The sequence below is a fragment of the Natator depressus genome, chromosome 1 (assembly GCF_965152275.1).
Source record: "Natator depressus isolate rNatDep1 chromosome 1, rNatDep2.hap1, whole genome shotgun sequence".
Classification (NCBI taxonomy): domain Eukaryota; kingdom Metazoa; phylum Chordata; order Testudines; family Cheloniidae; genus Natator; species Natator depressus.
In genome coordinates this window covers 169,598,360-170,751,792 of record NC_134234.1, presented here as the reverse complement: position 1 = coordinate 170,751,792, position 1,153,433 = coordinate 169,598,360, and the positions used below count along the sequence as shown (strand labels likewise).

Sequence of the window (1,153,433 nt, the reverse complement as noted above, 5' to 3'; positions counted from 1 at the left end):
ATTATTAACATCTGGCTGGGGTGTCAGTGGGTCTTTGTCTCTGAAAACTGGTTTGGACCTGCTTTTCTATCTTATAATATGTTACTGCAATGTTACACAGTAAAATCTTATACCTTTACATATAATGTTGGTACACACACTTTACCAGGACAATAATGTTTAGCAGATTATGAGTTTTTTACACAATTTGTCATAATTCTGTAAAAGTGGTGAACATAATGGTATAGACCAAGGATCAGCAACCTTTGGCACGTGGCCCACCAGGGTAAGCCCCCTGGCGGGCCAGGCTGGTTTGTTTACCTGCCATATCCTCAGGTTCGGCCGATCGCAGCTCTGACTGGCCGTGGTTCACCACTCCAGGTCAATGGGGGCTGCGGGAAGCGGCACGGGCTGAGGGATGTGCTGGCCGCCACTTCCCGCAGCCCCTATTGGCCTGGGGAGGTTGCCGATCCCTGGTATAGACAGTTACATGCAGTGAGTTTTTAAAAAGCTGTCCTGTTGTGCCTATGTATTGGTTCTCCAAACACTGTGCTATTAAACTGCCAGGATATGTTACTGAATTGCCTTCAATTTTCTGAGCACCTGGGTGAGGCTTCATACTCTTAACTCCCAGTGAATTCAACAGGAGTTGAAGGTATTTAGAATCACCCAGGTGTTCAGTACCACAAAGGATTGAAGTTAGAGTTAGTAGTGATTTTTTTAAACATGTTTTCATTGGAAAATACCAATTCGTCAAAACCTAACCTTTCACATGAAATGGCCAATTTCAATTTTTTTTACTAGACACATTTTGAAAAAAGTTTTGAAATTTTTGAAATTTTTCACTTTGATATTTTCAGAATGAAACATTCAGGTTTTCCAATTTGAAATGACTTTTCATTTTAAAATTAAAGATAATGATAGTAAAAAAAAATAAAAAAATGAAAATGGTTGAATTTGAAATGAAACATTTCAAAATTACTAAAATGAAATGTTTCAGTTGACCTGAACTGGATTTTTTCCCCAAGTTTTTTGGTTCATGAAAATGTTCAACATTCAAGACTGGTAGGAAAGATACATTACCCATTACCTGGACTGGCAAAGAGTGATGATGAGGAAACCAAAATCATCAAATGGAAGTAGAATAATGATAAACTTATACATAAGATCTAGGGTGAATTCTGAGGAAAAACTAGGTCTAACACAGGACCTTGCCTTTACATTTTTTTTCTTTATCAAAGTGCACATAAGGAGATGATGATTTATGGAAATCAAAAAGACTTTTTTTCCATCAAAATTTGGGACAAGCACATTTTTAGATATCTCTGAAAAAATTGTGGGACAGGAAAGCTGTTTACTACTCAGCTGTAACCAAACCCATAGCTGTTGCAATTCTCTGCCTCAGGAAACTGTACAGGGAAAGGAATGAGTTTCCATCTTCTAAGTTCCTCTGATTTTGTGGGTTTAAGTCAGATAGGTGGTTTAATTATAATAACTCAGATCAAGACAACAAACAGTATTCTCAAGAGATTAATTCAATAATTCCCCTGTAATATTGCTCTGCACTTCCCAAATGATAAATTACATTAATTAATATTTCAAATGAAGCATTGATTAGATAAAGAGCTTATGGATTTCTTTTTGGTGAGGTGTAGAATCTCTCTGTTTTGCATCATAAAACCATACGACTGCAACATGTTAATTATTACCAGGCTGCTGTTTTCTTGTGGTGTACCAGTAGTGTTCTATATTGATTACAAAAGTCTCATACATCCTATTCCAGAAAACAAAGAAGCCTCAAATTTTAAACTTTCATTTAAAGTCACTGTTGTTTTTTTCAAAACAAAGGAGGAAAATGCTGATTTCATATGCATAGCCAAACAGTGTGTCTCGAGTTACCAAAAATGTGTCAGAAATTGCAACAGAGGTTTAGTTATCTAAATTGCCAGAGCTATTTTTATAAAAGATAAACATTAAAATATATAAAGGGTTGTTTGTTGATTTTTGCCTTAGACTTCTATTGTTTTAAAACCACACCGCAAAGCGCTTTTTTGGACAGATAGGAAGTAGTAACAGATCTAGGATTTTATAACTGGGACAGGTGGGTGGGACCAGAATTCAAATAATAAATTTATGGAAACGAGCATTATACAATTATATGAAAAACAGATTCAAGATTCTGGCTGTCTTGCAAAGCAATCAGTTGTATTGTCATGAAGTTTTCTAGTGTCTTGGGTCAATCCTGTATAAAAAAAAAACAAAACATCAAAGCTAGTCCATTCAAATGGTCTTCAGTCATTGTAGCATATGACTCACATTTATCCATCTGGTTTTGTCTATGCAGGATGAGGTTCTGTAGAAGGGTCACTGACCTTGATAAAGATGTGCTACTCCACAACACAAAAATGGGAAAAAGTATAAGATATTAATTTATAAAAGGTTCAGTCCAACCAAAATCTTCCAAAATCTTCGGTATTAAGACAATTTAAACATTCTCCTTTATCCTTAAAATGTATTTCCCCCCTTTGAATATGTAGAATTAATAATTGGAATCCCAGGGCCAGTTCAAAGAAAGGTGGTACTTAGATAACCTACTCAGACAGACACACATACAGATCCTTAACCCAGACAGAAACATACAATGATGCTAGCCTTTCAGGGAAGTAGGACATAGCCACATTGAACATCTGAAGTGCTCACTTGTGTAGAATAATGCCACTCCAAGCTATTCATATAGACTTTTTCACCTGCTTGTCTGATTCTTAGATAGTTACAAAATGATTTATTGGCTAAAATACCAGGTTGACTTCCTATTAACAATGGACTGTTATTTTTCTTTCTGTAAATTGCTGTTTACATCATTTATTTGTATAACCTCAGGTATGTTCTGAGCTCCAAACTACAAACTACTTTATGTACATTACGGGGCCACAAATTCCTTTGAAACACAAATTAAATGACGGGACAATGAAAGAATCAGAAACTGAGATTAGTGTCCAGGGTGGTTGTTGATAAATACAAATTAAGTAAAATATATTAGAAGATACTACATGTGTATCTAAGGGCTTGTCTTCACTACTGACTAAATTGGTGCTGCTATGACCGATGCAGTGTGCATCAATTTAGTGGGTCTAGTGAAGATGTAAAAAGTCAATGGGAGGGTGCTCTCCTGTTGACTTCAGTCAACTTCCCCAAGAGGTGGAAGCTATGTCGATGGGAGAGCACAGTATGATGTAGTACGGTGTAGACACCACTGTAAGTCAATCTAAGCTACATAACTTAACAAGTGTAACTTAGATCGACTTACCTCGTTAGTGTAGACTAGGCCTAAAGTTATAAACAAATTGTATGATGTTATAAGTCTGGTGTACACAGTTTTTGTAATAGTATACCTATATTGATCAGGAGCATGATTTTTAAAAATGAAATAGTTATATAACCCCTACTGCTAATGCAATTATACCACTATAAAAGTGCCATGTACCAAGATAGCTTATTGCTCTTCCCATATAGCAATAAGCTACATTAGTGTAAGCATAATTATACCAGTATAGTTGTATCACACTAAGTGGTTATACAACTTTAACTATGTCCGTATAACTAAAGAGGAACAACTTTTGCCTGTAGACAAGACCATATTGTGTTATCTGTACAAAAGTATGCAAGCATGTAATTAATAATTGTACTAAAGCATGTAATTCACACAGGGGCACAGTTAGAGTTGTGTGTAATTGCCAGACTGCAGCTGCTTATTCATACAATCCATTCATACATATAATGAGATACCTGTACTCTAGATTTAGTTTCAAAGAAATACTGCCTCCTTTTATTTACTATTCAAAGAAAGAACAACAAACAGAAAAACAAATTTGTATAGATATGGAACCTTGACAACAAAAGCAAAAATCTTTTGAAATTATAGCCCTTTTGGACTTCTTGACCTTATAAACCTGTTAGGTCATTGTTTTCAGGTTCATGATTTCTTTATTTACATTGCCAACAGAACATTTACTGTACAATATTTCGTGCTTGGGAAGCAGTGTGGACAAGTCAAAATCTTTGCTGAAAGCAATGACTAATTGGAGCAAGGCTCTACTGATACTGTTGGGTTAAGATTTTGCAATAAATGAACTGGATAAATTCTGGCTATTTATTGAATTGAGTGACACCCTCAACATCATGGGCATTATTTGAATTCCTTTTCACATAACATACTGAAGTCTATGCAGCTATGCCCATTAATACCAGCTCAGGATCTGATCATATAGTTTACTAATGCTATCTTTAGCTTGACACGATGACCCCAAAGATGGGCACATGCTTAAATTGAAGCACACAAATACTCCCCTTAACTTCAAATGAGAATATTTAAATATCAGAAGTTGTGCATCTCCATAAGTGCTTGCAGAATTAGGATGTAAATTATATTAATGTTTTTATTAAATAGGAGCATATGAATTTTCCATCCACTCCGTAAAAATCACATTTTCCATAATGATAATTAGCAAGTGATATTCCTTCGCAGAAAAGAATTCTACTTTTTATAGCCTCATTACTTCATATCTTCTAGACCTTTTTCCTCTAAATGCATTGTATCCAGCTTGATTTTTTTATGGAAATGAAGTAGAAATACCGTAAATAATCGACTGCAACAGTCTTGGGGGGTTCTTCCCTTCTGGCCCCAGAGTTATTGTCCATAAATTTTTGAAGTAGCAAGATGAGTGCAAGAGTCTGAATTTTCTGACAGCTGAAAAGATAATCAGTGTTATTGTCCTCAGTCCTTATTATGATTCTGATGATCCTTGCTATTTTAACAAAGGATAACAATAGTAACTGTACCCAAACCCATCATTAAATGAGAAAAAGGAGTGAAAAGATGCTCGTTGTCATCCTTAATTTTTATGAATAATTTGTGAAAATATAGGTTTTCATGAACTCTGGGTTGAGCTTGAACTTCTTACTCTCACAGCTCGGAAAATTATTACTAATAGTTCCTGAAAAAGAAGAAAAAAGAAAAAAAAACACTTAAGTAGTGGGCATCTGACTATGCCTGTCTGCCTCAATTGCTGTTAACTTCAAAGGGACTGATCCTTAAATGCATAGGCCAAATTCCATGAGGTTATTGCATAGATGAATTTTGTCCAATAAGGAGGGCAGTACTGAGCCTAGAGTAGTATATTATTTTCTTGCTATAAAGGCATAATGATGACTATTAACAAGATATATATGCACATCATTGGAAAATAGACATACAAGAAGAAAGCTCCATCTGGTGTAAATGACTAAAGTCAATTAACTAGCAACTGCCAAGCCTGTGGCCCATAGAATCTAGACCTTCAGTACTTAGGGAAATAGACCAGGATTCTGAACGTCTTATATATATTTTTTTATATTACATATTCTGTTATGCTTGAGAATACCCCTTGAAAATAGCAGCCTTCCGTAATAGGCTAAGGAGGTAAAAGTTCCATAAAACAGATTTTAATAATGTTTCATTTCATGGCTTATGATCATGTTTTGAAACTGCAGAGATACACTGAGAAAAGTTAGAGCATCAGAGCGCTTCCTCTTCCTGGATATGAGAACATAAGTCCACTCTAGATAATCATACCACACAAAGTTTCCACTTGAACATCTAAAAACTTATTCCCCCAAAAGACCATAACAGTAATAAAATAATATCAGCAGCTAATAAAAATAGTAGTGAGCACAGTGAGAGAGGATATAGAATATCACAGACTGTGCTAGGCATCACCGCCTCCTGAACTCATTTGACCTGTCCTTATTAAGAGTCCTGTCTGCTTGCTTTAATGTAGCATCTCTGAAAGATAGCCATAATTCAAAGGGCAGCTTGGTTTCAGTCCCTTTGAACAAAAAAGGGACATAATACATCTTAACTAGGAGCAGAAGCCTGCAGGAAAATAGTGGCCACCTTGAATGAGGGTCCCTTGGTTGGTATAAATCTGGAGTAACTACGTTGATTTCACCAGAGTTACTTTAAATTTATACCAATATAACTGAACTGAATTTGACGGAAACTGAGACATTTCCCTTTACATTGCTGCAAGAACTCATAAAACCCAAATTGGTTTGCAGGTCATCAGATTACAAGTTTCTCATGCGTTTTTGGTGTTGGCATGACAAAAGATTGGTCTTCCTGTGTCTTTTCACCACTCAGCACTAGAGCTTCCTCCACCCGGATATCACTCTTCTATTGATTAACATCTTTCACTGGCACTCTGCATCCATCACAGCTTTGGGGGATAAGGGTACAAATACATAAAATGTCTTAGGCAGCAGCACTGTGAAAAAATATTTGCAGTCCAGATGTGCAGTGGCATAAATCATCTAATCAGCTCAATCTGAATTAAATAAGTCACACAGCAGTCGAAGTAGAAATAAGGTTTCATTTGTTTTGTTTTACTCATGAGTTTCTTATTTAGCAAAAATAGGAGCTGGAACAACTACATTAGTTTTTGCTTGTTACTGAGTTGAGGTGTACTGAATTATACCATAATGATGCATATATTTAGATATAACCATTCGGGAACAAAATGTAGAAACCTTATTTCTGCCTCCTTTGTTTTATTTGCTTTATGTTGCTTAACAATTCTTGTCATGTTATTTTTCATTATTTATAAATGCGAATCAGAAGGCAACACGTTATAGCCTACGTGGTCTGTCTTTCATGTGGAACAACATATATGTGGTCAGTCAGAAAAAAATCAGATCACGTATATTCTCAAATTTACAAACTGTAATAAAATTGGACTGCTTATGTTTCATTTCTGTCTCCCACTTCTATTTTTGGCTGAAGGATCTATTCATGTCATTCCATTTTCTTTTCTTGTTTCATCATTTTCAGTAGAATGTGATGGATCAAAATGGGAATGTCAAGCTAGTGAGTTCTATAAGAGATAAGAGAGCCTGCACTACTTATTTTCAATATGCTGTAATATATCAGTCAGCCTATCATGGCTAATCCTACCATGATCCTAAGCAAAAGGAGTAGAATGACCAGCCAGCAATAGAATGCTGGAAATGTTAAGGATAACACAGTGATTGTTATATGATTACTTATCTATGGTGTTTCATCAACAATATTTATGGCAAAATTTATATGGCTTCTAGTGCCAAAGAACCCCAAATAGAACCGGACGTTTTGTTAAAATTTAATCTCTCTCTATAGATTCTTATACCATGCCTTTCATCTGATACCTGAAAAGCCTTTAATTACAATTGGATTCAAATTGTGCCACTAGTTTGAACGGCTTATGTACCTAGAATTCAGGGGGAATTTCAGATTTGCTTTTAAAAATGGTTTTAAAAAGGCACTGAGACAAACCTTTGTAATGCGTAATACTCTCAGAAGATCCAAGTCGAACAACATTTTAAATTAATAGAGAAGTTCCTTGAGTGACATATCTGAGTATAAAGAACAGGAGTACTTGTGGCACCTTAGAGACTAACAAATTTATCTGAGCATAAGCTTTCGTGGGCTACAGCCCACTTCATTGGATGCATGCAGTGGAAAATACAGGAGGACAATTTTATATACACAGAGAACATGAAACAATGGGTGTTACCATACATACACAAGGAGAGTGATCAGTTAAGGTGAGCTCCTACCAGCAGGAGAGGAAAAAAAACCTTTTGTAGTGATAATCAAGATGGGCCATTTCCAGCAGTTGACAAGAACATGTGAGGAACAGTGTGTGTGTGGGGGAAATAAACATGGGGAAATAGTTTTACTTTGTGTAATGACACGTCCACTCCCAGTCTTTATTCAAGCCTAATTTAATGGTGTCCAGTTTGCAAATAAATTCCAATTCAGCAGTCTCTCGTTGGAGTCTATTTTTGAAGTTTTTTTGTTGTAATATTGTGACTTTTAGGTCTGTAATTGAGTGACCTGAGAGATTCAAGTGTTCTCCAACTGGTTTTTGAATGATATAATTCTTGACGTCTGATTTGTGTCCATTTATTATTTTACGTAGAGACTATGGAGTATAGGAGTCATTCAATTCTTAATAGTGATGGGATATCTTCAAAACCCAGAGTCAATTCAAAGATTTCTAGACTTTTTGAGGCCCCCTCCCCTGGGTTACAGGTTGGGAAAGAGAGGAGTTTCATGAGAAGGAGAGAGGAGGCCAGGGAGGGAGGGAAACATGAGTGTAATTCAGTTATAACGGGAGGGAAAGCAGAGGTGGTTATGCTGGGAGTCAGATTACGGATATTTATCCAAACTGATCTGAACTAGGACAGGGTTTAGGTTCAGTTTGCAGAATGGGTAAAACTTCCAGACAGTTCTTGCATTTTCCAAACTGGTTTGCCTACCCCAGATCTTACAAATAATTATGATGACAAAATTTGTTATGAGAACAGAAAATGCCATAATAGTACTACATTATTGCAATTTTGATTTGCGCAATAATATTAACCTGCTCTTAATACAATTCTAATATTATCTTGAGGCTCCATATTTTGTATAGAGATAGAAAAGAGAATGTACTTTTTACAGAGAGAGAGAGAGAGAGAGAGAGAGAGAGATTATCTAGCCCATGCAGTTACTAGACTCTATATGATATGACAGATTGTTCTGTATAATGTTTTCTAATGCTTTATCATGAAACTTCAAACCTTTCCTTGTGAGACACTTTTAACAGATTTCACATGCAAATATTTGACTGTCAAAGTATTTATGGATATTGAATCTAAATTTTCTGTTACTTAATTCTATCATGTTACTCCTAGCTATGATTTCAGGCACCCTCTAAATAATCCCTTTCCTTCCTTGTTTATATCCTTCCAGCTCTTATATATGGTGGTAGTTAGAGATAATGCAATTATTCACTAGGAACAAATTAACTGATGAATTTAGACTTTTTTTAAATTCACCAATTTTCTGCAAATTGATTCTAATTTCTGTGAATGTATTTGTTATAAATAAATATATGCCAGAAACTTTGGCAAACAATGATCAGCCTGTTGCTTCTTTTGTGAACTGTTCACTTTGACAATTTTACTATTTATGGTGTGTAATTTGTTGGCAAAGTTACAATGGTATTGTTCCTATTTCTTGATTGGGGGGCTGAAACTTTTGAAACAGGAGAACAATAACCGGTGAATATTGAATATTGCATGTGAATGGCCTTTTTTGCATGCAAAACTGAGTATTTGTATAGAGAACAGTCATTTCCTAAATATTTGTTTGAAAAAAATACCTCTTTGCATGAACATTCATTATCAGTGAATATTAAGGAACACGAACATGCTTTAAATAAACAGCTGTTCAGAACTGAAACAAATGTTCACTAACTGTATTTTTGTAGGATTTTCCCAGCCTGGTCTTTATGCACTCTTTACCCTTTAGTTATCACTTAGCCAAGCTATACTCACAAAGTATACTCACAAAGTATCTGCAACTGCCACAAATCAAATGTTTTTTTTTCTCTTACAACTCAGTAGGAAATTGGCATAGCTGTATTCCCAAACTGTTTGCCTGTAATTAGCTGAAGCAGTACAGCTCCAAACCACTTAATTCCTCCATCCCCTATGTTAAGAAAGAAGTTCCCAAATGCAGCATGACTGACTTACATTACCCGAACTTACTGTCATCTTCTGAGAGTTTGAATTCTCAGTGGGAAATCAAACTCCTGATACCAAAATGCTGAGGATTAATGTTGTCAAGCTGGTTGCATTACTACGTTAATCCACCATGTAGGCTAATATAGCTACATTTAATCTGGTTGAGTGACTTCAGTAATTTAATGTAGACAATGGCCTTACAAAAGTGAAACCAGCAGGTGAATAACAGGATTGTCCATATAGTAAATTGTGAAACAGACTGACACAGGAATAGATAATCAAAATGATAATGGTCCTTTTTTATTGGTGAAATATTTGTTGGTCACAGACAAAGCCAATACAAATCCATAAAAGCTTTTTTATTATCTGTGGAATTCTGTAAGGAGATTAAGTGTCCAAAAATTGTGTAAAACTATCTAACATACTTTAATGCTTCTACCCTAGCAATGTATACTAACTATCCAATATACACAGAGTTGCACATATGTGAGCATCTGCTGTCATCTGAACTCACCAAGTAGAAAAATGATGCAAGGACAGTGTACAGAAATCAATACCATAAAATTTCTGATAGGACAGGCATGATGGGTTTTCCTAATGTGAATGCCAAGATCTATGTTTATACATGCAGCAATCACTTTCTCATACCCTGGTCAGATACGAGATACAATAGTAGGTGCTTGTAGAAAGCAAGGTCACAGAAATAGTAGATAAACACTTTTAGTAGGCTAGAAAATAGTAACGTGTCAAATTACATACTCTTTAATCTCTAGCTGTCTAATTTAATTACCAACAGATACTTGTTTATGGTTTATGTGAAATACCTTAAGTGGTCAAGTGTCCATCACACCATTAACCAACACCAACACAATCGTCAATCAAAGTCATTGGCAATCTCAGCAGAAGATCCGTGAATAGAATGGACATGTAGACTGATATCAGTGCAGTCTGAGCTCCAGAAGTAGTCCTTCCAGAACACAACTGTAGCACATTGTAGTGGGGCACACGGTAGCAGCACTGACCCTGCTGTATTTCTACTAAAGATGAACTGAGGCCTTCAGTTTCCAAAGATGCAATCTGGCAACTGTCCCTAAGCACTAATTAATAAATAAATAAATTGCAAACCTACAAAAAGGGGTCTTAATTTATTATTTCCTCTTTAATAGATGCAGTTTAGTGTTACCAGGTGTACATCTTGTGTGCAGACCACTGTACACACTCTGTAATAATGATCAAGGCCTAATAAAGGGCTTGATAAAAGTAAGCCAATTTAAAATAAAAGACCCCCCCCCATAATATACTTATACTGACAATGCACTGCATAGATTACACAAAAAATGACTGGCAACTTACACATGTTGCCATCACTGAGGTAATTAAAAGGAAAACAATTAGAAGGGTATCTTTGTACAAATCTTGCACTCCTTAAAAATCTGAAAAGTAACTGAAAATGCATCACTTACAATTTGTTGTGCAGATCTATTTCAAATTTGTAAAGTTATATGATGGAAACATTTCAACAAGTGCTTCCCTTGATAAAAACGTTTATTTAATTAATTTGCTGTGCTTGATCAATTTTATTGAGAGCAGACAGCTTATTTTCACCTTGTAAATCTAAGTTCATATATATTGGCATCTCATTTGTTTCAGATAAAAGATAGCAAGGAATAAAACATGTTTAAAAAGCTGGAAATGTTTAGATAAGTATCGAAAAGCAGAGAAATCATATATTTCTCCTGCTGTAATATGTTGTGAATAAATGTTTACACCCTGAAATTATCTTTATTTACTTTTTTAAAAATACAAGTGGGTGATTTTTTACAATTGCTTTTCGATCAGATTTCAGTTCTAGCATTTCAGAATGCCAACTACATAAAACTAGTAATTATTTCTTTCATATATTTACTTGCAGCAGCTTCTGCTAGAATTACAGTAGCTCTTTCCCATAATAAGGAACATTTTCATTTTACCCATTTAAATATCTCTGTGAATTTGCTGCACTTTATCAAAATATTTCTTCATGCTCCTAGAGGAATAATCCAGATTTTCATACAACTATTTTGAAAGTCTGTGGTTGCCAAACCCATAAAGAAAAGCCTCTTTCAGTCAACAAAATACAAGAGGACTTCTTATGTTGTCAGTACAAAATTCAAAGTAAGCCTAAGATACAAGAGTTCAGAGCTGTCAGACTTTTTTTTAAATGATGTAGATCATTCTAGTTTTCCCTTGTGTTATAAAAATTCTCATTGCATAATCTTACACTTTTCTACAAATATTTTGACATTAACAATATATGTATGAAACAACTGATTCACCGATTCCCTCCTGATGCTATCAAGAAGTACTGTTTACTATAAGTCTACTGCAAACATGTCATTTCATTAAATCATTATATGTTAACATAAAGTACTCTTAACAAGTGGACTGTTGTCAGTTCTGTCAGGAGTAAATAAAAGCAGGACAAAGCTTTCTCATTAAAAAAAAAAGCCCTTCATATTCTGTTAGTATCAGTATAACATTCTTTACAGAAAATGCTTCATATTTTTATGCAAAGCAGATATGCAAAGGTGCACCCTAAAGATAAGTCAATAATTTTTATTTAACTAAAACTCTTTAGTTCTCAGCACAATCTAGCATTATTAGATTACTGAAATGCTAGGCTTTGATCTTACAAATTCCCTGCAGTACCTGATCCAATCTGCACTTTCCTTTAGCTATAAACAGCCTCATTAAAATACTGACAGTTAAAGGATTCGAAAAATGATTGAGAGGGAAAGAAAACCAACTTAATAGATATGGTGTGGAAGTGTATTTGTTGTGATGCTCCTGTCTTCTTTTGTAATTCACTGTGAAAAGTCAACCATCTAAAATGTGAAAATCAGTTTATTTCATTGTTTAGGGTATGTTTGTATTAAATTATTTTGAACACAGACTAAAAGGATACCTAGTACAGAACTATAGCTCTAAAAAACAAGCTGTCACTGAAAAACTTCCAAAGCATAGCCTATTTAATCATGATTACAAGATGCAAAATCCTTTCCACGGTACAAAATGAATGATTATTTACGAACAAACTTTGGCATGTAATTTCATCCTGCACTCCACCCACATTCTAACATTTCAGGCCAGTGAAATCAATGGGACTTTTGCCATTGACAGCAATTGGAGCAAGAGCTGTCCTCTGCCTGGAAGGTTTTGGTTACCATAATCTGGTTCATTTCAATTCAAAGAGGATCACAAACAAGCTGGGACTCTTTCTGCCCTCATTTCTGCCTATGCATTTTCATCAATGCCTGAGTACAACTCAGGGCAGATTTTGGGTCATTACTTAAGTCTGTTCCTGAATAAAAAGGTTTTCAGATTGAAAGAAAACAAGAAAGAAACAAACTATAAAAACACTTTTTATTTAACCTAACAAAGGGCCCAGTCCTACAGCCATTCCACAGAAACCCAGTGGGAGGTCCACTTGTGTAGCAGCTACAGGATTGCTCCCTCCCTATGAACAATGCCACTGACATGGAAAGATATGAAGGGCTAAATTATGCCTTTGCTCAATGGGGTGGGGTGGGGTATAGTTATGCTGCACTAGGAGGAGTTTGAGGGAGGAATTGTGTTTTAGGTTCATTTCCATAGTGTGCAGTTAGCTAATGTACTGTGGATTTACAACCTGGCTTGCCATGCACTAACTCACTGTGAACACAAGCTCTTAAAAGTTCCCCGTACTCCTCCATCTGTGCACAGTTCCTTCCTTGCTCCCCACCTTGTTCCTGGGAAGAAATATCTTACTGCAGCTTTTAAATGGATGCAAGTTATTTTCCCTTTTGCACCAGATCATCTGTAGTGGGTAGTGCAGTGGAGGCATCTTTATCTGGCCCCTTTTTGGGGGAGGAGGAAGATGCACCTACTGCTCTTCATCCTGCACTCCAGACATGATGCATGGAACATCGACACAACTGCTCAGGGGTGTATGTAGATTTTACTCCTCCTGGTTCTCCTATGTAGCTGTCTTAAACTGGACCATGATCTGACATGAAATGAGGTACCTTCCCAGGAAATTTGAAAAGGGATTTAAAAGGAATTTCAATTAAAGAGTCTAGAACTTTTCAGGGAAGGAAAAATGACTATCTTTAAAAATGGTAATATATTCGTTTAAGTTCTCTAATTAACAATGGGCCCTATTCTGCACTTATAACTCAGGCAAAATGCTATTGGGCTCTATATTTAGTAGATGCGAAATTACATCTATAATTAATATACATAGAAATTATGAGTAAGATTAAAACTGTCAGTTTTGGTTTGAAGTAGCTAATTTTAACATACATTTAAAATTACATATTTATTCAGTTTTATTATAAAATTGTTTGTTTTAATACAATATATCTTGAGACTCTATTTAGGCAAATCCAATTTTTCCAGTTTTTTGTTTTAGAGTTTGTATAGCTTGACAGCCACAAACCCAAGTCGGATTCAAGAGCAAACTTTTTTTTCCCAGCATTGCTCCAAAAGAACTTAGATTTTGCAACAACCCACAGAGCCAGCCCCTCATCGCCAATTTATACAAGTAAGGTGGACCATATGGCCTACTTTATTGACCATACTTAAAGAGAATATCACCCACTATTGACAGGAATGAGGAGCATAAATTCATTTTCTCATGTGCTATAAGCAGGGCTGGCCCTAGACCAAATGACACCCCAGGCAAGGAGCATCTTTGTCACTCCCCCCTCCATTTGTAACTGAATATCTTATTTTTATTGCATTTGTAGCCCATTTCACGACTTTGATGCATGGTTTGCATGCATGATTTATCCCTATGATATAAGACAATGCATTTGCATGCTAGGATCCGTAGATCAGTAATTATTCATGCCATATATAAACAAATAAAAAACCTGTTTCCTCTAAGCTTATAGAAACTTTTAATTTTAAGAATAACTGAAATGTACTAATATCAAGAAATTGATCTGGGCACCAACATTGGGTAGACCAGCTGTCAGGGTTCCTTCCCCAGTCTGAACTCTAGGGTACAGATGTGGGGACCCGCACGAAAGACCCCCTAAGCTTATTCTTACCAGCTGTTAAAAACTTCCCCAAGGTACAAACTTTGCCTTGTCCTTGAACAGTGTGTTGCCACCACCAAGCGTTTTAAACAAAGAACAGGGAAAGAGACCACTTGGAGACATCTTTCCCCAAAATATCCCCCCCAAGCCCTACATTCCCTTTCCTGAGGAAGGCTTGACAATAATCCTCACCAATTTGTACAGGTGAACACAGTCCCAAACCCTTGGATCTTAAGAACAAAGAAAAATCAATCAGGTTCTTAAAAGAAGAATTTTAATTAAAGAAAAGGTAAAAGAATCACCTCTGTAAAATCAGAATGGAAAATACTTTACAGGGAATTCAGATTCAAAACACAGAGGATCCCCCTCTGGGCAAAACCTTAAAGTTACAGAAAACAGGAATAAACCTCCCTCTTAACACAGGGAAAATTCACATAAAACAAAAGATAACTAATCCGCCTTGCCTGGCTTACCTATACTGGTTGCCATATTGGAGACTTGGATTAGGATGGATTGGAGAAGATGGATTTCTGTCTGGCCTCTCTCAGTCCCAAGAGAGAACAAACATGTAAACAAAGAGCACAGACAAAAGCCTTTCCCCCTCCAAGATTTGAAAGTATCTTGTTCCCTTATTGGTCCTTTGGGTCAGGTGCCAGCCAGGTTAGCTGAGCTTCTTAACCCTTTACAGGTAACAGGATGTTGCCTCTGGCCAGGAGGGATTTTATAGCACTGTATACAGAAAGGTGGTTACCCTTCCCTTTATATTTATGACACTAGTATTAGTGTTACAGTAGGTGACAGCCCTAGAATTTTTTTTTCAGAGTAGTAGCCGTGTTAGTCTGCATTTGCAAAAAGAAAAGGAGGACTTGTGGCACCTTAGAGACTAACAAATTTATTTGAGCACAAGCTTTCGTGAGCTACAGCTCACTTCATCGGATGCATTCCTTAGAATGTTAACCCTAGTTCTTTAGTTCAAAAGGTTGCTTTTCTCATCTTTGCCCTCATGAACTGAAGCACAGTTTCAGAGAGATCCAAAGACTGGCCAATGGTATTTTCAAGTGATAAAATAGCAAGTGATGTTAGTCTCGCATCATCCATCGTCACTCGAAGATATGTTTTAATGAGCCTGAGCTTTGAAATTCTGCTCTCACCACTCGCGACTGTGACAGCACTGTAAGCAGAATCCTCAAAGCTATCCACACATTAGGAAAAGTGTCCTTCAGCTCTGCATCATGAATGATTTGGAGGACTTGGAGTAGAGAGTGCTTTCCATGTGGCAAAATGTGATGGATGTTGTCCAATTTGACAGAGGTCTTTATCATTGACATCTGAACATTCCCTAAGTGTCAGCATCCAGTGAAGGTCTGTACAATTGTTCAAGAGTGTTTTCCTGTCTGCCGGCAGTTTACTAAGGTCATACAAAACCCGTCAGGTCTTTTCATAGTGCTTCATTTGTCAGAATCTTACTTCAATGGACCCTCAAGCAGTGTTAACAAGCAAGCAAAAAACCTCCTCTTGAATTTTTCTTCCAAGCTTCCGATCACTTCATCTCTGCCCTGGTAACCAAACTGTCCCTTCTTCCAATGAATACAAGTTTCCTTGAAGACAGGCTCACCTCCTAAGTTTTCCGCCATTTCTTTGGCAGCCGTGATGGCATACTCAAATCCATTCTCATCAATGTAGTAGTGGTCACGATGTCCGTCAACTGAATTTGTAATGCTTTGCTTACAGCATTTACTTGGAATAGGATATCATGCCAAACTACAATTGAGACCAGAAATTTCAAGTCAGTGATCTGGTTTACCAGGTTTTGCACCTCATGTCAGATTCTGGCCTTGACTTTACTCCACTGCGCCAGTTCCATCAGGGTGTCATAAACCTCAGTCATTTGGTACCTCACTGGCCTTATGCTGTTAGTGTGGCTCTCTCAGCTAATGTCAGTGGCTTCAGTCAGATTTGTAATGTTGTCTGTGAAGAATTTACACCTGATAATTGATGCTGAAAACAGGACATGTATCCTTTACAGTACTCCAAAGAGAGATACTGAATCTGAAGAAGATGACACTGCATCTGACATAACCAGGTTGCGGGAATGGCAGCGACAAGGCACGAAGAAATCTCTTGGATTCAGCACATGAATCCTTGCCTGGATGCCCCTGTTTCTTCCCTTCATGTTTGTGCCATTGTCGTAGCCTTGGCTGCGGCAGTCCTGATGCTTTATTTTATTCTCATTCAAAACATTCATAAACAGTTCTGTTACGACTTTTCCAATAGAGTTGTCCACAGAATGGAAACAGATCGAATATTCTTTATTTGGACACAGCCATCCTCATGATCAACAAACCTTACTGGAAATGACATCTTTTCACTGTGACTAATGTCAGGAGTGCAGTCCATTATTACGGTGTAGTACTTCGCTTTGTCGAGTCACATCAATATGTTATCATGCACCTTCCTTGCCATAAGATCAATCAATTCAGTTTGAATTGTTTTGCTGCAGTAATGGTCCATTGCTTCTTTACAGACTATTCGACATAGATGCTCACGCATTATATCTCCATATTTCCCAAGGAGCTCTACCAAACCAAGGAAATTACTGTTATGTTCGGTAAACAGCTTACCCAACAAACAGTGTAATTGCAATCAGATACTCGAGCACATTCCTCCAGTGCTGGGTTTCTACATTAATAATGTGCTGGCTTTCTGCGTCTATGCATTTATTCAGCTTGAGCCTGGACTCAACATCCATCCATTTGGAAGAGGCCGTAAAATGGCTGAATGACTTTTCATGTTGCTTCAGAGCATCAGCCAAGTTATGCCAGTAAGTGTACCTGGAAAGTGCAAACAATCATTAGGTGTTCTTGTCAAATATTTTGCAACAAAACCAGCACACTTTGTCAGTTGTAGCCAACGCTGATTCAGTTTCTCACCATTCTCATACACTCTTTCACAGTGTGACTTTGAGAAGTATCGCTTCTGCTTATTTACTAGAAATGTCTGGCCCATTCAAAATTGTACAACCAATATTGGCAGAGTTTAGGATCACTGGCCATAAAACAGGATCTGATGTATCAATTTGTAGTGTGCAATTTTTCTCCCTGCTGTTTCTGTCATCATGCGAGGCTGATTCTTCTTTGTTGTTTCTCTCCTTTCCATGTAAATCAGATTTTTCTTTGTCATTACTCTCCTTTTCACGTGAGCCACATTCTTCTTTATCATCACTCTCCTTTATGCCACCAGGAAACCTGGACAATTCTTCATCACTTTCCTCAAATTTCCATTCCTTATCTTCAGATCTGCTAATTCCTTCATAATAGGACTAATTCCTTAGTAATAGGAATTAGTAATAGGATTAGTATTACTAATCCCTTAGTAATAAGACTTCCATCATTTATGCTCTGTGCCTCAATTTCTTCTGCACTGGGATAATCGCTACCTAAAGTCCAGTCTATGTTGTTCTGCTTCAGATATTTTCCCATCACATTTGCCCCTTCCTGCAAACTAGATTGCAATTGAATTTTTTGCTTCCTATACTGAGTTCCTGAAGGCTTCCTTGGGGCATCTTATTTTCTATGGGGAAAAACAGACAGTATTAGGGAGAGCAAAAGTCTATGTTCCATTGTCCTAGAAAGCCATCAAACATTATGTGTTAAGCATGGAGAAAGAAGTAACAGTATTTCTTTTATTGTTGTGTAGATAGAGTTCGATACATATCTCTGGCATCTCATTAATTATGTCTTTTATTAGTTGCTCTTTAGACTCTTCAAGTCTTAAAACACAAGTATGCTTTTAGAATTACACAATAAAACAAGGTTCACAATATCGCAGCTGGGCTCTCACTTCACTTGACTGTGTTCTTATATCTCACTGACAAACTGGTGATGCCTCATCCCTTATATAACATGAGGGCATGACTGACAACATTCTAGGAGGTTCAAGGAAAATGTAGTTCTCAGAAAGTCTGTAAGGTTCCAAGAAATTGTACAAAAGTTCAGAACATTCTAGGAAGTTGGTGCAAAATGAATCCACATACAGAATACCTGAAAAATTTTGCTTCAAACATTCTATTTCCCTTTTGTTGCTAACAATAAAAACAACACCCTTGAGTCCAGTGCCCCTGGCGGTCACCTAGGTTGCCTGCCTCTAAATCCAGCCCGGGCTATAAATAGGCTTTGAAGCCAGGTTTTCAGAGGTTTGAGTGAGAGCGCACTAATCCGCTGCTTCTTCCAATTCCCCAGTTTGGATATTTTTTTCTACCTGATTTACTTACTTTGGTCACCACTAACATCCTAAATTATTTATTATATTATGTATTATACAGTCCTAGAAAAGGAATGTCACAAAATGATATATAGCAATATTCCCATCTCACAAAGAGCCAGATGATGATAATCTCTATCAGGTTCGGTAGTATCTTACTAGAGATGTAGTCCCATTTACTTCATTCAAGTAGTCTGTGTTGAGTAAGGAACGATTTCAGTGTGAGTAAGCATATTACAATCTGGTCCAAAATAAACAAACTTAAAAATAAGATGCAAATGATTTGCTTCTATATTTCCATCATAGCAGTCAGTGTACTAGTGGCAATAGTAGGTGATTTTATTTTCAGACAGATGTGTGGTTTTTAAATTGAGTTTTCAGAATTGCACTGGATCTTTGCTGAACAATGCACCAATATCATTACCACTGAACATTATATAAGAGTACAAATGTGAAATACTGTGCTAAGCACAGAATACTTCACACCTATATAAACCCAACTTGCCATTATTGTATCTTACTTCATGTTGAGTCCTAGGTCCGAATTCATCACCTCTCATGGGGAAACTTGTAGGAAGGGGATTGCTGGGAGGAAGTTTCTTCCTGGAGATCCTTCTCTATTGTTCATTAGGAGGAATGTAGTTTGTCCCTTCATTGGCCCATCTCCAAATGTGGCAAAAACACCAGAATTTGTGGGAACACAAAGCCACATACATAGAAGCCCTGTGATCCCCCACTGGATCTGACCCTGGCAACCCTCAGCACCCTGCAAAGGCAGCTCTAATGGGCATATAATAGCAGGGACTTATCATGACATGGCTGCCCAGGGAACCACCATAGGCTTTGAATTGGGATAGTGCATGTTCCCCTCTCTACCCAGCCTGCTCACCAACTCCCGTTCTCAGTCTTCCCAGCCTCTGCCCCTTGCCTGAGTGCATGCCGCAAACTGACACAGTTCCCTTGGTAGAACAATGATACAAAAATGTCTGCCCCAGCCTTCTGAATGAGAGGCGGCAGATCCATGAAAGGATGAATCCTCTGTCCTTGATCTCAACATAACCTCCTATAAATATCTGCCAAGCTCCAGCCACACTCAGCCAGTCAGAAGGTGTTTCTGCAGTCTCAGAAGAAATGGGGAACATGCTTCATTTGCTTTGCTTCCCTTCCTGAAGTTTCAGATTCCCTGCTACCCCTTTCTAAGCTGTTCAACTCTTCTATATATGTCACAACAGAAGGGATACTAGGTAAGGGTTGCAGGATGCAGTATGTCCTATAGACCTTATAGTGTGCACATAAGTGCATGCTATGAATTTCAATTTAATAGTTGCAATGATTAGATATGACCATATAAGGGCCAAAATCAATGGGATTTATGATTATTCACAGTTTGGCTTTGCAAAATTATAACAAGGGTGTAGTTTCAGAACTAATTTACATTTCATTCAAAATTCCAAAATTGAGGGGTTCAACAAAAGGATCTAAGTTTGGTCCCATCTTTCATTCTAACATTGTGAACCATTCTTCAAAAAGCTGTACTGTAGGCTTTAAAAGTTTATACTTCCCTCTAAGACTACAGAGGGAAAGTTTGATTTTTAAAAGTGCTGTATTCCAAAGAGAAGATAAATTCTGCAAGATGACTGAAGTGACGATCAGAAAGAGGACAAAACTCTCAAGTTCAACTCTACAGGATTAGCAGGAAATAATCTCTTCCCTCTCTTGCCTGAGCTATTACTGGGCTTTTTGAATGTTTAAGTACATTCAAAAGCATTTTAAACAAGCAGTGTGATACAATTTTATTAATGGCATTAACCATTAAGCTTTTGGTTTGTAACATAAATCCTGAAATCAAATGATTTCTCATAATGGCTGTACTCCAAAACCCTGTGAAGTCAATGGAAAGACTCCCACTGACTTTAATGGGGAGGTGGATCTGGTTTCTAAATATGCAATGGGCATAGGCAGTACGTAATGTGGCTGAGGAAGGCTAAGCCACCCCAAAACCTCATGCTGCTACGGAGGGTGGATGGATCCATGCCACATGGATCCATGCCGAAAGGCCCTGGCCAATTTGGTTCCCCCAGAAAAATCTTCCCCTGCCATAGCCACAGGGTTGGAGGAGCTCTCCTCCTCTGCCGGCACCACAGCGAGGGCTGAGAACTTTTCTGGTCTCGGGGCCACACAGGTAGGGGGAGCTTTGAAGGAATAAGCGGGGGCACGGCCTCAGAGGTAAGAGGTAGAGTGTGGACAGAACGGAGGTGGGGCGAGGGGGGACGCGGCAGAATGGGGGTGGGGCCATGGGTGGAATGGGGGCAGGCAACAGGGGAAGGGACAGAATGGGGTGGGACCATGGGCAGGGTAGTGGCCATGGGGTGGTGCTTCAGTCCCAGCCGAGGTGAGAGCTGGGTCCCAGCCACTGCTGAACTCTCAGGCTCCTCTGTGGCCCCAACTGAGCTCTCACCCCCCTCCCTCCCTTCCCCAACTGGGACCACGGGGTGGGGATGGGGGGTGAGAGCAGCGAGTAGGGCATGACCTTGGCCGGAAGAGGTGGGGCACAGGGCTAACCTCCTCAAGGGGAAGCTTCACCTGCCACCCATGGAAATGGGGTTTGTCTACTGATAAACTTAAATTTTCTATTTACACCATTTTGGAAGTCCCCTTTTCAGTCATCATTAAATCAATAAGGTGTAACAAAAGAAGCACATCCTTCCAGTTCTGCTGGTAATACACTGCTCCCACTTAAGTATTTAGAGATTTTATTCACTGCAGGTGACATTTTGATATCTAATTAATTTGTTCTTAAGAGCAGGAACATCATAAAGCCTGGCTTCAAAAGACCATGAACCCTATTAGTTAAGCACTTGCTCTTTAAAAAGTGCATATTTTATGACATGAGACTTTTTTAAATTGTTTGCTCAAATGCATTTCTCATATGAATTTGGCAAATTGCTCATAACAGCTGTAGAGCAAGTAGCTAATACAATATATTAACCAGGTTTTCAAAATGTATAATTTCAGAAAAAGTATCTATTATCCCAATGTAATTATTGAGATCAAATACTCTTTGCTATCTAATGATTCATGATATATTGCTCTCATTACATTCTGCTTTTATATTTATTTATTTAATTTTATAATAATCCTATTAAGTTCATATAAATAATCTTTTAAATCCAGAAGAATGTTGATTTTCAATTTATTCAACCAGGAGACCTCAGACCACAGAAAATCTTTACCCACTAGAAAACTACCATGGGAGAAAAGACTATTCAGTTCAAAGATGCCTGAGAGGTGAAGCAATGAGAGGAAGGTTAAAATGTTGTTCCTAATTTACTGGTTTTCCACATGTATGTGTGGATTTTGTTAAATATCCAGTCCAGATAAAGTGAGGCTTTTGTTGTTGCTGCTGTTATTCCATCAAAAAGGTCAACAAAACCATCACCTTCCGTACTTCAACAGGAGTCTGGAAGTCCCAGGATTATCAGAAATTTAAAAAAAAGCAGGGCTGGGAAGCACTGGGTTTAATTCTCTTTTGGGGGTCTATACATTTTTAGTAGGAATGACAAGATTTATAGAATTAGGAAAGTTTTATTTTAGGGTTCACCTAACAAGGTTTAGGGCCCACTTTTCCTAGCAAACATACAACATAGAAACATTTGGTGTTGGATTGTTTTGCCTTATAAGGACCCAGGTAGTAAAACAGGCAACAGAGAAGGGGACATATCTGTTTGCTAGATCCAAAGAGTACTGAAGTTTGGGGAACATTCAGATTATTGATCCCAATCCAAATGTGGCTTGAGCCCATCTCAAGAAGTAAGAAATGAACTTTGAAGGCAGTTAGGTCCCCTAAACTTATATCCCACAGAGAAGTTCCTGACAGAGTGCAAAACTCCAAATGGTGGCACAATCTCTTCCTAACCTCCATTATTCTATCTCTTTTTTTTTTCTCTCCTTCCATCTCCTACCCATTCTATCCATCACCTTATTTTTGGGGCTAATTGGATTTTTTTAATGAAAAAATATCTTAATTGAAAATTAAAATGTATTTTTGAAATGTTCCTCTCCTAGCCGTGCCCACCCCCCACCCCCAATAATCTTGTGGGGTTTTTTTAGGTTTTAAAACGAATAATAATGAAACAATATTATTAATTATTATTATTATTATTATTATTTACAGTCTGTTTTCTTTTTCCAGTGGCAAAATGAAAACAAGGCAAAGAAAGAGAGAGGAGTTTTTAAAAAATGGAATGGGGTTCCGTCAAGGTTCCTTCCCCACTCTGAACTCTAGGGTACAGATGTGGGGACCTGCATGAAAACCTTCTAAGCTTACTTTTACCAGCTTAGGTTAAAACTTCCCCAAGGTACAAATTAATTTTACCCTTTGCCCTTGGATTTCCAGTGCCACCACCAAACTTTATCTGGGTTTACTGGGAAACGTAGTTTGGACACGTCTTTCCCCGCCAAATCCTCCCAAACCTTGCACCCCACTTCCTGGGGAAGGTTTGGTAAAAATCCTCACCAATTTGCATAGGTGACCACAGACCCAAACCCTTGGATCTTAGAACAATGAAAAAAGCATTCAGTTTTCTGACAAGAAGACTTTTAATAGAAGTAAAGGAATCACCTCTGTAAAATCAGGATGGTAGATACCTTACAGGGTAATTAGATTCAAAACATAGAGAATCCCTCTAGGCAAAACCTTAAGTTACAAAAAAGACATACAGACAGGAATAGTCATTCTATTCAGCACAGTTCTTTTCTCAGCCATTTAAAGAAATCATAATCTAACACATACCTAGCTAGATTACTTACTAAAAGTTCTAAGACTCCATTCCTGTTCTGTCCCCAGCAAAAAAAGCATACAGACAGACACAGACACTTTGTTTTTCTCCCTCCTCCCAGATTTTGAAAGTATCTTGTCTCCTCATGGGTCATTTTGGTCAGGTGCTAGCGAGGTTACCTTTAGCTTCTTAACCCTTTACAGGTAAGAGGATTTTTCCTCTGGCCAGGAGGGATTTTAAAGGGGTTTACCCTTCCCTTTATATTTATGACAGGTTCCCTGCCAAAAAAGAAAATCAAGAAAATCATATTTTACTAAATATAGTTAATATTTTGATACAATAGTGTACAGTATTTAAAATCACTTGATGGGTGCAGGCTTTGGGGTGGGGATAGGGAAGAGAGGTTTGGGGTGCAGGAGGGTGCTCCAGGCTGGGACCAAGAGGCTCGGAGGATGGGAGGGGGATCGTGGGCAGGTGGTTGGGACACAGGAGGGGCTCAGGGGAGTGCTTACCTCAAGCAGCTGGCGGAAGCAGAGGCACATCTCCCCTCCAGCTTGTTTGCGGAGCCGCAGCCAGGCAGCTTTGTGCACTGCCCCATCCACAGGCACCACCTCTGCATCTTCCATTGGTTGTGGTTCCCGGCCAATGGGAGTTGCGAGGGTGGCGCTTGGGGCGGGAGCAGTGTGCAGAGCCCCCTGGCTGCCCCTATGCTTAGGAGCCATATGGGGGACATGCCGCTACTTCCGGGAGCTGCAAGGAGCAGTGCACACGCACATGGAGCATCCCCCAACCCCACTACCCAGCTGGAGCATAGGAGCAGTTAATGAATATTTCAGATCTTACCCAAATACATGCTCACAGCCAATTCTTATTAACTAAACTATGATTTATCAAAAAAGAAAGAGTACTGGTTACAAGATCATTATACTTACCGACTTGAATATAATTCTGAGGTCAGTTTCATGGTAGAGATGGTGAGCTTTGTAGTTACAAAGAGTTCTTCAGAATTAGTCCATAGGTTATAGTCCAATGTTCAGATCCAGGGTGATCCAGGTGGGACTGGAGATCTCAGTCTTATGACTCAAGCTTCCACTGCATAAAGCATCAAGCAGATCTGAGATGAAAGGATCAGGTCCTGAGAATGTTTATACAGTTTTCTGGCAGCCTCTTGACCATACAGTCCTGGATGAACAATAGGCTTTTGAAGTATCCTTCTATTTCCTAAACATCACCGGTAATTAACTACATTGATTAATATAAGGTAATTTAAAGAGACATATAGACATGACATCTTTTTACTCACATTTCATCTAAATGTTAATTTTCCCTTTTGAGGTCTGAATCAATAGCTATAGTAATAGACAGGAGCTGTCTGTATATATGGTCAACATCTAACAAGATATGAGTGAACATATACAATTAGTACTACCTATAATTCTCTAAAAATACAGGTTTGCATTTCAAAGTTCTAGCCTATCTAACACAGAATGGCACTAATTACCATTTAGATACTTTTCTAACATGTCTTTAAAGGTTGAATCTGGGTCATTTAGCCTGTGAGATGCTTAACGCTTTATGGCTATGTGTCACAATAATGTTAATTTAAAAAGCAATTAAAATTAAACATGAAACATCGGTAACAACAGTAACCTTTCTGTACATCATAAAGGTGCCCATTTTACAGCAAACCTTTGAAGAGAGATCACCTCTTACAAGGTACAACTTTTGCTAACTCCCATGAGTGGTCACTCAGTCAGCTCTGGGCACATCAATAGCCTCTGAGGCTCCCTGCTTGACCAAAGCCCCAGGAGATTCTCAACAGCAGTTTCTGGCTTTCTAGCAGCAGTTTAGCAGTGGCTCCAGGTTTGGACAGAGTTCCATAAAGCAATCTCAGCTCCTCTCCAAAATGGAGCCCACCACATGCTTGCCCTGCATTCCCTGGAAGAGGAAGTCTCTCTCTCTTCTGTAAGACATCATGGGAGGTGTGGTCTCCAAGGCTAACAGCAGCACTCAGATCTTCCCAACTGGAACACTTCCAATTATGGTCAGAGGCCCTTCTAGTAAATGGTGCCTACATGTGGGTTAAGGATTAAGAGAGTGCTAGGGTCTACATTTTAGGAATAGAGATTTGGAAGTCCTGAAACTTTTCTCTAGTCCTACAGTCACTTAAATATTTTTAAAAAATAAAATAAAATAGTGTTGTGTCAGGAAAAAAAAGGTTTTTTTTTCAGGACAACGTATTCTACTCAAGTGCAGTTGATGAGCAAAGAACTCTACTAAATTGCAGTTTTTACCCCTCATTCAACATTTGCTGTGCAGTTACAGCACGGTCAGTGGTTCTTTGGAAAAAAATGCTTTGGATGCTGTGATACAGCATGGCCAAGGGCAGCAGAAGAGTGTTTTTTTTTTTTTAAGCAGAAAATAATTTTATTTATATAACACTTACAAAGAATCACCAAAAAGGATAAAGCAAAACTATGCAACAAAACAAAAGCAAACACAAGGTATAACACAGCAGCCTTCAGGAGGGAGAAGTGTTCAGGCTAGCCTGGGCCCAGAGCAGGGGGGCTTCCTCGACACTCGTGGTCTTCCACCCCCTGAGTTACCTGGTGGCCTAGAGTGGGGGAGCTTCCTCAACACTCATGGTCTTCCACCCCCTCGAAGTACCTAGTGCCATGCCCAGTGTCACCGATTATTCCTCTCCTGAGAGTGCCCGACAAGATGGGCACAGCTGCGGGGAGGCGGTTTGGGGGTGGGGGGGACGTACACCCACGTGTGATAGGACCCCTCCTAGGTGACAGTGATGATGGTATCCACAGTGGCAATGGCTGGGGCTGGGGTCTCTCGCTCGTCCCCTCAATCAAAGGGTCAGATGGAGGGAACCGGACGGGGTCACCGAGCAGAAGCAGGAGAATGTTTTGTTTTGTTTTGTTTTTTTGAAGCAGAAAAGAATTTTATTTGTGTAACACTTACAAAGAATCACCAAAGAGGATAAAGCAAAACTATGCAACAAAACAAGAGCAAACAGAAGGTATGACACAGCAGCCTTCAGGAGGGAGAAGTGTTCAGGCTAGCCTGGGCCCAGAGCGGGGGGGGCTTCCTCGACACTCGTGGTCTTCCACCCCCTCGAGTTACCTAGTGCCACCCCCAGTGTCACCGATTATTCCTCTCCTGAGAGTGCCCGACAAGATTGGCACGGCTGCGGGGTGGGCGATTTGGGGACGGGGGGGGGATTACACCCACGTGTTATAGGACCCCTCCTAGGTGACAATGATGATGGTATCCACAGCAGCTACGGCTGGGGCTGGGGTCTCTCGCTTTTCCCCTCAATCAAAGGGTCAGACGGAGGGAACCGGATGGGGTCACCGAGCAGAAGCAGGAGAATGTTAGAAGGGAGCCTTATTCCCTATAGAGGGAAGAAAGTTTGCTGTAAATTAATTATAGCACCTGAAGCCAGTCACATGATAAAAAACCCCTGCTTCAATCAGACAAGAGGAGGAGTTGAAGCAGAGTGGATTGGTGTTGGAGCAGAGAGCAATTTGGAGGAGTTGAAACAGAGTGGATTGGTGTTGGAGCAGAGAGCAGTTTGGAGGGAAGCAGAGGAGAGTTTGGAGAAGTGCTGCAGTGGGCTAAGAAGACCAAGACCGTAGGTAAAGGGACACCTGGTTTGTGCAGAGGGAGGGCAGGAAGCACCACAAGCTGAAGGGCAGGAGAGGGAAGTAGCCCAGGGAAAGGAACTGCTAGTTCTCATGGTTTACCACTATCCCTAGGGCCCCTGGGCTGGGACCAGGAATAGAAGGCTGGCCTGGGTCCCTCCCTCTCCACTCCCCTCCTCTAGGACACTAGTGGGGCAGTTAATACCCCAGTTCAGGGGTAAGAAACAGTGCCCTGAACCCCCACCCAAGAAGAGAAAGCATGAGACCCATCATAGTAGTGCCGGCAATTTGCCACAATGCCTATGTAAGAGGCCATGTCTTCAATTCATTATAAAGAGCCACAATAAGGAGGAAATTGGAGGGCACAATTTTTGTCTCCAGCTCTCTCCCAAAAACAGCAAAGGTCACACAGTATTTCCATCTTATTTGGATGTATTGATAGGGTGTCTTGGAGAAGCAGGATATACTCATACCACCTGACCACTTGCATGCCCGCTTTTGCCTGGGTTATACATACTCCCATGTAATCTGTGCAGATGGTTGAATAATAGGGGCTGTGGGATAAAGCTCCTGGGCCAGTCAGAATATTGATGTGAAACAGTAGTTCTTTTGAGCCTGTTTGGAAGTGGGTAAACAACAATGAAAGATTCTTTAATTTGGTCCTATATATTGGGCAAGCAACCCTTGCTCTTCACCTGCACCTAAGCCTTCATACGGAGAGTGCTACTGTGTCTGCACAGGAGAGAGAGAGAAAAAGCAGGGGGTAGGGGTGGAGGGAATTTATCTCCTCCTGAGTAGCTGTATTATGATGGGTCACAAATCTGGCCAATAATGATCAGATCTCACTCTAAGTATCCTCACCTTAACTCAACTTGAAGTTATTGAATGGATGCACAGTGTTGCAATTTGGAATCTAATTCTCAAGTATCACAGCTATAAAGCACACTTTTATACACTAATTAGCATTACATAATCAAGATGGAACAGAATTGTACTGTACAGGATGTCTCAATGCTGTTCTAAAATAAGATTGACATTTATGTGAAGAGAAGCTGTCTGAGTCTAAATGGCAGAGCTAAAAACCAGCAGTTTGATTTGGTTTTGACAAAGGTAAATAACAGAAAATGTTTTTAAAAGGTGTTAATATAATAATTTTAAAACTATCATCTCATCCACTTTTTCCATCTCTTTCCCATCCCTCCAGTTTTGTATTGCTGGTATCTGCTCTGTCCTCCTCCTCCTCCCCTTACTGCCCTCTGCTAGCCACATTTCTAATTCCCCTTCCATAACCTGCCCCACTTCTACATGGGCTGAGATTCCCATTTTGGGAATTACTTCAATTCACTAAATCACAAGTTGACATTTGTTATTGTGTACTTTTCCATGAAGACTAGGGAGAAAACAAAATTAGAACCTTTTTCCTGAATCACCTAAAGTGGATTTTTTTTTTTCAGATCTAATGATCTGATACAAATCACCCCCTGGCTTAAGTCATTCAAAAAAATGGCTGAGCAGATTTTGCAAAACTAAAACCCATTCTCCTTAGCCTGCCTCTTCTTTACTTAAAAAACAAACAAACAAAAAAACCACCTCTTTATTGACCTATCTAAAGTACTCATACCCCTTTTTGACCCAAGCGGCTAGTCAAAGTTTGGGGCTCTGGGGACAATCGAGATGGAAGTAGAAATTGATGGAATCTGTTGTTTTCTTGATGTAATCTTGCTTATTTACAAGGAATGTACAAGGTCCTGTGTCTCTGAATGCAAGAAGAGACAAGAACAAAAAAGCAGTTTCTTATCTTACAGCCCCGAAGCCTCTTTAGCCATCACCAGACTCAGAAGTACTCTCTCCAGCTTTTTACAGGGTCACACTGTTTACAGGCTTCTGCTTGGCTTTCTTGCCTCTCCATCTCTCTCTGTTCTTATCTGTTCTCAGATTCTGTGGGATGTCTCTTCCCATGCCATGCCCCCAAAACAATACTCAGCCAAAAGCTCCTGGAGAGGTACCTACACTCCTTTTACCTGAGGTGGGGGCTTATACTTACAGTTATGTTAGTTGAAGGGTGCGTTCATACTTGTCAATCTCAACTGGTTTTTAACTGAATCCATAACAAGGTTTCAAAAAGCTCTTATCAGTACAAACATACATCAAAGTAGATCATGTTTTATAATGGTTAGCAGATTATCTACTACATAATCTTGCAATGCAGCAATGCTTCGGGTATATAAAAATATCTACATTACAAAGTGTTTTGTTTCTTTACATAAGAACACATTACCTTCTCATAACCCTACAGATCAGCACGTAAGACTCACAATCATCCCTCTCCACTTTTTGGGAGAACACAAAGGAGTTTCATAGCACAATCTGAACTAATTCAGGCTGTGGCAAAAACTAATAGGTCCTCTATCTGATCCTCTGTCTAGGTTTGCTAGTTCCTTTTATCTTACAGATTCATCATGTTGTAGTGAAGTTTACATGGTTGTCTCTGACTGTGGAATCTACCAATAACACATGTTCAATTGTTCTAGGACTCTAAACAATAGCATTCCAATGTCCAGTGACCCTAACTGTATCTGTAATACAGCCTATTTCTTTTTCTTTTATTTTTTTATCTGACTATTTGAGTTCAGATGGTGACTATTTGAGTAGACGCATACACACTGTACATATATATATTTGGTGATATATATAATTCAAACAATCTTATCTCTAATAGGACCCCCATGGGCTGGGCAAGAAGATGGGAAGAGAAATTGAAAGGCAGATGCATTGTACATAAGATTTTTTCCAACATTCATTACAATCACCATCTGAACTCAAATAATTCCATGAACAAGCATTTTTCACTGATACAAGAACATGTTGTGGGGGGAAAAAGACCAAATTTCATTATAGTCTGTCCTTAGTGACATATTATTCTATCATACAAATCAATATCTGCCATTTGTGGACTATTGTAGGCCCTTTTTAATACTACTTTATTACAACATCAGTAAAGAATTATTATAAAACGGTAAACATCCCAGATTACAGCTGCAACTCAAATTGACACTATATGCAAATGTGATATTGGGCTGATATTTTACCACCTGATCGTCCGTGATGAGTTGCAAGCAGCTGCCAGAAATAAGGTTATATATGATGCCTTATCTTCTAACATTTATTTCAGTTCCTGCAGCCATTGTTTTTGGGTTTTCACCTTGTAAAACTTCACAAGCTAGACAAGGGTTGGCCTTGTGGTTACTTGCATGAGACATCTCCGATACTGCCATCTTCAAAAGATCAAAAATCATGAGTCAGACCCCCCAAAAATCATGAGGTTTAAAAAAAACAAAAAACCTTTACATAGTTTTTTTAGTCTTTCTTCATTTTTGAGCTGTCCTTGCCCTGAACTCCTCACGGCCCATCCCCTGGTGTGTGTGTGAGAGAGGGACAGGGACACACACACAATTAGTGTTAGCCACTCTTCAAAATTTATGGAATAAAATTATTTTGGCCCCCACTGCAGAAGCTCTCACCCCCATATCTGCCTGTCCCTGGCCCAGCAATTAATCCTGCCCCCCTCCCAAACTCCAAATCATTCCTGTCCCCCAGCCTACCTTCAGTTCAGCCCACCTAGCCTCACCTCTTCTTTTTCTGGGACTTTTCACTGCCCTCTGCTCCTTCCTAGGCTGGGTGCTGCAAGTAGAAGGAGCAGAGGTTCCAACCTCCATTGTTCCTAGGAGGGGAGGAAGGAGCAGATCTGACCCGAGCTATTTGGTTTTCTCTCTTTTCACTTCCCCTTCTCTGAGAATGGCTTCTGATTGCTGAAGGGAGGAGTAAAGAACTTTTCCTTTAGCAGTCCTGATTAGTCATCCATTCCAAGAAGGCTGGCAAGTAGGAAAGGTAGCCATTCAAAAGGAGTTTCCCCTCAGGCAGGGCTAAAATTTGCTAAAGGGCTTCACCCACCATCACCAGACTGGCTCCAGTCCCAGCTGACATCCCATCACTTGCAAAATGTGAGAGGTGGCAAACTTTGCAGATCAACACAGAAAGGGACTTGTAACACACACTCACTAGTATTTTACAACCATTGTGGTCATTAAAAATCCCCTGGCACTTTTCACAATGGTAGTACAACAACCAAATTCCAATTGGGTAATTACATTCCCTTATATTCCCTTTCCTAGCCCCTACCAGTTTCAACCAGTTAAGCCGTTTTTCACTCTCCCTTCTGAACTGTTGTAAATGATGGCATTTCATGGTTAAATGGCTACCCCATCCCAACCCAGAGATGAATGTCTTATTGGTGGGTGAAGGATTTCTATATTCACAGGGCCTAACCCTGCTGTGTTTACTCAGGCAAATCTTCTGTTGAAGTAAATGAATTTTGTCTGAGTAAGAATCGCATGAACAGAGTATTAGAGTCAAGTTTCAGAGTAGCAGCCATGTTAGTCTGTAGCCGCAAAAAGAAAAGGAGGACTTGTGGCACCTTAGAGACTAACAAATTTATTTGAGCATAAGCCTTCGTGAGCTACAGCTCACTTTATCGGATGCTTATGAAAGCTCACGAAAGCTTATGCTCAAATAAATTTGTTAGTCTCTAAGGTGCCACAAGTCCTCCATTTCTTTTTGCGGATACAAAACACGCTGACATCGATTGAAAACACACTGACATCAATCACCTTGTATTTTAACCAGGGAACTGAAAATTATATTCCAAGGACTCAGTGGTGCCTGATTCTGTTATACCAAGGGTTCCCAAACTTGGCTTGCGGCTTGTTCAGGGTAAGCCCCTGGTGGTCTGCGAGATGCTTTGTTTACCTGAGCATCCGCAGGTACGGCCACTCGCAGCTCCTATGGCTTTCCGGAGCTCCCATTGGCCAGAAACGGCAAACTGCAGCCACTGGAAGCTGCAAGCAGCCATACCTACGGATGTTCAGGTAAACAAAGCATCTCTCAGACCGCCAGGGGCTTACCCTGAACAAACCATGAACCAAGTTTGGGAACCCCTGTGCTATACTGAAGTAGCATCTTGCTCTGCCAAGTAGGCCTACTGAAATCAGTAAAGCCTTGTCTACACTACGAGGGTAAGTGAACTTAAGTCACGCAACTCCAGCTACATGAATAACGTAGCTGGAGTCGATGTAGCTTAGGTCAACTTACTATGGTGTCTACACTGCACTGCATCGACAGAAGATGTTCTTCCATCGACTTCCCTTACTCTTCTCATTCCAGTGAATTACCAGAGTCAATGGGGGAGCGATCTGTGGTCGATTCAGCGGGTCTTCACTCAAACTGCTAAATTTACTCCTGGTGCATCGATTGTCACAGTGTCAATCCCCAGTAAGTGTAGACATGCCCTGAGGTTCCTCAGAGCAAGGTATTACTCAGTATGAGTATGGCAGGCAAAATGCAGCCCTAAGCAAGGTAGAATTATTTAGGGCATTATCGAACAAACTCAAAACACCTTGAATTGCACCTGTGCTGGAAATATTTTTTCCAATAAATTTAATAATGTTTACCATGACTCAGCTTCTACACAAGCATTCCTTTATTAGTCAAAGGCCATGTGGTGTTGATTACATTCAAAATATTAATACAAGTATATATACATTTATTCACTATATCCTAGCAACAATACAGTTATAAGCATTGGCCAAATAGTCACAAGAGTATTGGGTTTGAGAGATATGTTGCCATCATGGTATGACTAGAGGAGGAAGGAACAGCTCTAACAAAGAAACTCCTAAAAACCTAAAATAAACAAGTGATGTCATTGCTCATTATCAGACCTTAACTGACACCAGATGAGGCAGTTTACACCTGTCCTCTAGCCTGGCTAAGACAATATTAACAGCTGGTTCCCTCTCTTCAAGGGTTCCTTCTTATTTTATCCTAGCTACTAAACTAAGGATTTCTTTATAATAAATTAAACAAACCTGTATAAACAATTATTTACTGCACCTGATATCAATTAACCATTTTAATTTTCTTTATTACTTCAACCTAAACCTTACATGAAATAATGCAGGTATTTCAGAGGTCACTTCAGATTTAACACAAACAACCCTTCTTTGTCATGATCTCAGTCTTTTTTTGGTCATACCGTCTGGGCCTGTTCTCTAACATCCAATGTAAGCGTATATTCCTACAACCTGAAAACACAATGGAAGACGGCACAGAGATGCAGTACCTACAAAAGAACAGGTGCAGTAGCAGCACATACACAACCTCCTAACATTGGAGTAAGATTGCATTCTTCCAGTAATTGTGGTATCTTGCTGACAGGCAAGACCAGTTTCAAGATATACCTTTTCTTAAGAATGGAAACTATGTACATGAATAGGAAACAAACCTTCCTATTCTTTTCTAGCTGTAGCCTGTGACTGTTCCCTGTCCTAAGCAAGTTGATTTCTCCATTCCAGCATGCAGTGCTTCACAGGGAAAAAAATAAAAACAGACTCCATAACGAGTGTATAGGAAGTGTGGCATCTCTACAATTCCTGGAGGATTTACTATACCAGGGGTCCCCAACGCGAAATGCCGCCGCTGCCCGCCATTTCGGCGGTGAGGCTTCTTTCCGCTGTTGCTTCTTGGCAGCGGGGTGTTTGGCGCCCGCCACAGTCTGTGGGGAATAGGAATGTGCTATTCCCACAGAAAGGTTGGGGACCACTGTACTGTACAATACAGTACTAACCAAAGAAGGCCCCAATTCAACACAGCGGTTTAATCACTTATTTAAATCCCAGTGACTTCTACAGGACTTTAAGCATGTGCTTTCAAGTGCTTTGCTGAATAAGGATGAAGGTAAGCGAATGCTTAAGGTTTTTGCTGAATCAAGGCCAAAACCAGAATTACAGACATAATAGCCTCATCAGAGCTGGCAGTAATTGCCTATTGTGATGAACATGCAGCAGAAGCTGTAGAAGCAACTATAACAAGAGACGTGCCCGCCGTTGCCACCAGAGAAGACATTTTGTGCTCCAACAAGTCTAGTTATTCACTGCTCCTCCAACTTGTCACAGAATGAGTCATCAGAGCAAACACCTACAGAATAGAATAGAAGCAAGATTACCGCAGTGGAAAGGCATGGTGGTGAGAATGAAAGCTCTGGAAATCTGACATTGCCAATATTAGTTTATACAGTAATAAATTACTCAGTTAACTGAAAAAGTCAAGCATGTACTGATGCATATCTAGATTATTAGAACAGATGAGAAGCCACTGTACATATTTTTTGCCCACTCCTTACCTGATAAACATATATATAAAGATTAACACAATGGGGTCCTGGCCCAAGACTCTAGCACTTTGATAATACAAATAATGAACGAATGAATGAATGAATGAATGAATATTGCCATACTGAACCCCTTACTCACACTGGTGAACAGTTACTCTCTTGAGTAATCCTATTGTCTTCAGTGGGACTACTCATATAAGTAGTTGCTTACCAGCATGAGGAAGAGGTTCGCATGCTAGGCCCCAGCACATGAGCACAAACTACTGATGTTTTCTAAGCTACACAAATTTTAAACTAAAATCAGAAATTAAAGTGGGATTTGGGGTTTTTTTTTTTTTTTTGGAAGAATAGTGTCAGTGACAGTGTAATTATATTTAATAGGGATAGATAAACTGTTTTGCAAAACAATAAAAGTGGATCTGAAACTATCTCTTGAAGTAAACATAACTGAACCCAACCCATCATGTTTATATTGGTTACTGTATTTGTTTTAGCTTATGAAGAAGTGCTCCATTACTGCTTTGTTCTCTCTTCCCTGCTACACTATTGAATACAAGGACAGATTTAGATGTGGTGTAAGAGGATCCATCTCCGCTGCATTCACTGGGGTTGCATCTACCCACATTTGCTTAGAATTAAGACTTATGTCAACAATATTAGAACTGATTTAAATATAGATTGGTGAGAACCAAAAGCATAATTAGATAAGGAGAGAACCTAAAAACTTTTTAAAGGAGGCTTTGTTACAATTCAGAAAAAAATAGTATTTTAATCTACAGTTCCTGTCTGATCTACTATTAATGAAATTATCTCCTTAAAGGTCAAGATGCTAATTAGGAAATTTTCTTTGATAAATCAGAGATGTGGAACATATGATTAGATCAGCTTTTTCTAGCATTCAATTACCCTTTTCTTCATTTTTAAAATACAAGAGAATTCAAAAATATAAACGGACATTAGTAACATGTAATATTTTTCTTTCTTAGACTAGGTACAAAATTAGCTTAAGAGTTCAGGTTCACATAAGTTTATTCAAAGATCAATTTCCATTTAAAATATAATTTATCAATAAAACAGTAAATGCATAATCACACTAATTAAGCAATATTATTTAAGTACTAAAAAGATGGTTACATTATGCTTTAATTGACATTTATTTCAAATGAATACATTTACTAATATCCAATATAAGTAAAATAAAATTTATCTTTCTAAAATATATGGCCAATGCCTATTAATCTATATACTGTGTACTTGTATGTAATCTATATACAAGTGACAAAATACCTATAATGATACAAGTTCATTTTTAGTTAAATTTTGAACAAAGACACATATCCAGGGATGTAGGAAGTCCTACGAAAAAATACCATGACACAAATCCAGCTATTTACCCGCAAGAAAAATAACCAACCAATGATATCAAACCAAACCCCATCATACACAAATACCAGCTCTTATCTCACTCACCTCTACACACTTGCAACAAACTAAATTAGTGTATCCTGAAGATCAATACATTTGGGCTGTCTCAGAGCAAAGGAGAAGAATTCCAAAGCTGAGGGCACCCACAGAGAATGCCCCCTGGGTTGCTTAATTCCTTTTAAAGTGAGGCAGGTGATTTAGCTAGAAAAAAAATCATTCATTTTGGGTCAAACTGAAAATATATTTCAGAATTTTTGGAAAATAATTCTGAAAATAAATGTTTTGACTTTTTGGATCTGCCTCCCGCACTCGACATGGACAATTCAGTAAAACTGACATGAATTTGCAACACATTTTTGTGTCACCAAATCTGCATTTTTCACTTAAACATGTTGGCCAAATACATTTGTCCAGGAAAGCCACTGAAAACATTATGTGCAGTGCTACATACAATCATTGTTTTATGTGCATAACAATATCAAACCTGTTGGTTAGAAAAATATAGCCCAGACTCTACTTATCTTGATAAAAATAAATGGAAACCTTTTAGTGGAACCTTTACAGCTTGCAGTTATAAAATACTTATGGTGCAGTTCTTTGCAATACTTGTACCTAAACACCCCGCAAACTTCCAACACCAGCACATACTTTATTATTTGAGAGCAATTTATACAGACTGCACAGTAAGTGGAAAATGGCCACAGTGTTCTAACTGAAAGATGTTTACTGAGGAGATTTATGAATGTCAGAATAGAAATTCTGGTCAGAAAAAACAATTCTGATACAAGGAACATGCATGATCCTATGCTGCAGCTGTTGGAGAGAGACCCACTATCTTCCTTCTCCTTCACCATAGCTATGCATGGATTCTGAGCCACCTAATCAATTTGGGTTGCTTTCAGTCACCTTCAGGCCCAATTTGATTTAGTGGACCTTTTCTGAATAGTGCACGCTTATAAACTTAATGAAGAAACCAAAGAGGTCAGTTGGTTCCACACACCTCTCTACTCATGAGAATTGTAGTTTGGTTGACTTATTTTGCAATTGTCCTCAATGTGCCAGACTATCGAGCCAGACTTCATGTCCCATAATGCACTGTGACTATGGGTCTCCATGATGCACTGCATCGTCTCACCAAGAGACACAGTGGTGTATCATGGAAGATGTGCTCTGACCAAAGAGCCTGGCCTATAGAGGAAAGAGGGAGAATGAGGAACCTGAACTACAGCTCCCACGAGGTTTCACATCAACATTTCTGAATCAAAATATTTTGTTTTTGGGAATATCTTGGTTCATGATTTTTTTCCCCAAAGTCAACATTTTCCATGATACCCCCCCACACACACACACACACTCACACTCACACTCACATTTTCTGATAGTCTTTTCCTAATGGCAACTTTGGATGAAATTCACTCCTGTGCAAAGAGCATAAGACCTATGCACCACTGAAATCCAGAAAGCAGAGTCTAGGTGAGATTAAGTGAGGCATAGACTTTATGCTAGTTCTCTGCACAGGTGTAAATTTCTCCCTTTGAGAGCAGAGACCAGGATTCTTGCTCCTTGTCCATGACTGGTGGTAATGCTGTCATACAGACAGGCTTTCCTCAAAAACACAGGATGTCCTCTTAGAAAACCTCAGATAGTACCTGTTCCCCAACTAAATTAAGCATTGTAGTTACTTTTTCATTAGTTAAACAAATTATATTTCATATCCAGTATTAAATTTATTAGGCCCAGACTATGCATATGTATACATATATAAACTTTGAGACTAGATAGCCTCCTTTTAACTGTTAATGTTTATTAATATATGATATACTTGCTTGTGTTTCACAGTTTTGTTGAAGTTTAATATGTATGTCAATATATGTAAAATACTATTTCTAATATTCTCTCAACTCCCAGATTATCATATTAATTGGATAATATAGTTAACCACCAGGATGATAATGGAAATAGTATTGAGATTTTCCGGGCATGTTATATTCTAAATAAACTAACAAGGTGAATAACTCCTATCACCTCTGAAGCTGAATTATCAGAAGTGAGTCAGTTCCCTGAGCTAAACTGCACTGCACTAAAGGAAAAAATGAAAAATTATTAAAAGTATACCCAGGGCAACATCTATTGTTTGTAACTAATCACATGACAGAGAAATCCTGAGTAAATTCTAAATGCTAACAAAATCCATTAGTAATACAATTATAAAATTCCTTTTCTCAGCACTATATCTGCTAGTCTCCTGTGTGTGTGTTTTTGTGAGCTGTGTTAGTTTTGTTTAGTGACAAGGCAGTTTTTGTTAGCAAAACTCACTTCTTGCTTCTTATGAAATTAACAAAACCAAAAAAGATAAACTCCAGATATTTTCCACACAACTGCAGAGCCTGCCAAAAAAAAAAAAAAAGCAAGTTGCACTCCTTTTTATTTAGATAAAAGTACAAACTTGTTCTCAATGTTCCTTCTTTATTGGTCTCCCCATATGTTAGCTCTTTTCTCCTCTCCCTGCTGACAATGCCCCTAACAGAAGTAATTTCTCTCCTGCTGTCCAGTCATACCACTCCAAATCTCTTCACTTGGTTTCCAGTCTCTGTGTAGCATATACAAGTTTCTCTCCCTCACTTTCAAAGCCCTGAATAACATCATCATACTGTAACAGCTATAAACTCATTGTTTCCTATTTCGCCCTTTCACTCCATTTGTTTCTCCATCAAGTATGTGTCAAAACCTGAGTTATGAGTTGCATTTTGAAACAGTTAAGTAGTTGGTGATATCACTTTCCTCTTGTAAAGCGGTAATGTAGATCCTTGGTTTGCTCTGAGGCCAAGATTTTCAAAAGTGACTAGTTATTTTGAATGTCCATCTTTTATGAATTGCAGAGGCAGAGAGCTCCACACTTTCTGAAAATCAGGTCCATTCAAAATGTCTTCAGATGAGCAACCAAACATTGAAGCACACAATGTCACTCATCACTTTTGAAAATTCTTGTCCTTGAAAGAGTCTAAACATTTCAGGAGGAACACAGAACTTGGAAATCTGATCTAGGCAAGGGAAAAGCCTTTCAGATCAGATTTAAGACAATGAGAAATTAGAACTGCAATACCACAGAAAAGTTATCAATAGTAAGTGTTGGGTATAGTCTGCCACTATTTGAGTCTTTAAGATCAAAACCTGCTTTAGAATTTTCAACACCCTCTATATTAAGCATGTAACAAACCCTGTGATCCCATACCTGGCTGTGTCAGACCTCAAAGTGCAGTGGAAGCACAAGGTTACCACTGTATGAGGGGTAAGGCATCAGAAAGTCCATACAAAGTAATTCTATGCTATATTGCTCAGGGTTCAGGCTGGAAAAAATAGCTGATGGTACTCTTTGAAGCTCCACGCACAGTAGCAGCTAAATGTCATGGGCCAAGAGTAAAAGGTTCACTTGTAAGAGGCAAATTTTGAAGTCTTGCTTAACTGCATACTGTGTCTCTTTGGCTAGCTAAGTTAAATGTTGCATTTAAAGAGATCTCTTTTCGTCCTACCCTGTCTCTTGGGAGATTCTCCCTCTCCTCCCTCTTTTCTTCCTCCTCCTCTTGTTGCTCCCCCACCCCATCTCCCTACTCCCCACTCCGATGGGAAGAACTCTGGCAGGAACTCTTTTTGTTACTTTCTCATCACCACCGCCATGATGTGTCCAGTCAAGCAATGATCCCTCCGCTGGCAGGAGCGCATGGAACCACTGCTGGGGGCTTTTATGTCCGGGCTCAGGCAGCTGTACATTTGAAGTTTCACACTCCTGGCTCTGGTTGGCCAGGGCTGGTGATAATGATGAGAAGGGAGTGGAGTAAGATGGCAGAAGACTCAGAAGTATGGATACAGCATATGGGCAAGTACTGGCTGTTTCTGAGCTGAGTCACTGCTCACTACAGAGCTGAGATTTTGGACAACTTTTGCCATGGAACTTGTTCTAGAAGACCTGGTGGGACATAGCCAGTGAGTCCGTACATAGCGTGGAGCCACTGGGTTACATTTCCTCACCAGAAAGTGAGACACAGTCATTATACCTTCTCATCCACTGCAACAAGTTGCCACAACTCTACTCCTTTCTTTTAATTTGAGTGGGTGGTCCAAAGCAGCATCTCTCAAAATGTAAAGCTGGATTCCCTGGGAAAGACTCTCCTAGGGAAGAATCAAGCAACTCAACTGAAAACAAAACAGAGATTATTCATTTTTTTTTAATTGATGGATATTTTTCATTTAGGATTAAACAGACACTGAGATACCTTTTGTTGGATACTCAACTGATAGTTCTACTTTTATTGGAAATAAATGAACCAGCAACAAAGGAAGAATACCAGGCTGCTTCAGTATACTACATATAAGCTCAACAAATATGAGACTATGTACATTATATTTGCAAACACAATTCTGCTAGAATATTACCCTGAAAAAAATCCTGAATAATTTCTCTCTTTAAAAGAGGGGTAGTGGTATACAGAGCTCGTCTTATGGATGGGCAATATGGGCAACCACCTCAGGTGCTGTGGTTGCGGGAGGAGGGGGAGCGCCAAGGTCAAGAGACTGCAGAAGGGCCTTGCTGAGATGGGCAGCAGGGAGAGGAGATAAAGGGGGCTGCAGAGCAGGAGCCAGGCACTCCCATGTTTCTCCTCTCTACCTTCCCAGCAGCATGACACATGTAGTGCCACCACCACTCCACCTGCTGCTGCTCTGCCTGCTGAGCAGCTCCCCAATGCTTGGGGATCAGTAATTAAAGGGCACCAAAGAAATATCAGCCAGGGTTCCATTTTCCCTAAGGCTGGCCTTGGTGGTATAGCAGTGAGAGACTGTGGTCGAGTGGACAGGGACTTTTGAGGGTTCTAATCACAGCTGTGATGGGGTGACCTTAGGCAAGTCACTTCAGCTCTGTTTTCCTTTCTACCCCAATCTCAGCTGAGACTGCTAAGTGCTTCTGTAATACAAAGAAAAAGAAGTATAGTAGTACTTAAAACACAAAGCTGGGAGTCATTACAGCTGGGCAAACACTGTACTACTAATTATTTGTTGGTGTGTATGATACACAAGAAGAGAGAGAAGGTAGCTGAGGTGGTCAAAGTTACATGATAAATTGTGGAACCATATGAGAACTTATTTATCACATGACTCTGCAGTTTATTACATGATATCACCATCATCTAGGTACTATACATATTATCTGTCAGTAAAAATATACAGACATGTACATGCCACATCCTTTGCCACTGCAAAGTAAAAAGACATATTTGCTTGTCCTTGCCTAAACCGGTGAAGGGTACAGTAAGCAAGATAATGTTGGTCTTTAGATAAAGTTTTCATAATAGGTAGAACTCTCAGAAATGATGATTTTAGAAAAACAAAATCCTCTGAATGTCATAAAAGATTACACTATTTAAAAATGCTTTGCTTTGGCTTAGCCACTAAGGTCAGGTCTGTTTGATATAAACTATGCGTATTTGGGCTGGAATATCCATTCTTATCATATCTAGTTTTTAAAAAAACACCTAATTTCTTTTTAAATTATGTGATGTGTGCTTTTTTAAAGATATTACTGTATCATTTTTCCTGTTCTAACTACACAGTTCTGCAAACACTTACTCAGATAAGTAATCCTTACTGTGTGAGTAGTCCCATTGACCTTAAATTATTTGCCGGATTGCGTTTACAGCATATGGTATATCATTATTTTGTCCTTTCTGATCTGTTTTTTAGCACATAGTACTTTTTTCTCTGGCACATATCAATACATTTCAATGAAAGAAAAGTTCTTTGGAGAAACGTTCTGGAGAGCCATCTCATATAATAAAAATTACATAGATAGTTCATGAACAACAAAATACCCAAGCAAAATTAATTTATTTGCAACGAATAACTGACCAGCTCTTAGTAGTGCACTTATTATCAGAATACTATATTATGAAATTAGATATAAAGTTAACATTCAGTAAAATTATCTAGTCTTCTCCAAATTTAAAATTTCTATGGCTGTAGACTTAAAACCCTTAAAAGTTTATTTTTGGATAAAGAACTTAAGAACTGAATATCGGCTGGGCTCTAATATGAAGTGCTAATAAGGGCTAGTCTACACTGGCAATGCTAAAGTGCTTCTGCAGCAGCGCTTTAACGTGGCTTCTGTGGTCGCTATCCCAGCGCTCTAAAATACCCACCTCCATGAGGGGCATAGCTCCCAGTGGCGGGAGCGCGGCTCCCAGTGCTAGTGCACTGTCTACACTGGTGCTTTACAGCGCTGAAACTTGCTGTGCTCAGGGGGGTGTTTGAGCGAGAAAGTTGCAGAGCAGTAAATTGCCACTGTAGACAAGCCTTTAGTGGCACCCCTTTGACTCTGTCCTGAACCCACATCTGAAGTAAAAGTGGCTGTAGTTTCAACAAGGGTGCTGAATGACAATGTTTGTTTGTAATAGGCAGAGAGGTGGTAAGCTAACAGTAGTCTTCGTATGTGGATGTGTTATACCAATAAAATAAAAACCAGCAGGATCTTATTAAAGAGGAAAAGGCAAAATACCACATTTATTGTGAATACAGAAAGAATCATAGTAAGCAGTTAGTTATAGCTATAACATTCCATTCAATCTCATATTTATTCACACATTCATTCATACAAACACACATACACAGTTTCTGCAAGGTTGTTATCATAGTTACCAGCCTTAGAGTTGTTCATGCCAAGCCACTGGCCAGGTGGCCTGGACATGAGGAGGGAGCAAGGCCTTGTCAGATGCTCATCTGATGCTCCTGGAAGTTGGTTTGCAGAATCAGACCCCCCCGCCCAAAGTTCTCAATTTCTAGAGTCTATTTTTATAGGAATTCATTCCTAGGCCAGTCTGTGGGAATTGCTTCATCATGCTGTTGCTGAATCAATCAGCAGACAGCACATTCCTGACGGCTCCGTGCTGCTAAATGTTATCTTGTTCTTTGGTTCTCCCATTCTCGAGGCTGTTGGGTGGATTCCAGTCTGCCCTCCGAGGGTCCTCTGGTTATTTCCACTTGACGCCTTCTTCAGCCGATGGACACTGGATTCTTAGGCTGGCACCTCCCTGATCATTCAGTTATTATCCGCACCAAGCATCCATCCACATACATCCTCTATCTCTATTTTAATCACAATTGTTAATACAACAAAAGGGCGGGGAGTCTTTGAGTGCTGTTTCTGTTGTTACAGAGTATTGCTTTGAGTCTCTCTCTGTGTGAATTGCTTTGAGAACAGACTTTGTCTTAGAATGTACTAATACAATTAGCAGCTTGCAAGTTTAACACATACAGGGAGAGAAACAGTACCAAAAACCAAGAGACCTCTTAATTAGTAGTACCCTGGAATTTAAACTATGGGGAATCAAACTCATTTGTGATTTTAATACAGAACTTCTTTAATATGATCCAACAGATGGGTGTCTCCTATTGTGGTTAGACTGGAACCCTGGCCTTGGATTATTTTTGCTGCTGGTTAGCTGTCGAAATCGGGGGATTAAATCCTTTCAGGTTTCAATTCATGAGGTTGCGGTCTCCACTTGAACCAAATTTATTGTGTCGAGTCTTCATTCCTGCTGTATCTGATTCAACTAGACCTATAATAAAAATGTAGCTAAAAACTACTTGGTTTTTGAAGTCTGCTTGGCTCCCTCAACTAAGTTCTGGCAGAGTTCTGAAACCGAACAGTGGCTTTATAAAGCTTCCAAATCTGACACACCTTTTATTGACCTCACACACTATGCTAGAATTAATAGCACAACTGTACCACTCATCAGCATGTGAAGGGCCAGTACAAAGCATAAGCACCGCTTAAGTTCCATTTAGACTTTTATGCTGAAGATTTAAGTGGTACTTACTGCGGGTGATGGAAAGACTGTGGGCAATGGAAGGACTGTGGGCTGACCAGGAACAGTCAGTCATTTGGGGCTGATGGAGATAAGCCCCATCAATAATTCCAGATGTATAACACACTTACATATATGTACACTGTAGACTCTGTAGAGTGTGGCTCAGGTAGTGGCTGGGGGTGCAGTACCAACTGCTGCCATCAGGGCTTCTGGTAGAGCTGAAGTTGCTGAACCTCCTCTCCTGGAGGCTACACCCAGATGGCACAGGGTCTCCTGGCCTTCCAACAGAGATTGAAGCCAGCAGAGGGAGGAGGCATGCAGCAAGAATGCTACTTCTCATTCTTAGCAGCCTCACAGAAGTAAAGTCTAGGGTTCTTTGCACTTATTTTGTCCAGCTTCCAGCCCTTGGGGACATGGCAGCACATGGCTTCCAAGCAGTTTAGGGAAGAGGCATAGAGTAGGGAATAATCACTCCTGTTGGCTATTTTCCATTAGTCCCACAGAGGCAGCTTATAGAGCTTTCTGCATATGCTCGCTGCAGCCACACTCCTTCCTTGCTGCCTCTGTTCCATATCTGTCAATGAGTATGGGTATTTGTGAGTTGGGGAAGATGATGACAGTTGTGGAGTGAAGAGATTTCTGAATCTGAAGTGGGAGGGAAGTTGAGCCTCCAGGTATTCGGAGGAAGACGTTTGAGAGCTGAGTAGAGTGGTTGTTCTGAGCTATGAAGGAGTTAAGTAAAGAGAGGAGCGGTTTTTCAGATTAAAGGCATTGTGTGTGTGTGTGTGTGTGTGTACACGTGTGCGGCAGTTGAAGTGAAGCAGGGAATGGAGCCAGTTGGGAATGAGTGTGTGGATGAATAATTGGTGTTTGTGGAGAATGAGGGAAGGCCATTGAAACAGTATGGGGATTATAGGCTAAGGGCTCTATTGGAGGGGAAGATGTCAGGACTAGGAGAAAACAGAGAGGAGATGAAAGAGGGATAAATAGTATTTTATCGTGCGCTGACCTATAATATGTTTCAGTTTACATTCTGAAAGGCGAACAGTGCATGTGAGAGAGGAGAATATTCTTTTTTGTATTCCCCTTTTCCACAACAAATTTCCTTATTTCTCCCCCCAAAAAACTGCCTCCCCCAACCCCCCCCCCACTATTCTGTGACACTTCCCCTCACATTGATGATGATGCAGTTTTTCAATTCTACCATATAAGCAACATGTAGGGGAAGAGAGGTGATGTGTGGGTGGGGAGGAGTTTGCTATTTGAATCCTAACCAATTATTTGGGCACCAGCCAAATCTGGCAATGGTGTTCTCTCTCCGGATGCATTTTATCCCATATTTCACAAAGAAGAAAAAGATGATTTTTTAATCCTGTCATCTGTAAACATGCCTGGTTATTTCAACTTGATTCAGCACCAAATATCAACTCTGACATCACCTGCAAACTGGTTTGTTTTTCCTAAAGAATAGCAGAGGGACATTATCATTTCTTTGTATAATGGAAAGTCTATTGTAACCTTAATTATGGATGGGTACCACTTGTCTTATTTTGAAGACATAGGACCAGATCTTCAGCTCTCATAAACTGGCAATCTCCATTGACTTAAATGGAGCTAAGCCAGTTCACAATAGCTAAGGATGTGGCCCATGCTGTATAGAAACTAATTTTGATATAATAAGAAAACATTAATCAAACTATATTACATTAATCATCATATCATGTTTTAGAGTAGCTAATGTATTCAAATATATATGAAAAATGCACGGCCATCCATTAAATATGGATTCCCTAAGTTTCCTTTTAATGTTTTACTGTTAAGTAAAGTAAATAATAATGGTATTTCCCTTTCTAACTATAGGGAATGCTTGCTCATACTGGTAATATCTGTTGTGATTACTGAACCTAAAATATTATCCTAAGCTCAGTTGTGAAATGTATGGGAAAGTTCATAAGTTGTTACAATAACTATGAAAAACAGGTCAAGTTGTTTACAATGATGAACGTTTTGGACAGGTGCAGGAAAACCATACAGAGAAACAGTATTAGTCCAAACAAAACAAGCTACTCATATAAGTCAAGGACTGTGGAGAAATCATATTTTGTAAACAAGAAAATGTGAGAACAAGGTTATCTATGCCAAGTTTGGCCTTACAGAAAGGAATTTAATTGGTGGACAAAATAATGATGGTAAGATATGCCACCCACTTTTACTCCTTTGGGATTCTTAAAAAAGATGTTTAAAACAATAAAAAGAATCATTTCCCCCCACCAGCTTATCCCCCAATCTGCCAGCACTGCAACTCCTCTCGACTCATCTAAACTACTTTCTTCACAAGATGAAGGCCAGCTGGCCTTACTCTTGTTTAAAGAACTTTGTTTTCACCTGTGAGTGCTGAAAGTCATCACATTATCATGGCATCCAGTCCTCAAGATCACTAGTTGGGGATATCTAATTACCAGCACTGCAAAAGCATGTATGATCCTGTTTTGTATTCCCTTCCCTTGCTGTGTTATTTTCTGCTCCACTCTTTCTGTCCTCCTATCTTATCTCACTCTTTGTTTTCCATCAGATCCTGAAGTCAATAATACTGCATTCATTCAAATATGCTTTGTCTAAGGAGAAAGAATCCAACCAGATGATGGCCCTGATCAGATAGTAACTAACCATGTTCCAAGCAGCAGGAGTTGTGGTCAATTTGCAAATCAAAACATCCACTTATAACTAACCAGCATTACAGTATTCCAAAGGCATCAACAAAAGCCGTATTTCACCCACCTTTTCTATCCTGTCTCTCCTCCACCTTACACCTGTCTTTTAAGAACAGGATAAGTGAATGTTCTTCGCATCAGGACTGAGAGTAAAATTAACCTTTTCCCTTTCCATCAAAGAAAGGGTGTTCTGAAAAAAGAGACTCTGATACTTTGACTAAAAAGGAGAGAGACTTTGATAAGATCTGCAGTTTGTTTTGCATAATCACTCAACCACAGTTTCAATATAAATGCTTGTTTTAATATCTTGTTCTTTTTTTGTGTTTAATCAATAAACTTTCAACTTGAATGAATGCTTTTGGGTGTTTGCCAAATAACCTAGTAAAACCAAGGCCTCTGTTTAAAACTAACCCCAAACCTATTTATCACTGTTTAATGTTGGACAGTGAAAGTTTATGAACACCTTTAACACTTTAGATCCTTGAAAATAATATGTCGTACTTTACCTCATGGTCAAAGGACTCTTTTAAGAGGCACCAACTGTACAAAAACCAGGACATTTCCCTAACGGTATAGTAATTGGGATTGGGGGTCAGAAATTCCTGAAATAACTATTCTGTCAATATTGACGTGAGGCAACAGGTCTTTAAATTGGAAACATTCCTAAAGATCAGAAGAGGTTTCGCTCTACCATGGCACTCCCTCTTGCATACTATTGTGATTTCTGTTTGTCTTTTGGTTTGTAAGACTGGTATGTAAAAATCTCTTATCATAATTGTCCATTCTGGTAACCTATTCAGATTCTTTTGACTGCTGCCAGTATATTTTTTTCCATTACTTTAGCTGCAAATCCAGATACTCAGTATACAAACATTCACACAAGTAACAAATATGGTGGTGCCCTTTTATAATTATTAGTTGTGTATCTGGATCTGTCATTAGCATTGGGTCTTTCTGGGTAGCAGAGCCTACCCAACAAAAGCAAGATGGAGGAGACCCTTTCTAATAGTCACCTAACTACTTACACTTAAACGGTCATTAGGAGACAATGCCAGAGCTCTAGCCCACTCTCCTGGGCAGCCCCCAAACCAGTCTGAACTGTAGGATAGTAGTGGGGACTGGAGGACAACGGAAGGGGTGTTTGTTTGATGTAAGGACACAGACTATCAGAGAAAGAATGAGATACACACTCAGATACAGGAACCCATGAGATTGCCTGAAGAAGATAAGTCTTCCTGGCTTGCCATTGTAGGATGGTAACACCATGCAGGCTGGTGTTTAAAAATCCAAAATCCTTTTCTCTGTAACTTTTTATTCTAACTGCTAAATAAAATACTTTGTTTTGAGTAGGCTGCTGGTCATTCTATCACTGGTCTCTGGTTCCTGAAGGGAGGAGACTGAGGTGCCCAAAAAAGCCAGACATACAGGGTGATCAGCAGTTAGTACACTTGGGGCAATGAGTGTGGGTTCCAGTCTAAGAGTGGAAAAATTGCAAACTTCACCCCAAGACAGGAAAGGGCAAGAGATCGAACACATAAGGGAGTCTATGTGTGCACTCAGTTGGACCTGAAAGGTGGCAGAGATGCATATAGTCCTACAGCCATGACAACAAGAATAAAGGAATTAAAATAAATGTAAAAACTACAGTTTGATTTCACTGGAGCTATGACAATTTACACCAGCTTAAGATCTTCCCCTTTACTGCCTCTACTAGTTTGACAGCTGAAATATGGAGCAAGTGCAATGAAGTGATTAAAGAAATCATTGATCTACCTTGTAGAATGACTATATGTATACATTAACCCATTATACACATGACTTCATCTCTGAAGCATGCTTTTTCTTTATATATCAGATGCCCTAACTTTTAGGGCTCGATGCTACAAGAGGCAAAGTATCATCAACTCCCACTGATTTCGATGAAGCTCGAGGTGCTCAGTTTATTTAAGGAATTAACTATTATGGACAATAATTCTGTTTACCTGTAATAAAAACAAAACAAAAAAATAATATTTAACTGATAACCAACATTGTTGTTTTTTAACACCCCCCCCACACACACAGACACGCACACAGAGTAGATCAAACACTAGGTCTTTTTCATTGTTCTTGCTTAAGCAGTAATTTGAGAGAATTCACAGTGGGTTTCCCCCATGAATGTGAATTAGTACAGTTCAGTTGTACTTGTTTCTGCTAATGGGTAGACAGACATTTTCCTGAATGGCTAAAGAAAGTTTTATGTGTTAGATATTTTCAGCTGTTGCCTTCCTTTAAAGCGATTTCATGTCAAACCTTTTTCTCAATAGATACCACACAGAATTATTTGAGTACGGAAAGATATATGAATACCACGGTGTACAGTTGAGCATAAGACTCTTTCATGTGAGAAGATGGAACTGAGTGAATCAAAGATTCCACATCTATTATTGAGAGAAATGGGCTTAATTAACAGATGCAGAGTAAATTTATGTCCCCTTGCATTTTACAATAAATTGTCATTTTAAGCAATGCTGCCAACCCTCAAAATACCTTTTAGTCAGGCTGACAATCTCATTACTATAGGGGTTGGAGGGAAAAACAATCTATAAACCCCTGGAAACAGATGAATGAGCAGTTGAGACTTTTGAAGTTTCAAGCCCTCACTTAAGTTTTTGGAAAGCTGGTATACAAATAAAATATAATGAATGGGAGAAAATGCCAATTCATATATAATCAAGCATCCCCTAATCCAAAACTGCATAATATTTTCTCTGACAAGTCCTGTGGGGTCCTTGTACTTATTATGGGCCTGCAAACTAGTGGACACACTCAGTTCATTAGTGTCTTTGTGTCATATGAGAACACAGAGGGGGGCAAAAATAGCTTTTTTCTTCAGTTTTTGCAAGTGCTGTCTTGCAGAAGTTCTGAGAACAATTCATCTAGAATTGTGATATTATAACCAGTTTAGAGCCTCCTGCATTGTGACAGGGGGTCGGCCTAGAGGAAAAAACAAAATGACAAACAAATCCTTGAAAATATGAACTTGCTTGGATCCAAAGAAACCTGTATGTGGAAAGAAGCCAGATGATGTATTCATATCACATGAGGATGATTATGTATTTTCCAGTCTAAGAGTCCTAAAAGAGTTGGCTGAGATCATCTGTGGCCCACTATTGTTGTTTTATTTTTAATACATCTTGGAACATCAGGGAAATGGAAGAGCATTTGTGTTGTGCCAATATTTTAAAAAGGGCATGCGGAATGACCTGAATACCGCAAGTCTGGTTAGCCAAGCATCAACCCTGGGGAAAATAACAGAAAAGAAGAAAAGGATAGGAATATTGTTAATGCCAGTCAACACGGTATTATTGAAAATAGGTACTGTCAGACAAACATGGCTTCATTCTTCAATGAAATTACAAATTTGGTTGATAAAGGTAACTGCATAAATGTAATATACTTTTTTATAAGGCATTTGGCTTAGTACCGCACACCATTTTGATTAAAAAATAGCAGTGTACAATATCAATAAAGCATATGTTAAATGGATGAAGAACTAAGTGAGAGATCTCAAAAAGTAGTTGTCAATGGATAATCTTCATCAAATAGGCATGTTTCTACTGGGATTCCATGGGGAATGCTATTCAACATTTTCTTAAATATCTGAAGAAAATAGAAAATCATTACTGATAAAAATTTGCAGATGACACAGATAAGTGGGGTGGTAAATAATGATGAGGACAGAATAGTCATATAGAGTGATCTGAATCACTTGGTAAGATGGGTCCATTAAAAAAAATGTGTTTTTATACTGACAAGTGCAAAGTAATACATCTAAGAATAAGGAATGCAGGCCATACCTACAGAATGAGGAATTGTATCCTGAAAAGCAGTGACACTGCAAAGGATTTTTGGGTTATAATGGACAAACAAATCAACATGAGCTCTCAGTGCGATGCAGTAGCCAACATAGCTAATGTGATCCTTGAATGTATAAACAGGGGACTAGTGAGTAGGAGTAGGGAGGGGATTTTTACCTCTGTATACCACATTGGTGAGATACAGTGCCCCATGTATACTTTCTGCCCCTTTCATGACCGACTTCCAGATTGCTTCACCCGGCCTTCCCCAAAAGGGCCCAAATAACTTCTCTTTATAGCATATTTAGGGTCAGCTGACCAGGCACAGGTGCACTGGCCCTGTTCGTTCTTAAAGGGCCAGTATCTATGTGTGACATGGCTCTTTTCTTCTTCTTTTTTTTCATAGATATTAAGGTCAGAAGGGACCATTATGATCATCTAGTCTGACCTCCTGCACAACGCAGGCCACAGAATCTCTCCCACCCACTCCTGCGATAAACCTCTCACCTATGTCTGAGCTACTGAAGTCCTCAAACCATGTTTTAAAGACTTCAAGGAGCAGAGAATCCTCCAGCAAGTGACCCGTGCCCCATGCTACAGAGGAAGGCGAAAAACCTCCAGGGCCTCTTCCAATCTGCCCTGGAGGAAAATTCCTTCCCGACCCCAAATATGGCGATCAGCTGAACCCTGAGCATATGGGCAAGATTCACCAGCCAGATATTCAGGAAAGAATTTTCTGTAGTAACTCAGATCCCACCCCATCTAACATCACATCACAGGCCATTGGGCCTATTTACCATGAATATTTAAAGATCAATTAATTGCCAAAATCATGTTTTCTTCACCCTCTCCATTTTTGTCATCATCCTTTTTAAAATATGGAAACCAGAACTGTATGCTTGTGCCACTTTCACAATGGCATGATGGTTTCTGATGAAAATCTTAGATTGGAGAAGGATTACCTGAGCTGAGCCAGACGATCAAAGTGGTCTGAATCAGTGGTCATAACTGCCCCAAGTCTTGCTGGTAGACTGACGATTTACTCTTTTGGGAATGTAGAGGTAGAAAAGGACAACTATCAGAAGTGATTGAAGCACCTGCTACATAGGACAAAAGGACAATAAATAACCTATTAGGACTGCTTTTCACTCAAACATTATGTTTCTACAAAAAGAAAAGGAGTACTTGTGGCACCTTAGAGACTAACCAATTTATTTGAGCATAAGCTTTCATGAGCTACAGCTCACTTCATCGGATGCATTCAGTGGAAAATACAGTGAGGAGATTTACATACACACAGAACATGAAAAAATGGGTCTTATCATACACACTGTAAGGAGAGTGATCACTTAAGATGAGCTATTACCAGCAGGAGATCGGGGGGCGGGGAGGTGAAGAAAACCTTTTGTAGTGATAATCAAGGTGGGGCATTTCCAGCAGCTAACAAGAATGTCTGAGGAACAGTGGGGCGGGGGGGGGGGAGATAAACATGGGGAAATAGTTTTACTTTGTGTAATGACCCATCCACTCCCAGTCTCTATTCAAGCCTGAGTTAATTGTATCCAATTTGCAAATTAATTCCAATTCAGCAGTCTCTCGTTGGATTCTGTTTTTGAAGTCTTTTCGTTGTAATATTGCGACTTTTAGGTCTGAGATCGAGTGACCAGAGAGATTGAAGTGTTCTCCAACTGGTTTATGAATGTTATAATTCTTGACATCTGATTTGTGTCCATTTATTCTTTTACGTAGAGACTATCCAGTTTGACCAATGTACATGGCAGAGGGGCATTGCTGGCACATGATGGCATATATCACATTGGTAGATGTGCAGGTGAACGAGCCTCTGATAGTGTGGCTGATGTGATTAGGCCCTATGATGGTGTCCCCTGAATAGATATGTGGACACAGTTGGCAACGGGCTTTGTTGCAAGGATAGGTTCCTGGGTTAGTGGTTCTGTTGTGTGGTGTGTGGTTGCTGGTGAGTATTTGCTTCAGACTGGGGGGCTGTCTGTAAGCAAGGACTGGCCTGTGTCCCAAGATTTGTGAGAGTGAGGGCAGTCCTTCAGGATAGGTTGTAGATCCTTGATGATGTGTTGGAGAGGTTTTAGTTGGGAGCTGAAGGTGATGGCTAGTGGCATTCTGTTATTTTCTTTGTTGGGCCTGTCCTGTAGTAGGTGACTTCTGGGTACTCTTCTGGCTCTGTCAATCTGTTTCTTCACTTCAGCAGGTGGGTATTGTAGTTGTAAGTATGCTTGATAGAGATCTTTTAGGTGTTTGTCTCTGTCTGAGGGGTTGGAGCAAATGCGGTTGTATCGTAGAGCTTGGCTGTAGACAATGGATCGTGTGGTGTGGTCAGGGTGAAAGCTGGAGGCATGTAGGTAGGAATAGCGGTCAGTAGGTTTCCGGTATAGGGTGGTGTTTATGTGACCATCGCTTATTAGCATCATAGTGTCCAGGAAGTGGATTTCTTGTGTGGACTGGTCCAGGCTGAGGTTGATGGTGGGATGGGAATTGTTGAAATTATGGTGGAATTCCTCAAGGGCTTCTTTTCCATGGGTCCAGATGATGAAGATGTCATAAATATAGCGCAAGTAGAGTAGGGGCGTTAGGGGATGAGAGCTGAGGAAGCGTTGTTCTAAGTCAGCCATAAAAAGTTGGCATACTGTGGGGCCATGCGGGTACCCATAGCAGTGCTGCTGATTTGAATGTATACATTGTCCCCAAATGTGAAATAGTTATGGGTGAGGACAAAGTCACAAAGTTCAGCCACCAGGTTTGCCGTGACATTATCGGGGATAGTGTTCCTGATGCTTGTCGTCCATCTTTGTGTGGAATGTTGGTGTAAAGGGCTTCAACATCCATAGTGGCCAGGATGGTGTTTTCAGGAAGATCACCGATGGATTGTAGTTTCCTCAGGAAGTCAGTGGTGTCTCGAAGATAGCTGGGAGTGCTGGTAGCGTAGGGCCTGAGGAGGGAGTCTACATAACCAGACAATCCTGCTGTCAGGGTGCCAATGCCTGAGATGATGGGGCATCCAGAATTTCCAGGTTTATGGATCTTGGGTAGTAGATAGAATACCCCAGGTCAGGGTTCCAGGGGTGTGTCTGTGCGGATTTGTTCTTGTGCTTTTTCAGGGAGTTTCTTGAGCAAATGCTGTAGTTTCTTTTGGTAACCCTCAGTGGGATCAGAGGGTAATGGCTTGTAGAAAGTGGTGTTGGAGAGCTGCCGAGCAGCCTCTTGTTCATATTCCGACCTATTCATAATGACGACAGCACCTCCTTTGTCAGCCTTTTTGATTATGATGTCAGAGTTGTTTCTGAGGCTGTGGATGGCATTGTGTTCTGCACGGCTGAGGTTATGGGGCAAGTGATGCTGCTTTTCCACAATTTTAGCCTGTGCACATCGGCAGAAGCACTCTATGTAGAAGTCCAGTCTGTTGTTTTCAGGACTTCAGGAGGAGTCCACCTAGAATCCTTCTTTTTGTAGTGTTGGTAGGAAGGTCTCTGTGGATTAGTATGTTGTTCAGAGGTGTGTTGGAAATATTCCTTGAGTCGGAGACATCAAAAATAGGATTCTAGGTCACCACAGAACTGTATCATGTTCGTGGGGGTGGAGGGGCAGAATAAGAGGCCCCGAGATAGGACAGATTCTTCTGCTGGGCTAAGAGTATAGTTGGATAGGTTGACAATATTGCTGGGTGGGTTAAGTGAACCATTGCTGTGGCCTCTTGTGGCATGTAGTAGTTTAGATAGTTTAGTGTCCTTTTTCTTTTGTAGAGAAGCAAAGTGTGTGTTGTAAATGGCTGGTCTAGTTTTTGTAAAGTCCAGCCATGAGGAAGTTTGTGTGTAAGGTTGTTTTTTTATGAGAGTATCCAGTTTTGAGAGCTCATTCTTAATCTTTCCCTGTTTGCTGTAGAGGATGTTGATCAGGTGGTTCCGCAGTTTCTTTGAGAGCATGTGGCACAAGCTGTCAGCATAGTCTGTGTGGTATGTAGATTGTAATGGATTTTTTTACCTTCAATCCTTTTGGTATGATGTCCATCTGTTTGCATTTGGAAAGGAAGATGATGTCTGTCTGTGTCTGTACGAGTTTTCTCATGTTCTGTGTGTATATAAATCTCCTCACTGTATTTTCCACTGAATGCATCCGATGAAGTGAGCTGTAGCTCACAAAAGCTCATGCTCAAATAAATTGGTTAGTCTCTAAGGGCCACAAGTACTCCTTTTCTTTTTGCGAATACAGACTAATACGGCTGCTACTCTGAAACCTATGTTTCTACAATATCTAGTACAACTTGAATCAGATGGAAAGAACAGGTAAAGATTAAAGAAACACAATTTGAAGCTCAAGGGAGATTAAGGAAGTAAGAGAGAATTCCAAGCCTTACTATAAGAAGAGATGGGAAAATGCTACACTGATTTTCACCTTTGAAATCGTGGCACTAAACCTGGTTCCTAGAGACTATAATCTTGTCCAGAAATGGGTGACAGGGGATGGACCACTTGATGATTACCTGTTCTGTTCATTCCCTCTGGGGCACCACTGTTGGAAGACAGGATACTGGGTTAGATGGACCTTTGGTCTGACCCAGTGTGGCCATTCTTATGTTCTTAAATGTGAAACCATTAAAATATCTGAGTTTACTTCTACTTTCTACAGTGGTAGGTAATCTTATCAAACCTAGACCTAGACAGATATCTTAAGAATATCAGCCAAGCAGTGGCTGCATAGCTAAAAACTATTCTGTCATTTATTACTGCTGTGCAACCTCCTTGAAGTTAATGGGATATGACTTCATGGGATTGCATGGGTGTAACTAATGATTCAATCTAATGATAATCAATCCAATTCTACCATTTCCAAGTATCTTAGTGTGCCAGCAAAGCACTATGCAAGAGACATTATAGGGCTTGGCTATGCTACGGGGTTACTGCAGCATAACTATGCCACAACAGCTATGCTACTGTAACCCCATAGCGTACACCACAGCAATGGAAGAGATTATTTTGTCACTGTAGTAATTTCACCCCTCCAAGCAATGGTCGCTAAGTCAATGGAAGAATGCTTCCATCACCTTCACCACACTTACACCAGAGGCTTAGCTTGGCATAGCTACAGCACTCAAGGTTATGGATTTTTCATACCCTGAACACCATAGGTACATTCTGAATTTTTAATCAGGGTTTATTATTATTACTATCTATATTCCAGTGGCACCCATCTGAGATGGGGTGACCACTGTGTTAGATACTGTTGTAAGGCATAGTAAGAAACAGTTCCCGCCCCAAAGAGCTTTCACTATAGTCAGTAGATAAGACAGACAAAATGTACGAGAAATATTACCTCCCTTTTACAGAAGAGGAACTAAGGTACAGAGAGACTGAATTTGAAAACTGATGTCTGAACTAAAAGGAAGAAGGCTGGTCTTGTGGTCAAGGCACTAGTATGGAACTCAAAAGGCCTGCATTCAATCTTAGGCCGTGCCACAGACTTCATATTTAATTGTCACATGGGCTGGCTCTCTCAGGGGAGTCAGGAACCAGCCTACCTGTGGCAAACTCCAGTAAGGGAGAATGAACCAACTCAGACACTCCACTCTCCTGGAAGTAATAATCCCTTGGTGGCTGGTTGGCAGTGAATGAGCCCTGATAAAGGATTAACAGGACTCAGTTGAAGTGGTGGCTCCTAGAGACAGGAAGCTCCCGAGGAGAGGATTTCTCAGGAGAGCTCACTGGAGTAAGGAAGGTGGTAGGAAGAACAGCCTGTCAGGAACTACATGCTGCCCCAGAGAAAAGTTGCAGTTGACAGATGTCTGCAGACCCATGACTAGGGTTGCCAATTTTGGTTGGACGTATACCCTGAGGTTTCACCATTCACTTGACATAAACTTTAATTAAAGACTAGTCTTTAATTTTTCTGGAGACTCCAGGACAATCCTTGAGGGTTGGTAACCCTATGACTCTGGGAAAGGATTCTCACCAGCTAGTGGCAAGAGGCCTGACGCCAACCTGTTGGAGGGATTGGTGGACCATGATGCGGATGAACTGAGACTAAATATTACTCACACCTATGATGCTGAAGTGAAAGTTTATTTGTATTTTCATTGAATCTTTGGTTAAAAAACAGGACTCTCAAAATGGATTGTGTTTCCTATGTCAAACCCAGTTGAATTTAGTAATTAGGGTAAACTGAGACAGGGGTACCTACTGTTGGGATTCTATATGAGACCTTTTTCCACTCAGCTTCCCAAGAACTGAGTTTGGCTCCAGACTTTGCTACTCAGGTATTTTTATATAGCAACACTATGCTGAGTTAATCAGACCCAAAGATAGGGGAGTGTGGATGCAGCGTACATCACAGCTCCAAAGTTACACAGAAGCCCTTTCCATTTATACACATTACACATCTCATTGCCTTTACTATACACTGCATTACACATTTTTGCATTTGATTGTTTACTTTTCAGGAACCAATCCTTGTGCAGCATGCTCTGTCCATGCATTGTCCATGCTCTACCTACTGTTTATCTCATCTTTACATTCCTAATTTATTTTATCCATGTTTATCTTGTGTGTAGTAAATGGTTCCCTGAGTGTTCTCCCTCTTATCTTTACTGGCTCAGACATTGCCATTTTAGGCTATTGACCTATTTACTCATCTTACTTAGCAGAAATGTTCTGTTTTCAGCCTGATGATTCATATACCTCCCTAATCACATCTTCCAGGAATGAGACCTTCCTCATGCCCCCAGGTGTTTAATTATTCATCTCAGGCAAGGCCTACCTACACTCCACTGCCTTTGTTGTTCTTTTTTTCTATTACCATTCATTTCATTTACACTATACCTACCTACACGACTATGAAACATTTGGCCAGTGCTATAGCGCAGATACACCCTGTGACAGTTACCTTAGAGAAGTCACAGTCTCTCAATACTTCAGTTCCTCATTTTAGAGATACTTCCTTTGTCTGCTTACATTGTAAGCTCTCTGGGATACATACTCTACATGTGTACAGCACCTAGCACAATGGGGTCCTGGTCTTGGTTAGACCCTGTAGACACTACTGCAATGCAAATAACTAATATTAATACAGGTGGACATATGCACAATGGATAAAGGCATATTATAAACCAATTGCTGATTGAATTCTAAAATATTGTTATTAAACAGAGGAAAGCATGAAAGATTCATTGAAGTTGTATAGCTACAGTGACACACATATTACTTTACACACACAATTCTGATAGAGGTTCTCTCTATACCTCTGTTTAGTCCAAATGAGACCAAAAGGATCCTATGCATCTACACATTTAGTATGGGCTACACTATTTTTTCATGCTTCTTGAGGTTCTGCTCCTCTGAAGGCTATGTTTAAAATTATCCTCTTCTAGGTAGAGTGGCAGCTGAACATTAGACTGATGTAACCTCACAGTTCTCGCATGAAATGCTCTTGTACCAAGACAGCATCCAGAGTTCCCACCCTCACTCCAAAGATGAATATGTTACTTATGTGATGCCTACTCTCAGCTAAACTGTGGTGCAAGAGACTCAGTGTTATTGCCATCGTAGGATTAATTGGCTCTAGCACAAAAGGGTTCTCTCCAGAAGGACTGTCCCAGTCAATTGTCCTTTTAATCTATTAGGATTCTCCCAGTACTAGTGAAAACCTAATACTAATTTTAATGGCCTCTGGAGGCCAAGTTAATTTAGAAATTCATGTTTGCTAGTGACCACTTAAACATCAGACTTTTTAGAAAACTTTGTATGTTCACAGGGCATTTTTTGCAATACCCACTATTGCATGTAAAAGATCTGGATGCTAATTCAATTTTTACAGGTTTCAGAGTAACAGCCGTGTTAGTCTGTATTCTCAAAAAGAAAAGGAGTACTTGTGGCACCTTAGAGACTAACCAATTTATTTGAGCATAAGCTTTCGTGAGCTACAGCTTCATCCAATGAAGTGAGCTGTAGCTCACAAAAGCTTATGCTCAAATAAATTGGTTAGTCTCTAAGGTGCCACAAGTACTCCTTTTCAATTTTTACAGCCAATTACTTACCACTAATTAACTTTTGTATTGACCTCTACTTTCTTAATCTCAGCTAAATTAGTTATATTATATAAAACCCAATGTGGGGCATTATAGATAGGGGAAAGATATAGCTAGGACAAGAAGATGTCTGAATTTCTTTAAACTATTCCAACAAAATGTTGGCAATGCAACATCCAGACTTGACCTAGAATAACTCCCCCACAAATTTCCATTCATGTAATAGGCATTTGATTTTCATGCTCCATGGAAATACCCTTGAATGTAACTACTAAGAGACAGAAGGAAACAGCAGGATTTGAACAATGTACTAACCAATTTTCATTGTTTGTTTCTCTTACACGTTTGTAAATCCATCTCATAATCTTTAACTTTTTTCCTTTTATTCCTTGTTACTTTTGAGGCATTGGTTCCCCAAATAATACAAGCACTTTAATTAAAAGCACGGGAGGCCTTAAAATGTAAACTTGTAAAAATTAGGACCCCTATTGCATTTACTAGCATGAGAAACAAGAAATGATAAGCCAGCTCTTTCTAATTGTTTCTCTTACTGCTAACTCAGACATGGCTCCCCACTGTTTAGTCACAGCGGTTCTTTTACATACATTTGGGGACAGCAAAGTCAAGAACAAGCAAAATAATCCCAAATATTAGCCATGGCTATTTTATTATTGAAGAAAGAAAAATAAAACATTTAAACAAAACAACATAAATGACTGAACACAAATGATAAACTATTATTTCTGTTACTCTCTCTTCTGCATGTTTCTCTGTGGAGAGCGTCTAACAGAGACTATACCCCTGAGAGTGAATAACCCCAGGGGACACTTTCCTCTTTGCAAATTAAGACCAAAATTTATTTCCCAAAATAGAGAATTCAGTTTTAGTATCAGATGGATATTTAAAACTGTTTATGCATGGGAAAATACATTTGTTTAGGTTAAGTGAAGCCTATCTAATTAATAAATAGTTTATAATTGGTTAAAATAAGCAACCTTCATTAAATCCTATGAAACTGAAAACATTTAAATTAGTTACTTAGAAGAAGTCATTGAAGAGCTGTCTTAATGCAGATCAATGACAAATATTAAAAATCTTAAATCCAATTAAATCCATGATTTCTCTGTTTACCAGTGGTTAGTCCCTGTCTCCTCTCGAGGAATACATCGTCTAACTGTCTGGTGATTAACAGGAGAACAGTTAATCATTTAAGTTACAACAGCATTTTCATATCTCAATAAAATCATTGCAAGGGTTTAAATCTAATCCTTTGGCACCATCTTAGTTAACTTTCTCTCACCAATCCATGTTGAAGTTTTGAGAAGGTTGGCGGTTTCTTGGGTCTTCTCTGTATCTGTGGCTGTTTGCATGTAGAGATGGACAGGGTGAGTTGTGGAATGCTTGCTGACTTAGCAGAGTGTGTGGTTGGGGGTGGATGTGCTAACTTAAGAGTCTTTTATACCATTCTTCCTATTTTCATGACATTATAGGAAAATACGCCTCCTTTAGGCTTGTTTATATTCAAGTTGGTTGCTGTCATTCTTTCACTGGCTCTGTGCCTTGGTGGTCATCTGTAGCAGCATCTTTACCTTATGAATATGTAGTTCATTAATGAATATGGAATTGTTTTTGTTCTTCTAACAGGAAAGGATCAGAACTTTCAAAACTAGTTTTAACTTTCTTTTTATTCAGCCTATTCTCTGAGATATTCTTTCAATTTTGATAGCATGACAGAAAATGAAATTCTGTTTTCAAGAAGTCCAAACACTAATGTTCTTATAAAATTTGTTAGTTCTCGAAAGCTTTTTAAGCTAAAGATTTTTCTAGCCCATAGAGAGCTAGCTTTAGCATTTATTTTATTCTGCAGTAATTCAAAGAACCTACAGGCCTGTATCCTGTAATACATTGGCTTCAGCAGTCAGCATAAGGCTTGAGGTCTTTGGCACCGATAAATGGCCTAAAGAGTCACACCTAAGTTTTAGGGAACTGGTAATAGAGTGTTTAAGGGGGAAGTTTGTCCATAGTGATACCAGCCAACCACAGGAACATGAGCTAACACCAGCTTTTTGATATTTTATGATGGGAACATCATGTCTGACCACAAGAGTGTCATAGCAATGAATTGACATATATGATAATAAATTGAGATCATTACTATATCAACCTATAGAAGAAAGACACCTGAACATTAGTATGATGGGGAAATACAAATAAGGAAGAGGGGAGAAACCCCTAATGAATATGCATTAAATATAGTGGCATCAGCATAACATATTATAAAAATTGTATCCCAGGCTAGGCTATGAGGGAGGAGAGAGAGAGATGTAACCCTTTGTGGTTGCCAGGATGATGAGTGTGACGCTCTGCATATTCATAATAATGGTATGATTATAATGTAATTATGAGATAATCATGATGCACCTTGTACAGAATGTCTCATGTGAGGTGTCATTGGAAAAGTTATGATTTGCTGAATACAATTATCCACTTTGTATGTACCTATCATTTTTGTATCTGTAGTTATGAATATTGACTATGTATCTGTATTTCAAATGTGGTGGCACCCGCTAGGCAAGATGCTTCCAGTCTAGACAGCTGACTGTGAAGGGCCTATTCAAGGTAATAGGCCATTAACGAAAACAATAGGCCTTAGGAGAAGCTTATCCCGCAGCTGGGAATGCTTCAGACAGCCTATGGGTAATGGCTACTATGACTCAGCAAGGCATGCACGGGCATGTGACAAGATCACGTGATAGTGAACTCCATTTTGGTACCTGTATTTTTCCACAAACTGGGTTGGAAACCTGGCTTGAAACAAAGGGGTTCTCACCAGCTGGAGGGACTATAAAAGATGGGGAGTGACATCATCTCTTAGCCTCACTCCCCACACAAAAGAACACCTGGAAACACCTGGGGAACAAAGACTGAACTGGGGGAAGTGCTGGTCCCAGGCTAAAGGGATTTCTAACCTGTGTATGGAAACTTGGTGGACTGCTTGTATCATCAGTCAGAGTGAGATATTGCTGATTCAAATCCTATTTAGTATATTAGGCTTAGTTTGCATTTTTGTTTAATTTCTTAGATGATCTGTTTGTTATCACTTATCATTTAAAATCTATCTTTCTGTAGTTAATACACTTGTTTTATCTTAATCAGTGGGTTTTTTAATGGAGTGTCTGGGAAAATCTCAGCTCAGTTAACAAGGGCTGGTGTATATTGTCCTCTCCACACCAAGGGAGGGGAGAACTGGGTAATAAATACATTCTGGTCAGGTTTTTGACCAGGGCAGGATGGTACAGCTGTGGGGTCCTAAACTGGGGATATTTTGGCTCTAGACTCTCTATTGTTGGTTCATGCAGTGACTGGCTGCCTGTGTGAATGCCAGTGGGATTGTAGAACCAGGAGTGGTCTGCAGCTTGTCAGAGCAGCACAGTGTAAAAGGGAAACCAGGCTGGTAAGTCAGAGAGCTCAGTGGTACCCCTGTTCCAGGTTGCGTCCCGGTGGTGACCTGTCACAATGAGGAAGTTGATGATGAGGAGAAAGAAAATGTCTATCATTTCAGGTTGTTCGGCAAGGGATGCTGTAAATATATGCTGTTCAAATGTACATTCTGTATTATCTCTATCTACCTTGCTGAGTTAGAGTGTTTGACTTTGCTAAATGTAGTAATAAATTATTACAAATACAGGAGGATTCGTAAAGTGTGAGTGATGCAACTGTGCACATCGGAGTTCCCTATTAAGCAGTAATTTTAATAATACTGGGTCTGATCTTGGCATGAGAACCTGTCAAACCTCAGAGTAATAATTGGGAATTCTTAAGTAATCAATATAATAAATACACCATTCATAGATCAATCTACACTTTCTAAAAGTTATTTAAAAGTTATTTAATTTTAAGTTGTTGATTCTACATAAAAATCTTTGGAAAGTTGATTTTTGTTTTCTTCCTGAGTTGGGTGACAGATTGCTTGTGTACTGCCAGAAATATACCCTCCATTAATATAAAATTCTATTTTTAAATGGATTCTTACACTAGTTTAAAAAGATTATTAGAATTCTCATTGGTACTCAAAACATTTTACCATTTACCTAGCAATGATATTAGGAGCCTTGCATTTAGATAACATTTGCAAGTATGCATTTCAAAAGGTTTTGTCCTTTTAAAATTTAAGACAAAGTTCAACACACTTCCAACTACATGTTCTCCTCTAAAATTTAAGGACACAAGCAGGTTTTCTTGCAAGAGCATAGGGGTTGGAAAAGCCCACTTTACCATGATTTTTTGCTCTGATAACACACTGTACAGTGCTTTCAAAATCATGTAGCTGGGACCCAGCCTGACATGCGTAATTAACAGGGAGACTTCATTTCTTGGAGGATAGAATTATGGAGGTAAACAGATCATAAGGCTGAAAATAATATATGTGTGCTAAATAAGAAAAGTAAATAGATCAGTAGGCTAAAAAGACAATGTCTGAGCCAGCTAAAATAAGACGGAGAGCACTCTGGGAAGCACTTACTAACAATACCCAAGATAAGTTGGGAATGTAGAAATGAAGTAAAGAGTAGGTCCAGCATGCACAATGCATGGACAGAGCACGATGCCTAGGGATTGGTTCCTGCAAAGTAACCAAGCCATTCCAAAAATGTGTGATGGAATATAATGTGTAAATATATATTGTGATAGACCCAGGCCAGTTGGGTACAGCAGTAGCAGAAAGCAGATATACTGGCCTGGACTAACAGTTTTCTGTTCCCTGACTGACCATGGCAGGGGCTGCTCCAGGCTAATGAGAACACCTGACTCCAATTAACCTGCAAAGAGTCAGGTGAGGCCATTAAGCTAATGTGACCACCTGATTCTAATTAAGGCCCCTCTGATAATATAAAAGGGCTCACTCCAGTCAGGCAGAGAGGAATCAGAGGAGAGGAAATGTGGCTGAAGGGTTGATTAATGAAGACACCCTCAAGTCATTGGTAATGGAGCCCTAAGTTAAGGGTGAAGCAGGAGAGCTGTGGGGAAGTGGCACAGGGAAATGTAGCAACTCTGGCAGTAAAAGGTTGGCTGCCAACAGCTGCTACCATTAGGGTCCCTGGACTGGAAGCTGGAGTAGAGGGTGGGCCTGGGTTCCCCCCAACCCACCACTGCAGAAACACCTCCTGGGAGAGGAAAACAGGCTCCTGTCAGGTCAGGAGGCTAAACTGTTTTGGATGAGGCTGTAGGAGCAACAGAGACTGTGGAAATTCTCTCACCGACCTCCATTGCTGGCTTATGATAGAAAAGGGCTGAGTAGACTGTATCCCTGGCCCTAGAGAGAGAAGGTCTATGTGGAGGATTGCAGTGAGCCTCTGAAGCTAGCATAAACTGCCTGGAAGCGTGGGACCCACGGGGACAAGGTCAGAGCTCTGCCACAATACAAAGGAACAATTTTTCTGTGTAACTTTGGATGTGTGGTACACCCTTTAACCACCCCGTATATTTGAGTCCAATCAACTCAGTGTCATTTTGATGTATGCCAAATAAAGGAACCTGGATGACAAAATCTAGAGTTGAATTGAGATTTTTTTGGATCCCAGAGAACTGGATGAAGTGTCCTTCCAGAACTGGACAAGGTGTTCTGGATAAGCTAAGTGGAAAAGGTCTTGGAGGGAGTCCCAACAAATCAGACCTCTCCTAAAACATGAATGTTTTACATGGCCTGTTTTCTTGATGCCTGCTTGTCCTTGAGAGATGGATGCAGAAACCTGGAATTTCTTTGATTAACTTTAACGTTTTGTAACATAACTAGCTAAACATATATATTGTTATATTGCCAAGCATTCTGGTTGCAACATACTTGTAGATACATCTTAACATTTAGTAAAGGTGCAAGCTTTTTGCCAGAAGCTGGGAATGGGAGACAGTGAGTGGATCACTTGATGATTACCTGTTCATTCCCTCTGGGGCACCTGGCATTGGCCACTGTCGGAAGACAGGATACTGGGCTAGATGGACTGTTGGTCTGATCCAGTATGGCCTCTCTTATGTCCTTACGCAAACTTGTTTGCAATCTCCCCTATAGTGGGGGCCACAGATCTAAAATACTTTCTCTGGAAAGCAGTACCTGAGCACCTCCCAAAGTTAAATTTAAACAGAGTCTAATATCAGGCAATTAGTAGGGTTTCCTCTCCCTTCTTCACTTCAAAGGAGACAGTGATACTTCTTGGTTTTGTTTTTAAAATGAGTAAGACCAAAATATTAGGAGAAAGCAAGTTTGAAGTGCTTTTTGCCTTTGGATTGGAAGATAGTGATGTTATTGGTCTTTCATAGCCCTTGTGGGAAGGAACCGATTCCATACTTTTGTCCCAGCCCCAAAGAAAGTACTGTCTTCTGCATTTATGGCACCAGAATCAGTGCTTTGCATTCTGGAGACATAACCCATTTTATGGTGTGCACTGGATGGGGAGCAGAGATGGCTTTAGGCCATCTTCTCACCATCTTGATTCCAGGCAGTCTCTGGGACTGAGAAGGACTCCAGTGTAAAAATTAAACAAACTAAAATGCTACTCTATGATATGGCAGCCTCCTAGTTGTCACCTGTGGCTTGCAGCACACATCAGGATGGCCACAGCAGCAGGTAATGATCCTGATCTCTCCATCCCCTGCATGTTCCCCATGGCAGAGTTTGTGAGCAGACAGCAGTAGGGTCACTTACGGCTGGCCAGTACAGTACCTGATCTGGGGATATTCTTCCCAAGCCCTTTGTGGGGAGTGTATAGCCTCTCTATGACATCAGAGTGGGGGGTATAGAGACTGGAGCATGTGCATGATATCCTTCCCATGATTTTATCCTTGCAATAGTCAATTTCCTTGTTCCTGAGGAGCAGAGTTGGTCGGGAGCAGCAGTTCAAGGTAAGCAGCTCATTGAAGTTGATACATTTTCTTATACTGTATTTTATGGTTACACTGAGCCTAGTAATATCTCTAGGGATTTGAAATGCTGGGGACCGGTCAAAGATCCATAATTTTGGGTTGGGTGATGCAACCCCCGTACATTTGACATCTTTCTCGAGGTAGGACAGGTCAGCAATACTTCACAACTTAGTTAAGGATTCTCTCTGATTATAGCTAAAGTATTAATTTCCCTGGTACAATCCTTTATTTATTTCAAAATTTTATTTTTAGCTTTAGTTTCACAATTGAAACATGGCTGGATCCAGTAATATAACTTTCAAAAACTTCAAGACTTTATTGAATATAAAACAACATTTTACAATCAATAATGAAGTGACTGGGAACAAAAAATAATGCAACCATTTAATTAAAAGTTATGACACTTCCAGGGCTTACTATGCTTTCATGTTTGTTGATGTTTTGCCAAATTTTACACATCTATAATCCTCATGATAAAAGAATAAGTAAAGTATTTCCACTTCAAAAAATCTAGGCCCTATCAACACTAAGCAAAAAAGATGTAGTAACAAATTGCTGGGTTGTGATGCCTTGAACTTGTCTGACGCTTCAGAGTTTAAGCCAATCTCTGACTATTTGAGATTATGAGGAAACTTCCCGGGGGGATTGTCTCACATCTGGCTGTTGGTGGGGGTCTTTCACTTTACTCTGAAATATCTGGTTCTGGCCTCTATCAGAGACTAAATACTGAATTAGATGCACCACCGCTCTGAACCTAAGTCGCTAAAATAGAATCATAGATCCAGCATAACTCCTATTCAAACACTGCTTTTTAAATGTTATTTATTAAATGAACAAGCAACATTAAAATCAATTGAAAATGACATCTACATCCTTTGGTAAATTTTACAACTGGCCTAGAGGGCCTAAGTAGCAGACAACTAATGGGTCTAGTGAACCCTCCACTGCTGGAAGGAAGGTCCAATATAATAATTAATACAAGGACAGAGGAATTTCTATTAAGACTCTTTCTTAATGACAAATTTGCATGTAGATGTATGACATGATAATGGGTTGGATTCTAATATCCATACTAGTGAGAGTCTGTGAAAACACTTGAGTAGAGTCATAGGATTTAAAGCTAAAAGGGACCATTATCTTCTCATCTGACCTCCTGCCTTCATCAATCCCATAGCTTCCGGTTGAGCTATAGCAGAGCTTTTATGAGGGAAAAAATTCAATCTTAATTTAAAGACTTCAAGTGATTGAGAAACCACCACATCTCTAGATGGTAAAGTACTCTTATTCCCTACTGAGTAACAGCAGAGTCTGACCCAATATTAGAGAGGAAGGATACAGAACTTTGCTAATTATATGATTATCATTCAAGCTGCACATAAAGGGGTTTCACTAATGTATGGACTATGATAAATACAGAGGTAAGATTCCTCAAAGAATAATCAGAATTATTAGTAAAAATTAAATATGGATTCCACTTTTAACATACTCAGGACATTTTTAAGTGGTTGGGGGTCAATGAGAATTTTTTTTTCTGAGAATCCATTGTGTGTGTATGTATATTACCTAAAATACACAAAATCATTGAGTACTCCCACCAGGGACCCCTGTAGTAGACACTCATTCTTTCATGTACAGTTTTAGAAAATAACCAATAATCTGGTTATTTTTAAAACCACTTGGGTATCATTTACCATAGCTTCTCAGTGATGTGATACTTTATTTTGAAAAATCAGTAGTATTACTGTTATAAATGTGATTTGGCTACTTTGGGTGTAAGGAGTCTTTACGGCTAACTACTTCATGCTGATGGCATTAATGTGATAATTTTTTGAAATAGTAAGCACTGTGATACTCCCTCTTTTGAGTACCTAACTTAATTCATCAAAATGATACTGAATGTAATGATTTCTAGGTTTTTTCTTCAGAAAGAGGTACTGCTATGAGCTCCAACATGGCACTTTCATGTTCTAATATATTTAGGGATTATTTATAATAGAATTGTTTATCCTATATAATTATTTTTAAAACCTGTGTTTAAATAGTTCTATTATACAGATTTTTTTAAATATGGAAATCAGAATTTGATTTTGTGCATTTTGTAGCTGCACTGACTAGTATTACCTCTATAATAGTAGCAAGGTATTATGTGAGAAGGATTATGTAATTCACCTGTTGAAATGTCCACATCCTTTCCTGTATGTGGAAGAGTCCACCAGCCTTTGACTCTAGTAATTACTGAACTGTGATTAGGAAGCATGTATAAAATCACCAGTTGTGAGGTTTTATAGAGTCTATTAAAAAAGAAACACCACTGATGGAGAGCTAATATTTTTAGATCAAATAGATGAGATAGAATTAAGACTTAATCAAATGGAGGTTTTCTGAATTTTTTTTATGTAAAAACTTTGTCACCTGCTAGATTGAAAGATTATAATTAGAAAGAAATTAAATGTATATAGTGTCATAGTACTAATTTTATAGCAATAATCCAGTGCAAAATATATTTAACTAGATGCTTGACCCTTCTCAAGTCCCCCTTGTGCTGCTCCACAGGCACAAATCATATTTAAAGTTGTCTGGGAGGTGGTGCATCAGTGCAATGGCACCCCCTGTGGCCAAGCATGGCACAACCCCTAGGACTCACTGAGCCTAGTGGGACTGTCAGTCTCTTCGTGGTGCCTAGGATTCTGAAAACCCTTTCTTCATTTCCATATCCGTCAGCCCCTTAGTAGGGAAACCCAGGCCACCCTCTCCATTGATTCCAGCTCAGTGACCTCCAGTTCGATAAGCCGGATCAGAATTCTGCAACTCTGACAATGCCCTGAGATTCCCCTGGACTGCTCCAGGCTCTAAATCCTGGGCTGTTGTCTTTGGGCATCTCTTTAGTAGCTTGCTGGCAGGAGCCCCTTTCTCCAGCCTGCTCACTCCTCTGGTAGCCACCCCATCCTCTGCCTCTCAACTCTTCTATCTTCCCAGATGCTGTTAGGCTTCCAATTAGCAGTGGCTGGCAGTACCTGTATTAGCTCTTTGGTTACTGGGCCAATATGGGGTATTTACACTCCATGACATTACCTTAAAGCAGAAGCGGAGAATTCCTCTAACATGCTGAGCCATGTCACTGGCAGAACACAAGTTAAATATCCGTGTTATACAAATCCTCATCTATTTAGGATTTTCTTTCAATTAAACATAGGCCAGGATTACATATGCCACTCTGCATACTGAGATGGCTATGCTAGTGAAGCATCATTGATATTACAGTGCAGTGAAAAATAGTTCTTAAAACTCCCTGGGAATTAATTTAGTTTAACTTGGTAAAATAAACTCCTTTTAATGTGGTTTCATCATTCTGCAGCAAATTGAGGAATTCTGCTGTGGGTCCTACTCACTGTCACAGGGTGTCATTAAAAAAAATACTGCAGTTTCAGTGAGAGGCTACTGAAATCTTCCCATCTGATCCAACTTATCAAAAATGCTTTAGATTCTGTAACAATTAAGCCTTACTACACAGAAAACAAACTAAGTCACTCATCACCAAATCAACCGTTAGATTTGTTTCTGAAGAAAAATTATAAGAAACTTGCAAGGATTATAGAAACATGAAGCAGCGTAAATCTGTGGGGAGTTAAATGTAGAGAGGTTCTTGCCTGAGGAAATTCCTGCTCATAAAACACAAGTGATGTTTAGAGCCGACAGTGCATGTTATTAGCTAAATCCAGTAGGTGGATTTGCCCATGTAGGGAAAAGCTGTACATTGGTTTAGAAGCAGTATTGAGACAGATGTGAGTGATCAAATGGCCTCCTGCTTTGGTGCAAGAACTGCCCAGGCAAGCTATGACATTCTAAGACATAGCAAATGAGTGTATGGCTCTCTGGAAAGAGAGAAATGGCTGACCCAAAATCCTGTGTGCAGCTTCTCCTTTTTATGGCAGCAAAAGCTACACTGACCCTATAAGCTCCTTGGGACAGGGATCATCTTTTTGTTATTAGGGTGTATAGTTCCTTGCAGTGTGGGGCCATGATCACTGATGGGGATTCCTCTCCAGTAACACACTACAAATAAATAGGTCTCCTGCTCCAAATATCAATCACTCTGTACTATTACCTCAACTGTACACTGACTTTTGGCAACAGGTCATGATATAGCAGTATCATTAGAGACTTGCACTAATTCTGCATGCACAATACTGCCAAAAAAGATTAAACACATTTTTATACTGCAACAGTCTGCATTGCTCTCTAGAGATATTTGGTTTGGAGTGTGGCTTGACCTTCCTTTTTGTTACTACATCAGTCTTGCGTAGGACTAAAAAGGCATCAGGTACTGTACTGATAATGAAATCAAGAGGGATATCTGAAAACTACTATGAACAGTCCATCACTTTTCATTTATTGTGACAGGGAGCTTAGCTAGGGATTGACAGCTATATACATTATCCAGTTTCACTGAAGATAAAGTAAAGGTGACTCTTTATAATTGAACTAAAAAAAATTAAGGTAGAAATACTATGCTGAGAGAGTGGCAAAGACAAAAGGAAAGTAAAAAGTATTGCTGGCTGTATAATGTACTGTAAGTGAACCAGACAAAGTAATTTTCTGAGTGAAACAATTAGTTGTTGAAACTTAAATATATAATTAAGTGGATAATCAAAAATATTTTTCCCCTTTGTGACCCTGTTACACGTGACCACTTTTAATGTTAGCATTTACCAATTGCAAAAAGTCTATTTGATCTTGGAAAAAGAGCTAGAGCAAAATTATCCAAAGAGTTGTGACAAAATATGTAAGGCTCCAATCCTGCAACTGATGGCATACAGGCAGACTGCATCAAATACATGGTGGCCCATTGAAATTAGTGAGGCTTCAACGCAGCGTCGTCACTCGTCATCAAGGAAGGAGAGCTAGCTGAAACTCAGTCTGGGACAGTTCCAAGTGATGACGTTGTTTTCAAACAACTAGTTCTATTAAATTCTTGCAGCTACTAGAAGCACAAGTAGATAGTGGCAGCCAGTAGAAATTTTTTGCTGGCTGGGATGCTGCAACCAGTGCTGACCATTATAGACCTGGCTGCTGTGATCCATGCTGTCATGGTCTCTCACATCGCTCCAGCTAGTCCAGAATGCAACCACCAGTATGTTAAACAACACTCAGGCAGAAAAATGTATCTTCGTACTTACGCTGGCTCTTCGTTGAACATCAAGTCCTGTACAAGACCATGGTGCCAATCTTCAAAGCCTTCACCAATCAAGACATGAGCTACTTTAGGAACTGCCTTTTCATGCCCATGACAACTGCCATCCTCAGGAGCAATGGAGCTAACCACATCTAAAAACTCAGACTCGTGGAAACTGGCAACAGAGCTCTTTCAAAAATAGTCACAAGGCTGTGTAATGCTCTTCAAGAGATCAGCATAGCCTCAAATCTTGCCACCTGCATATCAAACTACAAGACCCATCTCTTCATCTTAGCTTTCCCAGCACAGTAGGTAAACACACACAAAAACCTTCAGATAAACACAGCACCTTACCTGCCACAGGGTAGAAAGGAGTGACTGTCAACAAATTACCTGTTTGGGGTTTTTGTAAGGTTCTATGATACCATAGTAGATGAGGGATAGAAACAATAAGACCGACGGAGGGATAGAAATGATAAGACAGATCTGGCCTCTTGTTTTCAATTTCTGAACTTACACTAGGACTATTAACAGTTATGTTCTTTGTAAAGGGCAAACAGAACACAGCTAGACTTCACAGTGAGTGATTTGGACAGTTACCTATTAGCAAGCTACCCCACAGACAACCAAGGCATCCTATGTTCTATCTTTAGTCAGACATGATCTCAGATGAAATTAAGAATAGCAGTCATGCACCTGTGATAAGATGCATTCGTCTTACAAGACTGGGATAATGAGTTCTCATCATCTATGAAAAGCACCATTATCTGGTGACTACACAGCACATTACCAGTGATATAAAAAATTACCACAATGAACTCATGCTAATTTAGCCTGGAAAGGTTATTGTCAAGTGTTTTTTTTTTCAGAGGGGAAGGCCTTTTAAATGCTTTTAAAAGGAAACACATTATATTTGCAAATTCTTACAAGGACCTGGTGCATCTGAATCTCTAAATAAGCTCCAGATAAAATGAGGCAGATTCTCCATCCTGCCTAAAATCTGCTCATGTACAGCAGAGAGCTGAGGGCTGTAAGGTGTCACATACCCCACCTTGTCATCAGTTAAAGCTGCAGGGAAATACAACAGTTCCAACTTACATCACCACATTCCTCCAGGACAGTGGTTCCCAAACTTGTTCCGCTGCTTGTGCAGGGAAAGCTCCTGGCGGGCCGGGCTGGTTTGTTTACCTGCCACATCTGCAGGTTCGGCCGATTGCGGCTCCCAGTGGCCGCGGTTCACTGCTCCAGGCCAATGGGAGCCACTTTCCCTGCACAAGCGGCGGAACAAGTTTGGGAACCACTGCTCCAGGATATCATGATACACTCTTGGCACATTCTAGAGTACAATCCCAATCAGTGAGGGATTATGTTGGCACCACCTGTCCTGCAACCTGGGGTGCCTTCACAATTCTTTGCTGTTGTAGCTCCCAACCTGGACCATTCATAAACAACAAGCAGTTCACACCTTCAGTGTCTGTGTATATCTGTAGTCCTGGTCCAGCAACTCTGACCCCAGCAGCCTGTCAGCAACACACACCCTACTTGCAGGGTGACCCCAGTGCACTCAGTCCCAAATTCCCCCCCCCCCCCAAAGTGTGTCCTGCACTGCCCAGTCCTCCCCTGGATAGTTCAGATATTATATGACTGATGCCCCTTTGAGGGCTCAATATCCAACAGCATGCTACTTAACTGGAGTTACCAAACAGCCCAGTTTAAAACATAACACTGGATTAGTTTTGATTAAAAAATAAAACGTTTAACTACAGATAAAAAAAAAATCTAAGTGAATACAAATAAAATTTTCTAGTAGCTAAAACTTAAAGTAGACTTGTGTCAAGGTTCCTTCCCCACTCTGAACTGTAGGGTACAGATGTGGGGACCTGCATGAAAACCCCCCAAGCTTATTTTTACCAGCTTAGGTTAAAACTTCCCCAAGGTACAAACTATTTTACCTTTTGCCCTTGGACTTTCGCTGCTACCACCAAGCGTCTAACAAATACATAACAGGGAAAGAGCCCGCTTGGAAACATCTTTCCCCCCAAAATCCTCCCCAAACCCTACACCCCCTTTCCTGGGGAAGGCTTGATAAAAATCCTCACCAATTTGCATAGGTGAACACAGACCCAAACCCTTGGATCTTAAGAACAATGAAAAAGCAATCGGGTTCTTAAAAGAAGAATTTTAATTGAAGAAAAAGTAAAAGAATCACCTCTGAAATCAGGATGGTAAATACCTTACAGGGTAATCAGATTCAAAACAGAGAGAATCTCTCTAGGCAAAACCTTAAGTTACAAAAAGACACAAAAACAGGAATATACATTCCATTCAGCACAGCTTATTTTATCAGCCATTTAAACAAAATAGAATCTAACACATATCTAGCTAGATTACTTAATAAGTTCTAAGACTCCATTCCTTTTCCCGGGAAAAGCATCACACAGACAGAGCAAACCTTTGTTTCTCCCCTGCTCCAGCTTTGAAAGTATCTTGTCTCCCCATTGGTCATTTTGGTCAGGTGCCAGCGAGGTTATTCTAGCTTCTTAACCCTTTACAGGTGAAAGGGTTTTTCCTCTGGCCAGGAGGGATTTTTAAGGCGTTTACCCTTCCCTTTATATTTATGACAACTTGGTTCAAGGTAAAATCCTTACCACATGTTCCCAGCAACATGGCTAACCAAATTTATATTGCAGGATCCCTCCAAAAGTCAAAAGGCTTGATCCTTTTTCTTCTCCAGGTGAAAGAGAGATACCTTGGAGTGTTTTCATCCTCACTTGTATAGTCCAATCACCCTTTGAAGTGGATTATTCTGAGGCTTACCTCAAAAGCAAAGCAAAGTTTATTCAAGCAGTAAAGAAGGCAACATGGAGTCTGGTGGTGAAGGTGGCACTACACACTTTCTTCTCCCATTTGTATGCTGAAAAGCAGGTTTGCCTTATCTCCTGCCACTTCCCCCTCTTGCTGTCCCAAGTGCCCTGTTTACTACGTATATGTAAACATACATTCCTTTGTTTAGGACAGATCTCTAACAACTTTTGCCTAGTAAAGGCTGTGTGTGGGTTTGAACATGTGCTAACGTATTGAAGGATGAATTCCTAACTTTACATATTAATGTTGCTACATAATTTCTTCATGATATAGTTGTTCAGCAAATTATTGGTTTTCAAATGATACCTCACAAGGCACATTTTGTACAATGATTATTAAAATGTGTAGGGTGCGAATACAGGTATGCTTTCTGCCACAACTCCCCATAGGAAAGTGGTCACCAAGGGGTTGTCTGAGTTACTCAGGGTATTCTGGGTTAGAGCCATGCTCCACCTCTCCCTTACTTTCTGTTTTAGTTACCATGTGTCCTCCCCACACACATTCATTTGTATAAAACTGAATAAAGCACCACAGTCACAGCCTGCAGTACTTTAAGTAAAGTGTGTTTCTTGTGCACTGAGTGGTCTCTTTACCAAACTCCCTCTTTCTCCTTACAGCAGGGATGTGAGGGCAGCTGGCCCAGGAGGTAATAGTACATCCTCTGCCAGCTTTCTACCAGTGAAGAGTTCCCCTCTGCAGGGGGAGTTATCCACTGGCATCTCCACCTACTCTAAAGTCACTTTGTTCTGTGTATGAACAGAGTAAAATGGCCTTAGTGGACCTGAGAATCTAGGCTGAGAACTTTAACTTTCCATTATTTGTGATTCTCATAGGACCATATAAGAGTTTTGTTTCAATTTGTATTTATTCACCATCAGTTAAACCCTCAGTATAATCACGGAGTCAAATTCTGCCCTTACGTACATGCCATTGTAGCATGAGTAGGTTACCGTTTATCAAGCCCTGGACATCCTCCAATGCTTCTTACATATAAAATCTCCATTACTGGAAAATATTTCTCAAATTAATTTTCCAACTGTTCTGTGCATTTTTCTTCAAGATTTTTTTTCCAATAAAACAACCCCATCACAAGGAAGAAGCTAAGGAGCTGTTGGACAAGCTCTGCTCAGCAGCTCCAAGCAGATTCAGGCAATTAACAGAGTACCCCATTATTCTGTGGGCCTGGGGTATGCACTTTATCATAGCTGCCAGCTTTTGAAAAATGGGAAACTTGTAGTGGTAGTATGCAGATGGCAGAGAGATGAGGTAAGGCCAGGGGCTGTTGTGCTGTAGATTTCTCAATTAGAAGTTGCTGTTACACTACAGAGTAGTACTTCTACCTGTCCCAGGTATTTATCAAATTTAAGGAAGAATAGTATGAGGTGCATCGCTGAAAACATTATTTATGTATACACACACTCTACATGCCCAGAGCGTATAATGGAAGTCCTGTGTCTCAAAAGATGCCAATTCTGGTCATTACTAAAATAGGATTGAAAATGAAACTTATTCAGTAAGACAAAACTGTCACAATTCATAATTATTTATCAGGTGCCAAGAGAGCACTTGGTACAGGACAACACATCTCAAAAGACATTGCCATGGTCCCAAAGAAGATAAAGGCCCTCTCCCTAAACGGGAAGAAAAAGCAAAGAAAAAAGAAAAAAAAAACACTTGTCAATTTAGGCATCAGTGCCATTGACTCACTAGGTATGAAGAACAGATTAATTACAAAGAACAATTCAACACTACTTCCGCTGCACAAATTCTCTAACAGTTTGTTTTCATTTTAGCAGAAAGTCTGTGTACAGTGTCTGATATAAGAATGGGGGCGGGGGGGAAGGGAAGCTGGGATTTATTAAGGAATGTTACAAGCTGTAACTACATTGAAGGCTTGTTAGATTGAACCCATTGAATATTCTTTGAAAGAAAACATACCAAATTCAGATCTGGCCTAATTTCAGTGTTGTTACAAGTGGGTAAATTTGGCCCAATGTTTCCTCCTTGTGGAATCTAATTCATTCATTGTTCACATATCCCCAGTTAGTGATGATGTGTTCTGAGTTTGTCCAGTTGCTGTAGGTACATTTTTGATATGTAATTTAATGGCACCATAGGTGGAAAGCCAAATATTTTGCCACAGAAATTATAAATACAGGATCAAGTCCTGCTCTCCTTACTTACAGAAGTGAGCTCTTTGTAGTCAAAGAAATTACTTTCATGAGTAAGGCAAGAGGATTTGACTGGCATTTTTACACATTCGATTTTCCATAATTTTCATCTCAATAAAGACAGAAGGATCAAACCTTTATTGAGATGATTCTGTTTTTCATTTAGCTGCTTTTGCTGTTCAGATGTTTTATGATACCCTCTAAAAATGCCTTTTGCTGTTCACAGCTAACTAATGGTAGATCACTGTGAATTGTTGTTGTGGCACCAGAACTTGTGGTTTCAGAAGAATATATTCTTTGCAAATATCTGGGAACACATAATGATCAGATCCCAATTCACCAAAGAGAAATGAAAGGCTAGACCAGAACAAAATGTGCTATCCATTTTCATGAATTATACTAAAACTCATTGATTTTTAAACAAATAATGTATTTTATATTAAAACTGGCAGTTCTGATAGGGTTTTTTATTTGAGAAAACCTATTCTATGCAAGGTTCATAATACTCACATTTCAGTGATGTACATCCTGTACTTGGCAAAAGCTTTCTCAATTTCATCATTTAATAGACAGGTCCCATTCTCCTGTTACCATAAGTAAAATCCTGCCAAAAGTCAATCTTCTGAATTGCTTTTAAATTCATTGTAATATAAATTTGGACATAAAACTTTCTTCTCCCCACCACTACCACCAAAATAGTCAGTCTATATGGAATCTGATTGGCTTCAATTGAAGTCTTGCAGAATTTTAACAGGAAATAAATTGGAAGTGAGATAGATACATGATTTTGTGCTCATCAGTTGTCCACAAATAGTTTATTTGTAGCTGGGCTTGAAGCAGAGTCAGAGTCACAAGCGTCTGATGTCACTTATAATGTCCAGCTAAATCAAGCTGTTATACTGAAGAAAATAACATCTAGTACTTTTGTACTGAAATTAGTACTGGTTTACCTTAGGTAACTGACAACAAGAACACTGTCAGAACAGCAACAGATCCAAAACCATGGGCACTTTTTTCTTAAAAATTCAGAAAAATGGCATTTGAGATCATTTTCGGAAAAGGCTTATGCCAAATCTTTTTATATATATATATATATATTTTATAAATATATATCCATATATTTCCACATTTTAGAATGCTAGCTATTCTAGCAGATGCCTGAGTTCATTGCGATAATAGCCTGGCTTTGCAATTGGATACAGACCCACAGGAAGTATGAGAGAAGCCATTTTCTCTGTATCTCCTGCATAAAGAAATCTCCCTAAATCCAAACTTCCTTTAAACACCAAGGACCAAATTCTTACACTCTTAACTTCATTAAGAGTCCAACTCAAAATCCTTCTGAAATCAATGGAAAGAAACCCATTAACATCTCAAAAAGTAGTATGTTTTTACCTTGGGATTTTTGTGAAGTAAGATGCTAAACAAGTTTTAATAAGAGATTTGCCTTGATTGAACAGTGTACTTATCACTTTGCTCTGTTTCTTCTGGTACCTTAACAAATAACATGCCAATGGGTAGTCACTAGCATGATGTCTAGAAGAGTTTTAGTAGTTAAAATGAAGAAAAAAAGTGATGGTGAACCAGGAAATATCTTTATTATTGGTTAAGAATATTGTGCATGTCTCTGGGTTTATGATCATCTGTTTGCTAAGGTGTTATTAGCTCAAAAGGGGAACCAAGTAGGAGGAACCAATGGAACAAAACAGGAGGAGCAACACAATGGACTAGATAAGGAGAATTCCAAAAAAAAATCATCACCAGTTAATAGCCATATTAATAGCTGTGATGAGGGAACTTCTCTGTTGGAACCCTGGTTACATAGCTGTTTTGTCAAGGCTGAGAATGTGAGATCAAAAGAAACTGATCAGTTAAAATATCCTCCCTGTAGAAAGAGAAGGGGAAAGTTGTCAGCAGCTGCAGGTTAACAGAGAGGCATGGTCTGCAGAAAGCAGGCTACAACTTCCCCCCCCAAGAGAATGGAAGGCACCAAGGCTAAGTCATGTGTTCCGAATTAATTCCATCCCACAGAAAAGTGGAGGTATGGGCCTGTCATTTTTAAGAGGTGCACTTGAAGGACAGGAAAAGGGTGTCAGAAGGGGTAGCCTACAGCGGGACCATGACAACAGTTATCAGAATTTATCAAGAAAGTCCACAAATTATATAGAGAAAATAAATTCATTTAGTTGGGAGAATATTCCCAATTGATTAGTAAAAATGGTACAATCTCTACATTAGTTGTTTGAGAGCCTTTATTCAAAATATTTAAGCCTGAACAAATCTCCAAAGTACAGTACACAATATGGGAACATTAATTTTCATATCTGAAGGCACAGATTTTCTATGCACTGCATTTTTATTAGACATGAACAATATGGTACATTGACTTTGGGAATAATCTATTCTGCTTACTACAGTTCTTTCTGACCTGAAAGTTTATCCTAAAACATTAGGGCATTATTTATTTTACTACTTCATGCCCACATGTGCGCGCGCGCATTCTCCTTTCCCCCCTCACAAACTAATATTAAGACTATGGCTGTCCATATGGTTGGGGCCTTTTGGCACATCCTGTCTAGCTGGTGCACAAATAAATTTTGCAGATTTGAAACTTGTTTTCATTCAAAATCAGAATGAAAAGAATTTTGAAATTGTTCATGAACTGAACTTTTCAAAAATTTAATTTGGGGTCAATCAAAACAATTAATTTTAAAATATCATTTAATTTAAAAAGTATTTAATTTTGAAAATATTTGAATTTAAAAAAATTAATTCAATTTTGACTTTTGATGTTTAATTCTGACAGTTTCACTTTGTTTTGTTCTAAATTAGATTTTGTCATAATGCAAATATTCCGACAGAAATTTTCAATTTTGACAAATCACGATTTTCCAACAAAAAAATGTTCTGTCAGAAAATTTTCCAAGGACTTTAGTGCCAGCTCTTAATAGAGCCTGGTTAGGGTCTTACACAAAAAACTATCGACACACATATTTGGCCCATCGACATCATCACAGCCTGTAAGCACCTATCAAATACTGAAAAACACAAAACAACAATGTCTCTTGTACTTTCTTCCCAGTTAGTAGAAAGAATAACTTGTATTGGTTTATACTTTTTGTATGTTTCTTTTTGAGAGAAAGTTAATTCAGAAACTAGTTAGTTCCATGGTCATTCTTATATCTTGCAGGATTGATATCCATAGCTCAGATATATTTCCTGTGACGGTGTCTCTCAGATTGCTTGAGTGATTTGATTTATTTCTTCAGTGAAATATAGTTATCATGGGAAGTCCTTGTAGAACAGGAAAAGATGATTCTCAGGTGGCTACAGAAAGTTCCATGGAAGACTTTGAATACAATGCTAGAGATTTTGGTGAGCCAGTGCAGAGAGTGGGACACTAGTGCTCTGCCTGCCTCTCTCTACGCTAGAAAGAGGATGGAAAAAATCACTAAATCCATTCAATTAATTAATGGTTAGATTATGCTTTTTTTGTGCATCCCCGAGTAAGGGATTGTGCATAACTTTACTACCTCAGGAGCAGCTCTGGGAGTCACTGTGTCTCAGTCTGGATGACATGGTTGTGATGGTTTCCCCCCAGGATGCCACCAGGAACTAGGGTACTACTGAGCCCTCTGACTCACCAGCCTGGGCTCCCTCTCACACTGCGCTAGTGTGACAAGCTACAGACCCACTCCCGGTCCTACACTTCCACCAGCATTCACACAGGTAGGAACACATCCAGCAGCAGTTACATGCAGGCGCTCTGACCAGCCACTGCATGAACCAACAATAGAGAGGCTACAGCCAAGATAAACCCCAGCTCAACAGGCACGGACTCCAGAGCTGTACCATCCTACCCTGGTCAAAACCCCGACCAGTATGAATTTATTATCCAGTTTGCCTCTCCCTCAATGTGGAGAGGAAATGCAGCAGCTCCTGCTCCTTAAGCTAAGATTCCCAAGCACTTCACTCCAAACTTACTGGTTTAGATTAAAATATAAAATAAACTATTAAGTGACAGCAAACAGATCAAAGCAGATCACCTAGCAAATAAACAAACATGCAAACTACAATTAACATACTAGAAGGATAGGATCTGAATTTGCAATCTCTCACCCTGACTGATGATACAAGCAGGCTTGCAGATTCTCAAGGCACAAGCTGCACTTGCTTTGCAGCTTGGGATCCCCAGGTTTTCATACACAGGCTAGAATTCCCTTTAGCCTGGGTCCAGCTTTCCCCCCAGTTCAGTCTTTGTTCCTCCAGTGTTACCAGGAGTCCTCCTGTGTGGGGAGTGAAGAACAACAGATGATCTCACTCCCTGCCTTATATAGCTTTAGCATGTGGTGGGAACCTTGTGTTTCAAACTTGGTTCCCAGACCAGTTGTGGAAAAATACAGACATCACAAAATGGAGTTCAGAGTCATGTGGTCTAGTCACATGTCTTGCATATCTTGCCGAGTCATAGCAGCCATTACTTACAGGCTGTCTGGAACGTTCTCAGGAATGCTTACCAGTTGGGGGATACGCTTTTGCTAAAGCCTATTGTTTTTCCTAATGGCCCATTACCTTGAATAGGCCCGACACACCTGGCATTCTAGACTAGAAGCATTTTGCCTAGTGGGTGTCACCCAGGTGTGACTATATGTGAAATAGATATATAGTCAATATTTAGAACTTCAAATACAAAAATGATACATGCATACAAATAGGATACTCGTATTCAGCAAATCATAACTTTTCCAATGACACTTTACATGACGTGTCTTGTACAAAATGCATCATAATTATGCCATAATCATATCTCATCACTGTGAAGAATATGGGGTACAGTGTCACAATGGTTATCTGTTCTCTTTTCAGAGAGAGAGAGAGAGAGAGAGAGAAATGTAAAGATAGTGTTCCATGCATTTTACTAGGAGAGCGTTATTTCTGATGAGACCTTAAAAATGAATTATTACAACAAAATAAGCAATTATATAGCAATTTACAGCTTTAAAACACAACTGAATGCAAAATGCAGAAACATGTTTGCTAAAATATTCAATTTGTTTCAAAACTATTTCTCATCAATATTTCACATTTTTGAAAAAATATTACAGTATACAGACCAGTCAAAGCAAAAAAAAAAAAAATCACAATCGTTAAATATTCCAAAGATTTGAAATTTTTCAGATAGCTCAACTTTAAAGTCTATTTAATCTTGCCAACACCCTTAAAAGGGATGGAAATAGGTAGATATAAATACTTTTTTTTTAATATGTGGAAACAGACACATATGGGTTAAATGCCAATATAATCTTATAAAAAATAGGATAGGCTTTTCATGCAAAAAAATAAAATTAAAAATGTTAAGGTTGCAAAGTCAGGCACTCCAAAGTTAGGAAATACCCTGTATATCAGTCACGAGATTTATCACACCACACTTCAATTATGCCAATTAAATCATAATTTACCTTATGTACTAATAGTTTGAACACTTCCTATTTATTCCCCATACTCCTGGCATCTAAGATGGTGAGCAGATTCTCACACATACCTATTCTTCTCTTGTTCCTCCTAAGACCTTATTGTAATTGTCTATTTCCGTGGACCTTCCCCGCCCCCCCCCCCCAAAAAAATCTTGTTCTGTGTTAAGGTTACTTTTTAAAAAACCTGGGCTTTTGTCAAATGCCCTTCTTTTTACTTAGTTTGAAGCCCTCCTCACTAGGTTGGTCAATGTCCAATGGTGCTGTTCCTCTTCTTGGTCAGGTGGACTCCATCTCTTTGTCAATACTCCTTCCCAGAACAGCACCCCATGGTTAAGGAAGCCAAAGCCTGCCTGTTGACACCATGTGTGCAGCCGTGCATTCATCTCCAGGATGCATGTGTCCCTTTGCCTGGGGCCTTACCTGAGAACATTGAAGAGAGCTTTTGTATTCTCAGATCTTGTTCCACAGCAGCCCTTGGCAGCCAGAAGCAGCAATTGCAGGGGAAGGATGGAGTGTGCACAGTTGCTCTGTGGGGATGATACATATACAGTCTGACTTGCGCACAGGTGCTGTGAGGAGACGGAGTATCCTCAATGCAGATGGAACAATCTGGCAAGTGTTTACTGAGCATATGTGAATTGAGATTTTTTCAAAAAGAAAAGGAGGACTTGGGACACCTTAAAGACTAACAAATTTATTTGAGCATAAGCTTTCGTGAGCTACACCTTTTCTTTTTGCGGATACAGACTAACACAGCTGCTACTCTGAAACCAGATAGGACCACTTCTCTGACAAATTTCAAGTTCCTGGTCCAAAGCCAGAGCTTCTCAATAAGATGGCTGTACATATTTTTTAAACAAACAACAACAACAAAACAATGTATTTTTCCCTAATCTCATGCTGAGAACTGGCTGAACCATTTTTGCTGAAATTTTAAAAAGAAAAAAGTTAGCAAACATACCCATTGTGGAAAATTTCAGCCCAAACTGTTAGTTTGACAATGTTCTAGACAAGCAAAAGTAGGGTCTGATAACAGAAAATGGTGGGCAATGTTAACTACAAGCACACACTGCCTATAATTCTGATTTCTTACTGGAGTTATCAGGTGCAGATCGTATTTTAGTGCCAATGTTGAATAATAATTTGGAATTACATAAAATGATTTATTAATTAGATTCCATTTATTAATGCAGATTCCATTTCCAGCATGAATTTTACTATAGTGCTTCACATCCAATTCTGGAGTGCTCCCAGTTTTAGCAAGTGCACTTTGGTCTTTGTTTCTTTTAAATAATTTTGTTTAAGTAGGGCATGTTCTGTCAGATTTCTAATTATTAATCTGGAAGCTCTACTTTTTGAATATATATAATATGTTTTCAAAATATTGTGAATATCAATATGAAAAAAAGAGCTATGAGCAGTTGGTAGGAACTGTTAAACTTAAGATCTAAATGGAAAAAAAAGTTTGTTCAGGAAGAGAGACCAGACTTATCATTAATCCCACACTTATTTCCCTGAACTTCAACTCTAAATATCAATTTTTAAAATGTTTTTGCCTTTTTAATTTTTCAGATCACCACCACATATTAAGAGCTAGGAAATGAGTATTCTAAGACAATCATCATAACAATCAAATCATCAAATGCTTGGGTTTCTGAAGAACAGCTTTTAATACGAATGATTATAAGCAGTAGCTCAGCTTTTTCCAAGCCTTGATAATGACATCTGTTTAATGTCTCTCCTAAATTTATCTTTTCTTTAAGAATGCAAAGTCTGTATTAAAAAAAGAGCAGGGAAAGGCTGCAAATCTTTGTGGGCCTGATTCTGCTTTCTGACAAGTGTGTAAATGAGGAGTCACTCCACTGAAATCAATGCTTTACACTAGAGTAAAACTGGTGAAAAATAAAATTAGATTGAAATTCTAAGGGCTTTTTAAATGACTCAGTTAAAGTACACTGCATCTTTGATTTACAGTATTCAACTATAGGAGAAAATATACAGAAATGTGTCACCAAGAGATTTTCCAAGTCTTTATTATATGTGCCAAAATGCATATATACACACACACACACACACACACACACGGAAGGAGAGTCATTTCTTCAGCACAAAACTGCCCTGCTATATGAGTATACCTTTGTGTAATTGCACTCAGCTAGAGTGGCGCTTCTCAGAAACCTACATTTTTTTTAGTACACCATACCAGATCTCATCAATGGCAATCACATGATAAAACAGTAATATCAGAAATGTATCAGGAAATTCTGCTACACACACACAAAATCACCTCGCAATAGCACACATGAACACTCAAAATAGTCATGCCAATGAAAGACAGTCATTCCTGAATCCAGAGTGAGATAGGAAATTTGTTACATCATCACACCTGGATTTCATCTGATTCTAATATCCTTCAGACATTTAATTTTCACTGTGAGAAATCATCATAATTCATCAAGATGATCACCTACACCTCAGATGGCCCTATACACCACCAAAAGGAGCCAAGAGCAGGCCCACAAATACAATGACCTACTTTCATGAATTCAATCCAATCATAGGAACATAGGAATTGCCATACTGGATCAAACCCAAGGTACATTTAGTCCAGTATCCCATCTCTAACAGTAGCCAGAACAAGATGCTTCAGAGGAAGGTGTAAAAACTCGACAGTAGGCAGATGTGGGGTAATCTCACCCTCTGATGATCTCTAATAGTTAGAGATTGGTTTTAACCCGGCAGCACAAGTTTCAATCCCACAAGAATTCACGGAAGAACTGACAGCAATCATGTCCATTGTCTATGATATTTCCTCCTGCCATTTCTTGGGTATAAAAAGAGCAGAGGATGTCTAGGACCCCAATTAACACAGACTGTCAGACCTACTTTCTTGAGGGACACTTTACACCCATCTGAAAGAACTCAATCTGAGCAACACTAAAAAATGCACCATTTAATGCTACAAATGGCATAAACTACCAGCCACTGTTTAACCTTTTTTCTAAGCAAGCTAATCATGAAGTTAACCACAAAAAAAAGCGTGTCACTACTGGTCAGCTGCCACATCATGGATACTGCTCACTCGGGCTTCAGGCCAAGGCATGGTACCAAGACAGCACTTGTTATTTTGGTAGACAACCTCCCCCTGCCCACTGACAAACTCACATTGGACCAAAACTCAGCCAACTGTGTGCTTAGCAACACAGGTCAGAATGGACCTATCACTCTGGTGGCCCTACTCCAACTGTGCACTGAATATAGATTTTAGCTCAGAGTCTCTACCCCGATACTCAAAGTCCTCAATATGGGATTCGCTGTAGCTACATTCATGAAAATATTCCATGTTTCCCAAGTTCTAAATACAATAGCATGCCTCCTTTTTTGAGTGCCGAACTTGAGATGTCTTAAAGGGACTTGATTTTGTAAAAGAGTGGAGTGTCCTCTCTCTACAGCTTGGGCCCATTTTAAGGAGTCTTGAGTTGGGCACCCAAAATCAGTAGCCACTTTTGAAAATGTTGGCTGAAAGTTGAGTTTATCCTTGGGAAAAAAATAGCACACCAAAAAGTTGGACAGTTTGTTTTCCTCTAAGTTGATGGAACTATGGGTACTTATTGTACTGTTGCCCTTTTGTAAACTGAGCAGCTAGTGAACGTGTGGGACTCCAGGAATATGCCAGTCAGTATTTTCTTTGATGCAGTCTTGCTTATTTACAAGGAATAGCCAATTCCTGCTTCTCTGAACGTAGCAGGAACAAGGAACAAAAGAAAGCAGCTCTTGGGTCACAGCCACAAGCCTCCTTAGCCAGCAAATCCAGAAGCATGCTCTCAAACTTTTTCCAAGGACACACTGGCTTTCTTGGGTTTTTTGCCTCTGCTTCTCTCTCTTCTTGTCTGGCCTCATCTTCTGTTCTTTCTTCCCTCATACACTTTACCTAAAACTTTACTCAGAAAAAAGACCTGTCACCCACACAGTGCAAAACTCCTGGGCAGGCTCTATGAGGCCTTACTTTAGGTATGGCCACTTAATGGTCTCACAACTATCTTAAGTGAAAGGCACATTCATACACCCACCAATTTCAATGGAGTTTTAACTCAATCCATAAAAAGGTTCAACCCAACACACAACTTTGTATACCCGCTTTTTGCCTAGCGAGATCTTAATGCCAAAGTGCACAGAGAAAATAATGTAATTTAAAGGTAAAATAAAAAAGGAGTTAAACACTTATTTGAAGAATGAAACTTGGGTATTAAACAAGTAGTTTTGTGTTCTAAATAGTAATCGAAAAGTGTCTTACATTTCTTCAAACTTTACCTTCTAATAGTACTTTAAAAATATTTATATTAAACTTCCTATGCTTGAAGGTGGAGCTTAAGTGGTTCTAACAATGTGTGCAAGAAATAATCAATTATGGATATAACTAACCGCCTTAAATTTTAAATCTCTTTACTGGGTGAATTACCTGATTTATGAAAAACTATGGAGTAGCATTAGTAAAAATGATAATCTTCTTATTGGTGATTATCTGAGTCAGGTACATCAATCATTAAGACAGTCTGGAGAGAGAGAGAGAGAGAGAGCGAGCGCGCGCACATGTGCACTCTTAAGAGCAGGTATAATCATGGTCAGAGTGTTTCATGTTATATCATATCTCTCTCCCTCCCTATATGTTATCCTTTTAAGAAAATTGACTCTCAGTCAACACAAGCTTTCCTGCTCCCCCTCAGTCCTTAATGCAGAGTTAGCTTGGGGAAAGAGAAACTATGGGCCCTTTTCTGAACAATCCATATTGGACTATCAGTCAGGATACCAACGAGGTGGGCCTCTTTTAATACTGTCTTCTGTTTTTATCATGTTATTACAAAGGCAGCCAAAACTAGAACTGGGTAATTTTTCTCATGCATTCTCACCCTCTTCCTGACAATGACTTCTCTGTCAATGGATTGTGAAAGATATTTAGTTTATTTTCCAGATCCACATGGAAATACACATACACTAGGGTTTTTAAACAATGTAGACATGTGTGCACAATGCACTTTACCATGCACTCATCTGACAATGACCACTAGGTCTAAAGGGCATGGTGAAGAGAATGTATGATGGGTCTTATTGTAATGCATTTGGTTTGTTTGTTTCTTTTCCCTTGCAGGCATCTTGGTTTACAGTGTACATTACTCCATCTCAGAGTCTAAAGCAATTTTTCTGTACCCTCTGACCTGCTACAGAGACAATGGAGCTTCTACAGAATAAGGAACAGCAGTCGCAGAGCAAGGGTATGCACTTTATACCTCAGAACATCGCTTTGTTTCCTGAGCATGAATAAACTTTGGGAATTGTGCAAGTGGTTCTCTGCATGCTTGCACAGAATGTAGATTTAGACATACTCCACAGAGTGCAGCAAAAGCTAAATGGAAGTATTCTGACACTGACCAGCATCTGTGCATCAGCAGCCACTATTGCTAAACAACTGTCTATATAATTAGCCCCTAAATCACTTTTCTTGCATTTTCCAGCACCAAATATGCATCTACATGGTTCTGTAACTAGCAAAGAAAATTATGTTGAAACAGTCACTGGGAAGTCAAACAGCAGTTCAGATTTCAGTGCTGATATCTGAACTCTTTACCAGTATGTCAGTTAAAACATCAAACATAGGATGAGAAATCTAAGTTGCTACTTTCCAAATAAGAATTATTGGAAAATTATAGCCATTTAACCCCAATGTTATAATTCAGAGTTAAGATTTTAAAGTGGGAGTGGGGCCCAAATGGCAGTCTGCAGATCAAGTGTCTCCCAAAAAGAGGTTGTTGAATGTGAACAGCGGTGTGCTCTGTTTTTGTAAGGGTGCCTGGCAGAACTCTACCGATGCTTCAAAAATAGAAAAATATTTGCCACCAGCCATCTCCCAAAAAAGTCTCCCCTTATAGGTAGTAGAAAGTGTTCCCTTTTAATATATTTAATTTTATGAGCCTATCCATAAGCAAAGGTTTCCATCTTTTTTTCCTACACTGTCCAAGTGTATCCACTTTGTCAGTTTTTCTACCCACTTTGATTCCCAGAGCAAGGGGTCTATCTAGCTCTTCTTTTAATCTCTGCCTCAGGGAAAGGGGAGTTTTTCTTGAGGTGTGAATTGTGGGATAATTGGGCTCTCTCAGTTCTATTCTGCACTGAGAGTTTTCCTATCTCCTGAAAGTCATCCTCAAACTCTCACAGTTGTTTTGGTTCCCTGCCCCTCCAATGAGTGCATCTTCCTGATGGGATGAGGGACTTGACACACTTTTTAAACACAATAATGGGCACGCTTTTTCTTTTACAAAATTATTTTTTCTAATATTTTACCCCCTACATTTAGTTCACATGCTTCCTTAGTAGGGATTAACTCACCACTGTAAACCCTGAGTTTTACCCATTTACTTTCTACCTGTCGCTTTTCTTTTAGTATTACTAACAGTGTTTCTGGCAACATGTGCACCAGTGTCCCACTTAAAGGAACAGATTTTCCATTGGCTTTCAGATTGATACTCCATTCACCTTGTGCTGAAATATTGTCCATTGTGCCAATGAAAAAGTAATCTGAGCTTGTGGTGCTGTCGTCTTCCTCTTTGTGCACGCTCTGCTAGTGGTTGCATCCTCTTGCAAAGGGCAGTTCTTATATCTTTTCTCACATGCTGGGCATTGTCTTAACTTGTGTTGGCTGCCACAGCGAGTGCAGCTCCAGGTGCTGTTTTTGCTGGACTCTGACTTTGACCTGCACAGGACTTTCTGCCTTGGGTCTCTTTTCTTGTACTATTTTGTCTTCTCTTATGTCTCCAGTATAAAAGCACTGTCTACCCTTCTTAGGGTTGCCAATTTTAGGTGGGCGTATTCCTGGAGGTTTCATCACATGACAATGTTTAATTAAAGATTAATCTTTTAATTCTTGGAGACTCCAGGACAATCTTGGGGGGTTGGCAACCCTAACCCCCCATAAGCTTCATTCTGGACTCGGTGACTTCAATTGCTTGTCAAATTCTAATTGCTATTTCAAGGGATACAATCATAGAATATCGGGGTTGGAAGGGACCTCAGGAGGTCAGCTAGTCCAACCCCCTGCTCAGAGCAGGATCAATCCCCAATTTTTGCCCCAGATCCCTAAATGGCCCCCTCAAGGATTGAACTCACAACCCTGGGTTTAGCAGGCCAATGCTCAAACCCCTGAGCTATCCCTGCCATCCCTCCCTGCCCAATTAGTCTAAACTTTTTGTTCCCGATTCCCATAGTGATCTGGGTTATCATTAGGAACTTGGCTCCCAAAATTGCAAGACTGGCTGTTCAGCCTCACCTCTGTTACAATCTCTTTTACCATTTCACATTCATTTTGTACCCTGCAATTAAACACACTTCTTTCAGGAGCGCTGTACTCCTCAAAATTTCTGTAATAATTTCATATTAGTCTCCTCTGCATGAATTAACTAAAAACTATTAAACACATCAAGTGCTTCAAAACCAGCCACTATCCAAAAAAGGCCACCTTCTGAAATTCTTCTTTTTTTACTGGCACACATTGCATGAAGTTTCAGAATAAAGCACTGTTTGAACTTCCTCCAGTTATCTTCCACATTTCCAGAGAGTTGCAGCTCTTGGAGCTCTTACCCCGAGCAGAAGAATAGAGAAGTTATTTTTTTCCCATTTCTTCTTGCTCCTGGTACCATGCAGTGTTCTGTGATCACTCAGTAATTAAGGTGCTTGCAAGAGATCCACTTTAATTAGTATCTGGTTCCAACTAGCTGTGTCTAACAACAAGAGCTTCACCTTCCCTCTTATATTTTCTTGCTGGAAAGCTCAGTTATTAAAGGCACAGCCCCCAACACCACACCTTGACTTTCAAAGGGAATAAGGTACCCAAATTCCACACACAAACACACACACCCTGCCTCCTTATATAACTCTACTCCTTAGATCAGTGTTTCTAAATCTGACAGTGCCAGGCTAGTCTGGGGAGAAGAAAAACAATGAGAATGGGGTGAGCAGCATGCTACTATTCCCTACTGCAAATGTGCTCCTGTGCAGGGTTGCTGGAACAAATTTGTACAGTAGGGTGCTGAGAGCCATTGAACCAATGTTGTGTAAACCCTACATATAATGGAAACCACTTTAAGCCACGTGGTGCAGCAGCACCCCCAACACTCATGCTTCTGTGAGCAGCTTGTAGAAATCCAGCAGCCTCTTCTGTGGTCATTAGTACATCTGACCATAGGAGAGGCCACGCATATAAGGGCTACAGGCTGCAACTCTAACCAGTTTTGTGTATCTGCTCTCACAATATGCATCTTGGGAGCATATAGGCAGTTGAGCATATAAAAAGGTTTTATAGCAAGACTAACGGGGTGGCAGCAGCAAAGTATATGGAGAGGAATATAAGAGCCACTCCAGGTTTGGATGCAAGCCCCTCGCCCCCTAACACAAACACACACACACACACACACACACAGTAATGACTGCCTGTACATGGCTCCAAAAAGGACATAGTGAAGTGGGAATCTCTTAGGCCCAGAGGAAATTAAGGAGCTTCAGAGGAGACCCTGCAGGTAAACTCAGAGCAGCCAAACTCAGAGCAGGTATTTAGTTTGAAGTTTTTGAGTTACCAATAAAGCCACAACCCAGGAAGGGGGTGATTCTGCAACTAACTTGATGTCTGAAAGTTCTCATGGGACTGGCATCGGGACTCAGACTGTTTACAAATATTACCCATTTGGTTTTGTAATTGATATGTTCATTGGGTGGTTCTCTGAAAATGAAAATGATCCCTTTTAGAGATATGGGCAGATTCACTATTTATATGCCAATGCACAGACTCCCGGGGGTAGAAAGTCCAGCTGGGGAAGCTTGAGGCATGGCAAAGCACTTGCAGCTTCAGTTGCACTTGGATGTGAGGAACATGCTGTAGGAGACAGGTACATGTCCAAAAGTAGGTAATGCAGGACACACAGAGGGCAGAGGAAGAACCAGTGGGGGATATATTAGTCAAGTGCATTCCCTCTGTAGCCTTTACTGTGGCATTTCTGTTGGCCCCCATTGTAAGTGAAATCTTCTACACCACCTGCCCCCCAAAACAAAATTCTATAGAGGGTGGTAATAGAAACACTTTTCTTGCAGAAAATCCCCTATGGGGCACAGAGGGCCTCCGTGATGTAGGAATGTATAGCTTTCACCAACCTGTACAAGCCCTAGGGAAACTAAACCATCATCTGCAGGAAATGGCTCTGCAGATAGAGAGGAAGTTTTAGCACTTTTTCAGCTATATTCTAATGTATGTCACCTGAGTAAATCTGGTGATATGACAAACAGAAAATCTGGCAACATGTGAGAAATCTTGTTATACCCTTGCAGGGGTATAAACACCTCATTTATACCCCCCACAAAGTGGTACAAAACACAGACATTTATACTTTGACATTTTCCCCTCCCTTTGCACAGGCATATTTGCAAGGTGCAAGGCAGTGGATAATCAGGCCTCCCAGTGTTTGCAGAGTAAGTTCACTATGGCAGATCATTAGACTGACTGAAATGAGTATCTTCTTAATCACTGAATGCAGTATGTTCTTCATTGTGTTGGCTCCTTAATTACATTACAGCAAATTTCCTCACAAAATAGCACGTGCAATCAGTACCCTGCTAACATACAAATGGGAGCAAGGAATTATTTCCACATAATTTTCAAGTGTTTTTTCCTCTGTTTGTGTGAAAATTATCCCTCTCATCCTCCATTCCCACATATTGTTGATGTCACACCCTCCCTTCATGAAGACAAAAATCCATTAGCACTGGAATGACACACAGTTAGTAGGAATACTAGGGCACATAGGAGGTGTCAGGAATCTGGAAGCTGGTAAGTGAGTGTAAAAGGTCCTTTCTGACCTGCCTCACAGCTGCCAAGATAGGTACTAGTAGGAGAGTGGCTATGGAAATAGGATATAATTAATATGGCAGTGACTATATCTTAGGTAAGCATCTGAGTATACCCAGCGTGAATCACATAATTCCAGAAGCCTGACCCAAACATCTCTCCTGACAATCCTGACTCCCGAGTATGGACTTTGCTCCAATTTATCTGTTCCCTAAATCAATTTTTTTTTTAAAAAAAGAACCCCTAACCCATGGGGTTGGTCATCACAGACCAGCACCATATGTACTTAGAAAGCAACATTTGCATAGAATTTCTTCCAGTGATCATATAAATGTGTGGTTTGAAATAACACCCTCAAGGTGTAACTATGTACAATCACTGCAAGGCAACAAAGGCTGAGTTCTGAAAATATCTCTGTCACTCATACCCTCCCCTCCACCAGGTACTCTGGGGGGAGGAAGGGGAAAGACACCATTAGAAATGAAAATAATCACCACAGAGTAAGGAATAAAAAACAAACTCAGAATCAAGAAACAGTATGAAATCTAAATAAACCATCCAAACAAAATCAAATCTCCTGCTAGAGATGTCACTATTCTAGCTCAGTTCATTTCATTACAACTATAAACAGAGACAAAAACTGCACACACAAAGAGAGAGAGATTGAGATCAAAAGAAATATATATTAAAAGCAAGCAACCAAACCTACATCAAAGAAGAAAATTGCCATACATTGCAGAGAATCTGAAAACTTGTACAACTTAAAGAAAGTTGGGGGTGAAGGGGAAAAAAACAATTCTTCCTTTTGGCATTCCATCACAGATGCCAATTTTACTTTTTTTAAAAAATAATGAAATGAGATGTTCCTAGTTGAAACAGCATATTAAATATCTAAAGACCTCAATAAAAAGCCAACATATTAAAAAACTCCAAATATTTTCAAATGTTTAATATCTCTTTAAATTTTTAATAAAAATGTACCACTTTTGTTGTGTGTGTTTTATCTAAAGCTTGTGTATGCCAGCCAGTTTTGCTGGGTATAATTTTATTTTCAATAGTCCTATTTAGTTCAAAGAGATCATTCAGAGGGAAGTCGAGGTTTTCTAAAGTGGGGTGTGTGCCCTTGATACAAAAAAGAAATTTTCTAGTTGTTATGGTTGTTAAAAAAAAAAAATCTTGGAAACATGACCCTAGTGTGTAACTGATGAAGTGATTTTTGCCTGAGTTTTCAGAGAGCCTAAACTATGAGATATGTGAACTGCCTCATTTATTTCAATGGGTGGTGAATCAGTTGCCAATTATGATATATTAAAAGTCAACATTGTTAACCATTTCACTGTTCAAAGCAGGTAAAACAGAAGGGTAAGTATTTTGTGAAGATCACACATACATATTAGGAATGTAAGTATTACCATATTGGTTAAGAACTGTGGTCTAATCAGTCCAGGAACCTGTCTCAAATGGCAATCTTCTCTTACCCCGTAATAATTAGAGGCCAGCGTAAGCCTTGATGGAAGAGGTTTTATATTTCTTCTAAAATGTCCAATGTCTAGCAGAGTCCAGGAACTTAAATTCACAACTCTGCTGGACACTAAAAATCATGGACTGAACAGAGACATTGGATTCATGGCTTATTACAACAATCTGTAACCCACTAACCCCTGCTTCTTGTCTTATGTCTGCAGAGGTATTAATGGGCCACTCTACCTTGAATGGTCCCTTAGAATGTGTGTGAATGCTAAACAATCTGTTCCACCTTACCTTTATCTGTGATGCTCCACATACCTGACAAAGAGTTTGCTGTGGCTCCAATGCTGGTCTCTCTCAAACAGAAGTTGGTCCAATATAAGATATTACCTCACCCACCTTTTCTAATATCCAGGGACTGAAACAAATTCAACTACGCTGTGTACAGGGAACATAGAACGCACACAGGAAATAAGAAAAAGATAAGCACCTGCAAGATGACAGGCAGTAAGTGATAGACGAATGTAAACATTTATGTGGCCATCAAATAATAATATTCTACAGGCTACATGCTCCTCACCCAATCACAGAGAAAATATCAGTGGAAAATGTGAAGAGTGATTTCTGCACAGTGATGTTGGACATGCCACCAAGTAGGAAATTATTTTCATATTCTAGTGCTGTCATAGTTTCAGCTGGATAGAATTTCTGGATGGACATTCAAGTGACAATGACTGAAATGTATCAGTTACACACTCCTACTGTCATGTGGACTGGATGCAGAAAAGTATCTTGACAGACTGAAGGAAATAGAAATGTCTAAATAATGACAGCTGCCACAAACAAGTCTGCTGCGTTTTTTTGTGTTTGGAAATGTTGTGCCCAGTCCTACAACCATTAAGTCATACTAGGCTCATGGCTAGTAAATGGGGCTATCACAAGTGAAGTGAGGCCTACTGTAACTAAATGACATTCTGTTTCTCTGTTAGTCAAGCTGAGAGGAGGAAATCAGGGGTGGCAAGGCTGTCTTTAGTCATACACAGCATACACGGCTGTGTTGGGCACCCAACAATTTGGAGCACCCCTAGGTCTTAGTGTCCACCCTACTAAATCTTCCTATCCCTGTTCTGACCCTTCCTGCAGGCTCCTACCACAGCTGGCTGCTGGTGCCTGGTGAGTCTTCCTCGGAGGGTGGGGGAGGGAACTAGTACTTAAAAGTGAAAAAGCCTTCCAGCCTCCAGACCTATTAGCACAACACTGAAACTGTTAAAAAGCCATTCAAGTTGTAATGAAGCCATTTTACAGGCATTTTACAACCCCCAGTTATATACTGTCAGTTTCTGAATTTACCGACAAAAACGGTTGTGCATTACTGTAATATTTACTCAGAACATGTTAGTATACAGGACCTTAGTTTAAAATTTGCTTTAAAAATATTCATAGAATCATAGACGTTAAGGTCAGAAGGGACCATTATGATCGTCTAGTCTGACCTCCTACACAACGCAGGCCCCAGAATCTCACCCACCCACTCCTGTAACAAACCCCGAACCTATGTCTGAGCTACTGAAGTCCTCAAATAGTGGTTTAAAGACTTCAAGGTGCAGAGAATCCTCCAGAGGTGCAGAGAATCCTCCGTGCTCATGCCCCACGCTGCAGAGGAAGGCAAAAAAACCCCCAGGGCCTCTGCCAATCTGCCCTGGAGGAAAATTCCTTCCCGACTGCAAATATGGTGATCAGCTGAACCTTGAGCATGTGAGTAAGACTCACCAGACACACACCCAGGAAAGAATTCTCTGTAGTAACTCAGATCCCACCCCATCTAACATCCCATCACAGGCCATTGGGCATATTTACCGCTAATAGTCAAAGATCAATTAATTGCCAAAATTAGGCTATCCCATCATACCATCCCCTCCATAAACTTATCAAGCTTAGTGTTGAAGCCAGATATGTCGTTTGCCCCCACTGCTCCTCTTGGAAGGCTGTTCCAGAACTTCATTCCTCTGATGGTTAGAAACCTTCGTCTAATTTCAAGTCTAAACTTCCTGATGGTCAGTTTATATCCATTTGTTCTTTTGTCCACAATGGTACTGAGCTTAAATAATTCCTCTCCCTCCCTGATATATTTATAGAGAGCAATCATATCTCCCCTCAGACTTCTTTTGGTTAGGCTAAACAAGCCAGTGCCTTGTATAACAGTACGAACACCTCCTTATCTCTACTGTAAATACCATGCCTGATGCATCCCAAGACCGCATTAGCTTTTTTCATTGCCATATCACATTGGCGGCACAGTCATCCTGTGATCAACTAATACTCCGAGGTCCTTCTCCTCCTCTGTTACTTCCAACTGATGTGGCCCCAGCTTATAACAAAAATTATTATTAATCCCTAAATGCATGACCTTGCACTTTTCATGATTAATTTTCATCCTATTACTATTACTCCAGTTTACAATGTCATCCAGATCTTTCTGTATGATATACCAGTCCTTCTCTGTATTGGCAATACCTCCCAGCTTTGTGTCATTCACAAACTTTATTAGCACATTCCCACTTTTTGTGCCAAGGTCAGTAATAAAAAGATTAAATAAGATTGATCCCAAAACCAATCCCTGAGGAACTCCACTAGTAGCCTCCCTCCAGTCTGACAGTTCACCTTTCAGTATGACCCATTGTAGTCTCCTCTTAACCAGTTCCTTATCCACTTTTCAATTTTCATATTGATCCCCATCTTTTCCAATTTAGCTAATAATTTCCCATGTGGAACTGTATCAAATGCCTTACTGAAATAGAGGTAAATTAGATCCACTGTGTTTCCTTTGTCTAAAAAATCTGTTACCTTCTCAAAGAAGGAGATCAGGTTGGTTTGGCACGATCTACCTTTTGTAAAACCGTATTGTATTTTGTTCCAATTACCATTGACCTCAATGTCCTTAACTACTTTCTCCTTCAATTTTTTCCCCAAGACCTTGCATACTACAGATGTCAAACTAACAGGCCTTTAGTTACCCGGATCACTTTTTTTTCTCCTTTCTTAAAAGTAGGAACTATGTTAGCAATTCTCCACTCATACGGTACAACCCCTGAGTTTACAGATTCATTAAAAATTCTTGCTAATGGGCTTGCAATTTTATGTGCCACTTCCTTTAATATTCTTGGATGAAGATTATCTGGGCTCCCCGATTTAGTCCCATTAAGCTGTTCCAGTTTGGCTTCTACCTCACGCCCATTTGTCATTCTACCATTATCCCCAAGCTCCTCATTAACCTAATTAAAGACTGAGGTAAAGTATTTGTTTAGATATTGAGCCATGCCTAGATTATCCTTAACCTCCACTCCATCCTCAGTGTTCAGCGGTCCCACTTCTTCTTTCTTTGTTTTCTTCTTACTTGTATGGCTATAGAACCTCTTACTATTGGTTTTAATTCCCTTTGCAAGGTCCAACTCTTCATGGCTTTTGGCCTTTGTCACTTTATCCCTACATATTCTGACCTCAATAAGGTAGTTTTCCTTGCTGATCCCTCCCATCTTCCACTCCTTGTAGGCGTTCTGCTTTGCTTTATCACCTCTCTGAGATGCTTGCTCATCCAGCGTAGTCTATAACTCCTGCCTATGATTTTTTTTCCCCTTTCTTGGGATGCAGGCTTTTGATAGTTTCTGCAACTTTGACCTGAAGTAATTCCAAGCCTCCTCCGTCTTTAGATCCACAAGTCCTTCAGTCCAGTCGACTTTCCTAACTAATTTCCTTAATTTTTTAAAGTTAGCCCTTTTGAAACCGAAAACACTAGTCACAGATCTATCTTTGTTTATCCTTCCATTTAGTCTGAACTGAATTAGTTCATGATGGCTAGAACCAAAGTTGTCCCCTATAACCATTTATTCTATGAGGTCTTCATTACTCACCAAAATCAAATAAAAAATGGCATCCCCTCTTGTTGGTTCAGCAACTACTTGGTGAAGGAATCCATCATCTATCACATCCAGGAAAATCTGAGCCCTATTATTATTACTAGCACTTGTCCTCCAGTCTATATCTGGAAAGTTAGTCTCCCATGATCACACAATTCCCATTAGTATTTACTTCATTAAAAACATTAGGAGGTCTGTCAAGGTTCCCTCCCCATATTGAACTCTGGGGTACAGATGTGGGGACCTACATGAAAGGCCACCTAAGCTTATTTCTACCAGCTTAGGTTAAAAACTTCTCCAAGGCACAAATTCTTCCTGGTCCTTGGATGCCACCACCAAGTGAGTTAGACAAAGATTCAGGAAAAGGACCACTTGAAGTTCCTGTTTCCCCAAAATATCCCCCCAAGCCTCTTCACCTCCTTTCCTGTGGAGGCTTGAGAATAATATACCAACCAAACAGGTAAACAAGGTGAGCACAGACCAGACCCTTGGGTTTTTAGGACACTAAAAACCATTCAGGTTCTTTAAAGCAGAAATTTACTATAAAGAAAAAAGTAAAAGAAGCACCTCTGTAAAATCAGGATGGAAGGTAATTTTAGAGGGTAATAAGATTTAAAACACAGAGGATTCCCCTCTAGGCAAAACTTAAAGTTACAAAACACAGAAATAAAACCTCCCTCTTATCATACGCAAAATTCACAAGCTAAAACAAAAGATAATCTAACACATTTCCTTCCTTTTCTTACAATCTTTGTAATCTTAGATGTTTATTTCAGGTAGGGTTTTAGGAGAGGTTTTTTTTCCTTCCTGGTCCCTCTCTCTGTTCTGAGAGAGCACAACAAAAAGAGAACAAAAAAAAAACACCCTTCCCCCACAGATTTGAAAGGATCTTCTTCCCTTATTGGTCCTTTTGGTCAGGTTACTTGAGCTTTTTAACCCCTTACAGGTAAAGGAGGAATTTTATGCTACCCTTAATTGTATGTTTATGACAAGGTCGCTATCCATATCCAAATCAGATCCCGGTTGTTTATAGCACACCTGAAGCACTATCCCACGGGAGGTTCCAGTAGCTTTCTTCCCCAATGTGATTTTTGCCCAGACAGACTCTGTCTTATCCATTCCATCACTTCTTATTTCTTTACAGTCTACCTCATCATTGATATACAATGCTACTCCACCACCTTTGCCTTTATTTCTGTCTTTCCTAAATAGCACATACCCTTCAATACCCGTAGTCCAGTCATGACTACTATTCCACCATGTTTCTGTTATCCCTAGAATATCTGGTTTCGCTTCCTGCACCAGTAGCTCTAGTTCCTCCATTTTGTTACCGAGGCTCCTCGCATTAGTGTACAAACATCTTAATTTTTGCCATTTGCCTTTGCTCACATTCTTTACCCACTTAGGCACAGACATTTTACCGCCAGTATCACCTATTAGACTGGTATCTACACTACCCTTCCTCCTACCCATGGCAGTGTCCTTTCTTACTCATTTTCTTCCCTCTCAATGTTAAAATACGGTGTGGAGATTACCTGGAGATTACCTATCTCCCAACCATCTCCCCCAAATTCCTAGTTTAAAGCGCTCTTAATCAGTTGTGCCAGCCTCCATCCTAGAATTCTATTTCCCTCCCTACTCAGGTGAAGTCCATCCCGAGAGAACAGTCCTCTGTCCATGAATGCCTCCCAGTGGTCATGCATCCCAAAGCCCTCCTTATAGCACCACTGCCTGAGCCATCTGTTGATCATCATAATCTTGTCACACCTTTGTTGCCCTTCTCTAGGAACAGGCAGAATCCCACTGAAGATCATCTGAGCCTCTATTTCCTTAAGCGTCTTCCCCAACCTGCCATAGTCTCCCTTGATATGTTCCAGTGAGAATCTAGCCGTATCATTTCTTCCCACATGAAAGACAATCAGTGGATTCTTTCCTGCTCCCGTTAGGGTCCTCTTCAGCCTCAGGTCCACATCCCATATCTTAGCACCCGGCAGACAGCACACCCTTCTGTTCTCTGGATCAGCTCTAGTTACAGGCCTGTCTATTCTTCTCAGTAAGACCTGCCTTTTCCTGGTGATGATGCGATTCTTCGGTCTATCCCCTGTTTCCTCTGGCTGCAAGTCCTCTCGATTCCTATTGTCCCTTGCAATCCTCTGCAACCCATCCTGTGTCCTCCTGGGGCTCATATTTGGTGGTGTTATCTCCATTGACTTTTCCCCTCTTCCTATGGGACTAGCTGCTCTTCTCTTCTTCCTTGCCCTCTCACCTTCAGTGACCACCTGCTGTGCCCCTTATTCATTTTCCAATTCCACAAACCTGTTCCTGAGCTCTATTTCTCCTTCACTAGCCTGTCATTTCCTCTGACTGGTTCTCTTAGTCACACGCTTCTACTGTCTACTTTCCTCACCCAGCAGTATCCCCTCAGAGTTCTTTGGTCCTGATTCCATCTGCAAGTCTGAGCTTTTCCCTTCAGCCTCCTCATGTCTTTGATCCATCATCTCCTCGAACCCCCTTCTAAACTCAACCAGAGTTTCCACCTCCATCTCCAATCCTCAGATCTTTTCTTCCATCAGCGCTATCAGGCGGCACTTCATGCAGATGAAATTCTTTTCAGGTACCCCCTCCAGGATCATGTACCTGCTGCAGCTTCTACATCTATAGATCAAAGAGCAGCTGATGGCAGCCATTAACATCTTCCAACATAATACCCCTCATCTTAGCTCTGCCCATCCTCCCAAAACAGTTAAAAATGTTAACACCCTGAATGGCTTGTCTTCCAGACAGAAGGAAGAGGAAGGGGGGAGGATAGAATGTGTGCACACAAAGCCCCAGGAATGGGGTAGAGAATGGGGACCCTGGTAGAGAAGGAAGGGAGAGAGCAGAGCATAGGTGCTGACTTTTGTTTTTGCCAGTGGGTGCTTTTGAAGGGGTGTGTGTGTGTGTGTTTGTTTGGGGGCAAGGGAACTCTGCCAATTTTTGGGGGTAATGCTAGTTTCAGCATATTTATACACATTCATATTCTAGTTATTGAATGTGTTTCTATCATTGGTATCTTTACTATTTTAATAATGATTAAATTGTTATGAACTACATAAATACATTATCATGAGTTGCAGACTATTAAAATCATTGCAATCACCTACAAGATGTCTACACTAACGGTCCAGTTTAAAGACATTACAGCGCACTGTAGCTGTCTGGATAACTGTCAGCAATCTTATTTACATCTAGTTCCCTGGTATGGTCTTGATGTATATTAAGGACAGCTACATTATTCAGTTGCATCTGTCCCACTGATAACTGGAGATCAGTTTTAGAAGACTTAAAAATTGAGAATGAGTTACTCCTGAGGGCATTATGCACCAAAAATTAAAAAATTCTGCAAATATTTCGCAAATAAATGTGGAGGCTCTAGTATGGCATTGAGGATCATAGGCCACTGGGGGCACAGAGGTGTGAGATCACTGTGCAGCTCCCCACCCCACCCTTCCTGGGACATGGACTCAGTGCAGAGGCTGCACCCAACCCTGACACAGAGCAAGGGCTGGGCCTGCCCCAGAAATACCCCAGGGCCGTGCCCCTCTGTGCCAGGTGCACCAGGTGTGGGCAGGCAGTGTGAGCCATGCAGGATCCAAGTGTGGAGGGGCTTAATGTGGGGGGATCCAATTGTGGGTTGAGAGGGTTCTGTTGGGAGCAATCTGGGTGCAGGTGGCTCAGTGGAGGGATCTGGCTGAGGGGAAATCTGGATGCACAGGGGCTTGTTGGAGGTTTCTGGGTGCAACAGTAATGGCGCAGAGTAGGAGCCACCAGCTGGATCTTCCCCAGTCCTGCCCATGCCCCACAGTGTTTTACCTCTCTGTTGGCTGCCCTGGGCACCTGAAACACACTGCTGGGGAGGATCACATGACCACTTTTGTGGCTTCCCTTTGCTTCCCCATCAGAAAGTATTTTTTCTTCAGGGAAGCAAAGAACTGTACGGGGGGACATAAACTCTGTGCATGTGCAGTGGCAGAGAATTCCCCCAGGAGTAAGGCTACATTTTAGTCATGGGTATTTTTAGTAAACGTCATGGACAGGACACGGATAGTAAACAAAAATTCATGGCCTGTGACCTGTCCATGACTTTTACAATATACCCATGACTAAAATTTTGGGGGGTGGGGTGGCCCGGGGGTGGGTGTGTGCCATGGGTACTCGGGGGGCGGGGCGGCCCAGGGAGGTTCATGGGTGCTGTGGGGGTGGGGGAGGAGTGGCGGGGCTGGGGCAGGTTCCGTACTGGCTTCTGGGAAGCGGCGACCTCCAGCTCCTAGCTCCACCTGCTGCCTCCACTCTGCTCCAAACCCCAGTTCTGCAGCTCACATTGGCTGGGAATCATGGCCAATGGGAGCTGCAGGGGTGGTACTTGCAGGCAGAGGCGGCACATGGACCTAGGAGCTGAGGGAGGGAAGCCCCCCCCCAGGTAAGCACCGCCCTGCACCCCAATCCCCAGCCCTGAGCCCCCCCCCAAAAAAAAAACCTCCTGCTGCTGGGGGGTGGTGCCAAAACTGCCCCAGAAGCAGCCAGTACTGCAAATGACTCCAAGATCTCTTTCTTGATGGGTAACAGCTAATTTAGACCCCATCATTTTGTATGTATAGTTGGGATTATATTTTGCTATGTGCATTACTTTGCATTTCACATTGAATTTCATCTGACATCTTGTTGCCAAGTCACCAGTTTTATGAGATCCCTTTGTCACATTTTGCGGTCAGCTTTGGACTTAACTATCTTAAACAATTTTGTACCTGTAAATTTTGCCACCTCACTCTTTACCCCTTTTTCCAAAACATTTATGAATGTTGAACAGCACTGGTCCCCGTATAGGCCCCTGAGGGACAGTACTATTTACTTCTCTCCATTTTGAAAAAGGACCAGTTATTCCTACACTTTGTTTCCTATCTTTCACCTGGAGTACCTGGCAATGCTTTCAGGATCATCTAACCATCCTTAATTTAAATGTAATGACAAGACTTCTATTATTTTCATCACCCTGCCTCTGTTTATAAACAAACTCCCTGCCCGAAAGGCAGTCGCTGTTAGCAGCACAGAACTTAGCACACTCAAGCTCTTTCTGGAGCTAGCGCATGCCCTTGTGAGCAGACCACAGGTACGAAACTCGGGGTGTTTATTACCTACAATAAAAATGCAGTAACAAAAAATGTATTTGTTCACTGTTTAGAAGTTTGTATAAGCACACAGATTTCTAATTATTATTTACAAAGCATCAATGATGGCTCTTTACTGACAAACAAAAAAGTCTCTGCCCTAATAGTAATACAATAAAATAAACATTATAACGAATACGTTTCAGTGTGGATGGGCAAAAAACAACTTTTAAACATGAAACAATTCTACTTTGAACCAAATTCTATCATGGTGTGTTGGGGAAGCTGTAATGGAAGCTGGATTCATGCTTCTGAGCACATACTTCAGCGCAGGTCCTCAGCATAGTATTATCCAATACTACTACACCTGTTTACACCAGCTACTACTCTTGATCTTTATTCCTTAAATTCTGTACCTAGATTTAAAAAAAAAAAAAGTAGCACACTAACTTTATTAAACCAAAGCCTATTTTGGAACTACAGAGCTCTGTTAACGTGACACTCATCCCTTTTGCAGGTGCTATAGAAATAATAAATTATTATAACAGGTTCTATAAGCCTCTCTGAAGAAAGGATGTCAAGTTATTCTATTTACAAAATCAGAATTCCTTGCTTCCCACTGCACTTCTACATAACTATTAAGAAGGTTGAAGCACTGTCAAAATGTTAGTGACATTAAAAAAATGAAAAGCCTCTTGAGACAGCAAGACTTATTTATATAAATTCCATGTGGTTGCTTGTGCTACATAACTGCACCCTTGTGGCTAGGTTTTGGTAGATTAGCTGAGTTACAGGTTAATCAGTGAGTCTGAAAGCAAAGTGAGGCTTGCACAGATTACTGTAAACAATGAAATACAGTATGCTTTCCTCTAGGTGTCCACTCTATGTATAACTCCATTAGCATTTACTCAGGTCAAGTATCTGATTAAGAATCATCACAATGAGATAATTTGCCTTTTGCAGATATTGCTTGTTTTGGCTGACATCCATATTGTATTTAAAATACTCTGTTTTAGTGCACTGATTTGATTGTTCTTGTTTGTTGAAAAACTAAAAATCAACTATTACGATGTAACCCACTTGTCGGTGTGTAGTACCTGTCTGGCACGGAGATCGATCCAAAGAGGATGACAGTCTGTTACAGTTCTCACCTTGTAAACTCAATCCTAACTCAAGCTGTACTAACTTCTGCTCTTAATTCTGAAGGTCCCCAGTTCAGTATCAGTCAAGGTGGTGGCTATCACATAAGAAAGTGTATTACCAACTAGTATTCAAAGTGAAAAAGATTTCTTACTTCAATAGCATGGTCCAAATCAAATTTCCTCAGATTAGTTTTAAAACTATATTTGAAGGGATACATTTCTCTGTACATATATACCTTCAGTCTGAATAATTTGTTTTAGATTAAAGAACAAAAAGAATGAATAAAAGTCTCCATGAGAGAGAGAGAGAGAGAGAGAGAAAACATATCTGTTTTCTGGCAGTCTGTATTGGAGTTCAACTAACAAAATGGCTGCTGAATTCTACTTACAGAAAGAGTGCAAGAAATCTAGATTTGCAGCACAGCAAAACACAAAAGGAATCCAGGTTCACAACTACATACATGACTCTCTCATAGCGTTATAAATGCAGGATGAAACTTTTAATATCTAATCTTATCAGCAATTTTAGATCCCCTCTCCCACATCCACACACATATTGTTTGATTGTTTGTTTTAGGGCATTGCTATTTATATTAAACAGCCATTTGAAAGGCTGAGGCCAACATTTTCAGAGGGGAGTGCCTAAAGTTAGGCATCTAAACCCATCATTAGGTATAAAACAGGTGACCTTAATTCCAGAGGAGCTGAGCTGTGTGTACTATGCGCTTCTGGAAATTAAGCCACCTATTTAGTGATTAAATATGGATTTAGGTTTCTAAATGTAGTTATGTTAATAAAACTAAACCTGAAATCATTACCAATTAGGGCACAAATCCCCCTGGGAGCCAGACAGCAGTTTCAAACTTATGAAGAATCACTCAATCACCAATAAAATATGTCAGTGTTTTATAAAACACTTAGATTTCATCAGAATGATTATGGTCATCTGTACTGCAGAAGGGCACAGATCTTGGCTACAAACCTACATAACCTATTTATCCCCAAAAAAGCAGTATGTAAACTCTTAGATGTGAAGTTCTAACACAGAAAGCTGAATGTAGGCAAAGATTTTGAGTAAATGAGTCTATCCACGCCAGTCACATCTCCACCTAATTCATGAGGCAGAGATAGCCTGGATTCCCTGCCATGCCAGCCTCCAACTAGCAGATGAATGCAGATAACCAGCTGGTAAAGTATTGTGACAAAGCTCTGTCATTGCCTCCATGGGTCCTGCGTTTCCTGGCGGATTTCGCTAGACTCAGAGGCTCACTGTGACCCTCCACATAACCCTTCTTTCTCTAGAGACAAGGGTCACAGTCTACTGAGCCATTTTCATCATAAGCCAGCAAGGGAGGCAAGGAAAAGTTATCCTTCCTGTCACAGTCTCTGTTGTCTCCCAGTCTCAGTGATTAATCAGGGGGCAAAGGTGGGGGGGGGAGCCCAGGCCCACCCTGTACTCCGGGCTCCAGCCCAGGGACCCTAATAGTATCAGCTATGGTAGCTGACCTTTTAGAAACATGACATGTACAATTCCCTGGGCTACTTCCCCCACAGCAGCCCTCACTTCCTCAAGCTCTACTTCACCCTTACCTCAGGGCCTCCTTCCTTGTGCCTGATATGGTGTGTACTACTCAGCCTCTCCAATAGCACAACTTCCTCCCACAGCTCCTGACATGCACCCCCACCTGACTGACTGGGAGGCTTTTAACTAGTTTCAGCCAGCCCCTGATTGGCTTCAGGTGTCCCAATCAACCTAGCCTTCTCCCTTCCTTCTGGAAAGTTCTTAATTGGCCGCAGGTGTCTTAATTGACCTGGAGCAGCTTCCATTTCACTTAACCTGGTACCAGGGATTTGTTTAGCCTGGAGCTAATATATCTATCTCCCACTACTTTTCTATAGCCATCTGGCCTTGCCCCGTCACAGTATGTGATTCTTTTCCATTAGAAAAGTCATTAGGCTCAAAACAGAGGATAGAGGTCAGAATTAAAAGCAACAAATTTCCCCTCCCTCACCTTAGTACTGTTAAGTTCCAATCCAGTGGTGCAATTACAAAATCTTCTGCCACATCTGCATCTGGCAGAGCTACACTAATTTACACCAGAAGAGGATGTGACAGACATTTTTGTGATTGGAACTTAACAGGACTGAGGCAGGGGAAGGGAAAACTGCTGTCTTAATGCTGACCTATACTCTTAGTTCTGGACCTTTCTGAAGATAGTACGAAGAGAGGAAAGCAGGACGGGGAAGCTACATTTTTAATTGTGATCTGTACTCTTGTTAATGAAACAGCTGAAATCAAGGTAGTTACTCTGAGGATCTGGTGCCCCATTACTAAAATCTCGAATACGAAAACCTCATTTTAATTAGAATCCCAGTGGGGTAAGCATCCAGCAAAATAGTTTTAACAAAATTGCAAACAGAAAACCTTTACTTGACTACTTCTAGAGTGGAAAATAATAGGCAGCAGGTTTAACAAACAAACAAAAGGAAGCACATCTTTACACAACACATAGTCAACCTGTGGGACTCGTTTCCAGGGGATGCTGTGAAGGCTAAAACTATAACTAGGTTAAAAAAAAAGTATTAGATAAGTACTTGGAGGATAGGTCCATCAGTGGCTATTAGGCAGGATGCTCAGGGATGCAACCCCATATTCTCGGTCCCCCTAAGCCTCTGACTTGCCAGATGCCAGGAGTAGATGACAGGGGATGGATCACTTGATAATTGCCCTATTCCAGGGATCAGCAAACTTTGGCCCGTGGACCGCCAGGATAAGTCCCCTGGTGGGCGAGGCTGGTTTGTTTACCTGCTGCGTCTGCAGATTCGGCTGATCGCGGCTCCCACTGGCAGCTGTTCACAGCTCCAGGCCAATGGGAGCTGTGGGAAGCAGCGGCCAGCACATCCCTCGGCCCACGCCACTTCCTGCAGCCCCCATTGGCCGGGAGCGGCGAACCGCAGCTAGCGGGAGCCGCAATCAGCCAAACTTGTGGATGCGGCAGGTAAACAAACCTGCCTGGCCCGCCAGGGTGCTTACCCTGGCGGACCACAGGCCAAAGGTTGCCAATCCCTGCCCTATTCTGTTAATTCCCTCTGAAGCATCTGGCATTGGCCACTGTCAGAGGACAAGGTACTGGGCTAGACAAACCATTGGTCTGACCAGTATGGCTGTGTTATATAAGCCTGGGGCCTACAAACAGGCTGCAGCTGTACATCAGGCACAGGGGTATTTTCAACTGTATTTGTGGCCTTGGTCCATTCCTCAGTACCTTTTTGGGGGGAAAGGGAGGATTGACAAATGGCACGTATCCAACATGAAAGGCAACACAGGGTCCTGGATCACTCGAAATCAGTAGGCAACAAACAACAATGAAAATACTTTACACTTCTAAAGTGCCTTTTGCCAAGGATCTCAAAGTGCTTTACCACATAATATTGCCCACTCCCGCAAGAAAAAGTCAGAGCACAAGGGGAGCCTCTGGGGTTCCATCTACATATGGATTTGCTACACACTCTTCCATTCATGGTAGGATGTCTCCCAGAGAATTAGACTCCGGAACCCAATGATCTGAGGGAATCCTCCAGAGACAAGACTATGCCATCTGTGTGGTGGTTATGCTCCTCCATGCTGCTACTTGACTCCCACTTGGTGCTCCCTCAATAACTAGCTAATGGAAACAAACAGGAGGGGTAGCACTCACTGCACAGGCCAAGCAAAAGGGGGATCTCTGGGGAAGCGCTGCTTAGCCCAGAGAGATAGAGGGAGCTCTTGCTCCACGTTTAGCAGAGGAGGGGGAGCTATGTTTTCTCCCGTCCTTGTCCTCAGCTCCCTATTAGTATGGCTCTGGAGCTATACTGCTAAGTAGAGCTGGGCTGACAAATGGGTGGGAGAGGGAAGAATGGAAGGTGAAAAGACGACACCTCAAGATATTTTGAAGTTCTTCTCATTCTATGTGTTTCAAAAAGGAATGTTTTTTTATTCATTCAAAAACTTGTAAAAAAAAATCAAACATTTTGAACATTTTTGCTTATCCAGTTCTCCCCTCACGCCTTCCACACACTTTCCCCTACATTCCACACATCCTTCTTTTGCTACTGAAAAAAGGCTAAATCTTTTGTTTCTCCTTAACATGGAAAGGGGGAGAGAGAAAGAGAGAAAAAAACACAAACATTTGGAAAGAAAGACGACTTTTGTGAAAAATCCTAATTTTTTGGGGGGGGGGGGGAAGCTCCCGCCCCCTTCTTTTTTTTTTTACACTAAAAAAGTGTTCAAAAATTTCAGCCAGCTCTACTGATAAGACCTCTCTCAAGGTCCTGAAATCCTCCATAAGAGGGGTGGAGAGTAAGGGATACTATTCATTATTTGTTTGACCATAGTGCCCGGGAGGCCCACTTATAGACCAAGAAGCCATTATACTAGATACAAACACACAACTTAAAGAAGCCCCTTCCCCAAAGTAGGTAAGACAACATGGACAAATGCTACTCAAAATTCAGTAGAGCCTCAGAATGTATCAACTCCTGAGCAGATTTCCCAGGGGTTGGGGTGATGGTGCTTATTGACCTAAACCACCTCAACCTGTCTCCTCCTCATGAATGTGTCCTGAGCTCTATTGGGTGATGCGGAGAAGAGTGGACAGTACTACAGTGGTGGCAACACCCCTTCTATGCAGGCTGTAAAAGATCCCAACATGGAGGGTTCCGAGACAAATAACTATGTAAAAGGATCACTTCAGTCACCATTGAAATGCAGACTCCACTAGAATGAGCTGTAACTCAGCAGCGGTTCACAGAAACAGAAGGTAGCAATTTAGAGGAAGTGAAAAAAAAAAACACTTTATCCAGCTGAACTTGCACAGGGCATTTAGAGAGACAAAATGCAGTAACCAATTATCCCTAACTGAATATGGCCAAGCTACCAAAGGTTAACTAACATCTAGACTCCTAGGAGAGAGCCATGAGATCTTAGATGACTATGTGCAGCATATTTTCCATTTTGTGTGTCATTCAACTGGTGGCATCACCAAGTCCACAGTGCTCCTTAGCACAAGTCTGGGGCAATGGTTCAGCAATGACTCAGAGAAGAGTGCCACCTACTGAATCACCACCACCACTTTCTACAGTACTCAGATGTTCCTTGGAATTATTACTAGTAAGTCCCTTATCCTCACGGAAGACAGCCTCTAAAGGGGACATGAGTACACACAAATCAGCAGGTTCATTAAACAAATAGCCCTGCTGAGCACATGTCATGGACTCAACATGGCTCCATTATAGTAACATGAGTAGGGCCCTACCAAATTCACAGTCGTGAAAACATGTGTAATGGATTGTGAAATCTGGTTATTGCAGACAGGGGGCAGAGTTGGGGGCTCCCCAACCTGAGGTTCCTTCCTTGTGCTGGTCTGCAGCTGCTAGTCCCAGCCCAGGCTGGAGAAGGATGGAACTTCCTCTTCCCCTGCAAGGGCCACTCCAAGAGCCAGGTCAGATCCACATCATCCCCTTTGGGGTCAGGATCCCATGGGTTACAACAGCATGGAATTTCAGATGTAAACATCTAAAACAGTGAAGTTGACTATTTAAAAAAAAATCTTATGACCGTGAAATTGACCAAAATGATAAGTGAATTTGGTAGGGCCCTAAACATGACTCATGGATTTCAAAATGTGGGTTTATCTTCAGCACAAATAGTCAGTGTGAAATATTTGACAAAGAAGTCACAGTTCTGAAGGGACGGAAAGAGAACATTCAAAAGACCTGAATAACATTCTCAGACTCTGAAGTGATTGTATGGAACACTGGAGGTTTTGGTACATTTAATTTTCTGTCACTCCCTGGAGTGGTGTCGTCCTTTACCTTTTTGCTCCTTATTATGATTTCTTTTCTCTTATTCCTCTCTTTCCAAAATTCCTACATCGTCTTTTCTTCTAAGAGGGGGAAAAAAAGTGGCATTTGTCTATAAATAAAAACCACTCAAGAACTGTTAGCTAATTTTCACCTAATTTAAGCAAAATTAATTTACTGAAACTACTGTATGCCTTTACAGCAGGGCAATAGGTATCATCTAGTTACCACTCAGATCAAGATTAAATTAAGCAACCAAAAATATATATATTTCAAGTATGCCTTGAATTCAAATTCTCTGCTGAACAGGAAATATTTTAATAATTTCCCTACTTTAAAAATTAATGTCAATTTGATTAAAGAGAGATTGGTTGTAGCCAGGTTCCACAAGTGTTATCCAAACCCCTCCTTCTGTCATTTCCCCTAAATTCTGACCTGTATCACCTCTATTCCCTTCCTAGGCCTCTCATGAGCAGAGAATGTTTTATGAATTGAATTATTTTCCCCAGGGAGAGCTTGTTTGAGAGACCCGCCTGCTCAGGAAGCAATCTGCTATCTGTTACCTTGCCTACTGGAGGATATTCCATTTATCAATAGGCACAGCTAAGATCATCCAAAGTTGCACACAGCATTGAATTCATGGTCTGTTTGCAATCCGTAGGAAGTGTGACATCCATATCGTCAACTTGTTATATACCACAGATGAGTAGCTCATCCCTGTGCTTTGAACAGCCAGTCAGACAACTAACCATCTATATAATGCCAAGGAATAAACAATGACTATTTCCTTCAAAAAAGCTGGCTCCAGCTGAATAGCTACAAGGACATTCATAGTAGAAAGTTCGGGCAAAAAGTTCTCTACTTTAAACTGTAAGCTTCTGATGCGCAGGAAGAATATAGGAACAGATACACAGTGTGTGGAATTTAGTTATATTATATCTATGTTATCGACAAACACAAAATTCACTACATATGGAGGCCTCTATTTTTGGGTCTGACTGAGTTGCACTTGAGACAGGACCTAAGTGGTAGGGGTCAAAGGTGGCTTTACACCATCTGTGCATTCCTCTGATCCTAGGTGTTTCTCTAAATTGTGAGCAGTTTAGCATTATTCTAAGGAATACCCTTATTAGTCCCCTGAATTTGGGATTGCAATGTAAAGAGGTGGCAGAGAGTTGTGATAGCTAGTTATATTCTATCTAGGGATACCTCTAATCCTTAGGTAACCAGTTAAATTGGCTTTATAGCTCCTTCGCACCAACTGAGTGGTGCAAATGGGCCACTGCATGGCCAAGGATATGATCACAGTTTTAAAATGAAAAGAGAGTAATTTTAATTTTTGCTAGATTTTTCAACAACTTTTTTAATTCATTCTTTGAATATGTTAATTTGCCTATTACTTTTTAAATTTGAAACTGGAAAAAGCTGAAGTGTATTTAATACATATACATACATACAGACAGTGGGTAACTGAAAAAGTTCAGTCAATTTTTAAATGTTACTGGTTTCAGCAATATTCCTTATACTTAATGAGGAATACCATAGACCGAATAATCTCTAGAACTGGAGTAAACTGTTTAAGGGCGCTGATGCTGTACATCCAATAAATATACATAGTATATATACATTTTGAAAACAAAAAAAACCTTTAAGTTGCAGTTAACTGAAAGGTGCAGATTCTGAGGTGCACTGATCGCATTGTTACAAACACCCACTCTATGCACACCATTAAATGAGGCAAAAGTCTTGTGGAAAAAATAGTATGCGATCATGTAATTAATGATTGTATCATAATGCATACAAACCAGGGACCACTCTGTTGGCCTAGTAAATAATATATCTTCTCTTGCATTGCACTAGGATTATCTTTTGCCCTCGTCTCTAAATATAGCAGCCCCCAAATATCTTTTCTTTCTGTGTTAATCTGACAGTAAACCTTTATGTTCAGACGACCTCTGATAGGTGAAGCAAGAAGGGAGGAAGCTAGAGTTCTGGTGGCAGAAGTTATGACCTAGCTGATTCTGAAAATATAGCATAAAGTTTTCTGAAATCATGTGTTATGTGCAGTATTGGGGACTGTGCCTTTAAGGGCTGAGCTTTTCAGAGGCAGTGTGTGTGTAAACAGAATAAAGCAAATCTGCTGCAAGAACCTTAAACACCCAGTGATCACTCTCCACATGGCCGTGAGAGTTCTCATATGGTGGGAACAACAAAGAACTAAACCGATCTTCATATATGACAGCTTAGCGAGTCTGGGCTAGCTCTGCTAAGATGCGAAGTTGAGTGTTTTCCAATGAGATTGATGTAAACCTCTCAGACAAAACTGAGTTCATTTGGGCCAAATACATCATCATCATCTCTTTATCATGGCCAATTCCACTCCCTCGGGTGCTGGAGAAAATTGGAAAACTTTAGATTAGTATTCACAATGTAGACCAAAATATTTCACGTTTGGGGAGACCCACCCAGTTTTGGTGGAAACGGTTCATGCTTCACTGAAGGAGAATAGGATGTCAGCAGATCTTACGCAAGTTGTGGTAGGAACTTACTCAGGAAGTCCTCTCCTAGTGTTGCTAATTTTCCATATAGTGTTTTGAGGTAGCTTGTGCAGCCTTCACTATGTAGAGGGTATGGTTTAGTTCTCTTTCATCATACCTGCCTGAGTAATCTCTCAGTTTCTGTTGTGTTTCTGTTTTGTCATTAAGCTTCACAAAGGTTGTACTGTATTCATGGCTAATATCAGCAAGATTCCCACCCCTCATTTACATTATGCCAGAGTAGGAGATTGTGATGACCCTTTCCTTTCCAATACAGATCACATCACAGTGAATGCTACCTTTGTCATCACTTCCAGAGTAAACAGGGGTATTCCTTTGGAAAAAACACTAGAAAGGTTCAGCTAGCAAAAGTCGTAGCTGCCCAGTTATTTAAGGCTTTGTCTACATGGGGATAGCTGGGAAAATTAAATAAAAGGAGATTATGACATCTGTTTGCAATAGTCTACGATGGCTTCCAATTCATTTCTGAATGCAGTTCAGGGCATTGACCTCAGCCTATAACGCACCCTATGGTTTGGATTCTGGTTACCATAGAGACAGATTCTCTCTTTCTGTGATGCTGTGGAATGTGAAATAGGCTGCAGCATTCATAGTAACAGCAACCAGGTCTTAACAGGGAAGGAGCTAACTGAGAATTTTCATTAATTGAGTTCTTGATTCTGGAATTCTCTCCTCACTGGTTTGAATCTGCTGACCTTCATGGTATTGACAAAGGTTTGTGTCTGAAGTAGACCAGTAGGAAAGTTTGAGTTCACTTCGTCAGGGATTTGACAGAACCCAGAATTACAGCTAATTGAAAGTCACAATTTCCCTTCTGCTCCAAGTTCTAAAGTTGGGGGTGGGGGAATTCCATTTTGGAACAACAAAAAAAATTCTGAAGTTGCTCATGGAAGGGAAATTCCAAAAACATTTTATTTAAAAAAATTCAAAGCGAAATTCCCCCTGGAGGCTCCAAGGCTCCCTGCTCGGCTGCAGCCCCCAGGGCTTCCCGGCTCCCAACTCCATGGCAGAAATCCTAGAAGTCTCTTAGGGTTTCCAGGTTCCCTGTGGCAGACCTGGAAACTTAGACCCTGGGGGATTTCAGGCTCCTGAAACCCTGGGTCCACAACCCTGAGAAAAAGTCTTTTGACAGGCTGCCCTGGAGCCAAGGACCCTGGAATTACTGGGTTCCCAATTTGGGTCAGGCTGCTGAGGAGCTGGGTGGGTAAGCTGACAAGAAACCAAGCAGGTTTCTGATGAAGACCTGTGTGACAGGTAAGTTTTGAAACATATCTTCTGTTGGACTATTAATCAAAATCAGCATGCTCCTGCAAAATGTTTTCATTTCAATTAATTGGTATTTTCTGAAAAACGTTCAGTCAGAAAGTTTCTGACCAGCTCTACCTAGAATTTAATGTCATTAGAATTGACCCCAATTAGAAGTTGATGGTGGATCTTCCACCAACTGTTTATACATAATAAAAGGTCCCAATCAGCAAGTAAAAAAAGGCCATGAGAATAGGTAGTATTACTTATTACCTATAGTGTGGGAAGGACATATGGTTCAAAAAGTAATAAAATAAAGAGCTGCAGTAACAAGACAAAGAAAAAACTGTCTTAAAAGAAATGAAGCACAAAACCTTCTCACTTTTCTTCTGGGGGAGAAGATAGGGAGGAAAGGCTTTTGGGAAGAAAGGAGGTTGTGAATCTCACCTGGACTAAGACTAGAAATAAGAGTGAATTGTCTCAAATTGTCTTTTTAGCTGAAGACAGTGATTGTCAAAGACATAACTTGATTGTTAAAGTGTGTAAAAAGCAAACTCTTAAAGACTCCTTGCTAATACCTGCCTGATTATGCTCAAGATGACCAGTATGTGTCTAAGCACCCCCCGGGTTTACCCGGTTTGTAAGTATCATCACCAAATACCTATAAATGTTTTATTACTGTTTGAATATAGTAAATTGCTTGTTATTTTGGCTTTTTAGGCATGTTTAGAGCAATTGTTTAAATACTATTTTGCCTTTGGATTTAATAAAAAATTATGATTAAATGAGTGTCTGGTGGTTTCCCATATTAATAATTTGAAATATTAATAATTCCAACAGTAGCCAATACCAGGTAAGCTTTACCTTTCCAAACTGAAGCGTACATCTGGAGATTAAAATGACTAAGTTATAAAATTATTAGGTTGTGTTACTAATTTTTATATCAAAGCCCCACTTCAGGGATATATGTGCAATATTGGGGAATGTATAATTGGGCCTAAATACATTATGTACAAGAAAATACAATAAAGTTATATTAAGATTGCAAAGTCAAGCACTAAAAAGTTAGGAAATGCCAGAATTAAGATGTCCTGTATATCCTATCCTGTGCACTGAAGGAAGTCTTTCCTGTTGATTTCAAAGGTCTTGGGATCAGAGCATGAATGAGGCAGGGGTCCTGTGGCACAAGAGCATGTGGTAATGTGCAGTAATGCAAGGAACTTGCAGGCCTGTGTCCTGTAAGACATTGGCTTTAGCAATTAGCATGAAGCTTGAGGCCTATGAACTGTGTCATAGGTAAATTTAGGTAACCCATAAGTTTTGGGGAACTGGAAATCGAATGGAAGTGGGAATTTTGTCCATGAAGTGATAAGCCAAACATAGAAACACGAACTAACACCAGATTCTCGAAGGTTTTGGACAGAACAGCCGACTTCAAGAGAGCTATGGCAATGAACTGACATATGATAATGGAGTGAAATCATAAATATACTAACCTATAGAAAAAGGACACCTGAACATTGGTAAGGGGAAGAAATACAAAAAAGAAGAAGTGAGAAATCCCTACTGAATATGCATTAGACATGATAATGTCAGCATAATATATTATTAAAGCGGCATCCCAGAGCAGTAGGCCAAGGAGAGAGAAAGAAAGAGATGCAGCCCTTGTGAGGGGACAGAATGATGGCCACTGGTGAAGATGAGGAAGGTGATGGTGATGAGGAAGATAATGGCTAACATTTCAGGTTGTTCTGCAAGGGATGCGGGTGTGAGTATGGATGTTCAGATGTACTTTCTGTATTATCACTATCTACCTTAGTAAGTTATATAGTGTGTGAGACTTTGCTAAATGTATTAGTAAATTATTTATTTGTAAATAAAAGCATTCCTATAGTGTGAGCGTTGCACCTGTGTGCAGCGGGGTTCCAAAACTATATAATAATTTTAATACTGGGCCTCATCTTGGGACAAGTACCTTGTGATGGGTTCCCCCCCAGGGTGCCACCTGGAACTGGGATATCACTGAATCCCCTGACCCACCATCCTGGGCTCCCTCTCACATTACTCGTGTGACAAGCTGCAAAGCCCTCCAGCCTGCACACAGTTAGGAACACACCGAGCTGCAGTTATATGCAGGGTCTCTGACCAGGACCTGCATAGGAAGGCTACAGCTAAGGCAACTCCCAGCTCCTCAGGCACACACCCCCTCTGGAGTATAAACCCAAAACATGTCTTGTGCTTCACAGCATAAGCTCATAAAATTCACCCCCTCCCTCAACATGGAGAGGAATATGCAACAGTCTTTGCCCCGGCGTTGTGATTCCCACACACTTCACTCCAGCTCACTGCTTTAGATAAAGCAAAAACCAAGTTTATTAACTACAAAAGATTTTAAGTGATAAAAAACAGATCAAAGCAGATTATCTAGAAAATAAATACAAAGTAAGCTTAATATACTAAAAGGTTGGATATGAATAGCAGATTCTCACCCTAAGAGATGATACAACCAGGCTGCAGTTTAAGGGGCAAGCTGCACTTGCTTTAGACTTGGTATCCCCAGGTGTTTCATTCACAGGCTAGAAACCCTGGGTCCAGCACTTTCCACAGTTCAGTCTTTGTTCCTCAGATGTTTCCAGGGGTCTTCTTGGGTGGGGAGTGAAGAACATCAGATGTCACTCCCTGCCTTATATAGCTTTTGCATATGGCAGGAATCCTTTGTTCCCAAAGCTTGGGCCCCAAACCAGTTTGTGGAAAAATACAGACATCCCAAGATGGAGACCAGAGATGTGTGGTCTCATCACATGTCCTTGTAGAGTCAGAGCAGCCATTACTCACAGGGTTGTCTGTAGGATTTTCAGGAAGGCTCCCCAGGTGGGAAATAAGCTTCTCCTAATGCCTATTGTTTTTTTTTCTCCTAATGGCCCGTTGCCCTGAATAGGCGCTTCCCCATAATCCATACTGAAAGCATCTTGTCTAGTGGGGTCTACCCAGGTGTAACTACATTTTAAATACAGTTACATAGTCAATATTCATAACTTCAGATACAAAAATGATACATGCATACAAATAGGATAATCATATTCAGCAAATCATAACTTTTCCAACGATACTTCACATGATTTATCTTGCATAAAATACATTATAATTATGTCATAATCAGATCAGATCACTGGGAAGAATATGGGATGTAGTGTCAAAAACCTGTCTACCCCTAAAGTGATAAGTGGGAATTCTTATTCATAATCTATAGATCAGGTTACAACTGTTTAATGCAGTTCCAAAAATAAGATTACATACAGAAGTCAGATTAATGCTTTTCAGGGCAGAGATCATGTCTTCTTTTGTCTTCTTCCTCTCCACAACACTTAGTGCATTAACTAGAAACAAACAAAATATTAATTCTATATTTTTTTCCTTTAATCTAATGGCCAGTGTTGCAGTTATATGGTAACGAAAGTATTAACCAAAGGAAAACTATTGGGATGTGTCAAATCTCATGTCAGATTAAAAAAAAAAAAGTTAGCCTCATCAGGAAACAGAGTGAACTGGTACTGAAAAGTATTTTCTTTAGAGAATGCATGCCAGATAGAATGTGTAGATATTTAGGTTAGTACATTCAACACAAGTATTTTCAGTGAGTGTTATGGTTTGTGCGCCTGCATGAGTTTGATGATTTTGAGAATTCATTAGTTTATTATGTTTGCATGCCTGTCCTATATTTTGTTTTTATCTCATCATGAGAGCTGGAGTCTATAATGTTTCACAGTGACTGGCTAATATCTTAAAAGCAATTGGAGAAAAGAAGCTTATTGTCACTCATGTTAGAGCCAAACATAGCCAGCAGGCACAGTGAGACTAAAGCGATCAAGAATGACTTCAGAGACCTATACTAGGAACTGAATAAAAGAACAAGCATGTGATCTCTCTCGAAAGTCTACCTCTGAGTTCCAAAAAAAAATAAGTGAGAAGTAAACTCCATAAGGTAAGACTCCTGCTACAGCTGGGCAAAGTTATTTTGTACAAATAGCTTATTCACTCAATAAAAATGCAGTTTCAGTCAACCCAGAATTATTCATGAATTCACCACATGCACAAATGTAACCTACACACCTCCTGGGTGTGGTGTTCCGTCCCATCTAGTGGCACTGAGACCACTTAGAGAGAGATAAAATGAGTCTGCTCTACAGCCTTAGCTATGAGCCAGTTGGCTTTTAGCTCATGCACTAAGCTCCAGAGGTCCCCGGTTCAATCCTGCCCATTGACGACCGGGGTCTGTCGGCGTTACATATGCCCACAAAACACCCTTAGGTTCACAAAGGGATTACATATTTTCACAAAATAGCAAAAAGCTGCAGCTACTGGTAGTGCTGCCCCCTGCCCCCCCCCCCCCACACACACACACACCGACCCACACACACCCCTTATAATCTCAGGGCACTCATCGGGGATGTAGAAGACCCTCATTCAGATCCACATTCTGGAACAGGGATTTGAATTTAGCTTCTCCCCCTCCCAGATGAGTGCCCTAATCACTGGGCTAAATGTTATAAGGAGCCACTACAACCACACCTCCCTCCTTCATTTTACAATTCTAGTCCTTTAAAAGGTTTTGTTTCCAAGCAGTTTTAGTTTAAGAAAAACATTTTAATTGACCCAAAATGGACTTTCTGAAAAATTTCAGATTTGATTAGAGTCAAGCTGAACTTTTTGTTTTGATATTTTTGGAACTGTCACCTAACTGAGAATGCAGCATAGACCATCTCAGTCCCAGGATATTAGAGACACAAGGTTGGTGAGGTAATATTTTTTATTGGACCAACTTCTGTTGGTGAGACAGACAAGTTCTATAAGGCGTGAAAGCTTGTCTCCCTAACCAAGAGAAGTTGTTCCAATAAAAAAATATTACCTCACCTATCTTATCTCTACCAAACTGGGAAGTCAGTTATTCACTTAGCTCTACTTTTGGCTGAAGGAGTAGAATATGGATATGATTGGTTTCAAGGAGTCCTCTTCTCTTTGTGATCCTGGTCTCAATCCTACAACAGATCATATGGAACTCCTTTGACTTCAGTAGGACAATATAAGGGTTCCCAGCTATAATATACTGACTGTAACATAGCTCTCTTGCTTTAACCACTAACTGACTATGTTATGAAGAAGCTCCCTGTAAGAAGAAGGATCACCATCACTTCCTGAGTGCCCCCTTGAAGCTCAGTGTGGCTCTGCTGTGGCCTGCCTCAATTTCCCCCTCAATGAGGTAACAATGAGGGCTCTTAAACATGCATCCAAGGAGAAGTCAAAACACTGTACTTTGCAGTAAAGTATCTCCACTTAATAAAGCCTTCTGAAATGATCACGTGTCCAATGGTTTAAAGACCCTTACCTTACAGCCCATATAAAACTTAAGTCACAAAACAAAAGTCTCAGGTTTCAGCAGTCACTCCTTCTATTGTAAAGTCTCAGGCTTCTTCACTGCCTGGGCAGCTCTAGTCCTTTCCCTGCACGTTCAGGGTCTCTCCCAAGACAGCTGGCCTGCTTCCCAATTTTTTGACTAGCTCAGATTCCCCCAAAGTTCCCTTTCTCTTCAGGAGTCCTTCTCTAACTGAGGTCCTCAGACTTTTATCATGCCCAGGTGCTTCTTTGCCTAATTAACTGCCTCCCTGTTACTCAATGGGCTAACTACTCCAGCTGAACCTGAGTTGCCTTTTCCCCTTTGTGGTGCCTGTCAGAGGTAGACTGTCTTGGCCCCCTTCCTTCAGTGGGCCAGCTACCCCCAACGCTTCCCGTGTGGGCAGATTACTACATAATTATCCACCTCTGAAGCACTCATCACTGTCAGACATTAGATAGGCAACATGTCTGATCCAGTCTTGTAATTACAATATTCTATAACTTTGTAAACCAAACATCAATACATAATTTTGTGCATTGAACAAGTACAGTCTTAGTGCACTGTGAGAAATATTTAAAAGAAAATATTACCAATGCTTTACAAAAAATGTAAAGGCATAACAGTTACAGGTGGTGTTTATGTGATGTTTTGACAATAGTTTGAGCTCAGAAAATACAGTAGGTTAGAGTTGCCCAGGGCCTTACATCACTCATGCAGTACACCTGCTTTTTTTTTTTTGACAGCTTCTTTTAACGGCATATAGTTAGTTGCTTATGTTGTTCAATTCAACTAATTTGGGATGGATCCCTACCCATTTTCTACACTGTGAACATCTCCCCCCCGCCATTTCCTATAGCTGTCAAGTTACATATGTGAGCGGGGGAATGGTCCCGCTATTGTGAGGAACTTTCCTGACTTATACACTACCCCGGTGAAGTAGGCTAGTGAAAGGTTCTGAGCCCTCGCTTCCACTTCCTTTACCCAGAGGCCTGCCTGATCTCAAGGGCTCCCCTTCCACTCTCTTGTGTGGCAGAGTCCTATAACCCCAACAAGGCTGGGCCCACAATTCCTGGTAGGGCTCGACTCCCAACCTTGTCATGGTCACTTAGGGCACGGGCTAGGGTGTCCCCACTGCAGGGTATTCTCTCTGCACTGGATGCTTCCCTGACCCAATGATCATTACATACAGTTCAAAGCAAATACAATTTATTAAACAGCAATCAATTTTTTTAAAAAGGAAAAAAATGGGAATGGTTAAAGGAAAACACATAACCCTGCTCTGTGGCACAGGGACATCACAACCAGGGTCTCTGAAATGTAAGGGAAGTTCAGTCTGTTCCTCACACGTCCCAGGCCTCCTTCTCAGGCCCTGACAGAGCTGCAGGGATGCTGCGGGTTGGACACTTGCTCTGGCAGTGGCCACACACCCTCAGGCTTTAGATGGCAGGACCTGTCTTCCCAGCATCTGCCCCGCCCTGTCGGGGTTACGATCCCCTTCCAAATCTGGCCTGCAAGACCTCTTGGCTGGGGGCAGCTCCCTGTGCCGGGCCCACTGCCCAGGGTTCCCCTCGCTTCCCCAGCTGCTCACCGCACCGGGCTCCAGACTGCTCCAGCTCCACTCTGCCTAAACTCCATGGGCTGCTTCTCTGGCCTCGCTGGCTCTGATTGCTGCAGCTCTCCTCCCAGCACAGGTCTGGTCTGTGGGCTGCTTCTGTGACTCTGCTCCCAGCACTGACCTGCTTCCTGGGCTGCTTTTCTGGCACAGCTCTAGCTCTGGCCCAGCTCTGCTCTCCAGCTCAGCTTGAGCCCCTGCTTTCTCCTTAGCTCAGCCCCACTCTGTCTGACCCAGGCAATTCCAACTCACATGGAGGACAGGACCCGCCCTGTTCTCCTGACTCCCTGATTAGCCTGGCTGCCCGGTCAGTCAGGCTGACCTGGAGCATTAGCCTCTCCCCATTGTTCCTGTGGATTGGAAGTCTCAGGATCCTGATTTCCAATCTACCCTTCCCCTTACTTTTGGCAGCCAGCCAAACACCCCTACTGAGTTTTAGTACGGGGACAACAGTAAGGTAAGTGCCTGTTAGGAATGGGTAAACTGTTTTATCTAAACTGTAAGTCCTATGCCAACTTTCACCTCATCTTTTGGTGGCAGCAACTCAACCTGCTGCCACTGCCAGCTGTAGCTTACCTTCTAAGAATGCCTGGGGTGCCATGGCCCTTCTGATACACTCCTAATATCGTATTATCTGGGGTTTCCTAGGCCTGGAAATTTCTATGAAGAAACTAGATACGCAGAATTCAAATGGGGCAGCAAACTAGTAATAACTCGGTTTAGTACTAGTTGCTGATAAAAGCAGTGTGGGGAAATTAGGGTAGTAGAGCCTGCTACTGAACTGTGTTACATTAGTGTCTATTGAGGGCAGATAGGATGGTGCAAAACTTTCACCTCAAGCACTAAATGAGTCCTCTGGACAAGAATTATGGAATCTCCATCCAGAATAGAACTGATAAGGGAAGTGAAGGACTGTGGTGACTCCCCTAAAGGTCAAGTACCAAGAAGAACTTAAGCCTTCCTTGAGTCCAGCTGAGGACAAACAAACACCTTGCACCCTGGAGTAAAAAACAGTGGTAGAGAGGGAAAAAGTAGGGGGCGGGGGCACTAAAACAACATTCTGGTACTTCTCGGAGCAAAACCAAACCTGAAGGGCAAAGTTTGTTCCTGTTACAGTTTGATAAAGGACTAAAACCCTATCTTTTATACCGTATGTCATAACAGAAGTTGACTGACCTAAAATAGTCCAAATCCAGCTGTGACTGACATGGATACAAATCCCTTGATCTCAGTGGAGCTGCGTCAGTGTAAAAGAGCTGAATTTGGCTCATTCTATGAGCATAAAGCCATTAGCCATGCAAGGCATGGCAGAATACTATTCCGTCTATAGCTTTGCAGTGCCGATACAAAACTCCATTCTTTTAAATGAGTTTGCTTCTCTGAAGAAGCATCATGGAGGGCACCTTGAACTTAATGGCAGTTTGGTTGTGCTTGGAAAGTGTGAAGAAAGTGTGAGTCTCTGAGCTAATATAGCTCAAAGATTAATTTCTAGCACTAATGATTTTGTGAACCAGCCTTTAGAAATCATATCAATTAGTTGTGAAGTCCTCCCAACCATGCCCCCCCACTCCTTTTGAGGCTGTGTGAGGACTTAATTTTATTAATGTACATTCTGGTAAGTGGATCAATAAATTCTTTGTTAATAATATATGTGTGTCAATTTTACTAGGTAACATTATTTTCAAAAGACTTAATCTTCACAGTAATACAGTGGTTAAGGACTTGTTCCATCTTTCAAAAAAAAAAAAAAAGCTGAACCATTCAAACCCTGCACTCTTCCCTGCATTTTGTTCGCTGGTGGGGATGGAGGAAAGAACAGATTCAACACCTCTTTAGCTTTTAGAAAAGCAACATTAAAAGGATTGCTTGTTGTACAGCAAACAGCACTTTCTTTAACTTAGGAGTATAATTAGTGGGTATACTATCATATGTATAAAAGCATCACAAAATAGCATATGCCCCCTGTCATAAATACAACGGGAAGGGTAAACCCCTTTAAAATCCCTCCTGGCCAGAGGAAAAATCCTCTCACCTGTAAAGGGTTAAGAAGCTAAAGATAACCTTGCTGGCACCTGACCAAAATGACCAATGAGGAGACAAGATACTTTCAAAAGCTGGGAGGAGGGAGAAAAACAAAGGGTCTGTGTCTGTCTATATGCTGCTTTTGCTGGGGATAGAACAGGAATGGAGTCTTAGAACTTTTAGTAAGTAATCTAGCTAGGTATGTGTTAGATTATGATTTCTTTAAATGGCTGAGAAAAGAGCTGTGCTGAATAGAATGACTATTCCTGTCTGTGTGTCTTTTTTGTAACTTAAGGTTTTGCCTAGAGGGATTCTCTATGTTTTGAATCTAATTACCCTGTAAGGTATCTACCATCTTGATTTTACAGAGGTGATTCCTTTACTTCTATTAAAAGTCTTCTTGTCAGAAAACTGAATGCTTTTTCATTGTTCTAAGATCCAAGGGTTTGGGTCTGTGGTCATCTATGCAAACTGGTGAGGATTTTTACCAAACCTTCCCCAGGAAGTGGGGTGCAAGGGTTGGGAGGATTTTGGGGGGAAAGACGTGTCCAAACTACGTTTTCCCAGTAAACCCAGATAAAGTTTGGTGGTGGGTGGTGGCAGTGGAAATCCAAGGGCAAAGGGTAAAATAATTTGTACCTTGGGGAAGTTTTAACCTAAGCTGGTAAAAGTAAGCTTAGGAGGTTTTCATGCAGGTCCCCACATCTGTACCCTAGAGTTCAGAGTGGGGAAGGAACCTTGACACCTCCTGTATTTATTTTCCATAGACTGTATTTCATACAATACTGTTTACTGTACTTTTGATTTAGAATTACACTAGGGTTGGCCCTGCCTCAACACAGGGGGATGGAGTGGGTTATCTCTCAGGGTCCCTTTCAGCCCTACATTTTTGTGGTTTTGAAGTGTTTTTAATTTTGTTTCTCATCTTAAACATTTCCGTAATGTAAATCTGTCCAGCTATGTAATGATACTTATATATGTGTTTGTGTACATTTATGCAGAGTATATGCAACCTGGATATAATTCAGAAATCACTCACATGAGCACTAGGGGGCAGCACTCATTGCCATGCACTAATAAAAATGGTTGAAGCACATATTTTATTCTCCTTTGGTTACGGTTAGCCTAGGATGTAATGTGGGCACATTTGGATGGTCAGTATGCTTTAGAAATCACAGGGTTATTGCACGGTACTATCCATTTGGGAAACACCAGTAGCCACATTATCACTGAACCTTTTTGCCCCATATACAGTGAATATGTTTCAAGGGCTATTCTGGATTGGGTTCCTGCAGAAGGGGCCACTTTGCACATTTCCTGGCTCATAAATGCCTTGATTAAGCTGATGATGGACATTCATGGCTTCAGAAAATTAGGTATAGAACCTAAGTAACTGTCCAGTGACAGTTAATCATCTTGAGATTGACTCAGTCGTTCTAGCATTTTAAATGGAAAGTCCATGGGCCAACATATCCTGCTGATGACAAATCACTTGCTCCTGTATGCTGTTATTAAGTTACTTCCCCATATAAGATAGGCAAGAGACTAACCCATATCTGTGCCTGTTAAAAGTACATACTCGAAGGCAGAGCTGAACAGAACTTACCCTCATGTGGTGCAACCTAAAAATATATTATGGACTAATTCTCTGAGGGAGAAAAAGATGGAACAGCAGACCTCCAGGTAAATGCACAAGTGCATGGGGGAAACTAGACCAGCCAAGTTAGGGGTGCTTCGTAAACGCAAAGGATTGTGCCTTGTAACATTAATAATAGTAAAAATAATAGCCATTTACAGTGAACTACTGAAATACATTTTCTGCTGAAGTGTAAAGGAAGTCCTCCAATATTGCAACATGCAATCACACAGTTATTGTGAACGTCTGCTTATAAAAAAATTGTTCTGTGAAGAAAATCACTGTTATGAATGAGTCCAATCGTACTCTCCAAATGAGAATATCTACCATAGGAAAGAGGATGGATACAGATGTTGACACTTATAAATCACTTATCTAGTTCCATCTCTCCCTCCCCTCTTTTTGTTTTTGGACTTTGAAAGTAAAATGAAAGACAGTGTTGTGTTACCCTTTTGGGAGAAAAAAAATAATAAACAAAGTGCAGGGTGGATTGGGATTTTGGGCTTGGAGTGTGAAACAACAAGAAAAATTAATGAATGAATTTACCCAGTTTCAGATGCTGGTGAATGGGATTTGTAGTAAATGAGGAAGTTTTTCATACAGCTAATTTTTGCAAACGCTCAAAAATGTTCAGGACTAGATTCTCAGTGTAACTGCATTGGAGTAAACAGAGTTACATCAATTTACTCCAGCTGAAGCTCTGGTCCTACATTTTAGTTTTGCTATTAATAGAAGTCACTTGGATGATCATGAGCAATGGGGGACCAGGTTTTCTGGTCCGCTAATGCCATTTTGCTCAAAGTAAGCAGCACAAAATGGTCTTAAACTGGACAGAGAGAGCCATTTGGAGATTTATCCTTGTGCAGAGCAACTGATCACTAGCTTAGCCACCTCCTGTGCCAGATGTCTGCTGCCTACCCTGCCACAAGGGGAGTACTGGGGGCAAGCGTGGGTGGAACAGAGAAAAGAAGGAATGTGACAGGGCACAACTATACTTGAGCCTAAACTCACATAAATTAGGGATGCTCCTATGAAATTGGCTCCCTGTAGCCCCCCTTCATTTGTAAAGATATGGTGGCCATTCATGCAGATATGGTGGCATTAATCCCTCAGCCCGTACCACTTCACGCAGCCCCCATTGGCATGGAGCGGCGAACTGTGGCCAGTGGAGCTGCGATCAGCTGAACCTGCATACGTGGCAGGTAAACAAACAAGCCTGGCCTGCCAGGGAGTTTTCCCCGGTGGGCCGCAGGCCAAAGGTCGCCAGTCCCTGTGCTAGGGGTTCAAATTTACAGTGGATCGAGGCCTGTATTTTCACATGCATTTTACACCTGCCTTTGCGTTGTCACAGTTACATGCCCAAAATTAGATTTCTAAATACCATTTATATGGGCATCTGCAGAAAGTGCATGTAGAATCAAAACGTATAAAAGCATATAGCTCTAGACCTTAAAAATTCCACCTCTCCATTGATGGTGAGTTTTTTGTTGACCCCCTACCTGTATTTTAAGGCTTCAGGACTATGTGCAAATGTAGCATCTTTTTGTTCGCTGAACTCAGATCTCCTTCAAACATATTTTGCCCACAGTCATTCTGCGCTTGTATTTAGTTTTCTATTTAGAGCTCTACTTTTTACCTACATTCTCTTTTTCCACAATGAACAAAAAAGACTTTTGTCCCAAATCATTAGCAGTAATGGCATGGTTAAACCCCACAGGTCTAAGTTCTGACAGATTCACATCCTCTGCTCTGATGTTTCTTCAACAGCTTGTTGACCTGGTATATAATGTGCTTTTTTTGTTTGTTTTTTAATTACCACAGACCGATGGGAAACAAAAATCAACCATTTAATACTATAAATTATTCTGTAATAAGTGAATATATTTCAACACTTTTCAGTTGAATGCATTTCAATGGCAAGAAGATTCCCTCTTTTTATTTAAGTTTGAACGGGGAATAATGCGAAGAATTTGTGAGATCCAGAAATTGGAAATGGTGACCAAAAAAATTCAGAATAGGCAAATATTTATAAACTTAGCTTTGAAAATGTGCCAATTTTCTTCCATGAGTACTCTGCTGTTTCAGTACAGGCTTCCCCTAAGCAGACTATCAAATGACTTGTTTGTTAGGAGATGTGCACTAATGCCTAAAAAAGGTCTGATGAAATTACCAAACTCACTCACATGGGCAGATGTGAATGCAAGTTTCTGAGCAAGGAGGGTGTAGGGCCAGAGAGGCATCTAGCTTCTTTACTGAATTCCCATAAGCCACATTTATATTTATTTATATAATCAATCACTACTTTGTTTTCTTTAAAACAAAGAAAAAAGGAAAAGCTATCATATGGTCTACCTTATTAGATACTGTTCCTGGTATATTCAAGCAAAACAGTTTCACTTGGCTAGACAAATGGATGGAGGGAAAAAAGATTAAGTTGATGTGAAGATTTTAAGCCTCAGGGGGTGTCTTGTCCTACTGATTGTGTGTCACAGCAGTAAAGTAAGATTCTAGGCTTCAGAGTATATAGTCGTAAAATAGCTTTGAAAAAAATGAATAAGGAATAATGAGTGGAGACATCCACCTACTGTAAAAATAATAGACTAGATTCATTCATTGTCTTGCCATTGAGCTGAGCTACAATATCGATATGAATAAATACAAGCTGGAAATCATGACCTTCAACTCCTCCCAACGATGGCAAGATAGATAGATAAAGATAAATTAGGGCTCTGCAGTGATTCAGCTTACTACCCATTCACCTCTGAAGGCCTGAATCAAGTTTCACTCAGTTTACAAATTGAATAAATTATGTGGACTCAATTCCAGTCTGTTTCCATAAGAGACATTTCCCCATTTCATAAGAATGGGGTGTGTGTGTGAAAAGTTGGTACCCTCCATTTTTGATTAAATATCTCTTTTCATACTCCTCACACCTGCCAAGTCTATGTGCTGCCTACGGCAAACGTAGCTCCCATTCCTTGCTATTTATCTCCCTCTACTTCTTCCATTCTGTTTCTTCCATTCCAGCCCACGTCCATCTCCCCACTTTGTTGCATCTTTATGTACTTATTAGTGAAGCGAAACTTTCAGGTCCCCTATCTCTGAGGTGCCAGTGAGAAGCATTTCAGAGATCAGGAAATTTGGCCATTTAATTTTGTTACCAAGAGTATTTCCACTTTGGAGCACTGCAGTGCTCCAACCTAGTGCTGCAAAACTCTCATCCTAATAAACATTAAAATATTCCCCATATTAAAACAAAAGGCAAAGTACGACAATGGGCATAGCATATCACAAGAAATATCTTTTTAAAAGATAGTTGGGACTGAAGTGTCTCCAAATGAATATTCACTAGAGATGAACAAGCTAGGAAATGTTAATGTTTCCAAACTTTTGGGCCAACATGAAGCTCAGTTCAAAAAAATCCTACATCTCTTTAAAATGTAGGATTGGGATTTTAGCATCCAGAGCTCTTTTAAGAAAGCAGCAATGTGATGTTAGGTTTGCAGATGTTTACTAGAAGTTTCTTCCAAACTCATTATCCTCCCTCAAAACCCTCCTTAAAACTTTCCTTTGCCAGGAAGCCTATAAAAAAAAAAATGACAGTGGATAGGCTGTTAGTGTGCTGAGACCACTGCCTATCATGCTGACCAGTATTGTCTCATTGTTTCCTTGTGCTCTCTCTGCGTCTGTACTCCTCTGTTGCCTTATACTTAGATTGTAAACTCCTTGGCCCAGGGTCTGTCTTGCTCTGTGTTTGTATAGCACCTAGCACAGCGGGGGTGTGGTCCATAACTGGGGGTCCTAGGTACATGATAAAACAAATACATAAATAATGACTTCATTACTATGAAAGATGAAGTCACAATACAATGCTCTGATTACAGCTGATTGAACATTTTCCATTGTCAGACTCACCATCCTGGAGCACTTCCTTGTAAAAAGACAGTGTTACAGCCCCTGTACTTCACCCTCCTCCTCCAGACTTCTGGGTAACAATGTCCAAACTCAAAGGAACTCTTTCATATTTCCCAGGCTTAATCCTCCACTGATTATTTGCCTCTTTCCTGAGCTCTTCAGAGTTCCTCCTCATTTTGTTACGGAGTGCTGCCTCTCAGGGCTTTCTCCCTAGAGGCCCAGCTCCACCCAAGTTGCTAACCCTCAGAGCTTGTTCTCAGGAATCTGTCTTCTCCCAGGTCTGCCTTAAAGAGTATCCTTCCCAGCACTGCCCTCCCCCTCCACGGGCAGTTCCAGGGTACAAGCTCCTTCCTACAGGCTTCTCTCTTCTGTGGTTCCTTTCCTACGGTGTGAAAACTCTCAGCTGACTTTTCCTGTATCTCTTCCCACTGTTGCCCTGCAGTCCTTTCTTGATAGAAATCATCCAGTCTTGTTCTCCCCAGCTGAAACAAAGTCTTAATTACCTCTCCGCCCCTCTAGGTGCCACAGAATGGGTTTGAACAACTATGCTAGTTTTATTTTTCTGAGTTATATAAATGATCATAACAACTATCGCTGAGATAATGTAATTTTAAAAAAATTACATAATAGTCAACCATTGTAAACTAAAAATAATAGACTCCACACCAGAGATTTAAATATAAAGGGAGCGAGCATGAGCCCAGAAATTCATTTCACATAGTTTCACAGAATTTAAGACACTTCCCTCAGCCCCACTGTTTTATCTGATTTCACCTGCCTGACTTTCAGGGATGTCTAAATTTTGAATATATCAAAACTGCATATATTTAATGAAAATATAGATATGGTTTTAAAAGCTAGAGGCACACAAAAGAATTTGTTGGTTGTTTCAAATTGGCAAATGCATACCCAAAAGAAGTGTCCAAATTTCATCCAATCCCAACTGGTTATCCATAATGCATCTCAGCTCCACAGAATTTTTCTCTACCCTACCACCATCCCTTCAGATAAAAGCCTGATAAACAGATCATTTTACTTAGTGCTCTGAAGGTCAATAGATTTGGATTTTGTTGGACCAATTGGTGAAATTAATTCCAGAATAGAGGGCTCTATAGAAAATGCCAGAAAACAAGGGATAGGCAAATCCCATTAATGACATGGACAGATATCAACCCCATCACATTCTCTGTCTGCTTTCCTGAACAACTGACACCATTATTGTCTTTCATGGATTGACCCTCAACTAGCTTGCTTATAAAAGTTCCTCTCTCTGCTAGGCACTTGGAGATAGATCACCACCACAGAGACAAGCACATTCTCTGTACACTATCCAGGTTTGAAGCCTAATTGAAAGATACCAAGGAATCCAAGGATTTTTGATAAAGACTCAGTTACCTGGCCGTTTCTTTTTTCAAATTGGCAGGATAATGACAGAGCTATAGTTAGCAAAATCAAAGTAGAGAGATTATTTCTTGAGCAGTAGCTTAAAAGCAGTTACTCTGAGTGAAGCTAACATCTTGTTTTTCCATAGGGAATCATTAATTACCTCCACCAACAATGGATTCATTAAGAACATGGACCTGTCTTGCAGCTGTGAACTCAAAGCTCTCTCAGTCACTCTAGCACTTCAGTAAGTGAAACTGGCAAACACTCACCCAGTCACAGTAAATTTTCTTCCCTCCAGATACAGATCTGCCCCTCCAGAAACAGCCAATCAGTTTTGAATCAGAATCACCTTATACATTAAATCTGACCAAAAGATGCCCTCAGCAAGAAATATAAGATCTGTATACAAAGATGACCTGAGAGAAGGTTATATGAGAGAACATTTGGGATTGTAATGATGCTCAAAGACAGTAAAAAAATCATAATGGTCCCTTTGGTGCAGTGTACCAGTAGTACAGTGCTATCATTGAAACTCTCTTCGGATCTATCAGTATTTCCAGGTAGACAAGTGAAACGAATACTCCATTTTAATAAGCACAGTGATCTTACTACTCCTCAGCTATACCTGCTGCTACTTTCTTTCAATCAAAGCAGATAGGCTTTAACACTTAATAATGCTCAGGCTGTTCCAAACCCTAGACTTAGGTTTGCACAATGGGAGCCACTGCCTTGGACAATCATGAATAAAAAGTGGTCAGATATAGCTCTATTGTACCATTTAGAGAAGCCGAAGAACATTCTCCAACTCTGTGCCAACTTGATACTAGCATTTCACTTACTCCATTCATATTCACTAAATGAAGTGATTTCACTCCCACCAATGTTTTGGGCTGATAAGCACAGGTAAAATTACAGGAGGTCTGTGCCAGATGTAACCTGAAGAAAGGCCTTCAACTTGTTTTCTGTTGTTTTCCATTTCTGGATGATAAATCCATAAAGAAGTTTGAGAAACATAAGAGAATCAGACCGGGACTGATATAGACACTATCAGTGACAGAAAATGGAAGAGGGGAAGAGAAGAAGGATTAGTATCAAATTATTTCAAACAGCAATAGAGAAAAAACCCAAAACCTAAAACAAAAAAACAGCTAATTTCACAAACTCAACAAAATAAATGGTCAGTAAAATACATTTTGGTATTCCTTTGGAACATCAGCTGACTAAGTGCTGAAGTTACTTAAGCCCCTGTACTGATGAATTTCATAATTTGGATAGCTAAAACAAACCATCCTCTCTAAAGTATGTTTTCTATAGGACAGAGTGATTAACTGGGGAAATATCCATGAACACTTTTGCCAATTCTGATTCACAGTTTGACTCAGCCAGGTTTGTGTCCTTTCTTGTTCACTTTTTACAAACATTTATATAGATGCTATTTTGTTCATAAAATATTTGCAGTAAGGAAACTTCCAACCCACAGCTGTGATTTCTTACAACACAATTCATTTCATGATGAAATTAAATTGGTTTTGGAAGGAAGAAGATTAAGTTTATAAAAGGTTACACGAGCCAATCAGGGAACAAAGACAACAGCATGTGACTTAGGTGACCAATCACAAAGCTTGCCTAGTGAATTCTGATGTCTCTAACTTAGTGGTTCCCAAACTTGTTCCGCCATTTGTGCGGAGAAAGCCCCTGGTGGGCCAGGCCAGTTTGTTTACCTGCTGCGTCCGCAGGTTTGGCCGATCACGGATCCCAGTGGCCGTGGTTTGCTGCTCCAGGCCAATGGGAGCTGCTGGAAGCGGCGGCCAGTACTTCCCTAGGCCCATGCCTCTTCCAGCCACTCCCATTGGCCTGGAGCAGCAAACCGCGGCCACTGGGAGCCGTGATCGGCTGAACCTGCGGACGCGGCAGGTAAACAAACCGGCCCGACCCACCAGGGGCTTTCCCCGCACAAGCGGCAGAACAAGTTTGGGAACCATTGCTCTAACTCTTGGTAGTTTTGAAATGCAGGTACACACCAAGTGTAGAGGTTTTCAAAAGTACAAAAGGCAGTCAGAGACCTATTTCCCACTGAAAGTTAGTGGCAATTCTGCATCTAACTCCCATTTGTTCCTGTGGAAATCTTCCCTCACCTCCATGTGTTTGCAGAAATCAGGGCTTTAGAATTTTAGACTGTAAGTGCTAATTGTTTACTCATTAAAATGTTAGTTGCTGGATGATTAGAACTTTAATTGCTAAGTGGCTGCTGGAGATCTAGTCCATAACGAGACAGATTGTATATAATCTGTCAATTACAATTTCTAAGAAACTAAGAAATTAGTTTATACTTAAGTGTATGTGTATACTTGAGTGCAAATGTTTGTGAAATTTGGAGTGTTTGATATTCTGAGAACATATGGACCTATAGCTCATGAGACACAACATATAATTTTCAAACAAGGTAATTTCTGATTACTCACCATCTGAAAGTCTTTAATTGGAAATTTTAGAAAATCTGATGTAAAATTATAACCTAATCTATTTTAAACACATAAATTTGGAAAGAAATCACTAGCTCCAAGCAATAGTTAGACAGCATTGAAAACAAGGCTTATAATGGAAGTCTAAATTCAGCTTTATCTAGTATCTCCATAGTTGGCATAACCCTGGATAATCCTTCCATCTTAATGTATACATTCACTTCCTAATAGTGGTGATTCATCACTGGCTACACTGTGAAAAGTCAGCAAAATAAACACGATCTATTCACTCTGAAAACTCACCAAAAATACATCCTGTTTTGACCCAACTGAAAGAGAAAAGTGAGGTCTTATTCCTACAAACTGTAAGTCTCAGAGTCTGTCCTCAAAGTCAGAAATTAAAACATTAAAAAATGAATTATAATAAATACCTCCCACAAAAAACAGCACTTTTAAGCTTCAAAGCACTGTACAAAGATTAAATTTCAGACTCCAAGGTTCAATGAAAGGCTACAAAGCTGCATGAGAAAATGGTGGCAAAGGCAAAGATAGTCAATAATTTAGTAAAGAGTTTAAACACTCTCTGGCAGGAGAACTAATTAGTTGGAGAAATAGTTCTACTCCACATAAGATAAAAGGATTGTTTCAACTGAGTCTAAAATTTAAAGAGAAGCAAATGAGAAATAATGATGTATCTTCATTTGATTATTTTGATAGTTTGACCCTTTTTATGAATGTTGGAGAAAAATATGTGGAAACATTTCAATCAGAAAAATACTCTTTTAGCATGCACTACTGATATGCCCACTATTTTTAAATAAGACTGGTATAGTTAATTTTAGTTGTCTGAACTCATTTTGGATTGAAACAGATATACATCAGGGTATTTTTAATTAATATTAATTAGAATTTGTACAGTGGTAGTGCCCAAATTCCCTAGGCAGGGATCAGAGGGGATGGGGAGGGAGGACATTGTTCTAGGCAATATATACACATGATTTAAAAGACGGTTCTTGCTCTCTAATCTAAATAGTCATTTTTAAAAAATGTGTTTTAAAAGTTATGTAGTCCATAGGGCTAGCTGGCCTTTATTATATTCACTGCCTTGCCTTCATAATATTAAGCTGCTTTCATTATATTCAGATGTAAGTCAAGAAACCAACAGTATCCTACATCCTGCAATACAGTAGATGAAGAGTAAGGTAGCATAAGTGTGGTTAAGTAGGCTGTAACCCTTGGCATAGATCAGGGGTTCCCAACTTGGTTCATGGCTTGGTCAGGGTAAGCCCCTGGCAGACCACGAGACTCTTTGTTTACCTGAATGGCTGCTTGCAGCTACCAGTGGCCGCGGTTCACCATTCTCGGCCAATGGGAGCTGCGGGTAAATAAAGCATCTCGTGGCCCTCCAGGGGCTTACCCTGAACAAGCCATGAATCAAGTTTGGGAACCCCTGGCATAGATCAATGGTTACCTTTTAGATTTTAGGAACTAAGGAGAGCTTGCTCAATGGTAGGAGGTAGAACATTCCAGTAAATGCTACCACAAGGAACATGGAAGTAATAACTGCAAATCCACTTAAGCAAGGAGTGATGTATATGATCATGAGCTGAAATGGTAGTTACACATATCAATATACTAACCTATAAAAGGACACCTGAACATTATAGGGTGAGGAAATACAAATAAGGAAAAAGGGGAAAATCCCTACTGAATTATGCATTAGCTGTAGTGGCATCACCGTAACATATTATAAAAGCTTCACAGTGAAATCTCAGCTTCAACACTCAGCATCAAACACACCCATAGGTTAAGCAGAGTTTCAAATCCAAGATTCAGCATAATGATCTGGGAACTTAATTGTATCTTAAGGACCACTCCTGCCCATGCCTTTGTGTCTGGTGTAGAAACAGAAGAACCATTTTTTTCCAATGTGCTTGAGAGAGGCAGGATATGAGAGAGACCTCATACTCTAGATCTACATACTTTGAGTGCCATGGAGCTGGATAGCAGAGTTTGGAGAGGCAGGACAAGCCAGGGGGTAGGGTTAAAAAAATAAAGCTTGTCTAGTGGTTTGGGTACTGGATTTGCATGCAGGACACCAGAGCTAAATTCCTATCTCAGCTACAGGTTTCCTCTATGATCTTGGGCAAGTTAATTGGCCCAGTTCCTCAGTTCCCTCCCTGCAAAGTAGGAATGAGATTTCTCTACCTCAGAGGGATGAAGTGAGGATTAAATCTATTAGCCCTGGCCTACACTACGAGTTTAGGTCAAATTTAGCAGCGTTAGATCGATTTAACCCTGCACCCGTCCACATGATGAAGCCATTTTTGTCGACTTAAAGGGCTCTTAAAATCTATTTCTGTACTCCTCCCCGACGAGGGGATTAGAGCTGAAATCGACATCACTGTGTTGAATTTGGAGTAGTGTAGATGCAATGGTCCATTAGGACCACTCTGGACAGCACTTTCAACTCAGATGCACTAGCCAGGTACACAGGGAAAGACCCGGGAACTTTTGAATTTCATTTCCTGTTTGGCCAGCATGGTGAGCTTATCAGCACAGGTGACCATGCAGTCCCAGAATTGCAAAAGAGATCCCGCATGGACCGAACGGGAGGTACTGAATCTGATCGCTGTATGGGGAGATGAATACATGCTATCAGAACTCTGTTCCAAAAGATGAAATGCCAAAATATTTGCCAAAATCTCCAAGGGCATGATGGACAGAGGCTACAACAGGGACCCGCAGCAGCGTCACGTGAAAATTAAAGAGCTCAGGCAAGCCTACCAAAAAACCAAAGAGGCAAACAGCTGCTCCAGGTCAGAGCCCCAGACATGCCGCTTCTATGATGAGCTGCATGCAATTCTGGGGGGGGCCCTACCACTACCCCATCCCTGTTCGTGGACACCTGCAAGGGGGGAGTCTCATGCAACAGGGATGAGGATTTTGGGGATGAGGAAAATGAGGATGATGATGATGAGGAGGATAGCGCACAGCAGGCAAGTGGAGAAACCATTCTCCCTGACAGCCAGGAACTGTTTATCACCCTGCAGCCAATACCCTTCCTACCCTCTCAAGGCGGGCTCCCGGACTATGAAGCTGGAGAAGGCACCTCTGGGGAGTGTACCTTTGTAAATATAATATATGGTTTAAAAAAAAGCGTTTTTAATGATTAATTTGCCCTGAAGACTTGGGATGAATTTGCGTCCAGTACAGCTACTGGAAAAGTCTGTTAACGTGTTTGGGGACCGAGCGGAAATCCTCCAGGGACATCTCCATGAAGCTCTCCTGGAGGTACTCCCAAAGCCTTTGCAAAAGGTTTCTGGGGAAGGCAGCCTTATTCCGTCCTCCATGCCAGGCCAGTAGAACGTAGTCTGGAATCATTGCATAACAAAGCATGGCAGCGTATGGTCCCGGTGTTTGCTCGCATTCAAGCAACATCCTCCTCCCCTCATCCACCACCCCACCCAGTGCTTCCCTCCTCCCCCACCCCTCCCGGGCTACCTTGGCAGTTATCCCCCTGTTTGTGTGATGAATTAATAAAGAATTCATGATTTTGAAACAATAATTAATTTATTGCCTCTGCAAGCGGTGATCAAAGGGGGGAGGGCGGTTGGCTTACAGGAAGTACAGTGAACCAAGGGGGCAGGTTTTCATCAAGGAGAAACAAATAGAACTGTCACACCGTAGCCTGGCCAGTCATGAAACGGGGTTTCAAAACTTCTCTGATGCGCAGCGTGCCCTGCTGTGCTCTTCTAATTGCCCTGTTGTCTGGCTGCATGTAATCAGTGGCCAGGCAATTTGCCTCAACCTCCCACCCCGCCATAAACGTCTCCCCCTTACTCTCACAAATATTGTGGAGCAAGCAGCAATAACAATGGGAATATTGGTTTTGCTGAGGTCTAACCGAGTCAGTAAACTGCACCAGTGTGCTTTTAAACGTCCAAATGCACATTCTACCACCATTCTGCACTTGCTCAGCCTATAGTTGAACAGCTCCTTATTACTGTCCAGGGTGCCTGTGTATGGCTTCATGAGCCATGGCATTAAGGAGTAGGCTGGGTCCCCAAGGATAACTATAAGCATTTCAACATCCCCAACAGTTATTTTCTGGTCTGGGTAGTAAGTCCCTTCTTGCAGCTGTTTAAACAGATCAGAGTTCCTGAAGATGTTCCATGTATCCTTCCTGGCCATCCCACATTGATGTCAGTGAAACGTCCCTTGTGATCCACCAGTGCTTGCAGCACCATTGAAAAGTACCCCGTGCGGTTTACGTACTGGCTGCCAAGGTGGTCCAGTCCCAAGATAGGGATATGGGTTCCGTCTGTCGCCCCACCACAGTTAAGGAATCCCATTGCAGCAAAGCCATCCACTGTGAACTGCACATTCCCCAGAGTCACTACCCTTGATAGCAGCAGCTCAGTGATTGCGTTGGCTACTTGGATCACAGCAGCCTTCACAGTAGATTTGCCCACTCCAAATTGATTCCCAACTGACCGGCAGCTGTCTGGCGTTGCAAGATTCCAAAGGGCGATTGCCACTCACTTGTGAACTGCGAGGGTTGCTCCCATCTTGGTATTCTTGCGCTTCAGGGAAGGGGAAAGCAAGTGAAAGTTCCATGGAAGTGCCCTTACACATGCAAAAGTTTCGCAGCCCCTGGGAATCATCCCAGGGCTGCAAAACTATGTGTCCCACCAGACTGTGCTTGTTTCCCAGGCCGAGAATTGGTGTTCCACAGCATGAGCCTGCCCCATTGCCACGAGGATGTCCAAATTGCTGGGGCCTGTGCTTTGAGAGAAGTCTTTGTCCATGTCCTCATCACTCTCATCACCGCGCTGCCGTCGCCTCCTCGCCTGCTTTTGCAGGTTCTGGTTCTGCACATAGTGCAGGATAATGCGCAGGGTCTTTACAATGCTCATAACTGCCGTGGTGATCTGAGCAGCTCCATGCTTGCCGTGGTATGGTGTCTGCAGGAGAGCAGAGTTACAGCGGAAGCGGTGGCTGATGACGGATGCCACAAGAATAGATATTTATAGAGAACGACGAGAGGACCTGCGAGGTGCATTCAGGAGAGCAGGATAGCAGAGCTGCAGCGGAAGCGATGGAGGATGACGTTTAGAACTTCCCACATTTCCCAAGGAAGGACACACGTACCCGGGAGCCCATGACAGACAACATGGAGAAATTCGCTATTGAGACAATAGCAGCAGAGCAGAGTTGCAGCGGAAGCGGTGTATGATGACGGTTAGCAGTCCTACTGCACCGTTTGCTGCCAGCAGCACCCAGGAAACAACAGCGGTGGTGTGGGTGAGCTGAGCTGATTGGGCTGCACGCTTGCCATGGTATGACGTCTGCGCGGAAAAAAGGCGTGAAACGATTGTCTGCCATTGCTTTCACAGAGGGAGGAGTGACTGACGACATGTACCCAAAACCACCCGCGACAATGTTTTTGCCCCACCAGGCATTGGGAGCTTTACCCAGAATTCCAATGGGTGGCAGACACTGTGGGAACTGTGGGATAGCTACCCACAGTGCACCACTCCGTAAGTCGATGTTAGCCACAGTAGTGAGGACGCACTCAGCCAACGTAATGCACTTAGTGTGGACTTACTCAATCGACTGTATAAAATCGATTTCTAAAAATTGACTTCTATAATATTGACCTAATTTCGTAGTGTAGACATACCCAATTGTGAGGCATTAACATACCATGGTGATGAGGGTCATATAAGCACCTAGACAGAAGAGTTGGGACATAGCTAATAGATCCAATGATACGTGTTCCTCTGACCATTGCCCTACCAAAGAAGCAGAAGTAGCAAGGGCTATTACAAGGCTGTAGTAGCAGCCAATGGCTAAACCATTGTTGTAATTCCTTCCTGGAAAATTCACAGCCTTTCTACCAGGTGCACATTTGGCTCTCCTTCCCTTTGCTATGTGTTGTTTCTTGTTTGTTTGTTTTGTTTTCTGAACACTGGATATTGACGTAACTGGGATATTTTATGACTTTTGTTAAGGTCAGCGGAGGATTCCAAATATTCAGCAGAGGATTCTCTCTGTGGTTCTGAAGACTGTCATCCACAGCTTTTTATAGGATGCAGCTGCTGTATTTTTTTTTCACACTGGTACCTTTCTGAGACACCTTATCCAGGAGAGGTAGAAACAGAACATGCAGACTATTGTTTGTGTGACTGAAGGCTCATGGGATGGAGTAAGTGAAGTCACTATACATTCATATTGTATTGCTGTATATTTTTTTTCAGAGTTGGTTACCTAAAATTAGACATTAAATCTATATTTAGACACCTCACTTAAATAGCCTGATTTTCAGAGTTACTCAGCACTAACTGCACTGCTCCAGTTGACTGGATGGGAGACAGCGAGCAGAGCACAGCTTCTTTTACGTGCACCAGCATAGCAGAGCTCAACCTGCTTCACAGCTCCTCCTTTTCCAACTTGTTCCTTTCAAATGAGCCAAGGAAGAGAGCCCAAGTTTCTCCACAGCTGCTTCTCCCCTTTCCCAGCTTGAATATCAACTGGTTGAACAGAAGGCAGTTGAGTAATGTGTTGGGTTCAGCTCCCAAGAGACAGAAAGGGAGAGGAAGCAGAGTCTAGAACAAGTTGGAATTCCACTCCTCATATCATCCAAGGAGGGAGGTAAAACGAAAGAGCAGCTTGGACTCTGTTTCCCAGTTCACGTTGTAACTAGCTAAGAGTGTAAGAAGCAACTTGGACATCACTTTCCCCGGTCAGCTGAAGGTGCTGCCCAGCTCCTTTCACATTGGCCAGCTGGACAACAAAGCTCAGCCCACTCGCCAGCATCTGTCCCCTACTCCAGAGAGCTGAGCAACTCCTTGGCTTCTTTCAGCTCCATGTGTAGCGATTCCTCAGTGCCCTGCCCGACTCTAGTCACCATCAACAAGGTACAAGTCAAGGAGGTGTTCTTCCTCGCCTCAATACAGCAATAGAAAGGTGGGGGAGGAGAGAGAAAAAAGTGCTGAAAGGTATTGAGAAGGGAAGAACAAAGGGAAGAGGGTGATCAGAAGAGATTGCGTCAAACAAAAATTCATGGTTTAGTAGTCCCACTAAGGTGGGGAGGAGGCAGATTATTAAACAATCCAATATGACAATTTTGACATCAGTTTCAATATTTGGATACTGCACCCAAAGATGCACTGACCCCCAGAAAACTAGACAAACATACGTAATTTAAAAAGAAGTCCGCTTTAATATAGATTAAAAAAAAAAGAGAAGAAGAATATGGATAATATTGACATACCATCCTCTATAGAAATCTTTATTCAGGATGGGGGGAAGAAAATACTTTCAGAGACACAAGCTAACAAAAATGATCATCAACATGACAGAAACTTCATTGAAATATACATTTTAGTCAGAAAAAGGAATTGATGTCTTCCTGAGAAAAAAATGAAAAAGCTAATACAAAACAGAAAACCATTAAGTGGGATCAGATGTTTCTCCGAGTACCTTACAACAAATTTAAAGAAAAATAAATACAGAAAATACAGAACTAGCATATAGCATAAGCATATAGCTATCTCATTTCTTTATAATTAGAAAAAAAAGCATGTAAGCCTCTGACACGCCAATCAGATTAAAAGATACTTTAAATTTAAAGACATAACCTCAATCTCTTCAGCAAGTAATGCTTTCAGTCTAACCAGAGAAACAGTTAAAGCTAGTCAAAAGGAATTAAAAAGAGGGGAAGAATGATTCTGATGAACACACAGGAAAATACCAAATACATTATTAAACAACTAGCTATGGAAGAAGAATGATATTGTTGACGAACAGGCCAAGGAAACAGGAGATTTAGCTTTAAATCCTGCGTCTACCACTAACATTTTTGAGTCGACTTGGGCAAGTCACTTAATTTCTCTGGGCCTCAGTTTCCCATCTGTAACATGAGGATAAGAATTAATACCTGCATCTCAGGGAACTGCAAGATATAAATGACAGATGTATGTAAAATGATTTGAGATCATCAGCTGGGGCCATCATTCCTACAGAAGTGCAAAGTGATTTTATTATTAATAATATAGTATAGTGAGCCATCCCATCAGAGCAGAATGGGACAAACATTTATCATTTCTTTTTGGAACAAATGTAAGAGAAATAAAGATGACAAAAATGCTAAGATGTTCAAACTGAACAAGAGGATTTCTAGAACACTGCTCAAAGACACAAAATGTATGTCAGGAGACAATACAATAAAGTTGCAACATGAAAAAAATGAGAACCCCACAAGATGTTTTGAAATCATAGAATATAGTAAATTGAGATGACAAATCATAAGACTACCAGACTCTCCCTTCTCCATGGCAACAAACTGCAAAAGAAAAAGTGAATACCAATAATGCAGATATAAGACACACAGTCCTTTAGGACTGAACACATTCCAAACAATTGTGGTGCTTACTTAAATCTCTCTATCTAAGCTAAAAGAAGTGGGGTGGGGGGGCGCACATACTACAACTCAGAGATAGGACAGACAGAGTTAAATCTTCCTCTGTATACTGGTAGCTTTGTGCCACTCTTGTGGTATAGAACTGCTACAGTAGTTATGTTCCACACTCTCCCCCAGGCCTTTATGCTAGGGGCACTTCCCAGGGTGTGGCTGGAGTGTCCCTACACCCCATCATCCCCAACTTGGGTACCCCAAAAATATGGTGAAAGGCAAAACAGCCTTCAGACCCAGTATTGAGTGGTCCCAGAACTAGGAGACCGAAGGTTGATTAAAGCTAAATTTTCACCAAACTCTGCCAGAGCTGTGCCAGCCACACAAAGGCCAGACTCTAGGATCTGATCCACGGTTTTCTTAGAGATCCCTCCATTTGCACACAACACCTCCTGGATGCATGTCAAGACAGACAAGGGAATAATAAATGCCTGTCCTGAGCATTCCATCTGAGATGTAGGCCAATACTTCCTGTCCCCAGAAAGTGCTGCGAATTGCTGGCTAAGATCAGTATAAAAGAAAAGACTGAAGACCACTAAGAGGTTGGAGAAATTAAAAGCCAAAAGTTGCACTCTGCCAGTGGTCTGCACTTTTTTGGGATATTAGTATATTGCAAATATTAATACATTATCAGTACCAACTCTGGCCAGATTTTCAAAGGAGTTTATCTGACCATAGATGCAACATGGGAGCTGAGCTCTTTTGAAAATCTGTTTCGGTTGTTGGTGCTGAGTAATTGCAAATATAGCCTTAAGTTGCTGTTAGCGAGAAAGGCATCCTTGGTGTCCATTTATCCTCATTTACACTTTCAGGCAAATTCTGATCTCCTGTAAGTACAGCTCCATTGACTACAAACAGAACAGTCCCCACTTCCATTACATCTGAATTTGGCTAATTGCTTGTATAATTTATATTGCTTAAGGATAAGTGCACTTAAAAAGTTGAAAATAAAACGTTTACAAAAAAAAATATGAGCAAAGACCATTGAGTAATTTGAATGAGAAAAAACAAACAGGACAATACAAGATATAGCAATTTTCCATAGAGCATTACTGTATGTTATTTGTCTGCTATTATCTGAAAAGTTTTGTAATGAAATAATCATCATGAAAAATGGTAGGTCAATTGGTTTATCAGTTTGGAAAAATGTTACAAAAAAGTCTCTGGAGTTTTGCTTATAGTGAAAAGCCATCTTTTATCTGTGTACAATTGATCTTTGCTTAGAAAAAATGACTGTGTGTCATGGCAGAGGGGGAGCTAAAAGGGCAGAGTATAAATTTCACTTGCTGTTTTGGCAATTTGAACCACCATCTGTGTAATCAGCTCCACTCTGATTCTCAAACAGATGATATGGGGGAGGTGGGCCTTTGTAGACAGATCTAGCAAATGAAATCAGGGTATAAAGATACCATCTCTGGGAAAAGATATTGCTTTCTGTGGAGAAGCTGTTTTCCTCCAGAGGTGTGTTTTTTTTTTTTTCCATTTTGAAATTAGAAGTGAAATGAGATTCTCTTACACTAGATCTTTCCTGTTAGGAGAGTCAAATGAGAAAGGTGGGACTAGGGAACTGTGACAGCAATACCATGCAAATGGGCAAAAAGCAGAGCAGTAGTCCAACAAAGAGTGGGAGGGATCACAAGTACTTCTAACAGCATTTTACAAGTCCCATGAGTTTTTATGTTGGAGAGGTAGGAGCAAATTGCAGTGGCAGCAGTAGAAGTGAGTCAGCTGATGTAGTGGCAGCAGAAGTAGAGCAGACACACAGAATTAGATCTTGCCCAATTTTCTGTTCCTTTTTAATCAACTAATTTGGGTTTCTGCCAGGTGTCCTGTCAAGATAATAGGCTGTATTCTTACTAAACAGAAAGTTTGGCTTCTGGACTGGAGTTTCGTTAACTGTGAATACAACCTGTTTGGGAAGTTAATTAGATGTTCCAGTCTTCTGCTAGAGAAAGGGAGACTGAGGACACATGTATGTAGTTTTTTCACAATTTAATTAAAGTTCTCCTTAATTCAAACAATTTACTACAGCTGCAATAACTAACTCTGGAGACAAACAAAAGAAAGGAGACAAGAGAAAAAGAACTGGCAGGAGAAACAGGTCAGGAAGCAAAACACGAAGTAAAATAAATCTTATCTGGTTCTCTTCTGACCCTTTTCCCATCTCCCTTCCCCCTGCCCTGGGTTGTGGAATAGCCAAAAAGGTATCTGTTCCAGGTGTTCAGAAGATTGGGCACAGCCAAGGTAGTTCTTCAGCACTGATATCTGCAATTTTCCTCAGCAATGACATAAGGCAAGTTATAAGCAGATAAGGCCATTCAGTTCATGCAATGTTCTAGATTGTCGTTGTGCAATTACTTTCTTATTACAAGTCTAAACCAGGGAATGTGCTCTCAGCTCTGTACCTTTAACCCAAACCACACTGTAGATCCATCACAGTGAGTGTAACAGGAACAGCTGATGCCAGAGAACCCTGTACATTCTTCCTTTGCTGTACAAAATATTCTGCTGAAAGATGTTGGGTCCTGAAAGGCGTATAAGACATACTAAAAGAAATTCAGCATGTCCTTGTGACTTAGACTAACATCTTATAAGAATGAGTTGTTACAAGAAATATTAGAACACATCTTATTAAATAGATACTCATTTTGTCTGACTCACACAGTGCTGAAAGAGCTTCATCCTCCCATCCTTCCCCCACCAACCCCTAGCTTGAATTTCTAACCTATTTTTCTAGTTCTGATTCTTTCTGTTCTGGGAGTATCCATTTTCTCCCCGAATTGAAGGTTAAGACAGTCTTTTAAACACTCCTTAACACCAAATCAATTGGCTACCCACTCTGCAAAGAGGCAGACTTCTGGGAATCAAGAGTCTTTTCTCTGGAAGACAGGTCATTACATTACCTTGAGACTTCTATTCCAAAGAAGTTCTTACTAATACTTTATAGTGTTTTGATGAGGATAGCCCATTTTCCCTTAAATCAAGAAAAGATTCCAGGAACTGGTTATTCCTATTTCTATATAGGGAAGTGGCTTCTTAAGTCAGCAGTGTGCCCTTGTTGCCAAGAAGGCCAATGGCATTTTGGGATGTATAAGTAGGGGCATAGCGAGCAGATCGAGGGACGTGATCGTTCCCCGCTATTCGACATTGGTGAGGCCTCATCTGGAGTACTGTGTCCAGTTTTGGGCCCCACACTACAAGAAGGATGTGGATAAATTGGAGAGAGTCCAGCGAAGGGCAACAAAAATGATTAGGGGTCTGGAACACATGACTTATGAGGAGAGGCTGAGGGAACTGGGATTGTTTAGTCTGCAGAAGAGAAGAATGAGGGGGGATTTGATAGCTGCTTTCAACTACCTGAGAGGTGGTTCCAGAGAGGATGGTTCTAGACTATTCTCAGTGGTAGAAGAGGACAGGACAAGGAGTAATGGTCTCAAGTTGCAGTGGGGGAGGTTTAGGTTGGATATTAGGAAAAACGTTTTCACTCGGAGGGTGGTGAAACACTGGAATGCGTTACCTAGGGAGGTGGTAGAATCTCCTTCCTTAGAAGTTTTTAAGGTCAGGCTTGACAAAGCCCTGGCTGGGATGATTTGATTGGGGATTGGTCCTGCTTTGAGCAGGGGGTTGGACTAGATGACCTCCTGAGGTCCCTTCCAACCCTGATATTCTATGATTCTATGATGATTCTATGACAAATAACACACCTTTTTTATAATTGATATACATAACAGACATAGGTGTATATGCACACACACAAATCCCTGTTGACACAAGGTCTAAGAAAACATCCAAAATGTTTTAATAAAGAAGAGCTCCACCCAGTGAAGCATCTAAAATTCTGCAGAATAGAGCTCAGTGCTTAGCGAGGCCAAGTAAATTAATCAGTACTACTAAGTCCCAGTGCAGTTCAGCACAACAGCAAGGAGGGGTAAGTGAACAGCCATCACAACCCCCTCCCTCTTTTTCAGCTTCACTTGGGCATGGCTGTGCAACCCATTGTTCAGTGTGTGTTACACATCCATTGAAAGTAAGAGTATTATAGCTCCCAGCTACAAGATCTTGTTAGTTAGTTCAAGCAGTAGATGCTAGTGTTTTCAGCTTTGGAGGTTCACGGTTCAATCCCTGGTTACAACTAAGATGTCTGTCTTCAAAAAGCACATTAAAACTGATATTTCAGCTTTTCTCTCAACCTACTCACTACTAATGGGTTACTTATCTTGCCATTTACTGAAGCTGGATTCCCAAATACACCCCATTGTAATTCTAAGGACGTTTGGAATGTGGCTCTTTTACAAAAGTATTGAGCCCTATTAACAAAATCCTCTTCTTTCAGTCAGTGCCAGCACTATCAGCAGAAGCTCATTCTGATTTCAGCCTAATACAATGACTTTCAGGTTATGACTAAGACAAAAATTTTCCAGTAAATTTAGCTCATATTTAATTCTGAGAATCAACTCATGTTATGTCCCCTATATGCACCAATCCACCACATACCAGTCCTATGGCATTTCCCAGTTCTAATTTCCACCTGCCTCTCCATCTTTGTGTTGTATGGTAGTTTATTGAATTGCTTTCAATGCTAGAACCTCAGCCTTTGGACTATGAACTCTCAAGAGCAGGGAATCTGCTACATGTTTTGCATGGATTGCCCCAGTGCTCAAACAGTGCTTGCATCAATGTTCATGCTGTAACAACTCTTTTGGACAGTATAACAAAGCAGTCAATACTGGCACTATGCGCCTTGCTTTAATACATTTGGGACTGTTCCTGTTTTAACGCTAACACAAACTGAAAGCAAATCTCAGGGATGGCCTTAAGGGAATTACAGGAAGGAGAGCACTGTGCAGCAGAAAGGTAATCTCACTGCTCTCTAGGCCTTCCACCTTTCTGCTCCAGGTAGGGGCAATAACAGAGGCTGGTGCTGGAAGAACCTTATTAATCCACTCTATCATCAGTCCATGTGAACAGCAAAAGTTTGAATACTCAGCCTCTATCCACTGCTCAGCATGCTCAAGAAGAGGAGAAATCAAATTGAATAAGTATCCTCCCCCCCAGCCCCTCCCCCAGGACACTAGTGACAGGATAAGCCAACTGTGAAAATGTCATCAATAGAATAATAAGATACTTGCCATAAACAAAATCAAGTCAGACTGATGGTCCAGCTATTGTTAGAGGTGTAAAATAATTGTGTACAAGCATTTTTCTCTCTCTGATGCACACTCTGACAGCAATCCATACTAATAGGAAGTGACAACTAGTGCAGAATGAATACTGGGATGAAAAGGAATATTGCTGCAAATTTTCTTGAATTAATTTTGTCTGCCACCTTGTGGTGGACTTTCTTCCCAAATAAGCATCTGAGTAAAACAGAATATCAAGCTTATACTGTTTAAAAATGGAGTACAGGTTTGCCCAGACAGCACATTTAAAACTGGTATGAAGAAAAGGCTTTAAAAAACAACAACAACCCACAATTATCCTGTGGAATTCATTGCCACAAGACATCATTGAGGACAAGAGTTTATTAGACTTTTTTTAAAAATTGGATAATTAGAATGTCCACAGTTATTAGAATAATAGAAATGTAGGACTGAAAGGGAACTCAAGGGCACATCTAGTCAGACCCTCGTATTAGGGTATGGCCTAGATACCTAGACCATCCTTATTCTTAAAAACTTCCACAGACAGGGATTCCACAACCTCCCCTTGAAGCTATTCCAGTGCTTGACTATGCTTATAGTTAGAATGTTGTTCCTAGTATTTAATCTAAATCCCCCTTGCTGCAGATTAAGCCCATTATTACTTCTCTACCCTCAATGGACTTGGAGAACAATAGATTATTGTCCTCTTGCTAACAGTCTTCAAATCTGTCAAGAGCTGTTACAAGGTCCTCCCTCAGTCTTCTTTTCTCAAGATTAAGCATGACCAGTTTTTTTAACCTTTTGTCATGTGTTGGGTTTTCTAATATTTTTCTCAGTTTTGTAGATCTCCTCTAATCCCTCTTCAATTTGTCCACATATTTTTTGAAACATGGAGCCCAGAACTGGACCCAGTACTCCAGATGAGGCCTCACCAGGACTGAGTAGAGTGGCACAATTACCTGCCATATCTTACATATAGCATTATAACCCCAGATCCTATTCAACACTACTGCCTAGACAGTCATTTCCCATTTTGTAGCTGTGCATTTGTTTTTTCCTTTGTAAGTATAGTACTTTGCACTTGTCTTCACTGAATTCCATCTTGTGGATTTCAGACCAATTCTCCAATTAGTTAAGGTCACTTTGAATCCTTATCCTGTCCTCCAAAATGCTAGCAACCACAACCACTTGGTGTCATCCACTAAGAATACTCTCCACTCCACTTTCATGTCATTAATGAAAATATTGAATAGTACCAGAACCAGGACAGATCCCTGCAGAATCCACTATATATGTCCTCCCTGTTTCACAGTGAACCATTGATATTTCTCCAAGTATGATCTTTCAACCAGTTTTGGCACTCAACTTGTAATAATTTCATCTAGACCGCATTTCTCTAGTTTGCTTATTAGAAGGTCATGTGAGACTAGGTCAAAAGCCTTATTAAAGATATTAGGTCTACAGCTTCCTCCGATCCACTAGGCCAATAATCCTGTCAAAGAAGGAAATTAGGTTTTAGACAAATCCATGCTGGCTAGTCCTTATAACACTATTACAAGTACTTACAAATTGATTGTTTAATAATTTGTTCCAGTATCTTTCCCCATATCAAAGTTAGTATGACTGGTCTATAATTCCCAGGGTCCTCTTTGTTCTCAGTTTTAAAGATGGGTACTATGTCCCTTAGCTTTTCTGATTTTGTCCCTACATACTTTTGCTAATCTTTTGTAATCATCCTTAGCAATTTCTCAATGTTTGCCCTTCCCCAGTTCTTCGGGACCTTACCCATCCTCCATGAGTTCAGAGATAAATCACTAATGGTTCTGAGACTGTTTCAGCTAGTTCCTTAAATACCTAGGGTGAATTTCATCAGGCCACATCAACTTCTAACTTATCTAAGTATTCTTTAACCTGTTTCCCCCCCCATTTTGACTTTTTATTACTTATGCTTTGTCAAGGTTCTTTCTCCACTCTGAACTCTAGAGTACAGAGGTGGGGACCTGCATGAAAGACCCCCTAAGCTTATTCTTACCAGCTTAGGTTAAAAACTTCCTCAAGGTACAAACTTTGCCTTGTCCTTGAACCCTATGCTGCCACCACCAAGCGTGTTAAACAAAGAACAGGGAAAGAGACCACTTGGAGACGACTTCCCCCAAAATATCCCCCCAAGCCCTACACCCCCTTCCCTGGCGAAGGCTTGATAAAAATCCCCACCAATTTGCATAGGTGAACACAGACCCAAACCCTTGGATCTTAAGAACAATGAAAAAGCAATCAGGATCTTAAAAGAAGAATTTTAATTAAAGAAAAAGTAAAAGAATCACCTCTGTAAAATCAGGATGGTAAATACCTTACAGGGTAATCAGATTCAAAACATAGAGAATCCCTCTAGGCAAAACCTTAAGTTACAAAAAGACACAAAAACAGGAATATACATTCCATTCAGCACAGCTTATTTACCAACCATTTAAACAAAAGGAAATCTAACACATTTCTAGCTAGATTGCTTACTAACTTAACAGAAGTTCTGAAGAGCATTCCTGACCTGGTCCCGGCAAAAGCATCACACAGACAGACAGACCCTTTGTTCTGTGCCCCCCGACCCCCCCAGCTTTCAAAGTATCTTATCTCCTAATTGGTCATTTTGGTCAGGTGCCAGCGAGGTTATCTTAGCTTCTTAACCCATTACAGGTAAAAGGGTTTTGCCTCTGGCCAGGAGGGATTTTACAGTTCTGGATACAGAAAGGTGGTTACCCTTCCCTTTATATTTATGACATGCCTCATCATTACTATTGTGTTGAGTACCTGGTCAGCATTACACTTTTCAGTGAAGACAGAAGCAAAATAAGTATTAAACTCTTCTTCCTTCTTAGTTTCAGAGTAACAGCCATGTTAGTCTGTATTCGCAAAAAGAAAAGGAGTACTTGTGGCACCTTAGAGACTAACCAATTTATTTGAGCATAAGCTTTCATCGGATGCTGTAGCTCATGAAAGCTTATGCTCAAATAAATTGGTTAGTCTCTAAGGTGCCACAAGTACTCCTTTTCTTTTTGCCTTCTTAGTGTTGTGGGTTATTAGCTCTCTTTCCTACTACACAGAGGATCTATACTTTCCTTAGTCTATTTTTGTTCTTAAAGTATTGATAGAATGTCTTCTTATTGCCTTTTATTTCCCTTGCTAGGTGTAACTTATTTTGTGACTTAGCCTTTCTGATTTTGTCCCTACATACTTTTGCTAATCTTTTGTACTCATCCTGAGCAATTTCTCAATGTTTCCACATTTATAGAATCCTTTTTGGATCTTCAGGTCATTAAAGAGCTACTGATGGAGCCATCTTAGACTCTTAGTTTTCTTCCTATCTTTCCTTCATATCAGTATAGTTTGCTGTTGCAACTTTAATATTATCTCTTTGACAAACTGCCAGCTCTTCTGAAATCCTTTATCCCTTTCATTTTCTTCCCACAGGATCTTACCTACCAATTTTCGCTGACTTTGTTAAAAGTCTGCTTTTTTGAAGTTCTTTGTCCTTATTCTGCTGCTCTCATGCCTTCTATTCCTTACAGCCATTTAATCTATCATTTCATTGTCACTTTTACCCAAACTGCCTTCCACCTTCAGATTCACAACCAATTCCTCCTTTAGTCAAATTCAAATCTAAAATTGTTGTCACCTGATTATATCCTTCACCTTCTGAAACAAGAAATTGTCTCCAATACATTCCAGAAACATATTGGACATTTTGCATTGTGCTGCATTACTTTCTGAATAAATGTCTGGGTAGTTGAAGTCCCCCATTACTACCTCTTGTGTTTTAGAAATTTATGTTATTTGTTCCAGAAATGCCTCATCTTCCTGATTAGGTGGTCTATAGGCGACTGCTACCATTACATCACCCCTGTTCTTTTCCCCATATATCTTTCAACTATCTGCCTCTCGCCTCCTTCTGGATCTCACAATAAGTGTGTTTATTCTTGATGTTATAATGCAACACCTCCTCCCTTTTTCCTCCCACCTGTCCTTTTTGAACAAGGTTCCTGCATCTTTCTCTCAGGCATCTGGTATTGGCCACTATTGTAGATAGGATATCTGACTAAATGGACACCGATGTGGTCTAGCATGGCATTTTTTCCATTCCTCTGTAGAAACCCTCTCTCTCTAGGCCCAAGGCAGTCCAGCCAAACTAGTAGAGAATAATGTTGTGTTCTGGATGGACTAATCTTTAGCTTTGTAGGCTTATACTTCAATAGGAAACTGGGTCAAAGCAACTATATATTTTAATTCTACCCTCCTGCCACACATCCTCTTTTCTGCATAATGGATATTATGTCAAAAAGAAAGACATTCACTTACTAATCAGGTTCAGATTATATAAACCCTCACCACCTTCCTGCTATTGAGAGTATGCTATTAAATCTCTTTTGAGAGGGAAAGATTGGGACAAAAAGTGGAGAGTGTTTTTATCATGTTTCCTGTGAATCTTAATTTAGTCTTTGGAATAAATTCTGGTTTTAAACACAGAGCTATGATCTTGGTTTATAGGACAAGATGGCTTTTCACTCCATAGCAACTGCAACTCTCATTCTTTGACCATGTAATGGCAACTAAGTATACCACATTTAGAGAGAGGGAAAAAAAAAGACTAATACTCCTTTCAGTGATTCAACTAGTTTGTAAGTGAGGAGCTACTGGGCCATACTCTGACTCCATTTAGAATACTGTATCAGTTGCCTTCACAAACAATTCTTAGATGCCATTATGTTAGCTAAGGGAATGAGTTAGAGGCACTCTCTATTCGATAAAAGCCATATTGAACTATACACACAGTTAATAGTTTTATGTAGATAACCAACATTTATTCCAAAAATCTATGGGACCTTGGGCAAGTCATTTAGGCCTAGTCTATACACATAGTTAAATCTGTGCAAACCCCAGTGTAGGGGCTATTAAATCTACTTAAACCCAGCTTTATATCAATTTGGCTTAAACCCATCTTTAATATCAATTTAGCTTAATTTAAGCTAAATTGATGCAAGGCACTCAATAGTATACACACCTGGAGGTTGCACCAATTTAACTATATTGGTTTATAAATCAATTAAGTTGATACATTCAACAATGCCGAATGATGTGTCTACATTATGGATACTACACAAGCATAGCAATGAAGCATAGAGTCAAATATAGTAACAATCTTAAATGAATGAAATTGTACCATATAATTTCTATGGTTAGAAATTCCGAGTATGAATAAGAAGAATATAGTAGCAAAATTATTACAGACCACCTGCCCCAGGCGCTGCCCCCCCTCCACCCTTTCCCCCAAGCCCTAACCCTTGCCCCGCATCCTCCCCCCGCCCCTGCTCATCCCCCTCCCCCCCCCCCCGCCCGTGCCTCCTAAATGCTGCTGAACAGCTGATCGCAGTGGGCAGGAGGCACTGGGAGGGAGGAGGAGGAGCTGGTCCGTGTGGCAGCTGACAGGTGGGAGGGTGGGCCAAGGGGGAGGAGCTGATCCATGCGGCTGCTGGTGGGTGCTGAGCTCCCACTATTTTTTTCCATTGGTGCTCCAGTCCCAGAGCACAAATGGAGTTGGCGCCTATGGTGGTGGTGATTGTGAAATGCCCAAGGAGATTAGAGAGGCTATAAAAATAGAAAATTCAATAACAGAGAAATTCAACTATCCCCATATTGACTAGGTACATATCACCTCAGGACGGGATGCAGAGATAAAATTTCTAGATACCATAGATGACTGCTTCTTGGAGCAGCAAGTCCTGGAACCCACAAGGGGAGAGGCGATTCTTGATTTAGTCCTAAGTGGAACACAGGATTTGGTCCAAGAGATTAATATAGCTGAACCACTCAGTAACTATAATATAATTAAATTTGACATCCTTGGAGGAGAGGGAGGAGAGAAACACCAAGAAAGCCCACCAGAGTAGCATTTAACTTCCAAAAAGGGAACTACACAAAAATGAGGAATCTAGGTAAATGGCAGTTAAATTGTAGTCACAAAAGTGAAATGCCTGCAAGCTGTATGGAAACCTGTTTTTAAAAACATCATAATAGAGGCTCAGATTAAATGGTTACCCCAAATTAAAAAATGTAGTAAGAGGAAAAAAGTGCCACCATGGCTAAACAACAAAAGTAAAAGTGGTTAGAGGCCAAAAGACATCCTTTAAAAAGTAGAAATCTAATCCTACTGAGGAAAATAGAAAGGAGCATAATTTTGGCTAGTCATGTGTAAAAGTATAATTAGACAGGTCAGAAAACAATTTAAAGAGCAACTAGCAAAAATACTCAAAAAAAACCCAAACTAACAAAACCTTTTTTAAGTACATCAGAAGCAGGAAGCCTGCAAACAATCAGTAGGGCCACTGAACAATCAAGATGCTAAAGGAGTACTCAAGGAAGACAAGGCCATGCAGAGACGCCAAGTGAACTCTCTGCATTGGTGTTAGCTGCAAAGGATGTGAGGGAAATTCCCACATGTGAGCCATTCTTTTTAGGTGACATACCTGAGGAACTGTGCCAGATTGAAGTATCCGTATAGGAGGTTTTGGAAAAAATTGATACATTAAACAGAAATAAGTCACCAGGACCAGATGATCTTCACCCAAGAGTTCTGAAATATGAAACTCAAATATGCAATTGCAGAACTACTAACTTTGGTATATAACCTATCACTTAAATCAGCCTGGTACCAGATGGCTGGAGGATAGCTAATGTGATACCAATTTTTTTTTAAAGGTTCCAGAAGTGATTCTGGCAATTACAGGCCAATAATCCTAACTTCAGTACCAGCTAATTTGGTTGAAACTGTAGTAAAGAACATAATTATCAGACACATAGATGAACACGATTCATTGGGGAAGAGTCAACACAGCTTTTGTAAAGGGAAATGATGCCTCACCAATCTCTGAGGGTGTCAACAAACCTGTGGACAAGTGTAAGCCAGTGGATATAGTGTATGCGAACTTTCAGAAAGGCTTTGGCAAGTTCCCTCACCAACGGCTCTTAAGCAGTCATGGAATAAGAGGGAAGGTCCTCTCCAGGGCCGGCTCTAGGATTTTTGTCTCCCCAAGCAAAAAAAATTTTGGCCGCCCCCACTTTTTTTCCGTGCTCCCCTGGCTCCACCCCAGCTCTACCCCTTCCCAACCCCTTCCCCAAATCCCCAACCCCGCCTCCTCCCCCGGGCATGCTGCATTCCCCCCCCATTTCATCCTCCGGCTCCCCCCCCCCCCGCAACTCCTCGCCCTAGCTCACCTCCGCTCTGCCTGCTCCCCTGAACACGCTGCCGCTCCACTTCTCCCCCCTCCCTCTTAGGTGAGGGAGAGGCACCACGTTCAGGGGAGCAGGCAGAGCGGAGGTGAGCGATGGTGCAGGGGAGTGCAGGAAGTAATGAGGGGTAGAGGAACCACTCCCTGCCCCAGCTCTCCTCCACTCCACCACCGCTGCCGCCTCCCCCAAGGATGCCACCGCTTGGCTTCTCCTCCCTCCCTCCCAGGCTTGCCGTGCAAAACTGTTTTGCACGCAGCAAGCCTGGGAGGGACGGGGGAGAAGCGGAGCGGTTGCGGCGTGCTCAGGGAAGCAGGCAGAGGCGGAGAGGAGGTGAGCTGGGGAGGCATGGCTGGCGCCAGAATGCTGCCCCTAGAAATGTGCCACCTCAAGCATCTGCTTGTTTTGCTGGTGCCTAGAGCCGGCCCTGGTCCTCTCATGGACCAGTAACAGGTTAATAGGCAGGAAACAAAGGATAAGAATAAATTATCAGTTTTCAGAATGGAGAGGTAAATAGTGGTGTCCCCCAGGGATATGTACTGGGACTAATGCTGTTCAACATGTTAATGAATGATCTGGAAAAATGGGTAAACAGTGAGGTGGCAATATTTGAAGACAATGCAAAATTACTCAAGATAGTTAAGTCCAAAGCAGACTATGAAGAGTTATAACTACATAGTGTAACTGTAGTCCACACTGAAGGAAGTGTTTTTTCTACTGGTGTAGGGACAACACCTCCTCAAACAAAGTTAGCTATAGTGACAGAAGAACTGTTCCATAGACACAGTTGTGTCTATACTGAGGGTTTGCTCTGCACAGCTATGTTGGCCAGGGTGTGTTGGTTTCAGACATCTGACCTATGTCTACCTAAATTTTATGTATAGATCAAGACATAGTAACTACTACAACACAAGAAGAGTTCCAATAGTGTTTTGCACATCTCCAAGTGACCTATTACTAGAGAATGACATCAAAATTTATATATAGTTTTCCAAAAATATTTTTACAATAGATTTTCATGGGTTTATGCAACACATCTTCCCAGTATGGTGGTGTTCTTTAAAGGCAGCTGAGTGTGAATGGGAAAATAGAAAAGTTTATGCAGTACATTGAACTTTCCACCTAAAGTTTGGGTGTTTTAAATATCAGTTAAAAATGGTAACATATCAGGTAGGAGACAGTGAAAAAAAATGCAACATTTTAACTGTTTCCCAACCAATTAAGCCTAACGGGCATAGACATTTTCTCTTTCTTTTTGTGGATGGGATTCATGAACTGCATTGTTAGGAATGGATGTATGATTAGTGGCATAGAAAAGTTCTGAGTGGCCAATCAGAATGTGGCTTTGTCCTAGAGCTGCACAAATAATCTGCAACAAATAAAGTATTCAACATCAGTCTTTTCTGCTCACAGGTTGTCTGAGAAAAAAGATCACAATATCTTTACATTTCTTAATATGTATACTTATTCAAGGAATATGTTTGATTGTTTTATTCTTGGGATTGATCAAAAATATTCAAAATGTAGGTTGTGTTGCTTAATTGTGGCTAGTCAGATAGTCACATAGTATTTATATTTCCAACTGAGAAATGTGCTGTGCAAATACTTGTACACAAATTTAAAATTTGCAGGTATACTCACAACTTTCATATTAGGTTTTCACACACATTTTAAAATAATTTGATCACACAGATGTTCATGGAAAGCAAGCTTAAGTAGGATATTAACATAGGTGAAGCAATTTAGTGTAATAGTTTTGTATTTTTCATCCAGTACTACTGTGGGTAATCACCTTCCCCTTATGTATACCACCATTAGGATTTCAATAGACCCTCAAAACATCAAAAGAATCCACCAGAACAAAAGTAGGGATAATATCCAAATAAGCTATTAATTCTTCTGCAGGATGATGCTTACTTTTGGTTGCACAACTCTGTTCTGGGCATAACTTGCTCCACTCTGCCTCTTAGCAGTATCTTACAGATTCTGTTGAAATTCAAATACTGTAGTGAGTAATATGAATATATTTAAATGGCAAATCTTGGAATGTTGAATAAATGCAATTGCTGATTTAACACCTGGTGCCTGCATTCCAGATGATGACTAGGACACTTTAAGAGCTAAGTTTTATTAAACAGAATTGTTCACATCATACATTCATTTCCTTCCATAAACAATAACAGTGTCAGAAATGCAAGATAAGAAAATACAGCAGAGTCAACATACTTCGGGATACAGGAGACAATAAACACGCACATAGGGTGAAATCCTGACACTACTTAGGTCAATGGGAGTTTTCCCACTGATTTCAATGCAACCAAGATTTCACCTACTATTCTTACAAAAGTTATATCAATGATTTGTTTTTAAATCAATTCATTCCACTTGCTCAGTGTGTTCTCCAACAGTTCAGCTATTTACCTTATGGAGGATGCAAGTCTTGTTACTTCTAAATGCTGACAGAGATTGGCAAGGAGACAGGCAAAGGGTTTAATCACAGAAAACACTGTGATAATTTGCATATACAGATGTTAACGTGGCTGGTTCTTTTACAGTTCTCTCAATTCGTACTTCTAAAATGCTTCCATTTCAGTAGCCTGTGCATGCATCACTATCTTTGGAGGGCATGTTATTACGATAACTGGTTCACTGAGGTTTTTAAGTGAATCGTTAAAAAAGTCCTGCAGTTGCATAAGAATTTCAAAATTGAAACACAATGATGCTTACAAGCCTCTGGCCAAAGCACTGCCATCATATCCCTTCCTATCTTCCTTTCCTTTGCATTCTATCTTATTTGCATTCATTTGCCTGTCCTGATTTGTGTTCATGTCTTCCTACTCTACGTGCACCGGAAACCTGGTTGGTCACCGCTACATTAAGCAAATTTATGCCTTACAAAAAGTAACGTATGTGCGGCACATTAAGGCCAAAGTAATTTCTCCTGCTGTATCTGTGTATTGAAGGCAAGTATAAAAAAATGAACTGTATAATGATTTGATTTCATATGTGGGGGCAGTCATTGGTTACTGCAAGGTTTTGCCACATGATGTGAATCAACTTCTCTGTACTGTACTTAATGATTCATTCCAAACCCATCCTACTGGATCCTTAGCAGTACTCTCAGAGACAAATGTTTGCTTAATCATGCCTGCTATCTTTCCTAAGGTCGAACAGTTTTTAATGGTTTCTTTAACATGATGAATAATTCTTATTTTTCCCTGCAGGCTTTCCCTTTCTATGCCTTTTCTCCTGGAGAAGATTTAAAGTTTGGTAAAAATCATTTGCATTAATTAGTTAGTTTATCTATTACCTTATCTCTCCTAGCTCCAAGACATTGTTTTGCAAGTATCAACTTTCAGTGTTAGCTTTAACTATAGCATGATTCTTTAGCATTGATTAAGATGTAGAAAAAGGTGATTAAAAATAAAATGAAGGGAATTTGTAAATATGTTTGTGACCTTAGACATTTATTTTCTCTAGTATTGTTTGTGTTCATTCCAAATCCATGATACTCAGAGGAAAATACTGGTGATTTAGAAGCAAGGTCACTGGAACCATCAATAAGAGCAAAGCTAGAGTAACAAAGAAAATATATCAGATTATTTTAGTGTAAGTATAAAATGAAAAAAGAAGAGCCGATGCTCTTATTGGAACTGCACAGTTAAAATATTTCTTCTTTTGAAAGTTTCTAATAATTCTTAAGGTATTTATAAACATACTTAAAACAAGGATTCAGCTTCTATTTTGTATGAAATGAAAATGCAACCTAACCTCAACTATGGAGTCTCAACCAGACACACACACAGATGTCTAGGATGGGATTTCCTGAAGCACTCAGCGTTGGTCTAACTCTGCCCCCACTGAAGCCAATGGGAGTTTTACAGTTATCTTCTAAGAGGAGAGATTAAGGCCAATGTTGAGTGTTTCTGAAAAAGCCACGAGTAACGGGAACTGGGAATACTTTTAAAACTAAGGAGAAGGGGTAATAAATGAACAGTTGCCTCCATTCTTAAAACACAACTAATTACTGCAGTTTCCCTAACATTCAACAGGGAAAGACAAATGTGTCCAAATCTGTTGTGGCTGGATAATTCAGCAACTCCATGCTACGTGTAGAGATTGTGTGTTTTGGATTTTCCCAATGGGCAGTTATTTTATCAGGGATAGATTAACTAGTTGAATTGCTAGTAGTGCTGTCGATTAATCGCAGTTAACTCACACGATTAGCTCAAAAAATTAATCACGATTTAAATAATTAATCATGATTAATGGCAGCATTAAATAGAATACTGATGGAAATTTATTAAATATTTGGATGTTTTTCTACATTTTTATATATATTGTATTATGTGTTGTCATTGAAATCAAAGTGTATATTATTCTTGATTACAAATATTTGCACAGTGAAAGTTAAACAAAATAAATAGTATTTTTCAATTCACCTCATACAATACTATAGTGCAATCTCTGTGTCATGAAAGTAAAACTTACAAATGTAGACTTTTTTTGGTACATAACTGCACTCAAAGCCAAAATAATGTAAAACTTCAGAACCTGCAAGTCCACTCAGTCCTACTTCTTGTTCAGCCAATCATTCAGACAACCAAGTTTGTTTACATTTGCAGGAGATAATGCTGACTGCTTCTTATTTACAATGTCACCTGAAAGTGAGAACAGGCATTCTCATGGCACTGCTGTATCTGACATCGCAAGATATTTACATACCAGATGGGCTAAAGATTCATATGTCCCTTCATACTTCAACCACCATTCCAGGGGACACACGTCCATGCTCATGACAGGTTCTGATCGATAACAATCCAAAGCAGTGTGGACCAACGCATGTTCATTTTCATTATCTGAGTCAGATGCCACCAGCAGAAGGTTGATTTTCTTTTTTGGTGGTTCAGGTTCTATAGTTTCCTCATCGTAGTGTTGCTGTTTTAAGACTTCTGAAAGCATGCTCCACACTTCATCCCTCTCTAGGGTGACCAGATGTCCCAATTTTATAGGGACAGTCTCAATTTTTGGATCTTTTTCTTATATAGGCTCCTATTACCCCCCACTTCCTGTCCCGATTTTTAACATTTGCTGTCTGGTCACACTATCCCTCTCACATTTTGGAAGGCACTTCAGATTCTTAAACCTTGGGTCGAGTGCTGTAGCTATCTTTTGAAATCTCACATTGGTACTCTCATAAATATAAAGGGAAGGGTAAACCCCTTTAAAATCCCTCCTGGCCAGAGGAAAAATCCTCTCACCTGTAAAGGGTTAAGAAGCTAAAGGTAACCTTCCTGGCACCTGACCAAAATGACCAATGAGGAGACAAGATACTTTCAAAAGCTGGGAGGAGGGAGAAAAACAAAGGGTCTGGGTCTGTCTGTATGCTGCTTTTGCCAGGGACAGAACAGGAATGGAGTCTTAGAACTTTTAGTAAGTAATCTAGCTAGGTATGTGTTAGATTATGATTTCTTTAAATGGCTGAGAAAAGAACTGTGCTGAATAGAATGACTATTCCTGTCTGTGTGTCTTTTTTTGTAACTTAAGGTTTTGCCTAGAGGGATTCTCTATGTTTTGAATCTAATTCCCCTGTAAGGCATCTACCATCCTGATTTTACAGAGGTGATTCCTTTACTTCTATTAAAAGTCTTCTTGTAAGAAAACTGAATGCTTTTTCATTGTTCTAAGATCCCAGGGTTTGGGTCTGTGGTCACCTATGCAAATTGGTGAGGATTTTTACCAAACCTTCCCCAAGAAGTGGGGTGCAAGGGTTGGGAGGATTTTGGGGGGAAGAACGTGTCCAAACTACGTTTTCCAGTAAACCCAGTTAAAGTTTGGTGGTGGCAGTGGAAATTCCAAGGGCAAAGGGTAAAATTAATTTGTACCTTGGGGAAGTTTTAACCTAAGCTGGTAAAAGTAAGCTTAGGAGGTTTTCATGCAGGTCCCCACATCTGTACCCTAGAGTTCAGAGTGGGGAAGGAACCTTGACAGGTACCTTCTTTGTGTTTTGTCAAATCTGCAGAGAAAGTGTCTTGAAATGAACAAGATATGCTGGGTCATCATCTGAGACTGCTATAACATGAAATATATGGCAGAATGATGGTAAAACAGAGAAGGGGAGATAAAATTCTCCCCCAAGGAGTTCAGTCACAAATTTATTTAACACATTATTCTTTTAACAAGTGTCATCAGCATGGAAAAATGTCCTCTGGAATGGTGGCCGAAGCATGAAGGGGCATATGAATCTAATCTGGCATGTACAATTATTTTCTGTACACAATTCTACATTTGTAAGTTCAAGTTTAATGATAAAGAGATTGCATTACAGTACTTGTGTTAGGTGAATTGAAAAATACTATTTCTTTTGGAAAAAGAAAAGGAGTACTTGTGGCACTGTAGAGACTAACAAATTTATTTGAGTGTAAGCTTTTGTGAGCCAATAAATTTGTTATTCTCTAAGGTGCCACAAGTACTCCTTTTCTTTTAGCGGATACAGACTAACACAGCTGCTACTCTGAAACCTATTTCTTTTGGGTTTTTTACAGTGCAAATACTTGTAATCAAAAATAAATATAAAATGAGTACTGTACACTTTGTATTCTGTGTTGTAATTGAAATCAATATATTTGAAAATGTAGAAAACATGCAAAACATTTAAATAAATGGTATTGTATTATTGTTTAATAGTGTGATTAATAGTTAGTAATTTTTTTAATCGCTTGACAGCCCTAATTGCTAGCATCCATGGCACAGATGGTCACAAAATATTTCAGCTGGATATACCTCTAAAAAGAAAAGTAATTGCATCTGTAAGTTTCACATATAGTTGTCCCTGCTGTAATATTAATCCAAATTTCAAAAACTAAAGAGGTTGATGTTTTACATGTTAAAAGCAAAACAGTAACCTGAGTAAACATGTCTTTAAAAACAGTTTTACTTGTACAGTGCTTACAGTGTGAAACTTCTAAAACTATATCAACCTTACATGCAGTATAAGAAGCATATTACTATCCCCAACAAACTTAGTTGGCTGTATGCTCAAGGAAAGAGTAAGGATGGCCCAGTGGCTAGGGTGCCACTCAGACTCAGGAGACACAGGTACAATTCCATGCTCCACCTGGCTATGCTTACACAGCTGCTCACCTGCTCACTCCTGCAGTAGGCCCATGATCTCTGGGCAAGTTACTGATGTCCTCAAATCTTGATTTAAAAGACTTCAAGTTACAGAGAATTTACTATTTACTCTAGCTCAAACCAGCAAGTGACTTATACCCCACACTGCAGAGGAAGGCAAAAAAAAACCAGGGTTCTGCCCATCTGACCTGGGGGAAATTCTTTCCCTGGGATAACAGGGCTCACGCCAGCATGCTAAACATAGCAATTTGGAGGTTCTAGTTTCAGAGCCTGAGCTCCAGCCCAAGCCAGAACATGCATGCTGCTATTTTTAGTGTGCTAGCCTGAGCGCCAGTAGCACAAACCCGTCAAGCCAGGCAGCAACACTCACTCTCAGCAACTGTTTATACATATCCACACAGACTTCCTGGGTGACCTTGGGCTCTCTGTGCCTCAGTTCCCCATCTGTAAAATAGGGATAATAGCACTTCCCTACCACAGAGGGCGTCTTCTGAGAAATAAGATTGTAAGGCATGTCAATACAACAGTAGGGGGTAACCTGAGATAGCTAGCTATGTTCAGAGATTGATCTTGGCTTTTTATTATTTTAATAAGGAACCTACTCTTGATAATAAGGGACTATTAGCACTGAGCTGACTCAAGCGTATAGAAGTGCTAGGCACATTTTACAATGTACCTCTGTCTGGACCATTAATAATTCTAGTGTTCGAGCTCCAGGTGTCCCCTGAACAGAGATTAATTACCAACTAAATAGTACCAAAAGTTTGGGGGTTTTGTGACATAAAGAAATAAAGCAGAGAGAGAGAGAGAGAGCGCACAAGTGAAAGTGATTTTGATTATCTGCGGTGCTGAAAGTCCTCCCATACTCACTGCATTGCCTACTCAGTCTGTTTTAGGAGGATTTCGAAGTCTCAGTAGCAGAAGTTAAGAAACAAAGTAAAAGCTTACTATGCAATGTATGCAAAAATCTGTGCATGTCAGAGTATAGAAAGACTAAATACTTCTATACTCTGACATGCTTCCTGGCTGTTTTAGCCAGGGCCAGGAAGAGGTTAACTAGGAGATCCCGCAACTTTGTGAGGCCACGGATGGGGAGTGCATAAATAAAAAGGTGAGGGGAAAAATGCAACCAGAAACATAATAGGAGATTTGTGAGGAGCTGGAACAGGGGCTGCAGCCTGGTGCACTCCAAATATACGTGCGCCAGGGTTTCCCTCACACCACAAATGGACAAGTATCTGGGATGGGGGTGAACCGCGCCAAGTATGTGCCCGTGCTCACAGCTCCATGAAGGAGCCTCCAACTGATGTCCCCGACGGGCCTCGGAACCAAGGTGGAATACAGGCTGGTCCACCGGGGCTGCTCACCCTCCAAAGGTGGCAGAAGGTTTCGCCACTTTGTGTCGGGGCGGGACACTGGGGGGGGGGGGCGTGAAGGGTGTGGAGCACGAGTGTGTATAGATGTTTCCTTGGCGTGGTTTGGAAGAGTACCGGCTGCAGTTCATGCAGCTGGCTCGCAGTGAAGGGGTGAGGGGATCGATTGGGTCTGCGGGGCAGGGGTCCAATTAAAAGGTCTGGCAGGCCTGGGGTAGAGGATGGGTGGGGCGTGCCCTCGAGGAGGACCCCCATCGAGGTAAGCTCGAGCAGCGGGCGGCAAAGCGCCCTTCGCCTCCTGAAGTACGCGCCAGGGGGTACGAGGTCTGGAGAGCTCCATGCGCCGAGCGAGCGTCAGGGGATCCAGCCAGTCTCTCCGGTCATAGTCCAGGAGGTCTCCGACTCTCGTGACTTCTGCCAGGATCAAGCTCTGGCGCACCGAAGGGGACTCCGCCACCTGCACACGGAGCTGGGGGTTGTGTAGCAGGGGCTCTGCAAGGAGATCTACCCCCTCGGTGGCCGCCATGGACCTGGTCATTAAAAACAGTTTCCAAGTCCGGAGGAGGTCCTGGTAGAAGACCAGCAGCCCCGAGAGGTCTCGCGGAAGACCTCCTGGATGGAGATAAAAGAGCTGCCAGTCATATCGGAGCCCTCGGATGCGGTGCAGGATGGCGCATGCCAGTGTGCTCCACGCCGAACTGCCTGCACCATAGAGGAGCCTCTGTAGGGCCTGGAGGTGGAAGACATGGACCTGAGTGTGTAGACACTTCAGGCCCTGTCCTCCTTCTTTCAGGGTTAGATGAAGAACCCCAACAGGGGCCCAGTGCGTTCCTGATCAAAAGAACCCCAGAATTGATGTCCGGAGGTTGGTCAGGAAACCTGGGGCCGGGACCAGGGTGTTGAGCCAGTACCAGAGCATGGACAGGACTAGTTGATTAAGCACCAGCGCTATTCCTCGGAGGGAGAGACATCGGAGTAGTCCCATCCATTTCCGGAGCCACTCTATCACCCTGCCCTCTAAATTTTCCCAGTTCTCCGGCGGAGATGGATGCGTGGCAGAAAGGTAAACGCCGAGATAGAGCAGCGGACCCTTGCTCCACCGGATGGTCTGAAGCGCGGGTGGGAGTGAGCTCGCCCGCCACCAGTCTCTTACCGCCAAGCCAGAGCTCTTGACCCAGTTGACTCGGGCGGAGGAGGCTGCCGAATAGATGGCCTGGCAAACCTCCATCCGTGCCAAGTCGCCAGGGTCCTGGATCACGAGGAGCAAGTCATCAGCGTACGCCGACAGGACGAGCCACAGCTCCGGCTCCCGCAGCACCAACCCTGTCAACCTCCTGCGGAGGAGACAGAAGAAGGGCTCGATCTCCAGAGTGTACAGCTGGCCTGAAAGGGGGCACCCCTGCTGTAGTCCTCACCCGAAGCTGACCGGTTCGGTCAGGGTTCAGTTGAGCTTAACTAGACACTCTGCGGAAGCGTACAGCACCGGGAGAAAACCCACAAACTGGGGCCCAAAGCCAAATGCCTGCAGAGTGCTCAGGAGGTACCCGTGGTCCACCCTATCGAACGCCTTCTCCTGATCTAGGGACAGGAGGGTGAACGACAGACCGTCTCTACGCCCGAGTTCCAAACGGTCCCGAACCAGAAATAGGTTATCAAAGATACTGCGGTCCGGGATGGTGTAGGTCTGGTCTGGGTGGATCACGTCTGCCAGCACAGACCCTAGCCGCAGCAAGATTGCTTTCATTACGATTTTGTAGTCCATGCTGAGGAGCGAGATGGGACACCAATTTCGTAAATCATGGAGGTCCCCCTTCGGCAATAAGGTGAGCACAGCTCACCTGCACGAAAGAGGGAGGACCCCGCTCTGCAGAGACTCGGCCCAGATGGTGACTAGGTCTGGGCCGAGGACGTCCCAAAATACGCGGTAGAACTCCACAGTCAGCTCGTCCATGCCTGGAGACTTATTAGTGGGTATACGATGGAGGGCTTCTGAGAACTCAGCCAGAGTGAGAGGCAACTCTAGCCGGTCTTGGTCGCTTGCGCTGACCATACGGAGCTCCTCCCAAAGCACTCTGCAAGCGCTAGGGTCGGTCAGATCCGGGGAGAAAAGACTTGCTTAGAAGGCTCGGGCCCTCCCGCGCATCTCCGCCAGTTCCGTGAGGGGGGTGCCATCTTCTGCCAAGAGGCAGGTGACGTGGTTCTTGGCCCCCCTCGTTTTCTCCAGGGCATAGAAGAAGCAGGAGCCGCGATCCATCTCCCGAAGGAGGCGGATGCTGGATTGAACAAAGGCGCCCCAGGCCCGATGGTCCTCGAGGGCCTGGAGCTCCTCCTGCTTCTCCCGGCACGCTCCACAGAGGAGTGGGTCTTCGGGGCTGGCGGCCAAACGCCTCTCCAGCTCTAAGACCTCCCGTTCCAACTGCTCTATCGCCGCATTTCTCCGTCGGCTGGTGCCCTGGGAGTAGTCGCAGCAGAAAAGCCGGGCGCGCACCTTCCCCAGGTCCCACCATCACCACACCGAGGGAAAGGCATGCCGCTGCCCTCGCCAGGCCAGCCAGAATTCCCATAAGGACGTCATGAAGCCCTCATCCTCCAACAGGTTGTTATTAAAATGCCAATAGGCCGGCCCCGGCCTCTCCGCACAGAGGGAGGCTGTCACGGTGGCTAGGTGATGGTCAGAAAATGGGGCCGGCCGAATGCTGGAGAAGTGGGCTCGTGAGAGATGGAAGTGTGATAAATAAATGCGGTCCAACCAGGAGTGGCTCGACCGATGGGCTTCCACCCGGATAAAGGTGAACATGGAAGTGTCATCCGGGTGGCGGTCACGCCAGATGTCCACTAGGGAGTGATGTTCAACTATCTCCCGGAGGGTGTCCACGGCAGCCGGGCTCTGCTCGGTCCCCGAGTGGTCTCCCTCCTCGAGGGTGGTATTAAAATCCCCTCCCAGGACCAGGCACTCGTGAGAATCTAAGGTGCTGAGGAAGGCAGACGCCTGCTGATAGAATTGCAGCCACTCCGGGCCCGATGTCGGGGCATAGACAAACGAGGTTAACCACAAGCCCCTCTATATGGATCCGGAGATGCAGCAGGCGACCTGGCATGGCCTCGGCGACCCCTAGCACCTCGGGCCATAGGTCGTGGGAGAACAGGGTCGCCACTCCAGCCTGCCGAATCATGGAATGGCTAAAGTAGACCCTGTCCCACCACTCCAGCCGCCAACTGTCTTCGGCGGTCAGATCCGTATGGGTCTCCTGCAGGAAAATCACAGAGTACCCTCCCTCCCGAAGGAAGGAGAGCACCTGGGACCTGTGGAGAGCCATCCTACAACCCCAGGTGTTCAACGTTGCGATGGTGAGAGGTGTCTTGGGGGGGCAGGGGGGTCCTCACTGGCAGGGATGCTCGCATCCCCCAGCGGGCCACGCAACAGTCCTTGACCCATCCCATGAATAATTGGTCACAGAAGACGCGGACCCACCAGTAGGCCACAGCATCCTGCTTCCCCGTCCCTTTACCTTTCCCCATGAGGGCCCTTGTGGCCCAGAGGATTTGAAAAAAAAATCCCCCCATCACTGGAGAGCAAGCTGTACCTTGTTGTGGGAGCCACGGACATCCTCTAAAAACTTCCGCAGCTCTCCTCGCAGCTCATGGGGGCGTGGGGTTACAGTTTCCCGGTTGTTCCCCGGCGGGGCCTGTGGTGCAGTCCCGTGGCCCACTAAAACGGACATGCATGGTGTGGACCCCCGATGGGGTGCCTGATGGGCTGGAGCTTCTAGGCCCGCCTCAAGCCCTGGGGCGATAGGGGGCGATGGAGGGAAAATAGCAGCCCCTAATGGGTCGGGGCAGGAGAACGCAAAGGCCACTCCCTGGGGATCATCAGTTGGAAAAGGGAAGGAGACAGCCCCGGGGTTGACGATAACATCGTAGGAGATAGACTGGATAGGGGTAGGGGCAAGGGCAGGGGCAGAGGCGAGGTTCTGTGTTTCGGGAGGCAAGCAGCTGGATGGTGTCACCTCCCGATCAGACTCGAGGGTTAAGGGGGTGGGGAGGGAGCTCTCAGTGATACCAGGTATGGGCTCTATGGTGGATTTAGCAGCCACAGCATCAGGAGGTGGATTATCTTCTGTTGGGCCCTCACCCGGGAAGGAAATCGATTGCTCCGCACCAACGGGGGGTGCCCCTGGCGACTCATGTCCCGGCCACGTGGCGCCGGCTGTCACCTGAGCAGACTCGGTGGTCATCAGCGGGGTGCCATCAGCGGCCGGGTCGATGGAGGAGTCCAAGGGCTCCTCAGAGGTGGGAGCAGAAGCAGCAGTTAGGGGGAGGGAGCATGGGGAAAAGAGGGGTGGAGTGAGGTCGCCCAAATCGAGCTTTGCTGGCAAAAGGTCGTCCTCCCCCTGGGTGACCGGGGTCAGATCTAGGCCCTCGATCTCCTTGAACATGGAGGAGAGGACACTTTCCGTCACCCCGGGGTTCTCCCCACTGGCATCCGCCACGACGGTTGCCTCAGGGTTCACGGTGGCTTCGGGTAGTGTCAGGACAGAAGGGGCTTCCTCGAGGGTCTCGGAGGGTCTCCCATGGAGGGGAGACACTACCTTCCGGTGCTACCACGTCTTTCCCGGCTAACACCAGTGGATGGGATGCACTCGTGGGCAAAGCGGAAGGTTCGGCATTGGTGCCCCCCTTCCTGGTCTTCCGGGGGACCTCCGCCTCGGGTAGATGAGGTGGAGCTCGAGCCTTCCGCTTGCCTCGCTTCCTCTAGACTAGGGCCCAGCCCTCCATGGCATCATCTGGGGGCTGGTTAGCAGGGGTCATGTCGGGGGTAAAGGCGATGGCTCAGGGACTTGGGGGGGGGGTGGCATAAGGGAGGGAAGATTCTCCCTGGGGCAGGCTCTCTCCCATGCCTGGTGGTATCTCTGCCACACTCTCCACCATAGGCCCCGCCAGATTGTCAGCAGCGAGGGCGGGGCTCTCCCGCTCGTCTGGGCGTTGTAGGGGAGGTGCCCCTTGGGCCTGAGCGGGAGAAGTGGTGATCCAAAGAGGAGGGGGGGCAGGTTCAGGTATTGGGCAGCGGGCAGCCAGGGGCGTCGGCAATGATGGGGCCAATGTCCTGCCGGGTCTCGGGGATCCCAGGTGCCCCTCCTTGCTGGGCTAAGGGGCAGTCCCTCCGGACATGCCCTGATGCCCGGCAGAGGTAGCACCGGGCTTCCCCCATGGAGAAATACACCCGGTAACGGGCCCCCGGTGGGGGACTAGGAAGGACCCCTCGAGCGCCTCTCTGTCACGCGCCGCCGACGGCACTAGAAGCTGCACTTGCTGGCGGAAGGAAAAGATGTGACAGAGGGTGGGGTCCTTGCAGCCCAATGGGAGAGGGCTGATGACAGAAACAGGTTTCCCCAGGGTGGAAAGGGCGGGTAACAGGGCAACACTGGGGAGAAAAGGAGGGACAGAGGTCAGGACAAGGCGAACGCCCAGGTCTTCTAGCGGCTCTAGGGGGACAAACACCCCCCCCACCGCCAGGCCCCTCTCCACCGCCTCCTGGGTGGCAGCCTCCGATGCTAAGAAGAAGACGACTTTCCCATATATTTTGGAGGCCGCCACAATGGCCGAGGGCCCCACCACCCTCGACAACGCCCGCACGTAGCTCTCCATGTGGGGCAAGGCGGGTACCAGGAGGCATCGGACACCGTGCTTCCTTGTCATGGTGGGGAAGGGGCCCCAGCCGCTGTTGATGGTGGTGGAGGCGGTGGTCGGGAGAGATGACGAGTCGGCAGGCGGAGGGGCTGCCGCCGCCCGGGCATACATCCTGGGGGCTGAGGGAGGGATACCCACAGAGCTGGTGGAGGGGGCAGTGGGGAGGGATGTCGTGGTCGGTGGCAGGGACGCAGCAGTGGGGGTGGCCCCTGCCATGGAGGGCCTGGTGGTTTTAGCAGGGCCCTTCCCCTTCTTCTTGCCCTGGCCTTTCCCACCGGCTGGGGGAGGAGGGCTGCCCTAGAGTCTGGGGAGGTGGTGGGCATGGCAGCGGTGGAGGTCACCCCGGTGCCTTCCATTGCCGATGCCCCAGTGCGGGCGGTGGCAAGTGGTTAACAGGAGTTGGGGTCAGGTAAAAAAGGACAGGCTGTGGGATGGGCAGTTTGGGGGCAGGGGACACATGAACCACCGTACACTTGTCCAGAGAGTCCTGTTTGGTTGGCTGGTGCTTCTGGCCCACACGGGGAATAAGGGCGAGCAGCTAAGTCCAGAGGCATATGTTAAACAGCCGGCAATGACGATGGAGGGGGCAGTGATGAGGATAGTGGTGTGGGGGTTGGGAGGACACAGATGGATCTGGGGGCAGCTCCGTGCCACACCCCTTGTGTCCCTACAAACACAGTCACGACACAGTCAAGGCCTCCCCCCACATGAGAGCACAGTTCAAAAGTTACTCAGTCTTGGGCCCCCTCCACGGCGATTTGTAGATTCCCCGGACGGTGTGCCTCCAGTAGACGGCTTTTTCTCTGTCTGTTCCGGGTCGCAGCTGCAACATTCCAGAGATGCCAGAGCAGATGATAAGAAATTCTCTCAGCCAGAGACGGGTCCGCAGACAAACAGCAAGCAGCTGGGTCTGGGGGCGGGGTCCCTCCACTCCCCCCGCTCCAGGGAGCGGGCCGGCAGGCCCCCCCTCTCTCAGGGGCAGGGGTTTCAGCTGGGGGGGCAGCAGCGTGCAAGTGGGGGCTAACAGACGGCTGGCAGCCGGCCAGCACTCTTGCAACAGCAGAGAAAGAAAAAAAAAAAAAAAAGAAAAGAAAGTGGGGAGAGCGTTTGGCTCGGTCTGGGGGGAAGCCAAAAGCAGGGGCAAAAAGCAATGAAAGCCCAGGCCAGAGGGCAGCAGCAGGAGAGCAGGCTAAGTAGGTCCCTTTTCCCTCGGTAAGATAACAGGGAAGGTTTTATTTTTTTGTTTTTTGTTTTTTTTTGAAACAGAAAAGAATTTTATTGTGTAACACTTGCAAAGAGTTACCAAGAAAACAAAACAAACTATGCAACAAAACAACGCAAACAGAAGATATAACACAGCAGCTTTCAGCAGGGAGAAGTGTTCAGGCTAGCCTGGGCCCAGAGCGGGGGGCTTCCTCGACACTCGTGATCTTCCACCCTCCTGAGTTACCTGGTGGCCTAGAGCGGGGGGGGGAGAGGGTCCTCGAAACTCGTGGTCTTCCACCCCCTCGAGTTACCTAATGCCGCGCCCAGTGTCACCGATTATCCCTCTCCTGAGAGTGCCCGGCAAGATGGGCATGGCTGCGGGGTGGGCGGTTTGGGGGTGGGGAGGTAGACACCCATGTATTATAGGACCCCTCCTAGATGACAGTAATGATGGTATCCACAGCGGCAATGGCTGGGGCTGGCGTCTCTCACTCTTCCCCTCAATCAAAGGGTCAGATGGAGGGAACCGGACGGGGTCACCGAGCAGAGAACCCCGGACAGCGCCCACCGCTCCTCGAAGACGTCAAAGGAGTCAGTGGACGCCGCCCAGAGGAACTCTGCCTGGATACGTGAATGTACCGATGATCGGAAAAAGGCCCTACAATCGCAGGACGCTTCATGGGCGAACCTCCCCTCCCTGGTTTTATAAATGGCTGTTTTAGCCAAGGCTAGGAGGAGGTTAACCAGGAGATCCCATGATTTTGTGGGGCCACAGATGGGGAGTGTATAGATAAAGAGGTGAGGGGAGAAATGAAGCCAAAAGTGCAATAGAATATTTGTGAGGAGCCGGAAAAGGGGCTGCAATCTGGCACACTCTAAATATACATGCGCCAGGGTTTCCCTCACATTACAAAAAGGGCAAGTATCCAGGATGGGGGTAAACCGTGTCAAAAACACGCCCGTGCTCACAGCTCCGTGAAGGAGCCGCCAACTGATGTCCCCGACGGGCCTCGGGACCAAGGTGGAGTACAGGCTGGCCCACCGAGGTTGCTCACCCTCCAAAGGTAGCAGGAGGTCCTGCCACTTTGTGTTGGGGCGGGACACCAGGGTGTGGGCATGAAGGGTGTGAAGCATGAGTGTATATAAATATTTCCGTGGTGCGATTTGAAAACTGACCGGCTGCAGTTCATGCAGCCGGCTTGCAGTGAAAGGGCGAGGGGTTTGTTGGGATCGGCAGGGTAGGGGCCCAATGGAAAGGTCCGGTGGGCCTGGGGTAGAGGATGGGCGGGGTGCGCCCTCGCGCAAGGCTCGGTTGACATAAGCCCGAGCAGCGGGGGTCAAGGCGGCCTTCACCTCCTGAAGTACGCGCCGGGGGGTACGAGGGCTGGAGAGCCCCATGCGCCGAGCGAGCGTCAGGGGATCCAGCCAGTCTCTCCGGTCGTAGTCCAGGAGGTCTCCGACCCTCGTGACTTCCGCCAGGACCAACCTCTGGCGCACCGAGCGGGACTCCGCCACCTGCACACGGAGTTGGGGATTGTGTAGCAGGGGCTCCGTGAGGAGATCTGCTCCCACGGTTGCCGCCACAGACCTGGTTGTTAGAAAAAGTTTCGAGGTCCGGAGGAGGTGCTGGTAGAAGACCGGGAGCCCGGAGAGGTGTCGCAGAAAACCTCTCGGACAAAGATAAAAGAGCTGCCGGTCGTATCGGAGCCCTTGGAAGTAGTGCAGGAAGGCGTGCGCCAATATGCTCCACGTCGAACTTCCTGCACTGTAAAGGAGACTCTGCAGGGCCTGGAGGCAGAAAACACGGACCTGAGTGTACAGACACTTCAGGCCCTGCCCTCCTTCCTTCAGGGGTAAATGAAGAACTCCAACAGGGGCCCAGTGCATTCTTGACCAAAAGAACTCTGGAATCAATCTCCGGAGGTGGGTCAGGAAACCCGGGGCCAGGGCCAGGGTGTTGAGCCGATACCAGAGCGTGGACAGGACTAGTTGGTTAAGCACCAGTGCTCTCCCTTGGAGGGAGAGCCATCGGAGTAGCCTCGTCCATTTCCGGATCCGCTCTATCACCCCGCCCTCTAAATTTTGCCAGTTCTCTGGCAGGGAAGGGTGCGTGGCGGAAAGGTAAACGCCGAGATAGAGCAGTGGACCCGCGCTCCACCGGATGGTCTGAAGCGCGGGTGGGAGGGAACTTACCTGCCGCCAGTCCCCCACCGCCAAGCCAGAGCTCTTGACCCAGTTGACTCGGGCGGAGGAGGCTGCCGAATAGATGGCCTGGCATGCCTCCACTCGCGCCAAGTCGCCCAGGTCCTGGACCACGAGGAGTACGTCATTGGCGTACGCCGACAGGACCAGCCGCAGCACCAACCCTGTCAACCTCCTGCGGAGGAGACAGAGGAAAGGCTCGATCGCCAGAGCATACAGCTGGCCTGAGAGGGGGCACCCCTGCCGCACTCCTCACCCGAAGCTGACCAGTTCGGTCAGGGTCCAGTTGAGCCTAACCAAACACTCCGCGGAGGCATACAGCACCCGGAGAAAACTCACAAACTTAGGTCCGAATTCAAACGCCTGCAGAGTGCTCAGGAGGTACCCATGGTCTACTCTATCGAACGCCTTCTCCTGATTAAGAGACAGGAGGGCGAACGACAGACCATCTCTCCGCCCGAGTTCCAAAAGGTCTCGGACTAGAAATAGGTTGTCAAAAATGCTGCAACCCAGGACAGTATAGGTCTGGTCTGGGTGGATCACGTCCGCCATCACGGACCCTAGCCGCAGCGAGATTGCTTTCGCTACGATTTTGTAATCCATGCTAAGGAGTGAGACGGGATGCTAGTTTCATAAATCGCGGAGGTCCCCCTTCTTCGGCAACAAGGTGAGCACCGCTCGCCTGCACGACAGAGGGAGGACCCCGCCCTGCAAGGACTCAGCCCAGACGGTGACTAGGTCTGGGCCGAGGATGTCCCAGAATGCGCGGTAAAACTCCACGGTCAGCCCGTCCATGCCCGGAGATTTATTGGTGATCATGCGACGGAGGGCTTCCTAGAACTCGGCCAGGGTGAGAGGCAGCTCTAGCCAGTCTCGGTCGCCCACGCTGACTGTGGGGAGTTCCTCCCAGAGCACCTCGCAAGCACCAGGATCGGTTGGATCCGGGGAGAAAAGGCTTGTGTAGAAGTCACGGGCCCTCCCACACATCTCCTCCGGATCCGTGAGGGGGGTGCCGTCTTCCGCTAGAAGGCAGGTGACGTGTTTCTTAGCCCCCCTCGTTTTCTCCAGGGCATAGAAGAAGCGGGAGCCGCGGTCCATCTCCCAAAGGAGGCGGATGCGGGACCGGATGAAGGCTCCTCAGGCCCGGTGGTCCTCGAGGGCCCGAAGCTCCTCCCGCTTCTCCCGGCACGCTCTGCAGAGGGACGGGTCCTCGGGGTTGGCGGCCAGGCGCCTCTCCATCTCTAAGACCTCCCGTTCCAACTGCTCTATCGCCGCATTTCTCCGTCGGCTGGTGCCCCGAGTGTAGTCACGGCAGAAGAGCTTGGCGCATACCTTCCCTAGATCCCACCATCGCCGCACCGAGGGAAAGGCACGCCACGCTCTCGCCAGGCCAGCCAAAACTCCTGGAAGGATGTCACGAAACTCTCGTCCTCCAACAGGCTGTTGTTAAAGTGTCAATAGGCCGTCCCCGGTTTCTCTGCACGGAGGGAGACCATTATGGTGACTAAATGATGGTCGGAGAATGGGGCCGGCCGAATGGTGGAGGAGTGGGCCTGTGAAAGATGGAAACGGGATAAGTAAATACGGTCCAACCGAGAGTGGTGTGACCGATGGGCCTCCACCCGAACAAAAGTGAACATGGAAGTGTCATCTGGGTGATGGTCATGCCAGACGTACACTAGGGAGTGATGTTCAACTATTCCTCGGAGAATGTTCGCGGCGGCTGGGCTCGGCTCAGCCCCTGAGCGGTCCTGTTCCTCGAGGGTGGTGTTAAAGTCCCCTCCCAGGACCAGGCACTCGTGCGAATCTAGGGTGCCAAGAAAGTCGGACACCCGCTGGTAGAATTGTGGCCGCTTTGGGCTCGTTTGCGGGGCATAGATGTTAACAAGATTGACCACGAGCCCCTCCATATGGACTCGAAGGCGCAGCAGGTGGCCTGGCACGACCTCAGTGACCCCTAGCACCTCGGGCTGTAGGGTGGGGGAGAACAGGGTCGCCACTCCAGCTTGCCAAGTCGTGAAGTGGCTAAAGTAGACCCCGTCCCCCCACTCCAGCCGCCACCTGTCCTCGACGGTCGGGTCCGTATGGGTCTCCTGCAGGAAAGCTACAGAGTACCCCCCTTCCCGAAGGTAAGAGAGTACCTGGGACCTGCGGAGAGCCATCCTACAGCCCCTGGTGTTCAAGGTTGCAATAATAAGAGGCGTCATGCGGAGGGCTGGGGAGGTGGGGGTTTCTCATTGGCGGGGGTGTTCATGGCCCCCGGCGGGTTGCATAGCAACCCGTGTCCCATCCCGTGGATGAGTAGATCTTTCCGGAAGCCGCGGGCCCGCTCATAGGCTGCAGCACCTATAAGGGCCCTTGTGGCCTGAAAAATTTGATCAAAGTCCCCCCATAGCTGAAGAGCCAGCTGTACCCTATTGCGGGCACCACGGGTGTGTTCTAAGAACTTCCGTAGTGCATGCCGCAGCTCATGGGGGGGTGGGGTTACGATTTCCGGGGTATTCCCTGGTGGGGCTCTTAATACAGCCTCGTGGTCCGCTAAGGCGGGTAGGCAGGGTGCGGACCACCGACGGGGCATCTGACAGGCTGGGGTTATTAAATCCATTTCACACCTTGAGGGGTGGAAGGGGATGGCGGGGGAAAAATTGCAACTCCTAATGGGTTGCGACTAGAAAGTGCAAAGACTGCTCCCTGGGGGGAATCTGCAAAAGGCGGAAAAAAAATAACCCCAGGGGTGGCAATAGCATTGCAGGAGGAGGTGAACTGGGCAGGGACAGGGGTGGGGGCAGGGGCAGAGGTAAGGCTCTGGGGTTCAGGAGGCAAGCAGCTAAAGGAAGGTGCCTCCTGAGCAGAGTCAAGGGTTAAGGGGTAAGGGACGGGGCTTCCAGTGATGCTAGGCGCTGGCTCCGTGGTGGTCTTGGCGGCCATGGCATCAGGTGGTGGACCACCTTCTGCAGGGTGCTCGCCCGGGAAGGCAATTAGTGGGAGGGAGCATGGGGAAAGGGGGACTGGGTTGAGGTTGCCCAGCTCGAGGCCAGCCGGCAGTAAATCATCCTCTCCCTGGGTGACCAGGGTCAAATCTAGGGCCTCAATCTCCGCATACATGAGGAGAGGCCAACTCCTGCTACCCCGAGGGCCTCTCCTCTAGGGCCCGCCTCAACGGTTGCCTCGGGGTTCGCGGGAGGTTCGGGTGGTATCCGGACAGAAGGGGCGTCCTCAGGGGTCTCGGAGGGGAGGGTCTCCCGTGGAGGGGGGATTCTGCCCTCCAATGCCAGTCTGTCTTCCCCTCCCGACACCAGCGGATGGATCTCACTCGTGGCCGAAGCGGAAGGCTCAAAATCAGTGCCTCCCTTCCTGGTCTTCCGGGGGGCTTCTGCATCAGATGGATGCAGTGGAGCTCGAGCCTTCCACTTGCCTTGCTTCCCCTGGACTAGGGTCCAGCCCTCCATAGCGTCGTCTGGGGGTTGGTTAGCAGGGGTCGTGTCGGGGGGCGGAGGCAATGGTTCAGGGGTTAGGGGGGGTAGCGGTGAGACAGCATGAGGGGCAGGGGGTTCTCCTTGGGGCGGGCCCTCTCCTGTACCCGGTAATATCTTTGCCACACCCTCCTCCATAGGCTCTGCTGAATTGGTAATAGCAAGGGTGGGACTCCCTTGCTCGCCCGGGCGTTGTAGGAAAGGTGTCTCTTGGGCCCGGACGGGAGCAGCGATGGGTTGAGTAGGAGGAGGGTTGGTTTCAGGTGCCGGGCGGCCAGGGGCGTCGGCAACGACGGGGCCGATGTCCTGCCGGGTCTCGGGGGTCTCGGGTGCCCCTCCCCCCTCGGCCAAAGGGCAGTCTCTGCGGACATGCCCCGCTGAGTGGCAGAGGTAGCACCGGGCCTCTCCAGTGGACTAAAAGACCCGATAGCGGGCTCCCTGGTAGGGGACTAGGAAGGACCCCTCGAGCGCCTCTCTGTCACGTGCCCCTGCCGGCGGTAGAAGCTGCACTTGCCGGTGGAATGAAAGGTTGTGACGGAGGGTGGGGTCCTTGCAGCCCAACGGGAGAGGGCTGATGACAGAGACAAGTTTCCCCAGGGTGGAGAGAGTGGGTAACAGGGCAGCACTGGGTAAAAAGGGAGGAACGAAGGTGAGGACAAGGCGAACGCTCAGGTCTTCTAGCGGCTCTAGGGGGATGAACACCCCCCCCCACCGCCAGGCCCCTCTCCACCGCCTCCTCGGTGGCAGCCTCCGAAGCTAAGAAAAAAACGACCTTCCCATACATCTTGGAGGCCGCCACAATAGCCGTGGGTCCTACCACCTTCGCCAACGCCTGCACGTATGTCTCCATGTGGGGCGAGGTGGGCATCAGGAGGCAACGGACACCGTGCCTCCTGGTCAAGGTGGGGAAGGGGCCCCGGCCACTGGTGATGGTAGCGGAGGCAGTGGGTGGGTGAGATGACGAGGCGGCAGACAGGGGGGAGCCTGCCACTGCCCGGGCATACGTCCTGGGGGCTGGGGGAGGGACATTCGCAGAGCTGGTGGAGGGAACAGTGGGGAGGGGCGCCATAGTCGATGATGAGGCCACAGCTGTGGGGGCAGCCCCTGCCATGGAGGGCCTAGATGTTTTAGTGGGGCCCTTTCCTTTCTTCCCGCCCTGGCCTTTCCGGCCAGCTGGGGGGGGGGGGAAGGTTCCTAGAATCTGGGGGGGCGGTGGGTGCAGCAGCGGCAGTAATCGCTCCGGTGCCTCCTGCTGCCGGTGCCCCAGCGGGGGCGGTGGCAAGTATTTTAACAATTGTGGTGGGGGGGGTTGGGGGTTGGGCAGGGGGGGTGGGGGAGGAACAGCTGATATTGTTAAAGGGGCCTCGCCCCTCTCATTCCCCACCATTGTGAGCAGGGAGAGACGGGGAGACACCGGAAGGAGGAGGGGGGAGGGGGAAGCAGATTAACTGCTCCTCCCTCCTGGGCTGCAGGCTGGCGGGGGGGGAATGCCAAATGGGTGGACTGGGAGGGGCGGAATAACAGAAATCGGGGTCCAGTAATAGGGGCAAGCTGTGGGATAAGCAGTCCGAGGCGGGGGGTGTAGACCCACGCACGTTTGTCCAAAGAGTCTTGTTTGGTCGGCTGTTATTTCCGGTCCGAAAGGCAAAGTTCAAAGCAAACAGCTGGATCCGAAGGCAGATGGCAGGTTGCCAGCAGGGACGGACGGCAGGGGGGCCATGACGGTTCTAGTAATGGTGTGGGGGGGGGCACCGATGGATCGGGGGACAACTCTGTGCCACACCCCCTGTGCCGCCACAAACGCAATTAAACCACAGTCAAACTCCCCCCCACGAGACTATAATTCAAGAAATTACTCAGTCTTACAGCCCCCTCCACGATGATTTGTAGCTTCTCTGGGTGATTTCCTTTGAAAATCTTCTTCTCCAACTGTGTTGGCTGTGTTCCAAGGCTTCCGGCAGGCCGAGAATGTTGTAAAGATAAGGCTGGAATTCCAAACAAACAGCGAAACGGCTGGGTCTGAGGGCTTCCACTCCCCCCTCCGGATAGCAAAATCGGCAGTCTTCCCCCCCCCGTCCTCCGGGGGTTTCAGCTGAGACAAATAGCTGCGCCCGAGAGCAGACGAGGGGGTGGTGGTGCCGACAACAAGCTGGCAGCTGATCAGCACTCAAAAAAAAGCAAGAAAAAGTGGCAAAAATCAAACCAAAACAACAAAACATCTGGCTCGCCCGGTTAGGGGGGGGACTAAGGCAGGGTCCAAAAGTAAGAAAAATCCAGGCCAGGGGGCTTTAGGAAAGAATAGAAAGCAGATAGCTGAGGAGCAAGCGAAGGATAGTCCCGTTTCCCAACAGGGAAGGTTCCAGAACAATCAGAACCTTCTGGAGACAATTAAGACAGGCTGATTAGAACACCTGCAGCCAATCAAGAAGCTGCTAGAATCAATTAATGCAGGCTAATCAGGGCACCTGGGTTTTTAAAGAAGCTCACTTTAGTTTGTGGTGTGCGTGTGAGGAGCTGGGAGCAAGAGGCACTAGGAATTGAGAGTGAGAACGCGGACTGTTGGAGGACTGAGGTGTACAAGCATTATCAGACACCAGGAGGAAGGTCCTAGCATGAGGATAAAGAAGGTGTTGGGAGGAGGCCATGGGGAAGTAGCCCAGGGAGTTGTAGCTGTTGCACAGCTGTTCCAGGAGGCACCCTAGACAGCTGCATTCCACAGGGCCCTGGGCTGGAACCCACAGTAGAGGGCAGGCCTGGGTTCCCCCCAAATCCTCCCAACTCCTGGTCAGACACAGGAGGAGTTGACCTGGACTGTGAATTCAGGAAAAACGGCCAAGCTGAGGGCTGCCGTGAAGCTCCAAGGCAAGCAAATCTGCCAATAAGCGCAAGACCCACCAAGGTAGAGCAGGAACTTTGTCACAATACATTTTTGGATAACATTAATGGGCAATAGGCTTAATAGGATGAAATCTAGAAATGTAACAATAGGTAAAGATTTATACTGCACACAACTTCAAACATGGATATACCTCAGCAAGCTGGCATAATGAAAGATATATTGAATGATATATTTTAAGATGTTCTATCCACCAGAAGTTATAATATGTATTTCCATGAATCTTGCAGTCCCTTGACTAATATTTAAGTTTATCATGACTGAGAAAATTTCTTTTCATAGGATTTAGAAGCAGTAGGAAAGAAAGGAAAAAAGGAGGGAGTTTTGACTAAAGGCAAATAATTAGTGCAGTTGTATTTTCCAGCTCTAGCTGTGAAGGAAAGGCTAGTGGTTGTAATGCCGAGGAGATTGTTGTGAAAGTAAATAATAGAAGTGCTTGTAAATGATCAGGATTATAATGACTGTATACACAAAAGAATAAATCATCTTTAATAGTTACTTGTAACTTGTTCTACATAATAAAAAGTAAAGTGGACCAGAGAGGTACCTAGCCTGCCAGCATTTCAATGGGATGTGCCTGGTCATCCAGTTAGAGTACTGTACATTTAACATAATTTAAGTTTGATTTTTTGCATTAATAAAACCAAATATTTTCATTACAAGTAAAATATGCTTCATCAAGAAGTATAGCAGAACATGGAATTTAGAGAAAGATCATTAGTTTTCCAAGCACTTAAATTAACTCACTAATCCCAACAGCCCTGCGGGGTAGATAAGCATCACAATCCCTATTATATGGATGAGGTAACTAAGACTGAAGGGAAGTAAAGTAAAGTAACTTCCTGCAGAGGAAGCCTGAGTCAGAGCTGGAATTAGAACTGGAGCTCAGTGAATGCAGAAATAGGTATTTACCTATTGTTGGGAATAAAATCAGCCAATTCACTTTGTCTGTATTGGCAATCACTGCACATTTGGAAGTATGATGTCTATTTGCAAGGATTTTTCCCCTTTTTTTGGAAAGCAAAAGCTTCACAAACTTTAGCACAAAATATATTTGCCTCAGAAGTGCTCCTACAACCATTTGGAAAGCTCTTTGTGGGTAAGGAGCTGGAATATAGGGAGTGGGTAAAGTTACTGAAGAGAAGGAAAATATTTTCAGTTAAATAAATTAGCAACAGTACCAAGGAGGTGGTAGGAAACAGGATGGTGGGTAGTTTGCAATCATCACCACCACCACCACCAGGAGAGGAGGCAGCATTTTGATGGGTTATGCATGTGTGTCTGAAAGACATCTAAACAAAGAGAAAGCATAATGATCGCCCTAGGACCTGCAGCCTCTAAAACATCTGGGAAAAGGTCAATGGGAAGGGGTTTGTGTTGTACTGCATGCTGATGGGACACCATTGTCACCAACCTGAGTGCAGAGGGCTGTTTGTGTCTCCAAATGACTATCATGGCGAGGGTGAATGGAAAGCAGCAAAATCAGTGGAGGGAAAGGCAGCAACAGCCAGGGCTGATCTACACTACAAATTTACAACTGCGCAGTTACATTGATGCAGTTGCACCACTGTAGCATGTGTGGTGAAGACACTAAGCTAACAGGAGATCTGTCAGCAGCTTAACACCACCACCTCTGCGAGAGGTGGTAGCTATGTTAGCGGGAGAAGCTCTCCTCCCGACATAGTGCTGTCCATAGTGGGGATTAGGTCAATATAACTATGTCACCCAGGAGTATGGCTTTTTCACACCCCTGAGTGACATAGTTATACAGAAGTAACTATATAGTGTAGACCAAGCCCAAGAAGAAGAAAGGGGAAAAGTGCAACAGCAAGAAATCATGGCAGTGAAGTACCTGCATGTTACCTTTGATACGAGCTCTAAGCTGCATGGTGCTTTGAGAGCAAGGAAACAAGTCCTTGAGTGCACAAGGGGCTTCAGGGAAGGATAGCATGTGATTTCATTGGAAGTATACAAGCAGGCTGCAATGGAAAGCACACACCTGTTCACATTGCACAAGAAGGAATAAGAGAAGGATCAGATATATGCCACACCTTTTGTAACCAGGACTGAATGCTCTCTCTCACTACACACACTACTTAATTGCTGTGGCTAATGAGTATGGTGAATAGGGACACCGTGGGTGGTAGAAAATGGAGGCCAGTATATTAAGTGTAATTGACAAACAATATATGAAATAATGTAGGCAGTATTGTTGTAGCCTTGTCAGTCCCAGTATATTAGAGAGACAGGGTGGGTGAAGAAATAATATCTTTTTAGGGCCAACTTTGGTTGGTGAGAGAGACAAGCTTTTCAGCTACACAGAGCTCTTTGTCAGGTCTATTCTCACCAACAGAAGTTAGTCTAATAAAAGATAATACCTCACCTCACGGGGGTTGGGGGATGGACACTGAGATTGTTCAATCAGGGCAAACTGCAAATAATGGGCCAGATAATTCCCCAAACTGGTGGTTATTCAATAACTAGATTCACCAAGACAGCAGCAAAATAGCTTCTACAATACCTTACTGGTTACCCAGAAGCCCAAAACACAGCTCCCTTAAAGCAAATCAACCTTGAGCACCCACCCAGACAGCCAAGTCAAATACAATGAAGATTACTGAAACATCTTCTACCAATCCCAAACGATCGGACACATTACCCACCAGGTCAATGAATATTTCAAAATCTTACCCAAGTGTACACATACAGCCAATTATTATTAACTAAACTAAAATGTATTAAAAAGAAAAGAGCATTGTGGTTAAAAGATCACTATACATACAGGTATGAATAAAATTCTTAGGTCAGTTTCACAGTAAAGATGGTGAGCTACTGAGTTGCAAAAAGTTCCTTCAGAATCAATTCCATAGGTGACAGCCTAAATAGGCAGTTCATATATAGAGTTTGTTTACATTCTTCCATGAGAATTAGAAGGCTCCACCAGGCTGGAGCTGGAGACCTACGTCTTGTGACGCAACCTTCCTCTGACCAAGTTTGAAGCAGATCTGAGATAACAAGATCGGGTCCTAGAGTTGTTTAATAGATCTCTGGAAGACTATCAGTGGCCTCTTGATATCATGTATTCCTTGGGTGAAGAATAGGTAATATACAGTGTGGCTTTGAAGTAAACCTATTTCCTACTTATATGCAGGTAATTAGTTGCATTCATCAGCATAAGGTAATTATCGATTAAGTAGTTCGTAGAAAGTGTACTAAAAACTTCAAAGAGAAATTTAGACAATGATATTACACTCAGGTTTAATCTAAAATGTTAATATTCCCTTTTGATCTCTGAATCAATAGAATATAGTAACAGACAGGAACCATCTGGTTACACTGTTACCCTCTAACAAGATATAAGTAAACACAGACAAATACAAGCAGTATCTTCTTCTAATTTTCTAACAATACAAGTTTATATTTCAAATCTCTAGTCTATGTAACATGCCTTTGTTAGCTATTTAAAGGGAATAGCCCTAATTACCATGTATATACTTTTCTAATAGGTCTTTAAAGGTTGAATTTGAGTCATTTAGCCTGCTAGTTGCTTAACCCTTTCTGGCTCAGTGTCAGAGATTGTAAATTGATGCATGCATTAAATCTCACTTATAACGTCTTTATCCCATGTGATATGGTAATATTTAAGTGTTTGTAACTGTAAAATCCCATCATCAGGAGAGAAGTATTACCAAGTGCAAAATTATAGTTTGCCACAGGAAGGCTCATAGACACCAGACAAACCACTGTGGAATATCAGAGGGCAAAAGACTTTGTTGGTTGCTCTCACACACACCCTCTAAGAGAAGACATACATGTGGACTTGTCCCATCAGCTTGAACTCTGGGGAAGGGGAATAAAAATCCCTAATGAGAAGAAACTATCTTTATGCTGCTTGGACACTGATCAGCAAAAGATCTTCAGTGCTTGGCCTAGGTTAGCCCTGAAGGACATACAGCTTGCTTATTATAGAAACTTCTATTACCTTCTGAAATCTAACTCATTTATGTGTACATATTGACTTGCTTTTTATTTACTTGTAAACAACTCATTTCTTTTTCTTAGTTAAATCTTTAGTTACATTATTATAGGATTGGCTACAAGTGTTGTCCGTGGTGTAGGAGCTAAAGTGCAGTTGCCCTGAAGTAAGAGACTGGTCCTTTGGGACTAGGACTAATCTGAGTATTGTTGTACTTGTGGCACCTCAGAGACTAACACATTTATTTGAGCATAAGCATGCATCTGATTAAGTGAGCTGTAGCTCACGAAAGCTTATGTTCAAATAAATTTGTTAGTATCTAAGAGGCCACAAGTACTCCTTTTCTTTTTGCGGATACAGACTAACATGGCTGCTACTCTGAAATCTGAATATTGTTGTAATTTTTGGTGTAAAGCACCATCTTTCACAAAGGCAAGCTTGCTTCGGTGGCAAGTTAGACTGGAGTATCCAAAGGGACTGTGTGTGACTCCATGGTTATGGTGTTCTAGTGCCCAAGGAACTAAATACTTGGATGGTGAAATCTAAGTACAGCATTCACAGATAATATGGGGTTTGTGCCCTGCTTCTCCACAGTCTGCCCTGAGGTTAGTACTCATGCTCTTGAGCCACTCCAGACAGATTGACAAAATTATACTGAGATACGACAGCCCCATATTCTTCATGGAGACATTGTTATGATATGATTAAGGCATAACTATGATGTATTTTACACAAGATAGGTCATGTGACATACCATTGAAAAAGTTATGATTTACTGAATATGATTATCCTATTTGTATGCATGTATCATTTTTGTATCTGAAATTAGGAATATAGTCTATGCATCTATTACAAATGTGTGTACACCTGGGAAAAACCCACTAGGCAGAATGCAATCAGTCTAGATGACTGGCTGGGAAGGGCCATTAGGGAGAACAATAGGCCTTAGAAGATTCTAATCTCCCACCGGGGAGCCTTCCTGGGGACCCTCAAACAGCCTCTGAGTCATGGCTGTGGTGGCCCTACAGGGACATGTGACCAAGTCACCTGGTACTGGACTCCATCATAATGCTAGTGTTTTTGCACTGACCAGGCCTGGGAATCAAACTGGGAGACAAAGTGTTCTTCACTGACTCCCTGCCCAAGAAAGAAGACTGCTGGAAACGCTGGAGAAACAAAGAAAGACTAAACTAGGGGAGAAGTGCTGAACCGAGGCTAGAGGGTTGTCTAGTCTGTGAAAGGAATAACTGGAGTTTTAAGCTACAAGCAAGTGCAGCTTGCCTTCAAGAATCTCTGCAATCTGCCTAAAACAACATTTAGGGTGAGAATTTGCTACACATAGCCAATTTCTTTACTATATTAAGCTTAGATTGCATGTTTGTTTTATTTGCTAGGTCATCTGCTTTGATCTGTTTACTGTCCCTTATAATCACTTAAAATCTTTTGCAGTTAATAAGCTTGTTTTTGTTTTGTCTAAAACTAGTGTTTGTGGAAATCATAACTTGGGGCAGAAAGCTGTGTATAATCGTCTCCACATTGAGGGTGGGGGCAAATTTCATGAGCTTACACTGTACAGTTCTCTGTGCAGTGCCAGACATTATAATTTTGTGTTTACTCTCCAGAGGGGTGTGTGAACTTGAGTACTGGGCAGTTCCATGCAGAGTTGATTTCAATGTCTGTGTATTTCTGCAGCTGGGTGTGTTTCTACCTGTATGTGTGCTGGTAAAGTGCAGTCTGAAGCCTGAAGGAGGGCTTTGCACAGGAGTACAGTATTAAGGGAACCCAGGCTGGTGGGTCAGGTGGGTTCAGTGGTACGCCAGTTGCAAGTGGCACCAAGGGGGGAACCTATCACACATACACTTTGCAAATGGGCAGAGATTGTGGTGAAAGTGATAGATATGGAAAAATGGTAAATTAATAATACAATAAACACACATGAAACACGTTTGTATATCAGGCAGAGCACTTAAGATAGCAGTAAGATATTATTCCAAAAGCCAAGGCAAAAGATCTGGCACTAACAGAGAGTGAACACAAGAGGGAATAAAATATGTGAGCACACCTTTTGCATATAGCAGTGTGCATGTGCCTATGAATCATTATTGTGGTGAATGACAGGGACATGAGATGTAGGCTAATGGGTCCAATCTACACACTTGACAAATACATGAAGTACTATGTAGTACTGTATGTGGTTTGGGGAAAATGTGCAACAGGTACCTAAATCTCTTGGTCAGAGCCCTGCCATACAAGCAAATAAATGAGCAAGAAAAGTATCTGGCTGAAACCTTCACAGTTAATATCACTTTTACTTACACAATAGGAATGTGACAAGAGAAGAGTGAACATATAGTCTGCTGGACAGCCAATTAATTTACATTATACAGGCACTTTTAGGGGAGAACTCAATATTATTAAATTTGGGATCCTTGTACAGTACATGCCCAGAAGCCTCTTTGTGTAAAAGAGGACAAGGCAAAGATTTAAAATGCTAGCCCTCTTAATCTTCCCATAATGTGCTCTCTCTCCCCACTTCACCTTCTCCCTGAAGGAATCAGAGCCACAATGGTTTTCTCAAAGACCCCTTCTTATTTATCACTTTACCTAATGCACTCATGAATTAGAAACAGTACCATGTGACTACAAACACAATGTTCACAGTGGATATTTCTCAAAGAATCTTTAAGCTTTTTTTTAACACAAACAAGGGATTCACGAAATAGTTGTAAAGAAAGAACAAATTCAAGAATATCATGAGTAGTTGGCAGCTAATTCATAAAACAGAAAAAGGCACAAAATTTGCCAAACAAATAATTTGTTGCCAGTTGTTCACTCAGCACTAATTAGAACTAAAGTTCTTGGTTTCTGATCCTGTGTTCAGACTTCTGCTCCCTCTTTACCACCCACAGGGGTCTATTATTCCGCTTAATGAATACCTATAAATCTCATCAGATTTAATGGGTTTTATACAGTACTGCATATGCATCAAGTGGAGGATAAATGTCTCCAGTTGCACTCTCTGATATCCATAATTGTTTAGTATCTTAATGAGCTAATGTTACTAAAAAGGCAAAAATCATTGGATGTTTTTCCATGTCCTTCAGTGAGATTTTTCACTTGAAATATTTCAGAGTAGCAGCCGTGTTAATCTGTATCTGCAAAAAGAAAAGGAGTACTTGTGGCACCTTAGAGACTAACAAATTTATTTGAGCATAAGCTTTCGTGAGCTACAGCTCACTTCATTGGATGCATGCAGTGGAAAATACAGTGGGGAGATTTTATATACACAGAGAACATGAAACAATGGGTGTTACCATACACACTGTAACAAGAGTTATCAGGTAAGGTGAGCTATTACTAGCAGGAGAGCGGGGTGGGGGGGAATCTTTTGTAGTGATAATCAAGGTGGGCCATTTCCAGCAGTTGACAAGAACATGTGAGGAACGGTGGGGAGGAGCGGGGGAATAAACATGGGGAAATAGTTTTACTTTGTGTAATGACACATCCACTCCCAGTCTTTATTCAAGCCTAAGTTAATTGTGTCCAGTTTGCAAGTTAATTCCAGTTCAGCAGTCTCTTGTTGGAGTCTGTTTTTGAAGGTTTTTTGTTGAAGAATTGCCACTTTTAGGTCTGTAATCGAGTGACCAAAGAGATTGAAGTGTTCTCCGACTGGTTTTTGAATGTTCTAATTCTTGATGTCTGATTTGTGTCCATTTATTCTTTTATGTAGAGACTGTCCAGTTTGACCAATGTACATGGCAGAGGGGCATTGCTGGCACATGATGGCATATATCACATTGGTAGATGTGCAGGTGAATGAACCTCTGATAGTGTGGCTGATGCGATTAGGCCCTATGATGGTGTCCCCTGAATAGATATGTGGACACAGTTGCCAATGGGCTTTGTTGCAAGGATAGGTTCTTGGGTTAAAGTTTTTGTTGTGTAGTGTGTGGTTGCGGGTGAGTATTTATTTCAGGTTGGGGGGCTGTCTGTAAGCAAGGACTAGCCTGTCTCCCCAGATCTGTGAGAGTGATGGGTCGTCCTTCAGGATAGGTTGGAGATCCTTGATGATGCGTTGGAGAGGTTTTAGTTGGGGGCTGAAGGTGATGGCTAGTGGCGTTCTGTTATTTTCTTTGTTGGGCCTGTCCTGTAGCAGGTAACTTCTAGGTACTCTTCTGTCTCTGTCAATCTGTTTCTTCACTTCAGCAGGTGGGTCCTTCACTCCTCGCACGCATGCCACAAACTGAAGTGAGGTCCTTTTTAAACTCAGGTGCTTTGATTAGCCAGCCTGCCCTAATTGATTCTAGAAGCTTCTTAACTGGCTCCAGGTGTCCTAATTAGCCTGCCTGCCTGAATTTGTTCCAGCAAGTTCCTTCTTGTTCTGGAACTGCCCGTTACCTTACCCAGGGAAAATGGACCTGCTTAATCTGGGACTAATATATATGCCTTCTAACACTCTCCCAAGGTGCTGGGGGTCACCGAGGCTGTGCTGGGCCACCTGCCGCACCTCTGGGGCTGTATGGAGGGGCTCGTGGTCAACCTCGTTAACGTCTATTCCCCAACATCAGGCCCGGAGCGGCAGCATTTCTATCAGCAGGCGTCCACCGTCCTCAGCACCTTGGATCCTCGTGAGTGCCTGGTCCTGGGTGGGGACTTTAACACCACCCTCGAGGAGCAGGACCACCTGGGGACCAAGCAGTGCCTGGCCGCCACAGACATCCTCCAGGAGATAGTCGACCATCACTCCCTGGTGGTCGTCTGGCGCGACCACCACCCAGACGACATCTTGACATTCACCTTGGTCCGGGTGGAGACCTGTCAAGGTTCCTTCCCCACTCTGAACTCTACGGTACAGATGTGGGGACCTGCATGAAAGACCCCCTAAGCTTATTCTTACCAGCTTAGGTTAAAACTTCCCCAAGGCACAGATTTATTTCTTGCCTTGGAAACCAGCTTAGATTAAAAACCTGATATGCTGCCACCACCAAATGATTTAAACAAAGAACAGGGAAAGAGACCACTTGGAGACGTCTTCCCCCAAAATATCCCCCCAAGCCCTACACCCCCTTTCCTGGGGAAGGCTTGATAATAATCCTCACCAATTGGTACAAGTGAATACAGACCCAAACCCTTGGAACTTAAGAACAATGAAAAAGCAACCAGGTTCTTAAAAGAAGAATTTTATTTAAAGAAAAGGTAAAAGAATCACCTTTGTAAATCAGGATGGTCAATTTACAGGGTAATCAGATTCAAAACACAGAGAATCCCTCTAGTCAAAACGTTGTTACAAAAAGACACAAAACCAGGAATACACATTCCCTCCAGCACAGCGAATTTCACTAGCCAAAAAACAAAAGAAAATCTAATGCATTTTCTAGCTAGATTACTTACTAAGTTTACAGGAGTTGGAAGGCTTGCATCCTTGACCTGTTCCCAGCAAAGGTATCACACAGACAGACAAAACCCTTTGTCCCCCCTTTCAGATTTGAAAGTATCTTGTCCCCTCATTGGTTATTTTGGGTCAGGTGCCAGCGAGGTTACCTTAGCTTCTTAACCCTTTACAGGTGAAAGGATTTTGCCTCTGGCCAGGAGGGATTTTTATAGCACTGTATACCCTTCCCTTTATATTTATGACAAGGCCCATCGGTCGCACCACTCCCGGTTGGACCACATCAAATTCATCACGTTTCCACCTTTCATGGGCCCACTCCTCCAGCACCTGGCCGGCCCTGTTCTCTGATCATCATTTAGCCACCGTGACGGCCTCTCTTTGTGCGGAGAGGCTGGGGCCGGCCTATTGCCATTTCAAAGACAGTTTGTTGGAGGATGTGGGCTTTGTGGTGTCCTTCCAGGAGGTCTGGCTGACCTGGCAAGGGCAGCGGCATGCCTTTCCCTTGGCACGGCGGTGGTGGGACGTGGGGAAGGTGTGCGCCTGGCTCTTCTGCTGTGACTACACCCGGCGCACCAGCTGACGGAGGGATGCAGTGACAGAGCAGTTGGAACGGGAGGTCTTAGAGCTGGAGAGGCATCTGGCCACCAGCCCCACGGATCCATCCCACTGCGGAGCGTGCCGGGAGAAGCAGGAGGAGCTCCGGGCCCTGGAAGACCACCGGACCCAGGGCACCTTTGTTCAATCCTGCATCCATCTCCTTCAGGAGATGAATCTCAGCTCCCACTTCTTCTACGCTTGCAGAGTGCTCTGGGATGAACTCCCTACAGTCAGTGTGGGTGACCGAGATCGGCTAGAGCTGCCTCTCACGCTGGCCGAGTTCTCGGAAACCCTCCACTGCATGCCCACCAATAAATCTCCGGGCATGGACGGGCTGACCATGGAGTTCTACCCTGTGTTCTGGGACATCCTTGGCCCAGACCTAGTCACCATCTGGGCCGGGTCTTTGCAGAGCGGGGTCCTCCCTCTTTCGTGCAGGTGAGCCGTGCTCGCCTTATTGCTCAAGAAGGGGGACCTCCCTGATTTACAGAATTGAAGTCCCATCTCACTCCTCAGCATGGACTAGAAAGTCAGAGCAAAAGCGATCTTGCTGTGGCTAGGGTCCGTGATGGCAGACATGGTCCACCCAGACCAGACCTACACCGTCCGGGGCCACACCATCTTTGCAACCTGTATCTGGTCCGGGACCTCTTGGAACTCAGGTGTATGGATGGTCTGTCGTTTGCCCTCCTGTCCTTGGATCAGGAGAAGGCGTTCGATAGGGTGGACCACAGGTATCTCTTGAGCACTCTGCAAGCATTTGTCTTCGGACCCCAGTTTGTGGGTTTTCTCCAGGTGCTGTACGCCTCCGCAGATTGTCTGGTCAGGCTTAACCGGATCCTGACCAAACTGGTCAACTTCGGGCGAGGAGTAAGGCAGGGGTGCCCCCTCTTGGGCCAGCTGTATGCTCTGGTGATCGAGCCCTTCCTCTGTCTCCTCCGTAGGAGGTTGACGGGGTTGGTGCTGTGAGAGCCGGAGCTGCGGCTGGTCCTGTTGGCATATGCCGACGATGTGCTCCTCATGGTCCAGGACCTGGGCGACTTGGCATGGGTGGAGGCTTGCCAGGCCATCTATTCGGCAGCCTCCTCTGCCCGGGTCAACTGGGTCAAGAGCTTTGGCCTGGTGGTAGAGGACGGCTGGCAGGCGAGCTCCCTCCTACCTTCAGGCCATCCGGTGGAGCGCAGGTCTGCTGCTCTATCTTGTCGTTTACCTTTTTGCCTCGCATCCATCTCCGCCAGAGAACTGGCATGGTTTAGAAGGCAGGGTGACAGAGCAGCTCCGGAAATGGATAGGATTACTCCGGTTCCTCTCCCTTCAAGGGCGAGCACTGGTGCTTAATCAACTAGTCCTGTCCATGCTCTGGTACTGGCTCAACACCCTGGTCCCGGCCCCGGGTTTCCTGGCCAATGTCCGGACATTGATTCTGGAGTTCTGGTCAGTACTGCACTGGGTCTCTGCGGGGGTTCTCCATCTACCCCTGGAGGAGGGAGGGCAGGGCCTGAAGTGTCTGCACACTCAGGTCCATGTCTTCCGCCTCCAGGCCCTGCAGAGGCTCCTTTATGGTGCAGGTAGTCTGTCATGGAGCGTACAGGCACACGCCTTCCTGCACCGCTTCTGAGGGCTCCAATATGACCAGCAGCTCCTTTATCTCCATCTGAGAGGTCTTCCGCAAGACCTCTCCAGTCTGCCGGTCTTCTGTCAGGACCTCCTCTGGACCTGGAAACTGTTCTCAGTGACCAGGTCCACGGCGGCCTCCGTGGGGGAAGATCTCCTCCCAGAGCCCCTGCTACACAACCCCCAGCTCCGTGTGCAGGTGGCAGAGTCCCCCTCGGTGCACCAAAGGTTGGTCCTGGCAGAAGTCACCAGAGTCGGAGACCTCCTGGACTATGACCAGGGAGACTGGCTTGATCTCCTGATGCTCGCTCAGCGCATGGGGCTCTCCCTGCCTCATACTCCCCGGTGAGTACTTCAGGAGATGAGGGCCACTTTGCCGCCCGCTGCTCAGGTTTACCTCGACCAGGTCCTGAGAGAGGACATGCCCCTCCCACCCTCCACCCCAGGCCCTCTGGACCTTTTCATCGGGCCCCTGCCCCGTAGACCCAATCAGCTCCTCCTCCCCCTCCCGCCCATTCACCATTAGCCGGCTCCATAATCTGCAGCCAGTCCACTTCCAGACCGCACCAAGTAAACATCTATACATGCTCGTGCTCCATACCCTTCATCTCCTCACCCTCGCGTCCTTCCCCAACACAAAGTGGTGGGACCTCCTGCCACCTCTAGAGGGTGAGGAGCTCCGGTGGGCCAGCCTGTAATCCACCTTGGTCCCGAGGCCCACCAGGGATATCAGTTGGCTGCTCCTTCACAGGACAGTGAGCACGGGCATGTACTTGGCGCGGTTCACCCATTCCGGACTCCTGCCCATTTTGCAGCATGAGGGAAACCCTGGTGCACATTTACTTGGAGTGTGCCAGGCTTCAGCCCCTATTCCGGCTCCTCTTAGACATCTTGTTAAGATTTTGGTTGCACTTTTCCCCTCACCTTTTTATTTATGCACTCCCTATCCATGGCCCCACAAAGTCACGGGACCTCCTGGTCAACCTCCTCCTGTCCCTGGCTGAAATGGCCATCTATAGAACTAGGGTGAGGAGGTTGGCCGATGGAGTCTCCTGTGACTGTGGGGCCTATGTCTGATCCTCCGTCCGTTCATGTATCCGGGCAGAGTTCCTCTGGGCGGCATCCACTGACTCCCTTGATGCCTTCGAGGAGCAGTGGGCACTATCCGGGGTTCTCTGCTCGGTGTCCCCGTCCAGTTCCCTTCGTTTGACCCTTTGACCACACTCCTGTTATTTCATTAGTTGTCCCCTGGAATTACTTGGTCTCCAGGTCGTGTGGATCCCCCTCTCAGGCTGAGTGGGGGATCCTTTAGCAGTGGGCAGACTTCCTGGATCCCAATAGGAACACTCTCCTGTAGCCATCTGGCCTGACCCTGTCACACACTATAATGTTTGTTCTGAAACTATGTAACTCACCAACTGGGGATGGGGGTGGGAGCAACCTAATGCAAAGTGCTGGGTTCCTACAGATGGTGTTCTCCTGCCCATGAGGAAAGGCTATTGAATCCAAATGGGTCATTGTGGAACAAAGCTTTTGCTGATTGCTTCCCCCACAGCCCTGAAGAGGGTATGTGCCCAAGACCTTGTCTCATTACAGCTTCAATGCTGGGGGAAGGGAATAAAAATACCTGTTAAGGAGAAGTTATTCCTTTTGTGGTTGAACTCTGAGGGGTGAGAATTTGTAAGCATATGCAAGGACTTCCAAACTGTTTTGCCTAGGTTAGCCCTAAAGGATCTATACAGTCTCCTTGCTACAGAAGTTATTACTTTTGGAAACCTGACTGTATGTGTATGTGTCATTACACAAAGTAAAATTATTTCCCCATGTTTACTTCCCACCCACCCCCCACCACTGTTCTTCACACGTTCTTGTCAACTGCTGGAAATGGCCCTCCTTGATTATCACTACAAAAGGTGCCCCCCTCCTCGCTCTCCTGCTGGTAATAGTTCACCTTACCTGATCACTCTTGTTACAGTGTGTATGGTAACACCCATTGTTTCGTGTTCTCTGTGTATATAAATCTCCCCACTGTATTTTCCACTGCATGCATCCGATGAAGTGAGCTGTAGTTCATGAAAGCTTATGCTCAACTAAATTTGTTAGTCTCTAAGGTGCCACAAGTACTCCTTTTCTTTTTGCGGATACAGACTAACATGGCTGCTACTCTGAAACCTGTATGTGTATGCTTACCTTAACCTTTTAAATAACTCATTTGTTTTTCCTAGTTCATAAATCCTAAATTTACTATAGGATTGGTTACAAACATTGGTTTCGGATCTGCATTTGACCTGGGATAAGTGACTGGTCCTTTGGGACTGGGAGTAACCCGAATATTGTTATGATTTTTGGTGTAAAGTGACCATCTATGAAAGTTAAGCTTCACTGGGTGGACTAGACTGTTGTGACTCCATGGTAAGATTGTCCTAGTGCTTTAGGAGTTCAAACTTGTTTCTAGGTTGATGAAATCTAATTATAGAACATACAACCAGTTTGGGGGTTGTGCCCTACTTCTTGACAATCTGCCCTAAGGTTGGCACTCAGCTGTGAGCCACTCAAGACAGCATGGCAAGGATGAAGTAGCAAGCACACTCCCCCTGCACCCTGGGGAGTTTAGGGAAGCAGATGTTTCCCTACATTCCCGCTGGGTCAGTACTGCTCCATGCCACCTTCACATTTCACAGTCTAGCCCTAGAAAAGAACATGAGTTGCCAGACATTATGCTTGGCTAAATCTTACATTTTATAAAGTTTGCCTAAGTACAGCAATTATTTGCAGATTCACTGTTAATAAATAAGATATGCTGGCTTGGCTAACAGACGTTTTCTATTTCCATTTCAGTGGCCTTTTGGGCTTTAGGTGTACTATTTAGAACTTGATCAAAAACATTTCACAGAAAAAGAGCAGAGCAAGTAGGCAACTCCACTCTCTCAATTTAATTTTAAACTCTTTCTGTCTGAATGTCACTCTTTTCCCCAAGCTCATTGGACATGTTTGTTTTAACTATTAGGTGAAGATTTTAAGAAATTGGGTGTCTAGTGGTAGGCTCCCAAGCCCATATTTAGGTACCTAGTAAAACTCCACTGATTTTCACAGGTGCTTAGCACCCACTAAATTAATGAGGAGTCTGGTGGCACCTTAAAGACTAACAGATTTATTTGGGCATAAACTTTCGTGGGTAAAAAACCCACTTCATCAGATGCATGGAGAGAAAATTATAGATACAGGATCTGAAGAAGTGCGTTTTTTACCCATGACAGCTTATGCCCAAATAAATCTGTTAGTCTTTAAGGTGCCACCAGACTCCTCGTTGTTTTTGTGGATACAGACTAACACAGCTACCCCCTGATACTTGGCACTAAATTAATGTGAATGTGAAATTGTGGATGCTCAATACATTGGGACAATTATTATGCCTAAAATGGATTTAAAAGCATAGTTTTAGGCATAGAGTTTTAAAAAATATTGGCCTTAACCTCATCTAAAGCCTCATCAGTTATAAATGGAGAGTTCATTCTGCCTCTGAAGAAGTCAATGTCTAGTGCTGGCCATTATAAAGATGCATACAACAGAATGTTGGGCTTCTCTTCAGTACAGTGGAATTATTGTAGATTGGCTCCTAGGAGGAAGGCACTTAACCTTCATTAAATACAATCCAGTAATCACATGTGATATTTTCAAAACTGTCTAGGACATTTAGATATATGATCTCTATTGGAACTAGTAGCAGCTACTAAATCTCCTATAACAGCTTTGAAATCTCATATCTCAGACACACATCTAAATAGATAGTAGAGATGAGACAAACAGGATTATTTATATTATACCAGATAGCCACTAGCTAGTAATCTAGGTTCTTCTACTGCATCCATCACTGTGCTAACTGGCTATTTTTACAATATTCACATTCACTAATTAACAAGGAAAGAGAAGATAATGCAGAATAATTTTCATTTTAGAATTGTATTTAAGTCAGAATCATAGAAAATTGTAAATTCATAGTAATTATTGCAAACAATGGTTGCCAGTGAAATATCAAAACACTTACCAAATAGTTACCATAAACCAGAGCAACAGACTTTGCACCATATCCTGTTGAGTATACCAGATACTACAGTGTGGTAACTGTTGGCAGTAGTTGACTTTTAATAGGGACTACAACAGTTATACATATAAATAATTCTTTTAAATGTATAAAATTAGAAGGGTAGACAACAATTCATCATTTAAATAGGTTAATAGCAGCTGACAAAAATAAACATTTGATGAGACGTTAGATTTGGCTATATAAATTACTGATTCTTGGCTGAGTGAAATGAAGTCCTACACTCAACTCTGTGTCAATTCTGTTTGTCTGTATGTAAAGCAATAACTGTTGAAAACTGCATCCAAGAACTTCCAAAAGTCCAGGAAAAATTCTAAGTGTTAATGGGCAAAACCCTACTGATTTTTGTGAAAAACTGAAAATGGGAAAACACTGATTTCCATTAAAGTCATTCAAGAGGCAGGTGTGAAGTAGTTACTTCAGCATTAAAGTGAGATGTTACAGTTAGGGTGAGGGTTAGTGGGACCCTCATTACACGCCAGCTAGCCTCTCCCCTTATCTGGGCTCCCTCCTCCTCTCTCCACTCTTTGGTCATAACCTTACTGATTTTTGTGAACGATATCAGAAAAGTCTGATTTTAGTGCATGTCAAGCTTTTCCAGGTTTTAAGTACAGCCAAAGTTCAGATAAGAGTGGTGATGAGGCTGCTGAGTGTTAAGCTTGGCCTACATAAGTAATGAAGTGTGTGACCGTCTATCACAAACAATGCTTCCTATGCATCAGAAACAATGCTTCTGATGAGGTGATAGCTTTGGCTATGCAAATATTGGTTATGTATTAAAAAGATAAATCAGTAATGAGTTTGATTCTGTAGCCCTTGTGGATTAGATTCTGTGGACACGGAGTTGGGAGTAGTGTACAAGGAACCTTCTGCCCCCATACTCTGCATAACCTGCCTAAGGGCCAAAGGGATTGAATGAGTCCTTCCATACACCAATTCTATCCCTGGACTAGTGTGGAAGAGGATGGATTTTGTCCCTACCCTTCCCTACACACCAGGGGCACACAGCACCCCACAGAAGAGAGGAGAGTGAGTACAAGGTAAAGCCATGGCCACCACTGTCCCATGGAGTGAGACCAGTGAACAGAAAGGAGCCATCTGCACTTGCAGGATGGAAGGTGAAGCAGCTGTCACATTCCCCTTAGGTGCTGAACAAGTCAGGGAGACACACTGCCTCTGAGACAGAATGCCTCCAGATGCTCCCTCTTGTGACTCTGCAGTGCCCGTCAATCTGGGCGGTGACTAATACTGCCTACCTTTGAATAACTGGGAGATTTGCCTGACTGGGATTACAGGATCTGGCCCAATTTCATTGAAATAGGAAAATGTGCTATTTTAATATGTTCATTTATTATACCTCATTTCTCTGAGTAAATGCTCATCTACATTTGTAAGCAAACAACAGTGCAGTAGTATACAGTGGTTGTCATTAAACTGTTGACATTTACCATTTGAAAGTCCTGAGCTTTACCACAATTTTAAAGGTATTCCTTAAGCATTAAATGTCAGCTGTGTATTATGGTTGCTTAAAAATGCATAAATACCATGAAAAACACTGATTGATCATTTCAAAATTACAACTGAATGTAAAACGATGCAAAAGTTAATTGACTTTGCATTTTCAACAAATACTTGGCCAAGTAATTATTATTTATCTAACAACGGTTTCAATGCAAATTGATCGTGAATATTTGCTATTAATCTGAAGTCATTGCAAAATCCAAACAACCATTATTTTGCACAATTACTACAGAAGACGCAAGGAAAATCATTTCAGTATTCAGTTACACATTCAATTTGTGACAACACAAACATTGCTACTTGTAGTCTGTCACAGGCAAATTGCCATGTAAAAAAAAATAGTGTGTGCATATTCTCCCAAAACAGCCTGCACCGATAATCTGTATATATGTTCTTTGCAGCCTCTCACATGGAACACTGGTCTGTGGAGCTCCCAGGAATTACCTTGTGAAAGCAGCCTGAACTGGGAGACCAAGGTGTGCTTCCCCCATTCAATAGGGCCACCAGACCATGGAGTACAAGTAGTTTATTAGAAAATAAATCCTACTCAGAGATGAAGTACAAATAAAATATTCATCGTGTCCCTCTAGGGGAATGTATCAACTTAGTAATCTCTTATGCAGAGTCTCAGTGCATCTGTAACATGCTGTTTTTTTAGACTATCAGGCTTCTGCTATTAGTTATTTTCCTCTATTTATAAATAAGAAATCAAACTCCTACTATATAAAAATATAGTTTCCTTGATTTTTTTAAAATAAAGTCTGATTTCTCTATTTGTAGAGCAAAAACTGCAATGGAAGATTTTTAGAGAACGTTAGACTATGTTTACTAAGAGACTGATTCAGAAAAAAGGCATATTCTCCAGCAAAAATAGAGCAGTTTACAAGTGTGGTAGTTAATGGCTATTATCTTACATTTACTGTACTTATCATTTTTCATCTCCAAGGATCTCTGAGTCATTCAAAAAACTTAAATATACATGAGAATCACTTCATCCACTGTTAAAGAGGAAAATCTATTGTGTGAAATACAGCAACTAACATGGCGCAGCTATACCAAACAGTAGTTTACAGCAGGAAGTGAAAAATGCCTTATGCACCTGAAAGTGCAGAGCGTTTAGATGCACAGAACATAGTTACCCCTGTTGGAAATTGACTAGGATACCAGGGCTAAGACCCTTACTCTTACAAGGAGTGCCACCTGGTTAGGACCTTTTCTCACCATGCTGTGATATCAGTTCCATAGCAACTTAAAGAAGAGTGATACCTATTGAATCACCAGTATAACTCCCTACAGCTCCTAAGTATTACTAGACTAGTTTCCAATCTAAGAAGTGTCCCACTCTGACCCTGCTTAGCTTGAGGGAACTGACAGGATGAACGTACATACTATAACTGCAATTTTCAAATTAACTTCTTTAATGCCTCTGTTTACATCCTACCCACACTACAGTTAAGTCAATTTGAAAAAATAAACAAAAACCTCATACATTCATTTTTTCTAACACCAACTTCCACATTCAACAGCAGTGAAGAGTTATTTTTTTTGTATATTCTATTCTAGCCAACATCTAAACTCCCCAAAGAGAAAGAAGAGAGCTAACCCCTTGTCTCCTGAATCACAAGAAAAGACAACCTTCTTGCCACCCTTAGGGCTCTTCCAGTTCTGGACAATGCCTTTTGGTTTACAGGAACTGCTGCAATGTTCAGTGGCCAAGGTGCTCAAGCCACATATACAGTGGCATACTGCCAATGTAGTGTTATATTGCAACAAACATGTGCCATCCTTCAGTCCCTGGGTGAGTTGGGCCTCATGGCCAATCCAGCTAGATGCAAGTTAACCAATTAAGAAGTTACTTACACAGAAGGAGACCAACTTAGGCCGTTAATTAGTGAAGTGCAGGCATTAGAGACATGTCCATTCTCTCAAATGAAGAATCAGGTAAGATGCTTTCTTGGACTACCTGACTATTACAAGCTGTTTTGCCACCATCACAGGCTCTCGTGTAGCCTACAGGATTAACCTGCTTGTTTGCATATATATATTTTCTTATATATTTTCTTGATTAATTGTAATAGGTTTATAGGTTTATTTTAAAGTAAGTTTGGCTGTAATGCAAGGGACCTACAGGCCATATCCTGTATGTTGAGCTAAGGCAAAGTTAGCATATCTTTGTCTCAGACCTTTCACCCAGATAGCAAAGTTGGCTTACATATGTCTGAGACCTTTCACCTAGATAGATAGATAATGGAAAAATGGCATAAAAAGTTTCCAAGTCTGTAGCCACAGACTTAGCAGGTACACCACAAGGAAAGAACTGAAATAACTGGAGAACAAAAATAACATAGGTGCGTATGTACATGTCATCAATACATACAAACACACTAGCCTACGGTGTAAGTGTACCCAAACATTTTTGTGGGTGAGGAATGAAATTTGGGCATAGAAGGAAGGTTTTCAGGCACAGGTGCCCTATAAAAGAGGTAACCCACCTTGCTAGGGAGTTCCATCTATGACGACTACTACTATTAGTAGGCTGTACTTGTTTTTCTTAACTTTCTAAGTTCCAAGGGGACAAGGCTAAGCTTGGTTTCCCTAAGTTTTTGTTCTTAGTTTTGTTTATTAGGTTTTGATTTTAAGTTTCAGTTAGTTAAGTAAACTCTAAGTTAGCTTTGATAGCTCTTATCATTCTAAGCGCTGCACCTCTCACTCAAAAACTGAGAAACCTGAACCGCCAGAGGCGAGGCTGGTCCTGTGTCTCTTACCACCAAGTTATCAAGGAAGGGTGTGAGTATATAACCAAAGCTTTGTAGCATATAATACCATATGTATCTTTTGAATAGCAGTAATATTATTGAAAGTTTGTAACTCTGATTATTTCACCATTTAATTACTACTTCATTTAATTTAATAAAAAGTCTTTATTTGTCTCAGTGTGAGCTTCCTGTCATACTCCCGAGGTCCTTGGTAAATTCCGCGGAGCCTGATTTGGGACAAGAACTTTCATCTTCTGATCAAACAGATTGGCGAGCCTAAAACCCATATTATCCACATTAATATTATTAACCAATTTATTTGAGCATAAGCTTTCGTGAGCTACAGCTCACTTCATCGGATGCATTCAGGGGAAAATGCATTTTCCCCTGAATGCATCCGATGAAGTGAGCTGTAGCTCACGAAAGCTTATGCTCAAATAAATTGGTTAGTCTTTAAGGTGCCACAAGTACTCCTTTTCTTTTTGCAAATACAGACTAACATGGCTGCTACTGTGAAACCTGTCATTAATATTATTAACACCCTAAATCAGGCAACACTGTGATGGACCTGAGAAACAGTGGAAGTCCAAAGAAGGTGCACTGGAATGACAAGAAAGCCTTTAACATCTTAATAAAAGATTGTTCCAGGAACCAGTCCTCTTCAGTTCCGATTTTTCAAAGTAGTTTACATTATAAACATCTGAGATGTAGTCCTGAGTGCTATACTGCCAGAAGAGGTGAATGGTGAGGAGCACCCAGATATGTACCTTGGTGGGAGCTATTCTCCTGGAAGAAAGCCCATTATGTGATTGAAAAGGAACCAATAGCAGTCAAATGGATCATAGAATCATTAATATACTATTTGGTAGGTAATGCCATTTCCCTCACTACAGACCATGTTCTCCTGAATGTCTAAACACAATGACAGAGACTCTTGTGCTTTATGCTGTGGTACTTAGCTCTCCAGCCCTATAATTTTATGGTACAATACAGGGACAGTGCAAAAGTAGAGGAGTTGGGATAGGGTGATGAGATCCAAGCTCCATCTTGAGAGGCAGGGTATGTGGTGGAGCAGATCCCCACCCCAGTCAGTGAGGGTTTAAAGAGCTCCTCTGAGCAAAATCTGCCCCAACCTGGTGCACCTGTGACGCCTGCCAATCCTGAAAATGGCCTTGGCTGCACAGGCCCCCTCAGAAACAAGGAGGTCTGGTACTTCCCCCTCCCACCTTCACTTCCTGTAGGCCTAGGAATCAGTTTTTATGGGCTTCACAATTTAATTTTTGGTTTGGACTGCTCTGACTCCCACCCTCTTCCCCCTGCAAAGGGGCAGATGCCCTGAATAGCACACGTCAGGCTGTGCCTCTGATTACAAGACAGAAGTACTGCCCACCATCTCCCCAAGGGGACACTAGAAACTTATCACCTACTATATAGCCAATGATCCCTACTGATAGGAGGTTACAGTAGGAGCTACCGCAGCTTCAGGGATTCAGTAACACTTATGAAATAGTTCTGCAACCCGAAAAGGAAGAGGGGGAGGAGAATTCCCCCAACTCTCACATAATACCTCTTAACTGAACTTGGCTACTCAGGCTTGGTCAGGTGTGGGGTTGGGAAGTTTTGGCCCATAGAATTCTGCTTTAACAAAGTATGAACAAGGTCCTGTTTCTCAGCTGATTTAATGCTGTTGACTACTTGTCAATTTTCTGACATTTCTTGCTTCGTTATTCTTTAGACAAGCTCAGTATGTCAAAAATATTTTTGAATTAGTTGCCTTTTTCCTTGCTGCTGTAATTCAAATGTGTTGAACTAACCAGAAGTGTTTGACAGCCTGTCCTGTAACTATTAGTAAATACAGTACTCATTTGGATGCAAGTTACTTTTTAATACAAAAACAACGAGGAGTCCGGTGGCACCTTAAAGACTAACAGATTTAAGGTGCCACCGGAGTCCTCCTTGTTTTTGTGGATACAGACTAACCTGGCTACCCCTCTGATACTTTTTAATACTAAGGTCTCTTGCACACTGCAGCATATTAGGTTCTGTAGCTAATATGAATCACATCATATCAGAGCAGCTCAACCCTCCACCCCTTTTATAAGGACTAAGGGATGGGTAAATTCTCATTTTGACCTGGAACAAGCTACACTTTGGACAATGTCACATTAAAGTAATTTTTAAAGAAAGACAGTATCATGTTAAGTAAAAGACATTTTATGACCTGACATTGCCTGAATCTCCTTGTAACTTACCAAAAAAAAAAAAAATCAGTTAATGCACTTACAGTATTGTGATCTGACTCACTCCATGCCATAATGAGGACTGACTTTTAATCATAATAGAAGGAGTGCAAGGCTGCAAGGATATTTTATCAGATAGTGATTTAGTTCATTGGCAGTATTATGGGAAAATATTTGATTTGAGGTTTGAATTCCTTCTGGTTGCTGCCAGTGAGGCCTACCAGACCAAGGAGAAAAGAAAGAAGCTTGTCAATCTGAATCCATGTCTATGTTCTATTCAGATCACTCACACTGTTTTGCTGAACCCTACATAAACAGTGTGCCAGTGTGGCTGTTCTTGTAAAATCTGAAGAGTCCTAAAACCTGGAAGTCAAGGTAGACATGCTGTAAATAAAGCATCTACTATTTTTTTAAAGCAGATCTCCAAATAAACTGGAGATTTGATTTAAGTTAATCATGCCTACTTGAGTAGACAAATAGGCTCTGGGGTTTGTGATTATATTAACCTATTTTTAGGTCTCTAACTTCTACCCTCTGACTATGTCTCAGGCACACACAAATTATTTATATTGTTGTAATACACAAAGGCTCCAATCAGATATTGAGACCTCTAGTGATAAATGGGCCACACATACTCTAAATTGTGAGCACAATTTTAAGAAGTATGTGAATGTTCATAAGGTATTGCAATAACCTATAACAAGTATTCATGGAAAGCAGGTCAACTTGCTTTCCATAATAATGTTATAAACAGGTGCAAGAGAACCAGACAGAGACCAAATTAGTCCAAATAAAAAAGGCCATGTTGATATAATTCAAGGACGATATTGAAATCATGCTTGGTATAAACAAAAGATGTGGAACTGGAAACTGATGAACCAAAACTGGTGTCAGATGACAGACCTAACTGGTGGACAAAATAATGAGGGCATGGGCTATTTCGTCCATCTCTCCCTTTGCGGGTCTTATACAAAAGAATGGATGAAGGCTATGGGAGCAAGCTTGCTTATCATGGCTACCACTCTCACCATTTCCTGGGATCAAGAGCCTTTGTCATTCTGCTCCTGAGGGATGTCTTAACAGATCAGGCCAGAGAGAGGGACTCTGATACCAATGCCACCTGTACCATCCCCAGCTGAATTCTAAATACCACCTGGCATGAAATGGTATTGGACTTTAACAGCATCAGCAGTAAAAGCTCCAGCCCATCTCAACTAATAGCTTCTCTTTTATCCAAAACGGCAGTTATTACCATGCTTGTTACCATCTAAGAGACTATCAAACAAGGGGCCGGGGTGGGGGATCTCCTTCTAAAACACTCTCCAGCTAAAGGGAAAGGGGAAAAGAAATGTTGTTAAAACAAAGGCTTTATTTAATACTTTAACTGTTTTCCCTTCTTTTCTGTATCTTTAATAAAAGGTTAACGAGATTTTTAAATGATGTTTGTGCCATGGCACTAATCAGGCTGAGGTCTCTGTATAGAGAACTTGTTTAATATTTGACAGCGTCTGGGATGTGTTAACACCTTTGGTCCCTTCATTTCATCTAAATTAACACAGCATGCCTCAGTGTGCACATACATGGTCCCTGCTCCTTTCCTGTTTCATAAGCAAAAACAAGGGCGGGGGGGGGAGGACATACACTAGAATAAAGGGTTCCCCTCCTGTCATCCTTCCCTCAGAGAAATGACTGAGGAATGATATGGATGCAGAACTATGCCCTGAAGAGCAAACAAGCTCTTTCAACCTGTAAGAGGCGTGATTTCAGGAAACTAGAGCCTTAAGATCATCCAGCTTCCAGCTCAGACAATTCAATCTAAGTTGCCAGCTTGAGCCCCTTAAACTGACCTCAACTGTCACACTAGGACACGATGGGTTTCAATGTAATAAACGTGCCAGGGGCACAATTAGTTTTCCTCTCTATTGAAATCATGCTCAAGATCAAACCTGCTTTGCAGGCACTGATTTCCTGCTGTAGTCCATCAATCCAAAGAAAGTCTGCTAACTCCGTCTGCCTTCATGAGCACAGAGAAAGTGTTCAGTGTTTAAGAAGAGGGCATTCTGTTTACCAGAAAATAGTCCGACAAAAGCAGGTATCTTGACAACCTACACATCTCCAGCTGTTAGAGCATTTCATGGGGATTTGAGTTATGACACCACCATTGATACCACTTTTGACTTTCCTGTGAATCTGCGTCATGTCAAATGCCATATCTGAATTGATTCTAATTCAAGCCCTCACACCACTGCTTAAGTTAATTCCAGACACTGGACACTACACAGTACAGGAATGCTCTCAGCAACCAGGAATCAAAACAGGAAACAACATTCACCTGGTTTGTGGTATTTCATAACCAAATCTACACAGAGCCTCCCCGAGAGAGGTACCAGGAGGACGTTCAACGGCTAATCTTGTTTTATTCTACTTGGTTCCTGAGGTTTTTCCTATAAATTGAGTGATATAAAAAGGTCCATGAAATTGGACAAAAGACAGGCTTAAGTGGTGTTCAAATTGCATTTCTTAATGGGGACTGTGCTCTTCTGTGAATCTGACAAATGAGAGTCAGTCAGTCAGTCTCTCTCACACACACACACCCCCGTCCCGCCCAGTTCCATTTCCGCTAAGAAGGCTTGACGTCTTGGTAGAGGGTTTCTACCATTCACTGTTGGTATCATTAGAACACAGCAGGTATGAAGGAAGCACCTGAGTGTTTTAGTAGCTTTTACCAGAAGCAATGTGTCAAAGAAGAAATGTACCAACAATGTTTATTAAAATAACTGTCCAATTTCTCCAACAGAAAGTTTAATATCCCTTTACCATACACCACCTGGGAATATCCTCTTATTCTCTCTCTCGCTCTCTGGATTCATATGTATAGGGAACACATAATGACTTAGGTTTGATATGATATTTATCTTCACAAGTGATGAGACTAATATGTCACCAGTGACATTGCAAAAAGTGAATTCTAAGGTCTCTTCACAAGTGAAGATAAATGACATATCTGACCTAAGCCAATATATATTACATAAAATATCTAATAAGTCTCACTCTCAACATAGCTGGATTTGATGGCGATGACCAAGCCTACGTTACATTTGAAATCCACCAGCCCAGGAGGAAAAAAGTTAGATTCATCAGCCAAATAACGTTATTGCTCACCATTGAAACAACCTTAGCACGTTGTCACACCATGTAACCATGTGTCCTTATGAAACATGAGAACAACACAGTGAGTAAAATGTGAACGGTTTGTGGTTCTATAAGAAATAGAACATTATTTATCTCATCTCTGTTTTACTCTGTTGTGGTCCATACCTATCAAATACACACAACGGGCTGTCATAGTTTTGGGGTCACTGCCCCTCTGACTCCTTCAAGGTCTCCTTGAAAGTACCCCCCACTCAGGGCTAACGCCTCCAACCTCTCCTCTCTGAGGGTGGGAACCTGTGTTCCTCTCCCTCCAGACCAGATAGGGCATGAGGAATTGCAACCTACTTACACTGTGGTTGTGTTGGCTGCTTGCATCACTGCAACCCCCACAGTAGATTTGCCCACTCCAAATTGATTACTGACTGACCGGTAGCTGTCTGGTGTTGCAAGCTTCCACAGGGCTATTGCCACTCACTTGTGAACTGTGAGTGCTGCTCTCATCTTGGTATTCTTGTGCTTCAGGGCAGGGGGAAGCAAGTCACAAAGTTCCATGAAAGTGCCCTTACGCATGTGAAAGTTTCAAAGAAACTGGGAATCATCCGAGAGCTGCAACACTATGCGGTCCCACCACTCTCTGCTTGTTTCCTGAGCCCAGAATCGGCATTCCATGGCATGAGCCTGCCCCAGTAACACCATGATCTCCAAATTGCTGGGGACCGCAGTTTTAGAGAAATCTGTGTTCATGTCCTCATCACTGTGCTGCCGTCGCCTCCTCGCCTGGTTTTTCAGGTGCTGGTTCTGCATAAACTGCATGATAATGCGTGAGGTGTTTACGATGGTCATAACTGCTGCGGTGAGCTGAACGGTCTCCATGCTTGCCGTGCTAAGGTGTCTGCTCGGGCAATCCAGGGAAAAGGACGCAAAATGATTGTCTGCTGTTGCTTTCACGGAGGAAGGGAGGGTTGACTGACAACATTTACCCATAACCACCCGCACTACTTTTTAATAGCACACTTCTGTTTGGGGGAAAACTTCACCTAATTACTTGCCTGAATAAATAGATTAAAAAAACAGTGGAAAAATATCTACACTATTTTTTAAAAATTCTCATTGTTTAAACTAATTCCTTAGAAAACTGAATCTAAAATATATTTCTTTATATAGTCCTTTGTTTGCCCACTCATCATTGTATGCATACATCTGCTTTACTACTGAAGGATTGCTGATGAATGTGAGATTGCTGCTATGGAAGAGGGTTTTCAGGGGGTCTTTCAAAGAGCTGAAATACTTGATGGATTTTACTGTTGTTAATTAAGAATAATTTCTGTTGCAAGTCTAGTGAGTCATTTAGTCCAGCCCCAGCACAGTGGTATGATTGATTTTATTGTTTCCACACAACCCTAATATGTGGGTGTTTAGTCTAGCCTTGAACAATTTTATTGTCGACAATTCCATAACCTTCCATCGCAGCCTGTTCAATAGCCAAACCATACTTAGTCAATTTTTTTTCCCAATACTTAACTTAAAATTTCCATGCTGAAGAGGAATTACATAGAATTTATAAACACTTAAAACAATCTATGTAAGTCATATTGTGACTTTAAAAACACTACCAGTAAGTAATTCTTTACTAGACATTTTTAGACTTGAGTGATTTTTTCCTTCTACAGCTCCATAATAAAGTAATTGTGTAATTAGTAATATGTGTCATTTCTGTACTTATAAAATGCTTGTATCTGTACTTAAAAAAGACATTTAATTAGCTTGTAGCTAAATAGTTTTGACCCATATGGTCTCATGATTAGATGCCTCAATTCTTGTCAGCCACTTACACTTACAACAGATTGTTTCAGTCTAACTCATTTCCAAAGTTTCTTATTACTGCTTGACTACATTTAAAGAATAATTGTTATAGATGTGACATTACTGCAGTACATATTACATCATATATTATTGGGCATCACCAGATGGCATTATATAAGGTCTTAAAAGTTCTATTTATCTTAATATATACAGTTATTTCTTGATGAAATGCTCATGTGATTAACTTCTTTTCAGCTTCTGAATATGTCACCAATAGTTTGTTATATCTAAATTTCTCTGTGACCAAACATTTGCACCTGCTGCAGACAGGTCAGACCAAAAGACATCAATTAAAACATCACTTGCTACCAAAACATTACCCAGGGTCACAAATCCTGAAAAAGGTTAAAAGAAGCAAATGATAGTGTCACATTACCCAGGGTACAATCAGGACTGTTGAACGGCTGTGTCCCCTCAGTTCTCCAACCTGGGGTGCCTTTTACACAGCTTTGCTGTAACTACCAATCCTGGTCTACTTACACACAGCCTCCAGCATGCAATTTACTCCCAATTATAGTATATGAGTGCTATAACCAGCCACTTGTGTATTATATTGCAGAGCAACACCAGTAAGTTACCAATCCCAGACTTTCATCCAGAAATATACACCTTGTACTGCCCAGCTGCTTCTTTGTCAAGATGTAGCTTTTCACCCACATCTTCTTTCCTGACAAAGAGTGGCCATTTTAACCTGATGATTCCAATTATAAATTGATTATTCCAATATAAAAGTCTAAATGAAATGATACTCCATTACAGTTTTAAATTGTTAAGAAACTTTCCCATCAAAAATATTTTCAGAATAGACACGATCCCACAAAACATTTGTATTTCAGTGAAACAGCATTTTCCAGCAAAAACCTATTCAGTTGAAAAAAGAAAACACATTGATTTTGTAGCTCTAGACAGGAGATTGCAGGAAGAAAAAGGATGGTCTCATGCTTAAGGCCATAGGTGCCAACCTCCTCTCTGCCCAGTGGGTGCTCGCCCCCCACCCGCTGCCCCTGGCCCCACCTCTTCCCGCCCCTGCACCACTGTCGCCCCACCCCCATTCCACCCCTTTCCCAAAGACCCTTCCTCACCCCGCCTTTTCTCACCCAGCCCCGCCCCTTCCCGCCCCCATTCCACCCCCTTCACCCAAGTCCCCGCCCCTGCCGTGCCTCTTCTCCACCTCCTCCCCTGAGCACTCTGCGTCCCCACTCCTCCTCCTCCCACCCCAAAAGTCCTAATCACTGCCAAACAGCTGTTAGGTGGCAGAAGGGCGGTAAGCACTGGGAGGTAGGGGGAGGAGAGGGGATGTGGCGCGCTCAGGAAGGATGGGGGGAGCTTGGCTTCCCGTGGGTGTGGATCACCCACTAATTTTTCCCGGTGGGCACTGGAGCACCCATGGAGTCGGCTCCTATGCTTAAGGGAACTGAATTTTGGCCTGGATAAATGGATTCTCTCCCAGCTTCTGGCACAGAGTTCCTTTGTGGTGCTGGGCAAGTCACTTAAATAAAACTTGTCACGGGTAGTCAGTAACTGTGTGTTCCTCATTTTCTAGGTGCCTGACTTGAGACTTTGCAGAAATGTTGAACACTCACAACTGCAACTGAAATCAATGGGAGCTGTGCTTTGAACAATAAATAACTTTATAAGGTTAGTTACTCTGAAAAAATAGGTCTAGGCATCAAATTGGGCACTCAACATTTCTAGATACTTTTGACCTTAATTTATCTGTGCTTTGTTCTGCATCTGCAAAAATGGGGATAATACCCATCCATCTCATAAGGGTGTCATCAAAATAAAATATTAATATTTGTGGAGCACACAAACACTATAGTGATGAGCACCATTGAAAAGCCAATGAGGATAATAATAATTCTGTCTTCAGAGCAGGGTTTGAATAGTGAGCAGTACATAAGGCCTAAGGCCAGACATTGAGCTAAGGGAAAACAAAGTATTGAACAGCTGCTCATTTAGTGAGCACCATCCATCCTGTTCACTAAATGAATGATGTTGGGGTCCTGTGGAAAAAAAATAGTTTGTGATCATGTAATTATAGACTGTATCATAATGCATACACACAAAGGGGGATAATTAAGTTTGCATTGACAAACTTAATTCAGGCATTTAACTTTCTGAGTGCTTGACTTTGCAACATTAATATACTTTTACATAATTTTGTGTATAATATGTTTTATTTGGGGCAGTATGATGAAATAAATTCAGTAAGTTAAATTTTTTCCACCTTCATTTTCTTCTCTCATTTCTCTAGCTCTTCTTCTCCTTCAGTGTCCAGCCCAGTGTATCCATCTTGATATTTCTCTTGTATTTCTTCTCATTTCTGTCTGTTTGTGGTCACTCCCTCTCCTTAGAAAAGCAGCATCGCCTTACCTCATTCTCTTTCACACTAACCAGCCCCATTGCAGTGTGGTATACCAGTCCTTTGGGTGTTTGGTAGGGTGACCAGATTTTTTTAGGGACAGTCCCAACATCTGGGGCTTTTTCATGTATAGGCACCTATTACCCCCCATCTCCATCCTGATTTTTCACACTTGCTATCTGGTCACATCTGGTAGGGTGACCAGATTTTTTAGGGACAGTCCCAACATCTGGGGCTTTTTCATATATAGGCACCTATTACCCCCCATCTCCATCCTGATTTTTCACACTTGCTATCTGGTCACCTGTTTGGTAACAGGCTGGGTGGAACACATGCTTAGAGGGAAGTGCTTTTGATGCTCCAAGAACAAGGCCTTTCAGGTTCTAGCCCTCAGTGGGTTCCCATAAACACTTTATCACAACAGAGGATGCTTTACTGGGGCTACCAGAAAAATATTGCATTTACCCTCCACTCAGTTGCTTTAAGTGAAACATGGTTCAATCCATCCCCTAAGGGCTCCTTCAGCCTAGTTCCAGAGACACTCACTGCACGCTACCTTCCTACCAGAGGCAGTCATTCACAGTCCAACAGCCCTTGGCTGGAGTCCTGTCCTTTGCTCCAGCACATGTAGTCTTGTTCAGACCCATCCACACAACACCTTTGTTTGCAGGCCACTCCTAGCTACGCACAAGCTATGGCCATCGCTGGTCCCCTTCCCAGCCTGGTTGCCAGGCCTTCAGCATCAGTTTCCAAAATCCCTGGCCATCTTTCTGCAGCCAACCCCTACTCTGCTGCTTCTGGTTTACAACTACTGCTCCCACACAGCCCCTGCCTCCCTTCTGCATCAAGTCACCTATCACCCCTGGCAGTACTTTCCTTTCCTGTACTGAAGGGATTAAGGACCTCCCTGATGGCTGCATGCACTGAGAGTTAATAATGTCCAGCAATGAGCCAGCAGGTTCTTTACAACATTCACTCCATCCTTTGCTATCTCTATCACTTCCTTTCCTGCTGTTCTCCATCTCCTTTGCTCTCTGAAGTCTCAGCTATCTCTCCCTATATTGACAACTGCAAGGGATCTAAAATCACAAATCAGCCATCAAAAATTCATGAGATTGACCTAAAAATCATGACTTGTTCAAAAAGCTTTGGTTTCTCTATTTATTTGCCTTGATGTTTTTGAGTATGTAGGTCATATTCTGGGGACAATTTCAAGTTTTTTTCCACAACTGTGAGAACTAGAAAATTACTTGACAAAAGAACAGGAGGTAGGAATCTTACTTAATCACTTAAATCATGGAGCTGTGGCTCTAAGAAGATATCAAACACAATAAGACTTGAGATAAGACCATGAGAGCTTGCAATATTCGTCTTTTTCCTCCTTCCTGTATTCCAGGTTTCTTTACATACTCTCCCCATTTCTTTTGTTTATTTTGCTCAAACTCTGATATTTAGCACTTATGCAACACCCAGCAAACATTATCTAAGCAGCAAGTAAGTGTTATTAGATTCGCTTTACAGATGGGAAGAACTGTAAAAAAAAGTTAACTGATTTACCAAGACTACATCTGCAATCAGTGTCAGTGCCAAGATTAGAATGTACGAATTACTAGCTTTCACTCCCTGTTTAGCCCTATACTGCTCTTTAGTATTAGCTTTCTTTTCTTTGTGGCTAGAGGCTATATTAACTGCTCAGCAGAGGATCTAGCTCAGCTGTAGAAAATTGCCTTGCAGCCAGAAAGGAGCAAGTACATGGTGGCTCTAGTTTTATATTCAGCATACAGTAGGGAACTGGTCTAGGATTCTACAAATTAATCAGGGGACCCACAGACATGCGTTCCACCATGAGCCCTAAAGGCCAGCCTTGAACAGCTGTATGTGTGGAAAAGGAGGGAGGAGACGAGCAGGGCAAAAATAACCTATGATTTTTAGGAAAGGGGTGGAAAATATCACTGACAAGTTTCAATCCTAGAGACTGGTTTATATTTTCAAGTGACTGGTTGACATTAAGCATCAAGGCTCTCTTTGCAATACAAAAGGTCTAGAGACATACTTTAAAAAATAGAAACTGAGATTAAACATAATATTTTATGACCTCCTGAAATTGGAGATTCCATGGCCATATTTTTATAGGCCCCAGAGGCTGCCGCTTACTTGTATGTGCAATTGCAGCGTTCACATGGACAGATGGGTTTGCACACACATAAAACTGAGTCCAGCTGACAGTTTGGCCCGAAAAGATGCCATTTGACCACCAAATGATTGAAGAGTTAGAATAACCTCCAACAGATTAAATACAAACCAAAATGTTACTTACTAGCATTCTGGCCCTGGACTAAAGAATGTCTGAGACATTCAAAGTAAGAATGGTGACATATTTAGGTTATCAATATCATTAATATTTTGGATATTTGCTTAAGAGAGTGCATATAGGAGGAAAGGTAATAATTTGGGTGGGCCTAAAGTACCAGGATAATTACACTCGGACTAATGTGAATGGGAATAAAATAAACAAGAAGTATCAAGCAGGAATAGGGTTTGTACAACACTCAACAATAAACTGAATAACAGAGGCAGAGTGGGAAGTTATAAGTAATTCCTCCCAGACTTTTTGTCATACTGTGGGACAAATAGTAAAATCTTGGATTCTTCCCCAGGTTAGTCATAGGCCTAGATTTGTTCTAAGATTGTATTCATCAGTATTTTATAACTCTGAGTTTCTGTATGCAGTTATTTTGCCTCCTCATTATTATTTCAGGTGCCTAAGGAACCCAATCAGACCTTCATTTTGCCAGTCGTACAAACAAATAAAACAAAGACAGTCTGTGGGGTGGTGTGTAATCCCCACTGGCAGTGAAAGAGTTAACTGGAGCCAAAGAACAATTTGTGTGCCCAGTTGCACCCGGAGTGTGGTCTTGGCTCAATTTAGGATTAGGATTATCTGAAGAGGGGCTGGGGGGCTGAATTAAGGATGAGTCTCATCTGAAAGGAGCAGGCTGAATAATAAGGGAAGGAATGTAGGGCTATAGAAAGGAGACAGGGGAGTGAAGGGAAGAAAGTAGGTCTTAGTATCCTTTTCTGAGCAGAAACCCCTGCTATAGGGTTAGAAGAGACATAGGGAGATCATGCGGGCAGTCCCTTTGGTTAGCCTTGGTAAAAGGGTAAGTTCCTAGGGAGGCAGCCTGGGGGTTGGGTTTCTGGAAGAGAGAGATACACGCAGAGAGAACTTAGGGTGAAGTAGACAGGAATGGGGTCTCTAGCAAGAAAGAACTCTGCACAACCTGGGAAGGGGTGAAGAGTCTGTGGTGGAAAGAGGACCTTGGGAAAAGGGCCTAGAGGTAGGCTGATGTAGGCTGTGGCCTAAGGAATCTGAGGGAGTAGATTGCTGGGTTGGAACCTAGAGTAAAAGGAAGAAATGGGTTTCTCTACTGGCTTACTGAGGAAGATGGCATGAAAACCTCCTGATAATGAGTGCAGGGTTGGCTGAAGACCTGGTGTAGGGTCATTGAACTGTTTTGTGGGAATTTATTACAGTATTGCCAACTTGAAGAGATAAAAAATTATGAGATTTTTTTATATTAAGTTTGTCTCTTGATTTTTGAACTCTCACTGCCCATCCCCGGGTGTGTGCATGTGACAATGTGCATGTGTGCATGTGTTGCCCACTCTCTCATGTTCTGGAAGAGGTGATTTTGGCCCCTGCTGCAGAAGCTCTCACCCCCACCTCTGCCCACCTCTTGCCCAGCAATTAATCTTGTCCTCCAGTCCCCCATCAGTTTTGTTCCCACCCAACCCTCCTCAATTCATGCCCCTGTCAATTCAGTCCCACAGCCCCATCAGTTCAGGCCCCCTATCCCATCAACCCCCACTGCCCTCAGTTCACCCTCCCAGCACTCACCCCATCTGCTCAGCACGAACCATCAATACACCCTCCCACCCCATTAGCCCCCACACTCCTCACTTCAGCACCCCTGCAGCTCCCAGGCCATAGTTCAGCCCTCTCAGCCTCACCTTTACTCGTCTTAGGGTTCATTACCCTCCCCAGGCCTGGGGGAGATGCAGTGGGGTCCCCTCTCGCACTTCCCAGGCTGGCAGGGGAGCAGCCATCCAGGGTTGTAAGCCAGAGCCCCAACATGCCCGAGGCTGACAGCCACAGTCCAAAAGAGGGGCTTCTGCTGTCAGCCCCAGGCAGCCAGACTTGCACTGTCAGCTCTGTAAGGAGGAGACAGAGGAGGCTGATAGCAATTTCTAAGTAAAATTAAGCCTCATTCATGATAGAACTCTCAAATGGCAGAGTTTGGATTTTTTTTCAGCCCCTCGTAGGCCAGTGGTTAGTGCACTCAGTTGGGGTGTGAGAGACCCAGGTTTGAATTCTCACTCTGCCTGATTTGGAGAAGTGACTTGAACCTGACTCTCCCACATCCTAGTTGAGTGCCCTGACCACCAGGCTACTGAGTCCAGCCCTAACATTTTCTCTCTCTCTCTCTCCCAGTGAATATTTAGTTACTTATACAAACTGGAACAGTTTCAACAGGAGCAACTGAGGAACACCCACCCAAGAATATCCAATATCCAGGTGCTTAAGGGTACTTACCTGCAATGTTGGAGACCTGGGTTAAAGTCTCTGCTTCAAATCAGACATAGCAGGGACTTGAAAACAGATCTCCCACACTTCAGGTTTCAATTCATTTTTAATGTGCTGTGATCAGTCTGTAAATGGCTGATCCTGAAAACAGATCTCCCATTGGGCTAATGACCAAAATGAGATGTGTGTGGGGACGTGTCATTTATCTTTCTGGCTTCCAAACCACCTTCACCCCATGAGAAAGGGTTTAGTTTCCTAACTCCAGGAGAGGATTCATGAATGAATCCTGAGTGAAGAGAAGTGCCTCATTCCAGTCTCAGTCAGGTGTCTAGAGGCCCAGATCAATGAGAGCTAGATGCTGAAGTATCTTTGTGGATCTGGGCCCTGAGACCCACTCCTTTCTTCTGCTTTTCACTCTTGGTTAGCTTAGATGGCTCCCTGCTCAGCATACTGTCTTCTGAAAATCCCCATCTAACTCTCCACCATACAATGCACAGGGTCCCTGGACATTTAACCTGGGGCTGTGAATTCCACTGGGCAGTGGAGTCCCTAGAAGTTAGGTTTTGAAACAGCTAGTATTGACATGATTAAATCCCTTTGTGGTGTTAGTTCTGCATTGCAATGTCTTTATATCCTTTGTGAATCTACCCCTGAGTGCCTCCCAAGATTACTACCAGAAGAGAAGGTTAGTCATGCATGTAGTAGATCATGCATGCTAATGTGTGTGTGAGGGTGGTTATATCTGTCAGTTCATAGTCACTTATTCACATATCTAAACAGCCCTGTACCTCTGAGAGTTTTTGAGTTTAGGAAGAGGAATTTGTTTTTTCTGGGCAAGAATTAATCAGCAAAGTTGACTGTATCATTCAACCCACAGAGAATTGGTATAGAGTTATGTTTAAGGATGATTTGCTCTTTGTCACATAAAGAAACAATAAAGCTTACAATGTGCCCAGTGAGAGCTAGGAAGGGTTGTGAAAAAAAAATCAATAACCAAACATGCAACTAAAAAGACATATGCCATACATCACCCTGATAATCATTTTGTATGGGCGATATACCTTTCCTCTACATGTACATTTAGATCATAAACTTATTAGACCATGGTCTGTATCTTCCTGAGTGCTTAGAAAGCATCTAGCACACTTTATTTCTACTTATTATATCTATCACTACATCAAGAGAACATTAAGGCTACAAAAGTCAAGCACACAAAGTTAGGAAATGCCAGAACTAAAGTTTCCTGTACAGCCTTAATTTGGATCCCTTGTGCATATTCATTGTAACTAGGATATGTGAATAAATGAATAGTTTGTTTGGATTCATGCCCCAAAACATTTTTTTTAATTTGCAGTCTACCTGAAACAAAAATGTTTCGGAAAACAGAAATGTCACATTTTTGTTTTGATGTCAAGATTTAAAAAAATATATAGATGGTCTCTTAAATAAAATTAAGGGATACTCCACAATCAAAGGTCAAAGTGGCTTGTTTCAGCATTTCTAATTTTGTTTTTTGTACCAAAACAATTTGCTGAAATCGATCTGTATTCATGAATTGTTTTGGTCAATCTAACCTGCATTTTTGGGCCCCAAAAGCAAATTTCACTCAGCTCTAATTATGATAGTCTTTAATTACATGATCATAGTATCTTTTCCTACAGGACCCGTCTCATTGAGTGTTTGGGATGTTTGGTGCTCATTTAATGGGTAGGCGTTTAATATTTCCTTTTAATGTGCTGCACTGCCCATAAGGTCTCTTGTCTTGGACAAAGTGAACAAAGGGACTGCTTGGTAGAGAAGCAACTAGAATTAGGGGAAGGTGTTTTGCAGGTAGAGAGAATTGATCTTGAAAGAAGAAGGCAGTTAAAGGATTATAGGCAGAAGTGAAATAGAATGGCATCAGGAAGACAGATTAAGGATTAAGTGACAAAGTAGAAGAGAGACCACAGATTCAGAAAAAAAAATAGCAAAGAAAGAACTGAGGAGGGCTGTCCGCATTGGCGTGTCAGAACCATCATGCAGCCAAAATGAACTCCTAGTGGAAATAAACCGTGTTTGCATAGCCAAAGCAGTCTCCACAGCAGGGCACATCTGAGAAAAATAAATCCTTTAAAACAAAACAAAACAAAACAAAAGAGAAGGTAGTGGGTATTGAGAAATGGAGGGGCTCACTTAGAGTATATATCCATTCCCCTCTAGCAGCAAACTAAGATGTTCAAAGTCCAGGTATAGGCTCTGGTTGCAGAGGATAGGACCATTTATCATCAACAAGATGCTATCACAATTGCAGACAATTGAACTGGTTATTGGGGTCTACCAGTACTTTGGAGGCTTGGAAAAGAAAAGATTCCACTCCCCCACTGTCACCATGCCCCAGTGGGTTACAGCTGAGAATACAAGATTTGGGACAAACTGCTGAGAAATAGGGCAGACACACCCCAATACTGGTGGTTATTCTCTGTCTAACCACACTGGTTAACAAGAAGTCAAAAATAAAGTCTCCTCAGGCATTCCAGTACTCATTTCACCACCCAGACACTGGAATTTGAGTGGTTATTTAAAATCTTTTAAACAAAGGGCTTTTCTGATCTCAAGAGATCAGCCACATAGGCTGGTAAATATATAACTCAGATCTTACCCAATAATGACAGTGTTGCCACTCTTCCAGTATCTAATATTTAAAGATCTATTTATAGGGTTAAGGAAATCATACACCTACCATCATTCCAAAGATCTTGTATCAGGTTTGGAGCAGTGATGTTACAGATTGCTGGCTTGTAAAGTTGCTGGTAACTTCCAAAAGATTGGAAGGTCCTTGCTTCACTGATTGGAATGCTCTTTTTAGTTTAAGTCCATAGTCCAGAGATCAGAGCAGGAAAGAGGCGAAATTACAATAAATTTACAATATTAGTTTGTGGAAAATTACAGGCACAAGATGGAGCCCATTGTCACATGAGTAGGTCACATACCCTGACATGTTTTAATGATTCATAGGAGCAGCCATGTCAAGGCTAACTCCCCACACTGGCGCTTCGAGTGCAGAAGGTGGGGGCCCGCAAGGATTCTAAAAATTAATACTGGCCACTCCAGGTTTGTATTAAACTCCCAAGATTACAGCTTCTCTCTGACCTTGGATTGGTAGATGCTGCCACCACCCAAGTGCAGAACCCCTTTGAGAACTCAGGAAGGCTCATTTGGGAATTCCTTCCTGTGGGGTACCCTCAAGCCCTTTCACACACACCCCTCCCCCGGGAAGAGCTGAGAAAGAGGGGAAAAAGGGAAATCAGCTGTTGCCACCAGCTAATTAAACAATATGTGCACAAACCTCTTAAGACACAAAAATCCAATTCTGTTCTTAAAAAAGGTAAATTTTATTAATAAAAAAAAGAAAGAAAATATATCTGGGAACTCAGGCTATTGCTAGATTTTAAAAGAGCAACTACATGGATTAAGCACCAAAAATAGCTTTCTTGAGATCCAGCTTAAAGGTTACAAGAAAACAAAAGCACTTGGGGTTAGCACAGAGCAATCCATAAGCCATAACAAAATAAAAGGGATAAACTTAATTGTGTCTTCCTAGAAATTTCCTGATCTACTTACATATCTGGGGTTTTAAATTAGTAGTTTCTAGGTATGATACTGATCATTTTTTCATACCTGGCCCAAGCTTCTTACAGCATAGCTGCTGCCCTGTCCACCTCTCCCTGACAGAACAACAAGAGACAGACAAAAGGGGAGTCTTTTTTTCAAATATAAAAAGTTCTAGCCTTCCCATTGGCTCTTTTGACCACGTGCCCACTCACTTCTTTTTACCTATGGATAGCAGTGAAACTTTTTAACCCTTTACAGGTAGAGTAATTACAGCTACTAAGAAGGATTTTATAGCTACTGGCTGCCTGCATGTCCATAAAAGGGAGCTACCCCCTTCCCTTCATTTATCACAAGCCATTACCAATATTTTGGCTAAAGTGTCCACAGGAAGGCTCACTGGATGGTGACAAACTTCTGCTATGACCCACTGTGAGAGCTAAAAGTATTCTTTTGTAAGCAGAGTCAGGATGAGCTCCACCCTGACATCTGGTGGTGAGTTGTGGCAAGTTGTGGAAAAGAACTTCAGGGGCTGATCTCATTTGCATAAGCACACCCACCTAGCATGAGCCCGTAGCTGCCCAAATGGTCACTTTGGTTGCTGTGGGATCCCCAGTTTCTCTGTTATTGGGGCAGGAAGAATAAATTGTTATTATCCTGATTATGTGAATCAAGGACAGTGGAACTGTACTTGGCCTTTTGTTATGATGGAGGGACTCGCCATCAACTAAGTAGCACTCACTAAGCATGGAACATGGGTTCCAAAACTCAGTGAATTGAGAAAGACTGAGGACAGGTATTAATACCTGGTGGAATAGAATCATAGAATATCAGGGTTGGAAGGGACCTCAGGAGGTCATCTAGTCCAACCCCCTGCTCAAAGCAGGACCAATCCCCAATTTTTGCCCCAGATCCCTAAATGGCCCCCTGAAGGATTGAACTCACAACCCTGGGTTTAGCAGGCCAATGCTCAAACCACTGAGCTATCCTTCCCCCTAGGCCCCTCTGGTGAGGGCCTTACATGCTAATTGCACTTCTTCCTTTTGCTACTGTAGAATATGAGAGATAATTTTGATTCCATTAGGAGTCTAGTTACAGATTGCTGAGCTGAATTCACTTTGGGCCAATGGTGAACCAGCACTGAGGCTCCCCTACTACAAGCTGAAATCACAGAAGAGCTAAACTTACTAAGAGCTGAAATCACTGACCATTGTGTTAAGTAGTAGGGGAGCCTGAAGATATATTGCAGAGCAGTTTGTGGGACAGCTGGCAGAGAGGAGTGGTTTGTGGGACGGCTGGAGCGGCTCTTGGAGCAGAGCGGTTCGCGGGATGGCTGAAGCAGCTCATGGGGGCGGCTGGTAGAGCTGAGCAGAGCCCCATGGAGAGGTTGGGGCAATCAGCTTTGGACCACGTAAGGTGCCCCTTAAACCCCCCCCCCACATCTCCACCCAGGTTGGGAGGTAAAACTCTGCAGATAAACTTTCGAACTCTGGTGCTGCACTGACCAGGAACAGAGACTTTTGGGTTGTGGGACTTTTGGGACTTTGGGTGTCTTTGGGTTGCTGGACTCAAAAACCAAGGGGAAAGGTCACGCCCCAGTTTGCTTGGGGTGGGGTTTTTTTGCTCATGGGTTGTATTATGAATCCTGTTGGTGGTGTTTCCCCAACATAATGCCACATTGTTTCTCTCTGTTATTAAAAGGCTTTTGCTACACTCAGACTCTGTGCTTGCGAGAGGGGAAATATTGTCTCTTGGAGGCGCCCAGCGGGGGTGGTATATATTTGTCCCAGGTCACTGGGTGGGGGCTCGAGCCGGTTTTGCATTGTGTTATTGGAATGAAACCCGTAGATACTGAACCCGGCCCTTGTTGCTGCCAACTCTGATGGGCAGAAGGGTTACATTTTGATAGGCCACCAACTTGAAAAGTTCATTCACAATGTGCTGTCTGGCTTCAATGTAGATTTTATCTGGTGGGTTTTGCTCAGTAATATAGCACATATGTAAGATGCCAGTACATAGTCAATATCTATAACTTCAGATACAAATATGACACATGCATATAAACAGGATAATCATACTCAGCAAATAATAACTTTTCCATTGACACCTTGCATGACATACTTTGTACAAGATTTGTTCAGTTATCTAAAATGGCAATATTAATTATATAAACAGTTTTAATTCAATCTTACAGCATCACACCCATGACCACGCCCAATGACACATGTTTTTCTGCAGCAGTTTCACTTAACAATAACATTCTACCCTAAAGTATTCCTTCAAATGTAAATATATCCTGGCTTTGGGGAAGGAAAAATGCTAGTTCTGAACAAAGCTGGGTGAAGTGCCCTAGTTCCATATTGCAACCCCTGTCTCTTTGCTTCGTTGCTCCTGCTGTGCTGCCATAGTAAGCTATTTTTTTAGAATGTGTAGGTGTGCTAATAAAGCCTTATGGATTAGAATGTGTCAGCAAGAGGAAACTCAGCATAGGGTGCCTTTATTTAGAAACAAACATATCCAAACATTGACCTACAGGAACCCTGCCAGATTTTTAAAAAATTAGTTATAACATTTTTCCTCTTCACATTGGGTGGCTTTTGTTCCTACTTTATTACAAAGTTCTCTGACCCCATGATCCAGTGCTGTTTAAGATCCAAAAACAGTTTAGTGCTTAGTTTTCTCCAGAATTTGTTGCAGAACAGTTCCCTTGAAAGCACTTGCTACCAATATACATGCAAGATAAAAAAACAAATAAAAAGCCTAACGGTAACAACAGGGTCTTTCAGAATGCTTCCATTGAATTGAAAGACTTGTAGAAAGGTGCACTTGAGGTAACCCATAAAGTGTAAAGTCCACTGGGCTAGGAAGATCTGGAAAATGGCCAAAAAGAAATCTCTGTAGTGAAAAGTGAGGACTCAGTTAATCCAGAGATTAATTCATTTATTTTGCTTTGCTACAATAAACTGTTGGTTTTGGACAGTTTAAAACCTTAGTGTCTGAAGAGAAGGAAGCCTTAGAAGGAAGGAAGCCTTCTGCAAGACCTGCCTAAAAAGCTTAAGAAATTTGCATAACACGTCTTCGAGTGTTAAAGCCCCAAAGTGGGAACCTCAGTACACAATTCCCTTACACTTCATATTCCATTAATTGCCCCTCTCCCCTCTGGTTGTACCAATTTCTCATCCTCGTCTGTTTACTACTTCTCCGATCAGTACTTTTAGTCCCTTCCTCCTCCATTACTCCCTCAGATCCCCTGTCTTAGTCCGTTAGTCCTTTCCTTCCTTTGTATTCAGGTCGGGCCTTACAGGTGGGGGATGCGGGTGCCATGGTCCAGGAGCAATGTGCTCAAGGGGAAAGGAGCAGGGTGGGCCTGGGGTGTGAGGCCACAAAAGGGAACTTTGGGCAATGGGGGGGGGGTGGGAGTCCAGGGAGACTGGGGCGTCAGGGCAATGGGTGGGGTGTCCAGGGAGGCAGCGGGGGCCAGGGAGTGTTGGTAGGGAGACAGCAGGGCCTGAGGGAGATGCAGGTGGTGGATGGGGAGGCAACTGGGGCAATGGGAGGATGGATGAAAAGGCAGCGGGGGAAGGAACACCAAAATATAAGTTAGTCCAGGGTGCCATTTTCCCTAAGGTCAGCTGCGTTCATATTCCTTCACATCTCCCTACAGTATCTCACTTCTGCAATTCCCATCCCCTGTACTTCAGTCCTGCCCCCAGTTGGTCAGCCAAGAAATGCAGATGATCAACAGTGGAGAACAGATCAGAGAAGCAAGCTTACCTCTATGGCCTTCTCACAGTAGTAACATTCACTAGTCTTGGCATAGAGCAGAGAAAAATGAAAGTTTAGACACAGTTTATAGGAGACCTTCAGTGTGTCCTGCATACGTAACTGGACATTCTGATCACTAAATCTAAATTACAAAGAACAGTAAATCAGTTAAATAGTGTTGAACTTTTTCTTTACTATAATAACGAAGAATGAACATACAGCGAGCTGCCATTTTAACCTGCTGATGCAGAAAGTATCTCAGCAGAGGAAAAATGGAAAATCAGACTGTACACATTTCACTCTATTTTAGTTGGCTGTTAAATTGATCCTTTAAAAAGTAAACTGAAAACAGAGCTTTCAACTACTTTGAAAATTTCTGTGTTCCTCCATAAGTCTATCTGCTCAGGAACAGTCCCAATCAAGCTTGCTAATGCGAAGAGCTTTAGTTCATAAGGTTAAATATTGCCGCACCTGGTACTGCACAGCCTCATATCCAGCCTCCACAATAGAATGAGAAAATGACTGCATTTGCTGGAAGAAGTTGCTATTATCTTAAGCCATATCTCTGACGTTAGACATTTTAAGCTTTTTTTTTTTTTTGCCCTTGCAGATAAGGTGGTTTTTTAAATCGAAAATTGTTGCACTAACATAAATGTAATTGACTTGAATGGGACTGGGATTATTCAGGATTAGATACATTTTCCTTTACGGTTGGAATGTACATTTTAAAAAATACAAATAGAGGTTTCTACCCAACTAAATGATAGCATGCAGAAATACTATACTTAATCACTTAATTTCTCATCACCTTTTCTAACCTAGCTTCCTTATCATAACTTTACTCCATCCACTTTGTAATTAATGAATCACCTCCCAGACAAAGTTGACCTGCAAGTTCTATCTTTCAAAATAGTAAAAGTTTTACACAGCAGGCAATGGTTACTTAGTATATTCTCGCTTCTATTTTCTGATACCATAGCAACCTAAGAAGGCCCATTACTGAATTTAAAGATGGGCTGATGCATCAGTGTCCGAAATAGGATCCTCATGCTAGCAAAATTAGTATGCAGGTTCAGCTTTGTTATCAAAACCTGAGAGCACCATGGATCCAAATTCAAACCCAGCATCATACTCAAAATGGCAGAAACCTTATGAAGAAATCAGTTCTCAAATGATTTCCACCAATTCTTACTCTCAGTCTTGTACTCATACTCTCATACACCCATCCCTCATCAATTTCTTCCCCTGTTACTCTCTCATTACTGCTGTCTTCTTGAAGAGGGCCCACAGAAATGTCAACAGCAAAGCAAAAAAAAAAAAAAAGCAGTAGATAGGCAGGGGTACCCAGTTTATTTAGGTAGAGATGTCCCTTTGGGGTGAATTTATTAAAGGGGGAATGCTATATGCTAGTAAAAATTATAGGAAAGAAGTTGGTAAGTATAGGTAGGAGCTAGTGATGAACATTCAAATGAAACAATCTTATTTAAAAATAAGACAGAAGGCAAGCAACTGAATAGTGACAAAATGTACATGTGCTTATATACAAATGCTAAAAGTCTAAATACCAAGATGGATGAACTAGAGCAGTATCTCTCCCTTTTAAGGAGTCTGATTTTTCTTGCGTACCCCAAGTTTCACCTCACTTAAAAACTTCTGGCTTACAAAATCAGACACAAAAGTGTCACAGCACACTATTACTGGAAAATTGCTTACTTTCTCATTTTACAATAACATTATAAAATAAATCAATTGGAATATAAATATTGTACTTACATTTCAGTGTATAGTGTAAATAGCAGTATAAAACAAGTATTGCCTGTACGAAATTTCAGTTTGTACTGACTTCGCTAGTGCTTTTTATGTACAGACGCTCCCTGACTTACGCAATTGTTCCGTTCCAGAAGGCCTCACGTAAATCAAATTTATACGGAAACGTATACCTGACCATTACGCAAAAAAATCAAAACAAAACCAAAAAACCCTCTCCTATTTCTAGCTTACAGAACATTTTCGTAAGTGCAGATTTGCATAAGTCGGGTCTTGCGTAACCCGGGGAGCATCTGTAGCCTGTTGTAAAACTAGGCAAACATCTGGATGTACATGTACCCCTGGTTGAGAAACACTAAACTAGAGTTTCTGTCATTAAATGAAGACATTGATATAACAGGCATCGCAGAAACTCAGTGGAATGAGGATAATTGATTGGATCTAGTAATGCCAGGGCATAAAGTATATCGGAATGACAGAGTAGATTGCATTGGTTGGGGAGTGGCATTATATGTGAAAGAAAGCAATAGAGTCAAATAAGGTAAAAATCTTACATACGAAACACACTTTACCATAGAATCTTGATGGATAGAAATTCCATGCTTGACTAAAAGAAGTATAGCAATGGGAGTATACCACTGACACCTAACCAGGATAGTGACAATGATTGTGAAATGCAAAGGGAGGTTAGAGAGGCTACTAAAGCAGAAAGCCCAATAGTGATACGTGATTTCAACTATCCTCATGTTGACCGGGTAAATGTCACCTCAGGACATGATGCAGTGATAAAATGTCTTGACACCATTAATGGCTGCTTCTTGGAGCAGCTAGTCTTGGAATCCACAAGGGGAGGGTCAATTCTTGATTTTACTCCTATGTGGACCATAGGATCTGGTCCAAGAAGTAACCATAGCTGAAGCACTTGGTGATAATGACTCTAATGTAATTAAATCATTACAATCATGTAAATTACAATAATTGTAGGGGGAGGATAATAAAAAAACCTCTAAAAAGGGGAACTAACTACACAAAAATTAGGACACCCATTAAACAGACATTAAAAGGAGCTGTCACAAGGGTTAAATGTCTGCAAATACCATGAGGATTACTTAAAAATACCAAATAAAGACTCAGACTAAATGTATAGCCCAAGACAGAAAAAACACTATGAGGTCCAGAAGAATGCCACTATGGCTAAACAGCAGAGTAATACAGGCCATAAAAGACAAAAGAGGCATCCTTTAACATTTGGAAGTTAAATCCTACTGAGGATAATAGGAGGATGCACAAACTCCAGCAGGTTAAGTGTAGAAGTATAAGAAGGCAGGCCAAGAAAGAATGTGAGAAGCAAAACAAACAAACAAACAAAAACCCCTAATGGTAAGAATTTTTTTTTAAGTACATCAGAAGCAGGAATGCTGCCAAACAGGTACTGGGGCTATGGGCTGTTAAATGACCAAGAAGCATTCAAGGAAGACAAGAACTATGCAGAAAAGCCAAATGAATACTTTGCATCAGTCTTCACTGCAGAGCATGTGGGGAGATACTGACATAAGAGCTATCCTTGTGGGTGAAAAACCTGAACTACTGCTCCACATTGAGGTATCAGTAGAAGAGGTATGGGAACAAATTGATAAAATAAACAGTAAAAAGTCACCAGGACCAGATAATATTCACCCAAGAGTTCTGAAAGTACTCAAATATGAAATTGCAGAACTACTAACTGCAGTATGTAATCTATTGCCTCTGTACCAGATGACTGAAAGGTAGCGAATCTAACACCAATTTTTAAAAAGGGCTTCAGAGGTGATTCTGTGAATTACTGGCCAGTGAGCCAAACTTCAATACCAGGCAACTTGGTAGAAACTATAGTAAAGAACAAAATGATCAGACACATTGATGAACACTATTTGTTGGGGAAGAGTCAACACAGCTTTTGTAACGGGAAGTCATGCTTCACCAATCTATTAGATTTCTTTGCATGTGTCAACAGGCATGTGGATAAGGGTGATTCAACCAATTTTATGTACTTGGATTTTAGGAAGGCTTTTGGCAAGGTCCCTCACCAAAGGCACTTAAAAAAACCTAGTAGATATGGGATAACAGGGACGGTCCTCTCATGGATCAGTAATTGGTCAGAAGTTAGAAAATAAAGAATAGGAATAAATAGTCAGTTTTCACAATAGAGAGCGGTAAACAGTGGGATCCTGAAAAGGGTATCTGTGCTGTTCAACAAAATCATCCAAAGCTGACTGTGAAGAGTAATGGAATTTCACAAAACTGGGTGACTGAGCAACAAATTGGCAGTTGAATTTTATTGCTGATAAGTGCAAAGTAGCGCACATTGAAGAAAATAATCCCGACTACATATGTATAATGTTGGGTTCTAAATTAGCTGTTACCATTTAAGAAAGAGATATTGGAATCACTGTGCACAATAGTTCTCTGAAAACTTTAGCTCAATGCACATAAACAGTCAAAAAGCTAACAATGTTAGCAACTATTAGGAAAGGGATAGAAAATAAGACAGAAAATATCAAATGCCACTATATAAAGGTGTTCCCATACTTTGAATACTGTGTCAAGTTCTGGTTGTCCCATCTCAAAAAGGATATCGTGGAAATGGAAAAGGTTCAGAGAATGTCAACAAAAATGATCAAGGGTATGGGATGGCTTCCATAAAAGGAAAGATTAAAAAGATTAGGGCTGTTCAGTTTAGAAAAGAGATGAGTAAAAGGGACTATGATAGAGGTCTATAAAATCATGACTCGTGTGAAGAAAGTGAATAGAGAAGTGTTATTTACCCTTTCCCACAATACAAAAAACAGGGGTCACCCAATTAATTTAATAGGCAGCAGGTTTAATTCAAACTAGAGGAAGTACTTTTTCACGCAACACACAATTCACTTGGAGAACGTGTTGCCAGGGGATGTTGTGATGGCCAAAAGTATAACTGGGTTCAATAAAGAACTAGATAACTTCATGGAAGATAAGTCCTTCATGGCTATTAGCCAAGATGGTCAGAGATTCTACCCCATGCTTGGGGTAACCCTCTGACTGCCAGAAGTTACTGCTTCTCCTTGTTTCATGTCCCTGCATGCTGGGTAATAACATGAAATGACTCCATGCCTCTAAAACTAAACAGGTTCTTTATTAGGAGATCTATTCACAGAGATGTTGCAACTGCAGAGAGCATTCTTGCCATGTGGTCATAGACTGATTTCCTGGTGCCACCTCCCAACAATTCCCTCCTGCAGCCTTCCTCATAGTTTCATGCTACACTCATGGTCGGGATAAAGAAGAGGCATTACCCCTTTCTGCGTTTCTCCCTCCCACGCCTACTCCAGCATCTCTCTTGAACTTCCTTACAGCATTTCACTCCTTGTCTCTCAACTTCACTGAAGTGCCTAGTTCTTCATGCCCTTCCAAGCCAGGTTGGGTTGGAGGTTAATATGATGAGTGGAATGGGAGAGAGTTGGGTCTCAGGAGGGATGTGTGATGCTGTATGGAATATGGGAGACACTTTATGAGTGGTGCCAGATATGTTGTGTAAGGTATCTGCAAAAATGTTGTAATTTGCCAAATATGATCATCTTGTCTATGTTTGTATCACCTTTGTATTATGAGTTATCGATATGCAGGGTATATCTGTATTTCAAACTTGTGCTGTGTATCTGGGTGACACCCCCAGACAGATTGGCATCAGCACTGGCTAGCCTGCTTGATGGCCCATCAAGGGACATCAACTGTACAATGAACCCATTGAAAGGAACTATTGGGATACAACTTATGAGCCAGAAAGGCATGTGGCATGCTTATGGACAGAACTCTAAGGTTTTTCCATGCTCAAGCTTGTGTCTGGGACACAGGAAGTAGCACAAGTCACATGGCAAAAGGAATATAAAGGGCAGCTGCATCATCTCCATTTTGTCTTCAATCCTGCTTCTTACCTCCAGAATAACTTTTCTACAAACTGAAGCTCTGAAAAAAAGGACTGAATGACCCATCCAAGCTGTGGATATGTTCCAGCAGGACTTTCAAGCCAGCAAACTCACCAATATTGCTAAGAACCTCATTTATGGACTTTGAAATCTTTGTATGTATGTGACTGCTTTGCCATTTAACAACTCTCTTCTTGTTCTTTCTTGTTTCTTTATGATAAACCTTTAGTTTTAGACACTAAAGGATTGGCTGACAGCATGGTATTTTGAGTAAGATCCAACCTAATATTGACCTGGCAATGTGGCTGGCTTTTTGGGGTTCAGAAGAACATTTTGTATAGTGAGAAGAGTTTTTAAATAGCTCATCTTACTGCAGCTAGGTGCTGGTTGGGAGCCAGAGAACTGGAATGCAATAAAGGGGGTTGTGTGATTTTTATTTATTTTGTTGTTGTTTTGCTTCTTGATAACCAGTGTGGGGGATCAGGAGCACAGTTTGTGACTAGCTGAAGAGTGTAACTTGAATATTACCCATCAGTTTGGGGAGTGTCAGCTCTCCCTTTTGCAGTCTGCCCTGACCTTGGCATTTCCAGTGAGGGTTGCCCTAGGCACAGCAGGTCACAGGAAGTAATTTGGGAGACAGCAAGGGCCCCAAGTGCACTTTGGCGTCAACCTGTTTTCACTCAAACTCTAGAGCTTCAGCATATAGTAATCAGCATGCTCAGGGGCCTGCTGCATCACTTTCTGCTAACAAGAGGTGACTAACTTAGCTTCCAGATGCGGAGCTGAACCTCCAGCAGGGACCTCTCAGTGTTATTCACAAGTCTGGAGTTGCAGGAACAGAGAGGAAGTGGGAGGAACCAATGCCATTTTTCCACAGGAGGAAAAGCAGAAAGAGCCCAAGAGGTTTAGGGAAGGATCTGCTCCTTCTTCTCTTCTCCCAACGCTTACATAAGCATACAGAAGTCATTAGTACTCCCCAACCCTCCCCCCACTCCCCGCCACACACATCACGGGTCAATCAGTCTTTTAAAGAGTTCTTTTCATTTACTTTCTGGTTACTTAGCTTTTAGATTGCACTTGCTGCATGGGCTTTCAAGCTTTTCTCTGCAATCATGAGGGCTAGAAGCTCTTTAAAAAAAAAGTTGAGATTCTCATGCAATCTCTTGATTCAGAAGCTGGGGCTTTAAGAAATACAGGAACAATTGTGAGTTGGCAGCATGTGAGGCCAGCTTTACCGAGGGTGTCTGCATCTTCCATCCCAGTGGGTAGCATCAGTCCTACTATAAATTATGGGAAATGGTAGCTATTCTGAGCAAAAGAAACTCATGAACATAATGTAAAAGATGGGGGCAGAAGGATGAATCAGTAATTACTTTGCTTAATTATAACCTAACTTATTCAAAACCACATTCATCACTGGCTTACAATGAGTTTTAACCATATGGAAAGTGTGCGGGCTAATGAACTAGCTATTTGTTAGCAAAAGGAGGCTGAAAAAGGTGAAATTCTAGAGAAAAAATATTAAAAGTAGTAATGCCAAGCTCTAATGTTAAAAATCACAAGTCTGACTTAAAATTCATGAGATTTTAAAAAATAATGATTTGGGCATTCGTATTTGCCTCTTTTCTTCTACTTGCCTGGTATCTGAGCCTTTCAGATACACATGGCTCACATTTTCCACTATTTCTCTGCAACCATGAGGGCTAGGATTTTTTTTTTTTTTTTTTTTTTTACGAAAAGCTGAAATTTGTCTCTTTGAGAGCTGGTCTTTAAATAAAAGCTCAAATATCACAAGACTCTTGACAAAATCATGAGTCGACCATGCTGTGGACATCACAATTTTTTTAACAGTTTAAACTCATGAACTAATTAACAGATGAAGTTGCAAATTACAGAAAATTCTATCTTTCCCCACAGATTATGTACTGTGAATTCATGGAAGAGGTATTGCCAACTAGAGCTTATTGCGACTTCTTGGTGAATTGTTTTTTGTCAAAAAATGCTGATTTCTTGAAATCAAAACTGTTTGTGAAATAAGATCTGGCTTTTCTAATTTCCCAGTTGGAACAAAGTTCCGGAAAAAGTTGACATTTTCAAAATTAAATATTCTGGCTTTCCAATTTGAAACAACTTTTCATTTAGAAATTTAAGCTAATTAGATTGAAAAAGGTCAAAACCAAAATAAAATATTTTGCTCCAAAATGGAAAAAAATCTGGTTTTGATGTGCAAATATTTTTGAAATTGGACTTTTCATTCTGATTCAAAATTTCAGGGTGAGTGGGTGATTTTGAACTCACCAGATGAGAAAAGTAGTCACCAGATGAGAAAAGTTTACCACCTAGATGTATTGCAAACACTAGGAATTCCTATGTCATGAGTCAGGCCCCAGAGATCATGTGATTGCCTTTAAATAATGAAAACTAAAAAATAGTACTCTTGGGGTTCTCTTTATTTGCTTTCTGGTTTTTGAACCTTTAGGGTTCATGTTTTCAAGCTTTTCTCTGCAATCAGGAGGGATTTACTTTATTTTTCAATGAGATCTGAGATTCTGGTGGTTCACATGATGACAGTCTCTATGGCTTTAAAAAAAAATCTCACTATCTCAGGACTCATGCTCATGATAAAATCATGAAAGTTGGTAACAGTGCAGAAAATATACTGTATTCTTCATACAAAACAAAGAGGATGAATCCGTGCTTTAAGTGGAAAAATTGAGCCCAGCTTTAAAAGAGAGGCACTCTCGTACCCTTCTGGATTCCCTTAAATGTTGTCTGAATGAGTTCTTATGTTTGTTTATCTATATAATGGATTGTTTGAAGGTTCCAAAGTAGAGAAAACTAACAATACTAATCAGAACAATCTTGAACAGTAGCACCCTGTAACAAAAGAACAACCAGTGTGTGCCACACTGCTCGCTGAACATGAAGACCGTCTTTGAACTACATGTCTTAATGCCTAGTAATCCTTATGGTAACAGCATCAATGACATTCTTATCATTCTAAACATTACCATTACTGTCTCCATTTTGCCTGCCACTAGTTCCTTGTACAAGTGACAGGTGCTGCCAGCAGCCTCTTACCATGATATATTTGTTTGAAGCTATAACTAGTGTAGTTAAGTCTGGTAGGTATGCTGCTTTAGAGAAGACTTCGGAACAGAACGATGAAAGAGTTTTCTATTTAGCTTCCCTATTACGAATGGTAATGGAGACAACCAAATGTTTACTATATTATATACATAATGATCTGCCTCATTCATTAATGATTTGAATATATCAAGAAATACTTGTGAGTTTGCTGAGACAGTAAGGCAATAAGGGTCTAATAACTACTTTGGTGTACTGATAGATATTTAATGCATTTAAAATCTAAACAGCACACTATTAAAATAACTGGTTTGCGACAGGCTTTTGAAGGGAACTGATACAATGGCACATGTTTTGAAGCGTACAAAGAATTACTGAGAGTTTTACAGCAGTACAAATAACATTTTTTTTTATCATATTTGAGCTGCTTGGCCTTGGATAGTATTGTGTTAGGTGGTGCAATGAGCAAAGAAAACAGGTCAGCCTTTTGTTCTATTATGGTACATGTACTGTTCTGCTTGGCCTTTCAAGGTCTGTTACTTGTCTCCAACTTCTTTAAAACAAGAGGCATTGGAAATCTAGGGAGTTCATTTGCAGGGCAGGTTGTAAGATGGCTGGAGAAATACAAAAACTTGTCAGTCTTTGGTCTCTTTATTATGAACATATCAATATTAAGCAGCTACAGTGCACATCTAAGTTAGTAACCATCTTTAATTAATAGAAAAAATGCAGCTGTCTTCTCCCCGTGTGAGAGCACCAAATTGTCTGTGCTTACTTTCTAAATCAATGTAAATGAGTTGATCTTAGGTACACCCATCCTTGTCTAAAACCAGCCTGAACAAAAGGCAGTTGTGGTTTGATAACTTCATTAATGCATATCAGAATCAGTAGCTCCATAAGCTTGGATGTGACATACTGGAGAGAGATGGGTTGATAGCTCTTGGGAACTTGTAATGGTTTTCCTCGTTTAGAAATGGCTATTACCTTAGCCCTGCATCAGATTTTTGGGGTGCAGTTGTCCTGGAAACATTGGCTGAGGAAGTGAAATGGCCACTTTGGGGGCCTGCGTGAAATAGCAACTTGATATGGATACAATCCAGGCCTGGAGCCTTTCCTGTTCTCACAAATACATAAGAACAATAGTACTCTGAAGAAGTAGTTAGAAGAAGTGTATTGTGAAAGAATGACAACTTTGATACATTTCACATACTACATGTAGTTTATGCTGAAGACACTACAGTAATAGAAGTACACAGCATGTACCGTATCCAGCACACTTATGTTCCTGTGACGTAGAAGTGACTTGGGAGTCATATTCACTGCTGGCATAAGCAGTTACAACCTAACTGAAGTCAGCAAATCTGATCACAAATTCACAGCAGTAGTAAACTTGGCCTGTGTTTTGTTTTCGGGTTTTTTGTTTTCGTTTTTTCCGGGAGCCAAAAGACAATGAAGGTTAGAAAAATGTACACATTAGTAACATGGAATCTGTAAAGATAGGAAGATAGAGTACATAAGTGGGTAGCATACACAGAATATTATCTCTCATGTAGTTTATTCCCTTTCTCAGATGTAAGCATAATACATTTATGCAAAGAAATGTTATACTCTTTCTTAACAAAATTGCTTTCTAATGGAAGGAGTAGCTTGCTTTTTCTTTCAGGTGTAATAAACTACCTGCCTGAGTCAATGCACCTATTCCTTCCTTCCACAGCCATAATTTTAGTTAGCAGGAACAGTGAAAATGTGATTGCAATATTTTCAAAGGTTTTTATTTTTCTAAAAACTAATCAAAATTAGAGATTGTGAAACACATGATTAGCTCCAAATTGACTCAAACTTTAGACATGAACTGTAAACTGATTAGAATTTGGTTTGATTTTTTTGAGTCAAGTAGCTATGCTTATGAAAATAGAAATCTGGTCTTCATGAAGCCACTGGAAAATATCAAACTATGGCAGGTATTATGTAAGATAGACATCACAATGACTAAGAAGAATTTTGAAATGCAAATAGCCAAGGATACAAAACCAAGAAATTATTTAACAATACCAAGGCAGAAAGCCTGAGATAAATGCTGGGTCTGATGCAGAGGTGTAGCCACAGGGGGGCCGTGGCCCACCCCACTTAGCATCCAGGCCCACCCAAATCTGAGCAGCGGTGTAGTGCTGTGTAGCACGGTGGTTACCCGGCTCCGGCCCTAAAGGGGTTAAAAGCAGCCCTGGAGAGGGCTGCGGCTGAGAAAGGCTAGGCTGATTGGAGAAGCAGCCACAGCTGGGGCCACGCCCCAATCAGGCCACAATCTGGCTGGGGGCCAGAAGCTGGAGGAGTCTCACTCTAGCCCTGGAGTGGGAAGGGCTAGTTGCCTGGGAGCAAGGTACCTAGAGCAGAGCAGTGCTGGGGAAGGGCAAAGGGAGCTGGGGAGCTCCAGCCTGGTAAACACCCAGGCTGCAGGCTTTGTTAAAGGCCAGGAAAGGTACTGGGGCTACAGAGGGGTAGCCTGAGGATAGGCAGAGGCAGCTGGTCCAACCTCCTTGCCAGTGATGAGTGGCCATTACAGACTGCAGTCTGCCCCAGTCAGGGGGAGCTAGATGATGACTGGCAGTAGCCACTGAGGCAAGGTGGGTTTAGAGGGTTGGGGGTTCCCCTGGGAGGGGAGACCCATAGTGGGGGTACTGCAGAGGGCAGATCCCCATGGTAAGGGGCACCGGGGTCTGGGAGGGACACAGGGGCCAGCGGTAGGTGAGACACCGGCCTGCAGAGGGCGCTCCATACACTGGAGAGTTAATTCCCTGGATGACCAGCAGGAGTGAGTCTTCGCTTCACTACAAGCTGCCACAGTGGCCGGAGCATTACTCAGGCACCTGAAATCCAGGACATAGCTATGTGCGCACCCTTCAGGAAGCTACTCTCCAGCAGCTCTGCCTGGCCATTTTCTGAGCCACCCCATGCGTGTGTCCAGCTCGGCAGGTGAAGCCCTGTCTCTGGGGGCACCAGGGACAGGAAGTGGGAGTGGTGTCGGGGAGAAGCTGAGTTAGCACAATCTGTCATTGCCAGTCCACCCAAAAGTTGGGACCCAACCAAATTTCCACTCCTAGCTACACTACTGGTCTGATGAACCATCAGGGAGAAAAGAGTGCAGATAAAGAGGAAAAGGATGTTTCAGAGAAGCCAGATAACTGCTTCACATCAATCCTTTAATAAAGAGGATGATGGCAGAGATAATACCTTAGACCTAATCATTTCAAGCAAAGATGATGCAGAATGGTCAGAGATGCTGGAACAAACTGGTAAACTAAAGTGTAAAAAGTCACCAGTATCAGCTGGTATACTGCCTACGGTTCTGAAAGAGCTTCACAATGAGGTGGTTGAGCTGTTAACAAATATTCAATTTCTCATTAAAATCAACTCTAATACTGGCAGGCTGAAGCATAGCAAATGTTGTAACTATCTTCAAAAGAGATGCTAGAATAATCCAAGGAATTACTTACCAATAGACCTTATTTCAGTACGAGGAATACTGGTTGAAACAAAATTTTCAGTCAAAAGATATTAATCCGTGGTCTAGAGAAGTGGTTCTCAAAGCCGGTCAGCCGCTTGTTCAGGGAAAGCCCCTGGAGCCCCAGACTGGTTTGTTTACCTGCCGCGTCCGCAGGTTCGGCCGATTGCGGCTCCCACTGGCCGCGGTTTGCTGCTCCAGGCTGATGGGGGCTGCGGGAAGGGCAGCCAGCATGTCCCTTGGCCCGCGCTGCTTCCCGCAGCCCCCATTGGGCTGGAGCAGCGAACCGTGGCCAGTGGGAGCCGCAATCAGCCGAACCTGTGGACATGGCAAGTAAACAAACCGGTCTGGCGTGACAGGAGCTTTCCCTGAACAAGCAGCAGACCAGCTTTGAGAACCACTGGTCTAGAGGACCAGGAACTGGACTGGGTCTCAGGACACTCTTGATCTATTCCCAGCTTCGCTATTGACTGATTGTGTGATTTTGGGCAAGTCATTTTGTCTTGGTTTCTATCTTGGCTATATAGAATGTAAGTGTGTCAGGGCAGGGACTGTCTCTTATGTATTGGAACAGTGCCAAGCACAATGGGGCCCCGATCTTGGTTGTGGCCTCTTGGTGCTTCTGTGATATAAATAATATACTTTAGATTGTATACATCTATATCCTTTATATAAGAGAACCATGAGTGTGAGTTCATAAAGAATAATATTTGCTAAACTATTGTAGCAACCAGGCAAGGTACTAACAAACTTCAACAGGACTTTATTTTTAAAGTGGAAACCTCTTTACCAAGCTGCTGCTGCACCCTCAGTAGCTCTCACTCCACCTCCTCAACTTTCCCCCCAACTTCCTGTTTCCTGTCCGTTCAGACTCCCAACAGCCAGTGTTCCCAGTTCTAATAATTACAAGCAGCATCTAAACACCACATTCCCTCCTCTCTTCAGAAACTCTCCCAATTAAAATAAACATTGTTGTTCTAACCACAGGAACAAATATGAAACAAGACACTATACTGTTGGCAGAAATATTACACTGGAAACACTGTAGATACTACATAATGTAGTCTCTAGTCCAGACAGGTGGTCATCTGGGTTTGACAGGCCATCTCTCAAGCCCCTGTTCCAGTGCAACGTTTTGTTGTGTTGATACTACAGTGAAGTCAATGAATGCAGAACGGGTGTTGGCACAATCTCCTCTTGGTGCATAGACAGGTGCAAGATAAGAAGTATTCCATACCCCCCCCCATCAGAAAGTTGATAGGTGTAAGGTCCCTTCTTCTCTATGATTTTAAGAGGACCTGTGAATTTATGGTCCCCTTTGCATAAAATTCCAGGTTTTCATATTCTAATGAAGGAACCGCACTCAAACTTTGGCTCCTTAGCACCCTGCTGCTTGTCTGTGAAAGCCTTATACTTTGCTTGGTTCTGTTCAACTGTTTTTCTCACATCATCCTCAGTTGGGGCATCAGGTCATGCATTTAACAATCCAGCAATGTTCAGTTTAGTATTCATCTGTTTCCCATGCAGTAACTCTGCGGGCTATCTTTGCATTGTGGCATGTTGTGTAGCCCGGTATGCTTGCAAGAAATCAGTAGTGAAGGTTATCCACAATCGCCTTTTCAGATTAGCTGTTTGCCAACTCTCTTTCAAACTTCTGTTAAACCATTCCATTTCCCCATTGGCTTGAAGGTAATACAGGGATGACCTTCTGTGTAAAATGTTCCTCTCTGCTAGAAAAGTTTCAAACTTCAGGGAAGTAAATTGACTACCATTATCTTAAACCAGTTCTTTGGGGTTACCTTCCCTGCTAAAAATTGAAGAGAGGAACTTAATTATTGTAGCAGAAGAGATTTGCGATGTAAACACTACTTCATGCCATTTACTGAAATAGTCTATTAAAGTGATGGCATAATGGCAGTGACTTGGAGCACTAACAAAGGGTCCTACAATGTCAATCGCCACTTTTTCCCATGAAGATTCAGGAAGAGGAACAGGCTGTAATGGAGGGGTACATGTCACTGCTGTCTTATCATGCATGTGGCAAGTGACACAGGATTTTAGTCCAGCCTGTGAAATTGTATGCCCCAGAAAGGAGAGTTCAGTTTGTCTAAATTTGCATTTGGACCTATTGAGCTTGAGGCCTGCTTTGCTGCTGCAGTTTAGTACAGACTACAGGTTATTGTCATGCTCCTCAGAAGTATTTCCAAACACGAGAATATTATCCAGATAGTACTGAACTCCATGTTGATTCTTCAGAATCAATGACATCATTTTTTGGAAGGCACTTAGGGCAGATGCGAGATGGTATGGAACACATTTAAAATGAAATAGTCCCTCATGTGTAATAAATGCTGTGAGGTCTCTGCTATCTTCATGCAACATAACCTGGTAGTATGTGCTCTGCAAATCAAGAGTAGAAAACATCTTTGCTCCACAGAGTTCTGCAAATACTTCTTCTATGTGAGGAAGAGGATGGCTGTCAATCACAATAGCTTTATTTGGCTCCCTTAAGTCCACACAAAGGCGAATGCCTCCACCCTTCTTCTGCATCACTACTATAGGTGAAACCTATTCTGAGGAGTCAATCTCTTCAATAATGTCCTTTTGAACAAGTTTTCTCAGTTCCTCTGAACAGCTTCCTTGACTGAAAATGGTAAGCACCATAACTTCTGTCGTACAGGCATCACATTATTCCTTAACTTTATGCAGAAACCCATAAGCACAGCTGAGTTTCTCTTCAACCTGGTGTTGGGTCCCAGCTGAAACTGGTGTGTGTACCGCAAGAGTGCTTTGCTGAGGAAGATCAAATCGTCCATTAACTACCCTGAGATTTAAAGCAGCCAATAAATCTCTGCCAAGGATAGGAGTGCCTTTGTGGACAATGTAGAACTCTGCAGTTACACAGCAATCACCAAAAGTAACTATTGTTGGCAGGCAGCCACGTACTGGAATATGTTTTTTTCAAATAGCACACCAAGTGAAGTTTGGGTTCACTAAGAGGCACATCTTTAAAGTAATGCAAATAGATGGAATCAGGTAGTAAAGATACTGCTAAGCCAGTGTCCAACATTAGCTGAATAGAGTGTGATTTGCCTGAGGGTATGGCAGAAATGTTTACAGTGCACTTTATTTGTTCTTGAATATGGGCGGTAGTGATTTTGTTCACGCTCAGCACAGTACTATCTTCTATTGTAACGGCATGCACCTGTTGATTGAACGGGCTGCTGCAACATACTTTAGCAAAATGGCCAATCTTTTTGCAATGATTGCACTGAGCTACTTTTGCCGGACATCCTGTGTAGCTTGCAAGGTGTTGTGGGGATCCACAGTGAAAGCATGCTTTTACTGTATTTTGAATTTGCTGATTCGGTGGTTTTTCATTAGTTTTCCTCTTGTAATTGTTTGTCTGCAGTGAGAGTGAACTTTTCTGCAAAGGAGTCACAGCCTGGACTGTGCCTCCTGTATCCATGCTCATTATTTTGGCTTCAGCTGTAGCTGACTCAATCTGAGTAGCAATGGTTATTGCTTTTTCTAGTGTAAGTTGTGGTTCTAGAAATAAGCATTCTCTTACACGAAGCATGGTTATTTTCTCAATGAGCTGATCTCTAATCATCTCATCTGCCATATTCCCAAAGTCACAAGTTACAATCAGACTCCTCAGTGAAGCAATATACTGCATCATAGTCTCCCCTGTTTTCTGCTCACGCTGGCGAAATCTGTAGCGATTAACTACTACATTCACTTTTGGCACAAAAGTTCTTTAATGCAGTGAGTGCAGTCTCATATTTATCATCTGCAAGGGGAAAAGTGTAAAATATACGCTGCCCTTCTGCTCCAAGGTAGTGGATTAGCAGAACATGCTTTCTTAATTCAGAAATCTCTGTAGCACTGATTTCAAGCAGATAAGTCTCAAACATATGGATCCAGACAGTAAAAGCAATTTGAGGCTCACCTGGGCTTTGCAGAAAGGGTGCAGGTGGGTTCAGAGGCAGAAGATCCATCCTCATCACCAAAATGTTGTAGCAACCAGGCAAGGTACTAACAAACTTCAGCAGGACTTTATTTTTAAAGTGGAAACCTCTTTACCATGCTGCCGCTGCACCCTCAGTAGCTCTCACTCCACCTCCTCAACTCCCCCCCCCCTGTTTCCTGTCCTTTCAGTCTCCCAACAGCAGGTGCTCCCAGTTCTAATAATTACAAGCAGCAACTAAACACCACATAAACTAACTTGATTGTTCTTCCTGACAGAATTACAAAATGTGTATGTTGAAGGAATGAAGTAGATATAGACCAGATTTTCTAAGCTAGACAGATGCAATTACATGAATACAAATTTGAAGGCTAAGCAACCATAGGTGTGCCAAATAGAAGATTTTCACATGTATAAGTAGATACTTGTATGCATAAATTAGGCCCAAACTAAACTACAAGTACAAAAACAAGCACCTTTCTTTGAAAGTCTAGCCCAACATAATTGGATTTTTATAAAGCACTTGATACTAGATCTTCAGAAAAGCTCACTTGAAAAACATTTACAAAATGGCTTAGGTAAGAGCAGCATTGTTTAGGAGAACTGGGTAAAAGCATAAACAATGAGTGACTATTTCAATATCAAAATGGAGTGAGGTGTCTGGTTTCAGGGACTGATTCTGCATCCTTTGAAGTGAATGCTAAAGCCTTCAGTCGTGGAGGACTCGGCACTTCCAAATCTATTAATGAAGGTGCTATGTAAGAGAGAATAAACATAATACTAATGAAATTCACGGGTATTGACTGAGAAGAGTTGCACATACTAATTACAACAAAAAAGATCAGCCTGAAATAACAAAGTAAACAGCAAATAACAAATATAAGCTAATACACCTGAGGAAAAATTAATGAAGACACGCATTCAATGGCAAGTAGAGAACAGAAAGGAGTAGCCTAACCCAGATCCAGACTGATAGTGGACAATACAGCTGGCTGCATAATCAAAATACTAATGATCAATCATTGCACAAGAAAATGTCAACATTTTCATCTATTTTTGTTCTAAATTAATTATTCAACCAGCTCTAGTGAAGAGCAGTTTTCATGTGAATTTGTTATAGCAACAAAAATGATCAACAAGGTTGCATAATGAGGGAGGCAACCTAGTGACAGAGGATGTGGAAAAAGCTAATGTGCTCAATGCTTTTTTTGCCTCTGTCTTCACTAACAAGGACAGCTCCCAGACTGCTGCGCTGGGCATCACAACATGGGGAGTAGATGGCCAGCCCTCTGTGGAGAAAGAGGTGGTTAGGGACTAGTTAGAAAAGCTGGACGTGCACAAGTCCATGGGGCCGGACGAGTTGCATCCGAGAGTGCTAAAGGAATTGGCGGATGTGATTGCAGAGCCATTGGCCATTATCTTTGAAAACTCGTGGCGAACGGGGGAAGTCCCAGATGACTGGAAAAAGGCTAATGTAGTGCCAATCTTTAAAAAAGGGAAGAAGGAGGATCCTGGGAACTACAGGCCAGTCAGCCTCACCTCAGTCCCCGGAAAAATCATGGAGCAGGTCCTCAAGGAATCAATCCTGAAGCACTTACATGAGAGGAAAGTGATCAGGAACAGTCAGCATGGATTCACCAAGGGTAGGTCATGCCTGACTAATCTAATCGCCTTCTATGATGAGATTACTGGTTCTGTGGATGAAGGGAAAGCAGTGGATGTATTGTTTCTTGACTTTAGCAAAGCTTTTGACACGGTCTCCCACAGTATTCTTGTCAGCAAGTTAAAGAAGTATGGGCTGGATGAATGCACTATAAGGTGGGTAGAAAGTTGGCTAGATTGTCGGGCTCACCGGGTAGTGATCAATGGCTCCATGTCTAGTTGGCAGCCGGTGTCAAGTGGAGTGCCCCAGGGGTCGGTCCTGGGGCCGGTTTTGTTCAATATCTTCATAAATGATCTGGAGGATGGTGTGGATTGCACTCTCAGCAAATTTGCGGATGATACTAAACTGGGAGGAGTGGTAGATACTCTGGAGGACAGGGATAGGATACAGAGGGACCTAGACAAATTGGAGGATTGGGCCAAAAGAAATCTGATGAGGTTCAATAAGGATAAGTGCAGGGTCCTGCACTTAGGACGGAAGAACCCAATGCACAGCTACAGACTAGGGACCGAATGGCTAGGCAGCAGTTCTGCAGAAAAGGACCTAGCTGTTACAGTGGACGAGAAGCTGGATATGAGTCAGCAGTGTGCCCTTGTTGCCAAGAAGGCCAATGGCATTTTGGGATGTATAAGTAGGGGCATAGCGAGCAGATCGAGGGACGTGATCGTTCCCCTCTATTCGACATTGGTGAGGCCTCATCTGGAGTACTGTGTCCAGTTTTGGGCCCCACACTACAAGAAGGATGTGGATAAATTGGAGAGAGTCCAGCGAAGGGCAACAAAAATGATTAGGGGTCTGGAACACATGACTTATGGGGAGAGGCTGAGGGAACTGGGATTGTTTAGTCTGCAGAAGAGAAGAATGAGGGGGGATTTGATAGCTGCTTTCAACTACCTGAGAGGTGGTTCCAGAGAGGATGGTTCTAGACTATTCTCAGTGGTAGAAGGGGACAGGACAAGGAGTAATGGTCTCAAGTTGCAGTGGGGGAGGTTTAGGTTGGATATTAGGAAAAACGTTTTCACTAGGAGGGTGTGAAACACTGGAATGCGTTACCTAGGGAGGTGGTAGAATCTCCTTCCTTAGAAGTTTTTAAGGTCAGGCTTGACAAAGCCCTGGCTGGGATGATTTAATTGGGGATTGGTCCTGCTTCGAGCAGGGGGTTGGACTAGATGACCTCCTGAGGTCCCTTCCAACCCTGATATTCTATGATTCTATGATTCTACATATCCCATATATCACAGAGCAGAGACTCTCTGTAGAGCTGTGGTTTGACTACACCTGGAAATACTGCATTACTTTCTGGGCATGTAAAAGTTCAGAGAAGAATGTTATCATAGATGCGGGGGGGAGGGGGGAGGGGTGGCAAAATTAATTTATGAGATGAAATTAGAGCTAAGGGCCTGATCCAGTGACCATTGATGACACTAGAAAGGCTATCTATCTCTGTGTGTGTGTGTGTGTGTGTGTGTGTGTGTGTGTGTGTGTGTGTGTGTGTGTGAGAGAGAGAGAGAGAGATGTATAAAGAAATAACTGCAAAAAAGAAGCAAAATATTTTTAAATGCAGAATAATCAAACTCCCACTTGATTTGTTGATAACAACCCAGAAGGGCAAAAACAAGGAGTTAAAACTTCCCATTCATCTATAACCTGCCCTATTCTGTCTATTCATTTTAGAACATTTCAGACAGCACATAACATCATGTCACACACTGAACACAGACAAGTGCAATAATTAGGCAGAACAGAATAAATGAGAACTCAATTTCTTTGCTTTCTGTGATTGTAAATCTGCCCCTTTTTTACACATCTGTAGTGAAACTTGGAGTAACCGACGTTTGCTTCTTTTACAATGACATTCTCTTCTCAAGCACAGCTCTGCATGACTGATACTTGAATGTGATTAACTGAATTAAACTGCCCAGGACTAAAACATGGTATAAAAACGTGCCTATGGAATTTTATTTTAAATATCAACAGTCATGTAATATTAATGATTGTCTTGTGTGATATATTGTCATATGTTGAACAAATGTGCTATGGACAAATGGCAAATTAATAAGAATAAGATTCTGTAAGAAACATATGTTGCTTTTGTATTAATGTGGGGAATTTTTGTTGGAAAGTAATGTATATGAATGTCTAAAGTGAGTCACATGCAGGCCCTCTCAGAGGTCCAGAGAGGCCTGGGCCACTTCCAGCTTTTGAGGCCCCTAGCTATAATAAAAATAACAAATGACAATACATGAAAACAAAATAAGGCACCAAAAAAAGAGTAAGACATAATTTGAATTTTTGTTTTTATTTAACAAATGCTTTTCTAGCCTTTTTCTGTGCAAATGCACTAATTATTGAGGAAAAATCTAGCTTTTGTGCAATGTCACAGTTGATATTAAGCATGGCCAGCCCATTCAAATGCTCTTGTGCCATCAGAACCGATATATTTTTATTAATATTTATGAACATTTTTAACTCCTTAATATGACAAAATATATATTGGTTAACAAAAAAAGTATGTATTTTACCAAATCTCTTATTTGCTTAAATGTGCAGCTCTAAGCTGAGAGTGTATATCACATTTTGGTCCGATAGGGATGCGCATAAGAACTAGTTGCAAAACTTATTAAATGCCAAAAAATTAACAAGTGTCTAAATTTGAGGCCCCCTTTGAGCTTGAGGCCCAGGCCAAATGGCCCTCCTGCTCCCCCCACCCCCCCATTGGCCTTGGTCTCATGGAGATGGAAGTATTCTTTATATTAGAAAAATATTGAATATGTCAGGGGAGGAGCAAAGAAAAGAGTCCTTGGTTTACAGTAACTTCTCCCCCACAAAAGTCATAAACATTATACAAAACATTCATAGGCAAGAACCAGTGAGAAAACATTCCCCCTTGGTTGTCACAGAATCTCTAATACAGTACCCTGCCTCACTGTAATAACTATCTTTAACCCTTCAAGATGTACTAGGTACAGCATGTTTAGCAGCACTGTTAGCAAGAAATATCCCATTGCTTTTCGCACATGGACTTTTAAATTCATCCTACACTAGCTGATATGAAGATGTATACTGAATCCCTAAGCATCATCCCCAAGTGTTTAACTGGTATGTACACCAATCAGTTATGGCAGGTAGAGCTACAAATCCTGTCTCAAGAAAAGCAATGGCCATAGGCTGCTGTGAGGTACCTCAATCAGCAACCCCCTACGTGGGGGCTATTCCCATTTAGAATCAAAAGCAGACCCTGGAAGTAAGCCTGGGAAGTTTAAGGAACTTCTGAGGGTCCGCAGCTGATAAAGTAATGTACCAGATAAACTACTTGGAAGCTTTTCATGTTCTAATCCATTGCCTGAATTTTGCAGTCAACAAGATTAATTCTACACACCATTAGTATATATGTGGATTATTACCATTGGATATGTTGGAAATGAAAAACAGGTTTCATTTAGAAATGCCCTTTTCTGTGCAATTAAAATTTCATAAAGATATTTAGCACATCATTTTAGTAACTGAAGCACCTTAAGATTGCCTTTACACTAGTTACTTTCTGGGATTTACAATCCACAAAACGAAAAAAATTTAGACAAGAGATGGAAGCTGTTATTTTCCATCTTGGTAAATGTAGTTTTGTAATTAGTATGTTTACCAAAATCTGTGTACTCAATAGCCCCTTTAAATAATACATCTAACAAAATTCATATTTAAGCAGTTAAACAGACTTTTATAAATGCCTTCACATATATTCACCCATTCTGAATCATGTATTTATTTTTTCAGACAGTAAGACTAGAATAGTTATTGAATGTTTGTTGTATAACCGTGTGTGTGTAAGCTAATGTACTTTAGTGTCAAGCAAAAGAGAGAAACACCATGCAAAACACTCAAACAAAACAAAACAATAAGTGTAAGGTTGTTAGACTTAAATGTGAAGCTTGAGATCCTATTAATTTTGAATTTGCTGGATTTTGTCGGATTTCAACAAAGTTTTAATGCTATTGAAATGTAGGATTTTGTCTAGATTGGGTCAAGGTAAAATACTGTTTGACTTCATCACGTACATTCATAGAGCATAAAAGCTACCACTCATGTATGTCAGGCTAGATTATTTTACTTTTAGAAGAGTCACAAGCTTTTAGGGATTGTGATTCAATGTACAGAAAAGTTCTGCTTATTTGACAATGACGACTTGAAAAGTGTCTTTCTTAACAGCTAATTGTTTGATTTTTTTTCTCAACGGTTTAATTCCTGTCTTTTAATATTCTGAAGAATGTGTAATGTAGCTGATTTGCCACTTTGTTATCAAAGGTGTGCATACAAATGTCACTGTGCAAACACATACCAGAACTAAAACTTTCCTCTGAAAGTGGACCTATCTAGAAGATAACTCCCTTGCTATTTCACCTGAGATTTATGTTGTAAATACTCTTGCATCTTCTCTTGTAACATCCATTAATGTCATCAGGAATTACACACCAACATGTATGGGGCAAAAGAATCTACTTCTGCAGAACCATGGAGGCAAATCTCAATGCACAATCTTCCTTGCACACTGTATACTCAAAAGAGATAAAATCTAATTGAAAAAGTGATGAAAATCTTCAGATTCCGTCCCTTTTTCCCTTCAATGTCTTCTACCCTTGTCCCTTCAAATGGTAATCAAGCCCTGATAACTCCCATCCTCAAAAATCATCCTTGGTCCAACCTCTCCAGCTACTGCTTCTTCTGCCTTTTCCCTCCACCTCTAAACTCACAGAACACACTATTAACAATTTTTGCCTCAAGTTCCTCTCCTCCATCTCCATTCTGGATCCCTTTCCTTCTAGCTTCTTCACTACAGTGAAAGAGCTCCCCCAATAGTTTCTAATAATCTTTTCTGAAGGTCTGTATTCCACTTCAGTCCTCCTTAATCTCTCGCTTTTGACATTGTTGATCAAATGCCCTCTTGAAATCTTGTACTCCCTTGACTCTGTAATTCTCACTTGGTTTTCCTCTAGCTTCTCTGATCAATCTTTCAGTGGGTCCTCCTCTTTCTTCCCTCTGCACTGTCCACGAAAGTCCTGCAGGGTTCTATCTTCAGGCCCCCGTTCTTCTCCCTTTACATCTTCTCTGGAAGATCTCATATGCTCACATAGTTTGAACTGCCATCTCTTTTGCTGATAACTCAAGGATCTACCTTTTTCCATTTCTAACCAGTCTACCCCTACTTGATTCCATCTCTCTGCCTGTCTTTCTGACATTCCTCCTGGTGTCAGCTTAAACGCATTGAGGCCAAAACTGAACACCTTACATTTGAGTTCATTAGGAGTTGAAGGCCCTTGGCACATCACAGAAGTTGCTCAATTCTTTGCAAGATCAGGCGCTTAAATACATGTTCCCCCTGAACTTGAAAACTTGGAGATGCACAAAACACAGACTGGACTTTGCTACCAATTTGTGAGCTATAGAAGAGAAATCTGATTCAGAGAGTGCTTGGAACCTCTCAGGACTAGTATACAGACACACTTAGAGCTCAGTAAATAATTAATTTTTTTGGTTCAGTGGCTGGTCCAAAAAATCTATTTCAAAATTAAACTGAATTACTTTGGGGAGTTTTTTTAACCAAAAACAGTTTAGAATGTCAATTTTAAAGTAACATTTAAAAATGAAAATGTCAATTCAATTTGATGTTTTCAAAACCAATCACTGACATTTCTGAAATGTTTGGGGTTTTTAGGGTTTTTTTCAGGGCACTGAAATTACTTGTGAAATCTGACCTGAATGTGTAAAGGTTTGTACCCTGAAATATGCACTTTTCTGCAAATGTACTATTCACCAACAAAAGTTCACCTAGATCTACTCTCAAGTTATCTATGTTAAAATAAAGAGCAGAATCAAGCTATGTGTTCCTTTTTGCTAAAGTCTCACAATCAAACACCATAGTTACAGAGTGGAAGAGTTTTCCTATTGTTCCAGCCTGTTAACAGAATCTGGAATCCTTTAGCGAGCTGCAGGTTAATTACTGCTGAGGACCTGAAGTAGGTATGGCAACACCCTTAACTACAAGGGAGGTGACAGCAGTGTATGTGGGCATAGAGGTCCTGTGGGAATGTTACCAGAAGATTTGGTTTTATAATCCTACACCAATGATGTTGCCTAAAATTACTACTTTTAATTTAAAATCTTTCCTTTGTAACTATCTAAGCTGGTAACCAAGATTGTGGTTCGCCCTAAAGGAGTTGACAGGAAAAGATGCAGCTAGCTAGCTTTCCCTTGAAAGGACACAGATACAGCCCTCCGACCAAGAATAGACAAGTAAGCAGTAAATCTTTGAAAAAAATAATCAGCTTCCAATTTTCAGCTGGCTCCACCCCTGACAGGCACTCCATAGATTTCTAGGGGACTACAATGAATCTCTGTGGGACTTTGCTGAATCATACCCAGAAGTGGTGCAATCCTACCTCCCAATTGCATCATCCCCATACATTCCTATGAGCTCCCATGTATGCCTCTGGGGTTTCTCTTAACTGACCTGTGAATGACCCCTCGCTACTTCCTGCCTGGAAGTCCCTATGTATCTCTATGGGCTCCAATGTATTTCTATGGAGTTTTTCTTAGTCATTCTCCACAGGAAGTGGAATTACCTTACGCTATGGCTGCCATTATTGATTTTTCTAATTTAAACTATTACTAATTTGTTTTTTAATTAAGGCTTTATTCTTAAAACTAATCACTACTCTAAGCATCCCAAAGTGTCCTGACACCATCACCACTCTTTTTATGTCCAATTAAGCAAGTTATGAATTTCACAAATTTAAACCCCTTCCCAAGGTTTTTCTGCAGTGTTTAAAGTGTTATAAGGCATTTCAGGCAACTGAGGCAAAATTTCTTGCCACAGGAAAGACCCTGAGAGCAGCCAAGACTGGGAAGAATGCTGAGATTGGGTTTTCCATAAGATAATTTTTAAACGCCCTTTCTGTTAATAAAAGTACTTGTGGCACCTTATAGACTAGCAAATTTATTTGGGCATAAGCTTTCCTGGGCTAAAACCCATTTCATCAGATGCATGCAGTGGAAAATACAGTAGATAGATTAGATTAGATACACCCATTTTTTCATGTTCTCTGTATATATATAATCTTCCTACTGTATTTTCCACTGCATGCATCTGATGAAGTGGGTTTTAGCCCAGGAAAGCTTATGCCCAAATAAATTTGTTAGTCTATAAGATGTCACAGTACTCATTCTTTTTGCTGATACAGACTAACACAGCTACCACTCTGAAACCTATTATAGGTGTGTAGATTTGGAAATAGGTGTAGATTCCACCTGCCTCTCCAGAAACAAGCTTCTTAGCAGTCTTTAAAGTCCACTGAGGGAATCTGTTCAAGAGACATCTGAGGTGGTAGTATTAAATGTTTTTACACATTTTCTTAAAATAACACTTGCATAGGGATGTGGTTCAAGTGTGCTGAGTCATATTTTGCAAAAAGTAATTGAGACAGCTTTGATACACTCTTCTAACTGGATGTCCATTAATGGCTTGGACCTCTTTAGAGGTGTGCAGTAATTAAGGGAAGCTTCTAGAATGTTATATGATTCTAAATAGTTCTCAGAAATTCATAATTGTTTCAGTATCTTCCTAAATGCTATATTTGTTCCTCCTTTGCTGATTGACAGTTTACTTGAAAATGTAAACAATGTTGGAGTGTTGGTATAAAAGTAGCTCATGTTTATACTTCACTTTTCTAATTCATATTAGTTGTGGTCCCCCAGGATTATATCAGGATAATCATATAACATATGCAAAATAGCTGTTTGTACTGGAAGAATATTTTTAAAGGCTTCAAGCTTAAATCAGCAACAACATGCACATGCTATTTTGAAGATTTTTTTTAAAAAAAATAGGCTTTTAATATTTATCATTCTTTCTTGTTTCAAAGGATGCTAATAAGTGGGGAAAGTTGTTGTATATGTGTTTGCTGTGGCATAGGGGCTGCATAATTTATGCACCACTTAACTAATTTATTATATATTACTATGCCTATTTTGTGAGTAGATCAGGTTTCTTGCAAGTATAGGGCTCAATTTTGCCACCTTTTACTCCCACTCAGTAGTACCTTATTTTTTCCAGATAATCTCATTCATTCAGTGGGAGTCTTACACAAAATTGGGAACTGCAACTAAACTACTTGGTCAGGTGCTATCATTGGTGTTCATGGTGACTTACCTTAAGATTGTTGTCACATCACTGGCATGTGAAGGAAAATGTAAGATTACACCTTGTCCCGTGACTAAGTTGGCCATCACTCTTTGAGAGGAAAATGTATCATCAAAAAGACAATGTTCCCCCATCTCATCCCCAGACGCCCAACCATTGGCACTCAGGGGTCCTGTGTAGGACCCCCTGAGAGGAGAGGGGAGTAACTAGTCATTTTGCTTTGTCCTCTGGACAGGCCTTTCAGTGTATATATAAAAAAGAGAGGCACACATGGGCCAGTGACTTTTACCATATGGCTTTGGGACTCTAGAAAGGTTATTTTATCCATTAAAGGAATTCTTTGTCTTCTACAAATGAAAAAAAAGAGCACAATGAGATTACTTGTGTCAGACAGGGTTGGTAGGATCTGACCCATGTTGAATGTTACGATGAAAATAATCACCACAAATTGGCTACAAAGGAATAGAGTACAAAAGTGTGTTCTTTATGTCTGTGCTTAGCTAAAGATACAAATATTACTGGAAAATCAGACAAAGCTTTGCATTGTTTTCTATTTAAATTCTTTAAGTATTTTCACTAACTTCCCAGCAGGATTCTGTTGGGATCCCTGCATGTTGTGGAATGTAAGTGAGGATGGGCCAGGGATGGTGCCATGAATGCTAAATTTATGTTGATTGAGTAATCCCAACATATCAACCTAGATCAACATATCAATCTCAAAACCATTCCCAGAGAGCAGTTATCAGTGATTCTAGAAGGGCATATCCAGTGGGGTCCCACAAGTATCAGTTATGGTCTAGTTCTGTTCAATATTTTCCATCAATGATTTAGATAATGGCATAGAGAATACACTTATAAATTTTGCAGACAATACCAAGCTGGGAGGGGCTACAAGTGCTTTCGAGGATAAGATCAAAATTCAAAAAGATCCAGACAAAGTGGAGAAATGGTCCGAAGTAAATAGGATGAAATTCAATAAGGACAAATGCAAAGTACTCCACTTAGGAAGAAACAATCAGTTACAGTATGTGACAGGGTCGGGCTGGATGGCTACAGGAGAGTGATAGAAGGCAGATATATTAGCCCCAGGTTAAGTAGGTCCCTTTTCCCTGTGTAAGGTAACAGGGAAGGTTCCAGAACAATCAGGAACTTTCTGGAAACAATTAAGGCATACAGGATGATTAGAACACCTGCAGCCAATCAAGAAGCTGCTAGAATCAATCAAGGCAGGCTAATCAGGGCACCTGGGTTTAAAAAGGAGTCGCTTCAGTTTGTGGCATGCGTGCTAGGAGCTGGGAGCAAGAGGTGCAAGAAGCTGAGAGTGAGAAGGCGTACTACTGGAAGACTGAGAAGCACAAGCATTATCAGACATCAGAAGGGAGGTCCTGTGGTGAGAATAAAGCAGGTGTTGGGAGGAGGCCATGGGGAAGTAGCCCAGGGAGTTGTAGCTGTCATGCAGCTGTTACAGGAGCCGCTGCAGACAGCTGCAGTCCACAGGGCCCTGAGCTGGAACCTGGAGTAGAGGGCGGGCCGGATTCCCCCCATCCCTCCATCCCCCCCAACTCCCTATTTGATACCGGAGGAGTTGAACTGGACTGTGGATTCCACCAGAGGAGAAGGTCTCTGGCCTGTTCCCTGATCCACTAGGTGGATCAGCAGAGACTGTGGGATTGTTCTTCTTCCTTTCCCCATGCTGGCCAGTGATGAGGCTAACTGAGTGAATGGCAGATTTGAGCCACGAAAGTGGCCAAACTGAGGGCTGTCGTGAACCTCTGAAGCGAGAAAATCCGCCAATAAGGGCAGGACCCACCAAGGCAGAGGAGGAACTTTGTCACAACACATACAAAATTGGAAATAACTGCCTAGAAAGGAGTACTGGGGAAAGGAATCAGGGGGTCATAATGGGTCACAATCTAAATATGAGTCAACAGTGTAACACTGTTGCAAAAAAAGCAAACATCATTCCTAGATGTATTAGTGGGAGTGTTGTAAACATTACACAGGAAGTAATTCTTCTGCTCTATTCCATGCTGATTAGACCTCAAAAGTAGTATTGTGTCCAGTTCTGTGTGCCACATTTCTGGAAAGATGTCTACAAGTTGGAGAAAATCCAGAAAAGAGCAACAGAAATGATTAAAGGTCTAGAAAACATGACCTATGAGGGAAGATTGAAAAAAATTGGTTTGTTTAGTCTGGAGAAGAGAAGACTGAGGGGGGACATAATAACAGTTTTCAAGTACATAAAAAGTTGTTACAAGGAGGAGAGAGAAAAATTGTTCTCTTTAACCTCTGAGGATAGGAGAAGCAGCAATGGGCTTAAATTGCAGCAAGGGCAGTTTAGGTTGGACATTAGAAAAAACCTCCTACCTGTCAGGTTAGTTAAGCACAGGAATAAATTTGCCTAGGGAGGCAGTGGAATCTCCATCATTGGAGATTTTTAAGAGCAGGTTAGACAAACACCTGTCAGAGATGGTCTAGATAATACTTGGTCCCACCTTAAGGGCAGGGCATTGGACTAGAAGACCTCTTGATGTCCCTTCTAGTCCTATGAATCTATGATCATGGAAATGGCATGAAAAGGCATGACTACTATGTTGGACTATACGTTGGGTGGCAGCCTCTCACTGTGGATTGTGGGGCTGGATTTTGACCTTCCTCAACCCATCCACACTCAGGATCCATATGAGGTCAGATGAATTGAACCCACAAATAAATGTTACCATCAAGTCTCATACTGGAATGGCATTGCTGCCTTTAATCTTTTTTCAGTCTCTGACATGACTTACTTTGACAATAATTATTAACACCCTGTCTTAGTCGCACTTTGCTACCGGTTGAATCATTGTGACATGAAGAACAATTTATGTCTCTGGTATATTTAATACTGTATACAAATCAGAGCATTACACAGAATTTTAAATTAATAATGGTTGGTTGGGACATTTGAAAGTTGTGAAATGTTTTAATTCTCTAAAATTAAAAGAGTATAAGGATGTTAATCTGCAAACAATACAGAATTAATTTTAATAGATGATTCCGGGAAAAAATTTATATAGGAGGAGATAGGAAGGCATGGTTTTATTGTTTTTTATAATTACAGAGGAAGTACGCCTCCCCCCAGCACACACACACATGTGCACACACAGACATACCACATACTTTGCTAGATAGGTTCACTTCCTTTCCTGATCCATCTGTCTCCAGCTAACAGTGGTTAGGACACTTGCAGAGATAAAGCGCACAACACCTGAAAAACAGTTTGCTTTGCTCAACACCAGTCCTGTCCAGATACATCATTGAGGGGAGTCCAGTTAAGTGCTTCTTCACCTGAGGGACAATAATGGTAACACACTCTGTGGAAAGATGGCTTCCAGATTAAGGAACAGATGATGTTGCTAAAATATAGAAAAAGGATTTCTAGGGACATGAGGTTGAGGGATCACTACAGAGACAGAACCAACTTCTTGTAGGGGAAGTGCAGTACTTTAGAACTCCAAATTTTGTAAGTTTCTACAGGTTGATCTATGTTATGCTTAACACTGTTTAGTTTGTATTTTAATTTGCTTTCAGTGTGATATTAGTGCTGCCACATTAAAGGGTTTTCAGCTTAAATTTTCATGGAAAGTGACTCTCAAAGCCAACTTAAAAAAATAACAACCCATATCAGCTATCCTTTGAGATTACTAGAGTGCACTTCCTCCAGGGGAGGAGGGATGTGTGTGTTCATGCATAACTCACTAAGAAAGAATTTGTTTTGCATGAAACAGACAGCTAAAAACTCAAAATTTCTTCCATGAACAGCAAAGGAATTTTTAACTCTGTAAATCTCTGTGCGGAAAAAGCTGTATTCTTCCATCAGTTACATACAGGCACCCCATGAATTTCAGTAGGGATGCACAGGCTTACCTAAGGGCAAAATATGGCCCACTGTGTAGATTATGATATGATGCTAGACTCATCCTAGGATCTAGTCTGATGAAAGTTGGCATAGGCTCTGACAGAGGTCTGTGGTAGTGGAAATATCTGCTGGGGGAGTTTGTGGTATCAAAAAAACTATCACAACCACCCTTCTGTCAGAGACATCACAGAGGAGCAAAAGCCACCCAGAAAAGCCACCCTGCACATCACTGGCCAGGAAAGGGATGTAGGTAGGGCAGCTAGGTGATGTGCTGATTTTAGCACTTCCTTCAGTAGTGTTCACTGGCTGTGTTCCTGTGAAGTCTGGCTTGAACTTCAATGTACATCCCCCATAGATGAAACTCTGAGGAAGTGTGCTGACAGTACCAATATATTCTCTGTGTGAGGAGAAATTCCCCAAGGGGAGTTCAGGAAAAATCTCCTGTTAGGAAATGTAAATTCTCCTGACACCAACTTCAGGAGATCTGATTTGGAAAAAAAAATTGGCAGGTTATATAAGGAAAGTATTTTGTATTAAAATTAAGGACGGAAAGTGACTTCTCAGGCTTACCCTGAAACTGGAGGGAATGAAAAAAATGATTCAACTATACTCAAGATAATTTTGTTTATTTTTTTCATTACACTTTTTCATCAACTGCATATGTGTTAGCACTTACATTGACATACCTGTCAGTCTGGGCAGTCCATTACTAACATTTCTCAGAATGAAACTCCCCAGTGCACCTACAAGGATAAAATTCCATCCACCTGCATCAAATGGTGGGGGAAACTGATGGGACCAGCGCTGAAAGGGGGACAGTCTCAGTAGCAAGGGAGGGAGATGCTCACCAATGAACAAGAGACAGCTCCGCCCCCTGGGAAACTGTAGCACCCATTAGTCAGCTGTGGGAGAGGTATGCTGATTGGCCACTGATCCCCCATTCCCAGGATTTAGCACAGTGCAAGAGCCACATGGAGCCTCTTTCGGCTCCTTTCATTCAGCCCAGACCAGTGCCCCCGCCCCAAACCCAGAAAGGGAACCTATCGTGACAAATGCTGCAGGTCTAGCCTATTGCCTGTTTAAGGTGTCAGCAGGGATTTTTTTCTCTGATGGGCCAGCTGGCAGAGGACCAGAGAGTCTTTTTGCCTTCCTCACTGCACCTTCAAGCCACAGTGGGTTGAGTAGGAAGGTGCTTAGAGCCTAACTGAGGTACTGGGGTGGAGTTGTTTATTCGTCACAACTTGTGCCAGTTTCCAGTCTGCTTAAGAGAATAAAGTGAAATTACCAGAGGTCAAACACCTGAGATTTTGGTGTTGAGACCTGGGCTCATGTGACAGGGTGAGACTTAGTGGCCCTCATGGGCCAAGGTCCCCACCCTGCTGAGCCCACTGTCCCCCTCATGGGATGGGGTGGGAGGGAGCTAGGACTCAGAGAGAGTTGAGTCCTGGGTGGGTAAGCTGAGGAGAGCCTACCCCATGTTATGGGTTATCTGGTGAGGAGCCCTGTAACCCTTGTACTAATTATGGGTTATATGGTTAAGAGCTCAGTAACCTCTCCTCTCCCCCAGAACCAATTAAATGCCTGGTTGAGGAGAGTATGGGTAATGGGAGGAGGACTTGTGGCACCTTAGAGACTAATGAATTTATTTGAGCATAAGCTTTCGTGAGTTAAAGCTCACTTCATCGGATGCATTCTGTGGAAAATACAGTGGGGAGATTTATATACACAGAGAACATGAAACAATAGGTGTTACCATACCCACTGTCACGAGAGTGGTCAGGTAAGGTGAGCTATTACTAGCAGGAGAGCGGGCGGGAACCGTTTGTAGTGATAATCAAGGTGGGCCATTACCAGCAGTTGACAAGAACGTCTGAGGAACAGCGGGGCGGAATAAACATGGGTAAATAGTTTTACTTTGTGTAATGACCCATGCACTCCCAGTCTTTATTCAAGCCTAATTTAATGATGTCCAGTTTGCAAATTAATTCCAATTCAGCAGTCTCTCATTGGAGTCTGTTTTTGAAGTTTTTTTGTTGAAGAATTGCCACTTTTAGGTCTGTAATCGAGTGACCAAAGAGATTGAAGTGTTCTCCGACTGGTTTTTGAATGTTATAATTCTTGACGTCTGATTTGTATCCATTTATTCTTTTACATAGAGACTGTCCAGTTTGACCAATGTACATGGCAGAGGGGCATTGCTGGCACATGATGGCATATATCACATTGGTAGATGTGCAGGTGAAGGAGCCTCTGATAGTGTGGCTGATGTGATTAGGCCCTATGATGGTGTCCCCTGAATAGATATGTGGACACAGTTGGCAACGGGCTTTGTTGCAAGGATAGGTTCCTGGGTTAGTGGTTCTGTTGTGTGGTGTGTGGTTGCTGGTGAGTATTTGCTTCAGGTTGGGGGGCTGTCTGTAAGCAAGGACTGGCCTGTCTCCCAAGATCTGTGAGAGTGATGGGTCGTCCTTCAGGATAGGTTGTAGATCCTTGATGATGTGTTGGAGAGGTTTTAGTTGGGAGCTGAAGATGATGGCTAGTGGCGTTCTGTTATTTTCTTTGTTGGGCCTGTCCTGTAGTAGGTAACTTCTGGGTACTCTTCTGTCTCTGTCAATCTGTTTCTTTACTTCAGCAGGTGGGTATTGTAGTTGTAAGAATGCTTGATAGAGATCTTGTAGGTGTTTGTCTCTGTCTGAGGGGTTGGAGCAAATGTGGTTGTATTGTAGAGCTTGGCTGTAGACAATGGATCGTGTGGTGTGATCTGGATGAAAGCTGGAACCATGTTAAAGTTTAATAAAAGTTGCAATCTGCCATTTAATTCCATGCATGTGTTTGACCTCATTTTGCTGCTATGTACACAGCAAGGAGACTTGCAGCTGCTTCTCTTAAAGTTCATTTTCAGACCTTACCGAATAGGGTTTCATTCTGTGTTGTGATGTTCCAGAAATATACAGTAACAACACCCCTCATTACACTGGTCTTTATCTAGCTTGCTAGTCTCTTAGCCTGCTGAGTTATCAGAGGCCCCTACTACTAAGATTTTGAAATGATACTTTTTCTGACAATCAAAGAACATTTTTTCTCATTAGATGGAGCCATAACTACATATTACTCATGCCATTGTTGTCATTTATTGACAGTGTTGAACTGCGGGCAGTATGGTTAACACAGTGAAGTACAGTAACTAGAGTAGCTAGACAGGCTGACATTTTCCCCATGGAGATTTTATTGCATTCAGATTTTTATGGACTGGACTAAACTAAGGCACATACTGTTACCTGGGGTATTTCTGACCCCAAAGCTCTTGGTAACTTTAATCTTTGAGAGGTGGTGTCAGGAAATAAATCAATGGGGATACAGCATGTCTGTCTGATAGATTGGTGGCACAAGCAGCACAATACAAGGGTGCTTTTACTTACAACTTCCACTTTATTTAGTCTCAAGCAATAAGCAACAGATTAGAGCCCCCCCCCCAACCAATAGTTACCCCAAAAGTCTGGAGAGGTCTTCGAGTGAGTCGTCAACAGATTTCCAGTGACTGGCCTTCCATCTGCTGCTGGGGATCTTGAGATGTGTCCATGAAGGGTCCACCCAACTCAGACCTTTTCCCCTTTTTATTCTTGTAAGTGCCACATAGCTTGTCAATCAAGGACAACCACAGAGCAAGCAGTTTGTTAAGCAAGAAGTTTCAAGTCATTATACAGATGTGTTTTGCAGGATCTGCAGTCTCATGGGTCCCGACAAACACACACCACAAGTTAAATATAGCTAGGTTTCCTCCTGTCTTTCAGAACCACAAACTTCAGCAGTTTAAAAGAAAGCCCAACAGGATGGCGCAGGATAATCCTCAATTCTCATGGTCATTCCCCCTCCCCTTCTGGCCTGCCTAGCTATGCTAATGTTGGTGCAAAGGCCTTTTAGCTTAGCTGCTTGTGGCAATTGATATTCTAGTTAATGGCAGAGGCCTAGGCACTTTACTGGGCTGTTAAAATTTCCCCTTACAAAACTGGTTTTCTAAAACTTCAGAGGCCAGCTGGTTGCATGATATCTCACAGAATTCACAACTTATTTAAACCCTGTAACAGTCGGGAAACTATAATTCCTTATTGGTCTTTAACAGATTGTTACCACATATAGCATTCCACTATTCATGAATTTGAATTTCAATGGGTTGTTGGCTTAAATCAAGATCATTCTAGAATGAATGTCCATGATCATCAGAACAATATTATATCCTTTAGTCTGAATTCAGAAGATGAATCCGATGATCCAATGTTCCAGAAAGAGCAAGATTTTCTAAATCAGGGATCGGCAACTTTTGGCACGTGGCCCATCAGGGAAATCCGCCGATGGGCTGGGATGGTTTGTTTACCTGCAGTGTCCGCAGGTTCGGCCAATCACAGCTCTCACTGGCTGCAGTTCACCACTGCAGGCCAATGGGTGCTGTGGGAAGCGGCGGCCAGCACATCCCTCAGCCTGCGCCGCTTCCCGCAGCCCCACTAGGTGCTACGCGTTAAACCTGGCGTCAGGACAGTGGTGAAAGAAAAGACAATGCAGAGGCACTATCATCAGTGAGATTCATTGCTACACAGTGAAAACACTGAAGACCTGTGGTGCCTCACGACATTGCATTGCAGAAGTGGCAGCGAATGTCCAGCAGCAGCAGCAGCACATGACAACCAGTGGCAGAGAAAACCAGTGGGAGCAATAGCGAACAGCCCGTTGCAGAAGTGCACAACAACCACAGAGACACTGCTTGACACCCTTGCCCCTTTCTGGGGTAGGAGGTGAACCCCTGTGAACATATCTCTGAACTCTGGGTTTTCACTAACCAGTGACAGCCAACTGTGAGAGGAGAGAGAGGAGTAATGTGTTAAAGGGACTTTCCCACCACACGGTAGAAAACAGAGGCAAGGGACGCTGCCCAATGCACTGTGGGTCAGGTTTGCGTACAGTTGCTTGCTTTTGACGTGGTTGTGGTGTTTTCACAAACTAATGCTTGGTTCCTTTTCCCTTTTATTAAAATTCCCTTTTTGTCATACAGAGATTCAGTGCTTGTGAGTGGGTAAACATTGCCTCTTACAGGTGCCCAGAGTGGGATTGAGTTTTCCCAGATTACTAGGTCGGGGGCTCAAGCCACTTGTGTTTTGTGCTGTTAAGAGGAACCCCTGAACTCAGACCTTGTTGCTGCCTACTCCAACTGGCAGAAGGATTACACTAGATTACAGAAACAGCAAAGTGGAGGATTCTTTCCAGTAACTGCATTCACTTTGAGAAAAAGAGCAGCAGTAATAGTTTCTTCACTTATTTGATTTTTTTAATCACTCTAGACCCTGTTTATTATATTGAACACTTGCTCCATACGACTGTACGTTCCTGGTAAACATAGAACTACATTCATTAGCTATAACTTTTTAAAAAACTGTTTGAAATGAAAAGCTATGATATTTCAGCTGTCCCAGAAGAAATGTTCAGGGTAACAGAGCAATGTTTAGAAAAACAAGTCTCTCCTGTAAATCAAGACCGATGGTATCTTTTGAGAAGGAACATACTGATTCTTTAACCTTTTTATACCTATGAGTAAGGCGGAAGAATAACATTCACAGCCTCTTATCAATCAATGCACTGTTTAAGACAATGAACCAGAAGGAATACCTACTCAAGGGAACTCCAAAGATATTACACATCATCTCACTGTAAAATAAATGTTTAAAGCTACCACCTAATTGAAAAAATGATAAATTGAATAAAAATATATATTCAAGTATATTGATAGTGACCGTTAGGGATATGAACTGTGTTTCTTCGTCAGAAAATAATGTAACGGAAAATTTTAATATATTACTTAATTTAGTTTGTGCCCCCAAAAGAAATATTTCCCCCCTTTTTTTCTTTACAAGAGTGGGCATCTAGAAAACTGAATATGGCCATTCCAAACTTCACCACAGTAGTTTGGATAGCAGTAGTGCCAACCTTAAACTGTCAAAAATCATGAAGCAATTACAATTTTTCTTTTCCCTTAATAATAAATTTGGGGCTCTTTTTGTTTGCCTTCTGGTTTCTTGAGCTCTTAGGGTACACTGGGGTCATATTTTCAAGATATTTGTCCCACAAGCATGAGGGCTAGAGAAATAGATATTTTTATTTTTTATTTTTTTTAAATGAAAGTTGGGATTCTCAGCTAATCACATGCCTCAATGAGATGGGGCTTTAAAGAAAACATCAAATATTTTTTGCTCCTTTAATGATCTGGACCATAGTCTCTCTCTTCTTCTGCATAATAGCACTTCCCTATCTCAGGGGGCTATTGCAAACATAAATACATTAAAAGATTGTGAGGTATTCAGATACTATGTTTTTTATACATTCCAAGGCCAGAAGGGACTATTATGAGGCTATAGTGTGACCTCCTGTATAACACACACCACAGAATTTCCCTCAGATAATTCCTAGAGCATAGCTTTTAGAAAAATATTCAATCTTCATTTAAAAATTGTCAGTGATGGAGAATCTACCATGACCTTTGGTAAATTGTTCCAATGGTTAATTACTCTCACTATTAAAAAAGAACATTAAGCCTTAATTCCAGGCTGAATTTGTTTAGCTTCAACTTCCAGTCATTGGATAGTGTAATACCTGTCCCTGTGAGACTGAAGAACCCATAATTAAATATTTGTTTCCCATACAAGTATTGATAGATTGTAATCAAGTCACCCCTTACCTTTCTCTTTGTTAAGTAACATAGATTGAGTTCTTTGAGTTTCTTGCTATAAGGCAGGTTTTCTAATATTTTAATCATGTTCTTGGCTCTTCTCTGAACCCTATCCAATTTATCAACATCCTTCCTGAATCATGCACACCCGAACTGGACACAGTATTCCAGCAGTGTTTGCAGCAGTGCCAAATACACAAGTAAAATAACCTCTGTACTCTTACCTGATATTTCCATGTTTCCAGGATCATCTCAGCTCTTTTGGCCAAAGCATTGCACAGGGAGCTCATCTTCAGTTGATTATCCAGCATGACCCCAAAATCTTTTTCAAAGTCACTGCTTCCCAGGATAGGGTCCCCCATCCTATATGTGTGGTCTACATTATTTGTTTCTACTTGTATATATTTACATTTAGTTGTATTAAAATGTATAGTTTGCTTGCACCCAGTTCACCAAGTGATCCAGATCTCGCTGTATTAGAATCCTGTCCTCTTCATTATTTACCAAGCTCCCAATTTTGTGTCATCTGCAAATTTCATCAGTGATAATTGTGTGCTTTCTTCCAGTCACCAATAAAAAAGTTAAATAGCACAGGGCATAGAAACAATCCCTGTGAGACTCCACTAAAAAAAACCACCCCTCCAATCAATGATGATTCTGAATGTAGTTACATTCTTAGACCTATCAGTTAGCCAGCTTAATGTGTGCTGTGTTAACTTTATATCTTTCTAGGTTTTTAATCAAAATGTCATACAGTACCAAGTCAAATGCCTGACAGATGTCTATTACACTGACACTATTACCATTATCAACCAAGCTTGTAACCTCATCAAAAAAAGATATCAGGTTAGTCTGACAGAATCTATTTTCCATAAACCCATGTTGATTGGCATTAATTATATTTTAATTCTTTATTAATTGAAACCTGTATCAGCTACTCCAATATGGTAATAAGGGCCATAGATGGATACAGATTTGAACTGTTCTGAGTGCATTCAGTAGAGGGCAGTGCTAGTTCACAAATCTGTTAATTTACATTTTGAACCAGGAAAGGCCAGATTTTCAAAGGCATTTAGGTGACAAACTCCCATTGATTTCCATGGGAGTTAGATGCCTAAATAGCTGTGAAAGTCTGGCCTGCCATGCCTTTAAAAGGCTTGTAATGGAGCTAAAAGCATACATCTAACTTATGTTGTTGTTGCTGTCCTTCACTTTTATATCCATTTTCTTCTTCTTGTACCTCTTTGCAAAAAGCTGAAGAGAGCATGCCGAGTTTTGGAACCACTGTAATATTTTACTTTCAAAGAAAATAAAACTGCCACTGTGTTTACAATGTAAAATGCTTAAATAGGAACAAATGCCCAACACGTTTGTCACAAACTCAATAAACTAGAATAGCCAATTTCTGTGCTCACTCACACCCTTCTCAACCCTACTGAAATCAATGGAGTTGCGCAGGTCCAATAAAAGGATAATGTGTCCCAATATATATCCACTCATACAAGGCCTCTCAGTCTCGGCACATGTTCTGCTTTTTCAGAGTTAGACAACCCAATCACAAACTAAATGGGCATGTCAAACAGAGTGCTGAGGTGGTACGGGCTCCTGCTGTTACTGGTGTCCCTCACATAGCTGTCTGTCTTCCACTTGCTGTTTCTCCAGCAGGAGAGTTATCAGCCCACAGCACTGACAGTTTGACTCTGGCAGCTCTAGCACTGAAATACTGAGTCTTTAAAGATCTCTTTCTAGGGGCAGCATCTAGGTCATTTAGCAGCTTCAGTCTGAAGCCACACAACTGCCTCTGGCACCATGCTGAGTTATAGCAATGTACCTGTCTCTTCTCAGTTCTCACTGTCAGTAATTTACATCTAGTAATTTGTTTAAGAAATCCTGCTGAAATTGCATCTGAGGGCATTGTGAAAAGCTCTCTTAAATAGCTAAAAACAAATTAAATGCCTAGGATAGAGAGGAATTGTATTTGAGTAGTTGAACCCCTACAAAGATTCAGAAAACATAAAAACATGGGCTTATAAGCAAGTTTAGTGATTCTGTGTTGTGTTCTTCATAATGCCACACAGGTAAAGACTACTGTATATCATCAAGCTATTCACATTTTAAAGGGTATTGGTAACCATAACAGAATATTATGAGCATGTTGTAATGTCATCAGATCCCTAAGATGTTGCATAGCCCTGCTCCCTTCAGATATCAATGATGGACTGGCTGCTTTGTGCTATTCTTTATGCTGCAGAGATCTCATGCATGGACATATTGATTTTTAAGCCTGCTTTCTGGTGTATGTTTGCCTGTGGATGGATGAGGATGTTCCAACTTGTAAGCTATAAGAGTGAGGAAAAATAAAACAGGAATACTTAATAGCTGCAAAGTAGGGTGATGCAGCAAACAGCTGCCAAATAGCCATATATATGCATACATGCCAGCAAGTTAAAGGAGTATGGGCTGGATGAATGGACTATAAGGTGGATAGAAAGCTGGCTAGAACATCAGGCTCAACGTGTAGTGATCAATGGTTCCATGTCGAGTTGGCAGCTGGTATCAAGTGGAGTGCCCCAAGGGTCGGTCCTGGGGCTGGTTTTGTTCAATATCTTCATTAATGGTCTGGAGAATGGCGTAGATTGCACCCTCAGCAAGTTTGCAGATGACACTAAACTAGGAGGAGTGGTAGACACGCAGGAGGGTAGGGATAGGATACAGAGAGACCTAGACAAATTAGAGGATTGGGCCAAAAGAAATCGGATGAGGTTCAACAGGAACAAGTGCAGAGTCCTGCACTTAGGATGGAAGAATCTCATGCACTGCTACAGACTAGGGACTGAGTAGCTAGGCAGCAATTCTGCAGAAAAGGACCTAGGGGTTACAGTGGACAAGAAGCTGGATACAAGTCAACAGTGTGCCCTTGTTGCCTAGAAGGCTAACAGCATTTTGGGCCGTATAAGTAGGAGCATTGCCAGCAGATCGAAGGTCATGATCATTCCCCTCTATTTGGCATTGGTGAGGCCTCATCTGGAGTACTGTGTCCAGTTTTGGGCCCCATACTACGAGAAGGATGTGGAAAAATTGGAAAGAGTTCAGCAGAGGGCAACAAAAATGATTAGGGGGCTGGAGCACATGATTTATGAGGAGAGGCTGAGGAAACTGGGATTATTTAGTCTACAGAAGAGAAGAGTGAGGGGGGATTTGATAGCTGCTTTCAACTACCTGAAGGGGGGAGGGGTCCAAAGAGGATGGATCTAGACTGTTCTCAGTGGTAGCAGATGACAGAACAAGGAGTAATGGTCTCAAGTTGCAGTTTAGGTTGGATATTAGAAAAAACTTTTTCACTAGGAGGGTGGTAAAGCACTGGAATGGGTTTCCTAGGTAGGTGGTGGAATCTCCTTCCTTAGAGGTTTTAAAGGTCAGGCTTGACAAAGCCCTGGCTGGGATGATTTAATTGGGGATTGGTCCTGCTTTGAGCAGGGGGTTGGACTAGATGACCTCCTGAGGTCCCTTCCAACCCTGATATTCTATGATATTCTATTATTCAAATCCCACTTCTTGTACCTTGAGTGAATGTATCACCACACTTAAATGCAAGAGAGAAATGAAGTCAAACTTGTATCCTCGTTTTAGTGAACAAACTATCAGCAAAACAAGAGTTGTGGTTCTCCCCCACCCCCAAATACCAAGCACCAAACTTAAAGACCTAAGGAGTATCTATCAAAAAGCTCAGTTGTCCTCTTTTAAAAGTAGTAACTCAAGCCTTTTTTTTCTCCTTTATAACCACCTAGTTGCTGTTAAACTTCCTCAGTGTCAGGCCATCTTTTATAGGAACCTTTCCTAGTATGCATTTCTAACAGCTGGACAATTTAAATTTGTCAGACAAAAAGGAGCAGCCCTAAATTAGTTATTTGGCAGCTGACTGCTGCATCTGCCTTCCTTCTTAAAGCTGGCAAATTGTTTCCCCCTTTTCTTATAACTGAAGTTTTGCACATTCTCACAAGAGGCATCATAGTACAACTGTTCTTCCCCAGGTCAGTATCACAATCTACCCCAAAATACTCCCACTTTTCTAAACGTGCTTCTGGTAGCAGCAGTGGGGTATATAGGGATGAGTGTCTTCCATGTGTGAAGGAAGCAGTTTTATGCACCCAGGATTCTCAAGAACAAATGTCACTTTGAACCCCCTCCTACTTTCATTGCAATCAATGGTAGCTTTGTCATTGATTTAAATGGAAGCAGAACTGGCCCCATTGTCCTCCACTGTACACACCTTTAAACACCAAGTCAATGTAGGATTAGCCCCTCAGTCTCTGAATAGTATCTAGAAAGGGCTAAGGTAAGAAATTTAAAGCTAGCGAAGAGGGCCTTCATTGTTCACTCACTCTCTGCTATTACTCTTCTAGAAAATTAAATGTGAATGGGTGAAAAAGACATTAATTATTTTCTAAATCACTTTAAAACTGCACCTCTTGTTATTTTAACATGGTCAGTACATTTTTAGGAAACACACTTGTTTATCAACATTCCAGTTTTACATTTATAGATAAATCTTATTTTTATACTAAAATCTGATAATTAGTGAAGTTATAATTAGAATGTTGGGGGGAAATTGTATAATAATTAAGGTTGAACTGTCCTTTAAATTCATTTCCATAACATTTAAATGCATTCATTAATTCCAGACATAACTGGGAAGCAAGCCATTAATGCAACAGTTCTGAATGTTTATCAAATTACCTCCAATCATCACTGTATCTTGATGATGCCTGGCAATCCGGTGTATGGACATCAATGAAATACTAATTACGAATTACTAATTGTAATCACTCCACAAGGCCTAAAAAAGAAGCATCACTGTTTAAATTAAATTAAGTTAATTTTATTGACTTAATTATTGAAGGATGAACTGTTTCACGCTGTAAAAGTCTGAACTGACATTTTAAATTACTTCCACACTTATAATTAATGCCAATTCTTCTAAAAGCAGAGACCACAAACAAATAGATATTGAAGATAATAGGTCACACAAATTAACACATGCTTGATCACCAGCTGTTGAAAAATAGGGAACTTGTTTTAAAAGTATCATACATTTTTAATTTTTCTATATTAGTTACTTCTGAGTTTTCATATAAAAAGTGTTCTCAAGTTGCTTTCTGTGCAAGCATGCCTTATTTTCTACACAGGTAAACAACCTACATTGGCAGTCAGAAGTTATATACATGAACAGGAAGGCAGTTCTCAGTGTCTTTAGTGACAGCTAACCCTAAGGTGATGTATTTGATCCTAAATCTTCTCATTCATAAAACCTAGAACATAATCATTTTAATAAGTATTTTGACTTAAAGGAGGTATTTAAATAGCAAGTATAAAAATATTGATAAAGTACTACCAGTGCACATACCATCATATGGGGAGCATAGGCTAACAATTGTTCCTGGCCACCTGCTCACGTTTATGTGAGACAATATGCTAATGATTTAAATATTGCAGGATTAGTGTGTTAATTGTTTCATCCCTTGCAGTCCAGCATGAGGGCCCCATGTCTAAATTAAGAACATTAAGGAAATAACAGAAATATGTTGCTATCGGTTTGAATAAAAGGCACAGAGGCCACATTGGGCTTGACTGGTATTGGCCCACAGTGAGGGCAATGCAGAACCACACTCTCTGAGGCATGATTTTTCCTGGAGCTCACAAGCATGTATGATGAATGCACCCCCTGTTAGCAGGGTAAATCATGCTCCCCCAGTTCTACTGGACATTGCAGAGGGGAGCTGCGCCACAGCCCTGCCTCCTCCCGGTCCTTTCTGGGGTGGCTTACAGACTAATGCATGACAGGAAGGAAGAGTCCCTGTGCACAGCAGAGTGGTGAGATCACAACTGTTGCTAGCCCATGTGCTGGGACCTGAGTCACCCACCCTCTGCATTTGACTAAGGAATGTCCACAATCTGACCCATGGAGTATATAGGATTAAACTACAAGTATGTAAGAGATACTGAAATGGAAAAGTGAGACTCAAGCAGCCACAGCTCCTGAAGCAACACTGACCAAAGTCCAGACTGAGTGTGTGTAAAATTCTGGTGCCACTGACCTCACGGGCAGGTTTGCCATTGATTTTGGTAGGGCCAGAAATGTACCCTGAGTGCTTTTGCAGGATGAAATAATATATTCCGTATGTAAATAATCACTGACAGACATATTTTCTCTGAAAGAACATTGTCACGGGTTCTGCTGCTCTTATGTAAACTGGTGTAAATCTAGAATAATTCCAAGACAATAGAGTTACATCCACATAAAACTGGAATAAATGAGAAGAGTATCTGGTCCATTTTTTTGAAAAAAGAAAACCTGTCTTACTTGAATTCTCTTGAGTCACACATCCTTACTAAAAATAAATTTTCTGACCTTCTATTTAAAAAATAAATATATTTGTTTATTAAAATTGAAGTAACTTTAAGTATCTAATTTACTTTTCACCATTCATGAAGTTAGAGACTCTTTATTGTAACTTTTGTCTTGGAACTTATTGTAATAATCTTCAAAATGTACTACTTGCTTCCTCCAGAAATGGACTTCAGTCAATTCATAATTAGATAGTGGACTAATCTTTCATTGTCTTTCTTATTGCCACATAATACTCCTCTGTTTTCACCTTCATTCTCTGCCAATGCATTTAGATATCAAAGTGAAATGTTTCTGTTGTCTACAGTCTTCTTACCTCTATACCAGGTTAGTGACAATATTGGATACAGAAGGACAATTAAAGTGAATGGACTTATGCTAGGAGAGAATTTGGCCCCAATGGATAATCAACAAATCACTATGTTCTATCCATGAGTTGTTATTGGTTTCCCAAACGTTCCTTTGTTTTCTCTGTATTATGCATTTTCCTATCTGGTCAAAGCCTGATGGACTAAGCTTTTTTATGTAGCACCATAAAACATGGAAACAATGCTCAAACTATTAAGTAATAAAATAAACTAGGAAAAATTACAAGACTGGATTACATCTATGGCCATTACTAGATGAAAAAAAAAAAGAACTGTTCCAGAGTTTAACTATCCTTATAGTTAGAAAGTTTTTCCTAATATCTGACCTAAATCTCCCTTGCTGCAGATTAAGCCCATTACTTCTTCTGCTACCCTTGGGTAGACATGGAGAACAATCGATCACAGTCCTCTTTATAACAGCCCTGAATATATTTGAAGATGGTTATCAGGTTTCCTCTTACTCTTCTTTTCTCAAGACTAAAATATGTGTTTTTTAAAAACCTTTCCTCATAGGGAAGGCTATGTAAACCTTTTATCATTTTTGTTGCTCTCCTTTAGATTTTCTCCAATTTATCCACATCTTTCCTGAAGTGTGGCACCCAAAATTGGACACAGTACAGCTGAGGGCCTCACCAGTGCTAAGTAGAGTGCAACAGTTACCTCCCATGTCTTACATACAACACTACTGTTATTGCACACCATTGATTGCATGGAGGTTTCGCACTGATAGGTACCTTGACAGCTCAGGAAAAAAAATGTGAACTGCCAAGGTGGATTCTGGGTGATTCTTAATGTGACACAGAGGCTCAGTGGTGGTTCACTACTTTGTGTCAGCATCTCTTGTCAGGCCTGACATACTCAGCACACCTAACACACTATCATCATGATGCAGACCAAAAAGTTGGCATGCAGTATATCATTGGAAAACTAATAACTCATTGATCATTTTCTTTTGCATAGGATGTGCAAAAAGAGTTATAAGTATGTGCTAGAATTATGTATGTGTTTGCATAGGATGTGTAAAAAGAGTTATATGTATGTGCTAGAATTATGTATGTGTTTGGCAAATAATGCATTAGTACAGTCTGCCTTAGACAAAGGAATATATATTTTCTTCTCTGACCAGCCTGGTCATCAGGCAGAGACATTTACATAAAAGGTATCCAAAGTCATCAACCTAGCAAGTGAGGGAGATACTCTCTTCACTATAGAGACAGGGGGTCTGAACCCCAAATGATAAGGAATTGAATCAGCTCCTTGAATACAATATTGCTGCATTATAAAAGTGTATTGAGAAAGGTCTTTATGAAAGCCTGTGACACCCTGGTGACTAATATCATTGTGAAATGTCTGCATTAACAGTACATGACAAATTATGGATACTCAGTGATATGCTTTTAAAGTATCTAACCAATAACAAGGAGAAAGTGCTTCTCCCAGACAGGAGGGAAGGCAACTATCTACCAGTCTCCACTGTAAATTAAGCAGTGTGGAATCAAAACAATGGAAGCCCTACTTACATACGAATCACAAGAGGGATTGAGACTGCACCCCGGGAAGACTTCCTGCCTCTTGAAACAGGGTTAATGAACTTTGGGAAGACAGCATGGCATCTATACCCCAGCAGGAGAAAGACGCTCCGGGCTGTTTCAAATGTTACTGGGCTATAAACAGCAAGGAGAGAGAACGCCACCATTGTCCATCACTTGAAGGCTCCAAGGGGCCTCAGCTCTTGAAATCACTGAATATTGGTTCCCTCAGCCCAGGACGTTGAAGTCTCTGGGAACCTAATTTTGTGAGAAACTTGCTTAGGCAAAGATTGTAACTTGATTATGTTAAATTTTAGTTTCAGAAGCATGTTTTTACTTTTGTTTGTTTGTAACCCTTTTTTTCTACCTTTACTCCTTATACTTGTTATCACTTAAACATGTAACTTTTTGTTTAATAAACTTGTTTTACTTTTACTTATAAACCAATTCAGCACTGTGATTGAAATAAGAGTGTTTGTCAAACCCAGTTAAATTAATGAGCTGCAGAGTATTGTCTCTCTAAAGGAGCAACAAACGTAATTATTCCTGTGTGTGTTCCAGGAGAGGGCTAGACACTGCAGAGAGATGTCTCTGGGGAGTTTGGGAATAGTGGTTCACTATTTGTTACCTGCAAGACAAAATTGGGCCTGGCAGAGACCTGAAAAGTTGTCTGGGAAGACAGACAAGCTGGAGTCAGGGAGCTGTCTCACAGCTTAGCAGTAGCAAAATTCTCAATTGCTGAGGCTGAGAGGGGTAACGCAGTAGCTCACAGTTTTGGGAACCTCAGCAGATTGTCACATAGGTAGATGATTTGGGGGATGTTCAGGACTGGGAGGATGTTGGGGGTTCAGCTGTAAAAAGTAAATGGGCAGTAGAAGCTGGACTGTGACCTGCATGTTTGTATGCTGGCTGCTGCTATTAGGGCTGCAAGATACAGTAGCATAGCATTTAAGGCACCCAGAATTGCAGAGGAGGCCATGACACAGCCCCTAACTGGTCTGGGTTAAACCCCAAAACATCACACCTGGGACCACAAGGTTTCAGAAGTTTATGGGAAATCAAGGAGTACACTGTGATGTGGGGATCACTAATTACAGGCTGATTTGGAAGGAAAGAGGTGGCCTGCATTGGCATCATGTATTGCCCAGTCTGTAGCATCTAACTAATGATTTAAGAGGCTGTGATGATTTAAGAGGTGGTGATTCATTCAGGAGGAAATGACATGGGTCTTATCCTGGTGTACTGCTCATACAGTCTATGAGAGCAGATTTGGGTGTATTCAGAGATTTATGTCCAGGTCCTGTGGTAGTTTTCTGTGACTTGGCTGAGTATCTGAATAATTGCTACAGTATCAATATGAAAGCTATTAATAAGTATTGGAAGAACATTAATAGGGAAATCGGAAGGTTTGTGGCTGGCTAGAAAATGTATTGTGTATGGCATAGAAAACATTACAAGCTCTGACACCTCTCTGTTTCTTGAAGAGGGGCACACCTCTTGGACTGAAGTTGCTTGGTGGAATATCATCCCACTGCAGAACTCAAAACTCAAACTTTTGCAAAACAGCAAGTGCACAATTAAAGTTGCCCTGCAACCTTAACTCTGTCTTCTTTCAGCAGTACCCCGGTATGCCATGTTAAGACTCGTAACTTTGCTCTGCCAACCCCACAGATCCTGAAATGTACAAGCTTTTTATCTCCTTTTACAACCCATTCACTCTCAGCCACAAGATTCTATTTAACACTATTAAAGACCAAAAAAAGTAGCCCACACCACTTTGCTTCTGTTCCTCTGGAGTTGGCAGTAGGAATTATTTGAATTAAATTCAGGTGCAGTCAATGTGTTAGATATATCTGCACTAAATGGTGGAGACAGTAGTTGGGTCTGCTTCATAAAGGTATGGTTGTGAGGAGAACCTGTGTGCATTACTTTGAGGTGCATGACAGCTGTGATTATGCTAGATCTGTTTTGCACCCTCTCATGTAATTTCTATGCAGAATTTTGTTAGGGCATAGGGCTTTCATGATAAAAGGTATAGTTAGCAGTGAGGTGGAATATGAGAGGATTCGAATACTTTAATGAAAGTGCAAGTATCCTGTGGGTATGTGTAAGGGAGTTGTAAAAGGCTGCGAAGTGGTTTAAATTGTACACGTGGTTTTCTTTCAGGGGATTTGGCTAGGTGTGTGAATGTATACCAGGATTTGGAACCTCCTGAATATTATAGTGCCAAGGGCCAAGGTGAGTATGTCCAACATTTTTGGACTCATTTCAGGTTTTCTTGTCTTTTGATTAGATGTTAGAATAATTCAAGATAGAGTTGCTAGACATACAGAAGTTATAAATCACTATGGAAAATAATGATGACCCTGCTGATGAGGAACAAATTGTTTTAATCAAAGCTGGTGTTAAAAGCAAACAGCATTACACGAAGTTGTGCTCCGAACTTGGCCATGTAAAAGTGGCATACAATTCACAGATTCACACTTGTGTTTAAAAGTTAAACTAGGGCTACTAATATATTCCTTTTTAAATATATTTTAAGAAGACTTTCCCCCCCTTGTAATTGTTTTGGGTGAAATCCTGGCCACACTGAAATCAGTGGGAATTTCACCATTGAGTACAATGGGGTCAGGATTTAACACTTTGCTTATCTTTTAACGCAGTGGCTCTAAACCTTTCCAGACTAATATACCCTTTTTAGGTTTCAGAGTAACAGCCGTGTTAGTCTGTATTCGTAAATAGAAAAAAGAAAAGGAGTACTTGTGGCACCTTAGAGACTAACCAGTTTATTTGAGCATGCTATGCATCCGATGAAGTGAGCTGTAGCTCATGAAAGCTCATGCTCAAATAAACTGGTTAGTCTCTAAGGTGCCACAAGTACTCCTTTTCTTTTTTCTATATACCCTTTTTAGGAGTCTGATTTGTCTTGCGTGCCCCCAAGCGTCACCTAAAACTACTTGCTTACAAAATCAGACATAAAAATACAAAAATGCCACAGCACATTACTGAAAAATTGCTGACTCTCATTTTTACCATATAATTATGAAATAAATCAGTTGGAATATAAATAATGTACTTACATTTCAGTGTATAGTATATAGAGCAGTACAAACAAGTTACTGTCCGAATGAAATTGTAGTTTGTACTGACTTTGCTAGTGCTTTTTAGGTAGTCTGTTGTAAAACTAAGCAAATATCTAGATGAACTGATGTTGCCCCTGGAAGACCTCTTGGTACCCCTAGGGGTACGAGCAGTGATTAGCTGCCAGAAGCTGAAGAACCGGTTCCTTCAGTCGCTCCGGGTCTTCAGCGGCACTGAAGGACCTGCCGCTGAAGTGCCACCGAAGGCCAGGTGAGTAAAAATTCTCAGGGGAGCTTCCCCAGCCGAGAGCTCAGGCGGGATGGAAAGGACGGGCCTGTGGGCTGCATGTGGCCCACGGGTCATAGTTTGCTCACCCCTTTAACAACCGGTTCTAAACCGGCTTCAAAATTTAACAACTGGTTCGCACGAACCAGTGCGAACTGGCTCCAGTTCACCACTGGGTACAAGTATCCCTGGTTGAAAACCACTGCTTTAAGGAAACAGTTACTAGGAGAAATGAGAGAAAATTGGAGAGATTTGCTGCAAGGAATAGGATTCAGTACAGCAAGGTATGGGATTAAATGCACTTAATCTAGCTACTCTCTAGATTATTTTGGGGGGGTAACCTTGCCTGTTTTGTAGGCTTTTGTACTTCTTAAATCTGATTGTCAGCAAAAGGACTCAGAAGCCTTTATACTGATTGTATATAAAGTTTTCTGTTTTTTCATCCATAAATGTTAATAATTCTTTAGAAGTAATGTCATTACTTTTCCAATACTTTGACATATTATTGTAAAAATACTTTTCAAGTTTTTGGTGTAATTTGTTATATACCCGGTAGTTTTGTTAAAGTCAAACAGAAACATTAATATGTATTTGCTTATTTGGAAGAAGGGGTATCAGCTAGAGAACAGCAGAAGTCATTATCGCTCCAAAAAAGAGTAGGTTCAAAAATTACAAGTTTGTGTATTTTGGATTGCAACGGATTTAATTTTTCATTAATTATAAAAGATTACTTTTGTGTTTTTATAAATTAATAATAATTTATTGATTTCTGGGAGCTATAAACTGTGTTTACAATAAAACAATGTTCCAGAAGCTACTGTCATTAAATTGGAGAATTGGTAGTAAGAGGCACACAACTCCTGCCCAAAATTCAAAAAGCCAGACACAAAGCTATACGAGATCAAGCGCGTGGCATTAACTTCCCACAGCCTAGTATTGATTTTGGAAATTTCTCAAAATTCCCAGAAATTTCCTTTGGGCATAATCCAAATCCCAATGTGTTTTTCCATTGATGTCAGTGGACTTTGGATAAGGCCTTACTTACTAAAAATCTGGTACCTGAAGGGAAAGCTACACTTAATTCTTCTGACATCTCAACAGTGTTATTTCTAAAGCCATTAGAATATCAAAAGGAGTTACTTCTGCTTTAGAGTAACTACAGTTACTTATCATAAGCATTTGAAAGATGTTGCCTTTAAGGCACTTCTACTAATCTCTCAGTGAAGGAGACAATGTAGTCTTAGATGCTCCTGACTTCCTGTAACATCATCCATATCCTGGTGGTGTGTTGATCTTCCTGTTGTTGTAATATTTTATAGTACCTAAAAGTGTGTTAGGTCATAGAGTTTAAGGGCAGAAGGGACCACCAGATCATCTAATCAGGCCACGAACACCACCCATCATCCACGCACTAAACCCAACCATCGAAAGATAGTTTGCTTAAAATCTTAGAAATTAATGACCTTCCAAATGTTCCTTTTGACTTTGTAAGAGAAAATATTGATAAATTAAAGATAGAGTAGGACATGGACTTTTTATTAACTTTAACATTCATCTCCAATTCAAATTGCTTTGAATATTTAACAGCAAAGAACATTTTCACAGTTTCTCTGTTCATTTCTTTTTTCCTTCTCTGTCTCTGCTTTTGATACTTCTATTTATTCTAATCTAAACCGACTGACATTAAAGGGATGTATACATTTTCCAAATGAGGCTGAAGTTAGAAGGATTGATATCTATTGCAAATGTCTAGAAAAATATTTGAACAATTAGCTGATTTAATTTAAATTAGCTCTTATTTGATTTAATTTAAATTAGATCTTAACAGCTTGATTTAGTATCGCCAATAAATATAAATCATTTGTCATTGTCAGTGTGTGAGAGTTTATAGAAAATTTTCCATCCTGCTTTAACAATCATAAACCACTTCAGGGTTTTAAAACTAAAACATGTTGTCTGATTAGGGACAAAGGATGGACCAGTGCTTAAGATACTAGCCTGGAATTTGAGATGTGGGTTCAGTTCCCTGCTGAGCATCAGTCTTCCTGTGTGACCTTGGACAAATCACTTAGTCTCTCTGTGCCTCAGTTCCCCACCTGTAAAATGGGAATAAAAGCACTTCCTTACTACGCAGGGGTATTACAAGGAGAAATACATTGAAGGTCATGAGATGCTCAGATACTATAGTAATGGGAGTCATACAAGCACTGTAAATATATTGAACTTTATTAATATATTAAAAATTTAGTGTGATTGATTACTCAGTATTAAAACAAGATGGAAAATGGTTTACAATCTCTGACTGCATTTAGAATCGTCGCTTTCAGCTGTAGTCTCAAAGAGTTCCTTTGCTGCTATTATCACAAATGAAATTTGTTACCCTTTATGCCTAATGGTGGTCATTAGTAGCAGGCACAGAAATGACAACAGAAATTAAACTTTATTTCCCCAATACATTGCACAGCTCTCATGGTGGAGTTTTCTTTAAAAATGTCATTCATCCATTGAGGTGGACAACTCTCAAGTTGTTAAACTGTGGAGGTTCCCCCCATCTGAATAAGAGAAATATTAGGAAACAAACTCTCTTTTCTATTATACAATAGCATGTGCTTATTTTGTCTTTTGAATAATTTAAAGCTGAGGTACTGGTCAGTTGTGGTCATTAGATATCTAATGACACTTTTTGCAAGAGTAGTGTTGTTAGTTCTGCTGTCCCGGCCAGATTCCAGCTTCAGTAATTGCAATATGCCGTTGCCTTCTTAAATTGTGCCTATAGTTCCTGTTAGATATGGTATTCCGCCTTCTCGGTCCAAAGTTATGGTGTACTGAGAAACAGATTCCACATTTCAGGGGTTGGTGAAGTGATTCTTGAACGTATACACACTCTGTGGTACCCTCCTATCACCTTGGGGAATTTACCCAGAAATCACTTGAATGCACACATTTACTCCATGTCTTTAGTTTTTATATGAATATTCTACATGAGGGGATTAAATTGGTGGGGCAGGTTTACTGAGACTGAATGATGGAAATTTATTAATTAATTAAAAATATTTGTATTTGCTTGTCAGTGATTATGTGATGTAAGAATACTTTAGGTTCAAAATGTTTATCTTTAGAAACAAGGCACAATAATAGTATGGGATCAAAGATCTTTAATGCTAATCTAGCTAAAGCAAAAAAAAGGGTTTTACATCATGAACAATTAGCTAAAATATACTCAATTGCCACAGAGACAAAGCAAATAACTTTGTAATCTGGGGTAGTACTAATGAAAAACTAAAAAATATTTGTAAAAAGAAAAAAGAAAAGGAGTACTTGTGGCACCTTAGAGACTAACCAGTTTATTTGAGCATGAGCTTTCGTGAGCTACAGCTCACTTCATCGGATGCATAGCATATCGTGGAAACTGCAGAAGACATTATATACACACAGAGACCATGAAACAAAACTTCCTCCCACCCACCCCACTCTCCTGCTGGTAACAGCTTATCTAAAGTGATCTTCAAGTAGGGCCATTTCCAGCACAAATCCAGGTTTTCTCACCCTTCCCCCACCCCCCACATACACACATACAAACTCACTCTCCTGCTGGTAATAGCCCCAACCTGAAGCGAATACTCACCAACAACCACATACCACACAACAGAACCACTAACCCAGGAACCTATCCTTGCAACAAAGCCCGTTGCCAACTGTGCCCACATATCTATTCAGGGGACACCATCACAGGGCCTAACAACATCAGCCACACTATCAGAGGCTCGTTCACCTGCACATCCACCAATGTGATATATGCCATCATGTGCCAGCAATGCCCCTCTGCCATGTACATTGGTCAAACTGGACAGTCTCTACGTAAAAGAATAAATGGACACAAATCAGATGTTAAGAATTATAACATTCATAAACCAGTCGGAGAACACTTCAATCTCTCTGGTCACGCAATCACAGACATGAGGGTCGCTATCTTAAAGCAAAAAAACTTCAAATCCAGACTCCAGCGAGAAACTGCTGAATTGGAATTCATTTGCAAATTGGATACTATTAATTTGGGCTTGAATAGAGACTGGGAGTGGCTAAGTCATTATGCAAGGTAGCCTATCTCCCCTTGTTTTTTTCCTACAAACCCCCCCCCCAAGACGTTCTGGTTAAACTTGGATTATTGCTGTGCACATTGTAAGATGAGCTATTGCCAGCAGGAGAGTGAGTTTGTGTGTGTGGTTTTTGGAGGGGGGTGTTTGGGGGGGGGGTGAGAAAACCTGGATTAGTGCTGGAAATGACCCACCTTGATTATCATGCGCATTATAAAGAGAGGTTTCAAAGAGGGATGGGCTATTACCAGCAGGAGAGTGAGTTTGTATGTGTGTATGTGGGGGGTGGGGGAAGGGTGAGAAAACCTGGATTTGTGCTGGAAATGGCCCTACTTGAAGATCACTTTAGATAAGCTGTTACCAGCAGGAGAGTGGGGTGGGAGGAAGTTTTGTTTCATGGTCTCTGTGTGTATATAATGTCTTCTGCAGTTTCCACGATATGCTATGCATCCGATGAAGTGAGCTGTAGCTCACGAAAGCTCATGCTCAAATAAACTGGTTAGTCTCTAAGGTGCCACAAGTACTCCTTTTCTTTTTTCTTTTTACGAATACAGACTAACACGGCTGTTACTCTGAAACCTAAAAATATTTGAAGGTTTTAGAATGTTAACTATCAAAAAATTAAATGCCTGATTGCATACAGTGAGGAAGCAGTTATTTACATTTCATAGTATTGAATAGAGGGCAGTGGTTTAATTAGAGATCTTCCAAAAAATAAAAATATATACGGCTCTTAGCAAATAGTGATAAACCTATATTACTAAAAAAAAAAGTGTACCTTCTTTCACTGTGAAACTGAGAGAAGCACATTGGCATATATTCACCCTCCCCACCCCCACACCTTGGCTTTCCAATGTGCACTTGCAAAGTCACTTACATATGCTTTTGCCTGCATTGCCTTTGTGTAAACAACGGTCTTGAGTCAAGAAAGCATCCCTATTCAGAATAGCACTTAAGCACATGTTAATCTTTAAGCATGTATTTATGTGATTTCCTTAATAGGGAAGGGGATCGGCAACCTTTGCCTGCGGCCCACCAGAGTAAGCCCTCTGGCGGGCTGGGCCAGTTTGTTTATCTGTGCATCTGCAGGTTTGGCCGATTGCAGCTCCCACTGGCCGCAGTTGGCCACTCCAGGCCAATGCGGGCTGCGGGAAGCGGCAGCCAGAACATCCCTCGGCCTGCACCGCTTCCCACAGCCCCCATTGGCCTGGAGCAGCAAACCATGGCCATTGCAAGCTGCGATCGACCAAACCAGTGGATGCGTCAGGTAAACAAAACAGCGCGGCCCACCGGGGGCTTACCCTGGCAGGCCACGTGCCAAAGGTTGCCAATCCCTGCTTTAGTGTTTTCCTGAATCGGACCTAATACTTTTGAACTATTTAAAGTTTATTCATGCAAATATAGGGCTGGGCATGCAAGTGTAGAGCTATTTAAACAGTGTGCTCAAGTACCAGAAACTTGATTATTTGCACATGCAACATGTAGGCTCAAGAATGTATTTGCAGAATTTGCCCCAAGAAGAGACCAGGTATAGGCCCAGAATCCCATTATGTGATAAGAGATATTTAGGTTTGCAAAAACAATTTTTAGATAGAGTTTACAAGTGAAAAGAACTTATAATTTTTCAGGCGAGATGTAGGGCTAAATATCTTGACAGAATGATTTAAAACTCAAAGTAGGAAAGATGATGCTCATAGGATAATATTTGTTTCAAGGTTTAGTCATAATTCTGATAAGATTAAAATATTGCATTGAAAGACTGGTTAAATTAATGCAGTTAAAAGAAATGTCATTCTTTTTTCTTTTATAAGAAAGAGTTACTCAGAATATATTGACATGCACACATTGCATGAAAGTCATTTTTTGTCAGCTATATAATGAAGACTTTATCCATATGCAAAGAGGAATAATTAAATTTCAGGGGATATGTTTTATCATCCTCAGATGCAGAAAGAATAACATTATGTTTCTTTTGGATTATCATGGTGACTATTTTCTAAAATACCCATCTGATTTAAATTATACTGGAGAGATCTTCAGTATTCTAAAAATATGAGTACCAGGGCATAAAAGTGCTACAAGTAATAATGACATGAAAATCAGTAGTAGCATGTCATTTTAACAGTCTGAAGCATTGTGATTCCAAGCGACAGATCCTGTATCAAAAGCAGAGAGTGACGGTAATCGTGTGTACGTGTTTGGGGGATGGTAGGAATGACTTGAGCAGAAAGAGATTTGGATTTAGAAGTAGAAATAAATATTTTAAATGAATGAAGACATGGAACTAGACATATCTAGACATATATAGATAAAAAAGAACTACTAGGTGAACTAGGATCCCAGTCCTGCAAGTTCATCCACACACATGCAGTGCTCTGCTCATCTAGCAGAGCAGGGCCTAAGTTAGGATGTCAGTATGGAAAATTGTAGTAGAGCTTCCATTCACAATATTGGTTGCCAATTTCTGGATTCCAAATGGCCCAGGAGTGAGTTGTAAGGCCCAATGCATAGGGCTTAGGGCCAAGTCCTTTTAAACTGTACAGGAGTTGTCCATGTGACAGTGGAAATTTAATTCATTATGAGATTGTGCTTATGCTGTCACATACATTTTCCCACTACATGATATTTCTGAGATAAAAATAGTTTCAAGGGAAAATATCATCTGGATTAATATAAGTTTACTGGTTCCCAAAATAATAATTCTGAGACACTAGAAATGGAAAAAGAGTGACTTATGTCACATATTGGGAAGGAACACTCTTGAGAATGTAACTTCAAAATACTCTCAAACTTCTCTCCTTTGCCTTGAAACCTATGAATACCTTTTTAGGTTATAGTAACTAAGATTAAGTTTACAAATAATATTCGCTTCTTGCAATATTTCTGAGATTGTCAGGTCTTGGTATATGGAAATTAGAGACTGATGAAGACAAGCAGCAAAGCACAGCTAACAATACATATTAGAAATGTAAATAGCTATGTTAAAGAGGTGAACGTGAAAAAGATTAATTCAGCCTCTTAATTTGCCCAGTATTTTAGCATGAATTATGCAGCATTGATTCAAAACATCACAGCACTGAATGTGTTAATGTAACATATCCAGCAGTCATGAGTTTATAACAAACAGAATCCTCTATGTACACAAAAATGTTAATGTGCATTGATATATACTGACTTGTCTTTCTTTACAAAGTTCTTCTTTTCTTTTTCTTTTTTTTTACAGTCACAAAATCAAATACACGTTCTAGAATGTTTACTGATATCTCATTATACCAATTATCTACAGTTCTAGCATTCACTATTTTTTCCTTCTCACTTTGCTAATGGTAAAATAGCTGTGGTCTTCATCTACAGCTGAGATAAATTCAGTGTAGTAAATAGTTGATAAACTTTGACTTGAATAAAATATTGATAATATTTTAACTGAAAACATAACAAGTTGTTTTTAACCTCAGTGTACACCTTCCAAAAACACTAAACTACTTTTACACACACACACACACACGCACACACCCCACTCATTACAGAGATGTTCACATAATTTGCTGTTACTCACTATGGCTGTCCATCATATCCGACACTGACTTTCAGAATAGAACACTGCTTACATAAATTTACATGGAACTATTACCCAGTGTGTGCAAAAATTGAGTTCTTAAAGGTCCAGTTCTGCCCTTGTCACACATCACTTAAACTAATGGATTGAACTGGGTGTAACAAAGGACAGAATTAGACCTGAAATTGCAATGTCAATGTTTGGGTTTTTTTAATGTAGGTTTGCATTTGTGTAACACAGCGGCTAAGCGTGTGTGTGTGTGTGTGCGCGCGCGTGGGTTCTCACTTACCCAGTCTAATGGGGAAAGAAAAGCAAGGACTCCCAGCCTCTGGAACATCCCCTTAATGAGACATGATTCTGTTCCCTCCTCAGGAGCTGCTGCTGTTCCACTGAGGTCTCTCCCCTCCCTTGGGTGGGGTGAGACCTCAGTGGTGATACTGCAAAAAGCTATTCCCTGTAGTCTCAAGACAAGAGGAATTGAGCAGCACTGTGTAACTCTGGGGACATAGAGATTGTGAGAGTGAGAGAGCAGATGTGGAAGCAGCAGTGACTGTCTGTGAAGGAGGCAGCAATCTTCTACAATGAGGCAGAAGTCCCAAAATGAAGTGAAGGAAAGAAGGTAGGAGGCACAGATGAGACAACACTTGAGACGTGGAGGGAGATATTAGGAACAGAATAAGGATTGGGAGAGAAATGGAATATGGGGATAAAATGGAGGATAAAACAGTGAGACGAGCACTGGAGATGGGTGATGCAGAAGGAGGGATATAGAGAAGGAAAAGAGAACTGTGGTAGGGAGAGAGCACACAAAGGCAGAAGGGAAGGAAAGTGCTAGGAGAAAGATACTCAGGAGAGAAAATATGGAGGCATGGAAGGCAAAATTAGAAATGTGCATAGAAAAGGACAGAAAGGAAAGAGTGGACAAACAGTATGTGAGAAGTTACATTTGTGTCAAAGCATGATATATGTGGGTGGTGGTAGACTGGTCTGTGACTAATGGGTAGTGCATCAGTCAAAAACAGGTCGGGAACTCCTGATAAGGTGATAAGGACCTACAGCTGCTACTACATAATCAAGTTCCTATTTGAGCTCAAGTGGTAGAGGCTTGTGCTTTTGAAGTTAAATGTTTCTCATCCACCAACTACCTGTGGAAAACAGGGAAAGAAAATTAAATGAGTCACAAGAAATGGATATTTTTTTTCTCCTCCAGCTAATACATAAACCAAAAAACATTTTTTGTTTCAATGAATGAGATAATGTCATGATGGTACTAATAATCATTTCAGATGGGACATTAAATCCTATGAATGGAAAGGAAAGACCTACAACTCTGAGTTATTAATTTGGTAAAGGCCAATTCCAAGGTATATCTGTAAGAAAAAAAAGCATGCTATTCCTGTAAAAGAGCCCTGTAGGAGGTGATTAGTCAAATGTTCTATAGGTACTGTGAAATGTATGATATTGAAATCTTTCTGATGTCCTATGGCTTTCATCTATACCAAAGGAAGAAATAAGAAATTTAGAGGAACTGTATCCCAATTCGATATCAGCAGTTATTCCTCTATTTCAAAGTATAAAAGTGGTCAGTAAATACAAAGCTATATATCCTGTACAAGTGCCCGGAGAAAATGCAGAAGCATTTTCTGTGTCTCAATATTCCATTAGTATTAGCTGAAGCTGGTTCCATTTATCAAAAGGGAGACTTTATCCCTAATATCATAGCTAGTTTATTTACCTTGAAGTCTTGCTGTTAAATGTGGCATCAGAGCTAGGTTGGGATTTTAACAAGAGTCTGTCTACATTGCATAGTAAACGTGGTCTGAGGGTCTGGCACCTGCAGACCTATTCTCTCCAAATTCATGCTCCAGCGTACACAGGCGCCTCATACCTCTTGTGACAGACTGACAATATCCTGGACAAACCTTATGAATTAAGATAATTACTGAATTAAGTTGAACCTTACTGAATTAGGGTTAATACCTCTGGGATCCATTGTATAAAAATGTGATTGTGTATGTGTTATTGTGGAATACCTTCTCTAGTAGGAAGGGGATGCTAATAATTTCCTCGTATCTGACTTTTGAAGCCACTCCTTGGAGAGGTTTGCATATAGTACCTCAAACTGGATTCTCCAGGGACCAACAGACAAAGAAAGTATTTTTGAATAAATACCCTGGTTTTAAATCAGCTCAGGGCCTTCTTCCTGATCCTGCAAATACACAGGACCTCTGGTCCATGGAGAGCCCCACTCCTCAGAGGAGGGTTGGAGGCACTGGGCCTGCTGAGGCCACATAAGATAGTGCTTCTTCTGAGCTGAATCTGTGATGAACTTGTGACCAAAAAGGAAACAGCATGGATGGGCTATTGAAGGACTGCTCCTGCCAAAGTCCATGTTAGGATTGGGGAGGGGGTCCTCTGGTAAGCTTACCAGTATACATATAGTTTCTTTTGCCCTGGTCTACACTACAAGTCTAGGTCGAATTTAGCAGTGTTAGATCGATTTAACCCTGCACCCGTCCACACGACGAAGCCATTTTTGTCGACTTAAAGGTCTCTTAAAATCGATTTCTGTACTCCTCCCCGATGAGGGGATTAGCACTGAAATCAACATTGCCGGGTCGAATTTGGGGTAGTGTGGACTCAATTCAACAGTACTGACCTCTGGAAGCTATCCTAGACTGCTCCATTGTGACCGCTCTGGATAGCACTTTCTATTCAGATGTGCTAGCCAGGTACATAGGAACTTTTGAATTTCATTTCCAGTTTGATCAGCATGGTGAGCTCATCAGCACAGGTGACCTTGGAGTCCCAGAATCGCAAAAGAGCTCCAGTATGGACCGAACGGGAGGTACTGGATCTGATCGCTGTATGGGGAGACGAATCCATTCTATCAGAACTCCATTCCAAAAGACGAAATGCCAAAATATTTGCCAAAATCTCCAAGGGCATGATGGACAGAGGCTACAACAAGGACCCGCAGCAGTGCCGCTTGAAAATTAAGGAGCTCAGGCAAGCCTACCAAAAAACCAAAGAGGCAAATGGCCACTCCAGGTCAGAGCCCCAGACATGCCACTTCTATAATGAGCTGCATGCAATTCTAGGGAGTGCCCCTACTTCTACCCCACCCCTGTCCATGGATGCCTGCAAGGGGGGAGTCTCATGCAACAGGCATGAGGTTTTGGGGGACGAGGAGCAGGAGGAGGATAGCGCACAGCAGGCAAGCGGAGAAAACTTTCTCCCCCCTACAGCCAGGAACTGTTTATCACCCTGAAGCCAATATCTCCCCAAACCTCCCAAGGTGGGCTCCCGGACCATGATGCCGGAGAAGGCACCTCTGGGAAGCGTACCTTTGTAAATATAATACATGGTTTAAAAGCAAGCATGTTTAATGATTAATTTGTAATGAAGACTTGGGATGCATTCACGGCCAGTACAGCCCCTCCTTTTAAATGACCAACCCAATGGGTGCTTGGTATGGGAAAGGAGGGTGCTGCTGTTTGAAAACATTCCCACATATTATGAAGGTTGAAGAAGCCAGAAGACTCTGGCTTACCATGGCTTCCCGCAGGCCGAATTCTGTTGCCCAGCTCCGCGTGTATGATCTCTCACACCAAACCAGCAGGCCCTCAATATAAGAGGTAAAATGTGACTTTGTACCGAAAGCACATGTGCTATGTTATGTTAAAAGCTTGGTTCATCGTGAAAGAGTCTACCCATTGTTCTCTAAAATGTGTCTTTTTAAATACTACTCTCCCTTTTTTCCCTCCCGCAGCTGCAAATGTTTCAACGCTCCCCCTATTATCTCCGTCCCAGAGGCTAGCACAGATAAGAAGGCGAAAAAAATGCACTCACGATGAAATGTTCTCTGATCTCATGCAGTCCTCCTGCACTGAAAGAGCTCAGCAGAATGCATGGAGGCAAACAATGTCAGAGTCCAGGAAAGCAGAAAACGAACAGAAAATGAGGACAGGAGGGATGAGCAAGATGAGAGGTTGCGGGAACAAGAGGAGAGGTGGCGGCAGCGTGATGAGAGGAGGCAGGATGCAATGCTGAGGCTACTGGGGGATCAAACTGATATGCTCCGGCATCTGGTGGAGCTGCAGGAAAGGTAGAAGGAGCACAGACCGCCGCTGCAGCTCCTGTGTAACCATCCGCCCTCCTCCCCAAGTTCCATAGCCTCCTCACCCAGACGCCCAAGAATGTGGGGGTGGGGGGCTCCAGGCACCCAATCACTCCACCCCAGAGGACTGCCCAAGCAACAGAAGGCTGGCATTCAATAAGTTTTGAAGTGCAGTGTGGCCTTGTCCTTCCCTCCTCCCCTCATCCATCATCCCACCCAGTGCTTCCCTCCTCCCCAACCCCTCCGGTACTACCTTGGCAGTTATCCCCCTATCTGTGTGATGAATTAATAAAGAATGCATGAATTTGAAACAACAATGACTTTATTGCCTCTGCAAGCAGTGATCAAAGGTGGGAGGGCAGTTGGCTTACAGGGAAGTAGAATGAACCAAGGGGGCAGGTTTTCATCAAGGAGAAACATACAGAACTGTCAAACTGTAGCCTAGCCAGTCATGAAACTGGTTTTCAAAGCTTCTCTGATGCGTGCGCACCCTGCTGTGCTCTTCTAATCACCCTGGTGTCTGGCTGTGCATAATCAGTGGCCAGGCGATTTGCCTCAACCTCCCACCCCACCATAAACGTCTCCCCCTTACTCTCACAAATATTGTGGAGCACAAAGCAAACAGCAATAACAATGGGAATATTGGTTGCGTTGAGGTCTAACCAGGTCAGTAAACTGTGCCAGCACGCTTTTAAACATCCAAATGTACATTCTACCACCATTCTGCACTTGCTCAGCCTATAGTTGAACAGCTCCTTACTACTGGCCAGGGTGCCTGTGTATGCCTTCATGATCCATGGAATTAAGGAGCAGGCTGGGTCCCCAAGGATAACTATAGGCATTTCAACATCCCCAACAGTTATTTTCTGGTCTGGGAAGTAAGTCCCTTCCTGCAGCTGTTCAACCAGACCAAAGTTCCTGAAGATGTGAGTGTCATGTACCTTTCCCGGCCATCCCATGTTGATATCGGTGAAACGTCCCTTGTGATCCACCAGTGCTTTCAGCACCATTGAAAAGTACCCCTTTCCGTTTATGTACTGGCTGCCTTGGTGGTCCGGTCCCAAGATAGGGATATGCGTTCCGTCGATCACCCCACCACAGTTAGGGAATCACATTGCAGCAAAGCCATCCACTGTGACCTGCACATTTCCCAGAGTCACTACCCTTGATAGCAGCAGCTCAGTGATTGCGTTGGCTACTTGGATCACAGCAGCCCCCACAGTAGATTAGCCAACTCCAAATTGATTCCTGACTGACTGGTAGTTCTCTGGTGTTACAAGCTTCCAGAGGGCTATCGCCACTCGCTTGTGAACTGTGAGGGCTGCTCTCATCTTGGTATTCTTGCACTTCAGGGCAGGGGAAAGTAAGTCACAAAGTTCCATGAAAGTGCCCTTACGCATGCAAACGTTTCGCAGCCACCAGGAATCATCCCAGACCTGCAACACTATGCAGTCCCACCAATCTGTGCTTGTTTCCCGGGCCCAGAATCGGCATTCCACAGCATGGGCCCGCCCCATTGCCACCAAGATGTCCAAATTTCCGGGGCCTGTGCTTTGAGAGAAGTCTGTGTCCATGTCCTCAACCCTCTCGTCACTGCACTGCCATCGCCTCCTCGCCTGTTTTTGCAGGTTCTGGTTCTGCACATAGTGCAGAATAATGTGCGAGGTGTTTACAATGCTTATAACTGCCACAGTGATCTGAGCGGGCTCCATGCTTAACGTGGTATGGCGTCTGCAGGAGAGCAGAGTTGCAGTGGAAGAGGTGGAGGACGATGGTTAGCACCGTGCACATTTCCTGAGGAAGAACACACGTACCCGGGCGCCCATGACAGATAACATGGAGAAATTCACTATTGAGACAATAGCAGCAGAGCAGAGTTGCAGCGGAAGCGGTGTATGATGACGGTTAGCAGCACCCAGGAGGATCAGAACGGATCCCCTGAGCTGCAGGAGAGCAGAGTTGCAGCGGAAGCGGTGGATGGCGAAGGTTAGCAGAACTACTGCACTGTCTGCTGCCAGCAGCACCCAGGACACAACAGCGGCAGGGTCAGTGAGCTGAACTGAGTAGGCTGCACACTTGCCGTGTTATGGCGTCTGCACTGAAAAAATGTGTGAAACGATTGTCTGCTGTTGCTTTCACGGAGGGAGGGGAGAATGACAACATGTACCCAAAATCACCCACTACAATGTTTTTGCTCCATCAGGCACTGGGAGCTTAACCCAGAATTCCAATGGTTGGTGGAGACTGAGGGAACCGTGGGATAGCTACCCGCAGTGCACCACTCCGTAAGTCGATGCTAGCCATGGTAGTGAGGACGCATTCCACCGACTTAATGTGCTTAGTGTGGACATACGCAATCGACTGTATAAAATCGATTTCTAAAAATTGACTTCTACAATATCAACCTAATTTCATAGTGTAGACATATCTGTTTGTTTTAATATGTTCTCTGAAGTGCTTTTACCTCAAGAATAAAATATGCTTGCATAAGAAGTGCTCTTGACGGGGGGGTGACTTATAACTGTTGACAATGACTCTTATCAATCTCTGAAGAGAAAGCAAGCAGCAGTGTTTGGGCAGCCTGTCTCTGCTGGGAATAACGCAATGAAGGCAGAGAACTGTGCAGACACTCGGAAGGGAACGAGATGCTGGTGTCCACCCAAGAAAGGCAGGGGCTGGGCAGCTGAAAGCTGAGAAGAGGTGCCCTTGCTCAACTACTGGGGGGGAAATACACGTGAAATTGCTCTTAACTGAGACATCTGTGCCGACATATCCACACTTTACTACATAGACATTATTAAGACATGGTTGTTTCTGAGAGTCATATCGTAGGGTTCTTAGCACCCTTCCTAACTGTAGCCATGCTGTGACTTGGTTAATTGTGTGTTGTGAGAGTACTTGTCTGTCCTACAGCACTTGACCAGAAGTTCTCTTAGCCCTTCAACACATCAATTTTAGCCATTTTGGGGTCTGCATGCTTCCTGTAAACAGAGTCAGCAACACTGATTCAGCAGTGATGGACAAATTCTTGCTGCTCATGCTGTCACTCCTATTTCAGGGATCAGGGACAACATATGTGAGACACTCAGACATTTCATCAATGGTATTTGCCCTATCAAAGGCACTAGTTGGAGGGGAGTGGGATAGAGACATGGAAGCTGTGATCCAGCTGATGCTGCTCATGACGGCTGCAGGACATTCCACATATGTAGACTAGTGCTTCTGGAGCAGGGCCACAAGTACAGACTGGTGGGATCACATCACCAGTGGGACACTCCAGCATGGCCAATTTATAAAATGCACTGTACTTCCATGAAAGGGAAGGGAAGGTTCTTAAGTTTAATACCTCAACCCATCTTTCTAACAATAAGCATGTGTGTTGTAAAGAAATCACGCTAACTGCTTGTTTAATTTCTTTCCCCTCCCACCAACTTCCAGGGACTCATTTAGAATCCGCACATGATATTGGAGGGAGAAGGAATGGAGGTAGGGAAGTAGCATGGCTTCCACCCCCAGTGGAAACTCACTACAACCCCCTTCCAGTCTTATAATATCCTGAAATATAATATATTAATATTAAATTATATATTGAAGCATATGAGGCTCAGGCTCCAGCTCCAGCACTACTTCTACTGATGCTGCTTCAGCTGTGGGCTGCTTCTGAAACAGGGCCTCTGAATATGGACCCAGGATATGCTGTGGCTTCTCCAGTGGCCTAGCCTGATCTGGGACCAGTGTCAGCATCAGGGTTACTTCAGGTGCTTGATCCAGTGACTGCAGGCTCTTCTCCAGCAGAGCCCTTCTTTGCAGGATTATAAGCATGCCATCCCTGCTCAGCAGACGGTCATGCACCACTGTGGGCTCTCTGCTTGGTGCAGTTCCCAGCACCTGATCAAATTCCTTGCACAAGAAGCAGGTAAACAGGAAATTGCCTCAGGTGCAGTTGTCCCTGGTTTTGCAGTAGTCAGTCTTGAGGCACTTGACTCACTCTCTGCATTGGTCGGCAAGCTGGATCCCCAAAGCCACCAGCCACTTTGAAACTTCTGCATACACATGCTAATTTCTTGCATTCCTGCTGAAGTCAAATGTCTTGCTTATCTCACACCAGATTTAACAGAATCCAGCTATGTTCTTTTGGCCACCTTGAAGCATGCTTCATAGTTAGGGCCCTACCAAATTCAGTCCATTTTCATAATTTTCAGGGCTCGTAACATTTTAAAAATCTTTAATTTCACAGTTTGATGTTTAAATCTTCAATTTCACAGAGTTGTAACAAAGCATGAATATGTACTTTAAAACAGCACAATATAAATATGTGACACCCTTCAGTCAATGTTTCTCAAACTGGGAATCCCAAACCGAAAGGGATTGCAAGGCTATTGTAGGGGGAGTCACAGTATTGCCACTCTTACTTCTGCGCTGCCTTCAGCACTGTGTGGCTGGCGAGCGACGACTGCTGGATGGGTGCCGAGCTCTGAAGGCAGCGCTACCAGGAGCAGCGCAGAAGTAAGGGTGGCAATACCATACTATGTCGCCCTTACTTCTCTGCTGCTGCTGGCAGTGGCACTGCATTCAGACCTGGGTGCCTGGCCAGCAGCTGCCACTCTCCGGCCACCCACATCTGAAGGCAGCACAGAAGTAAGGGTAGCAACTGTGACCCCGCTACAATAGGCTTGAGGTCCTCTTTTGGGTCAGGACCCCACGTTTGAAAAATGCTGTGTAGTTTTTTATACTATAGGGTAAAAGTATATATGATTGTAGTATAGGGTAGAAGTACACAAAGGACCAGATATCATGGCCCATGACACATTTTTCATGGCCGGGAATTTGGTAGGGCCCTATTCATAGTGTTGGCCATAGCTGAAACACTATTGGGTTAATTGTGTTCACAGCTGAGCAGCCCGCATGTAAAGGAAGGGTTAAACACTGAGCAGCTTTATTTTAACCAGAATGTTGTTACCAGTTTCTGGGAATTGAGTGGGAAGTTTGGGAATAGAAAGGCAGGACACAGGCCTAGGGGATTGTGGGATAATTTTGGCAGAGTCTCTGGCCACAAATCTAGTGATTTGGGTTTCAGCTACATCCACACTACAAAATGAGTGAACTTAGACCCATACTACAGCAGGACTCAGGGTTGGACCCACACCTGTTGTCAAGTCTGTGGGCCTAAATACCAATAGGTTTCTAGCATAAATCAGAAGGTTTTGTTTGTGGGTGATAGGGGGTTTGGGCTTAAACCTGAGTCTGGGTATATTATGCAGAGTAGGCACTGATTAAGTGACCTAGGAGTTGTCTCCTATAGCAGAGTGTTGGGACTTAGGAATTTTTAACCCTGGCTCTGCCACTGACTTTTTAGATCTTAATTAAAAAAAACCATAAAGTCAGTTGATAATTAATCTTTAATTTGGCAATATCAATTGTAGTTATTATGAAATTAAACCTGAAGACCATACTTAAACTCTTCTCAGAAAATGGTAAAACAAACAGGTTTTTTTAAAAACCAACCAGCTTTGTCATTCTGTGTTTAGTGAACATTGATTTTTCTTTCCTACCCGTGCAATCTATATACTTGTGATAAATGAGGCGGGGGAGGGTAGCTCCCCTTTGTGGACACCCAGTCAGTCAGTTCACTCAGTGGTTCCCAGACTTGTTCTGCCGCTTGTGCAGGGAAAGGCCCTGCCGGGCCAGGCCGGTTTCTTTAACTGCCGCTTCCGCAGGTTCGGCTGATTGCGGCTCCCAGTGGCCGCGGTTCGCTGCTCCAGGCCAATGGGAGTTGCTGGAAGTGGTGCGGGCCGAGGGACGTACTGGCCACCGCTTCCCGCAGCTCCCATTGGCCTGGAGCAGCGAGCCGCTGCCACTGGGAGCCAAAATCGGCCGAACCTGCAGATGTGGCAGGTAGACAAACTGGCCCGGCCCACCAGGGGCTTTCCCTGCACAAGCGGCGGAACAAGTTTGGGAACCACTGAGTTACCTATAGAATCACTCTTGGTAGCTGTTCTCTACTTGTTTTACCTGTAAAGGGTCAAAAAGTCTGACTGCATGCATAGGTAAAGCGAAGTGAGTGGGCACCTGGCCCAAAGAGACAATGGGAGGGCTAGAACTTTTTAAAAATTGGAAAAAAAAAACCCTTTCCCTTTGTGTCTGTTGCTGTTCTCCGGGGAAGAGGGGAACAGGGCAGCAGTTATGCTGTAAGAAGCTGAAGACCAGGTATGAAAATCATCTGAATCATACCTAGAAATTGCTTATTTGGAAACCCAGATATGTAAGTAGATCAAAAATGTCTAAAAAGACACTATTAGGTTTCTTTCTGTTTATTTCTTATTGGCTTGTGATCTCCTCTGTGCGAACCCCAAATGCTTTTGTTTTGCTTGTAACCTTTAAGAGGGACCTCAAGAAGGTTCTTCTTGATGTTTAATTTGTGTAAGCGTTTTTTTTTTTAAAATATAGCAATAGCCTGAGTTCTCAGATGTATTTTCTTTCTTTTTGTTTTTAATAAAATTTACCTTTTTTAAGAACAGGTTTGGATTTTTGATGTCCTAAGAGGTTTGTAAATATGTTGTTTGATTAGCTGGGGGCAACAGCTAATTTCCTTTGTTTTATTTCTCAGCTCTTTCCTGGAGGGGGGGTGAAAGGGCTTGAGGGTCCCCCACAGGAAGGAATTCCCAAGTACACTTTCCTGGGTTCCAAAAAGGGGTTTTTTTTTTGCATTTGTGTGGTGGCAGCATCTACCCATCCAAGGTCAGAGAGAAGCTGTAACCTTGGGAGTTTAATACAAGCCTGGAGTGGCCAGTATTATTTATTAGAATCTTTGCAGGCCCCCACCTTCTGCATTCGAAGTGCTAGAGTGGGGAATCAGCCTTGATGATACCTTAGAAAACACAGGCCTTGTCCTGGTGTCCTTACTGTATATCAAATCAAATGTACAACATTGGTTGACAAAGGCCTTTTATTTTTTTTTCAAGTTTCCAAGAATGTACACATTACAAAATCCAATGCAAATTGTGACAAAATCCCTAACCAGCAAACATTATATAATCATACAGATGTGAGATTTGGAATTTTAGAAGTCCCAGCACACTCAATCCAGTGGAAGTCAAAATATGCAGCTACATTCAGTGCTGAAGCATGGCTAAATGGAAGAGATCCTGGGTTCCTTCAGCATGGCAGGTGCATCACTTAGCCCAGGGATCAGCAACCTTTGGAGGCTGCGTGAAGTGGTGGCCAGCACATTCCTCTTCCCGCAGCCACTTCCCGCAGCCCCCATTGGCCTGGAACAGCGAACTGCGGCCAGTGGGAGCTGCGATCGGCTGAACCTGCGGACGTGGCAGGTAAACAAACCAGCCCGGCCTGCCAGGGGGCTTACCCTGGTGGGCTGCGTGCCAAAGGTTGCCAATCCCTGACTATCCCCAAACCAAAACCCACATCTGAAAATGAGAGAGATTTCTCTCTGCACCTCTGATGCTTTTATTCCCCATAACCCTTCTGTCTAACTTTCTGCTTCACCCATCCCCCAGCATTGCCCACCCACTTGTGAATTATAAGCTGTTTTTAGGGATAAATATCTTTTAGGTGGCTCAGGAGACAAAAACAGAAGTTTGAATATTCAAACCACTTTTGCCCTATACTAATGCTGCACTGGTTACAGGGAACCACTTCCCATGTCCCAATACTTAAAAATTCGTATACAAAGTGACTTATTTTAGGGTAAATATTGAATACTTCTGGTGACAATGTTAGTTATTTATGACTCAATAAAGTTACATAAATGTTTGTTTCCTCTTTGCGCTGAGTCATCTCTATCATGAGAGAAGATTTAAAGATGAAGGATGCATAGTTTGGATAATCAATGGCTAAGGAGGGCTAAGATAATTATTGGCAAATATTCCCAAAGGATTTAAACTCATGAGAGACAAGAATTGTATAGGGTAAACCAAGCAGGGTGGTTATAACTAGGAATAAGGATTTTGGTTTGAGAGAGACACATTCAGGGCTGTGTTGTGCCTTAAAGGCACAGTGGGGTAGGGGAGAGGAAATAAGAGGTATAGTGGGACTGCCCTGACACAGGAGTCCCACTGCAGTTGGGTTGATTCATCTAGAATTCCTCTTGGAGCTCCCAATGCCACCTTTGATGTGTGTGTTTCCAGGTAAGTGGTTAAAACAAAGAATAAAACCAAACAAATCATAAGTTTTGAGCCTCCAGGGCTGTTACAGATCATTTAATGTAGTAGAGGACTGTGAATAACAGAGTGATAAAATTTAATAAAATATACTTTATTTAGTATAAAATAATTAAGCAACAGGCATTAAAATAGGACTACCCTGCATGGATACTCACATTCTAAGATGAAATGGTGCATTTATGGATGGTCATTCCCGAAATGACAAAAATAGGTATAATCCTCTCTAATGGTACTCTAGGGGTACCTATCAATCCTTTTTATAATCACTTATAACAATGTGCCTTAATTAACATTAAATCCACCTTTTTACCATAGTTAAATATTGTCTCCCTTGCTATTGGCTTGTTAACATTGTCATCTTAATTAACATCTGTGTAAATGCCATACCAATAACTATCAAATAGAGATAAAGTGTTAGTGTTTTAAATAGCATTTCCCAAAACACATGTCAAAACCAGTTAGAACCAAAATATGGTTGCAGCGTGACCTGGGGTGAAGTCCAAACTTATCTTCAGCTTGCCTCTGAGTTGTCTCACTTCTCTTTACTTATATTTTAGTAGGCCTTTCTTGACTATTGTCAAGCCTATTTTTAGGCAATAGTTTTGGGCATATTTACAGTTCAACTTTTCTGTATAATCATAAGCAAGCTTCATCTCCATAGAATACACCAGGCAGCACATGTTACAACAGCAGCTTTTAATACCCTTTAGGGATACAGTTCGATCTTCCGCCTGGGCCCAGCCATCACTAGTCATTGCTGGAGTCTGTGTATGTGGCCATGATCCTCACCTCACCCAGCCTGTAAAGTCAAACATTGATGGTACTAGAATGGAGCTGGGGTTTCACTCGTAAGCCATGCTCCATCTAGACCTTGAACAGGAGACTTCCAGACAAATGTCTTCTTGCATATTCTTTCCCTTATGCAACAATGCAAAGCCAGCAATAATCTGGCCTCAAGACCTGACATCTTAACAATTTAACCTAATAAGATAGAATAGTCTTAGGAGAAGTTGTATTTGCAATATCGTGGTGGTTGTCCTACAATAATAGGGAGCTGGTTAAAACAAGACTGTGACAGGGTGTACCAACCCCGCACTGGGCCAACAGGGCCAGACCAATCACTGTGGGCCCAGGAGGCCACACCCCTTTCCTTCCTGCACATGCTCCAGGTGGAAGAACCAGATAAAAGGAGGCAGCCCAGCTCAGTTGGGGCTGACTGAGGAGGAGGAAGGATGTGTACTACAGGCTCCTCCAGAAGTGCCGGTGATGCTCCAAGCGGCAGAGTCTGAAAACCTGGACTACACTGCAGATGACTTGCCAACTGTGGAGACTGATGGGGATGGCAGGACACCACCAGCCAAGGAGATGCCTTTGGGACACAATTTGTGGTAGGAAGTGACCCAGGGGATGTAGTAGAAGCTGATGCCTAAACCCTTAGCTGGAAAGACCCCAGCTTCATAGGGCCCCTGGGTCAGAATTCGAAGCACTGGGAGGGGCTGGGTTCCTCTACCACACCCCATGTGCCATGAGGTGTGCTTGCTGTTTCCTCTTAGTCCCAGCCAGAGGCTCAGGGACCATAGACTGTTTGGCCCCAATTGCTCCTGCCAGACCCACCCGGGCGGCTTAAGGGTCATAGCCTATTTCTTTGCCCAGCCTCAGCCCCACCCTGGGTCTACAGGCTGATCAGTGTTCTGCCCTGCTCAGAGGGCTGGAACTCCAATTGCTATTATCAACCCCAGCCCGGAGGCTCACAGGCTAAGGACTGTTTGTTTGCTAGGCACCGTCAGGGGTCCGGAGCCCACCATACTGCAATTTACCTGCTCTAACGGGGAATCACAATGACTGGTGCTGGAGGGTACCCAGCCCACACTGGGCCAATGGGGGCAGCCCAGCTCAACAAACAGCCCCGCGTCACAAAGACACAAAGCACAATTACGCTGTAGGAGTAAAAAGTACTGTGTGTATAATGTCTCAGGGTCTTGTCTCAGCATATATGAAACTCAGGACAGAACTAGAGATGGATTCTATGGGAGCATTGGCCAGACTTTTCTTTAATTGTTCTAGTGTGCTGGTGAGGAAATCTGAAAGAGAGGTCCTCACAGAACTCTTACTTGAGTATTTTTTAAAACCACTTAATTATACTAGAACACTCCATTATATTGGAAGAAGAATCCTTTTCTTGCAGGAGATAGGAAGCCAACTCTTATTTCTAGAAAACTTACCATTTTTTTTCTAATTCATTATGTATGTTAATATATATCTTCACACACATAATTTAGTTAAATAAATCTGTTTCTGCATGCAATTCAGCTATGGAAGGAAGTGATCTATACCTTCTGGATAGATTCCTTTTCAAAGCTGAATTACCTGCAGAAACAGGTTTCCTCTCATAAGAACTTGCACATATCTTATAGAAGATGAGCAGATTGTTTAGAATTTGTATTAAAACCAAAAAACGCAGCAGTCTCTCTCCATGAGCAACAGCTGTCTTTGAAGACAGCATTGTTTCAGAAGATTTCTGGTTCTCTAAAAGAGGCAGAGATTGTTCAACAAAAAAACATAGTCTGATGAACTGGGAAATCAGAAAAGGAAATCTTGCCATAACCTTTGGTCAAAAGATAGGAGGGAAATATTTGAAGTTGGATGCAGTAACACAGTTTTTATCTGGTAGCTGGGTTCAGTCTATTAATACTGCTAGAACATGGCTGTCTGTAATACACACACGCACCTACCTGCTGTACATATTGGTACTGCCTTGAAGGGTGACAGCAGTAAAATATTGCCCAAGATAGATCATGCGATGGTGGTGTATTGCCTGAAGCTGAAAGCTTTAAGCAAAATGCACAGCTGAAAGAACTATTTCTAAGCTTGGGCAGGATTTCAACAAGTGTTATTCAGCCTCTGCAAGCCTGTGTACACATTAGACATCACTGCTATCAGATGGCGTTTACTGGCCACAATAGAGGACATTTGCACAGATTTAATATTGTATTTGTTTTAAATAAATATGTCTGCATGTGTGTGCACGCACACATGTGCTCACATGTTTTGTAATTTTCCTTTTACTGTGTCATGAAAATATGAATTATCTGATTTGTATAGGATTTATGGCAATAACCAATAAAAAGCTACATTATAGATAAATACAGTGACAACAAACTGAAATATTGGAGCAATTTATCAAACATCAAAGCTAATTAGTGTAATTTTAATTTTTATTTCACCTTTCCTCCCTTCCCCAGTCTCTACTACTTTCAACAACACCGTAGAAGAAAGGAAGCACCAGCTACAAAAGTTTAGGAATGTCTGTAAAGCTTGTAAACACTTCCTTTTTGAAGTATTTACTTTGTCATCAAGTTGAAGCAGAATAATAGGACACCGAGTTATTATATCTTATTAACTTTTATGTAAATAGCTGTTTGTCTTGGATAAAATTGATCCCGTGAAGAATATTCCCAAAACCATTACGTAACTTGCACTGAGAAACCGTTCCTTTTTCCATTTACTGTTTTTTATACTCCTAGGTTGCAACAAAAATCTGGATCATAAGAGCCTCTTGAAATGAAACATCCATAACTATTGTCCACTGGTCTGCACAGTAAAATGTACAGTTAGAATTTATCAGTGCAGTCTATTAAATAATAAAACTAAATAGAATTCTAATGCAGTTGCTTAGAAGCTATGTGTGTCCTATGTGTCCTGTTGCTACAAAAAGGGAAAGAAAAGTGGAGGGGAGAAAAGCCCCCCAGGCCATCCAGACCTACCTAGATAATCTTGGTAAACATACAGTTGTAAAATTATTTTTATAACTTCAGTTACATACTGTTATAAATTACTAAGCCTACATGTGGCACTGCATGCTGAGTCTGCTGATGGAACAAGTAGCCCAAGGTTCATTTTTTCCTTTAGTACTTATGACACAAGGGCTTATCTGATATAAATGACTCTACTACAACTTTTGGAGGAGTACAAAGTTGTCTCCAATGTTTCTAGCTTTTAAAACTACCATATTTCTGAAGGAAACAGATAAGGAGGAGAGTAGATTGCTCAGGGGTAATAGCATACGGAGCCTATTGCAACCAAACAGTCCTCTGAAGTTCACACGCTGTAGATCTTTCTTTTACAGCTTGTAATTCCATTGCAAATCTTGCCCTCATTTTGTCAGAGCTCTTACTGGTGTGCATACAGAACTAGCGCAAAATATCACAGATTCACTACAGAGAAATTATATGCTGCACAGATCAGAGAGAGTTTCACTCAGAGTGAAAATTCAAAAATCTAGTCCAGCAGTAACCAAATCTACCATAGCTGTTTTGTAGCATTTGTGAAATGATTTGATGGTCTCAATCCAGTTCCTCATGAAAAGGTGTCCACACCACCACATTAGCACTAAGTGGCAACCCTATCAGCAGTCTCACCGGATTGAGGAGAGGAACAAACGATCATGGAAATTGATTTACCATCTTGAACTCTCTCCCCTCTTTCTAGAGCTACTACCTCCTCATCAAGATCGTGAGGCAATCTGCATCACCAGTGCTTATGCTATATCTGTTCTGTACATAAACGAAGAATTTCACGTTTCCAGACTTTGATTTTGGAACCTTCACTAAACATGAAACAATAGGCTCTCAAAAAGAGAAATTAGAGGAATGAAAATGCAAAGCGCTGTGTTCAAGCTCACGAAAGCATATGCTCAAATAAATTGGTTAGTCTCTAAGGTGCCACAAGTACTCCTTTTCTTTTTATCTTAGGACTGACACTGGTGAGGGAAAGTCACCAAATGTTGCAGAGCAGTGGCCTGGGTGAATGCTGGGCCCCAGCCCAGATGCTCCAGGAAATGAAGTCTGATGCCTGTGTGCATTTTAAAGATAAGTTTACTGGAAGAGACCACCTAATACCAGGTGTTAAGCACACAAAGATACTCTTGTGTGCAATGTTTGACATGGAAAATAAGCAGCTTGTAGCAGTATTTGATTTATAGCAGCATTTATATTTGGAATATGTTTGAAGTTCCATGATTGTTTTTCCATGCACCAGTGGCACAGGGTTTATGCTCTGAGACCTTATTTGTAAAGAAACACCTTATGCAGCGGTGCAGTGTAAATGAGAAATTGTTTGCACAGCAGAGAGTCTGTAGACTCTACTCCTGATTCACAAGGAAAAATTTTGCACCCCAGTGGTCTTTATTTATGAAAGAAAGGCCTTAAGGATAGACATGTGCTGTTGGAATATATGGCCCCACAAATCTCATCGTGTGTGTAAAAGTGGGGAGTTATAAAACCTCTAAAATTATTGGATCAAACATTATTAGGACTCGTCAAAACAATCATAATGTTGCATTTTTTAAAGTTTAAAGATTCAAAATGTCAATGACTTAAAAATATTGTAACCAGCTCTTTACATTACTACAGCCAAAGAATTTCCTTAAAAGAACGGAGTGCTTCACTTTGCAATCTGAAAATTAGGCAATACCTGAATTAAAGTTACTCATGCAGAGACCCTGGGGTACTTGGGCAAATGAGCTACTGCACAGGCTCACTGCTGTTTTTAGCATGCAAATTAAAGGAGAGCTAGTATGTGTCTGTCCATCCATGCTGGGAGCATAATCATAGAAGATTAGGGTTGGAAGAGACCTCAGGTGGTCATCTAGTCCAACCCCCTGCTCAAAGGAGGACCAACACCAACTACATCATCCCAGCCAGGGCTTTGTCAAGCCAGGTCTTAAAAACATCTAAGGATGGAGATTCCACCACCTGTCTAGTAACGCATTCCAGTGCTTCATCACCCTCCTAGTGAAATAGTGTTCCCTAATATCCAACCTACACCTCCCCCACTGCAACTGCTCCTTGTTCTGTCATCTGCCACCACTGAGAACAGCCTAGCTCCATCCTCTTTGGAACCCCCCTTCAGGTAGTTGAAGGCTGCTATCAAATCGCCCCTCACTTCTCTTCTGTAGACTAAACAAGCCTAGTTCCCACAGCCTCTCCTCGTAAGTCATATGCCCCAGCCCCCTGACCATTTTCATTGCCATCCGCTGGACTCTCTACAATTTGTCCACATCCTTTCTGTAGTGGGGGGCCCAAAACTGGCCTCACCAATGCCAAAAAAAGAGGAATAATCACTTCCCTCAATCTGCTGGCAACGCTCCTACTAATGCAGCCCAATATGTCTGTCAAGGTTCCTTCCCCACTCTGAACTCTAGGGTACAGACGTGGGGACCTGCATGAAAACCTCCTAAGCTTATTTTTACCAGCTTAGGTTAAAACTTCCCCAAGGTACAAACGATGTTACCTTTTGCCCTTGGACTTTATTGCTGCCACCAGCAAGCATCTAACAAATATAAAACAGGGAAAGAGCCTGCTTGGAAACGTCTTTCCCCCCAAAATCCTCCCAAACACTACACCCCCTTTCCTGGGGAAGGCTTGATAAAAATCCTCACCAATGTGCATAGGTGAACACAGACCCAAACCCTTGGATCTTAGAACAATGAAAAAGCAATCGGGTTCTTAAAAGAAGAATTTTAATTGAAGAAAAAGTAAAAGAATCACCTCTGTACAATCAGGATGGTAAATACCTTACAGGGTAATCAGATTCAAAACATAGAGAATCCCTCTAGGCAAAACCTTAAGTTAGAAAAAGACACAAAAACAGGAATATACATTCCATTCAGCACAGCTTATTTTATCAGCCATTCAAACAAAACAGAATCTAATGCATATCTAGCTAGATTACTTGCTAAGTTCTAAGACTCCATTCCTTTTCTGTTCCTGGCAAAAACAACACACAGACAGAGCGAACCTTTGTTTCTCCTCCCCTCCAGCTTTGAAAGTATCTTGTCTCCTCATTGGTCATTTTGGTCAGGTGCCAGCGAGGTTATCCTAGCTTCTTAACCCTTTACAGGTGAAAGGGTTTTTCCTCTGGCCAGGAGGGATTTTAAAGGTGTTTACCCTTCCCTTTATATTTATAACAATGTTGTTAGCCTTCTTGGCAACAAAGTCACACTGCTGACTTATATCCAGCTTCTCATCCACTGTAATCCCCAGGTCATTTTCTGCAGAACTGCTGCTTAGCCAGTTGGTCACCAGCCTGTAGCAGTGCATGTGATTCTTCCATCCTAAGTGCAGGACTCTGCACTTTTCCTTGTTGAACCTCATCAGATTTCTTTTGGCCCAATCCTCCAATTTGTCTAAGTCACTCTGGGATCTATCCCTACCCTCCAGCGTATCTATCTCTCCCCCCAGCTTAGTGCCATCCACGAATTTGCTGAGGGTGTAATCTATCCCATTATCCAGATCATTAATAAAGATGTTGAACAAAACTGGCCCCAGGACCGACCCCTGCTTGATACCGACTGCCAACTAGACATTGAGCCATTGATCACTACCTGTTGAGCCCGACAAACTAGCCAGCTTTCTATCTACTTTATAGTCCATTTATCCAATCCATACTTTTTTAACTTGCTGGCAAGCATATTGTAGGAGACCATATCAAAAGCTTTGCTAAAGTCAAGATATACTACATCCACTGCTTTCCCCATATCCACAGAGCCAGTTATCTCATCATAGAAGGCAATCAGGTTGGTCAGGCATGACTTGCCCTTAGTAAATCCATGTTGACTGTTCCTGATCACCTTCCTCTCCTCCAAGTGTTTCAAAATGGTTTCCTTGAGGACATGCTCCATGATTTTTCCAGGGACTGAGGTGAAGCTGACCAGTCTATAGTTCCCCGTATTCTCCTTCTTCCCTTTTTTAAAGGTAGGTACTATATTTGCGTTTTTCCAACCATCCAGGACCTCCCCCAATCACCACGAGTTTTCAAAGATAATGGCCAATGGCTCTGCAATCACATCAGCCAACTCCCTCAGCACCCTCGGATGCATTAGATCTGGACCCATGGATTTGTGCATGTCCAGCTTTTCTAAATAGTCCTTAACCTGTTCTTTCACCACTGAGGGATGCTCTCCTCCTTCCCACACTGTGTTGCCCAGGACAGCAGTGTGGGAGTTGACCTTGTCTGTGAAGACCGAGGCAAAAAAAGCATTGAGTACTTCTGATTTTTCCACATTATCTGTCACTAGGTTACCTCCCCCATTCAGTAAGGGTCCCACACATTCCTTGACCTTTTTCTTGTTGCTAACACACCTGTAGAAACCCTTCTTGTTACCCTTCACATCCCTTGCTAACTGCAACTCCAGTTGTGTTTTGGCCTTCCTGATTACACCTCTGTATGCTTGAGCAACATCTTTATACTCCTCCCTAGTCATCTGACCAATTTTCCATTTCTTGTAAGCTTCCTTTGTGTGTTTAAGATCACCGAAGATTTCACTGTTAAGCCAAGCTGGTCGCCTGCCATATTTGCTGTTCTTTCTGCACATTGGGATGGTTTGTTCCTACACCCTCAATAAGGCTTCTTTAAAATACAGCCAGCTTTCCTGGACTCCTTTGCCCCTCATATTAGCCTCCCAGAGGATCCTGCCCTTCAGTTCCCTAAGGGAGTCTTAGGTTGCTTTTCTGAAGACCAGGGTCCGTATTTTGCTACTTTCCTTCCTTCCTTTTGTGAGGAATGGTCCCAGCTGCAGCGTAGACATACTAAGGGTCTGTTTCTGACAGCTGCTGAGCACCCCCAATTCCTGCTGAAAACAATAGGCATTTGGGGTGACTCAGCAACTCTCAGGACCTGCCTTTACTGAACTGCAAGTAGCATTTACATCAAGAAAACCCAGCAGTGCCTTCCGTGCTTCCGACCTCCATCATTCAACCAGTTATCATGATTATTAGGCATATTGGGCAAAATATTTGAGAGTATCCAAGTGACTTCAGTCTCATTCACTTAAGTGCTCTGGAACACTTCGCCCATTTGACTTTTTGCAAAAACAGGAAGCTTCAAAAACATTATTTATAGTTCTCACCCTTTTCCAGGTGGAAGACAAATAAAGTAGCTTCAGTACCTCACCCACTCTAAATTTAGTAAGAGCTTCAAGCCATTATAGGTAAGAGGATACCAAAGATATAAACTATTAGTCCTTGTTATCTGTTGGTGAAGAGGATAATCAGAAGGCAATTTGCTACATGTGAGTTGAATTACAAGGCATATAAAATGTACAAATATGTATGATTGACTTAACAATACAGTCCTGCCATTCACTTATCCTATGCAGGACGAGAAGTTTCATTCCATCAACATCATAAAAATGACACTACAATACTGGAAGAATTAAGAATGTAAACTATTCCAAATATTGTAGTAAAGTAATACAATGTAGGCACTGGTCTGTAAAAGATTTATATTTAGCAGTACAAAGAAAATACAAGTTAAATTGATTTATCTCCTATATAGCCTTTTTATATTGTCAGAACCTCTCTTTGGATTGAAATATAACCTGCATATTATGGTCAATGGTTTCTGCCAGGGTGTGCAGCTTTCGTCCAGGCATCTCTTTCAGCCAATACAAGAGTATTTATAATGAGAAGGTCAACCTATTCTCATTTATTTTAAATCACCTCTTTTTGACATATAAAAGCCTGCCTGTGTTTACATGCCTGTGTGCTGTGCATTTAACCTAGACCAATGGTTCCCAAACTTGTTCCACCGCTTGTGCAGGGAAAGCCCCTGTCGGGCTGGGCCGGTTTGTTTACCTGCCGCGTCCATAGGTTCGCCCAATCACGGCTCCCAGTGGCCGCAGTTCGCTGTTCCAGGCCAATGGAGGCTGCAGGGAGCGGCGGCCAGTACGTCCCTTGGCCCGCGCCGCTTCCAGCAGCTCCCATTTCCTGGAGCAGCGAACTGCGGCCACTGGGAGCCACGATTGGCCAAACCCGTGGACGCGGCAGGTAAACAAACTGGCCCGGCCCGACAGGGGCTTTCCCTGCACAAGCGGTGGAACAAGTTTGGGAACCACTGACCTAGACTGTTTAACTGAGTAGTTCTGAAAAAAAGGCAGAGAACTTGACTTCCCAGAAAGCAAGAAAGGCAAAATCTAGTGGTTGGCACACACGACTAGGCGGCAAGACCATCTGATTCAGACTTCAGTTCTTATCAAAGCTCCAATACTCATGCTCTCTCTGGCTGTGCAGTTGCTTACAGTCAAATTCTTCCCTGACGTACATCCTATGTAACCCCATTGAATTTGGCAGCTAACCTCTCTGATTCTCTTTTCCTATCTCCTGTTTGCCTCTGAGGTCATATTCTTGCAGCAGAGGAACAAACGGTTTTATAACAGTTTTAAAATCAAGCTGAAATTTTAAAAGATACCTAGAAAATCCTATTTCTGTTCTGTATTTTGTGAATGTCTGTTTTGTTTTCAATAAGAACAGCAGCATAATTTCATGCTAATGAAGTTTTAACATGTCTTCATCATTTCTCCTTAAGTTTCCTTTTTACTGGTTCTATATCTTTCAATAAAAAAATTGCATTATACTTGGAAGTGGTAGCAATCTCTATATTTACATTGCCCAATGCTTCCCATTAGAAGAGATTCTTGCAAATCTTTTGGGGAAGTTCCAACACTTCTTTTGTCTGCAACAGGCCTTTGAAATGTGACAGGGAGAAACCCTCAAGACCAGAAGTGCCTTTTCTTTGGCCCTCTGCATTTTGTTAAGGTTTTTCCTGAGATATAAATTGTTGAGAAGTACCATTTTCTTTTTCTCACTTGTACTGCAAGTGAAGTTGCTGTTTGGATGCCCATGGGGCAGAATTAGAGTTATACTATCAATTATAAATCTGGCATTTTTTATCACATGCTTGAATTTGCAACCTAAATGTTCTTATTTAATGTTTTAACGATATTTTCTATCCAAGTGTGTTTATATATATTTTTTTCTTTCAGACCAGGCCAATTTTTTAAGTCTGTACAGTGCCTAGTATAATTGGGCCAAACTTGGTGTACTGTTGTGTAAATCTTAAATATCAATAATAATATCTGTTGCTAAATGCTATTGGCTCTTCTCCAATGTAAAACCAACCTAAGCCTTCAGACCAACATGAAGGGGAACCTGCAAATTCTGGTTTTAACATTCTGCCTACCATCTTCCAACCAGTCACTTGTATCATGCTGATTGCTGGGATGTCTGAGAGCCCTGCAGAACTGCGGAACTCCAGCAAGGGCATAATTCCTGCCCCTGGACAGATAGCTTCACATCAACAAGAGAGTTAAATCCTAAGTCAAAGAAGTATCTTACATTGTATCCTTAAGATGGCCCTGGTTATTCTGTGCTGTTGTGGTAATGAGTTCTATTTACATGACTCCTCTATGGAGGAGGATGCATATTGTATACTAGGAACTCAGTGTAATTATTGAAAATTCAGCATTTGGCCTAAAAAAGAAAGTTGAAAAACCTGGAATAGTTTCTCTTGAGAATGAGCTGAAAAATCCTCAAAACAATATTCACATTGACTCAGTGCTTCATACCAAACAAAAATGTAATTGGAAATTTACAGAAGACCAAGTTTTTTGTCCAGTAAGCTTTACATGAAAATTGCCTGAAGTATCTTTCTAGATTCAGACTACAATCATCTAAATATGCATCCAACAAGATGTAATGCAAAAGAAATGATGATTCATTGCCAGAAAAAGGAAATAGAATAATTCTATCTACTCACAATATCCAGCTAATGTTTTCTCAGCCTACATAGTGTATTATTGAATTCCCACTATGTTAACTGATGGGAAGGCACTAAAGAATCTGAATAAGCATGCATAGTATGTCAGCCATTTGAAAATGGTACCCCCCAAGTGAAAACAAGCAATAAGGTTGGCAAGTTCTAGAATATAACTGTAATGGGGTTCACTCACTGCTAGGGCACCTAGCTGCTCAGGGATTCGCTCCAGGCACATTTGACACCCCCCTACATCATTTCTTCTTGCTGCATCCCCTTTTACTTCCCAGGATTCAGCATGCTCCCCCTTAGTGACTTGGCCCTCCAGCCAGGTCACTGTCCACATTTCCTTTTCTGGGGGTATCAAAGTCACAGTGGACCAGCTGTCCTCATGCCACTCCAGGTACCCTTATAATCCAAGGCAAGGTCCTATGCCACTTTTCAAGGGGCTGCTAGAGGAAACCAGGCCTCACCACTACTCCAGGCTTCAATCCAGGGACCCTATGTCTAGCAACTATGGTCTGCTTCCTCCCAGCCCTTATGGCTATTACCCTGTACTCCTTCCTACCACTCTGCTTTTTCTTCTGTCCTCCAGGTTTTCCAGCCCAAACTCTCTCCTCCCAGTGAGTGACTACAGACTACTTCCCCTGTAACCTTCCTCTGTTCCCAGTTTGCTGGCTCAGGCTGCCCCTGCCCAACTGATCTTCATCATCAATTAGCCTTTCAAGCCCTGGCTCTCCCCCAGCTGCAGTTTATCAGGCTACTTAGCCTAATTTGACCTGCTCTGCTTTGTGTGGGATGGTTACCCCGTTACTATGACCAATGAATGACTCCTCAAAAGTTTCTGTGAGCCTAACCCTTCCTTTTCCCATTTTACAGCAGAAATTAAGACTGCTATATTTCTGCTTTGGCTACAGTTTAAAATGAGTGTTTGCATGTGGGAACTTCCTGGGCTGATCTTTCAAAATGTAATTTTTTAAGGGGGCCCACTGAGAGTGAATGGAAGGTGACAGAGCAATTTGGAACCAGGATCTGGAGAAAAGTAATGTGCTGAATAAAAGCCCACCAGTCTACTTTACAGCACTTAGTGTCTTATTTAATGTTAAAGAAATTATGATCTGTCAGAGAAGAGCAAATGCTTTCTATTTTGTTGGATTTTTCAATTGTATTTAAGGCTGATATAAGCCAGGAAGAAAATTTAGCATCCCTAGTTTTGTGACCTTTCCATTACAATATCAAAAGTGTGATGGGTGGTATTGAAACAGTCTTAATTGTAGCCTAAAACTCATTGTTTCAGTTGCTATCCTTATCTGAACAAATTAATTATAGTAGCACCCATCTAATGCCATTATAATTAAGGTCCTGTCAACTTTCCCATTGTAAATCCCATTCTTCAGCTATTTGGAAATCAGCCATAAGAATGTGCTGCAGGCTGAAACTCGGTATGTACATTTTTAGCCTAAAAGTGATTTCCCCGCCCCCATTCATTCATACATATTTTAAATTAACCAGTTTGGCCATTTATCATTACATGACAAAATAAAACTATACTTTTAAAATAGTGTTACCCGGGGTTCTTTCAACCCAAAGCTCTTGGTAACTTTTACTCTGTGCGAGGTGGTGTCAGAAATAAATCAAGGGAGAGACGGCCGTCCAACCGATAGATGGCTGGAACAAACAGGAGAACACAAGAGTGCTTTCACTTAAAGCTAAACTTTACTTAGTCTCGAGCACTTATGTACACGTCCGCAACAGGTTAGTAAAACACCCCCAACGGTTGATAATTACCAAAGCTGAGTGTGGCTCTCGAGTGGCACAGCGGCAGCCCGTCTGCCGGTGGGGAACACAAGATGCATCCAGAGAGAGAGTCCAGTCCTGAAGAGTGCCACCACCTCAAACTTTTTCCCCTTATTTATACATTAGTAATAGAATGACATGTCCCTTAAAGCAAACTTGTTAAGTAAGCAGTTTCAATGGTCAAGCAAGAGGTTCCTTCTGATTATCGATTAACCAGGTGTGGGTTTTTCCAGAGTTTGCAGCCTTGAGGCCCTGATAGACATTCCTGGGGCACATCCTGTTCTTCTAAAATGCATGCATCAGCAACTTCAACACAATTCTTATCAGGAAGGATGCGGGGTCAAGCTGCCCTCTCTGTGGCACCCAAAAACCCCTTCTCCTCCTGCCTTGGTTAAACTGAGACTGCTGAATGGCCAATTTACAGCCTGCTGACTTGGCTGCTTTTAGCAGTAAGCCATAGTGGTTTCAGGCAGTTTACTGGTTTGCCAAAGTCTTCCCGTACAATAGGAGCTCTCAAACTGGCTCACTTATTTCTGTTTTATTGCTGAGCTTCTAAAAGAGAAATAGATGAGATAAGTGCATTAATTTTCTCTCTTGCTTCTCATGTTTCTCACTCATATATGGGTGTATTTCTTACTCCTACCATTCAGGCATTGATTATCTCTGTTCCTTCCTTACACCTTGTCTATTTCTCATGTATTTTTAGCTTCTCTTATTTTCTCAACAGTTTCTGAAGACTTTCAAGGGTGTCTTCCAAGTGGTTCACTTATATTAACATTCAGTTAGGGCTGTACTGCTGTGGTAATGGAAAGCTTGACAGACCTTTAACTACCGCAATCCCACCTGTCTGCCTTACATATGTTCCTTTATTGCTCAAGCATTTCTCTTTTCATCTCACTTTTCATTCTCACCTTTCTACTTTTCATTATTGCTGCTAAGTCTGCTGATTGCGATGCCAATAAGAAATGCTAGGAGCATTAAAAAAGATATTTCAGCAATGAATAACAATCTCTTTTATTTCTTCTGAGATATAGACTAGGAGTGGTGGAAACAGATACTTTTCCTATCTGACTGTTTCTTCTCAGGAGTTTTGTGCTCCCTCTTACATTATAAAAAAAGAGGTAGGAAGAGAGAGAGAAATTGCTTTTGTTCAGACATAATTCTCTACTGGAGCTGATCAAAAAAATTCAAATTCCAACTTTTTGACAAAATATGGCAATTTTTTTGCAAACATTGTCATGAAAAACTCAATCTTTCAAATCAGTTGCATACACATCCACACTAGTGACAGTACACATGTTCATGTGCCTGGTTCTGCCATAATCCCCCTACTGTCCACATTTAAACCCCAGAAGCCTGTGTCTGAAAGAGAGGACAGGGCAAGTAAGCTAGCATGCCTGAGGGTTGCGGCATGGCCCCATAACCATACCAGTGTGGAGGGGGTAAGGGGCATGCACCAGGTGACATATTTCAATACTCCTCCACCTCCATTCCCACAATGCACTAAACCCTTTTCTGCCTGACCCTTAACCAATCTATCAAGGTCCCTGTCCACTCGTTTTCACTGGTAGTAGCAAGCTGCGCTGACTACATCAGCTTTCCTCTATGCTCTTTTATTCAGTACAGGTGAATATGTGCAAAGATGCTCTTAACAGTGGCTCTGGGAAGCTTTATTGTACATGCCCCTTCCACACTGAGCTGGACTGGGTACTGTCAAGGGGTCCCAGTACAGAGGCTAAAGAGCCTCATAACCCTCTCCTCAACCCTGCCAGCCTCATCATCTGATGGGATGCCAATGAGGGCCAGGGCTTGGAAACAGCAGGGACCATGGAGCATGCCCTGGAAGATCCAGAGGTTGAGGAGATGTCATTTTGAACCTCTACTGGAGGAGCCAGTTGAGGAAGCCCTGCCGCTAACCCTCTGACAAGCCTCAGGAGGACCCCAAGCCACAGCTGGAACCAGAACCTGAGGCTGGTATGTTACAATGGACCCTCCCCCTCCCCACCAATATCCCCTCTCGCTACATCCCTGATTTTAAGTGCAGTCCCTGCTCTGGTCCACCCTGAAATGGTCCCTGAGCAAGACACAACTATAAATCAATGAGTTTATTGATTTCCCATGAATTCCTATTACACATTTGGCAGAAGCTATAAAACAGATTATTAAGGAACAATCATTGTGCCCCTGGGTCAATGCATTTCTCAGCCAGCACACAGGCAGCAATGGTCTTGGGGTCCAGGCAGACCAGGAGAAGGGAGAAGGCTGATTTAGAAATGTCTTGAATGAGGATGGGAGAGTTGTAGAAAAAGTACGGTTGGTTGTCTAAGGTTAGTAACAGCCGGCTTTTCTTCCTGGGAACATTACACAGTTTCAGTGCTTCCCCACCCCAACCCCCAATCGTACTGTCCCTTTACAAATTGGAACCATGTGGAATGTGATGGAGGAGAATAAGATCCAGCAAGAGAATGTTTTGATAGTCCAAAGAATATTACAGCAGTTTTCTCCACAGGAAGATTTCAAAAATTGTTCCTGTCCCTTTGCCTGCTGTCTGGCCTCTCCCTGCACCAAGCCTTCTGTGCAAGCCAGTGAAAACGGAGGGTGAGGATGGGAAAAGGATCCAGTCTGGTAGTTGGACAAATGCAGTGAAGCGTTGATTTGTTGTGGATAGCAAGTGGCTTGTGGTGCTGATCTGAAACTTGAGGGAATGAAATACAGTTGTGGAGTGTCTCTTTTTTTCCCTGTCCATTCCACCACTGATAACAGTTTACAAATACATAAAAGGTTGTTACAAGGAGGATGGAGAAAAAATGTTCTCTTTAACCTCTGAGGATAGGACAAGAAGCAATGGGCTTAAATTGCAGCAAGGGCAGTTTAATTTGGACATTAGGAAAAACTTCCTGATTGTCAGGGTAGTTAAGCACTGGAATAAATTGTCTAGGTAAATTGTGGAATCTCCATCACTGAAGATTTTTAAGAGCAGGTTAGACAAACACCTGCCAGGGATGGTCTAGAATAGATAATACTTAGTCTTCTCGAGGTCCCTTCCACTCCTACAATTCTATGATTCTATGGTTGTTAGGCAGGCAGAAGGGCCAGATTTTCTGGTGATGCTGGGTGGGGGAGTGCATGGTGCTCATGGTTCACTTCTCCCTTTCCATGGAAACTCCATCTGCTAGCTGAGAATATAGTCAATTTTCATTCAAATTTCTTTCCAGTCCTGTAAGAATGTTTCAGCAAATTTCTGATGTGGTAGAAACTCCACCTAGATCTTGAGGTTCCACAGCAGTGCAAATCTTCTTGGTCCATCTTCATAACTGACCAAACTCCTCCATTCATCAATATGCTGACAGGTGAACATTAGCCGAAATATCTCTCTGACATAAATTGTTGGATCTCCTCCACAGGACTGAAAAGCCACCTCTCTTTTCCATTCTGGTATCTTGAAAATCGCCATCTTCTACAGACAAAATTACAAACTGGCAACATAGCCCCTGGAATTAACTGACCATCTCCCCAAAATGTTCATAAGGTTGTTAAGAGAGATTAAATGGTTCTGATAACAGAGGTTGGTAAACAAGTGAAGGCAATTAAGACAAAAGCATTGCATAATGATTGCATTGCAACTCGCCTGCCATCATCCACAGCACAAACCCAAACCCTAAAGTGCTAACCCAGTGCTTCTATACTTATAGTATCCTGTAGTTTTCTATAATGGGTGAATAGTTACAGGAACAAATGGCTAATGACCACTGGCCACAGAAGAATAAAACCCTCCAAAAGCTATGCAGCTCCAAAAGTGTCTGCCAATGTTCTTTAATGTGCACTGTTCCAGCAGCTGCACAGGGTGTGAAGATGTCCTTCGGCAAAGGCAAAGGTCTCTCTCTGCCTCCCTCTTGTTCCAATAAGTGTGAACATATTGGATCTCTGATGTCCTTTGTGTGCTGGGCATGAGAACCACTGTGCAGGTGGGTGAGATCTGACTGGCTGTGCAAAGTTTTTAAACCAGACTTGTCCTGTGCCCAATCCATATAGAAGCACTCCCGTTTTCCCACAGGTGATGATTATGTGAATGACACTGGGTACACTGACATCCAGATGGGTGTGTAAGCAGTACCAATGAGGGTTCAGGCTACCAAATACACTCCATAACCATTCTACAGCTGCTGAGTCTGCAGATGAATTCCCTTTTTTCCATGCTCATTTATGTCAGTGTATAGTTTCATGAGCGAAGTTAGGAGTGGATATGAGGGGTCCCCCAACATAACTGTTGCCACAGACACACAAAAGAGAACAATGTAGTTTCTGGGGGAAAAAAGTGCATTATCCCCCTACCTATGGACAATCCTGTTCTCCTCAGCAGCCTGACATCATGAACCTTTCCAGTGTTTCCCCATGTTCATCAATCTGCCTCTGTGGTGAATATAACTTTTCCAGTTCACACACTCACTCACCCTTTTCGTTAGCAAAGTAGTGGCATGTGCATTCCATAGATGACTCCTGCACTGTTTGGAAGTCCCATCCTCTGTAATCCAGCTATTATTTCTGGAATTTTGCATATGGTATCCACCATGGGTAGATTTAGTGTTGTTTGCCTTGCACATCCGCACTACCATGACCCCGACAATGGACTTTCCAACCCCAAAGTGGTTTGCAACTAACTGATAGCTGTCTGGGGTTGACATCTTTCATGGGGCAATAGCCACCCCTTTCTGCACTGATATAGCTGGTCTGAATTGCGTGTTCTGGTGCTGGAGATGTGGTGCAAGCTTTTCGTGCAGCTCCATGGAAGTGTGTTTCCTCATTTAGAAGTTCTGAAGCCACTGCTGGCCATCCCAGGTTTCCAAAATGATGTGATCCCACCACACTGTGCTGGTTGTCCTGCACCAGAAGCGATGGTGTCAATTCCAGCTTTCATCATATCTGTCCCAGGGGACCAGAATGGATTGTTATTCACCCTCCCAGTCAGCTGTCTTCAGCATATTAGAAAACGGCCCAGATTCCATCCTGCATCTTCCTGATCACCCACCCCAGTGCACAAACATTTGTCCACAACAAGGAACAGGAGCAGAACTAGATCATCATCCATTTTCTCCATGTCTTCCACCCAATTTGGCCAGAGGGAGAGGTGAGCAGGAACGGCCATCGGCAAATGTACAAAGGCAGGGGACAGTATCTACAACACACAGCAAAATGGTTCCTACAGTGTCTCCTTGTGATGCACAGAAACCTGGGACACCACCCCCAAAATGGTAGCACTAACATCATGTAACAAAAGCAGCAGTGTGGATGGGGGTTGATGTGTGTACACAGTGTTATGCCTGTATCCAGCACGCCATATGTGGATGCTCAGTGCAGGTATGGGGAACATGTGTGAACATGTACACAGTCAAGTAACTGAGTATGCATGCCAGTATAGAAGTAGCCTAAGCAGCTTTTAAAAATGCACTTCTGTGACAGTCTAATATTAATAGCTAGAATTATAATTGTATAAAACAAAAAAAACCCTGCAGAATCCTTTCTTTGGGTGTGAGTTAAATTGATACGATATAAAAACAACCCACATAAAAAGAAAACACAAAATACTAAAGTGTATAACAAAACAGCATTGTGTAAGTGTGTGTGTAGTGAAGAGGATGGCATATACAGAGGTGATGCCATGTTGATGAGTGTTGTATAAGAACCTAGAGAAATTCGGTCTGACTGAGTGAGAACCTTGGGATTTGACATTATGCAAAAATAATAATAGAATCAGGGTTTACATTCTCAGAGATTATTTCCCAGAACACCCCCCCTCCCCATTTGGAGTTTCAGGTTCAGCTGTGGGACTGGGAATCTCAGGGCTTTAGCCCTGTAGGGTGGGAAGGGCTTTAGTCCCACAGTAGGCACCAGAGTTTGGGGCTACAGCCCCGTGGGGTAGGGGGCAGAGGACGCCAGGACTTGGGGCTTCAACCTCGCAGGGCATGCCAGAGTTTGGGGCTTCTGCCCGCAACAGGCACCATGGATTGGGGCTTCAGCCCTACGGCAGGCACTGGGGTTCAGGACTTTAGCTCGGTGGTGTGCATCGGGGCTCCCGTGGATTTGAAAATATTTTACCGGAGCTCTGCTCGAGTGGGCTCCAGCTGAATTTAAGCCCTGAATAGAATGTTATTCAGGGTTGAGACCTTTCTCAATCAGGATAATTCAGTCAAGGTTTAGGTCAGGCCTTTCCAATTCATACACAAATCATACTACATTGTAAATATATAATTGATTTGGGTAGAAATATTGTCAAACTGACAATAAGTGAACATAGATCAGGAGTGTAAATAGATGCCACTGACATCAATGGGAATCTCTCCATTCAATTCACTGGGTATTGGGTACCTTACTTACTGTTGCAGTTAGGAACTGTTGTTTGTTTGTTTTTTCTTTTAAAAACCATAAAAGGAAAAAAATCCCATGTTATCTGGTAAACAGTGTTCAAGAAGATGCAAGGAGAAATCCCTATACAACTATAATTTAATGCCATATAGTCCACTGTCAAAAGAGTTTTCACTAGACATATATAGTTCCACACGACAGTGTTTAAGGCTGCAGAATTAAAGAAGTATTTCTAACAATGCCCAACACTTTTTCTTTTTTTTTCAGTCCATCTGGTTTATTCCAAGAACAGAAGTGAACGTGCTCCTGTTCACAATGTTAATATTAAATGTCAAGGGGAGGACATTATCTAGAGAGTCAGCCATACCAAGATCCAAATAGTGCTGTTATGACTTTGCAACTCCATGTGCACTATGTGCATATAAGTGAGATGAAATCCTGGCCTCACTGAAGACAATGGGAGATTTGTCATTGACTTATAAATTTCATCCATTATGTATATATATTTTCATTGCTTCAGGTCACTAAGTCACAATAGATTGGTCTCATTGTAGAAGAAATCAAAATTTAGTGTGAAAAGTTTTGCTCTTTCTTACCGTTATAGCAGTAAAACACAGTAACTTGACCATTGAGTGGGCTATTAACCGCAATTATAACTGAAAATATTTTACTGAGATTTAAGTCAACTATCATAAACTGGGTATCTACGGCACAATTAATATGGCTTCATTTTGTTAACTAAATGCCCCCTGACCAGTGTGAATTGCTAGTAATTATACAGCATGATTTCACTGCAAATTAATACCACCTGTCAACATAAGCATCAAGCTGAATTTCTCAACCAGGTCAGAATATAAGGAAGCGATTTGTTGAAAACGAAGGGATGAACCCAGCCACATCAATCCAGTTATCAATAAACTGTGACTAAAACTGGAAGAACAAGATTGTGTCCCCAGTTAATAACACAATAGTACTACTAAATAATACAGTGCTTCCAACTACTGAGCAAGTTTTTGTGATCAGTAAAGATCAGTTATGCACTCTTGTTGTGGCTATAGGTCAGTCTTTCAATGATTATATTTGGCTTCTTTCTCATTTTACTTGTTAAAGGGAGAAAACTAGCTTCCAGCAGCCATTCAGCTTACATGTTACGCCGCCCCATCAAACAACGCAGTAGAACTGGAAGCTTGTCTATTTATTTTATTTATTTGTCAGTGGTGCAATAGAACTATACCACACTGAAATGTGACTGTCAAGCTCCTTCATGTTGGGCCTACTCCTGCAACTGTTCTGTGCAATTGGACTTGCAGTGATGTCCATGGGAATTTCATGCTGAGTAGAACTGGGTCCATTATTTTCAACCATTTGATATTTCTGCTGGGAATGAAGGCCTGGTATTTGCCTTGTCCAGTTCTAACTTACTGAGGCTAGCAGCCAACGATTCAGATAATAAGGATAATAATTAGCACTTTTATCTTTGGAACCTTAAACGTTAACCCTCCCAGTTTGCCTGTGTAGTAGGAAAGTGTTATTCCCCCACCTTCTGTGGAAGACTTGGTCAGCTAGATTAACTGGCACAGAGGAAGTACACTTACTTGTCAGGACTGGGAACAAAGCCAGGATCTCTTGTGTTCAGGCCATCCCTGTTCTCTATACATGAGCTGCATTCTGAGAGGAAATGGGAGAAAGCTACCTGAGCCAGACACATTTGCTTGAATGCTCTTATAAGGTGATTTTAGAAGAAATGTAATAACATTAATGCTGATTCTGGGCAATAAGATATGCAATAACACAGTAATTTCAACAGTGCCTTAACAAAATTCATAGTATAAATAAGGTAATATTGTACCTATTGGATCTTTCTAGGAAGGTGGTAATGGTCAGATAACATCAAATATAGCTTGTTTAGACTTCCTGCTAATGTGTATGACACAGAAAATTATTTCACTTTCTGTGTGTTGACAACTGTGTTATTTTAAAAATAAAAGGGGAAGGAAGCAAATTTCATTAGACTTCTCAATTTGTCCCAGTGGGACAAATTAGAAGAGAAAAAAATGTGATATTCTTTTCTCATCAAAAGGCTGTATTGTGTATTTGCATAATATGCAAGGGAGCTTTTCACTTAAATTAAGTGAGAGTGCTGCCAAAACAAGTGATGTCAAATTAGCTAAATACAGTATTCGCCTGTTGAGATGCACAAACAGGCACCATAATGTATGGAAAGAATCACAGTGATAATGCAGAGACTGAAAACATTATTCTTCTAACCTCAAACCATGTATAATTACTGAATTGTCATCCACCACTTGATACCATCTTTACTTAAATAAAAAATGCTAAACGATAGAAGGGCTGCTTTGTCCATGTATTGGTGACATTGTGCACCATTAAGTAAAAGGCACAGGCATAGTGAGCCAAATTAACTGTTGACTCTCGGAATAAATCTGACCCAGGGCTTTTCTATACTTCTGGCTAAATAAGCACTGTGTGATCAATGCAGCAGTGTCAATTTAGTGGGTCTCGTTAAGACAAGTTAAGTAGATGGCAAAGCGTTCTCCCATCGACATCTGGTACTCCACCTCCCTGAGAGGCAGAAGGTAAGTTGTTGGGAGAGTGTAGACACCACGGTAAGTCGACCTAAGTTGCACTGACTTCAGTTACGTACCTCACGTAACTGAAGTAGGGTAACTTAAGTCGACTTACAGCTTTAGTGTAGACCAGCTCCCAGTGTCTCACTTTAGCTAGTAGGGGCTGGGACTGCAGCGAGGTATTGCTTTTAGCTCCCAGAAGGACAGTAAATCTCTTGCAGCTCAACAGTATCACCTTCTGATTCCTCAAAAACAGTTTTAAGGGAGTTCAGTTCAGCTCTTCTGGGAAGAAGATACTTTTGAGGTGATGCTAATGGTCTGTTTGTTTCGGTATTTATAACATGCCCATCACCATTGTCTCTCAATTCCTTCTCTAACTAAAGAATAAAATTTCCCAGAAAGCTATCTGTCACAGTTCAAGGCAATTGCACCTGTATTTTCCCCTCGAGATCCACCGAGGGCACCCACTCTAGGCTCTGAGCTCTTCAGCCTTCACCCCTCTTGAATAGAGACCTGCATCCATCTACCTCCCGACTGGGATTTTTTCATGCTGTGTGGTTCCTTGTGATATTCCCAGCAACCCAGACTGCCCAGAAAGGCCAGCATCTACATTTTACTTTCCCTTCAGAGACAATGAACAGTGTAATGACCTACAGTTACAAGTTACCACACAGATCTTTATAAACAAGTACATTTATTCTTAAGGTGAAGTACAGAGAAAACATATTAAAAACAATAGAAGAACCTACATGCATGCCAAAAAAACTTAGCAGAGATCACCCCAGCTCCAATCTCAGGTTCTGGTACGTGCCAGTCCTTCAAATCCCACAACTGTTTTTTTCCTATGGTTACAAGTTCATGTCTCAGATTCAAAACCAGAAATCCCATGAATAGGTCAGTCTTTCCTTTTTACAGGTTGGGCCTTTGATCTTGGCCTCATGTAATAGGTGATCAGCAGACAATGACCCACTCCTCAGGCATAGCTTCAAAAAGCTGGGGGAGGGCGTTAAGCCATAGAACCAGTCAGTGACTTTAGTAAGACCATGATTTTTTAATTTCTAAAAAAACTAAATGAATTTAAGCTCCCAGGCTCATCTTTTGAAGGTCTTGTGCAGATTTCCCTGGAGGACAAGGACTGAGAGGTCAGATATGGAGTGTTCATTTTGTGAAATGGGTGATAAGTAAGGCTGTGAGTTTGTCATGGAGGTCATGGAAATCACGGATTCTGTGACTTTACAGGACATCTGTGACTTCTGCAGAGGCTGGTGCAGCTGGCCCAGGGGACACCTAAGCAGCTCAGGCAGCCTCTAGGCCAGCCACACCAGCCGCTGCTGGGGAAGTCTCGGGCCAGTCCCCAATGACCAGCAGCAGCAGGAGTTTGGGTGCATGTGGGAGGGAGCTCAAGGCTGGGGGTTGGGTCGCAGGAGGGGGTAAGGGCTCTGGGTGGTACTTACCTTTGGGGGCTCCCTGGAAGTGGCAACATGTCCCTCCTAGCTCTGCATGCTGCCTCTCTCTGCAGACACTAACTCCGCAGCTTCCATTTGCTGTGGTTCCTAACCAATTGGAGCTGTGGCAGTGCACGGAGCTAGGAGCTGAGGGAGGGACATGTCGCTGCTCCTGAGGAGCCGCAAGGAGCCTGCCAACCCTGCCAACCCTGCCAACCCTCCCCCCCAGCACCAGCGGGGTTCCTGGGCTGCCCCCCTCCAAGCACCCGTGGCACCCCCAGGCCGCCCCCACCACCACCAAAATTTAGTCAGGGGTATATAGTACAAGTCATGGACAGGTCACAGGCCGTGAATTTTTGTTTACTGCCCATGACTTGCCCATGACTTTTACTAAAAATACCCATGACTTTTACGCAGCGTTAGTGATAAGGTGTTCTTGTTCTTTTATCGTTTTTCTGTATGAGTTTATTCAAGAACATAGTGATTGTTTGGTTTCACCTTCGTAGTTATTATTGGGACATTCAATGCACTGGATGAGGTACACCACATGTTGTGAGAGGCATGTGTAGGAGCCATGGATCTTGAAAGGATCTTGGGTAGAGTATTGATCATTGTAGCAGTGGAGATATGTCTGCTGGTTTTGCATGTTCTGGTATGGTCTGGTGCTGCTTTTAATTAGTCTAAGGAACTTGCGTCTAATGATGAGCTTTTCAAGGTTGTTTGTTTGAAGGCCAGAAGAGGGGATTCAGGAAAGATTTTTTTCAGGATATGGTTCATATCAAGTATGGGTTTTAATTGTTTAACGATACCCAATATGGGTTCCAGTGTGCGTGATAAGTGACAACTAGGGGTGTGTGGTCACAGGGCTGTTGTTGTTTTTTCTGTATTGAAGCAAGTTTTCTCAGGATATATGAGTGGCTCACTCCATGATGTACTCTGCTGAGTGTCCTTGTTTGACGAAGGAGATTTTAAGTGTGTTAAGGTGTGTATCCTGTTCTGTAGTATCTGAGTGCCTAGTTGTAGACAAAAGATTTCCTGACGTGTATGGGGTGATTACTGAATCTGTGAAGGTAGATGTGGTGACCCATGGGTTTCTTATATATAGTTGTCTGTAGGATTCCTTTGTATTTAGTTATGACACTCTGAATACCTTTCCCGTATCTTTAGTTTGAAAGCTTGTACCTTTCACCAACAGAAGTTGGTCTAATAAAAGATATTTCCTCATCCTGTCTCTCTAATATCCTGATACCAACACAGTTACAACAACACTGCAAACAAAATGTCACATTTAGAAAAGAGTTTAGATTTGAAAAATACCATTGAAGTTGTGTGCTGATTCTGTTCACTGTTTAAGAAAATATTAGTACTTAGTTTGGATTTGTAAGCTGGGTTCATTGGTCATGATTGATCACATGGTAGTTGTTCTGGTTCACTGATTGTATGAGCTATATGTCAAGAGGGTTTGCAGACACCATATTTTTTTGTTTGTCTAAAGAAGGTCTGATTCTGAAAATACATAAGCACTTAATGTGTGCAACTTTACTGATGGGAGTTGCGAGAAAGAAAGGGCCTAAGAAAAAGTAAGTAGTAAGAAAATTGTGCTTTTAAATTTTATAATACAACTAATACTTGATTTTTTACAATTTTTTGTTATTTGCAAAAGATTCTGTGTGCACTGTATGTGTGTCCACTGATGTCTTTCTATTTTGGCTGGACCAATATGTTAGATTTCTGTCACTATAATCTGTTACTAGCTTTCTGGGTCACTGTTTTAGACTGGCCTTTTAAGAGAGAGCAATGCAAGTGCAACTGACTCGTCAGCTCATTTCAATTGGACTTAAAAGAAGATACCTGGGCCCACAGGAAAGAGAAATACTTCATGAGTTAGAGCTGGCTGGTTTAGTGAGGAGAAAATGTAGTTGAGAGCTACCTGGAAAGTAGGAGATTGGAGGATATCTCTGGGGAAAGCTGTAGAGAGCAGAAGGGTCTCTGCCTGCCCTCCATGGAAAGAGGAAGGACTTATTAGGAAGCCAGTTGGGGGCTAGTATGCTCATATTTCTGAGCTAGACAGTCCTGGCCAGGCCAGAGAAGGCAAGAGGTAGCTGAAGGCTGAAAGAAATAGGTGCTGGTTGTCAAAGCTGGAAAGCTGAAATTGGAGGGATAGAGAGGGCTAAAGGCTGGGAAGAGGTCTGATGAGACTCTAGAGCTGGTATGTGGTGAGTGACACTGGGGCTGGTTGTTGATGGACTTCTAGGACTTGTTTAGTTATGGTTTATGTGCATAGGACATTACTATAAATGAACCCCACAAGGGCTATATTTATATTCAGGAAAATAGCTTGGAGTATTCCTGAGGATTCTAAAGAAGGAAATGGAGGAAGCAAGTCTGTCATGCTGATGTCTACTGCAGGAGGACACTTCAGGCAGCTCTGCCCTCCGACAACCTGATTACCAGAAATTAAAGACACTGTCCCATATGGACTTCCTCTTGAATAGCAAAAATAAATAAATAAATAAATCTGATTCATGTATAAAATAATTGATTAAAATTAACCTCAATATGCAATACACTAGCTCTTAACTGTGTTATCTTGATATTACCTCTGCCTATTCCTTCTTTCCTTACTGTCTTGTTGTCCCTATAGATGAGACCTAATATTCGGGTACAACCCTTTAAATGTTTGTAAGAGTAACTTTACTGACAGGAACAATTCCATTACCTCCAATGGAATCTTCGAGTGAAATCTTGGCTTTCAAAGGGTCCGAGAGTTTACCCAACGTGTCTGCAGGATTGGCCCTCAGTTTCTAAGCTCCTTGGTGCGGGGATCATATTTGTTGTCTATTTTTGGGAGGAACCTACCATACCTTGAATGCTGTTTAAAATATTAAATCATACTGTATAATATATTAATATGATTAGATATACATAAGATAGCAACTTGTATTAGAATTCTGAAGGAACACATTACTTTCTTTAATGATGATCTAGTGGCCAAAAATTATGATTTACCTTTGCCTAGAATCTATATTTCCATTTCTTTTTCATAAATTTCTTGAAGCTTAAAAACATCTGTACTTGTTTTCCTAGCACTTTAAATATTTTATCCTGTTGAGGGATTAATACATTATAATAGTGTCCTGGGAAACACTTTATAATTTTCAGTGAATAACTCCTATTAATGAAAGCAGAATCAAAGAACTGCAGGCCCTTGTGTTGCTGATTTTAGCTGGCAAGTTGCTCCAAACATGAACAAGTGGATTCTTTTGTCACAGACATAGTCTTAAAAGATAAAATAACCATGAACACAATGTAGCAGCTTGCACCACTTTCTCTATTATCATTGATGCATTATAGTAGTACCCACATTATGCTAAGCTATTTCCAAACCTAGACAAAGGCATTGTCCTTGCCCTCAAGAGTGTATAATCTAAAATATACCCAAGAGGTAGGGAAGGGATAAAACATGGAAGAAAAGTGATCCGGAACATCTCCAACATAGACAAATCATGTTGAACTAATGCTCTGCCCAACCTTACTTAGGGGAAGTTGAAGGAGGGTGATACTGGAAGGGGAGAGTGACCAATGGTTTGGGAGGGAAGAGGAATGGATGGATATGTTGGAGAGGGGAATAATAGACTGTGGAGAGGGATATTGCTAATAAACTGTTAGGAAGAGAGATACATATTTGTGCACTGATAATTGACATATTGGGGGTTGCAGATTGGGGCTCCTATTTGGGGGGGGGGTTAAAATGCTGAACTGCACAAATGTAAATTTCTTGCACTTTTTTTTTTTAGATTTTTTGGTACCCCAGTTCAGGGTTGATCTGGCTAGTGGTTACACCGTGAGATGGTATAGGATTATCAACTGATCTGTTGTGGGGTCTGAACCTCTTGCTTTTTCTACAGCAGAGCAAAGCCTCCACCTGGTACGTACAAATGCTGCTAGCCCACGCTGCCACATCCTCACTGCTATTTTTAGCAAGCTAGCCAGAGTACAAATAGCACAGGTATGTCTACACGTGATGCAAATTACGCCTCCAGTTGCAGTTTAGATGTACCTTTGGGCACTTAGAACCCTAAGTCCAGTAGGATTTAGGCTCCCAAGTACCTCAGTTAATTCTGAAAATGAAATTTATGCAGTTCTGAAAATGTTACCCTAAATATCTTTGATAATTAGCAAAAATGGCAAAGAGAAGTTACAAAAAGTATAAAACAAATTTATTGTATAAATAGCATTGTAAAAGTGTTTCTAAAACTTTGTAAGTGAGATCTTTGATTTTTGTCCACTTTAAATGTGATAGGTTTTGATTTATGTAAACAATATATTAACAATGTTTAAAATCAGTTTTAGCATAGGCAAACCTATATTGCCACTTCTGCAGGCTGGTTCATATTTTGTCACTTGTATTTATAACAGTTATTGGTTTGCATTTGGTGAACAACCGGGCTTTAAGAATAATGCCTTGATGCCTCAAATCACTCAGATTTGGTTTTCTATGCTTTCTCTTGCTTTGTTTCTATCCCTCTAACCCCTCATCACAAAAAAAGGAATACAAGCAAAATAATTCCTTGTAAAGATGGAGAAAAAGCATCACATTGGGTTTTTTTTCTCCCCCATTCAGAGTCACAGCATAAGTAACTCAGTCCAAGGTAGAAAAATAATCCTACCTGTACTAATTATATATATATATGACCAGCTTTGATGAGGAAGGTATTATTCAGACAATAGCTAGAATAGTAGAGGGTAGGATTGAATGGGGCACTAGAAAACTGGGGTTCATTTTCTGGTGCACACACACACTTTCCAGTGTGACCTTTTTTACCGTGTGCCTCAGCTGCCCATCCGTTAAATGGGGATAATATTTTCCTGCCTTACAGGCATGTTGAGAATAAAATCTACTAATGATTGAGGTACTTCCATTCTGTGATAGTGATGCTGTATAAACACATGGGTTTATACAGCACCTAGTATAATGGGATTCCTGTTTATTCCAAGGGCTCCTAGGTGCTGCTGCAATAATAAAATAATAATAATAATAATAATAAAATAATAAAAAGATAGATAGTGAGAAGACACATAATTCCCATTCTTGAGTAATGTTATGGGTACAAAACTGTCCATGTTTACCAGATATATTTTTGTGGGGTTCTTCATGATAATGAGCATGATGCAAAGTGAGTGTTTGCAAGTTTGATTCCAAAGTGTTGAATATGAAGTGATCTTTGACACAGTGTAATAAAAATATAACCCCACCCCAGAATTTACCCCTACATTTTTAAACCCGTTTTGGCAATCTAAAGTAGGCACTGTGTAACTACAGCTATTTAACTTGAGTAAAAATCATGGTTCTTATCGGGTATTCAATTACAAGGTTTCGACTCAATAAAACAGAAGCAGCTTCAAAGGTAGTAATTTAATAGAAAGCAAATAAGATCTAAGGGATACAAACAAAGCTTGTTCCTTCACTAGTACAAAGAGTGTGCATGCATGCACACATCACAAAGTTTACTGTATTTCACTATCAGCTATAAAAAGAGTTTTCCCCTACTGTTAGCAATGCAATTTCCCCATAACTAGAAAATCTATTACAAAATTTATTAGCATGATCAGGTATGTATAAACGCACATCAGCCCATTTAAAAACAAAATAAAATCCAAAAACCTGCAGTGCTTGTCATTTGGGCTGTCTTGATCAGAACAAGCTTTTTAATGATTGCCTACACCAAATCATATTTGTACAGTGGTAACTGAATAAAGGTAACAAAGAAGCTGGTGGTTCTCCAAGCAGTCTTTCCTGTGGGGCAACAACAGTACTGGTACCCTCATAATATACTCATTTTGGGATGCTAGGTGAATTCTGTTATCTGGTTAATTCCAATTTATTCTCTTCTCAATAACCTCGTGGTTGAGCATTTCCATTCTTGCCCTTCTTTCATTTGTATACTATTCTATGCAGGTTTTCACCAGTAGACCTGTCGTAAGGAATGAACTTTTTATACTCAAATATAGAAGAGAGAAACAGCATGTGTGATAAAGAAGCAGTGGGGGTAGCTCCCTTTTATGGACACCCAGCCAGCCAGTATCTATAAAATCCCTCTTAGTAGCTGTTATCTAATTGCTCTACCTGTAAAGGATTCAAAAGTCTCAGTGCTATGCATAGGTAAAAGGAATTGAGTGGGCACCTGGCCAAAAGAGCCAGTGGGAAGGCTAGAACTTTTAAAAATTGAAGTGTCTCCCTTTTTGTCTGTCTGTCTGTCGTTCTCCAGGGGAGAGGCAGACATGGCAGCAGCTTTGCTGTAAAAGCTTGGGCCAGGTATGAAAATCATCAGTATCATAGAAACTACTCATTTGAAAAACCCAGATATGTAAGTAGATCAGGAAATGTCTAGGAAGACGTGATTAGGTTTATCCCCTTTATTTCGTTATGGTTTGTGGATTCCTTTGTGCTATCCCCAAGTGCTTTTGTTTTGCTTGCAACCTTTAAGCTGGACCTCAAGAAAGCTATTCTTGGTGTTTAATCCTTGTAGTTGCTCTTTTTAAAATCTAGCAATAGCCTGAGTTCCCAGATGCATTTTCTTCCTTTTTTAAAAATAAAATTTATCTTTTTAAAGAACAGAATTGGATTTTTGTGTCTTAAGAGGTTTGTGCACATTGTATAATTAGCTGGTGTCAATAACTGATTTCTTTTTTTTTTTCCTTTCTCAGCTCTTCCCTGGAGGGGGGATGAAAGGGCTTGAGGGTACCACACAGGAAGGAATTCCCAAGTGCGCCTTCCTAGCCTCTCAAAAGGGTTCTGCACTTGGGTGGTGGCAGCATCTACCAATCCAAGGTCAGAGAAAAGCTGTAACCTTGGGAACTTAATACAAGCCTGGAGTGGCCAGTATTAATTTTTAGAATCCTTGCAGGCCCCCAACTGCTGTACTCGAAGTGCCAGAGCGGGGAATTAGCCTTGCCAGCATGGTTTAACAATAACAGACAAGAAAATTAAAGTTAGAGCATCTGAGCTATGAAATAGTATTGAATGCAGGATTACACCAATTTCAAGCACATATTTCAATGCCCAATAACATTATAGTATTTTATACCATCTGCATTCATTTGAGCAAGAAACACTTCTCAGACACCAAAAATAAATAAAACAAAATCCCTAGCTTCAATACATACACTAAAACATCATGAATGTACTCACAATTTAACTAGTCAGTCCAAATACATAAATGCATTTACTGTATTATGAAAAATGACACCACCTGTCCCAAGGAGTTCCACTATTGTGGTTCAGCTTGAAAGATGATTGAGCTTTAGTGGAAGTGGCACCTAAGGTATGGAGCTTATTCTAATTACCCTCACGCACTCCCCCATACCTGCCACATTTTAACACTCCCCATTTTGAAAAGCCTTGTTTTGAGATGTGGTTGATCCTTAGTCACTGACAGCTTCTGCATCAGATTCCCATACCCTTTTTAAAATAAATGATAAATTAGCTAAATTTTTATTTATTCTTTGGTATTTGTGGTAGTTAATTTTTTTTAAGATGAACTATCTCGCCGAGGCCCTCGGGATTATGTCAGATCAGAAGGGGTGTGTGTGTGTTTGTGTGTCTGTGTGTGTGTGTGTGTGAGCATGCACTGTTATTACTATTGATTTATATATTATTTATGCTACAGTGGTATTCAGAGGCCTCAGTCAGGTTCCCTTACTGTGCTGCACACTGTATAATCACATAGGAAGAGAAAGTCCATGCCTCAAAGAATTGGCTACCTAAGTTGTCAAGGTTGCAGTTGTGACCATCCCTTAAGTGAATTACATGGAAGAATATTCCTTACTCCCCCTTATGCCTTTGTGTGGCCATAGCAGGACAGGGCACAATCTAGCCCTAAATTTGTGGCAGCCCTCTCATAAGCACCAATGAATGTTCTTCACTTTTTTTCCTCCTCTTGCAGTCTCCCTGCTTAACTTTTCTTCTGTCTCTTCTTATTACTCCTTTTACATGAGAGATCAGGCTATCAACCAGCTCCCTTCTCTCTAAATCTTATTCACTGACACCAACTTCTTTCATCTCTCCCTACACCTCATTTCCCTCTCAATTTCCTGTATCTTCTTTTGCGTGCTATTCACAGTTTCTACCCTTTGGAGAAGACTTGAGTATCAATTTGGGGATTTAGTGATTAAAGAAAAAGCCTGGAGAAATGAGTTGTTCTGAGTACCAGTCAATCAGCCATTGGCTTTTGGTAAGTGATTCTGAAAGAGGATCGGTTGTTCCACACCTTTCAGGGCAGGAACACGCACAATGTTGGCTGGTGGTGACAATATACACCAGTAAAGAGATTCTGGAATCCAAGTCGAGCAAAGACTCATTGAGCTTTATTTTAACTGTCTTCTCTGGTGCTGCTTGTGTTCTCCCCTCAATGCCCAATAAGAAACGTAGCTTCCAAATAGGGACTCCATAGAATCACTAGCCACTCTTCTTGAATTCCCTTAGCTGTCTAAACAAACTGAGGTACATAGCCAAGCTTATCCATCATTTCTACACAGCTCAGGTAGGGACAAAACAAGTTCAATATGCCATGAAATGATTTGTGCTTGCAGCTTATTAAAAATAACAGGACTTCCGTGCTTAATTCCCTAAGTGCCATCTTGAGACTGTACCTGAGGAGATGCATCTTATCTAATATTTTCATTAGAAATATCTCATTGTATGAGGGCTTTTGTTTTTACTGAAACCTATAATTGCTTTATATATTCATGTGCAATGTGCATATGCACAGCACCTTTTTAGACACTAATTATACTGACTAGGATAATCTCACACTGACACACTGTAGTCAACAAAAGGTAAATAAGTCATTACCCCTGCAGAGAGATTTAGAAGTAAATGATACTTTTCTTTTTGACTAGAATTCTTCAGAAATATAAACACAAAGGAGGAAGTTTGGGTTCACAACTCTTTTGCAGGTATTAGTGCTTGAATTTCCTGTTTGTGCAACACTGTGCTTTACACTTGGTGGTGGTCAAGTTTCACAAACAATCCAGCCACACACAACCCCTGTAAAATTTGCATTACACACATTTGAAAAAAATGGATGGAATGAGGCACAGAAAAGTTGTAACATGCCCAAGATTATACAAGTGATCCAATACAATACCGACAGCAAGAACAGAACTGAAGTGGTAACATATTCAGCTCTATAGCTCTTCTTCCCTGCTGCCTCACAGTTATCCTAGGGTTTGAGAGAAACTGGAGTCTTGATGAAAACCAGTTAGATCAAGCTGTATCTGAAGATGAATGTTGATGGTTAAAAGAAGGGGAAAATATTTTGAGGAAGTGGTGGGAATTATGGTTTCATCTTCTATTGAAGACATCCACTTTCTGATAATCAAGGGAATAGCCTCGGGCATTCATTGCAACACTTCGAACCAAGGCAATTGCAGTGGCTAGAAATACTCTTTTTCTGTCTTCAGTTGACCAAAACAATGTGCCTCTACTTCTCTGATGCATGTATGGTCATCCTGAATGATGCATTCATCGCATCCAGACAGGGCTTCAGCACCTATTATCCCCATCGAGATTACTCAAAAAAGACAAAAATTCCCAAAGTTATATTGTCTTTTCTGTAGTCCCTCTCCACACTGGGTGAAATCCCTTTAAGGAGACCTACAGCAGGGATAAGTCCCAGTTACACAGATTCATTGGAATTTTGCTGCCAGAGAGTGAGGAAGGTTGCCAGGGGGTCCAGCAAATAATCTTTGATTCATGTAGATTCCTTGGGATTTGTGTGTTTTGGATGTGGAACTTTATGGAGACTGGGGGCACAAATTTCTCCCCCTTCAATGACTGAAGGCAACGCTGCAAGATGATCCCTCCAAGATGTTTCTGTCCTTTGGCTCCCTCCCACAGTTTTCTATTTGGGAGGAAACTGATCTAACTAGCAGATGAAATTCAATGTTGATAAATGGAAAATAATGCACATTGGAAAACATAATCCCAACTATACATATAAAATGATGGGGGTCTAAATTAGCTGTTACCACTCAAGAAAGAGATCTTGGAGTCATTGTGGATAGTTCTCTGAAAACATCCACTCAATGTGCAGCAGCAGTCAAAAAAGCGAACAGAATCTTAGGAATCATTAAGAAAGGGATAGATAATAAAACAGAAAATATCATATTGCCTCTATACAAATCCATGAAATGGCCACATCTTGAATACTGCATGCAGATGTGGTCCCCCATCTCAGAAAAGATATATTGGAAAAGGTTCAGAAAAGGGCAACAAAAATAATTAGGGGTATGGAACAACTTCCATATGAGAAGAGATTAATAAGATTAGGATTTTTCATTTTGGGGGAAAAAAGACAACTAAAGAGGGATATGATAGAGGTCTATAAAATCATGACTGGTGTGGAGAAATTAAATAAGGAAGTGTTATTTACTCCTTTCATAACAAAAGAATTAGGGGCCACACAATGAAATTAATAGGCAGCAGGTTTAAAACAAACACAAGGAAATACACAATGCACAGTCAACCTGTGGAACTCTTTTCCAGAGAATGTTGTGAAGGCCAGGACTATAACAGGGTTCAAAACAGAACTGGATAAATTCATGGAGGATAGGTCCATCAATGGCTATTAGCCAGGATGGGCAGGGATGGTGTCCCTAGCCTCTGTTTGCCAGAAGCTGGGAGTGGGCGACAGGGGATGGATCACTTGATGATTACCTGTTCTGTTCATTCCCTCTGGGGCATCTGGCATTAGCCACTGTTGGAAGGCAGGAACCCAGCATGGCTGTTCCTATTTTCTTATGTTCATCATCATAGTATCTGAGCTCCTTCCACATAAAATTGATACCAATGGTTAAGTTGGTAGACTATATGGAGTCTCTGCCTTTTCTTCTTTGTGGGAGTATAAAAAAGTTCTGCTTCCAGTAGGGCTGTTAAAGGGCTGTTACCAGATACACTCAGTGGTAGCCCCTACACCAGGGGTGGGCAAACTTTTTAGCCCAAGGGCCACATCAGGGTGTGAAACTGTACGGAGGACTGAGTAGGGAAGGCTGTGCCTCCCCAAACAGCCTGGCCTCTGCCCCCTATCCACCCCCTCCCACTTCCCACCCCCTGCCTCCCCACCTCAAAACCTCCGACCCATCCAACCCCCTGCTGCTCCTTGACCTCTGACCGCCCTCTCCTGGGACCCCCGCCCCCAGCACCCACCCCCAATCCAAACGACCCTGTTCCCCATCCTCTGACCGCCCCCCCATCCAACTGCCCCCTGTCCCCTGACTGCCCTCCAGAACCCCTTGCCCCTTACACAACCCCCCGGCCCCGGCTGGCCCCGGCCCCCTAATCATGCCACTCAGAGCAGCATGTCTAGCCACCGCACCACCCAGCCGGAGCCAGACACGCTGTCGCGCTGCCCTGCTGGAGCGCGCAGCCCCACTGCCCAGAGCAGCGGTGGCATGGCTGCAGGGGAGGGAGTACAGCGGGGGAGGGGCCAGGAGCTAGCCTCCCAGACCAGGAGCTCAGGGACCGGGCAGGACGGTCCTGCGGGCCGAATGTGGCCCGTGGGCCGTAGTTTGCCCACCTCTGCACTCCACGGTTGAACTCTACTCATCTTGAGCTTTAGTTCTGCTATTTTTAAAAATTATTTAAGACCTATCATTCTGAGTTAGCCTATTGCCAATAAAAAGCTGCACAATGATTGCTAGTGACTTCCTGGGTGACAACCTCCAAGACCAACACTGATCCTTTCACAATGAAGTCAATGAGAGCTTTGCCATCAACTTGAATGGGAGCAGAAAGCCCCAACTATTTAGCCTACTTGGAAAAGTGGCTAAACTGAACAGAGGGTTTGGGCCTTTTGGAGCAGAATGGATGTGGGTCACATTTTGTACATAGGATCTAGCTTACATACAGTAAAGAAACCCACACTTATGGGTGCTATTAATGGTGAAAAAATGGGAGACCTTGATTCAAGTTTGACTTGAGGACCTTACTCCTTAAACTGGGGCAGCAAACTCTCAGATTGTGGAAATTGGGAGCAATATTCAGAGACTGGACACTTAACCTATGCCTTTAAATTAAGGAGCAGGAAGGCAATCACTACACTCTTTAGGGAAGTGGTTCTCAACCAGGGGTATGTGTACCCCTCAGGGAACTCAGACCTCATCCAGGGGGTACTTAATTCATCTAGGTCATTGTTTCTCAACTGGGGGGGGGGTCATGTGATGGGTTTAGGGGGGTTGCAAGCGCAGAGGTTGGCATTAGGGGGTTGCAAGCAGGGCAGTTGCCTGGAGCCCCATGCCACAGGGGGTCATGCAAAGCTAAATTACATGTTTCAGCCCCAGGTGGCAGGGCCTGGGCTTCAGACAAGGCTCGCAAGTGAAAAACTGCCTCGAGTATCATACTGAAATAGAAGTACAATATTTATAGTCCCATTGATTTATTTTATAATTACATGGTAAAAATGAGAAAGAAAGCAATGTTTCAGTAATAGTGTGCTGTGACACTTTTTCTATTTTTATGTCTGATTTTGTAAGCAAGTAGTTTTTAAGTGAGAAAACTTGGGGTTCACAAGACAAATCAGCCGCCTGAAAGGGGTACAGTAGTCTGGAAAGGTTGAGAGCTACTGCTTTAGCTTGACTGCCCTTCCAGCCACATGGTGAATGTAATTATCGTAAACTGCTGCTTAAGTGATAAAACAATATTGCTAAATATTAAATACAATGAAACAGTACTGACCTGTTTTAGAGACCTATTAGTGCATGAACTTTAACTGGGATTACATTAAAATGGAAACACCCCACCAGTCAAAATGCCAAGCTACTGACATATCACTGCTCTATAAATTCTTCTACTAAATAAAAGGACTGATCTGCTAAATAAAATATTGTGATTACATCATCACTGCTTCATCTTTGAGTTCCCTTCTACCCACTATAGAAGTGAATTGCTGTGGCAGCTTCTGATTCGCAACATAATTTAACCTTCTCACACTGATAACTGGGAAGATCCTTCACACAGTTTTGTGGTTTTTGTTATGACTGTCTAAAAGCTTTGTAAGTAAGGGTTTCATTGCTTCTTGATGTGAACAGTTTTCTACAACTTTTTTCAGTCTATTGCTGTGAAGCATTTTCTTGTTCTCTTTTTTCTTTTCAGTGATGATTACCATTCTGAGCTGCAAGCTGTAACTTAGAGAAGTTCTTACAAATAGCTATTTCTAACCTAGCGTTGGGTCTAATTCAATAATTCTGTGGGTAATGTGCAGCTGAAGGCAATGTTGCTAGTAATTTTAGGCAGCAGGACTGGGCTTAAATTGACTATATTAAAACAGGATTAAAACTACCATTATACATGGTTTGATATTACTAGCCACACGGTATTTATCTGATACATAGAACATTATATATGTTTCTATTTTACTTTTCTGAGTGGGGGAAAGACTGGTTTCCTAGCAGCATTCAGAAAATTAGTAAATTCTGGAGATTGGCTTTATAGCTCCAGAGACAGGAGGATGCTCAGTCATTCCTGGCTCCTGATTTGTGAAACTGCCAAATAGACCATATATCCCAATTAGAGGGAGTGAGGAGCCTCTAACTACGGGTGAAAGAAGGCACTTTTGCTTGAATGTTCTCGAAGAAGGTGTACCTTTGAGAAGATGCTATGTAGCTCTCTCCTAAGAAGATATACAGTAAGTAGAAATTGGATGTTTAATGTTAACAAAGGTGTGACTGCAAACAACTTAGTTGTCTATTTATGGTCTGTGTAAAAAACGTTCAAATGTATATTACATAATAAAGACACCTATACATTGCTTCAAGAGTGAAATGGTCAGTATATTTGTCAGTGAATGTGTCACCAATATGTTCTTGGGCTATTTACTTATTTCAACAAATAGGAAACCTTAATTTGGCAGGGAAGCCCCTAATCTAACCAATTCTGATTTCAAAATCTCAACTTTACTGCTCTTTTGTCATGAATAAATTTAGGAACATATGAACTTTGCTAAACAATTAAACTGTCCTTTATGCATAAACACTTGGTTTCTGTTACTCAGGAACAAAAAGTGGTGTTTTGACAACCCTTATTATTTGATACATTGATTACATTTGTATAGCATGTGAAGACTTGCAATTATCCCCCCCCCCCATTTTGTTTTCAATAACGATCAATGTAAAAATAAATATGTATAACAGGACATGTTACAAGTTATTAGAATTATTTATTAGTTGTATTGCATTAGCAGTGTGTTTGGGGCTCCATTGTGCTAAGAGCCATATTTTTGCATATTAAGAGACAATCCTGTCCTAAAGATGGGCAAAGTGTGAGAGAAATGAAATATTATCTTCCATTAACAGATGGAGGCTTGGGGCACAGAGAGATTATGGGTCTTACTCAAGGTCACACAGAATAATTGTGGAAGACCTAGGAAACAAACAAATATTTTGCAATACAGTCCAATGCATTTCACAAGGTCATGTATGTGAGAACATGTCTTTACAAGGGGTTTAAATTACTTCATAGTAACATATCTGTGTGTTTTATTTTGTATATTTCATAGATCATATACTATTTTTGCCAGGTAAAAACAATATAGATCACATAGTTTGCCAAGTAAAAGTTATCTGAATGATCAAAATGTTCTTGCCTGCTTCATATGGTCTTTTATTGTTTGTGCATTAGGTGGTGGGATTGGTATTTCCTAGGAATAGTAAAAAATAACAACTGTCAAGATAGTTTTTCAATAGAAAATTGGGGTTTTGATTAAATATTGTTTCACCAGAAGTGTCCATTTGCTAAGGAAAAATTAATTTTTTTTTATCAAAAACGGAAATATTTTGGCCCCAAAACAAAATATTTCTATTCAGTTATATTGCCACAGTGCCTCATGGTAATTACAGTTCAGTTGCCTTGTATCCTCATGTTCTATAAACTGGGATCACCAGCCAGACATCGACTTCCATGATGCCCATCTCCTTTCACCAATGTGTGGCACCATGGGAGATGTAGCCCAACCAGGGAGTCTGTCCTCTAAAGGAGAATGGAAGCCTCGGACATGTGAATTAAAACGACCAAGAGGCACCATGGAAGAATTTCTAAATTGAACTTTTTCAGTGTTTGGCTGAAATACTTTAGTTTTCAACTTTTCAGTGAAAAGTTGAAATGTTCCAACCACTTTCTAATCAGCTTTGCACTTTTTTTTTCCAGACTACATTTTTTCCAGACTACACTTCTGTTGGTCTAAGTGCTGATAATTCACATTTGTGATATCTTATGGTGCATAACTTTGTACATGATGTAAATGAACCCTGTGATAAAATGTTTCCTCCCAAAAACCTTGGCAGCTAGAAAGTACAACTTCCATGATCCTGTGATGATGATCTAATTTAATCTCATGAATACTCTGACAATAGTGCTCATACTTCATAAATATTTGTTGTATTTTGCATTAGTCAGCTAAAATCTGCCACTGGTCTTTTCATTGTTCTTTCAGAGGAAGAAAGGGCAACAGGAGTTTTTCAGCCGCATGACTGGACTTCCAGGTTACCAACATGCTAGCAATATCATTACTGTCTTCCGTAAGAAGTATACTTTTACCATTTGTATTACAGCCAGTATCACTGTAAACCAGAAAAATCTTATCTCCTCATTGAGATTTAATTGGTGAATCAAACCAACCTGCAGAGCTTTTCAGATTGAAAGTGGAAAAAAGTTAATGTCTTTTGCAATGCAATGCAACTTTTTCTTGCATAATTTGACATAGTAAAGACTACATTTCATATAGAGAGATCCTTTGGCATCAGAGTGGGAGGTGAGATTTCACAAGGAATATAGAATACACCCTTTGAAATGAAATGTAAAGCATTGAAATGACAGGTTTGTGTTGAGGATATTGATGCAGTTGTAACAATCCAGTCAACAAAGGAAATATGCGCAGTGTGCAAGGACAGAAACTTAAAAGAAAATAATGTATTATTTTACTTTACGTTGTGTTTAAAAATAGACTTGTTCTCTCAGTACAACTTGAAATGTGATAATGAGATCATGGACTGATGTGACAAGAGAGCACTTTAAACAGCTAAACAAACTTACATAAAATATTGTAGTAAGTGGCAAAGATGAACTAGCAATTTTGTTGTTCATAAGTATTTGCAGAAAGGGTTAAAAAGTTTCGCAAGTACATTTAGCTCACTAGCAAGTCAGCCATTGTGAATACGTACATGAGTCACTCATGCATGTGTGTTCCCCACACACAGACCTATATTTAGATGAGGTAGATGCCTGATGTCAGCAGACCCTGATGAATTTCATCCTAGGGTACTTAAGGAGTTAGCTAAAGCAATCTCCGAACCAGTAGTAATTATGTTTGAAAACTCTAGGAGCGCAGGTGAGGTCCCAGAGGACTGGAGAAGGGCAAACATAGTACCTCTCTTTAAGAAGGGGAACAAAGAGGACTCTGGGAATGATAAGACAGTCAGCCTTTGATACCTGGAAAGATACTGAAACAAATTATTAATCAGTTTGTAAGTAGATAAGGGATAATAGGGTTATAAAGAATAATCATCATGGATTTGTCAAGAACAAATCATGCCAAACCAATCTAATTTCCTTATTTGACATGGTTACTGGCCTCATGGATGCAGGGAAGTAGTAGATGTGATATATCTTGGTTTTAGCAAAACTTTTGACATAATCCCACATGACATTCTCATAAGCAAAGTAAGGAAATGCAGTCTAGGGGAAATGACTGAGTCTTGTCTTTCAGCCAGTTGTGCGCACACATTAAAGAGTAGTTATCAAGTGTTTACTGTGAAACTGGGAGGGTGTATCCAGTGGTGTCCCACAGGGGTCAGTGGTGGATACAGTTGTTTTCAATATTTCCATTAATTAGTTTGATAATGGAGTTGAGGATATGCTTACAAAATCTGCAGATGACACCAAACTGGAAGACATTGCAAGCACCGTGCAGGACAGGATTAGAATTCAAAACAAGCTTGGCAAATTGGTTTAAATTCAACAAGATGAAATTCAATAAAGATAAGTGCTTAGGAAAGAAAAATAAAATGTACAACTACAAAATGGGAAATAACTGGTGAGGTGATAGTACTGCTGAAAATATGTGGGGGTTAGAGTGGATCACAAATTGAATATGAGTCAACAATGTGCTGCAGTTGTGAAAAGGCTAATATTCTGGAGTGTAATAATTGGAGTATTGTACGTAAAACGTGGGAGGTAGTTTTCTCACTCCACCCAGCACTGATGAGGCCTCAGCTGGAGTACTGTGTCCAATTCTAGGCACCTCATTTTAGGAAAGATGTGGATAAATGGAGAGAATCCAGAGAAGAGCAACAGAAATTATTAAAGGTTTAGGAAAAAAAAAAACCCTGATCTATGAGGAACGGTTTAAAAAAAAAAAAAAACACCTGAGCATATTTAGTCTTGAGAAAAGATTGAAGGGGGACCTGATAAGTCTTCAAATATGTTAAAGACTGTTATAAAGAGGAGTGTGATCACTTGTTTCTCATGTCCACTGAAGGCAGGACAAGAAGTAATGGGCTTCAGCATAGGAGATTTATGTTCGATATTAGGAGAAACTTTTCAACTATATAGGGAGTTAAACTCTGGAACAGAGTTCCAAAGGAGATTGTGAAATCCCCATCATTAAAGGCTTTAAAAAAATTGGTTGGAAAAAACCTGTCAGGTTTACATGGTCCTGCCTCGATGTAGTGTGCTAGACTTTGACTCCTTGAGCTCTGTTCTAGACCTATATTTCTATGATTTATAGAGATAAATATGATATGACATGATATCCATCTTTACTATGAGTTAAAGGATTAATTTGTTTCATTTTAATTGCCATTGGAGGACAGAGTGTACTTGTCTGAACACTAGCTTGGGAGCAGAGTTGGGTGACTTAGTCACTATGATCATTCATTGTGAATTTAGACATTTTGTGTTTATACATCACTTCTGAGCAGTCTGAGTTCAATAAATGTCAACCTAAGAGTTGTTTTCAAACTGTCATTTTGGCTATTCACTATTTGATATTCATTCTGTATGATCAGTCACCTAAATCACATGGTATTGTTTCTCTTTACTGATTGGAGACAAGCTTTGGAAACAGAGAATATTGAATATGTTGTATTTTGGATCTGAATAATGAATACTTTTATTCCCACATGGGTATTTGTACAAAGAAAAACTGTTTCTCAGACACTTGAATGTTCACAAATAGCAAGTAACAACGGTCATGAACATTGACATATCAAACTACTGTATATCAGAGTTACGTCTGTAGTATTCAAACAGCTCTAGCTGGGAGTTAGCAAGTACTGTGCTCTAATCCCAGCTCTGTCTTTGATTTGTTCTCTATTTGTGGATAAATCACTTATGGCTGGATTCTCAGAGATGGGGTGCAGAGCAACCTCCAGCTCCCATGGAGTCCCATGGAAGTCAAATGAGGGTTCAGCACCTCCGAAAAATCAAGCCACTAATGTCTCAATATCTTGGTTACCCTATTTGTAAAATCATTATAATACTTAACTACCTCACAGACTGTTGTGAGGATTACATTGTTATTATTTGTCCAGATCTGAAAGCATAAAAGGCTATATAAGCGCTAAGTAGTACTGTAAGAAGAGAATGAAATATCTAGCCAATTAATGTCCTTTATCAGTACAAGTCATATGATGCTGGGAATCACAGAGAAAGTGAGCCAGAGAAGACTAATAGGTTTGCTTTTGATATACTGGAAGTGTTCCCAAACAGCAATGTTAACACCCAATAGCACCCAACACTCAAAAGAATAAAAAGCAATTAAAGATTATACTCTGAGTGGATAATGTGCTGTGGCTGGGGCAAATGTGCCTGCCTAAAACTTCTAAACAAGAATAATTTCTCATTGCCTATTCAGGACACCGTTAATGTCTGTGACTTTACTGCTATGCTGTATTTACCTAAGGCTCAGATGAGCTATTGCTTGAGGCAACAGTAAATCAGGGAAATCTTCCAGCATGCAGAAGAGAAAATGAATACACTGCTGAATTTTCATAAACTGTTTCCGTTGTTCAAATTTAACTTGGTTGTGTGTGTGTTGTTATGATCTGGTGAATAGCCCTCTGATCACAGTATCCAGTGCATTCTCAAGCATATGTGAAATTTAGTTTGTTTGCTAAATTTATCATGAATATTGATTCCAAGCACTGGGCACACAACATGACTAGAACCTGTCTGCAGCTAACCCCATTCACCAAGGTCTAGTGAAAAAGACAGTAATGATTTAATAACATGGATGAAACACCTAAATTGAAACACGCAGTAGAACTTCGTGGAATTCGTAACTTGCCCTGTGTTGGCTCAGCTTCCTCAAATGAAGTATTTCTCAGAACATGGACAAGAAAGAACAAGAGATGGCATGAAGCTGTTCTGTTTGAGCATCTATATCTTGTACCAACATAAGATGCACTGTGGAGGATGCTTTCATCTGAATGTTTGCATAGAGCCTAAATGTGATGTGTATATATTGCAATTGGTTGTTGAATGGAATTTGCTCAAATAAATAGTCCGATTGAGTTGTTATTATATGAGAGCTAGGATAATTTCAACTTGAGAATTTTAGCTGTTTACAGATCACCCAACTTAACCAGAAGCCTATTCTTCCTCAGAGTATGGGCTACAGTAGGACTCAAAAGCTCTGAGTTCAATTTCCATAACTGCCATAGACATCCTTTCTGATCTTGGGCAAGTAATTTAATTTCTTGGTTCCCCATCTGTAAAATATAATACAGGAGAATTTGGGTGTGTGGGGGGAGGGAATAAATTCAATGTTTGTGTAGTATTCACACACTACAGTGATGGAGGCCATATAAGTAGATCAGTATCAGTGTGTATTGAGCTCTTGTGTCTGGTTTTGGAGACATCAAGACTTCTTGTTCAGGTTGGCTCAGAATTGTCAAACATTTGTGACATTATCATGAGTCAGTAACAGAATGTCAGGAATTTTCCTGCTACATACTGTGTTAGCTGCTGGTGATGGAGCCCTTCAAGGAGCTACAAGCTAATTATTGTTGATGTACTGAGATAGAAGTGTCCAGTAGGACTCCAACCAGAATATAAGGGAGATGGGAGTAGCCTCTGGGAAAGGAAATTCTAGAAACATCCAAGCCTGAGGAGAAGGCTTAGGCTGGAGTTCAGGTAGTGTTACTTTTAGAATTATCATTATATTAGTAAATCAGACTCCAGGAGGGTCTGATTTTACTTTTTTGACTCTACAATGAGTATGCAGTTTTTATTTGCTGTTGAGTGGGACCTGCATCAGTTTACAGCTATTCATGGTCTTCTGGTATCCAGAAGTATTAGCACAAACTGCTACCATTTTCACTACAGGTAACAATCTCCCACTACTTTCTTTGGGTTAGAAACTGGGATGTAATTAATGGAGATAATAACTTCCTCTGTTCTGTTTTGAAACTAGATGGAAAACTGAGCAAACAGGAACACTTAAGGTGTGCTGGTGAATGTGGGGGACAGAAAGGGATAATCTGAAGTTTGGGAGACAGTGGAAAAAGGACAACATATATTGATGGCAAATGAATGTAAGTGGGTTAGGTGTAGCACAGGGGACTCCGAAGAGGCATGCAGGGAAAACGTAATTGTGGCAGGGTATTGGACTGGGGTGCAGAGAAAAATCTATAGGAGAATTGGGAGGAATGTAGGAGAGTAATGTAGTTAGGGGATGCAATGGGAAAGAATGACGCCCAGGAGTTAGGGCCTCCATTTACTTTCTCCTTTCTAACAACCAACATGGGGGGCCCATATTTTGGTGTGCACTTTAAGGTTGCACTTCTAGCTTGAAATAATTATACCTAAAGTGGGGGTGAGCAGCGCTTCTTTCCCCCCCTCAGTTCCCCTAAATCTCATTATTTTTAAGCCAACTCCATGAATCTCTGTCTCTGATTCGTGATTTTTTTCAACATTTGAGTTTGGCTACACTGGTGAATTTAATATCTACACTGTGTCTTGTAAATAGAGCTGGTTGAAAGATTCCTTTTTTTAAATGAAAAATGTTATTTAAACTTTTTTCCACAAACATTTTCAAATCAGCCCCACATGTGTGTTTGCTCAAGAGTCCATGGCTTCTTGGTACCCATAGGAGACTGTCAGCTGGCTTCTGACTCAGCCCATCCTGAAACTGACATTTGGGTTGGGATGAGAAAGAAATAACGTTAAACATACCTTCCTGTTTGGACTCTATGGTCCAATCTCCTCTGTACTAAGGTCATGGTCTTTGCCCCTTTATATAGCTCTATTTCCAAGATCTGTCCTTGGGCACTGCTATAGCTTGCAAGGGTTCTAGAGTACTCTGTGAAAATGCACCGCTCAGCCATTGTCCTGTTCTTACCACCTCCCACCTAGATATTATAAATATCTGTAATAATCATGGAATACAATGTCACACTTACTGCACCTGATCACCTCCCCCTAGTGCATCATCACTGCAGGTCACCATGGCATACGGATAACCTAAAGTAGGGATAGCCAATTATTTGTTCAAGTCCAAATGTCTTGATCAAGGTATAAGCAAGGTCCAGACTCCAGAGAAAATCATAATAAAAATAATAACAATAATGATAAGTAAATAAAAAGATTTAAGTAGGAGACCTGTAGTGGTCACTTTGATCTTTTGTAAATGGACAGGCTACTGTGGCCGTAACTCTTATATTTTCATCTATAAATCAGTCAACTATCTTTATCTTAAGAAATTAAGCTCCAGTAGGTTCAGAGGGAAGATATGCGGCTCTTGGTAGTAAAGGCAGTAAATAAATATATATAAATAAGTATATAAGTAAATATATTGCACCTGTACTCAAGTCTCTGCACTGGCTTTCTGCTTGCAGTCACAACAATAGGCTTATAAAAATCATATTTTTGCTGTATAAGCAAGGTATAAATTTATCTATTACTAATTATCATTGTTTCTCTCATCTTTACTTCACAAAGTTCTATGGGAACTCCGGCTAATATACTAATAATTCTTTTAACATAACTGTGAGGGAGAGTGGGAACCCTAGAACCAAGCAACAAGGAGCATTCTAAGGGGAGGGAAGAAGCAAGGAACAGAGCACAACTGCATTCTGGCTGTTGTTTACTGTCAGCAGCCACTACAAAGTAATGAGAAGCCCAAGTGTACACCAGAGCAGCCTTAAAGTTGCTGTACGTTATTTCAGAGTACAGAAGGCACAAAGGTGGTTTTAAAACCATCTTTACTGCCCCTTCCTCCATTCCTGCACTGAGTGTATCTCAGTTGGAATGGAGAATCAGGCCTGCTGTGTTTAACGCCTCCAACCCATTCAGTTTTTTGTGACATCTGGGTCTGATGTGATGTGATCTGATCCAGGTGCCAATCAAAACCACTTTGATAGATTTGGGTTTAGATTCTTGATGACATGTGACCGCTATGGAAATAAGTTCAATTTGGCAGTATAGAGCTGATAATTCCCTACCTGTAATGTTGTGCATCCATTTCTCAGGTATGGAGTCTGATATGGGAGAAGGTCTGGTCATCATTTCTTGCTCCCATTTTGAGGCTTTGGCATCTCCAGTTGATCTTGCTCAATGTGGTGATTTTAGTTGGTTAGCTCTGTGTTTTAAAGAAGTAGGATTCACTTGACCTTCCAAAACAATAATTTCAAGTAACTAAAATAAAAATCTGACAAATGTCAGTAATTATGGGGATTACTGACCCACATGCATAGTGCTGCTATTTGAGGGGCTACAGGTACACCAGCTAATAACCTCTGTGAAGGAGAAGAAAGAGAGTGGGAAAGTAATCTAGGGAAAAGTGATTTTGGGATGGGGGGAATAAAATTTCTCCTTAGTGTTACTAATGGGTATACAGAAGATATGCATATACTGTATGTGAATAGTTAATATAAAGAGTGCCATCTACTGGCATATAAAATATACAGCATTGTTAATGAATTTGTAGATTCAATAAAGTTCTTCTTATGCTCTCCAATTGGTTTCCTCTATGCTGCTCTTAACACTGGGGCCACTGCTGCTGTTCCTCTCTGTGGCAGACAGAGTGCAGGATGAGGGAAGGATTTTCTTCTTTTTTCTTAGACCTTTAAAGTAGCCTTAAGGATAATATTTAAGAATATGAGGTCAAATTCTTCAATCTTATACATGCAAATCACCCGTTGACTTTACATGGCTTTAAGATGGGATCTTTAAGACCCAATCCAATTCCCACTGAATCAATTAAGTCTTTCATTCATTTCAGTGGGAATTGGATCAGACCCTTAAACTTAAAGTTATCCAGGTCCACGTTAACAACTAAAAATGCATATTTTATAAATCCTTTTGCCATTACAGAAACATACAGCATGACTTAACAATATCAATCAGTTAGTTGGATGAAGAATAAGTCACCCAACCCACTCCAAATCCTTTAAATCAATATCTAACTCCCTTTTGTTGGTATGACAAATGGGCTGTTCATCCAGACTCAACCTGGACTTTTATCAGAATGTCCAAAGGGTATTAAATTGAACTATAATGATGCTTTTTGGCCATGACTTTTATCCTTCAAGTGTCAATGGGGAAAACTTCCAGATTGTCTAAGTTTCTAGTGCAGAAACCAAACTGAAGTGCAACAGAAACTTCTTGCTGTGTGGATCAGATCAGTCAGTGTCAGGTCAAGGTGCAGAGCAAGATTTGGGGGGAACATATGGTAAACATTCCCTGCTAGAAATTTAGCCTGTGTTTTGCTCATGTAATGGTGGTGTTAGAGCTTTTTGCCAGAACCTCAGATTTGGAGTTATGCACTTCCTGCCTGTTGAAGGCTAGTGTGGAAGTACCAGTTCCAGTGTCAGTACAGATTGTTAGCACCTTTCTTAGGAAGGACAGACTACCATTTGCTTTACAGGAATCATTTTTGTGGCCTTTACTGAAGAAAACATTGCTTGACATTGATTATCTGGCTAATTTTTATCTCCTAGCCATACCTCCCTATATTATTAAGATTGTTGAGAAGGCTGTGACAAGACTAACCTCGCAGTATCTAGGTGCCTCTGCACATCTTGACTATGGTCAGTCTGAATTACAGACCTAGTTTTGATGTAGAAACAGCATTGTTTGATGAAGATCAAATGTTTGTCAATATTGTTAGAACAGAAAATATAGTTCCTCTCCTCTCCCCTCCACCCCTTGGTGAATCTTCACTTTTTAATGAAATATTGAAAAAACCAAAATCTCATTTGAAAACCAAAATATTTTTCATCTGAAATTCTACCTCATTGCTTCAGCTGCCTCATACTCTCATTCTCCTCTACAGGCCAGGTTCCATGGTTACTCTATATCTCCCATGATACACCATGTACATCGTCCTTGGGGAGGGAAGGAAGTGCTTTAGGGCAGTCCCATGGCTGTGGTGGTACAAGGGAGAAAAAATCCAGTTAAGGAGGTCAACCCATGGAGGAGACTAAGAATATGATGCAATCATTGTGCAACTCCCATGAGGCACTCCTGCAACATATCTGAGTCAAACTATTTTGTGTTTTGCCCAAAATTCTTCCATCTTTGGGCAAAAAATGAAAAACTTTTTGGCTTTCAGAGGTTTCATTGTTTTCAATGGAAAATCAAAGTTCTCCCTGGAAAGCAGGGTACTTTTTGCAAAAAAAAAAGAAAAAAGCATTAACCCCCCATTTTCTCTCCAACAGGTTCAACAGGAAATTTTAAAGCAGTATTAATCATTGGATCTATTCGCTTTCTTCAATGTGATTGATAATCAGATAATCTGGACATGTCTGAGGACCTTATTCAAAGTAGATAGGACTTAGTCCCTTAGTCAAAGAAAATGGCATGAGTCCCTTTGATTAAGGGGGTTCATCCATCCTGGGTCCCCTGAGTTTGCAATTTATGGGTGGCTTTAGATCCATGGGTGGTTTTATATGATCATATTACAGCAGAGATCCATGAAAACTTGGATCAACTGTGCCTGGCAAGGAGATTGCAGACCTTTTATTTTGAACACAGATCTTGCTACTACCTTTATCAGCTCCAGATTAGACTACTGGTCAAAAATAGCTAGAATTAGTTGACCTTCAAGGTATGCTGCAAAAAAAGCACCTCTATGCTAGAGCTTTGGGGGAAGGCTAAGGGAATGGCATTTTGGGTGGGGTATATTTTTGCAGCTTCAGATTACTGTCTCAGAAATTTAATTCAATGTTGTGTGCAAACACTGTTACGGTTTTGGGAGGTTATTTTGACCATAAGTTTAAAAAAATCTCAAGACACCTAGAGGAGTGGATAGGCATCATGCTGGGTATTTTAATCTAAATAAAATAAACAATGCCCAGCACACCACAATGAAATTCACGTTGAAATAATTTTCTTCAAAAAGTGGCTTCTCACGGAATTTCCACATCAAACAGCTAGTACACTTTGCTGGAAGTATATGGTGGTTATCCATATGGTTTTCTAGAAGTATATACCTCCCTAGCACTACCTTGAGGAGAGAGTGGGAAATGCCCTTTTCTCACAGTCTGGGGCTGTGCTGTCCAGGGCATCTGCACTCTTAAAAGCTGTGGGGGCAATAAAGTAAACCAAAGAAAGGGTCAATATACTTCTGCAGTTCACAAAAGGCAGAGTCCTTTGCCTTTGGGAAGATGGGGGTGGGGAAGAGCAAAGAACTGGCACCCCAGGCTCTCAAGCTGTTTCCCTAGTCAGCAGTCCCTGCTTCCTGGTACCAGAAAGCTCTAATTTGCAGCTCTGCTCCTTCAAAGTGCCACCCTACATTGAGCAGAGATGTGCCCTTTTAAGGACCTGCCCATCTCCAGGCATTACAAACCTCCTAGGTGTTCTGGGTTCGAGCTGATTGTGCCCAGAGGCACAAAACCCTCCTGACTGCCTTACCAAAGTATTTATAATGAAAATCCAAATCCCATCAATATTTTTCCACTGTACAATACAGAAAAGTTTTTTTTTTTTAAATTTGTAAACACTCTTCTAAAATTCAAAGTTTGGTCAGTAGAAGTGACTCATTTGTTTCCTTCAAACACATGCTCATTTATTGCCATTAACTCATAGCAGGTCAGGGAAGGTGTTTACAATTCCAGTCTTCTCTATACAGAGCACACCTCTCTTTTTATTTTACTTCAATTTTCCTGTGTTTAATTATTGCATATTAAATTATTTATATTTTTGTATAAATGAACGGAAATCCTTTATGTATATAGTCCGTTTACACTGAAAAAGTCAGTTGTAATCTGTAGTCAGTTGCATTAGTGGTTCTTGCTGCAACACAGCCTCCCTGTTTACTGTATCCTATCCTTTTCATGATGTTCCTTTGGTTTGATAGCAGCTTCTTAAAGTGAGAAGGTTCAGAACATCTGTCTGATGTTCTCTTTTAGCCACCGCATTGTCCCAGGGTCCTTAAAGAACATGAATTCCCCTACATAAAATCCACTTTGCAACTCATTTTGTTAACCAATGTTGCACTGTATGTAGTATTCTAGTTACATGTGTTTTTATAAGTACTCCTCAATTGACATAATAAAGAATGAATATTTCCATGACCTGGTGGAACAGGATGGCAGCATTTGTCTGAAACACCTCACCCTGCTGGGAGGTGTTGATTCTGCTGGAAAATGTTGATGTTGAAGCTTTAAACCATGATTTTAGGACTTCAGTAGCTCAGACATAGGTGAGAGGTTTATTGCAGGAGTGGGTGGGTGAGATTCTGTGGCCTGCGTTGTGCAGGAGGTCAGACTAGATGATCATAATGGTCCCTTCTGACCTTAGTATCTATAAGTCTATGTTCATTCTGTGGACTCACTGAGGCAGGTGGCTCATTATCATACCTTGATATTAGGGAGGTGAGAGTCGTTCCCTAAAGAGAAAGGAGCGGGTTGATGGTAGGCCAGACAATCATTGCAGAAGGACCATGGAACAACCAAACTTGGGGAGAAGGCTTGGATTTGTATGCTTAAATTTGAGTTACCTTGGAAATAAAACCAAACCCGAAGAAGAAGGTAAATTTTGACCAGCTAAAGCTTATATGGCCTGTTTTTGGAACAGATTGGCGAAGCTTCCTGTTCATATGCAATTTACCTCCCCTGTACTTACCACTCTGGACTTCATGTCCATATCCTCCCTTTGTGATTTGTCTGTGGATATAGGTTATTGCCCTAATGTTCTTAAAAGGACCTGCTGACCGAAGCCAAATTCACTATGCCTAGCCATTAAAAGGAAAGTAAAATCAGGATGTTATGGAAAGCACATTGTAACTGATGCCACAGATTGAATGACACAAATGGAAATAGATTCATCCAATTTCTGTTAATCTTTGTTTGTGTCCTGAAAAAAATTGCACATTAACACTACAGGAGCAGCTTGTTGTGAATCTGAATTTTGACTGACCATAGCCCAACACACAACCCCTTCTTCAAATTAATGCCACCAGGGAATAGGCCAGTATGTGAATGTTCTAATATATGTATCTCCTGACCTATGTTCTGCCCAGAATGTCCCATTTCACCTCCACTCACAAAGGGTATGGCTACACTAAGACTTGCAGCATCACAGCTAAACCAACTTACCTGAATCAGGCTCGTGGGTCTCAAACTGTGGGGCTCAAAATTGCACTCTAGATGTTCAGGGATGGGCTAGAGCCCAGCATCTGAAACCCCGCAATGGATCCCGGGCTCCAGCCCAAATGTCTACGCTGAAATTTGTAGCCCTGCAGCCCACACCCCGCAAGCCCAAGTCAACTGACACAGGTTCTGAGAATCAGTGCTGCTGGTTTTTTTCTTGCAGGGTAGATATACACTAAGAATCGAGAGAAGCCCTTCACTGTAGAAGCTTTCCAGAGCCACAATTGAGGTGGCACACATCCTGCATTGGACAGTGATTCTTTTTTGTTGTTGTTGATCCAGGTAGATATAAATGGCAGCCAGGATTGGTCTATTAGCTTTTCCACTTATATAATCTTCAACTATTTTAACACAGGTTCCATTTATAAACAGAATATGCTCACTGTCAAGGTTCCTTCCCCACTCTGAACTCTAGGGTACAGATGTGGGGACCTACATGAAAACCCCCCTAAGCTTATTTTTACCAGCTTAGGTTAAAACTTCCCCAAGGTACAACCTATTTTACCTTTTGTCCCTGGACCTTATTGCTGCCACCACCAAGCGTCTAACAAATATAAAAGGGAAAGAGCCCACTTGGAAACGTCTTTCCCCCCAAAATCCCCCCAAGCCCTACACCCCCTTTCCTGGGGAAGGCTTGATAAAAATCCTCACCAATTTGCATAGGTGAACACAGACCCAAACCCTTAGATCTTAAGAAAAATGAAAAAGCAATCGGGTTCTTAAAAGAAGAATTTTAACTAAAGAAAAAGTAAAAGAATCACCTCTGTAAAATCAGGATGGTAAATACCTTACAGAGTAATCCGATTCAAAACATAGAGAATCCCTCTAGGCTAAACCTTAAGTTACAAAAAGACACAAACAGGAATATACATTCCATTCAGCACAACTTATTTTATCAGCTATTTAAACAAAACAGAATCTAACACATCTAACTAGATTGCTTATTAACTCTTTACAGGAGTTCTGACCTGCATTCCTGCTCTGGTCCCAGCAAAAGCAACACACAGACAGAGAGAACCCTTTGTTTCCCCCCCCCCCTCCAGCTTTGAAAGTATCTTGTCTCCTCATTGGTCATTTTGGTCAGGTGTCAGTGAGGTTATCGTAGCTTCTTAACCCTTTACAGGTGAAAAGGTTTTTCCTCTGGCCAGGACGGATTTTAAAGGTGTTTACCCTTCCATTAATTCATCCCTCTTGTGCATATGTATTATAATAGTGTCTGTAATTACATGATCACATGCTGTTTTTTCCATAGGACCCTGCCCCATTCAGTGAGAGACTGAGGAGAGGAGAGATTGAGAAGGATGAGGACTGTTTAGGTTAGAAAGAAGAGGGCACATAGGAGGTATACAAAATAATTACAGGGAATAGGGAAGGTATGTTGGATGTTCCTGTTCACCTTGTGTCATAGCACAAGAACAAGGGGATGTCGCATAAGGCTGATAGCCAACCAATATGCAACTGATAAAAAGAAACATATTTTTACACCAGACATAGTTAGCTGTGGAACTCACTGCCACAAGGTATCACTGAGGCCAAGAGTTTAGGATGATTCAAAAAAGGATTAGACATTTTTTCCCCAGGGCAGATTGGCAGAGGCCCTGGCAGTTTTTTGCCTTCCTCTGCAGCATGGGCCACAGGTCACTTACTGTAGGAGTCTCTGCACCTTGAAGTCTTTAAACCATGATTTGAGGACTTCAGTAGCTCAGACATAAGTTAGGGGTTTGTTACAGGAGTTGGTGGGTGAGATTCCGTGGCCTGCATTGTGCAGGAGGTCAGACTAGATGATCATAATGGTCCCTTCTGACCTTAAAGTCTATGATTCTATGACACTCCCTCAGACAGCTTTTTGCTTCCTCTTTTTACGTTCCGAGTTTTGTTTCCATTGAGCTCAAGCAATGAAACTCATAAGCTGAAAAAATGAAAACTTCAGCAAACATTCTCTTCTTTTACATTGTCTTTCCAAATAAAGCATACGCTTTTTGCTTTTTTCACAAAAAGAAATTGCATTAACCCACCAAATCTGATATTGTACCTGATGTTTTTGCTTCAAAATGTATGTTAATAGAAATATGAATCACAATAAAACTAAATAATAGTATTAAATTTATTATAAAAAGTCCCGAATACATATTTACAAAAGAGATCACAGTAGATCAGTGGTTATGGATATCCGTTTTATTGCAGCGTTTTACTTCCAATGCCAGAGTTAAGGTTTTGTCAGTATTTCCATTCTAAACAAGTTTTCAAAATTAAAACAAAAAAACCCTTCAGGCTTAAATTATGTAAAAGGGTCTCTAGACTGGATTTATTTATTTTTAAAAAAATAATTATAAAAATCAGACCACCTACTGGTTTTCTCTTTGGAATTAAGCTGGCGGGGGGGGGAGTGGGAGTAGCCTTTTGTGGTTTTCTCATGCCTCTTGATGAAGATTTTACTAAGAGTCTCGTTTAATAGTTCAGAAATGCACAACAAGTCTGCAGAGTTACATCCCTTCCTCTAGGTTGTCTGGCATGGCTGCTGCAACTAAATGCCAGCAAGTCACAACTCCAAGTCCTCCTTTCTTCCCATTTTCCTTTGCTGCTGCTGCTTTCCCTCCTCCTGAACTTGCACTCCAAGATGGTGCCCTAAGCACTGCTTCACCCGAGACTTCATGCATTTATCAGTAAATATGGTACTGATTAAAATTAAGGGGGAAAATGCTTGGAAGAATGTTTCCAATCAAGTGAATTTACATAATTTTGAAGGGGAAAAAAAACTATATGCAGTACTTACTGAGATTTTAATTGAACAAAAGCAAGCCAATTCAAAATTGGGTTTCTATGATTGTGCAATACAGTAGGACATGCTAACTCTGCTATTTTAAAGTATTTCATAACTTTTATTTCAAAAGCAAACTGTTCTTTTAAACAAAGCAAAATGCTCACTCCAGATTCTATACATACCAAGATAGAAGTTTTAAAGGAAATGCATTTCTGAATTATCTGCTCCCAGAAAGTGACTTAGAAAATTTCTTTACTGACAAAAGATGTCTTCACATATGAATAACTCCAAAGCTGCAGAATGGAATTTGAGGAAGTTTTCCAAAATTCTTTGCTTTTAGGGAATGAGAAGAATCAGAAGAAGTTTAAAGCACAAAAAAAGTTGTTTTAGAAAGTTGCACTGAAAAATAGTTTAGAATGGAAGTGTCATCTCCACTTCAAACACAGGTTCATAATTGTGATGCTGTGATCCTACTGAGCTGCACCTTGCATGGTGTGTCTCAGAATCTCCCAAGAAGCCCTAAGTATCCTGTACTTGTAGCTGATGTTCACCCACAGACAAAAGACATTAACAAAATCATTATAAATAATTATTATGATGATTGGCACTGGTGTGCACGGTGTGCTTGTGTGTGTGTATATGTGTATGTGTGTATATGAAAAAAATCAATTTTAATATTGTATTGATTTCTGGAAACATTTCACTGAGTATTTTTGGAAAAGTTCTACAGTTTGTTGTAAAACAACTACCTGAGTATTCTAACACACATTTTGTTTAAATCACGCAAAATCGCCAGACAGTGGATGACCTTCAGCCATATATTGGCCAGTTTATCAGGGATTAACCTTAGATAGCAGGCCAAATCATCCAAAATGAGAGATGCTGTCATTGACTTCGTCTATTATTCATTTGTCAGTGATGAGCCTTGTAATTAAAAGCTGAAAATGGCATTTTTTTTCTTGTACAGAGAGAGAAAGAGCTTTACAAATTTGTGTCATTCTGTGATTTGTTTAATTAACAACCTCACTGTGCATTTTCTGGGCCAAATGAAGGCCCTTTCTTTAGACCCAGAAAGGGCCCCTTGCCAGTGGAATCAAAATGTTTCCACTGAGGTACACTTCCAGATGCAGTGTGGGACTGTGTCCTCCTCTGTAGCCTGGGACCTCAGAGCAAGCCTTCCACAATAGTAGAGAAACCATTTGCAGATCCTTGTTCCTTACCACTCTCCGGAAATGAGCTGGTGATGAAGGCTGCAGTGTCTCCCAGGAAGCATGTTTGCAGCCTGGGAGGAAGGAATTCTTCCATTTAACCCACTGCTCATCTGCCCATCATGCAGCCTGACTACTTGACCTAGGCACTGGACAGAGGATTTGGCCATTAATACAGCTTTATATCTAATCTAATGGATTTCTAGCAGGCCCTTCACTGTGGTGCCTATCCTATGAATTCTTGAATGTGATTGGAGTAAGCCCCCAGAATCCATACCTGTTTTTCAAGCTGATCTGAGAGCATGTGCAGCTAAAGGTGTAATTTTAAATATTTAAGCCTATTTCTTTTTATATTGATTTTGTTCAATGCCTTTCAGTTCTCCTAAGGACTCCTTGTGCAAATGTAAACTGGAGACAGTGACTGAAGGGAAATAAAATCCATAAATATGTATTTACATAAGTAAAGGGTAGTATCCATGTGTTAACATTGCATTTCCTTGCTGTGGTTGCCTTCTGTGTCAGAATCTTCATGTTAAACAAGTAATAGTTCTTTTGTGATCGTTCACAGGCTGGCAGAGTCTCATTTGATCACAAAGCTATCCATGTCCTCTACTTGAAAATAAACACTCATTACTGTTATCTTATCCTATCCTCCCTTCCGTCCCCAGCCCCCTCTTAACAGTATTGTCCACCCGCTGGTTTTGTTTTGAACTAAGATTTCCAGTTTGTGTACTATATCTCAGTACAATGCCTAGTACCATGGGGCCCCGAGGCACTCCTGTAATAAAAAAAATATATTTTCTTCAACCCCTTGAGTGAGCTTAAAATTATCTTCCTGTCTCTGGTTTGACTTTCATGTGAATGAAACACAAACTTCTATAATGCATCTCTTCTTTGCTGTATGCTGGCTGACTGTTGCTCCTCCATTCCTTTCTCCTTTACACTCCTGCTTTGCGTTTGTTTTCTTCAGGTGGAGGAGAAGTGTGCACCCTTGTCTAGAAGTATCCTGAGTGTTAATACTCTGCCATTACTGCTTGTAGTATTTCTTACTATAGAACAAGGATCAGCAACCTTTGGCACACAGCCCGCCAGGGTAAGCTCCCTAGCTGGGCGGGCCAGTTTGTTTACCTGCCGAGTCCGCAGTTTCGGCCGATCGTGACTACCGCTGGCCACGGTTCGTCGCTCCTGGCCAATGGGGACTGTGGGAAGTGGCATAGGCTGAACAGCCACTTCCCGCAGCCACTTCCCACAGCCCCCATTGGCCTGGAGCAGCGAACCATGGCCAGTGGGAGCTGTGATCAGCTGAACTTGCAGATGTGGCAGGTAAACAAACCAGCCCAGCGCCAAAGGTTGCCGATCCCTGCTATAGAATGTTCTTGTTAGGCTTCTGTTACCCAGAGCTAACCAAGTTATACTAATTTCTTCTTTCCTATATTCCATGTAAAAATCTTAGGGAACACCATGCAGTATATAGTACTCCCACACAATGCTTAGGCCCAGAATGTTTTATGGGCACTGTGAATGAATTAACTTATGGGCCCTTTGCTTGCATTAGCAAAGAGGCCTCTGTTGATATCATGCACGGATGCAGCAAAATGTTTTAACAGATAGTAAAATCGAGGGTTGCCCTCTAGTGTGACTATGTATGATGGGGTACTTGGCTCTATCATTGTGCAACCCACACACTTCCTGGGTGTGGTGTTCTGTCCCATCTAGTTGCACTGAGACCACTTAGAGAGAGTTAAATGAGGCTGCTCTAAAGCTTTAGCTAAGAGGCACTTGGCTTTTACCTCATGCAGTAGAGGCTCATGAAGTAAGCTCCAGAGAACCCAGGTTCGATCCTGCCCACCGGGTCTGTCGATGTTGTACTTGCAACACATAACAGATGTTCCAGAAATAGCTGGGAAGAAAGAATTAGCATAACAAAGAAATATCAGTGTTGCATAGCACATTCTTGATTAATAGAGACCTTAGACTTGCAATATATGGACAATGATATGTATTTAAGCACAACATTTCAAAATATGCATTCCATACAGCATAAGGCCATCCAGGACTCAGAGTGATACAGTTTTGCCTACTCCATTGCTTTGAAAACAGAACTAATGTAAGGGTTTTTTTTTTGCTTTTTTCATAAGATTAAAACTTAGATACACAATGGCAAGTGTATTGCCAAGTGCTGTGCTTGATCTCTCTATTCAGAGCTACAAAAATCTTTGAACATAATTGGGTCTGTAAGACCCTCTGTTCTGGTACATCTAATGGGAAGGGCACGGTTCACCTTTTCCTCATGTGATATGATGCAGTGGTCCAGGGGAAAAAGTGAGTTAGTTTATTTTTGCTTCCTGCTCAGTACTGACACCACTTAGTTCAGTTCTTTCCTCTTGTAGCCCACAAAAGAGATGGAAGTTTAGTGCATTTTATATCCCGTAGGCATTCATGGCACAGGCTTTTCTCTTGTTGCCAGAGACAGCTGTTGAGGAAGATTATATGTTCTGTGAACCAGAAGAAAGTAGAAAATGAAGCAGTGAAAGCTACATGAATTTTAGCAACAAAAAGTAGAAATTATCTTCTTATAAGAAGACCTTTAGGCCTGCCCTTATGTTTCCATAAACCCTTGGAAATTCAGTTGTTACTTAACTGCAGTTTTAATAAACTGAACCTGACACTGTACCAGCCTCTACCACTGAAGTGTAAGTGTTACTGACTTCCTAAGACAGGGAGTTGCTTCTCTACTGTGTAACACGGTTCAGATATACTGCTGCTTAGCACTGAATACAGAAGAACTTTCTACCCTATCCCAAATCAATAGTTCCTGACAAGGGATAAATGAAACCTGGAGTGGTGATGTTGTGTCAGCAACTGCACAGATTATATTGCAGCATGGACTGTATAAGCTTTGTTACACATTTGTCTTGCATATTGCCTTCAAACTGGACTCTATTCTGTTCAGAAATTTTATGTGCAAGGGAAATAATGTGAGATAAAGATGAACAGGAAAATATTAAATTTTCCTTCTTAGTATGTGGTATACCATACTTTATTCATTATTTTCTACTGCATATATAACTTAACTTGAATACAAGTTCTGCTGAAAGAATCTGAAGGGCTGCAAAGTGAAGTACTCAAAAGTGAGGAAACGCTGAAGTTAAGACTGCTATGCAAACTTGTTTGTCTCCTTATGAGCATGGCTTGCAATACTGACTTTAACTATATGATCATGTATTGTATGACGTACTGTATGACGTATGTTTTTCTGTATGACTCCTGTCTCACTCCATACCTAAACTAACTCCCACAAAGCTCAATGGAAGCTGGATTGGACCTTAGTGCACATGCTGGACGGTGCACACTGACTGAGGCAACTGTTTAGTATTTTATCATCCCTGTTCAAAAAGTGGTCCTTGCCTCATTTGGTGCACAGCTTCAATACTGTGTACTGAATGAATGAACTAAGGGTATTATCCATCTATCAAATCCCTCTCTCATTTCTCTTTTTAGCCTATCTTGTTTTCATTACCATAGTATATAGCGCCACATCTTGTTTGCTATATGCTATTTGACATTTCCACTCAGGGCCTAAATGTGAATGTGGTTTTTGGCTACAATGATCCAAATTTCAGTTCAATCCAGATTTATACTATTTTGACTTCATATAGAATTTGGCCACAAATAAAGGACATATTAACAGGACTGTCTCAACCTGGGCACTGAGTGTAGCAAGAGTCCTATAAACATATAAAATGATGCTGTAATTAAAGATGGTATCATTACACACATGCACAATGGTTGTGCAGGCCCACCCAAATGTTTGTTGTGACCAAACAAAATGTCGTCAAAATGTTCATAGAATGTTTGGGGGGGGGGGGAAATGGAAAGAAATTCTCCATTTTCATAGACTCCTATCAAGTTTTCATATTGTAGGATCCAGCATGACTAGAGAACTTCTATAAAGCCCATTGTGAGTGGTTTCTGCAACTGAAAAGCACATAGTATTTCTTAAGCACTATATACTACACTAAATCTAATGGATTTAGGCTCTGATCCTCCATAGCACTATTCATTGCCCATTGACAGAGTCATAAGAACAGCCATACTGGGTCGGACCAAGGGTCCATCTAGCCCAGGATCCTGTCTTGCATCTGGCACCAGCCACTGTTGGGGCAGAGGAAATGAACAGAACAAGGGAATTATTGAGTGATCCATCCTCCACAATCCAGTGCCAGCCTCTGGCAGTCAGAGGCTTAGGGATACCCAGAGCATGGGGTTGCATTCCTGCCCATCTTGGCTAATAGCCGTTGATGGACCTCCTCTATGAACTTAGCTATACTTTTCACCTTCACAACATCCCCTGGCAATGAGTTCCACAGGTTGATTGTGAGTTGTGTGAAGAAGTATTTCCTTTTGTTTGTTTTAAACCAGCTGCCTATTTATTTCATTGGGTGACCTCTGGTTCTTGCATTATGGGAAGGGGTAAATAACATTTCCTTATTCTCTGTCTCCACTCCAGTCATGATTTTTATAGACCTCTATCATAGTCCCTTTGAGGATTTCCCAGTCTTTTTAATCTCTCCTCATGTGGAAGCTGTTCCATCCCCCTAGTCATTTCTGTTGCACTTCTCTGTACCTTTTCTAATTCTAATATTCTTTTTGAGATGGGGTGACTGGAACTACATGCAGTATTCATGTTGTGGGCGTAACAGTGATTTATATAGTGGCATTATGTTCAAATATTAATATTAATCTTCACAGCGATCTTGAAACATATTCACAATTTGTACTGTGTTTTTTAACAGAGTTAATTTTTAACAGCACTAAAAATCATCTGTTATGAGCAGCAATCTAGGAAACAATCCTGCTTTGGCAGAGAGCTTGACAAAAAGCTCGAATAGGTTTTTCCATCTCTAATTTCTATGACTCGGTTAACTATAATAATATGGCTAATTACACCATTTTAAACTGATTGAACAGGGTCCTGTCGCAGTTGCGGATCAGCTCCATAAGGGCCTTCATCTGGTTCACCAGCTCCTGCACCAGGGCTCAGTCCTGGGCAGCCTGACTCATCAACTAGTCTCCTGCTGTATCCAAGTCACCTCCTGTTGAGCGGTTGCTTGGACCCACGTAACCTCCTGCTGGGCCGCGGTGGCTTGTATTAGGGCCTTGACCATGTCGCCCATCTTAGGGATGGGATGGTTTTAGCTAACCCTGGTTTAAGTCCACAGCATGGTGATCCCACCTGTGACACCACGTATGGCAAATTGCCAGCACTACTATGATGGGTCCCATGATGTCTCTTCTTGTAGGGGGGTTCAGGGCACCATTTCTCACCCCTGATCTGAGGTGATAACTGTCCCACTAGTATCCCAGAGCAGGAGAGTGGAGAGGGAGGGACCCGGGCCCACCCTCTACACTGGGTCCCAGCCCAGGGGTCATAGGGATAGCAGCAAACCACTTGAACTAGCGATTCCTTTCCCTGGACTACTTCCCTCTCCAGCCCTTCAGCTTGTGCAGCTGCCTACCCTCTCTCTGCTTGTGTCTGTGGAGTCCCTCTGTTCTGCACAAGCCAGGTTTCCCTTTACCTAGGGTCTTGGTCTTCTGGCCTGCCACAGCACTTCTTCAAACTGCTCTCTGCTCCAACACCAAACCACTGGGCTTCAACTGTCTGATTGAAGCAGGGTTTTTTTTAATCAGGTGACTGACTTCAGGTGCTCTAATTGGCTTCAGGTGCTCTAATTAATCTATAGCAACCTCTCTTCCCTCTACAGGGAATAAGGCTTCTTCTCATCCTGGGGCTTCCATCTCTCTCCTATCTCACTCTCCTGCTGCCTTCTGGCCTAGAGGGAGCAAGGAGGGAGACAGCTGCTGGTACTGGTACTGCTGCTAATTACAGCAGTAGTAGGCCTTAGACTCCCTGCTGCTGCTGTTGCTCCAGTTGCCTCCCCCTGGCTGGGCCAGACACCACCCCCTCCTTCTTGGCTGCTGGACCTCCCCGACCCTTGGTTGCTGCTACTGCTCCAACTACAGCCCCTTGTGGGGGGGGCCTGCTGGCCCGCTCCCCAGAGGAGGGGAGTGAGGGACCCCAGCTGTTTCTGCTGACACCATCACCACCACCACCTGAGAGGGGTCCTTTCTGCCTGCCCGGACCACCGGACTGCCACCTGGAGCTGCTGCTGCACAGCTTGCTGCCTAGAACCTGCTGGAGCCTCAGGGAGGAGGACAAAGAGGACCATCTACCTGTGGGGGACTGCGCAGAGGCTCTGCTGGCCACCGTGGAGAGGGCCTTTCAACTCTGGACTGAGTAACTTTCAAACTGTGCTCTTGTGGTGGGGGTTTTGACTGTGTTTGTGGGGACACAAGGGGTGTGGCATTGAGCCTGTCCCCCAATCCATCTGTGTTGCCCACCAACCTCCCCCACCACCCCTACTGGCTGTGTACCATCTGCCTCAGCTCCTGCCTCTGGACTGTTTGCTTGGCTTGCCACGCCCTGCTTTCCACCATTTCCACCAGAAGCAGCAGCCAGCCCAAACAAGGACTCTTTTTGCAAGCACACGTGGGAGCACGTGCCTCCCTGTTGGACTGACCCCCCACAGTTTTGCCCCTTGCTACCTGCCCCATTTGCCCCTTGCAGGCTTTTGCCCCTCCCCTTTGCCCCACCACCCTTAGTAGCTTCAGTTTGTTTGCCTGCCCTGCCCTTTTCCCCCTGCAGCTTTTGCCTGCCCCGCCCTTTTCCCCCTGCAGCCCTGCCCCAGCCTCTGAAGCTAGCCCCTTGGTTCCCCTGTCCTACCTCCAGCCTGCTTAGCCCCTTGCTCTGTGCACCCTTGCCCCCTCCTATGCGCTTGTGCCACTCCCCATTTTAGTTTAGACCCCTTTCACTGCACCCCATAAGGCTGTTGTATCCCCACCCTCCCCTAGTGCAGCTAGAGGAGCTGGAATCCCACCCCGTGTCGGTGACCTACCCCTAGCCCTTGATTGCCCCTCCCCCCCCGTCCAGCCCACCCCTTTTGGCGGCCTCCTCCCATGCCTGCAGCCTAGCGGGGAGGAGAGGTTGACTTGCTTCCCCTTTCCCCTCCTCTCTCTGGTGTTTTCCCCTTCCCTCCCTGTTCATTATGGCAGGGGACAAGGTGGGCGAGGCCCCTCCAGAAGACCCCGCTGCCCCTCCCCTGCCTCCCCCTCCATCACCCCCCCCAGCATCTACCTCAACCGCCACTGCCAAACCGCCTGCTACTGCCCCCCCCCGGGGCACCGGCAGCAGCAGGCAATGGGGTGACCTCTGCTGCTGCCACGTCCCTCACCCCCTCAGATTCTGGGGGAGCCCCCCCCAGCTGGCGGGAAGGGCCAGGGCAAGAACCCCACCAGGCCCTTCATGGCAGGGGCTGCCCCCACTGCCGTGGCCCTGCCACTGGCCACGGCATCCCTCCCTGCTGCTCCCTCCACCAGCTCTGCGGGTGCTCCTCCCTCGACCCCCAGGGCATACGCCCAGGTGGCGGCTGCCCCCCCGTCTGCCGCTACATCATCTCTCCTGCCCAACACCTCTGCTACCATCTATGGCGGCTGGGGCTCCTTTCCCCACCTTGACCAGGAAGCACGGCATCCATTGTCTCCTGGTACCTGCCTTGCCCCACGTGGAGACCTACGTGCGAGTGTTGGCCAGGGTGGTGGGGCCCACGGCCATCGTGGCAGCCTCCAAAATGTATGGAAAGCTCATATTCTTCCCAGCATTGGAGGCTGCTGCCCAGGACGTGGTGGAGAAGAGCCTGGCAGTGGGGGGGAGGGGGTGTTCATCCCCATGGAGCTGCTGGAAGACCTGGGCGTCCGACTGGTCCTGACCTCCGTCCCTCCGTTCCTTCCCAATACCGCCCTATTACCCGCCCTTTCAACCCTGGGGAAACCCATTTCTGTTGTTAGTCCTCTCCCACTGTGTTGCAAAGACCCCACCCTTCGTCACGTCCTCTCGTTCTGCCGGCACTTCAACTGCCACCGGTGGCACGTGACGGAGAGGCAGTAGACGGGGCCCTCCTGGTCCCATACCTGGGGCCCACTACTGGGTGGATTATTCAACGGGGGAGGGCCGGTGCTACCTCTGCTGGGTGATGGGGCATGTCGGGAGGGACTGCCTCTTGGCCCGGCACGGAGGAGCATCCAGGACCCCTGAGCCCCGGCAGGGCACCGGCCCCGTGGCCCAACTCATGGGGCCCAGGATCCTGCCTCTGCCCCTCTTCTTGACTCTGCTCTTGATCCCTGTCCTGCCGCTGATGCCAACCCTGTCCTTATCCCCTCCACCTCCCGTGATGCCATTGCTGCCCCTGGGGCCGTCACCTCTTCTTTCCCAGAGGATAGCCCCCAGGGAGCAACCTTCATATTTCCCTGTCCCAACCCACTAGAGGCTGCTATCTTCCCTCCACTGCCCCTACTGAGCCGGGGTTTGAGGCGGGCTGCGTGGCGCCGGCCCATCGGGCGCCACGTCAGGGGTCTGCCCCTTGTCTGCCCGTCTCGGTGGACCATGGGGCTGTGTCAGAGGCCCCTCCGGAGGATAGCCAGGGGCCAGTGACCCCGGCCCCCCATACACTGCGAGAAGAGCTGCAGGAGTTCCTTGAAGACGTCCGCAGCTCCTGTAATAAGGTGCAGCTCGCTCTCCGGCGATGGAGGGATTTTCATCAAATCCTTCGCATGGGGGAGGGTAAAAGGACGAGGAAGCAGGCTGCCAAGGCCTACCAGTGGGTCCACCTCTTCCGTGACTCCTTACTCACCTACGGGGTAGGTCACAGTTTGTTGCACTGCCTGATGGGGGCCATGTGTGACCCTGCCAGCGAGGATCTCCGCCCACCCCAGCCCTCCTCATGGCACCTATCATCTTCGCAACTTTGAACACCCAGGGCTGTAGGATGGGTCTCGGCAGGAGCCAGGTGCTCTCCTTCCTCCGGGAGGGGGGGTACTCTGTGTTTTTCCCACAAGAGACCCATGCGGATCCAGTCGTCAAAGACCGCTGGCGGCTGGAATGTGGGGACAGAGTCTACTTTAGCCATCTCACAGTTCGTACGGCTGGAGTGACGACCCTGTTCTCCCCCGACCTATGGCCCGAGGTGCTGGGGGTTGCCGATGCTGTGCCAGGCCACCTGCTGCACCTCCGGGTCCGCATGGAGGGTCTCGTGGTCAATCTGGTCAATGTCTATGCCCCGACATTGGGCCTGGAGCAGCTGCGTTTCTATCAGCAGGCGTCCGCTGATCTTCCGCTCGGCACCTTGGATCTTCGCAAGTGCTTGGTCTTGGGCGGGGACTTCAACGGCACCCTCAAGGAGCGGGACCGCTCGAGGACCAAGCAGTGCTCGGCCGCCACAGACGTCCTCTGGGAGATAGTCGAACATCACTCCCTGGTGGACATCTGGCGCGACCACCACCCGGACGACATCTCGACATTCACCTTTGTCTGGGTGGAGGCCCATCAGTTGTGCCACTCCTGGTTGGATTGCATCTATTTCTCACATTTCCAACTTTCACGGGCCCACTCCTCCAGCATCTGGCTGGCCCCGTTCTCTGATCATCATTTAGCTAGCCACTGTGACGGCCTCTCTCTGCGTGGAGAGGCTGGGGCCAGCCTACTGGCATTTCAACAACAGCTTGTTGGAGGATGTGGGCTTCATGGTGTCCTTCTGGGAGTTCTGGCTGGCCTGGCGAGGGCAGCAGCATGCCTTTCCCTTGGCACAGTGGTGGTGGGACCTGGGAAAGGTGCATGCCCGGCTCTTCTGCTGTGACTACACCCGGGGCACCGGCCGACAGACAGTTGGAATGGGAGGTCTTAGAGTTGGAGAGGCATCTGGCTGCCAGCCCCAAGGATCCATCCCTCTGCGGAGCATGCTGGGAGAAGTGGGAGGAGCTCCGGGCCCTCGAAGACCATCGGGCCCAGGGCGCCTTTGTTTGATCCCGCATCTGTCTCCTTCGGGAGATGGATCGCGGCTCCCACTTCTTCTATGCCCTGGAGAAAAGGAGGGGGGCCAAGAAACATGTCACGTGCCTTCTGGCAGAGGACGACACCCCCCCTCACGAATCCGGGGGAGATGTGCGGGAGGGCTAGGGCCTTCTACGCAGGCCTTTTCTCCCCGATCCGACCGATCCTATTGCTTGCAGAGTGCTCTGGGATGAGTTCCCTATGGTCAGCGTGGGCGACCGAGACTGGCTAGAGCTGCCTCTCACTCTGGCCGAGTTCTTGGAAGCCCTCCGCCGCATGCCCACCAATAAATCTCCGGGCATGGACGGGCTGACCGTGGAGTTCTACTGCGTGTTCTGGGATGTCCTCGGCCCAGACCTAGTCACCGTCTGGGCCGAGTCCTTGTGAAGTAGGGTCCTCCCTCTTTCGTGCAGGCGAGCAGTGCTCGCCTTATTGCCGAAGAAGGGGGACCTCCACGATTTACAAAATTGGCGTCCCGTCTCGCTCCTCAGCATGGACTACAATGTCATAGCAAAAGCAATCCCGCTGCAGCTAGGGTCCGTGCTGGCGAATGTGGTCCACCCAGACCAGACCTGCACCATCCCAGGCTGCACCATCTTTGACAACCTGTATCTGGTCCGGGACCTCTTCCAGCTCGGGTGTACGGATGGTCTGTTCACCCTCCTGTCCCTGGACCAGAAGTTATTCAATAGGGTGGACCACGTGAATCTCCTGAGCACTCTGCGAGTATTTGACTTCGGACCCCAGTTTGTGGGTTTTCTCCAGGTGTTGTACGCCTCTGCAGAGTGTCTGGTCAGGCTCAACTGGACCCTGACCGAGCCGGTCACCTTCGGGCAAGGAGTATGGCAGGGGTGCCCCCTCTTGGGCTAGCTGTACGCTCTGGCGATCAAGCCCTTCCTGTCTCCTCTGTAGGAGGTTGATGGGGTTGGTGCTGTGAGAGCCGGAGCTGCGGCTGGTCCTGTCGGCGTACGCCGACAACGTGGTCCTCATGGTCCAGGACCTGGGCGACTTGGCGCTGGTGGAGGCTTGCCAGGCCATCTATTTGGCACCCTCCTCTGCCTGGGTCAACTGGGTCAAGAGCTCTGGCCTGGTGGTAGAGAGAGGCTGGCAGGCCAGCTCCATCCCACCCGCGCTTCAGGCCATCCAGTGGAGCGCAAGTCCGCTGCTCTATCTCGGTGTTTACCTTTCTGCCACGCATCTGTCTCTGCCAGAGAACTGGCACGGTTTAGAGGGCAGGGTGACACAGCGACTCTGGAAATGGACAGGACTACTAGGGTGCCTCTCCCTTCGAGGGAGGGTGCTGGTGCTTAATCAACTAGTCCTGTCCATGCTCTGGTACCGGCTCAACACCCTGGTCCTGGCCCAGGGTTTCCTGGCCAACCTCCGGACATCGATTCTGGAGTTCTTCTGGTCAGGACTGCACTGGGTCTCTGCAGAGGTTCTCCATATACCCCTGGAGGAGGGAGGGCAGGGCTTGAAGTGTCTCCACACTCAGGTCCATGTCTTCTGCCTCCAGGCCCTGCAGAGGCTCCTTTATGGTGCGGGTAGTCCAGCATGGAGTGTACTGGCGCACGCCTTCCTGTGCCGCTTCTGAGGGCTCTGATATGACCAGCAGCTCCTTTATCTCCATCTGAGAGGTCTTCCGCAAGATGTCTCTGGGCTGCCGGTCTTCTACCAGGACCTCCTCCGGACCTGGAAACTGTACTCAGCAACCAGGTCCATGGCGGCCATCTCGGTGTGCCAAAGGTTGGTCCTGGCAGAAGTCACCAGAGTTGGAGACCTCCTGGACTACGACCGGGGAGACTGGCTGGATCTCCTGATGCTCACTCAGGTCATGAGGCTCTCCAGACCTCGTACTCTCCAGCGCGTACTTCAGGAGCTGAGGGCCGCTTTGCCTCCTGCTCAGGTTTACCTTGACTGGGTCCTAAGAGAGGGCACGCCCCTGCCCCTGCCCTGGGGACCCGACCAACCCCCACCCCTTCCTCTCCCCCCTCCCCCCCACCATGAGCTGGCTGCATGATTTGCAGCCAGTCTGCTTCCAGACTGTGCCAAGGAAACATCTATACACGCTTGTGCTCCATACTCTTCACATCCTCACCCTTGCTTCCTGCCCCGACACAAAGTGGAAGGACCTCCTGCCACCTCTAGAGGGTGAGGAGCCCTTGTAGGCCAGCCTATACTCCACCCTGGTCCCGAGACCTGCTGGGGATATAAGTTGGTGGCTCCTTCAAGGGGCCATGAACACGGGCATGTACTTAGCACGGTTTACCCCTATCCTGGACACCTGCCCCTTTTGCAGCATGAGGGAGACGCTGGCGCACATTTACTTAGAGTGTGCCAGGCTGCAGTCCCTATTCTGGCTCCTCTTAGACATTTTGTTAAGATTTTGGTTGCACTTTTCCCCTCACCTTTTTATTTATGCACTCCCTATCCATGGCCCCACAAAGTCACGGGACCTCCTGGTCAACCTCCTCCTGGCCCTGGCTAAAATGGCCATCTATAAAACCAGGGTGAGGAGGTTGGCTGATGGAGTCTCCTGTGACTGCGGGGCCTATGTCTGACCCTCCATCCATTCATGTATCCGGGAAGAGTTCCTCTAGGTGGTGTCCACTGACTCCCTTGATGCCTTTGAGGAGCAGTGGGCGCTGTCCGGGTTTCTCTGCTTGGTGTCCCCGTCTGTTTCCCTTTGTTTGACCCTTTCCCCACACTCGTGTCCCTGTTATTTCATTAGTTGTCCCCCATAATTATTTGGCTTCCAGGTCCTGTGGATCCCCCTCTTAGGCTGCAGGGGGATCCTTTAGCAGTGGGCGGGCTTTTCCCACCCACTTCCTGGGTCCCAATAGGATCACCCTGCTGCTGCCCTCTGGCCATGCTGTATCACAACCTGTAAACATTCCTTTATCACAGACCCTATGTGCTTCTGTATTTTCCTGAAAAATTAAATGGACCAGCAGAAACAGAAGAAGAATCAATTACTTAAGTAAAATCTAGCATCATATCTTTTGTTTAACCATTGGGCAATCATTTCTTGGAATTAGTTACAACTGCATAATTTTTATATGCTAATTTCAAGTTTTCAGCAGCAGGATATTTTCTTCTGCTTCTAAAATGTGACAGGGTCAACAAGGGTCAATCCTCCTACTAACAGGAGAGGTATTCATGCCTTGAGGAGAGGAAAAGGATATTTTATGTCATAAATATTGGCACTGCATCTAAAAACTGATACAGCACATTGCTCGTAATCTGCAGAATTGGGTCATTTTAACTCCTGTTGCATGAATAGAATGTGTCGACAAACGGATACTGTGGAGTATAGCAATTATGACTTAGTGGAAATTAAGAATAGTAATTCAGAAATTACTACTTTACAGCTATGTATTGCTGAGGTATAAAGGTCTCCAGTGTAGAACAGACTGTAAATGAATTCTGCTTGAGGTGGATTCATATGGATTCTAACCCCCAGACAACCCTTTTATATAAGGAAGTGCTGCTTGTCCTTGTCACTTCAGCCTAGCCGGCTGCTTTCTCAGCAGCAGCAGGAACAGCCAAGGAAAGGAGAGGCAGCCTGTTAAAATCCCCCCCCACTACCACCACCATCACACACCCCACCCTGATTGCAGGACTTCCCTTTGGGAAGGGAGGGGTATGTTTCTTTGGCTTTGATTTAGGTTATGATGTGGTGAGACATCTGAAAAAATAGCCTGCTTCTCAAGTTAAGGTTTAGACATGGGATTGTTTGTGGGAAGGAGAGTCCTTCAAGAACTGTTCCCCCTATAGCCCAGCAGGGTTGCTGTGCTGCTCTATTCATATGGCTCTGTATTATTTTGTCCCAATCTCAATATTACTTTAGCCTTAATGATTTTATTGATAAGTAGGGGGCGAGCAATCACAGAAGATCCTGTTTGTCAGGAACTGGAGCTGGCAGAACATGGTGGTTAGGTTTCGTTCTTGGTTTTGGGTTTCATCATTCTAGGAGGAAGAAAGCATTGGATCCTTTCCCAGGCTATGTAACTTGAGGAGTTGTTTGCTGGAAACTGGAGCTGCCAATCCTGTGACACGTACAAAATCCATGATAGTATGGTGTGGTGTAAAGGTTTTTTTAGCACTCATTTGGGAAGATCTGTAATCCTAGTTTAACCAAAAGGGAGTAAAGCAGCTGTCCCACACTCATGCTGATTAAACCTGTTTAGAGCAAAAACATTAACATACATTCTCACGCTTTAGTTTCCTGATCTTACTCTCATAGACTTCAGTGGGATTACGATTGGGCCTATAGTAGTCTAAATGTCTTGGGAGATGTGTGTGTGTGTGTGTGTGTGTAAATAAATGCTTAAAGCTGAGTCTCTCTAAATTGTGCCCTTTGAAATATTCTGAGATTATTTTAAATGGATGTGAAGCACATGTATATTCAAAAGAAGCCAATCTGTAAATTTCATTTTACAAAATAACCTTTAAGCAAACCTATGCTGATTTGTAAACTTCAGAGTTAAATATGCAGGAAACTTGTGGTAGTTTTTAAGTTTCAGAAAATGTCATACAAAATATTTTAAAAAGTAAATTTATGACTGGCAAATTCCAGTCTCTTCTAGACAATGTCTTTTTAAGACTGTTCCCACAGTTCATGCTCTTGTAGCATATTGTGTGTCTTCAAATCCTATTTTCTTGAAAAATGCATCTGTAAAATATAATCTTGTTTTAAAGTAGTTCATGGTATCGTGGACTAAGAATCCTAGTCCATTTAATGCACCACTGTTAGCATCTCTTATGTTCTTTTTCTCACCACACTTTCTCATACACTTGATGGAGAATCCCTTTCAAAGGAACAAAGAGACTAACAGACTGATAAGGACCAGACATTTAAGATGGGGCAGTGGAATGTGATAGGAGTTTCCAGGGGTCTATGATTAAAGTTATTCTAGCAAAGTGAAGGGAATGTGGATGTGAATTTTCCCTGCCCCTCATGGATTTTTGACTCCTCTGGATTGTGTAAAGACATGCGTGCTGGAGATCTTTCCAGCTAATAAAAATACGTGTGAAGAACCATTGTTTTGCTTTTGCAACAGATCAGATTGGACAATGTGGGACATATATTCAAGAAATGTTCTTGGGGGAGGAAAAAATATTATGCCTAAAAAAGCATTTTATCACCTCAGCCTCCTTCCTTGGAATGTGTAATATACTGTCAGTATACGTTTTTCAGGAATAACATTCCCAGCACATGAAACTCAATACTCTTGTTTCCCAAATCTATGGCCTTGTGAAAATGTTATTTAAGTGAATAGATTCTTCAGTCCTTCACCCCATCTCTGCCAGGACATGGACCCTTGAGATGAGGACACTCCTATTTCAAATATTTGCAGCACATCCTTGACCTATAGTAAATTCAACCTGTCATACTAAATTAGCAATAACCTATTTTAAAAGGTTTATTTTTTTAACAAAACATTGTTTACATTATTTAAATATTTATGCCCAATTTGATAGTACTAACTTCTGTGGTCTATCCCATATAATAAATATACCTTTCTCTTTAGGCTGCAACCTTCCCTTCTGATTCTTAGGTTCATATAAAATACATGACAGGAGCTCATCCTTGTTGTAGTAGAAAGGATCATTTCCAAATTATGTATACTTCAAATATGTCACTGCCTCTCTTCCAAGAAATGAGACCTAGTTTCTTTGTCTATAACTACATTTATTTGTAATAGTTACTTTTGTTTTCCTCTTTGGTGGACCTTCTCCATTTCAATTGTACTATAAAAGCTCCTAGCACATTGTGGATATTTTTGGGAATACATAATAATGTTTCCAATTTGAATTGCATCTAAGACACTTGTTTGTCCAGGTTATTCTAAATATGGTTGTTCTTTTCTGTGTAGACTTGACATTTCTCTCTTTAGTCCAGATTTGGTCCATCTGTATATTTTGTATCTTTTGAAGCATCCATTCTTCCTGGCAACAGATATATAAAAATAAAATGAACACAATAGGACCCACCACGGATGTTTGTAGCATTGTACCTGTCACATCTATCCATTCTTCAGTGTATCCTCTCACTGCTACTCTTTGTCTTCATTGTTGAAGACAGTTCTTTATCCTTATAAGCAGCTCACATCTCCCACAATACTTGCTGACCTTGCAGAATGTAGTCTTTTGTATGGTTGTATATTAAAAGTTTTCTTGTAGTTTTTCTATGAGAGGTAAATTTATATCCACAACTTCTCCCTGTCAATTCTTAGAATTTTGGTTGAGCATATAATACAATCAGGTTTGTCATGTATGGTCTTCTTTTTGTGAAATCATGCTGATAATCTTCAAACAATGCATGTCTCCCTTTGTGCTGTCCTAATCTATCTCTGATCAGAATTATCTGTACTTTTCCACAAAAATGCAGTCAAGCATATAGGTTTGTATGGGGTTTTATTATTATTATTTGAACTCCCCTAAAATCTATCTTTAAAATGTGTATAATAGTTACTTTTCTCTAGGCCTTAGCTTTCTTTCCTGTTACTTTTTTATGGATTTCTGTCAGTGGTGCCTGTGACAGATATGGCAATTTCCTGCAATGTCCTTGAAAGATCTGATTGTATTAAATTTATGTATTATTGTGGGTCAGGATTGTATATAACCTTTCTAGGGGAGAGATGTGCCAGATATTGCAACCCCACACAGTATCTTTGGGGTCCATTGATTTAAAAGAATAGATTATGTATGACTGTTCTACTCCATGTGGGAAAGCTATCGCAGCTCCTCCAAAAACTAAACACATTGGGTGGGAGAGGACAAGGAAAGTTCACATAGAATGTGACACCTCCAGAGAAGTACCCCCATCTGGGGACGCTCACATATATATTAGTTCAAATCAGACCAGAGATCCAAAGATAAAGAAGGGACTTTTGGAAAAATAGACTGAGTTTAAACTGATGCAGGGCCTTTTCTCCGATGCAGCAAAGGGACAAAACTATACATATAAAGTGATGGGGTCTAAATTAGCTGTTACCACTCAAGAAAGAAATCTTGGAGTCTTAGTCGATAGTTCTCTGAAAACATCCACTCAATGTGCAGTGGCAGTCAAAAAAGCAAACAGTGTTGGAAATCATTAAGAAAAGGCTAGATAATAAGACAGAAAATATCATATTGCCTCTCTATAAATCCATGGTACACCCACATCTTGAATACTACGTGCAGATATTGTTGCCCCATCTTGAATATTACGTGCAGATATTGCTGCCCCAAAAAAGATATATTGGAAAAGGTTGAGAAAAGGGCAACAAAAATAATTAGCGGTATGGAACAGCTGACATATGAGAAGAGATTAATAAGACTGGGACTTTTCAGCTTGGAAAAGAGATGACTAAGGGGGGATATGACAGGTTTATACAATCGTGACTGGTGTGGAGAAAGTAAATAAGGAAGTATTATTTTCTCTTCATAACACAAGAACTAGGGTTTTTTGAAATTCATAGGCAGCAGGTTTAAAACAAACAAAAGGAAATATTTTTTTCACACAATATACAGTGAATCTGTGGAACTCTTTGCTTGAGGATACTGTGAAGGCCAAGACTATAACAGGGTTCAAAATAGAACTGGATAAGTTAATGGAGGATAGGTCCATCAATGGCTATTAGCCAGGATGGGCAGTAATGATGTCCCTAGCTTCTGTTTGCCAGAAGCTGGGAATGGGTGAAAGAGGATGAATCACTTGATGATTGCCTGTTCTGTTCATTCCCTCTGGGGCACCTGGCATTGACCATTGTCAGAAGAAATGATACTGGGCTAAATAGACCTTTTGGTCTGACCCAGTATGGCCATTCTTATGTTCTTATTTTCTTAGCCTTCTGTCCAGGGGAGCATTGGAAGGACTTGAACTACTAGGATCCCATAAGACTGATGGGTACCTCTAGTAGGCTCTGTAGCATATGTGTAGGTTCCTTTATTTTAATATGTTTTCTCTATAATGCTATCTGAAAAATAAATGTACTTGCTTAGAAAAGGCTGTGTGGTAACTTATAAATGAAGGCAATTGTGTGTTGCACTCCATAATGTTTTATGGAAATATGCTTATGAGTGTGAATATGATGTAACTGGAATATGCTTTAGGCAATAGGTCTTTTGTAATGTATCATTACAAAGCTTATAATCTACTGAGTGTGTTCATCCTATTTGTATGTATGTATGTAGGATACTTGCATCTGAAGCTTAGAAATATAAAGTATAACTCTGAGGTCCTACTGTAATTATGCTAAGTGTGGGCCATTGATGGTGGTTTAGAATCTTGATGGCTCCCATTGACTAGGACAATTGGTTATAAATGGTCTGTTTACTTGCAAACGTTCCTGGGTGCTTGCAGGCCAGCCCTGGAAGAATGAAGGCTGGGGGTCTCACAGGACATATGACCATGTCACCTGATACTGGAATCCATCTTAAACCTGGTGCTTTTCCATTTAGAAGGAGGGGTGGGGACCCAGAGAGACAAAAGATTCCTGCCTTGTGCCAAAGCTATAAAAGGCCGTGAAACAGAACAAAGGAGGCTGCTGGAATTAACAAGAACTGTACCGGGGAAAGGATTGGGCCCAGACTAGGAAGGAGTCTAGTCTGTGAAAGACGCTTATTGGCACACCTCTGAGGGTGAGATTTTACCTGTAAGCAGTTTCTTAATGTACTAGGCTTAGATGTGCATGTTTTTGCTTTATTTTGCTTAGTGACTTATTTTGTTCTGTTGTTAATTGAAACCACTTAAATCCTACTTGTTATATTTAATAAAATCACTTTTGTTTATTAGTAAACCCAGAGTAAGTGATTAATACCTGGGGGAGCAAACAGCTGTGCATATCTCTCTATCAGTGTTATAGAGGGCGGACAATTTATGAGTTTACGCTGTATAAGCTTTATACAGAGTAAAACAGATTTATTTGGGGTTTGGATCCCATTGGGAATGGGTGTCTGGGTGCCAGAGATAGATAACCTGTTGAGCAGTTTTTGGTTAAAGCCTGCAGCTTTGGGGGCGTGGACCAGACCCTGAGTCTGGGTTATAGCAGGCTAGTGTGTCTGGCTCAATAAGGCAGGGTTCTGGAGTCCCAACCTGGCAGGGAAAATGGGATCAGAGGTAATCTCAGCACGTCACGTGACAGTCCCAAGGGGGTCTCTGTGACTGAACCCGTCACAGCAATATACCTGTCATATGCTTTGAAGAGAAAACAAAGCACAGATGCTGGATCCTATTTAGGTATTCTGGCTTGCTGGGGGATATCAAAATATCACATCATAAATCCAGGGAGCTGTGCAGCCTTAAAACCCTGGTCAGAAGGGAGTAAGATGTAGGTCTCTGCCCAAAAGAGGTGATGGCTAGTAGCTGGGAGCCCAAGTGGGTGCCATGGGAGGACCACAGAACTAGTGCTGTTACCCTGAAACTGTGACAGCTCCCTCCACCTAATTTGCAAGATCTTTCCCAGCTTTAGGATGGAACTGGTCTGGTTACAATGCTTTAACACTTTCAAATTCATGGGGGTAATTATCTTTCTCATATGATACTGCATTTCTTCAGTATTTTTTTTTTTTTGGTGGCCTGGTAAAAATGTGTCCCTGTCATCAATTCTCTCATCAACCTTCTTCCTTCTTTGAGAATACTGATGGAACAAATTCATTTAAATTCTGTGCATTGTCTCGTCTACCAATACATTACCCCTGCTATCTCTTTAAGGTTTTACCCACTCCTCAGAAGCCTGCTTTCTCCTGTAATATTCATTTCACTGTCAGCTTCAACTTTCTTTAAACTTGTTTTTGGATTCTGTTAGCCTCATTCCATAAACCTCCCATCCTTTTCTATGCCTGAAGTTTTATGTTTCACAATTTTTTCCTCCTATATAATAATAATTAATAATATGCACTTCAATGGTGCATTCCATCTGAGGACCTATGTGCTTTACCATAATTAATGAGCTAAGACTATGAGTGCCCTTCTTAGAAGTAGTGTATTATCTCCATTTTACTGATGGGGAAACTGATGCACAGAACTAAAGGTCAAATATAAAGTCCAAAAGAGAAGCTAAAAAGAACAGATTTCAGTTTAGGCTGGAATATTTTTTCATTTCTGTTTTTTTTTTCTCAATACTCTTTTTTTAATAATTATTCCTAGCGTAGACTTGCTGCAGAATGTATGGAATTTCTTTCCCTTCTCTGGCAATAGCCAATGTGGGATACGATTTGCCCCTTAATCTTGATTAGAAACCTAACATAAAGGATTATTGCTATTGCTAAAAATGCTATTCCACATTTACATCATCAGTTATTTAGTATCTGTCACTAGGAGGAAAAAGAGAATTGCTTTTCACATGTTGTGCACAACTGGTTTTTGTACAAAACTACAGCTAAGTTTATATATTCGTGTTTGTGGGTATGTTATACACAATTTTTAAAATATTATTTGGTTTACAAAAGCAAGAACTCAAAGTTAGGAAATGTGTGTTTTAACTTGCAATCTTGATTCTTTCCCCTTGTGCATATGCATTAATACACAACCTTTAATTACATGATCATATACTGTATTTTCTACAGGCAATTTAAATATAGGAGGTTTTACTGTGTGTGCACAACATGCACAACTGTTCCCTTAATTATGCCTGATTAATTGATATCTATGTCTAATGTAAATTCTTCAGAGCAGGAACTGGGTCTTGTTAAAGTGCTTGTATAGTGCCTAGGACAATGAGACCTGATCCTGAATGTTGTTTGGGCACTACTGCAATACATATGTATATGTCGTCTTTCCATTCCTTTTTTACATTTCTGCTCTCAATACCTTGATCTGCTGTGCTTTTTAGAATGACTATTCTATAACAAATTCTCATCAACAGCCTTCTCCTTTTATTATCAAATACTGAGCACAGAGATTTCATACCACGAGTAGTTTCTCGTAACATCCCTTATCTCTATACTCTGAGATGCCAGCTTTTTCCAATTTACAGAATCTCATTCCCTTTTCCTATGAATTCAGTAATGTCTGTGGAGAGCCTTGCTCTTAACATAGGCAATGTATGGCTGCCTACATCTGCATCAAACGCAGTACAGGGAGCAAACAAGATGCACTGCTTTGTTCAAACCTGAACTGGACTTCTTAATAATTTAGTTTATTTTGTTATTTGTCATACAAAAAATGACCCTTCATTTGTGGCAAAGGATACTGCATTAGTTAAATGTGTTTCAACATGTTTCTCTAGTTCAGAGGTGGGCAAACTACGGCCCGGGTGCCGCATCTGGTCCTTCAGATATTTTAATCTGGTCCTCAAGCTCCAGCTGGGGAGCAGGGTTGGGGCCTTGTCCTGCTCTGCCAGGGCTACGTACAGCTCCCAGAAGCAGCAACATGTTCCCCCCTCCACCTCCTACGTGTAGGGGCAGCCAGGGGGCTCTGCACACTGCCCCCAAAGCTCCCATTGCAGGAAACCAGCTCTCGGAAACCATGGCCAATGGGAGCTGCAGGGGCAGCGCCTGCGGACAGGGCAGCGCACAGAGCTGCCTGGCCACACCTCCACATAGGAGCCGGAGGGAGGACATGCCGCTGCTTCCGGGAGCTGCTTGAGGTAAGTGCCACCCGGATCCTGCATCCCTGATCCCCCTCCTGTGCCCCAACCTCCTTCCCCAGCCCTGATCCCCCTCCTGCTCTCTGAACCCCTCGGGCCCAGCCCAGAGCACCCTCCTGCACCCCCAACCCCTCACCTTCAGCCCCACCCCAGAACCTGCACCCCCAGCTGAAGCCCTCACCCCCTCCCACACTCCAACCCCCAATTGTGTGAGCATTCACGGCCCGCCATACAATTTCCATACCCAGGTGCGGCCCTCGGGCCAAAACGTTTGCCCACCCCTGCTCTAGTGGGAGGGGTAGAGGAAAAGAAAGGAAAGGAAGGAGTGCAGCATATGTTAGGGAAGTTTGCTATTAACAGCACCTCATTCTGTCACTCTTACTCATGGTGAACAGTACATTACTCCATTAATAGTCTAATTGAAACCAATGTGACTACTCAGTGCATAAAGTACTACTCAGGGTGAAAAAAGGTTGACAGGCTCTGGCTCATAACTCTTGCCTTTTTAGGCAAAATCCTTCTGAAATGGAAAAAGATGAAGCAGAAGAGGTGAAAGCCACGCTCACAGAGGATGGGGAGACAATTGGTTCTAGCCAGACCACTGAACTGCAAGTTTATTATGGGTCTCCTAAAAAACAGCAGGATATAGCCTGGGTAGTAGGACTGAGGCCTTGTTTACACTGGAATGTCATCCACCACTGTAGCTGCACTTGTGTAGGCTTCTGAAATAGACATGATTGCAAATTGTGCTGTGCTGATGTAAACTGCACTGGAGGTTTGATTTTGTACAACTACACCAGTGGCTTTAATCCCAGTGGAGACAAGGCCTAAATGAGAAGGCCTTGGTTAGGGGAAGTGCTATAGAAACAAGGAGAGAAATAGAAGCTACAGAATCTTCCCCCCGACACTGCAACCCTGAAAAAACTCCAAATCTCCTCCTTTGCCTAATGGAAATGTTTGTAACAAGCAGCATTTGCCATACAGCCAGTGGAAAAAGACTGAAAGTATGCCCCATTTTTGAAAATTGAGATTTCCTTTGTAGGAGAAAGGAATAAAGACACAGGGGTTCATAAATCTAAAATCATTGCCACTGTCAAAGAAACAGCAGCTGCCCCGGATGCTGTCATCCCCCCTTCTCCAACTAAGGTATTTCTGTATACCAGCAGCCTTCATAAAGGTAACTTAGCAGTATCAGAAGTTCAGCCTCTGGCTATAGCTCATGTTCTACCTGTAGTGCAGGGATCGGCAACCTTTGTCCCGCGGCCCTCCAAGGTAAGCCCCCTGGCGGGCTGAGCCAGTTTGTTTACCTGCCGCGTCTGCAGGTTCGGCCGATCGCAGCTCCCATTGGCCGCGGTTCGCCTCTCCAGGCCAATGGGGGGTGCGGGAAGCAGCAGCCAGCACATCCTTCAGCCCACACCGCTTCCCGCAGCCCCCATTGGCCTGGAGCGGCAAACCGCGGCCAGAGGGAGCCGCAATTGGCTGAACCTGCAGATGTGGCATGTAAACAAATCGGCCAGGCCTGCCAGGGGGCTTACCCGAGAGGGCCGCAGGCCAAAGGTTGCCGATCCCTGCATGTAGGGCAAAGGGTTGACTCATTGCTAGCTCCTCCTTGTAGCCAGGTACGGCATAACACCTCCCTCCTCATTGGGTGTCTCCTGCAATGGTCACTCCACCTATGCAGTGGTCTGTCTCTTCCTGCGGCCAACTCACTTTTAAAGTCTCTCCGCTTCCAGGGGAGTCCATGAATAAAAAGCAAGGGGAACTAATACAAATATACAGAGTGAATAGGAAAGTGGTGGGGAATGATTCCCTCTTAGGGTGCATCAAAATCAAGCCCTCCTGTCCCTCAGGGGCCATCAGGCAGCAAGCATCTGGGAAGCTCCTGCCTTCAGCCAGCCCCTTCTTCAGGAGCTGAGGGCTGACGATCTGCCCAAAAGTAAACTTGTCTGCTACCGTTTTTAAAGTCCTCCTCCAGTCTGTGCATTCAATGCAAGTGAGGTGGGGCGGAGCTGGCTGAGCCCAGAGCCTCTCCTTAACCCCTTGTTGCCCAATGTGGTTTTTATATACCCCATCACACTCCCTTAATGACTTATCCAACAGGGAGACAACAGAGCTACTACCAGTGATGCAGAAAACAGTGATCAAGTTCTGTTGTTGTACATTAACTTATTTCACAGTGAAAAAATGACTTTGAGTGTATGTATTAAATTTGCCACTGTAACATATTGGTAGTATTCAAAACACAGAGGCAGCCTCTTCCCCAACAACACTTCCTTTGGTGAATTCCTAATCCTTACTAACTCTCCCAACTGCAGAGGTGCTTTCATTAGAAACATTTCCCCCCAGCATGGCTGTTTCAATTTGGCAGAAACAAAAAGCTGCAACTCTAAAGTTATCATAAAAAAAAAAATACAAACTAACTGGACGTGCAACTGGCTGCTGCTTGTTTCCATTTCAGCTGGTTAGTATTCTTAGTTTCCTTTCCTTTTCTGGAGGGAAATTGCACATCCTCATACACACCTTGATCAAAATTGTTCCTGACAAGCTCTTGATCTTTCTCTTTATGGGCCAGTGGGAAATTGTGTCTGTATTTTCAAAATGGTTTGTACAAGTGCCTTGAGCTTTGCAGAGGAACACTGTAAAAATCTAAAGAAGTAATCACTGGCCATCAAGTAAGCATCTGCCAACCACCACAAACAGACTCCAAGGAGAAACTGCTGAGCTTGAATTAATATGCAAACTAGATACCATTACCTTGGGTTTGAATAGAGACTGGAAAAAGAAAAGGAGGACTTGTGGCACCTTAGAGACTAACAAATTTATTTGAGCATAAGCTTTCTTGAGCTACAGCTGGGTGTAGTGGGAGTGGCTGGGTCATTACACATATTGAATCTATTTCCACATGTTAAGTATCCTCACACCTTCTTGTCAACTGTCTAAATGGGCCATCTTGATTATCACTACAAAAGTTTTTTTTTTCCTGCTGATAATAGCTCATCTTAATTAATTAGCCTCTTACAGTTTGTATGGCAACTTCCACCTTCTCTCTCTCTCTGTGTATATATATATATAATCTTATTATATGTTCCATTCTATGTATCCGATGAAGTGGGCTGTAGCCCATGAAAGCTTATGCTCTAATAAATTTGTTAGTCTCTAAGGTGCCACATGTACTTCTGTTCTTTTTGTGGATACGGACTAACACGGCTGCTACTCTGAAAAAACATGGCTGAGGCTCTGTGCAATAACTTCATAATTAATAAATTTAGAAAATCCATTGTAAAAACAATATAATAAACATCACCATATAAAACAATGGGGCTGAATCTGTTACTCTTTTCCTGGAAGCTGCAAGTACTGGGAGAAAAATTGACTTCATCTCCTTTGTGTTCCTGACTTTTGGGGGTCGTGCATGGTCTTACTTGGACCCCGGTGTATGTTACAGCAGCCCCGAGACTACTCTTTATTATCTGCTTCCCATGTGCCTCTGTGGGCCCTGCAAAGCCGAGCAGCTGTAGTGCAGTGCACTCCAGCCAGCACAGGCGCCGACTTTCCAATGTGCCAGGGGATGCTCGATCCCCAGCTCTGCCACAGGCCCCGCCCCCACTCCAACCCTTCCCCCAAGGCCCCACTCCTGCCCTGCCTCTTCCTGCCCCCAACCCACTCTGCCTCTTCCCACCACTGCTTCACCCCGCTTCTTCATGCCCCGTTCTACCCGTTCTCTCAAGTGCGCCATGCTCTCACTCCCTCTGTCCTCCCTGACAGCACCGCCTGCATGCAGCGAAACAGCTGATCACGGCTGGTGGGAGGTGCAGGGAGGGAGGGAGAGGTGCTGAGATGTAGGGCCTGCCGGCAGGCAGAAAACACTGGGGAGAAGGGGGAAGACTGATAAGTGGGCTGCTGGTGGGTACTCAGCACCCACCATTTTTTCCCAGCGGGTGCTCCAGCGTTTTCCTCCTGTGCTGGGAGTGGGATGCAGGGCTGGTTTAGATACCTTATGACAGGTCTACACTGGCTAAAGAATACCTCTACACAGATGGTACTCTCGGGGGCCATTTCTGCCTGTTATACAGCCCCTCTATGCTTCCAAAATGATCTAAAAAACATTTCAGTGACAAGGTGGGTGGGGTAATACCTTTTACTGGTAAGAGAACTTTTGTTGGTGAGAGAGACAAGTTTCAAGCCACACAGAGCTCTTCTTCAGGCTTGTCTCTCTGTTACCTACTGAAGTTGGTCCAATAAAAGACATTACCTCACCCACCTTGTCTCTCTAGTATGCTGGAACCGACACAGCTACAACTATACTGCAAACTAAAAAGGACTTGACATGAATGAGATTCTGGTCCAATGCACCAAAAAAGACAAACAGAGGGAGCAATCCGTATCAGAAAAAGAGGAAGGGTAAACATTTTGCATAGAGAAAAATAAATGATTCTCTTTTTCTTAAGCGGGACAGTTGCTGTGTTTTAGATAAGGTAACTAAGAGTTAAAAGCATCTCTTCTGGGATATGACAAGCTGTTTTACATATTTACTTATTTTTTCCTAATATTTTCTGGTCTGGAGCTTGTGCAATATTTGTGTATGAGCAGAGAAAAAGAAATGGTATTTCACAGTTCATGAATCACTCAGGAAATAATCATATTACTTTGCCAGCAATCTTTTTGATGGACAGCACCTTTTCACTCTCCACTCTTCCCAACCAGGGAGTCCTCTTTTATTTTTTAAATATAATATAAACTTGTGTACTTATAACCTGATTTCCAGAGGCCAGTCAATTTTTAAATGAATAATAATTTCTCAATCTCTGCGGTTGTAAAATGTTAGAAGTATCATATAACTAAGATAGTTGGTAGGGTTTTGTGAAACCCAAGTAACCCTATGCAACTAAAGGTTATCATAAAACTTCAAAGGGGCCAATTCAGTTTCACTGAAGTCTGTGGCAAAGCTCCCACTGACTTCAGTGGGAGCAGGATTGGGTGCAAATTTACAGAAATCCACTTAAGGATTTCTGACCTCTTTCAATTGTATGTTTTGTAATCAAGCAATTTTTCAATAAGAAATAAAAGAGAATAGGCTAAAAACAGTTTGTTTCTAACTCAGTGTTAATTATTCTGATTCTGTGTCTTTGATGTAATGCTGATATGCTATTTAAAATAACTGGCTAAGTGGTGCAACTGATATGTACTGAGGGATATTTACATCTGTCTTTCTCTTCTCTGTCCCCAAGTGTGCACACATACGCTGCTGATGTCTTGCCTCTAGCCAGTTCCGACTCAGATTTCTGCTGCCCAAAATAAATTAAAAAAATATATTCTTCTCACAGGCTGCAGTTACTCACCCAATCAACAGTCTCTAAATATTTTGCTTCTTTTAATATTTTGCTGCCTATGGCAACTACCTGTTCTACTTGTGTGCCAGAGCCTGAGAGAACTCGAAGGGGTAAACATTCAGCATAGTGCTCAGGGAATAGAGCACACAGATCCTGTCACTGGCAATCAGAGTTATGCCTATAAAATCATGGCGTTCAAGCTGTACCAAAATTTGCTTATGTGCATAAGAGTTTTCTGGATCTGGCCATAAATTAAAAAAAAAAAAAAAGCCTGATAGCTGGTATTTGTTTTTTGTTTAAATTTAGGGCCTGACCCAGAAAACACTTATTTGTCTGAGTAACTTTCGGGTTTGATGATATACCTACTTTAGTAAACTCACATGTGTTTGTAAGCTCAGCCTCTTAGAATTATAGGACAGGCATTAGTGTTCCTGTTAAATGCACAACATATTACTGCCTGCTAAACAAACAAAGAGGATAACTCATCTTTAGTAATGATAGTAATGTTCTCTTTTCTGTTTTATTCCTGTTTCAGAAGCCATTGCCAAGGAATGAAAACAGTTCCTACAAATGCAGCCACCCTCTCTTGGCTGGTGGCGATGTGTAAGGTAGGAGAGACATTTTTTTCATAATGTTCATCATCAAATAGTGTTGTTTAAGCCTAAGGACATTGAGTGTGCAACCTGAACTCCCGCTAAGGTGTTTTTGAAGCCTAAGGAATTCTGGATTGCAAACTGTCTATTTACTTAAAAGAAATGGCCAAAATTTGCAAATTTGGGCACCTAAAGTTAGACTTCTAAATTCATATTTGGGTACTTAAGTGTCCTCATTTTTCAGAAGTGCTGAGCATCCACAAACGTGATTGGAGTCAAAGGACAATATAATTAAATCAATTTAGAATCAAATTCATTCTTGCAAATTCTGGGTAGCTGTGCTTCATAATCTATGGAGCAATATGGCCCAGTGGAAGTTCCTGGTGCTCAATACTTTTTCAAAATGACAACCTTTTGCCTAAAAAAAGACTCAGGAGCCCAGTTTAAACTAAAGAGATTTCAAGATTTTGGCCAGTGTGTTTTTAGCAAATTGACTTTTGAAGTGACAGATTTTCAAAAGTGGGGAAACATCTAGTTACTATAGTCAACGGAAATAAACTTTTATTTTTGATTCAGTTTTTTTAAATCTATTATTTGTATTAGGGATTAAGTTAAAAAAAAGGAAAAGATCTGTGAAGTTGGCCCTGTATAAAACATTGGCTTATGACTGACACATATCATTTGTATAAATCTTTTCTAACTTTTTTAACAAACTTCAAGATTTTGTTAAGAGTTTGTTAGCATTTAAAAAAAAAATCATTTTGCACAGCTGAAAACAATTTTCCTCTAACGACAGCCCCTGTGACCACTGGAGGACTTGTTTGAAATGTAGCAGGAAAAGTGAGCAGAAATGAAATGTCTCAACTAAGGCCTGGACTACTGCAGAAAATTAGGTTGGTTCTACTACATTGGCTAGGGGCGTGAAAAATCCATGCCCCTCAGTGGTGTGATTAAGCTCACCTAAATCCCAGTGTAGACAGCACTAGGTTGACGGAAGAATTTTTTCGTCAACCGAGCTATCACCTCTTGGGATGGTGGATTTCCTACACTGGTGTGAGAAGCCCTCCCATCAGCATTGATAGTGTCTTCATTGAAGCGCTTCACAGCAGCGCAGCTCTGCTGGTGTAGCAAGTCAAGGGTAGGCAAGCCCTGAGCCTACCGTTGCCATGCTACCCGCTTATTTTTTGGGAAAGGCCGGGGGAGAAGAACACTAGCTGGAATTGACAATGTACAAGAGAAAAAGGATTCAAATTCAGAATGTAAAATAAACTATTGAATGGACATAATCTTACAAATATTACCACAGCTCCCCACCAGGCTAGATTACTGTAATGGGCCCTATTTGAAGCTGTTCTTGAAATCAACATATTGAGCACAGACCGAATAGAACATGACAGCATGACGGCTCAAAGAGTCATCCCCGTGAAAGTCGGTGACATACAGTATGTCAGAGAGGCTGCCTGTTGCTCAGCAAGTGGAATTCCAAATTGTACTTCTAATATAAAAGCCTCCCATAACCCTGAGGACTGATTTACCACCCATCATGGCACTGGAAATTGCGGGGTGCAGGGAAGGGGTTGGGAAATGTACACTATCTTTCACTACAATATTGAGAAGGCTGGAGGAAGGCTTATTTCCAGTCTGAATTTGTCTAGCATCATCTTCCAGTCACTGGATGTTGTTAAGTTTTACCTTCTAGATTGAGGAGACCATTATCAACTTTTTGTTCCCCAAGTAGGCACTTAAAACCTGTGATCAAGTCACCCCTTAACCTTCTCTTGGCAAAGATAAAAAGATTGAGCTACTTGAGTCTCAGGCCATGTATACAGTACACAATTTCACTGATGTAAGTTACATCAGCATACAGCCACTACAGTTAGTATATCACTCGTGCGCATGCATAGTTGGCTTCTTATGTTGACACAGTGTAAACTCACCAGCAGTCCTTGTATCGATGCACGGTGAGGTGCACCATGGGTAAGTGTCCCAGGGTGCGGCCCACCATGGTTCAGTGCACTGTCTTTTGCGTAATGCATGGTGGGGCAGAAACAAGTTGTGCAGGGGTGAGTGGGAGAAAAGGGTCAACTTCCCATAAGTCAGTGTTCTCCATCCCATAATTTTTGTGCCTATTTGCAATTTCCCATGAACCTGCTTGGGACTTGTTGCTGTCTGCCATCTCTGACAGAAGCATGGAGCTGCACAGCTCTGCACTATTACCATGAGTGTTGTAAGCACAGGATTTATGATCCTCCAACATCTGAAGAGCTGCAAGAAAAACTGTTGGGAACATGATGATTTCCAGGTGGCCAGTTTGCTGTGGGATGTAGGGATAATCAATTCAAAATTGTGGCATTCACAGAGCAGTTGCAAACAGAGGAGAACTGTTTCTGGGCCTGAGGAATGAGCACTGACTGGTGCGATCACAACATAATGCAGGCTTGGGATGACAAGCCGTGGCTACTTAACTTTCAGATGTGCAAGGCCACATTGCTGGATCTGTGTGCTGAGCTTGCTCTGAGACATCCAGCACAGGGACATCAAAGTGAGAGCAGCACTGAGAGTGGAGAAGCGAGTGCTGATCACACAGTGCAAACTTGCAAGACCAGATTGCAACTGGTCAGTTGGAAGTCATTTCAGAGTGGGAAAATGCACTGTGGTGGCCATTGTCCTGCAAGCATTCAAGGCCATTAATTGTCCCCTACTGTGTAGAATTGTGATTCTCAGCAATGTGCAGGACATAGTGGATGGCTTTGCAGCCATGGGATTCCTGAACTGCAGTGGCACAATAGACAGCATGCACATTGCCATTCTGGCTCCAGAGCACCTTACCACAGAGTACATCAACAGAAAGGGCTACTTTTCCATGGTTATGCAAACACTGGTGGATCATCAGGGATGCTTCACTGACATCAGTGTGGGTGGTTAGGGAAGGTACATGATACTCTCATCTTTAAGAACACAGGAATGTTCAAAAAGCTACAGGCAGGGACATTTTTCCCTGACTGGTGGATTACTATCGGTCATGTTGAAATGCCAGTAGTGATCCTGGGGGACCCAGCCTATCCCTTACTCTCCTGGCTCATGAAGCCATACACTGGCCACCTTGACAACACCAAGGAACAGTTCAACTACAGGCTCAGCAGATGAAGAATGACAGTCAAATGTGCTTTTGGTAGATTGAAAGGGTGCTGGCATTATTTACTCACCAGATTGGATCTCAGTGCAAAAATAGCCCAATGGTTATAGCTGTCCATTGTGTCCTGCATAATATTTGTGAAGCAAAGGGGGAAACCTTGCTGCACGTTTAGAAGGTGAAGGTGGAACAGCTGTCTGCTGAGTTAGAACAGCCAGACACCAGGATTACCAGAAAAAATAAACCAAGATAAAGCCTAGGGAGGCTTTTAAAGAGCACTTTAACAGTGGGCCACAGTATTGTGTTGTGGTGTACTGTGCTCAATCTGGAGGAGCAGTTTGGGAGCCTGCTAGGAACTGTGTCGTGCTTGTTGCTTATATGTGAATGTATCAATGACAATGCACCTATTATTGTGGATGGGGTTACTGTACAGTTCTGACAACTACAGGGTTTCACACTGATCTGATGGGTAGTAAGTGTACAAGAGCACTACTTCTCTTTGTTGTACTGCTGCCTCTTCCAGTGTGAGTAAATTAAAGAAAAGTAGAAATCTGTGTCCTGCTAACTTAGGGGTGCCATTCCTGTAATGGAAAATTTATTTACATGCGTATCTGATGTTCCTTCCCCAGCATCGGGCTTGCCTGTGCTTGACTTGTGGGAGTGGCTGGATTGCGATGGCATCAAAAATAAGTCTGGCTTGCTGCACAGCTGGATCCCCCAGTTCCCTGTCCTCCATATTCCACCTCTGCTTCCTCATGCACTTCCTCCTCCTTGCTGTTCATGGCCAGGGGGCTGTGACTCAGGCTTCTCTGAGGTATTCATGGTCGGGAGGTGGGGGGGTCTCTGCATGGAGCTCGTTGTAAAAGATGCATGTCTGTGGCTCTGCACCCAATAAATTGTTAGCTTCACTGGTCTTCTGGTATGCCTGCCATAGCTCCTTGGCTTTCCCATGGCACTGCTGCTGGCCCTTGTTGTACATCCCCCAGGCAATGGGCTCATAGATGCCAACATTTCTACAGGGGGTTTGGAGGTGCTCCAGCATATCCTCTTCTCCCCACATGCCCACGGGATCCAATATCTTCTGTCTGCTCCAGGGAAGAACATATCTGGAGTGTGTGGCCAACATCTTCAAATGGGCAGTTGCACACAACCATGGATTACTGCTAGGTACACTTGCTCAGCTGGGCAATCAGGAAAACTCATTCCAAAATTTGCAGGCGGGGATGCTTTAAAGGTGGGGGATTCTTCTGGTCTATGTGACCCATAGGGAGTGGAGCTCACAATTGTGACCAGAGCAGTTAGTGGCAGCCATTGTGGGACAGTTGCTGGAAGACTGTTACGGTCGAGAAAAGTAATACAGTCTACACTCACACTGCATTGACCTCCATACATTGGCCATGGTTCTACGCCAGTTGGAGAGGTGGTGTCACTACGTCCGCATAATGGGGCTGTGATGGGATGCCTGCTCTGCACTGGGCTCTAAGGGGTTAATAGAGCCCTAGGGGAGGCTGCGCAGGAGGCAGCCAATCAGAGAAGGGCTGAAGGGAGTGGCCAAGCAGGCTTATATAAGAAGGGAGCTGCAGGGCAGAGGAGAGCAGTTCTGTGCTGGGGGGCCCAGGGAGGAAGGACTGTGTCTCTAGAGGGCTGAAAGAACTGCCAGAATCCTGGACAGAGAAGTCCTATGAACAGGGACTGGGGGAGCCAGAGACAGCTCCTGGCTGGCAGCTGGGGTTTGCAGGCAGAGGCCTTTAGGCAAAGTCAAAGAGGATGCTGGAGCCACAAGGAAGTGGCCAGACAATATGCTGCAGTAGCCACGAAGGGAAGTGGCTGAACAGCAGACTGCCGGTCCCCCGGGTGTGGGGGAGCACCGTATGTGGCACATGTGGAGGGCTGTGTTGCTGAAGAGAATGCAGCTGGCCTTAGAAAAGCATGGGTCCTGGAACAAAAGTGACAGCGGTGTGGCACCACCAGAGGAGGGTGCATTGGTGAACAGAGCTAATCCCCAGGACAGCCTGCAGGAGGCACCTCAGTGTTGAGTGAACCCCGTTACAGGGGCACTTACATCGGTGGAAGACAAATTTCAGTGTAAACACAAGCATAACTAGATTGACAGAAAGAGGCTTCTGTTGACCTAAATTTGAATTGTAAATTCAGGCCTCACTATAAGACATGTTTTTCAGTTCTCTAATTCTTGTGTCTCTTCTGTGACCCCCTCCAATTTATCAACATCCCTCTTGAATTGTGAATACCAGAATTGGACATAATATTCCAGTAGAGGTTGCACCATTCTCAAATATAGAGGAGTTGTAACCTCCCTACTCTTACTCATGATTCATGAATCATGATTGCATTGCATTGATTGCATTGGCCCTTTTGGACACAGCAGTTCACTGGGAACTCATGTTCAGCTGATTACCTATCATGACCCCCAAGTCTTTTTCAGAGTCAGTGCTTCCCAGGACAGAGTCCTCTATCACGTAAACATAGACTGCATTCTTTATTCCTCGACGTAAGACCTTACATTAGGCTGCATTCATTGAAACATAGATTGTTTGCTTGTGCCCTGTCACAGGGTGTATAGATCCCATGCTGGCCTGGCATTCAAGGAGTTAATATAGCAAACACCAGCTAGTGATGATTGGCAGCCTTACAGCAAATGAGAGAATAAAAAAGCTAGAGAAGCAGAGGGGAAGGGTGGCTGCCAGAGGAGCAAGCAAGCTGGAGAAAGAAAGTCCTGGTGAGAAGCTGCCCAGAGACAACACCCCAGATAAGGGCTGATCAGATCTATAGGTTGGAGATACCTACAGAACTAAGGGAAGTAGGAAGGAGATCAGGGCACAGCAGGAGGAGTTACTGAGGCTTGATTCTGCCTGCCTGTTTAAGGGCTCTGAGCTGGAACCCAGTAGAGTGGGTGGGCCTGGGTTCCTCTACTAATACCTCAGAGTCTTAAGAATCAAAGGGCTTTGTAGCATCTCCTGAGGACAAGGTCCAGTTAACCCCATCAAGGATAAGGGTAAATGTGTATATCCCAGTTGAACTGTGACTAACAACCTTCATAGCCCAGAATGGGACTATCATAGGGACTCAGGCAAGAAGAGCTGACTAACCGTACCACCAGACAAAGTGGACTCTGCAACACTCCAGAGGGGACACTGTTACACTGGCATACTTGCTCACATGCTCATTAAGATTGTGCTATAGACTTCAGTTTGACATTGGAATAAGCTACTGTGCTGGATCAGTTGCACCTGGTGGAATTAGCTCCATGGCAAATTCAAAACTGATCAAAGGAAAAACCTTTGCACACAACATTTAAACTGTGGAACTCATTGCCAAGAACTTAACAAGATTTAAAAGGAACAACCATTTATATGAATAACAAGAATATCAATTTATAGTAGTTAATGCTAACATAGATTTTTGAAGAGATATTAAACCCCACACTTTGAGGCTTAAACCACTCTCTAACTACAAGGGATAAGGAGGTTTCTTACACCTTCCTCTGGAAATTGGCCATTATCTGAAACAGAGTACAGAACTTGATGGACAATGGGTCTGATTCACTATGGCAGTTGCTATGTTCATGCGCATATCCAGGTGTAGTGAGGAAGTGTGGCCTCCCTCCAAGCCAGAGGGGGAGGAACCACCCCCTGTACCCAAGTGGGCAGAGCCAGATATGCCTCACCACTCCCACCAGATGTGGGTAACAGGAACAGGAAGTATAAAGGGTGGAGCCTCCAGCTTAATTGGGGCTGTAACACTGAGGGAGGCAGACGTATCCTGCTCACTCCAGGCTGCTGACTCTGCTGCTGAGCCTAGCAACACCCTGGTCGCTGGAAAACCTGTGTCTACCGCAGACCTGCCAGCTTCCGCTGGCCACATCCCCAGGGATGGCATACAGCCTCCCGTCTGCAGGTGAAAAGGCCTGCATTAGTTGGCCATCCACCAGAACTTGGACACCCAACCACTGGGTTTGCTCTGCCCCTGCATCAACAGCCCAGAGTTAAATGACCCGGCCAAACGGGTCCAGAGCCCACAGACTGTGGTGACTGCTTTGGCCCTTGATAAAAGGGCCCAGGGATTATGGACTGTTGGCTGTTCTCACCCAGCCTAAGGGTCAGAGCATACGGACTCCTGGGAGGCCCTGTTCCTGCCTAAGGGTCGCAGTCCATTGATTATCTGGGGTTCAGCCCTACTGGACCAGCTGGGACGCTGAGGCCTATTTGCTAATTCCCCCAGACACTAGGCAGTGATCCCGACAGCGTAGTGAGGCAGTGTGGCCTCCCTCTGACCCAGAGGGGGAGGGGCGTCTGCTGCATCTACTACACCATGTTTCCATTGATTTTTAAATTCAATGTCATTCAAGTCTAGTAGTCTGAAAAAGTTTCAGCTGACACAGAATGTGTGCCCAGTTACACAGATTGCCATGAACACATCACCCTAGAGTGCTTCTCTCTCCACTAGCTACAGCATCCAATTAAAGGTCTGTTTTAATATTAAAATCTCTCCTTGAATCTGGCTCTGGCTATCTGAATCAATGTGCCTCACTCCACAACTTTGACTGATAGCTATGTTCCACTGGACTATGAAGCTGTTGATCAATATGGGAAGGCTCATGACTGCAGGGGATGGAACTTTATAGGAACTGGACTTAGACTATGGAATTCCTGTAGACATAAAAATAACCACAGACCTCTCATGCATTCAGAACTAAATACAAAGTTCACCTCTTTGCCCTAGTTTTTTTTTTTCCTACAGTAGCTGCTCCCACATGCACACATACACTTCAGCTACCTTTTAGCTATCCCTACTTGCAGAAAAAGGAGAGAGAGATTTTCTTTCCTGCTTGGGGACACTCAGACACTATGGGGATGATGACTTTATAAATACCTCAGTGTAGTAGACAGTCATTTCCCTCATTCTTAAAATATAACTAGCTGTACACTCAGGGAAGTGAAATGCTTGGCTGGAATTGTAGGATCTTACAATGAAATATTGTGGGTGTAACAGACACATCTCTCATAGCTGATCTGATGGACTCTTTCTTTTTTTGCCAGAGCATTCATCTTTCTAGTTGAATATATATATATTTGTATGCCATGTGGAAGCTGGATTGTTTGTGGATTGGAGATTTTTAGGAAATTATACAATTTTGTATTTTTATAAAATATTTATATAAACAAATCACATTTATAAATCAGATAGGTACAACCATCAAATATCTTTTTAATATTAAAAACAGCAAAGAGGGTAAATACATCACATTTTGTACAAAGATGGATTTGTTTTTACATGCACTTGTCTGTCTCTTATAGAAAGGGTGCACATGAGGAGAAAGAAGGTAGAGAAACTATATTCAAAAGAAGGAGACTATAAACCTGGATATGGACCCCCACTATAAAGTTCTGTTGATTCCCTTTACAAGGCAATTTTGATGGCAAGAGGCTAGTGTATGTTTGGAGCAATTATCTTTATGATTTAAACCACATTTCAAAACAACAGCATTAAATGCATTAGGGGTCTGGGTCTGCAACTTTTAATCACATTGAGAAGTACTTATGTGAGTATAGTCCAATTTAAAGAGCATTACCTTCTTCTGAGCCTGTCCCTGGCTTTTATGCCACAGAGGTATCACAATGATAGCATAGCTCCTGAAGAAACCAGACTGCTAGGGCAATCAGGGAAACACAGATTGTTGTATCAAATATAACCGACCAGTGGCTCTCAACCTTTCCAAACTACTGTACCCCTTTCACGATTCTGATTTGTCTTGCCTACCCTGAAATTTCACCTCACTTAAAACTACTTGCTTGCAAAATCAGATATAAAAATACAGAAGTGTCACAGCCCACTATTATTGAAAAATGGCTTTCTGATTTTACCATATAATTATAAAATAAATCAATTGCAATATATATATATATATTTCAGTATATAGTATATAGAGCAGTATAAACAAGTCAGTTTCTGTATGAAATTTTAGTTTGTACTGACTTCCCTAGTGCTTTTTATGTAGCCTTTTGTAAATGTAGGCAAATATCTAGATGAGTTGATGTAGCCCCTGGAAGACCTCTGCATGCCCCCCAGGGGTACCTGTACTCCTGGTTGAGAACCACTGTAATAAACTGTCCATCGCCAAAGAAGACACAAAGGGCTCAGTTCTGCAACCCTGATTCACAATGAATAGTACTTAGGTAAGCAATCCCACTGAGGACCATAGGAGGTTTACCTGAGCATGCAGAGCAGGATGTAGACTCACCTTATACCACAATGAAAAACTAAATCCTAAATAATATCATTGAGTTGCTTCCCCTATAGAATTGATGTAAAAGAGGGAAATGAAAAGTTCAGTACCACTCTGGAACAAACTACTTCCTCGCAGGTTTCTGGCTTTTTAGAGTTTTGAATAAATGAGGAGTGAGAAATGAAGTGTTTGGCTTTGGCTTAGGTATTGTGTTAACAGAATTCCTTCTGAACTTGTTCAAAGTCTAGAGCTACATTGAGTTGTATACTGGGGAACTGTGCTGGGATCAACAAGACCCCATTTATACCCAGTAACTCACTGCTTTTCTGTTCTGTGTATTACAAAAAGTAATCAAAAGTTTCTTACATCCCTGGGCCACCAGAAAGTTTCAGAATGCAGTGTTCCAGTGTTAGATAGAGTTCCTAACACTATAAGGTGATAATAAAAAAAAAATCCCATTGTGTGTTCCAAGTGTGACTGTGTATATGTTCACACCAAAAACTGATATCTAGCAGCATACAGACAAGGAACAAACATGGACTGAGACAATAATAGTAAAAAAATTACATCCTTATGGGTTTCTGAGCATGGTAAGTGACAAAAGTATCAAAGGGACAGTGAAAGGAAGCAGACATGGGCATAATTAATGAATGAATATATATATTCATATATATATATATATATATATATATATATATATATATATATATATATATATATAAAGCATCTGAGAGAAGGATATCGTGAAACAGAGCTTAGAATGAGACCCAAAGGTCAAAAGAGTCCATTAGGAGAGTTCCCTTGTTGATCCCTGCCCCAGAATCACCCTCCAAGAAAGGGTGGTTTTACTGTGCAGTGGCCTACACAGCCCAAGATAATGCTGACTTGGAGTCTTGGTTGTCCTTTCCTCTTTTGCAAACTGGGCCCCAGCTTTGGTGTGCTCTCTTTGTGGGAGCATATGCAGGGGGTTGCCATGGTTTTCTGGCATTGTATCATTCTTCCTGGGACGTTGGAATTTCAAGGGCAAAGCCAAGAGGAGAGAAGAAGGGGACCAGATGCTGTCCATATCATCATCTTTTTTCTGAGCCTGTAGATTTTCACCTGAAAAGTCAATAGGGAGTTAATGTGCTTGAAACAGCATTAACTTAAGTTGGTCCCTCCCCATTGCTGCTACAGCACAGAAACAGAAGGAGTCTGGCAATGGCAGCATGACTTCTAAAGCAAACACACTGCTATAGGAAGGGGAAGCCCTTCAGGGGGACTTGGAGAACCCCCCCCATTGCAGCTTTGGGAACCATGACACTAAAGGTGTGTGTACACTGCAATGTAAGCCCAGGGATAGTGGGATTTGAGTCAACTGACACACATTAGAGAACCCTGGGCTTGAGCTTCTACAATGGTTCTTAACCCTATATTAAAATTTTTCTAACCCGGGTCTCTGGCATCTACGCTGCATGCTAATCCAAGTCAAACCAATCACATCCCAGAGTCCCTGAAGCGTTCTCAAAATGTAACCACTGGAGCTCTCTGACCATGATGCTCTGTGAAAAACTTTACTGCCCACTCTGCACATTACAGGAAGTTTGAACAGCCTGCCAGGGAGTCATTTTGGTCTTTGTGCTCACAGATACCAGAGCCAGCAACATGAAGGAGGCGCTGATTGAAGAAATTATCTTGCTTGCATTTTCATAGCTGTGTCAAGAAACAGACAGAGCTTCTGCGAGGTGTCAGTGGACATTTCGGCAGTGTTTTTTGACCCACCAAAGGTACCTGATGGATTTCATGATGGAGGAGGCAGCAAAGGCGAAGTACCCTGGCATTGCAGACGTGCACTGGTAGATGCTGCTCTGTACAACCTGCATAGCTGCTGGTGCTCTCTGTGTAGACGGGTGTTTCTGGTGCAGTGCCACAAGCACAGAGCGATGAGATCATGCCATCTAGCTGACCTGTGCTGACCAGCAGTGGGTCCAGAACTTTCTCATGAAGAAAGCTACATTTTTGGAGCTTTGTGAGCACCTCATCCTGACACTTCAGTGTAAAGACACATACATGAGGGCACCCTTCACTGTCCAGAAGCGGGTTGTTATATATGGCAGGAAGATGGATACCCCACACTGCTATAGGTCTGTTGCCAACCAGAAATTGCACATTTTTGTGGGCATAAATTGGGCATGCAAACAGATAAATTGGACCAGGGACATTCTGAAAACTGACTCTTTGTATGCCCTCATTCTGCAATTTATTCCATGTGGGCAGAACCCTGCATCTGTGCAGAGCCTAACTGAAGCCAACCAGGCTCTGAGTGGGTGTAGTGGTCTACCTGAACAGAGAAATTTGCAAGATTGGGGCCTTAATGATGTTTTAAAGAACTGGCTGTCTAGCTGAACTTTCTTAAGGGCTCAAAGCTCTAGGACCAGGTTGGGAAGCACTTATTTGTATGATTAAAAACAAACAACCGAAAAACAAAACACACACACGCACACAAAGGAAAAAAAAATTATTTATGCAATTGTTACAAAGAAGCTAGTAAATGTATTGCATAAAATCCTGGCTACATTGAAGTCTATAGCAAAACTCCTGTTGGCTTCAAAGAAGTCAGGATTTCACCCTTTGTCATTTAATCACAACATTTATCAATATTACATTTAGAAAATATATCTGAACACAAAGCACATAGGTCTTTCCCATTTTATGCTGATTCATTCTAAAAACAGCAAATGAACTCAAATAATTTCTAGATTTTCTTCTGCCTTAATATTTATGCCACTTTTAATTTCTCCATTGGTTGTAGTCAAGTTCTGTAAACTAGTGTATGCTGTTTTTTAAAATTAATTATTTTAAGTGAGTTCTTGTTTGCCAGACATCTCAAACATTTAATGATAAATAGTTACTGTTCTTGATACATCAGAAGTGCCTTAAGGGAAAACAAATTCTTCCTAAGAGTGTCTAAATGAGCTCAGTAATGTGATATGTAGCTGCAAGGGAAGAAACAATTTTACATGGAAAAGTACTTTGGATTATACACTAATCTTCTACAGTATAAGATATTTTCAGCCTGACTCAGGATAACAGTCAGAATACCCTGACATTTGCTCACTCAACTGGTATTTACATTACTATGAAAGAAGTACATTATTGACATAAATTCTGGAAAATTCTGGATAAATCTCTTGGCTCTAGTTAAGGACAATGAAAGTGTATTTTATGTTTTTTTCATAATGATATACTTGCCATAGTTTAGGTAACTTTACACAATGCAGCAGAACCATATGGCCATGTAAACTGGCTGTGTACTGAGCTGACAGATCACGGGGTAAATGGCACAGTGGTAAAAACAAACAAACAGAATCTTAGGGTATATATAATATTGAGAATATACAACTGGGTATATACAAAAGGACACTGGAAATATTATTATCTCACTATTTAAATTAGTGATACACCCTCATCTGGAGTTTTGTGTTCAGTTCTGGCCTTTTTAGCTCAAAAAGATATAACTAATTGCATAGGCCATGGATGGATAATAAAAAAATGATTAGAGGCACAGAAAGACTTCCATATAAAGACAGACAGAGATAGTGAAAAGACCAGGACTGTCCAGTTTTGAAAGGAGGCAAACAAGCATGGTAGCCTACACAAGTAATGCAGTGTCTAGAGAAAGCAAATTGGGTTCTCTTATTAATCCTTCTACACAATACAAAAGCAAGGATGAAATGTTCAGGCAACAAATTTAAATCTCCTAAAAGGAAATAATTTTTTCAACTAACACATAATTATCCTATGAATCCCTTTGACACAAGGTATCATTGAGGCCAAGAGCTTAGAAGAGAGGTTCTCAAGCTGTGGTCCGTGGACCACCAGTGGTCCACAATCTCCATTCAGGTGGTCCACGGATAGTTCCCTCTAAGGTGAGCGCCTGGGTGGCCTCACACAAGAGAATGAAGGGTCACACACCTAATTAGTGGAGCCGTGCAGGCACTAATTAGGTGCCTGGACCTTGGAGAAGACACACATGTGAGGTGGTGGCCTTAGGGGAAATAAGGGGTAGGTAGGAGAAGGCAGTGGGGTGAGAATAGGGGGTGGGGGGGAATTTGGGATGTGCAGGACTGCAGCGGCCAGAGAAAGAGACGACTTTCCCCAGCTCCAGAGCTGCAGCTGTCAGGGAGAGACCTCCCTCCTTCCCAGCCTCAGATAGGGGAGTACTGTGGTGCAGGAGAGAGGGAGATAGCGCCCTCCTTCCCAGACCCAGCTTGGGGGCTGCCATGACGGGGGAGAGAGTGCACATCCATCACATTAGAAAGGTAAGACTACTGATATTAAAATATGAGTTGTGTGCTTTTATTTGTAGAACAAAAAAAGTTTATTATTATTAAGTTTGTTTTTTATATAGCGCTTTTATCCAAAGCACTTTACAATAGTTAACTAAAGGCACAAACAACATTTGGAAAGATCATTCAGTGGTCCGCTGAGACTCTCAGCAATTTTCAAGTGGTCTGCGGGAAAAAAAAGTTTGTGGACCACTGGTTTAGAAGATTGCAGAAAAGGACTAGACGTTGATATGAATAATGAGAACATCCACAATTATAGGATAAAAGCTAAAATTCAAAACAATTAGGTATATAAACTCATGTTTCAGGCCACAAGACCCCACTAACTGATGGAGGTTAAAAACAAACATCCTGAATAGTCAAGTAATTCCGTAATTGTCAACTATGCTTTTTTTTCCCACCTTCCTCTAAAACATATTGTACTGGCCTCTCTCAGAGAAAGAATACTGGACTAGACAGACCACTGCTTTCACACAGTATGGCAACTTCTATGTTCCAGAGGACATGCAAATGAACTCTTACTACTCCAATCACTCTGGGCAGTCTCTCTCTCTCTCTCCTGGGATCAACCCTAAGCACATTCTAAATTTTCCACTTCACAGGGCATAGAAGTTTCAAAGACTTTATTCATTGGAACTTCCTTTACTGCTTTTCAGCACCCTCTCTCAGAATTCATATATGATCTCACCTCCACCTTGAACGATAAACCTAGGAAGATGACTCTTCCTGATTCCTCCAAATGCCAATACTCTCCTTCTGTGCCGTCCCCAGCCATAAAATCTTCCCCCAACAAATGAACAATCCCATTCATTTCTGGATGTCTATCTAAGGCCTCCGTACAAGTTGCACAAATTGTAGGACAAGACCTGGTCTCTCTGACCAGGTAGGACTATGTGAGTTAATATTTGCACAGGTTCCACCAGAAAAAGGAAGGCGGAGACACAGGCCTATGATATACTTAAATTGAGCAGAATCCAAGAATACCTATCTAATCTCTCTATATTCTTACACCATGTCTAGCACCATGAAATCAGACTTCCTTACTAATATTAAATCAAGAAGGTTATCTTCTATATCAGAGATCGGCAACATTTGGCATGCGGCCAGCCAGGGTAAGCTCCCTGGCAGGCCGGGCCGGTTTGTTTACCTGCCACGTCCGCAGGTTCGGCTGATTGCGGCTCCCACTGGCCTCGGTTCACTGCTCCAGGCCAGTGGAGGCTGTGGGAAGCGGCACAGGCTAAGGTATATGCTGGCCACAGCTTCCCGCAGCCCCCATTGGACTGGAGCAGTGAACCGCAGCCAGTGGGAGCCGCAATTGGCCAAATCTGTGGACGCGGCAGGTAAACAAATTGGCCCGGCCCGCCAGGGGGCTTACCCTGGTAGGCCGTGTGCAAACATTACTGATCCCTCTTCTATATTCTGTAGGAAGTCTGTTGTTTTGGTCTGTGTCTTGATAACATGATTTGGATTTTGGTTATTAAATGAAGCGTGGAAGGGTGACTTTTTTTTTCTGAAGCCTCTGAAGTTTGTAGTGATTCTGAGCACATTTGGAAGTAAGTTCTACAGTTGTAGACCATTTGGCCTAGTTCTTGCATACAAAAGTTTCACTCTTGAGGTTGACAGTTCCATTGGGCTAGTGCAGCATAGGAGGTCATGATCAAGTTACCTGATGTAACATAGCTTGTTATAATTTATGATTTCCATGATAACACCCAAAACCTGCTAGTTGATTTCCAAGTGCAGAAAAAGACACAATCTCTGGCTCAAAGAGTATACAATCTAAAACATGGACTGAGCTCATGGAGAGCTTTGAATGTCATGACCAAAATTTTGAATTTCACTCTGTATTCAATGACAAGCTAATGGAGAGTGGAGCACTGGGGTGATGCGAGTTGCTGAATAGACAGCTGTGTCTGAACAAGTTTGTGCCTTTTAAGGTTGGCACTTTCACTCCTAAGTTCTGTAACTAAGCCTAGAAATCATAAATGAGTTGATAACCACATCCAGGTGTGACTCTGACAAGAGGAGATGCAGACTACTAGTCAGCAGTATGTGGGAAAGAATATCCATCTCTAGCCATGGTTATTTGGGTGACAAGAAGCTGGGTGGCCCACATAAGTGCAAAGCAGTCAGCTTTAGGGATGTGAGGTTCATGTCACGATCCACTTAAATGTCTGGCTTCGTTCCACGCCTCAGATACTACTTGGGCTGCATTTGATCCATTAAAAGTACTCTTATGCTGAGAGGTACTGGTGCCTGCATAAATCACAAACCTCTTTGAGATTGGGTATGAACACAACCTTAAATTAATATAACTGTTAGGATGAGTTAATCGCAAGCCCACCACCTAAGACAATGGGGATTGTGAACAAAGGTCTTTTGCTGAGGCTTTCTTTGTGTGTGTGTGTGTGTGTATGTGTGTGTGTGAGAGAGAGAGAGTCAGAAGCTGGAAACTGAGAGAAACTCAGAGGGGGAAGAAAGCCAAGCAGCATCCTGTAAGCACAGCATGAGAGCTAGAGAGAGAGCTTTTGGGACGGGTGTTGGCTAAAAAGGCTTGTTGCTGTAAGCTAAAAAAAACTAAATAAATAAGATTGCATGAAAGAAAATACCAGACTCTAGCAATTTCTACTTCCAACTGAAAGGACTTGGAACTCTGACCAGTCACTCAGGTCAAAAGGATTATCAGTAGTTTCTTGTGCTATATCAGTGGTTCCCAAACTTGTTCTGCCGCTTGTGCAGGGAAAGCCCCTGGCGGGCTGGGCTGGTTTGTTTACCTGCTGCATCTGCAGTTTTAGCCAATCTCGGCTCCCAGTGGCCGCTGTTCGCAGTTCCAGGCCAATGGGAGTTGCTGGAAGCGGCGCGGGTCGAGGGACGTACTGGCCGCTGCTTCCCGCAGCTCCCATTGGCCTGGAGCAGCGAACCCCGGCCACTGGGAGCCGCGATCGGCCAAACCTGTGGACGCGGCAGATAAACAAACTGGCCCGGCCCACCAGGGGCTTTCCCTGCACAAGCAGCAGAACAAGTTTGGGAACCACTGTGCTATACAAATGCACCATATTATTGATTCTTCTGTGAGTACAGTGTTTTGTATTGTATCAGAATTAATACAATCTACTTTAAACAGCCTCACTGTCACTAAATATTAATCAGTATTTTAACTGGACAAAATTATATATATTATTTAAATATATCCCCTTTCCTTTGTTCCAATGCAGGAATAAACAGGCAATTATCTCCATAATGGCAGCCTGTAAGTCTCTGCATGCATCAGAATAATTTCTAAACCATTTAAATTTCTCCAGCTGAAAGGAGAATCCTTTATTTAAGGAGAATTTAGATATAATGAAAACAATGTTATAATTTTACGTGACTGTTACCCATAAAGTTTTAATCTAAATGGTGGTAATTTTAGATCTTTATGAAAATCTTTGTAAGATGTTAAGAACTTGAAACATAACAGTAGCGCAAATACTTATGAAACTGTCTTTTGTTTATTGTATATCATTTCCTCACCATTGTAATGCTATTGTTCACTGTTAAAGTGCTTCTTTAATTGTGTTTTCGGTATACATAAGAAATAAGCGTTTTTGGGATAATTACTCACTTTGGTGAAGATCAGCAATTTGGCTCACATACACTTCAGAAAATTAGTTAAAATGTTTGAAGAAAACAGTTTCCTACAAAGACAAAGATACTATATGTTTAAAACAAACAAACAAAAAGGAGTTTATTTCATTTTTGTCTACTGAAGTGTTAGGCAATTATTCTAGAACATTTTGACTTGTTTACAATTGTTCGTCAGTGTTTCTAAATACAAGGATCTTTAGTACTATAAATGCCATCGTCTATTTTGAAATCATTGCCAACCATGATCATATGTCCCCAGAGGTACTTAACTGATTTTCAAGGTACTCCATGAAAATTTCAAACTGTACAAGATAGATAGGCAAAGCTAGTTGGTTTTCTTACCAGTTGGAATGTGAACAAAGAACCCATAATTCAATATACAACAACATTATCAGCAGAATTTAAGTTTTAGTATTTAATTATATTTATGTAGTATGTGCATGCATCGAATCATATTTTTTAAAATAATTGCTACTTTATTATTCAGATAGCAAGTGAAAGCCTTTACAAATAATGTCCATGTCTCATAGAGCTTACAAAGGAAGGAAAAATCTTCAGCTGATGTAAATTTTCATAGCTCCAGTTACTTAAAAGGAGCTATGACAATTTACACCAATCAATGGAGCTATGACAACTTACACCAGCTGAGATTTTGCCACCATATGTTCAGGGCCTAATTTTGCCATCTTACTCATGCTGACTAGTAGTTTACAAGTAGTCCCACTGAAATTAATTGAAATTAATGGCACCACTTAAGTACTCATCCTGAATAAAAGTGGCAAAATGTAGCCCTTGATATTTCCCCCTATATTTCCTATACAATATTATAGCCAAACCACCCTTGTATGAAGCATCTAGCATATGAATTAATATAGTTTTGAATATTCAAAATCCAGAGCTTTGCTGAACTCCCTTGCTGTTTTGTAATAAATAGTAATATGCAAGTTTCAGAGACATGTTATTTGTTTTGCGTTGTCTTGTGAAACTTATCACCTTTACTGCAAATTAAATGAATGTATTGGCTTGTTTTGTGTTCGTCCAGTGTTTAGCACAATGGGGCCGTGGTCCATGATTGGAGCTCCTAGGTGCTATGATAACACAAATAATAAGGTATGGATCCAATAATGGCTACCCCTAAATTATGACAATGACCTTTCTCCTGCTCATTAATTTTTCCCAGTGACTACTGTTTTGTTCTTTAAATGTTGTGGTGACATATCAACATTGACTTTCAGTCTTTCACATTAAAGCCACTTCTGAGACTGATTATTACTCTGTTTCAGAACGTTATAGAGTTGGATATTCTCATCACCTTTGGGGGGGTGTTACGTTTGATGGTAGTTACATGACAGGCCTTATGTAACAATGTGCATGTTGAGTAAGCAGCATGTAATCATGAACAACTGAACTTTTTTTTTTAATCAGCGCACTTGTTATGCATGTGATCTTATTCAGAAAATAGGCCCTTACTGTTTAAGCAATGGTTATGTAAAAGACTCACAGATGACTGTTCCAGTATGGTCATTCTCTTGAAGGAACAGTATCTATTTTATCCAAGGAATGGCAGACACTAGTTATATTGATATAGATTGAAGTTTTACAGTGCTTCAAAATTCAAATCTTCTGTTCATTTAATATGCTGTCATGATCACCAAAAACCACCTATGTGGGGATTGTAGCAGGTATGATAATTTCTCACATTGTCTTGTAGTCTTTATTTTGAAGTTCTGAGTGTGATATTCTGTTACATCTTACTTCATTGTTGACCTTTCTTCAATCAAAAAAAATGCCCATCCCTTTAGCTTTATTTGCTCAAACAGCCCATATCTGAGCAGTCTGCTGCTTCAGGAAAATGTATTTTAGTAACAGTGTCAGAATAAAGAGTCAGACTTAGAAAATGGTTTTCTAATCCCAGTTCAGTGCAATAACAATTGTACACTTGGACACAGCACTGATGGAGAAACTCTTAGCAGGTTTATAACTGAAAGTACAAAAAATCTGGGGTCATATGAATCTATAAAGGATTACAATTTTATCTGTCCAACTGGGGCATTCTAATTGGAGTTTGTGACCACTGACCTCCAGCCTCCTCTTGTACTGTAGTATCTTTTGAATATAATCATCAGCAAATTTTTTAAATGACCAATATGAAGTTCATGTGTGATTTCTTGCCATTTACTGTAAGTTAAGATCATAGGCTATGTGTTACATGAACCTCTGTTATATTATTTCAATCTCTATGTAAAGTGTCAATGTCAAGATGACCGTACTGTCCGTTTTTGCGTTTTAGTTTCTGGTCTTGTTTTTTTAATGCCTTTTTTTCCTAATAATAATAACCAAAGTTCTGTTATATATCAAGTTGTTGCATGGTAGTGTTTTCAAAATAAGATTAAAACAAATGGTAAACTAATTTGGCAATGGAATCCAATCTGCTTAATGCAAAGGGGTTCTTGTCTTGTGCAGTAACTCCCCTCACCCCTCCGGCCTTCTTCTCAAAGTTTTCTAGCTAGGCATGAAGACCATGTTTCAGAAAAACCTTCCTATTCAGGAAGGCACATAACTATGGATTTAGCATATGCTGAAGTGCTTTCCTAAATGAGGGCCCAAAGTCCATTGGAATCAATTGGAGTCTTCCCTTTTAGGCTTGGATTAGACCCCTAGCCTACTGAAGTCAAAGACTGCTGAACCTGCCATATATCGGTTTCAGTAATACTTCAAACAGAATGGCAGTCACCAAGCTCATTTTCATTGTGCAAGAAGCTGCTTCTTTTTCATTTTGAAATGTATGCTCCAAAAACTTTTCCCCTTAAGAACAGGGTGGCCTAGCATATCCTTGGAATAATTACATATTGGATTTATGTAGTAAAGATTAACCACTGACCACAAGTGTCTCACTTTTTTCTCTATTAATATTATCTGAATATATTTCTGAGGATTCTAAATGTCATCCACTAAAGGCAACCATTCAGCTGTATTATATTTCTTGTTGTGTCCAGCAAGGTTTAGCTAATGGTATAATCTTCCTTTCCTGTAGCTCCAATTTCTTATGAATATTTCCCAGCAAGTGTCAGGCTGAAGATATTTATCTTGTTACTTTAGGCTAGTTTTCTATAAACAGTTCCCCCCCCCCCCCCCCGCCATCCCCATCCCCAAATAAAAGGCTGGAGGGAAAAGGATCTCAAATATTATGGAAGTGTTAAACTGGAGTAGTCTTTTGTTAATTACATATCACAGCTTTCTGTCAAAATAAATCTGCTTCTATCTCCCAGCATGTATCAGAGAGGGAGTAAGGTGATAAGTTCATTCATGAGGCTCCTGAGACCAAAGTTCAATAAAGAACAGGATGGATTTTACCTTTTCAAAGTCATGCTGGTTAAAAATTCCTGGCTTTTCTTCTTTTTTTTTTTTTTTAAAGTGGACTCTTTATAGAGCAAGGTCTGTAATGAGACTGTACTGACCATAGTATCAGGAAACGTAGAGTGCAAACGGTATGCTTTAGTGCAGAATGGTTTCAAAATAGACTCCTACAAATCGTAGAGCGCCCCCCCCCCCCTTTTTTTGCTAATAAAAAGTCAAAACAGGAAATTTCCTAGACAAGTAAATGAATAGGTGTAAAGATCTGTGACATTGTAAAAACATAAATGAGGCTCCCATATGTCTCATTGCCTGATATTAGAATATTGTAACACACACAGAAAGGCTGACAAGAGCAAGACAAACCACAGCATTATGCTCACAACAGGGTGTGTGTGTGTGTGTGTGTGTGTGTGCGTGGGGGGGCTCAATCCTCATGCAAAGGCCTTCTCACCTGCCCCCAGGGGTGCTAGAACAATTTGTAAAGCAAGGGTGCTGAGAGCCATCGTACCAAACCGTAAACCCTGTATATGATGGGAACCACTTCAAGCCAGGGGTGGGCGGCACCCCCACGGCAGCAGCACCTATGCCTGCCCCACGAATGAAAGATCAAATGCACCCACCTCCGCCACCCCCACCGCACGCACCCTGCCCAACGCACATTGGCCTGAATCTGGCAGGTGACAGGCACGAGCCCTCCTGCAAAGGCGAGCTCCGGCTGCGAGCCACGAGCGAGCTGCAACCCCAGGGCTGCTCACCTGCCCGGCCGGCGAATAGGGGGCTCCCCGCCGAGTGCCCCCGCTGCCGCCCAGCCCTGCGCCCCTTGCCGGCAACGCCCCCGGCACTGGCAGCCCCGAGAGCGAGGCGCAACCTCGCAGCCCCCCCGCCCCGTGCAACCCCCAGGTAGCTTCCTCGGCCCAGCCGCAGCTGCTCCCCCGGGGTGCATGGGAGAGGCCGGACCGATGCCGCGGGGCGCCTCCCTCCCGCCGGGCTGCACCAGCCCCCGGGGCCGGGCGGGGAAGGGAGCTCGGCAGCGGCAGCAGCATCCGCGGGCTGAGCGGCGGAGGAATCCCCGCTCCTGCGCCTGTGTGGGAGAGAGAGAGAGAGCGAGAGCACGCGCGGAGGGATACACGATACTTACTTGCCTGCCTTCCTCCCTCTCCGCCTCCCACCGCCTCCTCCGCCGCCTCCCTGATATAGTGCGGCGCGGAGCGGCGCTGGCAGTCACTTGGCGAGCGGCGCTGCCCGGGCTGTGCGCGCGAGCCGGGAGCGGCGGCCAGAGCGGCGGCGGGCAGCGGGCGGCGGTGGCTGGGTTTTCCTGTACTCGGCACCTCTAACTTGGGAACTGTCCACCAGCGTGAGCTCCTGAACATGAGCCGCCTCTCTCTCTACCTGCTCGGATTGCTCCTCAGTTGCGGGCAAGGTAGGAGCGGGGCTTTCTTGCCTTTCCTAGCTACCCTGCACACCAGAATGCGCCCTAATTACAGTAACCAAAAATAAGCAAATGTCTCACTCCAAAGGCCATCGGGGGGAGGAAGCCTGTTTAACCTCTCCACCCCCCAAAGTTGTGTTTTGTTATTTCTTTAAAAATGTCTCCAAGAAAAAAAAAGTCATTTAGATGGAAAAGAAAAGAAAAAAAGAGCTGGAAGATGCTAACTGCACTTAGCTGCTTTGCTTGGGATCTTGTCTTTTTTTTTCTTAATCTTTTTTTTTCTAATAATTAATGTGTTTGGGGTTGGTGGGGTGTGTGTGTGTGTGTGGTTTGCTTTTTTTTTTTTTTTTTTGGCAAGAGTTTGTGTCAGTTAAAAAAACCCTCAAACCGTGGCATGTTTTGAAATACAGGTCTGCTATTTTGTGTGCAGCCAACGTGGGCTTTATTTTTAGGAAAAAGGATTTTGTGCTCCCCCCTGCACTCCGTTGTCGGTGAGAAGTAATACTTGAAGCCTCCCTGTCAAGTTCTTTCTCCTTCTGTATTAAGAAGTGGCTGAGGATGGTTCATTTCAGTCTATTGCAAAGTGAAGATGAATTGTTGTGATCAGTAAAGCAGGGTATCTGTGACAGTGAGTTGAATATGTGAATATCTATATCTCTGGATATAGGGTGTGTGTATAACATTTAAAATAAAATAATGCTAAAAACGAAGGTGTTTGGAGAGAAGTGAAATATACTAAGATTACACCTGTATGTACTGTTTGCTTTAATTTTCCTCAGTACAAGTATACACATCCTACAGCAATTGTCCCTAAGATATAGATTTGTTGTTTTCTGTGTTACCTATACATTTATTTCAGGATTTATGCTACTTTTAGGGAGCAAGAAGGTCAATTGGGACTGATGAGGAGGGGTTGTGCTTGTGGTTGTGACACATTGACTGTGCCCATTTGTGTAAACTAATTACACTATTTCAAACTGTTCAGACAAGTTTTTGGTGTTAATTTAAAACTGAACTAGATTGCTACACCAGTCTCTTCCTTCCCCCCTATTCCCTTGTACAAGGATCTACAAATTATATCTGGAATCGCCACACTAAAGTCAAGGACCTGGTGAAAAATGATTGTGTATATGTGTGTCGCATGCAATTCTTTTTTTTTTTTTTGGGGGGGGGGGAATTTAAAAAAAAAATCAGTCAAGGGATGGTGTCGGAACTGGTGCTCCAGACAGTTTTCCCCTCCATTGCTTTTTCTGCCAGCAGGGGGTGGTAGAGCTCCATTCAGGTGATTGCACCTCTTAGTATCTGGCTGTATTAAGGAAAGAGAGTGAGAGTCTGAAACCAGTCTGTCTTCTATCATTCTTCAAGCACAGCTTGACATTTTGGATGTGAAGCCTTTCATTTCCCCGTCTTCTTCTTCCCCTCTGCCCCGCCCCCATAGGAGCTGAAGTGACACAATCAGATGCAGATTAGCAGCACGCACACACAGACCAGGGAGCGTTAGGAATGACTATCTACAGCAGAGAGATTTTATACACTAGCTTGTAAAGTGCCTGTGCGAACTGTTGCACCTTTTTTAAAAAAAGGCATTGGGGCTGTAGAGCACTGCAAATCCCCACTTAATTGCAGTTACGATTAAAGCTCCTGGCACACTGGACATTTTGTTTAAGAAGTGGTAAGTAGCAAAGAGCCATCAGATGCTCTCGATCTATGCAGAAATGCCTCTGTGCTTTCACTATCTCTGAGTGAGCTCTGGAGCTATTGCAATTAACAATTCAGTAACAGTCTGGAGGATTTTCACCATAGCCATACACAGGGGTGGGGGAAGCATCCCTCAGAATTTGCATTGACCCAGCTAGGTGTAGAGGGTATATAGGTGGTGTTTGTAGTGCCTGGAAGGCGGCGAATGGAAGAAAGCAAGTTTGCAAATTGTGATTATTCTCTAGCAGCTCTTGGAAAGGATTACATAGCCTTGAAATCTAGCATTGCAAATGCCAGGAGTTACGCAGTGGGGGTGAAATTTACAAATACCATTAAGGGAGACTGAACAAGAGTTTTAACAATGACAAATGAGAGAGGTATGTGTGTGTATTTGGTACATATATATTATAATATCTGGTGTCATTGTCAACAGAAAACCACTATTTTTGTAGAGCAAGGGAATTGTATTAGAAAATCAGGGAGAATGAGACTGACTAGATGTGGAAGGAACAAACAACCTCAATCGGCTGCAATAAATGGTGAATGGGAGTGAGAGGAGCATCTGTGTAATGAAAATCTCTCTATTTAGGTTGGTACAGGAGAAAAAAAATCAGCATTTCTGAAAAATAAACATTGTCTGGGCAAGGAATGTATAGATAAAAGTTTACTCAAAGGAAATGACAAAAACTGAAGGATTTCTTGAAATGCCTTTCACAATCTGAAAGGCTGCTCTGTAAACACTTGGGATTTATTTTCTACTGAGTCTGAGTATTTGGGGATGCAGTAGCAAGGACATTCACATCACTAGCACAAGTATTTAAAAAAAACAACCTGAATCATATGTACATTATATTTTTTTAATAGAGAAGGAGGCTGGGTACAAAAATAAGCCAGTCAACAATCACTGGCGTCATTTGCTTTGGAAATACTAAAAACCTAGCTCGAGGATTTATGTTTCCAGCAATATAGTTGCAGTGGATTTTATGAAGCATGATTGAAACTATTTCATTGGGAAGTGCTGTTAGATTGGGGAAAGGAAATGATGATGTATTCCCTTTTAAGCAGTCAAAACGTTTTGAAACTAAGCAGCTGACTGTAAGCAAATGACAGAAGTGAAAAACTGACTAACTTAAGTGCTGATCAATGTCATAATTAGCTAACGAGGCCAAATACTCCCACTCCTAACTTTCATCACAGAGAAGCAAGTTCTTTTTCACTGGCAATGTCATTAAACTGCAACTAAAAAAGATATATATTTTTGTAACCTCTCATAGATGCTTAGACAATCCTCCAGTGTGGAAAGGCCCACATTAAATTAGTACGGGGGGGAGTGGGGGGGACACCACCAAAAACCAAAAATACCCCCCAACAATACTTGGCTATATATAAATTGATCTTTTAACAGGTGGAAATATGCAAACAAAAGAGAGTAGGTTTACTCAATCTTTACTAGTAACTAGGGACACTGGTTGATAGTGAATGAAGCAGCTACCATTCAAGATGTCGATGTTCAAAAGAGTAGGAGACTTTTCTCTGAGTTGCCACACTATAATCCTTCCCTTTTATTAAGCTGGAATACAAAAACTGCTACAGTCGAATTTCAGTTATTTTAAACACACACGATGATGCTGTGGTAAGAGATGCATTTGTATGGTTATCAAACGGTTTTCCCTGTCATTCCCTGTGCTTGAAGTTTCATCCTTCTCTGATGTAATATGGGGAAAGAAGCATGTTTTTAGTTCTCACCTCTTAGATGTTAATCTGTTCTGCTGCTGTGCTTCCTGCTAGCCACATGCAGTGTTTCCTTCCAGGAAGTTCTAATAAGGGTTTATTCATCAATCACGAACATCTCTCAAAATAGAGGCCAGGTGCGTCACACAGTCTGTTTTTGAGTGAGATTGCAGGGATGAAATACTGGCTCTACTGAAGTCAATGGGAATTGTGTCTTTGACTTCAGTAGGGCCAGGATTTTACCCCAGATATCAACGTCTGGTTGGGTCAAGGTTTTGGGGACCTTCTGGTACCTAGAAAATCTCCTTTCTCTCCCAGTTACGCATTTATAAAACATCAGCAACAAAATAAAAATAAAATACACTCCTACCCTCATCTCCCCCAAAAGGAAGTGCACTGCAGCCAATCCGGAATGTCTGAGAGTCTACTGTTCACCAACTGATGGAAGAGTCCTACTTTGGGTGGATACAAGGATACCTGGAAGCTACAACAGAGTGATCTTTTACCAAGGAAGGGGTTCTTTCCGAAGTGTCACCTGAAGATGGATGGTGAAGAAACTGAACGTTTCTTACAAACAAATAAACAAACATCCCTGTATTTGGAGAGTGGAGGAATTTTAGTTAGTTTGCAACAGCACTATGAAGTGGAAAAAATGGAGAGGAACTCCCAAGTGCTCTTTTATAGAATAAAGCACTAGAGAGAAAGTACTGATTCTTCCTAAGAGTTTGAATTAATGTTTTTGTTTTGTTTTCTAGTGGGAGTTGTTTGTTTATGTAATAATACTTTTATCATGCTTTATGAGTGTTAACATAGAGAAATGACCAAATTATAAATGTTTTGCAGGAGAAAATGCATTTCCTGCTTTTTTTAAAAAGACCTTGGAACATGAATACTATATTTATTTGCCTTTTTTGTGACCTTTCTGCAGAGGTTGTCCAGCCCTGATGATTGTATTATGTTTGTACATGGTTTTCTTAAATTACTGAAGGATGTTTACATTCAGCTGATGCCACAGATTCCCATTCAGAAAGGTCAAGTTATTAAAATGACGACATTTTAGAAAATTATGACTTATACGTTTGTTTAAATTACAATTTGTGGCTAATTATGCTGTTGTACCTGCATTGTAAGGTACAGTATGAGAGATGAAGACACATATTTCACTCAGTTATGGAATTCAGATAGTCCTTTATATCCAGATATTAGGCATGGAACTATTCCAAATTATTCCAGATAAGGATCTGTCCCATCTCATCTTAAAGGACATTTTTGATTTTTTAACATTTATTTATTTTATAAAATGAGGGTAATTGGTTAATGAAGCATATCCTAGGGTTGCCCATATTACAAATTATAATTATTGGACTGGGTCAATTTAATGATTTTGAAGGTCACAGAGTGAAGTGGCTTGGCAAGAAAAATGTGGATATTCTATTAAATTGCAGTAGTTCAAGATTTTTGAAGGCACATTTAAGGCGTAGAGACTAAAATTATGCCTGTCATCTTAAAAGTATCTTATTAATATCAAGCATTTTAGATTTGATCATTTATGATAGCTAAATCTAAAAAAAAAAAAAAATCCCACAACTCTATCCTCTATCTAGCCTGTTGATAAATAATTGAATTTTCAGTGGATAAATTTTAACTCAGAATAATTTCCAATTACAAGTTCAGCATTTAGAACGCTATTTGGTAGTACTTCAGTAATCTCATGACGGCCAGTTTCAAGATAATGCTTCACTTCAACAAATTGATATTTTGAATAGTTTTCTTACATTGGTAACCAAAATGAGCCCAATGTTATTTTTTTAAAGATGTCCAGTACTATGAACTGGTCTTATACAAATTATTATTATTATTTATTAAATACTCTCTAGTCACTTTAATTAATACAATTTTTTTTTAAACCAGATACCTTCAAAAGTAAGACAGGAGATTGAGATGCTTGTTTTTCTTCCTTAGAGCTCGAATCTGACTTCAGTTACGCTGGTGTGAGTCCAAAGTAACTCCACTGACTTCAGAACTTCATTAACTCAGGGCAGCTTCTCTGGATTTACACCAGTGTAACAGATCAGAATCTGTCTCTTAACTTGTGCAGTGAAAGTAACTATAGGAGGTTAGTCAGTACGACCCAAAAAAGCATAAGATAGCTATACATTGATTGATGATAGCAATTTATGCTGACAGACGTGATTTCAAAATTCCTTTATTTTACTGAAAATAAAATACATATTCAAATATATTCAATAATTTAATAATTAACACTCAGCAAAACAAAACCAAGACAACAAAAAAACATAAGACTGGCCATACTGGGTCAGACTAAAGGTCCATCTAGCCCAGTATGCTGTCTTCCAACAGTGGCCAATGCCACGTGGTCCAGAGGGAATGAACAGAACAGGACAGGTAATAATCAAGTGATCCATCCCCTGTCTCCCATTCCCAGCTTCGGGTGAACAGAAGCTAGGGACACCATCCCTGCCCCTACCAAAACCAAAACCCTGCCAAAACTAACACTGCCCCCTGAAAAAAAACATTACCAAGTAAAAATCACAGGTGTTTTATCTTTTCTGTTGGAAAAGTTTCTATTGTTTTGTAAAACAGAAACAATAACAAATATATACAGACAAATATACTTTTATAAGCCCTTGCTCAGCAAGGTACGTAAGCACATGGTGAACTTTAAGCATGTGAGTAGTTCGGCCTGTGAGTAGTTCCACTGGCGCACCATGGGCCTGATCTACAGCCTAGAGTAGTTAATTGGAGTCTTTCTACTGATTTCGGTGGGCTTTGGATCAGGCCCTTGCACTTGCACAAGTAGCTTTCTGATTTGGAGACACAATAAACAGTTTGGATTTTGAAGAAATATAGATTGGGAAGATACCATCTAGTTGGATAACTTTTGATGTGATTTACGGAACACACTTTCTTTAAGGACTTAATTAACAGAACATACTTCGTGATACACCTATGCTTCAGAATTTACAGCTTTAATGACATGGCACCGAAGCAGTGTCTTGAACTTCTGAGTCTAAAGTAAGATCTACTGCAAAGTGAGATATGTGTACTGTAATTATTAATTTCTAGAAAACTATTGGCGCCATGGCCAAATTCTGTTCACTTTACTCAGATGAGTATTTCCACTGACTTCAATGAGACTATATGTGTGAGGATAACAAACAGCACTTGGCCTTCTAAAAGGAATTATTTCCTTCTTGTTTCCAATGTGATTAATTTCAGTAAGGAATGATTATGCACTGAACTGTGTTTCTATATGATGAATTTTGGGTTATCTGCAGTTGCTACACTGTCATAAACAAACTACTGTAGAATAGTTTTGTAATGTTTTCCCTTATCCTTCATTTTTTTTTAGAATAGAAATATATTGTTTATTGATTTCCTGTATGATTTAATGTGACCTATTGAGAACATTGCAAATAGGATTAAGAGAGGAACTTTGTTCTGAATATGTCTGTAAAATAATGCATTGATAGATCTTTCAGTAAGCCTGCAGCCATATTAAAGACAGGCTGTGATCTCCTCTGCTCTCACACTTTAAACAGGGTCAGGTCTGATTTGGTCAGCACTTGAACAGAAAACATCCAAGGAAAATCTGGATGCTTCAGGAAATGATTTTGATAATTCAGTAGGTTGGGGCATAATTCCTTCCCAGTCAGAACTGACAAATACCACCTTTTAGACAAGATATAAAAATAGGGTTCTGATGGTTCATGGGCATCAATAGTACCATAACACTTCTCTGAAAAATAGGTTATCCTTTTTCCTTTATATCCTGGCTAAATTTGTTTGTGTTTTGCCTACCTAAAATTCTCTATGTAATTTCATCTGGGTAGATTATTTTTTATTTCTTGTTCTAAACAGTTGTACAATGTTGCTGAGCACTCATAAACAGCTACCAAAGGTGGATGCATTTCAGCAGTTTGTGAAGTGGTTCTTTAATGATATATCATTTCGTAAAGCTCTTTAGAATTTTCTGGGTTGAGAAATGACACATAGATATAAGATATTAATAATAATAATATACTCTGTTTCTGGCATCTGCAGTTTCCTTTTCTAATCAATGAAGTTTACACTGAATATTTACAATGCAGCCCTATTTTAAATACAAAGAAGAATTGTGGGGTTTTTGTGTAGACTGAAATTCTTAAATGGAAGTAGATGGGCGCTATACTAGACAAAATGATGGTGTCCTCAGTGTTTTATTCAAATAGCATTCTTTGGAACGTATAATGGAATCCAGAGTGAAACAAATTTCCCTTAGTGTTCTCATTATTAAAACACACTGGACCATGTTCAGGCCTGGTGTGACCAGACAGCAAATGTGAAAAATTGGGATGGGGGTGGGGGTAATAGCCTATGTAAGAAAAAAGACGCAAAAATCGGGACTGTCCCTATAAAATCGGGACATCTGTTCACCCTATATGATGTAGACAGGTTCAAATCCATTCATTTCAAGAGAGTTGCAGCCGGGCTGAATTTGGGCAACATTGTTTAGAGCTTTGTGAGGGTGGCTTTAAACCTGGCCTACGTTTCAAATGAGGAATTTCAAATGGAGATGAGGTATTTGGAGAGAGCGGTATTGAGCAATGAGAAATAACAGCACTTCTGCCCTTGTGGTACAGATTGTATGCAGGTGTTTCCAAAGTACCTCCAGGATTGCCACTTTAATAAATCACAGAGAGGGGTGGTTCTGTTCTTTGCTCATGAATAATGCAAACTCTAGAATTTATCTTAAACTATAAATAAAAGGTACTGTACTTTTTCTACTAAATAATCAAAGCAAAATAAACAAAAACTAATCAAATATTTGTTTCTGTTCCTGACATGCTGAGGGGTGATTGGTAGAAATAAAATAGTACCTACCATTTTCTATGAGTCACTGAACATTCATATAGTGTTTATGAAGTGGATACTAGAAGTATGGTTAGAATAGTGTCCAACCAGTAAAAGTATGGACTCTTGTATTTTAGGTTGATGCCCAGGGGGCTAATTGTACATAAACTTTTTTGTTTCATAATTTTTAGGCATAGTGATAAGTTATTGACAAGTCATCTTTTTCCAAGCACTTCACATTTAAATAATGCTTCCTTAGATATGCAGAAAAAGTCATTGTTGAATAGTACTTTCTGGCAAATAACATAATTAAATATTTTTTTTTGCTCCCGCATGTACTGTGTATGAGACATAATAGATGAATACAGTCAGATATTACTGTATTCATTTATTATGGTTATGGGGTCAAATTCTCCCCTCTGATACACATGTGCAACCAATACTGAAGTCACTGGGTGTTGCATCTGCATATAAAAGTGGAGAATTTGAGGCCTGACCCTGATACTCATGTGAGGACTTCAGTACTACAGACCCCTGGCTCTTAATGTTTCCTGTTCCATTTGTAAAATACCTGCATGTTTTCAAGCAGCTTTCAACCTGTTAATTGCAATTATATTTTGATATAAGTGAAAGGAATTTACTTTTTTGAAAATTCAACATTACATTATTGATTTGCATATACAAAAAGAATTGAAAATTACAAAGATGAAAGTCAGTTATATCAAGATGTTGTTGCCTCTCAGTGACTCCGTGTGAGATATGCTGACTTTATAAGTAAAAATTATTTTAGTCTCTAAATTTCAGTGTTTTATACTCAGCCTGTAATCTGAAAGTCAAGCTGGTCTCTTTCCTTCAACATGAATCATCAGTAATAAAAGATCTTATATAAAATGGAATAATGCATATACACACTCTACACACATACAGAGTTGTCAGTGTCAGCACCCTGCTTTGAGTGTTTGAAATTCATAACCTAATTTTTCTCATGTGGACTATCTATAGTAATACATTCTGAATGTATGCTCTATTTATCTCTATACTTATTTATTGATTTGGGGAAACTGTTTAATATGAGGAACTCTGCTGACTAAATTTTAGGTATGAAACTGCAATATTTCCATGCACAGAACTCTCACTCGAGTCAATGGGAGTTTTGTTCTCAAGTGAGGCTTGCAGATGCGGGTGTTGTTTCAGTTGCAGCTTTCAGGAGCTGTGAATAATATGCACCATGAGGGCCTTATTCTGCGAGCCTTACTAAGTAAATAGTCAAATATCTCAAGTAAAGGATACAAGATCAAGACCAAGCTGTACCTTTATGGAATCTAAATAGTGGGTATACTTCTGCTTCTCAGGTGAGTATCTCAGGAACATTCGTGCTCTCTAATAGTATAAGAGGACCAAGTGACATGCCGATGTAATAGACTGATCCTTTTTGAGATAATCGTGCTCACTGATTACAAAGAAGGTGGTTTCTTTGTTTATAAAATCAAAATAAAATAGGTCTTGTAGGTACTATACTACTTTTGGAACAAATGAGAACATTTGACCTTTGTGTCTTTTAATCATAAACCGGTTTAGCTCATCATTGCCCAGGTCAAAGCTTTGTTGAAAGAATATTTTTGTAGGGGCATTTACCTTTCAAGGCAAATGCACTGTTTGTGGTTTGTGCATGTCTCAGAGGCTTTTTTATTTTCTTTTTTGGTATGGTCTATGGCTTTGTGGCACCCATCAAAATTATTTTTAAAGCATTCAGTATTCAGATCATGTTGCTAAGTCATTGAAGCATTGTGGCTGAATGATTGGATGTTAAATGGATTTGTGCCAATTTATGTGCCAGGCATTGAGTCCAACAGCTTCTTAGCACTTGGGTAAAATTCACTTCCTCTCCCCACACCCATCCATGGGTTTGTATTAGAATTCTGTGACTATTTTTGATCATGTATGCTGTATGATTTATATGATTCTTTTTACAATTGTTATTTTGCTTGTTGGACTTTTTTTTACAACAACTTCATTGTTGAAGTAGCCTGGTTTTACCATTCATAGCAAAATGAGATTGCATAAGTATCCTTTATTTTTGGTGGGAGTTCATTCCCCTCCTGAGTATTATTGCTGTGCCAAGAGCATTAGCTGAAAATTCTATTTGCTGGCATGTTGATGCTTTTAAAACTATTCTTTGTTATGTGTTTTTTATATATTTTGTTGTGTGTGTACTTTTTCTGTCACACTTCCAGACATCTGAGTGTAAGAAAAGACCTCTGTGGACTGACACCTGAGGAACTTCTTCCTTTATTCTATTCACCCTATGAGTACTCAGTTTGTGATACCTTCAGTTAGCTGGGACGGTGGTTGGAGTCTCATTCTGCTTTGTGTTATATGTTAACAGTAGAGCTGATTGGAGAAATTATTTTGTCCTGTGACCATTTTTGATGAAAACAAACAATTTTGTTCTTGTAGAAAAATTTCCTTGATTTTTTTTCAAGTATCACAAAACTGAAAAGCCAAAAATGGGGTGAGGGGGGAGATTGATTTCTTGATGAAAACTTAACATTTTATGGCAACCCAGACATTTTCAGACATTTTTCTGTGTTGTTAAAATGATCTCACCACACCTGTAGCGGGGGGAACGTTGTCCGGGCTTCCCAAAGGAAAGTAGCAGTACTTTATGGTGGTGGGAGAAGGAGGTAAGAAACTACTGCAGAAAGGTGGGTGGCAGTCAGCTTTGCAGCGCTGATTCTTCTCCAGGAATATAAGGGACAGAAGGCTTTAAAGGTGCAAGCCCTGGGTGTTGGAAACCCTTTCTCCAAGCAGCAGGCAAGGCAGCACCCACCTTCCCTCCCCTAGAGGTTCAAATGTCAGGTTTGGTTAGGATCTGCTGTGGGCATTGCGCTAGTTGGTCCTTTTTAGGGGGGCTGGGAAGGAATTTTCCCTCACAGCATATTGGCTTCGGTGGAGTAGGGTTTTTTCATCTTCCTCACAGTGGGTGTGAGGGAGGACCTTTTTTGGTGAGGAGAAAAGGTGGTTAGGCGATATGTCGCAACTTATTTTGTAAATGTGGGGCATGTGTCCAGGGCAGGTATTCCTAGAGGGAAGGCATCCAGTGACCAGATAAATTGCCTAGTAAAGGACTTAAAAGAAGGTGCTGGTTAAAGCACTGAAGGGGGGTTCAGGGCTCCTATGATTGGTACGGCAGGGAGTCATTTGACTAAACATAGAGTTACCTGCACTGTACATTTTTATCTGCCAGGTAGTCCGAGACGTCTAATAATAAAGTTGCAGCCTGATTAAATCCATATCAAGAGTCTTCTGCCCTTCTTTTGGTATAGCCCAACAAAAGCTATTTTCCATTTCTTGGGGTTTTTTTGTTTTGTTTTTTTCCAGTTCTGATGAAATTTTTTGACCAGATCTAGAAAACAGGCAGTTCTTATACATTTATTATTAATTATTTGTATTTCTGTGGTGCCTAGGTGCCCTAGTCATACACAAGGACCCCATTGAACTAGGTACTTTACGAACACAGAACAAAAAGACCATCTCTGCACCAAGTTTGTCATCTCTCATCCTGCTTTAGTGCAGCTTTGTCAATCCTAACTTTTTGGGCAGGAAGAAATGTACATTTGCTCCTGACTTTTTGCATGATCTCACCTTCTGCAGCTGAGTTGGAAAGTCACTAGGTCATCTTTCAGATTTCAGTTTGTTTGTTATTTGAGTTTATACATAAATTGTAAGAAGGGATTTTTTACCCATTTGAGCCTTTTGTTTCTGAAAGTGGAATATCTCCTTGCTTATACCCAATCTGGTCTAGGTCAGTCTAGAGAGCAGTATTGTTTTCTGTGTGTATGTTTTTAAAAGGAGAATACATCATGATGCTACCACTTTAGAAACATTTATATATAAGCCTTATTCAAAATGTCTTCTGTTTTATACCGAACAGTGTACTGCTTAATCACAACTTGAATGTCCTTGTGACTATTTTCAAGATTCTGAATGTGAATGGGTCCAGTCCTGAAGGATGCAGAGTACCCTCCACTCACATTAAATTCAGGAGGAGTTGACAGTGCTGAAAATCTCTGGGGGTTGCTCCGCAACTCAAAGGACTTAGCTGCAGGTTTTGGTGGTCTAACACAAGGCTGTATTAACCCATAGATGTGGACGTTTATGGAGAAGTGTCCTATTTCTACTAATAAATACAATGCTGGAAAAGCTGACTGTGTATAATGAATTTTATAACTTCATCTGTGAATATTTAATCTAAAAATCAGCAGCACATGAAAGAAATGTGAGGAGAGCTCAAGGCACAGCTTGTGAGACCTTAGCATCTCTGAGGACATGAAGTGGTCTGCCAGAGAAGGGACACATCAAACTTGGAAGGCAGAATCTTATTCTTACCATATTTGTAACACACACACACACACATATTTTCTTGTTACATACATCATGTAGAGTATCGTTTACATATTTATTAAAAAGAGTAAGATATTGTGAATTAAATATTTTTGTGTATTTTTAATATTTGTCATGATAAATAATCATTTTGTCATGAACTTATTACATTGTGTATTATAGTATATACATTATATTATTATATTATATATTACATTTGGTGACTAATGTCTCAGATAATGTATGAACAGAGTGGGAATAGTTAACTTTGTTTGGCTATACCGAGAGAAGGACAGGAGACACTTGATATGGATTTTAATCAGGCTGCAACTTTATTATTAGATGTCTGGGACTACCCAGCAGATAAAGTGCACAGTGAAGGCAAATCCATGTTTATTCAAATCATTACCTGGGGCTTCCACTCCCTTCATTTTCCATTCAGGTTCCCCAGCCAATCCATGGCTTAGACATTACCGTCCAACCCCCTCGTAGGAGGGTTAAGGTGGAATATAAGAATGGGGAGGGGTTGGCTCCCCCCTCCCCTGTTCTGTTCCCTTATCCCGCACCTCCTTTTAAGTGCTTTAGCAGGCTATTTATCTGGTCAATGGATACCTTCCCTATGGAGTACCTGCACTGGACACCCGCCACCAGGAGGTGCCAGCAATTAGCTTGGCTGCCTCCCCCACGAACCCAGTTGGGTTCCAGACATTGCCCAATGGCCTCTTTTATAGCAGCTCAAATATGTGAAGCCCCATTCTCCCGAAATAACCCATTGTGCCTTGCACTATGCCAGGATCGTCAAGGACGTCAGCAGCTGGGTTGTCAATGACCAGGTACCGCAACCTCTGCCCCTCTGTAGTGGGCAATATCTGTGACCAGCATTCCAGATCCTGAAATTGGAAGAACTCATTAAAATAAACTTCCTTTATAGCTGAGCTGTGTGCCTGGAGCCAAGAATTTCCATGCCACTGATAACATCATATACTGAGGCTCCATAGAGCCAGTGGCATCTGCTCGGGTTCGTTGCTAGCTCCTGGTGCAAGCTCAGAAAATCTGTCAAACTGAAAACGAGACAAGGTGTCTGCTATGCCATTATTCATCTCTGGCATGTGCTTGGAAGAAAAACAGATGTTAAGGTTTAAACATTGTAGAACTCACTAACTTCATAATCCTCTGTGATCTGCATGTTTGGCAATTAATAACCTGTACCACTGCCATGTTGTCGCACCAGAAACATGCCCTTTACTTAGTCAGCTCCGGTCCCCAAATAACTGTTGCAACTAAAATGGGGAAAAATTCCAGGAAAGTCATATCACGCACAGCCCCAATTTGCATCCAGATAGCAGGTCATTTCTGGGCACATCACCTGCCTTGATAAAACACGCCAAAACCTGTACCCCCTGAAGCATCCGAATGGATTTTTACCTCCCCCCCCGTTAAATTGGCTCAAAAAACTTTCCCACACCTTCAAGTCTTCCTTCATCCCTCTATTAACTCGTATGTAATGGTGTAGCCTGGCTATGCCCACTGTTGCCACCACAATCCAGGCACAAAATGCTCGCCCCAGGGCAACAACCATGCAGGCAAAGTTCAAGTGCCACAGAATAGACTGCAGGTCTCATAGCATGGATTTTTTTTTGGCTCTTACAGCTTTCCTGAGCAATCTCAATAGCTCCAGAAGCTTATCCTGAGGGAGTCGCAGAATGCACTCTCTGGTGTCCAGCTCAATCCCCAGGTAGGTCAACATAGTGGAAGGGCCCTCTGTATTTTCTTCCACTGGGGTACCCCCAGTCATTTAGCCAGGACCTGAAATGCGTCCAACAGGTGAACACACCCATCTGACCCAGCTTGTCCCACAAACAAAAAGTCGTCTAAATAATGCACTACTTGGCATAGTCCAGCTGCCCAAAACCACTGCCCAGTGCAACATTGTACAAATTTTTTCAGATGCTGAACCGGATACCAAACAGCCCATGCGCATAACCTTGTCACAATACAATTGTCCCTCAAAAGAGAAACCCAAAAGGTCAAAGTCCAATGGGTGCACCGGCAGCAGTCGAAAAGCAGACTTGATATCACACTTAAGGTTAGCCATTAGTGCCCCCGGGCCACAAGACCTAACCATACAAATGGCTTTGTCAGTGGGGGAATAGTGCACGAACATATCGCCGGGTCTATCCCATCATTAATAGAGCCAACTCGTGGGTATGAGAGGTGATGAATTAATTGGTATGTCCCTGGAGTCGTCTTGGGGATCAAACCCAGGTGGGAAACCCTTAAGTTTTCTCTAGATAATTGTCCCATCCCAAATACTGACTTCAATTTTTTTGACATCACATGGGTCCTATTCTCTGAAATGGGGATCTGAAATCCCACAGTAAACCCCTCCCACAAATATGCTCCATCTGTTTTGTTAGGGTAATCGCAGAGGAGAACCCTTAACACCTCCGACCTAACTGGTGTTGGTGCCCATGCCCATTGCACCACCCTCAGCTTGCCCCCCTCCCCTGCTTGTGTTCTGTGTTCCATAATCTGTTCCAACCGAACCAAACCTGTGGCTGGCACTTGAGCCACCTGCAATCCTGTTTCCTCCTTGTTGACCGTCCCCTATCGCTCTGGCAAGAATGGGCTGAATGGGTCCCAAAACATGTCTCGCAAGCATGCCTAAATTTACAGGTACTGCAAAAACAACCACGGTCATTAAATGCCCGCAAATATCATTACATGACTCAGGCCCCTACCGAGCTTCCTATGGGATGAACAAGCTACAGTCTGTGTGAACTCCTGGTCCCCTCAGAGTCATCCCCTCCAATCACAGTGTGTGATGACGTATGTCCCACCGGATCCCAGTTTGTGTTGCTGCCTTCAATCTAAACTGCTCATTATAATTAAACCAGGATATGCCCCTAAACATATCGTATGTCCGCCTGATTATGTCCATGCACTTAAACAAGGGAGGGCTTCTCTCCGAGTAAGCCTGTACTATCACACCTGCATAGATAAGGAAGGGAGCCTCTCAATTTTCCCATGTTCTAGGCACGCTTGGCTGCTTGGGCAGCTCTCTATTCCGCTTGCTCTGCCCATGCTTACTCTCTGTCAACACCTCCCTGTGCGACAAGGATAATATGTCCATGTATTCCCCTCTCAGGATTTTATCCTTAATTGTACTCAGCAGGTGAACTCCATCGGGTCAGCCACCCCGGCATAACTGTACTTGAGACTGACTTATGGGGTATCCTCAGTGCCTTGCACCTCCCCAGCCCCCCACAGGAACCTCTACTCTATCCCATGAAGTTGTATTTCCTAACAGCCGTTGAGTCAAAATGTGCCCAGGGGCTTCATCTCCACCAGGGGCTCCTATACCTGTGCGGGGGATCTGCCCCATCTGCCCATCTCCTGCCTCCCAAACTTGAGCCCATGCTGGGCCCACCGAGTCACCCCGTCCAGACACCTCACTCAGAGATGCCTGAAGTTGTTGCAATAATTGCAAATTAGCTTGAAGCAGCTGTATAACACCATTAGTGTCCCCCTCAGACGGGTCTGTCATGGGTCTCTGACAAGATAGAGAGACCCTGTCTGTCTGCTCTCAGGCCTAGACTATTTATTACCCCGCTAGGCCCACTCCTGTCTCCCCCAAGTAAACTCACAGAGGGACAGTTTGAACCCAGACCCCACAGCTTACTGGGGCCCTTGCAACAATCACTTTTTGCCACACTGCAAGCCAGGATATCACCCATGCCAACAATCCCGCCCCGCCCCCCCAACCTCTGTCTTTTGCAGATCATACTGCAATTAGCATGGCCCCATCTCTTGAGTTCAGTGGAGAAGAACATCCTGGTTCTGGGTGAACCCATATAATTTAGAAGCTCTGCAATGCTGTTGAAACAACCTCAGAAACAACTTCACTGACCACTTGTCGCACAGCACTGCTGATGGTCCCACTAGCAAACACAGCCTGCCCACCTGCATGCGTGGATGCTTCCCCATGAGCATCTCCATCCCTCAGCCCATGAGGCCTGCTGTGTGGAAAAAGGGGCTTCCAACACCCAGGGCTTGCACCTTTATAGCCTTCCAACCTCACATTCCTGGGGCGGGGGTGAATCAGTGCCACAAAGCTGATCACTGCTCACCTTTTGCAGCAGTTTCTGATCTCCTTTTGCCCTCTCTCCACCTCCATAAAGCACTGCTGTCTTCCTTCAGCAAGTCCAGACAGTGTTCCCCCTGCTTCGGGGGGTGCGGTGTGGTCATTCTCAAAGATTCACTGAGTTGACTCTGAGCTTTGCCCTACACTCATTTGACACAAGTCTTTCCTTTGAGCTGTGCTTCCATTCACTGACCGAATACAATGTAACTGAATTATCCAAGCTCAATTTTTCTGCAGTATTATTTTCTTTTTAATGGGGGTAAATCGTCTCACTCAAAGCTGCTCACCTTTTAGATGTAGGAGGGCTGGTTTAGTGTTAAAGTAGCACATTAGTGATCCACAGGTCCAAGTGGCATCAAAACAGCTGGTTATACTGAGAAATTTAGTGCTTGATCTGCTGGTAATAATTACAATACATAAATAAATAAATAAAACATGTTTTTCCACAGTACAGGAAAGATATAAAAGTCTATTTGAAAGTAGGTGATCTCTATCCAATTTTTAATGCCTGGGTGTTCAGCTATTGAAATCAACACTCATAACTGACATTGTTGTTCGTCTTAGAAGAGGCGCCCAAGACTAAGCAAAAGTGGAATCTTTCCTTCCTTCTTAATGCTATTTGTCTTTAAATATATATGCTAGCCAGTTATGTGGTGAGTCAGTTAAGAAGTGATGTTCTTTAGACAGCAGAGAAAATGTACCATCTCATAAGAAATGATATCTCAGGTTTGTTAAATTAACAATTGTTGCATCGTCTCTGGTAAAGATAACCATTGATCTTCTTCATAATAACAGAGGAATAAAGTGATCTCTGATCCAGCTGTTGACATGGAAAGAGAGGACCTATTAATAGTGAAGAAATACTTTGGAAAGGAGGTAAAGGAAGCACCATTTTCTAGTGGGTGGAGCAGCGGAACTAGGAAGTAGGAAACCTGAGCTCTGTTCTTAGTTCTCCCACTGTCATATCCTGTGACCTAGGTAAATTACTTCATCTGTGTACCTCGGTTTTATAATCTATAAAATGGGAATACAAGTACTTAGCCACTTTTTGTAAGGTGGTTTGATATTCTTACATAAAAGCCACTATAATTGTGAAGTATTGTGATATTAATGAAGAAAATCAAGCCTGGAGGTTTTTTTTTCTTAGTTGTCCTGAAGGATAACTATTTTTCTGCATATAAACTGTGATAACATTTTACCAACTTAGAAGCAAATCAGCAACATTTGTGGCATAGTCAAATTAATTGTTTCTGGGTTCATAGTCTATTGAGTTTATTGTGTTATTATTTATTTATATTATGGTGGTATCGAGAGGCTTCAGCTCCCCATTAATCTCCCCATTTTACTAATTCAAAATGAAACAAAGAGAAACTAACTGCTTACCCAAGGTTACAGAGGAAATCCATGGTAGATGCAGGAGTTGAACCCAGGACATCTGATTTGCACAATAGTGTCGTAACTACAAGATCATCCTGCCTCTGTTATACGACAAGACAGGTGTTCTCAATCTTTTTCTCTCTGAGCCCTGCCCTCCCCCCAAATACACTGTAAAAAAAAAAACTCCACAGACTATCTCTGCCACAGCAACTGTTTTTTTTTTTTTTTTTTTGCGTATAAAAGCCAGGGCCAGGATTAGAGAGTAGCAAGCAGGGCACTTCCTGGGCCCCATGCCACATGGGGCCCCATGAAGCTAAGTTAGTCAGGCTTCAGCTTCAGCCCTGGGCACTGGTGGGGCTCAGGGCACAGGGCATCAGCCCCATGTTGTGGGGCTTCAGCTTTCTGCCCTGAGCCCCACCAAATCTAATGCTGGCCATACTTGGTGCCCACCCTGCCCTGACACCTGCTTGGTGTGGACCCCTGGTTGAGAACCACAGTGATAAAACATAGTAGCATAACTGGCAACAAAGGTGATGATTAGTATACTAATCTCACTCCTTCAGTCTCTCGGAGCAAAGAATATCCTCTACCCCCTCAGCCTCTATCTCCGGGGCCTTGAAACTTGCATGAAGGAGTTGGGGCCAGACTGGTTGGTCAGTGTGTGATTCAGCACACCTCCAAGGGCTTCTGTGGAGACCCACCTGGAACCTAAATCTTCGCTCCCATTGCAGAGTACCCAAGGGAGGACCCTGGCAGTATCACTATCTGTCCTGCCCCAGGGGATGAATTCCTCTCCAGTGCAATTCCTCTCCCAGGACTGCAGCTGGCCCAAAATATGTGTACTGATGTCCGACTAAATGCCATCCCTACATTATTGAAAAGACTAAGCACAGGACATACAAAAGTATATATCTGTTATATTCTGAAGCATATCCTCTTGAGTCTGTTCTGAGTAGTCATTGATTTAAAAAACAACTAAGCAAACACTCTCTTTGCTGGGAAATTTAAGAAAAATTGCCAGAGTTTTCATAAGACCTTGATATAAACATTGCTTTATGCACTCAGCTCAGTACTCTGGCTCTGTAGGAGTAATTACAATAAAATATGATACAGTCAAGATTGTTTTTCATAGTTTTGAAATAATCGCTCATGGTTTATCTCTTTGAAGGACGAAAACAAATTCTTTCTCCTTACCAAATTGTTTTCCCTCTGTGGGAAAAGAGATCATTTTGTTTTTCCAGGTTGGTCTTGAGTGTGGGACTGCTAACGTTGTATCATTGTTTTGGAATAGGTTATATGAGAAAAAGGGAGGTCATACTTTGAGCCTTCCAGTACTTTTGTATCTCTCCAGGGCTGGCCTTAGGGAAAATGGCACCCTGATGAACTTTCTTTGGCACCCTTTAAGTACTGCTCCCTGAGCAGAGGGCAGCTGCTCAGCAGGCAGAGCAGCAGCAGGTGGAGTGGCGGCGGCCCTGTAGGAGTTATGCTGCTGGGAGGGTGGAGAGGGGACATGTCTGAGCCCCTGGCTCCCACTCCGCAGCCCCATTTACCTCCTCCTCCTGCCTCCCACGTGGACTTGTCCCTTCTGCAGCCTCTTGACCCCGGTGACCTCGGCAACCTGGGTGCTGTATATCTCTCTAACAAGACTTATTACTAATGTTGCTGGACTAAGAGTCAATATACTTGAGTTCTGTTTCCTACTCTTTACTGATTTTTCAAATCAGTCATTTTAGAGTGACTCTTGCACTATGGAGTACTGTTTCTCTTTATTTAAAACAGGGATGATCATGCACGGCCATCTTTGTATTTTGCTTTGAGGCCTATGGATTTTTTTTTAAGTGTACACATTATGAAAGTGCTAGATTTTATCATAATGGTAATGTTAGTTCAAGAATTAAACAAACAATAAAGCCATAACAATTTTGATTAGAAAAAATCAAGGAAATACTAAAAGTAATTGATAGGGAATACTTTTATTTAAAAGAAGGCACTTTGGGAGGAACCTTGTACATACAACCAAATAGCCAATATTTGCCTACAAAAGTGGAAGTTACTATCCAGGTGGATGCTCTCACCCACATTTTTTGATACAGGGAGCGTTCTGGAATACCAGCTCTGACACATATTTCCAAAACAACTCCTTACACAAAGGAGATGAAGGAGCAATCAGAGAGAAAATGGGTGTGTTCCATCCATAGTTATATTCACATGATACTGAACATCTACTGCAACAAACAGAGAAGCTCTGTAAATATCAATATAACCTATTTCAGCTTAGGTCTTGGAGATGGGAGAAGAGGAATTACTAGGAGGAACAGGAACAAGAGGTAGATTGCAAAGGAGGGTTCATTCTGGGGCCCCAGTGTCATGGTAGTTTTCAGAACAGCTTGTATTGCATATTAGGTAAGTTTGGGATGGCTAGCAGAGGCTCCGTGATACAACTTTGCTTGTGGAGCACATATGTTGTTTATGGTTATAACTGGCGACATTTAGAGATAACAGTCCTTCCTTCAGCATGTTCTGCCAATTCCCAGCTTCACAAACTCATGGCTTTGAGTCCCATCTAACTTTTTCACCTAGATTTAAGTGCTATTTGGAATTAGCCATATAACAACAATCATAAATATGTTACTTATCTAGGAACTTTCAACTGAGGATTTCAAAATAATAAGGGCTGATTTATGCTTCTTGCTTAGATGAGCTGCACTGCAGAAGATGATGTGCCACCTAAATGGAGGTGGCTGGAGACACAATGGGTGACATCTTGGCTCCACTGATGTTAATAGCAAAACTTCCAGATACTTCAGTGGGGCAGGGATTTCACTAATGCCTCCTGTGTTTTGAGGGGAGTATGTTGGGAAGTGTCCCTTGCTACAGGCATGCTAGTGCCCTCCCCAGTGCATTTCTCTGCCTTTGTCCCACACAGAGACACCTATTCCAGGGCCACTAGAGTGTCTGGAAGTAATACCAGACACTCCTGTCATGTGCTGAGTACTACTGGGAAGCAGAGAGACTATGCCTCCATTCTCTTCTCCGCTCCCCCACACACCACAAAGGTGGATTGGGGCAAAATAACCCCCTGCCTCTACACTGTTAGGGAGACATAATCTCTCTCCCACCTCTAAGTTAAATGGTTACTATTGACACTGTTTTCCACCTGAGTAATATGATTGTATGGAAAGGTAATCTGACTTGACCATGGTTACAAAGTGATTCAGGGGTAGAGACAGGAAGAGCACTCACCTGCTCTATGTCCCTAGACCACACAGCCTTGTAGGTAGTACGGTAATCCCCAAAAATGCAAGTTTGAATGTTGCAAAGATTTTTAACTTTTAACACTACATTTGAAAGTCTTTAAGCTTTGCAATTATATGTTCCATAACCTGTTAGCATTGTATATTGAGTAAACATTTTCTGCAGATGAGAGAAATCTGAGTAAAATTAATCTTTCTTTGTTCTATTTGAATTTAAATACAGTTGCTTCTGCTTTAGGATGACTTGCTCAACAAGGACAGCCCTATTTGTATTACAGACTATGATTTGTCACATGCAATATATATTTCTTTTTTCTAATCTTAATTGTTAACTTTTCCAGAGCAAATCTGTCACTTTGACAAGGTGGATTTCTTATTTAATCTCCAGCCTTTAAAGCAATCCTGTGAAAAAGATCCTTTCTGAGTCCAAGTTCTTCGTTGTCGTGTTGCTAGAGTGCGTTTCTGACCAGAATGCAAAGTAGTTTTAATCCATACATCCCTTTTTCTGTACTGGGATAGATGCCAAATCTATGTCAGTAATTAACTTTTGAATGTCAGCTGTAACAAATACAGTTTCAGTGTAATTTGACCAGTTAACTAGTTAAGACAAATGAACTGTTTTCATGAAATAGTGCTAGGGTATATTTTGGATTCACAGAAATATTCAAGCTGTATCACATCTCGAAAGAGAGGGCGAGAGAGGGTGAGAGTGCAAGAACATTCAATTTGTAGAATTTTTTTAAGATTGATTTTTAAGAAACAGCTTTGATTAATTTATCAAATAATACCATGCGGGATTGCTGACTGATAAAAGTGACACACAAAACTGTAGTAGTTTTCAGTACTGTTTACAGAAAGTGTATTTCATGATTATTCCAATTCTTCTGGGTTGTTACAAAAGGGGTAGAAAACAAAAATACACCCCTCCTCCCATGCCTGGCTGTAATCATTAGGATAACATTATCTGAGACTCAGGGTAGAAAAAGTATTGTAAAAATAGAAAAAAATATTTAAAATGTCAGAAAAATCTGATCAAGCAGCAGCTGTCAATCAAGAACAAAATACATGACCCCATTAGATGGAGCTGAGTGAATAATACACAACAAATAATGTATTCAAATTATTGGCATATTTTCTGTTTGCAAATTGTCAAACAAATCAACATTTAAAAATGTATTTGTCATTCATAATTAACTCATTATTTCTTTAGCAAATAAGTTTTAGTCTGCAGATAGCATGTGAACAATTTGTATTTCCAGTTTATAGTGTGTTGATTAGTTGAATAATGTTTTTGTGTTTTAGATTTGATGACATGCAGTGAAATACTACAAATTATGAATTTTGTGATGAAATATACAAGTCATAATTCACTTAAGGTGAATTTTCTACCGTGAGATTTTAAAAATGCACTTTTGTAAGTATTCTTGCTAGTAAAGCTCAAACACTAGAATGATAGTAAGCAGATACAAAAGGATCGTTGTAAAATGTTGTCATTTTTAGGACCTTACATACAACTGCAGAGTAGTTTGTCTTTGTCACACTGATGTCAGGTGCTAGAAGTCTTTGTGGAGATGCAGAATTATTTGTGCTGACTCACTCTGATGTTAGATTAGCTGAGCCCAATTAATTCCAGTCTGGGAGCAATAAAAGTTTTGAGCATCAGGCAGCAGAGGCCCTGCAAAGAAAATGTGCAGGAAATGTTCAGAGGAGGAAGCTAATTCTGATATTTATATTGCACTGTGTAAGTCAACAATAAAAAGCAAACTCCAGGAGAGGGGTAAATTTGAACTACAGTTTGTGTATGTAAAATCTGTTTGGATCAAAGTAGGAACTCCATCTCTTTAATGTTATGAATGCTAAATGAAAGTTTGCTTTTTCATTCTGGAGAAAAATGATGGAAATTTCCACTGTTTGCTCAGGTCTGTTTTAAGAAAGTTAAGGCTGTCACTTTAGACAAAATGCTGTTTTTTCTACAAACCCAGAGGAAACCGACTTTGTACCTGTAATCTGTGCAGTAGTTGGTGGAATAGAATCCTCTCACTCAGTTGGCAAGATGTGGAACACCATTACAGTTCCATTTTGGCCACCACTATAGCCTATTGGTTGTAACAGCATTTGCACATATACATTCCTCTCATCTAGAGGGGCTTTGGACTATGGATCTACATGGACATGGTCCCACCCATTTCCCACCTATCTCTCTCACCCCTCTTCTCGCCCTCCACACCTTAGAGCAATTTAAAGTCAGACTTACCCCAAATACCATTGTTTGGCAATCTTGGGCAATCAAAGCATTTTCCTATACAATTACTTCAGTATTTTATATACCACTTTGTTTAACATTCAGCAAGTGCTCAGGCAGGAGCCATTTTTGTCAAAAGAAAAGGCACATCCGTTTTATTTACTGTGTCCACTCTTCCTAGGTTTCTAGTAGCTTCTAGTTCAGTTACTATGCTCAAAATGTAATATATAGTAGCATTGTTACTCTCATACTAATATTAATCATCTCATTATCATGATCACTCCCATGGTGGTAGCATGATACCTATCCTTACATCCCCTCAGCTGCTTTTATCTACTTTAATTCTTCTGCAACAACACTTCTAACTTTGAAATACTAGTTCATATTCCAGGAACAAAAATCTTAAATTCAATAGTCAGTCAGGTTTCTAACAGTAACATACTAACCTGTTTTATCATTTACAAATCCCAATCACTTTAAAGCAAGGAAACAAACAGTTAAAGACATTATGAAACACACTGTTTACATAATTAGCATAAATACATTGGCTTAAATTTTCAAACCTGGGTCTCCCTAAAGCTAGGCACCTAAATCCTATATTTAGACACCCGACTTGTAACCAAGTATAAAGAAATGAATACTTCATCAGACTGGAAAAACCTGTCTCACTGTGCTCAGAGAACAATTGACTGGATGCCTAAAGTTAGACTCCTAAGTCCATTTTTTAGGCCCCTAAATAGTAACTTAAAACTTCAGAAGATACTTGACTGGAGGCTCCTCAATCTGCAAACATTTCAAGCTCCTCTACTCCCATGAGCATAAGGTTCAACTGCACAATCCTAGGTCTCATTTACCTTCAGGAGCTGTCCCTTTTAGCATTTCCCCACACTGGACACTGGCCTCAAGTTGTGATGAGTCAATAATTATAACAGCATTCTGAAAGCCACAAATCCTCTTGCTTCTAACCCAACTGTTCTACCTGGAGGCTGCCTGGAAGGTGAAAAAAACCAACTGAGTTACATGACAGTTTGCCCCAACGGGAAGTAATTCTTCCTGACTTCTAAAAATAGGTGATGAATCAGACCTGTAGCATCATATGTGGCACAGATCCTAATCTAAAACTAAAGGAAAGGAGAGCTAACCAGAGATAAGAGGCTCTTTCAAAACCTAGGCTTGACTCAGTTTGGCTATTGTATGCACACCCTTGCCTACTAACTCACATCATCCCCATTTACCCAGGCCATGACTAAGGAGAAAACCAAAGGGGGATGGGCTGTGGGGGAGCAGCCCCCCATCCAGCCACACATGTGTTTGGACTTTCCTTATTCCTTTACTGTCCAAAGTTCCTTTATCTCCGCTAAAAGCAGTAAGAGTGTGTTCGGTATGAAATAAGTCACACTTATGAAACAGCTCAATCATTCAAGGTTAGTTAACATGGTTACAGATGAAAGAATGGACAACGTGGGTAAAAGGAATGTGACCCTTTGCTTAAGGTTTTTGCACGGTAATGTCACCAGAGAGAACGTCCTCCAGTTTACAGAAATCAATGAGATGACTGGAAGAAGCATAGCAGATATGATATTGATTGAGCCACAAACCATAGAAATGTATCACAGTTGACTTGTGGTTTTGGGTTTGATGCGGCTTGTGAAATGAGAGGAAGCTTTTCTGGAACTTGGGCACTCATTTACAGTGAGTACTCAGTGGTGCTTTCTGTCCATTGTCCAAGTGACTGTCTAATCTTGGTGATCAGTAAATCAGATTGTTACTGCACTTCATAATTGTTGAGGTATAATTGCCAGGAAAAAAAAACCTTTCATCATTAACCTCAGCCTAAAGAGTGACCTGTTTGGAACCTCATATCAAGAGAGTTTCTAAAGACAAACCAAGTCAGTGGCTCATAACTGCTCTGACAGTTGATTTGTTCACTTATATGACACTGTGAATACTTTCCATAAATTTGAATCCATATATTGTGGACACTCAAAAGATCACAAAGATTGGAACACACCAAAAAATGCAAATATTCTTCGAGGTGTTTTACATTTATAATCTTACTCAACATTGTAGAAGCTGCTTTGCTTGAGACAAGAAGTGAAATATAGTGTCCTGAAACTGACTTGTGATCAACAACCATATAAAAATGAAGTTCACAAGTTTTGTGTCAAAATGAAGATTAAGTCAACAATCTTTTTTTCAAGAGAATGGCATATGAAAAGTGATGTTGGCCTAGAATTTTCAGTGTGCAATTTTGTCAAGCAACAGCAACATTAGCAGAATCTATCATCAGACTCCGTACTGCAATAGTGTAAACGTTCACTATTTCTTCCATTTATGGTTGCTTTACTTATGCAGATCAGTGACAGTTTTGGAGCTTACAGTAAAACTTGTAAAAGCTTTCATTGCTTTGCCACTCATTTTTCAACAATTACAAACATAATGAACATGGATAATCGGTTAGCCACTACTTGTTAAATTTATCTCATGAGAAATATCTGGTTTCTGTGGACTACCAGCAGTGCAGGAAATATTCACAAAGAAAAGAGTTTCTGCTTGACGTGGTTATTGAAATTCTATTTAAGTTTGACTTGGTAATCTTTTTGAATATCCACATATTGCTAATATCCACTCTGTCTGTAATTACAAATGTAGGAAACATTTTTTTTTTTCAATCTTGCTTACCTGAAAAGCTTTTGACCCACTGCAGTGTCTAATAACTGTTTGAATGGACTAGCCTCAGTGTTTATTTTGGAGATGACCTGAGATACAGACAAATTGACAGAAAATACAGTTGACTGCTTTGTAAGACAACTAGGTTCTTGAAGGCTGTTTTTTTTGTAAAGCATTAGATACACTGCAATTCTAATTTACATAACACTCATTTGAATACTGATTCTACCCACCTGTTTTTCCCATTGCAAAAATTTTACAACCATGACTGCCATGAGCATTTAACTTCGACTAAGTCTTCTCAGGATTCTGGAAACATCTACCTCACACTAGGCATGTTCATAGCTTAGCACAATCTATTCCATACCAACATTCTATCATCCCTTAGTATAATCACTCCAATATTAGTAAGAGAATGCCCCTTTGCTGTATTTAGATGTAAGTGTTGGCTTTTTAAAAATCACACGCTATAAAAAGCTGTACGTGTATGGTCCTAAACACAGGTTAGACAGGTGGGAGCTTTAAATCACATGTAACTCGCCTTGTGACTTTTTTATTGATTTTTTTTTTAAATAGAAACAATAAAAAATACAAAAAAAGATAAATGACTTAGAGCATCCATTTGTTTCTGAATACTGCATGCATCACAGGATCTACAATAGAATTATGCAGTTTTACAACTCATAAAAGCTGCAAGACCTGACAATACAAAACCAAGTAATACTGTATAGACATAACACATTGGAGTGGGGAGGTACAGTTATAAAATAGGAGAAGATATACATAAATGGGAAGGAGGGCACTAGGGAGGGAATGGAAAAGAAAGGGGAGTTAGATGTAGGTGGCTGGTGAAAATATTCTGGGGGAGTGTAGGGGCTGAGACTACCCCACGCTCCCCTGCAGCAGTGGCTCCTGTTCTGCAGGGCTGGGCCTGGCTCCCTGCTCAGCCCATTGGCTCTCACTGGCTGTAGAGTTTGAGGAGCTTGCCACAGCGTCATTTGATGAGCACGTCTGCACACAGGCAGGACCCTCTCCTCATGATGTCTGGTCCCCACCCCCAACTTTCTTCCTGACTGTTGTCACCAGATGCAGGGCCCCAGGATTTCTCCCCTGCTCTACTTCTGCTGGCCCTAACCTCACCAGTCGCGGGGCATCTCCCACCAAATTGGACAGGTGCCAGGGCAGGGACATGGCTCAGATAACAGATTTGGGAAATCTAAGATCCCTCTAGTCCTAGTTACCTGCCACCTGTGAGATTAGATGGAACATAGAGGTCCAGATTTCTTTGAGCAGTCTCAACATTGTTTATCCAAATGTGTCTAAACATTTCTTTGGATGCATATATTGATTTCTAAGTCAATAAGCTATTCTTTTAAAAACACTTCTATGAGCATAATCTTCACTGGCTGATTTTTTCCTCTCTCTTTATTACCTTGCACGTACAGTGTTGTATTTGTGTGAAAAGAAGATTCTTATTTCTTTAAATTAATTTGGTCCTGCTTATTCTCCACCTACAATCATCAAAATGCTGTGTTTTATTTTAGTAGCATGTTCAAATGTAATGGGGTGCTGCGACAGATCAGTGTATAACATATCCTTATTTCAGTAGAGCGTTTTATTTAAAAAAAGATGCAAGATAGGAACAAAGGAAGGATTCATTTTAGGGAAGAGGAGCATATAAAACTAAAACACAAAAATCCCATATTCATACTGTCATTATTCAAAAGACGACAACAACAAAAGTAGAAAACGCTGATATCCCGTGACACTAGACATGGCCTTATATGACATCACAAGAAATATTGTAAGCAGTATTAAATACTTAGAAATCTGCTTAGCCCAACTATGGGGGAGTTGACCAGATCACCCCTCTTCCCCTTCACCTGGAGAGGGAGACCCATATAAAGAGGATCCCCCACCATGTGTAAATCTGAGGAAGAGGGTGAAAAAAATCCCGCAACATAAGTACATCACATTCAGAAAGTGCGACTTATTCATTTTAAGTTGACTGTGTCCCTGTAATGTTTCCATTACATATTAAAGACACGGGTAGTAGAGCTGACTGAGCAGAATGGCATATTCTTTCCAATTTATGCCGCAGTCCTGTGGTCTGAGGAAATAGCTAGGCATACTTGTTCAAATCCTATTTAACTTGCAGCTTCTTCTTTTTTTGTTTTTTTTTTGTTTTTTGTTTTTTGTTAAAAAAGAAGAACTTGCATCATTTCTATTTTCTACATCGGTAAGAAGCAATAATTCTGTTGACTTTGGGTGGTAGTGTACTAATGTAGGTCTCTGTGTATTAATGTTTGACATCTTTTTTTTCTACTAAGTCTTTTCTTCCCCATGATTCAAACAAAGGAGTGCTAACAGTCTGTAGAGAAGATTTTCAAGGGATGCACATATTTCAGCAATGCTCACCAAACTGGATTATTTTAAATACATTTCAGTACAATCTGAACTTTTATGGTCTATGATGGTCAGATTCTTTTTTTGTCAAGTTTCTGTGCTCAGTTTAAGTTTACATCAGACACAGAAGAAAGTAGAATATGATTTAAATAATTTACTATTTTATTTCCATTAACAATTTTATATTTTTACATTATTTTTCTTATACATCTGTAGATAAATAGGTAGTTTCTCATTAAGCAATCTCCACCTGGTGGCAGCATGTCATAGCCAGCAACTAAACAGATAGAACTAGTGCGCTCAGATAAAGTCCCTTTTTTTTTTCCTTTAAACAAATAGATGTCAGCGTTTGTTAGTCAGATAAGTTGTTTAATGCTTAAAACCTCTCCTCATTTAGGTGAAATATATTTAATTTTAAGCTGCTATTACTCATCTTGTATCTCATGTTGCATAAATACCAGGATGGCTGTGCAATTTACGAGGATCCAATGCATAAGCACCTTCAAAGGGTGAAGCAGTTGCCAAATTCTCCATTAGCATAGCTGTATTAATGGCTGCATTACTTCCGTTTATAAAGAACAATGAGTGTTGACTTTAGCCATCAAAATACCGCTGTAGTGTTTCACATTCATATTCTGCATATTGCTTGAGGTATAAAATATGTATTTGGCAGCTCAAAGTTAGCATAATGTACTTTCTTCAAGCATATTTTTGTAGCCCATTGCAAAGAAATGTTCCTTGAATTGCCAATTTGCCACAGGAAAGAAAGAAAGTCTTTCCAGACAGAAGGCACAAGAATTAAATGAATTTGTGTTCTTCTAACTACAAAGCTATCCATATCAGTTATGTCTGAAGTGCAAAGTATGACTATAAAGTTACATATTATATAATTTGAGAAAAGTATCACAGACGGTTAAGCTTTATAAAGAAAGAATAATTCCTTCGATGTCTATTTTGAGTGTTGATTATGGTTTTAAAAATAAAAGCACCCTGGCAGCCATTAGGATGGCATATATATATATATATATATATATATACGCCTAAATTTTCAAAGATATATGTATTAAGCTCATCTTTCAGGAAGAAATATGGACTTCCTGCTGTGTTTGTGTGACCCCTTTAGACAAACTGAAGCTTCAGTGTCAATTAACATCATAGAATGCTTTGCCTAGCTTTCCTGATTATAGACAAATGTTACTGCAATGTTGGGGAGAAGTGGATGGAAAATGGACTTTTTTCCATGGAAAATCTAGACTTTTCATCAAAAGAAGCAAAAAACAGAAAGCAACATATCCCTCGGCCCGCGCCGCTTCCCGCAGCCCCCATTGGCCTAGGAAAGCAAACTGCAGCTAGTGGGAGCTACGATCAGCCGAAGCTGCGAATACGGCAGGTAGACAAACTGGCCCGGCCCGCCGGGGGGCTTACCCTGGCGGGCCACGGGCCAAAGGTTGCCGAATCCTGTTCTATAATTAGATTTCACCCAAGTCAGTAACAAATGTGAACTCCTGGGCCATTATCCCAGTCTTACTATAGAGTCACAGACAGCCCCTATCTTGCCGCTCAGACAAATTGAACTTTGTGGTAACAGGTTACTTAAACAAAAATCACAACACGTCAAGTTCCTCCCAGTCCTAAGAGACTAATCGCTCACCCCAGATCAATTGGTACTCCAGATCTTACACCAAAGACAATGCTGGCAGCCAATTCTATGGTAGGGTTGGGTTTATTAGCTAAGAAAAAGAATGAGAATTACTGAGAGGTTAAAGCAGGTACAATATAACAACAGATAAATCACAGTTTGTAACGCAGTGATGAAATAGATTGCCAGTTTCCCAAATGTCTTATCCAGGGCTACCCAGAATAATCTCTGACTTCTCGTTCAGTTATTATGCCCTGTTAGAATCCAAACAGTCTAGTGATAAAGGATTTTTTCGTTGAATCCATATTATATCTTCTTCTCACAGAAGACAAGCTGTGACAGTCTCTTTACCCAAGTGGGCCTTTCCTCTGATGATGGTGTGTGAGGAATGCACATTTCACAAGATTTCTTTTATGGGTAATTTAGTTGCAAGGGTATTTATCACGTAAATGTTTGCTATTACACTATGACAGGAATAGAAAAGTGAAAACAATACAAGAAACATCCCATTAGTTGTATGAATTTTAAACACCCAAACCACTTATACATGAACAATCACTTAGATCTACACTAACACAAGTGAATTGACCTGTGGCTCTGGACCGACCTGGTTTGCCAGCAACACAGTCCCTCTTCCTGCAGGGTAAATAAAGATCTGAACACACAAAAAATAAAGTTTCTAACCTTCAAAAGTCATCAGTCCCTCCTTTGCAGGTTTTGTCTGCTCAGATTCTTCAAGCATCAGGCAGTAAGAGCTCCTGGGGTACTCCTTCCCAAGAGCTCAGAGCATAGGTCTGCTCCCTTCCGCCAGCAGTGCACAAACAATTTGTATAGTGGGGGTGCTGAAGGCAGAAACCATGCACTTGGGTTGCTATTACTACTTCAAGCCAGGGGATGGTTGGCAGCACCCCTCATTCAGTACCTATGCCTTCCACTGTCTGCCTCCTTCTGAGCTGCTCTGCATCCCCTTTTAAGCCCTTCTTCTAGCTTGTGCAGACTTTGCAGGTGCAGCAGGGTAGGGCTGCCTTGGACCAGAGGTGCTCCTTAACCTCTTCTTCTACAGAGTGGAATTACACCCTATTACATAGAGAGGTGGGAAGTCTTGGTAAAACCTGCAGAGCTGTTTAAACTATTTTAAAGCCTTGTATACGTGTATGTCTGAATTGCTTTTCTGATTTGCGCTAATTATCTGGAGAAATATTTGCTATCCACAATTTTTTTCTATTATCTGTTCAATCTGTTATTCTTTTTTTAATTGTTTCAGTCCTGTGGCATACTTGATTATTTCTGATACTCCTGGTGATTTTGGCTTCCCCCCCCCAAAAAAGTAGCATATCTATTGTCCTGAGTAAGGGATATCTTTTTAATCGTGGCACTTAGGTTGAGGCTATATATTTCTGAAATAAAAGCAGGTTTTATTTTTAATATACATTTTAATACTGCTGTTTTCACAATACAGTGGAAAGGGAGGAGCTCTTCTGTTCTTAGTTTAAAACTGATGTAAAATCATTCACAGGCCGAGGACTTTTTACAGCAAAGTTACAAGTAGATCAGTGTTACAAAATCAGGGTTGATGATGAAAGTGCATTCAAAACCTAATTATTATTGTTTTAATGTATTGGATTGTAAAGGCAGGCACTATGTCTACCTCTATGGCCCAAACCTGTTTCCTGTGCCTGCATGGAGACCTATTGAAGTCAATGGTTCTGTACAAGGGCTCAAGAGTCCACATTTGCTGATTTGATTTTAGGATTCTGCCTGTTTGCAGTCCACCAAGCACAGCAGCACCCAGAACCTGACCGAGGCCTCTGGGAATTTAATATAAAAAGTAAAGGGCACAATCTAGTAATACTTGCATTAAAATGTTGTTCTTATGTACTGAAAGTTAAAACATTAAGTTGTTTGTTATGCTCTCCCTGAATTACTGTTCAGAGAGATACACAAAACATGAACACTGAAAGGAAGGGGGAAAGAGAAGTAACCTAAAGCAAACAATGGATCTCCCTGACAAAGCATGAAATATAGTACTGCTGTCATAATTTGCAGAAGATAAACTTGCCCCAAAGGATAAATTGTGTATTACTGAGTGTGAAACTAACAGAAAGTAAGGCCTCTTTTCCTTTAAATTTAGCATTAAGAAAAATGAGACCTCCATCCTTCTAAGTTATATCTTAGAAAGGAAATAGATATAACCGCTTCACTAGTTAGCTTCCCAGCTCAATGCATTTGATTATGACATAGGCATGTGCCGATATGGCATCCAAGTCAGTGAGGTGATCCAAGAAATAGGTTCTGCATTGATGTAGCTGACCAAGGTTTTTCCTTTTCTTTGAGCGCTGTAGAGATTATGTGCAATTATTACATGGCGTGGATCCACTTCCTTGCTCTGTTTCATCCAACAATATATCACATCCTCAACTTGATCAGTTAACAGCTAAAACTCAATAGATAAGTGGTATTTCATGGCTGATACCATAATTAAATAGAGCTACTTTCATTTATGGAAGTTCAGTTTAAGTGGCAAGGAATGTGTTGCAAAAAAAGGAACTGCAGACAGTTTTGCTATGAAGTGCTACGATGTGTTTAATCTTCAGCATTTGCTATTGTATTGTCTTTTCAAAACTAGTAACTAATGAGAAATTGAAAATACACTACACATGCATCCTGAATCAGAGCTAGGTCTGTTGTTCACTCTGCAAGGTTCCGATACCTGGGAGATATTAAGAGTATACTGTGGCTTTGTCAGAAACCTTAAATAAGTGGCCCTGTACAGTTGCACTGCTCCAGTACTAGATCAGATCAAATCTGGTGCCTGGTTCCCCCCTTATATCTGGTGCAGGATATTGCTGCCTCAGCTGAGCTGGCTGCTGTGCTGGGTAAAGGAGCCAAGACCTTCTCTCAACACCTGCACACTCTCTGCCCACCTGGAGAGAGAATAGTAGTTGCTCTCTTCCTTTTCCCATGACTTGTAATATGAATGGTCAATACAGACAAGTAATGGTATGCCATATGTCTGCTAACTCACCTGTACAGATACCGATAGTGTTTAAAGGCTCACATTCTGGCCTTTAAAATGTGGATCTTTATTGAGCAGCAGCAGTGAACAGAAGAGCTTTTGATTTCACTGTGCCAGGAGGTACACATTTGATTTAAATCACTAATACTAAAACAAAATGAAAAAAAAAAGAAGCAAATTTTAACAAGGAAATTGTGTCACACTGAGTGTACCAGATGAGAAGATTGAAAACCTTGTTTCAAGATATAACTTCTAAGTATTATTATTATTTATTAAATTACAGTAGGCTGAGGGATAATGGGATAACTGATTAATAAGGCTCTCTTCTAGTAACACATAATAGGCTAACATTTTCTGAGAAATTGGCCTAGTGTTATAGGAAGTAATCTATGACTTGAAAATAGTTTAAAAAAGTAATATTCATGGTTATTTTTAATTTTCTATACAATATATAGACAACTCCCCTGAGACAGTAGTCCCTCCAAAGTGGGCAATTTATATGATCTCTTGAGATAAGAAACAACAAATGAAAACTGGTATGGGAATCATAGCTTAATATTCTGGATGTTGGAATCTGGGTATAGTACTGAAATATGAACTTTAACTCAGTAAGTTTGGCATTGTGTGGTTACTTTTATGCCTTTCTCGGGTCTGTTTCCTCCCTAATGATGCTATGTTGCTGCTTCCTTCTCCTCCATGTATAAGGAAAGTTCTACATTTTTCAAGGACTTATTTATTCTTTCTTGCAGAGGATGGCAAGTGCCTCCCATCTACCTTATTCTCTTGAAAGCAAATGACTTTTGAGAAATAACCAAAATAAATATAACTTAGCTGTTAGAGAACTTGAGCTCACACTCTAAGTCCACTACTGAGGATATATTTGATGCCAAAGAAAAAAAACTAAAAAGGTTTTGTTACTCATGCATCAGATAAATGAAAATGTTATATAAACTTTTGGAAGTCTGGAGGATTAAAGGTCCCCCCACATAACCTAAATAAATAAGTCTGATTCTGCAAGTAGACATTAATCTAATTCGACTTTATAGATAAATGTGTGGAATACCCCTTAATTAAGGAGCTGGTGCTTTTGCTTGAATCTTGACCCACTTCCCCCCCATTATTCTTTTGCCATAGTTTAATAATTTCTCTCTTGCATTAAAGAGTAAATCTAATGAGACCAAGCAGATTAAGAATAATATTGAAGTGGGGTTTTTTTGTCCCTTTCTGTTACATATATGATGTCTACACTGACTAAAAAAAGGTTCAGCTTTTGAAGATTTATGTGTTACAAGTCAGCATGAAGGAATTTATGACTGCATTGAGAATATGGGAAATAGTATGACTTCCAAAAGTCAGTTGATCCAGTCGTCCATTGAAGAGGTTAAACACTACAGCCCAATGTGCTGGTAAAACTATGGAAGAGGAAGCAGATATTAATAGTTTATATCTTCATTGAGAGAGAAAAAAACTAAAGTATAGCTGCCCAAGTTAATATGGAGATGCAAGGAATCCCAGGCATATCCGAGTAAAGTATATATAGTACATACAGCCCACATTTATTTATGGTTCCTTTACATATGTACTTTTGATTGTCTTTTCTTAGCATTATATAACTGAATCCTGTGCCAATATGTAATACTGAAGTGCCATGTGCTTAGGCCTAGTGCGCAGCACATCTCCACTGAAATCAATGAAGTTGTGATTTGCCCAGTTACACCCGTTGGTTCATAGTTTAAGTTACCTCTATTGAGATAAAGAACATTTCTCCTGGATTCAGCATCATTGCAGACCTTTCTTATTTCCTCCAATCACATGAGCATCAGGAGTTGTAGCATTTTTCCAATAGCCATATTAGGTAACTGAAAGCGTTGAGGCGTGTTCTTGACTACCACTTTTCATACAAATATGTGTTATTTTCTAACACAAAACCACTTAGATTATATATGAATGTAATCCTTTCTTTATATTAATCATATTGTTAGCCAGAAACATAATGATTATAATAATCTATGCATACATTTCATCCCTTTCCTTTCTCCTGCAAGAGATAAGGCATAATTTTGAATTGACATTATTGCATTATTCTTTATTAAAAGAAGAAATAGTATGATTGACAGTTTATTGTTGCCAGGGTGCTGCTTTTTTATTTTATTTTTTTGGAAGACTTACTTCAGACTGTCAGAAATGCAGACAAAATAGCCATTATTCACTCAGTCACATTTTCTTAGATTCTTGGATCCTGGAGATAATCCCAGTGTATTTCTGTGTGTCTGTCAGTGTTGTGCATGTGTGTGGTTATTGAAACTCATGGGAGAAGTGGCTTTCCAACTTGGCTTTGAAACAAAGATTTTCAGAAAACCCAGCATTTTGGGCTAAAGAAAACCTTTCAGAGCTCTCACATGACTAAATGCAATAATATGAAACATGTCATTTAGAGTTTTTATAGCATTGTAGTTTTTAAAAGATATATCAAACTTTTTAGGAAATAAATGTGAAATTAACAGGGAATGTAACTAAAGTGTTGAGGTGAATTTGTCAGTCCTAAGTAAGGGAAGTATTCCTTTGTTTAATTAGATCACACAGTCTTTTAAAACAATATTTTTTTCACTGTTGGTTTATTTACAACTCTTGCTACTAGCAGTTCCCTAGGGATAATTGCATGAAAATTGCCTGAAACATTTACACTGCAACTTTTTAATTAGATGAACTCAGGTGTTCCAGTAACTTTGCACCTAAGCTTACCTACGGTAAATAATGAATGTAAAGGAAAAATCTAGAGAGAGGGGTTTTGAACACCTCAGCTGGCACACATTGCTGGGAAAAAATGAAAACAATGACTTTGTTTTATTTCAGGTAAACTATTATTAAAATGAACTTCAGAAATTAATTTCTGGCCTGACTTTCAAATCCTGTTAAAAGTCAGTGGGAGGCAGAGGTGGTCATTGGAAATCAGGCCATGGTGGATATTTATACTCTAAAGATATAGGACTGGGCTCTGAGTCCCATAGCATGCTAAAAGTGTACATCTGTATCATTATTAGACACAGATCAGATTTCCCTTGCCACTTTTGCCTCTTTATACCAATTATACAGATATGTGGATGCTTAATATAATTAACAGTGGTTTAAATAGAAAAACTGAGGTTTGGTCCAGATTTGATTAGCACCTGAGAGACCAATACTAATGGCCTGATTTTCAGAGGTGCTGAGTGTTCACAAATGAAACTGAAGGCAGAGGGCCAGACTGTGTACAGCTGTGAAGGTGAAGAGGGAGGGGTAAGGTGCTTTCCCCTCTTGTATGGCTCTGCAGAAATCCCCAGAGCACGTGGACTGTGAAGGCCTCTCACAATTGCAGTCTCTGTGTTCTGACGAGTCCTGGGACGTCTTGCTCCTGTTCTCTTCTTCCCCCGGGGGGCAAGACTCCTAGGGTATATCTACAGTGCAGTTTTTAGGGATGATTATAGCTCAGGCAGACGTATCTGCACTAACTTTATCTCCTCTACCATCACTAAAAATTAGCAGTGTAGACACTGTTGCGTGGGCTTCAGCATGGGCTGTACAAGCACGTTGCTAGCCTGCACTGAAACCTGTGCTGTCACACCTACACTGCTATTTTTAGTAATACTAACACAAATATAGCTAGCCTGGGTATGCCTACCTATGCTGCAATCAATTGTGAGATTGCAGTGTAGATATGCCCCTAGAAGGGTTGGAAAGGAGATGAGGTCGTGGCAGAACTGGATTGGCACACTAAATGGAGCAATATGCTCCCTCCTAAAGAATGGAACAAATGCACTGTGGCATGTGCAAGGGGCAGCCCTGGCAGAGATTGAGGTACAGTGTCCCTGGTGTGCCTATCGGGGAAGTATAGCTCCACATTGCCCAGTACAATGGCTGTTGTATAAATGCCGAGATTTATCCTAAAAGCTGTCTGAGTATTCAACACTGTTGAAGATCAGCTTGTTTGTACATATAGCTTCACAGCCTCATCTTTAATTTGTTCACCTTTTTGGTTGGCTGCCAACTATCTAAAAACAAATCTTTAAATGAAAAAATAAATAAGGGCTTGGTTTTTGTTTTTTTTTAAAGGTTCACCACATTGCATGTTGAGCTCTTCTGAAAATTTGGCCACTTATGTCAGTGTCTAAATGGGAACTGACCTCTTGTGAAAATTCTGATGTATATGTATGTACTGTAATACTCAAGATGGGCCACGTTTGTAGTTGTTTATATGAGTCACTCAACATAAAATGTCATCTACATCCAATAACTAAAACATATGCTACTTTTATAGCGCAGCAATTGTGTAAGATATTTATTCTTTTGTTCCAGGTGGGAAAACCTATATTACTGAGTTCCAGCTGCTTCTGAATTTTTCCTCCATACAAAGGGAGTCAGAGAAAGAAACTTGTCTATGCAAATGGCCAGGAGTTAAACATGGAATCTGCATGCTTACTTTTGGGATAAAAATGCCCTGATACCCAGCTCCAGCTTGGAGCTGAAAGCAATTGTTAGTTTGTTAATCATTTTCCAGCAAAGTCTTTCTCTAACGGAGCACCAGTCTTTGACCAATCATGATAACTAGGACCCTGACAAATTCATGGCCATGAAAAATGCATCACGTATTGTGAAATCTGGTCTCCCCCTGTGAAATCTGGTCTTTTGTGTGCTTTTACACTATACAATACAGATTTCACGCGGGAGACCAGCATTTCTCAAATTGAGGATCCTGCCCAAAAGGGAGTTGCAGGGGTGGAGTCACAAAGTTATTTTAGGGGTGTTGCAGTATTGCTACCCTTACTTCTGCGCTGCCTTCAGAGCTCAGCGGCTGGAGTGCAGTGTCTTTGGCCAGACTCCCAGCTCTGAAGTCAGCATCCTGCCAGCAGCAGTGCAGAAGTAAGGTTGACAATACCATAGCATGTCAGCCTTCCTTCTGCGCTGCTGCCTGCAGAGCTGGGCAGCCGGAGAATGGCGGCTACTGACTGAGGGCCCAGCTCTGCAGGCAGCAGCACAGAAGGAAGGGTGGCAATACCATACCATGGCATCCTTACTTCTATGCTGCTGCTGCGAGCGGCTCTGCCTTCAGAACTGGACTCCTGGCCAGCAGCCACCAGTCTGTTCTGAAGACAGAAGTAAGGGTAACAGTACCACAACCCCCCTTACAATAACCTTGCTACACCCCCCCCCCAATTCCTTTTTGGGTCAGGACCTCTACAATTACAACACTGTGAAATTTCAGTTTTAGATAGCTGAAATCATTAAATTTACTATTTTTAAAAGCCTATGACTGTGAAATTGACCAAAATGGACCATGAATTTGGTAGGGCCCTAATGATAACTTTAAGAGGGAAAGGCAGTGTCAGTTTTTTTGTTACTGGTAGGATTCAAAGAAATGTATCTGAAAGAGGGGATTTGAAATTGTGCTAGGGGAGCAGAGGACATCAGGGCACAATGGGAAGTCTTGTCAGAGTGGAAATATATGACTGGTGGTGGACCATTCTTGTGTATATACACTATATACTCAGCCAACTAAATTACACTGCAATTGTTCAGCTGAAGTTTATTGTGAATAATCACATGAATAATTACAAGTTCAGTCCCTGCTGAATGAAGGGAAGAGAGACAAATAAAGCTACATTATCTAAATACTTCATAACCAGGATCCTAGTTTTCCATGATAAAAAAACCAAAATTCTCCAATAAAATAAAATAATAAAAATCTGTGTTTTTCCATGATTAAAATGAAACACTGAACTTTAGTTTCACTAGCTACAATATATATAGGCATCAGTTGAACACATTTTATTGATATACAGTAGATCCCCATTTATCCAAGCCTCCATTATCTGGCTCTCCAGATTAACTAAACTACTAGATGCCCAGGGCTGACTACCTGAGCCCGAGCCGCCAAGGGCTGATTGTTTGGGGCTGGGGTTGCCTCAGCCGCTGTCAGTCCTGGGCAGCTAGTGATTTGGTTAATATGGAGAGCTGGTTAATGGAGGTTTGGAAAAATGGGGTTCTGCTTTGTATCTTTTTATTTTTTCAGAAAATGCAAAAACTAAAGATTTTCTATAAAAACACAAACTCCAGATTTTCCATGGCAAATGGATTTCTAGGATCCCTGTTCAAAACTTTGGTTTATACCCATTACTGCAGTATCTGGATATTTTCTGACTAGTTCGAAAAAAAGTAAGGGTTTCCCAATGAAGCCTGTATCTGCAAAGTCCCGTTGAAAAGAATCTGTTGGAATTTACCAATAAAACCACAAACAAACAAACAAACAAACAAAATGGAACTAAACAAGCATTCTTTTAAAACTGATGGGAATGTTGGTATGTTCCTTGAAAATAGGAATGTTCCTTGGGATTTCAGGGCCACATGGTTGCAGGCATACTGAGAGTCTTTGTAGCTGAAGTATAAATCTGCCTATCCAACAGCTTACAGTAGCTGCTTCAAAATACTGTAATAGAAATAATTCTAAAAAGATACTATTCTTACCTAGGCATGACTGAACATGGAGGTCAGCACATCAGTCTCTCACAAAAGAGACACTTACAGTTTTACCCCTTATTTCCCAGTTCCAGACTCAGCTTCTTTAAAGAGATTAAAGTCATCCTGCTAACAAAAGCAGATTGATTACAGCATTAAATTGTGACCAAAGGATAGCCACAATATTAAGTCCTTTTTTGGACACTCATTCATAGAATCATAGAATATCAGGGTTGGAAGGGACCTCAGAAGGTCATCTAGTCCAACCCCCTGCTCAAAGCAGGACCAGTCCCCATTTTTTTTCTCTCCCCTGGATCCCTAAATGGCCCCCTCAAGGATTGAGCTCACAGCTCTGGGTTTAGCAGGCCAATGCTCAAACCACTGAGCTATCCCTCCCCTCATCCTACTCAGATGCATGTTATAATTGCATTTCCTGCTATTGCGGGGAAAATATCCAGCCTGCTGGAGTAATATGTACTTCAGAGTTAAAATAACCCACACAATGACTGAAATTACTTTAAAGTTTCTCTTTTTGATTTTTATAGCTTGCAAAAGTTTAAAAGTAAGTATAATTAAGTTCCAGGGAGTGTGGTGGTTCTGATTTTGTCTTGGGCTCTACTGAGAGCCAAAGGGAAATCAATTATCTCCAATTCTTCCTGAAATGCTCTCTGCATAATTTAAATATATTTTTCCCTTACCTCACCTTTGACCAAGAATAATTTATGGTGGTCCAGGATAGATTGTACACCAAATATTCCAGTAAAAACCCAATGTAAAAAAAACAAACGTAGAATACCTGATTCTGTACATTGCACTGAATAATCTGACACTTCAAATGCAAATGATAACCCGAACGGAAAATAGGTTGGATGAACTGATAGTGTTGGGTGGGAGGGGTTTGCCATTAATATTTGTGTACTCTGAAGTGTATTAATAAACTTATCCAAAGATGGATAATAAAAAGAGCAAAACTGGTGTCAGTCAGATCATTTAATCTGGGAATAATAATAAACCTTAATATTTCTCGCTGCCTTTTAAAATGATTTTTATTGGATTTTAAACTATTTGATTACAACCTGGATCTGAGACTAATTTATTAGATTAATTTAGTCTATTTTCCTCCCCACAGAATAAATGTGAATAGATCACTAGTTATTTGCATTTATTTATTATTTAAATTCAGTTAATAACTTGTATATAAATAAAATTACTTTTTGGATTGATTGCAAATATTTGAAATCCAAGCAGTGCTGTGGTTGGTTAGATGGTTAGTGCTTAATTGGTTAGATTGGTTAGTTCTTAATTAATTATTCTTAAATACTTGTGCATCCAATTTGGAAAGTTGCTTTCTGTGAAACTTGCTCAGAAAGGAGCAAGAAGAATGGCTGAAGTGATTTAAAAAAATACAGCTCCTTTCAGCAAGTTTAGGTAAGTGCCCTGACTCTACACACATGAGTAGTTCACTTAGTTAAGCATTTGAGTAGTTCCACTGAATTGGGTTATGTACCTTGCTGGATTTTGACTTGTGATGGGGTCACAAGCTAGGAAGGGTTAAAAGAAAGTTAGTCACATCTATAACACCTGTGCTGTAATTGCTTGTCAGCCAGAGGTAGGTGGGACTAAGAGGTGTCAGGTAATGACACCTCTTAATGGACACCTGGGCCTCATAAAAGGGAGAGAGCTCAGCCTGAGTGTGGAATCATAAGGATTAGAGAGGGTTTGTTGAAAGGGCCTGAGCTTGCAGGTTAAGCGACACCTCAGGAAGCCTCAGTTTGACGGTCTGTCTACAGCAGGGGTTCTCTAACTTTTTCTTTACGAGGCCCCCCCAACATGCTATTAAAAACTCCACGGACCACCTGTACCACAACCATTGTTTTTCTCCATATAAGTACAGCTGGCATTAAGAGGTAGGAAGCAGGGCAATTGCCTGGGGGCCCATGCCACAAGGAGCACCACGCAACCAGGACTATGTCTACACTAGCAACGGAATGACACAACTTTTGTCTTTCAGCAATGTTAAACCACACCCCTCCCACTCCACACCACAAAAGACAAATGTTTTGCTGACGACAAGTGCCTGTGTAAGCAGGAGCGCTCTCCTGCTGACAGTGCTTACGCCACTTGTTGGGGGTGGAAGTTTTTTGTTGGCAGGTTGAGGCAACAAACGGCGGCCACATGGTGTGCCTTTTAGCAGCACAGCTGTAGTGACACTGCTGGTATCTCTAAAAGCTGCTTGGTGTAGACATAGCCTAAGTTTCTCAGGCTTCAGCTTCAGCCCCAGGTGCTGGAGCTCAGGGCCCCAGGCTGCAGTCCTTCATGGTGGGTTTTCAGCTTTCTACCTTGGGCCCTGGAAAGTCAAACACCAGCCATGCTTGGTGGACCCCCTGAAACCAGCTTGTGGTCCCCAGGGGGCCCTGGACCCCAGTTGAGAACCACTAGTCTACACTACAATTAGAAACCTGTGGCTGGCCCAGGCCTGCTGGCTTGGGCTCTTGAGGGTTGGGCTGCAGCTGGCTGTCCCTGAACCTCTCACTGGCAGAAGCTGGGACTGGATGAGAGGGTGGATCAGTTGACAGTTGCCCTCTGTGTATTCTCTCTGACGCAGCTGGTACTGACCATTGGTCTAACCCAGTATGGCTGTTCTTAAACACAAAGAGCTGGAATCATCCTTCGTAGCTCCAGTTTTAACTAGTACTGTAATTTGACTTTCGATCACGCTAACGAATTCTCCAAATATTTCTGAAGTTTTAACAAAAAGTTCTCCATTTAATTGAATGCCTAATGTTCAGTAAGTAGCTACTGATACAATGGAAAGCCACCATCTTGTTACGAAGAATCTGCTTTCAGATCCATGTGCAAATTGAAGTGTGAGTATAACACACATTAGCATTAATGTGAGACATCCTTTCCCCTCCCTCAAAAGCATGGGCAATTAGAGCCTAAGTGCCTTCTAAAAAGCAAAACAATTGGCAGGGAATTTAGCCTTTGCCACATTCTCAATTCTGTCATTTAGAAACTGCAAACTGAGAACAGGTTTCAGAGTAGCAGCCGTGTTAGTCTGTATCCGCAAAAAGAAATGGAGCAGGTCCTCAAGGAATCCATTCTGAAGCACTTAGAGGAGAGGAAAGTGATCAGGAACAGTCAGCATGGATTCACCAAGGACAAGTCATGCCTGACTAATCTAATTGCCTTCTATGACGAGATAACTGGCTCTGTGGATGAGGGGAAAGCAGTGGACGTGTTGTTCCTTGACTTTAGCAAAGCTCCCACAGTATTCTTGCCAGCAAGTTAAAGAAGTATGGGCTGGATAAATGGACTATAAGGTGGATAGAAAGTTGGCTAGATTGTCGGGCTCAATGGGTAGTGATCAATGGCTCCATGTCTAGTTGGCAGCCGGTATCAAGTGGAGTGCCCCAAGGGTCAGTCTTCGGGCCAGTTTTGTTCAATATCTTCATAAATGATCTGGAGGATGGTGTGGATTGCACCCTCAGCAAGTTTGCAGATGACACTAAACTGGGAGGAGAAGTAGATACGCTGAAGGGTAGGGATAGGATACAGAGGGCCCTAGACAAATTAGAGGATTGGGGCCAAAAGAAATCTGATGAGGTTCAACAAGGACAAGTGCAGAGTTCTGCACTTAGGACAGAAGAATCCCATGCACCGCTACAGACTAGGGACCGAATGGCTCGGCAGCAGTTCTGCAGAAAAGGACCTAGGGTTACAGTGGACGAGAAGCTGGATATGAGTCGACAGTGTGCCGTTGTTGCCAAGAAGGCCAGTGGCATTTTGGGATGTATAAGTAAGGGCATTGCCAGCAGATCGAGGGACGTGATCATTCCCCTCTATTCGACATTGGTGAGGCCTCATCTGGAGTACTGTGTCCAGTTTTGGGCCCACGCTACAAGAAGGATGTGCAAAATTGGAAAGAGTCCAGTGGAGGGCAACAAAAATGATGAGGGGACTGGAACACATGACTTATGAGGAGAGGCTGAGGGAACTGGGATTGTTTAGTCTGCGGAAGAGAAGAATGAGGGGGGATTTGATAGCTGTTTTCAACTACCTGAAAGGGGGTTCCAAAGAGGATGGATCTATACTGTTCTCCGTGATAGCAGATGACAGAACAAGGAGTAATGGTCTCAAGTTGCAGTGGGGGAGATTTAGGTTGGATATTAGGAAAAACTTTTTCACTAGGAGGGTGGTAAAACACTGGAATGCGTTACCTAGGGAGGTGGTGGAATCTCCTTCCTAAGAAGTTTTTAAGGTCAGGCTTGACAAAGCCCTGGCTGGGATGATTTAGTTGGGGATTGGTCCTGCTTTGAGCAGGGGGTTGGACTAGGCGACCTCCTGAGGTCCCTTCCAACCCTGATATTCTATGATTCTATAAAAGGAGTACTTGTGGCACCTTAGAGATTAACAGATTTATTTGAGCATAAGCTTTCGTGAGCTACAGCTCACTTCATCAAATGTATGCAGTAGAAAATACAGTGGGGAGATTTTATATACACAGAGAACATGAAACAATGGGTGTTATCATACATACTGTAACAAGAGTGATCAGGTAAGGTGAGCTATTATGAGCAGGAGAGCGGGGGGTGGGGGAGAAGCCTAAGTTAATGGCCAAACTGGACAGTCTCTACGTAAAAGAAAAAATGGACACAAATCAGACGTCAAGAATTATAACATTCAAAAACCAGTCGGAGAACACTTCAATCTCTTTGGTCACTCGATTACAGACCTAAAAGTGGAAACTCTTCAACAAAAAAGACTTCAAAAACAGACGCCAACGAGAGACTGCTGAATTGGAATTAATTTGCAAACTGGATACAATTAACTTAGGCTTGAATAAAGACTGGGAGTGGATGGGTCATTACACAAAGTAAAACTATTTCCCCATGTTTATTTCCCCTCCTACTGTTCCTCACATATTCTTGTCAACTGCTGGAAATGGCCCAGCTTGATTATCACGACAAAAGGTTCCCCTTCCCCCCGGCTCTACTGCTGGTAATACCTCACCTTACCTGATCACTCTTGTTATAGTGTGTATGGTAACACCCATTGTTTCATGTTCTCTGTGTACATAAAATCTCCCCACTGTATTTTCCACTGCATGCATCCGATGAAGTGAGCTGTAGCTCACAAAAGCTTATGCTCAAATAAATTTGTTAAACTGAGAACAGAGAGTGTACTGGGATGCTCTTAGATGACTAAATGTGTTACCATTCAGCATTAGATGTTTTGTGTAATGAAATAAACTAATTGTAGTTAATGTGACGTACACTTTATTCATTGTTGTGCTAGATTGACATTTAGCTGTGGATGATGAAATTACTATACATTTCATGACCTATGCAACTTGTAAACTAGAGGCTAGTAAAAATGTAATAAGGGGAATGATTATTATATAACATTGTCTTTATTTTCTTATTTTTTTTAATATAAGGTCATATAAGTAACAAACATAACATTGTCTGTATTACGTTATTTACATTATCTGATCAGGTAGCTACTATTTGTCATGGTATTGAAGTCTGTACTCGTGCCCATTCTGCAGGCCTTTATATTTGGCAGTGACTAAAATTAATAATGATGAAATGAACTCAGTGCTTAGGTTATTGTAACCTGTTTTAATTGTTTCCTTTTTGGCAACATGGAATGAAAAGAAAGCAGCATTTAACATTTTAAAACCTCTTTCTCCTCCACTGCCGTTACACAGGGGGAGACCTTTCTCTAAACAGGTGTCACTGACAGTTTAGTTATATGGAAATGACACCACTTCAAAGCATGGGAAATTCCTGCTGTTTTATTTATAAACTGAGGTTTGATAGTAGTTTTAGACTAAATCTTAGGGAAGAGTTTTGATACATTTTTTTTAAACAGATAACATTGAAGCTGGTATGAACAATAGCTCTGGATAATGCCAAAGAGATTGTATGATTTTTGAATGCATTTATTTATTATTTGCCTCTTATTTTGTGTTAAAGATCCATGTAGTTTAGAATGTAGAAAATATCTGTTTAAAATATGCAAAACAGTACATTGCTGCAAGGGTTTGCGTGCCCTATAACACTTCCATAGTGAGCTGTCACCTTTAAATTTGTAGGTATAATAAAGTATAGCTAATCAGACAGCACTCTCATCTGTAAGCATAACAAGCTCAGCAGGTAGCAGATCAGCTCAATTAAAGTATGCTATACTGCATTCTATAAAGCAGATGCTAAAGCAGAAATGTTTTTAGACAGTTATTAACATCTGTGACTTGTATGACCATCTTTTATACCAGTTCTCCCTCCTAAAATCCTCAGCTACTGCAGGCAACATTTTCAGGTTAAAAATTGTAATCCTGAATGAGTTTACTGTTGTTCTTTCTCCCATTCAGTCAAATGTCTAAAATAACTATTATTTATAAATTACTTACTTTTGTCAAAACAAGTTAGATAAAATTCAGATGTATTTCTCTTTATCAGATTGGCTTCACATGCTTTGATCACCTGTGGTTACCAAGTTACTAAGAACTTTGTTCTTTTGTCATTTTAGTATCTAGTGCCTGTTAACTCCATCTTGATTTAGCTCATGGACATGTTTTAGGTGCTTTGATTACTAGTAAATGTGACAAGGAAAGTAAGATTATATTCATTTTTAGTAGATAATATGAACCTTCTCAACTTTATTACCACTTTCAACTTACTTTAAAAGCTACCACCAGGTTTATAAATTCACCACTTATTCCTAAAATTATGAATTTTTGGCAGAGGGGGGATATAATTTCAATTTTTATCAAGCCTAATTCATTCACACTCTGGAATTCCAGTTCCCCAGCAGTGGCCTCTGATCTTTCTCTTATGCAGCACTGTCAGTGGTTTTAAAAAAACAAATGGGCTTTCTTATTAGCTACTTTAATTCATTATTTCTCACATTTTGAACTTTCTGGTACTCTATCTTTAATACTCAGCTTCAGTAACATTCATCTGTTATGTTGATGAGGATTTTTCCAAACAAGACTAGATAAAATTGCAAGTGTTCTACAGTATTAATAGTCTCTCTGTTAATAGACCAGAGCTGCTATTGCTTGATAATAAACTGGAAACTGTTTCCAGCTTACTTTCTGCTTTAAAATGGTATCATTTTTCAAAAACCATTAAATTCAAGGTTTGCCATTCAGATGATCACTCAGGCAATCATGCAGATTTGGTCCTCCGAAGTAATCATCTTAACTTTTTGGAGCATAACAACCTGAATGTTGTCCTGTGGATTGTTACATAAGCATAAGAAATTATTTCTCAGGATGCATGGTGAAAGGGAAGTGAATAGAGAGTTGGGCTTAATTTTACAATGAAGAACTCTATGATGAAAGTTGGGAAATAATCTGTGTCCATAAAGTTAATGATATGTCAGTCTAATTGAATGTGATAGAATTACATAGGACATGAGAGCACAAGACAAAGAGGTATAAATTAAATCAATCTCTGCAGTTCCTAGGAATTTACTACCTTTTCAATCAGAAGTATATCAGCATGAAAGTTGATAAACTGATGTTGCAATGAAAAGTGGAGGCTCAGTATTGTGAATGTTGTACAGAGGCTTGACAAACAAGTATGGATCATCTTCACAATTAATAATCTGAGAAAGGCAGGATGCAAGCTAACGAGTTCTGCTGTAAGGTAATTTACTTTAGAGAATGACAGTTGAATGCAAGTATGCTTCCATTCATTTGGAGTATACGGGTTGTCCTGCTTGTCTGCCTTGCTCACAAATAAGAAGGTGAACAGTTTAATTCGAGTCTGTGAAAGAATGAATAGGGTCTTTATCGTTCCTGTGTTTAGGCTTCTAAACAACCATATCATCAAAGAGGATCAGGTAATAGAGTAAAAAATAAAGGTCCAAGTCCTACTCTTGAATTTGAACACTGACTTCATTGGGAGTCCCAGATTCTTGTCAAAATGCAAAAAATGATCTAAAATAGGGACTATTTAAGAAACCGTACATATCAAAATTTGAGTTGAACATGTTCATATGGACTCGTACACAAGGAAACAGAAAATAGAGTAATTTTGATAATGATAAGATTTCTTCAATTTTAAACTGAGGAAAATAGGGAGGGAGTAATAATAGGGAAAGTGTTTTGATATTGATGTGATGAAGTAATCAACAAAGTTGCATTCCATTTGTCATTGCTAATGGAAACAACAACAACACAGTTACTCCTAGAGAATGTGATTTTGTTTTGCTCTTTCTGAGGAGGGTAGTTTTACGTGGACTGCTTCCATATTAAATTCAAATTAAACTAATAGGAGCTCAGAAATGATGGCTCTAAATAATGCATAATCCTCCTTTTTGCTGAGATGTATTTCCCTACATAAATGAAGTGATGATGGGAATAAATTGTTTTCCAGTGTTTTGCAATCTGAATCTACAGAAGTGCATTAATGTGAACTGAAATATATTTTGTTGTGGTGGCAAGAGAGTGTACAAATATACCTTTATAGATCTTACTTTTTGTTTGGTCAGGGAGCATGAGATTAAGGAAGTGGTTGAAAAAATATTTCCCCCAGGACATATTTCAAGAGTCCCTGATAGAGTTATTGCCTTCCACTGAAGTTTGTTCTTCATTGGGATTAGAAAGGAGTAGCCCTCACTATCTGTTTCCTGCAGGAGAGGAGTAGCAAATGCCTTTTTTCCCCATCTTCTTTTGTTTTAGGTTGATATATAATGTAGAGTCTTAGAACTCTAGGCCTCTACTATTCATCAGACCCAGGCTTACTCTGACAGTGAGAAGGTGTCAGTTCAGTGGCCTGTGTAAATTGACTTGATCATCACAGTCCACATTCTGGTGGGCACAAGTCTTCATCACAAAGTAGTACTATTACTCTTGGCACTAATTTTCATTGTTGAATGGGTATTTATTGCAGAGGATAAAGACTGAGTAGGCATGGATGAGCTTTGTGTTCCTCTAGGTCAGGATTGAAACATTGATGGGGCAGTGTGGGGAGGCTTTCACTACTGCTCCCCCTCCTGTACCTGTATTGTGACTAAACTGATGATTATTTCAGTCCGCACAGGTGCTGATATGGACAAGGACACCTCTAACAGGCACTGAATTTGTTAAACTCAAATTTAAAAACAATGCAGTGGATGCACATACATGATGAATGCCAGTCAGCATTATTCTTGAGGTGCTATCTGAAAGACAGTATGGCGACAAATGCAATTTTATATTGCTGTGCCTTGTAGAAACATTGGACATAGCCTCAAATCTCTGTTGCTAGTGCTTTGAACAATTATTATACCCGTAGTGAAGTGTGAGACTGTTTAAGGTGTGATAGAAGATAGTATGTTGAAGTGCAGTTTGTATTTACAGTACCTGCAACATTGATTTACATCAGTGTGGGTGAGAGTAGAATCTTGTCTGTAAGAAAATAAAGTATCTAGTTACAATGAGTATTCTTTTTGGCTATCCTATGAAGGAATTATTGCCAATATTGGAAATATTTTAAGATAGGCACTAAAAATATGACCATCTCCTCCCTAATGATAACCTTCCAGAGAGGTGTCCTTCACCACCTTGTCACTGTAATGACTTACATATAGGTGTGCTGTGCAACCTTGCTTTAGGTAATCCCAAGGTTTCCAGTATGATTATGTTAATTTTGAAGTATAAGATCATCTCTTTTATGCAGTTTTATTTGCCTGGGATCTTGAATGCTCACAGATGGCCAGTTTCACTTCACTGTTTGTTAAAGAAAAAATATTAGTGCTAAGTTTTTATAAATATATGGTTGGAAATATAATATATTTGTAATGAATTAGGCAGAATTACTAGCGTAACTATTTGATGAATTCCAGTATAATTGTGGATACTTACCTGAACTCTTTCATTTGTTTATGCCAGAAATGTCTTGTCTCAGGCTGTATAATATACATTGATGCTCCACTAACCAGTATTACAATGACAAGAATAGCCTTGTGGTGATGCAATCAAAATGCACTTTTCCTCTCTAGGGGTGTTTACAGAGATCACCAGTAGTGCAAGACTGGAAGCCTCTGTCTTCTAAATAAATGAGCAAAGCTACCTTTACATATCAACACTAAACAGTAGAAATGGAAAAATGCCTTACAGGAAATCAAATGATTTAATTGTTCTGAAAAATTAGTCAAGGGCAGAAGGTTCAGTGGATAAGAATATATCTTCTTTGAACAGCATTACCATACTGCTGACTATTGTTGAAGTCAACAGATTAACACATTTTTGTGTACCTTTGCCATTAATTATCAACGACTAAAATTATTCTGATTTTCCTCCTGAAAATAAATAAAACCAGGTGTACCATATTGAATGTTGTGGGACCTGGTTCATTGACTAGAACAGGGGTGGGCAAACTTTTTGGCCCGAGGACCACATCTGGGAATAGAAATTGTATGGCAGGCCATGAATGCTCAGATAATTGGGGTTGCGGTGGAGGAGGGGGTGAGGGTTCTTCTTGGGCTGCGGGCTCCAGGATGAGGCCAGAAATTAGGAGTTCAGGGTGCAGGAGGGGGCTCTGGGGGAGAGTGGGGTGCTGGGGGGGTGAGGTCTCTGGCTGGGGGTGCGGGCTCTGGGGTGGGGCTGGGGATGAGGAGTTTGGGTGTAGGAGGGTGCTCTGGGCTGGGAATGAGGGGTTCAGAGGGTGGGAGGGGGATCAGGGCTGGGGGGGTTGGGGCATGGGAAGAGGCTCAGTGGTGAAGGCTTCGGGCAGCGCTTACCTCAAGCGGCTCCCAGAAGCAGCGGCATGTCCCTTCTCCGGCTCCTACATGGAAGCGCAGCGAGGCAGCTCTGCACGCTGCCCTGTCCACAGGCACCTCCCCTGTAACTCCCATTGGAACGCCGCGGAGGTGTGTGTGTGTGTGTTACGGTGGCTTCCGGGAGCCGCATGGAGCGGCCCCTGACCCTGCTTCCTGTCTGGAGTGCTGCAGAGGGGCAAGGCCCAGACCCTGCTCCTCAGCGGGAGCTCAAGGGCCAGCTTAAAATGGCTGGTGAGCCGGATCTGGCCCACAGGCCGTAGTTTGCCCACCCCTGGACTAGAGTGATATCTCAACTGATCGGCATTGTTTCTATATGAGGTGGCTCCTGCTTCCAGGATGGAGTGTTCTGCCAGGATGATAGCACGGTGGATTGATTTTAATTGCAGATATTTAATCATGATTTAAATCAGCATCAAGAAACCTTAATTTAAATAATTGATTTTAACCATATTTTGCATTTGTACTTTTTAGTTATTTTCCTAAAGAGAGATTAATTCTCGTGAGTTGGTAGCCATTAAAACATGTTATTTGCAACTAAATATAGCCTTTACACTAAATTTGGTGCTTCTTTTTGCTAACCAGGAGGACATGCTATCTCTCTATATATTTATTTAAGCAATCACGTAGCTTAACTTTGTATTTATTCAGATGCTTAATTTTTACATGTTTATTACATTAAAAATGGTGAATCATGGATTTCTTATTTGTTGGATGATGATTTATTTTTCACTTGTGACTTGTGTCAAGCTCTATTTCATTGGAAATTAAAGTGAAAAACACAAACGGCATTTTAAATGCTTTTATTAAATAAAACCTTAAATACTTGTTTGATCAAAATATATTTTGCATTTAAAACTAAATGGTTTTGTATAGTTTTGTGTAGTATAGTTGGTGAATTGAATTGGGTAGCCAGGCTATTCAAGATTTTAGAATGGGTAGATTTTACCCTCTCATATATAGTTTTTATTCATAGATTGAAAGAGGAAAAACAAGCTTTCCTGCTTTTTCAACTCCCAATTGGTTTCTTAATTTTGAATCAACTAGTCACTGAACTGAATTAGCTGAGTAAAGTAAAAGAAAGAAAATATTGTCTCTGCACCTGCAGAAGGGGCTACTGCTGTCAAAAGCTGGTTTAAGAGTAGCAGCCATGTTAGTCTGTATCCGCAAAAAGAAAAGGAGTACTTGTGGCACCCTAGAGACTAACAAATTTATTTGAGCATAAGCTTTTGTGAGCTACAGCTCACTTGGTTTAGTGATTCAAGAAACCCTGATTCTAGGTGCCCAGCCAGTGACTTCTATCAACTGTTCGCATTTCTTTAAAACTTGGCAGCAGACATGTACTACTTAATATTTATTTGTGAATTTAATGTAAATGATTTTACTAGATTTTAACATAGATTGTCAATTTCAAATTTAGCTTTAAATACGTTTATTTTAAAAACCCCTTTTTAACAGGGAAGGGCGGCCAGCACGTCCCTTGGCCCGCGCCGCTTCCTGCAGATCCCATTGGCCTGGAGCGGCGAACCGCGGCCAGTGGGAGCCGCGATTGGCCGAAGCAGCGGACGAGGCAGGTAAACAAACCGGTCCGGCCCGCCAGGGGCTTTCCCTGCACAAGCGGCAGACCGGCTTTGAGAACCACTGCTTTAGAGCATTTGTTGGACGCAAATAAGTTTGTTTCTTATGGTAGTTCTAGTTCAGAATACAGGATCAATGTTACTGGGGAAAAATAAACTTCCCATTCTTGAATGCACTACATTACTTGTTTTTTCCATAACTTCACAACTGGCTCGGACTGGAATTTATTAGTGGGAAGCTATGGTGCATTTTAAGATGCTTACAGCAGTTTAGAAAATATTGTTCTTGGAATCCAAAATATAAAGCATTTTTGAACTTTAGTCTTTGCTGTCAAGACAAAGTGGTATATAATTAGTTACTTCAGTAATCTTTGCACTTAAATAGATTTTACTATTTACTTGTTCAATTTTTTTGAACGTAGTAATCTATAAAATACTCTGTTTCTCTACCATATCTTTTCTGATTGCTCTTTCTGTTTTTTGCCACTAAGGATATTTGCATAATCTTTGTTTTGTGAAGTGCTCATCTGCTGTTTTTTGCTGATCCCCTGCCTTCTTGCTCATCTTCCTCTTACACCTTTATCACAATTAAGTTTCTAAAGCGGTGGTCCCCAAACTTTTTACCTTACATCCCCCCTTTATCCCTGTCCGCCCCACCCCACATAGCTGGGGGTGGGGGGACATGGACAGGGGAAAGGGAGCAATGCTGGGGCCACAGCTGGGGGTGGGGGCAGGAACAGACCCTCAGCCAGGGGCACCAAGGCCGGGGACCTGGACTGGCAGCTGAGGCCCCCGGGCATGGGCTGTGCAGTGCTTTCTCCCCGCCCCCTGTGGGGGCTGGTCCAGGCCCCAGCCATGTCCTCCTTAACATTACTAGGAAGGTGCACCCCACAGATTGAGGATCTCTGTTCTAAAGCAACTGACTGTGATGGACAGCTGTCAAGACTCTCACCAGATGCAGGAGTTACCCATGTTGAGATGTTTAGTCCCATGTCCTTCCTTACTAGAGCTTCAGTACACATGTTCTGGTCATGAGGTACTGCTGAAATCCACAGCTGTCCAACAAAATAAACTTCACACTTTAAATTCACTACTTGCTGAGGTCAGTGGAGTTCTTCCGAATCAGGCCATAATTTGTCAACACATAATTTGGTGAGCCATGTATCCATTCATATGAAATATACTAATTCAGTATGTTTCTCTTTCAAGTCTGTTGTGTAACCAGGGTCCTGTATACTACCACCATTCCAGGGCTCAGAAGGTCTGGGTTTAGTTCCTGGTTCTGACACAGACTTCTTGTGTGACTTCAGGCAAGTCACTCAATCTGTAATTAAATTCCCCATCTGTAAAATGGGTATAACAACACTTCAGCTCCTTGATGAAACAGTGATGGGAGCTGAAGGTTATGTAAGTACCTAGACAAATATTTAGATAGAAAATAGAGGGCAAGACAGAAAAAGGCAATGAAGAATAAGCAGAAAGAAGCAATGTAGGAGGTGCCTTAACAAAGAGATAAGTGAAAGGAGTTAGGGATAAAAGACCATATAAATCAGGAATGCCTCATAGTGTAAGTCTACTCAAGTAATTCCAGTCGACAGCACTGCTGCTTTCTCTGAAGCACAGGGCAGAGTGAGGCACCAATTGGGAACTGGGGCAGCACTTTATTTAAATTGTGCAACTGATTTTCTGCTTGGCTCCCCAATCTGACAGGTGGATCAAAGTAAATTGTTGAGGGGTATGTACAATAAGTATCTCTACCACATTGCTGACTACACCAGTAAATCAGAGGAGTCTATTCAAATCTCCTGAAAATGAGGAAGTGTCTCTCGAGCTTTGTGGCATTGGTGGTGTAATACGTAAGGATAGGTTTCAGAGTAACAGCCGTGTTAGTCTGTATTTTCAAAAAGAAAAGGAGTACTTGTGGCACCTTAGAGACTAACCAATTTATTTGAGTATAAGCTTTCGTGAGCTACAGCTCCACAGTATGCATCCGGTGAAGTGAGCTGTAGCTCACGAAAGCTTATGCTCAGATAAATTGGTTAGTCTCTAAGGTGCCACAAGTACTCCTTTTCTTTACGTAAGGATAATGACTATGACCCTTACCCCTACTCTAGCCCCTTTATGCTTGGTAAAATGGCAGGAGTGGTAAAAAGGGTCTCTAAAAGCCCCATTTCCAGCTGGAGGAAGGATTCCCTGCTGCAGGAACTATGCATCTGGCAAGGCTGCATTCCAAGGGTTCCCTAGCAAATAATGGCAGAGGAGTGGGAGACCTCATGTTAGGGGCAGCAGGGGGCAGAGCCAGAGTCCTCAGAGAAGCCCAGGATCAGTAGAGTGCAAAGGTGACTTAAAGACTCCCCTGGGATGTAAGTTCAGTATTGGACCTCTAAGAGATGCAGCACAGAATCTCGCCCTATGACATTAAGCAGAAATAAATGACGAGAGAGGGAGAGAGGAAAAAGACAATGTAGAGGCTCAAATTCACTATATGCCTAATGGGATGCAACTCCATAGATTTGAATTTGAGTGGCATCTGCTTTTGGCAGTGGTTAACTTCCCCTAAAGTGAATACAATTGTTTCAAAATATTTCCTGTTATTTAATATTTAAGGACAATTATTCTTTTGGGTTAAGTTTGATAAACAATGATTGGAGTAATATATTTAACACAATCTTGATTTAAAATGAAAGACACTTCTGCTAGATTACTGCTCTTTCTCTCTAGAAGATTCATTGATTTTTGAACACCAACAGTAACCTTATATTCATTGCTAAAGGCTGAGATCTAACTACTGGCCAAGATTAAGCAGGTCCATGATTGCTGAACTGATGATTCATACGCTAACATGTTTTCGTATCACATAAGTGATATTTCTAGAAATACAAGGCCAATAAACACTAACAAATACCATATATGCAATTTAGACATGAGGAAATAATTTCTTTTCCATTAGAGTTTCGTCTTGCTAAATTTTACTGAGAATAATTTTGTTAATAAAAATTAAGTCCTCCCAAAAGCTAAGTATTTGTGTCAAATGACCTTACTAGCTAGTCATATGTAGAGAAGATGTTTGATCTGCTTCAAGATTTTCTGAACTGTGAGTGTCTTTGCTCCAGTGTCCCCCATAATCAGTAAGGGATTTTAAATTGGAACTACTGTTGTGGAGATCATTTATTGGCTTCACAAGAGGTTTTTTTTTTTTTCAATTAAGGTTTCATGCACATAGATGTTTCACAAATTAGCATACAAGATAATAAGTTCTTGAGTATTGAAGCCTTTGATATATGTTATGTTCCTAGGCAGAAATGCACTACTTAAACCATAAAGGCCAACATACACTGGCTAATAAGGACCAATAAGTGTAGTTCAAAACTCCTTTGCCATTTCTCGGCCTTATGGAACTAAGAAAAATACATCTATTTAAGGTCTCATAACAGTAATACTTTTGTTCCTTAGCTAGAAGGTCCAATGATTATATAAATTATGATGAACGATGACTAATACAATGGGGTCTGTAGAAAGAAAGAGAGCAGATTTTGTCATGTAAGAGAGGAAGAACTAGATGATTCCTGTGGTCATGTATGGTCTTAATATCTCTGAATCCATAAAAAGCTACAGAATTAACATGAGACTGGTTATGGGGTTAGAAGGAAAGAGAAGAGTCAAAAGTAATATGAAACACTGAAATTATGAATCAGGAAGACAGGAATGACACTGATAATAGAATAGTTGACTGACTATATTGCTACTTAGTTGCTAAGTGGTTTGTCAATCATGGCATATGGTAGTATCCTTGCCAATATGATATCATACTACATAATCAGAAAATTATACTAGGAAATGTATATTCATCAAGCCTGAAGTCCTCAGACTTATCTATAATGTATCCAAATGCATTTCTGAGCTAAATACTGTTTCAGTCATATCTGCTGGTGACAGTGACTTTTAATCAAGTGTTTGACCTTCTGCTGGAGAGCCAAAGAGCAATGAAGCTAAGTCAGGCATAAGACAGAGTTAAAATCTTTTTAAAGACCTATGGTTAGTAGACATTAGGAGGTTAGTTAACACAACACATCTAGAATGGATTTAAGAATAGATTTCTTATCCCAAAATATCTGATAATATATATATAGACATGTTAACATTTTAATATATGCATAGGTGTGTATATGTACATGTACTCTATATCTGATAATGCTCAAATTATACAAGCTATTGCCAATCTAGACATGCCCAAAGGCAATTCTAGATGGAGTCTGAATGTAGTTCTCACATTAGAGAAATCTTTTTATGATTTCTTATGAGTAGAAACAGAATCAATTTTAGAATTCAATGAACAAGGAGCCCCAAGCTATTCTATGTGGTGGGGATGCCTGGAAGGCAGACATCAGAGGAATAATGATCTTTTATTCTTCCAAAACAAAAAACTCTGAGGGGAAAAAAACTGGGGACGTTGGGTTGGCAGCTTTGCATAATTAATATTCAGAACACATTAATTCAAATTAAAAGTGAATGCAAGCTAGATAGCAAACTGATATATCTGTAACTGGAAAGAATGAATATGCTTTGTGTTAAGCAATAGCTAAAAAACTTTTGGGAACCATCAAAAAAGGGTGATTTTTGGTCTGTATATATACACATCAGCACATGAAAATACTAATTGAGTATCCTGATCTAGGAAAGTGCTCCCGTATGTGCTTAAAATTAAGCACATGTATATGTACTACACCTCTACCCTGATATAGCATGAATTCGGATATAACGTGGTAAAGCAGTGCTCTGTGGGGGCGGGGCTGCGCGCTCTGGTGGATCAAAGCAAGTTCGATATAACGCGGTTTCACCTATAATGCGGTAAGATTTTTTGGCTCCCGAGGACAGTGTTATATCGGGGTAGAGGTGTATTCCTGAATAAGGATGCTTTCCTGAATTGGATCACTAGAAGTTAATTATTACACTGATAATAGGGGCAAAATAATTATTTAGTTCATAAAAAGAATTAATCCACACATTCATTTAGAATTGTTTTTAAAATATTTATACCTCCCCATAATATCCATAGTGGGTACCTTAAAGCTTACCCATTCTGGTAGTATTCCTAATATTATAGATGGGAATATCTGTGGAACTGGAAAGAACTTTTGAAATGCACACATTGCACATGCCAACCAAAAATGAATCAAGATATTATATAAATATTAAGAAAAAAATCAAAATAAATGGCTATATCTCTCTGAATAACTAAAAGGATTCAGCTAGGTTCAGTAGAAATCTATTTTGTCTGTTTGCAAAGATCAGTCCTGGAAGAAAAATTGCTATTGTCCTTATGTATTCGTCTGTTGACCATAATATTAAAAGGACAAAAAATCCAGTGAATATACAAACTGCAGTCCAATCTTATTGATAAATGCAGACATCATTCTCGAAAAAAGTTGCCAAAGTACTATTAAGAAAAATTAATTCCCCAAATTGTGCACTCAAATCAAGGAGAATATATTCAGGAAAAAAAATGCCTTAATCAATGTGTCAATTTCACAGATTAAGTCCAAAAGGGACCACTGTGATCCTCTAGTCTGACCATAACTTTTGGTTGAGCTAGACAATAAAGATATTCAGTCTTGATTTTAAAGGTTTCAAGTGACAAAGAATCCACCACATCCTTAGTTAAGTTGTTGCAATGTGAATTTACTGTCACTATTAAGGATGCAGACTTAATTTATTTAAGTGGAAACTTGGACAGATGACTAGGGAGGCATATAAAAATATTGCTTGAGCATCCAGGGGTGTAATCAGAAAGGCCAAAGCATGATTGGAGTTGCAGCTAGCAAGGGATGTGAAGGGGTAACAAGAAGGCTTTCTACAGGTATGTTAGCAACAAGAAGGAGGTCAGAGAAAGTGTGGGACCCTTACTCAATGGGGGAAGCAACCTAGTGACAGATGATGTGGAAAAAGCCGAAGTACTCAATGCTTTTTTTGCCTCAGTCTTCACAGACAAGGTCAGCTCCCAGACTGCTGCACTGGGAAGCACCATATGGAGAGGAGGTGAGCAGCCATCATTGATGAAAGAATAGGTTGACTATTTAGAAAAGCTGGACATGCACAAGTCCATGGGTCCAGATCTAATGAATCCAAGGGTGCTGAGGGAGTTGGCTGATGTGATTGCAGAGCCACTGGCCGTTATCTTTGAAAACTCTGTGGTGATCAGGGGAGGTCCTGGATGACTGGAAAGAGGTAAATATAGTGTTCATCCTTAAAAAAGGGAAGAAGAAGAATCCAGGGAACTACAGACAAGTCAGCCTCACCTCAGTCCCTGGAAAAATCATGGAGCAGGTCCTCAAGGAAACCATTTTGAAACACTTGGAGGAGAGGAAGGTGATCAGGAACAGTCAACATGGATTCACCAATGGCAAGTTATGCCTGACCAACCTGATTGTCTTCTGTGATGAGATAACTGGCTCTGTGGAAATGGGGAAAGCTGTGGATGTGATATATTTTGACTTTAGCAAATGTTTTGATACCGTCTCCCACAGTATTCTTTCCAGCAAATAAAAAAAGTATGGATTGGATGAATGGACTACAATGTCGATAGAAAGCTGGCTAGATCATTGGGCTCAACAGGTAGTGATCAATGGCTCAATGTCTAGTTGGCAGCCAGTATCACGCGGAGTGCCCCAGGGGTCCAGCATCTTCATTAATGATCTGGATGATGGGATGGATTGGACCCTCAGCAAGTTTGCAGATGACACTAAACTGAGGGGAGAGGTAGATATGCTGGAGGGTGGGGATAGGGTCCAGAGTGACCTAAACACATTGGAAGTTTGGGCCAAAAGAAATCTGAGGTTCAGCAAGGACAAGTTCAGAGTGCTGCACTTAGGACGGAAGAATCCCATGCACTGCTGCAGGGTGGGGACCAACTTGATAAGCGGAAGTTTTGCAGAAAAATAACCTGAGGATTACAATTGACAAGAAGCTGGATGTGAGTCAACAGTGTGCCCTTGTTGCTAAGAAGGCTAATGGTATATTGGGCTGCTTTAGTAGGAGCATTGCCAGCAGATTAAGGGAAGTGCTTATTTCCCTCTATTTGGCACTGGTGAGGCCACATCTGGAGTATTGCATCTGGTTTTGGGCCCCTCCCTACAGAAAGGATGTGGACAAATTGGAGAGAGTCCAGCAGAAGACAACAAAAATGATTAGGAGGTTGGGGCAGATGAGTTATGAGGAGAGGCTGAGGGAACTGGGATTGGTTAGTCTGCAGAAGAGAAGAGTGAGGGGGTATTTTATAGCAGACTTCAGCTACCTGAAGGGGGGTTCCAAAGAGGATGGAGCTAGGCTGTTCTCAGTGATGGCAGATGACAGAACAAGAAGCAATGGTCTCAAATTGCAGTGGGGGAGGTCTAGGTTGGATATTAGGAAAAACTGTTTTACTAGGAGGGTGGTGAAACACTGGAATGGGTTACCTAGCGAGGTGGTGGAATCTCCATGCTTAGAGGTTTTTAAGGCCTGTCTTGACAAAGCCCTGGCTGGAATGATTTAGTTGGGGTTGGTCCTGCTTTGAGCAGGGGGTTGGACTAGATGACCTCCTGAGGTCTCTTCCAACCCTAATCTTCTGTGATTCTATTTCTAGTCTGAATTTGTCTAGCTTCAGCTTCTAGCTATTAGATCATACTCTCTGCTAAACATAGTATAAAATGGGCACAATCAAATTCCAACATTCTCTCCATATACACAGAAATCGTCTTTGTTAGCATTTTAAAGTACCGCCTTTTTTAGCTCTAAATTCTGATTCTTCTTCTAGCCTTAGTCCCATTTATATGGGGTCAGCTCTTTTGAGTCCTTCTGCTTCATTCCAGTCTGGCTTGAAGCAGTTCCTCAGAAACTCCACCCATATCTAGTTTTGGGTCTTCTAACCTTTCTCTTATCTTCCAATTCTAAGTTTAACACTCCATTTCCCATATATTCTTCCATTCTTCTCTTCACATGTCCAAACCATCTAAGCCTGGATTCCCTGAGCTTTTCTCTGATTTGTACCACCTTCACATTTCCCCTCATTGATTCATTCTGATTATGGTCCATCCTTGTAACTCCAAGCATCTGTCTTCACATTTTCAGTTCCACTATTCAAGATCTGCTCCAGTCTCTTCCTCAGGGCCCTGGATTCAGAGTCATACACAAGTGCAGACCTAACTACCATCTTGTAGATCTTTTTTTTCAATGTGATAGGTATTCTTCACTTGCTTCTTCTCACCATTTAGTCCATACCTTTCCTATTCTGCTTATAAGTTGGTTGTTGAGTTCACCATTATCCTGTACAATCATACCTAGGTACTTGAACTTCTGTACCTTTGGTTGTATATGGCCCCCCAGACTTACAGTCCCGTTGTCTTCCTGTAAGGTATCATCAATTCTGTTTTTATTTCTGCTGATTTTCATGCCATTTTTTTTCAAGTACACACCTCCATCTCTCTAAATCTTCTTCCACTTCCTCTTTGCTCTCGGCAGCGGAAAAAAGTATGTAGCAGGGTGCCACTCTCTGGGTGTTTTCTGTGAGTGCATTGAGTACCAAAGGAAACAAAATGTGGTTTAGTGCTAAGCCTTGATGTGCTCTGCTTCTTACTAAAACTGTTCAGTTTGTCCACTAACAACTACCAAATCATTTATCTCGGTGTCCTGTAAAATAGTTGCCCCTTCCTTCTCCTTATGACCATGTCATAAATAGAAAGGGAAGGGTAAACACCTTTAAATCCCTCCTGGCCAGAGGAAAAACCCTTTCACCTGTAAAGGGTTAAGAAGCTAAGATAACCTCGCTGGCACCTGACCAAAAGGACCAATGAGGGGACAAGATACTTTCAAAGCTGGAGATGGGGGGGGGGGAGCAAAGGGTTCTCTCTGTCTGTGTGATGCTTTTGCCAAGACCAGAGCAGGAATGCAGGTCAGAACTCCTGTAAACAGTTAGTTAGATATGCGTTAGATTCTGTTTTGTTTAAATGGCTGATAAAATAAGTTGTGCTGAATGGAACGTATACCTGTTTTTGTGTCTTTTTGTAACTTAAGGTTTTGCCTAGAGGGATTCTCTATGTTTTGAATCTGATTATCCTGTAAGGTATTTACCATCCTGATTTTACAGAGGTGATTCTTTTACTTTTTCTTTAATTAAAATTCTTCTTTTAAGAACCTTATTGCTTTTTCATTGTTCTTAAGATCCAAAGGTTTGGGTCTGTGTTCACCTATACAAATTGGTGAGGATTTTTATCAAGTCTTCCCCAGGAAAGGGGATATAGGGCTTGGGGGGATATTTCTGGGGGGAGACGTTTCCAAGTAGGCACTTCCCCTGTTCTTTGTGTAACACTTTGGTGGTGGCAGTGTTTAACCTAAGCTGGTAAGAATAAGCTTAGGGGGTCTTTCATGCAGGTCCCCACATCTGTACCCTAGAGTTCAGAATGGGGAAGGTACCTTGATAGGCCATATCCACAGCTGCTGAGATCTTTTGAAGCATTTAGCATCTCTCCCCATGTGTCATTAAGTTCAACTCCTATGATGACTTTCTTTATCACCTGAACAACAATTTCCCTTCTCTCACACACACTCCCACCCCTTATAAATCCTCTTTTTCCTTGTTTGTCACATCCCTCTTGTGCTCATAGGACCATATAATGTTTAGGCGGCCCTTCTAGATCTAACTTAACCAAAATTACTGTGTCAGTTTTCCTGTCCACATCCACTACACATTCCTGCATCACTTTGTCTAAAACTGTACCAACTACATTTTTCTTATTCAACATGCCATACTATAATAACTTTTAGCCTTCCCCAGTATCTCTTGCCTTTGCTGCCTTCCATTTAGTTTCTTGAACACAGGCAATCTGTACTTTCCTTTTCTTTAGTGTCTGAGCCAACTCTGCACTCTTTCCAGTTAATGTCCCTATATTCCAAGCTACACATCTTATTTTCTGGACCCTCTTCTTTGACCACGTGTCCAGAATGCACAACCAGAGCAAATGTTATACCAATAAAATAAAAACCAGCAGGATCTTATTAAAGGAGAAAAGGCAAAATGCCACATTTATTGTGAATACAGAAAGAATCATAGTAAGCAGTTAGTTACAGCTATAACATTCCATTCAATTTCATATTTATTCACACATTCATTCATACACACACACACACACACACACACACACACACACAGATTCTGCAAGGTTGTTATCATAGTTACCAGCCTTAGAGTTGCTCGTGCCAAGCCACTGGCCAGGTGGCCTGGGCATGAGGAGGGAGCAGGGCCTTGTCAGATGCTCATCTGATGCTCCTGGAAGTGGGTTTGCAGAATCAGACCCCAAAGTTCTCACTTTCTAGAGTCCATTTTTATAAGAATTTCTTCCTATGCCAGTCTATGGGAATTGCTTCATCATGCTGTTGATGAATCAATCAGCAGATGGCACATTCCTGATGGCTCTGTGCTGCCAGATGTTATCTTGTTCTTTGGTTCTCCCATTTTTGAGGCTGTTGGGTGGATTCCAGTCTGCCCTCCGGGGGTCCTCTGGTTATTTCCACTTGACGCCTTCTTCAGCCGATGGACACTGGATTCTTAGGCTGGCACCTCCCTGATCATTCAGTTATTATCCACACTAAGCATCCATCCACATACATCCTCTATCTCTATTTTAATCATAATTGTTAACAAAGCGAGATGAATACAACAAAAGGGCGGGGAGTCTCTGGGTGCTGTTTGTGTTGTTACAGAGTATTGCTTTGAGTCTCTCTCTGTGTGAGTAGTTGTTGTTACAAAGAATTGCTTTGAGAACAGATGCTGTCTTAGAATGTACTAACAAAATTAGCAGCTTGCAAGTTTCACACATAGAGGGAGAGAAACAGTGCTAAAAACCAGGATACCTCTTAATTAGTAATACCCTGGAATTTAAATTATGGGGAATCAAACTGATTTGTGATTTTAATACAGGACTTCTTTAATATGATCCAACACACTGTGCTTTCTTCCATGGAACACCCTAGTTTCATATAGGGTCTATAAAGGACACATTTCTTGTGTTTCTTTGGCAAAGTTTTATGGCATGCTGCCTTCTTTTTTTAACTGGGTTTGGGACTGGCTGCAGTGGAGTTTGTTCTCAAGTCTGCAAGTCACCAAATGAAAGCACTCTATCAGCAACTCTGCCTCTCTTTTGACTACTACAATTGTCTCTATTAGAGCTAAGGAAGGAGACGATACAGTTGTCTATTTAACTATTTAATTATTTAAAAGTTTTTTGGGGGGGTGGGAAGTTGTCCTGTCTTGCCACAGAGGACAGGACAAGAGCCAATAGGTTCAAATGATGGCATTCTAACCCTATGATTCTACTTCTTATGTTACTTATTTTAGACTCAGAGCTCATGGCCAAGACTTTTTCTAAGCAACTAATGACTTTTAGGTGCCCACTAAATGGGACCTGATTTAAAGAGGGCAGGTGTTTGGCATTTTCTGAAAATGAGATATCTTTAAGGTGTGTCAAGTTGGGCATACAAAATCAGCAGTGTCTCTTGAAAACCTTGACCTCTACTCATGGACCTTGCTCTCCTCCCTGAACAAGCAGAGACGGAAAAGAGAAGAAAAGGTCACTAGAGAACTCCTCTTTTTATCAAGAGGGAACATCTAATAGCATAGAAGTGTAAAAGAGACGTCTATACTACTCCCCCATCCACGAGACCACTGTCAACATAGAGGGCAAGCAAAGGCAGAGCTTCCCTAAATCCCCTCTTCTCCACCCCTCCTGCCCTCCTGCCCTCTTTACTCCTGTACACTGTTGGAAGCCATGGTAACTTGTGGTAATCTTCTGGCTGCTCTTACGCTTGTGCTCTAGGCTGATATGGAGCTGTCTAGGACAAGGAAGTGCAAAGGTGAGTTTTCATTGCATTTGCACCCCCTAGTCTGTATTCTGTGCTGTTGGCTTGTAGCCAAAGCTCTGCATAGGAAGGAGAATAGAAACCTCTTTTACGGTTCTTGAGAGCACTGTAAAATATTAGCTAATTAATAAATTAGGGTAGCGGGAAGTTACTCATGTATTAGCTTGACTTTAAAATTTATTTTCCACAAGTATTCATAGGAGCAAAATAATCACTCAGCTTGCAAAAAGTGAAGACAAGAGTATGGAAGCGTGGCTGCAACTCATTAATTTTTACAGTCACATAATCAAGTAGTCGAGGACCGTGAGTTTTAAACCTGTATAACCTCTGGTACAAATAGATGTGATACTGAACGGGGTGCTGCTTGGGACAGCAGGCAGACAGGGTTTCTAGAGACCCTTTCCTACACTCTAGCCTCCATTCTTTGTTTCTTGGACCACAGATGCCATTACATAGTGACCTTGATGATGTGAGAGAATCACATTCTAGTAAATGCTATGACACGGACAGGATTCCTAAAATACATCGCACCAGAGCCTTAGTGATGAGGTAATCAAGACAAAAAGCAGCTTACAGCACCATTTTTGCCTGGGACTGTTCATGCATCTGCAGTTATTTAGGGTGAATGTGACAAGAGAATATTAAACTTTTTGCAATGAAATAATAAATCGTTCTGTGGCATACAGAATAATGATGAGCTGAAGGCTGTGCGGGAGAGAAATCAGTCAGTTTGTATTCAGTCCCAATCCTGATTATGTAGCAGTTCTTTTAAATTATTAAGTTTCCCTGAGACATTTTAAGCCATGGTTGTGTCTTCAAACTCTCCTCCCGATTAAAAGAATGTCACTCAACTAATTAGGGAACAGAAACAATACTGTATGATCTGTTACAACTAACCAGTTTTGAGTATCTGGTATTACATACATATTTTAAACTAACAAAGAAAATATCTAAAAAGTTCAAGTACATTTGAATAGTGAATAATTTAAGGAAATTGTCATCTGTTTGTGGACATTCTGTGAGGAGGAAGACGTTGAGTGAATTATTCAACTAGCTCTGATTAATACTAAAATATCCTTTTGTGAACTAACTAACAAGTATCCCCATTTGAGTGACAGAATCTGAGTTACAGAGGGTCAGATTCATAGTCTGCAGAAGTGTCCTAAGAGGTTTGTGCATATGCTGTTCAGTTCAATGATGAGTTGATTCAGTGTTGAGACACCAGTTAGGAGTTGAAAATGCAAGAAACAGGAAAGCTATTCTGATGTGGGTCTCCCTAAAGCTCTGCTGTAAGTTGCTACACTGGAGATAATAATGAAACAGGGATTGGAGCAGAAAGACTGGACTAGCATCTCCCAGATGCTTGCCACTGGACTGCAGAATCACTCTCATGCTCGTGCGCCCTCTCTCTCTGGCCTAGTGACTAGTTATGTATTTATTCACAGCGGAACAATCATGCCGCCTGTGATATTGGGGGGGGGGGAGGGGAAGTAGCTCCCTTTGATGGACACCCAGCCAGCCAGTTAGTTGTAAAATCCTCTCGGTCTGTTCTCTGCTTGCTTTACCTGTAAAGGGTTAACAAGTCCAGAGGTAAAAGAAAAGGAAGTGGGCACCTGACCAAAAGAGACAATGGGAAGGTAGAACTTTATAATTGGGAAAGAAACTTTCTCTTTGTCTGTTGTTCTCTGGGTTGCAGGGACACAGAGCAGTAATGCTGTAACCAGCTTTAAGACAGGCATGATTACAGATTATCAATTTTTTTGCATTTGGATGGTAGCAGCATTTCATAGAATCATAGAATCATAGAATATCAGGGTTGGAAGGGACCCCAGAAGGTCATCTAGTCCAACCCCCTGCTTGAAGCAGGACCAATTCCCAGTTAAATCATCCCAGCCAGGGCTTTGTCAAGCCTGACCTTAAAAACCTCTAAGGAAGGAGATTCTACCACCTCCCTAGGTAACGCATTCCAGTGTTTCACCACCCTCTTAGTGAAAAAGTTTTTCCTAATATCCAATCTAAACCTCCCCCATTGCAACTTGAGACCATTACTCCTCGTTTACCAAGTGAAGGTCAGAGAAAAGCTGTAATCTTGGGAGTTTAATACAAGCCTGGAGCGGCAAGTATTTTTAATTTTTGAAATCCTTGCAGGCCCCCACTTCGGAGTGACAGAGTGGGGTTTCAGCCTTGACAGAACCATAGACTGACAGTGAGATTGAGAAAGACTTTTTACACCTGTGGGAGACTCTGAGTCCGGTCCAGTCCCCCTGCTCCAGTCACTTTATTTATCCAAACTGGAACAGCTTCAACAGGAGAGACTGAGGGAGTCCCACATCTGAATACCCCATAGCACAGTGGTTAAGGCACTCTCTGTTGAGGTGAGAGACCCCTGTTCAAATCCTTTCTCCCCCTTTGGCAGAGATGGGAGGGGAGGGTTGAACCTTGGTCTCTCACATCCCAAGTGAATGGTCTAACCACTTGTCAAAGAATTATAAGGTGGGCAGCAGCACCTGCTCCTCAGTTTGGATTTTGAATGGCCTCTGAGCACACCTACTGTATTGAGCCCCACATGTGACTTAGCTGGCTGGATGTCTATCTTCCCACCCCACCCATTTGTTAATTGATCTGGGGTTGGGTGTGAGATAGGCAGCAGTGTGCATGCTGAGAGGAAGAAACTTAGGAAATTGTTACCCTGAAAATTTAGTTGCTGAATACTTTTAGATGCTTACAAGGTTTGGCAGGAGTTTTGTGTATTGCAGTGGAGTCAAACCTGGGATTTAAGTGCCTAAACTTTAAATGTAGGCATCTGAGCTTGGGTTTTAGGTACCTGCTTACATTTGTGGATCTGGGCCTAGAAACAATCAGTTACATTCACTAACCACAGGTAGTATTTCCTTTGTTTTAAATGCAAAATGTTTTGATAAACCTATTTTTTTTTCTTGTCCAGCATATTTTAACAGGGTGGCCTTCCTTGTCAATTGTCATACCCAGCTGAAAAGGAAGTAAGTGATTATAAAAGCGAGCAAGAGGTTTAATTGAGGGGGAGCAACCAGAAGCTGCAGCAGAGAGAAGGTGAAAGAAGTCAGGTTAGTCCTTGCATCTTCTCCAGTGGCTCAGAGAGCAGGAAAAGACAGTACTTCAGGGAGGAAGGACTGGGACTGGGACTGGGAGTAGCCTGAGAACAGGGTGAAAAAGGTTCTGCACCAGGAACCTATATGAATCTGCACAGCCCAAAGAAGAAAGATGGTGACATTCCTTGGTGAGGAGAGATGGTGGAAAACTACAGACAACAGATCCTCTGGGAGGACCAGGGACATCTGAAGTCTGGTTGGAAGAAACTTTATGTTAAGTCTGGATGGAAAAAAAACTTTAAGTTTATTTGGACTTAAAGTAGAACACCAGCAGTGGAATTGTGTTACACCTTTTGGACTCTATGTAGTTCTTAAGGGGTCCTGAGGGAAGGAGAAACTGAGACGGGGGATGCAGAGTGGTTCCTCACACCATTCTATGCCTTTTACATACCTTCATATGTTTCCCTCTCTCTTAATCCACATCTTGGCAGCTTGTTTGAATTGTTAACATTTCTTAAATATATATTTTTTCAATGATATCAGTGATTATTTTCTTGTTTGTTTATACATAAATTAGAAGTATGTTAATGTTAGATTATCTCTTCATTTTATAGCCATGATATGGGACAAACCAACCATGAAACTGGACACACAGACATTATGGTTCTGTTAGCTTCAGAAAGGTGTCCTGCCAGTTGATCACTGTCTGTAAGATAACATTGTCATATTGCTTAGGGACTGATCCTGCCCTCAGTAAATCAGAGGAAGCAGGATTAGACCCTCATGGGCTAACGTCATCAATCCTTCCAGATTCCGTAGAACTGACGCTCCTCTGTTATCTGAGGGTGCGACTTCAGGACCACGTGTAGGGGGTGCTAGCAATTTTACATATGCCAAGCCCAGCTCTGTGAGGGCTTTGTGTGGTGGTCACATGCAGCAGCTCTTTTGGGCAGACAGATTATGTGTGTCGGGGGAAGGGCCAGGGGGCAGAAGAAAGTTGTGGGGAACAGATGGATCTGTTTCTGTATGAATCCACAAGTTGTTGTCCCCTGCAGAGTGACAGGGACAACATAGGGTATTCTAGCCCTACAGATGTTTGTATAGGTGCTCTCTCCTGGGTGTTTAACCAAAGGAGGGCAGTTTCACATTGCATCTGGGGCCACAAGGGCCTAGCTGGAAGAGGCTTCCTAAAAGATACACCAACTTGGATCACTCCCTTGTTGCCGTGGTTGAGCATCCCTCCCATGCCAGCATTGATTACTTAAGCGTGATTTAACCAGAGCCAATCCTGATGTTGGAAAGTAGGTGAAGACGCCTTGAGTGGCAGCAGACTCCTCCAGGTGGTTTCACTAAGTGCTTTCTGTCTGAAGTTTTATGATTTTGGTTTATTTCTCATAGTTCTAATAAATCCTTCAAACCACTGTTTCCTTTTAGTTTTAAAGAACACTTGTGTTGTATTTCAAAAGGTACTTATCCTTTATTATATTATAGTTGGAGTCTTTTTCTAATGTGCCTAAAAATTATTTTATATTACAACTACAGGAAACTGTGAAATATGGCTTGTACTTCATTTGAAAGGTAAACTTTATTCAATTCCACATTTGTATCAACTGATAAGCCAAGTAACCTACACTTACATGTGTGCGCCTATAAATTTTGGCTTCAGTGCAGCCACTTGTGTCAATAACTGCTGACCAATGTGAGTAAATAGTTCATGATTAGGCCCTATTTCGGCCTTCTCCATTTCCCCTCTGAATTCCTTGGGTCATAGCATCAAGGGAATTTTTGTTTTCCATAAAACTGTCATGCAGAGTACGTTTAACAACAGTCACCATATCAGAGTGTACTTAACAGTATCGGCAATTTTTCAAGTTGAAAGTTAAACTGGTATCTTCACAGGATCAGACTTCATATGTTATTTAAAGGGGAATTACTGATTTGTTTACTGAACAGGAAATAATTGTGCCAACTCAGATACTGTGACAAAATAAATCTTGATTTATTTATATATTTTTATGTCTTCCTTTCTATTTTTGAAGCCCCCGAGCAAAAATTACTGTGGTTACTGTCTTAAAAAGAAGCAGTTTTCCATAATTTTCATAACTGTCTGCATTATCCATACCATGAGGCTGATCCAGTAATCACATACATTTGGGCAGATTATTGTGCCAACAGACAGAGATTCAGTGTCAGGATCGGGCTCCCCATATATGAAGAACAGATCTTATTATAGAGACCTCGGCAGATAATTCTTGTTTGGGATGGAATCCTCATGACATTCTACAACTAATGTTTACAGTTTTGCCTTTTCTCTAACAGATGGTACCACACTGATAGTGTGCCCCTTTTTTTTGTAAAAAGTATATTGTGTGAACTGTGGTAATGTTAATTACTGACAAATAGGAGTTGTGAAGGTCTTAATAGCAACAGTACCATACAAGAAATGAACACTTTTCATGTTATTAGCTGAATCCCTTGGATTGACATTTCTTTGGCAGTAGTGAGTATTTGTTAGGACAAAAATAGTTAAAATGAGCTTATGAGGTAACCTTGAACCATTTAAAGTTTCTAATACTTGAGCATAGCATGTAAGATCCACTTGAAAGATGCACATGTTGGATGTCTTGAATGGAAATGTTTTTCTACCAGTCTTCCTTGCTTCCAGTCTGTTAGAGCAGTAGGAGGGTAACAAAAAGCTTAAGATTGTAAGGCTTTAAATCATTATAACTAATCTCTCAGGAAATCTTGATACATTCTCTCCCTTGGCATTGATTTCTTCTCATATAAACTGCTGACAGAGACAAACAACTTTTCTATTATCCAGATGATGTTTGGCCAAATTTATCCCAGGTGTAATGTTATTGACATAATTGGAGCTAGACTATGGAAATCTTTCATCTGTTTGCTTTTTAGAAAGATTACACTTCTAATTCAGTTGTGTTGTTCCGACCTGACTCTTTTAGAATTGACTGTCACCATTAATACCGACAGTGGCTTCCCATTTGTGGGTGGGGGGTGAGGGGCGTACTTTCTATGCTCAGGGGACAAAATTCAGCTGTGAATTTCATTCCTGTAACCCCACAGAAATTGCAAGTGTAACTCTGAATGGAATGTTTAAAGATATTTGGTTCATGTAGATTTCTTTTGGACTTGTCTGGCTTCACCTCCAGGCTGGAAAAAATAGATTAGACACTTGAGCTTTTTCTGGTGTCTTAAAATATAAAGGTGTACATAGTGTATATATGTATGCAGTATTTTTGTAGCTGTGTTGGTCCCTTGATATTAGAGAGACAAGATGCATGAGGTAACAGCTTTTATTGGGCCAACAGAAATTGGTCTGAATAGAGATGCTAGATTTATAGGTTTCAGAGTAGCAGCCGTGTTAGTCTGTATCCGTAAAAAGAAAAGGAGGACTTGTGGCACCTTAGAGACTAACCAATTTATTAGAGCATAAGCTTTCGTGAGCTACAGCTCACTTCATTGAATGCATCCCCCTTCCTTTCCTCCCTATTACTGGAGGGGTGTTAACAGGTCACTTCACCTTGAATGGTCCCTTGAAATATGTGTTAACTACTTATGCTAAGCAATCTCTTCCACCTTGCATTTATCAGTGTCAGTCAGAGTTAGTTTCCCAGATGTGAAGAAGAGTTCTGAGTAAGCGCAAAAGCTTGTCTCTTTCCCCAACAGAAGCTGGTCTTGTCTCTCTAATATCCTGGGACCAACATGGCTACTACAACACTTCATACATCTTGTTAAAAACACTCGTATAGTGAACTTTTTGGGAATTAATGAACTCTTGTCTCACCCTTGAATTGTGCATCAATTTCACTTTTTTTCTGTTAACTGACTGAGGACAAAATCCTCGTGTGTGGTGTTTTGCTCTGGAAAATGCTACTGTAAGGTAATTGGGGAGGAACAGATCACAGAGGCAAGGTGTCTGGAGGGTAATGTGATCATATAAGTACCTAAGATTCCTGCCTTTTAATAATAGTCAGCGGTGACTAGGCAAATCGCACAAGTCTTTCGCCAGAATGGTCCTCCACTCGATTCCCATGGCATGCATGGACATCCTACCTCACATATTTATCAATTGCTGGTCTCTGTGCCCTTTTTTCCACAAAAAAAGAATAATTCTTACAATCCCAAGATCTATTTTAGTCTCTTTCCCGAAATGTGTTAGGCATAATTACTTAATTCTTTAAAGTACCATCTTCCCCACTATAACTTGCTCTTTGCTTGTTTCAAATATATTCTCACTCTGTTTTTAATCACAGTAAATGCAGTCCCAAGAGCCACTGCACATGAAGAGGTGAAGCTTCACCACAGAACCCAAAACTCAATTCCTTAATCAAGAAATTGAACAAACATGCTCGTCTACTATGTTATGTTGTTTATATCACATTCATGATAGTTCAGGCAGGTCATCTGCTGTATTGCCAAAACCTGTGTGGTAAATAATAGACCACAAGTTGCTGGGTCTGCATCGCATTTTGAAATCCCCATGGCTTAAAGCTGGAGTTCTGGTTTGTGCCTCTAAATACTCATGCCTGGGTCAACCTACTAAAACTTCACACCAGTGTTATGGACTGTTCAGGTCCATGCTTTTGGTTTCAGCCTTATCTGTACATTAAAACAATAAGGGATGAAAAAGTATATTACCCACCTTTATACTGCTTCAGAAGTTAGATATGGGTGAAAAAGTCACCTGTAATAGCTTGTTTTCTGAGACAAATTTGAACTTTTTTCCAAACAGGTATGTATGAACCTATCCACACTTCCAGGCCAGAGCCAACACTTCCTTTTCTAGGTGTGAATAACAGTGTTGGAGAAGGCACTGCTTGCAACATGTACTGGTTGAAAGACCCCATCCTCATTTTCTTGACTCAGTATTACCTCCATTCTGACTGAGCTGGCATCAACAATTAGTCCGTTCTGTAGCCTCAGGATTACAGTGTGCCAAGGTCTGTGCATTTGCCAGTCTACTCTTCAGTCCTTCCAATTCTGTCTGTTCTTATGTGCCCCTTTCCATTCTGTCCCTTTGTGATGTTAGTCTCCTCATTGATATGGCTACTGTTTGTCAGGAATGAATTTAAGATTTACTTTGGGAGGCCATCCTTCACTTATGACATTCATAGGCCTCCTCACTGTAGATATTTATAAATAGGATGTCATTTAAAGGGAAGTTACTAATTTGTTCAGTCAAATTGTAATCTGTTATACAGTCTGCATGTGATGCAGAGAGAAAGTTTCAACCTTAGCTTAGTTTAATATGAGTAATATAGTGATAAGTAGAAAGCAGGAAAGTGATCTGGGAATTCAGATTTTCTGTACTGATCGGGCTAACTTGTGTAACCAGATAAATACCATATAAACAAATGCTAGTCCCTAGACTGACGTTTTAAACCAACTTCATTCACAGAATGTAACTGGCCCTGGAAAGAATGTATAAAGGAAGGTGATAGATGTGATGAGATTAGGGCTTAATCGTGATCAACTGACACAGTGCTGAACATTTGCCCAGAAGTATGGTGGCTGGTCAGGTGTCATCAGCACCATTTCACCTAAACCTGCTCATCATACTAGTGTTCAAACTTGATACTGTGTGTGCTGTGTGGTGGATTTTTTTTTTTTTGTTTTGTTTGGTGTGCTGTGTGGTGTTTTTGTTTTTTGTGAAGACAGGTCCTGAGGTATATATTGGAAACTGGTCATTCCTGGAAACCAGTGTTTTCTTGTTGCATTTTTTCTTAGAAGGGCATGATAAGCCTCTGTTCTGAATGTTCAAACTACAATTGAAACAGAATTCCTACTGCACTAATGAGGCAGTTTAAAAATATCAACATTACAATACAAAGCTATTTTAAGAAATACAGCAAATACTATCTTACAGTTGGTGTTCTTTCCACTTTCTTTTAAAATACCTTATCTTTAAAAGTTTAAGGAAACTGGGTAGAAGGAGTCTGTGTGGATTGGATGATCGGCTAGCTGAAGAAGGGGTAGTGGGGTAGATGTATAACTATGCCTAGTAGTTATGTGTAATAACTAAAACAACAAGGTTGATACTCTGTCTTACTCCTTATGTGGTCATTTTCATCTTTATAATATTATAGTAAAATGCTATCGTTCTTATATGCAATACACAGGTATAAATGAATACATAAAAGTGTGAGGTGACAGAGTCAGGCTATGTATCTTTCCTTTAGTGCTTTTCCCTGGATGTGTGGGAGAAACTGACAGATGGGCTTGGCTGTCTGCTTGAGTAATACTCTCAATTTTAGGGTCAGAGATGACATTCCAGTTGTGATAAAGCACTCTGATATAAAAGGGTTTGTGTAAAATGGAAGCCAATGGCATCTTTGTGCTGTGCACTGAACAGCATGCCGAGGCCTGCAAGTTATGACCTAATGTGCTGATATGAGAATATATCTTATTAGAATTTCATCTTGTCGTAAGTGGTGGTGATGTAGGTTTCAAAGTTGTAATCGGACAAAATATCATCGTCGCTGACTTTATATAAATACTTTGTTAGTAAGATATTGTAGCAAGATATGACTCTGTGACTGCTTTCTCTTATATTAGATGACTCATTTTTTCACTCCTCCATTTATTGGCTTTCTCCTTTTTCTTTTTTTAAACTTATCTGGATTTTTCATCTGAATTTGGTGTTTGAGAAAGGTGACTTATTGACAACTCTGGAGCTTGCAGTCCTCTAGCCACAGAACAGGCAAAATAATTGCAAGTTTCCATTCAATTATTGGCCTTTTTGCTGAAACTGTCAATGGTGCCAGTTGTCCAGATCACAAAACCATCACATCTGTCCATGGGGAATTGGACTGAAAATACCAGACTGATTTCACATATGTCACTTGTTGGATAGTCTGACATTCCTGATGTGTGATGCCATTGCTGCATTCTGTTATTCATTTCCTTAAGATGCTGGAAAACAAATAGATTCGTTAGTAGTTCCAAATTTCTCTTATCATTTCCATATTTGCAATTTGTTCCTTGTAAGAAGTAGATCCTGGATTATGTCTACTCTGGTTGGTGTCTCAGTTTGTTATCTAGAAAGTCATCATTTACTATTCCTCTTATCCTGCCAAGGTGCAGATGTGAGACACAATGGATCACAAACACACATAATGAAGGTGTTTTTTCATTCAGTAAACTTGAAATGCAGTACGATTACTTCAGTCAGTGTAAAGAATTATTTCTATAACTGCAGTTTCATGATTGTGTATTTCTATTGCAAATGCACAATAAAAATGAGGAGATTCCAAATAGTATGGATGGAACATAAGTAACCTTGTGATTAACATGAGTGATCCCCCCTGAAATGAGACACTTACGAGATAAGTGTCTTCTATGTAATTTAAGAAACTCTTTTGATATTGCCTGCCTGGTTGTTTAACTGTTGGTACTTAAAATACCCCATGAACATAGTAACCTGTGATTTTTAGAATACTTTGAGAGTTGGTCCCAGGATTTTTATTGTTCTCTCTCTCTCTCTCTCCTGGTGGTCTATGATAACTCATTTTTTCACCATTATTTTCCAACATATTTCTCCACCATTTTGTGGTCAAAATGTAGCTCCCTGAGACCTTTTTTTATATATATTTAGGGTGTCTGCACAAGAGAACTGAAACATCCCTGATTGAACCAGTGAGATGGTACTGATTTTTAGCACAAATAGTTCGCTCTGACATTTAGTTATATTGATTTGTTCCCTGAAACATTGTAGTTTTGCACTGTGTCCACACTGGAATACTCTAAACCACTACAGTTTGAACTCTCTCTGGGAACCTATCCTAGAGTTCCCAGCACAGCTTCCACATATGGTAGATTCCAGGAGACAGCAAAAGCAAAATATGCATCATGGGTTGAGTATCTGAACTCGTTGAATGAGACCTATTTACGGAGGTCCACACTGGCAATAAACTCAATCAAACTGAACCAGTATTTAACACAGCTGAGAGCAAATATTGTTTGGCAGAAACATAAATTGTTTAGAGTTCTTTTAAGCATGACAGAAGGATCACAAAGCCATTTTAAAAATGTTGACAAGGTAATAAAACCATTTACTAATTATTTGTATTTAGTGAGAAGAGGGCTCAACTATGACAAGGGCCCCATTGATCTATGAACAGTATAAATACGTAGTAAGAGACCATCTCTCTCCAAAGAACTTAAAATCTAAATAGAAAAGACAGAACAGATTGTGGGGGCGGGGAGTTATATATCCATTCTCCACCTATTTACTTTGTCTTCCTCTTGTACATTTTAACCTTCTGATTATGTCACCAAGTTTTCATTTTGTTTTAGAGTATAATTTCCATCTTTTAAGGGGATTTCTTCTTGCTTATTTCCCATCCTCTTTGAATGTATATGTTTTAGTATATTTGCTCTTATTTCAGAAGAACTCAACTCTTTTTAATGAAAGTGTTATACCATAGAGCCTCACCAGTTTGCATCTCGCTAATCGGCATGTCCCATAAATTGCACACTTATTATGACTGCTTCCCCCAACTTCTAAGCAGAGATTTAATAGCAGAGTGTGCTGTTGAAATCTCATTATCAAGAATCAACCACTTCTCACTAAATAAAGAAAAAAATAACTGTAAAATTATCTTTATTTTACCAAAATGTATTATTTAGCCACCATATTGTGATGTTATTCAGAATGCCAATCATTTATCCAAATTACTGGGGTTCTGTTGCACTCGTATTTCTAGTCAAATAACCTCAAATTTTATTACTTTCCTTCTAGCAGAGTTTAACTAAAGTTGTGTTTTAATGAAAAATGAAGTATATTTTTAAGAGAGAAGATGCATCTCTTGGAATTTTTACACACTTATGTTACATAAAATGCGAGCTTAATGTTGAAGTTTCACTGCAACTGCCTTAAAACTTTGGTTGTACCCTTCCATCATATAAAATATCTTTTCAAAAAGTGTTTTGAATTTCCACTCTTAATGGAAGAGGAAAATGTACAAAATTAAACACTTAGTAATGAATAGTGAAGTTGGAGTGGAAGCATCTGCTGGCAGTTAGGTCCTAGCTGATAGCCTGCTATGCTTATACCAGATCAAGCAAATGATCATTTAAAATATAAAAAATACAAGAGAAGATTAAATATGCTTGTTTATATACTTCTAAAATTATTACTAAGAGTGGGGGAACCCATTGGAATTCAGTTTTGTATTTATAAATGCTTTTTCAGACAATTGGCACTTCACAAATGAATTTCAAGAAACCGATTCGTAGATTAGACCTTCTTTATTTTCTACAAAGATTCTGTTTTTCTGTACAAAGAATATTATTTGTACCTAAAATGAAACCTGTTTTATGGAAACAGTGTTTAAAAAATGCAAGGTTTCCTTTGTATGTTGTTGTTCTGTGTAGGAAAATAATTAAGCTGTAACCAATGAACGGATGCCTTAGGCACTACAAGTTAATTTGCCACACACATAGTGATATGAAAAATGTACTAAATTGAGTATATGTCCACTGGAACCCACCCACGCACTGTGCAAAACAATAAGGTCTAGTAATTGGTTTTATTATTTCTTGTTCCCAGCCATGGGCCTCATGGAACATATATTAATGCATTTTTTTTCTTATCCAGAGTTATTTTTGTATGGGCTGATTCCAGATAAAACCATTACAGTTGTCAAACAGAATCCAAATATATTCTTCTGTATTTAGGATGTTCCTTGTTACTCTGCTCTTCTTACCATCAAGGGCTAACAATATTAGGCTTATTCTTGAGTTAATCATGCCCTGCATAGAAGTGTGAGAATGCCCTTTCTTTCTCCCTGATGCATTGCAGCCATGGAGCAACAGAGCTGTCCAACAGTGAACAAAGCAAGATATCAATAGGCAGAGCCATCCCTTGGGTAGGGCGAATCGGGGTGACTGCCCCAGGCCCCGTGCTTTGGGAGGCCCCATGGGCAGGGAGGTGGGGTGGGAGGAGGGTGACCGAGGTGGGTCAGGAGACAAACAGGGAGGTGAGAGGCAGGTGGGGGGGCAAGGAAGACCCCCCCCCCATCAGAGTCTCCCCCTCCCCCAGTGCCTTCTGCCCACTGGCAGGCCCTGCCAATCAGCACCTCCCTCTTCCTCCCAGCGCCTACTGGATGGAGTGGGAGTGGACCCCAGGTCCAGCAGATAGATGCCGACTTTCTGATGTCCCAGGCTCTGCACTCCCCTAGGGACGGCCCTGTCAGCAAGTGTTAATTTTTTTAATTAAACACTGATATCAAGAAGGGGAGGGAGAAGTGAAAGGTACAGTAGATGTCACATGGGACAAGGACCAAGAGGGTAAGAGTAATCAATCCTGGCAGACAGTATAACTTGCTTTAGCTGTTATGCAGTTCATTAGACTCAGCGCTTCTATCAGGGCTACACTCATGTCTGTAAATCAACTGGGGTTTACTTTCAAAAATGATATACTCTGCTTCTTTGGATACCAACCTGTTTTTTTAGGACTGCAGAGTCATCTTCTGATATGTTAGACTCATTCAGAACATTTGCTTGTTGGTAGAGACTTTAAGAATTCAAAAAGTGAACTGGCAAGATCAGGTCAATATGACTCCTTCCAAGAATAAAATGAATAGCTCACATTATATTGAAGTTATTCATGACAGGAACAGCAAAGAATTTTGAGAGCAAAACACTTGGAGAACAAATTGCTCATTTTGTGGCTGGCATACCATTGAAGAAGTTTGTGAAAATCATTTCCAAAGGCTGACGTGTGAATTCTTGAATTAGGAATTGCTCCTACTAGCGCTTCTGGGAAATCTTGAGCAGAGAAAGGAACTGAAAGCTGTTTGGGGAGTTGCTGCTGATGCTGTGCCCAATTCCTCAAAAGATTATTCTTTACTTTAGTTGTTTTTTTGATCTGAAGATTCCTAACTTTCACAGAGCAATGCATGTCTTTCAATTCAAATGCAAGCTGTGCAAACATAAGCCATTAGTGTGACAAGCCCATTCAGTAAGGGTTTTGATCACCTTGCTAAACTGGACATTACCCTACAACTGCTCAGTCACATTCTGAAAGCTAGCCTTGGGATCGCTAATGAATATTTGTGCTTCAAGTAAATTAATTGATCAACATTAATTTGAGGTTCCAGAAGCTTATTGTGTTAGATGACTCAAGGAAGCTAACTTAGAAGGTCTCTCTCATTTAGGCAAAGGAGTATACATATGTGTTGAACCACATTACACTGAAGAAGGGATACAAACGTTTAAAAAAACAGTATTCATACATTTTTATTTCTGTTAATGAAATTGTAATTCCACCTTGTATTCACATCCCGTCAGTTTGTTGTGCCTCTAAGTTAAACTATATTCAACCAGAAGACTTTCTTAGCAGTTGAGACTGCCAGACATTTTTCACAAACTAAATACAAGATGTGAAACTTGCCACCTGTAAGTCCTCCATCCTTAATTACTTTAGCAATGTCTGCACCATTGCCTCTAACAATGTACTCTGTTGACATACTTGATGAAGAAGAAATCCGTTCTTTTATTTGTGGTTGATGCTCTTGAAGGTTGAAACCTCTTGACCTTTTTAAAAAAGGGGCTTTGAGATGCAGCAATGCCATTGTCCAGCCACATGGAAGACACAGACACATGAGGCAATGCACATGGTTTAAATAGGCCATAGTTTCATTCACCTAAAATATTTGGGAATACCTATCAATTAACTGTAAAGCGCAGGTCATCATTATTTACTTTATTATTTCCAACTATTTTGGAGGTCTGCTGTGAGTCCTTCCCCTTCTCAGCATGGTGTCAGCCAGCCCATTTCTGGCCTCCTGCTACCCTTCCCTTGTATAAGTGTTAAGGGGGCTGAAGAGGAAGGAGGGAAGTGGCTCCCTGCAGTACCATACATTAGGAGCCCAGGGCTCTCCTTCTCTAGCTTCCTTAAGGGCTGTTTTCCTCTAAATGCTCTTCCAATCCATTTGATCTGATCAGGGTCCCTTCCATAATCCTGCACTGGACATCTGTCACATTTTTGGTTAAGTTGCAACATTTTGACATAACGTCCCTTAAGCACTGGTGTGGGGGAAGACAACTTCCCCACACTCACACATTGGCCAACCTAGCCGTGAGGGAAAAATTCCTAATACAACCGCAAGGAGAGGACAATCAGCATAATACCCCCACAAATCATGAAGAAATTAGTTCTACCCTGACTACATAAGTGGGAGGGTGAGTATTGCCAGCCTTATCCCAGTGTGAGCGAGCTCCTCCAGAACTGCCCCCATTGTAGAAATGCCACCCCACCTCTGGTCACCTGGAAAGACAGTGCCCCTCCATCTGGTCCGGCCACTTCCTGTTTCTCCTTGCGTCATCCAGGTAAATCTTTCCCTCTGCCACCAGTTCCACAAGGAGCCATTATTAGGCAGCAAACCCTTTTCATTTGGCCAGCCGGTCAAAGGACCCACCACATACAGTCACGGTGAGCACATTTTCAGTGGGTCAAATGTTAATGCTAGATAAGACAAAAATGGGAAACAAGAAATGATAGTCAGATAAGCAAGTGCCCATATAATCAAATGTACAACTCTTCCCTCAGTCTTTTTGTGTGCCTACATCAGGGATTAGCAACCTTTGGCACGTGGCCCATCAGGGAAATCCGCTGGTGGCCGGGCCAGTTTGTTTACCTGCAGAGTCCGTAGGTTCAACCTATTGCAGCTCCCACTGGCCATGGTTCGCCGTTCCAGGACAATGGAGGCTGCGGGAAGGGCGGCCAGCACATCCCTTGGCCCGCACCACTTCCCCTGGCTCCCATTGGCCTGGAAAGGTGAACCGTGGCCAGTGGGAGCTGCAATCGGCCGAACCTGTGGACGCTGCAGGTAAACAAACCAGCCTGGCCTGCCAGCGGATTTCCCTGACGGGCCGTGTGCCAAAGGTTGCCAATCCCTTGCCTACATGAACAAGACTTGTGAGCTGATTGTGAGAGGGATATATAAAAATAAGAAATTGTATTGGAAGAGAAGGAATTGATTAGACTGTGACTCTTCACATTGATGATGCTAACAAAGAGTTGATGACCATAACTCTACTTTTTTCATAATGTATCTTTCTGTGATGTTTACTTAACATCAGAAATCTATGGTGAGTGGCTTAATGGTTTTTGAGTAACACTCCAAGAATGTGAAGGACTCTTTACCTCTGCTTTATTTTTATGTTATTTTAACTGTAATGATACAGCAAAGACCAACTTTGCTACTCAAGAAGACTTACCCCACACAACGTTTTTTGTGGTGGTGGTAGTAGTAGTTGGTGTAGGTTCACATGAATGCAGAGTTGCCAACTCCTGTTACTTTTAAAGCCCCGACTTCTTAAGTCAGGTGAGTGTGGGAAAATCTCACTTTTTCAAATACAAAGATACAATTCTAGCCCTCATGGTTCCAGAAGAAAGCTTGACAACATGCTTGAAAGCATTAGTATAACATAAAAGCTGGAAAAAAAAAAAAACAGTAGGTAAAGAGCACAACATTTTAAAGTATCAATTTTAAACCAATCTCATAATTGTTTGGGCCCTGACTCATGATTTTAGAGCATTTGGGTTTGATAATACCATAAACCATGCACAAAAGGTGAATTGCCAGTCCCACTGAAGTCAGAGAGTTTTGCTACTGACTTCAGTGGAACCAGGATTTCACCATAAGATGTGTCAATTCCAGGGAATGGGTTCTGCTTCAACGGATTGAAAAGACTGTGTAACTGCAAGTGTAGCCAGGACCAAACTGTTCATACTATTTCAGTAACTATGGTTGAATCTGCAAGGTCTAGTCTAAATGGTATCTACTTTTTTCCTAAACTTTCTCACCTTATTGCCATTATTAGTGCAGCTCCATAGGTGGTAGGGTTGATTGAAGCTCTGGTGTAGTCAAAGCACAAGAGGCCTCTGGTCTTTTAATCCTGAACAGGTTTAATTGACACATGGTTAAGATGCCAGCAGCCTGACTAAATGGGAGCTTCCACTCTTGCTACCACAGAAGGACGTGGACTAGAGGAAGAAAAGTGATGGTATATTTTGAAGAAATATGCTACTATAGTGAAGCAGTCAGAATGAATCTCAACCACACTTTCTGCAATATTGCTAAACATTTGGTCTTGCCTCCACTTGCAGTTAAACAATCTTCTGCATTAGTTGTCAGCAAAGGGTCAATTTCCTAGTATAGACAAGGCTTAACTATGTAGGCCACATCATGAAGAGACAATGCAATTGGCATGACAGGCAGAATGATAGCGTGGATATAATTTGTTCAGCTTCATAACTCATCTAAAACTGATATTATAGAGGTTGCAGAGAAGGGTACTGTTAGTTGTTTCTTATCTTTACTTGCAGATACGAAAGTGCTCCTCTATGAATTATTAGTAATACGACCATACCTTGTGAGGGGCAAAAGTTTTGTTATTTTTAGTATTTCTAGTTTTATCTTGTAGCAAGAGCAGCAGACGGCAAGTCTCCTGGTGTTTGGCTTTTTCCAAATCATTGGCTTTCAGATCTAGAAGTTGTTTTGATGTGAGTGTTCCTATCTCCTTTTCAGTATAAACAATCAGAGTAGCACCCTACTGCACTGCATTATCAAATTCTTCCTACCTGGAATACTGATACCTGTAGCAATAGCCAACCTTTTTTTTTTGGTCCAAAACCTGAATGGAATAAATTGTGTGTGCCCACATAGCATTTCTGGTTTTGTTCATCAACAAATAATGCAGTAGACTTTCTTGGATGTGGAAAACTGGCCTATTCTATGTTGGGGTGGATGATTCTCTCAAAAGCCCTGTGACAGGCATAAACAGTCAAGACTCCCTCAAAAGGAAGTGATAGCATAAGTAGGTCACCTCTGAATTGAGGAGCCCTGCAATGTTAATAGTAGCTTTGTAACGCAGCATAGCAGTAAATAGCAGTATGAAGTAGGTGGCACAGCAATTGTGTAGCCTTAGGTATAGCAAATGAGATATGCTCCACACTTTCCTTTCCACAGCCTTCCACCCTGAAAAAGTAGTGGTGACCCAAGTGATTGTCATTATTAATGGCATAACTTTTTATAAATTATCTGTAGCTCTATAATGCAGGAGTAACATTGACTTGCTGGAAATGTATTCTAGACATCACAGTTAGTGTGTGCAGTCTTAAAGAGTATTATGACATGGTGTGCAGAATAAGCGACATATGGTAGGATAAAAAATAAGTGGAAAAGTGCATGTAATACTGGTCTTACAGGCTAGGGGAACATAGGCAGGTATATCATTTGGGCCAAATACAGGTCACCTAATTTAAGAGAAATACTGTATATAACATTTGAAGCCAGAAACTGTCTCTCCAAACCAGAAGCACAGGACATGTCTGTTTTAGGTTGGGAGATAAGAATACAACCACACAAAATAAAAAGCAACAGTGGCTCTGCTTAATTGAACACACGTATACATAGCATCTAGATAACATAATGGTGCAACTGCTGGAAGAAAATGTGCAATAGGTGGTAATACTAGTGTGTAGATGATCACAGTTTGAAGCTGTAACTCTTTTCAAAGACTTTGATTTATACATGGGGGTACTGTATACCCCTTGGAACATATTTTGAGCTCCCTCACACCAGAGTAACTTCACTTTTCCATGGGATTACACTGGATTTACACTTATACAACATCAGAATATGTTCTTCTTATATAACTAATATTTACAGCTACAGCCCAGCAGATTATCAACAACAGCGTAACAGTGTAACTGATAACACCAGAAGTGCCTCATTGTTTCATAGTACAGAATTGAGGAGAGGCCAAAAGAAAACTGAGCCATTTAGTTAGAGTGAAACAAATGGCAGCTCTGTATAGAAACTCATTTGGGGGGGGGGCGCGGGGGAGTGCATATAGTAGACTTTAAGTTTAGATTTGTTTCATACCCTTTGAAACTTTTTTCTTAGTTTCTTCTACCCTGTGTTTTTAGTTTGAATAAATATTTTTGTCCTCCTGTGTTCCTTTTATACAAACTCTGCATCTAAGAAACATTGTCTCCTTTCTTTTCTCCCCCCCCAACCAGAATCTGTTTTCAAAAGCCTTCTATTTTCTGTTCCTCCCCTTCAGTTTTCTTCTTAGTTTTTGTTTGTTTGTGTGGGTTTGGGGTTTTTTGTTTTTGTTTTTGAGTCCTTTCAATTTTATTTGGGACAAAAATATTGAGAGCCCACAATATACATTTGCAGCTCATTAAGGTTTTTATCATCAAGAGAACTTGATTTTGGATCAGAACATAAACACAATTTACTAATGAGGCAGAAGACCTTTTATTGTCAAATCTAGGTGTGGAATGCAAACTGAGGAAAGCTTGAGTACACAGTCTCACTTCAAAATGAGCCTGAATAAGTGGAAAATTTAGGCAAATTAGGTACAGTTGTTCCTAGTAGTAATTGCAAAGAAATAACTAAAATCATGATATGCTTCCGTTGTTTTCTTTCCATTAGAAGAAGAGAGGTATAGTACTGCTAAAGGACATGATTACAAGTACTACCAAGCAATATTGTAAATTACATAATTATGTAACTTACAGCTAATGTGCATCCGGGAAAACATAGTGGTTTCCTTTTAACATCTATTTTTTCTAGATATCTTGCAGAACTATTTCTTCTTGTAGAATACCACATTTCATTTTTAGATGTTCTCTACTTCATGATTTTTGTTTTGTTTTGTTTTGAAAAGATGAAGCTTTTGTCAGTTGACTTCACATTGGAGAGCTGTCTTCTGAGATTTTTAAACTGTTAGTAGCTATGGAATATATCAGCTGACTACTGTGGCTTTATTTTTATTACATTTTGATTAAACATTCTACTCGGAGACTTCACTACAGTTCACTTGGAAATAGTTATGGCCTCAGACCTTCAGGTGTGATTTTTTTTTTCCCCTTTACTTGAAGGACCCTTAACACCATTCTGGCAGTGTAAAGGGTCTTGGAGGTCAGTTGCTTACAATTTAAGGCCCCTTTATGCTGCCAGAGCTTTGTCCAGGTACTACAAAAGGCTTTTGTGTAAACAAGGAGCAGGCACTGGGTCTGGTCTTGAACCTTTTTGTCAAGCCAGTCTCTGGTTGGGCTATCTGTGTGCAACTGAAGATATATATATTTTTTTCATGGATTGAGCCATTCAAACCCGCATGGCAAAGCCTAAATACTTCAGATTTTTGAGTTAATTTCAACTGACTTTACTCTTGTCACTTCATTACATATGTCCTTTATTGACATTCCTCAAGATTCACTTCTCACTGAGGCTTGGTCTACATAGCTTCTGGGATCAGTATAACTATTTTGGTTATAAATGTGATTTGTGGGTTTGAGGTTTTTTTTTTTTTTTTTTTTTTTTTTTTTTAACCAAATAGTTTACCTGTAGAGCCCTTGGTGTAGAAAGTTGCCATAGGGTACTCACTCACTGCAGGTGGTGCCTCCTCTTGGTTATTCTGTGGACTAGCTTCCACTCCTTTTGCAGTCTCTTACCCTCCTTTGTTCTCTCACTCTGCGACCCCCTCTCTTGCCACAGGAGCTGCAGCTTCCTCTTCAGGACTCAGTCCTCTGTCCAAGTCACTCTGTGGTTTCCTCTTCCAGGATTTAGAGTTTCTCTGGACATGCTGTCCAGGTTTGCCACACTGTCAGTGGGTGGTAGGGGAACCCAGGCCCACCCACTCCTCCAGATTCCAGCTCAGGGACCCTACAGCGCAGCCAAGATCTGCTCAGTCCCCCACCTTGCTGCTCTCTCCCTGGAGTGCTTCTTACTTTCCTACCACAGTCTTTCTCCTCCATCCTTCCTTCTGCAGGGTAGGCCCTACCCTCAGGGACAGGTTCCCAGCATTTTGCTTTTTCCCTGGGTTTCCTGTAATGTACAGAGGGTGGCTGCAGATTTCCTCACTGCAGCCATTTTTGTTGCCAGCTTCTCGGCTTTATACTAGCCTAGTCCCCATCTGCTCATCTGAGCGCCATCTTCCAGTCAGGGGTGCTTCTCCAGCCTAAACCCTTCTTGTGTGGCCTTTCTCACTAATTGGCCCCTTTCTCAGCTTCCTTCACCCTTTCAGGGCTGTTGTGGGGTGAACATCCTATGAAATAAAATATATATGCTTTTGTCAGGTGTGTATAATATACACTCACATGTATAAGCAGTTTCACATCTGCATCCACACTGAATTTGAGGCTGGGTTGGGATTCTACTTCTAGAACAATACCATATAGTTTACAGCATTACAACTTTTGTGTGTAGAGCAGGCCTTTATTTTTCCTGAATGCTACAACATATTCAGCTAAAAGAGTAAAATATTCTGAGAATTTTCAGATACACTTTGTAGCTCAGAGAACTTCAAATATCAGTCACTACTGTGAAGTGTAGACGATAATTTCCATTTTATGATAATCATTTTCCACTACCATGAGGAGACTTTTCAGCAGCCATCTGCCACAATCCCTGGAGATTCCAGGAAGAATTCAGTAGAATAAAAAATGTGAACCCCTTGGCAACTGAATGTTCAGAGCCATTTGATTCCAGTAATGACCTTGCCCTCAAAATGCCTTAATTTGAAGTATTTTCACTGCATGTCCAACAGGATACATGAATCAGTTACAGTACAACCATTTATTACAGTTTTCACTCAAAGTACGTAGGATTGGGCACTGAGCCGATACCCCTGCAAAACTTAAGCACAGTGGAGAGAATTAATCTTTATGGTTAGGCAAAAAATAATTCCCAAACCAAAACAATAATACAACAGTATCTGATACTGACAGTGTATTTCATGTGCATGAATTTCTGACACCATCCAGGCAGAGGGGCTGTAGCTACTTCATACTTAAAACTGAATCTAACTTCCCAGAATAAGCCCTAATTTCAAGCGTACTTGAGCCATCTTCCCAAAAAGAAATCACTCCTTCTGGAATTTCAGATGCTGGAATTTCACAGTTATGGGAAATTATAGGACAGGGGGATCAGCCAATAATTATTTCATGTTAGTAGATGATATTCAATAAGTTAAAGCTTTACCACCAGTAAAACGCACGTTGTCAACATCACATGTCAAAATATATAAACAGCTTAAAATGAAACTCTTACGTCCTCAAGCAGCATTTTTTGTACTTTGCCTATCTCTAAGTTTTGATTATTATCAATGGAAGCTTTTTTTTTGTGTCATTTTGTGTGCTTATGGTAAAATCAATGCTTGCTAACATTTATCTATTAAAAATATTATTCTTCCATACCTAATTATGAACCAGGACCATATCCTGTCTATCCTGAATCAGCTGGCCTACACATTTTATATTTTTGTTTAATTGTCCTTGAGGAAAAAGTGTCTTAGGGATATAATATATTTGGAAGCAGAAAAGGTTAGAGAGAATAAAAATGCGTGCATGTATATATACATTTTGCAATAAGATAGGCAAGGAAAATATTAACTAGAGCAGGGATATAAATAGAAAGCAGAGGAAAACTGGAACGAGGGCCGTGAGGGGAAGAAGTGGACTTGTGTCAGTTTAAGAACTATTTGGCATTTTGCTATCCTTGTGTCTTTAGTCCAAGGTTAAAAAAGCCACTGTCCTTGTTCTTTATATGTTAGGCAAAGTGCAGAGAAATGCTCTGTGCAGAGCTGCATGGCATGATGCATTATTTCCCTCTCCTCCCACTATTTCTATGACTCCTATTTTTCCCTGTGTCCTTATAAGCTTTGTTCTAAAGTAATAAGGTTGAAATCCTGTTTCAGTGAGATCTACTAGACACATGGGAGGAAAAGTGTTTAGTCATTTAAAAGTGGACTGGACAAAGGGTTTAATACTACTGTAGGGAGCAATCTTGCACTGGCAAAAGGAGGGATCAAATAAACTTATTTTGGAAAGGCATGTCAAAGAATTTACAGAGATTTAAAAGAAAATAGTTTCTATGTTTTTCTTAGGTAAAAAAGGCAGTGAGAAGATTTTTAAATCACAGGACTTAATTGTTTCCTAAGCATCACCCTGCAATATGTAAAATCAATTATTATGCATGCATACGTGTATTTGCATATTTTACAAGCTATCTGAGAATGCCCAGTAGCAAATCAAAGGTGAGATGTCACCTTAAAATCTAATTTATCTCCTTGCACTGGGAACTGGAGACGCCATGATTACTTGTGTCAAAATGGATGAATAGAGAGGTAGCTATGACAAAAAGAAGATGGCATCATTCATTCAGTGGTATGTCTCACTTCCCTGCTCCTCCTCCCCCCCCCCCCACCCCGGTCCAACATTAGATAGATCATAAGTGCTGCTGCTAAATGTGGGTGATACAAGTGTAAGACAAACTGGTAATTATCTAAGTGCCTTGTATTAAAAAAAATCAGAGGAAGCCTCTTCCTGTAGTCTTGAGTCTGTTAAAACCTCCATTCATGTTTGTGGGAGTTTTGCCTCAGTTAAAAACTGTGGGAGATGGCCCAAGGTGAGGAGATAACGTGTCCACTCTGAAACTTTGATAGTGCTTCTACTCTCATGGCAATATTTTTCAGTGGCTCATGGTGACCCCTGTAGAATATAAAAGTCAGTTTAACTTTAGGTTGGTCTGAAACAAAGTCATGACACTGCTGAAGTCCTATCTTTTTTTTTTTTATCATTGGAACTTTTACTGCCTGGATTTAGACAGATTTAAAGTAAAATTAACTTTTAAAAGCTACACTACAAGACTTAGCTATTGAAGTACCTCCTGTTTCCCCTTATGGATGTATGGTGTTCTATTTTTTCTGCACACTAGCTTGTATGTAGGAATCTCAGCAGATTGAGCTTTGGCAGTTGAGAAATGCTTTTACTCTTGTACTTCCTATTTGCATCCTCCCAGCATTCCTGCTCTAGTTTTCTCTGTGCCTCTGGGCCATCATCAGCAATTAGCTTTTAATAAAACAAAACAAAACAAAACATTGTGTTGGGTTGGTAGGACAGAATTTGTGGAACTTGTACATTAAAAGGAATTTCTGTGGTGGAAGAGAGAAATTATTGGTGGGGAGGGGTATAAGAGGTTGACAGAAAGTGATATGTATTCATCAATCACACACCATCTTCAGCTTCCTTGTATTTGTTCCTTGTATCCATCATTTTGCATATTTGTGTCGCATGTCCAACATTTAGAACATGCTAGCTGAAACAGTAAATTTCTGAGATTGGTTCTTTGCTCACACACTAAGTGCTATATGTGTCTGTATTGAACAGTATTTCCCAGCTGCCTGCTCAGTTACTTGAATGATCCAAATTCTTAATTTTCTAATTTAGAGTTAGATGCTTCTGGAATTGCACCCTCTCATTAGAGATCTGAATTTGACTTGTTTTCAGACTTCAAATTGCTCATTTCCTGAAAATTGACCTCTGGGACAAACTAGTTGTAATAGTTTTTTAATCTTAGAAGTCTTCTATGGATTTCCTTTCTCTCTTAATTTTTAAGACAACTTCATATTTAGAACACAGTTTTACCATTGAGTGCATGGCTGTGAACTTGGCCATTAATCTCTGGTGAGGAGCCTTGTCAAATGCTCTTTGCAAGCCTAAATAGAGTATATCCACTGATTTTTTTCCCCTTATTTATTATGGCAGTAAAATTTTCAAAGAACTAAAGAAGGTTAGTTAAGCATGACCTCTCCTGTCTGAATCCATGCTGGCTGTCATTAATCAAACTGTGCTTTACCACATGTTCTTCCACCTCATCCCTAAAGATAACTTTCAAATTCATCCCCCAGTGGATGGTAAATTTACTGGTTTGCATTCGTTACCTGAGGCTTTTTTTAAAACATCTGTGCTGATGAGATCTGAAGAGTCCACCCTTCCCCTCTCTTTTTCGCTCTGACAAAAATGATAATCTCACCTCTCTTCCAAAGGAAAATAGAGTCTGCCTGATGGACTCACTTCAACACTTACCATCAGTTATGCGTATCACCCAGAGATGTGCTTTCTCAGACTAAAAGGATTCTAGAGTGTCCACCTGGTGCAATATTTAAATTGGATCAAAATATTTCTAATAAAATGAAATTAAGACAGAAGTATATTCTGATTTATTATAGAACGAAAAGTTTCAAGGGAGTCTGAAAGAAGGACACCTTATCACACTGCAAATTGCCAAAGTGTAACAATGTTTACTGTGGTTTTTGATGGACCATCTATATTTATAATTTTTCTGTCTCCTTGTATAATCATATGCTATGATTTTTCTTACATAATCAGTCAGGAGGACCTTTATATTGTACCGGAGGGAGAAAGTATTTTGGTGTACTGCACTTCAGTGAAATCCTGGAGAAAACTCGGGGGAGGAGGGAGAGAGAAAGGGGGAACGATATTCTCCAAGGATGACTTAAACAATTAGTGTCTGGTTAGTATATTTTGGAGTAGTAATGCTTTTTTCATAGCAGGAACTTGCATGAGTCCCATGAAGCTATTTATATCATGATGGTGCAGTGAAGCTAGTGTGTCATTTCCACCATTTTATTCTGATGTGTGGAGCTCTACATCCCTGTCGATACTTTGGTTTAACACATAAGGTAATGCTATGTACAGTGAATTGTGTAGACAAGGAAGGAAGGAAGACAAAGAAGAAATAAGACCATATATAGTTAAACTATAAGATTTTCTGCAGACAGTTTTAACCTAATATGGTAGTCTCTCCATTTAGGGAGGATACTATATAAGTATCTGTCAAGAGACATGGATGGAAAGAAACAAGTCTCATACAAATTAGAAGTGACTTTCAGAGTATTATCAATGCCCAAATTATTCAAGAGGCAAATTTTTTTGTGCCCAACTTTGAAGAACCTGATTTTTCAGACAGTGCTGAGCACTTGCCTTCTGAAAAACCAGTCGCCTACAAAGTGTTTCATGTAGAGCACCAAAAATCACGTGTCACTTCTAAAAAGTTTGGTCTTAGTCTGTAAGACGGATGTATAGAAAATCAGGTCATGATCACAAAAGGGGCATGTCATAAATATAAAGGGAAGGGTAAACACCTTTAAAATCCTTCCTGGCCAGAGGAAAAACCCTTTCACCTGTAAAGGGTTAAGAAGCTAGGATAACCTTGCTGGCACCTGACCAAAATGACCGGTGAGGGGACAAGATACTTTCAAAGCTGGAGGGGGAGAGAAACAAAGATTCTCTCGGTCTGTGTGTTTTTTTGCCAGGAACAGAAAAGGAATGGAGTCTTAGAACTTAGTAAGTAATCTAGTTAGATATGTGTTAGATTCTGTTTTGTTTAAATGGCTGATAAAATAAGCTGTGCTGAATGGAATGTATATTCCTGCTTTTGTCTTTTTGTAACTTAAGGTTTTGCCTAGAGGGATTCTCTATGTTTTGAATCTGATTATCCTGTAAGGTATTTACCATCCTGATTTTACAGAGGTGATTCTTTTTATTGTTACTTCTATTAAAATTCTTCTTTTCAAGAACTGAATGCTTTTTTCATTGTTCTTAAGATCCAAGGGTTTGGGTCTGTGTTCACCTATGCAAATTGGTGAGGATTTTTATCAAGCCTTCCCTAGGAAAGGGGGTGTAGGATTTTGGGGGGAAAGACGTTTCCAAGTGGGCTCTTTCCCTGTTATATATTTGTTAGACGCTTGGTGGTGGCAGCAATAAAGTCCAAGGACAAAAGGTAAAATCGTTTGTACCTTGGGGAAGTTTTAACCTAAGCTGGTAAAAATAAGCTTAGGGGGTTTTCATGCAGGTCCCCACATCTGTGCCCTAGAGTTCAGTGTGGGGAAGGAACCTTGAGAGGGTAGATTCAAATTGTAAACATTTAACAAGGGATATTCACACCAAAGAACAGGAAAGATGCTAATATTAATGATAAATGCCTGTAAAACCTTAGAATCTGTTTTAGGTTTTTTAACTTTTATATTTTTTTTAGTGAAGTGGTAGATAGCCATTTATAAATGGCTAGAAAATAACTTAAATGAAGACTGCTTTGTACATACTAAAGAGTATTGATGACAGAACAAAGTTGTTTCTGGTGCTTTTACATTTTGCTGATTTGCTGTTAATTGCTCTTGCCTCTCTGAATCTGCCAACTCACTCTGCTGCAGGACTTTCATTTCCTCCCCAGTGCCACTTCACTAATACATCCTGCTTTCCCCATTCCATTTTCCTGTTTAGTAAACTGGACTATAACTGGATTATATTGTGCATCATCAACAGGACTTTTTAGGGCTCTATCATGAGCCCTGCTGCTCACCCTTGCAGAGCAGTGTGGGGGTTTCAAGGAGACCCTTTACTTTTCTGCACAGGCTATCCCATCACCAGTATCTGCATGGGGAGAAGCAGCTGTCTTTGGATCGTGATTCTTCCACACAGGGAGTGGGTGTGTGAGAGGGAGTGGCAATAGGGGAGTAGGCAGGGCATATTGGAGTTGATATGAACAGTGAAGAAATCGATGCCCTCCCTCATATAAATAAATAAATAAATAAATGAAGCATCGGGGTGAGTGTTTGAAGATGACTTCCCACTGGAGCAAGGACGAAGCAGGGACCAGTTTGTGAATGAATGAATCACAATCTGGTTCCTGCCCCTACTATAGTGTCTCCTTAGTCAGGCTAGATTGTAGTGTCACAATCCAGATCTTGGTGAGTTTAAAATAGTTACACCAGCGGATCTCATTTAGAAGCAAGTTGACCAACAAAGCTTTTATTAATAGTGTCTATGTGAGAAACAGAAAGAACCTTGCTTGACTCTAAGGTTGAGTTTCAGGAATAGCAGTTTATAAAACCATCCTCACTTTGATTTTATAAATTGAGAACACTTTGTTTTGAAAGTTTGAGACACAAATAATGAACATAAACAAGGTGATTTTTAGATTCTGGTTTTAGAGTATACAACGATAGTCTAAGAAGAATTAATACAAGTCATAAGTATGTTTTCAACTCTAAATATTTTTGCTGTAGATTATAACTATAATTTATAGCGTTTTAAAATAATTGATACTTGCTACTCCCTAAGAGTGAGTTAGTTATTTATTCTATACACACACACACACACACACACACACACACACACTGTGTGTGTGCATGTAAAATCATAGGACAATATTTAGCAAGTAGCAAATAATCTTTTTACCTCAGTAGCTTCTATCTATACTATATTTAAGAAAAATATGATTTTTTCTTTATTAAATAAAATTATATTAAACTTTGATCATTAGCACTCTTAAAATGTACTTTAAATGTCTGTTTTCACAATGAATTACAGAAATTCAATATATAATATGTGAAAAAATGAATGCATCTCTTATACAAAGAGATAAAAGGCTTCCTGTCTTTATGATAACAGTTCTTCCTCTAATACTTAAAGTTAATATTTTTTTCCTTTCCTGGTTTTGGTATTGCCATTTAGGATCAAATAATGCCATTAATTATTCATCATGTCATACCCAGTGGGCATAAAAAGGAGAAGGACATATATAACCATTATGTTTGACTTTTACATGCAGCATCTATTGGTCTGTGTGTACAGGAAACTAGAATTGTTATTTAGCTCAGACTTTTGAAAAACTAGTGTACTTCCACCATGGAGAAGGTAGAATAACTGGCCTTCCCCTCCGGCCCCCCACATTTCTATTGTCATTCTAGCAGGCATAAAACTACCTTGTGTGGTTTACTGTGGGTGTATTGTTATGATATAGCCTTTTAACAGATGATACGTTACAAAGTACTTTCTTCAGAGAAACTACTGTAGTCAGATGTTTGCAGTTCCTATTTCAAAGTTGGTAAAATGAGCCAAAAAGGGAAATCTGTATCTAGAGTATTTTAATAAGTCTGCACTTGACAAAATATTTTTTTTTAATTTCTGCATATGACTTCTGTCAAATGGTGATGTGTATCACAATATCAGGCAAGAACCGTATTTCATTCAAACTTGATTGGGGATGAGGAACATTACATTAATGTTTTCTCCATTGTATTTATAGTATTGTTTACCAATCAAATTTATATGTTTCTCCAAATCTTCAAAGATTAGTGAAGATTATAGTGATCCATTGTACACACATTTTATGTGCAACACAAAATTATTCCTGTGCTAAAATAATTAAGTAAATTTTGTCTTAGTAAGAAGACAACTTTTCCTGTCATTCCTTTTTTTCAATTTAAGATTTTTGTAATGCTACAGTATATTGGGGTGGGGGTGGGCAGATGCCTGCTGGTTTATTTGCATTTACCAAGATTTAATAAACAGACCTAGTATCCTTTAAAATAATCATTGTAAATCTAGCTACTGATCCAGTAGGATATTTACTCCTTAATAAAGGATCAATTAATTCACTCACAGGTCACGAAGGTTATAGAAGATGGCAAAGGAAATCAGTTCATTCTTAGTATGAATGTGTAGATACAGAAACTACAGAGCAGTGCAAAAGGCCACAAACCACAGCTGATGTAATTTGGCATAGCTTCAATGAATTTCATAGAGCTATGCCACTTTACACCAGCTGAGGACAAGTGGACACAACCTAATAATTGTAAACCAATATTTTAAAAAAGGAATTAGTGAATCTTGGGTACATCAATTACTGAGTGCCCAACTTCCGGCCCCTTAAAGAGTTCTGATTTTTCAGAAGGTGGGTGCTTAGAAGTTTTTGAAATCTGGTCCCTTTAAGGTGCATCAAGTTTGGCAACCAGTAACTGATGCACCCAAAAAATTATTAGTCACATTTTAAAATGTTGGTGATTGCGGTTAGAATTAAACACTAGAAAGTTGACATAGCATGAAACTCTGAGAGCTGAAAATCAAGAAGCAAGCAATATGTTGCCATTTCTTCTTTCCTGTCTGAAACCTGTAATTCAGGTTAAATAGGATGAAATAAGGTTGATTTCTTCACTATAAATTGATGAAAGGAACAAACAAGGAATTCTAGGTTAACCTCGAATTTTAGAGCAGATACTCATGTAGGAGAAATTCATATAAAGTCTCCTCAAGCCTATGAAATACTGCTAGTATAATTAGACTAGCTTTTAAGGAATACAACCTGTTCTAGAAAATGGGATTCTCTGATAACTTGGAAACACAGAATTAAACAGCTGCAAAAGTTTTATATTGAATCAGACATCATTGGTCCCACGGAAGCAACCTTGATAATTTCATCTTAACTTAAAACACAGTCCAGGGATATGAAAATAGACTCTTCAGGCCTTAACAGAATGAAACAAAAATTGGATACAATCCGTATTTTGGTTGAAGGGGACTGAAATTCCGCATTGTGAGCTTGAACAAAACGCTTACTGTATGGGAGGAAATAGTGGATAGACAAACACCAAAAAATTAGGTCTTTACAAGCTGAGAGAATCATTAATGAGGGATAATAAGAGTATCCAATTAGGAAGAAAGATGGAAAAAAGTCTGGAGAACTCGCCTAAGTACTTAAACTAGTGGTTAGAAAGCTTCTTCAAATGATGAATGGTATTTAATAATAAAAAATATATCAATTTGAGTGAAGACATGCAGAAAGTTTTAATGAACTCTTTCTATCCTGTTGCAAAAGGTTTTTGTTTTGTTTTGTTTTTCCCGCTCCTATCTAGTTGGAAATTCATCTGTGAAAGAGAACTTAACAAGATGTTGTCTGTGGCAACCAGTTCATTAACTCAGTAGCAGACTGTAGAGTGCAAATGTTTACATCCTGGGGGAAGTACGGGACTAGTGACTGATACAAAATGGAGGGTCACTTTTCTTGTGAGGTTATTTATTTTCGTGTTTCAAAAATAGAGTGGATCTGGTACTCCTCTGCCTTGCTTCTTGTCATTTTCTGCACCTGTGCAAAGTGACTGTCAAAAAGTTACCAGGGTAGGTTACACCCCCTTTGCACCCACTTTATCCAAATGTCAATGACTATACAAGGGGACAGATGTGGGATAATCAGGCTAATTGATTTGAGAGGTTATTGAGATTTTTATCATTTTGGAGCAAACTTTTTGTGTAATAAGGGTAGATATAACAGGTTAGATTCTTTACCCTAAGGCTTGTGCTGGAATGATGGATGCAGAGAAGGACTCTGGAGAAAATCAGTCATCTGAAGTGTTTTTTTTTTTACCCATGAAATCTTATGCCCAAATAAATCTGTTAGTCTTTAAGGTGCCACCAGACTCCTTGTTGTTTTTGTGTATGCAAACTAACATGGCTACCCCTGATACAGATCTCCCATTGACATCACAAAATTTAAGGACATGATTCGGCACAATTAAACTGTGTTTGTGGATGATACCAAACTGAGAGGGGTTGCAAGTGCTTTGGAGGATAGGGTTACAATTCAAAATGATCTGGACAAATTGGAGAAATGGTCTGAAGTAAATAGGATGAAATTCAATAAGGACAAATGCAAAGTACTTCACTCTAGGAAGGAACAATCAGCTGCACACATTCAAAATGGGAAATGACTGCCTAGGAAGGAGTACTGTGGAAAGGTATCTGGGGGTCAGAGTGGACCACAACCTAAATATGAGTCAACAGGTGTAACACTGTTGCAAAAAAAAGCAAACATCATTCTGGGATGTATTAGCAGGAGTGTTGTAAGCAAGACACAAGAAGTAATTCTTCCACCCTACTCCATGCTGATTAGGCTTCAGCTGGAGTCTTGTATCCAGTTTTGACATTTTGGAAAAGGTGTGGACAAACTGGAGAAAGTCCAGAGGAGAGCAACAAAAATGATTAAAGGTCTAGAAAACATGACCTATGTGGGAAGATTGAAAAAAAAAAGGGGTTGTTTAAACTGAAAAAAAGACTGAGGAGGGACATGTTATCAATTTTCAAGTACATAAAAGGTTGTAACAAGGAGGAGGGAGAAGAATTATTCTTCTTAACATCTGAGGGTAGCACAAGAAGCAATGAGCTTAAATTGTAGCAAGGCAGGTTTAGGTTTGGACATTAGGAAAAACTTCCTAACTGTCAGGGTGGTTAAGCACTGGAATAAATTTTCTAGTGAGGTTGTGGAATATCCATCAATGGAGATTTTTAAGAGCAGTTTAGACAAACACCTGTCAGGGATGGTCTAGATAATACTTAGTCCTGTCATGAGTGCAGGGAACTGGACTAGATGTCTTCTCGAGGGCCTTTCCAGTCCTATGATTCTAGGAAACTGCTTAATTGAAGAGGTTAAAATTTGTTATTTTTAATAACTTCATTGTTGCCTACAATATTTTTAGTCCTTCAGTGTGAGTATGGAGACTTTATCTGTGTCCATAGCTCCAGGTTCCCCCACCCTCCCACCCTCAGATTAATTTTGGTATGAATAAATGGTATGAACTTTTGGGCTGCACAGAGCCTATATATATAATATATATATAGGAGCAGTAAAATGTGTCACATCACTCAACGCTCTTGGCAAATGGCAACCTGCTCTGTGATGGAAGCCTGCATCTTGTGTTGCATATATTTTATAACCTACCTGAACGACCACCGCTATACACATTGCAAGTATTTGACCCACATTTACGTGTCAGTATATTGTTCCACTCAATAATATCTAATCCTATAATCTTCCTCACCTCTAACGACAGCATGCCCACCCACAAGAGAACTCTAAGACAAGATAAATAGAAGAAAAATAATACCATATACTGTAATTATAGGGAATTGTTCATCTAATCAGTTTATATTAATATATTAATATACACTTTATATAAAAATATACAGTTAATGTAAACTGCTTTTCTTCTATTTATCTTGTCTTAGAGTTCTCTTGTGGGTGGGCATGTGCGTCGTTAGAGGTGAGGAAGATTATAGGATTAGATATTATTGAGTGGAACAATATACTGACACGTAAATGTGGGCCAAATACTTGCAATGTGTATAGCGGTGGTCGGTCAGGTAGGTTATGAAATATATGCAACACAAGATGCAGGCTTCCATCACAGAGCAGGTTGCCATTTGCCAAGCGCGCTGAGTGATGTGACACATTTTACTGCTCCCCTCAGCAGGGATAACCTCTTTGTTAAAACTGCTGTTAGCTACAGTAATACTTACTGCTGATGGTAGTGTGTGTGCAGTGGATTATGTCTGCCTTACTTAGTATCTCTTAATATGTCACCTATATGTATGTAGGTATTTGAGGCCAGATAGGTCTCTCTTTCAGGTACCCATGTCCCCTTTCATTATGATATGTGACCATCTATTAGTGCCAGGACATTCTATTGTGCCATAATAGGATGCAATCTGTCTTTTTCACACTCCAAGGCTTCTATGCTCATGAATAGTTTTAGCACGGTTTCTTCATGTATACCATGGTAAATAAGTACAGTATTTGCATAGTGATTAATGCTATTAAAAGAAACAAGAGGAGTTTTAAAAATTGTGCATATTTTTCATGCTATCATGCAGTGGAAAAGCACAATGCTAAGGAAAATTGTTATATCTCAGATACAACAGTATGGTAACTGTTGGTTAATGTTAATCTTTAACTCTATAGAACAAGATCATTTAATAATAACAAGACAATCAAGAGTGAGAGTTATACCATACCGTTTGTGTGTTTAACTGCACTCACCCTATATCTGTGTGCCAAAATTTCCCTGGTTGTGAATTATTACACTATAACTTACTAGCATGTTTAACTGCTCTAAAATATCACAAAGGAAAGTGAGTGGAACCTGTTTAATTCCCAAAGATTATGTAAATTGCACAGCATAAACATAATGCATGTAGGTTCATGATGTGATATACATTTAATCTAATAAAAGAAAATCCTGGATTTGTTTAAACTCAAAGAAATAAATAAGCACTATACATAATCAGGCTTTAAGAAGCAGGAAATCCAAAGCAATGTGTGCCCCATTTTTAATATACAGAAAGAAATAATGATTGTATTGCTACATTTTAACTTTTTTTTTCTAGATTTCCTTTATGTAAAGTGATACAATTCAATTTAAAAAGGAGCCAAACAAATCCTTTATGAAAATGCCAAATCACAATAAGAATGTCACCTGGCTTCCTTTGATCTGCTCAAATACTGGAAGACTGGGCACTACTAATGTACCACCAAGTCCTGTGGGGAATGAAGCTATAGAAATGTAATCCTCTCATGCCTGCGGTGTAATTTCTGAAACATGAAGGAAAATAATATGAAAGTGCCTCTGCACACTTACCTAGAGCATTCACTGCTGGCAGACACTATAATATGACTCTCTAAAGTCTATTAAAGGAAATGTAGTGTTTCTCCTTCTCATGTTCTCCTGGTGTTATCTGGACCACTGATCTGCTAGGTCACTCCAATCCTTGACTCTGGGAGCCAGCCTTACTCTGCTCTGCTGTGAGAACCCTCACTCCTGGGCTGTTTATGCACAGCCTCTGGCATTTAAGCTGCTCCTTGGATTGTGCAAGCGAATGACACTAGCCAATATCTCCGGTCTGAGACACAACCCTAAGAACCTCGGTCTTGCAGTGTCCACTTATGCCCGCTGGATGCTGCAAGCTTATATGAGTTTGTCAATTTAACAAAGAAATTGATATGTACCAGGCTTGTTATCCCAAGGGGAGTCTGACACGTTTCAGACCAAATGCACTCTTTCAGGTAGAATAAACAAACACATTTATTAACTACCAAGATAGATTTTTTTAAGTGATTATAAGTCAAAGCACAAGTCAGATTTGGTCAAATGAAATAAAAGCAAAATGCATTGTAAGCTGGTCTTAACACTTTCAGTGTCCTTACAAACTTAGATGCTTCTCACCACGGGCTGGCTGGTTGCACTTCAGCCAGGCTCTCCTCTTTGATCAGCGCTTCAGTCACTTGGTGGTGATGTCTGTTGATGGAGGTGGAAGAGAGAGGAAGAGCATGGCAAACGTCTCTCCCTTTTATCATGTTTCTTCCCTCTTGGCTTTGCCCCCCGCACCTCTTCAGAGTCAGGTGAGCATTACCTCATCATAGGCCAAAACTGACCAAAGAAAGTGGGGGTGTCTCACTCGAGAGTCCAACAGATCCTTTGTTGATGCCTAGGCCAGTATCCTTTGTTCCTGTGAAGCTGGGCTGGGTTAGTCCCATACATGCCCTGATGAGGTGTGAATTGCCCCTCTGCTCTTGGAGAATTTTTGCCTGGGCTTGTTTTAAGCCATGAGGACACATATTCATCCTTATAATTATATATACATGAAATTACAACCTATAACATTACTATAACAACAATGCTCAGTGCATCATGAGCCTTCTGAAGAAACCCAACATGACAAATTTTGCATTGGATACCACACAATCATATTATAAGGATGGACATTGGGATGTAGGGTGTTCCCCTGAGGTACAGAGCGTCACACCCCTATATAGAATATGTCCAGAAACAGCAGTGGTATCTCTGATACTGAGATATGCCTGCTGGTTAATGTTGACTTTTTAATGGGGCCACTGGTATATATAATTCAGCAAAGGTATTGAATTTCAGTTCATTACTTATTTCGACTGAAATTAATATAAGTGGGAAAACTACTGTGTTGAATATTTTTAATACTTCTGTTAATGATCCACTATATGCTTTAGCAGAAAAAAAGAATTCCCACTGCCGACGTGGGCACATCCTGCTCCTCTGCTGCCTACTTCCAACTCAGTTGAAGTCTTTCAAATACTCCAGATTTAACACCAGATTTTGCCCAGCTGCTCTATGGGTGCACAAAGGGGAATCAGCAAGGAGTCTCACCCACCCTTGTTTGCCAGTAGTGAGGCTGGATCTCAGGGGCAGTCCCTGTATTAGGGGCTTCTCTCTACTAGAGTCTGGGGGGTGGGGTGGGGAGTGTCAGACTAAAGGTTTGGGAAGGCCAGAAAGGAGTAAGGAATGTGACCTCATCTCTCTTCCCCACTAGTCAGCAGCAATGGCCGTGTGCACAGTGGCTTGGGGGTAGGGCTGGGGAGAAGTCATTCTTCAGGCTCTGAAATGTGGTTAACAACAAACATGCTACCTCCTGAATATTTGGGAACTAGGTGGAATTCTGCCTGTTTGAGCCAAAATTCCTCCTGGGGCAGTGCAACTTCATACCTCTCACAAGCAAATCCTTAACTTGAGTGAAGGTAAAAAACCAAAAACAACAAAAATGAAAGCCCAGCTGTCTCATGAGCTGTTGGAAAAAGAAGCTGTACAGAGCAGAATCACAGCTTTCTTGTGAAGTTCAGCCAGTTCCGAACTTGTTTTTGGCCACAAGCTGCCAAATTTCAAAGGGAAATGATTTTCTCCCTCTTCAGGCCATTGTGTGCCAGAGCACTTTAGATAGAAGTAGACTTCTTTCTAAAAGTTCCTGTTAATTTAAAAACCTAAATTAGGAGAATTGTTCAGAATCAGTGTCATAAATATAAAGGGAAGGGTAACCACCTTTCTGTATACAGTGCTATAAAATTCCTCCTGGCCGGTGGCAGAGTCCTTTTACCTGGAAAGTGTTAAGAAGCTCAGGTAACCTGGCTGGCACCTGACCCAAAATGACCAATGAGGGGACAAGATACTTTAAAATCTGGAGGGGGGGAGGCTTTTGTCTGTCTATGTGATACCTCTGCCAGGAAGAGATCAAGGATGCAAGCCCTCCAACTCCAGTAAAGTTAGTAAGTAATCTAGCTAGAAAATGCGTTAGGTTTTCTTTGTTTTGGCTTGTGAAATTCGCTGTGCTGGAGGAAATGTGTATTCCTCTTTTTGTGTCTTTTTGTAACTTAAGGTTTTGCCTAGAGCGATTCTCTGTGTTGTGAATCTGACTGCCTGTAAGATTATCTTCCATTCTGATCTTACAGAATTGTTCTCTTATCTTTTTTTGTTCTTCTAATGAAGTTCTGTTTTTTAAGAATCTGATTGGTTTTTTGGGGGTGTTAAAAAGCCAAGGCTGGTCTGTGCTCATCTTGTTTATTCTCAAGCCTCCCCAGGAAAGGGGGTGTAAGGGCTTGGGGGGATATTTTGGGGAAATAGGAACTCCAAGTGGTCCTTTCCCTGTTCTTTGTCTAAATCACTTGGTGGCGGCAGCATACTGTTCAAAGACAAGGCAGAGTTTGTGCCTTGGGAAAGTTTTTAACTTAAGCTGTTAAAAATAAGCTTAGGGTTCTTTCATGTGGGTCTCCACATCTGTACCCTAGAATTCAGAGTGGGGAAGGAACCCTGACAATCAGATTTGTGTTTCTAAACACAAACTTGAAAGTAGCACAGTTCTGGCTCCTCCATTTCCTTCCCAGCCCACCATGGCCAGCGTTTTGAACAGCTGAGCTTCTTTCAATTTGTGTGCTTTGTGTGTGAGGTGGTCTGTAGTTGTTTAAGTCAAACTAAATTCCAGAATTGATTTAAGACCTGATCCTGATCCCACTAAAAATTGTTAGTGAAAGCAGAGCTGGGCCCATAAAATGCTGATCGACATGGGTGGGGGGAATCATCTTGCCAGAAGACCCGACCCCAGAAAGGTCTCTGAACACACAACTTCCATCAAAATCAGTGGAAGCTGAGCCCCTCACAAGATCAACTCTCAAGTGACTATCCAAGGAAAACATGGTAAGGGAAAATGGACTGTTAAAACTAAAATACCTGGAGCCGTAAGTTTACAGAGCAAGCATGGCAATTAGTAAGTAGGGAATTAGTGTGCTGATGATATTATGAGTAAAGCTAAAAGTGCTGGGCAGTACTTTTCTTAGCCAGAGAACTCAAACTCTCCTTCCTAGCTCAGAATGGGTATTTTTTAGAAGTATTGACTGGCAGTACATTCACAATATGGCAAACAAATCTTACAGTATTTTCCTCCAAAGTCAGTTGTAGTGTAACTTTGATTTTTTTATTATTATTATTTTGTTCAGTTAAGGAAGATGTTGTAACTTGCCTTGGAATACTTTAGTTTCAGTGCTGCTTATATTTGAAAATAATTACAGTTTACAGTGATTCAGTGGAAATATTATTTTGTAATGAATTACATCTTGACATCTAGGGCTTAATCTTTCACTTATTGAAGTCTGTGGCAAAACGCCAATTGATGTCCTGATACTGATGCAAGACCTAAGTTTACTTGAAAAAACAATAGAACATATTGAACTTAAGCTGCTATTGTTACCATAATTGTACAAGTAAAGATGATTTTGTCATGTTAGTAGTTGTATAACTCTCTCCCTCCCTCTCCCTCTCTCTCTCTCTCGCTCTCTGTCGCTGCTCTTTATGGATTTTGCTCTTGTATTCTAAAAATCATTTTCCCTGCATTTTTATCAGTTTGGTTATGATTTTAAATATACAAGGCAAAATATACTTCAATCATCAATTCTTATGACTTAATGATTGTAATTTAAGAGAATGCAATATACAGAAAGGATTCACATACTTAATTGAAATTATATTGTACTGAATAGCAACAAAAATTATAATACCTGAAAATAAATGCTTTGATTTGCATAATGCTCTAACAAAATAATGTAGATAATGGCCCAAATTAATGTTGCTTATTATCAATTTATGACTTCATAGTTGTCAAATTCACTTGATAGCCATAATGAACTCCCTGAAGAAATACCCTTCAGGTTACTCAGATGGGCAGCATTAGCTCATGATCGAACTTTGTCATTGTATTGTGCTAAACTTGTTCTGACCTTACAAATAAAGAGGATATTAATATGTCATGTAGTAAATAAAGGTCTTTTGGTGGGTTTTTTAGTTTTCAACAAAAGCACAGTGTTACCTGAACAAATATAAAAAGTGTGCTTAAAAAAACACAACTGAAACAGTATCTGTTTATAAAATAGGTTGATACAGACATGTTGAAAGATGTTGACAGGACGCTAAGGAAAGGGAGTTACAAAAAATAGGTTTTTTTGTTAAGATGACTTAAAAAAAATCTTATTCCGAAGGAGCTTATAACTTTTCCACACCTGATATATTCATGCTGATAAAAACAAATCTGGAAAATAATTGTCATTGCTTGGAAGTTTGAATATGTAGACCCCCGCAAATCTGCGGATATCCGCATATATCTGTGGATATGGATGTGGATATCCGTGGATCATTTTTGCAGATTGGATGCGGATACAAATTTTGTATCTGTGCAGGGCTCTGCGTATGGATACATCTGAATCTATCAACTGACTTGCATCATAAAAAAGAAGTTAAAATAGTTTCCCCCCCAAACCTGACCCCATAGGGTGTAATAGTTAACTACCAACACATTAAACTCTGTAGTATAAAATGGTTCATAGTTTCATAATTTTTATTAATATTGATATTTATAAAGCCCTACTGCATGTATTCTACTGAATAACTCTTTTTTTTTATTGACACTATTGATCTCTTCTCTATTTACACTGTAAACATGCAAAAAGTTTCTAGCTATGCAGCTCAGGTTATGATGAGGAATGAACAGATAAATCCCCATACCCAGTTTTGGAGGGGAAAAAATTTACTCTTGAATGTCAATACTAGTTTAGTTGTCAGGGAATATCATCACATAAAGGTTCTGGGTTTTATTTTTGGTGCTATATATCAGATAGACTCTATGGTGTAGCATAATTAATGTGTGTGAAGTGTTAATTACAAGTAAAACTACATAGGGAAAATCAGCATGGTAACAGAAGAGCAGCTATAACTCTGGATGCAATTCAAATATGTCTGGGTAGTAACACAAGTCTAGAATCATGGAGGGTCACTTCTCATAAAATGAAACAGCATCTGGCTGGCATATGAGAAACAGAATTTTTTTCTTTGTTTTTTCTGACACCGCAGATCCTCCTACTTTATGTATATATTTCAACAAGGTGCTATATGAAGTCAACAGTTCTGCTGTTTATTGTTAGTCCTAAGAAAGAAATGAAATCTCTTATTTTGCCATTATTAGATCTATATCACCAGCATATCCTGGACACAAACAGATTGAAGGTCTATTTTGCTTTGTATCAAATAAACAACTTACATTTATTTTGAGAATTTTTTTCATTTCTCAATCTGTATTTGGCATTACTCTGTAAACAAATTACAGATGGTTGATGGTTACAAATTGTGCTTCAGTATTGTTCTTGTTAGAGAAGTGCTCACATTTTTCCTGGATAATGTTGAGAGCTCTCACTTCATGTTCAACCAAGGGCTATCTCACAATGCAGATGAGACAGGAAAAGGACAAAGGTTTCTTTTGTTGTTTTCTGCCAGGTAGAATTTACGCATATACAGCCGTCTTCAAATCACGCTGCTAATGGCAATTGGTTAGACAAGAAATGTTGTGTAATATTTGTAGTGAACACACCATATTCAACTTCTTCAATGTTCAAAGTTTAACTGATCCTTTTCTTGTAGTATCATAAATAATCCTAGTAGGTGCATAAAAATGAGGTATCTATATTCATAATATTCCTGAAGATTCTTTGACTCTCCCCACTAATTGCCAGTAAAGCTGTCTTTAATTTGAGTGAGTCTCATGAACAAATGGTTTCACTCCATCTTACTTGCGCATTTAAGCAGCCCAAAACATCTCAAAAGTGAGAGTTCATTCATTTGCGCACATGTGCTCGCACTCTCTCTCTCTCTCTCTCTCTCTCTCTCTCTCTCTCGTTATTGGTTTTCAACCTGTCTCAATGGATTTGCAGTTGCACAATCACTTCCAAATCATTTAAACCATATGCTAAAAGTCAATTGCGTGCTTAAGTGCTTTGCTGAAATAAAGGATGCTTTCTTGACCTGGGTGGGTAGGCCTCTCCTCTCTTTCCAGTTTTTCATGAGCGATTGAAAGCCTCATTTTCCCTTTCTGATTAACATACATATGTACTGAAGCCCAATGGAACCATGTTATATAAGGGCATTTGCGTGCTTGTCTCACTCTTCTGCTCTCATCTTACTTTGTAAGTTTTTAGTGTTCAAACTTTCTTCTCAAACTCAGCATCATTATTTTAAATATCAGGAAGGCATGTGTTTCTTCAGCTGTCAAAAGTAATCATTTTAATTCTTAATCTTTCACCCATTTTGTCTCTTGCATTCATCCTGTCAACAGTAGATTGACGTAAAGTATACAATACAACAGCCTGTTCCAAATTTAGCTGAGACCACTTCAGGAAAATGAAACCAATCACATCCCCCTTCAGCATCTCTGTCTTACAAAAGACCTATTCATAATAAGCAGTCCCTCAAAATAGATTTTGTGGATCTTCCCACTATATCTTTCCTTTCTCACATGCTTCTATAAGCGATGAAATGGCTAACAATGTTGATAGTTAAAGTATCACAATTGGCACGTGGGTTAGTACCAACTGAGGTGAGAAGAGCTGTACACCTCAGAGCTATTGTTTCAGGTTCTCTGCAGACTCACTGTGTGTCCATTACATTTAGTCACATTTTCAATGTTTTCTTTGCAACCATATAGCCAGAGACTTATTTTTAATAACTAAAATACACAACAAAAAGCTGAGATTCTGGGAAGCATTTGTCCCGCTTTGTGTCTTCCCAGATAGTTCTTCACACTCTCCTCTCCTCTCTTTCCGCACCCAGGAAGGCATCCCCACACTTGTAAAACAGTTATGTAATGTATTGAGCCATTTCACATAACTGATTAATATATAACATAACTTGGGAATTTAGAGCACACTATGAACTACTTTCATATAAAGATGATGCAGTAATAAACAACTACAAGTTCGCACACTATACAAATATTTTTTAGGAATTTTTGATATTTAGTAATGTTTAGTTTTGTTGAATCTCTGCAGTGGAGATCTTCATTGGAAAATATACCATTAGTGAAATTCCACTTTGGAGGCTATTTCTTCTGGGTATGGGATCTGTTTTGCGTACTCTGTTCAAAAAACAGTAGACAACAAGACTCTTTGTGGGGGTTTTTTGTTTTGTTTTTTCCCCCTGTGCTTTTGAGTATAGAAAGGAATCTATGTTGCTTTCCTTTGATGTATGCTTTTGGAGATTTCAGCCTACTATTTGTGTGTGTGTGTGTGTGTGTGTGTGTGTGTGTGTGTATACACACATTCTACTAAAAATAGCTTACATTGAGAGTATTTAAGTTACAAAGTAAAGCTATCAGGGTCCCCTGTAATCCTAAGTATTTACAGAGATAGAGATGAAGAACTTACGTTAAAAAAAAAACTAATTAACTCAGTGTGCTCATAATCCTGCTAATGCTTCTAATTTTATTGTTAGTCAGTCCTCTTTTACACATACATGATCTGTTTTGACTTTTTCCATAGCAACCTCATAAAATAAGGCTTTCTGAATTCTGAAAAAAAGATTGTCTTGCAACATAACTCAAGTGGTCACAGATTTGTTTTACACATTGGCATTATGCTTTCTACATGACATCTTGTGACAAAGTAGTCAGAAATAGAATGTTATAGTCTTCGAGAGTTCAGTGGAGAGTCATTAGACCCATTATTTACGAGAGCTGTTAATGTCTTCCTATAGGAGGGCAAACTACCAGCAGCACTCACGAATGTTTTTTTTTTTCCTTCAGGCAAACTTCTTTCGATATTAACTTTGCCAAATACCATCTGATTTCAAACTTTTCATTTTTAGCAAAGGTCATGGGTATGAACTAGTTCCTACTACATCTGGATCGTCTGTTGTTGTTTTTTTAATCTGTACCAGTGTGGGCTCAGTCTTGAGTATAGATCTGAGACTACATTTAATCGGAAAGATTTCCTTGCATTTTTGAACGACCTGTTGTCAGCTTTTGAACCAAATGACCATGCAACGTTGCTGCCCCACAAAGTGCCAGCACTGGTCCTCATTAGGCGGCTGCAAGTTTCAGAAAGATGAATGGGGCAGTTTGCACCTCTCACAGCTGATATCTCAGGCTATCTACAAACTCTGACAGGCATTGACTCCTGAGTCATGTTTTCAAGCTTTTCTTAACATCCAGGAAGGCAAGAAACATATTTTAGAATGGAAAGATAAGATTCTGATCTCATCATGACAGGTTTCAGAGTAGTAGCCGTGTTAGTCTGTATCCGCAAAAAGAAAAGGAGTACTTGTGGCACCTTAGAGACTAACCAATTTATTTGAGCATAAGCGTGACTCCAGAAGATCAGTCTCTAGGCACAAGTCTATAGTGCGTATGCCTTAATCTTGCCCTTCCTATGCAGGACAACAGGGACTTTTCTCTCAGCCCCAGCTGTCCAAACCAATTTGCACTAACCTATTTCATTACATTTTTCAGTACATAGATAATTTAGCCAAACATGCACGCTCAGGAAATCCTCTCTTAGTTGAGTACTTCTTCAGCTGAGGGAAAAAAATTAGTGTGCATATTCAGTTGGCAATTTTTTGAAAGGCTCATAATTCATAAAACTAATTTTCATGAGAACAACCAAGGACACTTCTCTTCGTAGAGAGATATTTTCATGCTAAATTTCAGCTTTCAAAATCCTAACTTCGCTGTTTCAAAATGGAACCCCGGCTGTTTCAGCTGCAGAGGTTGGATAAGAGTGGTCTTCTTTTCTTTTTATTCTATTTGTGCTCAAATAGCTGAACCAGTGTTGCTCAGACTTCCAAAAAGTTCACCTTCAAGCATATATGTAGGATGAACATTTTCAGCTGATAAGAGAATTCTGAATGTCTTAAAAAATGGAATGGAAACTTTAACATTGCTGCCCCTTTTTTATATTGTGTTGTCCCACCTGATTCATACCCAAATATGTCTCTGTACATGGGTGGGTATTTTGTATCTACCATATTCCTCGTGGAAGAAAGGAACCTTGTTAAGAAAGCCTCTTGTTAAGGCTCTGGGCTGGGATTGGGAGATCAGGATTCTATTTCCAGTTCTGCCAGAAGAATTCCTCTGTGAACATGAGAAGACCTCTGTCCATGTTAATTTTTAGTAAAAGGAGAGTAACCTACCACATTGCTCTACCACACCTGAGGTGTTGTTAGGAAATATTTATTCATTAACAGGTGCCTGGTGCTTTGATAGTATGATAATGAGAGATACAGAGAAGCTAATTAAATCAATTTTATGCATACAACCTAAAACCAGCTTCCTAACCTTTCATAAGGTGAAATTCTGTCCCTACTGAAGTTAATGGGAGTTTGTTCATTGATTGAAATGGGGTGAGAATTTCTCATATAGTATATAATTGCCTACAATAGTGACGAACAATAATAGCTAAACACTGCCTTTCCTTTTACCCCTGCAGCCAAAATTCCAGGGAAGCCAAAAATCTTAGTCTAAATCTCTAGGCTGCTTAAAGTACTGTTTAGCTAAACAGGAAATGAAATAAAATATATAGCATGTTCTGGAAACAGTAACTCAATCTGTTTAAAAAAAAACAAAACAAAGCACAGTTTGTTTGTTTTTTAAAAACTGTTTCCAGTTTAAAAACTTGGCTTTTAACCTGTGATGTGCCACTTCATTTGTAGCACGGTAGACAACCCAGAGTGTGTTGTGCCATTCGCTTCACTCAAAAGGATGCAACATGTCACATCACTTTTGCTGCCCTCACATTTTTAGAAACAACTTGCGTACAATTATTTTTATTCTGTACTAGTCACAACGGCTTGTATTTATATATCTTTGTAATGGAGATTGGGGAATAAACTAATATATGTAGGAGTTTTATCCATTCATTTGTTTTTATGGACCCCACCGAGTTCTTGGGTGTCAAAAATCCATGCGGGGTCTCTGAGAGCTGAGTCTTACATTTCGATCTGATCAGTGGGCAGATGTTTAAAACCACAGCTAGCCAGAGAGCGCTCTGACTGTCTAGCACTTTTGAGCAGGTGCTTCAGCTATTGCATCAGTTGAGTCCCTCTTTGGACTTATGAATGACCCAATCTCCAGTTCAGAATGGAAAATGTGTTGTAATGCACCTACTTTGGTGTTTTGAAATGTTAAATGGAAAACGTAACGCATCATGTTAGGTTATTTAGGTTTATGCTATTGATAAGGAACAGTGTCTAATTTATGGTGTACTTGAAAGGCCTGACCCTCTATTCCTTGCACACCCAAAACCTCCACTTGGATTTTTGAGTATAACAGTTGTCATGGCAAATGTTGATTAAATCATGGATTGTGATTTGACATTTGTGACTCAGAGGGCTTTATTCTTTTTCCCTTCCCTCCAGGTGACATCTTGCTTATGGTTTTAAGTTAAATGTCTGCATCAAAAACAATGATGTTTTTCCCTTCTTACAACTGAAACACAGAGACTATTATATGAATATGTTTAAAAACTAAATAGTTCCTGTGCAGAGATATTCTGAACTAGATATTTGAAACCCGTGTGTGTTTTATATAAATACATATCTGTAGCTCTGCCTCATGCAAGGGAGTTAAGACATAAATAAAACTTCTTTGTTTTGAAACCGACCTGAACCCTGGCATAGATTGCAGTCAGAAGCAAGAAAGGCGTGGGAGAACACAGAATAGTAAAAGAATAAGTTTAGGAGAGTGTATGCACTCTACATGTAGCCTGCTCACCTTCCAAAGAAGAAGACAGTAAATCAAAATGTCACTAAGGGTACGTCTACAGTACGAAATTATTTCAAAATTATTCTATTCGAATTTTCGGAATCTATTTTATACATTCGATCTTCTGTGTTCCCACTAAAGCGCATGAATTCGGCAGATTGCGTCCACAGTACCAAGGCTAGCATCGAATATCCGAGTGGTGCACTGTGGGTAGCTATCCCACAGTTCCCGCAGTCCCCGCCGCCCATTGGAATTCTGGGTTAAGCTCCCAGTTCATGATGGGGCAAAAACATTCTCGTGGGTGTTTCTGGGTGTGTGTCATCAAAGCTATGGCATACACTCGTTTTGTGCCTTTTTGGTATGCAGATGCCATATTGCTTTCAGCAGACGGTACACCACTGCTCTCCTGCTACTATGAATCCACCTCTCCAACTCAGCTCTGCTTGGCCATCATGAACCGAGCAGCACAGCTTCCGCCGCCAACTCTGCTCTCCCGCTATTGCCACGCTTCCGAGCTTCTCCGTGTTGTCTGTCCTGGGCTCCCACCTCCGTGAAAGCTACAGAAGACAACCATTTTCAGCCTTTGTTCCGCTACCGTGAACCAAACAGCACAGCTTCCACTGCCACTCTGCTCTCCTACGTTTCGTGCCCTTTTTCCAGGATTACCCGTGCAGGCGCCATAGTCATGGAGCCAAATCAGATCTCCACTGCAGTTTTGACCATTGTAAATACCTTGTGCATTATCCAGCAGTATGTGCAGTACCTGCAAAACCAGGCGAGGAAGCGACGACAGTGTGATTACTGTAGTGGTAAGGACATGGACATAGACAGCACGGCATGTGGCGATTGGGAGATCATGGTGCTGTTGGGCCAGGTTCATGTTGTGGAATGCCGATTCTGGGCCCGGGAAACAAGCACAGACTGGTGGGACCGCATAGTGTTGCGGGTATGGGATGATTCCCAGTGGCTGAGAAACTTTAGTATGTGTAGGGCCACTTTCATGGAACTTTGTGACTTGCTGTCCCCTGCCCTGAAGTGCAAAGGCACCAAAATGAGAGCAGCCCTCACAGTTGAGAAGCGAGTGGTCATAGCCCTGTGGAAGCTTGCAACACCTGACAGCTATGCACAGGTCAGTCGGGAATCAGTTTGGAGTGGGGAAATCTACTGTGGGGGCTGTTGTGCTGCAAGTAGCCAAAGCAATCATTGACCAGCTGCTATCAAGGGTAGTGACTTTGGGAAATGTGCAGACCATTGTGGATGGCTTTAATGCGCTGGGGTTCCCTAACTGCAGCTGGCCAATAGACAGAACGCATATCCCTATCTTGGCCCCAGAACACTGGGGCGCCAGTACATAAACCGCACAGGATGCTGCAAGCCCTGGTGGATCACAAGGGACGTTTCACCGACATCAACGTGGGATGGCCGGGAAAGGTGCATGACGCTCGCATCTTCAGGAACTCTGGTCTGTTTGAACAGCTGCTGGAAGGAACTTACTTCCCAGACCAGAAAATTACCGTTAGGGATGTTGAAATGCCTATAGTTATCCTCGGGGACCCAGCCTACCCCTTAATGCCATGGCTCATGAAGCCGTGCACAGACACCCTGGACAGCAGTAAGGAGCAGTTCAACTGTAGGCTGAGCAAGTGCAGAATGGTGGTAGAATGTGCGTTTGGATGTTTGAAAGCACGCTAGCGCAGTTTACTGCCTCGGTTAGATCTCAGCACAACCAATATTCCAAATGTAATTGCTGCTTGTTGTGTGCTCCACAATATCTGTGAGAGTAAGGAGGAGACATTTATGGCGGGGTGGGAGGTTGAGGCAACTCACCTGGCAGCCAGTTTCGCACAGCCAGACAACAGGGCGATTAGAAGAGCGCAGCAGGGTGCGCTGCACATCAGAGAAGCTTTGAAAGCCAGTTTCACGACTGGCCAGGGTACAATGTGAGAGTTGTGTTTGTTTCTCTTAAAGTTACCCGTCCCTATATATATATATATATATATATATATATATATATATATATAAAGTCACAATTGTTTAAAAACCCTTCTTTATTATTTGTTGCACAAAACATTGAGAGAAATCAGAAGCTAGACGGTGGAGGGGGGTATTGGGTTAGTGGGGTGGAGGAGGAGGGAAGGACAAGTCCAGAAACCAAATCAAAATTTAGGATATGCCAGCTTTCTGCTGCTTATGCAATCCTCTGGGTTTGACTGTGTGGGTCCCTGTAGCTTCTCCTCCCCCCCCCCCCCGTGTTCTTGGGCATCTGGGTGAGGAGGCTATGGAACTTGGGGAGGAGGGAGGGCGGTTATTCAGGGGCTGCAGTGGTAGTCTGTGGTCTTGCTGCCTTTCCTGCATTAGATCCACCATACAGCAGAGCATGTCAGTTTGCTCCTCCATGAGCTTGACCATAGCATCCTGCCTTCTCTCATTGCGCACGTGCCTCCTCTCTTCGTATTCACGTAGTGCTTTACGCGACTCCACAGTTGTTTGCCTCCATGCATTCAACTGGGCCCTATCAGTGTGGGAGGACTGCGTGAGCTCGGCAAACATGTCATCCCGAGTTTGTTTTTTTCCTCCTTCTAATCTGGACCAGCCTGTGGGACGGAGTAGATAGGGACCACATTGAAACATTTGCACCTGCTGCAGGAAGAGGAAGAGGGAGAGTAGTATTTTAAAAGATACATTTTAGAGAACAAAGGGGACACTGTTTCTCAGTGAAACAGGCAATTCATAGTACACAGCACATGTTCTTTCTGTACAAGGTCGCATTTTGCCTCTTATACTGAAGTGCCTGCCACTTTGGTGTGAGTAAGCCATCACATATGGCCAGGCAACAGAATTCAGCTTGCAGGCAGCCTGCGGGCTCTCTGGGATGATCGCTTCACACAACACCCTCCCCACCCCCCCACCCCCACACACACACCGCGGGACTCCGATGAGACTCTGAGCAGGGATGAGCCCTTTAAACTAAACGCGAACAGCCCAGCGTGGCTGGGTTTCCCCCACCCACCACCATGTGGCTCCGATCAAGCTCTCACTCACCAGAAGTGCCTTCTCCAGGGTCATGGTCTGGGAGCATGCTTTGGGAGTGGGGGGAGACTATTGGCTCCAGCGTTCAAAATAGTTCCTGGCCAGGGGGGAAAACAGATTCCCCACTTGCCGCCTGTGCACTGTTGTCCTCCTACTCCTCCTCTTCGTCCTCCAAAAACTCATCCTCCTCGCTCCGTGCTACTCCCCCCTTGCAGGTGTCCACGGACAGTGGTCTGGTAGTGTGTTGTCACCCCCCATAATTGCATGCAGCTCACGGTAGAAGCGACATGTATGGGGCTGTGACCCAGAGTGCCTGATCGCCTCCCTGGCTTTTTGGTATGCTTCCCTGAGCTCCTTGATTTTTGTACAACACTGTTCTGTGTCCCTGGAGTAGCCTCTTTCTGTCATGGCCCTGGAGACTTTAGCGTATATATTTGCGTTCCTTTTTTTGGAACGTAGTTCTGCCATAACAGATTCATCTCCCCAACATGCAATGAGATCCAGAACCTCCCGTTCGGACCATGCTGGAACTCGTCTGCGAATCCAGGACTGCGTGGTCTCTTGAGATGGTGGACTCTGCATGGTCACCTGTGATGGTGGACTGTGCTGATGGTCACCTGTGCTGATGGTGACCAAACAGGAAATTCAAAAGTTCCCGGGGCTTTTACTGCCTACCTGGTTAGTGCATCGGAGTTCAGAGTGTTGTCCAGAGCGGTCACAAGGGAGCATTCTGGGCTAGCTCCTGGAGGCCAATATCATCGAATTGCGTCCACAGTACCTGTAACCTGGAACTGCGATCTCTATTTTAGCGATACTCCACTTGCCGAGGTGGAGTACAGAAATTGGAGTAAAGAGTCCTTTAAATCGAAAAAAACTGGTATGGTCGTGTGGACGGAACCAGTTTTATTTCGAGGTAACTCGGCTAATTCCGAAATAACCGCGTACTGTAGACCAGGCCTAAGTCACTTCCACAGGTATGTGGACATCTCAGAACTCTCTCTCATAACGATTAGACTAGAGCATCAGCTTTCCTATTCGTTGACCATGACATAGTAGAACCCTAGTGGAAGCAATGAGGCTGGCTTGCCTCTTTCAGCTGCTTTCACTGAGTGCAGATTCTATGCTAAAACTGTGTAATGATTTACCCAGGCATATAAAATAATAGAATCATAAAAATTCAATAGGGCTGGAAGGCACCTCGGGAGGTCATCAAGTCCAGCCCCCTGTGCTGAAGCAGGACCTAGTAAACCTAGACCATCCCTGACAGGTGTTTTGTCCAACTATGTAATATAGATTCTCTTCCTCGTTTCCAATTGCTGTGTGACCAGCCACTTTCTCCACAGATCACCACCAAGTGTCCTGCAGACCATTAATGGTGCATGTAATAGTTTGGCAGCCACTGCCATATTACAAATTGGGGAAATCGCTTTTTTCTATAAGGTAGTGTGACACTTTTTTAAAAGTGCTGTCTGCTATTGGAATATCATCCCTAAAAAGACCAGCAAGGAAACCTGTAATCATTACAGAAGAGTGTGGGCAATCAAATGGCTGAGGTGATAACTTTGAACACAGCTAGTGTTGCAGAAAAAAAACCTGCTGACATAAGATTAAAAACTTCACAGACTGACATGTATTAGCTACACAAAGAGGAAGAGGGCTAGATGTTAAAAATAAACAGCTTATCAGAGTCAGTTACTAAAAAAGCTTTACATACCTGGATCGGTGTGTTTAAAAATTCGGGGGGTGGGGGGGAAGGAAGAAAGAGGACTCTACCAGTTAAATCTATCAACACTGAAAACAGGTATAAGAAGATGTAGATAAGAATTGCATAATTACACCTAGAAGGGGGAAATGTAAGAGCTGCCTGTTGACTTAGTCAGAGGAGTGAAATGTGAATTATCTATCCTGCAAAAGGAGATGTGGATTTGTTTACAGCAGTATTTTTTCCCTTAAAATATGTTATTTTCTATAAGTATTTTTAACACCCCCCCCCGTGTTCTGAAGATCTGTAACCCTTCAATTACTTAATTTGTTTTTTGAACTTGTAAAACCTTCTACTTATAACAGGAATAGCAGTGGCCACTTAAGTTTGCATGATGCTTTCCATTCTAACCCAGTGTTTTCAGGTGTTTATAACTGGCAACTCTTTCATCTTCTGGGGTGATGGTTTTATATACTCTGTGTCCAGTGGAGCATATTTTTTCTTGTGGCTGATGCTCACTATCAGATGTTTTGTTCTCACCCTCATAAGTTTGTTCTTCTCGCTTGATAAAGCTTACTGGGCCAAACAATCTTATTTTGATAGAAGTGACATCACAAGTACGCTTTGGCTTTTGCATTTGTTTTTGAAGTTTCCTATGACTTGGTCCATAAACCCTAGTTCCCCTTAACCTACTTGTTCAGAAGATTTTTGTCTTTACAAGATACAGAAGTGCTAGGCACTTTATAGCATAGACTGAAGAGTGCCTCTTATCTCCCCCAACCCCCCTCCCCAAAACAAAGTACGGTACAATTATTATCTGACATGACATAATGATTGGAAATAACAAGGATTGGGAAGGTAAAGACAGCAATAAGTTCACACAATTCAGTTGTGAGCAAATCCTGGTAATACAATTAAAATTTGTGTAACATAAAACACATTTCAAATACACACTGGAGTTAATGTTAAGAGTATATATCAGTAATGTAAGGGTAAAAACATTGTAATTATCCCCAAAACGAGCATTACAAACCCAGTAAATTAAGAGTTAGGGCCAAATTTAATAGGTTCAGACCTGTTAGAGTAGGACAACACACAGACCATGCAATAAACATACAGTTTTGATTAGTGTATAACAGTGTTTATAGTTCTAAGTTAAATTTGTCTGATTTTTAAAGAGATTTTTTTTTTCATTTTCCCCCTTCTTGATGTCACTAACGGGAGGAGCTGAACCAAACTGCTGTCTCCTTATGCTGTAAGGGGCCATCTCAGTTGAGGGCAGTCTGGATTGACTGCTGTTGGGAACAATATAAGTCAATAACCATTTTGAAAGAGGACTGTTCTTTGTGGAAGTCTATTCTATTAATCATCCCAACCTGAAGCAGAAACTTTCAGCTATGAAGACTATCTGCAAAAAATGACTATTCATCCAAAACTAAGTTTTTATATGTTGCTCATAAATAGTATATCAGTGAGTTTTAATTGTATAGGAAGTTTGAAGAGCCTATATCTTATTCCTGAGATCATTTGAAAAAAAATTGTCTAACACTAAGTGGTAAATTTCATAAAGAACCCATTCTATATGAATTTGTACTCTGCAAATAACATGTATTTGCAAATTCTCTGAATGAATAAAATGAAATCTTTCTGTGACCAAACAGTAAGTACTGTGTTATGCATTCCTTGTGTGTAATAAATGGTTGAATCTCTGCTTTTATGTGAAGAGCACAACTCCATTTTTAACTATGGAACTGTGATTACAGAAAAATACAGTATATGTGTCCATACAGAGACAGAAAATCTTTGTGAAGAGGTATCTTGCTTCTTTGTCTTGCTTTGGATTTTAATTTCTTTGAGTTTCTCACAATGTTGATTGATTATTTTTTTTAAATCAAGTCAATGTAAATTATATATTTTTCACTTGATTTTCTTTAAATCACTGTACATCTGGTTGATGCTGTGTAAAACTTAATTGAAAATACTTTGTTTTTACAACTTTGAATTATAAATGCTATTTTTATTTAGTCATTTTTAATGTTAAAGTCACTATAGGTAAGATATATTTGAGTTGGACAAAGCTGTTAGGCAAATTATATATACACACACTCTCATCAAACAGCGGTGATGACATCATGATTCTCTCTCCTTAAGCCTAAGATTATATCAGGTTCAGGCTGTTGAAACAGGAAAGCAACAAGGGAAAATACCAATTTTCATGCATACAATGATGTTACTAAGGAAACAGGCTGTGCATTTTCAGCTGGATAGCGAGGCTTCCTGTAATGTGATTCCTCAGAGGGAATTGGGCTTGAGCACATCCATTACAAAGAGCAGGCACATTCTAATAATGTACAGTGAGAGCATAATGCAGCCCATAACAAAATGTGACCTTGTAGTAACTAACCCAAAAAATAAAAGATGGCACCAACAGAAGCTTGTGGTGTTGGTGGATGGCAAGCACCACAGACCCCTCTTGGGGGAATACAGCCATTCACACCATAAATTTGGTAGGGCGCAGTGTTAGAAATATATAGGTTCAGTGCAAGAAGCAAAAGGGAGAGTCCCATGGATAATGGAGAGAATTTTAAAAGCATATGCAAATGTTTTCAAAGGCAACGGGTGCCTCCAGTAAAAGCTGTGATTGGAAGTAGACCCTACAATGGAAACTCTGCTTCCCATGAAGGAAAATTCCAGTGGCCTATGTAATTCAGTGTGCAAGAGCAGTCTGCAGCCAGTGTAGCTCTGCCTCATGCATAAATAAGACATAAATAGAACTTCTTTGTTTTGAAACTGAACTCAGACCTGGCACAGATTGCAGTCAGAAGCCAGAAAGGTGTAGGATAACACAGAATTGTAAAATGCAGCCTGCTCACTTTTCAAAGAAGACAGTATATCATAAAGTACCATCTGGAAAAAGTAGCATGGTGGTGGCAAAGATTCCATCAGGCAAATTTAAGCATTTGCATAGACCCAAAGTCACTGAACTGGGCATTGAAAAGATGCCACTATCCACTGCCCACAATTGATGATCTCTTGCCAGAACTTTCCAAAGCCAGAGTCTTTATGGTCTGTGATGTGAGGAATGGACCAGGCAACATAAGCCTGGATGAAGGGTCCAGCCTTCTGGCAAATTTTGAAATACCGTTTGGTTGCTACAGATGTGCCTGCCAAACGGCATAAGCCCAGCACTAGAGGTCTTCCAGAGAAGACTCTCCCAAGCACTGGAAGGATTTGCTGGTGTGAAAATAATTGCAGATTATATCCTCATTGTAGGTTAAGGAAGCATTGATACAGAAGCTGAACAAGACCATCACAGAGCACTACAAGCTCTTTCTACAGTGATGCAGGAATAAGAACATAAAACTCAACCCAGGAAAAATGCAACTCAAACAGCATGAAATGAGATATGTTGGACAGCTAATCACAGCAGAAGTACTGAAAGCAGATCCCAACAAGATCAAGGGAGTCAGACATGCCAACTTCAATTGATGTAAAAAAGGTAGAGCACATCGTAGGATTGATCAATTTTAGGTCTACACCTGGCTGTACCCATTTGTCATCTCATAGGGCAGAAAGTTGAGTGGGACTTCGCAGGTTTCCAGTAGCAAACATTTGACACAATGGAACAAATGACTGATGCCCTTGTCCTGAAGTACTGTGAGCCACGATAGCCCCTGAGACTCCAGTATGATGCATGAGAGAAAGAATTGGGTGTAGATCTTTTGCAGGAACAACTGGTCACTTGTGCCAGCATGGCCTTGTGAGAGACTGAACATAGTAAAAGAGCCTCTGGGTTTGATAATTGGAATGGAACGAGTCCATCAGTACACTACTCCATGACTACTCAATAACAGTGTAATCAGACCACAAATCCATCGAGGTAATCTTAGTGCTCCAAAGAGATTGCACCACATGTTGATAAGCCTCCAGTGCTATCAGATAGAGATCAGATATTGTCCAGGATGCTTACTGGTGTTAGTTGACTCTCTGAGCAGAACATATGCAGCCAGCATCAGCAAGTTGGAGGAAGGGGATCAGGACATAGTGAATCCATTAACGTGCTTCAATCTCCTAGTTACAGCAATGAAGCTCATGGAAATCAAAGAGGCTAGAGAAAACAACATCCAACAACAGTAGTCAAGACAGAAATACTAGCAGAGTGACCAGAAGACAAAAGCTAAGTAATAGTAGGAGCGGAATCATCTTTTCAGATTAAAGATGAGGTCAAGAATGCAGGACAGAATCATATTTTGAAGACCGAGAACCATTTCACTGCCTGATTATGTAATAATGCCATGGGAAAAAAAAATGTGTGCCTCACACCTGCGCATTGATCGATCACTCTCTAAGATGGGCTTGTATGTGTTTATTGGCTAGGAATGGATACACAACTCTGCTCCCTAATAGAAGGGTCTGATACGTGCTAGCTCTGTGATAACTGCTAGCAGAAGAGACAGTTACTATATGAGGTGCCCAACCATAAGAAAAGGTGGGAGAGGACTTCAAGGAAAAGCAGTATTTGATAACAGTCCAGTGTAATTGGGAGGTCAATGCCCTGCCTGATGCAACAAACAAGTCTGTGATTGGCAAATTGAAGGCCCAGTTTGCGAGATATGGCATTCCAGGTGGCATTTTCACCAACAACAGACCCAATTTGCCTGGGAAGAATTCAGTGAATTTGTACTCAAATGGGACTTTGACCACCACACCACCTGATCAGCATACCCACAGAGTAATGTTAAAGTAGAATCATTTGTGAAAATTGCCGAGACTGTTAAGCAAAGTGATTTCTTCTGGTCCAGACTCCTTATTAGCATTTTTATTACACAGGAGTTCCAAAACACTTTAGCTCAGTCGCTGTTAAGATGAAGGACCAAAAACCGAGTACCAATGAGAGAAGACCTGTTGGGGCCAGAAGGATGAGGACACTGCTGAGAGGAGATGGCCAACGATCAGGGAAAACAGGCACTAGAATATGACAGGTCAGCCAAGGACCTATCTGCCCCGGAGACAGGCACTTCTCTGAGGATCCAGCCAATAAAGAGACTGGAGAAGGAGTGGACTAAAGGAGTCATGATGCACTCAGTGACACCCAAGCCATATGAGATAACTATGCAAGGGGGAAAAGTGATACGAAGGAACAGGAGACACTTAAACTATGTCTACACTACACAGCTTTTAGCGATATGGCTGTGTCACTACACCCGTGCCGCTGAAAGTCATGCAGTGTAGCCGCTGTTTGTTGGCTCTCCTGTCAATAAAAAAACTTCCACCCCCAAAAAGCAGAGTTAGCTTTGTCGGCAGGAGAGGGCTCCTCCCAACAAAACGCTGTTCACACCAGCGCTTGTCGTCAGCAAACCTTTTTGTCTTTCTGAGGGTGGAAGGGAGAGTTAACACCTCTGAAAAACAAGAGTTTTGTCATTCAATTGCCAGTGTAGACATAACCTTACTTACACGTAAGGAGACACAATACCTAGAGAGAGATAATCAGAGTGGAGAGACAGAAAACCATCTGCAGGCCAACCCCAGAGGGAGGGAGGAGACTCCACAGAGAGAAAGTTTGCTAGACTTGAAGACAGGTGACAGGGAGACAGAGATCGATCATTCGCAGTGTGATTGCCTGTTGAGCAGACCAAAGTATCTCAGATTATGGAGCCAGCTGAGTCTGTGGTAAAGATGAGATTCCAATTTGGCTTTGTGCTAGCAACCTGTCTCCAAGGGGACACAGGGTAGCAGTTCTGGCCATCAATTATTTATTGTTAATGTAAAATAGGGAAGATGAATCATGATCAATAGAAGTGGACACAGAGGACACCTGTTCCCTGGAGGTATAGTTATTGAGTGGACACCAGAGGAACAAGGAATGCAGGGAGTTAGGCTGGAAGCAACTCAGACGCATGGACAGAGCAGTACACAGTGTTTGATAAAGTTCCACTTGTTCAGCTTAACATGCTTTCAGTATCTCTCTTTGCCAGTTCTATAGAGGTATGCATGAAGAGCCCAGGAACAAGGGGGTTGGTTCCAGATGGAGGGTCCCCTGAGTGTCGCTAGGATTCACAGATGAAGAAAACTGGAGGAGAGAAACTCTGAAAAGAGCCATGTTGTGGGAGGCCAGATTTGGGGAGAAAAAGCAGGTCTTGGAACTCCTAGGCAAGAAGGCCTGGAGAGTGAGACCCTGGAACAGAGCCTAAAGGAACGGGAACAGAATGGTTAATGTTTTGTGGATGGTTGACCTTTGGATGGAATTGAAGCGCTGCTGCATATTTACTTTGGGGTCTTGAGGACCTGTTTTTACTATGAAGGATCTCCGGATTGTGGCACATCATATGAATAAAAGGGTTTGATTTTTTGATGCTGCAAAACAACATTCCTTTGCATGAATGAATAAAGGTGACTCTAAGGCAGGTGCACCTATTGTGCTGGGGCACCCCAGGCAGCAATTGCCTTATTGCAGTCCTTTTGACTTCTATTCGGCTGGTCACAAGTTTAAAGTAATCATACGCATATGTGTATGTGCATGTATCAGAGGCCAAACATATTTTTTCTTAGTGGCATAAAAGCTTTGTCACTTCAATACAAAATTGCCTCAGTGTTGTTGAAGTAATTTGGACTTTCAATACATTGACAAAGTTATTGTGAAGTTTTTATACACGGGGGCCAAAATTTTCAGAAATAGGAGCTTAAAGTTAGGTACTGATTCCATTTAGTGATACAGATGACACAAATTGCATTGGCTTCAAACTGCAAACACAAATGGAGGAGCATAGCCTATTCAAAGCATTTCAGCTTTCTTGTAGAAGCTCAACATATCGGAAGGTGGTGTTAGTGTCTGCAGATGTAGCACTAGCTATTTCCTTGTCACTTTTTTGTTTGTTCTCACAGTAAGCATAGACTTTTTATTAAAGCATAAATGAGTTTGTGTGAAATATTAGTAGAAAAAAATCTGTATAAAATCTGAAATTCTACTACTAGCTAGGAAACTAAAGAAATCAAATAAACACCCACTCTAGTCATTTAAGACTATACGATGGGAAGAAGGTAAAGAACTAGCATTATGTAAATTTAAAAAATCCATTCAAATATAATAAATGTGATTTTTTATATATATATTTACTCCTTTTTCAGCTGGTGAATAAAACTGCAAAGAAATGACAATGTACTGTTTGATTTAACTTTCCTCCTAAATATTGGTGGAGAGTTAGTCCAGTAGACCTAACGCTCAAAAGCAGTTTGTATTTTTATTCATTTTAAGATAGTCATTCTGAAATCCTTATGACACTTACAGCCAGATTTTCTAAATTAGGCATGCTCAATTGCACATATGATTTGAGCCCACAAATACTATAATTGTGCACACAGACTGGTAACTGTGACTGCAAATAGCCAGATAAATATGAAAAATAACGCGGGAAAATACTTATGTTTATGACTGGATGTGTCTTGTTCTGAAAATCCAGCCAGTAGAGCAGATGTATATGCTCTCTCTGTGGGAACAGGATAATGTCTCAAACTAGACAGTTTTGCAAGTTGCATAGGTTTTCTACTTTTTCTGTTATACATTTTGTATTCCTTTAAAAAATACACAGAATAAAAATGTGTATCACGATGCCATTGATTAGCACATCCAAGGAATACTTTACCCTTAAATCCAAATACAAAAACAGTATTGTGGTACACAGAGCAATATGCGGAAACAAGACACAACGTCAATAGCAATAAGGATTTCCTTATCTATTCCTCTGAGTTTTACATTTTGTGGCATAATAAAATAATTCAAATTAAACTCATTTTTATATTACAAAAGGGAAGAAAATCAGACTGCATGAATAATGGGCTCTTCTATTCAACTGAAATTCAAAGGTCAAATTTTACCACAGAAGCAGTTAACCTTCCTCTCTAGCATAAATGAAATTAATACATGCTGTATGCGTCAAGTTTTAATAACACGTTTGGTTACATAAACTTAATAAACCCCATTTACAATGGTTATACAAAATGAGCATCATAGGACAACAAAAATGGCCTTTAACATTCCGTATCACAGTGTCTTAATCAGAGTTTAGGTGTACTTGAAAAGGAAACTGTCATACTTTTCCTGTCAGCTGTCAAAGTCCTCATTAAGGCCAAGATCATAAATTACACATGCAAGATGGATTTTGGCCTTTCAGGAGTGAAAAGAACATGTTATAGGCTGCATCTAAATTATGCTATCTGCATTTGCCTTTATCACAAGGACACCGAAAGAATATATCTATGAAACGTACGCTATCCATAATCCTGTTGTGTTCTAAAATATATTTGTACATGATTAAGGTAAGATTATGAATCAGTGAGCTATGCATATGAATGATGGTGGTTATAGTATTTAATCAATTTAACCCATGAAAATAAGCTTTGAAAGGAAAATACCTTGGGACATGAGTAAAAGAAAATATTCATTAGTACTACATCCTGTGTAAAATACAAAAACCAGTCTTCATTAACTGTAAAAAGGATCTACACAATATTCATGAAATAGATATTGGTTTTTACCTTTAGAACAATAGTGAGTTATTAGAATTGCAATACTGTTTGTAAGTGCAAGCCCTTGACATAAGGAATAACATTTTGTAAAGAATTGCCAAGTTATTACAAAGCCATGTAAATATTAAATATATCAGAATTATTAATATGTGGAATTAGGATCAAGAGACGGAATATCTTTTCTTCGTACCTAGGGATTTCACATTCATGTTGTGTATTTAGGAAGTCATTGGTGTACACTAGTAGTTGAATTACATTCTTGTGGCTTCCAATAGTGATAGTTCAAAGGTTGGATTTAAAATTTTCTAATGACTGCTAATGACTGAGATAATGTTTGGAAGTTGTATCAAAAATTAAGTTGTAAAATTCTAGTTATGTATTTCATTGTGTAAGAGATCAAAATTGTTTAGAGATCTAATGAAATAACTTGATAAATATTTCCGTGATTTGTGGCCGACAAAATCTTGTAGTTACTCCTAGAGAATGAATTAGTGATATTTATGCACAATTGTGGAACCATCGTGTGTATGTGTGTATAAGTGCTGGGTTAATATTTATAGAAGATTTTGATAGAATTTAACCCAAGTTCCATTAGTAGGCTATAGAGATTGGATTCAAGGGAGAGACTGTATGTGATGTAGCAGTTCCTCTCAATGCCACAATTTAAATGGGGAGTAGTGTTATGAATAGTGTGCTTTTCTGTGGTTATGTTTGCATTTTAATGATATATATTCCGCTTTTATAAAAGTTTGGAAATCAGCTATAAAAATTTGAAAATTGACTGTTGTTGAACATTCCGCATGCAGTATTTAAAGGCAGAATGCACATACGTGTCTCAACATAGAAATTGGCTTCTCCTCCTTATCTTACTCCTAACTGAGTCATGGTATTTAGCATATATGATATGCCAGATCTTGCAGTAGTCCAGTCTTAGCACTCATTCACTGGCTCCCCATCCTCCACTGCATCAAACATAAAAGTCTTCTCTTTCATTTTAAGGCTCTTTTCCATTTAGCTGCACACAGATCTACTTGGGTATTGAATCAGTGACCCCTCCCCACCCCCACCCCGACCACTTTCACTCTACTAAGAAAGGGAGTCTCTCGCTTGCCCATCTGCTTCTCCCTCAAGCACCTTTGCACTTACTCCCGTGCTCCCCCCATCAAAATTTGTAAAGCCCCACAACCTTTCATTTTCTTTAAATCCCTCCTTAAAACTTACTTCTGTTGTGACCTATGATGTCTGCTTTCCTGCTAACCTCTGTTTTATTGTTATCTAATCTTCCCAACCTAATCCCACACTGTCTTTCTTGTCATAAATTGGCCAGTAACAAAAAAGAAATATTGGGCTTATTTTGCTCCATTTGGATAAAAAGAGTAAGAATATAAAATAAAGACCAGTCTTTTAAGATATTTTGTCCACAGTATTAAAATTGCTATACAGTAAAGGAATGGCAATCCATTGAAATGTACACCCAAAAATCTGGAGACTCTTAAAAAATCAGAGAACCACATATCTTTAATCTAGTACATATTGCTTTCTTATTCAAGCAATATAATCTCCCCTCAGGCTGCAACAATTTACATATCATAAAACATAATAATGGAACATTGTTATAGCTTAATTCATTTAAATTGTAATTTTAGCCCTCTCAGGCAGAGGTGGGCAACCTTTTTTGGCCCAAGGGCCACATTGGGGTTGCAAAACTGTATGGAGGGCTGGGTAGGGAAGGCTGTGCCTCCCTATACAGCCTGGCTCCTGCCCCCTATCTGCCCCTTCCCACTTCCCGCCCCCTGACTGTGCTCCTCAGAACCCCCAACCCATCCAACCCCCCTTGCTCCCTGTCCCTGGACTGCCCCAACCCCTATCCACACCCCTGCCCTGACAGGCCCCCCGGGACTCCCACACCTATTCAACCCCCCTGCTTCCCCTCCCCTGACCGCTGTATCCAACTGCTCCCTGTCCTCTGACTGCCCACCAGGACCTGCTGCCCCTTAGCCAACCCCCTGCCCCCTTACCAAGCCGCTCAGAGCATCAGGACAGTCTTATTGGAAAGCCTGGGAGGTGGGCGGGTGCAAGGTGTGCTGCCTGCATGGCAGCATGGCTGCGGGGAAGGGAGAACAGCAGGGGAGGGGCCAGGGGCTAGCCTCCCCAGCCAGGAGTTCAAGGGCCGGGCAGGAAGGTCCCACGGGCCGGATGTGACCTGCGGGCCATAGTTTGCCCACCTCTGCTCTAAAGTATTGGTCGTGCTTTGAGGAAAACTTTGAATAATTTAACAATACTGCTATGTATCATACATTTCTTTATAATAGTTATTTTTCACAAAAAATGATGAGACACCTACATGAAAACAGTATCTCCTAATTTTTTAGAGTTTGTGTTTCTACTGCTTATTTTATCACTCAATGACATAATGGCTCCAATCAATATGAAATGAGTTTCTGCAGAGTTTAGCCTGTTTAGGTCCTGCAAGCAATCTGGGTGTGATTTCTACAGTAGTGAAGGCTATATCATCTGAGAGGGTGTCGAAATACTCTCATCTCTAGTAGCAGTGGAATGCCTAACTAGGTAGTCCACTGCCACTGTACTAGCTAAAATAGAGTCCCTGCCGAACCGAATTCAGGTTTATTGGTCCTAATCCAGGAACACATTTGATTTTATTGAAATCAATGGTATTGCCATATGATTAAAGTTAAGCATGCATTAAGTACTCTGATAGATCAGGACCATTGTTGGGATAATAAAGGAGAGGATTTAGCCACTTTCTCAATTGTCCATATATCACTGGATGACAAACCCATTACTCTACGATCAGCAGTGTGAGGAAAAGGGACCCATTCTAGGATAAAGATTTAAAATTGCATTCTGAATAAAACCTGTTGAGGAGGAAGATTCAAGAAGGTCCCCAAAGTGGTGGGTAACCTTCCAAAAACACAATGGAAATAGATGTGAAGCCCCAAACGGTGCTCCAGCACTCTCCAGAAATCTCAATAGAGATCTCCCTTTTTTGCTCATTAATTATAAATAATCCCAAAGATAAATTAGGAAGCTTATTTCCCATAAGCATTTTCTAGTAGGAAATTGCAATTCACGCCTGTGACATAAATTTGTTTGTGGGAAGTTTAAGTGGCAAACTCACTGTTTTTCTAGGTCAGCCTGCTAGGTCAAGCAAGTTGAACTTTATAGGATGTAAGCTGCTGCCCAGAAAGTCATGGATACATTATGATTAATCATGTGTATATTGTTTTGCTTGATTTCAAAAATTTTTCCCCTATGGAAACAAGTTGTGAATAGATTACAAGCTTGTGAAACTGGAGTAACACAGTGACGAATCAAGCCCTGCATATTTTAGCAGGAATAAGCAGCAGGGGAAAGTGTTCTTAAAAGCAAATATGAGCGTTTTCCCAAAAACAATAAAAAAGGGACAACATCCATCTAATATCTACTGTACAAGCAGAATTGATTCTAATAATTTTCTATCGAAAGTTCTTCATGAAGTGTCTTCAGTATGGTTTACCAATGGTCTGGTGTCGATAATGTACCCTTTCTTACTCACCATGGTAACACGTCTGAAAATAGATTGGACTATGTTAAGTTTGAATTGTCCCCATTTCCCACAGAAATATGTTAAAATCAATTGAAATGGGTGGGATCATAATCACAAGTTAATCAGTGAGGGTCTGTCAAGGTTCCTTCCCCACTCTGAACTCTAGGGTACAGATGTGGGGACCTGCATGAAAGACCCCCTAAGTGTATTCTTACCAGCTTAGGTTAAAAACTTCCCCAAGGTACAAACTTTGCCTTGTCCTTGATCAGTATGCTGCCACCACCAAGTGTTTTAAACAACGGACAGGGAAAGAGACCACTTGGAGACGTCTTCCCCCAAAATATCACCCCCAAAGTTCTACACCCCCTTTCCTGGAGAAGGCTTGATGATAATCCTCACCAATTTGTACAGGTGAACACAGACCCAAACCCTTGGATCTTAAGAACAAAGAAAAAACAATCAGATTCTTAAAAGAGGAATTTTAATTAAAGAAAAGGTAAAAGAATCACCTCTGTAAAATCAGGATGGTAAATACCTTACAGGTAATCCGATTCAAAGCACAGAGAATGCTTCTTGGCAAAACCTTAAGTTACAAAAAGACACAAAAAACAGGAATATACATTCCCTCCAGCACAGCTTATTTTACAAGCCATTAAACAAAAGAAAATCTAACACATTTTCTAGCTAGATTACTTACTAACTTTACAGGAGTTGTAAGGTTTACATTCCTGATCTGTTCCAAGCAAAAGCATCACACAGACGGACCAAACCCTTTGTCCCCCCCGCCTCCAGATTTGAAAGAATCTTGTCCCCTCATTGGCCATTTTGGGTCAGGTGCCAGGGGGGTTACCTTAGCCTTGGATTTTATAGCACTGTATACAGAAAGGTGGTTACCCTTCCCTTTATATTTATGATAGGGTCAATGGTGCTTTCAAAGCTTCATGAACTAGTAATGCTGGACACTTAAAACTTAGATGGAGAGTAGCCAATCCCTGACTTGAGGTGAGCTTTCTCCTAAGCTGTAAAGCATCCAATGGTATGTGATGGGGTAGTTTTAGGTGGTTTTAGGACTAGATAACAGTAAATGTAATTTGATAGAGAAGCAGATAAACTGTCAAGAGAGGAGTGGTGAGAAAAAAAACTGTTTGTTGGTTAATGACCTGAAAGAGATGTAGTCCCACACTTCTGTGAATTATAAGACGTGCTTTGTTATAACTTGGTTTTTGCCATCTATCATCTTTATACATTTTTCTAACTAAACTAGAGTGGGTTGTAATATTTGTAATATTGTAATACTATATTTAGTGACACGTTGCTGCCCCAGTAAAAAAAAAAAAAAACTATTGCTGAACTTGAGTTCAGATCTTTTACTTTCATGGACAACTGGTTTTAAAAGTATGAAGTACCAGTCTAAGGTAGAAAATTAGTTTTTATGGAAGACCTGTGGTTCTTGCTTGAAATTAAATTGTAAATGTAGCTAGCATGCTGAAAAAAATTAAAGCTGTCTAAAAGCAGTCTCCTTCAACTTCGTAGAAAGGAACCTGTCCTGCGTTCAGTGCAGGGAACTGGACTAGATTACCTATTGAGATCCCTTCCAGTCCTACACTTCTATGAGCACCAGGTAAAGTGAAGTTTCAAGGAAGTTTCATTCCTAAGGAATAGAGAAAATAGTCAATTGGAAAAAAAATTCCAATGTGTGAGTTCACTGAGATTCCATGAAAAGGTATAGAATCACAGTTAAAAATGATCCAGATTGTTTTATTGCATATATATGTTGACCATATTTTTTTTAACAGAAAATGGAAGAGACAAAATTGACTACCCTGGAAGTTGTTTAATGGAAAAGATTTAAGAATGTTAGAAATGGCTTGGACAATTAAACTTATTGACTACTCTAGAAATTAATAAGTTGAACAATGAGAAGAAGGGAATTTAGGGGTGAGATAAACATTTACAGACTTTTCTGTTCTTATTTACAGATTTATCTTCTTCATAGCTTCTAAGATCAGAATGACTCTGATGTGGAAAAACATTGCAGAAATTGCTATGCTTGTGTGTTCAAAAAAAAAAGTACACTGCCTTCTTTTTTGGGGGGAAAAATTAGCACCCCCATTTAAGTATGCAAAGTCAGGAGATAAATTTTGATTCCAAACTGTTTCAGCAGATCTGTGAAATACTAGGAATCCACAAAACTTGCACCATAATGGGACACTACAATCTGATAGAAGTGTGGAGCTGTTTAACTGGACCATAAAGTGACATTAAAAGGGATTAGGGCCAGCACCTTTGATTTCTTTTCTGGAGTCCAGAGTGCATGAATGGCAATAAAAATGTATCACAGCTCTTTTATGTTTTGTTGTGAAATGAGTATCCTTGCAAATCTCTTGCATGGCCTGGAAGAGAAGGAGCAAAGGAATTTGGATTCTGTAGAAACTAATCAAATAATGCTCCAAGCTCATGCCTTTGAAATTGAGTCCATGTGCTAAGATAAGTAGGACTGAACACTGAATTTAGATGGATTTTGCTTAGTGTTATACAGGAGCTGATTTGATAGAGGGTGGGTAGTTGGAACAGTATTTGAAAGAAGCAGAGAGAGAGAGTCTGGCCGTGATATAAATATGCTGAATGTGATGTGCTCACCATACTGTTGAGAGGAAGGATGGCCTTGTGGCTGAGGCACAGACCTACGATTCAGAAGAGCTGGCTTCAGTTTCCAGTTCTTCCACAGACTTCTTGGTTTCAGTGTCTTGCAGGATTATAATGCTTACTTTCTGCCACCCTTTGTCTAATTAATTTGTAATAAGCTCTTTGAGGTAGGGACTGTCTCTTACGATATGTATGTACAATACATAGTACAATGGGGCCCTGATCTTGGCTGAGACGTCTAAATGTAACTACAATGCAAATGGTAATAATACTATGAATTAAAAGATTAATTTTGTTTTATTCCAATATTCTTGAAGGGTTTACTTACTTCCAACTATATTAATACAGTAGACTAATATTACAGTATCCAGTTTCCATTTCACCTCCAGTATGATAATAGCCTATTCATAGAGTACAAATCTTTCCTGGCTGCTCACAAGCAGTCACACTTTTAGTGTCCATCTGTTGGAGAGCTTCCAGAGTGCTTTACAAGCATGCCCCAAGAAACCCTTTTGGTGAAAAAGGAAATATTTATATTCACTTAACTGAAGCTATGGCTCAGTTTTCTTATATATAAAATCATTTGTGGAGGGTCTCTCAACTATTCCATTTAGAGTCCAAGAATCTTTCCTTTTACAGTACTTAAAATGGAGAGGAGATGTGAGAGGGATTTTCTTTCCTATAATGGAGTATTTGCTCCTCTCTCTGGATATTGTGCCAAATCATTGTTTTCAGGAATGACTGCATTGTTGCCTCTGCCTCTTAAATTTAAAATGTCCTTCCCATCTGTCTTCTATCTCTCTCTTCCCATCTCTCACCCCTCTCCCTCTCCACTGAATTGTTTAACTCCTCAACAGCCGAACCAAGAGGTTATTTTATTAAAGAGAAGCAGACTGGTTCTGGTTGATTGCAACAGAACAACCTTCAGGAAGACTTGAGCTAGTGTCAGACTTGTTGTACTTGTTCTGACCATTACTTGGCCAGTGCCCAATTTATGGACTGCAACAAGAATTAAATGTTGATTTAAACTCACAGCTTAAGTTCTTTTGTTATATCTGCAGTCTACAGGGCAGCAGTCTTGAAGTGCTTGGCTTGGTAAGAAACTGGAGTCCATCTAATTTAACTCAATGGGTGTTTGGGCATTGACTTGAGTGGGGCTAGGATTTCACCCTAACTGGGTGCTCTATCTTAACCCTCCCAACTCTATTATCTAGCTTCTTTTTAGAAAGGTTGTGCCTATCTGAGAAACTTGGATGTAAGTAAGATGCATCTGTAGATAAATGCCCTTGCTTTTGGAAGACTTTAGATTGCATCAAATAGAAGATTTACTGGAAGTCTGGGAGGGAATTCAAGGAAGCATACTCCATTCTATTCTGGCCACTGTCGGAAGACAGGATGCTGGTCCAGGTGGACCATTGGTCTGACCCAGTATGAGTATTCTTGTATACGTGAGCTTTAATTCCTCTTTCTGCATCCCAGTTGCTCATTAAAAGCACTACTGTATTCTCAAATATTGACTAATTAGTCTTCAGACAGAACAATGTGAACATTTCTAGTCCACGGTTGAGGGTATATTGTTTGCAGAAAAATTCATAACATGCATTTCTTTGAAGGAGGGACTAGGCAAATTCAGCTATCAACAGCTCAGGATAAAACTGCAAATTTTAATATAGAAAAGTATCCAATTCCAGTTTAAGGCAAAGGTAATATCTTTCTTGCTATTTATCAAGTCCCTCATTTAATTACAACTATTCTTGCTTAATTATAATACTTTAAACTGTGTGCACTTGGATAAAGACACCTTATAGCTAATGCAAAACACCAGTATTCTTCATCACCAGCATCTATTCATAACTGCACTTTATTAATACACAGTTGAGAGAATAGAAACAGCAGCAGCTAGGAGGATATGCTTCAGGTTTGATTTAAATTATATTGAAATTGTATTGATAGTAGATATAGTTACTTGTTTTTCAAGGCCACGTTTATATAGAAATAAGATGGTACTAATTATTTATAACAGGACATATTTTAAAAATGGAATCAACTCTGTTTAAGGAAGTGTGCATTTCCATCTAGTGAGGGGGAGATGTGTTAATCTGGGGGGGAAAGGTTAATCTTTAAAATACTGTATTCTGTTTCTTTCCTAATTAAAGGAGTGGTTCAAATAAGTATATATAAGTACCAAACCGAATAATGCTAATAAGCAAGATGATAGATCGCTGTAGGGATTCCTTTACAATGTCTGTAGGGAATCTTAGGAAATATATTTAGAAATTTTTATTTCCTTCAAATCATGAACTGTATAAATATACTATAGCCCCAAATAGGCATTTTTATGTGCTAGTTGGCTGCACTGGTATTTTTTAATAGCTATTTATGAAACATGGACCATTAACCCATATATATCTTACTAAAGTAAACTGCTTTCATTTGATCTGGACAAGGTATATTAAAAATGTATTTTTTTGTACAGCACAGAAATGCCTTGATATATGCAACTTTTAAATTGGCATCAAGGCACCCAATATTATTTAATCAATTTCAGCATTTGCATGCATTTTTAGATGTCTTATTCAAATATGGACGACTTAATATAGGAACATAATGGAGAAAGGTAAAGGAAAATGACAATCTGTATCTGTTCTCCCAATGCAATCTTCTTTCCATATATGCAATGTTCTTCTGATTGGATCATTCGCTTCCCTGGCTTGGCCCAAGTACTGATGGGGAGTGCAACATGAACACTGATCCATGCCCCCCTCCAATATGGTCCCTTTGTCCGATAGGAAGGGAGTCCCACTAGACAAAGACTGTTTTATTTTCCTAAAATGCCAGTATTGTTGATCAGCCTGCCATTTTTCTCCTTCCTAAGGGGGAAAAAACCACTGAGAGTCAACTATTATAATATACCCTTGCATGTATAATAGTCTTTATTGCACAAACAAATCATCTAAAGAATTAATCCTAGTTTCCTTCTTAAGGATCTACACATGAAAGGATATAAAATGCTGAAAAACAGCACCCAAGACTGAGCAGCCTATGGGTGTAGCCTACATGCACATAGTGTTCCATACCAGGTCAGACTACTGGTCAGTGAAGTCGAATGTCCTGCCTCCTAGGAATCACCTATGTTTGATGCTTCAGAAAAGGTCAACCCCTTTTAAGGCAATTGGCCAGCTACAGGTGGGAAGGGAAATTCCTTTCTCTCACCTGCAAATCAGCTGATGCCTGAAAGCAGAAGGACGGATTGCTCTTCCTACTGCAGCATGACTAAAACAGTAGTTGTGCTGGCAACGGCAATGCTAATTCAAACCCAGCCGTAGAATTTAACTGTTTGGCTAAATTCAACCTAGGTATAAACAGGTGCAAATCTACCAAGAGGCGGCAAGAAAGTCACCACAATTTGTGTCTGCCATTGCAGTACAGATATTAATTCTGTAACGTGTGAGCTAAAATAGTGCCCAGCTCAAACACACAATTGTCTTTTGTCTGCTGGGCTAGTGAGTAAAAAATAGTGGGGGGTGGAGGGGGATGGGGAGAGGGAAGAGGACTGTCACTAAAGTAAGCAGGTGAGATTTTGTGAAACTGGGGGGCTGATGTCATAATTTTTTAATATTTTAAAATTTGGTCTTGTGGTTAACATGTAGTTTTCTTTCTCCTCTGTCTTAACTAATGTAACCAAGCATCATATTTGCTTATTTCATTACTGGTGCACGCTAAGCAGACATCTTCATTTTGCTGCAAATTAAGCTCTACACAATTCCAAACTTTCTTTGCTTGGACTTTCTTGCAGGAACTTCTTTCAACATATGAGTTCAGACTCTATTAATGTCACGTTGAACAAATATAGATGATGGATCTTAGGGTTGCAATTTGTCATGATTTCCTTTAGGCTTTTTGAGGAGCATGGATCTGCCTTCTCTACCAGAAACACATAGCAGGGTATAAATTTCGGGAAAAGGCTGTGGGGGAGTGGGAACCGTACACAACACACACGACTCTCCCTCTTGGGAAACGAGAGAGAAAACAACAAACCACATGTGACAAATTTTATTCATGTTGATTAATGCACTACTAAAAGGTGCACAGATTCTACAGTAAGGAGGGTGGGATAAGAACATGTATACAGTAGAACAGAAAAGTAGATCAGAGAGGAAACCATTAAAATCCATTCCAAGAATATTGCTAATAATTTACCCACTCTTATTTAACATTTATTGAACAAAATATATGGAAATCCAACATAAAGTACTTCACAAATACAGTGTGGTCAACAAATTTTATTTCCTTATGAAACCTAAAAGCAGTCTGGCTTGTCAGAATATTATGTGGAAGGTATTGTATACCTGGAAAAATTACTGTATGAAAAAGAACAGCTGTTTGAAAGTGTAGCTATTGAACCCAGTAGTGTAGATTGATGTATCATGGCACTCTATAACAGGGGTGGCAAAACTTACCACACAGACCGCATACGACAGTCTTCAGAAGTTGGAGAGCTGGGGTGCCTCCTGCGGGCCTGAAGCCCTGAGATCACCTTCCCCGCTGGGCAGAGGCCAGAGCCCCCCTCCCAATTTTTGCCATGGTTTGCTGGCCCCACTCAGTCACATGGTGCCGCCAGGCCCCCTCCCTGCACAGCAGCTGCTGGAGCTGGCAAGCTGGGAGCTGCGGCCATGGGGAGAGGCAGCGGCAGACAGCTGAGACCTGCAGGAAGAGCCACTGTTTTTGCTGGTGCTTCTCCTCACGGAACTAACGCAGTGGCCCCTCCTTGCAGCTCCCAGCTCTTTGCTGCTACCTCTCCACAAGGCGCTAACATCTGGGAGCTGCAGGGATGGGCCACTGAGGGTAAGAGGGGGGGCATGACTCAAGGTGTTGCGGGGGGACACCAGTCATCTCCGGCAGAAGCCCCTTAGCCCCATCACTCTGCCACCGGGCAGAAGCCTTGAGCCTTCCTCCACCCAGTCTGGTAGGTGGAGAACGAGGGGATGCGTGGGTGGCTCTGCAAGCTACAGTTTGGCCACCCCTGCTCTATAATATTCTATGTGAGGTATCACTTTGAAACAAAATTATTAATAGCATGTTAAGAACATTATGTGGCACCTTGTGAATCTTAACATTTTAAGTGTCTAGTTTGTACTAGTGGTGTTGTATGTAAAAAGTAAATAAGGAGATTCTCTGCATATATATATATAGGCCTAGAAAAATTTTGTAAAGCTGTCTGAGCAGAGTGGGGTTTCAATGTAAAACAATAAAATAAAAATAACGTTTACATTTTACAGAAAATGATGGCTATCTACATTGTAATTTAATGTGTGCAGCACTGGCTCTTTGCTTGGCTGTTAGCGTATTTATATTCTCAGTTTGGGTGGGGCAGCAACTATACTGCTTCACCATCATTATTTGTAGTTTCTTTCATTATCCTGGACGTGTGTGAAGAAAAATAAGATGCAAGGGATGTGGTTTAATTAGGCTGTAACTTTATTAACTTTCCAGAAAGAACTCTGTCATGATTCCTTCCTTAATTGTTTCCACCGATGGAGGGCTGTTGTCAGTATCTCTACCCTGGCACAGTTGGTCCCTAGCTTGTTGCTGGGACCCCACCACTCTTCTCTTGTGTAAGCATTAAAGAACTGGGGAAAGAGGGTTGTCTCCTCACTGTAGGAGATGTTAAGAGCCCCAGTTCTGTTCCCCAGCTTCTCTAGCAGATGCCTTCCCTTAGGACCACTTCCAGTTCCATTTGTTCAGGGTACCAGACCCCTGTGTAATGAGTACCTGCATTAGACACCAGCCACAAGGAGGTGCCAGTAATTAGCTTGGGTGTCTCCCCCACTGCCTGCTGTGTTCCCAGATAGTTACCCACCGCCCACGGAAGGGAACTATTACCATAGGACAGGTGAGGCTGTACCTCCCCAAACAACCTGATATGCCTCCTCCTGCCTGCTTCCATTTCCCTTCCTGGAGCTCTTCCGTGGCAGAGAGGCTGGAGCAGGCAGGGTGAGGCTGGTGCTTGCCAGGCCCGGGGCTGGTGGCACTGGGGCAGGACCATGTCGTGCCACCCATTTGGTGCTCTGGGGATGGAGTTGGGGGCGCTGGGACCATGCTGCTGATCTGGCCAGCGGTGCGGTTGTGGGTGCTCCATCCGCGCCATCTGTCCGCCTGGCATGCTGTGGCCGGGGGTGTGCTGCGGGGGTCGGTGGCCGTGAGGAGGGGAGGTGGAAGCTGGGGTGGAGCCTTGGGAAGATGGGGAGGGGCCGGTGACTAGCCTCCCCCAACGGCTCATTCACCCACCGCCCATGTTCCCTTCCTAACTTCAGTCAAAAACTTATCTGATCCTCAGTCAGAGAGGTGTACCCCTTTGTCCCTGAATAATCCAGGTGCCAAATACAGTTTTGGTGGGTAGTAACTGATCCTCGCCATTCCCACTGATTCCCACATCTTCTGGCCTTGATAATCCATGGAGGCCTGGTGGTTCCTCATCCTAACCTTTGCTGCAGCATTTGACCAGTTTACAGTCTCTCCCAGGAAAAGGTCCTGGATGTACCCTTTATCTCTCTCTGTCCTGATGATTAAATCAACCCACTGACAAAATCCCAAATTGTTTTCACCCAGGTGTTAAATAATCATTTCAGGTGCCTGCTTCCTTGCTGCCAAACAGCCTAAAAAGGGCACCAGCTAGTCCCAGAATCTCAGGGGACGGGGGCTCATATGGGAGGTGGCAGTGATTCTATAGGCTGCTCTGGGTGCTCAAGGGCTTACCAAAACCACACCAGAGTCTCCCACTATCTCTGGTGATGCTTCCCCCTCCCAACCCTTGAGAAGTCATTAAAAGAACGACTATTCTCCCTCCTCCTCCCACCAATCCAGACAAAGCTCTGCAACCTTTGTGTTTACAGGGGTTCTTTTAATTTCTTTCAATCTGTGTATGTCAGCTAAATCAAGCATCAAAAAATGCTGGCTCTGTGGATGAGGGGAAACCAGTGGACGTGTTATTCCTTGACTTTAGCAAAGCTTTTGATACAGTCTCCCACAGTATTCTTGCCAGCAAGTTAAAGAAGTATGGCCTGGATGAATGGACTATAAGGTGGATAGAAAGCTGGCTAGGTCATCGGGCTCAACAGGTAGTGATCAATGGCTCCATGTCTAGTTGGCAGCTGATATCAAGGGTCGGTCCTGGGGCCGGTTTTGTTCAATATCTTCATTAATGATTTTGGAAATTGGAAAGAATCCAGCGGAGGGCAACAAAAATGATTAGGGGGCTGGAGCACATGACTTATGAGGAGAGGCTGAGGGAACTGGGAGTATTTAGTCTGCAGAAGAGAAGACTGAGGGGGGATTTGATAGCTGCTTTCAACTACTTGAATGGGGGTTCCAAAGAGGATGGATCTAGGCTGTTCTCAGTGGCAGCAGATGACAGAAGGAGTAATGGTCTCAAGTTGCAGTGGGGGAGGTTTAGGTTGGATATTAGGAAAAACTTTTTCACTAGGAGGGTGGTGAAGCACTGGAATGGGTTACCTAGGGAGGTGGTGGAATCTCCTTCCTTTGAGGTTTTTAAGGTCAGGCTTGACAAAGCCCTGTCTGGGATGATTTAGTTGGGGATTGGTCCTGTTTGGAGCAGGGGGTTGGACTAGATGACCTCCTGAGGTCCCTTCCAACCCTGATGATCTATGATTCAATGATTAACACTGAAGCCTCCAAAACACTTGCCAAGGGAACCTGCCAAATATTTTTGATAGTAAATTAAGGATATTTAAATATTTTCTCAAGATGGGGAAAAAGTGTGTGTGGGGGACTAGTTCTTATATTTACAGTGTACTTTTAGGGCTCCAATTCAACTTCCATTGAAATCAATGGCAGTTTCCCCCCTAATTTCAGTGGAAGCTGGATTGGACCCGGTAATCCTATCTGGCGGTCATTACTCAAGCAAAGCTTCCTTCATTCTCTCCTGGGGCTTGATTCAGCAGGGTTCTTAGTGTGGGCTTGATTTAACCATATGGCTAGCTGAAATCAATGTGACTATTTGTGTACCAACTGCTTAAGGCACATCGTTCTGAAATTACATTTTATTGTGCATATAGTTTTAAAAGTACTAGTATGTGGTCAGTATACTGTTCTCTCAGTTCTAAACTTTTGTTTCTCCTGGGAATGAAAAGTAAATTAAAGGGTATCCAATAAGTGTGACATTTTACCCCTGTATATAGGACAAGGACTTAAGTGTTGCATAGTTGGTATGGTGAAAGAGTTAATTTTGATGAGGAAGCTTTCAGAGGCTGTTGGTAACAGTGGAATAAATCTTTAATTCATTCTCAAACAAAACCCTCATTTATTTCAATGGGAATTTTGCCAGAGAGAAGAATTCTGCATTTGGCCCTGTGTGATTGGCTGATCAGACTTTGTAGAGGGAAGTTTGTTTGGAGGTAGCATTTTATAATCTGTTTCATTGATTGAATGTGTAGGCTCTTGGTATCCGTCTGCGGAGTTTTATAAGTTCATAGTTTTCCACCATTCTAAGCTCTTTATTCTCTTCTCTTCCCACCATCCCCCTCTCAATCTTCAGTGCTGGACGTGGAGTGAAGGGGAACTTGTGCAGGCTGATATTAAATTGTGTACATGAGCCTTGCTGAAAGTCTCATTTTAGAAATCTAAAATTAATTTGAATTCAATGGGAATTTTTCTTACATCAGGATTCGTTGTTTGTTTTTTGTCACAAAGGTAATTATCTTCCAATCTTTTAAATAAGATGTCTGTTGGCATGAATCAGTAATCATTGAAAAATAGGCTTCCAAACTGGTTACCTCAAAATAAAAATATTGAACTTGGATTCTACAATGGAAAAAGTATATGCAGTCTCTAGAAGATTCATTTTAACTCACAGAATACTGGTGTCATAAATATAAAGGGAAGGCTAACCACCTTTAAATCCCTCCTGTCCAGAGGGAAAACCCTTTCACCTGTAAAGGATTAAAAAGCTAAAGATAACCTTGCTGGCACCTGACCAAAAGGACCCAAAAGGAGACAAGATACTTTCAAAGCTGGGGAGGGGGGGTGGGAAACAAAGGGTTCTCTCTGTCTGTGTGATGCTTTTGCCAGGACCAGAGCAGGAATGCAGGTCAGAACTCCTGTAAAAACTCAGTAAGCAATCTAGTTAGATATGCGTTAGATTCTGTTTTGTTTAAATGGCTGATAAAATAAGTTGTGCTGAATGGAATGTATATTCCTGTTTTTGTGTCTTTTTGTAACTTAAGGTTTAGCCTAGAGGGATTCTCTATGTTTTGAATCTGATTACCCTGTAAGGTATTTACCATCCTGATTTTGCAGAGCTGATTCTTTTACTTTTTCTTTAATTAAAATTCTTCTTTTAAGAACCTGATTGCTTTTCCATTGTTCTTTAGATCCAAGGGTTTGGGTCTGTGTTCACCTATACAAATTGGTGAGGATTTTTATCAAGCCTTCCCCAGGAAAGGGGGTGTAGGGATTGGGGAGATTTTGGGGGGAAAGACGTTTCCAAGTGGGCTCTTTCCCTGTTATATTTGTTAGACGCTTGGTGGTGGCAGCAAAAAAGTCCAGGGACAAAGGGTAAAATAGTTTGTACCTTGGGGAAGTTTTAACCTAAGCTGGTAAAAATAAGCTTAGGGGGGTTTTCATGCAGGTCCCCACATCTGTACCCTAGAGTTCAGGAACCTTGACAACTGGCATAAAAAGATTTCCAGCCATATGAATTATTTTGAGGCTATGCACTTGATATGTACACAGTCTCTCAGAAGATGTCATTAAAGTGGTACAATTGTTAGTCATTCAAAAAGACTTGTAAAGTTATAAATAACTCATTGGCATCTACTTTTAAGGCACTACCTGGGGGATTTATTTATGTGAATCCTATTAATGGGATTTTCACAACTAAAAATCCCTATACATCACATTATAAATGTTATTTTGTGGGTGTTTGGTGGTAAGTGATTGGTATTCCCACTTAGCATTAGCTTGTGCATGTAAAAATCTTGGAATAAGGTAATGTAGTTCCCTGTTGTATTTCGTGTAAAGACTTGTAATGCTGGAGGCATACTTAGATGTCCCAGGTCAAGAAAACATCAACCTGAGGAAAAAACAAACAAAAAATCTGTTTAGGTGTTGGAACAGATGGTGAATTTTAGCCATAATAGTGGAATGATGGCCCTACAGAAAAGGTTTGCCCTTCGCATGTAGTTATTCATTGTTTCCCCCAGTGGTTGTAACTAGCAACTGGGGTTACATTCAAGAACAGCTGTTTTGCACAGATTGTCACAAACTTGACATCTGTCTCTTACTTCCATGAGAAATCCCTTAAATGTTGCTGAGAACTCAGATGAGTTCAGAAGTGATGTAAGCAGCACTGAACAAGTTAACCAAATCCAAAATACTTACTGGCACTGGATAAACATTTTCATTAATGTTTTTTTAATATCCTATTTATTTGTATCCTGTTTTGTATCCTATCATTTCCCATTTTTACTATTTAAGTGGAACTGTTGTTGAATTGTGCCAGAAATCTGTTAGATGTACAGTGGTAAATAAAAATTAAAAAAAAAAAGCTTTCTTTTATTATCTTTATCATTTTTGTGGCGGGGAGACCCACAATGAAATCATTAAAATGACTGCTAGTATAATCCAGAAAGAGGCAATATAGAAAAGCATTGTGCAACCTTACTCACCTAGTTATGCCAGTGAAACTCATCAAAATATTAAGTTAGCCATGATAGTCTGTTGCCTCTTAGAAAAGAATGAATCAGCATTTCAGTCCTTGTGACAATATATCATGTGATAAGAAAACACATTTAAAAGACCACCAAGCTCATTTTTATCTGTGTGTGTGTGTGTGTGTGTGTGAATAACCAAACATATTGGTAGCCATTAAAAAGTCAAGGTTTACTACCAGTTACTTCACAGTGGCATCTGGATTATTACATAATTTCCCAATTGTAAGTAAAGTGAAATACTGAAATATTTTCTATAGGATCATAGCACGGAAGGGTTGAAAGGGTCATCTAGTCCATCCTCCCTAGCCCTGAAACAGGACCAGGTATAACGAGACCATCCTGACAGTTGTTTGTCTAACCTGTTCTGAAGAACCTCCAATTACAGGGATTTCAAAACCTCCTTTGGTAATCTATTCCAATACTTAACTATCCTTATAATTAGACAGATTTTTCCTAATATCTAACCTAAACCTCCCTTGCTACAGATTAAGCTGATTACTTCTTGTGCTGCCTTCAGTGGATATGGAGAATTGATCACCATCCTCTTTGTAACGGCCCCTAACGTATTTGAAAACTGTTATCAGGTCCGCCTTCTGTCTTCTTTTCTCTCTAGACTAAACATGCTCAGCTTTTTTCACCTTTCCTCATAGGTCATGTTTTCTAAAGCTTTTATCATTTTTGTTGTTCTCATCTGGACTCTCTCCTAAATTTATCCTAAAGTGTGATGCCCAAACTGGACACTGTACTCCAGTAGAAGCCTCACCAATGCCCAGTAGAGCAAGACAATTGCCTCCAGTGTCTTACATAAGACATTCCTGTTAACATTCCCCAGAATATTAGTCTTTTTTGCAACTGTATCACATTGTTGACCTGTATTCAGTTTTTGATCCAATATATCCCCTAAATCCCTTTCAGGAGTACTACTACCTAGCCAGTTATTCTCCATTTGGTAGTTGTGTATTGGATTGTTGTTTCCCTTCCTAAGTGCAGTACTTTGCACTTGTCTTTATTGAATTTCATGTTGTTGATTTCAGACCAGTTCTGAAGTTTACCAAGGTCGTTTTTAATTCCAATCTTGTCTTCCAAAGTGCCTGTCACCCAGTCCAGCTTGGTGTCATCTGAAAACTTCATAAGTTTACTCTCCACTTCATTGCCCAAGTCATTAGGGAAAATACTGACTAGTACTGGACCCAGGACAGACCCCTGCAGGATGCCGCTACGTGCATCCTGCCAGTTGGACAGACAACCATTGGTAACTATTCTCTGAGTATGGTCTTTCAATCAGTTTTGCACTCATCTTGCTGTACTCTAGACCACATTTCCCTAGTTTGTTTGAGAATTTCATACTAACGTCAAGATAACACATTTGTTGCTTCTCCCCTATTCATTAAGAAAGTAACCCTGTCAAAGGAAATTAGATTCATTTGGCACAAGAGACACCATATGGAATCTTTAGGTAAATTCTTGCTAATTTATGATCAATGTATGTGCTTGTATGAGAGAGGCCTCAGTTTCATAGACCAAATCCAAAATTTACAGTGTCTTCAGATTCAGCATTGTTTTTTGGCCCATGGTCTATCATTTATAATAGCCAACATGTATGAACACATTATGTATAGTTGCACATTGATACCAAATAATGTTTGTTTTTTTAAAGGCAAACAGGAACATTATGCAAGAGTGAAGGAAACCTATTACAACATGTATGCAAAGCACTTAACAAGTCCATGAATATTCCAGTGTGAATCTGTAGATTTCCAGTAATGTTTATCATATCTGACTTCCTTTATTTATAGGTAATTGTAGGGTGGTTTTTTTTGTTTGTTTTTTGTGGTGTTGCATCTTTTTTTGTTAGGATAAAAGGTTTAACATAGAGAGTAAAACAGAATGGAAGGTTTTGAAGTTGATTAGTAGATGTTGCAAGCAGTTGTGCTCGACTGATGTAATCAAAAGTGAGTTGTATAAACTTTTTTTTCCTCATCTTGGTAAATGATTAAATACAGCTCTGGACATAGCTTTCTTTTTTTTTTTTTCCAGAATCATTACTGTTGCTAGGGGTTTTGTTTGTCTTTGGTCTTGATATCTAACTTTGAAGAAGGGTACTGCTGAGGACGTCTTTTTAAATTCATGAGGGTCCTTAATATGCCTAGTGGCTTTTATCAAACATCAGCTGTTTAAAACAAGAAGTCCTAATTATACCAACCCTGAAATAAGGAAAAGGAATATAGTTGTTTTCCATCTTCTTCCACCAAGGGACTGGGTTTCCTGATCACCTCAATGAAGGTCAGATATACTAGGCAGTTTTAATAAATGACATATAGACTAAACTCAGACATATGATTATTTCACATGAGAATAGGTTAAGAGAACATTCAGGTCAAAAAGGCAAGCTCTAAGAAGTTAAGAAATGCAAGAATTAAAATTGCCATGCAAGCTTTATTTGACCCACATATGTATTATAACATAGTCTAATTATATGATCCCTTTTTTTCCCACAGGAGTTCATTAATATTGTATATAACAGTGGCAGACATCCCTATCTCTATATAAACATTGAAGAATAATCTTGATAGTAGAATGGCTAAAGCTGTATTTGGTGATAGATGCTTACTTGCAGTTAGAGCTGGCTGGGAATTTTTTTTTTATTTTGAAACTTTGGAAAATGCTGATTTGTCAAACATAAAAATATTTTTTTTAAATTGTCAGTTTCAACAAATTTCTCATTTTTTGCAGGGGAGGAATTAAAAGATTTCAAAATTGTCAATGCTGTGTTTTGACGTTTTCAAAATGAAAAAAAGTTCAATTTTTCGAGACATCTGAAACCCCCCTCCCCATTTTTGGTTCAACTTTTTTTTGGTTCAAAAATTTGAGATATTTCACTTTTGGGGATAGGGAAAAAAATAGATCTCAAAATTTCTCATGGGATAGGAAAATTATTTCCTGCCCAACCCTATGTGCAGTTAATGGCATTTCGTCAATTGTTGCTCTTTTTAGCTGTATATCCATCTGCCTAGTTCAGTTCACCGGTTCCTGTGTGGATCTCAGATGCAACAATTCAAAAGCTGAGATTTTAACAAGTGTAAATGACATCTCCTGAAATTCCTTTATCATGAAAACTAGTTTATCTTTTCCATCAGTTTGCCACTAGAATCTGTGTGCACCCCTCTTTTTTTCTGCTTTCTTAGCTCTCCAAAGACTATTGTAGTTGAAGTCTGTTGTGCATTTTCAGGGTCATTGTCATTTTCATTCTGTAGTGCTGTGTGCCCATTAAGTTGTTCTGGAGTGAAAGTCTATCTTCAGATCTGTCTGAATAACTCATAAGTCAGTGGAAGTTGTCTGATATCAACTGGCCATCAACAAGCTTAGGTGTGAAATTAGATGTAGCTTTCTAACCATCAGAGGAGTGAAATTCTGGAACAGCCTTCCAAGGGGATCAGAGGGGGCAAAAGAATTAATTGGCTTCAAGACTGAGCTTAATAAGTTTATGGAAGGGATGGCAGGATGAGAGTGCATACATGGTATATAGCTGAGCTGTGACTGCTAGTAGCAAATATTCCCAATGGCCAATGGTGGGATGCTAGAGTTACTACTGAGAATTATTTCCTGGTGTCTTGCTGAAAAACTTAGGGTCCAACTGACAGCCATATTTGGAGTTGGGAAGGAATTTTCCCCTAGGTCAGACTGGCTGAGACCTTTGGGGAGGGATTTGCATTCCTCTGCAACATGGGACATAGATCACTTGCAGATTTAAACTGGTGTACATGGTAGATTCTCTGTAACTTGGAGTCTTTTTAAACCATGATTTGAAGATTTCAGTAACTCAACAAGAGGTGGTGCTCTATTAAAGGAATGGGTAGGTGAGGTTCTGTGGCCTGCGATGTGCAGGAGGTCAGACTAGATGATCATGATGGTCCCTTCTGGCCTTAAAGTCAGAGTCTGAACCTCTCCATTAGATGAAAGCAGCCTAAGTGTTCTTGGATGTGGTCACCAAATTTGAATTTCTTTGGCTTGCAGGTTGGATATGTCTGGAATTCACTTACACCACTGTTTCCCAAACTTGGGACGCCGCTTGTTCAGGGAAAGCCCCTGGCGGGCCGGGCCGGTTTGTTTACCTGCCGCATCCGCAGGTTTGGTGAACCGCAGCCAGTAGGAGCCATGATTGGCCGAATCTGCGGATGCGGCAGGTAAACAAACCAGCCCGGTCCGCCAGGGGCTTTCCCTGAACAAGCGGCGTCCCAAGTTTGGGAAACACTGACTTACACTCATTGATCTGTGTTTAGGGCTGCTGGTCTGTTTTCCCCAGCACAAAAGGGACCCTCTGCCACAGCCAGAGTCTTTCAGCCCCTTTCTCCAGGACACCATTTATTCTTCAAACATGAAACTTAAGCAAAACATGAAAATGTTATCTGCCCACCAAGGTCTACAGTGCTCTGCCCACCAAGGGCTACAGTTCCCAGAGGCTTTTCCCCATGCCTCTCTGAATGCTGAAAGGAGGGCACACTTTTCTCTTTGATCTCCCTGCTTTAAGCCCTGATGAAAGAACCTGTCCACATGCTGCAGGTGCTCTCCAACTCAGATGTTTATAGAAAGCACCTGACCCCTTCCCAGCTGTCCCTGATGATTGAACAGGGCTGGTTGGCTTCAGGGCCTTTTGGCTCTTAAAGGGGCAGATGATCCCTGTTACAGTCTGAAAGATCTAAAATAAGTTGCCTTTCAGAGAATACTATAAGGCTTTTCGGTTTCATCAGGGATTTTACTGAAGGGGGTGGTGATGGGCTGTATTCTGGGGTTGAATCTCAGCTGATATTTATCAATTTAATGTTATTCACTTTTGTTATATATCAATGCTCTGAAACAATATGAACTAAAATTATCTGGTAGCAGAATTTGGCCTTGTATTTTTTTATCAGATTTACTTGTTTATTCTGTGTTTGATTTTTAAAGTGGTTATATAGTACTTTGTTTGCTCTCATGGGAATAGGCAAGGATATACTATATATACCATGGCATATAGTTTGTTTTTTTTTTAATTTCATGAGTGCAATGCTTCTTATGATGACTGGTATGCTTTTAGGTCCTCTGTCAAGCAAGCCTTTTGTCAACACACCTCTTTATCTGGCCCCACCATGTTGGAGGTGCTATTTTTGGAAAAGCACGGTGGGAGATAATGGTTATCCTGGCTGCAGGAACTCATTGTTCAGTTAAAACAATGAGGAGTCCTTGTGGGACCTTAGAGTAACAAATGTATTTGGGCATAAGCTTTCGTGGGCTAGAACCCACTTCATCAGATGCATGGAGTGAAAAATACAGTAAGCAGGTATAAATATACAGCACATGAAAAGATGGGAGTTGCCTTACCAAGTGGGGGGGTCAGTGCAACGAGACCAATTCAATCATGGTGCATGTGGCCCATTCCCAACAGTTGACAAGCAGGTGCGAGTATCAACAGACGGAAAAATATTTTTTGTAGTGACCCAGCCACTTCCAGTCTTTATTCAGGCCTAATTTGATGGTGTCCAGTTTGTGCAAAAAGAAGTCCTTTAGCACTGTCCCCCACTTGGTAAGGCAACTCCTATCTTTTCACTTGCTGTGTATTTATACCTACTTACTGTATTTTTCACTCCATGTATCTGATGAAGTGGGTTATAGCCCAGGAAAGCTTATGCGCAAATAAATTTATTAGTCTCTAAGGTGCCTGAAGGATTCATCGTTGTTTTTGCTGATACAGACTAACACTGCTACCCCTCTGAATATTGTTCAGTTAGTGTGTATATAAATTTGAAATTACTAGCAGCATCTTTGTGTGTTTTATGTCTCCCTGCATGGCTCCTATTTCATTCTTAACTTTCCTTGTTTCTTTAAGTAATAAGTTTAGTATTTTAGTAACTATCCAGAACTAAGTCAACAATGAAGAAAGAGTAACATTTACGGTGATTTTTTAAAAAACATGGATGATCGAGGGACTGTAGGATAACAGCTAATGCACACTTTCCAAAAAACAAAGAAACAAAAAAACACTTTGTCCCTGAAATACTTTTAAATGAGGCTACTTCCCTCTTCAAAACTGTAGAATTAATAAGCCATTAATGATCTAGATGCTTTGAGATGTTTTACTATATGTCCAATGAATGATAGAACTCTTCATGGTGAGCTTACAAAGGAGTTAAAAGTATAGAGAAACAGTTTTATTGTTGAATGGGATTAGGATAGCCAATTTTCTAATCGCACAAAACCAAACACGCCTGCCCCTTTTCTGAGGCCCCGCCCCGCTAGCTCCATCCCCCCTCCCTCCCTCCGTCGCTCGCTCTCCCTCACCCTCACTCACTTTCACCAGGCTGGGGCTGGGGCAGGGGGCTGGGGTGTGGGAGTGGGAGGGCTCTGGCTATGGGTGCGGGCTCTGGGGTGGGGCCGGGGATGAGGGGTTTGGAGTGTGGGGGAGGGCTCTGGGCTGGGGCAGGAGGTTGGGGTGCAGGTGGTATGGGCTCTGGGGTGGGGGTGCAGGCTCTGGGTGGGGCCAGAAATGAGGGGTTCAGGGTGCAGTAGAGGGATCTGGGCTGAGGCAAGGGGTTGGGGTACAGGGGGTGTGCAGGCTCTGGGATGGGGCTGGGGATAAGGGGTTTGGGGTGAAGGAAGGGGCTCCAGACTGGGGCCGAGGAGTTCGGAGTGTGTGTGTCAGGGGGTGAGGGCTCTGGCTGGGGGTGTGGGCTTTGGAGTGGGGCCGGGGATGAGGGGTTGGGGTGCCAGAGAGGGTTTGGGGTGCGGGGTCCCAGCGGCACTTACACATATCCTGGGGAGCAGCCGTCGGGTCCCTGCAGGCCTTACATGCATGGACGGCCAGTGAGGCTCCACTGGCACTGCCCCCGCAGCTCCATTGGTCGTGGTTCCCAGCCTATGGGAGCTGCGAAGCGGGCCCTCGGTGCGAGGACAGAACACAGAGCCTGCCTGGCTGCCCATGCATTTAGGGGTTGCAAGGACCTGGTGGCCACTTCTGGGAGCTGTGTGGAGTTAGGGCAGGCAGGGAGCCTGCCTTAGCCCCAGCCCTCTGCTGTGCTGCTGACCGGACATTTAACAGGGCCGACCAGGGCCAACAGGGTCTCTTTTTTTACCAGGTGTTCCAGTCAAAAACCAGATGCCTGGCAACCCTAAATCAGACAGGAAAGTCTGCTAGCTATAAATATTTGAACATGAATTAGGAGTTGGGCAGGTAATACCATTCAAGGGATACTTATAACTCAAACCTTACACTTGCTCCATCTGTGCTGCGTCTCATCACAAGTCTACATGTGAAACCCTTGTAACTCATTTCATTTTTCCCCCTTCTCATTTGTTTGATAAAGGAATGTGGAAGTAAGTACTCTCATTTTCACGTTTAATACTTCTGTGATATTGCACTAATCAACACAATCCACCTGAGACTGCATTCCTTTTTAAAAGTTGTTTGCTCATTGTACTAGTTGGGTTATACCTAGCAGTGAGAGGAATATATGAAAACTTGTTCCAGTTGGTAGGGTATTTTTCCTATTTTTTAAAAGTTGCATGGTTTGCCTACAGTAGCTACCCATATGCAGCCCAGTCTCTAGCAATTTTATTCCAGAGTAAATGTAAAGCGCACACATTTTCCAACTCTGTAGGAGGGGAAGCAATTTGAAATGGACACATCAAAGCTGATATACTATAGTGCTATTTTTAGAATCGTTCACTTAAAAGCACATGCCATACACATGCTGTACACTGTAGAAAAGTTGAAATGAAACCAACAGATAACTCTGACTCTGTGGACTACAATCTTTTGTTGGATAATCTTTGGCTAGTGATTTCAATGTCTTCATACTTTGTTTCTATGTCATAATACAATATCTTGTATTCACGGCTAGAACTTGCCTTTGATATTCAATAGGACTCGTGTTCCTAAATAATGTAGACACTTTGAAATATCCAGCTCAGGTACCCAAATGAAGACTTAGGAATCTAAGGGTTTGCTTATACAGAGAGTCAGTGCATGGCAAGATGGGGTGCAAATCTACAGCTCTAGCCTGTTGTGCACTAAGATGCTGCGTCAGGTGGATTGATTATAATGAAGGTGATTTTAAATTACAAGCCTCAATTTAAGTAATTGACTTTAATCAACTTTTCCATTTATACTTCAGTTATTTTCTAAAGAAATGTGCATTCTCATTGGTAGATATAACTTGATAAAACATGTTGATTTACATTTTACAATTAAATAGAACCTTTACACTGCATCTGGTATACTGTATATATTTTATTTAAGGAATTAAATAGTTATATTTAATAGTTTCAGATTCTTAATTGTACATTTTTAGTGTTAGAAAATGGTTAATGATATATTGCTTATTTACTAGATAATTAACTTTTTGCTCCTGATTTATGTCAAACTGCACTAAGATGGTACCTGGAATTTAATTAAACACCCAAAGCAGCATATAACATTTATTTTTTATTAAAACAATCTTAAATGTTTTTTGGATGCATAAATTTGTCTTATGAAAATGCTTCACATTTAAAACAAATGATTTCTTAAATGAACAGAAAGATTAACTGTAGTCAGGGAATTATACTGATTATTTCAGGTGGGCCTGGGAAAAAATTCAAATATGCCTAACTGAAAGTGACTGGAGCTCAAGCTCATACTTGTCTAAATCTCTTGACAATGTCACAACAATCTGCTAAATTACTTATGCTGTCCTTCAAACTTTTCAAAGTAGTAGAACTCATCCCCTTCCTCCCTCTCTCCTTCCATCCCTCATTTTCATTCATTGACTGGAAGAGGAAAAAAATACATGTATTTCTGCTTTTTCAGCTTGCAGTTGATTTCTCAATTTTGAATGGAGTCCAATTGAATAAAAAATTCTGTGCCGTATGTGACATTATCTGATGAAAAGATGACTATGTAGATCATTGTTGCTACCATTATTACCTAATCACAACAAATCTTGTACAAAATGTGTTAAGTAAGGTGTCTATGGAAAAGTTATGATGTGCTGAATATGATTATCCTATTTGTATGCATGTATCATTTTTTGTAGCTGACGTTATGGATATTGACTATGTACCTGCATTTCAAATGTGTTTGCTCCTGTGGTTACCCCCACAAGGTATTTAGCCAGCATATTGTGAAGGGACTATTCAAGTTGAATGGCCAATCAAGGAATATTTAACTCACAATTGGCCATGGAAGACCCCCATCCACACCTGACGGACTTTCCTGTGAATGTTCTAACTAGAATATGGGTAATGGCCTCTGTTATGACTAAGTGAGCCAGGCATAGACATGTGACTTGCCCACATGACTCCAAACTCCATCTTGTTACCTGTATTTTTCCGCAAGCTTTGCAAAGGGCTTTGTTTGAAACAATGGGTTTCCTGCCAGATGGCAGAAGCTATAAAAAGCCCTGGAAGCATCTTAAGTTTGCCTTTTTCCTGCTCAAACCTCTGGACTATGGACTTATACCAATGGGAGCATTCTAACCAAAGGACTGAGGGTCTTCCAATGATTTGGAAGCAACCAGAGACTTAACAAGCCAGCAGTTTATTCCATCACTGCTAGAAGCGTGATCCAAGAACTTTGCAATTATTGTCTGTATTTGATTTCTTTAACAAATTTTAACTCTCACTTTTCTTTCTTTTTTATAAATAAACCTTTAGATATTAGATACTAAACAGCATGATTATTGGGTAAGATCTAAGATACATATTGACCTGGGTATGTGGCTAGTCCTTTGGGATCAGAAGAACCCTTTGGTTGATGAAACTGGTTTTAAATAACCACTAGTCTAGTGTTTTTGGTGGTAATACAAGGACTGGAATACTTAAGGAGACCATTTTTTCTGACTTCTTCTTAGCCAGTGTGATGAAACAGAAGTTTACTTTTGTTGCTGGGCTGGTATATCTTATGGGAGAATAACCACCAGTTTTGGGGTGTGCTTGCCCTATTTCTCAGCAGTTTGTCCTGAATTTGGTATTCAGTTGTGTCATAAATATAAAGGGAAGGGTAACCACCTTTCTGTATACAGAACTATAAAATCCCTCCTGGCCAGAGGCAAAACCCTTTCACCTGTAAAGGGTTAAGAAGCTAAGATAACCTTGCTGGCACCTGGCCAAAATGACCAATGAGGAGACAAGATACTTTCAAAGCTGGGGGGGCACAGACAAAGGCAAACTGTCTGTCTGTGTAATGATTTTGCCGGGGACAGATCAGGCATGCTCTTCATAACTCCTTAAGAGTAAGTAATCTAATTAGAAATGTGTTAGATTTCCTTTTGTTTAATGGCTGGTAAAATAGCTGTGCTGAATGGAATGTATATTCCTGTTTTTGTGTCTTTTTGTAACTTAAGATTTTACCTAGAAGGATTCTCTATGTTTTGAATCTGACTACTCTGTAAGGTATTTCCCTTCCTGATTTTACATAGGTGATTCGTTTACTTTTTCTTTAACTAAAATTCTTCTTTTAAGGACCTGATTGCTTTTTCATTGTTCTTAAGATCCAAGGGTTTAGGTCTGTATTCACCTATGCAAACTGGTGAGGATTTTTATCAAGCCTTCCCCAGGAAAGGGGGGTGTAGGGCTTGGGGGGATATTTTGTGGGGGAAGACGTCTCCAAGTGGGCTCTTTCCCTGTTCTTTGTTTAACACGCTTGGTGGTGGCAGCATAGGGTTCAAGGACAAGGCAAAGTTTGTACCTTGAGGAAGTTTTTAACCTAAGCTGGTAAGAATAAGCTCAGGGGGTCTTTCATGCAGGTCCCCACCTCTGTACCCTAGAGTTCAGAGTGGGGAAGGAACCTTGACAAGTTGTAACTCATGGAGACACGGGTGTCACTATAGAAGAGGTTACTGCTGTCAAAAGTTGGTTTAGCACTTCAACAATCTCTGGTTCCATGTGCTTAGCTAGTGACCTCCCCCAGTTCAGTGATGTGACTTTCTTTAAAACATCACCACCAAACATGGTATTGCTTTGAATGGGTAACCTCTGGTCCGCAAATTTATTAAGGTTGGCATGTTTGCTGGATGATTATTAGTTGTCCATATCATAACAACAGCAGCACCTTCAGCAGTTAAATGTTTACCCTGGTTCTTTGGGTTTGGAATATTGGCAAGAAAATAAGGTAGAGTAAGTACAGGGGGAGGGGATAGCTCAGTGGTTTGAGCATTGGCCTGCTAAACCCAGGGTTGTGAGTTCAATCCTTGAGGGGCCCATTTAGGGGATCTGGGGCAGAAATTGGGGATTGGTCCTGCTTTGAGCAGGGGGTTGGACTAGATGACCTCCTGAGGTCCCTTCCAATCCTGATATTCTATGATCCATTTGCTTTACAGTCTGCCAACTTTGTGGTCAGGTATTTCTTTCTTCAGTGTCTCTTGAAGTTCTTTACAAATGTCAATAGCATCAATCTTTCTTCAGTTTGTCCAAGTGTACAGAAATAGGTTTCAGTACATTCAGCATATTTTCTGCATTTCACTTTAGTCCAATGTTAACTTATTTGGCTGTGATAGTTCAGTCTTTTCTGTCACAATATTCTTCACAAGTTGTAATCAACATAGGTTACTTCTTAATAAATAGCACAAAACAACCAACCACCAAATTTTGTCATACATCTTGGGGGAGAATTTGTTTGGATCTGCTTTCTCTTTTCAGTGAAACTTAAGCAAAGTGGTGGTTGTGGAAGTATTTTGCAATTTCAACAATTGTTTTTTATTCCTGGAGTTTAAGTCTTTGGCTAAAAGATTCATTGAATGATCACTGCATCCATATGTTATAAGTCTCAGGTTTCCTTCGCTGTCTCCTTCTGGAGTTCTTTTTACCTTTACTACATTTGGAGCATTGTCTGTGACAAACCTACATATTCCTCCCCCCCCCCCCAGTTTGTTATATATTTTATTGCTGCTTCTTTGGCATTCTGCTGCATGGTCATTTCCTGATAGACAACTCCATCTTACAGAAACAACTGATATATCTTCTGTTGCCACACAGCACATATTACTGAATCATTGTGTACACTGCTCCACTCATCAAGACTCAGATTAACAAATTTCCTCTCAATGTTTTTTGCACACTGTTCAGTTTGCTTCTTATACACTGTACCCAGCAACGTTCCAACAATGTCTTCTCTGCCAGGTGGAGTGTAGCCTGGTCGTAATGATTGAACTATGTCAATGAAATGTTTCTTCTGAACAAAATGAAACCGAGAAAGTATTGCCTAAATGAACCCAGCTATTGTTTCATCTATGGAGTTTTGCTGGTTCTGGTTATGAACTCATCCATGGTTTTACTGAACGATGAAGTGCTTTTTTTGTTGTATTTTTTTTCAATATAGGTAATTTACCAGTTGATGTACGTTTAGTTGGAGTACTGCTGGTGGTACCAGCAGATGACTCTGAAGAAACTGCAGATGCTGGACATTCATAACCTTTTATGTCTAAGATGGACTCTGAAACAAAATGATAAACTAGTTACTCTCAATCACTATTATTCTGTGCACTGCTTTAAAAAATTGTAAATGAAAGATTCCTCCTATTGTAATTTTGTGCTACTGTTTAAATTTAATAATTTATGCAAAACCCAGTGTTGTAGGAATAATAGTTGATAAACCATAAGGATTATCTAAATCTATTTAAACCCTTATCTCTAGCAACATACCAAACATCTTGGGGGGGGGACATTTTTAAATCTTAAAATTCATAAATGCCTAATAAAACTTTATTTTTAAATAGGAAATCTTCACCTAGGATGTTTGTTGATATTGAGTAATAAAAAATCATTTCAGAAGTCCAATAGTAAAAGTAAAAATATAATTAATAACTATTCCTACAAACTAACATGCAAATTCTGTTTTGAACGCAAACATTTTGAAATTCATAAGTAATCCACCAAAACACAAATGTAAATCTAAATTATATACTAGCATGCTGAGTCGTGGAGGCAATCCATAAGAATGGTGCAAAAATAAATTTACTAACCTGTTGATGCAGACTGTTCAGACATATTCATGTCCATATCGTCATCTTCAAAGTCCTTGCCTTCTGAGGAGCATTTTGCATAATGTTTCATTCTGACAACTAGCCAGGCGTTCCATCTTTGTTGCACTGTTTATGTTTGACACATATTCCTTATTTTTTAACCCAGAAGTACAGGAATAAAAAAAATCCAAATGGGGTAATTTTTATGATCTGCAGCCATGGCAGTTTTTCCTCCCATTCCCAGGTGTTGGAATCAACATTAGAGGCTGCTCTCTGAAGAATGTTGTCAATTTTCCTCACAGTGTCCTGCTTTGACACCAGTGTTGCTCATTTCTGGTTGTACAAGTAGCTTCTTCTCCCTTGTTACAACCCACCCCACCCACACCCCAAGAAAAATAGAAGAACATACAATAATACAAAACTAATGTAATCCACTGCCTTTTGCACTGAAGGGACGCAGCTGAGAAAGTAATGGATTTCTGTTTGCTCATGTCTGTCTGTGTAAACCTGGAAGAGGACAGAACAAGGTCATTTATCTGAAGTGCCTAGAACTGTCCACAAGCAAGGGCTATGGACACCGAGCAGATGAGTATATTTCCATCACCTGGAAAGTAAGTTTCTGTGGTGGGAGAGTCATAAATTGCTCATTTCTCAAATTATGAATAATCAGAGCTCTGGTAGGGAGAAGCTATAAAATAGGGGTATGAGATTGTACAAGTGGGCTCAGTGCATGATCCTTATGAGATACATGGTGGTGTCTCTTGGTATCTGAGAACAAGTGGTGCTCAGAGGTAGTAAAAAGAACCATTTAATTTCTAACTATACTGTAGAACAACATAGTGGTTTGTGCCTTTTAAGAGGCCGAGAAGCTATTATCACAAGGAAGTGTAGTCTCCTGAATCTAGTTGAGCCAGAGGGAAATGCATGAAAGACACGTTTGTTGTAACATTGTGAGCTATTTCCCTGTGTTAGCTGCCTCCATATCTATAAGGAGTACAGGAGTTGACGGGAGAGTGCTCGGGGGTCGATTTATCGCGTCGAGACTAGATGCGATAAATTGATCCCTGGGGATCGATCACTGTCCGCCGATCTGGCCGGTAGTGAAGACATACCCTGAGTCAGCTAACATCAAAGAGAGAAGCATTAGGTGGGGCCTCAATTTCCTATGTTTAATGGAGACATCACAGTAAGTCGATCTAAGTACGTCAACTTCAGCTACGTTATTCACATAGCTGAAGTTGTGTAACTAAGATCGATTCTCCCCCCTCCCCCATAGTGTAGACTAGGGTTCAATGTTGCTGTCATTCTGTTTGTGAATTGAGAATTTATCTGCATGAAAGATTGATTAATAATGGTGTGATATAGTTCTAGCATAGTTTAATTTGTGTCTGATGTAGTGACAACTAAATTTACAATACTAGATCAAAGCTAATGCTGAACTTCTTGACCTGAACAGAACTGGACACAAGGGAATTGTGACTTGATGGATAAATCACTTAGTTTTATCCTAATTGCTATTGTGGTTTGAAGAACTCAGCCTTTCGAAGGAGGTGAAATAAGCTGAGTTCCCAATAGGCAGTAGTCTGTGTAACAAAACTAAGAAAGTAATCATACATAATTTGGTGTGCTTGACAGTTATTTGCTGAGAAAAATCCCTGAACTGAGCTAGTGTGGAAACTGAATTTTTCTTCTCTCCCTAGAGGCTACCAGAGGAGGTCACTGGCAGAACAATGTTCGGAATCTGCAATGCAAGCTTCCTGACTTATGTATGAGCTTTAAGAGAAAATGAAGATACAATTTTAAGCAGTGGCAATTGGAAAAACAACTTATCTAAATTTAGGAATTCTAATCCCAGTACAACTCAAGATATATTTCTAGATTGCAAAACCTTGTATCAGTTTTGCCTGAATCTTAAGATGACTGTACATTTATTGGGGAACATATTTTATTTTGCCACCAACTCAGTGTGAAGATTGCTGAAATGTGCAACCGCTGATATACCACCTCCGTGAATTTTCAGAATGTTTCACAAGGTTTTAGTTGCCTGACTCTATTGGAACCAGATTTAACAAGAGCTGCATAGTTAAAACTTTTTGTAACTTCTTGAAAATCTCAGACTTTAAAGAAACTTTTGTAAATTTGGAAGATTTAGTACTGACAGAAGGTATTAGGAAAATAATCCCTTCTCTTCAGTTGTCACTTAGAAAGTATGGCCCAGATTATCTCATGTGCCAAGACTCACTTGGTGCAAGAGATGGGAAGTGGAACTATCATGTTGCAATGGGACGTCTCCATAATTTTCACAGTGCGTCTGGACCTGGTCCATCTGCATAACTTAGAGAATCTTACGGTATAGCTAGACTGCAATTAGACACCCGTGGCTGGCCCATGCCAGTTGACTCTGGCTTCTGCGGCTTAGGCTAAGGGCCTGTTAAATTGCAGTGTAGACTTTGGGGCTTGGGTTGGAGTCTGGTAGTACGATGCTGTGAGGTGGGGGGAGGTTCTCAGAACTCAGGCAGTAGCCTGAGCCCAAATGCCTAACCCACAGTTAAACAGCCCCTTAACCCAAGCCCCTTAGTCCGAGCCAGCTGGCCTGGGCCAGATGAGAATTTTTAATTGCCGAGTAGACATACCCTTAGAGCAGCAGTGGGCAACCTGTGGCCTGTCAGGGTAATCCGTTGGTGGGCCACCAGATAGTTTGTTTACATTTTCATGGCCGCCCGCAGCTCCCAGTGGCCGTGGTTTGCCATTCCCGGACAATGGGAGCTGCGGGAAGAATCACGGGCCACAGGGATGTGCTGGCCACCACTTACTGCAGCTCCCATTGGCCAGGAATGGCAAACCGCGGCCACTGGGAGCTGTGGGCGGCCATGCACATGTAAACAAACTGTGGCAGCCTGCCAGCAGATTACCCTGACAGGCCACAGGTTGCCCACCACTGCCTTAGTCTGGTCAGAATTTCAGAAGAGCTCTGTCCACCCCTATATGGCTGTTGAGAGCTCTCCTTAATAATCACGTGGTTAGTTAAGACCTGACTCTTCATTTTAGTGCCACCTGTCTTAAGCTGTACAGAGTGGCCAAAAGAGGGAAGGCGAATCTAGCCTGATGACTTCTTCTACTTATGCAGTGGTGAATAATTAATGCAGAATGCCATAAGATTGTTCACATAGTCTACTGAGAATAGATCTTGTGCTTCTTGTGTTGGTATGTTTGTGGTGGTAAACACAAATCACACACTTATATCTCGGTGGCTGAACAGAATACAGTATGTTAATATTTTGTGTATATTGGATAATCCAGTGGCACTTTGCTTTATCTTCCAAATGCCTTTTTTAGGGAAGATATGTTGGCATATTGGAAAGATATTATCTTTTTAATGAGCAGGATGTTAGGAAGGAAATACTTGACTGTGGTTTGGGTATTTTTGGGTATGTTACGAGTGGCAGTTTGGGTATGTTATGAGTGCAGAAATGGGTCAACAATCCAAATGTTTTAATTTTTGGAACCAATTACTTTATACAATTCAGATGCAGGGATGAAGATGTTCCCAAGCATCTTTAAACTAGGTGGGTGACTTTTGTGTTGGACAGTGCATGAGGAGTCACTTGACATTTTAATGATCAGTAGTTCTTTGTAGATGGCTCAATCATCAGTGGAAAGGACATTCTCATAATCAACCATACATATGGGGGCGGGGAAGGGAAGTTTTGTGTGTATTTTTATTCTTTTTTATAAAGAATATACTCATCTTAAAATAATATTTATTCTTCTAAACCTCTAAGATAAAAGGAGCAGCAATGGATCTCATAGCTACTTGTTTTACTAAACGTACTTTATACTGCTTTATACAGCATACTATGCTGTTTATCTTAGAGATTTAAAATAAATTTTATTATATTTATTAAAAAAATCCTATTTTTTAAAGAGGAAAATGTTGAACTATATTCCTTAATAAATAAAGACTCTGAGACCAGCAAGACTTTAGATTCATACAGTTACACATTGGATTGGAAAATGGGCAACAGTGTTCTGACTGCAAGAAGCTTGGGAGACCATATGAATCTAAAATGGAAGCAGAGATGGGAATAGACATGAAAGAGAAGATTATCATTATTTTTGAGGTGGAAATAGGTATTGAAAACTGAAGATCAGGGTTCCAATAATAATAATAATAATAATAATTAAAATCCACAAATTGATAAATAATTCAGTAATTGGTATCTACAGATATATATCTTGTCTAATTCTATAATGGTTGACTGGTTTGAATGTATTAAATAGAGACTACAAATAAGTCAATGATTGGTTTCATTAGAAAATGATACAATTATCACACAGCAAAAAAGGAAATAGTTTCCACAATTTCTGTGAGAACTCGATCCTGCAGTATGACAAGCTAATCCCAGCCTTGTCTTGGTTCTGATAATTGCTTAATGCTTGCTAATACTTACAGTAAGGTTGTGTATAATCCCATTAGGTCCTCTTTCTATATCATGGAAAAATACATATTTGTCTGGTAATTTTATAAATTTTCAAGCACCTGATTGGACATCTGTTAGTTAATGCATTATTTATACATATTCCTGTCTATTGTGATTAACACATTGCTGGCTAATGAAAACAACAGGGAACTGCGTTAACGGTCACTATAGGTTTCTCCTAATGATTTTAGCAAGTTGGTATTTTTTCCCCTTTTAACATAACTCCCAAAGCATAGTTGGGGAAGTCTGTCTCCTAGGCAACAAAACACAGCTGATAAAATAGGGAATAGCTAGTTTGGAATCAGTGACCTTCCCAACTTTTTTGGTTCCTGTTGCAAGCAGGGGATATATGACTTGTTGAGGAGAGGGAATTGTGACTTGGAATGCTTCAAAGTGAACACTTCCTGCTTTTGAATGATTTATGTGTACCTATGCAACTTTAAAAAGTTGCAAGTCAAAACGTTCTGATAGATTAACCTAAAGACCTACCCAGGCAAATAACCAGAACCTCATAAATGTTACAGGAATTAATGATAATCTGAAATAATATCTTTTGCATAAAGGAGCATGTACAGCATGTAAGTTGTCAGAACGAATCACCAGCAGCAAGATGCTGCTGCCGCCGCTTTTAGACAGTGTCGTTGTAAGGAAGAATGCACGGAATTGTTTTTTTGGAGGATTATTCCATTGGCTGGAGTGCCATCAGATATTTTATAAAAAAAAGATTACAAAATTATCAAGGCAATATTTTTAATCCTTTAGGTGTTATATGTAATACAGTAGTAACCTTTTTGGTAGTTAGATTAAGATCAGGGTTGCCTTACTTTTGCTAAGTGGGGTCCTTCTCATTAAGGTCCTAATCAAAAACTTCCTTAAGTCAATGAACAGACTCCCATTGACCACAGTGGGCTTTGGATCAGGACTGCACTCTTAAAACAGGACTTCATCTTTCTCCAACTTAATATTTATTTGCTAGACACAAACCATACACATAACAATGTCTACATGAAAAGGAACACTTCATATATTCAGAGAAAAAGGAAATACATTTTCATGGTGACTTAAAGTATGTATATGTAGTACATGTCCATTAAAATTGTGGGCCCAGATCTTTAGCAGTGGCTGGGGAGTGCAAAGTGCAAATCTGCAGCGCCTGTGTACTATTGAGAATACAGTTCTTGGGTTAAACTGAATGTGGCAAGGAATATTGGAACAAAGCAGCACAACTTTAGGATTTACACTTTAAAAACTTCCATAGGGACTTTTAGCAAAATTTAACAATTCATAGTTGGCATTCTTACATTGTTACTTTCTCTGGGACAGAAAATGTTACAAACTACAAATTGAGATATACAAGACTTTACACTGGCATTATTGGTATAAAAAATGTACCTACAGCATTTAAACCCTTTCAGTAGTTTTCCTACATGAAAAGGGAGTAGAGGTGGGGAAGTAGGGGTATTTTAGTCAGTGGTTGTCTAGATAATCATCCCTTAAATGCACTATTAGTTTTAACTTTAAACCTTTTCTCTGCAGGGAGAACAATCTCTTTCAGACTGCTTTTTAACCTAAACTTTATTAGATTTTCACCTGGAAAGTGCACACATGGTTTAATCTCTTAAGATGAATGACACTGAGTTTGGTTTTTGTTTTGGGTTTGTTTTTTTAAAAAAGCTGTAAAATATTTTAGGAACAAATAATGTGAACATGGAGGAAAGAGTCTCTACCCCCCCCCAAATAACCTCCCCCCCCAGTTTTATTTAGCTAAAGTGTCTCTTTACTGAAGAAAATAAGTAATTAACGAGAGAATAACAAGTTGGCAATGTTGGTCTGAAAGCCGCACCCACTATCAGGTAGTGATCCTGCTGAAATATTAAGTGTGCTTTGCTGACTCACTGTGGCAAGTGTCTTATTACTCCCATTTTAAGGGAGATGGAAATGGCAATTTAGAGAGAGCCAACCTATCATATGGGCTGAGAAGTCCGTCACAGCTAAGGGCCACTGAACCTTTTATTCTTTTATTCTTGAGGTAAAAAGTATTACAGAGAAAACGTTAAAAAGAAGAACCTACAAACAAGCCAATAAGCTTACCAGAATTCACTCTAATATGGATTCTAGCAGGAACAGTCCTTCAATCACCCCCCCCTCACCCCTCTAGGGGATTCCTTGTTGTTACAAGTACAACAGATTTCAGAGTAACAGCCGTGTTAGTCTGTATTCGCAAAAAGAAAAGGAGTACTTGTGGCACCTTAGAGACGAACCAATTTATTTGAGCATAAGCTTTTGTGAGCTACAGCTCACTTATGCTCAAATAAATTGGTTTGTCTCTAAGGTGCCACAAGTACTCCTTTTCTTTTTAAGTACAACAGAGTTTCAGCTCAGAATGAACACCTAGTCCTATGAGGACTTGGTAGGGCCCAGTCCTTCCAACCCTACCCTCTGTGGACCAGGTGTTCTGCCTGCTTGCTGGAACAGGAAGAAGGTCATGAGACTGTTTAAAATCAGACTAATTATCCAAATCCCCTCTCTTTGTGTGTTGGTCCCTGGAGAACTAGAATATACAAACCTCTCTAGGGGGCAGCTTCAAAAGGCTGATAACAGAGGAATTACATGAGCATTCCACTTCCTACTAGAGAATGTACATACAATGCCAGAACAACATTTACACGTTTGCATTTTTAATACAACAGACCCCAAAGGTATTAACCCTAATTTATTAAGGTTTAATTTTTTTCAGTAATTTATTTTAATTCGATGAGGTCTGTTCAGGATATTGTTAGTCTCTCACCAAGTCCTTTGAAGGTATATTTACCTTTCAATGATGAGGTGTAACTGCGGCACGTTTAAGCTTTGATTGAGCTAGGTCATTGAAAATAGCCGTGTAGTTGCGGGGACATGGGCTGGCAGCGTAGGTAGCCGCTCTGAGTACAGACCAGCATTCTGCTGGAGATTGTTCTCGGGCAGCTAGCTTATGCTGCTGCCTGCACCACCACAACTACACTGCTGTTTTTAGCAAGCTAGCTCAATCAAACCGAGCTCAAAGTCTACGTGTGGTGCAGCTGCACCTCCCAACTGCAGTTCAACAGAGTGAGAGAAACCTTGGGAGTAGCCAAGTTTGGGAAGAAGGCTATCACGAAGCTTATATTCTACTTAAATTATTTCAGCCCTAGTTTGGAGGCTGAAATCGTGGATAGACCTTGTGCTGGCCTTCTGCAGAAGGGTGAATTTTGCAACAAAACCTGGTCTCTGGAAGTATGCTTAATGTCAGAAGAAAGAAAAGTGAAAAACTTAACCCATACAGAAACTGAGATATTAATGATTCCTTATTAAACGTAGGATTGATTGTTCTTTTCACTTTACAGAACATTTATGCCAACGTAGTGCTTCGCAGTGAGAGAGAGCAACATTTTGGAGGTGGGAGGAAAAAAAGCTGGGGCTTGATTTCTTGTGTCTTGAGCATAAAATAATGCATGTAATTAACAATCGTCCTTTCTCTCTCTTAATGGTACTGAGAGAGACATAACATGAGCAATTGTAGTATTTTGACTTCATGTTGAAAAATCATTTAAATTCTTTTTGAGTCATAACAGTTCATAAATTGGACAGTATTTTGAATCAATGAAAGGTGTTATAAAAGTTAGTATAGATTGAAATGGGACTGCTTCTATTATTGAAAGTATTTTCTAAAATCTGTCTTCATATTTAGGCAACTGTGCTTTATCTTGTTGACAAGCTGAGTTTGAGCACACCGCAATGTGCCTTTATGCCGAGGGTGGGGGGAGTTTGGCTGGCCGGACTAATGAAGGGAACAGTGCTTTATGGCTGGGGGTGGGGGAAGATGAAAACTGCTGCAAAAGGAGGGGTCAGCATGGTTGCTGACTCATCCCCTGTGAATGCAGAGTTTAAAAAAGGCAGCTCTGCGCCTGAAGCCTCCCTTTTACACGGAGCAGGCTGAGGCACCACCCACCCTCCCTCCCCTTTAGTGGTAAAATACCAGGTTTAGTCAACACCTGCTGTGGGCATTATGCTAGCCGCCCCTTTTTTAGGGGGCCTGGGAAGGAATTTTTCCCCTACCGCCATATTGGCTTAGGTGCAGTTGGGGATTTTTTGCCTTCCCCACAGCAGGTTCAGGAAGGGGTCTGTTCATGCATGGCATGACAGGCGGTAGGCCACATGTTGCAACTCATTGTTTAAGTGTAGGGCAGATGTCCAGTGCAGGTACTCCATAAGAAAGGTATATAGTGACCAGATAAATGGCTTGGAAAGGACTTAAAAAGAGGTGTTCATTAAAGGAACAAACGGGGGGGGGGTGTTGGTGACTCCTATGATTGGTACAGCAGGGAGCCAACCCCCATTGTTACAGCCCTCCTACGAGGGAGGTGGGGGCGTTGAATGGTATGGTCCCAGCAATAGATTTGCTGGAGAGACCTAGATGGAAAAAGAGGGGTAACTGATAAAAGCCCCCCAGGTAATTATGCATAAACATGGGTTTACCTGCACTGTACACTGTTATCTGCTGGGTAGTCCCAGACATCTAATAATAAAGTTAGCCTGATTTAAACCCAAGTCAAAGGTCTCCTGTCCTTCTTTTGGTATGGCTGGACAAGGACTCTTTGTAAAGAGAGAACACATGAGAAAAACATATTGCTTGTATGGTTGTGTTTTAGGAAGCAGTAAGCTTTTGTTTTGCTATCTTTTGTTAAAGGTGTTGGGTGGGAGCTTCTTTGTCGATGATTGTATTTCCCCATTTCCTGGTATTGTCAAGGAGTGCCCGGCACAGCTAAGGAGAGGTGTATATAAAAGTGGCCTTTGCATTTCACTGATCTTGGGCCAGCTGTGTGCCTGCCTGGTCTGCTAGTATAATTTAGACTAGCCTTCATCCAACTGGAGTGCAGGAATTGCATAACTGAGAAATAGCTCTGCAGATGTGGGAGAGTAAGTGCATTCTGCTTTTCTGAGACAATTAATTATTTTGCCTTCAGGTGGCTCTGAATGACCCTGATCCTGAGAACCTGAAAATGCACCCAGATCAGCTGCACATAAAGCATCCCCTTACAATGGCAGCACAGAGTGCTGGTTGGTATAGGAGTTGCTAAAAGAACTATACATCACCAAGGGACACTCTGTATATGAGTGCTCTGTACATGAGTGATCTTTCCATAGCCAGCCAATATGCCTTTAAGTAAGGCCTACCATCAGTGCAGTGACAAAACTGCTGTACCACATCCTATCATCTGGACTCTTATTTCCCCCTGACTCTCATTGTTCCAAACCTGAAGTCATTCTTGCGGAAAAAACAAATATTGGCATTTGTGAAACTAGTTTGTCCAAGGAAATGTTTTGAGATCTTTCTGAAAACTTAGACATTTACTTAGGTACCCATTTTGTTTCCCTTTACTGGTAGGTTTGCATATATGTGAATGTCATAAATATAAAGGGAAGGGTAAACCCCTTTAAAATCCCTCCTGGCCAGAGGAAAAATCCTCTCACCTGTAAAGGGTTAAGAAGCTAAAGGTAACCTTGGTGACACCTGACCAAAATGACCAATGAGGAGACAAGATACTTTCAAAAGCTGGGAGGAGGGAGAAAAACAAAGTGTCTGTGTCTGTCTGTATGATGCTTTGGCCGGGGACAGAACAGGAATGGAGTCTTAGAACTTAATAAGTAATCTAGGTAGGTATGTGTTAGATTATGATTTCTTGAAATGGCTGAGAAAATAGCTGTGCTGAATAGAATGACTATTCCTGTCTCTGTCTTTTTTGTAACTTAAGGGTTTGCCTAGAGGGATTCTCTATGTTTTGAATCTAATTACCCTGTAAGGTATCTACCATCCTGATTTTACAGAGGTGATTCCTTTACTTCTATTAAAAGTCTTCTTTTAAGAAAACTGAATGCTTTTTCATTGTTCTAAGATCCAAGGGTTTGGGTCTGTGGTCATCTATGCAAATTGGAGAGGATTTTTACCAAACCTTCCCCAGGAAGTGGGGTGCAAGGGTTGGGAGGATTTTGGGGGGAAAGACGTGTCCAAACTACGTTTCCCAGTAAACCCAGATAAAGTTTGGTGGTGGCAGTGGAAATCCAAGGGTAAAATAATTTTGTACCTTGGGGAAGTTTTAACCTAAGCTGGTAAAAGTAAGCTTAGAAGGTTTTCATGCAGGTCCCCACATCTGTACCCTAGAGTTCAAAGTGGGGAAGGAACCTTGACAGTGAAACAGGCAAACAGTCAGATGACCTGACAGATAACCAGATATGAAAGATCATTATGCTTCCTTTGAAGACACTGTTGTAACAACATGACTTCTTCATCTATAACCAGCCGCTCATTTTTGTTTAACTTCAAGGGATCAGGCAACATGGGTCCTTATAGTCCACCTACATTGTTATTGTCGGCAGAAACCAAACAAGAAAAATGGATGACTGCTGTGTCATGTGCACACTTTGAAATTGGATTCAGTTATCCACTCTACTAGGATTGTCTGATGCCCAAGAAATCAATGATTCTGGAGTCTGACAACCATATCCATAGCTTTAATGGAGGTAGCTTAACTAATTTCTAGTGCTGAATGAACCACCTATAAAGTAGAGAAAACTGAGCCACAGTTCAGAAGTTTAGATACATAACAACTCTCATACTTGCTTCCATATTCCAGGAAAGAACCTTCTCTGAACCTGCTGTTCTATTGTATTTGCATAAGTTCAGAAGTTGGTGCTCTAGATAAACTGAATGCCTGCCCACAAAAGTACCATTTTTTCCCCCTGATAAAGTTGTACTTTGGCTCGTACTTGCCTTTTCTTTTCAAAATTATTCCTCCATATCACATTAACTAAGCCATTTGCTTACCATTGTTATGTCTAAAATCATCGCCGCTAAAGGAGATTATATAACCTCACCTTGATGTAAGGCTGACATACAAAAGCTATTTGGTCATAACAAACATATTCAGAAAGACAGATGCTTTATATGTGGCATATGCAGGAAAGAACAAGGGAGCTAAAATATCAAAGTCCATCATTTCAAGCTTTGTCTGAAGAGCCATCTTTGAGGTCTTTAGCAAATGGGGTAAAACGCCTTTGGGTTAGAAACTCCCTTGTAGGTCAATTTCCACTTAATGGGGATAGAGTAGTGTGTTGCATAAGGAGTTCTGCAAACTTTGGGGGTCTTTTCACTCATTACAAGGTGGCCATCTCATTAACTGAAGCATTTGGTCATCAAGTCTTGAAATCCACCATCATCCTTTTTGAGTCTTCTTTTCCTGTCTCTTCTTCTCTTGCCCTTCCTCATTTGTGGATTGCTTGTTAATTCACAGTAGTCTGTCTTCAGATGGACAGAATCTGCGCATGAGAACAGGCCAATTTTGCTCTTAATCGTAAATTTCTCATCTTGTAGCAGGGAATTCAACCATCTGGAGAAGGGGGAATTAATGTTATGTAATAGGGTTATATTTGCTTCAGAAGATATCATTCTGGAGTTCTTCTGAAGTTCTGTACATTCTGGACAAAAAAGTACCCTGTTGAGCTCTCTCTGTGAATGTTCTTGGATGAAACTACACAATAGACTGCCTCTGGCCTGATGGATCCCCTGCTACTGGAAGACCACAAGAACAAAATTGTCCTATTTTCATCATTAATTCTTCCTCCCTTGATGTCTTTGAGATACTTCAGGCATTCTGGCAATTTGAGTGAGCTAGTATTTAGGTGAGTCAAGTGCATCTACAATCCTTGCTTTCCTAGTTTGCAGAGACTCATTCTGTATATGTTGAGAACATGGCAAGAGGTACTGTGTGCACCAAATATAGCTTAGAGCAGCTTGGGTTTGCTGCATGTTAACTTGACTTTTATCCTCAGATTTAATTGAGTGGTAAACTGCCAAATCAGCATCCAGCTGTCCCTACAATTCAACATAAGGTCTTGGAGGTCTCAATAAAACAGAATTTAAATGAGTTTCAAGTAATCAGCTCATGGCCACTCATCCCAGTTAAGCTGACAACCCTATTTTCTGGGTCCTTATTAAGTGATGCCAACTGTAATACTCTGCATTTTCACAAAACCCAAACCTCTTGATGCTAGCTATCTGGATTTCCTGATAATGACTGCTGACGCATTCCTCACTGGCGCTCTAAAATGGGTAATTCTGAGTATGAAAAGAATGATGAAGACACTTTAAATGTATCCTGGAGACTTTGCCCCAGCAAAACTCTCATTCACTTCAGTTGGTCTCTTGCAAGAGTAAAGACTACAGGAGTATGCCCAATATCTTTTAGCATAATAATTATGTCAGAAGGATGAGCTAGCAGTATTCAGGAAGGAGAAAAAGAAAATAGTGTATTAAAACTAATCTCTTCTAAGCAGAGCATATCTTCCTTTGTCTTTCACTGTATGTTGTTGAGCGCAGTACTGGTGCTTAACACAGAGTCCGGGGCAGGGAGGTTTGTGGGGATGGGTAGGAGGGAGATTGATTTTTCTTTTTTAAGGAGCGTATGGTGTCTGGTAAGTGAATAAGCTTTCTGTACACCAAATAGTCTCTTCCTATTTCCATTGGCCATTTACATGTACATTTTATCCTCCAAAATGATTCATTTAATTCTACTCATTGTGTATGTAGCTGTGATTCTGTTTTCTATACACTGCAATGCTAAATGTAAGATGACTCATCCTGGATATTTTTAAATTTGTTCATTCTTTGCTGCTTTTTCTTAATCCAAAATAAAAGTACTCTAGGATGTAAGTACTTTTTGCTCTGTGGTAGAAAACAACAAAGAAAACTGAGAGAATTATACTTTCATGCTCCACATTACTATATATAGAGAATTCAAAAATATACTGAACTGATAAGGATATTCTACCTTCAAATTGTGATTATTTTTTCATACTTGAATCATTTTCATTTATTAGAGCTGGAGTTATTACATAGCTGTATATTTGGGTTGACTTTGAAATCACAAATATATTTTAAAGCTACATATTTATTTCAGCTATCTAGTATGTAGTTGCTTGGGGTTTTCCCCCAGAGTTATGATATGTCCTCTTTTACATGGAGAAATGTACTGTCCTTTTGTATTTCTACTTATCCTTTCTGATTTTCTAAAAATTTATAATATAACTGTATTGCCGTTATTGTACTAGCCAATTTGGAAGTGTGTGTATGTGTATATATATATCCTTCCAATACCTGCATTTAGGATTCTGTTGACAACGTAATGGCAGTGTAAACCCAGTGTTGCATTACCATAGGGAGCTGTATTCTTTAAAGTTTGTGAGGTATGTGTGCTGTCCTTAACTTTTCCAGGAGAAATATGGTTCCTGTCAGGTAAGATAAAGTGAATTGTTTTTAAATTCTGTATATTGGTAATTTAATCACGCTATATTTGGCAAATGTTTTAAGAGCTCCAGCCTTTTCTGTGTATCTATGGAATTGTTTGTTTTGAGTGTTTAAGTGTGAGACAATTCAAATTACACTAGTATGTGGGAGGGCACATGTCACTGGCAGCTGATAGCCCCAAGTTTGGAAGTGACCATGGCACACTAACTTTTCAAATTGTTAAGAGACAATAAGATAATAGTAATACCCCGTTTTGCAGTTTGGATGTAAGAGTGATGGCTGCTTTGCTTTTGTGACATCCCTCGACACCTGACACATTGAAAAGCAGTGGCTTCAAAGGAAGTATTTTGCTTTTCTATTTGCTGAATCAGCAGCTGATTGAGGAGATTGGCACGGGGAAAAGCTAAAGCTGTCTAGAGCCAATTTGTCTAAATTTGTTCCATCTTGCAACTAAGAAGTTTTCAAAGTAGTGGTCTTTTTGACGAATAAAAAGTTAATAGGAATAGTTTCTTCTGTTAGGATGTTCAATGGTAGCAAAGTCAGCATTAAATAAGATGTATCTTTTCTTAAATGTCACAGACTTGAGTAATTGCTAACAGAACATATTATATATATAACACTGTTTATAACTGGGCATAATGCCATTTATTTTAACAAATAAGTCACAGAGACTTAGAAAGTGTAATAAGTTTTTCACACGATTCCTCAGCTGAGGCTGTTTCTAAAAGTACTAGTGATCCAGTACAAAGGGAGTGAAGCTGAGAATTAATTTAAAATTAATAACTTGCAGATCGAGGTATTCCATAGGCGGTTTGAAAAGGAGGTTTGACTGTATTTCTGAATAACTGGCTAGCCTGGCTCTAGTAGGTTTACAGAATAAAGTCACAAAAGCTAAGTTATGGTAAAAGTAGCACGAAATATCTAAAGTTTTTTCATGCAAATGCCTTGACTCCAGCAAGGCTCTCAAGAAAATGGAGTTGTCAGTTATACATCTGCAGCCATGCGGATAACACTTTTGTTGGCTAGAAAATTGGCTGAAAAGGATAGTTTTGTAATAGGGCCTTGGACTGAGGATATTTGGGTTCTATTCCTGGCCCTTCAAAAGACTTCCTTTGTACCATTGGGAAAATTGTCTAATCTCTCTCTGAATGGGGATGATACTTCCTTCCACTCCCTGTCTGTCTTTGTCAAGTTATGTATAGTCCCCACTTCTGAGTGCTTACAGTGTTACAATGTACCTGGTACAGCTCCTAGTAAAATGAGGCCTTGATCTTAGATGGAGTTACTAGTGCTACCTTAATGCAAGTAAAAATGAAATATCATTTGAAAATGGGAATAATTCACAGCTCTACCAAATTACATTATTTCTTTCAGTAAAATTTGAGAGAAGAAAGGGAAGAGAATAAACAGTTTCTCAAGACAACTTTCTGGAGTCTTGCCTACCTGAATTTACCCATTGCTGATTAATGGTTGCAGCAAAACTGCTAATGAATATGGTTTAGACACAAATATGGGCAAGGACAAACTGTGTTTAGAAAATGCAGTTAGCAGGAATGTTTAGCCAGAGCTTCTGAAGTAGTGCTCATGGGCAAACTTCCTAACTAGTTTTAAAATGGAACGTGATCAGTTCAGTTCGTGAATGGGATTATATGACAGGTTTGCTTGTGATAGTAAGGGATTTGTCTTGATGAGGTCCAAAGAGAAGATTTTTTCATTTCAGTTTATTCAACTTATTCAATTAAATGATTAGTTCATTCAAAGGTAAGAAATCAATTGGTAAGAAAGCTTGTTTTCCTTTTTCAATCTATGAATAGAAACTAGGTATGAGAGGATTAGATCTATAAATTCTAAAATGGTAACTAGAAACAATTAGTTCAGTAAGTAACTACAGATAATATTTTGTTGAACAAATCCATTAGTTTTAAACGCAAAACGTGTTCTGATACATTTTGATAAACTTTTTTTCTTGTCTGTCCAGCACTTTTAAGGTAGTTTTAATTCAATAAAAATGTTTGGGGTTTTTTGTGTATTTTATATTAATTTGGGTTTCCATCCAATTAGTGCTTGACACACATCACAAGTAAAAAGTTAGTCATGATCTAGTGAATAAGAAATGCATCTTCCAACATTTTCTGACATAAAAAATTAAAAATTAAGAATCTGAATAAAGGTAAGTTAAGCTATAGAATTGCTTAAATAATTGCTTACAGCATATGCTTCTGGTTAACAAGAAGAAGCATCAAATGTACTGTGAGGGCTGCATTCGGTTTTAATGGTTTAATGAGAACCAACCTTTCTTTAGGGAAATAACTAAAAATATAAATTCAAAACACAATTAAAATGGATTATATCCTGCTTGCTGATTTAAATCATGAATGAAATTGGTGATTTAAATCAATCCACCTGGGGTGAAAATGTCTAGATTTATGCATCTGAGGTCATACAACAGAGCGATAGGAAAGAGAGTTCTCAGTCTGGAATCTTTCTCCATCTGGTGTGGCACAATGTACAAAGCGTGCTGAAGGAGAACAAGTCTAAAGTCCACGTTTACTTCCCTTAACCCACATTTAACCATGTGGCTTAAGGGAAGAAAGGATTAATAGAGAAATGGGATATATTTCAGTTTTTGTAGACTAGCTTTGTTTTTGATGCAGTTGACAGATTAGATTTTTAGAATACTGTTTTATCAATTCTACATATGCCTAGAACATTTTATAGTTATTAATATTATAATATTAAGAAAAAGCAATTAGTAAAGTGGTATTGAGAGGAATCGGGAGGTTATAGTATACAATAAATAAAATGAGAGTTAAACTATTTTATAAAGACACTGTGTGCGTCTGTGTGTGTGTGTGTGTGTGTGTGTGTGTGAGAGAGTGAGAGAGAGATGTTATATTAGGTGCCATTAATGGCAGTATCAATGTAAAACAAGCAAGCAAATAATTTTGCTGCTCTTGACCCTGACTAGGCGGCATTTGGAGTGTAGTGTTTATTTAGGGCAGCAATTTAAAAAGACAAATTAGAGTTCAGTGGAGAGTAACTCAAATGATAAATGTGGTTTGGTAAATAAGACCTCTGATGACAGAATAGAGAAAATTGTGCGCATTTAGCTTACATAAAAGAAGAGTGAAGGGAGAGAAGATAATTGTCCACATGTACAAAAGGACATGTTGAAGTGGACGGGAACAATAATGCATTAGTTAGTAAAGAAGAGACGGTAGTAGTAGGAGGATTAAAAGGCAGCATGGTGGATTAAAAAAATATACAGGAACAACTTGGTGGTAGAATGAGCTGTGAAAGGGGAATTACAGAAACAATTTAACTGGATATGTTCAGGGCTAGACTTGACATCATCCTATCAGGGAGAGTTGCTAAGGAACTTGAAATCAGTCCTGCCATCAACCAGGACTAAATGACCACTAGGGTTTCTTTCTAACCAAATTAATTCAATGATAGTGAGTACTTATTATAAGAAGATGATATACTCCTTATCACAACCTGAAAGCACTGAAAAGCTATTAAAAACTATCCATTTTGAGAGGCATTTTAAAATCCAAAATTTTGTAAAATTTTATTTCAGACACTAGACCCTCTGGAAAGTTTAAAATGTGTTTTATTACCTGGTATGTTGGTTGTTTTCTATGGCTTGGTGTGGTTTCTTAAGAGCTTGAAAGTATTATTCCTGCATGGCAAACAATGAGTTTTTCCTCATATTAAATGTTTGTTTCAAATCCATCCATTTTTATCTTGCCTAACATTCTGCTGGTGTGCCAACATTATCAATGAATACAGCACAGCTTTGGTAATAGCATTTAACAGAGCCAACCTACAGTATTGTATATTGTGTAGGCACCAAAATAAGCAACTATTTTTAAACTGGCTTAGCGACTTGTAAAAATAATTAATTACAACAAAATAAAGTCCTAGATATCTTGATCCCAAAGTCTTCCCTTGAACATGTATTTTTTAGAGGTATGCTTTAAGATTAACATTTGGTCCTGGGGCTAGTGCAGGGGCCAAGGTGTGACAGCTTGCACTTTCCTCTGTTCAAGAATTGCTGGGGGGCCAGCATGGCTTCTCGTACAGGTGAGAGCAGCCTGGAGGGCTGTTCTAACTTGGATGCAGGCTGCAGGAGTCCCTGTGACACACAGCATTCTAACCACTCCCATGCTGCCAATGAGAAATGTTCTCCCTGCCCATCAACATGTCCCAGACTCTACCTTGTGCTTGGGGGTGGGGGAGTGGAACCAGAGCACAGAGTTGGCTCTGCAGCTTTCAAAGAGGGACACCTGTACCTGGGGTACTTCACGGGGGGGGGGGGGGGGGAGGGGCTTATGGCCCATTTAGACCTACTATTCCAGTGCAAAGGTGGTGAAACACACCAGTGAATTCCACCTGAAAAGATCCTTTGATTATTGGTGTCTTGAGTTACAGGGTGAGAATGTTAATTGTTTTCTATGTCCACTGAAGGTGAAAACAGCGACTCAGGAAACACACAGCCTTTACTGCAGCTTGCTGCATGTGGTGTGCAAGGCAACAGTCTTCAGAATTTTTAGTTTCCAATACTCTTTTAGTTGACCCTGTTATGACGTGAAACAGGATATTGTTTACGGAATATAAGGTCATATTTTTAATACACTTCTAGGATGAGCACACAAGTTGCTGCAATGTACTCTGAATATCCATGATACCAAGCTATCTGCAGGCATTCTGTTAGGTTTAAGGGCATGGAGAGAGTTTGTTATCAAGTAAACCAGCATGTTCATGCTATCTGGTCTCATAAGAAATTAGTGTACAAGTTTTTGCTTTTTATGTAAAACTTAAACTTAACTTAAAAATGACATTGTTTCAAGGACTATTCTTCTCAAAGTATTAAATTCTGTATCATCACAGTACAGTAGTATGGAAATTAATACACAATAGCTCTCTAGATGTCTGAAACAGCAATGCAAATGCATAGCTTTAGGGTTTCTGTTTCTGTGCAATAACCTTTTTCAATTTTGCCAGCCTGCTAAAGCTTTGTAAGCACAGATGTAATAGAGGAGGTGATTTTGAAACAGTGTAATTAATGTAAATTACCTCTTTTGATTATATCTGTTTTTTCTATCCATTGTATCTTGCATATTAACTGAACCCATTAATGTGGATGCCTTTCTCTTTAAATCTTTGACTTATTGAAGGTGGGGTGCTATTTAACAAAAGAAATGCCTACCACATTCCAGCTGTGGTTGTGACCTTGTCTGCTCTTGCAACCTAAGAAGGGCTGATCTGTATTAGATTGGAGACATTTGTATTAAATGGTGCCAGAATTAGTGGTTTTTGAAATTCAGTAGCTGCATTCTTCCTTCTGTATGAGAAATACCTTTGGGTATCATACTTGGAAGCTGTTTAAAGCTCACAGGGACATTGCACAAAAGCATAGCAGAGGAGTAAAAAATATGTGTTTCCTTTGATATTGCAGTTGAAATTGTAGGTATCGTAGATAAAGTATATTATAATTATCCAAACTAGCTAATTTGCTCAGGCCACCAAACTTGACTTCCCATAAAAGAGTCATGATAGTTCTAACCACCACTGCATTTTAGTTTTGGGGTGAAGAGATGGGTGTATGTGCGTGTGTGTTGCAGGGAGGGGGTCACACAGAAGAAGAGGAGCACACAATTAATGACCAACCATGAAAAGAGTATCTTAAGTCTGTATACTCCAAAAGTGGATTGTGCAAGGGAAGTTTGCAGATGGGTTGCAGGCCCAGTATGAGTGGAGGCTCAGGGGTGGGGGTGGGGGGTTGGAGATTGAACTCACCGTGCAGTGGCAGCTCCTGTCCCATGTAGCTGGGCTTGGCTCCTCACTCCGAGTGTTGCAACCTCATGCATGGGGTTGCAGGGTGACTTGGGTTTGACTTGTCTGCCCCTCCATTGTGATGGCAGGGTGGCTGGGCCAAATTTGAATGGCCAAACCCGAGTGCCACTGCCACTCCATGAGCCAGGTTGCAATGCCCAGAGTGGGGAGCAGGGCTCGCCCTGCAGGACAGGAACCATTGTTGCAGGAGGAGTACAGGCCTTCACACCAGGCCAGGAGTAGGGTTTTCATGCCAGGATGGAGAGAGCTGCTGCAGGTAGTCAACACCCCCTCAGCATGGCGAGGAGGACAACACAGCAGTGGTGGAGGAAGATACTGAGTTATGATTTTGCTCCCCCTGTCACCTGCAAGTTTGGATCCTGGGTGGGGCGCAAAAAAAAAATGCAATTGATGGGTCACCTTACTGAAACGTTTGGGAGACACTGCTTTATGTGACTTCCTTTGCATCACATAGGACCTGTGTGGCAGACGCAAAGACAGAATTCAGTTCTCCAGGACAATATTCCACCTAGCCACGAAACTGACCTTTCTCTTCTGCAATTCCCAGCTTCATTCATTACAAAGCTTCCAACTTCTGCAACAAATGAAGCAGGGCTCTTATAGACAACAGCCTCCTTCTCTACACAACCCTGAGATCCACAGAGCAGGTCCATCCTGTGCACTGAATGAGGCAGAGATCTCCTGTGGGGGAAAATATAGTATGTAATCACGTAATTAAAGACTGCATTATAATGCACAGGCAACCTTATTACTGGCATTTCCTGACTCTCGAGTGATTAACTTGGCAATGTTAATAGTGTTTTTTTAATGTAGGGTGTATCTGTGTAACTTCTAATTTTAAAAGGAGAAAAAATGTCATCACGTGGCATCATATTGACACCCAGACGGGCCATTAACAGGGATGGAACCTTTCCATGTGCTGGATAGATCGCTACCTCAATCTCCTTGCCCACCAGTCCCATTTACCCTTCTCCTAGTGTCTCCCAGTATGGCCCATTTCCTTATGTCTCCTAATCACTTTCTCTGCTCCTGTCCTCTCTCAACACCAAGGCTTCTGGTCCCCTGAGCATTCAAATGAATGGTTACTTTCCATGCTGCCTGGGCCCAGGAGGAGGACCAGTGAGAGCACTGAGAACACAGAATAAAATACCTCTTCTCTGAGTTAAGGTGCCCAGACCTGGACCCAGTATGTCCCACTACAACAGAAGGCAAATCTTGTTCAGCCCCAGGCTGGAGCATGCTTAGGTGGAATCTTTTGGGGATACTGAACTGTTAAAATCTAAGCAGTTTCCACTAGGGATGTACAAACTCAGATTGTTTTTCAAAGTTCAAATTTGGGTGGGTTTTCACAGGGATGGCAAAAGGTATATCCCAGACAAAAAGGCTCGATTTCAACCCTCTGCTCCAAGGAATTGGACTAAAGCTATTTTTAAAAAATTGCCAGCATATTTTAATACGGACAAAACAGCCAAGCTTTCCTGAGCCTTGTTCTTAGAAATGGCTCAATCCTTTTGGGTGACGTTTTCTAAAAGGAAAAACCCACCTTGGCCTGAACTGTTGAAATTTGACCAAGTTACAACCCAACTGAAAACAAGGTCTTATAATGGGAAGTGGCAGGCAGGCAGGCAGGCAACCTTAATAATAGGTGTTACTATAAACCCTCCCCTATAATAATGTAGTCTGTGAAGTACTTTGAGAACCTCTGATGAAAGGTGCTGTTTATGTGATTTTGTTTTTCTTATTTCCTTTGTTTAATATTATATTATTGTTATATTAGCCAATTACAGATAGGCAGAAAATATTGATTACCACTGTAATAACAATTTGCAACTGCACATTTTAGAGAAATTCAGCTGTTCATGCCAGCATAATGGAGATTTGAATCAAACCTAACATTTTATTATGAACATCTTTGGTGATAGTTTCAGTATATTTTAAATGTGTATTTTATCCTGCATTTGATTTTTCTGCATATCATTTTTACTAGACAAAGATGAAAATGGAGAAGTAGTAGAGCCAAATCGTACAAATACTTGCTCTTGTGAGTAACTCTGTTGCAGTCAAGGGGGCTGCTAACGTGAGCAATGATTTGTGGGCCCAGGCTGTTAAGTGACTCATTGGGGACCACATTCTGCTTGCCATATCCATGTTTTCAATCAGACTACTCGCAGCATAGGGTGACCAGACAGCAAATGTGAAAAATCGGGACGGGGGGTGGTGGGTAATAGGAGCCTGTATAAGAAAAAGCCCCAAAATCGGGACTGTCCCTATAAAACTGGGACATCTGGTCACCCTATCACAGCATGATATACTACTGATTATGAGGATGGGTGAAATCTGGATTTAGATTGGGCAAACTAATAAATTATTTATTGTATTGTATTGGCGGCCAGCACATCCCTCGGCCCGCGCCACTTCCCGCAGCCCCCATTGGCCTGGAGTGGTGGACCGTGGCCAGTGGGAGCTGCAATCGGCCGAACCTGCAGACGTGGCAGGTAAACAAACCATCCTGGCCCGCCAGGGGGCTTACCCTGGCAGGCCATGTGCCAAAGGTTGCCGATACCTGTGGTAGTGCTTAGTGTCACACTGCCTAGTATGGGTCACTGCTAAATTCAGAACAGACTGTAAGAAACAGGGACCACACACCCCAAAACCGGTGGCTTATTCTGTAATTAGCTTTCACCAAGCCAGTAACAAAAGTGAGCTAATGTGTCACCACACTGGTTAACAAGAAGCCAACACACAAAAAGGCCTTAGGAATCCCAGCCCCTGGCTTACCACCAAGGCAACTGGACTTCTGTGATAAATGATTATTAAAACCAGAAGTCACATAACAAGTTCTTCCAATCCCAAAGGACCAGCCACTTCCCCAGGTCAAAATGTGCCTTCAGGATTTCACCAAATGCCATGCTGCAGCCAATTCCTGTAGTAAACTAAAAATTAGAGATTTATTAATAAAAAGAAAAGGAGACTTATTAAATGATTAAAGGAAACATATACATTACAATTGATTTCAGAGTCTGTAGATCAGGATAATAGCATTCAATAAGTCTCCCTGGATCACCTAAAAGATTGGGTGTCATCAGTCCTTCATTCAAAGCTTCCTTGTTAGAAATCACAGTCCAGAGAAGTAGAGCAGGATTGAAGACAAAGCAGTGATGTCAGTCTCCTCTTTTATATCCTCAGCCCATGAGCCTGGAAAGTTGGTGGCAAAAAAGAGGGAGTCTTAAATCACATGCCCTTACATTCCTTGCTGAGTCATGGGACGGCCATTACCTCGGTTTTAGAATCATAGAAGCATAGAATATCAGGGTTGGAAGAGACCTCAGGAGGTCATCGAGTCCAATCCCCTGCTCAAAGCAGGACCAACACCAACTAAACCATCCCAGCCAAGGCTTTGTCCAGCCAGGCCTTAAAAACCTTTAAGGATGGAGATTCCACCACGTCCCTAGGTAACCCTTTCCAGTGTTTCACCACCGTCCTAGTGAAATAATGTTTTCTAATATCCAACCTAGACTTCCCCCACTGCAACTTGAGACCATCGCTTCTTGTTCTGTCATCTGCCACCACTGAGAACAGCCTAACTCCATCCTCTTTGGAACCACCCTTCAGACATTCTCTGAAACATCTCCAGGAGGGGCTCACTGGGCGAGTCGAGTCTGTTCAATAGCCCATCAACACAGGGATTGCTTGGATGTAAATATGTCTTGTGGGTGTCCTCCAAGAACAAAACACAGTTGAGATGGAAACACATAGCCAGTAGTCATAACTTCAGATATATGGATTTAAACAGGATAATCATACCTAACAGATTATAATTTTTCCATTGATACCTTACATGACATACTTTGTACAAGATTTATTGCAATTTTGTAACAGTGGTAACTGTAATAGCATAACTAGTTATCTTTCTTTTTATACAACATCACACCTAGGCTTAGAGTTAGATGAAGAAAATTAATACTGTTTTGCGGAGGGCTTTGATATATAGAACAAAATATATTTGGAACAAAATATTCACTATTCTCTGAAAAAGGAAACAGACCAGGTTCTATGGCAGTCTGCCTGGGGGACTGCCATGGACGCTGGAGTCCTGGGAACTCCAAATGCCAAGGAGCTGCAGGCCTGGGATCTGAGGCGTCCAAGGTCTCTGCTCCTCATCAGCCCACCAGGCAGGCAAACTGGCAGGACACCAGGCAGTATTCTGTCAGAAGCATGTCCTTGAAATGTTTCAATTTTGATGAAATGGACAAATTCCAAAGAAAAATATTTTGTTGGAATTTTTCTGACCGGCTCTACCAAGTCATGGGCCCAAGACTGCATGGTGCTGGACTCTGTACAAACACAGAACAAAAAGTCAGTCCCACCCCAAAGAATTTACAATCTAAATGTAAAGTATAATCTAAGTCAGTGATGTGCAGACTTTTCCTGTTGTGTCCCCTCCTTACTATTCATGGAATTTGATGTGCCTCCCTTAGTTCTGTGCTGCAGTGGCTGCTGGCCAGGGCGTTCGTGTTGTTTGTGTCCCAGGAGGACCATTTTTTAAAATGCCGCTCCCTCTCTCCCCATTTCCTTCCCCCCCCACCCTGCTCCTCACTACCCACTCTATTTTTATCCCACTGATCTAAGTATAAATTTTATGGACTTTGGTCCTAATCCCACTAAAATCAGTACCAATATTTCCATCGAACTTTAGTGGTTATGGGATTGGGCCTCTGTGTTTGTCTGTTGGCGTCAGTTTTTGCCAGCATACAATATGTGCCTTGTGTTTATATATTTTTAGATTAATTCTAATGTTGCCATATGTGGTTGCAGTCTTACAACCCATGGGATAAATATCAATAGCAGTTTATAAAACTGCAACATAATAACTTATTAGACTACTTTTGTGCAGAAAGTAGCTGGTCTTGTATAGGGTATAAGCATATGGATCATTCCGGTTTGCCTTTGTCCCTGCTGATTTTGTTTTGTTTGTTTGTTTTTACTGCACCACAAATTAAAACAAATAAAAATCCTAAATGTTAAGATGAGGTAAAATAAGAGACACTTCATTAAGGAAAATGATGTTGAATCTTTATAAATTTCTAGAGCAAATATGCATATTAATTTCCTTTTTTATTTTATTTTTAACCGAACGAACTGGCTTTTGTCAACCTAACCAACTGTATTTCCTTCAACTGGAATGTGATCTGTTTTGTGGCTTGACTAATACTGCAAATAGGTAAGTTAGTGATTTTTTTTCTATGAAATTGTAGGTGCAGTATTATTTGACATGTAGCATGAATAAATAATGTAACCATTCTAATATTTTAAAAAAATGTTTAAAGTTTGTGTCTATTAATCAGTGCAGATTATCTATACTAATTGGCAATTTATCCATCTATATATATATATTTATATATATATATTTTCTTGCACAGCAGTCAGCATGCTCACCTCATTTCTGCTCCTTAGATCCACTAATCTGGACTGATAGGTTTTCCTTTCTTCATTTGTATTGGCATGCAGAAAGACCAATCACATTAAAGTTGTTTTTTCCTCTGTTGGGAGATGAGTGCTACGAGTCCACTTCAGTTGGATTGCAGTTTATTTTCTCTATATTTTTACAGATGATCAATTTGTAATGTGTACGGTCCTACCAAATTCATGTCATGTGCATGAAAAACACGTCACGGACCATGAAATCTGGTCTCCCCCTGAGAAATCTGGTCTTTTGTGTGCTTTTACCCTATACTATACAGATTTCATGGGGGAGACCAGCGTTTCTCAAATTGGGGGTCCTGACCCAAAAGGGAGTTGCAAGCAGGGGGGGTATAAGGTTATTTTAGGGGGGTTGCAGTATTGCCACCTTTACGTCTGCGCTCACCTCAGAGCTGGGCGGCTGGAGATTGGTGGCTGTTGTCTGGCCCCTCAGCTCTGAAGGCAGCGCCCTGCCACCAGCAGCACAGAAATAAAGGTGGCAATACCTTACCGTGCCATCCTTATATCTGCACGGCTGCTGGTAGTGGCTCTGCCTTCAAAGCTGGGCTCCCGGCCTGCAGTCGCTGCTCTCCAGCTGCCCATCTCTGAAAGCAGCACCACCTATGACCATGAAAATGACCAAAATGGACCATGAATTTGGTAGGGCCCTTGTAATGCGGCAAACTCTGGGGGGCAAGAGTAGGAAGTGGCAGAAAATGCTTGGGTTCTAACTTCTCCCTCCCACTTTCCATAGCAGGAATCTTATTTCTCTCTAATGAAGATGTATAGGGCTCACCTTACTCGTTGTTTTGGCCTCCCAACTCTTCCATAATAAAGATCCAAACCTCATATACTTGGGAACTTTCTGTACATGTGCGTGTAAAGCTCACCAGGATAGCTTGTGAGGGTTGATTTTGAACCTGAATGAACTTTTACCAACCTTTGTGACAACACTTCGTTTACTCTCAAAGCAGCTGCTTAATTGCTACTAATTTTTATATCTGATTCACATGATGTTTTCTTTTTTCTACCTTCAAGAAGCCACCCATTGTCTTTAATGTATGGTCCACATATACCCTGAGAGGCTGAATGTCCTGTTTTTGACTACTGTTGTATCCTGCTGCAATCTGTGCGCTCTGGCCAGAATGTTTATTATAGATAGGATTACATGGGCAGATGTATCAAGGTCATCCTCACATAGCTAACTCTTCTAAGGCCAAAAAGCATTGGGATCATGGCAAGCACGTCTTGATTTGTGGAAATAGGTCTGTCTGCAATCCTGGACATACATGCAGATGTTTTAAAATAGAGATAGTACTGGCCCTCCTAGGACATTTCCATCTGCTCTCCCCAAACTTGCAGTATTTTTAGGTAGGCCCTGCTGTTACAATAGTATTAGCTTCAAGATTTGTCGGCTTTTGAATTTGGTATTACTATTGGGGAAACCTGAACTGGATATGGAATTTGAATTTGAAACAAACCTATTCCTATTTCTCAGAAAGAGAAAGTAAAGATTTTCCTTCTGCATTTCCTGAAGTTATCTGTCAAAAATATCTCAATAAACAAATGCAACTTCTATGCATCTAAATACTGAATCTACTTCAAATAATTTAATTCCTGAACAAATTCCCCTCCCCCTTTTTTGGGCCTGTAATTGCAAGATAAAATGGTTCAGGATACATGGTTAGCCCATGCCTCATGATTTTCCCTTTGCTGTTTTTTAAAACATACTATTTACCTCATGGCCAAATAGATTAATGTGTTAGATCAAACAGTACCATACACTTAAGTTATCTTCTCTATTTCAGGAGGCTATACGTCTTTGATTTCTGATGACAGAAAGAAAGGATACATTGCTACACAAATCAGTGGTTCAACAAAGTATTAAAGATCTAAGTTTCACACTGCTTGAAAAAATGTCCTATGAACAGTTTTAGTACAGCTACCCCACATGGGGATGAAGTACTAATAAACACCAGGTAGGAGAACCAAAAGCAGTCAGTTTCTTAGGACGTAGGATTTTAATCCAATGAGAATCTAGATCTATTGAGAATCCTTGCAAACTTGATGCCCAGGAACACCTGCTAAAAGAGAATCCATCCTCCCACCACTGCTTCCCTGACTAGAGGGTTTTCTATCCAAAATAATTTGCCTTTGATTTTTCAAAAGTGTAACCATCTATTCTAATCTTGACATTTCTTTACCATCTTCTAAGAAGAACAAAGCATTGTGGTCTCTGCTATAATAACAAATAAAGGTGTTCTTTGATGTATCATCTTCATGGACAACAAAGAATCCATCCCTAATACCTTAAGTATGATCTCAACAACACATCTCCCATCATCCTTTTCTCTGTGAAGACCACATTTATTCCCTGTTCTAATTTCATGGGGAAACTGATATCTTAGCTGCCACTCTGTGGCAGATAATGGTCAATGCTGATTTGTTTCCCTGGGTTTGTGTTCAGCTGATTTAGCTCTGCATCAGAGTCACAACTTAAATTAGTATCCAGAAGATACAGCACCTACTGGAGGTACATGCCATTTTAGCAGAACCGATGCGAGAGAGGGTGAAGATTGAATTCCTCCAACTATATAGTGTTAGTGTTTTATAACACCTTTTTTGTTAAGTGTTTCAGACAGTACCAAGGCCGAGATTCAGGTCTCAAAATACTGTCTCTTTGAATTATTGTTCATGGCAGAGCTACGCAAATGTGCACTGTGTTACAGGAAAATAATAATGTACCTTATCAAATTGGTGTCTTCCACCTATTCAGATGGATGATAGTCTTGATGAGTAATGGTGCACTTACAATGCAACTAAATAGAGACAGTGTGTACCCAGCGAAATGTTGTTAATGTCATTTCTCTGGAACAAAGAAAGGTAAACATCAGTGGTGAAAGTAATGGGGCACTGTTTGGCAGAAAGGCCCTTTTTCAATGGGAATGTGGCTGTTTATATTCTATGCCTACTGCCCATTCATCTGATTGTTAAAAACTTGAGCAAGATGATTTCATGCCTCCAGGGCACAGGCAAGATGCAGGATTCATCAACATAAACTAGAAGAAGATGAACAGAGTGACAGGAACTAGGTTCATCTCTGTCTATCTCTCTGCTCTTTGACTTGCACCATCACTTGGCTATAATTGCTATGGATGACAGTGGTAGGCACACTCATCCTTTCAACAAAATTAGTAGCCGTTCTGAGTGAGCTGCCTCTCTTCTTTGAACCATACCCTTGTAAGTACAGTGAAGCCTCCACCTACAAGAAGAGAATACAGGGTAGCGCTGTCTCTGAAAGGTTTAGAGCTAGTCAAGCTACAGCCTTTCTCAGGAGGAAAGATGTTTTTATATGACAACACCCATCCCCTTTCACCACTCAGTGGAGCAAATGAAGTTGTTCTGTTGTTATGGTGGGGAAAATCAATTTATTTTTCGAATTTGTCTGGATTTTACTTCAAAATAGGAAACACAAATATTTTCAATTAAACTGTAGACTTTTTTGTGAAAACTTCCACCTCATCAGGTGTTCTATTTTTAAACACATTTTTTACCAGATCTATGTCAGTGGCTCTTGTAAGTCCAGTTTTGAGACAGTTATATATAATTCTCAGTATTCCAGAAAGTTTAAGAGTGTAGGTCTCTGTTTGAATGCATGTGATTGCACTAACTTGTACAGAAGGAAAACAAGTCAGTATTAGCTTCTATAGAACCAGAATACTTTGACTTGGTAAGCTTCCAAGGTACGTAACAGGCCTTGCTACAGCGATTGTGGAAGAATCCTCATATTTAGCTGCACTTCCCTATTCATGAAAGCATTTTCATTTAAATTATACTTTATTTGTTGACTGAATCTAGAACTTTTTTCAAAAGCATTGTGTGTGGATGGAAGATTTTCTTATACACAAGACTTTTTAAAAAAGTAGCAATTGTTTTTACTAGGAGTATTGTTGAAATTACCGCACTGCACCTAAAGTTGGGGGAGATGTTGTCCAGGTTTACCGGAGGAAGGCAGTAGTGCTTTATGGTTGGGTAGGTGGGGGTGGAGAGAGAATAAAAGGTCAGAAACTGCTGTAAAAAGGTGGGTGGTGATCAGCTTTGCAGCGCTGACTCAACCCCTGGGAATGTAAGGGCAGAAGGCTTTAAAGATGCAAGCCCTGGAGTTTCTCCATGCAGCAGGCAAGGCAGCATCCACTCTCCCTCCCTTGATGGAAAAAGAGCCGGAGCTGGTGGAATCCTCCCAGGTAATTATGGAATAAACATGGGCTACCTGCACTGTACATTTTTATCTGCCAGGTAGTCCTAGACATCTAATAATAAAGTCGTAGCCTGATTAAATCCGTGTCAAATGTCTCCTGTCCTTCTTTCGGTATAGCCGGACAATGTGAGTCTTCCCCTGCAATCATTTTTTTTATCCTTCCATAAAGATAATGCTATCTCTATCGCCTCATACTCACATTTATCTATATCTGTCTTATTACTCATATAGCCTTTATGGTAGCATCTAATTTATTTGTGTGAAATGAAAACAAAACAAACAAATCGTTCAGACTAGCCAAAATGGTCCCTTTCCAGATAAGATAGAAATAAGCTGTTATCTGTTTGCCAATAACTTTTTAATTTTTTTATGTATTTATTTTTTTACAATGGGGGCTATGGGAAGCAGAACAGGCCAAGGGATGTGCTGGCCGCCGCTTCCCGCAGCCACCATTGGCCTGGAGTGGCCAGTGGGAGCTGCGATCAGCCGAACCTGCAGATTCGGCAGATAAACAAACCGGCCCGGCCTGCCAGGGGGCTTACCCTGGTGGGGGCTGCGTACCAAAGGTTCCCAATCCCTGCTTTACAAGCACCAAATTGACATTAAAAACCGATGTTCAAAGATGTGCAGTTTTTATATGTTTACAGTACATCTACCAATTCAACTTTGAACTACTAAAGAAAAGCTGAGAATAGCTAAATATATTGAAAAAAAATAACTATATCTGTGCATCTGGTGTCCTTGGAGAAACTCCACTGTAACTTGATTACTCAGCGCGGGTGACAGATTTTTTCATGTAGAAGCATACATTAACATCTCCTGTTCCAAGATTTTTTTTTTTTTTTGAGATCTGATATGTAAGTAGCCTATAAAGCAAAACTGCTTTACACTAAATCACACGCTTTCTGTGTTCTGTCCATCCTCCTGAGATGAAAAATCCAGATGATATTCTGTCTTCTGGATATTTGCCTTTTAGTGACCTCTCAGTTTGCTGAATATTGAACTCATTATAATATCACAATACATGTTTAGATGCCAAGTCTTTTAATCTGACAGTGCTTCTCTGTCCTCACTAAGTACTAATCGGAACTAATCATTCCTGATTGGCTCATCTGATGAGCAGAAAATGACATTTCTCTAGTAGTAAATTGGTTTTCAGTGACTCAGATATACCAATCTGGAGACTGTCCTATAATTAGGTCTATGTCTGTTTCCTCTTTCTAATGTTTTATTTTATTTAGAGAATAACTCTGTAGAAATCCACTGAACCAAAACAGTCATTTTCATGTCTCACTTCTCAGTGGAAAATGCTTTAATGTGACTGGTCCATCTGTTTGTTGATAAAATAGAAAGGGGCAAGTCCATCAGTGAGAATGGTGTATATAAATCCCAGAGATTCAATTTAGAGGTAAGAAAATATCCTGTTTAATTTTTAATTAGTTCAGATACAAAATTGAAGTTCCAGATTGATAGTTGCACAATGAGATCTATTAAAGGTTAGTGCTCAGATTTTAGTTGGATTAGCGCTTTATATGTAATGTAAATGTTGTGGGCCAAATGTTGTTCTCCTGAAATACACCTGTACAATTTCACTGAAGTCTGCAGAGTTGCACTGATATAATTCTAAGTAAAATCTGGCCTTGCATTGTTATGTCTTTAACTTATTCTTGCTGTAAGCCACTGTGGAAGTCCGTTTGTTTGCTTGGTGGGCTCCATAATTCATGGTGTCTTAAAGATTTTAATTTAAAACAGTTTGTTTCTGATACTTTTATCAAGTTTCAGTGATTTTAACTTATTTTGCATAATTCCTGTCATACGTCTTTTTATTTCACTTTGTGAAATCAAACCTATTTTTCATATATATCAAATACATTTCCTTTATGTATTGACTGTAACAAAACCCAAACAATAATGCTTTTTGACCAGAATAAAATTAACATTTTATTTTGCTTCTGTATGTATTTTGTACTTTATTTATGAATGTAGAAATGTTATTCTAATATGTATAATTTTTCCAGTAGCAATTCTTTTTGACACCCAAGGATTGTGTTATGTAGGTAGAGCTTCTAGCTGAAATTTTATTGTAAATTTTGAAATCTAGTAACATAAAATACTAAGGTGATAAAATGTTCAACCTTTATAATATTTAATATTTCTTTATTTCTTTCACTGTATGGTATCAAAATGATACTACAGTTTTCAAATAATTTTGACTCATAATGAATTAGGTTAGGTTAGTATGATATTGGAAAAACTGATGGCAAAGATAAACAAAAAATAACGTCACTCAAAGTTATAATTTACTCTATAACGAGTGGCTTCTGTTCTCCTCCTATGAAAAAGAGTTACAAATTTAAGTAAATGCATTACGTAGAGGATTCGTTGCTAATTTTTTTTTCTCAGACAAAACTGCTAATGAACTCAATAGTGGTCTTTCCTGAGTTAAGGTATGCAGATCAAGCACTAACACATCCCTAGCTTCTGAGCTGGTCTATCTTCCATTAAAGTTTCTCAGCATCTTATGATATTAGACATTTGTATGTGGAAACTGCTAATAAGTTTTTGCTATCAGTAAGTAACCAGTGACTAAAGTCTGTCACCGTTGACCACTAGAGCAATATCTGAACAGCCTTCTTATTTGACAGCACTCTTTTAAAATTCCAGTATTGGAAATAGTGTAGGGCTGAAACTTCAAAATCTAAAGAATATACTGAACATATACATGTTAGTAGGATATATTATTAGGAGATACAAGACGTCTATAATATTTTTTTCCATTTTTCTCTCTGTGTTCATAAGTATCGCCATCACAAGTAGCACAGAGTTATCAGGTCTGTGTGTGTGTGTGCGTGCATAGACACACATTATATAAATGAATAAAATGATGGTTACAGCCTTTTGTGGCACATGCAATATGAAGTGAAAGACCTACTATATAATGGCTTATTGGTGCTGACATGCCAGGTAAGCTGGAGTAAAACCCAAACCAAACAAAAACACGGCCCTCCCCCCAAAAAAAGACTTATGCCCGGGGTCAGAAAATCCTGCTGTAAATTAATAAGGAGGTCTTACTCATTTGTGCTCTGAAACAATAAAGTATGCATGCAAATTGTACTTGGATTATTTATTAATACTTTTTTGTATACGGTATTGAAAGATGTATACATATTGTAATGGGATGATATAGTGCAGGGGTTCTCAACATGTTTCTTTCTGAGGCTCCCCCTCACATGCTATAAAAACTCCATGCTCACCTCTGCCGCAGCAACTGGTTTTCTACATATAAAAGCCAGGGCCGGCATTAGGGGTTAGCAGGCCGGGCAATTGCCTGGGGCCCCATGCCACAGGGGCCCCTGCGAAGCTACATTGCTCAGGCTTCGACTTCTGCCCTGGGTGACAGGGCTCAGGGCCCCAGGCTTCAGTCCCATGCGGTGAGGCTTCGGCTTCAGCTTTCTGCGCTAGGCCCCAGCAAGTCTAACACGGACCATTCTTGGCGGACCCTCTGAAACCTGCTCTCTGCTGCCCAGGGCCTCCGGACACCTGGTTGAGAACCACTCGTATAGTGCACTGGAATATTGAACTTTAATTCCCCAAAGAGAACCACAATACTATGTGGTATCCCTGGGTGAGAGAATTTACCTATGGGACTCTGTAGCTGAAAGATGTGTAATGTCATCTTCTACCCCACGGAGAAACTGGAGCAAGATACATTTATCAGAAATTGTTTTGACCTCCAGTTTGTTTTCCCTTGCTTTGGCCAAATGAATTCCTTTTGGGGTAGGGGAAGTTTATGGGAGAATCCAAATGTTAGTTACTGAAAGGTTTGTTTTACTGTTCTGCCCTAATGAGACTATCCACAAAACTTTAATCTTTAATAAATACATTAATTTAATGAGAGTAACCAATAGATACTGAACCTGAACTCTGTATAATTTAGAGAAGATGGCCTATTTTCTCATTTGTCCGCCAATGACTGGGTTGTATTGATTGTATTTTTATAACCATTCGTGACTTTAAGAAACGATAAACACATACTCTTCTTATAAATGATTTAAAACAGTGAGCAACTTGACTTCATAAAAACACTGTTTGAGACTTTTGGAAGCCAGGCCATGGACAGTGAAGTGGTAGAAACTGAAATTTTTGGATTTCCATTCTCTCTTCCCTCAGTTGGACAGTGAACATGCATATGACAGAAAGGCTGTATCATTTCATGGGTGTCTGTAACCCTGAAGAGATGTTTATTTCCTAAATCCATGTTTTAGTACCTAAAATGGTAGTCCAATGTTAAGAAGTGCAGAGCACGCACAAATCCTTCAGGGCTAAATTGTAACTTTACAATCTCTCCAGAGTAAGGTACAACATAAAGCTGCACTGCCCTAGGACCAGACGAGAGAATGAAGTGTGACTCAGACCCAGTTCCTTCCTTGCTTCTGTTTGAAACAGGGAATAAGTTACTTCACTCCTTTTCATGGAGCAATATACTCCCTACTATATATTTAATCACTGAGTGTGGGAGGTGGGGAATAAATCCAGGGCTCCTCCCATTCCCTGCCTCTCTAACCCCTTTCTTCCCACTTATCCATAGGGAATAGTATCAGATGAGTTGTCTCTGCTTACACACTCCACAAGGCCAAGGTTGTAAACTAAGCAGGACCAACTCTTTCTCTACTATGCAGCCAAGTAGAGGCCGTGACTGTCAAGAAGTCTGCAGGTGCTTAGTGCTCTTGAAAATTAAGCCTTTTTTAAAGTGCCCAAATATGGATTTAGGAGAGTATTAAGACTTCAGGCACGTAGGTTGGAAATTTTGGACAGGCCTTTAAGTGTAAAGGGCTCCTCCTAACATGCTGACCAGGATATTGCCTGTGAAGTAACTTGTGAAATGGTGGATGATACAGGGTTAATTGCCCAGTGCAATGGTTCTCAATCAGGGGTACACAGAGGTCTTCCAGGGGGCACATCAGCTCATCTAGATATTTTACAACAGGCTGCGTAAAAAGTGCTAGCAAAGTCAGTATAAACTAAAATTTCATACAGACAATGACTTGTTTATAGTGTTCTATATACTAGACACTGAAATGTAAGTACAATATTTGTATTCCAAGTGATTTATTTTATAATAATATGGTAAAAAGGAGAAAGTAAGCAATTTTTCAGTAATAGTGTGCTCTGACACTTTTGTATTTTTATGTCTGATTTTTGTAAGCAAGTAGATTTTAAGGGAGGTGAAACAGGCAGGGGGGTATGCAAGATAAATCAGATTCCTGAAAGGGGTACAGTAGTCTGGAAAGGTTGAGAGCCACAGACCCAGTGCACTTCATGTCTCTCAACAACTGAAAAAAACACCAGTTCTTTTTTAAAAATTCTGATGAAGGGAAAACTACATTAGAGAAATACTGTATGTTACAAATCAAGACAAGTAAACAATTTGTAAATGACACAAACTAGAGAGGGTTTGTACTGTAGGTGTGGTGATTAGAGTTCTCCATGGTCAAACATTCATTGTCATTTTCAATAATAACAAAGAAAATTAAATGTTTCACATTTCAGGTCTAAAAGCTATGTGAGGAGTTAGATGGCTTTTTTTGAGGAAATGAGTTGGTGTGTGCACAGTATTAAAACTGGCTATTATGCTCCATTTTGGTGTATTTTTTTTTAGTGCCTATTAATCCCATTAGTTTAACAATACGCCTTATTCAAGGAATGTATAATGGAAATATAACTGAAAAGTTAGGGGCCTTCTGCTTCCAGTAATTCAATTTCAAATCCAGGCGAATTATGGTTTAAAAATACATTTGTCTGTCGTGCCAATAACTGGGTTCAGCTTTTCCATTGCTGGAGCCTTCACTTTCCCTGCCTCTGTGTTTTTTTTTTTTTTTTTTCTGTTGGTGTGCTCCACATATGAATGTGTGAGAGACTTTATAAAAGAAAAAATATTCAAGCTGGGGTATGGGCCCTCCTGGATAGGGGCACGGTTAGTACAAGACAGGGGTGCAGAGTGTAACAGTGAGACTGGAAAAAGACACATACCCTGGATCCACAACTCCCACTGCAAATATATAGCAGCAGGCAACTCATGGGAGATCTTATACCTGCCATTTCTTCTCCTGCTGGGGCTCCTAACCAAGCAGTCACAGCAGGAGTTCGGGCAGCATCCTGCCTCTCCAACTGTACTCCCTTTCTTCCCAAACATTAAGCTATTCTAATTACCTGGTATTGAACTTCAGGATTAGGGAGGAGGAAGATGTAGCAGTAGAATACAGACCCTGGAATTCAGAAAAGCAGACTTTGACTCCCTCAGGGAACTGATGGTTAGGATCCCCTGGGAGACTAATATGAGGGGGAAAGGAGCCCAGGAAAGCTGGCTGTATTTTAAAGAAGCCATATTGAGGGTGCAGAAACAAACCATCCTGATGTACAGAAAGAATAGCAAATATGGCAGGTGACAAGCTTGACTTAACAGAGAAATCTTCAATGAGCTTAATTATGAAAGGAAGCTTACAATAAGAGGAAACTTGGACAGATGACTAGGGAGGAATATAAAAATATTGCTCGAGCAAGTAGGGGTGTAATCAGGAAGGCCAAAGCACAACTGGAGTTGCAGCTAGCAAGGGATGTGAAGGGTAAAAAGTAGGGTTTCTACAGGTATGTTAGCAACAAGAAGTTGGTCAGGGAAAGTGTGGGACCCTTACTGAATGGGGGAGGCAACCTAGTGACAGATGATGTGGAAAAAGCTGAAGTACTCAATGCTTTTTTTGCCTTGGTCTTCACAGACAAGGCCAGCTCCCAGACTGTTGCACTGGGCAGCAGAGTATGGGGAGGAGGTATGCAGTCCTCGGTGGTGAAAGAACAGGTTAAGGACTATTTAGAAAAGCTGAACATGCACAAGTCCATGGGTATGGATCTAATGCATCTGAGGGTGCTGAGGGAGTTGGCTGATGTGATTGAAGAGCCATTGGCCATAAATTTTGAAAACGCGTGGTGACTGGGGGAGGTCCCAGGTTATTGGAAAAAGGCAAATATAGTGCCCATCTTTAAAAAAAAAAAAAAGAAAAAAAGGAAGCCGGGGTGGGGGTGGGGGTGGGGAAGAAGGAGAACCTGGGGAACTACAGACTGGTCAGCCTCACTTCAGTCCCGAGAAAAATCATAGAGCAGGTCCTCAAAGAATCCATTTTTAAAGCACTTGGAGGAGAGGAAGGTGATCAGGAACAGTTAACATGGATTCACTAAGGGCAAGTCATGCCTGATCAACCTGATTGCCTTCTATGATGCTATAACTGGCTCTGTGGATACGGGGAAAGCGGTGGATGTGATATACCTTGACTTTAGCAAAGCTGTTGTTACGGTCTCCCACAGTATTCTTGCCAGCAAGTTAAAGAAGTAGAGATTGGATGAATGGACTATAAGGTGGATAGAAACTGGCTAGATCATCGGGCTCCTGTGATTAACAGCTCAATGTCTAGTTGGCAGCCGGTATCAAGCGGAGTACCCCAGGAGTCGGTCCTGGGGCCAGTTTTGTTCAACATCTTTATTAATGATCTGGATGATGGGATAAATTGCACCCTCAGCAAATTCACAGATGATACTAAGCTGGGGGGAGTGGTAGATACACTGGAGGGTAGGGATAGGGTCCAGAGTGACTTAGACAAATTTGGGGATTGGGCCAAAAGAAATCTGATAATGTTCATCAAGGACAAGTGCAGAGTCCTGCATTTAGGATGGAAGAATCCCATGCTGCAGTGTGAGGACCAACTTGCTAAGTGGAAGTTCTGCAGAAAATGACCTGGGGATTACAGTTGATGAAAAGCTGGATATGAGTCAACAGCATATTGGGCTGCCTTAGTAAGAGCATGGCAAGCACATTGAGGGAAGTGATTATTCCCCTCTATTCGGCACTGGTGAGGCCACATCTGGAGTATTGTGTCCAGTTTTGGGCCCGCCACTACAGAAAAATGTGGACAAATTGTAAAGAGACCAGCACAGGACAACAAAAATGATTAGGGGGCTGAAGCATATGACTTATGAGGAGAGGCTGATGGAGCTGGGCTTATTTAGTCTGCAGAAGAGAAGTGAGGGAGGATTTGATAGCAGCTTTCAACTACCTGAAAGGAGAGTTCCAAAGAGGATGGATCTAGGCTGTTTTCAGTGGTGGCAGATGACAGAACAAGGAGCAATGATCTCAAGTTGCAGTGGGGGCGGTCTAGGTTGAATATTAGGAAAAAGTATTTCACTAGGAGGGTGGTGAAGCACTGGAATGTGTTACCTAGGGAGGTGGTGGAATCTCCATGCTTACAGGTTTTTAAGGCCCAGCTTGACAAAGCCCTGGTTGGATGAATTAGTTAGGATTGGGCTTTCTTTGTGCAGGGGGCTGGATTAGATGACCTCCCGAGGTCTCCTCCAACCGTAATCTTCTATGATTCTATGTAGTCAGTCTACCAGCATCATAACATGTTTGGGCCTGCTTACAGAATATTTGTTGGAGACAATGGACCATAGACCAACACAGCAGTAGTAAGAAAGATTAATTTCTCCGTACTTGAAATTCCTATCTGAAAAAGAGAGAGAGAGAGACATTATCTGAGAGGTCAGAGCGGCCTTTTTTTTGGAAGCCTACTACAAATTGGGAGAGGGAGAAAAAAACAAAGCAAAAGACACAGATGTGCACTTGACGTGAGGTTACTGCTTCAAACCTCTAACTTTGGTAACTTGTTTCGTAAAAAAGTCTTTAGCCCCAGAAATATTCCTCAAACCGGGGAGAACTCTGGTGCTATATCTTTTTGACAAAAATCTTGGAATGTCAAGATTTCTTTCTTCACAAGGCTCACATGAAAGAGTTCAGAGTGAAGGAATAAATACTTAGTCCTTAGTAATTGCTCTCAGATTTTGCCTTGTTTCCTTCCCTTCCCTCCTGGTACTCCAGGAGGTTTTGACAAACATAATAGCCAGGATGGTGTGGATTGACCCTGCCACATTGACTATCTAAACCACGGTGCCACTCAATTTTTAAATTCCTGATATGCTTCCCTGGAGCTCAGAAAATGGAGCATAGCCATCAAAATTAATGGGGATCATATAGACAATATCTCATTGAAGGGTTCTCCTGAACACCATGTCTTGCTGTCACAGGACCTTCATGTGGGATTTCATGAACAAACTGTCACCTCTTGTTTTCAGTTTGGACAGTGCAGTGGATCCATAAGGGCTTTATTTTATGGACAAAATCTAAGTGTGGAAATAATTCTTTCCAGAGTTAAGCCTTTAATTCTGGATCATTTGGCAAAATAGCAGATGATGAATCTACTTCAAGGATTAAGTGTGTATTCCTGTATTGGCTTGTGTGTTCCTTAGAGTAACTGGAACTAAGGAGCTTGGCATGATAGACAGAGCTGCCTTCCTGGCCAAATCAATGAAGCCTAAATATGACTTTCTTTAGCTAAACCGCTTAACCTCAGCTGACAACTCTTGCAGCATTAGGGAGCGAGGTATTAAATGCATTTATGTGCTACAACCCTTTTGCCTAGACCCCTGATGTGTTGAAACTGGTTCTTTTAAAAACCAATAAAACCTGTCTAAATGAAGATTTTAAAGGGTCTGAATTTCTCCTGCCCAGTAAAAACTGCAGCTCAGATTGTACCTTCACTCTGCTCCATATAGCATTGATAAGCAAAATTCATGAGTCCTTTCCCTACTGTTCAGGAAATGTCCTGAACATTCTGAGGATTGAAGAGAAGTATCTGTATATTTTCATTGTAACAGCTGAATTTCTCTGTATGTATCTTAACTTTAATGCCCTAAAGGTCTGGATTAAATTTTGCATGAGAAACACTGTTTTAAAAGTGTTCAAGTTGGGGTCTGTCCCATGAGAGGGGCATCTGCAGTACTAGAGAACAAGGAATAGTGTTGCTGAGTTTTTTGTTTTGTTTTTTAGACTATAGCTATAGTTTTTTAGACACCTGAAGCCTGATGACAAGACTTCTATAAAATATTATTAGAGGCCTTCAGATGACATATACCACCTGCAAGTCTTGTGAATGTAGTACCTCTAAGTTGTAAGAATATATTGTGGTATCATGCCCTGAAGAATTAGAAAAAAGTATCTTTTAAGAACATTTAATTCTGTTTAAATTTAGGGACTCACTTCATTTTTCCTCCTATCTCCATATTATATCTAGACTAACTGTGTAATGTATGTCTTTCCCATTCACATACACTAAATATTTTTATCTTATGTTGTTTGTGTCAAGGTAAATTTCCACCCTATCCTTTCTTCCCTTATAGGAAGACCATAACAAATAACGCAAGTCCAGAGTCTAAAGCCTAATGAAGACAAGAGTACGATCTACTTCAGTAATGCCTAATTGGATTCTTTATAGGATGTATTTGAATTTTGGGCATAAAATATCTAGTGATACCTTACATTCTCAGATAATATGGTCAGTGTATGGTAGGGAAATGTCAATTTCTTGGTAATGTTTACTGTTCAAAATACACACACACGCACGCGCACATACACTCTCACTAATGCTTTTTTCTCTGCAATATTAACTGAATTTTCTTGCTTGCTGGGGATAATAAATGTATTCCTTTAGAGATGCCTTAGTCTTGTTTTCTATTCATGTCTAGTTCTGATTTATGTGGCTTGAAAATAAGTCACGTTATATAGGAGGATCAAACATTTGGCATGAGGTATTATTTGGTCCTCACTTGACATCATTCTAAAGAGAGATCATAAATGTTTGTCTGCTGAAAGAGATTAAAGTTTAGGAATTTGTATGCAACAGAAGCAATAATGCAATGTAAATTAAGTTGGCAGATACATAGAAGCAATCCATTGGCATACAGTATGCTTTATTTACACTATGCATACGTTAAAATTAAATGCAGAAGAATTGAGCAGACATCTTGAAATATCCTTTAAACAGCACTAAAGATGAGGAAATATCTCAGAGGAATAGGAAATTGTCTTTCAATAATTATGCAGCTATCAAATACAATTTTCTATAATTAGTGGGTAAGCAGAAGATGTTGACTTTCTAATTACATGACAATTCCAAAGGAAATTCCCCTTTAATTTGTCTTAGTAAATATTTCCAGTATATTCAGAATTGAAATGCACTACAGCTACAAATTTAAGATTCATCATCTGTGTAGCCAGCTAAATAAAATCAAGGAGACTGTGGGAATGAATGAATGAAATGTGTGCCCTCCCGAGGGGTGGGGGGACGGGACATGAAAAGTCACATGTAACTTCCCAAAAGTGAGATTTTCATGTATTACAAAACAAACAAATGTATGCCAAAATGTAAGTTTGGCAGAAATTTGTCTGGAATTCTGTCTTAGGAGCACTTGCCAATGGCAACTGCACTGAATTCATTTCAGAAAGTGAGGCACCAAAACTGCGGATAGGGAATTAAGGAGAAAAGCAGGGTAATCAGTCAAATTGTAATGTGGGGGAGGAGAAGGTGAATGATAGTTAAGTCGGAGAGAGATGAGCTATAAAATACAATGGACTTCAAAGGAGGAAAATATGTGGGGCTGGAAAGGGACTGTAATCAACAGGGAGTGAGAAGGAGTCCAATTCCAATGAAGCAGCTGTGGATCTGGGGGAAGAGAGTGAGAGGAGAGACCACTGAAAGCAAGGACATCAGCAGATCTGTGTTGCTGAGAGTCTGACAGATCTAGGTGAGCTCAAGGAGATGCAATGTATAAGATAAAGACGTGATGAACAGATAAAGTGGTCCTGAATCGGGAAGAGTTTCCTGTAGATGGAACAGAATAAGGGAATACAGGAGCTGGCAAGTGTGGAGGCTGATAGATGAGTGTGGGAAAGAGGGGAGCAGAGGAGAATGAGATCTATTAAAAGGAGGACTAATTTCCCAGTAGAATCTGTGGAAAAATCATTGTGTGGATCATTTGAAAGTAGACTGGACAGAGTACTAGCAAATATAGTGCAAGAAACAATCCTGCAATAGCAAGACAGGAGATGAAGTTACAGATATTTTACATGTCTACTTTCTATGAACTTTCCTTTATATGTATGTAAACTTTCCTTTATATGACTTAAGATGGAGGGAACAAAAAGGGAGGACAGCACCTCTTCCCACTTTGTGGACGTTCACTGCTAGACTGAGAAATGAATATATCTGTTGGCTCTAAGTCCTGTTTGTTAAGGAGCTAATTTTTAATAATGGGAAAAGTTCTTGTACATGACTATATATGTGTCTGAACATATTCTAAATGTATAAAAAGAAACCAGAATGTGATTGCGAATATTGACAAGGCCTGTAGGTTAATTTCTTCATATTGTGATGTGAAAAAAAAAAAAACTTCTGATCTCAATTTTTGTATTACATTTGATTAATTTTGATGATTATAATGGATAGATAGTATCATGTTAATTAGCGAGTGCTGGTAATGCTGCTTTCCACATGTCAATGAATTGCCGTGTTGAGAAATTTTCCAGGATAACACTGCATATGGTCATGGCTTTGAGATATAGGAACATCTCGGGGCTGGGGAGGAGTGAATTGTGGGGCTAAGGAGGGTTGCAAGTTATTAGAGTGGACCTTGTGATGGGAGAGAGTTGCATCAAGAATAGACCCTTGCAAAATTGCTTGTCCTCACATCAGGGTAGATTTTTTTCCCCCCAGTGGTGAGTAAAATTTGTTATATCATCCTTGTCATAGCAGTTGGCAAGTAGTTTATGCTTCAAATGAAGCATTCAGATAACAGAGAATAAAAGATAAGAATATCTAGGCAAAATATAAACCTCCACTGTGTTTGATGTCACTCCATTTTCAGTTAGGGCAGAGAATTTGTACATCAGATTAGTGTGCTTGATTAATAATCATAAATTCACTGGTCTTGAATTAGCCTCTTGTTGGCTCCCCTATTGTTACCTAAATGCAATAGAAACATGGTGATAATTACAAGGAAAACATTAGCACTAGTATAATATATTCTGTATAAAATTTATATTAGTTCAAAATTAAACTATTCCCTAGTTTACACCATGACCCAAAATAGTTCTGTATCATTAATAAAACATTGGCTTTTTTTTTCTTTGGTGACCTATTGCACAGTTTCATTACTCTATCTGTTACCTTGTTATAATCTGGCCACTGAAATACCCTAAAACTTCTCCCTGAAGTCCTAGGAAATCATTAATGGTGTCTAATGCACTGCTGTGCCCGCTCCTAAGAATATAGCACATTGGGCAGAACAGATGAATGGTGCAGGATTTGAGTGTGCCCCCAAATCATTATGGAGCAACGAGCTTTAATTTCAGTCCTCAGAGCCTTTTTAGTTGTCTTCTTAGTACCTGAGTTTCAAACCACTCTCCTTTGTAAGTCACACCCTAGGTATCCTTTTTGACATTTCATTCTAAAAACATTATAGCACCTTCTTAAAGGGACAGTGTTTTGGCATCCAAAGATGTTATGAGGCTGGAATGCATTTTAAGTATTCCATTGCGACAGTAAAGGTAAACTGCAAATCTATAATGAAAACTAATTAAACCAAGACTGTCTGGCTAGCTAGTCTGTAAGTGGTATTTGGCATAGAAATAAGATTTAAATAACCTTTGAAAAATATTTTTCTTTTCTAAGAAGTGAATTTCTGGTTCACTAAATTTTGTGACTTCACACTAGTACTAAATGTGCCGTAACCCATTCAGTAAAGGAATTCAACACAGCATCTGTTCGTATCCATAATACATCTTACTGTATCTCCTTTCAGCTAACCCAGCCATTCAGTCTGTGACAGATATTTTGATATAGTATGGTAATTAGATGCATTGTGTTGTACAACGAACAAATGAAATTTAGAGATGCAACTATTACTTACTCCCGGGGGAATTCTGTGTCAAACATGAAAAAGGGATCTCAACCCTGGCTGGGAGGCTGGGTGCTGATCAGCCACGTTAGAGAGGGCTTTAGCAAATGCTAATGAGAACTTTGGGTGGACTCTAGTCAGGAGGATAACTTGTTGGTTAAGTTTAGGCTTTAGAATGTGTGTTCTGATGATGTATGTGTAACCATTTGGTCCCACCTTTCACACTGTTTTTATTTGAATCTCTATTATTTCTTAAATTCTTTTTGTTTTCCAGCTGAACTCAGGTGCTGTGTTTACTATACAACCAGGGGTCTAAGGTAAAACTGGCAAATTGTAGTACACTGTTCCTGTGGGAACAGAGCAGCTGGGATTTCTGTGGCTATCCGGGGATCAGGAGCTGGATTCCACAGGGGGCACTTTGAAGGGAGTTGGGGGCTGGGTGCATCTGCTGTCAATCTGCAAGGCAAAGACAGGGATGGTGTAGCTCAGAGGAGAGTGCTTGAGTGACTAAGAGCGGCTGGTTATGTTGGGAAGCTGACACCCACAGTCAAGACTTCCTATGTGCACAGTAGCCTATAAAACCTGTGTGGAGTGGCTCTACTGGTGGTCCATGGTCAAAGTTTAGAGGGAGGATTCCATTCCATCTGAATCTCATGAAGATCCTTACTAAGGCTTTGTGCAGAAGACTAGGATTTGACCCTTCTGGAAGAAGCTTCTGCTCTTCCAAACTCCTCATCTAGGCAGGCTCTAAGTCTTCCTCTGATCTTAAAAAACAAACAAAAAAAACCCCTTCAGTAACTACCCTAAACATTGAAGCTTTTTTGTTTTGTTTCTTAATATGGTGATGGAGATGTGCTAGTAGCTGTAAAGAGTCTATATGATGTGTATATGAAATATGTTTTAAAACAATATTTGAAGAGTTTAAAAAATAAGATGGAATAGGAAAGAATGTGACCCAGAAGCTGATGGCTTTTTTAAAAATATGAGAACTAAATTAATCACCTGGGAAAACATGTCATTCAGAGACATAGTGACTCAAGCCTGTTGGAAAAAATTGGTCAACAAAAATAAGTGGCTGGATTTTTCAATAAGAAATGCTACCGCAACTGTCTAAGCTTGAGATGATAAACATGTAAATTTGTTCCACAGAGCCATAGTTAACATGAGAAATGAAAGTTTTAACAACTATTTATCTAAAAGAAAAAAAATGGCCAAATTTTATTTATTGTGTGTGGGTTTTTTTTTTTTTTAAAAGCTTGATATTGCAACAGTCTTTCTTCAATATCTACCGGCTGCTACTCTGAAACCTACCTTTTTATTGTTACACTGGTGCAGGCACAGTTAAAAGGAACAGCTTCTTATGTCAGCCATAAATCAAAGACCTTGAAAATAGATGAGTTTCTTGTACAAATATTGATCATATTTTGGAGTGTTGATGTTTAACCTTAATTCATGAACTCCTGCATATTTTGGGCTCTCAGAACTCACACTGACTTGAATGGAATTTGTGGGTTCACAAGAAGTGGAATATTTGGCACTGAGTGAGCTTATCTTATATTTAATATGTCAGCACAGTGACCATAAGATTGTGTGTGTGTGTGTGTGTGTGTGTGTGTGTGTGTGTGTGATATTGCATACCAGATGGTGGCTTTAGTTAATGTTTTCAAAAGTTTCTCACACACACACAGAGGCATATTTTGTTCTTCAATATACTGATGTAAATCCAAAGTAACTCAATTTACTTAAATTGATTAATTTCAGATTTACTCCAGTGTAACTGTCTTTTAAATTGACTCCTATACTTTTAAATTATAATAATACTAGAGTGAATGGTATAACTGTGCTATAATCATTTTGGTTGCAGTTGCTCTGGAATAAGTTAAACTGGGAATCCTGCAGCTCAGAGGGTCATTAACATAAAAGATTTTCATCTGGATTGAACTCTCTAAATTTTAGAGTTGATTTGTGTAATAGTTATAACTCAGAACAAACCATCCCTCCCCCCCCCCCTTTTTAAAAGTTTCTGTAGTGAAATCGGCTCTTTTTAAACATACTCTGTACAGAAAAGTTGTAAGATATGTCAAACCTCTTTAAGGGAAGCAGGACTCACCAATGAACAGAGGACTAGACTGCGTGGCATAGATTCTGTTCCTGAGCCTGCAACTGACTTGTGTAATTTAACATCTGTGCCTCCATTTCCCAGTTATAAAAGGTGGATGATAATATTTCACCCATCTTTGTAAAGTATTTTTAGATCTACTCATGAGAAGTACTATAGAGGTACAAGGTAGTATTAAGATAATTGTATAAAGAGAAAAAGTTAGAGTTTTAGCAGAAAATTCAATGTTTAATGAGCAAATTATCATTACAACATCTTTAAAGAAGCAGTTCTCCGCCCCCTTCAGTGCTTAATATGTAGTTTAAAAAGCCATTGTGGCTTCTACTGGTACTCTAATGCAGCATACTGTAAGAGCTAATCACAGAAGATGGGACTCAATAATTGAAAATCATGAGACCACTAAGATAATATAAAACTAGGAACATTATCCAGTGAATGTGCAATAATTAAAATATTTTAGTAAAAAGATGCTTATTTAGGCCCTGTAACATCTCACTGTGCAGCCTGATTAACTTAAGGGAATTGCAGTACAATCTAAAGATAGCAACCAGACTGCCCTTTTGCAGACATATTAATGAAGAAAAGATTTAAGAGCTGTATTAAACTCTCCTTACTCATCAACTTCAATAGGAGCTTTGCCTGACTAGGCAGTGAGTATACACTGAAGAAAATGGCAATAAGAAATTAGCGTCTTTCAGTTAAAACTAGATTTCGTTGTCTAAAATCTCAGTATAGTGATAAAAACTGAATCCAGCAATTCTAACAAATTACTATGAAAAACAGGTGTTGGTCTCAAATTGAAATTAGAGGTTAAAAAAAGCAGCCAGTGGAACTAAAATGCTCAATACTGCATGATATTACGGAAGCAAATGACCTAACTGGTTTTTAAATTCCAATGTTTAGAGAAGTAAAAAATAGTGACCTACACTCATACGAGATAAGATAAAATCACTAGAGCTGGAAATCCTTATTTTTGAGGGCTTAAGCTGACGGTAGACTGGTGTCTGCAACAGTGTTCACTAGCAATACACTGTTCAGCCAGCAGTTGTGCCTGCGCTGTAGGTTGTTCCAAACAACAAGGGAGCAAAAGCTGGCATTGACGCGCTGTAGAAGTCTTTTTGTTTCTACAGTTTAGTTGTTTCTTAAATGCCTCCTCTTTAGGATGGACTGTGAGTCCCTGTGTCACGACAGAGTCGAAAAGAAACTTCTCTCCGTGTTGTATTGCATGGTTAGGTTGGCACTGGACAATATATAGCTTCCTCTGAAACATCCAGCACTGGCAACTACTAGAGAACGGAGATTGAATTTATGTGAACCATTGGTTGGTTCTACTATTTTAATTCCTCTGTGCCTGTACAAAATGTGATGGGACTCAAGCTGCTCTCCTTTTATGAACATTGCACCATACAAGCCTTAGAGTTAAAAATATCATGTTTTTTTTGTTTTAACCCCATCTTTGTTGCTTACTACTGGATTATCTGATATTAAAACAATAACTTGTAGGTATACTGTATTCCCAGGACTCTTATAAACTCCAAAGCTACAAAGCATACTGACATTTCATTTTGACTGCTTTTTCATGTTAATAACTTGTTTGTGCTAGCTTAGTGTCACTCTTTTCTTTCTTTTCTTTACCGTTTTGCTTTTTTGTTAAGAAAGAATGTAAAGGAATAACATCAGCCCTCCCTACTGCTGCAGTACAGACAGACTTGCATTTGTTTAAGCGGCAGTGTCACTGGATCTCACATTCTGTCAAACTGTATGTAATTGAAATTTTCTACTTCATCATGTCAATTTCCTGGAGTATCTGTAACATACAGAAGAAGGGAGTAGGGAATGCCAGAATTATTACTGGAGATTTGGGGCCAGAATCCTCTATCTGCCTGAGCAGTGCTTTGCTTAAGACAGGAGCAGATTGGGTAAAAATGGCATTAAAACACCTTTTACAGTCTACCTGGGACTACCAGGCTGCTCCCCAGAGTAAACTGGAACAGCCTGAATGTTAAATATGGTATTAAAACAAGTGAAATTAGCAAGTATGCCCACATTAATGTAACCAGTTCACTTTAAATTCAGGTAGTGTGAAAAGATTGGCCGTGAAAAGGATTTTTACATATTTAAGGCAAGACTAAGTACCTAATGAGAGCCCCTCCTTCATTTCAGAAGATGCTGTGACACCAGCCTGAAGCAAGGCATACTTGGTAGGCACAGGGTAAAATCCCACAGTCCTTTGTTTAAATCTGGACAGTTAAATAACAAGAATAGGAGGTTAGCTATTGAATATATAATGGAGATCATGAAATGCACAGGAATTGTGAGCACAGGCTCACTATAGAAATTATTACCCTGGACTTGCTGAAAGTCCTAGGAGAGCCTGTCTGGTCTCAAATGGAGGCAGGAAATTGAGAATATGAGACTGTTCAAAAACAGGGAAAACTGGATATAAGAATGCCTGGAACTTGAGCAAGAGGTCTGGAGAGCTGAGATAGTGAATGAGTTCACAGTTCGCTTGGATTTCATTATGGCTAATAACCATATAATAGATGCCAGTAAATGTGTTCTGCAAATTCTGTCTGTGAAAATTCCCATTAAAGAAGTGAGCCAGGTGAAACAAATGCTTTATAGGTGACTGTTCTGCGGGGAATAAGTTATCCTAGCCCCGGAGTCTGAAACCATAATTACCACCAAATTACGGGGTAGCTTTCCAGTAAAGGAAAAGGAGGAATTGAACAGCTGCTAAAATGTATGTGTATAAAAATAGAACAGAAACAAGCATCTGATCCCTTGTTGAATCTTTCTAACAAAGCCAAAAATTGTAAAGAAGTTACCAGTCACTTGAGTAAATGTTGGCACAAGGAGAAAGGGGTGAAGGTGAGCTCCCAGAGTTTCTTTACACTTAAATGATAAGCAGCAATGTTTGAAAATGATTCTGGTACAAAGTTGTTCTCCTAATTCAATAAAGGTATACTACACTAGAACAGCACAAGAGTGGAATGCCAACCTATTATACAAGGACCTCACCAGTTATCAATTTCAAAGAAAGAAGAGATTTAAAAGCCATTGGTGAAATGCATCTCAAGAAGGCAGAAATGAGCCTTCATCCTGCTCTTGGGCCTCCCCCATAATTCTGGTGAAGAAAAAAGATGGTAGCACTACATTCTTTGTGGAATATATAAATCTGCAGTTGTTTTAGATAATTTTTACCCTTTGACTTGGATAGATAATATTCTGTGTATTGTAGTCGGTTCAGTCTGACCTTTCCACCCTAGATCTTAGCAGTGGGTTGAGTGGAAGTGGATCCAAAAGTCAGGCTTGTGGAACGTCACTGCACCTTTGAGAGACTTATGGAAAGAGTATTGCATGGCATGTTCCACTCAGCCTGTCTAGTGTACGTGGAGGAGTTCCTGGAACATGCTAATATTTTCCAACAATATCATGGAGGGTCTGATCATCTTAAGTTGCTACTTTATTCTATTATATATGGACATTCTTTTGCACACTCATCACCATAGAATGCCTTCCAGTAGTGCCTTAGGCAAGATGACTAATATCTATCACGTTTGTTCTTTCATCCTCTCCCCAGGTGAAGAAGTGCATGTAGTTGTGTTTGTTTTGGGATATTGTATCCACACACATTGCTATGTTTGTCAGAGAAGACATGGTCAAAAAAATGCATCTTACACAGAGCAGAATGCAGTGGGGTTTTTAATGGTCTCCTGTTCATACCACAGTCTTGGGCCAGCCCGCAAGAGAGCGCTTTCTCTCTCTCTCTCTCTCTCTCTCTCTCTCTCGCACTGATGAGCTTTACCTTTATTGTAGAATGTTCTGTTGTGCCTGAGAAGCGTTGACCATGGTCTTTATCCTGGAGCCTTATCAATGTATGTTTGTTTGTAAATTTGAAACTGGATCCAAATAAATGGAGACATACCTCACACACTCAGTTAATAAGGAGGGAATTTCCACTGACGGAAAGTCCAGATACAGAATTTAACAGACTTTGCACATACTTGCAGATTTTCAAAGCTTTTTTAAAGTCCCACTCTTACTACAGAAGGTTCTTTGCGAGGGTAATCACCATAGCAAAACTATTGCATAGGTTGGTTGTGAAAGAAAAACAATTTCAGTGTAACTAACATATGATTTGGCATTGGTAGAGTTAAAAATATTTGACTACTATTGTCTTAACCTATCCATGTTTCCTAAACGCCTGTCATATTATAACCAGATATTAGTGCTTATGGAGAGAATGCTATATTGGCACAAAAAATATGGGGGATTTGAAAGACTGGTGTCTAACTACAGCAGTAGTCTAAGCTGTGCTGAGGACAAAAAAACAACAACACCAGTGAAGGAAGCAGGATGCATCCGATGAAGTGAACTGTAGCTCACGAAAGCTTATGCTCAAATAAATTGGTTAGTCTCTAAGGTGCCACAAGTACTCCTTTTCTTTTTATAGATACTATAGTTACCCTCTGTGAAGTGCACTAATGGAGGTGCTAAAACGAATGTATCTGACCTGTTTGCACTGAAACTGGGGTAACCCACATCTTTTTTCATCACTTCTTTTCCCTCCTCCCCCCTTCTTGAAGCCCCAAGTAAGGGAGAGATGCAATGGGAAAGATCAATGGATTTTTATTTGGAAAAGTCTGTATCTCTGCAGAGTGCAGGGTAATTCCAGTTTTACTTACTAGGGAATCCTTCTCTAAGGATAATGTTTTGTCTACAGTATGTTGCAGGGACCTAGGAGAGTTGGGAGGGAAGCAATTATTGCCTCTAGAGGCAACTGAGTCTATGGAACTTGCATTTAGTAGCAGCTTACTGCTCTAAACTGAGATTCTGTCTCAATTAAAGAGCGAACAGGAGCAGAACTGATTGAGGTGAGGGCTTGTACATTTTTACCTCACTTATCTGTGCTTATGGGGAAAATACAGTGCTCAGCTGAATGAGAACTTATAGTAATCCAGGAAATACATGATTTAAATGCTGATCCCAACACCTGTGCACTCTGGATGCAGACTACAGATTTGTTTTTGTTTGTTTCACCAGCAACTTTTAGGGGGCCAGCCAACTATTAGCATAAAGGGTTGGAGTGCAGCTGATTGTGTAGATCTCAGACTGTTGGTTTGCTGACAGGGTTCTGAAGTGTTTGGAAAAGCGAGTTACTGCCATTCTTAAACGTTGAAAAGCCCTGGTGACACACATTACATGTTATGGCCACTATATAAAATCTGAGAAATTATCTCTGACAGAAGATCAGAGGAGGTTGTGTTTGTGTGTGCAAAGGTATAGAAATGTAAATGTTATGCTGAAACCTTGTGTTTAAATTTAAATATGTAACGGTCACAAAAGGGGGGGTGGAGTTTTTTATAAGCAACACTTTTATTAGATTTACTGTCTATTAGCTTTAGTTTAAAAAGTTATTCATAGTATTTGAAATACTATTTACCCCACGTCCTGGGTGCTTTAATCATCTGTTTGTTAAGAAACATTATGGTACTCTATTTGGAATGGACCAGGAACTATTAATACCTCATTATCAGGGTTTTAAATACAATGCTTTCTAGAAAGTTCTGAAAAGACACAACTCAGGGCTCTGCTTCAGTAAGGAGTTAAGCTGAGGTTCAGGAACAAGGAGAGTGTTAAAAGTTATACATAACATTACTTCAGCATCCCTCTGGCCTGTTACATCAGCACAGTATAAATCTTATAAATATGAATTAGAAATGGAAGGCCAGCTACTGATGGAGAAGGTTAAATGAACAGTGGGGAGGTGTTGCCCCCCCCCAACTACAAATCTCAGGCAGGCACGGGATTTGCGCCCCTCCCCCCCCCCCACCCCGCCCGTGCGACCCCGTTGGCCTGGCTAGAGCTGCCCCCTAAAAAAAATATAGAAGTCAAACTATGTCTGTGATTTGGGGATGTAAAAGCAATTCAGAAAGCTTTTATAATAGGTTTGACCACTGTGGTCGATTGCAGTGTGTAAATATCAGTATCAAGGAATCATAACTCATCTAGTCTACTCTCTCTCACTCCCCCCTCCCCTACACACAGACTCTGAGGCAGGACCAAGTATATTTAGACCATTCCCAACAGGTGTTCATAAAAACCTCCAAAGGCAGAATTCCACAACTTCCCCCCACATAGAAGTGGTGCATCTACAGCCCCTTGCTACACATAAAACCTGTTACTTCTTGTCTTACCTTCAGTGGATATGGAGAACAACTGATCACTGTCCTCTTCATAACAACCCTTAACCTATTTGAAGACTGTTATCAAGTCTCCCTTCAGTCTTTCTCTACACTAAAATGCCCATTTTTTTAAACCTTTCTTCATAGATTATATTTTCTAAACCTTTAATTATGTTTGTTGCTCTCTTCTGGAGTCTGCCCCATTTGTCCACATCTTTCCTCAAGTATGGTGCCCTGAACTGGACACAATATCCCAGCTGATGCCTCACCAGTGCTGATTAGAGCAGAACAGTGACCTCACATCTTATATATGATTCTCCTGGTAATACACTTCAGAATGATATTAGCCATTTTCTGCAGCTGCATCACATTGTTGGCTCATGTTCAATTTGTGATACACTATGATCCCCAGAAATACTACTGCCTCGCCGGTTACTCCTCACTTTGTGTTTAAGATGCGAGAGTTTGCTGTTGTGCCTTTAATATTTTTTCTTAGAGAAATAGCCCTTTCCTGCACTCCTTTTTCCCTTACATTTTCTTCCCCTGGGAAGAAATAAGATATATTTCAGAATAAAAAAATTGGGGGTATTAAAAAGAACGGAGGTATAAAATAAAATAATGGCTAAAAATAGGGAAGCTTAAGTTTAGCTGTCATTTAAATTAAATCTAAGGACATGGAAGCTGGAAGTAGGATAAAAATCAATATTAGAACAAATGTGACTTCAGGTAAATGGCAAAGGACATAGAAGCTTGGAACAAGAATAAGATTGATTTATGTACGGATAGGTTTTATACTGAAAAGCTAAGGAAATGTAAGACCTTCAAAGAGATTTGCATATAGGATTTACATACTATTATGAACACATTTTTAAAAGGCCAGATCCTACACTCCCTGCACAAGCAAAAAGCCCAATACCAACAACAACAACTGGGCCTGATTCTTAATTGCCTTGCAACTTATGCACTTGATTACTCATGTGCAAAGTGGGAGTAAAATACTACTCCCATTCTAAATGAAAAGTTCTGATTTGGTGGCATTTTGCATCCACTTTGAACAGTGTATAAATGGCTACAAAAGAAGCAAAAAGTGTGAATGACAAATTAAATAAAGACAATCTGAATTGGAGTTCCACAACCAACTTTACATAATTTAGAATATTACCTAGGATATATTATTCAACATAATAATGCCCAGGTTTTTGATGTAAATAGTTTTTGAGTGAGAACAACACTCACTTTATTTTTTAACCAATAGGTTCAATGGAAGAATTTAAACCTAAAAACTGGTACAAATAAAACTAAAAAACCTAAATCTGTCACTTTCAGAACTTGTATTCACACCAGTGGGAGAATAGAGTCCTGATTTTTTTTTAATAGGAAAATAAACAAGTTGATGTAAATAAGAATATCATTTCACTTGTTCAAGTGATTAATATTATATTGTACATTTCTAATGTTTTCTCAAAATACAAAAATTGAATGAATCTGCGAAGCTGAACTATCAGAACTTATTTCAGCACCAAGCTGTGTAGGTGTTGCAGGCAGTTCAGAAGTAGATACAAGGAAACATTTACAGATGTGCATATGTGACTTAGGAGCTTGTCTCATTTACTTCCAAGGCTATGTAGGTTTCTCAGTCATTTAGGTGCCTTTGAAAATTTTACCCCAATAAATGAAAAATATATCGATAGTGTAAGCTTATTTTACTGCACGTTTTTTATAATGTATTTTACTGTTTTTTTTTTAATTCTTAGATTTTTTTCTTTCTCCTTATGAAGGCTTAAAGTTTTAATAAAAACTCATACAAAATCAGAAATGATTTATGATTAAAACATTATTATTGAAAAATAAGTGACTGTGCGGTAGTGCCTGAGAGAGAGGGGGAGAGAGAGAGAGAGCTCTCTAGTGATTGCTCGCTCCCTACAGAAGATAAAAACCCTACAACTACTGTCAGGTAATAGAGATGGTCCTTCATTTCAAGTGGTAAAGGCCCATAATTTTGGAGCAAAAGGTCCTAGGACTTATTTCTGATGTGACTTAGTGTAGATTTAGTGTCTTCGGTATGCAAAATAGTTATCTATTTACACAAATTATGTTCCAAACTACCTCCATAATGAAGGTTCAGTGACAATGTGGAGAAATCCTGACAGTATTTCCAATAGTGGTTCAACTTGTATATGAATGAAGGATGCTGGCAGAATGGATGGTGACATAAGTGTCCTTATTGTTAACTGTAGCTGACGCAGAGGCCCTAGATTTCAATATATTTTCATTTTGATAATGTCCTAGCAGAAATTAAAGCTGATTGTGTATCCAGGAAGAATGAAATCCAGGGGGGGAGAGATAGCTCAGTGGTTTGAGCATTGGCCTGGGTTGTGAGTTCAATCCTTGAGGGGGCCATTTAGGGATCTGGGGCAAAAATTGGAGATTGGTCCTGATTTGAGCAGGGGGTTGGACTAGATGACCTCCTGAGGTCCCTTCCAACCCTGATATTCTATGATTCTATGAAAGAATCCTCTTCTACATGAAAATCTAGAAGGAACAATAAAGTATTAAAAATGTTAGATATGAAGCTTGTGAGCTAGTCTTAAGAGATTCACAGATTACAGACAGACTGGTGGTGGCAGGGCCGGCTCTACAGTTTTTGCCATCCCAAGAAGTGAAAAAACCTGCCGCCGTGGATGGCAAAAGGAAGAAGCTGCCGCCGATTTGCCACCGTGGCGGGCAGAACAAAGAAGCTGCTGCTGAATTGCAGCCACAGCCGGAGGAACTGCTGCCCCTTTCTAACTGCCGCCCCAAGCACCTGCTTGGAACACTGGTGCCTGGAGCCGGCCCTGGGTGGTGGGATGCAGAGATGGGAAGGTACATGAGCATTTGTTCAGAGACTGAACTTCTTAAATTATACAAATCTGCAAAGTGGTGGAATAAGTAAAATTGCAGGTGCAAGTGTAAGTAAAGAGAAAAATAAAAAAGTGCATATGGGCTTACTGCAAAGTGGAATATGAAGGATGGATGTGAGAGGAAAACATGAGAAAATCAAGAAGTACAAGAGAGGATGACACACCCAACCACCAGCCGGCTAACTGACTATGTGGGGGGAGTGGACACGAACATGCATATAGAGATTGCCCAGCATTTTTGCCAATGTACAGATTTTACCATTAGTATATAACCATCTTACTGGCAAAGCAAGCGAAGTAAAACTGAATCCAGTGATGAGATATTGTACATTGATTTCATGGAACTGTCACTGGCCCTGGTCAGTGGGGAGGAGGTATAAGCAGAATATAGATGATTGCCCAGGCTCCAGTGAACCAAGTTCCATTGATAACAGATACTGAGAGTGAATGTGTGATTTCAGACTGAAGACCAATACTGTTTGGAAATATGTTGGCATGATGCCTGTTCCGAGAAATACATTTACTGCTCTTCCCCAAGAAGGTAGATGATACATTTCTGGATGTTCCGCTTCTTTCTGGTATCCGACTACTCCTAGAAACAGAGGGACTAGAGATCATCCACTCAACTTTTTGGTGTGTGTGTGCCGGGAGGGAGGGGAGATTCCAAGCCTTTCAGAACAAGGAGATTTACTCGGAGCAATATTGACCATTAAATCTCCAGAGTTGCCAGATCCAGAACTAGACTCATGGTGCCATTCCTGACAGCAAAATAATGATTTCATAACTAAGTGTTATGTTATTGCAAATGACCTCACCACACATTAAGTGGTGGAGCCCTTTCTATAGCTTGTCAGAGAAGGTGTGTTGTTCCTTTTAAGGGCTAGAGAGCCAGAGAAAGTTCATAGCTGATCACACTGACCCATTCCTCCCCCACCAGGTGACTGGAAGAAAGGGGGACTATTTAGGTCCACGTTTGTGCTGTAAAAGCTCTCTTCTTTTCACCTGGACCAAGCTGAGGCGCACCCACCGTCCCACCCCTTGAAGTAATTAAAATACTAGATTTTGTCATGTTATACTGTGGTCACTCCTTTTTCAGGGCATTGGAAAGTAACTTTCTCTCGTCACCTGATTGGCCCAAGCAAGGTATTTGGGGTTTTTTGCCTTCCCCACACAGCAGTTGGGGTCTTAGTGGGAGCAAAAAAAAAAAAAAAGAGGAGGTTAGTTTATGATGTGTCAATACATGACGTAAGTGTGGGGCAGATGTCCGCTGGCCCCCCAATCCCTACCTGACTTAATACTCAGGATGGATGCACAAGGGGACACATTTAAGCATCCATCTGGCATTTCCTAACTTTGCAACCTTAATAACATATTTTAACGTCTGGGTTTTTTGTATGTTTGTGGATATAAATTATCTATATTAATTATTATGGAGCAAGGGTGATTCTGGGGAGGTAAGGAAATTTGCCATATAAAGTTTTGTAGAAGAAGCCAAAATGCTTGTGGATTAATACATTACTGAGTTTATGAATGAAATCGATGACCTAGAGCATTGGGATGTGGAATATACTGGCGTATAGAAACTTGAAAAATCATAATTCTGTTCAGATCCTCAGTAATAAATAGATGAATAATCTTCAGGTTTGTGAGGTGGCAGGAGTGGGGTTCAGAAGTTGTCCCTCATTATTCCTACTTGGATTCAATACTTCTGGTGAGCATGGCATGTTGTTTAGAATGCTTTAGAGAGTTTGGCGAAATATTCAAAAATACCTCTGGTTCTTGACTTGTTCTGAATTCTCCCTAGCTATTTTTTCTTTCTTTAGCCTTTTAGGGAATTGCGGGGCAAGCTGGCAGGAGGAGGAAGAGAAAAATGTATGCAATTGTATCCTCCATGTCATTTCAATCAACTTTCATTATTGTCTTATATGATTATCACATTGGATGCAATCAAACTATATGATCTGACCTCCTTCCCCTCCAAGGAGAGGAGCTGCTGTGGAATATCAAATGCAGTATTCTGACCATGATAGAGATGTCTAACCTCTGGAGACTTCTCATGGCTATGGAGTGCTGAGGTGCTTCTGTTGGCTAAGTGCCATGGATCCTCCTCCTGGCTTTAAGAGGCCCAAAGCGCATGGAAAAAAAAAAGAGCCAATGAATGCAAAACTCAGAATTTCTTTTATGCTGACTCCTGCTGAGATGTAATTTAAATTCACAAATAGAAATTTCTGATATGCTAAATCTTTCTTCCTACTTTACCTTTTATGCATAGAACTTCTAAAATATTGTAATAAACCTTATTTGTAACTTTATTTAATCTGCTCCTCAAAAATGTTTAACTGTCACTTAAAACAAAAGTGAAACACTTTGACAAGAAGCAGTGCCTGTGAGTTATGAAATAATACTGCTTAAACCATGTATTAGGCTGTCGTGACTATTAGCTTGCTTCGCCAAATTGATGACAATGCAGCAGTAGTTCATAAGTCCCTTTGAAGTTAATTACACTTAGTTGCTAGGTAGCATTTTCTGAGGTATACTGAAAACACATAAAAGACAAACCAATTAAGTGAAAGTATGTAGTACTGGACAAATAATATGACCTTGAATCAGTGTAATGATGAGTAAAATGGGGGGGGGGAATTGAGTAACATTTTAATTAGCACTTCAAATAAATGTCACTGACTTCAGACTAATAAAACACAATGTGTCCTAGTCAGCACAGGGAGTCAGTGTCACTACTGTAGTCTTAGTTATAAGGTAAAAAATGGTGCATGGAATAGGTTCCTGGAACAGCAGTTTTTCTGAAAAGTCCTGTTGGGAAACCAATCTAGATGTTTACATAATGTAAAAATGTTTATAAAAATTAGGTAATAACACATTAATCGATCAATTTGATGACATTAATTGGCTCATCAAAACAAACTCATTGTTCATCCAGGTCGAACAATACTAAAATAAAACTCGATGGTAGGTCCCATTTACTGGAAGGAATATGAAATGTCAAGGATAGTTTTTTGGGGGGATTTATAGCCCCAATTCAGCAAATTGCTTAAGGTCCCATTTACTTCAGTGTGCAGCAGCAGTCAAAAAAGCTAACAGAATGTTAGTAACCGTGAGGAAAGGGATAGATAATAAGACAGAAAATATCATAACGCCACCATATACATCTATTGTAGGCCTGCAACTTGAATACTGTCTGCAGTTCTGGTCATCCCATCTCAAAAAAAGGTATGTTTAGAACTGGAAAAAGTACAGAGAAGGGCAACAAAAATGATAAGGGGTATGCAACTGCTTCTGTATGAACAGAGATTAAAACTAGTAGGACTGTTTAGCTTAGAAAAGAGACAAATAAGGGGCAGGGGTATGATACATGCCTATGAAATCATGAATAATGTGGAGAAAGTGAATGAGGAAGTGTTATTTACCCCTTCACATCACACAAGAACCAGGGGATCACTCAATGAAATTAATAGGCAGCAGATTTAAAACCAAACCAAAGGAAGTAGTACTTAACACAATCCACCTGTGGAACTCATTGTCAGGGGATGTTGTGAAGCCCAAAAGTATAACTGGGTTCAAACAAGAATTAGATAAGTTTATGAAGGATAGATTAATCAAATGACTATTTTAGCCAAAATGGTCAGAGATACAACCCCATGTTCTGGGACTCCTTTAACCTCTGTCTGCCAGAAGCTGGGAGTGAATGTCAGGGGCTGAATCACTTTATAAATTGCCCTTTACTGTCCATTCCCTCTGAAGCATATGACACGAGCCATTGTTAGAAGACAGCATCCTGGACTAGATGGTTCATTGGTCTGACCCAATACGGCCATTCTTATGCTCAATGAAGTCCAGGATAAAGCTCCCATTGACAAACAGCTACCACAAAAAAAAAACCTCCCTTTTGCTAGAAGCAGGGGGTAATATGGCAACTCTCAGTCCTGGGTGCCCCAAGAAACATCACACACTCCCACTGCCAGCTGGAATATTTATTTACTAAGTTTTGCTCAGGGCCCTTTCTATCCAGAAAGAGCTTCCATTGCTGTTAGCCAATGTAAACACCTCAGGACTCCATAGCCATGACATGTCTCCCTATTTAGACTTAAAAAAGTAGTATTTCTGAAAGCTGCAATACTATTATAGTAAGAGGATTTTCCTAAGTAACTATGCAAACTGCAAGGAGCATATTATATCACTACCAGTGCTGCTCAATCTACAACATTTGGGCTCCAACCTTCTGTTTATTTATATATATATATACACACACACACACACACACACACACACACACACTGAGTGATCAGATCCAGAACATTTTGTATATATATCAACTCTAATTGCACTTGCATCAGAAGAAGCCTTTTTAATGGGCTAAAGTTTTTAACAGGCTAAGGACCTGCTTCTGTACATTTGTCGCATGATTCTGTTATGGTTTTGAGACCAGCTAAAACTGAAATATTTCTTTTCATAGTCAGATTGTGAGACTTAGCACAAATCTATTAAAAAGAAGAAAGGGTATTTTTATGTTAAGCAACTTTTTTTTTTGTTCTGAATTATGTGCCTGTTGTAGGGGAAGGGGATAAGCTTAGGATTCGGCCGACATTCCATGTTGTTCACTATGATATATAATGTTATAGTGTAACTGCCTAGGGGCAAGAGTTTGCTAGGGGCTGGCTGAAAAAAATAATGAAAATTTGAAAAATAGTTTCTTTTGTATGATCGCTTAAAGCTTTGTGCTTTTGATTTTTATCTGTGTATTTGAGGTGAGGGGTAGGGTTTGCATCTGTACTTGAGCAAAAGCAGTCACTCAGTCATTCCCAAAACGTGGTCCATGTAGCTTTTGCTAGTGGTCCACACCCACAGGTCACAAGCACCCTCCCTTCTTTAGGTTGCGTTTGCAGGCATTCAGATTCAGGAGAAAGAGCCACCTAGTGGCCTCCACTAGGGACTACTGCTGTGCAAGGGGAGGAGGAGAAACATGCAGGTGACAGAGACATGTAAAATGGAAAAGGTTAAGAGAGAGGAACTGAACAAATGGAAGGGGGATGAAAAGGAACAGTTAAAGCAGACAGTGTGGTTAACTTTTTTGGGGGGAAAAAAAGGACAGAAAGCTTGTTCAACAGACGAAAATACATTAAATACTTTCCTAATATGACTGTTCCATTATAAGTTATTGCTTAGTTGCCACACGGTTGCATGACGACAAATGGGATTAGAGGTGATATCCCATGACAGTACAGGGGAAGGGAGACTGGTCCACACTGAAAGAATTGTAGAACCTTTAAGCTAAATATAACCATAGAGAGAAGAGAACAGAATTGATTGGCAAATTCAGATAAGAAGAAATCCCCCCATACACCCCAACACAAGTATTTAGTATATAGGTTAGGAACACGTTGAACTGCTGAGTACAATGGATTTCTTTTTCATAGGGCTGCACTGACAGCAAAGTCATTGATCTTTAAAAGAGCAAAGAACAACAAAATAACATTTTAAAATCAAACATCCTATATATTGTCTAGGTATATTGATGCATCTGTTTCATTTCTCATCATCACAAGCTGCTTCAGTCCAGATTTGTGATTTCAAATGTGCATATATTGCTTGTGTGATCTATAATCAGGTGAAGAGTCAGCTCAACAATATACTTCCATAAGTCAGTAGCAGTTTGTGTTGAAAAATTGCTTGACCTCAGCATCATCAAGTGAAAATGGGGAACTCTGAAATCACAAAAGCTGAGCACAGTACAGCTACTCTAACAGACCTCATGCTTATGGGTTTTTCTGTCATCGCTCAAGCTAAAGTTATAAGAGAATGTTACCCTCACTTCTGCTATAACTGATCTTCTGCCAACAAGAATGAAACATTTTACAATGGTGAAAAGAAAAAGGAGTACTTGTGGCACCTTAGAGACTAACAAATTTATTTGAGCATAAGCTTTTGTGAGCTACAGCTCATTTCATCGGATGCATTCAGTGGAAAATACAGTGGGGAGATTTATATACATAGAGAACATGAAACAATGGGTGTTACCATACACACTGTAACCAGAATGATCACTTAAGGTGAGCTATTACCAGCAGGAGAGCCAGGGGAAGGGGGGACCTTTTGTAGTGATAATCAAGGTGGGCCATTTCCAGCAGTTGACAAGAACGTCTGAGAAACAGTGCGGGGTGGGGATAAACATGGGTAAATAGTTTTACTTTGTGTAATGACCCATCCACTCCCAGTCTCTATTCAAGCCTAAGTTAATTGTATCCAGTTTGCAAATTAATTCCAATTCAGCAGTCTCTCGTTGGAGTCTGTTTTTGAAGTTTTTTTGTTGAAGAATTGCAACTTTTAGGTCTGTAATCGAGTGACCAGAGAGATTGAAGTGTTCTCCAACTGGTTTTTGAATGTTATAATTCTTGACGTCTGATTTGTGTGCATTTATTCTTTTACGTAGAGACTGTCCAGTTTGACCAATGTACATGGCAGAGGGGCATTGCTGGCACATGATGGCATATATCACATTGGTGGATGTGCAGGTGGACGAGCCTCTGATGGTGTGGTATCACTAGTGCTATCCATCTACGTGTAGCCTGAAAACTATGACAGCCAGTTACGTATAAGGTTGAATATTTTGATAGTGACTTAAGGACAAATAAATCCCTGGTGTATCTAATAATGTGGCCTCTTTGCTGAGCGCTAAGACACTCTGGCATTTTGCAATACTGACAACTCACATCAGTAAAGTTGTACATGTTACTCCAGGTAGTTCTCAAAATCCAGGAAGGTGTAGTCACAAGGAGGCTGGCCCCTGTAAATGATGTAAATCCAGCTCTTCTGTGTTAGAACAGGTGCTCCCATTTGTCCATTTAAAAGGGTGATGCAGCGCCTGGGGCTATAGCGGATCAGGGAGAATCAAAGGGAGGGAGACCTGATGAGTCTTTATTCACAGCCAAGGTGATCTCCTGCCCATCCTGAATGGGCCAAAACAAGACCCATGTAAAATTTGCTATTAGGAATGCTCACAAAAGTTTGCTTAACTCTAAGGGCTCAATCCTGATCCCATTCAATTCAGTGGTGGGGGGGAACCCTTTCCATTTACTTTAATGACACAGCATAAAGCCCTAATTTCTCAGCCATGTTCCAGCTCTTGGTATGCTGACTTCACATAGTCAATTTGCTAATTAAAGGGATAATTTGGGAAACATTCATCATAGAGCCTCACTAATTCACAGTAATGACTAGGAGACCAAATGTTGAAATTTGCAATGGTAATGAATCATAAAATGTTCTATATTCGTTTGTTTGACACTTGTGGTGTCATTTAAATTATGGTATTTTCTGTGATACTAAATATACTGAATTCTATTTTGTAAAAAGTGATATTTTAGTTGCAAGTAATATAAGACCATGCTGCAGCACGTTGTTTAAGATTAGGTGAGATGTTGAAGGAGACCACAATTGTTTGTGTGTAAATGCTAGGATGGGCCAGTTAACCCATCTGTGGTTAACCCATCAGAAGTACTCACTCATAAATTCCAAGTGATAGCTCATCCATAACTGCTTCAGTGTTGCATAATAAGGTCTGATGTAAAGTCATTTGGAATCAGTATAAATTCTCCCATTATCAATAACCAATAATTAGGTACCTGGGGCAAAATGCAATTCTATAAAATGTTGGCCCTTGAAGATTGCTGATGCAAGATTTCACTGCAGCATAGACACTGCCATTTAGCATTACAGTGAAGCAGTTCATGTATTTTTGAACTATCAGTTCTCCCAACTCTGAATGGACGAGGATTCTTCCTCTCAATTTAACGTATTTGCAGAAACTATCCACCCCATTAAAAAAAGTCACATTCACAACTAAGTCTGCATTTCATTTCTTGGTATTTGACTTTGGTTTTCTTTCAGTCTCTCTTCTGGGCTTCAGAACTGGAAAAAGTTAAGAAAACCAAGGAGGAATTTGTTTTCATTGATTTCTTTCTATATTGACAATTGTAGATTGCTTATGTAGGCAAAACCATTCAATTAAATCTTTGATTCTTTCCTTGCCTTTAAAGGCAGCATGCTAAATTTCAGTAAGAGTGTAGCCCCAGGGAAAACTGACAAAAAGGCTACTAAAAACCTTATAGACTTGTGACCACCCATTGTGAAGATGTCTTTGTAAGTAAAATATTTCTCTTTAATCATATATGATTTGGTCTAGACAAAAACTTCTGAAGTCATATTACTACCTCACAAAAAAACCCACTATGTTTTGAGATGGAAAAATATAGCATTTCTCAAGATTTACAACAAAAAGAAGATGGAAAATGATAGCTGTATATGATAGGCTTTCAAGAGTATACTTTTCTTTATTATTCTGAATAAGCCACCATTACCATTACTCACATACTTCAAATTAATTTGTCTGTACACAAGCTCAAATGATATGATCAGCTAAATGAAAATGTACTTTACTTTATTTCCAGTTATACCTAAAAGCAAAACTGCATCACAGGGGAAAATTATCACAAATATTATGTTTAAAGGGTGGGATTTTTGTTCCTGAAGCAGATTCTCAAGTTATTTGGGTGGCCTGTCCCATGATACGATCTACTTCTCTGGTGGAGTGTCCTTGTTTGAATAAGGCACTTTTGGGTGTGTTAAGATATATATCCTGGACATTCTCCTTGGAGCATATTCCGTGATATGTGAGTGCCTGCCTGTAGATCACTGATTTTGTGGTTTGTTTGGGGTGGCTACTGGATCTGTGAAAGTAAGTGGGGTCTTCCATGGCTTTCTTGTATATAGTTCTCCGGAGAGTTCCACTGTTGAAGCTGATTGTGGTATCCAGGAAGTTGATGGTAGTGTGGGACTTTTCCAGAAAGAGTTAAATGGACAAGTGGTGGTTGATGAAGTTGTGGTGGAAATCTATAAGAGAGTTTAAGTCATCTGTCCAGAGGATGAAAATATCATCAATAAATGTCAGGTATATCATTGGTTTTGTAATGCATTTGCCCCAAAATTCTTCCTCAAGGTGGTCCATGAATAGGTTGGCATAGTGTGGAGCCATCCTAGTGCCCGTGACTGTTCCATGATTTGGACGAAGTGTTTATTGTTGAATGTAAAATTGTTATGGGTAAGGATAAAATGGATGAGTTTGACAATGGATATCTGAGGGTTGTCCATTGTCTTGTAAATATTTGAGGCAGACAGCAGTGCTGTCATTGTGAGGGATGTTGGTGTAGAGGGAAGTGACGTCCACAGTGGCAAAGATGGGGTCCTGAGGGAGCTTGTTAATGTTGTAGAGTTTGTGGACAAAGTCGATTGTGTCCTGGAGGAAACTGACCCTTTGTGTGGTGAGTGGTTTGTGAGTGGATGGTTTCCATGAGTCCTGATATTTCTTCAGGAAGAATAATGCACACAAGACAGGAAGTGTCCTGTCATAGCCAGATATGATGGGTCTGCCTGGGTTCCCTTGTTTGTGTATCTTGGGAAGCATGTAGAAGGCCTCCGGGTTGGGTTCTTGGGGGATGAGTTTGGAGTAGTTTGGGGAAGGATTTGATGGTATCCTTACATTCCTGGGTAAGTTGTGGTGTGGAGTCTTCTTTGTGTCCTTTATAGATGGACTACAAGCTATCAGGAACAGTATCCTCGATAATGTCACAGCAAACCTGGTGGCTGACCTTTGTGACTTTGTCCTCACCCACAACTATTTCACATTTGGGGACAATATATACCTTCAAGTCAGTGGCACTTCTATGGGTACCCGCATGGCCTCACAGTATGCTAATATTTTTATGGCTGACTTAGAGCAACACTTCCTTAGCTCTCATCCCCTAACATCCCTGCTCTACTTGCGCTACATTGATGACATCTTCATTATCTGGACCCATGGAAAAGAACCCCTTGAGCAATTCCACCATGATTTCAACAATTGCCATCCCACCATCAACCTCAGCCTAGCCCAATCCACACAAACGGTCCATTTCCTGGACACTACTGTGCTAATAAGCGATGGTCATATAAACACCACCCTATACCGGAAACCTACTGACCGCTGTACTTACCTACATGCCTCCAGCTTCCATCCAGGACACACCACACGATCCATTGTCTACAGCCAAGCTCTAAGATACAACTGCATTTGCTCCAATCCCTCAGACAGAGACAAACACCTACTATATCTCTATCAAGCATTCTTAAAACTACAGTACCCACCTGCTGAAGTGAAAAAACAGATTGACAGAGCCAGAAGAGTACCCAGAAGTCACCTACTACAGGACAGGCCCAACAAAGAAAACAACAAAATGCCACTAGCTGTCACCTTCAGCCCCCTACTAAAACCTCTTCAGCGCATCATCAAAGATTTACAACCTATCCTGAAAAATGATCCCTCAGTCTTACAGATCTTGGGAGACAGACCAGTCCTCGCTTGTAGACAGCCCTCTAACCTGAAGCAAATACTCTCCAGCAACCACACACCACAACAAAAAACACTAACCCAGAAACCTCTCCTTGCAACAAAGCCCAATGACAACTCTGTCCACATATTTATTCAAGTGACACCATCATAGGACCTAATCACATTAGCCACGCCATCAGGGGCTTGTTCACCTGCACATCTACCAATGTGATATATTCCATCATGTTCCAGCAATGCCCCTCTGCCATGTACATTGGCCAAACTGGGCAGTCTCTATGCAAAAGAATAAATGGACACAAATCTGACATCAGGAATCATAACATTCAAAAACCGGTAGGAGAACACTTCAACCTCTCTGGCCACTCAGTAAAAGATTTAAGGGTGGCAATTTTGCAACAGAAAAGCTTCAAAAACAGACGCCAATGAGAAACTGAGGAGCTTGAATTAATATGCAAACTAGATACCATTAACTTGGGTTTGAATAGAGACTGGGAGTGGCTGGGTCATTACACATATTGAATCTATTTCCCTAAGTTAAGTATCCTCACACCTTCTTGTCAACTGTCTAAATGGGCCATCTTGATTATCACTACAAAAGTCTTTTTCTCCTGCTGATAACAGCTCATCTTAACTAATTAGACTCTCACAGTTTGTATGGCAACTTCCAACTTATCTGTATGTGTGTGTGTATATGTATATGTGTGTGTGTGTGTGTGTGTGTGTGTGTGTGTGTATATATATATATATATATATATATATATTCTTACTATATGTTTCATTCTATGCATCCAGTGAAGTGGGCTGTAGCCCACGAAAGCTTATGCTCTAATAAATTCGTTAGTCTTTAAGGTGCCACAAGTACTCCTGTTCTTTTTATAGTGGGTAGTGTCAAACAGTTGTTGATTAGCTTCATTAATGTAGTCCTCATGATTGAGGACTACAGTGTTGCCACCAATTGCTGTATGTTACAAACCTCCCCCTGCCCAATATTCTATTTAAAATCCATTTGCAATGGAACAATATTACTAAGGTTAGAAATTACATTCAAGCAAATATAAAGGTAATTTTGTACACTTTGGAATCTACTCCTTTCTGATATCTTTTCATCAGATCTTCATTCTGGAATTTTTTTTTTGAGCTTTAAACTAAATTTGATTAAGCAGATTAATATACAGAGAAAATTAAATGAATGACTCAGTAACGATTTCATAATGTGCCTGTATAATATTTAAATTACTGCATTTTGTCTCTTACTAGGAGAATTATGAAAAATTACATTATTTCTTTCCTACTATTTATATACATTAATGTAATAATCTCATGTTATACATTCAAACAGTATACAACATAATTTTCCATGATTACACATCAATGGTTATTAATCTGTCTCTGTAATGAGGTAATGAAAATGCCTTTTGCATATTTTGACTGCAGTTTATATCAGAGTAGTTCATTATTATCACATTGTTCTGGATCTATGCCACAAGGCTCTGAAGCTTCATCATAGGAGGCTGCAGGGGCACATATTAGGGGAAGGAAATGTGGTCAGAGCATGACAGTAATGGGGCAGCCTCAATCCTCTGTTTGTGAATGGTTTCTTGAGTGCCATAGTTAACTGATATAGATTATAGCAGGCCAAAGTTCCTTTAAATTGCATCAAGACCCAGATCAGGAAGACACAACTGACTCATTGGTGATAAACCTCCACTTATTTCCAGCAGACATTGAACAAAGCAGAGCATCTGGCCCAAAGCCTTGCCAAGGTATAGGCCACAGTTTTGTATAGGGTTGTATTGTCTATTTTCTGATAGATCGGATGCTACACAGTCAAGAGGTGCCAACCAGCTTAACCAACAAAGACAAAATATGTATATCATTCATCAATAGTGTGTCAGTCTAAACCTGGCCATCTAGCATAATTGTTGTTGTTGTGTGTAAAATATAATGAGGTTATTATCGGGTCTATTAAATAATCTACTAAACTGACAAGTTAGTCAGGGAAAAAGTCAATTCCTGGGGTGAGGAATCTATTAAAAAATGAATAGACCATATCCTAACGGGGATGTTTGTTCAGACAACAGATGGGAGGGTCTCTCCTTTGAAAAGATCCAATGTATGTAGAATCCATTTGAGTTTTGTCATATACAGGATCTAAAGAATCCTTGAAATGAACAAAAACCTTTTAAATACTTTTTATGCAACTGTGCAAATAGGATCTGGGTAGGAGACTACAGTACTGTATAGCAAGGGATAAATAACCATCAAATGTCCTGTAGCATAGAGATACAGTTGTGTGTTACATGTCTACTCTTGTCTGAGATAAGCAGATGAAATACAAAAAACGAAAAGGAGTACTTGTGGCACCTTAGAGACTAACAAATTTATTTGAGCATAAGCTTTCGTGAGCTAAAGCTCACTTCATCGGATGCATCCGATGAAGTGAGCTGTAGCTCACAAAAGCTTATGCTCAAATAAATTTGTTAGTCTCTAAGGTGCCACAAGTACTCCTTTTCTTTTTGCGAATACAGACTAACACGGCTGCTACTCTGAAAGATGAAATACATTTAACATACTCATGACAGAGTTTAACACCTGGCTGAAAACAGTAGACCTGAAGGCCTAAAAACATCACCGCCTTCCATGGAAAAACCTGTGTGAGGTGATTTTGTGGGGAGGAAATCTAGGACGTTGTCTATGTTGGTGACACTTGCCTCCCCCATCCCCTTCAGAAAAGGTCCTCCTTCCTGCCCCAAACCGATAGGTCCTCTGAGTGATTCACAGAAGGGCAGGGTCTTGTGTGCATTATTTTTACCACCTATGTATGATAGTCTGCAAGGGGATGATGTGCATCCCTTGACCTACCTTCTATTGGCACCCATGTCCCTCAATTCTTAATTTTAAATGTAGATCTTTAAGTTAGGTGAAGCATAGGTAAAATCACATTTTGGCAATGGTCTAAATAGTGGAGAGGGGAAAGTAATAATATGCTCAAAACACATCCAGCCATTGGGATTGGAATGTGCCTTTTCCCCCTTTTTTTTTATTTTCTTCAACCTTTAGATTTAGTTTACACTTTTTCCTTCCAGTCTTTCTAACCAGTTTTCCACTGCTGCATCAGGAAATTAAGTTTTAGAAATTGAATTAAAGGTTTTAAAATGTTGAAAGAAGGGAGGAATTGTTTGGAAAACAAATAACTTCAACCTTATTTTGCATTGTTTGAAAAAACAAAAAAGAACCAACCAACCAACCAGACAATTTTTTCCCCAAGATGTAGAGAAGGCTCCATAAACCATTTTAGCTCCTGTACATAAGAATTGATCCAGATTCTGGTCTTCTAAATGCTGGAGTTTATACAGCTAAATTTATACAGCTTCTGCGCATATCTCTGGAGTTTCAGTTCTCATGTTAGTTTGAAATAGTATTAGAACCAGGATAATGCCACAATATGTAGAAAGGAGACCAGGCCACCACAATACAGCAGCTACATCATCACAGTGCTTATGTGTCACCTGCTTGTCCCTTTCCACCATCGGCCTTTGTCAAGGAAAAGTACTGGTATGGACCAGTATGAAGCAAAGAATGGCTCAGATGTACCTGACTTAAGCATCAAATGTAGGTAAACAGTTCCTCAATAACTAAATATCTGGAGCTAGATTGACAAAGGAATTTAGACAGAGCCATGCAAAGCATCACACACCTAACTTTTAGGTGCCTAGGAAATTTCTGTAATTAACAAAACCTGAGTTAGGTACCTAGGCTTCCAATATAACAAATGGGGAGAGACAGGCACCTCAGAGTGAGATTCACCAAACCCATATCATTTGGTGGCTCCCTGCATAGAGAGATGCCACACCGCATAGGAGATGCCATTTTCAAGAGCGTCTCACCCTGATGGCCTGATCTGGCATGCAGCATGCTTGCAAGATTACACCAGTGGGGGTGGAGCAGCATGCTGTTCAAAATGGCTTCCCCTGTCCAGTACTGAGCAAAACCACATCTGGTTTTGTGATGGTACTGGACAGGGGCAAACCTCTCAAAAAGAGGACTGTCCAGTATAATACCAGACAAGTGGCCTCCCTATGCCAAGATGAGGGATGTGTCCTAAACCATGCCCCTCTCAGGGGACCACCTCCTTCTGCTTGGGCTTCTCAGTGGCTAGGGCATTCACCTGCCAGACGGTAGATCCCTCATTCCCCCCTCAGGGGAAGGGGAGGGGAAGATGGGGACCTTTAACCTTGGATCTCCAAGGTGAGTACCCTAACCACTGGGTTAAGTTATGAGGGAGCTCCTTCTCGTCCCCTCACCTCTGTTTTGTGTAAGCGTGTCTATTTGGACCCAATCTGGTAGGTGAGCACTGAATATGCTTACCACATTGGGTCACGCAGGTGAGCTAGGTGAAAGAACACCCCTCTTCCCTCAGTTCATGCATCACACTGGGGCTTAAGCATCCAGATGTCTAGAATAAGGATGTAGTGACCACACAAACAGGCAGAAACATAGGCACCTCAGGGACTTTTACTGCAAAACTTTAGTTGCTGAATGAACGTAGGCACCTACAGTCTTTGGCAGCAGTTGAGTGGAGGTTGTGTGAATCCCAATGGGGCCTGATTCTGGGATTTAAGTGCCTAAAGTGGCAGTTAAGCACCTAAGTCCTTTTGTGAATCTAGCCCCTGATGAGGTTTGTGTGTTTATTATATATTTGTGCTCATGAAATCTGCTCCTGAATGATGCACTAGTTTCAAACGGGGGTGTTTGGCACATAAGGTTTCTACTTCTCACTTTCCATCAAACTCTGATGCATTTTTTTATTACCTTGATGCAGAAGCACATCAGACATGCTTGCCTGATTTAATACACCTTTTGGGAAAAGGGCAGTATCCTGGCACAGCAGCATTTTTCACAGTGTGCTACTTGTTTCTCAGATGCATAGATTATTCCCATTTCTAGTGCTGTGTATGTGCAGAGATAAAATCAGACGCAAACCTTTAGTTTGAGGAAGATAAATACGTTATTCAGAAAAAGGAAATGTATATGGTGTCCAGTATTCCTTCATGGTTTATGCACTGCGCTATTTGTTATTAAATCTAAGGGTTTTCTGTAGCACCTGTCTAGAGCATCTAAACACTTAGATTATTAAATCTGATGCGAAAATACACAAATGATTACCCTAGGACCTTTCCAGCTCCCGTTGTTGTCAGGACAATACTCTGGTGACAACTTGCTAACCAAATTCTGAAATCAATACACATGTGAAGAGGTAGCAAAATAGTTGGAACAATTTTGTTTAAGACTGTTGTGTTTTTAAAAGTCTATTCAAATTCAAATAGGACAATCACCCATACAATACTGGTACTCTGTATAGGGTCCTGTAGCAATCTTGGACATACCTAGTACATTGTAGTGAATCTATAGATTGCTACTGTAATCTGTTGATGAAAAGTAGAACTTCAAATTATAACTGTGGGAGCATATTTAGTAGCTTTTTGCACTGCCTGTAGAGAGAAAAAATGGTGCTATAAATTATACCTGTTAATATGCATAAAATAGATAAGGTTTCAGCTAGTGTTTATTCTTCTATAGTTTGTTTTGAATATTTCAAGTTGAAATATTAGTTAGTGATTGCAGTTGTCACTGTTTTTTAAGGATCCTTCTTGGATAGATGTATTATAAAGTTAAAATGACTCATTACAACCTGGAAAGTGCTGGAGAATGGTTGGGAAAAGTTGAATGTTAGAAGAACTAGTTAAATTCTGATATAACTAAATCTTATTTGTATTACAGTACTGCCTACAGGCTCCAGTTAGGATTGGAGTCCAGTTATGCCTGGCCGTACAAACATAGGGCCTAATTCTGCAACTTGCAATGCTTGAGCAGAACAATATGCCTGTTTGGAGCACTGAAAGTCTGTGATGGAGAAGTAATCTGTGCGGTAGAACTAGAGCTTGGCAAATGATTGATTTTTTTTTCAGTTTATGGGCCGAATGGAAAATATGAAAAATAGTTGGTTAGAAACAAAACATTTTTTAACCAAAACAAAAAAACAAACAAATATTGTTTCATGTCAAACGAAATGTGTCTTTCAACCCAAAATGTTTTTTGTTGTTTTGTTTCGGGTTGGTTTTAGGTGTAGTTCACCTGGATTGTTTGGGGGTTTTTTGTTGGTAAGTGATTCTAAATTAAACTCTGTGTTTGTTGTATTTAGTTACGTAGTCCCCTGTGATGCCCTCACCAGGGTTTAAACATTGTCTGTCATGTCATAGAGCAATCCCTGACAATGATCCCCTCATGCTGTGCTTTCTGTGCTTGGGTGATGCCCACGTCAAGGAGCAGAGTTCAACCTGGAGATTGTTCACAAAACAGACTCAAGTGGCTAGGGACTTTCACCTAACGCAGTACCTGCTTGAACAAGCCAGGCAGCCTGCTTTGGCACCAAGGCGTTTGTCAGATTGGAGGTTTCCCTCTGATTTCATGAGTGCTGCCTCCTCACGCCCAGGAGTGTCTCTTTGAAGAGATAGAGGAGCCATTTCCCTTCGAGTACACCAAAGAGAAGGTTGCATAAGACCAATCAAGACCACTCTAGGTTTTGTGGGGACTCTCCCACCTCCCCTAGGAAGACTGTGGACTGGCACAAAGTTAATGCTGGTGGACGGGATGGAGCATTTGCCTCTAACTATGCCCTGGTACTGAGTAGTGGGGGTTAGAGACCCTGTAACATCAACTCTGGTTCTGGCCTCAGGATACTGGTTGAGTCCAGTACCGTCAAGGATGATTCCAACCCCAACTCTTTTTCCTCATTGGCAGCATACCAGACCTTTGCCCTGACTTCCTTTGGTCCAGGACTTGGCCAAGACTGCATTATATATAGCCCTGTTGGCTGGATAGGCCACTGAACCTTTGGGTCTGTCAGCACCAGACCCCAATGTTCCATTTCCATAGTCTGTGGAAGAAGGGCCAGTAACAGGTTTGGTGCAAAGGACATCAGCACCATTACTGTCAGCCCTGTGGATGTTACCATGGCAGCTTTCACTGCCCTCCACTTCGGCACAGTCAGCTGTTTTGGTACTGCTGCTGACTTCTGGGACAACACTGCTTCCACCATTGGCATACTTGGTGCCAATGGTACCACTTCCTTCATCAGTGCTGATCCCTCCCTCATTCTGGCTGAAGAATGAGTGAGACCATTTACTCACTTCCTCAAGACTGTCTCCACTTTTATCCCCAGAAACCCAAGGCTCCTTGGTGTCAATATTGGGATCTTCTCTCTCCCCCCGCTGCCCCGCAATCACCTGACCAACACTGGGGACTGTTTATGGAGCACTTTGTGCACCAGGATTGCCACTCATCTCATGGCTGGGATGCGGGCCCTGGCCCACCAATTCCCTATCCTTTTCAGTGCAGTCCGTGGAATCCATGGGATGCCCCTTGGTCATGGAGGTCACACTCTTCCACTTGTTCTAAGGTGAGGTCATTTTTGTCCAAGAATGACTTTGTACATTGTACAGCTATGTCTAAGTTTGTGGACCAGCTGCCTGAAACCTCCAGAGAGGAATTTCAGGTGTATGTCAATGAAGGCTGTTTAGTGGCCAAGATGTCATTGCAGTCTGCGCTGGATGTCACAGACACTTTGGCCAGAGTTATGTCCTCTGGTGACCATGAGAAGGACATCCTGGCTGTAGATTTCAGGCAATGCTCTCAACGTGCAACAGGCCTTAGAAGATTTGCACTTCAATGGTTGGGTGTTGTTTTTGAACAAGATGGATGAGACCCCTGCCCTCCTTCAATGATTCTAGGGACGCCCTAGGTTCCTTGGGGGTGTATACACCATTAGTGCAAAGGTGCCACTTCAGTGGCCAACAGCAGCAGTAATACCATCTGCAATGTACCTTTAGATAGCCTTTTCCTCCCCCGAGACAGCAGGATTACAGAAGGGGGCATAGATCCCATAGTAGGAGGCAGTTGGTCCAGGGTTCGGTCAGTTGACACGCCATCCCCCAGGACCCCAAGCCCATATTTTGACTCCCTGTGCTTTGTTCATCCCAAGGTCTGAATGCAGCCATTTCATAGTTAGTCAGCCTCCCTTCCCTTGATCAGAACCAAATGTCCATGGCAGTCAATTGGTGACATCACTGGCTCTGAAGACAGAAGGTGTGCTTTCTGCCCCTGCTGTTCTCTCTCTCCCAGAGATGGCCCAGTATTCATTGTCACTCTCTAGTCCTGCCAAAAAATTGTGGGGCGTAAAGGGACCACTTCCCTTATTACATAGGAGTGCCACTTAGCTTCACAAAGGGATCCACAACATTGTAAATAAAGCTAAATTTAACAACAGACCACGAAGAAAAAAGGGCATCCCAGTGACTTCTACTTTTGGAATCACAAAAAGGTAGATGAGACTGACTGGCTGTTTCAAGAGAAATATTCTTTAATAAGGGAGCAATCTACTGGGTTTCTCTTGATTTTTCTAAGAATCTGACATTATTTAAACAGATAATTTTCAGTGATTATTTTAGTACAGCAATTCTGTTGTCTTCTTGGATGCTTTTCAGTATTTGTGACTGTTGAATATGTAATCATGTTTTGCTGCCTGGCTCTTAGTCCCGGTCTCCTTGCCCAAACAGTTCCAACTTCCTCCTCCTCCTCCTCCCCACGGCTCCCACTCCCAGCCTCCTCTCAACTCCCAATGCTAGTTTTCCTTTTTCCTCCAGACCCAATCTCCCCCCAACACCAGGTTTCCTTGTTTCAGTCTTGTCTCCCCAAACATCCTCTGCAGTCCAATCCTTGTCCTCTTTGTATGTCTATCAAGCAGCTTTTTTGCTTGATCCTATGAATGGTATGGTAGGGAGCCAAGCCTCTTTCTTATAGCCCACCTTAACTCTCCTATGATGGGCGGGGGGCAGATGGTAAGGTCACAGCAATGGGTTGGCTTGGGGAGCTGGATAGAAAAAGAGGGGGAGCAGGTGGAAGCCTCCATATAGTTATTGAATGAACGTGGGGTTACCTGCCTTGTACGCTTTTATCTGCTTGGTGGTCCCAGGCATCTAAAGTTGCAACCTGATTAAAACCATATCAAGCGTCTCCTGTTCTCCTTCGGTATAGCTGGACAATAGTGAGCATTCCCTATCTGAACTTGTCTGACAGCTACATGTGAACTCATCTGGTGTTTACCAATATATCTGCATGCTGAGATTATGAGAATTAGATGCATTATAGACCGCAGTATACAGGTTCTAATGCTCGCTAATAAGGACATCCACAGTTTCACTTATGAATTCTAATGGCTCTTTCTCTGTGTGTAGCTCTGAGTTTTCAGTAGGTCAGATTTTTATGATTAAGCTAACAGAACAAATTGAATTCATTTTCTAAAAGAGATGAATGTGAGCAGTGCACAGCAATGGGAGTCCCAAGCAGGTTTTCCCTGGCAAGCAGATGTATAACTTAATGAGACCAAACCATTAGACAATGAACGAAAGAGGAGACAATGAGCACCGGGAGCTTTATTATGAAATAATTCCTGAGATACTGAAAGAAGTCACCACCCAGGTGAGCATGCTGACTGCTAATTCAGAAGAGGATACTGCAGTATGTGCACAGAAGACTAGACAACTCCAGAACTTAATTTCTAACTTCTAATCACTTCTGTGTCACTTAAGTACTCAGATTGCTTTATAGAGTGTTCCCCAGTCTCCTGAAACCTTGGATTTCTTCCTTCTTTCTCAAATACTGCTGCCAAGAAATCTCTTTAATTAGCTGTTCATAATTTTGGACTCCTACTATGCGCGTCATACTGAGACATAAAATCTACTTTTTTAAAGTGCACAGGCCCCAATTTTCAGGTCCATCTAGACTTTAGGGGAAAAGAGTAAAGGTGTCTCGGTGCTGTCTTTGCAGCTCACTGTTTCTGAGGACCAGTAGAGGGCTACCTCAGCTGCAAGTATGGCTTAGTGTAGCATGATGGGTGATCTACCCAGTGCTTGATTATGCATGCCCCCCCAAACATGGTGCTTTTCTCTGCATTAATTTAAGGAATGCTTGTCTTACACAATTAGGTTCTATTATAACTGTGTATCCACCTAACAGAAGACAAGCCAGAGCCACCTCCTAGCTGCAGCAGGTAGCTCAATGTTCTTATTAGTGTAAGGGGACTGTTGGCCCCTTACTAACATTCAGTGCAGGTGTTTTGATTAGCTAGCTCCCAGTACTAAAAGGGGAAGGGTATATGGGAAATCAGGACCTTGAGACTGACAGCCCCCAGGAACAATGGGGAGAGGCCAATGCTCCAGGTCAGCCTGAATGACAGGGCAGGCAGGCTAATCAGGGAGTCAGGAGGCCAGGGAGGTCCCGTCCTCCGTGTGAGCTGGAATTGCCTGGGTCAGACAGAGTGGGGCTGAGCTAAGGAGAAAGCAAGGGCCCAAGCTGAGCTGGGGAGCAGAGCTGTGCCAGATCCAGAGAGAGCAGACCCTGTCTTGGGAGCAGAGCTGCAGCCCCAAAGCCAGAGGCACAGCCCAGAGAGAGCAGACTTGCCCTGGGAGGAGAGCTGCAGCAACCAGAGCCAGAGGGGCCAGAAAAGCAGCCCAAGAAGCAGGTCAGTGCTGGGAGCAGAGTCACAGAAGCAGCCTGCAGAGCAGAGCGGTCCTGGGAGCAGAACTGTAGCAACCAGAGGCAGAAGGGCCAAAGAAGCAGCCCAGGGAGCTGAAGGCAGAGCAGCAGCAGCAGTGCTGAGAGAGTGGTGGAGCTGGGGCTGGAGCAGTCTGGAGCTGGGTGCGGTGAGCAGGTGGGGAGAGTGAGGGGGACCCTCGGCAGTGGTCCCAGCACAGGGAGACGCCTCAGCCAAGGGGCTCTGCAGGCCAGGCTTGGATTGTAACCCTGACAGGGCGGGGGCGATGCTGGGAAGAAGGGTCCTACCACTTAGAGCCTGAGAGCGTGTGGCCACCACCAGAGCAAGTGTCCAACCCAGAGCATCCCTACAGCACAGCCGGGGCCTGAGAAGAAGGCCTGGGACTTACAAGGAACAGACTGTGAACTGCCCTGACATTCCAGAGACACTGTTTGTGATGTTCCCTGCCACAGAGCTAGTTGATGTGTTTCCTTTAACCTTTCCCATTTTTCCTCATTCTTTTTAAAATTATTTGTTGATTAAATAACTTGCATTGCTTTAAATTGTATGTAATGGTCAGTGGGTCAGAGAAGGGCCCAGTGCAGAGAGAGTACACCAGAGTGGGGACACCCTAACCCCTGTCCTAGGTGACCACAGCAGGGTTGGGGGTCGAGCCCCCCAGGAATCCTGGGCCCAGCCTAGATGGGGTTACAAGGACTCTGCCAGACAGGAGAGTGGAAGGGGAGTCCTCAAGGGCAGGGAGGCCACTGGGTAAAGGAAGTGGGAGCGAGGACTCAGATCTTTTCGCTAGCCCACTTCACCGGGGTAGTGCAGAAGCCAGGAAAGTTCCCCACAATAGTGGGACTATTCCCCCGCTTACATTAGCATTCTCAGACTATCATTGCTATGTGAATGGTAGCCCTTTGCGCTCTCCAGCTACATCCTATACCTCTACATAACCATAGCAGCTGCTCAACCACAGAGGGGTCACAGCACACTGCAATAGACTGCCAGCCACTAGGAGCATACCTACTGGCAGGGCCTCGTGGTTCTGGCTGGGGATGGATTAAAAAAGAAAGTATGTCTATTCATTTGGGGTTGAGCCATATGCCCTCCCACCTGCCCACTCTGAACACCTACTTATCTAAAGGAGCAATGGAAAACTGAATGTGTTGACTCAAAATGTGCAAAATTTTTGTGCTGATTTGCTTTCTGATGTTTGCAAAGGAGAGGGAGCATAAGGTGTTTCATTAATAGATCATGGAACAAGAATGAACCAAATGACTATAGTGGGTAAGGCAATATAGTTCACTAAGTTACACTCTGTACGTTCTGAGAAGGAACACATGCATTTTAAATCTTGAAGAGAAAATCCTCTTCTAATCATTTGAGTTTGCTTGAATCACAACAAGGTGCGTGGTGATAACTGCCATAAACCTACAGGAGACAATGAAAATGACCAAGGTAGTACTGTGTCTGTACAATACAGTCAACAGCTAAGTCACCACAGTAGGAATGGCCCTTTGTTCTGATCATTCTTTTTTTACACTTGTATGTATTTAAGGGATGCAAACGAGAGGAAAAGGCTGACTGCAGAGTGAAAACAGAGGCACTGGAGTTTCAGTATGTAGTATTGCATACAGAGGGGGGGAAAACCCAAGCTAAATACATGGTAAACAAAGAGCAGGAGAAAGAAGCACCTTTGAAAAGATCAAATTCCAGCAACTGGAGGGAGAGAAGGAGCAGGACTTAGCATTCAGAATAATCGTATTTCAAATATAATCAAGAAAATAAACCAGAGTGTGGAAAGCAATCACTTCAGCACAGTGGCATGTCAAGGGGAGAGACAGAAACACACATTAGAATTGCAATGCTTTATGCAAGTACTTCCATTTTGAGAACCTATTTTCAATGGTTTAAAACTCAGCCATACACATTTGCTTCAGGCTGAAACGTGGCATAAGTGGAACTAGCCTGAGAGCACACTTTTGTTTTACCAGTGCTTCAAAACAATACATTATACAATTTTTGGCCTCTTTAAGGCAGTGTAATTGAGAAAATAGCCTCTCCAGCCTAACAAAGATTGCTGCCATGGAACAGTCTTCTTACCTTCCACTCCCTGTCAAAGCTCCTGAGTTTCAACAGTGAGTGAAATAATCGCAGTACATAGAGTTTGTAAAGCACAAGAAGAGGAATGGGTCTATATAAGTGTCAGGTATTATTATTATTATCGCTGATGTACTTGTATGTTCTTGTGTTCCATACAAATAGGTATTCTGCTGACAGCTGCTGTGGGGGACAAATGCTCATTGCAGCAGCGGTAAAGGAACTGAGGAACAGGGTTATGGCTCTAGTAAATAGACATTTAAAGAAATGCATAAACTTCTCAGTTCAATTAAGTGCTTTAATTGTACACGCATCCTACATAGCAGTGTGTAATTCTCTCCCTCCACATGCAGTACTCCTATTAACAGCAACAGGAGTCACTCAGAAATAAAAGGCCAGAATTGTGAAATCATCCATCTGGTGCAAGTCTGCCATAACTCCATTAACTTCATCTGTTATAGCTGCATTATACACTAGAATAAGCTCTTTCAGGCAGTGACTATCTTTTTATTATGCGTATGTACTGCACCTAACTCAAGGAAATCCTGGTCCCTGATTGAGGTCACTGGGTACTACATCCATGGAAATAACACATGACAATAAGGTGTGGAATTTAGAATTTAGCCCATTACTCTTGGGGGAATTCCGCACCACTGCACAATGCAGAATTTTGCAGAAATCAATGGTTTTTGCACAGAATTTCCTTTCCCTCACAGAAATAGGCTGCAGTGCTGCTGGCCGCCACTAGGGGCCTCTGGATCTGGCAGAGCCCAGCTAGCGCGTAGAAGACAGTGCTGGGGGGTGGGGGAAGGGGATGAGGAGCTGGAGCGTTTCCGGCAGTTGCAGTTCACCACGCACCCAGAGGGAAGGAGGTGGTGGCAGCAGCAGCATGCAGGAAACTCCACACAAACCTGAGACCAAACTTCAGGCTTTCTCTCCCTCTGGACCACTGGGCTCTGGGTGGTAGGGGGTGGGTGTCTGGGCTAGAGGACCCTATGGCTTTGCTCTAGGGGGTAGGGGATGCAGGTGCCTGGGCCTGGGGGGCCCTGCGGCTAGCCTCTAGGGGGAGGGGGGACAGGTATCTGACAAGGGGGTGTGGGTATCTGAGCTGTGAGGACACAGCAGGGCTCGGGGGGGGGTTGGAGGTATTGTCTGGGGGGAACTCCACAGCTGAGCTCTGGGGTGGGGGAGTGGTTGTGGGTGTCTGGAACCCCGGCTGGGCTTGGGGAGCAGGGAAGGGGCAGAGAAACAGGAACTGGGTTGTCATAGGGGTTTCTTTATCTCTCTACTCCTGGAGGAATTTTTGTGTATGTTTGTGTGTATTGTTACAGTCAGACTAGCTGACAAGTATTTTGAAATAAATGATCAAACTAATCAAAACTTGTGTGATTATGTAGTGTTATTTTGACAAAATTTGCAGAATTTTAAAACATGCACAATTTTTTTATTTTTTGGCGCAGAATTTTTGGCACACAATTCCCCTAGGAATAGCCCATGAAGAAAAATAATCTCATATTTTTATTATGAATTTGGCTTTGTGTTATTTTAATGTTTTATAAAATACCTGCATAAGAACATCTTAAACTCCCACATTTTACATGCAAACTATTTTCATCCAACCCAAAACATTTAATTTTGCATCTTTGCATTACCAATATGAATGACCGTTCTGTGGTGATTAATACATTGCTAAAAATGTTTTGTCAAGTTGTTAAGACATTTCATTGTGTACGTATCCAAAAGAATGAAATAGCTGAGTCTTGGTCTAGAACAGGGGTGGGCAAACTTTTTGGCCTGAGAGCCACATCGGGATATGGAAATTGTATGGCGGGCCATGAATGCTCTCAAAATTGGGGGTCGGGGTGCGGGAGGGGGTGAGGGTCTCCAGCTGGGGGTGCGGGCTCCAGGGTGAGGCCAGAAATGAGGAGTTCAGGGTGCAGGAGGGGTGAGGGCTCTGGGGTGGGGCTGGGGATGAGGGGTTTGCTGTGCAGGAGGGGGCTCTGGGCTGGGATCAAGAGGTTTAGACGGTGGGAGGGGGATCAGGGCTATGGCAGGGGATTGGGGCACGGAGGCGGGGGGCGCTCAGGGGTGCAGGCTCAGGGTGGTGCTTACCGCAAGCAGCTCCCGGAAGCATATCCTGCTTCCAGCTCCGAGGCCCGGCCAGGAGGCTCTGCGTGTTGCCCTGTCCGCAGGCAGCACCTCTGCAGCTCCCATTGGCCGAAAATCCAGCCAGTCGGCAGCAGAGGAGCCGCCTGGCCAAACCTCCACATATTACTTCGAAGCTGGAGGGGGGTCATGCCAGCTGCTTCCTGGGAGCTGCGTGGAGTGGGGTTAGCCTCTGACCCCACTCCCCAGCTGGAGCGCTGGAGCGGGGCAAACCCCCGACCCCACTCCCCGGCGGGAGCTGAGGGCTGGATCAAAAGGTCTGATGGGCCGTGTCAAGGTTCCTTCACTACTCTGAACTCTAGGGTACAGATGTGGGGATCTGCATGAAAGACCCCCCTAAGCTATTCTTACCAGCTTAGGTTAAACACTGCCACCACTAAAGTGTTACACAAAGAACAGGGGAAGTGCCCACTTGGAAACGTCTTCCCCCCGCAAAATATCCCCCCAAGCACTACACCCCCTTTCCTGGGGAAGGCTTGATAAAAATCCTCACCAATTTGCATAGGTGAACACAGACCCAAACCCTTGGATCTTAATAACAATGAAAAGCAGTCAGGTTCTTAAAAGAAGAATTTTAATTAAAGTAAAAGAATCACCTCTGTAAAATCAGGATGGTAAATACCTTACAGGGTAATCAGATTCAAAACATAGAGAATCCCTCTAGGCAAAACCTTAAGTTACAAAAATATACAAAACCAGGAATATAGATTCCATTCAGCACAACTTATTTTATCAGCCATTTAAACAAAACAGAATCTAACACATATCTAACTAGATTGCTTACTGACTTTTTACAGGAGTTCTGACTGCATTCCTGCTCTGTTCGGCAAAAGCATCACACAGACAGAGAGAACCCTTTGTTTCCCCCCCCTCCAGCTTTGAAAGTATCTTGTCTCCTCATTGGTCATTTTGGTCAGGTGCCAGCGAGGTTATCTTTAGCTTCTTAACTCTTTACAGGTGAAAGGGTTTTTCCTCTGGCCAGGAGGGATTTAAAGGTGTTTACCCTTTCCTTTATATTTATAACAGGTTGGATGTGGCCCCTGGGCCATAGTTTGCCCACCCCTGGTCTAGTCTAGAAGGTAAATGCTTGTTTTATATAATACATATGAAAAAGCATATGTTGTACAGAGTATTTAACTGATAGACTGAAAGGACTCCCTTGGAAATGTTCTGACCTTTCAAGATGGATAACACTTCTTAAAACTTTGCCTAAATATAGGCCAGATTCTATAAAAGCTTTGTCTGGCTTCCCCAGTATAAAATATGGATGAAGTATGGAAGCAAGACAGAGTTTTCACCAAATCTGGCCCTATGATAAAGTCAAATCCTGGGAAAATATTTGGATACTTGCTCCTGCTTTGAGGTATGCCATATACCGAGCAATAGAAATATGCCACTAAATCCCTGCACTATTGTATATTAGAACACACTGCATTTCAGTATATAAAAAAAATGTATCTGACAGTAAAAAATAGCCCTTTGTGTTAGACCATTACTTTTTTTCTTCCTTTTATATAGTCCAATTTAGCATTCATTACATTTCCTTGCTTTTGCTGGATTGTGTCAGAGATTTCATTTTAATATAATTTCTATGTAGGTATATTGAATTGCAGGGTGGGGGAGCCTAATTTTTAAAATGTGAAATTATTTTTTGCAAAGAAACAAAGTTTGAAGATGACTCATGGTAGCAATCATGCACTGCTCTAGAGAAGCTGCCAGTCTTTCTATCTTGCACTAATGCGGGGCCTGATCCTGCGGTCCTTAAATGTAGCACTCCCGTTGTGGCTAGAGTCCATGGAGCAAGCTATAAACTAAGGGTCGGATTTTCAAACGTGTCTACTTGAAGTAAGAGCACAAATCCTACAGACTTTCAATATGTGTTCCTTGTGTTCCTAAATCACTTAGTTGCTTTTAAGAATCCCACCTAAGGCCTTGATTCCAAGATTGTATTGTTCCATTTGAAGTCAATGGAACTATTCATGTGTTTAAAGTTAGGCATGCATTTAAATACCTTGCTGAATCAGAGCCAAAAATGCAGATATAAATTAGAAGTAACTACTACTCAGTGGAAGTTGTATATTTCTCGGAGGGTGCTCATAGACTCATTGGTATAGCAAAGACAATCTTCTTCACTTAGGTACTGGGGCAATCCTGATTATCTTTTAAGACCCTGTTCCTGCCATTGCATCCATGGGGAAGGCACTTGTGCTTGCACACATCCAGATGCATAATCAGGATTTAGTTTTTCATCTAAAAAATAAACTATGAAATTTACCTTAAGAAAGTCAGAGAGAGGCTGTCGCCCTATAGACTGTGTGGGTATAGGTCCTTTCAGAAAAAAATATTTGAACTTAATGTGAAATGAATGAGTGAATGTCATGCCTACTAGAGTTGAGAAAATAATTCATGATGAATAATTTATTTAGTCACTTTAGCCTAACTTTACTGCTTCTGGAATTATCCATGAGCTGATCGCAACTTCTTCAAATGTATTATTTGACAGTAGATAGGTAGTGATTAATTTTTTGATGAGTGCACAGTCACTTCTGGGATACACACCTCATATATACCCATTTAACATTTCTTTTTCATGGAATGCAACTTTGAATTCCTCTGTTTGCAAATATTTGTTCCAGTAAAACTAAGCCCTCTTAAGGTTTTTTGAAAGCAAACTAAAAAAGGAGGGGAAACTTGTCCAGAATTAATTCATGTAGAGTTAGATTGTGCCTCTAGGCAAAACCCTTAGTGGAACCAGCTGCACTAAATAATACATAGAGCACTTCTAGCCCGCTCCTTTTCTACTTCTTGGGGAGACCATTGGAGAACTCAGCCCCCACATGCTTTTCTCCTTGCCAGAGCCACAGTATGGGTGGATATGACAAAGCAGTGCAGGTGGGTGAGTTTTGGAGCCTTATTACCCTGTGCAGCCACACAGATACAGAACACAATCCATTAAGTGTTCAAGTAAATATTCAGGAAAGTTGCACTACTCTATTTACCCAGCTCCTAGTCCCTATTAACCAAGCAATGGACACTACAAACTTGAGGATAAAAACTACTAAATAAGAGGAATGTCAATGCCTGGGTTCTTAATTTAACTGCACAGTGAGGTAGATGTTTTAGCATTTTTAACACTCCTTTATAACACACACATCACAAATGCATTTTTGTGTATTAAAAGAACTTGCCAGAATCTCTTCCTGAAATTGATTTGCTTATAAGTGGGTTTGTACATTTTTTTGCTAAATTGTTTCTATTGGTTTAAAACTTGGTACACAGTGTGCATTTTTAGAGTTGCCACAGTATATTCATATCCATCAAATGAGATGGTAGTAACATAAAATATGGGTTGCAGCAGAATGAAATGCAATAATGTTTCAAACTTGATGCTGATTCTTGATGATGACCTAACCGCACATTAACTGGTGGGAGCCATTTTTTTGGCTTGTAGAAAAAGGTGTGTGGCCCCCTAAAGGGCTTGATAACCTGAAGGTGACTTGCTGCGGCAGCTACAGACCAGGTAAGCGGGGGGATGCTGACTCATGCCCCTCAGGTGACTAGAAGAGAGGGGTGGACTATTTAGGTCCATGCTCATGCAGGAAAAGCCCTCTTTTACCTGGACCAGGCAGAGATTTGCAGAACAGTGAAGTTATGGGGCTGTGCAAATGGCTTCATAATTGTCCTTTTAAAGTTGCTCTCTCAAAAACATTTTTGTGCTATAGAGGCTGAAAAATATTTTGTTGCCCAGCTTTGGGGGCATAAGGCAACACTGGAGCAGAGAGAGGATTGCAAAGTAAGCAGCTGCCTGCAAAGCAAGCCTCCTTCCATAGCTTTGGACCTTGTTAGGGACATAGGAATGGATGTATTCTGTGGACATGTTCTAAGTATTCAGATGGCATGACTGGTAATCGGAAAAATTCCAGCATTACAAAGATTAAAAACTAAATGTTATTACATAGAAACTGCTATAGTGGGTAAGGTAAATATTCCAAATAGACCAATATCCTGTTTCCAACAATTGCTCATACCAGCTGCTTCCAAGGAAGATGCAAAACTCTGTCATGGACAATTGTCTTTTGCACAGTGTATAATCTACTTGTGGACTTCATTGCCATGGATATTACTGAAACAAATAGTTTGGTAAGGTTTATCATTTATCTGAATAGGCATAGCATTTCTTTTAACACTGGCTAGCTTGAAAAGGATATGAATCATCATGTCTCAGGGCCAATTTTTCAACTGGGACAGGAAAGAATGTTTTATCTTGTAATCTAACTCAGACTTTTGGCAAGAAGCATTCTGAGGTGGAATTTGCCTTCCTTTAAAGCAATAGGTAGGGCACTGGGCAGGTTGGGATATTGTTCACATGCAAAGATTCATGTGTTTCTAGTGACTCTAGTGAGTCTTCATGTTTGCGATTCTGTATGTTCTTTGTGAATTACAGGAGATCAGAGTGTGGAGAATTTTTTTTTTGTTGGGTTACTTTGCTTTTGCTTTGGAGAGGGCCGTGTGAATGCAAGGTTTAAATAAGTGGAGTGGGGAGACAACAAAAAGAAACAAACAGAGTTCCAGATCTGAGACCTCCTCAAAGGCAGAGGGCATTTGGTTGCACAGAAGAGTTATGGAGATTAAGATGGTGGTAGAGGAGTTGGCGGCCTATCAACTTGTTTGGCATTTCAGTGGGTGAATGATGTAGGGGGTAGACATCCTTTAGGGGATTAGGAAGAAATTGAGCATTAGGGGCATGGAAGGGTGAGGAAAGAATCTGGTTGGGTTGCAACATGGGAGGGAGTAGGATGAAAAGCAGAGAATGGAGACATCCACAAGATCAGATAAACTTTGAACAAAATCCACATAATGTTCTTGTGGTGAAATCATTGGTCTCAGTCAATGTTGCTGGGAAAGTCACTTCGCTTTTCTCTTCCTCCATTTCCTCATCTGTAAAACTTTGATAATCATGCTCATCCGTATCTGTATGTTACTTTAAGATCTTAAATGAAAAATGCTATACAAGTGCAAAGTAATGTTATTAAAATGAAGATAATACCTATCTCACAGTAGTCTTGAGGCTTAATCATTAACATTTGTAAAGCATTTCTTAAATTAGATGGAAGGCTCTGCAGTAATGAGTAGTACTTTATATGTGCAAGTGTCTTCAGCTAATGTCAAACAGACAGAATTTCAAAAGAACACCGGGCATGTGGGAACCCATAAAGACCTTATTTATTAGTGGAATTTGACATGTTATAGAAAATGTCCCTCCTTGTCTTCAGGTTTCAGATGTTTTAATACCATCACTAAATCAAGGGAGATACCAAGAGCAATAGCAAAATTAACTGCCTGTCTTTTTGAATGATTAGGTAAACAAATCATCACTAATAATTTGAAGTCTGTTTATTGATCTGCACTAAAATAAAATAAATATCACAGATAGTTTGTTGTCTCATTTTTGTAGGGAGATAGAGTTGATTCAGTAGCTAAAAGTGCCATAAATATTGCTGCTTACATGGGCTAGACATATGGCAAAGTAGCCAGAATAACTAGTCTGCTACACCAGAAGGATTTAATCAATAATCCTCTTATATAGATGCTTCACTATAATTTTTTAGTTTCTGTAGACAACTTATAGGAACACATTCATTTTATCTTCAATATTTTTCATCTTTTGCATTATTGTACAATGATAAGAAATGTGTGTTTTTCTTTCTAAGGAGTAAACTCAAAAATGTATATTTAACAAGCAAAATAATCTCTGATATTCTGTTAAAAATTCTGGAATGTGATACAAAATGAATCGGTTAAATGTAAATCATATTGCACAAGGCGGTAATGGTGTACAATTGGAAAGATTATTAAATTGTTTAACACCCCCTGCATACCTTTACTGTTTAGATTTAGTCCTTTGTTTCAGAATTGATTATTTGCACTTCCAAACTATAAAGTAAATGTCATGTAAAGCTGTATTTTGTTAGAGATAAGCTACTGTATGCACAGGTGTGGCTAATCTATTTTATCCATTGCCTTTTCTTTTCCTAAAATCTTCTCAAGTGCCTTGCCTGGGTTGATGTTAGAAAGCAGATATTGCAGATAATAGTTTAAGATTTAAAACATTCTCAGATTCCAGTTCTGCTTCCAAGGTTAAATCAATGTCAGACAAGAAGAAGCCTTTAAGGATCTTAGTGTCTACACTTCCAAATTATGTAATCATTAAGAAGTCAGGTTTGCCAGGAGAGAAAGCACAGCACTTTTATTAACTGCAGAAATGCTCAACACTGATTCAGCTCAGGCTTCTGGAAACATCTAGGCTTGGACAAAAAGTTAATGTATGGTATTAGAAGTCATTCCCAAGGTAATATAACATTATCTCATGAACATAGTCACACCCTACTAGGAACATGATATTTTTCCTTGCTATCATCTGTGTATGAAGCAATCTTATTTTAAGCAAGGACGTGGCTGTACTTAAAATTATTCTTCTTTGAAGAGTGACTGTAAAATTGCACCTTCTTACTGTGAATGTATCTGTTCCTGATGTGTACTCAGAGACTTATTTGCTTTTAGAGAGTAAGGCAAGTTTAATATTTTTATTTTCACTTTTTACTTCCTTTAGCACTGAAGAACCAATACAGCTAAGACAGAATAGAAGCCAGGTCCTTCTTTTTTGAACATCCATCATCTTGTTTGGTCTTGTACTTTGAACGTAATAATCATTTACATCTGTGCAAACTCATTGAATGAAATGGGATTTCACAATGTCACCAAAGGCATAATTTAGGGAAAATGGAGTTTCACATTTGTAGCTGACTGTGCCCTGGAGTTCCTTTATTATAAATGATGGATAAGAAGAAAGAGCCCAGCTTGACTGCCAGGTCCCACATGGAGTTTGAAGGGCTGCCAATTTGAAAGAAAACACCTTTTTACTTGGAAATGGACTCGCATTTTACATAGACTTTGAGACAAAAAAATGGAACCCTGTAGCGGGGTGGTCACCCGCTCTGGGCCTGAAAGGGTTACAGCCAGCCCTGGGAGAGGGCTGGAGCAGTGAGCCAAAGGCTAGGCTGATGGGGAAGGCAGCCACAGCTGGGGCCACGCCCCAATTAGGCCGCAGCTGGCCCTATAAAAGGGCTGCTAGCTAGGAGTTCAAGCAGGGACTCTCCCTCTAGCTTCAGAGGGAGAAGGACCTAGCTGCTTGAGAGCTGAGGGTACAGGCAACCGAGCAGGGCTGGGGAAAGGCGAGAGGAGCAGGAGAGCTCCCGCCTGGCAACTCCGCAGGCTGCAGGCATTGTCAAAGGCCAAACCAGGTACTGGGGTTGCAGAGGCTGCAGCCCAGGGGTTAGCAAAGGCAGCAGGTCCAAACCCACCTTTGCCAATGATGGATGGCTTGTACACTGCAGTCTGCCCCAGTGAGCGGGGGCTAGATGGTGACTGGCAGTAGCCATAGACTGAGGTGAGGTGGGGATAGAGGGCTGGGGGTTCCCCTGGGTGGGGAGACCCGGAGAGAGGGTGTACTGCTAGGGGGCAGCGCCCAAGATACAGGGGCACCAGGGCCCAAGAGGGACACGGGGGGCTGAGGCAAGCAGCACACCAGCCTGCAAAGGACACTCCGGGTTGCAAGAGCTAATTCCCTGGACGACCAGCAGGAGATGCCGTGCTGGTGAGTCCTGACTCGCTAAAAACCCCCATAATGTTACTTTTGCTGAGTCACTTTTTAACTTAAAACACGGTTTTATTGTATTGTGGGCTCCTTTTGAGGATAGTCTAAAGCAGTGGTTCTCAAAGCCAGTCTGCCACTTGTTCAGGGAAAGCCCCTGGAAGGCCAGGCCAGTTTGTTTACCTGCCGCGTTCACAGGTTCAGCCGATCGCTGCTTCCACTGACCACGGTTCGCTGCTCCAGGCCAATGGGGGCTGCGGAAAGGGCGGCGAGTACATCCCTCAGCATGCGCTTCTTCCCACAGTCCCCATTGGCCTGGAGCAGTGAACCGTGGCCAGTGGGAGCCGTGATCGGCCAAACCTGCGGACATAGCAGGTAAACAAACCGGCCTGGCCCGCCAGAGCCTTTCCCTGAACAAGCAGCGGACCGGCTTTGAGAACCACTGGTATAAAGTACTTAACAAAGAAGACATTCAGCATCAAATATGCACAGATTAAATATGTAGGCATGGAGATCTCTCACATTTTTAAGTCCTCTGCTGAACAGTGTTTGCACTAGTACAATCCCTGGCACACTAAACAGATGACTTAATTAATTTAATACTTTAACCCCACGCCTCAAAAAAACCAAAACAAACAAACCATGAATCAGTTTTTTGTACAAATTGTGCCATACAAATTGTTGCAATGGTCCAAAAATGCTAATCAATTTTCAGAATCTAATTAATTTCCTTCCTTCTGTAATATTAGTACTAACTTGCAGATACAAACAACATCAGCAGTTAATATCTTCCACTGTTGTTTTCAGTGTTCTTGTAGCCCTGTTGGTCCCAAGGTGGGTGAGGTATTATGTTTTTATTAGACCAGATACTGTTGGTGAAAAGAGGCAAACTTTTGAACCTACACAGAGCTCTTCTTCTGGTCTCAGCAGTCGAAGTTTTTTGAACCTCTAGAACACAAACCAAATTCAATTCAGATAAATACTGATCAAATATGGATTTTGTGTTATAAAAATAAATTGGCTTAATGTGATAAGTCTCTGCCTTGTGGTGTTTTCTCAAGCAGTAATAGCTTCATAATAGGCCGTTCCCTTAGTCAAATCAAACAACTCAGTGAAGAACATATGCATATTGTCTTATCTCCAGGAATGTAATTTATGGAAATAAATATGCTTTTACATTTTTATCAGAGAAGTCAATGGTATGTTGAATGGAAAACTAAATAATACTTCAGTTCTGTATCACCTCCTTTGTACAATTTTTTTCTTAAATTTGTCAGACATCTGTCTTTTAGCAGATTCACACTTACAAACATCAAGAGAAATGTTTCTGACAAACTAAGCATTAGCAGCAAAGATACACTACCAAAGGGCTTGAATTTTTACAAACCCCAATGGTCTATGTGAGTGCAAAAATATAATTGCTCTCAAATCTTTATTTAGGTTTAACTACTTGATGTTTTTCATGCGCCTAAGGAGAGACTGCATAATTATTTCAGGAAGATGAACACCTGCTGTTTATTCAAGCACTAACATTTTAGTGAAGATATATGGTTAAAAAGATTCAATTTTATTATATTAACTTTTTTAGTACATTACACTAGGAAAGAAAACAATATGGTCATATTTTAATACAATTTCACATAAATATAAGCTTAAATGAAAGTGCCGTGTTGATATAACATTTTAGATAACTTTAGACATCTTGGACCGTAGTACCCATTGGAGCCAAACCACTGATTTAATTAGCACACAATTCCTAGAATTTAAATCATACTATATTTGTAGGCCGTCTTTATTTTGTATGCATTTACTTGTATAAGTTTGCTGTCACAGTGAACAACAATTGTTGTCTACGTACCCTTATGCACGTGTACTTTCAGTTACATAATCAAGGAATGAAATGACAATTAAATTGGATTTTTCATGACAATAATTGGAAAGATGTGAGTCTTTAAATAGACAATGAGAGATTACTTTCCATTTTATAACAGCTCTCAACAGTATTGAAAAGGCATCAATCCTTCTCATCAGAGGAGCTGAACCTGAGATGTGTTGTGTCAGTGGGAATTGCCAGTGCTTAAAATGAGGCCAAAAGTTATCCTAAGTAGTGATATAGATAATGCCAGTCATTTAGGAATAGGAAATTGTACACCAGCTATTAATTTTTTCACTCAAGCATTGCATGCCCTCTGAGGGTCACTTGCCTATTCCATTAAAAACACAATAAATATCAAATTAATCACGTTAATATTTACATCTGACATAAACTGAACCATTTGTAGTGTAAAGAATAATCTGGGCATGGAACTCATTTCAGTAATTGATACATGACTCTTCTGATTAGTGGAGGAGGAAAGACTATGCATCTATTTAGATCTCACTGGAGAGAAGATAGGTGAGGCAATATCTTTTATTTGACCAACTTCTGTCACTGACCAGAAACCAGACCTGAAGAAGAGCTCTGTGTATCTTGAAAGCCTGTGCCTTTCACCCAAAAAGATATTTCCTCACCCACCTTGAGTCTCTAATATTCTGAGACCAACCTGGCTAGAACAACACTGCAAATTAGACACATGTTTTTGGCCATACTTTAACTTTCTGGAAAATCAATTAAATTAACATAAGTCTATGTTTGTCAAGGTTCCTCCCCTACTCTGAACTCTAGGGTACAGATGTGGGGACCTGCATGAAAACCTCCTAAGCTTACTTTTATCAGCTTAGGTTAAAACTTCTCCAGTGTACAAACTATTTTATCTTTTGCCCTTGGACTTCCACCGCCACCACCAAACGTCTAACCGGGTTATTTTTGAGAAAGCGTTGTTTGAAAACGTCTTTCCCCCTTCCTGGGGAAGGTTTGATAAAAATCCTCACTAATTTGCATAGGTGACCACAGACCCAAACCCTTGGATCTTAAGAACAATGAAAAAAGCATTCAGTTTCTTACAAGAAGAATTTTAATAGAAGAAACAGTAAAAAGAATCACCTCTGTAAAATCAGGATGGTAAATACCTTACAGGGTAATTAGATTCAAAACATAGAGAATCCCTCTAGGCAAAACCTTAAGTTACAAAAAGCCACAAGGACAGAAATATCCATGCTATTCAGCACAGCTTATTTTCTAAGCCATTTAAAGAAATCATAATCTAACGCATATCTAGCTAGATTACTTACTAAGTTCTAAGACTCCATTCCTGTTCTGTCCCCGGCAAAAGCATCACACAGACAGACCCTTTGTTTCTCCTCCCTCCAGCTTTTGAAAGTATCTTGTCTCCTCATTGGTCATTTTGGTCAGGTACCAGCGAGGTTATCCTAGCTTCTTAACCCTTTACAGGTGAAAGGGTTTTTCCTCTGGCCAGGAGGGATTTTAAAGGTGTTTACCCTTCCCTTTATATTTATGACAAAGTGTTTTTTTTTTGGGGGGGGGGAGAGGTTGTTTTGCTTTTAAGTATATAAGCTTTAAAATTTTCTTGAGTAGACTGGAGAGATAAAACAGAATAGGTAACAATCCCGTTTGTATCCTCAGTGAGGTTTATATCCAGGAGCCTTTGTACTAAACACATTGGCCTCTACCACTTAATTTCATCATCTGGCAACAGTACTAGGCTCTTATCCTTTGATGTATACCAGATACTAGAGGAGGATTGACACATACTGCATCAGTGTATTACATATACAGCTATAATTTAGCATCTAGCAGAAACCTGTATCCCATGGAATGAATAATGAACTGATCTTTAACCTCCCCTGCTTTGCAGTAATATGCAAACAACTCAGAAACAGAAACTAAGACTAGGAGTAAGTTGTAGTGAAGTCAGAACCATGAAGTAAAGACAACATGAACTGGGAACCATAAGAAATCTAGCCATCCAGTTGAGAAATTGATGGAAAATAGGGAAGAAATCTATTAGCTAATACCAATAACATGAATGCAGGTCTATGTGTGGGTGTATGATAAACCATTCCTTTTCTCATACTCAGATTCCCAGGAATGATGTGGAAACTCCATGGTCTACGTTTCCAAAAGTGATTAGCAAGTTTCGATGGCCAACATAAGACCATCTTTAGAGATGTCTGGCTTTCAGTGGGTGGGTGCTCAGAACTTTCTGAAATGTAAGTCCTTTTAAGGTGTATCAAGTTGGGCACCCACAAGGTGAGGCACCAGAATCACTAATTGCTTTTGAATATGTAAGCACAGGAGTTCAAACTCATGGTGTTTCTAGTCCTCTACAGTGGAATACTGCATGTAGGGGATCTTTTGGCCCATAGGTAGTGTGACAGAAGTTGGTAGTGATCCAAAGGGCTATAAAGCTCACACTAAGAGGCAAAACATTAGCATATTTGTCTGACCACAGGAGCTGTTAAAATGACACCATTTTAAAACAAGCAAAAGAGAAAAGTTATTAGTAATGCATCCTTTTATTTCATCCAAATTCCAAGCACATCTTACATTCTGTCTGTGGTGTATTTTTGGAAACTCCGTTGGGTCATCTACTGTTCTAGTCCCTGACCTTGTATTATGGCAGGATTGATTTGATTAGAGGTAGAGAACAGTTATCTTATTTAGTGTTCCAGAGTAGCATCTGTGTTAGTCTGTATCCGCAAAAAGAAAAGGAGTACTTGTGGCACCTTAGAGACTAACAAATTTATAGTGTTGTGATAGTTCCAGTGTGTTGATGCCAGGAGCTCTGAGAGTGGGGTCAGTTTGAAGTATACAGCATGGACCAAATTATATTAGTCATCAATGTATTAATAATATCAATTACAGACCTTGTAAATCCCTAACGGTGAACACTTGTAGAAAAGGATGACAAATTTATGACAGTCTATTGCATCAAGGGATGTCTCATTGTCCTTTAAAGCTGCCTATTTTCTTTGGGAACAAATAGATAAATAATGGGTGTAGGTCCTATCCCTGTCTTCCAGCATTGATATTTACTGGCATTAGTGTAGGATTATATAGCTGGTTGCTTTTGGGAGTGTTTTACTGTAGCAGCTAAAAGATCAGTAGTATAAGGAGACAAACTTCTTTGAAACTAGGTCACTTTTCAAATTCACCAACAATTCCCATACAACTTGCATACCTGTCCTGCAAGTGGCTCCATTCCTTTCTGGTCTCCAGCTGCCTTCTATCTTTTAAAATAACTTTATTTCAGAGTTCACTACTTGTGAAACATCTTGTTTTCTTCTACTATGGCCTGCAGAAATTCAATATTGAGTCTTTTTATTGTACAATTTGTAATTCTAGAAGAAAATGACTTTCACTTTTCAGTTTAACCTATTGAAGACAAAGTTTTCAAAATATGCCTTGGCATCACTAGACATTGAGATAACAAAGGATCACATCCAGTTGAAATGATTAAGCATTCTCTTAGCCAAAGAACCTGATTAGAAAATAAGTATCTAAAACTGACTTTTTTTTGCCACTTTGCATATGAGTTAGTAACTGTTTAACTTATTTACTTAAAGCTTTCCAAAACTTTTGCATGTGGGTTTGCTACAGTGCATTAATTGTATTTGAGCCTTACTTGATTTGAAAGGAATAAGAAGAACTTTCTCACCTGGAAACTGAGTTTTATGTGTTGGCCACCTATTAAGCAGCAGGAGTAAGAATTTGCATTAAAAATACCATGAGAAGTTTGATCTGGTGCATACTTACATGAGCTGATTTTCAAACATAAAGTGCAAGGCGTTAACATGTTTTTCTTTCAGAATAACAAAGCAATTAATTTACTTTTAGGGAATGGGTATACACACAGCTCTAAATCCTCCAACACCAGAGCCTGAAATGCACGAGCTGCTGGTATCAGTTCTGTGGCTCTATGAACTCTACTGCAGGACCAGAGCTGAGGATGAGATTTCATGCATATAGCACCTACAATTGCCAGATATTCAGGGGGCTTCATTTCTTAGAGGCAGGCATATAAGGTTCAGATTTTCAAGAATGCTCAGAACTCAGCAGCTGCTTTTGTGACACTTATGACAGATTATCTAAAGAACTCAACACCCAATGTTTTGAGCCCTTTTGAAAGACTGGCCAACGGAGGCTGAAGTGCTACATAGGTTAGATTCAGCTGTTGTCAGTGTTCACTTATTCCTCCTAAATATGGTCTGAGTTTTCACAGCAAAATGTTGGACTCAAAACAACTTTGAAGTATTGATTTTTATTAACATTATTTTACTTGGTATTTTTTATTTTTTTTCCAGCAAGTAACAGATTTACTCTAGTTTAAAAGGTGTATGTGTTAGTGTTATAAGAGTATACAGATGTATGAATGCATGTTTGTGTTCCCTACTCCAACTGCTAGCCTCGTTACCAATAAAGAATTGATCAGATACCACCTGGTCCATCTCTGAATCAAGATCATGACTATCTTGTAGTGTGTAACCTAAGTCACTCTACGTGAGCTGGTGGAATTCTGAAAAGAGGCAGTAGTGTCAGAGGCTGAATAACCTGACCACAACAACATCCTGTGTCTTTAGGTCTGTTTGGGCGAAAGGTTTCACAGCGACACATTAGGTTAATTGACCATGTGTCTGACAATTCATTCCTGAAACTAATTTTCTTCCTTCTAGAGTGATTGGGGATATAGATTTCTTTTTTGTAAGGATGACCGGGCATGCATATTTTCAGAAAAGTTAAGAAAAATGTAAGGAAAGTAAGTTTTAAAATCCACCAGCATTTTCACCACATTCAAGGACATCCAGAACTGCAGCTCACAATTCTCTGAATAAAAATTAAATTCATGCAGAGAAATATTAAAAACTAAGGAAGATTTTTAACTTGATTATGCTGATTCAAAACAGTCCTTGCCTTTTCTGTGTGCCACTGTATGCCAGATTGGACAAGCTTCAGCAGAGAGTGATGGAAGAAACAATGGTATTCAACCACTAGCATTAAAAAAAAAATTCAACATTTTATCAGCAGTAACCACACCACAATATCTGAGATGCATCATTTCATTTTATTTTATTCTAAGTATAGGAAAGTAATAGGAGTGAATTGTTAAATGTTTTCTTTTTCAATGGTAGCCATTGTATTAAGGTAAAAAGGGTATTTCTAATGGATATAAGAAAAGCTGGCACAGACTGGAGTTTTAAGTTTACATGGAAACTTTAGTCCTGTGGTTGCCAACATGACCTACAGTAGACAGTAAATCTCTCAGCTTCTGGGAGTATTATATCCCATTCTTTGCCAGTTTGTCAATAGATAAATAGCTTTCCTTAGCAGCTCTGGTTAATTGCCTGAGCAAAGCAAGGCCCTACACTCAACTTGATGGACTTTCCCTCTTTGGTGTCTGTCTGGATGTAACACAATAACTTTTCAACACCACAACTAATCAAAATTTTAGGGAATTTTCTCGGCATCAAAAGGAAGAATCCTTTTGATTTGGTGGGAAATTGGAATACTGGAAGGAGGAATTGAGGGCGCACACAGCCTCTGGCACATGGAGGGGGAATGTGGGGGCACACGAATCCTCTGGAATGGGGGGAAGAGGAGAATGGAAAGGAAGTGGAAAATCAGGAGGCCACAGAGCCCATAGCATGGGGAGAGAATGGGAACCCTGGTGTGGGAGGAGAAGGGAGAATGGGAGCACCTAGAGCCCTTGGCATGGGGAGGCGGGGGAGAATGGAGGGACACAGAGTCCCTGGTAGGGGGAGGAGAATGAGGGACCTGGTTATGGAAGAAGAGGGGAATGCAGGAGTACACAGAACCCCTGTAACGGGGATAGGGGAGAATAAGGGGCAATGGTATTTGAGGAGGAGGGCATGGGGTCACATGGAGCCCCTGGCATAAGGGAAGTGGTGAAGGGGCTGCAGGGAGTCCGTGAAAGGGTGGGGGAGGATTATTAGATTTATGAAATGATCTCATGTCTTGTAACATGAGGCAACCCAGTGTTTCCAGCACTGTCTGTTTTAAATACTAATGCAGATTTCTTGCTGCATTAGTCTGTTTTCATGACAGCATCTTTTTCAATGGTTTTCTTAGGTGTCATCTGTTATCCTCCTCTTTTCTGTCTTCCACTAGGTGGTATCCATTTAAGGGCTTGTGTAGGAATACAGTTTTTTGACAATTATACAACATGTGCAAATCACTTCACCTTTTTTTCTTGAATAATTGTTTTTATAGTCTCTTCACCAGCCCTTTGTAATACATTAGCATTGATTACTTTGTACCACCAATGGATACCAAGTATTCTTAATAAGCATCTCTAATGGAATATGTTAATTTTCCTGTTCTGGGCATTTAGCATTTGCCAAGTTTCAGAAGCATATAACAATGTGGGAATCACAATGACATTCTATAACTTGATCTTGGTTCTTCTGTGAATCTCCTTATTTTTCCAGATATTTGTCAGTCATTAAAAGCCTCCACTTGCCTTCCAAGTTCTTGCTTCCATCTTTTTATGGAGTCGTCCATCAGCACTGACTGTGTTTCCAATATATACAGACTCATTAACCATGCCATGACTGATGCTTCACTATCAGTCACATACTGACTTCTCTTTCAACAATGAGCATTTTTTTTCTAATTCCTAATCCTATTTGACAGCCTCACATTTGACATTGGCAGTGCTCTTTTCATGGCATCATTGTATGTGTTCAACAGAACAATGTGAAGATCTTGAAATTTCCCTATACTCGTATCTTCCTTTGATGTTTCGCACACAAAAAATCTATCACAGTACAGGCAATGATTGGTGATAAAATGTAACCCTGCTGCACTAAAGTGACGATCTCAAACCAATCAGTCTTTCCACTTTCTGTCCTCACACAGCATTTTTGAGCCTTCATACAGAATCTGGCCAGTAACACTATCTTTCTAGGAAGCCCAAACAGTTGCAAGAACTTCCATAAGAAATCTCTCTGAATGCAGTTGAAAGCTTTGGTGAAATCTATGACGTTCAAGATTAATCTTCTGTGGTAAGCAAGCTCTTTTTAAATCAACCATCTCAGGGTAAAGATGTGATATACACAGTCTTTTTAGTCTAAAGCCTGTTTTCTCAGTACACAGTTTTTCATCAAGGACCAATCTGATTCTCTTCAATAGTATACTACAGAACACTTTTCCAGGTATGTAGGTAGTATTGTTCCTCGCCAATTATCATACACCTTTCTTTGGTAATTTACACATAACATCTTACTTCCAAACTATCACACCTTTCTTCCTTTGGGCAGAATTCTTTCTTCCTAAATATATTACAGAGTTTATGTATTTCATGTACTACTACAGCATTTCAGCAGTGATCTTATCTTGACCAGGAACTTTGCTATTTTTTTAGTTGCTTGATTGCTTTCTCAGTTTCTGCTTCTGAAATTTCTAGCAGTGAGAGATTTAATTCATCTTCTTCACATCCATCAGTTGGAATTGTTAGCTCTGGTTGGTTGAGTACTTGTTCTCATCATCATTCCTTTTGTTCTGCTTCCTTTAACTATCTTCCATCTTTCAATTTTATGATACCAGTGTGACTGCGGAACTGTGATGACAGCTGCTTACCTACCTGAAATAGTGTCTTGGAGCCACCGCTTAGTGATTCATCTTCAGCTTCTCTCACTATTTTTGTGAAGCTATTCTCTCGTCTTTCTTTATCTTTTTCTACATATTCTCATTGTAGCATACGGTGGTCTTCTTGTTGTGTCACTTGTGCTTGTCTCATTTTTTAAAGGCTTTTCTTTCCTCAGTCCATTTCCATGTGTGTGGCTGTATTTACTCTTCTCTTCTTTGTCCTTTTGGTCCAAGTGAAGTTGTGACTGCTTCCCAGGAAATATCTCAAAGAAAGCCCATAGTTCCTCTGTGTCATCATTCTTACCTATCATTGGTGATATCCATTTGGGGGCTGGATTTTGAAATCCCTCCTGTTTCTTGGTCAGACAGTTTCTTCATATCAAATACTGTATTTTTTCTTATTTGAGTAACATGGCGGATGGGAGGATGGAACACAAGGAGCATGTGGGGAGGAAAGCAGGAATGCAAGGAGCCCTTGGTATATGCAATGAGCTTGACCTACAAACACAATGAAGGCTGCATATACTTAGTTATAAATATATGCATGGCTGATAACTCGTGCCAAAATTACCATTTCAAATTATATTGTGAATTTGAGAGATGTGAACCCTTAGAGGTAGGGCACTGTGGTGGAAGGATGGAGGCATTTTTGCCCAATGATGCTGGGCAGCATTTGGAATCTTTCCTAGATAGTTGCATCCTGCACAACTTACCCTGTCACAAAGCCCCTCTTTTACTTGTGTCTTCCTCCCTTTCATTGCTGAGTCCTAACTAATCTCCTAGGAAAGAAATAACAAGGTAGAGAAGTCTTGGATGAGAATTGTAAGCCAAAGAGGAGGGAATCTGACACAAAGTTTAATGTGGTTCCTCAGTGAGAAGCAAGCGGGAAATCTGATGAGGAGGCTGTGGCATAATGCTAGGAGGGTGTTGGGAGTCCTTTCCATATTGCTGGAGAAGATGGAAGGGACTTAGAATGGGAGCAGAGGCAGAAATAGAGTAGGGAGGTGGTAGAGTAAGGGACAAATTCAGCTCCTAATCCTCTCCTTTCTGAGCAGAGCATACTTGGCCCTAGAGTTTTAAGTTTTAACCTAACAATTAGGGATTTATAATGGTGGAAATTACTTAGATTTTTATCAGCTCGTATGCAAGTAAGACACAGGGCCTTTAGCAACCTTCTGTAACAAATGTAATAGACACAGGGGATAAAACACCAAACACGATGTATAGCCCAATCCTGTGGAGATGATACTTACCTCTGACTTGTACCCAGAGGGTCTGTCTCATATTTATAGTTTACTTGCCAGTAAAGTCCCACTGAACTGAATTGTACTATAATTGTAGCACATTTAAAGGACTATCCTTACATTTTATAAAATAATTGATATTTAATCTGCCAAAGTTTGTGTTTGTTTTTCTTTTCTACAAAGTTCTGCAAATAGAGTTTGCTCCTTGTTTGCAGCACCATTGCTCCTTTGAAAAGAAACTGTCATTTGTAGTTAATTATGTGATGTAAATAAAAATAAATGTTGGAACTATGCCAGCATCTGAAGTAATCTACATTTACTTGTGAAATGAGCCAGATTGAAGGCCAGTTATTTGTAGGTGAATGGTTGGTGCATTAACCTCTTTAACTTTCTCACCCTACTCATTCCCCCAGTATTTATCTCAATTTTATGGTTTTCAAACAACTAGCCAAAATAGAAAAAAAGGAATTTAACTACGTATAATAATGCAACCGGAATACCTTTGAAGCATGAAAGACATTAAGTTTAAATAAAGCTATTTATGTATTTTTAAAGGGCCACAGGAAACCTCTAAATCTACTAAACTCCCCTTGTCTCTATCCATAATAATATTCCTTTATGGTTTATTAGTGCTTGATATTTATTCCCATTTTTCTCCAGGAATATGTATTTTTTTTCTGTAGGGGAATGAACTAAAGAATACAATTTGTAATAAGCATGACTACCTAATTCCTTAATCCTCTTCATTAGTCAATCTTCTTACTCTTTAAAATTTTGTATCATGTAGAGAGTCCTAAGGGATCGGCTTGCACTGTCTTCTCCCACTCCTCCCCAATTTTAAATGAGCCCTGAAAATGCTATTTAAACTTGTGAGAAATTATAGGACCATAACCTCCCTTCCTTTTATGTGGCATGGAAAGTAGCAGAAGGTTCCTAATTGTCTGCAGAAAAATTAGGCAAAGGGGCAGTGTTGGGAGGGAAAACGTGGCTTAATGCTATTGTTTCCATCCACCATCACTCCCCCTGCATATGGGTCTGATCCAGATGCCCATAGAAATCAAATGGGAAATACTCCCGCTGATTTCACTGGACTCTGGATCTGGCTCCTTGAAGGTGGCAGTGCCCCTGTAACAGCAGAAACAGGTATATCCTGATTGTTTGGGAAGATGTACTATAGGCAAATTTTGCCCGAAGGAATTCAGTTTTGGGAAGTGCAATCTGAGAAATATGTTCATGATTAATTAAGTGAAGACATTTCAGTATTCAGTGATTACAGCAAAGCAGATCCCAAAGTGGATTATGAAAGGTCATCCCTACCGAATGAAAATATCATTTGTATCCTCATGCTTGTCACCGTCCTCTGTTTAGTCAATTGACTTATTTCCTGTTTGTTGGTGTTTCACTTTTAAAAGCAAGTTGATGGTTGCCATTTCTATATATCCATAGAAGGGGTTTTCAGATGTAATTTACTTCTATGTTGGGGAGTGGTTCTGGTTTTAGGAAAAAAAGAGTAAATGCAAATTGCTGCTAAAAGTGTGAAAGGGTTCTGACAGGATCAAATGTTTGTTTTTCTTCCATTTTTGGAACGACTCATTTTTTGGAGATGTCTTGTCACAGAATGTACGATTCTAGAAGCCTGACTACATAATTTAATATATAACATTGTGATTCAAAAAGTGATATACAGGTCAAAAATATTGCCCTTCATTCAGATGTTAAAACTGAGGCATAGAGCAGTTCAGTGACCTGTACTACAGCACAAATGATGAGTTAGTAGCAGAGGCTGGAATAAAACCTAAGAATCCTGACTCCAATGTGACTGTTACTACCCAACCGCTAGAAAATGCTCCTCTGCCTAGGTTAGAACTGTCCCCCTATTTTTCATTATAATATCAGTGGAATATTTTTATTTACTTGGATTTGAACTTGGATTTATTTTGCATAGTATAAGAAAAGGAAATTTGAACTGGATTCTTACTAGTTTGCATATCTCAAATTGTGAAGAAGTGTCATTCTTTAAAAAGTTCAGTTGACAAGCATAAATGGAAATTGAAATTTTAATATTCTTCTAATATTCTGCTGAGCAACAGAAACAGGATGGTCTCCATAAAGCCTTTATAATTCTTAATCTCAATTGTGTGATCAGAGGAAAAGACTTTTTCAGTCTCAGATCCAGAGCTTATTTGTTATTATTCATGGAAAAGCCTCATTTTCTAAGGTTCTGTGTATTTTATTTTAAGCTACTCATAATTTGAACAGATTAAGATCTAAGTAAAGAAACTATAGCAGCACTGATAAATACATATTCAGTTCCAGGAAGAGATTGATTTTTAACACCTATGGTTGCCTGGAACCACAGGTTATTTGCTTACGAATGTGTCTAGCTAATTTCATATCCGTTTCATGCCTGTTCTCTACTTAATTAAGAAAACCTTCAAAACAATCTTTTGAAAGGAAATTAATTTCCTAAACCATGATGGAAAATTAGAAATGGAAACTTGTTAGCACCCATACAATAGCACTAGAAGATCAAAGGGCTTAGGGGTTAAATGAAAGGGGCTCCACAGCCAGTCTGTTTCATTATGATTGCAGGCAGGTTATTTCTCATGAGTGTTTCCTGAAACCTTTAATTTTTAGAAGCATAAACAGAAATGAAAGAATATTCGTGCCTGAAACAATGTTGTTTTTTTATAATTCCGAAACGGATTCATGAGGACTGTTTGGCTGTTCCTCTAAAATTTAAAACGCTGCCTTTTTTTAATGGATGAGTTACATTAACTTGAGGTTTTTATAGTATTTTAATAAACAAATAGTTCTGTCAAATACTATATTTACTTTTTAATAGGTTTTTGGGGGGTTGAGCTGGTAGAGATTAGTTGATCTTCTTTATAATTTGTTCATAAATGTATACATGGACATATACTGCTTCCTGATAATTAGAAAACCATTCTGGAGAGCTGAGTTTGCTACTCAGTTCATTTTGACAATTAGACCAGTCACAAGAATTCAGAATTGGTTACCACCACTCACTGTACTGAGTTAGTTGCTCATTCTGGGCCTGATCCAAAGAGCAACTTTAGAAGTGGATAGAAATAGACAGTGTGACGGAAGTCAGTTTCTTGCAATATCCTTGAAAAACCTTGCTGCACTGAGTTTAATTAAGCCTCTTCTCTGCTTCTCTCCACGGTGTTGGTTACGGAATTTCCTCTGCCATTGTCTGGATGTTCCCTGCAAACATGGACCATCCTCTTCTGGTTATCAGAATAAAGCAAGTCAGCTAGCTGAGTCTTTGTCCATCCTCAGTGTCACGCTACCTTTCTTTGCATAGCTGGAGCAGCTGACCTTTCTTCAGCTGTTCAAACCTCATTTCCCCTCTCTTTCTTTTTGCTATTCCTTTCCTGAAAGGACTGAGACTTTCCACTGTGCTTTTCCCTTCTGTGGTGCCTGTATTCATTGCTGTTGGCACTTACGTCAATTCACCCACTTATGTCAATAGATCCAACGCATTCCACCATTTAAGGGCAACTGCAACTGTGTTCCCCCTCTGTGGTTCCTTGAGGGAACCCACTGTAGTTTCCCATCTCCTCAATCACCACGTCTCTTGGGTAGAGATCCAGGTCTCTCTCCGTCCTGACCAGAGATTCTCCAGACTGCAGTTCCTTGACTCTGTGATATCCCTGGCAAGACAGCCAGTCTAAAGAGGCCAGCATCTGCATTTAGTTTCTCTTTCAAGGCTATGAACAACTAAATTGTCAGCAGTTATGAGTTATCATGCAGCCCTTTATAAGCATGCAAATTTATTGTTAAAGTGAAAATATTACAGAAAAAACATACTAAAACAATGAAAGAACCTACATGTATGCTAATAAAGTTACCAGAGATCACCCCCCAACTCCAACAATGGTTCTGGTAGAAGTCAGTCCTTCACACCCGACAAAGGAGTTTTTTTGTGGTAACAAATTAATAACAGCCTTAGTTCAGAACTAGCACAACCATTAATAGTTCAGTTGTTCCTTTATGCAGCTTGGGCCTTTGATCTTGAGATTCCAGGAACAGGTAATCAGACAGTGGTCTTCTCCTCAGTGCATAGTTTCAAATGTCTGGGTTTGCATAACTGGGGCGGGGAATTTGCATTCACCTCCTCCTAGAGATTCCTCAGGAAATATACTTCACGTTCCATTCTTATCAGCCACATTACTCATTATAGTCCTTTAATCATCCAGGCCCACGCTAATACATATTCTTTGATTTACTACAACGTACTCCAAAGATACCTAAATGTAGTTCAATAGAGTTTTTCAAGGATATTGCAGGAAATTGTCATCTCTGTCACAGAGAGTGAGAAGGCAGAGAGAAAAGAGCAATAGGCCAAAATTAATCCATACAGATAGGTTCTTGAGGTGTAAGAAAAAAAAACACAGAGAGAATGAACATGATAGGTGGGAGCAGACAGGAGGAAATAAGTGATGCCTAGATATGAAAGCAGGATGTGGGGGGGTCCACAGTGCTGCAGGCTGGGCTGTGGCCAAGGAGAATAAGTAAGGGGAAGGAACACATTTCAGTGTAAAGAACATTAACCATGTGGAAAAAGGACATTTGAAACAGAAGTGAAACACATTTTAAATTGTCAAAGAAATCTTTCAGTAATTATAGAAATTATAAGCCATATGGCACTTATAAAAAAAGTGCTTGGGTTTAATCAAGTAATTACCTAATGGCAGCAGGTGGCTGTGAAGGGGGAAGCCCAGGGAGCTGTGGCAGAGGCTGCAGAGAGTGAGAAAAGGTTCCTGCAGGGAAGACCCTGAGACCAAGGGAGTTGCCTCAGGCAGGGATATGTGGAAGAGAAATCTTGTGTTGTATGGCCTTAGGAATGGACTTTGGAAATTTTGAGTTGCATGGGGAATTTATTTTACATTAATAAAACTAATCCCCAAGGATGGTAATTTTTTTACAACAGTGCAGGGGGGAAACTGAGGCAGGATGCCTGTAGCATCACCATAGGTCGTGAGGGGGTGCACGGGAGGTGGCTGGCCTGGTTATAGGCTCCCATTTCAGGGTAAAGTTCCTAAGAATAATGGATGCTGACCTGAGTTTTCTTTGGGGCGCTTAGCATTTCCTTTCACTCATCCTGGAAGTTGAGAGCCAAAGAAGGAAACTGCTCACTTGCAAACTATGTGAAAAGGGAAATCTGCCCAGAGAGATGCAGAAATCTTTACATTTCACTGCACTTGGGGCAATTTTCTTTGGGATACCTCATAGATTACACTTTTTTTTTATCCAGTATCTACTTTACAATTTACAGCTTGTCTACACTACTGCTTAAGTTGATGCAAATTACGTTGCTCAGTGGTGTGAAAAAAATGCCCCCCCCCCCCCCCCGAGCAATGTAAGTTACATTGACTTAAAGTGGTGTCTATATTTCGCTATGTCGGCGGGAGATGCTCTCCCGCCAACATAGCTTCTGTGTCTCCTTGAGGTGGAGTAATTATTTGACCAAGGAGCATTCTCCCATCGACGAAATGCATCTTCACTCGACATGCTACGTCAGCTCCAGGCTTTATTTTTTACAGAATATCTGGATATTGGTTTGAAAGTTGTTTTTAATTTTTTTTTCTACAATTCGAAAAAAAGAGAAGCAGCTATGCTAGACCTATTCCTCAGATGTGGAGTCAGATGTACTCTGGTCACAAATTCAAGTGATGTGGGGCCAATTCAGGGTAACTGATCTGTCTAAATAAGAGATTAATCACTCCCTTTTGGCCCTTCTGTTGTGCTGGTGGTCAGTCTCACAATTGAAGAAGGATCATAGTTAGCACTCAGGACAGCATGGCCAAAGCAGCGGAAGGACTGCTTTATTTTATAAGACTATCATGCTGCTGAGAAGTTTTCCCTGTAGAGGCTACTGTACATTAACACTTTCTGCCATGTCCTAACTCACAAGGTTCTTATTGTGGACGTTCCCTGAGGGACACTACACAAATTTCATAATCAGTTCAAGCCTTGTTTTACATGGCAGACATAAGAAAATATACGGAAAGTGCTCCCTTAGCTTCAGTTAGTCCTTGGAAATAGTGGAACTGTCTCTTAAATATTTTTTACCAATTGAACCTGGAATAAGTGGGAGCAATTCCTGTAGAAGCCAATGGGAGTTCTGCTTGATCACATCAGATGCCCAGATTGATATTCTATTTGCTCAGGGCAAACTTGTTTTATCCTGAATCTGCTTCTGAAAGGTGTCTTTTCTGTGAAGTTTCTAGTAATAGGAGCTAAAAGTATCTGGAATTCTGCTTTGTGCTTTATTCTGGATAGCTCTCTGTTATGTGAGTGCAGTAATTGCTTATTATATTTAATTGCTGATTTTGAAGGCAGTGTATACTGGGAGAGATTGAATGGTTCAGAAAGTGGATTAATGGTGCCCAGCATTAAAGTCTTGCATCTGGTCTTTCTGCCTGTCCAAGTAAGCCAAATTGGAATCCTACCTTCCAGATTCATCTAATGAGCAAAAACCCAATGTACCTGTAAGCACAACATTTCCCTACTATACTGCCCTTAAAAAGTATTCAATTTTCAATACAATTACCAGTAGGATGGAAAAAAGCAATTCAATAATCATTAGAAGTGAAGGTTTTGAGTATTAAGAGACTTTTATGTGTTTCATACCCACTATGTGCATTTCACTTCATGAAGTAGCTTTTAAAAGAACATTCCTAGCGGTCCTGTGTCTCATTTTCAGAAGGGTCCTGGGAAAGCAAGAATGACAGCAGCTGTAAAAAGATAACACTGTAAATATAAAACGTCTACATACATGTACGGCTATAAACCAGCTCATATATACTAGCAGTATGTTGTCTTAAAACATGCTGAAGTGGATGCTAAACCTTAAGAGGTGCATTCTCACAAATAGAGAATGTTTGTGGGATTCATATAGACAGTTCTGGTTTTTCCTAGATGATTCTACAGCTCTTTAGAGGCAATATTGCATTGGGAAGAACTGGTTTGCTAATTCACAGGACAGGTTCCTGCAAAGGAAATAAGGAGTGAGCTTTTTGTATGATAGAAATATTTTACACTACTCAAAATATCTGAAGTATTATGTTAAAGTTTTCAACTGAACAATGTGCAATGACTTATTTTGTGGCTGTAAAACATGCTACATTGACAAAATCCGATCTTTATTTCATTAACTTACAAAATTACTATTTACCTCATGAGCTAGATCCTCACCAAGTGTAAATGATTTATGTCCATTCACATCAGCAGAGGATCTGGTCCCATATGTTTTAGTGCATGATAATATTGTGGGGGAGACGGGGAGGTGGGTGAGGCAAAAAACAAACATACAAATAAGATCCTTGACTTTATTAGTTTACCAAAAAAAAAAGGGTATTCTGATGTTTAAGTTCCAAACAATAATAGTTCTGGGAAACAAGATACACTTGTTATTCTAGCTACTCCGTTCCTTTTAGTGACCTTCTGTGTACCAAAAATTGCATGCATCAGTTTGTCTTATACATAGAAGCGAGAAGCATCTGCTGCAAAAGGGAGAAAAGGCAAGATTGCTGTTAATACTTAGTTTAAAAGACCCCGATGATGTAGAATGTCAAGTGTACTGTGAATCTTTTTTGTTTTTAAAGAGTGTATCTGGACTCGTGAAATCTCACTCATAATATTATTTTCCAGTTTAAATTATTGTGTGGGTCTTTGATCTGTATTAGGAAGTGACTTAAGGGATAGATTTTAACAGATAGAAATACATAAGGTTCTTTAGAATGCTAGGCTTGGTAAGGTTTTCCTATGAGTTTATTTAAGCATATTTCCCAGAGCTACCTGCTAAACTATCTGCATTTATTTATTATGAATGCAATGCAATTAAAAATATTTTTTTCTCCATCAAACATAAGTTTTCTGTGTATTTTTTTAAATTAAGTTTGTAGATGAAGTGATGCTACTCTGGAGTCTTTCCCAAACACCCTTCTAAACATCATCAGGGAAGAACTATTATACTGTTAAAGAGACTTTAAAATAAATCAGAACATGCTATTTATAATTTTTGTTAAAGAGTCAGTTTTCTGTTGCATAAATGTATGATTAAACCTGATTCCAGCCAATAAGATCACCAAATATTTTTAGCTGTAATTTCTTGGTCAAGGCCTAACTCCAGTGGCTTGAAGAGGAAAAACTTTTAAACATCCTGAAAGTTCTCAAATCCAGTCACTCCTTCTAATGCCATTATTTCTATCCTTTTCCTTTTGAGAATCAAATGTCCAGTGACTTGATAGTTTCTTCTCCCTCTTTGCTACATTTACATGCATTCAATCAATAAACAAAAACATTACCATGTGACTGAGGTGACCCAATGCCACAATGATAGTAAAGAAAAGAACATAGATCACAAACAACGCAAAAGGTGGACTGTATTAGCATACATGCTGTCTGATCCTGCAACTATGTATGCACATGCGTAGTATTATGCAAAATAGAATTATTTGCACATAAAGTTACTCATCTGCATAAGTGTTTGCTTATGATCAAGGTCACAGATTGTTTATGGAACAATTAAAAATAAAGAATACAGTTAGAACAAACAAATTGAACAAATCTATAGAATACATTGGTAGTTTATGAATAGTTCTCCCAGCTCTTCGTTTGAGAGCTGATCTTGTATTCTTAACTTTTTTTTTAACACAGTGATTCCTATGAATGTTCCTTCCCCCCCCCCCCAAAAAAAAAAAAAAAGAAAAAAGAAAAGAAAAGAATAGTCCTATGGCTGCTTTATTCTCCCTAAGCCATTGAGAACACGCCACACCTTTCAGGATTAGTGTTGAAGAGAATCATATCTTTTCAAGTGTTGGATTGGCAGTCCTGGTTACTGAAGTTCTCTGCTTATCCACAAAACATGTGCAACGTTTGAGGTAGGAGTACAAGTTCCTCACACTTCCCCCTCTGCATGTCTCAAGCCTCTTTTGAGTTGACTAGCATTAGATCAGTTTCCATATTCATTGAGTCCTTGACCTCTCTGTTAGGGCTGTCACAAAAGTTGTCAGTTTTGACTATGACGAGCTGGTTGTTGTGATGGAAGAGTATTTTAAAATATTACTTTTTTTGGAATGGCAGGGGTCTTGAATTTGTATTTTCTTTTATGTAGTAAGAGTCAGGTGCTCTCAATCTGGCACCTTTCAGTTGCACTAAAACTAACTTTTTAAAAAAGTCTTTTTTTTTTAACGCAGAATTTCCAGACTCACTGTAGGAATTCCAGACTCATTGCATTTTAAATTATTTACACATTATAAGTATGGAAACATTAAAGAAAGCATAGAAGGCAATAATTCTAGAACTGTACAGCTCAGAAATAATGTAATAATTATTTGAATCATATTTATATATTATGGAAGAGTATTACATGCACATAAATATAACAAGGTAATTGCTTATTAAGTAAACACATTCCTGTATTTGTTAACACTTTGTTTGGATTATAACTTTGAATTTACTTTAGAGAAACAGATAGTTACCAACGTCTATATTAAAGAGAGAAAATTAATCTCTTTATGGAAGTTGCATCATATGCCTCAAACGTCTCTATTTCTAAAAGAAATTCTCCAGAATAAATTTATTTAGTGTCTGATGCTGCACCTGTTGAAGTTAATGGGAAAGCTCACACTTCAGTTGTCTCAGGGTCAGCACTTTATTGCTGTTAGAGTTTAATTTATTCCAGAGATGTTTTTTATTAGGTTATCAAGGTAATTTCCACATATGCATGTTGTAAAATATTATCAAGTCATGGATATATTAGCAAAAGTGGGAAAACAATGGTAATAACTTGGTGACTGTTGTTGGATTTTAATGTCTGAGTGTACATTTTGCAAACATCCAGGATTGAGAAAGGCATGGAATACTCTATAGGGGAAACAACTATTGTTTGAGATGTGTATACCTGGACATGAGGGAGAAGGAAGAAAACTGTTCAAAGCAAAGTAGATGTTAATGGGTGAAGTTGTAACTGCAGAAAACATTTTTGCAGCTAAATTTAGGATGGTTTGTCCAAGCAATTACTATGTTTTCAAAAAACACACAATAGGGTACCTGGTGATTAGGTGATTAATAATGTATCTAACAAATTGCCTAAAAGTGGTCTGAAACACTTAATGAAACAAAAAGGAGATGTCCTACTCTCCCTCTGGGTAATCACCCTTATGTGAGGCGCCAGGGGGAAGGTGGCAGGATGTAGATAATTAGGAGGCCGTCCTTTCCTCTTGAGCAGAAAACAATTTCTACACAGAAAAGTAGGCACCAAGATCCATCCTCATTTGTGCAAATCAGTTACCTATAGGGTTTGTGCCTCTGAGTGCTGACATTGGACAGATGAAGATAGAGAAAGCCACTGGGGGCTTTCAACACCAGATGAAGACGATCCAGAGGCCTACTGGCACTAAGAATAGAAACCAGGGTTCCCTATGTACATTAGGGTTGCCAGGTGTCTGGTTTTCGACCGCAAAGCCCAGTTGACAAGGGACCCATGCCGTTAAAAGTCCAGTCAGTGGTGCAGTGGAGCTAAGGCAGGCTCCCTGCCTGCCCTGGCTCCGCGTGGTTCCCAGAGGCACCTGGCATGTCCGGCGCCTAGTCCATGCCAGGAACTGCAGCCAATGGGAGCTGCGAAGCCAGCACTCAGGGAGGGGGCAGCGCGCAGAGCCCTCTGGCCTCGCCGCCTAGGAGCAGATATGCCAGCCACTTCCGGGAGGTAAGCTCCGCTCAGCCAGAGTCTGCACCCCAAGTCCCCTCCCGTGCCCCAGGTCAGAGCCCCCTGCTGCACCCTAACTTCCTTCCAGAGCCCACACCTCCTCCTGTGTCCCAAACCCATACCCCAGCCTTGAGCCCCCATCCTGCACTCCCCACCCCTCATTCCCAGCCCACCCCAGAGCCTGCACCCCCAGCCAGAGCCCTCACCTCCTCCCGCACCCCAATCCCTGTCCCAGCCCTGAGCCCCCTCCCGCATCCTGAACTCCTCATTTCTGGCTCCAGCCCGAGCCCTCCCCAGTCCCCCACTCCAACCCGCTGCCCCAGCCCATTGAAAGCAAGTGAGGGTGGGGGAGAGCGAGCGATGGAGGGAGGGGGAGGGAGTAAACAGGGTGCAGGGGCTGCGGGAAGGGGCGGGGCAAGTGTGTTCGGTTTTGTGCAGTTAGAAAGTTGGCAACCCTAATGTACATTCCTGTGCTCTGTGGCACAATGCCATTTTAAGGGGTGGGGGGAGCGGCAGGCTTCAAAATTAAGATGAATGGGGCAGTTCACATCTCTTGCAAATATGGTTTCCATCACTCTGCAGACTCATGCAGACATCAGTTACACCTGGGTCACCTTTTTCAAAATATTCCGAGTGTCAGAGAGGGATGGCAAGTTTTTTTGCTCTCCCAATGAAAACTGAGATTCTGATTTCAGGCTGAGACTCAAGGAGCTTGGACCTACAATGCCATGCTTTAATATAACCCTGTGCACTCTGGATTGGTTCAAGGAACTCTACTAAACTGGCTTAAAAAGGAGCCAGCCAAATAGAGAGCTGACCTATTCCTTTGCTGGTAGAAACCTTTCATGTCCCTTGCTTCTTTTCTCTACATTTTTAAAGCAGGTCAGTTTGGCATGGGCTATATTTGGGGAAGAAAAATAAATTACTCCATATGCAAAGCTGCTTCTTTATGACTGATGTTTTAGGGGGACTCAGAGGTTGAGTTCAAATAATCCCCATTCAGTTGTGCAGGCTTGGCCAATCACCAGATATGGGTTCAAGAAGTAATTCAGTAGACTGGCAATGTGTTAGGGTTATTGTGGTCGTGGTGGTGATTTATGCATCTAGTGCAGGGATCGGCAACATTTGGCACGCATTTGTTTACGTGCCGCGGCCAAAGGTTTGGCCGATCGCGGCTCCCACTGCCCGCGGTTTGCTGCTCTGGGCCAATGGGGGCTGCGGGAAGCAGCGCAGGCTGAGGGATGTGCTGGCCGCCGCTTCCCACAGCCCCCATTGCCCTGGAGCGGTGAACCGTGGCCAGTGGGAGCCGCGATCGGCTGAACCTTTGGACGTGGCTGGTAAACAAACTGGCCCAGCCCGCCAGGGGGCTTATCCTGGCAGGCCGCATGCCAAACATTGTCGATTCCTGCTCTAGTGCATCTTATAGAGATCACTATATTTTCAAGAGGGATGAATAGTGAGGTCTTTTTTGCTTGTTAGGTAAATAACACACCTTTTTGTTTGTCAGTTTCCAAAAGTAAAAAAAGTTTTGGGGCAGACTGAAATGAAATTTTTGACATGTGATATTTGGAAAAAAAAATCACTTTGGTTCAATGAAAATATTTCATTTCAATTTTGATCTTTTTAAAATGTTTGGTTTTTTTTAAATGAAATTAAAGTACATCTTGTCATAAAAAAGTTTGAACCAAGAATAACAAAATTTATTTTGAAACAAAACATTTCTATTTTTTGGATTCCTCCCCCCCGACCCAATCAACATGAATTCACAAAGCTTGTCAATGTCACTGAAACTGCATTTTTTTTCTTGCTGCCCCACCCCCACCCATCTGTGAAAATGCATCAGCTATGTGAGAAGTTATGTACTATACAATAACTATTACATGCAAAAAACTAATTAAAAAAAATTGCCCAGGCCAGATTTACTTGCTTGTGGTAATTGTATGCTGTGATAGTGGTAGGCAATTACTTAGTGTAACACCTTGTGTTATGAAGATACAGTTTATTTTGAAGTAAATGGAGCTATCGTGATTTTCACCAACAGAGGATGTGATCTGATCCACTGTCTACAATTCTGCTCTCTTTATTAGAAGGCCACTTCCTTTATGCAACCACATTTTGTCTTCCGAATGTCACTTACAATAGGATTTAAAATAGGTTACTTAAAAATATAAACATAGGAAATAGATAGTTGGAAAGGAGTACTATGCACCACACTGGTGAAAAAGATGAGAAATACAGGTTACGGAGTCTATAAAGAATAGACAATCTCTGTCTCTTTTTTCTCTCTGTTTACAAGATAAATATGTGGTAGTCCTTTCTTCACAATTATGTCAAGAGAACCTATTCTACTACCACAGGTTGCACTAATAACCATACTTCAGTATCCTTTGTATAAAAGCTGAAGTGTCTTCTCCTTGATATGTAAGAAAGCTAATTATATTACACAAAACATTATTGAAGTGCAGATTGCCTTCTCTTAACCACCTGGTCCTCTACAACAAGGAATGATTTTTTTTATTCGCATTTATGATAATTATGGGTTATATGTGCTTCACTTTAAGCTAATAAAAAGGTCTAATTTCCTATATATGTTTAGGAAATTAATCATAAGTGGGATCTATTCCATTCTCTCTTTCTCCTTCCCTCCTACCATATCTGTGAAACTGCATCAGCTATGTGAGATTTTTTTGTACTATACAATAACTATTTTATGCAAACAACTAGGTTTAAAAATCAAGCTCTTGAAAGGAGCTCCTTCCCAATGTGCCCCCTAAACAAGGGGATGGGTCACTTGGTCCATATGCTGAGTTTGGAAGAAGGTTGTAGGCAAGGGGCAGGATCTTGACCTGGCTTTCTCTCTCCCCAACTTCCCACAGAAGCTCTCTACTACTAGGGTTCCCAGTGTAATGTTGTCTGCTGCTGCTTTGGAGACTGTATGCTTTCAGCCTTGGCTTACAATATTCATGTTCAGTTACTGATGTAATATACTTAGACTTTTGGAAGGCATTTCACTTGGTAGTGCATGAAATTTTGATGAAAACCAAAAAACCTAAATGATATAAAATTAACACAACACACCATAAATTGATTAAAAACTGGCTAACTGATAGTCTCCAATGTAATTGTAAATGGGGAATCATCACTGAGCAGAAGTGTTTCTAATGCAGTGCTGCAGGAATTGGTGGAGGGAGGGGATGCGGAAGGGATAGCTTGGCGGTTTGAGCATTGGCCTGCTAAACCCAGGGTTGTGAGTTCAATCCTTGAGGGGGCCATTTAGGGATCTGGGGCAAAAATTGGGGATTGGTCCTGCTTTGAGCAGGGGGTTGGTCTAAATGACCTCCTGAGATCCCTTCCAACCCTGATATTCTATGATGACCTGGACAAATACATAAAATCATCTCTGATAAAGTTTTCAGCTTACATAAAACTCGTGGGGGGTGATAAATAATGAAGAGGACAAGTCACTGACAAAGAGCGACCTGGATCGCTTGGTAAACTAAGCACAAGAAAATAATTTGAGTTTTAATATGGCTAAGTGTAAAATGTATACATCTAGGAACAAAGGTTGTAGGCCATGCTTAGAGGTTGGGGAACTTTATTTTAGAAAACACTGACTAAAAAAAGATGTCCGATCATAAGCTCCCAGTGCATGTTGTGGCCAAAAGGGCTAATGCAATCTTGGGATGCATAAACGGGAATCTCAGGTAGGAGCACACAGGTTTTTTAATTTCTCTGATTGGCACTGGTGTGATCGCTACTGAAATACTGTGTCCAGTACTTGTGTCCACACTTAAAGAAGAATTTTGATAAATTGGAGAGGGTTCAGAGAAGAGCCACAAGAATTATTAAAGCATTAGAAAATCTGTCTTATAGTGATAAACTCCAGGAGCTCAGTCTATTTAGCTTAACAAGGAGAAAATGGGTGACTTAATTTCAGTGTATAAGTACCTACATGGAGAACTAATATTCAAAAGTGGGCTCTTCAATCTAGCTGAGAAAGGTATAACATGATCCAATGGCTGGAAGTTTTAAACCAGGCAAATTCTTTGGAAATAAGGTATACATTTTTAGCAGTGAGGGTAATATAACCATTGGAACAATTTACCAAGGGTTGTGGTGTACTCTCCATACAGACAATCTTTAAATCAAGATTGGATGCTTTTCAAAAAGAGATGTTCTAAGAATTATTTTTGAGAAGTTCTATGGTCTGTGCTTCATAGGAGGTCAGGCTGGATGATCACAATGGTCCCTTTTGGACTCTTGAGTCGATGAATTATTGTGGTATGTGCACAAACTTTTCCTGATTACACAAGTGACAAATGAAAAAGTGATTTTTCAAAATTGTATTTCAGCTGAACCCGAACTACATTTAATGGGATGAAGAAAAGGCACTTTTCTGGCCCCCAAGCATTTTTCCTTCTGGGTTTCCAAGGTCTCCTGGAAAATAACGAAGAAATTGGTGGGGATGGGCAGAAATGGATGGAGTTTTCACTTTTTCTTCCCCTCCGCTTTCTGCCATTTTGTGGTCAACAATTAATTGCTATCCTTCAGGAGAAAGGAAGCAGAGGAGGAATTGTGTGTCATAAAAGTGTCACAATAGCTCACAGGTGGCGCAGATTATGCATTATCCCTTGCTCATGCTTGTGCCGACAATCCCAATTTAACCCTAAATCATACAAATGCTAACATTTTAATAGTTTGTTTTGTTCATGCTCAGAAATCCTTAAAATACTTTAAAATATAACCCAACATTCTATCATGTGGTATCGTTTCCATCTCCCTCGCCTTCAGTGCCTGTAACAATGGACAGACTTCGAAGTATTTGGTTTTGGCGCCATTTATAAGTACTGTTATTGTGTTTGTCACTATGCAATTATCTCAATTGTCTTTAGGATCTAACCTATACTGGTGATGGTTGATGGTAATGTATGAAACAAGTTGTTCCTGGAACGATGCTGATGTGGAAGTGGTGCTTCCTCCAGTGTCGGTATTGGCAGGCATAAAAATGGGGAGGTGGAGGCTGTTCTGACTCTTTTCTTCAGTCTCCCTTATCATTCTTTCCTGGTTTATTCGGTCATACTTTGATTCATGTGACTATGTTATGAGTGGTAAACAATTTATAGTTAATTACGAATATCATTGTTCATCATTTACTTTGATCATCCTAGAGACTGGGCCAGATTCATCCCTGGAGTAAAGGGACTTCCTTCTACTGACTTTGGAGATTTGCTTGTTCATTTTAGTCAGCGTTGAATTTGTCCCAGGGTCAAATTTACTGGGATCTGTCACTCTTAAATTTAATTCCATTTAACTTTGGAGAGAAAGCACCAAGCGGAGTTCATATAATATACTCCAGCTATTAAACTTAATTGTAAAAAATAAATGAAAACACATTTTTCATCAAATTAGGACTATATCAAAAGATATTCCTGATATCTTCTTTGTATGTTTTACTGTCAAATAAAACTTTTAAAGCTCATTTGGAAACTAAGGAAGTTCAGAGAATGTCTACAGGGTGTGAAATCTCCTTGTAGTTTGGTATGCTGTAGATAATTCATTTCCAACTTTTTTGTTTTGTTTTGCCTTGAAGTGGATTCCTAGCTGTTTCAGATATTTATTCTAGATAATCGTCTAGCTTTGAAGCCTACTATGCTCTTAAATCTAATTTATTTTTGCTTATCCACACTTAAATGGCTGAATTATTTTTTCAGCAAAATTGTATATACTGGGGTTGTGCAGGGCCTGAACAGTTGAATTGATTGAACATCTTTCAGTGTGTCTTAGGCTGCTGGAAATAATATAATTGTAAATTGATATTGAACTTGGTCCAATGGAATTATTTCCATTTACTGTAATTGGCATTGAATCAGGCCCATAGTTTACATTTTTATTTTATTTTCCTTGAATGCCAAGGGACTGTAAACTGTGAAGTCTCCTAACGCTCTGTAGTGGGCCCAGTTTTATTTTGCATTAATATTTTTCTTTGGGTGATATCATCCATAAATGAATACTCAATATTCCACAGGTTATAGTCAATCTTTCAATTTGTCTCATAGCCCTTCCTGAAGTTCTGCAAATTATTTTAAATCCTTAGAGTAAACAGTTTGGGCTTGTTCTGTCATCTTCTTACAATACATTTTGATGACAGTAAATTAGATCCTGATCCTGTGCATTTTTCAGTATGGGCACACCTCTCATTTCAATAAGGCTTTTTGCATGGACATGGAATAACCTGTGGGATCAGGGCCTTATTCATTGCCTCCATCATGTGAATTTTTTTGGAGTATGGTTCTGTTGAATATCACAACATTTTAAGACTCTATTCCTTTCCCCTGCTCTTGCTCACAGGAACATTTATAGGCTGAGAGACTTGTATGTTTTTCCAGTGTAGTGTTCACCTGACTATTCAATTATTTCATCTGCTCAAATGTGTTATAATCCTGTGCTATCTGGTGGTTAATCCACATTGTCTGCAGTGTTTGCAAAGTCAATTTTTAACATTAAATCTAAGATTAAGATTTCCGCATCATATTTCTCCACAGTTAATAAATTCAATGAGATCTTACTAAGTAGTTTATTTTATTTTAAACCTCACATGCTTTCTATTTATATATTTTATGGTGTTTTATACTTCCAACTAAAATGCCTTCAGTATAATCTACATGTAGTTTAAATAGCTGCCTTAAAAGGGTCCTTTCTGTAGCTAGAAATGGATGAAGTCCTCTACAATTTATTACACTCCATCTGTTGAAAATCTTTGTCATCCCACACAGGCTTTCCCAAATCAATTAAGCTGGTTAAATCAAAGGTCATATCAGACCTCTCTGACCTGGCTTTTCTTGTTTTGTAAGTTGTTTTCAGCTGCTTTGACTGAATGATGCTACAGTAGATAAGATTGAAATATTGGTTGAAGGTGTTTTTTAACAAGTACCTAAATGTAAGCTTCTAAATACATACTTAGGCTTTTAAATCAGTGGCCAGGTTATCAGAGGTGTTATGAAGTACTGAGCTTCCAGCTGCAACCATTAAAGTTAATGGCTGCTGCTGGATGCTCAGTGTCTCTGAAAATCAGGTGACCTAGAGAAGTGCCTAAATAGAACCTAGGTTTAGACATCCTTTTTTTTAAAAAAAGGTCTTGCCACTAAAAATAGTTTTAGTGAGTTACTCTTTATATTGAACTATAGCATTTTCCCTGCCTGATATATATTTGTACAATTGAGAAGCCATAATAATAATAAAAAAACCTTGTTCAAGGAATATGATGTATTAAAATTGAATATTGTCTCCGCTCCAACACAACAGTGGCTAAGCTATTTCGATTTTACTGTATGCCTCCCAGAGTGTAGGTAACAATATTCAGTACAATATTGTTAGATTGATCAGACTACGTTTCAGAATTCATAGTTGTTATTGTACAGACTACATCAGAATGAGTCTCTCACATCAACCTTTTCACCAACATGAGCCATCTGTAATGTCCCATGGGGCAAAATGAACTTTGTGTGAGTTCTAGCTCTTCCATCAGGGAAAACTAGCTTATTTTAACAGATGTAGAAGTTGTAGATGCTATGACACACAAACTCCCATGTTTACCTACAAATCATGCGCTCTTCCACAAGGCACCAGGTATAATGAACTAATAATCTTTACCGATCAAGTGAAAATCTCTCTTTATATCAGGACTCTATTTCTTGCTGATAAATCCAAAGCAAATGCTGTTAATGATAAAATGATGAAGTGGAAATTTATGCTGTACTCTTTAATTAATCCTGAAACTTGATGTCAAGCAATTAAAAATGTAGCAAACATCTCTCAGTACTTTAACACTCTAGAGAAGCAACTCATAATGAGCCGGTAGTCCTGCCAACATGCAGTTAAAAACTAACCAACCTCCATAGAGTTTAAATTTGTTTATTGAGACTGCAGGTGCAGTTTATGGGACTTGTAGATATTTGCACAAACCAAATTGCAGGCAGATGATCAAGCCACTTACACACTTGTATGGGTAACATAAATTATCATTAGCCCAATTGAAACTTCATTCATGGATACAGTACTGGGGGATATGGTGCTACATCACTTCATGGGACATTAGACTTGTCAAAGAACTTTTTTTAAACTTTGAAAAATTCAGATAATTATTATATAATGCTACATGCATTTGACAGAAGTATAAGAGAAGATTCTGAAAATATCATTAATTAACACAATGCTGAGTAAAAAAAAATAATAATAATGGAGAAAGCCACACTCCAATTTAAGATGAAATGTGCTCTGAATTTCTTACAGGATAGCTTAGTTGGATATGCCATCAATTCTGTTTCCATTACGTAGCAAGAAAGCTAAACCTATCCAGCTCTCAGTAGAAGAAGGCCCCATGGAGTCTATCAAGCCCCTTTTCAATGTGCAGTGGAATAACTTATTTCCAATGAAGCCCCTCTGAAAGTACTGAATGAAATGGCATAGTGTTGGCAAGATGGGGGTGTTTTTTCAACTGATTTTTAAAAATATTTAATTAGTAGGAGTGAAATTGGACAATAGAAAAAGCAATTAGATGGGCCTTTATCTAAGAGGAAGAGAACCAATTACTTTTTTTTAAGTCTCAGATTTTTTGGGTCAACCGTGCCACCCTACCTCATGTTAATTAGACCTTTACTCAACAAAATTTTGACTAATGATTATGCAAGGTGTCTATTTACTTACGATGGGTAAAATAGGCAAAGTCAGGATTTTAGTGATTCCTCTTTTTTTGAAGTATTGATACACATTTTAGCTAGAAGCAGATAACATGCTTTTGGATTAAATTCTAGTATTGACCTTTTTCCTCGGCCTTTGTTCATTCATTCCTTTAATAACTTTTTATTTATATAGCGCCACAATTGTGTTAGGTGCTTTAAAAACATGTAGGAAGACAGATCCCTGCCCCAAAGAGATTGTCATTATGGAAGATAAAAAACAGGTGTGGTGGTATGCAGCAAAATACTTTACTGATTTGTTCGTTTTGTTTTTTGTTTGGTATTCTATATTAATGATGTGTTAGTCTTCCTTTGTGACTATTATCTTAATAGCTGTGTGAGGAAGCTGAGATATTGCCCACCAGCATGGCAGGGGTTAAGGAGAGCCTTTGGGCACATCTCACCCTGCTCCATTATACCTGCAGCCAATGTCAGGCCTGGAGGTGGGAGAAAAAGAGAGAGCTGGGCCCACTTCACGGTTGACTGGTAAAGAGGCAAGAGCTAGCTACCACCCTACCTGAAAAGAAGGATCACTAGTCTGCTGACTAAGGCAGCAACCAGGAAGCATTTTCTGTTGCCCAGCCAAGGGAGACTACGGAGGAGAGCAGTGGTAGGCAACCTGCAGCTCGTCAGGGTAATCCGCTGGCAGGCTGCCAGACAGTTTGTTTACATTTGCATGGCCACTTGCAGCTCCCATTGGCCGGGAATGGCAAACCACGGCCACTGGGAGCTGCAGGGAGCCATGCAAATGCAAACAAACTGTCTGGCGGCCGACCAGCGGATTACACCGATGGGCCACATTTGGCTCATGGGCCACAAGTTGCCCACCACTGCCTCAGAGCCTCTGGTAACTGGGTGATTGCATCCCAGAGAACGTGGCCCAGTTGACTTCACCAAACTCATGGCTGCCCCACCTGAAGGAGCCTAGGCCAACAGCAGCATGCTGCCCAAGATCATCAAGAGGGCACGACAGGAGGCAAGCCATCCCAGCAAATGGGATGATGATGACTATGCCCCAAACTGAAGGGAGTCTGGTAGGAAATAGCCCAGGGCGGTGGATTTAGACTCCCTGCTCTGAGTGCCTCCTGTTCAGGGATCAGTTTACACTGGGCCCTGGGTAAGCTGACCTAGTGAAATGGGAGGGTCTGGGTTCCCCTACCCCCACTGCCTGAAAAACGGAGGCACTTTGACCAGAGAAACAGGGAGGCAGAAGTAAGGCATGCCAACCACTAGGCCCCCTGGCTCTCTAAGCACCCTGTTACAAGCTGACAATACTGTAATCTTCTCCAAAGTTGGGAAATGCTGGGGTCTTGCTGATTGCATTATAGGAAGCCTACAACCGTGGCTAACTTATCTTTGAACTAAATAAATTACTTCCTGTTTTTCATTAAGGCTTACTTAGCATTTTGCATCCATAAGGCCTTTCTTTAATTCAGCTCTGTTTTGGACTGGAACTTTTAAAATAGAATTCTTCAGCATACGTATATGTGCTTCCTAGCTGTTTGATCTGATACAGAAACTGCTCTGTTCATATCTTCTCTTTTTCTCCAACCTATAACCTTGATAGGTCATTTGTATATCATCTTTGTAATTCTGTTTCTGCTGAATTAATCCTAGAAATGAGTCAATGGTTCAGATAAAAATGAGAACTAGAAGATTTGCCCTAAATTCAAAGTTATTTTGAAACACCTTATGTACAAAAATATGAGTTAACATTTAACAATTCCTTTCCACTTCCTAGTTTAAGCCAGGATACAGAATGGAAACAAAATATCCCAAAAAACCAACAGCTATCAGCCACAAATTTTTTTTTATGTTCGTAACTATACTAAAACCAGGAAGTAATAGAAATCTCAGGGAGGGCCTGATTTTTTACAACAATCACTTTAAAAAAATAGTTTAAGCATCTAAATTTTGTTTACTTAACTTAAACTCGGAGTCCTTAAAGATTCTTCCATTGCTACATGGAGTATCACAGGCTTGAAAAAGGATTGAACAAGCCAGGGACAATAAGAAGAAAGAAACTTAAAATAACAATGAAGGGGATGAAGCCCGATACTTATTAAAATGTTATCATTAACTTCTTCATGCTCCAGCATAAAAGAAACAAGTCCTACTGGGATGAAAAGTTGTGATGTAATAGTTTCCTAAAGGCAAAAACATATCATTTATATAAGCCTAGTTAATATTTAAGACCAAGTTGAGACCAGTGGACTTATGCCATCAGGGAATTTGACCTATATGCTTGCTTAAAGGGGACATTGCTCCTTCTGACAGATATCTCATCGTCATTGTAGGAGTGTGTGGCTGTCTCTCCCCATCAATCTCAGAGGGAGGCCACACCCACTTGTTCTCGGGACCCTCTCTAGGCAGGGCTTATTAGGGGATTAGCAGTCTAATGCCCTAGCCCTTTAGGCAGGGTGAAGCAGCAAGTAGTACAGGGCTCTGGCCTCCAGCCAGGCAGAGCACCAAACAGCTCAGGCCCTCAGGCAGAGCAGAGCAACAACAGCTGTGTGGTCTTAGGCCCTCAGGCAGGGCAGAGTACCAGACAGTCTAGGGTCTCAGGGCAGTCTGATGTCCTAGCTCTGGCAGATAGCAGGTAAACGCAGGCCTGTTGGCCTAAGTTGCGGAGGCTGCCACCATGGGGTGGGGTTGGCATCAGGGATCTAGGGGACCCAGACCCACCCTACTGCACCAGGTCCAGCTGAAACATGGTGACCGGGATTCAGGTAACAACACAACCAAACTACTGTCAGGTATCCCTGAGCTACTTCTTACACTCCCCTCACAGTGTACCTGTGGCTCAGAGTCGTCCTCCAGTGCTCTGGATGGCCGGCAGCTCTGGTAGGTCCTCAGCAAAGCAGGGGTCCTCTTCAGCCTCCAGCCCCAGCAGTGGGAGGGACACATCTGTTTCCTCCAGTGGATCCAGCCCAACTAAGCTGCATGACCCACCTTTTATATTTCCGGTCATACCGCTCTGCTTCCAGCAGGGTGGGTGGGGGTGTCTTGGCTCCACCCACGAGGGGTGGGCAGAGGTTCCTCACCATCAATCTCTGAAGGAGGCCACACCCCCTTACTACACTACCCTGTTTCTCTCTCGTTTGTACAAAAAAGCACTGACAAGTTCATCTTCCTTTCTGCTCCTCTAAGTTACCCCTCCCATGGCTTCTTTCCTTGATTACATATCAAACTCCTTATTCTCACTTTCAAGGCTCTGCACATCACTGCCTCTGCCTGCATCCCAGTTGTCTTGATGTAAGCATGAAAGGGAATATTTTTTTATGAATTCTCTGATGTGCCAGTTACATTTTATAGCCAAAATCTAACAAACTAGGTTTTCTGATTGAATAAGTGTTGTAGCCAATATAGACTGGAATCTACCCCTTTGTACTGAGTCCAGGGAGCTTCAGCTTCCTAATTTTAACTCTGGGTTCTTTTCAGTTCAACTTTTAACTTGAACAGTGTTTCTCAATTAGGATACTTGGTTACTCTTAACTGCCCAACAATGTATTAATTCACCCAGAACCACATTAGTATACAATCAGCATGTCACCACTCAAGTGTAGATGCAACCAATGTTCTAGGTGTGTATGACACACACAATACAGTGTTGCAAGCAGTGATCTCAGCGGTCAAATATGACCTCAAAACCCATTAATTATGGTGCATACTATGCTTACCAAGTAACTGCAAAACCTTAATCTGTCTATTCTTCTGTACCCCTCTTGCTGATATCCTCTCCTCCAGCGTCCTGTCTCATCTTTGTAGTAGATTGCACACTCTTCAGAATAGGGATGGTGTGTCATATGCTGCATTCCTGTATAATTCCAGTGGAACCCCATTGATCTCGACTGAGTTACTCTGGATTTACACCGGTGAAACTAGAACAGAATCTGACCCTCTGTCTTTACTATCTGTGTATAGTGTCATACACCTATACAACACTGTATGCAGGAGATAAGTGGCAGTATTTTGAGAAGCTGAGCAAACTTTATCATTGTTTTGTGGTTTGTTGTTTGTTTGTATGTTTGTAATGGCTTGATTTTCTTTAATAAAATGAACAGATCTAAGATTCATTGGGTAATAGGGACCAAATCTATTATAAAACAAAACTGTACAAACATGACTGCAATCAGTGTTCAGCCTCAGACTTAAATGAGTCTCATTCTGGATATACAAGCCAACTATGCTCAAGTGGTCTTGAATTTCTTTAATAACTAGTTCTTTGAGTGTATGCTATAGAACAGAGGTGGGCAAACTCTTTGGCCCAAGGGCCACATCGGGGTGCAAAACTGTGTGGAGGGCTGGGTAGGGAAGGCTGTGCCCCCCAAACAGCCTGGCCCCCATCCCCTCCCCCTCCCACATCCTGCCGCCTGACTGCCCCGCTCAGAACTCCCGACCCATCCAACCCCCCCTGCTCCTTGTCCCCTGACTGCCCCCTCCCAGGACCCCCCGCCCCAAACTGCCCCCCCGGGATTCCAAACACCCCTGCTCCTTGTCCCCTGCTGCCCACGTGGCAGCATGGCTGTGGGGGAGGAGGGACAGTAGGGGAGGGGCCAGGGGCTAGCCTCCCCAGCCAGGAGCTCAAGGGCCGGGCAGGAGGGTCTCACAGGCCGGATATGGCCCGCGGGCCAGAGTTTGCCCACCTCTGCTATAGAATCTTCATGAGAAATTACATTCTTACATCCAGTGTCTCTATAAAATCAACATTTTCCAAATTACAGTTATTTTAATGCAACAGAAATTAAGTAAAAAAAAATAAATTGACTGACATGGTAAGGTTTTGTAAATTGTAAGACACAGAATGAATTAAAATGCCATTTGCTAAAATTATTAGCTGGAGTATAGTTGATCTAAATCTTTTCATACCTAACTGAAATAGATTTTGTCCAAATCTGTACATTTCCTACCCCCCTCTTATTTTTCAAATGCTGCATGATCATTAGGTAACCATGAAAATGGAGGCAGATATAAGGATTTGGACATGCCAATGTTGAATCTTTCCTGAAACCTCACTTGAAGGCAAGTCCTTGCTGCACTCAGCAATCACTTGTTGATTTGGGGTGGTGATGGAATGAAACTTTCTTTCAGGTTGTGGAGTGGCCTTAGGGGTGAATGGCCAGTGGATCTGTGTAGTTATAGATTCACCAACCTTGCCCCTTCATCAATCTACCCCCACCATTTCCAACAAAACCCTCTGAAAGTATCCCCTGATAATATGCTCTCTGATGGGCAAACTCCCCAAATCCTGTCCCCCTCTTGCCTGGTGGAGCTGCACTACTTCTGCTGACCTACTTATGTGGGTTTGGGATATTGAACTATTCTTAATTGAGATCTTGCAATTGGACCATATCATGACTCTTAAGATAGAGAAGAGTTAGGATTCTGTTGTACTGAATAGAACAGGAATTCTTTATTCAAGCCACTGAACTCAGAGACCTGCTCTTTAGCAAACAGACTAATTAAAAACACAGCCTTTGCTGCCTATTGAAATAGCTAGGGTTTCCCATCAGTCCTAGCCTGGATCTTGTAGTCATGGAAGGGACTACTGAATAGTTATTGGGGGGCACAGATGAGCTTAACCTCTCCTCGTACTTAACAGAACACATAGACCTTCTGTCAGTCTTCAAACTCTTCCGTGGGTGCGACTGTATAATTAAAACCAAAACAAAATCTTCCGATAACTTAATGTAAACTTGATCTCAAGCTTTCTCCTGGAGTTTGACTAGGGAATGCCCTTCAGGTCTTCCCCTCTCTTAGTTTCCTCTTGTATCAATGTCACCCTGGATGTTTCCCAAACCAGTTAAGCAGGTAGCTCAACATCAGAATCCTGCTACCCCATTACAAATGGTAACAACTCTTTGTCACTACTGACAGCATTGTACAGGAGAGAGATTGTATATCCCATCCAGCTTCCTCTCCCATTCTACTTTATTCACTGCTGTACAATAACACCTCCCTAAGGCTGAGTGCGTATTTTGACTTCCCTTCATTATTTCCCCACAACAGTTGATGTTATGGTAGCAGTGTTTTTCACAGCATGTTCCGCTGCAAGTGGTATGCCCAGGAATGCACTGTAAATGTTCATTGGCTTGCACTGTAATATCCTTGGAAACATAGGAAGAAGCAGTATTTTCTCAGAACCAGCAGGTAGCAAATGTTTGAATTCTGGTTTCTCTGTAACACGGTTATAAACATACTCTCTGCTGGCGTGAGTCCATGGAACAGCTTAATTGACGAGATGGACAAAGCATTCACTCATGCATCCAGAGACCTTGAAACCAGTCTTGATACAAACTGTTGCCTGTAATTTAATTTATTAGTTGTTGATGTACAGCAACAACTTAAAAATATGCATGCTGCTGTATATTGGCATCATCAGGTTACCTAATACCTTACATGTCTAAGTGGTTTCCGCTGAAATAAACGTGGATGAGATGTAAAACTTTTTGTGCTATGTAGTCTCTTCACAATATTTTAGTTTTAATTAAATGTCACACTACAAATAAGTGATGAGCAAGCTTCTGCTAGCCTTGTAATGGACTCTCTGCTTGACTACCTCAAAAGCACAGATTGCTAGACTAATCACTTAGACAATATTTTCCTGTTCTAATTTACATAAAGGGATATTTTTCTATTCCTATTTACATAAAGCAATGCCAGTAAAGGACAATGTTGGCTAGGTTGGAAAAATGGGGCAGATGGTCTGATATTTTCCTATTTTGTAAATATTAAAGTACCATATGTAGAATCCGATTTCATTTTGATTTCAGGGATGTAGCTACTATATCTCTATAGAGTTTATTATTGGGTTTATGCTTAGAATTCTAAATGTGGTTGAGCATTTTTGCTAAACTCTTAAGCTAGAGAAGAGAGAGGACTATTTCAAAAGTAAATTTCATTCTTGGAGGAAAAGTATATTCCATTCCTATTTTTGCTTTGACCTTTCATAGCACATGTTTTCATAACCTATCTAGAACATATCATTTAATATACAGAATGTGCATAGTGCCATCAGTTTATTAAATGCAAAGGTATGCTGTGTAACTAAACTCTCCAAACAGTGTTATTGAGATGCTAAGATATTTAATTCCTGAAGAAAGTCCGCAAGACTGATTTTTTTTACCACACCATTAAATGTATATGGGGCTTGCGTTGGGGGTAGAGGAGCTCTATACGTTTCTTCATAATTGGGATATGCATCCAGACTCTGACTTTTTGAGGTCCCTCAATCACCAGATTTATTTGTAGTGTAACTTGTAGTGAGACAGGATAACTTGCTTTTATACAGAGTTTGGCTAAACTGAACCTAGGATTTACTTCCCATCTCCTCTTATTAGGGACAGGTTAATATAAAGAGGAATGATTTGGGTACATCATGGACTTCTGGATGATTTATTGCTTCCATAGAGTATAACAAAAATACACATTCTACACTTGGTCTCAAACTCTTTTCCTTTGCTCCACGGTGCGTCTGTCAGATCACACAGCTTCTTAACTGTCCATCTCAGGGGGCCTGCCTCATCTCCATGGACTGCAGGGAGGAAGGGTAAAATTAGATTGCAGTTCTAGGACTGACAGTGGTGTCAGAGCAAGAATCTGCTATTGGTAATGGAGCCGAAGATGTGCCTGTATTTGTGCCCTGCTCCTGGCTCCATGAGCATCAGAACCATCTGCAAGCCAGAACATTATTCTTTGTCTTAATAGCTGTGGTATGGGACTTTGTCACTGGCTCCGCCAGTAAGCCTCATGGTCCTGAGGACTAGAAAACTTTGTCTTCTGAGACTAAGAAGCAAGCATTATATCTGGAAGAACTGAAAAAAACATTTGAATAAATTTATTCCAGAAGAGTCACCGTTGTCTGCTTTAGCATATGTCTACACTGCAGCTGGGAACATGCCTCTGAGCCTGGGTAAATAGATATGCTGTAATTCTGCTCAAGCTAGTGCACTAAAAATAGGTATGTAGAGGTTGTAGCTATGAGAGCATCTACACAGAGATTACCTGATTCCACTCAGCAGAAAATGAGTAATTGCTCAGGCCTTGCACAATTCGCATTTCCTCTGGTTGCACAAGAGAGTGGTTAATGGAAGCGCTTGCATCCTGAGAACTTTGGAAAATATAGTCACTTCATTTAGATGCCTTATTAGGAGCTGAACACTTTTGCAAGTCTGTCCACAAAGGTATGTCCACACTGCAGCCGTCAGGGTGCCCCCTAGCCCAGGAAGACAAGTATGATCAAGCTAACACTCTCTAGAAATAGCAGCGTAGATATTGTGGCATGAGCAGCGGTATGGTCTAGATACCTGAGTGCAAGCCTGTCCAATACCCTGAGTCTATACTAGGGCAGCTAGCCCATCCAGCTACAACCTCTACATACCTATTTTCAGTGCACTAGCTTGAGCAGAATTAGAGCATATCTATTTACCCAGGCTCAGAGGCATGTTCCCAGCTGCAGTGTAGACATATGCAAAAGCAGAAAACGGTAACTCTTTTGGAATAAATTTATTCAAATGTTTTTTTTTCAGTTTCTTCCAGATATAATACTTGCTTCTTAGTCTCAGAAAAGAGTTTTCTAGTGAAATGGTTTATTTATGACCTTTTCAATGGGCATTTTTAACAGTTTACTTCATTTTATGTCATGCTATGCCATACAAACTTAGTTTCATTTGTACTGTGTTCAGCACAATAGATAAGAGACAAACCTCTTTTCCTTGTTAATAACTATAAGCTGGAATGTATGGGTCTTCTAGCATATTAACCTGTATGTCGGTGATTCCTCTGGACAAACCTTCAGCTATGCAGTAACTGGGGAATTAAGCACATTTATTCCCATTTTGGCAAATTAGATTTGTTCCAATCCAATTTTCATTTTATCATATTGAAAATGTATTATACTGTATATCATTTATTGGGCTTGTGTACGTGGTGTGTGGGCAGGAGGAGGGAGGCATTTGTTTGCTGTAACTTTAGTTAGTCTACTATGAAAATTCCTATGTATACACAACACAATTCCTTAGAGTGCACCAACTCCACATTTTTATTAAGAACTCTGGAGTCCCCTTTCAGAGTATACTAATTTTGATGCAAATTGAGTTAGTTCAGTCCGTTGTTTGTGTGCCTGCAAAGCTGCCATAGCACTATTTTGGCAGCCCTCCAACTGCTATCCCACAGTGCTTTGTGAGTTTCCCTTACTGATGCTCAGTCTGTTTACCTGTGTGCCCGCCACTTCTCTAATGTCAAGTTGACTGGATGTCCCCTCCCTCATTTCAAAACTGGCATGGAGCTCCTCAATTCAACTGTATCAGTATTGAAACACTATTACTCCAGAAGCCTTTACACCATGTCTCAAGCAGCGACTTGGAGTCATGCTGAGACTCTAGATCTCTCCGTCTGGAGTGAAGTGTTCGTGCAGCAAGCTCTTGAGGCCAGTCACTGGAATAAATATGTATCGACGATACCTCAGCATGTAAGTGTCTATCCTCACAATTTCTTCTTGTACTACACAGCTGTGCTAACTTCCGTTCTGGCTGCTGCACAGCTGCAGTTATTTTTGGCAGATGTGGGCTAGGAACCTTTCCATGTCTCCACCCCCGTCTGCCTCTTTCCCTCCCTCAGCCACACTCTCAGTTCGCTCCTCCCTATACACATTTTCAAAATGGTGGCTGCTCCCACTTGGCAATCTTCTTCTATCTCGTGCTAAAGCTCTATCAACCATTTACAAGCCAATGCCATGGAGGGCGCACACTCATCTATCCCTCTCCCCAGCCTGGCAAATGCTCCCCCCAAACCCATTCGCTTACTCAAAATGGCAGATGGCAGCATGGTGCAACTGCAATCTGTACCACATGTCCCCTCCCACAGCATATTTAACTAGTGAAAACATTCACTTGTGTGAAATTCACACCATTTATTGATTTAATGGTTCCAGGAAAAGGAGTTTGGTTAGCATAATCAACGTACATGACATAGACTGCGGCATTGCATGCCTGTAAAGATACTAAGGCTGCTGTGCTCTGCTGAAGTATATATACCCAGTAACAAGCATTCATATGGGAAAAGAGGTTTACCTTAGGGGTATCATAGCTGTATAGCTCTTAATGGGTTTTCATAGACCTACAGAGACTGGGAACTGGCTTCAATCAATTAGTGGAGAATCCAGTCCATTTTTCTCTGCACCTTCAGCATGTCTGGAGGGGAGGTAAGCAGAATTTAAGACAGATAAGTTGTTTTCATTTGGTGTGGACATTTTGTGGGATAATGGAATGGTCATTGCCTGAGGTATAGCTTGCAATTCTCTTCCTCTCCTACAGCTCTTCTGTGCTGTTGGGGGGCCATTCTGGTGAATAGCTTCACAGCATATCTTGTTGGTCTGCCTTAGTCTTTTTGAAAAGGGTTATCATTTACGTCCTAGTCACCTAGTCCTAGTCATCTGCCTTGATATGATGTCATCAAGAGTCAGGACAGCATAAAGGGGATGTAGAGGGGATTATTATCCAGCTTGCCCCCAGATGCCCCCCACTAATCCCTTTGGCCCCACATAAGCACTTCCAAGGCACAGCGAAACTGCAAAGCCAAACTGGGAACATAATTCCCAGCTCCCCTGCACCCAGCTTCCAAGGCACAACTGCAAACCCAAACAGTATATATTGCCTACCCCAAAATCCTATTCTAGCCCCCTCCTCCACACCCTAGCTCTGAGGTTCCTCTAAGACTGGGAAGAATCTCAGGGAGGGAAAATCAGAAATGCATGTTAAAAAATGCTATCATAGCCTCCCTGCAATATGAACAATAACTGCTGCTTGTTGTGGGTTTTTTCCTACTCCCCCAGCCACAGTCCCTTCAGCACCCAGACCCTCAAGGACAGGGCCTTTATCAATGGCTGGAACGACTGGCTAACCTGAGGGGGAAGGAATGGAGAATTCAGATTGCAATGTTCACAGATCTAAGTGCAGAATCTCTTCTCCCCCAGATTGAATACAAGGGAGAGGTGGAGGTTGTATTTGAGGCTGAAGAGGGGAAAAAGACAGGCAGTTCTCCAGAGACAGCGTTGCCATGGCAAAGACACTGTAGAGAAAGACAGGAACATGCAGAGGCGACTCCACTCCGGAGGCAGTACAGAAGCAGCGTATTCTTCTGCAGATCGTACAGCTAGTGGACCCACAGACAATCCTGTGCCCTCAGCCAGGACCCAGCCATGTTTTTCAGCTCCTGGACAGTACAAGGTACTGGAACCACCAGCATATGTTCCCTGCTGTACCTCCACAGCTGTGCTTCCAGAGGCCACTCCCCTCCCTAGCCCCAGCTCCAGGCAGTGTGAACAATTGCAACTGGGATCCCAACTCTTTTAAAGCCATTTTATTCCCCTGATAACTTTGAGACCCGACACTCAATGCTAGAAGGCCTAAGAACAAGACAAGGCAGAGACTTAATCTCCTGATCATTAGGAAGTTTTATAACCCAGTGTGAAAGTACCTTATCCATGGTATCACGCATCTGTGTGACAATGGCCCCAGCAGACCTGAGGATTAAGTGTCAGGACCCCAGTATTGAATCCAGGCCCACCACAGCTGAGGAAGAGCTCTGTTTATCTTGAAAGCTTGTCTCTCTTCCCACCAGAAGTTGGTTCAATAAAAGTATTACCTCACCCACCTGGTCTCTAATATCTTGGGACTGATATTGGCTACAACAACATTGCACACAGTAATGGCCCCAACAGTCAATCTCCCTGGACTGATTTAGTTGCCTATGGGCTGCTAATGTTCAAGGGTTACCAGCTTCCAGATGGCAAGGACAACCTGCTTCTCAACATGTAGAGAGTGTGGCATGTTGGTACACTGCCACCGTGGCTCTGGGGCAATCCCAAGCAATGGCATTGCACTGCATGGAGCTAATCCAGGAACAGCTTCCGTAGTAGCAATTGCTTAGTGTCATCCTCCTTTTTCCATTGCTGCTGCTGCTGGTGCTGCTGGAGAAGCCGCTGCTGCAGTCACAACATCTGCTTGGTGCAATGGGCGAAGTCCAAAACTAAAGCCATGTTGCTTCAAGAACTCAGATAAAGCCCGAACAGTGTCTGAGTATTCACAGTGTGACAAAGCTCTGTCCTTGCCTCCGTGGGTCCCGTGTTTCCTGGTGGATTTTGCTAGCCTCAGAGGCTCAGTGACCCTCCACGTAACCCTTCTCTCTCTAGAGACAAGGGTCACAGTCTACTGAGTCATTTTCATCATAAGCCAGCGAGGGAGGTGAGGAGAAGTTATCCTTCCTTGCACAGTCTCTGTTGTCTCCCAGTCTCAGTGATGAATAAGGGGGCAAAGGTGGGGGGAGGAGCCCAGGCCCACCCTCTACTCCGGGCTCCAGCCCAGGGACCCTAATAGTATCAGCTATGGTAGCTGACCTTTTAGAAACATGACATGTACAATTTCCTGGGCTACTTCCCCCACAGCAGCCCTCACTTCCTCAAGCTCCACTTCACCCTTACCTCAGGGCCTCCTTCCTTGTGCCTGATATGGTGTGTACTACTCAGCCTCTCCAACAGCACAACTTCCTTCCACAGCTCCTGACATGCACACCCACCTGACTGACTGGGAGGCTTTTAACTAGTTTCAGCCAGCCCCTGATTGGCTTCAGGTGTCCCAATCAACCTAGCATTCTCCCTGCCTTCTGGAAAGTTCTTAATTGGCCGCAGGTGTCTTAATTGACCTGGAGCAGCTTCCATTTCACTTAACCTGGTACCAGGGATTTGTTTAGTCTGGAGCTAATACATCTATCTCCCACTACTTTTCTGTAGCCATGTGGCCTTGCCCCGTCACAACAGTTACTGGCATAGTGCTGCAGCTCTATAGCTGGGTCCATGCTGACTGACAGCAATCCAGAAAAAAAAAAAAGGAAACAGGGGTGAGACAGCAGAATCACGAGATTTTTTTTGAGTTTGACTCCAAGTTCCAGAATTCCACTGGCTTCCACCTGGCTTCTCCTGTGCATCCCATAATATGTAGTGAGAAAAATCCCAGAATACATATTGCTCAGCAGCGAAGCAAAGGACTATGGGATACTCTCTCAGAACGTCATTCTCTTAGTGTGCCCCAAGCCCCTGATGTGTGTACACAATGATGCAAATTGAAAGGGAGCAGTCATCCCATGTGCACATTATTAGCATGGCCTAAGTATAGATCACCAACTAGTGCATGTGAACTCAGTGCAAACTAAATGCACTGTGAAGACAAGTCCATTATTAGCATTGCCATATATATATATATATATATATATATATATATATATATATATATATATAAAGACCTCATCCAGTAGACAATATATGACTATATGTCTACAGAAGGTCACAGAGCCTGACCTTAAGGGAGGCCACCTGTTCATTACAGAGGTTATCTTTTTGTTAAAAAAAGGCAAGGGACTCGGGGGGAAGGGAAGGGGAAGGAAAAAACAATGCAGTGCCATTTGCAACTGGAAGCTGCACACACCATCAGGAAACACATTCTCTTCATTCTGCAGACCAAAATGCTGGATTCTGGCTTTGCTTTAATCTCCTCCTTTACCACTGACGTACATTAAAAAGAAGTTATGCAAGCTCCAAACAAGAGTAATGTATGTATTTTGGTAGTGCATAAGAGCCAACCAAGAACTGGATCCCATTGTACTAGGCACTGTGGAAACACACTGTAAAAGACAATCCATGCCACGAAGAGCTGATAGCTTACTGTATGACAGCAAGTGGTATGATAGTCATTCTGCGTGACCTGTCCTTGATAGTTTAATTTTATTTGGCTCTGATAAAACAACAACCAATAAAACCTGTTAGCCAAGGAAAAGGATGGCAACTTTGAACTACAGCCTCTTTGGTGATCTCTGACTGATGTTTGGTCTTCTGAGTAAGAAACTTTCCTTAACTGTGTAGGGTGTTGGCTGCTTCTGAAAACTATTCAAAGGAGTCCACCCAGTTTATTCTCAAGGGTCAGCTACTCTATTCTGGAGAAGGAGGGGAAATAGAATATCTAATGAAGAATTATGTACTGCAACAACAGGGCATTTTCCACACTGAATTGCAATATAGTCATCCCAGCAATGGAGCAAAGTAAGTGTTTAGTTTCTTTGGCGCAGCACACATGGAATTTAATTTTGAAAATGCACAAGAGAGTACACTTATAAAGTCTGCAGACAATACCAAGCTGGGAGGGGTTGCAAGTGCTTTGGAGGATAGGATTAAAATTCAAAATGATCTGGACAAACTGGAGAAATGGTCTGAAGTAAATAGGATGAAATTCAATAAGGACAAATACAAAGTACTCCACTCTAGGAAGGAACAATCAGCTGCACACATATAAAGTGGGAAATGACTGCCTAGGAAGGAGTACTGCGGAAAGGGATCTGGGGTTAATAGTGGATCACAAGCTAAATATGAGTCAATAGTGTAACGCTGTTGCAAAAAAAAGAAAACCTCATTCTGGGATGTATTAGCCGGAGTATTGTAAGCAAGACACAAGAAGTAATTCTTCTGCTCTATTCCACACTGATTAGGCCTCAACTGCAGTATTGTGTCCAGTTTTGAGTACCACATTTCAGAAAAGATGTGGACAAATTGGAGAAGATCAACAAAAATGATTAAAAGTGGCAAAGAGTTCTGTGGCACCTTATAGACTAACAGATGTATTGGAGGATAAGCTTTCGTGGGTGAAGACCCACTTCGTCGGATGCATGTAGTGGAAATTTCCAGAGGCAGGTATAAATATGCAAGCAAGAATCAGGCTAGGGATAACGAGGTTAGTTCCATCAGGGAGGATTGGTTCAATCAGGGCCTCATCCTCCCTCATCCTCATCCTCCCTGATTGAACTAACCTCGTTATCCCTAGCCTGATTCTTGCTTGCATATTTATACCTGCCTCTGGAAATTTCCACTACATGCATCCGACGAAGTGGGTATTCACCCATGAAAGCTTATCCTCCAATACATCTGTTAGTCTATAAGGTGCCACAGGACTCTTTGCTGCTTTTACAGATCCAGACTAACACAGCTACCCCTCTGATACTTGAAAAATGATTAAAGGGTCTAGAAAACATGACCTATGAGGGAAGATTGAAAAAATTGGGTTTGTTTAGTCTGGAGAAGAGAAGACTGAGAGAGGACATGATAATAGTTTTCAGGTACATAAAAGACTGTTACAAGGAGGAGGGAGAAAAATTGTTCTTCTTAACCTCTGACGATAGGACAAGAAGCAATAGGCTTACATTGCAGCAAGGATGGTTTAGGTTGGACATTAGGAAAAACTTCCTAACTGTCAGCGTGGTTAAGCACTAGAATAAATTGCCTAGGGAAGTTGTGGAATCTCCACCATTGGGGATTTTTAAGAGCAGGTTGGACAAACACCTGTCAGGGATGGTCCATATAATACTTAGTCCTGCCTTGAGTGCAGGGGACTGAAGTAGATGACCTCTCGAGGTCACTTCCAGTTCTATGATTCTATGCAATGAAACTTAAAAGGGAACTCTAAAAGAATGGGTTTAACATTTTAGATAACTAGTTCATCTCTTGTTTACTAGGTCTTGTTTGTAGTCAAATGTATAAACATATAGTGTCTTGAATTATTTTGTCAGATCAATAAGTCTCCCAGACTTTTCAACAAACTGAGCTTAAACTTCTATTTGTACAACCTTTCTCACTGTCTGACTGTTTTTATGGAGTGCCAAACATTTATGGAGTGTCAGATGCAATATTTAGACTAGCATATAATTTAACCTGAAATGGGCTGTGTGCTTGCTATTTTGGGGTTTGACCACTTATACTTTGAACACATTGTTATTATTTTATTAATATTATTAATATAGTCTTCTTCTGTTGTTGTGGGAGAGCTGTTGTGAAAAGATGGGGGAGCTACTCTGTACCTGAAAGCAGCAGCGTGGAGCCCCCATAGTCACTCCTGTCATCTAAATATATTTCATACAAAGCATGCCATATGAGGTATCATGTGAAAGGTCATGATCTGCTGGAACCCATTGTTTTGTCCAAATATGTATATCATTAGTGTGTATAAAGTTGAGATTTTTTCCTATATGGTTGTTACTGAAATATTTTGTAAGTTTGAGGGTCTCTCCTGCTACATCGGGATCCACTTCCAGGAAGGTGTTAAGCAACCATTAATCAGAAGGGGAGTTGTAAACAAGGGATTTACAATACTATAAGAGAGCTGCACAAGCATCACATAGTGGGAGATTGCTCAACCCTGTGACTCAGCAAAGTCCATCAGGACATGCTTGGGCTAGTGTTTTCCCGGCCCGTGGACTGAGGATATAAAATGGGGGACAGTGACGTCACGTTTTGGCCTTTCTCCTCCTGCACCTATGCTGGAAACAACAAGAAATTGAGAAGACAAAGACTTGAACTGAGGAGACTGGTCCCAGCCTTAAAGGGGAAGCTTGTGTATTAAGAACTGCAACATCTAATGGGGTGAGAAAACTGATTGATTCAAATACTGCCAAGACAAATAAGGACTAGAGATTTAGACTTGCACTTATCTCATATTTTCTTTGATAACTATCTTTGACCCTTTGTGCCTAACACTTATAATCACTTAAAATCTATATTCTGTAGTTAATAAATCTGTTTTATATTTTACCTAAAACAGTGTGTTTTGCTTGAAGTGCTTGGGAAATCTCAACTCAGTTTACAAAGGATAGTGAATGTCCTCTCCACATGGAAGGAGGGATGGACTGCGTAATAAACATCTACTGGTCTGGCTTCTGACCAGGAATGGAATATTCTCGGGGTGCAAGGCTGGGGGTTGACAGATTTGCTGGTGCCTTTCTGTTCTGTGAGTGGCTCAGGGAGCATTCATGCAATATAGCTGGGTTTGGGGTTGCACATGCTGTTGTACTGAGTGATGATAGTTCCCAGAGGAGTTTTCTGCATGTCACTAACATAGCATTGTGAGTGACAGCCCAGGCTAGAGAGTTATGGGGGAGCAGCGTTACCCTAAATCCAGGTTGCATCCTGGGGATCCTGTCACAATGGGTTTGGCATCAGCCTCTGAAAATGGGAAGACTTGAGCTCATTCTGATGCCCTCAGAAAAGGTGTTCCATAGTTGAGGGTCCCTCACAGACAATCCCCCAAGTCCACACTCAAACATTTCATTCTTGTTCAGAACAACTGAATAAATTAAAAGTAGTTAAGAAGATAATGACTTAAATCCCACTTGTTATTCATTAAAAGTTTAGGGTGGGTTTAAGAAGAACTTTTGATTTGTAAATGTTTTAGGCCATTATTGAAATTCTACGGAGAGGACCACTTTCTCTTACATGAAATGGGTTATTAGTCTATAAATTCAAATATGGTCTGTGTCTTCCCTTATCCAAGCTGTTTATGTAGAGCTAGAACAGGTATTGCATAATTGTTTGGATTGTCTTTTATTGATGGTAATAATTGCCATATGGCGCTATATTATGTATGAAATACTCTTTCAAATCTGTTTTTGGGCTTATGCTTTCACTTTTTATTCTGTAGTTAACAGCAGTACAGTCAGTACTGTACAAGGAGTTTTTCAAAGTGTTATAAAATGTAACATATTCATGGAAGAAAAAGATTTTGTCAGATAAAATAAATTTGATAGTAACTGTGCTCACCCCCAACTGTCCTCTAGGGTGCATCTACACTGCAAAGAAGAACCTTGAGCTTGCCTGTGCCAGCTGACTCAGACTTGCGGGGCTCAGATTGAAGGGCTGTTTAATTGTAGTGTAGGTGTTTGGGCTCAGTCTGGAGCCTAGGATCAAGGACCCTGCGAGAGGGGAGGGTTCCAGAGCTCAGACTTCAGCCCAAGCCCAAATGTCTATGCCATAGTGTAACAGCCCCTGAGCCCCACGCCTGCAAGCCCAAGTCAACTGTCATGGGCCAGCCATGGGTGTTTAGTTCTAGAGTAGACATATCCTCAGACTCCCATGATAACTGTGGATCAAGGAGCTGGTGAGGTGAAATCTTCCGTCTAAATGGCCATCTTTAGCATTCACTGTGCACAATTGTACTGATCATGGTTTTAAAGGAGTTCAGTCACTTCCACACACCTTTGAGATAGATGAATCAATCATGTGTTTCAAGACTAAAAAAATGTTGAAAAGACACTATCTAATATTTTTAGAGTCCCAATCACCCTATAATTCTTTTGTTTATAATACTCTTAGAACTTTGTAAATACAATTTCATTCCCTAAAACTTTGATTCTTTTCCATCTGGCAGATATTTTATTTTTTTTTCTGTTTCTAGTAGAACTTGAAATGAGTATGACTTTTTCTTTTAGTATTCCATTTTGGTGTGTGTGCATATGTAAGCCAAATTCTGTGCACCCAGTTGACTTATGCAGATGCACCTACTTACTCTAGGATTCAGTAAGGCCCTGTGTTAATTGTATTCCATCTCTGGAAAAAATGGTTTCTTAGTTCGTTTGTGCTTTCAGTTCTTCATCTACAATAAGCAGCGTGTAAAGTATCGGTGTTGCTTAGGTCCTTCATATAGAGTGGCTATGTATTTGAGAGGGTTTTTTATCTCTTGGCTGTGTGTGTGTGTGCGAGAGAGAGAAACTGAATGCTTAGGATCTCCAGGACATTCCCCATCAAGTTAACTTTACTGGGATGTTATAGTTTGCATCTAAAACGTGATCTCTAACTTACTCTTAGATTTCTTCCCCCCCACTGCTATAAATACTCTATTTTGGGAGATACTATGTTTAGCTAACACTCAGTCTTTTTTGTGCTGCTTGTACAGTACATATACTGTGTGTAGGCATATTTTAACTGATACATGCAGAATGTATTCATGCTGTATTTACATTGTATTTTTCAGCTCTTCTTCAAGTGACGATTTCACTTAGCAAGGTAGAGCTTAGCGTGGGCGAATCCAAATTCTTCACATGCACAGGTATGTATTTCATTATATCTCCAGGTATTTTTGCTAAATTTTCAGATCAAACTTTTTCATAATTTGAATGTTATTAATTGGCTTAGAAATATTTATATTTAAAGTATATTGTTTCAATATTTGCATTGAATTCTGACTACTTGCATGTTGTGATAAATAGCAAGTCCTGCTACATTGGCTTCACATAATGTATGCTTTCAGTCTACAGACTGTTGATTTCAGGTGCCAAACAGACTAAATCACTTATTTTGAAATTGATTTCCATCAGTATAAATTATTTATGTATGTAAATTTTTTGCTCTATTAAAATAGTTTTACTTGTCTAAACACTAATATTAGAATGAACATATAAGATCATAATTGAATCATTTTTGGTAAATAGCTAATGAATAAATTAGACATAGGATGCTGCTCTGAAGTTACACCTGAGTGACTGTTTCAGTATCCAACAGAGCATATGTAACCTGAAAAGTTAGAATTACTTTTTCTCATGAAATCAACTTTTTACCCAGGGAAAGTTTTAGCAGTACTTTAGAAAACTTTGCCAAATAGTTTATTTCTCAAACATAGGACCTGAACCTGAAAAGTATTAAAAAAAAATTCATACATCAAAGATGCTTTCATGTGGGTTTTGACATGGGTCTGTTTTATTATCTCTAATTGAAGGTGTGTGTGGAGATGTTAAGAGGGTTAGTGTGGAGATGGTGATGAAATCCTGACCTATTTTAAGTCAATGGGAGTTTTGCCGGGCTTCATTCTGTGGCATTGAAGTAGTTTTAGTTTGCTACTGACATCCAGCTATAAGACTGAAATTTTGGCCCCACTGAAGTCAGTGGAAAACTATTACTGATTTAAAAAGGGTCAGGATTTCACTTCGTATCTCTGTCATATCTTGTTCAATTAGTGAGGTCCAAGGTCTTAACCAGTGTCAGGCTGAGACCTGCATAGGTGAGACAGTTGCTTTATTATTATGGATAGGACTGAGTCACCTGCTGGAGTCATGGTTTTGCTATTAATTGACCATGTTTAAAAAAAGTCAGGGAACCTGGAGGTTGTGTTTTATAAATCAAATTTGTGACTGATGTGTTTAGCTTCTCTCAAGATGAGACCAGTAATTTTTCTTAGAAATAATTTTATATATAATATAAAATGTGCGTTTAGAGTTATGCCATCATTGTGGTCAAAATTATCCATGCATTAAGATGAGAATATTCATACCTGTTTTGTCAACTTGCTTAATCAATAATCTGTAAACAATGTTACAGTTTTGTTGCAGTAACAGTGGAACTGCCGTATCTTTTAAATGTTATTAGGTAAGAGTTCATTATTATTTTCAAATGACTCATCATCGGATGACTCATAGTGTGCAAAAGACATGTCCTCATAGGCCTTGTTAACAACAACTATTTAGAACTCCAAACAGCCAAAAGCAGAGGACCAGATCAGAATCTTGTGTTGGTTCAGACTGATCCTGTGTCCTTTACCACTCCTGTCTCACTGGGGGATGTCTTAGATTTGCTGGCATATCCTCCTGTCCAGTCAAACAAGTCCATTGAACGTTTGTGGAACTCTCAGCTGTCACTGCTCATTGGGGCATGCACCCTTTTTGAGCTCTTCACAGCTGACTGTCAGTCACCTGCAGAAACCAGTCCCCACAGCCAGAGGGTCAGGGAGGCTTTTCACTTACTTGGGAGACTCACCGGTGTCATTCTCATAATCCATCGGGGCAAAAAGGGTTTCAGCTCTCCTCCCTTAGCAGGGATGTGATCTGATGTCACATAGCTGCTATACAACAACCTCTGCAGAGAAGTAAACTTCTCCGCCTTGGGATTTTAGTTTTATTCCAAGTTGGGGGATGGTCTATGCAATTCTGTGATGCAGAATGTGGTAGTAGCAGGATTTGATATTGAATCTGGCCCAATGTTATCTGAATATCTAGCATATAGTTATATCTGAGGGGATTTATGCCAACCACTCAGGCAGTTAGATGGGTTACAGTTTATTCACTGTGAGTTAAAAAAAGAAAAAGAGGAAAAAACAGCTTCAACCAGCTGGAAATCAGATAGTTCTGAAAAGTATGATACAGTTTTAAGGACTGTTCTTTGGATATAGGCCAGTGGTTGCTCACCAATTCCTGGCTCACTTAAAAACGTTAGTCCAATGGCAACTTAAAACTAGAATGTAACCTTTAAATATGGAAACATGTAAATATTTACTTTTAAATACAAATAGGTAAACATGTATCTGATTGCATCTATAATGTTGTATAATGTTCTTACAAATTTTGTTTGCCAAAATGCTTTTGTTCCATAGACAATTATTAAAAAGAATTTTTTTTCTAAAAACACTGTCAAAATGAAGTTGTAATTCTGGTTCAAAATCTGTTTCTTTCTACAAATGTGATTATTACCATGGCTGTACACCATGGTAATTTGACATGTAACCAAAAACTTGCTTTTTTTTCAGATAGAACATAGTGAAAACACATCTCTGAGGAAAAAAAATCAGTAGAGCAAGTAAAAAAGGGGGGGGGGGCAGTTTCTGTTTTCTTTCCTCTTTTTTTTTTAAATTTGAACATAGGCTGGGACCTAAGTAGGACAAATTTGCTAGTACTTGAATATTAGACTATGTCATGGAGGAGGGAAAGGTCTCTGATTTTGGTCTTTGAATCTTGTAAAAAGTTTGTTCGGATTTTGGGCAAAGGTTTGATCCAAATCTTTTATTTCTAAAATACCCACAGATATCCCAAATAGTTACTGGACAATGTAATTGGTGCTATCTGGCTCAGCTGGATATATAAACATTTTCCTAATTCTTATTAATAGCTCAAAATAGTTAAATTATGGCCATCAGACTTGCTGGTTTCTCTTTTGTCTGTCTTATAACTTGTGTTCCTCCTACAGAAAAGACAAGATGTATATTGCAAAGAAAGAACTCAACTGAATGTTACTTAGTGTCTATAGCTGAACTTTACTTTTTACATTGCTTTTTTTAGCGATTGGGGAGCCAGACAGTATAGATTGGTACAATCCACAAGGAGAGAAGATTGTGTCTAGTCAAAGAGTGGTCATTCAAAAAGAAGGTGTTAGATCACGGCTAACCATTTACAATGCAAATGTAGAAGATGCTGGGATATATCGGTGTCAAGCAACTGATGCAAAAGGACAGACTCAAGAAGCTACTGTTGTTTTGGAAATTTATCGTAAGTGAAACATAAAGGAAAAACTAACAATAAAAAGAGAGGATCTATTTTGAATTCCATTTGCTATACAGAAAATTAACACTAAATTCATATATACCCCTTCTCTATAAATCTAATTTTAGGAGCAATAGATTGTATCTGTTGCAGTCAAGCATATATACTGTGAAAAAGACTTGAATGGAATTGATATCGAGTACATTAATCCAGTATGGTATAGCATCAGTTACCTGATGTCTTGAAATACAAAGTCTTATCATGAGGATGCACCATATATACCTCTCTATCATGTAAAGGACAAAATGTGTTTGTGAGGGAGATAGATCTGCACCAAAATAAATCCTCTTACAATAGTCAAATTGTGCATTGATTTGGAGTGCAAGAGACACAACATATACAGTTTAAAAGAGTTTGCAATGGCTTTTATGTTATTTTTTTTTCCTGTTCTTGTTTGTATAAGGGACTTATGTGACATAAAATCCTATATGTGATGAGGTATAAATATTTATAAACCACCAAAGTACTATTATTTTTAAAATAGAGTTAAACAGTTAATGGAGGATTATTTCTTCAAATGTAAATATACTGCATGATGCAAAATGAATATGTAAAAGCATCCTACAGAAGTTTTGTCAAGTTGTAATTGACATCACTTTAAAAAGTATGGAATATTGAACTGAATTCTTTACATCAATTAGATCAATTAGAATTCTTTACATCAATGCAAAATATATAATACAGAAGAGGCTTAAGGCTAACACAAAACCAAAAAGAGGGGCCATATTGTGCCATTAGTATTTAAGCAGAATTCCTTATTAATTTGAATGGTGACTTTTGCATAAATATTCATGGCAGGATATGGTTCATGGTCAGGCCAAGACTTATGAACTGAAATGTGCCAGGTAAATGCAAGATAAAATCTTAAAGTACTGCAGCTTTAACAGTGCAGCAGATATCAAATGATAGATAATTTTAAAAATAAATGTAATTGATAAAACCACCATTCAGGCTGATTACAAGCAATTACATGATGGTTGCAAAGTTGGTAGTTCGAAGAACGGATTTCATAATCTGTAAAAGTCATCATTTTTATGCTTAAAACTGCCAGACACTATACAAGTTGACTATTGTGCAAGGTAGAAATCCTTTGAAAACTGTCAGGAAGAGACATAGTAGTTCTTTTTTTTTTTTAATAGTTCTCAGGATAGAACAAAAAAATAATCATAAAAAGCCAGACACAAGATGTGAAGTCTGACAGAAATTTTGCCTGAAAGCTAGCACATTTAGGGCTAGATGATATGTTGCAGACGATCAGCAAGATGATTTCCTTTTGGGTCTGATCCTAAGCTCACTGATGTCAATGGGAGTTTTTCCGTTGATTTTAATGGACAATTGGATCAATTTATTAGTATCATCTTCACAAGTGATGCACATGATAGCAGTCTGTGCTCTGGGTAGCACATGCACTGTTTACTCCAGCTCTCACATCTCTGAAAAGGGAACAGGGAGAGACAGGGGACAGAGATGTAGAGCTGCCTTCTCCTTGTCTTTTATGACAGCCATGAACTGGAGTTGATGGATTGGAGGAAAGCAAAGCAATCTGCTCTGTCTAGAGGAGGCACATGTTTGTGCACTACACATATGCAGTGAGTTGCATAGACAGAGGATGTGTCACTGAGAAGCAGTTCCTCCAGAGCTCGTCTTAGGTCTGTACAGTTCCACAGTAGTGCCTAAAGAAGGTGGTGGATTAAAAGCCACAGTGTAGCTGTTGAGCTATTCTGCAATAACAGCTAAAATCATGCAACCCTTACTCACACAACTGAATACTTACTTATGGTATTACCGCCCCAAGTATTCAAAAATCAGATCTCCAAAAAATGGGTCTTATTGGCTAAAAAAATCTCACAATTTAAAAATAATCGGGTTTCTTATTATTTGCCTTTTGGGTTTTGAGCCAGTTGATGATGTCAGGCTTTTCTCCACAACATGATAGCTAGAAAGTCGTCCCCCACACTATTGCTCCCCCATGAAAACTGAAACTCTCACAATCACTTGCCTTCAGCAGCCGGGACTTGAAGAAAAACACCAAATAACTGAGTCAACAAGGCTACTCACTGGAGTAATTAATGCTCACAATATGAGTGAGAGTTCCACAGTTGAGCCCAAAAATGTTGAAAGCAAGAAGTAAGTAAGAAATTATTTTGTATATTCAAACTGAAGAGATTACTTCAAAGATCCTTATGGCACTATCCCACATGTCATTCTCATAAACGAACTAGGGACATCTGGTCTAGAGGAAATTACTATAAGGTGGATGCATAACGTGTTGAAATACCATACTCAAAGACTAGGTATTAATGGGTTGCTATAAAAATGGGAGGGCATATTTAATGGGGTCCCCTATGTGTCTGGCACTAATCAATCTTTTAATTAATGACTTGGATAATGGAGTGGACATATTGCATATAACATTTCTGGATGACACCAAGATGGGAGGGATTGCAAGCACTCCAGAGGACAGGGTTAGAATTCAAAATTATCTTGATTAATTGGAGAATCGGTCTGAAATCAACAAGATGAGAGTCAATAATGACAAGTGCAAAACCCTGCACTTAGGAAGGAGAAATCAAATGCACAAATAGAAACTGGGGAATAACTAGCTAGGCGGTAGTTCTGTGAGCCAACAATACAATGCATTTGCAAAAAAACATAAGCTAATATCACTCTGTGACATATTAATAGGAGTGTTCTACTAAACACAAGGGAGGTAATTATACCACTCTACTCTGCACTGGTGGGGACTCAGCTGGACTATTATGTCCAGTTTTGGACACCATGCTTTAAGGAAAAAATGGACACACTGGAGAAAGTCTACAGAAGAACAAAAAAGATTTTAAAGGGGGTTTAGAAAACCTGCCATATGAGGAAGGGTTAACAAACCTGGGCATGTTTAGTCCTGGGAAAAGAACACTGATGGGGGACCTCATAGTCTTCAAATATGTTAAGGGCTCTTGTAAAGCGGATGGTGACCAATTGTTCTTCAAGTCCACAGAAACTAGGTGAAGTAATGGTCTTAGTTTGCAGCATAGGAGATTTAGGTTAGATATCAGGAGAATTTTTTCTAACTGGAAGGATACTTCAGTACTGAAATTGGTTACGTAATTGGAGGTTGTGTAATCCCTTTCATTGATGGTTTTAAAGAACAGGTTGGACAAACACCAGTAAGGGATGATCTTATTTGGTGCTGCCTAAGAGGGAGTGGTGGTGGAATGGACTAGATAATCTCTTGAGGTCCCTTGTGCTCCCTTCCAGCCCTTCATTTTTATGATTCTAAGATATTATGCAATTATTTCTCAGTGGAAATAGTGGAATTCTCATTACCAGGAACATTTATGCCTAGGCTGGCCAAAGCCATAGATAATACACTGGAACAGTCCTCTACTGCACTCAGAGAAAAAAATGAACTAGCTTTCACATCTCTAGTTTCTATGATTTGATGCTGTATTCAGAGTAACTGTGCATGTAACTTGTATTGCTAAACAAAACAGGAAACGCTTGTTAAATTCAGTTTTCTTTCTTTTTAGAAAAGCTCACTTTCCGAGACATAATAACCCCACAAGAATTCAGACAAGGAGAAGATGCTGAAGTGATTTGTCATGTTACTAGTTCACCTGCACCTGTTGTCAGCTGGTTGTATCGAAATGAGGAAGTCACAACTATTGCTGACAGTTAGTATTTTGGTAACTCTTTAGGTTATATGTTCTAATTATATATTAAAATATTATTTAAAAGAAGATATATCAAAACTGTAATGTGGGATAGCAGTGAAGAATTCCTAAGCATAAACTTTAATTTTACCTATGGATGTGGTAGATTCTCCATCACTTGAAGCTTTAAATCAAGAATAGATATCTTACTGAAGTGTGTGCTTTCAGTTTCACTTTGGTTTCATATGAACACAATAAGCTTAAAGCAAAATTCAGCCAAGGACTGTCAGCCCATTTGTGAGCAATTTTTCATATGAGTAGTCCCACTGAAGCCAATAGAACTACTTGAGCGAGTGAGTTCTCACCAACATGTTTAAGGATTGTACAGTAGGGTCTATAGAGTTGTGTATGATTTTCATTCCAAACCATAAACCCTGGATCATCTTCTCTCCCCCATGCCTGTTGTTCTCATGGGATGTGGTATACTAGTGGCCTTCAGTATCCACTACACACACTAGTGATGTCTTTAGGAGGCAATTGACTGTCCCAATACTGCTTCTTATGCCTTTGTGGAGCAACACAATTATTATGTACCTCACAATGCACAGAAAACATCTTTGGAGAGTTATCTGCCTACCTGCCTATCCTCTCTCAGCTTTGGCATTAAATGGACTAAAATGCAAGGTTGAGTTTGTACATCCCTCATGCTGGTCATTAAGATATGTTTTTTCATATTCTTTTTAATTCAAAATGAAATTAAAGTTTATTTAGTGGCATGAAAGTACGGAACTGTAGCATCTCTAAGGTATGATTACAGCCAAAGAAGAGCAGATTTAATAAACCTATTAGGCTTTTTATTGTAAAGCTGAAAAATCACTTATTTGGGTGCTTTCAGATTCTTGTGTGAACCTTCATGGTACAAAAGCCAGGCAGAGTTTTAATTGGATTTGCTACTTACATACTGTGTTTAATCTCTGTCGTTACCCACATAGTCACATGTGCAGAATTCATGGTGAAAGAGTTACCTGTAGAAGAGCAATGCAACTTTTTTATATAATTGAATTGTTAAAGAAGGTAAGGGTTAAAGGATTTTGGAACTAAACAGTAGCTGAACAATTAAGCAAGCCGTCTTTTTGTCAGCGTTACAGTTTAAAGCCTACAAATGTGAGATTTTCTCCAAAAGATCAGGGATACTCTACAGTATGTTAATTTAATTTGCTTTTGCACTTCTAGTTCTTGTTCTGGTTACCAATCAACCCTGTTTTAGAAGACTTAATCATAAAAAGAAAATCTTGAATTTTTTTTTCTTAAGATCGTGCATTTTAAATTAATCTGAATTTTTAAAATATTTCCAGTGTGCCATGCTGCATTTCATAATGTAATTTTGAGTTTGTTTCATTTTCTTTTAAGACTTGACAGGACATAAAGCTGTTTAGCTGTTTGAGCCAGACAGATATAAAATGTTAGGATTTTAAACAGTATATGGTTGAAAAACGGATTAAAAAAAACAGAAAAAAATGTTGTTCCTTTATCCCCTGATTTTGCATTGAGATCTCCTAGCACAAACTGCTATGCCCATACAAATCCCCATTAAAATTCAAGGGGATTCTGCAAGGACCTAAGATAGCAGCTCCTGCTGTAGGAATTGGGGCTTTAAATAGTATATAGCTGGAAGAGTTTGAGCTGTGTGAGTGTTCACAGTATCACCTGGACATACTACCGTGGATGGTGGAGAAGAGATTATTCTCTAATAACCAATTGATCATTATTCCTATAGTATATAATACTTAAATTCATTAAATGTTATGTGTACTAGAAGATTAGTTTATTATAGAGATAAATATACATTATTTTAATTGTCTTTTTCATTTTTTGTTTATAGAAAGCTTAAAACGTAGAATAATTTGACATCTGCTGTTGAAAGGATAATTTCCAGTTATATTATGCAGCTTTTTATTGTGCACTGGGAAGCAGCTTCCATTTAAAATCTTTTTTAGCACCTGCATTGTGGAGAGATACACTGTGATTGGCTTTTTAGTTATAAAGTGAAAATATTTCTGCTATATGTGACAAAGTGAATAAACCTCTCAGATATGATTTAGCACAATTAACTATGATTATTTAGGCTGTACAAAGTCTTGGCAGTTCCTAATGCTTGGATGTGCTATCCACACAGGAGACTGATCTGCTTACCAGAAAGGAAGGTTGTTTACTGAATCAGAAGTGAACATTTAAAGCAGGGGTCTCAAATTCAATTTACCTTAGGGCCAGTCCCAGTCATAGAATCATAGAATATCAGGGTTGGAAGGGACCTCAGGAGGTCATCTAGTACAATCCCCTGCTCAAAGCAGGACCGATCCCCGACTAAATCATCCCAGCCAGGGCTTTGTCAAGCCTGACCTTAAAAACTTCTTAGGAAGGAGATTCCACCACCTCCCTAGGTAACGCATTCCAGTGTTTCACCACCCTCATAGTGAAAAAGTTTTTCCTAATATCCAACCTAAATCTCCCCCACTGAAACTTGAGACCATTACTCCTTGTTCTGTCATCTGCTACCACTGAGAACAGTCTAGAGCCATCCTCTTTAGAACCCCCTTTCAGGTAGATGAAAGCAGCTATCAAATCCCCCCTCATTCTTCTCTTCTGAAGACTAAACGTCCCCAGTTCCCTCAGCCTCTCCTCATAAGTCATGTGTTCCAGTCCCCTAATCATTTTTGTTGCCCTCCGCTGGACTCTTTCCAATTTTTCCACGTCCCTCAATCTGCTGGCAATGCCCCTACTTATACATCCCAAAATGCCATTGGCCTTCTTGGCAACAAGGGCACACTGTTGACTCATATCCAACTTCTCGTCCACTGTAACCCCTAGTCCTCAGATCCTCTCAGAGGACCAATAATGTCACTGAAGACAGTGTTGAGAAAACAAAACGTTTATATTGTATTTTTTATTTTGAATTTCTCAGAAATAATAAAACTACCATATAACTTTATACAATTCTTCGCCTGCCAGAGAGTTTTTAGTGTTTGCCAGACACCTGGCAACGCTTCAGTTCTGTCAGTTTGTTGACATTTGGCTTCAGTGATTGAGCAGTTGAAACCTTCAGGATTGCAGCAAGGTGTGCCTCAGATAGTTGTGTTCGGTATTTTGACTTGTTTATATTCATTGTGGAAAAAATTGAGGCTGCCTCCATGGCTGACTCTGCCCAGCAACTAGTGATGGTATCTCTATCCTTCTCCCCAGCCAATGGGAGCTGCAGGGGCCGGCGCCTGCAGCAGACATTGCCGGCAACATGTCTGCATGCGTCTCTCCTCTGCGGGCCGCAGTGGGGAGGTTCTCAGGCTGCAGAAGGCCCGCGGGCCGGGACTTTGAGACCCCTGATTTAAAGAATTGTTCCACAAGGAAGTGTAGAGCTGACTGAGAATGGCAACTCCTAATTCTAAAGTAGTTTTACTTCTCCCCCCAGAGCCAAACTCCTAGACATCTGTTCAGTCCCGACACCTATAGTCCTTCTCCTGTTTATCTATGAAGGGAGGGAATGAGGGACAGAGAGGTCAGCTTTCCATCATCCTTTGACCAAGGAAATTAAATAAAATGACTGGGGAGACCATGACCTTGGAAAGAGCCCACGCTCTGTTAAAAGATTCTTTCTTGACTTGATGTTGTATCTTTAAAGGTGGATGTAAGAGCTCAATAGCTCAATGGAATGTAGAACTCTCTGAGCATGTTCTGTAGAGTTCCTGTAATGTCAGCCTCAAAAGCTTAATTGTCATGAATCACAATTCCATTGTGCAGGCGGCAAGGGCCTGGTACTAGAGATGAAGGTGGCCTGCAACTGTTTTTTATAGATCACACCTTGTTCTGTTCACCAAGTCAGTGATTTACTCTTTATTTTTGAACAGCAGTATTGCTGCATAAGGAGTTAAGCACACTGCCCACTCCATAGTGCCTATCACAAATACTGCAAGGCTATATGGAGGCATTCAGGTCTCTGGGACTGACTGGAGTCAGCCACAAGAGGAACTAACTACCAAGGGCTAGTCTGAACATCACCTGCACTAATCTTTCTATTCAACAGTCCGGTGCTCAATTGCATAGGTTTGTCATGCATGCAGTTACCACTTGCTGGATATGACATTGTTGTAAGGTTCAGGATTAGTGTATGTAAATGTTGTTTTGGTCTACATCATAGCTGATTGTGGAGATATTGTACTGAAGGTGTACTGGTGTATCCTTCACCCCTGTCATGTATTGTGGTGTGCTGTTATGTTATATATTTTCCTTTTTGTCTGGTTTCTTTGGGTTTTTTTTCCGATCATTTCAATATGCGGTGTAACTCTCTTCAAAACCATCACAATTTACATCTGTAAGAGATTCTTCAGACTGTTAGAATTTCAGGTGTGCAAACCATTCCAAGTTCAGTGCAAAAAAAGTTTGCAGATTTTTTTTTTGTGGAAACTGGTTCGTATGGTTTTTCAACCCATTCATACTTCTTCATACGGGATCGCTGCTTCACAAAACATGAAACAGGAAGTAGGCGTGCGTCCTGATGTTACAACAGAAGTCTTATTTCAGTGAGGAAAATTTCTCCTTTTAAAAGTATGATAAACATGGTACATGAGCCAAAATATAAAATAATAAGATAGTGCCTAATAACAGGCCAATTACAGGAGAAATATAAGGGCCTGCTTCAGGAACATAATCTAAGGGACTAGGCCTGATACAACAAGACAACTTTGATTTCAAGAGATTTTCCCAATCAGAAATCTAGATATTAATATGGGAGCCAGTATATAAAATATAAGGAAAAATTTCCAATAACGGTGGAATTACAAGTATGCTAGGACTCTGCTTTCTAAGGTTCTTCCCCTGACATTTCAAGATAGATTATGATGACTTTATTTTTTTATCAAAAAGCTTAAACAGACTACAGCCTCTCTCATTCTGAGATTACAAATGAAAAAGACTTCTACTGAACTGGGCTGACCCTATTGGACTGATCATATTGGATAGGCTCAACCAATTTAGGCCCACTGAAGAAATGCCATGTGATTTGCACCCGATGACCCATCTCAGTGATCTTGACTCAAATTACATTATGAATGCCGTAAAGTGAACCAATAAACAGAGAGGAGGGTTGAGGTTATAAAAAGCTTCTGCTGATAGCTTGAAGAAACAACATTTATGAAAGCCATCACTGTTTCCTGGAAACAAGCTGAACACAGACCCAGGATGGTTTTGAGTATTTTCCTGCTTTAAATCAAGAGTTTACACACCTCTAATTAGAACTGTGCAGCTATGGGAAGGAAAATGGTGCATTCTTATGTGCACTCTGGGTGAAATTAATCCTGATACAGAGAGCCTGCATAAGTCCTTTTAAGGGGGACTTTAGTGGTGCATTGAGCTTGTGTTGGCTGCCATCACAGAAGTGAACTTCACCCTTTCTCTGGAAAACTACTGTACTCAGGGTGGGCTGGCAGCTGCTTTCAGGCCCTGCCTCTAAAAGGAAATTTTAGGGTGGGGCAGGGAGGGGAGGACCATAAAACACTCATACTACCATTGTTTCAGCTGCATCAGTGGCAGAACTGGTTTCCAGTACTTCCAGCATTTTGTCCTCAGCAAGTCTTTCGTGGAGGTGCCTTGCTAGCTCTCCAGCACATTTTTGTGTGGGCTTCATGCTTGTCTACTGATTAGCTATGGGTATTCACATCCTGCTTTGGGTATGCCTACACTGCAGTAAAAGACCCGTGGCTGGCCCAGGTCAGTTGACTCAGGCTCATGGGGCTTAGGCTGTGGGGCTATAAAATTACAATGTAGACATTTGGGCTCAGGCCAGACTTCGGGTTCTGGGATCATGTGAGTGGGGAGAGTCTGAAAGCCCAGGCTCCAGCCTGAGTTCAAACATCTATACTGCACTTTTATAGCCCATTAGCCTGAGCTGAAGTCAGCTGTCCTGGAGCAGCTTTAGGTTTTTAATTGCAGTATAGACATACCCTTAGTGTCCTAGGCCAGTGTTTCCCAAACTTGGGACGCCGCTTGTTCAGGGAAAGCCTCATTGGGGCCCAGCTAGTTTGTTTACCTGCCGCGTCCGCAGGTTCGGCCGATCGCGGCTCCCACTGGCCGCGGTTTGCTGTGTGCGCCCAATGGGGGCTGCCAGAAGTGGCGCGGGCCAAGGGAAAGCCCACCAGGGGTTTTCCCTGAACAAGTGGAGTCCCAAGTTTGGGAAACACTGGCCTAGGCTATAGTGAATGTTGTTGACTGTCGTGTGTGATGAGCTGGCATTGTCTGGTGGCTGTTAACTGCCCACATCCATTGACTGTGATCCCCTTACAAAAGCATACAGTTTATATATTTGTGAACCTATGGGTATATCGTATATAGTACTTTATGGGATGTATCATAAATTAGTACTTGTATAAACATGGTGTCCGCTAGAGCGGTTGGATGCTCTGAACTTTGCTCTGAGCATACTATTATTTATGTGAATCACGTTATCCAGGCCTAATGCATGACTGCAAAGCTTCAGGTGAGTTTACTGGTTCAGCCTGACTTTACATAATTACTATGCAAGGTAGATAACAATTCTTTTAAATATTTGGTGTTATGTCTTGAAAGGCAGTAATTCCTTCCACCTCTATCAGTGGATACGTCATACAGAGTGGTGTGTGGCTTTTCTGAGAAATCATTTCAATTCACTTTCCACTCTTTTTCAACTTTCCGATAGGTATTGTATGTGCTGTGTATTAATCTGTCTGCCTAAATGCTAGTATGTAGTATGGGATGTAGAAAGAGCTTTGTTCATCTGGTCAACCTAATTTACTCATAAGAATTTCTCCTGTTATTATACACACATTTCTCCAGTCTATCCCATGACAAGATTAGGGTATTTATGGTGTTCCGCAGTCACCCAACGTTAGAGTTCATTTTCATTTCATTTTCTTCGATGAAATCGAAATAGCCTCCTTAGCTAAAAAGGCCTGGTGGTTGACAGAACATCCAGCCAGCAGGGATGAAGCTTTTCTTATATTAAATTAATCCTCTAAACAGCACTTTCCAAATGTTTGAAAATGTACATTTTTTTATGATCTAAGAATTGTGTTTCAACAAATAAAAAGCTAACAAAAGTCTAAAGAGAGAAATTATCCCCCCCACACACACACACCTTTTGAAAGAGAGAACATTTTGAAGGGTGACTGTCAGAGGATCACACCAGGAAATGGGTTTTACTTCTAGGTGTATTGGATTGTGGCTTGTATTGATTTGAAAATCAGTGATAGGATCTTAATGGCCAGTGTCTTTCTTCATGATATACTTAGAACTCGACAAAGGGAGTGGAGCACCAGGACCCCAGTTCAGCAAATCCCTTAAGCACATGCTTAAATTTAAACACCTGGTTAAGTGTTTTGCTGAGTTGAGGCCCATGTATACAGTAACCACAAGAACCACATATAGTGACCTAATGAGGAATATGTCTCTCAAAAGGCATGAGCTGATAATGGCTGATTTAGACTGAGGGACTTGAAAAATTAAATCCATCTGCCTCTTAAATCTGCACCTCTTATAGGGTGCTAAGAGTGGTGACTCTGATCCAAGAAAACACTTAAGTGCATGCTTAGGCCCAATTCAGCAAAGCACTTAAGCTATGTAACTTGGAAGTCAATGAGACTTAACCACTTGCTTAAAGTTCAACATGTGCTTAAGTGCTTTGCTGGATTAGGGTTGGTGTATTCAGCATCTTGAAATGCCAAGCTCACAGTGAGACACATGATCCAGGGTCATAATATGTAAGAAAAATAGTTTTAATATAAATTTTTGGCTGAAACTGAAAGATCCTGTACAAACAGTTGTTTAGTAAGAACAGAGACAGCTAGTACCTAGAAAAAACATTATCTAGTTCCATCTGTACAATTTTAAGGTTTGATGTGTGACATTTCTATGTTTCTCTAATCCTTTTACCAGTCTAGGGTAAATAAGCATCTCATTCACTTTGTAATAATTTGAGTCAGATTCTTAGTTTTACAAAAGACGTTAAATGAGCTAAGGATTCTACTTCTGGGCTAACCTATTACAATATTCTATTTCTCCTGTTGCCAAAAACAAAAGTTGCACATTTTTTCATAATATTATCACCATATCATCTGCAATAAGATCCCAGTTCTGCAACTTGTTTCATATTGGTGGACACCTATTGAAGTCAGCAAGGTTCTGTGGGGGCTGCCTGCACATAATGAGTTGCAGAATTGGGAAATAAATGATGTCATATTGGGTGAAATCCTAGCCATATTGAAGCCAGTATGAGTTTTATCATTGATTTAAATAGAGCCAAGATTTCACCCATTAACATTAATTTGGAAAAGCAGGGTAGTTGGTCCTTGACAAGAACTGAATAGGGTGTGAGGGAGGATGCATATAATATATCTTATTTTAAAAAAATAGCACAGCATTGAATATTTGGTTGAATGTACTGTAGGTATATTGTGCTTCCATTGGCACTGCAGTAACAAGTCTGGAATAAAAATGTACAGAAGAACAACTACATTTCCATTTTATATAGAAAAAATCCTAACTGAATTTAAACAAAAAATAAACCAATATTTTTGGGGTGAAATAACTTAGGTTATGATATTACATTTTAATTTTAAATTGAAAGTGTTTTGTTAATGAACTATTTGATCTCATTAGACAAGTTCATTTATCTTAGTAATTTAAATTAGTATTCCCAAAACTGTCTTAATTTACCGATATCACTTTATTCATTACATGCCTTTCTAGATCGATTTGTGATGTTACCAAACAACAACCTCCAAATTCTTAATATCAATAAAAGTGATGAAGGAATATATAGATGTGAAGGAAGAGTGGAAGCTAGAGGAGAAATCGACTTTCGGGATATCACAGTTATCGTGAATGGTAAGGTGTACAGTGATTTTTCTGAAGTTGAAATGAGGTCTTGCTTTCATTGATTACAACATTATTTAAACAAGGTTCATCATCTTCTATGAATTCTTAATTAGGCCACGTATTGCAGGATCGCTACATACTATAGTTGTTACATTGTTTTTCTTTAAATAGAAATTGAGTTGTTTACTGTTTACAATTTGTACATTGTGAGGTTTACCTTATGTGGGTTTTTATGTTTAATTTAATTAATATAATTATGTAGTTAAGGAGATCTCATACCTCCTTTAATGGTATAAATGTATGTAAATGTTATGTGTAAATGTAGTGGTTTAAAAAAAATATCTTTCGCAGGATATAGCCAACCACACCAAGATCAGAGTTCAGATTATAACATGCCGTAATTTAGCTAGGTATATATCTTTCAATGCATGTCATGTGTTGTTATAAACCACTTCATTTTATGCAGTTATTCAGTTTCACAGTAACACAGTTATTTTATGAATTGTCAGTATTTAAAACCTGGTTAAACACCATGAACATAATTTTTAACTGTAGGACTACAGTTGAATTAACTGGATACACCATGGATACGCCACTATTATTTAAGTCATAATAAATTTTAACAATTTATTAGAAACCCTTTTAACAAGGAATATGAAAGTGCAAGCATAAAATTGAATATGTAGGTTGACCTCACTGTTAAAGTCAGTGTCAGCACAATAAAACATATGTGAATGGGTCTCTATTCGCTTGTTGGCCAGCAAGGTTCTATCTAACTTAGGTATGTCTATTATACTAGCTCCTTAGTACCTAAGTGCCATTTCTAATATCTAATGTCTTGTTTCTGAATGACCCTGTCATGCAAACCCTTACTCACTTGAGTATCAATGAAACTATTGAAGTCTGGACTGCTCGTGTGAGTAAAGGTTACTCGTTGCACGGGTATTCCTTGAATCCATAGCGGTAAACAATAGCTGTGATATTTAAAGCAATACATCTTTAGATTGTTATCAATAGTGCACGGAAAGAGAGTGGGAAGGAGGGCAGAAGATTACCAATTAAAGGGTATAGGAGTGTGCATGCTCTTTGTATATAAGGGGAAATGTTTCCCTCTGGTTCCTCTGTGTGCAATACTCCTGAGCCCTGGCTATGTGCAATTCCCATAGTCTAGCCTATAGTATTTACTATATCACAGTATTTCTATATGTAAGCCTACATTTGAGCTGGGACGTGTGATTCTCAACTCACATAGACTTATCTGTGCTAGTTTGGCTCAAACTAGTGCACTAAAAATAGCAGTGTGGCTGGGGTTGCATGGGCTAGCTGCCTGAGTACATATCCATCCGGCCCCACCACATATACAGGGAGCTAGCCTGGCCACCACCAATGTTACCTGTCTACACTGCTGGGTTTTTTAGCATACTAGCTCAAGCAGAGCTAGCATTGGTAAGTCTATATGAGCTGGGAAGCACACACGCCCACCTCAAATGTAGACATACCCTATATGGCTGGGTGTCTCTTACTTGGAAAAAAATTCTTGACTATAATATATAATAAAGGGGATCTGAAGAGAAAAAAAAGCTTTACAGCCTATAATGCATTGAATGCTCCAGGTATCCTTGAGTGTTTCACAAAGTAAATGAAATAAATGCTGTTAGTTCCATCACTGGGTACAGAAAAAGAGCAACCATTATGCAGTGAGTTCACTCACAGCATGGATATTGGAATGTAATTTATCAAGACAGGTAATTGTTGACCTGAACATTGGAGTTATCTCCTTCTCATTTTGAAGAGTGCTATGAAATCTTTCACTTCATACTGGACTTTTAAAAAGAGATGGAGAGGAAGGCTGTGTCTGGCACAACGTATTGCATTAAAAATGGTGGGCCAAATTCTAACCTTGTGTGAGTGAATGATGTCAGTAGAGTTGTACCTCTTCATACTCAGTCTTAATCTGGCCCAACATCTTTATCAGTGAGCACTTCTAGCTTTGAACTCAGTGTTACGATCTAGAGGCAAAAGAGTTACCAACTGAGCAACACTAAAATCATTTCACATTGTAGACTCTCCTCCTTGATTTATCAGGATGACTGGCTTCTGTAAGATGAAGCTAAGTGTACTAAATCTATTTCCAACTGGGTCTGTAAAGTAACATTACAAATAAATAAATAAATAAATAAATACATTGCAATGACACCTAACAAGAAAGGGAAATGTCTCTGAATCTGTTTCAGCAAAAATGCATCAATTTTCTCTGCCTGTAAAACCTTCACAAGTGCAGCCCCACAGTACCTTCTCGTCTTCCATAAAATAAAAATGGGATAGTCAGATAGTTACAATAATTTTTAAAAAGCATAGGAGGGCTATGCAAAAGGTTTTTTTGTGCATGGATACTGTCCAGTTTTGGAGCTTTGTGAAATCTTCCATTTTATTTTTAATACTGTTTTAATTGAGTTCTTCAGGGAAAGGCCAACTGGGGAGCAGAAGGTGCAGAAATAGCTGATGCTGTACGTCAACTCACCTTTTTCCCCCTTCTTCTTAATCATCCTGGCCCCCAGCATCTCTCTGTTCCACCTATACAGAGTCCTTCCCCATCCATTGCTGCAGGAGCCCCCGGATTGTTTTCTAGACCCTTCTCTTGCCCTACCCTTCATGGCTCCTTGGACATTTGAATTCTTGGTACTAGTGCCAGAATGGAGAGCAAATAGGTAAAGAAGCCAGTTTTAAAAGGGAACAAATTGCACATATATGGATCTCTCTAAGTGATAATTCTTAGGGTACTTTAAATTTTTTTGGAGAGTTAGAGCAACTCTTCAGGTGTTAAAGCACCTATCAAATGTATAAATACTGTAGTATTAATTCACTGTAGTATGAGATATTAGGAACAAAAATAAACAACATATACTAAGCAGTGTTTCCCAAACTTGTTCTGCCGCTTGTGCAGGGAAAGCCCCTGGTGGGCCGGGCTGATTTGTTTACCTGACGCATCCATAGGTTCGCTGCTCCAGGCCAATGGGAGCTGCTGGAAGTGGCAGCCAGTACGTCCCTTGGCCCGCGCAACTTCCAGCAGCTCCCATTGGCCTGGAGCAGGGAACCGTGGCCATTGGAAGCCACGATCAGCTGAACCTGCGGATGCGGCAGGTAAATAAACCGGCCCGGCAGGGGCTTTCCCTGCACAAGCGGTGGAACAAGTTTGGGAAACACTGTACTAAAGTACTCGATACCAATATGAATACCACCTCATAAATACCTAAGATGGACAGACTTAGGTTCATCATTTTAATGGTGGTTATAGTATCAATCTTGTACTGGAAGGCTGAAGTATAGCACTTGGTCATATTTGCCTATTTTAAAATATAGATACATCTTCAGAATATAGAATTTCCCTCATTTAGGTGGCTGATTTCATGCCACTTTGCGAGCTATCTTGAGAAATCACATACACTAAGAAGGATTTGACTGTGTAGGTATTGGCTAGCCATGAGGGAAACCCAGGAAGCTACTTGAAGTATTTGTAATCCAGGAGATGACACTTGTCCCTCTAAGTCAGTGTTGTTATCATTTATTCAGCTCTGTGGGTATGCATAGCTCATTACAGACAAATAAACATGTGGTCAGTAATGAACAATGTCCCAACATGGGATTAGAATTTACTGTAGTATTAAGAGAACTGTCTTTCAAAGGAGGTACAAAACTTAGGTGCTGGTCCCTTGGTACCTTTAAAGATTCCAGAGTGCTTTTCTTAAGAGCCGAGTTATTAAATCAAGTGTCCCTAATGAAATATTGACCCAGGATGCAATTACATCCCACCTACCTAAATTCTCCCTGCAATTTCATTTGGAAAGTATTTTCTTCTTCACATACTGGTCTAAAATGTTGTGTAGTGTTGATGAGTGCTATTAAATCATTGATGAATTTCAGCAGAGAGGTGGATAAATATCAGTTGTATGTTATTTGAAGGGATCACAGGATAAAGAGTGTTTGCAAAGTGCTTTGGATTCCTTTTGGGATGAAAAAGTACTATACAAATGGAAGATCATTCTCATTGTGAGACAGTAACACTCGTACTGATTTAGATTAAATAAAGAGTCAGAGCCTACATTTTTAAAATGTAACAATCTGATGTTATCTGAAAAAATAATTTCACCTTTTAAAGTTACATTCAAGTAAGGAAAATATTTAGATGTTGACAATAAATTGAAAAATATACTGAGGTTGCAGAGATGGGTCTTCTATCAAAAGTGGAGCTTAAAAATTTTTGTTCTGAAGAGTGTCTAACAGTCTTCCTTTTATACTCAGGGGGCTGGACTAAGTGCTAGTCTGGAGTAGAGATATAAAAGTTGAGTCATGCAGCTAGCAGGCTAGGACTGGATACTTGTAGGTAATGGGATGACAGTAGAGTCCGGCAAATGGGAAGAGGTGATGTGGTCCATAGGGGTACTTCGATCGAGGTAGAGATACGCTGGGGATTGTGAGATTAACTCATGGGAAGCAGAGAGGACAAGATTATGTACAGGTAACAGAAGTACAGCAGACAGTAGTGTTTGATAGTGGAGAAAGGAGTCTTTAGGAGGCACTTATCATACAGGGTAGGGAAGTTCAGAAGATGAATTGGGGTAAGAGAGTTGATGCATGTGAATGAGAAGGAGGTAAAAGGGATGGTTTGGCAGAAGGGCTTGTGATCAGGTGTTGGATGGGCAACTGAAAGTGTGGCATTGATAGGGCTCTGCATACAACACAATACCTATTTGTTTAAACAAATTTGTCCATAGCTTGGCACTGTAGATGATAAACAAACCTTCAGGGCTTTAAGATTTAAATGTTGAATGATTAGTCCTTCTGGTTGTTGGAAATGCAATATTCTATTGTGATTTTTTAAATTTAATTTTAATTTTTTGTATTATTTGTTTTTACTTCTTTATGGAAATTACCAGTTCTTTTAGACCAGAAGAGGTTTAACCTGGGCATCTTTCAAGACCAGTACATTTTTCAGACCATAAAAATTTGTGAGTCCTATGCATTACCACTAGGGTAGCCTGGGATATGGATTTGTATCTCATTGAATATCCACCCACTACATAGATTAGAAATGCAGATAATAATATTGATTAACCCCTCACCCCCTTTAGTATTTTATATAACTGTAATAACTGTGAGTCCAATCCTGCAAGGCAATGAGCACCCTGAGCTGACATTGGCTTCAGTAAAAGCTCTCAAGTATCTCTCAAGGCTCAGTCTCCTGTAGGATTTGGGCTTTTGCTGAAATGTAGGGAACATTGGACCAGATCCTCAGCTTGTGTAAATCAATGAATCCCCATTATATCAATGGTGCTTTCACAATTTACACCAGCTAGGGATCTAGCCCTCTTTGTTTAAAAATGGATCGTGGGCTCTTAGTTTAAAATGTTCTGGAAACATAAACTATCCATATAAAAGTCTGCTGTCATGTTTGAGACTGGTAGAGTTAAAGAAATATCAAGGAAAATTTGTCAAGTTAAAAATATACAGCATGTCTTTTCACTTCACGTCTCGACTCCAATTCCTATGTACATGGGGTAAGAGTGCCAGCAGCTCTTCGCCACTCTGGTCTATAGTGCAGGTTCATAAATCTTGTGATTCCAGTCCTTTTCTCTTCAAACTTAACTTGACAAAGTCATTCATGTATCCTTGATCTTCCACGTCCTTTCCTGCTGTCCTCTTTCTCTCATTCTTTCTTCTTCTCCTGTCTCTACTTGTATAACTTCATGGTTTTTTGGGTTTACCTTCAAACCATGGTCTTCAAAAACAGATGCCTGCTCTGATACCATATTTACCAGTCCCTCTTTTCTGTCAATCAAAAGGGCCAGATCTTCAGTATACATTTGTTTTCTCTGTGTCTCCACAGTCTTGATTCTCCTACGAATTAACTCCATAACTAGAATGAATAGAAGTGGACTCCACACACTGCTCTGTCTCAATCCCACAGTCATGTCAAAACTCTTTGAAATTCCATGTATTGTTAACACCGTAACTCTTGAGGCTCTATACACTTCCTTTATCACATCCACTTCTTGAAGCCCCCCTTCCATCCAACTCAAGAGTCCAAATACTAACTCCCACAAAACCAAGTCATATGCTTTCTCAAGATTAATAATTGCTACATAGCAGTTATGCCCTTCATTTATCATTCTTTCAGACTTCGGTGTCATTGCAAATATGAACAAATGCACCAAGTAAAGAAACTATTTTAGAAAATGTCACTGCGAATACAATAGAAAGATTTTGCATTCTGATTCTGTTGTGCAGTCAAGAAGAATGATATACTTATTACTATTTCAGGTTTGGTAATGGAGGAACAAGCAACTTACAGGGAGAATGAAAATTGCATGATAGTGTCATTTTTGCACAGATCCTGGGGCAACACAAAGGAGCCTTAAAACAAACCAAGAGGACCACTTGACGATTCCCGCTTGGTTGTGGCCACATCATCTCTCCCACCTGGATGATTCATGGCAGCCAGAAATGTCTCTTGGGACTGTTGGCAGCTATTGTAATGTAGAACATCCACTGAAAACTGGAGGACCAGGCTGGTGCCTGTCATCCATAGAATAATGGGGAAAGTAAAGTGATTTAAGTCATCCCTTAAGCTTTCCAGAGAGACACAGCAGTTTTGGCCCAAATGGTCAAACCTGTATGCCTAAAATTAGGCACCAGTCTCCATATTTAGTGTCTAATGGAGAGAGGGATTGCGGTCATAGAGGAGACTAATTCAAGTCTTAGGCTGGTTGTCATAATGTTGCCTTACTACAGGTAGAATAGATGCAAATGGCAAACTACAATGAAGGAATGAGTTGAAACCCAACATCATCTCTTCATACGAGTGGATGTCAGGTCAATTGCTTATGGAAAAAATAAGTCTATTTAGTATTCAATGTTCTGGCCACAGTTGGATGACAGAGAGCCTCTGCTGAATATCTTGATAGCTTGGTTCTCAAACTACATTAAAAATAAATAAAAATCCTCCTTTTGAATTTGTGAGGAGAGGAAAATGCAGTGAATGTCCTGAAAAAAAGTTTTGTAATATATCTGTCTAGATAATTGACAGTCAACTGTGGAGGTTCCTTGTTTTGGGAATACAATATTTCTATGTCCAATCATAAACATGATACAATAAAAAGTATAACTTATTGGCATATTATTATTGCACCATTTGAATATCTCATTTCAGGAAACAGTGCTCAGAAAAATAATGCAGTACTTTGTGATGGAAAGAGCTGATGTTATTGTGCTCTTGTAGTTTGTATCTATGACCAGGAAGACAGTATAATTGGAGCTTTCTATCTGAAGACAAAATCTTCATTATCATCTTCCTGTCTTCAGTCATTACATTCCAGTATTTGATTAGGGATGCATACCTTCTCTCCAGAATTTTCTTCACAGCAAGTCAGGTGCATTGTCTGAAATATATTAAAAATAGAACATCTGAAATGTACATTTGCACATCAAAACCTGATTTCACTTTGATTTATGAAGAGAGAGGTTCCTTCAGAGCATAGTGCACCCAGTTTGGTTGGTGTCATAGAATAAGGTTGGAGCTTGCTTTTTCTCAGGATTACTCTAATACCTGAAATGGTGCTTATGTACTTTTTGCCATTTATGTCCACTGTATATTGTACAGACATGATGGGACAAGAAGTAAATTTATCTTCACATCACATGCTGATACAGGGCAACTGAATTACAGTTGACAGAAGACATGAATACTAGTACAGAAGGGCAGTAAGGGCCTCATACTGTTCTCGTTAAAGTCAATGACAACAGGCTTGTTGACTTCAATGGGAGAAGAAGCAGGCCTAATGTACTGCCACTTGTTCTCTGTCATTGGAGCTAGGGTGTGGGAAACATGTAGAACACTAGTATAGGTATTTTAGGACTTTATAATGCCACCCATCAGTGTAGTATCTCAACACAATTCTGTGCTGAACCTGTATCTTACATTAGTGTTAGAATATTTTAGTGGTAATTTATTTCAGTTTGATTACTGAGCTATTTCTCACTTCTCTGGGTGTCCTTGAAAGCAGGGCTGGAATTTAGAAAGTCTGGTTAATGAAAATTCATAGGACCTGTTGATCTTACATCACTTTCCATCCTTCAGTTCATTTATTTTTCTAGTTTTAAAGTCAAAATTGTATAGAATATATATTCGTTTTTAATTGGTTATATATATAATACTGACATTAACCAATTAAAAACTAATCCTTCCAAGCCTAATTATAAGGTATGTGTTTCCTGATGATCTCTCTTCCACAAATTATTCTCTCTAATTAATGTTCATGGATGACAAGGAAAAGATGTATTCTGAACCCTCCAAGAACTGATTTAGCATTGAATGGCTATTCAGTGGATTGTTATCTTGACTTTATTGTACAATAGGTGAAATGCTAACAAAATCCAGGTCAACAAACGAAAGTTAAAAAGCAATTTTTTAAAAAAGAAAATGTGTTTGATATATAAATATAAGTTTCTGGAGTTTTGAGTTTGTTGTTTTTCTCTTAGGCTCCTTCTTTATTACCATCTTGTCTTAATGGTACCTAATAAGCTTGGACCAAAAATAAAATTACAGATAAATCAAGAAAGATGGGAAGCTCAAATGTTTGCAAGCCTTGGGCCTACAAAGAAAGAATGAGGCTTAGAATAAAATTACTTCATTATATCTCTTTCTGATCATTTGAAATGATTAAGCAAGTTTCTGAATTGAGTCCATAATCTTGAAATTCTTGACTTCAGTGGAGTTTGTGGTCAATGGAGAACTTGCTGTTGGTCCACAAAGAGCTGTCTGATTACCTGGAGTTGGTTCCTGCTCAGGTCCAGGAGCTAGAGCATAACACAAAAGAGCTAGAAATTCATTGAACACATGCCTAATATTTTTCCATATAAGAAATTTCTGTAATTGCCAGAGAGATGTTTTGAAATTGAAAGTGGGAGGCAGTGATCTGTCTGTGAAAATAAAGTCTTTGGCTTAAAGCAAAAGGGCGTGATTCTCTCCTCTGGCCAAGCAGAGCTTGGATACAGTGGAGGGAGGAGACTTTGACAGGGAGCTGTTTATGGTTCCCTGATCCTCACCCAGCAGCCACCACATAAGTTAAAGCTGCACAGGGGCAGCTCTAAGTTATCCTGCTGACAAGATATCCTTGCCAGCAGAGAATTGGGCTTGGTGGAAAATAGCTCTTCTGTTCTCCCTGTTCTGTCCTCTTCCAACACCCCCCTCTTCCTTTCCTTATTCTGTGGGGTGGCATTCCAGCGCAGGCAGTGTGGAAGTCAGGCAGCAGAGCAAAGTGAACTTGATGGCAGAAAATTCAGGTCAAAGTCCTTGAGCTTCTCTCTTTGGTACAGTACAAGCAAAGAACATATGTGATTTCAAATCTGCTTGGCCACAGAGGATTTGGGATTTTTGATTACCTATCAGAGATGTCTAACTATGACTTCTCTAATTATATAATAGATGCTTTTAGTTCATCTTGAGTATGAATTTTGTGGAAATTAAGATTCATACCATCTATCTTAAGTCCATTCCAGTAGAATAATAAAATTAGTATCATGAATGGAGATATTAAATTACATCTTCTGCTTTATTGTTTCTTGAAACAGCTTTTTATTATGAATATTGGTGAGGTATTCAGTGCAAATTACTGTTTTAGTAATAATTGCATTATGTCAAAAATGCAAAATATGCAATTCTCAGGACACAATAATTAGTTAGAATTTTTGGAAATGTAATTTTAGATATGGATTGTATATGGAGAACTCTAGCACAATGTATCATTTTAAGCTGATGATATTCCTGTCCAGAAAATATACTATAGTTTGTTTAGAAGAATTAAATATGTTTAATCAAGAAGAACATTATGGGTTGATACCTAATTTGAAAGTGCTGTCTCACATCAGTGCATGGTTGCCTCTCAGCTGCACGATTGTGTCAGAGGGAGGAGAAAAGAGAGACATTTTCATTTCAGGTAGTTTAATTAACACTAGTCAGTCTCTCTGCACTGACATGCACACAGTAGCTATGGTCCTTCAGCTACTTTTAAATCTTATTTAATAAAACAGATCAGGAGAAAAAGATGCTTATATTCATTTTGTTGTTAGTTTACTTCAAAAGAAACCATACACAAGTGGTTTGATAACATTACAATGAAATAATAATGATTAATGTCGTCTGAAGGAAATACAACTTTGAAAATATCTTAGTGTTATCTGATACTGTAAGCTGACTTCATTTTGTATTTGTAAATTAAATGCTTAATAAGGATTGCTCTGTTCAAAGTTTCCAAAGAAGCAATTGAACCTTTATATTTTTTCAATTAGTTTACCTCACATGTATTTTTTTACATTTCTTTCAGTTCCTCCAGCAATTATTTTGCTACAGAAGTCCTTTAATGCTACAGCAGATCGGGGAGAGGCAATTACTTTATTCTGTAGAGCCACTGGCTCTCCTGAACCTGAAATCAGCTGGCATAGGTAAATTCAGTTTAGATCTCTATATCAGAAAGATTTGTAATGTGTTACGAGTTTGTATCATACTGAAATAAACTACCTCCATTGTGTTTATGGCTGTTTATCAGGAATTGCTAGGCAAATTAAATAACACACATGTGATCAAACTATGTTTATCATCAAGAAAGAGAAATTGGAAAATATCTAACATATTTTAATATGTCTCACATTAAAGGAGAAACAAATAAAGCTGAAGAACCTATAACTTTAAAAAAGGCAACAGATATATTTCTGAATTTCTCCATGAAATTTTCACTCTCCAATCCCATATACAAGTACCTAAAATAACACTGAATACAGATGTAATGCTATAAATACATGTCCAACACACAGAGTAACAGTATTATATTATACATCAATACAATGTAAAAGAAGATCTATCTTAAGCTGATTTTAATCATCTGATCGTCCAGTGCAGCCAGATATACAGTAACAGGTATGGCCTCTGTGTGTTGTGTTAGTTTGTCTGGATATTTGATTCCATTATTTGCAGACAAGTTGTGGATACTCTTGCAAATCTGAATCTGTAAAAACAGAAAACTGTTTGGGGGATATGGAGTATATCTTCCAGGTGAAGTCAGTGAGATTTATATGGTTAAAATTGTGCAATTTTGAAAATTTGCCACATAACGTCTTTAAGGATCTCAGCTTTTATACCTGTCTACTGTATTTTTACTGCATGCAACTGATGAAGTGGGTTCTAGCTGATGCCCAAATACATTTGTTAGTCTCTAAGGTTCCACAAAGACTCCCCGTTGTTTTTCCTGATACAGACTAACATGGTTACCTCTCTGAAAGCTTTTCATTGGTTTCTCAGCTTTTCCATGTATATTTATGGAACAGACTTACATGCCTTTTGTTTCAACACCTGATCTATTCACAAAGGATGCAGTCCGGTGTCTGAGTGTGAAATAGCTCAGATTCCTTGTATGGACACGTATTTCTGTTTGGGGCTTGAATGAATTGTCCCCCATGTGCTCTTTCAAAGGGATCAAGAGATTTGTGAACATCTTTCAGAGTGCACTGGACTCCATAGGGATTCTCCTCAGCTATCTTCTCTCATTGTTACTCAGCATTTGAAACTTAAGAGATTCTGTTAGATTCATCTTAGGTAGATGTTGGTTTCCCTTGACTGACACCTGCTTTCTGATGCATGTGTCAAATGGTGTGCTGACTTTGTCTGACATGAATTCCTTTGGATTGCAGAAGGTGTAAATAAGTGCCATCTTTGCCCCACTCACTAATATAGATGAGAATTCAGTTTCTATCTGATGAAACAAAAATAAAATAAATCATGCAAACCCAAATTATTTGAAGTGGTGATGTGGAATTCACAAACAAAAGTTTCACATTTTGGGAACTTGGTATCCCTTTGAGGTCATGTTATAAAACGTAGCTCCCAGCTGGGCAGAATTCTCTCAAGTTTATTAGAAATCTGATATCCTCATTTGCCTCACTGCAAGAAGACAATTCAACATGGTGGTTTACATTTTGAAGATGAGAAGGATGGACACAGTCATCTTGTGTCTTGGGGAGCTGTATGTTTAGAATTGTCAGTCTTCAGTGCCATATCTTTAGTGTACTTTAATTTGAAAGTACCACAGTAAAATACACAAACAAATGAAACACCTTACAGAAGGCCCTATGCAAATAGTCTGTGGATCAGCTACTAGTGAACCAGATCTTCGTTCAGTAGCAAGAATGACCCCTCACTAAGGAAAATGGTTGTTGTAAACCTTCCAATACCTCTAGTGGATAAAGCCTTACTCAGGCCCTGAGAGACTATGTGGTCCAGTGAATGTGGTAGTGAGCCAGTGGACTTGGGTTTTATTTCTCGTTCTGCCACTGACCTGTGTTCTGAGACCTTAGGGAAGTCCATTCACTTCTCTGTTTCTCCTCCTGACCTTTATTTGTTTTGTCTATTTACAATATAAGCTCTCTGTGGGAGCGGGACTGTCTTTGATTATGTGTTATTACAATGCCTGCTACAATGGGGCTTTGATCTTGGTGACAGCACCTAGATGCTACTGAAATACAAATAAGTAATAATAATAGGAGGTGGGAATTCAACTATTTCCTCGGTGGATGGAGCAAACTTGATTCCACACGTTATTATGCATATAGTCAATTTCATTTCTGATTTCACTTCCGTTGACTAATCAGTTTCTTTATCTGATGATATTTTTTTCCTTGTTCTCATGCTCATCTCAGAGACATCTCAAGATGAGTTTTAAGTAGAGCTGGGCAAAATTTTCAGCTGAATTATTTTTTTCAACAAAAAATCGAGATTTGATGACCCAGATAGTTCACAAATTCATATTGATTTACCAACATTATTTTGGTGAAAAAAAATCTTTTAAAAATCTGTGAAAAAAATCAACACTTCATTTTCCAAATGAAACATTTTGATTTCTCGATTCAAATCAACTTTTTGTTTTGAAATATTTAATTTTATTTTTTATTAAATAAAAATGTGGAAAAATGCTTAAAATGAAAAACGTTTTGTTTTGGATTAAACAAAACATTGATTTTTTTAATCACTTTTCAATTAGCCAATTTTTTAAAAAATGTTTTCAGGTTGACTCAAAACTATTTTATTTTATTTTTGGAATTGCCACTGAACCAAAAAAAATCCATTCAGATTTAGTTTCTTCTGAAATTAATAGATCAGATTTGACTGTATTGAGGAAAAAAAAATCAGAGCAAAATATTTACCTCCCTTATTATTTCTGAGAAGTTAATTTTAAAGTTTACTCCACCAAAATCTTGCCACTTGTAGGCAATATGAGGATGCTTTTGCAAGAGACTGATCTATAAGTCTATATTTGGAACTTAATTCAAACCATTTCCTCAGCGTGACTGCTTCATTGACATTGTAGAGATATGCCGGGTGAGGTAATATATTTTATTAAACCTAATTCTGTTGGTGAAAGAGACAAGCTTAGAGCTACACAGAGCTTTTGTTCAGATGTGGGGTCAGAATGTTATTTTGTCTTGTTTAGTACTGTGTGCTATTTCTGTTTTTGGTGAAACAATGTTATTTTGGCATTTGTTTTCCAGAGTTATCAGAAATATGCCATTTAAATTCATCTTCACTCCCCCACCAGAGTTTGATTTTATTAGATTTTAAAGTAGACTATGAGAAGAAATGTGATCTATTGTTTGGGATCCATGATTTTGCAGTCTGTTTCCAACTATGCAATTGAGTTCTGTGACCTTGAGCAAGTCTCTTATCCTCTCTGTGCCTCAGTTTACTTATCTGTAAAATGGGTACTATATAAAAAGCACATAGAGATCCTAAGATGGAAAGTGCTAGAAATATGCAGAGTACTATTATTGTAATTTATTTACCATTTATGTCAAAAGCAATCGAAGATTTGTGTTTATGCCAAGATATCTATACACTTATGCTATATGCTTGGTAACAATCACTAAGGAAGAAATAGGTTTTTTACAGTACTGTAGGTTTTTACAGTACTGGACAGGTACTTCTGATTCCACAAACTGAAGTAATAATAAATATTACTTTTTTCACTGATAACCTGCACAATTAAGTATCCTGCAGAAGTGTACTGGATTTTCAGGGATTTTCTGGGCAAAATCCTGCTGACCTGGGAGACTGGGCACTGGGCATCCTCCATTACACAAATTCCAGTGGGGTTTCCCAATAATACTCTATCTACATAGCATTACTATCAGTAAATATGGTTCATCAGGACTATTTCTTCATACAGGCCAGACCGGGAACCCCTTACTCAATCTCCACTGACTTCTGAGAGTAATGGGTTCACATTTTATGTAAAATTTAGTATCAATTTTATATGGAGTTGGGTTTTTTTTTTGCCAAAACAGCTGTTGAATGAGTAATATGAGTTTGAAAACAATAGGAATTTCATATGACAACCATTCAAATGAAATAATGAGTTTTGATTTACTGAAGTATTGTGTTAGTCCTGTTTCGTTATTTAAATTACTCATCTCACAAAATTCTTTGGAATATATTTTATGACCTAATCCTGACACAGCCAAAACTCTCATTGACATCAGTGGAAATTTTTCTTCGGTAACGACTGAAAGATTTTGGTTTATTATGGCATAATCTTTTCTTCCTTACAGTTGAATAGAGCCAGGTTTCAACTGAGTTAAAAATTCAGTTTTCACTTCGTCCTCTGGGGTTTTTCTTTTCAGTTTCCCACACGCTGCTACAATTAAGGGTCAAATTCAGCCCTGGCATAAACAGGTGCTTCACCACTGAAGTCAGCTGAGTTACAGCCGGGCTAACCTTGTACCAATAACATTTAGCCCTCTTGTAAGGTCCCTTTGTGGTGTTTAACTCGGTAAGCAAAATGCTGACCAAACCAGGAGCTTCAGGATTGGAACCAAAGTCCTCCTTTGTATGGTATTTATATGATAGAGTTTTAAGTTATTGATCATCTGTCTGTCAATTGTCTTAGCTATGTTCTTATGGGAGTATAAGTAAACATTATTTTAAATTCCAGTCGCATTCTGGATTGCATTATGCATGATTAAGGGAATTGAGCTAATGTGTCAGTGTTTCCCTACCAGTCCAATAGAACACTTACATATTAGTCTTGGGAGGTATATAAGAAGAAAGATAAGCAAAGATTAGTTTTTGTTTTATTTAATATGTGAATATACCTAGTTAAAATTTCATTTCTATGAAGGACTGATTCCTCTGTCACACAGGTGTAAATCTAGGGTAACTCCACTGAAGTTGATGGAGTTACACTAGTATAAAACCAGAATAAGTGAGTGAAGAATTCCAACAGAATTAAACTTCCCAAGTTTGTAAGATAAGTGTGGACCAATCCTGCAAGCCATACTCATGTGAGTAATCTTATTGGAATCAATGCAATTAATTGCAGGATCAAGCCCTTTATCTTTAGTTACAAGACTTAGAATTAACACACAAAGGAAATAATCTTCTAATGTGTAAAACATAGCTTCTTGTTCTCTAACATCAGTATCAATTTAAGTCTGTCCCGTTCCCTGGAAGTCCCAGTTTCTATTTTCAAATCTTCCTGGCTGTAGGAAACGTTCGTGACAAGAGACATTTTGGAACCATTTTTTACGGCAGACACTCCCTTGCATCTCCTACTGAAAACACTGGAAATTGTATGGAAATATCTGAGTGCAGAAGTAAGTCTGCTAAACAAATAAAGTAACTCACATTGAAAAGGAGATGAATGAGTGTCACCATCAAGTTTATAAAATTAAAGCATCAATGGATTAAAATTGGAGTGAGTTTTAACTTTGTTCTTAAAATACAAGACATAAAGATAACTCTATCAATGCACTGCTGCTGGCATAACATTAATGTTCCCTAGAAAGGATCTATATTCTTGCTTAAAATAAGATATATTTTGAATTATCTTAGAATTTGTTTTAATAAATATGACTATCACCATAAAATGATCAGAAAGAAACTAAAAATCACCATGGCCCCGATTTTTAAACTTGGGTGACTAAAACTGGGCTCCTAAATCATATGTAGGCACCTAAAAAAACTGGCCTGATTTGGTCCCCCAAATCCCATGGAAGTCAGAGAGAGCTCAGCACTTGTGACAATCAGGAACTTTTTTTTTTATTTATTATGTGAAGAAGCTGCATAACTGAGCAACAGAAAAAAATAGGTCAAAGGAAGCTTAGAGCAAATATGGCAAAGTGAAGAGAAATAAAGTTAAGATTACATTCTAGTAGAAAGAATGCACAATATAATCATGTATATGCCAGGGTGATGAAGTGAGTTGGTCAAGTACTGATCAACCATCAGAGTATTCACAGGTTTCATTATTTCTAAACCATCTGCACTGCACATATCCCGGTGGCTGGAGGTTTGTTTGTTTACTGATCTGTGACTAGCCAACAACAGCTGAGAAGAAAAAAACGGACACAAGTGCCAGTGTACTATATGTGTAAGTAGTATGAAACCATTTTTATAAATTATTGCACTAATGTGAATAGTAGTGTCATTAAATCAATGTTAAAACGTATTGGAATGAAAATGTTATACTGTTTCTAATTAATTTGTATTTTAGAACATGGTAATAAAAATCATATGGCAAGGAGTTCTGAGCATCAAGATACAGTCCAGAATGATTCCCTTATGCCCAGAATTTGGACACATTTATAAAGACATCCAATTACCCACTCAAATAATTTACATCAGAGTGAAATCAACAGCTTTCCAAATATAATGCTAGTCTCTACCACACATTTTTCTGTGTGCTTTTTATGTTAGCAAAATAGTCACGTCCTTCAGTGAAAATCACTGACGGGACTGACACTTCTCAATCAGAAAACTGAATGTGGTCTTTCAGACTATGAGATACACTGAGTGATTATAAATCCCTTTTATTCTTCAGGAATGGCAAACTTATTGATGAAAATGAAAAATATATTTTGAGAGGAAGCAATACAGAATTAACAATCAGAGATATCAAAAATATTGACGCAGGTCCTTATGTGTGTGGAGCAAAAAATAAAGCAGGAAATGATAAAAAACAGACATTCCTCCAAGTTTTTGGTAAGTATTTCATGGCATATACTATCATGATATTTTGTTTGTTTTTGTTTTGTCAGTTATCTGATTGCATCTGGTTGTAATATTTGATATAAAAAGACATATCGGGATAGAGCCTCACTGGGTATAAAATGAAGTCAGTGGAACACTGGCAATTGATACCTTTTGAATATTAGGCCCATACTGAGGTCACAATTTTATTTGTAGACATCAATCCATGGAAGAAAATAAAGTATCAAGAAGCCCAAGTGAAGCTATAAAGTATTGACTTTTAAGGTCCAAATGCCAGCTAAGTTTATTTCTTATTTATTTGTTAAATACAAGCAACAGTTACTGAGGAACAGTAGTAACTGAAATTATAATTCACGAGTTTATACGGAACCATGCCCCCAGGAGGTTCCTATTGATGCAGCAGCCAACTTTTGGCATTGGGTTAGAAGGAAAGCTTTCCCTGAGATGGCCACTTTAACCTTTACTCCTGAATTTGACTTGGAAATTCTTTTATCTTCAGCATCTGCTGTTCTACAATTCAGATACAGAACACTGAACTGGTAAATTGTTAATTTTCTCTGGTTTCCTTCTAAAAGTTGGCTGTTGGACTGTGAGAAAATGAAGGGCCAGAAGGAGAGGAAGCCTTGGGAGTGAAAAACAGGATATTTAGCCTTCTAAATACAGATATTTTAAGCCAGATAAAACCATACAAAGGCAGGGGTTTTATTGTTATGTATTTTATTCATTTTTTTAAAAAAATGTATTGGTTGATCTCAATATACTTTTTTGTTTTTAAGTGAGAAAGTCAAAAATCTTATTGCTGTTTATGAACTCTGTTCCTCCAAACCGACCTATGTGGGCGGACCCTTCTGCTTACACAGGTGTAATACTGTTAGCTTAAATGGAGTTCCCTGTAGATGGAGCTCTATTGCAGACACTAAGGCTCTGTGCGGGTGGAGAGGTCAAGACTGCAGGATCAGACTGCAGGATCAAGGCTATAATTTGTTCACTAAAGCCCTAAGGTAAAGAAACATCTCAGGTTCACAATGTCAGATAAAGAAAGAAGGGGAAAAAATAAACCCCAGAGAAGACACACAAAATTCTCACATTTATGTCAGCACGTAGCGTTGCCACCATAAAATAATGTCACTTAAATTGTTAAATTAAAAATGTAGTATAGTAGAAAAAAGCTTCTATTTATATTGGTGGTGGGGGGGACAGTCTCTGAAATATAAAAGAACTTGACAATTATAATCCTGAAAATACATAATTAAAACAAAAAGTATACATAAATATTCATTGACATTAACACTAAATATTAACAATTGAAATGACTGAGGCAACAATGTTGAAAACAAATACACTACTGTGTTGTTCAATTTATCCATTAAGTCCAGGTTTGTTTGTTTATTTTAAAAAAGGGCTAATTTCTACCTTTTTATAGAAGTAATACTAAGGATTAAATCCACTCCATCTATATAAAGCTGGATCTAAGAGAATGGCATGAAGAGGGCTTGGGAAAGTGGAATCCACATCCCAACCAATCATTAATCATGATCCCTCTGCACCACTTCTGCAGGATGTTGGGAACATTGGTCTGTGTAAATGGCATATCTATAACGCTAACCCTCAGTCTAAACTTTCCCTGGCCTGTCTAATGGCTTTCTACATCAGCCTGTATACATCATTGGCATGACTCGTGCACAGACCATCCTATATGGAAACTGAGACTGATCAAGGAAGGAAGCAAGGACTAGATGAGAAGCCTGAGAAGTGGTGATTAGGAGTGGGTAGGCAAGGAGAATGGGACCGGGACGAGAAGCCTGGAATAATGAAGAGAGAGAACTGGAAGTAAAATAGGTTGGAAGGAGCAGGACAGAAGGGGCTAAGTTTGGGAAGAATGGGCAAGAGGGTCTGTGTCCACTTGATCACACTCATCTGCAGAGTCTGGAAGGGAACACAGGGTGGGCATCCCCACGCACTGGACATGCACAATAGGGCCCATCCCATCCCTCTTATTATAGTCCAGGAGGACTCTGACTCTGGTGGGTGGTACCAACTAGGTACCAACTAGGACCAACTTCCAATGCACCTGGGGGGTCTCCACCACTTGTACATGGAGATGGGGGTTTTGCAGCAGGCTTTCTGCAAGGAGGTTCTCCCCATCAGCAGCTGCTACAGACCTGGTCACAGAGACTATCTTCCAGGTCCTAAGGAGGTCCTGGTAGAAGACTGGCAGCTCAGAGAGGTCTCGGGGGAGACCTCTGGGGGGAGAAAAAAAGAGCTGCCAGTCAGATTGGAGCTCTCAGAGGTGGTGGAGGAAGGCATGTGCTAGTATGCTCCATGCCTGAGTACCTCTAGTGTAAAGGAATCTTTACAGAGCCTGAAGGTGGAAGGAGTGGACCTGGCTGTGGATGCAGATGAGGCCCTGTTCACCCTTCCCCCGGGGGAAGCTCAGGACCCCCACAGAGACCCTATTGCAGCCCCAGCCAGAAAAACCCTAGGATTTTCTTGTGGATGCTGGCTAGAATTCCTGAGGGCATGTTCAGGGTGTTGAACTGGTGCCAGAGCATAGACAGTATCAGCTTGTTGAGCACCAGTACCCAACCTCAAAAGGAAAGGCACCAGAGCAGCCCCATCCATCTCTGCAAGTGGTCAGCCACTCTGGCCTCTAGTTCAAGCCTCCAGTGGGGAGGGATCAGTGACAGAAAGATAGAGCAGAGGACCCACACCCCACCAGATGGCATGGAGTGCGAGTGGGAGGGAGCATGCCTGCCACCTGTCCCCAGCTATCAGGCCAGAACTCTTGACCCTGTTACCTGGGCAAATGAGGACCTTGGTGCAAGCCTCTACCCACAGCAGGTGGCCCAGGTTCCTGGCTACGAGGAGCACATTGTTGACATCTGCCGACAGGTCCACCCATAAATCTGGCTCCCACAGTACCAACCCCATCATCCTCTTGTGGAGGAGACAAAGGAAGGGCTCGATGCCAATGGTATAGAGCTAGCTGGACAGCAGGCAGCCCTGATGTACCCCTCAACCGTATGTGACAGGTTCGGGTGAGAACCAGCTGAGCTTGACAGAAGTGTACAGTGCCTGGAGAAAGCACACAAAGCCGAATACCCACAGAGTGCCCATGAGATAACTGTGATATATCCTGTCAAACACCTTCTCCTGGTCCAGGGACAGGATGGGGGTGGTGACAGATTATCCCAACACACAAGATGGAGTTAGTCCCAGACCAGATAGAGGTTATCAAAGATGGTCCTGCCCATGACGATGTAGATCTGATTTTGGTGTGTCATGTCTACTAGCACAGACCCCCAGCCTCAGCAAGATGGCTTTCGCTATGACCTTGTAGTCTGTGTTGAGGAGTGAGACACAGACTCAGATGCCAGTTCCTTAGGTCATGAAGGTAACCCTTCTTAGGTGGCAGTTCAACACAGCCTGCCAACATTACAGGGGGAGCTCTGTGATACCTAAGAACTTGTCCCAGATGGTGAAGAGGTCCAGACAGTGAATGTCCCAGAATTAGTGGTAGAAATCCATGCCTGGAGATTTGTTGGTGAATATCAGGTGGAGGGCTTCCAAGAACTTGGCCAGAGTGAGAGGGTGCTCTAGCTGGTCCCAGTCTCCTACACTGACCATAAGGAATTTGTTCCACAGAACTCCACTGGTGTTGGCATCAGTCGGATCTGGGGAGAATAGGCTGGCACAGAAGGCCCTAACCCTTCCCCATTTCTCCACTGGGTCCATGAGAGGGATACTGTCCTCTGCCAGGAGGCAGGTGATGTGCTTCTTGGCCCTCTTTTTCTCTAGGTGTAGAAGAAGCAGGAGCCACAATTCATTTCCCAAAGAAGCTGGATGCAGGATCAAATGAAGGGACCCCGGGCCAGATGGTCATTGGGGGCCCAAAGTTCATCCCACTTTTCCTGACACTCTCTGCAAAAGGACAGGTCCCACCACCTCTGTGCCAAGGCAAAGGTGTGCCTCTGCTTCTGCCTCTGCCAGGCCAGCCAAAACTCCTGGAAGGATGCCTCAAACCCCACATCCTCAAAAAGGCTGTTATTGAAATGCCAGTAGGCCAGCCCCAGCCTCTCAGATATCATTGAGGCTGTCACAGCCCCCAGGTGGTGGTGCGAAAATGGGGCCAGCATAATGCTGGAGGAGTGCTCCTGCAAGATGTTAAATCAGGAAATATAAATGAGGTCCAACTCTGAGGGGCATGATCAAGTGTCCTCCACCTGGACATAAGCGAAGGTGGTGGAGTCATCCAGGTGGTGGTTGCACCAGATATCCACCAGAGAGTGATAGTCAGTGGTGTTCCTGAGAATGTCCATTTCTGTTTCCCAAGGCGGCCCCAGGGTGGTGTTAAAGTCCCCACCTAGGACCAGGAACTCATACCTGCTGCACCGTCGGGCCCAGTATCAGGGCATCGATGTTAACCAGCTTGAGAATCAGCTCCTCCACACAGACCTGGAGGTGCAGAAGGTGCCCCAGCATGACCTTGGCAACCCCCAGTATCTTGGACAATAGGTGCGGGGAAAATAGGGTTGCCATCCCATCTGAGAGCTTGGTGAAGTGGCTGAAGTACTCCTCATCTCCTTTGGCAGCTGAATCAGTGTGAGTCTCCTCAGTGATGAGCCGCCAAAATCTTAACAACTGGTTCCCTCCTCACCCAACGAGGGGGTCGTGGTCCACCCCCGCCCGCCCCGGGACTCCTGCCACATCCAACCCCCCCGCGTTCCTTGATGCCCCCCTCCCCAGGACCTCTGCCCCACCAACCCCCTCTCCTGTCCCTTGACTGCCCCCAGAACCGGGCAGAAGGGTCTTGTGGGCCACCGTAGTGGGTGCCAACCCCACCCCTAAGAGCCAGAGGGACCTGCCAGGGGATGAGGTGGGGAGTCCCAGTGGTGCTTACCTGGGGCAGCTCCCAGGAAGCATCTGGCAGGTCCTTCTGGCTCCTAGGGGCAGGGTAGCATAGCTAGGGGGGGACTGGCCGCTCCCCCCACTGATCACATCAAAAGTGGCGCCTTAGGCACTGACTCCGTGGAAAATTTGGTGGGTGGTCGGCAGCTTCCCGCCCCGCGCCTGGCCCCAGCTTGCCTCCGCCTCCTCCCCTGAATGTGCCGCCACGCTCTGCTTCTTCACTAGCCCCGGAGTACCCACAGAGTTGGCGCCTAATGCGCCACTTTTGGCCGGTTGTTAAATTTAGAAGCCCTTTTAGAACCGGTCCCTCACAGGACAACCGATTCTAAAAGGGCTTCTAAATTTAACAACCCGTTCCAGTGAACCGGTGCAAACTGGCTCCAGCTCACCACTGAGTCTCCTCCAGAAACATCACAGAGAACTCCCCTGCCCAAAGGAAGGAAAGTACCTGGCACCTGTGGAGACTCACACTACAGCCACTGCCCACCCCCACGGAGCCATACAGACACCCATGGTTGACCCCAAATGCAATCAGAGAATTGCAGAAGCTGCAGGCCCACTGGTAGGCTGCGGCATCCTGTTTCCTGGTCCTTTTGCCTTCCCCCATCACAGCTCTCACAGCCTGGAGTAAAAGATTAAAATACCCCTACCAGTGGAGAGTGAGCTGCACCAACAACAGGCACAGCTTGTCCTAGAGCATGGTAGAGTCTGAGAGCTCTGTAGCCTCAACTGAGCTCACAGACTCCCAATCATCCTCCGGCGGGGCACCATCAGTGGCCCTGCAGCCTTTGGGCAGGGGCATGAGCACTCCTCCGTCAATGGTAGCGGAACGCTGGTGCAGCACCATGTACACTGCATTATCACTGCATGGGAGTGAGTGGCAGAGGGAGCACAGCAGCCCGCAGGGGAGCAAGGAAGGGGAATACAAATACCACCTCCTGAGGGTCATCCCCCAAGAAAGGGATGAAGAAAGGGGTGACAGTAGCATGGGACAGACAAGGGGAGGGTTGAGGAGTAGAATTAGGGTCCCCAGTGGCCAAGCCGCCAGAGTGCAGCAGCACCTCACAAGGTGTAGGGATTGACTGGGCAGGTGTAGGAGGCTCCTGTATGACACTGGGCTCACACAATAGCTATATGATCTATTGGGTGTATTTCAATTATAATAATCCTTCTGCTGTTTCCAAGGGAAAATAAGAGAAAAAGATTGTATCCAACACAAATCCCTTATCATAACCTACAAGTATCTGCACAATCTCTATCATACTACCTTTTTGCAACGCCTTGCATTCACTCTTAACAATACCAGCTTCAATTGCCTGATATTCCTCTTCTCCCACGAGACTATTTGCCCTTTCTTCTGTGTTGTCCCTCCACAAAGGGAAAACTGCTAGTCATAATCTGTAAAGACAACACATATTCTCCTTCAAATCTCTCCTTTAATGACATAGTTCATTCAGAAAACTGCAGTCTGATAATGATTAGGAAGATAACTTCTGATTACTGCTCAGAATTGTGCACACAGCCAATCTATGCTAAAACATCCTATCAGTTTTTTTTTATTGTCCTTGAAACCCTACTGCTTGCTTGTCTGTCTCATCCACCTGTTATTTATTTTTTCTTTAGAATGCAAGACCTTTGGGGCAAGGACTATATATGTTTACTATATGGTTGTAGGGTATGCAACACAGTGAAGCCCTGATCTGGTTGAAGCCTGTCATTACTGCAATATAAAGGTTAAGTAGTAATGTAATAAGTTACAACTCAGCACTTTTAAACTCCAGAGGATGTAGCCGAGAGGGTAGTAAAAGTTTTCGAATGCTGTGTTTTCTGAGTTAACATGCTTATGTCTGTGCTTATCAGTATCCTTCTTTGGATTTGTTTTATGGGCTACAGTTTTTTATTTTATTCAACAATTATTTTGCTGTTTTCCACTCCCCCAAAATATGTTTTCTCCTTATATAAAATCTTAAGCTTGGAAGATTATAGAACTTCTACCTTTACATTCCGGAACACAATATTTTTTTTAATCTTTGCTAGGATTTTATATCTTTTCTCTGTGATGAGGGTTATATCAGGAAGATATCAGAAGCATGCTATTTCCCTCATAGAGGATCTCTTGCTGATCATGAGCCAGTCTTGGTAATCTCTCTCTGTCATTCTGTTTTCCTGCCATAGTGGCGCTCGTATTGATATTCAATGCCATCTAGGAGGTCTCATCCAAATTAATGTTTAAGACTTGTACGAAGGTTTTTGCTATAAATTCATTTCTGTTTGATCCTTCCACACCTGCTGGAAAACATGAGTGTTAACTGATTTTTTATTTCTTTCTGTTGTTGTCATTTCCAATATTTCTGCTATCTGGACTTTCCTAAATACATACTGATTTAAAAGATTTTATTTTTCTGTTTATCTCCTTTCTTGTCATAACCCAGGCCTCATTCTTTTCAATCTTACCTTATAGTTCTACTTTTTATTTGTCTAGGCCATTATCTCTGTCTCTGTGTTGTGTGTTTATAAAAAGGAGGTGACTACCCAAAAGCTGTAGGTGCCCTGACATATATTACAAGAGCACAGGTACTAACTACCAGCTAAACCCTGCCTCAGCCAACAAAGCTCAGCCCCCTAGAGCACTCCTGCAAATCTCTCCATCCTCTCATACAGACCTAAGCCCCTTCTCTGAATCATTAATTCTCAAAGATGGGGACTGCAATATTTGCTTACCTAAAGTAAGTGTATTAATGGGACCAGATAAAAAAATACTAACTCTAATTACGTATGTACACATGCTTTGAATCAGGGATGCTTATTTCCTCTCTGGGTACAGGACTTAAATTTTGTTTCTATTATTTTTCTTTTGTTGCTCACAGACATCACTGCTGTTACCTCACTAGGTCACTTGGCAGTTTGATTCTGCCATTCTGCATGTTTGCAGCCCCCTCCATTTTTGCTGTTGTCAACCGATTTTATCAGAATTCCATTTACACCAAAGTCTTGGGAAAGAAAGAGAGTTGATTATGGACTTCAATTCCTGTTCTCCAATAAAAACAGACACTAGAATCCAAAGGAGTTCTGTTTTCAATGATTGGTTCTGTTCATTTCAAAACTTTCTAAGATAGAACTTTTTTGCCAAATCTATCATTTTTTTTAACAAAATGCTGCTTAAATGTTATACCTGAAAGGAAGATAAAATAGCCAGTGTTTATCAATTCAATGTGCAAGAGATTTAGCAAAGCTTTCATTGCCATTACACAGTTCCTGGCAATTGCCCTCCAGCAGAAGAGTTGTATGACAGTGTTGGAGAGAATATATTACTGCTATTTCTTTCTCCCCATTTCTTCAGGCAAGTGAGATGATACAACTACCATCTCCTAGTCTACCTTTGTTAGACATAACCCAACATATTGCAAGAAGGAGTCTCAGCTACCTTGGTTTTCAGGACTAAATAGATACACTGCAGTAGCTCTAAAATGGGATGTGCCCTTTGGGAAATGATTCTTCCCCCCACTTCCGTCATTACCTCCAGACTTATCATCCATGTTGATTGAAGACTTTATAGTGGCTAAAGTGCAAGTGGGTAATGTTTTCTCTGTATGTATTAAATTGGTTAATAAACTTCAGAAAAAAAGGCCAATGGAAGTTCCCTGATTAAACACTACAAATCTACCCAGAGGAGGAATTCCATGCATTCTACAGAGGAGAAAAGTGAACTCTGCACACCCAGGAGTTATCAATATCCTAAATCTAATTTCAGGTATTTATCATTCCCAGAAAGAAAAAGTGTTCTGTACCAGAGGCAGGGGGACCAGTGGTTAGGGCTGTGCATGTAGGAGGCGTCTTTCTAACTACCTGTGACCCAATTCATTCCACTCAGCATCAAGTGCCACCTGCAATACAACCTGTCTAATTCCATGAGCTGGCTAAGATCTTTTGTCATCCATAGTTAATTTATACATTTTTCAAATTTACCTCTTGCCTTCCTTATTACTCCTCTGTCTCTCTCTCTCTCTCTCCTAGAGAAGAGATAAAACATGTTACAGTCTAGTATGCCTTGCTATAGAGACAATGATATCAGTGCTCTCAGAAGAGGAAGCCTTAGATTCCTACTGTTTTAATTTGATATTGAAGAATTGCTCAGAAGAAGACTGCTCCCTCATGGCCCATGGGTTCAAGATAGACTTGTTCAAGTCAGTCCTTCCTTACAAGTGTATCTGTAAGTCCTGATTACCTCAGAACCTAAAGTGCTGTCTCAGGAACCTGCATCTCAGGTAGTTCTGCCTCTTCTTTGGCTTCTCATTGGCCTGCAGCATATTTACCAAACTCACCGTCCATCTGGAAGCAGAGGGGGTTGCAGTTTTGCTATATCTTGATGATTAGCTGGCTTGAGGCAGTTCTTTCCAGAAGCAGCAATGTCTCTGATCTTAAACTTTTTCCTAATCCCGAGTCTTATTAACCCCTTGTCCGAAGATCCTACAGGAACTTTTTGACCCTAGGAAAAACTGTGGGCTCTTTTGAAGACGTTAAAGAAAAGGACAACCAACAACATTATAGTATTGCCAGGTCTTGTGATTTCTATTATGAATCTTCCAATATTTGGCATTTTCCTTAAAGTGCCACATCTTAGAGTTATTTGATTATGTGAAAATCTCATCTTAAAAATAAATAAAGTTTTTAGCCCTCATTCTTTTGCAGACAAAAGCTTGAAAACCTGAATCCTAAAAGCTGAAAAAAGCAAAGCAAACTAAAAACAAACCCAATGTTTTATTTAAGTGGGTATATATGGAAACTAGTGTCACAGATTAGAAAAGGTTCCATGTAATCTTCCATGAATGCTTCTGATGGACACTTATAGTTCTGTAGATTAAACTTTATGTTCTGGAGAAATGATGTCACCTTTATTGATAAAATACTACTGACCGTGATTGCTCAGACAGCAGACATATTTACTTACTTTTAAATGCTGTTTCTCTGATATATGTTTAGTCTCTTTGTTAGCGTCCCATTTGTGTAATTTTTTTTTCTTACAGGGGACCATCCATTTTGTTTTCTGCATAAAACATTTCACTTTAACTAAGCTTGCGTGCAAGTCCTTTCTTTCCTGAATCTTCTTTCATTCCAGACACACATCTCAGCAAGATCACAGCTTGTTAGTACATTTTTTGTAAGTGTGTTAGTATTTGTAGCAGAAGAAACATAACACCTTCAACCTTTCTGGATTAACATCCCAAACTTCCATAATTTCATTAGTGGCATGTCTGGATTGGCACCAAAATTATTTAATTCCATTGGTTGCTTGTCTGGTTAATAGCATTGTAAGAAAGTATCAATTTAATTTGAGAATGTCCTTGTCCAATCAGAAATAGAACATTCACAGATTTAAAAAGTCTGTTCTAGTTTTCCTATCCACAGAAGTCCTGGAACCTCACTGTGGCATAAATATATAGTACTCCTCTTTTTTAAATACTATCTTATTATCCTACCTGTATAATTAAAAGTTAACTAATTACCATAATACATTGAAGACCTTTTGGTCAATAGTGAATTATGATCTTATGGCCTATAAAAACAGGGCAATGAAATAGTATCCTTTTCTCCCTTTCAAGCTTTTCTCCTTCTTCTTAGTAATAATTGTCAGCTAGGAATATTCCATGATTAATCAGTGATTAGTCCGTTAAATGTCAGCTCCTTGTGTCTAAAATGTCAAGCTGATTTTTTTCCTCTTATAGTGGAAAGAAGACCCACTGGAAGAAGATCTTTAAGAAATTTAGAATAGTGGAACCTGTAAAGATCAAGGCATTTTAGATGTGAGGTTTAGAACATGCATCCCTTTGGGGAAATTGAATTGTTTGTCATGCATAAATTTAGGAAAATATTCATGTGCTAATCCGAATAACTTCTACAAAAGGGGGGAACGCACAATTTGTAAGATTAGCTCTGTGGTTGATGACCATCAAGCTTTATATCTTTCCTATAGAAAAGGAATAGGAGAGTGGTAGATGGGGATTATTTTAAGATTTAGCATGATTTTCTTCTATCTTCAAAGATGCAGTTTTGACCTTAGTCAAAATGAACATCATCTCTCATTCTTGTCAATGGGACTGAAGCCACAGGCTGCCCTCAACCAAGATGGCCACCATTTCCCTACAGTGTTAGCTGATAAACCTGAGGATTCCCTTAGTAAAGGTGGCCACCACCTCCCATTGTTTCTAATGAGGCAAAAGCCATCCTGCCATTCAGAAAGAGTGTGGCCCTTTAGTCACTATACATGTGATCCAGGTGGAGAAAAGGGGAATGTTCAAATGTAGGACATGAAACTGATGTGAGGATCTGGAAGATGAGGGACAGCAAGGAGGGAGGATGTGGCGGGTATAAGGAATGTGAGTAGAGATAGTGATAGGGAATATGGAGGGATCAGGAATGGAGACTGGGGAATAAAGAGGGACAGGGGGATGTGGTGGGGTGGTAGAGAGTCTGTTGGATGCAAGAAAATGAAGCCTTGTTTGAACCCAGTTTTCTGAACTGATATTGGACATGCCTGGCAGCTAGACCATGTTTAGCACTTGATCAGGTGCACCCATTATCAGCCACAGGTACTTTTAGGCATAGAGAGACCAAGAGAGCACACTTGGAAAATGTGGGAAAATAAGAGATTGTAAAGGGAAGGGGTTGGTGGGTGGGGAAGGAGGCAGGAGGGTGTCAGAGCAAGAATTTTGAGAGCAATAGAATGGCATGTCTCCTGCCATAGAAGTTAGGAGAGAGTAACTCCTGACCCTCTGCATAGTATTGTGGGGCAGGAGAGCATATTTGTGTATATATTTAAGGTTGAATTTTCAACCAGAAAGGAAACACAGATATTGGCAGTGGGAACTTCCTCTAAGAAGTAAAAAGTCCAGAGACAAGAGTGGGAAAAAAGTCCTCCACTGCAGTTTATAATTTTTATAATCTCTCATTTTTGGCTTTGACTCATAAATTTTGAACTTTTATGGCTGGCAATATTGGGCTAGCTCAAGATGTGCTGTGTCAATGGCCAAGAGGAAATTATGAGTTCTAGCCTCTGGTCTTCCACTGACTGGTGTGACTTCTGTGCACATCATGGTTCTTGTTATTGGGCAAGAAGGCCTCCTAGTACTTCTTTTAAGAAGCAGGCACGTATTATCCACCCACTTTGTGACACTGCTTTCGTGAAGTAGTTCTGGGTACTTGGCTTAGCTATTTGTAACCACTGGATAGCATTCCCCTCCTAAGCCAGTAATACAATCTAATATTTTTCTTCTGTCTAATAAATACTTGTGCAAACCAATAGTAAAATGTGTTACATAGTGACTGGTTTACACTGAAGATAACAGCATATTGCTGCTATAGGTTATTCCTTTAGCTCAATTGGTAAAGGCCTGTTCTGTGGACCAATGGGAAGGTCAGTATGGTTCTACAGGATGCAATTTGAGGTTTTCTTTTAAAAAACTAGGAAAACGCTACATGCAAAACACTGCAATCTCTTAAAAGAATGTTCAAGTTGCAAAGTCCAATACTCAAACATAAAAGAGGCTAAAATTAATTTGACTAGTACAACCACAGATTTGCCTGCTGTTGCATATGCATGAAGGTACAACCTTTAGTTATATGATCACACACTATTTTTCCAACAGAACCCCTGCCTTATTCAATATACAAGATCAATGGTGTTCCGAGAATGAACCAGGATTGTATAGTGAATGAGGCTAGAGGACCCCTATCTTGTTTACTTTGGAAGTGGGAAGTTTGGAAGTGGGAAGATAATGCATCAAAGGATTGTAAGAAGAGAAAGGGTAGTCTTGTGATTAAGGTAGTTGATTGCCATCCAAGAGAACTTCTTTTGGTCCCTAGATATGCAGCGGAAATCCTGTATGATGCTATACAGGCAAGTTGCCTAAAGCAGAATCACATCAGCCACACTATCAGAGTTTCATTCACCTGCACATCTGCCAATGTGATATATGCAATCATATGCCAGCAATGCCCCTCTGCCATGTACACTGGCCAAACAGGACAGTCTCTATGCAAAAGAATAAATGGACACAAATCAGACGTCAAGAATTATAACATTCAAAAACCAGTCAGAAAACACCTCAACCTCCCTGGACACTCAGTTACAGACCTAAAAGTCACAATTATTCAACAAAAAACTTCAAAACCAGACTCCAATGAGAAACTGCAGAACTGGAATTAATTTGCAAACTGGACACCATTAAATTAGGCTTGAATAAAGACTGGGAGTGGATGGGTCATTACACAAACTAAAAATTATTTCCCCATGCTAATTTTTCCCCTGCTGTTACTCACACCTTCTTGTCAACTGTTTGAAATGGGCCATCCTGATTGTCACTACAAACATTTTTTTTTCTCCTGCTGATAATAGCCCGCCTAATTGATTAGTCTCCTTAGAGCTGGTATGGCAACCCCCATTTTTTCATGTTCTCGTTCTGTGTGTATATATATCTTCCTACTGCTTTTTCCACTGCATGCATCTGATGAAGTGGGCTTTAGCCCATAAAAGCTTATGCTCAAATGAATTTGTTAGTTTCTAAGGTGCCACAAGTACTCCTCGTTCTTTCTGCTGATACAGACTAACACGGCTTCCACTCTGAACATTATAATTAGGGGAAATCACGGCAATAATTTTGGAATCTTGTTTTCTCACACATTACTTTGTAAACTGTTCAACTATCAGGCTAAATTTTTTTATGCTTAGTCTTTGCTTCAAGATGATTTGTGTGTGTGGAAGACAGCAAAAACCTAATAATAGAATAAATATATCGAAAAAATGGAAATAACAAGATGTGTGACCATCTTTATCTTAATCACTTTGTTTATGTTATATCCCTTTCCCACAACCTTTGTCTATTTTTGTATGTTTGTTTTTTATCTTTTTTAAATATGCTCTTTGAGGCAGGAACTGTGTTTTTACAGCACCAAGCACGATGGGACTTGTATTCTGACTGATGCTTTAGCACACAATAATTTAGCAGAAGTAAAGGCTCTGGTCCTGTAATGTTGTCCATGCATGTGGACCGTTGCATCCATGTGGATTCCCAGTTGTCAAGAGTCCGCCTGCATGGATCTCTTCAGGATCAGGGCCCCAGTTTGGAGAAAATTATTTCAATAGTTTTACAGTTATGAAAGGTTAAATTCAGCAGGTTAAAATCTTTTCCTCCCTACGGTTTAGACTGATTCAAAGTTAATGTAGTATAGGACATTGATCTATCTTAATATCAAAGTGATCTCAGGGCATGGCTACACTACAGGTTCTACCATGGCACAGCTACAGTCTTATAGGTAGATGCTTCCTACAGCAATAGAATGGCTTTTTCTGTGAATAAAGGTAATTCATCTCCCTAAGTTTCAGTAACTAGGTCAGCTATAGATGAGCTATTATCAGCAGGAGAAAAAAACTTTTGTAGTGATAATCAAGATGGCCCATTTAGACACCTTCTTGTCAACTGTCTAAATGGGCCATCTTGATTATCACTACAAAAGTTTTTTTCTCCTGCTGATAATAGCTCATCTTAACTAATTAGCCTCTCACAGATTGTATTGCAACTTCCAATGTATCTGTATGTATCTATCTATCTATCTATCTATCTATCTATCTATCTATCTAGCTATCTATATCTTCTTACTATATGTTCCATTCTGTGCATCTGATGAAGTGGATGGGCTGTAGCCCACGAAAGCTTATGCTCTAATAAATTTGTTAGTCTCTAAGGTGCCACAAGTACTCCTGTTCTTTTTGAGGATACAGACTAACACGGCTGCTAGTCTGAAACCTTTAAATTTTAAGTGTAGAGCAGGCCTCAAACTCGGGATCATTTCAATATCAGTGTTTTAAGGCATAAGTACAAAGAAGCAGAAATAAAGTTGAGATTTCAATGAGAACATTTCATGTCTGCACTCCTGAGTGCTTGATTTCTCTGCCTTAATATTACGTTAATGCTATTTGTTTGTTTCTTGTTCTCATAGGATGTATTTAACTTGTTAATGCAAGGTCTGTATTCAATTTTGACCTACATTGTTTTGAAAAATAAATCCCACTTTGCAGTTTGTTTTGCTGTGTTAGTGCTGCTGATAATCCCAATGGAGTAAACATGAATGAAATTTTAAAACAAAAAGGACATTTTAAAAGAGACTGTTATATAATGTTTCTGATGCACAATGAGTAATATAATTTATACTTTTAACAGTACAGCCTCAGATAATACATCTTAAAAATGAAACCACATTTGAAAATGGTCAAACAACACTGATATGTGAGGCAGAAGGAGAACCTATCCCAGAAATTACTTGGAAAAGAGCCACCGATGGAATAACTTTTTCTGAAGGTGACAAGGTAAAGTAGCCTTTCATGTGTGTTTCTACAGGATTAGAGATAAAAAGTCTAAATATGTATTGTCTTTTTTTTATAAGTCTAAAACTAATGCAGAAAATGATTAATAGGCTTCTATTAGAACTGGAGGATGCTTTATGTGTACAAGGTCATAGCACTGTGGTATAAAAATCCTAACATTTTAAATGAAAGAAATGAAAATATGAAACAAAATATGTTGTCAAATTACTAAAAGTCGAACTGTCAGAAATTAAAGCTAAACTTTTTGAGAGCTAAACTCTTATTTTGGGTTCTTTAATTTCTTGGTGCCCATCTTGAGACATGTAGAACCCAGTTTTCATAGGTGCGGCTCTCCCACAGCTCCCGTTGACTTTAGCTGGAGCTTTAGGTGCTCACCACTTCTGAAAATCAATCTGCAGGTGTGCAAAGTTGGGGACCCAAAAACTGAGGCAGCCAAAATGAAGAACATTTTTGAAGACTTTGGCCTAAACCTTTGCACCTTTTCTTTACTCCTCTTATCTATTCTTCTATCCTCATTTTTTTTCTTTTGCTCCCAACTTTCCTTCATAAAGCTCAGAAAGACTCTTCACCCCACCATAACTGCAATACATTTGTTTCTACAATGTTTTCTTTCACAACTGAATGGGGTGGGAAAGGATAAGATTCTTCTGATATAAACAAAAACATAAATAGATTACAGTTATTGTGGGAACAAGAACTGTACAGGAGGGGAGCGGTGAAGGGCAGAGAGGTATTAGAAAAAAGGCATAATTTTACCCCTAATCAAGTCAACAGCAAGACTCCAGCTGATTGCAATAGGAACAGGAGCAGGGCCACAGGAGGGGACTGAGTCAAATATTTAACAATTTCCCTTTCAGTGGTTCCACAATGCTATTTGCTTTCTGGTATTTTTTTCTTTTTTCATGTACATTTTGGAGTTTCTCTGCTTCATTTGAAGGGAGTGAGATGGCATCTTGATTGGTGGCAAAAATGAGAATATTGAGTACAGGAAGCAGAGCAGATGGATTGTAGTAGCCGCTCAGGTTAGAGATATTTCCGTATTCATAGTACCATGACTGAAAAATAACTGTACAGTGATTCTGCCAGTCAGATTCTTCCAGAGCCAAACAGAGTACAGAGAATTAATGAATGGAAGAAAAATGCACATTTTTGCCTCCTCAAGGGTCTGATCTAAAGTGAAAAGAAAATAATGGAAAGATCTTCATTGTCTTTAAGTGGCCTTTGCTTGAGGCCCTTCCTTTACTCCCTGTACTCTGGTTGGATGAGATATTCCCATTTCAGTAAAACCATATAAATTAATATTTGTACTCGGACATATAATTTTATATCACAATCTTTGCAAGAAGTATACATTAAAACAGAAGCAAAAGACCAACCAAAATATATTTGGTTAAATTTTGCCTATGGTAGTATCCTTCTATTGTGCATACAAAGGGCAAAATTTCTGGTGTTGGAATATACCTTGGGATAGCTTTGTCATATCAACCAGTGAACTGAAATAAATTCCATTAATAGCTTGATAACTTTTTGAGCAATCTGGACCTAAGTATTTCCCTATATTTCATACAGTATTATGCTTTCATCACATTGTGTGGAAGTTAAAAACTCTCTTTGTCAGTATTGATCCATGTTGCACCTCTTTCTTTTTAGATTGTGCATCAATCTAAAAAGGTAGTGATGAACAAATTCAGTTCAGCTACCTTTTGTGTGCTTGACATACTGCACGTAAAAGGTCAAAGAGAGGGTTATACAATTGCCTTTTGGTTTTACCCCTGAATGTCCCTCTTACTTCATTCATTGCTCAGCCGGACAATATTTGATGGGGCAGAGAATAAGTCACCAGCTTGGAAACTTGGCTATTCAGTTTGGAGTTTACTTATACCTTCCCCAACTCACTTGTATCTGAACCTTATTACAGTGGCATGGTGGTAATTTCATAACCAAGGGTGTGTCCTCTCTGTATCTGTTTACATTTACATTTAGATTGTATCCTGAAAAAGGAGTTTATTTTAAAAAAGAGCTTTTATAGATACATTACTTGTAACACCAAAATGAAACATTATAATCAACAATTCTGACTTGCATAGCATAGACTATAAAATGTCTCCAGTAATTCCTGCATTGAGCCCAATAATTTATTATTCAGCTTTGTGGGTAGTATTTATTTAGTCAGTTCAGGGAGCTACCTGCACTATAAGTGAGGTGAGCCTACTCTGTCACTGATCTCTACTGGCTAAAAACTAATATTGGAATACATTGGCCCAATGCATATTATGACTTTACTTCTAAAGTTCTAATTCCTTTGAAAAAAAATAATATATAAAAATAGAGGACACTTATGTGATTGTCACTAGTTTTAAATTTAGCACATTTTTTGACATAGACTGCTGTGGTATAATCACCACCATAGCTTTAAGCACATCAGCACCACATTCACAAATGGTCGGCACAAGTATGTATCCCAATTATATTTCTCTCTCATTGAAAGATTCTAGCAAAATTGTATCAATTGTCTCCTATTGCTAGCGAGTAGGACATTGTGGCTGTTAGCTTTATTTATTTAAAGTTAGCTGTTTCCTTCCTTTGGAAATGATAGTATTATATCACTAGCCAGTTTAGCCTGTACTAGAAAAGAAGTACATTTGGCTACAGATTAAAGTCTCTCAATAGACAGTATCATTTTTCCATTGGTAAAATCTGTCAGACAAGATCTGTTTCTCATTTAAAAAAGAATGGAAAGATGCCACCGTTTTTAGCATTTTTTCCACCAAGTTTGTTTGTCAATAAGCATGTATAATGAGTGAGATTACAGGGCTTCTGGGCTACAAAATCAACCCAATATGTTCTCGAATGTGACTCTTGGGAAGTAGTTCTTAACTTGTTCTGCTTGTTCCACTTCATGCTATTAGATGAGCTAAAAGTGAATGAGAAAATAAAGTTTTCAGTAATGACTCTTATACTATTTCTTCTCAATAATAGCAAGAAGAAGAATACTGGTGCATGCCATATATTTTTGGTTGTTTCTGGGTCTGGCACCCTCATCTTTGGAAGAATGTAATCTTTAAAAAAAAGTTACTAAGTGGAGTTTTTTTAATTTGATCCACTATTCTGCCATGGATAGAGTTTTGACTGCTGTGCAGTGGTTTTTTCCAATCTGATTGAATTATCTCTAATTGAGAATGAATAACTGAGACTAAATTAAAAATCTGAAGGTTGCTCAGCATTTTTTATTTAAATGAACCATCTCTTTGAAAATAAATATTCAAACTTCTTGTTCAGCATTTGCAAATCAAATCTAGGTCCTAAAAGTTTCTGAATGTACATGGGGATGTTTACAACTATAGATTCCATCAATGATATTTAGAAGCTAGAGGATAAAAATGTTTTAAATTGTGAAACATATTAATATTAAAATTGCCAATAGCATGAGAGTTGTATAGATATAGATATAAATTTAAAAAAAAAACAATTATTGAACACACTACACAGACACTTAGGCCCTAATCCAAAGCTGATGGAAGTTAATGTAAAGAGCTCATATTGAGTTAAATGGGCTTTGGATAGAGCTCTCATTTAAGTAGATAAAACTATATTATTACAAATGTATGTCATTAAACATGTTTGTGTTCAAACTATCAAAAGTAGTTCTTTAAAATATTAGAGTTGACAATGAATTTGGTCTTCATAAATAGATTCTTAAGCTGCAAATGCTGTTAAGAGTGTAATATCTAGTTTGTTGGCTTTTATTGCAAGCTTTTGCTGCCCCTTTTAGTCAGTTCAGTTTTGTAATTACAGCGCAAAAGCCTTATCAAGTAGGTAGCTTACTCTTGTGATAACATTTTTATTTTACATTAAAATATTTAATTGCTTTTTTCAAAGTATATAAATAGACCACTACAATTCCTATGAAACAGAATTGACATGTATGTTATACAGTACAATTAAAATATACTGAGAAACCAAAAGTGGTCCCTTTTTAATTCCTCAGCTTGTATAGCTGACTAGCCATTCAAGAGGCCTCTTGAAGGTATGTGTGGAGAAGCAGTATTGAGGCCTGTGATGCCCACAAGGCTTGTGGTTTTCCACCTATCCCAGGGGTCTCTTCAGGTGTTACCCCTTTAGTGCACTACAGCCATGGTGGAAGGGTAACCAGGACAGAATCCAGTCATAACAAAGGAAATATAATGGGTATATCCTATATAAACCAACCAACCAAAACTGTACCTGCATTATAAGTGGACTAGAATGCATCATTAGGCTATAAATAAAGGAATATCATTGTTCATGATTAAGTTGTTTTAAGATCTTCTGATAAAATGTGTGCTGCAGTAAGTAGGCACAACAGGGATTATTTAAGAGTGCTTGTGGCAGTCGTAGATATTCCTTGGTTTTGATTTTGTTTGTTGTTTGACAGACTCTGTTATTTCCACTGTTCGACCCTCACAGTTGTTCATAGATTTTAAGGACAAAAGGGAACCATTATAGTTATTTAATCCAACCTCCTAATAATACAAGCCATTGAATTTCACCCCGTGAATGCTGCGTCTAGCCCACCAGCTACAGTTGAATTAGAAAAACATCACATCTTTCAAATAAAGACTCCCTTTGATGGAAAATTTATCACATCCCTTGGTAATCTGTTGCCAATGTTTAATTGTCCCCCAATGTGTTCATCTTATTTCCAGTTTGAACTTGGCTGACTTGAACTTCCAGCCGTTAGATCAAGGTATGTCTTTATCTGCTAAAATAAAGAGCTCTCTAAAATCAGGTGCCTCCTCTCTTTGTAAATAACTGATCAAGTTGCCTCTTAACCTTCCCTTTAATAGGTATATAAATGAAGCTTAGTGTAAGGCATGTTAGATCAAGGTATGTCTTTATCTGCTAAAATAAAGAGCTCTCTAAAATCAGGTGCCTCCTCTCTTTGTAGATAACTGATCAAGTTGCCTCTTAACCTTCCCTTTAATAGGTATATAAATGAAGCTTAGTGTAAGGCATGTTTTGCAGACAACAAATTATTCCAGTAGCTCTTTTCCGAAAACTCTACAGTGTTTCAACATCCTTTTTTAAAGGGTGGACACAGAACTGGACACACTATTCCGGTAGTGGTCTCCCCAATGCCATATACAAATACAGTGTCTCCATATTCCAGTTTGACACTCTCCTCCTAATGCATTCAAGGAATATATTAGCCCCTTTTGCTACATCACCACTCTGGGAGCTCATGTTCAGTTGGTTTCATAAATTTAGCTTAGATCTCTTTAGACCAAAAAAAAAAAAAAGAAGAAGATGACTCACCAACCTATTATAAAACAATCCTATTTGTATTTACTCACAGAATCTGCTGGACGTCATAGACTTGGAGACAGTACAAACAATATCCCTCAGTCTTAAATTAACTAGCTTAAATATCCTGGAGATTTGTACTTGAAAACTTATATTTATAGTTAAAGGAGGGTTATTTCCAAAAATGTTTTTAAGTTTTTTGTAAATTTGAAATTAAACCATGTTTTAGGCATACAATAAGAATTACATAAAACAAGGGTTAGGCAGAAATAATCTCACTTTAATATGAAAGGCCTTGAAGATTTAAAATATTTACCGCTCATATTACTGTTATGTTGCATGGTAAAACAATGGAAAGTGTTCATTCTGTGGAACTGTCAAAGAAGATAAAGATAGTCCCACAGAAGCTGCATACAGTACACTAAAAAACCCAAACCCACTTTTATACTTGAGATTTAGGTGAAAGATGCCAGAATTATATATACTTGTTTTGGGCTTAGGCTGAGGTTAGCTTTGGAACTCTGTGGGATTCTGTGGATCTCATATTGGAGTTGGGACAAGATGTTGGCAAAGTGGAAATTACTCCTTTGTTATGGACCAGTCATTGCCTCCTCTATTTGAGGTCAAGACACTGACCTGTTTTCATGATTTGCCCTCAGAGTTTGATGGATCATTGAACTTCCAGGCATCCTGGAGAGGAAGAGTATTGAAATACCACTGATTTTATGTTTCGGTAGGACTTGACACAAATCTTTTATCCCCAACTGTCAATATATAATGGTGCCTGAATGCCTTCTGCAAGATTTGTTTTCATAGATCACCTTACTTTATAGAAGATCTTTGACAAAAGAAGTGATAGCAAATATGCTACAACATCGGATGCAAATGTTTAATGTTGAGTTCAAACAAATGTGATGTAAAAAGTTTTGAAGTCTTATGCCATGGCTATGCAGAAGGTGAGGATAGGTTATGTTGCCTTTACCATCATAGCATCTATGAAGCATAGTTTCAGATGGTGCATAATTTAGTTAATCTGGGTTCCTGACATTCAGTTACTGGATTGCATTTTTTCTCTCTAAAGAGTTTTCCTGCTACAGTATACATCACATTGCTCAGACCTAGACTGAGTAGTCACCTATCAGAAAGGCAAGTCAATATCTTGAGGAGCAAAGGCTGAGTTTATTTTAGGAGTGGCTAATTTGACTGTCTAAGCTTCTGAAAGTTTCAGGAGTGTCCCCATCATGACCTGTGAATAGCATCCATGTCCTTCCTGGATAGCCAACAGTAGTAGTGCAGTATTAGAGTTTATTGATGTTTGAAACAAGCAACATTTTCATCTGGGATCACAGGGTCCTGGTTTCTTTTAAGAAAGCTAGTGTTTGATGTCTGCTCAAAATCATCTCTTGGTGTTGACAATCTTGCTAACTTTGACATGTCCAAAATGTTTTTTTGGGAAAAAATCATAGAAAAGATTGTAGCTGGCTGCTCTAGGGTTTCTGTGGTCCTCATACTTCGTTGAACCTAGTTAATCATGTTAACGTGACTGATCAGTGATCTACCTCTAATGATAGATGAAGATTAGGATCTTTGTGCATTAGTGGTTCTTCTAGGGCCTGTCTACTCCATACCCACTTGGCTGCAGAGCAGCTCCTTGTCAGATTTATAGACACCTGTCCCGACCATTGCAAACCAGACAGCTCCTTTTCCAGCCTCTAGGCCTCCATTCAGTCATTCCAGACTCTGGCAGCCTCCAGAAATCTTATGAGGTTGAGTTATTGAGTGTATCTGGGTAGATAACAGATGGCGGATAGCTGATGATGAGTTTTAATGGAGCTGGCTGGGATGCTTTCTGGACTGTCAGTGTTGGTTTGAAATAAGTCTTGGAATACTGAAGAAATTCCAGAGGACTGTAAGAAAGCTAATGTGCAAAAGGGTAAATGGGTAACTATATGCCTGCCACCCTGACATTGGTCTTGGGAAATATAATGGAATGAATGATTAGGGACTTGATTAATAAATAATTTAAAAAGGGAATATAATTAATGCCAATCAACATGGGTTTATAAAAAAAACAGATCTTGTCATCTGATTTAATTTTATGAAAGAAATGTGAGTCAGTTTTCCTTCTCACCTTGCATTGTTGTCCACTGAAGGAGTTAACATCTTTCTTGAAATATGATAAGCAATGCAGCAACTGAGAGAAAGTCACCTAGTATGAATGAACTATCAGAAACTAACTAACTAGGGGGAAATTACCGTTAATCCCCAAATGAGTAAATAAGATTGCAGAAGTACCACCCCTTGTGGAAAGTTACATATACTGGTTTTGAGTGGGTTCAAGAGTCCCTGCGGACAAAGAATTGAGAATTGCATAAAATGGGAAGATTGCTATAGAGAAGGAGTCACATTCACTCAGTCTTAGAACTGACATGAGACTTTCACCAAGAGGGAGTAAAGTCTTGAAATCACAATTTGAGGACTTCAGTAACTCAGCCAGATGTTAGGGGTATTCCAGTGGGATCAGCCAGATGTTAGGGGTATTCCAATCCAGCACATCCCTCGGCCCGCACTGCTTCCTGCAGCCCACATTGGCCTGGAGCGGCGAACCGCAGCCAGTGGGAGCCACGATTGGCCGAACCTGCGGACACGGCAGGTAAAAAAAATGGCCCAGCCCGCCAGGGGGCTTAGCCTGGCAGGCCGTGGTCCAAAGGTTGCTGCTCCCTGATATAGAAGATGGGTAACAACTGGTAAGACAGGCATGCATATAAGCTGTTCATTGTTTTCAAGTTATGTTTTATCTTTAACGCTTTTGTTGTAAATAAATACTTTGTTTTATGAAGTCTGGCTGATCACTGGTAAAACCTGTCATAGACCTTGGGAGATAACAGGACTACAAGTGCTGAAGTAACCTCAGGCTTGCTAAAGTGATAACAGTGAAGGGCAGGAGAAATTGCAGCCTACATCCCCATTCTAGAGGAAGAGGAATGTGAGTTCCCACCCCAAGAGAGGTGACAACTGGAGGCCAGAGATCTTAGTGGGGGTGCTCCCAAGAGGGCCACAAAAGGGTCAGAGATGCAGCGACCCCAAAACATTGAGAAAACTAACTTGATATTTATTTCTGATCAGATTACAGGTTTGGTAGAGAAAGGTAATAGTGTAATGTAAGGATTGGTTGTAAACCATGTGCCATTTAACTTTTTTATCAGTGACTTGGAAGAAAATAAAATCATTACTGATAAAGTTTGCAGACAACACAAAGATTTGGGAAGTGTTAAATAATAGGTTACTGGTATGGACTGCTTAGTAAACTGGGTGCAAGCAAACAATATGCATTTTAATATAGACAAATGTAAATGTATGCATTTAGGAGCAATGAATATAGGCCATACTTACAGGATGTGGGACTTTATCCAGGGAAGCAGTGGGTCTGAAAAAGACTTGCGGGTCATGGTCGATATTCAGCTGAATGTCACCTCACTGTGAGATGCTGTGGCCAAAAGGGCTAATGTGATCCTTGGATGAATAAATAGGAATAAACCAGGAGAAGAGTGGTTATATTTCCTATTTATTTGGCATTGGCGTGACTGCTATGGAATACTGTGTCCAGTTCCGGTGTCCACCATTCAAGAAGGATGTTGAAAAATTAGAGCATTTGGAGAAGATTAAAGGATGGGAAAACATGTCTTGAGGTGAAAGACTCATGGAGCTCAATCTATTTAGCTTATTGATAGAAAGTTAAGGACTGATTTTGTCACTATTTATAAGTGCAAACTTGGGAAATAGATATTTGGTAATATAGGGCTCTTCAGTCTTGCAGACAAAGGTATAATAAGCTCCAGTGGCTAGAAGTTTAAGTTAGACAGATTCAGACTCGAAATAAGGCACTTTTTAAAAAAAAATAGTAAGTAGAGCTGGTTGAGAATTTTTAGACTGAACATTTTTCATTGTAAAATACTGATTTGATTAAACCAACTTTTTCTGGAAATACTAGTTTCCACAAAAATGTTGTCAGGAAAGGATTGTAAGGTCCAGGATGGAATTTAGGGAGAGAGAGAGAAAGGCCACCCAGCCCTATGGTTAGGACACTCTCCTGAACTTTGGGAAACCCAAGTTTAAGTCCTGTGCTGCACGATTTGGAGCAAAGATGTGATCCTGGGTCTCCCACAGCCCAGGTGACTGTGCTGACGACCAAGATGTAGAGTTAATGTGTGTCTCTGTGTCCCCATGAGTATATACACAAAGAGAAATACCTCCAGCAGGAGACATTGAGACAGACTATATCAGGCAGAGTAGGGACTTAAACCTGAGGCTCCCATACCTCCAGTGAGTGCTCTAACTACTGGGCTATTTTCTGAGGTTTGTGGGTCTCTCTTTCTCTTTTCATAAAAAGTTATTTATTTGGACCAAGTCTTAATTTAATTTATTGTTTGACCCGATCTCTAAACTTACTTAAATACAAAGTTTACATTTTGTTAATATATTATGAAAATGAATGGATATATCCTGTCTAGTTGAATTTCAAGTTTAGAGATGTCAGCCATTTAATCCTCCTGCTAATGTGCTAACTACACATGAAATGGATGCTGTCAAGTACTTTATGAGTTGTAATATTTCATGTAATGTTTTCAGTAAAGTTCCAGAAGCTTGTAAATGACTTTTCTTTCTCTGTGTTATATGCAATATTGCCGTGTTCATGTTGGTCCCAGAATATTGGCAAGACAAGGTGGGTAAAGTAATGTCTTTTATTGGACCAACTTCTGTTGCTGAGAGAAACAAGCTTTCAGACTTACACAAAACTCTTCCTTAGGGTATGCCTGCACTACAAAATTACGTAGACCTAAATTATGTTGCCGTAAAGCCAACCAGAGTAATTAGATTGCTTTATCCATGTCCACAGTATGCTCCCTGTGTCAGCAGTGCGTGTCAGCACCAGGAGCACTTGCACTGATTTAACTGTCAGCTTTGTAGGACGCCTTCTGAAAGGCAGTAACAGTTGAGGTAAGCTACGTCGACTGAAACACTATACTTCTCAAAAAGGTGGAATTAATTAATTAATAATAAACCATAAATCCAGTGTGAATATTCAGTCTACACAATAACCCCCCCTCCACCGCCATGACTAGAGAGGTGTTAACTGGCCACTTTGCCTTAAATATGCCTTAACTGCTTATGCTAAACAATCTGTTCCACCTTGTATTTAGCTGTGACACTCTGCATATGTCTACACTTCAGTTAGACTCCTACAGCTGGCCCGCACCAGCTGAGTCCAACTTGCTGGGCTCAGGCTAAGGGGCTGTTTAATTGCGGTGTAGACATTTGGGCTCAGTCTGCAGCACAAGCCCTGGGTCCCTCCCACCTCGCAGGACCCTAAAGCCTGGGCTACAGCCCAAACTCAGACATCTAAACTGCAATTAATCAGCCCCTTAACCCAAGCCCCACAAGCCCAATCAGCTGGTGTGGGCCGCCATGGATTTTTAATTGCAATGCAGACATACCCTCCGAGTACATTTTCCAGACCTGAAGAAGAACTCTATGTAAGCTTGAAAACTTGTCTCTCTCACCAGTAGAAGTTGGTCCAATAAAAGACATTACCTTACCCACCTTTAATTTCTTTTGCTACAAATACAGTTTTTTTCCCCCGTTTACCCTTCACCGGTGCGTTTACCTCTGTTACACTAACAGAGAATGAAATTAACAGGTTTTAATTTTTAAGCTTTTTTATACACCAGCATCTCCTATTATATCAGTAAAGCTTGGAAATTAATGTTAGTTAACTGCTACTACAGCAAAAAACACAATAGCACAACGTATTGGTTTGTGGGCTTCTGTGTAAGCAGCAGCTATTTTATGTTCCAGTGATTTTCATATAGTTTTTCAATAGCTATTGTTTCTTTAACTAAGGATGGATATTGTTTCTGAAAATGCATTCAGTTGTTACAGTCATGCAATGGACATAGGATAGGAGACATGAGGTAGTGTATTGTAAGGTATCACCCAGAAAGTTCTGAAATATGTGTCATTTCAGATTTCAGAGTAACAGCCGTGTTAGTCTGTATTCGCAAAAAGAAAAGGAGTACTTGTGGCACCTTAGAGACTAACCAATTTATTTGAGCATAAGCTTTCGTGAGCTACAGCTCACTTCATCAGATGCATACTGTGGAGTTTCCATAGTATGCATCCGATGAAGTGAGCTGTAGCTCACGAAAGCTTATGCTCAAATAAATTGGTTATTCTCTAAGGTGCCACAAGTACTCCTTTTCTTTTTGTCATTTCAGAGTTTTATCTACTGTAGGAGTCCCTTTTCCAGAATCTTCTTTCACCATGGGAGCTGTGATATAGTGGACTGAGAGCAGCTTTGGGAGTGAGGAAACTTGGGTTATATTCCGGAGTCTGCCACTGTTTTGCCATCTGGCCCTTATTAAGTCACTTAAACATTTTGTGCATCAGTTACCTTGTTAATAATATATCAATAATTGTTACGTAACCTTTGTGAAACAGTTTGAAATGTAGACATAAAACAGTGCTAGATAAGAGATGAGTGGTCCCTTATTAAGCTTTATCTTTGCTTAGTATACTGACTACTTATAAAGCTGGTTCTGTTGTTTTAAAAAAAACAAAACAAAACAAAACAGTATAATGGGGAAGAATCTGTCTTTGTTTGAGACCTCTTTGTTGAACCTCATCCTGTAAGGGGAATCTGCCCTCTAATACCATCAATGTTTCAGCAGTTCCAACTCTGTGTTCTAGGTTATTCTATGACCAGTTTTTTATTTCAGTGGTCTTTGGATATAGAATTCCCTGCCCATGTACATATGCATAGTGCTATATTCCACAAACCTAGCACAGGTGTGTACACCTGGTGAGGAGTTACTTATCATGATACAAGAGGGTGTAGGAGTAATAAAGTGGCATTTAATACATAGGTAAATTAACATAAATTTGAAGAAAAACTCCCTGAAACAGAGACTGCTTATATTCTAGAACGTTATTTAAAGGCAAATATTTGAAGCTTTGTTCCTTAAACCATTTAAAATTAAATTAGGCAAAGAACTAGAACTTGTACTGTGAGGGTTATCTCGTGTTATCCGGAAGGTGGGGCAAGTGTGCTAACAGGCTTTTAAAAAAATGAATCTTCAATTTATAGAATTCTCTGGTTCTACAAATCAAGTGCAAGTACTTACAACGATGTGACACACATGTCAAAGGTGAGGGAATTACTCCTATGGAGTACTCTTTAATTTATTGCTGCTAGACCTTTAATATACCTCACTATACATTACAGGCAGCTGATATAATGTATTGTGTCAAGAACCACACAGACAGGATTATAATACTCAGGCAATACAGGATGAGTTAAGGATGGAATTAGAATCTACAGACAGAGATTCAGCCTCAATACTGGGTACATTTCTGATGTTAACAGTTCAAGAAGGATTTTAATAAACTGGAGAAGATTCAGAGAAGAGCTCCAAGAATGATTAAAGGACTGGAAAATATGCTTTGTAGTGACAGACTCAAGGAACTCAATCTATTTAGCTTAACAAAGAGAAGGAGAAGAGGTGACTTGATCACAGTCAATAAGTACCTACACAGGAAACAGAAATTTGATAATAGAGGACTCTTCAATCTGGCAGACAAAGGTACAAGATTCAATAGCTGGAAATTGAACCTAGACAAATTCAAACTGGAAATAAGTTGTTTTTTTTTTTAACAGTGAAGGTAATTAACAACTTACCGAGTGTTGTGGTTCCCATCACTGGAAAATTTTAAATTAAGATTGGATTTTTCTCCCCTAAAAAATAAGCTCTACTTCAAGGAGGAATTAATTTATAGAAATGTCTTATGGCCTGTCTTATAACAGGAGGTCAGACTAGATGTTTGCAGTGATCCCTTCTGGTTTTACAATTCATGAATCTTAATTTATAATGTATTTGGTTTTCCAATATTTATCATAATCTTAATATTTCTTTGAACATAACATTCACTTTTTATAGTAATAAAAAAGAGGAAATGTTTAGTATGGGAATTTACATTAAAAAAAAAACAGCCTTATAACATTGCTATGAATATGGGTAGACTAATTTTATGTGAATGAATATTGTTTAACCAATACATTTCAGTGGCCCCATTTGGAGTTATGATATGTTGATTAAATACATATGTTTAATGTCTGTTAATTTTGGAAACATGAAAATGCATAAGTGGAAACTATAATGACTCTGTTTATGAGCTTTCATACTTTAGCAAGTAAACAGTAGTTTAGTATGTGTGTTGATTCTGAAAACATATTTCTAGTATAAAATATATCTAGTTACTTAGGTCCAGATGTTCCAACACTTATTTTGAATAGTATCTTATAGGTTCAGACTAATTTCAGTGAGACTACTCATATTGTGAGTAATGGCAGAATCTGGCCCTTAAATCTTTTTGTAGATGTTTGATATGCTCAATTGAAGTAACTCTGAGACTCGTGGAAATTCTGTGTTCAAGAATTACTGAACCGATAGGCCAATTTATTCCACAAAAGTATTCTGCTCATGTTGTAAACATTTCTATGACTTTTTTTTAATTACTGCAAATACACTGAACATTAGTAATTTGTTAATTGTCACTGTTTTTGGCTACTATATTTGTTAAAATACCCAAAGCAATCAAACCATATTACAGATGAGTCATTTACCAAAGTGGAGGGGCAAAAGTGTTTCTTAAACTTTTTTTTTTTAAACACTCATGTAATTTACACTTGAACAAACACATTCTTTTGAGAGTTGTTTGAGTGACTTTGTTTCTGGACTTTGGGAAGTGGTAATCCAAAAAAAGTTTTATTCTAAGATGCAAACCACAAAGAAGAATAACATATAATGGAAACACTACATAATCTTAACCATGGCAACATTATCTGCCACTGAAATTAATTTGAGAATTGTGAAACTTGGCAGTTTCACATAGAGGAGGACACATGCAAACACTCTCTTCAGTTCACTACTTGTTTTTCTAGTTCTTCGGCTGAATACATTATGATTGCTTCTTTGAACTCAATTCAATAATAAGAAAGCCTCCATGAATCTCATGAGTTTTGGTGCTTTAATCAGGTTGGTCAGAGAAAATTGTAAAGATGTCATGTTTATTTACACCAGCAGAATTCCACATCAGTTTTCTGTGCTGCTGTGCTGCAACCTTCCCCTTTCAATATGGGATACAATTTAATAGTGGTGTAAGCAGAGCTGACTTCTGTTTAAATGAGGGGGAGGTGCATCCACTTATACCAATGCTGAATCTTGCCCATGGACTCTGTTACCAGGGATTATCAGCACCCCCAATAGGGGCAACTTAACTGTTTCACTCCAGGTGGTGTAAGGAATAAATCAACAGGAACTCAGCAATTCTGTCTGATCAAGGAGCAATGCAAGTAAGCATGCTCTTGCCTAACACTGCAGTTTATTAGATTTAAGTACACACAGACATAAGCAATAGGTTTAGAACATCCCACATATTTACATATATTCTGAGATGGTATTGAGTAATCAACAAAAGGTCAGTGCTGACCAAACGCCTCCCTGCCAGGGAGTAAAGATCACAGGAAAGTGTCTCTCTCAGGATAGCTCCAGAGGACTGCTCCCAAATACACTCTGTTATCTGAACTTTTTATAACTAACTTCTACTAAACACATAAGTCATAATGACCCCTACTAAATTATCACTTTTCCTAACTTTCAATAAACGTTGAGTCTAGATGTCTCTGATAGTAAAGGCCATCCATCCAGATATCTTCTTTCACTCTCAGTTATTTACTTTTTCCTCTCCTCCTCCCATACTGATTAAACTGCCAGTAATTATGACCTTGCTTCTGAAAACCTGTCTCCAAATTAACCCTTAACTATATGGTGTTCTATTTCATTAATTCATAGTGGCTGAGTGCACATAATATGGTTGCAATTAGCTTTGTCACATTCCGGGGTATATACACGCCTCAAATCTAGGGCAACAGCTCGACCCAATCTGATTATCATATATAGCACATAGGGTCTTTACAATGATATTAACGATGCTGAATTGAGCATGTTCAGGAAAGTTCCCTCAGTGTTCTTACATGGGTTATGACTCTTCCATGGTGGGCCCTTTCCTGTTGTCAGCCAGGAGGTGGAGTGCTGCAACTCTCACAAATGTATTATGAGTAATGTGAGTTTGGCCCTTGCCGCAGGAGGTTTCAGGACAATATGTTAAGGTCCTCTCTCTCTCTATGGTTTAGGGGAACCTTGGAGAAATGGTGCACTGAACTATAAAATGAAAGACAGAGTTCTAGTCCCAGTACTTTTTTTGACATTTTGTTAACATTTATGTGCCCTTCACAACAATTCTATTAACTAAAACCTCATACTGCTACCTTTAAGTGAATAATTTTCATTCACCCATTTTACAGGTAAGATCATTCAGAGTTTTCACTGGGAAGCTAAAGATAGATCTGTGACTAGAACCCAAGCTTTTAACACAACAGAGCCAAGTTCTCATCTGCTTTGCCACATTCCCCTTTAGAAGGATCATGATAAATGCATTAACTCAGTTTGGCTCTCTGTCACGTTCTAGAGGTGTATGACTATTACTGTCTCCAGACTAGTACATGTAGGTCTTTATCTGAAGTGGTATCAGCTCAAGCTTTTACATCCAGAGGTCATGGGTTCAAACTCTGGAAATGATCCAAACAGGAGTCAGATTGTATGTGGCTGCTATCTATTATCACTGGAACACACTTTGTTCCCAGAGTCAGGAAATAGACACCAGGAATCCTGATGCCCAACATTTCATTGCTGTCTAGAGGTAATTGTGTAACCCACAAGCAAAGGAGGTTGATGGGTCTCCCAACATGGACTGATCCACATAGCAGATAACAGCATGCTTTCCCCCACACAAGTTATTCCTACATGTCATGGGGTCAACTCATCACTAGGGGCACCTGGGTCCTTGTCACTCTGGGGATTAGCTCTTTCCAGGTGCTATGCCCTCCTCTGGGACCCTCTTGATCCATCATCCCTCTCGCTCCAGAAGCTGCAGTTTCCATTTTGTGACTTGGCCCTCCAGCCAGGTAATTGCATGTTTTCCCCTCCTGGGGCATCAGATTCTTTCAGGGTAACTGGTGTAGGCAGACTGCTCTCCATTATCTGGTCTGCACCACTTCCCCAGCAGCTGGGAGGGAAACCAGAGCCTACCCTCTGCTCCAGGTTCCAGCTCAGGGTCCCTCTCCTCAGCAACCAAGGATCTTCCCTATCCTATACCTTGCTGCCTTTCCCTTGAGCCTTTTTGGTTCTCCTCCTCTGGGTTTGCCAGCTCCCAACTTCCTCCTCCCAGGGAGTAACTGTGGGCTACCTATCCTAGATCCAAGTGCACCTCCCTTCTCACATGGAGTGACTACAAAGTAGCCCCCTTCTGCTCTCAGCTCTTGGGCTTTATACAGGCCCCTTCTGTTCCTCCCCAGCTGAGACTCATTTAATCAATTCCTGCTCCTTGGCTCCTCCTCCAGGTGCAATCTGGGGAGTTAATTGGCCCACCGTGCCACCTTAACCCAGTCAAGCCTTGTATGGGGTGGACACCCCATCACACTACAGCTGAAGTAAATCTGAAAAATTATGGGTTCAAACTTATACATAAGTTTCCCATAACTTTGAAATTTATATATAAATATTTAAAATCACACTAAGGACCCTAGAATAATTGAAACGTTGGGATGCTTTTATATTGCAAAATACTGTGTTCAGAAGTGATTTTGGAGATTTTGTTAATATTTGTCTTAATTTATTTCCAGTATATGCATTTTGGTTAACAGGAGGTGTTTGTTCAAGAAGAGGGTGGGATGCTTTAATGTAAGGTATGTTTGGGGCTGAGTGCCAGGTGTAAGAGATTTTTCTTGTGTGTCCAGAAAGTGGAAGATCTTGTCTTCATAAACTTCAAAAGGTCTGCTAGTTCATGGCAGAGCCTTTGACTGTAGGCCAGCAGTTAGAATCAACAGAGATTGAAAATTGTTCCAATCCATGGATGTTTGATGGCTTTATATGGGATGAGTTTGGTGGGCCCATTTCCAGCTCTCTCATCACAAACATACCCCTTTTTTTTGCATTAGATTGTAAACTGCTCAGGGTTGGGATGTCCCTTACTATGCGATTGTCCAATGCCTAGTGCAATGGGGACAAGATCTTGTTTGGTCCCTCAAGTGAAACCTCCTATCGCAGGAGGCAAAATCTCACTGCTCACAGTAAAATTACAAAATTTGGTACCATGGTAATTGACACACACACAGACACTCATTGGGGATATGTCTTTGTCCAAACTGTGTGCTCCTCCGAACCCATCACCTTTCCCCCATCTCTTAGTGTATAAGCTCATCTATAACCTTTTCAATTTTACATGCCAGCAATCTGGTTCTGTTATAGGCTCCACATTTTCCTAAAGGTTTCCGGTTCCTAGTAAGCCTAACTCCCTCCTCCCAACACCATTGTCTCATCCACTCGTTGAGACCCTGCACTTCTGCCTGCCTAACTGGTCCTGTGCATGGATTTGGAAGCATTTCAGAAAATGCTGACATGGAGGTCCTGGAATTTAATTTGTTAGCTAGCAGCCTATGTGTGACCTCAGGAACTTTCTCATATGTTTCCTTATGACATTGGTATCTATATGTACTGTTACCACTGGCTCCTCTTCAACACTCTAGGTAAGTCTGTGTAGATGTCTCAGGAGGTCTGCACCTTCTCACCCAGCAGGCAATTCACCATGCAGTTCTCCTGGTCATCACAAAACCAACTATCCTTATTTCTGATAATTGAATCCCCCATTACTATTGCCTGTCTCTTCCTGATGTTGGGTCCCCCAGTGCTAGAGGATACCATGACATCATCTGGAAGGGGAGTCCCAATTATGGGATTGTTTCCCTGTGCTCCAGCTTGATGTTCTCATTCCCCAAGACTTTTGTTGTCCTCAACAGCACAGAGACTGACAGAAAGGGTGTGGGACCACTCTACCATGTCCCTGAAAGTCTCCTCTATGTGCCTTTCTGTTTCCCTTAGCTCCTCCAGTTCAACCACTCTGGTCTAAAGCACCCATATTCGGTCTCTGAGGGCCATGAGTTGCTTGCACCAAACATACATATATGCCACCTGCCCACAAGGCAGTTAATCATACATACTTCAAAGAGTGCAGTAAACTGGATTGCCCCTACTCTGCTGATGGAGTTCTGCCTGCATTATTTTTATTCATGTAGGTGTTTTTAGCTGTTTGGTTGGGGGGAGGAGAGGTGGGGGGAACGTTTTTGGCCTAAGCTTAAAGTATGTTTGCTAGATGAGTTTGTCTCTAACACATCCTCTCTAGACTCCCTTGAAATCTCCCATGTTCACTAGCTCATCTGGTTGTTTTGGACCTGTCTTTTTAAACCCCTGTTCTCCCTGAGCTAGTCCCGCCTCCTTGTCAAGGGTTACTAAAGGGATTAGGGATCAAAGGGTAGTAGGCTAGAGCCTTGTTAGTAAACTCGGCCAGCCCTAGCAAGCCTCTAAATTCTGCCAAGTCTAGCAAGCCTCTTGGTTCAGCACATAGCCCCCAACACAGGCCACAAGCAAGCAAGGCAAATTAATTTGTATTAACTCTCTCTCTCTCTCTCTCTCTCTCTCTCTGCTTGCCACTGTCAGATAAGATACAGGACCACAATTTGAATATGTAACTAAAACTAAGTGTGATTGGTGTTCATTAACAAAGCAGTTTTAAAAATAGAAAATGCCTTATACTGGAATTAACTAGTTTTTCCCTTGGTGGCAAAAAACATGAGGTTTACCTGGTATAAAAACTCCTCTGTAGATACCATGGCATACATGGTTTGTGCCCCTCCAACTCTGTGGCAAGAGGAAAGAGGAGTGGAGGGAGAGTTTGCTGAGGCTGCAGCACTCAGCAGCAATAGGTCCTGCTTTCTGTTGTGTCTTTCAGCCAGCTGAAAGTTCATAGGAGAAAAGCATTGTTGGTCCCCACAGGCTGAAAGACAGAGAGGAATATGCCCCTTCACCCACCCATAATTGCACCAATGGTCCACAGCTCTCAGCATTTCCAAGTATTTTATTAGCTTATCTGTGGGGTGAGGGGAAGTGCCTTGCAGAAGATGGCCTGCCTAGCCCATCTCCAGCCCCATTCTGTTGTCTCAATCCTGCAGGATGTTTTGCACACCTGTGAGGTGTGTGTGTTCTCCTCTACTAGTGACTTGAATGGGAATTGAGGGAGCTCAGCACCTCGTGGGAGTGATCAGTGCTTTGTAGAATTGTGCCTAGGAAAGTTGCCAGAATGAGTGAAGCTGCTGTGGGAGCCTTTAAAATACACAGTTATAAATGTACAGTGCCTCTGTGAATGAGGAGCAAGATATTAAAATTTAAGTGAACTCAGAGTTATCTTCCCTGGGAGAAGGAGATCTCTTCCCATAGCTCTCCACTTCTCAGTCCACCTTACAGTTTCCCAAAGTGTAACACATTACCAAGAAATAAAATCAAATAAATAAGCTCATATAGCATTTTGACCTTTTTGCTGCTGGGTCTTACCACAGATCCAGGATCCGCACTCTGTTGGCCCATTCATATCCTTACTCAGTGTAGAAGACTGATGACATTTACTGTTGAGTTTTGAGTGCCTTATGACAGCCTTCAGAAATCCTGTGTGGCGATCACCAGCATATGTGCCATCTCCAAAATATTTTTATGAGTTAAAAAAGAAAAAAAAAATCCACTGAATCAAACAGAGGAGGGCATGGAGCTGGAATACATATGGCCACGGTTAAATGTTGCCCTGAGTGTATGGTTTAAAAAAGGATCCCATAGATAAGTAAGGTGACGAAATAGCTTTATAGTGTTTCTGTAATATCATTGTAGCAAGCAGAAAACGTATCTAGAGCCATGTTATCACCACTTTCTGTGAGTCAACACACAGAATTGTACCCCCATATTATGATTTTTTTAAAAGTGCTTTATTTGAAAGAATAGTTTCCTGTAAACAGTTACAAAACATGTGGAGGTTTGATCTTGACAGTTTTGCTATTGATTTAAGTAAAAAGGGCATCTGGTCAAAGTTCTTGAGCAGAGTGATCCTACTTACCACCACTGCTGCCATGGATAGTTCATACTGGTGATTCTTGTTCACATGCATAGGGTTTGACTGATCACTAGTAGCTAGATTCTGGTGAGTGAAGGTATTAGAATCTAAACAGGATCAGACCCCGTATCTGCACATGCTTTGGGACTGTGTGTGCTCTGGCAGTCTCCGACTAGCATAATGGATTCTCTGTCTACTCCAATTTCTGCTGGAGTCTGAACTGGGGCTGAGCAGTTCCAAAGGGAGCAAAAAGGTGTAATATAGCCACCTGTGGCTGATCCTCTTGTAGCCAGATTATTTTATCTCAGTAACTGCATTTAAGATTAGATGTGATTCTGTGGTAAAACTATTATTTTTGATGGCTGTACTAAAGAAGATCTGTATTAGATAAGACTTATGTTTTATGATCTTATTCCTGTGAATTGTGCTCATCCTGCTTTGTAGAACTGACATCTATTTGAATAAAATTGTTTATTGCAGGAACGGAGCCTCTAATAACAAAGGGAAGATGATTGAAACAATTTATTTAATTCTTTATTTTTATTTTTCCCCTTTTTCTGTTACCACAGAGGCATGTTTTGCCCAGCTTCTCTGTAAGATTCTATCGCATGCTGCTAATATACTCATCATTATTAGTCATCAACCATTTCTCCTTAGTGATTTGCACCTTTACAGGAGATGATTTTGAATGACCAGATACAATGTTCTTTCCTTATCATTTCCCTTTCACATGCCTTCATGATTAAAAGCAAACCAAAGTGAGCTCTTCCAAGAACAGCAGCCTGACCTTCTGTTTTATGCCATAGTGTTTGATTTAGGTATGTGCTGTGTCACCTGACTACTCACCAGCTAAAATGTTGCAAGTAAGCACCAGCACGAAGCAATCAAGGTTTATATAGTTTATATCGTGTTGTCATTTCTTAAATGCCATCTGGAGCTCTCAAGAATATAATTTTCCTGAATTATAAAAATCTGCATAGTACCTGCTTGCATTTCCGCTTTGAGTTCATTGAAAGTAGCCACTATGTCTGCAGATGGAAAGAAAGTCAAAGCAACAAAATTCATTTACTTCAAGACTAGTTTTTCATGACTTCCTATGTATTACACTGTAGACCTTCAGTTACTGGCTTAGTCTGAATAAGTTATCCCATGTGGAATAAACAGCTTTCAACCCCTTCAGAAATTTGTAGCATGCTGCAATGATTGCTACCTGCTTGAAATCTGTAGTAAGCCAGCTGCTGTTCTAGATGACTCCCAAGGTCTTCCATAAAAATCATTCAAGTCCAAGACTCTGCTGTAGCATTATTCTGATTCACTGGACATTAAGGCATAAACACGTAGCAATACTCTGGAATTTTCTGCTGTTTTCAACAGGTGCATGGATAGAATACATTTACCTGAAGACTATGGGGAATGTTGTGAATGTCCCATCCAGAAGGGAGCTTCCATCAGCTTCTGCACGTTGATGGCTGTTGTGAATGACAGCCCTTTCTCATCGTCAAAGGTAGATTCTCAGACTAGGAATTGTTCATCACCTATTTTTGTTGGACTTCTGGAATTTTATCCTAATCCAATTCAACTCAGTTGGCAATTCTTCTCTTCTACCTTGTTACTTCAAGGACCAGCTTACTGGGCCATTCTATATCTGCTGGTTGAGATGCTTCAGACTGAATGACTCACAACTGTCTGGTTTGAACTTTTTCCTCTTTCATGGATGACAATTCAACAGCAACTGAAAGCAGCAAGTTTCCTGACAATGGTTGTGTTTCATGAAATTCCAAAGATGATTCTGTTCATCAACTTCAATTACTGTGCCTCTTCTTGAAAATTCAATATCATGTGTTCAAAATTTCACTAGACCATATTGTAACGGGTCCTTGCTTTTATAGTTAGGAACTATCTGACTGCAGAAAATGGAAGAATGAAGAACTAAGCATAAAGTCAAAGTGTCTTCTTGTTTGGGCTCTGCTACTGTTGACATCTGTGATTGTTGCTTTGGAAGATTTCAGACAAGAAATATTGCAACTGTTGCAAGGCTTTTATGTGTTTCCAGGACAATTATGGGAATGTATTTAAGAAAAAAAAACATTTAAATACTAGACCCTTGTTCCTTCATCATTTTGGTAGCTGAAACATGGCATTCTTTGTATCCAAAACAACACTGAAGCATATCACAGAAGGTGCAAGTTGTCAGTGAGAAATGCCTGATCTCTCTATACAGTGACAGGCACTGAACTCTAATAGAGTGATATGGGGAGTCATGATCCTTTAGTCATAAAAACAAGTTTTAAACTCTAATATGAGAACAAATAAAGTAATTTCAACCTGTCTAGATGTTAAATTTAGAGATTTTATTAGAGATCTTGTACTTGTCCTTCAATAATATAAAATAGATCCTTTCACAGCCAAACGCATGAATACTGAGCTCTATAGGAGAGAAGATAATCAACACAATGTCACAGCTGCTCTCACCAGACAAACAATACTATCAAAGCCCAGCCACAATCCAGTCACCATTTCATGCAGCTATTCTCACCTGCCACGCTTCTCCCAGCCAACTCAAAATGCACATTCTGGCAAATGTACAATGCCATCTCATTTGGTCCAGTAATCCCACAGTTGGAGTTAGAGAAGGGTTTGATCAATCAAACTCAACCAAAAAATACGCCCCCAAGTCATACCAGTGGCAACCTGCTACAATTGTGAAGCAAGAAGAAAAGAAAAGAGTTTCCAACCATCATTTCATTGTGAACTATCCGCCAACACAAAACAACTGAGAAATTATATACTTGAATCTGTAACATCACTGGAATCATGCCCCTGGAGACATTCTCTATATCAGAGCACATGATTAGTCCTAAAAGTTGGTTTACACCAAAAGCTGCTATTTTCTTTCCCTGGATACTGTTCTCTTAGTAATTTCCTCGAGACTCCTGAAAGCAGCATGTCTCCTCTGGAACCCTTAAATATGAGGTTCTCATCAACCCCACTCCTCTCTTGGGAGCCTTGGAAGATGTTTTTCACCCAGCAGCCTGCCAATAATTGAATACATGGGACACCAACTATCAGGAGGAAGTTCCAGGGATCACAGCAGGAAAATTCAGGTAACAGATGATATATAAAGCAATACAAGTAATAAATAAATTGCAAAGCCCACAGATAACCAGGTAACCACACTGATGTCATCATCTTAAGGTATTTGATAGAATTCACTAGGGGTGAACTGAATTTTGGGGCAGGGGTATTGTATTTATGTAGAGAACCTCTCAACTTGATTTCTGTTTGGAAAGATTTTTATTTTTTATCATGGCTCTACACAGTTATTAACTTTGAGCTCACTTCAGCATCTATAAAGAACAATCTCATTTTGCTCTTGACAGTTTATTGTACCTTGAATATTTAATCTCTAGAGCTTTGTAAATAAGGCTGATGGAATTAGATTGCTATCACTATTCAAAATGCTAGGGCTGTCATGCTGTGAGAGGTTAAACTTTCCAGTTCACTGAATAGGTTTTACGTGTTTCAGTCAGATTTCTTGGGATGGATTGCTTTGTTGAACTCTCATTTATCAGATCATTAGCTTCTAGTCCTACTTGGCTACACTTTGAAAGTGTCATAGATCAAGATTTTGGAAATATAGTCAGCATTATTGTATGAGGTCATAGGGCCATACTGAGACCTCCCATAAGTGGGTGAAACTCCAGTGTAGCCAATGCCACAGAATGTCTGGATTCCTTGTCTGGATTGTCCCAGATTTTACTACATCAGTTTTAAAATTACTTTCCTTAAGCTGGTGTATTTTTGAAGTATATGGTGTTCCAAATTTAGCTTGTTTTTTTGACATTTTTTATTGTGTCTAAATATACTGGTTTGTAAATTTCTGTGGCACAGTGCTCTCCTATGTGTGTATGACCAAAACAGAATAAGCCAGAGAAGGGCCACATGAAGGGAAAAGGCAGCTATGCATAACACTCTCCTATCTGTATAGTAGCCTCACTCTCTTCCAGAAAAAAATGGGCCAGGTAGAAAAAGGGTTCTGGCCTGGAGTAGAGAAGAAGAGACTGGGAGGAGCTACACTAGGCAGTACATTCCCATCCAAGAACTGTAGAACACCACATTAAAAAGGGTTATACAGTAAGCTTAATGCTGCTTGAATCAGCATTCCTCTCCTTTGTTTTCTTGCTAACATCTTCCCACAGGCTGAGTGCCCACATTTGGGTTGGCAACCCACACTTGTACATCACCATGTGTATTGACTAATCCCACCATGCTGCTGTGGCTATGTATGGGTATTGGGGTCAGACAAGCCCAGCAGGATAGTGCCTATACATAATTGCCTGGGGGTCTGAAGTGTTCAAGCCCTGGAAACCATCCAGAAAGATAACACAGTGATGGGCATCTGTATAAAAACATAGATAGATAATGGGATTGTCTGAACTGCTTTTTCTGGGATCGCTTGCCCTCTATGCTCCTCTGGTGATCCCAGAGAACTGGGATGAATGCAGTTTTTTAAAATACATATATTAGGTTTTTTTTCCCCACCTACCAGGTTTTACATGGCAGAAGAACTTTGGATAACAATTAAATTTTATGCTACTTTTATGAAAGAGGCTATACAAAAAGCAATTATAATTATCATTTACGTATTGGCTTTCCTGAGAAGAGAACCTACCATTTTCAGCAATCGGAAATGTTACTGCTATGCCATAATCTATTGTTGATCATTGTGAACAACTTACAGCAGGCATTTGCTTCCTGGAAAGTGCCAGTCTGAGTTTATGCTCATCTATTGGCTAATTAATAAGTTGTGGTTTAGTATCTCGCTGACTTCGATAATTTGTGCCCCAACTTAGCTTTTAAGACCCTCTGGATAAGAGTTTACTATTACAGCATTGAATTGTAGAACTGATTGCTGTTGGCCACAATATAACTTCAAATGGGGATGACTTTCACCCTCATATGTTTAAGAAATACAAAGTGCAGTGGTCATACTGAAGTCATCATTTGACAACAGTTACCGCATAATGATCTCAGCTACCACATAGATTTTCTCTTTACTAAGTATAGGAGGTAGCTGTGGTATTAATGTTGTATCTCTGGACAAATTCTGACTATTTTAATAGGAGACACTGTATTTTATATGTACATTAAAAAGTCAACAAACTGAGAGTAAATGAGTAAACTAATTTTGGTTGGTAGCAGTGACATAAAAGCATCTTCAACCACTATTCTAGGCCTAAAGAGTTAGCAATTAATTTTCTGAGAAACACAATGGAATTGAAATAGCAACGAACAAGACACTATAATATATATTTTCTAATTATCAAATTATGTCAATGAAGATTAATAAATAGAAATATTTATATATCGACATGTCAGTTTATTCTTGAAATACTGTATGTTCCCATAGCATTTTTATTTCCTCCACCTATATCCTTTTTAAACCTAATAAAGCCATACTGGTGACTTATAAAGGAAAAGTAAACAGAGTAATCCCTGATAAAGCCCACTGGGTTATGACTGAGGTAGAGGGCCTGAATATCAGAGCAGTAGAGTATCAGAGTAGAATATACACTTTTATAGGTAGGTAGTTTTGATGGCCCTGTTTCTAGCCCTAGCATTACAAAATGTTGTAACATCTTGATTAGTTATCCATATTTGGGTAAATTCTGCTCTCAGTTGTACCTGTTTAACTGATTAACTATAGTGGGTTTGCACAGGTGGAACAGAGAGAAGAATTTGGCCTATTAAATTTATTTAGAATTTGATAAGGAGATATGGCCTTGCTGACCATTTCTGGTGGTTTGGAGATAGTCATAACTTCTTACTCTTCTAACAAAGTTAATAGACAAAATTCATCTGAAACTTAGAACAATGAGGTATGGTGGTCAACGTTTATAAAGAAAATATTTGCTTTATTTATTATATACTTTTGTGGTGATAATCACTATAATGTGTGAACACACAATATCCCGCCATGGCATTACAGTCCAATTACAGAAAAATATTACAATAAAACTAACTTTACACTAAATTAAATGTTTCCTTTATAATGTTTACCATTGTATATAATGTTGATCATTGTGTGTGTATAATATATTTTCCTTTTCTGAAACCATGATGCCATAAATACACAGAGAAACCAGAAGTCCTTAGGCAAAATTCCAATTGATTTCAAGAACATATGCTTTGGATTCATTGGGATTATTCTAACATTTTGCAGCAATATTTTCTGTGTTGGATAGTCATACTTCTCATTTTGAGGAACATCATTCATTTTAGCCCAAAAGAGACCTACATTGGACATATGTAGTGTGAAACATTATTAAAATCTATGTATTTCCAAAATAAAGAATCAGAAAACTGAGGTTACTGTAGGAATTATTTATGCTTGAGGAATAAATCAGGCATCATCTTAAGTTTCCGCCGTGAATATTTTTTTTTCTTTCCCCTCATTTTTGGTCTTCGTTAAACACCAAGTCCCTAATTTCAGCTTTGGCAGGTTTAAAGGAGTGGCACTGGTAATTAATAAAGCTATTGTACTGCTACTTAACAAATAAAAATGAAGATGTTTTTATTATCAAAAACAAACAAATGGGATTGGCTGGGGCACATGATTTATGAGGAGAGACTGAGGGAACTGGGCTTGTTTAGTCTGCAGAAGAGAAGAGTGAGGGGGAATTTGATAGCAGCTTTCAACTACCTGAAGGGAGGTTCCAAAGCGGATGGAGCTCAGATGTTCTCAGTGGTTCAGATGACTGAACAAGGAGCAATGGTCTCAAGTTGTGGTGGGGGAAGGGTAGGTTGGATATTAGGAAACACTATTTTACTAGGAGGATGGTGAAGCACTGGAATGGATTACCTAGGGAGGTCGTGGAATCTCCATCCTTAGAGGTTTTTAAGGCCCACCTTGACAAAGCCCTGGCTGGGATGATTTAGTTGGAGTTGGTCCTGCTTTGAGCAGGGGGTTACTAGGTGACCTCCTGAGGTCTCTTCCAACCCTAATCTATGATTCTATGATTTATATGAATAATGGAAATATTCACAGTTCCATTAGATAGTATTATAAATAAAATAAAAAACCCAAGAATTGGAAGGGATAAAAACCCCCATCCTTCAGGACATAAACCAACTGATGGAGGAACTTCTGTGCTAACCATTTTAATTCTGTAATTGTTTACTTAGGCTTTTTTGCACCTTTTCCCCAAAAGATGTGGTAATGGCCACTTTTGGAAACAGGAGACCATTGCCCCAATCTGTTTGTAAAAGTCAGACAGTAAAATAATTTCAGCAGATATATTTGTCTAAAGATAATATAACACATTACAATTTCTCAGGGAGAATTTGTTGCACTGTACAATGAAAAGGTCCTTCATCATTGTTTAAGTGGAACTTTTTAAAAAAAAAAATTGCATTCTTTTTGCAGGGCTTTAGTAAACCAACAGTGCAAAGACAATATTTGTCTTATGCCATCTCTCATTACTCTGTATTGATGTATCTGAAAGGATAGATTTAGATTCTTCTAAGGAACAAATGTATTATTGTATGTTTATCAGAATTAAGTAGGTGTAATTTTAATGAAGAGAACTATATTTCAGTCAGAGCTTCATGGTCCTGAACGAGAATGTTGCCCCCTGGTATTAACCCTAACATCAGCTCTTACATCTTGTGCATCAATCAGATCATTTTTTCCTTTCTATTGAACTCCTGTATGATGACAGTTGTTAATGAATGGATAGTGCTGTTACCTTCTCCCTATTGTACCTCTGACTTTTTTTAACTTAAAGTTACATTCACAAGTCATAAGGTCGTTTCAGTATAGGAAGTCTCTTGATAGCAATTTTAAAAGTTATCCAATATGATCCAATTACAATTCTCAAGGTAAAATCAGAAAGAGTAGTCACTGAATGTATTGTAAACTGCTAAAACATTTTAGCTTCAATTTATTTTTTAAACAGGAACAAACTTGATGTAGAATTATCCATTTGTTTATTTCACTTTTTAAAGTAGAACGAATTAAGCAGCATCCAAACAAGTAACAACAGCCATCAACTTTAACAAATATTAAAACAAAAATCGAAAACATGCCAGATCTGCAAATAAATAAATAGAAATATTTTAAAAAACAAAATTTAAAAAAGATTACAACAAACGAATAAACAAAAAAACTACACAAAACATGATGTATCAAGATCTTTTAGTCTAGTAATTGTTCAGTAGTGACTGTAAATTCTGACATTTGTATGAATGTTCCTGATGACTTGAATATATGCATTTGTTTAATATAATTTGCAGCATTTAAGATTGACATAGTAGGAGATAGTGATCTTGTTTTACTTCTATCAGTCTGAGGGATTTTAGGGCATATTCTTGCGCTGGCAGCTACTATTGCAAACCCCTGCACCCATGCAGAATCCTATTGAGTTTGATGGGACTGTGCACAAGAAACGAGGTCTGTGCTATTGGATTCTGAGGTGGGAACAGGACCACAGGTTTCTTTCTTTCATGATTCCGGCGTATACATTGCTGATATTGTGTTGATGTGAACAATTCTGTGAACTGATTTGCATGTCATTTTCCTTCGTTAACTCAGAAAATAATCATATAGACATGAGATAAAATCCTTCAAACACTAGCAGCCACAATAGGAACACTTATGGTAGTAAGCAGCAGAGCCCGACAGCAAGTGTTTACAGGATAGGACCTCAGAGTGCTTTAGATGTTTAAAGTATTGTACAGCCATTAACTAATTACTCCTGACAACACTCCTGAGAGGTAGGTATCATGTCCCCATCTCACAGATGAAAGAACTGAGGCAAAGAGGTGAAGTGAGTTGTTGAAAGCTATAAAGCAAATAAACTGCAGAGTGAGGATTAGAATTGAGGAGTTCAAAACTCCTAACCCTTTGCTCATTCCTCTGGACAATGTTACTTCACAGAAGTTAAAATGCCACTCTCAAGTACTTAAAAACATTTTTCAATGTCTATTTTATTTTTCATACCCTTATAGGCTTGTAAATTATATTTTTCTTCCTACCTGTTCTGCCCAACCTCAATATATCCTCCCCCACCCCCAGGCTGGCAAATATTGAACTTGTTTTCCTGGTAAAGCAGAAGCCAACATGTATATATGTTTGTTTGTTTGTTTGTTTGCTTATCACAGTTTACTTCTATGTTATGTTATCATAGGTATCACCAGTGAAATCCAGTGGTTCACAGAGTGTTTCCAGACCATGATTTCTCAGTTGATTTGTACTTTTAGCAGAAAAGCTAAATCAATAGCTGCTTTTTCATTTTTGGATTTTTCAGTTTCTCAGACAGGAAGGAGAACTGAGAGAGACACTGTAATCTTATTACAGTGATTTAAACCAGTATAATTCCATTGACATGATGGGAGTTACTCCTGATTTACAACAGTCTGAGTGAGATCAGAATCAGGCCCTTTATAATTGAACACACAGATATCAATCTTAAAATGGTAATTTGGGGGTTTAACTAATTGACAGTGTTCCTTTAAGAATGTATTTATTCCCTTGACCATGGAGTCTAGAATCAGAGCTTTTCTTGTCTTTAGATTTTTGTTTTAAATTGTATGTTTGACAGATTTTGAAATTGCTTAGTCATTAATATTTATTTCACCGTACATTATGAGATGTTTTCACAACAAATACTGTACATTCAGTCATAATTATTAATGGTGTTTTATATATAAAACAAATACACATATACATATCTATCTCTATATAAAACCCTTTCTCTTTCTTGAATCAATGTAAACAGAGCCCAGATGGCCGTATAGAAGTCAAAGGGCAGCATGGAAAATCGTCACTGCATATTAAAGATGTGAAGTTGTCAGATTCAGGGAGATATGACTGTGAAGCTGCAAGTAGAATTGGTGGGCATCAAAAGAGCATGTACCTTGATATTGAATGTAAGTTCTAACACTTTGTTTTCTCTTTAAATTTGTTTTAAAAGAAAAAAAAAAGATACATTCTTAATAGAAGATCAAATTTTACTGGTAATTCATGCTTAAACTCGAATAATTTAAGAAAAAGTGTCCTTCCAAAGTTAGCAATTCTGAACACACACGATGAAATCCTGGCCCCAGTGAAGCCAGTGAGATTTTTGCCATTGACTTCATGAGGGTCAGAGTTTCACCCATAATGATATTTTGGTGGCTTCCCTCACTGCCATACCTTATGAATGAACTTAGAAACTTTTTCAAGACTTTCAGCCTGGTGGAGACTAGCTGTGGGTGCAAATGGTTTGGGGAATAAAGTAATAACTCATCTGAGCTGCATCTCAGTCTTGAATTGAAGTTTCTAAAGTTAAAAATGTTGGGAATATTCTCTACTTCTCTCCCATTACACTCCTCTTCCCCCTCAACTATTCTCCTACTTTTGTTATAACCATTCTTGGAGTTCAAACGTGAAAAATCCCCCCACCCCCACTGATCCTGCCACTTCCAATCAAAATTTTGTTTGGTAGAAACTTCACAAGCAACAATAGTGATATTCGTTCATCAGTATCTGAGACTGACTGGTATATTGGGCCTCATCCGAAATCCACTGAAGTCGATGGGAATCTTTCCATTGACTTCAGTAGCTATTGGATTGGGTCTATAGTGGGGAGGAAGGGAAAATGAGTAATGATTGTTTTGCTATTGCTGAATCCCAGTTGGGTGAATCCTGAAGTAGCATTGACGGAGATCTCACAGTAGGCTGCATGTGCCACCTTTCTGACAGCAAGTGAGTCCAAAAAGACAAATGAACAATATTCAGACTGAAGAATTGGAGCAAGTAATTTATGCTGGATACAGGAGATGGAGAGATTTGCCAACACAAATAGAACTAAACAAATACAGTAGAAGCTGTTAAACTGAACTATACAAATAGATTTAATGCAGTTATTCATGAACAATATTCATTTGGAGACTTCTGAGATTTGTGAAATACTCTTATGCTTTTGAGAGTGTACTCTCTTAAAAGATGCATTCCTTGCACATTTCAGTGTTACCCCTCAGTGCACAGAAAATGTATTCCTTTGTGTACTTTTTAATTTAAAATGCTTTTGCTGTGTCACTGGTGTAAGGAACAAAAAATGAATACTCTGATGTGTTCCTTTAAAATCCTGTCATTAAGATCTGTTTTCCTGTCATACAAATCTACGGTGACATGAAATATATTGTTCAACTGAAATTATAAAGTGGCTACTCTTTTTAAAAAAATCAATTTTACTTCTGCTTTTATATTCTGTGTCCAGTGTAGGGTTATCCAATTATAGAAATGGTTCATGGGCCACATTATGTGAAACATATGAGCTACGGACATTTAAGAGCACATTAGAAGCACAAAGTTAATACTGAAGGGCACAATAACATAATCTCTAGACGAATACAATGGAATAATGTAGTCAAAGCTCTCTGTCTTAGTATGAGTTTTAGTATGATAGCAGATGTCCTAAATTGAATTGTAGTACCGTCTTCCTTCTCAGTGAGAGGCAGTAGTGTGGTAGATTTACTTTTAACACTTAAATTAAACTAATCAGGAGGTATTAAATGTGAACATTTATTGGCATTTACTGTTAAATCTGGATGTGGTTAACTGCTCAAACTAATTTGAAATGCCAGAAAACTTTCTACATTGAAAATTGAAAAATCTTTGAACCCATCAGCGAGTAATTGGTGGGTTGGTTGGTTTGTTTGTTTGTTTGGACAGTTAATATATTAGCACGATTTAAGATGAAAACATTTTAAACGTATAATGCATGACTTGTTGTTTTGACCTCACATAGCATTATATGATTAGACCTGATGAAAATTCTTTATCACTTTCAGTGTTTTATTGACACTTTACGCTTTTTATATTAACTTTTGAATATTTGTAAAGGACCATAATACTTAAGAATGGTTCTGTGAGACTGATAACTGAAGTACAATATTTATTTCCAGAGCAAGTGTGCTCTGGTAGCAGGAGTGCAAATTTCTCCACGTTGCCTAAACAGTGAAACTTACTCATGACATGAAGGGTATACCTCTAGTGATGAGAGAATAGTTCTGTCTTCATGCCTATTCTGATTAGACTGCCATTCGTAGTGAAGTTTTTTATCATGGGAACACTTGTCCGCGAGTAAATGAACTGAGACCACAACTTAATTTGCCCAAACCACAGAGATCTTGCCAAATGATAATGACTTCTATTGACCTTAGCCATATTTAAATTAGTGTCCTAGGGGTAGAAGCGTCTTTATTCTAATATCAATCTCCCAAGACATCCAGTTCCCATAATAAAACTTTTTTTAACAAAATGATCTCTTCAAAATTATCTCTTCACAGGACACTCTTGCTATTTTTTACATACCACAATCTTGTCAAAATCATCAGGAACAAAATGTAGTTCTCTCCTCCACAAATAAATTCCTTGTCTGTAGCTGATGTAACATCCAGTAGCTGCCTCTTGTTTCCAGTCACTTGATGATATTTGGGCTGGAGATCTCCTCTGACAACCCTACTGTTCCACCATTAAATTATGCTGCACTCCCACAGCAAAATGGTGAAAAGGAGTGATTCTTTACGAGCTTCTGTGAAGTCTATATTGAACAGGTTCTTTGTAGAATCTTTGTGATTTTCCAGATTACTTAAATTTATTGACTTTTTCAGCAGTTCAATAGTAATAACAACAATGTCCTTTACACCCTCTAAGTATTTTTAAAAACAAATTTACTAATCCCCATACAGTTCTTGGAAATAGGTACTATAATTATTGTATTGCACACTTTACTGAAAACAAAGTATTCCCCATTTTACAGATGAAGACACTCAGATACAGAAGTTAAGTGACTTGCTGAAGGCTACAGAGGGATTCTCAGGAATCCCTGAGTCAATGTACTAATCTACCAATGACACACTGGGATTATCCCAGAGTTTTTAATTCCTTGGTTTATATACTAGAATAGTATATACCTTTGCATTTTTTCATTAAATCCAGAGACATAAGTGTATATTACACTGTAATTCACGACTAATACTAGTGTATTAGTACTAGTGTACGAGTACTAATACTAGTTCCTAATATATAGAAAGCATAAGCAAAAGATTCTTTAGGCTGGTGTTTTCAAAAGAGTCGTAAAGGAGTTAGCCATGCAAATCCCATTGAATTTCCATGAGATTTGGGCTTCTAACACTATTAGGCTCCTTTTAAAATTCCAAGATTACTACACAACTGACACTTTAGTGTTTCTAATTAATACTTTTAATCTCTTTATTATGAGAATCTGTTTGTTCTCATGGGTGGCAGGTATCAGAGGCCAGGGCAGGTTAAGCCTCCCCTGACCAGGCCATGGCCCTGCCCATGTTGCATCCTGAGTCCCTGCCCTCCCTTCCCCTCTACCTGAAGCCAGCAGGGACTCAGCTCCAGCTAGTGGCCCTGAGCTCTGGCCTGCCAGCAGCCAGGTGTGGCCCAGGGTGGTGCTGGGGCCAGGCCAGCGGGTGGGTGTTGGTGGAGCCAACGGCTTCGTCTGGAGCTTTGGGGGGCCAGGGCTCCTCCAGCCGTGGGGAGACACTCAGGGCTCCAGTGGTTGGGAGAAGAGAGCAGAAGAGGTGGGAGGCAGGCTAGCCTTCCCAATGGTGGGTGTTCACCTGCCACCCATGTTTGTTCTGAAAAAAATGAAGACTAGAAACGTAAAGAAATCCTAAAAAAATAACAGAATCCTGACCAAAAGATGGAAATCTTCCTCGCTCTAGTAATGGTTCACACTGATTTCTTGAAATGATTGTTACAAACTGTTCAGCAGAATAATTAACATTTGTACTGGGTTGTCATCAGTGGGCCAGCATAGAATTTGGTCAACCCCAAATGACCCTTTTTAATAGTCTGTTCATGCCTCTGAAGCTTCCTCTGTCCTCACTGAAATCAAAACGATGCACTGACAACATGGATCAGGGAGATTACAGATGTATGATGTGCTGGCATGTCCAAACAACGAGGACTTTCTTTGCACAACTGAAGTTTTGGGGGACGGATAGCTCAGTGGTTTGAGCATTGGTCTCCTAAACCCAGGGTTATGAGTTTAATCCTTGAGGGGGCTATTTAGGGATCTGGGGCAAAAATTAGGACTGATCCTGCTTTGAGCAGTGGGTTGGACTAGATGATATCTTGAGGTCTCTTCCAACCCTGATATTCTAAGTTTTTGTTCTTTGTTTTGTTTTGTTTTACCTAGCACCATAAACTTTAATACCAAGGTGCTGAATGCAATGTGGTACACATTTCATGCAGTAATGAGATTTGAACAAGTGATTTCCAGACATATGTGCTTTCATAGCAAAATATTACTTTGTGGAGAGAAAAAAAAGAAATAGTCATTAAAGCATTATGCTACTGCTGCTTTTCTTCCAGATTATATTAAACATCATCATTGCATAGTTTGTCTCTCATCTTGCTGACATTGCGTTCAGTGCTACAAAATGAACAAAGAAATGGTATTACAACACACTACAAAATGTATCTGTAAAGAATCCTATACAGTGCCTATGATGATTCTGTCATTAACATATTCTTTTTTTCTTATTGGCAATAGAGTCATTGTTTTTGTCTGCAAGCTGAAGTCAACTTCATTAATGTAAGAGCACTGAATTTAAGATGCTGAGCAGATTATCGTCTTGGACCTTTTCACTTTCTTTTATGTTAGTGAACTGTACTGTGTTGCAGTTTATGCAAATTCATTGGCTCAATGCCATTTCACTTTAAAGCTTTTCAAAGGTATTGCATTACTTAAAGGGAAGTTGAACTACAAATGAGGTCCAGCCTACAGAACTGATTGAAAAGCAGTGCAGATAAACCCAGACATTCAGGGTTTAATGTAATAAGAACAAATGACCTAGCATGTTTGATTCCAATTGATATTCCATTTAAGTTATGTTTGTACTGTTATATATTACTAATGAGAGTAGAAATGTATTGTTCCAATTCGCTTTCTTTTCATAGAAGCTGATACAAGAATTTCTTGTTAGTAGTTAGTCTCCAAGCAAAGTTATGATAGGCTGGCTCTATCCCCTTATATGTTAATGATGGTTATGCATCGCATCAATTATATACCAGATTCCTCCCAAACATCACCACCAGGATTCCAGCTGTGGCATCTCACTGGATGAGGGCTTATGAGGACTTTGTGACCTAGAGACTGAACCTATGAGCAATAGCAGTATGCAGAATGTTTAAGTGGAACATTCAGCACATAACCTTTAGAGTTGTTAGTTTTGAATATGCTTGAGTTCTTTGTAAGCCCTCCTTCATTTTTCAAAAGACACACCTTGGAATGACTGGACACCTACCTTATACTATGATCTGAAAGAAAAAACAAACTACATTATTCAGAATGTACAGTTGCAAGCCAAATTCTTTTTTGCTTTGTTTTGTTTTATATTTATTTCCAGTTTTATTTCACTTTGATTCCTGGTGATGGAGATTTCAGGAAAAAACAAAAACAAAACCACACCAATATCTCTAGACTGGAGATAAAATCCACAAGAGTTGGCAACACTGTTTCTGTGTGAGTGCTCTGGTTGCATTAAAGGACTATTTCAGACTACACGGTCTTACCTCTGTCATCCAGATATCACTGATGCTATTTCACGATGAAGGGAAGATGGTGGCCAGTTTGTCAACCAGTGGCGTTTCCACTTAAATTTATAGAAAAAGTAGTTGATCCCAAAATATTGCACCTTACAAAATAGGTATGATGGGGAACAAAAGTAGAGAAGATAGAGGCTGTTATTTCATGTGGCATGTAGCCTTCCCATATTGTGCAATTCTCATTTTTTAGGAAGGAGCAAAGGAGGCAGCTGTTTAGAAGTACTGCAGGGTAGGTGCCTTCCCTGGCTGCAGACTTCTTAAAGGTCTGTAGGAAAAAGTCTGTGAACTCCCTCTGCTTCTCCGAGTTCTAGTGATCCCCAGTGCAACACATCCTAGTCTTCTCTAGTGACTATGGAGGATCAGGAGCTCTATAACCATAAGAGTGGCCTTACTGGGTCAGACCAATGGTCCATCTAGCCCACTGTCCTGTCTTCCGACAGTGGCCAATGCCAGGTGCTTCAAAGGAAATGAACAGAACTGGGCAATTATTGAATGAAACATCCTGTGTTGTCCACTCCCAGCTTCTGGTAGTCAGAGACTAGGGATGCCCAGAGAATGGGGGTCGTATCCCTGACCATCTTGATTAATACCCATTGATGGACCTGTCCTCCATTAACTTATCTAATTCTTTTTTAAACCCAGTTATATTTTGGCCTTCACAGCATCCTCTGGCCATGAGTTCCACAGGTTGATTGTGTGTTATGTGAAGAAATACTTGATTTTGCTTGTTTTAAACCTACTGCCTATTAATTTCATTGCATGACCCCTGGTTCTTGTGTGATGTGAAGGGGTAAATAAGACTTCCTTATTCACTTTCTCCACACCAGTCATGATTTTATAAACCTCTCTCATATCCCCCCTTAGTTGTCTCTTTTCTGAGCTGAACAGGCCCACTCTTTTTAATCTCTCCACATATGGAAGGTATTCCATAGACTTAATCATTTTTGGTGCTCTTCTCTATATCTTTTCCAAATCTAATATACACTTTTTAGATGGGGCAACCAGAACTGTACACAGTATTAAAGGTGTGGGTGTAACAATGGATTTATATAGGGGCATTATGATATTTATTATCTTATTATCTATCCCTTTCCTAATTGTTCCTAACATTCTGTTCGCTTTTTTGACTGCAGCTGCACATTGAGCGGGTGATTTCAGAGAACTACCCACAATGACTCCAAGATCTCTTTCTTTAATGGTAGCAGCTAATTTGGGTGCCAACATATGGGATGTATGGTTGGGATTATATTTCACAATGTGCATTACTTTGCATTTATCAACACTGAATTTCATCTGTCATTTTGTTGCCCAGTTACCCAGTTTTGTGAGATCCCTTTGTAGCTCTTCGCAGTCTGCTGTGGACTTAACTTTCTTGAGTAATTTTGTGTCATCTGCAAATTTTGCCACCTCACTGTTTACCCCTTTTTCCACATCACTTATGAATATGCTGAACAGTATGGATCCTAGTAGAGATGCCTGGGGGACATCACTATTTACCTCTTTCCATTGTGAAAACTAATCATTTATTCCTATCCTTCTTTCCTGTCTTTTAACCAGTTACTGATCCATGAGGGAATCTTTTCTCTTATCCCATGACTGCTTTTTTTTTTTTTTTTTTTGCTTAGGAGCCTTTGTTGAGTTACCATGTTAAAAGTTTTCTGAAAGTCCAGGTATACTATATCCACTGAATCACCCTTGTCCCCACACTTGTTGACCCCCTCAAAGAATTTTGATAGATTGGTGAGGCATGATTTGCCTTTACAAAAACTGTGTTGACTCTTCCCCCAACAAATCATGTTCATCTCTGTGTCTGATAGTTCTGTTCTTTACTGTAGTTTCAACCAATTTGCCTGGTTCTGAAGTTTGGCTCACTGACCCATAATGACCAGGATCATTTGTGGTGCCTCTTTTAAAAGCTGGTGTCACATTATCTATCCTCCAGTCATCAGGAGGATAGTTAATGCAATCCAATTCTACCACTCCACAGGGTAGCTGCCTGGGCATAAAGCCAGAATCAACCTAGGCTAAATCTGGTCCACTATATCTATAGTGTCATCCTGCTGTCCTGAATATTTTTTCCTTGGGAAAAAAATAGTAAAAAGTTTGAAAACCTCTGGTCTTCTATTAACAAGCAAAAATGTGATTCAGTGTACCACTTGGCTGTTATAGGTCCCTCAGCACACATGCTGAATCAGGTAATTTGCCATATCCAATTCTGCATATGACTCTGAACATACACGAGGGTTGGATCTATGAAATCATTAATTGAATTACCTTCTGGATGTGACAAGTGATGTATTAGTCTGTGCTCCCCTTGCGATTTCTGAGACATTAAGCCTAATAGGGATAATCAAATGTATGGAGACAGATTTGAGCCAAGGCTTTCCTGCTCTACATAATTTATGCAGATCAACTTCTCCTAGTCGCAATGCTGACTTAAGACTATTTTTTTCCTATTTAAAAAGAACAAGAACAGTATGAATTTACTTTTCACCCTATTCTGAACTTCTTAAATGTCACTGTAAGATTGAAATAGTCTTATTAAAGGATCCTAGTATAATCAGTGACTTTAGCTTAATTACATGCCTTTACTATGTTGTGCTGTGTATTCTTGTTCACTGTATGTTGAATTGCCTCCCAAAGATACTCCTCCTCATTTTACCATTCAGATTTATAAATTTTTTTTAGTCCAACTGTAGTAACTATCAATAGTAGCTTTTCTACAGCTCTCTTTTCAGTAGAGATCCACAAAGTTGAAAGGTAATCTGTTTCCAACATTCCCCAGAGTCCTTGGGGATTGCATTTAGGTTTTGGGGTTCAGTCTGTGACAGTGTTATGGACCAGTCATTAAGCTTGGCCCCTGATCTAAACTTAATCAAAGTTCAGTGTATTCAGATCTGGAATTTAGGTTCTGGATCATCTGTATTTTAAAGTACAGAAGTCCAATTTTTACTTTTCTGCTGACAGTGCTTGCTTTGCTTTGCTTTGCTTTGCAACCAGCTCACTGTCTGTCTAGGGAAGCATATCTTGCAGAAAAAGGTGGGATGTATTTAAGGTCAGTCCTGGATCTATTTTCTGGCAGGCACAAATGAAACCTATGTTGCACATCCGCTTAATCTCTGGTTTGTAATGCATCCATGTTATACGTGTATAAGATGTGCATAATTGTATTCCAAAGATTTTAACTTTCTAATATATGTGAACTATTCTTTATGTATGACAAGACAATAGGTATTCTAAATACTAGTATATTTCAAATCCTCTGTAAATTCTGCATAATGGATTTAGGTAAAATATTCAACAAAGAAAATGTAGCAATTAGTTGAACTTTTCTAATCATCTCTGTGTTTGCTTAAGGAGATATTTACTTATCAGAAGGCCTTTCCATTAATTTCTACTTGGATATGCTTTATTATTCAATTGATTTGTATTCTCCTTTGTCACCAGAATTTTGGGGCATTTAACTTATTCCTCAGTTTTCTAGAATACTGTCATTTTTACCAGATTTGATTTTGCAGAAGTTTATAGTTTATATGCTCCCGCCTCAGTAATTTCAAAAATATGCTTCTATTTTAATGATTTCTATTTCTCTGAAACACATACAATGTTTCTGTAAGAAACTGTGTGTATTTTTGTGAGGCAGATGCTAACTACTGAACCTTCATCAGGACATAATACAATACAATAAGCAATTAACGGCAATACAGGCCATATAAAAGCACACATACATACATCAGGGCTTTTTCCATTATAATATGATCCTTAATTTTGTTGTAAAAAAGCAACTTATGGGGGTTATATTCTCCATGTGACATCTAGTCCCACTTAGATGAATCTGTGCTTGACTCGGGTGTCAGCATTATTTTGTTTTGAATGTGGATTTTGCCACAGTGCTCACTGCCATTTCACCTTGAGACAGGATTGCTGTAATGCCCTCTGTGATACATGAAGAGGGGGAGGGGAGTAGCTCCCTTTGATGGACACCCAGCGATACAGTTAGCTGTAAAATTCCTCTTGGTCTGTTCTCTTCTTGCTGTAAAGGGTTAACAAGCCCACAGGTAAATGAAAAGGAGTGGGCACCTGACCAAAAGAGCAAATGGGAAGGTAGAACTTTTTAAAATTGGGAAAAAACTTTCCCTTTGTCTGTTGTTCTCTGGGCTGCAGGGACACAGAGCAGCAATGCTATAAGCAGAAAAGCTGTGTAAGGTTTGAACCAGGTATGAAAAAGTATCCTCCATACCTAGAAGAAATAATTTGGATAGGGAATGTTTAGTTAGACACTATCAGGTTTATTTCTTATTTTGGCTTGTGGTTCTCCTCTGTGCTAACCCCAGATGCTTTTGTTTGCTTGTAACATTTAAGCTGAACCCCAAGAAAGATATTTTGGGTGCTTAGTTTTTGTAATTGTTTCTTTTAAGATCTAGCAAAAAGCCTAAGATTATTTTCTTTCTTTTTCTTTTTAATAAGATTTACCTTTTTTAAGAACAGGATTGGATTTTTGGTTTGTGAATATGCTGTTTGATTAGTTGGGGGCAACAGCTAATTTCCTTTGTTTTCTTTCTCAGCTCTTCCCTGGAGTGGGTGTGAAAGGTTTTGAGGGTACCTCACAGGAGGAATTCCCAAGTGTTCCTTCCTGGGTCCAAGGTTTTTGGTTTTGTTTTTTTGCATTTGGATGGTGGCAGCGTTTACCAAGCATAGTCAGAGAAAAGCTGTATCCTTGGGGGTTTAATAGAAGCCTGGAGTGGCAAGTATTAATTTTTAAAATCCTTGCGGACCCCCACTTCCTGCACTCAGAGTGACAGAGTGGGGATTCAGCCTTGACACCCTCTCCTGCTGTAATGCCCTTTCCTTTGGGATGGGTTGCTTAACATCACTGGGAAACTTCAGCTTCTGCAGAATATGGGAGCCCATTTGAGGAGCATTTCCTGAAGAAAATGCATAGTATACCTTCTGCTCTACAATCTGCACTAGATTTTTATTCACTTCCTGATGCAATTTATTGTATTGGTTATAGTCTTTTAAGATCTTAAGTGGTTGGGTCCTGCTTATCTCAGAGATCACTGCTCTCTTCTCATGATTCCATACCCTAGTTAAATCATAGAGTCACAGAAATGTAGGGCTAGAAGAGACCTTGAGGAGTTAAGTTCAATCACCTGTGCCAAGGCAGGACCTAGTAAACTGAGACCATCCCTGACATGTGTTGTCTAACCTATTGCTAAAATCTTTCAATAATGGGGATTAGACAACCTCCCTTGGAAACCTGTTCCGGAGCTTAACTACCCTCATAGCTAGAAAGTTTTTCCTAATATCTAACCTAAATCTCCCTTGCTTCAGTTTAAGCCCATTACTTCTTGTCCTAGCTCCATAGAGAACAACTGATCACAGTCCTCATTATAGCAGCCCTTAACAGTCTTCAAATATGTTGTTAGGTCCTCCCTCAGTTATCTTTTCTCAACACTAAACATGCCCAGTTTTATTAACTTTTCCTCATAGGTCAGATTTTCTAAACTTTTAATCATTTTTGTTGCTCTCCTCTGCACTCTGTCCAGTTTGTCCACATCTTTCCTAAAGTAGGACCCCCAGAAATGGACACACTACTCCAGTTTAGACCTTACCAATACTGACTAGAGAGTGACAATTACTTCCCATGTCTTACGTATGACACGCCTATTAATACATCACAGAACGATATTAGCCTTTTTTACAACTGCATCCCATTGTTGACTCATCATCAATTTGTGATCCATTATAACTTCCAGATCCTTTTCTTCACTGATACCACTTAGCCAATTATTCCCATTTGTAGTTGTACATTTGATTTTTTTCTTCCAAGGTGCAGTAGTGTGCAGTTATCTTTATTGAATTTCATCTTATTGAACTGAGACCAGTTCTTCAATTTGTTATGGTCATTTTGAATTCCATTCCTGTTCTCCAAAGTGCTAGAAACCCCACCCAGCTTGGTATCATCTGCAAATTGAATATGCATACTCACCACTCTATTATCGAATCCATTAATGAAAATGTTGAATAGTATCGGACCCAGGACTGATCCCTGTGAGACGCCACTAAATACATCCTCCCAGTTTGACAGTAAATCATTAATAATTACTCTCTGAGTATCATCTTTGAACCGGTTGTGCCACTTACCTTATAGCAATTTCTCCTAGACCACATTTCCCTAGTTTCTTTGGGAGAATGTCATGTGGGATTGTATCAAAAGCCTTAGTATAATCAAGTTATATCACATCTATTGCTTTCCCTCTACCCACTAGGCCAGTAACCCTGTCAAGGAAGGAAATTAGTGTGATTTGTTCTTGACAAATCAATGCTGGTTATTCCTTATAATGCTGTTATCCTTTAGGTGCTTGCAAATTGATTGTAATAATTTTTTCAGGTATCTTTCCAGTGAAGTTAAGCTGACTGGTCTAGAATTCCTTAGGTCCTCTTCGTTCCCAGTTTTAATGACAGGTACTAGGTTTGCCCTTCTTCAGTCATCTGGACCCTTACCCATCCTCTATGAGTTCAGATTTGCAAACAATCCCTCCCGGTTGGTAAGAGGGAAGGAGCTCGTGAAGGGTCTTAAAGCATGGAATTTACCATGAAGGGCCATGGACTTTGGAATTTGATTCCCACATCGCTTTGCCAAAGCCCAGATCTGTTAACCTCTTTTCAGGGCTTCTGGGAGGTTGGGAAAACTGAGAGACCTTTTTTTTTTGTTTAGAATGCCAAGTGTTTTTGAACTGTTGATTTCAGAAGCAACTTTGTTTGAGGGACATTTGGTCCTATTTATAACTTCCTTCTGCTATTCTCTATGGCACCCTATTCCCATAAAAGCCTAAGCATGAGTGTATGTGCCCTGAACATAAGATTCAGTCCATTTTTAAAAACATAATTGAATAAATAATGTAGGTCTCAGAAACTTGGATTTGTCTTTGTTTTTAAGAGGTTGATAGATGTCTCCCCCGGTAGTCTTCTGTTCTCCAAGATGTGTGTACCTACAGACATTCACAACCTCCTCATTTGCTTTATAATACCTCCCTTGATACAGGGGATGTGATTTGATCAAAAGTGAGTTAGAAACAGCACACAACCAGCCTGGATTATATCACTATCAAAAATCAGACCTTGAGGTGGAAAAGTTACTGCTGACCAGACAGAACAACTTGCCACCTTCTGCATCCACCCTAATGTCCACTAGTTCAGGAATATCAAGTAATTTTGAGAAATTATGTGCTATGGAATAGAAATTGCATATCTAAAATGCATGATGGAATTGCTGCATTTTGTGGCACATATTGCTGTGGTGTGACATGGTGCACACATACTTTCTTGGCTCTAGTATGCAGTGTCACTCTTACATATAATTCGGGGTATGCAAAAATTGCCTGCTGGGGGAGTGCCAGTTTTTCAGTTACCCTCCTGACCATTCTCCCTAATCAGCCCATCATACCAGCAGTCGCCATAGCACTCAGGTTTAGTGCTGTAAGAGTGCTGAACTCATCTAATCATAATGCAGGCACATGCTATGGCAAGCTTTCCCATTCACAAAGCTCTGTTAATATGAAATATCAAATCCTCTGCTATTTCATCCTTCATGTAAAAGTACTTTCAGGCCAAAATCTGCCCTTTAGATATTACATATAAGTACCATAGCTCTGACTTAAGTATTTAAGTATTGCATGAACCGAGGTGTGATTAAATTACTCAGTATTATAACCTTTGGAAGAGTAAGATGAGCTCCTGCTTCTACTACAAAACTCAAATATGGCCATGAGAACACATATTTTTCACTCCTTATTAAATTAGATCCAGCTGCAGCCCTTTGGAAAAGGAAAAAGCTGAATACTTCTGAAAAGCTTTGCTTACTCTCAGTAATATATCATTCTTGACTACTGCGTTCAGAACTCCCAGTGATGTCAGTCAAGGCCAGTATATACACCTGTAACAGTAGCAGAATTACACCAAAAGATGATGCTCTTTCACAAAGGCAAATATGGAAGGAATTTGTAGATTTGCATTTCAAAAAACACATACTTAAACCATTCCTAAGGCTAGACTTCAGCATTTGTTCTGGTCTCAAAGCTCCTAACACTCCCCTTAAATATAAACTGATTATTTTCGTCTTTTCACGGACTTACAGTTTTCCCTCCAGATCCACCATTTTCTAATAGTGTAATACATTTTAGTGTTGATTTCAATTTAATTTTACCCACATTTAGCTAAGCTACCCTCTTGTGGAGGAGACTTCAAGTACACATGCTGAAGATATGTGGATATACCATCTCTGCTTTTTCAGTAGGGTGACAGTGTACTATTGGATCTTCAAATATTACTTATTGGATTACTGTAGTGTTTAGAGACCTCAGTCAAGATTGGAGCCCTGTTGTGCTAGGTGCTGTACATATACATAGGAAAAGGCTATTCCTGCGCCAAAGATCTTACAATCTAAATAGAAATCTAAATCTAAACAGAAAAAGTATGGGGGAGAGGAATATTAATTGTCCTCTTTTACACTCCAGGAACTGAGAAAGTGAGTGACTTGCTGAAGGTCACATATGAAGTCTTTGACAGAGACAGGCACTGAACCCAGTGCTCATAGATCTCAGTTCAGTTGTAAACACAAGACCATCTTCTTTCATTCAGTTAGTTATAGAGGCTGTAGCCTGATCTGTAGATTAAGAATAAAAAATCCCTGTTATCACTTTGAGGGTTGACAGGTTTTTGTCCCAAGATCAGGCCCAGTATTATTAAAAATTATTGTATAGTTGGGAACCCCGATGTGCACAACTGCAACACTCACACTATAGGAACTCCTTTATATTTACAAATAATTAATGTATTCATACATTTAGCAAAGTCACACACACTCTAACTCAGTCAGGTAGATAGAGATAACACAGAAAGTACATCTGAACATCCATACTCACACCATCCCTTGCAGAACAACCTGAAATGTTAGCCATTATCTTCCTCATCACCATCATCTTCCTCATCTTCACCAGTAGCCATCATTCTGGGCCCTCCCAAGGGCTACATTTCTCTCCCCTGCTCCCCTGGCATGCCACTTTTATAATATGTTATGCTGACGTTACCATGTCTAATGCATATTTAATAGGAGTTTCTTCCCCCCTTCCTTATTTGTATTTCCTCCCCTTATCAATGTTAAGGTGTCCTCCTTCTATAGGTTAGTGTATTTACGATTTCACCCCGTTATCATATATGTCAATTTGTTGTCATGGCACTCTTGCAGTCGGATGTTCCATCCAAAACCTCTAGAAGCTGGTGTCAATTAATGTTCTCAGGTTATGTCATTATGGAAGAAAATCCCCCTACACTGTACTTCCAGTTCCCCCAAATTTATGAGTTACCTAACTTAATCTATGCCAAAGTTCATAGGCCACAAGCCTCATGCTAACTGCTGAAGCCAATGTCTTACAGGATACAAGCCTGTAGGTTCCTTGTATTACTGCTGAATATAATAAAACAGAATATAATGGAAAGCAGAATATAATAGAGGTAAGATTGCCCACTAGGCTGTAAGACGGCTAACAACCATTTACATATATAAACAAAGCCAAATTTCAGACATTCAGATTCCAGAGATGGCACTACTATGTGATCAGCTTCTAGAATATGTTCTCAGTGGACATATGTTCTTTTTTCTTCCAAAATGAAAAAGACTAAAAAAATTTAATTTTGACTTTGATTAACACACTGAATTTTTCTCTAATACCCCTAAAATATAACAAGAGTGTGATTAAAAAATTTACTAGCAACAATGAGATTAAAATTCATCCAACCCCTTCAGATTGATAGGGATTATTTACGGAAGCAGGAGATGGACTAGGGATGCATCATCTTCCTTTAATTCAGCTAGGGGGCCATTGGATGCCTGTTTTACCCTGAGGAACACTGAGATTACATCAATACTTGGAGAAAGAGGTGTGATTGAAGCAGCTCGTGTAGACATACTCACTCTATCTCTCATCAATTAGCATGCTACAAATAGTAATGTAGCCACAGCAACATAGATTCCAAGTCCAGAAGAGACCATTGTGCTCATTTAGTCTGCCTTTTTCCATAACCTAGAACGTCCCAACAATAATTCCTAGAGCATGTCTTTTAGAAAAACATCCAGTCTTGATTTAAAAATTGTTAGTGATGGTGAAGCCACCACAACCCTTGATAAACTGTTACAATGGTTAATTTCTTTTAAAATTGTACCCCTAATTTCCAGTCTGAATTTGTCTAACTTCAACTTCCAGTCATTGGATCACTGCATAGGTGGTGGCAAACAGCAGTGTAAGAACAAACACTGTGCATGCATGGACCCTGTATATATTTAATCAGGTGTGGCGAGTCCATGCCATCACTCACCGATACCCATGCTACTGTAGCTACAATACTGTTTCTCGGGCATTAGCTCTTTGAGAGCGAGAACAAGTATGTCTTCAGGAGCTGGGAATCACACCCCCAGCTCCAAGTGTAGACATGGCCTAAGTGGGAGAAGACAGGATTGTAGTGGTCATATCACAATCTGCCAATTCCCTATTGGAGGTCAGCATGGCAACTAGGTAGGCTTGCACACTCCCCAGCTGGCCACCTGCTTAACCTGGCAATTTTAAAGGCATGTATGCAGCAGCGGTGCAGCCTTCTTTTGTCCTGCCCCTTCCCTTAAAGTTTTCTTAAAGGACTAGGATTAAATTCATCCTAACTAAGTACAAGGATACTAATCATCAAGATTCAGGATAGAGTGGATAGTGGGTAATACATGTGTGTCTCTAACCTCAGGTTTTACAGATGCTTTCTTGTGATGCTTTGGATTTTCCTCTTTGTGTCATAATGTACCCTTTGTCAGCCACTTTAGACCACAGGTAAGAGAGGGATTCCAAAAAGCTGACCACAAGAGATTGATGAAAGTTTTGCCATGTGAGATGAGGGCTTATGCTCTCTGTACAACAACTAGGCTGCTTTCATAATATACATAAACATTTGGGCAGTTGATCCCTGATGCACTTTATTATACCAGGTGTGGCTTTAGTTTCTTTCAGGTTATAGGTCTGGAGACTAGGACAGGCCCTCCGTTGCATTTCTAAGATTTAGCTTTCATAGGCTTCTTGTTACTGGCCATTAATTGTTCATCGTTTCTTGGCCATAATAAAGCTGCAACCAATTTTAGTAATTTTTTCTCTAAATTAAGTATGTAGAGATCTTCCTTCCAACAAGCTAGCAGCAAGGTAGTTATGTGCAGTTTGTCAAGTCAGAGCTCAGAAGGATTCAAATGATATGGTATAGAGTTATTTAGAGCAGTAACAAATAAAATACTCTGAAAGAGATTAACTAGGGCCTCATCTAATACAGTATTACTGGAAGAGAATTTTTCCAAAATAAGAGATCCAGAATCCATCATGAACATAAGAATGGTCATACTGGGTGAGACCAAAGGTCCTTCAAGCCTAGTATCTTGTGTTCCAACAGTGGCCAGTACCAGATACTTCAGTGGGAATGAACAGAACAAGGCAATTTATCCAGTGATCTATGTCCTGTTGTCCAGTCCCAGTTTCAGGCAGTCAGTGGTTTAGGGACACCTAGAGCATGGGGATGCATCTTCACTAATAGCAGTTAGACCTATCCTCCAAGAATTTACCTAATTCTTTTTTGAAGCCACTGATATTTTGGTCTTCACAACATCCCCTAGCAATGAGTTCCACAGGTTGACTGTGCATTGTGTGAAGAACTGCTTACTTATGTTTGTTTTAACCCCACTGCCTATTAATTTCATTGGGTGATCCCTGATTCTTACGTTCTGGGAATAAGTAAATAAGGCTTCCTTATTCACTTTTGCCACAGCATTCATTATTTTATAGACATCTAGGACATCCCCTCTTAGTCGTCTCTTTTCTAAAATGAATAGTCCCAGTCCTTTTAATCTCTCCTCATATGGAAGCTGCTCCATCCCTCTGATCTTTTTTTTTTTTGCCGTTCTCTTCAACTTTTCCAGTTCATATGAATCTATCTATCTATCTATCTATCTATCTATCTATCTATCTATCTATCTATCTATCTATCTATCTATCTATAGATAGGTATAGATTTGATATAGATATATAGATGGGACAACAAGAATGACTGCCCTGCACCAAAAGCGGGGTGCCATTGTCCAGGCTTCCTGGAGGAAGACAGTAGTGCTTTATGGCAAGCATGGGGCAAAGGGGGAGAGAACAGAGTTCAGAAACTGCTGCAAATAGGTGGTGTTGGTCTGCTTTGCAGCACTGACTCACCCCCTTGGAATGTAAGAGTGGAAGGCTTTAAAGGTGCAAGCTCTGGCATTGGAAACCTCTTTCTCCATGCAGCAGGCAAGGCAGCACCCACCCTCCCTCCCCTTAAGGCGTGATTATCAGGTGGGTTTGAACCTGCTGTGGGCATTGTGGTAGTCACTCCTCTTTGAGAGGTCTGGGAAGAAATTTTTCCCCTCACCACCATATTGGCTTCGGTGGAGTAGGTTTTTTTCACCTTCCCCACAGCGGGTGTTAGGGAGGACCTATTATGCTGAGCACAAAAGGTGTGGTAGGCTGTATGTCACAACTTACTTGGTAAGTGTGGGGCGGATGTCCAGTGCAGGTTCTCCATTGGGAAGGCATCCAGTGACCAGATGAATGGCCTGGTAAAGGACTTAAAAAGGTGGCGTTGGTTAAATTAACAGAACGGTGGGGGGGTTGGGCTATGGTTGGAACGGCATGGAGCCAAACCCCCTTTCTTGTAGCCCACCTTACCCCTCCTACGAGGGAGTGTGGATGGTAAGGTCCCAACAATGGATTTGCTGGTGGGACCTGGATGGAAAAAGAGGGGGAGCTGGTGGAAGCCGCATTCCCAGTTAATTACAAAACAAATAGGGTTTACGTTCACTGTACACTTTTTTCTGCCAGGTAGTCCCAGACATCTAATAATAAAGTTGCAGTCTGATTAAATCCATATCAAGTGTCTCCTGTCCTTCTTTTGGTATAGCTGGACAACTGCACACACAGTATTCAACAGTACTCAAGGTCTGGGCATACAATAGATTTATATAATGGCATTATGATATTTTCTATCTTATTATCTATTTCTTTCCTATCGGTTCCTAAAATTCTGTTAGCTTTTTTGACTGCCACTGCACATTGATGGGATGGTTTCAGAGAACGATCCAAGATGACTACGTGAGAAACTCATAGATGAGAATTGACATTGGAGCAGTCCACATTATGAAATGACACATTTCTAAATTCAGATTTCTATGATAACCTCAATAGTGTATACTTGAATAAAAATGTGTTGCATTTTTTATGGAAACAGAGGCAGATAACATATTTGTTTAATACTCTCTTTTTTTGCAGATGCTCCAACATTTGTGTCAAATCAAACCTTGTATTATTCTTGGGAAGGCAATCCTATCAATATAAGTTGTGAAGTACTATCTAATCCTATAGCTTCAGTTCACTGGAGAAGAGGAAAATTGGTTTTACCGGCAAAAAATACTACCCATTTAAAGACTTACAGTGCAGGAAGAAAGCTGATATTAGAGGTAAGGCTTTAAATGTAAATTATCACATTACATTTATCAGTGTGGAGTCATTTAATTTCTTCACCGGTCAGGAATTATTACTGGGGTTGTATAAAACACTTGCGGATCAGATCTGTGATGTAATGAAGAAGTTTCAGAGGGAAAAAAATCTTATGAGCTATTTATCTCCATATTCCTTGTGATCAGCTAGAAAGAAGTCCTTGGTTCTAATCAATTGTCTTGCCTTCAGTTCACCACTCTCAGTGAACATTAATATAACCTGAGTTTTTTGCAAAGTAGTAAATAAAACATGAAGATTTAAAAAATAGTAAAACTGATTCAGTAGATTGATATTATGAATGATTTAGTGCCTGCATGAAAAAAATTTGGCCATTTCAGTCCAGCTCAAAGCAGACAGGTATATGCAATACAAAACTAATTGTCTTTCTTGTTGTAAGTCTCCATAACAAGGCTGTTGTATAGAGACTAAAGTCCTTTCTTATCTCTTAGAGCCAGTCCCAATAAGTCAGGAACAAGCTATGTTGTCTGCCACACATGAGGAAAAAGCAGATGCGAAGGATGTGATTTAATTAGGCCCCAACAATTTTATTAACTTAACTCATCTGGGAACTATCCTGCAATAACTCATACAGTGCAGGTCATGAGTCCTTCCTTAATAATTTTCACCCGGGGCAGGACTGATGTCAGCCCCTCCCCACTCAACAGCTGGTCCCTAGCCCATTGCTTGGACTCCAGCATTCTCTTCTCATGTGAGGGTTGAGGAGGTGGAGAAGAGGAGATTGTCTCCTCACTGTACCAGACACCAGTCCTGTTTCCCGCCTTTTTTAGGGAATGCCTTTCCCTAAGTCCATTTCCAGTTCTGGTTTATCGGGGAAATGGACCCCAATGAAGTTAGTAAATATGGAAATAAAGGTTATGTACTGGCATCCTGATGCACTACAACAAAATACATCAAAAATATGTAAAATGAAAGGAATGAAGTAGCATTGCTAACATGTACATTATTTCAGATAAGTATCTGATCTAGTTATTCTACTGAAGTTATAAAGACAGTAGAAAACAGTTAGGAAGTTTTAACATACATTTGGCTCATAGTTTCAGTAGGGTAGCCCCTGGAGGGTCAGAAAGAGTCTTCCTCAGAAGAGTGTTGTGAAGGTAAATTAATAAATATATATCAAGTGCTTTGGTGTCCTTGAATGAAAAGTGCTCTAAAAGTGAAAAAGAATATTATCACTCCTGGGGAGGGATAATTTCTCAGTATTACATATATAAAATTACACAAGACATAATGTTTTAGATCTTCCATTTGTGTGAGTAAAACAAATGTATTTTATATCTGATTGCTAATACATTTTTACATTAAATCTAATCCTAATGAGTTGCTTTGTTCCTAATTCTTTGATAATTTAGTGCTGAATAGATTGTGGGAAAGTTTCCTGTGTAATTTCAGCAAATCAGTGTAGTCTATAAAATACAATGCAGTGCTTACTGTTGACACATGTGCTTCTAAGTTGTCAGTGGGCCTTATCATGTTTCCCTTGAGGTCAGCGAAAACCCTGTCATTGATTTCATAGGGAGCAGGATAGTATCTGCTTATTATCATGCAAACAAGATTTTAAGAGACTGTAAGAGAAAATGGGTTCAAAGTCACTGTGAATTTGACACAAACAAACACTACTGGCTAGCTGGCTATTCTATGTCACTATCTTTAGACTGTCTTCTTTTAAATTGAGTTTGTAGTTATGTCACATGAAAAGGAGGTTCATAGATGAAGTTTGATTTTAAAGCATGAATCCACTGACTGTTTGTTTGAGGCTCCCAGGGTCGGCCGGCCCACAACATTTTGGCACCTGAGGCAGGGAGCTCAAATGATGCCCCCAGGCACCCTCGCTTGGGCCAAAACTTTGAAAGGTCTCAGTTCTACCTTCTTCCTGTTCTACTCCTCTCTAGCACCTGGTTAAATAATTCAACTTTGAATTGTTGTTTGGGATTGGGATTGTCCCGTGCCTCATAATCAACATGTCTTCTCCTTCGGTGACTCTTGTATTCTTGAATGGGTGGGAAAATAGCTTCAGTGTGAAGATCCTCTGCCAACTTCTGTGCACTCTTCAGAACGTTTTGAAATCCCTCATCTGACCGGTAAGACTGTAGGTATGACTTTGCTTTGCCCAGTTGTTCCATTGCTCCAGATATATCAAGGTCAACACCTTGGAGTCTCTTGCTTACAACATTTATTTCAAACAGTATGTCATGCCACAACACTAAGCCACACAGAAATTTGAAGTTATGTATGTTTCTGGTGATTCCATTTCCCTCTGCCACTGTTCTCCCATGAACAGTTCCTGTCATAGCATTATCCTCCAGAATGATAACATCTGTCTTCCCAATATGGTGTGCGATAGGCTTTATCGCTTCCACTCGACTTTCCCATCGTGTGGCACTCAGTGGTTTCAGTGTCAGAGAGGATGTTCCCAGATGTTGCTTCAAAATTTGCTATCGATGAGTTGATGCAGAGAAAAATACATACATGCTTTGAATTACATCAAAAAATTCAGCAGCCTCACTAGAAGCTGATGCTGCATCACTGACCACCAAGTTCAATGAATGAGAACTGCATGGGACCAAAAAACCTCGAGGGTTTAACTCTTGGATCTGTGTCTTCACTCCTCTGTTCTTTCCTCTCATGTTGGCACCATTATCATAGCCCTGACTTCTCATGTCAGCTATCACAATTTCCGTATCTTCCAGCTTTTTAAGAAGCACATTTGTCATACCAGTTCCTGTAGTATCATCAATGTCAATAAATTCTAGAAAATGCTCTCTGACAGTCACCATTGCAGGGACATTTTCACTAGGTTCTGTTGTTGTTACAAAATGCACCATTAAAGTAATTTGTTCTATATGGCTGATGTCAGGTGTGCAGTCCAGAATAACAGAGTAATATCTTGCTGACTTCAGATCTGCCACAATCTTCTGTTTGACTTTTGTTGCCAGTAACTGTATGATCTCATTTTGAATTGTTTTTCCAAGGTAGTGGTGTGTGTACATTGCTTGGGTGGTGACTCTTCTTAGATGCTCCTGGAGTACAGCATCAAACTCAGCCATCAGCTCCACAATTTTAAGGAAGTTTCCATTGTTTGGCACATACAGCTGATCTGAAGTGCCACACCGTGCTAGGTTTTGGGTAGCAAGCATTCTCACAATGGCAATGAGCCTTTTCAGAACATTTTGCCAGTAAAGAGACTCTGATGCAATCTTCTCTTGATGCTGATCATCTATGGTGGCCTTTAACCTTAGTCTCATCTCAAGCTCTTTCCACCTATGGAATGCTCTCTGGTGATTTGCTACCTTCTCATGCCATGCCAGATTTCTAGCCAGATTTTTCCAGTCCTTTGTTCCTATAGAACCCAATTTGGCTGGAACATTAGACTGGAAGAGTTTGCAACAGAAACAGTATGCAGGATTCTGGGTTTTTGAGTACATAAGCCATGACCTCTCTACTTTGTCACCATTGGGGATTTCACGCCAGTAATGTGTCTGTTTTCATTGTCTGTGGGGAACATGAAGTTTTTCACTTGCTGTGGCCCATGCAGTACAAGGAAGTCCCTCAGGCTACTGCACAAGTGGGTCCACAGTTCTGCATCATCTAGACTTAAGGAACTAAACTCAGCAGCAGCTGTTTCTTGTGCCTCTACCACACTCTTCTCTGATCTATACTTTTCTTCAGGAATGTGCATGGTTGCATCCATTTGAGATGGAGATATGGATGTTGCAGTAGCTGCCAGGTCACCTGCACTCTGACTAACTGGAAGATCAAGCATCTCCTCACCACTCACATCCTCACTGGGGCCGGAAGGCTCACCATGAACATTTATGTCTATGTATCTCAGGAGAGCTCCTTCCTGCTTAGATAGTAAAGCTTCCTTTGCTTTCTTTGTTTTTTTGAATGCTGCCCCAGAGGGGTGTTTTCTTCTTTCACTCATGACTGCTGTTCTGTGCCAGCTATAGTGGCTCTCAACACTCAATTGAAGGGGACAAATAAGCAGGCTGGTAGCAGGGCCTGAGTGAGGGAAGATATCAACATCTTAAGGGCCCAGCTGGTTCGTACTACTTCAGTTGACTGCCTGTTCTCCTCAAGTGGGTTCAGGGAAGCAGCAGGAAACAGGAAGCTCCCTGAGAAGCTGGTGTTAATCCATCCAAGCTCCTAGGGGTGCTAGAGAGGTACATAAGAGGCTCCTCCTCCTCCTCTCTCTCCCTGCAGCTCCTGCTGCTTTCTGTTATTTCCTCTCACCTTTTCTCCTTCCTGCCTGTTCTGTCTCTTGTGCCCTCCTTCCTCCAGCACAGCACTCCACCATCTCTGTGCATCTAGAGCAGAGAGAATACATATGCACCAGCAGCAGACACAATTTTCTACACTCTGGGTCCTAGTCGCCCCTCCCATCACCCCCCCCCAGTCTGGCACCTGAGGCAACCGCCTCAGTTTGCCTCATGGTAAGGCCAGCCCTGGAGGCTCCTGAGCAGTGAGAACTCAAGTGTCACTGTGAGTGGGTGACTGAAAAATGCATCGTTGTGGTGTCTTAGAATATCTGTTTTTAAAAAATGAGAGCTTCACAACTTAAAAAGTAATGCCCGGAAAGAAATCCTTCCCGATTTTCCTTCTCATTTATTTACCTGCTTATTCTCCCTATTGGATCTTTCTTCCCTTTGCAGTGTATCAATAATGACAATGAATGATTGAAAAGTCCTTGAAGAGGTAATGAGAAATGTTCTGAATATGATATCTTGGGTTTAACAAATCTGTTTCTGCTTGTTATAGCCATTACTGGCACTAATAGTATTTTTATATATATATTGTGAGGGGAGTGAAGTGTTGAATCCAATGGTGTAATGCAAAAATAAGTTAGTAATCAGGAAAATGTGCAATGGTTTACATAATGGTGACTATAAATTTGCCTGAATTCCTAATCTGAGTCCTTCATTCAGACAAAAATCCCATTAACACCATGGGAGTTTTGCTTAAAAGAGGACGTCAGGATTGGGTCCCTACATTATCTGTAGGAGATAGAGAGAGATCATAAACCTCAATATTCATACAAATTGTAAGGTCACAACTTCTGTTTAAAAAAAATGACCACTAAGGGAATGTCTATATGGAGAGTTAGTGTATAGCAAGCTGTGGTGTACATCTACAGTGCTCTAGTGCAGCGGTTCTCAAAGCCGGTCCGCCGCTTGTTCAGGAAAAGTCTCTGGCATGCCGGGCTGGTTTGTTTACCAGCCACATCCACAGGTCCGGCCAATCGCGGCTCCCACTGGCCGCGGTTCGTCGCTCCAGGCTGCAGGAAACGGCGCGGGCCGAGGGAAGTGCTGGCCTCCCTTCCCGCAGCCCCCATTGGCCTGGAGCAGCAAACCACGGCCAGTGGGAGCCACGATCGGCTGAACCTATGGATGTGGCAGGTAGACAAACTGGCCCCGCCCGCCAGGGGCTTTCCCTGAACAAACGGCGGACTGGCTTTGAGAACCACTGCTCTAGTGTGCTACATGCTAGCTGGCCATTTGGACACTGCTACCACACACTAAAAGTTACATAGTGCTTTTTGACCCATTAATGTTTCAAACAACAGTAGGTCAAAGTGCTCTGTGGAACTTTTAATGCCCAGTCGCTATGTTCACACTGCAATTTATTATGTGACTACTAGTATGCTGCAGATTTATACCCCAGCTTGCCATGCACTAACTCTCTATATGGACAAGTTCTAAGAATCCAGTGTTTTAAATCAGGGGTTCACAGGACAAATTATTTGGTGGCCTCATAGTGCAGCCACCAACTGTTCCAGGTGGCCGCTCTCACACTTTTTCCTAAAATACTTAATTTAGCTGTAGGAAAAACAAATAAATATGCACAAATACATGTCCAAATCATTGTAATTGATTTAGTGCTAGCTAAGAATTCTGTTGTGAAAAGGCTGCTGCCTCACTACCCCAGGGCTGAACCCAAAGCCTGAGCCCCCTTACCCCCCCGGGGAAGGTGAAGACACTCACTGGCTGCCTGGTCCTCCCTCATTGTGCCCCAGGTATCTCCATAGCAACCAATATCAAGGTGGTGCATCCAGGAGCAACAAGGAGGGAGAGGGGCTGCTGCTTTGCCCTCCCCACCCACCATCACAGCCCAAGAGGCTGTGGACACAAGGAAAGCCCCTGGTGGCCACATCTGAGAAACGCTGTTTTAAATTAAAATAGTATTACTCAAATGAGGAAATACATTTAACACCTTTCCCCTACCAATATTTCACAGCCATGCTACTGTCCAATGAACACAGATAAGGCTATGCATACCCTGAATCTTGCAGTGTCCATTTGTGAGGGCCCAGATATCCTGGAAGACAGCTCACCTACCTCTTTGAGCCACCACCTACCCCTAATGTTAGGTTAAATGTTTCCAGAGGGCTCGTAGCCTGGTCCCTTCCTCTTTCCTGGGACAAAGTGGCCTCCTTTGCATATTATGGACAGAAGGAGGGGTCATGTTGCCTTTAACTTCCCTAGAGGATGTTTTCTATTCAGTGGTGTAACTGTGGATTTGAAATATTTCACCTTGTCCTTCTGTTGTTTAATGAATATTTTTTTTCATACAAGCTTTGAAAAAGAGAGAATTTGTTACAGATCTACCACATTTATGTCACCATTTTGTGAAACGTATTTGATAAGGTAAAATAAGGGAACATCCTAATACAGAATACAGTTTAAACAGAATTAATTTAAATTTTGAGAAGGTCAATGGCATTTTTGTAATTAATCATTAGAAAATAATATTTAAAATTTGTTTATGCTTCTTTTAAAGATTGCTCCCACATCTGACAATGATTTTGGGCGATACAACTGCACAGCTACTAACAGAATAGGAACAAGACATCAGGAATACATCCTTGGGCAAGCCGGTGAGTATATTGTGTCCAAGTTACTATATCCATACCTTTGTATTTTCACCACTGTGAAGTACAATTGGACTTTTTCCGTTCACTTAATTCCACTGGAGCCTTTAGAACTGTCTTTTTAGTCCTCATAAAATGTGACATTGTGTAGGTAAAACAAACTGGTTCTCACAAAATAAGATCTTCCCAAAATTTTTGCACTGAACTTTAACTTTAATGGGGTTACTCTTGTTTTATGCCAGTGTAAGAAAAGGAGAATCAGGTCCATCTCTTTCATTTTTGCATCCAGTGTTTCCGTGTGAGGACCAGGATCAGAACTAAAAGTGCTGAAATACTGCAGCAAAGCCTATTTTCAAGAGATGTATAGTCCAGGTCTGCCAACTAAAAGTGCAGAATTTTTCCTTCATTTTAGAAGTCCAGTTAAATCCATGGGTTGCACAGGTGTAATTTAGAGCAGGATTTGGCCCAAGGATTTAGGATTAAATTCATTCAAGCTGTCAGACTTTTGGATGCTAATTGCAACAGAACTTTTGGATGTTTTTAAATTCATCTAGAGGATTGTAGATTAATTTTAAAATAAATTTGTGTATTCACCCTTTGGCAGTGCTCACAAATATGCTTGGTTTTGCAGAGTACTGAGTATATGGAAGGATTTTTTTCTTGTTGAATGACTAAAAGAATACACCAGAGTTGGTTTCATAGCATTTTTTCACTTCTCACATGTCAAATGCCAAAATAGAGCAGTGAAACTTCACCAAGTTTACAGGATCAAAAAACAGTAGGGGCCAATTCTTTAGATGATATAAATCAGCATAGTTCCGCTGAACTCATTCCAATTTACAACCACTGAGGAGCTGGTCATAGATCATTTTTCTACTTTAGCTAACTAGAGTTATATAAAGGAGATCTTGGTGTTTTTGTTTTGTCTTTTAGTAGTGTAAGGAATTATTTTATACAATATTTTTCTGCAATCTGCTTTGTTGCAACTGTAATAAAATGTAAGGCTAAAAAATAAGATATACTCTTTACAATCCTAGTGGGAATATATATTTGGCATTATTGCTACTTTATGCATTTACAGACTGAAGGGAGACTGATGTTTCCTTTACTTTTACTTTTAAACTTGTATAACACATTGCACTATAGACTACACTTTTATTTCAGTGTTTCAGTGTTTCAAGAGTTGCAGAAGCAAATTGTGTTATTTATTAAGGGGATTTATTGTGTAGAAACCATGCACAGCTTTGAAAGTTTACCCCATTACCTCTAAAGAAAAGACGGTTTTAAACATCTTTGATCTTTCTGGTTGTGGTACATCTCTCCTTTGTAACAATTATCAAAACAGTTGTGCTGCCAACAGTAGCTGAAAGTATTATTTATCAGAAATTAAGTAGACTTTCCATCCAACTTTAAGTGAGCCTGGTAAACACTCGAGAAAAAACATTTTTGATCCTACTTTGGTTTGCCTTTGCCCCTTGCCAGTGAATCAAAATATATATTCCTTTAACCTCCTCATCTGCCTTTTGCATAGAAACACCATCAGGCTCCAAGCATTACACATAAAGCGAATTCCTTGCCCTACCTCCTCACTCAGCCTCTCCACAACTCAGAACCTCCCACAACTTAGAATCCACTCCCAGAAAGGAAAAAATATTTTACCTTACTTGTGTAGAAATAAAACAGAAAAGATCTGCTTGTGGAACATTTACTCATGTTGGTGAGTATTTACTGAAGTGGTCACATATAATGGGACTACTTGTGTGAGTAAGCTTCTACAACTAGGCCAAAAACACACATGTAGCAACTTATTTGATTATCTTCTAGTGCCCCCACTTATTTGGGTTCAAGACTTTAGACTAGTCCTCAGTTAAAATAATGCATTTGATATGTTAAAAGTTTAGTCCATAACTAAGAAAGTTCTGTACTTCTGAAAATTAGAAAATACTTGCACAGTAAATCTATTTCCCTAAGCTCTTCCAATGATTAGCTCTCCAAAAATCTTCACATCTGTGGAGATATAAAATAGTAAAAGACAGAAATCCAATTCCAAGACCAAATCTCTGAAATAATAGAAAAAAACAACTCTTCCCAGGTGAAGAGGGTGTGAGTCCAGGACAGGGCACAAAGAAATGCTTGTTGTCCAGTGTTATGTCATGTGCATTCCAATGAAATCCAATGCATCCGATGAAGTGAGCTGTAGCTCACGAAAGCTTATGCTCAAATAAATTGGTTAGTCTCTAAGGTGCCACAAGTACTCCTTTTCTTTTTGCGAATACAGACTAACACGGCTGCTACTCTGAAACCAATGAAATTTGAATATGACAAGATGAATATCTCTTCCTATCCCTCGTTTATCCCCACCACACACACACACACAAATGTCCAGCTCTCCTCTTGGCTCCTAATACTTCCTCTATTGTAATAAACCAGTTACACCCTCCCAGCTGTTAAAAACTCTTATTTCCTCCTCCCCAATGGCAAGACATTGATTCCCTCCATTCAAACCTTTCTCCCCGTTTACAGGTCAGCAACCTCCCCAAAGCAGTGATATTAGTACCTACAATAATGGTCCACATCCCCACAGCTTACAGTAATGTCATGCAGTCTTTTGAGCTTTACTGTAAAATACTGTGGTTTTTCATAAAAGAGAAGTCAAAGTTAAAGTTGGTGTTATAGACTTGACAGACAAACACTGACTTTTTAGCACTTCTGTTCTCATATCCAAAGCTAAGTGTGGAAGATATAAATTCTCAAACCGAGCCTTAAGTTCATGAAGTTTCCCCAGTTTAGTTCTCCAACCTATGTAATTAGAGATACTCTGCCATGCAAATTCTCTCAGAATTATTTTTTAAATTATGGCATATATACCATTTCATAAAAAAATCAATTTATCATTTCCCTGCAGTCTATGCAGACGGAATCATCTCTCATGTATAGTGTTTCCTAAAGTAGTGTTTTGTACTAGCATAAAGCATAAAGAAGGGGCTAATATCTCGCATAGGGTGTACTTGCATTAGATATAACACAGACATATGGTCAGGAAAAGTGATGAAAACCAATGGCGCATAAATTATAGCAGCCCAAAAAAATAATCCCATGTGTACTCCAGATTATAGTATTTTGTATTAAAAACATATTGCAGTTCCCTTTGCCAATGCTGCATCACCTGCTGCAGTTAATCCTGCTGCAGTACATATGTCTACTTAATTTCAAAATACACAATATAGACCCAATCTTGAAAAATCTAAAGACTATGTGTGCTTTGCTATGCAGCACTGGTCCTTAAGTGATTTAATTTTAATAACTAGTTCCTCTGCAAACTAACCTGTTTCTATTTAAAATCAATCAAACAAACAAAACTAATATTAAGAATTATGCTTGCAGGAAGATATGCAGGTTTGTTATAGCCATATCAGTCCCTTAGAGAGACAAGGTGCTTGAGGTAATATATTTTATTGGATCAACTTCTCTTGGTGAGCGAGACAAGCTTTCAAGCTCTTCAAGTCTTCCAGGAAGACACCATAGATTGTAATAGGCAAACTACGTACACTCATCCACGTATTTCTTCTGCCCCTATTTGATATGTGAGTCAAATTCTTTACTCATCCAACACTAAACCCCAGTCTTGTGAACGTTCACTACTAGGCAAAGTCTGTTCTACATTGAAGAGTCTCATTTAAGTCCATGAGACTCTTCACAGCATTAAGCAACATACCAGGGTCGGGTGTTAAGTCAGTGATACTCAACATATGACTCTTCCTCAGAGTGTATATCTTCAGGGCCACATACACAGATTTTGACTCAACTGTCCTCCTGCTATGCCTGTGTTTCTGGTAGACTAAGCAGAACACTGATCTCAGGTGTATTTTCTCAGGGAGAGCAGGGCAGTGGGTACGACAGTATGTAAGCTGTCAGAACCACCTTTCCATTACTGTGAAATGCAAAAACAACTTGTTGCTAGAACCTTTCTTTCACTCCATGAATCCAGGAGGTAAGGAGGAAGAGAGACGAGAAAAAAGTACCTCCAGTCTCCTTCCTAGCATTCAGGAGGGGAAAAGAGGGAAAGAGAAAAATTCCAGCTAGCGGAATCAGAAAGAGTTTCAGCATAATCAATGTCATGTCATAGAACTGCTTTGTGATGTCTTCCTTGTAATGCTGTGAATATATGATTACACTGTATTATCACCACACATAGGTCCAAAGCTTCAGCTGGTGTAAACTGGAAGCCAATGGAGATACGCCAGTTCAGACCAGCTGAGGTTTTTGGCCCAAAGTCACAAAACAACATCACAACACAACCCCAGAATGGTGAGTGATTATTTTATTGCGCTCCCTTTCCAACTTCACTTGCTGCTACAATGGCTCATCAGCTCTTAAAGGCTGACTATATTGGCTACAAGTCATTCTTTCACAGTCATAAGCAATTAACATTTGTTTTATCATTAACTTTATTAATTTTTGGCAGAATGACCCTTAATATCAGCTTCAAAATATTAGTTAAGAAAAATTATGACATTTATAAGAATGTACTTGCTGCAGTGAATTCTTACTTGACAGACAGGAAATTCAGTATAATAAAGTTATTCAAGTCAAGGGCAAAAATGTTTGCAAAACAAATATTGCACAAATGCTATAATCCCACCATTGATTTATTTCTACTTTTTTATTCATTTATACCACAGATGAGGCTGATGCCAATTTTTCAGATTAGCACTTTTCCACCTGTGGCAGTAATTTGTTTCAATCACTTCTGTATAGTCATTGACCAGCACTTATTGAAAAATATGTAGCAAAGTTCTGTTCAAATCAAGATAAATCAAGCCACATTTAGTGAGGAACATTATATGAAAAAAGAATTATTATTAGTTTTGAAAAATGTATTCAGTTACGTTATTAATCATATACTGTATTTGGCCTTTGTAAATGTGAAATGTGAAATTCACATTGTATTAGATACCCACTTTCTGCTAGTAGCTCTAGTTACAGTGCTATTATTAATTAATTATTATTTATTTAGTATTTATATTGCAGTAGTATCTACAGGCTTTAGTCAAGTCAGGGCTCCAGTGTACTAAGTACTGTTCAAAGATATAGTAAATGTCAGTCCCTGCCTCAAACAGTTTCAATCTCAGGTCCTGTCTACACACACAACATGCTCCAGTTTAACTAATTGATTTAAAAAAAAAATACGTTGAACTTTACACGTGGATGAGAAGTAGGTGAGAAGGAGGAGAGGAAAATCCAAGAATAATGAAGAACAGAGCAATCAGAGGATTCAGATCATTGACAGCTGATTGGTTGCTAGTTTTACTGTCCAGACTGCTTTACTTTTGGTTGATTAGGGAGTCCTCTTAACAATGCTCATTCTAGGTGAAATCCTGGCTATTTAAACTCCATGGGTACTGTAACATTGACTTCAGTATAGCCATGATTTCACCCTCTGGTTTTAATTGGAAGCATTAATCCTGGGGTACTGTGTGTGTGTGTGTGTGTGTGTGTGTGTGTGTGTGTGTGTGTGTATATACACATAAACTTCCATTAAGCAGACAGCATTAAACAAATTTGCTTCTATGCTAAAAGTCCCAAACACTTATTGTTTTACTGAATTGTTTTCTGTTAAAGCACTACAGGATTCACTTGCTTCTTGGTGTGCTATTCTGGGGCAGTTTTTTTTCCCAGCCAGTAAGATAATATTATTTTATTTGTGTTGTACTTTCTGTAAGTTGGAAAGTGCTCCTGAGGCACAATGCCATTGTCTTTTTTCTGCTGCCAAACTTTAAATATTAGACTCAGTGATGATACAAATTTGCAGCTGTACTGTTTCTTATGGTTAACCCTAGTTATACAGAGCTGTTGAACCAGTCTATACTCCAGACACTTTTATTTACAGCTATACAAACAACTGGATTATTTTAGTTTATTTTTAGGGTGTGATCCTGCAAGGTGCTGAGAATCCTCAATTCCCATTAAAGCAATCTAATTTGGAGTTGCCCAGTGCCTCCCAGGAGGTGTTCAACTCCTGGCAATACCAGGCCCTTTGTATCTTCCCCTTCTTCATTGCCTGAGTATTTGAATAGCTGAACAAACAACTTTTAGAATGCAAAAGTCCCATTATTTTTCATCTTTTTTCACTCTGAATACATTATTTCATATCATAGCCTCAACTTTTAATACAGAAGTCTACTAAAACTGTGTGTTTTTTTTCTAGGACAGGCTTAGGCTTGACAAACCAGGTGAGCTTGGCAGATTGTCCCATTGGCTTTCAGAGCCTGAGGTGAGAACATCCATTCCTGGATTTGCCCAGGTCCAGTTGAAGCATAATATTATGTGAAATCTTAGTGTGCAGGAAGAAGACATTGGTTATTAAACACACATTCTACCTTTTGGTTGAGATTTTAGTAGTATTATTTCAAATGGTTGTGAACCATGAATAGAAAGTTGCATTGCCAACAGTGATCTTGAAATTTATCATTTGAGTCAATATTTTTTTAAAACAAAAAGTGGTTTATGTGAAGTTTGTGCCAGGAAGAGACAAACACAAGGATTTTGGAAGAAAGATCAGTATGAATTTGATGCTTATCAGCATGATGCTGGACTGAATTAAGGCAATCCAGGAAAAACTCACTTGGGGCTCCCCAGCCACACTCCTACACAAGACCTCCTAGTTCTCTTGGTGTAGCAGCAGGGTTCACAGTTCGGATGAATGGGTCAGTTCACCTCTCTTGGAGCTGTTGGTTCAGTCTGTTTGCAGTCTGAGACAGGCACAAGATACATTAATTTCATGTTTTCTTTGCATCCATGAGGGCTATCTTTTATTTAAAAAAAAAAGGCAGCTGAGAGTCTGATGTCATCACATGACTCCAGGAGCTGCAGTTCCACACATAGGCCTATTGTGCCTATGCTTTAATCTGGCCCTGACATGAGTAACATGGCAGTAGCTACAGCAGTGAATAGTGCACACAGGTAATTTGCAAGCTAGGCTACCTCATACAGCTCTGCCGGTGAATTTCAGACTTGACTTGCCAAACTCTTGTCATTGTGCAAAACCACACACAACATAGTGTAGATCATGAAAATGCTCAATATTCAACAAAACATTTAACAGTATTTAGAAGGGGTAATTTAGAAGGGGTAATGTGTGTAATTTCAACAATGAGAGATTGACTATATAATCCCTTTGTTAACATGCAAGAATAGAGATTCTGAAATGAAATTGAGGTTAAAATATACTCTGTACTTGCATGGAGAATAGTGAGACTTCTCATGCTATCATATTTCACCAAAAATGCCTTTTAAGCATTACAACAGTAAGGTGAGATGAAGAGACATGAGATGAAAAGTGAATGGGAAGAAAGGGTTGAGTGTCAGGGCCTGAGGTGAAGGGAAGACTCCTGTTGCAGAGACAAGTTATGCTCAAAGCAGGGAAAGGTTCATCCAACAGTGACATCTGTCACGTGATCAAATTTCACAGCTTACAGATCCCTGTCAGTTGGGTGGTGGGTGAGGGTTGTCTTTTCAAATCGGCTTTTATTGGGTCAAAGTTGAAGATATTTCTTGCAGGGAAGTTGGTAGGCATTTGAAGCAGTTGTCCATCCCACCTTAAAGAGGGTTTGGAAACAGTTTGAGAGAGAGAGCAGGACTGCTTAGTTGGAAAACACATCTCTTCATTCAACTTGAATTTGTACCATTTGATGTTTTTGATCATTCAGAGTGAATTTATTAAAGTAAATGGAGTTTTACTAGGGAGGGGAGAATGAAGCTGTAGGAAAAGAAAGAAAAAAATGGAACGTCACTATCTAAATATCTATACCTGACTCCTCATTCTGTTTTTTACATGAAGCTTCAGTTAAACTGATAGAGCCAGATTTGACCACATTTATTCATGGTGAGTTTTTCCTTATCCTCGGAAGAATCCTGCTGAAATAAATGAGATTTCTGAGCCAGGCTCTTTCCTGAGATAGATTGTGGAGGTTAACATTGCTGTTGATAGTTACAAGCCTCACTATTTTTTGAGAGAGAACGAGAGACCCTCTCACCAAAGATTGATCCTGCAAAGTGTTGAGTACTGTGACCCCAATCCTACAAAGCAGTTAATAGACACATTCTGAACGTTGAACAATGGCTTGATCTTTCTCTCATAGAAGTTCCTGGCAAAACTCCCATTAACTTAAGTGCTGCAGGATCAGACCCCAAGTAAGTAGTCCCATTGGAAGACTACTCACATGCTTAAAGTTAATATGCGTATAAATGTGTAGGTAGGTCAGGGGAATGCTCACTGTTTTGCAGGATTGAGTTCATATTTGATAACTAACTGCAAAACTGGACTCAGTTCATGAGTCTGCTAATGCTCTTTTTTTCTTCTCTTTTTTTTTGCTCTCCATTGGGGGAAAAAATGCTATTACCCATCCTGAAGGAGATACTAGATATTTTAATTTCTATTATTTAAAGGAAAATAATACTCTGGTTTTTTTGGTTGCGTCCAGTAATAGTGTCCTGTTCTACTTTCTTTGGATGACTGACTTTTTTTTTTCTAAAGTGTATTGCACTTCTCTATACTTCCATATTCTGTAACAGAATAGAACTTGGCTACTCTTTGAAACGCATGGATGGCATTCTTTAAAGGATGTGCCTTTAATGTGCATTATGAGTAAGTGTTTGAGGGTGTTTCACATTTTCTTAAGTAGTTCCCTTTTAAACATTTTGGCACGTTGTTAGCTATCATGAAAAATATTTTGCTAGGTCTTCACAAGAGCTTCACTTGATGCGCAGTAACAAAAAGAAACTGAACATTAATCATTTGGCAGAAATTATACTCAGATCTGCAGTAAGAAAGAAAACAAAAATCCTTTCTGCTCCTATGATGTTTCCTCCCATATGCCATGTTTATCATAATGAATTATATACAAAACTAAAAGAGTAGGACAGAGGAACCCACTGGATAGTTTTGGGAATTAGCAGCAGACTCTATTGGATAAGAGTCTCTTTAAGAGGGTAACCAGCAGTGGCTAACAGAGGTTGGAGGAGAGGAAGGCCTGTTGGAGAGTGGAATTATGTGTTTCCTAGGATGAAGGTAAGGGAAGGTATGAAAGTATAAGGCACCTATCATCATCATACCTGAGCACCTGACAATCTTTTTATTGTATTTCACAGCCCCTCTGTGAGGTAGGGAAGTGCTTTTCCCACTCTTTTACAGATGGGGTACTGAGGCAAAGAGAGACTAAGGCCATGTCTACACTACCACTTATGCCAGAAAAACTAATGTTGCTCAAGGATGTGAAAAACACACACCATTAGTGGTAGTTTACAGCACTGTGTCAGTGGGAGTGTGTCTCCTGCTGACATAGCTACCACTGTTCATTGAGGTGGTTTTAGCATGTCGTCGGGAGAGCTCTATGCCATCGGCATAGAGCAGCTATACGAGAGACCTTATAGTGGTGCAGCTGCATCGGTACAGCTGTGCCGCTCTAAGCTAGGTAACAGGCCCAAGGTCTCACAGGAATTCTGTGGTGGAGGACAGAATTGTACCCAGGTCCCAAGCTAGTTCCTTCACCACTGGGTCACCCTTTGTCTCCACAGAGGTACAACAGTCACTTATAGTCTCCTCTATCTCCCATTTTCAATGAGAGTTAGAAAGATGGATGTGTCTTTAAATAGCTTTTTGAATCTTGTGTCTAAATGAACTGAAAATTATATTAAGTACTGACAGAAGTTCATATTGATTCTTACTTCATCCCAGATGGTTTGATCATTCGTAGATGAAGACTTCATTTTATGTGAATAGTTTAGTACATGGATAAGTTTTAGTCATCTTCAGACATCTGCACAGCTTTGTACATGTCTCTGACATACCACTCTGAAACAGAGGAATAAATTTCTTCTTATATTGTAGGATAATGAATAGTAGAATGTGAAATATGCAAGTAGGAAGCAAATTGCATAGAGGCCAGTTTCAAATATATAAAAAGAGTCTAATCACATGTGATTTTTTTGTCTTCTGCATGTACAACAAAAAATGCTTGCCAGTACTTGTCATGCACTACCATGTATATAAAATGCCCATGTACAGTACTCATATGCTGAATCACATGAAAAACCTACAGGACCAGGCAAGTTTAAAAAAAAAAAAAAAGGAAAAGAAAAGACTCTTTAGTTAGCTGGGACATGTTATATAAAGCCGAGTTCCTGCTTCTGAAAATGTAGAGACTCTGAAATAAATTTCTCACTTTTATTTAATATCTTAAAATCTCAACACAAACACCTATGATTAATAATTTTTATTGTTCTTTTCTGCTTTGAAAACTGTGCACTAGTTTTTGATTACAAAGAACATATTTCATCTCCAAGTTAGACTGCAAATTAATCCTTAAAATGCAAATAGAACAGAAACCTTTCAGAAAGATCCTTGACAATACTTTGGAATCCAGTCCAGGAAAAAGAAATGTGTATGTTTGACTGCACTGCAGAGTTTTATAAAAATGGCTAAATAGTTTTGTATGAATATTTTTATATTTTGCTTTAATATTTTATTTTTATGACAGATTAATCTGTTTATAGGAATACAGAATCTGAATTCTCTATTTAGGTAGAAAGCATAGCTGATTTAAGTTTGATTTAAAAGCTGCTATTCCCCTTTACTTAGTTATATAGTGAATAGGGCTGTTAAGCTATTAAAAATATTAATTCTGATTAATTGAACGATTAATCACATTGTTAAAGAATAACAGAATACTATTTATTTAAATTTTTCGGATGTTTTCTACATTTTCAAATATATTGATTTCAATTACCACATAGAATACAAAGTATATAGTGCTCACTTTATATTATTATTTTTATTACAAATATTTGCATTACAAATATTTGCATAGTGAAAACAAAAGAAATAGTATTTTTCAGTTCACCTAATGCAAATAATATAGTGTAATCTCTTTATCATGAAAGTTTAACTTACAAACATAGAATTATGTACAAAAACTAACCACACTCAAAAATAAAACAATGTAAAACTTTAGAGCCTACAAGTCCACTCAGTACTACTTCTTGTTCAGCCAATTGCTCAGACAAACAAGTTTGTTTACTTTTGCAGGAAATAATGCTGCCCGCTCCTTGTTTACAATGTCACCTGAAAGTGAGAACAGGTGTTTGCATGGCACTGTTGTAGTAGATGGCGTCACAAGATATTTACGTGCCAGATGAGCTAAAGATTCATATGTCCCTTCATGCTTCAACCACCATTCCAGAGGACATGTGTCCATGCCGATGACGGGCTCTGCTCGATAATGATCCAAAGTAGTGTGGACCGACACATATTCATTTTCATCGTGTGAGTCAGATGCCACCAGCAGAAGGTTGATTTTCTTTTTTGGTGGTTCAGTTCTGTAGTTTTCACATCGGAGTGTTGCTCTTTCAAGACTTCTGAAAGCATGCACCACACCTCATCTCTCTCAGATTTTGGAAGGCACTTCAGATTCTTAAACCTTGGGTCAAGTGCTGTAGCTATCTTTAGAAATCTCACACTGTTTGGCAAATCTGTAGTGAAAGTGTTCTTAAAATGAACAACATGTGCTGGGTCATCATCCAAGATTGCTATAATATGAGATATATGGCAGAATGCAGGTAAAATAGAGCAGGAGGCATACAATTCTTCCCCAAGGAGTTCAGTCACAAATTTAATTAACATTTTTTTTTAACGAGCGTCGTCAGCATGGACACCTGTCCTCTGGAATGATGGCCGAAGCATGAAGGGGCATATGAATGTTTAGCGTATCTGGCATGTAAATACCTTGCAATGCTGGCTACAAAAGTGCCATGAAAATGTCCATGAGAAAATGTTCTCACTGTCAGGTGACATTATAAATAAGAAGCGGGCAGCATTATGTTCCGTAAATGTAAACAAAATTGTTTGTCTTAGTGATTGGCTGAACAAGAAGTAGGATTGAGTGGACTTTTAGGCTCTAAAGTTTTACATTGTTTTGTTTTTTGAGTACAGCTATGTAACAAAACCCCCCTACATTTGTAATTTGCACTTTAACGATAAAGAGATTGCGCTACAGTATGTGTATGAGGTGAATTGAAAAATACTACAGTAACTCCTTGCTTAACATTGTAGTTATGTTCCTGAAAAATGCGACTTTAAGTGAAACGATGTTAAGTTAATACAATTTCCCCATAAGAATTAATGTAAACAGGGGGAAATTTTTTTTCATCAGACAAAAACCTATATTACATAAATATATATACACACATTATAAGTTTTAAATAAACAATTTAATACTGTACCCAGCAATGATGATTATGAAGCTTGGTTGAGGTGGTGAAGTCAGAGGGTGGAAGAGGGTGGAATATTTCCCAGGGAATGCCTTACTGCTAAATGATGAACTAGCATTCGACTGAGCCCTCAAGGGTTAACCCATTGTTGTTAATGTAGCCTCACACTCTGCAAGGCAGCAGGAATGGAGGGAGGGGAAACAGCATGGCCGACAGAGACAGAGACACACACCCTGTGTGAGAGAGAGAGAGAGATGCACATTGCCCCAAGCCCCCACCAGCTAGCTGCAATGGTCTGCTCTTCCTGCAAGCAGTGGACAAAGCAGGCGGCTGCCAAACAACATTATAAGGGAGCATTGCACAACTTTAAATGAGCATGTTCCCTAGTTGATCAGCAACATAACAATGTTAACTGGGACGACTTTAAGTGAGGAGTTACTGTATATCTTTTGTTTATCATTTTTAAACTGCAAATATTTGTAATAATAATACAAAGTGAGCGCTATACACTTTGTATTCTGTGTTGTAATTGAAATCAATATATTTGAAAATGTAGAAAAACATACAAAAATATTTAATAAAGTTCAGTTGGTATTGTATTGTTTAACAGTGCAATTAATTGTGATTAATTTTTTAACTGTGATTAATTTTTTGAAGTAATTGCATGAGTTAACTGCGATTAATCAACAGCCCTAATATTGAACAAAAAAAGTCAATCCACTCTTGTTTTCCTCTAAATTAGCTTGATTGTACTATGAAAGAAAGACAGAAGAGAACCATCTCCTTGGTGAAATGGAGTATGTTTATACGCACTTTAACACTGTTTAATTGTCCATACAAGAATGTTTGTTTCTTTTACTTGTGGTTTCATATCACTGGACTATACTGTAAACTTAACTGTTTAAGACAGAACCTGAAGTCATATGCATTAAAATATTTTATAACCTATTTTTTTCTGAGGAGGCTGTTTGAGATGGATTATCAAGTGCTTTCTGTGGATTATCTGATTACTACTGTTGAATTAAATTGATGTTTGTTCTTTTCTAGATGTGCCATCCAGTCCCTACGGAGTAAGAATTATAGAGTTGTCACAGACTATTGCCAAGGTCTCTTTCAATAAGCCAGATTCACATGGAGGTGTGCCCATTCATCATTACCAAGTGGATGTGAAAGAAGTTGCTTCAGAAACTTGGAAAGTAGTGCGCTCCCATGGAGTTCAAAGTGAGTCTGTAAAAAAGTTTAAAAAAGAATTATTAAGATACTATCAAGGAGTAATAATATAAATTCTTGTTAACTGAGTTTGTCTCACCTATCAATATTACTTCTTGGGCCATATCCTCAGTTCCTGTAGATAGTTCTGATGACTTCAGTGGAACTAAACCTATTTACGTAAGCTGAGAATCTGGTCTTTTATAGTCTTTTAAAAGTTCATTGACATTATTTCTTGGTTTTACAGAAGTCTGGTAAACAAACCTAAAGTTATTCAAAGAGTAATGATTTTGATTTATTTATTATGCCAGTTATGCAATATGAAGAACACAGTTTGCAAAGTGATCAATCACAAAGAAGGGAAATCACAGAAGAATTAAATTAAGAGTCTTGAATATGCTTCACTGTGCATTTAATTAAGAAATATTAAGAGGGCTAGTGTGTGCTATTTAAATCCTGATGATGAATTATTGATTTTAGCTACTCTATAACCTTTTATATACTAGTTAATCTTTGTTACATATGTTTTAAAACATATTTATAAAATATTAATAACTCGTATCTCTTTAGTGCTAAAATAAATGTCCTGAGATATTGCATGGTTGAGATGCTGGACAGATGGGCCAGAACTTGGCCAACCCTGTGGCCACTTGGCACCACTCTGAAGACACAAAATGTCTATAAGCCTCATCTAAATAGAGTCACCTGAGGATTCCCCTGGCATCTGCGAGTCAGTTGCATGCCTAGAGGGGACAGAAGAGTGTTGGCCAGAAGGTGTTGCAGTACAGCAATCCCTCTCAGGCCCTCTCCTGCTCTTGGGTGTTGTTCTCAGCTGGTATAGGTTAGAGTAGCCCCAAGACTCCTGATTTACACAGGGGCTGAACTAATTTTCATTGTCTACAGGATTAGGGGAACACAAATGTGTCCAATCTCTCTGACTCTCACACACATGTTCTGTGTTTAGCATAGTCCAGTCAAATCAAGAGGATAGGATTAGGGGTTCAACCCCAAATCATCTCCTTTTAATCTTTAGTATGGTATTATTATAGCTATTGAATCAGAATGTGGCTCATTTATTTTGTTGCCCGGAAATATATTATTAAGATTTTGGTCAATTTGACTGTTACAGTTAAGGGTGCACGAGATATATATTCAAACATCCTGTTTTCCCACCTCTTCACTTCATAAAACCTTCACTTGTTGGTTCTCACATTTTCCAGATTTACTCTCCTGAACGTGAATTTTTGAAAGTTTGAACACAATCTTTTTGACAGTTTTCCAGATATGAAAGGATCACACACGCATGCATGCACACACACACATTTTATATATAAAGTATACAATATTCACATTGTAAAATATATATATATATATATATATATATATATATATATATATATAATGTTCACCTTTTTCAAATGGGAATATCTTAAAATTAAAACTTTCTGAACTTGAAATGATACAGATACTGAGGATTTAAGGATGAGATTTTGACAGCTGGAAACAATTTTCAGACCTGGTTTGGAAATTTTCTGATGGCATATTTTTCTGTTGGAACATGCCAATTTGTCTGTGGTAGACATATTCACAGAAATATTTCAATATTGATGAATGCTTGTTAAAAAAAAACTGGAAAAAGGTGTTCTCATGTTATTGAAATGTTCCATTTTGACCTTTTCAGAATCAGAAATTTAAATTTTCCATTTTGAATTTATATTTGTTTCAAAGTTTTATGTTATATAATCTAAAATAAAAAAGGAAAATTGGAACAAAACATTTCAACTTTATCTAAGTGAAATGTTTTGATCAGCCCAATATATAAACATATATAATATGTTTTTAGAATTTTGTTTTACAGTCAATTTAGACCTCTTTTTTTTGTAAATTGCAGAATTCCCTGTGAAATAAAAAAAATCCAGTTCCCATCCAGCTCTAACAGTTTGATTGTAAACTACAAAAATTATGAGCAGTATTGAAAAAAATAAGACATCTACTGCAGAAAATGTAATTAATTTTTCAATGGTGATCTTAAAACCAGGTGTATTGTGCAAATGTTCACAACTATCTAAGACCTGAATGGGTCTTAAGTGGTGCCTAGACCTGTGCTGGACTTTTTTTAACTGCTGAGTATCTCAGTGTAGTCAATTGAGTCTAACTAGGTATTTAAAGATTACTTTTAAAAATAGTTATTTTTCTTCCAGCTGCTGTTGGTCTCGCTGCTGCCCCAAAATTATTTTTCCACCTTAATTCCTGACAAGGTGATGCAGTAAGTCAGTGTGAGCTCTAGCGTTAAACTACAGATCTCTAAATAGGAGCTGACCTAAGCCTTCACTCAAAACCTGAACCAAATCCACCATTTTTAAAGATTCAGTTAGGATTGGTTATTCTAGAGCTCTGTCTTTATCACAAATATGAAATAGCATGAAATAAAACAAACCAGTGTATAAAGTGAAAATTCACCTTTTGTAGTTGCCACAGTTTCTAGCACCACCTGCCCTTGGATGATGCTGCCAGCAGCAGGAACCAGTCTCTCTGCAGTGGCTCCATGCTCTTCTGCTCCCTGCCTCACCACTGACAAAGAGAAGAGCCTGGCTTGGAATGGCACCCCTGAGTTCCAACACTGGGTGCCAGGCTGCAACACCACTCACCCCAATATGATGTCAAATACGAGTGAATGACATTCTGACTTGGCACACAGGATAGCAACGGGGGCACCATTTCAGGCCAGGCTGTTCTCCTTGTTGGCGGGGAGCAGAGCCACATGGAGCTGGCTGTGGAGAAGTTGGTCCCTGTCGCTGGCAGTAGCATTCAAGGGCTGGTGATGCTAAAATGACCCTCCAGAAGCCTGGCTCGGTAGGGAACTGAGGGTGAGGGGATGGGAGGAGCTGGTGCCACCACTGGGGCAAGGGTGCATGATCCATGCACTGCTGCCTGGTCCAGGCTGTCATGGCAGCTCCCTCTTGGGGAACCCTGTGGGGGGAAGGCGAACAGGGCTGGATGTGGGGCAGAAAGTGGATAGCAGGGCTGGATGTGGGGATTTCAGGTATTTTATTAAAGTAAATCTAATAAAAATAAAATATTTTAATGGATATAATGAAATAAAATGAATTTTAAAAAAATAAAATGAAAAAGTATATCCCAGAGCTCTAGTTATTGCCATCCCTCCAATTTTGCAAGATTTTGCTGTTCATAATTTTCAGTGGAAATACCACGAGAGAAAAGATTGGAAGTACTACATTTCTGGCCTGATTGCAACTTTCATGATGAGACTGTGATCTTGCCAGATTTGAAGCCTGGTTTCCTGACTTAAGGTTAAAAAAGTATCTGAACAATTAGATGCATATTGTATCAGAACCACACCTTTTGAGCTTCATTAGTTCAGTTTGGAATCCAAAGTCTGAAATGTCAATGGGAAATCTGTTGCTTCTGCTGTCGCATATGTAGTGTGATACTTTTATTTTAGTTCCGGTTCTCCATCTGTTCTTCATTCCTAAGTTTTAGTAGAGAAGAGAAAATAAGAGGGAGAGTCAACCTTTGGCGTTTGGTAGTAGTGTTGTTTTTATTTATTTATTTGTTTTCATTTGAACACTCTATATTGCATCAGTGTTTTGTGGAAGTTGGATAGTGTCTTGGCTGTAGTGCATTTTACCACAACATAATAGCAGTAGCAGTAGTAGTTAGCCTCAGAACTCAGAAGTTTTGCAGGTCTAGGGAAAACAAGATGTATTAAGACAATCCATTTCCTCCAGATGGGATGTGTGTGAGTGGTCTTCCTCCTCTCCCCATCCCATTTTTCCTTTTGTTTTCAAGTAAGGGTGGTGCAATGAACTGAGACTAGGAGCCTCCACTGATAATTACAACACACTAAACACTCAGTGATGAAAAAAATTAAGTTGCATTGCTATGTGGAAAATTGTGATATAGGGAAATGTAATCTGGACCCTGTTACCAAAGACAATACAGTTGGCATCTGGGTGTGACATTAGCAAGATGCTTAATTTAAGCTGAGAGATAGGCTAAAGAAGAGAATGCTTTAGCATTAACTGTGTATCACAGTATGTTAAGACACCTCCCCAGAAGGCTTTCTTTGAATTTTAGTCTTTGTTTTTAATGTTGGGAGTGTACAGAGATGAACTGATTACATAAAAAAGTAATTGCATTGACCGATCCTGTTATCAGTACCTCCTGGAGTTGTCTATTTGCCATGTTTTCCACTGTTTGATTTTGAAAGATTTTTTTGGGGCATTATACTTTATAGTTGATTCATGTGTTTTGAGTTAGGGGAACAAGGCTTATTGATTGCTGGGATTGCTTTAGTACAATATCTCTTTGAAGTGTACATTAATTCATTGTGAAAACTGAGAGTGAGCACAAGTACTTGCTGTTTGGGATCAGCCCCTCTGTGAACAAGACTGTGAAACTCCTTGGATCTGCACAGCCATACCACTCAACTGGTGCAATGTGGTACACAGCCCCTCAGAATGAATGGTAATATGGGACACTAAACCTCATAATGCTCCCCATTTTTTTCTTGCTGTCCCCTGTTTCCCCTCTGTATTCGTTTTTTTAATTCCCTTTTCTACACAATTTCCCCTCTCTTTCCCTTAGTGTCACACTCTATTTCCTTTCAACTATCCATCTTCACTTCCCTTGAGTCTCTTACTTTACACTCCATTCCACTGTGCGACTCTGCCCCACACTGCAACACTGAGAGGTGGGGAAAAAAATCAGATTATCCTCAGATATCTCAGAGGTCGGTAATATCTGTGACTACTTCTGCTAGTAGTAACAGTTCAGAGCCCCCCTCTCCAAAACCTGAAGAATCATGTTTGAACTTCAGAGAGCCTCTGTGCTTTGTAAATAGATGAAAAATTGAATGTCTGACCATATGAGGGAAAGTTGAGTGTGCAGTTGATTAGAGTAAAAAATTCATCATGTATCCATAGTTAACAGAGGATGATATAGTAAATCATTGTTTCTGCTAGTACACCGAGGACTTTAATAAAGATTTGTAAAATATTTTATGGCTACAGTACAGTCCTTGAAACTATTGTAAATATAGGAAACTACTGCAATATCTCTGAGACCACTGGAGGAAAATGTTCACTTTTAACAGCCCACAGCATACACAGATTGGTAATCCTATACTACGCTGTCTGACAGCGCAATAAAATGTGCCTGATTTATTTTAATTGTAAAAGAGGGCAGATATTGCAAGTGTATTGCATTTCAGTTTTGTTTTGGCTGTTCTTAATGATGTAATGTAGTCACAAAACAAAAATCCCTCTATTGACTATCTCTTCATTACAGAGACAGAGAAGTTCACCAAGCCAAAACTACCATAACATATTCTTTTTGATCTTCTGTGACACGTGATCACTAACATTGCAGGACCCAGTATAAAGATACGGGCCTTCACCTCGTTCCTTCAATTCTCTTACTTTCAGACTGCTTCAGCATGTTTTCTAAAAGTCTTTCTAAACTCCCCTTTGTTACTTTTTATCCCATTTTCAATGTCATTGTAGTTAACACTGAGATAGCACTTCCATATTAAATTGCTATTTTCAGTTGTTTAAAACGTTTTCAAAAAAATATCTTTGAGATTGGTTGCAGTTTCTCCTGCATTTGTCAGCCTACAACTGCTGCTGCTGCTTCTTCCCCCCACCCCAATGAAAATGCTTTCCCCCGTTTTTGTCTTTTTGAATGAGAAAAAAGTCTTCAACTGTAATAAACCTTGAGACTGTTTATTTTTGTGTGTTTAGATAATTCATAACCAGTTTTCTTTTAGGCCTTCACCCCTGCTATCTTGCCTACTCCTCAATGAAGAATAGACTCATAGACTATAAAATCAGAATGGACCATCATGACCCACCCACGCTTGTAATAGATGCCTAACCTCTGGCTGAGTTACTGAAGTCCATAAATCATGATTTAAAAACTTCAAGTTCTAGAAAATACACCTTTATACTAGTTTAAACCTGCAAGTGGCCCATGCTCCATGCTGTAGAGGAAGGTGAAAAAAACCCAGGATCTCTGCCAGCCTGAACTGGGGGAAATTCCTTCCTGACCTCAAATATGGCAATCAGTTGGACCCTGAACATGTGGGCAAGATGTACCGGCCAGACACCTGGGAAAGACTTCTCTGTAGTAACTCAAAACCCTTCCCATCTAGTGTATCATTATCAGCTATTGGAGATATTTGCTGCTAGCAATTGCAGATTGGCTACATGCCATTGTCTATGTGTACCACGTGTCTGCAAACTTTCCTTACTATTTATAAGAAGGTAAAAGTCAAAAAGTCAAGGCATGATTTTCTATTGCCTTTCACATTCTGCAGTCATTTAGATCTGTGAAAACTTGGTATTAAATGCTATGAAAGCAGAATGATAGAGGTTTACACTCTTTTGACCTCTGATGCAAATGACAGCATTAGGTGCAAAGTAAAGGTAAACCAGGCCCTCATAGGTAGTGTTTCACAATCCCTTCCCACACATTTTGCACAAGTATAAATGACTGCACAATGTACAAGGCAGAGGAGGATCAAGCCTCAACTAACTTGGTGCTGCCCTAGTTATGAAATGTAAACCATACTATTCATGTTCTGCTAGGATAGATTGCTATATATACACTTTCCCAAGGCGAATGCAGATTAACATATTATCATTCATAACTAAATTTCATTCATTTTAATATATTCTTTGGGTCAATACTGAACAGCACTGTCTGTAAGAAGGGTATGTTCTCCTAATATCTATGATTTTCTTCCAGTGCTTCATTATAATGTAAAATAGAAGGAGGAATAATACATTTATTTTCATAAAAATGCCTAGTTCCATGTTTCATTATTACAAAAGGATTTTTTGTCAGTATGTGAGCTACAAGTGGTACAATAGGGTGATTTTAAACAGAGACAGAAAGACACACACAGAGGAATGTAACACTTAATAATTAGGTTTCAACCATGTTTTCTTTAGGAACAATATGTAAGGGAAAAGTTATATTGCACTTATAAATATGTAGCTTTTTACAGATTGCTCCCAAATAGTTCTCAAGTTATAAGTACCATGGCTCACTTTATTATCTATCTCGAGAATGCATTTAAAATAATATCAGTCCTTCTTTAGGCTCTTGAGGCCATGCATCTCAGACTTGAAATATCTACATTCCCAAGTTCAAATGCCAGTAGGGTCAATTCCTCTTGCATCCTTCCTAAATTGGTACCTTGAATTCCATCCCCTTTATTGTGAGAACAGTTTCTCATGAGATTTTATAAATAAAGGCCATGTCTGGTCTGGGCACATTTATTAAACTTTCCTATACACATTTTAATAGACTAAGGGTTTGCCCTTACCCAAATATTCTATGTGCCATGCCTGGGGCTGATCCTCCCTTACTTGCAAATCCTATTAAAGTGAATGGGAGTTGTGTATGTGTGACTGATGAGATGGCTGAACCCCTGAAGTTATACATGTGGGTGTTGCCTTTCCTCGCTGGAGATGGCTGTATCAGAGAGAGAGAGAGAGAGAGAGAGAATGTATATAATTTGTAAATCTCTTTGGGATCCTTCAGGATAAAAGGTGGTCTATCAATTTATTATGATGTTATTCTGTTTTACTTTTCATAATATATGGTATTCCAGGTGTACCTGTAGTAAAATTGTAGTAATTTTTGTGTGCAGTTCAAGCTTCAGGATAAAACTACTCAGCTTCACTTTGCTGTCTCCAAACAAATGCTTAGACTTATTTGACAGATGCCTCATAATTCAAATAAATGTACCCTCAAGAGACTTCATAGATTTATGTTATGTGATCTTCCATGGAGGTCTCATCCACATCTCTATATGAAAAACACATTATGATAAGGTGTCCTTTCTTGTGCTGAAATCTAATCTTTGTATTATCATGGCATTTTCATAGTGAGGTCATCCAATGTCTGATTGTTGATAGTTATTGCCCATTGCTTCTTAGATTATATGTTCTGTCTTACCCATTTCTTCATTTCTGAACCATGTTGAAAAAAAGACTGTGCAACTGATCTCTGGCCGGGACATTCATGGCAAGAGATGTATAACTCAGGAGCCCATTCCAATGAGCAAAAGTTGTAAATAAATGCCTGGTACAGTGCAAGCCACTTAGAACAATCCAAAATCTATGAAAGCTTGGTTACTCTGATATAGCCAGATGTCTGTCCCAAGACAACCCTGTTTTAGTTTAATTTAGTTTTGTTTTTTTTTTCCTTTAGTGAGAACTGTGTATCCAGTTGCAGAATATTATGAACACACTGTGGGAACTTAAAGGGATCAGAAGTTATCATGGTGGTGTTTTTTGTGTTTACGTTTTAAATGATACTCCAAGCTACACAAAATACACGTCTGGGTTTACAGTCTAGCTTTTATGACCTGACTCTCCCAAGGGGCCATCATTTACACCAATTCAAAATGAGGCAGAACTGTGTGTCAAATATTAACAAATCACTATGGTGGCATTTTGTAAATGGCTGCACAAGATGCATGGTAATGGAAAATCAGACCTTTTATTTTTAAAATCCCAGATAGATATTTTACTTTAAATTAATTAAATGGGCATTTTAGAAAGTATCAGTCTTCATGGTAGCACTAATTCCTGGGATCACAAAGCCATGGCATGTACAGGCAGTGAGCCTGTGATATTACCACTAATCATTATGGCCACTCTGGTCTACTTGCCAAAGCACCCGCCAGCTATCCATGAATGTTTAAACAGTGGAATTACCTGCCTCATATGTGAGTTATTTCAGTGAAAACCATAAAAAGTTCCACAAGTTATAACTATAAACTTGCATTGTGGGAGGAAAACGTTCATACTAGATTAAGGATATATAGTAGAAGCAGAATTGGTTTGTTATCCTAATACTAAAACGGTTACTTTGATTTTAACTTACTATTACACGTGTTACAAGATGAACTCCTACTAAATGTGCACTTTAATTATGACACTAGAACTAGTATTTTGGGACCTTCCTGCCCCTCCATTGTAGGTCTGCTGGAAAGAGAGAAGTTTCCTTAATGCCATGATATTTAAGGATGTCGTGGGTGCCATGGTCTTTGGGGGACAATTCAGACCAGTGAGGGGTTAGGTCACTGCCTGCCCTGTAACCCTCACCGTGTTTTGTGGCTGTAGTTCCTCACCTGGCTCCCTCACAAGCAGCCTACCAGCATGCAGGTCACATCCTGAAGTGACTGTGTATAGCTTCAGCTCTGGTCCATTAGACTGAACCCAGCAACCTGTCAGCAACACACCAGTCACACTCTGGCTTCCACCACCTTGGTTACAATGAATAAATAATCCCAACAAATTCCCAGTCCTAAATTTTCCCCAAACTGTGTTCTCTTAACTGTCCAGCCCTCTCCTGGACAGCTCAGAGAAATAATAAGGTTTGTTGTTCCTGTAAACTAGGGGGTAAGTACACCCTTCCCTTTAAACACAGCACTGAGTTGGTTTATGGTAAAACTGAAATACATTTATTAACAAAGTATTCACAGGATTATGTGAGTTCAAGTATAAGGAATGAAGAAAGAAAGAGTTGCAAGTCAAAACACAAAATACACTTCTAAAAGTCTAAAACTTAATCTAGCAAGCTACAGGCTTTCTTCAAGATAGTTTCTCTCACCAGTCATTCTTCTTCCCAGCTTAGATCAGTCAGGACATTCCACAAAAGTTCAGGGTGCTGGCTTCCCTTGCAACCTTTGGTGAAAAATCTTTACCTACGTTGGATTCATACTCGTATTCATCTCCAGATACTTGAACACCCCCCCACACACCGTTAGTTTAAGGGCCATCTTTTTCATCTTACAAGATCTCTAGCCTCTTGCGTCTGTCTGATGGATACCAAAGATGCCTTCTGTCTTTTCTTATATCTTCCAAAGTTCAGTGACTTTATTTCAAGAGGAAGGAGCTCCCATGCTGTTCTTCCATTCCTGTGGGCTTCCCAACCTCCTGTATGATGTCTATGTAAATGGGGTGTCCATTGTTTCTGATTCCACCATGCTTAATTTACATAGGAGACAGGTAGATAGCTGCGACATTCCCTTAAGTCTGGGCAAACAGTGGAGTCTAATATCAGTGAGTATCAATAATTCCTTATATAGTGCTAATACACACATTTCACAGTGATATCAGTCACCAGTGTGTAATTAAAGACTTCACTCTATACATTTTTTAATACAGTAATATTGTATACAATCATATGTTCCGGGTACTTATCACTTGAGGTTCAGCCAGTAGACCAGTAAACTCTTGAAAAAAGATTCTTCTCTCCTTCTGGGTGCACACACCATGCTGTCTTCTCTCACACTAGTTAGTATGAGGTTTGCCTCCACCTGTTGTTAACTTGATGGGTGTGTTTACATGATATGTAAATACATTTTCATTGTCTTTTAAAGTACTTTGGAAGTAACTCCAAGATGGGGAAAACACATTCCTTTGTATGGGGCAGACCTGTTTACCAACCTTCCTGCATGCCTGGTTTAAACACACTTTAGTAATCATTCCAGCATATGTCCTAACTCTCAATTCACACCACACACATACATCACACAAGAATATTAATGATCAATGTGTTATTAGTTTTCAGATGATACCTCACAATGCATATGTTATACAAAGATTATTGCAACAGCATGTGGGGTGTAAATACTGGTGTGCTTAGTGTCAGAATGGGTTTGATCCATCTGAGGGGGATTTTTTAATGGGTAGTTAAATGTTTTTACTCAGTTATAACTGTATAATAAAAGGTAATAATCAAAACTGAAATTGAGAAAATAGAAGGCAGTCACCCATAAAATATTCCATTTAAAATTAAAATATGCTGGTATGACTCTGGTGCCAGAGTGTTTAACTGAGTTTGGTTATGGGAAGCATATTGGTCAGATCTTATACATTTTCAAAACTGATTAGGAGTTTGGAGTACCACTGATTTGAGTGTCCAACTTGAGGAGGTTTTAAAGGCTTGCAGAGGGTGAGTACATAGTCCTTTCTGAACATTGGGACCACTTAAGTGTCTGAAATTGGGCATCAAGTCTCCCCAAATTACTGATCAGTTTTGAAATGGTAGACCCATAATACTAGGCTTAGCGGTATTATTGTCAGTTCGTTGTCTGAGCATTTGAGTTTCCTGCATAGTTTTGTACTATTAGCAGCCAGTGGTGGTGTCACCATTATGTCTTTTATGTGCAACTTTAAGAATAGAAATCACAACTATAATCTCCACTCTCATAAATCAAAGTTCTATGGATAAAAGCAACCACATAACGGTACAGAATACACGAAGCACCAAAAAACCTGCAAATAATTACCAAAAGGGAGGGATGTGTGTGTTTGTGTGTTAGAAACTTTCTTTTTCAACCTTCTTTCCAAATAAGCAAAACCTTCAAATTCATTAGTTCTTTTATGTGTATGTGTCCGCATGCACGCACATATGCAAATTAGTCCATGTAACTCTGCCTATAACCTATTCTTTGTCTGCATCCATGTTCATCTTCATAATGTAGATGTCTTATATGGCATAGAAAGGTTGATTTTGTTTCTGATTTGCAAATAAATATTTTAAAATAAACTACATGGTAGATTAGGGTCATTTAAGGCCAGTTGGTACATTTATACAGAAGACATCTAAGTAAAGGGAAAGCTAAGTCTGAATATTTCAGGAAGTTTTTATATAGAATCTAATCCTCAAGTGGATGAAAGTGTGTACACTTCTGACTATCAAAGGTGAATAAAATGACTAGGGAAGTAAGGAAAACCCAGAGAATCCATTTCACAGCCTGAGTGCATACCTAAAAGTAACTCAGTGTTATGCAGATATAACCACTGCCAATTCTTGATGTTCTTGTTCTTCTGTAGCTTGTAATTTTGTGTCTTATTGCCTTCAATAGAGGAGAGAAAGCACATTGCAAAATGTATGCCATTCTTTCTGATTTATATTGTGCTGCTCTTTAAGAATAGGGATACAAATATTTGAAAGCCTCTAGAAACAAATAAAAGAGTTCTTTTTTCATAAGAAATATATGTGTAGCAAATATGTTTGACTAAGCAAAGTATGACTATTCAAAACAAATTTTGCTATATCTGGTATGCTATTACCACTTGTGTTTCTCATATTTTCCCACTACACTTTTGCTAATGCACATTTAGACCTGTTTTAAAGTCTGTTTCACTATATAATCTAAAGTAAGCTCCTGATATTTAGAAATTCACAATGTACATGCTGATCATTTATGATAGACTTGCTGATTTGATTCATATGAATTCACCTTGTTAAGAAAGAGGGTCATGTAATGCAATATTGGATATGAATAAATGATAAATGGAAAGCATGGTGCAGCTGCAGATTTTGCCTTTCACAGCAGTATTGCATCTATTTTACATTTCCACTTTGTTTATAAACTGTAAAGTACACATCGAATATTTATGCTTAGATAAACTTCAGCTGCATTTTGTAGTATAAAACAACATACTTTCTGGCAGGTGTAATATTGTGCAAGCAAATACTTTTCAAAGTGATTAACTGACATGGAATTACCAAGATTTTCTTACTGCTGCGTGGGGCAGTGACAAAACTGGAGGGAATGGAATGAATAGTCTAACCCTTCCTCCATTACAATTCCCAACATAATTACATGAACCAACATTTTCTCAGTTCTTATCTCCTCCCCCTTTCTTTCTCCCAACTGGCAGCAGTAAGAAATGGGAGCCTAGTATAACTATGTAAACCACCACCTTGTATAGCAGCATTGCCATGCAGTGGGGGTGTAGAAGGAATGTTAAGAATGAAATTCATCCCTGTGTGAAGGGTTAGTGCAAGGTCTGTCTGTCACTTAAGGGCCATTGAAGCTGTATTTTGAGGTTTTAAGTGCCACAGAGGCTTTCTGCTGGCCATTTCCATAATCATAGAATCATAGAAATGTAGGGCTGCAAGGGATGATGAGAAGTCAAGTCCAGCCCCCCAGCACTGTGGCAGGATCAAATAACCCTAAACCATACCCAAAGATGGGGATTCTACAACCTCCTTTGGAAGCCTATTGTAGAGTTTAACTACTCTTATAGTTAGAAAGTTTTTCCTAATATCTAATCTAAATCTCCCTTGCTGCAGATTGAGCCCGTTACTACTTCTCCTACCTTCACTGGACATGGAGAACCATTGATCACAGTTCTCTTTATACGAGTTCTCCCAGTTTGACAACAAGTTGTTGATAATTAGTTTCTGAATACAGTCTTTCAAAAAGTTGTGTGGCCACCTTATAATAATTTCATCTAGACCACAGTTCCATACTTTGCTTCTGAGAATGTCATATGGGACTGTCAAAAGCCTTACTAAAATCAAGATATGGCAAGTCTCCTGTTTCTCCACATCAACGAGGACAGTATAAGAAGCCAAAGAAGGAAATTAGGTTTATTTGGTATGATTTGTTCTTGACAAATCCATGCTGGCAATTCCTTATAACCCTATTTTCCCCCAGGTGCTTACACATTCAATAATTTGTTCCAGTATCTTTCCACATATCTAAATTATGCTGACTGATGTATAATTGCCTGGGTCCTCTCCCTTCCCATTTTTTTAAGATAGGTCAGTGATCGGCAACCTTTGGCACACAGCCCGTCAGCAGGTTCGGCCCATCGCAGCTCCCAGTGGCTGCAGTTCACCACTCCAGGCCAATGAGGGCTGCGGGAAGCAGCAGCCACCACATTCCTCAGCCCGTGCCGCTTCCTACAGCCCCCATTGGCCTGGGATGGTGAATCGTGGCCAGTGGGAGCTGCGATCAGCCGAACCTGTGGATGTGGCAGGTAAACAAACCAGGCCGCCAGGGGGTTTACCCTTGCGGGCCACATGCCAAAGGTTGCCGATCCCTGAGATAGGTACTATGTTTGCCCCCTTCCAGTCTTCTGGAACTCACCCATTCTCCAGGAGTTCTCAAAGGTAATTGCTTACAGTTTCCAGATTGCTTTGGCTAATTCTGTAAATTGCCTAGCATGAATTTCTTCAGGCCTTGCTGACTTTGAATATATCTAACTTATCAAAATATTGTTTAACCTGTTCTTTGCTGATTTTTGACTTCTGTTGCTTCCCCCTTGTTATTAATATTAATTGTATTGACCAGTGGTTACCATTAGTCCCTTGTTATTAATATTAATTGTATTGACCAGTGGTTACCATTAGTCTTTTTAGTAAAGATGGAAGCAAAATCAGCATTAAACACCTCAGTTTTCTTAATGTCAGTTTTTAGCGCTCCTTCCTCACTAAGTAGAGGACCTACACTTTCCTTAAATTTTCTCTTGCTCCTAATGTATTTAAAGGACCTCTTCTTACTGCCTTTGATGTCCCTGGACATAAAATTCAAAGGTGAATGTCATCCTACTGGCTAGATTATGGCACATTTTGTATACCTGCCCAGGAGAGTAAGAGAGCGCAAATCAACCCCTTACTCCCTTCTGCTAGTTACCCATGCTGTGGATAGCTGGATGAAGGGGGATAGCAACTTCTAGGGGATTACTGCATCCTCCATCATTCCCACATGTGGGGACTGCTACATCCCTGCCTTCTCCTGTGTGGGGGTCAAGAATGGATGGAGTCTCACCTCACTCTCATCTCAACCCCCTTCAGCAGAGATATGAATGCTGCACCAGGCAGTGGATGGGCACAGGGTATGTACTCCCCTGGATGAAGGAAGGAAATGGAAATCAAATTGTGACATAGACACTCTATGTCACAATCTGCTTCTTAGGCTGCTCCTGGAGCAGCACAACTATGCCTCATGAAAGGGACATCATTTCATTAGTCTATTAGTGTTAATTAAAGATGCACATTTAGGAGTCTGATAACAAGATGGGAAAAGCAAAATCCAGAGAAGTGAAATTCATTACTTTTATTGCCTTTCAAATTAACTGCATGATTTAAGAATATGTGCCTATTTTGGAGATTGGGTAAATTTAATAAATCAACCATGGATCATGGATAAAAGTGAATGCAGCTGTGCATTATAGTACACAGTTCTCCAAAAATTAAAAGACAGGTGAAAATACATTGGGATTGTATACATGTTGTTTTGTTTATTCCTGCTACCCTGCTACTATATGCAGAGTTTTAGCCAAATTGAAAGGTGTCACAATTTTAAGCAGCCATTTCAGTGAAGGTGTGGGACTTGATAAAATAAATTAATTTGTCTTGAATTCTTCAATACACTGAACAGTGATGGAAATGTGCATATCTTTGTGCCATGCAGATATTTCTTTGGCTTAAAATTGTGAATTTAAAAGTTTTACATGTTGTCATGGAATTGTGAAGTAGCTATGATAGAACATTTTTTCTTGGGCAATCCTGGGCTAGCTGATTAAGGAAGTGGTTCCCCTATTTGGGGTTTTGTGTCTTTAAGAACGTGTCAATCCTGCAACATCATAAAAAATTATAGAATTATATAGACTGTTGAGCAAAAATCATTGTAAGGTCTCAAAAGAAAAAAAATCACTGGGAGCTTGTGAAATAGTCACCTAATTTGTAATCTTGCAGCTTGTAGCACATTGTGACTTCCAAAAAAGAAAAGATAGGTGTGCTAAAAGTGCATTGTTGCAAGTGTTTTTTTAGTTGAGGTGCAAGCAGGAATGTTCCAGTCTGAAAACCATCAAGGACAGTTGTTCCAGTGGTTAGGGTGTTAGGTTGGGGACCTGGGAGAACTGGGTTCAATTCTCTATACTGTTATAGGTATCTTGTGTGACCAAAGTCACTTTTATAGATTCATAGATATTAAGGTCAGAAGGGACCATTATGATAATCTAGTCTGACCTCCGGCACAATGCAGGCCACCGAATCTCACCCACCTACTCCTGCAATAAACCTCTCACCAATGTCTGAGCTATTGAAGTCCTCAAATCATGGTTTAAAGATTGAAGGTGCAGAGAATCCTCCAGCAAGTGACATGTGCCCCATGCTGCAGAGGAAGGCGAAACACCCCCAGGGCATTTTCCAGTCTGCCCTGGAGGAAAATTCGTTCCCGACCCCAAACATGGCGATCAGCTGAACCCTGAGCATGTGGGCAAGATTCACCAGCCAGATACCCAGGAAAGAATTCTTTGTAGTAACTCAGATCCCACCCCATCTAACTTTCCATCACAGGCCATTGGGCCTATTTACCATGAATAGTTAAAGATCAATTAATTGCCAAAATCATGTTATCCCATCATACCTTCTCCTCCATAAACTTATCGAGTTTAATCTTGAAGCCAGATGGGTCTTTTGCCCCCACTGCTTCCCTTGGAAGGCTGTTCCAGAACTTTGTCTCCCCATGCATCAGTTCTCCATGTGTAAAATGGTGATAATAGCACTTCCCTACCTCACAGAGACATAGTGAGGTGTTCAAGTGCTGTAGTAATGGGTGCCTCATGGGGGCCTTGGATAGATACTGTGGGAGATTTTTGATGTAACACTTACAAAAGTGACTAGTTCCTAACGATTGGGCTGGGGGTGGGGGGTTGGGGAGAAATGATTGTAGGCTCCCTATCCAGACCTGAAATAACAGTTTTGTCTGATGGAAGATTAGGTCAGGCAAAACTCTTCCGTCCCTTAAGAGTCTCACTACATCTCCCTTCTTCTCTTGTCACCTTTCCATAGCATATAACCTTCTCTCATTCTTCTGTCTTGAGCTCCAAATATATGACCCATTTTGTGATCTGTTCCCAACCACACTCTTGTACTGGGACTAGATATATGGAGCTAGTTCACATCAGGAGCTCAGTCTGGGGGCACAGGAATAACTGGTAAAAAGTCGGCAGCCTGGCTCTGCAGTTAGCAGTAGTGCTATAGGGCAGGAATCTTTGTGTTCTGTCACACAACAGATGGACTGAGAATGGGTAAAGACTTGATACATTCGATGGAAGGATGAGAGAGGGATCTGTAGTGTTGTTGTTGCGGTGAGAGGAAAGGCGTTCTAAAGGTATACTCATCTTCATTACCTCATGACTGAATGGTACTGTGGGTTACATGCTGTATTTAAAAAATATTAAAGTTAATTTTAAAATTATATAATATACAGGTTGAGAAAAGAGTGTCCGTACATCTGGGTAGAGTTATTAGATGTAACTATTTGCTGTAAGTCATACAGTGTTTGTTCATTACAATTCAGGAGCATTAAGTGAAACAAAGTCCATGTGACTGGTTAGAATATGAGAAAGAAAATACAATGATTTTACATATCTGAAAGGGCTGTATAAAATGAAAAAAAAAATAATAATATAAGTTTTAAAGTTTCTTGGCCTCAGAATTCACTGATTTTTTGTAATGAATAAATAATCTCATTTTCCTCTCCCAGAGGCTACATTTCTCAGAACAGATGTGTAATACAAGCTTTATACTGGTTGCACTTCTACTTAAATAATATATATATAATTTTATCTGCCAGGTCGAGTAAATTTTCATGATAATCGTTGGGACTGTTTTCCCCCTTGAAGGGAAAATAATTTCCTTTCTCAAATAAAATACACTTCTCAAATACTGGTTTCAGAGTAGCAGCCGTGTTAGTCTGTATTCACAAAAAGAAAAGGAGTACTTGTGGCACCTTAGAGACTAACAAATTTATTTGAGCATAAGCTTTCATGAGCTTCAGCTCACTTCATCGGATGCATTCAGTGGAAAATACAGTGGGGAGATTTATATACATAGAGAACATGAAACAATGGGTGTTACCATACACACTGTAACGAGAGTGATCACTTAAGGTGAGCTATTACCAGCAGGAGAGCGGGGGAGGGGAGGGGAACCTTTTGTAATGATAATCAAGGTGGGCCATTTCCAGCAGTTGACAAGAACGTCTGAGGAACAGTGGGGAGTAGAGGGGGGGAATAAACATGGGGAAATACTTTTACTTTGTGTAATGACCCATCCACTCCCAGTCTCTATTCAAGCCTAAGTTAATTGTATCCAGTTTGCAAATTAATTCCAATTCAGCAGTCTCTCCTTGGAGTCTGTTTCTGAAGGTTTTTTGTTGAAGAATTGCAACTTTTAGGTCTGTAATCGAGTGACCAGAGAGATTGCAGTGTTCTCCAACTGGTTTATGAATGTTATAATTCTTGACATCTGATTTGTGTCCATTTATTCTTTTACGTAGAGACTGTCTAATTTGACCAATGTACATGGCAGAGGGGCATTGCTGGCACATGATGGCATATATCACATTGGTAGATGTGCAGGTGAATGAGCCTCTGATAGTGTGGCTGATGTGATTAGGCCTTATGATGGTGTCCCCTGAATAGATATGTGGACACAGTTGGCAACGGGCTTTGATGCAAGGATAGGTTCCTGGGTTAGTGGTTCTGTTGTGTGGTGTGTGGTTGCTGGTGAGTATTTGCTTCAGGTTGGGGGGCTGTCTGTAAGCAAGGACTGGCCTGTCTCCCGAGATCTGTGAGAGTGATGGGTCATCATGATGTGGTCATGGATTGGGTGTCAGGGCTGGTAAAGGTAAAATACTGGCTGTGTGGGGCAGTTGATTTTATTTTTGCAAGTGGAATTTGTAATACTGTGAATTTATCATTTAGCTCGTAAACACTTCAGAGGAGGGACCATCTAGAACTCTGTGTTTGTACAATGGGGCCTCATTCTTGGTTGGTTGTTACACACTGCTCTAACAAACTTGATCATTAATAATAAGAAATTTTATATTCTATATTTTTCTAGAACATCTATATAAAGAGACATGAGTATATTTTATATACCTTTATACAAATACATTTGTTTTTTTTCTACAATAGATAGTTTTAATATTTTTAAGTTAATAGATAAATATTTACAACCTTAATTTTATTCTTATGACTTTTTGTTGCTGTTTTGTTTACGAAATATCAAGGTTTTTGCATTGGGTTGTCCCAGATGACTTCTTAAGGTGAAATACACAATAATAATGCACGAAATATTACTAGCATATTTTCATATTATTCTGGAAGCAAAAATGTTAAAAGATCATCTTACCTGCTCCCCCACCATATGCCCAGCCAGCTCTAGTTTCCCCTCACTCTGCACCTCTAGAGTAATCACACACAACACAACTGGAGTCCCAAAATAAAATCTCCCCTTTGCACTTCCAGTTTACTAATATGCAAGTTATATTCCAATACTTGCATAGGATTCCATCTCCCATCCATGTCTGGCTTCAGATGTTTTACCCCATGTTACAGAGAAAAACAGGGATAACAACAGACCTTCGACTTGGCTATTTTACCTGTTCTGCCTGCCGCTAAGGTCTGTGAATAGTCCTTTTTACCAGTCTTAGCTGCAGAGGTCTACACCTGTTTCAGACATTTCTTGGCCTTCTCACTAGCTTCTGGACACTTGGGATATGTCTACACTGCAATAAAACACCTGTAGCTGGCCCATGTCAACTGACTCAGACTCAGAGAGCTCAAACTGTGGGGCTACAAAATTCTAGCATACAAGTCCCAGACACTCACAAGAAGGGGGAAGGTCCCAGACCCCTGGCTCCAGCTCAAGCCTGGATGTCTGCACTGAATTTTTGTAGCCCCTCAACCTGAGTCCCATGAGCCCAAGTCAGCTGACACAGGCTAACCATGGCTGGTTTATTGCAGTGTAGACTTATCCTCAAGCTCCTTCGGCAGGCCCTTACAACAACAGACCAAACAGCTATACTGTTTCCCTTCAGGTCTCCTAGTGGAGAGAATTGTTTTTCTTCTCCAAGATCTGCCTTCTGTTTCCTGTCTCTTCTCCCAGCAGGCATTGCTGTCTGCCACATGATCAGTCACATGCTCCATAAAAACAACAAGGCATAGAATGCCTTGCCTAAAGGGAGATGAGACATCATAACAGGGGGTAATGGCAATGCTGGTCCCTTAAAGGATCAGTGCCTTGTTATAGTAAGATAATATGGTTTGTTCCTATTCTTTATCATTTATTGTTGTATAGTACATTTATTCAGTAAAACTTTGATTTACAAATAGAGGTCCCAGCTCTGCAGCCCTTATGCGCTCATATCTCCAACGAACGTAAGAGTTTTCATGAGCACAACACTTGCATGATTTGGCCCAGAATTATTTGTTACATCAAAGTTTTAAAAGAAATTAAACTATGATCTGAACTTGATTTACTAAAAGGGTTTAACCTTCTCAGATTATATATATAGTAATAATTTTATCCTGCCATAACGTTGGTTCTATTAAAAGTATAGCAATGACAATCAAAGCTGTATTAAGGTTAAACACTTGTTAATGATCTATTGTGGACACTCGTCATATCTCCAGAAGGAACCATATGTAAGAATGTCTGCTTTCCCCATCCCAGCATGGCTTGGAAGTCTTTTTCTTGGACATTTCTGCGAACAGTGGGAATCTCCATCCACTTCTGGCTTCACTCTCTTACTCGCAAGGTTCTGCAGCATGAGAACTGTGCTTCTGACTGAGGGCTGGATGCAGCTTCCTTCAGACCTTACACCAGCCAGAGAAGGAAGTACAGAAATATTTGCATTCACATAACTGAAAACAGAACTGGGTTCTATGGACCCAATTCTTCAAAGGCCACTGATGTCAGTCAGAGTCTTTCTGAGACTCTGACTTCAATGGGCTTTGGATCAGGGTCTTCATTCTTGGGACCATAAATGATAAGCAATCAAAGGAGATAAGTTTAAAAGTAAGAAATCATTTCAACGTGAACAAATTCAGAATACAGAAAACCCCATGCACAGAAAAATTCAACCCAGCTAACTTTCTCAGGAAAGACTACATAAAATGATATGTAGAAATACCAGGAGAGAATGAAAGGCTAATGATTGTTGGAAAGGAACATGGAGTTTCTGCACCAGAGAACACGAGATCATATGATGCAAATGATCTGTTGTCTTTAAAATGCAGCTAAATTGTTTGCATAAAGCTGAACATGTATTTCTATTTTAGTATGTGTTCTTCTATACATATTCAGCTTTATCAAGTATGTCCTAGTTTCACTCACCACTCTTGTTCCTGTGGAATGATAATTAACAGTTGTGTATACTTGGCCCTAAAATTTATAGACAGTGGATTGCTGCTGCTGTACTTGATAAATGTGTTCTATATTGTTCTGTCTTTTTTGTTGTTGTATGTGTCAGCTATTACAAGGCACCAGTATCAGTTAGTAAATATAACAATTGTACTGGCGAACATTTATGTCAACTGAGCATCAAATTTTAGTCAGCAGGAAGTTTATAGAGGCATACTGAAAATTAAAAAAAAAAAAAGAGAGAGCGAGAGAGGGAGAAGAAAAGAAAGTAAATCATTTTAAACAGGTACCTTTCAGCTATTCAATAAGGCGAAAAGATGGATTGGTGTGCTTTCACACATGTTGTTGCTTCAACTGAGGGGAAGAATAGGAGTATCTTGTAATCATGATAAAAATTGTCTAGTTTCTGGCCTTGTTGTAGAAAAGTATCATTTTGTAAGTAAAACACATCTTGTGAAAAATAAGGCAACATCTCTGAGTACCTAAGTGGATGACAGAAAATGCTATAAAATAGGAAGAGTGTTGTCAAGCCAGCAAATTATGAGACTTACCGAGCTACAGAATTGTGTGAAAGAACAGAATAGAAATAGTTGAAGAAATCAGAAGGGTGTAAAGCCTGAGAAGTTGCAAAATTGCTTAAGGAGCAAAATACTACTAACATCAGTTCAAAAACTGTGAGGCAAGTGATAAGGAGAAAGGAATTGAATGTGAGTCTAGCCTGCTGAAACTAACACTAAGTACAAAGCAATTTAATTAAAATTTACTAAAGTGATGTGGGACATGGTGAAAGTTATGGAACAAAGTTTTATTGTCTTATGAAATATCAATGTACATGTTCTACACTGTAGGAAACGTTTCCATATGGAGAAGGGATGGAAAAATCCTAAAAGAAGGGTGATTGGGTCCATGCTGCTAAGCATGGTGGAGGTAGTATTATGACATAGATCTGTATGTCTTTTGAAAGCGTTGGCAAGCTGTGTTCTCCTGATGGCATAATAATAAAAGGAAGATTAAAAGATAGGAGCATCACAAATGGTCCCATTGGAATAAGATTTCCCCCTGCCCCCAATCAGGACAAGAACACACAGATATCTACAAGCCTTCTCAATGTAAAGAAGATTGTGACCAGAATCCTAAGGGTAATTGAGAGACCCTTATTTCTACACATCGGAGCTCTGCACCAGTGTGATTGATATTTGGAATTTTTAGGACAGTGCAGAAATGGGCCTTCAGGAGCTCTGCAACACTCAGGTCACATGCAGCTGAAGAAGGAAGGAGTGAGTTCATACATATAAACTCCAACCCTTTTGCATATCTTAGTCCCTCTCTTCCCTGTGGAAGTCTTGTCGAGTTACCATGAAGCAGCAGTAACCCTGGCCATCTATGTCCTCTTGCCATCCTAAGGTTCTGTGAGAGTACAGAGAAGACTGAGAATGGGGCCAGAACGTGTTCCACTGGGGGGTGAGTGCAGTGCTTCTCTGCCCTCCCCCCCCATTACCCTGGCATAGGGAGAGATGGCTCAGCTTCAGAACTGACAGCTGGTTCCCATCTCTCTTCAGACCACTTGTCTGTCCCTCAGCTAAGTAACAGCATGAGAGATTCTGACCTCACCCTCCTCCCTCCCCCCCCCGCCCCGGCTTAGGTGTCCAGGGAGGCAGCAAGGGAGTGGGCAGCGGCAGAAGCATAGCATAGAGAGTGGCAGCTGCAGAAGAGGGAGCCCCTCTCAAGATTTACTTACTATGTTCAGACACAGAGTCAAGTCAGGTCAGGGAAAGCTGGCTGGCTCTATTCATGTGTTTTTCCTTACTGTTATCACAGTCAAGTGATTTAAATCAAGTACAGTGATATGAAGAAAGCAATAGCTACGAAAACCTACACCAACAAACAACTGAAGCAGTGAACTGTGGACACCTAGAAGGGACTGTTTCCTATTTGCAAGAAATATTTTAACAGTGCTCCAAAAAGATTTTACTAAGGATGAAAGCAACGGGAAACTGCACAACATGAAAGGCAGTGCCTGAAAGGAAATTTCAGTATGTTTGTGTAATGTTTAAATTTGGAATATGTATCTAAATGTCCTTGGATAACTAAAGTCAGATGCTCCAGTTACATGATTCTTGACAATCACCATTTAAGAGTCAGGTTCTACTAAGTTTACTCTGAGTTAGTCTCTGACAACACAAATAATCCCATTGATGTCTATAGGACTGTTCACCAAGTAAACTACTATTCAGTGTAAGGGTGGCGGAATCAAGTTCTAAACCATTAATTGATTTAACTGTCCTTTATTATTTGATGCAACAATTTGAAAAAAAAAAAAGACCTGATAACAATAAGAGACATCACTAATAAGGAACATTAGCAGCTTTTTATTTTTCGTCTATATTCTATAAACCTTTGGTGCAATTGTATGTTTCCTCATTTTTCTTCTTATTGTCTTTTCAACACATCATCTGAAATGTAGCTCATGAACGTATTTTTGTATTTCATCCAGGCTAGCTGAACAATTCACTGACCACATATAACACAGATCCATCTAAATAGGTTTGTTTCTGTTCTCAGATTATGGTTCTGTTTATGTCTCCAGGTTCACTGAATTGTTTGCTGAGCCATAATTTGGAGTAAATGTAGTTGAAAGTTGCTCTTTGAACAAAATGAAATGGAAAATGAAAATATGAATATAAATAAGTCTCCTCATGCAAACCTAATCCTTGCTAATAAGAAACTATATCCTAAAGAATGTTTTAAGGACAGCACAATTGCTTTCTTGATACTAATGTTGACTCAGTTGTTGAATGAACCAGACATGCTAAACTCATAAAAAAAAAAAAACAGAAATTGGGCTTGTGAGTTGCTTTTTGGCTTGTAGCTTGTTTGGCTTGTAGCTTGTTGCAGCTTGTTGCTGCTTCTTTTTGATCGGCTCCTGGCAAGTGGGGACAAGTGGGGACAAGGGTGGGGAGAGAGTCGGGGTGCACAGCGGGCCCACCACAGTCCCAGACTGCACACTGGGGGGATCTAGTCACATAGAGTCTTGGGGTTTTTAGTGATTGGCTTGTTTTGGACTTGTTTTAAAATGGGATTAGCTTGATTTTTGGCTTATTGTGAAAGTCAGGATGCTTATTTACTGCATGAAAGTTAGCAGTTGTGGAATGAACCCCTGTTTTCAACTCCATTATGAAGTCCTGATATATCTGGATTGATATCTGGGCTATTCCATGTGTTTGCGTCACAATATATGGGTGGTGTCCTTGAATGGTATATAGAGAAAACAGATAAATGCTAGACTTAAGTAAAAATCTACTGTCTCAGGAATTCAGTGTTGTGATTTTTAAATAAAGATTGGGCCCTCTCTAAATAAAGCATATTACTGTAGTTTAAATCCAAGTTAGAGTACAGCATTTATAGAACCAGCCACTTGTATTCATTAAACATTATTAGCTATTGTGTACATTGAGTTTGAGCCAGTGCCTGTCAAAGTCAATGTAAAGACTTACCCTGACTTTTTTTTGTTTTGGATCAGGTCCTAACATTGTTCTTCATTTTCTTTAATTTCTGGCTCTTCAAATTATTATAACAGTAATTGTTCCACTTGTGTATTATTAGCATTTCTTATTAGATTTAATTCAATGAAAAGATGTATCAAAGATGATCCCTGAGCTATCCTCAGGCATGAGGTTCCTGCAGTTTCTTTAGATTCATTTTGTGTACCTGACATCCTGGAATCCTCAAATTACTTAATAATAATGAAAATTAAATATGTGAAGGAAGAAAATATTTAAAGGGTAATTGTGTTTTGGTGACTGTGTACAAAACATTTAATATGCTTTTGCCAAGTGCAGTTTTTTAATCAGTTACAGAAAATTATATTTTAAAATGAAATGATCCATGTAACAGTGTATTTGATTCACAGGTAATTAAGCTGTCACTTTTTTTATTTCAACACTGTAATAATTTTACATTATAGTCTACAGATTGGTGCAACTTTCGGACAGAGCCATTATCTCACTGATTTTTATCAGGTCTGCATTTAGTTTTGAATTTTTATTAAACAGAGACAACATAAGGTCCAAACCTGTTTCCATGAAAGTGAATGGGAGTTTTGCCATTGATTTCAATGGAATAAGGACTGGACCCTTAGTTATGTTTTTTTCTACCAATCTAGTATGCAGCTTGAAATATTTTCCTTATTAAAGTGCAGCACATAGTCTTAGTCAAATTCTGACATTTACAGCCAGATGCTTGAATCATCATTAGTGAAATTAGTTGTTATTTGGGTAAGGCAGACAGATGGAATTGGGACAATGAGACTGTTTCTGAATATGAATCAATACAATTCCTACTATGAAGCAAAATCCCTAAATTTCTTTTCTTTCTAATTTATTTCCAATCAGAATACATCCCCTCTCTCTGTTTTGCAAAACTTCTGTGGCCTAGATCAGAAGATCAATCTTCTGAGGGCTAATTTGTTAGAACTTCTGTGGATCATTGGTATAGAGAGGGGGTTTAAGACTTTCCCTCACATATACACACATAGATCAGACAGGGGACATAATTCTCCAAACCCATAATATTCCAAGGATTGCAGAGAAATTCCTCAAATCTCCTGACATCAACAGAAGGCAGGGACATTTGTACAGATTGCCAGTATTTCAACACTATCCTCCCAGACCCATTCTTAATGTTGGCATAGTTTACTCCCTTTTCTTCTCCAGTTGCTTCCCTAGATCTCTCACCCTCAGGGGGCTTCACAGCATAGAACCAGTTTACGATTATGTGGGTCGGCATAATCTTACAAAGAAAGAAACACAGGTTTCAAGGGACATGATGCAGTGGAGGGAAGCCTTCCCTTCTTCCTGCCCAACACTGTGGAGCTTGAGAAAAGCAATTTTGTCAGAAGTCAGTAGTCCTGTTTCCCTATTGCCTTGCACCATATGTAGTCACTTACCAGGTGAGGGCAAACAGATTGTAAAACACTACTAAATGAGAACTTTCCACATACTGGCACTGGTGTAGTTCTCTTATGCTTGCTTACTACAAGGTGCAACATAATGGAGAATCATACCTGGAGATAGGAGAGATGATGTGTCCTAGGATCAACCATCCTCTTTGTGACAGAAATTTCTCCCATTTAATAGAAATTCTGCAGTGCTCCCACCTTCTAAGATATGCATCTGAGAGCATGGTCTGACTCTGGTTTTGTAGCTAGCGGTAGGTTCCACTTGATTCTGGAAGTTATCAAAACAGAAGATTAATTTCACATAGCAGTTATTCAATTTTTGTCTAGGATTTTTTATGCTATTTACTTCTTCAGTGAATTAGAAACAGAGACCAGAAGAGAGCTGTTCTGTGCAACAGCTAACTCCACAATCTTCTCAGTGTATTAATGTATACAATATTTCTATTAACTGTCCTCATAAAAGTATCTACTGTGGGATTAAATGTACTATAACTGTATTATTTGTACCCTAGCTTTCCTTTGTTGGGTGATGATTTATGTTATCTGTGGCAATCACAAGGGAGTCCTTATGCTATGCAGTCTTGTGGGGGGGAGGGTGGGTGTCAATTTAATATGACTATAAAACCTAAATAATTCCATTCTCATATCCTATTATGATAACCAAGCAATATAAACAACCTAATCTTGGTACCAGAAAATCTTTTTTAAAAATGTGGTTAGATTTATGACACCATTTGTTTCACTGCTAACCTTGCAGTAGCACTCTTTGCACTTTATATAAATGCACTATTCTGCTTCATAGCCATTAAAATCCTGTGATAATGAACGAGACTTCTCAAGCTGAAACATTTATGGACTGCAGCTGAAATATTGTTTGACTTTTATACGCAGAGACTGATTTTTTTCCTTTTCCTTTCTTGCTTTCTCTATTTTAAGTGTTACATCCCTTGTAGCTTTTCTCCTACCATTTTGGGTCACACTCCTCTTGCACAAGGCCTTTCTAATCCTTCAGAGTTATTGGCTGGCACCATATGACTTGCACACCAATAGCTAACTCCTTACCAGTGGGAATAACAAGGCCTGGGCAGTTTAGGGTGTCTGTACCATATTTATAGGTCCAATAATGCCTTCAAAACCTGAGAAGCTCTTCTTCCCGCAGCAGAGTAATTGCTCAACATGTATGACTTGACATGAATAAGGCCTACCCATGTTGAGCAATAACTCTGTTAGTAATCCCAGCAAAGTGAATGAGTCTGCCAGCGGAGCAGAGTAAGATGCTATTTAATGCATCCCACTATTTGCGAGTCATTTATGGCAAACGCTAGTCACATCACTTAGAGCACTTGTGGATAATGCTCAGCGGCTATAGGGAGGTGGGCAACATATGAACCTTCAATAGAATAGAATAGAATGTAAGTAAGGATGGCAGAAGATGGCCCTAAATTACTGCTGCTCTTTGGGACATGATCCTGTTGCCAACAGTATCATGCATGTATATAGTAAATGGTGCAGACATTAGTAAAACTTCTTCTGGGTTTATTTTAGTTTGTGGAGATGCTTTGCAAATGTAAACCTTAGCACTGAACTGATGCCTGTGAAAGTTTGCCCAGGTGACCACTGATAAAAATCCTGAGTCATTCACAGTCACCTAGGACTTGCTGTTGGAGACTATAAACCCTGTTTAAGGAGAGAACGAGATCAATTTGAAGTTGGAGAGAGAGGAACTGGGCATTATTTTACTCAGATTCCACTGCAATGGGTGCATACATTATACATTTTTGATAATTACTGTATTTAATAATGCTCTCCCATCCCCATTGTTTCATTACAAAGTAATAAACTGCATTATCTGGCAATGGAAAGTCCATCATTTCTTTGGGATCCTATTAAGCCCTGGACATTCTACCCTTCAGTTGTTGGATAATTCCTGTAGTTACCACCACCTGCCTATTACTCTAGTGCTTGTTTTCTGCTTGACGAAAGTAAGGGGTTCTACAAAATATTATGGTTTGTGCTAATTTCTTCCTTTTTTCTAAGAATACAATCATAAAACAGTCAAGGGCTACACCATACCCTCAGATTTTTAAGCAGAACTTTCCATCGATGCCAAGGCTTGGGGCCAGATTATGCTGTCAGATTTCAAGCATATTGTTTTCATAAAGCTGTTTTTCAGATCAAGGTATCCGATGTACAGTGATATGTAGGAGATTCAAATGTAGGCCGTGGTCCTTTAAGCACTGAAGACATGAATAGTTTTGCTCATTTCAGTAGTCCCATAGACTCAATCATGTGTGTAAGTATTTGCAGGCTTGGGCGCTTGGATTTTATGGGGTTATTAACACGTTAGGATTTTATAAAGGGCAGACTCATAGCCACATTTTAATGCTGTTTAAATTTTAAAAACATTTGCCGTGCCACTAATTTTTTGTTTGCCCGAAGGTTTATTCTGAATGCCATTATTCAGATGTGGAAAGCAGTCATGGCTCAAAGGCACATCAAACAGTGCTGCTGCTTATTCTACTCTTTTCATTTCATCTTGCTATTGTTGAATGCTATATATTGTAAAATTACACTTGTTCTGAAAATATGAATATTCTCATCCAATGTCTTTATTTTTCAATAGATAATTGCTAATAATTTAGTTTATTTCTTAAAAAAATATGAAAGAATGACAAAACTAAGGAATGCTGTCAGACGTAACTCTGCAGCTTTGTTTGTGAGAAAATGATCACCATGTGTCAATGACTAATTCTTATAATATGCTCATAATAAAGTGTGAAATGTGTAAATTCCTGTTTTCCAAAACTCATTAAACTCATTTAGCTCCACTTGTAATGGGGCTTCTATCTACTACAGAAAACAAGAGGCATCCAAAATAGACAGGATAATAAATATGGAGTCAATAAAATAACAAAAGTAGTAACAGAAACAATATGTGTTCAGTATAAATAAAACTTTAAAAATGATACTAAATCAACCATTGAAATACTTCACCATTGCAAAAAAAAAGAAAGAAAGAAAGAAAAAGGCTCCCTGGCACAGTGACTCCAATGGAGTTGCACTACCAAAGACTTGTGGCTGCCCCTCAAAGGTGACTGCACAATAAAGAGAATACAGCCCTAGTTCTACAGGGCAGGTGAGGGTTGATGTGCTTCTCTTGCAGCACATCAAATCTCCATCCTTTTTCCCCATGTGGATCTGAACCCTGGGAGGGAACAGGGAACTTCATTGTCAGGGCAACTGAGTACCCCTTCTATGTAGGAGCAGGGAAATCATGTTCTGTGGATTCCTCTTGTGTTCAGGTCTCAAGGCACAATAACATTTGCACTGATCATGCCAAGTCTTTTCATAATATGCTGTACTGTGTTTCCAGAGAGAATCTGAAATCCAACTCTTTTGTAGATTATATTGCTGATTTGCTGTACCTTGTCTGTATGTTTGTATTATTAGGAGTATAGTTCATTTCATGCAACTTTTTCACTGTTCTAAGCATGTGCTTATAATTTCATCCTGAAGTACAGCTACAGTTCTAGAGTCAAGCTTGGTTTGCATGGAATACTCAGGCTAGGGTTTGATTTTCCCTTCTAATACATGGCACTTACTGATGCACATCTTGGGTAATCATCTCTTGCTCTTTTAAGTGCTCTTCAACAGCTGGCTGAAGATATTAGGTGACATATTTATGTATCTAAGGTTAAGGTGCCAACCTTCTTTTCTGAATCATTTGTTGAGAATGTCGCTGATTGCCTTGGCTTGTAGGCATTCCATAGACCTCTCTTCAAGGATCTACAGATGGGATCAGTTAACTTTCAAATTATTGATATTAGGACTTAGAAAATTTCTTTTGCTCTTGACAAGAATCTTCTCTCTTTAGAGGTTTGTTAGTAAAACAAAGTGGAATTTCCACAGCATGGCAAATGGATAATTTACATTCAAAGGGCAAGGGTGGACACTGTGCTCTGTCTTAGAATCATAGAATCATAGAATCATAGAATATCAGGGTTGGAAGGGACCTCAGGAGGTCATCTAGTCCAACCCCCTGCTCAAAGCAGGACCAATCCCCAATCAAATCATCCCAGCCAAGGCTTTGTCAAGCCTGACCTTAAAAACTTCCAAGGAAGGAGATTCTACCACCTCCCTAGGTAACGCATTCCAGTGTTTCACCACCCTCCTAGTGAAAAAGTTTTTCCTAATATGCAACCTAAACCTCCCCCACTGCAACTTGAGACCATTACTCCTTGTCCTGTCCTCTTCTACCACTGAGAATAGTCTAGAACCATCCTCTCTGGAACCACCTCTCAGGTAGTTGAAAGCAGCTATCAAATCCCCCCTCATTCTTCTCTTCTGCAGACTAAACAATCCCAGTTCCCTCAGCCTCTCCTCATAAGTCATGTGTTCCAGACCCCTAATCATTTTTGTTGCCCTTCGCTGGACTCTCTCCAATTTATCCACATCCTTCTTGTAGTGTGGGGCCCAAAACTGGACACAGTACTCCAGATGAGGCCTCACCAATGTCGAATAGAGGGGAATGATCACGTCCCTTGATCTGCTCGCTATGCCCCTACTTATACATCCCAAAATGCCATTGGCCTTCTTGGCAACAAGGGCACACTGCTGACTCATATCCAGCTTCTCGTCCACTGTAACCCTTAGGTCCTTTTCCGCAGAACTGCTGCCTAGCCATTCGGTCCCTAGTCTGTAGCTGTGCATTGGGTTCTTCTGTCCTAAGTGCAGGACCCTGCACTTATCCTTATTGAACCTCATCAGGTTTCTTTTGGCCCAATCCTCCAATTTGTCTAGGTCCCTCTGTATCCTATCTCTGCCCTCCAGCGTATCTACCACTCCTCCCAGTTTAGTATCATCCGCAAATTTGCTGAAAGTGCAATCCACACTATCCTCCAGATCATTTATGAAGATATTGAACAAAACCGGCCCCAGGACCGACCCCTGGGGCACTCCACTTGACACCGGCTGCCAACTAGACATGGAGCCATTGATCACTACCCGTTGAGCCTGACAATCTAGCCAACTTTCTACCCACCTTATAGTACATTCATCCAGCCCATACTTCTTTAACTTGCTGGCATGAATATTGTGGGAAACCATGTCAAAAGCTTTGCTAAAGTCAAGAAACAATACATCCACTGCTTTCCCTTCATCCACAGAATCAGTAATCTCATCATAGAAGGCGATTAGATTAGTCAGGCATGACCTTCCCTTGGTGAATCCATGCTGACTGTTCCTGATCACTTTCCTCTCGTGTAAGTGCTTCAGGATTGATTCCTTGAGGACCTGCTCCATGATTTTTCCGGGGACTGAGGTGAGGCTGACTGGCCTGTAGTTCCCAGGATCCTCCTTCTTCCCTTTTTTAAAGATTGGCACTACATTAGCCTTTTTCCAGTCATCTGGGACATCCCCCGTTCGCCACGAGTTTTCAAACATAATGGCCAAGGGCTCTGCAATCACATCTGCCAATTCCTTTAGCACTCTCGGATGCAACTCTTCCAGCCCCATGGACTTGTGCACGTCCAGCTTTTCTAAATAGTCCCTAACCACCTCTTTCTCCACAGAGGGCTGGCCATCTACTCCCCATGTTGCGATGCCCAGCGCAGCAGACTGGAAGCTGTTCTTGTTAGTGAAGACAGGCAAAAAAAGCATTGAGCACATTAGCTTTTTCCACATCCTCTGTCACTAGGTTGCCTCCCTCATTCAGTAAGGGGCCCACACTTTCCTTGGCTTTCTTCCTGTTGCCAACATAAACCCTTCTTGTTACTCTTGACATCTCTTGCTAGCTGCAGCTCCAGGTGCGATTTGGCCCTCCTGATTTCATTCCTACATGCCCGAGCAATATTTTTATACTCTTCCCTGGTCATATGTCCAACCTTCCACTTCTTGTAAGCTTCTTTTTTATGTTTAAGATCCGCTAGGATTTCACCATTAAGCCAAGCTGGTCGCCTGCCATATTTACTATTCTTTCGACTCATCGGGATGGTTTGTCCCTGTAACCTCAACAGGGATTCCTTGAAATACAGCCAGCTCTCCTGGCTCCCTCATTCAGTAAGGGGCCCACACTTTCCTTGGCTTTCTTCTTGTTGCCAACATACCTGAAGAAACCCTTCTTGTTACTCTTGACATCTCTTGCTAGCTGCAGCTCCAAGTGCGATTTGGCCCTCCTGATTTCATTCCTACATGCCCAAGCAATATTTTTATACTCTTCCCTGGTCATATGTCCAACCTTCCACTTCTTGTAAGCTTCTTTTTTATGTTTAAGATCCGCTAGGATTTCACCATTAAGCCAAGCTGGTCGCTTGCCATATTTACTATTCTTTCGACTCATCGGGATGGCTTGTCCCTGTAACCTCAACAGGGATTCCTTGAAATACAGCCAGCTCTCCTGGACTCCTTTCCCCTTCATGTTATTCCCCCAGGGGATCCTACCCATCCGCTCCCTGAGGGAGTCGAAATCTGCTTTCCTGAAGTCCAGGGTCCGTATCCTGCTGCTTACCTTTCTTCCCTGTGTCAGGATCCTGAACTCGACCATCTCATGGTCACTGCCTCCCAGATTCCCATCCACTTTTGCTTCCCCCACTAATTCTTCCCTGTTTGTGAGCAGCAGGTCAAGAAAAGCTCCCCCCCCAGTTGGCTCGTCTAGCACTTGCACCAGGAAATTGTCCCCTACGCTTTCCAAAAACTTCCTGGATTGTCTATGCACCGCTGTATTGCTCTCCCAGCAAATATCAGGAAAATTAAAGTCACCCATGAGAACCAGTGTGTGCGATCTAGTAGCTTCTGCGAGTTGCCGGAAGAAAGCCTCATCCACCTCATCCCCCTGGTCCGGTGGTCTATAGCAGACTCCCACCACTACATCACTCTTGTTACTCACACTTCTAAACTTAATCCAGAGACACTCAGGTTTTTCTGCAGTTTCGTACCGGAGCTCTGAGCAGTCATACTGCTCCCTTACGTACAGTGCTACTCCCCCACCTTTTCTTAGGAGAGCACGCTTCAGCTTACATTGTGAGGGAGCTGGTGATGAATAGAGACATGTCTGAAAAACTTATCTAATACCCTGAGTCGGGGAGGACCTGGTGTGGACAGCAGGCAATGAGGGAAGCCCAAAACACAGCACCCCCCTTCCTGTGATGCATATCTCCCCACCCAACTTTGGTGCTTTGCCTAGCCATTGGCTGGGCAATGGGAATGGGGTCAGGTGACTGGCTGCCATATGCCTCCCCCCTTTGCCTCTTTAAATTATCTCAGGCTTTTCAAAAGCCTCTTACACTCCAGTTCATTCCCTGCCCTCCTCCCTCCCCTCCTCCAATTGTAGGTTAGAGGGTGTACCGCGTGTGATGCTGTGGCCTGACTGATCACTCATTTTTAGGAATCAGGAAGGAATTTTTCTCCTAGAACCAAATTGCCATGTGGTTTGGTGGGTTGTTTTGCCCTCCTTGCAGCCTCCTGGAGACACAGTTAGATTGGGAACAATAGGATTCAAAGTTCATACAGTGTTGTTAAGACTACTGACTTGTTGCAACTTGTAGCTGGTGTGCAGTGTGGGTACAGGCTAAACGGGACAGCTCTCAGAGGTAAATGGGACCTTGGATTTCATTGCTGGATCTTGCACATGTGGGGAGGAGGTCTGAAGTCTTTGCAGAATGAAGTTCCCCCCCAGCTTTGTGGCCTCTGTTTCTCCATCCTCCTCATTATGTGGGATGGTGGTGAGAGGTTTCACCCCAACTTGTTGTTTGGTTTGTGGCTGAAGCCCTGTAACTAGCTTTAATCAAATAACTCCCTGTTATGTTGGAGCTAGGGGTGAGCAGGGTAGTCCCCTCCCTAAGGTATAATTAATAAACTTGCAGCCTGCAGTTTAAACCCATTCCAAGTGTTTGTCATTCACTTTCTTATTTGTCCCGCTCAATTTACAGCAGCTGATAATGGTCACAAGGAAGGTGCTACAGTAGCCAGTTTTCAGTTGGCAGTAAGGGAGCCCATGACCTCTTTTCCAGATCTGCATCTTCCATACAGGTGCCCAGGAGTGGGAGGATGTCAGAATAACCACTGAAGCAGCCCCACGCCACCTGACGGTATGTCTACACAGCAATTAAACACCTGCGGCTGACATGGGTCAGTTGGCTCACAGGGCTCATGTTGCAGGGTTGTAAAATAGCTGTGTAGACATTTAGGAGGGAGGCCAACCTCTGGGACACCACAATGGGGGAGGGTCCCAGATCCCAGTATCCAGCCCAAGTGTCTACACAGCCATTTTTAGCTTTGCAGCACAAGCCTGAGTCAGCTGATGTGGGCCAACCACGGCCATGCCGGGGTCTTTTATTCTAGTGTAGACATAGCCTTTGCGTCCCTTCAGTGGGGGCATCATCCAATGGTGTCTAGGGCAACTGTTTGTCAATGGAGTTGTCCCAGTCTTACTGGGGAATCAGGCCCGGCATCTCATAGAAATGTGAAGCACTACCAAGCTCTTTATATTTGCACCTGACTTCTGTAAATCCTACACTAATGTCCGCAGATGGCATAACTTATTTAATTGCAGCAAAAATTGTGTAGTAACAAAACCATTTGGAACTATTAGCATTGAACCAGATGACTATTTTTCACTTTTGTAAATAAAACATTGTAAAATTAGACTCCTAATTTCAAAGCCAATGAATTACAAAATGGCCTTGGAAATGTTATTGTCTTAATCATTTTGTCAGTTTTTGTTTCACCACTTCCTTTCCTTTCCTTTTAGCAATGGTTGTTCTTAGCAATCTGGAACCGAACACAACATATGAAATCAAGGTTGCAGCTGTAAATGGAAAAGGACAAGGAGAGTATAGCAAAATTGAGATCTTTCAGACTTTACCTGTTCGTGAGTAATGCCTTTGTTTTTAAATGAAAAGTTAGTTTATTTGTACTCTTGTAAGCCTATTTTACCTCTAGTTCAGCTCATAATTTCAAAAATGATTCACTATGAGTAAAATGCGCAGTTTACAACACCACATTCCCCTAGATCAGGGATTGGCAACCTTTGGCATGCAGCCCACCAGGGTAAGGCAGGGTAAGCCCCCGGTGGGTCGGGCCAGTTTGTTTACCTGCTGCATCCACAGGTTCGGCCGATCGCAGCTCCCACTGGCTGCGGTTCACTGTCCCAGGCCAATGGGGGCAATGGGAAGCGGCGGCCAGCACATCCCTCAGCCCAAGCCGCTTCCTGCAGCCCCCATTGGCCTGGAGCGGCAAACTGCGGCCAGTGGGAACTGTGATTGGCCAAACCTATGGATGCGGCAGGTAAACAAACCAGCCCGGCCCACCAGGGCCGCGTGCCAAAGGTTGCCTGGCGGGCCGCATGCCAAAATTGCCGATCCCTGCCCCAGATTATGATGATCCCAGAAATCACATTTTCAGGTCATTTTGATGACCCTATACTGGAAAATTTCTCTAGTTATTTATATTTATCAGAATATTAGAAAAAAGTATCTTAAATGTTTTATCCTGGAGAACATAATGTTAAAGCATATGAGCCTAAATTCTGTTCTCATTTATACCCATGCTGTACCGCTGACTTTAATGAGAATAGAATGTGGCCATTTCAGTCGACATTTCTCCCAGCAAATTATCCCTTGCCCATGTTCACTGAAATTCAGATCTCCTTTGTCCCCTGCCTTCCCCATTTCATTGTCTGAGGACTTTATTTATAGTTTATATATAAATTTCAGGTAAACAGATCCCTTTATTTAAGACCTGCTACGTGAGTTTGAACATGCTCCACCAATGTTATTCGGGGGGAATTCATAAAATGATGCCATACACATTTCATCACAATATTATTGACCAGTGAATTATGAGTTTTCAAATGATACTTTACAAGGCATACTTTGTGCAAAGATTATTACAGTAGTGTGTAGGGTGTGAATACAGGATCAATTTGGTCATGCTAGGTCATGCTTAGTCCATGTCCCACAGCTGAATTCAGTGTTCACCTCCATCCAGGCTCTTCCTCAGGGTTCTCTGAATTCCAGTCTCTGCCCCTAGTGTTAGGTCTCTTACCCATACTGAAATATGTCCTCTGGAATCTGGAGAGGTCTGCCACTGCAACTCTTCTCCAGAGACAGCAGGTGATCCTTGCTGGGCCGGTATTCTGGCTTGTGTCTGTGGGACTGCTGGCTGAGACCAGGTCCTCTTGAAGGCCTTGTGGCTGCAGCACTCCATCTAGGAGGCTCCCCTCTCCAGGAGCTTCTCTTACCGGCTGCCTGTGTTGGTAGGTTCCCCAAAGAGCTCTCCTTCTTAGCTCCCCGTTCACTCCTCTGGCTCAGGCTTCCCTTGGGGTTCCCCTCTGCAGGAGTCTCACAAACATTTCAAAATAATTGTAAAGTTAAAGTAATTCTGAATAGCAGCAGCTTTTATATAACTGTTTATAATTACGTGGGGCCTGGTCCAAAACTTATTGATAAAATTGGAAAGATTTTCATTGATCTCAGTGGGTTTTGGATCAGGCCTTTAGTTTGGAAATATTAATCCATGTAATTTAAGGTATGTTAAATGCACTCTGATGCCACAGTGATGGGTGCACTTTTGTTTGCAAGGCTATGGGGGAAAGGTTAAATAGATTTGATAGTCCTTTGATATATGTAGTTAGGACCCATTTGTCTTTTCACTGCTGGTGAAGTCAGTATTGGTTTTGGTAGCAGTTTCATAGAAAGCTTTTCAAATTCAGGGTTGTGTGGTTCAGTTATACAGTGCAACAGTTCACAGCAAGTATGACTAATTATCAGTGCATTCATTTCTACATCAAAGTAAATGAAGTTTTTGTTTGGTACAATATATTAGAATAACAAAAAGTATTAAACAACTGAATTCAAATTTAAATATGTGGTGCTAAAGAGCAAGAACTGAATAATCTAACATAACCATTTTTTACTCCTTTTTCTGTTGTCCCATCATGTTCATATTTCTGTTTCTCTTAAAAAATACTACTGTACCTACCTCACTATCCCAGGGAAGGTTCATATGCTTAATGTTTAATAAGTTTTTTACATCAGTTATCTACATATTCAGAATAATAATTATTTTACAAATACAGTTCCCCATTTTATTACTTTGCTCTAACACTATCTTTAAAGAGAGGCACCGTCTAAGTTGAGTGACCTGAACTATAGCCTGCCTTTAAATTACTTAAAAAAAAAAAAAAAAAAACCCTGGCCTCTTGATATGACCTTATCACACGTTAAGTATTGGGGCCCTTTGTCTGGCTTGTCAGAGAAGGTGTGTTGCCCCTTTAAGGACTAGAGAGGTACCTGCTTGGGAGTCAGGCAGCTCAATTACAGGTCAATGTGGGGACACAGACCCATGCCCCCCTCCAGGTGACTGGAAGAAAGAGGAACTATTTATGCCCACGTCTCTGCAGCAAAAGTTCCCCTTTTTACCTGGACCAGGCTGAACAGCTTCCACCTGTGGCAGTAGTTAAAATACCAGGTTTCTTCTGGACCTGCTGTGTGACCATTACACTAGTTGCTCCTTTCTTGGAGGTCTGGGAAGGAATTTTGCCCTCACCAAGATGAAATGGGTTTTTCAGAAGCCCCACAGCAGGTTGGAGGCTTAGTGGGGGCAAAAAACAAAAGGGGGTTAGGCTATGAAGTCACAACTCATTGTGTAAGCTGGGGAGATATCCAGTGCAGGAATTCTGTGACAGGGTACTCTACTCATTGCTGGGTGGCGCCTCCACCTGGCCACGCTGGGGATTAGCAATGTGAGGTAGAAGCCCCTTCCTGTAGTTGCACCCTATCTCTCTGTCACTTTATCTTGGTCTGCAGCTCCTCTCTCAGTCCAGGAGCTGCTGCTGCTTCTTTTGTGATTCAGCCCTCTGGCCAGGTCATTAATTGGGTTCCCTTTCTGGGAACCCTTTAAAAGTCTCTTCTGTCCACATGGCATCAGGCAGTCCTCATGCCTGCTGTTCTGACCCTGTCATTCCCACAGTGACTCAGGCAGTCTTTCTGATCACTGCCAGTATCACTCTGCAGTGGTTAGTAGAGGAACCCAGGCCCGCCCTCTACTCTGGTTTCCAGTCTAGGGCCCTGTAGTGAACAGTTAAGGTGTGTAGCTCCACCATCTTACTGCTCTCACCTCTGGCCTCTTCTTCCCTTCCTTCTCCCTTATCTCAGGGAGGAGGACTGCAGGCTTCCTGCTTGATGCCTTCCACATTGTTGCTAACCTCGTGGCTTTGTAGAAGCCCCACCTGTTGCCTCATAGGTGAGCGTTCTTCTAATTAGCTTCCTCCAGCTTAAGTCTCCCCCATTTGCATCCTAATTGATTGATTGGGCCCACTTGGACTAATTCAGCCCTCTCAGGGCCAGTGTGGGGAATATGTCTCATCACAAATTCCATAGGGAATAGATATGGTGCTCAGACAGAATGAATTGGAAAATAATTTAGAGGAGGTATTCTTTAAAGGAGCAAAAACAGGGGAGTGGTCCTGGGCTCCTATGATTGGTATATCGGGAGTCAACCCCCCTCCTATTTTAGACCTCTTACTCTTCATCCAAGGAAGTGTGGTGAGTTTGCAGCAGCAAGTTGGCTGGGAACCAGGATGAGTAAGAGGAAGAGCTGCCAGCAGCCCTCTGGGTATATGTAAATAATTATGGAATTACCTGCACTGTACAATTTTATCAGTTGGATACTCCCAGACATTTAGGAATAAAGTTTCAGCCTAATTAAACTACATTCAGTGTCTCCAGTTTTTTTCACAGCAGGTCTCTCAAGAAAGCTGCAGCACATTTAGCCTCTCTTCTTGATGACCTGAGAAAAACAGGCCTAAGACACATTTTTTATTTTTACATTCACAATTGCACTATCATCCCACCCTTTTGCTCAGCCAACCTGCTTCATTTTGTGGTGAAGAAAAGGTATTGAATAGAGGTAGTTAATAAATGCTAATAGTTTTTTGAGGAGAAATTTTGAAAGAAAATATTTCCCCCAAATTTCCTGTGATTTGTTTTTCAAATTTTCACTGAAAAACCAAAAGTTAAAACAAATATTTTGACTAAAAATGTTCAGTTTTAGAAAACAGGTTTTTTTTCCTTTTCTTGGTTGAAAAAATCTCAGAACAATTTGAAAGAAAAAAAAGATTACTTTGAAAAACAAAAATAATTTGAAAAACAGCTTTCAGGCAAAACTTTAAACAGGTTTAGTAGTGAAATATACAAGAATCTTGCCCTCTGAAGCATTCCAGGAGTAAGTTTTTTCTATATGGCAGTGCCCTGTTTTTTCATGGAAGGGATCAGATACTTAGAGTAAAGATATGATGGAACATGCACCTGAGCTCCAGCAGACCAAAACACAGCTCTCTCCTTTTAACAATGGCAGTACTCTTGAGTCCTGTATTTATGCTCTGGTTTAAAACGTACTCTGATCAAAATTTCAGCACAAATGTTCCTATTATAATAGAACCTACTTGTAAGAAACAACAGGGTCAACATCAAAGGGTGGGTTTATTATAAAAATAGAGTGTGTTTGAAGTAAAATTTCATACATTTCAAGATCTTACAAAATGCTTTTCTTCAAATTCATTCTTAATAAAATGATAGTATTCTATAATCTAAAAGAGCCTCGGGTTTGCTTTGGGACAGTTTATTGCTGCTGTTTATGACAGTTTATTGTCCATTAATAATGATTTAGATTCCACCAATGGGACTTAAGCACATGCTTTAAGTTAAGGATGTGTATAATGATTTGCTGAATAGCATGGGATTACTTATGTGCTTAAAATTAACCAGCTGCTTCTCTAAATTAGTGTCTGCATAAGGAGTCATTTCTTAAACAAGTTAAATTTGAAAGGATAAGAAATATCAAATCACAGAGACTGAGACTATTTTTATTCTAAATCCCTTTTATTTTTAGTGTACAAGTCTTTTATATGTTTTGTAACAAACGTGACAGCACTGATGCCAGGATGATCATTAAGTATCATTAAGTATGTTACAGAAACCTTGAAAACATCCTGTTTGATTATGAAGGTTTTGATTAATAATATTAATTAAACAAACAGTAGAAATAATACATATAAAATAGAAATATTGAATTTCTCTTCTTCTCTTCCCTCCCTCCCCCCCCCCCGCCACCCCAATACTCAGGTGAGCCAAGCCCTCCATCAATTCACGGACAGCCAGGCAGTGGAAAGAGCTTTAAACTTAGTATAACTAAACAGGATGATGGAGGATCCCCCATATTGGAATATATCGTGAAATACAGAAGTGTAAGTATTCCATTAATCACTGGGGAATGTTTTGATCTATATTATGTGTTTTGAATGTTGAGAAGAGGTTTCATGGAAAATGTCAATACTTTGTTTTAAAATAGATTGCTTATTACACAGCTGAAGAAAAACATTTGTATATTTGAAATGTATAGTAGTTATTGTTACTCCTTTTGACCTCGTTTTTAATGCCAGATTAGTATACTAAATGTGTGACTGAAAAGTCAGAAAACTTTCTGAGATTTTGTTTTATTATATGGTAAGTAAAATGTTTGTTTTGTTTTCAAATCTAAAAAGTGTAATAAGATAATATAATACGTAAGAGAGAGCTGGTATTAGATTCCACAGTATGTGATTAAAGAATATTCTGAAACAAAATAATTAGCCTTTTATGGTTGTGTTTATTTGTAGTGTTATACACATGTAAGGGCATCCTAATGTGCTAATGCAACTTAAATCAGCTTAATTGTTCTCTAGGTTAACAGAACTACCATTGGAAGTTGTCTTGCCATTGTGCATTTTCTACCTTTTCTACACATTTAAAGTTTAGTTTAGATATTCTGATCCACAGATAGATTGCAATGAGGAAGGACTTTCATATATCATAGTAAATGTATCAGCTCTTTAACAGGTAATTATATGATTCTATTGGGTGGATGTCTGATTTGTAGTATTTCTTCTCAAATCTAGCAGGTTTAAACAATTCACTCCTCTTTGCCACACAGATCAACTCCTTTTCAATGATGTTTCAGTTTTGTTTATGATCTTCCCAATATCTTTAACTAAGTAGGTTCTACCACTTATTAATACATTTTGCTAAATAAAGAGTAGTGTTAAAAAAGGTCATGATGTAAAAGGTATGGAGGCACCCCCTCTATTACACTGTTTATGTAAATTGAAGCACACTTCAGTTAGGGTTAAGTAGCAGGTGGTCATGCCACCATTTCTTACTGAAAACAAATAAGAATGTGCAGGGGTCGAAACAAGAAGAAAAACACATGGCTTCTTTGCAGGAAGTGACGGCATCCCATTCCATCCTATTTTTTCCTGATTTTGAGCACTGAAATGAAACAAGAAACCATTGTCTTGCTATGCCGAAAGAAGGACAGGAGACATTTGACATGGGTTAAATCAGGCCGCAACTTTATTATTAGATGTCTGGGACTACCAGGCAGGTAACAGTGCAGGTAACCCCATGTTTATTCCATAATTCCCCGGGGGGGCTTTTACCAGCTCCCCTTCTTTTTCTCTCCTTGTCCCTCCAGCAAATCCATTGCCAGGACCTTACCATCCACCCCTGCCTCGTAGGAGGGTTAAGGTGGGCTATAAGGATGGGGGGTTGGCTGCCGTACCAATCATAGGAGTCCCCAACTGCCCCCCCATTCATTCCTTTAATGAACACCTCTTTTTAAGTCCTTTTCCAAGCCATTTATCCGGTCACTGTATACCTTTCCTATGGAGGACTGGACATCTGCCACAAGGAGGCACCAGCAATTAGCATGGCTGCCTCCTCCCCATACCCAGTCGGGTTCCCAGACATCTCCTAATGCCATCTTTTATATCAGTTAAAAACAGGACAGCACCTAAGTCAGACAGGTGAACCCCATGCTTCCGAAACAATGCTGCTGCCCCATATACTATACCAGGATGTGAAATTACTGTCCCTCCTATGGTCCCAAGGAGTTTGGCCACCTCTCTGTTCACATATCTCCTTGCCTTGTTCACACTGTGGGGCTCATGGCTCCCCCGCCAGACCCTGCACTGAAGGATGTCTGACCAAATCATGTTAACTCCTGGAAAAAGTTCAAGGATCAGCCCCAAGTCCCTTCTTGTTCTGAGCATTAGTTCCACCTCTTTAAGCATTCCCAAATCGTTTTCCCCAAGATGCACCACAATTATGTCTGGAGGGCCACTGACTGGCCCGCACAGAATATAGCATTGGTATTAGTTGATCCCATAACATGCTCTTCCTTGCATGCCAACTGAGTATCGCCTCATCACTGAAGCCCAGCTGCAAACCCTTGGGCAACCTGAACACGTACCTATGGGCCCAAAAGACAATACTATGCCCACAGATCCACATCACCATCTTCATGACTGGTCGTCCAATATTTGTAATGAGATTACGACAAACTAATGCTGACTTGCCGCCTGAAGTCTGACATACGTCCGGTATGCAACTGAATGCCAACGCCCAATTGCCTGGGTTGCCTCTGCTCCCATACCTAGCTGTGCTGCTGCCATTGCTGCCCTGATTCTGAATGAGGGGGATCCCAATTCATGGGCTGGCAGCCCCATCCTCATTAGCCCCCATCTCAACACAGTAACAAATTGATATGCTGTGAGGGGACTCCCCTCACCATGCATAAAAAGGGGCCTTCCCCCTTTGGCCTTATAACCCTGTAGGACTTCAAAGCCTGAACTGGGCAGATCCAGGCTCACCACCCTGCTGGAAGATCACAGATTCACCCCACCTGAGTTGATCTGTCTTTGACCATCGCAAGTGCTACATTTTTGAATGCTCATGCCATTGTATATCCCGCAGTTGCAAAGCCATTCCGGTTGAGTCCCTACCGGATCCAGGTACTAGCTCACTGATCTTGAAAGCACCAAAAAATGCTGTCAAGAATGCAGCCCTGAACAAGGCTGCCTCCTGTCCATTATGACATACGTAGACAAGGATCTGCACAAGATCCCTAAGTATGTAAACCATGAGGGGACAACAACAACAATCCACCCTGTGGCCACCAGTACGTGACCACCCAGCCAAAAACCTTCAAACCACAAAACACTGCAAGGATTAGGATAACCATTTAGCCTACTGATGAATGTAATGGCAGAAAGGCAATTTGAGATTGTGGAGGATGCCAGTTGACAGCATGTTGCCAATGACAGCATGTACCGCAGCACCTGTTCCTCTGTAAAGGGCCGTATTGATGACCGGCCTTCCTGATCCCGAAATTGCATGGAATCATTAAAACTTCTCTCACAGCCCTGCCACGTTGCACGGAGCAACTGATCTCCACAACACACTGACAACCATTCTTTGCCAAGGTTCCATAGCGCCAGTGGCATCTGCCTGGGTTCCCGGCTGGCTCCTGGTGCCAACTCCAGAAAACTGTGGAGCTGAAAATGAGACAAGGCGTGTGCTATGCCATTGTCAACCCCAGAGAGGTTATGAAGCAATGTAATTCCCTGGAGCCTTTCCGGGGGCCAAGCCTCAGGGCAAAATACAGAAATTGTGCAGAGGCAATTGGTTGGGTGGCCCTGCCACTGTACCCCTGAATTCCTCCTTGTGGAATTATTGTCTTAACAACGTGGCCAAACCTCACCCTGACTTTAATTATTATTATTGTACATAAAAATAATAAAAAAACCCATTAAACCCAGCCCACAAATTTGACCCAACAGCCTTGTTGGGGTAGTCCCACCAGAGGCCATAGTCTATTCTACTGCTGCTTGAAGCTAGCCTTGGGGGAAACTGACAACTTGTCCATAGGCAATTGGCTGAATGGCCCTGCACCTGTACCCCGAATTCATTCTTGTGGAATTATTGCCTTAACAACATGGCCAAACCCCACCCTTGACTTTAATCATTATTATTTTATATAAAGAGGATAAAAATCCCCATTAAAAAAACCCAGCACATACATTTGACCCATTGGCTTTGCTGGGGTAGTCCCACAGGAGGCCTTCGCCCATTCCAATGCTTGAAGCTGGACCCTTGCACCACCTTCCTTCTGTCACCCACGCCCTGTTCAAACAGGGCCTACCTGCACGTCACATTTGTTCGACCCTGCGTCCTGTACCTCCCCTCACCACCGTGGCAGGATTGTCCTGTATGAGACCCAAAACATGGTTTGCATGCATGCCTGAATGTACAGATGCTGCAAAAGCCACTGCTATAAAGAAATGTATGCCCTTGAATGTATTGCATGCCCGCCCAATTCTGCAACGGCAACTGCTGCGATTAGATGTATGCCACTGAATGTATTGCATGCCTGCCCGATTATATTTACATATCTGATAAGGCCGGGCTTCTCTCTGGGTAAGCTTCAGCTGTAACACGAGCACAGCTAAAGAATTCAGCCTTAGCAAGACACTTCTCCCAAGGTTGTCCCCATGTTGGAGGAACTTAGTTAGCCTGTATCAGCCGTGCAATACCCTGCATCTGCTTACACTCTGCATCTGCTTACGGGGTGGGCCTCCCCAGACAAACTGAGACAGTTTCTTGCTGGCCCATATGATTACCCCAAAAAACCCAACACATGATGGGGTAAGCTTCAGAGGAATCACTAGTGCCCACAGTCCTCACCTTTGCCACATCATTTTGGTATGGGACCCTAAACCACCTCATGTACCTCTCCCCAAAGCAGATTCAAACACCTCTACAATTGGAAACATTTATCCGTTGTTGATTTAACTCATCCTGCCCTCTGTGTCTGCCTCGTCTCCTGAAATCACCTGAGTGGAATGTACTGCAGTCACCTGAGTTGAATGTCCTAGATCTGGACGAGCCATTATACCTTGTATGGCTTGCAAAGCTATGGAAACAACCTCAGACACAATAACCCTGATTACTTGTATCAAATCCCGGCTGACTGTCCCACCATCGAACGCAGCCAGCTCACTTGTCTGGGTGAGTGCTTCACCTTGAGCTCCCCTTGCCCAAGCCTGATAGGCTGCCCTTTGTAATGAAAGGCACTATCCCAGGCTCCCCGGGCCTCTCACTCTTGTTGCAGGAATCCTGCCCTTGACTCACCCCGGCCCAAATCAATGTACTCCATCCACCCTGTGCAGGGGTTGATTCCCCCCCAGTTCCCTGTCCCACTGACATTAATTGGGAGGGAGAAGCAAAATTCCACCCCCCTGCTGTCTCCTGCCCACAGCAGGTAAAACCAGAAACCCTATTCCCTAAACCTCTGTGCACCGCACAGCCTCACTCCCCTTCCCTCTCCTCCTCTGTATACTTAGGGATAGAATCTGACTCCGAGCTGCCTCAGTACTCAACTGCACCTCCCTTTGTGAATTCACTCTGCTATGCCTGCCTTGCCCCTCCTGAACCAGGGTAAAGGGAGAATTAATCCTCTCCCTGTTCCTCCCCGCTCTCATTGTTCTGTGTCTGCCTGGAGCCATGCTGGGACAAGGCCCTGCTTCTCCATTCCAGGACTGAAGTGGGAGGAGGATTTTCTCCCTCCTCCTCCTCCCTGCTCACTGCTCTGTTTCCACCTGGAGTGAAGCCCAATTAAGCTGTAGTTCCCCAGAGGAGTCCTACTGAGACTTCCTCTTAGTTCCTGCCTTTCTCCTGGGACTGAAGGGCGGGAAGGGCTTTGGTCTGTGTAAAAAGGAAGGCTCCCAGCACCCTGCTGCTCCTCTTCAAAACCTGTATTCCCAAGGGATGAGTTAGCCACCACTCTGCCTCTTTTGCTGCAATTTTTACCTCTCCCCACCCCACCACCCCCAGCCATAAAGAACTGCTCCCTTCACTGGGCCAGCCCAGCCCAAAAAACCCTGCTTAAAGGTGCAGGGCGGCCATTCATTTTGTTAGCGACATTACAGTGGTTGTTCATTTCCTGAGACCTTCATTTAAAAGGAAAAGGACTAGAAAATATGTTTGTTTACTTATTACAATAGCAGGATAAAAAGTAGCTAACAAGATACTTAAAACTGTATTTCCTTTCCCAACATATTATAGCATACTTAAACATGGTGGGGGACAAATTTACCACCTGCAAAAGTAGTGAATTTGACTCAATGAGTGTAAGTTTTATCATTGCACTTGTCTTAACTTCTGCATATGCTATGAATGACTATACCATCTACCATCAGCCCAGTATTACCTCACTAGCTGTAACCAGGAGGTCATTTTACCAGCACTGGAGTATAAAAGGAGAGGTACAAGTCCAGATGGATGGTCAGTGTGAAAGAAACCAGGGGCATGAAATTGTGTATTTCGCTGCATTCAACAGCTGATAGGTAGGACCTTACATTATAGAGAAACTAGCGAGCTGCAAGAAGTTATTTTAAGAGCTATTTTTTATTTACCTTTAGTGTTAGCTCTGTCAATGGGCAAATATATTCTTTCATAAATAGTTTTTGTCATGCATGTTTCTTACTATGTAACTTCTTGTTTGATGATAGCCGTGGAATTATACAAATTGTAAACTTGGCATGTGAAGTGATTTTCCTGGACTAACCATAGCCAGAGAAGATTGGTAGTTCAAAATCAGTTGAGAGTGAGGTGGCAGATCTTGCAGTAATAGCCTGAGGGACTAACAACAGTGTCTATATCACAAATCCCTAAATCTTAATTGACCTATTTAAGCGGCTTGCAGTCCAGTAGGTTATATAATATCTCAGTGGAGATGAGAGGGGGGGAAAAGCAATTGTCTAGAAGAGACATGCTAGTAAAATGAGCAAAGGACTGTTCTTCTTCGAGAGATGTCCCTGTGGGTGCTCCACTCCACGTGTTGGTGCATCCCTGTGCCTTTGCTCGGAGATTTTTACAGCAGTACACATACCGGTCGTGCACCCGCAGAGCTTGCCCTCCCACTCTGAATGTATCTTAATAGTACACGTGCACGACCGGTCTCCTCAGTTCCTTCTCTACTGTCCCCGGCCTGAGACGGAGCTCAGCAGACTCATTAGAGACTTTTCTCTTCCTTCGTTCATATACTTTCCCTGTTAGTTAGTTTGTTACCAGTAGTAATTAGATAGCAATTTTCCTGTCTTTCTCTAAAACTACAAAAAAAAAAAGAAATCTGTTCCTGTCAGCGGCAGCCGCTTCCAACATGCCTGGCTCCCCAGGCTTTAAGCACTGCTCTAACTGCAATGATGCCATCCCTCTTTCAGATGGCCATTCAAAATGTATAAAATGTTTGGGGGAGTCCCACATCCCCCCAAAATGTGCCCACTGCAGCAAACTTAAATCCAGGGCACGTAAGGACAGGGAGCTGAGATTAAAACTGCTCCTCCTTCAGAAATCTCTAGGGTCAGCTTCAGACCCGGGTGCTGACATAGCTACACGCTGCAGCTCCGCTCCACCAAAAAAAAAAGACAAGAAGACTGCAAAGAAACGGCACCCTCTCTCACCTGCAAAGGGTTCTTCACGGGACAAGACTTCTCCGGGCAGGTCTACAGTCTCCCTCCTGGTGCTTTCCCGGCTGAGCACTTATAATGGGCTGGGCTCCTCTTGCGCCGCGTGAAAGCCACCTGCGGCTGCAGCAGTAGCAGTAGCATGAAGCTCCGGTGCCGATGCTTCAGGCTTCCAGTTGCCTGCCTCTCTCGTGGCACCGTTCGGCACCGCTTCCGTCGCGGTGCCGACGCATGTTGACATTCCTGATCCCCCATAGGCTATTCTTGCTCTCCTAGCACCGTCTCCCACTGAGCTCCCACTGAGCAATGAAACAATGCTCAGGGCACCGGTGCAGAGGAACCATTCTTCATAGCAGATTCCTCTTCCACAGCCTTCACCTCACAGAGGAGCTCCAGGACCACAATTGATACAGTCAAGGGACCTGCTGGTGTCACCTATCCTGCAGTCACCCCTACTTAATGCCTACCTCTCTCCAAATGCTCAGTCAGGGTCCAGACAGCTTTCCTCCAGTGATGAGAAATCTGGTCTGCAGGGGGAGTTTTCACCCTATCAGATCTCCCATCCTCAGACCCAATCAATAGAGGTCATAGAAAAATCACCTGATCATACTCTCAGGATCCTGCCCCATGGTGTGTGAACACCTCGATGGCACCACCCATGCCCTTCCCACCATAGTGGCAATATTGGGCTCCATGGGCATCTTATCCTCGAGACAACACTCGCTACACCATCACAGCCTGGCACAAAACCTGCCCGCCACCTGCCCGTCACCGCTGATGAACCTGCCACTGACGTAAGGATCCAGGCAGCACCATCACAACTACAGGATCAGTCCCGACTTGCCTCCAACCCAGTAGAGCCATTTGTTATGCCTGATGAAGCCCTATTGCCTCCTCCCCCGTCATCTTCAAATGACTTCTCAAAATTTCAAGATCTTTTCAAAAGAGTTGCTAGTGAGTTACGAATTAGCTTGGAGGAGGTTCCTGAACAGCAGCATGAGTTAACAGACATCCTATAACCCTCTTCTTCCTCTAGGATTGCATTACCCATCAACACAGCCCTTTTGGAACCTGCTAAGGCCATCTGGTAGACTCCGGCTGCAAGCCTACCAACTTGTAAGTGGGCGGATCACAAGTACTTCATTTCTTCCAAGGGCTCTGAATTCCTTTTCACTCACCCAGCACCAAACTCGCTGGTAGTAGACACAGTCAACGAAAAGACCAAGCACCAGTTTCCCTGCTCCACCCCATCTGACAAGGAGAGTAAGCGATTAGATCTGCTCGGACGCAAAGTATATGCATCTTCTACATTACAATTTTGCATTGCTAATTATACTGCCGTTCTGGCAAAATATGACCACAAAATTACAACAAATTCATGGACTTTATTGATGACATTCCAGAAGAAAAGAAACAACAATTTACGGCTCTAGTTTCCGAGGGACAAATCATCTCACGTACTGCTCTTCAAGTGGCACTTGATGCAGCCAATACTGCAGCAAGATCTACTGCTACAGCAGTTGTCATGTGCCGAGGTTCATGGCTCTCCTCCTCCTCCTTCTTTCCTCAAGAGGTCCAGAGTACCATTGAAAATCTTCCCTTCGATGGTGACAAACTCTTTGTCTCCACGATGAACGACGTACTTCACTCAATGAAGGACTCAAGGGAAACTCTCCAGTCCCTGGGAATTCAAACCCCTACAACCAGAAGGTGACAATTCAGATATCAACCTTACCAGCGCCCACACTACCCCGCATACAGCCAGCAATTCCATAGGTGACATGAGCAACAACAACAGCAATGCCAGAGACCCAGATACCAGCGTCGCCGCCCAAATCCTTCGGCAGTGTCTCAACCCCCTCCGACTAATAAGCAGATTTGAAGCCTTGGTTGAGAGTATAGAAAACAATGTTCCCACTTCAGCGCTTACACCCCATGTCCCTATTTTTGGACACCATCTACGGCCATTCTCCCACCAATGGAAAAACATTACCACCGACAAATGGGTTATAGAGGTCATCACAATTGGCTATTCTATCCGTTTCATATCCTTGCCTCCCACCCACCCTCTCTCCCCGTCCCTCTTCAGGGACCCCTCTCATGAGCAACTGCTCCTCCAAGAAGTACAACACCTCCTTCTGTTAGGAGCCGTGGAACTCGTGCCCGAACAACACAGAGGAAAAGGGTTTTATTCCCATTATTTCTTAACAGAAAAGAAAACCGGGGGGTGGCAACCGATCGACCACAGGAGGCTTAACAAATTTATCAAAAAGCAAAAATTCAAAATGGTTACCCTCACCACCATAATCCCAGCGCTGGAGCAGGGTGATTGATTTTCAGCCATCAACCTACAGGACGCCTATTTTCATGTGACTATACATCCAGCCCACAGATGTTTCCTTCGTTTTACCCTTGGCTCGATACATTTTCAATGCAGGGTGCCACCCTTTGGCCTATCCACCCCCCCCCCCGAGTTTTTTCCAAGCTCTAGCCATAGCCACTGCCTACCTCAGGGACAAGGGATCATAATATTTCCTTACTCGATAATTGTCTCCTCAAAGCCGCAACGCTCGATGAAGCGCTTCGATTCACTGTCACTTGCTTCCTCTTTCTCAGCCTACAAATAAACAAAAACAAATCCACATTATCTCCTACCCAGAACTTGGAGTTCATAGGCACATACCTCGATTTCCGGATGGGATTAGCATCTCTCCCTCCCAACTGCTTCAACACCATAAAACTACTGGCCACGAAACTTCGCAACAGTCCTCAGGTCACTGCTCGAGACTGTCTACAACTATTAGAACACATGGCCTCATGCACTTTCATGGTCAAAAATGCACGACTATACATGAGGTGCTTCTAAGCGCGGTTGGCCATGGTTTACAGACTGAATGTACATGCTCTAAACAAGCCTCTATCCATACCCTTCCGAGTCAAAGACTCTCTCCTATGGTGGACAGTTCCCTCGAACCTCTGCTCTGGAGTCCCCTTTCTACAGGATGCTCCATCCCTCGTAATGACTATTGATGCTTCCCTCACAGGGTGGGGTGCACATATGTCCCACCAAACAGCTCAGGGGCTATGATCTTCAACAGAAACCTCTCTACACATAAACTTCCTGGAGCTTCGAGCCATACACAACTCCTGCCATCACTTCCTCCCATTGATACGGAACCATAAGGTACGGATAATGACAGACAACATCTCCTGCATGTTCTATGTTAACAGGCAGGGAGGAGCTCACTCTCATTCGCTTTGCAGAGAGGTTATAGAGCTCTGGAATTGGAGCCTTATGAACAACATCCAGATATCAACCGCCTATCTTCCCGGAGCTATGAATACCACAGCGGACGAATTAAGCAGACGCTTTTCTTGGGATCATGAATGGGAGATAAACAACACAATCATCTACAACATATTCCACATTTGGGGATACCCAACCATAGACCTTTTCACAACTGCGAAAAACACGAAATGTCCCAAATTTTGCTCCAGAGTGGGACTGGGCAAATATTCCCTGGGAGGCTCATTCATGATCTTATGGGACCCGGACTTACTATATGCATTTCCCCCGATACCTGTCCTCCACAGAGTTATGACGAAGATAGGAACAGATCATGCCACGGTAATTCTAATTGCCCCGTCATGGTCCAGACAACCATGGTTTCCCTTCCTCACCAGAATGTCACTTTGCCCACCAATTTCATTGCCCCTCACTCCAAATCTCCTATTGCAGCAACATGGCCATTTTCTTCATCCCAACCTATCTAATCTTCATCTCAAAGCTTGGTTCCTACATGGTTCTCCCAAGACTAACTAGCATGCTCTGAGCAGGTTCAAAGAGTACTCCTACGTAGCAGAACACAATCTACTCAAATCACTTATCTTTGAAAATGGAAGCGATTCACACAATGATGCTCAACAAAACAACATCCTCCTACTTCTGCACCTCTTCCTCTCATACTTGACTACCTATTAGACCTCAAGCAATCGGGCTTTCAGCTCCATCAAAGTCCACTTAGCTGCTATTACAGCTTTTCATGACAAGATGGATAATACCTCTGTTTTTGCTCATCCAATCAGCAAGCATTTTCTTAAGGGGCTACAATCCCTATACCTGGACATTAAACCTCCTACCCCTCTATGGAACCTTCACTTAGTATTGTCATGCTTAACTCAACAACCATCCGAGCCCCTAGCCACTTGCTCCCTCTTACACCTCTCTATGAAAACAGCATTCTTAGTGGTAATCACCTCCACCAGATGGGCAGGAGAAATAGCAGCTCTCATGGCAGACCCACCTTATACACTATTTTTCAAGGACAAGGTTACCTTTTGAATACATCCCAAGTTTCTTCCAAAGGTACATTTGTCATTCCACATCAATGAGCTAATACACCTACCAACCTTCTTTCCTAAACCACATACAAACTCTTTTGAATCTACAATGCATACATTAGATGTACATAGGGCTTTGTCCTTCCATCTGGATAGAACCAAGTCCTTTAGGAACTCTTCCAGACTCTTTTTGTCCTTTGTGGAGCGCTCCAGAGGGACACCTTTTTCTACCCAGAGACTTCAAACTGGATTTCTGAGTGTATCCAACTGTGCTACCAGATAAAGAAAGTTACGCCTCCTGCCAGCATCAGAACTCACTCCACTAGATCAGTGGCTACCTCCGTGGCTTTTCTACGCAAAGTTCCTCTGGCTGACATCTGCAAATTGGCCACTTGGTCTTCTGAACACACATTCGTTAAGCATTAAGTAAGGGCCTTACTCAGGGCCCTCTCTCTGATACATGATTAGGCAGAGCTGTATTATCTACCACATTCTTACCAAATCCAAAGTCCCTACCTCCTTGAGGTACACTGCTTTTAAGTCACCTGGAGTGGAGCACCCACAGGGACATCTCTCTCTCAAAGAGGAGGTTACTCACCCTGTGCAGTAACTGACATTCTTTGAGATGAGTGTCCCTGTGGGTGCTCCACTACCCACCCTCCTCCCCTCTACTTCGGAGTTGGGGTAGCCTCCATTGTAGAGAAGGAACTGAGGAGACCTGTTTCGCACATGTACTATTAAGGTACACTCAGAGCAGGGGGGTAGGCTCTGCTCGTGCGCAACCGGTACGAGTACTGCTGTAAAAATCTCCGAGTGAAGGTGCAGGGACACACCAACACCTGGAGTGGAGCACCCACAGGGACACTCATCTTGAAGAAAGTCAGTTACTGCACAGGGTGAGTAACCTCCTCTTAAGATATAACACAGTTGTGTGAAGTTGAGTTTCCCAGTTAAATATAGTATGTCTAGATATTTATGTACAGAAAGATATAAAATACATGTTAAAAATGTCAGGTCAGGATATGGATTTAATGTATGTACACACTATAAAGACCTTAATTCTTCTCACTTATCTGTTCTGAGATGTTCCTATGTTACTTAATTCTGGGCCTATATCGGATAAGCTTGGAACTTTAAGTTTGTGTATCGTATGTTCTTTGGTCTGCCCTTTGGCCAAAATATAATACATTCACTTAAAGCATCTGTTTTATGTACTTTGTGACTACTAAGTGTGCTATATACAGAGTCCAGATGAAATATTTGATTTAAATAACAATTCCAACCTGCTGCAAAACATCATTCCTACATCATTCCTGTATACTGAATTATATATATTCATGTCACAATTTCATGACATTTCATAAAATAAAAATGTAGAAACTCATACACAGAACATACACATATGGTCAATATCAAATATTCTCTGGGGATATATATCTACAGAGAATATTTGATATTGTCCATATTGTTATGAGTATGTGTTTCTACATTTTTATTTTATGAAATGTCATGAAATTGTGACATACCATGTTTTAAAAAAATCAGTGAGTCAAGAAAACATTTTTTTTCATCATGGTTATGCAAGAATGAATGCATGTTAAAAGAAAAAACTGCATAAAATTGTATTTCTTGTCTATTTATTCATTTTATTTTCTAGGGGAGACCTTGCAGGTGTGATGAGTGGGCGAGGGAACTGAGAATCAGTTCTAATATAGGTTTCAGAGTAACAGCCGTGTTAGTCTGTATTCGTAAAAAGAAAAAAAAAAAGAAAAAAAAAAGAAAGAAAAGGAGTACTTGTGGCACCTTAGAGACTAACCAGTTTATTTGAGCATGAGCTTTCGTGAGCTACAGCTCACTTCATCGGATGCATAGCATATCGTGGAAACTGCAGAAGACATTATATACACACAGAGACCATGAAACAATTTCTAATATAGCATAGTCCACTCCATGTCTCCACCCCATACCAATTCTCAGCTCTTATTGTGAACAACATTTAAGTCAAAGCAAAAGAGCTGCCTTTGTTTAAGTCCTTTATCTGGCTTTATAGGTATTTAAGTTTTGTTCCATGCCAACAAAACCAGATGAGTTTGGTTTAGTTCACTGTTTTTAGAAAGGGTTGATCCTACTGGGAGCATTTCTGTTTTTATAGGTTTACTTTGTATCTAGGTGCAAAGCTAAATCTACCCAATTTTAACACTAGTTTAGGTACAGATGTTAGAGGCTGAGTGAGAAACAGTAATACAGAGTCAGCTTACAGATCAATTTTATGCTCTATCATTCACAACTGCAGTCCTAGGTTCATTCTGTTAATTCTTATTTGCTCAGCTAAGTATTTATAACTAGATGAAACAGCAGGAGTGATAAGGTATATCCCAGACATGTGTCATTACCCAATCTTATTTCATCTGTGAGGAGGGTCTGAAGCAAGCCATAGCATCTCTTCAGTATTTTTGATGGCACTTTGTGCAGAATATAAGTTTTTATTTTAAAAGATCGTTTTTTATCTTTTATGCCTGCCAATAAAGTCTCCCCAGTGTGAGCCATTGTACTCTTCTCCGTAATGTAGCAGCCCGAAATAAGTGTAGTATCGCATCATCTCCATAAGATATTAACAATCAAGCCTATGATGAAAGTTTAGATAAAGTCATTGTTAACTATTTTATTGCTAGATATTTTAGCAGAAACATCCAGAAAATCTTCTCATTCTGTTTTGTTGAAGAGGATAGAAATAAAAGGCTGTCATCCACATTATCTCCCTGCTGATGAAGGATTATTCCCCATACCACTTTGTCTAGTCCAGTTTTAAACTTCCTAAATGAAGAGCCTTCCTGCACTTCCCTTGGGAGAAAATTCAACAGTTCAATAGAGCTACTACAGAGAAGTTTTACCTGGGTTTGACCATCTAAATTTTTCTTTTCTTATTTTCTTCCATTACTCCTACTGCTTGAAGTGAGCCTCTATGCAAAGGGTAAAGAAAGACAACAGCAATCTGGTAAACGGGAAGGAGATGAAATGAGGAAGAGAGAAATGACAGAAAAGCTGCCAAGAAAGGGGAAATACAACATCCACTAGGGAGAATAGAAGAGGACAACTAGGGGAAGAGCCTTGAGAACATGACCAGTATGTAGTGCAACTGCTTTTTCCCCACTGCAACTGCCTCCTCCATTAAAGTAGTAACTTGGAGCATTATAATCATAGATAGATATTGCTTTGGTTTGGCCAAAGTCCATATTTCTCCAGTTCGGTTAAATGACTTTTTCCCGTTGGATGCCTAAAGTCCTCTCCACAACAAGAAATACAATCATAAGTTCATGATGCTTTCATCAGAATGAATGGATGCTGTTTAAATTTCTTAGTTATCTGTTGACTGCTTCCCCTCTCTGATCTGTTTTGGTCCCATTTAATTAGCTTTCCTATAACTCCCTCCAGCCTCATTGCCAGCCTCTTGATCAACATCTTTGCTTGTGTGTTTAACAAGTATATTAGATAATAAGCTGAACATCAATCAACAGATTTTCCTTCTTTGGGAGCAGTGTTTTACAATTGCTTATTTGATACTTGGGATCAGTTCCTTCATTATTAATATTTCTACAAAGACTCTTGCTAAGACTGAGGAAAGTTTTCATAAAAGATTTTCATAGAAGATCACAGCAAAGCCGTCTAGTCCAGGGCATTTTTTTCAGTTTGTATTATGTAAATTGCCTGTCCTACTCCTGTCAGTTTTTGCATCAGATAATTGTTCTGTTTCATAAACTTTCATAAACTTAACCAAGTAATTCTGAAGCACAGATCTTTCTGTTATATACTGCAGAGTATATAATTTTGAATACAGATTTTTGAAACACTTCTGGGTTATTGTTTTAGGCCCAAATCCTCACCTATTGCTTTAAGCCTAAATACATAGGCTTAGTGTAAGGGGGGTTTCCATATCGATTTGGAAGGGAGAAATCCTCCTTCACTCCTCCAGGCCACTGTTCAGCTAACAAAGCTTTTCCCTGACACCCCTGGTCCCATTGTAGTTGAGAATTAGAATTGAGTAATGACATACCCAACTTCCTTTGGGGTCCTTTGAATTTTCCTCCTGATTTTTGAGTTTTTATGTTGCATTCAGGTCACATTTCTAAGCTTTTCTCTGCAACCATGAGGATCAGAAACTTTTTTTTTTTTTGGTCCACTGAAAGCTGAGATTCTCACATAATCACCCGGAGGTGGGGCTGTATGAAGAGCATCAAATATTGCGAGATGTGATAAAAACGTCAGAGTTGGCAAACAGTGCAGCTCCCCTGACTTCAGTGGAGCTTTGCCCAGTCACACCAGCAGGGAATTTGGCCTATTGAATTTTTGAGCCATCTCCAGTAAGTAACAGCCTACATAGCTGCTGGTCCAATAACCATAGGCCTCTCCTCCCTATTCTGCAAGGCTTGTTCCTAATGAGTTCTCAGACCCTGCTTCCTTGGCAGCGTTTTGTCTTGCCAGGTCCCAACAAGAGCAAGAAAACGACAAAAGAAACTAATACATCGGTATTAAACAGGAATTGTTTAAATCTCTTTGAAGAGGATTATCGCCTACCTGCAGTCCCCAGCTGCCTGAAATAAGTGTGAGTCACCAACCAATAGTAGTTTCAAAGATGCTGCTAACCAAGTATTCACTAACTTGTTTTTCTCTGCTTTTTGGGAGTCCACATATTTTAATATTCACCATGCAGTTTTCTTTCTTTCTTTCATGAAGTTTTCTGGTATTTCCTATTCCCATCTCTACTTCACACTGGTTATCTGCTTAGTTCCCATGGTGATTTTAAAGACTCACCTAAGGTCTCTTTGAAGTCAAAAATATCCATCAGTTCCACTGGAGTACCGTACATTTTTGGCTTTCCTTTGTAAATTATTTGCAGTTTGGCTGGATACCACAATGAAAAATAAAGGTCTTTTGTCTTTTTTTTTCTCCAAAGGCTCACATTCTTTTGTGCAGTGTATCCATAAAGCTATCTCAGAATTAGAGAAAGTTGTTTCCTTTTGAGGATTGTTCCCTCTTTTCACTTGTCACAATGTTGATATTAAGGCTCTGAGCTTTTTCATTGGCAAGACTTTGGATTGGAGGCTGTGGTGGGGTTCAATTCAGTTTGGTTCTGTTTTTTTTTTAACTGCACTAGGAAATATTTGTTTACTTATATGGATATTTTAGAAGTCAGCATGTTGTTCTTTCTTCCTCCTCTGGGACACCTACCACATGGCAGTTGAGTACCTGGATCTGATTTCTCAGAGTTCCACTTTGACTGCCAGTTTCTTGAATTTGCTTTGTATTTTACTATTGTGTATGGTGTCATCTGTCTCTACAACTCACTTGACCAGTAGTCACTTAGGAGTCTGTGAGCTAGTCTACACTTACAAGGAGATTGACGAGTGGCGATCAGCGGTTGATTTAACGGGTCTAGTGAACACCCGCTAAACCGACCGCAGATCACTCTCCTGTCAACTCCTGTACTCCACCGGATCCAGAAGAGTAGGGGGAGTCGATGAGAGAGCGTCTCCCCTAGACATCACGTAGTGTGGATCCCCTGGTAAGTAGATCTAAGCTAAGTTGATTTGAGTTACACTATTCACGTAACTCAAATTGCATAGCTTAGATCGAATTTCCTCTGTAATGTAGAAAAGGCCTAAGTCAGTCAATGAGGATTAGATTCCTGGGTGCTTTTCATAAACTCTTTAGGAGCTTATCTGTAGGCACCAAAATACCTTTAAAAATATGACCCTTAGAGATTTATGAAAATTTTACCATTTGACTTCATACCTGTCTGTAAAGCACTTAGCAAGGAGTTGGCATTATACATATAGTGAATAATATTCTTTGGTCTATGACTTTGTGTGAGGTTTGTTTCAGCAAAGAGATTATACTTTGAAAAAAAAACCTCGTCCCCTAAGCCTTAAAATTAATGGAACTTGGTATTCAGTTCTCCTAGACAGCTTTGAAAATCTCAGTCATAATAGTGGCCACTGACCAGGCTTACAACATCTGTGATCTACTTAATAAGCAGTATTACAAAAAAAAATTAAAACCCACAGTGCAATCTCTGAAGCTACTGCTGTTCTAACTGTAACATCTGAAGATTTACATTTCTTTATGTATATTAGAGACGAAACTGCTAATAGTAATACTAATAGGAGGCCTTTGTACCTAAAGGAACAGATTTCAGATTGCAGGCCCTTGCTTTAAAGGAGCTTCTTGTCTTTTATGTGTTGGTAAAGCACTGTGTACAGCATTCTATAAATAATAAATAATAATTAGCAGTATAATAACAAGAAAAGCCTAATGAGGTAGAAATCTTTCTTTATGGTTCTGTTTTTCTGCTTCTAAAGTAACCAATTAAAGGGGCTTAGCATAAACAGGGAGATTTATAGAAATAGTGAATGGGTTTCCCACATACATGCACATACACTCTAGCAAAGAAATTAGCTTAAGCATATTGCTCAGTACTATCCTGAGTAAAGGAGTCTTGAAAATTCAGATGAGATTATCAGTGATAGTGAAGGAATCTTCTGCTCTTCTTTTTATCTGTTTACCTAAGATGCCATTGGTGGGCTTTGAACACAGGTTTTACCTGTGTTTAGGGAAAGATGAGATAGCAAAGCTTGATGAAATCCCAGGCAGCTCACTCTCCCAATTTTGCCTTTATTCTAATTGTTTCCAATTTGTCTTAGCAACATACTGCTAAATCTTTCTTACATAATGTTGTCCTTGAGTTCAGTTCTTGGATTTCTTCTTTAGTAAAGAATATGCCTGTCACTGGGTACACTCATGAATAGGATGTCTCCTTGTGACCACATCGGGGAATTTGCTGCACTTAGGTCTGATTCCCTTTTCCTCGCCCTGTCGTCTCTCTGTTTCTCTGAGACTCAGGGTGCTTATTCTTTGTGACTCAGCCCTCTGGCCAGGTCACTATAGTCCTCCCCTTCCAGGGTATTAAAGTCCCATTGGGTCAGCAGCCCAATTGCCATTCCAGTCAGCCTTCCAGTCCAAGGCCAGGTACACTGCTGCTTTTCTAGTGGCTGGTAGGGGAATCCAGGCCTGTCCACTACTCTGTGTTCCAGTCCAGGGACCTTATATCTGATAACTGTGGTCTGCCAGCTCCTGCTGCTACTTTCCTGGACTCCTTGCAACTTCCTTCTTGATCTTCTGGACCAAATCTGAGTTTACTGACCCAGACTCCCTCATCCCAGAAAGTAACTGTAGACTACTGAACTCTGTAGCTCAAACACACATCTTTACTCTGAGGGGATGATTGCAGCCTACTTTCCCTGTAGCCGCTTTGTGTGGACAACTTCCTGGCTTTATATCAGCCCTTTCTACTCAGCTGAGTTCTATCTTCAGTGAGCTTAAAAATCCTTCGTTCTTCCTCAGTTGCAGCCTCTCAAGTTAATTAACCTCACTTAATCTGCTCTGCCTTGTGTGGGGTGGATATCCCATTGCAATGCTTTTATATCTGGGTTTCTGCTGATACATTGGCTTTAGGGAGTAGAGACAGGATTTGGCCCTTAGCTCTTGTGCTTATTCATGTACTTATTCAATTTTGAAATGGGCTCCACAGAGTATAGATCATGTTACCATAGGGCACAGATACAGACTTTAGGAAAAAGACCTATAGCCCATGCACTTGAATATAGATAGATAGATAGATATAGATATAAAGCATATGCAAACATAATGTGCTGTGATTTCTATAGCTATATACTATGATCACCAAAATTTCATTTATGTATTACACACAAAAAACTATTTTAAAAATGTTAAGGTTACAAAGTCAAACCCTCAAAAGATAGGAAATGCCAGAATTAAGATTGCCTGTGAATCTTAATTCAGCCCCACTGTGTGTATATATTATTTTACAGTCTTTAACTATATAATCACATGCTATTTTTTCCCACAGGACCCCAGCCTCATTCAGTTCACATGATGGACCTGTTCTGGGTCTGGATGAGAGTTCTGTAGTGAAAGAGGCTGTTGCTTGTAGAACTTCTGCCTCATCTGTGGCAGAAATTGGAAGGTGTGTAGTGAATGAGGTAGGGGATTGTAAGAAGAGAAAGGATGGTGTTCTGGTTAAGGAATTTGAATGCAGCCCTGGGAATTGGATTCTATCCATGCTTCTGCTTCAGGGTTCCTGTGTGATGCTAGGCAACTCACTTAAACCAAGTTTTTTATAGATGGTAACTAAATGCATTTTCCTTTTTTTCTGGGTGCCCAACTTGAGACCCTGGTGTCTGATTTGCAGAAGTGCTGAGCACACACACATCTGCAAGTCATTAGGAGCTTTGAACATATAACATACTATATATAATGCTACTTTCTTAACTTTTCAGGGCTTAACTTTGCAATCGTAACATTCTTTTAACATAGTTTATTGGGTGTAATTTCCTAGGGTTTTTTTTTAAACAACCACTAAAAACCAGAAATTCTAACGTGTAGTGTCATGTTGACTCTCATCGGCAGGTTTGAACCTTTAGATCCACCACACAGACCCCTTGCCACTTCACTAATGGAGTAATTAATAGCAATGTAGTTTGTCACTCTGTGTGTGGACCAGCCATTAAATGGGGATTAGGACAAATATTGCCAGTGGGTTTCACAGATATTAGCTGACATCAGCAGGTAGTTGGGATTCAGGAAGGTTGGGTTCTATTTCAGGTTCTGGAGGGTGCTTTATTGGACTCAGACCCTTCTGTCCCTTTTCTCCCAAGCCTAACCTAGTCTGCCTCTACCCTCCAAATACATCCATGTCCCAGTCTTATCTCTCTCCCCACCAGCTTGTCCGAGTCCCAATCAGTTTCCGTAACTAATCTCAGTCCATCTCAGGGCTCCCTGTCTGGGTCCCAGGCTTTCCTCCACTCTTGCTCCCAGTCCTACTCTCCCTCCCCAAACTCATCGTTTCTGTATCATTCCCAGGCTCCTTGGCCTAGTCTTCTTGCCCAGCTAGCCGCAGTCTTCTGGCTCCCTACGCTCTTCATCTGAATCCTCCCCCAGCATACGATCCAAGTATCCTTGTCTCAGTCTCTCCTGCCACTATACTTGGCTCCTCATTTGATCCCACTTATCCCACCCAACTCTTTGTTTCCAGTCGCAGTCTCCCTGCCCAGCCAGTTCATTTCTACCTTCAGCCCTTGTAACCTTCAGCCCTTGGCTCTTTGTAACTATGGGCAGCACTTCTAGTGCTGCCTCAAATATACCAATACAATGTGTTTATATTTTTATTTTTTATTGTTTATGTGTCTACCTTAAGATTTCAGTATAAAATTTTTATATATCCATCTTTTAAACATAATATAATTTCTATCAAATAACATTTGCTACTTTCACTGATGAGGGCCTTACATACATGTTTAACTTCAATAAAAATAAGGGAGATTTACACTGATTATTTAATTACATGCAATTAAATTAGATGCTCCATATGAAAGTTAATAATCATAAAAGGTTTGAATTCAGAAAACTGTAAAATACACTGTACATGATATTATATATCCTACCGGATGTTAGAAATGAGTTCATAACCTACATCAGTGGGATATGCTGTTTGCTTCAGTGTTAATGTAGGGCCACTGAATTTCTATCATTGTTCAGAGTTCTGCACTGAGACGAAGGACAGATGCAGTCACAACTATGTTTTTATGAGCATTTATTTACTGCATTTGGTAACTGGTCAACTTTATTTATATTAGGAATTTTCTTTTAAAAACCATTGATTATAATAAAAATCACTGAAACTTTGTTTATTCTAAATGAAGCAGTTTCGTACCTTTACAAGAACAAATATGTTGTGATTCTTCTGTGTTTTGAAATGGGCATCAGTACTTGAACAAAATACAAATTTATAACAAACTGTTCAAACTCAGACACCTAATGATATGTTCTTAAATCCATATTTAGGGACCAAAGTAAAAAATGTCCTAATTTCAGAGGAGCTGATTACTACAACTCATATTGAAGGCAAAATGGACTGTGAGAACTCATAACCTTTGAAAAAGATTTGGGGCTTAATTTAGGATATGCAATATTAATAATTTTGGCTTTAGTATATTAATTTGTGATGATTTAAACTAATATTTGCATCTTTACAGAAAGATAAGGAAGACCAGTGGCTAGAGAAAAAAGTACAGGGTAGTAGAGACCACATAATCTTAGAGCATCTGCAATGGACCATGGGTTATGAAGTGCAAATTACTGCTGCCAATAGACTGGGTTATTCGGAACCAACATTGTATGAGTTCAGCATGCCACCAAAGCCCAATATTATTACTGGTAAGTTAATTTTAAAATATAGTGTAATATTGAACTGGTTGTTTTCTGCTGATAGTATTTAACATGTTTGCTTTTTCGTTCTTGCTGCAGTCTCTGAATTTAAGCCTATTGAGAACTGAAAACTTTTTAACTGCCTAGATTTGAGATCCCAGTACTCTTTATTATCAGCTAAAATTGGATTTATAACCACTAAAGTGGAGGAGTTTGTTGTTGTTATTGATATTACTATGGGGCCTAGGATCCCTAGTCATGGGCCAGGACCCCCTTGAGCTCTTATGCATTGTACACACATAACAGAAAGATGGTCCCTGCCCCAAAGGACTTTCAGTCAAGGTTCCTTTCCTTTCACTACTATTGGTATTAGTAAAGTCATCCATAATTTCAGAAGAAACACAGAACCCCAAACTCAGTTGCTGGCAGTTAAGAAGAGAGATTGTTGTTATTCAGAAATGCACTTGCTGTACCTTTGTAAGTTTTTTTTTTAATGGTTTATGTTGTTTGTTGTAAATCTATTCATGTGTTGGTATCCTGGGGTTCAGTCCAAGTCAATTGGACTACTCATGCTTTAAATTAAGCATGGTATTAAGGGCTCTGCTTGAGCAGGTTGCATACTCAGCACCTTGCAAGATCAAGCCTTTAACTAGGGCTGTTTTGATTTAATCTCCTTAGTTCCTCTTTAAGGATACAGTTCTAAAGTTCCAACTCTTCAAACATGACTATTTATATAAATAAAGTTGCTCATGTGCATAAGTGCTTACGTAATTGGGTGTTAACGGTTTTTAAAAACAAAAAACACAAAGTAGTTCAGGGCTAGTGGTGTTTCAGTTATTAAATTCTTGAGGGTAAAATGTAACCTATAAAAAAAAATATTTCAAACTGAAATTTGAGGCACAACTCACGAATTCCTATGCATCATTTTCAGCAGTCTAATTTGATTCATTTAATTTATGCAATGGACATAATTTAGTTTTTAGGATTTTGCGATGTTTTCTGATCTGCTATAACTAAAACACATCTTAATTTTAGAGCTATGAGTTTGCAAGGTTTTAGTTCAGACTATGGCAGTAACGTTTAAGTTTAAAAATCAGGTGCTAACCTTTTGCAGCATCTAATCCTATAAATTACACAGATAATGCATTAAACTAAAATTTAAAACTTGCCAAATATATATCAAGGCCAATGGGTACAAAGGAGAAAATTAATACCATAGCAATACTTGTGTTTCCTATGGAGTCTGAATGTATGAACAGCACTGGTTTAACTGGTGTTGATTCCAAATGAGCTATAGACCGGAAATATTTCAGATAATTAACACACTGTTTTTTTCTCCTGTTATCTTATCGGCTGCTAAAAAACAATCAACCCACTACATTGTTAGTGGATTTTTTTAGAAAACATATTTCAAGAGAAGTGACTTAGGCATCTATGTGAATGGCTTTTCTCATATTATCAGAAATGATCTGTTGACATTAAAAGTTGTATTTCTGGAATTTATATATAGTTAAGAAGCATTTCACATAACTTAGGAAGAATAGTTTAGGATCAAATCAAGCCCTGGTGTAAGCAGGGTGTTGGTGTGTGCCCTTGGTCGGTGTAAGTCAGTGGACATTTGTTAGGGTTTTGACAGGGGCTCAGTTCCCTCACAGTCCAGTCTACTTCTGTTTGATTCTGCAGTGAAAGGGGATGCCTCATGACATCAATCTGTTTGCCACAGAAACATTGTGATGTCACTGTTCAGCATTAAGATTTCACCTCAGGACAAAAAGGAGAAGGAGCTGTGGGCTGTAAGGAAAAAAAAAGATTTGCTGAGCAATTATTTGGGGGAAGTTCTATGCAGGAGGTCAGACTAGATGAACACAATAGTCCCTTCTGGCCTTGCTCACATGACTCTATGAAAAAAGCTTTTGTCTCAATGAAAAAACTTTTGCAAGTAGAAAATGTGATAGAACCTTGTGTAAAACAGAAGAAAGGCAACCAATTTCCTTTATACGTTTGATATATTTGGAATTGTTTAACAGTATGAAAGTTTCACCTTAATGCTTCTTAGATATAGATATATCAAATGAAACACAAGCTTACCCATTTACAATTGTTTATAATTGTTTAAAATCATAAATAATTGCAACAACTGACACAAACACAAAATACCTGCACATGTGGTAACAAAGCTCTATACTTGTGTATAAAAGGCAATTCAGGTAACCAACATCTAAATGGAGATGGAGCATTTTTCATTTTATGCACATGCTTTTGCAGCTATTTGAACATGTAGCGTATAGTCCCTTAGATACAGGTAATTACTGCAATTATGATTATGCAACTAATTAGTTTCCTTGACAACTACTTTTGCAAAGCATAAAGTGGGTGTGAAATTAACATCCCATAGGAATTCTGTAGAACCATTTTTAAATGATCTGAATATTTTTCCAGAAGACTCTGCTCACATCTAGGAGAAAAATGACTGGCAGCTTTGTCAGGTTTTTTTTTTCCTCCCCAATGTATCATTTTTTTTACTATACGGGTTTCAGGAGCCATTTTTATTTTAACTGCTGCCCCCAATGTTGATGTGTTGTATTAACAGCCTTGAAACAGTCAGAATCTCTGTGCAGTTCCCACAAACAGAATGACCTTTGCTGTCAATGTTGAGCATCTTGCTTACCCTTTTGAACAAATGGCTGTCAGTTGTGCTAACGCACCTTCACTCATCCTGACCAAAGTCATTTAGTGATGGGCAAAGATGGACAATCTATTTAATAGGTGATATTTTCTCTGATTTTCACACTGTGCCCGATAGCAGCAAAGATGTCAGTGTTCATCATGCCAAACAGATACTTTATATCATCAGTATTGACTAGATGTGACAGCTTTATGAGCTCTAAAGGTTCATCTAGAAGGGAATGTATTACAACATATTTTTCTATTGATGCAACAGGTTTTTTATATTAAGAGACTTAGGAAGTCAATATGAATACAATAGCCCCTTTTTCCATCTGCGTCCAAGACATTTGTGGAGGCACTTTCCTGGCCCCACAGATAAGCGTGTCTTGAGATTTTCTGCTTCAGGTGTGGTTTAAAACTCTTAATAAAACATAAAAAATCACAGAAATAATTCCCCCAAGTGGATGGTGACAATCCTGGGAACTTATCATAACCATTAAAGCCTTCTCTGCAGATTTCTAGCAGATTTTAAATCACTCCTTCCATTTAACACCACAATGTCAAAAGTCACAAATGTAATGTCATACGGGGATTCAACCTACAGAAAAGCCCAAGAAAGTGATTTTGGGGGGAAGAAAATATTCAAGATACAAAAAATGGTAGGTTGTTGTGGATTTTGTTTTACTCAGTTCTTTTAAACATCTGTTCTATTTTTTTGCCAAGGAAGTTGACAGTGTTCATTGGAGGATTTCCATTCTCCAGTGCTGCCTTCCTGATTTAGTTACCCTCCTGGCCTTTATTCTGCATTCCCAGCTACAGGCCTTAATCTGTCTCCATGAAAGCCATGCCAGAATCCTATCTCCTTTTATATCATTGCCAGTAACAAATATTTTTCAGGCCATGTTAGGTCCTCAGCTATATGTATTTAACTGCATTTTCTTTCAGTTATGTGCTCAGTAATCTACATGCAAACATGCTGCCCGCACTGGGTTTGCACCTGTGGTCAAGTAGCTAAATCTTATTAAACAATTCTGTAGATAATGAACATGAAGGAACAGAATCCACGTTCAGCCTTTCTGAATTGAAGGGGTCTTCAGTGCTGCCAGCAACCAAAAAGTAGTAAAAATTTACTTTAGTCACTAGTGAGCACGTGTAACTCCGGATACACTCAGGAAGGAGATCTATTGAATGAAACTATGCTATTTTCAGAATGAGACCACTTTTAAAGCAATACATTCAGCTAAGAGGTTGTATCAATGTCAGCTGCTGGCTTCCAGTTCTTATTCTTGTTTCCAGGGACATGTATGTATCATCAGTAAAAATAAAGTAATCAGTTTTTAAATGGTTTCAGAGTAGCAGCCATGTTAGTCTGTATTCGCAAAAAGAAAAGGAGTACTTGTGGCACCTTAGAGACTAACAAATGTCTAGTCCACAGGAGAAGTAGAGAGCTAGAAATAGCAACACTGTTGCATTTCCAAACAGAAGCTTCTTTGTCAACCACAATCAGAAGAGAGCTGAAGGGAAGCAGAATAGTCTAGAGGACAGTGAGACCTTAAAGAGCTAGGTGAATTCATACTTGTTTTACACTATGAGCATACAATCCACGGCTAGGAATCCAATCCATATTGTATACTTAGAGAAATGCTTATCCAAAGTGGCAACAAGAAATATATTTAAGTTGACAGTCCCCTCAAAATGGTGATGTAATAGCCATAGCAAACATGCCATGTTTTGCACTTAAGGGAATCCTGCAAAACAATACTAAAAATATGTTGAATAAGAATATTATCTAGTTACAGACAGGATTTAAGTATTGTTCTAACTGAAATGGCAAGCTCTCAGTGTAGTGTAGGAATAACTCTGTGTACTCCATTCCCTGAGGAAACTCTAATGGTTTTGTGCTGGGGAGGCTAGAAACCGTTAACAGACTTTGACAGAACAGCACTTGATGTGACTCCAGAGGAGAGAGAAATGTACAAACAACCTCACACTATTATTATTAGCCACACTCACAGCCAGAGAAAGTAGGACATTTGAGAGAAATGTCAAAAAAGGCTTGCACATCCTTCCCAAAAGAACTAAATTCTTCCCATATGGTGGCTCAAGACAATGTTAAACTATGGGAAGATTACTGTAATGGAAAACAATAGAGAAATAATGAAAATACACCCATATCTTCCCTATCCCTGTACAGTGAGAAAGTTGGATGAGGAGTGGAGCGACTAGTTTCAATAAAGTGAAAAGCCACCTGTAACTGAAATTAACATTTTTTGATCTGTGAAAAAGTTTTCTTTGTTATTTTCATTTCTGTGCATCTTCACTTCTGTTCATCCAAGTCTGAAAGAATAAGTGTTGAAATATCACACATAGTGCTAATATTAGCAGATTTCCAGCACAGTTTTGATGACCCAGAGGTTTGGATAGGCCAGTCTTTTAGTTGTTTAATCACACCAAATTGCTAAGCATCTTGCGGTTTGTCTGTCAGCAAGATCACAATTCTGCCTACTTTACTCACATAGAGTCGCACTTTATTTGGTGAGTAATCTCACTGATTTCTGTGAGCCATATTCCATGTAGTGTTTTACTACATCATTCCATCGATTGCAATGGGGATATTCACAGGATAAAATATTACTCACTTTGAGTGAACATGGCATAATGAAACTCCAGGTAAGTCCATAGAGGAAAAAATGTGTAATAATGTGATCACAGTGATGTCTAATCACAATAATGAAATCACAGCATTATCTAATAAGAACTTTGCATTCAAGGTTACTAATCTCCTTTTTGAGGTGAACCAAATGTCTGATAACAAACCATAATAGCATTTAACGCCCCACTGGTACTCATAAATGGAGGGCCTTTAAATCTGAACATTAACTAAACAAGATAAAGAATACTCAGCCTTAGGTTGTCAAAAGTTGCTAATGATTTTAGGTGCACCGTTTTGGGTGCTTCACTTGAGAAATTTTTAAAGAGGCTTGTGTTTCAAAAAGTACTAAGCCCCCACCCTATTCGGTATCTCAGACTGAACACTGAAAAATTCAGGACTCTGTATCTCTAGGCACTTTTGAAATGTAGGCATCCAGATACCTATGTAGCCAGAAGAACTACAGGTCAGTAAAGAAGAAAAGCTCTCAACAATTGAAAAATTACATTCTGTGCCTGGGATGGGGTGGATCAACCCTGCAGTGGAGAGACAGGGGAACAGGAACAACTATGGTTCCAGGAAGTCCTACCCTGGCAGGCCTGCTGGGTGTGCTTCAATTGGAGGAGGAGTTTAAAAGGGAGTCTCTTCAGAACGGCAGGGTGGCAGGCATAGATAGATAGACCTGCAATCACTGCTACAGAGGGATTATGCCAGGAAAGTAATTCCAAAGGGAGGGATTTATGCATGAAGCCAGGACTCCCCACTCATGGGCCGTGTTGCAAGGGTTTGTGACATGACACTTGCCAAGGAGGGACAGAGCAGTACGAAGAGACCCAAGGGATGGTGTTACTGGACCTCAGATAGCAGATGCCTTCTTTATGGCACCCAAGAGGGTCCCTGGGTCAGTACCTGATGAAGTGGAAGGCCTGGGGTCCCCTACCTAGATGGAGCTGTTGCTACAGTCTCTTACCAGTAGGTGAGGAGGCATATCCCCGCTCACAGCTGGTGGAGAATGTGGGCATGACAGTCCAGTCCTGATGCACCCCAGTGCATGAAGGACAAAAAGAAGGCCAGCAGAGAAAAATACAAACAAAAAACCCCACCAAAAGACAACATAGATGTGGAAAAGCTGCTGAAATGGACTGTGGAGAGCCAACGTCAACAGGCAACCAAGCCACATCTGCAAAAGAGCCAGTTACTCCAACAGTTGGCTGCACAACACCAGCAGCAAGCAGCTCAACAGCCACAGGAGCAGTAGCAGCAATTCATTCGAGACCTGACCACACAACATCAAGAATAGCAAGAATACTTGGGTCAGCAGATGGCAACACTCCTACAACCTTCAGGAGCCACTGCTAATCAGAGGCCAGAGTCTATGGGAGGGTCCTGATGTCACAGATCCTGGTCAAGCTAACAGATATAGGCACAGAAGATAACCCCAAAACCTTCTTAGTGACATTTGAACATGTGTTTATTGTGGTGAAGTGGCCGCCAGATCACTGGGCTATGCTTCTGGTCCTCATACCTGACCGGGCCAGCCCAAGGATCCCATGGATGCTTGAGACTACCATATGATTGTGACTGTTCTTTTAGACTATTTTGATATCTCCCCAGAGATGTACTGCCAACACTTCCAGAGAGAAAAGTACCTACCAGGGGCCCACCACCAGGTCATGGCCCAGTGCCTGAAATATTATTGCTGGCATTGTCTAATCCCAGATGGGTGAACTGGGGTGCAAGTGGCAGAGGATAATGTGCTTAAATAATTTATCCAGTTTTTTTCTGGTCGGGAGATAAGAGTGGGTGTAGAGACACCAGCCAGATGGTCTGTCAAAGGCAGTAGGCCTCATTGAAAATGTTGTGGCAGCTGAACAGGCACCCCAACCCCCAAGGGTGGGAGCCCTGAGGATAGACCATCACTGAATGTGAAAGATCAAATGCAGTGGAGGGAACAGGGTGCAGGAGACTGCTGGCTGGGCCAAGACCCAAATCCCTTCTGCAACAGAGACTTGAACACTGAACAAGAATGACTGATGTCACAGAGGCCTAGTGAGCCAGGGAGTGTGGAAGCTAAGGTGACATCCCCAATGTAGTGGGGAAAGACAGCAGCCCTACAGGCAGGCAGTTGTTTCAAGTGTGAGCAGCATAGTCATTTTCAACACTGCTACCCCTTCATGGATTGTAGCTAGGTGCAAGCCTGGACAGCTGCCCCTCAGAGCCTGGAGGAAGGGTCTATCCAAGATGGTAGCCCAGTGAAGGTCTATGGGTCTGAAGTGAAAAGAAAGAGACCCAGATTTACCCCATAAGCCTTCTGAAGGCATGGCAAGGCTGCACGAGCTTATTCATAACATCTTTCCTCCCAATCTAGAGCTGGGTCTGCAGATTATCTTACTGCAGGTCTCAGACACAATTCCCTTGGGGGAAGGGCTCTGGCCCAATGGGTTCAGATAGGTAGTCTGATATTTCTTTTCTGTGTTCTTGTCACAAACTGGACAAACCTGGCTGATTTGTCACCAAATCACTATGGAGCCCAGCTGGAAGATCCACCAGAACCACTGACACCCTGCCCAGGAAGATGTGGGATGCTGTATGTCAGGAGCTGCCAGTGATGTTGCACCTCTGGATGATAGAAGAATCTCACAGCAGGTGGCAAAGTCCCATTGTGTTGGTGCTCAAGGCAGATGGGACAACTCTGTTTTGTATCAACTTCAGAAAAGTGAACATGATGTCCACATTTGATGCATAACCCATGCATCAAGTTGAGAAGTTGTTGGAGCAAGTGGGGGACAAAATGTATATCTTGATGTTGGATCTGATCAAGAGCTACTGGCAGATCCGCCCCAACAAAGGGATCTCAAGAGAAAATGGCCTTCACAAGTCCTTTTGGCCAGACTGAACCATTTTAAGACAATTTCCTTTGGCCTTCATGAGGCAGTGGCCACTTTCCAATGTCTGATGGGCATAGTCCTGCGACCACATGGCCGGCACGTGGCAGCCGACATAGATAATATAATCACTACAGTTATGAACAGGAGAAACACCTCGAGTGAATATGGATGGCCCTACAAGCCCTTGAGAAAGATGGCCTCATGGCAAATCCAGCCAAGAGTCCGTTGGGGTTTCATGAAGTAATGTACCTGGGATACTCCGTTAAAAGGGCATACGCTTTCATGGGCTAAAACCCACTTCATCGGATGCTTGCAATGGAAAATACAGTAGGAAGATTATATATATATAATATATATATACACAGAGAACATGAAACAATGGGTGTTATCATATACACTATAACGAGAGTGATCAGTTAAGGTGAACTATTACCAGCAGGAGAGAAAAAAACCTTTTGTAGTGATAATCAAGATGGGCCATTCCCAGCAGTTGACAAGAATGTGTGAGGAACAGTGAGTGTGTGTGGGGGGAATAAACATGGGGAAATAGTTACACAAAGTACAACTATTTACATGGGGAAATAGTTACACAAAGTAAAACTATTTCCTCATGTTTATTTCCCCCCCCTACTGTTCCTCACATGTTCTTGTCAACTGCTGGAAATGGCGCATCTTGATTATCAATACAAAAAGTTTTTTTTCTCTCCTGCTGGTAATAGTTCACCTTAACTGATCACTCTCATTATAGTGTATATGATAACACCCATTGTTTCATGTTCTCTGTGTGTGTGTGTGTGTGTGTATATATATATATTCCTACTGTATTTTCCACTGCATGCATCTGATGAACTGGGTTTTAACCTACAAAAGCTTATGCTCAAATAAATTTGTTTGTCTCTAAGGTGCCACAAGTACTCCTGTTCTTTTTGCAGATACAGACTAACACGGCTGCTACTCTGAAATCCGTTAGAAGGGGCAAGCTTAGACCTCTGAATGGGAAGGGCCAAGGCTTAGTGACTTAGTGAAGAACTCTAGCCTCAAGAAGGTTGCCTGGTCCAAAGCCTTTAGGACCTTGAAAGATGCTCTAAGCAAAGAACCAGTCCTCTGCCACCCTGACTTCACATGATGGTTCATACCCCACACAGATGCTTCAAACATGGAGTTAGTGGCAGTGGAGTCCTGACATTTGGGTGAGGAAGAGGATCCAATCCTCTATGTCAGCTAAAAACTATTTCTCCTAGAGAAGGCCTATTTCATTATGCAAAAAGAGGCCTTGAGGGTGAAGTGGGCCATAGAAGCATTGCGGTATTACCTACTGGGAAACCTCAATCCTCTTGATAACTGACCACACACCCCGCCACTAGCTAAATTCCATGAAAGACACCAACCCATGGATTATGAAATGGTATTTAACCTTTCAATCCCACACCTTCTAGGTAGTCCATAGGCCAGGGAATAAACATCAGAATGCAGATTTCTTTTCTTGGGGTGGGGGAATGCAAGCCTTGGACTTGGAAACTCCGACACTGAACTTAAGGGGAGAGGTCCATGGGGTAGATAGACCCCACAGTGGAGAGAGACTGTGAGAGGAACAACTGTGGACCCAGGCAAATCCACCCTGGCAGGCCTGCTGGGTATACTCTAGTTGGAGAAGGGGCTCAGAAGGGAGTCTGTTCAGCACAGCAAGGTGGCAGGCAGCGAGAAATAGACCTGTGCTTGCTGCTATGGAGGGGTTACACCAGGACAGTATCCCCAGAAGCAGGACTGCAGCATGAAGCCAGGAGGGACAGAGAAGTAGGAAGAACCCAGCGAAGTGTGTTAGCTGACTGCAGGTAATAGATGCCTTTCTTACAGTGCCCAAGAGGGCTGCTTGGTCAGAATCTGGTGGAGTGGGAGGGCCCGTGTTCCCCTACTACTAGGCATGACTGCTGCCACAGACTCTTATCACTAATAGAGGGCCCATCCCAACTCAAATTGCACAAAACTTCCACTTCAACAAAAAATATGCATAATAGTTTTCACATTTTTTTCCTTGCAAATGGGGCAATTTTTAAAAGTTATCTTATCATTTGAATAAAAATAGGCTTTTTAGGCATAGCAGAATATTGAAATGCTTAACTACCATTTAAATATACAATACTTTCATTCACAAAAGTTAGCTGTCATATTAAATGTAATTGCTAGCATATTGCTTTACAATTTTAAAAGTCCACTACTGTATCGAATTAGAGATGACATTTTAAAGAATATTTCTGATGTAAATGTATGTCTGAAAGATTTATATGAAAAAGCTGTCAGAAATCAATTAAGCTGGTCAAAGGTTTTCTTAGATATTAAAAGTTTAGCACAATAACTTCCACAAGTCTCAAGGGAAAAAAAAACTGTTTCTTTCCAGGTTGATTTCTTTTGTATTTCATAAAGAAAAATGTTGCTTTTGAAAAGGTCTGATAGTCATGACTACTGGGAAAAAAAGTATGTTGTGTAAAATGAAATACTGCAGACCAGTCTCATGAACATCTGCACCCATTCCCAGTAACTGGTTGGTTTGATCACATTGTGTCTTTTCAACTCATTATTACAAGAATTCTCATGGAAATGGGTTTCTGATTGTATGAATATTTGAAGACTGTCCATTGTTTCTATAAAAATCATATGCACACAAGAGCAAGGTTATTAATGTTGTAAGCAAAGTTTAAATGCATTGATAATACTTGATGCAGGTTCAAGCCCTGGCTCTTTCACAGATTTCTTGTGTGACCTTGGGCAAGTTACTTATACTTCCTGTGCCTCGGTTCCACATCTGCAAACGGGGGGGTGGGGAGATACTTCCTATCTCCCATCCTCTGTCTTTTTTTGGTCTGTTTAGACTGCAAGCTCTTAACAGCAGGGACTATCTCCTACTATGCGTTTGTCCAGTACCTTGCACAATGAGGCCCCATCTTGGTTGTGGCCTGTAGGTGCTACTGTCATTGAAATAATGACAACAATAATTATAATAAAGAATGTAAACAGTATGGTTTAGACTATAATTGGTTCTTGTGGTTTCCTTCTACTTTCATGATTGCCAGTCTTGGAAATTCACATTTTTAAGTCAGTTGATTTTAATGTGGCCAATAATATTATTGTCTCTAGACCAGATTTTTTACACTTGAATTGTTTTCTATAAATCCACCTACCTTTCTTATTTTGGTCAATATCCATAACCCTATATTAATTGCTGTTTCATCATGTTTTCTCAGAAATCTTAATTGTTTCAAATATATAAATATTTTGTATTACCAGACAAAGTTACATAATTGGGGGTACAGATTACATGCCAGAAAAGTAAATATTCAACGTAATATACTGAAATTAGCTCTGCCACAGCCATAAATACCCATGGGAATTGTACACATAATGCTTTACACATTACACTGAAATGGTCATCCAAAGTGGCATTTGTGATGACTAAACGTCTGAGAAGATGGGTAATTGGACATGGAACATTTTCCCAGTAGTCTGGAAGGCTACACCCTCCAATATTAATTCAGTGGCCTGTTTGAAATGAGTTCAACAGTCTCATTCAAATTCTAAGTAAACAATATTACAAAGACGAGCCACACAAAGTGGCACTCTTGTGGCAGGCTGAACATAAGAGCTGGATGAATTTGCATAACCAATTTATTTAGCAAACATAGTTTTTCTTTGTGAGCATGAATAAGCCATGAACAGACACTTCATTTTTACGAATTTGTTCATTTTTCACAATTGTTCGACAATTAATGTAAGTGAAAATATTTCAGCTTATGGGTTGCTCTTCACAATTGCTTCAAGTATCCGCTGTTTGTAATTCATGTTGGGTGTTTGATTTCCTCAATCAGGTGACTGTTTCCTGATTTAGGATGTTTGTCAAACACTGCACAAGAAGTACTCAGGTAAATTCATCTTTGGTTGAGCATTTATAACCCTTTCTCTTTCCACATTTTTCCAAACAAAGATGAGCTCATTTGAGTTTTTGTGGAAGTGAATAAAAGGGGTCATGAATATATTGAAGTGAAAGGTTTCAGTGCCCCCCACCCCCAATGTTCACTAAACTCTTGCTCAGTATAGAGACGATAGATTGAGGACCCAATTCAGCAAAACACTTAGGCTTGCTTAATGAGACTGCTCCTATGCTTAAAACCAAGAATGTCCATAAGTACTGTGCTGGCTTAGGTCCTGAAGCAAGGAGAGTGAATATCCCTCATGCCCATGAAAGTGTTTCCGACAAAGTAATGTTGACAGAGATTATTGGGCTATTGTGGGGAAGCATGCGTTGCTACTATAGAGGTGCTACTTCTTCTGTGGATTAAACATTTTGGTATCCAGTTTTGTCATTTCTACAACTTCAAAGGAACTCATTTTTCACTTTAAAAAGCACAACTTTTGTCAATATTTTCAATATAATTTGTTTTTACTGTTAGAGAGACTGTTTTTGAGTGACTGTCTTTGACATTGTGTAAATATTGCATTAATTATTTTTTTTCTCTTTTTCTTTCCCACTCTTGCTTTTTTCTTTTAATTTGTACTTTATTTCACATATTTTACAACCTTTCCACTTTTTTCTCTAATTTACTTTTTTCTTACACTCCTCATTTTCTATAACAATCTTCATCAATGCAGATAGATGCTGCGAAGCCACTAACGGTGAAAATGGAAGCCAATCATGGCAGCCAAATGCTGCTAGTTTTTCTTTCATTGTAGCCATAAGTCTGTTGTCCATGTTTTGAGATTATTAATAAGACAAGCAGCAGGTTCTCTTCTTTTCCCTAGGAATGTTATTTTTAAGGGTGAAATAAATAAAGACCTGGATAAAAATTAGACTTTCTGGAGCTCTTCTAAAGTATACATTTCCAATTAATATCATAATGGAAGTAACTGATCAATCTATGCCTGAAAAATTCTCACAAGTGGCTTTTTTATCAACACACAAACCATATGTCTCATAACAAGCACAAACTGACAATTATTGGCTGTTCTTCTGTGTTCATGATTTTATTCATTTTTTCTCAGTTATAGTTTGTTTACCTAAGAAAAATGTGCGTAGACTTTTATATGTCATTGTTGGTGCAGTGGGTTCTCATGTTTGTCATGTGTGTCTGCCATGAGAGTATTTTGATCCCATATATGCCCCTCTGTATGTATTTCCTTTTAAAAATATTTATATAATATTTGTTCTGTCAAATATTCTGCTTCATTAGCTACTTTTGTGGTATTTAATACTAAACTGTATGCATATTAGAATTTTTTATGCTTTAACAATATAGGATTGTTTTAAAGTATTCATCCCTATCTCAGTTAAGCTTTGTAAATTTCCCTAGTTAATCTATTTTACTTTCTTTCTTCCTCTCTACCAAAATGCCTCTATCCACATAATAGGTCCTTCACAGTTATACCCCAAGGTGATGACCACTTATGGCCCCTGTACCTGCTTTTCAAAAAAGGAAAGCTGCCATTCCCAACCCTTATTTCCATAGCATGTGTTGGTCATGAAAGACAAGTTTAGAGTTCATCTTGAACTTTAACAAAGAACAGTAAACATAGTTATGACTCATATGAACTGTTTATTGCACAGTTGGTATACTTAAAAAAGTAGGCCAGATCATGCAGTTAGATTCCCGTCGGCAGACCTTTCTTTGTGCATAGAGATTCATTCATGGTGAGGATCCACATGGATGTAAAGGTTTACCCGTATGGATCTGATCATGGTATCAGAGACTAAAGAGGTGGAACTCATAATCCTATTATATATTTCATAATCCTAGAAAGCAATGCAGTTCCAGAGTAAGGCAGAAACTAGAGCTTTGTGTTAAGAACTCTTTTCAAAAAGTAAAATTACTGCTGTGAAATTGTGCAATTCTTCAGGATGGTATAATCTTGGGACAAAACATTGAGATATTGAACAAAATTATACAATATTTTGAAACCTTTTCCTTTTTTTTCATTTCTGTGCTTTTTTAAAAAGGTTATAAATATACCTTATATTTGAAGAAAGATTGGCCCAAATCAGTGTATCTGCTAAAGAAAAACTGAGCATCTTCACCAATGCAAAGGAATGTTTTCACATATTTAAAAACTTGTAAATGACAGTTTTTACCAGTTTCAAATAATTCCTGAAAGCTTTCACTTTAGAAGATAATTGATAAATCCACTTGTAGTATATCATATCAGATATGGTCTTTTAGAAAAATGATCTTGCATGGCTGATCTCTCATCCAAGAGAGTATCCTTTTCCCAAAATACATATGTGTAACTCCCAAAACTGACTTACATGCATTTATAGAAAGACATCCCTGTCTATAAACTGAAATATCTAGTACAACTAGGAATCTTAAGATCTGATGCAGAAACCACTTTGTGTGAAATCCTGGCCCCATTGAAGTCAATGGCAAAAATCCTACTGATTTAGGTGGAGCCAAGGTTTCATCCCTGGACTCTCTCCCCCTCCCCACATCCCCACTATATTACATCCTTTTTATATCAGTGCAATTCCATTAATTTGAATGGAGTTACACCACCATAAAATTTGTGTGAAAGAGTGGAGAATCAGACTTTCTCGTCAATATACCTACTCATGGTAATTCAGCATTTTGGCTGCAATTCAGCAAGGGGCATCAGAGTCCCCCTAACTTAAGCGAAAGATGTGCTCAAGTGTTGTGCCATGTTGGAGTCTGAAGCCAGAAATGACTGTTTGATCTGGCACTGAAAAAGCAGTTTATTTTTCATAGAAACTATTATATTTATCTGGATTATAGGTGGAGCTGTAGTACCGATTGTAGTTAAGGTTGCCTAACACACTCCAGTCTAAGAACCTGTTGTCAGTTGCTTATAACTGCCAAATTCTAACAGTTTGTTCTAAATTTTTTAATAATTGGCTCAGGCTGATTTTTTGTTGGGGGAAAGTTTCAGATTTTCTTCAGCCATTTCTGAAAACAAGATTTGGGGATAATATATTGTTTTTCCCATGCTAAAAAAAAAAAAAAAAGTACAAACTTTTTGTTGAGAAATTCTAGTGCCTCCTTGCTTTGGGGCAGATACTGGAAATTTGTAGACATATTGCCTTTGTATCAGGAATGTGTCTTTTGCTGTCCCCATATAGAAATGCTCAAATGTGGCCTAGTTATAAACGTCTGAAACTTTCAGTCCGCACACCTTCAGTAGAGATTTGTTGAGTTTGGCAGCTAAATTCTTAGAATCTGTTTCTGCTGATCATACTTCAGCCCAAGGATACAGGGTCTGAACTGGAGTTTCCTTGCAAATACTATTTCCTGCTGCCAGTGGCCTCTTTGGTCCTGGGGACAGGACCTAGGAGCAGGAAGACTTTCTCTGTTGTGCTCTCAGTGCTCCCCCTGTGTAGGAGGAAGCAAACTGACTGGAAGGCAGAGAGCAAAAGCTGCATGAGCAGTGTCAGAGGAAGTAGACTGGGATAAGGAGAATGGGGCTGCGAGCTGGTGGGGAGGAGGGCCCTGGGACTGGCTGGACATGGAGAACTAGGAGAGGATGGGGCACTGGGACTGGCTGGACATGGAGAATGGAACTGAGAGTCAGAGGAAAACAGGAGCACCAGGGTGCTGGAAGACCTAATGGGATGTGAGTGGACATAAAATTGATAAGGATCCTGGGTGAGTGGGATACTAGGACTTATTGGGCAAGGTGCCGAGAGAGTTCTTGGCTGAGGAGCCCCGTTGAGGGAGACTGGGTCTGGGAACCACATTTGAGGAAAGACTGTGACTCAGAAGGGGAGCCTGGAATTGCCTACAGAAGGTGATTGGGACTGGGAAAGGGAAATGGCATGGAGGAGACTCAGATGAAGAGCTAAGGGTGGGAGAGACAGGACAGAGACAGGCGGGGGATGGGGAGGGGGGCACCAGGCAGAAAGGATCAGGTTTGGTGGGGAGAAAGGGCAGAGAGATCTGTGACCACTAGAGCATGCTTATCCCAGATGAATCCCGAGATGCCCGATTTTCAACTTTCCTCTTCTGTCTGCAAAACAGTTGTAAAACACACTGGCAAAAAGTGTCCCCTTTGTGACAGTCCAATAAACAATAGTAACCTGCCTTAATCTGTCTGTACCTCTGTTCCCCATACGTAATATGGAAATAATACTACACAGGCATGTTAGGAAAATAAATTACTAATCTTTGTGAAGCGCTCAGATATTATATTAATGAGCACCATAGAATAGCCCATGAGGAAATTAATAATTCTGTCTTCAGAGCAGGATTTAAATAGTGTGCAGTAAATAAGTCCTGGGCCCACATATTGAATTAGGAAGAGAAAACAAAATTTTGAATAGCTGCTTATTTAGTGAGCACCAGCCTTTCTCTGCACTGAACGAGGGAAGGGTCCTGTGCAAAAAATAGTATGTGATCATATTATTAAAAACTATCATAGTCCATGCACACAAGGACAGGCATAGGCAACCTTAATTTTGCAGTTCCTGACGTTTGAGTGCTTGATTTACAACCTTAACATTTTTTTTAATGTGTGTAATATATCATGTATTTCCTTTGTTCTTCCCTCTTAAAAAAACAAAACAAAAACCTATTAAGGACATATGTGCAAAAGCAAAATGTTTGTTTCTAAACAGTTTACCTTCTCCTTGTTCCCCATGTGAAGTACTCCTCTGTTATCACAACAAACAATTCTGATATTGCAGACAGACATTTAGGATGACAAATGAAAAATAATGAGCAGGCACACAGAATCTGATGAACTCGAACCTATTTAAAGACCCACTGAAGCTTTATGGAAAACTTAGTAAAACCTGAATGGGAGTTAAATCTATGTCTTAGGAGGCAACCTGGATTCCATTATCCCCAAGGGAGCACATTTATGTCATAGTTCCCATAGGGAGTGGAGACAATGAGAAAGCTTTATATCACTTAAAAAGAAAAGGAGTACTAGTGGCACCTTAGAGACTAACCAAGGTGCCACTAGTACTCCTTTTCTTTTTGCGAATACAGACTAACATGGCTGCTACTCTGAAACCTTTATATCACTTGTACTTCTTCCCCTGATCCTGGGACTAGGGCTGGGTTTAGGGGCCTGCAATCAGGGCAACCGTCCCAGGCACCAACATTCCTGGACACTAGATCATCACATTCGGTTACCAAATCCCCATTTTTGTTTCTTTGTGATAATGGAGTTTATTTAAAATTTTTAAAAAAACTAAATTGTTTTTTAGCTTACTCCATTTGGGTGGTGGGTGGGCACTGAAAATATTTTCCACCCTGGAAAATAAAGGGCTCTGGGATCAACTAGGTACTGGACCAATCACCAGGTTAAATTAGAGAAATCTCAGGGCTATTGGTAACTTACAGCTAGCTGCCTAGTACAGCTGGAGATTCATGGGGCATAAGGACACCTGACCCCACTCCTTTTCCCCTGGTTGTATCTTCTACAGCAGGGATGAATAGCTGTTCTTACAGCTGCTCTGTGTCACCAGAGTAAGGTCAAAGATCTGGCCTAATGAGGTTACATTGTCTTTCAGCCAGTGCAAGTAAGAGGAGAATCAAGCCCAGTATAACCCCTTGGTCTAAAGCTCAGACTGTGTAGTTTCTTGAGATAATATAGAGATGTATGTATTGGTCTGTAATATAGTTTGAGAAGCCTATCCTTAAAACATTAGTAAAATAGGATTATTGTACAGTAAATTGTAATATCATACCTTCTCACAAGAAGGAGCAGGGAAGTAGAGAGAATGGAAGTGCTTACAGATGAAATAATAATTGCCAGGTATATACGTATCAACTTTCAGATTATAACTCAAACTAAAGTTAAGTGATATATAGATCTGCACGGATTTAATTTGATACATTGCTGTCATTAGGACTTAAATGTTAGGTAAGTAAATTTATTCTTACAATATAGTAATTCTAAAAAAGCTTTTAGCTTTTATGATTGAAAATGTAACATTTTCCCAGTGTTATCATGTACCTAGACATTGTTTCATTTAATAAAATTTAACGTCCTAAATTACACTGCTACTGAATTTGAGCCTGAAATCATAATTAGTGACCCAGAGAACTTTAAAAAACAAAAACAACCTCCACAATATTGTGATGCAACTCAAAGCAACAATAGTTTTAGTATTATTCATTCTAGATATGTTACAATTAAAAAAAAAAAAACTTTTTAAGTCTAGGACTGTATTCTTCCCCAAAGAGGTTTCCTTTGTATCTTTTTTGCTTCCTGAATTTTGACAAGTTACAAACATGTACAAATAAATTATCAGCCAAATGATTTACATAATATGAGTACAAGCCAGAGTACAATGGTTTATTTATAACAATAGAGATATTGGAATATAAAACATTCGGCTAAAAAGAGAAATGAAAACAGCATAATACTATACACTAAAAGCTACCTATATTTTATACATTAGAAATAAAATGTGTTTATCTGTATTTTTGTGTGTTTACATTTTTGTATGTATGATGTACATACCCAAATTCTGTTTCTAGCTAAATATAAACAATCACCACACTAAAGTCCCATTTCAAAGCTATAATGGATTTAGAGAGCTGACGACACTGAAATAAAACCCCGGAAATGTAAACTTTATATTTAAAAAACAGAGAATGACATTTACAACATTTAAACTAATGGAATAACATAATAGATGTATAGTATGCAAATAACCAAATTCAACTGCATGGTAATTTCCTGAGCCAAATTCAGAATCATGATCCTGTCACCCAGTGTCCTCCTGTTGTTGTTCATAATGTGTTGAAATACAACTGTAAGTGTAAAACCAGCTAATGAGAGGGCTAATAAAATAGAACCTCAGAGTTATGAACACCTCAGGAATGGAGCTTCTTCATAACTGAAATGTTTGTAACTCTGAACAAAACATTATGGTTCTTTCAAAAGTTTACAACTGAACATCCACTTAATACAGCTTTGAAACTTTACTATGCAGACGAAATATGCTGCTTTTAACCATCTTAATTTAAATTAAACAAGCACAGAATCAGTTTCCTTACCATGTCACATCATTTTTAAAAACTTTTTTTAGTAGTTTACATTTAACACAGTACTGTACGGTATTTGTTTTTTTGTTTTGTTTTTTGTTCTCTACTGCTGCCTTCTACACACATCTTGTTCGAAATGAGGTGTGTGGTTGACCAGTCAGTTCATAATTCTGGTGTTTCTAACTCTGAGGTTCTACTGGATAATCTTCTTAAATAAGAATAAGAGGGCAAAAGGGAATCTTATACTGTAATGATTTACGTGATATGGGCTCCAATCTCCTGCACAGGAACCACAACAGGTGGAGCTGACTATATGCTATTTTTTTAACTTCTTCAATCATCTGGGTTGTTGCGGGACAGTTTGGCCTTTGGAAGTCGTTAGAACAGCCTCAAAACTGCTATGTCTTGTGGACATCTACAATGACCTCCTAGGGACCAGTATGGCTTCTGGAGAACATCTGAGTACACTGTGCTCACTCCATGACCACTCCCACCCCATTCGCCAAAGCTGTGGGGGAATCTCCAGCTTGCCATTAAGGCAAAATAAGCCTGCTTTATGTTTCTGCGGGGTCAACAATCTGGGCCTGTGTGTTTTCCTTGTTAAAGTCTTGCCACATTTTTCAAATGTACAAAGCAAAATAGAGGGAAAACAATTAATAAGCCTGCACTTACATGACTGGATTCTCTTGACATTATTTATTGCAATTAAACATGGTTTATTATTGTATCTACCAGAATGTTTTCCCAATCCTTGATATGCTGTGGTCATTATGTATAGAACAATTCTATTCACTACAGTAGGAAATGCACGTATAATATCTGCAGAATTGGACACTTAGCATATGTAGCCTTATATGCTAACCTCTGACTCTACAGTATTATCTCCAGCTTTCTATCAAGAAGCTACACAAATATGAGCACTAAATGGTTTATTACCTGTTTGACAAAAGGTTTTCATGGAAGTGTAAACATGAGGAGACCTCAAGCTGTGTTTAATGTGATCAAAATATTGAGACTGCTCTCTGGGTTTTCTCATGCTTTGCCTCTGTACTGGACATACATCGTGCAATGATTCACACAAGGAAAATACTTCTCAGAATCACATTCAGAATGTGCTTCCCTCCTCCAGGATGTTTAACATCTACATTTTCATTCTAAATCAGCTGTTTTTCCTCATTTTACCATCCTAACTTGCATGCTTCCTTTTCATGACACCAGTGGCATATTCAGCATGTACCCTGTTCACAGCAGTCAGAGATCGACTGAGGCTCCATGGTCAGCTGTTTGGATTGTGCTTCCTTCTTGCATAGTTGCACCCCATCTTCCTTTCAGCTCCTAATAAATCTATTATTGCCTGGGCCTTGCCTTCCCCATGGAAGTATATAATGTAGCCAGTGCAGTTATTCCCCAGATGTACATTTTAAATTACATATTGGGTGAAATCCTGGCCCCACTGGAGTCAATGGAAATTTTGCTATTGACTTTGATGGGACCAGCATTTTATCCTTAGAAAACCTGTATATTTTCTAACTATTGTCTAATAATAAATGTTAGCTGTATTTAGGTAATAGAAATAGACCATTAAGGTAAATATTTCTTCATCACCTTAAACCTGATCTATATAAGTAAATTTCTTTGGAACACACAATTCATTTGTGTAGAATATACCCCATTCATGGGTACTATGAACAAGGGTGTATTTCACCTTTGCAGGAGTCACTTTAATGGTGCAAGGCCAAATATCCCTCCAAAGTCATCCCTTTAACCCATGCATTTTCCAAATAGTCTCTTTTTGGTTTTTAAGAAGTAGTCCAACTATTTTTGACTTCTAATCATATCAGTCCATAGAAAACTAGTAGAAAAACTAATACAATATATGACAGTGTACAGTGGTGTAGATGTGTCTACATAGATTTCTATGGGGGTAGGCGGGGGGAGGAATTTTTTCCCCATAAAATAAAGGGTAAAATTACTTCACTAAATTAAGTGTAATTATGTTAATCTGTAGGAGATGAGCATGGCATTATTGTTCTGCCTGAATCTGAATTGAGAGGATACAAGTTTAACAGACAATAGTACATATACCTGTGATATCATCCTATGCATTTTATATGAATTAACAAATGAATGATATAAGTTATCACAGTCTCCTTTTGATGGGTACCAATTTACTATTTATATGCTATATGTACTAGCTGAAAGTTCAGGCATTTTAAGGTTTGATAAATTAACACATGAATAGCATGATTATTTTAGGACTCTACTTGGTAAACATCAGCAGATTATAAACTAGTATCTATCATATAATATATTTCTAAAAGCAATTTATACAATTAAATAAAAGCGTGTAGGCAAGGAGCAGTTGTATAAGGCCCAATCCTGCAAACACTTATGCATGTCCTTAACTTTAAGCATCTGAGTTGTCTCATAGAAGTCAATGGGACTACTCATATGTTTAAATTCAGCACATATATAAATGTTTGCAGGACTGAGGCCTTAGGAACTTTCCTACGGAATTAACAGTTTTTCCAGCACTGGGTTTGAAAATTGGTGTTAGTTACACCCATTTTTATACGCCTTTATTTTATACAGTGTATATTTAGTACATAACCCTGAGAAAAACTAAAATTGGCATTATTATGTGGCATTAGGGGCACACTGTATTTTATGCTATTAAAATGAACAGTATAGCATATTTATTTTACAAATCCAATGTGCACATTTTCTCCATGGGAAAATAGTTATTTTTATAAAGCATGTCATTTTTATCAGGATGCACGTTAACTGAAATGTAACACAAGCTTAGCAAACCTGATCAGTTGCGTATTTTCAGTACTGTTTCATTGAAAATGTTATACACTATGTGTTCACTCTGCTAGTGTGAAAAATACTTTAACTGCTACAATCTCTGTGAATTTCTATTTTCTAAAAACACTCTAAATACAAACAGTTTCTGGGGTTTTAATAATTAATTTGTGAAACATTAACTTTTAATTTCCCCCCCATCCCTTTCTTGTTTCACTGACATTCTGCTCTATTGGCATTTCCTGCCACCTCAGCTTCTTCCCTGAAGAATGTGTGCATATTGTACATGTAATGCCCCTCAGCATCATTACAAACATAATGTCCAGAAATGTATGTAACCTTGTGCATGTCTTCCATTTGTTGTTCAATGTCCATTTTATTTTATGTACCCTTTCTGTCTCCATTTTTGTAATAAAGAAAATTGAATGAAAGCATCCTTATCTGTATTTTCTTTATTACTGGTGAAACCTCTTGTTCTTGTCCTGTATTTCCTTTATATCATATTTGGCTGACTAGAATTCGGAACTTCATGGACAACATTTTTGTTTCAACAGTTAACACCAATATTTTATCACTAAAATCCATATATACCATTTCCCCCATTCTTATTTTGGCTTATGTAAGGTGGCTGCTATACTACTCTTCTAGAAGAGCAATTATGTAGCTACTACTGGTCTCTTCCTGGAGATGGTTTTAGTGGCCCTTAAGGCTTGTCCACACACACACGCACACATTGTACCACTTTAACTATACAGTATAAAAGTGCTTTATTACGGTATAGCTTATTGCCATATGAAAAGGGGAACAAGCTAAATAAATAGAAGGCACCTTGATTGCGGTATAACTGCATTCACATTAAGGCTTCTACCGACATAGTTATTTGTATAAAAAGAAAATCACACTGTGTAGCCAAAATAGTTATACAGTACAAAAACTGTATAGATTAGGTTTTACAGTAATTGTGCAATAGTATTTAGAATTTAAATTGTTCTGATGAGCTCACAACTACTGTATTTGTATTTGCCCCAACTTTAGTGAACAGGCAGAAAATCCCACGGAACCCTTAGATGCTTTGTCAGTCCAAATATAGTGACCAATTAACATAGGTCCTATTTCCCTTTCAGGCCTTCTGACTGTATTCTCTCTGAATAATACTATCAGCTGGCACAAGGTTACTAATCAAAACTGCGTGGAGTGCACACACCATGATTTGGGTTCAACAGGTGGCAAGACAAAGGCATTGTCCTTTTTCTTCACTTCATAGTAATACAACACTTATATAAAGCCATACCTTTTCAAAGCCCTCCACACACATTCGCTGATCCTTACAACACTTCCATGAGATAGGTGGGTAAATGATATTGTTCCCAATTTAAAATTAGGAAACCAAGCACAGAAGTTAAGTCACTTACCCAGGGCTATATAATGAGTCAGTGGTAGAACTCATGACACAAAAACTCCCCTAGTTGGATACAGTATGGAGGAATTCTGGGCTGGTTCTACGCTATCCCCTCTTAGCTTCCCAGTGGAGGAAGCATGTAGGAAGGAGAAGAGGGCATTCCGAGAGCTGGGTGTGTTCTAAAGATCCCCAGCTGAAGAATGGCCCTTGTTGCAGCTGGGTATAACTAAGGGCAGCCTCCAGTGGTCATGAGATCATATAGCTGGCTTAGAGCCAGCTTTGCCCCTTCTTGTGCTGAGTGCAGTACTGGTGCAGCTGAAAATCCAGGCCTAAAACTCAAGTCTTTGTGTTAGTGATTGAATTCATGTTCATCCTCATCAAGCATGAGTTGGTGTAAGGATTTGCATTGAAGAGACATCACTATTAAATGCCAAATCCTCCAAGCCCTGCATAACTGAAATGGCCATTGAAGTCAAGGGGACATGAATACATACAGGGCCCCAAGATGCTGTTTCTGTGTTAGCATTTAACACTGATGATCTGTCCCTATTTCTTTGAGACCCTAGTACCTTCCTTCAATGCAATTTTCTGTCATCCATTTTTTTCCCTGTTTTTTCAGGTTATGAAATCAATTGGGACAAGCCAGAAATCTTTATTCTTAATAAATGTTGCTACGGTACTATGCCCATATGTAAATTAACCCCTGAAATAAAAACCGCAAAGATCACAAATTTGGAAGTATGTTTAATGACCAATTTCAATTCCATTTGTATTTCAATTGTATTTCAAAAGCTGTCTAGGTTATGGGTGTCACTTCCTAATGGTAAAGAGAGTAAAAATTGTGACGAAACTTGTTAATACCTTAGCTCAGCTACACTCTCAGAATACTTCTACCTCTTTATTTTGCATTATCTTTAGATGGGTCACTATTGTGTCATTGCTACTTAAGCAAATGTATGCTTGAAGTCAATGGGGAGGCCTGTTTAAAGACTGATGGCATGATATTGCCCATCAGATTATCTCCTCCTCAGTAAATTCATGTGCACTCATATAGATGCACTTGTCAAAAAAATGTTGTTTTCTCAGGATAGATGAGGTGTGAATTTTACCCAATATACAGGAGTTTTTTAATCTGGCTTTTTTCCCCTAAAACAGGGAATGTTCTGAGGAAGAATATAAATGATGAATTCCTCCTGTGTGTTTTTTTTTTTTGTGTTTGTGTGTATGTTTATTTTAAGGAGAGAGACACAGCATTCCCTTTCACATAATTAATGTTGTGCATACTTGTCTGTCTCCCTAGCCCTAATAAATCTTTCAAGTTCTGTAATGACAGTGGAGATAGAGTTGAGTATCCAACTAGACCTTTTCAGCCATATTATATTCAGCCAAATTTTTATTTCAAGAAGGCCAAAGAGCCACAAGCTGCACTCCGAAAGATGTAGTGATCAGGCTTTTCCAGCTAGTACATAGTCAGCTGGCATAAATTTGAAGCAACCTGCTCTGGGGCAGATAATCAGATAATTGGTAGTTGGGTTTTCAGTTTCTTCTCCTTTCCACCTCTCCTGGGCTGCCCCAGATGGCTCTGTGCAAAAGGACAGCCATTCTTTGCTAGGCACTAGGCCCAGGCAGAACTAGTCAATGGTCTATCTGGCTGTTTCTGGGGCACTCACAATCTAGCAGGGAAGCAGGTAGTTGAGCAACCAAAGGTATGTCTACACTACAACAAAAGCCCAGCGTTAGAAGAACACAAGTTAGCAGATCCTGGGTTTGTTAACCTGAAACTTGAGTGTCTACACTCACTTATAACCCCAGTCCTACTGGACTTGTGTTCTGGGAGTCTGTCAAAAGTATCCCACAATTGCGTTGTCCAAATTCTAAGTCCTCTGGAAGGTCAAGTTTGGTGGACAGTCAAGTTTTCCCACACGGCACTACAAACAAAGGGCATCTACACTGCATTACGCTGGCCAAAATTTAACCACCCATATCCCAGACTGCCTAGTGCTCTTCCAATGTGGCCACTGTAGTTCTTTGTTTGTGGTGCAGTGTGGGAAACTTTGACTGTCCAGAAGACAAAGAAATTCAGTCTGTGCGATACTTTTGGTGGACTCCCAGAGCACAAATCCAGTAGCACTGCATCTACATTGCAAAGCAATAGGGCTTGACCTGACTCAGATTCGGACCCTCCAACACAGTGATGTCTTGAGACTGAACCCTGGTTTAGCACAATTTATGTGTAGCCAGAAGAGGGTTAAGCCTGAGTTTGAACCCTGGGCTTATATTGTGGTGTAGATATACCCTTACTTCTTCCTCCCCTATGACACAGCAGGTATCCACTGGGGAGCTGCTGAGCAGCTGCAGAAAGGAAAGACCCAGAGCTGCATGAAGTACTCCCAGGTCAGAGCAGAAGTGCTCCTGGAACTACGGGGGGGGGGGAGAGCATTTGAGGTGCCAGGGATAATTCAAAGCCTTCTTTTTACATATCAAAAGCCATGGCTCCAGGAACGCATTTCGATTAACAATAAAATATATATTTTCTTGTTAGCACTTTCATTCTCAAGAGCTATTAGTTGGACACCCCTGTACTGGACTCTGAAGTCCCTGTACACCATTGTGGCTATTTCATTTACATCCACTTTTAGATCCTTTTACATTGCCAGAATGGTATAAAAGGGCTTTAGTGTAAAGGAGAATTAAGCCCTAATAACTCATTTGTCTAAAAGGGTCATTAAGGGACAATCCTTGCCTAAAAAGTAGAGGACAAATGCATTTGGAAAGACTGCTTTTCTACAAGAGGTAATTACGGTATATATAATTCAAAGGAAAGCCTCTCTTGGATTTACAAGAAAAGCATAACATTCTTGATAAGCATCATTTCTGATGCTCATAGCTCAGAAATTGTATCAGCTCTAAAATGGACACTCTCAACTATGAAACTGAAAATATCAACCCCTCCTCCACCCACATTTTCTGTTATTTACAGCACATACTTCCATATCTGATCCTTTTGTCATTGAAGTCATGCAACTGACTTCAGTGTTAGCTGGCTTATGGCCATAACTAGCAATAAGCTAATTTATTACTGGGGCATTTGGTAGGCATTTGACTTGCTGTCATATAATGACAAGGAAAGAGTTTGGGTTAACATTCACAGTATATCTACAGAAGGCGGAGTTATATGGTGATCTTATTTCACAAAGACCATCAGAATCAGAGTGTTGCTGAACGTATCAAGCAACAAAAGGCATAACTGGTTATTGTGACAGGGTGTACTAGGCTCAGAGGCCCCCTGCTGGAGGCCTCATGCTCCTACCACACTCCACCCCAGGTAAGAGCAATAGAGGTGGGACCTTCAGGCTGCCTAGAGAGGCTCTAAGAAAGCAGCTAATCAGAGAAGAGGCAGCAGGGGGCAGCCAATCAGAGCCCAGTAGGCTCACATAAAAGGAGCTGCTGGACAGAATAGATTCATTTGTTAGCAGGGACCAAGGGAGTAAGGAAGGTGCTCCTGACTGGCTGAAGGGGTAAGCAGGACTGCTTTTCTCTTTCATTATAAGGTGTTCATGTAATTTTTTTTTAATTTTCTTTCCCCTAGTCTATTTACAAAACAATTACAACTGTGCAAGACCTCAGATGGTCTTGAATCTCAGCACTATGCTCAAATATTAATTTTTATAGTTTATTTTATGTGTATATCCAAAAATAATGCAGCAATAATTATTGATAAATTGTACAAAATAGAAACATATAGTAAAGAAGATAAAAATACACAATATACTTTTGTCAAACTGAAGTCATCATCAACATCTCAGGTGACAACTGCTACAAAACAGGACAGCTAGGACAGGAATGCCTCCTGTGCTAGCCTATAATAGATCACTAGTAAATAAGAGCTATGCTGTTGTAAAATGACAGATTTGCATGAACTCAGACAAAAAAATGATAAAAGACAAAAATACCATATCACCTGTGGATGAACACTTTTCACAAACTGATCACTCCATGTCTGACCTATCAGTCCTCACCCTCAAAGGAAACCTGCACAACACTTTCAAAAGATGAACCTGGGAGCTTAAATTCAAAAATTTGCTCTACACTAAAAATCATCGTTTCAATAAAGACACTGGTTTTAAGGCTTATTACAACCATTTGTAACGCACTTAACCCTCTTCTTTGTCCTATGACTACAGCAGTGTTAATGGGCGCCTGCACCTTTAATGGGCCCTTAAAATATGTGTTGACTAATTACCCTAAACAATCTGTTCCACCTTCTATTTAGCTATGCCACTGAGTATGTATCCCAAACCTGAAGAAAACATCTGGGTAAGCTAGAAAGGCTGTCCCTTCCACCAACAGAAGCTGATCCAATAAAAGATATTACCTCACCTGTCTTCTCTCTCTAGATTTGCTCCTGTAAGTTAGACATACAAAAACTGTATGTCTGTGAAAGGAAAGAATAAATGGTGACAAATGTCCAACTACTGGCCTTTCAGACTCCAAACTATTCATATTCGTGAAGTATTGCATAAGATATAATCTCACTATCTGAGCCATTGAAATTAAACTCAGCCACATCATAATTTTCTTTTGATTTGCATGTCAAAATGTCACAGCATTGGCAAACTCATATATACGTTTCCATCAAAAATAACACTGAATTTACCAGAATTTTTTTTACCCGAATTGACCAGAAAAAAGAAGGATTGATTCTTTAATGTCCAACAGAAGAAACCGAACATTCAAAACAATTTTCTTATCTGACTGACTGGACCTGGACAAATGTTATTTCCTTCTTGGCCCATCATTAGAATACTTTTGCACTTCTGTACACACTGTATACTTCTGTCTCTATCAGTATTGGACACAGAAGACACAGGAAAATCCAGCTTACATTGGTAAGGAATGATAGTGAAGTGTAGTGGCTCAGAAACTAGATAGCTAGACAGTAGTTGCTTTATTCTTTAATGGCAGTATAAGGCATTTAAGAATCTAGTCCCCAATCCTACATAATTGAAGTTTTGTTATTGACTGCAATGAGGGCAGGAGCAGGCCCCTAGTGAGGAGGAATAAATGGAATATGTAATCTGAATTCTAATAAAAAGGTAATAATAATTTATAAGAGTCTAATGTAAAAGATTGTTCTATAAGGCTTCCTCACTCTGCTGAACACTTTATCACACAGATAGTACCAACTGAATTCCATTGTACTACTCATTAATTACTCACCAATATGAGTAAGAGTTGTACTATCTAGCCCTAAACCGCTAAATCCTAACACATGAATCTTATAAGGTCAGATACTATTTTCCAGTTTTACAGTCTGGAAAAGGATAATATTTAGCATTATCCTTATGTGTTTGAAATAATGCAATACTACATTCTTGCTCTTTGAATGCCTGTCAAAAGATACACTTTTTTTTTAAATCAAAAGTAAGAGTTTTTAATGAACTAAATAAGACGCCATTAAATCAAAGCTAAGTCCCAGCCTTTATAGATGCAATAACAATATCTAGTGTGACTTTAGATACTGTTTTTAAGGATATTTGATGTGGGGATGCCAGCCATTTGGTATCATGGACAACTTCTATTGCAATGAGTACAAGAGGGCAGTGTGAAAGAGAGGACAAACAAGGTAATTCCTTCCACCTGCCACCTTCTTTGTTAGTAGTTTCAGAAAATCTCTCTACCACATAGTTATCAGTTCCTTCAGCTTTCTGACTCTTCATTTTTGGGGGGCGGGGGACGGTATTTTGAAGGAATTAGTGGATTCTAGGTATAATACAATGGTCCTGACTCTTCACTGCCCTACATCTTGTGCAGTCATTTACACAGTTCAAAATGGGTGTAAAATGCTACATCAGAATGGCAGGCTTTTACACCATTGCACTTACTTTGCACTGGTATAAATAACTGCAAGGTTGAGGGCAATGGAGAATCAGCTCCAATATTTTTAAGCTGCAATCGAGGAAAAAATAATAAAAACACTTCTAAGTGCAAAGGTGGCTTTTCCTATGGGGGAGGGGGTCTCAAGTATCATTTGTGTATGTACAATTTTGTGCATAAGTACCTGTATGTGTACTTTTTGTGCTCTATCACAGAAGGCATGATACACAGGTGATACATGGACATGCAAGCAATAGAATTTACACAAACAAAATCTATTTGAATACACAAGTTTTGCCTGTAAGAATGCTATCCCTTTGTGGACAAGCAATAGATTCGGTGTTCTGGATGTAGAGGACAGTATATGAATTGCCCCTGTGCAGCTATGTGTGCATATTCAAGTGAAAGCAGCCTTCAGAATACCTGTAGTAACTACTTACAGGGGTGGACATAAAGCACACGTTTTGGAATCAATAAATACTTAGTTGGAGTCTACAAAATTAAATATTTCCACTCATTTCTCCCCACTTAGGAGGAAGTTCTGAATTAATTGCCGAATTCCTCTGTTTTTGTCCCACCTACTTTATTTAAAACTTTTTTTCTGATGCTAAACAAAAGTATTACTAGATGTTGAAAATACAGTTCAGGATTGAAGAGTTTAGAGATTGCCAAAACTTTCCACCATTTATTTTAAGAACTTGCACCACTTTTATTATTAAAGTTTCATGAATCATTGTCCTCTGAAGTATTTATTTGAAGAAGTGGATGCACACGGTGCTTTTTTGAAGCTGGCAGTTCCTTTCATTATCATGACGTTAATGTATATCATATTCTTAATGCCTCATTCTGTGCAATTAAAAGCATATTATACTAAAAGCAGCATTGGTTTGACAAATGACAATCAAAATGCATGACAAATATAGATTTTTTTTTTCAGATCAGTGCTTTAAAAGGTATGGTTATGGTTCGATTACTAAAGATGGGTATATAATAAACCTTTCAAGGAATATGCTCAGACTCAATTCACTCAAATTAACACAGAATTAATAGGATGCATATTAAGTGTTCAATATAGTAGGGAAGCCATGCACATAAAGAATCTAAACATATATTACTATTGTAGCTCTTCACAGAAGGCAACTAGAACTTTAAGTCAATATGATACATTATGGAACATTTTGAAAAGTGTCCTGTTGACTTCACTGGAAGCTGAGTTAGGCTAACGCTGAGTCCCATTGACTTCAGTGGGAGCAGCATTAAACCAGTGCTGTCACTTTTGAAAAATCACATCCTTAAACAATAATTCAGAAACAGAAAGAAAAAAAAAGCAGCAAAAACAGATGCACTTTTGCACTAATTTAATGTTTATTCCTAAATGTCCATAGTAAGGAATGACAGGATAGGATAATGGGTCCATCAGTATTAGAAAAGCAATGATGGCAAACCTATGGCATCCCAACCATCAAGTCCAGCCTCAGACTTTGGTGGAGTTGGTAAACCAGGGAGATAAGTGTGCAGAAGCAAAATGAGGAAAATTGTTAACTAGGGTCAAGTATTCTAAAAATAAGTCTGCATGAAGGAATAAAGGGGGCAGAAAAGACACAGATATCAGGAAACCAAGGACAGAAGAGGGATCACATGGTTGCTGTAGTAAGAAGGAGAAAAGGCAAGACAGAATGAATGGAAGAGAAAGGGGGAGGCAGTCAGAAAAGCTGGGGTCAGAAGTGAGGGAAGGAAAAGGTCAAAGCAAAGAGAAACTAAAGAATGATAATGAGGAAACAAAACACGAAAGATTTACTGTATGGAGGAAAATTTTGAACTAATGAATGGGAATACTATATATACAATTCATAATTAATCTGTGGAACTCATGGCTACATGATAATGCTGAATCCAAAATTTTCAAACTAAAGTTAGGTTCTTATATATGGAGCAGCTAGCAGCCATGGTTGAAACATTGGGCCCAAGATCTTAATGGATTCACAAAAGTATTAGAGATTTATATGTGGGAAGTGAACCTACACAGGCTCTTTAGATTATAAAAAACAAACCTTATACCTCAAGATATAAGCTGAACACTAACAGATGGGTCGGAAGAGGAAAATTCTGCAGGCGGGTTACAACATACTTATTGCCTACAGAGTTTCATTTTCCTTTCTCTGAGGCATCTGGTGCTGACAATTGTCAGAGTCAGGATACTTGGCTAGATGGAAGTTAGGTCTGAACCAGTATGCCACATCTTATAGGCCACATCATCGTCTTCTGCAGTAAATCATTTGGCAGAGACTTGAGAGGATGGACTTACTTTGAGGATTGTTTCATGCAGATTCCCCCTCATTGTTCCATTAAGGGGAGTAGGCTTGCCCGGTTCCTGTAGACCAGACTACAAGGCCAGCCTCTTAAGCTTGGTGGATCCTGCTGGAATCCAGAAATCATCAGAGGTTCTCCCAGCTTTGGCCTGTCACTTCTCCTTAAACTGACCAGGTCTTTCAGCACCCGCGCCCCTGAGCAGTCCCCAGACTCTTCTTGGGTTCCAGAATTGGTTGGGGGCTGTGAAGTCCAGCATGTGTTTGCATGGGTTGAGGGAGATCCATGTCTGGAAAGTTCCCTTGGGTCTCTCAGGAGCACAGTCCAAATCTATGTAACTAGTAGGGCTGATGTATTTCCAGAATTGCTATTGAAGACTGAGCTCACGATGAAGTGATGAACACCTACACATTTTGATCTGTTGCATCACAAAGGAGAGATGTTCAGAGAACTGCAGTGACGCCTGCTGGGATACCATTAGTGCTATACAAAATGGTGAAAAGTTATGAAATATTTCATGGATTTTTTCACATTTTCATTTCAGGCGATTCGGCACCTACTTTTCAGAGCTTCAGAAAGGCAGGAGTGATTAGCCTCTCTATACCCAATCAAAGGGGGAGAGGATAAGGAGCCTCCACTTCCTTTACACAGGCCAGTGATGGGCTTCCCAGAATCACAGCCCTGCTAGGGTTAATGTTGCCTATCCAAAGGATGTTTGCAAAAGGAAATATAATCATCACAATAAATAATATGCTGAATGAATTGTACCCATAATGAGTGCCTGCTCCTGAGACATGGAGCCTCCATTGGTGCATTCTAAGAGCTTCATCCTGAATGCCTTTCACATCCTAAATGCTCACAGACTTTACTGGGAGTTTTTCTTAAGTAAAAAATGGATTATCAAGCCCAAATAAAGTATGCGTATAAGGAAAGAGTGAAGAAGAAAAAAAATGAGCATTTTTTCCTAGATTTTAAACCATGTTTTTTTTCTTATTTTCAGTACATGGTTTCTTCCAGTCATATATGTAGTAAAGGATGTTTGGGATAACATGTTGTGCCAACACTCTCTTGTTTTTCGGTCTTGTTGATAAATAGTATGTAAATCTCGGAATGAATAGCCTGAACTGAAATGAACTTGAAAAGTTACCGAAATAGGGCTTTGCTTCAAGAACCTAAAATGTAAAAAGTGGTTGTTTATTTTCTCAGTGAGATAAAGTAGAAAAGCAAGCAAACAAAAAACAGCCCATATCTGTGTCAGAGCAAAAGAACAAAAATAATAGAAAGAAAGGATTAATTTATGAGATTCAGATTTGAATCCAACATTACATTAGTTTGTCATATCTGCTTTTTAAATTTAATTTTCCAAAACAGTGCTTTTTTGCTTTTGATGACTAGATAGCATGTCCTCAATATTTGCAGTGGTCCCTCTGTAGTATAGGATAGTAAAAGGAATTCTGCAAATATTGGAGTCATGTTATCTAAGATAAAGTCAGAAATAAGCATTTAGTTATGTTTTATGTGCAGGAGCTAGCAGGTAACAAGATGAAAGAACTAATTACTTTCAGATCTCAGAAAGCTCTGTGTGCTTATAGTCAAAGCTATAAAACCCAAAGTATAATAAAATGCTCTTGCGCTAATGCGCCTATTGATTGTCTGTTATGTGGATGAATCATTTCAGTTCTGAAATAGGAAATACTGAGCGCTATAGAAATGTTCTTGTTAGTAGTAGAAGTAATACTGTGGTAGCACCTGTAGGCCTCAGCTGAGATCTGAGCCCCATTGTGCAGGGTGCTGTACCAGCACACAGTAAGAGTAAGGCAGTGGGGAAGCAGACTGCTACTGGCTGTGTGGTTTGTCCCTGAGCCATCTTGCTAATGGACCATATGATGGCTGCGGCAGGTGCCATGTTGTGGGTACATCGTACTGTCCCTCCAAAATTAAGCTATGTGTGCCTCTTCCTAACAAGCATACCTTCCAACCCACACCTCACACCAAAACACTGCTCTTGGAACCATGTACTGCAGTCAAGCATGTGACATGTTCCCCGTCCCTGCCAATGGTCACCCTCATTAGTTATTGATTCTGCTGTGCTGTTCTGTAGGTATTCGGGAAGGAAGAAGCTCCTTCCAGGAGATTCAGGACAATGTCATTTAAAAAAAAAGACATTGATTTCAGCATAGATTTTTTTTTTTCTGAAAACTGATACCAGATGAGACTGTAGTGATACATTGATTAATATACAGCGTCTTTCATTTCCTGGCATAAGTACCTATTCAGATCTTTTGCATCTGCATAATTTACTTACAAACATTCAGATGGGGGCGCAGCTGAAAATGAAGGGGAAACTTCTCTAACACAAAGAGGCAGACAAATATACATCAATCAAATATTAATGACTCAGAAGATGTCTCAGCCAATCCTGAATCATAAACAATTGCTAGAATCTCCTTGTGGAGAACACCAGTGCTGTGGTAATAGGCATTTCCCTCAGATGGCTGGGTTTTTGTGATCAGGAAGAATTAGTTATGCAGCCTTCTCAATCACTAGGTGCTTGCTTGTCTTTTCTGGCTGAAAGTTTGACACACATTATCCTCTGACATAATAATGATACTTGGTTGAGATTTAAAAATAAACTTGTGTGGGAGTTTTAGCTCCTTATGGAACAGACCTACAAAACGAGACTCTTTCCAGAGATGGGTGGATGTTTGTTTGATTTTATTGGGCACAGTTTCCACTCCACAAAAGTCTATAGGATGTTTCAAAACTATGTAGAAATGACCTCATTTAATATTACTTTCTGTAGGTATTTACAGCCATTTCGCTAGAACCTCATTACATTTTATAGGACTCTGCTGGTTTCATCACTATTAAAATCTATATTTTTCCATAAGGTTTGAGTGTGTGCACAGTTCAGACTTTTTGACAATCTGGATTAAATTATTAATTCAAAATATATTTGTATGTAAATTACCCATTGAATGTATAGGCATTTCATAGTTACAGGGGTACTGTAAGTCAAGGCATGTCAGTCTTTATCTAATGTGTTCAGGTATTAGAAGTCATACTTGGAAATTTTACATCAAAAATAAAGAAACTAATTCATTTCAAATGTCAGAATTCCAAGACTGCTGGCCGGGACATTGCATAAATGATGCATTATTTTCATTGGGGCTATGCTAGCAGTGTAGCTGTTATCTAGTGTTTTCCTTTCTATGTTACGCTTTTTGGGAAAAGACTTCAAAGGGAAAAATACTGAATTCTGTTTTATTGCATGATAAACTTCTAAACGGTGTTATAATAAAATAACCCATACAAAATGGCATGACATTGACTGCAACAGAATTAGAAAAACCCAGCTCCCTTTAAAACAGCCTTTTTAGAGCTCCATAACGTACATTAAGGAAGCATATATTCCTGTTAAAATAATGCAGTGATTTAGTATATACAAGCAACATCAACTTATTATAATGGCCAAATGCACTGAATTTTAGTTAAGGAATTTAAGCAAAAAATAGAAATCCATCTACAAAATATGTGCTTTAACTAAAATTGTTCCAAAGTATATTGGCAGTGCTGGTCGGGGTAGAGGAGTGGAGAGAGACAGGTAAAAACACCGTCAAAGTCTTTGCCAGTTTGCGATTATACATTTTGCTCTGTGTCATCACAGCGCTTGTTTATACTACTGTCGAACAAAATCCTTCCCTTACTCGAGCAGCTGGGAGGGTATCAGTACTCTGCTGACTTGATATCTGGAACATCGTTGCTAGGCAAGATAGCACAGAGCAAGCAACAACACATTGCTGTGTGCTATTTAGTACTTCCTTGTGTAATTTACTCATGGATTCTAGCATGAGAAGCATAGCAATAGTCAATTTATGTATGGATTCTGTCACTGGCTAGAATACCATTACCCATTGTTTTTATCTAGATCCCTTAGTCCTCATGTCATGAGCTCTTGTTGAGGTGCCTTTCAACCTCAGAGGTCAGACACAATTCCTCTTCTGTACACAGATAAAACTTTATGACCTTCCTAAACCCCTCTCTCTCCACACACACTCTCTCTCTCTCTCTCTCACCTGGTAGGTGTTAGTGTAAAATTCAATTTATCCTGCATTTCCATTAAAAAGCCAGTCTCCAGAGATGTGTACATCCAGAAATTAGCTTTGCCTCGGACTCTAGAATATAGGTATTCAAATCTACTGCAAAATACTTTTTTCACAATTATTTTTAAAGTGTTTTTTTTAAGGTGTAGGTGAGAGCAAGACAAAGCCCTGATCCTGAAAATATTTAAGACCACACATACCTTTCTTCATACGAGTAGTCCTACTGACTTCTCTTAGACTACTCATGTGTGTAAGTGTTTGCAGGATTAGGGCCCATGTTTACTTCTTTTAACACATTTCTTTCAATTTTAATTCAAACCTGGATTTTTAAGGGGAAAATACAGGTTTTGAAGCCTCCTTCTCAATGTAAAATAATCCTATTTAAGTAACTTTGCAATTTGTGTTTTATTAAATTTTCAGTTTAAAAACTGAGGTTTGTATAATGTTTAAAATGGGTTTCCATGTTAACATTGTGAGTCCTTGGTGTTGTGGGATGATATGATATAATGAATTATCAGTTAGATAACATATGTTCTAAAAAGCTTCTTTATTTTTCAGCTAAACCTGTTCTCAAACACCTGAACGTAATCTCAAAATCATCTATATTTTGGGGCTAAACTTTTTAATCCTCTAAACTGCTAATCTCTACTTTCATTTGCACATAGGCAACTTCCCTTTAAGTCAAGGGGAGTTACATGTGTAGAATTTGGTTCACAGGAAAACATTATAAAATAAAGATTATGTATTTAGGACCATGCTCCTGCAGCAATTTATATGCATGCTTAATTTTAGATGCCTGATTAGTTACATTGATTTAAAATTGGTTCCTTAGTGAGACTGGGGTTTCCTTTTTCTTTTTAGTCCAAGACTTCCTTAAATTGTTGGAACAAAAATGTTATATTCCAATAGAGACTTTATTTATAAACTCTAATATTTTCTTTGTTTTTAAGACACCCTTTTTAATGGCCTTGGGCTCGGTGCAGTCATTGGCCTAGGAGTAGCAGCCCTTTTGTTAATCCTTGTTGTGACTGATGTCAGCTGCTTCTTCGTACGGCAATGTGGATTGCTAATGTGCATCACTAGGAGAATCTGTGGGAAAAAGAGTGGCTCCAGTGGAAAGAGTAAAGAACTAGAAGAAGGAAAAGCTGCATACTTGTGAGTATCAATAATATATCTCAGGAAAATGCTTAAAACAAAAAGTTTGTCTGTTCAACACGTGTATAGTACCTTTGTGTCAAGTTTGTGATATGACGAAAGTCATGCTTCATAAGTTATTTCTCCTACATGGGACAATCAATGAATCTTCATGTTATCCTGATATTTGCACTGTATGACAACAATGGTGGTATATCAGGTTTATGGTAACTGATGGCAAATGTTGCTTTTTTAAAAGATTTTAAAATTCCCTGTTTTGGCTATTTAAACTATTCTGCCATAAGAGGGACAGTGTTCCTGAGTGATTAATATGCACAGGAACACCTTTTCATGGGGAACAGATGATAGAGCCATTGTAGCGCCACACACACTCAGCTCGTCCTGGAGCTCCAAATGCAGTGAGCTGTGATGCCAAAATTCTGACTTCTGTACATCCTCCGAGACTGGTGCCACTGAATAGCCCTGGGGAAAGAGACAAGGGCACACTGGCTTGTTGTGAAGTATGCGAAGGAACATTTTATCTTAACAAGTAGAACTAATACTAGAAAAGCTGAACAGCTGCTACCACTGCCATTTGACATGATGCTTTTTGTGGGCATTTAAAAAAAAAAAAGGAAAAAGGTTAGATGTTATAAGAAGGATATAGTGGAACTATAAATTAATAGACAGTGGGATTTTGCTGAAATGCTACTGCAAATAGTTGCTAAAAATAAAATAAGTGACTAAGAAAAAACAGCATGCCAGTTACCAGGGGCCGGGGGGAGCCATATGCATTGGAGGTATATGAAGGTACAGTTCATTTATGTGGAAGGAAATGACTTTAAATGCTGAGAGATCAATGAGAGCTATGGAAGTCATCCATGTATGTCCTGGTCATATAAGTCAAGATTATTTCCCAATTTTTACAAAGTTTCCAAAGCATTTGAAGGAGATAATATCTATAATTAACTTCCTCCCATTTTTGAAATGTTTTCCTCCCTTGAATTTTAGATCTGAAAACATTCCTTCTCACATGTCCATTTAGCATAATTGAGTAGGCATGTAACAAATTCTGCAAGTATACTATCTTTATGTGGCTTACAATAAGAGGAAAATAATAGCATCGCCTTTTCTATTAACACCATATCTTCAGATTCAATAGATACAACATCTAAAGACAGAACAGAGCTCTTAGGCTCTGATTTAGCAATTCATCCCTATTCAGCAAAGCTCTTAGGCTTGGGGATAAGTACTTAGGGATTTAAGTATGTGCTTAGGTAATTTCCAGAATCAGGACCTTAATGTGCTAAAGTTTCAAATGTCATTGATAAGCATTTTATATCTAAGTAGCAAACTCAGATTCATTTGATCAGTCAATATCTGATTTACCAACAATATGCAGCTTCAAGAAAATACAAAGCTGAACAGTAAGCACATATAAAAAAAGAGATTTCTGCTTGGATTTCTTCATGACTCTTTTCTGGTAGGCATGACATCTTATTTATTTACGTTTATTTTTCTCTTGGGATGGTCTTGTGAGATGCAAATCTTGTCTTGTTGTCTTATGATCCCAGTCCTATATCCTTATTTCAGCATGTTTCAACACATCATATACAGTGCAATGCAGGACAATCTAAAATTTCCAGACAATCTTGAGCAGTCTCAATTTCCATTTATTTCACATCTACTAGGCATCTTAACATAAGACATTGGATGTTTGCATATTTTTCAGTAGGGCAGGTAGCACTCTCAATTTTTTTTTTTAATTACATTTGATTTCTGAGAAATGTATTGCCAAGAACTATGTTCCATATGTACTGATTGTAGAAATATAGCCCATGCACAATTTACAAGGCAACTAAGATAGAACTAAAGTAAGGTGTTTCCTGCAATTAGTATTTTTTTCTGCATAGTGTATATAAATTATTTATTTATAAATGAAAGCACATTCTACATCCATTCTGCTTTCTAATAAAATCATATGTTCTAGGATTTGGAGATATACATTTTTTTCATTGGGAATAAGATTCTAAATATATAGGATAAAATCAGTAGAAATTATAAGACCCTTCATCAATCTAATTATGATCCATAATTGTTGCACGTACTTGAAGTAAGCCTCATTCTAATGTGTGCCTCTATGAAAAGGTTGGCAGTTAGCTAGCTCCTAATTAACACTCAAATATTTCCTAAATTGATCACTTCCAGTTGATGCCTTAAAAAAATAATAAATGTTTGACTAATTTAAATGCATTGCAAATTAAATGTCATTTTCACAAGTATATGAACACTGGTTAAGCATCCTTTTTACAGAATGTAAATGGGTGTTGAGTATTACTGTAACACAGAGATCCCTAGCTGGTCAATATGGTCTACACTATTTCCTCTGCTACACTCTCATTACCTGTCTCTCTAGCAGTCTGCATAGCTGGTAGGAAAGAAGGACTCTTTCTGAGAATATCTAGCCACTCAGGGTTAGAGCTCTCCATCCATATTTCAGATAGGTAAGAGCATTTGTAAAGTCTCTGTGTAAGAATTATACTGTATTTTCTGGCAACAATATAGAAATAAGACATGAGGTAAGCTAAGACATATTCCTTGTCATGGGACCCAGGCTAAGCTCAAGGAGCTAGTAACCAGGCTAATTTCTGGACTGCAACCAGTCTAGAAATCAGATTGCTAAAGATGAGTGCCCACTTATATGTCAGTTGTCCTGGGTTTTCAGCATTCAAATGATTACAGTTCCTAGGAACCAGATTCAGAATGTGATCTCAAGGAGAGGAAAGGGATGTTTGTTTGTTCTTTCTGTATTGGAAGATCACAACATTTTGGGGTACACAATGATCTGCATTTCTAACATAAAAATTGTATTAGTTATTAATTGTCATTATTTTCTGTATTGCTGTAGTGATTCGATGTTCTGGCCCAGATTGGGGACATATTGTGCTGGACACTGTTAGAGTGCATAGCGAGCAACCACCCCAATACACAATTTGCTTAGAATTCATCTGATTTTATGGGGGGGAAAAAACAGTAGTATAAGGGTGGGGAGTCTTCATCTCTTCATAAACAAGAGAAGTGTGAGATAGGAAAAAAATATATTTCTCAAGATGATTTAAATGTTTGGTGGGAGCTATTCAAGTCTGATGAGTAAGGGTCAAATTTACATTTTGCACTAAGCCTTCTTTACGTTGCTACAGCAGTGGAGAGAAGCCCTAAAATGGCCATAGCTTTATATATATACCGACTTTAAGGCTCAGTACCCTGCCAGAGTGTTGTAAAGGGGCCATAGTGCAAATAACAATCAAGCCTTATGTTTTACTTGTTGCTTCTGCTGAGGTCAGTAAAGATCTTTTGCGAGCGAGAAGCTGTCCATTTATTATGTACTCATAAACAAATGCTCTTTTGAGATTTTATGGTATGCATATGTGCTTTTAGGCCAGATAAGCAGCCACAGTGAAGGAATGCTTTGAAGGTTGTAAGAAATCAGGAGCAAAACTGTTGAACGTATTCCAGTGTTAATCATTGATAATTGGTTTTGCTTTTTCTTCAGTGACTTTTTGAAAGGAGGGATCATGGTAATTAATAAAGTGTAATGTATTCTGAGACCATAATGATGGAGGTTAAGACTCTTAATATTTTTTTAGGAAAGATGGATCAAAAGAGCCAATAGTGGAAATGAGAACAGAGGATGAAAGAATTACCAATCATGAAGACGGGAGTCCAGTAAATGAGCCAAATGAAACAACACCACTCACAGAACCTGAGTATGTAGCCTGGTCTTTCTAACAGCTTTTCAATAACTATGCACTGCCTGATTAGAATGAGTATATTTTCAGCAATGTGCAAGGAAAAAAAAGTAGCACTAATAGAATTGTGGGATATGCTGGTACGCTCTGTTTATCAGTGTATTTTGTTCTAGCAGCGACAGCTTCAGGAAGGACAGCTCCATCCCTTTACCACTCACTTGTCTAACCCACAGCACAACAGAAGCTGTGGGTTGTCCAGTCCTTCCCTGCTGCTGTGAGATGGGAGGGGGCAGTGGTAATTTTTAGACCCCTGCCTTTCTTTTCATTGCTTCTGGCATTGAGGGTGGAAGGAAATAGGAAAATTGTAGGACACATTCCCTTTCTTGTTCCCCGGTGGTCCTAGAGATACACTCCAAATGAATGCGGTCCTCCCCAAGCTGCATCCTAAAGCTGCTTGTGTGCCCTTTGTGAACATAGGTCTTCTCTGGTTATCCCCATCGTCCCACCCCACACATACTCTACAGTTGTGTAACTCAGAGCCCAGCTGTCTGTGCAAGACCATTTGGTATAGCTGGTGGAACTGTCCTCAGGTATTGGCACCTCTGAGTTGCTCACTTCCCACCCCTCATCTCTACTGCTGGAAGCTGCATGCTGAGGAGCAGCTGAAGGAGCTCCCCAGGATGGCTACAAGGACCTCAGTCTGTGGTGGCTCAAGAATCAAGGGGATGTCACAGGGTGGCTGGCCCTTTGAAGGGGAAATGCACCTGTGCCAAGATCCGCTCAGTTCCCCAGATGGGTAGCAATGAATGAGTTAATTAAGTCAGGCCAGGTCTGGGGATGTACGGGAAGAACAGAGAGACACATGGGGTAGACCCTAGGGAAGGGAGCTGGAGTATGAGCCTAGTATTTGAGCTAGAAGTGTTAGGCAGAACAAAAGCCTGAGGAGTTGTAGCTGCCTGGAGAAAAGCAGTGAGTGCTGCAGGGGGTAAGAATGGCTCCTGCAAGAAGTAAAATGGTCTGTTTGTATGCTAGCTCTGGGGATGGGGACTAGGAACTAATAATTCCAGGAGAGAGACTGAATCCAGCTCCAGGGACGAAGATTAATGGGCTCCTGACTCAAAGAGAGAGGAGATTGAGGAGGTTTAGTGAGAGTCAGAGGCTGGAGCAGGGAGAGGGTACAGACAGGCCTTGCATATTCTCCAGTTGCTCAGAGAACAGGACAAGACAGTCCCTTAGGGAGGAAGGGCTGGGCCCAGCTGGAGTCTGGGCAAAAGAGACTTTATTTTGAATGTATTTGAACTTCTGTAGCGTAGGACTTCAATGGGGGACTTTTGTCTCATACCTTCTGGATTGTGTGGAGTTTTTTAAGGGGCCCTGCCCGGAAGGGAAAACAGAGGCAGGGCATTGCCAGCAGGAGGTTCTCTGGAGACAATTGCCCCATTATGGGGAGAAGAGCTTTTGGATCCATAGAATCCAAAAGTCTGAATTCTGATGAGCACCAGATTCTGGCCTCTGTTCTACGTATTATAGCCAATAGAGCAAATTCAGTGGAGCAACACTGTTGCTATTACCATTTTCAATAATCTCTTCAAGATGTGTGCAGAGTGTGTGACTGGTTTTACGGTAGATCACAAATGAGTGTGACACTATTCAAAGTCAGCCACTGAGTTTTCATTGTGATCAGGATTTGTGATGTACATATCTTATTTTTTTTTCTTCTCTTGAAAATTGGGTTTATTTGTGAAAATGGACTGATATTTAAATAGCTATAATGGCAGCATAATTACTGGTACTGGGGCCCTAACCATGTGAATCTAAGAAAGACAGATCAATTACTAAAGAAATTCATCCAGAAAGTAAGTCTCAAATATGGATTTATATTTATGGAAGAAGAGGCTGAGCTAAAGCTTCTGTGATCTTTGGGTGAATGAGAGCAAAAAAATCTCTCATTGCTGTGCAAAGACCCTTAAATAGTAAATGATGTGGAGACAGAAACCAGCAAACTGAATATTTCTATAGAAAATAAAATAACTTTTGTAAAGGAAAACAAGTTCTTAATCGTTGTCTGTTTCTGAAAATACAGAAAAGGCATCTTACTTGCCATCACACAGAACTGCAAAATGTAGGAGTCCCTACACAATCAGGGAAGATCTGGTGCTACTGGCCACCATTGACATTGGTGGGGAAATGCTAGGGGATTCTAACAAGAATTGATGTAAAAAGAAAGAGGAGTACTTGTGGTACCTTCGAGACTAACAAATTTATTTGAGCATAAGCTTTCATGGGCTAAAACCCACTTCATCAGATGTATGCAGTGGAAAATACAGTAGGAAGATATAAATATACAACAAAATATATTCAACAAAAAAAATTTAAAGAACATACTCCGAGAAGCTGCAGAACTGGAATTAATTTACAAACTGGGCACAATTAAATTAGGCTTGAATAAAGACTGGTAGTGGATGAGTTATTACACAAACTAAAAACTATTTCCCCATGCTAATTTTCCCCCAACTGCTACTCACACCTTCTTGTCAACTGTTTGAAATGGGCCATCATGATTATCACTACAACTTTTTTTTTCTCCTGCTGATAATAGCCCACCTAATCGATTAGTCTTGTTAGAGTTGGTATGGCAACCCCCATTTTTTCATGTTCTGTGTGTGTATTTTCCACTGCATACATCTGATGAAGTGGGTTTTAGCCCACGAAATCTTATGCTCAAATAAATTTGTTAGTCTCGAAGGTGCCACAAGTACTCCTCATTCTTTTTGCTGATACATACATCAATTCTCAGAGTGGTAGCCATGTAGGTATGTTTCTTTTTTAAATAACACATGTATGAAGAGTTCAAGCTTCAGCTAATAGGCCAACTATAAAAAAGTGTATACTTGACATTCAGCTGGATAATTTAACTGATATATCCAGCAATACTATTTTATTGGTCCACTGCAATACAGATTTGATTTTTGGGACGAGCTGAGATACTACAGTGAGGAGTGCTATAGAAAACTCATACCTGTCTAGATAGTCCGTTCCTGTTGGGAATACATCAGTGAAAAGCTTTCAACACAAAACAACTGCAGCAGAATTTGTCACTGGATAATTCTGTGTTCCTGAATTGTGTTATGTCATAACTGTGTAACTATATAATATGACTGCAGTTATAGAGTATTACTGTGATGAGCATTATAGAAATGCTTAAGACAGAACACAATTGATGGGACTTCATCAATGATATGCTGGCAGTGTAAAGTAATGTGGAGAGTACATACTGTTACACAAAAAAAGTCATATAGGCTTAGTATACTGGGGCGTACTAGCAGCCATTAATGACAGAAGAGCCAAATTTAGAACATCCTGAAGACTACAGTAAAAATTGTTTGACTAGATCTTTGAGCCCAGATAAGCTGCACTCTGCACAAAACATGATGTGAAAGAGGCAAAGGTCACTTCCTGCCCATCCTTGATCCTGGGAGCTGGTTTGCTCTCCAGCCCAAGTTAGAGCACCCTTAAGGGTGCTCTAACCTCCTCTGGCTGCAATGACCCCCAGTGGGTCATTTGGTAGCCTGTAATAGCTGTAGCAAAGGGACACTCTAGGCACAGCCCTGTCCTCTTACCATTATCTTCTACACAAAGGGTGGGGTTCAAGAGAGTGGCATAGATCCAGCTGCACCGTACCAACCTTCCTGGAACTTGGAGGGAGGAGCACATATTGCAGGAGGGAATGGTTTGGAAGGGGAACCAGAAGTCAGTCTGTGCCCATGGCTAGGATGTTAGTTGCAGGTACAATATCTCTGTACATAGTTCCCTTAATAAAAAGCTGTTTAGTTGTAGAAACATGGATTTCTCTCATATTACCCAGCACATGGTGTGTGAAACATGGTGGCAGTCAGTCTAATGAGACCCACAGCAAGTAAGAGTGTGATTGACAGGTAAACAATACAATGCCTAGAAACAGAGCTAACAGGCAGCTTGGAGAGACTCAGGCTAGACTTGTAGAAGCAGGAATTGTGTCTATACAGAACTGACCATGGGGGACTTGATGAGAAATGAAGGTAAAGCTTTTTTACTTTCTCATTGCAGTGGGTGGGGCGGGGAAGGATGGAGAGTTAGTACATAGTAAGCTGCACACTAACTGACCATGTCGATCCTGCTATTGCAAAGTTAAAGTACCATACTGTGCTTTGGTCTAGACCTGCCTCAAACAGGAGTAGATCAAACAGGATAGATCAAAGCACACTAGGGAACATTCAGTGTGTGGTACCAAGGTCCACACAGCCAGCTAATGCACTGTCAACTTGTACCCTGGCTTGCTGTTCACTAACTCTCCATCTAGACTAGTGGTTCTCAACCAGGGGCATGTGTACCCTGGGGTACACTGTGCTCTTCCAGGGGGTACACAGCTCATCTAGATATTTGCCTAGTTTTACAACAGGCTACATAAAAGGCACTAGCAAAGTCAATACAAACTAAAATTTCATAGACCGTTATTTATTTATACTTCTCTATATACTATACATTGAAATGTAAGTACAATATTTATATTCCAATTTATTTATTTTATAATTATATGGTAAAATGAGAAAGTAAGCAATGTTTCAGTAATAGTGTGCTGTGACACCTTTGTATTTTTATGTCTGATTCTGTAAGTATTTAAGTGAGGTGAAACTTGGAGGTACACATGACCAATCAGACTCTTGAAAGGGGTACAGTAGTCTGGAAAGGTTGAAAGCCACTGATCTAAACAAGCCCATTGCTGCAAAGAATAATGCCTGAAACACTGGGACAGTTGATAAAGGTGGGGTCTGATCCCAGACAGATTGAAACTGTAGAGAGAGATTGTTTGAGATTATTACTCCAGTTTCTGAGAAATGGACTATCTGGAGGACTAGAACTCTGAAAGCTGAATTTTGTAAGGTAGAGCATACTTGGCCCAGACACCATGCCTTATAATGCAGCAGAATTCAAATGATTCAGCACCAAATGGAATGTGAGCACAAGAGGTCTTCCCCCTGAGTACCCACAAACCAATAGGAAAGCAGAGTCCTCAAGAAAAGACAGCCAGGACCCCAATAGCAAAGGCAAAGAGGCAGGAAGGGATCCATACCTGGCAATGTTGGATCATTGAAATGCACACTGCCAGGGACTACATAATTGCCAAGCACAGAGGCTGATGGGTTGGAGAATCAAGACTCTGCTTCCGATGAGGGGTGCCCTGCTGCAGCCACGTGGAGGAACAATCACAGTACACGGAAACAGTTAAGAGAATGATAAGCTAAGCAGGCAACCTGCTACTACAAAGGAGCAAAGGACCTGAGGCCACTATGCACAGATGAGCAGGTCTGGGTTCAACCATCCAATAGTCACTCAAAGTAATAGCACAAAGCAACAGTCCAGGCTACAGTGGGACACCAATCATATGAGGTAGCTACAGACGCAGGACAGCGATGGAGCCAAAACTGACGATAACTGCAGAGTAGCAGCAGACAGCCAGCACGTCCAGAGAGAGACTGGGCCACAGCCAGGACAAAAAGGATACAGAAGAGCCTCAGCCATAAGCTCACTTCATGCAGGAGAGTCATAAGAATTGAGGTATATGAATAACAGGACACAATCCAACAGAATGCAAGCAGCATCAGGGTGGAAACAAGTTCCCTGCCAACAGCAGTAACGCAAACCAGTGGGACACTGGTTTGAAAACCAACCTGCTTGAAGGACTATGAAGCCTAACAGGCTGTGATGGACTGGCAGTAAAGGGCATGTCCCTAGGGTGCATTCTGTACTAATAACTTCTGGCCCAAGCAAGTCAGCACGTGCTTGCACAAAAGCACAACAACAAATCTTAAAGAAAAGATGTAGCAACAGGCATGGAACCTGAAGGAAGGAGCCCAGGTTACAGAAAGGAAGAGTTTGGAGGAATCGCTTAAACCTAGTCATGGTTATAATGCTAGCTGCAGTTACAATATCCCTGCAAATGGTTATCTCAGTAAAGAGTCAGTTTAATTTAAAAAACATGCAGTCCTTTCATGTTATTACCCAGCACAGAGCACATGAAATATGCATCCGCCCTACGCTAACTGGGTATTTCCTAATCCTCAGGTAGTCAGCTAATCAGGCTTTCCAACCGCTTTGTGGCTACAGACCAGCACAAAGCAATCATAGCAGGGTCCAGGATAAAAGTGTTAATGCTAGGCAGTTCAAAGTCTAGTGTATGGTGATGGAGAAGGCTCAGATTACACTCTTCTCTGTACACAAGTACCCTGGTTCTCAAGGAGGAAAGTGTTGCAAATAGAGTTTGGGCTGCACAAAGAAATCAAAGTCTTGTTCTAGTTAAATCACTTTATAGAATGACAAAAGCTAGTTGTCAAAGCCAGAGTACTTGGCAGATATGTTTTCTCCTGAATGATCTTAATATAAGTATGTAGGGCAAATGCTTCACTATTTTTGACTGGGTGGAGGGGAAATAATAACATTTAAAAACCTTGTGGGGAGAATGGGCCGAGAATCACAACCTAGTTTCATTCTGTCTTGAAATCATTTTTTCCAAAGATTATAAAGATGTAATTTGTCATCTACAAAAGAAATCCTAATTGAATATTGAACCAAGATGAAATTAAAATTTGCAGAATACTTTGTACACAGTGAGAGGGATAAGAAAGGTTTGAGCACAGTTAGCATTGAGATATTGCAGATCCTGATATCCTCATGGGATTTGAGACCAAATTTATTGAATTTAATATGTGATACCAGCCGTAAAAACCCAGTTGCACTGTCTTCCATTGGTTGATATTAGAGTTGTGCCGAGGTTGACCTCTCTCACTAATAAGGTAAGGAACTACTTACTTCTACACACAATCATATGTCTTTGTGAGCTAGTATTGTCATCAGTCACATGAAAAGTTATTAAGCCATGGTATTTGAATAGGTTTGAGATTTGAAAATAGGTCACAGCTGACTCTTAATTCAGTTATGCACCACCAGGATAAAGACATAACAATGGCCATACTGGGTCAAACCAATGGTCCATTTAGCCCAGTATCCTGTCTTCTGACAGTGACCAGTGCCAGATGTTTCAAAGGGAATTAACAGAACAGGGCAATTATTGAGTGACACATCACCTGTTGTCCCATCCCAGCTCCTTGCAGTCAGAGGCTTAGGGATACCCAGAGCATGGGGTTGCATCCCTGAGCAGCTTGGCTAATAGTCATTGATGAACCTCGCCTCCATGAATTTACCTAATTCTTGTTTAAACCAAATTGTACTTTTGGCTCTCACAATATTCCCTGGCAATGAGTTTTACAGGTTGACTGTGTGTTGTGTGAAGAAGTACTTCCTTTTCTTTGTTTTAAACCTGCTGCCTATTAATTTCATCAGATGACCCCTGGTTCTGTGTTATGTGAAGTGGTAAATAACACTTTCTTATTCACTTTCTCCACACCCATGATGATTTTATAGACTTCTATCCTATCCCCCCTTGTTGTATTTTTTCCAGGCTGAACAGTCCCATTCTTTTAAATTTCTCCTCACAGGGAAGCTGTTCCATATCCCGAATAATTCTTGTTGCCCCAATCTGTACTTTTTTTCCAATTCTAATATCTTTTTTGAGATGGGGTGAACTGCATGCAGAACTGCATACAATATTCAATATCATGGATATAAAGCATTATATTTACAGTCTTCTTATCTATCCTATTCCTAATGGTTCATAACATTCTGTTAGCATTTTTTACTGCCAATACACATTGTTCTCATGTTTTCAGAGAACTATCTACAATGACTCCAAGATCTCTTTCTTGAGTGGTAACAGCTAATTTAGACACCATCTTTCTGTAGGTATAGTTGGTATTTATATTTTTCAATGCGCATTACTTTGCATTTACAACACTGAATTTCTTCTGCCATTTTGCTGCCCAGTCATGCATTTTTTGTAACCCCTTTATAACTCTTCATAGTTAGCTTTGGACTTAACTGTCTTGAGCAATTTTGTATCATCTGCAAACTTTACCATCTCACTGTTGAACCCGTTTTCCAGATCTTTTATGATTATGTTAAACAGCACAGGTCCTAGTACAGATCTTTGGGAGACCCACTATTTACCTCTCTACACTGTGAAAATGGACCATTTATTCCTACCCTTTGTTTCCTGTCTTTTAACCATTTACTTATCCATGAGAGGACCTTTCCTCTTATCCTATGGCTACTTACTTTTCTTAAGAGCCTTTGGCGAGGGACCTTTTTAAAACCTTTCTGAAATATTCAAAAATAAGCAAGCGCAAACTTCTCTCTAATTCAAGAACTAACTAATTAAATGTTACAATTGTAGTTACTTTGTGAAAAGTGAAGTGTACTTCATTTTATTTTTGTAATATGAATGCAATAACACATGCAACATGACCATTGTGTGTATATTAATATTGGAATATAATTTGTCATACCAATGGGTCATTTGTGATGGATGGGTTACAGTCCTGAAATAGTTGAAAACAATTGTTCTGTAATTCTATCTCCCTAGTATTTGTAATACCTTTGGAATCACAAAGTTAAGGCCTGATCCAAAGCCCAGTGAAGTAAATGAGTTTTTTTATGACTGTTACGCAGGTAGCATTATTTAGTTATCTAAGGAAACCGAAAAATTATTACAGATAGCCATGGGCTTTTTGTCATCACAGTAGGTTGCAAGCCCAGAAAACAAGTTAACAATTGCTTTCTACTTTTCAGTCTCACGTTAATTCAAGTAAAAGCATTTGAATTCAAATGGGAAAAATATTAATTCTGGCAAATACAAATTAACATTTGAATGTAATTTAAGGCATACAGGAAAACTCCAAACCAACAAAAAATATTGCCTGCACTTAAAATAAAATTAAACGTTGTCAATATCTTGTGAGATTTTATTTTCTATTAAACTGATTACAACTGGAGTTGTGGTTTTTTTTAAAAGTATATATCAAACCTAAAAAACAAGCTTGTTAAGCTTGTTTAGATTTGTCAAGTGTTCTGTTTCTTTCTTTCTCCTTTGTAATTAAAGCCATTCTTCAATCTTCTCACACCGATCTTTAAAAACGTGGCTATCTGGAGTTCATTTCCCTACATTCATGGTGTCACAGGAACTTTTCTATTTGAAATAGTTTGAAATTGTTAGTGACCTGCTCCAAGTCTACTACTTGTGCATAATCAGCTTCTATTTAATTTCTCACCTAATCCATCGGTCTGTTGCCCAATCACTTGTGTTTTGAGGCATTTCCTTTCCTTCAGCTTCTCAAAAATTATTTTAGATTTTCATCTTCAAAGTCACAAATCCCCTCCTTGTCTTGTCTTTATTGTCTTTCAGGTAGTTTGTGCTCATTTGTTTAACTTTTTGATAAACTGTTTTTTTCTTGTTCATTCAGCAAGTCTAAATTTCATAAAACCAGGGATTGGGGGATTAGTTTTTCTTTAATATTAGATACTGTGATTATAAGGTTTTCCTAAGAGGGTCTTCAAACAGGCTTTGAACATTACCTTGATGCCCCTAGAAAAATGCACTCTAGACTAAAGAGTTTAGCAATTTTCTTTAATAAAATCAGATGTCTCATGTTCTCCGTTTTAAAAAAAAAATTCTTTTCTGTAGATTAAGGAAAGGAATTTAAAAATTGTTTAGCATTTTCCGAACTCTTACTCCATTGGAATCACTAGTGAAGCAACTCCAATGCATTGTTAAGTCAGCAGTGAATGCTTTGGAAAATCCCATCCTGAAGGTCTACATGCCTAGCTTTCAAATAAAAATGGCTTCCATCAATGGGAGAAGTGAAGATGATCAATGTGTTTGTTTTGTGCTTGAAGATTTGAGTAGTCAGTCATCCTGAAGAGATACTGTTAATTAAAACAAGCTTGATATAATGAACTGACTTGTAATGATGACTCAAGTTTCCATTTCCCTTTTTAATATAGCATACATTCAGTCACAAGATCAACCCCCCCAGGATAAATCTAATTCTTCTATAAAATCAAGTTTGATTTAGGCCCTGATTCAGCAAAAATATTTGATCTAGGTCTGCCCCTTTTCAGAAAAGCACTTAAGCATGTGTTTCGGTCCCATTGAGCATTTGCTTAAGTGCTTTGCTGAATCAGGGCCTTGGTCAGCTTTCTGGTGTTTCCTTCCATTTTCTGAAACTTCCTAAATAAACTCTGTCTGTCAGATCTTTTTACACTTGCTCTCTTCTTGCAATAGGTGAGATCCTGACCCTACTGAAGTCAATGCAAATTTTGCTATTGACTTCAACGGGGCCAGGATTTCACTCTCTGGATGCAAGGGCATGAAAGACTTCTATATACATCTAAGAATGTTGGGGTTTTTTTAACAAATGCCCAACTTATTTCTGAATCTTTGTTTGGATTAATGAGGAATATCTTAATCCACTGGTTGTACGGGATCAGATTCATACCTGTCTCAGGCTACCACACAGGGAAGTAACAGTGCACATGACACTCCTTTATCCACCTGCATAGGTGCCGACTTCGGGCTGGAACTAACCATAGGAAAAAAATGGTGGGTGCTGAGCAACCACCGGCAGCCCCCCCATCAGAACCTCCCTCCCCTGCGTCTCGTGCCCACCAGCAAGCAGCTCAGTGCCTCCTACTCCCTCCCTGAACCTCCCGCCCACTGCAATCAGCTATTTCGCAGCACGCAGGAGGCTCAGCGGGGGGAGGGGGCGGGTGCAAGGATGCAACGCGCTCAGGGGAGGGGGCGGGACAGGGAAGGAAGAGGTGGGGTGGGGGCAGGGCAGGGGTGGGAAGAGGTGGGTGGGGTGAGGCCTTGGTGGAGTGGGGGCGGGGGCTGGAGGAGACCTAGGGGTGAGCACCCCCCAGCACATTGTAAAGTCAGTGCCTGTGTCCACATGAACTAGATACCTGCATTGCAGTGCATTGCAGGGAGCAGCCTCCACAATTTAGCCCTTAGAGGCTTGATATGAATAGATACTGCACTTATATTTTCTTTAAAAAACAGTTTGGTGCTTATAATTTAGTTCTTTATATGTATATAACTCTACAGATAACATTTATATAATAATAGATAATAATATATAAGGTATAATTTATATAATAATAATATATAATAAGATATAATTGTTCTTTTAAAAAAACAGTTTGGTGCATTATTTTAAGTAAATCATGGCTTTTTCTCATTTCTCACAGGAAACTGCCACTAAAAGAAGAAAATGGGAAAGAAGCTTTAAATCCAGAAACTATAGAAATCAAAGTTTCTAATGACATCATCCAGTCAAAAGAAGATGATAGCAAAGCATAAAAAGATGACTACAGCTGTCTGAAAAAAGTATTTGGATTGGCGTAACCCTGTGACCAAAACTCTACAGCTGACCTTAATTTCTTGGGCAACTTAAGCTTGGAATAGTTAGTACACGTGTACATATGATCAAACTACTTCTGTCTACAGTACCTCTCTATTTTGTTTTGTTAATGTTTTAGTATGTAGTCCTTACTGACCACAGTCCCTTGGTATCAATTTGAATCTGCAGAAAAAGTACTGTAATTTATTACATTACAAAGGTGATCTATTTATAAAACCACTTTTACCAAGCTACCCCCAGCCACAGACAATACAACAAATAGCTCCACATCCTACAATGCAAGTTAAACACATGAAAGAAAGTGCCATATACTCCTGTATTTGTTTCCACTGGTAATAGAACAAAAGGTTTAGGTGGCCTTTAAAAGAAGAAGGGGGGAAACATCAATCTCAGTATGAAACTTGAGACAGAGGGCTGGCAAAAGTTGAATAGCCACCTTGGCTGTATTTTATCATTTGACACAAAATAGAAAGACTGACTATTAGATGGTGACAGACCTGCACATTGGTTTTTAAATATAGTACAAGGGTAATAAACGTGATGTACAGATTTAAAACAAAACTGGTTGAATATTTTGCAGAAAAAAAATTGGTCTCGTCTAAACTATATGAGTGTTTGACTCTGAAAGGCTACTCAGTTTTCAGATATTCTGTGTTAATGTTTGGGAAATCATGTGTGAACTAAAATGTGGAAACATGTTTTTTTGTGTGAAAAGAAAACTGATTTATGATAGCTTTTGGCTTCAAGTGAAATCTTAAAATAAACATGAGCTCAACTTAGTTGCCTCCATGTACTTATAGATATATATCAGTCCTTAGTTTTAACCACCTAGTCAAGGAATAAAGTATTGCATTTCAGTATAACAAAGGAGTTGTTCATCCCAACCCAGTAAGCATGTTGTTAAACAGTTGTCCTTAACACAGCACTTGTTTTGTAGCATAGGAATAATAATTGCATATCCTTTGTATTATAAAAAAACACATCAAGAAAGGAGGAAGAGAAGAACTTTGACTAAATGGTTAAGAACATTATAAAATTATTAAATCTGTGGTATCCAATAGTCTAAATATTTTTAAGCTCCACAGTCTCCAAGACAATCACTTTTACTTATGCTGGTTGTGATAGCTATGAACTATTATGATCAGATAATCTTCTTCTTTTGATGAAAAATTAATCCTCCTCTACTGACAATTGATTTTTCATTATTACCAAGTGGAGGAATAACATTTTGTGCCCAGTCCAGCCCTCAGTATCCATCATCTTCTATACTAATCAAGCCTTGACTTTGGAAGAGGCAGACATAGTCAACAAATGACCACTAACTAAAATATCTGCTCTTCAGGGGCAAGTTGTGAATCATCCCATGGTAGAACTGCTCCATAACTGAATACAGATCTGTTATATGAAGGTTTAACTCTACTCAGTGGAGTGACACCCATGTAACCTACATCTAAATTTGGTTCATAGTCATAGTACTTTGGTTGTCCATTCTCTAGGAGAAGATCATGTAACTTTTAATTGATATGGGGTCGTCGTGGCCAGGCAGATGACTTTGTAGTCAACTACGATAAAAAGAATTGTGGGAAATTACCTGTAAGTTGGGAGAATTATTATTTAGTGTCCCAACTCATCCAAACACTAATGTGTTTAATGGAGCTCTTGCTGCAGATGTGCTGAAATTCATGGCCCCTGGCTTCCTTTCCTTGGGTTGCTTCTAAAATTGACATATTAGTCAAGAAGAACCCAACAATTTTGTGATTTTTTTTTAAAATCCTTCTTGGCCATCACCTAGGGAAGAATGCACAATGAGTCAAGATATCAGGGCAGACGGCCGGTATGGTTGGGGAAATAGGTTAAACAGAATCATGAGACAATAATGGGGTAGTGGAGGTAGCACTGGAATACGGAGGCTGTGAAAGATGATCTATGATTCTGCTGCAAGTCTGTTACTTATAATGCTCAGCCAATGCCTCTGGGTCAAGGTAAGCTGAAGGGGTAGCTCCTCAGGAGCCTGCCTTGTTGCTCCCATGCACTGAGCAGGTAGCAGCACAATTAGCCTGCTAATTTTCTCCTTCGTGTCTTTCTGGAACTGAGCAGTCAGTGAGAATCCTTAGTAAAGTGAGTGGGGCTGGCCCCTAATTTGTAATTGACAGAGCCACTCCCCATACAGAATACATACATGCAGCTCGAGCTTCTCCCACTGGCAAAAATGCTCAGAGCCAGAGACCTTTCCACTGAAGCCCTTTTTTGTGTGAGTGTGTAACCAAGCAGTATCCTGGACCATTCAGATAGCTTGAGGTAAAGGAAGGGGAAACACACTGTTCAAGCAATTGTAGAAGAGTAGGCTGGTGGGGCTCAAGCATCGAGGGATGGAGCAGGGAGGAAAGTAGTCAGTTAATCCTCTTGGTGGGATAGTCATTTGTGTATTCCACCTTCTACACTGTCACCTTCCCCAACAGTAGTTTCTCCAGGCTCATCAAGGAAGTAGGGAATTCCATTCCCTTCATGCTTCTGCCATTAGAGTGCCAGATCCCGTCACTCTCACTTATGCTAAGGAAAACCTCACTATACAAATAATCCAGTGTGAAACAAATGGGATGATTCACACAATAAGGTACATTTGCACTGTAAGCAAGGGTGGCTGAATCCAGGCCAGACTATAGTTGCTTGCCAAGGGATTATTTCCCCCTGAATCTTGTTAGTGGCTTCTGTGGCTGCAAAACCCAGGATGTTTCCTTGGTTCTTCATCTGTGGAGGCAATTTTTGCTTGGATATGGATCTAAATTGCAGGGAGAGAAGTAAGGGGGGAAAACAAGTGCAAAGGGATTTGAAAATCTAAAAGTTCTATACACCATGTTTATTATTACTAGGATTGTACAACTCTTTAAAAATTAAAAGAAAAACAAAAACTCACCCTACAAATATATTTTGTTGTTCAGTATATTAATAGGAGCTAAAGCATGTCTGAGTACACTACATTACAAATCAACTGGTATTCCCAGAAGTATTTATTTTTCCTGAAGTTATGTCTCTTGCCCGGGATGCTGTGTGATGGTCTGAGAATCAGATGGAGCTAAATTAGTGATAGACTATTCCAAGTGTACTCTTTGATTTGAAGATTAATAGGTTTTCTCTTGCTCTCGTCATCGATGCCATGCAGGAGAAGGGCAAACCTATAACTGTTTTTTTACATTATGAAAGAATGTGCTGAAATATCTCTCTTTGCTAATGTTTCCGAATGAGGGCAGCTTGTAGTTTAAATTGTAAGATATGTGTAGAACTGGAATAACAGCCTTTCTTTGTTTTTCTTTCTTATTATAGACTGAAAACATATCTGTATAAATGTCACTTTTACTGTCTGAAAGTAATTTTAAGTGTTAGTATGAAATGTCAGAAGAGTTGACTGAATATAACTATTGGTAAAAGTAACCTGAATTGTTACACTGTTTTAGTTTGGGGAAGGAGGCCAAGAAGTCTCTTAAATTTTTGACAGTTCTTGGGAGATTACATGAAACATGGCAAAGACAATCTCTATTCAACAACAGATAAAGAGAAAAAGAGTGAAAACTGCTTAGATTTTTTTTAAGTAGGAGATACATTTTGATTTACCACAATATTTTTTTAAAAATTATTTGCGATTATATTTTTGCAATTTATTCTAAAAATATATTATGGAGAGTATTTTTGTTGTTCCTTTCCCCTCACCAATGATTTATTCTTTTTCGTGGGGGCCCCAGAAATATTTACTATTCTGTTGATGCTAATACCTGATGTGATAAAGCTTAATTTATTTAGGCCCTAATCTTGCAAGCTATTTTGCAGGGTGGGCAGACCCTTCACCCATGCAGCACCCCATTGACTTCAGTGGGGATTTGCATAGGCAGAAGGTTCTACTTGCTTGGAACAGTTTGTGGGATCAGGGCCTAGTTTTTATCTTCTTCATAGATATGTACAACTTTAGCATACGACAGTCATGTAGACAGGCTGTTTTGACAACAGTTCACGGCATAGTAAATTTCACTTGACATCTTCAATCTTTGAACTGATGTTTATCTGAAAAGTGGCTTTCTTTTCATGATGGTAATGAAATCGATCAAGTCCTTATTCATTTAAGTGCCAATCATTGAACGGTAATATTACAATCATGTCATTTTTTCCATTTCTCAGAGCAGATAATCAAGATGTATTTGTGCCTTTGAATAACATGCCACTCTGCTTTATTAAAAAAAAAAAAACAATCTCCTTCAATAATTTGCCTACTAATCCTGTTTAGAAGATTTGAAATTTTTACATTGATATAATTTCCTCCTCAGAAATGTAAAATGTATCTAAGTTAAGCTGGCAATCATATTTTTCAATTCACTTTAATATTTAAAACCCCAAACCTGTAAAAGATTTGGAGAGGTAGCACTTTTGTTCTAATTTGCTGGAGCCATTGTTAAATGCTTTTGCGGTAGGTAGAGAATGGTGTGTTCAGGATTTAGGTAGGGGAAGGCATTGCCTTATGTGGGGGTACTCGGACCAAATGCCTCAAGTTGAAGCTTTTTTGAGATTCATCTAGGGATCCTCCACACTGTTATTAGTCCTCCCTTTCCCTCTAAAATGTTAACAGCCCCTTTCAGATCTGAAAGGAACCCTGGAATCTTTCCCCACCATTTTACTTTGAGTAAAACCATTGTGAATGTTACCTGCGGAAATATTCATGGCTTCACTGTCTCTGTTATAGCTGTCTCTGAAAATAACTTATTTATTTAGAGTATTTTCTACAGGTATTGGGTGAAATTCACTCTTGTGTAGAAAACCACAACCAGGCCTATGTACCGTATGAGCCCACAGACACAAATATTGGAAGTTGACCTGCAGGGATGTGGAGGGGAATCCCTGTGTAGAAACCCATTGAGTTAAATCTTGGCTTTATTGACGTTAATGATAAAAATCCAGTTGACTTCATTGGGGGCCAGGATTTTATCTATTGATTTCAACGGGCTCTACATGTGTTCATGGCTCTTCCCACTTGAATCACCTTGGAGAATTAGAAATGAGGGTATGTCTATACTGCAATTAAAAGTTCCCACGGCTGGCCCATGCCAGCTGACACAGGCTTGCAGGACTTGGGGTAAGGGACTGTTTAATGGCAGTGTAGATCATAGAATCATAGGACTGGAAGGGACCTCTAAAGGTCATCTAGTCCAGTTCCCTGCACTCATGGCAGGACTGAGTATTATCTAGGCCAACCCTGGTAGGTGTTTGCCTAACCTGCTTTTAAAAATCTCCAATGATGGTGATTCCACATCCTCACTAGGCAATTTATTCCAGTGCTTAACCTCCCTGAGAGAGTTTTTCCTAATGTCCAACCTAAACTGCCCTTGCTGCAATTTAAGCCCATTGCTTCTTTTCCTTGTCAGAGGTTAAGGAGAACAATTTTTCTTGCTCCTCCTTGTAACAATCTTTTATGTTCTTGAAAACTGTTATCATGTCCCCCTCCCAGTCTTCCCTTGTTCGGGCTTGAGCTGGAGTCTGGGCTCTAGGACCCTGGGAAGGGGAAGGGTCCCAGAACTTGGGCTGCAGCTCAAGTTCGAATGTCTACACCGCAAGCTGCTTAGCCAGAGCCCTGAGAGCGGGAGTCAGCTGGCACAGGCCAGCCACAGGTATCTAATTACAGTGTAGACATACCATTAGGACACACATGGGACTTGTGGTATATCAGCCTTACACTGGCTCTCTTCATAGGCAATTTTTTCCTTATTAGGGTTTAATACTGATCTCAGAATTGCATCACAATTTTATCCCATTCCTTAGCATGTTTTCAAAGTTCGTAAGGAGATGAATAAATGTTTCTCTCTAAGTAACAAATGGTGATTACCTGACTTTGTCATAAAGGTAAAAGACGTATTCTGGGGGGAGGTTTAAACTCAATTTGGTTTGCTGCAGATGGCAGCAGTGCTAAGTGGAAAACTACCATGGTTAAGTCAATATTTCTCTTTTGTTTTTGTTTTTTAACAGTCCTGTAAAAAAAGTCCCTTCACACTTCACTGCAACATTTTTCAGATATTAATATAATTTTAAGGAAGCACCTAATCAAATTGATTGCTTTTGGAAAACCACCAAGTTTTAAAGGATTTGCAGAATTTCTACCATACATGTAAATGAGCAATTGATAGAAGATTGGATTGGGCTTGATACAAACTGGAGTCTTTCCACTTACTTCAATGGGCTTTGGATCAGGCCCTTTAAAGATTGTAGTTTACCAATGTATCTTTCCTCTTAAAAAATATTGTGAACCCAATGTGGTTTGAATTTCAAACTCGGATTTGCCTTTTCTAGCCCAAGATAATGAAATAAATATGGTCTGCCAAATTTGTATTGACAGATTTTAAATCACAGTTGGGATTGGAGACATGGCAGGATGACCTGATGCAGTGCAAGAAAGCTGACAAAAATAAGGAAAGCCAGAAAGAGAGGCAGCTGGTGTAAAGGATTGATCAATCTAGAAGAGGGAGCAGCTGCTAAGATGAGAGGTTGCAGCAAGATAGGGTGGTGGCAGAGAAACTGAGCTGCTAAACCAGAAGAGGCCGCTGAAGAGGTTAGCCAGAATCAGGGGATTTTTGAACTCTGAAAGCTACCGAAGGGAGAACATTAGCCCAGATAGACCCTATAATTTTGCCATGTAATTAGGCTATATTTAAAAAATAAAGAAAACTATGGGTGGGAGTGGGGGAGAATAACCCCTCAGAATGTATATAAATCAGTACAAAAAATAAAACAAAACAGTTTACTCCTTCAGGAAATGTTATTGCTCATGGTATAGAGTTCTCGCTACAAATATGTAAATTATTTAGACAAGACTTTAAAAAAAATAGCTTTCCTGCTACAATGAGCACTTGGTATGTATTTTGTATGCTGTGTACAGTATAAGCTAAGGGATACCATATATTGTTTTTGTTATTCCACACGTTGTCAACAGCCCACTTATGGTATATACCATCTGAATTATATATTGATGAGTTAGCTACCACTGGGGCTAGTTTGTTTATTGTTTCAAAATCTTATGTCCCTATGAAATGCTGTATATATATATATCTAAACTGTAAAAATAATAATAATAATAATTAATAATACTGCAAATGCTGAAGTTTTGTATTTATGAAAGACATAGAAAGTATGGCTTAAAGTATATCAATTATTTGTCACTCTTCACCATTTGTATATTAATAGTAAAGATACTTTTACTTTCATGAAGTGTTGCATTTTACATTTACTTTTTTGCTAAGTGTCTATCAGCTAGTGAGGGGCTGATTCTGTAGGCAGGATTAATTCAAGGACATTCACCTTTTCAGAACATTTTAAAGCCTTACAGTATTTTTGAAACAAACCAAAATTGTGTGGTATTGCCAAAAAATAAGATACATGATTTAAGAAATGTCCCAGTAAACTTACAGTGTACGATACTCCTTTTATCTCAAATATAGCATAGATTAGTATTATTACAGTAACACCAAGAATGGGACCCCTTTGTGTGCTAGGCACATGATAAGAAGTAGCCCTGTCCCAAAGAGCATAGGGACAGATTTTTGAAAGTACAGTACTTAGGTACCTAAAGAGGCAGATAGGTGTCTAAGTCTACCAATTAGGCATCACAGGCATTTTCAAACCTGCCGCTAAGCTGCTGCCTAACCCCTGATGCCTGTGATCCTTGCCTTTTGGCCTATTGGCACCTAAAGGTCAGCATCCTAAGCCCCACCGGATCCTAAGCATTGCTGCTACCCCACTACGAATGACCATGTCTGGAGCTCATACTTAGGAACAGCCATAGACTTAGCCAGCAGTACAGCTGCATCCACCACCTCCCAGCCAGGCTCTGATCCTGCAAACACTTAAGCATGTGCTGACTTAATAAATCAATGAGACCATCAACATATGCAAAACTAAGCATCTCTGTGTTTGCAGGAACAGGGCCCAAATAGACAAGACAGACAAAGGGGAAAGTATTATTATCTTCATTGCACAGATGAGAAACTGAGGCCCAGAGGCCCAGATTCAGCAACATATAAGCATGTGCCTAACTTTTTTAAAAAATTGTTTAAAACACTGCTTAACGACCCCCTGATCTGGCGTCAGAGAAATTAGATGACTTGACAAAGTAATAGAATAAGTTTGTAGCCCAGCCAGAAATTGAACCCAAATATCCTGCATCTAAGTCAGTGCAGTGTCAGGGTACGTCTTTCACATTGAAGGGGAGCCTTTCACGAGGCATGTAGCTACACATACAGTGTACACTTTTCACGACACTGTAAGGGCAGGCATAGCCAGAGTCTCATTGAAGCAGATGCTTGGAGTTATACACACATTTAAGTGCTCTTCTTGTTAAGAATGCTTTCCTGAATTGTGCTTTAGCACAGTACTGCAGTCTTTGGGTTTCATTCACTGTAGGAGAATAATCTTTTGTTAAACAAAAGATAGTCTTTTACTGGAATTTTAAAAAAATCATCATAGCAATAATTCTGCTTAAGAGACAGAATGAACCACATGTGGCAGAAGTTAGTTATGTGATTAAGGCAGCAAAAGATGCTGCAGCGACGAGAACAGAGTAGAAAGTTAGCTTTGTAAAATTTGTTTTGACATGATAAAAATTTGGACCAGACTGGACCTGACAATGCTCCTTCAATGAATCTACCAGAATTCAGTTTTTTCTGTTGAGGGACACTCTATTTCTTAATAATCTCAGACCAAAGAGAGCATTTCTTTGAGGTGTTTAATGGGCTAGCTCAGTAACAAACAAGTCTTGTGTTTGAACATCCTCGTTCACCTCTGGAAGAAAAGCAATCACTCACATAGTATAAGACCAAGTTATCATACAGCACTTTACAGAAGGACAATATTATGTACTGCTAGGACACTTTCCAATGCAATAAAAGAAATAAACATTACAACTATTGAAAAAACTCTTGTAAATGGACTCAGACATACAGCCGTCTTAAAAAGAAAATAAAAGCTAGTCTGGTCTGAAAAGGCTTCTTGCATGTGACATACAGCAAGTTTAATTAAAAGGCCACCTTGCAATAAATTGGAAAATATGTTGTGATAAGTAGGCCAGAACTACACCTGTGATAGATGGTGGAGCTTTACTATGCACAGCTCTTTATGTCTTCAGCGAAATTTTGTAATCAATTCATTCCCTAATGGGAAGTCTGTGTTAATTGTGAGACTGGCGTAATGTGCTTGGATTTCTTGGTATGCATGACATGTCTGGCTGCAGTATTTTGTACTGCCTATATTTTTAAAAGGGCATATGCAGTAGACAGGTTATAATGTGTTGAAAGTGTAGACAGTTATCTTGACTCCCAGTGTAGGGTGAGAAATATTTTCTTACGCTGTTGATCAAAACATCCTCTTATGAGAAAGAGAGAGAGAGAGAGAGAAACCCCCTAGTTAATTTAATTTCAGTTAGTGGATAACTTGGCAGTGTTAAACAGACACGCTTGTATTTGCTGAAACAGTTTAAGGCCTTGATCCTGAAACACAATCTGCTTGTGCAGACCCTTGCACCATGTGGAGTGCCAAGGCAGTGTCCATGCTAGTAACCTTCACTGAAGGATTGGGGCTAAGGGTTTCAAGCCGGACTGAGTTTTAATGAGAGTTGTACTCCTAAATCACTTGGGTGCCTTTGAAGATCTCATTCTAAATCTGCAGAATCAAAATGAAAGGGAGGTACTAGAAGTGGTGAAATATGAGAGTAAATAGGAACTACTGGGTGGGTTACTTATGAATTTCATGTTAATATTGCCTAAAAAGAAGAGAGAGGATGTTAAAAATAATCATCAGAGCTTTGGTGATATTGAAAGACAACCAGGAAGAAGATTTGTTTTCAGGTGAGAAGTGTATATATTGTTAGAATTCAAGTAAAAAAGTTGGTCTGCTTCTTGAAAATATCTTTACTCCGGCTGTCTGTGACTGAGATGAAGATTATCTTTTCACCACCACCATTGTAAGGTTATGTCCCTGGCATTCACCAATACAAGTCCACACAATGCTATTAAAACTTATTCAGTGAAGTTTTATCACTCAAATACTTTGTCTTATGTTTGTTTTCTCGGTAAAGCTGTATTACCATGTACGCTTAAAAGGCGAAGCAGGTCCTAATTCATAATTTGCTAGCAAATAGAGGGATATCAAATCAACAAAAAGGACACTGGACTGAGACTAGGGAGATCCAGGCTCCAGTTCTGATGCTGTCCAGTTCTGGTGCTTGTGAGCTTGGGCAAGTCACTTAATCTCTCTGTGGCACAATTCTCCATTTGTAAAGTGGGGATAGTAATGTTTCTTTACTCACACCTTTTGTCTGGCAATCCTGCAAACACTTATGTGCATGCTTAACTTTACTACCATGAGTGGCCCTATTGATTTTAATGGGGCTACTCACAGTACTAAAGTTAAGCATGTGTATAAGGGTTTGCAGGGTTGAGGCCTTAGAATGTAAGCTGTTTGGGGCAGGGAATGTCGTTCACTATATGTGTGTATGTACAGCACCTAACTGAATATGGCAGTGATCTCTGCTGGAGCCTCTAAACATTCCTGCAGTATTAAGAATCACAAAAGAGTTAACTAGCTCACTGCATCCTTTGAAAGTGATGACTTAACTGGGAGGATGAAAAAAAGCATACCCTGAATCTAGGTCTGACCATCAGTCTTGATTTTTGGAGCCACAATAAATAAGAGTCCATTGGTAAACTGGAAAAGTCAAACCAGATTATTTTTAGTAATAATAATGACTTTTATATAACATCTTTATCCAAAAGGATCCCAAAGTGCTTAAACTATTAAGCTCAATTGAAGATTTACCATTAACTTCAAGAATAGCAAGATTATTCTCTCTAAACATAGCACATCCCTGAAATGTTGCTACCTCTAGTATGAAGAACAACAACCAGCCAACATGCTGTACAGAGAAATACATCTTTTTTTCCCCAGAGAACACCACCCACCAATGGCCCTAGCAACCTATCAAATGTCACAACAAATACCCAGTGAAACACCAACTGAGAAGCAACAGCTCCTTTCCCAGAAACACCTTTCTTGGCAACTATCTGATTCCTTCTACATGTCCCTAGTGCAGGATTACACTCTTATTAGAGCTACTTTTCCTGCAGAGAGCTTCTGGGTCTGGCCCTTTAAATTTGGCAGAGCCAAAGACTGGCAGCCCTAAAGGGGCCATTTTGTAAACAGTTACTGCCTGGTTTGTCTCCCTGCTTTTCAGCTGGTAAGTACTCTTGGCCCCTGCTAGGTTTTCCTCTCCTGTCCCTAAGGTGAATGGATCATGATTAGAGGTACATACAGAGAAACAAAGCTATTATTATTTGTAGCACTTTAACGCCCACATGGTTTGTTCAGCATTGAGGCTCCATTGTGTTAGGAACTTTCCTATCACATAGAAAGACATGGTGCTTGGCCCTTACATTCTGTAAGATAAATAAACCAAACCACACCACACCAGACAAAGGGTATGGAGAAAATGACATGCAAGCACATACTATGCAAGCACAGCAAACAGGGTAATAATTATGTTGGGGACTAAACCTGTTTATTTCCTTTTGGTTCATTAATTTATTGTGGGGAGGAGTAGAGGTGGTGGAGGTTGTCAAGAGAGGATGAACAAATGCAAGGGAGTTGGGAAGAGGGGCATTGAGGATGAAGGCTGAAAAAGGAAATAAATAGAGGAAGGCAGGAGGCTGAGGCAAACGGCAGGTAGAAAATAATGTAGAACAATCTGCTGTGATTACCAGGGCCTGTGGAATTGAGTGAAATAGAAGGACTGGTATTTTAACAAACCATGGCTTACCATGCTGCTGAATTAGTTGTGTGCAGATTCAAGATAAATTCTTATTGGGTACAAACTTTTTATTGCAAACCTTTACTGCAGGAAATTGCTCCTGATACTTCATACCTTCCTGGGGGAGCTCATCTGGACCTCTCCATTGATTTTTTTTTTCCTGCCTGTTTGCAATTTCTCATCCTGTCCCTGTTTCCTGCTTGATTAGAGGCAGGGCTGCTCAAAGAGAAGAGTGTGCCAAAGTTTTCCTTAGCAGACTTTCAGCTCAGTACTGGTCCATCCCAGACCAGTTTCCTTGGTGAGCACTGACAGGATTATATAGGGAGCTATAGTTTGATTTATTAAAAAACATCTGGGGGAGGGAGGAATTACTCTACACACACCTCTTCCATGCTGCAACCCTGATGAATGGTGAAGTTACTCAAACATTGCATTTAATAATGGCAAAGTTGCCCTTTGTCTCCTCTTTTATTTAACATTATCTCTGAGACACTGATTCATATATTCAGGACTCATCCTAGTATTGCTGGTATTAACTGAGAGTGAAACGTGGTCTGTATTCCTTTATACAGTTAATACAATTTTTTTCCCTCTCAGACACAAAGAAGGTTGTTTAGAATTTGGTAGAACTGAGGTAGTATGGTCTAGCTGTCGGTGCACTTGACTGTGACTCAGGAGAGCTGGTTTCTGTTCCTGACTCTGCCACTGACCTGTGGGGTGACTTTGGACAAGTCACTTCACAGTATTGCCAGCCCACCCCATGCATTCAAAAATCTTGAGTCAGCCCTCCCAAACAAGAGATTAGCTTTAAAATCGTGATATTTTACAAATAATCATCATGGGGTTCTTGATCTCTGGCTTTTGAGCCTTTCTCTGCCCCCATGAGGGCTAGAAATAAACTTTTTTTTTCATGAAAGTTTCTCTCCAGGAGCCTGTGGCTTTAAGAAAAACAACATATATCAGAAGACTCATGATAAAATTGTTGGAGTTGGCAACACTGCTTCACCTATTTGTGCCTCTGTTTCCCCTATTTTGATGGTATTTTGTCTTACCAGTCATCTGTTTCCCCTATTTTGATGGTAAGCTCTTTAGGGCAGCAGCTGCCTCTCATAGTTTTGATACAGTGCCTAGCTCAATACAGCCCTGCTTCTGACTGTGGCCTCTAGGCATTACTGAAATGCATGCAACAACACTGAAGTCTTTGTGGTGCAAAATGGGGATATTGCATTATTGTTGGTTATATTACTGATCTCTCTTTGGTTTCTTTATTTAGTTTCTCTTTAACTGGTGTTAGCTGCATTTTTAGTTGATGCTGAGGTTGTTATAGAACTGGGGACTTGATTTTAACACTAGCCTCTGAAAATGCTCAGTAATTTGCAGCATAGGGAGTCAGAAATATAGCAATGGCCATACCGTATCTAATCAGGTGCCCTGTCTCCGATAGTGCTCAGTGCCAGTTGTTTCAGAGGAAGGGTAAGAATCCCTGTAACTGACAATTATGGATTAACTTGCCGACAGGGGAAGATTCCTTCTAACCCTTATCAAATGATGGCTTTATATGCCCTGTAGCATGAGGATTTATATTCTTTTTTTCAAACTATCTAATGTGATGGTTGATGTCCTCATTCTATGTGTAAATAACTAAACCATTTTTGACTTCTCCTGTTAAAATTGTGGATTCCCTTTTGTACTGGAGCAATGAGTTCCACATGATGCATTGTGTTTAAAAACAAATCATTTTATTGTTTCTGAATGTGTTGCCTTTCGTTTTCATTGGCTATTCCCTTATGAGAAATAGTAAGCAGGAGCACTTGGATTACCTTCTCCCTACCATTAATCATTTTGTATACTTCTAGCATGTCTCCTTCACTAAACTAAACAGTCCATCTTTCCGATTTTTCATCATGTTCCATGCTTCTAAGCCAGCGGTTCCCAAACTTGTTCTGCCGCTTGTGCAGGGAAAGCCCCTGGTGGGCCAGGCCAGTTTGTTTACCTGCTGCGTCCGCAAGTTAGGCCAATCGCGGCTCCCAGGGGCCGCGGTTCACTGCTCCAGGCCACTGGGGGCTGCGGGAAGTGGCAGCCAGTACGTCCCTCGGCGTGCGCTGCTTCCAGCAGCTCCCATTGGCTTGGAGCAGCGAACTGCAGCTACTGGGAGCCGCGATCGGCCGAACCTGCAGACGCGGCAGGTAAACAAACCGGCCCAGCCCGCCAGGGGCTTTCCCTGCACAAGCGGCGGAACAAGTTTGGGAACCATTGTTCTAAGCACTTTTGTCCTCTGAATGCAGGCAGGGACAGCAGTTGTGATTGGCTCTTACAAGGCCAGTAAGAGAGTACAATAGAGAGAGGGGGAAGCGACTTTCCGGCTTCTTCCTTTCCTCCAACAACCAGGTAAAAACTTGCTCTGGTGCCTGGCTTGGGAATGTCCAAAAAATTCTCCCTCCCAGCTCTGTATATGATCAAAGAATTATTGTAGACTGGAGAGAAAAGATTTTTGTGTATCTGGAAACTTTTGCAGGAGGCAAGCTTTCCTTCAGTAAAATTGGACTTAAAAATGAGAGGCTAAAAAATTGCTGCTTTAACTCTGTATCTAAGGTATTTTTATGGCCCCCATCAACTGTAGTACCTCAGCACCTCACAGTCTTTAATGTATTTATCCTAACAACATCCCTCTGAGGTAGGGAAGTGCTATTATTCCCATTTTACAAATGCAAATTGCAGCACAGGGGGGCTAAGTAACTTGCCCAAGGTTGCACAAGAAGTCTGTAGCAGAGTATTAAACTCCATGTTTCCTAAATTCCTGACTGGAGCCCTATATGCACTCTATCTTCTGACATTTACCCATCATAGACTACACCTTAATGTAGAGGACCACATTTTCAGGGCAGACTTCTGAAATGTAGGGTTTTGTGCAGAAAAACAGATGCTTTTAAGGTGTGTTTTATGGGCCTCCTTTAAAAATCATGCTGTAATAGCATGCAGATTTTAGCAACATTCAGTATAGAGTGCATCTATCATGAGGTGGAATTGTCTAGGACTGTCTTGTGCATTTTTGAGCAGCTCCTGCTTCTGGCAGATGTACACTCCTTGTCATGATGACTGAAATGTGTTTCATTGTGAACTGCCAGACTTAATGTTTTCTTCAGTTTGAATTTTTAGGGATGCAGATTAAGACTGCAATATAGTGAACTACTATGTACTGGCTGTCTGAGAAGCTCTCTAAGTGATTTATTTCAATTTGCTATTTTATTGGAACAAACCTTTTTCATGCAGATAAATGGTATTTAGCAAGCTTTTTTTTATTCAGCTACTGCCAGACATCCTTAAAGGAGAGAACATTTGATGTGATTATTTTCAAAATCTATTTAGTAAATGAAGACAGTTGATCCTGTTTCCAAGTATATTGAGTTCATCTGGGCCATACATAGCCTCCTGTCTGGGTACCATGTGTACTCATTTTGACTTTACACCTATTTTACACATCCTAATTTATACAAGTGTAAATGAGTCCAGATTCAGGCCCCAAACAGCTCATTAGGGAAGAAACACTCTCTTAATAACACCCCATTTATTAGCCATACCATAACCATTCAGTTATTAATGGAAGCTACCCACATTTGGTAGCCACAAAAGGTAAAAATAAAACAACTCCCCCCCCCACTTCATCCATTTGACAAGTACAAATACCCTTTAAGAATCACTCCCTACATACATTCCAAATAAAGTTAACATCTCTTTTGCAGCCAGGTTGGCCATCATTTATTCTCATCATTTTAGGAGGCTGTTAGCAAGTGATTATCTGCCTCGTCAGAGGGTTTGGTGTGTGCTAGTCGGAGATATACAATAATGCAGTAGAATATCATGAGCAGCAGTTGAAGCAAGGAACCTGAGCTTACCTTTGTTCTGTTGTGCTGATACAGAAGCTGCCCTCATTTTGAAACCTCCCAAAATTTAAAACTGCAGGGGAAAGTAATTTCCTCTAATAGAAGCTGCAGTTTGTAAATGAAGATATGCCATATATCTCGATTTTATATGTTAATTCTGGTTGGGTTTAAATGACAATGAAAGTATAATTTAAGTACTGGTAATGTCTACATAGTCTGCATCTAGAGATGTTAGATTAGTGTTTGTACAGTCTTTCCTCTGCACTTTGTGTAGGGTCCATGTTAAAATGCAGAAAGATCAGATACCACTGTATTATAGAGAAACACATCATCACTCCATTGATGTTACATACAGTACCATATGGCATTTGTTGTATTTTCCCCACTTCTCGGGTCAGAAAATACACAGTTGCATATGAATAAACACAGATGTGCCATTGTTAGAAAATATTCCAGAAGTATACATCACAGTTGGATCCCTTTGATCAGAATATTGTACCCACTTGAAAGTCTTTGCCAGGCAAACGCCCCATCCCATCCAGTGCTGCCAAAACAGCTGAGATGATACACACACAAATAAATCATTGTAAGGATGGACCATCTGTGATATGTATCCCAGTGTTGTGCAGGAACGGAAATGGCAATGTGTGAAGTCCCAGCTGGGGTTTCAATATTTTTCACATGATAAAGTGACTTAAGGAGCCACAGTCTCTAATACAACTAAAGTGAACCCGTGATTAAGACATCACGCTCTATAATCTTGGTGATTAAAACCAATATCTGACAAAAAAATTCAATAGACACAGCGGGGCCCATTGAGAGTGAGGTGGAATGAAAGCTCTGAATGGCTTGAATGTATTCCAAAGGAACCTTCATCCTATTTTTAGAGAAGCTTCACTCCCCTCAGGGTGTGGTGGCGCTGCAGCTGGGAGTGAGCCTCCCAGCCCGGGTACACAGAGTCAAGCTAGCTTCACTTGAGTTAACATTGCTTAAAAATATCAGTGTTAGCACTGCGGCAAAGATGGCGACTGAGACCAGCAAACCTAGCACTAACCTGTGGGCCCCGGCTGGGTGGCACTCTCCCAGCTGAGGTGCAGACATACTCTTACAGGGCCAAATTTAATTCCAAGGTTTAGTTTTCCAAAGAACATGGGGAATTAGCAGCTTCTGTTGCTGCTGTGCCTTCACTCTGAAGGGGCATGAAGGGAAATGGTCAATAGATCTTCCCCATGCTGATCCACCATCCTAATCCCTGCTCATCTCCTGTCCTGTGTCTAGACCTCTGTGGAGCTGTGCTTAAAGCACAGTCAGTGATGATCCCTTAGAACCTCCACCCAAATCCTGCTACCCCTGTTCAGTGGAACCCCACCAATTTGACAATGTGAAGGGCCTCTGAAAATGTGGGGACAGAATATGTGACCTGTTTCTTGGGACAGAGACAGTGACTCTATAACCAGTGGTTAGGGCATTCATGTAGGAGGTGGGAGACCCAGATTCCCATCCCCCGCTCCGAGGATTATTTAAATTTAACTGTTTAATTATACTTTAGAACGGTTTCAGCAGGAGAGATTGAGAGACATATAGTCCAGTGGTTAGGGCACTCTCCTGGGAGGTGGGAGACTGAATCCCTGCTCCAGACAGACAGAGTGGGGATATGAAGCCAGGTCTCCCTCAGCCTGGGTGAGTGCTCTAACCACTTGAATTTTGGATAAAAGGACAGTACCCCTCCCCTCCTTGGTTTTCTATGAAATACACTCACCTGGCTTTACGCGTCTAATTTCAGGAGAGGGTTTACACTGTGAATCCCAAATGGAGGGAGGCACCTAACTCCCTTTGAAGGGTGGGACTTAGGCATTTCCTGTTGGCTAGCTTAGACAGCTACCCACTCAGTGTGCTGGCTTTTATGAGTCCCATTCGTAGGCATCTAACTCTTCTTGTGTATTGTATAGGGCATATACATATACACAGGGCTTTGGCATATAACTCAGGGTTGGGAGTTCCATTTGGTGGCAGGGCACCTAAAAGATGTGAATCCCACCCACAGTATAAACTTGATTGTTAATTTTTAGACTGTTATTGGAAAGAAAACTACTGAAGGCTACTCAGGTTGCAGTCTGTCTAATCACCTGAAGAGTAATGACTTTAATTAAGAAATGACTACTGACAAGCTATTCAAATCAAGCAGAATAATAGATAAATTAATTTGACAATAGAATGATACTGTCTGTTTAGACAAGTGCATCATACCTTCTTAAAAGAAATGCTATTGATGATTTTTGTTATTTCAAAGATCCACAAATAAACAAACAAGTATTTACAGTTTAAAGACCCGGTCCTGCAACACTTATGTGAGTTAGTAGGACCAGGACCACTGGATTTCCCTCTGTTCTAACCCTCCTCCTCACCCCCAGCCAAGCTCATACAAAGGAGCTGGAGAGCACCAAGGTAGCATTGCTGTACACTAGTATTATGAAGGAAAAGGACAAGAAGCATGTACAGAACAATTCTGTGATACTAGCTGTAAGCACCAAGAGCCAGATTTTTAAAAGGTATTTATGCATGTAAAGTTGCAAATGGATGCCTTGTGGGATTTTCAAAAAACACCTCTGTGCCTAACTCCCATAAACAAGTTTGAAAACCTCACTAAGCACCTACCTGCGTTCTTTTAGGCACCTAAATGCTTTTACCAATCTGCCTCTAACATCACAGGATCACTATCTCTGTCAAAGTACCAACTCCTGAAAAATGTTCTCACATTTTTTCAACTAGCCAAATTTCTGGCTCCTGTTGTTAACGTACTTTCTTACACTGAAAAGTGTAAGTTTTAAAATGTGAATTGAACTAAGTTTTTCAAATCAGCTAGATTTTTAAAGGTTATTTAATGTGACTTTAGTATTGATGAAAGGTGCTGGCCTTTTTTACCTCAGCACCTGGATATTCAGCCCCTGGATACTGGCACTCAGCGGACCACCCCTCAAGCCAAGTGAGCAGTGCCAAAAATGAATCAGCTAATCACACTAGTTCCTGGTGATGGTTAAGGGTGGAAACTGCTAGGCTGACAGCCTGGAGACTGAAGTCTTCTATTTGTCCACAAAACAAATGCAGCTCATGCAGAAGCAGCTTCTCCACACTGCCACAGAAACATGTCAACCAGACTTGGAGGAACCACCTCTAGGGATGAAGTAGGTCACTCAATTATTACACCATTTACTTTCCTCCTTTGTTTCTCTATTGAGATGGCCAATAATGGAACCAGTTGTGGTGGGCTTTTGATGCTGACACTTTCCTTGGTCCAGTTCCTAGTTAACCACCAACTCATTTCACATAGGTTGGCCAACTGCCAGGCACCAACATTCACTTGTTGTTGACTGTATAAAGAACAGTGACCTGGAAGCAAAAAGCTTTGCATCCTATTACCTCTCACACCCTAAGCCGGTGCCCTGAAAGGCTCTATTTGGTGTGTGTGTGTGTGTGTGTGTGTGTGTGTGTGTGTGTCCTGAGGTACATAATTCTTAATTCAAATCAGTTCTTTTCAAACCTAAATCTAGAGCTTCTTTATGCTAATGCAATTTAAATGCTACAGGTGAGGAACTATTGCACTGCTTTGCTGGATTGACTCAAGTTATAGAAAATAAAACCAGCTTTATAGATAAACAATTTAAATTCCCCTGAAGTTTCTGTTTACCCTCAAGGTCACATGTTTACCCCAGCCAGCCTATGGCACAGCGTTATCTGAGCCTATTTTGTAATTCATCATCATTGTAAGATGACAGGAAAGATGTCCTTTTGACTAAAGCAGTGTACTGGGTCTCAGAATAGCTAGGTTCCATTCCCAACTCTGACACAGACATTTTGTGTGATGTAGGGTAAGACATTTAATTGCTTTGTGTCTCAGTTCCCCATCTGTACAATGGAAAAAGATCAATTCCTTCCTCCCAACTTGTCTATGTAGATTGGGCCAGGGACTTTCATTTACTATGGTGTATATATGGCACCTAGCACCATGAAGCCCAGACTTCGTTTGAGGTCTACAGGTACTAGATATTCTGATCTCCCCACACAAGCCTGCTATTGACTTGTAGAGTTTCCAGGTCTGTAACTATAAATGTGAAAGTAGAAGGATCTTGAAAGATGACTGAATCTACACGTCCCTAAAGAGTTCAGTAAAGTATATTTAAAATGTCATAGTTTAAAAAAAAAAAAAAAGACAGGATCTGAATGTAGATCAAACACCATATGATAGTTCTGGCTAATGGGTCAAATTCATCACTGCTGTAACTCCACTGGTTTCAGTGGAGGTGCCCACTGTGATGAAACTGTTATCCTCGAGTAGTGTGCATGTGCAAAACAGCTGTGTGGGAAAACCTTGCATAGCTAGGAATTTGAATGTGTAGAATGATGGCTTTTCTTGAAATTTTGGGTCTTCCTTTGCACTCTGCTGATTCTTAAATATGTAGACAAAGAAACATTCTGCAAATGTTGTTATATTTTCATATATATTTTATTTACACTCTAAAATTGGGCATGTTTTTTTTCCTTACTAGAGTTGGGAAAACAAGTGGCAAGAAATACTTTATCTGACAAATCTTTTGCGAATTGTTGAAAATTTCTGTTGCAACTTGTTCATGAGCACATAGTGGTTTCTATTAATTTGTTAATATCTGCATGTATGTACAGAAAACCTGTGAGGACCAGGACATTATGTTTTTATTCATCCACTTGTTGCAGGGCACAGGGAGCAAGCTTTAAAGATTTCAGAGTGGTAGCCATGCTAATCTGTATCAGCAAAAAGAACAGGAGTACTTGTGGCACCTTAGAGACTAGCAAATGTATTTGAGCATAAGCTTTAGTGGGCTAAAACCCACTTCATCGGATGCATGTAGTGGAAAATACAGTAAGAAGATATATACACTCAGAGAGAACATGAAACAATGGGTGTTATCATACACACTATAACGAGAGTGATCAGATAAGGTGAGCTATTATCAGTAGGAGAAAAAAAAATTGTAGTTATAATCAGGATGACCCATTTCCAAGAGTTGACAAGAAGGTGAGAGTAACAGTAGGTTGGGGAAAAATAAGCGTGGGGAAATAGTTTTACTTTGTGTAATGATCCATCCACTCCCAGTCTTTATTCAAGCCTAATTTAATGGTGTCCAGTTTGCAAATTAATTCCAATTCAGCAGTCTCTCGTTGGAGTCTGTTTTTGAAGTTATTATGTTGTAATATTGCGACTTTTAGGTCTGTAATCGAGTGACCAGGGAGATTGAAGTGTTCTCTGACTGGTTTTTGAATTTTATAATTCTTGACGTCTGATTTGTGTCCATTTATTCTTTTACGTAGAGACTGTCTAATTTGACCAATGTACATGGCAGAGGGGCATTGCTCGCACATGATGGCATATATCACATTGGTAGATGTGCAGGTGAATGAGCCTCTGGTAGTGTGGCTGATGTGATTAGGCCCTATGATGGTGTCCCCTGAATAGATATGTGGACAGAGTTTGCAATAGGCTTTGTTGCAAGGATAGGTTCCTGGGTTAGTGTTTTTGTTATGTGGTTGCTGGTGAGTATTTGCTTCAGGTTGGGGGCCTGTCTGTAAGCAAGGACTGGCCTGTCTCCCAAGTTCTGTGAGAGTGAGGGATCATCCTTCAGGATAGGTTGGAGATCCTTGATGATGCGTTGGAGAGGTTTTAGTTGGCAGCTGAAGGTGACGGCTAGTGGTGTTCTGTAACTTTCTTTGTTGGGCCTATCCTGTAGTAGGTGACTTCGGGTTATTCTTCTGGCTCTGTCAGTCTATTTCTTCACTTCAGCAGGTGGGTATTGTAGTTGTAAGAATGCTTGATAGAGATCTTGTAGGTGTTTCTCTGTCTGAGGGGTTGGAACAAATGTGGTTGTATCTTAGAGCTTGGCTGTAGACAATGGATCGTGTGGTGTGGCCTGGATGAAAGCTGGAGGCATGTAGGTAAGTATAGCGGTGAGTAGGTTTCTGGTATAGGGTGGTGTTTATGTGACCACCGCTTATTAGCACTATAGTGTCCAGGAAGTGGATCTCTTGTGTGGACTGGTCCATGGATGAACTCCTCCCCAAAAACCCACATAGCTCCATGTTGCTGTTCAGCAAAATACATAAGCATGAACTGAATACCATTTATGTCATCAGTACATGTTCTTAAATTAAAGCATGTGTTAAGTGCTTTCTTGAAATCAAAAGCCTTAAACCTAGAAAATCCACAAATGCAAGGGAATTATGCTAACCAATATTACAAGATGGTTGAGATGGTTAAGATGTACATTAGCTTTTTGGCTTGTAAAAATGGGGCCTGATTCACTACTGAATAATTCCTGTCCTATGCTGGTTAGTGTTAATAGTTATGTTGGTAAATGCTATTCATGAGACAGATGATAAACGGATCTTTCTTTCACCTCTATTAAAACAGTCAGTCAACAATCCAATTTTTATTTGGACACTGCTGATTTCTGTTTAGCATCATAAATATCTTAACTTTTTTCTTAACAGGTCAGAATGAAAAGTTATTTTTAATACTATGGTTATGCATTCTATAATTTAAGATAATTGAGAAAATATTAAGGTTTATGATCCATTTAAATGTGAGATAGAGGAGAAATTACTAATTTCTTAAACATTTTTCTTGAATATTCTAAAACTTTTTGATGTTCTAAAACTTTTTGATCTGTGGTAGAACTTTCAAAACTTCCAGTGCTTATGAAACTGAAATCTTCTCCATATTTTTCTGGGTGAATAATTAAAAATTGTCATTTGTTATGACAGAACTAATGCAATCGGAGGATTAACAATACATCATTTTATGCAATTCATATCAACTACACACTATGTGGCTTTGTTTACTAATCAGGTTGATTTATTCCAAGTCACATCCAAGTTGCTGGAAGAAGAGACAGTTTAAATATTTTTTTCTTGACTGATTAACTCTTAAACTGCTGAGTAAGCTCAAGTTCCATGGCCAAGATTTTCAATAGTGACTAGCAACTTTGGGTGCTGTAGTGTTTGGTTGTCCAACTTGTGATACCTAGAAGGGTCCTAATTTTCAGAGCAAGAGTACTCAGTAGGGCTGATATAGCATTTTTGCTGAATTTTTTTTTCAACATAAAAATGGGTTTTTAACCAAAGAAAAATATTGGCAGAAAGTGTCTGCTTTCATTTTTAAAAAAATCAATATTTTGTTGGAAAAATCAAAATTCGTGGCAATTTTTTTAAATCAGTGTTTGTATTTTTTTGTCAAAAAAATGCAAAAATTTTCCATGGAAAAACATCCCATTTTCTGAATAGGTTTAGTTGCCAGCTCTCTGAAAATTAGATGTCTTAAGCTGGATATTCAATAATTGTCACTAGTCGTTTTGGAAACTCTTGGTCCATATCTCTCAAATTCAATACAACTTTATACCATAGATGGTTTCCAGTTTTCTTCTAAACATGGGACATGGAAGTAGAAACAAAAATCCCCTTCATGTTTTCAGTGGGTTCCACTGGGTATGGTAGCATGTTAACAGAACACCAACACCTTTAATAGAACACATGGGAGAAAACTTAGAACTCTATACCCATCTGCTTTCTTTGACCTAGTTTAGCTCCTGGCATTTTCTGGGGAAATTAGGGTTGCCAGGCATCCTTTTTTTGACCGGAATGCCGGGTTGAAAAGGGACCCTGGCGGCTCTGGTCAGCACCACCGACCAGGCCTTTAAAGGTCCAGTTGGCAGTGCAATGGGGCTTGCCTGATGTGGCTCTGCGCAGCTCCCAGAACCAGCAGCATATTCCCCCCTCTGGCTGTTAGGGTTTGGGACTCAGCCAGGGGGCTCAGTGTGCTGCCTCCGCCCCAAGCACCACTCTGCAGCTCCCATTGGCTGGAAACTGTGGCCAAATGGGAGCTGCAGGGGCGGCACCTGAGGATGTGGCAGCGTGCAGAACCTCCTGGCCGTGCCTCTAGGTAGCAGCCAGAGGGGGGACATGCCACTGTTTCTGGGAGCTGCTTAAGGTAAGCACCGTCCGGAGCCTGCACCCCAACCCCCCCACACACACCCTAACCCCCCCTGCCCCAGCCCTGATTCCCCTCCCACCCTCAAACCCCTCAATCCCAGCCCAGAGCACCGTCCTGCACCCCACACCCCTCATGCCCAGCCTTACCCCAGAGCCTGCACCCCCAGCCAGGGCCCTCACCCACCCACACCCCAACCCCCGGGCACAGCCATAATCCCCCTCCTGCTGTCCAAGTTCCTCAGTCCCAAGACAGAGTACCCTCCTGTACCCCAGAGCCCACACCCCCAGCCAGAGTCCTAACCCCCCCACCACATCCCAACCCCCTGCCCCAGCCCTGATCCCCCTCCCAGCCCTCCTGCGCCCAAATCCCTCAACCCTGGCCCCAAACCAGAGCCTGTACCGCAAGACGGAGCCCTCACTACCCTGCACCCCAAACCCCTGCCCCATCCCGGAGCCCACTCCCACATCCTGAACCCTTCATTTCTGGCCCCACCCCAGAACCCACATCCCCAGCTCAGAGCCCATACCCCCTCCCACAACCCAACCCCCTGCCCCAGCCCTGATCCCCCTCCCAGCCCTCCTGCGCCCAAATCCCTCAACCCTGGCCCCAAACCAGAGCCTGTACCGCAAGACGGAGCCCTCACTACCCTGCACCCCAAACCCCTGCCCCATCCCGGAGCCCACTCCTACATCCTGAACCCTTCATTTCTGGCCCCACCCCAGAACCCACATCCCCAGCTCAGAGCCCATACCCCCTCCCACAACCCAACCCCTTGCCTCAGCCCAGAGCCCCCTCCCATACGCTGAACCCCTCAGCTCCACCCCCTCAGCCTGGAGCCCCGTCGTGCACCCCAAATCTGGCCCCACCCCACAGTGCACACCCCCAGCTGGGGCCCTCACCCACCCTCTGAGCCAGCCTGGTGAAAATGAGCAAGTGAGTGAGATCGGGGAGAGTGGGGTGTGTGTGGAGTGAGCGGAGGGCAGGGCCTTGGATAAGGGGTGGGGCAGGGGCCTCAGAGGAGGGACGGGGCAGGGGCAGGACAAGGGTGTTCAGTTTTCTGTGAATACAAAGTTGGCAACCCTAGGAGAAATGTGCAGGTAAGGTTAAAAAAGAGCTGTTTATTTTAAGCTTTTATTCCACTGAAAGAGTGAAGAGGGAGAAATGCAGAGCAAAATCAGCTTTATATTCAGGAATGCCAAACTGGGTTTTCTTCACCAATGGATAGCTGGAAAGACAGCAGTTCTTCTGCCCCATATGTGGAGGGAGATGGGTAATTAGGCAGAGTTTACTCTGATACCTAGGTTTTGTGTGAGCCTCCAAGAATGTTGTGGGACAAAGAGGTCAGTGAATCCTTGTCCATGGTGTATAATGGGTGGGCTATCCTGAGTTACTAAAATATCTTGCCTAATTTATTCTTAGTTACACCACTGTAAATAAGGAATAACTCCTCTGAACTCAATGATGTTACATTGGTGTCAGTGGAACAGTCCTTGTAGATAGAAATAAAAATCCCCCTATCCTTTGCCATAACCAACCCTTGTGTTTCGGTTACACATTCTTTTAAAAATAGTTCTGCATTGCTGCAATATCATGCATTGTATACCAGGCTGAGGCATAATACAGACTTGTTTTGGGAATTAAATAGGAATTAGCCACATATAATGAATACTAGAGCAAATAGCCAGAGGGCAAGTTCCAGCTGCTTCCAGGCAGATTTAAATTATGCGCTTCTAATTTAGAGTATGTGTGCGCTTTTTCATTAGAATTATTTTGAAATAGGCTTTTGTTTGATGTTTTGTTCAGATAATCTTTTGTTTGCCTTTTTATTGTTACTGATTTCATTTAATAGTTTCTTACTGGTTTTGAATAGATTTTATTGGTTGCTAACATATCTACTGATCATAAGATTCTCCACTGGGCCATACCCTGCTGGACTAATTGCCACTGGCAGCATAATCAGCTGTCCTGATTTTTGTTCAGGACAGATCAAGAACGAAGGCTGTGTCTACACTATGGGGACTATAGTACTGTCAAGGTTCCTCCCCCACTCTGAACTCTAGGGTACAGATGTGGGGACCTGCATGAAAAACCTCCTAAGCTTATCTTTACCAGCTTAGGTCAAAACTTCCCCAAGGTACAAAATATTCCACCCTTTTGTCCTTGGATTGGCCGCTACCACCACCAAACAAATACTGGTTACTGGGGAAGAGCTGTTTGGACACGTCTTTCCCCCCAAAATACTTCCCAAAACCTTGCACCCCACTTCCTGGACAAGGTTTGGTAAAAAGCCTCACCAATTTGCCTAGGTGACTACAGACCCAGACCCTTGGATCTTAAGAACGATGAATAATCCTCCCAACACTTGCACCCCCCCCTTTCCAGGGAAATGTTGGATAAAAAGCCTCACCAATTTGCATAGGTGACCACAGACCCAAACCCTTGGATCTGAGAACAATGAAAAAGCATTCAGTTTTCTTACAAAAAGACTTTTAATAGAAGTAGAAGTAAATAGAAATAAAAAAAAAAATCCCCCCTGTAAAATCAGGATGGTAAATACCTTACAGGGTAATTAGATTCAAAACATAGAGAACCCCTCTAGGCAAAAACCTTAAGTTACAAAAAAGATACACAGACAGAAATAGTTATTCTATTCAGCACAATTCTTTTCTCAGCCATTTAAAGAAATCATAATCTAACACGTACCTAGCTAGATTACTTACTAAAAGTTCTAAGGCTTCATTCCTGGTCTATCCCCGGCAAAGACAGAATATAGACAGACACACAGACCCTTTGTTTCTCTCCCTCCTCCCAGCTTTTGAAAGTATCTTGTCTCCTCATTGGTCATTTTGGTCAGGTGCCAGCGAGGTTACCTTTAGCTTCTTAACCCTTTACAGGTGAGAGGAGATTTCCTCTGGCCAGGAGGGATTTTAAAGCGGTTTACCCTTCCCTTTATATTTATGACAAGTACCATAGCTATGGAGTTGTAGCTATGCTGGCAGAAGGCCATAATATAAGTCTAGACACAGCCTGCAGTGACTGAAGGGTTTTTTTTTTCCCCATCAGCATAGGCGCCCCACCTCCCCAAATGACTGTAGCTAGGTTGGTGAAAGCATTCTACCATTGATCTAGCTGCATCTACTCACTGGAGGTTACATTGGCATAACTACAGCACTCAGGGGTGTTGATTTTTCACACTCCTGGATGGAATGCTGTAATTAGGTTGACCTCAGTTTTAAGCATAGATCAGACCTAAGCGTTGGTGCAGATAATAGAAGACAGGATGATCATAGTGTAACTGATTGAATTCCTGATGGGTAGTTACATTAAGTCAGATACATCAGCAGTGCTAAGGACATTTTCAAATCAGGCCAACTATGGCTTGCCCAAATTTTCTGTCTAGTTTCGTTTGGAGAAGGCAGTTTTCACGTTCTCTTGCTGGCTCTTTTTAGAGTTAATCCTACTCCTATGTAATTCTTCATTTTGTGTTTTATACAGCATGGAATGGTATTGTAGATATCTGTTCTAAATTGACTGCTCTTTAATTTAATCAATTTACCCCTTCTCCTTGTCAACTTACTTTGGTGCTGAATCATTCCACACGGTTACATAAAGTGTAGGGTTCGTTTGTACCCTTAAGACACATCCTCTTATTTGATACAGTGTGTGTCATGACAGAGGCTTGAGCAGTCATGCCTAGTGGTCACAGCCAATGGCCTTGGTCAGGAGTCAGAACCAGGGTCAGAGTCCAAGACAGACAGCCTAAGTTTGAGGTCAGGGTCAGGATTCTAGTACTGATATCTGGGGGGCAGGAACAGAGACAGGACTCAAGGGGCAAAACCAGGGTCTGTAGCCAGAGTCACCCTAAAGCCCAGGGTCAAAGTCAGAGCCCAAGTAGTAAAAACCAGTGTCAAAAGCCAAAGTTGGAGTTCCAATATCAAAGCCAATTTCAGATTCCATGTTCTGAAGCCAGGGGTCAGGATCAGAATTGGAGTTCAAGGTTCCAAGCCAGGGCTGAGAGTCCAAGAGTGAGATGATAGGCAGGTCCATAGCTACAGCTGGCAGGGAGTACACCTCCTAGCACAGACACTTCCTGGAACTGCTCCTATTCTTAAATAGGATGCCTGGACCAGTCAGGGCCATGAGAGAAGCCATCAGTCCATCCTTACAAGGTAGTACTTCCTATGGTGCTTAGCTCCACAGGGTCTATGTGATAATCCATGTGGCCCTGCCATGGCTGCTGGGTAGTGGATTTGGAGACTTTGGCCATCCTGCACCCCAAAGATCTGGATTCTAGTCCTCTCCCTGTTGAACCTCAAAGCGTAGTTCAGTACCACCCAAGGGGGAGCTTGGGAAGAAAGGTCATGGTGTACAGTAGAATTCAGCTACTGCTACACCCATTTCAATGAGCAAAGCGTATTGTTCTTTGCACACTCAGTCAACTCTGGCCTGTGTGTATGTGGGTGACATAAGCCACCCTCTTCCTCATCTTGTTTGGGATTTGCATCCCAGAGGATGCAGCTTCTATGCTCCATGGAACACTGACAATGCAATTGTTACTTGCTGCTGCACAAGGCCCAAGCAAGAAGGCTTCTTGTGCCCTCCTCCAAACTTGGGCACCTAGCAGTTTGCAGGGCACAATCTAATCCTGATTAACAGCCCCAAGTCAATAGGTAAGTATAGTGTCACTTCCACTAAATTATAAGCATTATAATTTTGAAACATGGGACTCTCTTTTAAGCTGCAATATTAGGAAAAATTAAATGACCATTCATATTGTACTGGCAGCTCAGTTTCCTATCTAATGGGAAAGTTCTCCTCTCCAGTCCCCATTAAATATCTGTGCACCTTAGTTAGCTCTTGTTCTACATGCAGAATATTCAAGAGAGGTCTGTAGTGCAGATAGAGGAATTCTACTGTCAATCAGAGTTTGTTCTTCTGTTTTTTTTTTTTAATTTAACTTTAAATATTACCAAAATACATGAATACATTATGAATGACGCTTTATCCTTTTGTTTTTCTGGTGGCTTCAGATTAACCAATAATAAGCTTTAGAAAAAGAAAACCTTACAATAAACTCATCATCATGAAAATAAGCACATCCAGCCATATGACTACTTAAAGTCCATTCTCCACTTATGTGGTAAATGAAGGTGCCTTGTTACTTTAATATATCAAATTGAAAGTGTCTCCAGAGACAGATTGCAGGGCGCACACATACCAGGAAGATGAAAAACTAACATCATACCATATGTTCTTAGACTAGAGCTTGGTGACTAATTTGTATGGAATACTTTATTTGTGCCTATTTCTGTTTGTGAATTGATTACAAAGTGATAAGCATTTTCTTAAATAGTTTTGATCAGGAATATTGACCTAATGATTTATGCTAATAATTCTTGGTATGTAACAAAATGCTTGCAAACAAGTCACAGATATTTGATGCTCACTGTTTTAGCAGGATTGATAGTACTGACTGGACATATGAGCCATATTGCATTAGAGCTGGGTGAAACATGCCAATAGTTCTTCAATGACATCTAGAACTAGTATGTGTACGTGAGCAAGCAAATCATACTCCTAGTCTGTAGTGTAGATTTGGCCTCTTTGACCTTCAAGCTCTCAGCTCTTCCATATTTTTACTATGATTCACAGATTTCAAAGCCAGATGGGACCACTGTGATCATCTCATCTGACCTCCTGTATAACACAAGCTATAAAGCTTCCCCAAAATAATGCCTAGAATATACATTTTAGAAAAACATCCAAAAACGTTGAGAACTGACTCTTGCAGAGAGTTGTTCAGTTGAATCGGTAGCCTAATAAACATGTTTTGTTTCCTATAGTATATACTTAGTTTTGACAGACGGAGCCACGATGCTTGCCTGACTCAGTTGTGCACTAGGTAACTCTGTAACTATATGTTCTTATCTCTATTACCCTCACTTTCCCTGACCCTTCTCTGCCCTATTGTTTAAGACCATTTATTTTGCCTTGATCTTACAATCAAATTTAAGCTTTAAGAGCAAATTTGCACTGTACTTAAAACAGTGAGAGCTGAATTCAGATTGGGAACTCTAGGCATTATAATAAGTTAACAAGAAATATTATGTGTCACACAATTTCTGAACTCCTTTCTTGTGTTCCCAACCTGAGATGTGGGACGATCATTTTTTTGCCCCTGGAATTCTTTGTCATTATCCCTTCCCCTCTGTTTTGTTGACCCACTTCTAGCTCAGGGATTGGCAACCTTTGGCACACGACCCACCAGGGTAAGCCCCCTGGCTGGCCGGGCTCGTTTGTTTATTTGCTGCATCTGCAGGTTCGGCTGATCACAGCTCCCACTGGCTGTGGTTCGTCGCTGCAGGCCAATGGGGGCTGCAGGAATCAGCGTGGGTGGAGGGATGTGCTGGCTTCTGCTTCCCGCAGCCCCCATTGGGCTGGAGAGGCCAACCATGGCCAGTGGGAGCCGCGACTAGCTGAACCTGAGGATGCGGCAGGTGAACAAACCGGCCCATCCCGCCAGGGGGCTTAATCTGGCGGGCAGTGTGCCAAACATTGCCGATCCCTGTTCTAGCTTATGGTTGTCAGTATTGTTGCAGCCATGTTGGTCCCAGATATGAAAAAAAGATAAGCTTGTCTCTTTCAGCAACAGAAGTTAGTCCAATAAAAGATATTACCTCTCCCATCCTGTCTCTCTCCTAGCTTATGGGGCATTAGTGGAAAATGATGCAATTAATGAGTAAATCGATATTTGTTTGTTTTGCTTTCAAACAATAGAGAATTGAAGCTGCCTGAAATTCATTCTTGAAAACAGACAAGGAAGAGGAGCTAGGAATGTTAGGGAGAATTTGACAAAATATTTGTCTTGTACATCAATTTGTGATTCTACCATGGCTAAAGTACATTATTTGACACAGTCACCTTGAATCACGTACAAGATTTTTGACATCCCCAGCCCTTTGCCAAAAATATTTATTTTTACACAACTTCTGGCTGTCCTTGTAGGATACATTAGTGTCAAACTGAGGAAGGATGATTAGGGGTGACAAGTTATGTAGTGTAAACAGTCTAGTCTACTAAAATCCCTTCTAAAGATGATTGCACAATGTCTTGGCAAGATGAAACAGACGTGAATTTGTTCTAGACGTGTTCTGCTGCCTCTCTCAACTACTACTTTGGTGAAAAATATTTTGATTAATCAAAATGTAACCGTACAATTTAAGTGTCTGCCTAGGTTTAAAGAATTTTAAAAACCAAATGTGTACAATTAGAGTTGGACCCACACCAATCAAAAACTATCTTTCAGTTTTGCACATGATCCCTGTCCTTAAAATGAGTTGAACCATAAGGTAAGATCTGGTCTATGCAGAAGCATGTTTTAATAACTGTTTTTCTTGCACTTGTTCTTAATTAGACTAAGATTCTGGGGGTAGACATATCTAGGTGTTAGCCTTGCACGAATTAATATTATAATTTATTATTCGTGTTGCAGTAGAATCTAAGAGCTCCAGTCACAGACCAGGGTCCCGTTGTGCTAGGCACTTAAAAAACAGAACAAAGAGACAGTTTCTGTCCCAGAGTGCTGACAATCTAAGGATAAGACAAGGTGTAATTGCAGATGTTTATTGTTGAACTCAAACAAGCAATTTGTATTCATTCGAGAGATACCAGAACAAGCAAACTGTGTGTGTGTTTTTTTTTTCTTTAAAAGTGTAAGTGCATTAATATGAAGATGAGGTACTGCCCTTACTCTCCTGGCAAGTAGGCAATGTGGACTTCAGTGTTGGAGAGGTTGGGGCCCCCTTGCAGTAATTTTATTAGAAACTATGGTAATTACCCAGCGTGGGGTGACAAGCGCTATTGGTGCCATGTTATCTCTTGATAACTGTATAATTAGCTTGTGTCACTGCAGCAGTAAATAAGGCTGTATGAGACCCAGCATGAGAGAGAGAGATTATCTTTTATTTTTGTTCTCTTGAGCGTTCATGTCTTATCATTTTGATTGTGTAACTCTCTCTCCAAAGTAATATTTTCATTCCCTCTCCCTGCTGATTTCAAACTGTGATTTCATAGTTATTTATCCATGTTTCAAAAAATATACATATAGGGGCCAATCCAGTGCTCTGGGCACCTACCCCCAAATTAAAAATCATAACATAATGAAAAGCCTGATACCCCAGTCTCCTTCCCCCCCAAAATATAGCCACTTCTGGCCTCAGCACTCTGAACAACAAAGGAATAAAGATGGACTTTGCCTGAACATTCAGGGAAGCCTGAACATTCACAAATCTGATCTCTGGCAGACCGAGGTGGGAGCAGGTCCCCAAATCAAGAACACTTCACAGAAAACACCCTTTTGTTTTTTCAACACTCTCTGTAAATAGATCTTCCTTTTCCTTACTGCTCCGCTTCTACATATTTTCAGTAACTTTCATGTGACTTTCATCTCCATTAAAGTAGTTCATCCTGGTAATAACATTTATTGTCCTTCTATGTTTTCATTTTCATCTTTTTTATGAACACCTTCATAGCAACTTTAAGGGCTTTCCTTTTATGCCAATATGCTAATCAAATTCCTCTTCTATTAGTAATCAGAAAGTTTAGGGATTTTTTTTTTAATATTATGACTACAGTATGTATATTTTGTGACCTAAATCTCAGGAAAAAGAAAAAAAAAAGGCTTGTCATGTGTGTTCTACTGGCTGGGGACTGGCTTGTTAATTTAATATTATAGATAATTTAAGCCCAATTCAGCAAAGCACATCAACTCATACTTAAATTTAAGCATGTGCTTAAATGCTCTCCTGAATTGAGCCCTAAAGGGCTCTATTTAGGACTGATTTTAAGCACATAACTTGAAACAAGTGCTTAGGGACTTAAATATGTGCTTCAGCACTCTGAGTGGGCGTGCCTTCCTGACTCTGCGGCATAATCTTTAAGTCCCCAATTCAGCAAAATACTTACGCACATACCTAACTTTAAGCCTTTAGTCTCATTAAAGTCAATGGGACTACGTTCGTTTAGTGTCCCAGTTCCGAAAAGTACTTAATGTTGAAACTGAGAGGCTGAAGGCAACATCCAAGTGTAGTCCAAGCAGACACTGAACCTAACTCTGCCAATGCAACCTGACTTGGAACTCTTCCTTCCCCAGCTAATCATGCTCTGAGCCTTTCAAGCAGACATCAGATGGTGCCTCTCTTTTTATTTCTCACACACACACACGTCAGATTCAGACCATGGTCTGCAGCAGTGAAAGGCTGTATAAATCTTCTGAGCCAGCTAGCTATTTGTAAAATCAACAGCAAAAACTCTCTCCTAATTTAATCCCAAAACTATGTCTGCCATATGCCTTCTCCCCTACACTCCTGAAGATTGATCACATTGTTTATTCCATATAGTTTCTATGTAACTTAAACACAATTATTTCCATAAATACCTAGGGGGAAAATAAAGGTGGTGTTGTATGAACTATAATGCATCCCACAGAACCCCAAACAAACAAATAATAACAACGCATAATGTGCCTTTTCCATGCAGGGCAAAATCCTTTCACTTGCAGCCAATGTAGTTTAAGGCCAAATCACATGTGGCCTTTGTGCAGACGTGTACAGGTATTGAAAGAAACAAGAAACATCCAACTTGCATGAGACCTGATGACTCTCCATGGAGAGTGCGGGTGGGGAGAATTTAACTTCTCCTGGTCAAATTTTCAAAAGCACCTACCTCACTTAGGAGTCAGAATCCCGTAGACATTTGAAAGTCAATGAAACTGAAGCTTTCTTTTTACTTAGGCACTTTTGAAAATGTTACCATCTGTGCTTCAGTTCTGCATCTCTCGTATAGAAACAATATTACTTAAAGACATTATTATTTATTTGTATGGTGGTGCTACATAGGAGCCGCAGTCATGGACCTAGACCCCACTGTGCTAGGTGATGGACAAACAGGAACATGGGTCCCTGCCATGCCCCCCAATCTCTTATAGGAGTGTGAGGAGCCATAGTATATTAATGCTTTGAGAGTCTCATGGAAGATGTTATTGTTTGATCTATTACTGGTAAAGGAGAACCAGACAGCATTTGATAATATAACAATACTGAAAAGGTTTTTCAATGAGAAACACACAGTGATGCAAATCCTGAAATCCTTTCCAGTTTTTGCTTTGTCTTTATTCAGGCAAATTCTCATTGAAGTCCATGAGAGTTCAGTGTAGTAAGGACTGGGTGCATAAGGCACAGAACTGGCAGGGGGCACCCAGGACATTACCTGACCACTTTTTGGCTGGGCCAGACCTGAGTGGTGCTGCAACTCTGTTGCAATGCCACCTGCTCAGATTTGGCCTGACTGCCACTTGCTCTGATTTTGCCTGGCCACCTCAGTGTAAGTGAGTGGTGGTGTGATCTGGCATGTAGGGTCACAGTGCTATTCAAGTTTGGTCCAGCTGCCCCTCTGTCACAATGGAGAAGCAGGTGAGCCAAATTTGAGTGAGTGACATTGCAACATATCACAACACCACTCACTCATGTTTAGTGGGGGTGTGGACATAAGAATGTCCATACTGAGTCAAAACAAAGTTCTATCTAGCCAGTGTCCTGACTTCCAACAGTGGCCAATGCCAGGAGCCCCAGAGGGAATGAACACAACAGGTAATCATCAAGTGATCCATCCCTGGTCACCCATTCCCAGCTCCTGGCAAACAGAGGCTACGGACACTATCATTGACCATCCTGGCTAATAGCCATTGATGGAACTCTCCTCCATGAATTTAACTAGTTCTTTTTTGAACCCTGTTATAGTCCTGGCCTTCACAACATCCTCTGGCAAAGAGTTCCACAGGTTGACTGTGCATTGTGTGAAGAAATACTTCCTTTTGTTCGTCTTAAACCTGCTGACTATCAATTTCATTTGGTGATCCATAGTTCTTGTGTTATGGGAAGGAGTAAATAACACTTCCTTGTATACTTTCTCCACACCAGACATGATGTTATAGACCTATATCGTATCCCCCCTTAGTCATCTGTTTTCTAAACTGAAAAGTCCCAGTCTTATTAATCTCTCCTCATAGGGAAGCTGTTCCATACCCTTAATAATTTTTGTTGCCCTTTTTTGCACCTTTTCCAATTCTGGTGATTTATGTATAGTGATAGGGTGGAGAATGTGTTGCTGTTTTGGCCTTAATTATTTTTGCTACTCTGACTTGAATAGATGGCAACTGTCCACAGAGTATTAGCTATGCATTCTCTTATGTATTAAAATAAAAAAGAAAGGATGGTCTGGGACCCATAGATTTAAGAGACTGCCTTCTTCCTTATATGTTGCTCTGAAACTTGAGGTCTGATTGTCTCTTGAAGGGCTGTGGTTGATGCTCTGCTTTCTGAGGTTGGGTTTGAGTGTTCTCAGTTGAAGACCTTCCTCCTTGTTGGAACTTCTTCTGTGATCTCCATCAGAGCCTAAAATTAGTGAACTTCAGGTTTCTTCCCCTCCTCCTCCATCCCCCGCCCCCCTCAGGCAGGCTCTAGGATGATAATTATTTTGTTGCTGTACTGATTTGCTTTTTGTTCTTTATGATTAATTGGATGTCGCCAGCCAGGGAAGTTTTTGAAGGGCTGGACTGTTTGAGGTTTAAGCTGTGTATGGTTTTAATAATTTTTGTACAGCACTTTCTGAAGTTATTGTCATAACAGTAGACAGCAAATTAAGAAATTAAAATAAAGCTTATATACATAATAAAAATGGTGTGGCAAATGGGGGAACTTTACATTGTGTTACAGCAAGAGCTATCAGATGGCATTGTTTTATATAGTGGTGTTTTCTTAGAGTGCAAGTAAGTTGTTAGTCTTGGAAGAAATGCGGTGGGTTTTTTTTTTTTTTTGATACAGTTTCAATGTGGGGAGCTCAGACAATCAGTAGGAGCATTAGCTCTCTCTTTCAAGACTTTACTCTGGTTAAGTGATATCAGAGGAGCTCCTGGGAACGGATGCTGGAAGATGGGAATGCCTGTGCGTTTTCTGTGATCCTCACAGTTCCAGGACTATATATAGGATAAAATAAACAAGTGGCACTAAGTGTAGAACTAGATCCTGATTCTCCTCCAATGCAAAGCTGACCTGTGAGGTTTCAACATCTGCTATTTCTTGGCACAAGGGTGACAAGTGAGATCAGAAGAAGGGAATTAGGGAACTCTGAGACACTTGAAAAAGCAGCGGCGGTGCTATATGTGAGATAAAAAGAAAAATAACAGTTGGCAAGTTAGCTGAGACATTTTTAATTGGGCCGAATAATTAGATGAGAAAATATATAGGGAGCCTACACTCTGTCGATTGTAACGGCATCGGACTATATGATAGGAAATGTCACTAAGGCCAGCTCTCAATGAAGGAAACATGTCCTATACTAGCAACTCCCCTCGTGTAGATACAGCTTATATTAGCACCAAAGAAAAAAGCTGTTTTGGTGGTGTACCTTATACTAGTTAGTGAGTGAAATAAGCTATCCAGTCAAAAGCTCCTTTATGCTGGTATTCCTATATGTTTAGACCAACGTCAAATATATGTATACCTCTAACTGGCATAGCTATATCAGCCAAAGTTTCTAGCGTAGACCAGGCCTGATTGTGTTCTGGTTGTCTTATGCGCATGATGTGAAAAGACAAGTAAAGAAGTAACCTGTAAAACCATAGAACCCTATTCATGCATTTCTGGTATGGCAGAATACATCCTAAAGCAGCAATACAAAGAAAACAATATATTTCATTCTTAATCGAAGAGACAATGCTCACCATTTAATCATATTCACTGTTTTCATGCTTTCTCAAGAGTGTTTCTAGGAGCTAACAATGAAAAACATATACTTGTTTTAGGTAGAAACATACATATGCCATAGATTTTTTTAAAATTGAAATTAGAGTTTTTCTGTTTGCTTCCCCTATTTGTGCTCTATTTTGTAGAAAAATAAAACAAATGTCCTGACCTCAGCTCTTATTGGGGGCTTTCCATTTTGATGTTTCATGCTGTTTTTGTTTTCTTTGTGTCCCATGAAATCCAATATAATTTCCCAATTACATCAGCAAGAGAACAGCTGAGCTACTGCAGGCTTTTCCTCTTGCTGGATTTAGTAAACAAGGTACTCTGTGATTCTAGCAGATGTCTTTGATTTGAGCCATTTTACCTCTTTCCATGGAGCAAATACGAGGGAGGATCAAGACCTGGACATGTTCCCATTGACACCAGGAACAATGTGTTAACATGGCCAGCAGCACTAGGATTTCAGCCATTATTCCCAGCAGCTTAATTTTCTGATCAACCATGCTGATCATATGCTCCTTTTAAATAAAATATTCTGCCATTCTCTCTCCTGGGTCACTTCACACCACTCAGAACATTATATATTTATATGTTAATCCACATCTCCCTCAGTTTATCCTTATGTTGCCTATTGTCCCCGAGACAGCTCTACATCAGACGCACATCTGTTGGTTGAGGCTTGCCAGTACCCCCATGACTCTGATGCCTCTTTCCTTTAAGTCCACAGTATGTGCGGCTTCTTTCTGCATAACAAACCAGTATGGTCTTCAGTATCACATTTCCAGAAGTAAGAAATTGGGTGATGCATTAACATCGGCAAAAGTGTGTGCTGGTGGGCATGGTGGGGGTGGCCTAGTATTTACACTGTGTTAAACAGTGCTGTGTTTTATTGAGGGTGATGGTTTATTTAATATATACAATATGCCTTATATTTGCTTGGTGTTTTATAATAATTGAAAAGGAAAAAGTGTAATTTTTTTCAAAAACCCACATGATTTAGAAACCTAAGTTCCATTTTAAAAATGACTTTGGCACTTAGGAGGTTAAGGGGCAGATCTTCAGCTGGTGTAAATTGTCACAGCTCCATTGTCTGACAATTTACACCAGCTGTGGATCTGCACCGGAGTTGGAATGAAAATCAATGGGATTCGAGGCCCAAAGTCTTCCAAATTTTTACCCAAAGCCTCTACCTTAAAGAGGTCACAATATAAGGGTCTGATCCAACAAGAAGCTGAGCTCCCTGACCTACCACCAATAGTAGGAGCATTCAGCCCCTTGCAAGGGGGGCTCAGTATTTTACAGGATTGTGTCCTAAATTAGATGAAGAGCAAACATGATTACAACAAAGAGAGCACATGAAGGTACGGATGGGAAAAGGGACCTACCTAGGAAGAAGAGTGGGCAGAGCACAGGATGGAAGGCAGTGAGTTGACAGGAGGAAATGTCTGAGAATAAGGCTGTCATAAATATAAAGGGAAGGGTAAACCCCTTTAAAATCCCTCCTGGCCAGAGGAAATCTCCTCTCACCTGTAAAGGGTTAAGAAGCTAAAGGTAACCTCGCTGGCACCTGACCAAAATGACCAATGAGGAGACAAGATACTTTCAAAAGCTGGGAGGAGGGAGAGAAACAAAGGGTCTGTGTGTCTGTCTATATTCTGTCTTTGCTGGGGTTAGACCAGGAATGGAGTCTTAGAACTTTTAGTAAGTAATCTAGCTAGGTACGTGTTAGATTATGATTTCTTTAAATGGCTGAGAAAAGAATTGTGCTGAATAGAATAACTATTTCTGTCTGTGTATCTTTTTTGTAACTTAAGGTTTTGCCTAGAGGGGTTCTCTATGTTTTGAATCTAATTACCCTGTAAGGTATCTACCATCCTGATTTTACAGGGGGGATTTCTTATTTCTAATTACTTCTATTTTTATTAAAAGTCTTCTTGTAAGAAAACTGAATGCTTTTTCATTGTTCTCAGATCCAAGGGTTTGGGTCTGTGGTCACCTATGCAAATTGGTGAGGCTTTTTATCCAACATTTCCCAGGAAAGGGGGGATGCAAGTGTTGGGAGGATTGTTCATTGTTCTTAGGATCCAAGGGTCTGGGTCTGTAGTCACCTAGGCAAATTGGTGAGGCTTTTTACCAAACCTTGTCCAGAAAGTGGGGTGCAAGGTTTTGGGAAGTATTTTGGGGGGAAAGATGTGTCCAAACAGCTCTTCCCCAGTAACCAGTATTTGTTTGGTGGTGGTAGCGGCCAATCCAAGGACAAAGGGTGGAATATATTGTACCTTGGGGAAGTTTTGACCTAAGCTGGTAAAGATAAGCTTAGGAGGTTTTTCATGCAGGTCCCCACATCTGTACCCTAGAGTTGAGAGTGGGGGAGGAACCTTGACATGGTGGCAGAGTGGTGGGATTAACCTGAAATCATTTTGAGATCCAGTTGAGATTTTTTCAACTAGAAATACAGATTTTAAATAGGAAATTTTTTTTCCCTTTGGAAAGGAAGTCCAAAAACCAGCTGAAACTGAAAGCAGCTTGTTTTTTCTCTGCTTTGTGGCCAAGCAGAGACAAAAGGGGATTATCTTTGTGAATTGCAGGTTTTCTTTGCCTGGAGGCAGGGTACTTAACTCCTGCAGGGAAATTCACAGTCTTCCAACCCAGAGTTTTTTTTCCCTAAAAGTAAATAGGGGGGGTGTGTTCTACCCATTTGCTTTTTCTTTGGGCTGGGTAAGCAGGTTTCCAAGTAGCTGAGGTTTTTTGCTTTGATTTGGGCCCAGAGCAGAGACAAGGGAATTGTCTTTTTCTGTAGGCTGACAATCACTATCAGAGAATAGGTATTCTATTCCAGCACAGCAAAATTTTACAGCCAAGTTTTGTTTGTTTATTTCTAAACCTCGGGTGTAAAGTTAGTTAAAAACAGAGAGGTTAGAATGACAAAATCCGCGGCTCGACTACAGCTGGAATTAGCCAAATTTCAGGCTCAGGAAAAACAAAGGGAACATGAAAAACAGATAGAACTCATGCGGCTGGAGAAGGAGGTACAGGAGGCTGCCCACAAGAGGGAAATGGAGGCAAGGAAGCATGTGGAGGAGGAGAAGGAAAAAGAGAGGAAGCATGTGGAGGAGGTGGAGAAGATAAAGGCTCAGCAGAATATACCAACAAACCCTAGCAATCCTTCTCCAGGTACCACTTCCCATCCCAGAAAGTTCCCCACCTACAAGGCAGGTGATGATACTGAGGCCTTCTTAGAAAACTTCGAAAGGGCCTGCCTTGGGTACAGCATCTCTACCGAACAATACATGGTAGAGCTGAGGCCACAGCTCAGTGGACCCTTAGCTGAGGTGGCGGCTGAAATGCCTAGAGAACACATGAGTGAGTATGAACTGTTTAAATCCAAGGCGAGAGTCAGAATGGGGATAACACCCGAGCATTCTCGTCGGAGGTTCAGAGCCCTAAGGTGGAAACCAGACGTGTCATTTACCCGACATGTCTACCACATTGTGAAACATTGGGATGCCTGGATATCAGGAGCAAGTGTTGAATCTCCAGTAGATGTGCCCTTCCTAATGCAAATGGAACAATTCTTAGAGGGTGTTCCTGAAGAAATAGAAAGATACATCCTAGATGGGAAGCCCAAAACTGTAATCGAGGCAGGAGAGATTGGAGCCAGATGGGTGGAGGTGGCAGAGAAGAAGAAAACTGGTCGCAGTTGGAGCGGAGACCAGAAGGGACAACCCCAGACCCTACCCTATTACCGGGGGCCGCCCAAAGCCCCACCTACCTCCCAAAGAACCCTCCAGACCCCTTATCGTCCCACCACCCCGTTCTCCAGCAACCCTCCTCGCCCCAGTGACCCGTCAGCTGGATGATGTTTTAAATGTAACGAGCTGGGGCATGTAAAGGCCAACTGCCCCAAGAACCCCAACAGATTACAGTTCATTGCACCGGAATCACACCAGAGGTCCACAGGCCCCGATACCTCCCAGATACCCTTGGAGCGGAGGGAAACTGTGAGTGTGGGAGGGAAGAAGGTCACCGCGTGGAGGGACACCGGAGCACAAGTGTCAGCTATCCATGCTTCCTTAGTGGACCCCAATTTAATCAACCCAGACATCCAAGTGACGATTCAACCCTTCAAGTCCAACTCTTTTGATTTGCCTACAGCCAAGTTGCCTGTCCAGTACAAGGGCTGGTCAGGAATGTGGACTTTTGCAGTCTATGATGATTATCCCATCCCCATGCTGTTGGGGGAAGACTTGGCCAATCATGTGAAGCAGGCCAAGAGGGTGGGAACGGTCACCCGCAGCCAGGCTAAACAAGCCGTGAGGCCTAGCTCTGTTCTGGAAACTCCTATCAGGACCCGGTCAGAGGTGATGGACCCGGACCCCAGGCCAATGTCTGCAACAGCAGTAGTGGATCCAGTCCCAGAGACCCAGACGGAACCAGTCCCAGAACCGGAACCAGCCGAACAACCAACACCAGACCCATTGTCAGCACTGAATCCAGTAGTTGCAACCTCAACACCAGAGGGCCCCACCGACCCTGAACTGGCAGCAGCCGATAACCCGACACAAGAGGCTCAGCCGGAGCCTGAATCCCAACATAGTGCACCAGCGGAGAGCGGTTCACAGTCAACAGAAACAGCTCCATCCCCTATATCGCTTCCAGAGGGACCAAGCCTAGGTCCACAATCCAATGAGGAACTGATGTCTCCAGCATCAAGGGAACAGTTCCAGACCGAACAGGAAGCAGATGAAAGCCTCCAGAGAGCTTGGACGGCGGCACGGAGCAACCCACCGCCTCTCAGCTCTTCTAATCGATCCAGGTTTGTTGTAGAAAGAGGACTTTTATACAAGGAAACTCTTTCTGGTGGACACCAGGAAGACTGGCATCCTCAGAGACAGTTGGTAGTTCCAACTAAATACCGGCCCAAGCTCTTGAGCTTAGCCCATGATCACCCTAGTGGCCATGCTGGGGTGAACAGGACCAAAGACCGTTTGGGGGGGTCATTCCACTGGGAGAGAATGGGCAAGGATGTTTCTACCTATGTCCAGTCTTGTGAGGTGTGCCAAAGAGTGGGAAAGCCCCAAGACCAGGTCAAAGCCCCTCTCCAGCCACTCCCCATCATTGAAGTTCCATTTCAGTGAGTAGCTGTGGATATTCTGGGTCCTTTTCCGAAAAAGACACCCAGAGGAAAGCAGTACATACTGACTTTCATGGATTTTGCCACCTGATGGCCGGAAGCAGTAGCTCTAAGCAACACCAGGGCTAAAAGTGTGTGCCAGGCACTAGCAGACATTTTTGCCAGGGTAGGTTGGCCCTCCGACATCCTCACAGATGCAGGGACTAATTTCCTGGCAGGAACTATGAAAAACCTTTGGGAAGCTCATGGGGTAAATCACTTGGTTGCCACTCCTTACCACCATCAAACAAATGGCATGGTGGAGAAGTTTAATGGAACTTTGGGGGCCATGATACGTAAATTCATAAATGAGCACTCCAATGATTGGGACCTAGTGTTGCAGCAGTTGCTCTTTGCCGACAGAGCTGTACCTCACCCCAGTTTAGGGTTTTCCCCATTTGAACTTGTATGTGGCCGTGAGGTTAAGGGGCCATTGCAGTTGGTGAAGCAGCAATGGGAGGGATTTACACCCTAACTAACTAACATTCTGGACTTTGTAACCAACCTACAAAACACCCTCCGAACCTCTTTAGCCCTTGCTAAAGAAAACTTACAGGATACTCAAAAAGAGCAAAAAGCCTGGTATGATAAACATGCCAGAGAGCGTTCCTTCAAAGTAGGGGACCAGGTCATGGTCTTAAAGGCGCTCCAGGCCCATAAAATGGAAGCATCGTGGGAAGGGCCATTCGCGGTCCAGGAGCGCCTGGGAGCTGTTAATTATCTCATAGCATTCCCCACCTCCAACCGAAAGCCTAAGGTTTACCATATTAATTCTCTAAAGCCCTTTTATTCCAGAGAATTAAAGGTTTGTCAGTTTACAGCCCAGGGAGGAGACGACGCTGAGTGGCCTGAAGGTGTCTACTACGAAGGGAAATGTGCTGGTGGTGTGGAAGAGGTGAACCTCTCCATGACCCTTGGGCGTATGCAGCGACAGCAGATCCAGGAGCTGTGCACTAGCTACGCGCCAACGTTCTCAGCCACCCCAGGACTGACTGAACGGGCATACCACTCCATTGACACAGGTAATGCTCACCCAATTAGGGTCCAACCTTACCGAGTGTCTCCTCAAGCTAAAACTGCTATAGAACGGGAGATCCAGAATATGTTACAGATGGGTGTAATCCGCCCCTCTGAAAGTGCATGGGCATCTCCAGTGGTTCTAGTTCCCAAACCAGATGGGGAAATACGTTTTTGCGTGGACTACCGTAAGCTAAATGCGGTAACTCGCCCAGACAACTATCCAATGCCACGCACAGATGAACTATTAGAGAAACTGGGACGGGCCCAGTTCATCTCTACCTTGGACTTAACCAAGGGGTACTGGCAGGTACCGCTAGATGAATCTGCCAAGGAAAGGTCAGCCTTCACCACACATCTCGGGCTGTATGAATTTAATGTACTCCCTTTCGGGCTGCGAAATGCACCCGCCACCTTCCAAAGACTTGTAGATGGTCTCCTAGCGGGATTAGGAGAATATGCAGTCGCCTACCTTGATGATGTGGCCATATTTTCGGATTCCTGGGTAGACCACCTGGAACATCTACAAAAAGTCCTTGAGCGCATAAGGGAGGCAGGACTAACTGTTAAGGCTAAGAAGTGTCAAATAGGCCTAAACAGAGTGACTTACCTTGGACACCAGGTGGGTCAAGGAACTATCAGCCCCCTACAGGCCAAAGTGGATGCTATCCAAAAGTGGCCTGTCCCAAAGTCAAAGAAACAGGTTCAATCCTTCTTAGGCTTGGCCGGTTATTACTGACGATTTGTACCGCAATGCAGCCAAATCGCCACCCCACTGACAGACCTAACCAAAAAGAAACAGCCAAATGCTGTGCAGTGGACCGAAAAGTGTCAGAAGGCCTTTAACAAGCTTAAAGCGACACTCATGTCTGACCCTGTACTAAGGGCCCCAGACTTTGACAAACCGTTCCTAGTAACCACAGATGCATCCGAGCGTGGTGTGGGAGCAGTTTTAATGCAGAAAGGACCTGATCAAGAATTCCACCCTGTAGTGTTTCTCAGCAAAAAACTGTCTGAGAGGGAAAGCCACTGGTCGGTCAGTCACTGAAAAAGAATGTTACGCCATTGTCTGCGCTCTGGAAAAGCTACGCCCATATGTTTGGGGACGGCGTTTCCACCTGCAAACCGACCATGCTGCACTGAAGTGGCTTCACACCGTCAAAGAAACTAACAAAAAACTTCTTCGGTGGAGTTTAGCTCTCCAAGATTTTGATTTCGACATCCAACACATCTCAGGAGCTTCTAACAAAGTGGCTGATGCACTCTCCCGTGAAAGTTTCCCAGAATCAACTGGTTAAAATCGTCCTTGAGATGTAGAAAATATTGTTAGTCTTTATGTACTTGGTAGTATACTTAGAGATGCATGTGTCTTATTAACTCTGTTTTTCCTAGAGCTCCAGGAAGAAATCCCAGCCAGTGTTTCACCCTAGCTGAGATTTGGGGGGTGTGTCATAAATATAAAGGGAAGGGTAAACCCCTTTAAAATCCCTCCTGGCCAGAGGAAATCTCCTCTCACCTGTAAAGAGTTAAGAAGCTAAAGGTAACCTCGCTGGCACCTGACCAAAATGACCAATGAGGAGACAAGATACTTTCAAAAGCTGGGAGGAGGGAGAGAAACAAAGGATCTGTGTGTCTGTCTATATTCTGTCTTTGCCGGGGATAGACCAGGAATGGAGTCTTAGAACTTTTAGTAAGTAATCTAGCTAGGTACGTGTTAGATTATGATTTCTTTAAATGGCTGAGAAAAGAATTGTGCTGAATAGAATAACTATTTCTGTCTGTGTATCTTTTTTGTAACTTAAGGTTTTGCCTAGAGGGGTTCTCTATGTTTTGAATCTAATTACCCTGTAAGGTATCTACCATCCTGATTTTACAGGGGGGATTTCTTATTTCTAATTACTTCTATTTTTATTAAAAGTCTTCTTGTAAGAAAACTGAATGCTTTTTCATTGTTCTCAGATCCAAGGGTTTGGGTCTGTGGTCACCTATGCAAATTGGTGAGGCTTTTTATCCAACATTTCCCAGGAAAGGGGGGGTGCAAGTGTTGGGAGGATTGTTCATTGTTCTTAGGATCCAAGGGTCTGGGTCTGTAGTCACCTAGGCAAATTGGTGAGGCTTTTTACCAAACCTTGTCCAGAAAGTGGGGTGCAAGGTTTTGGGAAGTATTCTGGGGGGAAAGACGTGTCCAAACAGCTCTTCCCCAGTAACCAGTATTTGTTTGGTGGTGGTAGCGGCCAATCCAAGGACAAAGGGTGGAATATATTGTACCTTGGGGAAGTTTTGACCTAAGCTGGTAAAGATAAGCTTAGGAGGTTTCTCATGCAGGTCCCCACATCTGTACCCTAGAGTTCAGAGTGGGGGAGGAACCTTGACAAAGGCCGTCTGGAATTGTGCAGAGTCTTGAAAGTGAGGATGAGGAGTTTGAATTTGATGAAGTTCAAGGAGCCACTGAAGAGATGTGATACTGTGGGGGTGGGGAGGGTGTCATGGTCAGGGTGAAATACGTGAGCTTTCACCTTGAGGCTCAATAATTCTAAGGGAGAGAGACCAAACCTAACATTATAAAAACCTTCCTTGTAGGCACCTAGACGAAGAAGAATTGGTTATCTAATCCCAATCCATCTCTGTTGTCTTTATTGATGTTTCACTTGCACGTACTTCCAGCAGGATAAAACCAGAGCACTTGTAGTTTGATGATTCAATTGACATTTGTCTTGTAAACCATTTTTTAAAATGTCAGTTTTCGGGTCTGAAAAGGTGAATAATTATGGCCTTGATCCTGCTCCCGTTGAAGCCAATGAGAGCTTTGCTTTCAGGTTCTAGAAAGTGTATTTTAGTTTTTTTGAAATGCTACCAAACATAAACTGCAATTTTCCTTTCAAAGCAGGAAAAATATATCGAGAAGTAAGCTGAATTTTTATGAAAGATAATATAACTCTACGGGATGGGCTTGACTTCCACCAGTATTAAGAAAGGAAACAACAACAGCAGCAGAGAGTAGAGCCAGAGGGTGTTGCAACTTGCAGCTGGCCAGCTCAGCTTCAGAAATGTCCAGTGGTGGCGGGTCAGGGGACGTGACCTGAATGATGCAATGATTTGACACATCCCGTGGGTATCTTTCAATGAGAGCTCTCCATTTAAGCTTCAACTTCACTTTATGGCTGTCACCTCCCAGCAGAGCCCTAAGGGAAAGGGAATAGTGTACATAGGGGTGACAGTGGACGAGAAGCTGGATATGAGTCAACAGTGTGCCCTTGTTGCCAAGAAGGCCAATGGCATTTTGGGATGTATAAGTAGGGGCATAGCCAGCAGATCGAGGGATGTGATCGTTCCCCTCTATTCGACACTGGTGAGGCCTCATCTGGAGTACTGTGTCCAGTTTTGGGCCCCACACTACAAGAAGGATGTGGATAAATTGGAGAGAGTCCAGCGAAGGGCAACAAAAATGATTAGGGGTCTAGAGCACATGACTTATGAGGAGAGGCTGAGGGAGCTGGGATTGTTTAGTCTGCAAAAGAGAAGAATGAGGGGGGATTTGATAGCTGCTTTCAACTACCTGAAAGGGGGTTCCAAAGAGGATGGCTCTAGACTGTTCTCAATGGTAGCAGATGACAGAACGAGGAGTAATGGTCTCAAGTTGCAATGGGGGAGGTTTAGATTGGATATTAGGAAAAACTTTTTCACTAAGAGGGTGGTGAAACACTGGAATGCGTTACCTAGGGAGGTGGTAGAATCTCCTTCCTTAGAGGTTTTTAAGGTCAGGCTTGACAAAGCCCTGGCTGGGATGATTTAACTGGGAATTGGTCCTGCTTCGAGCAGGGGGTTGGACTAGATGACCTTCTGGGGTCCCTTCCAACCCTGATATTCTATGATTCTATGATTCTATGATCTCTAATTGCACTATATATAAATAAATATAGCGTATAGTCATCCTCAGTTCTGGCAAGGTAAATTTTGTTATGTCAAATAGTGGACTTAGCAGAGGAGTGGACTGCAGGATGCCCTGGGTTCTAATCTTGGCTCTGCCACTGACTCACTGTCTAGTCGTGGGCAATTCACTTCATCTCTTGTGGCTCCATTTTGACAACTGTGAAAAGGGAATAATAATGTTAATCCACCTTTTTGACAGGTGTTTTGAAATGTATGGATGAAAAGCACTATATAAGTGCTAAGTATTGTTTGTTGCTATTATAGCTAATGTTGCTCCAGATGTCTGCTTGCTTATCCAATGTGTTTGACTATATGAAATTCTTGATTTTAGTGAATGGTAATCAACAAGCAAAGAGCCTAGTATCTATTCTACAAGATGATGTATTTAGAGGGAGATGGTAGAGTTCAAATGTGTAACATAAAGGCCATGCAAGATGGATTGTTTTGTTAACATTATGTTATAAGTATTAAAAGTGTGTTCATGTGATGATTACTTCCAAGTTGGAACTGTCTGGCTCACATCCGATGAAGTGAGCTCTAGCTCACGAAAGCTTATGCTCAGATAAATTGGTTAGACTCCAAGGTGCCCCTAGTACTCCTTTTCTTTTTGCGAATACAGACTAACACGGCTGCTACTCTGAAAACTAAAAAAAAAAAAAAAATCTTTCCAGCCCATCTGCTTCCTAACGTTCAAACTTCAAATATCAGACTTTGGAATCAATAGTTATAACTTGCCTTGAGGGATTTCAATAAAAATACTTTTCATTAAGTTTGTAAACTTCTGAGGAAATCAGGACTCTGAGGGCTTGTTGTAGGTATACTTTGAGTCACAATACCATCATTTTATTATCCTTTTATTCTTAGTGAATTTCAGCAGTAATGAAAAATTTCAGCAGTAATGAAAACTTGACATCTTATTCCTTGGTCTGTTTTATCCTCTGCTCTCCCAGTTCTTATGTTCCTTTCTCAGCTTGTCAGACATGCATCTACTGCCTGGTTTTGAGTAAATTTGGGGAAATAAGGGAGAAACCAAAACTACAGTAGAGGAAATCACTTATGTAAAATTTTGCTTGGGTATTTTTGCTCACATTAATTCCCCGAAGATACATATTTTAAAAATATTTTTAAAATGTGATATTGCATTGTGGCATTGAATTAAAAGGAAGAAAACAACAACTCTATGTGAGGCAACATTAAGGTTCTAACTAAAGTCCATAGAAACAAAAAAATATGCTGAATCAAAGATCCCACAGCCCACCTAATTCATCATCCTTGTGGCTAGTTGCAGATCTTTAGTCTTCTGCATTACAGCCCCAGTGGAAACAATGTGAAGAGAAGTCCAATAGAACTGGCCAACTTGAACCAACTAGTTCCTTTATTGGATACTCCTTTTGTTGTTAGATGCTAAAACACTGAATATTGATTCATCAGCAGTAGCATGTCAAATCCCAAAATGATGTGGCCTTGTTGCAGATCTAGCACCAACCAGATCAATCCCTGGCTAGGTCTTTAAGGTGGTCAATCTGTACATTCAGTTTATGTCCGTCACACACAATCTTATCATGCCACCATAGTTTCTGATGCCCATGTGATTGCCGGCCATATACTGACATTGCTTGGTTTACATGCTTTGAAATTCGTTGGTCTTCTATTTTAATAATATGACCATAGCAAGAAAACTGCGGAAACTGAACCAGTGCTGGTGGAGACAGTTTTTCGGGTTGGCTTCAAATATCTTGGTATCTGCTGATGCTGCATAATATACCACAATTTATCACATTCATATTGACACCTGTGGTAGTTGTATCTATGTAATATAACACACTTTAATGATACCCTATTTTTGTCATTTTCTTCCTACCTACCTACCTATTGTAACTACTTTAGGATTCACACTGCACAGGTAAATCAGATATGCTTTGTGAGCTCTTTAGAGGAATCTCCTTTACTAGGCTCTGCCTGGAGTATAATGTATAGCCATTATTCCAGTTATGAAGCAAATGCTTATAAGACAGTGAGGGTCCTGCAATGTGCCCTAAAATTAGTCCATTTCTGGATCAGTCTAGTGTTGATTTCACAGCTAAATCTCTTTACCTAAGAATGCTTTATCTCTGGCTCTTGCCTTCTTTCATCATGGTCTTTTTAAGATTTAGTCCCAGAGGTGTAGTGCTGTCATGGTAGATAAGGGATTGATATGAGGTCACTGATGTAACCAGGGTCCTGTCCACGAGTGGCCTTCTATTGACAAGGAAATTGAATTGGAAGCTGGTGGATGGATGGGGCGATATGATCACAGAAGCCTGGCTTCTATAGGAGGTAGGTTGCTGAATTCTGCATGACCTGTAGCCTCCACATTGCTGCTACCTTTCACTCCAGAGACAATGTGTTGCAGTAATCCACTTTGGAGGTAACAAATATATGGGTCACTGTCCAGACCCTCTTTCAGGAGGAAAGAGTATTGGTTCCAAGTAAGCTGCTGAGGGACAAAAATGATTTTAGCCAGTGATGTTAACCGATCATTTAGCTTAAGTGCTAAGTGAACCCTGAAGCTTCACATCACTTTGCCAAATGGGGGCAGGGGTAGAAAACTTTGTCAAAGGGGGAGGACAGTGTGTGCTTCATTGCTTGACACATTTTCCCTTTCTCTCCTGCATCACTTTGGTCTTGTATAGTTTAAGCCAATCTCTTTGAGGCATTGTGACAACCTTATGAAGGTGTTGGTTCCATCTGTGAAAAAATGAGAGATACAGATGGAGTCAGCAGATTATTGACAATAGAGCTTGTGTCCTATCATCACTTTTCTAAGTGATCTTATGTGGATGTTGAAGGTATAAGGTACACAGGATGGATCACTGGCAAACCCTATAGATTGAGAGCTTTTGGAGGAGAGGACCAATTACCCATGACCATTGCTGGGTCAGATAGGTAGGAATAGACTGGGGATCATGTGTTTCACTAGGTCATACAAATGGAACAGCAGCATCTGTGGTAAACTGCCTCAAAAGATTAGGAAGGGGTTGAGTAGTGTGACCACTTAGACATGATCGCTGTCTGTTGAAATGAGGAGATCCTGGCAATGGACAGAACATCATTGGGAGCAAAGAACATAGGCCATATTTACAGGTTAGGGGACTCTCTCCTGGGAAGCAGTGATTCTGAAAAAGATTGGTGGTGTTGGTGGTTAATAATCTGAACATGAGTTCCTAGTATGTAACTCTGTGGCCAAAAGAATTAATGCAATCCTGGGATGCATAAACACAGAGGAATCTCAAGTAGGGTAGGGAGGTTATTATAACTCTATTTGGCACTGGTGTGACCACTGATTGGATACTGTGTCCAGTTCTTGTGTCCACAATTCAAGAAGGATGTTGATAAATTGGAGAGGGTTCAGAGAACATGCCGTATAGTATAGACTCAAAGAGCTCAATCTATTTAGCTTAACAAAGAAAAGATTAACGGGTGGCTTGATTAGAATTGATAAATATTTAGCCGGGGAACAAATAGTTAATAATTGGTCCTCAGTCTAACAGAGAAAGGTGTAACAGGAGCCAATGGCTGGAATTTGAAGCCAGACAAATTCAGATTGGAAATAAGGTGTAGATTTTTAACAGTAAGGGTAATTAACCATTGAAACAATTTACTAAGTTATGGGCAATTCTCCACCACTGACAATTTTTAAATCAAGATTATTTTTTTTCTTCTAAAATATTTGCTCTAGGAACTATTTTTGGGACATTACAGGAGGTCAGTCTAGATGATTACAATGGCCCTTTCTGGCCGTGGAATCTGTGAATCTATTAATCATCTTTTAGTGCTACCAAAGCTGTTGCCATGCTGTTCCCCTGTCAGAAATCCACTTGCAAAGCATCCAGGATGTTGACAGATGTCACACATTTTTGGAGCTTGGTTGTTACTGTATTCTCAATTATTTTGGCTTAGGAATGTGAGGTTCAAGACAGAATGATAGTTCTGCATGGATGGTTGGCTTTGAGGATTGAGAGGACTGTAGTACTGTTCAGAGAGGTTGGCAGGTTTGTTCTTGTGAAATAGGTGCTGATAGTTTCCACAAGTAATGGGTTGTTTTTCACTGGCTCTCACCGGACAAGAGATATGGCTCTTCCTTGCAAGAAGTGGTTCGAATATTTCTTAGGGCTCCAGCTTGTATGATATGCTATTTGTTGTGATATTTGGTCAGGAGGAAAAATATGTGGCAGTCTTCTCTGAAAGGCTTTGACTTTTCAGTTGGACCCCCTCAAAAAACTTTTAAGTGCTTTGGTATTCTAACAGTGCATTGTGACTTTCATTAGTTCAGAAAGATTAATACAATTTAAGGAGTTGGTTAAAAAATGAATCCTTTTCGGAAGTACATGGTTTATAACAAAAGAGGCTTCTCACACTGTGTTGTAAAAAGTGTAACTAAAGATTTGATGATGTTGCAAATATAATTCTATGGAAGTGAATCATTCAAGATATCATGCAAAGGATGAAGAAGACATTTCTAATTTTCAGAACTCAATGATGGAGCCCAGGAAAGATAGAAGATAATAAAAATATAGCAATTATAAAAGGCAGAGAAAAATGAATTAGGCCTTATCTAACTGTGGCATGTTTGAAAAGGGCAAAATAAGAACTAAGGATAAAATATAATAATGGCTGATATAAAAATGCCTGATTACCTTTGTATGATACTAAAACGTTTTTTCTCTCTAGAATGAGAGAGTAACTGTTTATAATAAAATGCACATTTGCCCTGAAACTTTACTTTTTTTTTTTTAATCCAGTTTTCAGAGGTTTCAGGATATTTTTCCTTATGATTTTGAGTAAAATTGCATGCTTTCAAATGTCTCAGCAGACAGAGTGCAGTGTAACATGACATGTTAAACTACCATATGACACTATCGTCTGAAAAATACAATAAGCCAAATATAAGTACATGATTTCTCAAATCTTTGGTCACAGAATGGAATTACAGTTTGAAGAAAGGACAGATTGATAAATGATTTCCTAAAGAAAAAAGGGGGGAGAAGTTGACAAAAAATCTGGACAAAAAGATAGAGGGTTCACAATCCCAACATTTAAGGGGAAACATGCATGTGCATGTGGGTGCGTTTCGGAGTCAGGTGTGTGAGGTGTCTGTTTGAAAGAGTGAGAACAAAAAGTGGGGAGACATTTGGTGTATATATGAAAAGGAAAGAAACCAGTAAGTTTTATGGTTCCCTCACATAGTGTTCTTTAGAAAGACATCAAGCAAACCGAGTATCTTCACAGGGAATTTTACCAAGTATCTGCTGGCATTAAATATTTGTAAAGAGGCTTCAGATTTTCCCTTTGGAAACACTTCTGACTCTAATCACTGATGGTAAGTGTTTTATTTCTTATATTGGCTTTATTTCAGTGCTCTTCCTGAGTTCTAACATTCTCTTCTTATGAGAGTCTTGCTTGAGTGAGAAAAGCGGAATTGGGCTTTAAAACACCACAGCATTCAGTTTAATCAGGTTTTTAATCCTATAATAAAAGCAGTTAGGGGTCTAGTCTCCCCGTGGCATGCATGTGTAACTCCTGTAAACATTAATGGAAGTTCTTACATTACTTTCAAGGTTAAAATTTACGGACACGTTAGTGGGGTGCAGAGCTGCAGGGTACCACTGTTTTATGCCTGCGGAAAACAGAGGCAGGCAGAATATTTCTGAAAGTAGTGTGGGAGCACACTTAGATAAATCAGCCATTAATGCCAGTGAAAAAGGTTCTGTGTATATTTTCCCTCACCAAAGTAACCCTAAAGACACTACTGGATATAGCAGAGTAGGGAGTAGCTATGGCTATACCTAACCACATCATACTCCCTTTTGACGAGCCTAGTGGTTCTTGTGCTGCTAATGTTCCTGGGACATTGTGTTTAGGTAGCAGATGCTCCAGTATCCTGGCTACCCCTGTAGCGGTAACACAAGTTGTGTGAGGTTTCTACTGTCCAACCCTTTGTGCAAACAAGAATCTTCCCCCACAACTCTGAGAACTGAACCAGTGCTGAGCTGAGTTAGGAAAGAAAGAAGTTTGTCACCCAAGAGTCAATGACTGTGAGCATTACACCTGTGGAGACAATAGCTCCTAAGGTCAGTGGGACAGCCAAATTTCCCAGTGGCTCCTGCTGCACCTTTTGAAAAAGTGTAACATGAATTCTCCCCAGTGCTAGCACTCCCAGCAATATGCAGAGGGTCAGTGTCCTGGGCACATCAAGGCTCTTGAAATCAGTGGGCACTAGTCGGAAGGACTGAAAATCAGACCACTTTCATGTTTGTGCCTAAATTTAGGCAACAAAATTTGACAATGCTGGCTTATTGTTTAACTACTGTCAGTTATCAGTGATATCATGCATTTGTAAATGCCTCATGTTATATAACAATACTAATGTCCATTGTCTTTCCCCTTTAGCTCCTCATGCTGATGCCACAATCCACAGTGACATACGTAATCTGTTCCTATGCAGTCAGAGCACCTTAAAACCATTCTGCTGGAGGTAAGGAACTGGAAGAAAAAAGTAGTTTTATACTGTCTATAAATGCTTCAACTTGAACAATATTAAAAATACGACTCACCTCCACTGACACCTGTCCAGCAAAAAAACCCCAAAGTAATGAAGGCTGCTTCGTAGTTTGCTTTCATATTGCTGCAGCTAAATGACACCATCCCTGCTAAGTAATTTGTAAGGGTTTTGTATTGTTGCTGCTCCTCCTAATTAAGAGTTTGGTGACAAGAGGAGGAGGGGAGGAGGAAAATAGCTATTAGTCTCAGTGTGTCCCAACAACCAGTAGGGAAATCTAGGCATAGTACCACAGCTACTGTACGTGCAGTTAATCATAACTTGTTAAATTATAAAACTGGAAGGGTAAATTGTATATGGAATTCAAAAAGATCTTACTTAGCTTCTGTATTTAATTTTACTAATGATTTTTAGTATGGAATTAAGGCACATCATAAGCCTCTGGCAAAAATAAAGGATGTAGGATCATGTGTAATTACAAAAAGAAGAGGCTGAATTATTTGTACTCAAGGAAAGGAAGAGCACATTACCAGCTTCAAGCTACCTGCTTACAAACCCTCAAAAGAAATGAAAATAAATACGATGAAGTAATGAATACATTTCTTGCTCATCACACAGTATCAGATGCTATACATCGATGATCTAGAGGCTGATCCTGCAGCCTCAATGAAGGCAGCATTGCCACTGAAATCATTGGCTGGTCTGCCTTTGTAAGAACAGCAGAAATCTGGACCTTGAATTTACTTCCTGTCTGTTAGAGTTAAGCCATGAGTCAATGGCAGCATGAAAGGTGCTGCACACCTCCAGGGAGATGCATTGTCCTCATCCCATTGAGTGATTGGGAGGTGAGAATGTTTCACACCATTGATTGAACCTTTCACCATTCACAGTACCAGGAAACATGTTTGCCTTTGCAGAGTAGGCATATTAACAGTGTTCAGATCTGTCCCATTCCATACTTGAAAACAAACAAACAAACAAAAAATGCTGTTTTGAGTTCCCATTCTGAAGCATCATGCTTGCCATGAATGACATGAACAAGTTTGATGGGTGCACCTATGAAACTATGAGGCCTTTAGTTTTTTCATATAAAACACATTTAAATTTTTAATCACATTCATCAGTCATTTTTCTTAGAGTTAAGCACAGACTCTAAAGACTTTTCTATCACTAAGTGATTTTTTTTGCTAGATTTCCCATTATTAATGCTGTTTCACCTCCACTAGTGATAGCGACATTGAGACTTAGTATAGATAGGTCATCAGCTCCTGCCAGCATTTTATGCTTACAATGTCCGCTGAAGCCAGCACAGCATATGTACTTTGACTGCAATGTTGCTAATGTTGCTGGAGCTGAACACTATTGGTAACCCTGAGAAGTGTTGCAAAACTCTTCCCTAATGTAGACAAGGCTTCAGAGGAGACAAACACAGTGCTCTTTCTTGAAGACTTTACTTTTGTTTTATCATTCTAAAATATCAAACAGGCCCAAATTATTTATTAGGGCTTAATGTTTGAAGAAATCTAGCAATATGTTAGAGACAATACATAAAACAAATTGAAAGTAAATTACAAATAAAAATATACTCTGCCGTAATTTTGCAAGTTACAGTAATGACATGTAACTTTGTTTAAAAATAAATAAACCTGAGGGAAGACCAGGACATTAACTAGAGGATATCCCCTTATACTTTGCTAAGCACTCAACAAAACTAAAATGTTCTGATTATGTTTCCTAGATTCCTGACATTATTTGTTTTTAAGACATTGGTAAAATGAAAATATCCAGGCCTTATGTAAGAGAGTTGGGAAAACTATCCGACTGTTAGGGAACATGTTTTTTATAAAAAAGAGTTCAGTTCTGTCATCTGATTCATTAGTGTCTATAACTGTGTGCCTTGATCATTTCTGTTAGGGATCCAGAATGGATATTGCTTTGAGGTCATGGAGCATGAACACAGGTCTTGTTTTATAGTTTTTCCTCAAAGCTTCCATCTATTGCAATGGTTATTCTGCTGAAAATTAGAGAAGCAAACCCAAAAAACAAACAAAAAAGTGACAAGAATTTCATGCTAAATTTCTAAGGAAGTATTACACAATGAGTGTTCTTTAAAGATAAATTCACATTCTCAAAACAATGACAACATTACTGTAGTTGAGTTCTTTTCAAATGCTTTCTTTTGCTGTGAAATATAGCTATCCCACCACAGCAGTCAAGGAAAGTAATGGCTATGTCCTGGATTGAGATAATATTAATTTGTGTGTGCCAGACTATGTTCTGCCTAGTAACAATGTAATTAATTGTGCAGTGCAACTGGCGGTGTTAGCCGACGTTGAATACTCTGGTTTCAGAGTAGCAGCCGTGTTAGTCTGTATCCGCAAAAAGAAAAGGAGGACTTGTGGCACCTTAGAGACTAACAAATTTATTTGAGCATAAGCTGAAGTGAGCTGTAGCTCACAAAAGCTTATGCTCAAATAAATTTGTTAGCCTCTAAGGTGCCACATGTACTCCTTTTCTTTTTGTTGAATACTCTGTCAGCTGTGTGCAAGCGAGATCTTTTGGGAGACAGAAAAACAAACAAAAACTTCATAAGCACCCTTTTTTAAAAAAATAGTTTCGTCAGAAATAACTGGGTTTCTTATGTATCTGATTTTCAATGTTTTGAAAATTGCACTTGTATTTGCATTTTACAGTACAGTGCAAATGTTTACAAAGAAGTAAACATGAAGCCTTTGAGAATCTCTAACACAGCAGAGCCAAAGACATTCTCATTCTCATGGAAAACAAATGCTTCCTGCTGAACATCACAGGCAAGGCTCATTCTCTCTTTCAAAACTTGCATTAATTCAGATTATTAAAATGCTATACTGAAATCAAGGCGTCTCAGCCAGTCAAAGAGTAGGGATGGTCTTGAGTTACTGAGGCATAGCTGTACAGTGTTTTTTTTCCCCACATATGCAATTGCCTGAAGTCTGGTTCTGCATGCCTGATTTAAATAATAACTACATAACTGTTTCTCAGTACCTATGTATTATGCAGATCTCTATACACCAACAGGCCAGTAGCCTTTAACCAGCCAGAGGTCAGTTGTTTGCATCATCACCTTAGTGTTATTTCTCAATAGATGCACATATGCATACACACACACACACTCTACAATAGGTCATCGGCAACATTGCTGTGAAGCTGGGAATAATATGACAACTCAGAAAGGAAACCAGTATATTCTGCAAAAGGAAAAGGAGTACTTGTGGCACCTTAGAGACTAACAAATTTATTTGAGCATAAGCTTTCGTGAGCTACAGCTCACTTCATCGGATGCATCCAGACTAACATGCAGACTAACACGGCTGCTACTCTGAAACCAGTGTATTCTGGAACCTTTTTCTTTGGCTTCCCTTGTATAACCTTCATGAAGAACTCAACTTGATCTTAATTTAGTGTAACTTTTGTGCAAAAAAATTGCTCTTGTGTATTCAGAGGTTTATTACTCCTGGGGAAATTCTATGCCACTGTGTGCGTGCCTAATTAATGAGCCACACATTTTTTTTAACATTTGTTGTGCAGAAAAAGGCTTCTCCTGAAAAGTTACTGCAGTTCTGCCTTTTTCCCACCAGAGGGCACTGTAGCCATAGACCACAGCAGCAGCTCCCAGCAAGCTAGGGAAGAGAAAGAGCCTGTCTTCTTCACAGTGACTGTCAGGGCAGGTCTGGAGACAGGGACTATGGGGAGATAGACAGCTGGGGTCTATGGGGAGATAGACAGCTGAGGTGCTGGGGGGGGGTCACACAGGCTTATAAGGGCTAATGGGGGAGGACAAACTTGGGCAGGAGCTGAGTGGGAGAGGAGGTGCAGGGCCACATGGTGATGGGGGAGGCGGTTCAGGGCCACATAGGGATGGGGGAGTGTCTGAGTTGGGGCACAGAGACACATGAGGACGGGGAGGGAGTGCAGGGCCATATGAGGATGGTGGGAGTGGATTTCTGAGTGTAAGTGGAGGGACATGTGCCTGAATTAATGGAAGAGGCTAGGGGTCAGCCAGGGTCTGCATGGGGGAAGCTCCCTAACAATCCCTGCCCACCCCCACAAAAAACCTGTTCCATACTTTTCACACCCATACCCAACAATCCTCCAGTTCACACCCAGGCTCCTTCCCAGCAATTATTTTGCTCTCCCTCAGCTCCTCCGTTACCCCTGACTCCCCCCGCCCCCATACACACAGCTTTGCACTGCTTCTTGAGGGTGTGGGAAATAGTTATGTGTTGTACTTTAAAATGAATTATTAATCAGAGTTCCATATTAATATGCCTAGTAAGGAATCTATTTGCCAAAAAACCCCACAACATTTTCTGAATCTTTTTTGTTTGTTAGACATACTTGCTGACAGGTATTTTGGAATAAATGACCAAAAGTTATTGAAACTGGTGTGGTTATATTATGTTGTTTTGACAAATAAAATATGTAGAATTTTGCAGAATGTGAAAATATTGTGTGCAGAATTTTAATTTTTTTGACACAGAATTCCCCCAGGAGTAATTTATATATTTGCTAACTTTAATGCTATATATTGCTGTGCTAGGGGTTTGGAAAAACCTGGTTAAAGCTGGTGGATGTAACATCTGCCCTTTGTTCATGATAAAAGTAAAAAGTTCCTTTGTGGAACAGATAGCTGAAGCAAATGGAGCCAACACCCAAAAAAACATGTCATGTGCAAGGCTGGAGTATATGTTGAGCAGTGCAGGGGCAAGGTGTTTCCCAAAAAAGAGGAGGGGTAGGAGATTAATTGAATTGTAGTTGTATGTGTCAGAGAGAGACAGAAATGGACAGAGAAGACAGCAGATGTAGCCTCCTGAGTCAATGGGTGCATTATATTAAATTCTAGTGTAAATGTGGGGCAGGACCCAAAATCATAGCTCTGCATTCTTTTTGCTGCTTCTCCTTCTTCCTCCTGTGTGTGGCACTGACCACACACAACAGAATCCTCTGCTATGACATCACAACCCTAAAACCAATGTGGGGGGAATGCCTGGAGAGGGAGGGTCAGGGATGGAACATGGGCCTGCCCCACACTGCCACCGCAGCAGTGGCTGCTTTCCTATAGGGCCAGGCATGGCTCCCCACTCCAAGCATTATGACCTGGTGCATTGGATGACAGTGCCACTCAGATTTGGCCTGGCTACTACTCCATCATGATGGAGGGTTGACTGCGCCAAATGTGAGATGAAGACCCTGTGCAAATGTGCCCAGTTCACACTGGTTAATCCATTCCTGATTTCAGGAGGTGTAATTGCACCTATGGACCCACACTAAAGCCAGCGCCTGAGGGCCCAGTGCCCTGTTATACCACAATATTGAATACTGTGCCATAGTTGGATATTCGGGTTTAAGAATCCTACGATTATACCAACTCCCCGACCTCTCCCAATTTGGAATCCTAGAAGTATATGAATATAAGATTTAATCTCTCTTTTTTCCCCCTTGTCCTTGATTATAATTTTAAAAATGTAAACTAACTGTGAGGGTGGAAATTAGTAATTTTTCACCTTAATAATTACAGGTTATTCACCATCATACCTACAGCAGGGTTGAGCTGGCAGTTTGGCTCCCTATAGGGACAGGCCTCTCAAATCTGGGAACATGCCAAATTATTCCCTGGCCTTGAGGGTTGTTTATGTCAGTGGTGATTTGCTGATGGTATTACAGCTGCCAAAACTCCTCCCCCACTTTGTGTCAGTGGAAAGGTGGGCCAATAAACTAAGCATGAGAGAAGAAGGGACTGCACTGATGATCTCTGCACTGACTCTGTTAAATCACCCAACTTTTCTGTTCCCCAAAGAGGTAGGTTTTTAGGCAGTTCTTGATATTTCTAAAAGCGAAAGTAAAATGTGTCTGGGCCTAGACCAGTGTGCACAAGTACCATGTGAACCGAGAGATTAATATTAAAAAAAGTATTTTAGAACATAGCATACAAACCATGTTCATAGTCAATGGAAACACATTGCTCACCTGTCAGATGTAGTGTACAGGCTTCCATTTTTAAGGCTGGCAGAAAAAAAGAAGTGTTTGCTTCTGATTTGATAAGGCGGACTGCAGAGCTATAGCTAGAGGAAATCTCAGCTGATCTAACAGAAGAATGGCTTTTGCAGACTCATTGAATGCCCAAGTGACAGACTGACAATATGCTTTAATAAGCTGAACAAACCCTGTGGAATTAAGATAAACTATTGATTTAGGGTTAATACCTTTCGGGTACATTGATTTAAAAAATGCAATTGTGTATGTGTTGTTGTGGCATTGTATGTACCTTCTCTAGTAAATGGGGGGATGCTAATGTACTTCCTCTGTTATCATCCCTTTGAACTCCCCAGACTGCCCACACCTGAGAGGTGTACATATATTCATTTTTACTGGATTCTTCAGGGATCAACAGAGAAAAAGATTTTTGGATAAATATCCCGGTTTTAAACTGGTCCGGGGCCTTTTTATTTTATGGCAAATGGACAGGACCCCTGGTCCATGGAGGACTCCAGTTCTTAGGGAAGGGTTGGAAGGATTAGGTGCTAGTTCTGAACTGAGACTGTGATAAACTTGTGGCCACAAAGGAAACCCTGAGTGTGTGATGTTTGAAGGACTGCTGCTGCCAGAGCCCATGTTAGAGCTGGGGTTAACTCTGGGAAGCTTATTAGTATGTGTATAGATTCTTTTATTGTCTTTAATGTTTTCTCTGTACTGCTTTTACCTTATGAATACAATAGGCTTGCTTAGAAAGAGCTGTATGGTAACGTATCACTGTAGCAATTATACCAGTTAATTGTCTCTGAAAAGAAAGCAAGCAAACAACCTGTCTGTGCTGAGAAATGCACAACGAAGGCAGGGAACTGTGTAGCCTGGAAATACCCCAGTCTGGAGGGAAAGGGATGTGTGTCTCTGCCCAAGAGAAGCAACAACTGGGGAGCTGGTAGCCTGAATGTTGTTGCCCTGGCTGGGACACTAAGGAGAAATACAGGTGCAGTTGTCATGCACAGTGACAGCCCACACTAGCATATGTTAAGTGGTAAGTCCCTTTAAAAGAAACAGGAGAGACTGCTATTAGTCAGTTCTAATGAGCATTATAACCTCTTTATGAAACTTCCATTAACCCCTTTCCTCCCAAGTCTCCTTTTTCTCATTTTGTTGTGGGAATTTGTCTGACTGTTCTATTGCTTCGGTTCCGCTTGTTTAACTCTTTCTTCCGTCAGAAGCATTCTCTGGAGAGGTGCCAACATACTCACAATTTTTCATAACTGAGCCACTTTTTTCTTAAAGAAAGGTATACTGGCCCTTTTATCTTTATTTAGTGTGCAACAACAGTGACGTTCAATGGCAAAGTAAGAGGTCTTCATGTCCTTCAGATGTCTCTGGGGACAAATCCCTGGTCCCTTTCTCCAGTTAAACAGTTTCTTTTGAATTCACATCAGCTATTGATGACTGTACTTGTCATGGTCTTTGTATCTTTTGCAAATTTATTTTAAAACCAAATTATGTTGCATGAATTGCAATGAAATAAGTTGTATGTATTCCCAGTATTGGTTGAAAAGTGTCACCAGATTTAGAACAACAAAGAAACCGATTTAAAATGGCATAAGTGCAGTCACTGACAAATCTGAATGTTCAAAGTAGTATTTCTCAAACCTATCAGGTTTATGCAAAGTCAAAGCTTTACATTTACTGAAAGAATACAAAATTATTGATAACAATGGTAAGCCTATATAGTGTGTGTGTGTGCGCGCGCACGCACACACGCTGAACATAACTTAGAGTAGCAGTGTGGCTGCTTCAGATTGCATGGGTTGGGGGGTGGGAATCTCATATTTTCCTACTGGCAAATCAGAAATGCAGTATAGAAGTTATTGAGTGAAAGCTGTGGAGGACCTGGCAGGGGAGTAGAGGACAGCTGTGGCTTCAGGCATTGGATCAGGAATAGGAGACTGTTTGGGACTGTAGAATAGGCAGAATAGCTGATGTTTTCCTAAAACGATCAATGGTGAAATAGTTCAGTGGTATGAGATCTTTCCACTGACTTCAATGGCCTGTAGATCAGGGCTTTTCTCAGGGTAAAACTTGTGTGTTTAAGGATTACAGCAGGTCACACTGAAACAAAAGGAGAAGCCTATTGGTTAACAAAATGGGGGCGGGGAAGGAAATGACGCTACACATCTATTTGTTTACATACATGCCCCACAGATGCTCTGACCATGCTTCCTGTTGCATGTATCTATGCCAACATATCCAGACAGTTACTACGCCATAGTTATAAGAAGCCTTTAAATCCAAATAAATACAAGAAAGGTGTCTAGTTAGATGGGTCCATGCCCCACATGGAGTGAACAGAAAAAAGAAAAAGGAAGAGCACCTCTTAATAAATCCATTTATTTTCATAGTTGAGACTCTCAAAGGGGGCATAAATATCCTACATTTTGTGGCTTTATTGCTCTCCTATTGCTGTCTGATATAATCAGTGAAAAGCTGCTCATCCGTATTGATCTCTATTATGAACCGTGGCTCTGTTGGAATTCTACATTTTTACCTTTACAAGTTTACTTCTCTTTGTCCCAGTTTCCCTTACACACACTCTCATTTCCCCACCCACAAGTTTGTTAATTTCTTCCCAGGTTCTGTTAGTCCAAATAGTTTACTTCCTTTCCACATGGAGATAAATAATGGGTGAATGTATTCCAGTGTGTGTTTCTGTGAAATATGATGCTTTAAATCATTTTCATTCATTAATCTGAATGAAAAGAATTGTGACTGAGGCTTGTCATATTCTTGAACTAAATAATACTGACTTGAAAATGACTGTGATCTTAAATATAAATTAATATTTTTTATGTTTAATTATGAAAAGACACAAAACAATTCAATTGTGCTATTCTGAGTTGTATATTACAGTGTGAGAAGGTGGTGACAATGTAGATGATCTGGTGGTCCCTTCCTGCCTTACACTCTATGACTAATTTATGGGCCAGATCCTCTGCTGCGTTAAGTCTGTGTAGCTGTATTGACTCAAATGGATTTATGTGTCTTTACATCAGCTGTGGAGTGTGTCTGTGTATTTAACTAGTGTAGGGCCAAATCTTGTTTCCTATGCAAAGCCCAAGAAAATGAGTTATGTGAAGGGGACTGAGGCTGAGGGGAAAATGAATCTTCTCCTTTATTACCCCCCAACACACACTAAACCACATCAGAAGGTGGGATGTATAGCAGTTGTGCTATTTGCCTCTGCATACGTGGTTGCTTGATACTGGTTACCCCATCACTTCCCACTATGTCCCCCAGCCCTACAAGCATGCTGCAGAAGAGTGTGCTGGTTTAGTACATTGCTTCCCAGCTCACTGTGCATGGCATCTTTGAAACCTGTTTCAGCCCACCTCCATTACACATCCTAACCATTGCTTTTCAAGACTTATGCATCTGAAAAAAGTAGTTGGGGGAGAGGAAAAGGGGACGTGGAGGTTCTACAGAGTGGTGCATCTCCTAATAGAATTTATGGCATCAATAAGGGAAAGAACCAGATACTAGTAACATAATTTTTAAACAAAATTTGTGAAATTTAGGGGGGACAAGCATGACAGTTTTTAGGTTTTTGTCATTCTTTGTTTTTTGGCACTGTGCTGGAGAACAGAGCAGACTATGACACATTTCAGAATTAAAAACCCTGCTTCAGTTCAAATTTGGTTTGTTACTCATGCATAAAAATAAAAACCATCTAATTTGCATTCACCAACTTGACTTCTGTAATGTACAACGGGACAGTTTTGTAGTGTGTTATTTTGGGAATGTGTCCTCAAATGAAAGGAAATGGATAATCGGGGGAAATATGAAAGAAATGCACATGAAGCCAGATTACTCAGAAAAATATTTAATAGGTTCTATGGCAGGGATTGGCAACCTTTGGAACGTGTTCAAAGGTTCAGCTGATCACAGCTCTTACTGGCCGCGGTTCTCCGCTCCAGGCCAATGAGGGCTGCAGGAAGTGGTGACCAGCACATCCCTTGGCCCACGTCGCTTCCTGCAACCCCCATGGGCCTGGAGCGGCGAACCACGGCCAGTGGGAGCTGCAATCGGCCAAACCTGCGGACGCGGCAGGTAAACAAACTGGCCTAGTCCGCCAGGGGGCTTATCCTGGCAGGCCACATGTCAAAGGTTGCTGATCCCTGTTCTATGGTGTCTTTCCCCTGCAACTCAATAAAAAACATAGGGCTTGTCATGCTGGATCAGACCTATGGTTGATGTAGTCCCAATATCCTAAATCCATTAGAGGCCAATGCCAGATGCTTCAGAGAAAGATGCAAAAAAAAAAAAAAAAAAAAAAAAATCCTGAACTAGATGGATGTGGTATAATCTGTTTACCAGAGGAGTCTCCTCCTAATCGCAATAGAATTCAGTTTAAGCCCTGAAGCATGAGGTGTTATATTCCTTCTAAAATTATGTGTTTAATATTTACTATTATGACACTGTCTGTGCTCATTATCAGTATAAATGTCCAATCCCTCTTTGACTCTTGTTGAATCCTTGGCCTGAAGAACATCCAGTGGTAACGAGTTCCACAGTATAACCACGCATTCAGTGCAAACATATTACCTTTTTATCAGTTTTCAGTTTTCCACCTTTTAATTTTGTTGAACGTTCTTTTTCTTTTCCTGTATTATGAGACAGGGAGGATAGAAGTTCCTGATCAACCTTCCAATTAGCATTCGTTGTTCTGCCCCTCAAGGTCTCTTCTCTAAAATAAACAATCTGTCTTTACAATCTCTCCTCATTTGAGTATTTTCATGCTTCTAACCATTCTTGTCACTAATTTGTGTTCTCTCTCTAATCCTGCAATATCCTTTTTAAGATGGGGTAATGGGTACTGAGTACAGTATTCCACAGATGCGGGAGAACCGTTGCTATATGTATCAAATAGCATTATAATTTCTGTATTATTCTGTGCCCCATTTTGCCTCCTAACATTAGGTTTGATTTGTTGAGCAGAGAATTTCAGTCAGCTACCCACAAAGATGCCCAGGTCTTTTTACGTATTTGATAAAGCTAAATTAGAACCCATTGAGAAGTATGTGTAGTTAAAATGTTTCCCTCTAATGTGCATTATTTTGCATTTATCAACGTTGAGTAGTTCGAACTCTACCCAGGTTCAGAGTGACAAAAAGTCATTACCATGTTCTCACTGCTTGCTGATCTGTATGAAATGAATTGGTAGATTTAGTCCAGTTTGTAGTGGGCATAGGTCCATATTACAAAAGTCATCACCATAACTGGCAAATTTTCATGCCTTGCTAGCAGGAGAAGAGCTGAATAAATCCTGGAGATCCCAACCTGTTCAGAACATTGGGAATATAATATGTTAAAGCTTCTACTGTCACTACACATGCGCTTCTATCTCTGAATAGAGGACTGAAGTTCCCGAGGCTGTCACCTGGCACATGATATGAACGATATAATCATAAACAAACCGAGAACTATTAAAATGAGCAAGAATTGCTGATGTATAGGCAGAATTAAAATAGATTTTCTAATGGCTATGTTAGTTTCCGAGCAGGTCTCTTATCTACTAACTGCATTATAGAACCAGGATGACAATGCCTTTCATTAAAAACATATTTTGAGCAAGTTATTTAATGTACAGTATTGGATATTTCTTCCAGCAACATGCAAACATATCTTTTTTATGTCACTACTACTTTTATATTAGGACATATTTTCTATAGTATGTGTGGAGAATTAGACTTTTCAACTGTTTTAGGGGTTCCCCTCTATCTGTATGTACTGTCAAAAGCCACAGAATTTTATTCCCAATACATATCTCTGTGTTGGACCACTCCCCACATCAGTACTGCATTGTCAAAGAGCAATTGCCAGTGTTTCATAACCTTCTGTTTTTCTCATATAAAAATTCACCATGTGCCCTTTGTCCCACTGCCAAAATATGTGTCATAGCACTGACAGAAAACTTAAAGGCAGCCAGTTTTAGGACATCAGCTATGGCAGTATCAGAATTATCACCATGAGCAGCAAGTGTTCTGAAAGTCTCCCTATTGTGTGCCACAAACAAAACAGTCTGTCACTATCAAATAATTCTCTGTAGAAGATGAAGGAAGTTGACGGGCTATGGTGACTTGCACAGTTAGTAACATTTCATGAGCAGTGAAAAAGGAATTCCCTCTTATGTTGCAATTTAAATTTATGCTCGGCCGCATAGTTGGCCAAATCTTGCCGAGGCTTTCAATCATCATTGTGCATTTATGGATTTTTTACAAATGAATATTAAAGCTGAGTGAATAATGCAAAATACTATCTGTTAGTATTCATCTGAATTTTTAAATGCATTCATGTCAGCCATTTTGTGCTGTTTTACATTCTTTTTCTATCATGCATTCAAATGATTGCTATTTAATAATACAAATGTTAATGGAAAACAAAGTTCAAAGTCACATGCACTAGGATTTGTAGAAACCAAAATTTTAAATTCACATACATTCAAATCAGAAGTGCTTGCACTGTTATCTAATTAGGGAACACAATCTCTGTGTTTTATCTGTCCAAGGAACAGAGTTTGAATTTTGAACATGTATGCTCAACCCACAGAGTAAAAAATTCAAAATGATATTAAAAAAACCCCTCAAACGAAAAATTCAAGGAAATTGTGATCTGCTATTGACTGTTCCCCAAGCAGAAGTAGAGGCTTCATTAGCCAAATAATTTATTAACGGTGAATTATTCATTCAGCTCTAATGAACACAATGCAAACAATGCACCAATTTAACCACACAGAGCACTCATGGAAAATACAGCTAACTGCTTTATGCATAAATTAAATACAGTGAGTAGCCCCATATAATTAGACACAAGAGCTCTTCTGTTTAGGATTCATTTTTTTTTAAAGCTGTTAGATAAAGCTGTCTTATTACTTGAAGTACAGTTATACTTCAGCGGCTGGATGCTGCGTTACTTGGTAACTGACTCTTACCTGATCATATGACTTAACCTTGCTTGGCCTATGTAATATAGGAGAACAAATGACATAATCATAATTGCCCCTTCTGGGCTTTAGAATCTGTTTTAAGTACATAGACATTATTTAATAAATGTAAGCCTTGGAAATTCACTATTGAACAAAACTTTGCTGGGGACAACATTTTAAATAGCCTTGGGCATGCTTTCTCTCAAATCATCACAAGAAAGGCATTAGCTTCATGCAGATTCAGGTGGATAAATCAATTTCATGGCATTTTGAGGACAGAAGCACAGGGCTTTTTCAGGGTATGTGTTGTGCTGAGGCATAGGAAAGAACTAATTTCAGATAATAAAAAATACTGTTCCTAAAGTTATATAAAATTATTGGATTGTGGTAGTTCTAAATCTACAAATGATATGGTCTCCGTTTAGTCATATCAGAGCGCCTTGCAATTTAATGGATTTATCCTCATAACATCCTTGTGAGGAAGGGCTGTGCTATTATTCTCATTTTACAAATTGGGAACTGAGGCACAGAGAGACTAAATACCTTGTCCTAGGTCATGCAGGAAGTCTCAGGGGTAACAGGGAATTGAACCAAAGTTTCTAGCATTAGATGTGACCACCCTAACCACTGAATAACTATGCCTCACAGTTAGGTTCCTTGTCTCTGTTCTGTGTATGTTTGTGTTATCTGTTATGGATATTTATTAAGGGTGATTTGATCATGCAGTTTCATTTTGTTGTGCAGAAGAGTCTTTAATATGGTATCTTAATTTCATTCTATAGGGATCAAAGGGCCTGATCACTCCCTCCTGAAGGAAACACCCTGAGAGGAGTTAAAGAGAAGGAAAGTCTCTGCAAGTTTCTCACAATTTTTTCTCCCCACTTGTTTCCTTGAGGTGGGATGTGTTCTTACAAACTAAAGAACTAGGCTTGGGGCCAGCCCTGAAAACCTACCTATTCGAGAATCTGTGGCTTTCCAGGGACATTTGTACAGAGAACCTGTGACTGCAAATTTACTCCCACAGTGGCCCTTTGCACCATAGAGAGAGACCAGAATTATATAAGGGGACTCTAAAAACACTGATTCTGATGGTGAGTAGGATTTCCACAGTGTAGAGCACTGTGGAGATTCTAGGCAATATTGCGACCCACAGGGCAGCCCAGGAAAGGTTCCATAGCGTAGGCCCCCGGTGTACCACGTCTCTCTCTAGTCTTAAAAGCAGCTCAGAATCAGGAGAGCACAAAGGTACCGGAAGAGTTCAACATAGAGTCTCACGCTGTCTGTGTCTCCCCTGTCCTATCATTACTCTCTGGGTTCCCCAAAATGGAGGGAAGTAGAAGAAAGATAATATCTCAGAAGAACCCCTGTGCGACTGGTGGGTGAATATGTGTCTCTCCCCTTGGCCCATTCATTGCCATCCTCCCCTCCTGTAGAGATCTCAGACCACTGGAGAGCACTCTACTTATTCTGCCACCTCCACAGCATTTCGAGCTTCCTCCAGAGTCCCCCTTCCTCACTAGGCTAGGGCAGCTAGGGGGATTTCTCATGACTCTATGCACTGTGCCCCAATAATACTTTAAGTATTTTTAGGGCTGGGCCTTAAATAAGCCGTAATTGCACTTTTATTATAGCACTTTTATTATAGTGCACTTTTAACTGTCATTTAACAAAATAGAATTAATTGATATTTTATTAAGAGACAATAAGTACCTTATTAAATCTAAAGGAGTTACTTATGTGAAGCAAAGTATTATCTCATTGACTTACTGGGTTACAATAAAGCTCTCTCTGATTCTGGCACACTCTCTGCACATCTCAGTTGTGTTCATTCTCAAGTACTGGCAGGTCTTGTCCTCACTCCCAAATTTTCTTTTCTTCCTTGAAGAGATCATTGTTAGCTCCCTGGCACAGTGAGTAATTATCTATCTCGCATTTCAGAGGGGATTCACCCAAAGAGAAGATAGACAGAAGTTCCATTCTCTGACAGCATTTCTGCCTGGTGGGAGCAGTTTTAACTCTTACAGGTGGCTCCAAAGAGCCAGGCTGATGTGTGCTGCTGAGGGGAAACACTGAATCTACACAGTCTTTGGCCATCTTTGGCCCCCTTCTTAATCACACTGCTCGCTTTCTGGGTTGCATTAGCTTCCTATGGCTGCATGGCAAAAAAGGTGAGGATCTCTTCACTTGCAGCCATCACAGTCTAGTCTCCTGACAAACTTTCCTCCCTGAGGACCTCCACTAAAGTTAATAACAGTCTATATTCTGGAGTGAGTCTAGCTTAGTCTGTTGACAGCCTTCAAGTTCTAGAAACATTTTTGTAATGCTGATAGCACTGTATTATCTGCCACATTCCAACTACAAATATGGCTGCATCGTTGTGGAGGTGAATGGATACTGGTACAAGGCAGGTGAGATTTTTCTAGAGCATCCAAGTGTGGTGTAGAAAAATCCCACCATTCATGTAGGAGCACAAATCCTGTTCAAAGTCAATGGGACTTGTGTTCCTACGTTACATAGATGCCTTAGGACATTTCACCCTTAAAGCACATTCGTACCCTTCAGAATGAAGTATGCTACATATAGTTTGTCATTAAACTGTCATTAAACCTTTACCCAAATCTTGCCATGCCCTATGGTTTTTAAGATATGTCCTGTTTCTGAAAATACCACGTTGCCTTATGTGAGATAGCATAGTAACATTACAAAGGGCTAGATCATGGCGCAGCCACACAAAGGCATAGTGCCCAGTAAGATGTTTCCTCCCCTCTCACCCATGTGCCCTGTGTGGCTTCCCCAATTAGCCAATGCAGGCCCTAGAAAAAATATTAAATGGGATTCATGGCTGTTACCTTCCTCCTCACTGAACAGAAGGGTGGAGAGGGGCAGGCAGTGGGTGGAGCCTTGGCAGCCAGCCTGATGCAGGAGTAAACTACGACTAGTATTTGCCAAAAGCAGATTACAGTCTCCCAGGATTTCACCTAGAGAACATGGCCCTTGAGAGGCTCCTGGGACTGCAAAGCCCTGGTACACAGGGATGGTTGTAAAGGCACAATTTGACCCTAAATGTTGACTGTTGTATGGTGACCTCTGTAAATGTCAGATGATATGACTCTTTTTCGGTTGCTGTAACTAACTAGGCTGCTGGGATCAAATTTAGCAAACCGCTGAAAATTCAAACCTATGTGGGAATGGATGGAATATAGCATTTGGGAGTTCAGAGCCACAGTGAAATATGTGACTGGATGAAATTGAAATGGCAGTGGGAAAATTTAATGAAAATAACTGTTTATGTTGTCTCTTTGGTTTGACTACTGATGGATGACTCTCACTTCTGGTGCCATAGTCCTTAAGTTAAGAAGTCCCGTGTGAATTTGTGTTACTTATTACCTTTGCTTCCAGAAGGACTTGGAAATTGGAGATAAAACCTTTCAGTTTAGTGTCTTTTTAAAAATAAATACATTAACTGCCAAGCTGCTTATTCCCCACTCCTACATCTGTGTTGCAGCAATATTCTGCTGATGATCTGGCAATCCATTGAAATATCAGTTCAATGGTGCAACATACCCATTACATCAGCTGGCACTGGAAATATGTTTACCACTGATAGATCCATAAGCATCAGATAACAATGGGGAGGGGAATGAGAGAGATTTCCATAACAGGACACTAGATCTGTTACTACAAACAGAAATTGGATACAGTTACTTTTAAAAAGGGTCAGTCAAGACCCTGAAAAAGGTATCCCCATCTACATCCATTGCAATGAGATTTTATAATGATTCTAGTTGTTGAAGAGTTAGGCTTGTTCTAGTTCCAGTGCGGGAAATGGGATAATCACTCGGGGTCCTCACTAGGAGATCTTGATGTAGGATTGGGGCCTTAAACTATAGTCAGATTTTTTGGCTTTATATAGCAAGACTGCCAAATTACAATGACTTGCATTAAAAATAATTATGGATAAGATTTTGTGATGGTAAAATAAAGCAAAATGCACAGAATAGTCACAGTAAAAATGTACAAAATCCAGGCCTGGGGATGGGGGGAGAAGGTTGAAGCTGAAGTCCAAGCTGGAGGTGGGGGTAAAAAGGTACAAACTCAGGGTACAAGGTGCGGGTACTGACAGCCCGAGCCCCCCTGGGGCTGGAAGCCTGAGCTGAAGAAGTCAGAGGTCTATTAAAGTCATGGAATCTGTGACCTTCATGACTAAACCATATCCTTAAAAATAATAATTTTTAGGTAAGAGATTTGTTTTGTGTGTGGGGGTGTGTGTACTATCCTTAAAGGGAATTATATGTTCTTCATTAATTCATAAGAGTTTGTCCACATGAATCAGAATGCAGAACTGGATCTTAGATTATTAATCCTGTAGGAAATCTAAACTGAATATTTTTCTGTGGTGACAAGTTTTCGAAAGAAGCCAGGAAGGAATATGATCCATTAAAAAGACAATTATTCTGAATTAGTTTATGGATTTGTATTTCTGGTTTCTGTGGCATTGCTATGTTTTTGTGACCCTCTAGACATTAAGATTATTAATAGGGAATAACTTTTCCATTGGTTCTGCATTCCTACGGTATCCAGGTTTTTTTTAAATACATTTTAGAGCTGGGCAAGAAACAGTTGTCTGATCCCACAAACATTTTTGAGATTTCATAAATGTTTCTGTTCAAAATGGGGATGAAACCACAATCTTTTGAATTTATTTTGTAAACAACAAAAAGCTCCGCCCTCAGTAAACCGGTAGCCTGGTGGTTAGAGTGCTCATCGGGCATGTGGGAGATCCAGTTCAAGTTCCTGTGCTGCCATTCTCCCACATCCCAGGTGAGTGGCCTAATCACCAGACTACTGGGGTGGACTTCTCTCAGTCTCTGTTGTTGAAGCTGTTCTACATCAAATAAATAATTAAATAGTAATTGGAGCTGAGATGGATCTTGGGTCTGCCCATCCCAATTGAGTGACATGCCCCTGGGCTACTGGAATGTGGTTCAGTCTCTCTCTCCCTCCCTCCCCCTCTGGTTTTGATCAGAAAATCCGCTCTGGTCTTGAGAAACATTTCCCAACAAAAGTTTTACTGAAACTTATACATTCATGTGAAAAGTCTTGGTTCTGATGAACAGTCATTTTCTGACCCCCACCCCACCATGCCCCCTCAAAATAATTTGATCAAATTCCCAGCCAACTCTATTCTTCATAATAATTCTCTAGCAAAAAGTTTGAGTAATGGCTGCTTTTAGAGACTTAAGGCTATCCTCAGGTGTTGCAGGTCAGTGGAACTATGCTGATTTACAGCAGCAGAGGATTTGTCTAGTAGGAGCAAGTTCATCTCTTGTGTCACTCTTTTGAGTGAGGAGATAGACCAGGCATAGATTTGACTCATTGCACTTAGGTTCCCTGTTTATATTTTGTTCAGATACTTAAAGGCCTTTCATCCTTTCCATAATCATTACTTACTTAATTTCCACTTTCAAGAACTATGTAGAGATAGATTTGCATTGAGCTTTCCCAAGAATTAGCTGTTGGACAACAATACCAGAGCTAGAAATGTTTCAGAGTGGTAGCCGCGTTAGTCTGTATCAGCAAAAAAATGAGGAGTACTTGTGGCACCTTAGAGACTAACAAATTTATTTGGGCATAATCTTTTGTGGGCTTCTTAGACCAAAGAAGTCCTCTATCAGGCTGTGCCAGCACCTATTATTTCATCTGACTCCTTCAACCCGGTGGGGTGAGCTGCTCAACAATTGTGTAAACCTGTAAAATTCCGTTTAAGTGAGTATTTCCCAGAAAGTCTTCCTAATCTTCTAGGCAATTAGTACATGTTTTCTGACTGATCCTGGTTTTATTTCTTCCTTTTCTCCCAAAACAAGGAATTTAAAACACAAAACTGAAATCACGGTAGAGTTTTGACGTATATTAATAAACCTGCCCCAGGAAATTTAAAGTCAGGATTGACAAATTGTCATAACTCATAGCATTGCTCTTTTTATTTGTTGTACTCTCTCTTTCAGACTATTTACCATTTTCTGCAGTTGAACTTTTGTTCTTTCAACCGTTCACACTACAGTTATGCTGAAAACAACTCTGGGGTTGCTGTTCACAGGATATTACGAAACATATGTTTCACTGTCAAGAGTGCTCCTGAGCATATGGATGACAGAAAACAATTGGATATAAAACACAGACGATTCTCCAGGTCTCAGAAGAGATGGTGATTATTTCTGTTCTGCTCTCTTGCTGATAGCTGTGGCATCTTTTCCACATAGGCATCCTCATTTCTTTGGTCTTTGGTATCTGGGACCAATGTGTCCCCTCAGAACTCTGCTGTGGCAATGACACTCTGTTAGCTGATTCATTTGTAAACACAGTTTAAATATAGCACATGCCAACACATTTTAAACACATCATGGCCAGCCAGCATAGACAGTTGTAACTGTTTCACTAACCATTTCCAGAGCGTATTCTATACTAGCACTCAGTGGAGGTTGTTATTGCTTCTCATTCCCTCAAGACAAATGAGCAAATGGTTCAGTGTTTATTCGGTGAAAAAATTTAAAACACCTGCCAGATTTCTAAATTCTTTACTCTTGAGAGCGTGACACTGCTTTGGAAAAGAGAGCAAACTTTTCTAGACAACAGTAACTTTAATGCATCCAATATTTCATTTTCTTTTTGATGCCCTGCAATCCTATTACAAATCTTCATGGAGTATCTCTGGAATGAGAACACTACAGCATTTCCCCCTTCTTCTAGGGTTGGTGATGGAATCCATATGGTCTTTACTCCTGTGAGTCTTGGTGACTGTAGGATTTGCTAGATTTCTCTACAGCTAAGTGGGAGGTTCTATTTTTGGCTCAGTTTGGGTGGAGTTACCATAGTGCTTCGTGCCTCTTTGTGTGCAATGTGCATACATGAATATGAAGTTATGAATATGCTGTATAGTTATAGCTCTGTCTAAGCTTGTCTCTCTCACCAATAGACGCTGGTCCAATAAAAGATATTATCTCACCCACCTTGCCTCTAGAGGTGTAAATATATATTTTATATATCCTTAGGTTTGGGATGGTTCAGTGAAATTTTTGACAAGTGGGTTGAGTGTTGGTGTTTGTAATGAAGTTTGAAACCACATGATTTTCACATTTTTCATGTTTTATAATGGAAGGTTCTAGAGCTGAAGCAAGGGAATAACATTATAAAGGCTTCTCCATGGAATGTCTTTGGATCGGATTTGCTTAATCAGTCTGTACTATGTAGGTTGCACATGAAATAAATACTCTACCAAAAGGCATCTACTGAGAGGAGATCTGAACTTTTTAAGTTAAGCTTTTAATCTGTGAAGTGTGTGTATATATATGTGTTTGTGTTTGTGTGTGTATATATATGTGTTTGTGTGTAACATGCATTATATTATGTATATGCACACATAATATAATGTATAGCTTTTATCTTAAATTAGTATCTTCTATATGTTGAACAGTTTCATTATCATTAAAAGGAGACCTGAAACATATGTCAGATGGCTCCACATTCCTATGTTTATCAACTTAAGCTGTATTTAAGTTTTTTTCTTTGTTGACTTTGAAATACAGCATTTTAATATCTAATAAACTAAGAAAGGAAATTAGGTAATTCGTTAAATATGCAGCCCTATGAGATTATTTTCAAACTGATCTTTTACCCTCTTCCTAATTGAAATGGTATTATTTTGAAGGTTCCTGCGGCTTTTTTTTAATTATAGAAAAATGACAACACATTCTATATTAAAAGCCTCTCATGTGGCCCTTTTATGTTTTAAATACAAATACTTGTTTTTTGCTTGATTGTAACCAAATGAATTTCCAATCCTGCAGCTCTTACTTGCATGAGTGGTCCCTCTGAGGTAAACAGGATCTGGTCATAATATGTTTTGGATATAAGACTCTATACATTATGAAAAGTGATGGTTTTGCTAACATAATTAAGGTCACATTGAAATTTCCACCTAAAACAGGGAGGGACTGTGTTATGTCTGAAAAAAACACTGTATGTTTGGCAAATGTATGGAGCTAACTCTTTGAATATAAAATGAATTTTCCGAAATTTCACAAGAAAATTTGTTAATTAGTTTACAAGTCAAAATTAATTAAAATTGATCTCTTAAGAAGTTTAGTACCCTGTCAGTTGTAGGGTTTTGTTTTTGTTGCGTCATAAATGATCTTAGAAGTGCAATAATTCAGACTTTTCCATCTTCCCATATATTGAAAACTCACTTAAATCTTATATATAAATTATATTTGAAGAAATTTATTTTTAGGAGTAATGATCAGAGTCAGGACCTAAGATACCCTATAAGTGATAGAACAAGCTTTCTTTATCAGTAGATTTCAAGAAGCAAATTTTAATAACACATGCAAAATGATGGCTAACCATAAGCTGAGGAATGATTGCTTTTTACTTACCAGTGTGGACATTTCATTGATATTATTAAAAATGTGAGATTTTAATAGTTGGATTAAAAAATCCCAAACAAAAAATTTAAAAACAAAAACAAAAAAATCAGTTTTGGGGTAAAATATTTCTGTTTTCAGAACAGAACCAGGTGGGCAGACAATACGAAAAAGGGAAAGTTTCAAGTAACTGGGTTCCAGAATCCAGGGACATGGAGGATAAAATTGGAGCTAGGATAATAAATGCCTGGCTCAAATGGAGAGAGAGAGAATATATGGTGCTGGAAGTTGGGCAACACAGAAGAAACATGAGCCGATGACCTGTTCCACAGGAATGTAAATGTTGAGGTGGGTGAGTAGTGTAAGCAAGAAAGATCATGTGAGGAATGTGTATGTTAGACACATGCTTAAAGTAACACACACACAAATAAGAAAAGAAAGGTGTGCGGGGCTCATATGGTTTGCTCATGTACAGCACAGTCTTGACTATTATGCATGTAAGAGAATCCAACAGATCAAAACGGAAGGAAAAAGACAGGGAGGCCAACCCAAGAAGAAGTGGCGGGATGTTGTAAAAGAAGACCTGTTAGCATGTGTTGTGATAGAGAATATGACACTGGATAGAGCACGTTGGAGGGAGAGGACTCATACAGTAGACCCCATTTGATGGGACTGACAGAAGGCAGAAGATGTCTGTTTTCAGGTGTCTTGATTTTCTTTTTTTTTATGAAAAATCAAAATTTTCCATGAAAAGCAGACACGTCATGAAAAATTTATATGATTGAAAAATAGTTTCAACAAAAATTTTTGACCAGTCCTATAATAACGTCCCCCACCCCGTACACACACACACACACACACACACACACTCTGCTTTTAGAAAATACAAATGTCCTGGGCTTTTTGTTTATGTTGGGCATGCCCAGATTGCTTGGCAGAAATCTGGTTTTAGAGCTTCCCATTTAAGAATAATAGACAAAAAGACTTTTACATACATACAGAAAGGTGTACATTACTGTCCCACTATACTTAAAGCAACATTTCATCCAGGTTCCATGGCTCAGTAAATCACAGTTCAGCAACCCAAGTGGAACATGGGTGGGACTTCAGCAACTGATGAGCGATTGGGAAAGGTTTCCTTGTGGGAACCACAGCACTATATAGATGGGGTAGAGTCCTACCTAGGTATGGGCAAAGAGGTGGTTATTGTCCATGGAACCCAAATAAAATGTGGACAGAGCTTTGGAAACTTTTAACTTGGCTCAGAGAAGGGAGGGGAGAATGCTGCTTTGTGAATTGCACACATCCAAGCAAGTGGGGTGACTGCATCAGTTATTTTCAAGAATAATGATCTAAATCAGATTGATTATTTTTATTTCACTGGTTCAAAGGTTTAAGAATCATATTCTATGATGAATGTCACAAAAGACTGAATGCATACTGTGGATCATCATCAGTTATCTTTGAAAGGCAGCAGGAAATGTTCCATGTGGATGATGAAATACCTGTAAAAATAAAATAAGCAACACACACTCTTGTACGAACTGTTTGGTATTAGTTTATTTTAGCAGTCTCTATAAAGCTGATATTGTACTGTCTGTCCTGCCATATGCTACTTCAATCTCTTACCTCTCTTGCTTTACTGTTCTTCCAAATGCTGGCAGAGATGTAAGTTGCAAGAAGAAATACTTTACAAGATGAGGTTTATAGAGATTGAAAAATAAAATTGATACACTAATAGTGAGTGAGCTCTATAGCACTATCTGAAGAAGGAAAACTTTTCTAATCTATTTTGCATATTAAACAATTTTTTTGCTTCCTGTGAAATTTTTCCAGTTCTCAAACAACATTCTACACCTCTGGTAATGGCAGAGTTTGAAAATAAATTCTTACAATCCTAAAATGAATTGAAAAAAATATATAAAAACTATAATTAATAGGAGACTGTGTGCCACTAGAAATACTTCTGCTCTTACCAATTCATTCAAACACTTTTAAGCTACAGTTTAAATATAAATAAAATACAGTATTTCTGGGGGGGAATGGTCTACTTTCTTCTTTCCATTCCTTGCCTCTGTCTGTGTGTGTTTGTCATTGCAACAATTCTTTGATGCACATATAATGTATCTGACCAAAATCACAAAAGCATGGAAATGATATAATAAGCTATCTAGCAGTTTGTACTCTACTCTGCCCCCCACAGGCACACATCTTACCACTGTCATAACTACTGAGCACCTCAGACATCCACTGCAACCTTTACTCTGGTTGCATACAATTACCTGTCTGTATTACCCACTGGGCCCTTCAGATATTTTTGCCAACAAGTTTGTGGTTTTACCGTTTCAGTTTGAGCTTCGTCTGCTTATCCTATGATATTTTGGTTTGCTTGTCCATTTGTATAGATTGTGGGAGGCATTTCTGAGCTGAACAAGCTTGTGAGATGAAATCAGTTGTCCTTTACTTTTCTTATGCTTACCTATAATTGCTTTGAAAATTAAGAATATTATTCCCCCGATATCTCTATTGGTGGTACATTTTCCCTGTGAGCTCCATCAAAAATCTTTGTGTGCTCTTGGTTTAGAACTTGAATTAGATGACTCACATTCAGCATATTACCAAAGCTTTATCCTGTTATCAGGTTAGGAATTTGACTGCTTTTTTTACGCAGATGCAAGGTGCTGGGTCATGCTTTATCAGGTTAAGATGTGACTACTGGTAAAAATTTTAAAAGTGCCTAAATTCCAAAACTCCCACTTGAGGCTTAGGCTGCTAAGGAACAGATGTTCAAAGGTCTTTAGGTCCTAAAAATGCAGACAGGCCTCTCAGTTCCATTTGTTCTTAATGGGAGTTAAGCGCCTAACCTGCTTAGATGCTCTTGAAAATCCAACTTCGGCTCCTCAATTACTTAGGTATCTTTGAAATTTTTACCCTGCACCTTGGACTACTCTGCTGTGACAGGCAAGGCTCTGTATATGTTGTTCACTTTAAATTTCAGGGTGCAGAGGCTGGCATCCCTACATGGGCAGATTACTAAAATGTTCTGTGTGTTTGCGTCAATCTGTCTCTTAGTCTGACATTAAGATGATCCAAATATCAGTCTTAATTGTTACCTACCAATAATTTGAAAAAAGACATGTATTTGAAACAATTGTTTCATAGGGAAGAACATATTCTCAACACAAACACAACTGATACCAATAAATCTACATTGTGTTTCAAAAATAAATAAATACATAAATAAAAGCATCATGATATAAAAATTGTGAGCATCACCATGAACTGAGTTGGGGCATTTTGAAAACTAATATTTGACTGGAAACACAGTATTACTCAGAGGGGATTTAACTTTATGGGGATTTGAGTGAAATAGAAAGCTTGTCAGTTGTCTGGAATCCACGGTCTCTTTTTTTCTTCCTTGATTTAGTGATGTGAGAGCAAGGGGTAACAAGAGACAGGATTTCCTAAAAGAAGCATTGACTGTGCATCAACTTTTCTGCTCATGAAAATATCCCTAACTGAGTAACAGAGAAGTAATGATTTTCATTGGCTTTTCCCAAATAAACTGCTTTTTTTAAAATCTTCTTAATGTAGCTCCATTAGGGATATCTACTGAAAGCACACTATTGGGGTCCTGTGGTCGTCTTAAGTCCTCTAGGTCAAAGTTATTAGTCGGACATATTAATTATGCATGATTTCTGATTTTTTTTAATTTCACTTCATTATATAAAATGCATTCTTTGAATCACGAAGTATTTGTCATTTTGCCATTTGAGAATGCTGATTGGAGTACCAAGTAGGCTTGTCTCATGATCTGCATTTATTTCTTAAAATGACTGCTTCCAAGCTGCCAGTTACAATATTAAAAATTGGCTTACTTTGCTCTCGGGATGCTAGCTTGCAAGATAATTTAATAACCCTCCTCCCCCAAATAAACTGCCTCTGAGGGAACTTCAGTGTCCATATATAGACAGTGAGTAAGTATTACTTCCTTTCTAGTTCATGTTCTGTCAGGAAAGAAAGCTGAACATCTTAATGTAAGCTAATATGTGAATGAAACACAAATGGTCTTATAAACAAACAAAAAAACCAGAACAATAAATGCCTTATAGTAAGTGGTTAGTCTCCAGACGTTTCTGAAGGAAGCATTTCTGTGTTCAATAAAATCAATGTTGCAGGATAAATAAAGATTAGTCACATTCACATTACGAAAGCTTTTCCTGGGAACTTTGTATTTTTTATAATTTTAAATATGTTGGACCTAGAAAAGGATATTTCTGTTAGTGCATAATCCTCACACTTAATACATTATGACACCATGTCTGCATTGTAAGCCTCTTAGGGATGGGGCTGTCTCATAATATTTCACTGCCCAGCACAAATCAGTTCCAACATGTTGGTAAGTATTGTTATTCCTGTTTTACATATGGGTAAACTGGGGTGTGGAGGTGGGGACAAGTAAGGTATCCAAGGTCACATAAAAATGTGTGGCTGTTTATAGCCCCATCTCCCGAGGAGCCATCTTGGTATATGTTTTAAAGCAGGGGAGTCATCATGTGACCTGTGGACTGAATCTGACCTTCCTGATGTGTTTATGTGGATATGTGGCATAGTCAGATTCTAAGATTTCATTTAAATAAAAAATAAGTTATTAACACTTATGGTTGCAGGGAGCCTTCCAAATATGAACAGAACATAACCAATTCAATTGCCTTGCTGAGTCTGCAGGCAGCCTGAAAGAGTGAACCTGAGAGCTATGAATCCGCCCCCATTGTCCCTTAATCTCACTGCAGTGGTGGTAACTCGTGACTGGTGTTGAAAATAAAATCCAGTTCCTTACAACCGCTCCAGTGTGCCAGTCCCTTACAGAAAGAGGAAGGGGAGAGAAGTGGAACAGCCAACCTACAAAGTTTAAGTTTTAGCCCCACTATGTGACCAAAGATACACAGCCAGCTTCCTCCTAAACCATGGAAGATTTCCATTGCAGAGGGCACTCCACATAAGGCCTGACCCAAAGACTGTTGACATCCGTGGGGGGTCTTTCCACTGACTTCAATGGGCTTTGGATAGAGGCCTGTAGGTAAGCCATGGAACAGGCATTTGGTTTGAGCAAGATTTGCCCTCAAACCAATGAAGAGATTATCGACAAGCTTTTAGCATAAAATAGAATATGAGAGAATGTTGTATATTATGGCCCTGATTCCTCAAGGCACTTCAGTATGTGCCTGACTTTAAGCACATGAATAATCCTGTTAAAGTCAACTGAATTGTTCACCTGCCTAAATGTAGTCCCCTAAGTGCCTTTGTTACTTGGCACCTAAATGACTAATACATAATGCACTGTATGGTCTACTGAGTAACTATTATAATAAAATAATAATGAAAATACTGTGATTCAGTAATGTTTAAAAGAATGGTATTGAATACAATATTCCGTGTCAATGTGATGAATATTCTCAACCATATCCAGTTAATGTTACACAACTAAAACAAGAGTGTTTTTACTGATGAGATAGCTAATGTTGCTACATGATTCAACTTATACTTTTCCCCCATTGTTTTGAAGTGCAAGCATGGAAAGTCTTAACCAGGATCATTTTCTCTTTTAAAGCCTAAATACTGCAGAGTTTAATGGGCATCTCCTGCAACTGGCCATAGATTGTGTGGTACAGTGCCATCTTGTGGATACTACAGGCACTTAGCAACCAGAAATAGGCACTAGGAAGGGTCACGGGGTGTGTTTACACTGCAAAGAAAAACCCAGGGCACTGAGTCTTGGTCAGCTGACTCAGGCTCATGCTGTGGTGGCAAAAATAACAGTATAGTCATTCCCGCTTGGGCTGGAGCCTGAGCTCTGACACCCAGTGTCAGAAGAGGTCTCGGAGCCCGGGTTCCAGCTGAGCAGGAACATGTATGCTGCTATTTTTAGACCATCTGCCCTAGCTCTATGAGCCTGCATCAGTTGACCAAGGCTGTGAGGCTCGGTGCTGCAGGTTTTTCTTTGCAATGTAGACATACCAGTGGAGACTGATGGAGTTTAGCAGTTCTCTGCCTAAGGTACTGACTCTGGTTTTGTACACAATCTTGTTTATGTAGTTGTTAAAACCATTCCACTGAAACCTAAGACTTCTTTCCTCCTCAAAAAATAAAGGTTTTTTAATATGCAAGGCAAGGAAACTACAAGACATCTGAAAATTGGAAAGCAAATCCCTTTTCTTTTGGAAATAATTCTTGTTGCCAAACTGGTGAATTGACAGATGAATACATTTTAAACAGTCATTTTATATATTTAAGTTAACCTGAGACAATTAGGATTAATATGCATGTGCACCTATGTATGTGTTTGTGTGCACATGTGTTCACGCACACACATGGTCTGCAAATCAGTCAGAACGCCACGCCCCCCTCCAAAAACAAACAAACAAAAAACCTATGTTATTATAGCCACAAGAAAAAGCAATAGAATATTGATTTTTTTCCCTTGAAAATCAGAAATTCCATTCTTAGCCATAAGTAGCTGATAGTTTCTACAGTGATAATAATGTGGGACTTTACCATTTACTATCAAAGGTTGATTTCTGTTATATCAGGGTGAGGTAATAAAATCCTAACAACGGGGCTTGACAACGTTTGGCAAGTGGCCCGCCAGGATAAGCCCCCTGGCGGACCAGGCCAGTTTGTTTACTTGCCGTGTCCGCAGGCTCAGCTGATTAGAGCTCCCACTGGCTACGGTTCTCCACTTCATGACAGTGGGGTCTGCGGGAGGCAGCGGCCAGCACATCCCTTGGCCCGTGCCACTTCCCGCAGCCCCCATTGGCCTGGAACGGCGAACCGTGGCCAGTGACAGCTGCAATTGGCCGAACCTGCAGATGCAGCAGGTAAAGAAACTGGTCCGGCCTGCCAGGGGGCTTACCCTGGTGGGCTGCGTGCCAAAGGTTGGTGATCCCTGCCTTATAAACAGTTGTAAGTTTGTGGTTGCTACCACCGCCTGACTCAAACGTATTAAAGTGCCTTTAAATTACATTATTTAAACTAGTCATATAAGATATTATAAGTTACCTATGAAACTAATTTATTCACTGTGTTAGAAAATACTCAGTAACCACCTAGGGAACTGCCGTGGATAATGAGAATGCAAAAAAGCACCCAAACCAGAGACAAACACAAAACAAGCAGTTCCCTCCGTTTGATTTACTGCACCAGGACCACTTACTTTACACCTGCCACACTCAGTAAAATCAATGCTAGTGCAAATGATATTTGTGAGAAGTGTAATGTTGCTAGCGGGTAGTTTATGCATATGATTTGAAATTGTATCAAATGTTTACCTTCGGAGAGAAGAGTTGTGAAGTCATTTCACATTGGAATCAATAGCAAATAAAGCCTTTGAGCAGGATATTCTGTGCAGGCAGGGGACTGCACTTGAGATATTAATTCTAAGTTTCATTAGAGTGGTTTATGCTAGAACTGAAATTATGAGGAAATGTAAAATGGAGGAGAGTGTAAAACAAAGCAGAAGAACAAAAAACTACTAAATGCTTTACAGTTTAGCCCAATGATGTCAAATTATCTCCCCAGCTGTGTACCCCACATCTTTACCCAACATCCACTACTTCATCTAGAAAAAGCCTTGGAAACATGCTGTAACAGGGTTCACAACATGCCCTTCTCCCTGGGGCCTGCTTGCTCTCCCCATTAAGGCTCAGAGAGGCTTCAGGGTTGTGCAACACCGTTGTCTTTATTTATTTAAGGTTGTCCCATTACTAGTGTCCATCTATATACAACTGTACAGGCAGAGTGAGCCTTCAGCTAGGAGGCCTCCAGCTCCCTCCCTGACTGACTTCTCCCTGACTGCCCCCTGCCTTCTGGCTCCATCCCAGCCTTTATAGCCCTTGGCTTGTCAGGCCAGCAGGTGTTGCCAATCCTCAGGCTCGCATCAGGCCTTTTCCTTCAGCCCCAATCTGCTTCCCTTGATTGGACTTGATTGGGCAGGGGCTAACTAGATGCTTTTGCACCAGCACCCCACTACACATGCCTAGGTATATCCTTTGGATAATCAAATCTGGGCACTAGCAGACCAAGGCAGGTGGAGATTGAATTCCAAAGTCAGACCCCAATTAGAATACAGCCTGCTACCGATCCTCTTTCATTTAATCCAAAGGACTACTCACTTGAGAATCTTGGTTGATAACAAATGCCACAGAATCATATTGGGAGACAGTTGTGCTCTAGACAAGTTCATTTAGGACTTGCAATCAAACCAAGAACTTTAGCTTTTACTCAGAAATCAATGGTCAGCCAGAACATATCGGAGCACACTGTAGTATTGAATAGCCTCAGACAAGTCCAGAAAGATATGGGTCAATATTTTCAAATATGGGTGCTTACATTTAGGCTTCTAAATCCATATTTATGCATTTAAATTAAAGTAGTTTGATTTTCAGGAATTCACTAATGCCAATGACTTTAATGGGACTTACAGGAACTCAACCCACATGAAACCAGGTCACTTCTTTAGATGCTTAAATATAGATTTAAGTGCCCAATGTTAGGCAACAGAATTTGAAAGTGTTGGCCTTTCTGCATTATGAAGAACTGTGGTACTGAAGTATCCATGTCCTGTTTTGTGTTTTCTTCTTACTCTTTCTGTACCTGGATGCATTCTATAAAGCTTTTAAACACTCTGGTTTTCCTCAGAATATATTTTCTGGAACTTTCACCATCATCGTTATTTACATAGCACTCCAAGGCCATGTCTACAGTACCATTTTTGTCGGTATATTGTATGTCACTCAGAGGTGTGAAAAAATACATCCCTGAGTGACATAAGTTACACCAACAGAAGCGCCGGTATGGATGGCATTAAGGCACAGGAGAGCTACTTCCACTGACATAGCTACTGCCGCTCATGGATGTGGTTTTATTATGTTGATGGGAGAGCTCTCCTCCTGCAGGCATAGAGCGGCTACACGAGCAATCATACAGCAGCACAGCTACATCGGTACAGCTGTGCCATTGTAAAGAAGCTAGTGTAGACATGGCCTAAGTTGCTGTGGCTCTTTACAATAGTTAGAATGTGTCAGACAAATGAAAGAAATCTGTGCCTCAAAGAGCTCTTAGGTAAAACCACAAGCTCCTAAAGACTGAACTATGCAGAACAGGGAGTAGCTTTCATTACAGCCAGAATGCTTCATGTAACGGGTTTTGAAGGGAATAAGGGAAGGAAGGCTTATGTCATATTTTATTTCTCAGGAAGTTCCAAGGTAAGGCCTAGATCCTGACCGGCCTTTGCTAGGGAGTCCAAAGACAGATAAGAGGAAAATAATGTTTTGCTTTCCTTGTACATACCTGCTGTTCAAGAGCAAGCCATAATCACAGTCCTTATGTTTTCTGGTTACAGAAATCACCTAAAAAAAACAAGGAAGGGCTGGGCAGAGGCTAGGTCATAATCTTACCCCCTTTGTATGATCCAAGGCCTGTTCAAATGCTCATTTAGTGTCAATGGGAGTCTACTGACTTCAAGACCCAGCTAAGATGACCAGGTTCACAGTGAGGAAAGCCAACTGTACCAACCAAAGGGATGGTGCATTATGCACTCTCAGTGCCTGGGAATTCTGAGAGCAACTGTGCCTTTGTTTTCAAATCTGAAACTCAAAAGTAAAACTCACAGATAGAAGCTCCCATAAACTGAAACTTGGATCTATGGTTTATGTTACTCACAGCTTTGCTTATATTAAACAGCAGAGGGTAAAGAGAACTAAATCTCTTAGATCTACAGATATGCAAGAGCAGGGGGAAAAATCACTTATTTCTCCTGTATGTAGGTGTGTAATAGTCCGTTGGAACTCACAAAGAAGGCACTCCTGAGAGGAAAGGTTTAATATACCATACAAAATATGTCCTTGACAGAGATTTCTAAAATAAGATGTTAATTCCATTTTTAATTAAATGGCTTAATGTCTAACTAAACCTTTTAAAATTCATGCAATACAAATTAAGTATGTAATGTTATGACAAAGTTACCCGGCACCCATCACAGAGCAAAAACTTGCAATGATATTTGACTATTTCCGGAAAACAAGCAGCTTTGTCTGAATGTAAAACGTTGTGCTGAAAAGAAGAAAGGCAGAAAGAGTATTCAAAGGTTATAGTTAAAAAAAATTAAATACAATTACATTATCATTAAATCAGATGATTCAGACCAGGTGATCTATACTGGGAAAGTTCTGTTTTGGAGGCAACTCATGAAAGAACGCTCATTATTTTATTATATTATTATTTAATATTGCGGCAGTTCCTAGAGGCTACATCCAGATCAAGGTCTAACTATGTTAGGCATTGCACAAATTTCCAATTAAGAATGTTGATAATAAGATTTATGGTGAAACTCTGTTTAAGTACCTTTATGCTGAAGGCAGAACATCCTCAAACAAGAATGCTCTCTCTGGGCAAAACATGACGTGGTACATGATATGCTGTGTTTGCAATATGGAACTGCTTGTTTTTAATGCTGCTGGGTTTGCTGCATGTTTTGTACTTGCATGCTTTCCCTGTCTGTAAATGTATTACTGTGCACATTGTTTTAGGACATTCCTTGTGAGGGAACTTTGGCTGTGTCACTGGCCAGCCTTCTTCTTTACAGGTAGAGGATAAACAATAGTATGATCCTAATAATGCATTTTTAAGTTCTGATATCACAGACTACCAAAGCTGGAAAGCGCTGACAACATACCTTGGAAATCTAGAATTCAGCACTTTCCAGTGGCGGATATCATTACATTCTATCCCTGCTGGTTCACAAGATATAATACCTTGAAATGATCACGGGATCATTAATGTAGGAAAAATAACAGGGCCATCAAGTCATTTATGAAACAGGATGCTTTCAGCTATTTGCCTTCTCTTCTGTGAGACGTTTATAGCTGGATCCTGCATTACTAATGACTATGGGAGTTTGGTTTCTGATTTGAATGGGAAAAGGATCAGGTCTTAGTTTCTGAAAACAAGCATAGCTCCTTGTTTTCTCAACTGAAGTAAGTACAAGGCCAGCACATTTCTGTTAGGTATGAACCTTAAAAATGGCTGTGGTGTTTAAGCTTCTGTAGTGAACTAAATATTACTTTTATTCACAAACCTATAGATTTGTCTGGAGAAACCTGTCCCAGGGAACAAGCAAGGACTCAGAGATGACCTCATTTAAATATGGGGCATGACAGTACAGAATGTACATAAATTTCTGTATTCAGTAAAGAAACTCAGTTAAAAAAACAGTGTGCAATCACAGATGAGGTTGCTTTTTTTTTTTTCTAATAGGAAACAGGCAGGTTTAAGAGCTGAGATCATCTACCTACAGAAAAACATTTGCAACTCCAGTATCCTACTATTCACAGGCAAGCTTCAATGTGCATTTGTGTATATAATATATATATAGTAAGAAGTTAATTGGGGATTTTTGTAATAATTTTGGGGGGACAATACATAAATCAGTAATAAAAGCATCTGATAATAGATTCACTATAGTAAGACACATTTTATAAAATCAGTTTCCCAAGGGTTTTGCAACTAGGTTATATATATAGTTATAAAATCACTCCTAACTGAAACTCAACATACAAGCTCTTAGCCTAAGGAGCATATTTAGTAAATTATGCAGCTATGTAAAAAAAAAAAAGAACTTAAACTGGTAAAGATTGTTTTTGTCTCTCAGTAACTCCCATCCAACATCAGTTTACAAATAGCTTAGTCTAATTGCTTGTGGAACTTGGGGAGGGGGGGAAATTATGTTTAACTGAGCATAGTCACAGTAACTCTTGCCATTTATTTTTATTATACAAGTTCTAAATGCATTCTCTCCTGAAGCACTGTGCAATTACATTCTATAAAGTAATTCAGTAGCTGTTGTTAAAAGTGTATATAACATATAAACTGCAGATAAACCAACTTTCGCATAAGCCAGCTAGTGGCATGAACAATTATTGTTTTTAAAAGAGAAACTGGGCATAATCCAGACTAAAATTTATCACTAGTTTAATAATCACAATAATAAAAGGGGAAATTTTGCCATAAATGTGCAGTACCTATCTAAGAACATGAATGTATAACAAGCACCAAAGATCTGTATGAATAATGTGCTTGTTCTATGATGCTTTCCTGTCAACTATCATCCTTATTGTAGTATGAGTATTCTATATTGCTATCTATCACCTTCATGGTGTTGATCATTCAATGCCCCATGCTTTCCTTTAGGTAGTAGATGGAATGTAGTTCATTTTAACCCTCACCCATACAGAGGTCTGTATTTAATTATCTAAATTATACAGTACTCCTTTTCTTGCTAGAATCTATTGATGTAATCAGACCCAGTTGTGGGCTATATTAAGTAAATTTGTGTGATCCCACATAGCTCAGACTTGGCAGACCTTTATCATTTGAAAATTTTCAGGTTGACTGTCCTTACCCAGAAAAAGGATATTTCATTTTCATGTGCTCTACCCTTCTTGAGTTGCACTGTGCACTCCTCAGCTAGTAGTTACGACTGGCTGGATCTGGCCTAAAGTTTCAGTTTTAATTCTGAATTTCTTGATTTGTGTTGATTTCAAATGGATCCTTTGGCTCAAGCCAGGTCTCAGGTGCACATGATGCATATCTTGAGTGATCAGTTCCTAGGGATGTGTAGGAAGGCATGGCAATTCTTTGTTTATAAAATAATAATTAGCAGCAGCATATCTGAGAGCTGGATTAAGTCCTCTTTGTTATTTTTTACAGTAACTATTGCTACAGTGTCGATCTGTGAAAAAAGAAAGAATTAAGAGCAAAAGCCAAATTACATTCCCTGTAAGAATCCCAAGAAAACATTAGTTCTGAAAAAGTCATTGTATTTGTTAAGTATATAGCAATAGTAAAATTATCAGTAGTAGCATGCTATGAATGGTTGCAAGTTATTATGCATACTCCCCCTCTTACCTGGAAATTTGTATTACGTTTTGTAAGAACACAGTGAGAATAATAAAATCCAAATGCTACGTGATTATGCTTAAATATTTAATAGCTAATAATTAAAAAGTCATTCAATGTGTTTGCATTAAATATTTTCTCATAAATTTAATCTTATAGTAGCAATGCCTTTTTAGAGATTGCTCCAAACTGAGACCTGATGTAAGCAAATGTAACCCTGTTGACTTCCACACAGCTGGATCCATAAGTTTGATTGTGAATTCCATTCTTTCAGTTTAAACGACTATTGCAGGAGATGATTCTTAGTGGAACAGAAACTTTATGAGAAAGGGGCTCCCATAGGGTTGCCAGGCATCCAGTTTGCGACCAAAACGCCCAGTCGAAAAGGGACCCTGGCGGCTCCGTTCAGCCGTTAAAAGTCTGGTTGGCGGCGCAGTGGGGCTAAGGCAGGCTTCCTGCCTCTGCACAGCTCCTGGAAGTAGCCAGCATGTCCATCCCATAGGTGGAGGGGAAATCAGGGAAGATCCACATGCTACACCCACCCTCCAGCACTGCCCCCACAGCTCCCAATGTGACATGGCAGCTGCTTCCGGAAGCTGAGCGGAGCTGGGGTAGGCAGGGAGCCTGCCGTAGTCCCGCTGTGCTGCTGACTGGGAGCCGCCTGAGGTAAGCGCTGTTCGGCTGGAGCCTGCACCCTGCATCCCAACCCCCCTGCCCCAGGTGGCACCCCAACCCAACTTTCTCCCAGAATCTGCACCCTAACCACCTGCCCAGCTCTAAGCCCCCTCCTGCACTTTGAACCCCTTGGCTCCAGCCCGGAGCCCCCTGTGCACCCCAAACCCCTCATACCTGGCCCCACCCCAGACCCTGCACCCCTAGCTGGAGCCTGCACCCCCTCCCACACCCTAACCTCTTGCCCCAACCCTGAGCCCCCCTTGTATCCCAAACCCCTCATCCCTGGCTCCACCCTAGAGCCCACACCCCCAGCCATAGTCCTCACCCCCTCCCACACCCCAACTCCCTGACCCAGCCTGGAGTCCATTCCCGCACCCTGAACCCCTCATTTCTGGCCCCAACCCAGAGCCCACAGCCCCAGCCGGAGCCCTCACCCCCTCCTGCACCCCAATCCCCTGCCCCAGCCCAGTGAAAGTGAGTGAGGGTGGGGGAGAGCCAGTGACAGAGGGAGGAGGGATGGGGTGAGTGGAGGAAGAGCTTTGTGGAAGGGGAGGTGTTCGGTTTTGTGTGATTAGAAAGTTGGCAACCCTGTCTCTGGTCTTTTGCTTCAGCAAAATGTCTGCCCTTTTGGAGTTCATCTTTACTGGAAAAAAAAAACCTGCTGCTGTTGGTAAACCTGGGAAACCCCTTCCTGGAGGTTACCCCTCCAACAACAGAAGAGGGCATCAACTAAAAACAAAGAAAAGTGGGCTGAAAACTGAGAAGGAAAGAACATGTCTTGTTCTGTAGAAGTGAAGCAGGTTGGAGGACAACATATGAGCCTACCTAGAGGCAGAACTAATTTGCAAAGCTGTGGTAGGGGAGTTGTAAGGAAATCTTCTTCCAATAAGTGAGAAGTCATATCCTACCTCCAGTCAGAATACTGGATACAGCTAGAAAGAGAACTTTGGTTACTTAAGGGAGCAGCGGATGATATGGGCAGAGGTTGTTTTTTTATAATGCAGTTTCAAATTATGTTCACTTTGTGACCAACTCTATCTCATCACTGTAGGTGGTAGTGTATAGGGTTTGGGTAAGGAAAAAAAATACACAATGTAGCCAGTCCTAAGTGTTCAAAAATCCTGAACTGGGCTTTCCAAAACCATGATATTGGTTGCCAGAAATTGAGACTTGGTCACAGGGATGGGTCACTTACTAATTGTCTTTTGGTGCTCATTCGCTCTGAAGCATCTGGCACTGGCCACTGGGCTAGATACCATTGGTCTGACCCAGTATGGCTGTTCTAAATTGGTTTTGAAGAACAGTACATTAGAAACTATTCAGCTAAAACTTTTTTTTCACTGAAAATTGGGTAGACCTAAACATTTAGCAAATGTGTGTAAAATTCAGCTAATTGTTTTGGTTGGGGAAAAAAATAGACATTTTGACATGTCTGAAATGAAACGATTCAATTTTTCAGGCTCAAGTCACAGTGGAACTTAGATGCCATTCACAAAATGAGGTTAGTAGATGTATTGCTGCATTTATATCCAGTAGTCCAGTGCTCTGGAACAAAAACTTGAACCCAGGTCTCCCATATATCAGGTGAGTGCCCGAATCACTAGGCTCTAAACTATTGTCACTGTTGTTCTCAGCCCCAGTTAATGTTTAATTATTTATACAAGGTGGAACAGCTTCAACAGGAGAGACTGAGACACATCCCACAACAGTCTATAGTCCAGTGGTTAGGGCACTCTTCTGTGAGATGGGAGACTTGACTTCAAGTCCCTGCACCACATCAAGCAAAGTGAGGACTTGAATACACATCTCTCACATAAGTGCTCTAACCACTGGAATATTGGGTGTAAAGAGGTAGCAAACCCAAACCACCAGTTTGTGAATGCCCCTAAGTTACCTTTTGAACCTAACCCTTCATTGCTAAATTTCCTTTCCTTTTTTTTTAAGCCTGAATCATAGAATCATAGAATAGCAGGGTTGGAAGGGACCTCAGGAGGTCATCTAGTCCAACCCCTTGCTCAAAGCAGGACCAATCCCCAACTAAATCATCTCAGCCAGGGCTTTGTCAAGCCTGACCTTAAAAACTTCTAAGGAAGGAGATTCTACCACCTCCCTAGGTAACACATTCCAGTGTTTCACCACCCTCCGAGTGAAAAAGTTCTTCCTAATATCCAACCTAAACCTCCCGCACTGCAACTTGAGACCATTACTCCTTGTTCTGTCATCTGCTACCACTGAGAACAGTCTAGATCCATCCTCTTTGGAACCCCCTTTCAGGTAGTGGAAAGCAGCTATCAAATCCCCCCTCATTCTTCTCTTCTGCAGATGAAAAATCCCAGTTCCCTCAGCCTCTCCTCATAAGTCATGTGTTCCAGTCCCCTAATCATTTTTGTTGCCTTCCGCTGGATGTTTTCCAATTTTTCCACATCCTTCCTGTAGTGTAGGGCCCAAAACTGGACACACTACTCCAGATGAGGCCTTACCAATGTTGAATAGACAGGAACAATCACGTCCCTCAATCTGCTAGCAATGCTCCTACTTATACAGCCCAAAATGCCATTGGCCACCTTGGCAACAACTGCACACTGTTGACTCATATCCAGCTTCTCGTCCACTGCAATCCCTAGGTCCTTTTCTGCCGAACAGCTGCTGAGCCATTCGGTCCCTAGTCTGTAGCGGTGCATGGGATTCTTCCATCCTAAGTGCAGGACTCTGCACTTGTCCTTGTTGAACCACATCAGATTTCTTTTGGCCCAATCCTCTAATTTGTCTAGGTCCCTCTGTATTCTATCCCTACCCTCCAGCATATCTACTCTCCTCCCAGTTTAGTGTCATATGCAAACTTGCTGAGGGTGCAATCCATACCATCCTCCAGATCATTTATGAAGATATTGAACAAAACCGGCCCGAGGACCGACCCTTGGGGCACTCCACTTGATACCGGCTGCCAACTAGACATGGAGCCATTGATCACTACCCGTTGAGCCCGACAATCTAGCCAACTTTCTATCCACCTTATAGTCCATTCATCCAGCCCATACTTCTTTAACTTGCTGGCATGAATATTGTGGGAAACCATGTCAAAAGCTTTGCTAAAGTCAAGGAACAACACGTCCACTGCTTTCCCCTCATCCACAGAGCTAGTTATCTCATCATAGAAGGCAATTAGATTAGTCAGGCATGACTTGCCCTTGGTGAATCCATGCTGACTGTTCCTGATCACTTTCCTCTCCTCTAAGTGCTTCAGAATTGATTCCTTGAGGACCTGCTCCATGATTTTTCCAGGGACTGAGGTGAGGCTGACTGGCCTGTAGTTCCCAGGGTCCTCCTTCTTCCCTTTTTTAAAGACGGGCACTACATTAGCCTTTTTCCAGTTGTCCGGGTCTTCCCCCGATCGCCATAAGTTTTCAAAGATAATGGCCAATGGCTCTGCAATCACATCTGCCAACTCCTTTAGCACTCTCGGACACAGCGCATCTGGTCCCATGGACTTGTGCTCGTCCAGCTTTTCTAAATAGTCCCGAACCACTTCTTACTCCACAGAGGGCTGGTCACCTCCTCCCCATGCTGTGCTGCCCAGTGCAGTAATCTGGGAGCTGACCTTGTTCGTGAAGACAGAGGCAAAAAAAGCATTGAGTACATTAGCTTTTTCCACATCCCCTGTCACTAGGTTGCCTTGCTCTTTCAGTAAGGGGCCAACACTTTCCTTGACTTTCTTCTTGTTGCTAACATACCTGAAGAAACCCTTCTTGTTACTCTTAACATCTCTTGCTAGCTGCAACTCCAGGTGTGATTTGGCCTTCCTGATTTCACTCCTGCATGTCTGAGCAATATTTTTATACTCTTCCCTAGTCATTTGTCCAATCTTCCACTTCTTGTAAGCTTCTTTTTTGTGTTTAAGATCAGCAAGGATTTCACTGTTAAGCCAAGCTGGTCGCCTGCCGTATTTACTATTCTTTCTACACATTGGGATGGTTTGTCTCTGTAACCTCAATAAGGATTCTTTAAAATACAGCCAGCTCTCCTGGACTCCTTTCCCCCTCATGTTATTCTCCCAGGGAATCCTTCCCATCAGTTCCCTGAGGGAGTCAAAGTCTGCTTTTCTGAAATCCAGGGTCCGTATTCTGCTGCTCTCCTTTCTTCTTTGTGTCAGGATCCTGAACTCCACCATCTCATGGTCACTGCCTCCCAGGTTCCCATCCACTTTTGCTTCCCCTACTAATTCTTCCCGGTTTGTGAGCAGCAGGTCAAGAAGAGCTCTGCCCCTAGTTGGTTCCTCCAGCACTTGCACCAGGAAATTGTCCCGTACACTTTCCAAAGTTCCTGGATTGTCTGTCTTGCTCTCCCAGCAAATATCAGGGTGATTGAAGTCTCCCATGAGAACCAGGGCCTGCGATCTAGTAACTTCCGTGAGTTGCCAGAAGAAAGCCTCATCCACCTCATCCCTCTGGTCCGGTGGTCTATAGCAGAGTCCCACCACGACGTCACCCTTGTTGCTCACACTTCTAAACTTAATCCAGAGAGACTCGGGTTTTTCTGCAGTTTCAAACTTGAGCTCTGAGCAGTCATACTGCTCCCTTACATACAATGCAACTCCCCAACCTTTTCTGCCCTGCCCGTCCTTCCTGAACAGTTTATATCCATCCATGATAGTACTCTAGTCATGTAAGTTATCCCACCAAGTCTCTGTTATTCCGATCACATCATAATTCCTTGACTATGCCAGGACTTCCAGTTCCCCCTGCTTGTTTCCCAGGCTTCTTGCATTTGTGTAAAGGGACTTGAGATAACTCACTGATCGTCCCTCTTTCTCAGTATGTGGCAGGAGCCCTCCCCTCTTGCGTGCTCCTGCTCGTGCTTGCTCCTGAAATGGAAACGTTTTGCTTTGGATCAAATAAAGTGCATCATTTGACCCAAAACAAATGTTTGTATAATCCCACAAATTGGGATGAACTGCCACTCCCTAATTTAGCTTATTATTGTTCATCACAATTAAAAGATGTGATCAACTGGGTTATCACTAGATGATCCACACACTGGGTAAAACTCAAATAAACCTGGATCTCAAATATAGCTTCCCCCGCACCCCACCCCCCAAAAAAGTAATTGTAAGGGTTAAAAAGATGTTTAGATCACCAAAAATAAAATACCCCTCATTCATGCAGATCACTTTAGCAGCTTTGGACATTTAAAAAAAAATCATGTTAAGCCTTCTCCCTTAGTTACTTTAATTAATAATCAGGAATTTATCCCTGGGAAACGTAAAAGTGATTATTTGTTATGGGTAAGGACTGAGATTACTCAGTTTGGTCAGCTCTTCCTGGATCCTGATTTAAAATCATGCCAACAAACATGTAATAATGTAAATATGATAAGGATCCTGTATTTTTAATATTTACAAGTCAAACATTTTATTGTGAAATCTAGACACAAAACTGCTCTGTCTAGTCCTTTAATCACATTTGAGGAGTTGAGCCAGAAGCAAGCTGGAACAACAAGTTTAATTTTTCAGATTTATACAATTTGGCTGATAAGAAAATAACCCATATGAAAGATGGGAGATGGATCTGGAAAAAAGAAATTGAGTTGGGCAAGTGAGTTGGTCTCTATATTGGAAAGGGGATATACATCTTCAGTTTGTGTAGTTCATAACAAATTTTTTTTATAAATTACTGTATCAATGCCATCTGAGTTCAGTTAAGATCCATCATATTTTTCTACTACGTGAGGCAGTCTGGGGGAGGCATTGTGGGGAAAAGGGAACATACTTGCACATATGGTGGTTGTATCCAGGGATTAGATGGTTTTGGGAGGAAATTATTAAATGATTCATTTTTATGACGTAATACCACCTTTCCAGACATTCCTTGGCCTGCTTACTTAATGATCAAGTAAAGGATCTAGATTTCAAACAGAATGATAAATTAATTTCTTTTTTTTTAAGTTAGCAGCAACATTTTGTATTGCACATTACTGGAAAAATGTGACTTCTCTTCCTATGGAACTGTGTTAGAGTAAAACATGGACTGTCCTTGTTATGGAATGGAGAAGCACCAAAAAGAGTATAGGTATTTAGAAATGTGGTCACATTTGACCATATTCAGAAGAGGAAGGCTCCACAGACTGCAAGCCAGAATCTTTAGCGAGGTTCTTTGAATATTAACTTGATCCTGAATGATAAGTAATGCATGACGTAACTTGTTAACATTTCATTGTAACTTTGCCTTAATTAAAAAAAAATTGAGGTGCACAGATATGATGGTAATGGAGCCCATGTAAGTACTTTAGATACTCATCATCCATGTGGTCTGTCATTCTGGAGTCACTTTCAAATTTCACCATTTTTTTCCAAAGGAAACAACATTTTGTCCATCTTTGTTACTGTAATATGTTATAAGACATTGTGAGATTCAGGCAAATCAGGAAGGAAACTGAGAAACTACTGTGAGTTATTATTCCGTGCAGAATTTGATTAAGGTGTCAGCAGTTCAACTAAGTAATTGCTGTAATATATTATGCATCCTCCTTTTGATTGTATTTCAAAATAATACAATAAATAACATTAATTATAAGTGCTCATTTGCTCATTATTATTATTATTTATTTATTACATATTGTTTGTACTGCAGTAGTGCTTAACAGACCCATTCAAGATCAGGGTCCCATTGTATTTGTTTGTTTCTGTGAATAATGCTAATGTAACCAGAGGTAAACTACATTTCCTGTTTTATATCAACTAAGTTTTTTCTACCTGGTTTATTTTTTTTATTAGTGGATTAGAGAGCAAGACTGGTGATTCTGTGGCTGCAAGTCCATGTCCATGAATTTGCAAAAGTCAGATCATTAAGGAGCAAAACAGAATCTCCGGTAATTGAGACATTCAGCACAGAAAATTATAGAGTAAGTGACTGATACAAGTTTAACAGCAGCATAGTGCTGTTGTCAATATACTTGTTTAGATATAGTTGAAACCACCAATATATATTCAGCCCATTTGCCAGATAGTTATCCTGCACAAACAAAGACTCAGCTCATATGTAGTTTAGCAGTATTCCATATTTCTCTCTAGTATCTGTCAAGCAGACATCAGGGATAATATTCATAAAATGTGAAGGAACAGTTTCTGAAAAGGAGCAATTAGGACTGTGCATTTAGGTGACTACGTGTGTGTGTGTGTGTGTGAGGGGGGACTTGGAAAAGGAAACCCCACAACTGTTACTTCAACGTTTGACATTATTTTCTACTTTATAAATTGCAGACATCGGATGGAGGAGGAACAAGGAGTATTTTTGAGCCAAATTAGAGACAGTTGAAAGGCATGCCTCCTTCCAGGAGTGATGATATATAATTAGTGCCAATCATTGTGAGGAACAACAATTATGTACTATATACAGCACTCTAAAGGAAAAAAAATATATGTGATTGCTCTCTACTATTTTCATAGAGAGAAAATGTCTTTAAATTCCAGTATTACCTAAAGGACTTGTTTGATGATGATGGCTCATACTGTATTGCAACACTTGTTTTAAAGAACAATGAGAAAAAATTGGCTGGCAATGAAGTAGGTATTCTAGCATTTTCTAGATAAACTTTTTCTGGCATCATGTTGTTACTTTAGTTTGTGTCTTGTCTTTTTAATAATTTTCTTTTTTAAGAAGTCAGAAAATGTTCAATAGAATACTGTAAATAGCAACAGTGTAGCAAAATGAATATTCAAATGAGGTTTTGATTTGTATACATTAGCATAGGCATTATCGCTAATATTTGGATATTAACATCTTTTTACCCTTAGTATATTGTTCTTTTGAAGCAAGATGATGTCTGGCATTAACTGGAATAGTATTTCAGGTGTGGCAACCATGCAAATAACAGCTGTAAGAGTAAGTGAGTTTATTTTCAGTAGGTGTTACATTACAAAGATTGCTTCCTGTAAGTTACTAATAGTGTCAAATTACTCCTAACGTAATTTTAAACTGTATTTTTACAATAAACTACAGTGATCAGGTTGTGCACCATGTGATACACAAGAATCTCTTTGTCTCACAATTAGTCGATAGTAAAATAACAACAAAAAAACCCCTCTACATATTCCAGATGATAATCAGTTTCCTGTTCTGAAATACAGCACCAGTATTGAATATGAATCTCTAGGAACTATAGGATACCTTTAAACCTGATCGCATTTCTGTACTCTGTTAAACTGCTGCTAAGTACTAACTCAGAGTTGGATGCACTGTGTTAGACATATATATGCATAATTTTAAAGTGCTTTAAGATGCATGGCATTATATACAGTAATGCAAAATATTATATTCACTACAGTATTATGAAAAAAGTTTAAAACGGTGATGTTCACACCTGGATTTGTACTAGCTTTAAGGTCAGGTTCCAAGACTGAATCAAGGATAACAGTCAGGTTAGGAATCAGTGGTACCAATATATTGTAAGCTGTTGTCATAGGATTTCAGTTGCATCTGAAAGAGGGTCATAAAATAACTCCCTTCTGGTTTTGGATTTAACATAGAACCCAAAGCAGAAGGGTGGGCTTGGATTCAAGGATCCAAATCAAATGCCTCACACCAACCTTGACGTTTCACAAGGATTGAGGTTCAAGTTTCTGAATGTGGTCTGACTGTTGTGAGTATATTAAATTGCAATATTTTTTTAGAGAAATACAAATATATAATATTTTATTTAATCCTTTATGGGCACAGTGTTCCTGTGGGGCCTTGTTGGGCTTTAATTTGCTTGCTTCAGACCTAAATATCACAGCAAATAGCACAGCGCACCACTAACTGCTAGGACTTCCTAGAAAATAAGAAATTAATTTTGCTACAATCTTTGAGATTTTGAAATTTGTTTTCAATCTACATTGTAATGAAAATGAGTCATTTTGAAATTTTTTGTGGGGAAAAAAATCTGACATTCCCTCCCCCTTCCAAATAGCCAATAGTTCAGTGATAGGACTCTGCCTGATTCACAGTAAACACTTGAACCTGGATCTCCCACATCCCCAGTGAGTGCCCTAACCGCTGGGCTATTCTGGCTTGTTACTTTTTCTTTCTCCAATAGAAATTTCATCCTGGACCTTGGAAACATTCCAGACCAAAGTTTCATCAAAACTGGTGAACTGACTAGAAAAAAATCCCAACCAACTCTTCTGATTACAAATAACTATGGGTATGTCTACATTATGAAATTAGGCCGATTTTATAGAAGTCGATCTTCAGAAAGCCAGAGGGAACAGGAGATAGACTGGAGAATAGCACCGTCACCAGGAAAAGGGAGGTCTATGTGATCGGGGACTCTTTACTGAGAAGAATAGACAGGCCTGTAACCAGAGCTGATCCAGAGAATAGAAGGGTATGCTGTCTTCCAGGTACTAAGATACGGGATGTAGACCTGAGGTTGAAAAGGATCCTAAAGGGAGCAGGAAAGAATCTCCTAATTATCTTTCATGTGGGAACAAATGATACGACTAGATTCTCGCTGGAAAGTGTTAAGGGACACTATGCTAGGCAGGGGAAGACACTTAAGGAAATTGAGGCTCAGGTAATCTTTAGTGGGATTCTGCCTGTTCCTAGAGAAGGGCAACAAAGGTGTGACAAGATTATGACTATCAACAGATGGTTTAGGCAGTGGTGCTATAAGGAGGGCTTTGGGATGTATGGCCACTGGGAGGCATTCATGGACAGAGGACAGTTCTCTCGGGATGGACTTCATCTGAGTAGGGAAGGAAATAGACTTCTAGGATGGAGGCTGGCACAACTGATTAAAAGAGCTTTAAACTAGCAATTTGGAGGAGATGGTTGGGAGATGTCCAGGTAATCTCCACGCTGGATTTTAGCATTGAGAAAACAAAGTAAGAAAGGATACAGCTGTGGGTAGGAGAATGTATATAAGGAGGAAGGACAGTGTGGATACCAGTTATACTGGCTGTAGAATGACCGTGCCTAATAGGGTACAGAATGTGAGCGAGGCCAAACAGCAAAAATTAAGATGTTTGTACACCAATGCGAGGAGCCTAGGTAACAAAATGGAGGAACTAGAGCTTCTGGTGCAGGAAGTGAAACCAGATATTATAGGGATAACAGAAACATGGTGAAATAGTAGTCATGACTGGACTACAGGTATTGAAGGGTATGTGCTGTTTAGGAAAGACCGAAATAAAGGTAAAGGTAGTGGAGTAGCATTGTATATCAATGATGAGGTAGAATGTGACGAAATAAAAAGCTATGGAATGGATAAGACAGAGTCCATCTGGGCAAAAAGTACATTGGGGAAGAAAACTATTAAAGCCTCCCCTGGAATAGTGCTTGGGGTGTGCTATAGACCGCCGGGATCTAATCTGGATATGGATAGAGCCCTTTTTAATGTTTTTAATAAAGTAAATACTAATGGAAACTGCATGATCATGGGAGACTTTAACTTCCCAGATATAGACTGGAGGACGAGTGCTAGTAATAATAATAGGGGTCAGATTTTCCTAGATGCGATAGCTGATGGATTCCTTCAGCAAGTAGTTGCTGAACCAACTAGAGGGAATGCCATTTTAGATTTGGTTTTGGTGAGTAGTGAGGACCTCATAGAAGAAATGGTTGTAGGGGATAATCTTGGCTCAAATGATCATGAGCTAATTCAGTTCAAACTGAACGGAAGGATTAATTAAAATAAATCTGCAACTAGGGTTTTTGATTTCAAAAGGGCTGACTTTCAAAAATTAAGGAAATTGGTTAGGGAAGTGGATTGGACTGAAGAACTTTTGGATCAAAAGACAGAGGAGGCCTGGGATTACTTTAAATCAAAGCTGCAGAAGCTATCGGAAGCCTGCATCACAAGAAAGGGGAAAAAAATCATAGGCAGGAGTTGTAGACCAAGCTGGATGAGCAAGCATCTCAGAGAGGTGATTAAGAAAAAGCAGAAAGCATACAGGGAGTGGACGAAGGGAGGGATCAGCAAGGGAAGCTACCTTATTGAGGTCAGAACATGTAGGGATAAAGTGAGACAGGCTAAAAGTCAAGTAGGGTTGGGCCTTGCAAAGGGAATTAAAACCAATAGTAAAAGGTTCTATAGCCATATAAATAAGAAGAAAACAAAGAAAGAAGAAGTGGGACCGCTAAACACTGATGATGGAGTGGAGGTCAAGGATAATCTAGGCATGGCCCAATATCTAAACAAATACTTTGCCTCAGTCTTTAATAAGGCTAAAGAGGATCTTAGGGATAATGGTAGCATGACAAATGGGAATGAGGATATGGAGGTAGATATTACCATATCTGAGGTAGAAGCAAAACTCAAACATTTTAATGGGACTAAATCGGGGGGCCCAGATAATCTTCAACCAAGAATATTAAAGGAATTGGTACATGAAATTGCAAGCCCATTAGCAAGAATTTTTAATGAATCTGTAAACTCTGGGGTTGTGCCGTATGATTGGAGAATTGCTAACATAGTTCCTATTTTTAAGAAAGGGAAAAAAAGTGATCCGGGTAACTACAGGCCTGTTAGTTTGACATCTGTAGTATATAAGGTCTTGGAAAAAATTTTGAAGGAGAAAGTAGTTAAAAACATTGAAGTCAATGGTAAATGGGCCAAAATTCAACATGGTTTTACAAAAGGTAGATCGTGCCAAACCAACCTGATCTCCTTCTTTATGAAAGTAACAGATTTTTTTAGACAAAGGAAACACAGTGGATCTAATTTACCTAGATTTCAGTAAGGCGTTTGATACTATGCCACATGGGGAATTATTAGCTAAATTGGAAAAGATGGGGATCAATATGAAAATTGCAAGGTGGATAAGGAATTGGTTATAGGGGAGACTACAACGGGTGCTACTGAAAGGTGAACTGTCAGGCTGGAGGGAGGTTACCAGTGGAGTTCCTCAAGGATCAGTTTTGGGACCAATCTTATTTAATCTTTTTATTATTGACCTCAGCACAAAAAGTGGGAGTGTGCTAATAAAGTTGGCAGATGATACAAAGTTGGGAGGTATTGCCAATTTAGAGAAGGACCGGGATATCACACAGGAGGATCTGGATGACCTTGTAAACTGGAGTACTTTTGGCACCTTAGAGACTAACCAGTTTATTTGAGCATGAGCTTTCGTGAGCTACAGCTCACTTCATCGGATGCATAGCATATCGTGGAAACTGCAGAAGACATTATATACACACAGAGACCATGAAACAAAACTTCCTCCCACCCCACTGTCCTGCTGGTAACAGCTTATCTAAAGTGATCATCAAGGAGGGCCATTTCCAGCACAAATCCAGGTTTTCTCACCCTTCCCCCCCCCCACAGACACACATACAAACTCACTCTCCTGCTGGTAATAGCCCATCCCTCTTTGAAACCTCTCTTTATAATGCACATGATAATCAAGGTGGGTCATTTCCAGCACTAATCCAGGTTTTCTCACCCCCCCCCCACCACCCCCCTCCAAAAACCACACACACAAACTCACTCTCCTGCTGGCAATAGCTCATCTTACAATGTGCACAGCAATAATCCAAGTTTAACCAGAACGTCTTGGGGGGGGGGGGTTTGTAGGAAAAAAACAAGGGGAGATAGGCTACCTTGCATAATGACTTAGCCACTCCCAGTCTCTATTCAAGCCCAAATTAATAGTATCCAATTTGCAAATGAATTCCAATTCAGCAGTTTCTCGCTGGAGTCTGGATTTGAAGTTTTTTTGCTTTAAGATAGCGACCCTCATGTCTGTGATCACAATGTGATATGGCCGTGAAAAAAGCTAATGAGGTCTTGGGATGCATCAAGAGAGGTATTTCCAGTAGGGATAAGGAGGTATTAGTACCGTTATACAAGGCACTGGTGAGACCTCACCTGGAATACTGTGTGCAGTCCTGGTCTCCCATGTTTAAGAAGGATGAATTCAAACTGGAACAGGTACAGAGAAGGGCTACTAGGATGATCCGAGGAATGGAAAACCTGTCTTATGAAAGGAGACTCAAGTAGCTTGGCTTGTTTAGCCTAACTAAAAGAAGGTTGAGGGGAGATATGATTGCTCTGTATAAATATATCAGAGGGAGAAATACCGGAGAGGGAGAGGAATTATTTAAGCTCAGTACCAATGTGGACACAAGAACAAATGGATATAAACTGGTCATTGGGAAGTTTAGACTAGGAATTAGAAGAAGGTTTCTAACCATCAGAGGAGTGAAGTTTTGGTATAGCCTTCTCAGGGAAGCAGTGGGGGCAAAAGATCTATCTGGCTTTAAGATTAAACTTGATAAGTTTATGGAGGAGATGGTATGGTGGGATAACATGATTTTGGAAATTAATTGATCTTTAAATATTCATGGTAAATAGGCCTAATGGCCTGTAATGGGATGTTAGATGGGGTGGGATCTGAGTTACCCAGGAAAGAATTTTCTGTAGTATCTGGCCAGTGAATCTTGCCCATATGCTCAGGGTTTAGCTGATCGCCATATTTGGGGTCGGGAAGGAATTTTCCTCCAGGGCAGATTGGAAGAGGACCTGGAAGTTTTTCGCCTTCCTCTGTAGCATGGGGCACAGGTCACTTGCTGGAGGATTCTCTGCTCCTTGAAGTCTTTAAACCACGATTTGAGGACTTCAGTAGCTCAGACATAGGTGAGAGGTTTTTTGCAGAAGTGGGTGGGTGCGATTCTGTGGCCTGCGTTGTGCAGGAGGTCGGACTAGATGATCATAATAGTCCCTTCTGACCTTAGTATCTATGAATCTATGAAAGCGATTTTATATAGTCGATTGTGTATGTCCCCATTAAGCTCATTAAGTCAGTGGAGTGTATCCTCAATACCATGGGTAGCATCGACTTATGGAGTGTTGCACTGTGGGTAGCTATTCCACAGTCCCCGCAGTCTCCGCTGCCCATTGGAATTCTGGGTTAAGCTCCAAATGCCTGATGGAGCAAAAACATTGTCAGAGGTGTTTTTGAGTACATGTAGTCAGTCTCCCTTCCCTCCACGAAAGCAACTGCAGACAATCATTTCATGCCTTTTTTCCTGGGTTACCCAGGCAAGCCATACCATGGCAAGCATGGAGCCCGCTCAGCTCACCGCTGCTGTTGTGAGCATTGTAAACACCTCATGCATTATCCTGCAATATGTGCAGAACCTAGCTAGGTGCCACCAGCTTGAGGACAATTGTGAGGAGGACATGGACACAGACATTCCTGAAAACAAGGGATGTGGCAATTGGGACATCATGGCAGCAGTGGGGCAGTTTGATACAGTGGAACGCCAATTCTGGGCCCAGAAAACAAGCACAGACTGGTGGGACCACATAGTGTTGCAGGTATGGGATGGTTCCCAGTGGTTGTGAAACTTTCTTATACGTAAGGCCACTTTCCTGGAATTCTGTGAGTTGCTTTCCCCTGTCCTGAAGCACAGGAATACCAAGATTAGAGCTGCCCTGACAGTTGAGAAGCGAGTGGTGATAGCCCTGTGGAAGCTTGCAATGCCTGACTGCTACCGGTCAGTTGGGAATCAATTTGGAGTGGGCAAATCTGCTGTGGGGGCTGCTGTGATCCAAGTAGCCAATGCAATCATTGACCTTCTGCTAACAAGGGTAGTGACTCTGGGAAATGTGCAGGTCAGAGTGGATGGCTTTGCTGCAATGGGGTTTCCTAACTGTGGAGGGGCAATAGACGGAACACATATCCCTATCTTCGCACTGGACCGCATTGCCAACCAGTATGTAAACTGCAAGGGGTACTTCTCAATGGTGCTGCAAGCACTGGTGGATCACAAGGGATGTTTCACCGACATCAAAGTGGGATGGCCTGGAAAGGCGCATGACGCGCTTATCTTTAAGAACTCCGGGCTGTTTGAGCGGCTGCAAGAAGGGACTTATTTCCCAGACCAGAAAATTACCATTGGACAGCCTGGACAGTAGTTCAACTATAGGCTGCGGTTCAACTATAGGAGCAGTTCAGCTATAGGCTGAGCAAGTGCAGAATGGTGGCAGAATGTGCCTTTGGATGTTTAAAAGCTCGCTGGTGCTGTTTGCTGATTAGGTTAGACCTCAGCGCGACCAATATTCCCATTGTTATTGCTGCTTGCTGTGTGCTCCATAATATCTGAGAGAGTAAGGGGGAGACGTTTATGGCAGAGTCGGAGGTTGAGGCAAATCGCCTGGTGGCCAATTTTGACAAGCCAGACACCAGGGCGATTAGAAGAGCACAGCTAGGTGTGCTGCGCATCAGAGAGACTTTGAAAACCAGTTTCATGACTGGCCAGGCTACAGTGTGACAGTTGTGTGTGTTTCTCCTTGATGCAAACCTGCGCCCTTTGTTGATTTTAATTCCCTGTAAGCCAACCACCGTTCCCCCTTTGATCACAGCTGGCAAAGGAAATAAAGTCACTACTGTTTTGAAACCATGCATTCTTTCTTTATTAATTGAAAAAAAAGTGAGATAACTGACAAGGTAGCCCAGGGTGGGGGAGGAGGGAAGGACAAGGCCATATTTTTGATTTGTAGCCACACTACAAATCAAAACTGTGCGAATGACAGTCTTCTGTTGCTTGGGCCATCCTCTGGAGTGGCGTGGCTGGGTACCTGGAGCCTGCCCCAACTGCGTTCTTGGGCATCTGGGTGAGGAGGCTATGGAACTTGGGAAAGAGGGCAGGCAGTTGTACAGTGGATGCAGCAGTGGTCTGTGCTCTTGTTGCCTTTCTTGCAGCCTCTCCAGATGCCTGAGCGTGTCCATTTGCTCCCCCATTAGCCTCAGCATCGCCTCCTGCCTCTTCTCATCACACTCACTTAATGTTTTCCTGGCCTCTGTCACTGTGTGCCTCCATGCATTCAGCTGTGCCTTATCAATGAGGGAGGACTGCGTGAGCTTGGAAAACGTGTCACCATGAGTGTGTTTTTTTCATCTTCTAATCTGCGATAACCTCTGGGATGGAGATGATAAGGGGAATGTAGAAACATTTGCACCTGCGGGGGGGGGGGTAAAAAGGGAGAGTAGAATTTAAGAAGATACATTTCTGAGAACAAAAGAGATTCTTTCACAATGAATCAAGCAACTCACAGCAGACAGCACATGTGCTTTAGGTACAAGGTTGCATTTTGCCTTTTGTATTGAGTGCATGCCGGTATGGTGACACGTCACACATGGCTGGGCAACAGAATTTGGTTTCCCAGTCAGCCATGGTAAGCCAAAGGGTATTCAGGGTTGGCTTCTTCCACCTTCATAACATGTGGGAATGGTTTCAAACTGCAGCACCCTCTTTTCCCATAGCAAGCAATGCTGGTTGGGTTTGCCATTTAAAAGGAGGGACCACAGTTTTGGGGTGGATGTGCAGCACACCCCTCCCCCCACTCCACTGGGTTGCTATTCTCTCAGATGATCCCTTCACCCCTATCCTCACCGCATGGCAATTCTCAGGGATGATCCCTTTTAGCCAAGCGCAAACAGCCCAGCACAAACAGGGTCCTTTTACTGTTCCCTTACAAAAATTCCCCTATTTCAACCAGGTGACCATGAATGATATCACTCTTTTGAGGCTAACACAGAAAGATAAAGACTGAAGGTTGCTTGAATGCAACCAAAACCGAGGACCATTCGCTGCCAAGCTTTGTGCTGCAATGATGCCAGACTACTTGCTACTGGCTTGGCGTGGTAAAGTGTCCTACCGTGGATGATGAAATAAGGCAGCCCTTCCCAGAAACCTTCTGCAAAGGCTTTCAGAGTACCTCCAGAAGAGCTTCATGGAGATGTCCATGGAGGATTCCCACTCCGTCCCCAGACATGTTAACAGACTTTTCCAGTAGCTGTACTGGCTGCGAATGCATCCCAATTCTTCATCCCTGATTCTAATATCAAACATTAAACACAATTGCTTTTAAATCTTGTAGTGTAGTTACAAATGTGCACTCACCAGAGGTTCCTTCTCTGGCTTCAGGGTCCAGGGTATTGCCTCCAGGCTGATGAAAAGGTCCTGGCTGCCGAGGAGAACGGATTCTCTGCTTGCCTGCTGCACATTCTCCTCCTCCTCCTCTTCCTCATCCACAAAATCCTCCTCCCTGTTGCGTGAGACTCCCCCTTTGCAGGTATCCATGGACAGTGGTGGGGTAGTGGTAGGGTCCCCCCCTAGAATGCCATGCAGCTGATCATAGAAGTGGCATGTAAGGGGCTCTGACCTGGAGCAACCGTTTGCCTCCTTTGTCTTTTGGTAGGCTTGCCTGAGCTCCTTAACTTTCATGTGGCACTGCTGTGTGTCCCTGTTGTAGCCTCTCTCCATCATGCCCTGTGCGATTTTGGCATCTATATTAGCATTTCTTCTTTTTGATCAGAGTTCTGCCTGCACGGATTCTTCTCCCCATACAGCAATCAGATCCAGTGTCTCCTGTTCGGTCCATGCTGGAGCTCTTTTGCGATTCTGGGACTGCATGGTCACCTGTGCTGCTGAGCTCACCATGCTGACCAAACAGGAAATGAAATTCAAAATTTCCCAGGGCTTTTCCTGTGTACCTGGCTAGTGCATTGGAGTTGAAAGTGCTGTCCAGTGTGGTCACATTGGAGCACTCTGGGATAGCTCCTGGAGACCAATACGATTGAATTGTGTCTGCACTAGCCCAAATTTGACCCAGCAAGGTCCATTTTAGCACTACTCCCCTCGCCGGGGAGGAGTACAGCAGTCAATTTTAAAAGCCCTTTAGGTCAAAGCAACAGGGTTGATTGTGTAGACGCATTGCTTATAAAATCGACCTAACGCGGCTAAATTGGACCTAACCTCGTAGTGTAGACCAGGGCTATCTAAATCCTCTGTGCATGGGAAAATCGTTTGACAGTATGTGGACTGTTTTGCAATGTATATTACTGGATACAACACATTAGTTTTTTCAATCAAGCATCTTTCCCCTGTTTTTGTCGTAATTTTTCCTTGCTAATACTTTTTATATTTTTAACGGAACTTTTTGGTGATCAAAGAGCTTAGCATAGCTGTTTTTTTGAATGTGCCATTTTTTCATATGATAATTCTCTGTACTTATGCTTCTAAGCTGGATAACAGTGCATTTGCCTTGTGTTTTTTTTTTTAACTCTGATTGTTTTCACATGATTTACAAATACTTTTATTTTTACATCTATTACATATTTCTGAAGTGATTTAAAATAACCAGTGCACATCCTTCACACAAAGAAAAGGGAAAAAAAAGATAAATATATTTTGCAAAAGTTAGGCGCACACATTTCACTGGCACATTAAAGTTGCATTAATAGGAAAGAGTTCAAAGCAGTTACAGAATTGTTTTTGAGACACTTTTAGCTTTACAGCAAGTTCAAGCAGTGGGAGTAAGGAAGACAATAGAGATGGTCATGTTCATCTTGCCATATATATTTCATCAGATGGGAATTTTATGTCCGCATATACTGTGTTGCTTAAAATTCCACTCTTCTGTTCCATCCCACTCTATTCTACTAAATCATGTGCTGACAGAGGTTTGATCCAGCTGTGGACAGCTACCTGTAGAAGTTGCAGCATTGAAATAGATTTGCTTAGTTCCTTAGTCTCTGAGCTCCAGAAGTTGAGTCATTTTACTGTGGTGCCAACATTGGTTATATAGTACAGTGCAAACTAGCACCTGTACAATTCAAGCTTGCTTCTTTAGTGTCTTCATGCAGAGCTACTTAGAAATAAAAATACAGAAGGTGTAACAAGCTGTCCTTCTCCACAGCTCCCAAAGAAACAATTGCCATGCCCACAGTCTCTTTCCAGGTAGCTTTATTTCTCCAAACATAGGCACATACAACAAAAACAGTTCCTCAGCCCACCCTGGGCTACAGCTCCCAGGGATCTTTCCCCTTTACCTTTCAATCTTTCCAGCTTTAGGGCTTCCTGCAGGAATACTCCATGCTCTGTTCCATGAGCACCGCCACCTAGGGCTTTCCCCAGCACATTCCCACTTCCTTCCCTCCTAATCACTTGCAGGGAGTATTCTGCTCCTGGCCTGTCTCCCTGTTGCCAGGGAGCTGGCAGTGAGAGCCCTGTATCTGCTTTCTCTGCCCCTTTCCTAAATGACTCTTAAGCCAGATTTGCCCAGGTACCTATTCGTATAGTCCATTTGGCGTCAGGTGACCATGCACAGGTACACTCGAAAAGGGACAGTACCACCCTGTGACAGAAGGATTGTGATAAAGGACACACTGGGGTGCTAGTAAGAAACTAATCTTGAATTAGTTCTGTGGAAATATGGGGAAAGCTGAAATAATGTGATGGAGCTTTGTATCTTCAGATTATTGTGATCTCTGTGTGCCTTCAATGTGCGTAGCTAGCCTTTCTGTTGAGTGATTTAGAGAGGGGAATCATAGCTTCCTGCCATAGCCCTTGTACCTATTGCTGACTCTACCTTCTACAAGAGCACAGATCAGTTTTGTTTCTGAAGGCACCAGTCAGAGATTGCCCAAGCTAAATTGTAAGACTGAGCTCAGGCCATTTAAAATAATTTAGGTGAAAAAGTTGTATAGTTAACATTATAGAATTATAGAATTAACGTTTTATTCTGAAATTACCTGATGAAGAGCTCTGTGTAGCTGAAACTTGTCGTTTCCACCAACAGAAGTTGGTCTTATAAAAGAGGTTACCTCACCTACCTGCTCTCCCTCATTAGCTTCAACAGACATATTTACACACACACACACATGCACGCGTGCACACGCACACACACACACACACATTTCAGTGTGCAATTTAACACAGTGTTAGGTTTTAATCCCTTTGTATTTTCTCTGTAGTTTGTTTTGGATTTTGTGTGCATTTTAATTGGAAATGTTTCAGGTCTATGTCACCGTATATTTAAAAAAAAAAAAAAACAACTGTGTATTTACATAGAAAGTGGCAGAGGTGAATCTCAGGTAGTTCTGATAATTTTTTAAATTAAATATTTAGGATTAATCATTTTCCTTTCTTCATAAATGAAATATTACCCTTAAGCACAGCAATAATATGCTTAGACAACAGAGATCTGTAGCACCAAGTATCTGTGACCCTACTGGACAACTTTATTCCAGGTATCTAGGAGCTCCACAAGATTGTTACTGACCTGGTGAAGCCATGTGAATAACGGGTGACCATGTGACCACAGCCAGTCAGTAATTGTGCAGTGTCTCCTCCTGATCTCAAGTCTGATCTTCAAAGCTGTATGTGTGGGGACTGTGTTTCCAAGGCAAGCAACGTGACCAAAAAGGGTCAGCCAGCTGTGGCCAATGATAACTTCAATCTTCTCAAAGACAGTTTTCAAGTATACATCCCAATTACTGATAAAGTCAAACATGTTATATCCAGTAGTTACCAGGGGCTATGTATATGAAATGCCTCCAGCCTTCTGATGTCTTGTTTAAGCTATGTCCATATTTCACATCCATTTAAGAGGACTGGAGACACTCAAGTTTGATAAATCTGTACTTTTGTATATAGTTCCACCGACTTTTGGCTCCAGACCCTGTGCAGGTTCTTCATGGCTGAGGCTACTAAACCAGGTCTCTTCAGGATGTCTGTCTGACTGTGCCCATTTGATGATGCTTTAAAGCCTAAGTAGATGAAGTCATCCGCTACTTCCATGTTTTGTCCAAAAGCACAGGTGTCTTGTATCACAACCTTTGTATTGATACTCTGGATTTTTATTTTTGCCCAAGAAACCCTTAACCCAAAGACAGCTGCCCTGTGCTGGAAACTCTCCAGTGCATCTTTGAGATCATATGCTTACTGACCAAAGAGAACAACATCATCTGCATAATCCAGGTTGGTAAAAGAGTTTGAACTGACAGTTATACTGGTATGTGTGGAGATATGTTCAAGGAGGCAATCCATTGTGCAGCAGAACAGGGCTGGGGCCAGGACACATCCCTGCTTCACCCCGGAGCTAGTGTAAAACCTGTGGGATCTCTGGGACCCCCGTTGCTTTCATGCCCCTGAGTCATTATGTAACTCTAGAATTAGCCTCTGGAAGATGTCTGAAACACTGATGCCTCATGTAGCCCATAGGGCTAGCTTACCTTTATTATATTCACTGCCTTGCCTTCATTATATTTTGCCTTTATTATATACAGCAGTAATGCAAGGAACCTACAGGTCGGTATCCTGTAAGACACTGGCTTCAGCAGTTAGCATAAGGCTTGAGGCACAGATAAGCAGCCTAACAGTAACCCCTAAGCTTTGGGGAACTGGAAGTAGAGTGTGTAAGGGGGAACTTTGTCCATAATGACATCAGCCAGCCACAGAAACATGAGATAACACCAGCTTTTGGAAAGTTTTGGAAAGAACATCCAACTGCAAGAGTGCCATGTCAACGAATTGATGTATATGATAATAAGTTGATATCATTAATATACTAAATTATAGAAGAAAGACACCTCAATATTAGTAGGATGAAGAGATACAAACAAGGAAGAGGGGAGATGCCTCTACTGAATATACATTAGACATAGTGGAATCAGCGTATATTATAAAAGTTACATCCTAGCCTATGGGCAGAGGGAGAGAGAGATACGTAGCCCCTGGGAGTGGCAGAAAGATGGCTACTGGTGATGAGGGGGGAGGTGATGGTGGTGAGGAAGATGATGGCTCACATTTCAGGTCTTTCTGCAAGTGATGGTGTGAGGATGTGCAGATGTACATTCTGTAGTCCCTATCTACCTTACTAAGTTAGTGTTTGTGACTTTGCTAAATACATAAATAAACAATTTGTAAATATAGAAGAGTTCCTATAGTTTGAAAGTTGCAACTGTGCACATTGGGGTTCCCAACTACATAGTAATTTTAATAATATTGAGCCTGATCTCGGGACCAAAGTGATAACTATCCTCAAAGTGATAACTTGGAATTCTTAAGTAATCAATATAATTAATACATAATCTATAGATCAGGCTACATTAATCTGGCTTTCTACAAGGCAGCTCTGTTGACAGCTCTGTTGCCTTTGGGTCTACAAATGCTGCTATCAAAGACAAGATAAATTCATGATGGATCTCAGATAAAAGATGGAGAGTAAGTATAGTGTCCATTGTAGACTATATAGCAGTGACACCTGATTGGTCTGGGTGATGGCATTTCACAAGCGAATACTGGAGTTGCACCAGTAGACACATTTAAAGTCTTTTCCAGGGACAGAAAGTAGAGTTATTGGCCTATAGTTACCATACAGTGCATGGGCCTTTCCCCTTATAGAGAGGTATAATGATCTCTTCCTTCCACTCTGCTGGTAACTTCCCTATGGTCCACGCCCAGACAAATAGTTGGTGTAATGCTATGCTTATGGGCTTTATGGTGCTCTTTATGGAGAAGTTAACGTGGTGTGCCTTTGGGTCTGGCAGTGTGAACCTTATCCAGTGTAGATGAACCTACACAAGTTTCAGGATTAGGGATTGCATCTTCTGCTAATGCATCCAGATCTGGACATTAATGTTTTCATTAAACGTTAAATGTGCACTCAAAATATTCATTCCTTATTGCTATCCAGGCTAATTCTAGGTCATCCAGGAAGGCACCAAGTGCTTCAAATGTGTTTTTCACTGTGACAGAGAACTTGTTACCACGTACTGAATTTTCACAGATGTGTTGTTCCCTATGTACCATAATAGGTGAATTCTTATGTTGAAATTGGAGCAATTGACATTTTAGTAGTAAGGAAACTATGGTCAGTATTTACCAGGATTTGCACCTCTATAGACCATGTATGACCTTGCTATATTATGATTCTGGACCAATATACATTCCATCTCCTTCCTTATCTGGTCATCCTTGGATATCCAGGTTTCCCGATAGAATTCTAACGTGCCTGAATCAACTGCCAGTGATGGTAATGTTGCGAGAAGCACAAAGGGAGAGTAAATATCTTCAGAGTTGCCATTTATTGTTCCAGAATAAAATGGGGCCTGAGAATAGTTTTTAAGCCAGTTTTGGGACAATTTAGTGCTGTATTCATATTTCTGAGTATAATAAATTCATTGTGTGGCAGAACAGATTGCACTGCTGCTGCTAGCTGCTAATAGAATTCATCTTTATTGGTATCTATAGCTTCCTCAGTGGAAGCGTAGGATACAGTGATGAATAGCTGCCCATGGTGATGCTTCAACCTGGCATATACTAGAGGTTGAAACATAAAACTCCTTCCCTGTAGAGGACGTCATGAAGCAATGCTCTTTTTTCAAAATGGCCATCATAAGCCCATTATTATCAGGGGGGATGAGTCCACTAACTCCCTTGTGCTATTTGGAGACAGTGTGACACTTTGAGGAGCAGGTGAATATAGGGGAGGATAGGGAGAGAAGGTAAAAATGCTGTGAGGGGCAATGAGTACGTTGGGAGTGAATTTGGGGGCAGAGGAATTTCGGGAAGGTGGCAGGAAGTATAACGAGGGGTTTTCCCCCGTGTTTATTTGCTTCCATTGTCCTCACTTATGTTTTGCCTATGCTTAGCTTCAGGAAACTTTCCTTCAGGTGCTGATCTTGGCTCAATTCCCTACTCTGCCAAAGACTTCATGTGTGACCTTGGTCTAGTCATTTACTTTCTCTGTACCTCAGTTCTCCATCTGTAAAAAGGGAATAATAGTAGATCCTTGCCTTAGAGTGGTGTCGTGAGGATACATATAAGTATGAGAAGGATAGACATAGGTTTGCTCCTGGGTATTATAAAATGAGGTAAAATAGGTTTTTAAACTTAATTTGGGAGGAGAATGTGCATAAGCGCAGTCTTAGGAGATTTCTGACACAAAGTGTCTGCCTGGACTTATCTTTGCCTAGTTACCTATTTACCCAATACTGGGTAATCAGGATTATTTGCTCTGTTTTGTATTCTGGGGGCGGGGGGTGTGAGTAGCTGAAAGTCTCCGCGCAAGTATTACTTCAGTCTCCTAAAGATAATGTCCTCAAAAGCTGGTGGGGGAAGGGAGGAAAATGCAGCTGCAATGGAGGGGTTCCAGTCATGTAAGGCTGGTGCTCTCCGCATCACGTACTCCTGAGCACTAGATCCACTCTTTTGCCTGTGATAGTTCTGCTCCTGCACTGAATTTTAACTAAAACAGAGGATGATTGGATGGAATGTTTTCCATTGAGTTTTTTTTTTAATTTTTCCAGTAGTATTTAGCTTTGTCAAGGGCAAATCTTTAGAGAGCAATTTTCTCCAATATCACACAGATTAGGAACATCTCTGTGTGATTTAAATGTTGCAATTTGGGAGAACATGCAGCTATTATGTTGACATCAAAGCTTAGAAAAAACTCTTCAAAGATATGTAAAAATGAGTTCAGATATGGGCGTATGAGGTGATATTAAACTTGATCTGTGCTCGTCTGATCACATACTGGTAGGCAACAGAGATTTGCACATGAAGTAACACCTGCTCCATCTCCATCCACAAGCTACAAATTAAATATTGTTCCTTACCCCTGAGCAGATTGATGGGGAGAGTATTTAAGAATAAAGAACTGAAAATATGTTGAACGAGTTTCGCAGACAGTTTTACTGATTTCCCTCCGTCCGCCCTGTTGTTAAACTTACTAGGTTGACATCTCTTTCTCCTTGCTGGAGATTTTCATAGGCCACCATAGCAGAATACATAAGAAAAAATATTCTGTGTGTATGTCTGTCTAATATCAGACAGGGGTTCTGTCCCCTGGAGGCAGTGGAGTCTAATGGACAGGGCATTTGACAGGGAGTCAGGAGCCTATGGTGCTATTCCAAGCTCTGCCACTGATTTGCTGTATGAGATTGGGCAAAGCCCCTCACCTCTCTGTGCCTTTTCTTCCTTTCACGTGCTGTCTGTCTTTAATCTGTTTGTATTGTAAGCTTTTATGGGCCAGAGCTTGTCTCCCATTCCGTGTTTGTACAACAACTCGCGCAATGGGGTCCAGCCTCGGGGCAGTTAGGCAGCACTGCCACATGAGTAATAAATAAGATGCTACACTGGAACTGAGAAGAGCTGAGTCTCAATTCCTGACTCTGCTGTAGCCTTATTGCATGACCTTAAGTAAGTCATGGAGGGCCAAATTCTCCACTGCTCTTCTAATGCAAACAATAAATAATAACTGTACACAAAGCCAAGAAAATGTGGACTCAGAGCTGTGTGATTATCTAAAGTTACCTTTCAAATCTTTGACCACAGAGAGCATGATTTGTAAGATGGACTTGCGTGCAGTGACTGGTTGAGTGTATTGTATCCTTTGTCTCGATGGAAACAGATCCATTCAGCAGAGGTGTTGCTCCCTAAGCAGTAAAGTATTGGCAACTTCTGTTTCTCAAGGAACAACTTAATTTATTAATTCCTTGTCACGGGATTTTTTTTCTTTTGTTATAGTTAGAGACTGGATTTTTCCTGTCATCAGACTCTGACAGAGTATGACAGTCTTGGTGCAAAATCTATCTGGATTTGCTTAATCACAAGTACATTCTTTTGTTCTCACAATAAGACTTAAGTGCTAAAGAGAGAAACGGGTGTTTTACTGGCCCTCTGAACAGAAGAGAATTTCATCTTTTGTGATTCTGGCAAAACTATTCCTGGAATACTGTGTTTATTTCATGAATACCACATTACCAGAAAGATGTAGAGAAAATGGAGGGAGTACAGGAAAGGGCATCAAATAGTCCTTCGATGACTGGAAGGACTGAGTTATGATGAAAAGACTAAAAGAAATAGTTTCAATGTAAGTAAGTGATAATTCAGGAAGGCTCTGATATTTGTCTATAAATATTTGAAGGCAATTAATAACGATCAAGAATGGGTAGGAAGAGTTGGGGGAGGGGATTGGCACTATTAGGAAGCTCTAGTGCTCAACACACTTGGTTTTTTTTTTAAAGAAAGCTTTTAAAGAGTGCTAGAAATTATATTGTAAGGGAAAATCTGGCACTGGCAAACACATAGTTCTAAGCGACCTAGGGCTTGATCCTGCAGTATTGGCTTCCAGGGGCGTATGATTGTCAACCTTTCCTATTTTCCATAATGATTGTTTAAGATAAACTGGGAACTGAGACTTCCCCACTAGCAAAACCCTAAATTCTCACTTATTGATTCAGCAGAGGTTGCAAAACAGTAACTTTCAGAAGAGAGGGAAAAAAAGTAAACAGCTGTTCAATCATCAAGTGTTAAAGCATTGCTCTTATCAAAGTAACAGTTTGTTAATTTTAAATACGGTGTATATATTTTTGGGTGGGCTATACCAGTGTCAGTAATTAAAAGTAAGATTCCTGCAAAAAAAAAATGTGTGCTAGATAGATGACAACAAGAAAGAAAACAGGAACTTCTCATACAACGGGAATATTGAAGGTTCAAATTTAGTAATTTAATATGAAGGAGGCACTTCAACTCACAAAAGCAGAATGAAACCAGCTGAAGATGCAAGATGAATTGGGGATGGAATTTTCAAAAACATTTTGTCATTGGTCAAACTTTGCCCCCAGTGAAGTAACTGGGAGCTGCAACATTGACTTTAATGTAAGTTGAGTTAGGCCCATGCTGAGCATTTTTGAAAACCCCATGCTTAAAATTAAACAGATGTACAGTCAACATACACATGCATATTCAAAACTTTCCTGTGACGGGGAGAAGTAATATTAATTTAATAGATGGAGAAATGAGGCACACACGGTGAAATTCAGCAATGTGACAATTCACACAGACAGATTAATGAGTTCACACAGGAAGTGGGTGGCAGAGTTATGAAGATGATTTGGATATACTGTGTTATAGTGCAGTGCCTTAAACATAAGACCATCTTTCCACCAGAATAGTTAGAGATGCATTTTGGTGAATCTGTGGAAAATTTTCAAGTTTGTGAGATTAATAAAAACAGTGAAATATTTTCTACCTCTCCATATGCATTTTGCTAAATGGAGAAGAACCTTGAGCTCCCCATTTGTCTGTCTGTAGCTGCCTGTTGTCTCTTGTCTTATACTTAGATTGCAAACTCATTAGGCTGGGGACCCTCTTTTTTGTTCTGTGTTTGTGCAGCACCTAGCATGCTGGAGTCTTTTTATGACTTGGGCTCTTAGGTATAAATAAAAATAACTCCCCCCACCTCCAAAAATACAACAGCCTATCGCTTCCCCCACACAATGCTCTGTTGACCAATATAAGGGACAAAAAAAATTGTGAAAGCAATGAAGAAGGCAAATTCATTATTTGCCCATTGCACATCAAGTCATTACTTTTCTGCTCAGAACTCTGTTCACTGGCAGCAACAGCAAAAAGTTCACCTTAGACCCAGTTTGCCAAGCCTTGGACTGAAAAATGGTAACTTGTCACTTCACAGAGCTCTAATTATCACTGATATTCATCAGTATAGATCAATCAAGTAGCTTTGGTTTTGCATTATCAAATTAAATGTGTTACATTTTATGTACTGTATGTCCTTTCTGCAGCCCAGTGTCTCCCACAGTTCTGGACACCTGAGCTGGTCTCCTCTCTCTGCCAATTAGGGAGGCAAATAATTGTTTGGCTCCACATGGTCTGGCCACACACCCCTCTGGTGCCAAATTATCTGCCTCAGCAGAAAACGATGGTTTCTTTCCCTCCTATTTTAATTTTTCTGCCTAATTTTTTTGGGCAGTGGGAGCGGTATTCTCCATCCTTGGTGTTCTTCCCCCTCCTTGGGTCAATCTCTCATGGGTTTAACCCTCCCTGAGCATCCGCTTCACTGTCTCCCTGCCAATTTCTCTGTCCCATAAAGGCATAGAAGTGCAGCCAAGAAAGCACAGACTCAAATCCAAGTGGTGCTGTAGATGTGAGGCAGCCTTTCCAAGCTTGGCAGACAGCAAGTTGTGCCCAGCCTGCACCCAGCCTTCCATCGCTAACTCCATTAGATCCTGGGGCCATGAGTGAGACAGGCGTGTAGGGTCCCCAGCCCACCAAGGCAGCTGTGACTCCAACAGGGGGAGCATGGACCAGAAACCCCAGTCCAGAGCGGGGAGAGGCTCCAAAAGTGAGGAGGACCCTGATCACTTGATTTGGGGGTAAATCCCAGGGGATCCTTACAGAGCAAAGAGGGAAGGCTTGCGAGGCCACAAGTCCCCCCTCCCCATCTTAAAGTGGGTCCTGAGCATCCTGACGAAAGAAGCATCCTTCTGTGCAGCCCCCTCTCCCTCCCAAACCAACCAAGAGGGCTGTGATGAGTTCCCTTCACCCCGTCACACGGGGAATGGGAGCCAGTGGGGCAGGATTCTGAGACAGACCTCTAGAGAGGGCTACAGGCCCTAAGGAAGGCAAGCCACAAAAGGCCTTGCCTAAGTTTCAGAAAAGCTTCCACACTCTCAAACTGTATGAAAAAGGTTAAGAAATCTAAAAAGGCTAAAAAGAGGTGGGGTGAGGGGTGGGAGGAAGTAGAAAAAATCCAAGAGATATGATTCTTACTTTCCCTCCTCCACTCAGGAAGATGAGCTGTCGAGCTCTGTAACCTGAGCAGGCTCCTGTGAGTAAACCTCAGAGTAGATTTCTTCCTTCAAAAGCCTCCCCTGAGGCTGCAATGCATCTTCACTCCTCCATTGAGGGTATGATTAGGGATGAATGGAACAAGCCTGATAAAGCTAAGCATATTAACCAGAGCAACCTCAGGCTCTGTAACATTCAAGAACCAAAAGGCTCTATTGCTGATATACCAAAGGTTGATGCTATGAAAGCGTCCCTCACCAGAGATACAGTTATTTCCTCAGAAGAAGAGTTCCATCCTGAGGAACCCATGGATAGAAAGATGGAGGACTCCCTCAGAGAGGGATTTGAGGCCTCCTTTGTCACCCTGAGTTTCCTGGCAGCTTCCTTTGCAGGAGCATCTCTTTCCTAGCTGGAGGATCTCCAAGTCCTTAGGAACAGATATAACCCTGATTTTGGCTCCATTTTGAAGAGGGTATACGTAGCCAACAGCATTTGTAGCTGATGCCTGAATGAATGCAATGAAGTTCCCAGCCCGATGTCCTCCTCCCCCCCAGAATCCACTTTATGCAAAAGATTGGATAGGCCTCCGCCCAAAGCTGAAGATAGGGGATAGGATATCCCATGTCCTAGAGGAATGGTTTTCATCAACCACAGACAAGTGGTTCAGGGAAATAGTGAGCCAGGCATACTCCCTAGAGCTGAGGGCTCCACCCCATCCATTCTTTATCCAGTCATACAGCTACAATGACTGCATAAAACATAATCTGATCCAAAATGAAAATATCTCTCATTCTGGGTATGAATGTGATAGAGAGTGTTTCCTCAGTAGAAATTGTAGAACATAGAGAACTTATCTTCTTCATTGTACAGAAGTACAATGGGGGGTATCAGAGCTATTCTCAACCCCAAAAGGTTCGACAAAGTTTCAGATGGTGTCCCTGGCCTCTATGGTGTCCCACAGGGACTTGTGACTTCAGTAGATGTAGAGGCTGCATACCCATCTCTCTTCCAGATCCCTCACAACCAACACTAGCCTGGAGGACTGGGGAGTTTGTTTGTGTCTCCAAGTAACCCAGGGACTCTGGAGCAAGGAGAAGAAGGCTCATTGCATAAACCACTGAGAGGAGTCACACTCGCTCTGAGAAGGTTCTAGGCTACTGTAAGGCATGTCTTGTTTTAATCAGATAATACAACACAACTATTTTTGTATATTTAAACAACCACGGGGGAATAAGCAGTCCAGCACTACACTTGGAAGCATGGGCCCTTCTGCTAGTTTTGAGGGCCCTGATAAGCTGTCCCTTCAAGCCTCTGACTTCAGTGTCAGCCTTTTATTTATCCATTAAGACTTGGTTCTTTGTAGCTGTCCTATCTGCCAGCAGAGGATTAGAGCTGATGTCTTAGGCAAAATTGGTAGAAAATCATACGATATGCAACATCCTTGGAAAGATATGTGGAAAACTGTTGATTTTTCCATTTCGGAGATAGTGGCTATTTTTTGTTTAATGCATTTTTAGGCAGCACTTTAATAAATACTGTAATTCAGTTTACACCTTTAATGCTGAAAAATGTAGAATTGAACAAATAGATAATAAAAAAAGTATTTGACAAGTATAGCCTTTTTTTCTTCTCATCCAATATCAACAAACAGATCATGAATTCCTTAGCATTATATGTTGTTCAAATCTATTTAAATATTATTTTTAATATATGGATTGATCATGATTACGGTTTCTCAATTCTGATAGATTAAAATCATATGATTATTGTTTCAATCAATTTCCTGAGTAACTGCATATACAAGCAATCCTGAGTGTATGTTTTAAACATTTTTTCCTCTAATATTTTTTTCATACCATTTCACTATTGTACTATGAGAAAGTATACTTCTATTTATCCTATCTTCTCTGTAGCATTCCTTATTTTGTATATTTTTATCATATTCTTGCCAATGCATCTGCTCAAAATTAAGTCTCAACTTTTCAGTCTCTCTTCATACGGATATTATGGAATGCCTCTAGTCATTTTAAGTCAGTCTCTGAACCGCCTTTTTTCTGCTATATCCTTTTATAAGAAAGGATAACCATAACAAAATACAGTGTTCCAGAAGAGGGCATGCCATTGACTTATACAAAGGCATCTCATTGCTTATGCAACTCAAAGAGCTGCATTGAGTTTTAGACACAAAATGAGGGTTGAGTGGCCAAATACCAAACAGCTGTCTTAACTATTTAAGTTAAAAGAACAGTAACAGTAAACTGCAAGGATCCTGGTAAAGTCATGGGTTGGCATAATGAGCTGAAAAATTCTAGAAATTGAACAGTTAAATGGGAGGCCCTATAAAAGACTCTATACAACTAAAACGTATGAGGAATAATATTAAATTAAAAGCCTTACATAATATTTTAAGCTCCTAATGCTTGAACTGTTTTTTTCCTTCTTTTTTGTGTCTTTTAATAAAAGGTTAAAAAGATTTTGAATGTTGGTTGTTACAATGGGAAACACCAGTGAAAACTTGACATGAAATCCTTGCTCACACTTAACTGTTTAATGTTGTGCCAGTGAACAAGTGTTCACAACTGTCTGCTATAACAGTTAAAATCTTGACCAAGATTTTCAAAAGTAATCAGTGACTTTAGATGCCTCAATTTTGGAGTACCTAATTTGAGACACCTTGATGGGATCTGATTTTCAGAAAGGGCTGAGCACCCTACCTCCAAAAATCAGGCGGATGCTTCTTTTAAGACACTTCAACTTGGGCAGCCACAAACTAAGACAGCAGAATCACTAGTAATTTTTGAAATCATGGCACTTACTCCTTGTTGGGCTTGAGACACTGCATTATGAACATAAAATTTGGGGTTACCTGAAATGTGATAACTAACCGTGAGCTAACCTCAACCACTTTTCCAAGTCTAGACCAATCTTATCACAGTGTAAATTGCCTGTCACATTTGGTGCAAATTTGGTTTTGGTGAGTAGTGAGGACCTCATAGAAGAAATAGTTGGAGGGGACAACCTTGGTTCAAGTGATCATGAGCTAATTCAGTTCAAACTGAATGATAAACAAAAATAAATCTGTGACTAGGGTTTTTGATTTCAAAAGGGCTAACTTTCAAAAATTAAGGAAATTAGTTAGGGAAGTGGATTGGACTGAAGAACTTATGGATCTAAAGGCAGAGGAGGCCTGAGATTACTTCAAGTCAAAGCTGCAGAAGCTATCGGAAGCCTGCATCCCAAGAAAGGGGAAAAAATTCATAGGCAGGAGTTGTAGACCAAGCTGGATGAGCAAGCATCTCAAAGAGGTGATTAAGAAAAAGCAGAAAGCATACAGGGAGTGGAAGATGGGAGGGATCAGCAAGGAAAGCTACCTTATTGAGGCCAGAACATGTAGAGATAAAGTGAGACAGGCTAAAAGTCAAGTAGAGTTGGGCCTTGCAAAGGGAATTAAAACCAATAGTAAAAGGTTCTATAGCCATATAAATAAGAAGAAGACAAAGAAAGAAGAAGTGGGACTGCTAAACACTGAGGACGGAGTGGAGGTTAAGGATAATCTAGGCATGGCCCAATATCTAAATAAGTACTTTGCCTCAGTCTTTAATAAGACTAAAGAGGATCTTAGGGATAATGGTAGCATGACAAATGGGAATAAAGATATGGAGGTAGATATTACCATATCTGAGGTTGAAGCAAAACTCGAACAGCTTAATGGGACTAAATCAGGGGGCCCAGATAATCTTCATCCAAGAATATTAAAGAAATTGGTGCATGAAAGTGCAAGCCCATTAGCAAGAATTTTTAATGAATCTGTAAACTCGGGTTGTACCGTATGACTGGAGAATTGCTAACATAGTTCCTATTTTTAAGAAAGGAAAAAGAAGTGATCCGGGTAGCTATAGGCCTGTTAGTTTGACATCTGTAGTATGCATGGTCTTGAAAAAAATTTTGAAGGAGAAAATAGTTAAGGACATTGAGGTCAATGGTAAATGGGCCAAAATTCAACATGGTTTTACAAAAGGTAGATCGTGCCAAACCAACCTGATCTCCTTCTTCTTTATGAAAGTAACAGATTTTTTTAGACAAAGGAAACACAGTGGATCTAATTTACCTAGATTTCAGTAAGGTGTTTGATACCGTGTGTCAAAGTTCCTTCCCCACTCTGAACTCTAGGGTACAGATGTGGGGACCTGCATGAAAACCTCCTAAGCTTACTTTTACCAGCTTAGGTTAAAACTTCCCCAAGGTACAAACTATTTTACCCTTTGCCCTTGGATTTCCACTGCCACCACCAAACGTTTATCTGGGTTTATTTTTATTAGGAAAGCGTTGTTTGGAAACATCTTTCCCCCCCAAATCCTCCCAACCCTTGCACTCCACTTCCTGGGGAAGGTTTGGTAAAAATCCTCACCAATTTGCATAGGTGAACACAGACCCAAACCGTTGGATCTTAAAAACAATGAAAAAGCATTCAGTTTCTGAAAAGGAGGATTTTAATAGAAGAAGTAAAAAGTAAAAAAGAATCACCTCTGTAAAATCAGGATGGTAAATACCTTACAGGGTAATTAGATTCAAAACATAGAGAATCCCTCTAGGCAAAACCTTAAATTACAAAAAGACACACAGACAGGAATATTCACTCTATTCAGCACAGCTTAATTTCTCAGCCATTTTAGGAAATCATAATCTAACTCACATCTAGCTAGATTACTTACTAAATTCTAAGACTCCATTTCTGTTCTGTCCCCGGCAAAAGCATCACACAGACAGACACAGACCCCTTGTTTTTTCCCTCCTCCCAGCTTTTGAAAGTATCTTGTCTCCTCATTGGTCATTTTGGTCAGGTGCCAGCGAGGTTATTCTAGCTTCTTAACCCTTTACAGGTGAAAGGATTTGTCCTCTGGCCAGGAGGGATTTTAAAGGTGATTACCCTTCCCTTTATATTTATGGCACCATGCCACATGGGGAATTATTAGTTAAATTGGAAAAGATGGGGATCAATATGAAAATTGAAAGGTTGGTAAGGAATTGGTTAAAAGGGAAACTACAGCTAGTCATACTGAAAGGTGATCTATTAGACTGGAGGGAGGTTACCGGTGGAGTTCCTCAGGGACTGGTTTTGGGATGAATCTTATTTAATCTTTTTATTACTGACCTCAGCACAAAAAGTGGGGGTTTGCTAATAAAGTTTGCGGATGATACGAAGCTGGGAGGTATTGCCAATTTAGAGAAGGACCGGGATATCATACAGGAGGATCTGGATGACCTTGTAAACTGGACTAGTAGTAATAGGATGAAATTTAATAGTGAGAAGTGTAAGGTTATGCATTTAGGGATTAATAACAAGAATTTTAGTTATAAGCTGGGGCTCCTCAATTAGCAGTAATGGAGGAGGAGAAGGACCTTGGAGTATTGGTTGATCATAGGATGACTATGAGCTGCCAATGTGATGTGGCCGTGAAAAAAGCTAATGCGGTTTTGGGATGCATCAGGTCAGGTATTTCCAGTAGAGATAAGGAGATATTAGTACAGTTATACAAGGCACTGGTGAGATCTCATCTGGAATACTGTGTGCAGTTCTGGTCTCCCATGTTTAAGAAGGATGAATTCAAACTGGAACAGGTGCAGAGAAGGGCTACTAGGATGATCTGAGGAATGGAAAACCTGTCTTATGAAAGGAGACTCAAGGTGCTTGGCTTGTTTAGCCTAACCAAAAAAAGGTTGAGGGGAGATATGATTGCTCTTTATAAATATACCAGAGGGATAAATACCGGAGAGGGAGAGGAATTATTTAAGCTCAGTACCAATGTGGACACAAGAACAAATGGATATAAACTGGTCATTGGGAAGTTTAGACTAGGAATTAGACGAAGGTTTCTCACCATCAGAGGAGTGAAGTTGTGGAATAGCCTTTCAAGGGAAGCAGTGGGGGCAAAAGACCTATCTGGCTTCAAGATTAAACTTGATAAGTTTATGGAGGATATGGTATGATGGGATAACATGATTTTGGTAATTAATTGATCTTTAACTATTCATGGTAAATAGGCCCAATGGCCTGTGATGGGATGTTAGATGGGGTGGGATCTGAGTTACTACAGAGAATTCTTTCCTGGGTATCTGGCTTGTGAATCTTGCCCACATGCTCAGGGTTTCAGCTGATCACCATATTTGGGGTCGGGAAGGAATTTTCCTCCAGGGCAGATTGGAAGATGCCCTGGGGTTTTTCGCCTTCCTCTGTAGCATGGGGCACGGGTCACTTGCTGGAGGATTCTTTGCACCTTGAAGTCTTTAAATCATGATTTGAGGACTTCAATAGCTCAGACATAGGTGAGAGGTTTATTGCAGATGTGGGTGGGAGAGATTCTGTGGCCTGCATTGTGCAGAAGGTCAGATTAGATGATCATAATGGTCCCTTCTGACCTTAATATCTATGAGTCTGTCCTACTTTGGTGCAAGTCTTTGTATTTTCACCAGTGGTAGGGGGCAAGGGAAGTAGTTTTCACAAAATAGTTATAAATAAATGTTTCCCTTTTTACCTGACTAGCAAAACTTCTCAACCACCTGCAGCTGAAATGAACATAATTGCTTCTTGCTACTTCTGTTAACATCCTCAAAAGGTCGCTGGATATAAACACTCTAAACATAAGACTCATCTGAACATGTGTCAGACATTGAGTGCCCCCTTGACTCCTATCGCTGTTCTGATTAATTACTTTCTTCACAGAGAATCACTCAAGCCTAGAGAGAGTTATATTCCACCTCTTTGGTAGTTCCTTGTGAGCTGCTGCAGAGATAGATTGTATTGCAACTTAGTTTGCAATACAATGAGGTTTGGTGGACAACACAGGGCAGGTGAAGTGAGCTTGTTATTACATGGTTTATGTTCATTGGCCAAGCATGCTTTACTTATTCAGTGATTCTGGTTTTGTTTAAGAGATCAGAGTCAATCAAATCAAAGTGGAAAACATGACACATGGCTAAATTACTCATCTCACAGCATGCATTTTTTTTTCTCATTTGAGATTTCCTAAAGTCAGGAGAGAGAGAGAGAGAGAGAGAGTGCGAAAAGGGCAAGTGGATGAGTAACCTTATATTGTGTCTCCCTCAGGAACTTCATTAACTTCCTTGCTTTTCCCCTCTAGGCTGTGCCTACTATTGTTGGAGAGTAAATCTTCATACATAAATCCTTTGTCTCTAATGATTAATAATTATATAACTCAATAATTAATATGTGTGTTGCACAGAGACTATAGTGATGGGCCCCCACAAGCCTGCCTGTAAAAAAATAAAAATAAAAAATGGAAAGAATTATATATAATAGCACCATTCATCACAGGTTCTAAAGCACTTAATAAACATTTTTGAACTAAACATGCTTCCTCATTAAAATGCTATCACCAGTTTACTGAGCCATACTCTGTGGCCAACTAGGACAGAGTCTGCTTCATGGAACCAAGGGTTTGTATCCTCCCACTGCATTCACTAGAGCTTCACTCTGTGGTCTTGTTGGTGTTCGTCATGTTACCATGGTCCTCGACCCTTTCTCTCTTAAAATTCCAAGTGCACCACAGGCTGTGCCCAGTGTGGCCAGGAGCCCACCTTCCCATCCCCCGGGGATGGTGTTTTAGTCTCTAGCTGTGTCTCCTACATCCTCTGAAATAATCACTCTTTCTTTTTGCCTCCCAAATTAACTTCCAGCTCAGCTGAATGACTGAAACTGTAACCACCTCATTTGTGACTCACTGACTGATCTTGCCAGCTGTTAGATTTGATCTTATGCATATGTAAGTAACTCAGTTATTTGCTTCATATTTAACTCATTTACTATTCAGTCGGATCTCTGACTAGCCTCCATGCTCCTCACACTTCTGTGCCTAATCCCTATCTTCCTCTTCCTTCCATCATCTACCTCATCCCCTCCCTATATCTTCATTTCCCCTTCCATTCTACACTCCACTTTTCACTTCTTCTGTCTTCTTCATCCTCTCTTCATTTACCCTACACCGTATTGCCACATGTTCCTATTGTGACATCTCCCACACCCCTGGCCCTTCCTTTCTCCATCACCACTCTTACCACCCCCCTCATCCGTCTCTGTCACCATCTCTACCTTTTAAGCCTTACCCCCATCCCCATCCTTTTTCTTCCCTTCTTTTCTTTCTTCTGTTCCCACTTGAATGCCCACCCCATCTCTGAGAAGATCACTACCCTTCAAAACTTCTTCACTTCTCAATCCCTGCAGTTCCTGGCACTCAGTGAGACCTGGGTCCCCACCTCTGAATCTGCCTGTACAGCCACTCTCTTACAAAAGGTTTCAGAGTAGCAGCTGTGTTAGTCTGTATCCACAAAAAGAAAAGGAGTACTTGTGGCACCTTAGAGACCAACAAATTTATTTGAGCATAAGCATCCGATGAAGTGAGCTGTAGCTCACGAAAGCTTATGCTCAAATAAATTTGTTAGTCTCTAAGGTGCCACAAGTACTCCTTTTCTCTTACAAAAGTCACTCTTTATGTATTTCCCATCAAATGTCATCCCTCAGAAATGTGATGTGGTGTCTGACTTCTCTCTGGCCTCGTTCAGCCCCTCACTTTTTCTCTCTTTCCTTCACCTTCTTCAAGCAACATTCCCTTTGCTTCTTCTTTTATGTAAACATCCCCCCAACCCTCCTTCATGACTGATCACCTTCCTCTTTCTCATTTAATTTTTACTCCTGGCTCTCCTTCTCTTCACAAACTCTCACCCTTATCCTTGGTGATTTCAACTTCAACCTATATCCCCTCTTTATGGTCCACTCCAGGAGTGCCAAGTCAGATCTCAGGCCTTCATCCATCACCTGTCTCTGGGCAGGGACTCAAGTCCTACTCCCTTCTGACTGGGGATTGTAAGGCTGAATAGTTTTCTCCAATACACTGTGATATCCCCAACAAGCCAGTCTTCCTAAAGGCCAATACTTGTGTGTTTCTTTCTGTCTGAGATCTATGAACAGTGTGTGCCAGGACTTATAAGTCACCACACAGCTCTCTTTCAGCAGAGTACATTTATTTTAAGGATGAAAGCATCACATAAAAAATCTATAAAACCAATTAAAATTCCTACACACTTACTAAACATACCAGAAATTACCCAACCCACCACAAAGTCTCCAAGGGGCAACTATTGCAAGCCCAGGGAATTCAAAGTAACATCACTAGAAAGGGCCTAAAGGACAGAGTCATGCTGTCCCATATCCCAGGCATGGAGATGGCTGTAATGGTGGTAGTTCTTGAACGTGTTGTAAGAGACACCTCTTTGTGGGTTTCTAGGCAACATAATTCTGGCAGTGAAGCTACTCCCTTTGCTGAGAATGGCTCTGCCTTTGCTAAAGCATATTTGAATCCTTTGAACTGATTAATATTCCATTGATTACAGTGACTTATTTTCTGTTGAAATCAGGCTAAGCAACAACACTGTGTTTGTACAATCTCAAAAAGGACAGATTCAGGAGATGGTGTACAGGTAGCAGAAGGTATATTTATAGCAGGCAGTTGCAAGAACTAGGTTGTACTGAGATTTCAAACATTTGCAAAAGAAACAAAGCAACATAAATAATTCAAAAATCCCTGGAAAGGAAGAGGAAATGGGAGACATCACAGAGGAAATTGCATAATTTAATTTTTATCAAATGCAGCAATTTGTGCTTTGGGATGTAATTGTTATTGATATCACGTTAATTTGGAATTATAGTGATAGGTGATAGAGAAAATGTGGTGGCTTTTATTTCTCAGGGGCCCATGTGGTGATAAACATTTCCTGCATAAAGCAGATAATTTAAAAATGTTGACAGGTAAACGTAATTTTGTGAAAAACAGAAACGAATTAGATGAGGGACAGTGTTGCAACACGAAAGCTATATTTACTATTTAAACGACCAGTGCTTTAACTTGCCACTGAAAGTTCAATCTCCAAGAGTAATGGATAAATTATTTCAATAAAGGCTAGATATATGCTGCAGGGGAAATATAGTAAGTACATTCCAACTTTGTTTTTTATTTGATGTTTGTAAAATGCTGATAAAGTACTTAGTAGTAAATAAATGCCATGGGGAAAAGGCAGGTTACTTTCAAAAATTGTCATTTTTTTCTGTGCCTAAGATAGAGTCTTGAGCATCTCTACATGTTCTGGATCTCCTGGAGGCATTGTAGTACGGGCACGCATAATGCCTCCGGGAATGCAGGAGGAGCATGGCTGCCATGTTAGATTTTGAAAAGGCATAGAATGTACTCCCTTCCAGTGAGACGCCATCTATATTGATAGGCTTGGCAGAATTACATTTTTATGTTTTTTTTTATAAGTTGATGCATAATGTTGGTGCTTATTTTTAATCATTTTTTTTCTTTTTTATAGATTGAGATTTTACAATTGAGGGAAATTATGGGGCGGGGGTCAGACAATAATTATCTAATGACAGTAGATGTTGAGATTCGAAAAGTTAAAGCTTTAAAACTGTTAAAACACAAATTGTCAACATCGTGTCAAAATATACAAAGTATATGTCCTTACATCAAACTCTGATAAATTCCCAAGTAGCATTTTTCTTACTTTGCCTGTCTATAAAGTTTCATTATTATTGATAGAAATATTTTCCATTGGTTTGTGTGCGTACAGTGAAATTGATTTTAACTGACATTTACCAATAATCCAGTGCTTCCAAACCTATCTACTGATTATTACAAGGAGATGCGGGGAGGAGCCATCCATTCAACCACCTCCAAGCGAGGGTCTAACCGAGTGAGCCCAAGGCAAGCTATAGGTTCGTAATAAAAGCAGCCACTCCAGTCTCTTTAATGTCACTACCTTTCGGGGGATATACCCAGCTGCCTGGTAGGTCTGAAAGACTGCTCTTGCCCCAATCTGCTCCTGCCCCTACAGGCCTGACAGTCCTCCACGTTCCTTTGAGTAGGCAAGCAAACCAGGCGAATGCTAGCTTCACATATAGTCATTGAACTCAGGGCAGGGAACAAAAAGGCTGTAATTAAGCATGACCTCTGCACAGGAATGCAAGGTGGTGAAAGATTCTGCATGTCCTTTCCTCCCAAGGGGGCCCAGCACAAACTTATGGTTAACACAGAGGAAACATTGCAGGTATATTGACTGGAGCATCAGCAAAATGAAAACACCGCTTAATATATATGTTCAATCAAAGCAAGTGACAGATACAAAGTGGTTTTTCCCCTTTAGCTTCCTTTTAAACAAGTCAGAAGGTGACAGTTGAATTAGAAGATACACAGAAAATATATGTTTAATTTGAACTTGCTAACATTTCTAGTTTATGGATGAGAGCTACATCTGACACAATGAAAAACATAAAAAACACGCTGCAGGCATTGTGACAGATTTTTTTTATTAATGTCCAGAGGATGATTCCATAACGCTTTTTTATTGTTGTTATAATTTTAGGGTGTTCATAATTTATTTGTTTTCCATAACCTCTCAGATGTTCTGTATTATTCCAACAGCTTCTCAGACAAAGGAACAAGAATTACTCAAAACAAATTGCACTGCCTCTGGATTTACAGTACAAAGAATCTGGCTATTATGCAGTGCTCTATCTGTCAAGCTGTAAATCTCCTGACTGCTTTTGAAAATAAACATAATTCATTTTAAAGTTAGTCTGGAAAAGATAAGGGAACAAAAACAAAAGACAAAAAAAACACCCATGCCCAACCAAAGGTCTTATTTCGAGATGGGACTCAGCAGGAACTGGAATTTCAACGTATGCTGATGCAAGGGCTGTACTGATCTTCCTTGTAAATGACATCACACTTCCTGTCCCTGTGTTCAGAGCTGGAACCTGGTGAGTTGCTTGAACTGGTATGCTTCTCTGAAATTCTGGGTTGTTGGTGATCTTGAGGTCCACACTGGCTTTCTCTCTTGGATTTCTGGAGCCAGTCTTTGGATCTGAGAATCATTTCAATATTATTTCTTAGATGCTTTTGGCAAAGTCATTGGAACATCTGCCTGAACTGACACATTTTGTTCTAGTGGGTTTAAAACTTGATGTTTAACTTATTGTGACATAGTCTCCTTCCTTTAGAAGAGTCTTAAGTCAAATGTATCAGCATTTGCCTTTAGGGCGATGTCTTCACAAGAAGAACTAGACTTCATGAAATGGCTCTCCCTGGAGCATTGAAGAGAATGGACACAATTGTCTCTGAAACCTACATCTTGCTGTTGTAAGAAGCCTGGTGCTGAAACCCTGACTGGGGAGGGAACTTGTTTTCATGAAGCAGAACAAGCCGTTTGGCATCATAAGGGACTGTAACTGACTGGACACTATATCCATATGGAACTCTAACTAATAGACCTGGTCTAAAAATCCAGGGACAAACTTCTTGTGAAAAAAAAATATTTCAATATTTTTTCTCATAGTATATATTTTTTTTCAAAAATTTAACTTCAAAATTTCATAATTCAGAACATTTCTGCTAGCTCTACTCTGGGTTAAAAATCAACAAAATCTTGTTGAATATGTTCCTTTGACCAATTTTCAAAATGTCTTCAAAATTTTGAATAATTTCAACCAGCTCTGTAAACTAATAAGTATGGAAAGTTATTTTTAGTGCCAATATCAACAAAAAAGATACAGTAGAGCTAAAAGAAGGTAAATAGTTAAAAAAAAAAAACAGCTGCACAAATAAAATGCATGGAGGAGCCTCAGGGCTGTCCCCAGCAGTCTAACAAAACGGGAGTAGGGTGGTTCCTTATACTGTTATATAAACACTGGTCAAAGTAAATGAGCGAGAAGGACAAAGGATTGCTGGTCAAAAGGATCTGGACCTGGATACAACTTCCAGAGGAGATTTAGCAAATCCTGAGTCTCTTTGTTGTCATGAGACCTGCAAAACCTTCCTGTCTGGGGAAAAAAAGCCTTTCCACCATAGCAAGAATGATACTCATAATATCGACACTCCCATCTGAACAACCTCCCTTCCCTCCCCCCCCACACCCCCAAGAAAAGATAAAACATAAACTCCTTTTGGGAGGACAGCTGATTGATTTTTTTATGTTTTAAACCATAAAAACATATCCACAAAAGGGAGGCAAGCCAGAGACTTCTAGGTTCTTCCCTACTGCTTTTGATTATATGTGGATAGTGCTCAGACACTATGGGGCAATGCCCTTACATAGCTATTGATAAAGTCTTACTTTGAAGTGAATTAAAGGGTGGTGGGTTTGTTTCTTTGTTTGTTTTCATTTCAGAGTGTTCAAAATGGACCCAGGTTTAATTTGTTTCCAAAACTGTTGTACTTCCTGTTGAATTTTGTTCAAAAATGTTGCTGGAAAATGTTATCAAAATGGTTATCACATTTTTCCTTAACAAAAAAACTGGTTTTGGTAACCATTTCAATAATATTGTGTGTGTGTGAGTAAATATTGTATCAGGAAAATATTTAGTGAAAAAATGAAAAGTAGTGACAAGATGGGGCCAATTCTTTATAAAAACAGAAGAACTTTTTATAAAGTGGGCCTTTTTCACCAAAATATTCTTCTTCAAAAGAATTTCAACTAGCTCTGAATGGAACATTCAGTTCCACAAGGAGCAAGCATGTAGCCCCAATGGTTATGGGTTTCCAGAGGCACCTGGATGTTCATATGGGTGGCCCCAAAGGGGACTGCTTTCTGATCTGTCCTAACAACAGGACAAAAGTGGGGACCTAAGCTGACAAAGCTTGGAGGAGAAAAGTAAATGCTACAGGTGGAATACTCTCATTTCACTGAAAAAATAATACTTTTTACTACAAAAGGTAAATTTTCCACCAGGGAAAAATTCATAATTCATAAAATGTTAGCTGCAAAAAGCTATTTATGGCACTGTGTGTGCCTCACATTTATGTATGTGTACTTGCTTCCTATGCATATATATGCTTTCCTCAGACATAAATGCAGGAGGAAGAACCCTTGAATATAGCTTAGTTTATGAATCGTCACTGCTTGCTAATCTAAAACAATGGGGCATCTTTTGTTTCCATGTGCATGGACAATTTTTTCCTCACATGATGACTATAGACTTCACCTTGTAGTTATAGATGGAATATTTAGAACTTGGAAACAGCTGATGCATCCCTTCTTCAAGACGATGGTAAAAGTCTCACTTGTCTAATTTAATAGATTGAAACAGGTCTATGCAAGTGCTGTTGTAAAAATATGCATTAGCATTGATGGAGAGTGTTACACAGAACAGCAGACTCCCTCTGTAAAACCTTATAAGGATTCACAGCAGAGAAGGTATGCCAGGAGCGGGGTTCCAAAGCAACAGCGATATTCAGTTGTCTTGCTGCACAGGACTATCATAGATGCACTACACAGATTAGGGGCAATTGTGATTGATTTTTGAGTATAAACTGAAATGCTGTGGTAGTGCTTAACTGAGAAAGAAGACTATACACTTAATATAATATTTTCCTCTATTTTAATTTCTTGTAGGAGAATGACCAACTTTTTATGCAAGCACAAATGTTAAGGGTCACATTAGACCTGCTATTCTTACTATCTGTGCTGGAAGGGAAGGGGGCAGAGGGAAACTCTTTGTCCATCACTTGCACGCCTGTGTAGGAACCAGGCCAAATGCTCCTGCTAGCACTATTTGAGCATGAAAGAGGACTGGCTACCATGGCTGGTGGTGGCGCTCTGTGTCCCAAAGGGAAGGTGTGTAGTGGATTAGAGCAAGGCTAGGGATTTACTCCTGCAAACATGCTAGCATTTTGACACTGGGAGCATCAGATATATCTGTTAATGGGCCTTACCTTGTGAGGCACTGTGTTTCTTATCAGACATACAGAGTGTCCTCAGCTCCCTGAAGTTATTGGGAGTTCTAGATATTCTATCACTTCACAGGGTCAAGAGCTCAGCCATGATACTGCAGACTGTTCCATGAGGAGCTTCAGTTTAAATGGGACTCCCCTTGGACATAAGAGTCTGCCCACGCTGATCAGCTTGCAGGATTGGGGCTGTAGAGGTGGCTGATAATATCTTCCCCCACAACCTCCCAAATAATTCTGCCTGCATCTACCCATCACACACACACACACAATGTCTCAAGCTACCAGCACTTAGTCCCTGCAGCTGTGCACCCTTCATGTCCGCTGTGGATAACAGGCACAGTTTAGCCTGAAAGGCTCATCAAGTGGAAAAATAAAATAGTCAAGGAGAAACGCTGGAGATGTCAGGGCTTGGGAGTAACATTTCTTATAGCAACTGACAGATTTTATTCATCAGGGCTTTTATTCACAGGGCTAGGTATCTGTATCTTTCTAGAGCCACACAGCAGGGATTATTTATTAATTATGCAGCAGACAGGAACAATCACAGAACCAGACAGAGATTATACAGACAAACAATAGCAAAGTGGGAACTATAATGACAAAATAATACGGAAGTGAGGATTTCACCTCCCAGCTATCGATAAGTGAGTTCTTGACAGACAGGATGCTATCAAACTAAGTTTCCTTTTACGTTTTCTAGGCACTTCCCTTTCTCTGGAGGTGATAGGCACTATCAGGACAGGATTGTATTCCTAACAGCCCAATAGCACCTTATTTCAATGTGACTAGTTTGGAATATGTGTAAATCTGAGAGATAAAGTGAATACTGTGAAGCGTAATAGTTCTACAGTGTGTGCACAGACTTCAAGTTGCTAACTAAACCAGGTTTCAGAGTAGCAGCCAGGTTAGTCTGTATTCACAAAAAACTAAACTAAACCAGTGGTTCACCGAATGCAAAAATAGGGGCTAGTGCTATATACAGGGCATGTGTTAAATGTTTTTCTCAGTGCAGCATTTGCATGTTGAGGAACAGTTTGCCACTTTGAAACTAAACGTGCACAATTAAAATAGAGGCATAGTAATGATATTTTGTGTAAAGGAGATCAGAGTCTTTGTTCATATGCAGAGTTCTGAGTGAAAAATTGACAGACTATGCAGAGAAAGGAAGATTTTTCAATTAATCCTCATGAAAAAATAAGCCACACAAACAAGACAATGCATTGAATAACTCTGAACTCTGTTGTCACAAACAGAATAATCCATTTAATGTGTTATATGAAATAGAAGTGTGTGTATGTGTATATATACACACATTTATTTACTTGAACACTAAATTTAGAAGTATATTTTTAGCTTTGGGCTTTCTAACTAACTTAATTCATTTTTAATCCATTTATCAGTTATTTGAAGTGGATTATGAAGAGAAGTGCATTAGAGACCAGAGTTTATGCTGGCTGTTTGACTGAAAATCACAGTTAAGCTATTTTCCTTTAAAAATTAACTTTCATAGCAATATTTGTAATACACTTATACTGATAGGAAGTATAAGTTATTTTTTATTATATTTTAAATACATTGAATTCTTCTGAATCACGGATGTTTCTGCCTTTTTAAATAAAGACTGTATATAAAATGCTGAACCCTACAATGATTTCAGTCATGTTATTAGGCAATTCTGCATTCTTATTAGACCATTGGCTTGGCAAAATCCTAGCATAATGCCACAGGTAAAGTTTTGATCTAATTTTGGTGAGTTTAATAAGCAACCGTATCTATGCACCTGAATTGTTGTATAGAGTTTGTCAGTGATCCAGAACAGGGAAATGATCTTGCCATCCTAGGTCATTTACAGTGAAGTCAATGGGATTACTAATGTGAGTAAGGGTGGGATGTGGTAAATAGTGTGTGTCTAGCTGTCTGGGAGTGGCTCAGGAGCGAGAGTTCCAACCCCAGGGCATTCTGTTAAGAAGCAGGGCACAAACCCCAAATTGGCTGCAAGTTCCATATTTAGATTTTACCAACCTACAAGGGTAAATTCCTCAGGCTCCATAACAGTCTAACTATGGAGTCACGGACAGTCTCCTCGGATACTCCAGTCTATCTTTCCACAAAGGCAAGTTTGCCTTTGTGAAAGAGGGCCCTTTACACCAAAGATCACAGCAATACTCAAGTTACTCCCAGTTACAAAGGACCAGTCACTTACCCCAGGTCAATTGTACCTTAGATATCACACAAAAGACAATGCTTGTAACCAGTCTTATCATAAACTACCTAAATATTGATTAACTAGGAAAAGGAAACGAGAGAGTAATTTACAAGGTTAAAGCAGGTAAACATATACACATATGAGTTAGTCTTAGGTTCCAAAAAGTAATAGAAGCTGCCATAATATGGAAATTCTATGTCCTTTAGGGATAACCCAGGTTAAGAATCTGGGGATCCCTTTCTTATGCTTACAAATCTTACCTTCCCAAAGTCCAAGCACCATAAAAATACAGTTTCTTCTTGTTAAGGGATTTTTATTCCCTTCCCCACAGAGTTCAAGCTGATGGGAGAGGCATGTCTCCTCTTCAGGAGGGAGTGGGAAGGAATGCAATAACAAAGTCTTTGATGTTTCACAATGGCTCATTTGGTTTCAATGGGCCTTCTGTAGGATGCCAGCATTTTACATTAACTAATGTTTATTTTTTGTTTGAAGACTTACATGATTACAGAGGATTCCAAGCAAACACTTGATATGACCTTTTGACATGGGAAGCAGATGTTGTAAATGTAAATGTAAATGAGCATCCTACAAATGTTTCATAAAGTCTAAACACTAAACACATTCTTATAAACGTAACATCTCTTTTAACAATACTAATATACAGATGAGCTGGACTAATTCCAGCTATGTATTTGTCATTGTTCAGTTGAGAGATAGGGTCCCTGTCATGAGCTGGCATTTAGTTTGGCAGCATCACAGTGTGTATATTTACAGAAAAAAGAAAAGGAGGACTTGTGGCACCATGAAGACTAACAAATTTATTTGAGCATAAGCTTTCGTGAGCTACAGTATGCATCCGATGAAGTGAGCTGTAGCTCAAGAAAGCTTATGCTCTAATAAATTGGTTAGTCTCTAAGGTGCCACAAGTACTCCTTTTCTTTTTACGGATACAGACTAACATAGCTGCTACTCTGAAACCTATATTTACAGAATCATCATTAAGGTGTATAAAGATATAAATCCCACTAATTTAATTTTAAAAAGATAGTTATTGTTAAAATACGTGGTGTTTATATCAAATCCTTTTGTTTTAAGCTAAACATTCAGTATATTTTTCTGGAGCTATGGAGAAAATAGGGTTAACTGATGGATTTGACTGTGGCATACTGGGAACTGTAGTTCATGGGCAATGAAGCTGTTGGGTGTGATATTTCAAGCATTTAAAATATGTAATGGCTACCTACTGTCACATGTAGTTGTAATTAATTTTCTTGGTGGCAGAGGTGTCCATTTGTTTATATTTTGAACAATAAAATGCTGCAGGTTTATCCAGAATAATCAGTACCTCAGTTTTGGCCTTTGGAAAATAGTTTAAGCAAAAGGAAATTTAAGTGAGCTTTAGGGAAAACTACGTACAAAACTACTTTCATTGGAGCCTTTGGATGGCAATATTACACAGAGTTCCATCTCTCTGAATATATAAGCAGTTGGCTCTTAGAGATATTATTATGCCTATTGTCTTCTATATTGCACTTTTTATTTGTTGTGCCAATCAGAATAAAGTCCTGTATAAGTCCTGTGTGTGTCGGTCTCTCTGTCTCTCAATTATTGAATCATTATTCTTTGGTGTGGCTGCTGCCTCCAGGCTATACTCACCCAAGCAAACAAAATATTACATGTTTTTCAATATCAGCAATTAGATGGTGAAAAGTGCACAAGCAAAATAGACAGAAATAGACAGAAAATACACTGCTAGTGTGTCTCTGATGGTATCACAATTGATTTTTGGCCTGTAGCATTTCAAGTTCCAGGTCAGGAAAGCACTTACGCATGTGCTTAAGTCCATCCCTCCTCAGCGCAACAGTTAAGCATGTGCTTAAATTCCTTTGACTTCACTAGATATTCTTAAAGTTAGGCATATGATAAAGTACTTTCCTGAAATGAGTTGCTTTCCTGAAATGGAGCCCTAATCAATAAGCTATGCTAAGAATATTATATTGGTTAATACTGCAATGATGATTTTTTTTACATAGATATGTTCACTAGAAACTGGACTGACCACCAACTTGTTCAACATATTGAATATGAATGAGCAAATAGCAGAACAGAGGTAACTTCCATTTATTACTGGTCTAAGCTGGATTCAAGCCAATAACCTAAAGGAAAAGGTTCTGTATTCCATCATCAATCCCATGAACTTTCTAGGATCTTGGAAATATTTTCTTCCATACCCCCTTTAGTAATTATATAATATTTTTTCTAAAATTCATATGGCTTTTGACATTGTTCCCCAGGGTGATTAGTTTGTTGTTTACTTAAAAGGCTATAGTTTCATTGAGACTAATGTTTTGGTCTGCACCCCTCCCTCTCTCATACATAATTTATATTTTGTTCTGTTCTAATAGTTGCATATTTTGAGTTCACTGCTTTTGAAAAGATTTAGACACAGTTGGTTGTTGACTATTTTAATTGTTCAAGGCTGAAAGGGTTTCTCATTACTTAAATGTGATATTAATTTAGCTTAATTGAACTTGTTTGTGGTAACTCTTTGCTTATTAATTCTTGATTTAATCATATTTTTTTCTTGTTGTATTCAATGTTCTTAAAAGTATAGTTTTATTCAAGTCTGGTACTAGTTTTCTTAACATCCCAAGCAGAGTTGTATGGCAATGTGCATGTACATTTTGAAAGACATCTTGGCATATCAGTGGTACTCCTAAATCAGAGTGTTGGGTGTGGTGCTATAACTTACCTTAATTCTCTCATGCACTCATTTTTGAAAGTACCTATCAATGGTATTGAGGAGTCCGGTGGCACCTTGAAGACCAACCGATTTATCTGGGCATAAGCTTTCGTGGGTAAAAAACCCACTTCGTCAGATGCATGGAGTGAAAATTACAGGTACAGGCATAAATATATATTGGCACATGAAGAGAAGGGAGTTATCTTACAAGTGGAGAACCAATGCTGAAGGCCAATTCAGTCAGGGTGCATGTGGTCAACTCCCAATAATTGATAAGGAGGTGTCAGTACCAAAAGAGGGAAAATCGCTTTTGTAGTGAGCCAGCCATTCTCAGTCCCTATTCAAGCTGAAATTAATGGTGTTAAGTTTGCACATGAATTATCACTCTGCAGTTTCTCTTTGAAGTCTGTTTTTGATTTTTTTTTTGTTGAAGGATGGCTACTTTTAAATCTGTTATTGAATGTCCTGAGAGATTGAAGTGTTCTCCTACTGGATTTTATATATTACCGTTTCTGATGTCTTATTTGTGTCCATTTATCCTTTTGCGTATAAACTGTCTGGTTTGGCCAATGTACATGGCTGAGGAGCATTGCTGGGACATGATAGCATATATCACATTAGTAGATGTGCAAGTGAACGAGCCCCGATGGTGTGGCTGGTGTTGTTGGATCCTATGATGGTGTCGCTATAGTAGATATGGAGACAGAGAAGGCAAAGGGGTTTGTTACAGGGATTGGTTCCTGGGTTAGTGTTTCCGTGGTGTGGTGTGTAGTTGCTGGTAAGTATTTACTTCAGGTTGCGGGGGCTGTGTGTAAGGGCTACCCCTCTGATACTTGGTATCAAAGGTATGTAGTGACTACCATGGCCATTCAGTGAAGTCTTGGACTTGCTGCCACTTTGAAACTGACTATATACTGTGGGGCACTGAAACATCTGTCTCCTGGAGCCTTCATTTGAAAGTATCTGTGTGTTAAATGTGTAACTGTGAAAAGCACAAAGAATTTGGGATTAGGGCAAATATTTTTTATTCTAATTTTATTTTGTCATTTTATGTGAATGGAATAGTTCCTCGATATTAGAGTTTAGGATGAGAATTACATATGATGCACAATATAACACGATAGGGAAAGTAATGCATTTCATATTTATTTTCTGTAATTTCTGCCATAGGTGCTGGAATTACGGTGCTGCAGATGCTGCAGCACCCTCTGGCTTGAAGTGGTTTCCATTATACATAGGGTTTACAGTTTGGTTCAATGGTTCTCATCATCCCCACTATACAAATTTTTCCATCACCACTGATTTCTGCACTCCTATTAGCTACTTATATTGCCAGATTAAACACATTTCTGTTTTAGATACAGTTCTGTTCAGACACTAAATCATTATATCCTAAGCTTTTGAAAGCTGAGCTTTTCTTTGGGTCAATGAAACCAACCACACACAACGGTCAGTCTGCCATTTGTTGTTAAAAGCCAACCCCAAATGAGGCAGTCACTCAAAATAGATTGTGTAGATCTTCATGAGTTCTTTGGGGCAGGGACCAGCTTTACTTTTGTTCTGTGTTTGTACTGTGCCTAGCACGATTGGGTCATGGTCCACAACTGGGGCTCCTAGACACTGCAATAATACAAAAGTAAAGGTGCATTTCTATTAGACCTGGTCAGAAATTTTTTTCCACTGAAAATTTAGAGTTTTCCAAAAAAATCTAAATTTCAAATATTTTGTCCAAACTATTTTGATTCCAAAATGTCACCATGGTGCCTCCTGGGAGCTGAGTTCAAGTGATGCATGCATCTATTCTTGAGAGGCTGAGGTCCCTGGCCAGATTAAATTTCCCTTGATGTTCCATATTGTCCTTTCTTGGTGAGTAGAGATAAGGGTACATCATAGCAGTTGCACAGTGCATTATGTGAGATGAAGAGCAGCCCCTAAAGAAGACTAGGCACTGAAGCACCTGAGTGATATCTGTCATGTGGTACGCAGCAGCGATTCAGATCTTTTTTTTCTTTTTCAGTTTTTGAATGAAAATTTGTGTTTTGCAGATGAAAACTAAAAAAGAAAAAAAAAACAGAAAAAACCACCAGATTTTAAAATGTTCATTTTTTACCAAAAATTGAAATTGCTCAGGAAAAGCATTTTTAATAGAAAAAATCATTTAGTCAAAAACCAAATTTTCCATGGAAAATCACTTTTGATTTTTGACCACCTCTAATAGCATACTTACAGTATGGCCTTTTACTTATTCACTAGCAATTTGGCAAACTCTGGTTTCGGATAAATCTGCAATGTGATCTTCCAAAATTTTAACTTTTTTTTGTTATTATTTACTTACTTTTCCCAACAAGAAATCTTAAGCACTTGAATGGAATTTGTCTTTAAAGATAAAACCCTGCATATAAAGTTCAATGTCCAATCTGACCTATTACATAATCAATAATTAATATCTAATCTCTGACAACTTTAAGAGGTCAGTGTGTCTAACTGAAACACAATATTTTAATAGAAAATGTGTGTCTGTGTGGTCAGAGTACTGGCAATTTTTGTTGTGTGCAGAGGTGAGCTGCATTGTTAATGGGAAGAATGAGTAATGAAAAACGTGTTGTCATGACATTTCTTTAGTCTGCACAGGGTCGTAAATCTTTCTTTTTGTTACTGTTTAACAACAGATAGATAGCCAGATATTCCAGAGACCTCCGCTCCAACGGAGGTGCCTCAATAAGTGGCCAGAGTTCAGCACTCACTCTCATTCGTCTCAGTGGTAGCTTCTGAATGCTGAGCTCTTGCCACTTATTTAGGTTCCTAAATGGGAGTTAAGGTCTCTTGAGAATCTGTCACAGAGGTCTTAACTATTGGGCATTGTGCATGAAATGCTAATGTGCAAAGTCCATTGTAGTCAATGAGACTACTTATCTGAAGTTAATCACATCTGTAAAATTGTTTGCACCACACCTTTGGTTGTTAAATTATATCATGTTCAGTGCATCTTGCACCCATGGAATTTATTTTTTTTAATTAGATATCATGGGCTGCTATTGGAAGGGACTGAAAAGATTACCTTTTGGATCAACTTGGAAAATTTGTCGTCTTATGTGTTTTTACTGATCAGTGCCATTGAGCACTACAATAATATAATCAAAATTTAAATGTAAGTAATTCTTGATTTTAATGGGTGCTGTAGTGAATTCTGTGGTACCCACTATATATATATACCCACCTTTCTTTCAACTGCCTGCTCCACTGAAGAGTACTAAGAATCAATAGTAATGTCTTCCCTAGAATCAATTATAGTTAAGTGTGACTATAAAAATAATGGCTGGCAGTCGTTAAAGGTGACTGCTACATAAGGTCTCTCCATTATGCTATCCCTGATAGTGGAATGGTGAAGGTGATATATAAAATAGAAAAATGACCTTTTGCTATATGTCATTATTAAGTTTACATCTTGCTGCTTCTCACTTCATTTTCAAGAAGACAAAATTTTGTTGCTAGATTTTGAGGCCAATCCTGCTTCCAATGACAGCAATATGAAAAATTCTCATTGAGAGCAGGATCTCTTTATTGGGTGCCCAACAGCTTATATAAAACTGATTTAAAAGTCTGACTGTTGTGCTGAAAGAGTAATCTAGATAGACAGCCAGATGTGAAAGGTCTGACTTACTACAAATGCTTTCACTTTGCCTGGTTCTAACACGTTATTGGAAAAGATTTGAGTAACCCTATTGGACAATTTTAAGGCCTACCCCCAGATTATCCTGAACTTCATTGATTATTATTCTGGTTGATGTATTTTCTTTGCTAAAAACTGGCTACTTTACATTGCCATGGCAACAGCCCCTGAGATTGGGAAGGCTACAGATGTACCCTTGATAACGGACATCTCCATTGCTCAACTGGAAAAGTTAACATAGCAAGCCAGATAAAATAACTGACTATGAATACTATCCAAAGCCCCTTCAAGTCAATGGAAAAATTAAGTTTTGCCAGAAAATTTCTGATCAACTGTAGTCCTATTCCTTCTAGTAGAGGTGGATTCAAATAGCTTCCTTTGTCTGATGCACCATGTCTATGACTGCCAGACATTGGAAAAGGAAGGGCTTCCTGATGTTGGCAATGGCAGGGAAGGGGGCAGGGGAAGGGATTTACAGGCTGAGCTGTTGTTTACATCAGTAGAAGAAATATATTGGGGTTAATATATACAGAGAAAAAGCAAATCAGTCCTGCTAAATTTGTTACAATCTGCATTTGCACCATGGTTAAGTAAACACTTCCATGAGACTGTATTTTTATTAATGTTGTTTTCACTTTTTAAGGCAGAGTAATTATGATAAATTTGAAATTAGCAGAGGTTTTTGGCACTACCACTTAAAAAATGGCTTCTGCCATGAAAAATATTTAGGAAAGCACTGACCACATTAGAAACACATTGCTCAAGAATGGTAACAGAGGAGAAGGCCAAATCTCATGCTGTGTCATCCCTACATGCTACTGCTAACCTGATTATTTTTAATGCAGTTCTTTAGAGGCATATATTAACTAGAATCTCATAATAAATATTTTATAGGCCATTTGTATGAGACATGAGATTTTTGTGCATGTGGCTTTTTGGAGGGGCCATTTGAAGCTGGTGGGGTTCTTATGCAGCTGGAGAGGAATGACAGCACCATGTCTGTCTTGTGAGAAACCCAGACAAGTATCTCTAAGGATATCAAATAGCTCGCTTCTCAGAAATCCTTAGCTATGACATGAGATACAGATATAAATAGATACAAATGCTAAAGTTTTATAAATGACTAGCTACTCATGGGTACTAAATAAATTACCAACTTTCTATAAGCAAATCTAACCACTGAGGTTAGCAGTGTTGAATCTCTCATGTCATCTTGGTACATACCTGCCTACTCTTGCAGCAGTTGAATAATAGCGTTTTTAGCTCATGCAACAGATCTACCTGTCCTGGTCACAAAGACTGCTATAATAACTTTTAGTGCACTGCCTATCTAAGCCACGAAGACTCCTATAAATTGTCTATGCATTTTGTTCCTCACTGCTGAATAGGCATTTCTGGAAATAGTCAGTGTCTGTTCTCATCTATTTGAATTTAAATAATTTGATTAAACATGTCATTTTTTTATTATGAGCTAATATTAGGTGAGGGGTTAGGTTAGCCAGTTCAGAGCACTCAATGTCCCCTGTCCAATATGTAGAATCAGCACTTCTGGAATAAATCCCTCCTTGGAGGCAGTGCATTTAGATTAACGGATTAATTTAAATAATTTAAACTCCTATAACCTTGTTGCTAATAACAATGAACACATGAAATAGGCATTCCTTTAGAAAGCTCTGTTCTTTTATGACATAGACTATAATTCCATGATGTGTGTCTAATGCTGTAGAAACAATAAATTATTATGGGTGAAACTGGCAATGAGGCCTATCATTTCCATTATAAGCAGAGTAGGCACAGAAAATTGGGCCCAACAAGAAAAGTGAGGAAAGTCCTTTTGTGCTGGTGATGATGGGATTGCATCCGCAAACTCACCTTCTGTTAGGACCATTGCTATTATGACTGGAGCCATACAAGATATAAAGCAAATTCTGTTCATAGGTCATTATTCAGCTCTGAAGTCCAGATCCTTAACTTTGCCAAAGTTCTGCTTAGCATAGCTGAAGAGAGTGGAGACAATTTTTTTTTTAATGTATCATGCTCCTAGTTAGAGCAGTTTGGAACTCCAAGTGGGTGCTGCCACAGCTGAAGATTGCTGAAGAGTACAGCACTCTGGCCACTCCACCTCCTATCCCTCATAACTTTTTAGGCACATCCCTCACCATGGAGTGCGGCGAGGGATGGTATAGTATCTGCTATGCGGGCTCTGCACACAGGAAGTCCTTTCCCATGGCTGAAGATGAGGAAGGAGATCTCCCCTTGAGTGGACAATGTGAAGTCTCTCAGGCATAGGAGACTTGGTTACCCTGCTGCGTCTGAGAGAGAACTATGCAGACATATTTTATTGCATGGTATGAGTGAGCCTAGAAAGATGAAAAGCAGGGAGGGTCATTGGAACCATTCTTCACCATGCAGTCCCTTGTTACACTCTTGCTTGATGGGGATTTTTCAGCAGACTTTGAGTTGGGAAGCATTTTAAAATTTAACTTAGCAAACCACAGAAAAAAATTCAAACTACCATGAAAAGAAATAATCTATTTTTTTTTTAAGTTTTGATTCACTGCCATTAGGAATAAACATAGGAAATTCAGATGAGGAATTCTGAAAATATTTGTCTGGAATAATAGGTAGGACATTTTACCTTAGATGTATTCCATCAGGCTATGTAGGGCAGATGTTGATTTTTCAATTCTTTAACAAGTTGTTTCTGTACCTGAAGGAATTCAAACAAGGCCCTTCTGTTTGTTTGTAAATTGATGTTTCTCTGTTCTTTCACTGCTCTGTTGTTAAATGTCACAAATTTACATTTAACATAGAAACCTAGGGAAATCCACAACAAGAGGTATAATGAGTTGAACTAGAACCTTTCAAGAGCAATAAATCCAATAGATCAATCTCAAACCGATTATGTGCAAGTTAGTTGGTCAATTTTTCATCTCCCCAGTTTTCTTTGTAAAACGGCATAATCTCAGCAGAACTATAGCACGTGCAAAAGAATCTATCTGGGACCTACACCTATGCTGTACTTATCAGTACAATATGTCTGTGCAGATAAACAAAGCTATTTCACTAGCCACTCGCTGTGATATGTTGGTTTCCAACACTGGTCATAGTTCTGAACAGTATTAGATGATCCTGGCACACATCATGGGGTCTTACTTAGAACAATATTATTGACTTGCTGAACCTTGTTTCCAAAATGCAGGCAGATTCCATTTAAAAACAAACATGAGTCTATTTGAACTTTCTATCTAGACATTTGTACATTGAAATCATCCTGCACATCTTTGTGCATTCGGTGTTAAAGGTCGAGCTAAATCATCACCCAATGTTCATCTTTTAATTCTGTCCAGATTACAGTACGCCGGGGGGATCCACAGACCCCAATTTGTGGGTCCAACCAAGCTATGTCTAGTGCAGATCTTGATGTATAACAACTAAGCAGTCCCCTCTAGTGCACTGTGAAGATGCCCAAAGGGTCCTTTCATCACCTAGCAACTGACTGAGAGCAGCAGCACTCCAGATATGACCCCTCCCCAGGCCAATATTTAACATACTCTCTATTCTGGGGGAGCAAGGGGAGGACTATTTAGCAACAGGTTATGCTATTTCTGATACCATGGGGAGATAGTTGCCCAGTTAGGGAAACTTTACAGGGGCACAATATGGCTTTTATAGGGGTGAGGATCTGGTTCATTAAATCTTCTACAGTCAGATTTTTGCCATCATAATCTTATATGTTTTACTTACCTTTATCATCCCCAGATCTCTCCCAGCTGATTTGTAGAGATCTAGCCCCAGTGATCTTCCAGAGAGTGGTTCATACAGTGCCCAGAGGCAGCAGGTACCATACAACAGAGATATTGCTGTCTATTTGTTGCAGACCTATAGTTAAAGACAATGTCATGAAGCTGGAGTGGCAGCCACACATTTGGCAGCCGGTTGTCAGTCGCATCTGGACTCTCATGCACCAGGCTGCCGAGATTCTGGAAGGCAGCAAGCATTTACCTGCAGCTTTGCATTTTGGTTACTGGAGGCTGCTGTTGTGCTTGCTGAGCAAGCCACCAAGCTCCACCTCTCCTTGCTGGATCAGGGCCAGGAACAAGCAGTGGGGAGGTGGTAGCAGAGGCCCATGTAGCAGCACAAGGTGAGGTGTTACACACCTGCCCCAGACTCCTTTCCCCTTCTCTCTGCAGCCAACTATACCAGGCTTCCCACAGCTGCCTGATAACCCTCCTACCTCCCCTCCAAGAGACCCTGGTTCCCCACAACCCAGTTATACCTCAGGAATCCCAGCCCCTGTATTTCCCCATCAAGAGCCCCATGATCCTTCCAACAATCTCTACTCCAAATACCTGCCCTCCAGAAGCCCTAGCACCAGCTTAACCCCCAGAAGTACCAACAGCCCCATCAGGCACTCACCCAGCTACCGGTTAGATTTCTATTCAGATTCCCCCACCCAGCTATCTCCACCAGAGCTACCAACTTTGTGCAGCTCCTAATTTTACTCTCACCATTGTTTGAAACAAAGTGTATTGACCATGAGATTAAGTTTATGGTTATATGCAAATATGCTAATTAATTTATTTGATCATTTGCCCAGTATCTCAAACATGGAACAGAATAGAATTTGGCACCTATTTGGCTCACTATTAGTGCATGTTTCCCCCCCTGTATTTAGATATTCATATCAGGCTTTTCACGTTCTGCAGCACTGCTCAACATCTCTGCAGGTTTTTGGGTTTTTTTTTTGTTTTTTTTATAATTGGATTGAGGATATTCAAAAGCAAATCAGGAAAAAAGTCTCTTTTCATATAAGTCATAAACCTTGGGCAAATTGAAAACAGATTGTATAATTATTGTTTAAAAAAAACTGTTGCACAACACCATATGTAGTTTTACATGCCCCAGAAAATAGAGAGTGTAAACAACAATGAAAAACACACTGTAAAGACACATTTCTTTCAGCTATTTAATATGAGTAAATCAGGTTGCCGTGTTGTTTTCAGCAAGACTTCAGGAAGCTATTTGCAAATACGGTAGTGATATGCTTAATAAAGAAGGATGCAAGTTGAAGAACTGACAAGGGGCTCAGAACTACAGCTGCCAGCACACTGTGCAGAGAGCCAAAGGCAGAGTATTGGAGAGAACTTCTTTTGTCTGAGGAGCGGAGATGCTAAGCTCATATTTACTTTTTTTATGTGGAGAACTTTTCTTTAATTGCGACATACACAGGCCACTTCAACACAGTAAAAACAAAACAAAACACCTAAAGATAGAGATCTGTACTATGGTACTAGCCAGCTAAACTAAAAATGAAAAGTAGCACCATAATGAACATTAGTCTATTTTACTCTCAGTATATGTATACCCAACAGCTAGAAAAATTGGCTGAACAAAGCCTCTGTACCATTGTTATATTATGCAATCTGTAAGTTCATTGCTGCTATTTTGTGTTACTATAACTTTTAAACAGCAGTGCGGTGCTTAATGTTTGTTGGCTAAGAAGTGGGTTGTTTAGAGCTTGTTTTGAGAGGCCAGAGGGCTAGTTGTTGAAAAACCTGGCAACCCGGATTTTGTACTGTGTCGGCAAATAAAGAATCATAGCAAAGTTATCACAGCTCATTTGTGTAATTTGACAAGAGGATTCTAACTGCTAACTCATGGTACTTCCACACATTCCAGTACAGTATTCATTAAAACTGAAAACAGATAGTATAATTTCTCATTCCTTGTATATTTTCAGTATTGCATAAAAATAACTGATACACACCTGCATAAACCTGAATCATTTTAAATTATAACCAGACTCCTGCATGAAATGCAATAATTTCAAGATTATTATTACACAGTAGTACATTGCAGTCAGTGGAGTTTGTGTGATAGTGATTGCACAGAAATTTAGAAGGTACGGAGTGCACCTACTGTTTAGATATGAAGGAAAGGTGAGCTCTAGTATCTGTTAGAGGCTATATTATGCACTGTAGTCTGCATCGTTCTACCAGTAATTTATTCTGACAGTAGTTTTTTATTGATGATACAGTAAATACACTGTAGTATATTTTGTACAAGAAATGAAGTATAAAGATTATGAGAACTCATTAAAGCTAATACATCTGGATATGATCCTGTATGGTAATTTTGCTATCAACCTCAAAGAGAGCAGAGTTAGGCCACCTTTCCTGAAAACTGGTATGTTGTTCTCCCCATTATTTCACATCATTTATATTACAAGTAGCTGCTAAGATGTTACAGAGCTATGAATGCCCCCTTGCTAATTACACAGCACCATCTGGCTGCAGATTATTACTTTTCTTTAATTTCACCTTCGTTTTCATTTGTAGAGAGAAGAAATCTGTTTGATAATTTCTACAGTATGTTGACATTTCTGTGGAGCTTGAAGTGATACTTTGTTAGCCTCAGGTGAAATGACACCATCTAGCCAATGAACCTCTCTGCCTAGAAATTGAAAATAGTTTTAAAATGCATTCAGTTCTCAGTACATTGGTGAGCTCAGACTGCTCTATGTGATTTCACTCCAACTCGTCTCGCAATTGTGAAACAAACAGACCAAGTATTAGGTCCTTAACAAAACAAGCTGCTGAGCTTAATTTGATGTGTGGAGTTACAGTGTGGTGTGGTGTGTTGCTGTAGATGTAAACCTAGGGACAATATTTACCAAGCTCCAAAGGGTTGTGTAGAAATCCTGGAAAATGAATAATTTCTAATAACAACAGTATCTTGAAATTTGATGGACAACATGTGAACAGGAAAAAAGAAGTCAAAATGTACCAAATTATTTCTTTGTAAATTTTTTGCTCAGATCCTGTGGTGACAATTACAGCATAAGAATCCGCATAGAATAGAACAGAATCCTATATATATATATATATATATATATATATATATATATATATATATATATATATATATATATATATTTAGGAAATGAAATCTGTAATTTTATAGATGTTGAACTGATTAGGAAGAGGTGTCTTGGGCTCAACTGAGATAAGGTATTTTTAAAATCCTTGCTAACTCTGGTATACTTCCATTTTAGTAGCAGTTAGGAGGAATGGGGGACAAAAACTCTTAAATCTTTCCACTAAATACACAGATGAAGGTAGAAAAACTTTGAAAGTGATTGAAACTTTAAAAAGTTAACAAAAATTTCATCTTTACACTTTTCTTTATTCCTTTTAGGAGGGATGCTAAGGAGGAGGTAACATCAGGAATGTCGGCTTCATATTTCCAGTGTTGCTCAGGAATTTAGCCAAACCTGATGAAGGTGGTCTTTTCATGTGGGACAATGAAGGTGCAACAGCGTGATGATAAATCATATGTTCTGAGCAAGTTTTGGGGAGGTATCAGCCATAAAGGTAAAACTAGCTCCTTCAAACTGTTTATTCTGCTAGCTAGTTTAAGCTAATTACCAAGTTACTCCCAGAAAAGCAATGTCCAGAAAGAGGTGGCAACTTCCTCCCATCAAAGTTACACAGTTATCTGCTGATTCCAATTATGGCTTCATCTGTCTTTTTTTAGCACTGCTTCTCTCTGTAGCTATAGCAATTTTCTGACCTCACCAGGAGCCTAGATGATCTCAAATTAGTTTTTAGCTTAAACACATCCATTTTGTATCAGTATTTTGCCAAGCTGGACTTTTGTTACTCTTAACCTGCTTTGGACAGTGTAAAGTGCAGGCCATTTAACAATAGCAATCACTCTTAAAAAACAACTATTCAATAATTGCATTAGCTAACTAGATAATGTCTCAATATTTCCTGTAGCGAAGGAATACTGTAATCATCACTGGTGATCCCTTGAGGTCGAGGATGATCTCTTTCACAGGTTTTATTTTTCATGGGTCCTTTGGTGACTGAGGAGTCAGATCCTTGAGCCACAGGCTCATTGGCAGACATTGCGGGTGGTGTTGGAAGACAGGGTTGGGCCGCAATTGCTGCGTGACAGTTGTCTTTCCTTTCTTTTCTGGCATTTTTCTGCATCCAGGGCAAGGCTATTTTCCTCAAAAATGGACATTCCCTCTCTGACAAGTCTTTGCCAGTCAGGGTTTCTCCCCCCACTTTCAGTACTTCAGCTGGTATGCCATCAGGACCTGGTGCTTTATTGTTCTTCATTTGTTTAATTGCTTTGAAGACCTCCTCAGGTGTTGGTGGGTTGGCAAGAGTTTCCCAGATTGGGTGTTGAGGGACGGAGTCGACGGTGTTGTCGGTGACAGTCAATTCTCGATTTAGAAGCTTTTGGTAGTGTTCCTTCCAGTGCTCTTTCATGGATTTGTTATCTTTAAGAAGGGTACTACCATCTTTGGATCTCAGCAGTGTGAGGCCACATGAGCTTTGTCCATACAGGGCCTTTGTCTCACAAAAAAAGCTCCAAATATCATGTCTGTCAGGAAATGTTCAGATTTCTTTTGCTTTGTCCTCCCACACTTTGTTTTTGATTTCTTGGATGCTCCTTTGAACTTCAGCTTTGAGCTGATGGAAAGAGCTCTGCTTCTGACTGGATAGTGGTTGGTTTTGCCAGTCACAGAAAGCTTTTCTCTTCTGGTCCAAAAGGGGTGTAATCTCAATGTTGTCATTGTCAAACCATTCCTGATGGTGGCACGTAACAGGGATGATGGATTCCCCACAAGCCTTATGGATGGTCTGTTTTAGAGCTTCCGAGTCTTCTTCAACACTTGTGTTTTCATTTCCTGGTGTGCACATGATCAGTTTTTCACTGATGAGTGTTTGGAAGTTCTCTTGATGCATTTAGGATTGAAGTCTTTGGATTTTGTATTGCTGTCTATGTGATTTGGATTGCTTTCTATGTTTCGGTGCAATCCTGATGGACATGACTGACCTCACCAGGCAGCATCAGTCCAGCAATCATCAGCTCCTCTCATGACCCAGGTGATTTAGACATCTCTTAGATTCTGTGTTCTTACAATGACATAGTCTAGGAGGTGCCACAGTTTTGAGCGGGGGTATTGCCAACTTGTTTTGTACTTGTTGCTTTTTCTGAAGAGTGTGTTTGTGATAACAAGGTCATGCTCTGCACATTTGCTGAGTAAAGGATGCCATTGGAATTGGTCTTGCCCACTCCTTCGTTCCCAACAGTGCTATTTCATATGTTAGAGTCTTGGCCAACTCTTGCGTTAAAGTCCCCTAAGAAGATTATCTTATCTGTTTTTGTAATGGATGACAACATTTCATCAAGGTCAGTGTAGAAGGATTCTTTCTGTTCTCCAGTGTCAAGTGTTGGTGCATATGCACTGATGATAGTGGCAAATGACTTATTGACCAATTGGATGGGGAGGATCATAAGGCGCTCGTTGAAGCTGATGGGGAGCTCAGGCAGGCAGTTGACTAGAAGGTTTTTGATTGCAAAGCCAACACTTTGTATTCGCCTGTCGCTTGCTGGTTTTCCTTTCCAGAAGAAAGTGTAACTGCTGCCCTCTTCCCTCAAGCGGCCTTCATCTGCATGCCTCATTGCACTGAGAGCAGCAATGTCAATGTTATATCTCGAGAGTTCTCAGGCAACAATTTCCATTCTGCATTTTGGTCTTTCACCTTTTGATCTGTCTAGTAGGGTATGGACATTCCAAGTTGCAAGAAACATTTTGGTTTTATGACTGCATTGGGAGTAATCCCTCTGGATGCACTTATGCAGAAAGGTATGGTGGGATAGCCTATGTTTGGGGCATCTTTTATAGCCCCTTTCCCATATGGGGTGAACAAAGGGGTTCCTAAAAAGGCCTGCTCAGTCATGACCACTGCTGCTGAAAACACCCCCTTATCCCAGTCCAGGGGCACATGAAAAGCATCTTGAGGGCAGCACCTGCATGTGGGTCTGTGAGTAGGGACTCCTGGTGATCATTTCACCTATCCCCATTGCCTCTTGCCCATCGCTGCAGGACTTTTATGGGTAAGGGTGGGGCAGAAATTCTTCCTGTGAAAGAAGCCTGTGCATGAGTAGTTTAGTGTTGGGGAGCTATTGTGCGCCAGCAGCAACACAACTCTTGGCAGAAGAGGCATCTGTGTCCAGTGGCAAGGAGGTCCAAGACGACCGGGGGTTTCTCCTCCATTGCAGCCTTCGTCTGCCTTCACAGCCATTGAGAGGTGATCCTGCTTCATCTGCCTGTTCTGCTGTTGAGGTCTTATACTGGGTTGTGTTGGGCTGCACTTTGTCTGGCACCTCGCCTTTGACCTTACTGCCATGGGTGACGCAACCAGGAGTAAAGGACTCCCGAGTGCATCACTCTTAGAGTCGTAAGTATACGCAAGCTTCTCCACCACATCAAGGTGGCAGCCCAAGGAGAAGAAAGAATACTGTGAACTTTCAGGTAACTGAAAAGTGTTTTGAGGTTCATCACTGGACCTGTATCAAGGTAAAAAGTACAGTTTCAGTGCACAATTTTCAGCTATCCCTTAGCAGAGATATTGAAATATTATTTCCATTCTTTCATCTCCAGTATCCTGTTGTTATAATAACATTAAAGTATATTTTCCTGCAATTATTACATTTCATTTTGAATGTGCCTTGTGACATTTTCCCCTGTCAAAATAAAACAAGTGCACTTCATCTATTTCATTCGTTGACTTGAAGTACACAGCAAATATATTGAATTTTCTTATCTGAACTTTGTTGTTTATTTTCACATCAAAGAAAGCACCTTAAAAATACAATTCACATATCCCTGTCCATTGAAGTGGGCAACAAAAGCTAGACAGCATTTGATGGGAACTGAAGAATTATATATCAAATGTCTAATTTAAATATTTCTAATGCTGGTATTTCCAATACCCTGCTGTTTAAAAGTTATTAAATTTGTTATTCTTTGCAACCATGCTAACAGGAGACAAAGTATGACATGAAATGGAGTTTTCAGGATACAATAGTTTAGTCTTGGATGTATTTTAAAAACAAGTAAAGACGGAAAACTCTCACTAGTCCCCTCAAGTAAAGATGATGTAAACACACACATGACAGTTCAATGTGTTTAGGCCCAAAGATGGGGCTATATAATATTAAGATAGCGTATGTTGCATTCTGTGGACAGATTCAGTTACTGACTCTACAGATCAACAAAGGCAATCATGATGGTGACTGATTGTTAGGGAAACGTATTTTGGTAGTACCAAGATCCAACAGTGCATATTCCCAAGATAGATTGAATGCCCAGAAATGTTAACCTTGGCAGTTAAAATTGTTGTGCATTTTTTACATGCACTATGCTATATCATTTTTGCTCTTCCCCCTTTCAGAATTATTTGCTTGTATCAAAATATTTAGTTAACTTGGATGGACATTGGATCCTTTTACAGGAAAACTATGAAAACAGAAAGTAAATGAAAAATGTTTTGAACATGTATCTGATATCTAAATGCCATTCTTTGGGGGCTTAAAAATGGTTTCACTTCGCTGTAACACAGAACATGTGAATAAAAAATACGTAAAAGGACTTGCATCATAGCCGGGATGTTAGTCTCAGAAATAGCATTAGTCTCCTCAGCAGCCTGCAGCTACCAGAGGCCCACTCAGGGAAGCCCCTCTCCTACATGTCTGATAAATTGCAAGAACACTTTATTTTCAAGATGTGAGTCTGAGGCGCTGCAATCTTTAATATAAGGAAAAGGTCTTTTGACAGGTATGCGCATCAAAATGGTAGCACTCTGCAAACGGTAGTGCTTGCTGAGTCATCATATTGCTTCAGATGCTTCAGAGGGAATGAACAGACCAGGGCAATTATCAAGGGATCCATCCCCTGTTGTCCACTCACAGCTTCTGGCAGTCAAAAGCTTAGGAACATCTGTCTAGTCCAGCTGTAATATTTTACATAGCCATTTGTCTTAAAGGAAGGTGGCTAGTGGGAGAGTTTTTTTCTACAAGGGGCCAAGCCTCTGAAACCCACTTCTCCCATTCACCAACTAGAAAATACTCAGTGCATACTGCAGAGTTCATGTTTCTTTCCTAATATGTTTGTAGCGGATGCATTCTTAGGGACTGAAGGCAAAGAGTTTTCCAATGTGTATTATGAGTATTGTTGTGGATTTTTTATGGGCAGTCCAGCATCTATTTGAATTTTGAATGATCTTTATTTTTTTATTATATATTTTAATTGCTGGAAAAGTGCCTAGAATCAGGGGTAGGCACTTCATATATAACATTTGATTGAATATCATATAGTTGCAGAGAAAATAATATACTGTATTAGCTGACAAATAGTATGTGACATGCAATCAAAGACTTCATTGAAATGCATACACACAGGGAGACAGAGCTAAGGTTGTGCATGGAACCTTAACTTCTGGTGTTCCCAGAGTTTTGAGTGCTAAACCATGCAAACTAAAATGTCTGTTAGTATAGGGTGGGTTTTTTGAAGGGGTGGGGGGAGTGTTAATTTGTAATTGATTTAAAACATGAGTTCTTTAGATTACAAGTACTTCCCCCACAGATAAGCAGATGGAATAAATATAAAGGCATCTCCAGTTAGATATCTAATACTGTGTTAGCATTCAGTGGTATACAGACAAATTTCTAAAAGAGCTGTTTCTAAAACTCTGTAGTATGTGAAATGTCCTATGAATTTCATATGGATGCAATGCATTAATTTTCCTACACTGGGATTACATTTGCATTTCAACATTTTTTTAAAAAAAAGAATCACATAGAAACAAGATTGAGGAGCCTGGAGGGCTTTCAACTGAACATAGTATTTGGTTATATGATGCATGAAAAAGAAATGTATTGATACACTGGGAAGGATATAGTGAGTATCTGTAAAAGGAAGCCAGTGCAGTAACTGTGGTTACTGAGTCAATTCGCTATCAGCTAAGGGGAAAAATAGACAATTATCTAACGATGCTTAAAGAAGGGATGACGGGGTGCCCAAGTATTAATACGTATTAGGGTGCCAGTTGATTTTAGGGAGAAACCTGCAAACTAAATTGATATAATTATGTTTTAATTCATTAGTAATTTATTGCAGGCTTATTATTAATTTTTATAACTGCTTTTGGATTTGTAGCGAGGGAATGTTGCCTACTATTTCAACATCCAGTTCGTTCAGTAAAGTATTTGTTACTCAGGCAGTAATCTTAGATCAGATCACTTAATATTAATATCCTAATCAATTAATAACCATTCATTCATTCAAAAACAATAGTATTTCTCAATTTTGTTAAATGAATATGTATATTTAAATGGGCACAAAAGCTGGGAATATAATAGAAGAATATACAGTTCAGAAGAAAAAAGAAAACAAATATGGCTTTTTTGATTACCCAAGATTAATAAATAGTTCCATCAAAGCACAAACATGTATCCTGTTGTTTATGGTCAAGTAATATAACTTCTAAGATGAGGTACGTTAATAAGAACTAGGGTCAAACAGGCCAGCTTGTAATTCATGCACACTTTTCCATGTGCTCAAGTTCAAACACAGACAGCTAATGGTTTGCAGAATGATACTTTTGGGTCTCAGTGCAATAGAGGACTTCTATCAGCAGGTAAAGGAATTTATTTAAGAGGATTTGCTATTTTTCTAATCAATGCTAGGTTCCTCTAAGCTCACAAATGTAGATAGATCAATATATGAAGAGGCCTTCTAACTGGACCCCAAGCACTTTTCAACTTAACCTACACAGATGACAAAAGGAAGCATAAGGTGTCGGGGTGGGGGGGGTGAGAGAAGAGTTGAGGAAAGATGTGTTTTAAAGTTATTAGAGGAAGTGACAGACTGATGGTTGTATGAGCCAAGTTAAAGTGGGTCATGTGTGTGACATCAGTGCATGCACCTTAACAAGAATGTGATGAAGAGGAGAAGGAGAATTTCCACCAAGACTTGCAGGTACTAGTGAACACAACAGCTTCTGAGGAGCCTGCTTTTGGTGCTGGGTGATCTGAATGTGCACAGAAGCTCAAACAGAAAGGGGCAAGAAATGTGTTTAGGTAAATGCAGCATATGCACTATGAATGATGAAGGGAAAGCACTACTAGAAGTGTGTATTGTCGCAATGGAGGATAGCCAATACAGGGCTGCAAAAGATTGAGTCATTTGGTTACATACATCAGTGATGGAAACAAAAGCCAGACTGATATGATGTTGGAGAGGAAATCTTAGTGGGGTTGAGTTATGGACTGCAAAGTGAGATTAGTAAGATGTAGTGGTGCAACACAACTCCCCTGCTGATCCCAATTTAGGTTACCTGAGAAGTCCTCATTTCACCAGCCGGTAAAGAAGCAACAGGAAGGCTATTCTGATGGAGATGAGTCCCCCTAGCCCAGCAGCATCATTGCCCAGGGCTCCTAAAGACTTCAGGGGGAGACACGTTCAATGGAAGAATCTGTCCAGTTTAATTTATTGGTTCTCTATAAGATGAATTCTGCAGGTCACTTACAGGGCTAGCGACTCAAAATCAATATTTTAATGTGTACCTCAGTAGCTCTGTAAATGGAAGAACTGGTAGTTTTGAAGTGTGTGTTCAAAGTTGGGAGGCTCCAGAATGGACTCAACTCATTATCTAAGAGTTGTGTATTCTTCAAAAGCTGTGGATTACTGAGATTGTACTGTAACATGTCATACGATGTAAGTGTTTGTATTCACCAGGGCCACATAAAAAGACAAGCAATTGAAATAGGAAATAACATAACTGGGTCCCAACACTAAACAGATAGGACACTGGTCATAGATAGCTGCTGATGCTCCTTTCATTCTGAGATGTTATTACAGTCTGTATCTGTTTCGCCCTTTCATGTGCACTATAAGCACAGTGAAGTGGTATAAAGAAAAGAACTGAAAAGGCAAAATCCACTTTTTTATTACACAGTTGAAATAGCTAGATTTCCATGTATTCTAAGTGTCCTATACAAATTAAATGACCAAAGGTTATACAGAATTTAAGAAAAGAGGTATGAAGGGTTTTCAAATTCTGGAGAAATCAAAGAAAAATATGACAAACTTTAAAGCATTTTCCCAGTGAAAAATCTTTTTCATCTACAATCTGTCCAATTGATATATATATATTATGTGGCTTTTAAAAAATGCAAACAGTTAAATCTTTTTTATTATTATTTTCTCTTAGATCACAGATTCTGCCACTGGAGATATGGTGACTTTAAAATATTTTTTTGTGCAACTCTGTAGTTCTTCCTCTAGCAGCTGCTATGGCCTTGCAACTTAATGAATTGAAACACACACTTTGTAAAGCTACTGCAGTCCTTCAGTGATTTTTTTTTTTAAGTAAAGCATTTCAGTGAAACATTCAGGTCTAATGACTATATATAATATTTTCAAATGTTAATAATTCAAATAATGGCAAATATTTTCTTCCAGAAGTTTGGGCTGAGTATCAGCATTAGGAACCTGTGTGAAATGATACTGTTAAGAATTATTCATAGAGGCCCCGATCCTGAAAGCTGCTCCATAAAAATGGATGCCTGAATAAAATCAATGGGATTCTGTGTGGCTGCATGAACACATCTGCACAAGCTTGTGGGATAGGGGCCAGAGTGTAAATTTGCATATTCAAATGTAATGCAAATGTTTAAATATGCAGTGAGTCAAGAACTTGACTGTTTTTCACGTGTTAGGGCTCAGTTAAATATTTTGGCCCCAATTTAGGAAAGCATCTCTATTCAGGACAGCAATTAAGCATGTGCTTGGGTCTACCTGAAGTCCATGGCCTATTTCCTTTCAGGAGAAGCGTGTAGCTCCTGCGCTCCCAAGGGCCCAAAGCTAATATCTAGGTAGCCCTAATATAGCCATTCAATGAAATATCAAGGAATCCTTAATTCCCTGCACAGCTGTGTCAGATCTAATCACAGCCTGGCCATTAAAACAAGCCAAACGCACCAAGGTCTAGACTCACGTGTGTGTCATTAATGCAAGCGTAAAGTTTCATCACAACACATGGACAGTGTTGTTTTTTTTTCCTTGCACACACAACTTAAAAATGGCTCAGCCAGTATATCTACTGAGGAATACACATATGTCTAAGATCAAACATGGAAAATTTCAGCTCAAAAGGGAAGTTATGAGCAAAAAATTGGGGGCAAATTAGTATGGAAGCTGGAATACAACCTTATTTATAAATAACATTGGCTGCTGGAGATGAGAATGTTAGAAGTGAAAAGCGAGAACAGGGAGTAAACAAATTAAAAACAGTGGAGTAAACTGGGAGTAAACAAATTAAAAACAGTGGAAATGGCCACTGTACTCGAGATACAGTATTCTGTGCTCGCACACCCTTCTCCTCAGTAACTGTTCACTAGCAATTTTTTGAAAACTCATGATCTAATTAAAAGAGGAATGAAAAATGTAGAATCCTCCCATTTTACTTATGCACCATAGTGAATTAAATATCTTGGCCCAAAACAGTGACTTTGGGTCCGTGACAAATTCTATGTCATTTCTTTGAATAATCTAGCCTCAGTTTTATCAACTGTTAGGAAAATAGCATTTTTCCAAAATGCCAGTCAAATGATTGCATAGGAGGATACTTAAAATCCCTGTAGAGAATAAATTGCACTGGGTACAACGCAGCAGAAATGCCAATATGGCTCTGTCACGGACAACTTCCTTTAGTACCTCCTGAGTTTGTAACAAATTGTATTGGTGGGTCTTTTCTTTTGATTTATGTGCAGTCTCTGCCACTTAATTGTTTTACTTTACATAGTGCAGCTTCTTGATATCTTTCCTGTATCTCTCACTGATCATTTAACAGGCCCTGAAGGCAGACAGAATAGGCTATAAGTATCTTTCTAGCCTCTTTCACTTCTCTAATTAAGCATCTCACTCCTAGGGTAATACACACAGAAGATTTATTTACACCAGTATACAAAAAGGCATGAAAACCTTAACAGAAAAATTATTAAATAAAACAGCAAATACACAGTAATATAAACTTTGACCCTCACTAACTAGATATTGTAGAGGGGTTGGTTCCATATTCAAGGTGACATTGAGTTTTTCACTTAAAGCAGATATTCTCTTGTGCAGAATATACTTTATCTTCCTCAGAATGACAGTGCAAGATCTGTAAATACAGGTTGAATTTTCAAGATTTTAAACCAAATCAAGTTTAAAGTTAATTAAAAATGGGTTCTTTAGTATTTTTTCCTGTGTCAACTCTTGTTTTGTATCCCTATAAGTAGCCAAGAGCTTGTTACTAAATCTTCAAAATAGCACATGCACAGTAGTGGGACACTGTGGAGAAGGAACTGATCTGTTTTCCACTGGATTCTGTTTAAAAAAGAAGCCAATGTCAGGGCCTCTTTTTACCCTGTAGGGGAAGGAAAACCTGGAGGTGACAGGCTTCTCCTCATTCCCCTCTTCTCTTAAGGGATGAGGGGATCAGCAGAGGGACAGATCTGCCTGTAGATAAAAGGGAGACAGAGGCAGATGGGGACTCCCAGCTTGGAAGATTCTTCTTGCATCAGATGCTTGTGCAGCCCCACTTAATGGTGGGTAGAGTTGGAGCCCTATAAACTCTTCAGCCAGGTATGAGCTGCCCACTGTTGATGCCTGTTTAGATTACCTGAAGAGTCCTTATTTCACCAGCAAAGGAAAAAGCAGCAGGAGGACTATGCTGGGAGAGATGAGCATCCCCTACCCCATCAGAAGAGGAGAGAAGGGAAACTCTCCTGATTTTAGCAGACAGGGGGCAACTACATTCCCACATTGCCCCCCCCCCCTTATTTTAAGCCACAATTAGCATACTGAGCTGATAAGTCAAGGGCATCTGTGAACTACTGCTGCAGTATCTTTAGTTACTTGGCAGATGCCAGGACTCTTGTGAACTTTCTGGCTCAGCACCTCTAGCTTTCTGGCCTGATGGCACAAGTCAAAGCACAACTGGCTCAGTTCCTCTAGCTTGCCAAGGCATAGACTTTTATGAGGTCACTGCCTCAACAATCCTAATGTGATGGGCTGATACGAACGCCAGGTACCTGTGTGGCCACTGGTTCATCAAGATAAAAATATACAACTTAACATCACTAAATTAAAGTTTGCAAGCAGGCATAACCAGTTTGGGTGCTACAGGCCACTTCATCGTGGGATACAAATTCAGCTCTGGCAGAGGAACCATTGGAAAGCAAAAATCAGTAGTTTCATGTGACTCCAATGTCCCAGAAAGAATTTTGGTGCTCACCTTTAAATTCAAACTCTGACATTAAAAATAAAAACAAAAAATGTTTCCCTGCTGAGCCACTGGACTTTAATTATATCAAGCTGCTTTGTAACAAAAATCAAGAAAAAATGAGAAAATAATATAGAATAATGTAGTTTTACCTGACACAAAAGACTACAAATAAATGCAAAAATTCTCAACAGTTTATGGCAATCCTAGGAGAATTTTTAAGAATTTGTGCTCTAATATTATGACAACTCTTTAGCAGCAGATAAAATAAGAAATAATTCCCTTAGGGAAGTATTTAGTTAAGCTATGTCTACACTACAGCTTTTCCACTGAATGCATCCGATGAAGTGAGCTGTAGCTCACGAAAGCTTATGCTTAAATAAATTTGTTAGTCTCTAAGGTGCCACAAGTACTTCTTTTCTTACTACAGCTTATGTTGGCAGAACTTATGTCACTCAGGGGTGTGAATAAATCACCCACCTGAGCGACATAAGTTACACTGACATAAGCTCTGGAGTGGACAGTGCTATGTTGGTGGAAGAGCTTCTTCTGCTGACATAGCTACCACCATCAGCTTATAGCAGCTACATTAGAGATCTTGATGCAGCTGCGCTGCTGTAAACTCTCTAGTGTAACCATGCCCTAAGAAATTACTTTTTCCTTTGAATGTTCATTTTCCCATGTGGGATAATATGTTACCTGAGGCCAGGAAAATATTTCTCATACTTTATGTTATAAAATCACCTGTGTCTATGTCATATTTCAGAAATAATAACAGCAGTGATTGTAATTAATTCACTGTTGAAGTCTTGACAAATGTCAATCACATAATGACATTCTAACCTCGCGTATTTAGGTGACTGTCTATGTCTTTCTTATTGATATGGGTGATAATAGTAGATGTAAAAATACTTCTCTCTCCTAATTGGTTGTATTAATGGGTCTCTGATATTCTGTGGGGCATACAGTAATGTTTTATTGAGGGTTAAAATCTGATTTGGCTTGAAGGAATTAACATAATATATCTTAGTTTTAGTTTAATCAGAATATTCAGACATCAACAGAATTGGATGAGGTGCTGCTTTGATGACTCTTTCTAGATGCAATTATTGGAGCAAAGTCTGCACAGCCATGAAAAATGTTTTCTCTTTCATTTTCCTGTTATCTGCAGCCATGGAGACAGCTGTCTTCATGGGTGTAGTACATGCAGCAGTACTCCAAGACACCTCCCCACTGCAGTCACTGGTTGAAATCCTGACCCCTTTGAAATAAATGGCAAAACTCCTATTGACTTCAGTGGAGTCTGGATTTCACCCTGAAACTTGTATGATGTTCATAACAATGAGATTTTTTTTTATTTTCTGCATAATGCATTTAACACTCCTGTCCAAAGTTCACCATCAAATAAGAATGCACAACTTCCATTGCTTTCAGTTGGAGTTCAGCATACTTATCTGAGAACAGACTTTGACTCATTGCCTTCGCTATTGATTGGCTTGGCTTTGCCTCAGTATTTATCTTTCTGTTCTATATACCTCGGTGCTCACTTCCAAAGAAGTTTTTTATTTGCTTAATATTTTATGTTATTACCCAGTGTCCATGAATATAAGATGAATGATCCGTATTGTACTGCATATACCCAATGAGGCAGTGTTAAAGTGTAATTCTATTCAGGAAAAGTAACTATATCAGTATGGCAACAGATGTGCTCTCTGTGTGTATTCAGAGTTATAGATGTTTACTTTGGTGAGAAAAATATGGTTGTACTTCTTTTCTTTATTTCTACCAGTCCTACAGAGCCAACAAAACTCAGAGAGATTGGATTGGATTGGAATTGGATTCTCTTCTAGCTCATCATGGCTAACAGAATTATTAACCAAATTCTAATTACAAATACTGTGTCTTCCCTCCAATTATATGTATTCAATCTCACTGGAGAAAATGGGGTTGCAGAGGTGTAACTAAGATTGAATATTGATTTTGGTCCAGCTACAATCCTTTTGCACAGCTGTGATGCAACAAAGGAGTCCTCAAGCCAGTTTAGCAGGTCTCTTGAGGATGCTGACAAAGTTTATTGAGCAAAATGCTCTCAGAAACTGTCAGCTTCAAGTAGATATTGGAGAATATTTACAGAGATTGAATTTTAAAATGATTTTTTTCCAAATGTTTGAAGAAACCTGGGTCCAAAAATATAATAAGGGAGAAGAAATGTGCTGGGTAACTTAGGTGACCAATCATAGAGCTCTGATTTTGAACACTAAATCCTTACAACAATCTGAGCTGCAGTCCAAGAATTAAGTGCTGCATATTGTTCGGTAAATATTTTTTAATGCGAAGAATGATAGACTATCATCCTTCCTTCATGAAGTAACTGAGTATTGCATCTCATGGATTGTTGGACAAATTCCTAGAAATGTGAGTTTAGATCTTGCTATTGGCCACTCAGAACTGTTCTCATGGTTTTCATTTAATAAAGACAATAGAGTGTTAGTCAATCTAAATACATTTTTTTTAAGCTAGCTGGGATCATGCTGCAGTTCATTTTTAGAAATGGGCAAGATAACTTTTAATCTAGGCAGATATCCATCAAAATGGAAATGTCCATCTATTTATGAGTAGGATGGTTGTAATTTTTATCCTACTCACCTCTGAAACACTGTCGCTGCTGCAACCTCAGTTTTGGCTGTTAATTCTGAGTGCTACCACTGAAAGTTGTACATTTCAAAATGAAAGCAGACATTCATACAAAATCTTCTTGTTTCATGTTGTACATTCCACCCCGGATCCCATATCTTGTGGAAGATTCTAGAACTGAAGTCACAGGCAGGATGGTTTACTGGCTTGCAGTGTCTACAGGCTGGTTGGGTACCATGGGGAGTATAACCAGGATTTTTAATATTTTTGGTTCTTGTATTATAATAGTACCTGAAGGCTAACTCAGGAATGGGGTCGGGGGTGGGATCCATTGAGCCAGGTGAGGCTCATATAAACACAGTGGTAGAGATGGTCACTGTTAATCTAAGAAGACAGATGAGGGGAGAAGGGAATATACATTAATATGCATATATAAAAATCAGTATTATTTGTAGTAGTAAATATTATTCATTTAAGGTAGCACCCACTACATGCTAGGAACTTTCCTAACACTCAAGGAAAATGATCCCTTCTCTGAGGAGCTTCTAAGGATTTCCCCCCTTTTTTCCCACCACCAAACCCTGAGTCTTGTCACCATATGAATAGGGTTAGGAAGGGCATTCCTAACAGGGACACTTTGGTGAAAAACTGATAAATGGTTGGTCAAAGTTAGCATTGTTAATGGCATTCAAGACACAGGGGCAAAGGGATGAGACTAAACTCACACAGAACAACCACAGGCTGGAAGAGTGTCCCTTCATTGTGAAGTACTTGCACAGAAAACTGGAAACTCAGGGGAACTTTTGCTGGCATTGTTCTCTCTGAGGGTGAGGTTTACTTCCAGCTGTGGAATGAGCAGAGAGTTTGCCCCCACCAACCAGGTGATTATACTCAAGGCATTCACAGAGGACAGGGCCATTCACACAGAGGTCCTATGCTTCTGCATTGGCTCTGCCCCCTGCAACCCTCTTCTCCAGCTTTATGGAAGCATGGCTCAGTCAGAATCATGTTGTCAGGGACTGAAATGCTAGCCAGTGCTTTCAGAATTCCCCTGGAAGGGTTTCCAAAGCATGAAGGAGAGGTAATGCTAGCTTAGGATTTTAACCGCAGAACTTATGTGGGGATATGTGGATGGTTCCTTTGCCCCATCCACTCCCCTGCCACACCTCCTGATCCCTACAAACCCCTGTGGACAGGCTTCTGTGGGGTGGAGGTGCCTCATAAGTGGCGCTGCCCTTTCTTCAGTCCTCCCCAGCAGGAATTGACAAGATTTTTGTTGTTTCAATATACAAAGGCAGAGATAATGATCCAGCCCTATCCCGTGTTGTTCTCCCAATTCAGACAATAGGTTCATTACACAGGTTTTACTTCAGAAAACACTTCATCACCATAAATTACAGGTAATGTGGTGATACCTTATAAGAAACAATTTTTATTTTATTTTAAAATATCAATAAGAAATGCAGTTTTTTAACTAAAGATGAGGCAGAGTTGTCATACCACATTAAATACCTTTCAAAATTGAAATTTCTTTCTATATAATTAGCAATTGGAGTATTTTTAGTTATCTGTTTGGGTTTGTCATCACTTAAAGACATTTCGATCTATTTATCACTACATTAATCTCATGCTAATGAGGTTAACCTAATGAGTAACCCAGCATTTCATTATGTTATATTTATTTGAATATCCATCTTGAGTACATCGTATTTAATTGAAACAGTAATTGAGAAAAGACGATAGGTTAGAAATGAGAATGGAAATAGAGCTTCCACGACATTATATGTTCAGTCTGTGTTTTCCAATCACAGAGAAAAGACAACTGAAATTCTTAGTTTTGCTGGGTTTATTCTCAATGCTAAACATGAGAAACTCCAGGTAGTAATGCCCTCCTCCCCCACACAATTCTGGGTTGTAATTTACTAACATGCAACAGAAGTCAATATCCACTAAGATTCTAGCCCAATTGCTAATTTTGAAAGGAAATAAAAAATGCCTTAATAATGCACTTTGTGTGGATTATTGGTATTTTTTAAAAAATTGCATTCCATCCTAGTCCTGTCTTTTAATGTCTCTAAAGTAACAGTAAATGGTTTCACTGATGTTTGAAAAATGTTAAATTGCATTGTTCTGCCTCTCTCTCTCTCTCTCTCCACAGATATATGTTTAAATAGCTAACATTTTAAGTGTCACAACTTAATAATGAATTAATTGAGTTTTCATGTACATTTTACATGTATTTCTGTAAATGTTTCATGTTTTTTTAGCTTTAGTTAAGCACTGGATAATGGACACTTAGGATAAAGTGTTACTAAAAATGTACTACAAACATTAATTTTGAAGACTGAACTTTTTATCACATTGTCAGTGCATTTGGTCCACATAACTCTCATATGAAAAAAAACCAACCCACTCTTTGCTGTATTATACATTTTAACTAAGCAAAACAATATCAATACACAGATCAATTCTGGTCAGGTTGAAAGCTCCATATTATTCTTTAAGGGCTCAATTTAACAAAAATAGAATAACCTTTTGCACTGCTGAAGCCTGTACACAAGATGAGAAAACTAAAGTTCTAAGGCATCTGTAGTCTTATGTAGGTTTCTACAATGTGGAATGCCACTTGGGACATGTTTCCACTGAGACTTGGTGCCATGGGATTTTCTTTGCAGTGTAGACATGCCTTAAGTGGCCTTCCAGATTGTAGAAAGCATAAGAGAAAAGAATTATATTGGAGAATCAACACACAAATGTGTTATCAGAGGTGCAAATATTTTCTGATTGGAAATTCAAAATGAGCAATTTCTCCTTTATGTAGGCTAACTGGGTTGGGTATTTTCCCAGGCATTGATCCTGCCATAAATTCCACACAGGGATTCTCTTGCACAGAGCTCTGTTCAAGATTGATGCCTTGTTCTTCTCATTTTCTCTGTGTGCCCATAATAATACAGTGAAGTTTTGCATTATTAATACTGGTTGATGGGGAGAATTACATTGGGTCAGATAATGACATTTGCACTGGCTCCCATTAAAAAGTCAGCACCAAGTGACATAGTCCCATATCCAATCTCATAGTCCCATATCCAGTTGGAACTATTTAGAACTGGAGGTAGCTATAGTCACCATCTGGTCATGATTGGCAAACATTGAATTTTAATTGGTTCTTCTGCACATCCTACTGTTAAGAAGCACAACAGAATAAATAAGAATGCTTTGCGCTTTCCATTCTAGGCTTTCTCAGTGCTTTACAAACACTAATTACTTTTCACACCACGTCTGTAAAATAGGAAAGTGCTATGATCCTCATTTTATAAATGGGAAAACTGTAGCACAGAGAAGTTAAATGATTTCCTGAAGTTTGCTCAAAAAGTCAATGGCAGAATGAGAACTAGAGCCCAGACTCCAAATTTTCAAAAGTGACTAGTGACTCTGATTTTGGGTGCCCAACTTGAGACACCTTAACTAGGCCTAGTTTAAAGAGGGTAGCTGCTCAGCACTTTGTGGAAATCAAGCTCTATGTGGTGTCAGTTTGGGCACACAAAAACTGAGGCACCCAAAATCATGTCACTTTTAAAACTTTAGGCCAAGGTCTCATGATGTGGTGTAACACACAGCCATTCTTCCCTCTTAAAGTGCGCATCAGCATTACATAGACTAAGAGTACAAATACCAATATTAATGAGGGTACACTTAGTAATAAAAAATGGGAAAAAATAAAATACCATTTAGCACAACAAACCTTTAAATTATGTATTACCACACTCAAAATGCAATCATGGCAGCAGCACTAGAAGGAAGGACGAATTCTGTAATCATGGGAGAAAGATAATTGAAGCAATCAAGGCACCAGCAACAGAGGTAGGTTTGGAGAAAGTCTTAATGAAACCAAGTTGGGAAGAGGGCTTGGTTTGTTTTCTTTCGGGGAAACACACTAAGGAAAGAGGTGGAATGTGGAGAGGGGGTCTTCCTGTTGTAGATTGCTAAATTTGTTTTAGGGTTCCAGAAAGGGGATCTTCACATGTTGGGTAAATGTGAGTGCTTCTCTTTCCCTTATTGACAGGAGTTTGCCTGCACTTTGAACTTGTGGATGCTTTCTGTTTTTCCATTCTAAACTGTCAGGACAATATGATGTCAACCATGGTAAATTAGGGGCCTAAAGGAAGCTGATTGTGTGCTGCATAAAGTTGAGCTGAGGAAAAATAACCTGACTGATTAAGAACTGCTTGATTATTATTTTTTTAAAGCATTTCTTGCCTTCCTTTGACTAACTAAACCGGACTGGTGCAGGCTGAGTTGACTATGAGAGTGGCCTGGGAGGGAGAATCTGCTTATTAAGAGCTCTGAGAGGAAAAATATTACATATGTGAGTGCACATCTGCATGCATGTCTGTGCGGGCACACACACACATACGCACCTTCCCCCTGCTTTTATTTCTTTATTTTCAGAATCGTGACTTTGATGTGGCTTTCATGGGGGGGTTATCCTTACTAGAAAACATAACAAGGGATTAGAATGCTCACCTAATTCTGTCTTTTGAGTTATGCATAATGTCCATAAAAGGTATAGATTTATGTATTGTATTAGCTTAACATTAGGTGTTCCAGTCTCTCCAGAAACCAAGTCAGACCATGACACAAGTAAGGATGAAGTGGCTCTCTGGAGCCTCCTAGCCCCTTCACACTGGAAGTGGTGGAACAGCATACTGGCACAAGAGAGAAAGGAAGTACCTTACACTCCTTTACACCCTTGTATTGGTGCATAGAACAGGCTACAATCTAGCCCATATGAGCAAATGTCCAGAAAGTTGCTTGACAATTAATTTTACTTATGTTTTTAATATTTTTATTTTACAATTTTAGTTTCACTTTGTTGTTTGCTTTTATTGTTTGTGTGTTGTTGGACCATTTGAAGAACATGGCCATCAAACATCTTCTATATACGTCTGACTCCTAATTTGGCAATTCATTAATTGATCTTCAACTATTAGCGGTAGATATGCCCAGTGGCCTGCGATGGGATGTTAGATGGGGTGGGATCTGAGTTACTACAGAGAATTCTTTCCTGAGTGTCTGGCTGGTGAGTCTTGCCCACATGCTCAGGGTTTAGCTGATCGCCATATTTGCGGTCAGGAAGGAATTTTCCTCCAGGGCAGATTGGCAGAGACCCTGGGTTTTTTTTACCTTTCTCGGCAGCGTGGGGCACGGGCCATTTGCTGGAGGATTCTCTGCACCTCAAAGTCTTTAAACCACAATTTGAGGACTTCAATAGCTCAGACGTAGGTTCGGGGTGTGTTACAGGAGTGGGTGGGTGAGATTCTGTGGCCTGCATTGTGCAGGAGGTCAGACTAGACCAGTGGTTCCCAAACTTGTTCCACTGCTTGTGCAGGGAAAGCCCCTGGTGGGCCGGGTCGGTTTGTTTACTTGCCGCGTCCACGGGTTCAGCTGATCGTGGCTCCCAGTGGCCGCGGTTCACTGCTCCAGGCCAATGGGAGCTTCTGGAAGCAGTGCGGGCCGAGGGATGTACTGGCCACCACTTTCACCAGCTCCCTGAAGCAGCGAACCGCAGCCACTGGGAGCCGTGATCGGCCGAACCTGAGGACACGGCAGGTAAACAAACCATCCCGGCCCACCAGGGGCTTTCCCTGCACAAGCGGCGGAACAAGTTTGGGAACCACTGGACTAGATGATCATAATGGTCCCTTAAAGTCTATGTTTCTATGATCCTTACATCAGTGTGAACATGTTGTAGACAAAGAGATGTTAGGGACATAGACTGTCTGAGCCTGGAAATGTAGTGCTAATAGAACACATTTATGTATTTGTTTATTTGAGAAAACACCTACAGAAAAAATGCCCTAGAGTTGTGGGGGGGGGGAAGGGGAGGGGGAGGCATGAAGGCATGATGTTCTTGGGAATGATTTGTTCATGTTATTTATTAAATTAGCTGTTTACTGCTGAAGTAAAACAAGTCAGTTTGCTACTTGGATTAATAAAATAAGGAAAGTTTGTTCTGTGGCAGCCCCAAAGCTGACACCCATCCATATCTGTTGCATTAGCGACCAATTATCTTGCATTTTCTGTTGCTAGGTTTTTGAGAATTCATGGAGGATGGGGGTAGGACGTCCATCCCTTTTCTGTTCCTTTTTGGATCTCTGAATTTAAATGATGTCTCAGGTTTTTCTTATTGTGGAGGAGAGGAAGAAAGAACTGTCCTGTGGTGGAAGAAAACATGGGGAAACCTCTAATGTCTCTACTGGAATAGTAGGAACTTATGAGGGAAAGTGTTATGCAGGGAGCATATGGGGAATGTGGTGTCCAAATTCTTCCTTGATTTATGTTCCATGCAATTCTGTTTATTTAAGTGGGGCTGCAAGGCAGCTGTAGAAGGAATGAATTTAGAGGAAGTAGTAATCTTATGGAGAAAGAGACTGTAAGGACATCGGTGTTTCAGGGGTTTTACACTTGTTAGGAAGACATTGGGGATATCAACATGGGGAACTGGCCACCTGCAGCCACCATCCACTCAAGATCTGGTGTTAAATAACTGATTTTTCAGTTCACTGAGAATTCAGGAGGGGTTGAGGTGGGGGGGAAGAGTTTCAGGTCAACCTGAAAATGATTTTTTTTCAAAATTTTTCAAAAATAATATTTGAAAAATTATATATATATATATGAGTCAAATGAAATGTTTAATTGGAAATACATTTTCATTTTGATTTTGAGGATTTTAAAGGGTTTTTTTTTAGTTTATTGAAATAAAATTGAGACATTTTGAAAGAAAAAGTTGTTTCATTTTGAAAATGTCAAAACAGAATATTTTAACTTTTGGATTTTGTTTTTTGATGAATAGCTTTGTGAAATGGACATGAAGTCCTAAAATACTTCAGTGCTGCTGAATCAGCATTTTTAGCCAAAAATTGGTTTTGGCCAAAAAAAATTCACACAACTCTAGACAGGAGTGCGATTTACCAGCAGCCTCCTCATAAAATTCTTTGTTATAGCAGAGACTGGTGGCGCACACCATCTCATGTGTATCTTGTCAGCTTTGCTTTGAGACATTTTCAAAAACAGTTTTCATCATAGCGATGGAAGAGCGTGCAGTCCTGGAGGGTCCTTATCCCTGAAGGATGGCCACCAATATTTTTTTCTCTTTCCATCACAACTGGTCATTCTTATTTTTGTCAATGAGAATTAGAGTGCACCTCTGGGTGCTATTAACATTTCTAAAAAGTCAGCCGTATCCATTTAGCTTTGGGGGATAAAGCTTGCTTGCTTGCTTGAAATGTTTGAACACCCTAGAGTGAGGGGTTTGACAGTTAACTTCTGCTTTCTCTTTACACTACCAGAAAACTTAGTTTAAATACCTTGCATTTGTTATATAGCACTGATGCATTTCTGTCAAGAATTGTTACATGATGTTAAACTTATTAAATGCCACACCCTGAAATATACTGGTTGTGGAACAAAATGCACAAGTTTGTCCACTCTGATGCCTCATTTACTTGCATATCCAATTTTGTACTTTCCATTTTCTTTATATTACTGAGACACAAGTTGCTTGTGTTAAATGGAAATCAATTGTTAATAGCAAATTAGGTGAGAAAGTCTAGTTCAAAATGTGAAGTCATTGATTTTTATAAGATAAGCTTAATTAAGTGCTTTAGGGATACTAAAGCAATATTTAATATGTGCTTTACTATCCTAATTCCTTTACCTTGACAGATATTGATACTGAAATTGATTACTTAATTTAACAGGGCATCTTGTTTTTAATCTTGGCATTAGTTCCATATATTTGGTTACATTCTGAGGAGTTCTTTGACTGGAGATGCTAGGAGTGTGTTCTGGTAAATTTCACACCCCTTCACTTGAACACTTGGGTTTTGAAATACCCTGCTTGTTAAAATCCTTCAATGTTCAAGTCTAATTATTTATGTCACTTATTCATGGTGCACCCATTACACTGGCATCTGACCACATCATGGATAAAACCAAGCATTACATTATAACTCATTAAAGTAAGAAAAAGACATGCCAGAAAGCTAAAGCTATGTCTAAACTATGGGCTTTGTAGGAAAATAACAACTACAGTGCTGCAGCTATGCTGAGGTAGTGCTGTAGTATAGATGTTTCCTACAGCAATGGCAAGGTTTTTTTTCTCCATCATTGTAGGTATTCCACATGCCCAGATTTCAGTAGCTAACTCGATGGAAACATTCTCCTGTTGACCTTGCATTTGCACTGGGGTTTAGCTGAGCATAGCTATGGCATTTGCGGAAGTGACATAGTTGTAACGATCAAAATTGTAGACCAGGCCTAATAAACACTAGCTCGGCTGGATCACTAAGGCTTGGTCTTGAATAGAATAAAAATGTGGTTATGTGGTTGTTTTTTTATTTAGACTGTTAGCTAGAAATACGCTAGAGTTGCAGAACAAAAGAAGTTATAATTTATTGTATGCTAAGCTTGTTGAATTCAACCTGATCAACAAGCAGTTAAAAATCCACACTGCCTTGTCCACACTAGAATTTTAGAACTTTTTCTTGTAAGACACACCCCAAAGGATCAGATCCACTAATCATATTTTCTACAGGGCTAGAAGCAAGTGAGGTGTATCTTACTGGAGTCAAGGAACATCCTCATTCCAATGGTATAAAGCTCCCAAAGCTAGATCAAAAGACAGCATACTTTAAACTTCCCACTAGTTCAGCAATGACTATTGCCCATCCTCTGCCTCTGGCCAGTGTGACTTTTGTGGAAAAGAAGACAACATTATTTGGAAGGTGGATTTAAAAAGTAGCTGTTTGAATCCTCTCATATATTGGGAATATTAAAAGTTGACCCAGTCTTAGTGGACAGAGTGCAGGTGAGGCTGTCAAGAATGCAGTTGATGCCAAAGGCAGTATATCCATGGATATATTACCTCCAAATACCATGTTATGGACCAGAGATCCATGAAAACACAGATCTGCATAAAATGATTTTAACTGTAAAATTAACAGGACCTAAATTATTTTCTGCAAAAGATGGGATTAGGATAAATCAATAAAGGCTAGATCCTACAATTTCTGTTGCTAGATAGATAGATGAAATCTACAGGATTGTGGTGAGAAGCTACAGAGATTTCAAAGCAATCTCAGAAAACATGTAGCACTTGGAATATATGCCCACTAGAATGAGTATCTGAGCACTACATATTATGTGTATATAATATATATAAGGGTGACTATGCTTTCCATGGTGACTTTAAGATTGCACAACAATCCAGTGGAAAGTGAAGACATTTTGAATATTTCAACAATATCATGCAAGATGCTGCTTTTCTAAATGCACAGATAACATGGATCAGGTCCCAAAATGGTGAACAACAACATAAAAAATAATTTTTTGCATTTACAGAGTGCCCTTTATCTGATTATCTCAAAATGCACTACACATGGGAGAATCATTATTAGCTCCATTTTTACAGTTGAGGTAGTGAGGCACTGAAGTCTCAGGTGTCTTGTACAAAGTCATATAAAGGTCCATATCAAAACCAGGGAATAGAACTCAAGTCTCCTGACTTCCAGCTTGTGTTTTCATCAGAGAAAGAAGTTATACAGAAGTTTACATTGCTGTAAAATATCAGACTAACTCCTCTTTCAAAATTACGGATGACATTTCCTGAGATCTAAAACAAAGCTGCTGAAATGAGGGTACGTAGAATCATACAATGGGGTTTTTATTCAACAATATTTTCTTTGAGCAAGGTATGTATTCAAAGATATTTCTTTTTGAAATGCATCAGTGCTAAGGCGCTCTTATAGAATCAAATGATTTATTTTATCTGATTACTACCAAGACAAAGCTTGCTTTAGGTGGCTGATTGTTACTTTTATTAGATCAAGATACTTAGGAAAACTCTTTACAAGCAAAAGTTACTCCTGGGATTGCTGATCCTCAATCCGAAGACCTACGAGATCTATGATGTGTTGCTCCTGTAGTAAATAAGATGTTACTTAACGTTGCTTTTAATAGTAGGGGTGCAGAATATGTATTACATTTGAAAATGTGTGGTTATAAATGTTACTTTGATATACTGAATAATAGTCTTGCCAGATAGCAACAGGTTCTTTGTGATATATAAATATTCTTATCTTACATAGAATCATAAACATTAGTGATGGAAAAGACCTATCAGGGTCAGCTAAGGTATTCCCTTGCCTGTAGAGAGCTGAGCTCAACAATATATTTTCCAGTGCTTTGTTCAGCCTACTTTTAAATGACTCAAGCAATATCATTTCCTCCTTTTCACTAAGACTATTATGCAGCCTACAGCTTTGTCTGCACTAGACCTTTTTTCTCCTACAATTGCTTTCATTTCAGCCGCTCCACTAGTGGCAGCAACAGTGGGAGCAGTGATATAGACAAGACACCAATGGCTGCCAGCAATTTAATTGCCACGTTGGCTAGAACTCTGCAGTTCCCTTGGTATAGGAGGGAGTGAGCGGCTGCCAGGCGATTCTCCACAAGAGCCCCATAACTTTAGAATACAATTTTTCTGCTCCCTTGCACCAAAATACCTGGGATTTATTTACCTTCCAAGTATGCTGCAAAACCATCATTTGCTGTACACCCTGGAGGAGTGCTAAGTTAACTGGGGAAAGGGTTTCTTCTGGAAAGTTGAAGGGAAGGGGAGATTTTGATTTGGTTTGTAAATGTCTTGCTGCCTGTTGCTTGTATGTATTGGGGGGCAGGACAGAGAGGTCTTTGCAGCTGTTCTGGTTCTGTGTGATTTTTAGCAGACGTTAACGTGTCTAAAGCTCAGGAAAATGTGTTCTTTTATGAGCATCTAAATAAGTCTATATAAATAAATAAAAAAGAGGCATACAATTGAAACTAGAGTAAAATATAACTAAACAGAGAAACTTTCTCATTATGGCATCCATTCAGCAAGGTACTTATGCACATGAGCAATTGTGTAGTTCCACTGACTATGCTGGAGCTGCACACGCACTTGACAGTTCGGCACGGCTTTAAGTACCTTGCTGATTCAGGACTGATACTTCAAGAACACTTAGATCATCACAAGAACTATGAGGCTTTCTGGTAGTATCTTGCAACTGACATGAATGGTGAGGGCTTTTTTGTGTTTATGACCCGACCAATTTATTTATGGCTTTGCCAATTATATCTAATAAGGAAAGCGTTGTTGTAAATAATATTTTTTTTACTGAGGCATGATGATTTGAGCATGAATTATCACATTGAAATTTATTGCAATTCACTCTGGGTCATTGGCCTTAGAAATATATGTTGAGAAATAGTGTCAGTTTCTTATGTGACCCAAAAGAGCACAACAAACATTTGCTGAGAATTTTAAAATGTAAATAATTACCTGTAAATGGGTATTCAGAAAGGCTGCGTGATCCAGAAGAATAAATATGGAGCTGAGAATCAGAAACTCTCTTATTCTAGTTTGGATTTACTGAGTATGGCTGTGCATTGTGTCCAACAATGACATCAAGCATCACATGTGTTCTGATGTGCCTATATAGTCCAATCCATAAGGAGCAAATTTGTGTACAGATATCACACAGGAATTTGCAGACTCCCACTGAAGTCTTGGCATGATGTTGGGCCTTTTTTTCAATTAGTTTTTCACTTCTGTCTTCCTCCTAGTGTTTACAACCTTTATTGCTAGTTGATCTCTATTCAGATCTGTGGCTATGTCTTTGATGTATCAATATGCTGAAACCTCTATAACCTGATCTAAATGGGACTAAGGCCAGATTGGATAACTAACACCCTGGATAAACCAGAGAATTGGTGGTGGGGTTCCTGCTGTCAGTCCTGGCCCCACTTCTTTCAGTAACAGGTGGCTGGTGGTTCGGTTAAAAAAGAGAACCAGATAATGGAGAGCAGGTTAGATGTGGTTCTACTCTACTTATGATGCATGAGGTGAGATTCTGCTTAATGGTGTCTTTGAAGCTTTTTTTTTTTTAACCACCTTTCCTGAACTTTCCAAGTTTCAGCTCGCCATAGAAAAAATTATCCTCACTGAGTAACCTTAGATAAATTACTTAGGGCTTGAGCCAAAGCCCATTGAAGACAATTAGAGTCTTTGAGTTAGGCCTCAAATCTCTGAGTGCCTTGATTTTTCCCATCTATACAAACAGAATGATAATTCCTGCATACCAGTTGGCTTGTGAAAATTAGTTAACTTTTGTACCAGGCTCTGATCATGTAAAGTGCTATGAAAATGCTAATTATTACTACTAGTATGTAATATGCAAACATAGAGGGTAATTTCAGAAATTATGTAAATGATAGTGTAACTGTACTATGGCATAAATTGGTATAGTCTACACACTAACAGCAATGGTATCATAACAGAAAAAGTAATCAACAAGTGTGTGTTAGTAAGTTTACAACTTCCCATTGGTTTCTTCCCCTATTGCAACTCTGTTGTTCGAATGCCATTAGAATATGGCTACATTAGAATTTTTTGTCATTAGTTAATTGATTGCTTGTTAACTCAAGGTACTTAATGTGTTTGTAAAGCAGGGGTGGGCAAACTTTTTGGCCTGAGGGCCACATCGGGGTTGCGAAATGGTATGGAGGGTCAGGTAGGGAAGGATGTACCTCCCTGAACAGCCTGGCCCCTTCCCCCTCCCACTTCCTGCCTCCTGACTGCCCCCCTCAGAATCCCTGACCCATCCAACCCCCCCTGCTTCTTGTCCCCTGACCGCCCCCTCCTGGGTCTCCCACCCCAGACCACCTCCCAGGACCCCACCCCCATCCAACCCCCCAGCTTCCTGTTCCCTGACTGCCACGACCTGTATCCACAGCCCTGCCCCCGACAACCCCCCCTGGGACTTCCACGCCTGTCCAACCCTCAGTGCTCCCCATCCCCTGACTGGTCCCCGGGACTCCACCCCCTATCCAACCCCCCCACTCCCTGTCCCCTGACTGTCCCGACCCCTATCCACACCCCCTCCCACTGACAGGCACCCCGAGACTCCCAGGCCTATCCAACCCCCCTGTTCCCTGTCCCAGGCCTTAGTTCCACTGTGCCAATATCACTCCATTGGAAGAGGGGTTATGCCACTTCAAAAAGGGGTATAATATGCTTCAGAATGTGGAGGGTTTCATCTCAAGGAGGTAGACTTGCATATGAAAACATGCCAACCTGTCGGTACACCTTTTGAGTATACATCAGGCCTAATTCAGATTCATATTAGTGAGACATGGCATGCATGGGAAGAATTGCTTATGCCTCTCCATATAGTTTTACTAATATGCCCCTATGCAAACCTTGCATTTTGAGACTTCTTCTGAGAGGGACAACAAAACATGCTGAATAGAGAGGTAGGTTTATGAGGTGCATAACAGGGGATGGGATGTGAACCACCAATCTCATTTCATTTCTTCTTGTTACCTAAAATAGGTTTTAAACCTGCAGTGATGGGCTAGCAAACTAATCCACACATCACCTCACCAAGTTCTGCTTACTGTCAGACTGTCTATGTTTCTTCTATGTTTGTACATTGCAGAACAAAGTGGTGTAAACCATTTAAGTTTCCACTAATACTAGTTTTATATGTAGTTTCACAAATCTAAGACTGATTGGCTACGTACTTTTTTGTATTTAGTTTTGCATTGTACAACCTGTCACTGAAATGCACTTCATTTCCTGGACTAAATTTGGTACCCTGCTGTAAGGGAAGAATAGTGCTGCTCCAACTACTGCCACTCTTCCCTGATATTCTATTATTCAACTTTAATTGGCTAAAATTCAGTCCTGTGCTTGCCTAACCATGTCAGAATTAGATGTGACATTGAAGCCAGTGGGACTCCTTGTGGAATACTTTATGTGAGTAAGGGAATCAGAATGTGGCCTAGAGGAAGAAGAATCTGGCCTTTCATGGTTCATGAGATAGAGATCAGTTAGCCAGATCAGTTATTTGAAACATTCATTGTCTGAGTTAGTAGAATTGAAAGGAAAGCCTTTGTCTCAGTAATGCAAAAATATTTTTTATAAATATTAAAACACTAGCAAATTCCAGTAATGTCACATCAGTTGAGAAATTTCAGGGTATAAAAAAATGCTGAAGTGTTCATTGTTCCTACATTTTTTTGGAATTGGGAAAAGATAAAGTGTTTTCTTTCATAAGGAGAAAGACAGACATTTATTTTCACAAGAAGAAGAAAAGTTCCTTAATTTATGCTGAGTGATACCAGCCCTGGAGGAAGCAGGCGATTAACAAGAGGATAATTTTTAAGGTGACTTACACAAACAACACTTTTACAACCGGCACAGATTAGGGTCGACTTCCGAGCTAAAACACATTGTCAAGGTTCCTTCCTCACTGTGAACTCTAGGGTACAGTTGTGGGGACCTGCATGAAAACCTCCTAAGCTTACTTTTACCAACTTAGGTTAAAACTTCCCCAAGGTACAAACTATTTTACCCTTTGCCCTTGGACTTCCACTGCCACCATCAAACGTTTATCTGGGTTTATTTTTATTAGGAAAGTGTTGTTTAGAAACATCTTTCCCCCCAAAATCCTCCCAACCCTTGCACCCCACTTCCTGGGGAAGGTTTGGTAAAAATCCTCACCAATTTTCATAGGTGACCACAGACACAAACCCATGGATCTTAGAACAATTAAAAAAGCATTCAGTTCTTGAAAAGAAACATTTTAATAGAAGAAACAGTAAAAAAGAATCACCTCTGTAAAATCAGGATGGTAAATACCTTACAGGGTAATTAGATTCAAAACATAGAGAATCCCTCTAGGCAAAACCTTAAATTACAAAAAGACACACAGACAGGAATATTCATTCTATTCAGCTATTCAACTTAATTTCTCAGCCATTTAAAGAAATCATAATCTAACGCATATCTAGCTAGATTACTTACTAAGTTCTAAGACTCCATTCCTGTTCTGTCCCCGGCAAAAGCATCACACAGACAGACACAGACCCTTTATTTTTCTCCCTCCTCCCAGCTTTTGAAAGTATCTTGTCTCCTCATTGGTCATTTTGGTCAGGTGCCAGCGAGGTTATCCTAGTTTCTTAACCCTTTACAGGTGAAAGGATTTGTCCTCTGGCCAGGAGGGATTTTAAAGGTGTTTACCCTTCCCTTTATATTTATGACACACATCAATGGGGAAACAGCTGAAGTTAAGACTTTTTCTTTGAAGCATACATGTAGGATGCAAACAATTTAGAGGTAACAGAAGGGAACAGAGAAGATGTGTGTGTGAGAGAGAGAGAGATGACAATAGATGTTCCAGTGTCTCTCTGTGGGAGATGAAATGAAATAAAGGTTATTTGGATGTTTATTTGCTCCTTGGTAATCTTATAATTGCTGAAAGGGTGGACTTTTTAAAAGAACAGATGTTTATCAGGGAGTTCAAAATTAAGTTTGGTTCTATTGTGTTCTGGTAGCTTATACGGTTTTATATCTAACTGCTTTTTTCTCATTTGCTAAACTCAGCAGGGAAATGTGAGCTATAAGGGCAACTATTTGTTTGATTACTTTAAAACTGTCAGTGTGTGTGTGTGTGTGTATATATAAGCATTTATAGAAGGTTAGCGTTAGAGAAGTGAAGACAGAAAATTCTAGATTTTAAGTGCACCTCATCTCCTGGCCCCTAGGACAGAATGAGGATCTGAATCTGTCTATTAGAGTGAATAGAGTGCTAAGACTACCAGGTGTTTCATCCAAATTAACTTTTCACAAATAAAGGTAACACCAGTTGCTTAGCTAGGCCCTGGTCCTGCAAAACTTATGCATCTGTTTTATGCACTGAAAGTAGTCCCATTGAAGACTGAGACTACTTGCAATGCATAAAGTTAAGTATGTGCCCAAGTCTTTGCAGGATTGGGGTCCTCATAGCATAACTCCATTGAAGTCACAAGGATGTGGCCCCACATCATGACATCATAGCCTGCTTGACACTTTCCATATTTTCTATACAGATAGCTGCTCTTGTTTTGTACAGTATATGGTGGCTGCACTGCTATCCCCAAAATGTTCTTACTGAAGATCCTCTAGTTGAGTATAGTATTTCAGTTTCAACTCCCTCATCACCAAACTGCTTTTTGAGCACCTCAGAGTTCCACCTTTGAACCTGTGTAGCAGAACACAGAATGGAAATGAATGGAATCTTGAAAGGAATTGAATCTTGGATCCTTTTATCTGTATCTAATATTTAGAAAGCTTTGTAGTGCTGCTGCCATTCTTGTGTGTCTGATACCCTTCTAAAACTAAGATGCAGGAATCTCAAAAAGCTTTCCTGATAAAATAATTAAAAAAAACATATAAACTAAGAGAGAAAAATATATTTAACTGACACAAATAGAGCAGGTTCAAGTTGAAACCAAGTTGAAGGGATATTATTAAAAAAATTCTGAAATAATTGTGACAGGGTCAGGCTGGATGGCTACAGGAGAGTAATAGAAGTCAGATATATTAGCCCCAGGTTAAGTAGGTCCCTTTTCCCTGGGTAAGGTAACAGGGAAGGTTCCAGAATGATCAGGAACCTTCTGGAGACAATTAAGACAGACTGGCTGATTAGAACACCTGCAGCCAATCAGGAAGCTTCTAGAATCAATTAAGGCAGGCTAATCAGGGCACCTGGGTTTAAAAAGGAGCTCACTTGAGTTTGTTGTGCGTGTGTAAGGAGCTGGGAGCAAGAGGCGCTAGGAGCTGAGAGTGAGAACGCATACTCTTGGAGGACTGAGGAGTACAAGCATTATCAGACACCAGGAGGAAGGTCCTATGGTGAGGATAAAGAAGGTGTTGGGAGGAGGCCATGGGGAAGTAGCCCAGGGAGTTGTAGCTGTCACACAGCTGTTCCAGGAGGCACTCTAGACAGCTGCCTTCCACAGGGCACTAGGCTGGGCTGGAACCCGGAGTAGAGGGTGGCCCGGGTTCCGCCCAAACCTCCCAACTCCTGGTCAGACACAGGAGGAGTTGATCTGGACTGTGGGTTCACGAAAACGACCAAACTGAGGGCTGCCGTGAAACTCCAAGGCGAGCAAATCCACCAATAAGCGCAAGACCCACCAAGGTAGAGGAGGAACTTTGTCACATAATCTAAAAATTGAACTATAAAAATCATAATTTACTGTTTTAACATATAAGTAGTTAGAGACTATTGCATTTCTCCAGATGAAATCTAACATTTTTAGAGCTCTGACCTGTACAATCATATTATGACAGGGTAGACTAGGCCTAGAGGCTTCCTGCTGGAGGCCTCAGGCTCCTGTCACACCTGTCCCAGAAAAAGAGTAGTAGAGGAGTCCTCCAAACTGGCCACATCCTATGCAATCAGGGGGAGGCTGCAATGGGCTAGCCAATCAGAGGAATTAAGGCTAGTGTAAAAGGAGATTGCGTGCAGACCAGAGTCAGTTGCTGCTTGGAGTCTGAGGAACGAAGGTGGTGCTCCTAGTGGGCTGAAGGACTGCAGGACAATGGACAGCTCAGTGCTGGCAGGGACTGGAGAAGTGAGAAAGAGCTCCTGGCTTGTTGCTGGGCCTGAACATAGAAGAACCCTGAGGTAAAGGTGAAGCACTGGTGAAGGCTGGGACCATGGGGAAGTGACCCAGATTCTGAAAGCAGTTTTCTTAAAGGGACATAGCAATGTGTAGCTGCTATTCTTAGGGTCCCTGTGCTGGGATCTGGAGTAGTGGGTGAGCCTGGGTCCACCCCATAAGCCACAGGGGAAGTGCCCTACAATTGGACAGTGATAAACCACCTGAAGGGGATCTGAACTGTTAGGCCCAGCTGGAGAGCTGGGGCCAGAACACACTGAAGTGGATGAAGGGAATTTTTAAAGCAGCAGGCCGCAGGTTGCCCACCACCGGCTTTAAGACTTTGTTGGACTAATAGGCCAGCCAGAGGCTGAGTGACTGGAAACTGTGGGAGAAACTGCCAGAAGGGGTCACCATGGACTGAAAGAAGTGCAGACACATACCCAAACAAGGGGGCACTCGCAAGAGGTGGGTGTGCCAACCCTTTATAAATATGTATAAAAGACAGACCTTCTTATTAGCTACTGGGAATCATGAGTTGTGATTGATAATGTATATTGGTTTCTATAAAAGCATGTAAGAAATCTAGTTATTTCATCACGCATACTTGGTATTGAATTAAAATTCTTTATAATAAAAGTCAATAACTAGAAAAGTCTTTGAATTGGTGATGTTATAGAAGTCTGAAGGTATGGATGAATATGCACCATGACGGGTGGGAGAGGGTGAAAAACCTAGGGTGCTCCACATTACATAATGCAAAATAAAAGATTTTAGTATAGTAATACAGCTGTAGTTTTACAAACCAACACTAATCGGCATGATAAAAAGGATGTCTGCATAACTCAAAGGTATTTAACTTTTTCTGCGTATTTAGCTGCACAGTGTAATACTATATTTTACAGTTTAGTTTCATGAACTGTACATTATTAAAGAGCTTGGAAGGAAATGTATTTTAATTAAGCTAAGATTAATGTCAATTAAAAAAATCTCAAAAGATAAAACTGAGAACATTGAGTCATTGATTGACTCCTGCATTTTGAACATAAATAAATGTTTCCTTCAGCTTTTTATTTGACAAATTATGGAAAGCTTACCAATGTGAATCTGTATACTAGTGGCAAGATGTACATGCTTGGCATCTAGTCTTACAGAACAGGATAAAGAATGCCTTTTCATAGGGGTTACCTATAAACGTAGGTTCATTACCTGAAACTTCAGTAGTGATGATCTGTGACTGTTTGCTAAATTGCTAAGGTTTGAAATATCAGTCTTGAATTGTGAAAAAAAAAACAGTGAAAGGAGATGTAGTTATTTTGCTTTGCATGACAATAAAAATATTTTAAAAATCTAGTAAATGTGTCTGTAGGTATTAGCCTCCAAGAATTGGCTTTAATAAGTAACTTCTAAAATAAGAGCAGGAGGCAAATTTTCCCTCTGTTTACAGAAATTGTTAGGTTGAGACACACTAAGAATTTTTGGTCCTGCAGTTACAAGAGTGCTGTAGGAGGGACTTAGTAATGTGAGAGAGTCCCAGGTGGAAAGTCACCCTGGAGTTCTCTACGTTAATACTTTTGTAAATCCCATTTCATATGCTTAATAACTTTTTGTGAATCCCACTCTGGGAGTCTGATTGCTCTTGGCTTATGCTGCAGTTTCTCAGCCAACACCACAGAGATGACTGGTCTTTTTTCCTGGAACAAGGCGTCCTATGGCTCAACCTTCAAAATTAAACTTCAATACTGATACTGTACCTTAATTTTAAATTTGAGGGAGAATCCATCTATCTTCTTTCAGCTGATGTTACTCTTAAGAGTAATTCTCAAATCCTTAAGGCCCTTGTTCAGTAATATACTCAAGGAGATGTCTAATTTAAGCTTTCATGGAGCCCCACTGAAATCGGTATCTACTCACTAGCTTAAAGTTAGACATACAGCCCCATAGACTAAATACACCTCTCTATCCTAGCCCTGCCTTGAAAACTTGCCAGGAAACTTTCCTTTGGGCACAACTGAAAAGGCAAAGTCATATTGCTGTTAGATAATGATTCTCCAATTTAAAAAGGTTTAGCTGAAAAATATGTATGTCACTTACCACACTGTCTACACACAGTTTTTATACCAATTTAAATTTATCAGTTCAGAAACAGATACAGTTTGTGACGCAACCCTGAAGTGTGAACAATGCAACTATACCACTATAACAGTGCTATATTGGCACAGTTTATTGCCCTTAATTTAGGTTAATAAGCTATACCAATATAAGCACCTTTATACTGAGATAACTATGTCTACCCTCAGGTTGTTGCACCACTTTAACCGTAACTGTTTTTGAACTGACGTAGTTAAAAGAGTACAAAACCTGTGAATAATCACGAGAAATTTCAGTCTTGAATCTTTTTTAAAACATATTGTAAGTGGAGCTGGTTTGGAAAAGTGGACACTTTTTCATGAAAATTTTAACTTTTCTCCTACATTTAAAAAAGAAGGTTACAAAACACAATTTTTTGACCATCTCTAAGCTGCTAATATAATAGATTTTAATGGAAAATCTCAGTTGTATTGTATATTCCTGGATAATAATCCTTAGTAATATTTTTGTTACAGTTGCTAAATTATATCACAATTTGTCTCTTGCAGCTCTTTCCCCAAATTGAATACTATACCAAAGAGAGAACCTCCACTTGAGAGTCCATTTTCAGCTTAACTATAGTGTCTGTCTCCATTTAGTATTGGCCATGAATGAGTCTTTTCCTCTCAGACCATGGGATGAAAGGGATTGTTGCCATGCTGCAGAGGCTGTGTGAAGCAAGATGCCTCAAATAAAGTTAGGATATTACTGAGTATGTCTTGTGCATGTACAAGGCTTCTAATATAACATGCTGAATTACAAGATGTTTCTTTGCAATTCTGTAGTCTATGTATGAATTATTTGTGTAGAGTGGCTGTGCTTTAACTACAGTTTCTCCATAAAAACTAAGGTTTTTTTCCCCTCAATTGTATAAAGTGATGGAGTAGCAGGAAACAACTGCACTATGGAGTTTGACACAGACAAAATGGCATGTCAGTTAAAATATTAATAATTTTGTTAAATATACTAGCATAAATGCATTAATGTGGTACAGTATGTTATCAAATTCAAAACATATCTTCAGCTAATATAGGGCATAAAATGTACTCACTTAGGGACAAAAACTGCCACATTTATAGAAATTGAGTTGTACTTTACTTCATGAGTAGCTCCAAGTAAACCAATAGGACTTATATTTGTAAAATGCTATTCACTGTAATGATGGTAGAACCTTGCCATAAATTTTATGCTAATTAGTTTTGCAGTGCCCTGAGAGAAATTATGCATACACTTCAAAATAACAGCCTTTAAAAATAGTATTTACTGTAGGTGATTTGAATAATTCTATATTATTTTTCTGTTTGCACAGTAGGTCTACATATTTGAACATTTAATTATGACAGTCTGGTTTTGAGAGATATAAAATGATCCTTATGGCTCTGGCTCTTACAATCCAGAATTGAAAGGAAACTTTTGGTTATATAATTTTGGCCATTGTTGCTAGGAAACAAACACTCCTAAAGTCTGCATGCCTTAGTTACCATAGCTGCTGGTAATTTTTTGTCCAAGTAAGCAAAAATAATACAGTAAGGAGGTGAAATCTGAATCTGCAGTCATAATTATTGAAAACTTTTATAAAATTTTTAAAAATCCTTAAGAGATTGATGTATGAAAGTGAGTTTCAGAGGTGTTCAGCTAATATCCCAGAACAGTTGGGATTGTTTTTTTTTTTGTTTTTTTTTTTTACAAAAATTAGACACTTTTTAAAAATTCCAAAGATTAGAATGTCTGTGATGAACAATAAAGAGATCAGCTTGTTTGCCTCTGCATTATAATCCTTCATTTCTCACTGGCACACCACCCAATTTACTCTGCCTTCCGACATTTAACTTGCCCCCCCCCTTCATCTTTGCTAAAAATATACACAAAGGTCAAAATAACAAATGAATCAATTTTTGGAAATGGATTCTTTGAATAGAAAATGGGATTTTAAATTACTAGAAGGTTATAGATTTGTGGGGCAACAGCCACTTAAAGCATTGCTAGCAGATTTTATTGACCAGATTCTTAGCAGCTGTGAATTGGTGTAGCTCAACTGAAGAACTGTTGTGATATACCACACGAGGAGTATAGGGTCTAAGGTTATGTCTGCACTTTGAGCTACAGGTGTAATTCCCAGCTCAGGGAGACATATCTGCTCTCGCTCTGATTGAGCTACCATGCTAGAAATAGTGTGTATCCTTGGTGTTGAGAGCAATGGGAGGGAGTAGTTGCCCCCAATGTGCCTAGTTGCCCACGTGCCTAGTGTCTCAGGTGGGTGCACAATCAGGATGGCTAGCCCCTTCTGCCTCTTGTACTGCCATGGCTACGCTCTGTTTCTAGCACACTAGTTCAACCAAAACTAATACTGTTAAGTGTCCTCAAGCTCAGGAGGTCATCTAGTCCAACCCCCTTGCTCAAAGCAGGACCAATCCCCAACTAAATCATACCAGCCAGGGCTTTGTCAAGCCTGACCTTAAAAACCTCTAAGGAAGGAGATTCCACCACCTCCCTAGGTAACCCATTCCAGTGCTCCACCACTATCCCAGTGAAAAAGTTTTTCCTAATATCCAACCTAAACCTACCCCACTGCAACTTAAAACCATTACTCCTTGTTCTGTCATCTAGTATCACTGAGAACAGTCTAGATCCATCCTCTTTGGAACCCCCTTTCAGGTAGTTGAAAGCAGCTATCAAATCCCCCCTCATTCTTCTCTTCTGCAGACTAAATAATCCCAGTTCCCTCAGCCTCTCCTCATAAGTCATGTGCTCCAGCCCCCTAATCATTTGCGTTGCCCTCCACCGGACTCTTTCCAATTTTTCCACATCCTTCTTGTAGTGAGGGGCCCAAAGCTGGACACATTACTCCAGATGATGCCTCACCAATGCCGAATAGAGGAGAATGATCACGTCCCTCAGTTTGCTGGCAATGCTCCTACTTTTACAGTCCAAAATGCTGTTAGCCTTCTTGGCAACAAGGGTACACAGTTGACTCATATTCATCTTCTCATCCACTGTAACCCCTTGATCCTTTTCTGCAGAACTGCTGCCTAGCCGCTCGGTCCCTAGTCTGTAGCAGTGCATGGGATTCTTCTGTCCTAAGTGCAGGACTCTGCACTTGTCCTTGTTGAACCTCATCAGATTTCTTTCGGCCCAATTCTCTAATTTGTCTAGGTCCCTCTGTATCCTATCCTGACCTTCCAGCGTATCTACCACTCCTCCCAGTTTAGTGTCATCTGCAAACTTGCTGAGGGTGTAATCCACGCCATCCTCCAGATCATTAATGAAGATATTGAACAAAACCGGCCCCAGGACCACCCCTTGAGGCACTTCGCTTGATAGCGGCTGCCAACTAAACATGGAGCCACTGATCACTACCCATTGAGCCCGACGATCTAGCCAGCTTTCTATCCATCTTATAGTCCATTCATCAGCCCATACTTCAAGAATACTGTGGGAGACCATATCAAAAGCTTTGCTAAAGTCAAGGAATAACACATCCACTGCTTTCCCCCATACACAGAGCCAGTTATCTCGTCATAGAAGGCAATTAGGTTAGTCAGGCATGACTTTCCCTTGGGGAATCCATGCTGACTGTTCCTGATCACTTTCCTCTCTTCTAAGTGCTTCAAAATTGATTCCTTGAGGACCTTCTCCATGATTTTTCATCATGGTGTTAATCTGATTTTACTCTGGGGTAACTCTGTTCATGTGGAGTTAAACTAGTTAGGCTCAATCTATCTGTGATTTCCCTATATATCTATATCTCTATATAAAAAGCTGGAAGGTGATATTTTTGAGGCACATCCAATTTTTTGACCAGTAAAAATAATGTTCATCCCCTTAGTATTCTGGTACTCTTTCAACTTCCACAATGTTAAACAAATATAATTGGTGATATGCTGTCAGAAATAAATATTTATTACTTTTACATACTCCGATACTAAGGTTTTACATGTCTGAAGCACATCCTTGTTCACTGACTTCCTTTTAAGAGAAAGAAATCATATCAGCATTAGAGTTTGTTATTTTCACTAATTTTCCATGATTCTGGGAAGACCTTATATATTTCAGCATAACAGGGCCAATCTGCAGATATTTTCTAGACCTCAGATATTGCCTTGCAATGATAATAAGTCATGAGAGGAAAGAGTGATAAATTACAGAAGATAAGGTAATCAGGCCTTTGACGTTTGAATATAATGTTTCACAGTCCCACTAGATCCCTCATTTGTCACAGTTCTCTGCATTCTGTTGATCTCAAAGGAAATAAATCATCAGTTTATCATGTTGCTTTTTTTTCATCCCCCATGGTATCAGTATGCTTTGCACATTGCAATAACAAGCATGACAGGAATTCTGAATCAAGAAACTTAGGATGCTATACTTTCCCAGCTAGCACTCAGATTGATGACACCATGGTTAACATAGACTTTGTGTTGGCACCCATCAAGCTCAATAATTTTAGAGCAAGCACCTGCAGTTTAAACTGATAAACAAGTATCTCACCCCTCCCTTCCCAAAAAGCGTTTCCTCAAAAATATTAAACTCTGCTGAAAGATTAAGTCGTGTGGTGTTACATCGAGGGTTTTACTAATAGCACATTGTACCATTACAATATATAAGCAATGGAATATTTTCCAGACCAGATGTTTAGAACTTACATAAAACAATGACAACCAGCTGTAGTTTCTGTATTGAAATCTATTATTCCATTTATTTTCCTTCAGTCCATTTCTTATATTAAAACTTTTTTTTAGGTGTGTGGTTTAAGAGAATGATTGAAGGACTGAGAGCAGGTAACTTAGAAATGAAGATTTTAAAGTATGATATTAATTTACCTGTTGTCTTGAGTAAGCGCCGAATGTAAGGTGTATGAAAGATCACCTTAGGTTTAAGGACCTTTAAACATCCGGCTGTGTCTAGATGAAATATGGACTTTTAGATTTAATTATGAATTTATATGCTTTTTTGAGTATAATATAGGCAATATTATTTTAAATACTGTGAGCTTTGCAATTGACTTCAATGGGATCATGATTTCACTTAGTGTCTTTTCATTGCATTTTAAAATGTAAAAAGCAAAATCTAAGATTTCTGTAGATTCTGAGTTTCCTTTGTGGTCTACGGCTAAGACATGTTTTTGGGTTCTTTGGCTCATTGAAAACTGTGCTTTTCAGAGACCAAGAGAGACAGAACAAACTTAGAGCATGTAAAAAATGAGTTTAAACAAACTCTGTCTTCATTTTGTTGAGGCAAAAATATACCCCAAATCCTGCTAAAAGGTCAGAAGGGACATTGCCTACCAGACTTCCCATTTTGAAAATGGGTGACTTCTGGTTTGTTTGGTAAATATGTAGGAACTTTTATTGTTTATATAGTTTTTTTCTATTTAATATTTTTGTCCTAAGAAAAAAGGTAGTGTGCTGAGAAAGAGACGCATTGTAACTTGTAACCGCTGGCAAGTTCTTGGGAAGAAAGCAACACACAGGTGCTGGCATTTAGACAGACTGGCTTGCTGAGGATATCACAATGTATGACACTAGGTTGTGCAGCCTTAATCCCCTGATGTGAAGGGTGCCTTTCCCAGAGAGAGGTAATGGCTGGAGGCCTGAGAACTGACTGGGCACTCCTGGATTGGACCACAGAGGAGGAATACAGATGCAGTTCCCCTGAACCTAGGATATTTCAGATAAAAAGTGCTCTTATCCCCATTTTACAGATGGGGAAATGAGGCACATATAGACTGTGAAGTGCCAAACTTTGCACAACAAATCTGTAGCAGGCCAAGGAACTGAATCTGTATCTCCTGAGTCTCAATGTGGTAGCTCAACTCTGAGCCTATCCTTTGTCTCTATCATCATATCCCCATGAGGTCTTCTGGTTTTCTGCTATTTCCAGGTATGCTGACTCCTCAAGTTTGTTTCTTTAGGAACAATGTTACAGCAATTTCTTCTTCTTGTTTGATCACCATTTTTCAGCTCAGCAGTGATTGGGCTGAATGAAGCCTTTCTGCCTCCTTGTGTCTTATACTAGCTTCACAGCTTTGTTCATTTTAAAACCTTTTTGTCCTATGCCATTGATCACCATGTCCTTCCAACACATCCTTGGTCTTCCTCTGTTTCTAGTTCCTTGCACTGTATTATGTATTGCCATGTATGACACAATTTCTGGGTTTGTTCTTGAGGTGTGTCCGAACCATTGAAGTTATCTTTCTCAAATCTTCAATAATACCATTATTTCTTGTCCTAGCCATTTTCTTATCACTTCATTTCTTCATATTCTGCTGCCTTGAAACTCTGTCTTCCCCTAATCCTATTCATTTCTGCAGTAAATACCTTACATTTATCAGCTTTCGTCATACTCCAGTGTCCCAACCTGTAGTTGGTATCAGCATGATGATTGTCTCATTTACAGTGATTTTATTTTTTGTATTGAAATGTTAATCTTCCAAAACTTGCAGATTTTTTTGAATGCAGTAGTGACTAGTCTGATTCTTCTTTTTATGTCATCTTCACAATTCCCATTCTTCAACACTAGACCTCCAAAGTACATAAATTCTTCTACATGTTCCAGTTTTGTCTCTGACTTTGCATCTTCCCCTTGTCTTGCAATTGCCAAAGTTTTGGTCTTCTCCATGCTGATCTTCCATCCAGATTTTCTGCTTTCCTGGTCTACCTTGTCACTTATTTCCTACTTGGTCAATCCTCTGAGGTCATTGCTATCTGCAAATCTGAAGTTATTCACATACCTCTGACGTAACATAATTCCTCTCATTTAATCTCTCAGTGCTACAGCCATGACTTCTGAAGAATACTGCTTCCAGTACCAAGTTGAACAGATCTGTCCAATAGCATGCATCCTTGTCTGCTATGGTTGTCCTGAGTCATTTCATCAGCTTCTTGTCTACACTCACTACACTCATCAACTTGCTGTAGATTTTTTCTGTAACCTTGATCAATTTCTTGGAGTTGTCATGCATTGCCTTTGCCATGTGTTCCTCACCTATTTGTAACACTTTGTCACATTCCTGCAGCTTTTCCTTTTTTCAAACTTTCTACTGAGATCTTTACTTTTCCTTCTGAGAATCCTGGAATCTGCTCTCCCTCATTTGTACTGGAAAGCTTCTCCAGGACTGTTCATTTACAGTGTTGTGCACATTGTACACCTCTTCAAAATATTTTGTCCATTGCTTCTTCTTGTTCACCCTCAGTTATTTGCTGCTGCTTGTCTGTCTTTCACTGTTGATATCTCTAACTCGGTACAACCCATCTTGCATTTCTCTTCACATTTTCACTTATCCAGTTGTTTCTGTCTCTTTTTTCCGATTCATCTTTCTGGTCCGTCTATTGTACTCAGCTCTTAGACTCGTCTCTTCCTTTGTATTCTTCTTCAACTTCTTACACCTGTCACTCAGCAGCAGAACTTTATCCATTATCCATGCTGGTTTCTTCATTTTGGCTTTGTAGCCCAGTACTTGTTCAACTGCTCTTGTACTCCCATATTTTATACTGATTCATGTCTCTTAAATGCTCTTTTCTTCTTTCACAAGAGCCATGATTTTTTCCATGTGATTTCTTTGTATCCTTTCCTGACGTCTGTCTCTTTCAGTTTGTCCACATCATAAATCTAAGTTCTCAGCACTATTTCAGTTGCCCTCAGCCTCCACCTGATTGATGCACTAACTTATGATCTGCTCTAATATTGGCTGCAAATGATTTGCACGACAACGCACTTGATGTTCATCTGTGATTCACAAGTACAAAGTCTGTCATGGTCTTTCTTTGCCCATCAGGACCACTTCTTCTGCAGCTTTCTTTGTTGAAATAGTGTGTCCATCATCACCCGATTGTTACTTCAGCAGAAATTTAGTAACCCTTTCCCTTTTTCATTTTCTTCACTGAGTCTGAATCTGCTTATTGCTCCAACCCAAAAATTCCAATATGGTTCTTCTTTCACATTACATCTCTGATCACCAACAGCATGTCTGGTCTTGAAACTTCTTGTATTGCTTTCTGAAGATTGTTATAAAATTAGTCTTTTTTTTCCTTGGGCACATATAGTTGTACTATCATGACTGCACAGGATTTGATTTGCCTTCAGCGTACACAGAGTTATCTGTTTAAATGCCATAAGAGCCTGGCTCGCCTTCAGCTTTAGCATCAATGTGACTCCATGTTGGTGTCCACCATCTTCTCTTCCCAGTGTCAATATCCTGTGTTCATCATGGTAGAATTCTCCATTGTCTACCCATCTCATTTTGTTTTAAACCAACGTTTCCCTACTCAACTTTTCAATATGTGCATTGTTATCAAAAATGGTCCAGCCTGGTAGAATGTTCTTATGATCTGATAAATGTCTTATCTTTTGTGTTCATCCTTTAATTCCTTGTTCTGCATGTTATGTTTGCGCCAATCACATACTTTTTTTTTGCTCCTGCCTCGGTATCTGAGCAATGAACATAGTCTTTGTTTCTCGTGGCAATGACTGAGCTCGTATAATTTTGTTTCTCTTTCCATTTTTCATTAAGTTTCTATGGTTCAGTATTTGCCATGTGTTTGACCATGACTCCTTAGCTTTCTCCTTGACCAGTGTATCATAATCCATCTGCAACATTGTTCTAAACTATCCATTAGCTTCCTCCAGCAATGGGTCCATCAATGTTGTATTTTGGAAGTTGTTTTGTTGGCTTCACCATAGGATACTTTATTCAGTTGGAGCACCAGACATGCCCTTTCACTAGTGATCACAGCTTGCTACCCCTCCTTAGGTTTAGCATGCCAGCTCAGGCAAGGTCTTGGGGTCTGGCACTGTGGTGCACACACAGCTACCTGGAGCCAGTAGCGAGGGCTGAGTGAGGCATCAGGACCAACTTCAGGTGAAACACCCCTTGTGAGTGTGCCTGTCTACTGTGCAGAGGTACTGCTTTTTGAACTCACTCCACACACTCCATCAGTTAGCCAGTCAGCACTCCCAAAACATTACAACTGAAGCTATCAATGCTGGAGAAAACCGGATCTACCGGCACAATACTATCTAATTGTGCCTATGTCAAAGTACTAAGTTTGAACAAGTGATCTCTGAGCATCTAAAAGTTTGAAATATTTTCAGATGCTTGTCCAAAAGTTTTTTCACCTGTATGAAACTACTAAGTCTGAAAAAGTGGGCTGAATACTTTATTGAGATAGGCTTTTTTGTTTTCTTCAGGATTTCCTGTACTGCCAATCTGAGGCCAGGCCTGAAATATTATAAGAAGATTCTGTTTCTCAGTATTATGACACTGATACTTTTTGCCCTAGTGATAACCTGGAAGTTCAGAGCTTCAAGCAAACTGAAACTAGGGTAAGTTAAACTTTTTCAGAACTCATTTTTGATTTTGAGTTGAGCTCAAGTTTATCAAGGGCTATATTTAGTTCTTATAGTATTCTATAAAAACTCTTGCCCCGTCACTAGTGAGCAAGAGGCTCAGAAAATAGGCTGTGGAGCACTATGCTTTTTCACAGGTTTAACACTGTAAAGTAACTCTTTGTTTTATAGCATGTTTGCACCATTAGTTCCCAACTTCATGTGAGCAAAATGTGCAGTGGTGGTAAGTCTCTGATTAAAATATGTAATTGGTATTTTGCGAGACCACTACTTCTATTGATTGAAAAGCAGAGAAAAAAAGGGCATGGCTAAGAGTAATTAAGAACTACAGGCATTCCATAAAGCTTTTGTTTTTAATTGTTTGTTTTGCCTTAGTAAACTTCGTATATAATCAATCCTGTAGGAAGGGTAATGAAGAACAGCCACTTGGATCCATAGTTTTTGATATCATGCTTTAAGGCAGCTCAATTTCATATCTGAAAAATTTGTACAGCTTTAGAATATAGGCTTAAGGGAATCTAGAATGTCAAAGAAGCACAACTCCCATTTGTTTAACTGTTATCACCTTAGGCCATAAAATGTCAACTAAAAACAGAAACTCTTCTTCTCATCAAATGTTCCACATTGATGCAACCTCAGTCTTACACAGCACACTGATCTTTAAACAGGAATTCATTTGTTGAAATTAACTCTGAAAAGCTAATGAAAAAAGCTGGTCATAATCACAAATGATACATCACATCATTACAATTACAAATCGTAAATTATTCAAACAACATTTTAATATGTTTCTGACTGGTTCTTCACAGAAATTCCTTTAGCTCAATTTACTTCTAGGATTTTACAACTGTACAAGTCTGGAATACAGAACCCATTTACACAACTAAAAGGCCAATGGGTTTTGACAGTATAACACTCCACTGCACCGTCTAGCCCCATCAGCTAAGCTTATAGCTATTCTTCTCATGGCAATGTCTCAGAAAAACTATCAAATGAAGCTGTGGAATAATGTAATTACTTGTGGCTGTGATTTCTATTTTGCTTCTGCTTTATTAATTAATTATAGCCTTGTGACATAAAATATATGCTTATACTGATGGATTTTGTTTGTATTAAGAATTAGCTATTGCTATTCAATGATTTATCCACTATTAATTGAGAAGTGCTCTTATGATAAATGACAATGAGTTTAAAATATTTTACATAACTGTTCACAAACACAATTATTTACACTTACAAAAATACTCAGAAGAAATAATTTGACACTATCACTTATTCCCAGTATATCCAGGTTATGAAGAGATTTTCATATTTTGAAATGATACAACCCATCTCTGGCTTTTCATTTTTAAAATAGATGAGACTAAATTAAGTATCTGTTTTGTATAGTGGTATCTTTGCAAAGAATGTTATGTACCATTTCACTATAAGAAAATGATAACTTTTTCTTCAAGTTATTAGTATCTCATTTAAAAATAACATCTGAAGCCAAATCATTAGCTGCTATAAATCAACATATCTCCATGGACTTTAATAGAGCTGTGCTGATTTACCCCAGCTGATTTTGTCGTGTATTTATGGCCCCTGGTATTTTAATTAGTCTTTCTTATGCTATGTATATCGCTTTTGAAAAAAGCTTTTATTTTACTATCTGATCTGTACTGTGTACTTATGAAAACTTTTTAGGTCTTTCATTCTGCAGGAACTGTTATCAAAGTAGGTATGATATAGAATAAATTAATCAATGCAAGTTTGGATCTGCAGATTTCACACATGTGGTGGTTATGACCTCAAAACTGGGAGTATGGTATGAGTAAAATAATGTGAGCAGTCCTTGGGGGAGAAAAGGGAAACATATGTTTTAGGATATCCTACAAAGCTTGCACAGCAGCTGTCAAGAAGGAAGTTTTGGCTGACTTCTGCAGCAGTAATTCCTTATCTGGTGCTTACGCTAGAGCTTGACAGAAAAACTATCACAATGTTTTTCCTCCCAAGTTGGTAAATGTTTTTATACACAATTTGAGGAGGGCCAGACATTACTTAACAATCTAATGTTCACATATACTGTTACTTCACAATATGAAACAATGTTTCCAGGTTAACATTTATGACATAGTTTGACTTGTTGTGCCCATATACACAGAGGGCCTGATTTTTCAGAAAAGTGAATCCTTACTAGCTCTTCTATTGACCGATAGGGAAGTGAATACGAGAAGGAATGCAACTACTGCTCCAATGTTGTATTTTTTTAAAAGATGCCCTAATTGTGCAATCTAACCTTGCACCTATATAGCAGTATAGGTTGCACAATCATGTCATTAGAAGAAAGGTGCACAGAAATAGCTAATGTTGGTCACTTCCCCTGGGTCTTTTCACTGGAAAGTAAACTCAGGAATATGTGTATCATCCATTGAAAAGGCTAAGGACTATGCACTGATTGCTTTAATGAGTGGACTGCAATGGAAATTCTATGGCTTCGTTTGAAAACTGGAGCAGATCTTGTATTGTAGAGTATGAAGAGCTGATCTTCTTTTCATTGAAGTATTGTGAGTTTTTCTATTGACCTCACTCTGAGTAGGATAGGGCTTTGAATGTTTATTTTAAAGAGAACATCTTATAACAGACCTGATGTTGTTCTCACTGAAGTCAGTGAGAGCCTTGGCACTGACTTTGAAAGGAAGTGTGATACATCATGGGCAGAGGGTAGCAGGAGAGTGTTTTTTGTTTTTTTTTTTTTTGAAGCAGAAAAGAATTGTATTTGTGTAACACTTACAAGAAATCACCAAAAAGGATAAAGCAAAACTATGCAACAAAACAAAAGCAAACACAAGGTATAACACAGCAGCCTTCAGGAGGGAGAAGTGTTCAGGCTAGCCTGGGACCAGAGCGGGGGGGCTTCCTCGACACTCGTGGTCTTCCACCCCCCTGAGTTACCTGGTGGCCTAGAGCGGGGGGGCTTCCTCGACACTCATGGTCTTCCACCCCCTTGAGTTACCTAGTGCCACGCCCAGTGTCACTGATTATTCCTCTCCTGAGAGTGCCTGACAAGATGGGCACGGCTGCAGGGTGGGCAGTTTGGGAGTGGGGGGGACGTACACCACGTGTGATAGGACCCCTCCTAGGTGACAACAATGATGGTATCCACAGCGGCAACGGCTGGGGCTGGGGTCTCTCGCTCTTCCCGTCAATCAAAGGGTCAGACAGAGGGAACTGGACAGGGTCACTGAGCAGAAAACCTCGGAGAGCGCCCACCGCTCCTCGAAGGCATCAAGGGAGTCGGTGGACGCCGCCCAGAGGAACTCTGCCCGCATACGTGAATGTACTGAGGATCGGAAAATGGCCCTACAATCACAGGACGCTTCATTAGCCAACCTCCCCTCTCTGGTTTTATAAATGGCTGTTTTAGCTAGGGCTAGGAGGAGGTTAACCAGGAGATCTCGTGATTTTGTGGAGCGACGGATGGGGAGTGTGTAAATAAAAAGGTGAGGGGAAAAGTGTAGCCAAAAGCGTAACAAAATATTCGTGAGGAGCCGGAAAAGGGGCTGCAGCCTGGCACACTCTAAATATACGTGCGCCAGGGTTTCCCTCACGTTGCAAAAAGGGCAAGTATCCGGGATGGCGGTGAACCATGTCAAAAACACGCCCGTGCTCACAGCTCCATGAAGGAGCCACCAACTAATGTCCCCAACGGGCCTCGGGACCAAGGTGGAATACAGGCTGGCCCACCGGGGTTGCTCACCCTCTAAAGGTGGCAGGAGGTCCCACCACTTTGTATTGGGGCGGGACACCAGGGTGTGGGCATGAAGGGTGTGAAGCATGAGTGTGTATAGATATTTCCATGGCGCGATTTGGAAGCTGACCAGCTGCAGTTCATGCAGCCGGCTCGCAGTGAAAGGGTGAGGGGTTTGTTGGGATCTATGGGGTAGGGGCACAATTGAAAGGTCCGGCGGGCCTGGGGTAGAGGGTGGGTGGGGTGCGCCCTCGCGCAGGGCTCGGTTGAGATAAGCCCGAGCAGCGGGCGTCAAGGCGGCCTTCACCTCCTGAAGTACGCGCCGGAGGGGTACGAGGTCTGGAGAACCCCATGCACCAAGCGAGCGTCAGGGGATCCAGCCAGTCTCCCCGGTCGTAGTCCAGGAGGTCTCCGACTCTCGTGATTTCCGCCAGGACCAAACTCTGGCACACAGAGCGGGACTCCGCCGCCTGCACATGGAGCTGGGGGTTGTGTAGCAGGGGCTCCGTGAGGAGATCTGCTCCCACGGTGGCCGCCACGGACCTGGCCGTTGAAAACAGTTTCCAGGTCCGGAGGAGGTCCTGGTAGAAGACCGGCAGCCCGGAGAGGTCTCGCGGAAAGGAAGAGGGAGGGAGAGACATTGGAGTAGCCCCGTCCATTTCCGGAGCCGCTCTATCAGCCCGCCTTCTAAATTTTGCCAGTTCTCCAGCGGAGAAGGGTGCGTGGCAGAAAGGTAAATGCCTAGGTAGAGCAGTAGGCCCACGCTCCACCGAATGGTCTGAAGCGCGGGTGGGAGGGAGCTCACCTGCCGCCAGTCCCCCACCGCTAAGCCAGAGCTCTTGACCCAGTTGACTCGGGCGGAGGAGGCTGCCGAATAGATGGCCTGGCAAGCCTCCACCCGTGCCAAGTCCCCCGTGTCCTGGACCATGAGGAGCACGTCATCGGTGTACGCCGACAGGACCAGCCGCAGCTCTGGCTCCCGCAGCACCAACCCCGTCAACCTCCTGCGGAGGAGACAGAGGAAGAGCTCGATCGCCAGAGAGTACAGCTGGCCCGAGAGGGGGCACCCCTGCCATACTCCTCGCCCGAAGCTGACCGGTTCGGTCAGGGTCCAGTTGAGCCTAAGCAGACAGTCGCGGAAGCGTACAGCACCTGGAGAAAACTCACAAACTGAGGTCCGAATCCAAACGCCTGCAGAGTGCCCAGGAGGTACCCATGGTCCACTCTATCGAACGCCTTCTCTTGATCAAGAGACAGGAGGGCGAACGACAGACCATCTCTACGCCCGAGTTCCAAAAGATCTCGGACTAGAAACAGGTTGTCAAAAATGCTGCGACCCGGGACAGTGTAGGTCTGGTCTGGGTGGATCACGTCCGCCATCACAGACCCTCGCCGCAGCGAGATTGCTTTCACTACGATTTTGTAATCCGTGCTAAGGAGTGAGATGGGACGCCAATTTCGTAAATCGCGAAGGTCCCCCTTCTTCGGCAACAAGGCAAGCACTGCTCGCCTGCACGAAAGAGGGAGGACCCTGCCCTGCAAAGACTCAGCCCAGACGGTGGCTAGGTCTGGGCCAAGGGTGTCCCAGAACACGCGGTAGAACTCCACAGTCATCCCGTCCATGCCCTGAGATTTATTGGTAGGCATGCGACGGAGGGCTTCCGAGAACTCGGCCAGGGTGAGAGGCAGCTCTAGTTGGTCTCGGTCGCCCACGCTGACCGTGGGGAGTTCCTCCCAGAGCACCCTGCAAGCGCCAGGATTGGTCGGCTCCGGGGAGAAAAGGCTTGTGTAGAAGTCACGGGCCCTCCCACACATCTCCACCGGATCCGTGAGGGGGGCGCCGTCTTCTGCTAGAAGGCAGGTGACGTGTTTCTTGGTCCCGCTCGTTTTCTCCAGGGCATAGAAGAAACGGGAGTTGCGATCCATCTCCCGAAGGAGGCGGATGCGGGATCGAACAAAGGCACCTCGGGCCCGATGGTCCTCGAGGGCCCGGAGCTCCTTCCGCTTCTCCCGGCACACTCCGCAGAGGAACGGGTCCTCAGGGCTGGCAGCCAGACGTCTCTCCATCTCTAAGACCTCCCGTTCCAACTGCTCTATCGCTGCATTTCTCCGTCGGCTGGTGCCCCGGGTGTAGTCACGGCAGAGGAGCTTGGCGAGCACCTTCCCTAGATCCCACTATCGCCGCGCCAAGGGAAAGGCACGCTGCTGCTCTTGCCAGGCCAGCCAAAACTCCCGGAAGGATGTCACGAAGCCCTCATTCTCCAACAGGCAGTTGTTAAAGTGCCAATAGGCTGGCCTCGGCCTCTCTGCACGGAGGGAGGCCGTTATGGTGGCTAGATGGTGGTCGGAGAATGGGGCCGGCCGAATGTTGGAGGAGTGGGCCTGTGAAAGATGGAAATGGGATAAATAAATATGGTCCAACCGAGAGTGGTGTGACCGATGGGCCTCCACCTGGACAAAGGTGAATGTGGAAGTGTCATCTGGGTGGTGGTCACGCCAGACGTCTCCTTGGGAGTGATATTCAACTATTTCTCGGAGAATGTTCGCAGCGGCCGGGCTCAGCTCGGCCCCTGAGCGGTCCTGTTCCTCGAGGGTGGTGTTAAAGTCCCTCCCAGGACTAAGCACTCGTGAGAATCTAGGGTGCTGAGGAAGTTGGACACCCGCTGTTGGAATTGTGGCTGCTTCGGGCTCATTGCTGGGGCATAGATGTTGATGAGGTTGACCACGAGCCCCTCCATACGGACTCGGAGATTCAGCAGGTGGCCCGGCACAGCCTCAGTGACCCCTATCACCTCGGGCCGTAGGTTGGGGGAGAACAGGGTCGCCACTCCAGCTTGTCGAATCATGAAGTGGCTGAAGTAGACCCCGTCCCCCCACTCCAGCCGCTAGCTGTCCTCGGCGGTCGGATCCGTATGGGTCTCCTGCAGGAAAACCCTTCCCGAAGGTAAGAGAGCACCTGGGACCTGCGGAGAGCCATCCTACAGCCCCTGGTGTTCAAAGTTGCAATAATGAGGGGCGTCATGCGGAGAGCTGGGGGGGGTGGGGGTTCCTTGTTGGCGGGGGTGTTCGCAGCCCCCGGCGGGTCGCGCAACAATCCATGACCCATCCCATAAGTGAGTAAATCGTCACGGAAGCTGTGGGCCCGCCCGTAGGCCACGGCGCCGTGACTTCCTTTCCCTTTACCCTCCTTTATAAGGGCCCTTGTGACCTGGAGGATGTGATCAAAGTCCCCCCATAGCTGGAGAGCTAGCTGTACCCTGTTGCGGGAGCCATGGATGTCTTCTAAAAACTGTCGCAACGCTTTTCGCAGCTCATGGGGGGGTGGAGTTGCGATTTCCGGGTTATTCCCTGGTGGGGCTCTTGGTGCAGCCTCGCGGTCCGCTGAGGCGGGCAGGCAGGGTGCAGACCACCGACGGGGCGTCTGACAGGCTAAAGTTATTAGGTCCGTCTCAAGCCTTGGGGTAGAAGGGGATGGCGGAGGGAAAATTGCAGCTCCTAATGGGTCGCGGCAGGAAAATGCAAAAGTTGCTCCTTGGGGGGCATCCGCAAAAAATGGGAAAGAAATAACCCCAGGGGCGGCAATAGCATTGCAGGAGGAGGTGGATTGGGCAGGGACAGGGCTGGGGGCGGGGGCGGGGGCAGAGGCAAGGCTCTGGGCTTCGGGAGGCAAGGAGCTAAGAGGTGTTGCCTCCCGAACAGATTCGAGGGTTAAGGAGGTGGGGAGGGGACTCCCAGTGATGCTAGGCGCAGGCTCTGTGGTGGATTTGGCAGCCATGGCATCAGGTGGTGGACCACCTTCTGCAGGGTGCTCGCCCGGGAAGGCGGTTAGGGGGAGGGAGCATGGGGAAAGGGGGACTGGGGTACGGTTGCCCAGATCGAGGCCAGCCGGCAGTAGGTCATTCTCTCCCTGGGTGACCGGGGTCAAACCTAGGGCCTCGATCTCCTCATACATGGAGGAAAGGTCGTCTTCTGCCACCCCGGGGGACTCCCCTCTGGCGCCCGCTACGACGGTCGCTTCAGGGTTTGCGGGGGGTTCGGGTGATATTCGGGCAGAAGGGGCTTCCTCAGGGGTCTCCGTGGAGGGGAGATTCTACCTTCCAGTGCTATTTTGTCTTCCCCTCCTGACACCGGCAGATGGATCTCACTCGTGGGCATAGCGGAAGGCTCAGTGTCAGTGCCTCCCTTCCTGGTCTTCCGGGGGGCCTCTGCATCGGATGGGTGCAGCGAAGCTTGGGCCTTCTGCTTGCCTCGCTTTCCCTGCAGTAGGGTCCAGCCCTCCATAGCATCGTCCGGGGGCTGGTTAGCAGGGGTCGTGTCGGGGGGCAGAGGCGGTGGTTCAGGGGTCGGGGGGGTAACGGTGAGGCAACACGAGGGGGAGGGCGGTTCTCTTTGGGGCGGGCCCTCTCCTTTGCCCGGTAATATCTTTGCTGCACCCTCCTCCATAGGCTCTGCTGGATTGTTAACAGCAAGGGAGGGGCTCCCTCGCTCGTCTGGGCGTTGTAGGGGAGGTGTCTCTTGGGCCCGGGCAGGAGCAGCGCTGGATCGAGCAGAAGGAGAGGTGGTTTCAGAACTTGGGCAGCCAGGGGCATCGGCAATGACGGAGCCGATGTCCTGCTGGGTCTCGGGTGCCCCTCCCCGCCGGGCCAAGGGGCAGTCTCTTCAGACATGCCCCACTGATCGGCAGAGGTAGCACCGGGCCTCTCCTGTGGAATAGTAGACCCAATAGCGGGCTCCCTGGTAGGGGACTAGGAAGGACCCCTCGAGCACCTCTCCGTCACGTGCCGCCGGCGGCGGTAGAAGCTGCATTTGCTGGTGGAACGAAAGGACGTGACGGAGGGTGTGGTCCTTGCAGCCCAACGGGAGAGGGCTGATGACGGAAACGGGTTTCCCCAGGGTGGAGAAAGCAGGTAACAGGGCGGCATTGGGTAGAAACGGAGGACGGAGGTTTGGACCAGGCAGATGCCCAGGTCTTCTAGCGGCTCCAGGGGGACAAACACCCCCCCCCCCACCGCCAGGTCCTTCTCCACCGCCTCCTGGGCGGCAGCCTCCGATGCTAAGAAAAAGACGACATTCCCATATGTTTTGGAGGCCGCCACAATGGCCGTGGATCCTACCACCCTGCCAGTGCCTGCACGTATGTCTCCACGTGGGGCGAGGCGGGCACCAGGAGGCAACGGACGCCATGCTTCCTGGTCATGGTGGGAAAGGGGCCTCAGCCGCTATTGATGGTAGCGGAGGCGGTGGGTGGACGAGATGATGAGGCGGCAGGCAGGGGGCGGGCTGCCACCGCCCGGACATACGTCCTGGGGGCCGGGGGAGGGAGGCTCGCAGAGCTGGTGGAGGGAACAGCGGGGAGGGACGCCATGGTCGATGATGAGGCCACAGCAGTGGGGGCAACCTCTGCCATGGAGGGCTTGGTGGTTGTGGCGGGGCCCTTCCCCTTCTTCGCACCCTGGCCTTTCTGGCTAACCGGGTGGGCTTTCCTAGAATCTGGGGGGGCGGTGGGCGTAGCAGCGGTAATAGTCGCCCCGGTGCCTCCGGCTGCGGTGGCAGGTGTTTTGGCAGCAGTGGTGGGGAGGGGGGCTTGGGGGTTGGGCAGGGGGGTAGGTGGGGTAGGGGCAACTGAGGTGGTTAGAGGTGCTTCACCCCTCTCATTCCGCGCCATCGTAAGGAGGGAGAGACGGGGAGACACCAGAAGGAGAAGGGGGGAGGAGGAAGCAGATTAACCACTTCTCCCTGTTGGGCTGCAGGCGGGGGGGTGGCCAAATGGGTCAGACTGGACAGGGGAAGGAAACAGGAGTTGGGGTCACGTAGTGGGGCAAAGTGTGGGGTGGGCAGTCCGGGGGTGGGGGGGGAACGCAGACCCACGCGTGTTTATCCAAAGAGTCTCGTTTGGTTGTCTGTTGTGTCTGGTCCGGGTGATGGAATTCAAAGCAAGCAGTTGAGGCTAGAGGCAGACGGCAGGTTGCCAGCAGGGATGGACGGCGGGGGGGGGCCGTGACGGTTGCAGTAGTGTTGGGGGGGGGCACCGATGGATCGGGGGGCAGCTCCATGCCACACCCCCTGTGCCCCTACAAACGCAGTTAAGATGCAGTCAAACTCCCCCCACACGAGAGTACAGTTCAAAAGTTACTCAGTCTTACGGCCCCCTCCACGATGATTTGTAGCTTCCCCGGGCGATGTCTCTGTCAGCTGTCTTCTCTCCCGGTCTTTGTGGAGCATTCCAAAAATGCCAAGCAAAGATAAGAAGATGACTAATTGCGGGTCCACAAACAAACAGCAAAACGGTTGGGTCTGGGGGCGTCCATTCCCCTCCTCCGGGGAGCGGGTCGACAGTCCTCCCCCCTCCTCCAGAGGTTGCAGCTGAAGCAATAGCAGCGTCCGAGGGCAGGCGTGGGGGGGCTGGCAGGCAAGCTGGCAGCCGACCAGCACTCGAACGGCAGCAAAGAAAAAAAAACAGCAAAGAAAAAAAAAACAAAACGAAGAAAAAGCGTCTGGCCCGGTCGGGGCGGGAACTAAAGCAGGGGCAAAAAGCAAGAAAAGCCCAGGCCAGAGGGCAGCAGGAGAGGGTTCGAAGGGAGCCTTCTTCCCTGGAGAGGAAAGAAAGTTTGCTGTAAATTAATTAAAGCACTTGAAGCCAATTAAAGCACCTGAAGCCAGTCACATGATAACCCCCCCCCCCCCGCTTCAATCAGACTAGGAGGAATTGAAGCAGAGTCGATTGGTGTTGGAGTAGAGAGGAGTTTGGAGGAGTTGAAACAGAGTAGATTGGTGTTGGAGCAGAGAGCAGTTTGGAGGGAAGCAGAGGAGAGTTTGGAGAAGTGCTGCGGTGGGCTAACAAGACCAAGACCCTAGGTAAAGGGACACCTGGTTTGTGCAGAGGGAGGGCAGGAAGCCCCACAAGCTGAAGGGCAGGAGAGGGAAGTAGCCCAGGGGAAGGAACCGCTAGTTCTAGTGGTTTACCTCTATCCCTAGGGCCCCTGGGCTGGGACTGGGAGTAGAGGGCGGGCCCGGGTCCCTCCCTCTCCACTCCCCTCCTCTAGGACACTTATGGGGCAGTTAATTCCCCAGTTCAGGGGCAAGAAACAGTGCCCTGAACCTCCTCCCCCCCCAAGAAGAGACAGTGCGAGACCCATCATAGTAGTGCCAGCAATTTGCCACAGAACATTCTGGACCGCCACCCCCATCCTTAAAGTACAATTTTTTTCTGTATTCCAATTTATTGTACAAAGTGGCAAAATATACTAATCCAGTGGTTTTTTTTCATATATAGATAAAAAAATTCCATTTGACAGAAAATAGGCACTGTCATTTTTTAGTTCCCCAGTAAATAATCCTGTGTTGATCTAGTGTAATGTAAGTACTCTTGCCCTAGTTAGAGTATCTAAACCAAATGCTTGTGAAGATCATATTCATATTCTGCTGCTAGAAGGAGACATTTAATAAATGAAGCATTATCCCATCATTGTTCAACAATGGCTTAAATGATTCATTATACATTTAAACATTTGAATTATGCCTCCCTGTGTCAAGATTCATTCAAATGTATTTGCAGCAGCTGGTTTGTGTTTATGATTCAGAATTTCATTGATAAATAGCTCTTTTGGTACTGTTAAAGCTTAGGAATGTTCATAAAGAAAATACCAATTTGCCTTTCTTGTATCCATGGCTAACTTACTCCCAGAGTGGTTAATTATTGAAGAATAAATGTTCATTAAATATTCTTCCCACAAGCCATCGCCTCCTGCTGCTGATTTGTACTAAAAGGTTTTTTTGTTTTTTTTTTCGTTATAATCCTCTGTTTGCTCTATCACATTTTTTTCCTGTGGAAATAGTTATGATGAATAGACGTTCTTAGGATTGAGAAACAGGGTGGAAAGGTCAGTTGTTGTCACAATAAAGCAATCCCTTTTGCTAAATTTGTACAGTAGCAAATCGTTTATCAAAAGTTAGAAAACCTAAACAAAAGGATATCCATTCAATTATTAGTCTGCAAAGAATATCCATCTTTGAAATTAATTTGGTAATATTCAAAACTTGTGTGGGTGTATAAAGGGTTACTGGGCTCATAGTTGGGGGGAAACAGTAAACATCATATATCTCGATGTTAATACGGCTTTTGACACAGTCCCTCATGACATTCTCATAAGGAAACTAAAAAAATGTGGTATACATGGAAATTACTATAAAGTGGGTGCATAACTAGTTGAAAGACTGTACTCAAAGAGCACTTATCTTTCAGACTGGAGTGGATTCCACAGGGCTATGTTCTGGTTCTGGTACTTTTCAACATTTTTATTAACAACTTGGATAATGGAGTGGAGAGTGTGCTTATAAAAGTAGTGAATGACCAAGGTGGGAAGGGTTGCTAGCACTTTGGAGGAGAGTATTAGAATTCAAAATTACCTCGAACGGATTGGTTTTAAATTAACTAAATGAAATTCAATAAAGAAAAATGCAAAATCCTACTCTTAAGAGGGAAAAATCATACGCACAATTACAAAATGGGGAATAACTGTCTAGGTAGTGTTATTGCTGCAAAAGACCTGAGGATTATAATGAATCACAAACTAAATATGAGCCAACAATACGATGCAATTGGGGAAAAAAGGCTAATATTCTGGGCTGTATTTACAGGAATGTTGTATGTAAGACAGGGGAGGTAATTATCCCACCCTACTCGATATTGGTCAGGCCTCAGCTAGATATTGTGTCCAGTTTGGGGCACCACACTTGAAAGAAAGACGTGGAGAAACTGGAGATAGTACAGAGGAAAGCAAAAAAGGAGGTTTTTGGAAGCCTAACTTACGAGGAAAAGTTAAAAAACAAAACAAAACCCTGGATATGTTTAGTCAGAAGAAAAGAAGAGCAATGGGGAACATAACAGTCTTCAGATGTGCTGTTACAAAGATGACAGTGATCAGTTATTGTCCCTGTCTACTGAAAGTAGTGTGACAGACTGACAATATCCTGTAATGTCCTGAACAAACCTTATGGAATGAAGATACATTTTGTTCAATTAAGTTGAATCTGTTTGAATTAGAGTTATTAATTTTGAGGTACATTGTATTAAAAATGCCATTGTGTATGTGTTATTTTGGCCCTGTATATACCTTCTCTAGTGGGAAGTGGGATGCAAATGTGCTTGCTCCATTATAACCCTTTGAAGTCTTCCCCTGGAGATGTTTGCATATACTAGTTCAAACTGAATTCTTCAGGGACAAAGAAAGGGATTTTGGATAAATAACCTGGTTTTAAACTGGCTCACGGACTCTTCCTGATACAGCAAATGGACAGGACCCCTGGGCCACAGAGGAGCCCAATCCTTTGGAAAGGATTGGAAGGACTGGGCCTACGGAGACCACATAATTGAGTGCTTGTTCTGAGCTAAAGCTGTGATGAACTTGTAACCCCTTTGAGTTGGGGTTTGAAGGACTGCTCCTGCCAAAGCCCATGTTAGGGTTGGAGTTAACTTTGGCAAACTTATTAACATGTATGTAGGTTCTTAATTTTTTTTTAATATGTTTTTTCTGTAATGCTTTTACCTTAGGAATAAAGTAGGCTTTCACAGGAAGTGCTGTGTGGGTAACTTGCAATGGTAGCAATTACAGCTCTGATCATTGAAGAAAAAGCAAGCTGGTGTCCTTGGGTAAACTGTCTGTTCTGGGAATAACACAGTGAAGGAAGGGAACTATGCAGCCTGGAAATACCCATGGTCAAATATGCTTTATATACATTTACATTCAAACTGTAAAATTCATGAGATACATATATTAAAACTACTATGCATAATTTCTCTGGACATTAATTGTTAAATGTTATTGTACAATACACTGATTTCATGGGTGATGTATTAGAATACTACACTAATAGCCTGGAGGCTGCTGTAGTTAAAGGATAGTTGCCATTTATATTATAAACCAAATTTTTCATGAATTTATGCTTCAATTTTATTAATTTGCACTAAGCTCAAACTTGGCATGTAATTTGTCAACCAAAATGAAAAAAATGTCTGAAAGAAAAATTTACTTAAATCAGTTAAGCAATATTTAAATATAGAACATTCAGAAAGGAAGTTTGTTGTACTTTCAGTCAAGTACAATTTGTCACTTAGTGAAACTGCAAATGGTTTATTTAAAGAACAGACATTCAGGTAGGTATTTTACTTAGTCTTTAATGCTGCAACTATCTTGATTTTAAAATAGATATATTAATCGGGTTTAGATTTTTTTGTTTTAGTTTGTTTTTTTGCTTGTTTGTATGTCTTCAGAAAATCAGATTATTTACATTTGAAAAGGATTTATTGCATGTATGCAAAAACTCCTTTCTGATGCCACTCTGAATAATGCAGAAGGAAAGCACAGCACATTGGCAATTGCATTAAAGGCCAACGCTACAGGTTTTCTTGAAATACAATAATTCAGACTGCAGTGTTTGTCCTGCAGCCAGTAGTCCCTAATCATAGTAAGTAATTATAAATGTGAGGGCACCTGCCACGTGTCCTGGATCTTAAGGAGATTCAATACTCAATCTACTATAATAGTGGGAGAGAAATATTTTCCTACAGGGGTCTTGTACCTAGTCATGGTAATAAGGCCCGCTTGTGTGTTTCTTGTGTTCTTAACACAACTGTACTCAAACCTGCAAATAAATTATGGGAAAGGTGGCCACAACAACCAACTTTAACAGCAAGGGGACTTATACCATAGGAATGCCAGAAAACTGCTTGATTGTTCCCAGCCAAAGCCTGCTGGGAAATAGACAACTATTTAACAGAGAACCAATGCCTTTCAGAAAATATCAGCCCAGTTGTCCAGTTAATAATTAGTGAGCATCATCCTCGCAATGGCTTGGTCAGCATCATAACCTGTTGAAAGCTGGTTCTGATGCTGTGGTCTCAGATCATGCCACCTGCCATGGAACAAAACACTGGTAATGGTACCACCAATCCCAGGCATGTGCAAAGTCATAAAATGAGTATTTAGTTGGAAAAGCTCATATCATTCTTGGAGACTGACTTGTCTGTTGGCTGATAATCTGGAATGCAAAATTAACATATGCAAAAGATATATTCCTACAGCTTCTACCAGAGATAACCATTACTATGGCTATATTACAATTAATGGCCCCTTTCCACTATGTGTAACTGACAATCAAGAGATTTTAACATAATTCAGGATTGAATAATTAATTTATTGAGCTATCTTTGGGGTGGTCCATTAACACGAATCTTGGGTTTTCTTTGGTGTGTATTTACTTTTTTTATGTGTAGAAGACACTCATAGAAGAGAACTTGGTTGACAGGCACTACTGCTAAAAGGGACCCCCTTTAGATGACACGTTCACATGACCTTTAGCAAAGCTTTTGACATGGTCTCCCACAGTATTCTTGCCAGCAAGTTAAAGAAGTATGGGCTGGATGAATGGACTATAAGGTGGATAGAAAGCTGGCTAGATTGTCGGGCTCAACGGGTAGTGATCAATGGCTCCATGTCTAGTTGGCAGCCGGTATCAAGTGGAGTGCCCCAAGGGTTGGTCCTGGGGCCGGTTTTGTTCAATATCTTCATAAATGATCTGGAGAATGGTGTGGATTGCACCCTCAGCAAGTTTGTAGATGACACTAAACTGGGAGGAGAGGTAGATACGCTGGAGGGTAGGGGTAGGATACAGAGGGACCTAGACAAATTGGAGGATTGGGCCAAAAGAAACCTGATGAGATTCAACAAGGACAAGTTCAGAGTCCTGCACTTAGGACGGAAGAATTCAATGCACCGCTACAGACTAGGGACCGAATGGCTCAGCAGCAGTTCTGCAGAAAAGGACCTAGGGGTTACAGTGGACGAGAAGCTGGATATGAGTCAACAGTGTGCCCTTGTTGCCAAGAAGGCTAACAGCATTTTGGACTGTAAAAGTAGGAGCATTGCCAGCAAACTGAGGGACGTGATCATTCTCCTCTATTCGACTCTGGTGAGGCCTCATCTGGAGTACTGTGTCCAGTTTTGGGACCCACACTACAAGAAGGATGTGGAAAAATTGGAAAGAGTCCAGTGGAAGGCAACAAAAATGATTAGGGGACTGGAACACATGACTTATGAGGAGAGGCTGAGGGAACTGGGATTGTTTCGTCTGCGGAAGAAAAGAATGAGGGGGGATTTGATAGCTGCTTTCAGCTACCTGAAATGGGGTTTCAAAGAGGATGGATCTAGACTGTTCTCAGTAGTAGCTGACGACAGAACAAGGAGTAATGGTCTCAAGTTGCAGTGGGGGAGGTTTAGGTTGGATATTAGGAAAAACTTTTTCACTAGGAGGGTGGTGAAACACTGGAATGTGTTACCTAGGGAGGTGGTGGAATCTCCTTCCTTAGAAGTTTTTAAGGTCAGGCTTGACAAAGCCCTGGCTGGGATGATTTAGTTGGGGATTGTTCCTGCTTTGAGCAGGGGGTTAGACTAGATGACCTCCTGAGGTCCCTTCCAACCCTGATGTTCTATGATTCTATGACCTAAAAGACCAGCTATCCTGACTATTGGTATCATGTCTGAAATACAACATGTGGCATGGTCTTCACGTTTTGGGGGAATAAGAAGCGAAGAAGAGATCCTCTATGGTGCTGAGGAGAGGAGTCAGAAGATAAGCAGAGACTGGCCAGGACTAGTATGCTATTGATCAATTGTGCAAAGAATCAATTTAACTTTGAGTAAAACCTTTATGTGGTGAATCAGTTATATGCAATAATAATGCAGGGGATGAACAGTAAAATGAATAAATTATGTAGACAAATAGTTATGCAGTGAATCAATTAAGGAATGAATTTATTGCAGAACCAATCAATTATGCAGATAAATAGGTGGAGAAAATTAAACATTATCTGATTTAGCTAGCTTTTTTCTGTTTGAGAATAAATCATGATGTCTGCTAATATATTTGTTGAATTTGTTTGAATGGTTTCTGGAGAAAAATGGTTCATGTATTGTTCTAATTGACTACTCCCTTTCCATAGGGCATGATCGGTCCTCTAAGTTACACAGCGGTGTTTCTGATCAGATGACTGAAACTTTGTAAGCAGGAGAATGAATAATAGGAGCAATGAATAATGCATGGCTAGTACCAATTTTCAGTGGATAATCATTCTAGCTAAAATATCATTAAACATTTAGGGTGTTTGAACATTTCATGAATAAACTGAAGGTTGTCCCAATATTTGCAAGCAATCAATAATGTGGCCTCTTGAATAGTAGCAGAGTGAACTTGACACACTGATTCACAACAATTATTTGAAAATAACTTGTTTGCCTTATTCAACAGCTCTACAGGTTAGGCCATAGAGACTGTGTTGGGGGTGGATAAGACCTGCATGATGGCTGAGGCTGAGTAAATAAGAAATAATGATGATGAAGATGACTTCATATGTCGGCCCAGAGGGAGGGAGGGGCAGCATTCTATAGGGGTTCCCTGTGTGGAAGAGCACCAATTAGTCAGCCACATCACAAGGTGCTGTATGTAGACCTGGGCAGGAAACAGATATACCATCCCATAGAAGTTTTCAAAATGATATGGGAAAAAGGCAACATCTTGAACATTTTTGTGACCTGATAATCTGGGGGGGGGGAAATTATTTGGGTCAATTGAAACAGTTCATTTCAATTATTTCAAAATGTTTTGGGTTGATTTTGCCTTTTAAATTATTTATATCTTCTTTAGTATAAATTAACTAAAATTTCATAAGTAAAAGTTGTTTTGACACTTTTTTTTTCATTTTGAAAATGTTAAAACTTTGTTTTTCAAAAAAAAAAGTTTGAATTGGGATTTTTTTCTAAACCAGCCCTTTCAGTTTCCCATGATTAGTTTCAGTTTAGACTAAAAACATGTCATTGGAAAATTCCCAACTAGCTCTAACTATATGCCGGGCATGTTTCTGTTGGGAGCAGCAGAGTAGATCTGCCCCAGAGGGACAGAATCCAGTTGGGGAGCAATTAGGAAGGGCTGGGAAACTCCTGTTAGCCACAGTAGACTAGTATTGTATTGAAAATAGGTTGCAATATTGCGAAATAGGAGGCAATGCAGATTCAGCCAGGAAGACCAGTATCCCGAGGGGTACAGAATTGGAGTAATAACACGATAGCATAACTCCATCTGCAATTATTCTGTTCCTGATTCCAGTTTCTCCACCATGGAGGACAGGTTTCTTTGCCAGACAAGCACTCAAATACAGAAACACTAGCTGTAATTCTGTTTGAGGACGATAAGGAACTCAACCCCGTTGAAATACTTTGGCATAAAAGAACTGAACTTTCTTTACCAAAACTGAATGGTTCACAGTTGTTTTAGTTACTGAGTTTGATAGATTTGGTGATATTAGCACTGATGTTTCGAATCTCAGTTTTGTCCCTATATAGGACATATACTGAAATTCAATTCTTAGTTTAAACGCTGGGAATTTTCCTCACAATTTAGTTAGATTGGCAAAAGTTAGAATACAGTCTATGTATGTGTAAAATTTATTATGGCTTTCTTAAATGAGGACCTGATGGATGTTTATTTTCTTGTGCAATACAACATCTGCTGAACAGGTTTTACTAGATTATATTTTATATGAAGTCCTGTGGCAGTATAGTCCATTATAGCATCATAAGCAGTGAATCGAACCCTTCTATTGCAAATTGTGGAAAAGAGAGAGCTTTGTCAGTTGTTGTACTTGGTATGAATATTTGCAAGGAAAGGTTACACTTGCATGTTCATCTGCATTATTTGCCTTACTTTATCTACAAAAAACTACTCCAAATTAGTTAATTAGAATCTTGATTAGAATTTTGAGGCTTTGAGTCAAAACGTTATTGAGCAATAGTTTTCTGGGGTACCATGGAGGACAATTCCTGCCCCTTGAGTCTGACAAATTGGTGAGCATGTTGAACAAAGGCTAATGAAAGTGGGGCAAGGCCTTCACTCTGTCTTTCTCCTCCACAGCCTCCCAGAGAAGGGGTGACATGTTTCTTCTGCAGAGGAGACTTACAATATTTTAAAGACTCTTCAGCCGGAAGAGAGCAGGTGGAGTCCTCTCTCATTATTCTGGAGACAGAGCTCAGTTTGAGGTCTATGAAGCAGCTTATAAGAGCCACCACTATGATCACCCTCTCTTTTGCTTGTGCCTGAGAAGATCAAACTCACCAGGAAGAACTGTGACTTTGACAAAGCCTTCAAAGCCGTAAGGGAAGTATCCCATTTTATGTACTTGCAGACAGCACTTCTAGAAAGGGCATGTGACAGGGCAGCCAAAGGTACAGGCAGGCTTGGCCAGGTAGGTAAGAAATAGGCAAGTTGTTTTCTCTGGCTTCTCCTAGAAGCACCTGTATTTGCACGCTCAATGGAATTCCTCAAGACATGCTTAGGGAATTTTCTGTAGGGAAGCAATTTGGATTTCTGTGTGTTTTAATCAAAGTTTAAATCCTTTTCTTTGTTTTATGCCAAGGCTATAGCCTTACTTGCATCTCCAGTTTAGTGGCTGTAATGAAGAGAGACAGGAACAAGCCTTAAGAATGACAGAATCTAGTATAGGTGAGTTCTTAGCACAAAATATTTCAGTGCACTGCAACACGGAATGCTTACAGTTGGGACAGGGGGGTGGTGTGTTGCCTGTAAGCTACACCAATCCACCAGGAGCCTCTCATTCTTATTGGCTATCTTCTCACAGCTTTTGCTCTTCCAAACGGGAGTAAAGCCCCTTGCCCCTTACTCTGCTGCTTGGCCATGTGCAGATTGATTCCAGTCATGAGGGTAGAGACAGCTCAGTTGCTACTCCCCTCTACAAGCAAAGGGAGAGAAAGTGGGAGGAGCTCGATCACCGGGGGGGTGGGGGCAGGTGTTTCAGAAAAAGAGATTAAATAAATTACCCTCCATCCATACAACTAGATGGTAAAATGGGAGGAACTGTGATGATGAGTTGCGATTTATTCTATCTCATCCATTACTAGGGGCAGAGTGTAAAGTTACAATCTTAGCCTATTTGAGGAGTCAGAGTTAAGAAACAGGATCAAATTCAGCACTATCACAAGCAAGTGCCACTCCTATTAAAGTGAATGGAAGCATCCCCTTTTGACCCCAGAGCTGAACTTGGCTTTTAGAAGCTAATTAGATACTCCAGAGTAGCTTTGCCAATGATGTAGACCCACTTTGGTCCAGAGACTTATGATCTTCCTCTTATTAAATAGTACCTTACTCCACAACCAGTTCCACTGAAGTCAGTTGAAACACTCATGGCATAAGATGCTACCCAAGACAAGTATGGGTATTGGAACCTGGCTCTTTGTTTGAACAAGTATTGCTTGTTATTTCAAACAGCCAACAGCATAAGAGTCTTGCTTCAGATCATTACAATGCATGACTTCTCTTCTGCTCTTATATTAACACATATTGCATGGTACAACAGATCTTGCATCTTAAACAAGAATGACAAGAACTTTAGTAACCATTCCTGTCAAGCTTGCTTGAAAGATGGGAAGAATAGAGGGAAATAGTAAGTAAAAATGCAAATAAATAAATGTTGAGAATGTCAGTGTATTGCTATACTTTGTTGTTATACGAACCTGTCAGAAAAGATGTTTATCTTTCTAGTCTTATCCGTGAGAATTATGCAAATAGAGGGAAAGATGCAGTAACATATAATTAAACCAGTTTCTCTCTCCGAAAAAATTGTCAATGTCCTTTAATTCAAAACCAAGGCTATTTTCTTCCTATATGACACTGATTTTTATGGGAAACTAAAGAATTTGAGGGCCCGATTCTCATTTACAGTAAGGCCCCTTTACACTACTCTGGCAGTGAAAAGGGATGTAAATCACAGCTGCACCCCCACCTTAAGACCAGCTCTAAACACAGTTTTTCTACTGCTATAACTATGTCAGTTAGGTGTGTGCTTTCTCACTGAAATAGTTATACCGGTACAAGCCCTCGTGTCAGTTCAGTCATACAGGTATAAAGGTGCATTATACTGGTATAGCTTATTCCCCTGCCCGTATTGGAATAGCTATACCAGTATAATGCACCTTTATACTGATTTAGCTGCATCTACAGGAGGGGTGTGTGGGTGCTGTTGGTGATGAGGAGGAAAGGAGTTGTATTGCTTTAAGAATACTGGTGTAGTCAAAGTGGTACAATTTCTGTAGGTCAACCAGCCCTAAGGCCCCTTTACACTGCCAGAATGTTGTAAAGAAGTCTTACTGTAAATGAGAATGAGGTCCCAAATGTTTACAAACAACAAGAAATATTTTAAAATCTCTCTCTTTCAGTTCAGTTTCACTAACTTTAATGGAATGACAAGGTACGAAAGTGTTGCCAAAGTTAATACATCAAGTATATATACAGGGCCAGGTTTTATAGCAGGGCTTGAGTCATGCTGGAACACACTGAAATGCAGTTCTGGCGCTTTTTGTGGGAGACAGAGCAGCGTTCCAGTATTCCTGGTGTACTGGAAGTGTGTCCTGTTTCTTACTTTTTTTTTAGGACTCGAGCACTCTTTTACAATGATAATGGTGTTTTAAACAATGTGTCCACTGTATATTACTATCCATGTTTGCTCCAGTGACAGCTTGCCACACACTGAAATGCTCTTCCTGACTTCTTATTTTTTTCCCTTTCTCTCCAAGTTCCCAGGGTTTTCCTCTTCCCTTTTTATCAGGAATTCTTTTATTATTTATGATAGCTTGAATTATCTTTCTTTCACTAATTTGTATTTTGTACAGTGAAGTAGCAAGTGGCTTTCAGTTACAATTTCTCTTCTGTCACAATGATTATAGTTTGTCCTCCTTGGGTTTCCAGTGTACCATGTCTCCCAGTCTCAATTTTCAGTTTTATAATCCTGACACGTCTGCTGGCATTATGGACATTTGACTATTGCATTTCTATTAGCATTACTGTCGTTGCTAGTTTACCAAAGTCCTTGGTCAGGACACTGTTGTGTTAGGTGTTATACAAAAACGGAGGATCCCAATTCTTGCCCCAAAGCTTTAACAGTCTGAGGTCCAGATGCTGCTGCTATTGTTGTTGTTCTTCTTATTATTTATATGTATTATGGTAGCATGTAGGGGCCAGCTGAGATCTGGGCCTCATTGTGTTAGGCATTATAATAACAGAGTGATAGATGGTCCCTGCTCTGAAGCACCATTCTTACTTAATTTAAGTAACACCTAATGCCACAAGTAATCCCATTTTCAATTCAGCTGTAAGATACATTTGTCAAGTGTCTCCTTTTCTACAGCCTAAGAATGAATCTGAGTTTGGTGTCTCTCTGCCTATCATGAATCCACGAGGTAGAAAAAATATTCCATTTCAATGCTCTATCCATTGGACTATGTTGCCTCTGCAGATTTTAGTTCACATTTTGCAGTTCTAAGCACTAGCTTACTACAGTATGAATAATGTACATATATATTCATATCCAGGCGTAAGGATCAATGTATATAGATGTATGTCAATTTGAGATTGAGTATTTAAATTGTAAGGTATGTTACATATTTCTTTTTTTAACAGGTAAATAATGAGATGACACAATCTGTGAAAATAGAGCCACAGCCTTCTCCACTACCTGCCATAAATAAAGTATGGCATAAATAAAGGGTTGATACCATATTGTGATTTGCAGGCTTATCATCCATTAACAAGGTTAATAATAAAAATAAGTTAATGGAAGTTAAGCATACAGACCACTTTGCAGAAGCAGTTGAATTTTGCTGGTTCATGGTGGTCTGTCAAATCTGATGGAATTCAGAGTCCTATTTGCTACTGTTTTAATCTGATAGAGCTCTTTATGGTTCTGTAGAAACTCCTGAAAATGTGGGTTGAATATAAATAGATACAGACAGCCTGAAACAATAGCTGTGTGAGAAGTGTGATCTGCCCACATTCTCTTTAAAAGGACTGCTAAACTCTGAAATCCAGTGATGAGCATTTAAATGTCACCATTGTGCCCAATTTCACTGCTGACCAAAGCATCTAAAAAAGGAGGTGGACAATCATATTATTAAGATCTACTGGTGAGTAGAGTCGACTTTTGGCATCCCAGGTGGGTGGAGCTTGTTTTATGAATGGAGTATAGGAACGCACCAAGTTTTATTTCTTCCCAATTTGACCCCCACATATATATGGTAGATTCTTAAAGCTGCTTAACTTTCCATGTGAAATTTCACAGCTTTGGGGGCTGGTGCTGGCTATAGTGTGATGTGATGTGTGCACCGAATGTCCTCTGAAGCCTTCACATACCAGCAGAAACCAGTGAAGGATTTCAGTACAGATTGTCCATGGTTTAACCCAGTCACAGCAACACAGTGAGCTTTCCTTTATGCTTCAGCTTTTAACTGTGTTTTATCTGTGTCATGGGAGAATGGTGGTGTAACTGGGTCTCTTTTTTAATTACAATTGTAGATGAAGTGTTAGCTGTTGATTTACTTTATGAACACTTGCAGTGTCTTCTCTCTCTCTCTCTCTCTCTCTTTTATGTTCATTTTGTTCTTTTTGATGCCTCATCAACAAATATGACCTTATTTTTAAACACAGCCCATTTAAAATGCATATGAATATGTTGGTAAACAAAATTCCCATGGTGAGGAGAGAAACAGCTGGAAATCTACAAATAACATGTTGAAGATTGTTTAGGGATTCTCTCTTCTTGGCTTTATAAATTGGAAATCTTGTCAGCTTATTAAAAATACAGGAGTACTTGAATAAATAAAATATATAATTATGTGTGTCTGGTATGCTGAAGTGCTTATTACTACCACGGAGCTCCATTTTGAAGTTTTCAGTTGAGGGTCACCTAAAGATTCCAATCCACTATACCAAAATACTTCCTTTCTAGGCATTATCAGTTTAGAAGTGCTGAAAGGAACAAATGCAGCTATTAAATTAATTCTGATTCATCCTGCATGCTACAGCATTTTCAAAATGATAGCAATCAAATGAGCAAAATGTATGCGATGGTGTATTTTTATTCTTAAAAGTGATTTTTTTAAGGGAAAGGGGGAATTTAGCAAATAAATTAACAGCAGCAGGAAGGCATGAGACTAAATTATGAAAAATTACTATAAAAGTCAAACATCGATGCTATAATTATGATAGGAAGAGCAGAATGCAGTGTAGATTTTGATGTGAAAAGGTTGCAAAGTCTGACTCTACAAAAGCAACTTGTCTGCATCTATTAACATTTAATGTTTCTATGCAGACTTTTAGACAAGATCCAGCAGTGTTTCCTTTCAGTTGCTAGTGTGAACATTTTACAATATGTTGCTTCTGAGGTTGTAAATTCGCAATGTTGTGTTTTGCCTATGTTCGCTAATTTGAATTTCACCTGCCTAAATTCAGTGTGTCTCCAAATAGTAAATTTTGAATGGATCTCAGCCATATGGGCCTGATGCTTTCTCCCAATCCAGCTCCTTTGCGCACCTCTTGAACTGTTTTTTGGACCTCATAGCAGCAAGGCATAGGCAGGGTCTATACTGCCAATGCCTCCTGTTGGCCAGGGATCCCAATGCCTTTCCACTCAGTTGTTACTCCAACAGGGGTGAAAGTAACTTAAAGGACTTACCGGTATGCCAGAGTCCTGAGCGGGGGCATGGCCTCAACCGGAAGAGGCAGGGCCTTTAAGGCCCTGGGGATCCGGCTGTGGCTGGGAGACCCGGCGCCTTGAAATCACCCCCGGAGCTCCCAGCTGCAGAGGCGGCTGAGAGCCCTGGGGCTCAGGGGCAATTTAAAGAGCCCAGGGCTCCAGCCACTGTTACTGCAGCGGAGCTCTGGGCCCTTTAAATTGCTGCTCACACCCGGCTGCCTGAGCCCCGGGCCCTTTAAATTACCTCCGGAGCTCTGCCACCGCTACCTCAGGGCTCCGGCAGTGGGGCTCGGGAGGCGATTTAAAGGGCCTGGGGCTCCAGCAGCTATAGGGAGCCCCGGGCCCTTTAAATTGCCAGCCTGGGGAAGCTGGTCAGGTGCGCCATACCGTACTGGCTTACTTTCACGTCTGTACTCAAAACAATATCAAATACCTACTGGTGAAGAGAAGCCATTTGAATTAATCATATCAAGGTCCTTAGGAGTTCATTTAATTGTTCAAGCTAAACTGAGAGAAGCAGCTGTCAGGGAATAGGGGAGAGTGTCCACTGAGTAACTGCTTTAGATACAGTCCTGGGACATTGTCTGGGACAGCTGGGCCTGGAAAAGGTTCAAAGCCCAGACTTAAACAAGGAGATATACTGTTGGCTTCCCTTTTCTCCTCATTCCCCACTCACTGGAAGAATCCAAACTAGAAGCAAAGGAGGCAAGATCCCCTCTAGCAACTCTGAGCTGCCTGTCTGTTCTGGGAGAGCAAATAATTAAAAGTTTGGGGAAGGATGAGAAGTCAGGGCGATGGCTTTAAAAGAAGCACTTTTGTGCCCCCTAGTTTCTGCCTCCTAGCTAAGGGAGTGCTTCTCCAGCAAAAAAAGGTAGTTTTTTTTTTAAACAGCTGGCTCACGTGTAGGTATCCTCATGTAATATCCTAGTGGAAACAAGGCATCTCTAGTTTTTATTGCAAGGTAGCTAGGCAAGTTCAACTCTATATCACCTGCCTGTAGTGTACCTCACCTAATTTGATAACAGTAAAACTTCAGTGCCTTGTCTCCACTAGATTTCACAGTGAGATTGCTAGCACTCATCATTTAGCCTGAGGTAAAACACCATTTGGGGCAGTGAAGACAAAGTTTCCTGAGGGTGCATACATCTATATACATAGTGTCCTCTAACTGGTGCTGATCTCACCAGCTGTCACACTGACTCCCCTCTCCCAGTCACAGGGTGACCAATCAGAGACAGAAGCAAGGAAAGAAGCTATCAGGGGTAGCTGTGTTAGTCTGTATCCACAAAAATAACAAAGAGTCTGGTGGCACCTTAACACTAACTGTGAGCCGTTCTTTGGATTTTTGCACCCCTGTCCTGCAGGCAGAGTGGTGTCACTGGTCAAATGAGGCTGAGCATGCAAGGTCTCCCATAGAGTGATCTATCCATAGTTTGGAAGCACTGAGGGAACACTTTAAACCAAATTTATATTAAAATCTCAAACTCAGTTTGCTCCTAATCTTGAACCAATTTTATCTGTTACCAAGGTTTGGAAACAAGTTGCTGGCCACTGAGCCTTAGTGCTTCCTCCTTTTCACAAATCTCATTGGCTAGATACCAGTTCCACCATGGATAAATCTACTCGTCATTATCCGTCGATGTAATATGCAACAACATATTTGCCAGTAGTTCATGATCCGGCTTGGTCTCTATGCAAATATGCAGTGACTGGAGGGATTAGGGAAGGCACAGACTGCCTCTTGATGCTCTTCTGCTGAAGAGGTGCAATGGTAAAAATGGCTAGTGAAATCAAAACAGGAAGTGAGGGAGAGAAATAGGGAAGAAAAGAGACCAAATAGGGAGAAATAGAGGGTATGGGAAAATCAAAAGGGAGAAAAGAATGGAGGAGAAGGAGAAGAAAGGGATAGCCTGAGTGAGAAAAGGAGGCCAGTAGAAAATAAAAATACATAATGGTTCTTCCAGTAAAGAAGGTCTCCACAATGATAAGTTTTAAAGGAAAGATATCAAAGCTGACTAGCTGTCAGCAGTATCATCTGCTGTGGCTGAAGTTGGAATGCAGGTCTCTGCCTGTGATTGTTCAGGTGTGTATGAGTGGAAATGTATTCTGTCATGGATGTAGAGCTACAGTAAATGTGAGACAGTAAAGTCCTCAACAACATTTTTAGGTGGCAGGAAGGAGTTTCACAGGTTTAAGAAGGCTCTTTCTTTCTTTATTCTAAAGATACCTTTCATGGCTCACTAGAACCATGATGTTAAATAAATGAACTAATAGCTTTAAAAAATTTTAAATGACATATTTCTTATTTATTTTTCAGATTCTGTTCACCACCACCCCCGCTCTCCCGCTGTAAACTCCCTTATGTTGCAGTTTGTGTCCCAACAAAAACAATATGGTGATATTGCGTTGTGGAAATTGTTCCAAAGATTAAATATCAATTTTCATCTCATGTTTTCACAGGAGGCCATTAAAAAGCAAAACCAAAAAGTACACTAACCTCTATTTTTTAGACTCCATGCAAAGTTCTTAGTGAATACCACCTATTTGGACTTGCTCTTTTACATTCATCAAATTCTGTCCTTCGTTAGGTACTGGAAGCTAGCTCTTTATCATTTCCCCAAAGGTATTCAAGAAAAGAGAAGCTAAAGTCAAATGAAAAATAGCTGTGGTACTTCAAGAGTAAAACTAGGACAACATTCAGTTAAATCCCTTGTCATTTCTAGCAAAACTTAAAAAAAAACCCTTGTTTTCACAAAAGGGAGATATTGAAATGATAATATTGGGAGACTGCCAGATAAGGGAAGATAAAGTAGTTGGTCATACATGCTAACCATTCACATACAGTAATTCTAGACATCCAACTACTTAGAGCACCATTAAAAATACAGTAAATTAAATTTATAGGTATTGCATAAGCCAATGTAAGAAAAAAATTCAAATTTTCATGCATAGCCAGGTAAATCACATGTGGAAATTCCACATTTTGGCAAGCAAATGGGCACTTGCAGTAAGCATTCAAATGGGCAGTTATACCTTAAATGCTCATTTGTGAATGTAAACACAGGAGTCACACACACAGTAGCGATAGCTGCTTGCAGAAATTTGTCTCCCCCGCATTTTATACAAGTGATTCAGTTTTGTATATGTGCACTCCAGTAGTTCTATGTCAATTACTGTTACTTACTGTACCTGATATAATTAGAATTGTGGAAAATTTTTGTTTTAGCATGTGAACATTTCCCTAGTGCTATACAAAAAGTTAGTAAATTGCCCTCCAAGAATGAATTTTAGTGTCGCTTGTTAGAAAAAAATCATATTATATTTTTCAAAAATTTCTATTTTCTGGCTGCAGTGATTTTTTGTTTAAATCAAATATATGTGAACCTGTGCTGATAAAAATGAATTCTGTGTTGTGGTATATCATGTGAAAAGTTAAAATTTACTCAGTTATTTTTGTTTCGGGTTTTTTTTTTTTTGGTCCCACAATGTTTTGCACAGATCTCTATAGGCCAGACCCAAAGTCCATTGAAGTCAATGAAAAGACCCTTATTGACCTTAATGGGCTTTGTATCAGGCCACTCAAGGCAATCTGCGCCCCCCCACCCCCGGCAAAACTTCAGTGTTCTATGGATTCACTGCCTTCTCCCAATAGGCCTAGGATGACTAATTTGGCCCGGCTGTCCTTTCATCATGGTGGAAGGGTGGCTGGTCCAAATCATCCACCCTAGGCAACTGCCCGGAAATCTGCTGCCCTAGGCAGCTGGCTAGTTCATCTATAGCTAGAGTGGCCCTTGCCTACAACTCCATGTGTTGGGATGAGAGGAAGATAGAGATACACTGCATTAAGGATCTAGTTTAAGAGTTAAACCACTGACTTGATTCTTTTCTTTCTGATTAAATGGTTGGAATTCTCTTAATTTTGATGTTTCAGTTAAGTAAAATGGGAATTATTTCTGAATGAATCATCCTATTTTTTGACCAACTACAGAGCTGGTTGAACATTTTAAAAAAAAGGAGGGGGGAAACATGTTGTGATCCCCCCTCCCCTTTTTTTTTTTCAACTAGCTCTACTCAGACCTAGTTATTACAGGCATATATGTAGAGAGGAAGGCTGGTCTTGTGGTTAAGATGCTGGACTGGGACTTAGGAGATCTGGGTTTACCTCCTAGCTCTCTCACGGACTTCCCCTATGACCTTTTGCAAATCACTGTGTCTCGGTTCCCCATCTGTAAACTGAGGACAGTAATACTTCCTTTCTCCCGTTCTTTACCTGCTTTGGCTATACAGACTATAAACTCTTTGAAGAAGTGACCTTACTCTGTGTGTGTGTGTGTGTGTGTAATACAGGGATTGGCAACCTTTGGCATGCAGCACGCTTCCCGCAGCCCCCATTGGCCTGGAGTGGCGAACCGCGCCCAGTGGGAGCTGCAATCGGCCGAACCTGTGGACACGGCAGGTAAACAAACTGGCCCGGCCCACCGGAGCTTACCCTCGTGGGCCACGGGCCAAAGGTTGCCAATCCTTGGTATAATACAATCTAGCCCAAGCATAATGGGATCTTGATCTCAGTTGTGGCCTTTGGCCATTAGTATGATATGAATAATAAAAATGTGTAGTTAGGTACCAGCATATACTGCAGTATGTGAACATTCCCACACTAACTCAGAATATTGTTCAAAAGACATAATTACAAAACTAAGTGGCAGCTAAGTTTGGTGATTTGTGCATTGCTACCCAAATGATATGTAAACCTGGTATGCGGCATCCTGAAGAAGGTGATTAGCTACAGCCTATCAGTTAAATACATTTTTATTATCTGCAGTAATGCTGACAGATTTGTATTATTTACATGGTATTTGGTAATGGTACTTTCAAACTTGATATTAAGATGGACTTTCTCCAGCTGCTCCTCTTGAATCCCTTGTTTCTCATCTGTCTCTGTGGGCCATTGACTCGTCCATTTTCATTGAAGATACTTGCTTGGAGAAACTGTTACTCATGACCAGTTGCAGTCTGGAAGCCATGTCAGGGAAATAGTGCATCACCGAGAGAATTTCTAGCAGGATGGCATAAATCAAGTTTAGGCCTCTGGGGTTTTTCAAAAAGCAACTGCATCACATTCCTCTGTAGCACAGCTTCCTTTTCATTCAGTGCTTGGGGCTGTCTTCTGAGTTTTCATGTCTCTCAAGTGTGATTGGAATACCCATATCATTTGTGAAAGTGATCTGTTTTGTATTGTGTGAAGATGCTGCAAAGGCTCTGATGTCTTGTTCAGTTATAGTGGAGCTAAATACTGGGATGAAGAAAACAGAACAATCAATTCTTTAGCAACATAGAACATCATAATAATAATAATAATAATAATTAATAATGTGTACCTTTTAAAGGCAGAATTATATATACCTTCCTCATCTACAATTGAGGTATTTTTGTGATCATTCTGAATCTTGGCCTTGGATATTTATGTCCATGTTTGCTTCTATAAGAACTCTTTCTCTTCCACAGCTCTTATATGGTGTTATATCCATTCAACAGAGCCTCTGTCGTTGTAGTGAACAAAACTGACCTCTTTAATTAATGAAGATTACACAGAAACTAGAGTACAACCTCAATTAGCTGACTGTAATGGGGGGCACTGAATAATTTCAGATAATTGGGAGAATTTTCAGTACAATGAATTGACATCAGGATCATGACCCTGTTATAGTTAACTCAGTTATCCAAACTCCTTCTTAAGTGCACAGCTGTCTAATCTGATTATAACAGGCATGCACAAAACAAGGAGCTCTGCCTCCTGCAATGGAATGATGTTACCATAAATAAAATAAAAGGTTATGTTTCTTTAACAATGGATATATCTGGTATTTCCTTAACAGGTATCCCCATCACCATCCCCTTCTCCCTGTTCTTACTGCTTTACAAATTCCAAGGACTCAATTTCTGCTTTTGTCTATCATGGTTATGTGTGGAGATCTGATGAATAGCTGTTAACAACCAGAAATACAGAGAAAAATTTTGATCTGAAAAAAATTGTGCCAACCAAGCTTTAGATTAGAATTACAGAACATCAGGGCCTAGCACATTTGTGCACAGGCATTCAATCCATGATTTACTGGGCATTAGTGCTTCATTTGTGCCAGGGCTTGCCAGGGCTGAGTCCTGACACCTCTAGGCTTAGCAGTTCATAGCCCTGGCATCTCTGGGCTTGCTGCATCAGTTATGTTTTTTTTTTAAATTGCTTGAGCCCTGGCACCTCTTTCATTACAAATTAAGCACAGCTGGGCATTGGCAAAGACTAAATCAGTGATTAGGCTTATAAATAGACCTTGAAAGTATGGTTGTTAATGGACATGGCCCAGTAAGTGATCATCTTCTGGATAAAAAACCCTGGAAATACTGCCCTCTTTCTTACATGCTTTAAAATCTCTCAATGTCTTAAGTATAGGATACATATGCATTAGAGTTATACTGAAAAAGCTGGGAGAAATGTTGAATCATAGAGAAAACGAATTGTTTTAGGCAATATTCTTGCATTATTTAATATGTTATCAATTTCTTTTTAATCTTCAAAAACTCAACATACTTTATTGTATGTGGAATAGGAGTGTATAGCAAGGAAGAGCAAGTCAAACTCAGATTAGTGTGGGGTTTACTTGTCCCCAAGTGTATACGCTGTTCCCATGACACGCCTAGGTCTTACAAACATGGGAAGTAGGAGACTTCAATTTAGGATCAAATATAGATTTTAAAAATATCATTAAACTAGCAGGACAGACTATGATTTGTATTTTGAGTTAAACCCCAATTTGAGCACCATTTCCCTTTCTACTGTAACGTGAGAATATAGATTTGCTGTGGTAGACCTTGAAGCATAAGGTTTCTGACTTTCCCTGCTTCCACTCACACCTGAATGCTCTAAGTGGAATGAAAAGGTGTATGTTCATTACCTAGTAATGAATCTTCCTCAGTCCTGCCGCACAGAGCAAACATTCTGAAGTGGCTCAAAAGGTCATGTCCTCCACGTACAGGAGGAGTACAATTTTATACTAAAGCTATTTGTAAGCTTTAGAGAGACATTTTGACCTTCAAAATACTGTATCTTTTCCTGAACTTTTTTTGTTTTACTTTGTCTTCCCTGGGCTGCCCAGAAGGCAAAACAGTCAATGTTCAAGATCCTCTAAAGCACTGTGCCTTAATAATGCGGCTTGTTCCATACTTTTATCTCTTTCACAATTGTTTTATGTGCATCTTGCAGCTTCCTTTTCCATATTGTCTCTTTAGGGAAAAGAAAAGTGGATAATGAACTTCCCATACTTGTCTTTAACTTACTGCATATGAAACAGCCACACAGTTTTAACATATTGGAGGGTGAGTGTTTGTGTGTAATTTTCTGAAGTTATTTAAATAAGAAATACAAACTCATCCCCCAGAAATATTAAATTGCATAATTATTGCTAGAACTTGTTTGAAAACAGAAACAAATTATCCATGAACCCTAATTTAAAAAAAAACAAAAACAAAAACAAAAACCATTCACTCTGTGGTATTTTTGAATATTTTAAAATTATTTCCCTCAAATATGTGTAAAAGTTTGGATTTCTTTACAAGAATGGTAGTGGAAAGTGGAAGTCTCATGAATATTTATTCAGGTGGCTTCACATCAGAATTGTGCAAGTGGCCATCTTAAAACATTAGTATTCCCTCCTGTTTTTAACAGTTTGACATCCAATCAGGGGTTCTGGAACCATTTTTATAGTGAGGGTGCTGAGAGCCATTGAACAAAATTGTAAACCCTGTATATGATGGAAACCACTTCAAGCCAGGTGCAGGAGGGTAGTGGGGTGCGGTATCATGCCTAGTTCCAGCACGTATGCATCCAATCAGGGAGCAGAAACAAATACCATGTGTTGTAGATACCAAGACACCATGGTCCATTGAGGAGCCAAAGACATAGATAAACAAATAGGGTTTCTCTCCCTAAATAGTTGTAATACTGACAGAAAGAAATTGGAGATTCTCATTAACCAAGTTAGCATTTAACAAGAGCCAAATACTTTCTTTGAGACTTGCTGTGGCTGTCACAAAAAAAAATGAATCAAATAGAGAATGAAATTGCCAAAGTTGTAAGCATTTTTTTATTTTCGGAAAAGTATTATTTTTGATTTGTTTATTTTATTTTACTCTTATGATGTTCACCACTAAGTTATGAAAATGTTAGACTGCTTAAAGGAATTTGTCAAAAACTAAATTTTATCTCTTATTGGTGCAGGGAAATGAGATACAGACATGAAAATAGGAGTTAGAGGAAAAGACTAAATTACTATTTAGAGAGAGGATTAAGATGATGTGGAATCTTAGGAAGGTACTTTGAAAAAGCAAAGACTGAGTATAGGAATCTTTGGCTCTAGTCCTGCAGACTCTTGGATTATGGGTATATCTACACTGCAATTAAAAATCCCTGGCTGGCCCATGCCAACTGACTTGGGGTCACAAGGCTTGGTTTTGTGGGACTGTTTAATTGTGGTGTAAACGTTCAGGCTCAGGCTCGAGCTCATGCTCTAGGACCCTGTAAGGACAATATCAGTACCACAATTAAACAGCTCCTTTGCCTGAGCCCTGCAATGGCTTCTGCAGTGTAGAAGACAGTAAGGCCATTAGAGGGCTTGAATATTTAAAGAGGTACTATCCAATTCCTATACACTATAGATATGTATGCTTGCTCATGTGAGTACTCCCATAAAAGTCAACGCACGTATGTAAATATTTTCAGGATTAGGGCCTATGTTTGAAAATGTTTGTAGCTTCTTTGACAGCACTTCCTCCTTTCTCTTTTATTTGAGTGTGTGGCATTTTATTTTTTAGATTCAATATCTAATTAAACTGTCTTCAGCAACCACTCAAGCCAACAAAAAAACCCTGAGTTTCACTGAGTTGATCTTCTAACCAGTTGTACTCAGTCCATTTGGGGACACTTTGAGTATGTGTACACAGCATATGGAAGCGAGCCTTCCAGCTTGAGTAAACAGACTTGCGCTAGTGCAGCTTGAGCCAGTGCCTTAAGAAGCGCAATGCGAATGTTCCAGCTCAAGCCAGAGCTTGGGTTTTCAAGTTTAGGGGGTCCCAAAAGCTTGAGAGCCCAAGCTTCGGTCCAAGCTGTTTTTAGCTCGCTAGCTTGAGCCCTGCTAGCTTGAGTCTGTTACCCGGTGTGGGAGGCTTGATCCCAGCTGCAGTATAGGCATACCCTGGGGGCAATTTCCTAAGAATGGATGATGCTTAATAAGACTGGTCTCTGTTGGGTTTATTTAGGGGTTGTGTGCGGCAGCAAAGAGAAAAGAATGAAACAAAATGAAAATTAGAATAAAATAGAAGGAAAGTATATGTGCTGTAATGTAAAGTGGATAGAAATGAAAAAGAAAGCTTACCATGCAGTGTACCAATGTTTAATCAAGAGTGATAGGTGAAAGATACCTTGCTACTTAAAGGGGGGTCTCATCAACATCAGCAAGACAACAGAGCCAAGTTTTCCAAAAATAATCTAGCATTAGGACAGTCTGGCCATTTATTTGGGTGCTTGAATATGGATTTAAGAGACTAACCTTCAGTTCCTGGTTTTGAAAATTTTGGCCTAGATGTTTGCAATTTAGAGAAATAGGTTAATTAAAACATATCTATCACCAAAAATATATTGAGCCCTTTTTTTTTGGCATTAGTAGGTTTGCTTGTAAGTGTCGGTTAATATGTTTTTAAACAATTTTAGTGTTTCTGCTCTCTGTAAAGCACAGGGTATCTAACAGATTAATATAAAGAGAGTAAACCCTTTCATTTACATTAAAAATCTTTACAATTTACTTTCAGCAAAAGAAAAAAAAACATATAAAGCAGCAAAGTTCTGCTATCTCCTTACTAGCTTACCATACTGGTGCATTAAATCTTTCCTCGCTCTGTGGAATCTCATTCCACTTACAGTCTTTGAGTAACAAATTCTCTTAAGAAAATGAAAAGTGTTCCTCCAGGATCCATATAATAAATTATTTAAAAATGGCAAGAGCAGTCAGTGTTGTTTACTCTACTTCAGCTTTCTGATAATGTCAATTGCCTAAAATTAGGACATAAAATAAAAAGTAGTATTGACAGTATGTTTTTATATGGAACCCATCCATCAGTTTGTCTTAAAGGTGCCCTTTATGCACACAAAAAATGACAATATGATGTACTGAAACCATACTAATATTCAAATCAAACCAAACTACTGCTGAGGATATACATGATCAGACAAATGGAAAATCCAGTTGAGCTTTGCTGAAAGCATTAGCAATTTCCATACTTTTAACTTCTTGGTGTGAGGAGTCCCAAAATGGTAGTAACTCCTTGTGTGTTTTAGAGAATTTGTTCATGTAATCACTGATGTGTCTTGTAATCTTCCTTACAATTGGCATTTATATTAGGGGAAAGCATCATTAGAAACAAAATAATGATACTTTCAAATAAACCAATTTATTTTTTAGGGATAGTCTTAAATCCTAGAGATGCAGATTACTTAGAGATACCTGGTTTATGGGAAGAATAGCTCAGGGGTGTCTAGAAATATGAGCAGGGCTATTTATTGACTTCAGCCAAGTGCACCAATCAGTATACTCATGTTGCATACACTCAGATGATTAGTGTTGTAAAAGCAAAGGTAATGTAGAGATTATGAGTAGAGCTAGTTGGAAGAACTTCAGTGGAACAGAAAATGCAGTTCTGCCAAAAGGAAAAAGTTTCATGAAATTGTGGCAATTTTGCTGAAATTTAATTTCAGGGAGAAAAAATCAGACAATGTCGAAACTTTGCATTTTGGCATTTTTGGAATGAAGCCTTTCATATTCTCCTTTCAAAATGTTTTCAGTTAGAATTTATTATTTGTATTATATATTATAGTATAAAACATTTCAAAATTGAAACACAACAAATCCATTTAAACAATTTTTTTTAGGAGAATTTAAAACTATTGGGTTTTTGTTCCAAACAAGAATTAAAACTAATTTTGAAATCTGTTCTCTCTTTAAGCTCTAATTAGAAGGTCTTCTACAAAGGAAATGTAGCATCCTACAGGACTAAGTCTGAGAGATACCATATTGGCCTACAGGGGATCCTTTGGTAACACAAAGGAAACACAGAGGCTTCTGTGTTGCCCCCCCGCCCGATGTCCACTGCGCTGGAAGTGCAAATTTTTAGTATCACTTGAAGACTGCGTTTGAGGGATGTTTCCTGGTCTTGCTTGCACGCCAGGAGGCTCTCAGGGAAAGTGTGCAATCAGAGTCAGAATGGAAAATCACATTAAAGCAAGGTGGGGTAAGCTGTGCTTTTCTACCTTAAGGAGCAGCCTGTTTTTTCTCTGTGTGTTTTTGGGTTCTTGTGTGTAATCGTTCTAAAGTCTAAGAAATAAAATAATGTTACATTGCTACCTGCCAGCAAGAGATGTATATGTTTTTTTTTTAAATCTAACTTCTCTGTGTATATGCTGTGAACATATCATCATACCAGTTTCAAGCTCTTTGGCACTGTGAAAGGCTCTATTGTGAACATAGTAACTCTAGAGTCAGGAGATAGCAAAGGTGAGCTTTAATGCCCTATTGGCACAACCTGTACTACCATCACCTCTGGCTTGTGCAATTAAGCCAGACTGCAAGATCTGGCCCTCTGTTTTAATCAAGGCATATGTATGTATTTATTTTGTTTGTATTTGCAGAAGAGGAATAAATACCCCTTTTTGTTGACTACTATGTCACTTACACATCAATTTTTCAGGCATGGGTTTTAAAGTTTTTTTTACAGAGGCGACTAAGTAATATCCTGATTTTTAAAATATTCATGCAGAATTGGGTTATTGACTGTTACCTAGTAAAACTGCTCCATGGACTCTCTCATAAGAACTGGAACTTAGTCTTCAGGGATGGTCGAGAAAGGTGAATATGAAAGCCAATGCACCATGCCATTCAAGGGCATGAAGCAGTGTGTGGCCTTCACCCAGAGCAGGACTGTAGAAGGGGCTGAGAGGGCCAGTCAGAACTGAGGCATCAGAAATTCTAAGGATATACAAGGATTTGTCACATACACTTAAACCACGCTCCCCACAACACACACTTCTCCTTTCCAATCCATAATGCTTGTTATATTGCACATTCAGATACTACTTTCCTTCATAAAGCACTTCAGGGTTAATCCATTTTAAGTCCTGGGACTTTTCCAGACAGAAACGTTCCAGATAGATGGTGTTGAATTAAGTCACGGTTATAAGATTGGACCAGATCAATTTAGGACTAAGTTAAGAGATCGCCAAGTGAGACATTTCTTTACGCTATTCAGAAAATTGTATCAATTACTTTGTATGGAAGATGTTTCCTATATTCAAGTAGCAGCATATGTGAAGCTCCTCTTGAGGTAAGGCTGCTCAAAATACAATGTCAATTCAAATGGAAACTTCTACAAAAGAACGTTTTGCATTATTAATGGGATGTTTCGAAGATACTTTATCACAAAGGTACCAGTATGCAGTTGAAGCTGCTGCTGCTGCTGGAATTTAACTACTACACTACAGTGTTAAGTGCTTTTTTAATTACAGCTATCAAAACTCCAACTAGAGAGACCTAGGAACAGGGAAGTTTGATTAGTCTGATCAGTTAGGTGTCATCATTCCAGACAAGGTTTTAAAAACAAGTTTTAAGATTTGATCTCTGTGTAGAGTTTTATTTCCAGGCAGTCTAAAATTGTAACTAAACTCTCAAAGGTATTTTTTTAAATGGATCTTTTATATGAAACAAAATGTTCTTTTCTCTTGGAGAAAATTCACATCGGAATAAATCATTTAAATTATGATCTACTTTTAACTTCTTGTCTGCTTGAATTCTAAACATTTTCAATGATTCATACCTCTAAGAGAAGGAGTTTTGTAGGTGTGTGGCATGTAGTAAAAGAATAAAGATAATGCTCAAAATTAATTAAATCAGGGTTGGGTATAATACTTGATGTGTTCAGTGGTGTTATATTAGTGAGGGAAAATAAAAATTAAACTATTAATAGAAATATTAAAAACTTTAAAATGTAAATATTTCTCTAAATAGCTACAAAGCAAACCAAACATATCACTATTATATTCGTTCTTGAGAACCAGAAATTAAAATTTCCCAGTTTAGTTTCACAGCTGAGTGAAGTGCAAAATATAAACAGCAAAAATGTTGAAAAATTACATTTTAGAAATTCTTTCAGTTTTATTCATCTAAGGTGGCAGATGCTGTGACTACAAGCAGATTCTGCCCCCACACCTCCCAACCTAAAAATAGGATTCTATCTTATCGATGGACCTGATCCAAAGATCCCTTGAAATCAGTGGAAAGACTCTCTTTGATTTCAATAGGCTTTGAATCAGGGCCATTGTCTCTACAACCATCATTACGGGGAGTACCAGCCCTTTGGGATTCAGTGAGGAACCATCTTGGATCAGAAACACTATGTCTTCCTTTAATTGCTGTGTACCCAAAGGTAGATGGAGAAAAGGAAATAACTAGTCCAGGTCATCCAAGCACAACAGTTTCTCTCCTACTGCTCCATTTGTGGGAAGAGTAAAGGCAGCTGTAGTTCCTTGTCCCCTACAAAAAAAGCCTTGTCTACATGAGATTTATGAAAAATTTCTCACTATTTTAAAAACATTAGGAGTCCTAATGTAAGGCCTTTCTGCCACAGGACTTTAGATATTATAGTGCTGAAATCAGTAAGCAGGATCCTGAGCATCTGTAACTTGGGAAAGAACTTTGTGTTTTTTTAGTTTGATGTCACCCAAACATCATCCCTCCTACCTGCATGTTTTCAATATCTACAATCTTTGGTTCTTGCAGCTTCAGTCCTTGTATTATTATAAACACATCTACATTGAACAGGTTACAGAGAATAATAGGAATGGCTGAAACATTTTCTGGAAAAAAAATCAAAGTATTAAGCACAAGGAGATATAATTAAACACAAGGTGAGAGAATGGGACTCTATATAACACCATGCATAAAATAAGATTAAGTGGAAAAGGTCAAAGACACAGGAAAAAATCAAGAAGTATTAAATAATGAGAACTATTCTGAAAGTTTGACACAGTCTGAAAGTTTAATTAAAGATATTCTCTAAGTGAACAGATGTTGTTATAAACTTCAAAATCTAGACTGTGTGGCTGAAGAAACCTACACTCTATAATAACAGTGGATTAAAGAACAATGACTCTCTCAAAATGCTTCCTTATTTTATTTACTCAGATAGTCAAGGTTAGAGTTCCTGACTTGGTCTGTAGGCTGTTGTCAACAATACAATTATATTTGTATCACTGCGGAATTTATGGATTTGCATTTATAAAAGGATTTTTAGGTAGACATCAAAGTGGAAGTTAGACTAACAGCAAGATAAGAACAATTCAACACATGTTTAATTTTCAGTATTATTAAAATGGTAAATAATAGGTTCAGTACTTCCTTTGAAAATGGATACAGATAATGTGACAATGAAAGCTAATAGGTTGCTCTATATTGTAAAAACTACATGTTTTGGTAATAATCTGAGATCTGACTGATTAAAATAAGTAAAAATCACCCATTTGCAATAGAACCCTCATCTTTCTTTGTAGGACAGCAGAGTCTTTGGGATGTGCATGTTCTTGAAAGGCAGCTGACCTTAGAGAGTAAAACTTGGATGAAGGGCAAACAGAGCCATTAGTGAAAGACAAGGAGTTGTAATGAGTTTTTGGAGAGAGGAGTGACTGTTGATAGAATAGATGGTGTCTCAGTGAGGTCATTTGAGGTTGGAGGGTTTGTTCTAGAGGAGAGCAAACATAAAAACTGGTGATGACGGTAAGAATCCATCAAAATGAATTTCTTTTGTTCCAGTGGACAAGCTGTTGGAGAGGGTGGAAAGACACATATTTGTTGGATAATTATCTCCTGTGTATGTCTGTGCTAGGATTGTTCCTTGAGTTTGGCAAACACATGACAATGTTCTAATTTGTAATATTTGTAAATACAGAATTATCTTTGTAATCAAATATGATAATCAGAATATATAGAAATTAAAAAGAATTCTGTAAAAATTCTTCTAAATTCTACAAAATTTAGTATAGAGTGTACTTTTCTATAGAATTTGAGAAAGAATTCTATTAAAGTCTAAAGTACAGTTTAAAAAACCCTAAAGAGTATCATTTGTACTACATTCTTTAGAAAACGTTTGTAGAACAAGTTCTGTATAAATTCTTTTGATTTCTATAAAAAACCTATTGATTTAATTCCAATTCAATTACATCCCTGATTTAAAATTCCAAACTGGAAAAATCCTATTGCCCAGAAACCCAAGACAAGTAGAAATGTTGTTTGGGAAATTAGAAGTGTCAGATGTCCTATCCACTGGAGAACTGGGAAAGCTAGGGATAACTGTGTGACATCAGAAACAACAGTGTTGAGCTGACAGCCAGAAGTAAGGGTAGCTAGAGGGGCTGAGTGGAGGTGAAGACAAAGAAAACAGCTTCTTCTGGGGCAGAATGAGAAAAAAAGGTCAGGGAGAACAACTGAACTGTGTTACCAGCCAGGAAGGGACTGGGAAGGTGGTAGACCTGGAAGTGTGTGACTTTTTTTTTTTTTAAAGTGTTTTATATATGTTATCAAAAATAAAGGAAGTGGAGTGGAATGCATTCTATGGGAGGAAAAAATACTTGTTCATATTTACATGTTACTCTAGATATATTTGTTCCTATAAAGGCAAGCTTGTTCAAAATTAGTAGATGAAGTGTTGTTACTGATGTGTTAAGTAGTGCATAAATGTATGTTAATTATAGCAATCAAGATTTATGATTATGGAGATTTAGGAATAAGCAAGTACAACCAAGGCCAAAACCCATTTTAAGAGTGGAAGAAGTACTTATACTACAGGGATTTGCTGTCAAAATTATTTTTTCTTGGTGAAGAACCTCAATAAATTGTTTTAATATTTTACTGTGTAGCATGCAAAACACAACTTATATCACTGTATTTCCCAATCCTTTGTATTTCCCCAGTCCTGAAATACCAGAGGTTCTTAGCAGTTCATAAATGTGTCAAGTTTATTTGTGTGTTACCTCAGTGACTGATTGTACAATTTTAGATCGTGTGTTTGACGCTCAATAAATATTTCCCAAGAATTCTATGAAAGTAATTATAGTTTTTATGTCTAAAATATGGAAATACTGTCCCTTTAATGAGTGTTACATGCTGGGATAGTGGCATGGAACTTTAGCACTTGTTTTCAGAAAGACTAAAGACCCAGAATTGTTAGCTAAGTGCTGTGAGTATCGGCTGTGTGTTCCTGAGAAATACTGAAGAAAACCAAGCAGACACGAGGCTCAATAAATGTACAAGGTCTTGTCAACCGCCGGAGGATTTTTTTTTCCCAGAGCTGATAGAAAAAAATAGAATATCAGAAGTTTCTGATGAAAAATCCACCACCTCCCTTGGTAGTTTCAACGGGGTTCAGAAGGGAGCTAGGTAGATTCATGGAAGATAGGTCTATCAATGTCTATTAGCCAGGATGGGCAGAGATGGTGTCCCTAGCCTCTGTTTGCCAGAAACTGGGATTGGGTGACAGGGCATGGATCACTTGATAACCTGTCTGTTCATTCCCTTTGGGGTACCTCCCATTGGCCACTATCAGAGGACAGGATACTGGGCTTGATGGACCTTTGGTCTGACCCAGTATGGCCGTTATTATGTTCTGTCCAATGGTTAATCAAACCCCACTATTAAAAAAAACTTGTGCCTAACTTCTATTGTATATTTTTCAGGCTTAAACTTCTAGTCATTAATTCTTGTTATGTCTTTCTTTCCTAGATTAAAGAGCCCTTTAGTTCCTGGTATTTTCTCCCTCTGGAGGTACTTTATACATTGTAATCAAGTCATCTCTTAATCTAACTTTTTTGATAAACTAAATAGATTGAGCTCTTGAAGTCTCTCACTGTAATCCATTTTCTCCAGATCTTGACTCATATTTGTTGCTCTTTTCTGCACTCTCTCCAAGTTTTTAACATAAAATGTGGAGAATAGAACTGGGTGCAGTATTCCAGTATCAGTCTCACCAATATTGCGTACAGTGGTAAAATCATCTCCCTAATCCTATGTTCTAACACCCTATTTTTACATGCAAGAATAACACCAGCCCTTTTTGCCACAGCACTGCACTACGAGCTCAGGTTAGTTTGTTTGTCCATTATGACACCTACATCCATTTCAGAGTCACTGCTTTCTAGGATACAGTCCCCTATTTTAAGAATAGCCTGCATTCCTTGTTTCTAGATGTATTACTTTGTATTTGGCTATAATAAAATACATTTTGTTTGAATGGGTCCAGAGTGAGATCAGTCTGTATGACTGCCTGGTCTACCCTTTCCTCATCATTATTTACCACTCTGCCAATCTTTGTATTACCTTCAAATTTTATAATCAGTAATTTTGTATTTATTTCCATATCATTGATGAAAAAGTTGAATAGTGTCAGGCCTAGCCTAGAGTTGTGTCAGTCCCTAGATCCTGCCATATACCTAGCTGCTACGGGGGCGTTTCTGGCTGAGTGGCATTTAGCAGGCCATAGAGAAAGAAGCCAGAGCAGGGAATTCAGGCAACCGTGATGCCTAGCCATGGATATGCTGCCTGCATTTGCTCTTAATTTTCCATATCTGGCAACAAGATAGGAGGTAGAAAGGAAAAGAAAGTATTTTTAGCCTGGAAATTGATTGACTGAGCCTAGAGAGTTCTGGGTGTGGTGAATTATAAATATTTTCTAAGAAAAACATGTAATTCCCCAAGATTATGTATTGGTATACAATTTTTTTCGGATGAATTAAATGTAGCAGCTACATGAAAATAAGATGTAAGGCAGCTGAACTCTAGCAGTGCCTGTGACTAGTGCAAACTCCTCACACTCAGTAAAGATGGAGCTGATTTAAAAAAAAACAAATAAAAACAAAACGAACAAAAACAAAGAACTGTGGCCACCTGCTTCCTTTGTCCCTGTGCTTCACTGCTTCTGTTACTGCTTTACTTTTCTTGTACCTCTGATTGGCTAGTGGGAGAAAAAGAAGGAACTCTCATTTCAAATTCACAGCACTTTCCCAGATGGCTTTAAAGAAACAGCATCAAAGATATTATGTTCCAACTTCAGTTCTGTTGGGAAATTTCAAGCCCACATCATTGAAGTGAGTTTAAAATTTCCCTCCCGTTACCATTCTGTGATGGTTGTAACGCACAAGTGAGGTGAGTTTTTCATACCATCATCTTTGGTGTATCAAATTACACAGCAGAAGTAAAATCCTTTCTAAAGGTACATGTCTCATTTACAAATTACCTAAAAAATCCTTGTTTGTTTCCATCCTTTGTGTTGCCTCTTGACCTGCTCACGTGAGTAGCCAGTGCAGAGGAGTAAGGGGGTCTTCTTATGCTCCCTTAATCCCCAGCATCATATATATGAAAGTAGGTTCATGACTGAACCCTAAATATTTGTAATTACTAACTGTAAAGTGTCCATACGAATACATTAACTACACATAATAACAAAAACAAATAAAGAAAAAATCACCTAAAATACCCCACATTTGCCTAAGGAGAAGGGATGATTGCAACATAACATAATAGCCTGGCAGATATGTTAGACTGAATTAATCCTACGCTGATCTACCGGTAGTCTCACATGTATTTGTATTGTGAACTGAGCTCTTGAGTGACAAATTGAATAGATGAGCTGACACTGTAAACAAATTTTGCCAGCAGCTGCACTAGTCTTGCTGTGGTTTGCTTCTGTTGCCTCATTGTTTACCTTTGGGAAATCTGACATGCTGTGATGGACCCCAGCTCCATCTTCAGAGGTCAGTTTGGTCTAAACTGAGGTGGATTCAAATCAGGTGACTTTCTAGGTGGTGTAAGTATTAAAGCTCCTTGTCTTGTTGCATAATAATGTGCTAATTTACTGCCCTTTTTTTTTTAAACAAACACTGGGTGAGAGTGTGGTCTGTGCCTCTTGAAGCAGTGAACTCATAGCAATGGGAGGGCTAAGTTTACTTAAAGTCCCCTTTATGCCCTCCCAGTTCTGGGATGCTCCAGGAGACCTAAATGGCTCCCAGTGGAACTTAGATAACTTAAATCTCCCATTGAGTTCATTGGGCAGGACGAAGCCCTTAAGGGTAAAATTCATTCATGAGTGAAGCCTTCAGGACTAGGCCCTAAAGCCTGGGTTCTGCATCCTACAGTGAGCTTGAACTGGTGTTCACCTGCACAGTAGAGATGGGCAGGAAATGGCTTTCCCCTCCTGTGCAAATTTTTGAGAGTTCAAAAAAACTCCCCAGTCTGCATCAGGCCAAAATGGAGACCTTATGATGTTTTTTTTGAAGGGAGAGAGACAGAGATTCACCCCACTCCCACATAACCCAAGGGTTATGGTGCGTCCCTGGGAAATGGGAGACCCACATTCAAATCCTCACTCTGCCTGATTCAGAGCAGGGACTTGAACCCATGTCTCCCACATGAGTGTATAACCCATGTGTCTAATAGAGAGATATCTCCTGGAGACCTCTATTGGGGGATGGGTAGGTATGAGTTGTGTCTGGGTCGTTGATGCTAGGCAAGGCACAACTAGCTCTCCATGCTCAGAAGTTTCTGGAACTGGGTGTGATAGTTTTGGGTATGCCCAATAAGTTCCCTGTTGCTGGACTCAGATGCCATGAGGGAAAATAGTTAGGGCAGCTGCTTTACAGAAGGCAATTTGCACTGTGTGTGTGTTCGGAGAAGTTGAGCCACAGGAACAGAAAGCAGGCTGTTTCCTCCTAACTCTGAAACATTTTGCAGCAGGTTATTGATATTGCTACACCCTCCAACAGAGAAGCCCTGGCAGTGTTAATAATAGAAAGTGGAAATAGGAAGGGAAAATATTTGTTTTAATTCTACACTTTGAATGTTTGATATTAGCCAATCCGTTTTGGTTAAATTTTCTTAATGAGTGTGATTCAGCAACTTTTCTCTTATTTAAGTGTGATGATGGGGAAAGAGTTCTTTATTTTTCTATTCTCTCTCTTTTTATTTTTCTTGTAACAGGATTGTTGGTTGGTTGGTTGGTTAACTAGTTAGCTGCCTAGCTGAGTGACTTCAGCAAAGGAGGAGGAAGAGTCTGCGTGAATTCAAACTGAAAAATTCTACAAGCAAGTGGAGGGAAGATGTTTCTTTTGATTCAGCAGACTGTATAGATTTTGGTGATCAAAGACCGTAGCTGAGACTAGATGAACTCAATCTAAGCTTCTGGGTACTCTGAGTTTCTTCTCACTGTTTCTGTGGGGACTGATCTGTTTAGATTTATTTTTTTTCTTTATGTTTTTGTATAATTTTAATGTATGTAGCTTATCAAGTAGCAATGTTATATTATAAAAATTATTATTATTATTATTTGTTTCTTTTTCCTAAGCTTTTATAAAGTTGGTATTTAAGAATTAAATTCTTTTGGACTTGATTGTGGAGATGTTGACCCTGTTCAATTCTTTTTGAAAATCCCCAATGACTGAATTCTGGGTCTCTACGTACTTTCTTATGGGAGCTGGGTTTATGAGCCACTGGAGAAGGGCAATAAAGTAAACTCAAGCTCACCCAAAGCTTACAAGTGCAGTAACTATTGGACTATTGATTCAGCCTCTGTTCTCTACTCAATCTCTCCTACTGGAGCCATTCTATTTTGTATTAAATATTAATTGGGCTAAAGACAGAGACTTACTCTATTGGCTACTGGTTGTGATACTCCACTGTGACATGAGAGCTCCAGGTGCAAGTCTTTCTTTGAATCAGATCCGGTCTGCCACATCACAGCTGAGTCTCATAATTGCTGGGCTATTGGGTATTACAGGATAGAATGAGCTCTCATATTGAGAATTCTCCTTTGTTGGACCTGAGAGAGCTTTCCTAGCAAAAGTTTCACCTAAATTGGTACATCCCCCGCCCCCACACACACACACTCCTCCCCACCCAATAAAGATGAATCAATATTTTCTGAGGGGGTGGGGGCAGTTTTGTCAAAAAATCCTGACCACTTCCATTGCACAGAGCTCATTGCAGGAGTGGGACCCAAGTGTGTACTGTTATGCAATGTGTATAATAACTGTAACTTGGTTCACAGACCTAGCCTTACAACATTAAAATTTGCTCCCTTTCCTTAATTAGTTCTTTTAGTACTCCCAGTTGTCAAAAATATGTTTTCAGCTAGCTTCAAAAAGTCTTTGAAATATTTTCGTTAATGAATCAGTAATAATCACACACTTCAGTTTTAATTAGAAAAAAATACATCACATTACATGAAAGAAATGTTTAAGAAAAAATGACAACGGCAACATGATTTTGAAATTGCATAAATGCAACTCACAAAGGAAAAGATGTTTTATATGCTTGCCAAATACTTAATGAAGCCTGTGCTGGTCTCCACTGGTGTGACACTACAGATTCTGAAGGTGAATTTCCTTCTCAGATTCAATCAGGTCAAGCCACTTTGACTACTCCTTCTCTCTTCACAGGAACATAGAAGTGACAGCCCAAATACTGTTTAACTGAGCACTAACTATGGAATGCAACTAATATGTGGCAACTGTTGTCACGCTGTCTGGAGTGGCTCATGACCATGAGTACTTGCCTCAGGGTAGACACGCGAAACTGGTGGTATGTTCTATAATTAGATTTCACCAACTCAGTAACAAATGTGAATTCCTGGATCACTATAACAGTCTGATCATGGAGTCACAGACCGTTCCCTTAGGCTCTCCAGTCTATCTTGCCACCCAGGCAAACTGGACTTATGCTCAAATAAATTGGTTAGTCTCTAAGGTGCCACAAGTCCTCCTTTTCTTTTTGCGAATACAGACTAACACGGCTGTTACTCTGAAACCTGTCATTAGTGGTGAATGGTGATTTACACCAAAAATCACAAAATATTCATGTTGCTCCCAGTCCCAAGAGACCAGTCACTTATCCCAGATCAATTGGTACCTTAGATTTCACACCAAAGACAGTGACTAGAGCCAATTCTGTAACAAACTAACTGAAGATTTATTAACTAGGAAAAAGAAATAAGAAAGTTTATTTACAGGTTAAAGCATGCAAACATATACACACAAATGAGTTACCATCTGTGGTTCCTAAAGATGATAGTGATACAGTAATCTGTCAATTCAAAATGTCTTTCAGGACAGACCCAGGGACAACCAATGGCAACCTCTGCCTTAGTTTACAAAAACAACAAGTAGTCCAGTGGCACCTTAAAGACTAATATATTTATATGGGCATAAGCTTTCGTGGGTAAAAAACCACTTCTTCAGATGCATGGAGTGAAAATTACAGATGCAGGCATTATATACTGACACATGAAGAGAAGGGAGTTACCTCACAAGTGGAGAACCAGTGTTGACAGGGCCAATTAGATCAGGGTGGGGAGTGGATTTTCACTCCATGCATCGGAAGAAGTGGTTTTTTACCCAAGAAAGTTTATGCCCAAATAAATCTGTTAGTCTTTAAGGTGCCACCAGACTCCTTGTTGTTTTTGTGGATACAGACTAACACTACTACCCGCTGATACTTGCCTTAGTTTAGGGTCTCTGGCTCTGTAAGAGTTCAAACAGCAATGAGATGAAAAATTTCCATTTCCCATTATCATCATTACATTTGCCACCGTGATAAATGAAGGGGGAGTAGGGCAACTCCCATTTATCAACACCCCACCATCGAGGTCAGCCCAAAGCCCCACCTCACAAGGAAGAGCCCTCCACACAGCCAGGGAGACCCCAGATGCCCTCTCATCCCACCACCCCACTCTCCAACCACCCACCTCGCCCCAGCCCACAGTCAGCTGGGTGATGCTTTAAATGTAATGAGCTGGGGCATGTGAAGGCCAACTGCCCCAAGAGCACCAGCTGACTACAACTCATCACCCCGGAGTCCCACCAAGAGCCTTCAGGCCCAGATGTCTCACAAATACGCCCAGAGCGAGGGGAAACTGTGTGTGGGTGGGAGGAAGATTACTGCATGGAGAGACACTGGAGCACAGATGTCAACTATCCACCAGTCTCTGGTGGACCCAAAATTCATTGATCCAGAGGCACAAGTGATGGTACAACCCTTTAGGGACAACTCTTTTAACTTGCCTACAACCAAGTTGCCTGTCCAGTACAAGGGCTGGTCAGGAATATGGATTTTGCAGTCTATGACGATTATCCCATTCCCATGCTGCTGGGAGAAGACTAAGCCAACCATGTGAGGCTAACAAAAAGGGTGGGAATGGTCACTTACAGCCAAGCTAAACAGGCCTCCACACCTAACTCCATTCCTGAGCCTTCTAGAGGAACCTAGCCAGAGGTGGTGGAACGAGAATTCAGCCCAGAGTCTTTGGCAGCAGTTGTAGATCCAGTTCCTGGAACCCAAGCAGAATCAGCCCAGGAACTGAAACTGGTGGAGCAGTGAGCACCAGAGAGCATGCTTGCAAGCCTACCAGAATCAGGTGAGCCAGCACCAAAGGGCGCCACAGAGCCTGCACCTGCAGCAGCAACTAAACCAGAGCAAGAGGCTCACCTGGAGCCTGAAATACCACATAGTGCACCAGCAGAGAGCAGTTCACAGTCAGCAGAAACAACCCCATTACCTGCATCACTTCCAGAGGGACCAAACCCAAATCCACTACCCAGCGAGGAACTAATGTCTCCAGCATCAAGACAACAGTTCCAGGGAGAGCAGGAAGTGGATGAGAGACTCAAGGGAGCTTGGATGGCAGCATGGAGCGACGCACCACCTCTCAGCTCTTCTAATTAAGTGCATGTTTGTTATAGAAGGAGGACTCTTATACAAGGAGATCCTTTCTGGTGGGCACAAGGAGGATTGCTACTCTTTGCCTACAGGGCTGTACCACATCCCAGTTTGAGATTTTCACCCTTTAAACTTGTTTATGGCCACAAAGTTAAGGGGCCATTACAGCTGGTAAAGCAGCAATGGGAGGGGGTTACATCTTCTCCAGGAACTAACATTTTGGACTTTGTAACCAACCTGCAAAACACCCTCAAAGACTCTAGCCCTTGCTCGAGAAAACCTACAGAGTGCTCAACAGGAGCAAAAGACCTGGTATGATAAACATGCCAGGGAGCCTTCGTTCAAAGTAGGTGACCAAGTCATGGTCCTGGAAGTGCTCCAGGCCAATAAGATGGAAGCATCATGGGAGGGGCCATTTATGGTCTGAGAGTGCCTGGGAGCTGTTAATTACCTCATAGCGTTCCCAGACCCTAAACTGTAAACAGCTTTAAGCCAGGTATGATCATAAATCATCAGATCATACCTAGAACTATTTATCTGGAACTCCCAAATGTGTAAGTAGATCAGGAATGTTTAGAAAGACATGATTAGGGTTATTTCTGGTTATTTCTTATCGCTAATTGACTCCTCTGTGCTAACCCCAGATGCTTTTGTTTGCTTGTCACCTTTAAGCTGAACCCCCAAGAAAGCTATTTTGGGTGCTTAATTTTTGGAATTGCTCTTTTAAAATCAAGCAAAAGACTAAGTTCCAGATGTATTTTCTTTTTTTGTTTGTTTGTTTTTTAATAAAATTTACCTTTTTTAAGAACAGGATTGATTTTTTGGTGCCCTAAGAGGTTTGTGCATGTTGTTTGATTAGCTGGGGGCAACAGCTAAATTCCTTTGTTTTCTTTCTCAGCTCTTCTCCAAAGGGGAGAGAGGTGTGAAAGGGCTTGAGGGTATCCCACAGGGAGGAATTCCCAGGTGCTTCTTCTTGGGTCCAAGGGGTTTTTTTGCATTTGGGTGGTGGCAGCGTTTACCAGGCCAAGGTCAGAGAAAAGCTGTAACCTTGGGAGTTTAATACAAGCCTGGAGTGGCCAGTATTAATTTTTAAAATCCTTGTGGGCTCCCACTTCTGCACTCGAAGTGCCAGAGTGGGGATTCAGCCTTGACAGCCACCAACATGCTGGATACCAGAATGGCTACTTTAGGAAGGTGTCCATTTGATCATACTCACTTCAGTGGCAGAGAGACTCTTGGCTATTTTAGCTGCAAGGACAACTGATGAGCTTGTCACAGGTGGTTGGCTTCAGTATAGACACCCTCACAACATGAATGTACTAACCCCAGAGGAAATTTTTCAGCCAGTTCTAACTCTAAGCATCCATAGATGTTTCAGAGGAACTGGGGAGGTTTTCAGCCAGGAGGGGGATGGGTGGTTTCATATGATTAAGTGTGGGGCAGAGTGTGGGGAGCAAATCCAATTGCTGACTAAGCAGGGAGAGTGGTGTCTGGGAACAGAACATGAACGGGATCATCGAGTGATAAATATTGTTTTCTCCCACTCACCACTCTGCCCTTTACTGTTAAGTGTCCCTCCCAATTTCTCATTCAGAGAAAAGGTAGCAGAAAAGGGGGTCCCTCTTTTTAATTCACACTTCTACCCCAACCACATTAATCACTCAGCAAAAAGGTTCCCTGTGACACTGCTCCTCCTGACCACAGTGTCCCAGTTTGATGAATCTGTATGCATGTGCACAGATTGCAATTTCAAACTCAACTGCTTCTTTTGGCACCAGCATCCATTCCCATTCCCTTAACATATACAGCTGTGGAATTCTTCTGCCTCCAATCTCTCCTGAATCTCGTGCAGGAAGAATGGAGATTTGCAGTGATGACATTATTTGCTATTTGTCACTTATTTTGTATTCACTACTTTTTATAAAGTTTCATTTTGTCAAGGAGGAGAAACACTACTATATGGTAAAAACAAAGAGGAATCCTTGTGGCACCTTAGAGAATAACACATTTATTTGGGAATAAGCTTTTGTGGGCTATAACCCACTTTCATCAGATGCATGGAGTGGAAAATATAGTAGGCAGGTGTGAAAATACAGCACATGAAAAGATGGGAGTTGCCTTACCAAGTGGGGGTGGGTCAATGCTAATGAGGCCAATTCAATCAGGTGGCAGTGGCCCGTTCCCAACAGTTGACAAGAAGGTGTGAGTATTAACAGAGATAGGTATTACCCGCATCTCTGAAACAGTGCTGTACACTGTTTGTCCTTTGCTGCACTAGCAGTTCAAATGAGTTCAGCACTGCTTCAGGTGCACCAGTTGCAGATAGCATTGGATATTTTTCCTAGAGTAGGAAAGGTCTGGATGGCTAAATTCTTCTGTTGAGCCACTCAGTTAGCAGATTAGTTGGGACTGGCTCACCAGGGCAGGTGCAGCTTATTAACCTATACTAGACACAAGGACAATGGGAGCAAACAATTTGCTCCAAGGAATCTAGGCTCTGAGCAGTGTTAATGGAAAAATTCTAGCAACAGTCAACCCCGGGGAGAATTGTTCAGATGGGAATTTGTTAGTTTTGTGTGTGTTAATAAAGGAAATCCCCAGCAGGGTGGTGAGTTTTGAACCTGTGGAGCATATGCTAACTATTCTGGAAGCATCACCTGCTCACACCTACAAAGAGGATAAATGATTTTCCAGTGTTGCACCACAATTGGCAAGCCATAATTAGAGTCTGGGAAGTCCAAGCTCTGAGAGAGATGCTCAAAACATTATGTTCTGCTACTGATGTTAGTGTACAGACAAACTTCACAACAGGTAGAAACATTGACTTCTGTTCCGTTAAAAATTAGGAGGAGGTGCAAATATTTGTTGAAGGGAGGCCAAAATGCATCAGGGGAGAAGTGTCATTTTCAAGCTTATTAAAGGGAATTATAAAACTAATTATGTGTGGAAATCAAAATAATTGAAAATAAATCAACATTAATTGACAGCTGCCACTCTGTTCTTAATTTACTTTGTTGCATCTAACTGTTGCAAGGCTTAAAAACTGAAGCAGACATGGAGTATCACACATGTTATATTGCCTAGGCAGAGTCAGATCAGAAAAGAATAGAATAGCAATTCTCTCTGTGAAATCCCTGGCTTTTGTCAGTTCCTTTGTCAGTCAGACTGTTATTATGACTTCTCTGAACTTAAGATTTTGTGCAGTGCCCTCTCCTTTCCCTGTGACAATTCACAAATGACTGTTTCAATAAACTTGTTTTAAGGTTGTTATGTCTTTGTTTTCCAGCTGCAGTCTTACTGACCTGGAACAGAACGAAATGTAGAAATGACATTCACACCACTTAATTGGTATAATTAACAGGGTTTTTTTTCACCCCAGAGTTGGAGTGATAACAGCTCTTTGAGAGTACAATGCTCCTGGGAACAGGGAAACCAACATCTAATTGAGAATAGAATGTTGTTGCTCCTTAGACAGGATAGTCAGAATTGAAGGCACCTGGTTATAAATTGTTTATTCTGAATGAAGAAATAGATTCTTCCTTTTGGGGGCCCTAAGTAGTTTGAGGTTTCACCGAAGATTAAAGATGTCAGAAAAGTCAAAACAGATTTTAAAACAATTTATAGTGAATGCAGACATGAACAAAATTATTCTGGGCTTTTCCACAGCATGAGGCTTCTCAGGTGCCTAAGGAAAGCCCTTTGGATGACTTCAATGTGTTCAAAAGCAAAAGCCAGGCCTTGACTGATCACTCAGAGTAAAAATGCTAGGTGTTTGGCAAGGCACTTGAATCTGAACTGACTCATGCAAATTAAAAATTGGTGGTTTTTATAATGCCAATGTACATTCTTTTGGAACAGCAAAGGGTATCAACTGTTATTAACTTCTGCAATTATTTTGAATACAAATGTCTTAATGAATGAGGCTCTCATTCTGACGTGCATACTGATTTAAAGGTGACATTTTAGTTAGATATGTGCCAAACTAACTGAAGCTCATGTG

The 1,153,433-nt window shown here is 40.7% G+C and overlaps 1 protein-coding gene across 2 annotated transcripts; it reads left to right on the top strand.

Annotated features, from left to right (window-relative positions):
- The first annotated feature begins 390,130 nt into the window (after positions 1 to 390,130).
- On the top strand, positions 390,131 to 915,717 carry NCAM2 (neural cell adhesion molecule 2). 2 transcript variants are annotated; one of them, XM_074971360.1, is made up of 18 exons: positions 390,131 to 390,325; positions 679,407 to 679,481; positions 682,477 to 682,683; positions 686,265 to 686,408; positions 695,157 to 695,294; positions 705,665 to 705,782; positions 712,205 to 712,365; positions 727,497 to 727,642; positions 757,828 to 757,978; positions 777,050 to 777,237; positions 784,073 to 784,169; positions 797,478 to 797,651; positions 832,343 to 832,462; positions 837,717 to 837,838; positions 859,384 to 859,564; positions 896,196 to 896,400; positions 900,027 to 900,146; positions 911,307 to 915,717. In XM_074971360.1, the coding sequence occupies exons 1-18, from the start codon at positions 390,274 to 390,276 to the stop codon at positions 911,416 to 911,418; spliced, it is 2,511 nt and encodes an 836-aa protein (XP_074827461.1). In that variant the 5' UTR covers positions 390,131 to 390,273; the 3' UTR covers positions 911,419 to 915,717. The 2 variants fall into 2 exon arrangements, with proteins under 2 accessions (XP_074827461.1, XP_074827468.1); XM_074971367.1 differs by lacking the exon at positions 390,131 to 390,325 and adding an exon at positions 671,750 to 671,792.
- Positions 915,718 to 1,153,433: the final 237,716 nt, after the last annotated feature.

Coding starts and splice junctions, on each gene's coding strand:
- NCAM2 (XM_074971360.1), top strand. CDS start 390,274: ATGAGCCGCCTCTCTCTCTACCTGCTCGGATTGCTCCTCAGTTGCGGG. Junction 777,238..784,072: donor GAAGAAAGCTGATATTAGAG/GTAAGGCTTTAA, acceptor CTTCTTTTAAAG/ATTGCTCCCACATCTGACAA. Junction 900,147..911,306: donor ACACCACTCACAGAACCTGA/GTATGTAGCCTG, acceptor CATTTCTCACAG/GAAACTGCCACTAAAAGAAG.